The 1,097,281-nt window shown below is 40.1% G+C and overlaps 6 protein-coding genes and 1 long non-coding RNA gene across 26 annotated transcripts; 3 read left to right on the forward strand and 4 right to left on the reverse strand.

Moving 5' to 3' along the window:
• Positions 1 to 45,299: 45,299 nt before the first annotated feature.
• On the reverse strand, positions 45,300 to 128,796 carry VPS50 (VPS50 subunit of EARP/GARPII complex). 2 transcript variants are annotated; one of them, XM_081971669.1, is made up of 28 exons: positions 128,644 to 128,796; positions 127,435 to 127,503; positions 120,669 to 120,791; positions 120,273 to 120,344; positions 115,875 to 115,928; positions 114,490 to 114,560; positions 111,962 to 112,079; positions 111,843 to 111,878; positions 110,290 to 110,372; positions 103,170 to 103,212; positions 102,378 to 102,476; positions 100,244 to 100,384; positions 98,548 to 98,677; positions 97,186 to 97,277; positions 95,328 to 95,422; positions 94,407 to 94,505; positions 86,873 to 86,963; positions 83,686 to 83,862; positions 79,999 to 80,117; positions 77,061 to 77,167; positions 65,364 to 65,485; positions 63,333 to 63,413; positions 56,733 to 56,881; positions 55,224 to 55,320; positions 54,890 to 55,048; positions 49,987 to 50,108; positions 48,657 to 48,846; positions 45,300 to 46,081 (listed from the first exon to the last, which is right to left on the reverse strand). In XM_081971669.1, the coding sequence occupies exons 1-28, from the start codon at positions 128,674 to 128,676 to the stop codon at positions 45,962 to 45,964; spliced, it is 2,892 nt and encodes a 963-aa protein (XP_081827795.1). In that variant the 5' UTR covers positions 128,677 to 128,796; the 3' UTR covers positions 45,300 to 45,961. The 2 variants fall into 2 exon arrangements, with proteins under 2 accessions (XP_081827795.1, XP_081827794.1); XM_081971668.1 differs by having other exon boundaries at positions 98,548 to 98,719.
• A 520-nt stretch (positions 128,797 to 129,316) lies between these two features.
• HEPACAM2 (HEPACAM family member 2) lies at positions 129,317 to 165,880 on the forward strand. Of its 2 annotated transcripts, none has more exons than XM_081969970.1 (11): positions 129,317 to 129,412; positions 131,232 to 131,419; positions 139,613 to 139,963; positions 140,970 to 141,254; positions 148,996 to 149,289; positions 161,355 to 161,480; positions 161,568 to 161,589; positions 161,705 to 161,754; positions 162,577 to 162,650; positions 163,537 to 163,643; positions 164,788 to 165,880. In XM_081969970.1, the coding sequence occupies exons 2-11, from the start codon at positions 131,341 to 131,343 to the stop codon at positions 164,795 to 164,797; spliced, it is 1,398 nt and encodes a 465-aa protein (XP_081826096.1). In that variant the 5' UTR covers positions 129,317 to 129,412; positions 131,232 to 131,340; the 3' UTR covers positions 164,798 to 165,880. The 2 variants fall into 2 exon arrangements, with proteins under 2 accessions (XP_081826096.1, XP_081826097.1); XM_081969971.1 differs by having other exon boundaries at positions 129,389 to 129,412; positions 131,306 to 131,419.
• Positions 165,881 to 254,424: 88,544 nt separating this feature from the next.
• On the forward strand, positions 254,425 to 395,730 carry CDK6 (cyclin dependent kinase 6). Of its 3 annotated transcripts, none has more exons than XM_081932260.1 (8): positions 254,425 to 255,354; positions 263,005 to 263,476; positions 312,054 to 312,189; positions 323,840 to 324,007; positions 354,716 to 354,825; positions 383,631 to 383,681; positions 387,709 to 387,844; positions 389,658 to 395,730. In XM_081932260.1, the coding sequence occupies exons 2-8, from the start codon at positions 263,244 to 263,246 to the stop codon at positions 389,802 to 389,804; spliced, it is 981 nt and encodes a 326-aa protein (XP_081788386.1). In that variant the 5' UTR covers positions 254,425 to 255,354; positions 263,005 to 263,243; the 3' UTR covers positions 389,805 to 395,730. The 3 variants fall into 3 exon arrangements, with proteins under 3 accessions (XP_081788386.1, XP_081788384.1, XP_081788385.1); XM_081932258.1 differs by having other exon boundaries at positions 254,425 to 255,286; XM_081932259.1 differs by lacking the exon at positions 254,425 to 255,354 and adding an exon at positions 255,434 to 255,589.
• Positions 395,731 to 405,111: 9,381 nt separating this feature from the next.
• Positions 405,112 to 450,813, reverse strand: LOC309382052 (uncharacterized protein). 3 transcript variants are annotated; one of them, XM_081933506.1, is made up of 10 exons: positions 450,619 to 450,813; positions 432,616 to 432,695; positions 429,631 to 429,690; positions 424,490 to 424,609; positions 413,110 to 413,192; positions 410,673 to 410,813; positions 409,760 to 409,897; positions 407,265 to 409,359; positions 405,776 to 405,816; positions 405,112 to 405,296 (listed from the first exon to the last, which is right to left on the reverse strand). In XM_081933506.1, the coding sequence occupies exons 2-10, from the start codon at positions 432,670 to 432,672 to the stop codon at positions 405,170 to 405,172; spliced, it is 2,862 nt and encodes a 953-aa protein (XP_081789632.1). In that variant the 5' UTR covers positions 432,673 to 432,695; positions 450,619 to 450,813; the 3' UTR covers positions 405,112 to 405,169. The 3 variants fall into 3 exon arrangements, with proteins under 3 accessions (XP_081789632.1, XP_081789631.1, XP_081789633.1); XM_081933505.1 differs by having other exon boundaries at positions 429,631 to 429,693; XM_081933507.1 differs by lacking the exons at positions 405,112 to 405,296; positions 405,776 to 405,816 and adding an exon at positions 406,092 to 406,206 and having other exon boundaries at positions 429,631 to 429,693.
• Positions 450,814 to 450,890: 77 nt separating this feature from the next.
• On the forward strand, positions 450,891 to 470,689 carry FAM133B (family with sequence similarity 133 member B). 2 transcript variants are annotated; one of them, XR_014176743.1, is made up of 12 exons: positions 450,891 to 451,019; positions 453,828 to 453,925; positions 454,504 to 454,582; positions 455,347 to 455,421; positions 455,587 to 455,619; positions 455,855 to 455,923; positions 457,938 to 458,033; positions 458,360 to 458,407; positions 459,226 to 459,321; positions 459,709 to 459,753; positions 460,867 to 469,921; positions 470,455 to 470,689. XR_014176743.1 is itself a non-coding variant. In XM_081969863.1 (11 exons), exons 1-11 carry the CDS (start codon positions 450,996 to 450,998, stop codon positions 460,987 to 460,989), a joined length of 786 nt encoding a protein of 261 aa, XP_081825989.1. In that variant the 5' UTR covers positions 450,891 to 450,995; the 3' UTR covers positions 460,990 to 470,689. The 2 variants fall into 2 exon arrangements, 1 of the variants encoding a protein (XP_081825989.1); XM_081969863.1 differs by having other exon boundaries at positions 460,867 to 470,689.
• Positions 470,690 to 494,726: 24,037 nt separating this feature from the next.
• KIAA1217 lies at positions 494,727 to 750,403 on the reverse strand. 13 transcript variants are annotated; one of them, XM_081969856.1, is made up of 20 exons: positions 750,265 to 750,403; positions 739,397 to 739,680; positions 610,813 to 611,008; positions 598,261 to 598,459; positions 591,757 to 591,850; positions 551,904 to 552,706; positions 542,135 to 542,239; positions 541,616 to 541,665; positions 534,850 to 535,022; positions 527,982 to 528,157; positions 521,074 to 521,204; positions 519,695 to 519,842; positions 516,564 to 517,041; positions 515,599 to 515,770; positions 507,886 to 508,037; positions 506,210 to 506,353; positions 502,972 to 503,091; positions 497,908 to 499,422; positions 497,305 to 497,427; positions 494,727 to 496,634 (listed from the first exon to the last, which is right to left on the reverse strand). In XM_081969856.1, exons 2-20 carry the CDS (start codon positions 739,508 to 739,510, stop codon positions 496,110 to 496,112), a joined length of 5,418 nt encoding a protein of 1,805 aa, XP_081825982.1. In that variant the 5' UTR covers positions 739,511 to 739,680; positions 750,265 to 750,403; the 3' UTR covers positions 494,727 to 496,109. The 13 variants fall into 13 exon arrangements, with proteins under 13 accessions (XP_081825982.1, XP_081825975.1, XP_081825986.1 ...); XM_081969849.1 differs by lacking the exon at positions 750,265 to 750,403 and adding an exon at positions 749,625 to 749,764; XM_081969860.1 differs by lacking the exons at positions 739,397 to 739,680; positions 750,265 to 750,403 and adding exons at positions 622,005 to 622,054; positions 640,442 to 640,594.
• A 206,764-nt stretch (positions 750,404 to 957,167) lies between these two features.
• LOC309400996 lies at positions 957,168 to 982,116 on the reverse strand. Its single transcript, XR_014176744.1, has 3 exons — positions 982,043 to 982,116; positions 959,622 to 959,727; positions 957,168 to 957,453 (listed from the first exon to the last, which is right to left on the reverse strand). It is a non-coding gene; the product is annotated as an uncharacterized lncRNA (long non-coding RNA).
• Between the last annotated feature and the right edge of the window lie 115,165 nt (positions 982,117 to 1,097,281).

Consider the following 1,097,281-nt stretch of genomic DNA (forward strand, 5'->3'; position numbering starts at 1 on the left):
AGCTAGAAATAGAAGATGAGAGAGAAAGAGAGATGATATGGATGGATGGACGGACGGACAGACGGACGGACGGATGGATGGATGGATGGATGGGTGATAGGGATATCTGTAGATCATTTATGTACAAATTAAAAATCACTAAAACAATCCTCATCCTTAGGAAATTCCATTTTGCAGTTCTTACCAGGATGTGAATTGCTTGTAGCGTCTATTGTCTGTAGAGTTTGGATTAGCTAGCAGCCTATAGTAATGCCTCTGGGCTATGACAACTAGGTTTCACTCAGGAGCCTTTTATGAGGACTGTTACTAAAACCTGTTATAAAATCAAAGTACATAGTATCTGTTGGGTTATGATATTTAACCCACTTTATCCCATGAAGACTGTGATGAGAGACTTTGGCATACACCATTTAAAAATAGTTCAACCACCTCTGGACTGAGAATATTTCAGCCTGTCAATCTGGACTATAAACTCATCTCTGTTTATATCTATTGGTCTCAACTCATCCAATTTGATATCACCTTGCAGCAAGATGGGTAGAGAACAAATTTAATAAATAACAATAACAATAAATAATTTTCCCTTTGAAAAAGCCAGCTTGGCATTTGTTCTATATCTTCAGAAGTGAATACTATTAGCCAATAATCCTTCAGTTTCTGTACTGTTTTATTACCCTCCTTTAGCACATCTTTAATTGCCCTGTCATGCAACAACTAAACGGCCTCCTGGATAATTTATTATTCTGAATGTATTTGAAGAATGTTTTGTTGGTGGTTTTTAAAAATGTTTTTGCTATGCGGTCTTTTGACATCTTTTATCTGCTGTAGTTTATGCTCTTTTTCATTCCTTCCATTTGATCAAAAATTCTGAAGAAAATCCTCTTGACTGTCATAACATCTCTGGTCCTTTTATAAGCACTGTAATATTCACTTCAACTTTCCTAATCTAAAATACTGTATATATACTATTGGAAATTGTATCATTGTTGTTTGGAATAATGTCTAAGCCTTATTGAAAGAACTGGCCCTTCTGATTCATCGTACTTGTGCCCTTGTCTTTTGCTCTCTCCTGTATACACATATGCCCTTGGTCGTTTTCATTCCACAATATTTCTTTAAAATTTAACATCAAACACTTCAATTGTCTTAGCGGCTCTTGCCTTTTGCATATAAGACTAGAAATTGGGAATACTGTGTTATTCCAAAAAAGAAGAAGGAAAACAAATCGATAGCTCCTGGCCATGGAAGTTAGATATTCCATATAGATAGAAATAGGTTTGAGAAGATATATGCCAGCGATGGCGAACCTTTTTTGGCTCGTGTGCCATAAGTGGGAGGAGTGCAGGGGGGTAGTGTGCGGGCGTGCTGCACCCATAATGCAATGCGTGACCCCCAGTGCGCATGCGCACTACAGGCGCTCCCCCCATTTTTTGCATGCTTTTTTTGCCCACCTGGGGAGGGCAAAAACAGCCTTCCCCCCCCCCCCAGAAGCCCTCCAGAGGCTTGAAGGACCTTCAGGACGCTTCCCTGAAGCCTCCGGAGCAGTGAAAATGACCTTCCGAGCAAACCGGAAGTGACTTCCGGTTTGCTCAGAGGTTCGTTTTGAGCACTCCGAAGGCTTGAGGGACCTTTAGGACGCTCCCCTGAAGCCTCCGGAACAGTCAAAACAACCCTCCGAGCAAACCAGAAGTCCGTTCCTGAACTTCCAGGGAAGCTCATGAAGCCTCCGGAGGGCCTCCGGGGGAGTGAGGGAGGCTCTTTTTCCCCTCCCCAGGCTCCTATTAAGGCTCTGGAGCCTGGGGAGGGTGAAAATGGCTTTAAAAAAGGGTGAACTCAGCTGGCCTAACAGGGCAGTGCCTGACGTGCTCTGACAAATAGCTCCGCGTGCCACCTGTGGCATGCGCGCCATAGGTTCGCCATCACTGATATATGTAAATTGATGCCTTTCATAAATTTATGATCATATTTGTAATGTTTGACTAATGGAATCTGAAGTGTTTACATTGGGCTTCTTTGTTCTTGTTTATCACACGTAAGCCATGTTGCATGATTTGTATTGTAAGCATGCCAGTCATACAGTTTGGTCAGCCCTTGTTTGTCTGACTAAAAGTGTGAATCTTATAAAATAGGCATCAGTTCATAAAAACTATTTTAAACATGAAAGTAAGATGTTAGAATTTCATTCATTTTTATCATACCCCATCAAGAGAACTTACATGTATAGTATTGTGAACTGGCCTGAAGGAAAGATTTTTAAGGAGTTCTTGAATATTGCACATTTGAGGTCATAATGTTTCATTGATTAACATGACTGTTGTGGAAATAGCTAAGGAATATTACAGTTATATGTTGCAGTAAAACAACAACCACCTCTTGAGAAACTGTAAAGATCTCGTTTTAATTTTTGTCTGCTAGAAAGAAAAAGAAAAAAAAAGCCTTTAAACTTCTTGTCAGATAAAGAAAAAAAATACACATTTCAGCCATATCTGAGTCCTGCATATTTTACTAAAATGCATTTAAGCCAATTTTTTGAGTCACCCTCTGAAAGTAGGGGTGCTAAAAATGCTTAGCTGTTTGGATTATGCCTATCCTACTGCAAAATAAGAACTGTGATTTATCAGCTAATTATACCTAAAAGTTGTACAATGAGCTGCCTGTTATATTTATCTTTTTAAAAACTTGTTCTTGCCTTTAAACCAGAAATGTTTGAAAGATATATTTATGTTCCAATTCCCTAGCATTTGTAAAAGATTCAGGTCAAAAAGGCTGGGTTTTAAATTGATGGCCTAGACTACAACCATCACAGAAATGCGTATATTTTTGCTAGTCATAGATGAATAAAACTGAGGAATTCTTTTCTTAATAAAACATCAATTAAAAGAAATTCTATATTTATGACCATTTGTAGGTTTCTTAAGCTATGTTACAGCAACAATTTTGTATCATTTTAAGGACAACAATGAGCCATTGATAGAAAATGTGCATGATACATTTTAAAAACTATAATTGAATTTTACATAATGTATTATATAACCATGGAAATTCCTACCATTGCCATTTTTATCTAGAAAAAAAATGTTCAGCTTTGTGATTCATCGAGTCACTCTATTCATTGAATCTTGTTTTGACTATTAAAAAAAAAGTTCTGAAAATGTATTTTGTTCAAGAAAAAATATTTCAGAAGTTCTATCCCAAGCCAATCTTTATCATATAAATCTTTAAACAGAATGTGTGGGTTCTTATTGACCATATTTCAAATACCTCATGCTATTGGCATATTTTCTTTGTCATCAACAATCATGCTGAGAATGTATAAAATAAACTGCAGCTGAAAAAAATAATACATGTACACTGAAGGAGCCTATTTGTGAGTCATTCAAATATGTTTGATGGTTTACAACAATTGCATTTGCTGAAGACATGAACTTTTATGACCAAAAGGAATGACACAGTGCATAATTATTTTTTGAAATCCTAATGTATAGCAAATGAAATAATTTAATGGAAGAAAACACTTGTTTTTTCTCTTTCTCTTCAATTACCATTTGTGTTTTAATCAAAAGCATTTCTGGAGGCCATGGGCCTTCTAGATATGCACTGGATGAAGGATGGAAAATAGAAGACATGTCTAAGAATGATCTGGGGTCCTAGGTAAATAGCTCTGGGGATTAAAGTTTCACCTGTGACTGTGTCTATTGTTCAAAGTATTTTTCCCAGCCATTTAGATCTGCATGCAGAAGGAGGTAGGAAATTTTCTTTACAGTAAGCGCAAATAGCTATCATTTCTTTCCCTCGTTTCAGCATAGGAAGGGACATAGATTACTTAAAGCTTGTTTGCCACTAGCTATCAGATTATCTTTTACAAGCTATAGTCTGACACACGTAACTCTTCCTTGCAGGGATCAAATTGATCACAGTAATAATTGTTTTTATTGTTGTCTTCTCCCCAAGGCTCTCCAACCCTGAAGAATGAGTCTTAATTTGCAATAATTATGGTGGTTAGCAAACAGAAGTGGGCTTCAGTTGGTTCGGACCAGTTCCTTCTTTGCTCCAACTACAATTTCTGTACTAATAAACTTTATATCCAGTTTTAGAACCAATTCTGAGAAAATAAGCTTGAAAAGAGGTCAAAAATCCTTCTATCCGCTTGGACCTTTTCCTCATTTTAGTACATCTCTTTGGAAAACATGTATGCTTTAAAACACACATCTGTCTCAAGCACATTTAGTTGGCAAACAAGTAGACTCTTCGGAAAGAAATCAAGGAAAGGAGGAAGGAAAACCAAGAGACCCTCCCCAAAAAAATAATGGGACAAGGTAGGGAAGGAATCTTAAGTATCAGTGTAAAAGTCCCTTTTTTCCAGTGATAACAGTTCTAGGATAAATCAGATCAATAATCAATGTGTCTGTCCTGCTCAGCTTGTCCTCATTATCTCACTATTCCAGAATATAAATAAAGACAGAGGAGGACAGTTTTATGATTGGGAGAACTTTGTGTCTATTTTTAGGGTCTAATACTATAAATAAAGAGAATGGAGAACAATTCTTATCATTGAGACAACTTTGTGTCTATTTTTAGGGCCAGAATGATCACAGCTCAATGACAGATCATAGATATTGCATATTCAGGCAAAGCAGAGCTGAAGAAAACTTCTGTTGAGATCATTGCGAACTTCTTCTCATAAATTATGGTCCATTCCTTCATAGATATGCTGCTCAGGAAAATCTGTAAAATAATTTTTAAAAAAGGAGACCAAAGCTGCTAAAAAGGATCTTAATTTGCCCATTTTTGAGAGGGTTTTTCAAACTTGCAATCCTAAAATATGGGGACTTCCAGAATTGCCCGGACAGCATTCTGGAAGTTGAAGTCTACATATCTTTAAAAAGTTGCCAAATTTGAAAGACACTGATCAATCAAAACATCTAGCTCAGGGTTATCTAACCTTTGCAACTTTAAGACTTGTGGACTTAAAACAAGCTAAAAAACAGGCGGGACAGGGTCAGCCAGTGGTAGGATTAGCCCAAACCAATCCGAATCCACTGAATCTCACCTCTGCCTTTGAGGCAAGTGGCCAAGAGGGGGGGGGCTGGGTGTGATGATTGACATTGAGTTGGCCACGTCCACTAGTAACATGCCCAGTCATTAGGGCAGAGAACCGGTTGTTCAATTATTTAAATCCCACCATTGTTAGCAAGTTTAATACACAAATACAAAGTCATTCGATGGGAAATTTCCTAAAACTTACAGGAAGTAAAACTCAAATACAGTCCGGTGCTTCTATTGAAATTTTCTCCTCCTCAATTTTAGGATAACTCAGTCCATTCACTTGTTTGCAAGAATGTGGAGTAAGACTGTGGAAACATTAATACAATACAATACAATAGCAGAGTTGGAAGGGAACTTGGAGGTCTTCTAGTCCAACCCCCTGCCTAGGTAGGAAACCCTATACCAGTGATGGAGAACCTATGGCAAGCGTGCCACAGGTGGTACACGGAGCCAGTTGTCAGGGCATGCGAGGCTGTTTTCGCCCTCCCCATGCTCCTATAAAGCCTCTGGAGCCTGGGGAGGGTGAAAAAAGCATGCAAAAATAGGGGAGTTGCACCTGTAGTGCGCGCATGCGAACTGGGGGAGGTTGCGCATTGCATTATGGGTGCAGCACGCCTGCACATGACCCCCCTGCGCTCCCCCCACTTATGGCACGCGAGCCAAAAAAGGTTCGCCATCAATTTAAGTTAGCAATTTACCTCCAGAAAGAAAACAGCCCAATTTTTACAGTCATAACTAAAATAAATGTAAGTTGTGGAAACTACACACTAGGCATTATAAATACAATCTTAAGTAGGATTTTGTAAGCCATTTCTATGAATACTATAGTTCCACAGTCCAGAGTTTCATATAATTAACTTTTCATTTTCAGCACTCCACATTTTGGCAAAAATGTGTATGAATATTGACATAATTCTTTTTCTTAATCTATTTTAAAAATAGAGAACAATGGGTTGTATTTTTATGAACATAGAATTTAGCAATTCAGCAATGGGGAAAATGGCAGAAGGCAGAGAAGAAAATTATGGATGATGGTTGTTGACGTATGAAAAAGCAGAACATATTTAGCTCTGGTTGAGAGAAAGTTTTTAACAATTAAGAACTTCCAATAAGAAAACGAACAACATGAGAAAATACTGTGTATAGAAAAGATTTGATTACCCAGTTGTACTATTGTATTGTTTCTGGCTTATACGTGCTCAGGTTTGCTGCATTAAAACCCTGCCTCTATACTCTTGATTATGCTACTGATTGAGAACTAGTCCCATGTTTTTCTCTAATTTTAACATTAGAATGGAAGCAGAGTTTGCCAATTTGCCTTGAGAGAAAATGCCTCATTCTGAAAACAAATTGTAGCACTTAACCAATACTGTTACACCCAGAAAATGCTTCTTGAACATGCCAGGCTGGGGGAGAAGGGCTGGGATATGAGCCTAGAGAATATAGGAGGTAATAGTATTACAGGTTGCATTAAAATTGCAATAGAGATCAGATGTAATGTGTGAATAGTCCACCAATTTTGTTTGTGTCTTTTTTTGATTTGGGGACACTGAACCTTGGTTTTATTGAGAAAGGGGGAAGTGACCTACCCTTTGCAATCAAACAGTACAAGTTTTATTTCTACTGTACTGTTTTATTTGTATTGTCTTTAGGACAATGGAGCCACCCAACGTTGGCTAGAAGACGGGCAACCATATACATGTTTTAAATAACAAATGGTAACAATAAGCAATGAAACCAACTCGCTGGTCACGAAAATTGGCACATCACAATCTGACTATCATGTAGAAAATAACATTAGTATTAATTAACGTGACAAGAGCAAGAAAGGGAAGAGCTGGATGAAGCATATTTCTCTGCAAAAATGGGAGAGTTTCAAGTTATCCAAAGTAATTATCAAAGAGCTCAAACTGAGTTAAAGAAGTGCCAGGATCAGGTAAGAACTCAGGAATGTCCCAGCTGAAATGGTAAAATTTTAAAATGGCAGAAGCATAGACTCTGGGTTTTAATTGCTCAGGTCCGAGTGGATTAGCATGTTTTTTTAAGTGCAAGTAAGCCTAGGGATTCCACAGGTCATGTTGAAGAAGACAGAACTGCAGGTTTCAAAGGTGAACAAGCCCTTAAGAGTGGACTTACCAAGTTCTAGACCACAGGGCAAAGCTGTTCTACCAGGGAAACAACAAAATGTGTATTTACAATTTTAAAAAAGCATGTGATGCCAGTAGGTTAAAAGAAGCAAGTAAATTTCCCCCAAGCCTTGATTTCAACTGGTCATCAGCCATAGGTTAAGTTAGAAAGCCAAGTAAACAAAGTATTTCTAAAGATAGCTTTTGAAATTATTAGTGAACATGGCTTTCCAAGTGGATGTTGGCCTCTCTGTTTCTATTATTTCTGATTGTGACAAGGGTACAAATGGTCCTTCTGGACCCATCATAGTCCCTCCAGCTATATAGAAATTGTGGCTGTAGCTAGATGAAATGGAGACTGGGGTGAAGTTAATAAGAAGGTATCAGTTTGCAATGCTCCAATAGTTTCTTCATTTATTATTCTGGAAAAAATCTCTGATTCCATCTAAAAGATAAAGGTAAATGGAGAACATGAAAGTTGATGCTTTTACAACATGACTTTCTGAATCAGAAGATGACCACAATAGTTATGCTCTTGGGACAGCATATAATGCTGATTGTTCCATCATTGGCGTGAGTCCATCTAACAAAACCTCTAGTTTCCCCATAAAAGAAGAACTAGATTATTTTGGTAAAACTTCAGAAAACCTAACTTTGCTAGAACTAAGCCCATAAAACATTTGATATAAACAAGGCTTGCTCTTGGCTAAGGCTGAGTAAATACCAGCTTTGACATGCAAAATTTTAGGGAACACTAAAGTTGAAAACCACAAAAAAACAGAAAAAGCAGTAATAACACACTCTGAAAGACAGTGCACCTCCTTGCGAGTTAAATATAATTTGATGGAATTGTTGCCGTATGAAAATAATGGATGTTGAGGTAATTAAAATGATTTACTATGCAAATAGGGTAAAACTTTCAAGAAAGGCAAAAAATAATAATAATCCAGATCTGAAAATCATGTGTAAAGTTCAAAAACTAAAAGAAAAAGAAGAGGGTACCTTTTTGAAATTCTTAACAAAATTGGAAGATTAGCCTAAATATAGGGGGGACTGCAATGTGACTTTTGCACAGGGCACAAAAATATATGTAGCCAATCCTTGATGAAAGCCACAATGATGTCATTCTAATGGTCATCATGCAAATAACAGAGTGTTTAATTTATATAATTTGCATAGTAAGGTCAGGACATCACTTCCATCCTCATTGTCCTTCAGATGCCTACATCTAGGACTCAAAGACCTTCAACTGATCAATAATAATAAGTCAATTATTATTAGTGGATAGCTCTGTTTCTTCAATTCTACTCTTCGGAATCTGACAAAACTCACACCGAGCCTTGCACCATTCCCAGAAAAATGCAAGGATCACACAGGAAGCATGAAAAGAGGGATCTTCAAATGAACCAATAGCGGCTGAACTTAGATGATTTCCAAGAAGCTAAAATGAGACAGATCTAATCTTTACTTGAATCAGATCATCAGGAAATCCTAGTACTGTTGGTTAAACTGGAAAATGAAAATACAAAAACACACATATGCACATCATTTAGGAAGCTTGGGAAAGTAAAAGGAATAAACATTAAAAAGCAAATGAGAGAATGACTATTCAGGAGTAAAAACAAAGAGGGGTGGGAGTGTTAGGATTTTCTCACTATAATGTTACTCAGTGTTTGCTCCCTGTAAGTGAAGTGGGAATGCAAAAGATTCAAATAATTGTTGTATTTGGTTTGATGTATAGTTTGGAAAGCTTCATCAGTAAGGAATACCCACTGAATTTGGCCAGGGTATTATTGTAGTTTACCAAATCAAGATGAGAAGCAGATCAGATGACAGACAGAATGGAGGAACTTTAAACCATATAATAAAAAAAGGGGTAGTGAAAAAGAAAGCTGCATGAGAGCCAGCTGCATGAGAGCCATTGCACTGTGGATATTTTGCAAAGAACAAGGAAAAGTTTGTGTAAATGTGTACTTTGCTTTTCAAATGTCCTGCACCTTTAAGGGGGCCTTGATCTCTAATCAAATCTTTCTCCCACAAAGAGCTTCATTCCCAGTGAATTGAAAACTCCTCTTCTATAAAGTCCTGTTTATCTATGGATACCTTTGTAATACTGTCTGTATTGCTCTGTATTCATTTCTTCATGCACGTATAAGGTAAAACTGTTTGTCTGTATATAGCTAGAGATTATGAGGGTCTCTTACTGGATTTACAGAAGGACGGGGGAAATTACCCCTAAAACTCCTCATGCTGATAAAAGAGTTGGCAGCAGACTTATTTAAAGGGAATTAGATAGAAGCTGAAAGGATCTTGCTGAGATTCCCCAAAGAATTAGATTATTGCACTCAGGACCAGCCATTGTGTTAAAAGAAGCGCAGTAGGCAACAGGCAATGGCAAATCCCTTCTGTGTTTTTCCCAGAAAAGACAAACATATTCTTTTGAGCCTGAAAACTTCAAATTATTAAAGGATTGATTGCTTCAGTGGATGATAAGTAACAATTGATCTCTTTTGCTTGCCTGATTTTCTCATGTCCATGCAGGAAATAATGTCCACACTTGTAGATATTTCCTGTCTTTTACCCACTTTGCATCCATATAGCTCATCAATCTTGATTGCTATTGGCTCATAGTCTACATAGTCTACATACCCAGGACCGGATGGGTTACACCCCAGGGTTCTGAAGGAACTAGCAGACGAGATCTCAGAACCACTGAATTATATCTTTCAGAGATCCTGGAACACCGGGGAACTACCAGAGGACTGGAAAAGAGCTGATGTGGTTCCCATCTTCAAAAAAGGAAAAAAATTAGATCCAGGAAACTACAGACCTATCAGCCTGACCTCAATACCAGGAAAGATTCTGGAAAAAATAATCAAGCAACGAATTTGCGAACACCTAGAAGCAAACAAATAGCCAAAAGCCAACATGGATTTGTCAAAAACAGATCATGCCAGACTAATCTTATTGCATTCTTAGATAATGTGACAAAATTAGTGGACCAGAGGAATTCCGTCGATATAATTTACTTGGACTTCAGTAAGGCTTTTGATAAGGTAGACCATAACCTACTACTAGATAAAGTAGAAGAATGTGGGTTAGACAGCATCACCACCAGATGGATTCGTAACTGGCTGACCAACCGCACTCAACGTGTAGTTCTCAATGGAACTGCATCTACATGGAGGGAAGTATGCAGAGGAGTACCCCAAGGCTGTTTTAGGCCCAGTACTCTTCAACATCTTCATCAATGATTTGGATGAGGGAATAAATGGGGAACTCATCAAATTTGCAGATGACACCAAGCTGGCAGGAATAGCCAACACTCCAGAAGACAGGCTTAAGATACAGAAGGATCTTGACAAACTTGAACATTGGGCACTATCTAATAAAATGAAATTCAATGGTGAGAAAAGTAAGGTTCTACATTTAGGCAAGAAAAATGAAATGCACAGGTACAATATAGGTGATACCTTGCTCAGTAGTAGTAACTGTGAAAGGGATCTTGGAGTCCTAGTGGACAACCATTTAAATATGAGCCAGCAGTGTGCAGCAGCTGCCAAAAAAGCCAACGCAGTCCTAGGCTGCATCAACAGAGGGATAGAATCAAGATCACGTGAAGTGTTAATACCACTTTATAATGCCTTGGTAAGGCCACACTTGGAATACTGCATTCAGTTCTGGTCGCCACGATGTAAAAAAGATACTGCACTCTAGAAAGACTGCAGAGAAGAGCAACAAAGATGATTAGGGGACTGGAGACTAAAACATGAATGGTTGCAGGAACTGGGTATGTTCAGCTTAAGAGAAAGAAGGACTAGGGGAGACATGATAGCAGTGTTCCAATATCTCAGGGGTTGTCACAAAGAAGAGGGAGTCAAACTATTCTCCGAGGCACCTGAGGGTAGAACACGAAGCAATGGGTGGAAACTAATCAAGGAGAGAAGCAACTTAGAACTGAGGAGAAATTTCCTGACAGTTAGAACAATTAATCAGTGGAACAGCTTGCCTCCAGAAGTTGTGAATGCCCCAACACTGGAAGTCTTTAAGAAGATGTTGGATAGCCATTTGTCTGAAACGGTATAGGGTTTCCTGCCTAGGCAGGGGGTTGGACTAGAAGACCTCCAAGGTCCCTTCCAACTCTACTATTGTATTGTATTGTATTATTTCTCTAGGTATGTGGTGCCCTTAAGATACCTGTCCATTTTCTTGACTTCTGACCAGACTCCTGTGGTTGCTGCACTCACCTTCTTATTCAAGATTCCGATTGGCCTTGTCACTGTGACTAAGTATAAAACATTTCCACTTATAAGCCTACATTTGTCAGTCTCAAGCAGGGGATGACTGTTGTTTTAAGAAGTCAGTTTCTATAGGCATTCTATCCTGGCTTTGTTGATTCCAGTCAGCATTCATTTTCAGCAGATACTTTGTCCTCCGCCTTTGGATTGAAAAAGCAATTTCCATCCTTTCCTCTATCTGGATGCTATTTTGCCACAGTAAAATGTGGAGAGGAAGTCTTTGGATTCAAATGCAATAAAACAGAAATGAATAAAAGCCCAAAAGATTTATTGAGCAAAGCAAAAGAAAATAACTTTAAAGAATAAGTATTCACCCATAAGACTAAGATATGGTAACATTCAATAGGGGGTTGAGTATAAATGCAGAAAGAATCTTGCATCCCTTTGGCTGCTGGGAGGTCAGTACCCTCATCAAAGGCAGAGGCCAATGCTTTCCAGATTATTCCACTGCTTTGAATTTAGGCATCAAAAAAAGTCAAGAGGGCAACAGCAATTACAGGGTCATGGCTTCCATTCTGACCTTTTTGAGCCTCCCTGTGGAAGGCTTTGCCCTTATATTTTTGTTTTGATCAAAATGGATAACCCTTCTTAAATTTCGTGTCCTTAAACCAAGATTGCAGGAGATCCTAGCACTTGATTTTCCACCCTTTCATGGTCCTTGTGAAATCCAAATAGTTATAGGTGAAAAGATAGGTGAGGAGGGAGGGAGGGAGGGAGAGATCACATATTATAAATCTTCTTGGCTAGCATGCTCCCCCTGTCCTTTACATCAGGGATCCCAAACCCCCATTTGTGGACCAGCACCAGTCCGCAGCATGCCAGAAACAGGGCAGCGCAGACAAGCAAAGCCCCATCTGCGGGATGCAGGCAGCACACAAAACTACACACCCCTCCAGTCTGCAGAAAAAAAACTCCTCTGTGGAACCGGTCCCTGATGCCCAAATGGTTGAGGGCTGCTGCTTTTTATACTATTGCCTTAACAGACAATGTAATATCCATGATTCACAAAGCAAAATCTTTTCTCACAAAAATTTTCTTTCTCTTCTAAAATGTTAACTCTCGGTGAAGATATGTTTAAGAATGGAACATTTTCATGGAAAATGTGTTAAAACTGTCTAAATGAATCCCCAAAGAGTAAAGTTCTGAACTACAGAGGAATAATTTATTTTTTGTACAGTATGTACATTTGTTGTGCCACTTTTGAATGCTCTTAGGACAGTCTTTTTAGTTCTTTAAACAATTCTCAGGCAGTTAATTTAGTGAATAGCGGTCTCAACGTGTTTAGAAGGTATCAAATTAGGAAAAGTGTGGTGGTGATACTTTTGAGAGATGGAACAGATTCTAATGCACAAAAGGAATATTAGCTTCTTACAGTTGGGACCCATGTAGATTATATTACACAGACACAATTTGTGGAAACACATACTAATGATAACTTCAATTATGTTGCAAGAGATTAAAAGTGATAAAATTATTTCCAATAGTTCAATATTTCACCACTCATGTAGTTGTTTGAAACAGAATAGCTCAAACAAGCCATGCATACGTTTTATCTGTCAAACAATTGTCATTTAGTTAAGCATTCTGACCTTTCAACAGCACTTCCAGGTGTTACAGAGACATATTAGAATTAAACAACAGGAGAATATTTGTAGCAAATACAGGATTAGCTAATGCAATTAAGTATTTCTAGCCAAGTAAATGGTTTGGCATTCATAGGTATTGGAATTCATAATCCATAATATGTTAAAATTGATGAACTGTGTTAGAATTAGATACAAGATTCTATAAACTATTCTCTAATTGTGTACGTGCAGCCAGTGATTTTCTTGATAAATCGCTTAAGAGATCCCAAGTGGGTTTGAACCAATTTTCACGGTTACTATTTGTCCATCCTATCCCTGAAAAATATGTACTAAATCTACTCCAGGAAGAGAAGTGGCATCTTTAAGTTCAGTTGACCTTGAGATCTACATGAAATTGGATCAATTAGATTAGATCTATTTATTCTGAACTTAAATATCAAATGTTTAATCAAGAACTCCTTGAAAATCCATCAGGAAAAAAAAATCAAATCTCTTTGAAAACTAGATCGGCTCAATTTCCCCCAATTTAGCAGTTTTGAATGATTGCAGGTACTCAATTTCACAAAATTCAGTCTTGAATATTTTCAGAAACAGATGAGTGCATACATTCCTCTGTTTTTGCATTTTTCATAGAAAACAATTTTCATACTGAAAAGAATATGAAACAGGTAGTTCTTGACTTTTGACTATAATTGGGCCTGAAGCTTCCATTGTAAGCTATGTGGTTATTATTATAGTTTATAACAGTCAGCCAGATGTTCAGATGGGCTGCGGTATTTTTATCCACTTATCAATTCTTCCCAAAATTCTGGATAAGCAGATGTTGGTGTTTAATGGTGTTAAAGGTATTGTTGCAGGATGTTCCAAATAAAGCTGCCTTTTGCAATTGACTGATGGTGACTTTGTCAATGTCGATTGTTTTGAAATTGCACCCAAAGCACTTATGACTAGTACTAGTACTACCTTTGCTTTCTTTTGTCACAGTTGTTCTAATTCTATTTACTGGTCTATGTATTTTTCTATCTTCTCCAGTTCTTTCTTTTCTATTCTGCTGCTTCCAGGTACTGCCACATCCACTATCCATACATTTTATCTTTTTATTGACCACTGTTGAGTCTGGGGTATTATATGGCAGGTGTCTTATCTGTGAATTCTAAAGTTCCAGAGCACTTTAGCTTTTTCATTTTCTATTACTTTCTCTATTTTATGACCACATCAGTTCTTGTTTGCAGTCAGATAGTATTTCTTGCAGATGTCCCAATGCACGATTGTTGCTAGGTTGTCATGCCAGTCAATCTATGCAATATTCCTATAGCAGCTGACCAAGTGACCCACTGTTTCTTCAACTTTTTGCCAGAGGTGGCATTTGTTGTCTTTGTTGTCTGGTTTTATATACATTTGTAAGGCTTGGTCATGTGCAGTCAGAATTAACCCATCTATTTCTTTCTCCAACTGTCCTGCTGTTCACCATTGCTAAGTCTAACAAGCAATTGCCACCTGCTCTTCAAGCAGGAGTTGCAAATCTAGAATCCTCAAGTTGTGCACCAGGTCTGCCTGGGGTGGTGCTACCCAATCTGGAACTAAAGATGATAAGACTCCGATCTGACTCTCCAGACACCCACAGCCACTCCATCTTACTAGGGTTTAGCTGAAGTCTGTTATTTCCCCATCCACACCACATTAACAGTCAAACCTGATTTGCGTACTTTTCTTTGCTGTGGTCATTAAACAAATCTGGTTTCTCTCATTGGCTCTGCCTATCAGTTGCCCACTGGAAAGGTTGCAAATGGCAGTCACATAGTTCTGAAATGCTACAACTGTTGTAAATACATTCTGACATTAACATTCTTGATACAGTGTGGGAAATTGTAAGCTTTTTCAGATGATAACTACGGCTGGGTAGCTTTATTCAAATCCAATAATCCCACAATCCTACATTGGTTAATTTGCCTGTATATATTGTATTCTTATAGGGAGGTGGTGACTCAGTGGCTAAGTCGCTGAGCATGTCGATCAGAAAGGTTGGCAATTCAGTGGTTCAAATTCCTAGTGCCGCGTAATGAAGTGACTTCCCATTACTTGCCCCAGCTTCTGCCAACATAGCAGTTCAAAAGCACATAAAATGCAAGTAGAAAAATAGGGACCCCTTTGGTGGGAAGGTAACAGCATTCCGTGCACCTTTGGCGTTTAGTCATGATGACTACATGACCACGGAGACATCTACGGATAGTCCTGGCTCGTCGGCTTTGAAACGGAGATGAACACTGCCCCCTAGAGTCAGGAACAACTAGTGCATATGTGTAAGGGGAACCTTTACCTTTACCTTACTGTATCCTTGTCAAGAATGTGTTTTTCAGAACTATTTTCAGGTTCTTTCTCTGTCATTGTAGAATATTTTTAAAGGGAAAATGGAAAAAAATCAAGACACGATAAAAGGCAAAGAAATTGATATTGCTAAAAATACTCTTTGATTCAAGCCACAAATAACACCATCTCTGCAAAAGAAATCATGAGATAAAAGGAATACTTTTCAATGAGCTACTAATTTGATTTTTTCTGTGGTCTTTGTGTTTCTTTTAAGAGAAAAGAATAGCAGCACTGCATTATTTTACAATCTTAATTTTTCCATTTATGCTATTTCGCAGTTGATTCTTTGTGAAATGTATTAGTTTTGTATTTTTGTACATGTTGGTTTAGTAAGATGTTTAGCTTCTGCTTGTTTCCAAGCTGGTTGTAAATTTCAAAACCAGGAATGTGCCATCTCTCTCTTCCTTAACATTATGTTATGGGAGGAGGAAGAGGAAAACTCTTTTTCTTGTGATATATCTATCTATCTATTTATCTCTCTCTCTCTCTCTCTCTCTCTCTCACACACACACACACACACCTCACACACACACACACACACACGCACACACAAACTGTCAGGCCTGCAGCCATCTTTTCTTTGGATCTTTGGCCTGTCACACTTTTTATTATTCTACTATGCATTTTCTATTGTGGGAAAATGGGACACGGGATTGTACAGAGTTAGATGCTATGTAGCCACAACAAAATTATTTCTAAAAAGCCAAGGTCATCCTTTGTCTTTGCACTCTGCACCTGACCGGAACTGGATAGGTGGAACTGCCAGCATGGCAGTGGGGGCAAGATCTTGAACTTTCAAGTGGGTGGGGAAAACCAGGAAGCTTTTAGATTCGAGTTTTCCCACATTTATTTGTCCTCCAATTAGTTCTAAATATTTGTAAGTTCTCAGTTGACAAGTGTTAAGCAGTGCAAATTAAACAAATTAACAAATTGCCTTCTGAGTAGCTCTCCTATAAGCAAAGGATTCAAAGAGCTGTAAAAAGAGTAGACATCAAGGGCAGTTTTTTTGTAAATGAAATTCACTCACCAACAATTTATTTTGACCACTTGATATTAATTCCTTCAGTCTGCAGAAAAAAAAAAACTAGTCTTAGCTGGCTAAGCAAAACACAATAACAGAAACTCTTGGAAGCCAGCAAAATAGGTTAATGAAATAAAATATAGGTGGCTGAATTGCTTGTAACGCAGAAATAATGTGCCAAGGACTTGATACACTTCCAAAGCAGAGCATTAGGAAACAGTGTGAGTTATTTCTGAAAATGTATAGAGTGTATATATTGCCCAGGTCATTCTTGTAAATAAAAATTATCCAAGTCCCCAATACACTCTCTGCAACAGGCCACCTTCCTCCTTTTCACCCTAGGAATTAGAATTTGAAAATTAAAAGGGGGGTACAGAGAAAACCAAACTAAGCATTAGCACTTAGACTTATATACCACTTCACAGTGCTTTACAGCCCTCTCTAAGCGATTTACAGATTCAGCATCTTGCCCCCAACAATCTAGGTCTTCATTTTACCGACTTTGGAAGGATGGAAGGCTGAGTCAACCCTGAGCCTGATGAAATTCGATCTGCCAAACTGCTGGCAAGTGGTGATCAGCAGAAGTAACCTGCAGTACTGCATTCTAATCACTGTGCCACTCTTTGGATAATAATGAGGGCATCTACTGTCATAACAGTCCTTAAAATAATCAAGCAAAGCTCCAGTTATATGCCTAGTTAAAAAAACCCATATTTTATAAATTTCTCCATACACTGGCAACCATATCTATGAGTTTTTAAAAATCTTCTTTACTTAATGGCAAAATCTGTGATGATGAAGTAGCTTTTTAAAATGGCCTAGCCATTCTTGGAAGAAACATTTGAAAAAGCATAAACATTTATTTTCTACGAAGGCAAGACTCCAGGAAGAGGGGATAGTGTGCTCTAAATGAAAGGCAAGCAATTAATGTGTGTGTGCTTGTGCATTTTAAAAACTGAATGGTCCTGAGTACAGAGAAATAAGGATGCAGAAAATCAAAATGATATGGACTGATTGCAGGAATGGACAAAAATAATTACAGGGTAGCCTTGGATTGAAAAGTAAAGGAGTGTCTATGTTTGAGCTTGTTTTGCTCATTATGGAATATTGGAAGGGAAGATGTAGCAACAGCATGCTGAATGAACACCTGAGCAACAATTGTTCTGGGAAGTAAGCATTCAACTATTCTCAGCAAACACCTCCAGTTGAAGAGTACTGCAATTTCCATCCAACAGCTTTGCATTATTTTCCCATTTCCTACGCCCCATTATGAGCAATTTCTTGGCATTATGCATTCTGTTCACAGAGGAGATCTGTGGGCCCCAGTGGAGGGAAAATGAAAATTGAACCCAGCACCTCAAAAAATAAAAATCTCAATTTTTAAACTCCATGTATTCTGATTAGCCATGTGACCACTATGGAATCATCACCTTCAAAAAAATACACCCCCCTTCTGTTTCATTGACACAGCAGGCTTTTAAAAACCCTGGTGTACATTTCTGCTGAACATCATAGTCATTTTTGAAAATCTTTTAAAATGTCTTGTTCTGGAAAACTACTGATTAAGCTTAAGTAGACATGCAAAAATAAACCTGTCTCAATCATCTAATATAAGTAGATCCCTTCATCTTAAAAACTGTGAAAGTGTGTTGCCTAAGATGTAATTTAAAATGTATATCATTCAACAGAAAAATACAATATTGTGAGCTCTATTGCTTTATAATCTCATTTGAATGCTTCCATTGGGAACCTTTATTAAGACAAAAAAAAATGTACATGAGCTTTCAAAATGTATCTGTTTAGTCCTGTGTAATACAAAATGGCTGGACAAGATGGTACCCACCAAAGCTAATATCACTTTTGTATTCTTTTGCCAAAATATATAGAAATAATTTAAAATTGCACATTATGATTGATTCCAGAAATTGTGACTCACCTTGCTAGACATTTGCAAATTAAACCTCTAAAATGGCTTGAGGAAAGAGAAGAGTAGCAGGAGCACAGAGTCTCTAAAGAAGGTTATATGGGGAAACTATGACCCTCAGATGCTACTGAACTGAACTCCAACTGCCATTAGCCTCAGGCCAATGGTAAAGGATCACAGTAAAAGACCCTTAACATTTGTAGGTTGTCCTTTAGAAGCATCTGGTGAGCTACAGATTTCTTCATCTTCAGACCTAAAAAAAATTAGAACAAGTCGCCTGATAATATTAAAGAAAAGTTCTGATGAAATCTATCCTTTGATTTTTTTTTTGCAGCACTCATTCTACAAGTTTTCATTACTTACTCCCCAGCTTTGCCTCAAAAGAGCTCAAGTTCACTCTTTCCTAATTTATTCCAATAATACACTATGAGATAGGCAAAAGGATTTCCAGAATCAAATCGCTTTGTGAATAAATATTTAAATTTAGAATTCCTTGATCCTAATATGGCTCCCTAACATTCTAATTCTATGCTGCACTTTTATTTCTAATCACACACAGGAATACAAATATGTTACCTTTATCAAGGTAGCTAACTAATCTTTCTAGCACAGTATTTAATTGGGGGGGAGGGGTGGGCTGATGAGAGTACGCAGAGGTTCGGGAGAACCTCTGGCTAAGATTTTGTGCAGTTCGATCCCACTCCTGGCTGGCCTCACCCACCCCACCCCACCCTGCCCCTCCCAGGAGTCACCACGTGGCCCGTTTTGGATGCAGCATACAGAGGCTCAGAGAGAAAAACCAGGAGTTTGGGAAGTCCCAGGAGTCACCCACATGCCGTCTCCGGTCTCCAGAGAGCCTCCAGATCCTGGGGAGGCCATTTTCACCACCCCAGAGGCACAAGGAAAGCCTCTGGAGCCTGGAGAGGGCAAAAACATCCCAACGCTGTGGTGTAGGAGTCTGACTAGGCCATGCCCACCATGGCCACACCCACCCAGCAACTGGGCAGAGAACTGCTTGCTAACCCTTGGGTGGAGATATGGACTTTCACCATGCAAAGCAGATGCTACGGCCTTAATCCGACTAGGTGGGAAAAGAGAAAGTGGAACCAGTAGCAAAACAGATAGCACTGGTTTGTGTAGAGGTGCTCGCAAATGTTTTATCTTTGTCCACACCAAGCATGAAATTGCCATATACTAAATAAATAAATGTATGAAGTGCAGAACTTACAAACTGAATCTACCATAGAAAAAAGAAAACTATAGATTTAAAAGAGTTGGTAAAAAGATCAGGATGGATTATGGTGGGCACTAGGTACTCCCACAGGATATATTGGGCATGTTTGTGTTTTGGCACATAGCATAGCACATCCAGATAGGGAGCCAGTGAGACCTTGGTTAACACAGGTCTTCAAAAACTGATGGTTGTATTATCCAAAAGATAAGGATACAAGGAAATATTTCAATACCTGCTGTACTAAAATATAACTCCAAACTATGCATAATGTAACAGATAAAGAATAAGTGATAGTTTTACTCATCTACGTCTTCTGATGTCTCGGTGATTTCTCTGTTTCATAGATCTCCTTTTCTTCAACTTCTTTCATAAGATGGTATAAACAATTCTGCTGTTTTATGCTCATCAGATGATGATTAACAGATGTGGTGGCACAATGGTTAGAATGCAGTACTGCAGGCTATTTCTGCTGACGGACTGCTGTCAGCATTCAGCAGTTCAATTCTCAATCGCTCAAAGTTGACTCAGCCTTCCATCCTTCCAAGGTTGGTAAAATGAGGACCCAGATTGTTAGGGGCAATATGCTGACTCTGTAAACTGCTTATATATAAATCTACCGTATTTTTCGGAGTATAATACACACCTTTTTTCCTCCAAAAAAAGGCTGAAAATCTGGGTGCCTCTTATACTTCAAATATAGCATTTTTGCCTCCTAAAGCCCCGCCCCCTTCACAAAAATGGCCGGGCATACCCTTATGGAGGCTTTCAGAGAGCTCCTGGGGGCTGGGGAGGGCAGAAATGAGTAAAAAATGGGCCATTTTTTGGCCCCCCAGCAGCACTCTATAAGCCTTTATAAGGCTATGCATGCAATTTTTTTGACCAAAAATGGCCCCGTTTTTGCAAAAAAACAGGTCTTTTTTGCTCGTTTTTGGGCTCCCCCACCCCTCAGGAGCACTCTGCAAGCCCCCACCCCACCAAGGTTATTCATGCCTTTTATTTGAAAAAAATGGGCCCATTTTCACAAAAAACGGGCCATTTTTGGGAGGTTTGCAGAGTGCAAAAACTCCCCCCTCCCTTTCAGAAAGTTCTTTAGTTAGAGTGATTGATGAAAATTACATTGATCAAGTGCTGTGCCAGCAGAAACAAGTCTTAGATGCTGCAGGTTGTTAACGATTTCCTTCTCCAGCACATGGATAAATACACCTGGAAACATCTAGCTACCTATCTACTCTGTCTCTCTCCCTAACTACTGTATTTTTCTCTCTCTCTCCCTACCCCTCTATCTACCTACCTACCCTCTCTCTCTCTCTCCCTACCTACCTACTGTATTTCTCTCTCTCTTTCTCTATCCCTCTATCTACCTACCTACCCTCTCTCCCTCCCTAGTGTATTTCTCTCTCTCTCTTCCTACCTACCTACTCTCTCTTTCTACCTACCTACTGTATTTCTCTCTCTCTCTCTATCCCCCTACCTACCTACCTACCTACCTACCTACCTACCTACCTACTCTCTCCCTCTCCCTACCTACCTACTGTATTTCTCTCTCTCTCTCTATCCCTCTATCAACCTACCTACAGTACCTACTCTCTCTCTCCCTCCCTACCTACTGTATTTCTCTCTCCCTCTATCTACCTACCTACAAATTTGCCTCTTCAAAACCTTGGTGCGTCTTATACTCCAGTGCGTCTTATACTCCAGTGTGTCTTATACTCAGAAAAATACAGTAAGTGCTATTGCTATATTTATTTTCCTCTAGAAAAGGTTAGTCTGTATTTTATTATTTGTCTTCTATCAATTCAGGCCTATTCGAGGGTCAGTATTTTCAATTTTTCATGCACATGTAGTCTATGGCACAGAAATATTTACATGTTTTGCTTCACCATTATCAAGTTAAAGTATAATTCTCTGAGGCCTATACCTCCATAGTAGCTTTAATATTTGAAAAGATATCAATAGGTCACAAGCAAGAAACAAGAGTTGGGTGGTGGATTGGATACTGTTGTCAAAAATTCTCAGTTCCCTCTCCTTGAAAACTTCAGGCAAATTCAATTAATTTCATGCTGGCACAGCATCCTGTTATTAAAATGTCAATTCAAATCATGACAGTGATTCATTAGGACTCAGGAAGATGATTCTAATAATGCATATAATTTGCTTCTTTTAAGATTCAACTAATACAAAAATTAGTCCCAACGAAAAGAGGACATGCAAATCAGACATTTGAATTTTTTTTAAAAAAATGGAGCCATCTACTTAAATCTAAGTAACTGTGCATCTCATTGAATTAGAGTGGTTCATTAACGAAGCAAAAATTCAAAAGTCAGAGTGCCAGGATTGGGAGGAATTTTAGCTTCGAACTATGCTACCTTAGGACAATTACTCTAAATGTAGGTTGGTGGTAGGGATTAACCCCACTGCTACTGTACACCCAAGATTATGATCTGTACACAACTCTGCTCATTATATGTCAGGAAACCTTTGACACTTTTGCAATGCCAAAAAAGAGAAAATGTATCACCAAGCAAAGTAAAGAAGTGGAACGTTGGCATGAAATTAAGTATATGTATAATTGACAAACAAAAGTTATGTTTTAAATAGAAATATACTGACCATACTTGTGAGTGGCAACTTGGCCATTAAGCAAAATGGTCATTGAATGAAATCATGATTGGGCGTATGATTTTATTTCAGCTTTTCTTTGCTTTATAGATCAGCAAAGATTGTAACTGCGAGAACTAGTCATAAAGTTTTCATCACTGATACGAATGGCTTCTAAATGAAGCAGTCACAAAACAGTCATTTGTAATAGATCCCACCATTTGTGGTAGTGATGGAAATTGTGACTCTATTCGGTGTACTTTTCAGTGTGACGTAGTGATGGATAACTTCAAGTCTCCTGCTTTTATGGATAGTCTTATTTGTAAGCCAAACTTGGGTGGACAGCTCCTAGAATTATGTAAAATAACACACTATTTGCTATCTAAAATGATGTATCTAAGAAGTAGGAACTTTCCCCTGATATTTAAGCAAAGATATAAATGCTATGGATTCCTTTGAATCCCAAACTGCAACAAACAATGAACAAATATGGACAGAAATATTTCCAATGCCAAGTATTTATTATTCCCAGACTTCCAAACTTTGGAATTAAGTCATAATTCTGGTTGCTTAAATCAGACACTCCAACACAAATCTGATCAGGAAAGTAAACCTTAATTGGAAAAGAACGTTGGTCCTTACCTGAACATTTCTTTTCTGTAGTGAGGTGGGAGGGGCTACAGCTGGGTTTAGTCACAGCCTGATTGGTCCAGAGACTGAGGGAATTTTCTTAAGTATCCTTCCTTCCCTATAGGTTCCCAGTTTCACGAGGTTGAATGGAAAAAGCTGCGAAACATTATATAAGGAAAAGGCAGTGCACACACACAGGCCCACGACTGCCCTAAACCCGACTAACTAGAAAGCTATGGGTGGGACGTAGCCCCTCCCGCCTCACTACAGAAAAAAAACATTCATGTAAGGACCAACATTCTTTTTCTTGTAGGTTCAGCGGGAGCGCTACAGCTGGGACATACCCAAACTAGGTCTCAGGGCAGGATGTAGACCCTGGGGAAGGGGAGGTCGCCACCTGTTGGAGAACTCGATGACCGAAGGATGCGTCCGCCAAAGCGAAATGACCTAAACAATAGTGTCAGATAAAGGGTGTCGGAGAGGCCCAAGTGGCCGCCCTACAGATGTCCTCTAGAGGGGCCCTAGTGGCCCACATGGCTGTGGTAGCCTCACTCCAAGTGAAGTGGGCCATAATTCCCTGTGGTGGAACTTGATCTAAGGCTTCATAAGCCGCCCTAATGGCCTGCCGTAGCCATCTGCCTATGGTGGCTGAAGACACTCTAGCCCCCAGAGTATTGGGCTGGAAGGATAGGAAGAGAGCCTCTGAATGCCGAAAGGGGGATATGCGCCTGAGATAAATGTGCAAGGTGCGGCAGACATTAAGCCTGTGCCAAAGGATTTCCCTCTCATGTGAGGGAGAGGGACAGAAATTAGGGAGGATGACCTCCTGTGATCTATGGAAAAAAGGAGTTGACCTTTGGGAGAAATGTTGGGTCTAGTCGCAGGACGACCCTGTCTTGGTGGAATTGGCATAAGTCGTCTTTGGACGACTAGGCGCCTAACTCAGATATATGCCGAGCTAAAGTAACGGTGACGAGGAAGGTCACTTTTAGAGTTAAGTACCTGAGGTGTACTATCCTTACAGTTCAAAGGGGGTCCCATGAGCGCTCTAAGTACTAGGGATGGATCCCACGTTGGAAACCTGTGCACCGGGGGCGAGCACAGGTTCGCTGCCCCTTTTAGAAACCGTTTGACCAGTGGGGACTGGGCTAAGGATAAACGGCCCTCCACTGCCAGGTCGGAGGAGAGGGCAACCACCTGTCTTCGCAGGGTGTTATGGAAAAGGCCCTGATCTAGGCCGTGTTGTAGAAACTCAAGGACTTGGGCAACTGTTCTGACCCCCCTTCCTCCGTTGCCCACACAGAACACACACTCCGGAACAGTACAAGGGAACAAGGTTTATTGCACAAACCAACAGAAGGTTCCGTGGCAGCAAGCCACCAAGACAAAACTCACAAGAACAGAACACAAAAGCAGCTATCCAGCTTGCTAGAATTCCAGACTAGAACTTCTGGCATAAGTCTTCTGTTGACTGCTGCAAAGGGTGTATGCACAGTCAACCCTTTTATAACCTGGAAAGGGAGCCTCCCAAACAGCAGCTGAGAGCTTTTTACCACCTATAATTACGCCCACGCTCCTTGCGTCTATGGGCGTGGTGGTAACGGGCGTCCAGAAACTCCCTGCTGAGTTCTGACTCACTGTCTCGTGACTCTTGCCCGCTGCTCCAAGGCATGGCATAGGGAGCCCCCCCTCCTCTGGCTCTCACCGCTGCTCCATGCCTCAGGCGCCTCCTGGTGGCCGACCAGACTCTCGGATCCCTGCTCAGCGTCCGAACCCTGTCCAGGGTCCCCCATCTCCTCTGGTGCTGACTCGTAGGGGCCCTCACTCTCGGAGTCTGGTGGCAGCGGCAACGGCACCTGCTGGGCCACAACAGGCAACCAAGGCATTGGTCGGAGATAGGTGGAATCTTCCTCACCAGGAGGCAAACGTCAACCACGTTGAATTATAATCCGTGTGGTCAACGGGCGCCTGGTGGCCTCAATGTGACTTTGGCAGACAGATTAGCGTCCCTCAGGAGTCGCCGCTCAAGTGCCAGGCGGTCAGTTGGAGCCACTGGGGCTCTGGATGGACCATGACCCCCTGGCACAGGGCGATCTCCTCCTGGAGAATTCTCCAGGGGGGAAGATATGGACAGTTGGATTAGGTCCACAAACCAAGGCTGCCTCGGCCAATATGGCACTACTAAGATCTCTATCACTATTTTCCTCAGGGTCCCCTGGACTAGAGGGAAAGGGAAAAAGGCATAAAGGAGGCCTGGGGGCCATGGACCTCTGAAGGCATCCGTTCCTTCTGCATTGTGTGCTGGGAAGCAGGAGAAGAACCGGGGCAGCTGAGCATTGGTCGGGCTGGCAAACAAGTCCACCACCTGGTTGTCGAAGCGGAGGCAAATTCTGTGGAAGACTTCTGGAATTAGCTGCCATTCACCGTGATCGACTGTCGCCCGACTCAGCCAGTCGGCCTGATGGTTGGCTATGCCCGAGATGTGTTCTGATCTTATTGATGCCAGGTTCCTCTCCACCCAGAGCCCGACTTTCTGGGCTTCCAACCATAGACTCTTGGAATGGGTCCCCCCCTGACGATTTATATGGGCCTTTGCAGCGACATTGTCCTTCAAAAGGAGCACATGATGATTGGCTATAGAATCCCGAAAGTGAAGCAGAGCCAGGCGAACTGCCTTCAGCTCCAGCCAATTTATGTTGTGGCACAGGTCTGAGTTTGTCCAGCGACCCTGTGCCAGCCTAGATTCCATCAAGACTCCCCAGCCGAAAAGGTTCGCGTCTGTCATGATTGAGATGCAATCCGGTTCCCAAAACTCGGATCCACGGCGTAAGGCCAGGGACAGCCACCACTTCAGGGACAAGCAAAGCCCCGGTGACAGGGAGACTGAATGTGAGGAATTACTCATGCGTTGGCGTTGGTCAGGGATGAGTGTCCATTGGAGAGTCTGAGAGTGGAGGCGGGCCCAGGGAACTATCCCTATGCACGACACCATCTTGCCCAGCAAGCGGGACAAGTTCTGGATGGAAACTGACCAACTTGCGCAGATGTGCCGTGCCAAGGATTAAAGGCTTGTCAAATGTTCTGGGGAAAGACGAACGAGTCCCGCTACAGAATGTATCACTGTGCCCAGATGGAGAATTCTCGTTGAGGGAGAGAGATGGCTCTTGGGAAAGTTGATGGAAAATCCCAGAGACTGCAGAGTCTGGATGGTTAGATTCAGATTGTGAATTGCCTGTGCTCGGGATTGGGCAGATGAGCACGTCGTTGAGGTAGCAATGGAGTCTCACCAGGAGGGATTGCAGGTGAGCCGCCAATGCCACCAGGACCTTTGTGAACGTGCGGGGGGCAGAGGCCAGATCGAATGGGAGGGCCCTGTATTGAAAGTGGCACCCCTCGTGGGAGAAGTGGAGGAATCTGCAATATGCTGGCAGTATTGGGATATGCAGATACGCTTCCGTCAAGTCTATTGAGGCCATAAAGTCGTCCCGTCGGATCCCCTGGAGGATGGACCCGAGGGAGGACATTTTGAAGCGTCGGTACACTAGGTAAGAGTTTAGGCGCTTCAGGTCCAGAATCTCCCTCCATCCCCCGGAGCTCTTCGAGATGACAAATAGGTTGGAGTATAGGCCCAACCCGTGCTCTTCCAGCGGGACCAGCTCGAATGTCCATCAGGTGTTGGATGGCTAGATGCATTAGTTGCCGCCGTTCTGGATCCCTGGAAGGGGGGAAGGTCCTGAAGAGCGTCGGAGGAAGAGAGAGAAACTCCAGATGGAGGCCGTCCCTGACTGTTGACCTGACCCAGGCATCCAATGTTATCTGTTCCCACTGATCCGCGAAGGATGCAAGGCGGCCGCCTATGGGCTGACCAGGGTTAATTTCCCTCTGCGGAAGGGGCGGCTGTCCTCTCCGCGAAAGGGCCATTTGGACTGACCCTGATATCTACCCCTATCTTGGTAAAAGGGACGCTGACTTTGCCTGTCATATCTGTAGGGGGCATACCACTGCTGGCGATAGTCATGGTCAGGAGGCTTCAAAGAAGAAGGTCTTCGGTAAGAAGCCGGACGAGACTCCAGCTTCTTGGTGTTAGAGGGAAGGACCTTGTCCTTGTCTTCCACAAGGATTGGGTCAAGCAAAGCCCCGAAGAGGTTGGGGCCGGTGAAGGGGGCCGCTGCCAGATTCCATTTGGACTTGTTGTCCATTTGCCAATTGCGGAGCCACAAGAGGCGCCTCGATGTTAGAGGTAGACAACGCCCTTGAAGCAAATTTGATGGAATCTAAGATGGCGTCTATGGAAAACTGGGTTGCCAAGATGATCTTGGTGAGGTCTTGATGAAGATGCTCATCCTGGAGTGGAATGCGGTCCTGTAATTGGCGCAGCCACATAACCGTCATGCGATTAAAATAAGAAGCTGCTGCAGCTGACTTAATAGCCCAGGCCAAAGCGTTGAAATTCTTACGGAGTGTAAGTTCTACATGCTTGTCCTCGGGTTTTAGTTTGTCAGCCATGTCGCCTGAGACTACAGTGGATGCATTAGCTAGAAGGGTGATGGGAGCGTCTACCATTGGTAATTGTAGGGCCTGGGCGAAGGCCTGCTCCATGTTGTAGAAGCGCCTATCATTACTCCCAGGGTTAGGCAGGGAAGAAGGTCGAGACCACTGGTTCTTGATTGTCACTGCGTTTATTGGTTGTGCTTATATTCTGAGTTATACAGCAGACTGAACTATTTCTTATCTGCAAATGATTTACTGCGCATGTCAGACATTATGTCACACATTCCTTAACTTTCTCTTCTGATCTTCCGTTTGCCTGCCGAAGGTGGCAGGCACATAGCTCTTGCCAAAATGTAGTTAATTGAGTTAGCACTTTTGTATTGTTATTTTCTTTTATATTAAAAATGTTTTTTATTAGAACATGCTTCGGGTTTATTTTTGCTTGTCTTCAAAAGTATGCTACCAGGAAAAGCCACGGTCCACGCTTCGTTAATTCAGGGTGGAACTCCCCCCTAACATTGACCACTTCCAGGAAGAGAGGGGGAGCTCGGACATCCTCCTTATCTGTATTGCGATTTATAAACATGGCTAGGTTGGGATCCCTGTGTTGGGAAACTGGAGGGGCCCCCGTACCAATCTGAGTAGTCTTCTTAGCTTTATGGAGAAGAGGTTTGAAGGCCGGAGGGGGAAAGAGGCCTGTAAATGCCGGAGGGTCAGGAGGAACTGAGTCCTCATCTTCTGAGAACCCCAGGTCTGGATGAGCCACCTCCCCTAGGATAGAGCCCTCACTAACCACCGAAGGGGAAGGAGGTCTAGGTGGATCCTGTCCCTTAGAGGAGGATGGAGATCTGGGGTGTCTGGAGACAGAGTAAGGCCTTGCCACCCCTTGGGAGGGGCGTTCCGGTTGGGGAAGGCCCGAGGCAATGCTCTTAGCTATAGTGGTGGAGATGAACCTCCTGATGCTGTCAGGCAGAAGCTCAAGATCCTGTAAATCCTCTTCGGAAGGGCCCCAGGACGAGGGCCCCCGGGGGGCAAGTTGTACGGCCCAGAGATAGTCCCGAGATCACCCCTCTCCTGGATCCCCTCCCCCTTCCCTATATGATCTTGGTGAGATGGGCAGTGAAGGAGAAGCCACCTGTCTGTGAGGCCGTGCAGGTGAGATAGAAGGGGAAGGACTGAAACCCTTGGGGGGGGCAAGCTGGAATTGTGAGAGCTGGACCCTATTGGGGATCTGAATCTACAAGGGGATTCAGGCCTAACAGCTTGTGCTAACCTCTCCGCCCTGGCCACCTGTTTTTCCAAGGCCTTCTGTCTCCTTGACTCATCTTTAGCAGCCGCTCTGGAAGGGCGCTGGTCAGCTGCAGGTCTGGAGGCCACTGCCCTGGTTCTGTCTGCTTTGGCCTTCCTCTGCCATTTCTCCCTGGACCTGCACTGATTCAGGGGCTGTGGAGGCCATGCCTCACTCACGTGGCCTGAGCCTGGATTGACTGCGGCAAGCCTGCCGGCCTCAATGTATGGCCACGCTGCAGGTAGCTGGTAGAGGAGAAGGAGTCCATTGGCCTCGATGAATGGCTGCGATATCGACAGTAGGCCAGAGGAGAAGACGTCTGTGGGCCTCAATCAATGGCCCCAATGCAAGCCGCTGTCTTACAAAATGGCCACCGCCAACAAGGTCGCACCAAAATGGTCACCACGCCTCGTGGATCGAGAGAAGATGCCCGGTATCAATGGCTCTGAGGTTGTGGCCTCATGGTGAGCCGAGTCCCCTTGGAACTCTTGCAGCGGCTAGATCTTTCCGTTTGCGCTCCGCGCTCCTTTACGAGCCGCAGTGTGCCGCATGAGGCGACTTAACAACTGAGGTGCAGCTCTCAAAGTGTAATTAAAGCCGCGGCAAATTCTTAAAGTCACAGCGAGGCTCTGGAGGCAGCGAGACTTGCAGCAGGGGCAGGTTGTGACCTTGTCACCCCTGCACACCCAGGGATCGGGCAAGCCCCCCTTCACACCCAGGGTAGGAGGCCAAGGCACTCCTTACCCTGATGAGGCTGAGGGATAGTCTCTATGGCCAGCAGCCACATTTTTTGCAGAAATTTTAGAATATCCAATCAATCAAATTAGGAAAAATATAAACTTCAATAAGTACCTCACTGGAGCCACAGCTAGTGCTTGGACCAAAGACTGAGGGGAAACTGGGAGCCTATAGGGAAGGAAGGATATTTAAGAAAATTCCCTCAATCTCTGGACAAATCATTGTTGTGACTAAACCCAGCTGTAGCCCCTCCCGCCGAACCTACAGGAAAACATGAATGGGCTTGTCCTTAAGAAGCTCTGAAAGCAGAGACAATTAAATCACACAACAGTTTAAGGAAATATTAATGTTCATGACATTAAATTAAAATATAACAAAGGAGTAACCTTTCCAAAAATGGCAAAAGCAAATGCAAATATACTATTCTAAAGTAGCCTATGATCTATTCCTATTAGAAGAGGTGCAAAAGTATACTCAGTTACAAAACTGTGCATTAAACTAAAACTGAAAGGGGAGGATGAACCTTTAGGACATAATCCCACATATGAACCCCAAAACAACCAATCAAACTGTAAGTTAAAGAATTGTGAGAAGGAAGGGGAATTCATATATAAAACAGGAGATTTAGAAAGCAAACACAGGATTGGCCATATACATTCAGATGTCTATACACTTGTGCTCGAAGTACAAGGAACAAGCAGGATGAACTTGAAGTCCTACTACATGAGGGTAGACAGGTTATTAACTTGGTGGGATGAAACTCATGACTGGAATGTATTGTTGGAAGGCTATAAATTATAAAACCAAGGTTCCCACATTTCAGCCCTGAGCTACAAATATTCTCCTTTTAAAGGATATAAATTGTTCAAAAGAAACAGACTTAATACAAGAGGTGGAGTTGCATTATATATGAGAAATCACTACATCTCTACAGAAATGTATAAAACTAAGGATGAAAATCTTCATAAATGCAGATAAGTTAATATAAATGAAAATGAATGCCATGTTCATAGGTGTATAACAGACTATCCAATCAGGCAGGGGAAATAAAAGAACTTTTTGCTAATTGATTAGCTAAGGGTGCAAGAAACACACCAAGTAGTAATGGAGAATTTTAATCATCTGACATTAACTGGGAGACAAACTCTGCAACAAGTGGGGGATTAAACAGGGTCCACATGAATCTCTAGGATACTTCATTTCAACCCTGAGCTACAAATATTCTCCTTTATTGGGATCATTAAAGAGCGATTCAATCTGGAACTAAGGAGGAATTTTCTGACAAAGAGAACAATTAATCAGTGGAATGGCTTGCCTTTGGAAGTTTGTGGATGCTCCATCTCTCAGGTCTTCAAGAAGATACTGGATAGCCATTTATCTGAAATAGTATATGGTCTCCTGTTTGAGTAATGGGTTGAACTTTTAGACCCTTCTAACCCTATTATTTTATCTTCTATGTTCTATTAAGGGACGAGGAAAAAAAAGGGAAAGTTGCTTAGAAGTAGAATGCTGGCTCTCCCCCTCTATACTCTGTTGCCATCCCAAATGTTCTACAGGGTAGCTTTGCATTTTTCCACAAGATGTACGAATGAGCTTTTCCTTCCTTTATATTTCATTTTTCTTTCCTCTGTACGAAAAGCAAACTCAGCAAAAAACGAAAGCAAAGCTGGGAATTAGCTGGATGACTGACTGACTGCCCCTCTTTATGCTTTTTTTGTCTGCCAGCTGGAAGAAGTGAATGGTTAGCTCCACTGGGAGGTGGAATAGGACAGCAGCAGGGGTGGTATTCAGCAGGTTCTGACCAGTTCTGGAGAACTGGTAGCGGAAATTTTGAGTGGTTCGGAGAACCGGTTAATACCACCTCTGACTGGCCCCGCCCCATCTATTCTCTGCCTCCTGAGTCCCAGCTGATCAGGAGGGAGAAGGGATTTTGCACTATCCTTTCCCTGGAGTAGGGAGGAAATGGAGATTTTACAGTATCCTTCCCCTGCCAGGCCCACCAAGCCATGCCACGCCCATCAAGCCACACCCACAGAACCAGTAGTAAAAAAGTTTGAATCCCACCACTGGACAGCAGGGGGACTTTCCTGCAGCTGCACTAAACAGCAAGACTGGAAACTCATATGAAAGCTTGGAGGGAGACTCATAAAATAAATCATTTGGAATAGATTAAAAATTAATTTTAAGATATACTCATCTTCAACAGGGTTGGTGAAAGCCGTACTCCGAAATATCTAGCTATTCCACTCCACTATAAAAAAGTAATCCTCTTTTCCTTTCTTATCCCACTTTTGCCTGTTTACTGGGAGGGATAATTATAGTCCAAAAGTACTACCCGCTGGGTCAGAGGATAACCTACCTATACTATAGATTCTGATGAACTGTTTTTAGGGCAAGCTTTTAGAATTCTCAGAGACATACTGTGTCTCCAGGTGTTGGGAAAATTGGCTAACTACACACTGATTATTGGGAGTAAAATGGAATTATAGCCTCATTATCTCCTGTAAGCCTGCTTAGCTCAATGCCCAAATCATCACTAGTGGCAACCCTGATAAATGTGTTATTTTTGTGTGTGTTAGAAAACAAAGATAGTATCTTTTGACATATTAATTGCAAAATACCCGGGTTGCTGTATCATTACTAATTGTTTGGGTTCTAAAAGGAATATAAACCATGAGTGTCTACTTCCAAATGAGACCTACAATTCAAATGAAGAGCTTTCTGCTGACAGCTAATTTCCAAGTTGAAGAAAGAACCCCAAGATCTGGCAGCAACTGGAATTTCTGGCTTACTGGGACATAAAGCTGGTCTTGAGAGCTTGAGATCATAAAGCAGATCAGGGTTCTGCTTTATACAGAGAAGATCTATTTCTACAAGCAAGAAAAAAACAACAAAGGGGAACAAGAGAAATAGATTTCAGCGCCGTTTTGCAGAAATAATCAAGCAAATACCTTGATTAAAAACATGAGGTAAAAAGACCTAAAGCAACAATAATCTAAATCCAAAATGTAATTTTTTTTTAAAGTTTATCCACAACATTTATTTGCTCCAGTAATTTGATCTGTACTAATGCCTGCTTATGTCTTCTAATGTCCTTTTACATGAAAGAACAAAGGACTTTAGAAAAGGAAGGTGGACTTCAAGCTCTTCCTTTACTCTTCCATTGACATGGAATATTATGACATAATGGAGTCATTTCTACACTTTATAGAATTTTCTATTTTAAGCTGTTTTTCTAAACTGAGGTGGATTTAATTTGGATTAAATGGAATATAAATGAGTACAACTTGAAATAATGATTTAAATTACTAGTTATTAAGTTTTAATGTAATTATTTACATTACAATACATTCACTAATCAGGATTCTGTCATAACTTTTACTATATATGCATTTTTAGTTTGGATTTAACCTGAAAATATATAATATATTCATGAATATTTAGTATAGTCAGTATTCGGGGGGGATTATATCTATATCTATCAATACCATCTATATCTATATATCTATCTATATAAAATATTTAATTAGAATTTCTGCAGAAATTAAAGAAATTAAATTAAAATCAAATAGATATATAAATGTGACTTATCAAGCATTTCATTAAAATAGTTCTGATTTGGGTTTTTTTTTACAACCTGTTAATATATATTTTTCTTTATTAAAAGAGTTCTGTACAAACAGATTTTCCCCCTTTTCACCCCCCCCCCCGCCATACAATGTAAATCTCATACAAATGCTATGCCCCCCCAACCCCCCCGCAAAAATTCACATTCAAATATTATACCAAATACTTTGCCCCTTCCCCTCCCCCCGTCTTAAAGTAAATTACTCATATTGTATCCCCTCTCCTCCCAACAAACACAATATAAATTTCTCTTAGATTAATAATAGCACATTGATCCCATCTTCTAAGCTAATTTAACATATATAACTCTTAATATAAATTTCTCCTAAAACCTGTTAATATATTTTAATCAATGGTATGTACAGTTCAGGAACAGAAAAAAACTATTTCTCAAATCCTTCAGAACTGCATTCTACAATTAACATATTTTCCTTTAGTTTCTCTATCTCTTCCTGTTCTTCTGTGTATATCTTTTTTTCATCCAGATCTCCTAAATCACCTAACTGGATGTTTTCATGCCTCTATCTCTGAGTTCTCTTATCTATCTACCTATCTACTTACCTACACACCTATCAAATTTATACATCACCCATCCCATGTAAGTGGTTCTGAGTGGCTTACAAACAACACAATAAAACTTCATAAAATATGACTAAAAGCTTAACTGAAACATAGCTAACTGTTGCAGAGTGTGGTTTTGCAGGCAGCTTTGGGGGCATCTAAAGTGGCCCATTATAATGCTGTGCCGCGAGCTGCAATGGCTGCCAGTTTTGCTTTCAGGTGCAATTCAAGCTGTTGGTTACTGCCTCTGCAGCATGGGTCCAGGCTACTTGAAGAATCATTTCACCCCAATGGGACTGGCCTGGTTAAAATGGCACATCAGTTATCAAAACAAGTATTGTCTGAGCTGATTTGAAGATGTTTGTCTAATTTTCTAATATTGCTCTTATATCTTTTTACTTTTACACTGAAATTCTTTGTGTTAGCAGAGTCTGATCTTGTTCCAGGACTAGTAAGGCCCTTGAGGAGAAACATTGAAGTTTATTTTATCTTTAATGTTCTGCCTCCAGTCAAAATTACCTTTCAATGTAAGTGGAGCCAACCCCTGCATTCAAAATGTTAAATTTAGCCAGTAGGTAAAAAAAAAAATTCCCCATTTCCTGGTCTCAATTTTTATTAATCCAATTCTTTCTAGTGTGGTATGTTAGAAACATCATGGGCACCTGAAATAATTTCCTTAGAAAAGCAGATTCAACTTTCTGTAATTTCTCAAGATTGACACCAGGGTTTAATTGAGATCTATAAAGAAGTGCCAATGGTTTGGTTGCAAGTAGTTTTAATGGTACTACTGAACTGAAATCTGCTTTTTATTGTGGGGGAAAAATATGATCTTTCAGAACTCCAAATAGATAAAATAATAGAAGTATTTCATTTGACAGAAGACTGAAGTAGAAGTCTCAATCTAAATGTAGTCTTTGAGTTATGACTGCAATTGGGATCAGAATTCTGTTGCTAAGTGATGTGGTCATAAAGCACAATGCCCTGCAAATATATCACTTAGCAATGACAATCTGCTGCCATTAAACATGAACATGGGTTGTGAAGCAAGCATAAACATGGTGGGGCTTGAAGTGGCTACCGCACGGTGGGGAATGTCACGATGTTAAAAAGTTTGCTAGGCCTGAACTGCCTAAACTGACACTCAAGAGTTAAACTAAGAAAGCTTTATTGCGCAGGTCATAAAACAAAATGTTATCTGAATGTGATTTATTGCGCACGCGTTACACATTCCAAAATTCCTTTCTTCTTTGTTCGGCTGCCAACTTGGCAACCGGAGCTTTCTATTATCAAAATGTAACAATTAGTTATTTTCTGTTTCATTTACTTTTTATTTTATTATTAAAGTTTGTTTATTAATTAGAATACTTTTAAAGACTTATTTTTCTCAATATCTCAAAAGATATGCGGAAGGGAATCAGCCACGGTCCATTGATCTCAGATTTCCCCAGGGCATTTTTCCCCTGACAACTTGGTATGCAGAGGTTGGTCGACAACTTGGCAGCTGAAATGGCTACAATTTATGGCTGCATTTTCCCTTCATGCTATCTAAAGATAACCGACTACGCTAATTAGCAATGTCGGAGAAAAAGAAAAAAGAAGAAAAATGGAAAGAGCTTTTTCTGACAAGGAGGCCCCCTCGGACACAGAGAAGCAAGATCAAAACGTGCTTCAGGGACAACAAATTCCTTCAGGTGCCGAGCCAGATGTGGGGGAAGGAGCTACAGGACGCGACATCCACGAAACGAGGTCAGTGGTTCCTCCTTCTAAAATATCTCCAGGAGATTATGAATTTTTGGGGGCCAAGCCAAAACTTCCCACTCTGCCAGAGCCACTCCATTCCCAGAACCTCGCAGATTATCAAACAATTAATGAACGGCAAAAGTCTAAACGGCAACTGCCGGCAGAGAAAAAATCCTCCCACGCAGAAAGCAAAGTTTATGAAATCTCCCCAGATGATGAGGAAGAAATGCAAAGCTATCTTGATCAAATAGAACGTTTCGAAAAATATGCTAGGGACGCGAGAGTGTGCTTTGAGGAGATAAGGCGAAGTAGGAGAAGCTCCCCCATTCCCAAAATGTCTGAGGACGCCATCTTGTCTTCAAAACAACAGCCTAAGACACACCCCACAGAGTTCATTGGTCAATTAGAACAAAGAGACATGTACACGTCACCGAGGTCACGTGGTCCCTTTGAGTCAACTGAACTTCCGCATACGTATAGAAAGGTGAGGCAGCCAAAAAGTGAAGCTGCACTGCCATCTGCTGGCGGAGAAAAATTATTACAGCAAAAGATGAAGCAGTTGGACCAGATTTTTAGAGATCTGTCTATGAGTTTTACAGAAGCCCAAACTTTGCCCCCAAAGGTTAAGTCTTCAACACCCCCTGGCGGTGTCGAATCCTCCCTAGATGGAAAAAGGCAAAGCGAAAGGCGAATTCGAGGAAGCCAATTTGATGTTACCACGCAAAGGCCAATGATGCAACCCCAGCATCCCCTGGTTCAACAACCAGCTTTGCAACCAGATCAACAAATTGTTCCGATGCACATTCCTCAGCAGGTATTCACAGTCACCCCCTTGACTGGTGAGTCCAAATTAAAGGAGTCAGGAGAGAATTATAAAGCCTGGGTCAGTGAAATTGCGCTCTTGCTTCGAAGAGAAGGCACACATTCCATGGTTTTTAATCCTCCCCCTCAGCCCTGGACGCCTGCAATGAGAGACCTCGAAAACTGAGCAATCACGACTTTACTCATGTCAATGGAAATTGAGATCCAAGGTATCTTTCCACCTGATGCAACTGCCCAAGAAATATGGGCTATTTTGGAAGATTGCTACAGGCCCGTTTCAATTGAATCCTCATGTTTGCTCATGTCTGAGTTCCATGGTTCGAAGTTGAAACCTGGTGAACGAATTGGTGGACATTTGACCAAACTGAAAAGAATGAGAAGTGAATTGAGACAAAATGGCCATGTAATCGATGATATCCAAATGATTAGCATCATCATTAACTCATTGAATTATGAATGGAAAGATGCTGTTGCAAAAATTAACTACGTGCCTATTGCTCAACGCACAGTTAACCACGTTTGCAGACTTTTAGTGGAAGACGAAGCTATCAGGTTAGCTACACCACATCTGCAACGGCCTCCAGCATCAAAGGTTCCAGCCAGACGTCCCTTCCGAGGAAGAGGCTACGCTCCAAGGATGCCAAAGTGCTACACCTGCAACCGTGTGGGACATGACACCCGGGATTGTCCCCAACGAATTCCAGCTCCCGCCACGTACCAGCCCAGAGGAACAGATTCCAGAGGCAGAGGTAGAGGTGGAAGACAAGGCCGTCGTGGTCCAAGGCGTGATTCACAAGCTCCACTTGTGACACTGGCCATAACCAACGTTCCACAACCTGATCCAAAGTTTGACAGACGTCTTTTGTGGACTTTAGATAGTGGAGCAGCTGTGCACGTTACCCACAGAAGGGAACTTTTCACAGAGATGGGCGAACCAGAGCCCGAGTATCAAGAACTGTATTCCTTCACCAACCACACTTGCAAGGTCATGGGAAAAGGAACTGTTTACATTGAAGAACTCGATACACACATCCCTGATGTTTATTACATACCTTCAGCAACCAGCAATTTGCTTAGTCAAAGTCACTTGTCTAGAGATTTAAAGTTCCAGGTTCACCACCTCGAAAAAGCAAGTTACTTAGTTAAAGATGGTGATATTGTTGCTGAAACCATGCTGATTGGTGGTGTTTATTACTTAAAGCCAAAGCCTAAAGGGCAAGCACAGGCAAGTATGCAAACTCCAAAAAGGCACAACGTAGACCCAGAGAGAGAAAGCGTTACTGTGCCAAAGGCTCCTAAAGCCAACAAACAGACAAAACAAAAACGGGTTGCTCAAAGCAAGCCTAAGGGGCCTCATGAAACTGTTAATGTTGAGAATTCACTAACTGGTAAACCTTTACATTCCAGGTGTATTCACAAGTGGCACAGAAGATTGGGGCATGCCAGTTTCCGTGTTCTTAGAAAGATGCCGGAGTTCGCAAAAGGTTTGGATCTAAAGGGGTGTAAGGTGTTTTTGGATTGTGCGGTTTGCAAAAAGGCTAAATCCAAGGCGTCTGCAATTCCCAAACACGCTACACGCCTGTCAACACGCATTTTTGATTTGGTACACACTGACATAGTGGGTCCTTTCCCACCAACACTTGGTGGAAGAAAGTATTTTTTAACAATTGTAGATAATCATTCTAGATATGGATTTGTATATCCTATGAGAGAGAAATCTGAGACCTTTCAGATCTTTAAAGACTTTGCAGCTTTTGTTTCTACACAATACCAAGTTCGCATCGCCAGAATCCAGAGTGACCGTGGTGCAGAATTCATGTCTCAGCGTTTCCAGGACTGGATGCGTAAGAATGGAATTCTTCATCAGACATCTGCTCCATATACACCGGCTCATAACGGAGTCGTAGAAAGAAGACAAGGGGTTCTACAAACCATGATGCGTTGTCTTCTAGAAGATGCCAATCTCAGTAACGCATACTGGGGTGAAGCAATCAAATATGCAAATTACATTGTCAACCGTACTTGGAGCAGTGTAGTCAATCAAACTCCTTTCTACATGCTGTATGGCTACAAGCCCGATCTCAAGAACCTCCATATTTTTGGTTCATATGCTATGGTGAACACTCCCTTAAGTCAAAGAAGAAAGGGAGGTATAGTAGCAAAGAGACTAAGATTTATGGGTATTGATGATAATTCAAAATGGTACAAATTCATAGATACTAAACATGTGATTGTCATTTCACAATCTGCTAATTTTGAGGAAGACATTGACTGGTCCAGGATTCATTCCAATGATCCTGAAGTTTATTTTCCTAGAGATGGTGTTCCAGATGCCACGCAGCCTGATGGCAATTTGCAGGCAGATATTCCTTCTACCAGTTCTTCACAAACTGATGTTCCGTCTTCGCAAGCCGCGGATGCTGATGCTAGCGACGAACGTGAGGACGAGGATGATGATGAAGAAGAAGAAGAAGAAGACTGGTCTGTTGCTCCTAGACGCTCCAAGAGGGCCACAAAAGGAATCCCTCCACAACGTTATTCATGGCAACTGACAAAAACACCAGTACCTTTGATTTGCAACGTTATTCTTCCTCCAGAGACATTCACACAAATCAAACAGCTTCCTGATTCAGAACAAGACAAGTGGTATGATGCAATGCAGGATGAAATGGACAGTTTAAAGAAACTTAATGTATTCACACCTGCAAAACCTCCAGCAAACAAGAAAGTCATTGGCACCTGATGGGTCTACAGAATCAAGAAGAAACCAAATGGTGAGTCTTTATACAAAGCCAGACTTGTAGCTCAGGGTTTCGCTCAACGTTACCCTGAGGACTACACAAACACTTACTCACCAACAGTCAGAACTGAAAGTGTAAAAATTGCTTTAACCACTGCAACTATTCTTGGTTTAGAAGTTTTTCCAATTTGATGTGGACACAGCATATCTACATGCGGACCTAGATGAAGAGATCTACGTGAGAAGCCCTCCAGGATTCCGAAAGCAAGAAGGGGATACCTGGTTCCTGAACAAAAGTCTTTATGGTCTGAAACAGTCAGGTTTAATGTGGTATTTATGTCTTACTGACAAACTAAATTCAATGGGCTTTATTAAGTCCGAAACTGATGAATGCGTGTTCACAAAAAGATCTAACAATGCATATGAGATAATTCTTGTTTATGTTGATGATATTGTTTATATTGGTCCAAATAAGAAAATGAGTGAGATTTTTGCCAAAAGTTTGCAGAGATACTTCACACTAAAATCTTTAGGACACATTAGCACTTATTTAGGTGTTCAAATTGAAAAGACACAGAAGGGGTTTAGTCTTTCACAAGAAGAGAAAATTGACCACATTCTACATCATTGCAACATGAAAGATGCTAGCACAACAAAGACACCCATGCAAACAGATTTTCACAACTTAACACATGAACCAAGTCCTGAGTTCGAGGATCAAACACTTTATCGTTCAGTCATTGGTTCACTATTATACATTAGTAGTTGGACCAGACCTTACATCGCACTTAGTGTTAATCTTTTATCACGACACGTAGGTAAGGCAACACAATTTCATTGGTCATGCATTAAGAAGTTATTGAAATACCTAAAACACACTAAGCACATGAAGTTATTGCTAGAACCAACACACACTGATCAACCAAAGCTGATTTGTTTTTCTGATTCCGACTGGGCGAGCGACAAGAAGTCACGCAAAAGCACTTCTGGTTACATGATGTTCCTAAATGGTTGTCCTGTTTACTGGCAAGTGAGAAAACAGAGTTTTGTTTCATGTTCATCTACTGAAGCTGAATATGCTTGTGTTTCAGATGCTTGTAATTCTCTAACGTGGTTTGATGCTTTGATCACAGATATCTGGACACGTCCGATTCGACCAATCACCGTGATGGAAGATAATGTATCTGTTGTTTATATTTCTGAGTCACATTTCACAGGTTCTAGGTCCAGACACATTGACATTCGTTATCAAAACACAAAGCAATTAGTTAAGCAAGGTTTTGTTAAATTGCAATATGTTTCTACACATGATCAGATCGCAGACATGCTTAACAAACCACTTGCCGCAAATCAACACGAGTATCTGCGAAAGAAGATGTGCCTTAATTGATGATTTGATGACGTCAGCCCAGACTAGCAAAAGAAGGGGTGTCACGATGTTAAAAAGTTTGCTAGGCCTGAACTGCCTAAACTCACACTCAAGAGTTAAACTAAGAAAGCTTTATTGCGCAGGTCATAAAACAAAATGTTATCTGAATGTGATTTATTGCGCACGCGTTACACATTCCAAAATTCCTTTCTTCTTTGTTCGGCTGCCAACTTGGCAACCGGGGCTTTTTATTATCAAAATGTAACAATTAGTTATTTTCTGTTTCATTTACTTTTTATTTTATTATTAAAGTTTGTTTATTAATTAGAATACTTTTAAAGACTTTTATTTTTCTCAATATCTCAAAAGATATGCGGAAGGGAATCAGCCACGGTCCATTGATCTCAGATTTCCCCAGGGCATTTTTCCCCTGACAGGGAAGGGTGACAGGAGAGGCATAGCACAAATACAGCAATACTTAGGATGGCTGCTACTGGGTGGGGCAGAATGCATGAGTGGCCAGGGAGGTATAGTGTAAGCACCACAAAGTTTAGAAAGAATGCACAAGGGTATGCAAGTGACAGCAAAGTGTGCAAGCACAGCACAAGCAGAAAGGAATAGGGAAGATGTGCAAGTGAAGTAAACTTAAACAACTTGCACCTTCTCTGCTAGCTTCCCCATTGACTTTGTTTGTGAAGGGAAGGTTGCAAATTGATATCAGTTGACTGCAAGATGCCACAACCATCATAAATATGAACCATTTGCTAAAGACTCAGATAAGTCACATGACTGTAGGGGTGCTGGGACAGACAGAACTTCAAGGACCACTTCGTAACACCATTTGTTCAGCACTACTTTTAAGCCCAATGGTAACGAAGACAAAATTATTGTATCACTTGCAGAGGCAAAAAAGCTACTGGCCTGTTGGCTAATTTTGGTGGGTGATGTTCATCTTTATTAAGGTATTTCATTATTATACTGATATAAAAGTGGAACAAGAATACATGTTTCGGGGGGTGGGGGCAGTGTTGCGATGATACGATGTGCAATCTCAATCCTCTGAGATCGCAATCAACACTTTTGCCATGGGGGGGGGGGTCCAAACGGATCTACACTGTCCCGTAGAGACAGTGAACAGTAAGAATATGTCTTGCTGAACTCAGGGATATAGCAAAATCCCCAAAAGAAGCAAGATAAATTTCTTCAAGCCGGTGACAAAAAATCCAGCCAAGGCTGATGAAGTCGGGGCGGCCCCAAAACGGAAGGAATGGAAAGTGAAAGTGTTTCCAGCTGGTGAGGAATCTTTATTGTTTTAAAAGAGAGATTGCCTATAAAAACTTATAAATTGATTTAAATTGAAGAATAAAAGATTCAAGCAGCGAAATTAATCTTGCAACGGTTCTGGACAGTGGCTATCCCATTTTCTTATATGCTATCTTCATGGATGAAACCTTTACAAGCTTTTTAAAATGGACGGATTAAGTCTTCTGTTTCTATTTTTTTCTATGACTCTCGGTGATTTATAAACCAAAGCTTTCCTCTTTCATGCTGTGAGTATCATTGTTTTTTAATTCATTTAAAGACTGGATCTCTTTTTCTAATTTGAAATACAAAACAGATATAAAAAAAGAAATATTTTAAAAGTGCTACGTGCCGGGAGGTTTTGTTGATTGGAGCTTTGTGTATTCAAGTGGAACTTTTCCCTTTCTTCGCGGTTTGTTTTGACGGCTCATTAAAGAGATAGGGGTAAGCCAAATGTCCCTTTGAAGCGTGTTTTCAACCAGAGAAGAGGGGGGGGAAACAGCTTTTGTGAATCCATGTTTTAACTTAAAAAAACCTTCCAAGCAAGAGCTCTTTGTTTAAGATGGCGGAGTGTCAGGAAAATGGAGAGATTGTAACCCTGCAGACAATATTTTCAGAATTACTAAAATTAACAAATAAATATGAGACGATTGAACAAAAACTGGGACTTTTGGAACAATTAACAGAAAGATGTGATTGAAAATTTGATGATGTTCACCAAATGCAAAATGAGGGGAATAAAATTCAAAGAATTGAAGTGGAAAAGGAATATAAAGCGATTAAACTTGCTGACATTTATGGTAATTGTTTTTGAAAATGCAAAGAATGGAATACTGAAAGAGGAAATAAATGGAGAGGAAACCTATTTCAAAGGGCAAGAATAGAAGAAGAAGAAAAAAGTAAAGAATTAATGGACTATGAAACTTTATTAACGAAAATATGGATAACACTGCTGACAACTAAAGACAAGTGGAATAAAGAAGCAGAAAGAGGGCATAAGGATTATATGAGAGATCTTATAAGCAAGGGGGTTGCTAGAACCAGTCCATACAAAGCTGATTAAGAAGAAATTTAGAAGATTGATACCACAAATGGCAGAGGACATAAGATTGTTTTGTTATTGGAAAGATACAGGTTGATAAATGGAAGAGTATAATTTAAAACTACTAGCTAAACCTAGTGAAACTCTCGTGATAATAGGTAGTTAAATAAAAAAATGATAATGATAATAATGTATACAATGTGTAGTGTTATGATAAGCAACAATTGGATATGAATATTGAATGATACCCGAGATTATATATAAAGGTTAATAATAATAATAACAATTAAAAAAAGAGAACTAAATTAGACACAGTTAAGTTTTGATTATTAGGGGGAAAATGTTGTGACATAGAATATAGCCAAATAAAGAAAGGATAATAATAATAATCTATATATATGTATGGGTATAATATAAGGAAATTGAATGTAAATTGTAAACAGCGATCTGGAAAGGAGGATTATAAAACTCTGTTATTAAATATTATGGATGTTCAGCTAGAATAGGATATAAGGATTTAATGTTAATGGAGGATTTTATAAATAAGTAAATGAAATGCCAGTATGTGGTTATGTATTAAATTTTGCTATATTTCATGATGAAGGGTGTTTAAACAATTATAGTCAAATAAAAGAGGAGGTATGATGATGGTAATATGTATAAACATTTGAGTTACGATACTAGAGTTAATATGAATTATACTTGATGACGGTAGAAGAGATGCACAAAAACTGTTTGTAACCAACTGATACACTTTTTACAGGATGTAAAGAAGGAGGATTTATATGTTTGTTTTAAAAATTAAAAATGAATAAAAAAAATTTGGCAAAAAATAATAATACATCTGTTTTATTTCTTTTGTTGTAAGGACTGGTTTCTGTACTACGTTCTACCTTCACTGGTATTAATGCTCATTTAAAAGTAAACTTGCAAAAGTAGTGGGTGAGTGCGTGTGAGCAGCTCCATTTGTGTGAGTAGTCGCTCATGCTCACTCATAATCATTTCTTCTCCCTCTCCCCTCACCGCCAGTTCACAAAGCCGTAAAGGGTGGGTATCACTGCTCTAGTTACATAAGGTATACTATATTGGGGGGGGTATCTCCCATTTGAGGCTGTTTCGGGTTTTATGACTTTCTAAAACTGATTGAAAGCTAATTCAGGAAGTGGGGACTTTCTAGACTCTCAATTGAAAAAACAGGAATTGTGTCACATAAAAATGATGGAAATGAATTCTTAAACTGCTACCGGAAAGGGGCAGCATATACAATATGGAAGTATATTGTAGGATATTGTTACTGGAATGTGGTAGCTACAAGGCGGCTATTAATCTTGGAGTGACTGAACTTCAAAATTTGGATGAATTTTTGTGTCCGACTGCTGCAAATAACTATTTCCAGGCTAATAAATACATTCTCTCTCCAGATTTTTTCCCTAAGATTTATATTTTTTTTTCTTAGAAGTATTCTCTGAATGAAGGATGAGAGTTGAACTTTGTCTTTAGAGTTCTCAGTTGGCTAGTCTTTTCCTCCTGAGCCTTATGCAGTCTCAATGTAACCTTCATTTTGATGTAGTTTGTAGAACATTGTCATTGTATGCATGTGGAGTGCTTGTCCACAAGTATGAATTAAGTTCTGATATAGTTTTCTTAGTATTCTTAACAACTTTTGAATGAGCATGAATCAGTTGATGAATGGCCAGAGGAAGCCTCACTTTACAAAACCAGTTTATCTCTGCCAGTTTTGTATAAAAAATGCACAGGGGGGAGCGCAAGCCCCCACAGCCCGTTTTTGGTCCCAGGAGGCTGAAGGGAGGCCTGCTAGGCCCAAAATGGGCCACGCGGGTTGTCTGTGTGTCATGAACGCATACGCAGGGGGGTAGGGGCATGGGGAATGTCACGCACACATTGTATTATGGGTGTGGGCAGGCATACATGTGCTATCGCATGCACGCACTTGCTTTCGGCACATGACGACAAAAAGGTTAGCCATCACTGCCTTAGGTAGACCACAAACATCTGGGAAACTATTAGTTGACACTATAAAGTTACAGAAAACTAAAATTCGGATTCCAAGAAATAATGATTGGATTTTTGTAGTCTAGTCACTGTACACCTAACAATTCACCAAGAGGAAGCAGCATAAAAGTCCTGGGAGCCTTGGGAGCTACTGCATACTTATCTCCAACCCTTATTAACTTCAGGGCAACACAATTAGTGATTTATTTTTTCAAACACAACTAACAATAAAGCCAAATATATAAGCACTCTTAGCAGAGTCTATTGTGACTAAGTGAGTGAAAGAATTCCACACATTCCCATAGTGGTGGTTATAAGGATTATAGTTAAGTTGTAAGTTAGGAAAGCTATACGGAAACAGGATGAAGCTCCTTAATCTTTAAGAACATGCAAATAAGTGATGTTCAGGAGATAATCCTTCATCACACAATCATTAAATGTTTTCAGGAACATTATCCTATTTTGATTCTGGCCCTTATACTCATTGTTGAACCGAAATAGTTTCAGAAGAGCCAAAAGAGGTATTAAATTAACTACCCTTGTTACCTTTAAAACAAAGACTTAGCAATATCTGAAATCCAGACAAAATTCTGCTGCAGAGGTGTTTCGTGAATACAATTGGTGATAAAATTGAGTCAACAGTTCTTAATTCTTTTCATCTCATGTAGCCCACATAGTAGAATGCCATGGGGCAGATCTACTGCATAAGCTGCCAAGAACAGATTCCAAAGTACCATTGCCTAGCATTCAGTGTTTATTATTTTGCCATAATTCCTAGTGAATTCCTTTGACAAGATAAGATTCATTCTGAAACGAATTTACATTCAAAGGTATGTAAAAAAAAAAAGCTAATAGGATTAAGCAATGCACACTTAAAAGACATGCACAATTCATAATCTCGATACAAGATGTTCCTTTTTATTTTATACTCATACTATTTTCTCAGCGTAGAAGACAGAACTACCTAGGAACCCTTTGGCAAAAAAAGACAAAAAAATCCCCCAAACACCTCCAAAACCTCAGAACCCCAACAAAAAAACAACAACAACCCACCAATGAAATATATTATTTTAGCTTTCATATTATTTTCTTATTCTGATTTTATGTTAGTGTGTGTGTAAATATATGCATACACAAACATGCACACCCACACATACAAACACAAATTTAACTCATCATGAAAGAAAGCACACTGCCAAAGTGGCAGTGGGGATAGAGGATTGAGAAGACCACACACTGATTTCAAATGTCTTTGGAGCCAGTCAGAAAAGGATGCCCACTTTCTCCATTTAGCCAAACTTCATCTGTAGTTCCATGAGCTATTTCTTCATGTTTCACATGGTCAAATAATAACACAGGCCAAAAGGAAAGAATCACGATACCGGACAGTCTTTTAAATTATCTTTTAGGCCTATCTAAGTCATCAATAGCTGCTAGTAGTTTCTGCTTAGCTTTTTTGTTGATGTGAGAGCCCAGACAAACATTCACCAAATTGGTCAGTTGCTTGGTGGAATATTCCTATACAAAGGAAACAAATCACAGTTTAGTTTCCAGCAAACAGAATATAAGTGCCAAGAAAAAATTGTCATAGCAAAAAAGTGTATTTTTCACCCCAAACGACCATTCTGGAAAAAATGCTGAACTGGGATTGAGGTGGATACTGTTTATGGTACAAACTGCTGAAGAAAATACCAGTACAAAGATAGCAGTTTAATAGGAGCTGGTTAGAATTTTTGTAAAATGTTGAACGGCATGAAATTCTATGAATAGTTTAACATCCTTAAAAAAGCTCTTAAAATTTCTTTTCTACTCTTCAGGGAAAAACATGTCAGAATGACTTAAGACTCAGAGATACTATAAAAACTAAGTTTCAGGAAATCTTCTGCTCACATTTGGAATTTAGTTCTGCCAAAGGGACTAGAGAACAAATTATCAATGCTGAATCTGATCAAAAGAAATAGACTATGATGCATGCAATGAATTATTTCAATCGTATAATCCTTAAAGATGTGTCAGAACACAACTACTTATTTAAAAGCACAGTTTTGCCGCTTAAATATTGCCAGAGCATTTAATTGATTATTTGAATCAGAATTTTTAAGATAAAACAGCAAAGGAAAGCAGTTCATCTATTTATCACCAAGAAAAGTAAATGTCTAGCTAGACTGAAAGCAATCCAGAATTACCACTTAGGTCTCTCAACTGCAAACATAAGCAGTTGCAACTCTGCTGATAAAAGTCTTTATTTACAAATTCAAGTATGTCTAAATTACCCCCCCCCCCAAAAAAAAACCCAAATGAAAAAGAAGAACAATTTTAAATAGAACTATTCAAGTTATTGTATTGATTACTTGTTTGGAAACAGGCTGAAAGGTTTGTGGATGACACGCAGGGGAATAAAACCAAGCTTCTAAAGGTTTTATGGCTTTATTACCCAAAGTTTTTTTTAAATTGCCAATGTTATCACCAAAATTTAAAGCTTACTATATTTGCTTAGATATTAATTGATGTGTTTGCACAAAGTTTCCTTTGGATGTCTTTCTAAATGAGAGAAGCTGAATACATTTCTGGCTCAAAGAATGTATTTTGTTTCTAGAATGTCCTAGTTGCATCATCTAATAACCCAGAAACATTCATGAACTGACAGCAGTAGTGCTCCAGTTTTAGCACATTACCAGGTAGGAAAACATTGTATTTCTTATTATTATTCAACCTGATGTATCTTTGTACTGGAGCTACTGCACTGGAACATTTTCTCTTCCTATTTTTTTGTGTTAATATTATATTGATTACCTACCAAAATGTGGACACTGTATATTAATGTTTCTAAATGTAAGTTCATGCACTTGGAGAAAAAGAATTATCTGGCAAAGTACAGTATTAAGGGTACCAGGTTAGACAACAATAGAAGAAAAGGGTTTAGGTGTGTGCTGCTAGCAAATAACTATACAATTAATGTATAGTCAGGCAGCTGTGAAGGCAAACAAAATTCTGGGATGCATCATTAGAGAGGTCACCAACAGGAAAAAGGGAGGTCCTAATCTTGATATGTAGAGCTTTAGCCAGATCCCATTTGTAATATTGTGTCCAATTCTGGAGGCTTCACTTAAAAATATTGATAACTAAATATTGATAATATTGAGTCTAGAGATGGGCAACAAAAATGGTGCAAAGTGGGAAGGGAACAAAACCTATCAGGAAAGATTGAAGAAACTGAATATGTACAGCTTGGAAGACATATGGGAAACGAGGGAAACAGGGAAAGCTTTAAATATCTTAAGAATGTGAATAAGGTTCTAGAAGGCTGTATTTTCAATATTAAGCAAAAATCAAGAACAAGGGGGCGTAATTTCAAACTAACAAAAGTTCAAAAGTAATGTTAGAAAGTATTTGCTTCTGAGAAAGAGTAGTGGGACCATGGAACCAACTCCCAACAGAGGTAGTGGATCAATCCTCAGTAACTGAATTTAAACATGCTTGGTATAAAGTCATCCCATCATCTGACAAAAATTTAAAAATAAAATAAAACAAGAAAATTACATAAGGAGAAAAAAAATCAAAAGGCAGCCTTGATGGACCGCTTGGTCTTTTTTCTGCAATCAGTTTTCTATGTTTCTCTTTAAGCAGCTCTAAAACTCACCTTTGTGTCCACTAAGTTCAACACAGAAAAACCGAATTGAAAAGGCTGCCAAACAGGCAATGGATGCACCACATCAGTGCACAGTAGGCTTGGTTTTGTTAACAAAGTAAAATGAACAGTCATGAGATTCTCTTTCATATTTAAACATTAGCAAAGAACCAATTATTTGGACTCATCAGCATATCAATATACATCACGAACGCTTCTGATCACAAACATATCGAATTCCAACCAAAAAAATTCATCTTTTCTTATTTTTGCGGACAATTTCCCCTTCTGCACCATTTTTTTTTGTAAGCCCAAAATTTTGAAAGCTCCCAAAGTTTGGATCACAACCAAATCGGCTTGCAACCAAAGTTATGGAATGAATTATGGTTGTGACCAGAGTTTCTACTGTAAATTTCCTTCCCGAGAGATCCAATTTAACGAGAAAACCTAAAAATCAGTTCTTACTCTGTGTTCCTTGATCCAACGTTCCATGTCATTTTCAGTCAAATAATAAGCTTTAATATAGGTCTCCACAAATTCCTTGTCTGGAATAGGCCTAATATCTGTGAGTTTCTCCAGCTTCATTAAAAACTGTTGAAAATCCAATTGCATCAGAGCACGGCCTTCATTGCTACACTTCTTGACGTTGGCATAACTAGATAGACAAGTAAGCAAGAGATAATGTGTATGTCTCGGTATATGTCTCTGTTATATGTTTGTTTTGTCCATATTTATTTCATATGTTTCATTGTACGCCGCCCCGAGTCCTTCGGGAGAGGGTGCGGCTAAGAAATAAATATTTATTATTATTATTTATAAGAAGTCTGGTTCGGTGCTTTAATTTTCTGAAGATTGTGGTTAAATTACAAGGGCAAATAGCAAAAGGTCATCCAAGAACTCAAGATTTCTACAGATAGTTCTCATTTAATGGCCAGTGTTTAGCAACTGTTTGAAGTTATAACAGACCTCCCCAGAGCTACTTCTGGCCCATTTTGAAGCTTGAAGCCAGAAGATCGCATTTTGGATAGTTGGTAACTGAGTTGCATTTATGATCATTTGCACATGACCACAATTTTTGGCATTTCCCCCATTTCAAGGGTTTGCTTCTGATTTCCAGCAAAAAAGTACCCATTGGGGAAAATAGGTACATAGTCTGTTTAACAACCATGGCAAACAAGGTTGTATAAAATTAGAAATGGTCACACAGTGATCCCATTAATGAGCACCATGACTTATGACCATGTTTCCAGGCTCAATTACAATGGTAAATCAAGGACTACTTTTACTCGGAACCACATTAGAATAGGAGCTATTGCTTCTGCACATACAAGCAAGGAAATAATTTTGGAAGGCATCTAAACATTTTAATCAACACATATTCTAAAATACACTCCAAAAATTACTCCATGGAGTGCTGGAGCAGCTGGTCTTTTTTTGAATAGAAGTGTTATTTACTAATAAATAAAATCCTTATACATATATCCAAGTTATATGCTCAGCTGAATTCAGCAATTTAACTTCACATAAGACATATGGCAGACAGTTTGCAAGCATATTATACTTATAAAGAACAACATTCTAAGATCACTTATCTCACGACTATTAATTAAGTCTGCAATGGCACATTTTTGATCAAGGGTGGGCAACATTAGGTAGCTGGCGGTTATGGTTATAAGACTAGAAGAGAAAGAGAGATAGGACTTGGGGGAGGAATGCATTATATGAATAAAAAACTTTACAAGTCCAACCATGAGTTTAATATTCATTTCAAAAAGACTATCCAAATAGCACTTACCCTTCTACAATTGTTCTATTGGCTAGTCGTATGCAGTGTTCCCAAAGAATATTTGAAACTGGCAGTGGAATACGAACTCTCTTTGACACTTCATTCATCCTCTTGTTAAATTGTTCAAATTCCTAAATTATATAAAATTTATATAATGTATAAATGTATTAAAAGATGGTGAAATACACAGTAAATACCAATAAATATACAGCTGAGAAGAAAACATGCAAACATACAAAATAAAAATCACACAAACTGTCAGACAATTACAATACAATAATAGAGTTGGAAGGGACCTTGGAGGTCTTCTAGTCCAACCTCCTGCCTAGGCAGGAAATCCTATAACGTTTCAGACAAATGGCTATCCAACATCTTCTTAAAGACTTCCAGTGTTGGGGCATTCACAACTTCTGGAGGCAAGCTGTTCCACTGATTAATTGTTCTAACTGTCAGGAAATTTCTCCTCAGTTCTAAGTTGCTTCTCTCCTTGATTAGTTTCCACCCATTGCTTCTTGTTCTACCCTCAGGTGCCTTGGAGAATAGCTTGACTCCCTCTTCTTTGTGGCGACCCCTGAGATATTGGAACACTGCTATCATGTCTCCCCTAGTCCTTCTTTTCATTAAACTAGACATACCCAGTTCCTGCAACGGTTCTTCATATGTTTTAGTCTCCAGTCTCCTAATCATCTCTGCTCTTCTCTGCACTCTTTCTAGTGTCTCCACATCTTTTCTACATCATGGCAACCAAAACTGAATGCACTATTCCAAGTGTGGTCTTACCAAGGCATTATAAAGTGATATTAACATTTCACTGATCTTGATTCTATCCCTGTTTATGTAGTCTAGAACTGTGTTGGCTTATTTGGCACACTATGCTGCACACTGCTGGCTCATATTTAAATGGTTGTCCACTAGGACTCCAAGATCCCTTTCACAGTTACTACTATTGAGGAAGGTACCACCTATACTGTACCTGTGCATTTCATTTTTCTTGCCTAAATGTAGAACCTTACTTTTCTCACCATTGAATTTCATTGTATTAGATAGTGTTCAATGTTCATGTTTGTCAAGATCCTTCTGTATCTTAAGCCTGTCTTCTGGAGTGTTGGCTATTCCTGCCAGCTTGGTGTCATCTGCAAATTTGATGAGTTCCCCATTTATTCCCTCATCCAAATCATTAATGAAGATGTTGAAGAGTACTGGGCCTAAAACAGAGCCTTGGGGTACTCCACTGCATACTTCCCTCCATGTAGATGCAGTTCCATTGAGGACTACACATTGAGTGCAGTTGGTCAGCCAGTTACGAATCCATCTGGTGGTGATGCTGTCCAACCCACATTCTTCTACTTTATCTAGTAGCAGGTTATGGTCTACCTTATCAAATGCCTTACTGAAGTCCAAGTAAACTATATCAACGGCATTCCTCTGATCCACTAATTTTGTCACTTTGTCAAAGAATGCAATAAGATTAGTCTGGCATGATCTGTTTTTGACAAACCCATGTTGGCTTTTGGCTATTACTTTGTTTACTTCTAGGTGTTCACTATTGATGGGCATTCTAGAGCAGCTTTTCCCAACTGGCTCCTCTTCTTACTTATAAGAACTAAAATTTCCTGTATTCTTGACAGCAATACTTTAGACTCAAGAGTTGAAGTTACAACACATCTCAAGACTAAATTTGAAAAGGCTGACTCCTATCATCTCTTTGTGTATCTCAGTTCTCAGTGAATGAATCTGTTTCTGGATAAGAAGGTTAGTAAGGGTCATGAAGAAAAACTGTTTTATGATGTATTATTTGATTATCTATGTATGGAAACATTCTGATCATATAACTGATGAAATTGATTACATCTATTGAGGCTGTACCAACTGCATCCAAGCTATTAAATACACATTCTGCTGACCTAGAGTTATTTTTGGTTTACCTATTTATTACTAGAAAGTATAGGTGCTTAATCCAACAAGACTCAAAGCTTCTTGCTGAAGATACAATATTAAAATATGAACAATAACATAATAATTGCAGCCTGAAAAATAGCTGGAACATCCAAACCCATTGCAGAAGGTCTTGATTATCATAGGGCAGATCCTAAATATGCCAGGATCGAATGGCTTTTGAGGAGACCAATAGAGTAAAATCCAATCTGATCACAAGAAGACTACTGTTCCATATTACATTTTACAAAATGTGCCTTTATATTTGCTAACTATTTTTATATTATAAGGAATCCAATAGAATAAAATATTTGTAGTTCAACGTTGAATTGTGGGGTCCTTGGTGAACTCTTCATTTGGTTGTTTTCATGCAGAGGTTTTATTACCAAACTAGGTAACATCATCAGTGCTAGTAGAGAATGGGTTTGTTCTCATTTTATATTCTAATCGTTTGCCCTGTCAATGTTGGTGGGAGTGGTCTTGGTAATTCCTTGATTGGATTGTTGTTTATGGTTTGTCAGTTCCTTGATTGAAGTATTTTTGTTTCTTGATTATTGATTTAATGTTAATCTTGATGTTAATCTCTGCTCCTTTGAATGTTGATTGCTAATGAGGAGCTGTTTCGCGTTTTTTGTTTATTCTCTGGCTCTTTTGATTGTCTCCTTTGAATGGTACTTGGGTGTTGTTAATGTATGTGCCTGTTGATGGCCAATTTGTTAAGAGTACCAGGTTTCCAGGAATACTCTAGTGTTTTTGGATTTGGCTTGATCTAAGATGCTCACAATTTCCCAGTTGAAACTATGATTGAGTCTGTTCATTTGTTATAAAATTAAGGAGTTTTCATCAAGTCTACTGCTAGTTGATATTAACGGATATATTCTGCTAGAGTTCTGCCTGTTGGCCCTACATTGTAAATATTACAAATTTACACTGTTGTTAGATGATTCCTGTTTCCCCCCTCTGGGTCTTTTGGTTTACTTAATGATTTGAAAGGCTTTAGTTGGTTTGTGTGCTATGGTGCCATGTGGTTGTAATAGGAATCCAAGTAATATTGTGGTTACTCTCACCTGTTGTTGTTGTTGTTATTATGATTATGATTATGATTATTATGATTATGATTATGATTATGATTATGATTATTATTATTATTATTATTATTATACGATTGTATCACAGCGGCCAGTTGTTTCGCCGGATTTGGCATTGATTACTAGTCGGGCCCCACCCAGGGGCCTAGGACGTTGTAACGCATTTTCGTAATATGTGCAGATCCAAGCAGTGCAGCTTTTCGCATTTGACTGATGGTGATTTTGTCAAGTTTTAACTGTTTTAAATGTAATTCCAGTGCTTTGGGAATAGTACCCAGTGTGCAGATTACCACTGGAATTACCACTGCTGGGTTGTGCCATAATCGTTCAATTTCAATTTTTAAGTCCTGGTATTTCGCGACTTTTTCATGTTCCTTCTCCTCGACCCTGCTATCACCTGGTATTGCGATGTCTATGATTGTAACCTTATATTTCTCAATCAGTGTGATGTCTGGTGTGTTATGTGCTAGGATTTTATCTGTTTGTATACGAAAATCTCACAGGATCTTGACCATCTGATTTTCGGTGACTTTTTCAGGCTTATGTTCCCACCAGTTTGTTGTTTTATTATAATATAATATTATAATTTTTGCACAAATTCCAGTGGATCATTTGTGCTACTGAATTGTGCCGCAATTTATAATCAGTCTGCGCGATTTTTACAGCAATTATTATTATTATTATTATTATTATTATTATTATTATTATTATTATTATTATTATTATTATTATTATTATTATTATTATTATTATTATTATTATTATTATTATAGCTTGTTGTGCGATCCTCCTCAGGGATTTGTCTAAGTATATAGAAGACTTCAAACATGGTGGAAAACCAGACATGCATGCAGCCTTCTTCTCGGTTCTCTTCAATCTTTCAACTGAAAGATTTAAAAGGCAGCTAAACCTGTGAGTCATACAAATACGTATCTTGGATTCCTCCTTTACTCATGTCCCAGGTTATGTAGAAAACATGTTAACGTAGCTACGACGTTTCCTTTCCTTTCCTTTAAAGCTCCAGCTGAATACAGAAGTGAGTTGAGCACATAGCATTATCCACTCTAGTGTAAAACGCTCAGAACATTCATGCAAAGAACAGAAAAAGTCTTCCTTAACCATTAAAATGAAAAACATTCCCTGGGAATAAAATTTGGGACTATACATTATGAATAGAGGAATTACAGAATACATATGCTTCTGATCTCACTCTTAAAGTATTAGGACTTTTAAGTAAGCCTGCAAATAATTCTTTAGCAGACTTATAGAAACCCATGCTGAAATGGACAGACAAAAAGGGAATTGCAGAAGATTGAACTGCGATGGTGCAGTAGTTAGAATGCAATACTGCAGGCTACTTCTGCTGAATACCATCTGCCTGCAGTTTCAATTCTCATCAGCTCAAGGTCGACTCAGCCTTCCATCCTTTCAAGGCAGGTAAAATGAAGACCCAGATTGTTGGGGGCAATATGCTGATTCTGTAAACCACTTAGAGAAGGGCTGTAAAGCACTGTGAAGGGGTATATAAGTCTAAATGCTATTGCTATTGTCTTCAGTAGTAATTGGATTTGATCTTCTCAGCGCTGAATAAATTATAAGTAATATGGTATGTTTTTCTCTATACTATTATGTGAGACCACATTTTAGTACTTCTAATTAAAAGAATATTACAATACCTCTGTTAAGATTCATAGACCGAACATTGGTGAGAATTTTTCCATATGCTGCCGTATTATTTAAACATTTTAGACAAAAATGAAGCAAACTGAAGGAATCAAATTACTGAAGGAAAAAATGTATTGCTTTCAACATGGAACAAAGCTTTTATATTAACAATTTATCTCTTAATTAGGAACACTTAAGTGTGAAGCAATTAAAAATATACTTACTTTTAAGAGTGAATCGACATAAATATTGTGTTGTGACATGATTTCTTTCACATCCCACTTCATATTTGCCATCTGAAGTAACATCTGTTCATAATCAATTGCTTTAGCAGCTACAATCCAGTATATAGGTTTACGTAGTTCGCTGGCTGTTGAAACTGTCTGAAACACAAAGTTTTTTTTCAAATTCTATTGCAGTAATTACATTAAGAACAAGAATGCATTAAGTAAATGGCACTAATTATTGTTAGGCATTTAAAGGTGTTTCTTAACAAAACCATTAACACACTCAAAATTACAAAAATAAAATAAAATAAAATGTATTCAGAATCCTGACCTGTGAGTAGAACTGTTGAAGAAAAGGCTTCTTGGCTGGAGGCATTACAGCATCAAGATGAGACTGGAGGAACTCGAACTGTTCAGCCAAAAATACTCTAAAAAACAAAACAGGGATGGGGTGAGGTTTTTGTTATTGGGGTTTATTATTTGATTTTTTAAAAAAACATTTGTAAGTCACATCAAGTCACCTATGTGTGAGTTGGGTAGCTATATTAATATGTTTTTTTAATTAATTACTACAGAAAAGTTATTAAGATCAAAATCTGATTGTTTTGCACCTGACACTTAATGGGCCTATTTAGAATGGGTGCCTATCAATATTGTATCTGCAGTTACATACTTATTCAAAACATTTATATGGCTGCCCACCTAAAGTAACTCTGGGTGGTTTACAAAAACCATAACAATAAGGAAAACAATCATACAATAATAAAGCTAAAAACAAAAACCCTGTGCTCTAATCATCCCACTTGGGATGACCCCACAGCAGATTCTGCTACTCTCCTTCCATTCCTTCCAATCCCAGCACCTCAGTAAAAAAAGCTACATCTTAACACTCTTTGAAAAGATAAAAAGCTGGGATTGCTGGCAGAAGGGCGTTTTACAAGGTAGGAGCTTCCATGAAAAAAAGCAGGGTTTTTAGGTCCACTAGATGGCAAAACTTCAGAGAGGGGACCAGAAGCATGCTCATCCTATCTGACTAGTGGAACAGGGGCGTCAAACTGGATTTCTTCAAGGGCTGGATCAGCATTGTACTTCTTTTCTGCAGGCTTGGGGGGGGGGGGATGCCTCCTGCAGCACCCTGCCAGCCAAAACAGGACGTGGGTGTACTCCATGCACTGTCCCCGCACGCCATCTTTGGTCTTGGCGGCCTCCTGCATTGCCCCCCCCCCATGCACCATTTTGGCCAGCAGAGTGCTACAAGAGACCATCCATGCTGAAAATGGGGCACCTCATTTTAGCTGCCAGAGGTTCTGTGGGCTGCTCTTTTGCTATTTCCAGGCCGGCCCCACAGCGCAGATTTAAGCACCAGTGGCCCAGATTTAAGATTTGAGTTTGACACCCCTGTAGTAGAACAAATGGATATTCTTAGAAAAAGGCAATAACCAGCACCTTGAATTGCACCCAGTAGACAACCAGGAGCCAGTGAACCTTGCACAACAAAGGTTTAACATGGACAAATTTAAGGATCCCCAATAATTTATGTGCCATTGTGCTCTGGACCATTTGTAATTTTTAAATAGTCTTGAAGGGCAATGCATTGCCTTTGTTAGATATAAGGAGGAATTAATCAAATTAAAAAACAAGTAGCTCTATGCTAACATTCACCATCTCTGGTATCTTTCAGATATAGGACATTTTTCTCAAGTGGGCCAGGAAAATGTTGGCAGACTTTACTTTGTCCTGCTGCAGTTTTATTTATTAATAGATGCCTAAGTTAATTTATAATATATCTTCCAATTGATTTTAAGAAGCATAAAATAACTGTTGAGGATTCTTAACATACAAGGATTCTGTGGCTACCACTCTCTCTGCCAAGCCATAAAGACTGTTGCTGGATGTCAAGACTACAAGATGACTTAAATGTGGCATTGGAACTTTTTCCTTTCTTTCTTCAACAGCAGTCAGAGTTCCAGCAGCATCAGAGGACACATCCTACAAAAGAAGTAGGGTAGAAAAGGATGGGAAAGAAATTACATTCACTGGAAATATAATCAAATGAACTTAATTAAGTCAGATAATATGAAGATAATCATCAATACTCTTCGGTAGTCCTGAGCTAGCATAATTAATAATAAACTCTGCATTTCCAGGGCATAAGTTAGCATATTTACTTCTTCTGACAGAAACTTTACATTACATACAGTATCCTCAGCTCTGAACATTCTTTTATGAATAACAATATCTTCTAACCCATGATTCTGATGCATTTTAGGAGCATAGTGTATATAAAGTTTGTTTCATTGTGTAGAACATTCTTATTTCCTCTGAGGCCATAATTTTATAGTATTTCAGCAAGGGTCACAAGAACCTAATTAGAATTTATACATCCCAATCCTTGGGAACTCCTTTATTGCTCTAAAAAATAAATGTACTTTTAGGGATGAATCAATTCCTATACTCAAATTAGGATTGCAGAAAGAAAACTTGTTATGATGCACTCCCTTTCACTGAACATGTTTAAATGGAGGCTAGACAGTCATTTATGGGAGATATTTAAGTCTGAAAGTCTGCAGTGAATAAGAGGTTGGATTTGATGGCCTAAATGGCCCAACTTTACAATTCTGCGATTTTAAGGATTTTTCCCCAGTGCACTGCTGGGAAAGACTCTCTCATCTCATTGCACAGAACAAGGGCTGTTTTAAACAAAGCACCCTGGAAGATGCCAAATTATTGGTTGGGTAATTCCTCATTAATGGCATTTAGTGTTTGGCATTATTTGAACACATAGACATGCAGAAAATAAGCCATTATAAACTTTAATTAAAAGCACAACCAGTATAAAGCGTTGCAACTCAGAGATAACATGGTAGTTCAGAAATACTTTCATCCTTTCATCAATATTGAAATACTCTCCTATGTGCTTGTTTTGTTACTGTTTGTTTTATAATCTCACTGAAAGAGGCAAAACTGTTCACTTATTTGCAGAGAGGACAATGATTTTTGAACTAGCACCAATTGTCTTCAGGGAAATCATCACAGGCATAAGTATAACTAGTTTGTACTACAACAAAACCATTCCATACTGTGTGAGTCATAATCAGTCAAGAATCCTCATGTGACCAATTGAAGAGGGTGAAGCTACAAAATTTGGAAGAAGAAAATTAAGAATTTTGCTATCGGGGCACAAAAGAAGAGAAGGGAAACATCTGCCAAGAAAAGAATCACATCTCAAACTATGTAGGGTTTTTTGATCCAAATATCTGAGCAGTAGGATATGTCCTGCCATCCTAGCTATGATGTTGCAAGTAGACCTAAGGGCAGGATACAAATGAAAAACGAAGTGAATAAAAAGTTCTTGAGTTCCCATCAAAAATGTGGTAATCCTTTGACAAAGCATATTAATCATATCCAGCAAACACTTCTGACCCTTGAAGACATTTTGTTTCTTTAAAGGATCATTGTACAGGTCTGTAATAGCAATAACATTTAGAATTATATACTGCTTCACAGTGCTTTTACAGCCGTAAGAGGTTTACAGAGTCAGCATATTGCTCTAAACACTCTGGGTCCTCATTTCAATCTATCGATGAAAAAGTCTTGTTGTTTCCTGGTCTCAATTAATTCCCGTACTCAAAAGAGTGAAACTTCTTTCTTGCATTTTCTTCTTACTGCTTAGGGGGAAAAATATTTTCGAGCAACTGCCAGACATTACACATTCACAAAGATATGTATCAGTTCTCAACAGATTTTGCACATTAGTGTTTCCTATATTTAGATTCCTATGTAGGAGGAAAACATCATGAACAGTTCTATTAAAACATGCAATCTTTACTACTGGACACACAAATTGACTTGCTTAACAGCTTATTTTCCTCAAATCTTCAAATTTCATGGCCTTAATAAGCAGATACATGGATGCACAACTCACACGCACAGCCTACACTGGAAATACAATACCATATTTTCTTCAGCAAAAAAAGATGAGAGGCAAACAAACATCCACTTTGGTATAGTGGTTAAGATGCTGGTCCAGAAACCAGGAGACTGAATTCTACCCCTTCTTATGCATGAAAGCTGGTTAAATTCCTTGGCCCACTTCTCTTAGCCCAATCTACCTAAAAGGACTGTTGTAGAGAAAATAGGAGGAAGAAATATTATGCATGTTGGATTACTTAAATAATAAAACAGGATAAAAATTTAATAAAATAAATAAGTAAATAAATTACTCTCATTCTACTCCTACTCCTTAATCTAGAAAAACCTGCCCCAGCAATTTACTGGGCTCACCAAGACAGAGATTATTGTCCTAGTTTTCCATATGGAAAAATTAAGCCACAATATTTCCATTCCTGGAGAGAGAAAAAAAATGTCTTCAAAGGCAGGTAACACAAAGGAATTAATATATAATTTGGCCCTCCATTTCTGTATCAATTTAAATTATATAATAGGTCGTTGCCTTGGTTTTTGCAGAAAGAAGTAAAATTATTTTTTCCTTCTCTAAATCTGTCAAATATGAAAATAAGGCAACCCATTACCTTGCAAAATCTTAATTATATTCATTCAAGATATATTTTCAATTCCAACATTTTGTAGAAAATGCCTTCTCTTTTCCATACATACTGAACAAGACATGATAGGGCTGATCAAATACACTGGACCATTAACGATAGCTTTTCAGATCCAGAAAAACAGTTAAAAAGCTAACACCGAATCGTTGATTTAATTTTCTACCTTAGCTACCTATAGATTTATGTGCTTGTTATCCTATTATTGTTGAGAAGTAAATGCTGAACCTTTCCACTGCACACATATGATTTTCATGTTTGTTTTAATTAATTCTAAAGCAATAATTTTAAAATAATATCAGACTCTTAAATCATAACTGAAAAAGGGGAAATTTGCTGTTTGATGCAACTGATTACTTTTTTTTTTTTTTTGCTTCTTACACAACCACTTAAGAACTTGCCCTATTTAAAGCAAAATTACCCACATTAAACTTAATAGAACCATTCAAAGTCAGCATGGTGCAGGAAGTCATCTAAAATACAGTTGGTCAAAAAGGTAACAGCTAGACGTCATTACCAAAGAAAGATTTCTCAGAAATTAAGGAATAGAATGGATAAAGAAGCTTGAAGTCTTAGACCTTTCATATAAACAAATAATCTTTAAAAGCCTGAAAAGTAGTTGGGGTTATTTTCTGCTTATTAAACCTGCTACAGTACACAGATTAGAAACTAAGAACTCATATAAATCCTAGCTGATCATTTATTAAACCTTTTAACAACTTTGGGTGACATTTTTGGATTGGTTTTTTTTTAGATATTAGTTACATAAAAGAGATGTACTTCTTGTATAGGGTTGCTAAGGCTAAAGTATGGCTAAGTACAAAAATTACCTCTACGCAATCTTCTTGTAGAATATAACACAATATTTTTCAAATAATAAAAAGTTATAGATTTTAAGCATGATTGTGTTAAATATAATTTAACATATATACAAAATATACAATCACTTGATTCAGTTTTAGTAGGTGAAAACTTAAATCGGTCTCTGGGCAACCAGGATTTGTGTTCATCAATCCATATGTAGGAGTAAGTAACTTATTCTGCAAGGATGAGGGAGATAACCTGCCAACTATGACACTACTTCTATGTTCCCTTATAAGCGATGACTCAAAAGGCATTTATGCTCAACTTGTCCTGTACGTGATTACAATCAAAGAACTGTTTCTGAACTCCTAAAGAAAACTGTTCTCCAATGACATCAGTCCTAGTAACAACCATGCATTTTACTTTTCTGTAAATACTGTTTCCCACACACAAAAAGGAGCATGGGTGAGATCACCTGCTTTCATTCAATGTCTGCTAATTCAGCAGATTCTTAAGGGAAGTTAAGAATCTATGGCTATAATAGCATAGACTTTCCTTCCCAGTAGAGGTATAACTGTGCAGATATATAGCTGCAAATTAAAGGTGATTTATGGAATAGTTTCTCACTAATGCAAGTTTATTTAAAGCTTTCTCTACTTTTTACCCTTCAGAGCTTTTAAAATATAAATTAAAGAAATCCTAGCCACATTGGCAAAATGAAGTTTGGCTGTAAATTCTGGAAGTTCTCAAGGACCTGAGTCCATACTCAACACATGTAGACTCAAAGCAATATAAGATTCGTTTATAAAGGTTAGTATACCAAGATTAGTATAAAACATTTCTACTTGATTTTTGTAAAATATTCAAATTCCTACCTAGTATGAATAATTTTCTCCTGTAAATATAAATGATGTAAGTCCATATTAGTAAGCACAAATTAAATGACAACAACAAGATTTTACATCACATGTTTCAAAGCCAAAGCCAATCTTTTTTTTCTCTTGGGAAGTCTACTTTTCTCTCTTAGCTAGTCCAATTAACTCCTTTCATTTTTGTATGGGCTTAGAAATAAACTGTGCATGAGCAGAATGACTTTATGTGTATTTAGCACAAACACACTCTGGAAATATCTTATGGAGATTATCATTTAGATGGTTTTAAAAAAAGAAGAGGATATAAAAAATACAAACTTAAGCAGCTTCTGAAAGAAACACTTACCAGTTTAAAACCTTAAGCTTTCTTTTAGGAAAGAAAAAATTGCCTAAGGAAAGCAAATACAGATTTAGAAAGAATTCTACTTCATCTTTCCTGAAAGTATTTGTGCAGCTAACCTGAGGAAAAGATTGTGATGGTGAACATACCGTGTTTCCCCAAAAATATAACCTGTCCTGAAACTAACACCTTGCCACATTTTTGGGGGTGGGCAAAAATATAAGCCCACCCCCATAAATAAGCCCCCTGGACAACCCCCCCCACCTTTGGCCAGGCAGAGCACCGCTCATCGACCTAGCGGTATCCCGAAGGCACCAAGCCACAGAAGCCAGGGGGAAAAGGTGCTCACGTTGCTTGGTGCCTTCAGGATACCGCTAGGTTGGGGAGTGGCGTTCTGCCTGGCCGGAGGGAGGAGTTGCCGGGCGGCTGCTCTCTTGAGAACTGGCTCCCAAAGAGCCAGCCACAGCGTCAGGGGTGAAGCAGCCATGAGGTGACCATGCTCATGAGCAACCCCCCGGCAAACCCTCTCTCCAGCCAGGCAGAGTGCCATTCACTGACCTAGGGGGTATCCCTAAGATGCCAAGGCACGTGGCGCTTCGCCCACTCCCCAGCTCGGCACATTCGGGATACCCCCTAGGTCAGTGCATGGAGCTCTGCCTGGCTGGAGAGGGGGGTTGCGCGAGCGCCTCTTCTCCAGCTTCCAAACTCCAAAACCCGGCTGATGAATCTTCTAGCAGCGGCCACTCTAGGAGTGTGCTCTATGGTTGTGGGCTGGCGCTGGAAGACTCTGTCCGGAAGACTCTCTGTCCGGCAGCCGGCCCACAACCATAGAGCGCACTCCTAGAGCGGCCGCTGCTGGAAGACTCGGCAGCCAAGTTTTGGAGTTTGGAAGCCGGAGAAGAAGTTATGCTGGGAGCGCGGCAGGGGCGGAACAGGCGCTCGTGCAACCTCTCTCTCCGGCTGGGCAAAGTTCCATGCCCTGACCTAGAGGGTATCCCGAATGTGCCAAGCCGTGGGAGCTGGGGAGTGGGCAGAGCGCCACGTGCCTTGGCACCTTAGGGATACCTTCTAGGTCAATGAATGGCGCTCTGTCCGGCTGGAGAGGGGGATTGTCAGGCGGTTGCTCGTGAACGTGGTTACCTCATGGCTGCTTTGCCCCTGAGGCTGTGGCCAGCTTTTTGGGAGCCAGTTCACAAGGGAGCAGCTACCCGGCAAAACAATAAGCCCTCCCCCTATAATAAGCCCAAGGCCATATTTTGTGGGGCAAAAGGAAATAAGACCCTGTCTTACTTTCGGGGAAAGAAAGTATATGTTTTCATGCCATTTTTGGTGATACCCTAAGGCTTCTAGGCCCTCTGGAAGTCATGCATGAGTGAACTCTAGAGGCTCCAAAAAGCATGTAAGAATGGGGCACACTTTTTGGAGACTGCAAGGCCAAACAAGGACATTCTCCAAAGATTCCAGGCCAGAGCTGCTTAGATAGGCATTTTCAAAAATATTTACAATTTTGCATTGTAAATATAAAGTATTTATTTATTGATTAATATATTTAAATTATTTAATATATTTTATTACCATTTGTTATGAATTGTTTTTTGTGTGTGTTTGGGTGTGGGGAAGAGAGATGGCAGGTACATTGTAGTGTTTTCACCTAAGAACATGCACTACAGCACAGCATCTTCATTACAAGTTTATGTTGTTCATGACATAAAAAGACAGCGAAAGGATTAATCCTTCAAATTGTTCTGTTAGAATCAAAATATATCTTAAATCCCCATATTTTCTTAAGATAAATTTGAGGATACATGAATCTTTCCATTTTAATCCTCTTGCAAAAATTCTAGCAAAATCCTGTGACTTACCAGATCAATCAAGCTTTCCTGGATTCTATTCAATGTGGTGCGAAGCCTACTGCTGCTAAGTCCGAGTCCTGTTGATTCAAACTAGAGAGGGAATTTAAAGTAATAAGCCTTGGGTAAAAGGTAAATAAATGCAAAACAATTTCTAATTTGTTCATACCTACTGCCACTGACATGCTCTTCATAACCAATGCCCTAACCCCAATGAAATTGCTGAAACATGAAATTAATTAATTCATCAATCCTATCCATAAATAAAAAAGATGAATTAATCTCTGTACTATAAAATAGCTACATACAATTAATATTGACATAAGAATTATCTACTGATTTGGAAGATAGCAATCAATATTGCTTATATTGCTTCAGTATGATTATACTTTGAGGCATAGAAAAACCCAAGTGAATGCAAATCAGATCGAAGAATTACTACTCAGCAATATCTCTTGTCATACTCTCCGATCATCAACTTTTATAATGCAGATTTTTAAGTTTCCAAGAAAAGTGTCAATTAACAAAAGGATCATGGAAGAATTAAACTGATTTTGATTCATTGGTATGGATCTTACTTAGCTAGCTACTGTCTTGTTTAGCAACCAATCCAATTTACACTGGTGCCAAAAACCAAAAATGTAGCTTTATAACCAGTCATAAAGACTCAAACTTAGCGCTGTTGCAGTATCCCCTGATCACATGACTGCAATTCAGGCTTTCGACAACCAATTATGATATTGCAGTGTCCCATGGTTATTTGATCACTATTTATGACCTTAGTCAGCTTTTGAAAAGCAAAATAGATTGCTAAATTGGCAGTAAGTCATAAGACATGGTTATGTGTTGTTGCACTTAAATGACTGTGGGTGAATCAATTAACAACCACAGCAGAGCTGACATTATAAGGGGCAACAATGTGATGCTTCAAATAATGAGTACCTTGTTTAATGATGAAGTTTCAAGCCCAACTGTCACGTCTTTATGTGAGACCACCCACCATATATTAATTTTGCAGCTGCTCAAAAATGGTAAATATTCTCAATTTGTTTGTATTGATGTTTGGCTATATATTTTAGCCATGTATATTTGGCCATATATATTTTAAATGACATATGGATGATATGAAATATATGACATAGCTACAGCCAGCTTATCAATCTTTGGCAGTATTTTATCCAAATCTAGAGCATAAAAATTCATTTTCTCCTAATTTGAGCCAAGAGACCTAATGACCACAGCGAATTCTATGCTCTCTGAAGACCATGGAACTAAAATAATATTCATTTCTCTATAAATTAGAACCATATTGTGAGGTTATATAGCTAGTACCATGATCTTCATGGTATTATATTGAGATAACTGTATAAATAACTACTTTAATAGTAACTACTATGCTAATCACTACATCAGACTTTTATACACATGTAATTATCAACATTAGCATAATACAACTTTGCAACAAAGTCACTGAGATATGGAAAGTACACTTAACCTGAAGTTTGTTTCCATCTTTTCACTAAATTTTTCATTATATTTAGAATCAAAGCACATGTGACACCATTCACCTCTTATTTTTATTCTTCCAGGGCATTTTTTTCAAAATATAACAATACAATATCAGTCCCAAATAAAATCTTTCCACTGGTTTAAAACCATTCCCTTTCAGAATGGATAATTACATTGTATTTATCATTGTCAGTACATATCATCATCTTTATATAGGCAAATTAAGAGGCATCACGTTTAAAGCCCATAAGATTTGAACAATAATTAACCCAAAAAACTATTTCAGAATACCTTATGTCTCTTCTTCATCAATGCTCAATTTATAAAAGCTTTATTCTTTGATTACATAGACTGTAGAGAAACATTGGGGGGGGGGAGTACTCTTAAAAATCAAAGTAAACAAAACACTTCCGTTACAAAAACATTACAGTCTTTGTACTATTTCACAGGCAATGTACCATGGCAGCCACAACTAATTCCATTATTTTCCATCTATGTAGTGCTCAAAATTACTGTATATTTATATTTACTTACTGTGTTATTTCGGCCAAAAAATGTATATATTGCATACATGTAGTAGTCAAAAAGCTGCGACATAAAGTGAATCACATCAAATGCAATGGGCTTCAAAATATTCATCATTTGCATATATTTACCTTAGAGAAAAAAACAAAAACAATTCAACTTACTGACTCAAGAATATCCATATATAGTGCCTATCTACAAAATTAAATCAGATATTAAACGTTATTATATTTTTCCCCAAATGAGAATGACAAATAGATCTAGTAGATCTAAGGCAGCCAGTTGGCACCATGATTAAGATATTGAATAACAGCATTATAAATTGAACAAATCAAGCTAAATCAATGAAATATCTATCACATATTCAAAGGATATAGACTGGGTAAACTAAGATGTAGCTAAGCTGCTAAAATAAGTGAGATAGCAGTATTATTCAATTGTGTTTTCCCTCTAAAGTTCTCATTTCCTATTAAAGCGTGCACATCCAACAGTTTCTCAAACTTCCAGAGTAGGCTTTTTTTAAGATTCAGAGATTATAAATATACCCAGGAATGGTATAAAAATAATGTTCCCCCTTCTTTTTGTCACAAAATAAATATGATTCTGAATACTGTGCCACATAACTAAAATCCAACACATTCTACTATCTGTGCTAATAATACTGAATGTAGGAATTTGTTCTTGCTGCAATAACTAAAATGCTCAGGTTATTGTCAATATTCTTTCAAATATGCTAATTTTTACTTCTGCTTTACAGAGAAAGGGAACTATGGAAAGAGATAAGGAGGTCCATGTATAGCATAGACCAGGGATGTCAACCTTGATTTCATTGAGGGTCACATCAGGGTTGTGTTTGACCTTGGCGGGCCAGGGTGGCCTAGCCAGCATGATGTCACCTGTGTCGGAGGCACCTGTGGAAGCCTGAGTGCTCTACCAGTGAAAATGGGCTCCCGAGCTCCGTTTTTGGCTGTCATAGCCTCCTGCAACCTTCTGCAAGCAAAAATGGAGCTACCTCCTGAGCTCCATTTTCACTGGCAGAGGCGCCATGGGCCAGTCCACTGTTTCCAGGATAGCCCCAGAGTCCAGATCTAAGTATCCCATGGGCTGAATTCATCCCCCAGGCCTTAAGACCGACATCTCTGGCATAGACTATCTATACACATTTTTCCTGTGAGACAGAAGCTTATTCCTTTAATACCATTAAGTTCCCATTTGTGGAGCAAATAATGTGGGTTGTAATGCTAGAATTTAGCACTGATATGTCCAATGGGAACTCTTTAAAATGCTGCACAGAAGACACTTTTCTTTTCTAAGATTCTCAAATATATATTCTATTCTTTATTCAATGCCATATCTTCTACCCTAAATGTCAGCTAATATTTCATGCAAAAAGGGTTAAAAGCAATTATACAATATGGACATCATAAATCATGGAAATAATCAGTAAATTATAAATTATTTATGCTGAATTTTCCAATGAAAATCATTATCCTTAAAGAAACATACCAAAATCATAAAATATTGTATGCCTCAGTGTAAGAGACACACAGTGTATTTTTTAAGTCAAATGAAACCAAGAATAGAACTCTTCAGTCATATGAATGAGCATCGAGTCTCTAATGCTTCTGGGTGCAACGCAAGGAGTTGGTTATTACTTACAAAACTCTTCATGGCACACAGCCAAGCTATTTGCAGGATAGGTTATCTCCAATTCTTTCTGCCCTTTCCAAAATCTGACAACAATGGCATATGCTGTGTCCATCTAGTAAGCAATGCTATCTAAGGAGTCATGCCTTCTAAGTCATTGTGCCTACTGCGTAGAATAACTAGCACCCACCCACCCCAATAATCCTTCTGTCCTTCTGTAAAGCATTGAAAATGTGGGTTATGCTTATAGACATTTGACCAGGCTATAAGGTGAACTAATTTTTATTAATTGTTAGTTTGTATGAGATTGGTCTCCTACATGTTTTTATCTCTGTTGTTTTGGTGCTTTCTTTGTTGTTGTTTCACACCAAAGTGGCATTGTGCAAGAACATTGGTTTTAAAGAGGAAATCATTAGTGGATTAAACAAAAAATCTTTGGACATTGGTAACAACAGCTTAATTTTGTTTATAAGTGTTTCTACTAGTACAAAGGAAAAACATTAGGAGGGGAATCAAGTTTTTTTCTTAATCTTGGTTTTCAATGGCTGTAATACAGATTTAATCATATCAATTTTCTTAAAAATAACAGCACATTGTGTTTAAACTATTCAAATTTTGCAAAGACGCTGACACAGACCTGGAGAATGAATTTAATTTACTGAGTTTAATTTATGATTTAATTTTTTCTATGCCCTGATTTGGGTGAAGGTGCTGAATCAAGAATAGGAACTATAGTGTTTCTTTTCCAATACATAGGTTAATGTTAAACAGCTGACTCCTGCATATTTTTAGTAGTATTCACTTAATATCTTATCCTAGACCTATAAGTAGCAGTAAAACAAATAGCACTGCAAAACATGTACAAAATGCCCAAATATCCTTTTAAATGACATTTCTTCTTTTAATGGCATTAACAAAATTAAATAGTGCCTCTGTGCCTTTTCTGAACTTCCATCTCTAGCTGACACTCATTTCCCTTTAGAACTATAACACAATAATTCAAGCACTTAAGAACATCTACATCCAATATAATTTACTCTTGCCATTAAGACACCAATGTTCCATTTTTCTTTTAATACGCATGTTTAGTTAGCAAAGAGTTTGAAGGACAATATTTAGTTTAGTTTAGTTTAGTTTATTTAATTTATAGACCGCCCCCTCTCCCCGTAGGGACTCGGGGCGGTGTACAGACCATTCGTAATCAAAACAATAAAATGACATAAGACATAAGACATGCAACATAAACAACTCACACACACGGTCTGTTATAAAATCCCAAAACCAATTAAATATTAAGAACAATTTTAAAACCCATTAAAACCCCAATATAAAATTTAAAAAGCCATCCAGGAAGGTTTGAATAGATGTTAAATGCAGTTACGATTATGGTTGTAATTAAGCCAGACCTGCTACTCGAAACAGGTGGGTCTTGAGTTTAAGAAGCCATGGGAAAAACTAAGTGCTCCTCACCTAAATCTTGTCCCTCTTAGACATTTTTCCCCACTAGATGCCAAGAACATTTGTTTATCATTGCATCATTGTGCAGCTCAATACTATTTATCTTCCAAGAACATTTCTTCCTTCCGGCTATAAAATAAAACTAAATTTTCAACTTGCTTCTACAAAACTAGCAACCAGCCAGTAAATGGGTCATCACCAGGAAGTTCTTTTTTATTGTACTCTACAAAAATCAAAGGCAATGAAAGCAAATGTGAACAAAGCAATTCATGTTTCTTGACAACTGCAACCGGCCCTCGTTTAACTATCGCTATTGGGAACAGCAACTCAGTCATTAAGGAAAGTAGTCACTAAATGAACTCTGCTTAGAATCTTGCTTTAGTTTGTCTTTATTTTGTAGACCTACAAAGGTCATAAATCTGAGGACAGGTCACAAAACCATTTTTCATTCTCATCCTATTTTAAAGAAAATAGCATGGTCACATTTTTATTTAAAGTCTATATTTTATTTCAATTTCACAAGCTTACCTAGCTTGCCAATTGCTCAGTGATATGAATAAGAAAATATATTTTTAGTATTAAAATGTATTTATAATACATTTTAATACTAAAAAGTAGAATAAAATACAATACTTATATAATGGTGATTTTCTTATGAAGTTATATATTGCAATTCCATTTTTTATTGGTACAATCTAAGATATCCTTTCCATGGCTAGGTATTTTTTTCTTAACAAACTACCTTCATCTGTACAAATGTCAATTTGTATAGATGAACTGAAAATAAATGTTTAAAGTGTTTGTCATCTTATATGTATTTTACACAAACTTGAAAAACACATACAGTATATGTGAAAATATATAGGCGATCCTCAACTTATGACTAAAATCTGAGGTACGGAGGCGTTCGATGGAACAATGGATGCTGATTTGCACCACCTGACAAACACTGACCACGTGGCATTGTATATCCTGGTGGTCGATGGTTGTCTGGATGCCTCCAAGGTGGAGATGACTCTATCAGAAACATTTGCCTTGTTTAGAATGCCGGGCGGTCAGCTTGAGCCACTGGGACTCTGGGTGTATCAAGACCCCTGGCACAGACAGATCTCCTCCCTGGGAATCCTCCACGGAGGGGATGTGGACAGCTGGATTAGGTCCGCATACTAGAGTTATATTAATTTGGAAACTCAATCTAGATATAAGCCAATTAATTGATTTTTTTTTTGGTTATTAAAAGGTGAAAATCGCAATTCCTGCACTGGCTAAGAAAGAGCCTAATCGGACCATAGACAGAGAGGAACTGGGCAAAAGGAGTAGAGGCATGGCTGAAACACTTTCTCTCAGTCTATGGATCAATCAGGATTGGCGATAGCCCAATGGTAGCACCTCCCACTGCCCATCATTGAGAACAATTCAAGATAAGGTTATCCAAAATGGCTTATGGAGAAGCAGGATATACCATGAGCATTATCATTTGTGTGTGTGTGTGTGTGTGTGTGTGTGTGTGTGTGTGTGAGAGAGAGAGAGAGAGAGAGAGAGAGAGAGAGAGAGAGAGAGAGAGAGAGAGAGAGAGAGAGAGAGAGAGACCTTGTAAATTCATCATGGCTTCAAAAATGTGTGTGAGCCTAACCAGTGAAAACTGAAATTCTAAACAAACAAACAAAATCCTCATCTTGGAAGCCTCTGTTCGCGCACTTTCCAAGATTCCTTTGGGATATCCTTGCTTTTTACTCTTCCAAGGCCTTCATCAAGATATATCCTTCATTTTCATGCTGGAGTTGGTTAATACATGAAAGCACAGATTTGCCATTTTTCATCTTTATTTGCTTCAGACTATTACTATGAGAATGAAAACTAAGTTTCACAAGTTCAAATACGATATTTCACACACTTAAAAGCTCTGCGGGCATGCCAATTAGCAAGTTAAATAGAATGCCACCACAGAAATCTAAGCAAACAAATTAATTGATACCACAGGATTAATTGTAGTAAACATTCTATTAACTCATAGATTCTACTTTGGGAAACTTTTTTTAAAATTACTTCATTAAAACATGGACAAACAACTTTTTCTTAGCTGAATCCTACCTGCAGCAGCCTTTGGTAACATGCTAAAAACTGCACTCCGAAATACTGATAGAGTAAAGGCAAAATAGTGGGTATTGCCAAGCTAAATGTGAAATATGATTATTTTTTAACATAATTAAATTTATATTGAGAGCCAGTTTGGAGTAGTAGTGAAGGAATCAGGCTACAAACCAGGAGACCCTACATTCTAGTCCAATCTTAGACAAAGCCAGCTTAGTGATTTTGAACCAGTCATTTTCTCTAAGCCCTAAGAAGATGACAATGGAAAGCCATTTCTAGAAAACCTTGTCAAGAAAACTGCAGTGACTTGTCCAGGCAGTTTCTGAGAATCAGACAAAATCGAGTGGAAGAAAAAAGTTAAATTCAGTTCACTGTCTTTCCTCTCTATGAATTTAATTACTTTCCCCATTCTGTCAGGTTAAAAATTATAGTTTTTTTGAGAGGTTCTGGAAGCTTCACTCAAAGTTTGGGGAATTACAAGTTCAACCTACCCATGTATCTCCAATGATTCCAATCCTTCCTAAATGGACAGAACTACAATAATGGTTCAAAAGTCATCCCCTTGTAAAGTTTTGCTGAGACCGATTCTCTCCCCTCTAATATCTATGTAACCCTGATGAGGGAAGTTATTAACCATATTGGGGTGAGGCATCATTAGCTTACCAAGCTAAATACCATTATTCTGGGCTAGGCTGGGCTGGAAATATCATGGAAAATATGACCCAGAAGCTATGAGAGCCTGGATGAGATAGAATATAATGAAGCTGAATCCTAATTAAACAGGACTGTTATTGGTTCAAAGACGATCTAACTCTTTGCTGTCTCCAAATATATCTCAGATTTGGGTATTTCCCACAAAGGAACAGGTTGTGCCTCACTTGTGCCCCTAAACTCCCAGCGACAGCTGGATACACATATGGAATATGTGTCTTAAGGGCTTTCCCCTAGCTCTGACTCAAGGTATTAGTTGCAGCCTCACAGGGAGTAGGGATTTACTAAAGGTGATTAATTTTTTTAAACAGGGGGCCAATTCACGGTGCCTCAGACTGTTGGGGGGGGACCAGCTGTGTGGGCATGGCTAGGTGGTCATGTAACTGGGTGGGCATGGCCAATTTAGCAGTCCAAACAATACTCACAAATTAAACTTCAATTTGTTTTGCTCCTGGGGATGGAAAGCAGTTTAGTGAAGAGATGTGGCTGCCTTGTGGTGTGTATGAGGGATTTCTGTGTGTGTGTCTCTGTGTGTGTGTGTGTGTGTGTGTGTGTGTGTGTGCGCGCGTGTGTATCTTTCTCTTTCTCTTTCTCCCTCCCTCCCCCACCTCTCTGTGGCTGGGGAGGCCATAAATGGGCCCATTTTTGGCCTCTCAAGGCCTCCACACGTCCTGTTTTTGGCTTCCCTGGCCTCCAGAAGGCAGGTGGGGGCCAGCAGGTAGGTGGGGTGATGTGGGCGGGGCAGCCTCATGGTCCTGTGTAAGCCGGATTAATGACTTTGGCAGGCCATATCCAGTCCGCGGGCCATAGTTTGAGGACCCCTGCCTTAGAGGATATTTGTAGTGCAGGGTTAAATTATGAGGTACTTAGTGCTCTGGGCTAACAGTAAACAAGCCAATCAAAGAACTACCAAGACCACCCTCACCAACACAGCTAAGAGAGCATCAAGGACCTCACAGTGATTCTTGCCCTGATCACTTTTAAGGTATATAGCAATGCCCTCTCTTTTCTGAACCCCCTCCGTCCAGTAATGAACGCCTGTTCTGTCCTGGCAGCCAGCAACAGCCAGGCCAGCAACAGCCAAGTCGCGTCTGATTGGCTAAGACGCGACTTAGCTGAGCGTGGGCTGTCAAGGACAGCTGACTGGTTTGCCTGCCTGACAGCTCCATATAAATAGCTGTCAGGCAGGGGAAAGCTATTCCTTTGCTGTATATAGTTGGTTGTTACGTTAATAAAGCTGTTCAGTTTTCCTCAGAACGCGTCCTGCCTCCTTCTTGTGGCCAATCCACAACACTGGCAACGAGGATGGGATACTGAGGCCACGCTGACACCGCTGACATTGCTAGCAACCAGCGCTATCTCCACCGGACGGAATTCCGCCGTTCTCTCCTCGGACCGGCGATCTCCTCCTAACGGCTATGGCGTCCCTGCCGCCTTTCGCTCCCTACGGGACAGCCGGTGAATCGTGGGCCGGTTTCCTCGAGCGCTTTGAGTGCTTTCTCATTGCGAATGGCAAGCGCAACTTGCCAATGGATGAGAAATGTAGTTTTTTTCTCAGTTGCTGCGGGCCAGCCATGTTCAACGCCGCTAGGGCGCTGGCTGCCCCCCGACCAGTCCACTCATTAGACTGGGACACCTTGATCGCCAAGCTCCACAACACTTTAGCTGTCTGCAACACTCTATTGACAGTCCTCTAATCTTGCTGGCTGAAAGCCCAAACACGACTCACAGACAAGATGTTGGCAGCAACCCAGACTCCAACAGATACAAACAAGAGCTTTTGCAGCTGGTTACAAACAGACACACAAGGCAGATCAGACAAAGAGTTCTCCAGAGTAATAAGAACGGTTGTGTCCTGTGAAAACCTCCTCCCAAAGTCCCTTCTTTTATATGCTCTTGGGAGGGGCCACGCCACAACCACCTGGGCTTCATTATCTCTTAGGAGCTTGTCTCCGGAGCAGCTGTTGCCTTCATTTCTCCGCCCTTCTTAATCTTGCGTCAGGGACAAACCCTCTTTGATCTTCCCCACTGCTCCATGCCTCACACGCCTCCTGGTGACCAGCCTCTCTGGTCCCTGCTCTGCGTCTGAACCCTGCCCAGGGTCCTCCACCTCCTCCATAGCCGACTCGTAGGGTTTGTCGCTATCTGAGTCACTCAGCAGCTGTAATGGATCCTGCTGGCTCAGGCTCACAACACCTCTCTATGGTGTTAACCTCTGAAAATTACCTGGGAACTGCAACTGCAGTTGGCAAGCGAAAACTAACAGCCATTCACTATATTGTTTCCTTGAGGGGTATAATTCATAATGTGAGTTTAAACTTGGAAGTCCAAGATGGCTTATCCCTTAAGTACCTTAGTCGGGAAGAACTGTCCCATCTGGTACATTGATCCCAACTGAGGATATCCATTTTTCCCTATTGCTAGGACAATAAATCACCCAGAGACATTGATTTTCAACTGCAGTTCCACTTCTGTAGTTCCACTTAACAAAATAATCTCTTCCTCTTCGTCCCACCCCAAATTAGGTCAGCACTAATTTGGCATCATGCTGCAAAGCTGTTAAAACAGATCATTCCATATAGCTTTTGAATATTAATATCATATAAAGTAGGTGCATTACAGAATTCCCAATATAGGGTTATGTACTTTTAGGCTCAAGATGAACATACAAAAGTATGAGATGAATCCAAATCTTATATTTCTATTCATATAACTCAGGGGTACTTGTTTTTATTATTTCCATATTTCATATCCCATTTTATTCTGGAGAAGTTATTGACATTCATACGTAGCTTTTCAAAAATGGTGTGTATCTCTATTCTGTGCTATGCCCAGGTTCTTACACCCAAACTACCATAATATTTAAAAGCCAGGCTGAAAACTTCAGCAACATACCTGCCAAGCTATCTAGGGATACTTTTTATAAAAGTAAATAATTGCAAATAATTAAAAATGAACAATTTGTGGGCTGGATTTAGGATTTTTTCCCCTTATTTTTCTTATTTCAAACTCCTGAATTATTTTATATATGACAAGATCCACTAAAGTTGACTAAAATCTCTTATCAAATTTTACAAAAATAATTCTGCATAGTGTTTAAACAAGCAAATATAACAACAGATTATTAGTCCAAAGAGAGTATTAAGAGTTTGGCCATGAGTATTGGAAAAATGTATTAACTTATTATGGCAGAATCCCAGAAGATTATGGAGAATAACAACTCATGCTTTTAGGTGAGGCTAACCAATGTAGATTTTCTCCAAGCATAATAAAATATCAAAAAGAGCTCAGGGAAAACAGCGCTACAGGCAAAAAAATAAGATTCTGTGGAAAATAATTAAGTTCCCTTATGTCCATATGATAAAAATTCATTTAAATTGTAAACTAATGAGTCAGTGGGATCACTTGATTGAGGATTGTTATGAAAAATCTCCTTAAATATTGAAGCAAATTTTGTTTCATCAGGGATTATATTGACGCACATCCAGAAGTAGCAAATTCTCCAAGGATCACCTTTTACATCTTAACAAAGATTAAGTAGCAAGCAGAGCAACCAAACTATTTAAAGCTTCCTTGTAACACATATCTGTTTAACACACCAACAGACCATTGAGTCTGTTAAAATATTGCAATAAGATATTGCCATATTAACCTCTCCTGACCGGAATTCCATGTAGCATATAAATGCAGTTCTAAAAAGTTTATAGATACTTTCCCTACACCTAAGAATATTACTTCCAGACAGAAACTATCTGCTGTGAGCTTACTTCCAATTCAGCTCTGATTAAAATAAAAGATTTGTCTGTAAAACAAAAAGAAAAGAAAATTATGGCTCCTTAGGCTTTTATTGATAGCTTTAGAAGATCAAGTATGTTTGCTATACATAAGGGTCTTCTCTATTTCACAATTATTTATTTTTACCTGTAAAATGAACTATTTGATCCACAAGAATCTTCCTCTTCTGAATTCAGTGACATTAATTTGTGTTTACCTATTCTTTGTTAAATTCAAAAGAATGGCTTTTTGCTTTCTATTTCATGCATGAGGCAAACAGTGAGGAAAAAAGAAACATCAAAAATCCATAATTGAGCATGGGATAAAACTCTTTTTTCTTCAGTCCAAATCATAATATACAAATTGACCATAGTGATTTGGGGGGGGGGGGGGGACAGCTATTTCGACCATTTACTCAGAACATTTCTAATATTATATAGAATGGAATAGAATGGAACAGAATGGAATAGAATAGAATAGAATAGCAGAGTTGGAAGGGACTTTGGAGGTCTTCTAGTCCAACCCGTGCTTAGGCAAGAAATCCTACACCACTTCAAACAAATGGTTATCCAACATTTTCTTAAAAACTTCCAATGTTGGAGCATTCACAACCTCTGGAGGCAAGTTGTTCCACTGATTAATTGTTCTAACTGTCAGGAAATTTGTCCTTAGCTATAACATGTTCATTCTTAAAAAATCCATGCATTCTCAGAAACAGAAACTCAAATTCACACAAGGTCAAATAAAGGTGAAAAGAATAACAGTTCCATAAGCTGCATAGTACCTGGTGATGGGAGAGTACGTGGTACAACACCAAAAACTCAAGCCAGGTATATAAAAAGCACAAAGACAGCAGAAGCAGGAGTGCTGACTTGATAGAATATTATTATTGCTCCTGGAGTTTAGGAGTATCTACAAGGAGACTTTAGAAATATGCCTGTTCTTCCAAAGCAATAGTGCCATCACCTGGAAGGTGAGACTGAGGCAAAATTCAATGCCCAGGAGAAGGAGGTAATCCCCCCCCCCCAGTCTCAGCACTCCCCTTTATTAACCTGGGGTTGAGGGTGAATGACCGAAGACAGAGTTTTTGTTTCATAATCTCCAGCTCAAAGCTGCAGATGATAGAGACCCATAAGAGCCAACAACCACCAAGAGGCTGGGCATATTGTGGCTCTAAAACAGAAAAAACATGAGTATTTCAAACCTGAGCTTCAAGAACCATGGTTTTTTTTAAACATACACACAAATGTAATCTTTGTTATGTACGCCAGACACATACATCCAAAACCTCTCAGTAAAAAAAAAACCACAAAATACAAAAGAACAATACTAATTACCAAGATCGATCACTCATAAATGAGACAAATAGAAAAAAAATATAGGCAGACAGACTGGGATAATACATTAGTATCCTGATTGGACGGAAGAAGCAACAAATAAGCTTGGCACTGGAATAGATCACTGTATTTCAACCTTGGCAACTTCAAGATATGTGGACTTCAGCTCCCAGAATTCTGCAGAGGGAAGAAGTCACAGAGCATCCCCACATGGGATATGGGCTGATGGATATTTTTATAATGCCACAATAATAAGACTGTGGCTGAATCCTCCCAGGTTGGAGGATTCTGTGCCTCCATTACATTATTATATGCTAAGTTTTTATTTATGTTTATAGATTTCAATGTATGTGTTTGTCTACATATCTAATATTCCATATATATCTGGTATGTTATAATATAATATAGATAATAAAGATTAATAAAATACACCCCCCACACTGAAACATTATATGTTCGTACATATCTTTTGTGATAATTATTATACAATTGAAATGAACCATCCTTGTATTTTTGCAGTGTTTGTTCTGTTGCCCAAGAAATGCTTGATATATTTTTTATGAGTGTGTGGAGACCTCTGATAAAAACTTTTTTCCTAATAAAGCTTAACTTCCAGTCTTAAAAAAATACGTAAGATAAATCAAACACAGTGTACATTTAAAAATAAAAATCCCAAAAATTCACTTACCAACAAGCCTAATTACATTAAGTGTAGTGTTGGTTAAAATTGGGGCATTCACCTTGTTGAGGCAATAATCTGATCTCTTCCTGCTCCTCAGAGTTTCTCGAGAAACACTAGATTAAAGATATTAATTGTTAAATACACAGATATCCAGGAAAATGCTCAAAAGTGTCAGAAAAACAAATATTCTTTCATTTTATGTCAGCAAACAGTATTATATATTTATGTATCTATATTCTATATCAGAGCTGTCAAACCTGCTGCCCACCGGCCAGATGCGTCATGCCACAACCAAACACGGTTTAGTGAAGGGGGAAAAAAGTCACGATACATCACGACACTGCTGTGATGACACAAATTTGACATTTTCTGTTCTATATTTCGTTGCATTTAAGTACAATAACAATAAAGATTATACTTATACTTATGTGAAACTAGCAACCTGTGACTATTATTGGAAACAACTCTCATCATCCCAAATTAGTGTCATGATGCATCTTGTGTATTAAAAAATCTTAAATCAGAGACATCTAATAAATACTGTGTTGAAAAAGTGTGTGTTTGTGTGAGGTGGGGGAAGGGAGGGAGGTAAAAGAAAAACCAAAGAAATATTTTCTCTCTCGCACATTTCAGAAATTCATTTATTTTTTTCTTCCTTATTTGGTTGGCTTTTTTTTCCCTTTCCTTTTTAAAATTTATTTCTACTTCAGTTTAATTAAACAGTAGACATTAAAGTTTGTTCAAGTTTAAAGTTTTAGTTATTAGTTTAAGTTTAGTCTTTATTCTTTTGGTATGTAACTTCCTTAATAGTAGTTAAATGAAATGTAATATATTTGTTTTGCTTTCAGTATTATCATTTATATCATTGAACTACTTGTATAATTAATTGTACTGGGTTAAAAATTTAATACAATTCTTACAATATAAAATGAAGTTGAAGATAATGTGTTCATATTTTAATATACATATATATTTTCATTGCTTTTGTTCTGACATCTTGGAAATTTAATTTCAATCATTTAATTTTATTAAACATGAGAAAATTATAATACCTTGCCTACTCGCATTTTGTTTCATATTCAAATGAAAACAATTGCTGGAGTAACATAGCAATTCCTTAAAACTGCTTTTAGGATCTATTCATTGTCATCCTCTTTCACTTTACTCTTTGGATTATAAAATACAGCAGGTAACAATTTAATTTTATAGGCGATTTATAGTGTTTTATTATTCTGTATAATAAGTATTATTAGGACTAGAAAGGACAGACTTATTGGTTTTCACAATAAAGGTTGTGTATTGACCTTGAGTACAAATCAATAATGCCTTACAATTAAAGTTTCACTAATTTTGAAAGCAAGGAGTGTTATAAGAAAACAAATCTTTACACAGGGGGGATTTAGTGTTATAGATGCTTAAAAAGTTATGTAGCTTCTTTCCAATTAGAGGATTTTTTTTCTCTCTCCACTGAAGATATACCTAATGCCAAAGTCAAGACATTTTAGCTACCTAAGACAACACAGCATGTGCTCACCGTCATTAGAAGTCAAGGACCTCAGGACCCAAGACAATTTACAATAGTGTTGTGATTTACAATAGTGTTGTGATGGCCATTAGTTTTAACAATCCTAAACCAGAAGTCTACCTAACTTCTTTCTACCTAACCAGCATCGACTGATTTCAAAAAGTTAATCAGACTGACTTGGATTTGATTTGTGAGATCACAGAAAATCACAGGCTTGCAATTCAAAATACATCCCAGAAAATGGCAATAGTTTATTGTTGCCAAGAAAACCACAGGGATGTATCCATAATCTCAACAGGGGAACTGAGCGCAATTCAAAAAGAGGCTTTAAGGTCATGGAGAATAGATGATCATAATTAATAACCTTGATATATTATCTCCTAAATCAAAGGCAGCATTTCTTAAATGGAATAGTCTTCACCTAGTGATAACAATTGAAACTGACAACTCAGCACCATTGTCACTAAGTGGAAAATCATGTTAGCCCAATGAGCTTACAATTTCACTGCAGTCGATAAGTAAAACATCACACGACCACACCTTAGAACAATTAGGAATACCTTCCTAATGCTGAGATCCTTTAATACAGTTCCTCATGTTGTGGTGACCCCCAACCATAGAATTATTTTTTGTTTTCCATATTTTTTCGAAAATATGTGCTTTCCAATGGTCTTAGGCGATCCCTGTGAAAGGATCGTTCGATTCCCAAAGGGCTCCCGACCCACAGGTTGAGAACCACTGCCTTAGAAATTTGCTTCTGTTTTCTCTAAATTGCTTGTCACAAGTCAGTTGTGAAGCCCAGAAATGGTGATTATGAGATTGAAGGACTCTGAAATAGTTAGAAATATGAAGTTTGATTGCACAGCTTAATTTTTTTTAACACACTGTAATTTAGAACAGTCCCTAGACAAGGCAGAAGTAAGGACTACTTTGAAATACTATTTGAGGAATAATGGTATGAGACAGGGGTGTCAAACTGGCAGCCTGATGGCTGGATGCTTCATGCGCAGGCCATGCCCACTCTGGCTCCGCAAAGGCAAAATAGGTTGTGATATGATCAAGTTTGACACCTGTGGTATATAGGTATCATACCCCTGTCCATGCTTGTGAACTGTAGGAAATATTTACCTGATCATTACGTGTCATAAAATTCTAGGCAAGTGAAATATTTGATCATTTTGCAGGGATCTTCAATTATTCTGGCAAATGACCCAAAATATCTTAAATAGGCTCATGCTCTTTCATGCTGGCTCAGCACGCTGGGCTTGTCAGTTGGAAAGGTAACAGCCCAGGTTCGAGACTTCAGCCTCATGCAATAGGAGAAAAAATTGTTCTTCCTTTTGGAATGTTAGTAATGTTGAAGGGATTAATAAATTCTGAAGAATAGAACAAATTATAAAATATGTATGCTCAAAGTACCTTTTTACTGGAGCATCTCCAGTCTGTTCATCAACATAGTCCCTTTTCAGTTCTTCAGGAACATCACTGTCACTATCATACTCTTGATAAGCGCTCTTTTCTTGTTCATCCGATTCATACTATCAAGAACAAATTGGAAGTGTTTTTAGTTTCTTTGTGACAATCCAGAATCCTCATTAAACTTTCAGTGGCCCTTAGAATATAAATGTATATACAGAGCAATACAAGTAATTTAAATTGTAGCATCTTATTTTACTGTTTTCTATTATTTCACAGCATTGTATTTATTTGGTGTTTTTTTTTAAGAAAATGTATTGTAATTCAGCCAGAATGTCCTGTCATATTTTTTTTAGAAATTTCAGAAAGAAATAAAGGTTGATTAAAAAACCATTTTCTTATTTTCACTCCCAGAAACTTGTTTTAATCAGCATTAAATATTACCTTAGGAGAAACTTTCTATTGCCATCCAAAGTGCAAGAGAGAACAGAATTGGACTTGCAAACATTGTAATCAGCATTTTATTTTAACCTCTTTTGAATGCTGAATGTGAGCTTTCAGTAAAGTGCGAGAAACAATGGATGATGAGCAAAAAGGAAAAAGAGCCAAGGGAAGTTCTCACACCCAATATGCATTTAAAACTTGGATCTAAATAAAATGAGGTAATAATTTGTCAAAAATTATGATTTAACAAAAATGCATGTTTTCAAATAAATAAAATCCAAATGTAAGGATGATGAAACTTATATTGTAAAGCTAATAACTATCCAATCAAGTTTAAGAAAAATATGCACATTCATTTTTCCATTTTTATAGTTCTTTACAGAACATTGTTTTTTGCAAAAACTAGAGGAAGTCAAAAGATTGCCCATTGCAGACTTCTTCTTGTATCACTCTGAGGATTAACTCATTCTAATTATTTTAAATTGGGAAGTAGCCCTGTAAGCTATAATAAATGCAAAACGTATGTAAAATAGCACCCATCTCCATTCAACTATAAACAATCCAAAGCCTAATTATAGAAAAACACATTACTGTATGAAATAGATGCAATTAATGGACCTTCTAGTGATTGGTTGTTTTGATCTCAAAAGAAAGATTACCTACAAATATGAATTTGAATTTTATTATTCAAAAATTGTAGGAACACAAAAACAGGTTTATACAATTATTAATTTGTTCAAGTTCTCAACAGTTTGGAAGCATCATATATAAAGTAGACATGATTTCACTCTTGGTAGTTCTGCTGTTTTACTTTAACAAAGAAACAGGAAGTACAACTGATCAAATGGTTCGGACGCAGGTTGGAGGTTAGCAAGCAGTGTGCAAGACCAGAATGCTGCCATGGGAAGGGATGAGCTCCTGTTCTTTATGCCAGCTGGGACATGAAAGGAGCCCCCTATTTGGTGTCCCCGGGCAACAGTGATGTCACCATCTTATTCTCTGAACTCATAAGAGCCTTGATGCTTCTGATACAAGTATGATGTGACTTCAGCAAACTTAAGAGTTTTTTACAAATCATATTAAGTGAACAATTTGCTGTGATGTAAGGTAGCTTCACATTTCAAGAGTTAGAACTACAATTTTCCTCAACTATGATGGCTTGAAATTTTGAACTTATAGTCCAAACATACACTATATTGCCAAAAGTATTCGCTCACCCATCCAAATAATCAGAATCAGGTGTTCCAATCACTTCCATGGCCACAGGTGTATAAAATCAAGTACCTGGGCATGCAGACTGTTTTTACACACATTTGTTAAAGAATGGGTCGCTCTCAGGAGCTCAGTGAATTCCAGTATTGAACTGTGATAGGATGCCACCTGTGCAACAAATCCAGTCGTGAAATTTCGCTCCTGAATATTCCACAGTCAACTGTCAGCTGTATTATAAGAACGTGGAAGTGTTTGGGAATGACAGCACCTCAGCCACGAAGTGGCAGGCCACATAAACTGATGGAGTGGGGTCAGCAGATGCTGAGGCACATAGTGCAAAGAGGTCGCCAACTTTCTGCAGAGTCAATTGCTGCAGACCTCCAAACGTCATGTGGCCTTCAGATTAGCTCAAGAACAGTGCGCAGAGAGCTTCATGGAATGGGTTTCCATGGCCGAGCAGCTGCATCCAAGCCATACATCACCAAGTGCAATGCAAAGCGTTGGATGCAGTGGTGTAAAGCATGCCACCACTGGACTCTAGAGCAGTGGAGATGTGTTCTCTGGAGTGACGAATCGCGCTTCTCCATCTGGCAATCTGATGGACGAGTCTGGGTTTGATGGGTGCCAGGAGAACGGTACTTGTCTGACTGCATTGTGCCAAGTGTAAAGTTTGGTGGAGGGGGGACTATGGTGTGGGGTTGTTTTTCGGGAGCTGGGCTTTGCCCCTTAGTTCCAGTGAAAGGAACTCTGAATGCTTCAGCATATCAAGACATTTTGGACAATTCCATGTTCCCAACTTTGTGGGAACAGTTTGGAGCTGGCCCTTTCCTCCTCCATCATGACTATGCACCAGTGCACAAAGCAAGGTCCATAAAGACATGGATGACGGAGTCTGGTGTGGATGAACTTGACTGGCCTGCACAGAGTCCTGATCTCAACCCGACAGACAACATTTGGGATGAATTAGAGCGGAGACTGAGAGCCAGGCTTTCTCGTCTAACATCAGTGTGTGACCTCACAAATGCGCTTCTGGAAGAATGGTCAAAATTTCCCATAAACACACTCCTAAACCTTGTGGACAGCCTTCCCAGAAGAGTTGAAGCATGCGAGTAAAGGCAGGTGAGTGAATACTTTTGGCAATATAGTGTATCCGGCATAAGCTAACCAAAGCCAACTGTAGTAATGGGTGCATATACTTGTGTGATAAAATGTATGTGTACATACACATAAAACAAAACAAAACAAGTAAATTCAGATCCAGCAATTAAAGAATTGTATCAAGTGAGGGCAGAGTAGTTTAAATATTTAGTTACATAAATAAATAGTACTATTCACTTCACAGCAACAGCCCACTCCAAATCAGCACTCATTAGATGGACAGGTAACATAAAATAAAAAGTATCAAAATATTCCTAAAACAAGAGTAATTTACTTCTCAGAGCAAACTATCAATTCTTTTAATTTGTTATGCCCAAGATTTCTGACTAATTCCAAATGGGCAGCTTTGCATCTTAATAGTTATTTTTTAAACAATATAACTTTTTAAATCTAAAGAAATAGTAAATGTTCTCTCATTATTGTTACCAGTTGTAAATGTCCAATTATTTCCCTTTCATTCTGTATGAAGTGAGCCATCTCTTTAGATGATATATATGGGAGAAGTATTTGTCAGATGTATAAGCACAATGTAACATTCTGACTGGCAAATGAATTCAGTTCTTAATAGTAAGGATACCACTATTTGGTCTTATAACAGCATCAATTGCCCATATGCCTAACCAATTACAGTAGACATAGGAAGACTACAAAACCCCTATTAAAATGCCAAGTTTTTGAGATGCAAAAAAATCAGATGAAGATAAAATCACATTCTTTGCATTTTTAGTTTAATATATAAGCTATACAATGCAATGAGAATGTCCAAACTAGCTTCAAATCACCCTTTGATTCCTAATTATTTTGTCATATTTCTTTTGAACATCAGTGTTTGATACTCTATGCACTACAATTTGCAGGCTTTTTTTTTTTACTTACCCCATTAGAAGCCAACACATCTTCTGTCTCATCATCCTTGTTGTTGGCTTGGATTTCAAAGGGATTTCCTCCATTATGATATTGCTCAAAAAGAGTTAAATCTCCTTCTGTTTCTAATGCAGGCTGCTTGCTTGGTGACACAGTAGGGGAACGTGATTGTCCCATGAACTTAAATTCCTATTACCATCAACAGAAGATTATTTATACACTGGTTGTGAAGTCTAAATATTTATCAACATTATTACATGTTGATACAACACTTTCTGTACAAATCCTGCAATATTAATTTTTTAGCCAGTAATGCTTTCATTCCTGCATTTTTAAAAACTCCATATTTAATGGTTATTTGAATGCCTGTATAATTTTAACTGTCAAATTCCTTCACAAGATATATAATACATCTTAGAACTAAAAAGCTTTTTAAACAGAGTTTAATTAATGCATTGCGATCAATTGTGCAAATAGAGATTTAACATGTGTACAACTATGAGAATTGAAATGCACTTCGCTTAATAGCTATTTAAAAATATAATAATAAAAATAATTAAATATATAAAAGATTGTCAAAACTGAGCTCAGAAAAGTTGCCAAAACTGCTTGGATGGATCAATATGCAGCCTGTAACCCTAAACTGACAATGAAAAAGATCTGTATTCCCAGAAGGGATGCCTCATGGGCTCTCCTTCACTCATGGAGTCCGACAATATTTTCAGAGCTGTTGAAAGTTAGAGCTATCACCAGCTAGGAACAGCTGGCAATTCCATATTTCCCTTAAGCAGAAGATGCAACTAGTTTGTTAATGCTAAATATGATTTGGGCTTGGATAGTTCCACAAACTTTCTCTTAGCTATTTTGATGAGAGTTTAGAGATCCATGGAAACCATTATAGTGATGCCTGAAAAGTTAATGAGTGGAGATATACCATATTTTTCGGAGTATAAGACGCACCAAGATTTTGAAGAGGTTAATTTAAAAAAAAAGTTTTTGCCCTCCCCAGCTCCCAGGAGCACTCTGCAGGCATCCCAAACCATCTGCACGCTCCGTTTTTTGTGAAAAATGGGGCATGCAGAGAGTTTGGGAGGTCTGCAAAGTGCTCCTGGGGAGATCAAAAATGCGACATGTGGGGCTTGATCTTCTTAAAGAGTAAGGCTTTTGTCTATCTCAAATCCACTTTTCTCTACCCCTCCCACGCCAGGGCAGGAATAAACAGCTTTTCTCCGCGCTTTATTGTTTTTCCCCTTCCCTCGGACTGGCGGTGACAGTGAGCCGCTTGACCCAAGGAGCAGCAGTTGGCTCGCTTCTTCTCTTCAGCTAGGATGGAAAGACATGTAGGGGCTGCTGAATGGCGGCTGCTATGCTTGGCTGGGAACGGCCCATTGGATGAGAAGGGGTGGGGATAGATTCCATTTGGATTAAAGATTCTTCATAGCGGCGCTTGAGCGGCAAAAGGGAAGCATAAAGGAAATGAGGATGCCTCATCACACACAAAAAACACCCCAAATCCGCCTGGATCTGTCAGCAGAGATATGGTAGATGGGCTCAATAGCAGCAGTAGCAATAAGCACTGCATGACAGATCCGGAGAGATTGGGGTGAGGGTGGAGGAGGGGAAGAGAACCAATCTCCTCTGCACAAAGACTTTTCTCAGTACCCTCGATCTCCACTTTCTCTCTGGAAAAAGCTATTGGCATCGTTGGGATTTTGGCTAGTGAAAGAAATGCAGGATGGAAAGGAAACTTCGGAATGCGGCAGCTGCCAGGCTCCATGAATACAGCGCTCCTGTATTCTGAAGTTCCCTTTTCATCCCGCGCTTCTTCTATTAGCCAAAATCCCGACGATGCAAATAGCAATTTTCTGGAGAGAAAGTGGAGATCGAGGGTCCTGAGAAAAGTCTTTGTGCAGAGGAGATTAGTTCTCTTCCCTTGCTCCACTCCCCCCCTCCCATCTCTCCGGATCTGTTATGCAGTGCTTATTGCTACTGCTGCTATTGTGACCAGATACCGTATCTCTTTGCTGCATGACAGATCATGTGTGTGTGTGTGTGTGTGTGTGTGTGTGTGTGTGTGTGATCTGTCATGCAGCAAAGAGATACGGTAGAGATATGGTAGCTGAGGGCAATAGCAATAAGCAGATCCTGAGAGATTGGGGAAGGGGGGGGTGGAGGAAGGGAAGGGAACAATCTCTCTATGAAGGCTTTTATCAGAACGCTAGATTGGGAAGTTAAAAACTTGGAATGGGGTACAATCAAGCTTGTTTCAAAGGCTTTGGCTCCAGAGATCTGCCACCCGAAAATGCTATTACTGTGATCTCTGCCACCTGGAACCACCCGAGACGGGGCAGGTAAAGCGGGCGCTGCAGAGATCGCGGTACCAGCGTTTTGGATAGCAATTCAGCGATCTCAGGAACCAAAGCCTTTGAATCAAGCTTGATTGTACCCCCATTCCAGGTTTTTAACTTCCCAATCTAGTGTTCTGATAAAAGTCTTCCCTTCCTCCCCCCGCCCTCCCCCCAATCTCTCCGGACCAAATCAAGCTTAATTGTACCCCATTTCAAGTTTTTAACTTCCCAATCTAGCGTTCTGAGAAATCTACCATCTCTGAGGCACCTGTCGTTTGCAGAAGGAGGAGGGCGGCTTAAAGCAGCGCCTCCTTAAACCAAAGCCTTTGAGTAACTGGGAAAGATAGGTGTGCTTTTCGGGCAGCAGTTTTCAGCAGGTTCCAAGCTCAGCTTTCTTTCCCAGTTACACAGTCTTTGGTATACTCCGCCCTCAACCTCCTCCTCCTCCTGCAAGTGAAAGGTGCCTCAGAGATTCAGCGGGCAGCTCAGGGGAGACAATGGCCACAATGACTTCACTCCCCAGCAATGTGAGGAGCCGCTGTCACCACCGCCACCACCTGAGCCCTCCTGGGAGCCGAGCCAAGCAGGAGCCCCAAAAGCGAAACATCTCTCCTTTCCAACCATCACAATTTCTGCAGCGTCCGCTTCACCTGCCCCTTTTCCAGACGACCCAGGCAGCAACATTCAGAGTATAAGATGCACCCAGATTTTCACCGTCTTTTTTGGAGTAAAAAGGTGTGTCTTATACTCTGAAAAATATGGTATATGATACAAGATTTCAGTAACACTATGTAGCAGCCTTGATCAAAGCAGGTATCATCTTTCCTGTGTTTGAAATAGTCTGGACTTACATGAAGTTGCAATATGCTGAAACTTGATTTAACAGGACAAAGTTCCCAAGTCTCATTCTCTAAGAACATTCGCAGTTCTTCAAGACGAGTTCTGAAATAAATAATTAGTGTCAGAGAAAGCACACCATGTAACTTATTTTAGAAAAAATAGCAAAGAAGAAGCAAAGTCTTCACCAGGGTCGTATGGTTATACATGATAGGGGAAAGATTGATGGAGGTTGGTTGGTTCGGTTTTCACTAGGATCATTCGATTAAACTAAGCTATAGTAATTTAGATTAAAAATATATAGTTTCATAATGCACATAACATTATTATTCTAACTTCCCAACTAGAAGCAGAGTCTTTGAATAACAGTTATCAGAAAACAAAAGGACCGTTGGCTTACCTGAACGGTCGTTCTCTGGGCGCTGCGGGAGAGTCCAAGCATGGGTTAACACAGCCTAACTGCCCTAGGACTGACTGAGTTTTTTCCTTGACCACGCCCCCTTTGCCTCTGGCAGGTCAGTTTTAAAAACGAAAGATTCAAATAGGACGCCCATAACAAGTCTCTGTAAGGTCAATTCTCAAACCCTGGGCGGGGTTGGACTCTCCCGCAGCATCCAGAGAACAACCGTTCAGGTAAGCCAACGGTCCTTCTCCTGTGCGCTGCTTGGAGAGTCCAAGCATGGGACATACCCAAGCTATTGTGTCCCAGGGCGGGGCGGGTCCATGGTCTCCGTAGCCTCCACAACCCTTTGTAATATACGTCTTCCAAAGGAGGCTTCTGCCGAGGCAAAGGTTTCAATTTTATAGTTTTTGATGAACACCGTGGGCAAGGCCCACGTGGCCGCTCTGCAAATGTCTATGATAGACGTCTGGGTCGCCTATGCAGCTGAAGTTGCAGCGCTCCTAGTTGAGTGCGCCGTTACTCTGCGTGGTGCAGTCCTGCCTTGAGCTTCATAGGCAAGCTTGATGCAAGCCCTCAGCCAACGTCCAATTGTGTGAGACGAAACCTTGCGACCAAGGGACCCAGGGTGAAAAGATATAAAAAGGGATTCGGAGTGCCGAAACTCCTTTGATCGTTTAATGTAAATTCGAACTGCCCTTCTTACATCTAGTTTATGCCAAAATTTTTCCTTCTGATGTACTGGATTGGGACAAAAATTAGGAAGGATCACTTCCTGGGCTCTGTGAAATTGAGTATTCATTTTAGGAATAAAGGATGGATCAAGTCTCAATATGATCCTGTCATCATGGATAATGCATAGGTCCTCCCTCACAGATAGCGCAGCCAACTCAGATATTCTGCGTGCAGATGTGATAGCTATGAGGAAGGCCGTCTTAATAGTCAGATGATGGAGGCTTGCCTTCCTGAGAGGTTCGAAGGGAGCCCCCGTTAGAGCCTTCAAGACATATGGCAGATCCCAGGATGGGTAACGATGAACCACCTGAGGGGAGATGTTCATCGCACCCTTCAGGAAGCTCTTTACTTGTGGATGTTGACTCAGAGATCGAGATTGTTTACAGGTAAGAATGGTGGATAGAGCCGCCACCTGTCTCTTGAGCGTGTTGGGCGCGAGGCCCCTGTCCAAACCCTCTTGGAGGAATTCCAGCAAATATGGCACTGAAGCCAAAGTGTCCTGCACACCCTTCTCATGACACCAGGTAGAAAATGCGTTCCACGTGTATTCGTATATTCTAGTGGTCGAAGGTCTCCTGGACGCTTGAATAGTTTTGATGACCTTGTCTGAGAACCTCTGTTTCCTCAGGAGTTCCCCCTCAAGTGCCAAACGGCTAGTTGTAGCCACTGGGGATCTGGATGCTTGATGTGGCCTTGGCTGAGGGAGATTTGCTCCTGAGGAATCCTCCATGGCTTTTGGATGGAGAGGCTGACAAGGTCTGCATACCAGGACCTCCTGGGCCAGTGAGGAGCCACTAGGATCAGTTCGGCCCTTTCTGACAGTAATTTGGTCACTACTTGAGGTATGAGAGGGAGCGGCGGAAACGCGTACAGGAGTCCTGAGGGCCATGGGCTCCTCAGCGCATCCGTCCCCTCCGCTAATGGCGAATGGTAACGAGTGAAGAAGCGGGGCAGATGTGTGTTGGTGTTGGTTGCAAAGAGGTCTACCTGCGGTTTGCCGAACTTCTCCACGATCTGACAGAAGATGTCCAGATGCAGCCGCCATTCGGAGTGGTCTATCGTCTGCCGACTCAGCCAATCCGCCTCTTGGTTGCTTGTCCCCGATATGTGGTCCGCTGTTATGGACGCCAGATGTCGTTCCACCCATCTGCCCAGGAACTCTGCCTCCTGCATGAGACTCTTGGAGTGCGTGCCTCCCTGCCTGTTGTCTGTTAACAACAGTACATGATGGCCCACAATCTGAGACGCAAAATGACGTAGAGCGAGACGGGCGGCCCTCAGTTCTAGCCAGTTTATGCTGTGGGCCGCCTCCCTCTGTGTCCATTTGCCTTGCGCAAGATGTGCCTGGCAGTGCGCTCCCCATCCCTGTAGGCTGGCATCTGTTGTTACAATCAGCCTTTCGGGCTCTTTGAAAAGGCACCCTTTCCTGACCGCCGCTGTGCTCCACCAGTTCAGGGAGCGGAGTACTTTTGGCGGCAATTTCACGCGTCGCAGCGAGTTGCTGTCCCTTGATCTCTGCATTGGCAGGAGGAACCACTGCAGTTCCCTTGCGTGAAGTCGAGCCCAGGGGACCACCTTTAGGCAAGAGATCATGATGCCCAGGAGCTGGGATAATTGTAAAATCGGCACTGACCTGGACCTTCTGCATAGACGAAGTTTGTTCTGGAGGTTAGTCATTCTGTCTGGGGACAGAAATACCTGGCAGGAGACGGAGTCGATGATGGCGCCGAGGTGTTGGATTCGAGTGGTCGGTTCTAGGTGACTCTTCTGTAAGTTCACTGAGAACCCGTGATGCTGTAGGGTCTGTATGGTCACCTGAACGTCCCTTCGGGCCTGCTTCTGGTTGGAAGAATGAATTATTATGTCGTCTAGATAACACTCTAGCCGAATTGGTTGGTTTCGGAGGTGGGCCGCCACCACTGCCAAGATTTTTGTGAAGGTCCTGGGAGCAGACGAGAGGCCGAAGGGCAGGGCCCTGTATTGATAGTGCCTCCCGTCGTAGTGGAACCTTCTGTGGGCAGGGTGAATGGGGACATGAAGGTAAGCTTCCTTCAAATCTATCAATGTGAGGAGATCTCCCTGTCGTGTGCATGCCAGGATGGAGTGGAGGGACTGCATCTTGAACCTTTTGTAGGCCAGATGTTGATTTAGGCACTTTAGATCCAAGATGGCCCTCCACCCCCGAGTTCTTCGGGACCAGAAAGAGGATGGAATAATATCCTCGTCTTTCCTGTTCCTTTGGAACGGGCTCTATGGCCCTGATGTCGAGCAGATGGAGAATCTCCTTCTGCATGAGCTCTTTCTTTTGGGGATTATTGGGGGTGGGACAACGGATGAATTTCCGTTGAGGGAAGGATAGAAATTCCATCACTAGGCCCTTCCTGATTGTGTTGAGGACCCAAGTGTCTGATGTTATTTCCTCCCACCTGTCAGCATATATCTGGAGCCGACCCCCTATGGGAGGACCCCTGTGATGGTCACTTTCCTCTACGAAACTGTCGGGAATTTGATCCCCCATGAAATGGCTTCCGAAAGGAATGCTGTTGTTGCTGCCTTCCCCTGGACCTGTAAGCTGCTCTGTCCTGCCCCCTATCTCCTGTCTGGGGAAATGGTCTCTGATAAGAAGAAGTAGAGCCGGAAGCTTGGGTGGTTTCCTGCGCTCTAAATGACTGTCTCCTGAAGGAACCTGAACCTTTACGTTCGTTCTTCTTCAGGGTGGCCGGAAGAATTTTACGTTTGTCTTTAGTTTCGATGACAAACTTGTCCAGGGCCTCCCCGAAGAGTTGCCCTCCCTTAAATGGGGCAGAAGCAAGCTTCCACTTGGCTTTCATATCAGCCTGCCAGTGGCGGAGCCACAGCAGGCGACGTGATGTTACATTGGATGCCAGAGCCCTGGATGCGAATTTGGCCGCATTGAGGGAGGCATCCGCTGAGTATTCTACGGCGGTTATTATCTTATTGATGTCATGCCGCCATCTGGAACCCCCTGTGGGAGGTTTGGACCTTAACTGTCGTAACCAAAGAAGAGAAGCTCTGGTGAAGAAAGATGCCGAGGTGGATGCTCTAATGGCCCAGGCTGCCGCCTGGTGCGTCTTGTGGCACGCCTTCTCTGAACGTTTGTCCTCGGCCTTGAGCCCTTCAAGTAGATCTGCTGGAAGATTAGAAGTAGAAGTTAGAGAAACCACCAGGGCATCCACCTCAGGCAACTTCAGCACCTCATCCATTTTGCCTTCTACAGCGTAGAGGGATTTGTCCCCCCCCCCCACTGGGATTAGTTAGGGTACCAGGTTGGATCCATTGCCTTTAGACTACATCCAGGAATAAATCCGGAACTGGAATCAGTTCCTGGGTTGGAGTAGGTTCCTGGAACAAGCCCTCCTTATGATCCTTAGTGGGAAGAGGAGTGGCCGAAGCACTCTTGGGAGTGGAACCAAGATCAGTGGCTGCTTTGGCCTTATGAAGGATCGATTTAAATAAAGATGGTTTGAATAGCCCCGTGAAGGCCGGTTTATCAGGAGGAAGGTCTTCGTCCTCCGATAACTTGAAATCGTCTATCTCTCCTTCCTCTAGGCCTGTGTCCTCCGAGGCAATAGAGGTGCCAGGAGAAGCAGGAGCTTGGTCTCTTACATGAGTAGGGGTCGCCCTGGCTTTAGGAGTGCCAGACAGACCGGTCTCCTTTAGCTTAATGCCCTCAGCTATGCCCTTGGAAATGGCTTCTGCTATCACCTCCCTCATTTCAGCTGATAAGGCGGGGCCTTTGTCCTCTCTCGGGTGCCCCTTGGAGCCCTTGGAGGTTCTCCTTTCCTCCCTTGGAAAATTATCCTGGAAAGATTCCAGTTCTTCCCTAACAGAGGAGCTGGGGGAATCAGGGTAACCCCAGGATGCATCTGGGGAGGAGTCCCTAGAAATCCCCCCAGTTGATGGGGGCGAGCCATCTTGCTGGGGAAGTTCCTGATCCTGATCCTTCCCTTGGGGTGGAGAAGGCCTAGTCCAAGTCTCCTCATGGTCTGGGGACCTGTTGGATTTTTGGGCCTGCATAGCGTGGCCTCTACGAGTTCCCTCCTTACTGGTGGGTAAGTCCCCTGAGGCCAGGGAAGGGGATCTATTGGAGTTGCCTCTCCCTCCCTTATTTCCCTTGGGGGGGGGCTCCACTCTGGGCCTTTTGGAAGAGGGCCCAGCCTGCACCTCCAAACCTTCGTCTGCCATTGGTGTTCAGGAGTCAAAGGATGGCTAAATGGCTTCGGAGGTAACCGCTTGGACGAGCCAGACGGCCAAGGAGCGTCCGCGGTTATTTTAATAGGCGAGGGAAGCCAGCCGGCGAAATCCCTGCCTTGGGGTTCGAAAAAGCTGTTTCCGAATCACTCAGCCTTGCCGGAGCCCCGGACAAGGCCTCTCAGTCACTAAGCGTTGCTGCTGTTGCTGCTACTGTCAAGGTACACTGTGAGGCTTGTAACTGCTGCCGTTTGAATCGTGAGGCAATTTGGTGCTCTAAAATGGCCACCGCTGCGCGCGCAGCTCCAGTAACCAGGGCAACCCTCCCCGTAGTGGGGAAAAGGGCGCGAAAGTCTTTAAATGGCCGCCGCTGTTGCCAGGCAAAATTTGGAAGCCGTTAGGACACCGAAACGTCCGATAAGGCTTTGCGGCTTTACAGAGCGATTTGCCAGCGCCAAACAGCTGGTTTTGCCCCAGCAGCGATTCCGCTCGCCGGCTGGAGCCGGATAAGCCTCAAACCTCCCCCACTTAGCTTACATGCAGCCAGAGGAAGGGGAACTACAGACCTCTTGAAGCTGTTGTCATTAATTGTTGTAGCTGATTCCAAATTGTGAAATGGTCAAGAATTTTTCCTTTGCTCTGATGTGGGGAGTCCAAGCAAAAGCCTAAGCTGAGGAGCTCCCCTGTTATAGTCCTATCGGGCGGACTGAGTTTTTAAAACTGACCTGCAAGGGGCAAAAGGGGCGTGGTCAAGGAAAAAACTCAGTCAGTCCTAGGGCAGTTAGGCTGTGTTAACCCATGCTTGGACTCTCCAAGCAGCGCACAGGAGAATGGGAGCAATATTTGATTAGCCTTTTCATCTCTCTCGGTTGGCTTTCCTTATGGAATTTTCCCAAGTAAATGTAAGATTTTCTAAAAACTACAATCCTTACTCCCAAAAAGAAATGCAACAATTTTCCACTGACTATAAAACAGCTAAAGCACAAATACAGAAATATAATTAATATATGTATCACTCTCAGCATAAAAACAATTAGCAACAGTAAAAAGAGTTTAGAAAAACACTATAATGAAGAATAATAATAATTATTTTTTATTAACTTAAATTACTTTTTTATTTATGAACATTTATATGGTGATCCAACTGACTCTCAGTGACTCCAGGTAGCTTACAAAAACATTTGCTGAGTTATTGCTTCTTGAGATTGCTCACCAAGCTAAAACATAAAGTTGAAATAGTTTTCAAAATATCCAGCAAATAATGTATTTTTATTTTACCATTTCCCTTTAGAAACTATAAAAACTGAATAGTTTTGCTGAACAAAAATTGAACAACAGATATCTGCCAAGAGATTCAGATCAACCAACAGCCTAACAACCAGAAATAGTAATGTGAATGAATTTTTAAGTTTAAACTGAGAGTCAGTTTGGTGTTCTGGTTAAAAGTGTCAGATTAGAAACAAGGAAATCATGATTTGAAGCTGTTTTAGGCACAAAGCCAACTGTGTAACTTTGGAATAGTCACTGTCTCTTCATGACAAACCACTTCCAAAAATCTTGCCATGAAAACTGCAGAGATTTTTCCAACAGTCATTAAGGTTGACCTGAAGGCCTGTGCACAAACTTTAGAGTAAAACATGGGATTAATTATCCAGTAGTTTAGCACTCCTCGTTGCTAGAAAAAGAAAGATACTTTTTTTGATAACAAGAACAGTCTATATTTTGGTTTTTTATTTTTGACTTAGCCTAATGTACAAATTGAATTAGGGATTAGGCTACATTCTGTACATTATTGAAATTATGTAGGAATATATTCTTAAATTAGCAGTCAGATAGTTAGAAGTTGTTACTCAAAGTCTGAGATTTAATTTCTGCCATCTATAAGGATGGGGAAAAGCTTGTCAAGAATTCCTGAGATAATTCCTGGCTACTCCTAGCCAGATTTGGCAATACGGATCCAGACAAATAAAGACCTATATTAATAGACGTCAGTTCTCATATCTCTTCATTATGGAAAAAAATGACTTCCTTTTTTAGAGAAAATTTAATGTTAATTTACACATTTAAAATTAAGCATTCACTTTGCTTCTTCTTATTATATGGACACCACATAATGTGGGATGCATGAGCATGTGCTTTATAATTTGTTTCCACTATATTAAGTATTAAATTTCCACAACTGAAAATATTGTAAAACTTACCTGTGATAATTCTTGAAATAATTAACACTTTGTTTTCTAATGGAATCTTGCAACACTTCTGACTTGCTGCCACAAAATTCTTCTCCAACCTGCACCAGCCTAGTAAAAATAATATCCCCATTAAACATTCACTACAGCATGTAATTGTAAATGTTTTTTAAAACTCTTGTCTTTTATCGGTCTCTAATCTCTGCAAATCTAGAACAATTTCTTAAAGTTTTGAAATGGCTTTGCCAAAAGGTTTTCTAATTAAAGGCATATTGCAAAATATTGCAATATTAACTTGCCTACAACAGCATTGAATTTAATTGAATTTATAGCTGCTGAAATGGTAAATTGTGTTTTTGGGAGATATCACAGCACTTCAAAGTGGAAACAGTTGTTTTCCAAGCAGTTCATTACAACATATAAAGCTTTATATCTCTTGGATCCAAATTATTAGCAGAATCATCTATGCCTGTGTATGTCTTCCACCTAAGATATCCAATGGAAAAATTTTTGCAGACCTACAGTGCATGTAGAGACTTTTCTATGGAGCAATTGGGAACGGAGGCTGGTTCCTATTCATTACACTTAACTCTTTTCAGAAATGTTCATAGTTTATAAAAGGTGCTTTGGTCTCATTTTCTACATTTTTACTTCATGAAAATATAAGAAACTTACTTAAGGTAGTGTATCAAATTTATCTGAATAAATTGATCCTCCTTGCAGGCTAAGGGATTGTAGGAAAGCACCAATATGGAGAAAGTTAAACTACAATATAACTAAGAGCTTCGGGAGATTGTCATATTAATAGCCAAATGGGCTAAGTAATTAACAGTAATGTTATCTCCTATACAGTATTATATACAAAACCTTATCAACCTATTCTGCATAATTGTTTTGATAACATTTCCTTAAAATAGATGCTATCCAAATTACCTGCTAATAATATCCAGTACAAATATGAAGTCATCATATTTGAAGTTAGACATATCGGTGCCCAGCAAATAGGTTTTCACTTTCAATTGGACATCCTATGTAAAAACAAAAAGGCTGAAATACTAGAGAAACAATAATTTGCTATTTTAACTATTTATAATTAAACAATCAAAAAGCATAAAAAAGGGAAAATCTTATATGCTCATTGTTTGCTCATTAGCTGAAATTCATCAAAGATCCCCCAAAGATTTGCAGGATAGTTGTTTATTTAAACTCAGTTTTAAAATTAAAATTAATGTTAACACAGTTTATTGTCTGTCCCTTGCTGGTTACTTGTTGAGAAGTACCCAATCTGTCAGGGAGGGATCAAACATGGAATCACTGTACAATCTCAAAAGTGTATAGACAGAACATATTTTTTTGTTTTATTTATTAAATTTATATGCTACCACTCTTCCTGTTAAGGCTACTCTGGGTGGCTATTAATATTACAGTTAGCTGTATGTGTGGGTTTGATCACATCTCACATTACTGTTATATTTTATTCAGAAATTCATTTTTTTAAAATTTAAAAGTAGGATCGATAACATTGTGGAAATTCAACTTGATTATAGCAGTTTAGGGCTATTCTTCAGATACTAAATACATATTTACAACCAACTGTTAGTACAAGCACAGATAGATTAAAAAAAACCAGATGGTTGAATAAAAAGTAATGCCTTTAATGTTATAAATCATCTAAAAATCATAGAACAGATGCAGTGGAAGATCTTGTGTGTTTTTTAGCATCTGTTCTTCCACTTTAGTTGGGGAAAGTTGCTAAGAAAAAAGACTGTGTTGCTAAGTATTCTGCAGTGAATACTTATGAGTGTACTCTAAGCAAGGCAGTGATTATATTTTTTTACTATCAAAAGGGTTTCTCGAAATGGAATTCACCACCAGATACTGATTGTTCATAGTGATGGCTGTGTTGACACGAGTAGTGTGCATTGCTGAATCAAACAACAGAAAAAATGATAAACTAGGAAGAGCTATTTGTGGATTAAGAATTAAGCAGATGATCTATGACACTAAACAACTAGTTTCATGTGAGAAAGGTTGATGAACTGTTTAAAGACAATAAGTGAATCATTGAAGGGAAATTGCTGTCAAGATTGGAATTTCACAGGAATGGGTTTCTGTCCTTCAACAATGGAAGATGCTGTAAGATAGGTCCTTTAAATTGATGATAGCAGGATGAACGTTTCAAGAGCTGCAATTTGCTAGCAACTGTTATCAGACTACAAAAATAAAGTTGAGGATTTTTTTTCTTACAGTAACATGATGGCCAACAAAATTTAGGGTCATCAGCATGATCTAGAAAGAAAGCATCAGTCTTATAATTTCAAGACTGCAAAAACTAAAGATTCAAAACCCAAGATTTGGAAAGAAAGCTGATTGATTATAGACTTTGGAGATGTTATTCACATCAATTTCCTTGAATCTGGCACACAACTCAGAAGCACTGCACTGCAACAATTAAAATTTCAAAACAGCATTAAGCAGAGTTTGGATGCATAAGACAAAAATGTTGCTGCAGTATGACAATGCTAAGACTCACTCTTCCTTCACAAATAATTCAGTATAAAACAAGATAAATCAGTAAGATTAATCACCTTGCACTCAATACAAAAACTTGAATAAGATACAGCGTAAAATAAATATATAGAAAACAAAGCCTTTCAATTGATACTCATTCCCCAGGGATCATCTGTAATTTTAAGATAAATCAATAATCTTTTTTCTGTTTTTTAAGCATGTCATTTAAAATCATGCACAGAAATTGATCTTATTTTGATGGATCAAATTTCAAACAAACCTGCCATATTCGTGAAAGGCCATGCTCCAATTTTTTTTTCACGTAGCTGCGGTCAAAACTGGTCTCCTCAGTATCCAGGATGTTATTTCCATCTAAAATATAATTTAACTGTAATTTCAGGCGTCAGAAATGAGGAGAAAATTGAGTTTTACAAAAAAAAAGGAAAGATTTCAGGCATTGTTGATTCATTTTATTTCTTTTGAATCTTCAACATCTTCAAATAGAAATTAAACACTATAAACAAAGTCTTGTGTTTTATAACATAGAACAGAGAATCTATGAGTAGATACAAGAAGAAAATATCTCGCATTGTCCTTGACTAATCTGCTGGCTGGGATTGATGAGTCCTGATGATAAGGAAGGTCAATTACATGTAACAATAAAATAGCTCTGTTTTAAAGAGCCTAGAGATTTGTTCTAATATGCTACTGAATGTGGCCCAATGCTCACTGCCTCACTGATGCCTCACTGCCTCACTAAAAAAATTACCAGTCAGTCACACAGATCTAATTTGATAAGGTATGTAATAGAGATGCCCCCAAATCCAAAGATTCTGTCAAACTAACAAAATGTACCAAAGCAGCAGAGCCTGCATAACAAGACCATGATGCTCACTTAATCATTTGTCCTCGTAGAAGTGGAATAAAATACTTTATTATGTTCAACAAAAATAACTCCCTAATAAATGTGTTCTAGATTTCAGCCTTACAGTGTATGTGAGTCTTGAGATATAACACATTTTCAAGCTAAGGATCACATTTAGCCTATGAATAGTTTAATAGAAGCAAAAAAGGAGTGTGTGGAACCAGGACAATTAATTAAACTATTGCTAATCTCATCTCTCTTCCAGGAATTTATATGTGATGTACATAGCACTTCCCCCTTTAATTTCACCACTGCAAAGACTTAAGTAAACTGCTCTGAGAGAAAATGAACTGTCTCAAAGTCTTCCAATGAGCTTTATAGAAGAGGGTAGATCGGAAGGTTCTAATATTTATATTACATTTTTGAGTTTGTGAAACCATTACTTTCAGAGTAGAAGGAGATTCTGGGACCAAAGTTGTGAATATTTTGCACTAGGCAAGCATGCTAAATATAATTAAGCCCTTAAATCTATGACCAGATAAAAGTTAATGGTCTCTAGCAAACAAATGTTTAGATGTGCCAAAGAAAATGCTAATTAATCACAAAAGATGATGAATATAAAATACAACAACCATTTGGTACATGTTCCTTAAACTAAGACACGCAGCTTCCCACTGAAACAATGGACACACATTGACCATGTTGTTCAAACAGATCAGATGGGCTCCACTCCAATTTTTATGCTTGGAAACTGAAAATAGAAGAGGCATTTCCTACCAGAAGATGGAGACTCCCCATGGTCATATTTTTCATGCCAGTCCATTGTCCGATAATAACTCAGCATGACCTCCCATAGAGCTTTGCACAAATCAGCAAGGCATGGAATGTAACTGTCTGATGTAATGTGCTGTGCAATACACAAAACAGGTCTGTGAAAGTATCTTGCTTTCTTAATTCAAAAATAATGCCAAATAGACATAAAAGTTAACTATTAGCACAAAACAACAATTAAAAATGACTGTTTAACTTGTACATTTTAATCTTGCATTTTGTATTTTAAATTTTATGTCACTTAGTATGCCTTAATTTTAACTGTAATGTTTACAACACGAATAAACAAACATTAAAAATGATAAGCTGCATATATACTTCTGTAATTTAATAATACATATGTCTGTTTCATACAGATGGAAAGTTAACAGTTTCTTCTTAAGAGGATACCCAACCTCCTCAGAGTAAGGACGGTGTCAACCCATGCATGGATGCTATCTCCACCCTTATTGAGAAGTGAAACGTCTTTAAAGAAAAACCTGAAAATCCTGTTGCCTCTTGAAAAAGTAGCTTTGGGACATGTCTGAAAATCTCCATAGACTTCTAAAATGGATTGCATTTTTTTAAAACCCATTCCTTTCCAATAATAACAGACCACTTTCCATTTAATATAAAATATTTGTAACTCTTGTACTTACTAAGTGACATAAATTTCCCCAAAAACATTCACGGATTGTTGATATTGCAGTAATTAGCAGGCTTTAAATACACCATTAGTCTAAAAAGTCAACAGGCGCTAGCACTTAAAATCTGAATGATTCTTCCTACCTTGTCAATTAGCTCGCTTAAATTAAGAACATGAGAGTTTATATGTTCTTTTAAACAAAAATATGTGTTTTAAATCTCCAAACAAGCTAGGTACAATATATACAATTTTCCCCAGATTTTAAAAATAAACGCTGTTAAGAATTAATTCAATTCCTAAAATAGTCACTTCCTATTAAATCTGATGATTGTGCTTAATTAAGTGAAGAATCCCAAGATCCATAAGCAAACACTTCCATAAAATTTAAAGACTTCCTGGTATTAAATGTCCCAATGCTTTTGGGGGGAATTTATTTTTTCAGCTTCCCTGGCTAGCCAATTGTCTAGGGATTTCTTGGAAAACTCCATCCAAGTACTTCATTAAGTAGTTTTACCCCGTAAAACTGTCTCCTCCAAGAAATTCTGATGGCCTTGACTTTACCAGCATTTTTATTTTTCTGTCAGGCAGTGAGGCCAGGATATTAGTTGAGTGTAAAATAAATACATGGTTTATTGTGGGAGATGTTTTGCTATGGCCCTTATCACTTTATATTGCATTGGCATTGCATTGTTTTGCACTATTTTTACTCCATTTTGCTCTACTTTGTGTTTTCTATATTGCTAGCTGCTCAGTCGTTAGTTCAGAGGGATGACTTTATAAATGTATAAATAAATATGCTTTTTAATTTTCTATATCATCCTATCATACTTTATCTTTATGACACTTTATCCCAATTTAATTATTGACTTAATTTTAAAAGGTTGCTTTATATTTATGACATATGTTTTCATCCCAAATTAAATATGGACTTAATTTTAAAAGGTTACTTTTGTAAATAGGTAGGCATATCAGCATATACAAACATTAAATGTTCAGAACCACTGTAGAACTACATACTGTGCAAAGATCCTTGTATTGAAGCTTCTGAAATTTGGTGTCGGTGTTTCCTGCACACAATTCAACATAGCCTAGAACAACCTGGAATACTGTATTGTGAATGGCTTGGGTAAAGTGCATATGTAGTTGGTCCATGGCTGTCTGGATAGAGGAAGGAGGATTTAAAGGCATCATATAATAATTCAGTTCCCTAATTCTATCTGGACACTCTGCAACTCCAACAAAGTGAACTTATCTATATATCTATAGCTCAGGATTAAACTATGAAATCCTTGGCACTTTCTGAATTTGGTTTGTTTGCAGGTGTTTTATTACCCACCTAAATAACAATAGCATAAGTAGTCAAACAATCAGGTAGAAAACAATACATTAATCAAGGAATCACTAAGCAGGAAACCATACTGCCACCAAAACTGGCAGTGTAAAATACTGTGTATAAATAGGGAGCAAATTTTGAGAACTCATTCACACTGATATTACCTAATTGCACAATGAAACATCTGCAAAAAAAAAAAAGAAACAAGCTCAGACAGCACTATAGCAATAGGACTTACCGTATTTTTCGGAGTATAAGATGCACCTTTTTCCCTCAAAAAAGAGACTGAAAATCTTGGTGCGTGAAAAATGGGCCATTTTTTGCTCAATTTTGCACCCTCCCCCAGCCCCCACGAGCACTCTATAAGCCTCCTAAAGGCTATGCATGCCCTTTTTTTGACAAAATATGGGCCTGTTTTTGCAAAAAAGCTGGCTGTTTTTTGCTCGTTTTTGGCCCATCCCACCCCCAGGAGCACTCTACAAGCCTCCTAAAGGATATTTATGCCCCTTTTAAAAAACGGGCCCGTTTTCAAGAAAAATGGCCCATTTTGGGGAGGTCTGCAGAGTGCAAAAACTTTTTTTTTAATTTGCCTCTTCAAAATCTTGGTGCGTCTTATACTCCAAAAAATACGGTATATACTGCTTTACAGGACTTTACAGCCCTCTCTAAGCGGTTTTACAGAGTCAGCGTATTGCCCCCAACAATTTGGGTCCTCATTTTTCCCACCTCAGAAGGATGGAAGGCTGAGTCAACCTTGAGCCTGGTGGGATCTGAACTGCCAAATTGCAGGCAGCCAGCAGGCAGCAGAAGTAGCCTGCAGTATGCACTCTACCACTGCGCCACTGAGGCTCTTCCAACATGGACTTCAAAGCACACTTTTTCATCCATTATAGCAAATTTGATCATCTGTATCTTTTTATACTCAAATGAAAACTGAAGGTCAAGGGTTTCCTTGTTTCTTTTCCTAGGTTTTCCTTCCCAGAAGTGAATAATAATGATATTCCCAAAATCAGAATAAGAGTCGTATTTTGCTCCCACCTCAATATAATTAGATCTCAAAATACTCCTATTTTTTTTCATTCATGAATAATATCAGAAATTAAGAACTAAGTGTTTCCCAGTCAAAAGTGTATTTTCCCCCTCCATAGAAATGTATAATTGAAAGCTAAAATAGAGATGAATCATGAAAGAACACACTATTGAAATAAGGGGAACAAATATATTTTGCTCTTTTCACATTGACATTCTGAGACTATGCTTTAATTATTTATGATTCTAAACTATTTCTCCAGGGAGCATTAAATGCAAAATTAGTTCTTTTAAAAAGAAATATGCACATGATTTAAAATTGATTTTGGGTGCCATGAATGAACATTCTAATAAGGCTTCTCATTTCCAAGACTCAATTTTCCTTCAGCTGTGCTCTGTAGTTCGTTCTCTCTCTCTCTCTCTCTCTCCCTCCCTCCCTCCCTCCCTCCCTCCCACCCTCTCATAGTCCTTGACTTATGACCACAATTGAGTCCAAAATTTCTATGGTTAAAACAAGTGAGCTATGCTCCAATTAAATGAATCATGCAGTTGTTAAGAGAATCTGGCTTCCCCACTGACTTTGCTTGTCAGAAGTCAGCTGTGAATGTTACAAATGGTGATCACTGGACACTAGGATGTTGTAACAGACATAAATACATGTCAGTTGCCAAGTGCCTGAATTTTGATCACATGACCATGGGTATGCTGCATGGTCACAAGTGTGAAACCATCATAAGACAGGCTAACCCACTGCATATCAGGATGCAATTTGAACAAGAGAATACTAACCTGTGTTTTTCCAAGTAGCCGGTATGCCTGTTGCACCTTAGTATAATGGTTTATGTCAAAGTTCTTGCATATTTTAGAAAGTGCAACATCTAACTGCTCCTGTAAAGTAAAAAACGTTTAGCACTTAGTAAAAGATAGTATGAAAAAATTACAATTCAAATACATTTGATGCATTTGTTCACAATAAAACAAAATGCGTTCAAACAAAGGTATGAGGAACTTACTTTTGGAATATTGAGTAAACAGAAATCAACTAAATGGTCTATGAAAATTATTATTTCCTCGTGAGATTTACAGCTTTAGTGTTTAATTAAAATGCAAGTATGGTTTATGATAAAGGCATGTTAATTATATAGGTGGTGGAGAAATTGGATATGGAGGTTCCTTCCATTTTCTCAAAATTCTAATTATAATAGAAGTAGGATTACTGTACACAATGAATCTAAATTGTGTGTAAAATCCTGGGCGGACAGTACATACCAATAATGAAATGATGAAAGTCTTTGCTAAAATATGGTGACAGCCACCAAGCTAGCAGGCTTTTAATTGTAATTTAGCAAATTTCTGGATCTTAAGGCTATTAATTCAAATGCCTATACTACAGGTTATCTTTAGTTCAAAGTCAGCATAAGGAACAATAGTAGGAAAAGAGCTATTGAACTTGCATCCTGCATCTGATTCAATTCTGTGGGAACAGAATGTTGGAATAGATAGGATTTCAGTCTGATCTAGCATGATGAAAATACTTTTATCATTTAATGGACAAAGCTACTTACACTCAACTAAACTCACCTCAATTTGCTCCAAGGTGTCCTGTAGTTTTGAATTCAATTCACTGCAAAACAAAAGACAACCATTAGAAGTTATAGTGTTTTCAAATTTCAGAAGTTATTTTTTTTTTCAAATAAAGATGAATACTAGTGTCATTTCAGAAATCTTTTAAGGCCATTCTTCTAAAATATTATGCACAATACATTTTATACCAAAACATCTGATAACCAGATAATTACTATATCGTTTGGTGTAGAAACAATGTAATCTGCATAAACCAAACAATAAAATGGGCAGTCCACTCAATAATTTTCAAAATTCAGGACTCTCGTAGCATTGATAAGGATATACTATAGCAGGTGACAGCATCTAACCTAAACTAGCTCATTCCAGAAAAGCTAAGGAGAGTTACACTTATTTAAATGAGAGACCATCAGAAACCAAGGTTGCAGACTAGACTGGAAAGTTGAAAAAATAAATTGGAAAAGACAATGACCCCCATATTCCTGCTGGTAAGAAAACTACATGGATTCGTCTAGAGCAATGATGGAGAACCTATGGCACGTGTGCTACAGGTGGCACGCGTAGCCATTTGTCAGGGCACACGAGGTGCTGCCCTGTCAGCTGGCCAGCGTGCATGCGCGCGCTGGCCAGCTGAGTTCACCCTTTTTTAAAGCCATTTTTCGCCCTCCCCAGGCTCCAGAGGCTTTATAGGAGCCTAGGGAGGGCTAAAAGAGCCTTGCGCCCCCCCCCCCCGAGGGCCTCCGGAGGCTTCATGATCTTCCCTGATGCCTTCAGAGTGCTCAAAATGACCCTCCGAGCAAACCGGAAGTCACTTCCTGTTTGCTCGGAGGATCGTTTTGAGCGCTCCAAAGGCTTCAGGGACCATCCGGAGGCTTCCCTGAAGTCTTTGGAACGCTGAAAACGACCCTCCGAGCAAACCGGAAGTCACTTCCTGTTTGCTCGGAGGATCGTTTTGAGCGCTCCAAAGGCTTCAGGGACCATCCGGAGGCTTCCCTGAAGTCTTTGGAACGCTTAAAACGACCCTCCGAGAAAACCGGAAGTGACTTCCGGTTTGCTCGGAGGGTATTTTGAGCGCTCTGAAGCCGCAGGGAAGCCTCCGGACGGTGTCTGGAGCCTTCGGAGCGCTCAAAACGATCCTCTGAGCAAACCAGAAGTCACTTCCTGTTTGCCCGGAGGGTCGTTTTGAGTGCTCCGAAGGCGTCAGGAAAGCCTCCGGACGGTCCCTGGTGCCTTCGGAGCTCTCAAAACGATTCTCCGAGCAAACAGGAAGTGACTTCCGGTTTGCTCGGAGGGTCGTTTGGAGCGCACCGAAGGCTTCAGGCGCCGTCCGGAGGCTTCCCTGATGCCTCCGGAGGACGTCCAGGGGAGGCTGTTTTCGCCCTTCCCAGGCTCCTATAAAGCGTCTGGAGCCTGGGGAGGGCGAACAAGCATGTAAAAATGGGGGAGGGGCATCTGTAGTCCGTGCATGCGCACTGGGGGGTTACACATTGCATTGTGGGTGCAGCACACCCGCACACGACCCCCCTGCGCTCCTCCCACTTATGGCACGCGAGCCAAAAAAGGTTCGCCATCGCTGGTCTAGAGAGACATAGATGTTAAAACGAATTCAAAGGATTCTTTCTCTTTCTGAACTGACATCCATCAAAAGCTAAATAACTTTTTGATGTAGAGGAGCATAGAAATGTCCACCGGCAGCCTGTGGAGCTGGCAGCAGAGACAGACAGTGAGGCGGTTGGGGAGGAACATGGGCTGTTCTGGAGTCTGGAGAAGGCATCAGAGGCATAGAGGGGGCAGGGCCTTCTGGTTGTGCTGTCTCTGGAGCTTCCAGAGTCTGACATCAGCGAGGCAGAAGAACAGTGTGAGTCTGTTCCCACTGTGCGCATGCACAGAGCTTCCAGAAGGCAAGAACAATTAAGACAAAAAGGGTGACCCAGGAGTAAGGCTTGGAGATTATTGGCCTCCCATAAGACATAAAAGAGGACCAAACGGAAGTGAGCCTTTGTAGGAAGCAACTTTGTTCATTCTGGTCGGTTCAAGTGCTGAGAAGCTCTGTTTGATTCTGTGCTCCCCTTGGTCTTGCAAAACTAAATGGCAATTACTGTATTTTTTGGAGTATAAGACGCACCAAGATTTTGAAGAGGCAAATTTAAAAAAAAGTTCCACTCTGCAGACCTCCCCAAAAAGGCCTGTTGGGCCCGGTTTTTTTTTTCTTTCAAAAAAAGGGCCATGCATATATTTAGGAGGCTTATAGAGTGCCCCTGGCGGCTGAGAGCCAAAATTGAGCAAAAAACTGCCTGTTTCTTGCTCATTTCTGCCCTCCCCAGCCCCCAGGAACATTCGAAAGCCTCCTAAAGGCTATGCATGGCCATTTTGGTGAAAGGGATGAGGTTTCAGGGAGCGAAAAATGCTGTATTCAGTGTATAAGAGGCACCCAGATTTTCAGCCTCTTTTTTGAGGAAAAAAGGTGCGTCTTATACTCCGAAAAATATGGTGGGTCTCTGGCAGCATTTCAAGGGAGATAAAGGTGGGTGCTTATCAGCATTACCCTGAAGGACTGTGGCTGACATCTGTCGGACTCTTTACCGACTGTATGTGAATCATTATGGGCTGTAAATGAACATAATTCACAGCTGTTTAAATAAAAAGAGGATTTTTGGGACTAAGCGTGTTATTTCTGTTTTATCAGGAAGCCTAGGTCAGAACAAGAAATGACTTTGGAGGAAACATGTAGAGACCCTTAACAAAACAAACTCAGTCCAGGAAAACTAAGTAAAATAAAAAACCTAAAATTGTGTCAGCTTAATTCTGTGCATGTTGAGATATTGTATTAAACTTAATTTTTTATTACAGTCAGAAACCACCATGGAACACTACAACCTGAAAAATAAATAATACGAGAAGGGAAAAACATATAAAATCAATCATGGAATAATTAAAGCTGTCATAGTATATACTAGGGGTGTCTAACTGGTGGCCTGCGGGCCATATGAATCACATGCAGGCCACGCCCACCCCAGCTCCGCCAATGGGGAAACATCGTGAAACGGCAACATGACGCAGCAAATTTGACACCCGTGGTATATACTAAACGTAATAATAAGTAGAATCAAAGCAATGACAGTAAAAATATAATATGTCCCTGTACACAGGTAGCCTTCAATTTACATTTGTTTAGTGACCATTCAAAGTTACAATGGCATTGAAAAAGATGATTTATGACTGTATTTGACACTTATGACTGTTGCAGTATCCCCATGGTCATGTGATCAAAATTTGGACTCTTGGCAACTGATATATTTATAATGATTGCAGTGTCCCAAGATCATGAGATCACCTTTTTTGATCTTCTGATATGCAGTCAATGGGGAAGCCAGATTCAATTAACAACCATGTTACTAACTTAACAACTGCAGGGTGTCATTTAAGAACTGTGACAAGAAAGGTCTTAAAATGGGGCAAAACTCATTTGACAACTGTCTTGCTTAGCAATGGAAATTTTGGACTGAATTATACTAGTAAGTTGCGGACTACCTGTAATAGACAAATTAAACCTAACTAGAGGTAAAACAGGCTAAAGCTAGAACCCCTATAGAATTGCGGCACATCAAAGGTATTTGTTCATAAAGCAATGAAATATTAAAACTATTGAAAACAAATGAAAATGAAAATAAAAAAAAATAAAAAAAAGTAACTTTCAAAAAAACTATTATAAGGATTTTGTTTTAAAGAAACTGGGAAGAAACAGTGTTATTGCTAACATTTTGTCGAAATTATCATCTTCCTGACCTGATACCACCATCACACAGACCTTACTGAGACATATTCAGCCTCTGAGACTGGACAGAATCAAAATATAGAAATAAGTATCCGTTCACTCAGAAATAATACTTTATCAACTCCATTTCTTATAAAGGGGGACAAATAGGAGCAACCAAAGAAAAAAGCAAATGACACGCGGTCCATTTTTTATAAATTAAGCTTATATTCCATTCTAGAGCTAACTGTGTTTGGGCTTCTTTAAAAAAAGAAATATTTATATAAACTCCGCCAGAAAGCCACTTTATTCATATCAAAGTTAACTGATGGAAATCTATGGTTCATACCTCAAATCCCTAACATGAAACAAATGTTACAATTGTTCTCATAATAATTATTTGGTCTTTCAATGATGTAATTAATTATGCCAAAACTATTCACTTGTGTTATTCATTTATTGAAACAATTAAGGCATGTTAAGACTCCAGTTTATTTTAGTCTCTATTTGCTGGAAAATAATCAAAAGAAAATAGCACCATTCCATTGAGGAAAAGAAAGTTCAGATAGAAATTTCGTATGCTAAAGAAAATATGCTGTATACAGGTAATCCTTGAGTTACGAATGCAATGGAGTTTGCCAATTAAAAAAACGAGCCTCATCCCTCCAGTTACTCAAATACACAGGTCGTTAAGAGCGCATGGGATATCTCAGGAGTGGGGAAGACCATGGAAAGACTAATGCAGGGACAAGACCACAGCGTCCAGCCACCAAAGGCCTCCCCACACCCACTGAGAGATCCAATGCTCCTCTTCCCATCCATTGGGGTCCCAAGCTGCTTGGACTTTTTCTCTCCACCCTATCACCAACTGCTAATTTACCTTTGGCACCATGCTTGAGAGCCTTGCACTGCCCACACTCTCCTCCTGCACAGACTTGGGTATCAGAGGCCTTGTCCAGCCAGGCAGAGAAATGCCAGGCCAGCCTCTCCCATTCTCTGCCATCCCCAGCCTCTCTCAGAAGTGGCGCGACCCTGCTCTGCCACTTGCTGGAGTGCCGAAACCATCCCGATTTCACAAATTGCATCACCATGGAGTTGCAGAGCTTGGCATGCCTCACTTGCTAAAAGCACTCGTTTTTCAAATTGCAAGAGGGGCTGCTAAACAGACGTGCTTTCCAGATCCACTGAATGTCTCCCCGCAGCTCAAGACACCCTTCTTTTGAGGCAACGTCATGGGGCTAAAGAAAAAAGTAAAATCAGCCTTTCCAACTTCATGGGATCTTACCCTTTTTTTTTTTTTTGCAAGAAACTAGAAAGGCTGATCTTTCTTTTTTTTTGTTTTAGCACCACAAATTTGTTGCAATTTGGAAAAGCAATGCTTCTGGCAAGCGAAGGGAGCAGGGCAACGGCGCGCCAAGCCCTCCAGCTCCACAGTGGCAGAGAAACGTGGTGGACTCGAAAGCTGGTTTGTTTAGGAGCCCTCTTGCAATTTGGAAAAGGAGTGCTTCTGGCAAGCAAGGGGAGCAAGCTGGTGACGTGTCAAACTCTCCAGTTCTGCAGCAGCACAATTTGTAAAATCCATGTAGGTTCCGCACTCCAGCAAGAGATGGAGCAGGGCTGCACCCAGTGGTGAGAGAGGCTGGGGCTCTGCAGGGAAAGGAAGAGGTTGGCCCGGTACGTCTCCATCTGGCTGGACAAGAGCTCCAGACCCAAGGCTGTGTAGGAGATGGACATGGGCAGCATGAACCTGTCAGTCATGGCACCAAAGGTTGCAGTGTGTCTGTGGTTGTTTGTAAGGGTGAACAACTGCTGTGGTGCTGCAACATATGTAACTTTGGGCCTTGGTTGTAAATACTTTTGGTGGGGATGTCGTAACTTTGAACATTCGCTAAGTGAACATTTTTAACTTGGGGAATACTTGTATATAAGTATTTCTTCGGGAATACAATGTATTAAAGTATTTGACATGATTAATTAAAATGCCTATATATTCATATAAATTGACTTTCTTTTTTCAAGATAAAGAAAAAGGTGATGAAACACATGAATGAACAGATCAATGTCAGTTTTATACGTATTCATTCTTAAATCCAATTCTATATCAGTATATTCTTAAAAATTCAGAATGTTATTTTTAATATTTTTTTCTGTAAAATATAATATTCCTTCTAAAATACATATTTCTTGGATTCTACAAACCTTTTTTACATAGTTTATAAATATTTAGAAATAGCAATCTTTAGCACAATATTCAATATTCAAGGAATCGCAAGTGGAAAGATTTAGTAGAGAAAGTAAAAATAAGATTGGCTTAACAATATAGATATATATACCAGATTCTCAAGCATCCTTAGAAAATAAAATGTATATAAAATACAGTCGGGTGAAATTGTACAATCTGTAGAATTCTATCTAATCCTTTACATGTACAATCATAAAAATCTTGGACCAATGTTAGTACATGACTTTTCATCTATTTGAAATATTAAAACTCTAAAATCTCTTAAAACATCCAGATTACAATATATCACCTTTCCTTGAAATAATGCCACCTAATGGACATAGGAAGCATGTCCCTTATTAGCAGAACCTGCTGCATGGAACCATCCCTTCCTTGAAAGATGACCAACCTTAAGCCTGTTAGAATTTTGTAACGCTAAAAAAAAAATCATGTTTTCTTTGGGACTGGCGAAAAGACAAGTTCCTACTGAAATTGAATACAAAATGCGACTGCTTAGCAATAGTTATTTACTGATTTTTATCGTAATTTGATTAAAATTACAATTAAAAATATTTGTAAAGTTTATAAAAACAAACTTTATAAACTTTATAAATAAGCAAGCAAACAAGTCGGAGACTGGATTTACATAATATGTCATGCCAAGACAAACAAATCACATTTTGGTCTAGCATCATGTACAAAGTAAGTCTAGGCATTTCTACCACGCAGTCCAACTCTATGCATATTAATCTTAAAGTATGCCCCAGTCTCCAGATGTATGTTTAGCATTGCAAATATGGTCTTTATGCATCAGAGACTTTACAGCCTTCAGTACAAGACAATCAGTTAATGTTGGAACAGAAATACTATGTTGCATAACAACTAAGCCCCTTAAGACTCAAGTGCACTGTCATAGTTAGCAGCCACAACTTGCATCTCGGAAACTTTATTAAAGTACAATTTAAAAGCATTAAACATATACATATACCATTCTTTTTATTCTAATTAGAAAATTAATCTCTAGAATTAAAGCCAACTAAATTCAAAGTAACTAACAACTGTCTAAAATGCCACTTTGCCTCTTCCTTCACCCTATTTGATTCCCCCAAAAAATCAGCTACACAAAATGTCTCTGGTGTTACCTTATGCAACTGTAGTGTTTGAAAGTGCTAGCTGCCTTCTGGCATTCCAGGCACAATTGTATAGCCCCTGGATAATCTTCCTCCTGTAAGAAATCAAGTATATATTTTTGAAAAGCAATTGGGCAAAGGCTATGAAAGAAGGCATGGCAGTTATATCATGAAACATCACCGTTTCATCTGCATGAAGCTGGAGCCTTCAAGCAAATGTAAGATAATATAGACCAAGGGTGTCAAACTTGCCGCGTCACATTGCCATCACATGACGTTTTCCCATTTGCGGAGCTGGGCGGGCGTGGCCTGCACATGATGAATCCGCCCTGCAGGTCGCCAGTTTGGCACCCCTGATATAGACCAGTGTTTCTCAACCTCAGCAATTTTAAGATGTGGACTTCAACTACCAGAATTCCTCAGTCAGCAATACTAGGACTTAAGGTCTAGCCATCTTTAAAGTTGCTGAGGTTTAGAAGCATTGATATAAATTCACTTAGATGAAAAGAAGGTCTCTGTAGGGGCAATGTGATTTCCCCATCAAAACAACAATGGAATAAAGGCCTCCAGAACACCCTAAATCAACCGAAAGAAGAAAAAATAGGAATTATCTACAACATACTGTGTTCACAGTCATTATGTAGGGCAAACAGAACACTAGCAGAGCATAAACAACAACGAGAAGTCTGAAGACATATTAAAAACTTCTGAATTTCACCACACATGGATAGACTTAACCATAGTTTCAACTGGGAAACTATGAGCATCCTAAGCCAGACCAAGCCAAAAATTGCTAGAAAATTCCTGAAAGCCTGGCACTCAGATAAATCAGTCATTAACAGGCGCATAGATATAAACAATATCTACATACCATTCAAAAGAAAAATCAAAAAGCCAAAAAGGAAACAAAAACACCTCACCAGAAATCAACATCCAGGTGAGCGGAGATTAATGCCAAAATCAACACTAGACCAAAAATCAAGCAAACAATACCCCAATTAAGAAACTACCAGTTCAGACAAGCAAGCTAATACTAAACAACAGCCCAATCAAGGAACCACTAAGTCCACTGCCACCAACATTGTCAGGGCAAACCACTATAAAATGAGAGCAGACCAGTATAAAATGAGAGCAGACCCTACTCCTTTACTAGCACTGTTACTTAGCTCAGAGGCCACCAAGGACCCCACAACTATGCATCAGAAATTGCTTCGACAAAAATGGACTGCTAACTGCAATAACAAGAAAATGCTACTGTACGTTGCTGTCTGTGAGCAAAAGCCTCTCCTGGCTTTAGTAAGGACATGTCCTCCAACACTGCTCACTGAAACTTGGCAGTAAGAGCCAAGTGGTGTCAAGACATGGAGTAATAACTCAGACAGTATCTCCCTTCTAAAAGAAGCTACACAACTTTTCAGTAGGTTGTATAGCAATGGTCTTATACTGGCTGTCAATTCCGAAAGCTACAGTCTCAAATTTGGACAGTGTCAAGAAGGCTATTCTAATATCTTTGGAATATATAAAACAAATAACATTTTTAAACCTCAATTACATCTATTTCTTACCTCCAACATTTCACTCAAACGCACATCGGTCTGTTGCTAAAAATTAAAGAAGAAAGGTATTATTATATGTGGCACAAATTATAAGATATTAATTTGTCAATTATATGTTCTGTTCGTACCAGGGTTTTTATTGTTCTTAGAGATTTTAGCAGCCCAACTAGCAACTGGCGTTTCCGTTGATTTGCAAGAAGACCCAAGCTGGCTTGAGTAAAGCCCTCCTTGGCTGTATTCAGGTGCCTGCAGAAAATATTTTTGTTTTACTGACATCAAAGCTTTTATCAAAAAGTCATATCGCACTAATCTTCAAATATTCAATCTGAGGTTAATGCAGAGTTCAGTCAAATACCATCCAAAAGCTTTGCGGGGGAAAGAGTCAATACAATAAGACATTTCCATACATTTGACAAGTAATTCTTAATTATCGTGTTTCCCTGAAAATAAGGTCTTATTTTCTTTTGACCACCGAAATAATTGCCTAGCCTTATTTTCAGGGAGGTCTTAATATTTTTGAGGTGCAAGAGCTGTGGTCACCTCGTGGCTGCTGCTGTGTTGCAATATTTTGGGGGAGGGCATATTTTAGTGCACGCGCTCAAAAGCCTGATTGGGCTTATTATCCGGGGAGATCTTATTTTCAGGGAAACAGAGTACCTACAAGCTGCATTCAGATGTTATGCTAGGCCGATCAACAAGATGGCTTCACATGCTGTGCAAATAACTTCTAACGAAGAACAAAATTACTGTATATGGAAGGTGAGATAAGTGATTGTTTAATTATCAGGGATCTATTTAACATCCATTCTTTAACATTAAGTTGATAGAAAGTTGCTGAGAGAAAAGGCCATGTTGCTATTGTTCATGAAATGGAAGTTTGAAGTGAGTACTTCCCACCATGGCTGACTTTTTTGACTACCAAAGGGGTTGCTTCAATTAAAATCAACACTAAACACAAGTTTTTAATGTTAATAATTGTGCTGAAATGAGCAGGATTTATCACTAGTCCAAAAAATACAATGATGATAAATTGGGAAAAAACTGATTTGTGTGAAATGCATGACCCCTTTTCTTGAACCTGACACTATTAACAGGGAGCTATGATGCAATACTCAGAACTTTCAAACAATGATTAAGCAGAAGAAAATGCTGCTAAATGTTAATGCTAAGCATCACACCTCATAAGCCACTAAAAAAGCAGTTGTGAAATTGGGTTTCCCTTTCTTACCCCATCTGCCACGGAGAAATATCAATATAGTGGTACAACGTTTGCTTTTTCCCAAAATTGAAGAACTACTTTCTCAGGCATCTGTTTGACTCAAATGAAAATGTGGAAAGGACTGTCAGGACTTGCATGAAGAGACAAAATATGATGTTCCTTCATGATGCTTTTAAAAATCTTGTCTATTAACAATTTGTACCGTATTTTTCAGAGTATAAGATGCACCATTTTCCTTCAAAAGAGGCTGAAAATCTGGGTGCATCTTATACACGGAATACAGTATTTTTTGCCTCCCGAACCTCCCCTCCCTTTTCACCAAATTGCCCATGCATAGCCTTTAGGAGCCTTGCAGAATGCTCCTGGGGGCTGGGGAGAGCAGAAATGAGCGAAAAATGGGCCACTTTTCGCTCAATTTTGCCCCCTCCCACAGCTCCCAGGAGCACTCTATAAGCCTCCTAAAGGCTATACATGCCCTCTTTTTTTGACAAAAACGCGCCCGTTTTTGTAAAAAATGAGCCATTTTTTGCTCGTTTCTGCCCCACCCCCCACCCCTGCAGGAACACTCTACAAGCCTCCTAAAGGCTATTCATGCCCTTTCAGCTGTTTTTGAGGTCTGCAGTATGCAAAAACTTTTTTTAATTTGCCTCTTCAAAACCTTGATGCATCTTATACTCTGAAAAATGCGGTGAGTAGATTTAGTAGTTTAACAAGTTTGAAATTCTTTTGGCCTGTTATGCAAGGAGGGGGGGAAACCAAAATTGCTGTATTATACTAATCAGCATTCAACTAGGGAGGACGTTAGATATGTATCAAGGCTGTCAAACTCGCGCCCTGCAGGCCAGATGCGTCACATGCTGGCGACAGCCACGCCCAGTTTAGCAATGGGGGGGAAAGTCCTGATATATCCTGTGACAATGCCATGACGTGAGTTTGACACCCCTGATGTATATCTATTCATTTCTTTAAGACACTTTTTAAATGTCTCTTTGTTGCATTTTTTCTGCTTTTTAAAAAAAAATATTTTAATGTTTTGCATTTTAATCTTTTTTGAATAAAGTTTTGTATGAAAAAAATAATCTTGTCTATTATGGCAGAAATGCATTGCAAATTATGGTGTTTACAGATAGGAATGAATGATAAAAGAGATCATTTCAAGGATTATTTTCCTAATTCATTCATTAAACTATCGCCATAAAAATTAAACACATAGGAATGAGGCATTACTTTTCATTCAACAATCATATTCATACTCAGTATTGGGTATGATGAATCAGATTACCAGAGATATAAACAGCAATGTCTTATAGCCCAGGATATCGTTATATGTTTTATATTTATATAAATGAGACAAAAAAAAACAATAAAGCAATTGTGAAGCTTTTTTACTACATTATTTTCTAAAGTAATTAAACTTAATTCAAAAGTATATCATACCGTCTTCCATTTGTACAGATAACAGCAGCTAACTGAAGGCTTGTTTGCAATGATGTAACTCGTTCAAGTTCCTACAGAAATGTAATAAAGTCCATTTAGCTTTCCAGGGAAATAGAACCATTGATCAAAATGCAATGTTCTCATACAAACATTTTATATAAAAAGTAAAGAACAGTTAAACGTTCAAGTAAACCATGATAATGATCTAATGAAGATAATGTAGGAATTCATCATTTGCCCAAAGATAACTCACACTAGGAATGCATTAGATCCTGACATCAAATTGCACTTTTGGCAAGAATTGTAGCTGTTTCTTTGAAAAAAAATTCTTAAATGCAGTTTTGCCATTAAGGAAAATACATGTAAATCAGAATCTATTCTTGCCCAATGACAAGAATCTAAAAGGATGCAGCAAATATTCAAATAATAGTAATATGCTGTTTATGCTATGTGGAGCTGGACATAAAGAAAGGAACATGGAATAAAATGATAGACAGCACAACATGTCCCCCAAGCAATCAGCATCATTTATCACCGAGGTTTCTGATCACTAACTGCTTCTGATCTGGCTCAAGAATGCAATTAAATATACCCCTAGTGCTGAACATGAAATGCAATTTTTCAACACTGATAGCATTTTTTCAAACTGCAATCAAACTACTTTTTTGCCTTTCAAAAGAACTTCGGATATGATATAAAAATAACAATGGGAATAATAACCCATTGGAAAATAAAGATGCTCACAAGAAGTAGTGTCCACTCAAGCAAGTCTCTCAATCCTTTATCTAGACTTCTTTCTTTCAAATGAAAGCTACTGAATTGCTTAAATAGCAAGCTATGAAATAGCCAAAGGGCTTAAAGTAAAAAAAAAAAAAAGGTTTAAATAAAATGGTACCTACAATCAAAAGTGCCTTCATATATCTCCTTGGTTCTAATCAGGCTCTCAATTCCATCTTAATTTATTTTTAGAGTTTCTTAATTAAAGAAAACCAAAATGCTATGCAACAAAGCCAAATACCAACCTTCAGAATGGCCTTTATTTTCTTAGAAAATAAACATGAAGCATAGCTGCAGGATACTCTCCATAAAGACGACAAAGATATGCTGCTGGAGTGGTAAAGGATATCCCAAAGGATATACATGCAGTATGGAGAATAATTCTACTTTTTGCATTTCAGCATCAGAGAAATCTATGTATATTTACTATATTCTACACCAGAGCTCTGATATATCAACCCCATCAATTGTAAAGCTTATACATATACAAACCTGACTTTTCACTAATTCAGTTTTCTTTCTGCAGTAAACACACGAGGCTTGGAGTAAATATTTAATTGTATAAATATAAGTTTTATACATTTATTAGTTTGATTATATTACCTTACCTTGACATATGCAGTCTGTTTCTCAAGGATCAAGTCTGCAACTTTTTTGGATACCTTAGATGAAACACTTAAGGTTAGTTACAATATATACTTGTATCAAACTGAATTTGAATCATACATATAGAAGATCTTAAGCAATTTGGAATAATACATCTTAAACATTTTATTCCACTTAATTTTATCCCACGTTTAAATAAATGGGGATTAGAAGTAATAAACACTCCTTTATATTGCCATGCTTTGCAAAATAACCAAATCAAAATTATAGGTTTTCATCCAAAATCCAAAGTACTAATGAAATCAATCTTCCACCCCACTGCAAACTGAAGAACATACTTAAATAAAAATTAAGGTGCTCCAGTATGTATATAATATTATATAATTATAATGATTCATCTATAAAGAAGCGTGAAAGAACTCTGCATTTTAAAAAATATATTCTCTAAAGGGCAAGGTTACAAAATGCAATATTACTCCGGTTAAGTTAAAAAAAATAAATTGCTTTCCTGTTTAATAAATTCTTTTTCCCATTGTGAATTCCAGAATATGAAAATTGCATTTTGCAAGAAATGAACAAGACAAGTATCTTTTATTTATTATTCAATTATAGCTGTTTTTCTGGGAGGGACAAGGAAATAATTATGTTACACTGATTCCTTTGAAGCATTAATTTCTCTTTATTTGTCATTCAGATTAAAATACATTTCCCAAAGAAAGCAAGACTCCCAACATCTAATTCCTACATGCAAAGTGTAGCAGCCACAAACCACTATTTGTAAGTAGGTGAAAAAGATCATAAATTAAACGATCACTCCCCATTTCCCTCTTCGACATGCAAAAAATGTGAAAGTCTCCTAAAAAACTAAATTATCTTTGAATCTCTGCTAATTATATGAACTTCTTCACAATCACCAGATTGGATTTATACCAGGGGTGAAATTCAGCAGGTTCTAACAGGTTCTGGAGAACCAGCAACGGAAATTTTGAGTACTTCAGAGAACCAGTAAATACCTCTGGCTAGCCCCAGAGTAGGGTGAGAATGGAGATTTTGCAATATCCTTCCCCTGCCACACCCACTAAGCCATGCCTACAGAACCGGTAGCAAAAAAAAATGAATTTCACCACTGATTTATACACTACAGGTGAAACTCAAAAAAATTAGAATATCATGCAAAAGTTCATTTATTTCAGTAATGAAACTTAAAAGGTGAAACTAATATATGAGATAAGACTCATTACATGCAAAGCAAGATAGTTCAAGCTGTGATTTGTCATAATTGTGATGATTATGGCGTACAGCTCATGAAAACCCCAAATCCACCATCTCAGAAAATTAGAATATTACATGCAATCAATAAAACAAGGATTGTACATAGAACAATATCGGACCTTTGAAAAGTATAAGCATGCATATGTACTCAGTACTTGGTTTGGGCCCCTTTTGCAGCAATTACTGCCTCAATACTCTGATGAGAGCAACTTTTGCATCTCATTTGGAAACCAAGGACCCAGAGCATGGAGGAAGAATGGAGAGGCCAATCAAGCACAGTAATCCCATGGTTATTGAACCAGTTTTTGGTGCTTTTGGCAAAAGTTGCTCTAATCAGAAAAGAGGACTTTGGACCACTGAGCAACAGGACTTTGGGCCACTGTGCTTCATTAAGACCAGGGTCAACGTAGCCATCTACCAGGAGATTTTAGAGCACTTCATGCTTCCTTCCCCAGACGAGCTTTATGGGGATGCTGACTTCATTTTCCAGCTGCCCACACTGCCAAAAGCACAAAAACCTGGTTCAATGACTGTGGGATTACTGTGCTTGATTGACCAGCAAACTCGTCTGACCTGAACCCCATAGAGGCATTGTCAAAAGAAAGATGAGAGACATGAGACCGAACAATACAGAAGAGCTGAAGGCCGCTATTGAAGCATCCTGGTCTTCCATAACTCCTCAGCAGTGCCATAGGCTGATAGCTTCCATTCCACGCCACATTGAGGCAGTAATTGCTGCAAAAGGGGCCCAAACCAAGTACTGAGTACATATGCATGCTTATACTTTTCAGAGGTCCGATATTGTTCTATGTACAATCCTTGTTTTATTGATTGCATGTAATATTCTAATTTTCTGAGATGGTGGATTTGGGGTTTTCATGAGCTGTATGCCACAATCATCACAGTTATGACAAATCACAGCTTGAACTATCTTGCTTTGCATGTAATGAGTCTTATCTCATATATTAATTTCACCTTTTAAGTTGCATTGCTGAAATAAATGAACTTTTGCACGATATTTTAATTTTTTGAGATTCACCTGTATGTTAAATTATGTTCTTTCTTTTGTTTGGGTTTGTAGTATTGTGGTATGTTACCTCAGACAGCTGTGTGTGTATCTAAACTATGGTTAACAGGCTTAATATGCACTTAACTACAGTATTTTCTTCTAGATTTCACAGAGCAGCAAAAATAATTATTGACTAGAAATTATTGAAAGCTCATTTTCAAAACTCAAAAAAGAGTTTAGAGACCAGGCGCAGGTGGGAATTTTCTTGAATAACTGATATGTCTCAAATGCTTTCAACTGGATACGCCAGGGATTGAATTGTAACCTTTAAAGGCAAAGTCTATATTGCCCCATGGACTTATAAGAAGGATAAGAAGTCTGCTGTCATTCAAGTCTTTCGCACTTTAATATCCTATCAATCCAACTTAACCATGACCAATAGCAAAAGTTTGGGAATGTTATAGTTCATGGCAATAAAGCTATAAATCTCAGAACCACTGAATTATATCTTTCAGAGATCCTGGAACACCGGGGAACTACCAGAGGACTGGAAAAGAGCTGATGTGGTTCCCATCTTCAAAAAAGGGAAAAAAATAGATCCAGGAAACTCCAGACCTATCAGCCTGACCTCAATACCAGGAAAGATTCTGGAAAAAATAATCAAGCAACGAATTTGCGAACACCTAGAAGCAAACAAAGTAATAGCCAAAAGTCAACATGGATTTGTCAAAAACAGATCATGCCAGACTAATCTTATTGCATTCTTTGATAATGTGACAAAATTAGTGGACCAGAAGAATGCCGTTGATATAGTTTACTTGGACTTCAGTAAGGCTTTTGATAAGGTAGACCATAACCTACTACTAGATAAAGTAGAAGAATGTGGGTTAGACAGCATCACCACCAGATGGATTTGTAACTGGCTGACCAACCACACTCAATGTGTAGTCCTCAATGGAACTGCATCTACATGGAGGGAAGTATGCAGTGGAGTACCCCAAGGCTCTGTTTTAGGCCCAGTACTCTTCAACATCTTCATCAATGATTTGGATGAGGGAATAAATGGGGAACTCATCAAATTTGCAGATGACACCAAGCTGGCAGGAATAGCCAACACTCCAGAAGATAGGCTTAAGATACAGAAGGATCTTGACAAACTTGAACATTGGGCACTATCTAATAAAATGAAATTCAATGGTGAAAAGAGTAAGGTTCTACATTTAGGCAACAAAAACGGAATGCACCGGTACAGTATAGGTGGTACCGTGCTCAATAGTAGTAACTGTGAGAGGGATCTTGGAGTTCTAGTGGACAACCATTTAAATATGAGGCAGCAGTGTGCAGCAGCTGCCAAAAAAGCCAACACAGTTCTAGGCTGCATCAACAGAGGGATAGAATCAAGATCACGTGAAGTGTTAATACCACTTTATAATGCCTTGGTAAGGCCACACTTGGAATACTGCATTCAGTTCTGGTCGCCACGATGTAAAAAAGATGTGGAGACTCTAGAAAGAGTGCAGAGAAGAGCAACAAAGATGATTAGGGGACTGGAGACTAAAACATATGAAGAACGGTTGCAGGAACTAGGTATGTCTAGCTTAAGAGAAAGAAGGACTAGGGGAGACATGATAGCAGTGTTCCAATATCTCAGGGGTTGCCACAAAGAAGAGGGAGTCAAGCTATTCTCCAAGGCACCTGTGGACAGAACAAGAAGCAATGGGTGGAAACTAATCAAGGAGAGAAGCAACTTAGAACTGAGGAGAAACTTCCTGACAGTTAGAACAATTAATCAGTGGAACAGCTTGCCTCCAGAAGTTGTGAATGCCCCAACACTGGAAGTCTTTAAGAAGATGTTGGATAGCCATTTGTCTGGAACGGTATAGGGTTTCCTGCCTAGGCAGGGGGTTGGACTAGAAGACCTCAAAGGTCCCTTCCAACTCTACTATTGTATTATTGTATATGAGAAATAAAAAAGAGCAGAAAGTGAAATTTGATCATTTCTTCACTGTCTTCACTGAAGTACTTCAACCTGTTTTCAAAGTCATATAACTATTCTGAGAAGTAATGAGATTTATGGAAATCAATAAAATGAGCAGGGAAGAAAGAACTTTCTACTTACGGCTGCTTGCTGCTGTTTTAGTTTGTCTCTATATTCTTCCAGTTCCTGAAGACTAAGAACAGCTGGCAGCTTCTACAGATAAACACAATCAAAATCCATTTTAAAAATACACACAAAATCAACCTAAGGGGAAAAGTTCTTGAAAAATGTGACTTTGACTCAGTTTAGTAAACTAAGAAAAATATGATAGCTATATATTTATTTTATGTATTTTTTAAAATTGTTTTATGATTTTAGAATTGCAAGCCATTCAGTCATTTAATTAAGTTGCACAGCTGTAGAAATTAATTGAATGGGAAAAAATTGTTCTCTTTTAATGGCAGTGACATAGCAATGAAGAGCAAAGTATATTATCAAGAAAAAAATACACTGTTTATTCCAATTCAGTGTTCTTACCTCTAACTCATACTTAACAATATCAAAGGAATCATTGGAAAAATAGATTTCTTCAATGCTGTTAATTATTTCCAGCTGGGCCTGAGGATCAGTTGGTTGCTCCCGGAGTTCTCTAAGTTCTTCCTTTAATATATGACAGAAAATAATGTATCACCAATTTATTTTTAAAAAGTATATAATAGGCAAGCCACAGAAGGTGTTTCATATATACATATATATTGCAAAGAGAGATTTGTCTCTGAATAAATTAGTTTATTCAATAAATCATGATTAGACTATAATGTGTAGACTTGAACATTGAAACTTATTTAAGAAGCTTATATACCAGTTCAATCCAGCAGGACTCAAAGTAGAATACAATCTATAAAATATAGTTAATAATAATACAGTAATATAAAATATATCCAATATCCAATTATATCTTATCAAAGTGACAAGCTTGTTTCTCTCAATTTTGCAGTAAAAATTGGAAATAATTGCAGTTAAAAATCAGTCCCAATAAAATTTTACGTTTTATAATATAATACAATAGCAGAGTTGGAAGGGACCTTGGAGGTCTTCTAGTCCAACCCCCTGCCTAGGCAGGAAATCCTATACAATTTCAAACAAATGGCTATCCAACATCTTCTTAATGACTTCCAGTGTTGGGGCATTCACAACTTCTGGAGGCAAGCTGTTCCACTGATTGATTTTTCTAACTGTCAGGAAATTTCTCCTCAGTTCTAAGTTGCTTCTCTCCTTGATTAGTTTCCACCCATTGCTTCTTGTTCTACCCTCAGGTGCCTTGGAGAATAGCTTGACTCCCTCTTCTTTGTGGCAACCCCTGAGATACTGGAACACTGCTATCATGTCTCCCCTAGTCCTTCTTTCTATTAAACTAGACATACCCAGTTCCTGCAACCGTTCTTCATATGTTTTAGTCTCCAGTCCCCTAATCATCTTTGTTGTTCTCAGCACTCTTTCTAGAGTTTCCACATCTTTTCTACATCATGGTGACCAAAACTGAATGCACTATTCCAAGTGTGGCCTTACCAAGGCATTATAAAGTGGTATTAACACTTCACTGATCTTGATTCTATCCTTCTGTTTATGTAGTCTAGAACTGTGTTGGCTTTTTGGCAGCTGGTGCACACTGCTGCCTCATATTTAAATGGCTGTCCACTAGGACTCCAAGATCCCTTTCACAGTTGCTACTATTGAGCAAGGTACCACCTATACTGTACCTGTGCATTTCGCTTTTCTTGCCTAAATGGAGAACCTTACTCTTCTCACCATTGAATTTCATTTTATTAGATAGTGTTCAATGTTCAAGTTTGTCAAGATCCTTCTGTATCTTAAGCCTGTCTTCTGGAGTGTTGGTTATTCCTGCTAGCTTGGTGTCATCTGCAAATTTGATGAGTTCCGCATTTATTCCCTCATCCAAATCATTGATGAAGATATTGAAGAGTACTGGGCCTAAAACAGACCCTTGGGGTACTCCACTGCATGCTTCCCTCCATGTAGATGTAGTTCCATTAAGAACTACATGTTGAGTGCGGTTGGTCAGCCAGTTACGAATCCATCTGGTGGTGATGCTGTCCAACCCACATTCTTCTACTTTATCTAATAGTAAGTTATGGTCTACCTTATCAAATGCCTTACTGAAGTCCAAGTAAACTATATCAATGGCATTCCTCTGATCCACTAATCTTCTTTCTCCTTGTTGCTTGTCACCTTCTTGCCACTTTCTCCCAGCAATGGACCAATTGTTTCCTTAACTTTTTTTCTTGTTTTTAACATGTTGGAAGAAGCTTTTTTTTTTTTATTCTTTACTTTTGTGGCAAGCCTTTCTTCATTGTGGGCCTTAGCTTTCCTTACTTCATCTTTACAGGCTATTTGCTGATAATAATTTTATTTTAATTTTATTTATAATTTTAATTGCAAGATAGCTCTAGTAGGTATGGTACACATTTGATTAAATAGTCCCCGAAATCATTATATGGATTCCAACTATATGCAAATTACATATATAGCCACAATTTTCAATATACATCTGCAACAATGCATATATTTGCAGGACAGATTTCATTTTTCACCCTTAAATTTTACAAAACTGTATAACATTTTGGAAAATAGAGGAACAGTTCTACTTCTTGTTTTTAATTAACTGTACTTGAATATTAAATATGCTTTATAATAAAAGTATGGTTTAATTATCACAATATGTTTGCATAAAACTCTGCCCATATTGTTCTAAAAGCTACTGCATCTGTTCTTTGAACTGCTTCCTACTTTCATAACTAAGCTGTAACATACCCAAAGAGAAACTAATCAGAGACAAACTGAAATCAGCAATCATATAATGAAACCTCAGTAGGTGGAATAAAAACAAAATATGACAGAATTATCATTGGAAAGCTGGAAGCTAGCATTCAATTTCACATAGGCTTTAGCTTTCCTTGCTGTATACTAACATATAGAAATGTACAGTGTATTTTATGTGGGAAATAATTAAGAAATGGATATTCCACCTTGAAAACATGAATTGGAATCTTATCCTTAAGAATAAATACATCTTCTCTTAGCAACTCAAAACATATTTTGCAAAAAGAATCCCCAAAATTTTGAAAGAGGAACTTAATGGAATCACATGCAATAGCTTCTGATCCAACTACACTACACATAGGATGAAAAGAAAACATGTTCACTGGGGGAAAAAATGCCAGCCAGCTCATGCACTGACCAATTCTTTATTTTAGCAGAATTGTACTTTTAGAATTACACAGAAATTCTCCATCAAATGCCCTCTGCGTGTTTTCACCATCCTCATAAGTTTTATTAAAGTGCCATCTTGAGGAATATCTTTGAAATTGCAGTTTTACTAGTAAATAGCTATGATTCTAAAACCTAAAGAACCATAATATTGCAGTTGAATATTTTTAGAACGTTCAATTTCAACAAGTTTTGATATATTAAGAAAAGTTCTAAGAGAAGGAATGTCCAAATAAACTAAACTTGTTTTAGAATTATTACACCTGCTTAATATTTTAATAGTAATAAAGAAACTGCATCCTGTTAGCAGTTATTAGTCACTTTTAAATTAGCTGACGTATCATAAATAACAATACTTGTTTTGATCAACATATTCATAATATTCATAATCCATGATTGGAGTAGTTGGAAATACAATTTTTAAATGGTTTATTCTAGGTTGCATACAGTAATATGAATATACTAGAATAACAATGGTGTTGGCTGTATTTCTACTATATCACCACCCATGGTCACTTGGTTGAGTTGGGCAGCTGTAGAAATTGAGTGAACAAACAAACAAGATCAGATGTGTAACAAATGAATTGCTGAATTGCTGTAAGGAGGTTGTATATGAAAACCTCCTTACACCAATCTATGCTAGCCAGTAAGGATCAACAGTAATGGGAGCTTTCTATTGATGACCAGAGTGCATGAAGAGTGCATCCTGAGAGTCCAGCAGCATACAAATTTAATAAATAGAAATAAAATATATTTGTAAAACTAAAAGAAAGGGAAAAGATGGAATAGATTTGAATAAAAGTGAATTAATCATGTGGAAATCAATGAGCATGGAATTAAAGGTGTCTGTTTATCATGACGCTGTGTTGCCTCCTGATCTGTTTATGCTGAACTAAGAAAAAATAACATTATAAGCTTACTAAATTTTATCTAAGAATCTCAGCATACAAACAAGGCAGTAACTCATTATTTAGCTTTCTAGCTAGCATGTTCCTGCTCAACATAGTAGGAGCAACCCAACAAAACCATTATGATTTAATATTACTTCTAATTTTGTTGAGATTTGTAAACAATTAATTAGCAGGCTCCACAATTCTTACCAACATAGGTTCCCCACTGACAGGCTGCTGAAAAAATTAACAATTCCTTTTAGTCTTAGTTATTAAGGAAAAACATACAACAAAATCATTAGTTGACGGTATTAACAAGCATTTTCAATGCATCCAGATCTAAGATATTAGTAGAAGTGGGCAAAAAATTGAAGTTGAAACAGTTAAGACTCGGAATCATCTCATTCCAACTGGCCTGAAATATTGGGGCTGTGAAAAAGAAGAATTTATTTCAAGGCCAGATTGCTTTCTGTACAGTCAAAAAGACCAACTCTTAAATCAAAGTATATATAGTGAAGTTAGAATAGAATATTTCAGGAGTGAAATCATCATATATTGAAATATCTGCATATTTTTAATGTCTTAACTATCTCAATGGATTCAATGGATCCAAACTAAAAAGACCAGGCTTTGAAATAATTTGCATAGAAGTATGTCTTATTCACATCATCTTACAAGAAATGCACGTTTCATTATTTGCAACTCCATCTTTGCCTACAATTTCTTCCTTTATTTCTTTCCCAAAGGAAGTCTATGAAGAAAGATAAAACTAAAAATGTTGCACAAGTACAACCAATGAGCGATAGAGTGATGTCATCTGGATGGAGTAAAAATGTCTCCACATTCTGACAAAAAAAAAAAAAAACTACTGAGAAAGCTCTCAAGAATTTAAATTTAACACATTGTTAACCTCCATAGAAGTTAATTCTTGCAGGGTGCGTTATTTATACTCTTGTTGATTTCCCAAAGAAATTTAAGAGATAATCACATTAGTTCCTTAATCTAATGTTAAATGTTAATGTTTTTTTTTCCTTCTGGAGCAATATTGTTTCTTAATTTATAATTATAACCCTTGTGTAAATCATGGGTGTTCAAACTTTTTGTTAATCCTTCAAGGCAGTTGAGATAAAAAACCAAACCATGTGTATTAACATTACCTTTATTGTTTAGTTGTAGTTCTTCCTTTTGTCTCTCAAGATAATTCTCACTGCCCATTGCATTTTTTCAGTAATATATTAGGTTTTTTTAAAAAAAATCATGGAACTGTAGTGATAGAAAATTGGCTGCATGAATCCCATCATGTTCTTTCTAGAACCCACAAAATCGTAACTTTCATATCCAGAACTACTCCTAACTAGACAAGCAACATAAATAGGTAAAATATTTCCAATTTATCAGTGCCCATTCATGTCACTTAGATGAGATGAGCAGTATAGAAAAATGATAAATAAGTAAGAACAATGAAGAACTTATCTGAATCGTTGAGGTATCATTTGAATTTATTTGATCAACATAATTCTTGCAACAATGTTATCTTTCCAGAATTAGCAAAAAGAAAAAGGGATTCTGCTTTCCAATTGAGAAATCAAATAACCATTTTTTTTTTGCTTTTTCATGGCCTATTTCTCTAAGGTTCTATATTGACAATCACCATCCCTACATAATTATTACTTATAGCTATGTCAAAAAAGCAGTGTAAATATTATTTCATTCATATCTTTTCATGACTTCATGAACCTGCACTTCATGACATGCAATAATCCACAAAAATGGATGGATTTAGAGGAGTTGCATGATACCTCAAGAAAGGTTAAATATGAGAGGGTTTTTTGTATGGCTGCCAAAAACTAAGAGACAACAGAGAATATGCAAGCATATGAAAAGAAAACGGAGGATTACACAAATACAGTATCTTGTAAAAATTCTTGTGAATATAGAAGTTGCAACAGATTATAGTTCCTCAGTAATGCTACATCATTCCCTTCCCCCACTCAAACTCACCCTTCATTCCAATTTAACATATGCAGAATCAGTTACTATGAAATCAGTTGCAATTGATGCATCAACTGCTATAGTCAGATTCTAATATAGTGGGAATTCTGACATCAATGGCAGTGTCATAAAATGTATAAAGGATCCTCAAATAGTTGCTAGAAATGTAAAATTCAAATATGAACCTTTTATCACATTTGGTGTTCTTGCAAAAGGGTTAAGCAATATTTGATGGAAATTAATAATGTAATTCAAAAAATACTGAAAATTAATGTATAATTTAGATCAGAAACTTTTTTATTAGGCTTTATGGATAAAATCTTGTAAAACTCACAAGGTATTTTTTATGATTATAAATGATAATAGCAGCATGACATTTATATGCTCAACACTGGAACGATTCTATGATACCCACAATAGAAGAATGGTTAATAAAGTTGACAGAACTGGCAACGAGGGCTAACTTAATGTCCTTTGTGAAGCTGACGAAATTCATCTATAATTGAAAGTCTTTTGTGGACATTTTTCAGGAGGCAGAGAAAAATCAAATTTTGACATATGGATTTGATGAATGTTAAAATTTAAAAAAGAAAAAAAGATTTCTTTCTTACCCCTTTTCTTCTTTTGGGGAAAATGGACATTTTATCACAGTTTTAAACTAAGAGTCAAATATGTTTCTTTTTCTATTTTTTTTTACACTTTATCTTTTCTCTTGGTTTTCTATATTAGTCTATATTGCTTTTATGTGTATGTTTTGTAAAATGTAATTAAATAATGTGACATCAAACAGTAATAAGATTCATAACACATATGGGAATTGTCTGAAGTACTTTTATAAATTAAAGCTGCCAGAAAATATTAAACAATAGTAAGCAAGCAGAGATACATCCAATTATTAGAACAGGAAGTGGGTATCATAAAACTCATCCTATTCACTGCTATTGCAGAATAGAAAGGATAAGGCTGACATATTGGTAAAGATCTCATCACCTATCCTGATGCTAATGTCATTAACCCAATTTGACAAGAATGCTGACTTCAGGCAGCTGTATGGAATACAAATAGATGCCTCAGAAAACAAATATAAAACAGAAATTGAAATAAATTTTAACATTATATGCATTCAGTCTTACCTTGCTTGGAATTCTGAAGTTCTCAAGGGGGCTCAAATCATGAATACTATCCTGAGGACTTTTAAGACCCTTAAGCAGGAAAAAAATCAAATATGTCACTTTCTGCAGTCCCAATAATTAAGCAACTTATTTATGAATACACGAGTGCTTCAACTAGTGCTTCAGGATGCACATATATTTGAAAACCAAACCTTGGTAAACTAGAGCTATTCTCACGAATAAGGCTTTCCAGCTACAAATAGTTTACGAACCTGTACAACAAAAGAACCTGTATAATAAAAGGATGGACTTTTTCTCAGGATAATCCTTCACTACAATCTATGTACTGGAACTAATGGATGTTGTAACCCAAACATTCTGGAAAACACTTTATTTGCTCAATCTTAAGACTTATATCAGAAGAAAATGCTTGTTGAATCTCACACAAAAGAATTAGAGAGCTTTGAAATGAAATGTCCAATATTATTTCCTTTAAAAAAACACTGAAAATGAGATGATCAATAGTCACAATTTCGGAATATTAAGTCTTTTTTTTTTAGATTGTTCTCATCAAAAAAGCACATCATCTTGTATTTGTCTCTCAAAGAAATATTATCTGGCCCAGTTTTGACCAAGAGTCCTGATCTTTTTGTTATCAAATAGTATGAGAAAAGTTTCCAAGTTTTACTGATCATTACATTTTGAAATCATTTCCTCACAAAGAATTTAAACTGGGAAAACAAGCTAAACCTGAACAGCCACAATTCAATCCTACAATGCATCTGGAGTCCTTGCGTTCCTGAATGAATAATCAGTGAAATAAATTACTGACAACCCAGGAAACGTTCTTCATATAACTCATTTATTCAGGCATCAGACCTCCCTCCCCAAATAATAGTAATAAACAATAACCTTAAATCCTGTGCGCATTTACAAATATGCAAGTCCTATTTAACTGAACTCCTTTTTCAGAGCAACGCACGCCAAACTGTATCTTATCTACGACAGAACGCATTTGGACTTTTTTTTTTTTTAGAAAATATAACACATTATCGTGGTTTTTCTTCTCGTTCAAAATTCCCTTTTTTAATTTTAGGAATTCCGGCCTTGCGAAACACACACACTGACTCTCGTACTGCCTATGCTCTCTTCTGCAGAAATTGTTTCAGCTACACCTTTCTTAACCTCGCTTTATCAAACGTAGGCCTTCCGTTCTTCCCACCCCGCTACCTGTCGGGTCATCAGAGACTTGATTTTCTGCATGATGACACAATTTCTACCGGCCGGCCAGCCACTCGTCTCGCAAACTCCCTTCGACCAAGGAACGCAGCTGCCTCTAACACAGCGAAGCCATTTTGGGCATCACATGATCCACCTGTCTTCCTTCTGAATCATGGGATTTGGAGTTTACAATGGAAGCTTCGCTTCCGGATTTTGGATGCCGACACGCAGCTGACAGAAATACAACTCCCACAAAGCTCAGCGTGTTTCCTGTCTTTTCAGCTAGCGGATTTTCAGGATGAAATATGCCTTTTAGCGATAAAATGAATTTAAAGGAACCGTCTGATGCTTGGGTGGCGGAATTTGATTATTTCCATTAATGTATTTTGTTTCTAATGGAATAATTAGCCTGATCCATGATATTAGTATCGATAGGACGAGATGAGTTTGTAAATACCGAAAAATCGCTGTTTAAATGCCGAGAGAATACGATGCATCAATGCTGAATTACTTTATGAGTAATAAAAGAAATAATTCGCAAGTTCTAATTGTATCCAAAATCAAAGTGGTAACCAAAACAACTCCCATAAATGTTGGTGTTATGTGACAATCCTACATTACTCAATTTAATGTGGAGGCTGCCGCATTTTTTGCTATTTGCAATTTCAGGGCGGTTCACAAAGGCAATCCCATATATGGTAGATTGCAGTAATTGATTGTGAGATAAATAGGGACCCTGCCATAAGCGCGGCAACCGCGCTAGGAAGAAGATTGTGAGGTAACGAGGGGGATGATGGACTCTATCCACTGCCTTGTACCTGCAGTGGCTAGCGTTGCTCGCTGATAGGCTGAAAGCGGGAGTTTCTTGCTCTTCCATCAGAAAGACCACCCAGGGGTGTATTCTAGATCTTTCCATGGGAGCAAAACTACTTCTAGACCCTAGAGCTAAAGTTGCTATTGCCCCAGAGTTAGTCAGTTTAAAAACTTGCAGCAATTCTATCATGCTGGATTGAATCAAACACTTTCTCCTCATTGAAACCCTTATGGTCTCAGGAATAAACTGAAAACTGCATGGTCTTATGTAGAACCTCATCCTAATAAAGACATTGCCTAACTTTTGCTTTTAGCATGGTTTACTCTAGTGTGAATCTATGAAAAGCCATTTTCTTTAGCTTATAAAAGTACAGCAACTATTGGAACAATAGAAAGGGGAACCTACACGCAGCAGAGCAAGTATTACTTATATCTTACAACTGGGTACAATTAATAATATTTGTAAGCAAGTATTAGAAAATGTAAAGGGCTTTACTTTTTTCTAAACTTCCTGGACTGATTACTAAGATATTGGTATAATTAATACCAGGGAGGGATTAGTTAGGGGCTATGTTTTCTGTAATCCACTTGAAACCACAATTCTGCAAACTCATTTTAGCTTATGTTAAGATATGTTATATGTAGTGGGCTCCTGCAGTTATTTTTATACTTAAGTAATTAGATAAATTAAAATGAGCTAAATAAAATCCAGTTAACATTGGTAGTCAGGCCAATATGGACATAGCTAAGTGATTGGTTTCCTACATTATTAAGCCACAATACAGGTTTAGTTTTGACTTAATATGTTGAACTCAACTATTATGACTAATTCAGCAAACCATGCTGAAGCAAAACATGGTTTAAATAATGCAAAACAAGATTTAATCTGAATTTCACAAGTGAAAATTAACTCTCTTAATATTATTCTCATGACATTCTGAACCAGAAACTGAATTTCAGTTTAGGTTGTGCTTATTCAGCCAGTTTATAGTTCAGAAAGTCTTGGAATAGTATAAATATCTTGGTAAGCATATAAGTGCAACACACATGCTGAATAATATTGCTGTTTATTGCATCCTGATCTCTTTTTCAGTTACGTTGATTCACTTGGTTTTGGGAAACTGAAGTTAACAATGGGCACCCCTTTATAATTCTGGTTAGGTAGATAGCCTAGCTAATCACTTAAGAATGGAAACCACAGTTTATTGCTATCTCTACTTTGCCACCATTTTCATGTTGCCTGGATTACTCAGGCACTCCTGTGGGAATTTGTAATCAGCCTTTCTCTTTCAGGGGGTTTGCCCATTTCAAAATTCTCTGATACTGCTCTGCTTAGTTATAAATACACACTTAAAAGTTTTTTTTAATTGCCTTATCATATTTGCATCCTGCTGAATCTTGCAATTCAAAGCAATTTTGCTACTCTTTAAAGCAATTTTGTACTTATTTATTTAAAAGTACTAGGACTAATTTCATCTAACCCAAAAGACACAAACTACCAAAAATCATCATTTGCAATCCTCGGGGCTTGTACAAGTTTGGGTTCTTTTTCATGGAGCTGTTTAACTGTCTGCTCTCATCAGATGAATAGAACCTGCATATGGTCTTTAAGCTCATTTATTTTTTATCAGTGTTGAGTGATTCATACTGTATGCCCAATTTATCATGTTCTATATTTGCTGTGAACATACCAGAGTGGGGAATTATGATAGGGCTATAGGCAATGAAGATGTTGAATACTAATCTAACAGGTGTTCCACTCCCTGTGTCGTTTATACACATAGTCAAATCACCTGAAGCAACTCAAGGCAGTGACTTGTAACTCACACCTGATTTCCCTAACAAATAAACTCCACAGCTGCTGGCCAAGGCTCAGTCTAGCACTGAAAGAAGATGGCCTTCGCACAAAACAAGCTACTTTTCAACACCATGCTTTGTGGCTTGCAAATCTTTGTGCTCTACCTACTTTTAGGTAAGATTTCTGCATTATTTTCTGTCCTTTTCTAAAACTTTATCCAAGTACAAGTCTTTATAGAATTCATAAATATCTTAACTTCCATAGCTTTATGGATATAAAATTAGTAGTGTTAATGCTATTTAGAATAAAATACCACCATGGGGTTTGTGTAAATGAAAACTACAATTGTTACTACAATTATGTACTCTGTGTGGGTTCTTGGTGAATAAACTCTAAGACTTTCTTCATGGTAGATAAGATCGTTCTATAGTTCACACATTATGTAATATTCTATCTTTTAGGAAGGTTGAATGTACATACTGTACATTAAGGAAAGCAATTGTTCTCATGTATCATTGAATATAACCAATGCATTTAAAAAAAATTGTGGTGCAATGTGCTAATTCAATATATTCCTTAAATTCATTGATATTTTCCATAATAGTATATTATTTAGCATTGGAAAGAAAAAGATAGATTTTTCTGATATTTCAGGAGAAGGGGGATTTATGGCCCTCCCAAAACTGCTAAAATACTACTCTCAGCAGCAATAGCCCATGTGCTTAAAGGTGAGGGATATTAGGAACTGTAGTTCAGCAATGTCTGGAAGGCTGCTAGTTCCCTATTTCTGCATTATTGTTCCCAAGTTTATTACACATACAGGAGATATAAAAATTTCCACATTACTTAGAGTAACCAGGTTTGTAATACCTTTTAGAGAATTTTTTTCCATTCCTATGCAAACTGGGTTTAAAATTAGCATTTGGTTCCAAAATAATTATTCTCTTCGTTGTGGAAATATTCACTGAGTTTTATACATTATCTTAAGCCTGGGTGCACTTTGCCTAATAATTTCACAATTAAATTGATTTGGAGAAATGGCTGTCATAAATCCCAGTGTTATAAACCAAACAGACTACCTTGTTCCCTACTATAGTACAATGTTTTTACTTTGCTACTAGAATTAAGTAAAGCAACAACAACAAAAATAAACTAGGTTAATTTCAAAATGACACAATCACTGATACTGAAAAGTTCTTTAAATAAAATCAAAATCCTTCCCATGGAACGCCGGTTTATGTACGAAACTCAAATATTATGTCAGCTTTTTATTTCAGTAAAAACGTTGAAGGCTGTTTCCAGTCAACAAGGGTGGTGTTGTGCTTACTAATACTTTAAGACTAATGTAAAAGCCAAATGCAGCCTAGGCAAAAGTTGGAGGTCACTTTGGGAATATCTAATTTGTTTATATTGAATACAAAGAAAGAAAGCACAAGCAGACAGCAGAAGCTAAGAAAGTGCATTATTTGCTTCAGAAACTTATTTTATGTTGGTAAATTATATTTGAAGTTTGTTATCTGTGTATCAACCATTCCTAAACTTGTTTTTAATTTTTAAAAAATCTGGATACCAAAGCAAAAATGGAACACAGGCAGATAATTTTGCTAGATTTTAGAATAAAACTTCCCATGCATTTATTAATATCCCTATGATAAATTAATTTCAGTCCTGGCACTACCATATGCTGAAAAGCAATAGTTCTGCTAGAAAACACAGGGCTTGAATGTGACACTATACCAGTGATAGCTAACCTTTTACGTCACTGTGTGCTGGAAATGGCACGCAAAACCATCCTGCCTGTACCGTGCAATCTTGCTGGCCTTCGCACGCGTGGGAGCACCAAAACCTGGAAGAGCAACGTTCTTGCACACATGCACATACAGACACCCAAACTTCTGGTTTCTGGCACAGGCGCTTGCCCGATGAACAGCTGGTTGTCATGCATGTGTGCAACAGAAACTTGGAAGTGTAGGTGCCAATGTGCACTGGAACACTACTCTTCCGGGTTTTGCACTCCCCCGGATGTGTGAAGGCCAGTTGACCACCACTTCTGTGTGCACAGGAACACAGAAGAGGATCCAGCAAGGCCACACATCCCGTGCAGGATGGCTCTGCATGCAGCTTCCGGCATGCGTGCCATAGATTCGCCACCACGGCACTATACTATTGCTGCAAATATGGTAGCAGGTAATACTGTATTAGGTAATTAGCAAATTAGATATTCCCAATATTGTATTCGATTTATAAACTTGAAATAGAACTTCCAATTCAGTTGGTTACAATACAGGTGGTCTTCTACTTACAACCATTTATTTAGTGACACTTATGGCTGGTTTTCACACTTGGAACTGTTGCAGTATCTCCAAGGTCAGGTGATCAAAATTCAAGCCCTTGGCAACTGGCAACCTGTACTGCCTGGAGTCATGTGATCACTATTTGTAACCTTTCAAGCTAGGTTTGGACAACCAAAATCAATGGGGGGGGGAGGAGCCAGATTTACTTAATGACCACATGATTTGCTTAATAACTGCAATAATTTGCTTTACAGCTGTAGCAAAAAAGGTGGTAAAAAGAGGTGCAACCAATTTAGCAACTTCCTCACTTGGCAGCAAAAATGTGGGGCTCAGTTGTGGTTGTGCATAGAAACTACCTGTACTTGGAACAGATAAAAAGCCTGACCTTCATTTAAGACAAAATCTTAATACATCATTTTTGGTGGCTCTATTTAATTCAGCTAAAATCTGAATGTGAAATGGAACTCCTAAGGCTGAAAAATACAAGTAGTCCTCAGCTTATGACTTCAGTTGGGGCCAGAATTTCTAAGTAAGGGGGCTGTTATATGAATTGTACCCAATGTAATGACCTTTTTTACTACCTTTGTTAAGCAAATCAGTGCAGTTATTAAGTGAACCACACAGTTGTTAAGTGAATCCAGCTTCCCCCATTGACTTTGCTTATCTGAAGTTGACTGAGGAGGTTCCAATGATCATATGATCCAGGAATCCTGCAATCATTGTGAATGCAAACACGCAAATTCTATTGCATCACTAAATAAATGTGATGGTCATAAGTGTGAGGACTGAATGTAAGTCACTTTTAGTGCCTCTGTAGATTTGAACAGCCACTAAACAAATGGTTCTAAGTCAAGAGCATCTGTAGTGGCTGGGTTCATAAGTCATACTAGGCCATGGTTTATTTAATTGTATTTTATTTCATTTTTATTTGCCATAAACAAAAAATCACTGATATGTTTGAATTATCCCAATAAAAATAAATCGTAAAAATCACAAAAGTATTAAATAGGAATCTTAAAACAATCTCATAATCAAGTAACAAAATGGCCACATATTAAGAATCAAATGCAGCCTTGTCATAAGTAATTTTTCTGATCCATAGTAAGTGCTGGTCAAATTATCACACATCATAATACTTGTCCTGTAATAGAAAACCAACCTATCTAGTCCTCCATTCTCCTTATTTCATGGAAGTTGGGAACTGCTGCTAGATTCTTCCATGAGTTCTGCATAGGAAATTTTGAATTTGAACAGAGAAGTCTCCAGAGATACCTTGAAGCCAAGTCATGTACCGGTTAAGGTTAAAAATTAAAAGTTAAAAGAGACTGGAAGTTACTTGTCTGAAATGGTATAAGATCTCCTGCTTGAGCAAAGGGCTGGACTAGAAGACGTCCAAGGTCCCTTCCAGCTCTATTCTGATTCTGAGTTGAATTGCAAATAGAAACTGGTAGGAAACAAAGCCTATTCATAGATGTGATGAACTCTTGATAACGACCATCTGCCAACATCTGAGCCACTGCATTCTGGTCTAATTGTGCTGTAACTTCTATTTGATTTTCAGAGGTAGACCTGTGTAGTATACACTTTTGTACTTTAGTAGTTTATTGAACTACAGGTACTCCTTGACTTACAACAGTTCATTCAGTGACTGCAACAGTGGCACTGAATAAAGTGACTTATCATTTTTCACAGTTACAGCTTTTGCAGTATCTCCACTGTCATGTGGTCAAAATTCAGATACTTGGCAAATGGTTTATATTTCTGACAGTTTCAGTGCCCCAGAGTCATACGATTACCTTTTGTGATCGTCTGAGAAGCAAAATCAAATAGGGAAGGCAGATTTACTTAGTAACTTCACAACTTCGATGATTCACTTAACAACTGGCAAAAAAAATGTTGTAAAAGGGGGGAAAACTCACTTAACAAATGTCTCACTTAACAATAGAAATTTTGGGCTCAGTTGTGGTTGTCAGTCAAGAAATGTATAATGGTTGCATTCACACAATAGTCTTGTAGGATTAGGATGGGGTTGCATTATATTGAACAGAACTATCAATTCCCATTCTTAATACAATACAATACAATAGTAGAGTTGGAAGGGACCTTGGAGGTCTTCTAGTCCAACCCCCTGCCTAGGCAGGAAATCCTATACCGTTCCAGACAAATGGCTATCCAACATCTTCTTAAAGACTTCCAGTGTTGGGGCATTCACAACTTCTGGAGGCAAGCTGTTCCACTGATTAATTGTTCTGTCAGGAAATTTCTCCTCAGTTCTAAGTTGCTTCTCTCCTTGATTAGTTTCCACCCATTGCTTCTTGTTCTGTCCTCAGGTGCTTTGGAGAATAGCTTGACTCCCTCTTCTTTGTGGCAACCCCTGAGATATTGGAATACTGCTATCATGTCTCCCCTAGTCCTTCTTTCTCTTAAGCTAAACATACCTAGTTCTGAAGCCAAACTTTCCTCTGTGCTGAAACTTCATTTCTCTGGCTTTCTTACAATGTATAACTTAGAGGCGATTTTGCTAAATATAAATAATTATGTTGTTTGAAATCGCTATGTTCTGACAAACACTGCAAGACCTATTTCTTTCTTTAGAAATGAGTGGACATCTAATTCACTCCTTTACTGACTAATATTCAGAGTACAGGACAATGCTTGGTTTTAGTGATATATCCTGTGACAGACGTTTAAATGTTTATAGTATGCATTCAAGGGTATTATAACAGCACAAAAGAGGTTTTCCTTGCCTTTGCTTAGATTGGGTCAAAAGATATGGGATTATCATTATGAGGAAGAGCCTAGGTACTCCCCCCCCCCTTTGCACAATTAAATGTTGGCAGGAAAAGGATAATGCATTTTAATGAACCGTGGTGACGCAGTAGTTAGAGTGTAGTACTACAGGCTACTTCTGCTGACTTCTGGCTGCCTGCAATTTGGCAGTTCAAATCTCACCAGGCTCAAAGTTGACTCAGCCTTTCATCCTTCCGAGTTGAATAAAATGAGGACCCAAACTGTTGGGGGCAATATGCTGATTCTGTAAACCGCTTAGAGCAGGGGTGGGTTGCTGCTGGCATTGCTGCCAGTTCAGCACGCCAAAAAAATTGTGCCCATGCACTTGCTTTGCACACACCAAACTCGCACTTAAAAAGGTCTATACATGTGCAAAACGTTAAAAAAAGGGAAATTACATTTCTGCAATGAAAATTGTTCTGCGCATGTGCAGAACCCAAAATCAAGATGGCGGTGCCGTAGGAGAACCGGTTCGGGGGCATGGCAGGTATGGGCCGCTGCCGGTTCCAGTGATACAGGCAGCCAAATTACTATCGGTTCAGCCAAACTGGACAGAACCAGCAGGAACCCACCTCTAGCTTAGAGAGAGCTGTAAAGCATTGTAAATCAGTATATACGTCTAAGTTCTATTGCTATTAAGTTTCCACTGATACTTATTTATATATTTACATATACATATCCACCTACATACACACATCATACATCAGGGGTGGAGAACAAGTTCGACAAAAAGAGCCAAAATTTTAAACTGTGAGAGTCAGAGAGCCACACCACGCAGTGACCTGCCAAAACAGACCCGGAAGCAATGTTCCCTCTAATTTTTTTCGATGTGAGCAGAAAAGTATAGTGTTTGAGCGGCACATTTTCATGCCTGAGCACCCGAATTTTTTTCACAGATGTCACCTAAGACAACAACAAAATCAGTATTATTTGAAACTCAAAGTTATGTTTCTTCAAGGTACCCGCTTAATTCAAAGTGTTATATAATATCAGTATCACTTAACAACGCTGCAGCTTAGGAACCAAAATGTTGGCTCAGAAACTCTGGCATTTGAAGCACGCAACTCTTAAAGCTGTCAAGTTACAAGACCCTTGCACCCCTAACCCTTTAGGGAAAAAACCCCCAGGGGTCTTCAAACCTGACAGCTTTAACACTTGTGGACTTCAACTCCCATAATTCCTCCTCCAGTCATGTTGCAGCGACGTCATCTGCGTGGATCTGCTCCATCTTTGCTTTCTTCATTGTGGGCAGGGCTTCTGCTGAAAATGCCGACGAGTACGAGTTGCCACCAGAATAACTGCTGCTACCTCCTCCTCCTCCTTCTCCAACAGAATCACCAGATTTGCTCCTGAGCTCAGCGCTGGGTTACCTCTGCCCCCTCCCCCTCCTCCGTGCTTTTGAGGAGCCATGAGGCTTTTTTCCCCCTGCTCCCCCCCCCGCCTTCCTACTGGCTCCTGCAGCCTCATGGCTCCTCAAAAGCACGGCGGAGGAGGAGGAGGGGATGGGTAACCCAGCGCTGACTGAGCTCAGCTGCTCCGAGCGGAGGGGAGGCGCCGCTGCCACGCGCGGAGATGCCGGCTGGAGCTTTGGCGGCTTCATCTCAGCCGCAGCGCCGGGCAGCAAATCCGGCAGTGCTGCCTGTTAGAGGAGGGTGAGGAGGAGGTGGCAGCAGTTCTTCCAGTGGCGGTGGGGGCTTTGGGGCTTCACAACTAGCCTCAGTCGCCCCATGCTCCTCAAAGCAAGTCTGGGGAAGTCCTTTGCAGGCGGCCCGTTCTAGCTGCCTGCAAAGGACCTCCCCAGCTTCCGAAAGGGAGCGCGCGATCCGAGCCACAGTATACTAAATAATGATAAGAGGCAAAGAGCCTCATTTATTTTGGCCGGGAGCCGCATGCGGCTCGTGAGCCGCGTGTTCGCCACCCCTGTCATACATGAATGAATGACTAAAACTCTTGTGATTAATTATAGCTTTCAGTTGAATAGAATAGAATGCATCATAGGGCAAGATTTTTTGACTCGAACCTCAAATGGGCTAACTTAAAAAATATGTCCAAAATTTGTGATTCCTGACCCATGTGGGATTTGGATTTGGCAAACTTATGGTTGCTTCACTGCTACCATGCTACAACACCACCATAGTTAACCATGGTCACATGATTGTCATTTCCAATACTCCCGGCCAGTTTCCCACAAGTAAATGAGGCAGCCGGCATAAAGTATAAACTTGATCATGGTTGCAGGCATTCCCTGCCAGCTTCCCACAAGCAAAGTCATTTTGCTTGTGGGAAGCTTACAGGGAGTGGTGGCAATTAGAAAGCTGGCAGAGAAGGTCACTACCTCCCCAGCCCCTCTGAAATTGAGCCATGTCACCCACCCACATATTCTTGGTTCCGCATAGCACCTATTGCTCTGCACACATGCCACAACACCATGCATCCCCAACGAGCACCTTGTGTACCTCTGTGCACTCTCCCCAACCACCATGTTACCTCTTGCACACTTCTGAATCCGTGTTATAACCCTATGTGCTCTCCCTAGCCATTCAAATCAATCAAGAAGCAAATTTGTTTACAATGGATTAGTCAACCAATACTAACAAGAAAATATTAGAGGAAAAATGAATGTATTTTATGGTTGTAACCAGCACAGGTTTTTAAAAACCTAGGTCTTCGCATAATGTGTCCAAAGAACAATTTTAGCATGGCCTTTTGTACATCAAATGAAAAGTTTGGGTTGATTTACATAATGATCCATCAATTTAGTTTCTTGGCTATCCACAGTATTTTCAAAAGTCTTCCAAACACTAATGTCAAATGTATTAATATTATTCCTAGCTGCTTATTTCACTTCTATGTCATGTCACAAAAAATAGAGAGTCTTGCATGGCTTGCATGACACTGGTTTTTGTAGGTATAGACACATCTTGGCATTTGAATACTTTTTCCAAGGTCTTCATAGCTGCTTTTTTGAATACCCATCTGCAATATTTCTTGGCTGTTTGTTCCTTCGCTGTTGATGGTTAACCTGAAAAGTTAATAATTATTATTTCATACATTCTGTTCAGAGAGATGTGTGTAATGTTTATATCCAACCCAATATGAATAAAAATATAATTGCATAAAGAAATATAGTGGTATAGATGAGGTCCAAAAATGCAAAATGGTCATAGTATGAATTTACACCAGTGATGGTTAGTTTTGAAACCCATTAAGATATATTACAATAGAACTGAAGCAAGTACTGTGTGTATTTTGATTTGTAATATATGTAATCTTTTTTCTGCAGGTAATTCTTCTGCATTAAAAATGACAATTCCCTCATACAGAGTCAATGGCATTGAAGGACAGCCACTCAGACTTGAGGTTGTTTATAATTTCAACGTTGCCATTTCTGACATCCAGATAATATGGCTGTTTGAAAAACCACCAACAGACCCTAAATATCTGCTTAGTTCAGTCAATCAATCCGTTGTTCCAGACTTAGAATATAGGCACAAATTTACACTTTTACCTCCAAATGCATCTTTACTGATAAACTCTTTACACAGAAGTGATGAAGGAAATTATATTGTAAAAATCAATATCGATGGCAATGAGACAAAATCAGTAAGTGAAAAGATTCAGGTTACTGTTGATGGTAAGTAATTTGAAATGCTAGGGTATGTTTCTGTCTTATCAATATTTACCATATGGGCTGTGACTATTGGGAATTGGAGTTCAACATGTAAAGGTCATAGGTTCCCCATTCCTTGTTTATTTATGACATTTTCTGGGCTTTCCTTTCCCCAAAGCCACTATCTGTCCTACTGAACATTCAGTGTAGTGAAGTAATATTGCTTAGAGAGTTTCCTGGCAATAGAGAAAAATCTAATGGGGTGATAATCAAAATCCAGCGTTATTGCAGGAAAGGCTTAGCATATATTCAGCAAATTCTTAAAAATGAAAATATATTACATAAGATGACATTCATAGTTTATGACATACTGTTGTCCATTGCACACATCAGGATATTTCCAGTGTGAGGAACCAGATTGTTGGGGGCAATATGCTGACTGTGTAAACTGCTTAGAGAGGGTGGTAAAGCACTGTGAAGCTGTATATAAGTCTAAGTACTATTGCTGTTTCAAAATATTTACATTCTAATGAATGAGCAAATTAAAATCCAATGGCAATTATTTATAAATATATTCTAAAAGTTTACTTATACAAAAAAGATGAAGAATTGGCGAATAATTTTTTGCTCTAGAGCAATCTTCTCCAAACTGACACCACCTGCTATGTTGAAACTAAAATTTCCAGAATTCTCAACATAATATAGATTAGGTAAGGGAAATGTTCAACATGGAAGCTCTAGATAACATATATGTGAATTGAGTCCTATGAAGCATCCCAAATTGATTGAATACTTAACAATGCTGATCCTCTTTATGGAGTACCTTTGGGATTAAAAAGACAATTTGTTCTTTTAAGGAAGTTTTTGGGTTGAAGGCCCACCTCTTGTAGAGGTCCCAAATGAGCCAGTGACAGTCCTCACCCTCTTCGACTAGCAAAAATGTAGACATCCAAAATTATCTACTGTAGACTGCTGCATGTAAATAACAGGAATGACTTGATCATGACTTCCAGTATCGTTTCTATTTCAGTGCCTCTCACCAAGCCTGTCATATACATGGAACCCTCATTTGGAGTTGTAGAAAAAAAAGGAAACATCACTTTGAAATGTATGGTGGAAAAAGGCACCAGGGTGGTTTACCAGTGGATGAAAAATGAAAATCCAATTGATGATAGCAGCAATGGCTCCATGACTATAAACAAAGATACACTTTCCATTGCCCCCGTTTTCAAAGAAGCTATTGGGAACTACAGCTGTTTAGTAACCAATCCTATCAGTGCCATGATGAGTGATATGTTCATGCCAACAATATATTGTAAGTAGATGAAATGTGTCATATCTATCTACCTACCAACCTAATGTTATGCAAGTTTTTTTCCAGTGTATGGGATTTTACAGCTTTTTAATTTTTATTTATGTTGGTACCGCGAATCGAGAGGTCAGAATCCCAAAGCTAACCTAGTTAAACCTCTACATATCCAATGTTTAAAATTGGCCAATGCTAGGAAGATGGACCACTTTTAACACTCTGTATTCCACTTTGAATTCCATGATTGCATATGGAATCAAACCATAGTCTCCGTCCCCAGTATCCATGGCAGAGCACTCCTGAAATGGACAGGAAAATCCAAAATCTGTTCTTGGAAATCTTATTCTACAAAGCTGTCAGACTCCTAAAGCCTTTCCAGAAACAATTTACAATAAATGTTATAAATTATAGTGAAGATTACCACAAGAACAGAAAATTCTTTTTCAAATTAAGGATCTGATGATGAGCTGAAAAAGTCATAAAATGTCTCTTATCCAAATTTTCACACTTCTTTGACTATTCCTGGTGACAGGAAAAAGCCATCCATGAAGGCTGGGAAAAGAAAGAAGGAAAATAGCATTTCCAACATGTATTTTGCCCTCCTGTGTTAAGGCCCACTATAGGCCACTCACTGCTGTTACATATAATTTTTCAGAAGCGGTTTCTGTTTTGCTTCATGGTGGGATGTTAGAGAAAAAAATCCAAATCCCTAGTGGGGTCTAGGCTAGGCAAGCAAGAACATTAAATCCTAAAGTCTATATCATTAACATTTTTAATGTATGTGCAAAATCAATATAGGACACTGGGTATGTTTGCTAAAGCTGATACCTGTGAAACAATATACAATTGAAAATGATGCCATTATGGCGACTGTTCGTTGTCCTATTATTGTTATTTTGAAATTTTATGTCATCTTATTCAGATCATTTCAAGATGGTTTATTTTAGAAAAATATTTGTATAAATTGCAATATAAAATGCAACATAAAACAGTAGCACAAAATATTTAAGGCAGCAAGCATTAAGAAGTGTATAATAAAAATAATCCAGGTTGGTTCAATGCATTAACTCCATGCAGTATGTTCGAGGTAGACGGGATTTGACCAGTAGGAAAATAGGCTTAGAAAAATGCCTTTACAAAGCTGTAAGCCAACCGGTTCACATGATCCTCTTTTGAAAGAAAGGCTCAAACAAACATTTTTGTTGACTCTAAAGGTGTTGGAAGCATATTCCATTAAAACAACATGATAAAAAGTAAATTGAATTTAGTCAAATAGAGAAGATGTAGAAGAAATTAGGAAAGTTTATAAAAAACCTGATCGGACCTACTGCTCAGTAATTTCCAGATAAGCTACATATTGTTCATTGATTAAAATCTGTATCACTAATTCACCATGAGATTGCCTGCAACTTGAAATGACTTTTGTGACCTTTTTTTCCTGCTTCCCTTCTTCTTTCAGCCACTTATCTAGTTATCAGACAAGTTATGTCAAGTGGAATCATGTCAGGGTCATTGCATTAAATTATACGTTTCAAACTGTCATTAATCAGTGACCATTTTCTGCCTTTCAGCCTTATAACCATGTCTACAAACTGGTCCTTTCCAAAAGTGTTGGAATTAATATCTAGGGATTTCCATCTGTTGATCCAACCTTTTCAGAACTATGTGAGAATCTGCTTGAGGAAAGCAGTAGCAGCCTTATCAATTGTAATGCCTTTACAATTGATAAGAAGTGACCAACCCATTTTTCTGCTGGTGAGCTCTGACAGAACTTCAGACTCCAGTAATAACAATGGCAGCCAGCTGAAAGCTGCCATTTCAATGTCCTAAGGGTTTTCAGAGTGACTAATATTAGAAGCATTGTAGGGAATTTCTCAGATAAGGTTCAAAACTAGATGTTTTTGAGCAATTGTCTTGAGTAATTCAGAACCACCAAGGAGGAAATCCTCACTTACTTGGACTGATGGCGTTACCTAGTTGGGTAATGAAATGTCTGCAGGCAACCAACTAGCTCAGAGAGGGCTCTGTGTTCAAGTCTGAACAATAGATTTTCCACTGAGTTCAGCCTTATTCTAAGGTAACTGTAAATCTGTCATCCTACTGTGAATTCATGAAGAAAATAATGACTAAAAATCACAGGTAATTCTTAATTGAGCCCAAAATTTCTGTGACTGAGTGAGATAGTTAAGTGAATTTTGCCCCATTTTATGACTTTTCTTGCCACAGTTGTTAAATGAATCATTGCAGTTCTTAAGTTAGTAACAAGGTTGTTAAGTGAATCTGGCTTCCCTTTGACTTTGCTTGTCAGAAGGTCGTCAAAAGTGATCACAAGGCTTCAGGACACTGCAATGTAATAAATATGAGTCAGTTGCCAAGCATCTGAATCTTGACCATGGAAATGTTGCAATGTTCGTAAGTGTGAAAAATGATCATAAGTCACTTTTTTCAGTGCCATTTAACTTTGAATGGTAACTAAATGAACTACCTGTATAACAAATCCATAAATGAATATATTTGAATATTATGGGAATTAGGCAGCATCACCGTATTGCCTACACTTGTCTTTTTACCTGTGGCGTGATGTGGAGAGAGTGTATAGTGAAGTATGAATTATTATTTAGCACTGGTAAAGTTAAATATAATACTACAGTTATAAATGTGAATGTCACACTTTGGGGACCTCCAGCACCTTTAAATACAGAACCACATACATAGGTGTGTTTCCACTCCATTTCATTGCTAAAAGAACTAATCTTCAGAAACTCAAGTGCCCATTACAGGCAGGAGATTTAAAACATAGTTTGATTACTTTGTCTGAACATAATTTTTTATTCATGGGAAGAACATGTTTGCTATTCTCCAAAAGTATGGAATGCAACAAATCTCTCAAACCACTTGCTGGTAGTTATTCTTACCTATCATTACTGAATCTAAGCTAATCTGGACACTAATGTAGGCTATCCACTTATTCTTTTTTTCTTTTTTACATAGTACAGTCTTTTAGATAAAGTAACATAATTGTTGTCTTGTTCTTTCAGATAAAGTAGCATAATAGCTTGCAGAATGCCTAGTGTTCTTACCAGACTGGGAAGGCTCACTCAGCTCATTCTCTTCCAACTCCCACCCCCACCCCCACACACAGAGTTTAAAACAATAGCAAATTAAGAGAGCCCAGTTTGTTCTAGTGGTTAAGGCAGCAGGCTAGAAGTGGGAGACCATGAGTTCATCCCACTTTAGTCATAAAAGCCAGGTGGGGGATCTTATGCCAGCCAGTCTCACTAACTCACCTCAAAAGGTTGTTGCTATAGGGAAAATAGGAGGAAGTTGTGTTGGATGTGGTCAGCACCTTGAATTGTTTGTAAAAATAATAAAAGGCAGAGAATGAATGAATGAAATTCCCTGAAAAGCTGATTGAGTTGTCCCATCTAGTGCGATGGCTAGAATACTACACTACTGCTACAAACATTAATCATAACACAAATAGAAGGTATTTCTCAATACAGCTGAGAACTAATATTATAAATCTAAGTAACATTAATACATAATTTAATTCATGTTAGCTGATTTTATATATCATGTTTACCCATTGTTTACCTAAACCATGATTCATTGAATAGACTTATGGACTGGCTGGGCTTATTAAATGTTAGTTAAGATTATCATCTGCCCTAAAATGAACAAGAGTAAACTGTGTAAGCTAGGCTTTCTTTCAAACATGATTAATTAAGCCATAAATGCTAATTTGTATATAATATTGCAGTGGTATATATGTTTGTTTGATTTGTATCCCCCCATCTCGTCTAGAGGTGACTAATATTTGATTGACAAACATTAAAACTAGTAAACATTAAAAGGATAAAACAATATCTAACAGTAATAATGATATTGTTTGGTATAATATGGCTGAATTCCCTAAGAGAAACCCAAGCAAATAATTTTATGGTATGGGATACTCTATGGATTGATTTCTTGTTAATATTTAAACAAATATTAACAAATATTGTTTCTTTTACAAAAGAGGGTTTGCATGAAACTTCAAGAACTTGTAAGCCCCACTCCCAATAATAGAGAAGCCCATATATCCACAACTTCCTCAAATATTGCTTTCAAGTTACATAATTTAAAGTACACTTGTAAGTGGTACTTTAAAATTCTGTCTATTGGCTGCCAATTTTCTCAATAGCAATCAAGTAATGGCTCTGCAAGCTACAAAGACCATATGCCATTGCTGCCTGGGGAATTAGGGTAATAATAAAGGTCACTCACGGTAAATAACATCTGTTCAAAAACAAGATGGATTACAGTTTCCTCGTGACAGATACAATTGCTTATGTTCCCACTGAGAAGTAAATTGTTGCTAAGAAGTGATGATTTATTGTTTTACAAGTCATTTAGTAAATAGATTTTATTGAGGCAAAAGGTCTGCTTTGCTCAGAATGATATCAAAAAAGAGGTAGTGACTTACTAGAGTCCTTTAATTAGAAATAGATTTTAATTAGAAACATCTAAAAATTATTTTGGAAAGAATTTCCCAGGAGGACTATTCCCATACCATTAACCCTCTCGTGACTTACACCTTCTTAGGGACATCACAGAGATACAAGGCTTATCATCGTGTAGTATTTCTGCTGCCACAGCATAAAAAATAATGGATGATTCCAGAAGATGAAAGTCACTAGTAAACATCCTGCCGCAATCCATTTTTTATTTGTATAAAAATAAAAATTGTAAAACAGGTTTACTAGACACCTAATTTATATTAAAATATATCAGTGCAGAATAAGTAATGATTATCTTTTCAATTGTATCTTCTCTTCCACTAACCTATATGTATGCAGTTGCATTTAATTGCCGCCACAACCGGAGGTGGGTTTCTGCCGGTTTGCCCTGGATCGGGTGAACAGGTAGTGGCAGTGGTGGGAGGCTCCACCCACCCAGACACTTCTGCACGTGCAAACCAGTAGTAAAATAAATTGAAACCCACTACTGATCACCACAAGCTCTTCATGGTACTTAGGAAAGCGGGGTGGGGAGATTAAGTACATGTTTGAGCAAGTTACTAGCTAATCTTATAGGCAGAATGATTATGATTCTATATTGCCCCAAGATCAGATCCAGAAAACGACGTCCTTAGGGAGACATCAAGGATCAGTTCCTAAACAGAACCCACAACTCATAGAGGGCTCTAATATTTTGTGTCACAACTCCAACCTAATTATTTTGATCTGGCAATACCTGTAGTGCAGTGGTGAAATTCGATTCTGTGAGCGTGGCTTAGTGGGCGTGGCAAGGGAAGGATACTGCAAAATCCCCATTCCTACTCTAGGGACAACCAGAGGTGGTACTTGCCGGTTCTCCAAATTACTCAAAATTTCCGCTACCGGTTCTCCAGAACCTGTCAGAATCTGCTGGATTTCACTCCTGGTGTAGTGGCAAGTAAATGGATTTAATAACAATTTTATTTTAAACTAGTATCCCTGACCAAGCACTGTCAGGGAGCATTATGGGGATTTACGTTTGATTAAACTCACCCAGCTTGCATAACTGGATCACTATCAGCCCAAAATCCCAGTTTGTGCCAATCAAAGCAGCCGCCCATGGGACTTGAGGTTTTGCAGAGCTTTGGATTTCTTTAGACAAAAAAACGATAAATTTTCAAGTGCATTAAATTCACTCACAGTGCAGTGATCCCATACTCAAGAATAAATTTCCCAAAATTATAAGAAGTATAACATGACTAATATCAAAATACTACATAGAATGCTTTAATGGAACACAGCATATTATTTCAAGTCTCATATCTAGAAATATAAACACATTCCAAATACATTCATGAAAGCCTGTGAACATGGGCATCACTATGTGAGCCACAGATACTATCTTATCATGCTTTGTTTTATTGATGTATAATTACACCCCTTATCACAATGTGAAACTGCAGTGATGGAAACCGTGAAGTCACAATATTTCACAAGAGAATAAATATCCTTTTGCCATGACAGATGTTAGATACAAAGTGGCCAAAGATAATCCTAAGAAAAAGAAGTGAAAAGGTCAGCAGTAGCAATCAGGAGAGAGTATAATTATGTTTTGTTACTATATTTCTGTTACAAACTTATCAATCAAAGCTAATTCACAGCAAAAGGGCTTTTAAATTAGCCATGACTGCAGTATACGTGATGCTCCTTAGCAGAAATTGGGAAAAGACAAAAAGGAGAAATGGGGAAGCAATTTTTTTTAACAGTACACAACATGGTAGAGCAAATCCTATTCCACTTCTTCCTTCAAGCTGTTCTTGTGGCAATATTATTTTCTGCATGCTATTCTCAAATTAATGGTTTTCAATATGTATTTATAGCACTTCCTCCATATTTGTACCAGCATTTATAAGTCTCGTAGCTTCCTGATTTTTCTGGTTCTGTATGTCCCTTGTTCTCTGCTGAGCAATGACATGGTTTGTTTAGTTTTATATTAGCACAGTGTATAAAAACAAATTTTGCAGTTTGTAAACTAGAATTTAAGCTTAGTGTATTGTATAAATCTAAACAATTGTATTTTTAGTACATTTGATTTTTAAAAAGTGTGGTGTATGTAGTGTGGATCCAGTCTATAGCTTCCTAAGCAAACTTTAGTTAAAATAAACTCTGGTTTACCACAAAATAGAAATACAAGTTTCTCTGGTTTCCTGAATGTATATAAACTCATACATATACTTGCTTGTTTTAGGTAATGGTTCTCATAAATATTAAATTATACTTGCTTGTAGTTTTGTGAATCCAAACTCTGATTTGTAAACTTACCCATCTGTACATCTTACCCATTTGGCATCTTCCCTACATGCCAGGCACCTTCCCTATCTGTACTACGGTACTCCTCAAATACTTCGTTAGACAGACATCCTGATAATTCTAGAAATTGTGATCTCAATATAGAGGGAGAAAGCACATTGAGCAAAGTTTGTGTCAAAGTGTTCTATGAAATCCAGACAACCGAAAAACCATGTTTAGGCAAATCATGGCTTTTCCTATCCCAAGTGCCCAACTATAACTTTCTCTCAAGATTCCCAGTGATCCGGTGAATAATGCTTTTTAGGAACCTTACCCAGAGGTGGACACAATATTATCAACAAGCAAAATCATATCACAACAACCATAATTTTCTAGGTTTAATGGTTGAAACTGTCATTAATCAAGCAAAAGAAGGGTATTTCTTGACCAGCAAAGCAAAGATGCCATAATGCTAGTAGTACCTGCCAAGTGGTTAGTTGACTTAAGAAGATTCCACCTTCACCTCTTTGATATAATGGTTCCTACCTTACTCATTTTTTGTTAATTTTAATGTTTCATGTTTCTATATTTTGTTTTATAAGGTAAGCTGCTCAAAATTCCTTGGAAGTGAAATGGGAGGCTTATTTAATAAATAAATGCTAAAACCTCTTGAGGAGCTTGATATATCAAAAATATTCATGCTAATTGCAAGAGAGAATACTGCATGTGCCTTTTTTCTTTCTGTATTTCAATAGTGTTCTGAATTGAGTATGTGCATTTCTTCACCCAAGAGCTCCAGTTTTGTAATGGACAACAAAAGACAGGCAGAGGTTTTCTTTGCAGGAGGCTGGGGATGGGTTGAAGTTATTCTTAGCAAGCAGTTAGTGGGACTATGTTTGCAATGGATTAAGCAGAATATATGCATGTCCCATCTGTTGAATCTGTTTTCTTTCTCTCTGTGTCACTTGATGTTTATCAAGATGGACCCTATGGGCTTACCATAAATACTGCCGAAGGCCAGAAAGTAGGAAAGGTGTTCACACTGGATAAAGGTGATGCTGTTCAGCTGTACTGCTCAGCAGATTCCAATCCGCCAAACATTTATTCATGGATCCTGAAGACAAACAACTCCATATATCCACTACAATATGGAAGATTGCTTGAAATTGCATCTGAGAAGGTGACACAGAAAACAGAATACATATGCACTGCTTACAACAACATGACTGGAACCCACGTTGAAACCCACATCTTGGTGATAGTAATACCAAAAGGTAAGAATGAATGAGTGATAGGTATACAATAGATACACGTTTACAGTGAGAATACCAATTTGGGAAATGAGATGTAATACATCTGCAGAGAAACATCCTGATCTTACATGATTCCACACAATACATACTGTTACATATGGAATGTTCAAGTTTTCTTTTCTTCAGTGCATATGTAAAAGTTATTATCATTTTAAGACATTTCTTATCCTTGGATGTGTTAAGACATTCTCCTAGGAACAGAAGCTAAGCAGAGGTTAGGAAACATATTTCTTTCATGTCCCACATCTCAATATTACTTTTTATGTGTTACAGTAGGGTTGCATATTCCCTTTTAACATCACACTATTGTGTAATGTAGTTATTTGATGTTGTTTGTGCCAGCATATTAAGATTTAGGATTTATCCATTTGTATTTCTGACGTTTAAAATGGATCAACAATAAATCAGTTGTATATTGCTTTATGATATATTATTATATTGAGTGGTTCAAAACCTGCAAACTTGTTTGATCTCTTCAGTGTCAGTATTGCCAAAAATTAAAAATGGTAATTTCTAAATGGTCAGAACTTCCCTACCCTTTGTCTAGTCTCATCTAATGAAAGAAGGCAATGAAAGAAAGAAATGGACTAGGCCCTCCTGAAGAAACATTTGGTTTCATTTTAAATCATATTTATGAAATATAATTGATACGATTGCTTCTAATTATTATTTATTAAAATGATTGCAATTTTGTGACAAATTTTAAAAATCTCTAAAGTTCCCATCCAATTCTACAGATTGTACTGTCTTCCCCCCACCCCACCCCACGTTTAAATAGACAAAACATGCAGCCTTTCTTCCTTCTCCTTCTCTCAGTCTCTTCAGTTAATACATCAGTAAACTTTGGTAGAATTATGATCGAGGTTCATCATCTTATTCCTCCTACTGTGGCATAAACATATCTTGCTAACTATTTTTTTAAGAGGAGGGTTCTTATGTTCATCTGATCTCATACCATTGCAGGAGCAACCTTTAGTTTATCTTTAGTTCTTTTGATAGTAAAACTTCAGTTCTGAAGTGATTCTGTTAGTTAGCATGAAACCTTAGAAAACACATTTCCTAAGCTCATTTGTGTCCTGCACCACAAAGCTCTGTGCCATTTGTGAATAGCAACTGCCTATTGTATGGAGGGATTTAGTGTGTAATAGTACATGAAAAAAAAATTCAAACATGTTAAAAGAATAACAGGTTAGAACTGTATAGTGAAAGCAATATTAGGTTGAACAAGTGTATTCAGAGAGATAGACAGACAGAGAAATTGGTACAACAGAGTAAAAAGAAAATGACCAAAGATAAGTTTGGCATTGGTGGAACATTTAGCATTTTTAAACAAGAGTCTTTACCATTAGGCAGACTGACTTGTCAGAAAAGAAAGCACATTGTTAGTTATTACACATGGAATATTATTTTGCTATGGGATTAGGAGATAGAGGAACCAGTATTTTCTATGGTATGAAAAATTCAGGAAAAAAAAATGGATTTAACTGGAAAGCAAGCCTTGGGTGGTTCTTGGTGCTCTCCTTTCTTGCAAGAAAATAACCAAGTTCAGAAAGCATCAAGGATCCCTCAATTCAACCCTGAGCTACAAATATTGTCCTTTATTTGTAATAAGAGAAGCTGACTATTAATCACTATGAACAGCTGACATCGTTTGTTTTTGTTGACATCCACTTTATTTTTAAAAAGCAAGGATTATGTAACTTGAGGAAAATTGAGCCACATATCCCTAATCTAATGTCAAACATCTTTTTCATGACAGTTCAAATTTCTAGCAATAGTGATTTATTCCTTTCTTTTCCTCCTCAGTGTAAAGGGGAAATATGACAAAAATGTATTTTTGGAAAAGCAAAAAAAAACCCAACCCTAAATATTCCAGTTTGGAATCCCCTTTTACCTTAGAAAATACTGTTTTATTTTAAGTGAACTTGATCTATTCTGCTCAAAGTTTTACCTAGAAAACTGAAATAGTGACAATGTGATTCTTCTAACTGATGACCTTTAGATGTTTACAAATTATGACTAACTCCATTATTGATTTTTCTGCTGTCAATATTAGCAAACTTATAAAAATATTTATTTATTTTGCATTGTGAAACCTGAGATGCCAGAAACAGGTTAGTCATAAATAACTGGCATCTTGTAGTATCAAAGATACTTCAGTAGAAATTTGTGCATCTATGCAGAAAATATCTGTCTTTTTAAAGTAATTTATTAAAAGTTATTAAAAACAAAGATAAAAAAACTAATGCAAACTAGCATAAAGCAAAAAAGGAAAAAGAAATCAAAGAAAAAGTTAAAAGTGCAAAAAAGAAAGAAAAGGTCAAAGAAAAATAGAAAAGAAAAGAGATATAAAGAAATGACTTCCAATCTTCATATCAGTAAAGTTCAATACAAGTATACTTATGCATTTATCCCTTTCTCATTACACTTCTTTTTATAATCTTTTCTGTCTAATCACCGAAATCATAAATCAATTCGGTTTTATGCAAATCCATTAGGGGCTTCCAGTCAGTAATAGATGTAGATACTATTTTTTCTCTAAACAAAGAAGTCTCAATTAATTTCTCCATGTTCTTCAACCATTCCTCCACTGGAGGTGTTTACAGGTTCTTTCCGTCTTTGTTTATGCAATAATTTTGCTGTATCATGTTCAAAAGCCAAGCTCCATGACTTTTTTCTAACAGTTTGTGCATCAGTCTCAAAAGCCTGTGGGATCAATTGTATATTAATCTTCAAAAATTCTCTCAATCAGTGTATATATGAATCAGTTATAGGTCTGATTTGGTATTGCAAAGAGAGAAAGAGAAAAATTGGAATTGATATAGGTGAAGCAATGCTGGTATTGGGCTGGAGAGAAAACCTGTTGAGTTAGAGATAGTCCTCCACATATGACCACAATTGGGATTGGAACTTCCATTGCTCAGCAGTACAGTTGGTAACTAAATCATACCCAAGTTTTAACGACCTTTTAGCCATAGTCATTATATGAATTTGGTTTCTATTGACTTTTCTGGTCTGAGGTTTTCTGGAAAGGTCACAAATGGTGATCAGAACACTGCAACCATTGTAAATACGGGCTTGTGGCCAAATGACCAAATTTTGATTAGATGGCTGCAAGGACGTGCAGTGGTCATAAGTATGAGGACCAGTCATAAGTCACTTTTTTCAGCGCTGTTGTAACTTTGAATGGTCGTTAAAGGAATGGATGTAAAATCAAAGGTAACCTGTGGTACTTAAGGCATTGAACTAGAAGTTGGGAGACTCTGAGTTCTAGTCCTACCCTAGGCATAAAGTTAGATGGGAGACCTTAAGCCATATTTAAATGTTATGTCTTGTTCTGTCCAGGACAGCTGTTTCTTTTCCTCCTGATTCATAAAATTGAAAGACCCTGTTTAGTCTGTTAACTCCAAACCCTTGCCCAATGCAAGTACTCTTATTAAAAGATAATGCTTCAGCACAAGATTATCTAGCCTCAAACAAAGTCAGTGAAGGAAAGCTGATCCTCTCTCCAATTTCACTGTCAAATTCCTTCACACTGATAGATTTTTTAAAAATAGTTTATGTTTGGAATCTGTTCTCCATTGTGCGCCCTCACTTTCAGAGATTTCTACTCACATGAGCATTTTCTCATTATTCTTTTTAATGTGCATTCCTACTTTTAAATGCTCTGAATTTAAAACATCCAATTTTGGCATTTATTAAACTAGCTTCAGTTTAGTATTTCTTCTAATCAAAAGCTCCAATTTAATACAATTACTTATGTCTTCTATTTAGTTTTTCTGTTTCCACTTCTGAGACCAAAGCTTCTTTACCAGTTAGTAAGAAGTCAGTCGAATCTAGCTTTCTTTATTGCATTCTTCCTCTCTATTAAAAAAAAAAGTCAGTAACATCAGTCAGGAATTTCCAGTTGGTGTTGCTTAGGGAGGGGCGTCACTCCATAGGGCACTCTCTCTCCCTTCCTTTTCAACATCTACGTGAGACTGCTGAGTGAGGTTTGGGGTTCAGTATGATCAGTATCTTATCCCTTTGAAAACAACTATCTCTGACTACTTGCTCCATCGCAGTTCAGATAAAAAGAGAACTCAACATCACTTCTCTTTCTAAAGCTTTTCTCCCTCCAGTCTGAGACCTATTTATAAAGGTAAGGGATCAATACATTTTTTTCCTGCATGCTATAAAGCATGACAGGAAGTATTATATAAAAATGTGTCAAGAGACATGAATTAAACACTTGTCTGGTGATGACCTTATTCATATAGATTAACTGTGTTTGTTAATCTGGCACCTATATTAAATATTTTTCCTCTCAACCCTATTCAATTAGTATGAAAATAATATCTCTGAGCAAATTGCATATTCACTTTGGAAGCTTCTGTAGAATTGTGAGAAGTTTCTAAACTTGATTAGCAGAACCAAAACTAGAGGTCCTGGACTTTATCTCTAGCACACAGATGCATTTATCAGTAAAATAAGCAAATTTCTGAAATCATGGCTACATCTTATCTTTTTCATATTTACATTTACTAAATTAGGGGATTAAATATATTTAACTAAAGATAGGCATTTTAGGAGACAAATACAATTTATTCTGGGACCAGGCAAAATGTTCAACATGAAGAAAATATATACATAATAGGCACCATAAATTAACTCTTGGATGTATAAGCATACAGAAATAAGTTGCTCTATTATGAATGCACTTTCACCATGTTGTTTTACCAGATATATCTATTATTTTCCAGGAAAAACCAGATCTACCAGCGAGACAGCAGAATATGATTTCTGAGGAGTTGCAGCAGCCTCTTTAAGCAATTTTTTAGTATTTTTTTTAAAATTGTTATACAGACCTTAAACTAAATCTGCTAGGTTCATGCAAACAGCCATGGTTTATTTAATAAACCATATGTGGCAAGGGTTAGGGTGCATAATGTAGGAATAGGATACTGGATGATTTGGAAATTCCTTTCAACGATGAAACCCACTGGATTATTTTTAAGGCATCTTAATTTAACGAACATACTCAATTCATATATCATGCTAAAACCATGCTTTACATAAATGTGACTTATTAACGAGCTGTATGCATTGATGTATTCCACTAAACAACAAACCACAATTGGCAGTTTGCACAAAATATAGCCAAAACCCAGCTGCAGTACTCTTGCACGAATAAAATAGAAGAGATTGCAGAACTATAAATATTTCCTTGATTTCTTTGAAAGATATAAGCCACAGTAAATAAATAAAGCCAATTTTATGTAATCAGTAAATTATAGTTAATTATAACTTAATCAGCAACAGAACTGAATCAACTATAATGCAATTTCATTGACTCATCCATAGTGATGTGTTAAACTGTATCCAGTTTTGTATGGATAAAGTGATTGTATCTAATGGTTTACATTCTGTTTTCTACTAATAAGTATAGTCTCTGAATTTTGCATAGAATGTAGATTAGTTTTACCGTAATTGTTGGAGATACATCTGCCATAAATGAGACATTTAAAAAATGCTTTTGGGTCCAGCAAACTGAGTTGTTGCTGGAACTTAAGTACATGTTGTAACCTCTGATGGATTGTATTTTGATCTCCCACACTTGAATTAAAAATGTAATGGGGATATTCTAAAGTTTAAAATCCTTCTTGTTTATTGCCAATTATCTCCAGTGGTCAATGAAGAATTTGCAATTAGTTTACAATTATTGAAACATTTAGTTTGTCTTAAGAAGGGAATTAACTACTGTGGATTTTTGTTTTTATTTTATGCCTTCAAAAATGCAGCAGTAGAAATACATAATTTCATGTCTCATGCCTTTAACCATTGCTAAGGGAATGATATCTGGGCTGCAAAAATCTTGACAACTATTGGTAGAAATCTCTGACGATTTTGCTGCTAAGAAAAACTATAGTTATTTGGGGAGAATGAAAGAATGGTGGTTGAAGCAAATAAAAAACCAATTGTTTCTTCTATAGCAAGATTAACTGCATATTCTTTGGTCGTAAATGCTTCAGGATTTTGTCTACTTGTCTCATTTATCGAAATCTAGTTTGTAGACTTGCAGACGTTTGAGTTTAATTCAGAAAAAATAGCAACAAGAATTTCAATTTCCTTTTTGATGCAGGAACCATGTTTTTTTCTCTAGCTCCTTTTCCTGCTGTTCTATTTTTGTTCCTATTTTTCTGTTTGCCTCTCAAGTCTAAAAAGAGACATCCTGATTAATTGTTCTAACTGTCAGGAAGTTTCTCCTCAGTTCTAAGTTGCTTCTCTCCTTGATTAGTTTCCATCCATTGTTTCTTGTTCTACCCTCAGGTGCCTTGGAAAATAGTTTGACTCCCTCTTCTTTGTGGCAACCCCTGAGATATTGGAACACTGCTATCATGTCTCCCCTAGTCCTTCTTTCTATTAAACTAGACATACCCAGTTCCTGCAATCGTTCTTCATATGTTTTAGTCTCCAGTCCCCTAATCATCTTTGTTGCTCTTCTCTGCACTCTTTCTAGAGTTTCCACATCTTTTCTACATTGTGGCGACCAAAACTGAATGCAGTATTCCAAGTCTGGCCTTACCAAGGCATTATAAAGTGGTATTAACACTTCACTGATCTTGATTCTATCCCTCTGTTTATGTGGTCTAGAACTGTGTTGGCTTTTTTGGCAGCTGCTGCAGACTGCTGGCTCATATTTAAATGGTTGTCCACTAGGATTCCAAGATCCCTTTCACAATTACTACTGTTGAGCAAGGTACCACCTATACTGTACCTGTACATTTCATTTTTGTTGCCTAAATGTAGAACCTTACTCTTTTCACCATTGAATTTCATTTTGTTAGATAGTGCCCAATGTTCAAGTTTGTCAAGATCCTTCTATATCTTAACCCTGTCTTCTGGAGTGTTGGCTATTCCTGCCAGCTTGGTGTCATCTGCAAATTTGATGAGTTCCCCATTTATTCCCTCATCCAAATCATTGGTGAAGATGTTGAAGAGTACTGGGCCCAAAACAGAGCCTTGGGGTACTCCACTGCATACTTCCCTCCATGTAGATGCAGTTCCATTGAGGACTACATGTTGACTGCGGTTGGTCAGCCAGTTACGAATCCATCTGGTGGTGATGCTGTCCAACCCACATTCTTCTACTTTATCTAGTAGTAGGTTATGGTCTACCTTATCAAACGCCTTACTGAAGTCCAAGTAAACTACATCGACGGCATTCCTCTGGTCCACTAATTTTGTCACTTTGTCAAAGAATGCAATAAGATTAGTCTGGCATGATCTGTTTTTGATAAACCCATGTTGGCTTTTGGCTATTACTTTGTTTGCTTCTAGGTGTTCGCTAATTCGTTGCTTGATTATCTTTTCCAGAATCTTTCCTGGTATTGAAGTCAGGCTGATAGGTCTGTAGTTTCCTGGATCTGTTTTCTTCCCCTTTTTTGAAGATGGGAACCACATCAGCTCTTTTCCAGTCCTCTGGTAGTTCCCCAGTGCTCCAGGATCTCTGAAAGATATAGTTCAGTGGTTCTGAGATCTCGTCTGCCAGTTCCTTCAGGACCCTGGGGTGTAATCCATCCGGTCCTGGTGATTTGAACTCGTCTAGGGTAGATAGATGCTCACTTACCATTTTCTTCCCTATTTCAACTTGTATTCCTAATTTGATTTTTGTGGTACCGTTTTTGATAGGTTGGACTGTTTTATCCTTTTGTGTAAAGACAGATACAAAACATGAGTTAAATAGTTCTGCTTTCTCCCTGTTGCTTGTCACCTTCTTGCCACTTTCTCCCAACAATGGACCAATTGTTTCCTTAACTCTTTTCTTGTTTTTAACATGTTGGAAGAAGCTTTTTTTGTTATTTTTTACTTTTGTGGCAAACCTTTTTTCATTGTGAGTCTTAGCTTTCCTCACTTCATCTTTACATGCTCGGGCTATTTGCTGATATTCTGCCTTAATTATGTCCCCCTCTTTCCACTTTTTGTACTTATCGTTTTTATCTTTCAATTTGTCAGAGAGTTCTTTATGCAGCCATGCTGGTTTCTTTTGGGAGCTGTTATTTTTCTTCTTCCTTGGTATTGTGCTAGATTGGGCTTTTGTAATCTCATTTTTCAAAATTTCCCAAGCTTCTTGAGTTGTTTTCCCCTTGAGGATTCTCATCCATGGAATTTTTCCCAAGCTCTCTTTTAAGTTTATTGAAATTAGCTCTCTTAAAGTCCAAGACTCTGGTTTCACTTTGTTCTGCTACTTGTGTTTGCATAATGTTGAATTCCAATATTGCATGGTCACTTGCCCCCAGGGTTCCTGTGGCTTCAACACCTTCTATCATTTCCTCTCCGTTAGTGAGAATTAAGTCCAATATGGCTGATCCCCTTGTTCCCTTCTCTACTTTTTGGGAAACAAAGTTGTCTGCTATGTTTGTTAGAAACCTGTTGGATCTTCCACTTGCTGCAGAGTTTGTTTCCCAGTTGATGTCAGGGTAGTTAAAATCCCCCACTACTATTGTGGTGTGCTTCCTACATACCTTAGTTAGCTGACTAGCAAAAAGTTCATCTACTTCCTCTGCTTGGTTGAGTGGCCTGTAGTATAGACCTAGGGCAAATCTAGTTATGTTGTCAGGAATAAACCTAGTTTATAAACCTAGTTATGTTGTCAGGAATAAACCAGCATATTTTATAAATAACATCACATGTTGAATAAGTTCTTCAGCAACCTAACAATCAGATTATGTGTGAAGTCAACTGAGTGATCAAACTTATGTATTAAGTCTTATGGAGGTCTTTTACTATTTTTTCATGTGTAATGCTTTCTCCATCTTACATTATTTTCTTCATAGTCAAACTGGCTGCCTATTTAGGCTACATCTAATTCTTTAATAATGTTCCAGTATTTGTTTTTCATTCCTATAGATTTTTAAAGAGATTTTTTTTAATGTTATCCAAGCTGTTAGAAGTAGGGATGAAGTGTGAGCATCCCCTAATGGCCACCTGTAAGTACAGCAAATGTTGTTATGGAATGATATAATATATCACCTTTTAATACTTTTATCTGCAAAAATGAGGACAAGGAACTTTTTGAAAGTAATAATTTCAAATACCTAAACTGAGTAAATAAAGTGATTTTCCTATTCAAGAAAAAGAAATTAGATTTTTTTTGTATGCATGTTCTTTGTCACCTCAGTGAAAGAGTGGAGCAGAATATATCCTTTTTTGAATCCTAGAGGTAAGTAGTCATTCAAGGCAATATTAATGTAAGGCAATTCTTAGGTTCCCTGAATGAGAGATGGCTGCAGAAAGGAACTACAGTATATTTCTATCATCTTTTGCTGTTCCTGTACAGTACTCAAATATCAAGTTTACCTTTATTGATTAGTCAGTTAGCCATTATCAAACAACAATGGGCATGAGTTGCAACAAAATAGAATAAAATAAGATAAAATGAAAAAAGTTACAATATAAGAAAATAAAATAGAAAATGCTGTAAGAAAAAAATAGTATACATAAACTTGAGTACTAAAATACAAATCAATATTTGTTTAGGTAAATCACCAGCTTTACATGCAACCAGTGCAGAGGTGGGTTGCACCCAGTTCGGGCAAACCTGTAGTAGCGGCGGTGGGAGGATCTGCCCAGATGCTTCTGCGCATTTGCAGAAGCATCATGTGCAAGCATGCAGCATGAGCAAATGGGTAGTAAAGAAAAATGGAAGCCTACCACCGTATAACTAATGTGTTTCATAAAATGTGTTCAGTCAGTTGAACAGCCTTGACTAAAAGTTTAGCAATTCAAATGACAACATATGTATTTGTGCTTTGAAAGAATTTCGGCACTCTTTGGTGAGAGACCTAGGGTACTTCTATTAACTAATCTCTATGAATATTGAGCCTTTGGTGAGACAGTACTCTTTACTGTTTCTTCTTCCCAATCCCATAGAGCAGGCCTGTCAAATGTGCAGGCCAAATGCATCATGCACTGGCCACGGCTACGCTCGGTTTATTGAAGGGGGGAAAGTCACAATGATGCTGCTGTGACGGCATGAGTTTGACACCCCTGCTTTAGAGAATATTCTGAAACTGCTTGAAACGAGCTGTGCAGTCGCTTACATCAGGATGTTAAGAACAATCCAGGATCCTGATAGTTATTTGATGTTCCCTATAACCGAGGGCTGTCAAACTTGCGGTCTGCAGGCCAGATCCGCCATGCACTGGCCATGCCCATGCCCGGTTTAGCAAAGGAGGAAAAAGTCACAATACGTCATGCAACAACTCCATGACAATGGAGAGTTTGACAATGCTCTAGCCAATCAATTGCCATTTAGCTAATACCACAATGTCTTAGTATAACCTAGGGTAGCAAAACATCATAAAACAGGGATAAAAATAAATATAAGTTGATGATAGAAGAAGCAAGCTACTGGCCAAATATTGTTCTTTTTGCACATTACATTTTTTTCTGAAAGCTCTGATGATGATAATTGTTTGCAATCAAGCATTTTGCCCAAGAGTTGCAACCATATCTGTAAATTATACTGAACACATAGTCATTGTTTAGCAACTGTCTCAAATAGTAATCGCCCACAGCTGATGATATTGAAAAAGTAACTTTACAACCAATTCTTTCATGATCTTTGCAGGTCTGCAATGCAAAAGAAAGCTGAACTAAAATTATAAACACAGTCTCCATTTCACTTACTATAGCAACCATTTTGTTTAACAACTGAATTGCTGGTCCCAATTATATTCACTCAGCAAGGACTACCTGTAGAGCAGGGGTGTCAAATTCATATTGTCATGGCAGCATTATGTGATTTATCTGGATTTTTTTCCCCTTCGTTAAACTGGGCGTAGGTATGGCCAGTGAGTGAAGCATCCGGCCCATGGGCTGGGAGTTTGACAGCCCTGGTATAGAGGTTCTTTATATGTATCTGATTAAGGAGAGAGTAAGAGAGCTTGGGATCCAAAAGGAAAAATGGAGCAAAAGTTCAGGGCACCTTATATACCAGCATTTTTTAAATTCTAAAACTGATTTGAAATGGACTATGAGAATGAAAATTAGATTCTCAGATAATTTAGTTTCTGAAATCCATTAGGGATTTCTGAGTTTATTTTGGGTGACATGATAGCAAATATATGGGAAAATAGCCTAATTTAAATTCCATGAAATTCATACCAGGCAAAATTAGAAAATGGAAAGTTTATAATTTGAACTGTGCAGAAACCAAGAAGAAGAAATTTGCTTCTGCTGCATAAGATAGATGGTGAGGTAGGAGCAGAGTAAAGGACTCCTAATGCTGTATTGGTACAAATGCCAAATGTAAAGGAACTCTTTACACTATTTGTTTTGTCCCGAAACAATTAATCAAATATCCCATTATGCTTGCTTTTATGAGAATGAAGGAAGGGAAAGGAGAAAGAGAAAGAGAGAAAGAAAAGAAAGGAGGAAAGAAGAGTTAATTGTTGGTAATATAAATGTTGAGAAATTGTGCTGTGATTGACCAAAAAATGGAACAAAGAAATTTGACTTAATATTTTGTAACAATTACCAAAACGAAAATAACAATTGTATTAGGTATCAGTTGCCCCCAACATGTTGTCCCTTCATGTACATATTTGCAAAACATGTGAATTTGTCTACACCATTGTAATATAATAGGTATAATACCCAGCTTTGAATTCCTATTGTTGAAGAATAACTGCCATCAATGGTTGGCATTGGCTATTTTTATTAAGAATGATAGAACATGTGATCCAGCAATATCTGAATGTACAAGATTGGGAGGAGATGCCATTAGAAGCATCTTTAATCTATACATAATCTTAATGAAGGAATTTATTAAAATTATGGTCTGTCTGATCAACAAGAGATACTAACTTTAGATGTTTGGGGTGGGGAGAGTGTCACCTAAATCAAACGGAAGCAATTTTGCATTTAATGTCTGCTTTAAAAAAAAATTAAAGAAATTTTATATGAATTTTATACTATATGCCTATCCAGAATTATTTCACAATTAACAATCAAAGATTAATTTCTATCCTTTTCTGTTATAGGACTGGATCAGCTAGCTCAGAAAGGGAAATATGTATCCCCTCTGGCAGTAATAACTGGAATTTCATTATTTGTGATAGTAGCAATCTGTATTTTTACATTATGGAAACGATTTCAGCCACATAAAGGTATGTTAAATGAAGTCGTATGATCTTCAAAGTTTCTATAAATTGTACTTTTTAAAAACCATTTTAATTTTCTTCCTTTTTTTGCAGCAATGCAGAAGAGATTGAAGAGGTAGAAAACTAAATTATTGTTTTTATATGAACTCTACATAAACTTATTTTTTTAAAGTCTTCTCCTATATGGTATTGATACTACATGAAATTTAAAATATTTCCATTTTTTTTAGAAAAGCCCCCAGGATTAAAGCACGTTACCGAAAAGGACAAACTGTGACAGGCAAGCATAAAATGGAGACATATCCATCATAAACTAGAAAGATAGATATATAAACAGGCAGACAGATAGACAGGCAGATGGATAGAATGGGCTGTTGCCCACTTTACAATGTAAGTGTTAGGGATGCCAGCTTGGTGGCAAAATTTTCTTATCTTTATCCTTTTGAGAGGAGGGCAGATGAATATACTTTGGAACAAAGGTCTGGGTTATAGCTGTTCATAATTTTTTTTTAATTAAAAAAAAAACTTTCCAGACCAGAGATATGCTTGGAATTAAGAATATGCTGGAGACTAGTGTTTTATTTTGCAGCAAGCTTGATTCCTGTTTTTTACATTAATATGCAAAAATTCAAATAGAGGAGTCAGGCAATTTGGTGGATACCAAGGAAAGTAAGTGCAGGGACATGGACACAAACACACACACACCATTTCTTACAGATATGGGGGCAAAATTTGTGATGGTCATTCATTACTTTTTCTTTTGAAATCTGAAATTATGAAGTCTCTATGTACTTCATTTACTTTGGAACAAAATTGGTGTTTAAGGACAAATCAGGATGAATTTTCTTCACCTTTGTATATTTACTCTGTGGGGGAAGTATAAACTTCTTTTCTGAATTTCTGTTTTCTTACAATGTTTTACTTGGAATATCATGGACATCCATGATGGTCTGTTACCTTTATTCTCTTACTCAAATGTTGCAGCAATCAACTTTTTCTTAACATTTCATTGATGATATTTCATTTCATCAGCCTGGAGTATAATATAGTATAATTCATCACAATTCACCTTTTTATTTTAACACATATATATATATTTTAGGACATCAAAATGCAGGAGAAGATTTTGGAGTATACGAATTTATTGAATGTACAGGTTTTGCAGGAACTCCATGGGTAAGTGTTTGTATAATGAAATAGACGTATTTGAAGAATCAGTGTCTGTAAAACAGGATTATAAAATAATGTAGATTCCCCAAACTAGAATTCCTATAAATTCATGTTTTGAAAGCTTATTTTCCACTTATATATTCAGTTCTTCTCCCTGCAAGATCATAGGAGTTAAAGACCTCTCAAACTTGTGATGGTGCTGAAAGAGTACTACTTATGACTGGTCCCCAGAGTTCCAACTCATATTATGTGATTGCAATCCAAATGCTCAGCAATCTACCCAGATTTCTGACTGTCATAGTTCCAGCTGGTCACAAGCTTTCCTGTCAGTTTCCCACAAGCAGAGTCAATATGGAACCAGCAGGAAGTTGGAAACTCTGGCCATGTGAGGTCCTTGCTTAACTTTGGTATCTAGGGTCTGCTGAAACTATCATCTCTAGTGGGTTAGTTGTATGACATTACACTTTATAACTGCAGTTTTTAGCAATGGAAATTCCAGTCCCAATTACCATTGTTAAGTGAAGATTACCTGTAGTTTCTATGCCTCCCAATTTATCTTCATATCAAAAAAAACTTGTTATGTATTTTAGGCTGGAAAAGCGACTGACCTACAACATCTCATTGAGATTCACGGAGTGCAAGAAATAGTCTCCTCTGTCCTGGTCCATCACTTTTACCACTTTCCACATTGGCTGTACTTTCTTTATTTTGTGGATGTTTTTACAGTTTTAATGTTTTTTTTTTAAATTGTTTTATCGTTTTATTATTGTGAGCTACCCAAAATCACTTGATTGAGTTGGGCGACTAGAAAATGGATGGATGGATGGATGGATGGGTTTTTACTGTGCTCTTGCTTATTTATTTAAATAATATTGTAATCTGCTTCTTTCAGCCACCAAGACGGCGTGCTCCTGACTCTGATGTTGGACAGAGTCGGAATACTGTTACAATTTATGATGTTGTTCAGCATGTTCCTGAACAAAATGAACAACAACAAGAGTAAGTTCATAAAGCTAATATGTTAAGAAAGGTATTTGTTTTGGCCCTACAGATCTTCTGTGATCCCTATCTTTTTTTATCAAGTCCATCAACCTTGTTGCTGATAGTCCTCTTAACTTGCCTTCACCTTTTCCTATACAAAAGGCATGATAATATTCTTTAAATATCATAAGGACTGCCACAAAGTGAATGCTTATTCTCTGTTAACGTAGGAAGAATGATTAAATGTAGTGGGTTTAAGTAGTGCTCAGATAAATAATTTATAACAACAATATTGTCTGAGAATATTGCTATTTATCTAGAATTAGGAATTGACTTCCCATCTTGAAGATGTTTTAATTCTATATTTCCTACATCAAACAGGTAATGAATTAAACAGCGTTCAAGTTCTCTTCCACAAATACTCCCCTTCTCTCCCAAAGTTCTTTAAGATTTACAATATAATATCTGTGCATGCTTACTAAATTACACTAAATTGATTGGAATTTGCTGCCGAGTTCAATTATATTGGGTAAGGGAGTAAACCTTAGGAATAATTTTTTGTTATCAAACAGCTCTGATAGACACAGTATATTCCTATATATAGCCCTGGAATAAAATAATTCTGACCTCAGAAAGTCAGGCTATATTTATACGTCACCTAAAATGTTGCTTTGTTCTCATGATGACAACTTAAGCTGTGTTTTTATTAAACATGGTTTAGCATTATGTGTGAGGCAACTCCATCTATTCAATCTATGATTTAGATTATAACATAAACATACATATTTTATATCAAACTAGTTGATTTTTCTTCTTGATTCTATCAAAACCAAAGTAGAACACATAAGCCAGAAGCCTGATTATCAAAATATTATTTGGTAATATTGTTATTCAGAAAGTGTATTGCCTGAGATGGTATGAGGTTACAGAACAGCAAATCTTTCATACGGGATTTCAAAGTAAAATTGTCCCAAATTGACTTGTGAGGTTTGATAGTGTTACTTGGAACAACTTCAGACTTCACTTGTTATTGTTTATTTTACACACAAACACACACAAACACACAGAATATTCATATTCATTCCTGAGTTGGAAAGGGAAAGGTAATAATTTTTCTTAGGTTCTTAAGGCTGTGATTAAATAATACTCTTTTTCCTCTTAGTGATGCATGAAAAGAAAAGTGGAAGCCAAATTATTACATCTGTTTCTGTAGAAAACCAACAATTGCCTGCAGGAAAAAATTCTGATATATAATACAAATGCCACCTCAAAGTTAAAAAGCAAAACGTTTTCTCATGGACTGCATTTCTAACAGAAATAGCTTATAATTACTGCAAGACTATAAACGTTATCGCTCCAAAATTAGAGCAAAATGTTAATGTGTGACATGGTGTTTTACTATTTTATTTTAGAATGGGGGGATTTCCCATTTTGCCTAAAGAGATCGACAGTTTCATTATTTGTTTAACGCAATAATTGTGCCTAATTATTTTGCATAAGCCTCTACTGTTTAAAAAGGAAAAAGTGGTATGCTAGCAATACTAAGTGCAGTATTTTTTTAATATCTGATTTTTTTTTAACACCAGCACCAACTAAGGATTTACCTGCAATTAAAATAATATCCAGAACTTCAACTGATACAGTTCATATTGTAAATAGTATACTTATCTATATCTAGGCATTTAATGCACGGAGTATAAAATATAGTGCTACCAGCAGTGACTAGAGTCAGCATAAAATATGAGGGGGAAATATGTTATGATCATCATTCTCAACTTTCCTCCAATCCCAGCTACCATGTTTCCCCGAAGACCTATCCCAAAAATAAGCTCTACCTTGATTTTTACCCGTACGCTCAATATAAGCCCTATCTCCAAAATAAGCCCTAGTTATGACCCGGCCCACTCGGGTGCACGAGTGGGACAAGGCACATGGGTAAAAATCAAGCTATTGGGGGTAGGGGTGGAGCTCCCCTACTTACCTTCAGACACTTGCAATCAGGCCTCATATCCCCCGACATTTGCCTTGTCAGCCCACGTCTTCTGCGGCCACTTGTCACTGCTCACGCATGTCACCCCGGCCTCAGTTTCATTGTCAGAGGCCTTCAGGAAAGGTCTCTGTAGCTGAGAAACTGGCTTGACATGTATGCCGTCGAAAGGCCTCTGATGGTGAAACGGAAGCCAGAGGGCACTGCACATGACAACCCAGAACTCTCTTCTTGGCTGCAGAAGCCTTTCCTGAAGGCCCCTGATAGCAAAACAAGCCTTGGGGGCACCATGTGTCAGTCCGTAGCCGTCTCTCAGCTGCAGAGGCCTTTCCTGAAGTCCTCTGATGGCAAAACAGAGGCCAAGGGCGACACGCACAGCAGTGACAAGTGGCCACAGAAGTGGGCCAGCAGCTAGCTCCTCCTGAGTGGGGCCGCTGCTACAAAGTGAATCAGTGAGAAACATCCCCCCAAAATAAGACCTGGTGCCTTTTTTGATGGCAATATATATTTATGTCCGGGTCTTATTTTCGGGGAAACATGGTATCTAAAATTCCAATCAGCAGAGGGTGGGCTGAATAAGAATGGAGGAGCTATTTAATTAATTTCACTATTGTTAATTGTCTTAGGAATCTCAAGTCTGTTTGGGCCCTAAGCGAACACAGTCGATCCACATTCTAAATGTCTGGTTGGTTTGCATTCATTTGTTTACTTTGAAACACTCACTATCCTTTAAAAATTATTTTTTCTAAACAGCTGTCTTAAAGCAACAGTATTGTGTGTGTGTGTGTGTGTGTTTTGCCAACATCCACCTTCATTTCAGGCCTACTCAATAAATGAAGGCTTGTGTCTATGAAGTTAGGTTTAAACAAGTAGGGTTACCTTTAAAAAAACCCTTGGGTATATGTTTTATGCACATCCTGCTCCAGCATTCGGTGTTTTAGATGTCTGTTTCTGAGCACCGGGGTGGCATTTGTAATCATGAAAGCAAATCCTGGGAATTTTTACAAAACACCAGCCTTAATGGAGAACTTGACCATTTCCAAAATGATTGTTATGGTGGCCACACCTACCAGAAGGAAACCTGAACAAGATAATTCCACCCAATTCCTAGTCCTCCTAAATGTTATTGCACAAATTCTTCTCTAATATCTCCCCCCCTCCCACCCCCGGCAGAGAGGTACATTCCCAAATCAAAACACTGAGTTATAACCAGACATCATTCCTAAAATACCTATTTGATGCTCAGAGTATTTTTTGTAAATAAAAGTGGGAGGGAATTGTTTACTTGGAAGCACGCTAGTTTCCAATGATGATAATAATAATATAAGCATCTTCTTAAAAAGCCAGGTAGCTCAGGACACCTGCTGGGAAAAGGGACATTATTAGGTAGTCTCATGCTGCTTACGTCTTACCATCTTAGTGCCATCTTGAGCATAATTGAAAAATAATTTTGGTAAAGATTATTATGTTATGATTAGATCCATTTTATTTTATGTGCATCAAAAATAAAATTATCAGATTTTGGGTCAAAGAATTTGTCCCAAAGTAATAATGCCTATATGCATACATATGTTACATAGTTATTGTGTAACAAATTAACACTCTGATTATTAAAGAGTGAAAAGTAATGTGGAAATATGTCTTTATGCAATAGAGTATCTAAGATTAGGTTTATTTATCTGTATTGTAAGATACAATATGATTTAATCAAAACCAAAGTATTATAGTTTTTATTTATATCACTGTCAGGATGATGGTTTATATATATATATATATATATATATATATATATATATATATATATATATATATATATATATATATATATATATATATATATATATATATATATATATATATATATATATATATATATATTGTTCATTTGTTGAGTTATAAATTTATGTTATCCATTTGATAAGATTTTGAATATAAAAAATAAAATTCTATAAATATGCAACAGTGTATATTGATTATTTTTCCTCTGGGAAAAAGTTGTTCTGTTCACTTTTGTAATTAAACATTTTAACCCAGTAAAGTAATTTTTCACAAACTCTTAAATTGATTTTCAGATGCCGTAAAATTCTTCAGTTTTTTTTACCTCAACAAATTGACATATTCATCTGGAAAGAATTAATGTGGCATTCTTGACAAGCACAAAGACAGATACAGATCAACAGGCACACTGACAATATATTTTATATCACATCCAACACATTCTGAAAAGGGCTTCAGAGCTTATGTGGTTTTTAAAAATTAGACATTATAAATCACTCTGGAATTTATCTCAATATTAAAGGATTTGTGGACTAAGTCTTAAAATGATAAATTATGTGCCATCAAATCATTTTTGACTCCTAGTGACTAATTAGATCAGGGGTCCTCAAACTAGGGCCTGCAGGCCGGATACGGCCCGCTGACACAATGTATCTAGCCTGCACAGTGGTGGGATTAAGCCACGTACCTCACCTCCCACCCACTCCTTGCATTGCTGGATGTTTCCAGAAGCTGCCCTGCCTAAGCGGGGAGGGAGGAGAGCACATGGGAGAGCGCACGCTCAGAGCCCTTCCAGAGTGTTTCTGGAAGCCACTCTGCCTAATCGGGAGCGGCTTGCTTTACCCTCCCAGGTGTCACTTTTCCTGCGCAGCCTGCATGTCACCTGTGTTGTGATGCCCAGCCTCCCCGCTGGTTTTGGGCTCTCTGCCAACCAGGTGATAGTTGGTGCGCGGCTCGTCTGGACGTCAGATTGTCAGATTGTTGTGGTGCCTTACCACCCACCACCAGTTCAGGGGTTCCCCCCCCCTGAGAAAGAGAGATAAAGAGAGTTTAGACAGAGTCTGAGTCTAGAGTTTAGACTCAGAGCACCTGAGCTGGGCACCGCGTTACCCCTGCTGCCTTCTCCTCCGCCGTGCTTTTGAGAAGCCATGAGGCCTTTTCCCCCTGCTCCCGCCCCCTCCGCCGCCTTCCTACTGGCTCCCGCGGCCTCATGGCTCCTCAAAAGCACAGCAGAGGAGGAGGGGGCAGGGGTAACGCAGGGCCCAGCTCAGGTGCTCTGAACAGAGGGGGAGGCGCCGCTGCCACGGGCAGGGGCACCGGCAGGAGCTTTGGCGGCTTCACCTCGGCCACAGCGTTGGGCAGCAAATGTGGTGGTGCTGTTAGAGGAGGAGGCGGCAGCAGATATTCCGGTAGCGGCAGGGGCTATGGGGGTTTACTTTAGCCGCAACACTGGGCACAAGCAGCTAGGATTGGCCGCCAACAAAGGACCTCCCTGGGCTTGCTTTGCTGAACTCAGTCGCCCCGCGCTCATCAAAACAAGTCCGAGGAGGTCCTTTGCGGGCGGCCAGTTCTAGCCATCTACAAAGGACCTCCCCAGCCTCCGGCTCCTGTAACAGTAGAAATCACTGCGCAGCAATTGGAAACTGCTGCGCGGTGTTTTCTTGCCACGTGCGTGGCCGCGCAGCCATGCACCTTAGAGGGAACAGTGCTCAGGAGGGCCACCCATGGCCCTCCCGAGCTCACTTTTCCCTGGCAGAGATGCCATGGGTCAGTCCTTTGCTGTTTTCAGGTCATCCCCACAGGCCAGATCTAAGCACCCCACGGGCTAGATTCAGCCCCCGAACCTTGAGTTTGACACACCTGACCTACTTTTAAAACGCATGTCAAACTATGGTTGTCCAGTGTACTTAAACACAAAGAAAAATATAACAATATTTTCCATCAGATGCAGCAGGCTCTATTTTTGAAGATGTTTTCAGAATAAGATTTTATAGCAGTGGGGCTAACTCATGATCCAGCAGTACAGATGAAGGTTTGGATTTATGGGCAAGCTTCCAGCAAAACTTTATGGCAAGATTTATGGGCAACCTTCCAGCATAGGGCTCCATAAAGTTAAATTTGGCAGCAAAAATAAAAGTGGATGAGAGATTAAAGAAATTCAGCATTCTGTATATTATTCTTCAAATTATGAAAACAGGGCCATTCCTCTCATTGATCTAATCCTTGAATCTAAATTCTTAACAAATATACTGTAGCTAATTTCATAAAAAAGAATTCAAAGTTAAATTTTGTAATGAGATTTTCACATTTGCTGGAGTATATATGACCTCTCATACTAATGAGATTCAGGTAGTTATATTCAGGTAATTATATGGGAAATCTTCATGGAAATATTGAAAAATAAAGAAAAATATGTTAACTATTCTGACATAATAAAGCAATGTTTTGCCAATTTTATCCGTATTGTAAAAATTTACATTAGAAAACTTAGATTTGTGGAAGTATTTCAACAAAAAGTCTTGCCTCAGAAATATTTATTATTGAAGTTGGCAGTTCCAAAATATGCCACTTGTCATTCTAAGTGTTTCCTTACAAATACATATATCTATCAAACCATAATATAACATCAAAGCTACTGAGAAAGCTTCATCAGAAACATCCAAAGTCTATAACAGAATATACATGTAGTTCTTTACTTACAACAGATTGTTTAGTTACTGATCAAAGTTACAATAGCACTGAAAAAGTGACTTATGACTGTTTTCCACACTTACACCCATTGCAGCATCCCCATGGATCCCACACCAAAATTCAGATTCTTGGCTAATTCATATTTATGATGGTTGCAGAGTCCTGGGGATCATGTGATCTGATTTTGTGACCTGACAAAAAATGTCAATGGGTAAGCCACTTAACAACCATGTTACTAATTTAATAGCTTCAATGATTCACTTAGCAACAGTGGCAGTTAATTGCAAAAAAATGTCTGCTTACTATAGCATTCTATTCAAACTATTACTGCATAAAATTGAATTATATACAAAAATCTTTTGGTCATAATTTGGATTATGAAAATATTTTGTAGCAGAAAGTTCAGAGTCTGAAAAGTATTGGTCTGGAACAAAACCTAACTTTGAGGAACAAAGAGCTTTTGAGGAAAACATCAAATATAATGTAGGAACTTCCTGGAGATTTCTATTCATTTGTAATTATGAAAAAAATCATTGAGAATATAGTCCAGAACACAGTGAAAGATCTCACTGTTGCAAATGAGGAGGAACAAGTTATTTTCTTTCTAGCACTGTTAGATTCCTATGATAGAGAATTCATTATCTCTGTAACACAATGCAAAGTGGTTTGAAATTAAGTATTAAAGGAAAAATGTAACTGCAAAACCCATGTGGCATATCAGAAGCTTGGATATGAAGATGGGAAATAGTTTCAACATTATACTATAACACAAGCTGAAGTGCAAGAATGTAGATAGTATCAAAGGATATATATGTGTCATGCTGATTCCCGAACAGTGCCATGAAGAATTTAAGTAAATTTTTAAAGTTACAATTGCCAAATATCTTAGGGAGATATTTACACGAGCAAAATTCGAACAACTTGACACAATGGTCAGATATGGGAGATACTATTCTATACCCTATAATCAACATTTTTGCATTTGTGGAGTGGCAGAGGTAGAAGATCTGTCTCGCATCCTATTTGACTGTTGCCTGCATAATAGGATGAGAGACAGGTCCCCTGGCCTATATACTAAATAAATGACCCATTGGGAACCCCATATTAAAACAACTTACCATACTTCATGTGTGGTCAGAATTTGAAAACAATGTTTAATATGGCACAGTACCTAAGCAAAATGCTTCAGTTGAGATTGGTATATGGAACCGATTGGGGTAGATTGTAGGGGTGATATTAAAATATTATATTTTAATTACCAAAATATTTAATTATTGTATTTAATTTCAATTTCATTTAAAATGGTATTTTATTCCAATTTCATTTAAAATTGTATTTTATTCCAATCTCTTTTTAAATTGTTTTTATCAGATTTTAGCAAGATTTGTGTTTGGAACTCTGCACTTTGATAAGGCCTATGGGCAAGTCAATAAAATATGTATGTATGTAAGTAAATATTTAAGCTAATTAAAAATAAGATGATTACTGAAAAGACACTTATTTTATGGCATTGGCCTAATAAATTTCAGCAAGACGTGGAAAGCACGCAGCTGAGAAGACACAGAAAGGAACATGGGAGTGTGCAGAAACATTGATTTAATTGGGGGAAAAATCAAAGAAACAGGAATAAGTAAAATAATTTTGAGGTGGTATTTCAGTGGATTCGGAAAAAGAAATGAAAGAAAGTTTATGAAATAAATAATATCTTGCATTCAGATTTTTAGGGATTGGTATACTAAATGTTTAATACTTCTTTGCAGTTGAAAACAGAATAAATAAAATTGATATGTGAAGTCAGGGGAGAATGGTTCTCAAATCAGTGAATAAAATTCAGTTAAGAAAAACTCACCAATAATTTAGTTGTCAAGAGAACTGGACAGTTCCACATATATTCAAGCCCTCTGAGATGACACAATATTGACCCTATTGAAGAGCTGTGACCATTTATTCAGCAGCAACATACTCAAAATCATAGTAAAACTGGCCATTTTAAAAAAGTAATTCCAGAGAGATTCAGGGAACTACCCATTTGCAAGAACTCCAATTTCCCCTTTCCTACCCCAGAGTTTCACTTGCCTTTGCAGAAATTAATACTTTGGCACCCTTAAATATACCTTCTTCCCCAAAATCCTTCAGACAAATTTTTAGACAAATGCATGCAACATAAAATGAGGTAATGAATGGTAGAAGCATACAAGCAATTAAATCTTATTTCATTTTGCATGAAATGGAATGAGGGATTTTTTAAAGAACTACCAAGACTCTGAGAATGGAGATGGGGCAATGATTTTTTTTCTCCTTATTTTGAGCATTGCAGTGACAATATGGAAGAGCCAGTGGTGGGTTGCAGGCGGTACGCCGAGGACGGGCGTACCAGAGCCTGCCCAGAGCACCGGGTACCGTTCCAGTAGGGTGCTCCGGAGTTCCTTACCATGTTTTAAAGCTTTTGATGCTTCCGCGCACGCGCATGGCTCATACAGTATCTGCTCGATGCTCTGCCGAGCAGCTGGAGCATCGCGGACGCTTGCAGAAGCGTCGTTTGCAGCTACAATGCATGCGCAATGCAGTGCACCGCGTACGTCCATGTGGGTAATGCCGTACTGGTTGGAATGGGATCTGGAACCCACCATTGGGAAGTGCCCATAGCCAAACCTGTTGGTCATTGTTTCAGAGATATTTCTTTATCTAAACAGACAAACAACATGACCAAAGTCAAAAACAGAATAGGAGCGAGAGACAGATGAGATTAGTCTATTGAATCTCTGGGTGGTGAACAGAACTAAGAGCCACAGGCCTGATTTATGAAGCAAGATAGGTTATTAAAGACTTAATCATTTTGCCCCTAAATATCCCCTTTCCCATCTACCATGCCAAATTTTCTCTCCTCCTGGTTCTTGTTAGTTTGGAGAAAACTACAATAATAATCCTGATTGCATACAGCCATCTAGTTATAGTTTTCGAATCCCTGTTCAAATAAATGATTTATTTATTCATCTTGCATCATTTTAAACTCTCCCTTTCCAATTTCCTGTTGACAAACAACAACATCATGGCATTCTTCATCGGTTTGTAGGCCTCTGAGTCAGCTTTGACTCTGCATGACTGTGTGGACAGACCCTGGAGTTTTCTTGGCAAGATTTTTTTTAAGTTTTTTTTATTTTTTATTCTCTTACATAATATTATAGGTAAACATTCACATAGTTGATCTTCTTTACATTTGTCATTCTTATGCATTTGTTATTCCATTTAAAAGGTTATAATATACAGTTTGGGTTGCTTTATTTACCATCCCATCCACCTGTTTTAACACCTTATTTTCCCTTTCTTTTCTCCCTCCCTCCCTTCTCTACTTTCTTCCTTCCTCCTCTCCTTTCCCTTCCTTCTTCCATTGCCTCTCCCCTACACAAGATTTTGAAGTGATTTGCCTTCCTAGGACTTAGAGAAAGGACTGGCTCAAGGTCACCAGCTGGATTCATACATAAAGCAGGACTAAAACACACAGTCTACAGTTTTTAGCAAAGTGCTTTAAACAAACTGGCTCTCTTAACAAAGTTGGGATTAAATAAAACCTTTTTTTATAAAAAGCCAGGACAGGGGAGCATCTTGCATCTCTGTGGGGAAAAGAATTCCTAAACTAAGGAAGCCATCCATATTGTCTACCCCCATGGAATTCAGAAAGGGGCAGGAGCAGGTCCTCACACAACAACATATTGAATATAAACTTAATCCCAAATTAGCAGATCATTTCTAGTTGTATTTTTGGTGTGTAACAAAAAGTTCAGGATGCAATAATCAGGCAATAGCTCAGTTAAGTAAACTTCTTTATTCATCAACAGAGAACTACAACTCTAACCCCAGAGAAATGCGAAGCACAATTCGTGGTTGACAGCTCCTTTAAATACCCCGCTGTCAACCGCGACTACCCAATCAACAATAAGCATTCCTCCCACCAAACCGACAACCAATCAACATCTTAATACTCAACACTCTGCTAAGTTCGTGCAAACATACTCCTGAAGATATGCTGGCTGGTGCCTAACTCGGCCTGACCTCCACAGTCTATCTTCACCACTGGGCCTGGCCGGGCCTGGGAACTGTTGATGCGAGTCAACATCCCAGTTAGGTGCCTTAGGCTGCACTTCCAACTCCGCCAGCGTCTGAACTGCTTCCGGAATCTGCCAATGTTCGACTTCATGCTGACACCCAACTCCGTCCTGCAGCCTTGACTCCTCTGGACCTGGACCTGCATCAAACGGTAAGTCTCCATTCATTTCCTCTTCATCGTCATCAGTGATGTGCGCTTTGTCTCTTCCTGTGGCCTGGGTAGGCTGCCAATCGTCCTCTGGATTCGCGTTAGGATTCTGTATCTCTACGCTAGTCTCTTCGTTCCCCGTCGTATTTGCTGGTGTTCTCCAGCTCCTCAAATGATCAATGTGGCGCCTCCACATCCATCCATCTGACAAGTCCACCCTATAAGAACAGGGTCCGGTTATTCTCACAATCTTGCCAGGTAGCCATAAAGGCTGCCCCCCCCCCCAATTTTTTTTGCATAAACCAGGTTCGCTAAAGCAAACACCCGCCGTCCTCCTATAGAGTCAAGGGGTTTCACCGGGGAAAAATTAGGGTGTATCCTATCTAGTACCATCCTTAACCTGTGCCCCATGAGTAACTCTGCAGGACTTTTATTAAAAGGTTTAGGTTTTATTAAATTTATAGACCGCCCCCTCTCCCTGCAGGGACTCGGGGCAGTGTACAGACCATTCATATATAAAAACAACAAAACATGACATAAAACACCAGACAGAACCAGGCAAACATACAGTCTGTATATAAAACCCAAGCTAATTAAATAATTAAAACAATTCTAAAACCAATTTAAAATCCCAAAATTTAAAATTTAAAAGCCATCCAGGAAGGTCAGTAATGAGTGTTACTTGTAATTACAATTAGGCCAGGCCGGCTAGTCGAAACAGGTGGGTCTTGAGTTTCTTACGGAAGGAGCGGAGGTCCGAGGTAGTTCTAATATCGGGGGGGAGGTCGTTCCAGAGGGTTGAGCCCATCACAGAGAAGGCCTTACTCCTAGGCACCGCCCGCCCGCACTGCTTAGTGGAAGGTACCCGGAGGAGCCCCTCTCTGTGAGAGCGGATTGGTCACAGGGATGTGTGGAGTAGAATGCGATCCCGAGCTAATTAAATAATTAAAACAATTCTAAAACCAATTTAAAATCCCAAAATTTAAAATTTAAAAGCCATCCAGGAAGGTCAGTAGGACAAGAGGTGGAATGCTGTGTGAGCAAAAATTGATCTACCGTATCCTGCCAATTCCCTGGGGCCAATTTAGTTCGAACAACTTTGCTGTTCGTACCATGCGTTCCGCCAGACCATTGCTGGTCGAATGGAATGGAGAAATTAGTGCATGGCGTATGCCCAGGGTTGCCAAGAACTCCTCAAATTCCACAGAAGTAAACTGGGGTCCATTATCCCGAGACCAAAAGGTCTGGCAACCCATGGGTGGCGAATAACTTCCATAATTCTCTATTAACAGCCTCTGGGATGGTTGATGACATCATAGCAATTTCCACCCACTTTGAAAAAGCGTCAACCACCACTAAAAATGCCTTCCCATGGAACGGGCCTGCCAGATCTATATGAATGCGTGCCCAAGGGGATGTGGGAATCTCCCATGTTCGGGGAGAGGCCTTTGATGGAGCTGCTCGTACCGCCTGGCACTGGTTGCATGCAGCTACCCACTGGACAATGTATTCGTCAATTTTCAGCCACCATAGATAACTTCTAGCCAATACCTTCATCCTTACTATTCCAGGATGTGCGCTATGCAATATGGCCAATACGGTGTTTCTTAGAGGGGGAGGGACAACCACCCGCTGCTCTTTAGCTCTGACAATTCCAATCTACGATTCATGTAAGGTTAGAATTCAAGGCTAGATATGTCTCGTGGCCAACCCCTCTTGACCCAATCTAACACTTGGGATAATATTTTGTCCCTAGCCGACAACCTGGCAATATCAGCAGCAGTCACTGGTAGGAGACAATCGTCTATTAAGAGCAGTTGCGAGGCTGGTGCAGGGTCTTCAAGGGTAATTGGCAACGGACATCTGCTCAGGGTATCTGCATGGGCCAGGTGTTTGCCAGGCTGATGAATGAGTTTGTAATGGTATGCCACTAGGAATACTGTCCACCTGGTTAGCCGAGGTGATAAAACCTGGGGAGTTCATTTGTTCCCTACTAACAATCCCAATAGAGGCTTATAGTCTGTTACAATCTGGAACTGACGGCCATAAACATAGTCATGGAACTTCTTCATGCCTGCAACTATAGCCAGTGCCTCTTTGTCCAATTGGCTCTAGTTACGTTCGGCTGATGCCAGAGTTCTCAAATAAAATGCAATGGGGGCTTCCCTTCCGTTTGGCAAAATATGGCTTAACCCTGCCCCCACACCATATGGGGAAGCATTGCAAGATAACCTGAGTGGAAGTAATTCGCTATGTGGAGTAAGCACTCGGTTAGATAGTAACAATTCCTTAACAGCCTTAAAAGCAACCTCTTTTGTCAGTCCCCATTTCCACATGGCATCTTTATCCAGTAACCGATGTAACGGTTCCGCTACTGAAGCTTTATGAGGTAGAAAAATGGCATAAAAATTAAGAAGTCCTAAAAATGCTTGCAATTCCGCCTTGCAAGAGGGTGCAGGGCAGTGGTGGGTTTCAAAATTCTTTAGAACCTCTTCTGTAGGTGTGGCCTGCTTTGTAGGAGTGGCTTGCCAGCCATGTGACTGGGTAGGAGTATTTGCTGGCCATGTGACCAGGTGGGAGTGGCTTGCCAGCCATGTGACCGAGTGGTAGTGGCTTGGCAGTCATGTGACTGGGTGGGCGTGGCCAACTTGTAAAATGTGGTTAAAGTCACTTAATAATGCTCTTGCTTAGTAACCAAAATGTTGGCTCAGAAACTCTGGCATTTGAAGCACACAAGTCTTAAAGCTGTCAAGTTACAAGACCCTTGCACCCCTAACCCTTTAGGGAAAAAAACCCCAGGGGTGTTCAAACCTTTTAGCTTTAAGACTTGTGGACTTCAACTCCCAGAATTCCTCCTCTCGCTCTTCATCTTGATGATGTGCGGACAGGCGGGAGGAGGGAGCTGGAACCGGTTCTAAACGGCACTGTAGATTTGTGGAACCTCTTCTATAGAAGAGGGTAGAACTGGCAGGAACCCACCCCTGGTGCAGGGGCATCTCTGATCGCTTGAGTCTTTGAAGGTGTGGGATTCCATTCCTATCCACTAAGAACCCTAAAAATTCTACTTGTGGCACTGCCACTTGACATTTATTCCGTTTCACTTTAAGCCCCATTGTTTTAAAATGTCTCAGCACCTCCCTTAATCTGGTGAGCAATTCTGCATGGCTTGTAGCAGATATTGAATTTTCTTTTTTAGTCCATTACCAATTTGACTGATTACATCCTCTGACCCAGTCTGGACAGTGTGGCAGTCATCTCCTAACCGAGGCTTCTTTGCTGGGGGCCATCAGCTCATTTGAAAATTTGCAGGCTGCAATGCCTTGCATACTCGGGCGAGGTGCATTGCATCTCTGATAGACTGTTAATTTAAAACGGCAATAACTTCAGGAATGATTTTCCCCACACCCCCAACATTGCTCAGAACGTGAATTTCTCCCAGGCTTCCAAATTCTCTTTCTGTTTTCCCTTATTCGGTTCACTTTGTCTAATTTCTCCTCGTCTGCCTCACAAACCCCCTAACTTTGATGAACCTCAGCACTAGGCACAGAAACTAAATCCCTGTTGTTTGGCTGGCTCTGACTATTTTGAATAGCAGCTAATGATTTCTGTGCCATCTCTGCTGCCCTACCCTCATCCAGAGCTGTCTGGAATGTTAACTCAGGTTTTGCTAGCAACCTACGTTGTAATTTTAAATCTCAGACCCTACAGACCAGGTGGTCCAACAGGGCATCATCCAAATGTTTGAATTTGTAATTTAGGGCACAAGATCGCAACGCAGCTATGTAATTATTAATTGTTTCCCCTTCAGCCTGGTTTGTCCTATGGAACTCATGCCTACAAGCTATCTTAGAGGGTGTGGGGACATAGTGGTTGTTTAATTTTAACTTCAGAGCTTCCCAAGGCGTCTCGTGAATAGAGGTTGGTGCCATTAAAGATCTGGTGGTGTCAAATGTTTCAGCACCACACACTGTTAAAAAATAAGCACATTTCCACTCATCTGAAATCTCTGAAAGCTCATGTGCCCGTAGGAAACACTCAAATCTTGTTGTATATGACTTCCATTTCTCTGCATTTGGGTTAAAAGGCGCGAAAACCATTGGCGAAGCCATCTCCTAGATCATCACAAGAGCCTGAGGTAATGCTGTTTCCTCAGGCAGTAAGTATTCCTAAATGGGTCCACTTTCACTAATTTCCTGCTTAACCGGCCGATTATTGCGATCCCACCCTCGTTGCCAATTTTTTGTGTATAACAAAAGGTTGAGGACGCAATAATCAGGCAATAGCTCAGTTAAGTAAACTTCTTTATTCATCAACAGAGAACTACAACTCTAACCCCAGAGAAATGCGAAGCGCAATTCGCAGTTGACAGCTCCTTTAAATACCCCGCTGTCAACCGCAACTGCCCAATCAATAACAAGCATTCCTCCCGCCAAAACGACAACCAATCAACATCTTAATACTCAACAGTATTGATATCAAATCTCACTGCTGCCGAATATTAGAGTTGCGAAATGAATTCTATGAAGTTGTATTTCCATTGTGAATATGACCTTTTTAACTATTTGTCCAAAAACAAGCTCACTGTGCAGTTTATGCCTGAATACTGTATTCATGTATTTCTAGTTTTTCTTCAAGTATGCAAAGCACTTCATTTGCTCACATACTTTCCAGTAGTTGGGTTGAAGATTGGCAACTGCTCCATAGTAACCCAAACTTCCATGACTGACAAAGGATTTGAATCTGCTTAACTCCGGTATTCTCAGCCACTGCACCACAGTGTCTGTCCTGAACATATGCAGGTCGGGCATGCCTATCTATCCAATTCCGTAAGCACTCACATTGCTCCTGCAGGTGTCAGTATCAGTCTATATACTTGTATTCCTCAATGTCCATGTGTTTTTGTGACCATTCCTGCATTTGTTGGGGAAAAATTGTGTTAATAATGTTATACTATATAAACAGTATATATTTCCTTAATATCGGGATCATTTATTTATGTAATCATCCTTTAATGAGCAAAACAAAATCATCTGTGATGCAACTTGCAATAGTTCAGTGATGTAATTTAAGTACTTAATTCTGAAAGTCCAAGTATCTTTTTTTCCACTTCATAAACAGAACGTATAATCGAACACACAAGGAATTTGTCTCCGATAAACACTATATATACATTCAAACAACAAAGTGATAATTCATAGATCAAAAATCATAAGATACAATCATAAATCATAATCCTTGAATATTAAATATTGCCTTAAATATAGGAATATGTATTATACCAACATAATATTCATTAGATATAATCCAATGTTGAAGAACATGAACTAATTTAGGCTGTTTGATGCTATTGTAGTGGTTCCTGGATATCCAAATGGGTTTTTAAATAAACTGCTAATTATTCATTTCCTACTTAAGTATATATTTCATAAACATTAAATTTCTGTTGCATTAATTTAAAAAAATACTCAATGTTCTTTTTCTTTCAATTATATTTTTATTTTTTAACCCATACCTACATTTATACTGCCACCTAGAGATATTACAATAGCAGTGCTATTATTATTGCTATTGTTGAAATTAATTTTCCCCTATATTCCACTACTTTACCAAACAATAAGGGGTTGAACATGCAAAAGGTGCAGGGACAACAAATTAAGCCATTAAAGAAAGACAGTATTAAGGGCCACATAGTTAAAAACAACCGCTGAAACAATGAAAGAGGCAGATCCAGACAGTAAAAGCCCATCAGAATGTTTAAAAATCACTATTTAACAGAGAGAGTGTTGAGTGATTTTTCACAAGGAAAACATACCATAGAAAATCTTGAATGCTGCGCCCAAGAAAATCTTGCTTATACTGTTTTTCAATTTAGTAAAAGGTAAAGGTTCCCTTCACACATATGTGCTAGTTGTTCCCGACGCTAGGGGGCGGTGTTCATCTCTGTTTCAAAGCTGAAGAGCCAGCACTGGCAGAAGATGTCTCCGTGGTCATGTGGCCAGTCATCACTAAATGCTGAAGGTGCACAGAAAGTTGTTACCTTCCCACCAAAGATGGCTCCTATTTTTCTACTTGCATTTTTACATGCTTTCAAACTGCTAGGTTGGCAGAAGCTGGGACAAGTAATGAGAGCTCACTCCATGACTGGGGAGGACAAACAAACATGTCGAGGTGCTTTATAGGCTGCCCATGATCAAAGAGCCATGTGAAATGTGAAAGGAGAAATGTGCAAGGAGAAGGAAAGAAGTTGCAGATTCAACTTTCACCTCCTTGCAATAAAAAGTCAGCTTAAAAGGACAATTTTAGAAAAATCCTGGAGCACTTAGAACCTTTTGCACGAGGAAGGAATATTTCTGAAAATTGAAAGATATATTCGCGGTATTAGAATTCCAGTTAGGACAGAGCTTTGCACCACTACAGTTTCTTCCATAGAATGGGGATAACATCATGGAAAAAAGGATGGATGGTAACTAAACTGCAGTATAAGGCATTTGAACAACTTTATACGAAGGACTTGTTCCAAGCTTCTCACCCAAAACAAGCAGCCAATAGTAACCCAAATTTATTGGCTAAAATAAAATATTTTAGCAATAAATTACATCATGAAGAGACCCTTATTATCATCAAGATGTTTAATCTAATCAAGAGTTAACTGCTCCTCTTTGCAGCCAGAAATTACCATAGCTTTGTTTCTTCTATTCTGGGATTGCTAAGAATCCTAGCCATGAGAGGAATGCAGCTGGGCTCAGCTGTAGAATTTACTCTCACCTGAGGGAATATAAAAAAAAATATTAAAAGTTTATCCTTGCAGACTGGTCTGAACTAGAACACAGTGGCTTCCTCAGATGAAAGGAAAAGTTTGCTTCTTAAAATGTATAATTGGATTAAATTAAGAAAACTCTGGTTTTCAGGAGGTCTCCCCAAATTTGTTTTCACTTCTGCTCAAGGATCGTTTTAGTCAACCTTTCCATTTTGCAAGAGAACTACCTTGTGGCTGGTGCATGAAAAAGCATTAGGTTCAGGAGAGAACTTGAAATGAAACAAAAGAAGGTAGAAAAGAGGTGGAATTTGATTGATGTGATATATTATGTATAACAGCAGAACTTTGGTAAAGCAAATGGTCTGAACTAAGAGACCGATAAGGTGAACTCTGTCAGACAGATATGATCAGAATACACGAGGAAGGAGCATCTCAGTTGAAATGGCTGGTTAAATATTGAATTGAATTCAGAAAATAGAAGGATCAGAGGAATTTAAAGGCCAAATTTACCATGAAACAGTGCAAAGTAATTCATTTCAGGTACCAAATTTTGAGGAGGATCATTTCTCATCTTCCAAAGCTGTCATTTTTAATCTTTGTTCTCATTTTTCCTTGACATAGATCTAACTCAAATCTGCTATAGTCATTATGATATTTTGCCTTAGCATAAAACTACTCTGTTCATTCCACTAATTTCCACAAAAGCCTAACACTGGAAATAGAGGGAACAAATAATGTTTTCATATGTTTTTGATGACTGAAGCAAATGAATTAAGTCACACACTGCAGATGTTGATCTTAATTTCTGGCCAAGGTTATCTGCTTTGAGGTTTTCCACCCTAGTTGGTTACAGAAACACTGGAATTCATGTCAACCCCCTCAAGCTTTCTATAACCTATGATTAAGACCTCTCTGTTGCATTTCTTCCCAGACTTGGAAAAAAATCCTCTAGTATTACACCCATTAAACAGTTTGGACATCCTCAAAGCTTCTTTCTTCCCTCTGTTAGGCAAGATCCTAGTGAGTAATCACTAAGGCTATGCAAACCCTGAAAGTTCCTATTCAAGGCTATTCCACAAAGTAACCACTTCAAGAGATTTTGTCTTCTGTGCATACATGCAGATGGGTTGAAGACACCTACCAGCATTTATGGCAAAGCAAAATTCACATCAGATGTGGCAATAAAATACCATCTTCAAAAACTCAGTCTAGTAACAGCAAAAGTTTCTAAAGCTTGACAGCTACATAAATTGCTAAATTTGCAGACAAAGAATCGTATATTCACAGAAAATCCACATATTGCAAAACACAGGAATCAAATCCTATGTATACGTATACATGAACCCTTTCATTGTGCCTTTCCAAATAAATATTTGGGTTGTTCTTTTCTTGGCCTTGATGTTAGAGACCCTCTTTTCATGTTTACAGAAAAGTTTTGTCTGGCCTGATCATCAGTGTTTCCTGCTTCATCAGCTTGAATCCTTAAAACAGGCAAGTACAGCAATATGTCACAATGCTTTGACTTCTATGTTGAGGTATCACCTTGAACTGAATAGTTTGTTCAATCCAACTTAATACAGTTCTGCAAAACAAAGTAATGTTGATTCATATAGATCAAAGGCTCATGAAAAATGCATTTTCCACCTTCTAATTTTCTCACATATTTCAAATCCTTTGATGGTTATTTGATTTATATTCTCCATTGAATTATATCTTTCTTCCTGCCTCTACTTCAGGCAAAGGTCAACTGTAGAACACCATATGAAATTCCAAAGATTACGCATACTCTCCTCTCCCTTTCCTACCCTGATTACAAAGGAACTTGCCCATAATTTACAAAAGATAAAGAAATGGATTTTCTTTCTGTGAATTTTCTTTGCTAGTGTTCAGACACATATCCGTATCTTTTTAATTGAGCATTGAAATAATCTATAAAGCAACTACACTGATTTTCAGTTATAGGTAATAGCCAAACTTTAATGCTATTTTCTGATTACTCAAGCAAAAGCTTTGCACAATTATTCCATCTTTCCCACCTTAACAAATTTGTTATTGAGAAAAAATTAGGAAATATATATATATATATATATATATATATATATATATATATATATATATATATATATATATATATATATATATATATATATATATATATATATATATATATATATATATATATATATTGGAAATATTACCTTTAGATTCCATTTTTAAAAATCTATTTTCAAAAAAAATCCCAGTATGTTAGCCAATGTCTTACAGGAAATCAGTACAACAACTTATGCCTACATGTGTTCATGAATGTAGTGGAATATAAACCTGGGAATGAGAAAGAATAAAATCATCATTAAGGAAATAGATTTTAAAAAAGATTACTGAGATCTGGGAAAGAAGAAAGTGTTTTTTTAAAAAAACTTAAAGTAACCCAGCTCTGATTTTGTTTTTTGACAGCTGAGGTCAAGAGAAACTTGACAGGCTTCCTATATATAGCCAGCAACAGTAAACATTTTTTTTATCCCTTGCTGCGCCTGTTTCTTGACTGTCTAATTTGAAGAGTTAACTGTGAATTTATAAAATAGTGAGCATGCATAATTTCATTTATAAAATCCGCACATAACACAAAACTAGAAATGACTAGGAAGCATTTTGAAAGTAGAACAAAAATAAATTTCTTTTGTCTAACAAAATGAAAATGCTGAGCAAACCATGACAAGAAAAAAAGGAAGATGAACTTTCTATTATGGGAACCAGAAAATAAAAGGAGCGGGGAATAATTTTTCAGCACATTCCAAAAGGTACGATAGCTGCAAAGCCATTGGAGAAAACCAAGTGATTCTAACAAAAACAATATAGATTTCAACCTATGAAGCCTGAATTTCTTAAATGATTTCTGTTTTTTTTTTCCAAAATAAAAAGAAACAATTAAATAGAAATGAGAGTTAGTCCTTTAGTATCTTCAAACTGCCAAAGGGCATGCCTGCTTGTCTGTACAAGTAGTCTCACTCCCCAACCCCACTGCCACTTTGACAAACCTGAGCATATCTCTACAAAATGTCATCAGGAATTTTATTCTGACATAAAAATGAGCTTAATTTATTCAGTTTCTTTGGCGTAGCCTTCTTGGTGAGTGGTTATTTGGCCTTATCCTCACTATGTTCTAGAACCAGAGCCAGTACCAAGAACCACACTATGGGTGTGTCTGACAGTCATGGGGATGAGATGCCAACCACTGGAATGTATTTAATGTACCTTCCCTACCCCCCTTGAGGCTGGGCTTCCTGTTTAGTCATAAGGAAAAAATCCTCTCTAGACTTTTGTCTGACTCTAAGCCTTGAATGTTCTGAAATTGATTCATGGTCAATTTACACTTGAGCCAATATACCATTCAGGGCCCATTTCCTTGTACAAATTCCAGCAGAGACACAGAGTCATCTTTCATAAGGAATAAAGAGAAAATAACCATCAAAATGCCAATAAGCATAGTGGGTACAACCCAAACATTAACAAGGGACAGCGATATTGTTTTCTTGCAATTGAGCATATCTAAACATTACATTGACAGGCAAATAATTAAACAATTGACCTGAAATTATTTCACTCTATGGATGACCATGTGACAGCCGTGGCAAGGGGGGCGTTCCACCAGGTTCGCCTGGTGCGCCAATTGCGCCCCCTACTGGACCGGGACGCCTTACGCACAGTCACTCATGCGCTGGTGACGTCTCGCCTGGAGTACTGTAACACTCTCTACATGGGGCTTCCCTTGAAATGCACTCGGAGGCTACAGTTGGTCCAGAATGCGGCCGCGCGGGTAATTATGGGGAGTACTAGGTACTCCCATGTGACACCTTTCCTGCGCGAGCTGCACTGGCTTCCTGTGGTCTATTGGGTGCATTTCAAGGTTTTGATAACGATCTTTAAAGCGCTCCATGGCTCAGGACCTAGTTACTTGCGGGATCGTATCCTGCCCCATACATCCCTGCGACCAATTCGCTCGCACAGAGAGGGACTCCTCCAGGTGCCGTCCACCAGACAGTGCCGAGGGGCGGCGCCTAGGAGCAGAGCCTTCTCTGTGGCGGGCCCAGCCCTGTGGAATGACCTCCCTCCGGATATTAGGACTACCTCTGACCTCCGCTCCTTCCGTGTAAAGCTCAAGACCCACCTATTCCAAGTAGCTGGCCTGGCTCAACCATAGTCTGATCATATCGCTCCTGACGGGTTTTTTATTTTTGTAATTTATTTAGGGGATTTTTTAATATTGCGATTTTAATTGTCTCCATCCATCTGTCCACCTCCTCCTTGTATATGTCTATATTATATGTATGTTTTGTCCAATTTTATATTTTTATGTGTTTTATTGTACGCCGCCCCGAGTCCTTCGGGAGAGGGTGCGGCTAAGAAATAAAATTATTATTATTATTATTATTATTATTATTATTATTATTATTATTATTATTGGGAGAAATCGAAAATCAGAGTTAACTAACAGAGGAAAGAGAATTCAAAGTGGAAGGATTTGCATAACAACAGACAAAACAGAAATGACAGCTTTCACATTAATGATATTGTCAAAACAGGAAACAGAAATGAGGAAGGCTTCATAGAAGACATATCAAAGGGTGCTTGGATTTGGCACTGATCATGAGGACTGCTATGAGGAAAATCCTATGCTAACAGCTGGAGAATTCAGAGCTGTTTCATGATACCAGTGGCAGGCATAAACATGCAAAAATTCTTATTACCTTGGAGAATGAAGATATTTATGTCTACCACATTTCCAACATGGCCAAGAGAAAAGCATTTCTATGGGATAGCCTTCCATTGTTTCTCCTTCCAGGTCGTATTTCTCCTTAGATAAGAAGAAAAATAAAATCATTGGCTCTGGAATGAGATCTCAACCTTCCTGAAAGATAGAGATCCCCAGCAGGGGAGTGCTTCCCTTTACCTAAGATGATGCTACAATAAAGTTCAAATGGTATTTCATGTGAATTGAGAATAATGCAAAAAGAATTCTTTTTTTTTTAATATGGGGGGATTAATTCACACAAACCTAAATGTCCTGAAGAACAATTCTAGCAGGGAAAATTATGTAGGGAACTGACAGGTACAGATAGTTCTCAACTTACAACTATAGAGACACGGTGACTCAATGGTTTAATGGCGCTGGAGATTGTCTCTCCTCCAGTAGGCATTGTGTCCTGAGATAAGTTCCCATCACTTTTTCAGGCTCTGGCCACCTAGCAGTTTGAAAATAAGCTACTATGCAAATAGATAAATAGTTACCACTTTGGTAGGGACACTAGATGGCGCTTCATGCAGTGGTTAGAATCTTGCCAATACCGAACCTTCCTGGTTGTGATGCTGATTTGCAAAGCAGGTTTGGTTGAGGGAGAAAGACTTTGGATGATGCTGAAGGAAAAGCCATTCGTATTTCTTTCTGGTGCAAAGCTAGATCGCCCTCCTATGGTGCACCATGAAAAGAACACAAGCATGTACATAACAGAGCTGGGAAACAGGCAGTCAAACTAGTCTGTATTAGCATTATAATTTCCTGACTATTGTTACAATGCCTAATGATAATGATAAATTTAATAATAAAAGAAAAAATGGAAAAAATCACAAAATATCATAATCTGGCCATCAAAACTACGCAATTATGGATGAAACATGTAACAGTAATACCCATTGTCATTGGGACAATCGGTACCATGTCCAAGAATTTTACAAAATACATCAAGAAATTGCAGCTGCCTGCAATAACACCAGCGGAACTTCAAAAAAGTGAACTACTCAGCAATGTTCCCTCTAATTTATTTTTCAATGTGAGCAGAAAAGTATAGTGTTTGAGCGGCACATTTTCATGCCTGAGCACCTGAATTTTTTTCACAGATGTCACCTAAGACAACAACGAAATCAGTATTATTTGAAACTCAAAGTTACGTTTCTTCAAGGTACCTGCTTAATTAAAAGTGTTATATAATATCAGTATCACTTAACAACGCTCCTGCTTAGCAACCAAAATGTTGGCTCAGAAACTCTGGCATTTGAAGCATGCAAGTCTTAAAGCTGTCAAGTTACAAGACCCTTGCACCCCTAACCCTTTAGAGAAAAAACTCCAGGGCTGTTCAAACTTGACAGCTTTAAGACTTGTGGACTTCAACTCCCAGAATTCCTCCTCCAGTCATGTTGGCTCAGGAACTCTGGCACTGAAGCATGCAAGTCTTAAAGCTGTCAAGTTAAAAGATCCTTGCACCCCTAATCCTTTAGGGAAAAAACCCCAGGGGTCTTCAAACCTGACAGCTTTAAGACTTGTGGACTTCAACTCCCAGAATTCCTCCTCCAGTCATGTTGGCTCAGGAACTCTGGCATTTGAAGCATGGAAGTCTTAAAGCTGTCAAGACCCTTCCACCCCTAACCCTTTAGAAAAAAAACGCAGAGGTCTTCAAACCTGACAGCTTTAAGACTTGTGGACTTCAACTCCCAGAATTCCTCCACCAGTCATGTTGCAGCGATGTCATCTGCGTGGATCTGCTCCATCTTTGACTTTTTTCACTGGGGGCAGGGCTGCTGCTGAAGATGCCGACGAGCTGCTACCGCCTCCTCCTCCAACAGCACCACCAGATTTGCACTTGAGCTCAGCGCCGCGTTACCCCTGCCCCCTCCTCCTCCGCCATGCTTTTGAGGAGCCATGAGGCTTATTTTTCCCCTGCTCCCCCCTGCCTTCCTACTGGCTCCCGCAGCCTCATGGCTCCTCAAAAGCACGGCAGAGGAGGAGGGGGCAGGGGTAACACGGCGCTGAGCTCAGGTGCTCCGAGCGGAGGGGAGGCGGCGCTGCCACGCGCGGGGATGCCGGCTGGAGCTTTGGCGGCTTAAATTCAGCCGCAGCGCCAGGCGCCAAATCCGGCAGTGCTGTTAGAGGAGGAGGAGATGGCAGCAGTTCTTCCGGTGGCGGCGGGGGCTTTGGGGCTTCACAACTACCCTCAGTCGCCCCGTGCTCCTCAAAGCAAGTCCGGGGAAGTCCTTTGCAGGCAGCCCGTTCTAGCTGCCTGCAAAGGACCTCCCCAGCTTCCGGAGCCTGTGGCAGTAGAAATCACTGCGCAGCAGTTGAAAACTGCTGCGCGGTGTTTTCTTGCCACGTGCGCGGCCGCGCAGCCACGCACCTTAGAGGAAACATTGCTACTCAGAACATCATACAGCTTAAAAAGGTACTTGGTCAATACCTAGGACACTGGCAGCAATCCGTATCAACCATTGGTATTTGTGATACATTTTGAATGTTCAGTTGATTGAGTTTCATGTTTAATGAATTAATAATAATAATAATAATAATAATAATAATAATAATAATAATAATAATAATAACAACAACAACAACAACAACAACAACAACAACAATAACAATCCTCCAAAGTTACCTTAACAGTTCCTAAGTCCTTGGTTAGGACTCAAGCAGTTGAGCTACCAACCAGTTCCAAAGGCTGTAAATTTCACCAAAGATTAACCAATAATAATGATAACAACGACAATAATAAACAACCATTTGTTTAACAACAGTTCAGAGTTATAAGAGCACTGAAAAACTGGTCCTTGCACTTATGACTGCAGTATCCCCATAGAAACATGATCAAAATTCAAACACTTGGCAATCCAAAGGGATTATGTGATCTCCATTACAGCCTTCTCAGTCAGCTTCTAACCAATAAAGGAGGTTCTTTGATTAACAACCACCCACTTGGCAATTGCAATTGCAATGAATTAATGTATGACCCAAAAAAAGGTAATTGAGTGTGACTCACTTAACAACTGCCTTGCTTAGTAAAGGAAATTCTGCTCCCAAGTGTCATCGTAACTCAAGAACTACCTGTGTTCCAATTCTATCTCTATAGCAGATAGTATTATTGACTAGAATCACACATCACAATAATATTAACTTGCTTAATCATGCTTTACTATCTGGTCCTATCAGCAGACTTAACCAAAACAAATCACATTATAGTATAGTGTATTGCTTGCTCTAGCTATTGTTTTCGACAAATCAATTAAATCTCATTCAGATTTGGGATGAAATAGGTAGAGATTTCCAACTCCTCTCCACTGTACCCAGAACAAAGTCCTGAAAAGGAAAGGTCACGCAGATACAATTGTTTATGTAGATATGCATTTCTTTTCAGACTGATTGCTTTACACATAAAGATTGAATGGGTCAAGCAGGATATATAACATCAATATATACATTTGGTTTCATTGTTGTGAAACCAAATGTATTGTCAGTATGCCTTTGGTATAATTCTGCACTTACATTTCAGTAACTATGAAAAATATGTTTGGTAACATTTAATTTTCAAATAAACAATAGAACTGATTTTAAGTAATTCATAAAGAAAATAACAAAGCCTTGGAACTTGCCATTACAAGACACCAACACCAAACTTGGTAGGATTTTTTCATTTTAAAGAATTACCTATTTATGACTCATGCAAATATTTTCAGTTTAAGTAAACTATCATATAGTCGTTTAAGGAATCCGCATTCAACTCAAATTATTCGGGAGAAAAGCTTGCAATTACATGTGGGTCTGTGTTCAAGGCAAACAATTGCATAATTGGCAATGGTGGGTGTTTTATTTTCTAAAATATCTGATTCTGGCTACTGTTGGATATATGACTAAAGACAAGAAGGTCTGAACATGCATAGCAAGTCTTGCATTCCTGCATGTCTGTATAATTCACTGAAGTAGGTTAAAAGTGAACAATTCAAGAACATAAGGAGAGTTTGCCATGTTAAAACTTAGTACAAACTTAGTACATTTCAAATGTCAGGGCAGAGGGTTTTAAGGTCACATTAGTGATCTTAATTAATCATTGGTATTTTTTTCTAAATAATGTTTAAAATTACACAATTACCCTGCAGTCATATATTTTGACCATTTAAATCTCAGCCTACTATGTTTTTCTCCGTATTAAGTGTGATAGATACAAATACTAGTTATCAGAATGGGATACAGAAAACTAAATTATAATGGAATATAACACAAGCTAATAATCATGTTAGAAATAGAATTCCTACTGATGTTGGTACAACTTAATTGTACCATTAATGATGCTTTTCTGTTTATTTAATGATATTAATTAATAAACTATAAAACTTTTAACCAATACCTTGGCTTCAGCTCCTGAAATTATTTTCTGCACAGTTGTTTATTTGTATACTGATTTATTGATTTCATTTCTAATTTTTATAAAGTTGTAAAGCTATAAAGTTGTAACATTAATTCAAATTCAAATTAGATTACTAACACGGCTACAAATAAAATAAAACAAAACAGTATTTTCTTCTTGAATTATATCATCCATATATCTTTAGAACCTAGTATAAGATTATATTCTAAATTTTATATGAGGAATACAAGATGGCAATATGATTTTTTTAAAAAAAGGTCATTTTTGCATTGCAACAAGTTAAAACCTGGAATCATATCCAGATTTTTTTTTTTGAGACAGAAGGATACCATGTTTAAATGTGCAAAACATGTTCAACAAAATGCAGGGCATAGGCAAACTGTTTACCCCAAGATTTTCATCTGAATCCCACTGACATTAATATTTCTGAAATTCTGAAGACATGAGCCCTGAAACTTTAAATAGTTAAATTTTGGAACACACAAATCACATTTCCATGGAGCGCAAGCCGTCAGCTGTTATTGTAGGTCACTAAGATACAATGAATTATTTTCTGCAGTTCATGGAAAACATTAGGCGGCTGTAATAAAGTCAATGGCATTTCCTTCCTTACTGCAGCATTTGCTTCAGCAATCCTCTGTTTTGCTCCAGCGCCATTTCATGCTTAATAAAATGTCATGGACTTTCTCTTTTCCTTTTTAAAGTTCTACTCAGTTGTTATTCAGACCAAAACAGAATACAGAGAAATAAAAAATATTGCTTAGCATGACTCGATGAATGAAAAAAGAAGAAACAGATTTTTAAAATTCTAAACAGAACGGTAATAATATATTTGCTTTTTAGGCACTGAGAACAAAAAGTTGCCAACATTAATAAATATTTGAAGACACTACAGTATTAAGGAAAGAAGCAACAACAACATTTGTGTATTTTTCTTTTATTTTCCTACAAACCATCTCATCGCATTTCTCCCCACCCCTCATATACTTCACTATTTTTTGCAATGAATATGTTTAGCTTGAATGCACCATTGATTGCTGTTAGAAGGATAACAGATTTCTACATACAGGTTGATTTGGGATGACATACATGATATCTACAAAGATGAATTAAAAAGCAGCAGGAATCCAAATGTGATAACAGTTTATTTTGTGAAACAAAAAGCACCAGTTGGTATTGCCATCTACTTCTCAATAAAGTTCTCAGAATTATATTCTAGAGCAGGGGTATCAAACTCAAGGCCTGCAGGCCGAATCCGGCCCATGGGGTGCTTAGATCTGGCCCACATGGCCGCCCTAGAAACAGCAAAGGACTGGTCCGCAGTGCCTCTGCCAGTGAAAACAGAGCTTGGGAGGGCCGTGTGCGCCTCCCTCTCCAGGCTCCATGTTTGAGGGCAGAGGTCTAGCAAAAAGGGGCAGGAAAGAAGAAAGGGAAAGAGCAAAGACAAAGAAAGAAAGATGGGAAGAGAGCAAGGAAGGAAAAATAAGAAAAGGGGTGAATGAAGAAGAAAGAAGAATGAAGAGGGAAGAGGGAAGAGGGAAAGAAAAAGAAGAAAAGGAAGGAAGATTATAATGAGAGGGAGGGACAGTCTGAGGGAAGTCCTGCATTAGCACTTGGCCAACACAAGTGCCCCCAACACAAGTGATGTCAAACTGGCCATGTCCACCTCAGCCCAGCCATGCCTACCCCAGCCACACCTACCCTGGCCATGCCCCCTCCACCCCCCCAAGGTCAAACTCAACCCTGATGCGGCTCTCAATGAAATCGAGTTTGACACCCCTGGTCTAGTCTATAATGCATTTACTTCAACTCCATTTAGGACTTCCACTTTTACATACTTTTATCTCTTGTGCTCTTTTTTTTAATATGCTTATTGTATGCCTTTTTTCTGTTTCTGTCCTTCTCCCCCCGTTTCATACACACACACACACACACACACACACACACACACAGGGTGGGGGAGAAAGAGAGGGCATAGAATGTATAGATGATCCTATAGGGAAGCAAGAGATCAATATAAATTCACAACTTTTGAAGAAAATTTACAAATATATGTTTAGTCAATCATTAAATTATTGTACATAGAATTGGAAACTTTTCTTTTTTCCTATGTGTTCCTTGCAGGCTTTTTTTTTTTTTTGGTCCTTTGGTTGTCAAATGCCCAGAAAGTAGGAATGTTTTACATTATTCTTTTAATCACTTTGAAAAGTATTGAAATATATGATAATTTCTATGAGACTTCAATCCCAATTGACTAGACTGAGGTTGTATGTTATAAGTATTTTGTTTTCATAATTCTTACTACTTGTTAGTTGTATAGTTTTGTTTCTTTTTTATTTGTGTTGCTTGCTGACTTTTGGGACTGGGCAGTTATAAATACTGTTAATGATATAATTAAATAAATACTGAACCATGGATTTCTCGCTACTCTGATTGGTCACATTACACACGCACACACACACCAAGATCAACAATATTGAGATCTCTTGTAAGTCAGCATAAACTGACTGGACTGCTGAATCTTTTCAGCATTTAGCTGCAGGAGAGTATTTCTATCATATTTCTGGCAGCAATCCAATTTGGTGTCCGCTGGATAGGTTATATAATAAAGCTTTATGTTTTCTATAAGAAGAATACCCATCAGTATAATAACATTTTGTGGTGAATCAGAGAATTGGAATTCAAATATTTTAAAAGGATAAATACACAAAGTATGCAAAGATTAGAAAATGAACAATGCATATGACTAATCATTTCATAATTATGTGGTGATAATGTTCTGACATATTAACAATAAGATATCCTCTGAAGGATGATATACGGAAGTTTACTTTTCAGTAGCATGCAACTAGCTGTTTAGCAAATGTTCAATCAGGATTAAAAAGTTACCATACAAACATATTAAGAAAAAGAAAACATATTTAAGGATTTGGAGAGAATTAACAATATACATAGATTCCAAACTCTAATATAAATAACATTGTACCTAATAACATTCATTTTAAAACCAAACAATGCTATTACTAATATAATTCATAATGATATAATTGAGTTTTATGCATAATTTGAATATAATTACTGAAGGGAACGTCCTGAAATAATGTCAACTCCCAAAGATACCTTAAAGAGCCTATTTACCAGAAGATGAACTAGCCCTCCAGTTTTTAGCAAATCAGAAGCTAAAAGGCTAATGGGATATTTATAGAAATTTAATAAGCAAGAGAAAAAGAATCAATAAAGATGTTAACTGAGCTTTGCCAGCAAATCTGGACAATTACAAAGAGGCTAAGAGATTGAAAAAGGTCAGTCTAAATTCTAAAACCAAATAAAGGAGACTTAACAGATTGTGCAAATCCTTATTGTCACATGCTAGCAAAATAATGTTTAAGATTATCCATGACAATTAAGTAAAACAGGTGCCAGATGTTCAAGCTGACTTTAGAAAAGGCCAAAGAACATAAGAGGTCATTTGTTGATGGAGGATGAATAATTGAGAAAGCCAGAGTATAAAAAAATTCGATAGAGGTAGTCCTTGACAATGACCATTCAAAATTATGCCCAGGTTTTTACATGAGATTCAAAATATCTTACTTCATTCAAAATCCTAACTCTCTGGTCAAAGCTCCATGATTTGAAAGGTAGAAGGAAAGTGAAAAAGAGAAAAACTAGCAACAAGGAAGTGGAAATGGGTGCTTCTTTGGAGATACTGAGTTAGGAAAGGTATTATGGAGGAAATCTATTTATGTTGTTTTAAAAGTTGAAACCAACTTAATGACAATCAGCCAACCAATCCAATCCAATCGGATAGGGTTGGGAAATCTAACAGATTGCTACATTTTATTTCAATTTTTTTTTAAAAAAAAAATCAAAATTTAGTGAGTCAGATGTGAACAAGCAGGATAAAGTGGAGGCATATATCACCGGAGATTCCAAAACTATATGCTGTTCTTGAAAGCCATAGTATTCCCTCAAGAAATTGTCAGAAAAGTTTTGCTTTTAATATGTTATTGACAGCAACTATTAAATCGATGGTGAGTCATCAGTAATGCTAATTAATTGTATTTTTAAAATAATTTTAAAATAACATAAAATATATCTGAATTCCCTTTAAAATATCTCCACAAAAATTCACTGCAATTAAATTTATTATTTCTTGTTATTGGCAATTTAAGTACTAAATAAAACTAATATGCCATAATATTTTTAAGACATAGGATATAGGTATTTCCATTTAAGAACCAACAACTAAATTCATCTAAAACAAAAAGAAAAAACACAATGCCTTGAAGAATGATAGGAGGTAGCTTTACAATATATTTGCTTTCTCTCCTGATGATGTCAACTAACTACAATTCTATGCAGATGAAACAAATTTCCACTGGAATAAGGATGATTAAATGAATGCATTTAAAATTTTGTGACAGATCTGGACAGATTTAATGAGCCCTGCTTGTTTAGATTACCATGGTTTTTTTTATACATAGAGAAAGTTGAAATTTCTTTCTTTTCAACTGATTTCCCCCCCAATAAATATGGGAAAACACTGGAAGACTACAAGTGAAAGATAATAAATATGGTTTCACTGTAAATTCCATAATAAGATAGGCAGCTAAAAAAAAATCTGGAAACTTCCAAAAATCCATCTAAATATTGTGTTAAGACCCTATTGTGGTTAGTTTGATTTGGCAACACATGATGTATGATGTGATATTGTGATTTATAAACCATAAATATAACTTGGCATCAAGACCACCTTAGACTAAGCGCAGGCAGACACTAGCCAAGGGCACTAAAGCTTAGGGTGCACAAACGCCATTCTTCTTTCCAAATCATTATAAAAATGCAAAACTGCATCAGTGGCATATTACATCATTAGTCAAAATTGCCTAGAGTGCAATAAATCCTTCAGTTTAACAAGATGTCTAAGCATGGTCATTTATGGTTTGTTCAACAAACTGGGGTTAAACAACAATGCATGCATCCAGTTCTGTTTCTAAGGGAACTAATCAAATATTTCAAGTAGTTATGAGCAGCAAGTTATCATAGAGCATAATTCCCAGCACTGGGTGTTTAAAGATACATTGTCTTCAGCACAGAAGTTCAACATTTCAAGCATCTGGTCCTTGAAAAGACCCATGTTTTGTTTTCTTAGATAAGATTAAACCCAATCCATCTCTTGAATTGTCAGGTCCTTGATAAGCAAATGATTACAGTGTAGAAGTGTTCTTTGATGAAATAATTGGGGAGTTAGCATGGATTGTAGCACTCTTCCTTCTGCCAAAACTCCCGATATTTCAAGATCTGGGATTGCTTGCAAGGTTGCTTGAATTTTTACCATGGTTCCTCCCACCCAGCGAATGCATTAAGGAATAAAAATAATAATATAGTAGTAAGGATGGACGAATCTCATCAGAGTTTCAAAGAGTTGTCATAGAACAAAAACATGCCTGGCTTTAAGATAAGCAAAATTTAGGGGGGGAAACTTGCATTAACATTTTTGTGTCATAAAAATAAGATTCTTCATCTCATCTATACTTTATCTATTTATATTCCACCTTTATTATTAATATAAACAACTCAAAGTAGTGAACATATCTCTGCTTAACAACTAATTCCCGTAACACTGTCAATAATTTACTAAGACTGTATTACTATTATTATTCTTTTCCTTCCTAGTATCTATCTCTCCCCACTTATGACTATAACCATGTTGCTTCTATCTTTCAATTTATATTGTTTTTATTTATTTCTTAGTACGATTTGATAGCTTATTAGTAACCTTGACTATCACTAAGTGCTGTATCTTTTTATTCTTGATGAATGTATTTTATTTTTCTTATGTACACTGAGAGCATATGCACCAAAGACAAATTCCTTGTGTCCAATTACACTTGGCCAATAAAGAATTCTATTCTATTCTATTCTATTCTAATACTCCTTCCTCTTCTTTATTTCCTGGCAACATCAATCCTTGTAATGTGAGATGGGCTGATAAAAAGTGAGTGGCCCAAGGTCATCCAGTTTGCTTTTATGCTAAGGCAGGATTAGAACTCATGGTCTGCTGATTTCTAGTTTGGTGCCGTAACTGCTTGATCAACCTAACTCTCTGCAAGCTTAGACTTAGATCTGACTCAGAGTAAAGTAGAAGTATAACTCAATTCTCAAAATTACTTGAGAATATAAACAGATTTACCTTTCAGCACTTTTCTTGTGTGTTAGATTTTTTAAATTTCTTTAATTTAACTTGTTACAATATTTTATATGCTGAATAGAATGGAATGGAATGGAAGAATGGAATGGGAATAGAATAGAATAGAATAATAGAATAGAATAGAATAGAATAGAATTTTTTAATGACCAAGTGTGTTTGGACACACAAGGATGGATTCACTACCACCATCCTGCTTTTGCCAGACATCATCCACAAGTACAACCAATGCTGTTTCTATCCCATTACCTGAAGCCTGATTGAAAGCAGTCTAGATATGTCATCCATGATTCTCGGGAGCTGCAGCACAACCACTTGAAGTTGGGAAAAGGGATAAAAATTGTCCAGTATGATGGAATCTCATGATGGCTTCTTAAGAAGGAGGCAGACCATGGACTCCTTAAAGGATGTCAGCAATAGCAATTATCCAAAGGTGAATTTTAGAGAGGGGGTGGGCTTCCCTTCATTGAAGATACTGAAGCAGAAATTAAACACTTACTTGTCAGAGAAACTTTTGTTTAGATTCGTCAGCCCTTCAAGAATATTTAAATTTTATTTTTGTAGGGTATAATAACAGTCTTATTTTGAGTCTTTTTCTCACACTCCCACCTTTCCCAAACTGAGATGTTTATTTATTGTCTCTTTTATCCACTTGCTGTGATGACCTGAGACAAGGCATGGAGGCAACAGAGCCAGCTGATAGTTCAAATTCCCCTTTATTGCTCCAACTTTCCCCCAAATGCTCCCACATTTATGGCAATCCCCAAAGCAATCACACACAGACTTCCAGCAGCCTCTAGCTGCAAGTAGTCCAGCAAAATGCTGTTAGCATAACGGCTTTAAGGCAAGAAGTCTAACGAACGAAAGGAACAAGTCAACGAAGGCAATAAGTCCAGTGAACTCCAGACATCGACAACAGCACACAAAAGTCCATGAATTCAGTGCTTGTTCCTGACAAGCGCCCCTCCCTATAGCATCTCCTTAAGTCTCAGTCCCCAGGTATGCCTTGTGAAGAGGGGAGGGGAACTCTCCTCCCAAGTCATCGGGTCAGCCTGTTCTGCTCCCACCTCATCTCCACTCTCCATGCTCAGAGATCAGGAGGGGGCACTCCTTGATCGCCTGACTCTATTGCTTCTCATTTCCACTGCCTGTCCTCTCTTCCTCCCTCTCTCCTGCCCCCATTTTTCCCTGCTGGCAAGCTGTCCCAGGCCCGAAGGACCCAGTGCTGGCTCATCATGCTCCTCCCTGCATTCCTCTGGAGCCAATGAGGCTGCCCCCTATACTTCTGTAGGCCCCAGTTCCGACTCGGTCTCTGCAGACTCAGGCTCCGGTGGGGCCATGACATTTGCATTCCTTCATCAACATTAATTCTGATTTCCTCTATAAGACCTCTGCACTGAGCAGAGGGTTCAGTGTATGAAATAATCTCTTTGAACTTTGTGATTCAATTATTCCAATACTTAGGTAGACCATTCCAAATATGAAAAGATGCACATGTGTAAGAAAGGTCCATATGAAAAGATCCCTCCAGATGTTTGGATGTCAACTTGCAGAATTATTGCCAGTGCCATACTAGTTGGGAATATTGAGAATTGTGGTCCAGATTCAGAATTTGAATTTAGTGAATCACATTTACAAGATTTGGCTTCAGTAACCACATCTTACTAATTCAAAATCAAACAAAAAAGATTCTCTCAATTTCTGATCAACTAAAATATTTTAGCGGGTCAGCCTACATTGGGAAACTACTGCTAAGTGGTTTAAACATCCATTATGAAAGTTAAAACTCAATTGTCCCATTTTTATTCTTTATCTAAGTAGTTAAAATGAAAATAAATGTTGTACCTATAAATCAGTGTTTCCTCTGTAATTAAATTGACTTGTATGTACTTGTAAGGAAGTATGTCAATTTCACTTTTGCATAGTATCCAACCTTTTGGTTTCCTTGGCCCACCTTGAGTGAAAAAGATTTGTCTTGGAATTCATATCAAATATATAGGTGTGTGTGTGTGTGTGTGTGTGTGTGTGTGTGTGTGTGTGTGTGTGTGTGATGGATTTCCTTTATTTTAAAAATATTTTTCTTGTGAGGCATGTGTTGTCAGTAATGGGCTTTCCCAAAGCAGGAGCTAAATCCTCAAAGTCCTTCAGCAATGAAATGGAAGTATTTATTTATTTATTTATTTCTTAACGCTTATAGACCGCCCCCTCTCCCGAAAGGGCCTCGGGGCGGTGTACAGTCCATACAGAAATACATCATAAATAGCTATAAAAGTAGACAATTAAAATTATTAAGTAAATAGATAAATAAATACATAAGAGGAGGATAAAAAGATTTACAGAACTGTACTGCTAAGTAAATAATTTAAAATTTGGAAATTTAAAACCCCAACAATTATCCTATAAAATTAAATTTAAAAGAACAATCCCCCTAAAAAACCAGTAAAAAATATGTTTGCCAGGAGGTAGACGTTATAGTTATGCCAGGCCAGCCAGTCGGAACAGGTGTGTCTTCAATTTCTGTCGGAAGGAGCGGAAGTTGGTGGTGGTTCTAACGTCGGGGGGGAGGTCATTCCAGAGGGTTGGGCCCATCACAGAGAAGGCCCTACTCCTTGGTGTCGCCCGTTGGCATTGCCTAGTGGACGGCACCAGGAGAAGCCCCTCCCTGTGAGAGCGAATTGGCCGCAGGGATGTGTGTGGGAGGATGCGATCCCGCAGGTAGCTAGGTCCTGTGCCATGGAGCGCTTTAAAGATGGTGGTCAAAACCTTGAAACGCACCCGAAAAACCACAGGCAGCCAGTGCAGCTCGCGCAGGAGCGGTGTTACGTGGGAGTACCTGGTACTTCACATGACTGCCCGCGTGGCTGCGTTCTGGACTAGCTGCAGTCTTCGGGCGCGTCCCAAGGGAAGCCCCATGTAGAGAGTCCAGGCGAGACATCACCAGTGCATGAGTGACCGTGCGTAGGGCATCCCGGTCCAGAAGGGGGCGCAATTGGCGCACCAGGCAAAACTGGTGGAACGCCCCCCTTGCCACAGCTGCCACATGGTCATCCATTGACAGCCGGGCATCTAGGAGGATGCCCAAATTGCGCGCACGTTCCACAGGGGGCAATTGTTCGCCCTCTATGGCCAGCGTTGGAGTCAGCTGGCTGAACCGAGGTGCCGGTAGCCACAGCCACTCAGTCTTGGAGGGGTTGAGTTTGAGTCTGTTGTCCCCCATCCAGACCCCGACGGCTTCCAAACACCGGGACATCACTTCGACAGCCTCTCTGGGGTGGTTTGGGGTTGAAATGTACAGCTGAGTATCATCAGCGTACAGATGATATTCAACCCCAAAACCACGGATGATCTCACCCAGTGGCTTCACATATGCGTTGAACAGGAGGGGCGAGAGGACCGACCCCTGCGGCACCCCGCAGGTGAGTGGCCTCAGGGTCCACCTCTGCCCCCCTGTCAACACACATTGTGACCGGTCGGAGAGGTAGGAGCCGAACCAACCTAAGACGGTGCCTCCGACTCCCACCCCCTCCAGCCGGCGCAATAGGATACCATGGTCGATGGTATCAAAAGCCGCTGAGAGGTCTAATAGGACCAGGATAGAGGAACAGCCTCTATCTCTGGCCCTCCAGAGATCATCAACCAGCACGACCAAGGCTGTCTCTGTGCTGTGCCCGGGTCGGAAGCCGGACTGGCGTGGGTCTAGATATTCGGATTCGTCAAGGTGTCGTGGAAATTGCTGTGCCACCACATTCTCAACAACCTTCGCTAAAAAGGGAAGGTTGGAGACTGGACGATAATTAGCTAGCTCCATTGGGTCCAGTGAAGGCCTCTTGAGTAAGGGCCTCACCACCGCCTCTTTCAAGGCAGTTGGTAAGGATCCCTCACCCAATGAGGCGTTCACCAGGCCCAGAAGCCAGCCTCGTGTCACCTCCCAGGATGCCAGAACCAGCCAGGAGGGACAAGGGTCCATTGAACATGTGGTGGGTCGCAGCCGTCCACGCAACCTGTCCAAATCCTTGGGGGCAACAGAGTCAAACTCCTCCCAGAATGGTCTCACAAGACTCACTGTTGACGGCTCGTCCGGACCACTGGAGGGGGCCCATCCGCTCCGGATCTGAGCGACTTTGTCCTGCAGATATTCCCCAAACTCCTCTGCTCTACCCTGCAAGGGTGCCCCCCGCGCCCCCTGTGACAAGAGGGAGGGGGTCACCCTAAACAGGGCGGCAGGGCGGTTATCCGCGGACACAATAAGAGCGGCCCAATGTCTACGTTTGACCGCTCTCAATGCCACAAGGTAGGTCCGTAAATAGGCTCTTACCTGTGTTCGATCAGACTCGGAGCGTGAGGATCTCCACCTGCTCTCTAGACGTCTCCTATGGCGCTTCATCACCCTCAGCTCCTCGGTGTACCACGGAGCTCGGGTGGATCGCTGCCGCAGGAGAGGTCGCAAAGGCGCAACCCGGTCCAAGGCCCCAGCCGCCGCCCTATTCCAGGCGGCCGCTAGGTCCTCCGACCGAGCGCGGGTCAGGGCTACAGGTAGTGGCCCAAGCTCCGTCTGGAACCTATCCGGTTCCATCAGGTGCTTGGGGTGGTACCAGCTTGGACAGACTGGCTCCGCCTCCTCGCGGTGGAGGGTAGCGCCAGGGAAGTCGAGCCGGAGACATGAGTGATCTGACCATGACAGGGGAGTAATAACTAAATCCCCTATTCCCAGATCACTCGTCCACTGTTCAGATACAAAAACAAGGTCCAGTGTGTGACCGCCCTCGTGTGTGGGGCCCTGAATTAATTGGGTCAGGCCCATGGCTGTCATGGAAGCCATGAACTCCCGAGCCACCTCAGATGCTGGTCCCGTCGATGGCAGGTTGAAGTCCCCCATAACCAAAAGCCTGGGGATCTCAACCGCCGTCTCTGAGATCAGCTCGAGGAGCTCGGGCAGGGCCGCTGATGTATAGCGAGGAGCCAAGTATACAATCAGCAGGCCCAACTGCCTCCCTGGGCCCCATTTCACACCTAGGGACTCACAACCGGGTATCTGAGGGACAGTGAACTCTCTCGGTTCTAGACCATCCCGTATAACTACCGCCACCCCACCACCCTTACCCAGGGCCCGAGGTTGATGGAATGCACGGAAACCCGGTGGGCACATTTCCACGAGAGGTAAACCACCCTCGTGGCCCAACCAGGTCTCCGTTATCCCTGCAAGGTCCAGCTCCCCCTCAGAGATCAACTCACTAATGAGGGGGGCCTTGTTGGTTACGGACCTTGCATTGCAAAGCATCAGCCGCAGGCCCTGGCTCTGTAGTTCCTGACCACCTAGTCTGCGGGGGTTGGTACAAACGACCGGGCGTAGCCAACAGCCACGGTCTCCCAACCGACCTTGTGATCTTCTCTTGTCCTCGCATCCCCCCATCCCCGCGACCGATGTAATAAAACAACCCTCTGCTGGAATAACTTGTTCCTTCTCCCCCCCACCCCGCTCACTTCCCTCCTGGACTCACCCGTTCGTCTGGCGCTGGCTTCCCTCCCAGCCTGGTTAACCCACCCCCCCTCCCTGGAACCCCCTAAAAGCAATGCAAAACATTTGGATAAAAATCCCCTCAGCTTCCGTTTCTTCCACCTCTCGGGGTTCACAAACCCGTCATCAAGGCAGGCCCTTGAAAGAGCCAAGGGCCATACCTGCGAGAGAGGGGCCTCCCGCAGGCGGAGCAGGTCTAACCTTGAATAAATTGATAAAATGTTAAAAACCCAATTGGGTAAGGGTGCTGATGATAAAAAGTTAATAGCCGGAGGGCTAAGGTCTCAATGGGGAGCTGGAGGCTTTAATATCCAGATAGTACTTGGAAAGAAGGCGGGGGGGGGGGGGAATGTTCAAATATTCCCAAATAGTGAAGCAAGGCAGAAATGTCAGAAAAATGGGAGATAGTCCAAGGTGGTTGGAGATGGATACAGTTGCAGATGGATGTGGGTTCCTTAGTGGGGGGGGGCATTATTGGCCCAGTGTTCTTAGTCTAGGCAGTCACTCAGGCCCATCCATAGCCCTGAAGCAAGGCCTCCAGTGGCCTCTGAAGTTCCAAGCCGCCCCCAGCCGTTGTTTTAGATCTTCACCCTCACTTCTGGTTCCCAGCCAAAGCACCCAGTGGGCACACTCACCATGGCCCCCCATCCGGCGCCCCAATGTTCTCCGCAGTTTAGGGTAAAGCTCTCACAGTTCTCAAAAAATTCACCAAGTTCCTGGGAGCATGGGAGCAGCCAGTCTACGGCCAAATGCCATAGAGGAGTCCCTGGCTGCGGCTCTTTCCACACGTCCGTCGCCACAGCCGTCTCCCTTTGCCGTTCCCGGCTGCCTCCCTGCCCTGCTCACCTCTCCGGTGCCTCTGGTGCCTCGTTGTTCTCTCCGGTGTCATAGAGTGGCTCCGGTACCTCCGGTGTCTCCTTGTTCTCTCAGGTGCCATTGTATTTATTTTTTTAACCATTTTTGCCGCCAGCGCAGTTTAAATGCTGCGCCGCACTGCGCGCGCCACCGCCATTCCTTCACGGCTTCCTCCTCAGCCGCTTACAGCCACTCCGCTCCTTCTTCCCTCCGATCTCCTCCGGCCACCCTGGTGGGCCAAAACGGGCCCAAAACAAGCCAGGGTGGTCGGGCTGTCCAATTCTCGGCCCTCCGATGACATGAGGGCCGGCAGCAACCCCCTACCCGGTCGGGAGCTCCATGATGAACTTAGGAGCTCAGAAAGGCGACCGCCATCGCCGGAAGCTCCTCCTCCTCCTCCTGTGTGTAGAGAACACACAGTACTTTTACTGTTTTCAATGGGTAACAAAAGCAAGACCTTTTATTGAGGATAAGTTATTTTTCCAGTTCTGAGGAAAATGTATACAGGAAGTTCATTTAGTGACTGTTCAAAGTTACAATGGCACGGAAAATATGGACTTATGATCAATTTTCACACTCCTGTCTGTTGCAGCAGGGGTGGGATTCAGCCGGTTCGGACCGGTTTGGGAGAACCGGTAGTTCCAGCAATCACCTGCTCCTGCGCTACTTTGTCCTATATTTCTTTTGTTTGAACCCAGCTGATAGGCGCAGCAGAGCGGATTGCTGTGCGTCAACTGTTTTACTCACTGGAGCTGTAGTAGAAAGTAAATTTTAGAGCTGTTTTCAAATGCACTGTGAAACGTGCGCTCAGTAAATCAGTTCTTACACCAGTTGAATTCCAACACTGATTCCCATGGTCACATAGTCATAATTTGGGAGCTTGGCAACTGGAGGGTATTTATGACCCTGTCCCAGGATCATGAAATCACATTTGTAAACTACCTTCTTGCTTAATTAACATTACAGTTAGAAGTGGTAGTCACAGAAAAGAAGGGATATTTTTTATTATAAGTAATGGGTATAATCTCTGGTATCTTGAAAGGAATGTTTACCTAAATAGGCTTGCCACCTTGGTGAATATCAACCATTTTGTGTGTAAAGATGTTGACTTTGAGTGATGGGTCTGAGTATTTTGTGTGTGTAAAGAATTTCCATATCCTGAAGGGATTTCTTATGATTTTGATTGAGTTACTGATATCTCCAGTTTCCTATCACTTTCATCCAAGATGTCAACTTAAGGCTTAAGCTGTTCTTTGTTTGTTCTTTGAGGTTTATTGAGCTCAGATATGGCCATGGCTAGTAAGTGATGTGGATGGTAAGAATGACCTAGAACCGTGATGGCAAGCCTATGGCACAGGTGCCAGAGGTGGCACGCAGAGCCCTCTCTGTGGACATGAACGCCACTGTCAGCACCAGAAAACGGCTTGAAAACAGTAAAAAACGCCCCCAAAACAGGCCATTTCTGGGCCATTTTGGAGGCCGCTTTTAGGCTGTTTTTAGTCTGTTTTTGGCAGTCTGGCAGAAAAACAAAAAACGGCCCCCAAAATGGCCAAAAACAGGCATGTGCACGCCGGCCAGCTGTCTTCGGGTTTCCGATTTTGGGCATTCTGTGGCTAAAAGGTTCGCCATAACTGATCTAGAATATGTTTAAAGTATTGTGAAAGTCACTTTCTTCCCACAGAATCTAGGAAAGGAAAATAACCAGGGATTTTTGTAAAAAGCCTTATTGCTAGAAGAATATGATAAGAGAATTGTTAATGTTTGTCAAAGCAATTCTTCAAGTCAATTTATACCTAGTATAATGAAGACAAGGTTGCTCTCTTTCTCATGTTTTTCCCTGTCACCAAGACTCAGGAGATTTTCTATTATACTTTGTTTCCTCCTTACTTCCTATCCATGCTTTCAGAAATTTGTTAGAAATTCGATTACAGGAATTTGTATGCTGATTCATATATGTGCTGCATGTACCGCGTTTCCCCGAAATTATGACATGCCCTGATAATAAGACCATGCCATATTTTTCCTGTGGGCAAAAATATACAACCTCCCCCAATAATAAGCCCCCTGGACAACCCCCCCTTCCAGCCAGGCAGAGCACCATTCACCAGCCTAGCGATATCCCAAAGGTGCAAAGCTGCAGGAGCGGGAGGGGAAGGGGGACAAAAGCGCTCACATTGCTTGACGCCTTTGGGATACTGCTAGGTTGGTGGGTGGCACTGGGCCCAGCTGGAGCGGGGGTCTCACAAGCAGCCGCCCAGCAATGCCCCTTTCCAGCCGGACAGAGCGCCACTCACCGACCCAGTAATATCCCAAAGGTGCTAAGCCACATGGCTCTCTGCCCGGCTGGAAAGAGAGATTGCGTGAGCACTTGTTCTGCCTCCAGCTCGCGTGCCTCCCTGCCTCACCATGCCCAACTCTCCCTGCAAGGCTGGGCCAGGGCGCCACCACCGACCCTCTGCTGCTGCCACTGCGATACTCCGAACATAACTGGCTTCCAAACTCCGGAGATCCGCTGCCGAGTCTTCCGGCAGCGGCCGCTCTGGGACTATGCTCTATGGTTGTGGGCTGGCTGTTGTCTTCCTGCAGCCAGCCCACAACCATAGAGTGTAGTCCCAGAGTGGGCTCCTGAGCTGCGTTTTCAGCTGTGTTTTCAGCTGCAATGACCTCCTGCAACCCACTGCCAGCAAAAACAGAGCTCAGTCACATAGAACCTTCCCGAGCTACATTTTCACTGTTTCCAGGGTGGCCTTGTGAGCCAGATCTAAGCACCCTGTGAGCCAGATCCGGCCTCCAGGCCTTGACTTTGACACCTGGTTCTAAGATCAACTCTGTTCAAGACAGTGAAATAGAGAAGAAAGGACCAGAAATAAGGAGACATTTTTCAAAAGCGTAATCTGGAAATAAGAACTCATCATAAAAACCCGTATTTCAGAACAACTGAAACCAATTCTGTTTTTTTCTTAATTCCATGTTATATAAGGCACATCAAGAGCCACAAGTGACTATTTCCTTATAACATGTGTGCAATTTAGCAGAGAGGAATGTAAACAGAACAGTGGAAGACAGTTTTTGGATTTCTGCAGTGGGTGGTTGCTTGAAATGCCTCTTGTGTGGTTTGACCACCATTAATCAAAACCTGAAGGGCATTGCTGCCATGTGCAGAACTGAAATTTTACCTTACTGCAAACAGTGCAATTACTAGTTCTACATTTGGCTTTCATTAAAACAAAAGGGAAACCTTTTATTACTTATCTAATGGGATAAAACCTAGAAGAGGAAAGCAGTTTTTAATACAAGGCTTTCCCATATCTACTGGCATATTGTTTTGATTCTCATTACATGTCAGCCATATAAAACACTTGGAAATGAAATCAATAGTATTGAGAACATTTTGGAACTTCACATAATTACTTCATGCTGTCTTTGCATAATTATTGTGCTATTATGCATGCACAGATTTTTGTTGGTATCCAAAAACTCTGAATGAAAGTAGTCACACTTCGTTTTGTTCAATGTTGTCAACACTGTTGTGATCAAGTGAAATACACATTGAATAAACAACACAAAATAATATTTTGTGGCATATATTCTTCTGGATTATGGTCCAGTTTTCCAAATATTCAGAATTACACAAGTGTAATAATTCAAGAATATGCACTTTTGTTTGCTTGTTGTTTTATACAGAAAGTCCTCAACTTACAATCACAATTGGGACCAGAATTTCTGTCCTCAGTGTGGTAATAAAGTGAACAATCACATGGCCAGTGCTAATTTAACTTCAAGGGCTGCTTGTATGTTACTTTTTATCAGAAGGTTGAATTATTATTAAATGAAGAGTCACAAGCTGAGAGCTTATGTGTATGCCATTCTTCATCAGAAATTATCCATAAAGGTAACAACTTTTTAAAATCTTAAAATGAAAATGGGAATATATTCATAATAACCAAGTCAACAAAATGGTGTTCCAGAATAACTTACTTTTGGCTTCTAAAATACATTCCAGCTGAACATTTCTGATGACAATTATATAAATTGGGTGCACTAATTCATCTAATTTCTATTAATAGGATAGTCTGCAGAGACAGTCTTAAACAAACTTAATATCTGGACAAACATATACGAGGGTGTGAATTCTTTATACATCAAGACCAAGTCTTCTAGTATTTTCAAAATCAACCCCATTACCTGGAATTAGTCTTGAAAATTAAGTAACGGCCTTTTATATATGATAGTTGCAATTATTATGCACACAAAAGTGAAAAGATTCAAGATCATGCACAATAGAAAAATGGATTTTAAAGATGATGAAATTTGTCCAGATTGCCAAATTGACATCTTTGATTAGAGAAAAGATATTAGCAAAAATTTATTGCTAACTGGAAATACCTTCTAGACTTTTTTGCATGAAGCAGAAAAAAAAAGAATTTATAATTACAAAAAATAGATTATTGAAAATATGAAAGTGATGTTGTAATAATAGAATAGGAGGCAAATTTATATTTCTGACTACTATAAAACAAACCAGAAGCTATATCTTTATATTTTATTTCTTTTTTCTTACACTTCCTCCCCTCCCTCCCTCCCTTGCTTCCATTTAAATATTAGTTTATGTATCATTTTGTATTAAAATCTCAATAGAGTAATATTTAAGAATTGGTAGCCACTGGAACTCTTTTATTATGAATTTCTTTCCAGATTCATAACTTCTCTTATGCTAAGTTCATTTTCTCACCTTGGTTACTTCCATGAAATATCAGGATGCCCATTTTTACTAACATATAATATATATAAAGGCCTGAAGCTGTTTCCCAACAATGCACTCTAATAGTAATTATCAGATCTCATCAGATCTTTTTCATCCAATTCTATTTCTACCAAGTTAATTGACTTTCTTTTCATCTTCCACACTCAGTCTTTCATTGAGCCCCATTGAAAGGACCTAGTTCTAGCAGATGACTTTTTGGAATTTTCATGATTTGAACTGGTTGATAGCACAGTAAATGACTAAATCTTTATAATGCATGAACAGAACAGAACAAGAACAGAACAGAATAGAATAACAAAATAATAGAATAACAAAATTGAAAAGGACCTTCAAGTCAAAGCCCCCATTTAGGCAGGAAACATATCATTTCAGACAAATGGTTATCCAATCTCTTCTTAAAAACTTCCAGTGTTGGAGCGTTCACAACTTCTGGAGGCAAGTTTGTCCACTGATTAATTGTTCTAACTGTCAGGAAATTTCTCCTTAGTTCTAGGTTGCTTTTCTCCTTGTTTAGTTTCCACCCATTGCTTCTTCTCCTGCCCTCAGGTGTTTTGGAGAATAGATTGATTCCCTCTTCTTTGTGGCAACCCCTAAGATATCATGTCACTCCTAGTTCTTCTTTTCATTAAAGTAGACATACCCAATTCCAGCAACCGTTGTTTATATGGTTTAGCCTCCAGTCCCCTAATCATCTTTGTTGCTCTTCTCTGCACCAGTGACGTGCAGTGAGGTTTATGGCTGGTGAGGCTGGTGACATCATCAGGAAGGCGGGGAATTCTTAGCAAGGCACCAGCCACGACTCGGTTTCCAGGGTCCTTTCGCAAGCGAGCTGGCAGGGAAACGGTAGCCGACGGTCCGAAAAGTCCATCGCACTTTCCGCTTTTGTGAGCAACTTCCCGTAAACCTGCCGTTGCTCAGTGCGAGGAAGGGAGCCACTCGCACATGCGCATTCGCCCTGGAACCATGAGCTCCGGCATCAGAACCCATATTTAAACGATTGTCCCCTAGGGCTCCAAGATCCCTCTCACAATTACTATTATTGAGCGAGGTACCAAATATACACTATCTGTGCATTTTATTTTTCTTGCCTAACATTACTTTTTTCATCCCTGAATTTCCTTTAATTAGATAGCGCCCAATGTTCAAGTCTGTCAAGATCTTTCTGTATTGTAAGCCTATCTTCTGGAGTGTTGGTTATTCCTGTTCAGCTTGGTGTCATCTGCAAATGTGATGAGTTCCCCATCTATCCCCTTGTCCAAATCATTGAATAATACAGTTTGGCAAGTCCAACTTTTTCTTTAGAGTTGTAAAAGTAGCCTTTTAATACCCTTTTAATGCTTACATTGAAGTTTACATACAATTTAGCAACAATCAAAATCCAATTATACAATTTGAACAGATTCTGCAGTGCAAAGTTTTATAAAAAGCCATTTAGCATTATGAAATTAATCAAATTTTTAACGAAGGTTGTCAACAGATAAGACAAAAATATCAAGATAGCAATTGCAATTATGTGAAGAGTTGCCTATGTCTGTCTGTGACATACATTAAAAACAGTGGAGTTTCAATTGTGTAATTGTGAATACTATTTAGAATTTTAAAAAAAAAACTCTCCTTGTGGATTCCCCTTGTGGATTCCCACCCAACTGAGCCACCATGGAAGAAAAAAGCCACAGATTAATTCTTCTCCAACTTCTTATATTCACTATGATCTTAAAGAAATACAAATATATTGATTTCCTTTAATAATACAACTAGTTTTAAAATATTATAACTTTAGTCAGTAGAAATAATCAATTACAAATATTTGTGAAGAACAAGATGCAAGAGTTCAGTAAAAAAACACTCCCATTTAGGATTTTTAAAATATATTTTGTGAGAAGAATTCTTATAATTTATGAAACAGATTTACTATGTCAGCTTTTATATATTAATGCTACAAATTCTCCTTTCTATTACATACTACTACAAGTAAATTTGCTTTTTGCTTATTGAATATTTGTTTCAAAAGTTGTGTTTGGAAAATCTTCACATTAACAACCTAGACTGCTGTCTTTAAGCCAAACCGAACTAAATAGCTCTGGTTTTGAGAACCTGGGTGGCGTGGTAGAAATACATGTTTTACTCTTTTTTAAAAAAACAATGTATTGCTAGATGACATAATTACAACACAGATTTACTTTTTATATAGGAAAGCTGTCTCGTAGGAAGTAAAGAAATCTCAGAAGTTTAATCTTTGAAAGTTTCAACATATACAAAGTCATGAGTTTCCCCCCCCCCAACTCATAACATAGAGTGCTTAAAAAGAATAAGAAATTTTAAGCTAAGCAAATTAAAGGAATAATATTAGAAAAGAAAAGTTTATACTACCATTATTCAGAATACTTTTCCATATTTTTCGATCATTAAAAACTATCCTTGTTTCACCACAGTTGTCATTTCATATACTGCATTTTTTTCTTTAAACTTTTTGCCTCTTTTTGAAGGTATTATCAACTATGCTATGTCAGCTTTCCTGCTCTGCTTCTTGACCCATTCATTTTCTTTCACATATTAATTTGCAATTTAACAGATTAACAGAATAACAGAATTGGGAGGGACTTTGGAGTTCCTCTATCTAGTCCAAACCGCTGCTCAAGCAGGAAACCCTATACCATTTCAGACAAATGGTTGTCCAATCTCTTCTTAAAAACCTTTAATGTTGGAACACTCACAACTTCTGGAGGCAAATTGTTCCACTGATTAGTTGTTCTAACTGTCAGAAAATTTCTCCTTAGTCCTAGATTGGTTCTCTCCTTGATTAATTTCCACCCATTGCTTCTTGTCCTGCCTTCAGGTGCTTTGGGTAATAGGTTGACTCCCTCTTCTTTGTAGCAGTTCCTGAGATATTGGAACACTGATATTAGATATTGGAACACTGCTATCATGTCACCACTAGTCCTTATTTTCATTAAAACAGACATACCCAATTCCTGCAACTGTTCTTTCTATGTTTTGATGCCCATTCTTTCTCTAGCTGACCAGACTAATTCAATTAACTTCTTTCATGTATTCAATCCAGAATCTTTCAACATCCATTCATTCTTGTACCAATCTCCTCCTCCTCCTCTTCCTCCTCCTTCTCCTCTCTCTATCCCGCTGCAGTTTAGCTTTCTCCTAACATACTCCAACTTATGTAAGTGACATAGCCATTTTTACTTCTTCAAGCATTAGTTCTTGACAAGAAATCAAAAGCTATCTATTTTTTTTCCTAGCATTTGCATACTTAAAATTTCAGAATTAATTTCCCCAAATTTATGATATATTCTATCAGGATATATTCAAGTATTTGCTTTTTACCAATACATTTGTATACTTGTAATATTGTTGCAAATTATTCAAATTGTCTGCCAACAGCATGGCAACAACATTTGAATTCAAAGTACATATACATTCACATCCCCAGCCAACATATCTTTAATGCTATGGCAAACACTACATTTATCCATATATACACAACAACCAAAGTGACATTATATAATTTTGTCTTCATCATGATCAGTGTTGAACCATTAACTAAAAATAATACCATTTACTTTCAAATTTCAATTTACTTCCATCATATACTAAACTTACCCATTCACAATCACTTTCAACTCCATGTTTATGTAAAATATGCCATAATTGAAACACATCTCATCACTCACCTTTTCCAAACCAGTAAACATACATTTATTTTAAGGGGCTTACATGTGTAATGTTGACAGGCTTTTATTTCAGAAATTGGAATATTATTCTACCTGGGAACAATGAGACACACTGTATCATAAACTGTTTTATCCTAGTGAGCTGTGTCAACACAGTCGGTGTAATTGATTTATATGCTATGTGTCATATAAACCAAGAAAATGTTAATGAGTTACAAGAAGCATGTCATAAAATCCCAACCACAGTCTATCACTATCACAGGTGATTTGATTATCACTTGTCTTTCACATCTCAGAACTTTTCCTCATCACTGGACTGAATATACCACAGATTAAATGTAGACTTCTTTGCATGCAAAATATAAAGCCTGGTGGAATTTCCATCAAGTTGTAGGGAAATACCAACTTTGGTTTTGCTTAGATCCTATTGTTTTAACTATAGATTTCTTTCATATTTTTTTTCAATTGTTTACAAAAACTGCACAAAATTTTTATAATGTTTCATCAATATTTTCCTATTTTTTCCCCTAAAACATACTTTTCCTAATCTTTCCTTTTTCTTGAACAATTATTTAACAGATTGTATTTTAGTCAGTATTTCTATTTGGATTTCAATCTGCAAATCAGAGGTGGGTTCCTGTCTGTTTGTCCCAGATCGGGTGAACTGTAGTAGCAGCGGCGGGAGGCTCCACCAACCCACCAGATGCTTCTATCCATGCGCAGAAGTGTCGAGCAAACTAGTAGTAAAATAAATTGAAACCCACCACTGCTTAAAATGTGTTCTTTTGAACATAAAAAAGAACTTGAGATTCAGTTCTTACTGTCTGATTAAGTGTGCTTGTAATCTTGGGTTGTAGCTCAATTATCTGGGGCTGCCTGTTTTTTTATCTCTTGACAGACTGAAAAGTTAGTTCTTCTAGACATTTCAGTAAAGCAAGCAGCAAACTCCTGAATTGATATTTTGGTTTAATCAATACAAACACATAGATGTCTATACAAAAAAAAAAAAAAATCCTGAACAATTTATCTTCTATTTCCATGTTACTATAAGTCAGTATAAAAACAGATTTCATTTGTTCCATTTCTTTTCTTTGTTTAATTTCAGTAGTAAAACTGATTTCATTTGCTGCTTAGTTGTAATTGAGTTTCAAATCTGTCTCATTTAAACTTGCATATCCCGGCTCTTACATAGTACTCTTGGAAGTATGTAACACAAGACATTTTTAAATAAACCTTTAACCCCCAAAGAATTAATCACTCATTATTTATGTCCACAATTGTGGACATGGGACAAAAAGGCATTCTCATAGTACTCTGGCTTCAGAGTTTTCTGGATTCTTAAGGAATGATAGAGTGGAAAATGAAATAATTGTTAGGCTTTATGTCTCTTATGTATTAAAAGTAACATTGAGATGATATTAGAAAAAAGTTCTTTTCCTCCTTGTCTATAAGAAGAATTATGCTTGCTCACTCAGTCAAAAGTGTTAGGCCATTTGTGCCATCTCACCAAAAACATACATGTGAATTTTTCCAAATTCATCTTTTTAAATTAAAGAATTAATCTTAAGACAATATTTCCATCTCTCTTACTTATCTTAGAAACACTTTAATATTCTGTACAAAGCACAACCATTTCCACTTAAAAGATCACTTTAGTGTAAGCAGATAATTTAACATAAATGCATGTCCAAGAACATGCTCTGTGTTAGTGTTTCTCATTAACTATCTCAAGAGTATGCAAAGGAAAGAGGCCAAAAAAAAAAAAAATCCAATATGACAACTGCCATGTTTCCCCAAAAATATGACATGTCCTGATAATAAGGCCATGCCACATTTTTCTGGTGGGCAAAAATATAAGCCCTCCCTTGCAAGTAAGCCCCCTGGACAACCCCCCATCTCCGGCCAGGCAGAGCGCCACTCACCAACCTAGGGGTATCCCGAAGGTGTCAAGCGGTGGGAACCAGGGAGAGGCAAAGGTATCATGTTGCTTGGCGCCTTCGGGATACCACTAGGTTGGTGAGGAGCGCTGTGCCCAGCTGAAGAGGGGGCTACCGGGTGGCTGCTCTCTTACAAATGGTCTCCCAAAGAGCCGGGCACAGCCCCAGGGGCAAATGGCTATGTTGCGCTGTCACAGCAGCGCAACACAACAGTCATGAAGCAACCACACTCACGAGCAGCCACCCGGCAAACCCCCTTTCCAGCCAGACACAGTGCCATTCACTGATCTAGGGGTATCGCCAAGCCGCGTGAGCGCCTGTTCGCTGTTGCCCAGCTTCCGTGGCTTGGCACCTTCGAAATGCCACTGAAAGGCGCTCTGCATGGCTGGAGAGAGGGGTTGTATGAGCAGCTGTTCCACTGCCGCTCACGCGCCTCCCAGCCTCACAATGCCCTGGCCAGCTCTCTCTGCAGAGGAAGAGCACCTCCACTGCCGCCAGCACCACATGACTTTTTCGGCGGCTTCCAAACTGAGTCTTCCAGCAGTGGCTGCTCTGGGTGTACGCTCTATGGTTGTATGCTCTGCCGGCAGCTGGCCCACAACCAGCCGTGCAGAGCGCCTTTCACTGGCATTTCGAAGGCACCAAGCTGCGGGAGCCAGGTAGTGCAAATAGGCGCTCATGCAGCTTGGCGATACCTCTAGGTCAGTGAATGATGCTGTGCCTGGCTGGAAAGGGGGTTTGCCGAGTGGCTGCTCGTGAGCATGGTTGCTTCATGGCTGTTGTATTGTGCTGTTGCGACAGCGCAACACAGCCATTCGCCCCTGAGGCTGTGCCCGGCTCTTTGGGAGCCCGCCCAGAAATCCCAACACAATAAACCCTCCCCTCATAATAAGGCCCAAGCCATATTTTGTGGGTAAAAAGAAAATAAGACCCTGTCTTATTTTTGGGGAAACATGGTATAATCACGTTTTTTTAAAAAAAAGGTACGGTATTGATCACAGGATTGTGCCCACCATCTGATTTTTTTTTACTTGTACACACCCGACTATCTAATAATCTTGAGGTAAAAAGAGAGAGAGAATCACACATGTGCATAAAAATCAGACATGCGACCTAAACAACTATCTTATGTTTAATGTAATGGACCAACACATTACAATACTTAGGTTTTGGAAAGTTAAAATGGCTATTAAATCTCCTAGTCAGCATGCAACAACACAACCAGCAAGAAGAAATCCTTTTACAAATATTGTTAACAAAGTTGAGAGGAGAAGGAATATGTTTGATCAATATATGGTAAGGCACAGGGGTGGGATCCTACCGGTTTAACAGCCGGTTTGCTGAACCTATGCTTTGTGTGCGTGCACAGTTTAGAGAACACTTACCTTCCAGATTACTGCTTGGGAGGGAAAACAGCTGAGGCACGGTAATCTATTCTGCCGCGTGACTTGGCTGAGAAAATAAAGGTAGGTAACGCGCAGGGGCGGGCAGGTGGGCCCACTTGCTTGTGGGAATGAACCAGTTTGCTCGAAGTTGATATTTGGAGTGACCAGTTTGCCCGAACCAGTAGAATTCCACCCCTGGTAAGGCACTGTTCCCATGTCACCCTTGTCACCCAAACCACTTGCCAAACCAGACTGTCCTTGACCGGACAGCTAATATCAAGCAACAGAAAAAAAAATTCTTTTAATCTTTTCCACTGACGCTTTGGCTAAAACTGACTAAGCACATCTCCTGCTAGGAAACTGGCAAATATTAAGTTAATCAAAACCATAAAGAAAACCTCTTTAAGATATGGAAATCGTTTATATACTTAGGTTTCCCAGGACCCATCATTCAAGGTCAAAATTTCCGGCATACAAAGAGGTACAGATTATCATATTAACAATTCTATATGGACTCTTTAGAGTTTATAAGTTATAGTACTAAGACTTCAAATATAAAATAATTACCATGTTAAATTACAATAAGTTCCTCTTACATGGACAATTCCTGGCAACATTATAGATAGAATATTCTTCAAAACTGTTACAGTTTATTTCTTTTCCTAAAGGCTATTAGAGAGGGCCTCTGTCCAGGTGTCCAGAGAAAGGATGTTCCAAAATGCAGAGGAACCAAGTCCCTCCCCATACCTTCCTTCTGCCGCTTCATGTCACAAAGTTCCTGTCAGCTGCTTGAGAAAGACCAGACAGGAAACATAGCAAAATGAGCTAATTTGGCTGTATTGTAAGATTACATTAACATACATTTGAAAGTCTGAAAGTACATATCTCCCGCCGTCTCTTTTACAGCCCAAGAAACTCAGGTGAGTTTCTTGCCCTGCCCAAATTTCTATCATGTGTTGTTTTTATTTGACTGTGCCTTTAGCTGAGACTCATTGTCCTGTCTCCTAAAGTCATTCCCACGTAACAATTCCTCAGTAAATCAAGCAGCTGCCTGGGATTGACAAACAGGAAAAGGGTGCTCAGGTATGATATCATCAATTGCAAGTTCAACCAGGCACCTGATGGAATCATAACACTCAGTGGGCTGTCTTAATGCATGGGCCTGATGGGCATTTGCCCGTGGGCCCCATGAGAGGGCCCCCATACTAATTTGTTTATATTGACCCTTCAATGTACCTTGTATCATTTAAATGCAGTAACTGTATGGCTTACTGAGTATTACTGTGTTTTTCAACATTGATTTTGTTGGAAGTACCAATAAAATAAATATATGTTTAATTTTATTGACCATTTACATTTTTATTCCTGTGAGTCATTGTTGTAGGGGTCCCAGTACACTGCTTTGCCCAGGGCCCGTAATGCTGTCAAGATGGCCCTATGTCTGCAGTATCCAAAAATGCCTCAAAAGAACCAACTTAACTGCAAAGGCCAAATATAACAGCACTCTTATCATGGACTTGCTCTACGATCCTTCAGTTTTCAATTGGAATACTGAATAACAGATTTGGAAGTTCAATCCCCTCTACCTTGCTTAACCATTCCTGAGAAATGGTTTTCCAATTTCTTCTTTAAAATCTCCATTGATGGAACATCCACAATTTCTGGAGATTAATTGTTTTCACTATCAGGAAATTTCTTCAAGAAGTAATGGATGAAACATTATTAAGGAGAGATCCAGTCTAGAACTAAGAAATTTCCTGATAGTGAAAACAATTAATCTCCAGAAATTGTGGATGTTCCATCAATGGAGATTTTAAAGAAGAAATTGCCCTCAGGGGCTTTGGAGGATAGGTTGAACCCCTCTTCTTGTGACAGCTCCTCAAATATTGGAAGACTGCTTCCATGTGACTCCTGTCCTTCTCTTTGTTAGACTAGACATACCTAGTTTCTGCAAACACTCATCATACAGTTTAGCCTTCAGCCCCCTAACCATCTTTCTTGTTCTTCTTTGCACTCTTTCTAGAGTGCAATATCTTTTTTGTATCACGGTGACCAGAACTGAATGCAATATACCAAGTGTGGTATTTCTAGTATAAAATATTTGCACTTCACGTGAGCTATGTAAACTATGTCTACAGTATGTCCCTGATCCACTCATTTACACAATAATTACGCAGTAATTCCCTGATCCACTATCACATACACTCTAAGGTGAACACAAGATTTAACACATGACAGCCTTGATATATCAGGCCAATGCTACCTGGCCAGTGGTGGGTTCCAGATCCATACTGGTTGCAACAGGGCCCGGTGTCCTCCACATGAACGCGCGCGGTGCATGTGCATGTGGCTTACTGTCCAGCGATGCCTCCGCGGGGCTCCAGCTTCTCGGCGGAGTATCGCACAGGCACTGTACATGCCGTGCGTGTGCACAGAAGTGCCAAAGACAGGTCTGAAAATCAGTCCAGCAATTAAGTCCAGGTGCTAAGGCACATAAGACCCCTGACTTATTCCTTCAGTCGAACCTTATCTACAGTCACTTTTATATACTAACTTGGAAATAAGGCAGTGATTACCAGATATATTTATGTTAAGATCATGATCATTTCCTAACTCTGGGATCATGACAGATGAAGGACCCAAATTTGGAACTGGATGAAATCAATGGAGGAGCTGGCATCCAGATCTGTGAAAGCTGGGAACAGTGGTGGGATTCAGCCAGTTCGTACCTATACAGGAGAACCGGTTGTTAACTTTCCAAGCATAGAAAGTTAACAACCTGTTCTCCTGCAGTTGGAAGAACCGGTTGTTGGAAGAAATCTCATATTGTTTTTTTCCCCACTTTACAGGGCTAATCCTGTAAGGAAGACAGGGAGGAAACATTCTGGTGTTGTTTCTAGCCTAATCTTCATTGTGCTGCTTACAGAAACTTCCTCTCCTATTAACTCTTACTACATTGTAACAGCTAAGGCGAAGTGCCCATTGACGTGAGTAATGTTGAGTTGGCCATGCCCACTCAGTCACATGACCACCAGGCTCCGCCTTCCCAGCTGGTCATGAGGGCAGAGAACCAGTTGTTAAATTATTATCCCATTGGCTGGTAAGTATGGAAATTGTTGAATAGACTGTACATGAGTATGTATGATGACTGTACATGAGACTGTACATTAAAGATCCAGAGACTCTTTAATCTTTAATCATATGGGCTATTTGGTGGCTTCTGCCCTTTGCAATTGTGGTCACATACAGACAACACACATCTGTCCTTTGTGTCCTGATCAGTGTACACTTGAGGACGTTGTGGCAATATGACAGAACACAATTAATGTTGCTAGTTTCTGGGCAAGATCTGCTTAACTTGTACATATTTTAATCTTGTATTCTATATTTGTATAGCATGTTTTATTTTAATTGTGATGTTTCTAACACAAATAAATCAACGAGAGAGGACATTAACATTCTCACCCTTGCCTAGTGTGGCTTCAATAAAATGTTAACAGTATACTAACTATGGAATTAAATAGAAGTATTGCTCAAAAATACAATAAAGGGTTAATAGTTATTTTTTAAAACAAAACAAAGTAAACCAATTTCCTGGCTGCGACCAATGAAGTCTAATTTAGCACAAAAGTAGTGTTTGTTCTTTTAAAACAGATAATGACTAAACTTATATCTTTTGGCTTAAATATAATAGGTCTGTAGACTTCAAAACATTGGCAATAATTCTAACAGCAAAATTTACAGTGGTTCTCATGAGCTTTTTTTTTAACCTTTACATGGACAGAATTATAAATAGTTGCTTTTGTATGTGGCAGAAAAGAAGGTTACATAACATTATCACAGGGAAAATTATAAATTAATAACTTTGGTTATGAAAAGACATTTGATAATTATGAAATTTCAAAATCAATACTGCTTATTATCAGGCTTTTATATTTGAGGATAATAAATATCTCAATTTAATTAAATTAATTAATTTAATTTATTTAATTTATTCTCTCCCTTGGATTTTCATATGCAGTTTAATTTTTTTATGATAGACAGTGATATGCCTAAACAGAATACACAAATCCAGTAATATCCTGGGATCTGAGCCCCTGAAAGTTCCGAAACTACCTCCAATTTTTATTTATTTATTTTTCAAAAATGTTATTTGGAATAGTGCTAAGAATGCTGAAATATCTAGAAATTAGTAACTATAAACAAAAGATAAGGCCGTCTCAGTAATGATACTTCAACTCTGTATTTCCTTCACTGTCCATTTATCTCTTGCTTTTAAAATAATAGAAATAGAATTTAAAAATAGATATATTTTAATATGTTTTCTGCATATTCTGCTTCTGGTATTCTCATTGGTTTTCACTATTTCCTTTGTATTTTGATCTGGTTTCTATGGTTTTTCTTTATTAATTTTGGCTATAGACAACCTCATAAGCTAAGATTGAAAAATGCAGTATAAATAATAATCTGACAAATCTAAAGCATTGTGTTTTATGAGATTATTTTATTTTTGATCTTATTACTCTTAGAATAAGATGTGGAGAAAGATAAGAACTTACCCACATCTGTTTTAAAAATCAGATTGGAATAAGTAATTTATTTAAAAATAATGAAAAAGGAAGAATTGTGTTAATAAAATAACTTAGCAACTACATTTAATGGATTTTATATGTTTTTGCAGATAGCATATTTGTTGTGTCCCTTAAGTTATCTTAGTTACCTTTGATCTGCATATTCTAGGTTGTTGTTTTTTTTTACTTGAAACCATAATAACACAAATACTCAGAAACTTAATTTAGCACATTTTTTGTTTTCATCACTAGTTAACATTCAGTTGCTAGGGTGAGTTTTTTCTCCTGGGACAATTTTTTTCTTCAAATAACAGATAATACATCTGAATGCTTTCCAATAATATTTCTATGCCATTCCAAACTAGGTTGCAAAATGAATAATTGTTTAATTATTCTAAATCAGCAGATTTATAATTATTAGATTGTAATATAATATTCCAATCAAAAGAGAGTTTAGTGGAAAGTGGGAAAATTCCAATCAGTGCTTAAAATGCTAGTTTTCCAGACTCAGAAAGGGAATCTTGTGAAGACAAGACCACCATTGGTGTATCAATTTAAATTGTAAAACAAGGAACTACAGCTACTATATTTCCTTCACCTTAATCAATGCCAAATCCAGAAAAATTGCTAACTAATCCTTCAGCAAGAATTCAACTCTGACAAGGACCACTTGGAAAAGATCTATCAAGAGGAGTTGCTGTCCTTATTCACGGTATCTCCAATTTGTTTAAAATAAATTGTAAACAACTTGGATTCTTAATGAAGGACTAGCTTGTTTGCTCAAATCTATTCCCAGACACTGGCAACAGTGCTAGAGTACACACAGTCTGCAGGCAGAAGGAGCCAGGTTCAATTCCTAGTTTATTCCAAACAGAAATGGAAAGACCCATGATTGAAATTCTTCACAGATGTTGCCATTTAGTGTAAACACTCCTGACTGCATGGATCAATGGTGTGATTCAGTGGAAATTAAACTTCTAATTTCTAATGTGTGTTTCTGATCTGTCTTTCTGGCGCACCTTTTGGCAACCTGGACAATACGCCCAATTAAACTATCCAAGCCATGATCTACCTCCTTGTTGAGTGGAAGTAGGGAACAGTAGGTTTGTTGTAACTAGATAATATATATTAGGGGATTATGATTATTAAACTGGCTATGGCTCTTTTTCATGATTCCTAAGAGTGCAATGATGGATCTCATGTAAGCAAGCCAGATGGATGACCAGAGGATTAAGTATGAGTCATTATTTCCTCACTGATACCTATCTGGAAGTCCCATTACTTCAGCACTGCTGTATTATTTATACTTTTGTTTACTGTATTTTATTTTGCTGGAGCCAAGGTAACAGCTTGTATTTTTGACCTGGTCTTAAAATATCACTTTAGCACACTGTCATAAAAAGTATCTGAAAACAAGAGAGGGAATAAAAAAAAGGCAATTAGTTACTACCCACTGTTATACTACATCCTACAGCTGTAACAATACAGTCAAGTGACGCAATATCAGTTACTGTTAGAATAATAAATGCATGCAGTAAATCCCGGGGGGGGGGGGGGGGGGAAACCTGCTTTACTTGTTGATGTGTGAATTAAGACCATGTTTCTTTTTATTCAAATATTACTACTTTAAGCCATGGAAATGCTTCCTAGTTAACTTTGAAGTGTTTTGCTCAATTCTTTTAATTCCTTTGATGTTGTAATTAATTGTGAGAAAGCTACATTTGGGGACAGTTGAGATGCATAATGGGAAACTGGCAATTAATTCTGCTAGTGAGATGAAATTGAAATGAATTGAAAATTTTTATTCCCCCCCCCCCCAATCTGTTGCGTCTATTGCTGTATCTAAAATGGAGATAGGTTGATTCAGCTAAAGTTGAACTTGTAAAAATTATCCGCACACTTATATTTTACTTAATGCAAGTTTCAATTTTTTATTCAGGTGAGGAACTTCAGTCTTCCAGATGTATAACACCTAGCAGCTCAAATCAATTTGTTCAGTAGTGAGGCATGCTAAGAGTAATGATTCAGCAATATATAGAGGTCTAGCCATTATTTTAAATATAATAAGTCTTCATTTGGTTCCCCCAAACCCAGAAGAGTTTTGCATGAGGAAAGTAATCGTGGTTCCAAAACATGAACTAGGTGATAAAACTAATAAACTCAAACAGAGTTAGAAATGAGATTGACATGTTTTTCTAACTTTTGCATCCTGCGCATCCATAATGAGTATCGTAATTAGGTGATCAATTTGGCCATGTTGATTGGCTGGTAAGAGAGAAACTGTCCAACAGTTGTTTTTCTTCTCATTCTCCCCCTTCCCTTGTTTATTTGAGGAATTTGCATCCCAAAAGCTCTGCCTGGTGTGACCTTGATTATTTTAATAGCAAAAATGAAATGTATTTTGTATCATGTCTATCATATTGTGACCCTGCAAGCATACATAGTCTTTTATGCCAACCTATTTTTATTTACCAATAATTTGTTGAATAATCCACAGTTAGCTATACTCACAAAGTAGTCCATAAATAGTAGCCCATTATTTTATAAATCATAAATTATGTTATTTCAGAAATGTCCAAATGTTCTTTAGTCCAACAGTGACCATTTTCCCCAAATGTTTGTCCTGTACCCATTTCTTTATTTCAATATATTTCTCTGGTGAGTGTGTGTGTGTATGTGTGTGTGTAATGAAATAAAACTTAATACAACTACTTGGAACGCTGCAAAATTAATTACATTGGCAAAAATACATAGCCAAGAGAAATACAATAAACCCTCAGTTTAATAAATTGAGATATAACTTAGTTTTTTTTCATTTTGCTTAATTCCCATTGTTGATAATATTGACATTTTAATGCAAATGATGTCATTTGCATCAATTATATAATGATACATATTATATTTTATTTCTATTCATTAAATTTCTACATTGCCTAACTCATCTAAGTGTCTCTGAAATGTTTTCTTCCTTTGAACCACCCATTAAATCAAAGTTTTACTATATATGTATTTATTTTGTCAAATTTAACTAGTGATGGAAATAATAGCAAATGGATGAGTAGAACAATGCTACTGTGTAATGCAACCCTCTAAATAAATTCATTTATTTGTTTGTATTTGTTTATATCCCACCTTTTCCTCAGGTTCTATATATTTTACTTTTTCCTGCTATTTTTCTTCACCACAGCAATCATATGATGGAAGAGGGTGAATGTTATAGACTTGATCTATAACAGATAGTGGAGTTTTAATTGGCTGATACAGGACTTCTCATAATCTGCATGCTCTTCAAATGTGCAGCTTTCAGTTGTCAGAATTCTCAGCAATGGCTGAGGAACTCTGTGGGTTGATCTTAATTCATCCCAAAGGGACTCAGACTGGAGAAGATATCATTAAACCAACAGAGTTGCTAGCTTCAGTGTTGCTCTAGAATGATTAGAAAAACGAGGAGATATTTTCTAGTGAAATACTATATGTAGAGTATCCTAAATTCAGCCCTAGAATCATTGTGCTGAATTAGCCTTACACTAATACAATAGTAGAGTTGGAAGGGACCTTGGAGGTCTTCTAGTCCAACCCCCTGCCTAGGCAGGAAACCCTATACCGTTTCAGACAAATAGCTATCCAACATCTTCTTAAAGACTTCCAGTGTCGGGGCATTCACAACTTCTGGAGGCAAGCTGTTCCACTGATTAATTGTTCTAACTGTCAGGAAATTTCTCCTCAGTTCTAAGTTGCTTCTCTCCTTGATTAGTTTCCACCCATTGCTTCTTGTTCTACCCTCAGGTGCCTTGGAGAATAGTTTGACTCCCTCTTCTTTGTGGCAACCCCTGGGATATTGGAACACTGCTATCATGTCTCCCCTAGTCCTTCTTTCTCTTAAGCTAAACATACCCAGTTCCTGCAACCGTTCTTCATATGTTTTAGTCTCCAGTCCCCTAATCATCTTTGTTGCTCTTCTCTGCACTCTTTCTAGAGTCTCCACATCTTTTTTACATCGTGGTGACCAGAACTGAATGCAGTATTCCAAGTGTGGCCTTACCAAGGCATTATAAAGTGGTATTAACACTTCACGTGATCTTGATTCTATCCCTCTGTTGATGCAGCCTAGGACTGTGTTGGCTTTTTTTGGCAGCTGCTGCACACTGCTGGCTCATATTTAAATGGTTGTCCACTAGGACTCCAAGATCCCATGCTTTGACAAGTCCAGTTTCCCCCTTTGTTCTATAGCATTGCCCTTATATTGTGTCCTATCCAAAAGTGAAACAGATTTAAATCATCATTACTAGTGATAAAAAACTAGTATTTTCCCACAAACTCCAACACCATCAAAGGGCACCTGCAAGATACAAAAAATGTGCTCTGTTTTGTCACCTCAGAGGCAAAGATAGGAGACTAGGAATTAGGATCAACCAGTGGTGTGTTTCAGGAGTGTGGGCAGTCATCCATGCTTCCTCTTTTATGATTGTTAGTCAGCCTCTACTTCAGCTTTTTCTTCTCAGTTTATCCTAGGCAGTGTTTCCTAGGTTTCTTCCATGCTTGTTCCTGTTCCAACATTTAAGAGATAAAGAGCTTATTGAAAGAGGAATACAAGTATCTAGATAGCTCTATTCATAAGCAAAGAAAATGACATTCTCTATGCTACACTTGCATGTTTTATACCAAATTCTTTCCAGGCTTCATTTAAGGAACAACAGAGGGTGTATTAACAGTTTACTGAATCTTATTTTTACCCCTAAGATGTAATAGCCCTTGTCTTTTGTACTGCAAGTTCAGAATGAGGAATATTGCATTGGTTTTGTAGGATATACGCCACCTTCTGTATATTTCTCTGTTGCACATTGCATTGAATTTACAGCGTATCAGCTAGTCCCGTGATGGCGAACCTATGGCACGCGTGCCACAAGTGGCACGCGGAGCCATATGTCAAGGCACGCGAGGCGCTGCCCTGTCAAGCTGACTTCACCTTTTTAAAAGCTATTTTTCGCCTTCCCCAGGCTCCAGAGGCTTTATTAGGAGCCTGGGGAGGGCGAAAAGAGCCTCCCCCGCCCCCCCGGAGGCTTCAGGGACCGTCCCTGAAGCCTTCGGAACGCTTAAAACCACCCTCCGAGCAAACCGGAAGTGACTTCCGGGTTGCTCGGAGGGTGGTTTTAAGCGCTCCGAAGGCTTCAGGGACCGTCCGAGGCTTCCCTGATGCCTTCGGAGTGCTTAAAACGACCCTCCGAGCAACCCGGAAGTGACTTCCGGTTTGCTCGGAGGGTGGTTTTAAGCGCTCCGAAGGCTTCAGGGACCGTCCGAGGCTTCCCCGATGCCTTCAGAGCGCTTAAAACGACGCTCCGAGCAACCCGGAAGTCACTTCCGGTTTGCTCGGAGGGTGGTTTTAAGCACTCCGAAGGCTTCAGGGAAGTCTCTGGACAGTCCCTGAAGCCTCTGGAGGGCCTCCGGGGGGTCGGGGGAGGCTCTTTTCGCCCTCCCCAGGCTCCTATAAAGCCCCTGGAGCATGGGGAAGACAAAAAAAAAACATGTAAAAATGGGGGGGTTGCGCGTTTTGCGCGCATGCGCACTGGGGGGTCGCGCGTTGCATTATGGGTGCGGCACACCTGCACTCGACCCCCCTGCACTCCCCCCACTTGTGGCACGCGAGCCAAAAAAGGTTCGCCATCACTGAGCTAGTCAATTACAGTTTTCTAATAATCCAAGTCACGGTTAGTTGCCCAATCATGACAGGCCTTGCTTTTCTCTTCTATAAACTATTTCTATCTTGGTGACTTCTGATGAATTTCTTTATTTACCATTATTTTGACTTGGAAGATAGCCAAGATGGGGTGTGGGAAGACTCACAGAGAAACTAGCTTAGAGAAATTAAATGTTAATTGCCAGATTGATGGGTTTTCCCACTGGCTAAAGGCATGCTGAAAAAGAACCAATCATCCGGCCTTGAATGATACATTTATAAATCAGGATGCCCTTCGGCAATGATTCTGCAAACAGAAGTAGAATAGGGATTGACTGTGGGGAAAGCCAATTTTATACCAGCATTGTTTTATAACAAAGAATTGGTAGATGTCTCTAACTCAATGGTGAGAAAAGGCTTCGGTATTATTTCAGAGCTAAGTGGACAAAATGTGTAATTTAATTGTCTATGTTCAACCATAATATATTCATTTTTGTCTTAGCATGTTGTGTGAATTTCATCACCATCAAGAGACCACTTTTTTTTAAAAAAAAGGTATTGTATCACAATATGTGAAGCCAGCAATCATACAAAACAATTTTCTGTCATGCTACCTGCTGTTAATATTACTATATTGTGATAATGAATTGGGGAATTTATATCCCAAACAGTTAACAGGTCACATTATTCCCAGAAACATGTGGGAACAATCACATATTATACTAGAAGCATCATTACAATTGTTTTGGCTATAACCATCTCTTGGGAAAACTTATAAATGATTTCAGCAAATGTGTAGCCCAGTAATTTCTCCTGCAGCAAGTTTCCAGTTAAGAAAATCTTAAATAAAGTGATTTGATTTTGCATTCAGGAGAGAAAAAACAGTATTGGAGCCTACTGTTCTCAGCAAGTCATGATCTACCTTCAAGTAGATCTAGTTAGGAGACCAATGCAGTGCGAATGAATACTATTTTTTATTTTAAAGCTAACAAAACCCTGCTAGTCTGGAAACACTTCTTCCTTTTATCTTTGTGTGAATTACAGGTAGATTCTCTTGTACATGTATTCCAATTAGTTTATTGAAACAGGGAAAAGTCCTGATTGTCTGATTGCTGATAGCAGCTCTTCCTCTTGTCCTTCAAAGCCATTGCCTATGTCCTCTACAGCAGTGGTCCCCAACCTTTCTGGCTTCACACCAGTGGTGGGTTTCAAATTTTTTTAGAACCTCTTCTGTAGGTGTGGCCTGCTTTGTGGGAGTGGCTTGCCGGCCATGTGACTGGGTAGGAGTGGCTTGCCAGCCATGTGACTGGGTGGGTGTGGCCCAAGTTGTAAAATGTGGTGAAACTCACTTAACAACGCTCTTGCTTAGCAACCAAAATGTTGGCTCAGAAACTCTGGCATTTGAAGCACACAAATCTTAAAGCTATCAAGTTACAAGGCCCTTGCACCCCTAACCCTTTAGGAAAAAAAACCCCCAGGGGTGTTCAAACTTGACAGCTTTAAGACTTTAAGGTTTAGATAGGACTCTTAGAGGCGGGCAGGGCAATTGGTGAGCCAGCCAATCAGTGAGCAGAGGGCGGGGCAAGCATGATGTGGACGGGTGGGGGGAGGGAGCTGGAACCGGTTCTAAACGGCACTGTAGATTTGTGGAACATCTTCTATAGAAGAGGTTAGAACTGGCAGGAACCCACTCCTGCTTCACACACACAACCAGATCCAGTGCATGTACAAATGAAGTCTCACATGCTCGCCTGCTGCTTGGGTGGCCTGGTTCCCAACAGGTGCAGACCAGTACTGATCCACAGATCAGGTGTTGGGGACCCCTGATCTACAGGCATGAACTGCCAGCTTATTTTCTTATTTATAAGCTACATTAATATACCCCATGGGAATTCAAGACGGTGCACCTAGAGGTCAGTGCTTATCTTAACCTCACTACAATTCCCCATGATAGGTTGGACTGAGCAATACATTAAAGAGGATTTAAACATGATCTACTCTGATCCCAAAATGATAAGTCATCTGCTATGACTGATCGGCCATCTCTTGGTTTTCTGAACCAAAACAAGCCACAGAAAATCTTTGGCCACACTCTCAGTGGAATAGGATGATAGCATTCTAGCCTGTACCATTTCAATCTAGATATAATAAATCCGTGATGATGAACCTATGGTACACTTTCCAGAGGTGACATTCACAGCCCTCTCTGTGGGCACATGGGCTATCGCCAGCTGCTCTTCCTGTTTCCAGCACGGGTATGCACGCATACTAGCTTGTCTTCATGTGTGCCGGAGTGCAGGAAATCCAAAGATCAGCTGGCCGGCGCGCATGCTTGCACTGGAAACGGGAAGACCAGCTGGCTGGCACGCACATGCATGCCAGCCAGCTGATCTTGCGGTTTCCAGGCTCCGGTGCATGCACGCAAATGCACATGAACCCATGTTCCAGTTTCGGCATTCGGTGCTAAAACGGTTTGCCATTACTGTAATAGGTTAAGAGAAAACCCTCATAGGAGACAGGAGGAAAAGCCAGCAGTTTAATAAGAGACATCTGATTCCAAAGGGGAGAAGGTATCTCAAAGGAAATACTCCCTAGGTCTGAGGAAGGTGGAGGAGAGGGAGGAGAGGAGGCTTTCAGAGTTGCAATATTCTGTTCCTGTAACCTTATAATAAAAATAGTTCTTGTTATGCCTGGTTTTGCTTTCCTATCTAGATTATTTCGAAGAGCTGACACTATACAAAATCTTTAAGTCTTTAAGAAGAGTTAGGTGCACTGCAGGGGGTCAAAAAAGTCAAGATGGCAGTCAGGACTTTTTGAGGCTTCATCTTTTTTTAACTTGAACACAGTAAAGAAACATTAAAAAGAGCAGAACTTTGATCACATGATCACAATTACCACCTTGACTGTTAAATTTCCCGTGAATGTTCTTGAAAGGAGTCTTGTAAGTTTCTCTGCAAAATGATGGATTACCACATTTACCAGTTTTATACAGTCACAGACAAGCACTCAGACATAGAAAAACATTTAAAATTAGACTTCCCTATTTGCCATCTGAAATAATAGGCTGCAGGTTACAACAAAGCAGAACTTTGTGATTTTTTAAAAATAATTTTTATTGATGTTTTAATCTTTAAAAATAGTAAAGAAGACACAAGAAGAAAAAACGAAACACAAAACATACATAACAATATACAGCAATTTTACTGCCTTCTTTATCGGCTTTCTTGTTTAACTTTTATAATTCTCCCTTCTGCATTGCCTTCCTATTGCTTTAACCTTGTCCTATAATGTAGCAAAGGTAGCATTAACACATAATAATATTCATTATTTGTAGTACCATATATTTATATTCTCTATTTTCTGTTTTGGCTTATGATTTCTAGCTACTTATACATTTTATTCCATACTTTATAGAAGTCCGATTCTTCTCTTTCTTTTAGTTCTATTGTCATTTTATCCATTTCTACTGCAGCAGTACTTTGATACCTTATTAGAGCAGAAGTATACAGGTAGTCCTTGACTGGCAACCACAACGGAGGGGAGAATTTCCATTGTAAGTTGGTGCAGTAGTAACCACCACCATTTTTACCACAATTGTTCAGTAATTCTAAGTTCCTGAATTGACTTTGTTGCATACCACAATCATGCGACTGCAACATGTTTCAATTGTCACAAATATGAACCAGTTGCAAAGAATGTTGATCATGTAACCATGGGAGTGGTGCCATGGTCATAACTTCAAGAATAGGTTGCAAATTGCTTTTTAAAGACTTAATTAAATGAACAATACTAAGTCAAGTGGTTTGTGACTAGCTTCTTATTGCATTTGGCTTTCGACTTCGATGTCTGGAGCTATATACCAAAAAAATAGATCTAAATGTGATATATAAATGGATAGGAACAGGGAAGAACTAAGTAAGAATTTATGATGGACAGCAATGGAAGACAGTGATCTAAAGATCAAGAGACAGTGCATAGGAAACCTGCTTCATTCAACAATTGGGATTTGATGGGAGCTGGATTATGCCTAATTTTATTCCAAAACTGAAAATAATTGTTAAGTATAGACTTTAGGGGTATTTAACCAAGATGCTGTTCCTATTGATTTAACCCTCTTAGTAACAGTACATCTGTATGGCCCATACAGGCTGCTCTTTCGACTGAATCAGAGGAAAAGATGAGTATGAAGGCAATCACATCATGAAATTTATGTCCCGGGAGATGTTTAATTTCAAGGTGGCTAATAAAATTAAGGTAATTGGTAGGCATCTGACCACCGTCTCAGACTCTTGCTTTTCCTGGAAAAAAATTAAAGGAATTTGATGAGACACGCCGCATAATATATATCAGTGATACTTCTTGAATTCCAAGGACTTTATCAAATATTACATTAGAATGGTTTTACAGTGCACTGAAATCTCTTAGGAGTTGTAATTTATTGACTTTCTGCATTTTTATTTATTTATTACAGGTATTTTCTGCTACTTACATCATTCTGATTCTAAGCAACTCAGAGCCAAGATACTGCACACTAATGCCATAGCATGTAGTAATTATAAAACAGATGCAATACTTGTACAAAAGTAAAACAATTGTCAAACAATTAGAATCCAATATTCAGAGCATAACCAATAAGACACAGGATTCCCCATCATCCCAGGCATAATCAACTAAACATGCTCCAGCTCAAAGGCTCTTTGAAATAACCAACATATCTGGAGATGAGAATTGAGATGTAATGTCGTTATGTTACAATGCCTTTTATGTGCCAAATGGAATGCAGAACAAATAAATCATAAATAATAATTTTAAAAAGCTATTCCAACTTCTGACTTCACAAGATAGGAAGCGAATTATTTGTGTTCAAGCCCATCCCAATTCCCAAGGCTCCGTTTTCTCTCTGCATTTAGGAAAAGAGTGAAAATGCTTAAGAAAGGCGATTCATTTGTAGTTTGTGGGCTTGAAAATAACTAGCAGTTAATTGTGCTGCTAGATATTCTTTTATTATGCTAATGCGTAAGCATCATGAAGTTGGTTTATGTATTACTATAATATTTTTACAATATTTTTTTATCACAATATTCAACTGAAGGCTTCGGCTACGTCGTTTTCTTCCCACACCGTGGGGTTGGTTTTGGGGTAATCATGAATTGGTTTGTGTTGTACAAACTCTCAAGCAGCTGAATACATTAGCAGTTCTATGATTTTTTAAAACAACGGTTCTACAATTAAATGCAAATTTGGTATAGGAAGCCATATAGATCTCTTTAAATAGATATAAAGAAATAGCAATTTTATAAGATTACAATTCTGTATTCGTTTATCTGGCAGTAAGCCCAGATTTGTTCATGATAAGAAATAATATAGGACCGTGATGACAAACCTATGGCACACGTGCCACAGGTGGTGTGTAGTGCCCTCTCTATGGGCACGACAGCCGTCACCCCAGTCCAGCTTGACCTTGCATGTGAGTGAACCTCCTGCAGGCCAGTTGGCTTTTGAGTCTCTGCCGCGCATGCACGGGGAGCAAAGTGCATGTAGAGGATGCATGCGGGGGGGGGGTGTTCACAATGCATTTTGGGGGTTCATGCACATGCATGTCCCGCCCATTTTGGGCCTGCACCAACCTGGAAGGCAAAAATGAGCATGGGGGGGTGGTGCTCACATTGCATTGTGGGGTTTTGGGTGCACGCTTTGGGCACTAGGCACCAAAAAGGATAACCATCACTGATATAGGATATACATTTAGTTCTCTACTTACAACAGTTCATTTATTCATGTTCAAAGTTCCAATGGCTCTGGAAAACATAACTTATGATTATTTTTCACACCTAATGTCTGTTGCAGCATCCCCATGATCACATGATCAAAATTTAGATGCTTGGCAACTGACTCATATTTATGACGGTTGCAGTATACCATGGACCTTCTGACAAGCAAAGTCCATGGGAAACCAGATTACATGTTGCATGCTACTAACTTAACAACTGTTGTGATTCACTTAACTACTGCGACAACAAAAGTTGTAAAATGGGGCAAAACTCATTTAATACCTGTCTGTTTGCAATAGAAATTTTGGGCTCAACTGTGATCATACGTTGAGGACTACCTGTAGTGTAAGCTTTATAAACCTTGCTTCCAACAAGCTGTAGGGAAGGGGTTCTCAAACTTTGAGCCATAATCCCCAAACCTCTCAGAGACATTTGAGGGGTTTGCAGTTGTTCACACTCTGCCTTTGTCCAGGAAAGAGTCCTACATCAAGCCATTCATGAGATCCAGGAATCAAGGCTTTTTTTCAATAGCCATTGTGTTCAGAGCCACGGTTCTGAGCCAAGAGCCGAGTCTGAGTCCCTCTAGGAAAACGGCAAGAGGAATGGCTCCTCAGATCCCATCCTGCCATGGGCCATCCGGCATCACTGAGAACAAAGTGTCTGCTATTACACTCAAGAAAATACTTGGGTCTTCTGGTGGGCAGCCAGGTTCCTTCCATTAAAACTTTTTCATGAGGCTGCATGGCTGTCCATATCAATGAAGCAGGGTCAAATTGAAGTCCCATTTTCCTGGAAATGGCAATCAGGACTTTCCAAAAGAGAAAGGACATACAGGGCAGGACTCCCAAACATCATCAGGTGAAAACCCTGCTTTCTCTGAGAAAAAAAGTAACTGGCCAGCTCCCTCACCTTGTTTACTCAGTCTTGGTGGGCTGCTACCTAAAGGACAGGAGCCACTTCCTGCCTTACAATCTTATAATTTTAATGCTAGATTGGAGGGTACACATCTTGACTATTTTCTTTTGACTCTTAGGATAACTGCTAGTTCCTAGCACCTGGAGCAACAGTCTAATAAATGTGTTGTTGTTGCCTGTGCATAAACATGTTAGCTGTGACTTACCCAGCCCATTTCAGGGGAATGTTATAGAGATCAAGGGCTTGTTGCATAAATCAAGGATTGTCACACTGTTTTTTTTTTACTCAGGTCCCCTTCTGAACCTCATTCATCTCTATGACACTCCTCACATCCCACTTTACTATCTGTACTACTTATTAATGTAAATCAGTGTTTCTCAAACTTGTCAACTTTAAGATATTTGGACTTCACCTCCTATAATTCTCTAGCCGTAGGAATTCTGGGAGTTGATTTTCATGTACCTTAAATTTGCCAAGTTTGAGAAACCCAAGTCTATTATATAAATACAGTTTCATTTATGTATTTATTTACATTTATTCATTATTTTAGGAGGCCATAGAACCACACAATTTGAGAATTTCTACCTCAAGGAAAAAGTGCTGTCTAAACTACATTCTGCTATACTTAGATTAGAAGAATGCACTTCTGGATGACTAACAAAAAGAGAAAACTCTGAACCCTTCCTCCCTCTAGATTTTTTGCAGGCTACATTTATAATCACAGTTCAGCGGATCCTACCTTGTATGTCTGGCACGTGTGTCCATTCCTCTTCCGGGTTTCTGGCACACATGCACACACAATGATCAGCTGGCCTTTGTACATGTGGCAGTGTCGGAAACTGGAAGAGCTGATCTTCCATTTTCCAGCGTGAGCAAATGCGTGACAGTAACCGGAAGTTCATTTTCTGCCACGCACATGCCCGCTGGGCAGCTCCTTTTCCGGGTTGCGGCCCAGACAAGCACACACACTCCCTTTTCGGCACTCGGTGCCAAAAGGGTTTGCCATCACTGGATTAGGTGATCAACCAGTTTTTGAACAACTGTGTCAGAACTAATGCTAAATTAATGCCAACATTTATTACACTACGCCTTTTAAGAATGAATCAGTTGCAAATGATAGGAATAAGTATTTATTCTTTATAAGACTACTAGCTGTACCCAGCCACACGTGGCTGTGGCCCAGTCTGGTTAAATGGAAAATGACAGAGGTGGCCCCCGCATGGAAGTGAGCCACAGTGGCCCCTGCAAGAGCCGCCACAGAGGACACTCCCACATCCCCGGCCTGGCTGAGCTGAGGAGGAGAGGAGGAGGAGGAGGAGGCCACCACCCCGACCCGGCTTTCCTCAGTGGTGGCGGCAAGAGGAGGCAGCCGGCGTCCCCTGAGGAGCAGGAGGAGGAGGAGGAGGAAGAAGCCACCCCTGGCGATGCAGACGCAAGGCAGCCCCCGCTGGCCACGGCCCCATCCAGAGATGCTGTCGCCACTACAGTCGCCGCCTCACGGGGGCATCCAGCTGCAGCCCCAGCTCTGCTGTGCCTCAGGCTGACACGCCCCCGCCCCCGTCGGAGCCGCCTTGGCGAGGCTGTAGCTGGCTCCCTGTGAGGATGGAGAGCGCATGCAGCCGGCCAGGCTGAGGAGATGCTCCGCCTCCACCTCCTCTGGAGCTCCACTGGGCTGGGCTGGGGGAGGCCGGCTTAAGGGTGGTAGGAGGGGGCCAAGGGATGGGGCAGGCGCCGCCCTGCCGCAGACAGCAATGGCCTGGCGGGAGGGGAGGAGAGAGAGGGGAGGGGGAGGCTGAAAGGCTTCGGCTCCCCTTGGTGGAAATGGCGAAGCTCGTCGGAGGAGGGGCGGAAAGGGGAAAGGGTGCAGCCGCAGCCCAGCCACACATATAAAGGGACCATCGGGACGAAGCTGGAGAGAGGCCAAATTGTTCTGAATATACTATACTCAAAAAATGAACGCTATGGTATGGCGTGTGTTGTTTTTAAGTCCACAGATGGTCCTGGTTTTCAAAAAAGCATGTTTTTTCCAAAAAGCATGTTTTTACCTGTCACTGGTGTGACATCTGTATAATATATGTATGTACAAACATGTGCGTAGTCAAAAGCAATGTTGTGTCAAAATTTCAAAGCAATCGGTGAAGAACTTTTGGAGATTTGAGATTTTGAACAAACAAACATTACATTTTTATTTATATAGATTGCTTACTTCCAGGTAATAAAATAATTATTCATAATATTTATTGTATTGTGCAACTGTCTAATTTCTTAATCACTAGTTATGTTTTAGTAACAATATATTTAACTGTAGCTGACAAAAATAAAATAATCGAAGAAAAGGATTATTTAGAATTGGACCATGGCCTCCAAATTTATTAAAGGCCTATCTGGAAAAGATTAAAAAAGCCTTTCAGATCCACATCATGCATAGAACATCTATCTGTATTCTTTTAAACCTTTTTAGAAGACTTTTTATTTTTACAAAGTCACCCTGAGCAGTCAGATATAATTGCCTCCATATTTAAACTCAACCTTTGAAACACAAGTCCATTTTAACATCTTACAGACCGTTTTCCATTAAGTTATCTTTAAGACCATGAAGTCTGGCATTTCTTGGCTCCACTATAATTAACATCTCTTCGCCCATTATTTCTACTTTAAAAAAAAAATTAAATAGTTTTTAATGTTTTTAATAATAATAATGGTTTGGAGTATTTATTAATCCACTGTTTTTCAGCTTTGTTGTACATTGCTCAGAATCACTTATTTTATGAGATGGTTAGCTATACAGTATAAATTTGACAAATAAAGGAATTATAGTCCCAATTCTCACTTCTATTGCAATCTACACAAATTCTACATAATGTTAAGAAATATACACTACTCCTGAAACTGTTATTCAACAATAAAAATTATATTAATTATTCAATAGGACCATTGGTTAAAAAATAAACCAATTTGTTTATTTGTTTAAAAAATAAACCAATTATTATATTTGTTCTGGTTTTCGGATAACAAATTTGGACACACTGCTAACTGCATCAGTGTTTTCAACCTGAGACAAAAAAGTGAAAGCAATTTATTGAACATTAATAACAGATTTGCCAGGAATAAGCCTTATCAAAATTACGAAATACTCTATGTTTTGGAGAATCCTCAGAATAACTTGATTTGTTTAGTATCTTTGGTTGAAATCTGATTTGCAGAAATTAACAGGTGAATCCCAGCACAGTGATAAATGTGATTTCTTCCCACTTGATAGAGATATAACTGGTTTTCAGATGACAACTAACAGAGCAGATTTACAATTCTCTTGAGCAGTTTGAAGGTAATCCATGCTTGTCTTCACTTCTGCCAACTTGAAGTGGTGAAAACAAGGAATATAAATCACCCTTCAGAGCTCCACCAGTGATGAAGATGGAAACTGACAAAACTTTCCTTATTTTACCCCTGTTATTTTGTACTCAGGAATAAAATAAACCATGGCAGACTTCTCCAGCTATCCCTTCCTTTACAGGCCCTGAAATGCAAGAGCTAGGTGAAAACTTAAAACAAGCCTTTCCCCTGTTGGGAAAACAACTCCTTTTGGCAAAACTGGATTAAATTTGCAGGTAAAACAAAACCTTCTAGGACATCAAATTTCAAATTAGCCAGTTCAAACATCTTTTTTCTTTTCATCAATCATGTGATCCTCTATTAGGGGTCTTAAGCAGAATGGTCCAAACGTTAAATTATTTTCATAATATGTTAACCCTAGACTATCGCAAAGATTAGTGCATTGAGGAAAACTAAAAGTCAGTCCCCCAAGGACTCCCAGGGAATTATATTTAATTCCAAGTGCCATGCACTGGATTAAATTAATTCCAGCCAGGTAATAATGTTGTGGGAACTCTTAAAATCAATCAGATGACCTGTTTGTCTAAGTATGCTCAAGCAAAATAAGCTGTTCAGGATGCCTTCAAAATAATAAAATGTTTGAAAGAATCACATGTAAATTCTCTGTTAATGAAGTGAGTCTTTGATCGTTAGACCTTGATTTTTAATCCTTGGAGGTTTGAGCAGTAATGAATTCGTTTTGAAGGGGAGGCTGGTGCTGCCTGTTTCCTTTGTTTAGATTGTTGCAATGTGTTTGACACAGAACTGTCCTTGACAACTACACTGAAACTTCAATTGGTCTAGTAGGCAGATGTTCAGGCATTTAGGAAAGATATTTCACCCATGCAGCATCACTGTCAAGAGCTCATTGATTTATCAGTTTGCTTATAAGTATGTTTAAATATATTAGTTATTATCTTTAAAACCCCTTTAAATAACCCAAGTGTTAGATACTAGCAACTGTCATAATGGTTTCCACCAAGGTCCTTTGTTCCGGCGGGAACAGAGGTTTAATCTCATTGGTCGAAGGGTCTGACAGCTCCCTATAAAAGGGCTGCTGTCAGGCTGAACCTTTGCTGGATTGTACATACTTGTTCTGTTACAATAAAGAGCTGTTGTTGCCTAAGCCTGAGTGTGCCTTTCCATTACCTGATCTAACACTGGCGACGAGGATGGGATTGAAAGGCAACTAGGCGAACAAAAAAGAGCGTAGCAATCCAGCAAGTAAATCCAGCCCGGAGCTCAGCGCGGCTTCAAGCAGCTATTTTTGAGTGGCAAATTCAAAACGCCCTCAGAACACAAAATGGCCATCAACGTCCCACCGACTCTGTATGACTCAGTCACCGAGCATTGGGAATCGTATATGCTGAGGTTTGAATGCTTCCTCGAAGCCAACAACCTCATGGGCCTTTCTGAAGGCCGCAAGAAGAACATGTTCCTGGGAAATGTTTGAAACAGCAAAAGACTTATCAGAGCCAACGCCACTCCAATCGGTCGCTTGGTCGGTGCTCCAACAGACGCTGAGGACACACTATGCTCCCAAGCTGTCTAAGCACCTAACTGCCAGCAGAGGCCCAACGAAAGGGCATGGCAGCCACCACCACGGCGCTCAGAAGGCGACACCATAGTCACCTACCACTCCTCAATCGGCCAAGTGTGCACCAGGCAGCCAAAAAAGCTGAAGTACACAGTCCTCATCAATGGCTCTCCATGCGAGATGGAGATCGACACAGGGTCATCACTGACCATCATGCCATGGTCTACACTCAAGCAGGCTATCCCTAGCCTGAAGAAGCAGCATCTACGCGCCCCAGACATCCACCTTCGCAATTACCAGGGGAACCAAGTCCTAATCGTGGGCCAGTGCACCTTCCGGGTGCAATTCAAAAACTTCTGCGGCCAGCTTCCAGTGACAGTGGTCAGCGGTGACCTACAGAGCCTCCTGGGACTTGACTGGTTTGAAGCCCTGGGCTAGAAGTGACCGGTATCAACACCTCGAAAGATGAGAGTGCTGAAGAATTCTTTAAGGAGTTTGAGGACGTCTTCAGCACCGGTCTAGGTAAGTATGTGGGGACCCCAATCTCTTTTAATTTGGACCCCAATATAGCCCCTATGAGGCTAAAACTCAGGAGAGTACCTTTCACTCTCTGATCTGGAAATTGACAAGCTCATAGGCCAGGGAATACTAGAGCCGGTTGATCACGCACGCTGGGAGACCCCTATAGTGACACCAGTCAAATCTGACAGGTCTGTCCTCATTTGCGCAGATTACAAATGCACAATCAATAAAGCATTACAACAAAGCGCTTACCCTGTACCCATTGTACATCATTTATTATATTCCTTAGGCCCGGGCAAAGTATTCACTAAATTGGACATGGTGCAGGCATACCAACAATTGCCTATAGATGGCGCTATGGCAGAGGCCCAAACCATTGTGACACACAGGGGTGCATTCAAAAGTAACCGCCTGCAATTTGGATTATCACCCCTGGACTGTTCCAAAACATCATGGAACGACTTTTGCAGGGGATTACAGGAGTTGTCCCCTATTTTGACAACATCTTGGTATTGGCTGCAAATGAGGTGCAACTTTTCAAACGTTTACAAACTATTTTGACCAGAATTAGAGACAAAGGCCTCCGTCTCAAAAAAGAAAAATGCCAAATTAATGTGCCAAGGGTTGAATTCCTGGGGTACCTCATCGACGGCTCTGGGATTCACCTGACCACTAAAAAAATTAAAGCAATCCAGGATGCCTCTACACCTCGCAATCAGACCGAGCTGCAGGCTTTCCTCGGGCTCCTTAATTTCTACAGCACCTTTCTTAAACAGAGAGCCACTGTTGCTGAGCCCTTACATCATCTCTTGGCAAAGAACATGAAGTGGTCCTGGGGCAGAGCTGAAGCAGCTGCATTTGCCACAGTGAAGAGACTACTGTCAGCAGACATGTTCCTGGTTCAGTACAGCCAGACCCTGCCATTTGTTTTAACTTGCGACGCTTGCCCGTTTGGCGTCAGAGTCGTCCTCAGCCATCGCATGCCCAATGGAACTGAGGCGCCCATTGCTTATTACTCTAGGACCTTGTCTGCTGCCAAGCGGAACTACAGCCAGCTGGACCGTGAGGCTTTGGCTGCAGTGGCCGGTGCAAAAAGGTTCCATGAGTACCTCTACAGCTGTGATTTCAAACTCATCATGGACCACAAGCCACTACTGGGCTTGTTGCTGGGAACCAACCTACTCCTGTGTCATTGTCGCCATGAATGACCAGATGGACCATTTTTCTCGCAGCCTATACCTATCGCCTCGTCCATCGACCAGGTTCAAGCTGACGTTTTGAGTTGCTGCCCACTGCCAGAACTACCCCTGAGACACCAGTCTTTCTTATTGACTGCTTAGAGACTGGTCCTGTCATCTAGTGATGTTGCCCACCACTCTGCAAAAGACTCCACCATCAAACACATTTTGAACTGGGTCTGGAGGGGGTGGCCCAAGGGGCCTGTTGGGTCTGATTTCAAAATGTATTATTGTAAAAGAGATGAATTGTCTGTTATTCATGGCTGTTTGCTGTGGAGGGGGGACCAGGTTGTTGTTCTACCCAAACTGCGAGTTGCAGTATTAGAGGCTTTACATGTAGGGCATCCTGGAATTGTCAGGATGAAGTCTTTGGCTAGGAGTTACGTGTGGTGGCCTAACATGGACAGGGAGATCAAAGAATGGGTGGCTACCTGCACACTGTGCCAGGAATCCAGACCATCTCCCCCAGAGGCGCCCACTAAGGAGTGGGAGCGACCTGAAGCACCATGGTCTAGGATGCACATAGATTTTGCTGGCCCAGTTCATTGCCAGACATTCTTAGAAGTTGTGGACGCCTACTCGAGATGGTTAGAGGTAGTCCTCATGACCTCCACTACGGCAGAAGCGGTCATCAAGGTACTACAGATACTTTTTTCCACACACGGCCTGCCCAATGTCCTAGTCTCTGACAACGGGCCCCAATTCACAGCCATACAATTCGAGATCTACTTAGCAGCACAGGGAATCAGGCATGCCCTGGTCGCACCATTCCATCCGGCCTCCAATGGTCAGGCGGAGGGTATGATGAGATCCGCAAAAGAGGCCCTATCCAGGATGGGCCCAGGAGATTGGCAAACACAGGTTGATCATTATTTTCTCATTCAACACATCACACCAAGTGCTACCATGGGGAGAAGCCCCTCCAAGCTCATGGTAACTGGTTAAGGTCCCACTTAGACCAGCTACACCCAAACTATTCTGCCGCATCACCCCCAGACTCAACAAACAAAATTCGGACTTTTAGCGCAGAGGATTCAGTTTACACCCACAACTACACCGGGGAACTCTGTGGATTCCTGCCACAGTGATAGGCATCACCGGGCCTTGCTCTTATCTCATAGAGCTCGAGGACGGTCGGAATTGGAGAAGGCATGTTGACCAACTCCATGGCCGTCTCTCCAACTCCACTCTTAGGCAGCCAGAAGTAACTCCTGTACAAGTTAGCCAAAGCCCTACCCAAAAGGAGCATGAAGTCACTCCTTTCACAGCCAACTCAAAACTGAAAACACTGGGATACTCATCTACTTGTGTTGCAGGCCCGCAGCGAGCTCTGAGCGAACCGGCTCTAGAAGCTCCAGCCGTGACCTGTGAAAGATTCCAGGAGCTTCCATCAGGCGAAGCTGCAGAGCCAACAGGTCCGTCCGACCAGTCCGAAGAACACCCTCCGACTGAACTGTGCAGGTCTGGTAGAGCTACCAAAAAGCCCGCCTACCTGCTTGACTACGTCACCAGTCGGTTGATTCCATCTATGAGGGGAGGGGTGTTAGATACTAGCAACTGTCATAATGGTTTCCACCAAGGTCCTCTGTTCTGGCGGGAACAGAGGTTTAATCTCATTGGTCGGAGGGTCTCCCTATAAAAGGGCTGCTGTCAGACTGAACCTTCACTGGATTGTACATACTTGTTCTGTTACAATAAAGAGCTGTTGTTGCCTAAGCCTGAGTGTGCCTTTCCATTACCCGATCTAACACCAAGTATGTAAGAACATGCTGCTCAGCCTTGGCAGTACTGAAAAGATCTTCGAAACACCAATTGACTACAATGGCAAAATCTTGCCTCCTGCTGCCTGACTAATGGAGAAAGGGATAGCAATGTCATAGATCTAGTCAGTGCTGTCCCAGACCAAAGGCTCATAGGATAAGAGATGCCATCTGAAAAAAATATGTGACAATGCTGTATTTCCAGAATAGTAACTTTTGACCCAGCTAGCATGGCTGAATTTTACATTGTCACAATCACTAATGAATAGTTAACTGAGTTAAAGGCTAACTAGATGTGTGTAAGTGCTAAATATTTTATACACTGTACATTGAATGTTTACATGCTTTCAAAGTAGCAAAATTTACCCCAGTAATCATTTGACGATATACTTTATTTATTTAATGGACTACCTAATTCAAGGGAATCTGAGCAACATTGAAAGCAAGAATAAATAGTGAGAAATCAAAGGCCTCCATAAGAGAATGAAGACCCAACAAAAATCAATGTACAACACTTAGTAAACACCTACCCCAAGATCTGAAAGAATTCTTTCCAGGTTCTCAAGGATTTTCAGAACATCATTAGGGTATTGGCCACACTTGACTTAATCATTTTGTATAGAGTACTTTCAATGGTTCAGAAAACCCCATTGCCTTTTTAAAAAGTCATCTGAGCCTCAAAAGAAGAGTGATTTATGTAGTGAATGGAAAAATGTTATCAACGTAACAATAATATAATGTATTATTAAACCAGCAGCTGCTGAAAATGGATCCTTTGCTGTAGGGAAAACACTTAAGTTTTAGAGATTCTATTACTAACCATCCCTGATGTAGTTACAGAAAAGTAGCTGAAAATATAATGAAACTGTAAAGATAAGAGGACAACAAATACAACTCTGGCAGATGTACCACATACATGGATTTAAGTGTTCTTTGAACAAATGATTAAGGAAAACTAAGCCAAGAATATGAACAAAAGATGTTGTGTTCTAAATAGTAATTAATTAAAAGGGGGAAAAAAGAAAGCATGTTTTTCTAACAGTAAGTTGAAATGAGTTCTGAAATAGTGCACCTGCTAGCTTTGGGAGTTACGTTTATTATACTTACTTAATTGAAGTTGAATATATTGTGCTGATTTCTGTTTCCTCTTACAGGTAACTAATCTGAAGTATTAATGAGGAAAAAACATTCCATGTTTTCCCACATCTAAATGTAACCTGATTAGCAAAGGTTGTGTCATCTAGTAGTAGTAGTAGTAGTAGTAGTAGTAGTTTTTGTAGTAGTAGTAGTAGTAGTAGTAGTAGTAGTAGTAAGTCTTCATTAAATAATATTTAATAATAAAAGTTGGGAAATGTCAAACTAATATCCACTGTGATAGAATTTTAAATGGTTCTTTTGCTGAGAAATCTTATCAGCCTTTGTAAAATTGGCTCATTAAACTATAGGTCTATGATGGGAATCAGCATCTCCTTTGTTGCTGGTCTGGCAAAGTAATTGCTGAAGGTGAAGTGATTTGGGCAAACATAACTCAGAAAACAAGAATTCTAAATGTACTTATATGGGTCAGAGTTGAATATCTGTTATTTGGCTACAATCGGAAGATTGATTGTGGTGCAAAAAATAAATCATTAGCTTTGTAGGATGTCATTCCTATAGCTCCCAATTATTCAAATAGTAAAGCAATGATTAATTAAAACAGATGTTAATGTTATTCTAACTACCCTGAAGAACAGAACCTGAATTGGGAGAAACTTACCACGCATGTTTTATCAGCTGTAGTTTGATCTTACTTTTCTCGAACTTTCTCCCTCCAAGTGTACAGGAATATTCAGACTGAACCCAGACTGAACATATTACAAAAGGCAGAAGTGTAGGTACTGACAACCATTTAATGCCAGAGAAAAGCAAGTCATCCATTTAAATTATAAGCACTTCTCTTTCTTTTTAGTTCTTCTTATTTAGGCTATGGGGTCAAGAGAAAGGAGCTACTGATGAGAAAAAAAGAACTCCCTTTCAGTGTCTATTTCATGGTTTTCTCAAGTAAGAGGTAGCTGCCTTATTTTTGTAAATCAATGTCTCCTCAAGCAATCATTGTATTTGGAATCCCCCCACTAGATTGACAGCATGTATTTCAGTTTCTCACAGCAGGAAACAAGCAGTCTGGAAACCAACTCCGAAGATGTCTTTGTTGTCATTTGACAATTCAGATGTAGACAAAAGTTGCCTTGCAGGTTGGAAAGATAGGTTGGATTATCATGTGGCCAAAACAGGATTTATTCTTAGGATTGCTTTGCCTTGTGAATATAACTGGGCAGGATTGATCTCCAGAAAAGGCTTGAACTACTGTAGGGTCAAGGGTAAGCTTTACAACTGCACTGACATCTGTTAATGTGAAGCTGGTATTTCTGAATGCATTAATTGCAGGGTTTATCTATAAATATTACAGTATTCTCATATTTTTCTTACAAATAACTTAAAAGCCATGTACATACTATCCAGATCACTTTGTGTGACCGAATGGGGATTTGAACTTTGTCTGCATGACACTAAGATATATTATCAAGGCCTCTTCCAAAAGCATTCTCTCTGACACATTGGAATGACGGACTGAGACTAGATAGACAGCCCAGACTGTGAATAAACAAGTTCACAGGGTGATTACATTGGAAGAATATCTAAAATCTGAATTAATTGAACCATGTAGAATTGGAAGTGGACATGTGACCATCAATCCCAACCACCTGCTAAGTGTAAACAAATCTAAGCATCTTTGATTGATGGCTATATAACTTACATGAGGTGAAACAGAGCCCATCACTGACACCCCTTCTTTTGCTAGTCTGGGCTGACGTCATCAAATCATCAATTAAGGCACATCTTCTTTCGCAGATACTCGTGTTGATTTGCGGCAAGTGGTTTGTTAAGCATGTCTGCGATCTGATCATGTGTAGAAACATATTGCAATTTAACAAAACCTTGCTTAACTAATTGCTTTGTGTTTTGATAACGAATGTCAATGTGTCTGGACCTAGAACCTGTGAAATGTGACTCAGAAATATAAACAACAGATACATTATCTTCCATCACGGTGATTGGTCGAATCGGACGTGTCCAGATATCTGTGATCAAAGCATCAAACCACGTTAGAGAATTACAAGCATCTGAAACACAAGCATATTCAGCTTCAGTAGATGAACATGAAACAAAACTCTGTTTTCTCACTTGCCAGTAAACAGGACAACCATTTAGGAACATCATGTAACCAGAAGTGCTTTTGCGTGACTTCTTGTCGCTCGCCCAGTCGGCGTCGGCAAAACAAATCAACTTTGGTTGATCAGTGTGTGTTGGTTCTAGCAATAACTTCATGTGCTTAGTGTGTTTTAGGTATTTCAACAACTTCTTAATGCATGACCAATGAAATTGTGTTGCCTTACCTACGTGTCGTGATAAAAGATTAACACTAAGTGCGATGTCAGGTCTGGTCCAACTACTAATGTATAATAGTGAACCAATGACTGAACGATAAAGTGTTTGATCCTCGAACTCAGGACTTGGTTCATGTGTTAAGTTGTGAAAATCTGTTTGCATGGGTGTCTTTGTTGTGCTAGCATCTTTCATGTTGCAATGATGTAGAATGTGGTCAATTTTCTCCTCTTGTGAAAGACTAAACCCCTTCTGTGTCTTTTCAATTTGAACACCTAAATAAGTGCTAATGTGTCCTAAAGATTTTAGTGTGAAGTATCTCTGCAAACTTTTAGCAAAAATCTCACTCATTTTCTTATTTGGACCAATATAAACAATATCATCAACATAAACAAGAATTATCTCATATGCATTGTTAGATCTTTTTGTGAACACGCATTCATCAGTTTCGGACTTAATAAAGCCCATTGAATTTAGTTTGTCAGTAAGACATAAATACCACATTAAACCTGACTGTTTCAGACCATAAAGACTTTTGTTCAGAAACCAGGTATCCCCTTCTTGCTTTCGGAATCCTGGAGGGCTTCTCACGTAGATCTCTTCATCTAGGTCTGCATGTAGATAAGCTGTGTCCACATCAAATTGAAAAACTTCTAAACCAAGAATAGTTGCAGTGGTTAAGGCAATTTTTACACTTTCAGTTCTGACTGTTGGTGAGTAAGTGTTTGTGTAGTCCTCAGGATAACGTTGAGCGAAACCCTGAGCTACCAGTCTGGCTTTGTATAAGGACTCACCATTCGGTTTCTTCTTGATTCTGTAGACCCATCGGGTGCCAATGACTTTCTTGTTTGCTGGAGGTTTTGCAGGTGTGAATACATTAAGTTTCTTTAAACTGTCCATTTCATCCTGCATTGCATCATACCACTTGTCTTGTTCTGAATCAGGAAGCTGTTTGATTTGTGTGAATGTCTCTGGAGGAAGAGTAACGTTGCAAATCAAAGGTACTGGTGATTTTGTCAGTTGCCATGAATAACGTTGTGGAGGGATTCCTTTTGTGGCCCTCTTGGAGCGTCTAGGAACAACAGACCAGTCTTCTTCTTCTTCTTCATCATCATCCTCGTCCTCACGTTCGTCGCTAGCATCAGCATCCGCGGCTTGAGAAGACGGAACATCAGGTTGTGAAGAACTGGTAGAAGGAACATCTGCCTGCGAATTGTCATCAGGCTGCGTGGCATCTGGAACACCATCTCTAGGAAAATAAACTTCAGGATCATTGGAATGAATCCTGGACCAGTCAATGTCTTCCTCAAAATTAGCAGATTGTGAAATGACAATCACATGTTTAGTATCAATGAATTTGTACCATTTTGAATTATCATCAATACCCATAAATCTCAGTCTCTTTGCTACTGCACCTCCCTTTCTTCTTTGACTTAAGGGAGTGTTCACCATAGCATATGAACCAAAAATATGGAGGTTCTTGAGATTAGGCTTGTAGCCATACAGCATGTAGAAAGGAGTTTGATTGATTACACTGCTCCAAGTACGGTTGACAATGTAATTTGCATATTTGATTGCTTCACCCCAGTATGCGTTACTGAGATTGGCATCTTCTAGAAGACAACGCATCATGGTTTGTAGAACCCCTTGTCTTCTTTCTACGACTCCGTTATGAGCCGGTGTATATGGAGCAGATGTCTGATGAAGAATTCCATTCTTACGCATCCAGTCCTGGAAACGCTGAGACATGAATTCTGCACCACGGTCACTCTGGATTCTGGCGATGCGAACTTGGTATTGTGTAGAAACAAACGCTGCAAAGTCTTTAAAGATCTGAAAGGTCTCAGATTTCTCTCTCATAGGATATACAAATCCATATCTAGAATGATTATCTACAATTGTTAAAAAATACTTTCTGCCACCAAGTGTTGGTGGGAAAGGACCCACTATGTCAGTGTGTACCAAATCAAAAATGCGTGTTGACCGGCGTGTAGCGTGTTTGGGAATTGCAGCCGCCTTGGATTTAGCCTTTTTGCAAACCGCACAATCCAAAAACACCTTACACCCCTTTAGATCCAAACCTTTTGCGAACTCCGGCATCTTTCTAAGAACACGGAAACTGGCATGCCCCAATCTTCTGTGCCACTTGTGAATACACCTGGAATGCAAAGGTTTACCAGTTAGTGAATTCTCAACATTAACAGTTTCATGAGGACCCTCAGGCTTGCTTTGAGCAATCTGTTTCTGTTTTCTTTGTTTGTTGGCTTTAGGAGCCTTTGGCACAGTAACGCTTTCTCTCTCTGGGACAACTCTCTCTGGGTTTGCGTTGTGCCTTTTTGGAGTTTGCATACTTGCCTGTGCTTGCCCTTTAGGCTTTGGCTTTAAGTAATAAACACCACCAATCAGCATGGTTTCAGCAACAATATCACCATCTTTAACTAAGTAACTTGCCTTTTCGAGGTGGTGAACCTGGAACTTTAACTCTCTAGACAAGTGACTTTGACTAAGCAAATTACTGGTTGCTGAAGGTATGTAATAAACATCAGGGATGTGTGTATCGAGCTCTTCAATGTAAACAGTTCCTTTTCCCATAACCTTGCAAGTGTGGTTGGTGAAGGAATACAGTTCTCGATACTCGGGCTCTGGTTCGCCCATCTCTGTGAAAAGTTCCCTTCTGTGGGTAACGTGCACAGCTGCTCCACTATCTAAAGTCCACAAAAGACGTCTGTCGAACTTTGGATCAGGTTGTGGAACGTTGGTTATGGCCAGTGTTGCAAGCGGAGCTTGTGGATCACGCCTTGGACCACGACGACCTTGTCTTCCGCCTCTACCTCTGCCTCTGGAATCTGTTCCTCTGGGCTGGTACGTGGCGGGAGCTGGAACTCGTTGGGGACAATCCCGGGTGTCATGTCCCACACGGTTGCAGGTGTAGCATTTTGGCATCCTTGGAGCGTAGCCTCTTCCTCGGAAGGGACGTCTGGCTGGAGCCTTTGGTGCTGGAGGCCGTTGCAGATGTGGGGTAGCTAACCTGATAGCTTCGTCTTCCACTAAAAGTCTGCAAACGTGGTTAACTGTGCGTTGAGCAATAGGCACGTAGTTAATCTTTGCAACAGCATCTTTCCATTCATAATTCAATGAGTTAATGATGATGCTAATCATTTGGATATCATCGATTACATGGCCATTTTGTCTCAATTCACTTCTCATTCTTTTCAGTTTGGTCAAATGTCCACCAATTCGTTCACCAGGTTTCAACTTCGAACCATGGAACTCAGACATGAGCAAACATGAGGATTCAATTGAAACGGGCCTGTAGCAATCTTCCAAAATAGCCCATATTTCTTGGGCAGTTGCATCAGGTGGAAAGATACCTTGGATCTCAATTTCCATTGACATGAGTAAAGTCGTGATAGCTCTGTTTTCAAGGTTTCTTATTGCAGGCGTCCAGGGTGGAGGAGGAGGATTAAAAACCATGGAATATGTGCCTTCTCTTCGAAGCAAGAGCGCAATTTCACTGACCCAGGCTTTATAATTCTCTCCTGACTCCTTTAATTTGGACTCACCAGTCAAGGGGGTGACTGTGAATACCTGCTGAGGAACAATTTGTTGCTCTGGTTGCAAAGCTGGTTGTTGAACCAGGGGATGCTGGGGTTGCATCATTGGCCTTTGCGTGGCAACATCAAATTGGCTTCCTCGAATTCGCCTTTGGCTTTGCCTTTTTCCATCTAGGGAGGATTCAACGCCGCCAGGGGGTGTTGAAGACTTAACCTCTGGAGACAAAGTTTTGGCTTCTAAAGGACTCATAGACATATCTCTGAAAATCTGGTCCAATTGCTTAATCTTTTGCTGTAATAATTTTTCTCCGCCAGCAGATGGCAGTGCAGCTTCACTTTTTGGCTGCCTCTCCTTTCTATAAGTATGCTGAAGTTCAATGGGCTCAAAGGGACCACGTGACCTCGGTGACGTGTACATGTCTCTTTGTTCTAATTGACCAGTGAACTCTGTGGGGTGTGTCTTAGGCTGTTGTTTTGAAGAAGACAAGATGGCGTCCTCAGACATTTTGGGAGTGGGGGAGCTTCTTCTACTTCGCCTTATTTCGTTAAAACACACTCTCGCCTCCCTAACATATCTTTCTAAACGTTCTATTTGATATAGATAGCTTTGCATTTCTTGCTCACCATCTGGGGGAATTTCATAAACTTTGCTTTCTGCGTGGGAGGATTTTAACTCTGCCGGCAGTTGCCGTTTAGACTTTTGCCGTTCATTAATTGTATCTTGATAATGAGGGACATTTACTGACCTCAGTCCGTAGATCTTGCCTTCTGTAACTCTTTCCCCCATTTCTGGCTCGGCACCTGAAGAATCTTGCTCCTCTGTGTCTGAGGGAATGGATTCTTTCGAGCGCTTTCCATGTCCGTGTTTTTTTCTTTTCTTTCTCTTCGACATTGCTAATTAGGCTTAGTCGGTTATCTTTAGATAGCATGAAGGGAAAATACAGCCATAAATTGTAGTCATCTCAGCTTGTATCATCAAAAAAGCCAAAACTCTGCTACCAAGTTGTCAACCATCCTCTGCTACCAAGTTGTCAGGGAAAAAAAACACCCTGTTAGAGACCGATGAACCGTGGCTGATTCCCTTCAGCATATCTTTTGAGATATTGAGAAAAGAAATAAGTCTTTTAAAAATATTCTAATTAATAAACAAACTTTAATAATAAAATAATAAAAGTAGATGAAACAGAAATAACTAATTGGTTACATTTTGATAATGAAAGCTACGTTTGCCAAAATTGGCTGCCGAACAAAGAAGAAAGGAATTTTTTTGGAATGTGTAACGCGTGCGCAATAAATCACTTTCAGATAAGAACCCTTTTTTGTTTTATGACCTGCGCAATAAAGCTTTCTTAGTTTAACTCTTGAGTGTCAGTTTAGGCAGTTCAGGCCTAGCAAACTTTTTAACATCGTGACAATCACTTCTTTGGGAAATTGATTCCAATTAGCCTATAATCACAAAGTTTTATCAAACTTGCCATCTATTTCAGAGGTAGTATTCAGCAGGTTCTGACCAGTTCTGGAGAACCCATAGCGGAAATTTTGAGAGTTTGGAGAACTGGTAAATACTACCCCTAACTGGCCCTGCCCCCGTCTATTCTCTGCTTCCAGAGTCCCAGCTGATGGGGAGGGAATGCGGATTTTGCAGGAACCTTTCCCTGGAGTGGGGTGGGAATGGAGATTTTTCAGTATCCTTCCTCTGCCATGCCCACAAAGCCACACCCACCAAGTCATGCCATGCCCACAAAGCCACGCCCACAGAACCGGTAGTAAAAAAAAAATTGAATCCCACTACTGATCTACATCAATAATAGAATCTATGTTTGCAGACTGGCATCAGAGGTGGATTGCTCTCGCAGAACCGTCAGAGGCCCAGGCCTGCCACGCCCCCGAACCGGTTCCCTTGCCGCCACTGGGCCGCCACCATTTTGCATTTTAGTGACTGCGCATGCGCAGTTCACTATAAATTGTTCTGCACATGCGCGAAGGACAATTTATATTGAATACGCATGCGCGCGCAGCACACATTGTGCACGGGTTGCGAATTGGTAGTAAAACTGGCAGCAACCCACCCCTGACTGGCACATATCTCATCTATTTCTAAATTGGAAGAACACTGGACCAAAACTTAGAGTATAGTAAGATAATAAATCAATATCAAAAATAAACACCATAATGTGAAATGTTTCAGACAATGAGTCATTCTTTTTTCCACATATTCCATTCATTTCCATTTACATCTCTTACAGCCAATTCTTTGAATATCAGAATGTGCTGTGGTGGCATAGTGGTTAGAATGCAGTACTGAAGGCTACTTCTACTGATTGCCGGCTGCCAGCAGTTTGGCAGTTCGATTCGATCCTGACCAACTCAAGATCAGTAAAATGAGGACCCAGATTTTTGGGGGCAATATGCTGACTCTGTAAACTGCTTAGAGAGGGCTGCAAGCACTGTGAAATGGTATATAAGTCTAGGTGTTATTGCTATTTACTAGAGAACCAGTTTTGTATAGTACTTAAGGCTAGAAACCAGGAGATCCTGAGTTCTACTCCCACCTTAGGCATGCAATTAACTGGCGATCTTGGGCCAGTCACTCTCAGCCCTTGCAAGTCCACAACGGCAAACCTCTTCCAAAATCTAGTCAAGAAAACCAGAGACTTTTCCATGCAGTCATGAGAAAGAAAGACTGACTCAAAGGGACAAAAAGAAAAATTTACTATGATATCAGCAATTGCATTTATATTTTAATTAATATAAGCATTTTATTTCATTTACTCAGTTCTTTTATATGGTGAGCAATATTATTTTAATGGGAATTTAAACACAATACATAAAATGATCTCATTCTTCACAATCAGATTCTGACATGCAATCTTTCTCCCTCATCCATAGATCTAGGAAAGGTAAGGTCTCCCTACTATGCCAGGTAGACAGACTATGATCAGGTAATGATTTCCCTATTCCCATGTTCCTCCAGCGCAGGGCCAAAATTCTTAGATTATAAATATATAAGTATTTATTATTAATAGTAATTATTGCTATGTTCTAATAATTTCATAATTATTCCTTTGGCAGAATGGTATTATATCTTGTATTTGTGTCCATGTCTGTCAGTAGTAGTAAGAAGTAAAATAACAGTGACGCAATAAAGTTAATAAATGTGAAACAGACACATTTTAAACATATCCAACATTTTTCTGTAGATCTGTTTTGTGAGAAACAACCATAATGAACATCTGTTGCTTTGTCTGTTTCCTCTCTGAACAACTTTCCCTTGTGAAATGCTCCCAATTTAAGGTTCTATCAAATATATTTTTAAAACAATTTGAGATAATAAAGGGAACATGATAATAAAGCCCCATTTGCATTCACAAAGTGGCATTTTAAACATGTTTCTCTTTAACTGAAAAAGGAAAATACAACAGTTTCTCAAGAGATACTCGAACACCTGCCACTTAGCAGTTAACTACAATGCTATCATGTTCTAAGGGGCAGGTGTTAAAGTAGTACTTTATGCTAACAGCATTCAAAGACTGGATTACCACAGATTAAAATGTTTATTGGAAAGGGCACTGTTCTAAGCTCTACCCTCACACATATATTTAAATCCTGTGGAAAGAAACTGAACTGAGTTTGATTTCTTTCTTGGCTATAGCCATCATAGTAATAATATAATGTCATGCCACAAAGGATAGCAACAAGAAGCAAGAGAAAAGCTAAAACCAATAAATATTTTGTTCTGCCTGAACAAAAGATCTGTACTACAGGATCTTTTGTTTTAAGTATTTTATAACTTTCTTCCCCATTTCAGTGGACCCTTTCATGGTCATTCATGTAGTCTGAGAAGGAAAGTATTAGAATTAGGCTGAGGCAAATATCTGATTTTATGATTATGGTGCTTATCTGTCAAAACACCTAGATAAAAGAAATCATTTTATAACAGTGGTCTGTGAGAAGGATATCAAAAGAGCTGTCTTTTGTTAGACCTGTAGCGTGTCTGTTGTGGAGACACATAAAATAGATCTGGAAGAGAAGTTCCAATAATTAAAAAAAATTGTTTTTTAAATGGAGGACAGGAGTTAACAGCTTTTTAATGAGAATCCTTTCCCCACAATCAATACTTTGCATGGTAAATGATGCAAAATCATTTTATATAACTAGTTCACGCTCCTCATCCCAATGCTAGAGTTACATCAACTGGCATCCTCTGGATGTTGTGGAATACAACTCCCAATCAAAGGAATTGCTTTCAGAGAGATGCTAATCCCATTACTGATTTGCTTCTGTTTGGGAACAGGGAAGCAACAGTCCCCCTGAATTGGGGTAGAGTAGTATCATTCTGCTGAAAGGGAAAAGATATACCATATTTCTTGTCCCATATTCTATAGAGATAATGTTAAAATATATAGGCAAAATCACATTAGATACCTGTACAAGTAGCACAGGAGCCCCCCAAGGCTGTCTTTCCACTTCTCTTCTCTCTATACACCAATGACTGCATCTCAAAAGATCCCTCTGTTAAAATACTGAAGTTTTCAGATGATACAACAGCGATTGGTCTCATGTGAGACAACAATTAATCTGCATACAGATAGGAGATTTAACACCTAGCCTTGTGGTATCTCTTCCCACTTATGACTATAACCATGTTGCTTGTATCTTTAAATTTTATATTGTTTTATTTATTTCCTAGTATAATTTGATTGCCTGTTAGTAACCTATGGCTATCATTAAGTGTTGTATCTTATGATTCTTGATGGATGTATTCTATTTTATTTTTCTTTTATGTACACTGAGAGCATATGCATCAAAGACAAATTCCAATCACCCTTGACCAATAAAGAGTTCTATTCTATTCTATTCCATTCCATTCCATTCCATTCTTTGTTTTGGCCTTGAAAATGTCCCAATACTTTCTGTTAAGTCTTGAAGCATCATTTGTTGGTGAAAGTACTCCCTACTTTTCTGCAAGAAAAAGAGTTCCTGGATTTTATTTTATTTATTTGAGAAAATTTATATTGCTGCCTATCACACATGGCGAGCTCAAAGCAGCTTACCCAGATATAAAAACAATATAAAAGAAATAAAAAGAATAATAAAACAACAAATTAGTAAAATAATAACCCCCCACAGCGGTGACAACATGACTCTCAATGTTGAGTTTCATCTCAATCTGTGGCCAGCTCTGCTTGATGGACTATAGTCGTAAGGGAGGAAACTAGTCTAGTTACTGGGAGACCCAAAGAGTGAAGTTCTCTCTCTCTCTCTCTCTCACACACACACACACACACACACAGACACACAGACAGAGCTATAATGTTTGGTTTAGGATGATATATGAATCAAGCTGTTACGGCTAAGTCCTTTGGTAACACAGCAATAATGGGTTGTACAACAAACAATTGCTACGTTAATAATTTTGCAGGTGTGCAGCCTATATGTAACAATTAGACCTCAAGGCAAGGAAAATGCTACCCTCACTTTTAAGAGTTAAAAGAACTAGCAAATGCATTCAGTATGGATGCTTTCAGAATCAGTTGAGAAAGGCCACCATTTCTGAGTGTAGCTGCAAATGATATTATCTTTAGGTATTTGTCTGCTTCTTACGGTTTCTGTAGTTTTTCACATCATTATATTTGAATGCATTAATATGATGGAAATAAAGAACTCTTGATTTATTATTTAATCATCTAATTTTTTAAAAGTTCCTCAATATATTCCGCAAAGGAACTGTCTTCATGCTTACAGTATGATATTAGATCTGGTGATGTTCATCTTAAAGCATTGGGAACTATTAATGATAGTTCTTATATTGCTACTAAGTTACCCAATAAACTATCAAGAAGCAAACAACAATCAACAATCAAAAAGAAAAAAGTACCTCAATCAAGTATACAAACTCAAACAAGCTAGCAGTAAATAACATCTCAATCAAAGAACCACCAAGACCAATTTCCTCAACACCAATAGGACAAGCCACTTAAGAGCAAACCCCACTCCCTACTTGCATTGATGATGTTACCTAGTTTGGGAATGAAACATCTTCAAGAAAATAATCACGCTCAGAAAGCACAAGGGACTATCACCATAACTTTTCTGGAATGCAGTTTTCCTAGCAGTTCCTACATGTTCAACTTTTGTTTCCATCCACTCAGTTTTGCTCAATCAGCATTATATTTACTAAGCAGAAAATATATCCCTTAAGGCCTTAATACCTTTTTATCTTCTGCGAGGAAAGCTGACTGAAGTTAATGGGAAATAGATGTATATTGCCACATAGTAGATGACAATATACTCATTGGAATGCAAGTTGGAAAGATTTGTGTGTGGAAAACACGCATTCCAACGCTCACAATTGACTTCTTTTTGTTGGTAGTTTGGCTCAAAGATCTCTGGCTATTATTATTAAGTAGAATTTTATTAAATAGGGTTATTAAATACGTTGAGCGAGGGTGTCCTTGCATAAACACACTTTCATTTGCTTTAAACGTACACAACTAAAAAAAACCCAGAGATTGTAGTTGAGCTAGAACAGCATTCAGTTTGAAAATTGCCTATTGTGAAGAAAATTAAATGATGATATATAAGATGTCAGAAAAAAAGAGAAAGCTAAACAATGCAAGACACCTGCTACCTGGTGAAATACCAGGTCAAAAGGTAAAGCTCTAATACTATCAACTGTAATTTCACTTTCTGGGGAGAGTTCTTGGATCCAGTGTGGTTTATTCTAAGTATGGAATAAAATTTGGTTTTAATCTCAATTGGAGAATGAGATTTACACTGTTTTCAATTGTAGAATTATTTTCAATTAGATTTATAGGATATAGTCTAGGAGAGATTTAATCCTCCTAGATTACATTATGCATAGTTTAATGCCATATGGTATAATTTCAAATATTATAAAGAATGCTAATTTTTAAAGGCATATTATTTTCTAAATAATGTTTCTCTATTATGTCTTTTCTATCCTCCATTCTGCATCCTAGCGATTTTGCTGATAGGGGTTATTTATGGATGCTTTTCTTTAATCAGCCTCATGGATATTTTATTTAGCCAGTCTCAACTGCAATATGCAAGAGAGCCCTGGAGGCTCATTTGTGGGGTAGATTATGTGTTTTGTTAAAACAAATTAAATACCATTCCTAAATCTAATGCGGATGAAAGGACTGAAAATACTCTTGCCTAAGAGTACCCAACGCGGGATGAGATTTGCACGGGAAAGTCGGATTAAAGCTATTCCGCGACTGTCTTATTCTTATTCATAGGCGTCATGACCAAGACGTTCGATCCCATCATTACAGTTTTTGCTTGAGATTTATACAGCGCCGAGCACGGAAGCCTCCCAGGGGAACGCTGTGATGCAGCCGGCGCTCCTCCCCGCGTTGGGTTGTCCTTCCCGCGCCTCACGGAGCACCCTGCGTTGCTCCTCCGGCCTCCGGGCGCCTGTTGCTTGCGCTGTGCTCGCCGATGCGACCCTTGCGGTATGCGGCTGCTTTTGGCAGGGAGCTCATGAATGATTTCATTGAGTGTGAAGACAGAGAGCAGAGACAGAAAAGAGAAGAAGGCGGCCGCTGCCTTTGTAGTCTGGCTGGAATGCGGAAATGTTGAAGCACTATGTCAAACTTTTTTGAAACGGGGTCAAATCACATTCAGCCAGCGTGGGAAACCAAGGGGAGAAAAAAGTAGAGGCGAGGTGGGGGGAAACTCTTTTGCTCCTGCTGCTGGTCTCAAACCGAGCTCAGAAACCGAGGAGAGAGAGAAACTGGGACTGCGTGGAGAGGCGGCGGCGTGCAGAGCTAACGCGGAGCCTTGCATTCGGGAGACTCTTCGTTGCAAAGTCTTTGATCAGCCCCAGAAAATTTAGCAGCGCCTCTTTCACTCTTTCCCCAAAGAGGGGGAGGGGATCCTCAGCGCTTTAAGGTGTAGTCTGCCCTCCCGGCTGGCAGGAAGATGCGAATACGGGGCAGCGGTAGAGCTTCGGAGTTGCTGCTGCCACTACCTGTGTGGCCCCAGTCGCGGCTGCTGGGCTCCGCTCGTGGAAGCTCACCCTCCCCTGTCACCATGTGAACGCTTTGAATCCGGATCGATTCTGCTGCGCGTCTCCTCATTTTTCACGGGAAGCGGAATTTTTTTTTAAAAAGGACTAAAAAAAAAGAAAAGAAAAGACGCTCTCCATTGCTTTTCCTGCCTCACCAGGTCTTTGCTTTTCATCTTTCTCTCTCTCTCTCTCTCTCTTTTTTTAAAAAAACTATTTTTAACTCCTGTCTTGCTGGAGACCACTTAAGTGGTTAACTTCCTCAGAAGACCGAAGCTGCGCCTGAGCAATTCCAGGTACTTATGAAAGTGCCCATGTGCTCTTAAAAGAGATCAGTAGCTTAATGCTTCATTAATTTCCAGAGGTGGGTGGCTGGAATGGGGTTTTCGAGATAAGAAATACAAAAAAAAGGGGGTGGTAGTAGGAGAGGCTGAAAAGTATTGTTCTAGTTCTCTTCTCTCCACGCTACTTGCATGCTGCACAGGGGAGCGCTTTGGGGTGGTCCTTGTGCGATCGGCGCAGCTTCTACGGAGAACCACGTTCAGTGTCCGCGTGGGATTTTCATGGACATGCTCGAGCCGTCTTTAGCAGTGGCCAAAGTAAGAAACGGTGGGGAAGTGTTGCTGCGCAAAACACTTACTTCATTTATTTTCTATTTTAGGAGGCTGCAGAAGGATATTAAGAGAAAAGGGAAGGGGTTCATCCGTCCTAGCCGTGCTATTGCCGACAGTCTAGTAGCACATGTAGTGCATGAAGTTGATGCATGGTTTCCACACGTTAACTTATGCATGGCAAACAGCTGAACGTAATTTCTTGGAGTGGGAATTTTAACCCTAACCCTTAACAACACCCCCTCCCCTTTTCGCCCCCTAGGATGTATATTTTTATTGAAACGATAATTGCCCGTCGCCAGCAGCCACGAGCGCTCCGCATGGAGCTCCCGCATCATACAATCATCCCCGGGCTGCATGCGTGGCCGCCTCCGACAGTCGAAAACAGTGTTGGATGAGCCCCCGCCCCAGATTCCCATCTTCCAACCTCGCACATCAGAGGCCGCCTGGACAGTGGGGGGCGACTTCCATCCCAGAGGGACTCAGCGTATGCGCCGTCTCGTTGGTTATTCTTATTTTCTATTGGCTACTGAATCTTTTACCTTGGGGAAGATTCTATTTCGTGGGTGGTAGTGGTGATGGTGCTTGGAATGTTCTTTTCCTGCAGTTGCAACTTGTAGTTAACTTTGGGTGATTGTCTTTCACTTCTATAACAGAGGAGGGTCCATGCTGTAGAATTGTCAGGTATCTTTTCAAGCAGATTTTAATAATAGAGTAGCCTTGTAGAAATTAAATTGGACTAGTCAATTGGGTTTGGGGACATCTTCTGAAACACCTACAGAAGGAACATTGAATTTTATGGTGGGAGAAAGGTGGGATCAAAATACATTTTGTAAAAGTAATTATAATATAATGGCCAAAAGGATAACAGCTTTTTAGCATGTAGCAGTGCCTGCCCCCTCATTCCAAAAACTATCCTTGAGCTTCAGAGCTGCTTTTCCCACTTTGGGGCCCTCTGTTTTAGCAGCACAATCTGCAGAATTTGTACTCCAAATTCCTTTAGGCGTGCTAAAGTTCCCATCTTTAATTTCTGGTTTGTCCAGTTAGGACTGGCAACAATGCCTGCCAAAAGCCACAGAGAATCACTGCTGCCCTTTGTAGATTAGCTTTCTCCTATTTGGTACCAGGACAGAATTGCTAACTTTGAGTAAGAGAAATTGTGAAAATTAGAAATTTATGTTTTAAATAGTGAAAATAAAGCATTGTATTAAACAGGTAAAGTAAATATCACATTTATTGCAATGTTAGCTATTATTTCTGGATTTTTGAAGAAAATTATCAGTTGTGGGTGATCTGCTTTTGTTGAAATTGAAGCTGAGGAAGGAAAAAATACACTTATTTGCCTTCTTGCCCTCCTCGTGTTAACTTTTTGTTTTTAAAATCCAACCTATTGTTGTCTGGTTGACTCTTAAGAAGTGAAATTCTGTTCATATAAAATGATAACATTGCCTTTTATCTGTACCGTTACATGTGTTGGCTGGAAATAATGGATCCTGTAATCCAGTATATTTGGAAAATGAAGTGGCTGAACTGAGATGTGATTTTGTATCATGCACAAGTTGGATGGATTTCATATAAAGTGAGGGGTTCAAAATGCTGCTGTCTGTCATATCTATCAGGATTCTTAATCATCCAGGTCATGGTTCCCCCAAAGGTGCTTTTCCAAAAGGCAACTGGACTTTCTTGCCCTGTTATCTTTTGGAAAAGCACCTTTGGGTGCCATCTTTCATGTTCTTCTGTGTAGTAGGCAGAAATAGAAATCAGAATGCAGTGCAACTCTAGATTTGTTTTATTGTATGTAAATTGAGAATTGGTTTAAAACAAATCTTATTTGTTAACAAGCCAGGGTTAGTTGAAGTTCAGTGAAAATTCTGGATGTTTATATCTGGTGCAGAAAAAAAATGGCTATTTTGGACAATTATGGACTTTATGTCTTCCCAATTTCACTATTGTTAGTGGGATTCAAATTTCATACATTCTTTGATTTAGTACATTTATAGATATTATACATAATTAAGAATTATGTAGCTGAGGAAGTAAGAGTATTACTATTCCTGAACAACTTTGTTGAGAGAAAGCATCTTAATTGAAATACAAAATCTTCAGGCATTAACACCCAGACACTTTGCTGGCAACAGCAATGGAAGTCTTCATAAAATTATATCTGAGTTCCTTATTTGGGATCTTTCCCTTACCCAACAATTTGCACATTCTGAAGCATCACAGATAGCAAATTTAAGGGGAGAAACCCCGAAACATTTAAAACCATTTGAAAGACCAGTGAAGCAACATATTTTTGAATAACCTTCCCAAAGGTAAATGAAGAAGAGGATACTCTAGAACCTAGGGAAGAAAATATGTCAGTTTACAATTGCTGCTGCAGAAAATCCCCATATTGTGTTTCTATCAATGCGAACTTTCTAGTGATAGGAAATATAGACCTTCTTGGAACTGATCTTTAAGCAGGTACACTTTGGGGGAGATGATATTTCAGATATGGCCCCAATTCATTTAGGAATGTGTAGGTACAGACAGGATCTTGAATCATTTCCAGAAACAAATTGACACCAGTTATGGTTTATGCAGCTGATTCTTAGGTCAGGTCCAGATAAAGTGTGTTATATCAATTATTTCATATATATGAAAGGGGTTAATTCATGAAACACTATGGCCAACATTACATAAATATCTTCTGAACCATTTGCAGATATTTTAGTTGTAGCTAGGTTTCTTGCTTAGATATATTTTTATTCATATTTTCTTTTAGTATATGAGCACAAAAAACCTGATAGTTGCCTTTTATCTGTGGTATTTCATGTATTACTCAAGCCATTGTCTTTCTTGCCAATAAATTATTGCAACATTGGGCATAACCATCAGAAGTTGAGACTACTGGCCTTATACTATAAAATAGTGCAAAGACATGATGTAAGTTTTTTTTTTCTGGAGATAATAGTTATCCTTACCACAAATCAAAGTGATTGCAAGATGAAAATGTGTGAATTGCCAACAGGCAACTATTATCCTGATAGCTCATAGTTTATTTATTTCTTATTTTCTTGAGTGCATTTGTATCATTTTTCCAGTTCTTAAGGTATTTCCCAGTTCCTTATTTTGAAACTTTTTGCAATACTATAATAAATCAATAACTATTGGATCATGAAAGACTTGCATATCATAAAAAATGAACAAAAGATTACTGCAGATTTATTAAGAGAAGATAAAGGACTTTTACTGATCCTATATACATAGAATACTGTTTTACACATATGATTCTCTTCAAATTCATTGATACATATACTACTGTAGTATATTCAAAAAATAAATTGCATCATGTTAGCTGCTGAAGAGAAGGGGCATGATGGCTCAGAGGTTAAAGCTGATATTTTCATCTGAAAATCTGACAGCCTGAGTAACATCTGATCAGATGAACTCCCATTCCTGACCCAGCTCCCGCCTACCTAACAGTTTGAAAGCATGTAAATGCAAGTATAAATAGGCACCACTTTGGTGGGATGGAAACCGTGCTCTGTGCACCTCAACATATAGTCATGCTAGCCACATGACCACAGTAATGTCTTTGGGCAACACTGGCTCCCTCACATAACAAATGGATTTCTGCCCCCTAGACTAAACAGGGAAAACCTTTACCTTTTACCTGTTTTTTTCCAGTAAACACAGAAGGGAAACCTTTTTTCTGATAGCTGAAAGTGGTAAGATTTCTTGCCGTTTTATAAGCAAGAAACACAAAACTTAGAAAATTCTGCAAATGTGGGAATCATGCAAGATGGAGCTTTGCTTATTTTGTGTGACATTACCTGCCCACTATTGTTCTTGGGTTGCATCTTCTTTCTTCAGTGAACTACAGTCTGTTGCTACTAGCAATTAAAATGCTGTGTATTTCTGAGGTAAATTTTCCTCCTATCTTAATTTACTTCATGTTTGCTTATTTGTAATATATATTTACAAGTTCATATTGTTTTGAAATTATTTTTCTTCTCCAAAGATCACCTCCATATTAAAATGATCTTCTGAAAATATTAAAACTTCTTTCATAATGTTTTGTAATATGTTTTTTAAAAAGAGTAGGTAAATTGTCATCAATTAAGGGAATTGTAGTCCAACAGACCTGGAAGTCATAATTTCAAAACAGCATCAGTACAATTCTTAGCTTATTTAACACTAATATTTCCAAACATCCTTTAAATCATAATTCTGAGAGAGGTAATTGTAGACTTTAATAAGGACCCTTAATACTTAGCCGAGTGATAATTATATGAATCAGTCATTATGGTAGAAGATAAAAATGATATAGGTTGGTATAAAAAGAAGGTAAGCTCTCTTTCTTTTTCAAGAATTATCTGTAAGGTATTTATTTAAAAATTGAAGATAATTAAAGAGCTTTCTTAAGAAAAGAAATGTCTTAGCTGTCAGGGATCTTTTTTTAAAAGTACCAAAATAAATAATGCAAATATGCATGCCCTCAGAAATGCTTATAGAACACTGGTTGTGAAAAGCTAGCATATGTTGATTAAGGTTGGCATATGTCATACTAAATTTATTAGCTTTCGTGCAATATATTGTTTTCCCATATATTGTAGAAATCATAAGTCGTGATGTCATGGATTCTTCTACCACATTTCTATACTTACAAGAAAATAATCTCCATTCTTTAATTTAGTAAATTTGAGTAGTGATTTAGAGAATAGAATTATTCATACTCTTCAACTGCTAAAGAAATTTTCACCAGTGGAGTTATGACAAACAGAGGAGGCTAAGTATGCAGAATAAAAACTCATATTGTAGAGTAGGGAAACATACATAAAGGCTGGAAAAAAAGAGAATTTCATAATTCTTGAGTAAAATATTAGAAAAGGTCTTTACTGTTGAAAAGGGAAGGAAAGCTTAGGAAAAAGCATCGATAGGAGGGAAAATTCAATGGAAGAAGTACAAAATGTGAAAAGTATGGAAAACAACAGGAAAACTACGCTATAGCCTAATAAGGATGATTGGGATAATTAGGGAAATAAGAAAGATAATATAGTGGGAAAAGACCTTTTAAGAAGACTAATCAAAGTATATCTATCACCCAAAATCCAGCCTTGTCCAACCTAGCAGATTCTAGTGTATTGAACAAGAGATGTCTTCCCAGCCAATCATCTTCATTAATTAGAAATTCTGAGATTAATTCACAGGTACAGACAATAGAGCTTTATGAAAAATTTGTAGTAAGTTAGCACAAAGAGCATCTTTCTTAATCCACACCCTTGTGTGGCTTGTGTAGCTACTTTGAGATCAGTCTTCTCCTTGAATACATATGCATGCTCAGTTTCTTTTCTTCACCATTAATCCCAGGAAATGTATTTTCAAATGGGGAGGATTTTTAACCATCTGTACAAACTTTGTAAAGAACATGAACACTTTAATAAGATGTACTTAGTCCACAGTGACCCACATTGCAAGCAAGTTTTTGGTTTACACAGCCACAATGGCAGAAGCAGAGAATTAAGTAGGATGAGAAAAGGAGGTGCAATAAGAGAAAATATATTTGGGGTAGCTAAGCAGAATTCTAAAGTTTGGAGTACAAAATCAATTATTCTGTTGTTAATAAACTCTGCTACATAATACATAGACATGGTTCATGCTCAAGTGTATGTTTGATTTAATGCTTTGTTGAGGCTGGCATAGTTTTTTCTTCAAGAAATGTATAGTTTAAAAATTCTGCCTTACTGTTCTCTGAATGTACCCATTGTCTTCTACAGTTTACTGAGTTTGTTTCCATTTTTATCTGTAAAATACTAGCAATTACCTTAATAATCTTGAAGTTATGTTGAAAGAATCTGTTTTTTTCGCAATTACTGATTTTTTACATTTACTTACAACAAAATTAAAAGAGTTTTTGATTCTTGGTGATGCTTTGGTTGCTCATTAGGGATAATACAGAGAAGTTGGTGATCTGTATATAGACAGGTTTTGTAGCCCTTGTCACTCCCTATTACTTGAAGGTTGAATTTGCTGTAGCCAGTCATAATTTATCACTGATTGTAGATGACAACTATAGATATAAAGCTTACTTCCCTCAACCATGCATTGATTTCTCATTGTTGAATGATTCCCACATTGTCTTCACATACTGGATCTTTTACATGTCTATCTAGAAAAAGATTAGACATAAATATTATGGAGTTTGGATTTGATAATAAACCACATTTGTGGTTTGATTAAAAATTAACTCTATTATCCATCTATTTTACTGGTACTGATACATGTGAAGAAAGCACTTTTAAGCCTGGTAATGTCAGTGGGACACATCTTACACATAGAGAGCATTCAACATCATTGTGCTTAGTGAAATTAACCTTGCCCTAAGATGTATTTTTGGGAATCTTCTATCACCCTTTGGATGAATCCTCATCTGTGTGTCTCTTTTTCTAAAGTAGCAGATGTCTCTTTGGACATATAAAAGAATCAGGGCATTTTAAAATCCAAATATGATCCATTTTAGAAATAATGAAAAAATGCATTTCATCTACATCTTGGCTTTGTCTTGCACATTGTGCAGAGAGAAACTGAAAAAGTCTTTATTCAAGCCCATTTTTTTTTCTATTTTGCCTGGCTGCAGCTTTGCTTATCCGGCTGTTGCTGTCAATTCCATAGCCATTCTCCATTTATATTATTAATTTTCTCCCAGTTTGGACTCCCTCTAGATATGTGAACTTGGTTCCCAGAATTCTCAGCAACAGCAAAATTGTCAGCAAAGCAGTTCCTTCAGTGAGAAATTTTAGAAGTTGAGGTCTATAAATCTGAAGGGCGTCTCAATGGATTATACTCTGGCCTTGAAGATGCTTGGAAATTTTAGCTAATAGAAATAGAAACGTTCAATTAAAAAAAAAAATTTACTAGTATATTTTTGAGACTCAACTCAGTAATGACAGTCTTGATCTACAGAGTTTAGAATGTATAGATTGTGACCTGTTCAGTGAAGAAATTCATATAATGAGTTTTGTTGTATTGGAATTTGTTTGGCTTAGTTGTGTGCATCAGGTTGCAACTTGATAATGTAAACATAATTGGTCAAAACTATTCTTAGTTTAGTTTAGTAGGTAATTCCAACTATTGTCTCTTAGACCAACTTGACAGTTTTGTTGAGAAAATAAAATGAGTACTCTTTGAAGGGAGACAAAATTAGAAATATAGGGAATGGGATATAAACGCTAATAATGGGAATGTAGTCTGGTAATGTATACTAAGTAGTGAAAGTAATGCTGTTATATTATTTATTAAGTAAATGAACAGTTGAAAAATTAATGAAAAGATATTCTGTGATGGAGAAATAATATATTCTCTCTCTCTCTCTCTTTCTCTCTCTCTTTCTCTCTTTCACACACACTTTGGTTTTATAGATTGAATTGGGTTACACAGAGATTTATTCCAAAGACCATTGACCAGCTAAGCAATAGGGCAACCACAGTTTATTACTACAGTTCTTGAATGTTACATCCTGTTGACTGGCCCATCTTTAATTGTTCTGGATACTTGTTGAAGTAGCAGAAAGTGCATTTTGGCAACTGGAATCCAGGTCAACAGATTCAACAGTTGGAACATCAGGCAACAATTTGTGAAGAAGGAAAGCCGTGAAGTCATGGATAAGGACAACATGAGCCTAGCTGACCAGCAGTATGAATGTGTGGCGGAAATTGGTGAAGGAGCCTATGGGAAAGTGTTCAAGGCTCGAGACTTGAAGAATGGAGGGCGCTTTGTAGCACTGAAGAGGGTGCGGGTGCAGACCAGCGAGGAAGGGATGCCGCTTTCCACTATACGCGAGGTGGCAGTCTTGAAGCATCTGGAAACATTTGAGCATCCCAACGTGGTCAGGTGAGGAAGTGGGGCAGAGAATGTAATCAACTATGTTTGAGATTAGTTGTGTAGATTGAGCATTTTAAGCAAAGGCATTTGGATAACCTGAGCATTAGAGCAGATATATGGAATAGTTTGTTTAAGAGAATACATTGCCAGCCTAACCCATCTGTGTTTGAGATTTGACTCCTACGCATTCAAACATCCATCTCCAGAGGCATAGGTGTGTGACTTAAGTATTTGAGTGGATGGGCATGGTGCCACATGTATGCATTGATTTCTGGAACACAAAAAGGAAAAACAAAAAGAGTGTATTTTGTACTGGGAATTAGTTATGCCAAAGTTAACCTATAATTTTTTTTAGCATTACTAAATATTGCCATTAAGGCAATACTCATCCTATATGGTATCCAAGTTAATTTTGAAATTAGAACTTAGTTTAGAATATAGTCCCTTTAAACAATTCAAGAGTATACAGAATATAATAAAATTGCATGTAAAATAGAAATTCAAAATGGGCAAATGTCTGTGGAGATTCTCAGTCATCCAGGTCATGGTTGTCTCAAATGTGCTTTTTCAAAAGGCAACTGGTCTGTCTTTTCCTGAGGAAGAAGATGTTTTGCTTCTCACCCAAGTAGATCTATTCCGACTGAATGATGGGAGGGATGGAAAGATTAGTTATAACAGGATGGTTGGGAGTGGGCTGGAAGGATCATATTTCTTTGAAGACATCTGGTCAATAGCATTCTGAGATTTATTGAGGCCATTTGGGAATTTATCTGTCCCTTCAGAGTCACCTGCATTAGAGTTCACATGATGTGGAATCGTCTTGGAACTGCTGAAAGGACTGGGATATGTGTTGCTATATCCCCCTCCCCTTTCTGTTGAGGGAGGGATGTTCAATTCTAACATAAATAGCCTCTTTTACCCCTCTTTCAAACCAATGGTCCTTTCTATCCAGAGTGTGGATTTTGCTGTCTTTAAAAGAATGGCCTTTGTCTTTCAAATGCAGATGGACTGCTGAATCTTGTCCTGATTAGTTTGTTCTCCTATGTTGCGTCATATGTTTGTTGTTTTGTTTTTCCATTGTATAGATCTGCACTTGTCTCATTATTTTGTACAGGTAGTTCTTGACTTAACAACAGTTCATTTAGAGACCGTTTGAAGTAACAGCAGCACTGAAAAAAGTGACTTACTACAATTTTTCACACTTACCCCATGGTCACATGATCAAAATTCAGATGCTTGACAACTAACTCATATTTATATCATAAATATGGATAGATGCTGTCTTCTATGGTCATGCAATCATCTTTTTGCAACTTTTCTGACAAGTAAAGTCAAGCCAGATTCATTTAACAACCATGTTGCTAACTTAACAACTGCAGTGATTCACAACAACTGTGGCAAGAAAGTTCATAAAATGGGGCTAAATTCACTTAACAAACATCTCAGCAATAGAAATTTTTGGGTGAATTGTGGTCATAAGTCGAAGACTACCTGTACTGCATACCTCACACTGTTCAGTTTGTGTCTGGGTGTATTATGCATGGCACAACATCGGAGAACAAAAATTCACTAAGGTAGAAGCTTATCTACTCCAAGGATTAAACACTTTGCCTACTTGGTTAGAAGTAAGCCATATTGAATTCAACAAAACATAATTTCCATTGAAGATTGTAGCCTTAGTTGCATTTAGATATATTACATCTCAGGTCACATGGGTGGCCTTTAAATATATTACATCTCAGGCAGTGGTGGGTTTCAAAAATTTTTTAGAACCTCTTCTGTAGGTGTGGCCTGCTTTGTGGGAGTGACCTGTTGGCCATGTAACTGGGTGGGAGTGGCTTGCCGGCCATGTGGCTGTGACTGGCTGGGCGTGGCCAACTTGTAAAATGTGGTGAAACTCACTTAATGCTCTTGCTTAGCAACCAAAATGTTGGCTCAGAAACTCTGGCATTTGAAGCACACAACTCTTAAAGCTGTCAAGTTACAAGACCTTTGCACCCCTAACCCTTTAGAAGAAAACCCCCCAGGGGTGTTCAAACTTGACAGCTTTAAGACTTGTGGACTTGAACTCCCAGAATTCCTCCTCCAGTCATGTTGGGTCAAGAACTCTGGCATTGAAGCACACAAGTCTTAAAGCTGTCAAGTTACAAGACCATTGCACTCCTAACCCTTTAGAACCCCCCCCCCCCAGGGGTGTTCAAACTTGACAGCTTTAAGACTTGTGGACTTCAACTCCCAGAATTCCTCCTCTCGCTCTTCATCTTGATAATGTGCGGACGGGCGGGGGAGGGAGCTGGAACCGGTTCTAAATGGCACTGTAGATTTGTGGAACCTCTTCTACAGAAGAGGTTAGAACTGGCAGGAACCCACCCCTGATCTCAGGTCTCAGATGTTTAATTTTTGACAGCAATTCCTGACCTAATTTTTTATAGATTTGAAAATATGATTTGGAATGTGATTTTAAAAATAGAAGAAAGTGTTATTTATTCCCATCTATGATGGTTTTAGTTTTTGTAAGTTTTAGATTTTATAAATGGTCCAGGAATAATACAAGGCCGTTCATCAGTAACAGAATACTCCTTTCTGTTCATGTCTATGATTTATGCTATGTTCTTGCTGATACGATAGTCGTAGGGGAAGATTCATTTGCAATTTTCATGGGTGGAGTCCACTAATTCTAATCATACTGTTTCTTTAGATGAGTAATATGTCTGATATGTAATAATATATGAGGTTGAAATGTACATGGTGACTAATTATAAAAAAATGCTTATGGATAACAGGTATTATGATGGAATTTGAAAGAAGCTAGATTAGGACTTTTAATGACATTTTCCAAGGAATTTTACAAGTTTATAAACAAGCAATAAATCTTCATATTTGGAACCTACTAAAATATTTTTTGCAGTGCTATATCAACTTATTTTAGATATCTTGTTTACACATTAATAAGGTATTTTATACCTATCAACATAATGAGTTTAGAAAGAGCCTTATATTTTGCTTTTCTAGATGTAACAATGAATCTATCATGTGTAAATAGTAGGTTTTATAAAATTGTGTATTGAGTATTTATAGTACATCAGAAAGGCAATTAACAGTCTATTAGATGGGGTGCTGATTGAAGTCTGTTTCAATAGAATTCAAGACTAGTTAGGATCTGTTAATTTTTACTCATTGAGTGCACTTTCTGAAAGAATTTGTAAGCTTTGTCAACCTTCCCCAAACTGGTGACCTTGAGGAGTATTGTACTGCAACTTCCATTATCCCCAGACAATGTGACCATGGCTGTGCTGATACAGATGATGAGAATCATGCTTTCCCATTTGGAGGTTACCAGGGTGGAGAAAAGTGATCTACTTATAGTTATATATATCTATATATCTAGGCTTTTGTAGAAAAACCATATAATATAAGCCAATTACAATTTCCTTACGCTGGTTATTTATATAGGTAACTATTTTATTCTAAAATCCATGCTATTTGTAATAGTTTCTGATCTGGAAACTGTAACATTCATACCATTAAATGCCTTGCATGGTGATTGCTTCTGGATGCATTGATTGTTAATGCCTTAAGCAATTTATTTTCCTGAAATTCAATTTTTGAAGGGCAAAACTGAATGAACAATAGTCATCTGAAAATAAACTGATTGCAAAAGAACTATGAGAAAGCTCCTGGAGTAAAAATCTTAGAAAATTATAGCACAAAGAAAGGAGTGCAGGTAGTCCTCAACTCCCCACCAAAATTAAGCCCAATTTTTCTGTTGCTGAGACATGTTAAATGAAGTTTGCCCCATTTTTCGACTTTTCTTGCCATTGTTGTTAAGTGAATTACTTCAAATGTTAAATTAGTAACACGGTTGTTAAGTGAATTTGTTTTTCCTATTGACTGCTTGTCAGAAGGTGGCAAAAGGTGGTCACATGACCCCAGGACACTGCAAGTGTCATAAATAAAAAGTTAGCTGCCAAGTGTCTGAAATTTGATCACCTGACTATGAGGATGCCACAATGATTTTAGGTGTGAAAAATAATAATAAGTCACTTTTTTTCAGTGCCATTATAAGTACAAACTGTCACTAAACAAACTGTTGTAAGTGGAGGACTACCTGTACATAGTCCTATAGTTTGAGTCATTTTCTGTCATGATGATTTTTAAGACAAAGAAACCTATACTCTATTTTGGAATCTGTTTTTAATATATTTTTAACATTTTATTTCATGGGGAAATATCTGTTTGTTATGGTATGCAGTAATAGGTGAATATTTTTTTTCAAATATAGAAGGGAATATTACAATATTTTGGCTTTGTCAGTTAAAGAAATAAGAACAAAAGATGATGAGAGGTTATAATATTTTCATATATTATAAATAGTTGATGATAGAACAAATACAACAATTAATGATAGTAGAATTTATTGTACTAGATGTAATATTTAAAATTACATGGTTTGGTGTTGACCCTCTTACAATACTTTAAAGCATACATTTTGTTAGTTGATAATTACCTTAATAAGAATCCTATAAATTCAAACCTATTTAGTCTAGAATATTTTTCCACCAAGATTTGAACATTATAGCACAACTTCCTTGAAGGTGCTCAATATCTGATGTTAAGTAAAATGCCCTCCTTCCAGTACTGGACATTATACATAGAGAGACATCATAATTTAACAACCTTACTCTCTATGGATCATTTCATTGTGGAATGAGGAACTGCCACCATAAAGAATAGCGATTTGATTCAAAAGGAATTAATTGGGTGTGGAATCAAGTCTTTGCATGCAGCTGCTTTCCATGCAATGTTACAGTTTAAAACTATACATCTAGATTTCACACAGAATGATCTACAGTAATCTTTACTTGATTTGGCTTACATGCATATAGACCTGGTTTGATCAACAATACTGAATCCAGATCTCTCACTTTATAATTTTGCATATCAGAATAAATTATTCATAATATGAAGAATGCCCATGCTTGCTTTCCATAAGATAATTAGTGCAAAAGTTTCCTGAGATGTTCTTTAAAATGTGTTTTAACCTCTAAAATCACTATGTTTGAGAAGGCAAGGAGATCTATCCTCCACTATTAAATGTTTAGGTAATCTACCGTAGAAAAGAACAGTTAAAGAAAAATAAACATTCAGCTTCCTTCCTTTTTCGTTGAAATGCAGTCTTCCAAATTCAGTGAAAAATATTTATGTAAAACAAGCTTTGTTTTATTATAATATTAATTCTCTCAGCAATCCTTCTGTAATTTTGCTTCGGTGGACTGCACTAATCTTCTGAATAGCCAAATAATAACAGTTGTCCATACTTGTTTTCCTTGGTCAGTGCTAGTTGATTCAATAATTATTGTATTGTATGTAGGTTTAGTTTAATCTGATAGAACAAACTGATACAAAATTCTTTTAGTTAAAAGTCCTTGTTGACTGATTGATAATGCTTTAACTTCTTACTTGGAATTAGTACTATATAACAGCAGCTGGGAGTTTCAATCTAGAACTGAGATTGAATAAAAGAACTAAGAGTTGAGGTTTGCATATTCAGCTAAGCATGATTTGTTTTAACATGATTTGTAGACTAACATTTAATTAATTGGGTTCATCCAGCACACTATTGTATAGATGATGGTGTTATAAAACAGTTTGCCTGGTTCAGAAAACATGTTAAGCCAGCTTCTAATCACATTATCGTTTGATGAGATATGCCTTGTAACTATTGGTTTCAAGGAACATCATCAGAACTTTTTTACATCACCTACAATTGAAACTAAAGAAAGAACTCTGAAATGTTACCTTTTGTATTCTATTTTATAATCCATGTTAAGGGACTTCAGAAGCTAATCCTTACTTATTTGTAAGAGAATCTTGAATTTTAAAATGTTTGAAACTCCTTGGAAATACTTCTCTGTCACCTTTCCTCTACTAAAAAAAAGGCAAGGCTTATATATAAATATCTAAGCATACCATGTGCATAAGCATACTGGCATTCCAATTGTGTTTGGTAAGATAAATTCAGCGTACCCAGAGTTGGAAGATTAAATGTTTAATTAGTCGTTATTGTCCAGAATATATAAATTTGGCACAAATATATCTCCCGGTTATGTAAGATAACATTCACTGCTTGCAGAAAACATGAAGTATATGCAGACAAAGGATAGAGTTTGCCAGGAACAAATGACATATTGAATCCAGGAAATTCCTGTGTGTAAAATTAGGAATATTTCCTGCTGTAATGCATCTGTAAATATTCTTCTGATTTTGATTATATTTGTTGCATCCAGCACCACCTAACAGCTTGAATATATTGGAATCTGCATTTATAGAATATGAATCAGAAGTGGAGCATTTCAAGCAAAAGTATCCCATATCAAATGGATACTGGTGCATTCGTGTGTGCGTGCGTACCAAATGTTAAAACAAAAACAAACTTTGCTTTTCATGTAATAGATATTCAGCTTTAAGTCTGCCCCTTAAGCAGCTGCCCCAAAACCTGGTAGATTTAATTATTTCTACTATTGTAGAAAAGGAATTGCTAATATCAACTGTTCCTGATGGCTGCAATGGTTTCTAAATTCATAAAGATGCTGAATGCGCAACATTTGAGGGAAAAGTTCTTTGTCGTGCTCTTTCTATCTCTCTGTTAATTTCCAAGATACTGTCTTTGGAAAATTGATTTCAGCTCCAAAACCATAAATCATCTGGTGCAAGACGTCATGTCATGTTGAGCTGATAAAAGAATGCATTTATTTTATGCAAAAGTCCTTTTCAGAAGTACATATACCTATTTCCTATGTAAATATGCTTAGAACAATGTTTCTCAACCTTTAAGACATGGACTTTAACATGCTGGCTTGTTGAAGACCACAAATCTTAAAGTTACCAAGTTTGAGAAACACATGCTTAGATTGTAGAAAGAATATTGTTATGGTAACCTTCTATGCTTCCTGCCATATGTTTTGTAGTTTGTGCACCTGAAAGTAAATATTTTATCAGTTTCATTATTCTATTATCAAGGGTGATTTTAAGAAATATGTACTCTACTTATATCACAGGGAAATTCTATTTGTAGCAGCACTATAATATATTAAAGACATTTCAAAGAATCCCAGTGTACTAAAACCAGAATCAAAGTTTGTCCAGAATGTTATATGGAAATTGTATGGATTACATAGTTCTTAAATTTAAAGAAAAAAGGATGCAGGCAGAAGAAACTGACTCCCTGTATATCAGGGGGTGTCAAACTGGTGGCCCGCGGCCCAGATATATCACATGCAGGCCACGCCCACACCAGCTCTGTGAATGGGAAAAACGTCATGAAACATGTGATGGCAATGTGACGCAACGAGTTTGACACCTGTGCTGTATATCATTCTTTCTTCTCCACTCCTTCCCTTAGTATGTTTGGGGAAAAAAGTTCTATTTAAATAAACATAGGTATCATTTTCAACTGCTATTTTTTACCAGTAGTTATAAAGAAAAGTTTTGACATGTTTTCCTGGAATACATGCCATGTGGCTTTGTGTTTGCTTATTGTGAAAAATATCCTTTGAGCAGAAATCTTTGTATAGTTAAAACGTAGATGCTTTTCTCCTAGTTGTCATTACTCACAAAGGCTGGCATGTTTTTCACAAAACTGCTAAAGAAGTGTATTTGACAAACTACAGCCATATAAATTCATTGTTTATAAGTGGTATTTATTGCAAAATTGGTCCTAGTAAACAATTTGTTAAAACTAAAGGGATGAAATGGATTTGCCTTTTGTCTTTGGCAGGAGTAAAGGGTTGGTAGCTAGCTAACTTTGTAGCTATGTATTGAGAAATACGGCAGCATGCTTAGAATTCTTCTCCCAAGCAATCCTGGTAACTGCATGAGAGCTTACCTTGAAACAAGTAGGTTTCATGGCTGAAAAGGAGTTTTAACCAATATATCTTCAAGCATTAATCTATTAATTTGAGTACAAATTATCTACATATCATGTTTTCATTATGCCTCTCTATATCATTTTTGGAAATGTCTGGAGTTATTTGTAAACTGAATTCTAGATTTGGATATGCAATAACTCATTGCCATAGGTTGGAAACCAGACTTTGCTCTCTAGTGGAAATAGACCCAAATCAGCAATAAAACATGCCAGATTGAATCAATTCAATTATGTTTAAAAGGATTAGGTGGCAGATAATGGGGAAAATTTGCCAGAAACCACTGGGAGATACCATCCAATGGACTGGCTTGTAATGAAACAACTTCTCAAGTTGTCTCTAATTTATTCCTTCATTCAATTTATATGGCCACCTATCTCACTAGGTAACTCTCCCAGGAAGAAAGCTGCAGTGGATTTCTTATAAGCATCTGGGCATATGATAGCCACATTAATATCTTTGTATTTTTGAAATAACAGTATATGCAAGATAGCCTACCACAAGTCAATATAGAGTTTGGCTCCAAAAAAATAGCAAATTAATCATGTATATTCACTATTTAGCAGTTTTCAGGTTATAACCAATATCTAAAAATAGTGTTTGTGGGAATATAATTTTCTAGGCATTAGGATTGTCTCAGCTAATTTAATCACTTGTGTTCCTCTCTACATGTTCTCGAATAGTTGCCATTATTCTAATAAAATTGTTATATTGTACAGGTAGTCTTTGATTTACAACCATTCATTTAGTGAGTCAATGGGGAAGCCAGATTCACTTAACCATATTACTAATATAACAACTGTGTTAAGAAAGGTCCTAAAATGGGGCAAAACTCATTTAACACATGTCTCACTTAATAACATAAATTTTATGCTTTGAGTCCAGCACTGCCTGTATTGAATTCACATAGAATCTGTCAATTAATTTGGAAAGAAGCATGGCTGGTATGCAAATTATGCATGAAAATGTAATCTCAAAGTCACGTGTCTTTAAAAGGCCATTTTTCACCTTCAAATGCAATTTGATATATCCTGGCAGTTATTGAAATGAGCTGAAAAATCATTTTTTTTCACAACAAGAAGAAATGCAGTTGGAACATATGGTGATGTTGTTTAACAAATGTCTTATATTTGGATATATGTTATAAAGAAATCTAACTTTAATTAAACCTTGTTGCAAAATTACTGCTAAGTGAGGGATTTGGAAGAGAGAAGTTGTACGTAGCAGAATGAAAAGATGCATAAGGGGATTTTGTTTTTTCTTACCACAAAGTATAAGGGGCAGCCCTGACTTCTGACATATGTAGATGAAACTCTATAAATGAAACTCAGGTAATAATGCGAAGTATCTGTTGCTGTTTAAGGTTTCTTAGGAATTTCCCCTTTCAAAATTATGCCATATCCTGGCTGTGTCTGATTACTGTTTATCCACTCAGCACACTTCTCAACCATATTATGAGTGCAGTTGCTTTCGTTTCTTTCCATCTTTCAAGCCAAACCAGTAATGTTGGGCTGGGAGTGAGGGAACATGGGGAAGGATTCTGAATCCTTCACCCCCACAAACACACACACACACACACCACATTTGGTCTGGTAGTTTGCATACAGCTGCTGAATAGCAGTTACCTTTGAAAGGAACATTTGCTCCAATTTGAGTAGAGCAAACCACCTCAATCATTTCTTAACTAAGAGGGCTTTCATTTTTGCTTGGCAGTGGGAGTTAGGAAAGTACTGGCTGATAACGATACTGAGAGAAAAAGCAAAAAGGAGCATCATTTACTGAATGGTTTGCTCCGGATTTTTTTTTTTTAAAAAAACATAATCTAGGGTTTGAACGGGAATATTTTAACAACATGACAAAAAATAATGGAACTGGTTTATGTTAGCAGAAATAATCTCTGTGGTAAACCTCACAAGTGAGATAGTTGAAAATTTCTGATAAACTTTGGAACTTTTTTCCCCAGATACTTTAGGCTACTTTATTCCAGATTACACAGTGAAAGAAATGGAGAAAGATACAAAATTGTCCATTTGTATTATTTTTGATTAGATGACCCTGTCTATGTATCATGTCTATGTCTGTAATAAATTAAGTCAAAGCTACCAGCAAGAAATTCTGTTTTTTATTAAAGGTTAAGTTCTCATAAAGATATGCTGTATCTGTTTCAGTTGGTTAAAAGATTAACAAAATAAAAAGTGCAGAAATGAAAAAGAAGCCATTTTCGCTTTTACTGCTTAGTATTGTAAATCAGGCTACCTTGACTTTCCTTAAGCGGCAGTTTATAGCTTTTCCAATCTACTGCACATATCTTTTTAATCCCATCTACCCATGTTATTTATTTTATTCCCTTTCTGCTTCCCTCAACTTTGTTGAGCATAATTATTTTTGTTAAGTGACTTAATGAAGTCGCTGCCAATCTTTGAAGACTATTTTAGCATGGTCTTGTCACCATGGAATCAAGTCAGTGTGAGACTATAAGCGTTGTCTTTTGCCCTGAGAGGATTTTAAATAAATTGCCCACATGCCACATGCAGCCTTCCTTGATAAGTAGATACAATACCAATCAGTTTTGGCATATTTTGACCAGAATGCTAGAAGCATAGTAAAACCCAGTTTTGGCTCATTCCTGCTCAAGCTATTTTGTGCTGTCGAGGATCTCTAAAGACTGCCTTATAAGCCAACATACACTTCTTGCATCCCAGCATGTGATCCAGTGACACAGATTAAATGACATTTTCCATGCTATAGTCAGCATTTTCATTAAAAAAATAAAATAAAATGGAGGCACATTTCATTCCTACTGCATCATCCAAAATATTGCTAGTGATTGGAACAGTCTTTCTGAATGTTGCATTTTAATAAAATAATGAAAAATTTTCATAGAACATATTTTTCTAGTGAACTAATGCTGCTTTTAAATAGTTCAATCAGTTTCCTTTGCAACCGAAGTTTAATCAGCAGTTACGGTTTCAACAACCAAAATGTAATGTATGTTCTTGCACTATTTTCTTTTTTACAATGACAATGGCCTCTTGAAACCTACATTGGTCATAATATTCATTGATTTCAGTACTTATTGAGCCACCTGTTATATAGCTGAGTCATTCTAACAGGCACTCCAACAGTAGGTATCATTCTAGATCTGACCTGTCGTTTTTCTGATTCATTTCAAAAGTACTTTTACCCACAGTATTTTTCTATCCTATGGTAGCTCTCTAAATAGGACCTCTCGTCCTATTTAGACGAGAACACTTCAGTTTCCTGCAAACTAACATCAACAGCTCATTGGCTGTTTCAAAGAGAAAGGACTGAGCCGTCAATGTGGCAGTGTTTATCATCCACTCTAATAAAGTATATCTCTCTCTTCTTAACCAGTATTATAGAAATAGTTATAGTGGTTAAGATCTTCAAACAGACCACTTACAAAAAAAGACCAGCATGATGGTGATGATGATGATGATGATGATGATGATGATGATTCATCACGTAGTCAGCCAGATGTTCAGACTAGGTTTGACATTTTTGTCTACCTACTTACCAAGGACCTGGGATAGGCAAATCTGGATATTTGATGTTGTTACAGAATATCCTCGCACAATTGAAGCTGTTCCAAGTAAAGCCACCTTTTGCAATTGATGGCAAGTTTGTCAAAGCCTATGGTGGTATTATTATCATATCATCATCATAGTGAATAGGTAATTTATTCCTGTGATATTTTTTTTTTAAAGGCCCAGGATTTTACTATTTTTCCAGACATTTAAGAGTTTTGCCTCATCTTTTAGTTAGCCTATAAGTATATTTGGCTATTTGTCCATTAGGATGACATAGTATGGATTGGACACATTACAAATTGTTGCTAAAGCATTCCAGTTTGGAGGAACTCTTTGTAAGCCAGTTAAGATTCAGTCTGGCTTAATTTTCTGAGGGTAATATTGGCTCAGTTTGTAGATTACATTTAGAGGTTTATTTGATAGATTTGGATTTGAAGTTTTGTAAACCGTAATACAAATCTGATTTAGTGCAATGCATGGAATTAGTCATTTAGTCTTAGATAACCTCCTATTGAACAATTAACCAGTACTAGTTTGTTTAGCTTCAGCAAAGTTAATGTAACTGGAGCTTCTCCTAGGCGCTGCTTGGAGTGTCCAAGCATGGGTTAACTTCAGCTTGCTGCCCAAGGACTGAGTTTAAATCTTTAGTGTAACCACGCCACCTGCTCCCCTTGGAAGTCAGTTTGAAAAACTCAGTCGCCCTAAAAGGACACATTGGGGAGATCCAGTCATTGGACAGCAAGCTGGACTCTCCAAATTAGAATAGTGTAGCCTTTTCTTATTTTTTTGTTTCGCTGTGTAGCTTTAGATAGCCTTAGGTTTTGTTGTTTTTGTTGGAAAACGTTTCTCTTTGAATCTTGACTTCCCTCATGCGCGGATCAGGCAGCTTGGGGCTAATCAGCCTTCCGCGCTCACACGTGGTTGAGGCTGCACCAGGAGGCTCGTCAGCGGCTACTGGCGAGCTCAGGGCCAAGGTAGGAAGAGCAGGTTCCCCAAAAAACTGTCGGAGGACTTTCTTTAGCCCTGGAGGCTCTTCTGAGCTCTTCGGATTGCCGACAGCAGCCCCAGTGCCGTTCCAAGCTTGCGGTGGCCATTTTGGACAAAAAAGAGCACACTTTAAAAAATCAAGCCGTTTTCTCAGAGCCGCAGCCTGGTCCCTCGCAGATCGCCGCTGGGAGGGGTGTTAATTGAGTGACCTTGCTCTGGGTCTCCAGGCAGGCCTCCCCCTCCCCAGGAAGATCCAAATTGGCGGCTGCAGGGAGTTTGGCTTTCCCAGGCCATTGCCTGCTTTTTCTCAACAGCGCGGATCTGCGAGCACCCTGCGACTTCCAATTTGGTGCCAAATTCGTAGCTGCATTCCCTGTCTGGGCCCATTGACTCTGCTCTTCAACTCCACTGGGCCAACTCTCATCTAATCCAAGTGACTTTCTAGCATTGCGTGGATTGGGCTGGAAGTTCAAGCATGGCCAGCAAGAGTATGGACAAAGCCAAGGATCAGGCAGGGCCTCCCGTCAGTAAGTGCAGCAGGCCCAATCCTGCAGCCAAGGATGTCAGTGCAGCATGTCCTACAAAGAGAAAACAACCCAGGACATAAAAGGTGTCCAAGGCTGAAGAGAGGCTGACAGAGAGACGTCAGAGAGCCCTAGAAAAACAATTTCAGAGGGCTCAGGGCACCCAAGGGCCTGACAAGGAACTCCCTCCACCTGGTGCGGTTCCTGCTGTCCCCTTCATTTCAGATCCCCCTCCAGAGGAGGCTCCATCGGTAATGAATGAGGAGGATTTTGGGTTTTCTCCAAATCCCTCTAGGGCATCTCCCAGGTCTCTAGCCTCATCCCTAGAGGAGGAGTACAGGGATGAAGCTTGTTTCCTGCTGGAGGAGGAAATTCCTCCCTTCAGACCAGGCCCTATAGCATTGCCCAGGAATCAGGAGCCCAATCTTGACCTATCCCCAGCAATGAGCGAGGTGGGTGCAAAGGCTATATCTCAGGGGATCGCAGATGGCATCCAGCAATTGGGCCTCACATTGCCTCTCCCAGGCCATGCCAGAGCCAAGGCTAACGTCCCTGACTCTCAGGCACAATCAGGCAGGGTCTCCCCTCCTGCCGCCTCAGCTGTCAGAGAAGCATCTGACACTGAGGAGGGTGTTCAGGATGCGCCTGACTTGTCGGAAGACGAGAATCCAGCCTCCAATGTTCCTGCATTCTCAGGCTTGTTCAAGCCCTCTATGTTTTGGGCCATCCTTATCAAGGCTAGAGATTCATCTATTCAGATGGGACTTCCCGCACAATTGGATAAAATTCCTCAGACCAGGGCAATAAGACACCTGCCGGATCTCAGGATCCAGGAGCGGGCCTTTTCAAGGAGACCATCCCTCCTCAGGATCTGGTTTCGTTTCCATGGAGGATCTCCTGAAGCTCCCCCAGTAGATGATGCCATAGTGGCCCTAACCTCGAACGGTTCTCCCAGCTGATCTGCTGGAGGGACTTAAAGCTGAGGACAAGAAGGCAGGGAAGGCCTGTCATAAGATTCATATGGCCACCGTGTGGGCCATGAAGGCCTCCTCCTCCTCCTATTTCAGTAGGGCAGCTTTGTTCTGGCTGCATAAGTTACTAGCCACTCTCCCAGCTGGCGACACTAGATCTCGCCAGGATGTTAACAAGATAATTGCAGCGATAGAATATTCAGCTGACGCCTCCCTTAATGCCACCAAATTCTCAGCTAGAGCTCTTGCTTTCAATGTCACCTCATGCTGCCTGCTGTGGCTCCGCCACTGGCAGGCAGACATGAAGGCCAAATGGAAACTGGCCTCAGCCCCCTTCAAGGGCGGCAAGCTTTTTGGGGAGGCCTTGGACTCGGTGTTAATCGAGTCCAAGGAGAAACGCAAGGTCCTGCCAGCTGTCACCAAGAAGCCGGACCGCAAGGGTCACTCATTTTTTCGCAGGCAGCCCTTTTGTAATGCAGATGCCCCCTCTACCTCTGGGGGATACACCAGACCTTACACCCAGTTGCAGGACCGCTCCCATGAGAGTTCCTCTTTCAGGGATAAGAATAGACAGCAGGGAAACCGCAGGCCATTCCAAGGGTTTTTTCCAACAGTTCCTTTAGATGGAATAAGTGACCGTTACTGGTCCCCTCCCATTGGGGTCAGGCTGCAGCTGTATGCCGACCATTGGGAGGAGACAGTGATGGATGCTTGGGTCCTGAACACTGTTCGGTATGGTCTAACCTTAGAGTTTCTCTCGATGCCTCCAGGGAGGTTCGTCCATTGCCCCCTTCCCAAATTGCCCCTCAAACGCCAGATGACGCAGGTGGAGATCAGACATTTGCTGGACATAGCGGCCATAGAGCAGGTATCCCCGGGTCAAGAGGGCAGAGGATTTTACTCAATCCTCTTCCTAATTCTCAAGGCTTCAGGAAGAGGGGGATGAGAGCAATACTGGACCTCATGAAACTCAACATCCATCTAGTGTACAAGTGCTTCAAGATGCAATTGCTCCAGACCATATTGAGTTGCATCAGGCAGGACGATATCATGACATCGATTGACCTGAAGAAGGCGTATTGCACGTCCCTATTCACCCAGCCATCGCAGGTTCTTGAGGTTCCAGTTTGCAAACTATCATTACCAGTACAAGGCCCTTCCTTTCGGCCTCTCATCAGCCCCAAGGACATTCACAAAGCTTCTGGTCGCAGCGCATCTCCGATCTCGTCCTGTAAGACTCGTTTGCTACCTGGACGACATCCTCCTGCAGTCGTCATCCATCCCACAGGCACATTGGGACCTCAGCCTCACCATTCGCACCCTCGAAAAGCACGGCTTCTCTGTCAATCTGGAGTAAAGTCACCTGACCCTAACATCCAGAATTCAGCATTTGGGCAAGGTGATCGACTCCAACATCTGCAAGGTCTTCCTCACACAGTAGCGAGTGGACAGCATAACCTCCCTGGTGAGACAGATCAGGATAGCCAGGTCAGCCTCCATCGTGATTCTATCCCAGCTGCTGGGAAAACTGATCTCGTGCATTGCTGTAGTTCCATGGGCTCGACTGCACACACGCAAACCTCAGTGGTTCCTGCTTCCGATCCAGCGACGAAAAGCCAGCAACTCCAAAAGGGTAGTGAGCATACCTCCAAGGATCATTCAGTCGCTCGGGTGGTGGCAGTTGCCGGCGCTGACAAGGGGATCCCTCTTCAAGGACCTAGAGCACCTTGTGATAACAATGGACGCCAGCCTATATGGCTGGGGTGCTCACCTTCTGACACACATGAAGCAGGGCAAGTGGTTGCCAGTGGAGCTCGCCCACAATATAAACTGGCCTGGAGGTCAGGCGGTCAGGCTGGCTCTCTGACAATTCCGCCAGCACGTTGAGGGCGCACACGTCCTAATTTTGATGGACAACATTGCCACTAAAGCATCCATAAACCATCAGGGCGGGACTCGATCGAAGGCCCTGATGTTGGAGGTAGAGGCCCTCGGGTATTGGCCCGAACATCAACCTCGAGTCACTGAAGGAAGATCATATCTCGGGGGAGGAGAACGTAACTGCAGACTGGCTCAGCAGAACTATGATCAGCACCTTGGAATGGCAATTCCATCCGTCTCTTTTTCACCAACTTTCAGATAGATTCGGTCATCCAACGGTAGACCTCTTCGCCAGCCCGGCAAACACGCATCTCCCTCGGTTCTTCTTGCGATTCCAGTGTCTGGGAGTGGAAGGGACAGATGCCTTTCAAAGCCATTGGCCTCCCGGCCTTCTTTACGCTTTTCCCCCTCTCAACCTCATCTCCCAGGTGATCAAGAAGATCCTGTTGGATGGTGCAGAGGTACTGCTGGTCACACCGCATTGGCCAAGGTGATCCTGGTTCGCCGACCTTGTCGATCTGTCAGTGATCAGACACTGGCACATTCCTCAGGAGCAGATCTCCCTCAGCCAGGGGGCCATTCCTCACCCGGACCCTCAATGGCTCCAGTTGGCCGTCTGGCACTTGAGGGGGACCTCCTGAGGCAGGATAACTTTTCGGACAAGGTTATCTGCAACATCTTTCCACTGTGCACATCTATGACGCGACCTGGACTGCTTTCTCATTGTGGTGTCAGTCGCACCAAATTGTCGCCACTGCAGCAACTATCCCACAAATCCTTGAATTTCTCCAGGACAGATTGGACAGGGGTCTTGTCCCCAACACACTGTGGAGGCAGACAGTCGCCTTGGCCACCATCTTGTCCAGAGACGACACTATACCACTCAGCAGACACACCAGGGTCCACAGCTTCCTGAAAGGAGCTACCAACCTATGTCCCCTGATAATCCACTGCTCCCCGACGTGGGATCTGGCGGTTGTTTTACAGACCTTGACCTCAGCTTTATTCGAACCGATTTGGTCCATCGCCTTGCGACACTTATCATTTAAGACTGCTTTTCTAATTGCCATCACTTCGGCTCGCAGAATTTTTGAACTTGTGGCCTTATCGGTCAGAGAGACCTCTGTCTTGTGCATCTGGATAGGGTCATTCTTCGTCCTTACCCCTCCTTCCTCCCAAAAATTAATACCTTGTTTCACAGGTCCCAGGAGGTGATCTTCCCTGACTTTTGCTCACATCCCAGTCACCCCAGGGAACGCGTCTGGCACAAGCTGGACGTACGCCAGGCAGTACACATATACAAGAAGAGGACAGCATCCTTCCATAGGTCTGAATCTTTCTTTGTATCTTTCCAGCCTGCTTCAATGGGCAAGAAGGTCTCCTCCTCAACTATAGGACGTTGGCTGCGCGCCTGCATAAAGCTGGCCTACGAGCAGCAGGCCCAGCCGGTTCCTCCTCACATAACTGCTCATTCCACAAGGAGCGCTGCGACCTCAGCTGCTTGGGCAACGCAAGCGCCCATTGAGGAAATATGAGGGCAGCGATTTGGTCATTGCCGTCTCCATTTATTTGCAACTACAAACTGGACTCCTTCGCAGCTGCTGAGGCCTCCTTTGGCAGAAGAGTCTTGCAGCGTGTCCTTGTGGCTCCGGAACAATGGGATGTTTCTTCTTCCCACCCTGGGACTATATAGCTTGGGTATGTCCCATGCTTGGACACGCCAAGCAGCGCCTAGGAGAATGACCATTGGCTTACCTGAATGGTCGTTCTCTAGGCGCTGCGGGAGTGTCCAAGCTGGGGTAGTCTAGTGGAGCTCGAGTTACCACTTCTGAGGACTTAGCACACCTTCTTACAACATCCTTCTAGGCTCCATCTCCTTGTTTTTCAAATTGACCTCCAAAGGGAGTAGGAGGTATGGCTACACTAAAGATTTAAACTCAGTCCTTGGGCAGCAAGCTGAAGTTAACCCATGCTTGGATACTCCCATAGCGCCTAGAGAATGACCATTCATGTAAGCCAATGGTCATTTCAGATCCTTTTCATATATTGCCCTTATTCCTTTCCTCTTATCTAATAAACTTAGATTTAAATTGACCTCCAAAGGGAGCAGGAGGTGTGGCTACACTAAAGATTTAAATTCAGTCCTTGGGCAGCAAGCTGAAGTTAACCCATGCTTGGATACTCCCATAGCGCCTAGAGAATGACCATTCATGTAAGCCAATGGTCATTTCAGATCCTTTTCATATATTGCCCTTATTCCTTTCCTCTTATCTAATAAACTTAGTACCCTTCCCTCATCTTTATTTTCCTTACTTGGAATGCCAGGACCCAGTCCTCTAATTAATTCCTGATCTCTTTCTCTGTTCATACCTAATTTACACTAAAGAAACATACTTTTATTAGAGGTTTGCCATATAAATTTCTTACATTGCAAGTAGCCAGTGTTAATATGGTCCTTTAAAGTCTTATCATGCTGCAAAATCTTTTATGCATACATTTGGAAATAGGTTTCACTAAATTTGGAGTACAATTTATGTCTAAGTTATGAAATAGACAATAAATTTTATAATTTCATTATATTCTTGAATTAGATTTTCATTATATGTTTAATTGTGATCTGTCCAGAATTGTTTGCAGAGATAGGTGATTATAGAAATCAATTAATCAAACAAACAATTTCAAATTAGAATTTATAATAAATATGTATTATAAAATAAATATAAAGCAAAACAAACCTGCTGGGTATATTGTGTGCTGAAGGAGGGGTAGCACCTCTGGTGGAGGGCCCTGCTGTGTTCTTTAGCTCTGCTCAGTCACCTTTGGTTCCCCCCCCCCCACTCCATGTTCAATTCTTACTTGTGATTCCCAAGTAGTTGTAGCACGTGCAGTCTTTAAATCTAGGGGAGAAAAGGCATTTGTTTATCCCCACTTATGAAATCTGACTTGACACATTGAGTGGAGGAAACCAATTGATCAACAGTCCAAAAGTCAAATACAGAAGGCATTATGGAGCGCAGAGGCTCGACAAGACACTTAAGACATCTTGGTCATCCACTGTACCAGGAGAGGTTTCAGGTATAACAGTTTTCCCACTAGATTAAGGTCTCTTCTGCCAAGAAAGTGGGACTATCCCTGTGAAATAATTGTTCCACTTAGAATTCTGTCACACATAGCTTTATATTGAACAGTTCATTTTCATCTATAACGTATCTACAAATCATTTTAATCTAAACCAAATTTGTTTAGCAGTGATGGGGAGAAACAACAAATGGTAATGTCATCACAAACCTACATGTAGATGGCCTTTGAATCAATGATCATTTATCTCAGCACCCAGGATGCCAAGAGATGTCCAGCAGCATCCAGGAAACTGGTAGTCCTTTCTAGGATAGCAGTATCCACTTTGCATGAAAGAAGGAAGGGGGTTAAAAATGGTACACTAAACTTTGCCTACTCCATAACATCTGACTGGCTAACCATGTGGGCAAATCATTTCCTTAGCCATAGAGCATCAAGAAAAACGAAGAATATTTGTTTTCACAGTCTGGAATGTCCACACCTTGCTGGGTAGAAAGAAAGTGGCCAAGTCTGAAAGACAAACAGCATACATAGCAACTGAACTTTGCCATTATAGACTTGATATTGTGCACTCACAACTGGGAGACCAGGTTTGCAAATTCGTTACAAGAAGTAGTTAGTTGATACACACTCTTTTGGAAAGGGGAACCATAGTCTGACAATAGGATCGCAGGATAGGTTTTGCAATCTTCACAGAAGAACATCTCTATTCTACTCACTAGAATAAATGAACATTATGAAGTTCCTTTTTCTCTCAGCATATCCCAGTATATCATCATCATCAGCATATCATCATTGTCAGCACCTAAACATCAACTCTGAGTTCAGACAAAGACAAAGAAGGTTTTTATAAGGCCCTGAACCAGATCATTTAAAGAATCCTTACCATGGTCAAACTTGTCAATCTGAGTGACTTCATCACTAGGATGGGAATAGAAGGAACAAATGGGATGGACTTCTTGGAAGTAATGGGGTGGGATAACTAAATAGCAACAGCCTGCTATTTCTGAACAAATGTGCTGAGCACAATCTGCATCACTAAGACAATGTTCAGACTTGTAGACAAGTACAAAATTTCCTGGATCCACCCCAGGTTTAAATATTGGTACCTATTTGGATATTTTGTAGAACATCAGCACAATCTTAAAGATGTCACCATTACTTGTGTAATTTGAGATGCTGATTGCTGGACAAATCACAGGCTACAATGTACACATAGCTCCTTTAATTGTAAGCAACCATGGTCTGACAGAAGGGCATTCTTATATTGACAAGCTACAAAATCCAGTCCAAGTCCAATGCTTCTAAGATGTACTTAATGAAAAACATCTGGCAATTTGCTTCTTGTAGGAACCTGTTATGAAACATCGATGCAGCTTAAAGATGTCATCATGCAAACTGCAACAACTGTCTTGGGACTGAAAACCCAAGTTTGTGTGAGACTGGTTTGATGAAAACCATGAGACCATTTCAGCAAGCCTGCAACAAGGCTATGGAGACTGGAAGAATGAGACCACCATCTGTCTCTAAGAAAGAGCACTCCAATTACCTGCAGTCCAAAGTACAAACAGAACTGAGTACAAACAGAATTGTGAGAAATGTAGGACAAGTGGTGTCACAGGAAGGGTGAGTAGGTAGAATGCTATGCAGATATGCATGTCACCAGAGAGTTCTTCAGTGCCATAAAGTCAGCTTATTGTCTTTCTAAATATAGATTCAAATGCCTTGCAAGTATTCCAAGACATATTGGAAGACATTTGATCAATAGAGAAGATGCCTGATGACTACAATGCCGTCGTTATGGTTGTCTGTAAAAATAAGAGAAGCAAATTAGACTGGAAATTACAGAAGTATCTTATTGCTACTCTTTGCAGACAAGATCTTTGCCCACACTCTCCTCAACAAACTTGTCACTGTCTCAGAAAGGCAATTCCCAGACATGCAGTGTGGTTTTTGGCCAAAACAGAGTACAGGCAAATCCAGGAGCAGCGTATTGAGCAGAACAAGCCTCTTTACTATGTCTTCGTTGACCTGACAAATGCATTTGACACTGTAAACAGATAGACATTATAGATGCCCAAGGAAATTTATGAAGGTGATTCAGCTGTTCCATGACAGAATGACAGGACAAGTTCTTTATAGTGGTGATTCATCAACTACATTGGCTATTTCCAATAGAGTAAAATAGGCATGTATGCTAACCTCAGTCCTGTTCAATCTGTTCTTCACTTGTATATTGTCACATGTTGTTCAGGATCTGAAGGAGGAAATGTCTATGGAGATGCCCAATCATCAAGGTCATGATTGTCCGAAAAGTGTTTTTTAAAAGGCAACTGAACTTCCTTGTTTTTTTTCCTTTGAAAATTTTTCACTTGTCATCCAGGAAGCTTCTTCAGTTATAGCTGAATAGTGAGAAAGGAAGAAATGTACATCAGGTACCAAATTGGACTTTCTTCTCTTTTGCAACTTGGACCAATGGATCAAATACTTCCAAAAATTATTCAAGAAACTTTCTTTGCTGATGACTGATGTTCCTGGAGCAGTTGATCTGCAGTTGATGCTGATCAACCTCTCAGACTCCTTTATGTTCTCTGACTTGACTAGCAATCTGAAAAAAACTTGAAATACTTTACAACCTCATGCCAAATACCAGACACATAAGATCACAATTCAATATTGGTGGCACCTAGTTGACAAATGTAAATAACTTCAAATACTTGGGAAACATTGTCTCAAGAGAGAGGTCTTTGGACAAAGAAATTGACTTTTGTACCAGCAAGGCACGCTAGGCATTGGGGTAGCTGTATATCAGTGTGCTTAATCAACACAACCTCAGTCTCTCCACTAAGCTGAAATTCTAGAGAGTCGTGGTTATCCCTTTTCTCCTATATGGATTTGAGTCCTGAACTCTATACCAAAGACATATCAAACAACTGGAGAAATTTCACATTCTCAGACCATCCTCAGCATTTGTTGGGAAAGCCATGTCTCCAATCTGGAGGTCTTGTATCATGCAGAGTCCACCAGTATTGCGTCCCTGATTATGAGAGCCCAGATGAGATAGCTGGGACACATCAGAATGGATGACCATTGTATGCCTCATCAATTGCTCTAAAATGTACTAGATTCTGAAAGACAATTGGAGGTTGACTATGCAAGCACTATAAAGTTTGCTGTAAGAGAAACCTTATATAATTGTAATAAATGGCCAAGGGAGATAGATGCTTCAGCTGTTGACAGAACCTGCTGGGGAATTTTTTGCTCTGTAATGAAATGTGCCACTAGGGGAAGGAAACTAGGGGAAGGAAAAAGGAACCATACCGTGTTTCCCCGAAAATAAGACAGGGTCTCATTTTCTTTTGATCCTCAATAAGCGCTTGGCCTTATTTTCGGGGATATCTTACTTTTGAGGTGCAGGAGGCAGCGAAAGTGACACCTCATGGCTGCTGCTGTGTTGCCATATTTTCAGGAAGGGCTTATTTTAAGGGGCGGGCTTATTTTAGCACATGTGCTCAAAAGCCTGATTGGGCTTATTATCCGGGGAGGGCTTATTATCAGGGAAACAGGGTAGAAGATAACATTACAACCTCAACGTTTTACTTTTACACATTAATATATACTAGCCATTCCTATAATAACAAATCCATTTAATGGGCAAAACCAAATTCAAAATCCAGAAACTATTTCCAAATAAAAAACATAATTAAATATATTCTCTTTTTTGAATAAAGCAAACAATTTAACCAACTCTGCTTTTTCTTCTTTGCAGAAATAATATGTTTCTGTTTGCACTTAATAGTGTTTATAAACTATCACCATTTATATTAACAAAATTCACTATATTTCAGATATTTTAACCTTTAACACTATCTATATATATATATATATATATATATATATATATATATATATATATATATATATATATATATATATATATATATATATATATATATATATATATATATATATATATATATATACACTAAACTTTCCTTTAAAAACATTTCTGAAATCAATAAGTTTCAACACATGTCTTTTTACTTCTTTTTAATATACATACTTTAAAATTCATTTTCAATAATATTTTACAAACATTTAAAAATTACTCAAAATTTTTATATGAAAGGCCATTTTCAAACCTATTTTATAAACACAAACAAAACACAAGCTGCATTAAAACTCCAATTAATTCCTTAAATTTAAATTATTCTCACCAAGTTATCCTTATAAGATAAAATATTTCTTCTTGTATGTGCCCATTTTATGATTCTAAACTTTGCTTTAAACGAATATGTCTGTTTTTAGCTTCCTCTTAATTTAGATGCTTTCAAATACCCTTTCAATAATATTTTACAAGCTTTAGGAATTACTTAAGCATTATATATAAAGAAAAATGCATTTTCAACCCCACTTTACATTAAAACATTATTTCAATTACTGTAACATATATCAGACTGATAAAAATACATCCTAATTCCAATTAACTCATTACGTTTAAGTCACTCCTTCCAACTTTCCTTCATAAAATAAAATCTTTTTGTTCTCTGGAATATCTATCGAGTAATTATAACCTTCTCTTTTTCTCAAGGATTTCTCAACCTTGTTAGTATCCATGAAGAAAAAGTCCCAGACTTATCCCCTTGAAAGTTTCAGATTTTCTTGGAATTTCTTTTAATTGTGTTGGGAGGTTTATATTTAAATCATCATAATGAAGATTGGTGTCAGATTTATGTTCAAAAATTGCAATTGAGTCCTTTGCATTATCAGATATTTGTGAAATTGCCTCTGGTTTGGTAGCTTTCTGCACATAATTGCATATATGAAGTAGTTGGAGCAGCGTTTTTTTTAAACATCTCTGGAACATAGCTTGCCTATAAACGGGTAAGCTTTATTTTAAAATTTTTCAAATACATCTCTAATAATTTGCTCCTCCACCTTCTTAACACTCTCTTTAGCTAAAGAGGTTTTCTTTCTGCAGATCACTTAAAAATTATTGCCCAATCAATTTTGACTACCCACAGACCAAGTTACAAATTACTTTAAAATAGTAAAATAAAACCATAGCTTTCTACCTTAATTTCTCCATTAAAGTTTTTTTTTTAAAGATACTTCCTTATTTCCTTATTTTAGCTTGCCTTCAGCAACCCTCTTCCTCCTTTAACAATAAAGAAATATCCAAAATGGTGCAGATCTTCAAAAAGGAATAACAAGTTGTGGCTAAAGAGAGGCTCTTAGCTTAATAAAGATTAATAGTTATTAAAAATGATTAAGAAATGAAAACAACAACTTATTGTCTGTTTGAAAAATAAATTCAGAAACAGCAGCTGCCAGCTTATCACTCACTCCAAAGCACAGTTCCTGAAGTTACTTGCAACCTTTGTTGTATGGAAGATTTTGTGGGATGATTCTAGGACTCCCTAATCCAGGAGAGTCGTATAAACTAAAGGAATGTTGATTTCTTCTGTTATTAGGTTGAAAAAGTGGAGAAAACCCCTTCAAATATCTGCATGGTCATGTCATAAGTTGACCATCTTCACTGAAAACTATTGATTTGACAATCAGAGTGTTACAAACTTTGACTGTCTTCATTACAGTGAAGTAAGTAGTTGCCACCGGTTTTTAGATACCTGTTTTTCCCTGAAGTCTTTAAAAATAATAATTTTGATGCTTAACTATATTGAAAATATTACAATACAAAATTATTTCTCAAAAATTTCCAGTGATTCACAGAGATATACTCCTTAAATAAAAAAGATCGGGAATATTATTGAATGTTCTGAAGATTGACTAACTTTGCAAAATCACTACAACAATTCAAGGATCTTCCAGCCTCTTTCACTTTTGCTAAAGTCAATGTTTTGATTTACCATCAGAAAAATAGTGGGCATTCTATAAAATAATGTACCAGTGGTAACTACTGGCCATTTCTTTAGCAATAGATAAACCTTCAAAGATGTACAAGAATATTTCAAATATTTGTTAGAAATGCAAGTATAAGGAGAGTACTTTTTATCATATGTAGTGGATATATGACAAGGTAGTGGATACAGATTCATGGTTTAATATAGAAAAGAGGGGAGGAGGAGCTTCCGGCGATGGCGGTCGCCTGTTTGAGCTCCTAGCTTACCGGGGAGCGCCCAACAGGGGTAGGAGGTTGCCGCCGGTCCCCATGGCATCGGGGGGCTGAGATTCGGATAGCCCGACCACCCTGGCGTGCTTGGGGCTTGTTTTAGCCCACCAGGGGTGGTCGGAGAAGCTTGGAGGCAAAAGGAGCGGAGCGGAGCTGAGAAGCCGAGGAAGGAAGCCGCGAGGCAATGGCGGTGGCGGCGCATCGCAGCTGCGCAGCGCGGCGCGAAGTTTGAAAGAGTTTGAAAGAGCTTGAAAGAGGAAAGGGGAAAAGGCAAGCCAGCGGCACCAGAGAGGACGGGGAGGCAATGGAAGTTCGGGAGCCGCCTTACAACGCTAAAGGACACCAGAGGACACCGAATGGTGAGCAGAATGGGGAGGCAGCAGGGAACGGCACTGGGAGATGGCTGCGGTATTGGGTGTGTGGAAAGAACCACAGCCAGGGACTCCCCCATAACAGCTGGCCGTATCCTGGCTGCTCCCATGCTCCCGGGAACTTGCTCTGGTGTCTTGATAATCTTGGAAGCGTTTCCCCAAACTGCTGCGAATGTTAAGAGAACTGAGAACTGAGACGCCGGATGGGGGGGTCAAGGTGAGGATGTTGGGAACCAGTAAGAAGAAGAAGAAGACCTTAAATAATGGTTGGGATGGCCTGGAACCTTAGAGGTCACTGGAGACCCGTGTTAGGGCCATGGATGAGCCTGACTACCCAGACCAGACTAACTGACTGCCCAGACCAGACTAAGACTAAGAACAGCTGGGCTTAAAAAGGCCACCCCCTATTCACTAAGGAACCCACATCTGTAACATCTGTAACTACATCTACTTTTAACCACCTTGGACTGTCCCCCATTTGCTCCACTTTGGGAATATTTGAACATTCCCCCCCCCCCCGCCCTCTTTCCAAGTACTATCTGGATACTAAAGCCTCCAGCTTTAGTATCCCATTAAGACCTTAGCCCTCCGGCTATTGACTTTTACTACCTGCACCCTTACCCAATTGGGCTTTAATATTCTATCAATTTATTCAAGGTTAGACCTGCTCCGCCTGCGGGAGGCCCCTCTCTCGCAGGTATGGCCCTTGGCTCTTACAAGGGCCTGCCTTGATGACGGGTTTGTGAACCCCGAGAGGTGGAAGAAACGGAAGCTGAGGGGATTTTTAGTCAAATGTTTTACATTGTTTTTAGGGGGTTCCAGGGAGGGGGGGTGGGTGGGTCAGACCAGGAGCGATGTGAGAGCCGGGCCTCCAGGTGTGGTCGCGAACAGAAGGGGCGGAAGGGAGGAGGAGGGGGAGGACACCATTCCTATACAGGGCTCTTTAATTCCAACGGTCGCAGGGAGGGGCAGATACGAGGACAGCTTAAGAACCTACAGTCGGTTGGGAGACCGTGGTTGCTGGTTACACCCGGTCGCTTGTACCAACCCCCGCGTTCTAGGTGGTCAAGAGTTACAGACCCAAGGCCTGAGGCTGCTGTTATGCAATGCGAGGTCCGTTGTTAACAAGGCCCCCCTCATTCACGATCTAATTTTAGAGGGGGAGCCGGACCTCGCGGGAATAACGGAGACCTGGTTGGGCCACGAGGGAGGTCTTCCCCTCGTCGAAATGTGCCCACCAGGCTACCGAGCATTTCACCAGCCCCGGGCCCAGGGAAGGGGCGGTGGGGTGGCAGCAATTATTCGGGAGGACTTAGAACCGAGGGAGTCTACTGTGCCACAGACGTCCGGATGTGAATCCCTTGTTGTGAAATGGGGGCCTGGGAGACAGTTGGGCCTGCTGATAGTATACCTGGCTCCTCGCTATACATCAGCGGCCCTGCCCGAACTCCTTGAGCTGATCGCATCGGTGGCGGTTGAGACCCCCAAACTTTTAGTGATGGGGGATTTTAACCTGCCATCGATGGGAGAAGCATCAGAGGGGGTTCGGGAGTTCATGGCTTCCATGACAGCCATGGACCTGACTCAAATGATTCAGGGCCCGACACACGAGGGAGGACACACTCTGGACCTTGTTTTTGTCTCTGGCCAGTGGCTGAGTGATCTGGGAGGAGGGGACTTAACCATCACTCCCCTGTCATGGTCAGATCACTCACTCCTCCGTCTTGACTTCCCTGGTGCTACCTCCCGCTGCGGGGAGGCGGAACCGGAAAGTTCTAGATGGTTCCGCCCCAGGCGCCTGATGGAACCTGATAGGTTCCAGACGGAGCTTGGGCCACCTCCTGTAACCTTGACCCGCCCCCGGGTAGAGGACCTGGTGGTTGCGTGGAATAATGCAACTACCGGGGCCTTGAACCGGGTGGCGCCTTTGCGGCCTCTCCGGCGGCAACGATCCACCCTGGCCCCTTGGTTTACCAAGGAGCTAAGGGTGATGAAGTGCCGCAAGAGACGTCTGGAGAGTCGTTGGAGATCCTCTCGCTCCGAATTTGATCGAACACAGGCACTAGCCCATTTAAGGACGTACCTTGTGGCATTGAGAGTGGCCAAATGCCAATATTGTGCCACTCTCATTGCATCCGCGGAGAACCGCCCTGCCGCCCTGTTTCGGGTGTCCCGCTCCCTCTTGTTTCAGAGGCCGCGGGAGGCCCCCCTACAGGGCAGGGCAGAGGAATTTGGTAAATATCTGCAGGATAAAATCGCTCAAATCCGGAGAGATTGGGTTCCTGTCAGTGATCCAATGGAGACGTCCATGGCGAGTCTTGAGGTATCGATCTGGGAGGAGTTTGACTTGGTTGCCATCGAGGATTTGGACAGATTGCGTGGACGACTGCGACCCACCACATGTTTATTGGACCCGTGCCCCTCCTGGCTTGTACTGGCATCCTGGGAGGTTACACGAGACTGGCTCCTGGGCCTAGTGAATGCTTCGCTGAGCGAGGGGTCTCTCCCGGCCGCCTTGAAAGAGGCGGTGGTGAGACCCTTGCTCAAGAAGCCTTCCCTGGACCCTTTGGAGCTGGCCAATTATCGTCCTGTCTCCAACCTTCCCTTTTTGGCGAAGGTTGTAGAGAGTGTGGTGGCCTACCAGTTTCCACGACATCTGGAGGAAAATGATTATCTAGACCCGCGCCAGTCCGGCTTCCGCCCCGGTCACAGCACGGAGACGGCCTTGGTCGCGTTGGTGGATGATCTCTGGAGGGCCAGAGACAGAGGTTGTTCCTCTATCCTGGTCCTATTAGACCTCTCGGCGGCTTTTGATACCATCGACCATGGTATCCTGCTGCGCCGGCTGGAGGGGCTGGGGGTCCGGGGCACCGTTTTGCGGTGGTTCGGCTCCTACCTTTCTGACCGGACGCAGCGTGTGTTGGCAGGAGAAGAGAGGTCGACCCTACGCCCCCTTACTTGTGGGGTGCCACAGGGGTCGGTCCTCTCGCCACTCCTCTTCAACACATACATGAAGCCGCTGGGTGAGATCATCCGTGGTTTCGGGGTGGGATACCATCTGTACGCTGATGATACTCAGCTGTACTTTTCCACCCCGAACCACCCCAACGAGGCCATCGAAGTGATGTCCCGGTGTGTGGAAGCCGTACGGATCTGGATGGATGACAACCGACTCAAGCTCAACCCCTCCAAGACGGAGTGGCTGTGGGTACCAGCTCCCCGGTTCAGCCAATTAATTCCATCATTGGCCATTGGGGGCATTCAACTTGCCCCCGTGGAGCGGGCGCGCAATTTGGGCGTCCTCCTGGATGCCCGGCTGTCCATGGATGACCATGTGACAGCCGTGGCAAGGGGGGCGTTCCACCAGGTTCGCCTGGTGCGTCAATTGCGCCCCCTACTGGACCGGGATGCCTTACGCACAGTCACTCATGCGCTGGTGACGTCTCGCTTGGACTACTGTAACGCTCTCTACATGGGGCTTCCCTTGAAATGCACCCGGAGGCTACAGTTGGTCCAGAACGCAGCCGCGCGGGTAATTATGGGGAGTACTAGGTACTCCCATGTGACACCGTTCCTGCGCGAGCTGCACTGGCTTCCTGTGGTCTATCGGGTGCGTTTCAAGGTTTTGATAATAATCTTTAAAGCGCTCCATGGCTCAGGACCTAGTTACTTGCGGGATCGTATTCTGCCCCATACATCCCTGCGACCAATCCGCTCGCACAGAGAGGGCCTCCTCCAGGTGCCGTCCACAAGACAGTGTCGGGGGCGGCGCCTAGGAGTAGAGCCTTCTCTGTGGCGGGCCCAGCCCTGTGGAATGACCTCCCTCCGGATATTAGGAATACCTCTGACCTCCGCTCCTTTCGTATTAAGCTTAAGACCCACCTATTCCAAGCAGCTGGCCTGGCTCAACTTTGATCTAACCATATCGCTCCTGACGGGCTTTTACTGGGTATTTTAATTATATTTAATTATCTAGGGGTTTTTAAATACTGTATTTTAATTGTTTTATTTATCAGCCGACCTCCTCCTTGTGTATATCTCGGTATATGTCTCTGTTATATGTTTGTTTTGTCCATATTTATTTCATATGTTTCATTGTACGCCGCCCCGAGTCCTTCGGGAGAGGGTGCGGCTAAGAAATAAATATTTATTATTATTATTATTATTATAAAATTTTGAAAACAGACTTAGGATGGAGATCAGAAAGTTTCTGTTAGGACTATACTATTAGAGAAACAAATAATGGGGAAAATGGAATTCTATATACTCAGAAATTGAAAGAAGCATTAACTTCTACAATGGAGGAATGGGTTGAAAAAATAATAGAACTGATGGAGATGGTGAAGTTGACTGCACTAATTAAGAAACAAGAATGTAAATTGTTTTGTAGTTACTTGGAAACTGCTTCTGAACTTTCCAGAAAGAGAGAGAAAAAACGACATTTTTACTTTGGGTAAATACAACTAAATGGATTATTGCTCTAGTATTGGCTAGTTGTTACTATTTGGTATAATTAAATAATTGATATTTTATTTATTTTATTTGCTGCCTATTCACTATATAGCTGCCTATATAGCTGTGTAGTTGCCTACTCACTCACAGCAACTCTAGGTGGCTTACAGATAATAAAAACACAATGTATAAAAAAATAAAAAGAATAAAAAATAAAAAAATAACTCCCCCACTCCCTTGGTGACAACGCACACTTAAATCAACCATTTATAGGGCTCCAACCCACTCTAGGTTCCCCAGGCCCTCTGGCAAAACCACGTCTTTAGGGGCTTATGAAAGAATGTTGGAGAGGAGGCCAGTCTAATTTCTGGAGGGATAATGTTCCAGAGGGAGGGAGCCACTACACAGAAGGCCCCTCTTCTGAGTCCCGCCAGATGTATCTCCATAGGGGAACAGGACACACAACATTCCTTGCCTCCTCACTCTAGTGAGTCAGGTAGATGTGACCAGCAAGAGATAGTTCCTCAGATAACCTGGACCCAAGAAATGTGAAAACCAGCACCTTGAAGTGCATCCTGAAGAAAATTGCTAACCAACGCAGCTCCCACAGGAGAGGGGACATATTATAATTTAATTGTGTATCTTAACTGAACCGAAAAAAAGTCAAAAGCATTAAAAAAAATATTTCCCCTTCTATCTCCTCTATACCCTTTTTTCCATGGTCTTTATATCTGTATGTATTTTATATTAAGAAAAATAACTTCTAATAAAAATATATGTTAAAAAAGAAAAGTAATGGGAAAATGTAATTAATAGAGTCTAGCAAGGAAGAAACCATCACTCTTTGAAATATTGTCGATCTTTGATCAGGTTGACTAAAAAGCAGCAGGATAATGTTCCAGATGTTTTTGAGGAATGTTCTATGGGGAGATGAATGAAAAATAGAAGGAATAGTCTCTGCAGAATGGTTATTGAGTGGTTTTTCTGTTTTATTTCCCTCTATGCCTTGTAATTGTTGAGAATTGGGGCCTTGCTGGTTAACATAGAATGACCGTTGACTTACCTGAACGGTCGTTCTCGGGGTGCAGCGGGAGAATCCAAGGAAGGGTTAACATAGCCTATCTGCCCAAGGACTGAGTTGATTTTTCCCCTGGTCACGCCTCCTTTGCCTCCTCAGGTTCAGTTTTAAAAACGAGGTCTTGTCCGTTGAGGACAGGTCAGGTCAAATAAGTCACAAAAACAGACTCGGTATCCAACCAACCCTGGGTGGGTCTTGGACTCTCCCGCAGCGCCCCGAGAATGACCATTCAGGTAAGTCAGCGGTCATTCTCCAGTGCACTGCTTGGAGAGTCCAAGGAAGGGACATACCCAAGCTATTGTGTCCCAGGGCGGGAAGTGCCACTACTGTCCGGAGCCTCTACAACCCTTTGCAAAACTCTTCATCCAAAGGAGGCTTCGGCGGAGGCAAAGGTATCAATCTTGTAGTTTCTAATAAAGGCTGTGGGAGAAGCCCACGTAGCTGCCCTGCAAATGTCAATGATAGACACTTGGGTCGCCCAGGCCGCGGTCGTGGCAGCACTTCTTGTGGAATGAGCCGTCACCCGAGCCGGAACGGCCCTGCCCTGGCGCTCATAGGCCACCTTAATGCAGGCCCGGAGCCAGCGTCCGATGGTCGACGAAGAGACCTTACAACCCAACAACCCCGGTTGAAAGGACACAAAAAGGATTCAGAGTGTCTGAGGTCTTTAGTCCGTTTCAAGTAGAGATGAACAGCTCGTCGCACGTCCAACTTATGCCAAGCGCGCTCTCTGGGGTGTTGAGGCTTAGGACAAAAGTTCGGAAGTATCACCTCCTGGGACCTGTGGAAGTGAGAATTCACCTTCGGCATGAATGAGGGGTCAAGGTGCAAGATGACTCTGTCCGGATGGATGATGCACAGCTCATCCCTAACCGAGAAAACTGCAATTTCCGACACCCTCCTAGCCGAGGTGATTGCTATAAGAAAGGCGGTCTTAATAGTCAAGTGACGTAGAGAAACCGATCTCAGCGGCTCAAACGGAGCAGTAGTCAAAGCCTGCAGGATGAACGGCAGGTTCCAGGACGGATACCTATGTACCGTCTGAGGTCGTAGATTGGCAGCCCCCTTCAAGAAACTTTTGACTTGGGGGTGATGACTTAAGGACTGATGGTGGTCTCTGGCCAGAATAGTGGACAGGGCAGCAACCTGACGCCGGAGTGTGGCGGACACCAGGCCTTTGTCCAATCCCTCCTGGAGAAAGTCCAGCAATTGCGGTATGGACACCTCCACATATACAATGTTCCGTTGTTTGCACCAAGTAGAAAATGCCGACCACGTCGCCTCATATATGCGAGTCGTGGCCGGCTGTCTGGAAGCCTGGATGGTCTGGATGACTTTGTCCGAGAGGCGTTGCCTCCTCAGGAACTGCCCCTCAAGTGCCAGATGGCTAGCTGGAGCCACTGGGGCTCTGGATGGCTGACGGCCCCCTGGATCAGAACCACCTTCTCCTGGGGAATCCTCCACGGTCTTTCCACAGATAGATCTACCAGGTCTGCGTACCAGGACCACCTGGGCCAATGAGGGGCCACCAGGATGATCACCCTTTCTGCCAGAAGCTTGTTGATCACCTGTGGAATAAGCGGGAGAGGCGGGAACGCGTACAGGAGCCCCGGGGGCCACTTGGTCCTCAGTGCATCCATCCCCTCCGCTTGAGACGATTGGTAGCACGAGAAGAATCTCGGGAGTTGTGCGTTGGCAGCCGTCGCGAACAGGTCGACTTCGGGAAGCCCGAACCTCTTCACGATCTGATGGAACAGTTCTGGAGCCAGCCTCCATTCGGAGTTGTCGGTCGTCTGCCGACTCAGCCAATCCGCGCCCACGTTGCTGGTGCCGGAGATGTGATCCGCTCGTATCGAAGCTAGGTGACGTTCCACCCAGCGACCCAGGCTCTCCGCTTCCGCCATGAGCTGCTTGGAGTGAGTGCCTCCTTGTCGGTTCACATGGGCTTTTGTCGCCACATTGTCCGTGAGCAACAGGACGTGATGACCTGCCAGCTGGCCTGCAAACCGCCTCAGGGCGAGACGAGCCGCTCTCAACTCCAGCCAATTGATGTTTCGGGCGGCTTCCGTGCACGACCATCTGCCCTGAGCTAGTTGGCCCTGGCAATAGGTGCCCCAGCTGTAGAGGCTGGCGTCCGACGTTACCACGATCCTGTCAGGCTCCTTGAACAGACAGCCCTTCTCTACCGCCTTTGACTGCCACCAACCCAGGGAGCAAGACACCTGTGGCGGTAGACGAACCTTCCTGGGCGAGTTGCTGGCCTTCGCCCTCTGCATCAGTAGCAGGAACCACTGTAGCTCCCTGGCATGGAGTCGAGCCCAGGGAACTACGTTGATGGAAGAAATCATGACCCCCAGCAGCTGCGAGAGTTGAACAATTGGCATGGTGGCAGCCCGGCGACACAACCAAATTCTGTTCCTGAGACAGGAACATCTGTCCGGAGACAGGAACACCTGGCACGAGACAGTCCATCACAGTGCCCAGGTGTTGGATGCGTGTTGCGGGCTCTAGGTTGCTTTTTTCCAGGTTCACCGAAAAGCCGTGCTCCTGTAAGGTCTGGATGGTGGCTCTCACGTCTCTCACCGCCTGTAGATGATACTTTGAGTGAATAATGATGTCGTCCAGATAGCATTCCAGACGGATGGGGCGAGAGCGCAGATGTGCCGCCACAGCTGCAAGGATCTTGGTAAAAGTCCTGGGGCGGACGAGAGGCCGAACGGAAGAGCCCTGTACTGGTAGTGCCATCCGTTGTAACACAGTCGCAGGAACCTCCTGTGGGCCTGGTGGATGGGCACATGCAGATACGCTTCCTTGAGATCGATGGATGTGAGCAGATCTCCTCGCCTTACGCAGCCCAGGATGGATTGGAGGGACTGCATCTTGAAACGCTTGTAGGCCAGATGATAACTCAGGCGTTTCAGATCTAGTATGGCCCTCCACCCCCCTGAACTCTTGGGGACCAGGAAGAGAATGGTAGAACCCCTTCCCCGCCTGGTCCGGGAGAACTGGCTCTATGGCATGTATCTGTAGGAGATGGTCGATTTCTGCCTGCATGAGGGACCTTTTTACCGGGTTCTTGGCCAGAGGGCAGTGAACGAACGTTTGCGGTGGAATTGACAGGAATTCCAGTGTCAGCCCCCTCCTGATCGTGTTTAGAATCCACGCATCCCCGGTGATTCCCTCCCAGCGGTCTGCATAAAGTTGCAGCCGGCCCCCAATGGGAGGGGACCTCTGATGGTCACTTGCCACGTCTAAACTGACGGTTGTTGGAACCCCCTCGAAAGGGCTTCCGAAAGGAGCCCTGGTTGTTCTGTCTGCCCCTGGAACCATAACTATTCCTGTTCTGACTCCTGTCATGAGATTGGTTGTAGGACCTTTGGTGTGGAAAGGACGAGGTGGAAGCCTGAGCGTTGTCCTGTGCCCGAAAGGTCTGCTTCCTGTAGGAATTAGAGTCTTTCTTCTCATTCTTCTTGAAGGTAGAGGGAAGGATTTTCCGTTTATCCTTCGTCTCAGTCAAAAACTTATCCAAGGCATCCCCGAAGAGTGAGCCCCCTTTGAATGGGGTCGAAGCCAGCTTCCACTTGGCCTTCATGTCCGCCTGCCAATGCCGAAGCCATAGCAGACGCCGTGAAGTCACATGGGAAGCCAGCGCCCTGGAGGCAAACTTTGCTGCATTCAGGGAGGCATCTGCTGAGTATTCCACAGCTGTGATGATCTTGTTGAGATCATGCTGCCAACGAGACGCCCCCGAGGGAGGCTTAGCCCTAAGCTGGCGTAGCCAGAGCAGGGAGGCCCTAGTAAAGAAAGAGGCGGAGGTAGATGCCTTAATCTCCCAGGCGGCCGCCTGATGCGTTTTATGGCAAGCTTTCTCAGCCCTCTTATCCTCAGCTTTTAGCCCTTCTAACAGGTCAGCCGGGAGAGTGGAAGTGGAAGTGAGCGAGACCACTGGGGCATCCACCTCGGGCATCTTTAATGCCTCCTCTAACTTTGTCTCCAGCAGATACAAGGTCTTGTCCGCACCACTGGGGTTGGCCAGTGTGCCCGGCTGGACCCTTTGGCGTTGAACTACGTCCATGAACAAGTCAGGGACCGGGATGAGCTCTGGGTCCGGGGTAGTCTCACTAAAGAGGCCCATCTTAAGGTCCTTGGAGGTAGAGGGGATGGCCTTATCTTTAGGTTTGGCTCCAAGCTCGGTAGAGGCTCTGGCCTTGTGTAAGATAGTTTTAAATAGGGAAGGCTTAAACAGACCGGTAAATGTAGGCTTTTCAGGAGGCATGTCCTCATCCTCCGAAAGTTCAAACTCATCTGCAGCCTCCTCTTCCCACACAGAAACCTCTGTGGTAACGGAGGTACCTAGGGAGTCTAGGGCGTGGCTTCTACCTTCCGCATGGGGATGGGTAGCCCTATGGCCCCTGCCACTCCTACTTTCCTTTTGGCGCATGGCTTCAACCACCCCAAGGGAAATGGCCTGAGTAATGATCTCCCTCATCTCGGCTGAGATAGCCGGGCCCTTGTCCTCAACAGGCCTGGGCCTAGAAGAGACTCGGCCTCTCTCAGAATGACTATGAGTCAAGGCCTCCTCCATGTGGGAGCAACCCTGGAGGGACTCCAACTCCTCCCTCACAGAGGAACTAGGGGACTCAGGATAACCCAGGGAAGCTTCAGGGAGCCAGACATGGAATCCCTACCACTAATGGAGGGAGACTGATCCCCTTGATTGGAGGGAGACTTCTCTCTCTCCTGCCTGGGCAAGGACGGCCCCCTCCCAGCCTCACAGGCTTGGGGAGGATTAGGGCCCTGGGTCTTGCCAGGCCTCTCCTTAGGACCCTCCTGCATCCTTTCTCCCAGGTGATTAGGCCCTCCGGTTCCAGAAGAACAGTGGGAAGACTTGCTCCCTGTTCCTCTATCACCCTTTCTCCCCTGGCCTGATGGATCTGGCCTACTGCATTTGGTAGGAGGCCCTGCCAACTCCTCCCTCTGTTCCAAACCTTCATCAGCCATAGGTCTTGATGGTTGTTCAGGAGGAGAATGAGTCAGCCGCAGGGGAAGAACACTGGACGCTGGCCAGCCGGCTCCAAAGCATCTGCAGATCCACGAGGTTGGAGGCTGGAAGAGGCACCAGGACACTCCACAGCTGCCCCTTCAGGCCGAAGGGCAATAGGGAGGACCCAGGTACTGTCGGCGTCCCGGACAGACCCCTGTAATCCCTGGTGGTGATCTGCGCTGGGACGGAGGTTCACGGAACCCTGCTGGGTCGTTCTATCTTGCTGCTGCCGAAATGACCCAACAAAATGGCTGCCGCAACTTTCACGCGCTTTAGGCGCCAGCAGCCAGCGCTGACAATGAGGCTATTGGGAAGCGCGCCAATGCGTCACTTCCAAAATGGCCGCCGCGACCTCCGGCGCCTACTGAGACACTGCTGGGGAAATTTCCGAGCCAAAATTCCCTGGAGCGGTCGGAGACGCGCCGAAGACTCTGCCGTCCCCACACCTGCCAGCCGCCGCCGGACTAGTGGTCTCAGCTGAATCCCCCACCACACACAAGCAGCTGGTGAGGCTCCACGATCCCCAGAACCAAATTCGAACGAAAAAACACCTAACGAACTCCAAAACACTATAATAAAAAAACAAGGGGGAAATCCTAAATCTACACTAACGCTGTCTAATAATTACACATGAGGAGTCCAGCCAATCTATCCAAAGACTGAGAGCTCCCCAAACCAGTCCTATCGGGCGGACTGAGTTTTTAAAACTGAACCTGAGGAGGCAAAGGAGGCGTGACCAGGGGAAAAATCAACTCAGTCCTTGGGCAGATAGGCTGTGTTAACCCTTCCTTGGACTCTCCAAGCAGCGCACTGGAGAAGAAGGTTAACTTTGTCTTTATTCAGCCCTCTTAGAGGAGGAAGCAGAGTCTTCTTTTCTTAAGGTAGCAGACATGTCCTTAAAGTAAGGGAGTACTTACAACTCTGTGAGGCTCCCACTACCAGCTTCTCTGTTGTAAAAATGAATCCCCAGCCCTGCAGTTTCCCTCTCCCCCTTTTTCCTTTCTTTTCTTATCTGTCCACCAAGAAGTAGATCAAAAGACCTTCCTTTGCGAGTGCCTACAAGCAAAGTAAGTAGTAAGACTATAAAAATTTTTTTAAAAAATCAGTCATGTGAAGTCCTCATTTAATGACCTATGGTGATTCAGTTACTGGTAGTCAGGGTTTGCCAAAACTATTATTAAGTAGCTGACATTACACTTATGGTCACATTGCTTAGTGAAAAAAATTCTGGTCCCAATTATTAACATTAAGCTAAGACTATCTATATATAGAAACTTTAATTTCTATCTTTCAACTTAACTAATAAGATATACAGAAAAACAGCCCCACTACCATTCTCAGTAGCTTCTCACAACCACTTCGACTCTTTCATCTGTTTCACTGAATATGTTTTCAAAGCCTTGGAAATAATGCTGCTGTGAACATAGAAAAAAATGATCAAGGCAGGTTTGTTACGTATCATTCAACTATGAAAAAGTTATGAAGAGATAGTCACAAACTAATTTTTATAAACACATAAGGACATATAATGTCTTATAAAGACATTATCATTTTTTAAAAAGGAAAAACAAAAAAATGAAGCAAAAAAATTAATTGATGTAGAAATGTATTATTTATAAGTAGACAAAAAAATTACCAAGACTTACTCATTGTATCAATGATTGGAAATTAACAATGGAAAACATGAAGTTACCTTTATGTACATTAAATTGTTTTAACAATGTAAATAAGAATGAAATATCTGAGCTACATTCCAAAATTTTCATTATTTGGTGTTTAAAAATACAAAAATGAAAAAACTACTAAAACATTATATATAAATATTGTTCTAATTTCTTCTTTATTGTTCTCCCAACTAATGCACAATACTTCTAAATTTCCCTAGAACACTTACAAAATTGTGTGTTTTTTATTTTAATTATTTAGCCTTTAAAAAATTTTTTAAAAAAACTTGTCCATTTGTTTTAATGGCAGCAACTCTGGAGTACATGCTAACAAAAGCTAATATATTTTACAAGTTCTAAAATTAGTTGTGTTATATTTTCAACAGAAACAAACAACTCCCCAATCCTGCATCCTAGATTTTAATTGCTTTAAAGCACAAAAACAAAAGAATAAAATATAAAGGGAAAAACCATTATCATGAATGACAACAGTTATATGTATGTGTAAAGAAATACAGCTCAATTGTTTGTTTGTTCGTTGTTAGTTGTGAAGTCGTGTCCGACCCATCGCGACCCGGTGGACAACCTTCCTCCAGGCCTTCCTGTCTCTACTATCCTTTGGGGTCCATTTTAGCTCACACCTTTTGCTTCAGTGACTCCATCCAGCCACCTCATTCTCTGTCATCCCTTTCTTCTTTTGCCCTCAATCTTTCCCAGCATTAGGCTCTTCTCATTAGGTGGCCAAAGAATTTGAGTTTCATCTTCAGGATCTGGCCTTCTAAAGAGCAGTCAGGGTTGATCTCCTCTAGGACTGACTGGTTTAATTGTCTTGCAGTCCAAGGGACTCCCAGGAGTCTTCCCCAGCACCATTGTTCGAAGGCCTCAATTCTTTGGTGCTCAGCCTTCCTTATGGTCCAACTTTCACAGCCATACATTGCAATCTGGAAAACCATAGCCTTGACTATACACACTTTTGTTGGGAGGGTGATGTCTCTGCTTTTCAGTATGCTGTCTAGATTTGCCATAGCTTTCCTCCCCAGGAGCAAGCGCCTTTTAATTTCTTGGCTGCAATCCCCATCTGTGGTGATCTTGGAGCCCAGGAAAATAAAATCTGTCACTACCTCCATTTCTTTTCCATCTATATGCCAGGAATTGAGAGGGCTGCATGCCATGATTTTAGTTTTCTTAATGTCAATTGTATAACAGCAGATTAAACTTGACTATATTACTGTATTACCCAGTATTTCTATTCTGCTGATAAAGATCTAAATCAGAGACTGAGGGGATATTTCATCTAGCTGTCAATCTTTTGTTTTTCCTGTACACCGCTTGGAGAGTCCAAGCAATGGGTTAATTCAGTCTGCTTGCCCTTAGGACTGAGGAACTATTTTTCCTTTAGCCACACCTCCTCCTGGTGTGATCAATCCCCCAGAATTCTTCCTCAGTCAGCCCGTTTGGACGTAATTAGCTACAGCTCTGAGCTGAATTAATCCTTTTTTGGCTTGGACTCTCTATTTGCGTTTTATTTCTCTTTCCTAACATTTCCCCAACTTCGTGAGACGTTTTTCTCCTCATCGCTGCGCTTTTCTCCAGCAGAATTTACATTTGAAGGCCAGGAGGTAAGCTGGAAGGTGGTGGGGGGTGCCCCTCAGCCGATCCTTATGGGACGGCTTCGGAGGCCTGCCGCTTGTCGTTTAAAACGGCGCGGCTGCAGCGGCGAGGTTCCTATGTTCCCAGGCCCCTCGTTTGTTATTTTAGACGAAGTTTTTTTCGTTCCCCGGCCTGCTAGAGGACCTCTGCCGCAGGGAGGAGTGAGCGATCGTCGCCATTCGAGGCGCGTTCGCTCCTCGCTCTCCCTTAGCCCCACGCTGTTGCGGTGGCCATTTTAGGCGCGAAAAAAGCGCGCCCAGCCATGGCCACCATTTTGCATCAGCCTCGTTATCAGGAGACCGCTGGAGGTGGCAGGGCCTAGCAAGGGTTTCTCAGGCTGGGATCACCACCTCCATCCTTTTGCCTATTTTTGCGAGCGGTGCTGGTTCCTGGGCCATACCAACGGTCATTATACCGGCTCAGGGAGGAGGCCTAAGTAAGCGCAGGCCAAAGCATTTTTCTAGTCATTCTCCTCCCTGCTTCTCCTGCGGAGCCTTGCGCCTCGGTGCAGGCCCCAATCCTACCCCTGGGCCTCTGACTGGTATTAAGCATGGGATATTTCATACGTATTGACTCAATTACTGTGCATGTAGCAATTTTGACAAATCTTTTTGTTTTGTTCCCCTTGCAGCAACCAGTCTCTCTCTCTAACTTCTGCCTTGTCATAGCCTTGCTCCATCTTGTGTGGTCATTGACTATGGACCTGCCTAGTCCCCCCGATTCCCAAGATACTAGGCCGAGCCTCTCTCAGGCCCCTAGCAAGGGTTCCTCCTCATCGGGGAGTGGGGGTGCGGGCAAGAGTGGTGGGGGTAGTTCTGGGAAACAGCGTTCCAGAACCCCTTCCGTGGCTGAGGCCAAGGATGCTGAAAGGCGCCAGCGGGCCCTTGACAAGCAGTTTGAGAAGGCCAGATGCCAGGCAGACAGGGAGCAGTCCCACTCAGGAATCCCTCCCTCCCGGGAGGATCTCCAAATGGTCCTTGCCGAGGAGGTGGAGTCCCAGGACCTATCCCCAAATAGGTCATTTGCAGAGCCGGCTTCCCCGGCACCCTCTTGGGCCTGTGAGCAGGCCCCTCCCCCTGGGGATGCTAGCATAGATGATATGCAGGGTGAGGCTTCACCCCCCCTAGAGGAGGGTTTGGATCCTGATTCTGACTCAGAGGAATTATCTCCCCGCATGCAGGAGCTGATGGCCCGTGCCATTGCCAAGGGCATCACGGAGGCCATGAAATTTAAGAATCCCACTGCAGTGGCCCCAAGGGGTCCCAAACCCGATCAGGCAGCTCCCCCTCCAAGCAAGCGTGCTCGCCATCCTTCCTTGGAATCCTCGGTGGTCAGCGAGGCCTCTGCCATTGAGGACCCTGACCCGGAGGTGCTAGGTCTCTCGGACGATGAGGACCTCCCCCCTGAAGCGCCCGCCTTTGCGGGTCTGTTCAAGCCCAGCCTTTTCAAATCTGTCCTCCACAAGGTCAAGGCTGCCACCAGGGTGGGGATCAAGCCCAAGCCGGCCGTGCCGGCGGCAGATGCCACTCCGGCTAATCCCAATGCGGTCATGTTTGATGTCCCAGCACCCTAACAGGAGCTGGTTCCGGTCCCGGGGCTGTTTCTCGACCTAATCCAGTGCCAGTGGGCTCAACCAGCCACGCAGTCCTCTCCCAGTGGGATAGATAGGAAGCTTTATACTATGGAGCCAGTGCTGGAGGACCTTCTGGCCCTTCCCACTGTCGACCCGCCCATCGCTGCACTCACTTCTAACTCCTCCCTACCGGCCGACCTCCTGGAAGGCCTTAAGGCGGAGGACAAGAAGGCGGAAAAGGCGTGCCACAAGACCCACCTGGCGGCTGCCTGGGCTATTAGGGCCTCTTCATCCGCCTCCTTTTTCAATAGGGCTTCTGTGATCTGGCTACGCGAGCTCCTAACCAAGCTCCCGGCGGGAGAGGTCCGCCTCCACCAGGACGTGTCTAAAATAATCGCGGCTTCCCAATACGCCGCTGACGCTTCCCTTAACGCCACTAAATTCGCCTCCAGGGCACTCGGCTCTAATATCACTTCTCGCCGGTTGATCTGGCTCCGCCATTGGCAAGCGGACCAGAAAAACAAGTGGAAGCTGGCTTCCGCCCCCTTCAAGGGGTCCAAATTATTTGGCGAGTCACTGGATCCTCTCCTCATCGAGTCCAAGGACAAGAGGAAGATCCTCCCTTCTCTAACCAAGAAGCAGGAACGTAAGACCGCTCCCTATTCCAGGAGGCAGTCCTTTCGTGCCTCCGAGCCTTCCACCTCTGCCTCTTCCTTCTCTCCCTCCAATAGGTCCTTCGGTCAGCAGGGCGACAGGTCCCAGGACAGGGCGCCCTTTCGGGACAGAGGCAGGCAGCAGTTCGGCTTCCGCAAGTATAACCGCGGTGGGGCCTCCAACAGGCCGTTCCGTAAGTCAAAGTGACTGCCCGAGCTCGGCGCCCATCGGGGGTCAGCTCCAGCTGTTTGCCTCCCATTGGGCCCAGACAACCGAGGATGCTTGGGTTCTGCAGATAGTCAGGGAAGGCCTCTCCCTGGAGTTCCTGTCCCTCCCCCCCGGACCTTCATCCGGTGCCCCGTCCCATCCTGCCCTCAAAAGAGGGAGCGTATGGACCAGGAAGTCAGACATCTCCTAGACATCAGGGCCGTGGAACCCGTTCCCCAGGGCGAAGAGGGGAGGGGGTTTTACTCCATCCTCTTCCTGGTGCCAAAGAACTCGGGGGGGTGGAGAGCCATCTTGGACCTCAAAAACCTCAACAGGCACATCGCCTACCAGAGGTTCAAGATGCAGTCACTGCAGACCATCCTGGCGGGGATTCGACAGGGAGATCTCCTCACATCTATAGATCTCAAAGAGGCATACCTCCACATTCCCATCCGTCCACAGCACAGGAAGTTCCTGCGCTTTTATTATGCAGGTCGCCACTTCCAGTACAAAGCTCTCCCATTCGGCCTCTCGTCCGCTCCTCGGACGTTTACCAAAGTTCTGGCGGTAGTGGCGGCCCAGCTAAGACGCAGGCCCATAAGGCTCCAGTGCTACCTGGACGACATCCTTATCCAGTCGTCGTCCAGGCAGCAGGCCCTGCGGGATCTCCAACCACTATGAGATCCCTCAGAAATCACGGCTTCACTCTAAACATAGAGAAGAGCCATCTCACTCCAACAAACAGACTTGTACACTTGGGGGCCATCTCACTCCAACAAACAGACTTGTATACCAACTTGTGCAGGGTTTTCCTCTCCCAAGACAGATTGGACGGTCTAAGGTCCATGACCCACAAGGTGATGAGCTTGAGGCAGGCTCCAGTGGTCCTTCTGTCGCAGCTGCTGGGAAAATGCTCCTGCATTTCCATCGTGCCGTGGGCCCGCCTGCATTCCAGGGCTCTTCAGTGGCTGCTGCTGCCGCACCAGAGGGCATCCAGGAGCAACTCTCCCAGACCGATTCGAGTTCCGCCGGAAGTGAAGAGGTCTCTCCGCTGGTGGGTGTCTCCGGCCATCCTCAAGGGCCACCTATTCAAGGAGCCCGAGAGGTCAATCATCACCACAGACGCCAGCCTCTCCGGCTGGGGAGCCCACATGGGTTCCCTGGTTGTCCAGGGCAAGTGGTCCCAAGTGGAAACCAGTTACAGCATCAACCTACTGGAACTGAGAGCTGCTCGCCTGGCCCTGCGCCATTTCAGCCGGTCCATCCATCGTCAACATGTGCTTCTGATGACGGACAATGTGGCCACCAAGGCCCACATCAACCGCCAGGGTGGCACCAGATCCAGAGCACTGATGAGAGAGGCGGAGTCCCTGGGCCGCTGGGCGGAGCGCCACCTGGAATCTCTCCGCTCCGACCACATCTCCGGAGTGGACAACACACAGGCAGACTGGTTGAGCAGGACAACCATAGATCCTGCGGAGTGGAAACTGGACCCTCGCCTGTTCCACCAGATGTCCAACAGATTCGGAAATCCGACCGTAGACCTGTTCGCGTCCAGGGACAACAAGCAGCTCAACCACTTCTACTCCCGGTTCTTCACCCCGGGGGCGGAGGGGACAGATGCACTGCGTTGCAAGTGGCCCCGCGAGCTACTGTATGCCTTCCCGCCCCTGCCTCTCCTTCCTCAATTCATTTCCAAAGTCATCGCAGAGGGAGCGGAAGTTCTCCTCGTGGCCCCACACTGCGGGGCGCAGGTCGTGGTTCGCCGACCTTGTCCACCTGTCGGTGTCTCCTCCATGGCGCATCCCCCCGGACCAGATCTCCCTCAGCCAGGGGGCCATGGTTCACCCAGAGCCCCAGTGGCTCCAGTTGGCCGTCTGGCACTTGAGGGGGACCAACTGAAAGGCGAAGGCCTGTCAGAGGAGGTAGTGAACACCATTCAGGCAGCGAGACGCCCTTCAACCACCAGAATTTATGATGCGTCTTGGGCCGCATTCGCAAAGTGGTGTGAGGAACTGCTCATCGAGCCTACGACCGCGCCTGTTTCCAGAGTCCTTGACTTTCTTCAAGCGGGACTCAACAAGGGCCTGGCCCCGAACACCCTTCGATGCCAAGTGGCGGCCTTGTCCACCGTCTGGTCGGGCGACCATCTTTTGCCTCTCAGCAAAATCCCGAAGGTGAGACTCTTCGTCAAGGGCGCCTCTAACCTTCGCCCTCCCACCGTTCATCGCTACCCCACTTGGCAGCTGTCCGTGGTCCTACGGGCCCTCTCCGGCCCTCCATTCGAGCCTCTACGCACTACTTCTCTTTGATTCCTGACGCTGAAGACGGCCTTCTTGATTGCCATCACGTCCGCCCGCCGGATTTCGGAACTGGCGGCTCTGTCTGTTCGCCAGGACTTGTGCGTCATCCACCCTGACAGGGTCATTTTGAGGCTGGACCCGACCTTTACCCCCAAAGTAAACTCATGGTTCCATAGCGCGCAAGACATTGTGTTGCCAAATTTCTGTCCTCATCCGTCGCATCCCAGAGAGCGTTCCTGGCACAATCTTGATGTCAGGAGGGCCCTGAAGGTTTACATCGCTCGCACTGCGGAATTCAGGAAGTCAGAGGCTCTCTTCCTCTCCTTCCAGCCTGGTTCCCTAGGGAAGAAGGTCTCTTCCTCCACGATTGGCAGGTGGCTTCGTGCCTGCATTGCGACAGCCTATGAAAGCCAATCCAAAGCCGTTCCGCGCGGCATCACCGCACACTCCACACGAAGTGCTGCTACCTCGGCGGCCTGGGCCACCCAGGCCTCAATCCTGGACATCTGCAGGGCCGCTACGTGGTCCTCTCCTTCTCCTTTTGTGCGACACTATAAATTGGACATTTTCGCCTCAGCTGAGGCGTCCTTCGGCAGGCGTGTGCTCCAGGCGGTTGCGTCAGAGACCGAATCCCGGGAGCCTTCTTCTGCCCACCCAGATGGACAATAACTTGGGTATGTCCCATTGCTTGGACTCTCCAAGCGGTGTACAGGAAAATGACCATTGGCTTACCTGAAGGGTCCTTTTCTGTACACCGCGGGAGAGTCCAACCCACCCTGGCTCTCAAGGCCGGGATTCGGGTTCTTCGTGTCAACAGTACATCATCTTGGACGCTTCGCTCCGTCCGCACGCACTGACTCCTTCTAAGAATTCTGGGGGATTGATCACACCAGGAGGAGGTGTGGCTAAAGGAAAAATAGTTCCTCAGTCCTAAGGGCAAGCAGACTGAATTAACCCATTGCTTGGACTCTCCCGCGGTGTACAGAAAAGGACCCTTCAGGTAAGCCAATGGTCAATCTATATGTAACTGGGTTTTTTCTGTTGATTTCTGTAAGGTGAACAGATCAATCTACATTGATATGTGACATATATTTCCAAGGCAGTATATGTGGAATTATACCTTAAATCTTGCATTTGGGTTTTGACAGTTATAGAACTGTCTGCGGCCTACTTGAGGGTCTTCTGGATGTCTTTCTTAGGAAAAGTTAGGGTTAAATTTCTCTTGTTATACATTTTTGAGCCCTAGAGAGAAGAACACTTAAGGATTATGAATTACATTTGTCATGTAGGACTTGCTGCTTTAGTTTTTCTTTCTTACAACACTGTAGTCACTGTTGAAAATGCTTTCTTGTGTACACATTACATGCATATGCATATACATAATTTGGTCAATGCTTTTTAAAGTTCGTAGTTTATAAAAACCTCAGCTGTAACCCCTGCTCCCTAGAACAACATACCCCATGAAGTCAGATCAGCCCCCGCCGTGTTACTTTTAAACATCATTTACTTAGTAAATAGGGGTCTTTTCAAGCAAATGTTTGGTTAAGAAAATTGTAATTTAAGAGCAATAAGTGTCATATTTTCTCTTTATCTTTTTATTATTACTTGATATTTAAAGTGTTTATTGCATGTTGTTACAGTTGCTTGAGTAGGTGGCATATACATTTTCTGTAGATAATGATTGTCTGAATATGATGACTTGAAAATGAATATAGATACTTCTTAACTTGCAACCAATCACTTAGTGATTGTTTGAAGTTATGACAGACCCTGAAAATGAGCTGGATTTGAACTTCTGATGTCCAGGCCTCCTCTGTGGTCACATGTGGCCACCTTTTGAGTGCTCAGCAACCAACATTTATAACCATTGGCAGTATCTCACAGTCGTGTGACTGAGATTTAGGATTCTTTTGCTGGAAACCTGTATTTACTTTCAGTTTCTATACCATTGGAAACAATGGGCTTGCTTAATGACTGCAGTATTTGCTTTATGACCGCCATGTTTTTTTGTAATTGCCACATTTATAACGACTGCCACAAAGAATGGTAAAATCATGACTGTCATGATTTATGAGTGAAATTCTGGGGTCAATTACAGTCATAAGTAATTTACTTGTATTTTGTATGTATTATTAATCTAATTCCTGATTCATAGTTCTATATTCTTTGTGATCTTAAACAATAAAAAAACAAAGATCCAAATGCAAGCTTGATTTTGGAACATAAATTACCTCAGTTGGTCTTTGAGATGACTTGAAGTACAATCTCTCTCTTGGAGAGGGACAAATGAAGTAAAATCCTTTAGGTTTTCTGGATCTCCCCAGTTTCTGGTCCCACTGGTCATAGTATCTTCTAGATCAGGGTGTCAAACTCAATTTCATTCATCAGGGTTGTGTTTGACCTCAGGGCTGGGGCTGGTGGGTATGGTCTGGTGTGGACCCTCCCTCACTCTCATTATACAGGTAATCCCTAAGTTACGAATGTAATAGAGCCTGCCAATTACATTCATAACCCGAGGATTCGTTTGATTAAATCACGTTAAATGAACGTGATCACTCTCTGCTTTCCCCAATGCATTTGTTAATTGAATGCACAGGTTATTAAATGCACATGAGGTATCTCAGAGTGGGGAAGAGCATGCGAGGCCTAGTGCTGGAGCAGGCCATCCAAGGCCTCCCCCAATTCACTAAGTTACCTCATGCTCCCCAATAAAGCCCACAGAGGCTGCATTTTGGCCTGTATCAGGCTGGGGAAGGCCCGTGGAGGGCCGAATGGTGCCTTAGGGCTGAATTTGGCCCACGGAGGCTCCATTTTGGCCAGCAACAGGCCAGGGGAGGCTTTCGGAGGCTCCCTGCACATGCCCATCTGCACACGCCCCATTTTTGCTAGCAAAGGCACTGCGGGCCAGTCCTTTGCTATTTCCAGGTTGGCCCCATGGGCCAGACCTAAGCACCCTACAGGCCGTATCCAGCCTGCAGGACTTGAGTTTGACATCACTGTTCTATATAAATTTAATTCAATGGCAGTGATTTCTCCTGGATTACCATTTCTAGAAGTTTCTAACGGGATTATTGCTGTGCTGAGGCAGTTTATATTATGAGGTGATTCGGTGCTTTTCAATATATTTTTATAAAAGTATTGCCCAATTAGGTGCACCCAGGAAGCCATCTATAGAACACCAGTCATATTTTCCAAAAGTCAATGTTTTTGAGCCGTATTATTATTTCTACTAGAAGTCAAGATCCTCGTGACAAACCTTACTTAACACATACCATTAAAATAGTGTATTAACATTTTAAGAAAGAAATTCAAGAACACAATTCTTTCTTTGAAGAAAATGTCAGAACAAGTTGTAATCTAGAGTTAAAAAATAAAAACCTTTCTGTTAAAAATCTTGTTATAAGCTTGTCATTGCTCTTTTAAGAAGCATGAAGAATGTTGATAGTATTTATGTCCTTCACGGTGGATTCTTTTAAAGAATCTTGCATGAGCCAAAAGAGTACCTTTGCCAGTTTTTAATACTTGCTTCAAAAAAAGGTGTTTAAAAATTAAATAAGCATTGTTAAACAGAAACATTTATCTGGAAATATTTTCCAATGTTTATATTGTGTTTTCTTATCTTCCTATCTCTCTCTATGTTTGTGTGTACTAAAGTAAATGACCTCCATAAAAACATTGCAAATGATTAAACTCCTTTAAGATGTCAGATATTTAACCTTAATTAGAGACTTTAATGTAAGTGGTCTGGCTATGCAGAGCCTGTACACCTTTAAATTCCTTCTGCCAAAGTTAAGAACATTGAATTTTTACAGTGTGTTTTTACAATGAAAAGAAAGTTGGATCCTTATCCTAGCTCAGAGCTGCCCAACTTTGGCAACTTTAAGACTTGTGAACTTCAGCTCCCAGAAATGCCTAGGCAGCATGACTGGCTAAGGAATTCTGGAAGTTGAAGTCCACAGGCTTAAAGCTACCAAGGTTAGACATTCCTGTCATATATTATTTTTTTCTTTTCCATGATTCTTCCCCTCCTCCTTTAACAGAGTACTATATCCAAAAGCTTGTATTTTAACTAAAAGTATAATAGTCCAGCTACTCCAACATTCAGATAAGTTAGTATAATTTCTCTTTGCCACAACTTCTTGTTTAAAAATATATACAGTGGTATGTTGATACTCAATTGCTTTGAAACTCATCAAGTTAGGTACTCAATGCATTTTGACATGAAAATTTTGTCCTGGTATTCATTGTTTGTTTGGTAATCAACTCAGAACCTAGGGCTTGTCATTGTTGGCTGCCTTATGACTCCTACATTATTCCTTGTGTGAAAAATGTACAATAAAAATACAATGCAATAAAAATTCAATTTTATGGTATAGAGAAGTTTTGGCTATCTGGATCCCTTGTTATATGTTCTGCTCTGTTGTGAATTCAGTACAGTTTCTTTTTCTTTATAAGCTTCACTTTTAATAAAAAAGATATATTGTTCTACTAATGATTTCTACCCATTTTACTTAGCATTTTTATTTTTCATCCTTCTTAGGTTATTTGATGTATGCACAGTATCCCGAACTGAACGAGAGACGAAATTAACACTGGTGTTTGAACATGTTGATCAAGACTTGACCACTTACTTGAATAAAGTTCCAGAGCCTGGTGTTCCTAGTGAAACTATCAAGGTATCAAAAGGGGAGGGAAGAAGAAGAATTTGTACATAAGCTTTTTATTAAATGTGTAAAGTTTTTGAAACATACCTTTAATAAAAACCGTTTTTGAAGAAATATGTATCAAGTTAAATGTACCTTAACTAGCTGTAGTTTCATGACTAAGAAGAAATTTAATCAAACTGCAGTTCATGTGGTTGACAGGTTGAGGTTTCTCACCAAGCATGGTTGGTAGTGCATAGATTTTATCTATCAGTTATGAAGGACAAGGAACCAGAGAAGATTGCCATAACGTTTGTGCTTACGCTTAAAAAAGTTCTTTTTATATTTGAAAGACCAGAGTGTTTATTATTAGCTGTTAAAAAGAAGGAACTACAGCTCAATGGTAAAGATCATATTTTGCATGAAGATTCCAGGTTTTGAAGGCATTTCCTTCTATAACTTAAAACGCTTACTGCTACTTATAGTAAAATGAAAATGCTGAGTCAGATGAAGAAGTGGAGACAGTATAAGTAACTGCCATATGATTTTGATATGATGATCTACAATTTTGTTATCTCTTACCTTGATCTCCCCCCCCCCCACATTAGTTATACTGCTAGGTAGGGATGAGAAAATCACAACTGTCTGCAAAATATTCTAGACTTGTCAAGTAACAGAGTCTCCTGGGATTCTATTGATAAATGTTAGAGTCAAAGTTATGATTTTTTTTTTTTGTGTGGCATGACTTTTCCCAACTTATCCTTATTTAAAAAGGAAATGGTGATTTGGAGCACACATTGATGTACATATCATGTTTGTCAACAGCTTCTTAAAGGAAGCTTTGTCTTTTTTTCCAGACCATTGCTTCTTTGAGTAGTTGGCCGCAGGCATGATGTGCACATCAGTATGTGTTCCAAATCATCTTTTCCCTTTCGAATCCAGATGTTATAGAGCCCTAATAACCCCTTGTATATTAGGAGTGTATTTAAAAGCAAGAATATTTGGCAGCTCTATGGCTTAGGTGTTATCTTAGAGTTAGACACTTGTTATAATTTTGTTATTTAACTTAGTTTCCATGCTGTATGTTGTTTTAGTAGATGTTCAAGAATCTTATTGCACATGCATGTAAATTGTTGGGATTTGAAGTGTTCCCAAGGATATATATGTGTATATATACAGTTTATGGATATTCAGATATTTCTATTCATATTTGTGCCAGTTGTTCCAGAAATCTTTGAAAATACGTTTTAAAAAAAGGAACTACTTTTCTAAGCATCTACGTAGTTCATAGCTTTCCTGCTGAAGTCAAATAGACTTAGTGGTTAACCCTATGACTGACTCCTGAGGATGACATCAATGGGGAAAAACTCCAAGCAAATTCTCTTAGATTTGTTTCTTTCCAAATTTATGAAAAATGTGTACTTTCCCCTTTTTTTCTTGCTATGTTCTATTATCACCATGTTATTCCAGTTTCTGGTTTTTAAGTTTCAAATCTGTTCAAATAGAACTTCCTTCATTTTGAGAATGATTTTATCTTCTAAGAGAAGCCCAGACAAAGGCACACATTATTAGAGTTAAAATATAGTTCACTGCAAACAAAAAATAATGCATGGAAACATTCATGAAATAAAGAGATGTACTGTTTGGGTGATTAATCCTTTAGACATTTGGCCGATTAAAATATTTTCACTTCAATAAAGTGGGCCTAATATTGCAGAACCTAAAAGATCATGCAGTTAAGGGAAAAAAGGCACCCAATTAAAATTCTTCTGAACTGGCATTTCTTCAGAATGGAAAAATTCTGTCCTCTTCTCTCTCTTTCTTAGGGTAGTGGATGTATTTTTAATTTTTCTTTTACTTTTTACTTTCTATCAGTATGCATGCAGGATAAGATATGAGGAAAGAATTCTCATATTATTTTTAATATGGTAAAGCATTCAAAGATTTACTTAACTGCACATGCATACTAAAGACATAGAATAATTTCAGCAGAGAAATATCACTCTATTATTTTTAGATGTATATCAGCTTTAAAAGAATTTGGTGTCATATGTTAAACCATACTTTAGTGTTATATAATCAGATTTTCTGTTTCTCTGTCATTGGTCATATGAAATTGTTCATAATATTTCTTTCTGTTTTCAAATAACTTCTGTTTCTTATTTGCTTAAGCAAGCCAACTGCATAACCCACAGTTTTACCTTGGCTTATTTTCAACAAACAGTAGTTAACATTAACCAGAATTTGATGGTTAAAGTTGTTGGTAAGCAAAATCATCTAAAGCACTTACAGCTGCGTCAGAGAAGAAAAAACAAAGAGAAAAAGTTAAAGGATTTTTTTATCATGATGCTTGGGCTCAACTAACATATTAAGTACATTTTGTTTTCAAGGGTTTTAATTGTTGCTGTGACTACAGATATTTAGGAAACAGTCGTACTTGACTTCAGAAATAATACACCTTGACTGTATAGGAATTTTTGCAAGTCCATAGAAGTCTCTAATGTAGAAGAATATAATTGTTAGAGAACAATAGTTAACATGTTTGAAATCCAGCTGTCAAAACTGAAGGCATAGGTCATTTTAAGCTCTAAATATGAAAAAAAATCAATTTTGTGTAGAAGATTGAGGATTGAATAAAATACAGAACTAGGTTGCAGAAACAGAACAACATTGTAGAAACAATTGCAAATAATCCTGGATTTATGGCCATTCATTTAGTAATGATTTGAAATTACGATTTGATTTTAAAAAATGACTTATAGCTACTCCTCCCCTTCATGACTATCACAGCTTCCTCATAGTCATATGATCATAATCAAAGCAATTGCTCATATTTATAATAGTTGCAGTGTCCTGGGATTATGTGATTGTAATTTACAACTTTCCCAGCTGGCTGCCAAGCAAAATCAATAGGAAATCTGGCAGGGAAGGTTGCAAATTTGATCTTGCATCGTATTTAACAACCACAGTTATTGACGTAACAAAAATGGCAAAAAAGATTGTAAAATTGGGTGTAATCATGTGATGCCACACTTAACATTTGCACCATTTAACAAGTTTCCGATATCAACTATGATTGTAAATTAAGGACTACTTGAATGGGAAGTGCTTCAGACCATGTTCAATCACTGGTCTATCCAGCTTAATATTATTGCTACCAGCTGTCGGTGGAAAATCAGAGAATGACCCTGGAGCTCACACTGTGTGCTCTACCTTTGAATTATGTCCCCTTTCTGGATGATTAAGCATCAGCAGTTATGCTGACCAAATTGTTAATCTGCCAGTAAAAGTAGAACAGAATATTTTACAAGTCAAACAAAATGCTTATAACCTAAGCATTCTGTGTCATGATAATATCCATATAACACTTAGTCCACTATCAGCGATACTGGACTAATACAGCAGAGCATTTCCATACTATAAAATATAATGAGATCATGATTTGATAGTTATGATTTAATTAAAACAAAGCATAAAGTCCACTCTTTGATTGAATTGGAATCTCATTTACACTATGTTTTTCCCCTCAATATCTCCCCAAAGTAAATTCGAACATGACTCCGGGCCACATTTTATACTTATTTGTCCTTCAAATTACTCCTTTTTAGTCTCTTACTTTTCTGCATTCTTTCTTGCATCTGAAACATCCTTGGTCCTCTCTGAGAGTTGTTGTCTTGTGGACGTTTCATTATTCAAACATGGTGACATCATTTTTGCTAGTATCCTCTGGACACTAACACTGATGATGTTACATAGTTTGGATAAACATCTGCAAGAAAACAACCAAGCTCAGAGAGCACCAACCACTTATTTCAATCCTGAACCACAAATATTCTCATTTATTGGTTTCTTTTATCTCTTTGACTCTTGACTGGTTCTTTACCTTTTATTTAATTCTAAATCTCCCCACAACATTATTATTCTCATATTTAGGGCTTTTAACTAATCTATATCTTTCAACAGCTGGACTTCAAGCATTCTAATCATGATTGTTCTCTCACAATTATAATTCTTAGAGAATCCTAGATTAGAGGCTTCTCTATGCTATAGGAGCAAAGATTTTATACTTGTGTATAAGATACGTTATCTTGAAGTTAGCTTTAATAAATATATCTGTTGGATAAGTGGAGCAAGAACGTAAGAGAAAGAGGAGGATTAATTCTTATTGTGCTTCTCCCAACTCTGTATCATACTGTTTAACCAAACCAGTTCTAAAAGAATGCATAGGATGTTAGACATATGAAAAGACTCTAATGAAAGAGTATACAGATGTCTTTCATGCATTTAAATTGTAAAGACTAATTTTGAAGCTAAAAGGCAAACAACATTGTGCTAGGAGCCATATGCTTCATATTACCAAAGTATTTCATGCACAGGTCTGTCACTCAATGAGAAACAACACAGACTGAAACAGAGGAGTCTTGAAAGAAATGACTTGTGGAAAATCAAACCATCCCTAAATATGTGTTTTATTATCTTTGGGTGTTCTTTTCTCAGTTACCACCATCATAAAACCAGTTCCCAGCATCCATGAAAAAGGCTCCCCCTCAAACCACATATCAAGATGCAGAACACTGTGACTACAGACTAGAGTTGGGCGAGAGGAATGGAAGCAGATGCAAATGTTATTCTGCAGCCAATAGTCTTGTTTCCATCAAAGGAGCTCGCATTGATGTCTGATCTCATGCTTCTTACAGATGCAAGATTTCCATAAAGCAAGAGTTGGGCACATAGCTATGGAATAAGCAGAAACTGAATTATAATTCCCCATTAGTTTCCGTTCAGTGCTAAACTGAAGGGAGTAGCAAATAAGAATTGTCAATTAAAATTTAAAAAAAGATCAAAAGGAAATCACGAGCCAGCCTAGGATTAATTCATATGTGATTAGATAAAATGGTTAGTCTTGTGCTACTTTGTAGTGTATCTACCAATAAAAGCCTTTGTTACACAATACATGTTCTCCATATATAAAGTTAACCAGGGAAGATTTTATTCAGCTTTTTGGATTTTTTGGGACATTTTGCCCAATGGCAATCCAAACCTCTATATCATTCCTATCTCTCTCTTAAATGTTTGATTGCAGATAATCCATATTGATTCATAATATATATTTAATTTGCCTTAGCCTATATAATAAGTGGACACGGTAGATCAGTGGCTAAGACGCTAAGCTTGTCGATCAGAAAGGTCGGCAGTTCAAATCGCTAACCCCGCATAATGGAGTGAGCTCCCATTACTTGTCTCAGCTTCTGCCAACCTAGCAGTTTGAAAGCATGTAAAAATGCAAGTAGAAAAATAGGAACCACCTTTGGTGGGAAGGTACAGTAACAGCGTTCCGTGTGCTTTCAGTGCTTAATAATGCTGGCCATATGACCATGGAGACATCTTCGGACAGCGCTGGCTCTTTGACTTTGAAGCAGAGATGAATACCGCCCCCTAGAGTCGGGAATGACTAACACATATATGTGGGGGGAATCTTTACCTTTATATAATAAGTAATACTCCATCTCAGTATGTTTTGATATTTTTATGCTTGTAATTGATGACTAGACTCCTTGAGGAAATATTTATATATTAGGCCTTATTGAGCTAGCTGGATCAACACTTAGTTAAAGACATTTTCTTCATTTGAAATTAATACACTTTTTAAATATAATGTTCCATAAATGTCTACTGAAAACTGCCTGGATTTTGAAATGTTGACAGATCAATCCTTGTCCATCTTTTATCTTTTTCAGGACTGTATTTTCTAAAATGTAATTGTGTCCAAGCACATGTCCACTCCCCCCCTCCTTTCTTTTAAAAAATGTTATCATAGCTTTACTCTTTGAAAACACCTTGAAATTATACCTGTTTCCTACTTATCTATATGTAGCAGTCATTTGTAGATATAGTTTAGGCTCTTTCTTCCACAAGGAACAGAAAATTGCTTGAAAAGAAGAACCAGATTGATGTATCTTACTTAGCAAATTGAATCCTATAACACAGAATGAAAACAGGACATCTTACAGAGCAATCTATACAACAGTCTTCAACCAGAGAGTCATAATTCCATTAATTTTCTAGGTGTACGTGATATAACTGTGGCTTAGCTTGGTTCAAGATATTAATGGCTGAAAGGAATACCTTGAGCCCTTCAGATACCTATTTTGCCTTTTAAAATCCCCCAACTCCACTCTCACCCAAGAAAGGCTTTAGGGGCAGCAGAAACAAACTGTATGTGGCCTGTGCTTTTCATACTCCTGCCTTAAGACTGTTGTTGTTGTTCATTTTTGCTGTTGCAAATGTGCTGAAGATAAACCTAATGTAGTTAGTGAAGTCATGCTGCATTGTGAATTGCAAAATCAAAAACAGTTCTCTAGTATAGATAACAAAGACCTACCCTTGAGTGATTGATGAGAACATTATATGAGTGCAATGGGCTGGAAAGTCATCATCTTGTCTTTTCCTTAGCCACAGGAAAGACATACTAGAGAGACCTCTTTTCTTCTGGCTATGCATAAGAAGGGTTTACATGGCATGGAAATGTGTTACACCAAGCAGAAGCTCATGAGTTTGCAGGGCACACAGTAAATCTGTTTAGTATCTGAAGCACAAAAGAGAACAGCACTCTTTTGATAGTGATGCCTGGCCCCTTTCCTTTGCTTTTCTAAATATACCATTTGCTTCCAATTCATTGAGTGGCATTTTGCAACAGTGCATACTTTTCGTGTGGTAGACTCTCTGATTGGTGGGTGGTTGTTTTTATTCTTAATTGGCATGAGTAAATGAAAGGTTACTTAGGCTCTGATGTAGTAGAGGTACTTCAGTCTGTTTAAAGCTGTTTGCCAAAATACAGCATCTGTTTTAACCCTCCATATTTCCCACTGAGTAATTTGTAGAGGGGTAATATCCTAACCTCTCACCAATTGCAATTATTCCTTGATTTGCTAGTATGTTTTTCATGTTTTAATAACCATGACTACTGTTAGTCAATGCAAACAAGGAAAACAGAATTCTGGTCTTGTAATTAGATATAGTTATCTAGATAAACAAGACTAAGTGAGTATCCATCCCTCTTGGAAAAGGATGGAAGGAGAGTTCTTTTCATTTCTTTTACTGTGATGTCTCTTTTTTTTATACTTTCCAAGAAAAAGATCCATGAGAAGGAAAAAGCTTGGTGTTTGTTTCCTAGCTTAATTTTTTTACCTATCGGTATTAAACAGAGAAAATGGGGGGGGGGGAGGCACTTATCCGTGCTCCATTTATTAGATGACATTGGAAGAATATTAGGGCAAAAAAAAATCCTCAAAAAGATATATGGATAAAAGGTAACTCCTTGCACCCTGAAAGGAGTGTTTGTCTTGGGCTAAGGAGCTAGACATAATTTCAAAGGGCAGAGGCTACACCGCCAGTGAGTATTAGATTGTCCTAATCTAATCTTAGGCACCCTTGAGACAAAAGTGTTATATTCAATTTCTTTGAAATTATATTTTCTTAATTCAAAGGTTCTGCTCAATTTTTTTGTTTGGCTTGTCTTAAGAAATTGAGATTTTTAAGGGTGGCAGTTTTTGTTTACCTGGTTACAATTTTACCAGATCTGCTAAGAACTTGTTCTTTTCTGCAATTCAAGTCACCCTTAATCTAGGAGGGTGGTGCAAATTCTCTATTTGAGTCCCTCAGCCTGAAGCTGCTTGCAAAAAGCATGTTCCCCTTTGGAGCATTATCTCAGCTTCCTAATCACTGACCAGCTGTCTTGTTAGTGAATAGAACAGTGGGCCCCATGCCATGTTTCATGTGAGGTCTTGGCTGGGTGGCCAAGCAGGCAGCCTGCAGCCACCATCAAAGCAATTTGAGAGATATTGGCACAGCATTGCCTCCATTAATATCTGTTGTCACATGCTGTCATGCAACTTAAACCAGAGAGGAAATGACCACTGGTGACAGAGGAAGTGTGCTGGTAGCGTTTAGTGTCTCTAGACATTGTCCTTGAGGTTAAACAAGTGGATGCATTTATATGATGTCCATAAACAGCTGTTAGGAAGCAAAACCTGAATTTTGGCCCTATCACCATGTGTTTCTCTTCCAATAAGAAAAATGCTTTCAGCACAAGCCATCTCTTAAATGTTTACAATAACAATAATTAACAAAGCAATTCAACAAATGCATTTTCAGATATAAACTTAACTTAATTTAGTAAACAATATAGCTTAGGGAGATCATCTAGGAATGGATCCTCTGAGCTGTAACATTAAATCAGCCAATGTTATTTTACGTTAATAAATTACCAATATACAATAGAATGATGTTTGAATCAGGATGAAAAGGAATGAGATACAATTCCATGTTTCATTCATATAATTTTGCATTTTGTCCATTAATCTTCAGTTTAGGTTCTCCTAATATTTAGAAGATGCACCGGCTTCATACATAATGCTAAGATATGTTTTAAGTGTCTTTTGTGTTCATGTAATCTACTAAACTGAAATCGTAATACAGCCCTTTAGTTTAAAAGAGGAGGTGGAGTTGCACTAAATACAAAAAATAACTACATCTCTACAGAAATAGAGCACAACAATGATGAGAACTATCTTGAATGCATTGGGGGGGGGGGGGAATGACATTGCCATAGGTCTATACTATAGGCCACCCAACCAAGCAGAGAAAGTAGATGAACTTTTTGCTAGTCAGCTAACTAAGGTATGTAGGAAGCACCCCACAATAGTAATGGGGGATTTTAACTACCCAGACATCAACTGGGAAACAAACTCCGCACCAAGTGGAAGATCCAACAAGTTCCTAATGAACCTAGCAGACAATTTTGTTTCCCAAAAAGTAGAGAAGGGAACAAGGGGATTGGCCATATTAGACTTAATTCTCACTAACAGAGAGGAAATGATAGAAGGTGTTGAAGCCATAGGAACCCTGGGAGCGAGTGACCATGCAATGCTGGAATTCAACATTATGCAAACACAAGTAGTACAACAAAGTCAAACTAGAATCTTGGACTTTAAGAGAGCTAATTTCAATAAACAGAGAGAACTTGGGAAGAATTCCATGGATGAGAATCCTCAAGGGGAAAACAACCCAAGAAGCTTGGGAAATTTTGAAAAATGAGATTACAAAAGCCGAGTCTAGCACAATACCAAGGAAGAAGAAAAATAACAGCTCCCAAAAGAAACCAGCATGGCTGCATAAAGAACTCTCTGACAAATTGAAAGACAAAAAAAGTTAATTATAAAAAGTGGAAAGAGGGGGACATAACTAAGGCAGAATATCAGCAAATAGTCCGAGCATGTAAAGATGAAGTGAGGAAAGCTAAGGCTCACAATGAAGAAAGGCTTGCCACAAAAGTAAAACATAACAAAAAAGCTTCTTCCAACATGTTAAAAACAAGAAAAAGGTTAAAGAAACAATTGGTCCATTGCTGGGAGAAAGTGGCAAGAAGGTGACAAGCAACAGGGAGAAAGCAGAACTATTTAACTCATTTTTTGCATCTGTCTTTACACAAAGGGATAAAACAGTCCAACCTATCAAAAACAGCACCACAAAAATCAGATTAGGAACACAAATTGAAATAGGGAAGAAAATGGTAAGTGAGCACCTGTTTACCCTAGATGAGTTCAAATCACCAGGACCGGACGGATTAAATCCCAGGGTTCTGAAGGAACTGGCAGATGAGATCTCAGAACCACTGAACTATATCTTTCAGACATCCTGGAGCACCAGGGAACAGCCAGAGGACTGGAAAAGAGCTGATGTGTTTCCCATCTTCAAAAAAAGGAAAAAAAAATAGATCCAGGAAACTATAGATCTATCAGCCTGACCTCAATACCAAGAAAGATTCTGGAAAAGATAATCAAACAATGAATTAGCGAACACCTAGAAGTAAACAAAGTAATAGCCAAAAGCCAACATGGGTTTGTCAAAAACAGAACATTCCAGGCTAATCTTATTGCATTCTTTGACAAAGTGACAAAATTAGTGGACCAGAGAAATGCCATCGATATAGTTTACTTGGACTTTAGTAATGCATTTGATAAGGTAGACCATAACCTACTACTAGATAAAGTAGAAAAAAGTGGGTTAGACAGCATCACCACCAGATGGATTCGTAACTGGCTGACCAACCGCACTCAATGTGTAGTCCTCAATGGAACTGCATCTACATGGAGGGAAGTATGCAGCAGAGTACCCCAAAGCTCTGTGTTAGGCCCAGTACTCTTCAACATCTTCACCAATGATTTGGATGAGGGAATAAATGGGGAACTCATCGAATTTGCAGAGGATGCCAAGCTGGCAGCAATAGCCAGAAGACAGGCTAAAGATACAGAAGGATCTTGACAAACTTGAACATTGGGCACTATCTAACAAAATGAAATTCAATGATGAAAAGAGTAAGGTTCTACATTTAGGCAACAAAAACAAAATGCTCAGGTACAGTATAGGTGGTACCTTGCTCAATAGTAGCAACTGTGAGAGGGATCTTGGAGTCCTAGTGGACAACCATTTAAATATGAGCCAGCAGTGTGCAGCAGCTGCCAAAAAGGCCAACACAGTTCTAGGCTACATAAACAGAGGGATAGAATCAAGATCACATGAAGTGTTAATACCACTTTTTAGTGCCTTGGTAAGGCTACACTTGGAATACAGTTCTGGTCACCACGATGTAGAAAATATGTGGAGACTCTAGAAAGAGTGCAGAGAAGAGCAACAAAGATGATTAGCAGACTGGAGACTAAAACATATGAAGAACGGTTGCAGGAACTGGGTATGTCTAGCTTAAGAGAAAGAAGGACTAGGGGAGACATGATAGCAGTGTTCCAATATCTCAGAGGTTGCCACAAAGAAGAGGGAGTCAAACTATTCTCCAAGGCACCTGAGGGTAGAACAAGAAGCAATGGGTGGAAACTAATCAAGGAGAGAAGCAACTTAGAACTGAGGAGAAATTTCCTGACAGTTAGAACAATTAATCAGTGGAACAGCTTGCCTCCAGAAGTTGTGAATGCCCCAACACTGGAAGTCTTTAAGAAGATGGATAGCCATTTGTCTGGAACGGTATAGAATTTCTTGCCTAGGCAGGGAGTTGGACTAGAAGACCTCCAAGGTCCCTTCCAACTCTGCTATTGTATTGTATTGTAGTATTTATAAAGTATGGAGCCAGTTACTCTCAAAATTATTTGCTAAGATGATTTGTAGAATGACATATATAAGTAATCGGTAATTACCTTTAACCAAATTAGGGAAAAAATCTTTTGATGAGTAATCTGGCAACATTAATTAGAAGGTACTAGAATATATTATCAATATATTGTAATGCATACTTTTCATATTTATTTTCAACATAGAATGAAAATAATGCAAAATGTCTTTTATCTTGTCAAATAACTAGTAAATATAATTTCATAAGAGCAACAGAAAATATAACTATTAAGCATTTCATTATCATTATTAAAGATTTTTTCACCAAATCAATAAAATGAAATATGGAAATTGGCTCTGAACATTAATTTATCTTCACACAGCTACATGGATTTATTGATGGTTAATAGTTTTTTTTTAAGTGAGCCCTTTGAAAAATTAATGTATAGGTAGATATAATATCGTTGGATGTATTTGCCACTTAATTCCATTACTTTGAAATAGACTTATTTTATGAAATGTGGTATCCCAAAATATATATTTTTTGCTTCTTTTCTCTTAGGATATGATGTTTCAGCTGCTGCGAGGCCTTGATTTTCTGCATTCACACAGAGTGGTCCACCGTGATTTAAAGCCTCAAAACATTCTAGTTACTAGCAGTGGACAAATAAAATTAGCTGACTTTGGCCTTGCGCGAATCTATAGTTTTCAGATGGCTCTTACTTCTGTGGTAAGTTTCAATGTATTTTGCTTACTTTAAAATCTAATTCCAAGATTAGGTTTTGTATAGATGCAATTTCATCAGTATGAAAAAATATTTGAAAAAAAACTGATAAATCAGGATTCCTATCTGTCAGTCTTTCAACATAGTCCAACAAAGTCCACACAAGAAATCAATGCCGTGAATAACAATATGACCTTTATTGTAAGTTACAGTAACAAAATCTTGCAAATCTGAAAGCATTTTCCTCTCCCCTACCTTTACTTTCCACAGAACTAGGGAAGATTTCTTCACATGTATTCCATATTGCCATTCCTTCTGTGGATTGAAATATCACTTATCTGACTATTGTCCTTGCTTTTCTCCTTCTGTTCTCCAGGATATTCTCACAGACCATGACACTATCCCAATGCTCTCCAACTATGTTGGGCTTCCTTGATTTCCAGGTAGCATGGATAACGGAGCATAACTTAGAATTAGTATCCATTGCATCTAGTGATACCTAATGATGGAAACTTGATCCAAATATTAAAAATTGTAATTTATTTGAAGCAGTTCTATACTTGGGAAAGTAAGAATTACATTTGCCAGTTATTGGGACTTACAGCAATAGGGCTACTTTACTAAAAACCAGCAACATTATATCCCTCCTCTACCCCAGTCTCACAGGAAACACAGGTAGAATCATTTTGACAAAACAAATGTGAGATTTGAACTGCTGAACTGCAGCTAGCAGTCAGCTAAAGTAGCCTGCAGTACTGTACTCTAACCATTGCGCCAACCTGGTTCTGTGCACAGAATTCTAATAGTGATAGTACCATTTAAAACATACATAATCATAATCTTTCAACTGCTAACATTTTTGTATACATAGTAATTATAATATGTTCATTATAGTTCAGTATATATAATACTATTTTCCCAATTTCTACTTTCTACTTCTTTTTTCTAACACTTAATAAAATAACCACCATGTTAAAAAAGTTGAACACAGAAAATACAGAAATAAAATACACGAGTTTATAGATTTGTCTGAAGAAAGCAAAATGGAATAAGAAAAATAGAATGATAAAAAATGGTCTTACAGTAATCATTAGGTGAGCATGCTAATAAGAAATGCATTTTTAAACATTTAAATGCAATTCAGTGTACTTTCCCAATTGCTGCTTGAGTTTTCCTCTCGGCATACTTATTGCTGAAGAGTTATATACCATGAATTAGATAGTATATATGAGAAATTAGAGAGCAAAGGCAGAATAATGGTAAGAATAAGTGGTGGAATAGGAACAGGGGGCCTAGGTTCTAATCCTCCCTTAGACAAGAAAAAGACCATGAAAATTAGAAAACAACAACAACTATGTTTTAAAAGCAAATAAAAGTCATTTGTAATAGGATTAAGGAATAATTGATACAGAATAAAGATTGTTGAAAGACACAAAAGCTTCCAGATGAGAAAGCTTGCATACTGGTTGTAAATGATAAAAGCATTCCTAGTTATAGTTAGGTTCTTCAGAATCAGATCCAGGAATTAGAGAGTAACCGTGTAACTTATCACTTGCTGAAATTATCCCAAATTATACTGAAGCATTCTGCTGCATGAATTTGCATTTTGATTCTAAATTAACAAACATTTATAAATAATGCAGAGATTTGGGTCAGTGGTAAACTCTCCTGATTCAGAGATTCAGATCTATACCTTGTAACCCTTTTTACCTTGTAAAAAGAACTGGAGAACTAACAATAAATCAGATATATTTCTCTAGTAAAATTACATATCCTACATAAGAACTTTTAAAGTTTTGGTTTCTCCATAATCCTTTCTAAAAATTTCCTGAACATTTTGAAAAGAGAGATTATCAGCGCTTCCCAAAACAAGTTACTTAATGCTAACTTTAAGAATCAAGATGTTCTCCTCCAAAATGTCTATGACTATGCTCAGTCTACCAGATCATGGTTGCTTTTTCAAAAGGCAACTGGATTTTCTTCGATTTCCCTTAAGGATGTTTCACTTCTCATCCAAGAAGCTACTTCAGTTCTGACTTCTGAATAAGTTTCTTGGATAAGAAGCAAAATGTCTTCAAGGAAAAGCAAAAAAGTCCACTTGCCTTTTGAAAAAGCACCTTTGGGTTCTCCTCCAAAAATTAACTTAGTCTCATCTCAGTTTGAAATAATTGCTTTAACATGGAAGAAGAAATAAAACATTGTGAGTCTCCCAAGATAAATTGTTGTACAAGAATGCATACACAATGATGGTATAAAAAGACTCTTGGGAGGCCTTTTGCTATGTCTAAATGAAATGTGAACTCCATATTATTCCTATAGCAGAAAACAGAAATGCAGTTAGAGAAGCTCTAAGAATTATTTACTGAAGCCAGTTCCAGCTTTATACTTTGTTCCTTTAGAAGTTATATATTTTGTCATTTAGATAGGTATCAGTTAGATAGCATATGTAAGAGCCAGGGCAGTGTAGAGATTGGACTAGCTGCTGGAATAGGAACAAGGAGACCTTTTAAACAGAAAATTACAATCATTTATAACGGCATGTTACAAGGTTTAATCCACATTTTAAATGTTGTCTAGCAAAATAGGAATGCCTTAGCCCATGATGGCAAACAAGTGGCACACAGAGCCATTTGTTAGGGCACTAGAGGCATTGCATGCTGACCAGCTAACCTCAGTCTTCTTTTGAGGCCGTTTTTCACCAAACTGGTCCTATGGGCAAACAGGAAGTTTGGGAATGGACTTCTGGTTTGTCCGTAGAGTCGTTTTTCGTCCTCTGGAGGCTTCAGGAGGCTTCCCTGAAGGTACCAGAGGGCAAAAAAAGGCCCTACTAGCAAACCAAAAGTCACTGTTCCGGGTTCCCCGTAAGGCTGTTTTTCACCCTCCGGAGGCTTCAGGGAAGTTCCTGAAGCTTGGGGTGGGCGGAGGAGCTGTTTTTGCCCTCCCCAGGCTCCTAGAAAGCCTCTGGAGCAAGGGGAGGGCAAACGTGCCAAAAGCATGGCGGGAGCACTAGTCTCATGCTCGTGGGGGGGTCACACACGTAGCATTATGGGTGTGGCACGTCCTTGCACGACCCCCTTGCATTCCTCACTTTTGGCATGGGAGCCAAAAAGAGTTAGCCATCACTACCTTAGCCATTTGCATGAACTCTAAAAAAAAAAAGAGTGAATTCCATATATCTGTTATCTTATTGCCTAGAAGGCTTTATCTTAAATAGCTATACCTGGACAAAGAAGATAGTTGTAATAGTTGCGGTGGTCTCCTTAAGAGAAACTGATCTTCAAATAACTGGCCTTAAATCATTTGTGGTTTTATAGCTAATCAACTATTTCTTTATTTCTGATTAATATTTAATCAAAAACTGGGGTAGTTTATGCAATACTAAAGTTACATGCTTCATGAATCAGATTCTTGTAAACATCCTCATTGCCACATTTTGTAATGTTGACCCTGATATTTGTGAACATGATTTTAAAAGTAGCTTGGAGCAAAGGCCTTGCAGATGGCTTGGGGATTTTAAAAGAAATATTTTCATTTGGCATATGTCTTGTGCTTTATTCAGGAACATTTTTTGTTTCTTTGCTGGTTTAGAATAGACTAAGAATAAACTAAGAATAGAATAGAATAGAATAGAATAGAATAACAGTGTGGGAAGGGATCTTGGAGGTAGAGATATATATTGTATGTCCAACTCTAATTATAAATATCTAGAAGTATCTTCAATAAATGTAATCTTCAATATATACACTTCAAGTCCATAATTGAGTCTCAAACTTGTCTTTCAAAGATTTTAAAATGGCAATAACTACTGCTTGAATAAGTGAAAGTCAGTCATACGCACAAAATTCACATACTCTTCCTGAGTAAAACGTGAATGAAAGTATATCAATAGAAAAGTTAATTTTTGTCCCTTTTAATTGAAATCCATGGGCAAAGGATCATCTTACTGTTTTGCTAAGATCAGAAAACCCAATGCCAACGGAGGTTATTTAGACTTTTTCACCTCCCTTTCATTCATCTTCAAATATCATGAATGTGTTTTGTTATTACATCCTTGATTAGGTATTCTACTTGAGTAGGTATCCAGATTTCTAGGGATGCATTAACTTGGGTAGAAAAAGAGAGAAATACTGTAGGTAAGTAAATAAAGAAATGTTCATGGCAAGAAGGTTAATAACATTTTTATATTGTTTAATTTTGCCATTGGAGAGGAAACATAACTAGGTAAGAGAGCAGTATTGTTTCATAAAGTCCAACAGTCTGTTTTCACAATGGCCAAAGGAAGCCCAGAAATCTTCCAGCAGAGTGTCTTCAGAGACAGTCACATGGCCGTCAAAGCTCATAGCTATTCAATTCATTTTTGAAAGCTGAGTTATTGTTTGCTTTTATGTAAGACTTCAATGCAACTTCAAAAGAATGAAGTTTAATGAGTCTAATTGATATGAGTTTAATATGCAGTGCAGTGGCAAAATACTGGTTTAATAAAATATATATTGCTTTAAAATATTCAGATTGTTTATAGCAGGGATAATTTTATTCTTGTTTTGGGCTTGCTGTGGGGTTTTATCATATAGTATATTTATGTTTATTTGGATAAGAATTGAAAACAACAAGTGAATGCTTTTCTTATATTGGTTTACCCACTTATATTAAAACTTTTAAATGCAGAGCACCTTAAACATTGAAAAGGTAGTATAATTAAAATATATCAAACAGAGCATTAGTAGGCAATCTTATATTGCTGAATGGCGAGTGGTGGGTTTCAAAAATTTTTAGAACCTCTTCTGAAGGTGTGGCCTGCTTTGTGGGAGTGGCTTGCTAGCTATGTGACTGGGTGAGTGTGGCCAACTTGTAAAATGTGGTGAAACTCACTTAACAACGCTCTTGCTTAGCAACCAAAATGTTGGCTCAGAAACTCTGGCATTTGAAGCATGCAAGTCTTAAAGCTGTTAAATTATAAGACCCTTGCATTCCTAACCCTTTAGAGAAAAAAAAACCCCAGGGGTGTTCAAACTTGACAGCTTTAAGACTTGTGGACTTCAACTCCCAGAATTCCTCCTCCAGTCATGTTGGCTCAGGAACTCTGGCATTGAAGTGTGCAAATCTTAAAGCTGTCAAATTATAAGACCCTTGCACTCCTAACCCTTTAGAAAAACACCCCCAGGGGTGTCCAAACTTGACAGCTTTAAGACTTGTGGACTTCAACTCCCAGAATTTCTCCTCTCGCTCTTCATCTTGATGTGCGGACGGGTGGGGGAGGGAGCTGGAACCAGTTCTAAACAGCACTATAGATTTGTGGAACCTCTTCTATAGAAGAGTTTAGAACTGGCAGGAACCCACCCCTGTGAATGGCATACATGCTGCAGTGTGTAAATACACAGTTTATTTGCATTTTAGTATTTTCTTTTATTGAAAATACACCATTTGTTGTGTAGGCATTCCATTGCATTCACTAAGGAATACATCATTTCAAAAACTTCATGCAACAGAGGCATGGATACTTTCAACTATTTGTGACACTACATGTTTTCTCTACCTTATGCCACTGAAGCAGCAGAAATTTTAAATAAGTAAAGGCCTCCCTATCGTATCAGTTCTTGTGGGAAAATATGCTTCAGTGACTTACTGGCGCTGCCTGTGGAATGTGGCATTTCAAAGTACCTTTTTACAGTGGGAAAGAATTTGGTCAAGAATAAACAGTCTGACCTTGTTAAATGGACCAAAGTCCGTACATATCCCAGTTCCAGAAAGCTAGTTTTTACTAGACTGTGAAAGAAAGCTCAGTTTTCAATTACTGCTATTTGAATTTGGGGTAAGGAGCAGGAACTTTAGAGAATCCTTGCATGCATTGTAATTTTACATTTTCTCTTTGAGGCAATGTAGCATATTAATACAATAATAATACAATAGTAGAGTTGGAAGGGACCTTGGAGGTCTTCTAGTCCAACCCCCTGCCTAGGCAGGAAATCCTATACCGTTTCAGACAAATAGCGATCCAACATCTTCTTAAAGACTTCTGTTGAGGCATTCACAACTTCTGGAGGCAAGCTGTTCCACTGATTAATTGTTCTGTCAGGAAATTTCTCCTCAGTTCTAAGTTGCTTCTCTCCTTGATTAGTTTCCACCCATTGCTTCTTGTTCTACCCTCAGGTGCCTTGGAGAATAGTTTGACTCCCTCTTCTTTGTGGCAACCCTTGAGATATTGGAACAATGCTATCATGTCTCTCCTAGTCCTTCTTTCTCTTAAGCTAAACATACCCAGTTCCTGCAATCGTTCTTCATATGTTTTAGTCTCCAGTCCGCTAATCATCTTTGTTGCTCTTCTCTGCACTCTTTCTAGAGTCTCCACATCTTTTGTACATCGTGGCGACCAGAACTGAATGCAGTATTCCAAGTGTGGCCTTACCAAGGCATTATAAAGTGGTATTAACACTTCACGTGATCTTGATTCTATCCCTCTGTTGATGTTGCCTAGGACTGTGTTGGCTTTTTTGGCAGCTGCTGCACACTGCTGGCTCATATTTAAATGGTTGTCCACTAGGACTCCAAGATCCCTTTCACAGTTACTACTACTGAGCAAGGTACCACCTATTCTGTACCTGTGCATTCCATTTTTGTTGCCTAAATGTAGAACCTTACTCTTTTCACCATTGAATTTCATTTTATTAGATAGTGCCCAATGTTCAAGTTTGTCAAGATCCTTCTGTATCTTTAGCCTATCTTCTGGAGTGTTGGCTATTCCTGCCAGCTTGGTGTCATCTGCAAATTTGATGAGTTCCCCATTTATTCCCTCATCCAAATCATTGATGAAGATTTTGAAGAGTACTGGGCCTAAAACAGAGCCTTGGGGTACTCCACTGCATACTTCCCTCCATGTAGATGCAGTTCCATTGAGGACTACACGTTGAATGTGGTTGGTCAGCCAGTTACGAATCCATCTGGTGGTGATGCTGTCTAACCCACTTTTTTCTACTTTATCTAGTAGTAGGTTATGGTCTACCTTATCAAAAGCCTTACTGAGGTCCAAGTAAACTATATCAACGGCATTCCTCTGGTCCACTAATTTTGTCACATTATCAAAGAATGCAATAAGATTAGTCTGGCATGATCTGTTTTTGACAAATCCATGTTGGCTTTTGGCTATTACTTTGTTTACTTCTAGGTGTTCACAAATTCGTTGCTTGATTATTTTTTCCAGAATCTTTCCTGGTATTGAGGTCAGGCTGATAGGTTTGTAGTTTCCTGGATCTAATTTTTTCCCTTTTTTGAAGATGGGAACCACATCAGCTCTTTTCCAGTCCTCTGGTAGTTCCCTGGTGTTCCAGGATCTCTGAAATATATAATTCAGTGGTTCTGAGATCTCGTCTGCTAGTTCCTTCAGAACCCTGGGGTGTAATCCATCCGGTCCTGGTGATTTGAACTCATCTAGGGTAGACAGGTGCTCACTTACCATTTTCTTCCCTATTTCAATTTGTGTTCCTAATCTGATTTTTGTGGTGCTGCTTTTGATAGGTTGGACTGTTTTATCCCTTTGTGTAAAGACAGATGCAAAACATGAGTTAAATAGTTCTGCTTTCTCCCTGTTGCTTGTCACCTTCTTGCCACTTTCTCCTAGCAATGTACCAATTGTTTCCTTAACTTTTTTTTTGTTTTTAACATGTTGGAAGAAGCTTTTTTTTGTTAATTTTTACTTTTGTGGCAAGCCTTTCTTCATTGTGAGCCTTAGCTTTCCTCACTTCATCTTTACAGACTCGGACTATTTGCTGATATTCTGCCTTAGTTATGTCCCCCTCCTTCCACTTTTTATACTTACCTTTTTTGTCTTTCAGTTTGTCAGATAGCTCTTTATGCAGCCATACTGGTTTCTTTTGGGAGCTGTTTTTCTTCTTCTTCATTGGTATTGTGCTAGACTGGGCTTTTGTAATCTCATTTTTCAAAATTTCCCAAGCTTCTTGAGTTGTTTTCCCCTTGAGGATTCTCATCCATGGAATTTTTCCCATGCTACCAATATATTAGTATTATATTTAGAACAAGATAATTTTGTTTAAAAAAAACCTCTATCAATACAGCACTAATAATAATTAATGTTTAATGTTAATGAATAAGTGTTAATGAAAATGAATAATCTCATCCCATGATAATAGCCATTCTCAAGAACACACCTGTTTGGTTACTTTGTTTGGGGACTTTGGAAGACTCCAAAGGAGAATTAGATGGTAGAAAGAATAGATCAAGTAATTCCTGTGGTACAACATTGGAATTGTTTTACCCCTCCCCCCATTCTTACTCAGTTTGGAGTGAGGGGAGGTTGCTAGTGATCATAAATAGTTTCCTGCAGCCCAGTGTATTCCAAATTTCTGCTTTCTATAATTTGATGTGATCCTGAAATGTTGGGATTTCTTTACAATTTCCAATCTGCAGCCAGCATCGCAGATGTTATAGTAGGCACTTGGGGAAGTATAGATCTAACATTTCTGAACAGAAGCAGCTGGAAGGGGACTCCTCTGTCTTTATAATAATTTATTTTAAAAAATTATAATTGTTTAAACATTTTTTTATAATGTATATTTTTTCTAAATTATTTTATAATTTAAAATGTATTTATAAGTTAAATGCAGTATAATAGCAATAGCATTAGACTTATATATTGCTTCATACTGCTTTACAGCACTGTCTAAGCAGCTTACAATGTCGGCCTATTGCCCCCAGGCATCTCGGTCTTCAATTTACTGATCTTGGAAGGGTGGAAGCTGAGTCAACCTTGAACCTGTCAGGATTGAGTTTCAGGCTCTGGGATAGAGTTAGCCTGCAATACTGCATTTTAACTACTGTGCCACCATGACACCTATAATGAACTAATACATCTAATAAGGAATTTTCGCCATGCATCACAGTAGACATTTAAAATACATTTTAGGTCGCACTAATCCTTGCCAAATAATAAAAGTTTTGCATGTGTATTTTGAAGGCCCAATTGCAATCCTATATGGAACACCAAAACATTCCAAGACCACTGAGTGTAAGATACTATCCAGAATCTTGCAGAAATCAGTTGTACAAAATAATTATCCGAAAGGAAACTCCATAAGCAATCGGAATGTGAAACATAATAAAGGTACATTGAGCAGTTCTATAAGTAATTATATGTAAAATCCATTTTACATACATTAAAAAATTAGTTAATATCGAACAAAAAGCTGGGCATTGAAATAAAATGGTTACAGGTAAGTGAAAGGGAAAAATAAATTTTTCTTTACCTTGAGCCAAGTTTAAATAAAGATTTATGAGAATGTAAAGAAGAATTAAAAGATACCCATTATTAATGTATGAATTTTTAAATTTTATAAACAGAGTAAACATGTGAATCTTTGAGTTTTATGAATTATTTTTATTTAGCAAACTGCTGCTAACTGGAAATTCTGAGAGTACCACTTATCTGAAGAGCACCATATTAAGAGGGCTGTTTTACAAAACAGCAGTACATGTCTTGTTGATAAACTAATTAAAAATACAAAAAATGAAGTTTTGTGTGCTGTATAGCAGGTTAAATAATAATACTAACTTGATACAATATAGAAGACAAAAAATCTTTTGATATGCTTATACTTGATTTCTTTTGTTTCTTCTGAATTAGGTCAGGAATGGTGGAAAACAAAAACAATGGTTTGTGAAGAGGGTGCTTAGACTAAATCCAAGGAACAAACTCTTCCTTCCCAGATAATTAGTAGTTTGCTTACAATGCAATAGCTTTATACTATGTTCCAGTGCCTGTTGTTGAACTCTAGAATATTTCAGGTGTATTATTTTCTTGAATAAATTATTATGTAAATGTCAAGCCTGTCCCAGCTGGGGCATTTAGGAAAGAAAGATCTCAATTCCATTTGTAGCAAAAGATATACTTTTACTAAAGCCAAGTCGTTACAGTGTAAGCAAAGCCAGATATGAATATCCCCATGTAAACCCAGTGCTTTTCCCTCCTCCCCCCACCCTTTCGCAAATGTCCAATGGTATTCAGACTAGGTGTTTTAGTAACAGTCCTAAAGTTTGGCACCACTTTGGGGGGGGGGGGTTGCATTCCGTTCTCAGGCTTGTGTCCTTGGATCTGCCAGGCTCTGTTCTGGGCTGGCACCTCTGGTTCTTCTCATCCTGGTATTCCCCCCTCCCCATCTCCCCTTACTCCTCCCTCACCCCTTTTATGGCAGGATGCCATCGAAGCAAAGCAGGACTGAAGCGATGCGGTGGCAGATCTGACAGTAAAATTCTTTTTCTACATCAGGGAAATAACTGATGGATTAGCATATAATTATTTAATTATGCCATCTTTGGTGCTGGATAAAGTTGTATGATTCAAGATAGCACTGGTGCGGAATATGAAGGTGCTCCTAGCCTCACGACTCCTACTTAAGAGAGCAGGTGGCCATCATTACTAAGGACTTTACACAGCTTTGTGTTGTGCTTGAGTTACACTCATTCCTGGAATAAGGAACTCTAAACATTAAGTCTTGGCTTAGTCACCTTGTGTTTGGATTGCTGTAATGCACTAAACATGGGGCTACCTTTGAAGAGTATCAGGAAGCTTCAGCTGGTGAAAATTCAGCAGCGCAAGTATTTATGTGGGCTTCTATAATATGTTATAACTCTGTACTGTGAGATGATTTGCTGGCAATCTGTTTCCAGTTCCAGTTCAGGATGCTGGTTTGTACCTTTAAAGTCCTTCATGACATGGAACCAAGTCATTTTTAGATATAACCTTTTCTACATCACATCTGCCCATTCCGTCACGCCTGACAAGCGAGACATGCTGTAGGTTCCATCTGTCAGGGAACTACATTGGGCCTTCTCTTCCATTGCGCCTGCCTTATGGAATATTATTCTTGCCTGCCCTGAAATGAGGTGGTTTCTATCCCTACTTTCTTTCCAGAAGTCCCTCAGAACCTGGCTAAGTCATCTGACTTAAAGATCTCAAGGGATCGATGAAATCTTTGAGGTGGCTCCCCTGTTGATTTAATCTTAGTATTTTATGCTTTTTTTAAAATTTAAATATTTTTTTTAATTTAAAAATTAATCTGCTTTTGACAAGTTTATTGTTTTTATATTTTTTGCTCTACACTATCCAGAGTCACTTTTTATGAGATGGGTAACTATACGTTTTATAAATAAATAAGCAATAAGCAAAATAATAATAAATAATTAAATAAACAATGCTAATTGATTTAATTAATTAATTAAATCACTAGCATGTGCATTCAGATACTCACATTGTGAGCTCTGGCAATATAAAAGATTTACTTGAATCAAGCTTGACTCTTTTAATTTAATTTTATTTTCTTTCCTAAATTAGTTTTTCAGCCATATATTTTCTTGGTATTTGTCCATTCCTTGCTTAGTTTTTCTGAGATCAGGCAAGAAACCTAGAAAAAAACTAGAAAAAAATCTAAATCTACGAAGTGAGGGAGAGTCAGGAAAAACACTTCATCTGGGCCGGAGACTGAGGTTAATCTGGGAGGTCAGAGGAGGTACGGAGGTGTGACCTCAAGATTTACCTCAATCTCCAGAGCAAAAGGGCTGTGTTAATACCCATTCGTGACTCCTCCCACGCCTCACTTCGGAGACCAGGCAAGATTGACTGTTGTCACTTTGTTATTATATTGTCTTCTAAATGTTTTAGGCTAAAAAATCTGTTCTTCTCAGCCAGTATGACTATAACCTTGTCTGTTGAGTTGATAAGAAATAATCCAATGTTTTGTAGAAAGTTGGGGCGACATTTCAGTATTTGTACATAATGTTCCAGTACCGCTTTGTCAGTGCAAAATTAATTTCTATTTTGTCTGTTAAGAGTTCACCATCTTGAAAGAAAAGAAAAAATTAAATTCTTGTTAAAATAAAATTGAGTAATAACTGGGATGATTATTGTCAAGGCATTGTCCTCTTAGTTTAGGTATGGGATATGGGATTTTTAAAAATTATGCATATTCTAATTATTCATAAAGTTCCCAATTCTTTTAGATCCCTAATGCTTGTTGTTCTGCATAGTTGAAATTCTTTCCCAGTGAATATGTGAAATATAATAGCTCAGATTAACAATTAATGACACAGATGATGTACTTTGTTCTAAAAGGTGGGTGTACAACAAGGAATCTTTCTGTTTTAATGAAACATTTTTAAACCCAGTTACAAAACATTCTTAATAGTTAAAAGCAAGTGGAAACTTGTGCGGGAGAAAAAATTGATATGTGTATTTTATCCATACCTTTTGCTGTCCTATCCCACCCTTTTTCTGCAGTGTGTATGTGTACATGACAAGGGAGGAATGGAAAGCCTTTCTTTAGATTAATTATTCTAATACTATAAATTATTCTAATAATACAGATTTGTTTATTCTTTATTTAGAAACTTATATCCACCCAATCTCATAATACCCCTGGGCAGCTTATTAAAAATAACAAGATGTAATAGATATGGATTGTAATAAAAATGAGTTTGTTTCAACTCTTGTTTCTGATGTTTTTAAAAGATGTTGAGTTTTTATAGGTTGACAGAATTATCTTCAAAATATGAATTGTTCTATTATGATTCACTGTTTCCTATATTCTAATACAATGTGCTACATGCTCAGGTGGAGCTTTAACATTTATTAGTCAACCTGTGGCCCATTGTGTCACGTTTAAGAGATGTTTTCTTACCTAAAAAAACGGAAAGATCATGGGTGGGCGAAAAAGAAGTGAGACATGAGGGACTTCCAACTTCTGTCCAACTTCCTCATTGAGTTTTCTGTTAGGAAGCTGTCAGGGAGCATCAAAACCCTCCCTTTGGTCTTTTCTCCCTCCCTTCCACACTGTTCTTCCCCCTCCCTCTCTCATCTTTTAGAAATATTTTTTTAATTCCACCTTTATTATTTTTATAAATATCTCAAAGTATGAGCTAATAATTTCTCTGTCCTATTTTTCCCACAACAATAAACCAGTGATAGGAGTAAGACTGGGAGAAAATGATTGGCCCAAAGCCTCCCAGCCAGTTTACTAGACTCATAGTCTCCGGGTTTGTAGTCTAGTGCCTTAACCACTAAACCAAACTGGCTCTCTCTACTGCTGAAGCAGAAAGAAATTGGGGTGAGGGGGATTTTACAGTATTTTTTTGCTACATTTTCTAAGCTACTGCCATCATTACAATAGCATCTTCCTATTATTCAATGGAAAAGCATTTACTTATTGAAAAGTAATTTTTTTTTTGGCTATTGCACAAATTGAGTAGCAAACACAGGTAGGAAATCTTTAAAGCTCATGTGATTGAATAGAAGTTGCAAAACTATAAATTATTATTGTGTTTCTTATATTTTCTAACAAATAGATTAGTAAATATCCCTTTGAGAATGTATGGGAAAGAGGCTTCGTGGCCTTGCAGATTAAGATGAAAAATATAATTTGTGCTCTTCTTTAATGTTGGCCATATTCCATTGCTCAACAGTGGACATCCTAAAAATGACTTCAGTTGCTCAAGTGTATTGTCATGCTAACTGATTTAGATATTGGCCAGAGATTGCTTCCAAAAGAGATAATAGCAAGTCTCTTGCATTTTTGAATCTGAAAGAATAGCTGAATGCAGCTATTGATGCATCAGTTGATTAAGATAAGGAAGTATATTTGTCGTAATGGCATATTGATGAAAAGAATTTTAATCTCTTATTGCTATTATATTTGGAGCATGACAAAAAGAAGCAAGAGGGACAATCTATTTAAAATACCAGACTAATTAATACATTCAGGCAAATAGTTCTAAGGCTTGGAATTCACCCCACTGTTCAGCTCTTCGCACAGCCATGTATAATAGTCATCTTGGTAGCTTCCACAACCCCAAGAGCAAGCAGATGAGGAAGAGAGGAGGGGGGAGAGCTTCCCCCCCTCCTTTGCTACTTGGACTTTTCCTGTGGCTTTTTATATGAGGACCTCCATCATTAAAGGGGTAAAGGTAAATTAATGACATGAATATTAAAAGGTTACTCTCCCGTTTTAACATTTGGTCACTAGCTGGGCAATGAAAAGAAACCCTGGCCTACCACGCCTCTTTCTTTAGTGGGGCCACACATACTCCACTAAAGAATTGTGCATGATAGATCCTGCAAACAATGAGTCTGCGCGCAGCTCGTCCAGACGGACCGTGTCTTGCTGAATTACACCAATAGCAGGGTGGCCTACAGGCAAACAAAATAGTTAAACAATACATAATAAAGTTTTTATTTGGTATTTCCTGTGAGGCTGTGCCAGTTGCCAGGGAGTGTTCTCTATTTTCTTCCCCCTCCTTTGGTTGTATTAATTGTTGATCACAGCTGGCAAAGAACCAAAGAAGCAGCGACAGATAAGGAAAGGGGGAGACGAGAAGGAGAATGGCATCTGGAGGGGGGGGGGATGGAGAGAGCTCAAAAATTACAGCATATATCTGGAATTTTCCAGCTAATGATGTGCGGATGTGGTAGTGCTAGAGAAAAAGAGCCAAACTGAGCCTGCTTTGTTCAGTAAGAGAGAGGCCCCCTGTAACATTCCTTTTAGCTGTGTATATTTTGGCTCCAGTTATACAATGTTAACTATATGCAGAGTATGGAGAGGATCAGTATGTGTACATATGTGTGTTGTGTATGTGTGCGTGTTGATTTTGTTGTAATAAATAAAATGGCACAATGCATGCAAAATTGGGTAAAGTGATACTTGATGTTGCTTTTGCTGTTTTATAGTTGCATAATATTAAGGAAGAAAAATGCAAAAAATGCAAGACTTCCCAGCAACAGCTGCCTTTAGGGGATTCCCAGATAAAATGAATGCTGCTTTTTAAAAAAAAACCTCATCAATGAAGCAAAATAATTTAGAGTTTGCTGATGTAATGAAAAGACTGATGGTGATATGGTTGCTTGGGGTATAAATAGGAAATACTATAATTGAGAAGCTCTGATACAGTTCTGCTGTTCTGTCCATTCTTAATGTTTAAGCAATTGAAGCTTTGTCAAATGAAAGTTTTATAGCATGCTGAGTGATCGTTAACACACGTGCACATACAAGAATACAATCATGCACCCTGTAGCAAACACAAAAATCAAGGCTAATAACAATGTGGAAGTACAGGTGCATAAAGCATCACAGAACAAATCTGAAATACTGCATTGCTATTAAACTGCAAGTTTAGATGAAGAAGAAGAAAACTGAAAGTTTAATCTGGATTGGATTACCACTAAAATGGTGAGATTTAATAAGGCCTTGTTTGAAGTACATGTAAGATTGCCAATTTCTATAGTGTCAGGAATGTATAGCTTCTTAATAATAAGCTGACCCCAGGAGCAAAGGGATACATTAGACTAGTGTTTATGAAACTCAACAACTTTATGATATATGGACGTCAGCTTCCAGAATTCCCCAGCAAGTGTGGGAGTTGAAGTTAAGACATGTTAAAGTTGCTAAATTTGAGACACTCTTCTAAACCAATGTTGATCGTAAAAAGAGAAATTAAAGATCATATCTCAGTGAATCAGTAGCTACTCAACTGTGGAGAAAGTTTGAATGTTCCAGTTTTAATCTTCAATACTTTCAGAAGACCTGAGAAGATTTTATTTGACTCACTAGAGCAGCCATTCTCATTTTTAATGCCTTTAAGTTAGATTTGATTTCTGGCAACTGCTTGGGCAAGTCCCTACTGTTTTCTTGGCAAGGCTTTTTGGACAATGGTTTACCACTGCCTGCTTCCTAGTGCTGAGAAGATGAACTGACCCAAAGTCACCCAGCTGGCTTTCATGCCTAAAGTGGGACTAGAACTCACAACCTTTAAACACTTCCCCTCTCTCCCCCCTCCCTCCCTCCCCCTTCCCCCAACCTTTCTACCCTGGAGGAATCCTGGAATTAATTTTCTGATTTCTTTCAGAGAACCAATGCATACAAATTTCTAATATACATATACATATACATCATATACATACACGTATGTATGTATGTATGTATGTATGTATGTATGTATGTATGTATGTATGTATTTGTGTTACAACCCCTGGTATGCCCAAATATGGGAGGGAGCTCACTACTCCCTCTTTTTGTCCTTCGGCTCATTACAGAGGACCATCCAGGCAGAAAACCATATTTTTATTTTATTTATTTATCAGCACAAATACAACACAAATATATGTGTGTGTGTGTGTGTGTGTGTGTGTGTGTATGTTGTATTTGTGCTGATAAATAAATAAAGGGAGACTAGTATAGATCTATTTCAAGCTATTTAGCTCTCATCAGCTAGCCATACCCTTACTGGGAATCGAACCAGGGCTGTATTGCATATTAGGCCAATATATATATATGAAAACTTTACAATGCAAGCTTCATTTCTAATTTACACAATCCATGTTTTACAATTTTTACAGTAACAGCAAAGCCAACAGCTCAACATCTCATCACTGCTAATGCTCACATCATATCATGTGCAAAATTTGAAAACAAAACTTTTTCAGTCACAATATGTCAAATTCTAATGTTAGAATTCTGTGAGACCTCATTTCAGAAAGGCAACTTTGGAGAGTTGTTCCTATTCTCTCAAAGAAACGGAGGCTGAGGGGCTTTTTATCCAGAAGTTTTTTATTGTTATTAAGGGGTTCCAGGGAGGGGGGGTGTGATAACCAGGCCAGGAGAGGCGCCAGTGCCAGTGCCAGACGGACAGGTGAGTCCAGGAAGGAAGTGAGCGGAGCGGGGGGGGAGAGGGAACAAGTTATTCCAATAGAGGGTTGTTCGATTACAACGGTCGTGGGGAGGGGGGGATGCGAGGACAAGAGAAGATCACAAGGTCGGTTGGGAGACCGTGGCTGCTGGCTATGCCCGGTCGTTTGCACCAACCCCCGCAACCTAGGTGGCCAGGAACTACAGAGCCCGGGCCTACGGCTGATGCTTTGCAATGCAAGGTCCGTAACCAACAAGGCCCCCCTCATTAACGAGTTGATCTCTGAGGGGGAGCTAGACCTTGCAGGGATAACGGAAACCTGGTTGGGCCACGAGGGTGGTTTACCCCTCGTGGAAATGTGCCCACCAGGTTTCCGTGCATTCCATCAGCCTCAGGCCCTGGGTAAGGGTGGTGGGGTGGCGGTAGTTATACGGGAAGGTCTAGAGCCGAAGGAGTTCACTGTTCCTCAGATATCCGGGTGTGAGTCCCTTGGTGTGAAATGGGGCCCAGGGAGGCAGTTGGGTTTGCTGATTGTATACTTGGCTCCTCGCTATACATCAGCAGCCCTGCCCGAGCTCCTCGAACTGATCTCGGAGACGGCGGTTGAGATCCCCAGGCTTGTGGTTATGGGGGATTTCAACCTGCCGTCGACGGGAGCAGCGTCTGAGGTAGCTCGGGAGTTCATGGCTTCCATGACAGCCATGGGCCTGACCCAATTAATTCAGGGCCCCACACACGAAGGAGGCCACACATTGGACCTTGTTTTTGTATCTGAGCAGTGGACGAGTGATCTGGGTAGAGGGGATTTTACTGTTACACCCCTGTCATGGTCAGATCACTCATGTCTCCGGCTGGACTTCCCTGGCGCTACCCCCCACCGCGAGGAGGCGGGACCAGACGGTCCACGCTGGTACCGCCCCAAGCACCTGATGGAGCCGGATAGGTTCCAGACGGAGCTTGGGCCATTACCTGTAGCCCTGACCCGCGCTCGGTTGGAGGACCTAGCGGCCGCCTGGAATAGGGCGACGGCTGGGGCCTTGGACCGGGTTGCGCCTTTGCGACCTCTCCTGCGGCAGCGACCCACCCGGGCTCCTTGGTATACCGAGGAGCTGAGGGTGATGAAGCGCCACAGGAGACGTCTAGAGAGCAGGTGGAGGTCCTCACGCTCCGAATCTGATCGAACACAGGTAAGATCCTACTTGCGGACCTACCTTGTGGCATTAAGGGCGGCCGAACGTAGATATTGCGCCACTCTTATTGCGTCCGCGGATAACCGCCCTGCCGCCCTGTTTAGGGTGACCCGCTCCCTCTTGTCACAGAGGACGCAGGGGGCACCCTTGCAGGGCAGAGCAGAGGAATTTGGGGAATATCTGCAGGACAAAGTCGCTCAGATCCGGAGCGGATGGGCCCCCCTCAGTGGACCAGACGGGCCGCCTACAGCGAGTCTTGTGAGACCATCCTGGGAGGAGTTTGATTCTGTTGCCCCCGAGGATTTAGATAGGTTGCGTGGACGGCTGCGACCCACCACATGTTTAATGGACCCGTGTCCCTCCTGGTTGGTACTGGCATCTTGGGAGGTGACCCGAGGCTGGCTTCTGGGCCTGGTGAATGCCTCATTGGGTGAGGGATCCTTACCAACCGCCTTGAAGGAGGCGGTGGTGAGGCCCTTACTTAAGAGGCCTTCACTCGACCCAATGGAGCTAGCTAACTATCGTCCAGTCTCCAACCTTCCGTTTCTTGCGAAGGTTGTTGAGAATGTGGTGGCGCAGCAGTTTCCACGACACCTTGACGAATCCGAGTATCTAGACTCACGCCAGTCCGGCTTCCGACCTGGGCACAGCACAGAGACAGCCTTGGTCGCGTTGGTTGATGATCTCTGGAGGGCCAGAGATAGAGGTTGTTCCTCTATCCTGGTCCTATTAGACCTCTCGACGGCTTTTGATACCATCGACCATGGTATCCTATTGCGCCGGTTGGAGGGGATAGGAGTCGGAGGTACCGTTTTGCGGTGGTTCGGCTCCTACCTCTCCGACCGGAGGCAATGTGTGTTGACTGGGACAGAGGTCGACCCCGAGGCCACTCACTTGTGGAGTGCCACAGGGGTCGGTCCTCTCGCCTCTCCTGTTCAACACATATGTGAAGCCGCTGGGTGAGATCATCCGTGGTTTTGGGGTTGAGTATCACCTCTATGCTGATGGTACTCAGCTGTATATTTCAACTCCAAACCACCCCAACGAGGCTGTCGAAGTGATGTCCCGGTGTTTGGAGGCCTTCGGGGTCTGGATGGGGGACAACAGACTTAAACTCAACCCTTCCAAGACTGAGTGGCTGTGGCTACCGGCACCTCGGATCAGCCAGCTGATTCCATCGCTGGCCATAGGGGGCGAACAATTGCCCCCTGTGGAACGGGCGCGCAATTTGGGCGTCCTCCTTGATGCCCGGCTGTCAATGGATGACCATGTGGCAGCCGTGGCAAGGGGGGCGTTCCACCAGGTTCGCCTGGTGCGCCAATTGCGCCCCCTACTGGACCGGGATGCCCTACGCACGGTCACTCATGCGCTGGTGACGTCCCGCCTGGATTACTGCAACGCTCTCTACATGGGGCTGCCCTTGGGACGCGCCCGGAGACTGCAGTTAGTTCAGAACACAGCCGCGCGGGCTGTGATGGGGAGTACGAGGTACTCCCACGTAACACCTCTCCTGCGCGAGCTGCACTGGCTACCTGTGGTTTTCCGGGTGCGTTTCAAGGTGCTGATTACCATCTTTAAAGCGCTCCATGGCCCGGGACCTAGTTACTTGCGGGATCGCATCCTCCCACATACATCCCTGCGGCCAATTCGCTCACACAGGGAGGGGCTTCTCCTGGTGCCGTCCACTAGGCAATCCCAGCGGGCGACACCGAGGAGTAGGGCCTTCTCTGTGATGGGCCCAACCCTCTGGAATGACCTCCCCCCCGACATTAGAACCACTTCTGACCTCCGCTCCTTCCGGCAAAAACTGAAGACTCACCTGTTCCGATTAGCAGGCCTGGCATAATTCAACTGTCCCTCCTGGCAAATATATTGTATCTGGTTATTTTAGGGGTTTTTTAATTTACTGTATCTGTTTTTAGGGGTTTAAACTTATATTATATCTGCTTTGTACAGTTCTTTTAACTACATTTTAACCTCCTCCATGTCAACTGTCAACTGTACATATTTAATTTTATTGTATCTTGTTATATTTTGTATGAACTGTACACCGCCCCGAGTCCCTTTCGGGAGAGGGGGCGGTCTAGAAGCATATAATAATAATAATAATAATAATAATAATAATAATAATAATAATAATAATAATAATAATAATAATAATAATAATAATAATATAAAAAAATAGGAGAGAGAACCTCCAAAATAGGAAAAAAGATCATGTGAATTTAAGTGAATATGCAATTCCTGCAACCCTTCCAAAATTTGAAGTCAGATGTAATTTTCAATGAGACAGAATCAGAAACATTGTTTTAGATGAACAGTAAAACACCTGTATTTCAGTAGTTTAAATTAAACTACTTAATTTGATTTAAATTAAATCTAATTAAATGTAGCAATGCTTCGGAATATCTCTTTGCTTATACTTCTAGAGACCAACTGTTGTCCATAATGGTGACACTGCCCCTAATGTAAGAAATGTTACATTTGATAGAACAGTTTAATTATGGTGATCAAAGGTAGAAATTAATACTTTGTATGATATTTGTCAATAATATTTGCTTGATTCAGTGGAATTAGAGGTACCTAAACTCAGAGGTTCAAAACAATCTTAAATGGAGATGCAGATTTGCAAATGCTGAAATTTAATGCCTCTCTGTATATCTCATTTATTTATAATATTTCTGTGCTATATTGATCAAAAACAAAATCAGTGTGACTAGCAAAAAAAAAATTGCTGTGAAATATGATAACTATTGTTGAAATTTTGTAGATAAAGCATGGTAGAAGAAGGAACCAGGCAGATTGACATCATTTTCTGATACAAGTCCATGTAACTTTAACAGCAGTGTATTTCATAAATGTAGTTTCAGCTGGCATAATTAAATAATGAACTATTTGTAAAAAGATAATGTGGTAGGTAGCTTTTAAGGCACAAGAATTTCCGCGGAGATGAGTGGAGCTGGGTGGAGGCCAAAGTAACATGTAGGAATTAAATTGATGTGGAAGAACTTTCCTTTTGGAAAAGCCCTGGAAAAAATAGATAAATCTATTTTTGAATACACATTTCTTGAAATTTGGAAAAGATATCAAAAACTAACAAAATAATGGTTCTCTGAAAAGAATAGAAACTGAAAATTTTGAGATATAGCTAAGTTTAGCGGACACTGAACATCTCCTCTTGATGCCAGCCAGTCTGATTCTTTTGATGAAAATATACTAGGAGGAGAAATCACAGCTCTCAACTCAAACAATGCTGATTGGATATCCAGAAAAAAAAAGTTTTCTTCCTATATGGAGTGGGGGGGTTTTGCCCACAGACTCAGTTTACTACTTCATAATCCTTGCAAACTAAAGTCCATTGTTACAGGTGGGAGTTGTATATAGTATTTTGCAGCATATCTAGTGAGATGCTGATATCTAAATAAATGGGCTTTTGGGGGCTCTTTGCAGTGACCCTGACAGAGGATTTAACAGTGTATTCTAAGCTCAGGGTTTGCTCTCTGCCACAATCGCACAGGTTTATGCCTGGAAAGGGACAACTAGCTTTCCAAAGAAAAGTATTTCCTTCTTCAGTTACTTGTGCCAGTACTTTCCAAGGGGTTAACTAGAGAATTGCTTTGAAACTGAGGTAGAAGGTCGCTGGCGGCAACAGCAAAGGCTTGCAGGGCCTCCATTAAGAGCCTTTTACCCTGCATTTCCCACCAAGGGGATTGTAAACATTGGCTCCCATCCATAGTCTTCTACAAAACTTCTCTGCCTTGCCAAAATGCAAGGATACGTGTTTTAACGCAAACAGCTATAAGCACATAAGTTACTTTCTGGATTCCAAAGATCATTTCTGTTACAGGAGGTGGAGGAAGAAAACTTCTCATCCTGATGAAGGCATTTAAAAATACAAATTTGTTTATATTTGTTTCATGGAAATTCATACCTTTTTCAGCCAAAATTTTCTTGACTTTGGGAAATATGGAGAATGATATCACTTAATTGGTAGCATAAAAGTTCTTTTATTTGTTACTTATTAGTAACTTCGCATTCATCTTTGACTTTTCAGCTTTGAAATGAAGGAAGTTTTCAGAAATCAGTTATAATCAGTCTCAATCAGACATTAATGAACTGTCATTTATTTCAGAGCAGCAGCTGAATTCTTAGAATTCTAGAGGCAGCAAAACAAGAATTATACAGAAGATGTTTCAAAAAGGCAATTTCCTTGGATTTTAGTTATAGGTTTGCAGCATCCTAGTTTCATGCCACATGTTAAAATCAAATAAATAATGTTATGGTTTGGTCATACTATGAAACTTAATTACCTTTTGTTTGGGAGAATCATAATTTGGCTAAAACCAAAATTTGAGGTAGGACTGTAACTTTCCTTTAATCTGAGACATTCTTGTATAAATATGCCCTCTTTTGTAAAGTATGATGTTATAAGAACAATCTCATACATAATTGGTAACATACTAAACATACCATATTCAGAAACAATTCCAAGGAATATAAATTTTGAAATAATTAATCTTTCCTTTTGATCAAGATTTCTCTTGTTTCTCCAATGTAACTGAAATTATTTGTTTAACCAATATAAAATATAAAACCAATTTATGGCATTAAGTTTATTGTTAATAGCCGTACTGCATTTTATCTGATAACAGGTCTAAGCTGATGAATCCTTTGCATTAACTAAAACCAGTATGAATATAAGGCCTATAGCAACTTATTAACATCTTCCAACAACGTTTTTGAAAAACAGCTAGAATATTTTTTTTGCCATACCAAAGTGGGAGGGAAATGCTCCAAATTACCTAAAATAATCTAGAGAGAAGCATCCAGATTTCCTGAAAACTAAATAAGCACAAAACAAAAACAGAAAATTCAAATCCTGAATGGATGTGTAGCATGGTCCTGCCATTGGAAAGAGTGAGTCTGTCCTCTGATTGTATTATTGAATCTCTTGAAATGTTAACTGGAATCAACTAAAAGGATATCCCCATTATTCATTTAGAAGACATGCTAACATTGCTTAATTAATCAGGACCAGAATCTTGTTTTGGCATGTGTCAGCTTGCCCATATCCTAATACATACAGGTCTATACTGTGGATTTCCCAGTTCATCTTTTGACTTGATTAGAAACTGAAGAGTTCCTGCACTGTTGAATGATAACTGCATACACATGTTCAGTGCATGAGACTTTATTTTAAAAAAAACTATGTATGTGTATGTGGAAAGAAAAAGCTAGAACGGATATACCTATAAATACTCTGAACTATACTGGCGTTCTAAGAAAGTTAGATTTCCTAGAAGTATAACACAGGATTCTGATTAGTGTTTTGGTTTACCCATCAAAGGAAATGAATAGGTTTCTATTTTAGCTCTTTTATACATTTTTTTTTCAAGGCACATATGTTTTTAGAAGAATGAAGGTAAACAAACTAAGCCTTAATGGTTATATTATGGCGATTCTATGTGTAGAGAAACTTAAAGTAGCTTCTTAAAAAGCTTTAAATTCCCCTTGGAAGCCTAAATGAGCCTGTTATTCACGTGGTTGTTTGTTGTTACTTATTCTTTTTTTAATGCTTTCTGTGTTTTGTGAGTCATCCAGAGTTATTTGGATTTAGGTGACAAAGTTCAGATAAATATTCATGCCACATTGAATATTTGGCACATGATTGGAGTGCGATATTTCAGTTTCAGATTCTGGTTAGAAAAAAGGTTTCAGAATTCAGTTCCTTTTAGAGATCAAACTAAAATGTCTTTTTTCCTCTGCCCACATAGAAATTGTTTAAAATATTAGATTCTGTTTGTTCAGGGATCAGTTTCAACATATGCATTTAATGCTGTGAAATACATAAACAAATTCTTTAGGCATGATTATAATTTCGATTTACCTGTTTTTTATTTGTTGCTCTTAAAAGCTTTCTTATGATGGGATTACCCCAAAGCTCCTAAATCCATTCCTTAGATAAACGGGGTGCCTTATTATAATAATTTGAATCAATTACATTTTAAAGAAAATTTAAAAATTATTTAATTTAAAAATGAATTTGATGTAAGCCATCATGCACTCTGGCAATTTATTAACTTAAACCATTAGGTGTTTTGACTAAGATATTAAGTACTATTGCTATTATTTCTGAAATTCCACATATGAGAGATTTTCTAGGAATTACTAAATTCTTTAGTTAATATATTTTCTTCTTACTTAAAGATATTGGAAAATAATCAATATTGGACTTTTTTAAAAAAGACTGATACAATCTGATACATTCAAACAATATGAGTTTGAATGTTTTCTTGTAAAATTAATAGGAAATTGTTTTCAGCATCTCAGTCATTTTTGATCCTGAAGTAAAGTGAATACATCAGCTATATTTGGGTTTTTTTTTTATTGTTCACAGAAAAGAATGTTTAGCAAATGTTGGCTATGAATGCCTTGCTGTTGGATAGACAACACAGGAGTTGGAATATTGATTGACATTGCCTGGCTTGTTCGCCAAATTTAGGAATGACAGCAGGATTGTTCATATTACTTTAAACTTTTCATTGCATATCAAAGATGCAAACACGAAACATCGCTTACGTTTATTGCTTAAAAGTTAATTAGTTCGAAAACAGGTTTTGACCAATTTAAACAATGTATTAATTATTATTATTTATTATTTTATTAGACTTCTAGACCGCCCCCTCTCCCCTAGGGGACTCGGGGCGGTGTACAGGTACAAATTAAAACCATACAGACAATAATACAAATAACTAAAATCGTTTCAACATATTTCAGGACAACAGTTAATAACTATTGTTAAGCTATACTAAAGACTTTTGAATAATGCAATATATCAGCAATATTAAAAAATATGGTACAAGAGTAACTATTTTATTAAATGCAGGTTGTCCTCAACTTACAAAAGTTCGTTTAGTGACCGTCAACAATGGCACTGAAAAATGTGACATTACCATTTTTCACACCTTTGCAGCATCTTCCTGATCATGTAAACAAAAATTGTATGCTTGACATCTAGTTAATATTTATGACTGTTGCTCTTTCCCAAGATTATGTGGGACCTTCTCACAAGCAAAATTAATGGGAAAGCTAGATTCACTTAACAACCAGACTACTAACTTATCAACTGATGATTCACTTAACAACTGTGGCAAGAAAAGTTTCAAAATGAGGCAAAATTCACTTAGCATATCTCATTTAACAACATAAATTTTGGGCTCAACTGTGGTCATAAGTTGAGGACTACGTGTAATTGCCACATCAAAATGCTATAAAAATAATACAGAAAGAACCGTTGGACATATTCATAATAAATTGTCATCCCTGCAGTTATCTGTTCTAATTAACCTAAAGTCAGCAAAATGACTCTTTAATATAAAAATTATATATTGCTAGTAATACTCAGGTTGTTCCCTGCAAGAAATTCCCTCTTGAAATGTGAGAAGCAGGAATCTGTTTCTGTATAAGCAATTTGTACTTTGGCATTAAACTGAAAAAACACACATGGTTGCCAGGTTTTGCATGGTGGCATGCAAAATCAGGCAAAGAATAATTAAGAACAATTAAAATTTCCTGAATATGGATAGCCAGAGAGGACTCAGGCTCACTATTTAACCTTTGCTTTTAGAGGAGTGGTTCTCAATATTCCCAATGCCGCAACCCTTTAATAAAGTTCCTCATGTTGTGGTGACCCCCAACCATCAAATTATTTTTGTTGCTACTTCATAACTGTTGCTACTGTTATGAATTGTAATGCAAATATTTGATATGCAGGATGTATTTTCATTATTACAAATTGAACATAATTAAAGCATAGTGATTAATCACAAAATCAATATGTAATTATATATTGTGAAATGGTTTGCTAATGAAAATAATATATATATTATATCATATAATATCCAACCTTGTTACAAAAAGTCCATGAAACATTTCAGTTGGTAACGAAATAAAAATAAAATAAAGAAGAAAGACAGTAAAAAAAATGGGTCAAAGAGAAATACAGTACCAAGTTGGATATCCCCTCCTATTTTTCATCTTGTCCTATTGATTCTTTATGATTTATCAATTGTTGTTTGTAACTAGTGATTGCAACTATTATTATGACCTATGGCCTATTACTTGCTGTTTATATGTACAGTGAGTTGGTGCACTGGGGACAATTTCCTTGTGTGTCTTATCACACTTCACCAATAAACATTTCTATTTCTATTTCATTTTATTACTATTTCATTCTATTCCATCCTATTCCTATTTCATTCCCATTCCATTCCATTTTCCTGTTCCATTCTATTCTAAGCATGGAAGCTTAAAACTTAAAACTAAAAAGATGTAGTGCTTTATTTTTTTTTCAAAGCGGCTGCTGAAGATGTTTTGTGATGGCTACCTTTTTTCCCCTCCGCCCCTAAACTCCTGGAATCCTCTCGATCCCAAGTTTTCCAACCACTCATTCATTCATAGATATTGCAGGAAGGAAACAAAGGCGGGACTCCTTGTGAATGGACAGAGGTTTTTACAGAAAAGGGAAAACGTGAACGTCTGGAGCCAGCTGCTGCAGAGTGCCCGTGTGAACTTCCAAGTCTCCGAGGAGGAGAAGACTGCGGACTGAAGGGACATTGTCGCCATCCTTCCCGCCTCGGTTCTCGGCTCCTTCTTCCCGGCGTCCCCTCCCCTCCCGCTGAGAAACTGAGCTCGGCCCGGTCATCTCTCAGGGCGCTGCCTTACCAATGCTCAGGTGCTCCATTCTCTCCCCTCCCCTTGTCAAGTGCAGCCATCCCATCTGCCCGCCGGTGCCTCTCGTGTCGCAATTGGCTGGGCGCCGCTGTCCTCGCATGGCCGCTCTTGTCAGTTAGCCCCTCTCTTTCACAAGGCAGCGCCTGCCACCACCGCTTCCCTGGCTCCAAACACCGGCACGCAGGTATCTCGGTTCCTAAGACCATCGAGAATATGTGTTTTCCGATGGCCTTAGATGGCCCCTCTGAAAGGGTCGTTTGACCCCCAAAGGGGTCACGACCCACAGGTTGAGAAGCGCTGTTTTAGAGGAGCATTCTACGTCAGCTATTGTACTACATTTTTCTCAGATTTGACAAGCTTCTATAAGAGATGTATATAATTCTTAAATCCCTTTTGGTTAATTGTACTGCTTTATTTACATACATACATACATACATACATACATACGTGTGTGTGTGTGTGTGTGTATCTGTGTGTTTGGGGGTGCTTATATCTATGTGTCTATATAAGGTATTCGCATAGTGTTTGTATTATATTATCCAGATGGGTAATTTTAAATTTTTCTTGCATATATGTAGCCTGACCAAGCCTTCTAGGACATTTTGATGGGTCTTGTAGTAAGTCGATTACCTGACCTGATGTAATCTTCTTATCACAAGACCTGTCACAAGATTCACTGATGACTCACAGCTGACCCATAACAAGATCCTCATTTGACACACCCACACCTGAAGCCCCTTTAAACAGAAGAACACTGACCTTGACATTCCCTAAACTCCACTGAAGATGTTACCTAGCCTGATAATGAAATGTATGGAAACCAACCCACAAGCTCGGAGAGCGAACCTTCACCCTCATATTCTGCATTCAACAGGAGTTTATCTCTTTGCAAACCTCACCAGTTTTCCCCTTTCAGTCCAAATTTTGTCCTTAATTTAATTTAATTAAATTAATTGTCTTTAGTCAGATCTCTCATTGCTCAATTTGACTTTGTGTTATTTGGGATGGGAGAGATTGAGTCTTTCCTTTATCTAAAAGTACTCTCATATAAGTAAATATGTAATCAAAATCATTCAGAAGAGGAAGTTCTATGGTAACTGTTGAATTCACCATATCCTGTCTTATGCATCATTTTCATTTCTGCTTCTCTGTAACTGAATGGAATATCCATAAATTTTTGTTTGGTTTGGGGATGAGACAGGGGAAATGTTCTTAATGAATCACGCATATTCATTGCATCACTGTGGGCGGGGGAGGGATTTCCCCCCAAGAAAAAATTCTTAGTAACAAGAACATTTATCTGTGGTTATTCTTTGCAATCAAGTTCCTTGAATTTAAGCGGGCAATTTTGCTCATCTTGAACATCGAAAATAAAGTATTTATATATACTGAGATAATTGCATTTATTAAAAATGATCAGATTTCCTCAGTTTGGTGCTCTCTGAATATAACACCTAGCCACTCTATACAGAAGGTTAATTAATTATGGACAGTTTCATTTAAATCAATCTTTATAAGATAAAATTTTGCTAAGACCTATCCTTCAGTTAGCACTTTCTTCAATCAATTTTGTTGGGAGTACAGTTCTTTTTTTATTTTAAGGAATAACACATTTTGTGGAAAATATTTTCTCAGCATTTAAAATGCACATTTTGTGCTGTGAAATTGTTCATTTTCCCCCCTGCTAAGATAGCATTTGCAGTAGAAATTGTTCTGAACACTGATCTTGTCTGGGAATTCTGGTTGTTGAAATTCAGCATCTATGGAAAGCATTGGGTAAAAAATAACACAAGATGTGATATCACATGGTGAAAAAGCACCTTTGGGACAGTGAGTGAAAGATACCGCAGAATATGTAAATATAAATAAACCTGATGATACAAATCTACAAATTTATTTCCATTTTATATCACTTATAAATTGCTGAAATGTTCCATACATATTGCCATAAAGAGATTAAAGAGATTAAAAAAACAAAAACTCTGAATGATGTTAGCTATTCTATGAAACAAGCTATGAAAGGAAATACTTTATGTGAATGAATATAGAATATTGAATGGTTTAGTATGAATTTTATTGTGGCAAACATATACCTAGAACATGGGTTTCCCAACATTTTGACTTGCCTTAACTGCATTGAGCGATTTGTCTTGGGCCACATATAAAAATACACTATATAATATAGTTAACATATAAATAACAACCTTCCTTTGTTTTTTATTATTTTTTATTATTTTTTGTGAGCAGCATAACTGTCCAGGGTCTTCAGGCCACGGTTTGGACACATCTCTAGATTATCTATCTATCATCTATCTTATCTATCTATCTATCTATCTATCTATCTATCTATCTATCTATCTATCATCTTCCTTCCTTCCTTCCTTCCTTCCTTCCTTCCTTCCTTCCTTCCTAATTTATTGGTGTCCCCCCCCCGATTTTACTTCAGGAAGCAGAAACTGCAACATATCTTTTCCTAAATTTCTAAAAAGAAATTTATTTTCATTAAATCAGGAAAAAAAACCCTTCAGTATAATTGTCAATTTGAACATCTTTCAAGAGGAAGAGAAATTTTCAATATTTTACCTAGTAAAATATTCTGTAACAGTTTCCAGAATGTGTTTGGCCTTCATAAATCATTTTTTCTCCTGTTTATTTGTTACATTCATTCCTTTCTTTTGAGATTCCGAGCAACTTTAATTGCAATGGTCATAAATCTTTACATTGGGAACGAAGCAAACAGTGACTGAAAACTGTGAAGTGTCTTTTGGGGCTTTCTATGCAATAGTTCTATGAAATACAATCTCAGACATGTTGTGAGCTTATACTGTTCAGAAACTGCTACAAATCACATGACTTCAGCTGGCTTGTGGAACCGAGTCAACCAATTTCTCATTCTGTGCTAGTTTGTTTAAAACCAGAGCATAGCTTTTTCTCTTTTTGCAGAGTAGCACCACAACAACTCTTACTTGACGGCCATGTTGTCTTTCCTAAGAAAGACACCTTTTGAGTGCCATTTTAATTTCTGATGGTTGTAAATTGAAGGCACTTCCAAACCTGTAGTGGTATAGAAGTGCCTTCTCTGTTTAAGACTGTTCTTAAGAAGACTGTTTTTCAGCAGAGGTTTAAAACCTGCTTGTTACTCGTTTTAAATAAACTCCATTTTCCTATTTCCTTTTTTTCATCATTTGAAACACATGACTGAAAAAGCTAAATTTATTCATGTTTAGCTACAGTAAATTATACTGTTCATGTTTCAGTAACGGTTTGCAGTTCCTCACATGAATACTTTTAGAATCATTTGTTTTCTTCTGTCTTAAAATTACTGATTGTTTCTAAAACAGGTATGATGAGACTAACATGCTAGGTTTTTAAGGCAACCTAACCATTTGTATAAATAATACCCTTACATTTCCCATAATTATTACTTCATAATGTCTACTTTGCATATGTTTTGCATGTTTTAATCTTTCAGATGACCTCTAAATTAAGAAATATTTTTTTCTAGGACATTGATACTATTGCTTTAATTAAAAGTAACATCTTCAAGAAAAAAAATCTAAATTCAATAGTACAAGTTTTAAGATTGCAATTATATATTTCCCTTCTCATTTGTAACTTCTTCAAACTTTTATCTATTTATGCATCTCAGAAAAACTGTTGCAGACTGTATTTCCTGTGGTGCTTCCAGATCAAAGGTTTATTGTGCAGTCCTTTAACATTAAATTTTACTATTTCCTAATGTAAAAAATACACGAAGGAGTATAAAATAGAACAATTGCTGTCCCATGATTTTTATTTAACAGCCTTTAAATCATTTACCTGGAAGCATTCCTAAAAGTTTTCATTTTTAGCTTTTATAGAAGGACATTTGTTCATCCTGAGCAGTAAAATGTTTCCTTTTTACTTGCAGTATAGAATGAAATATTTTTAAAAAGCCAAACAATTGATTAATAATATAATTAATATATGGATACTTTCCACAAAAATCTTCCTTCAAAACTTGCAGTTTAGAAATATAGGAAGATATATCAGAAAAATAAAGAGATATTTTCCTGCTTCTTTGGAATGTCTTTAATTAAACTATATTCCTAATAGTTTACCTTTTGTTTTTCAGGTTGTTACGTTGTGGTATAGAGCTCCTGAGGTTCTGCTTCAATCCAGCTATGCAACACCAGTTGATCTTTGGAGTGTAGGTTGCATATTTGCAGAAATGTTCCGTCGCAAGTAAGCACCAATTTGAATCCTCTCTGTATGGAGGAAAAAATATCTTCATTTATAGTATATCTATACTATGTAATCTATATTATAACATGATACTAGTATTATATGAACTGTTATTTTGCTTAATATATTGATTAATTTACTTAAGAATGTCTTCATCAGATCAGATTTTAGGATGGTGAAATAATATATTATTAATATATTATTTAAAACAATATAGTTCAGAGATCCATGATGCAACAGCAAGTAAAAACGTCAAGGCAGACAGGAATATATGCACCTGGGGAAGTTTGGAAAATAAAAATGTTAGAACCTGGCATTAAGCAATTGTAAAGTCCATAGGAAAGATACCAAAATAGAATTCCAAAATAATATTCAGTTATTATTCCAAAATAATGAAATTGTCAGAAGATTTAGCAGTAAGCTAAAGAAATATTGGCTACCTGCAGTACTTGTTTCCTCTGCTCTCTGCTATCCTATGTTTCCATCCATTCCTTTGTAACATTCAGATGATCACTAGAAATCCATCAAATCTGAAATTGAGTCTCTGACAGTTGTTTTATATTTTCTTTATGTTCCAAACAGTGCTTCTGTTGATATTTATAAACTCATTTTATTGAAATATTCATAATGAGGCTTTTGGATATGATTTCTGAAATATGTTATCATATTTCTTAGTTCATAGCATGGGATTCTCAAATTGTTTCCTATTGAAATCCATGGTGGATTTCTTTTACATAATAGATTAGTATATTAGCATTGTTACTTAAGTATTTTAGTATTTGTGAATTTAATTTAGAAACAATTTTATTTCCAAGTATTAAAATTAAAATATTGGTCTATGATATTAAAATTGAATTAAGTTTCTGAAATACACAAATCCTAAATTCATGAAACACTAAATTTGATTGGCTAGAATTGGAAGCAGTTGAAATAATACAAACATAAATGATTACCAACTGTTTCCATACATTAGAATAGCAATAGCACTTAGACTTATATACCTCTTCACAGTGCTTTACAGCCCTCTCTAAGTGGTTTACAGAGTCAGCATATCGCTCCCAACAATCTTCTAGGTCCTCGTTTTACCCACCTCGGAAGGTTGGAAGGCTGAGTCAACCTTGAACCTGGTGAGATTCGATCTGTCAAACTGCTGGCAGCCGGTGATCAGCAGAAGTAGTCTGCAGTACTGCACTCTAACTACTGCATCACCGCAGCTCCATTACCATTCTACAACTGTTTGCTATATTGCTTCAAGAGCAAAATAATATGCATTAAATATTTTATTTGGAATTTTTAGCTTAATTTAATCTTCATGACAGCTTACTCGTATTATTGTTTTGTCCTTAGAATAGAATTGGACTTTTAGCTAATCATGGTTATGACACTGGAGGAAGAGGGACTTGCAACTTAGGAGAGATAAGAGGATAAGAGAATTGTCTCCAGGTCTAGATAGATAATATCTCAGGATATTGAAAGAACTAATAGAGGTTATTTCAGCACAACTAATTTCTGAGAATTCAGGATTTGTAAGATTCTAGATTCCAATTCTTACATATTGGAGGAAGACAAATGTCATTTCTAGCTTCAAAAGGGAGAAAAGGTAGAACTTCAGAAACTGCAGTCCAATCAGCTTGACTTCTGTATTGGAGAAGGTCTTCAAATACATTCAAGTAGCATATCTGTTAATATTTGGATAGGAATGCTACAGTTATTAGGAGCCCACATGAGTTTGTTGTTAGCAAATTGAACTAGAATAATGTGACATAACCACAGGACATTTTATCACTTCGGTTATGTTGCATTTTATGTTCTGATACTAGTGTAAGATACTACTTTATCTCCTTTGATCGCGTTGCTGGCGGAGTAGATTTTCAGAATAAGGTAGGCATAGTTTACTTGGATTTCCAAAAGGAAAGGCTAGGAGGAAAAATGGGAATTAAGCAAAGGGAATCTTAATGCATATTAAGATTAGAAGGAAAAGGTTCAGAGTCAGTGAAGAGTGGAAGATTGTCAAACCAGATTCCAAATTGGTAACTAAGAAAATTATTTAAGTGTGTTGACTAAGTACTGATTCTGTTGACATTGTGTTCATTAAACAAGTCAAACAGTTGATATTTATGCCAGAATCCTATTCTAAATGTCTTCTCCTACCTGTCTGTGAAATATTTCAATGTTTAAAACTAGGCCTGAATGGGCATTTTTCCAGGGCGCTGCTCTGGAGAGTCCAAAGAAGAAAGAAGGGTTAAACACAGCCAATCTGCCCAGAACTGAATTGAAACTTTAAGCCACGCCTCTGGTGCCGACTCTCCTCAGATTTTTTCAATTCAGCTAGCCCAGTGGACGCTTTAAGATTTTCTCCAGTTCTAAGATTGATTCCTTGGACTCTCCAGAGGAAGAATAATTTTTAAAACAGCATATTTAAGGATTTTTAGAGCAGGCTGGTGAGTTTAAATTTAAGTTTGTTTTTTTCCCTTTTTAATTGGGTTTTTCTCACCCTTTCGGCTCTCCTGGAGTCCGGGGCTTTGCTCTGGCTCCTAGAAGCCGCAGGCAGCTGTTGGGGGAAGCGTGTGGGTCGGAGTGCCGACGCCAGCGCTGTTGGGGCACCCCTACTGGGGGCCGATTCCCACTGGAAGCCCTCCGTTGCAATTTGTGCTTCTAGCAAGTCAAATTGCTGCGTGGGCTTCCAGGGCAGCCATTTTGGCTTCTTCCCTGTTTAAATTTGGCGCGAAAAGCTCCAGTGAGTTCCGGCCGCCATTTTGGATTGCGCAATCTTCCGGCTTTACTTTTAAAAGTTTTTTGCCGCAGCTGCCTGGTGCCTGGCTCTTTGCAGGAGCCGCGTGGAGTCAGACTTGCCCGGTGTGACCGGCGACCTGGGCCCCAATCCAAGCAAGTGATAGCGGCGTGGGATCGTGGCCTGCTGGGTCACTTCCTTTACTCTCCTGCAGGTGCTGGGAGCGAATTCTGCTCGCGCCTAAGAAATTCCAAGCTACTTCAGGCCTTGCAGTTTCTCTGTCTCCTCAGGAGCATCGTGCTGCGGTGGGCTTTCTGGAGGTGGTGAGTGGTGGTTTTCCCATCCCCCTACTGCCCCAACCAGTGATTGTTACCATGGCAGATCAGGCCCCTGAGACTTCTGAGGGTGTCTCTTCCAGAGCCCCTGTAAGACAGGCCGGGAAAGCTGCCAGGGAGGCCATTAGAGGGAGTAAGCCTTACTCCAGGCATGGCCCCAAGCAGGGCTCAGGCCTAGACAAAGATGCATTAAGGCGACAGAAGGCCTTAGAAAAACAGTCTTCCAAAGCCCAACAGCAGGCCCAATCTTCCCTTTCGGTGTCTCCTGGGGAGCCCTCCAGGGAAATTCCTCCAGCCCAGGGAGGCCCCATTTCTGATAGTGAAGAAGAAGGGGATTCCTTGGCCATGGCAACTTCTCCAGGCCATTCCATGGCTGATCAGGCTGATCTCTTTGCCTGTCCCTCTGATATGGAGGAGGGACCAGCTCCAATGGGGCCCTTAGCCCCTCAACAGCCGATCCCCGGGCCCACTCAAAGGGTTCGCCCCATTGAGGACCAAGGGCCTAACCTATCCACTGAAATGCAGGAAATAATTAACAGGGCCATTTCCCAGGGCATTGAGGCAGGCATGCGAAAAGGTGGCAAGCGCACTCGCAAGACCCACCATTTGCAACCCCAGGAGGATTCCAGAGAGATGACTCCTAGCCTTCCACCTCCGTCCCTGCATTCTTCAGTGGCCTCCGATGAGTCAGACTGGGAGGAAGAAGAGGATTTTCTTCCTAGGCAGGAAGCTGAATTCTCTGGGGATGAGGCAAGCCCCGCCAAAAAGCCGGCCTTTTCAGGCTTATTTAATTTGGATAATTTCAAAACCATTTTAGATAAGGCTAAGATCTCAACTCACATGGGATCCACCCCCCCAGCTCAGGTGGTTGTAGACCCTGATGATCTATCTGGGGATCTCTTTGAGGAACCCATTTCGGTCCAGGAAATAGTTCCTGTACCCAAGATGTTCCTCAATTTAGTTCAAAGACAGTGGGCGCAGCCAGCTACCATGGCTACCCCCAGCAGCCATGACAAGAAGCTATATACGGTGGATGCCAGCCTGGAGGAGCTGCTCAAGCTCCCTCCTATCGATCCCCCTGTAGCGGCTCTTACCTCCTCTTCTGTGCTCCCTCCTGACCTGTTGGAGGGGCTCAAGGCTGAGGACAAGAGAACCGAAACTGCTTGTCACAAGACCCATCAGGCAGCTGCATGGGCCATTAAGTCCTCCGCTTCAGCCTCCTTTTTCTCCAGGGCGGCTCTCCTGTGGCTGAGGCAGTTGTTGAGGAAGATACCTGCCAAGGACGTTAAAGTCAAGCAGGATATCAATAAAATCATGGCAGCCACAGAGTACACTGCTGATGCCACTCTGAATGCTGCTAAGTTTGCCTCGCGTGCCCTAGCGTCTAATGTTACTTCCAGACGCCTCCTGTGGCTTAGGCACTGGAATGTGGATATGCGCTCCAAATGGAAGCTTGTTACTGCCCCCTTTAAAGGGGACAAGCTGTTTGGTGAGGTCCTTGATCCAGTCCTTGTGGAAAACAAGGACAAAAAGAAAGTGATGCCATCAGTCACCAAAAAGCCTGATCGTAAAGGTCCTGGCTCTTACAGGAGGCAGGCCTTTCGGAACAATGAGCCCTCCACCAGCTCCGCCCCCTATCGGGCGTATCCCCAGCAGGGTGAGCGGTCTCAGGACCGTCAGTCCTTTCGAAACAGAGGTCGCTAGCAGCCCTTCTCCAAGCGGCCATTTTGGGGGGGCTCCGGCTCCCGACCCTTTAGGAGGTATAAATGACCATCACAGGTCAGCTCCCATAGGAGGGCGGTTGCAGTTGTTCCACGCCAAATGGAAGCAGACCACGTCGGACCAGTGGGTTCTTCAAACGGTCCGCATGGGTCTCACTTTAGAATTCTGGTCCCCCCCTCCCCGCCACTTCATCCGGTGTCCAGTTCCCTCAGGGTTAGTCAAAAGATCCCTCATGGAACAGGAGATAAGGCACCTCAAGGAGATCAGGGCCATAGAACCTGTCCCAGCAGGCCAGGAAGGAAGAGGGTTTTACTCCATCCTGTTTCTGGTCCCCAAAAACTCAGGAGGGTGGAGGGGGATATTAGATCTAAAGAGGTTCAATCACCACGTGACATATCGCAGGTTCAAGATGCAGTCCCTCCAGTCCATCTTGGGGTGCATCAGGCCAGGCGATATACTAACGTCCATAGACCTCAAAGAGGCCTACCTCCACATCCCTATCCGCAAGTTCCTGAGGTTCTCTTACGCGGGCCTCCATTACCAGTACCGGGCAATGCCATTCGGCCTGTCATCGGCGCCCAGGACATTCACAAAGGTTCTCGCAGCCGTGGCGGCTTTTCTACGGTCACGTCCGGTCAGACTCCACTGTTACCTAGACGATGTTCTCATTCTGTCATCATCGCATCAACAAGCTGTCAGCGACCTAGAACACACCATGCAGGCGCTCCGGGACCACGGGTTCACCATCAACCTGGAAAAAAGTCATCTCGTTCCCACGACCAGACTGAAGCATCTAGGGGCCGTCATCGACACCACCTCGTGCACGGTATCCCTGTCTCCGGAAAGGGTGGCCAGCCTTCGGGAGATGGTCGTTCAGGTGCAGCAGTCACGTCTAGTCAAGGTGGTTCAGCTTTCACAGCTCCTCGGCAAGATGATCTCGTGCCTGTCAATCGTGCCTTGGGCGAGACTTCACTCCCGTCCCCTTCAGTGGCTCCTGCTTCCATATCAAAGAACAAACGAAAGCAGCTCAACAAGACTGATTCCAGTTCCAGCAGAGGTACGTCGCTCTCTAAAGTGGTGGTTGTCTCCGGCCCTGTTAAAGGGGTCGCCATTCAAGGAGCCAGTCAGGCTCACCATCACAACGGATGCCAGCCTGTTCGGTTGGGGGGCCCACTGCCACAACCAGCTCGCACAGGGCAGGTGGTCCCCTTCCGAAGCCGCTCACAGCATCAACTGGCTGGAGCTGAGGGCAGTCAGGCTTGCACTGAAGCGCTTCCAGAGCACCGTTCAGGGCCACCACATGCACATCATGACAGACAATGTCGCCACCAAGGCGCACATCAATCGACGGGGGAACGCGCTCCAGATCCCTGATGAAGGAGGCGGAGCTCTTGGGTCGATGGGCGGAGAGGTATCTCCTTTCTCTTCAGGCGGAGCACATCTCGGGCACGAGCAACACCCAGGCGGACTGGCTGAGCAGATCCACAGTCGACCACTTGGAGTGGCGTCTACATCCGCTGCTGTTCCAGCAACTGTCCCAGAGGTTCGGCCTTCCGCTGGTGGACCTGTTCGCCACCGCGGCCAACGCGCATCTTCCGCGGTTCTTCACAAGGTTCCACGACCCGAGGGCGGAAGGAGTCAATGCGCTGCACGGCCCGTGGCCGAAAGGTCTGCTTTACGCTTTTCCCCCGCTACCTCTTCTTCCCAGAGTCATCAGGAAGATCCTAGCAGAGGAGGCGGAGGTGCTGCTGGTAGCACCGTACTGGCCCAGGAGAACCTGGTTTGCAGACTTGGTGAGTTTTTCGATCACACCACCGTGGCGGATTCCTCCACAGGACATCTCTCTCAGCCAGGGGGCCCTTCAACATCCAGAACCCCAGTGGCTGCAGCTGGCCGTCTGGCACTTGAGAGGGATCTCCTAAGCAGAGGCAAGTTGTCAGACAAGGTGATTGGCACCATCCAAGCGTCACGACGGCAGTCCACGACGCGCATCTACGACGCCACTTGGAAATCCTTCGCCAGCTGGTGCACAGCTCATGGTACGTCTGCGCCCCTTGCTTCGGTTCCTCTTATCCTGGACTTCCTGCAGGAAGGTTTGGACAAGGGCCTGGCTCCTAACACCCTGAGGCGCCAGGCGGCAGCCCTGTCAACCATCCTCTCAGTTGAGGGCTACGCATCTCTTGGCCGGAATCCGACCATCCGCAGTTTCCTCAGGGGAGCGACCAACCTGAGACCCCCAGTGGTCCACAGATACCCATCTTGGGATCTCAATGTAGTGTTGCGGTCCCTCATCGGGCCCCCGTTTGAGCCCATTAAGACGGCCAGTCTCAGACACCTCACATTCAAGACGGTTTTTCTGGTCGCTATCACGTCTGCTCGTCGCATATCGGAACTGGCTGCCTTGTCAGTCAGAGAGGACTTGTGTCTCATTCGTAACGACAGAGTAATCCTGAGGCTGGACCCTTCCTTCATTCCGAAGGTCAATTCCTGGTTTCATCGGGCGCAGGAGGTGGTCCTTCCGGATTTTTGTCCGCATCCTCGGCACCCGAGGGAAAAGCGCTGGCACATGCTGGATGTGCGCAGGACTATTTGCAGATACATCAAGCGCACGGCCAGTTTTCGGAAATCCGAATCTCTATTCGTCTCCTTTCAACCAGCTTCTCAAGGCAAGAAGGTCTCTTCATCTACCATCGGCGGATGGCTGCGAGCCTGCATTGCGCTTGCCCACGTTTTACAGTCCGTTCCTGTGCCTCGCAATATCACAGCACATTCGACTAGAAGCGCTGCCACCACAGCTGCCTGGTCTACACAGGCACCGATTGAAGAGATCTGCAAGGCGGCCACCTGGACTTCTCTGTCTCCATTTGTCCGAAATTACAAACTGGACAGTTTTGCATCGGCGGAAGGGGCCTTTGGGAGGCATGTTCTTCAGGGCATCCATACCAGCGGAGCGACCCTGATGGCTGAGCCTTCCCGCTCTAGTGACAGTTAGCTTGGGCATGTCCCTTCTTTGGACTCTCCAGAGCAGCGCCCTGGAAAATGACCATTGTCTTACCTGAAGGGTCCTTTTCAGGGCGCTGCAACGGAGAGTCCACCCCGCCCTGGGGTCTATTCTCCGCTGGTGTTTGTGAAGTCACAGTGTTGTTTGTTGTTTCTGTTATTGTTGTTGGACTATTTTTGACTTGTTCCATATTAGACTTCCAGTTGAAGTTTCAGCGCGCAACTGTTCCACGTCTTCATTGAATAAATCTGAGGAGAGTCGGCACCAGAGGCGTGGCTTAAAGTTTCAATTCAGTTCTGGGCAGATTGGCTGTGTTTAACCCTTCTTTCTTCTTTGGACTCTCTGTTGCAGCGCCCTGAAAAGGACCCTTCAGGTAAGACAATGGTCATTCTGACTTACGGATCTGCACCTATCAATTATTTACTATTCTAGATATTTTCTTTAGTTTTTAAATTCCAAGTTCTGAGACAGTACAATTTATTGGATATTTTCACACAGAATTCTAAGGCATAGGTCAATAGATCACTATTCAAGATCTGATAGCTGAATTTGCAATATGGCTATTTTTGTTTCTTTAAATCTTGGTTAGCTAATTTTTTTACTTGCCAGATTTGAATTTGTGACAAAATGATGGTAGTGCAGCAAATTAGCAGATGGGAAGAATAAAGGAATGGCAGGAGGCACAGAGTCTTACAGGTAGTGCAGTGGTGACTACTAGAGTATGAAGAGGGGAACTCTATAGTAGTTGAGTGGAGCTTGAAGGAGACTTGTTCTCTGTGAAAAAGGGAATGGCTTCTGCAAGGGGAATGGAACCCTGACACCCAGGGCTCACTTATAATATCATCAGAGTTCAGGTACTTTTGCTGACAACAAAGGAATAAGAGAAAGAGACAAAGAACTTAGCAACAGCATGCATGCACATTTATTTCACAGCCCCTCTAAGCTTCTCATGTGGATAATTCATCATTTTGAATATACAGGTGGTAACATCAAACCGGGGAGATCCAGATTTGGGTCTAAGGTCCCTTCAGATTTATTGACAGATGAACTGTATAATGAATTAGCAAAGTTTTGCCTTTGATGGTTGCCATCAAAATGGACTAATTCAGAAATTGGATGAGCATATTATGTGAACAAAAAAAATCTAATCATTCTCAAATATGGGCATAACGTTTTCCCCACAAAATATATTGAATGCTGATTTTCTTTCACATGCATATTACATTTCTGAATCTAAAAGTTTATTTTCCAGCTCTGTTTGTGCACCCTGGGGCAAAGGCTTAAGACTCTGGCAAAAATATTGCTTTTCTGCAAATTAGTATGCCTTGCTGCCTTTTTGTCTGGCAATCAAATATGATTCAAGCTGTCATTGTTATCCTATTACATAGAGAGGTTGTTGTGTTAAATTAGAGGCCTGCATTTATTCAGACTTATGGTAGAAATTCAGAACTTGGAATCAGAATGAAAAAAGATAATCTAATAGACTGGCCACCTGTCTAGGGATGAATTAAAACCTTGTTTAGGATTAGCTCATCAGTTTCTAATATATCTCTATACCCATAAGACAGAAAGGCTTAAAGGGAAGACGAAGTGCTATCTAGATGTTTTCTAATAGGATGAGAAGACGACGATCTCTTCATATAAAATATTTAGAAATTAATAGGGCAAAGTTCAACATAGCTGCAGATGTGCTTGGATTGGGAGCAACAAAAATGATACATAGCCATGAATACATTTACATTGATTTAAAACATTAAAATTCCCACAATTGATTTTATTTTTAATTAATATAAAAAGTGCGGATACCCAATTATTTCTACACTTTTATTATATGTAAGTTTTCATTAAAATATAGATGAACTGGGACCATATATTAGAAATCCTTATCTTTAATGCTTTATTTCATAGAATTATATCTTAAGCCTGAGCTGATTTGATTTGGAGTCTAAAGCAAAAAACCTACTAGGAAAAAGAGCTTCTTCAGGAGAAGTCTTACATGATGATTTAATCTTTCCATAATGGGATGGAGATGGCACATTTTTGTCTTTTTGATGCAGATATTTTGACATACCGCATGTTGGATAACTCACTCTTAGCAAATATGGAACCAGTAGATAGTAAACAATAATTTTATCATATGTCTAGGATCAATCCTCTTAAAATAAATAATCTCCTAGAGACTTTACTCATCTATTTGTTTGAAGTCACATCTATTTCCCTATATAACAATTTTTAAGACTAGGTTATAATAGCAGATTTTACTGTTTTTCTTTTCTTTTTTCCTTTTTTCCTTTATTATTTTAATTTTACATTCTAATTTCATTGAATGAAATGATTCAAAAAGTAACATTGACAAAAAAATGTTTATGGTAAAGTATATTACAATTTTTCTGAAGGCAATATTATCTGTGTTTGCTCTCAGCACCTTTGTTATTTGTTAGTCTAATACTTCAGTTAGATTTCTAAAAATGTATGTATGTAGATTATTAAAGGCACAAGTTCACATGTGTGTTACTTATTTCATGTCTGGTTGGGGAAATATTTCTGTATCATAAAGAATCAAAATAAATGGAGTGAACCCGGGGTGACAAATTTAAAGCTGAAAATAATTAAAAAGAAAAACACTTTAAAAGCTCCAGGAGGCTAAGAAGCTCATTTCATTATATACATTTTTATGGTTCATTTTAACTTGCTTCTTCCTTCTGTTTTTCTGCCTGGTTATCTTCCCAAGGGCTTACAGTTCGGCTGATTGATAACCGTTAGTCAAACCCAGTAACTGTATCTGTCTGTGGTTGGAGAGGGGTGTGGAAGTGAATGGCATGCCATTCTGTTGTGGTTTTCCTTCAAGCTTCCAATCATGCCAGACATTGTCACAATTGTAGATATGATGGGCAAAGGAAACGGTTGGTCAACCATTAACCAAAAACTGTTATTTAGGGCCTAGCAAAAAGAGGAGGGGGAATGCCAGCTTAGCAAGCAGATATCCCTTGATCAGTCACATAATGTAATAGGGCTGTTAAAGCCAGACTGAATGTTAGATGCATCAGCTATAACAAGGTGCTAAGCTAAGAACTTTGTTCTGATAAATGAATATTTTATTTTGATGGCTGTATTTAAAGGAGGAGGAGTTGCCTTGTGTAGTCTTTATTAGGATGAATGAAGGAGTGAGGAAGTGACAGGAATGATATGTTCTATTAATAGCAGGGAGGGGGAGAGGAGAGCACCTTGTCTGATGATGCCCATGATATTTTGATGTATAATACAATGGGTGATATGCAAGTTTATGGTATCTAGAAGTCAATCTTGAGGCAGATGATTAAGATGATCAATTTTAATAACCTAAACTAGGAGTGCCTCCCACACAGCATTCAACTAGAATTGTTTTTGAGAAGACATTTCAAAGGCTGATTGATTGATTGATTCTCTTTAGGTGTTTTGAAAAAGAGTACTCTATGAAGTTAGATATGGGGTAATTGCTGAGCATATTGTCAGGTGAGGCAAGGAGGGAGGATCAAGACAGGAAGCTGACTTGACTAAGTAAAGATTGGTTTATAAATAGATTGTGATTAGTGCAAATCTGAAAAATTTGATATCCAATTTAGTGTAAATTTTAAATGCATCTCAACATTCAGTTAATTTGAGGTTACCACTTGTGCAATTGACACTAATACATTAGTAGTTGGGGTTTTAAATTTTGCTAATCTGCGTGGATGCAAAATTGACAAAAGGAAAATTCCATCTGAACTGACCATATAGAACTTAACATATACTGAAAATATAGAACATACGCACTTCTGTTTCCTTCAGTTTTATAATTTTGCTTTGGCAATGCTGTCTGTTCCCATCAAAGCATTTAAAATATATTCAGGGGGTGTTTGTTTGTTTTTTAAAATCAGGTTTATATGTAGGCTGGGAAGCAGAAAATCAGATAGAAATCTGTAAAAGGATGGGACAGCAGGATATTGACATCATTGGAGTCCAACCAAAGGAAAATTCATAAAACAATCCTGAAATATTTTGCCATCTTGTTTTGAGTAAATATCTTATGCCAGATTTTCTCAAAGGGAAAGATGGAGAACACAGTATGCGTCTGATGATTTTTGGACAATTAGATATTTGTTTTCCAATTTGTTTTCCAAGCCATCATTGCTTCTTTTTTTTCTTCATAGAATCATAGGGATGGAAAAGACCTTGGTGATCTTTTAATCCAGCCCCTGTTCAAGGCAGGTCTTACACCATCCAGTCAAATGGTTGTCCAGTCTATTTTTGAAAACCTTCATATTATTATTAAACATCTTTGTTATAGATACCACTCTTTACACAATATACATTTACGTTCTAAGCATTTTGTTTGACATTCCATTAAAATAAGATTTACTATTTTTTAACCTAATTTTAAAAGTTCAAGAAACATGTTATTGTTAGTTGGCTGTTTCCCTGATATAACACTTGCAGTAGAAGAATGTTTCTCACCACGGCAACTTTCAGATGTGTGGATTCCAACTTCCAGAATTCCCCAGCTAATATTTTTATATATAGAAGTTGCTTCCAATCTTCATCTCAATAACTATGAACAAATTAAACAATTCCTCACGCCTATAAAGTTAAATGCAAATCTGTTCATCCCGTATCCCATCCCTTATCTACAAGCAAATCATAATACATCCTGGTGTCAGCAAAAAGTCTATAAAGGAAAGTTTGCCAGAACATTGCAAAAAGCAAAATATCTTATTTTAACCTTAATTAAATCAACCAGTTTTATATTCCTTTCTTCTACTTCTAACAGTCAGTCTTAATCAAATATTGTCATAAGATTTGATTTCTCTAAAATTCTTCATACAGATTTCTTCAAGTCCTTAACAAGTCTCTTTCGTAGGTCCAATAAGAAAACATTTTCCAGTTCATTCTCTTGGTTTATCACTGATAATCCCCTTTTAATTTTTAAGACTTCAGGCAGTTTCTTTTATATATCTACCGGTAATAAAATATCTTTTTTCCAAATCATTCTCTTGGCCTGTCATTTGTAGTTTTGCTTTCAGAATTTTCTCTTTCTTGTCAAATGAAATTTGTTCCACATCTGTCATTCCTTCATTACCATATTTTAGATGTGATCTGTTCATGAAAGCAGATACAATTACTGACAATGTTGATACTGAAGTATCAACACCATTTTTCAAAGATTATCTTTAATATATCCAGTGTTATATTTTTTGTGACTTTTTAAAGACCTAGTATGAACTGACATCAAGAGAAAGCTTCTGGGGTTTTTTTTCCTGCTTAAAATCTTTAATCTTAGTGTCTATTTTTACTATCATGTCATATTTGTTTTATGATTTTAATAACCAGAATGGCCAAAATAAATCTGATTCCTATGAGAACCTGTTTATTTTTTCTATTAATTTCAAAATCTTATAGTAAAAGTTAATATTCCAAATTTATTTGGATCCTTAATCCATTTGTAACTTTCTTAAAGTCATATTTAGCTATTTATTTATTTATTTTTTATTTATTTATTTATTGAATTTATATTGTCGCCTATTCGCCCATGGCGACTAAAGGCAGCTTAAAGAATATAAAACCACATTTAAAACAATAAACTCTTAACAAAGGAATCAAATGAATTAATATAGTATAATATAACAAAATCACTCCCAACCACTCGACCACGGCAACAGCAGATCACATGAGCCATTTAATCGGCTCCATCCTGCTCTGGGTTCCCCAGGCCCGCTGGCAGAACCAGGTCTTCAGCGCCTTCCGGAAGAGTATTAGAGTGGGGGCTATTTTAATCTCAGGGGGAATGATGTTCTAGAGAGAGGGAGTCACCATGGAGAACGCCCTTCTGGGTCCCACTAGGTGTATCTCTCTTGGGGATGAGACCTGCAACATTCTCTGCCTCCCCGCTCGGATTGGTCAGCTAGATGTAACATACAATTTTGCTATATGTTTCAGTTTTTTAAATTCTTAAGATTATAATTTCTTCTTTTTTTCAGATTAAAGAAACTTGACCAGGTTTAGGGTATGCTATGTCCCACCTCCTCAATAGTTGCTGCCTTTAGTCATTGCTTTTTATGTTTTCAGTTTGAAAATGGTACAGCTCTGGGTTTGTTGCAGAGCATAAAAGTCAGAGCCATCAATCCATTCAGTCCTTATTGTCTTTTTTTCACCTGGAAAAGCTCTCCAAACATCTAATGTTTTCTGAGCACCATTCCTGAGATCTCATAGCTGATTTGGTATTTTAGGGCCCTTTGTATACCGAGTATATAAAGTAATATAAAGTTTATATTTGTATTTAGAGTATATAAATGCTAATATTCTTCCTGGTTTACATGGCTTATTGCAGGATTTTTGTATAAATAACTTGTGGGTTATTTAATACAGATGTAAGCCTTTTTCAGAAAAGATTGCTCCTTAGGAAAGTACCTATAATGGTTTGACTGAACAATAAGTAAAATACTTTTGTTTCCATTGGTTTATTTGCTTTGCAGTGCTTTTATAAAAGCTTCAAGTAGGTAAGAGTTAACTTCCTTCATGCTTTCATTCATGTGTGCAAAGACTTTAAGCTGATACAAGTAGGAGTATGTTTGGTTAAGCAAAGTTTATTCCATGAGAAACTGACCTACTGGCATTAAACATTTGCTATTCAAAAGTTTCCCATCATAATGTCAGATAGAAATATTTTCAGTTGGAGAGGCCCAAAACAAATATACCTTATTGCTCAAAATCGGAACTACAAATGCTAGGTGTTTTTAAGTAAAAGGCATTTCAATGTTAAGTAAATTATCTTAATCTGCTTGTAATAGTAGTATAATTTTAATCAAGGTGAATTTTATGGATTGTAGTTCTGTTTCAATGCCCTGATATATGATACATGAATTAGGGACATCATCTATTTTTTTAAATTATTATTTGATCAGCAAATTTCACTTAGTTATTGCAGTATAAGGAAAAAGAACACAAATTAATTTCCACCATTGAGATCTTTAGTCAATCAGCTAGACAAAAGCAAGAATGTAATGCAAGTAGCCAAATTAAAGCTCCCTATTTCTCCTTTATGGTCAGAGGAATAAAACAATTTGCTTAATTTCTTCCTTTTACTCTATATGGACAAGGAATAATTATTTTTAAAAATAAATCCAATCTTTCAAAAGCTGTCTAGCCTCCAGATATATTGAACTTCAGCTCCTATAATTCCATCACCAGCCCCCTTCCTCCATATATGTTTGCATTATATTTGTATGTACTTCTCATTTTCTCTTTTGGCAGATCCCTTTGAATATAAAAAAAAGTATACTACTTCAACATTAAGAGTTTAACAATGTTATACTGTTTAAGGCTAAAACAACAAAGATTCATATGATGGCTCTAAATCTAACAAATATATGGAGATGTAACTATAAACTGCATGCCTTTAACATGCCACAGAAACTGTTTTTGTTGCAGTGCCTCAGGAGTGAAATATCCGATGTGGTTGTAATACGGAAGAATCATTTCCACAAAGTAAAGAACGACATATGCAAGCAGAACTTTATTTTCAGTTTCCCATACTGCATAGGCAATAAACAATAGCAATAAGCGGCAGCCTTAAAAACTACAAAGCAAATTTCAACTGTACATGATTTCTTATCATTCATGTAAATAGTTATTTTGGATAAAGGCCAGAGTATTTAATCTCATTCTTTCTGTATTTTTTTTAAAATTGTCTTTGAATAAAAACAGAACCCGAGCAAATCTGTCTCTAATCTTCATGGATTCCTTATCTTGTTTCAAGGTTCATTACCAATCAGAAGGGTTAACTTAAAAATACAGAGTCTGCATTGTGAGGACACATCCAGTCTTCATTCTTAGATTTTTCCAAGACAATTTGCATGATATTCTTGAGATGGTCAAACAAATGTTAGACAATCTCTTTTATACTTGGATGTTCTATTTATTGTAGGAGTTCACATGTGTATTTGATCCTTGTATTTGCTTACATTTCTATAAAATTTGAACTCAGGATTTTTTTCCAGAAAGAACAGTCAAACTGAGGGTTCAGAAGACTACTAGGAATGAATAAGACCCTTAACAATCACAGGAGAGACAAATGATATTATTCATGTGGTTTCTTCTTTGATTAATTTACAGTTACATTTTCTTTATTGATTAGATAAAATAACGTTTCCCAGACAATTGCTGATAACATGAAAATGCTTTCCTGACTAACCATCTGATTAAACTGCAAGGGTGCTTTAAACAAAGTAATCTACAGCCTTGAAATATAAAATAGATTCTTTCTAAACCTAAAAGATCTACTGTATGACCTGATGGGAATACCAGAAAAGCACTCCTTGCAGTATTTGCTATACTGTTTATACCAATAAATAGATAATTTATTTAATACAGCTTTTGTCATGCATAGCTCAGTCAAATAGTCAGGAATGTACAGTTTATCTTCATAATATAAGGCAAAAATGATAATCCTTAGGTTTTACTACATCTTGAGCATAACTGTTAGTTGTACATACTTTTTAAGGGTACCAGCTTAGTTCTAAGATGGAATCAGGCTTCCTTTGATCCCCCTCTCCATTCCTCATGAACAGCACTCTTTCTAATTTTCTAGTAATTTCCTTTCTTGAACTACTTTGTTGGCTTCTTTGACTAAAAAAATTCTCTGGTAAAGTGTCATTCAGTCCAAATGCATGATTTCTTATGTGGCTTGATTTCAACTGCCAAGCATTTTAGTGCCTGGTAGGAAGCAACATCCTACATAAGTTGCTAGTTTGAGGCCTATGGTTGTAGTGGTCAAGATAAGAATTTAGAGCATTCAGGAAATGCTATCTAAGATCTCAAGCCAAGTGCAACCATTCATCATCTTTAATTAAATCTATTTTTATATAATTATTGTGGCTCCAAGATCCCTAATAACAGTTAAGCCTCCATTCAAGCTTCCCATGATCACTTCCAGAACCTGTTGTACAAGACTCAAATTGCATATATATTCATGTTAGTTCTTTCTGTACAACATTGTTCTCTAGAGTGCCCAAACAGGCTTGACGATTTATGTTATAAAAACTTACTCCTTATTTCCTGTTTCCATTTTCACCAACATTTGAGTTTTCTGTTGACCTGCAGCAATTTATATCCTGGCATTTCTATCATATTTCTACTCCTTAGTTGATGAATGCTCACTTACCCATCATAATATCAAAACGTAGAAAAAAACAACATTAAAGGATTAAATTGGATACCTTTAAAGTATGTGGACTTTGAGCTGAATATTCCCCACTTTTAAAGTGCTTTTTTCCCTCTCTTTGCTGAATGATAGTTTCTAAATCATGTAAATAAATACATGACATATCTTTGTTGTTACATTCTGTATAAATACATACATGAATAGTGGATGTACACTACCATATATAGAAAGTAAATAAATAGGCAATAGCACATTATAAAGACATTATTTGGATCCACATCTCTTTATTAGTGTTCTTTCTTTTCTGCTTGATATCTAAAGTATTCTCCAACTGCAGCTCTCCTGGTGATAAACTCTTTCATGTGGGTGTTTATAAATAAGAAAGGGGGAAAAAACCAAACATAAATAATAAATGTTTTGAATTATCATGATAACATATTAGAGTGAATGTCCAAAATAAGAAGACTGGGTCAACCACAACAGAAGGCTAATAACTGCTCATATATCTGTTGTATGTCCAAATACAGATCTGTATTATGACATGCGGTATCCATAATTTTAGATATTCTCCAGATGCACATGTGATCATAGATAGTTTTGCAGTTTGAACGTTCATTGTAACAAATGTGTTTCTTTCTTGGAAGCTACAACAATGTTCCATAGTTTGAGGAATCCTGCCAAAAGCCAAAGACTAAGAATAGGAAGGATTATGGGGCAGAACTACTGGTATATGGATGGTTTTTCCTTTTATGCAATATGGCCAGAGTGGTTAATGGTTAAGCCAGTCTTGTTCAACCTGTTTACCCTGGAGAAATATTCACTGACTATTTCACTGAAACAATATTCAGGTCTCAGAGAATCCCTGCATTAAAATAGTAAAAAATCAAACTCTTTACAATATAATTCACTTCTGACCTGTACAGTCTTTATGCAACAACAAAGCCATGGGATTGCAGTGAATTGCAGCATGTAATATAGGTAGTCCTCATCTTACGACCACAAGTGAGCCCAAAAGTTTTGTTGCTAAGTGAGACAGTTAAGTGAATTTTGCCCCATTTTACAATCTTTCTTGCCACAGTTATTAAATGAATCACTACAGTTGCTAAGTTAGTAATCTGATTGTTAAGTGAATCTGGCTTTCCCATTGACTTTGCTTGTGAAAAGACCACAAAATGTGATCACTTGATCCCAGGACACTGCAACTGTCATAAATATGAAGCAGCTGCTAAGCATTCAAATTTTGACTGTGTGACCGTGGGATGCTGCAATGCTCGTAAGTGTGAAAATCTACTATAATTCATTTATTCAGTGACGTTGTAACTTTGAACGGTCACTAAGTGAACTATTGTAATTCTCACCATTGTAGACACCAGAATTGCCAGTCCATATTTACTTATTTCAATTACAATATCTTAGAACAAATCTAGGGTTCTGCAGGACTTGTTGAGAAAGGATGAATTAAGCCTTATTACAGATATTTACCGAATTCTGAGGTTAACATTTGAGTATCTACATATACAACACTTATTATGATACAACTTACTTATTCTATAAGAGAGGGAACTTTTTTGTAGCCAAGACTTGCAGGGAGCAGAGCAGTCATGTGGTATGGTCATAAGGAGAAGTATATGAAGCCTGAGGTTGTTTTTCTTTCATTATGAGAAGGGACATTTAAGAGGTACTCTATTAATAGAGTAATAAGTAACTTCTTTAGAGGTTATCTTTACCTCTAAATATCTTTACCACTAAACTTTTTAAATTAAGGTGTCAGCCTCTGTTTCACTATTTGCTTTCGGCTGCCATTGAAACGGGGAAGGGGGCCCTGGTATTTGGGAGGGGAAGTTTTAGTACAGGAGAGATTGTAAAAGGGGAGTTTTGATCTCACTGTCTACTGTGCATGTTGGAGATTAGTGCTTAGTGTCAGTCAAGGCCAACCATCCTGCATACCAACCTGATGATGCTCCTTGAAGATGGAACTCACATGACACCTAAGAGATTTACAGATTGGACAGTGGGATCAGGGTTACCAGGGGGAGGGGGTTGGTCACATGTTGATATGTATGACTTCGCGTGCTTTTGCCTCAGATCTTGCTTTGCTTAGCTGCTATCTTTTCATAACAAGTAAAAGTACTCTTAATTCTGCAAAATGGAGTTAAGTGGTTTCTTTCTTGATTGCTGAGGGGGGCCGGCTTGACATAAGGTGTCAGATGTTGATGTGTGATCAAGGGGACTTCAGAGGTTTCCTATTCCTTTTTCAAACGAACAGTTTCTGAGATACTTGATAACTCTGGAGATTTTTCTGCTGAAATGCCAAAAGGGTAGAATTTTGAAAACTCCAGAAGAGGGAAACTCACCTTGTTTCTTCATGATTCATTTTAGGCAGTAGGCCAAGCATAGCCCATTTAGGAGTGTCTTTGATCTCTTCTGGTACTTAGTTTTCATTACTGTTTTTTGTGTAATGAAAATGTTTGTATTGGCTTTAATTCATCTATAAACTATTCTGTAGACTTTTTTCAGTTTCTGCCCTGCCCACTAGTGGCTAACTATAAAAACTGCCATAGGTAGTAGTTCTAAGAAAAAAAGTTATCGAATTATTATTTGAAAAAAGAAAAATACTGTACACATATTAGGCAAAATGGTTTATAGATATGGGTAAGTCAGGAAATAAATGCAAAACTATGTAGCCATTTTACCACTTTTATTTATTTTTTTTAAATAAAAATTTGGAAGCAGGATTGGATGAACAAAATCAGAAAAATAGAGAAACCGAAACAGTTATCAACAAATTATTTACCTGAGCTTCTGGTTTTTTCCCAACCAATGAAGCCGTTTTATATTCTGAACCCTCAATGTTTATATGAGTTCAATTATTACCACTTTAACCAAAGCAAAATTCCATCGTATTCCACCTTTTTCCCACTTGACACCGCTGGCTTTACTTTTTAAGATGATGATACAGATATTCTTTCTTCAATTCAGTTGGACCTTCTAAGAAGTCTGTGCATCTTATTGCATTGCTATAAGAAGGAATAGCTGCAATAAATTATTTTAAAATAGTTAAACTTAAATCCATTTCTGACAGGGTCAACATTAAAAGCCATCTTGAGCTTATAAGAAAGTGAAAAACACATAATCTGCCTTAAAAATCTCAATCTTCAAGATATTATTTACATGGCTCTTTATATGTGTATAATAATTAAAACCTTTATATATTTGCCAGTCTAGATTTCTAAGAATGCTGTTTAACGACTACCCAGTGTATACTCCATTTAGAATCTGAAATGATCCCTCTGGAATCTTGAATCTGCATGGGCTCGTTCTAATTTTGGCTGAAGTATCATTTTTTTCAATTATTCCCTAGATCTGTGATCCTTCTAAATATTTTTTCTTCTTTCTGGAAAACTAGAATTCAGAATTAACTATGTCAGCATTACTTCTCACGAGTGTCAAACTCACGCCATCACATTGTCATCATGTGACATCTCATGATATTTTTTTCATTGAGCTGGAGTGGGTGTGGCCTGCCGAAACGCATCTTGGGCCACCAGTTGGACACCACTGTCCTAACCAAAGGAGTGGGGAGGAGGTATCAACAGTTACATCCACAATCCAGCAGTGAGTATTTGAACTTTCCTGCGGCTAGTGGGTGAAAGATTTGAACTTTCCTGAACCTGATGGGTGGAACTACTGGGTGTAAGGGGATACAAGGAGATCCAGAGGACTAAGGTAGAGTTAAACTGCCTCCATTTCATTTGAACTTTCCTGAGGCTGGTGGATGGAGCTAGTGGCTGTGAGAGGGGAGTTAAAGAAATACAGAAGACTAAGGTACTGGCTAGCTCACCTAATGGCATGTGAATCATATATCTATAAATCAAAAATAGCAATAATGCATTCTGGGTTAGTGCGTTTGAGACTGTGATTTTATTTTATTTCAAAATGACCAGCTTAGTTCAATGTAATAGTTGTTTTGCACCTGTCTTTCGCAGTACTCTTTTCAAATTTGGATACCCCCCCTTTGTAAACAAATTACTAGATTACATAGACACATTACCTATCTAGAATCTCTAATCTGTGCTCTCCAAGCAGAAATTAGGCGTCTAATTCAGCCATTCCACTCTATGGAGATACCACGCTACCAGCCCTCTCTACCGCAAAGATCCTGCAGGAGAAGAGCAGTCTGGACAACTGTGGGGTCTGGCAGGGTGAGAGCAGTGAACCATAAACACAAAGCTTTTGCTATGTCCCAGCATAACAGATATAGCGCCTTTGCTGACCTTAATGAGGACACTAAAGTGACAGGTCAAGGTAGTTGTGATAATGATGACTCAAATAAGCAGGGGATCGTGGTCCAAAATGAAGAACTTACTTCGGAAAGGCGAAATGGGGACCTAGGTATCACACATCAGTTGCACAAGAAGAGCAAGGTATTCAAAAAGAGAAGTCACCTTCTGGTTGGTGATTCAATCGTAAGGGATGTAAATTTAGGAAAGGATACGGAGGTTTTGAAAGAGATCAGATGTCTGCCAGGTACTACTGCCAGCAGAGACAAGAGGTGTATTTTTAAGATAGTCAAGAATGCAAGTAAGGACTGTGACTTTGATGCTATTATACATCTTGGCACAAATGATCTGTCCCAAAAAGATGTACTTTCTGTGCAGAATGATTTCCAGAGCTTGGGGTATGAACTTAGTATAGGTTGTAGGCTTATCTTCTCAGAGGTTATACCAGTATGTAAGGAACAAAAAGAGAAGAGACAGCATGTAACAGACTTTAATGTGTGGTTAAAGGACTGGTGTAAAAGGGAAGGCTTTGCTTTTATTTGTCATGATGCCTGCAGCTGGTCCAATGAAAAATTGTACAAAAGAGATGGTTTGCACCCATCCTAGGAAGGGACTGGGTTACTTTACATTAAATTCACAGATTTTCTGGATAAACATTTAAACTGAACAGTGGGGACTGAAAATTAATTGATACAGAACATTTCTATCCCCAGCAATCTAAAATTCATAGGGTTATCAGTGCATGTAACATAGATGTTTTTGCAGGTAAGATGATCAGTCCTGCTGTCAAGCAAAACCAAGCATTTAATAGTGAGTGCCATACCATGTGCATGAATCTACAAGTGGCAAGAAAATAGGAGCAGTCAGGCATAACACAGGGTATGTAATCAGTAAACATAGGGTCAATCAAAATGGACTCAAATGTCTCTAAACCAATGCACAGAGTATAAGGAATAAACAGGGTGAATTAGAAATTCAAGTAAATGAGGGCAGATATGATATTGTTGCCATCACAGAAACTTGGCGGGATGAAACCCACAAATGGAACATACAGCTAGAAGGATTTAAATTATTTAAAAGAAATAGACCAAATAAAAGGGGAGGTGGAGTTGCACTATATATAAGAAATAACTACATCTCTACAGAAATAGAGCACAACAATGATGAGAACTATCTTGAATGCATTTGGGTCAATATTAAAGGCAGTGGGATGACATTGCCATAAGTCTATATTACAGGCCACCCAACCAAGCAGAAAAAGTAGATGAACTTTTTGCAAGTCAGCTAACTAAGGTATGTAGGAAGCACACCACAATAGTAATGGGGGATTTTAATTACTCTAACATCAACTGGGAAACAAACTCTGCACCAAGTGGAAGATCCAACAAGTTCCTAATAAACCTAGCAGACAACTTTGTTTCCCAAAAGGTAGAGAAGGAAACAAAAGGATCAGCCATATTGGACTTAATTCTCACTAACAGAGAGGAAATGATAGAAGGTGTTGAAGCCACAGGAACCTTGGGGGCAAGCGATCATGCAATACTGGAATTCAACATTATGCAAACACAAGTAGTAGAACAAAGTCTAATTAGAATCTTGGACTTTAAGAGAGCTAATTTCAATAAACTTAGAGAGAGCTTGGGAAGGATTCCATGGATGAGAATCTTCAAGAGGAAAACAACCCAAGAAGCTTGGGAAATTTTGAAAAATGAGATTACAAAAGCTCAGTCTAGCACAATACCAAGGAAGAAGAAAAATAACAGCTCCCAAAAGAAACCAGCATGGCTGCATAGAGAATTCTCTGACAAATTGAAAGACTAAAAAAGGTAAGTATAAAAAATGGAAAGAGGGGGACATAACTAAGGCAGAATATCAGCAAATAACCCGAGCCTGTAAAGATGAAGTGAGGAAAGCTAAAGCTCACAATGAAGAAAGAAGAAAGGCTTGCCACAAAAGTAAAAAATAACAAAAACTTCTTCCAACATGTTAAAAACAAGTAAAAAGTTAAGGAAACAATTGGTCCATTGCTAGGAGAAAGTGGCAAGAAGGTGACAAGCAACAGGGAGAAAGCAGAACTATTTAACTCATTTTTTGCATCTGTCTACACAAAGGAAAAAACAGCACCACAAAAATCAGATTAGGAACACAAGTTGAAATAGGGAAGAAAATGGTAAGTGAGCACCTGTCTACGCTAGACAAGTTCAGATCACCAGGACCGGATGGATTGCACCCCAGGGTTCTGAAGGAACTGGCAGATAAGATCTCAGAACCACTCAACTATATCTTTCAGAGATCCTGGAGCACCAGGAAACTGCCAGAGGACTGGAAAAGTGCTGATCTGGTTCCCATCTTCAAAAAAGGGAAAAAATCGATCCAGGAAACTACAGACCTATCAGCCTGACCTCAATACCAAGGAAGATTCTGGAAAAGATAATCAAGCAGCGAATTAGCGAACACCTAGAAGTAAACAAAGTAATAGCCAAAAGCCAACATGGGTTTGTCAAAAACAGATCATGCCAGACTAATCTTACTCCATTCTTTGACAAAGTGACAAAATTAGTGGACCAGAGGAATGCCGTCGATATAGTTTACTTGGACTTCAGCAAGGCATTTGATAAAGTAGACCATAAACTACTAAGCATCACCACCAGATGGATTCATAACTGGCTGACCAACCACACTCAACGTGTAGTCCTCAATGGAGCTGCATCTACATGGAGGGAAGTATGCAGTGGAGTACCCCAAGGCTCTGTGTTAGGCCCAGTACTCTTCAACATCTTCATCAATGATTTGAATTAGGGGATAAATGGGGAACTCATCAAATTTGCAGAGGACACCAAGATGGCAAGAATAGCCAACACTTCAGAAGATAGGCTTAAGATATAGAAGGATCTTGACAAACATGAACATTGGGCATTAACTAACAAAATGAAATTCAGTGGCGAAAAAAGTAAAGTTCTACAAAAAAAGAAAAATGCACAGGTACAGTATAGGTGATACCTTGCTCAATAGTAGAAACTGTGAGAGCGATCTTGGAGTCCTAGTGGACAACCATTTAAATATGAGCCAGCAGTGTGCAGCAGCTGCCAAAAAAGCCAACACAGTTCTAGGCTGCATAAACAGGGGGATAGAATCAAGATCACATGAAGTGTTAATACCACTTTATAATGCCTTGGTAAGGCCACACTTGGAATACTGCATTCAGTTTTGGTCACCACAATGTAGAAAAGATGTGGACACTCTAGAAAGAATGCAGAGAAGAGCAACAAAGATGATTAGGGGACTGGAGACTAAAACATGAGGAACGGTTGCAGGAACTGTTTAGTTTAATGTCTAGTTTAATGAAAAGAAGGACTACGGGAGACATGATAGCAGTGTTCCAATATCTCAGGGGTTGCCACAAAGAAGAGGGAGTCAAACTATTCTCCAAAGCACCTGAGGGTAGAACAAGAAGCAATGGGTGGAAACTAATCAAGGAGAGAAGCAACTTAGAACTGAGGAGAAACTTCCTGACATTTAGAACAATTAATCAGTGGAACAGCTTGCCTCCAGAAGTTGTGAATGCCCCAACACTGGAAATCTTTAAGAAGATGTTGGATAGCCATTTGTCTGAACTGGTATAGGGTTTCCTGCCTAGGCAGGGGGTTGGACTAGAAGACCTCCAAGGTCCCTTCTAACACTTCTATTGTATTGTATTTAATAGCGCTCTTAAGATCAGATGACTTACTGACAGAAATAATCAGGAAACTCTTCACACCAGCAGTTACCTATTCAGTATATCTACCTATATACTATAGAAATCTTTTTTTGGCCTATTTTACTTTGTTTTCCTTTCTTTCCAGATATTGGAGGAAAGGTATAACAATGTTTGCAGAGCACACCTGCCCTTCTGCCATGGAGAAACCTGATATTCCAGCCCACATCTCTTTCAGTATTCGTTCTGCAGCAATACAAATAGTCCTTTCCTTTTTAACAACCATGCATTCGGCAACCATTCAGTTTTTATGGTGCTGAACGAGTGATGGTCACAAGTGGTTGTCAATGTTGTAGACATTCCAATATTCATATGGTCACACAATCAAATCCAGGCATTTGTCAATCATTTTAAACTTATGACAGTTGCAGTATCATGATCTCCATTTGCAACTTTTCTTGCTGGCTTCCCTAAGCAAAATCCAAAAGAAAGCTGGCAGGGAAGGTTGCAAGTCACTCCTGTAACTCACTGTCCCTCCTACCATCTTTTCTTCTGAGCCCAGCTGCAGAATTCAAGATTCTGGGGATTTCATTTTCTGTAGTGCCAATATGCAGTTATTTCCCACCCAACCACCCCCGATACTTCTACCTAGCTGGCTATGCTCACACCATGGCAGCTACATGGTGGCGTGCCCTCCTACCTCTGCAACAGGCAGCAGCACTTACATCATACTTCAACAGCTACACCTTGAATTGACCCCAGTCCACAGCACTTACTGCCACTGACTTGCTTGCAAACTGCCCAAAAATTGCAACTTCCTGCCAACTTTCTTGTTGTCTTTGCTTGTTAGAAGCCAGCAAGTAGTTGCCAGGAGATCCTTGCTTAATGACTTGTGATTCTGGTTTAACGAGGGACTGTTGGGATTGCTATTGCTAGGCAATATAAGCCACAACATACAGGTAGTCCTCGATTTACAACAGTTCATTTAGTGACTGTTTGAACTTATAGCAGCACTCAAAAATGATTTATAAATTTTCACATTTATGTTGCATCCCAATGATCACATGATCAAAATTCAGACACTTGTCAACTGACAATCACAATGTTGTGATTATCTTTTGTGACCTTCTGACAAGCAAAGTCAATGGGGAAGCCAGATTCACTTTACAATTATGTTACTAACTTAACAACTGCAGTGATTCACTTAACAATTATGGCAAGAAATTTCATAAAATGGGGCAAAACTCACTTCACAAATGTCTCACTAGCAACATAAATTTTGGGCTCAATTGTGGTAATAAAATGAGGACTACCTGTAGTGTTTTACGACTGCATTGCTAAGCAATGAAAATTCTGGCCCAATTATTGTTGGTAAGTGAAGTCTACTTGTATGCATCCTATTCTTATAGATGTGATTATTTAAAACCTGTGAATGATTTTTATTTGCTTTTTAATATATGGCTATGACTGTATGACTATAAGCATAACCTCTTTAAAAGAACTGCATAATATTTTCAGCTGCCATTTATTTACTTTTAGGATTATATAAATATACAAGATTTTCTTAATCTTGTTTGGTTTTTATCTCTTAATGTTACATTAACCCCAAGAAAGTATCTATTTGTGTGTGCATGTGTGTATTAAATATATTGGCACAAAACACATACTCATTCAGTAGTTCTGTAATTTGGTACTAAAGTAGGCTTTCCTCTCTTATCTATTTCTGGTAAGGTTAGCATTTGTAAAGAAATTCTATTTTCTTACCATTCAGATTGAAATTAATTACTGGGACCAGTATTTTTATCTCTTGAATTGGCACCTTTACTGCTTGACATTAATAATAAAAATTGGACAAAATGATCCTGTTGGTCAATATTAATCCTTAATTACAAAGGTAGAAAACAGAAATGACAAAAGACAGCTGCTTGAATCATTCTAATTTTCTGCTTTAAAAAAAAGAGGGATTAGATTTTGACCAGATTTGAACCTGTTATTTTTAGTTTAGGTTTTTTTTCTATCTTGTTTTTATTTTGATCTTTATGCTTAATTTTTAAACCCTATCTGGAGCGTTGCAGTTCACTAGAGACCACATGTTTTGTTTACAGAAAGTTTCAGGTTCACTCCTTTATGTTATGCCCAGATTATAGAATGGAAGGGAAGGGGAAAATATAATTAAAAAAAGAATAGGAAATGAACAGAATGGAATTGATTAGAAGCTGGAAGGGACCTTGGAGGTCTTCTAGTCCAACCCCCTGCTCAAGCAGGAAAACCTATATCATTTCAGACAAGTGACTGCCTAAACTCTTCTTGAAAACCTCTAATGATGAAGCACCCACAACTACTGAAGGCAAGCTGTCCCACTGGTTAATTTCCTCACTGTTAGGGCCTTTCTCCTTAATTCTAGGTTGATTCTTTCCTTGATTAGTTTCCATCCATTGTTTCCCTCTAAGACTTTGCAGTGTGTGTGTGTGTGTGTGTGTGTGTGTGTGTGTGTGTGTGTGTGTAAAGGGTTGGACCAAAGTCCCTTCCAGATTCTATTCTATTCTTCTATCTCTCTATATATCTCAGCATGGCTTCTACGTTCCTTCTGACTTCCATCAACTCATGAATGATGTTATGTCTTTTCTTAACATGTTCTCTTCCTTTCTTCTCCCCATCCCACCTTTTTTCTAAATGGGGTGGGATGGTGGTAGAATAAACCTGCTTGTTTGACCTTGCTGCTTAGCAGCATGCTTCTTCTATACTATGGCAAATGCGAACTGTTATTTCTCAGTAAAAAGGTTACTTTTATAAACTTTTGAATTACAAATTTTTATAGAGATGTGTTTTCTTAGCCTTTGGATTCTGAGTTGTTCTATATATCCCAAACTGTAATAATATAGGTTCTGGCATTCTTTGAAAGAAATAAAAACAAAGTTCCAGAGCTATATATCACAAGCAGATGTTTAATCAAGGTATCTAAGTAAGCTGGTATTTTATTTTCCCCAGCATCCTCTCATACAGAATTTTGGAATGACACATAGCTACTCCACATTTGATTTTGGAAGTTAATTTTTTTTTGTTTCCATATCTGCCTTTCAAACCAGAATTTGAAGCTGCTGTATTGGCAGTTCTAAAGTTGCTCTCGTGGCTCCATAAAGTTGTTTGGATTAGAAATATTTCTTTGCTAAACAAGAATTTCCCTTTCCTATATAACATATTTGCTAGATTTTGTCATGCTGTGAGGTGGTTTCCAATGAGTTAATCTGTTGAAAATGCTTTGTTATTCATGCCTGGCTCAGGATTAATAATTCTTCAAGAACTGGTATGAGTCTTGCAAAATTACCAATTTAATGCAAGAGTTTTTTCAACTGCAGAATTTAGGGAGTTTCCTCAAATTAACCCCGAATTTGTGTCTATGGTTTGAGTTACCAACATCCATCAATTAAAGAAAAATAAAATGATGGTTTATATCTACTAATATCAAATTCTCAGTGTCTGCAATTAGCATTGTGTATTAACCCAAAGTATTGTATTGTTACAGAGAAATATATAAAGCAGATGACTTTAAAAACAAATCAAAACTTTTAAACATTTTCTTTAGAGCGGTTATAAAAAAACAAGGGTTTTTTTTCTGCCTTGGTGATCATACTGACTTTTTTTTGTGGTGGAAGTTGACTGAAAAGCAGCTTTCTAAAAGTTCAGTACTAAACTCTGGGAATAGGGTGCATTAGATGAGGCTCAAAATGTATGCTTTGGGGCAGTGAGAAATTGAAGAAACAAAAGTAATAGTATTGGGAAAACACGGGAGAAAGCCAGACGGTTGATCTTAAAGTATATTTTAATTACTGTGCTGAAAATGTATGTGCTTTCTTTTTCTTTTTTTAGGCCGCTTTTCCGTGGTAACTCTGATGTTGATCAGCTAGGAAAAATCTTTGAGTAAGTTCTAGCTTCTTGCATTTTCTGTCAAGGTCATTTGCCAATTAATTGGTTTTTTTGTTTGTTTAATAAGTGTACAGTATTCACTCATTTTGTTACATAGGATTATTGCTTCTAAACTGTTTTACACTATAGGTATTCCAAGATGATTGGATCTGGAATAAAATGTATGTAAGTTCCACTGATAGCAGTGAAATACGATTAGGCAGAAATAATTTCCATTGTTTTCAATAGGAACCTCATACAATTAACTCACCCTGGATCCGACCAAGTGCATCCTTCAGTGGAGAAAATTAGATGTTCCTTTCTCAAACTTTTTTCAGCAAGACTTTGTATTAAAGTCTGAGTATATGGAGGCCACCAAACTTTACTGCTTTGTTTAATTTTTAAAATACATTCTCTGCCAGCATTGCTGAAGTGTGAATCCTACAAATATTAAAAGTTACGCTTATTCTTAGAGATCCTTCATAATTTCAAAAATGTTTAATGATAATCTTATTGCTTCTACTTCTTCAGTTCTAAATTAATCAATCATCTAGTTATGATTCTATGCTGTATTGCCTAGGGTAGTTATTGACATTTATTTGTTCCATCTGGGCCAAATAGGAAATCAAGTATTTCTCCTTCTCCCAGTTTGCTATTAGCTCCATCTTTCTTAAGGGTTTTGAGAAGTGGAGTGGGAGAAGGCTAAGGTAGCACCTTTTTCTTATTAAAGATCTAATGAAGATCTAATTAAGACAAAACAAAACATCTAATATGATAAAGCTAAGTATCTCATTGCAGATTGGTTCATTTATAACATTTGTTGTATCAAGAAACTCAAATGCAAATCAATTCTATACAGCATTCAGGTTTTCATCTTTGTATCAATATACATGAAATGTGGTAGTATATTCAATTAAATATTCTGGTTTCTAAACGATATGCACCCAGAAGTTCACTTTTATGTATGGATTCCCTTATAGGATTAGAGCAAGGTAGCATAAAGAAAAAAGGAGTGAAGGAAAGAAAAATGCCACCTTTATAGTCTTCCTAATTTTGCTTTACTTTTTGCTGTTTCACATTTGAATATATTAAATTCTCAGTGACGAAAAATCAGCTGGCACATGCCGGAGCTGACAGTTGGCACACCACCAAAAATGGCTCTGTGTGCCACCAGTGGCACGCGTACCATAGGTTCGCCATCATGGGGCTAGTGGATAGAAAGGCACTAAGCTAGAAAGCATGAGACCATTGAGTTCTCCTTAGCCATGAGAGTCAGCTGGGAGATTTTGGGCCAGTCACTTTCTCGCAATCCAAACCACCTCACCGGGTTGTTGTGGGAACAACAGGAAGAAGAAGGTGCCTTGGATATTTTTGCTTGAGTATATTTGTACAAATAACTCAAGCTGCCTTGAATTATTTGTACAAATAATAAAGGTGGTGTGTATAACATACACACACCTACCTATTTCCTAGATATTTTTATTTTGAATTAAATGTTTTCAATTGTTGGCTTTGGCTTCCATTTCCGCACTTTACACCATAGTTTCTGAATCATCAATTTGGTTAATTTGTCATGCACTGAATTGTTTTTCCTGTGCAATTTTTAAAAACTCAGGTTCAAGTGGTTTCCTTTTTCAGAATCTGGCAGTTATCCTATAGCTCATTTACGTCTAGCTTTATTGCCTTTACTCTATTCTTATAATACAAGAAGCAGGACAGTCTTGCTGCTTTGTTTTGTTTTTTGTTAATAAAATGACACATTGTGGTATTTCTGGTCAGTAAATGTCAAGAGCAAGAATAGTAGGAGGAATATACCCTGTTTTGTGTGTTTCTACTCAATGCAACTACTTGCATAGAAATGAATTTATCCATTAATCAGAAAAAGCAAATGCCAATTTGAGTATTTCTTATTATACAGGTTTCTTGCAGGAAAAAACTCCAATGTTTCTAGCTTTCTAACGCTTGTAGTGATTTTTCTTATTGTTCAAATATTTCCACAGACCCTTATACTGATTTTTTGAGTGAAAATGCTAAATATATTTTAAGATGGACTTCATTACAATTTCTACATATTGGAATATGCTAATCAAAGGAGTAACAGTGAATGTTCTTGGATCTAAGGATATTCAGTGTATATAAATTATAAACACACTGTAAAAATCTAACAGCAGTATCTCTACTGTGCTTATACACTGTAGTTGTTTGAACTTAAGATCTAAAATGTTATAAGTGAAATTTTGTAAAGTATTCAATCTTAAGATTTATTTCATTGACCTAAATTTCTTACAATACAGCTAACTATAAAAATGAAAGTTGATGGCAATGCTAATTTCTTTACAGAGAGCTTTCTAGAAAAAGTATTATGTGGTGCAAAGAAATTTTAGGTTTAGGTTTAGGTTTATTAAATTTATAGACCGCCCCCTCTCCCCGTAGGGACTTGGGGCGGTGTACAGACCGTTCGTATATAAAACAACAAAACATAACATAAAACATCAGACAAAACAACGCAAACATACCGTCTGTATATACAACCCAAACTAAGTAAATAATTAAAAACAATTCTAAAACCAATTTAAAACCCCAAAATTTAAAATTTAAAAAGCCATCCAGGAAGGTCAGTAGTGGGTGTTCCCTGTAAGTACAATTACAGTTACAATTAGGCCAGGCCGGCTAATCAAAACAGGTGGGTCTTGAGTTTCTTGCGGAAGGAGCAGAGGTCCAAGGTGGTTCTAATATAAAATTTTAGTTTTATAATACTTGTACAACAGTTCCACAGATCTCCTGCTTATCCTGCAGTGTGCCTTCAGCACTGGCAAGAATCAGTGAAACCTCATGTGGCTCTTCGATAGTCAAGATTGGCACATTGTCTACCAAAGGACGAATCTTCCACTAATGTCATTAGTATATCTTTCAGAAAAAAACAAAACAAATCATTAAAACCTGAGGGATGCTGCACCCTGGTGGCATAGGTTTTTAATTCCAAATCATCTGACCTAACTTGTGTCTTGTACTATATTAACTGCCATTATAAAGTCTGTGTGTTGCATTTAAGAAGAAGTGAAATCAGAACTAAATAGCCAACTTTCCATCTGTTACAGGCCATGTTTCTTTTTTTAAAAGCTTTTTATATAGCCTTTGAGTTCTTTAAATTCTCAATTGCAACGTCAAGCGAATTATGTAATTGTATGAATGACCACATATATTTCACTTTCTTTTTTTCCAGTATTACTTTACCATTCCCAATTTTAGACTATATATTTAGACTGTATACAGCGTTTCCCTGTTTATATTTTAAGGTGCAGTGTACACTGAATTTTGTTTAATATTGATGGTGTTAACCACATTAATGTGCAGTTATGAGATACTACATATGTTCCTATTCCAAATCTTCAAACTGATTTTCTAATAAAGAATAATTGAACATTCCAGGGAAGAATATAAGTAATTTGGACATGAGACAAATAGTTCTTCCTAAACTATTTAAAGGGCATCAGCTCAACTCCGAACCATCTATGCCCATGATGGTGAACGTATGGCATGCATGCCAGAAGTGATGCACAGAGCCCTCTCTGTCGGCACATGCACCATCACCAGCTGGTATTCCAGTTTCCAGCACATACATTCGGAGCAGCCAGCTGGTCTTCATGCGGACTGGAGCACCAGAAATCCAAAGACCAGCTGGGGGTGGGGGGGTTTCCATGTGTGCATGCAAGTCACTTGCGCAAATGGAGCTTCTCTCATTCACCTGTGCTTGTGTGACTTGGTTGCCAACAGGCTACAGAATAATAGTGGTCTGCAGATCGGGGATTGGAGGCCTGTGTTCTAAAACCATCTATTTTGTTTACTTTTTAATTGAGATTTTATCATTTCAGTTGTCATTTTAAAAGAAAGCCTTTAATGTAAGGTGCTTCTACAATTTTATATTGAAAGTTCTTAAATAAATGAATGAAAATTCACAGTTGAGAACCATCATCAGATACTGAAACATAGTAAGAATTAATGTTTTGCCTGGAATAAGTGCTTGTTCTTATCTTCTCTACAGAGTAATTGGTCTTCCTGAAGAAGAAGATTGGCCTATTGATGTTGCCCTCCCAAGGAATGCTTTTACTTCTCAATCCCCACAGCCCATTGAACTTCTTGTAACAGATATTGATGAACTGGGCAAAGACTTGCTACTTGTAAGTATCTGTCATAGTAAAATTTTAGAAATAAGCAGCCTAACACAGAACAAAAAAAGTCAGCACTACATAGTATCTGTTGCTGAGCTGAGAAAAAATGTGGAAGAGTCTTCTCCAGCATCAAATAAAAACCAGAAGTGCTTGGGAGATATCAAGAAATATCCTCAAATATAAATTTTGGGAGGAGATAAGAATCTCAAATCTAAAGCCACAACTTCATCTTCACTACACAGAATAAACCAAAAACACCCAGTAATCACAAATTTCTTTAAGGGAGACTGTGAAAAAATTACTTATTTTTTTGTTTTGTTTTTATTGTTAAACTTTATGCCTCCTGTCTCACTAAAGGCAACTTTAGGCTGTGTTATCCCAAAGGAGTGGGTCTTTAGTCAAGGGTATAGAATAACTGCATTCAACTGCTAGAACCTCCTCCGAAATTTTTCTTCCCCCTCAATAGCAGCCCATAGTATCAGGGTTTGGAGAATGTGCGACACAATAAAATAAGGTGTTAAAAAGATCAGATTATGGTGTCCTTTGAGCCTTTCTTGAATTAAAAGGTTTAGTTATATTAAAAAATTCATATCAATAACTGAATGTATTCTGTTTGCATTCTTAAATAATTTGCATCATGATTGACCATAAACAGACTCCCGGTGTATCATATCAATGCCATATCTTAGGCTGATATTACCATTGATTTCTGCTAATATACATGAAATAATAGTTTGATGATGTCTGCTTTTTCCTAAGTAATATTTTAAAAGAGGATACGCTCTATTTGAAATAATTTAACAAGATTTAGATTCTTTATTAGTGGCACCATTATTTTACCTCTGTAATTCATTCAACAGGTTTTGCAGGAAAATAGTTCTCTTTTTCACAGGTCAAATTAACACCTTAACAAAAAAAATCTGAGATAGAATAATTGCAGTATGAGAAATTAGCATATCAATCAATATAAATTATTAAATTGTGCATTCAAAATGTATTGTAATTTAATAACTTGTGTAATAACTGTTGTGCATTACAATAGTGCATGAAACGAAATATTACCCATACAGTACATGCATATTAATCATTTAAGAAACTGGTGAGCAAATGAAATATATCCCGTAGAATTGCAGAATATATATCTTTTTCTTGGTAGTACAATAACCCTCTTTGACTTGCCATCAGAATTGGGATTGAAACTTTCATCGCTAAATTGTGCCCAATTTTGTGATTTTATTGCTCCAGTCATTAAGGGAATCTCATGGTTGTTAAGTGAATCTGGCTTTCCCTATTGATTTTGTCAGAAGCCTCCAGGAAAGATAATAAATGACAATCATGTGAACCAAGACACTTCAATTATTGTAAATGCATGCCAAGCGCCTGGATTTTGGTAATGTGATGGTTGTAAGTGTGAGGACTGATCATCACTGTTCTCAGCACCATTGTAACTTCAAACAGTTGTTAAATAAATGATTGTAAATTTAGAATTACCTGTATTCAAACAGTTTACTACTGATTATTCTCACTATTTATTTTTCCAATCTAATCTAAGATTCTTTGATTTTCTGTAGGCCTCTCTTTCAAATATTACCTGTATTTGATTCTTCAGACCTTTTTTCCCAATAAGTCAAGGCTAATTACATGCCGCTCCTCTTAAAGCAGTGCTGATGACAATATAGACAAAAACTTTAAATATATCTTTAAAAATATCATTATCTAATAAATCTGTGTCTTTTCTTGTTAAATCATCAGCAGTAGAAAAAGTGAGTTGCTGGATCCATCAGTGTTGCCCGCTATTAATAGTTTTCTCTATCTTATACAGAAATGTCTGACATTCAATCCTATGAAGAGAATATCAGCTTATGATGCCTTAACCCATCCTTATTTTCATGACTTGGAGAAATGCAAAGAGAATACAGATTCTGATGTGTCCTCCAGTCAAAACTCCACAGAGATGAATTCACTGTAAGGCTTTATCAGGCTAACCTAAGGAGGAACAAACTAGCTTGATAAGATCACTGTTAAAGGTAAAAAGCATCATTGTATGTCTGAAAACTTTCTTGAAGACTTCACATAATTATGTAGTTCTTCAAAATGATGCTCTGTCTCTCTAAGGGGAAAAAAAAACATAGTTAGGCATGTCAAAACAATGCAAGATACAAAAACTTTAAATAGATTTCACTGAGCTTGATGTTTGTTAGTCTATCTCGAAATCTACCGGATGAAGAAGCTGTTGATCATTTTGCTGCCTTTTTCTCCTAGCATTGAACAATGCCACCATGGATTAGAAGAATTAAGAGTCTCTGCCAAAATATGACTTGATTTCTGTTTCTGGGTGCTGAAGTTTGACGTGCCCCTTCTCTGGGAGTTATGGTGGTAGTTTGTTTTGCTGTTTATTTCCTTGATCATGAATTCAGAAATATTGTTGAAGTAATATTTAAAAGAGTGACACTGAGCTATTAATCTCTTTACCCTAAAGTTAAAAGAAAAATGTAAAAAATACATCTGGCTATTATAATCCACAGGTTCCTTCCCTAATAAGAGATGGGAGATGATAACTTTTACTGTGTCTGTGACTTAATATTCAAATATTAATAATATATATATGGTAAAGGGAACAGCTGGTTTTAAAGAAATTAATTTGTAGCGATCTTTCCTATCATCTAAATTTATGTCAATCACTGCACAACATTTCATCTTTATCTTTTCTGATAGTATAGTTCTATGACTTTGGAAGTTATGAATTTCAGATTTATCATTTTCAGATTCAAGGATAAAATAAGAATAAAAATAAGTGTTCATATCTACTTGTGTGTATATATGAACACCTAATTTTGCTTACTCACACATGCACATGTATACATAAACTAAAATGGCAACCTGAAAATATCTCCAAAATAAGCTCTGTTAAATTTAGTAAGGCACAACTATTTATAGAATTGATTCTTTTATAAATTACAAACTATTCCCACTTATTTGAGGCTAAACTCCCATTGAATCACATGTGAATTTCTGCACAGCACATTAAAAAAAATCTGAAGTCCTGTGTGGTTTTCTCTTGAGGGTAAATTATTTTGAACAAAATGTGCTTTTATTCAACTGCAGATATATTTAAAGACTTTGAAATCTCTGGACAATAGAGTAAAATCCACAGGGATTATAATGGAAGTACTATACTAAAGTACTGTATGGTGGTGTAAACATGGATCTAATTTACTGAGACTTACTTCTGAATAAACATGCAGTGGATTATGCAATGAGAAACCAGGTGCTCATAGCTGACATTCAAGCCTGTATGTCATTATTGCAATTAACTCAGGCATCAGACCACATAGCCTTTACATTTGTTTCAAGTTTGCTTCCAATCTGACATTTAATATAATTCAATAAATTTTATTTTTCTATATGAAAATATTAGAAAACCATACTGCTCTACTCTGCTTTGCCTTTCATATTTGCTTTATCTGAAAGCCAATGTTAATGAATAAGTCACATGGATATGTTAGCACAAGTATTTTAAATCTTGCATTAAATGTCTGTATGTTTTAGAGTTTTTGTAAAAAAAAAATAGAATTTTAAAAAGAAAATTTATTTTTGTAGTATGATTTGATGAAATATTCTTAATCCACGTCTCACATTGTAGTATCTAATATAGCTCCAATGCCAATATATTAATGGTTGCAACAAATCAGAAGATACAGGTGCTATTGGAACTAATCGATGAATTGTATTCTTAATTATTATAATTGTTGCTCTGCTATCTAATAATCTTTTTCTGTTTACTAAGTTGTATCAACTATTTCTTCATACTTTGAATATTAATTCCTGGAATAAGTCAATATTTTCCTGTATAATATTCATTCATTTTATTTGTAGCCTATATAAGGTGTGAAAAGGTGCATGAATCCAAAAATTCAGCATTGCATTTGATTTGTTTTCCCAAGTAGTATATCTCAATAATTTGTTCTCAGTGGAACATAGGTAGGCTTATGTGAATATCCCTTTGTTATATCCCTTTGTTATATAATGTCCTCTGTCAAGACTAGTCATCCAAATTACTAAACAAAATGCCCTGCTGTAGAAGTTTCTCATAGTTTGTGTATCTATTTCAAATAATTTTCCAGAAACTGAAACTCTGCTATGCTGACTTTTTGCATTTATCTTGAACTTCGGTAGAGTAACACCATGACTATTGGTTTTTAATTAGTACAATTGTAATCCAGATTGAATTTAAGAGAGATTAGTGTTTTATGGAAATATCAATGAAACTATTTCTGACTAAGCAACAGTAGGTATGTCATACTTTGCAAATATGAGCAGTTCAAGTAGCCTATTATATTTCCATGTTTTACATTGTGGAGAAGCAGTGAAGCTGACCAGAAGAAATACTGAGCAACAACTTGTTAAAAGGCAGAGCTCCAAATGTTGAAAATCCAATATTGTATTCCTGATATTTAGTTAGAAAGGACAAACCTACCTTGAAACTTGGATAGTTGGTTTAATACAAATAGTGTGGACTAGATAAAGTAATAGTTGAATATGGTTAAATGTAGTTTCCTCTGTTCTTTATGTTTTTACCTTTGCTGATGAATCCTAGTTATTAAATCTATATCATATAAGTTCTAAGCTGAAATCTAATTGCTTCTATTAGTTTCAAGATACTTTCTTTAGAAATATAAGAATATTTGTTCTGCTATTCATGCTACCAACTATTTGCAATAGAAATTATTCAGCTTTATGTGTGTTCATTTAGGTTTGGCATAGACTTAGCTCAGGGAATACCTGCAGAAGAATCTCTCCTGCCACCAGTTCAGTTCCTTGGCTCTGACCCAAAGGACTTGCCCTAAAACTCAACATGGGCTTGCAGTTTCCAGGAGAATTTTTCACTTTCTCATTTCTGACAGTAATTCCTTAGGATGTGACAGAAGACCCTCTAAGGAGTTTTGAAGTGGAAGTGATTCAAAACCTCGCTGCACATTTGGAGCCCACCATTTACAGTACATACAGCTCTTTGGGCTAAAGAGCAATAGATCGAATGCTGAGAAAAAATATTCCGGCAAAGTTTTCTTGCAGCATGATGAGAGTCTTTTGTGTATTGTGTGTGTATTGTAACCTGCACCAGCTATATGTTCACCAGCATACCATAAAATGTTTGTTTTGTTTATGAGAATTGTTTTAGTTAGCTAGTCTCATTTTTAATAGGATTCTTCTTTCTTCGCCTGAATATACTATATACTTGCATAGCAATTCAAAGTTTGCAGTCTAAGATAACATATAATGACTTCTAGCATCTTTGATTCTATTGCAAAGTTACATTGAAATTTATTTTTAGTATCTTTTATTTTAACCTATTGGACAGCAATATATCTCAAGCTGGTCCTGCTTGCTGTCAGCCATTTTTATGACTATCCCTCTTGCTGAAAGTTATGTTCATGCATGCCTTTTGTTACTTGTTTATATAAAATACGCATACATTATTCACAGATTACATTGAACAGATTTCTTGGCTGCTAGAAATTACAATTACTTTAAATCCAAAAAGATACGATCTCAGGTATCTTTGCACTTACCAGTATCTTCTTTATGGCTTATAGATTTTATTGTATTGCATATAAGTTTATTCAGTAATCCAGTACACCATGTTGAGTTTTAAAAGGTTAAGCATATTTACAGTATTTTTTAAAAGCTTTTAGCTAGTGGTTTAGAAATTTTCTACCCTACATGAGGTCAAGATAAATTAACCACAGTATTTTATTAAATCATCAACAACTATTTTGTATTCATTATATTTAACTTAATACATATAGATATAATTTTAGTTGCAGAACACATGGAAGTGACAAATTAAATGGAATAAGTAAGAGTCAGGATTTCAGAAAACAGTGTATGTTAGTGTGGAGAAATTTCAAATATTTAAGCAGACCTTAGCATACCCTTAAATTTAAGCATCCATCTGATCATAAAGAACAGGAAATAGCATGTAGCTCAGAGAACTGCAAGTAGGGAAGAGAATGAGAATATGCTATCACCTTTTTTTCCCAGCATAGAAACCAAGCAGGTTGTTAGAAATCTCTATAATAGCAATTGCTGCTGGAAGGCACTCAAAGCTTAAATCTCCTCTGCCAGTTCACCAAACGCTAATAAACTTCTTTTTTGCAGGTTACTAATCTCTAAAACCTTATTTTGAAGACTGTTTTGATACATAAATATTGACTTTCATCCAACAATTTGCTTCCTTCTTTTGATATTCAGCACAATGTGTTCATAATGTTGTTATTGTCAACAATTAATATAATCAGCCAGTTGTATATTTAGCAAATAAAAGCTTTTGAATAGTTTCAATACACATTTTAAAAGATCTTGCAGGGAAAATATTATTTGATTGTTTTTTCAAGTTTGCAGTCTGTTTGCTTCTTTTCATATTTATCTGATTACAAATTCTAGTGGAATTTTCGTATATAAAAATTAGAACTGCAAATTTCTAGGAGTATGCTCACAGTTCTGCTGCCTGCTTCCATTTTGATGAGCATGTCTAAATCAATCCAATAGTTGCAAATATCAGAGACAATAAAACAGGTATTTTGCTTTCAGTTAACATAATTTGGACATGTTTAGAAGTAGTCATTCACTATTTATGCTGTTGCATTCATATAAATATTGTGGTCCTCCACTTGCTAAATGGACATTTCACCTACTGAAATCAATGACCCTTTCAAGTACTAAGTTCAAGATTGAATGATACTGTACATACTCACATATTATTCACATTTATATTTTTTTCATTATGCACTGTGCAGAAAAATCATGAAGAATTTGCAGTGAATTATCTACTTATTTGTGGAGTTTCTTTCCATTTTATATGTAAGGAGCATGTTTTCAGTTTAAAGCATATAGAAAAATGAAAGTACAACTCACATCACAATTAGACTAAAATTGTGGTGAAGTGCTGGAAGACTCAGGATAGAAAGATCTGAATTGGGAGTGGGGGCAAACAGTACTAGAGATGAGTGACACAGAACAAATAGGTTTGATGAAATACCAGGACTCAAACCTAATAATCTTGAAGAAATATAGGCAGATGAAGCTAACTGGCAGTCCGGAAGAACTAATTTACCATCATAACATAGGAGAAACAGAAAATGATACAAAGGCATTGAAACAAAATCGACATTTAGTTTCATTTCATAGATGTAAGCCTGAATAGAAGCAGTTAGCAATAATTGAAAAACCAGCAGCTACCAGCAGGGTATGATGTTTGAAAAGTGGCAGAGATAATTGTGCCATCTTCTACTTTTCAGTCTAAATTAACTCATGTCATTTAAAGCTGACTACCCAAGGCTAAATAAAGCCTTTTCTCTCAACTCTCATCCGGATGGCAAATCCTCTGGCTGCTGATGCCATGCACAATATATTCTTCATAAGTCCAGTGTTGGTGGGTTTAACTTGACAATTTCCAGTCAGTTACATCCATTTTTGAAGGGTATGCATTGTGCATCACAAACTTTGATTTATTAGGATCTATTGTTTCTCCTATCCATTGATAATGTCTTCCAATTGCAGGTGTATCTGTGGAGAGATTGGTGAGGGGGAAATGACAGTTGTATTATGTCATCAAAGAATGTGAATATTTGTGTGAGTCATGATGAAAGTACACATTATATCATTTCCATAATAGTGCATTTACAATATTGCTCTCATTATGGCTCATTATGGTGCCTATGTCTGATTTGTGAATATAAGAAATCAGCATGCCCCTTTTACAAAATATGTACTATACTTTTCAAACTGCTTACAGTGCTAGTGACTAGATCCTCATGTTCTGCTAATCCATAAAATAGTCTGTTGGGTTATGTTATAGCATATTATATGAACTCAGTCATTTTGGGATATTTTTTTTATATCATACTAGCAACTTGTATGTGCAAATTCAAAAAATATGTGAACCCTATTTGTGTATTTGTTTTAATGATCAGTCTGTTGTAGGATAGCAATGGAATAGAACACCTAAAACAGTGAATTATATTTTTACACTTTTACTATTTGCTGTATAGTATTCTTTGCATGTTGAAATGCACATCTAAAATTATTTCTTTTTAGGTGTCTACAGTCCATAGAGACTATTTGCCCTATTGTGCTAAAGCAATTCAAATTGTGTGCATCTGCTGTATATGCTCACCATATGAGCAAAGAAGTTGGTTTCTGGGGCTCAGTTTGCCCTCCTAAGAATATGACCATTCATTGATTAAATATTTTACTCAGTAAGATTCTATAGATTGAATATTATAACTTGAAATTCATTTTTTGAAAATGGCAAAAAAATGTCTATATATTCTGTTATATCAAAATATGTTTTCGTCAGTGCATGCGTCATTTAATTTTATTTTGTTACATAATCATATTTTTATGTTCATAATATTTTGGAAATGCAAAAATACATGATTACCAGTTTTCTGTCTGAAGTTAAATTACATTTACTTTGTTTTGGACTACAATCCTAAAGAAAGTTTTCCGTTTTAGAGTATATCAGTGGGAATTTTATAAAGCGGCTTGATCGAATTCTACATTCATAGGCCTCTTATTTTTCTTTTCTGAGCAATGAATTAATGTTCACAGAGTGAGGAATCTGCTGCCTTCCTCAGACAAGAGAATGAGAAAATTCTGCACATAATTCCAGGCCATGGGTACTAACATTATTCTTCAGAAATCACATTCTAGTGAATTGCAATTGCAATTACGAATAAAGAACAATTCTATGTAAACCAGGTTTTCTACACTCTGCTGAGAATAGGGTGATCCCACAATGAGATAATGTGCTAGTGTCTAACACAGCTGGCTGTCTCACTTAATGGTATAAATGTTGATAGAATTATCCTAATGATGCTATTTCTCTAGCTCAGAGGTGACAAACCCTGGGCCCAGATGCGTCACGCGCTGGCCATGCCCAACCCTGATTTAACGAACGTGATGACAATGTGAGGACACAAGTTTGACACCCCTGCTCTAGCTCAACTGCTTTGAGCTTTCAAGCCTAGAATTAAACCTGAGGATTTTCAATCAGCTGACTTTTCTTCAGGATTACAATGCTATTTATTAGATGGTTACAGTTTGAGGATTGTCTCCCTAAGCAGAATTTCTCTTGAAACCCTTCCATCTAAACCGGTTAATTTTAAATGTGTTTACAGATACAAAAAAATTGCAGTCTCAGGTTCTTGCTTAGTAACTGGCTGATTTAATGAAGATACATGGTTAGTAACTGCACTCAAACCCAATTGATAGGGTCAACATTTATTTCCACCTTATTGTATATCTGCAGTGTAAATGATTACTATTTTAAATGATGTATGTTACAAGTTACTAAAGTGGATCTCTCAGCTACTTGGAGCTGAGATAAAATGTATGTAGTCTTAAAATTGTAAGTGTAGGAGATCTGGACTCTTGCATTATTTTCATTTTTAAAAATGTTCATTATAGATTGTGAGCTGTTAATCTTATTAGACTAAAAGGTAGACAGAATTTTAAATAAATCACCTGAACAAGCTGCATAGTATAATATTTGTATTTTGCCATTAAAGAGACAAAGCTTGTTGGATGTAGTATCTTTTAGATCTTGTTTTTGAAAAGAACATAGGTGAACTTGAAAAGTTTAAATAGAGTAAAATTTATAGAACAGTACAATGTAAAATATTTTGTGGGAAATTAGTTAGATTTAATTAGCTTTTTTCTTTTTTTTCTTTTTTGTAGTTTTTAGAAATGAGTCCATGATAACTGATACATTTTAGCTTTGATAACTCTGTATATAAAAATAAAATTATGTGACAATGATTAAATAATTCTAAATTTTTGAATGGGGATGCCAAGGAAAAAAACACTCTACTGTGTTTCTAGACACAATTTGTTCAGCAGAAGACATTTGATTGAAGATAGTCGCTGTTATACCGATGTTGTTAGCATAACAGAAGAGACAGTATAAAAGAATAGTCTAATTGTTTAACTACAAATTAAACAACACATTCCATATACTGAGCTGACGTTTAAAAGCATCAGTTCCATGAATGATCCATGCTTTAATTTAAATAACATTATACTACAATAAATACTAGGCCACTGCTTGTGTATAAAGTTTTAGAGAAAAATTGTGGATTAAGATAAGAATTGTTCTTGTCAAGTCTTAGTTATTTTTGTTCTCTTATTATAAATTAAAAGGGGAAGAAGTGAAAGTGAAATATTGATGAAGCCCATTACGTGTTAATTATTATAGTATAGTATAGCCTTTATTGTCATTGTACAAAATAAATACAACGAAATTGGTTTATAAACTGGGGCCATTGATGATTTTAAAAAATATGAATTGGATGTGTCTGCACCTAATTCTAGTTCAGCAGGAACTCAACATGTTCAGAGATTCTTTTTAAGAGGACATATTGATTAAACCTGAGATACATGGATGTTTTTAAAACTCTTGGTGTACAGTATTACAGTATTTAAAATATTGGCATTGACCAGTTTTTAAATTTATTTTATTCTGATCTTTAGCTGTTTTATCTCTGTTTTCTTGCCATCAGCCCAATTTGAAAGCAATGTAATATAATTGTAGCCTTCCACAAAATTTGATGAATCACAAAATTATTCTCAGTTGGAAAAAAAAGTTCTCAAAATTTGACCTGAAGATAACATGGATTACCACCACTATAAAAAACAAGTGAAACTTTGCTTATGAAATCAAACAATCCACAAAAGAGAGTGATTATGTATCACAGAACCAGCCAAAGATTAAGTTGCCTTCGATTGAAAAGATATTCCACTCCAAATATTGTTACTACTGAGTGTGTTGTGAATGGAAAAAAAGTCGTGCATACCTTTCTGAGCAGAATCTTCCAAGACTGTATGAATGGATCTGAACTCTCCAGTGCGATATAAGGAAGAATTATAGCATCTAATACTTTTAAATTTTAGTGTCTGTGCTTAATGGGGCTTTTATATTATGCTGTTTAATCTAGAATTATTTTCTCTGTTCTGTTAAACACAGCCCTTAGAATTAAGCCATTAGAACTCTTAATATGAGATGGCAGCATATTAAATAAATGAATAACATAAGAATGATTCTGTCCTAATTAAGTCACTTTTATATCAAAATCCTTATGATTTTTGGATAATTGCAGTAAAAGTTTCATTAAACTAAAAATAGCACTTTCAGTGGAGCATTACACGTAATATGAGATTGTACTTCGTTCTTCAGTCATGTCCTGCTTTTTTGGATAAGAGCATCATCATTATAAAACTTCTTCAACAGCTGTTTTTCAAAGATGCATAAATTGATGGAACATAGTTATTGCTGTTTAAAGAATCTGTGTTTCTTATTCAACTAGGTGATGTTAGATCAGTTTGCAACGAAACATCATGGATCAAATTACATATGTTCTGCTCTTTCAATGTTTGTTACATCCAAAAGTTATTTTAGAGTATCCATGCTATATTATAGCTACATTCTGCAATAATGACAATGCTGAAATTCTGTGAACGTTTATTGCAAGTAGTTTTGTTAAGCAAGGGTAGAAATGTACTGTATGAAACAATAACATTTATGGCTAGATATGAACCTGTTTTATATTACCACTTTTGAAATATTATATATTATAAAAATATTGGTGGGCTGCTTGGACTAATTATATGCATATCTCAACATTACTTTATTAGTAGATGTCATCAAATCTGCTAATTTTAGAGGTTTTAGGAAAGTTTCATTAAAGATTTGAAAGTTTAAGAAAATATGTGCAGAAATATCATAATACAGTTCTGTGTGACTTGTAATACTTCTCTGTGTCATGGAAATAGTCTATTGACAGGCAAAAGATTGAAGAAGATATGCAAATGTATTCACCTCCTGTCCATTTTAAAGCAGGATTCCTTGATGTAACAAATGGACATGATTGGGAAGCAATGGGAAAGTGATACCACACATATGTCAGTAAACAAATTATTCAAATTATGTAATTAATGATGAGAATTGATATTATGATGTGGTTTCTGTCAAATACGTAGGGTAACATAACATTGCAGTTTATTTTCATTCTCACAGAAATTTAGAGCACAATCCTTTAAATGATTGTTGAGAACAAACCTTCCTTAGTTGAGTTTAACACACCAGATGTGTGTAAAAGAAGCAGCCAAATAAGAGGGTTAGTGTTGCTTGTTAAATAGATTTTATATTTAAGTAGTATAATATAGATGAATTGTTGATAAAAAATGAGATGTTTAGATTTGCTGTTTGAAACACAGATATGGAACTAGATATTTTTCTGTTTGTAAGGTAAAAAACCAAGTGCATATAGTTGAAGATAAGTATCAGTATGAAAAATTAACTAGCAAAACATTTCAAAATCAGGAATATTATTTTTTATTTTAATTAGATGAAAAGCATTTTGAAAGAAATAATGTCTTCATATATTTTAGGCACCTATCTCAGATTTACTTTTATAAACTTTGTAACATTGAAATGTAAAAATAAATGCAAAATCTTCAAGTAAAGTATATTAAATTGACAACACAAAGTTTCCGTGTCTGATTTTATCATTATTCTTTGAATTGTAGTCAGTATCGCATCAGCACAAGTAGAAAAATTCTAACATGTTATATACATATTTTGTTCTTTGTTTAGGGAGATTTCTATAGTAAGTAAGTAAAGGCACGAGAAGTCATGGGCTTCTTGTTTGCTCCAAGGTGTAAACCACTGAATTTCCAACTGAATATATTTTGCCACATATTTCCCAAATTATATAGCAATAATTTGTATATATGCAACTAATTATTGTCTTTTCTTCAAAACATATTTAACCATAGTCATCAATCTCAACAGAAGTATTTTGTTGTTGATGGAAATGAGATTCACAGTTTATTTTTCATGAAAAGCTCAGCTTTTGCTTCTCATGGAATTTTGACTTTTCAGATTTATTAGATAATCCCAGATATTACATATTTATTTTCTTCAGGCATTTTTTTTTACATCTCCACCATCTATCCTTTTTGGCTTGAAAATCTCTTTTTGTGTAGCTACAACTCCCTATTTTCTCCCTCCCTCCCTTTTCTTACAAATCTAAGCCTGCATGTAGATAATCACCATTGTTTGTTTGTTTGTTTTGTTAAAATTTTTATTAGTTTTAAAAAAATTTACATAGGAAAAAGGGTAAAAGGTTATGGATCATTTTGACAGCTACATCGTGCGGGGGGGGGGAGAAGCCCCCCCGGGCCTCGCAACTTTTACAAAAAACAAAATAGAAAACTATGAACATTTACATAATACGAATGAATAATTCATTCATTCATAATAAAATTCATAATAAAATGAAATTCAATGGTGAAAAGAGTAAGGTTCTACATTTAGGCAACAAAAATGGAATGCACAGGTACAGTATAGGTGATACCTCGCTCAGTAGTAGTAACTGTGAAAGGGATCTTGGAGTCCTAGTGGACAACCGTTTAAATATGAGCCAGCAGTGTGCAGCAGCTGCCAAAAACGCCAACACAGTCCTAGGCTGCATCAACAGAGGGATAGAATCAAGATCACGTGAAGTGTTAATACCACTTTATAATGCCTTGGTAAGGCCACACTTGGAATACTGCATTCAGTTCTGGTCGCCACGATGTAAAAAAGGTGTGGAGACTCTAGAAAGAGTGCAGAGAAGAGCAACAAAGATGATTAGGGGACTGGAGACTAGAACATGAAGAACGGTTGCAGGAACTAGGTATGTCTAGCTTAAGAGAAAGAAGGACTAGGGGAGACATGATAGCAGTGTTCCAATATCTCAAGGGTTGCCACAAAGAAGAGGGAGCCAAACTATTCTCCAAGGCACCTGAGGGTAGAACAAGAAGCAATGGGTGGAAACTAATCAAGGAGAGAAGCAACTTAGAACTGAGGAGAAACTTCCTGACAGTTAGAACAATTAATCAGTGGAACAGCTTGCCTCCAGAAGTTGTGAATGCCCCAACACTGGAAGTCTTTAAGAAGATGTTGGATAGCCATTTGTCTGAAACAGTATAGGGTTTCCTGCCTAGGCAGGGGGTTGGACTAGAAGACCTCCAAGGTCCCTTCCAACTCTACTATTGTATTGTATTATTATTGTACATAGATATTAGCAGTTTTTAGTTTAACACCAAATTATCAGTATGTTTCAATCATTTTACTTTTGTCACTTCCTTAAAAATACATTGTAACAACATTTGGAATAGTGTTTCAATTCACTTTTGTGATCTGAGTCTTCTTCTTGTCTCCTCTCCCCCCCCCCCCGTCCACTGGCAGAGCCTCAGCCCCACCCTGCTTTGTATCTTGTGTAGGATCCCCCACATCACCTAATAGAGCAGTATGTTTTTTCATGAAAGCCTCTGCTTCCGCAACTGTGTTAATTCTAATTCTACTGCCCTCCCAAAAAATCAACATGCCTTCTGGTAACAGCCACCTGAACCAGATCCCATTATTATATAATTTTTTTGCTAAGAAGATATATTTCCTTCTCTTATCTCTTACTTTCTTTGGTATCTGCTTAAGAATGGCTATTTCTTTATCCTTATATTTTAATGGTCCTCCCCTTTGAGCTCCTAGAACCTCATCTCTTGTGGTTTTTCTAAGAAATTTAACATGAACTTCCCTTGGGACATTATGTGTTCTTGCATAGGCTGAGTTAATCCTATAAATCAAGTCAATATCCCACCCAAGCTGTTGTTTATCTCTGTTAATATATTCTGCTAACAATGTGATATTCGTTCTCAATTTCTGGTAAATTTTGAAACCTAAGAAAAAAAGACATCCTTTCAAATTCCGTTTTTATCATATGATTCTCAAATTCTATATTCCCCCTTTGGATTGCCTCCAGGCCGCTCCTCATCCCAACCGCACCCTCCTCCAATACACCTATCCGCTGCTCGTTCTGTGTAGTTTTTTGTTGTGTCTCTCTGAGCTGATCATTTAAGCCCAATCTTTATCCAATTGTATCATTGCCCAAAATGAAAATGAAACAATTACAAAAAGGCTTTGACAGCTCAGAAAGGAGACTGAATATTCTATCAAATACAGTTATCTCCAGAATATCCAAGAAATAAACAAATCAGAGAAACATCCATGGATTCACCATTCTCCTGACTCGTAACAGAAATCATAATGCAATATCTAGAAACTCTAGCACTTCTACACAAAGAATCAAAATGTGGATGACATCATTAAAATAAAATAAAAAACCACAGAGAGGACACATGGAACAATCCAAAACATCTTTGAACGAATAAAATTCACAAAGGAAGGAGAAAACAATAACATACTAGTCTGCCTGGATATCCTCATCATCAGGGAAAATGATGGCACATCAGAAATGTAAGTCTGTTAAAAAACAACCTACACTAACCAAGTACTCTGTTAACGAAGTAACAATCCAAATCCAAAGAGGAACTGTGTAGATGACTGCAAATCCACAGCAACCTAGAACATCAGAAAAATGAAGAAAATTGATAACCACACAATTTTTCAAAAAGTGCCAGGCAACTCAACCCATTATGGGTCAATCAAAACAAGCTACGTATAGAATAAAAGTTTCATCAAAAACATCTCTGAAACAATTAACAGACTACTATAACCACACAGCATCACAATAGTATACAAACCACTAAAGCCTTCTAATACCTCATAATTATAGGTAGTCCTCGACTTACGATGATTCACTTAATGATTCAATTATAATGACAGTCTCAGAAAAGGTACTTTTCTGTACCGTAAGTAAGTCACTTTCTACCATGGCAGGTGTTACATGCACGCGCGCACACACACACATACCCTCAATCTATGACCATAATGGAGTTAGCATTACACGTGGTGACAATCATTAAGTGAGAGGATCAATTGCCTTGCTCAATGATCCCAATCTCTGTTCTCCCTGATGCAATTGTTAAATGACCATACAGGCTGTTAAGAAGAGCTACAGTACCTCATCTGTGGATGACGCCCTGTGTTCCCACCCAGCCTTAGCAGGACCAAGAAACAGACTCCTTGTCCCCCCCTAAAAAAAACCTCTTTATTTAGCTACTGTGAATTCATGGCATTTACACAGAAAAGTCCAGGAAATAATCTTTCCAAGGGTTAATTGGAGTAACAGACCTTATCAGTACTTGGATAATTGCCAGGCCAAGAGTTTCCAGTAGCAAAGCTGTAAATTAATTCCTGGCAATCAGTCTCTGAGGCATGAACCACGATCAACAAACGAAATACGAACTGTTGTCTCCTGCAACTACCATTCCCCTTTTGCTTCTATTTATTCCCTAGCCAGGGAGGGACCATTCAGCATCCACATGTGCCTTTCTTCCTGAGTCAGCCCCTGCTCCTCAGTTGTTTTCTCATGACAGCTCTGCGCATACACAAATCTGGAACAGGCCCCAGCTGTTTTTCCCCACTTATCTCTGACTCCGAAGGCAGCTGTGAAATGTCGGACAGCTTCCAACACAGCACATGCATCAGAACCTTCCCCAGACTCCAGGACTGGCCCAAGTTCTTCTGTAGCTGCCTCATCATCTGAGTTTGGTAGGCCACAACACTCTGGGAGGCCTAGCAGAAGCCCAGGACTACCTGCTCCAAGGCCTTAAAACCCCCCATACCATACACTGCTCAACAACCTCATTCCCGAGGGGCATAAAACTGCATGGTCTGCTTTACGTCCCTCAGGATTGAGGACGTTGAGCAAAGTAGTTATATGAAATCTCAATGAGAGTTTTATTCAACAAATGAGATTCTGGTACACTTGTTATTGTAAGTTGGAGTCTATCTGTAAACTAAGAGACTCAAAAGCAGAAGAAAAAAGTCGTCTACAGCAAACATACAATATAAGGACTGTAAAAGCCACCATGTAGAAAAGATGGCAGAATTTTAGCATCCATCATCATCAACAATCATGAACACTAAGTAGCAGTGAGAAGACACAATGAAAACAAATTTAAATGGGCACAACTAGAAATAACCCATGACAACCCTCAGATGACTGTGGGAAGAGAAAGGTAGACAATTAATTTTCAGTAAAAGCAGGTGGAGAACTGAGTCTGGATTTTGCATTTTACTTTTGTATATACCTCGTAATTTTTTCCTCTCTCTCTTTAAAGAGATTGGAACTTGCCCTGTTTCTTATTATCTCAATCTTTCCTCCAGTCAAAACTACATTTTGTTGTGAAAGCCTATCCATAAGACAGATTTGGACTATATTAGAAATGAAAACAAGAACAAATTAAAGATTTTGACTATTATACATTATATATTCTTTACAAAGTCGCTATAATACCAACTTTTTTTTTCATCCTGGTACTGAAAAGTTAATAAGATCTAAGGCCCTGCTTACTCACTACACAGTACCGTCTAATATGTACATAAATAGAGAGAAAAATGAACACTGCCAGGAGGATGAATCCACAAGTCTTCAATATTTGTCTCTGATTTTTTCTGAAAAGAACAGAGAAAAGACAGCTCATTAGGAAACCTTTGCTAATTCACTCTGCCCACTTGCCTTTCATTGGCTGGGTATTTCCAAACTATATCATCTGCACTCAACTGAATCATATTAAGAATTGTAGCCCAACGTATCTTGAGGGCATCAAATATAGTCTGATCCAGTGCTTCTCAACAGGCCACCAGAGAGAAAGAGCTAATTCCTGATATATTTTGGGATCTACTGTGATGGGAAGTTAAGCATCATCAGGCTGAAAGGAGGACGATAGTGGTCTCAAAGAGCAATAATCAGATCACTTTGTGAAAGAACATTTAATCAAATGGTATTAAGCATGGAGAGGCATTTCATTTCCAATCCAGACATTTGAAAGGATAGGGACTTTTCAAATATTTAGAGGGAATGGGAAATATATTCAAAACAGATGAATTAAATATCTATGATTACAGCCAACATTAGTTAGAATAAGACATACCTGCAACACAAGCTCAGCTTATCTAGTTTATTCCTTAAAGTCTGGAAGCCATGAGGAGTAAATAACAAAAACAAGTGAATAGATTTTCATGCACATCTATTGCATTAATAACTATATTGATTGTACAGTCATTGCCTAAATTACATGATTTTAGCAAATAATTTGATGGTTCAGATTCTAATTACAAGTATACATTGAGTCATATAGGTATCTCTCATCCAACTTCATCTCTTCCAGTTCCAATTCTTTTTAGAAGCAATCTGGTAGTCCCCTTTCTGACTAAAAATTATATTAAAAGGGAACTTTTATTAAATGTGGTATCTTCCAGACTTCTAACATGGCTCTCTTTCAATGTCTCATACTTTTCGTCAACTCTTCTGAATCTTCCCAAATAAAAGTCATATGCAGATTATAACATATGGCACCATTTTCTGAAATATATGTTTTAAAACAAGGAATATTAGATTTCACCTATTTGCAAGAGGCCCCGTGACAATCTTCACAGATATTTACTTTTAATCCCTCAGAAATTGCTTTTGTATTCCTCAATTTCTACATTCAAACTGTTTTTATCTTATGACAAACTACTAGTAGTTGAATTTTCTCCATTGTTTTCTCTCTATATATATAAATCAGCATTTCTTAATCTTTTTAACCAAAATTATTTGCTGAGTGGCTACATGTGAATCCAGAGAACAGAAAGGGGATTCATTCTTTTGCTAGCCAAATAATGCTGTCTGAAGGTGGTATTTCCATCACTCCTATAGATTAGGAAAAAGAGTAAGCCCGCTCCAGTCCATCTTGGGCTTTTGAATTTAGGGTTAAAAAGCTAAAGATGCAGTGTTATAGTATACCTCTGGTGAGGAATATATCAGGAAGCTTCTTGTTCCTCATTTTGAGTATTAGCTACACAGCATCATGTGAGATATCGGGACTTTTTCTCCTTCATTAAACTGGGCATGGCCAGTGTGTGACACATCCGGCATGACAGCCCTGCTCTACACCAAGGATGGGTTACATTTAGCCATCTATATTCAAAATTACTACTGAATTCTTGCTAACAAATCAGGAGCCTGGTAGCAACTTTTCTAACATTTTGTATTAAAAGGCATCAGCTTTCATGAGCTGCAGCTTACTTTATCAAGTGCTTTTTATCCTCAGAATTTTCCTTTCTCATTCAAACTCTTCTTCCTCTTCTTCATTTGGGGTTTCAACTATTTTCTCTATGTTTTTAACTTTTTAGTTTTAATATAATTAAATCCCAATTCTGGATTAAAAAAATTTTCTTTGAAATTCATTTTATGCAAACATTTGCTATGACCTCTTTCTTTCTCTCCAAGTTCCCCTTGAAGATAGCTTGCTATTCAGAAATAAAAATAAAATAATTTCCTTTCAATTCAATTCAATATATAAAGAAAAGAGTGACTCCCCCCCCCTGGAATAATTTGTCCACCCTTACTATAGCTATTTATGTTGGCTGTTCATATACCTGTTTTTCTTGAGAAGGAATTCCTTTGGAAACTTTTATCCTCCATATTTTAGGATCTTTTCTTCCTGTCATCTCGCTTAATATTTCCTCCTGCAGACCATGAATAGATATTTTAAGCCACTCTTCCACATTTAAATGGGTTGTTTCAGGCCCTTCCTCTTGGAAGTGATTTAGGGTTGAATCAAGCCATTCCTTCACATATGGCATGGATTCTTCAGGACATCCCATCTGGATATTTTGAATGGATTTTTGGAGCCATTCCTCCAGGTTGCTTCCGGCTCCATCTGAAGACTCTTGCTTGAGTTTTTTCAAAGATGTTTGCAGCCATGCTTGAATACCTGTTCTGGATGCAGTAGAACCATGCTCTCTGGAACTTGCTAAAGTTGCTTGCAGCCATCCATTCCTCAAATGTCTTTCAGATAAAGCAGACTCTACCCGAATCACTCTCTCCCTGCTGAATCTCAGACTGGCTTTTGATGCTTTAGAGGATTGCTTTTTGAAATTCTGAATGCCATTAATTGATGTTTCAAGCCATTCCTGGGGATTTAGATGTGGTACTTCAGGTCCTTCTGGTTCAAGGTTATTTATAGATATTTCAAACCATTTTTTGACATCTTTAGCTTCCTCAGAACTTTCCTGTTCCAAGTTTGTCAAGGATTCTTGAAGCCAATTTTCCAGAACTAGGTTGGTTGCTTTAGAAGATGACAGGCTTTGTCGAGATCTTTGAAGCCATTGATATATATTTTCCAAAGGTCGTTTAGAAAGTTGTTTCTGGAGATCCTCTGTTGATTTTCCAAGCCATCCATTATTTATGCTGTCTTCAAATTTTACCTTCGACTTTTTAATATCCTGAATGCTTTTAATAGATGCTTCAAGCCATCCTTGAGTTCCTAAATGCAGTTCTTCAGGTTCTTCTTCTTCCAGGTTCTTTATAGATAGTTCAAGCCATGTTTTGACATCTTGTTTAAATTCTTCAGGACTTTCCTCTTCCACATTTTCCTGGTTATTTATAGAAGGTTCAAGCCGTGTTTTGGCATCTTGTTTAAATGCTTCAGGACTTTCCTCTTCCAGATTTTTCAAGGATTCTTCAAGCCATTTGTTCAGAACTGGTCTAGGTTCTTCAGAAGCTGAGACTTTTTCTAGGGATCCTTGAAGCCATTGTAATATATTTTCCGCTGGTCCTTCAGAACATTGCTTCTTCAGGTTCTGTATTGATTTTTCAAACCATCCATTTCTTAGGCTATTTTGAAAAGATATCTTAGGCTTCTGTAAATCCTGAAGGCTTTTAATAGATTCTTTAAGCCATTCCTGAGCATTTAAATTGGGTGTTTCAGGTCCTTCCTCTTCAAGGTTATTTACAGACATTTGAAGCCATTCTTTGGCATCTTGATTAGATGTTTCAGGACTTTCCTCTTCTAGATTTTTCAAAGAGTCTCGAAGCCATTTTTCCAGAACTGGTTCAGGTGTTTTAGAAGATGAGAGGTTTTCTAAGGATCCTTCAAGCCACTGTAATATATTTTTCACAGGTACTTCAGAACCTTGCTTCTTCAGGTTTTCTATTGATTTTTCAAGCCATCCCTTTCTTAAGCAACTTCGAGATTCTGCCTCATATTTCTGAAGATCTTGAATACTTTTAATAGATCCTTCAAGCCATTCCTCCACATTCATTGGGGATGTTTCTGGCCCTTTTTTTTGAAGACAATTTATGGATGTATCCAACCATTCCTTTACATCTTCCCTGGATACTTCTGGACATTCCTTTTCAAGATTCATCACTGAAGCTTTAAGCCATTCTGGCAAGGTGTGTCTTGATACCTTATGGGAATCCTCTTTCAGGTTTTTTAGAGATTCCTGAAGCCATTCCTGTACATTTTTTCTACATTCTTTGGAATGTTTGGTTTTGAGATTGTCTATGGAAGCTTGAAGCCATTCCTTTTTTAGTTCATTTTCCGGCATTTGATGTTCTGGTTTTTCAGCATCTGCACTTGTTTGCCAGATAGTCACCAAGCATTTTTTGTATTCTTTGCTCACAAGTGATAGTAACTTGTCTCTATACATCAGTGACCTACAACAGTCCTTTCTTAGCATTCTCTCTCTAGAAAAATCAGAAGGTTACATATGAATCTCGACCAACAAACATCTAATTTGTCTTTTAGACAACTGTTTATTATGCTCTGGATCTCAAGTTTAGTTTTATTTATTTGCTTATATCTTCAATTGTATCATAATTTTCTTCAATGTAAAAGAAATGTAATGTGGACTCTCATATTTAAAACTTTTAAAAACCCCTTTTAAAATGATACAGTAATAGTCTTTAAAATCCAGTAACAGTCTAAGCTAGCAAAAGGAAACCAGATGTAATATATGTTCTTCTCCATCCTTTTTTGCTTACTGTATCTTAAAGTCTCCATATAATGTTTTATTATGGAACTAAGGAGAATTTAATACAAAATTATAGAAGGGAAAGTCAGAGTTGCTATTTAAAAATGGCTCACCTGTTCAGTTTTTCCTCAAACTTTTCACACCACTGCTGTTTCTTCCAACGTAGGCAGCAAATAGTATCAGTAAGGTCCTTTTTCTCACAGTGGAGCTCTTCTATGTCCGCCAATAGATGAGAAAGTATGACTTTCTTTCTGTAAAATATTGATAGTGAAAATAATCCATTTTTACTTGAATTGATAAGCCAGTTTTTAAATTGAAAAACATTAAACATGCCATTATACAGTATATGTTTGTTATATATATATTTATACATTTTAATTAATTCAGTTTTGCTATTTCTGTAACAACTAGCGGTCTATCTTATGTTTTATTGATTTATTTGATATATCAGAAATGTTCTGTAAAAATGACAAATCAGTAAATCTTCCCAGATCACAGCTATATCTCCATTAAAGGGATTTGATTAGCTACCTCAGCATTCATCATTATATTGATAATGATTGGATTATTTAAGTATAAGTTAATGACCTTTACTTCAATATTTAGCATTACTTAATTTATTAATACAAGCAAGGATTCTTTATACTTTTTCTTTCTTTTACATTTTACAAAAGGTGCAAATCAATCCAAAACACTTTCCAGAAGCAGTAAAAAGTTATGGACACAAAGTGTGGGAAAAGTCCTCTCTTGGTCCCAAATGTAAAAGTATCAAGATATCCCAACAAGTTGCTTTCTGACTGAAAGCCTTTTAGGGAACAAGGCCCCTGAGATCTGATTGACATGTTTGAAGAGCTAGACTTTTTTCAACAAGTTGAAAGGAGTCACCTCTGATTTTCCTCCAATGTTCCTCTCTGCATTATAGCCAAACAGAATATTGCATAATATATCTCCAGATATAGATGTAAAAAGACTTTAATATGACATTCTGGAAGAGTAAGTCCGGATTGCTCTCTAGAAATTTCTCACCTGTTAAGTTCTTCTTTAAGATATTTATTGTCTTTCAAGATTTCCTCCTTTTCTCTGCCTAGTTTTTCAACCTTGTATCTGAGAGACAAATTCTCTCTTTTCAGCTTGGATACCTGCAATGCTTCATCTGATATATTCCTTCTGTAAAATATCAAGGCCAGAGTGAAATTACCCCACTTAGCTTTTTTACTTGCATCATCAAACTGTTTAAAATTAAAAATAATAAAAAATACCTGATATTGTCTTTTGCTATACATATCCTCACATTTTAATTAATTCAGGGGTGCTATTTCTATTACACCAGTAATTGCTTCTTATAGTTAATTATGCTTTAACGATTTATTGGATATTTTAGAATTGCCCAGTTAAGTGACAAATGAGTAAATCATTCCAGACTGGAGCTATAACTTATATTCTTAAATAATTTGATTAGCTACTTCAGAATTAATGTTATCATCTTTATATTTATAAGAGTAGGATTATTTAAGTACAAGCTAATGAGTTTTACTTCAGTATTATTAATTTTTAGCATTACTTCACCTATTAATACCACTAAGAAGTCTTTAGATGAAAACACATTTTCTCACTTACATTCTACAAAAGGTGCAAACCAATTCAAAATAAGTTCCAAAAGAGAAGCCATAGATGCAGAATACAGTTCCCAAATGTCAATTTAGCCCAACATCTTGCTTTCTCATCAGTTAAGGCAGTACCTTGTTTGGCAAATAGTACAAAGCCAAGAAGCAAATTTGAAATCATGTGAGAGGCTACATTTTTTTTAAAAAATCACCTATTGTTATTTCCAGATTTTTCTTTCAAAGCTTAACAGAATAGTATGGTTTTCACCACCACCCTTCTGATGTTAACAGGAAAATTGATGGGACTGAATTTCAAAGAGCTGAAATAGGAAGAAGCTAAGACCTGTGCTCAATGAAGTGCAGATGAGAAATTAGGAAATACAATCACAGATTTCTTGAATTATAGATGATTTGGCCCTGACTGGAAATGAAAGCTTTTTAGAGAATAAGCGGAACTGAGTTGTTTTTGGAGATAAAGGGAACTTCAGATGCTTGGAGAGCCAGAATTTTTTCAACAGGTTGAAATGAGACTTCTTATTTTCAACAATATTGGCCCAAGCAATGTAGTTAAACCCAGAGAATTGCATAATGTATGATCAGGAAGAGGTGCTAAATTGAATTTAATATAAAATTTTGGAAGAGAAAGTTAGGATTGCTCTCTGAAAGTTTCTCACCTGTTAAATTATCTTTAAGATGTTTGTTTCTCTTCAAAGTTCCTCCTTCTCTCCATCTAGTTTTTCAACCCTGCAGCTCATTTTTATTTTTTTCCAAAAATATTTATCATTTCTATTTTGATGTGAACAGAAAAACTTTGTCAAATCTACACTTCATTCAAAGGGCTATAGCCAAGTCTATTTCATTATTCCAGAATTGGCTTGATTAACCATTCATATTAATCTGCAACTAGCACAAGACCCTGCCAATTATTTTTAGTTGTGAGAAATTAATAATTACCTTCTTATCTTTAGCAGAGATGTTCCTCCTTATCTCTGCTAAAACATTTCAACACTTCAGCTCCAGAGTTACAATTCCACTGAATGTGAAAATATTCTTCATATTCAACTACCAAATTGCATTATAATGCCAAATTCTCTTAAATTCTTTTGCTGATGTTTTATTTTTTTTTAATATAATGGCCAATTCCATTGTCAAAGTAGAAAATATGAATATTATGTTCAAATTCTACTTATTTAATAGGATGCAAAGATTTAAAGGAATGCTTCCATGATGAAGTTTTGATTACCACATAATAACAATTTCCTTGATGAAATTTTGATTACCACATGATAACACATTCACAAAATAAACCAGGCTATTACTAAGAGTCATCACTGACTTGGTGGCAGCTCATCAATCAAGATAATAAACTACTTTTCAGAAATCATTCTGCAGAGGATATATAAAAGTTGGGGGGGGGGTATGATGATTACATTATAATATTTATGTCCTACATTTTAATATACAATTATTGGCCATTATTACATATTATTTTATAATTTATTATCTAATTCAATTGGAATGGGTTATATAATTCAGAGTGTCCTCTACTCAGATATATAAACAACGATGAACAGAGTATTAAAAGTGAGTAAAATTTCTTTTTAATCTAACTTATTTCAGTATGACTTATTTGCGAAGTTAAATATCTTCCTTCAGAACTCCTGGGACATTAAATAATTCTGTTTCACTTGGATTTAATCTCACTATCACACTATCAATGACCACCATAAGAAAAATTTTGTGTTTGATGGATGTAAAGTAACACAATACAAAACCCAAGAACTCTGGGCAACTGAAAGTCTGTTTTTCCAAAATAAAAGGGTGCCACATAAAGCATTTTCAGCTATGCCAAAATTTACCTAAAGTCCTGCAGCTGAGCATACTCCAGGTGTTGTTCTGGTTTTATTTCCATCAAACCTCGTTCAGTTGTAAGACGATCTTCCTGCAATATTAACAAAAACAAGATTTTAAAAAGACAAACTTAACTGTAAGCAATTAAGGACACTAATTTTTCAAACAATGGTTTCCTCATTGAGGGGAAGTTAACCAATGTTTCTTCACCCTCAAATCTTAGGTGGCAACCAATATCTTGGCTACCTAAACTCTGCACACTTTCCTAAAAGTAAAAAAAAAATATTTACTTTGATATTGCTGTCTATATTGGCATTTGACACTTAATACAAACTGTGTAGTTGCAGTGTGTGCTGGCATAATTTTCCTTGTTCTTTTTCATCTCCTACTTTTTATAACCTGCTGGGATGGAGTATTGAACAGCATGCTCACTATTTTGAGGCATTTAAGTCATTTTAATAAATTTGTATACTCCTTAAGTAATTATTTCTTATAAATACACCCTTTTTCTACCACAATAACAGAAGCAAAAGGGAAGAAAATCTTATTCTTGGTAAATTCATTTGAAATCTTAAAATATACCGAGTTGCATTGTAAGTCTCCTAAGCTCATCAGCAAATCAATTTGTTGTTCCTTTTCTTTAGTTTCAGTTTCTGAAAATGAGTAAATCTGCAATATCCTAAGTTTAAAATCATACCAGGAACTGGAATTCAACTATTTCAAAGGAGATTTTCCATTAATAAATAGATGCAGAATTGCAATTGAGAGAATAAGGCTAGGACCCAGAATTATTTGGGTAAATTAGATGAGGTTATTTGAGTAACTTGATAGACTCTATCTTGAATATCTGACCAGCAAGTAAGCTTTTCTGGAAAATCACAGGTTGGAACATAATCAGAAAGTTATAGTGACCTGATCAGAAAATAGCCTGATCTCTCCCTTTGTAACAGGGAATAACAGGACATATTTTGCAGGAAGCCGGTAATGATCTTATTGTTTAGTTCTGGGAAAGCGAGGTCCTTTGGGGCTTCTGAACACGTATGTTACATTTGGGGAATTTCTATGTACTTCTCACATTGTTTTTTGTTGCACGCAACTGTATTTTTTTATCCAAGTTATGACGCATTTTGATACATCATTTTGTGTATTTAAGGCACGCCTATGTACCTTGTAGTTATTCTCATTTGCTTGGGAATCCACTTGTGCAAGTGACATAAAATAAAATAGATGCTTTTTGTTGACTATAGTCTCCTTGACCATTTTTTGATATGTAGATAACATATCTGGGATATTTTTCTCACAATTTGGGGGCTCGTCCGGGATATCTCTTCTGCGGAGGAGGTTAGATGTATCTTTGGAGGCCGGCCACACTTCCATTTGAAATGTTCTGAAGGGGGTTGAAGTTCTTCTCTGGAGAGATAGCTCCTAATCTATATTGGAAGGAGACTTGGACAACGGAAAAGCACAAGTGAAGTAAATCCCGAGAATGATGCATCTGACCCAGGTAATGAATGTATGCAAAGGGATACATATGGATGGTATCTTGTTGGCTACATTTCTGTCTTGAATGTTTGATGGTGATGTGTGCTTGGAGCTTTCCTCTGGTTTAGCTGAGAATGTCAGCTAAGCAGGCTAGAAGTTATGCAGAAGAATGATTCAAGAAGGTAATGTGATTTAGGCTCTCAGGTATGAGATGGGGCCCGATTTGTTAAGGATCCTGAGGAATATGAGACAGACATTCCTTCTATGTCCCTTTTATACCCTCTTATTCCCCCATGATAGAGGGAGGGAGTATTGAGTACTATTGTGATAATATTACCGAGTGATGCACTGGGACTTGGCTGGAATTTAGGTTCCTAGAGCCAAAATAGATAAATGCCCAGAATAGGGTGTTTGAAAAGGACATCTCCGGGGGAGATGGATGAGCCAGTGATTGAAGGGAATAGAATGTCAAAGTCTTCATTACAGCTATTAGGCAATCATTAGAGAGAAGTCACACTTGTCTAAAATGAGTAAGTTTTTTTCAATAATGTGATCTGATTGCTGTTAATTGTGTTCAGGATGCATATTTTTGCTTGAAGTTATGATATATGTGATGTGCTGGCAGTGACAGACTAGGTACAGTTCTTTGCTTAAACTTGGAATTGTGGGAAAATGATATCATTATTTTTGATTGTAAACCATCCATGAAAGTTTTTCATTGTTTGTAGAATAAGGATGGTGGGATGATGCTGGTGTTGCTGGCTTATTGGGAGTAGATTGTTTGTTAGTTTACAGGAAACATAAGAGAAGTGAGGTGAAGTGATTTCGAGACCAGTAAGTGTCTGTTACTCTGTTTACGACTAATGTATGTTGGGGACTAGTAGATTAGAAGGGTTGTTGTTGTAACGACAATAGTTAGTGTTGGAAAAACAACTGAGTTAGTGTTGGAAGGATCTGAGAACGATCCCACGACAGTGGAAGATGTCAGTGAGTTCAAAAGTTTTTTGAAAATGGCTTAGTTAAAGTATTTTTTCCCCTTCCCTCTCTTGTTTTTTTTTTCTGATGCATTGCAGCAGCAGAAGGGGAGGGGGAGTGAGGGGGAGGGGGGAAAGAGGCTTGATTTCCCTTTTACACATTTTTTCCCTCTCTTTGTGTGTGAAAGAGAGGAGGGGCCAAGGGTGGCTTGCTTCTGCAGAATGACAGCTATGCGGGAAGTGCTCTGAATTGTGACTTTTAAAGGTGTTTAGATGCACTTATAGCACGGAGAAGTTGTCATTAAAGTTAAAGCTAAATGAGTTTCAGAATGAAGACCCGGGATATCTCTTTTGAGATTCTTTTGTTCCCTTTTGGGGGCAGTTTGTTTAACACCTTCATTTATGTTTTTATAGCTGAGCATTTTTGAATGCTGATGCTTTCGAATGGAATGCAATGCTGAATGCTGATTTGTAAACAAGCAGAGGCACGGTGGGAAAGGTTTTTTTTTTTCATTTTTACTTTTGAGCGGTTCTATTTGAATACATATGGTAAAAGTTTTAGAGGTGGTGGGTTCAACCACAGGGCTTTTCAAGAAGTCTGCATTTGTTACTTGCGAATGTGGAATGTGGAACAGGTGTTGGAGGAGTTTACCCAGTCCAGAGGGTACAGTTGTTGCAATATGTAGATGATTTGTACCTGAGGTTGAGAACAGTACAAAATGGTTTGTTGAGCTTTTTCAGGTGGTCAGAGAGTGTCGAGGGAGACACTAGACTGAGGTTAAGTATTTAGGTCACTTAATCAGTCGAAGTGCAAGGAGAATACATCCAGAAGGGATAGAAGGAATAGTCACACAACCCTTGCTTAAGAATAAGAAGGGAGTGAGAAAGCTGGTGGGCTTAGTTGGTTATTGCAGATTGTGGAGAATCTCAGGGAGATATGAGGATGTGATGATACTAGCTCCTGTTTTGAACTTGCCTGATGTAGGAAAAGCTTTTACGAGTTTGAAGTAGTGGAAGACTGTATTGTTGAAGGAGTATTCGGCTCAAGCGGGCTGGGATAAAAGAAACCTGTGGCATTTTTTGTCAAAATGGATATATATTGTAGTTAATAGGAACACATTTGAGAAGGTTTTAGAAGCCGGGAAGCTGGTTGATCTAATTGGTTGATATGAGCCAATTGGAAGTGGGTTGGTTGATGCAAATTTGTGAAGTGTTTCTTTAGTACAAGCTTTAATATTGTTGTATAATGAAGCAGGAAGTGGGAAACATTTATACAGATTTTAGATATGCTTATGGAGATGGATTATAAGGAATGGATTGTGGATAGTGAACAAATCAATCATGAGGGATGTCAGTGCGGAATGCAAGTTTTGATTGATTTTGTGAAACAGAAATACATTTCAATGTATTTCAATGTGAAATAGCAGGTTGCTTGGAGATGGGAATTGGATGTATGGCCTTTCCAAGTGGAATCCAAATGGATTACACTGAATTGCCAGCAGCGGAAAAGTTTGAAGTATTTCTGATGAGTCGTTTATTCAGCGGTTCATTTGGCTGAATGTTTGGCTGATGTGCAAGAATGTATGTTCAAATGACCTGTTAAGATCATATTGGAGTGGGTAATACCCGGTTACAGGTTGATTGAAGTCATTAATAGTGATAAAGGTATACGTTTTATGGCAGATAATGGAACAATTGGGAATTGATTGGTAATAAACCAAGTAGAAACAAGTTTTGTTCAGTGGAATCAAAACTTTGGGTCAGTTTCTTGAACGAATGAAGGGTTGCCTTTGTCTCTTTTATATCTTTTTAAATAAAATTCAAAGAGTTCCGGCTGCGGATCGCGACAGGCAGGCATTGCTTGCCCCGCGCACTCCTGGTGGGCTCCCCACTGATCCGGGGGGCACAGGACACCCTGGAGGGGCTCCTGCCGAGGGGGTGGCATAGCGGGGAATCCCCTGTGTCGTCGGCGGCTGGGGGGGCTCCCCGCATCACCTTAGGCACCGGGAGGCAAGAGGGGAGGCAAGAGGGGAGGCGCCGCGGCGTCTTCGCGATGAGGCAGCTGGAAGAAAGCAAGATTTGGAGCTTTGCTGTTTCTTGAGATGACCTCTTGAATTTGCTGTCTACCAACTGAAATCTAGTGATTGAATCCTGAGTGCAAGCTAATGTATTGGAAGAACGTAGAACGTAGTCTAGCCTGGAACTGGTCCTGCTATCCTCTGACACAGCAATGGGGACAAACAGTTCACTGTTCAGATGTAAGATGAAGCAAGACGTTAACTTTTCCTCATTTTCAATTACTTGATTGCAACAAAGCAGAAATTTGAAGTTCTGCTCAACAGGGAGGCATGTGCTAGTAACCTCTGCCCCCATCACATGTATCTATATGAAGCATTGGTGTGGCATTGCTTCAGGATCAAGTATCTCTGCTACCTTCAGATGATACTGGCTTCATGAAAGCCCAGTGGCGGTTATGGAAGTGGTGACTGGATTCTGATTACTTCTCTGGTGGAAATGAAGTTGCAGCCAGTGTGGGAAGGCCTGTTCCAAGTACTGTTGACAACTGAGTTGGCCGGGTGAACAAGAGGGTCCATTACTCCAAAGTAAAGGGACCTGTGAATCTTTAAAGATGGATTGTGTCACCAAATGTATCTGAACTGTTGAAGCAAGCTTTTCGAAGACCAGCGTTAGATTAACTTATGGAACAGTGGGTGTGGGAATTGTTTATTTGGCTGGGGGAAATAAATTTCTTTATCGTGCTTTTGCTTTTGCTCAGAAAAGAATTGGCAGAGTGGTTGATATCTATGTTGTGTCCAATGAATGTACAGCCATTACAGACCCTAGAAGTTTAAGGGTAAGCCTTTTTGTTTTACACACACATACCTTAAACAAGGGAGAGGCCTAGTTCATTAGGACAATGAAATTCACAGTGATTGCTTTGTTGGATGTTTATCAGATAGGGATGGAGTCTTTATGGGTGTTACTTAGTTTTCCCCTTACATGGCTGCAGTTATGCTTCTATTCTGAGCCTGATAATATATATTCACAATTGTAGACACGGTTATCACGCATTGAAACCACTGATGATGATGACATTTGCATCAGATCGACCTTTGTGGAAGGTATGCTAAGGTGCAACCTATGGCATTGTTACAAGACATGCTGAGCTATCCTAAAAGATGGAAATCATATATGAGCAATGCACGGAGCTGTATGGAAATTATACCCCTTCATATAGAAGATTTAAAATCATTGAGGAAGCCTTATTTTTCTCTTATTCTGGAATCGAAGTTTATGTTTTTGTGTGGAGGTCTAGGCATAACAGGTTTGCCTTATGTGTGGAAGGGGAGATGTGCAATTGGATATGTTAAAATTCCTTCCTGTATGGGTCTGTTACAAATGAGGCAAAAGAGAAATGTGGCTGGACCTCTAAAGCCTGGAAGTCTTGCACCAATAGCGCTTGAACCGAACAAGAGAGAGGGAAATGTCTTTTTGGATTTAATGCAAATAACTTTGAATGACTCATCTTTTTGTGTAAAAAGGAGAGACTACAGTCTCTGATAGAATGATAACATGCTTTGGGGAAGTACCAGTGCCTGGAAATCACCATAGAACCTACTAATTATACTCTCTCACCAGTGACGTGCAGTCAGGTGAGGCAGGGGAGGCACAGCCTCACCACTGTCATCATGAAAAGAAAAAAAATGTAAAAGGAAAAAGGCGAGAGCTGAGGTCAGACTGAGCTAGTTGCTGCCTCACCATGGATGACTGCCTAACTGTTTTAAAAAGCCTCTAAAAAAGAGCCCTCTACTATGAGGCAGGAGAACTGGGTGCCTCCCCTACGTCAGGAATTTTTAGGCTTTTAATCCTTAAGTTAAGCAAGGGTTAAAAGCCTAAAAATTCCTGATGTAGGGGAGGCACCCAGTTCTCCTGCCTCATAGTAGAGGGCGCTCATTTGGGTGGGGCTTCTTCAGAGAAGCTTTGTGTGTGTGTGTGTGTGTGTGTGTGTGTGTGTGTTTGTTTGTTTGTTTGAGAGAGAGTTTGCTGAAGTAAGAGAGGGAAGGGGGTAGGAGAGGCAGGGAGGGAAGCCCGCTTTACCCGGTTGGAGGGGCATCACCTCCGGCTCCAGTCCAGCCTGCGGTGCTTGCAGCCCCTGCAAGCTCCTCCAGGGACTCCCAGGCTCGGTGCCGGAGAGCTGCTGCGAGAGAGGCTGGCCAGGTTGCCCGGGCGGCAGCAGAGGTTCCCTTTGTTCTTTCGGGTGTTCTCCTGACAAGCGTTCCCCAGATGCCGCATAGCTCTGGCGGGCGGTGCCATGGCCGAATCCCAGGGCGGAGGGCAGCAGGGATGCCAGGCAGGATTCTTCACGGGGTGGCTGGCCTCTCCTGGACCGGTCTTGGTTGACCCCGACTGGAGGGTCAGGGGAGCTGGGCCGGCGCCGCTTGGCTCTTCTCTGTGGAGCGAAAGGTGGGTGGTGGCAGGTGGATGCTCAGAGCCCCGGGAACCCTTCTGCCGAGCACGGCGCTCCCTCACAGCTCCTGTCGCCCCGTATGGCAGGTGCTGCCAGCCCAGGAAGCAGATGAGCTGGGGAGTCCCGGCCGGCAGTTGGGCTTCCAGAGTGGGTGGTGCGGGCGCCGGTGGGCTCCTCCGGCCTCCTGCCTTCCCAAAGCGCATCCCTGTTTTTGCGGAAAGCAAAAGAACGGAGAAGAAACGGGGAAGGTTCAGGTGTGAATTGAGACCGTGGAAGAGAGTTTTGCCCTTTGCTGGTGAACGTGGCCTCATTTCACACCCAAAGCTTCCCCGTTTCTTCTCCGTTCTTTTGCTTTCTGCAAAAACAGGGACGCGCTTTGGGAAGGCAGGAGCCCGGAGGAGCCCACCGGTGCCCGCACTGCCCGCTCTGGAAGCCGAACTTGCGCCCATCCTGGAGGGATCTTACCCGGACTGGCTTTCAGAGACGTGAAAGGCTCTTTTCTCAGGCGGGCATCTTTTCCAATGAAACAGATCGAGACAGGAAGGTCATTTTATTACATTTGAACGTTCTGACTAAAACGGATTCTCTCATTCAAAGACCATCTTTCCGTCCCTTTTATCAAAGAAAATGCAAGAGAAAAGCTGATTGGGCAGGGCAAAAATAACTCCTCCTTTGCACTGTAAATCAGCTACATGGAATTAAACACTACAAACCAACTTGTGTGTGTGTGTGTGTGTGTGTGTGTGTGTTTGAGAGGGGGAGGGAGGGAGCAAGGGAGGAAGGAAGGGAAGGGAGAAAAGAAAGAAAGAAGGAAAACAAATGCTGTCGCTTTAAATCAGAACTGAGCATGCCTGGAAGTTGACGTCCACAAGTCTAAAAAAATTGCTGTCTCACCAGCCATAAACCTCACCGCACGTCACTGTCTCTCACATATTATCACTATTTTTGGGAGTCCACACAAGCCCAATAAGTGGACTCATCAGAAAAAAAACTGGTGATAGAGCTGAAAATAGTACTGTCTGTCTATGATTGTGTACATTACACGCCTCCTGAAGAAAGGCAGGAAAAATCATTTATGTGCAAGTGCCCACTGATCATGTTTTTGCTTGCACTGAAATGGAAGGACTAGAGGATGCAGGGCTAGGGTTATAGTTACCCAGGGATGATTTTAGTTCTGTGGCTTGCATGCGTATACATGCTTATCTTCGCATGCCATAGGAGGTCCATACACTATTGGACGCTTGTCTACTCACATGGTAGTAACTCATTTCAATGATAAACTGCTTCTTATTATGAGATGATGAATCAAAGTCTTTATCATAAGCATAAAGTATTACCTAAGAAGATAATGCCTCCGCCTATACATCATACACATACACATGATGCACATAATATGGATGATATCACAGCAGGTACAGAACCTGTAGATGGAACTCATGAACATGAACATCTAGTTCATGCACATGATGGTGGAATATGACCATGTGGAACCACCTGTAAGGGCACAGGAGCCACATGTTATTATATATCAAGGTGCACATCCTGCAAGATGGTCTATAACACCAGTGAATATTACCAGAAATGTGGTATAGGGGGAAGAGATACATGCTTATGCTTGGCCATCATGCTTGTGCCTTGGCTGAGAGTGCATCAATGAAACTTCATCAGAGATAGCTGCTTTAGCTGATGAGATGGGTGTGTGGCCAGAAAGAACAGATTGACAATTGATCAGGACTTTGAGAAACTTTGTTGTGTCAAAGTTGGAGGTTGTTTCAATTCCTTGAAACAGCTAAATTCAGCTAAGCCGGATACTTTGCACAATATAACTACACATTGAACACATGTCACTGAAAGCTTTGCTTTTGGGAATGTTTGGAATCATTTGACTTCCTGGTTGCCAGACTTCTCTTGGCTGAAGGAAGCCTTTGTGGGAATCATAGCAATCATTGTGTTATGCTTAGTTATTTGTGTCTGCATAAGATGTGTTTCTTTATGCTTAAAGTGTATCAAATGTAGCCAGTGCTGCTTGATTTGCTTCAGAGGATCTAAGTGCTGAAAGAAGGAATTAAGCAGAAGGGAGGCCAGAATTATGATGCAAGAGAGTGATAATTAATTCACCTGAAGTTACCCAAATAACTGTCCTTAGCGGAGAGAGGGTGAATTGAGAGAATAAGACTAGGACCCTGAATTATTTGGGTAAATTAGGTGAGGTTATTTGAGGAAACTGGTAGTCTCCATCTTGAATATCTTACCAGCAAGTAAGCTTTTCTGGAAAATCACAGATTGGAGCATAATCAGAAAGTTATAGTGACCTGATCAGAAAATAGCCTGATCCCTCCCTTTGTAACAGGGAGTAACAGGACATGTTTTGCAGGAAGCTGGTAATGATCTTATTGTTTAGTTCTGGGAAAGTGAGGGCTTCTGAACATGTATGTTACATTTGGGGAATTTCCATGTACTTCTCACATTGTTTTTTGTTGCACGCAACTATATTTTTTGTTGCACGCAACTATAACTTGTATCCAAGTTATGACGCATTTTGATACGTCATTTTGTGTATTTAAGGCACACCTATGTACCTTGTAGTTATTCTCATTTGCTTGGGAATCCACTTGTGCAAGTGACATAAAATAAAATAGATGCTTTTTGTTAACTATAGTCTCCTTGACCGTTTTTTGATATGTAGATAATATATCTGGGATATTTTTCTCACATCAATCTACATTGTTAATAATGTACCTAAGAAGGCATTCATTTATCAGTTATATGTTTTCATCTATGGATCTATATGGATTTCATCATGGATTTATATGGATTTCATCATGGATCTATATCTGTTTGTCTATCATCATCTATTGTGAGATGGGGAGGGGCTTGAGCTAAATCTGGTGTGGAGGAAATACAGTATTCTTGCCCTGTGGGGTTGTCTTCATCTTGATGATGTACGGACAGGCGGGGGGAGGGATCTTTGTGTGCCTAGATCTTGATCTTGAATGATGGGTCCAAGTCTGAAATTTTCTACATCTTGAGAAGATTTTTTTATCAATTTTGATTCAATTGTTGATATCTGCCAATTTCCTAACAAGCAACTACTTAGTCAGTTTCAGTCCAAAGGTCAACATGGGCAAAAATGTTTTAGGGGTCTTTTGTTTTATTGCTTAGAGTTCAGATAAGTTAGTGAAGGTGAATGGTTTGGGTGGGAAGGGGAAGGGACTTTGCCTTCTCTCATTATCACGATCCCAGGTTGCACTATTTGCATCACATTAACAACATGAAATTGTTATTAACCATGAAAACAGCCTGTTTATCGCCATACAATAAATCCATGATTAAACTGGAGTGTGATTCCATATATATTACTCAAACACCAGAAAGGATTATTAACCATATATGTGGTCAAGCCAGCAATTTCATCTTATTTTGTTGTAACAAGTTTCAATCCTAGAAATAATAGGAGCAGATCTCCTATACAGATTCAAGGCAGGGGTGGGTTCCTGCCAGTTCTAAGCTCTTCTATAGAAAAGGTTCCACAAATCTACAGTGCCATTTAGAACCTGTTCCAGCTCCCTCCCCCCGCCTGTCCGTACATCATCAAGATGAAGAGCGAAAGGAGGAATTCTGGGAGTTGAAGTCCACAAGTCTTAAAGCTGTCAAGTTTGAACACCTCTGGGTTTTTTTCTAAAGGGTTAGGGGTGCAAGGGTCTTGTAACCTGACAGCTTTGAGACTTGCACACTTCAATGTCAGAGTTCCTGAACCAACATGACTGGAGGAGGAATTCTAGGAGTTGAAGTCCACAAGTCTTAAAGCTGTCAAGTTTGAACACCCTTCGGGTTTTTTTTCTAAAGGGTTACGGGTGCAAAGGTCTTGTAAGTTGACAGCTTTAAGACTTGTGTGCTTCAAATGCCAGAGTTTCTGAGCCAACATTTTGGTTGCTAAGCAAGAGCATTGTTAAGTGAGTTTCACCACATTTTATAAGTTGGCCATGCCCACCCAGTCACATGGCTGGCAAGCCACTCCCACAAAGCAGGACACACCTACAGAAGGGGTTCTAAAAAAATTTGAAACCCACCACTGATTCAAGGTCAATTAAATATGTGGATTAGTTACAATCACTGTGTTCCTGAGTTGAGACATGATCCGTTACAGTTCCATGGAAAATGGAACAAAATTAGAAAGCAGAGTGCTGCCCCACTGATTTTCAGTTTTGGGATTTGTAGTCATTCGAAGCTTCCTTCTGTCTCCAAAATGCTTTTTGGAAAGAGCTGAACATTTCAATATGTGTCTGTGTGAGGCCATCTGCTCTTTGCAAAGGCCACTTTTTGCAGGAAACAGTGGTAACAGAACACGCTCTCCAAAAGTGAAATGTTATTTTTTTTCTTAAAACTAATCAATCCTATATGAAATATCTCTGCATTTCTCAGTTATTTATAGTCAAAAGATTCCTAACATAATAGATTGCTTACCTGGTGGAGATATTTGGTTAAGCAGGAATCACGGCATGCTACTTCTTGCTGGATCACACGTGTTGTAATATCTTCCTGATGTCTGGAAAACTGATAGTTGTGTGATCTCGAAGTATGTAGCTTAAAAGCAATTACAGTAATAAATATTAATAAAATATGCTATTAAGCATTCTGGAAAGTTCACATTTTGTAAGTAGATTCTGCATCTCTAAACCATTTCATTATCATTGTTGATGTCATTGTTATCATACACCCATACACAAAGACATATCAGATTTATCATAACAGATTTATTTACTCTGGCATTTTATTGGTGGGTAGTAAGGTGGCATCACGAATAACCAACCAGAATTGTAATGAGATCAATTCAATGGAGTCTGTAAATTAAAAGTCTTAGGTAAATTTGTTCAAGCTGAAATGGGCACACTATTAAAATTGACTGATTGAGTGAGTGATTGATTCAGTTTGCAAAGCCATGCCTTTTAAACCAAAGAGTGGCAAGCAACCATAAAACCAATGAAAATATTAACATGAACTGTAAGGTTTGTTTTGCTTGACATTCTTCCTTCATTAAGAAGTATTTCTTAAAGGAGAAATATTTCATAGTTATGAAAACAATTACACTTCTATGTGATGTCAGCATAGAAGAAGTTAGTCTAGACTCTGATATGTGTGCATCATTTACATCCATGCATGTCAATATACGTGCAGCCATGAGCAACTCCTAATTGACTGCTGTAGATGGACATTAGGGACAAAAAATTCCTTCTGGGGTGGAAAAGGAAGAATATATGATGAACTGTATTGCTGTGAACTAAACTTTTGAAAGAGAATGTTGGGTGACATCATGCAGTACCATTAAAACAATCAGTCTGTAGAAGGAGTGCTGGGTGGGTTACAGTACCCTGAGTGATCCAGAATTGGGTAAGTGGATGCAAATTATCCATTAGCTTTTCCCATTATGGAAGAGAGGAAAGCTGTTGGAAGTGTTGGAGAGTAAAGTAAAGAAAGTGGAGGGGGGAGATGAGTAATCCAAATCCAATCCCACCCAAAAAGAAGGAGACTGCTACTGTTGAGCATATGACTCCTATGTCTGCTTCATCTGTACAAAAGCATTCAATGAGGATGAGAGTACCATGAAGTACTTCCTATGTGACATGTATGCTCACCAGACGTGGTTGGGGTTAATGAAAGGTGTAGCCCAGTTTCTACAATCAGCTTCACTTAAAACCTCCCAGTTTGCGTTTCCACTATTCTGCCCATCATGCAAGCCCAGACTGGACAAATTTATTGTTCTACTTGAATGGGTCACCACCATAGAAGCGTGATTAGCATCCCTCAAAAAAAAAAAAAAAAAAAAAGTGGAGCTCCAAAATCCTGAAATCCTACCCCAACCCAAGAACCACAAACACAAGGAACCACAAACCCTACAAGTAACATCTTCATCTTCGACAAAAACACGATTGAACACGAACAGAAGCACCCCAACACTATATTGTTCAGAATAGAGGACACCAATGAATCCGATGATATCACAGAGGTTCGTGACATCATCAACAATTCCCAGGCATCATCCATCTCTCCTGATGAAATCATCAACGTTTCCTGTGATGGCCCTGAGTTCAAGAACAGGTTCGGTGGCCCGACGCTTTGTTTGCAATAGCAAAACCAGAAAACTCAAATTCATTTCCACAATAAACTCACTTGCCAAAAGCTGCACAAACTATAAGAAACTTTGTTCACAGCCCAACCTGTCCATACTACAATGTGCCCACACCTGTGAGCTTCGCTCAGAGCTCAAAAGATGCCAGGACCAAGGAGAGACTGACCTATACATTGACTATCGCGCTCACTGTATCAAACACGAAACCAACGGCCCATGTCCAAACAACCTTCCCCCCAACAACCAAAACTAGGCATACATGCCCCCAACTTTCTCCAGATCCACCCCTACAAACCTTAAATAAAAGCTACTTAACGCAAGAAGCCTCACAAACAAAATTCCTGAATTTTTACTGCTACTAAATACGGCCCTATTTGACCTTATTTTTGTCTGCAAGACGTGGCTGAATGTATCCTTTCCAGATTCCATTATCACAGTAAGTGACTATCATGTTTCCCAGTCTGACCGTGAAAACCATATAGGGGGTGGTGTTGCTATCTTCCATAAATGTCCCTAAATCTGAATAAGATTAATGTTACACAGGAGCTTGTTCTTCCTGAGTCCATTGTCTGCAAACTGTCCCTAAATACCACAGTTCATTTCTTGCTATGTTACAGAACCCCTGTTGAGAAACAACAAAGGTCCAAAGTGGCGTTTGTTAGACATGGAATTGAATTTTCTGTTATTTAATTTTTTTTTTCTTTTAGGCAGAAAGCAAACAGACCTCTGACTGGGAGGCTTCAGTTCCAGAGGGAGGGAACATACATGTTAGCACACAGGCAAAGATCACCAGGTCCACTGTAACCCCAAGAAACAATATCCATTTCCAAAGACTTTTGAAATGGGGATCATAGACCTCCCCATTTTAGCAACTTCCCCATTTTAGCAACTTAGAAAATGAAGGTATTCCAAATAAACAAATAAAGCTCTTTAGTAGCCCCCTAACCACTTTGAAAACAGATGAGATTTCAGACCATTTATTCAAGCCTGATGTTTTATGCTTCTATTCTTGAACAGAACATACAGTAGGTTTTGGACCACGCAGAATCTTGTCTCCTTTAACTTCTTTATCCCCAGATCAGGAAGATTGGTTTATTAAAGGGGCATCATGATGGGAGGAACGGATACGACAGACCTCTTGGATAGCTGTTTCTATCACAAGCTTAAAATTACGAGCTGTTTTACTAAATTATTGTAATGCACAAGAGGCAAAACTAATGGCTGCCTAACAGTTACTGCAGTACACAATAGATAAAGAGGGGGAAAGCATCTGCATAGTCACAGACAGTGAGTATTGGCATTGCCCGTTACAATAACAGAAAGTGTCAGCTTCAGGCAAATTGGAAAAAAGATACAGAAATATGACAGGATTTGTGTAATAACTGTCAGTAAACCTGAAAAACTCCATATACTTGAATAAGGCTCACACTGGTTTAATAATTGGTTTTCTCTAGAGAGGCAGCGATAGATGCCTGTACAAAAGAGGATGCCCAACAGATACATGCCCCAAGTGTAAGGTGACCAGACGTCCCGCTTTTGGTGGGACAGTCCCGATTTTTAACAATTTGTCCCGCATCCTGTGACGTTTTTAAAAAGTCCCGGTTTTTTGAAAGAATGCACCAAAAGCGGGACGTCTGGTCACCTTAGGTTAGGGTTAGCAAGGGCGTGGGGGTGGGGATGGCGGCAGGAGCTTACGCGGCACAGCTGGTCTCCTAGGACCTCCTAGAGGCTGGCTGCGCCACTCAAACTACCGTCAGTCGCCCCATATTCAGCAAAGCAAGCACGGGGAAGTCCTTTGCAGGCGGCTAGAACTGGCCGCTCGCGACCTCCACAGACTTGCTTTGATGAGCACGGGGCAACTGACGGTAGTTTATGTACTTTGAGGTGAAGCCGCCAAAGCCCCCACCGCCACCGGAATAACTGCCGCAGCCTCCTCCTCCTCCAACAGCACTGCTGGATTTGCCACCCGGCATTGTGGCTGAGGTGAAGCTGCCAAAGGTCCCACCGGTACCCCCGCCCATGGCAGCAGCAGCGGTGCCTCCCCCTCTGCTCGGAGCACCTGAACTGGGTCCCACATTACCCCTGCCGCCTCCTCCTCTGCCGCCGTGCTTTTGAGGAGCCATGAGGCCTTTTTTTCCCCTGCGGAGTGGGAGCTGTACGGCAGGTGCGAACCGACCACGGGAGGGGAAAAGGGCACCGGAGCCCTGGCAAAGGTGAGGTGGCGAGGAGGAACCCAACGGCGGCGCCATCGTGGGAGCCAGTAGGAAGGCGGCAGAGGGGGCAGGAGCAGGAAAAATAAGGCTTCATGGCTCCTCAAAAGCACGGTGGCGGCGGAGGAGGCGGCAGGGATAATGTGGGGCCCAGCTCAGGTGCTCCAAGCAGAGGGGAAGGCACCACCACTGCTGCTAAGGGCGGGGGCGCCGGCGGGAGCTTTGGCGGCTTCACCTCAGCCGCAGCGGCGGGCAGCAAATGCAGTGGTGCTGTTGGAGGAGGAGGCGGCAGCAGTTATTCTGGTGGCGGCAGGGGCTCATTGGCATCTTCAGCAGCAGCCCTGCCCTCAGTGAAAAAAACAAAGATGGAGCAGATCCAGGCTGATGACTTCGCCGCAGCTGCCAGGTCCGGAAGGAGGTAGCCAGAGTGGCACTGACGCAAAAGAGCCACATGACTTGAGGAATTCTGGGAGTTGAAGTCCACAAGTCTTAAAAGCTGTCAAGTTTGAACACCCCTGGGTTTTTTTTTCTAAAGGGTTAGGGATTCAAAGGTCTTGTAACTTGACAGCTTTAAGACTTGCGTGCTTCAAATGGCAGAGTTTCTGAACCAACATTTTGGTTGCTAAACAGGAGCGTTGTTAAGTGATACTGATATTATGTAACACTTTTAATTAAGTGGGCACCTTGAATAAACATAACTTTGAGTTTCAAATAATACTGATTTCGTTGTTGTCTTAGGTGACATCTGTGAAAAAAATTCAGGTGCTCAGGCATGAAAATGTGCCGCTCAAACACTATACTTTTCTGCTCCGAAAAAAAATTAAAGGGAACATTGGACCTTGGAGGTCTTCTAGTCGAACCCCTGCTCAGACAGGAAACCCCACACCACTTAAGACAAATTGTTGTCCAATCTCTTCTTAAAAACGTCCAGTCTTGGAGCATTTACAACTTCTGGTGGCAAATCGTTCCACTGGTTAATTGTTTTTTTAAAAAAATATTACAATACTATTTTTGCGTTCTATGAAAATTTTTGTTGCTCCATATAGACCAAATTTTTAATCAAGAAACCTCCTCCCCCCGGTCAATGGTGTCCCGCTTTACCAATGCTAAAATCTGGTCACCTTACCCAAGTGACCAGTGACAAAAATAAGATTAAAGGGCACTACACATTTTTTTAAAAAGTATGCTTTCCATTTTAACGCCTTAAAGTTGGGCACTATTTTGATCTGCAAAGAAATAATCTAATCAAAAGGACTAATATGATATACCTCGATACGTCTCCTTGCTTCTATTAATGTTGTTGTTGATGAACCTGTAGTTAGGTCTTCCTGCTGTTTTAAAAAGACAAACTTATTATCAGCAATTAAAGACACTAAATTTTCAAACAATGGGAGTGAGGTGGGGTTAACCATTGTTTCTCCATTTTCAAATCTTATGTGCCAGTTAGTTGATACCAAAATTCTGGTATCTAAATTCTGCACCCTTACTCCTTAAATAATTATTGTTTTCCATTACAGGGGTTTTCTCCCACAATCACAGGAAGAAATCTTATTCTTGCTGAATTCATTTGCAATATTAAAATGTAATGAAGTTCAACAAGCTCCAATTTGGACTTTAATACTTATTATTAAATTTATCTTGATCTAGTTTTTTATTTAAACTACATTTAGCTAACAATATGAATTATGTACACATTTATCTTATATCCAAAATATCTTCATATTATGGTCAAAACTTTATGAAATTTAGATGGGTTTTATCATTTCTCTAGCAATGAACTGTAAAATACACCCAAATTTTATAGAATTATGTCTCTTGCCTCTGATTTCACTTTTATTTTTAAAATATTTTTCCTGAGGTAGCAATCAGAGAAGATATATTAATCCATTCCTCAATTGTTCCATTGACTAATTACTAGTTCAGCTGTTAGTTAAGTCAATGAGTCCTTTATTTTTAAGCTTGAGATTTAGTCATTTAATTCAGTGAAGCAAACCTAAGTCTGGAGAGCACTGAATTTTTTTTTAGTCTTGCTACTTATCTCCTCAAGCATTTTACACCCAAAGCATATTGTTTTGTCACATGACCACCACAAGTAAAAGAAACACCCTTGTTTTGATAACCTGTCCAACAGTTCCAAGAATAATTCTGATATACCTATGCCAACCTAATTGGAGTTAAGTGTATAATTTTTCACTGCTGTTCATGCACTGAAACTGAGGTGAATCTACCCAATTCCCATAATTCCTGCCAATATATTTCCCAGAATATACTGATACTTTTTCCCTCCAGCAAGTTTGGATGAAACTTCCATACTTCAATGGAATATCTAACGTTGGACTATCACTCTGATTTTCACCATATTCTTTATAAATAAATAACTTTCCTGAAATACAAAAGGATTAAAGGGGATACAATCTTGACTAAAGAGGAATGGAGCAGAAGAAGGCACTTCGACTATAGAAGTGTTGGCAACCTTTTCAGGACCAAGTGCTGAAAAGGGAGTGTGCATGCCAGTGACGTGCGGTGAGGTTTATGGCTGGTGAGGCTGGTGACGTCATCAGTGCGAGCCGCAGTCCCCTTCATGTTGACTCAGGAAGGCGGGGAATGGGACCACATGTGCAGGAGGCTGAAGCTGCCTCAGCCTCCTGCACACGTGGTCCCATTCCCCTCCTTCCTGACTTCTGAGTCAACATAAAGGGGACCGCGGCTCACGCTGCGGTCCCCTTCATGTGGACTCAGGAAGGCGGGGAATGGGACCATGTGTGTAGGAGGGAGGCTGAGGCTAGAGGAGCCTCCTGCACACGTGGTCCCATTCCCGGACCATGTGTGCAGAAGGCTCCTCAGCGCCTTTTCCCTTTCCCCCCCTTTTTTTTATTTTCATGATGAGAGCGGTGAGGCTCTGCCTCCCCTGCCTCCCCTGACCGCACGTCCCTGGTGCATGCGTGTGTTCCGGAAACTGGAAGAGCCATCCGGTGCGCATGTGCATGCCGGGAAGATGATCTTTCGGTTTCTGGCATGCACGTGTGCATTGGCCACCTGGTCTTCCAGTTTCTAGCATGCATGCGGCATGAAGACCAGGTGGCTGGCAAGCATGCACACGCCAGAAACCAGAAGATCATCTTCCTGATGCTCGCATTTGTACTGGGCGGCTGCTTTTCCGGTTTTTGGCATGCACACCCCTGAAGACCAGCTGGCCGATACGCCAGAACCCAGAAGATCAATGGGCGACAGCTCATGTGCCCAGAGAGATGGCTCTGTGTGTCACTTCTGGCACATGTGCCATACGTTTGCCATCATGGTAGTATAGCCTCCAACAGGAAAATGTGGATGAGTTCTTGAATTACTGGTAGTCCTAGATTACAACAATTCATTTACCTAAAAGTTACAACAGCACTGAAAAAAGGGACATGACCATTTTTCAGTTACAATCTATGCAGCATCTCCATGATCAAAATTCAGATGCTTGGCAACTGACTCATACCAATGTTGCATCCAAAGGTCATGTAATCAACTTTCGTAAACTTTTGACAAGCAAAGTCAGTGGGAAAGACACATCCACTTAACAACCGAATTACTAACTTATCAGTTGCAGTGATTTGCTTAACAACTGTGGCAAGAAAATTCATAAAATGCGGAAAAACTCAACTAACAAATGTCTCACTTAACAACAGAGATTTTAGGCTCAATTGTGGTCATAAGTCAAGGACTACCTGTATTATTCTTTCTCTGTGTGTATATAACTCTGCATGTTTTAAAATATTTCAAGGCATAGATTGATTTTTCTCTCCCATCTCAATTTATATTTTAATCAGCATTGGATTATCTTGGAGTGCTCCCCAAAATGAGGGATTATTTTACCTTTTCATTTTAAGTGGACAGTGCAGAAAAGATGAATAGTACTCATTCTGTAGTCAAGTAAACTCTCCACTTGCAGCTCTGGCCTATTAAATGTGTTAAATCAATGTTTACAATGACATAGGGCTGCAAATGCATTGTTCCATTGATTCAATTCATACAGCTGCCCAACTTCCCATAAAGATTCAGCCCAGTTCTGTTTGATTCTGGAAATCCCTGAAGCTTTCTTGCCAAGGTTTTATCAATCATCTGCTATCAATCTATCTGTCTCTCTGTCCATTCATTTATGCATCCACCTATTTATCCATACATCCATATATGTCTTATTTCTATACAAGCCACCATACTTTCTGACAATAGCATTTAGTGTGGCCCACAAACAAAATGACTTGTCATACCGCATCTTGGTGACGCTTCATGAAATTTCTCATTCTCCTCTTAAACTCGCTCTCCATCACACAGTTGTGACAATTGGCAACTAGAAGAAAAATTAATAGGTGAGAACAACATTAACAAGTGTTTTTTTTAAAATCAGAATATGATTGAGAGACTATCCAGAATAGCATATAGTATGGTATTTCAAATGTATTTGCTTTCTAGTTGCTCTAATCTGAATGATCCTTTAGGAAAACTGTTGCAATTGCCAAATAATGTCCTAAAGGAACTAGAGAAATAGCCACAACAATGAAAAAATATGTATATATGAAATAGGTGCTTTCATGTATTTTCTAAAGATAGAGAGTGGTAGTCTGGGAGTGATGCAGGAAATCTTCCATTTGCCTAATAGAGCTGACTCAAAAACCAGGAAACCTTCATTCCTCCTGCAGGTTTCAATATCTGCAGAAACACATAGATAGCCAGGCTCTAAGCTATTTAAAACAAGAAATTCCCATGTGTCTCACTTAATAACCAAGGGAGACAGTGCAGTTTCTGGATATGACCAGGTTGTTCATTCTATAAAGGAGTTTTTATTTTCCCTTTTAAAAAAACTAATTGTTTGATATTTGTTTTCCAACTGATAGGATGCCAGGAGACTTAAGCTACTTTTCAATATCCTATAATTGACATAGATAATTTTTGATGGGAGAGTCACATTCACCCCAGGGGTTTGTTTCCCCTGTTAATTCCATCAGATAAATTGTCTGTGGAAGCCATAATCTATATTTTCCATTGTAACAAAAGCATATTTAAACCATACTGAATTCCACTGGATTCAAATGCTAGAAAAGCTCAATTATTTCACCTGAAACTGAGAAAAAAAAAAGTAACAGCTCTTCTCAGTTGAAAACGCTAATTGATTTTCTTCACTACATAGATAATACAACTGTGGATAGCAACAGCACTTAGACTTATATATCGCTTTACAGTGCTTTACAGCCCTCTCTAAGCAGTGTACAGAGTCAGCATATTGCTCCCAACAATCTTCTAGGTCCTCATTTTACCCACCTTGGAAGGTTGGAAGACTGAGTCAACCTTGAGCCTGGTTGGTGAGATTTGAACTGCCAAATTGCAGGCAGCCGGCAGGCAGCAGAAATAGCCTGCAGTACTGCAGTACTGCACTTTAACCACTACACCACTACACCACCTCCTGAATTATCTATAATGATCTATATGTTTGCCCATGCATGTCCCAAAGGAGCTTTTTTCAAAAGGCAGCTGGACTTGCTAGTCTTTTTTTTTTTTTTTGCTTCCCCACCTAGAAGATTTTTCAGGATAAGAAACGAAATGTTTTCAAAGAGGAAAAAAAAACAAGACAGTCCAGTTGCTTTTTTGGAAATCTAGGACAAGCATGGCCTAGATTATTGGGAATCTCAACAGACAATTGGCCATGAATATTCCCTGTGATTAGTCTTTAGACCCTAAAGCCTTTTTCCCTCTTACATCCTCTTCATCATTGAAACAAGTCAATTCAAAACAATTTTAGAAGTAAAGTTTTTGATGCAGTGTGTGGGAAAGGTTTTTACTTCCCCCCCCCCCCAGTGCTAATCTGTAAAGGTAGCCCAACAAGTTGCTTTCGTACCTTGTTTGTTTAGTCATATGAGATCAGAATTGTATAAAGCTTTCAATTATGATGAGAGGCTTCATATAAAAAACAAACTCAACTATTGCTATTCCCTAGTTTTTTTCTAAGCTTTATCAGAACTAGGATCAATGAACAGCAGGGGTCTTCCTAGCACTCTACATTCAAATTGTAGAATTTATCTGCATTGAAGATGGGGATTGGGGACCAGAGTTCTATAGATATCCGCCAAAGGGTCCAATACCCCTGATTTTGATGTGAAAAATAAATACTGTAAGTAAAAATCTATTGAAATCTTGTTGAGCTGCAATGCCTCCAAGCCTCTTTTACTTTTATTTCAATGAGGACTTCTGTCATTTACATAGGGAAGAAAGAGAGAGAGAGAAACCAAGGAAAAGAAAGAGAAGGGATATTTAGGTTTCCTATCTCCTTAATCAGATAAATTAACGTTTACTTTAATTAAAATTTTAGTTATTTTTAAATGCTGGGTCATCCTCTCAGTTGTTTCCTTACCAGAATCCTCAGTGCCCAAAACAAGGACAGAGCTCCTAAAGTGATGCCTGACCCGAAAACCTAGGCATGGTCCCTGGTGAGCAACATTATATAGCACAGACAAATGTCTCACAGGAAATGTTTTGTATTATGTCATAATCTCTTACCTAGCTGTGCATGGATGCCTAGCTGGGGCCCACTCTCATACACTCTCATATATTGACTAGGGGAGACATGATAGCAGTGTTCCAATATCTCAGGGGTTGCCACAAGGGAGAGGGAGTCAAACTATTCTCCAAGGCGCCTGAGGGTAGAACAAGAAGCAATGGGTGGAAACTAATCAAGGAGAGAAGCAACTTAGAACTGAGGAGAAATTTCCTGACAGTTAGAACAATCAAGCTTGCCTCCAGAAGTTGTGAATGCCCCAACACTGGAAGTCTTTAAGAAGATGTCTGAAACGGTATAGGGTTTCCTGCCTAGGCAGGGGGTTGGACTAGAAGGCCTCCAAGGTCCCTTCCAACTCTACTATTGTATTGTATTGTATTGTATTACTCCACAGCAAGGATGGACCTTTGACTATAAAGGTTTTCAAACTAAGAGAGGGATCCTGGCCTGAGATGCCTCAAGGCAGTCTCTTTTACAAAAATATGGGGTGGGGATTGGGAGGGGAAAGACAAAGAGAAGTTCCTCAAATACTCCAGTGAGAACTGAGTACACAAATTGTCCTCAAATGCTAAATGGCCTTTTTTGGCAGGGGGGGGGGAAGAGAGAAGAAAACAAAGCTCAGTGATCCACTTGATCACTCCCTTTAACCTTTGAGGGAGCTCTTCAAAGATCATTTCTAGTGTCTGCAACAAACTTCTGCAGTCTTCATTGTTCTAGGATGGAAAGTCTCTGTTCCCTCCTCGTAAACAACCTGTAGAAAGGAAGCAGTGAGAGAAAAGGGTGATCCCTTTCTGCTTGCAGGAAATGGAATGCATTTCTTTCATTCCAATAAAGAATTCCTGGCCAAAAATGTTGATGTCATATTAGTACCTACATTGCAGGTGATTTCCCTGAAGTCCTTAACTTTTATAAGAAATTTTACCATAGCATAAGCATGGGATAGATGCTGCAACTTGCAAATTGTGTGAGCAGACAAGATCTTTAATGAATGATGCAAGACAGAACAATTGGTGCCATAAATCGGCTGTGTTCACACAACATGTTCAGAGAAAAAGCAAACTGCTGACCTCATATAACATGCTATGTTCATATGCACTTCTCACTATCTGTCCCCCGATAGCGGACAGATAGTGCATACTCAGTGCACAAAACTCTACCTGTGCCCCTTTGCTTTTCAGTCTCTCAGCCTGGAAAGAGACAACTTTCTTCTTCGAATGGAAGCCCTGGATCCTGGGGCTCTTTCCCAGCTGCTCTTGCACCCCGAGCTAGACCCTCAGTCTTTATTGGTCTATCTTCAGATATCTTTATTCCCTCCAAATGCAGTATTGGCTATCCCCAGTGGATTGAGTGGGTCAGTATCTAGGATGAACCTCAGAAGCAGGCAGGAACAGCACACCTAATGACACAACCAAGTAGCTGAAAATGTGTACACGAACATCTGCACAGAATATTGGCCTCCTAAGTTTAAATGGGAGATCCCACTAAAGTTTGTGGAAAATAAGAGAGTTAAGATATTACAAGATCTCTGGATTCAGACAGAGAGGCAGGCACTGGCCAATCAGTCATTGTGGTAGCAGAAAAGATCAGAAGACAGTTGTGGTAATAGATATAGTGGTGCCAAGTGACAGCAACATCAGGGAGAAGTAGTAGAAGAAATTAGAAAAGTACCAGGCCCTGCTGGAGAAACTGGACAGGTTGTGGAAAGTAAAGTCAAAGTAATGCCAGCAGTGGTAGGTGCACTCAAGGCGGTGACTCAAAGAGTGGCTCCAGCAAATCCCAGGAACATCATCCTAATATTTTTATGTTTGGATGTTTCAAGTAAAAAAAAAGAAAATCTAAGGGGGATAATTTCACTCTGTCTTGATATTTTACAGAATGACTATGATGATTTCCTGATAATTAGAACAATTTCCTGACAGTTAGAACAATTAATCAATGGAACAACTTGCATCCAGAGGTTGTGAATCCTCCAACACTTAAAGCTTTTAAGAAGATGTTGGATATCCATTTGTCTGTACTGGTGTAGGGTTTCCTGCCTAAGCAGGGGGTTGGACTGGAAGACCTCCAAGATCCTTTCCAACTCTGTTATTCTATTCTGTTCTGTTCTGTTCTGTTCTATTCTATTCTATTTATGCTCTATCATCAGACAGAGAAGAACTCCAACATAGGAACAAGGAACTGTTTTACACCAATCTCCAACTACAGGGAGATCCTGGAAGGCTGTAAATGTTTCGAAGAAAAACTGAGTAGGCAAGAAATATTTAATTGTCTCAGACCCAAGAGGGCAGCATACTAGCAGATTGTGAAATAAGCTCCCAGCTTGTAACAGGCCTGTTTGCTTCTGAATTAACACTCCCAACACCCCAAAATGCTATCCAAGGGCAAGGAAAGAATCAGAAGTAGCCTCCCCACTCCAATTACTGGAACCCAAATATCTAACAAGATGGAAAAGCATATGAGGACTGACTCATCTCCCCAACAGCATCACACCTTGGGAGCTTTCTTGGTCTTTTAAAAATCAAGTCTGCACAAAGCCTGTACTGAAAATGTAAAATATATTGCTCTTTCCTAATCAGTCATCTATTTATGACCACAATAGAGCCCAAAATTTATGTTGCTAATTGAGAGTTAAGTGAAATTTGCCCCATTTTATGACCTTCCTTGCCACATTTGCTATGTGAATCACTGCCATTAATAACATGGTTGTTAAGTGAATCTGTCTTTCCCATTGACTTTGCTTGTCAGAAGGATCAAAAGATCGAGAAAGGGGCATTAGGGCTCCCTATTTATTGCCTCTCCCATCTGACCTGGGATTCCTCCTTATGGAAAATCAGAAGAATGAGCCAATTCAGAGGCCCAAAGCCGGATTTTACCTTCTTGCAAGCATAAATAATAAAAAGCGACGGACTGGCCTACAACTGCCTTTGCCTTTACATCTGGGCCGAGATGCAACATTCGCTCTATTGTTGCCATGGATACAACTTGGCTTGCGACAATCAAGCGCAGCGGAAACCAAAAAGCTCAGAATGAACAGAGAAGCCGCAGAAGCTTACCAAGTCACTGTGCAAATCTGCTAAACATTGTGAATAAAAATGAGTCTACTCTTTCCTCTGAACTTCTTTAAACCCAGCTGTTCCTGGGTTCATGAATCGATCAGTGAATTCATGATCATTGTTTTTATATTGTTACCTTGACTGAATAAGATTGTTTTCCAACCAGATGCTGAAACTACAATTCCCAGAATTCCTTGTAGTCAAGTTGGGAATGGCAACATTAGAGTATCTGGGTGATGTATATTCAAATTTACATTCAATGATAAACAAATAAATCTTTGTCGTTGATTTTGTTTCACTTTCCTTTTGTAGTTAATACATTTGAAATGTAATATCTCATAAAACTTTTCAACAACTCGTTGACTCAGATTGCAACTCATTTCACAATATTCTACATGTGACACTTGGAATGACAGATGACATGTTTATGGATAGAAGTGAGATTAAATCAATGCTCATAAGTGATTGTATTTTAAAATATTTATGAACAAGTATTTCAGAAGGCAGTTTTAAAAACATTTCGATATTGGATAATTCATAAACTTTGAAAATTGCATTGAAGGCCAAATTGTTCCAATATTATTTAACATGGTTCACTGTTCATAACCTGTAAGCCTTGAATAGGATTTGTTGTTTGAAAGAATGTCCTTTTTTCTTAGATCGTTTGGCTTTTTTAATGTCCTCACATTAGCAATATATAACAAATAGCCAGAGCTCTAGTAAAATATCTGTAGTACAATCCTATTTATATTGACCCAGAACTAGAAGTGCAAATTGTAATTTTAATAAATATCTGGAAAAGCTTCAGCTATAGATACATAAACTAATATATGGACACTAATCTATTTATGTACACTGTAACTGAGTACTGTAACATATGGTGTAAAACAGTGGTTCTCAACCTGTGGGTCATGACCCCTTTTGGGGTCGAACGACCTTTCACAGGGGTTGCTGAGACCAGCGCAACTCTAAACTTTAGACTCCACCTCACGTTCCTTGAAATCCCCTGCGGATGGGCTCCAGAGACACCGCCGGCTGTGCAGAGCGTTGCAGCAGCTGCACGTCGCAAAAAACAGGTACACGCGCACACCCTGTACAATTAGCCTTGGAGACTTCATAATGGCGGGAAAGTGTTCCTGTGAGGGAGGAAGGGGCTTAGGTCCTGCTCCAGACTGTAATTGTGTGGGGCGTGCGTGCGGCTGTTTTCCACACCGCTGCCAGGTACTTTTAACTATGACTAAATCCACAACCAGACCTGTCATCAAGAGCCAAGCTCAGGAGCCTGAATTGGCCCCATTCACACAATGAAAACCTGCTTGCTAAAGGAAAAGAGCAAAAATAAAATGCAATGCAAGTAAACAATTTAAAAAATGAAACAAGTGGAATTATTATTAGAAGCAAAATGTAACAGAAAGTGATATGTATGAAAATATAAAGTTGAGTTTCCTGAAATGCCACCCCGAGAACCCAGAAAGTAAATAAGCAAGGGCAACAATGGAAAGGAGGAAAGATGAGGAGGGAAAGGAAGAAAGGGTAAAGCAGAGGAAGTAAGAGAGGGGAATTAAGAGTAGGAGAGAGGGTAAGAGGGAGAAGAGAGGAGGGAAGGAAGGAGGGGAAGAAGGGAGGAAGAAGAGGAGGGAAAGGAAGAAAGGGTAAAGCAGAGGAAGTAAGGGAGGGGAAGTAAGACAAGGAGAGAGAGTAAGAAGGAGGAGAAGAGAAGAGGAGGAGGGGGAGGAAAGAGGGGAAGAAGAAGGGAGGAAGGAGGAGGGAAAGGAAGAATAGGTAAAAGCAGAGGAAGTAAGGGAGGGGAATTAAGAGTAGGAGAGAGGGTAAGAGGGAGGAGAAGAGAGGAGGGGAGGAAGGGAGGAAGGAGAGAAGAGAAAGGAAGAAAGGGTAAAGCAGAGGAAGTAAGGGAGGGGAAGTAAGACTAGGAGAGAGAGTAAGGAGGAGGAGAAGAGAGGAGGAGGAGGGGAGGAAAGAGGGGAAGAAGAAGGGAGGAAGGAGGAGGGAAAGGAAGAATCGGTAAAAGCAGAGGAAGTAAGGGAGGGGAATTAAGAGTAGGAGAGAGGGTAAGAGGGAGGAGAAGAGAGGAGGGGAGGAAGGAGGGGAAGAAGGGAGGAAGGAGAGGAGGGTAAGAAAGAAAGGGTAAAGCAGAGGAAGTAAGGAAGGGGAATTAAGAGTAGGAGAGAGGGGAAGAGGGAGGAGAAGAGAGGAGGAGGGGAGGAAAGAGTGGGTAAGAGAGAGGAGAAGAGAGGAGGGGAGGAAAGAGGGGAAGAAGGGAGGAAGAAGAGGAGGGAAAGGAAGAAAGGGTAAAGCAGAGGAAGTAAGGGAGGGGAAGTAAGACTAGGAGAGAGAGTAAGAAGGAGGAGAAGAGAAGAGGAGGAGGGGGAGGAAAGGGGAAGAAGAAGGGAGGAAGGAGGAGGGAAAGGAAGAATAGGTAAAAGCAGAGGAAGTAAGGGAGGGGAATTAAGAGTAGGAGAGAGGGTAAGAGGGAGAAGAGAGGAGGGAAGGAAGGAGGGGAAGAAGGGAGGAAGAAGAGGAGGGAAAGGAAGAAAGGGTAAAGCAGAGGAAGTAAGGGAGGGGAAGTAAGACTAGGAGAGAGAGTAAGAAGGAGGAGAAGAGAAGAGGAGGAGGGGGAGGAAAGGGGGAAGAAGAAGGGAGGAAGGAGGAGGGAAAGGAAGAATAGGTAAAAGCAGAGGAAGTAAGGGAGGGGAATTAAGAGTAGGAGAGAGGGTAAGAGGGAGGAGAAGAGAGGAGGGGAGGAAGGGAGGAAGGAGAGAAGAGAAAGGAAGAAAGGGTAAAGCAGAGGAAGTAAGGGAGGGGAAGTAAGATTAGGAGAGAGAGTAAGGAGGAGGAGAAGAGAGGAGGAGGAGGGGAGGAAAGAGGGGAAGAAGAAGGGAGGAAGGAGGAGGGAAAGGAAGAATCGGTAAAAGCAGAGGAAGTAAGGGAGGGGAAATAAGAGTAGGAGAGAGGGTAAGAGGGAGGAGAAGAGAGGAGGGGAGGAAGGAGGGGAAGAAGGGAGGAAGGAGAGGAGGGTAAGAAAGAAAGGGTAAAGCAGAGGAAGTAAGGAAGGGGAATTAAGAGTAGGAGAGAGGGGAAGAGGGAGGAGAAGAGAGGAGGAGGGGAGGAAAGAGTGGGTAAGAGGGAGGAGAAGAGAGGAGGGGAGGAAAGAGGGGAAGAAGGGAGGAGGGAGAGGAGGGAAAGGAAGAAAGGGAAAAGCAGAGGAAATAAGGGAGGGGAAGTAAGTGTAGGAGAGAGAGTAAGAAGGAGGAGAAGAGAAGAGGAGGAGGGGGAGGAAAGGGGAAGAAGAAGGGAGGAAGGAGGAGGGAAAGGAAGAAAAGGAAAAGCAGAGGAAGTAAGGGAGGGGAATTAAGAGTAGGAGAGAGGGTAAGAGGGAGAAGAAAGGAGGGGAGGAGGAAGGGGAAGAAGGGAGGAAGGAGATGAGGAAAGAAGAAAGGGAAAAGCAGAGGAAGTAAGGGAGGGAAAGTAAGAGTAGGAGAGAGAGTAAGAAGGAGGAGAAGAGGAGGAGGAGGGGAGGAAAGAGGGGAAGAAGAAGGGAGGAAGGAGGAGGGAAAGGAAGAATGGGTAAAAGCAGAGGAAGTAAGGGAGGGGAATTAAGAATAGTAAGGTGACCAACTTTTTTACAATGAAAAGGAGGACAAAACACGTTCTATTGTCCAAAATGCTAAGTTGACCAACTTTTTTACAATGAAAAGGACAAATAAATTGGAAAAAATATATCGTAAATAAAAGAAATATTTTATTCATTGCAACAATAATACACTAAAATATGATATATGCATAATAAAAACATTTGCAACATTTTATATTGTAATTATGTTTATATGCCTGTTAATTATTATTTAAATGAGTACTTTTCCATTGAATTAATATTTTTTGTCAATGTATTATCTTCTAACAATATATTGGAAATATCTGAACAAGAAATATCCTTCATATTGAATTTTACAGCAAGTGCTACAGCTAGAGTATCAACATTCAATCTCGATTTCTCACTTGTCGAAAAATCATTGGCAATTGAAAAAAACTCTTTCAACTGCTGCATTAGTTCCAGGGCAGCCCAACGTAAATTGAACAAGTATAAATAAATGTTCACATGGAATATGTTCATTTTTGAAATGGCTGAAAATATCCACCCATCTTTTATCAATTTCAACATGTTGATTTTCCCATTGTATTAATTTTTCAGAATTTAAATATACATTCAGTCTTCTAATTTCTTCAAAGAGACAATTGTTGTCTATTTTAATGTCTAGCATTTCTTTAGATAAAAATTCAACACAAGATTCAATATCTGTTCAATATACTTGTGATGAAGTAAAAAAAACACCATTAAAAACTGTTTAATAAAATAAGTCACATTCAAATATCAAAAAGGAGGGCATGTAGGAGGACACTTTTCGAGGGAGGACAGAACTTACAAAAGAAGGACTGTCCTCCCTAAAGGAGGACGGTTGGTCACCTTAAGAATAGGAGAGAGGGTAAGAGGGAGGAGAAGAGAGGGGAGGAAGGAGGGGAAGAAGGGAGGAAGGAAAGGAAGAAAGGGAAAAGCAGAGGAAGTAAGGGAGGGGAATTAAGAGTAGGAGAGAGGGGAAGAGGGAGAAGAGAGGAGGAGAAGAAAGAGAGGAGAAGAAGAAGGGAGAAAGGAGAGGAGGAAAGAAGAAGGCAGAGAAGGGAGGTAGAGAAGATAGAAGGAGCAAGGTTGTTGCAAAATAAAATGGGGTGGCAAAAAAGTGACCCAAACTGTATTCTATATATTTGTAAGAAAATAACGATAAATGATTAATGATAATGATATAATTAATGGTAATTATAAGAGTGTATATTTGTGAATGAACTTGAAAGAGAAAATAAAAAACCTTTAAAAAAATAAAAAATAAACAATGCACAATGTTTGCTCAATAAATTAAGGTTAAGCTTACCACCACTACCAAGGTTAAGAGCACTCCTGTAAACAACCCCAAACCTGGTTGTAGATCCATTCAGGCAGGGTGAGCAAGTTTGTGAATGCAGCTGCAGGCAACTTACTTAAGGAGGCTGTGGGAATAAAGCCACTGTGTGTCTATGTGTATGTGTGTGTATGATTGTATAGCAGCCGAGGTTGTCCAGCTTCCAGGATGTGGTTCTTTTCAGACCCAAAATTTAGGAGCAGGCAAGATGTTGGTTGTCTCTATAAAAAAGATGTGGAGACTCTAGTCTAGGAAAAGTGCAAAGAAGAGCAACCAAGAGGATTAGGGGACTGGAAGCTCAAACACATGAAGAACAGTTGCAGGAACTGGGCATGTCTGGTTGAATGAAAAGAAGGACTTAAGGGTGATATGATAGCAGTCTTCCAATATCTGAGGGGCTGCCCCAAAGAAGAGGGGAGTAGAAGTAAAATAAAATCTTTAACACTTAGGCAAGAAAAACCAAAGCTACACCATGCTTCAAGACAAAATTTCATTTATTTGTAATTAGAAATACATATTTCACAATATATAATTGCATATTGTTTTTGGGATTAATCACTATGCTTTAATTATGTTCAATTTATAACAATAAAAATATATCCCGCATATCAGATATTTACATTACGATTCATAACAGTAGCAAAAGTACAGTTATAGGGTAGCAACGAAAATAATTTTATGGTTGGGGGTCACTACAACATGAGGAACTTTATTAAAGGGTCGCGGCATTAGGAAGGTTGAGAAACACTGGTGTAAAATATAAAATCCTTGGAGTTAGGTTTTACGTCATGAGATTTTCATGTGAATATGGAAATGATTTACTATTGACTTCTGGGATATCTTTCAACTTCTCTGTCTAACCCAGTGGTGGGCAACCTTTTTTTTCAACTGAGCCAAATCTCGCCAAAACCACGATTGAAATTTATTTTGAGAGCCACATTTTTAAAACCGAAAATACATAGGATGGTACACTGTTTTTAGTTTCAATAAACTCTGGCATTTGAAGCACGCAAGTCTTAAAGCTGTCAAGTTGCAAGACCCTTGCACCCCTAACCCTTTAGAAAAAAAACCCCCAGGGGTCTTCAAACCTGACAGCTTTAAGACTTGTGGACTTCAACTCCCAGAATTCCTCCTCCAGTCATGTTGGCTCAGGAACTCTGGCATTGAAGCATGCAAGTCTTAAAGCTGTCAAGTTGCAAGACCCTTGCACCCCTAACCCTTTAGAAAAAAAAACCCAGGGTCTTCAAACCTGACAGCTTGAAGACTTGTGGACTTCAACTCCCAGAATTCTGAGAATTGAAGTCCACCAAGGGCATCAATCATATTAGCCCAGGGATCTGCAAAATTGGCTCTTAAGACTGGTGGACTTCAACTCCCAGAATTCTGAGAATTGAAGTCCACCAGTCTTAAAACAGCCAACTTTGCAGACCTCTGTGTTAGCCCAAAGCCTGGCGCTGGGCGGCCCTTGCTCCCCCATTGGTGGAGCCCCAAGAAGCGAGGAGGGAGAAAAAGAGATGGAGGCCAAGGAGCTTCCTCCGCCCCCTCCCAGCAAAAATCTAACCGGGGAGCCGGGCGGGCAGTAGCAAATTAGCCGATCACGCTGCGTGGGCAGTAGCAAATTAATCGATCACGCGGCGTGATCGGCTAATTTGCTACTGCCCGCCCGGCTCCCCAGTTAGATTTTTGCTGGGAGGGGGCGGGGGGGAAGCTCTTTAGCCTCCGTTTCTTTTTCTGCCTCCTCGCTTCTTGTCCCCGCCCGACTTCAGGATCCTCCCTAATCATTGTGGGTCGAAAAGAAAAAAGGGAAAGGGGCGCTTGTTTTGAAGTGCCCGAGAGGAGGGAGGGGAGCGGGCGCCCGGCATACAGAAGAGCCGCATTAAAGTGTGTAAAGAGCCGCATGTGGCTCGCGAGCCGCGGCTTGCCGACCACTGGTCTAACCCATAGCCCTGGTATTTTCTAGTGACCATTTAAATGCTAACCATATTCAACCCTGTTTTACTTTTTAAAAAGGAGGGAGAACATAGCACAAATATTAAGATGTTTATTAGTGTATGTCATTCTATACACTATGTTTACAAGTTATGAAATTTCTATATTTCGGTTGAAACCAGAATTGCTTTTTAAAATTTTCCAGGAACTTGAGATTCAGTAAGACTTGAATAATGGACCTCTCCACATTATATCAGAAACTTTGATTCAAACACAAAGATATAAAGATAATCGTCTTTTGCAGAGGCATTGGAGAAGTTACTTAGGGGTATCTGATTTTAGGATTGGTTTTAGCTGCTTGATGGTTGAAATACATATATGAGACGTTATAATGTGATGTTACAACTTTGGGGATTACTATATTTTGTGATTACTGTTTCATTACTTTTATTGTGCTGTGAAGTCTCAGAGGCAGCATATAAATAATTAATATATACAAATATATGTGATGTTAGAACTACATACTTCCACTGCACTGAATGAAAAATTACCCCACCTTCTTTAATCTATTATGAATTAAGATTACTGCGGTGTTCAGTGAATTATCTTCCATATCTATTTAGGTATTTCTAGTAGCCTTGAGCCAAAAATAATTTCTTGAGCATTATGCTCTCTTCCCAAAGGGCAAGTTTGTTATCTTCATCTCTTCTCCTTTTTCGTTCCAGAAGTTGAGCAATTCGAGACATGAATCTCCCAAGTTCTTCATCACATGGAACCTTTCCTTCTAGGTTCCAGCAAACCAATGTGTTATATACTTTTTGCTGTTGTTTCTTATCCATTATTATCTTTTTGGCTAAAGCATGCTGATTTTGTAGCACAGTGATGAGAATAGTGAGGTGCTACTTAGAGATTCTGGCAATGCTGTTCTAAAGGAGATGTAATATCTTTCAGTATGAATGTGCAACAGCAAGATAGATTAGGTCCTGGGTATATGTTGCTTGATTCCATTTGCTAATGGCTGTCTTAGATGTCCTTGATCCACAATACAACTGCCTGATCTTTCAAGAACGTAAATGACAATCCTGTTTTGTTTCCAGTGCTCTTAATTCACAAAAAACCAATGTATTATGTTAGCGCAAACAATGTATTAATGTTAGAGTATAAAAGCAACTAACATAACTTTTCAAACAGTAAATGTATGCTTATTGAGTTGAGTTTTGCTTCTGATAACACTCTTAGCAAATTAATATTAAATTTTTGAGGAAATTACAAAAGTTGTTTGCTCTTGCCATTTATTGATTAAAAATAATAAAAGCCACAAACCTTTGCAATTGGCTGCTTTTGCTATATATATTTTCATCTGTCTCTTAGTTTGTTTCCGGGCTCTTGTACACTTTCAAATTCTGGAGCATGGCATCAATATAGCAAACTGCCAAAGAAATTCTGCTCATCTAGCTTTCTTTTGGCTGCCCTAAAAGAGAGAATACATGATACTCAATGTTAAAGACAACTCAATCTCTGTGTCTGCATTTCCTGCATTGGATGAGGAGAGGACATCTTTCTCCTTTTGTCATGGACACTTTTTATAGAGGCACAATTGAGAGTGTTTTAATAAACTGCATCATTGTTTGGTTTGGTGGCAGCAGTGTCTCAGATAGAAAATCCATTCAGAAGTGATAAGGACAGCTGATGAGATTATGGGAAACTTGCTTCCTGTCATTCATGATACTACTTATAAGCACTTCATGGTCTGTTTCTGTTTGCTCCCCTCTGGGAGGAGGTTTCAAAGTATTTCTAGCAAGATTTTCAGATTCTGTAACAGCTTTGTTCCCTACGCCTTCCCTCTGGTAAACTCACAAGATTCATTTATCTCGCCATGTACATGTACGCATCCAGACTAGACTGTGTTGTTTCTCTGTGTCATAGAAAATACGTGAGTATATGCCAAATTATGCATTGTGTCATGTTTATGTAGTGTACATGGGAGATGGTGACCATTGAGAGCTGTATGCAACGAAATATCATTTTAATGTATGCCGATTAGTGCACATTCAAAGTGACAATAAAGTTATTCTATTCTAGATATCACTTTCTCCTTTACCTTCATGGCTCGTGGCCTCCACGATACTTAGCGAGCGATGCATGTACCATCTGCGGTGCGTGATGCCAACAGACGCCACCAATCTCGTCTCCGCGATCGCCTTCACCACCATCAATCGCTGCCATCTTCACTTCCGAAGCCTCTGTCGCCCCTTCAAACCATCATCCAAGTCCCTTCTCCCGTCCCCCGCCAACCCCTCTCCCGCAAGTGCCGATGGCCATTCAAAGGAAAGGCAGTAATAAATAGATGAAGAATCCGGCGAGGGAACAAAGTGGAGCCGTGGCACTTTATCCAATCACAGCGGGGGGGGGGGGGGGGGGGAAAGGCAGGCCATCCAATCAGGCTTCACACACCCCCAAAGTGCCCGGTAGGGAAGCAGAAGCCAGAACAATAGTTCCACCAGTCTGATGACAGTCCAAAGTCACGACTTTCTGTTGTTTCTTAAGGTGGCTGATTCTGGTACCTGGCTGTGGATGGTTCAACGATTATATTGGGGGCGGGTGAGAGAATTCAAATATCCGTGGCAAGCCTCTCCTTCAGGGGCATCCAGAACTGCTTTCTACATTTGCCACCCGGGCTGTTTTCCTACCTTGGACTGCAGCAGGTAGAGGAATTCAGGAAGGTGACTACCAATCTCCATTCCGGGATCGTGGTCTTTTTCACGGCGCCCGGTGCTCGATCTAAGCTTCATGATTACTGACGTTCAAGTGTCCATTCACATTTATAGCACGCTGTTCTTGATATCGTCTCTCTATATTCAAGTAGAGGGCTGCTAGCACCTTAGAGCCACAGAAGGGGACTCTTGCCTGGCTGCAGATAGTATAAAAAATTAATTATCAGAATAATAGAGTTGGAAAGGACCTTGGAAATCTTCTCTTCCAACCCCCTTCTCAAGCAGGATGACTCTTATCCTCTTCATTAGCTATGCTAAATAAAAAAGTTTAATCGTTGGAGCCCAAAAGATTTGCAGCTGTGCTTATGGAGGTTTCTTGACATACGACAGAAATGATATGTTTTTGCCTTTTTTCTGAGGATGTTCAGTATCATCTAACATAGGATGTCTTCGTGCACTCCCATCTAAGCACTCACCTGATCTTCCTGAGCATTTTATTTTCAAAATCGGCCAATAGTAGGTGCTGCCACCCACTGGGGATTACTTGCATATGGCATCAACTGTCATGAAGGGGAAGGTGGTGTTTCATTGTTATATTTTTCAAGCCTTGCAGTACTGAAAACAATCTGAAATTAATTTCAGCTTTCTAGTTATTAAAGAAACAGCAGTTTTAAATCTGATACAGCATCTTTTTTTTTATCTCCCCCCCCCTCCCCAAAGGCCTATTTATTTTTTTCTTATTGTAGCAAATGCTGTTAAAAGCTACATTTATATCATTTGGAAAAATACCTTGTAATATCCATGAGATGGCATCTTAGTGCAGTGTAATAATTATCATGGTTGGGCTGTGTTCTGCATTAACTTTATAAAAAAAATTAAAATAAAGAACTACAGCTGAAGTTAACAAACTCGAGACTATCAAACTACTGACCCTTGGCCCTACTACATCAGTTCAGTGTTTGTGGGAAGAACCTTCCAAAAGGTTGCTGCTTTCCAGATCACTGAGGACTGGAGCTGGTCTTGTAAAGGCTGAAGCTTGCAAAATTAAGAAACCTGAAACCAGACAGAACTATTAGTAAACTATGATGTAGCTATTTCCACTTCCAAGATTAAAAAATATGCAAGTATCCGCTATATCCAAGGCTGAAAAATGAGCAGCATGAACTCTATTAGCCCATAAAAGAAGAAAAAATATGTAAACATATCTTATAAGAAAAATATAAGATTCAAACCCTGGGTATTTAAAAAATAGAGGGATCGATTGCTTGCTTGATGACTCCGGGTCAGTCACACACTGTTGCAAGGAAAATAGGACGAAGGAGTGTTAGATATGCTAAAAACCTGGGATAAAATACTAATAATAATAATGGGTGGGTTAAGATCTTATGGAACTTTAAGATCCAAATTATCTTAATAAATGCCTGATATAACAGCTACTGAAAAGTAAAAAGTCAGGTTCATTGATGTTGCTATACTAGATGATGCTGGGATTGAGGAACAACAATGGGAAAAAATTACAAATTCTGAGACTCAGAGGTCAAATTTAAACACTTATGGAAAAAAGAAATCTGTCATACCAATTTGATTGGAGCCCTCGGATCAATATCTAAAAGGCTTTCTCTATATCTGGAAATATTGAATTTATCAGACCTAAACACTCTAAGTTTATAAAAAGCCCACTCTGTTTGGACCTGGTCTATAGGTACATATTTGTCCACTTACATGAAATATCCTGTTTGTTTAATATAAATTTGTTTTCTTTCACATTCATAGAATCAAGTTGTGAAAGCTTTTTGGGAGAATTAACCTTTATTGTTGGGTTGGATGGAACCAAACCCAAATAACTGAGAATCTCTATAGACTTTTAGGTATACAATTTGGGAGGAACACTCTGAATGGTCTGGAACCAGGAGCATTTCTTAGGTGACCCTGAGGACACAGATAAACCTCCAAGCTCTTCAACGCCCCTCTAAAAAATGCAAATGACTAGCTGTATGCAAGGAATATAAATCCTTAAATGATTTCCATATAGTTTGTGACTGCCATTTTCACTCGGAAGCTTCTGAAAAGAAATTGTCAAGAGCTTCAGAAATCAAACCATTAACTGCCTATGACATTTCCCTGTCAGAATTCATAAAGTCATAGAACAAATAACCAGATTTTTGTAAGGATCTTTTAAGATTACCTAGTCCAAACCCCAAACCTACTAATACAGCAATCCATTATTATACCAGTTTCTGTTTAGACTCCTTTCACGAAAGGCTAATCTATCACCTGTCAAAGCAATCGGTTTCAGGAAATCTTATTTTTAAAATGTATCTATTTCTAATGGAAATCAACTTTCTTGTACTTCAAATGTATTACAGTATTTATTTTCTTATGAAACAACTAGAACAATTCTTCACTTCTATATTACAGTACTTCAGATATTTGAAGACTGCTATCATGTCTCCTTGCAGTCTTCTCCAGGCTAATCCTACCCAATGCCCTCAACTTTTCCTTTTAATTATTTGCATTTGGTAGATAACAGGCAAGTCTATAATTCAGAAATACCTTGAAATGTGGAAAATATCTTATTCTTAATCCCACTCTCTATATCTCCCTAGATGTACAGAAAGAAGCTGAAGCCTACCCATCTTGCTTCAACGGGTGTTAGAAAGCATCCTTTTACATGCGTGTTTCTCAATCTCAGACTTTTTAAGTTATGTGGACTTCAGCTCCCAGAATTCTCCAGTGAACAAACTGACTGGGCAATTCTGGGAAACAAATTCCCCACATCTCAAGTTTTAAATTGGGAAACACTGCTATAAGTTTTGCTCACAGCTCAGGTTGTTTACTTATTCCCAGATCCTTACTCTAATGGAATTATTTTTACCGTATATCCTCATTACAAAGGTACATGATGTGACACGACCCGTGCTTTTTACGTAAACATTTTTATCATTTTACATCCAACGTCATGGGAAGCGTAGATGTTCATTTTACAGACCTGAGCTCTCTTTTGAATCCCCCGCGAATATACAAAACAAAACGAGAACAAATGAACATTGCGTCCTACCTCCACAATTTTGGCAACCGAGGGGCCCTCTCGCCTTATTGCGGTCGCATTCACTCTCCTATATTTACTTCGTACAATATTTTAACTCTTTAAAGATGAGCCTCGAAGTTAAGTATTTTTTTTAAAAAAAGGGAAGAAAATCATATTACAGCAGCCCACAACTAAACGGCGACTTCTTTCTCACATCCTTTCCGTTCTCCTCGTGAGGGCAAACAAGGAAGGGCAAGTGGCTTCAGTGGCTGCCATTGAGCATGTTCGGTGTCACTGAGCATGCTCCGTTAGTATCTGGTGTTAAAAACTTGACGGGTAGCAGAGAAAGGGGATCCAGCTAGGCCGGTTTGGTTTTCGTCGCTGGGGTTCCAGGATTCCTGCCCGCCATGGGGAAGAGGGATAACCGGGTGGTGCGTAAGCTAAGCCTCTCTCCTTAGAAGCGCGATCGAAACGGCAAAGGTTTCGAAGAAGGGCCGCCTCTCCTTCTGGCCTGGGTGGGGATGAAGGATTCAGAGGGAGGCGGTGGTTATGCGATCACCTTTGAAGTTGGGGGGTGGGGTGGGGGGTGGGGTGGGGGGCGGAGTATACGTGAGGGGGGGGAAAGCCAGTGTCTGTCACAGACATCCTGCAGACCTTTCCCCTTTGCATTGACAAAAGGGGTGAGCTACTAAAATAGTTCTGATTGTCATGGGCTTGGTAGTCGTTTGAATGGGGGAAAGGTGGGTGCCTGTGAGAGGTTTTTTTTGGGGGGGGGGGTTTATACATGAAACATTTCTCCCTCTGCCATGAAAGCAAAGTAGTAAGTTGGGGCCCTCTGTACATGTGGTGAGTTTTTCATCTCAATTATGTGTTGAGATTGAAAAGTAACCTGGTATTTTTTTTTAAAAAAAGGACATTGTCTAATCTTATATGGAGTGTGTGTGTGTGTGTGTGCGTGTGTATGTTTCTCAGCATTAGGTCCTTAATTATACATTGATCTGAGTCCTGATTTTTGTATTTCACGAACTTAAGTCCATTGTTTCTTCGTGTTTTTCATGTTGGTGGTTTTTGTTTTGTTTTGTGCTGTCAGATGAACCGATTTTATTTCTTTAGTTTGTCACTCATGTACAAGATAGCAGGAATAAGAATAAACATGAATAAGAACACAGGAAATGGGTGCAAATAATTGGGGACAGTAGAACAGGGACGTCAGGGACACTGCTGCGCTTATGCACACCCCTTCAATAATATATTAAGAATCACATCAAAGTGTATAGATTGTTTAGGTAGACTTGAGGGACACACTTATATAGAGAGCAGTAAGATCTATCCAAAAGAGTAGTGGAAAGCTAAAAGTGCTAAAGACATCTGTCTATTGAACTGTGCTTTTTAGAGTGTGGGAGAGGGAGTGTTGAACCTTATTTGCCAGTTTGAAGAGACTATGCTCCTTGCTCTTGTTAAATTCCTAAGAATACACTGAAGGCATAGAAACAACTAATTATATTTGTCCTAAGTAAAAACTGCATCTCATTGGATGATAATTTGTTGCTCTTAGGACCAGAAAAGCACTTAGCAAACTTAGTACACTATCAGTGAAATATTAAAACTTGGGGGGGAAGTTTCTTATTTCTCTCTATGAATAACCTTTGTTTTTTGAATAAATACAGGCAGTAATAAATCCATTATAAAGCATGCCACTTTAAAATAAAGATTTGCATGCTAATATTATAAATGAGATGTTTTATAGGCAGCTTGATGACTAATTTTGTATAAGTAAAATTCTGTCTAAAATAAAACTTCAAATTGTTTGTTTATGCATTAGCTTTCAAAGGTCACTTTGAGGCTATTTTATTTAAGCCAGAAAAAACATGAAAAAAAAAAAAGAAAGCAAAGAAACTCCCCAAAGAGAGTTGGGTCTGCACTCCATGTTTCAATTCCTTGATTGCTTACCAAGGCCCATAGCACAATCTAGTTGTGTAGAATCCACAAACTACTCATATTAAATGACTAGTAGTTCATACATGCTGAATGTTAACAATGTATATAGGAAACAATAATGTCTATATTAAATAATGAATGCCTTATGGGTAAAGTAATAGAATTGATAGAAAAAAGGGTGATTTCTCATAAGTTTAATGATAACCTGCTATTAAATCTGTAGCTAAGAGTATGCCCTAGATATGCATGCCTGAATATAAATGTATGTTTCCAAGATTGCATTTGCATACAATAGCTTCATTAAAAATCAATATGCTAATAGTTCTTTTATTGTCTTTTTAATTAAAAAAATAAATTAAGAGATGGCAATATTGAATATTTTCTTTTTCTTTTTTTTACTACAAACTGTTCTTCACTGAAGGTTTCTAACAATGAAAATGCATATTTGGATTGCATAGGGAGGTAGGAAATATGTGAGAGATTTGAAAAGGAGGTAATGATACAGGAGTGGTTGTCTACACCCCTTTTATTTTATGCTATAATAAATTAGTCAGCTCCACTCCAGCTTTCATTTCATATATAAGATACTATTTAATTAGGTTCCACGTTTTAAGTATGTAACTAGTTTTTAAAAGGTCATCAAAAAATGATGTAGTAACATAAGTGAAAGGAAATGTAGGTGCAACATTCATTCTGTCTCTTATATATCTTATTCTCTTAGCAAGCTTAGTAAACAATTTATTAGTCTTAATGGTACCATAAGGATATTTATCTTGTTGCTATCCTCGCATAAGATGTTAAATATTACAGTATTAGATAATCCTCTGTGTTAGTTCCACTCATTTTTTTAGCAGAATGATTTCCCAGAGTTCAATTGTACACAGCTTTTGCTGAGGCAAATTAAGAGTAAGAAATATCCCAGCATACGGCCTCCCCACCACCAAATGCCGTAACCATATGAAACTTAGTATATTTCATTAATAACAGAGGTTTTTTACTCACATAAATATACTACATTTTATTTATATATAAAAATGTGACAGTAAATATATTAATTTAAATACTAGTTTTTATAATAATTGGAGAGGAAAGATGATACATCAGCAAAAAGTGAAGCCCTCAAAATATATTGTCTCAGTAATGTCGCTTTCCAATACATTAAAAATTCTATCGATGGTAATTTATGTAGATGGGCTAAATGACAATATATCATTTTTGAAAATTAAAAGAAAAAAAGCTGTTTTTAAGATTTCAGATTGGAATAATTTAAGGTTCTCTTACTCTTTCTTTGTCATATTTAGGCATATATGAATCCCATAGCAATGGCTAGATCACGAGGTCCTGCTCCATCTTCAGGACCTACGATACAAGATTACTTGAACAGACCAAGACCAACATGGTATGCCACAAATGATCACTTTATTCCTTTTATAAGATTACTTTGTTAAGAAAGAGAAGTAGTAAAGTTTGCCTTAATAAATATCTGTTCCCCAAATTAATGGACTAGTTCACATATGATATTAAATCATGAAATGAAAAATGAAGTTTGAGGTCCACATGTGGGCTACCACCCTATTTCTGGTTTCTAGCACTCATCCAAATGTGGATAGCTCTCAAATTTATGTCATGTTTTATGTTTTGTCTTTTGGGGGAAAATAAAACTCTTTAAGACTTACAAATGCGTTAAGGCTTTTACCAGCAGGACAAAATCCTTGATGGTGAAGTTTTAAAGGGTGAGGCTTACCAATTTCATTCCAGGTGAACTGTCCCCTGCAGTTTCCCCAAGTGAAGGAAATTCAACTGCATAATTTATGGTTAGTTGGCCAGAGTTGCATATGTGAGATGGGTAGCCCTTATAAGTTGAGTAAATAAAAACCCACCAAATTCAGAGAGCATCAAGAACTTCTAAGTTAATATTTTCAGATCTAAACTTATGTACTAGTATCAGTTACAAGTTATGTATTTTTTTCATTAAAGGGAAGAAGTAAAAGAACAACTAGAAAAGAAGAAGAAAGGTTCGAAGGCCTTAGCAGAATTTGAAGAAAGAATGAATGAGGTTTGTTATTTGATTAATGTAGAGACAAGCCTAGATTTTATACCTGTATTATTATTAGTAATATTAACATAATGCTAATGAAATTTTAGTTTTATACTAATAAATAGTTTAGCATTAATTGCTTCTCAGTAGATGCATCAAAAGATACTGATCCAATGCAAACACGTGATTAGCAATAAAAACCAATATCCTACCATGTTAGCTTTCAATGATTAATAATGTTAATATTAATAGCACACTCAAGATTAATAATGTTAATATTATTAATATTATTTATTAATTGTTGTTAATATTGATAATGATTAATAAACGTGATTGGATATTCATCTATTAATAGTGATTGAACATTAGGAACTCAAGTACTTAATATTGGCTATAAGCATATTAATCCTCCAGATTAAAAAATATAGTTTTAGTACAATGAGAAAAGGTGCTCTATGTAAGATACAGAAACAATAATGCATGTTTCTCCTAATTCTTTCTGTGGCTTCCAACAAATTATAAGGGACTAAGTTGCAGTACTGATTACCTCTATAATGAAGCCTAGTAGTACAATCCTATTAAAAAGGGAACAGGAATCTGGCAGAGTATAAATTGTATAAATGAATGAATGGATTCAATGGGATTTTCCAGGAGACTGGATATAGCATTCAAAATTAATTATTTCAAACAAATTTCCCATCTTAGAAATGGCTCTTAGTGATCATTAAGGTAATCCAAAGAGTACTTGAAAAATATTCATAATTGTTTCAATTGTTTTTCAGAACTGGAAAAAAGAACTTGAAAAACATAGAGAGAAATTATTAAGTGGAAATGAGAGCACTTCAAGAAAGAAAGAGGTAAATGCTTCCATGTATGCATTCCATGCAGAACTACGGATTTGAAATTTTCCTGTTACAATAGTCTTTGCTTTAATTGCATTATTATTGGCTGTTATAATAGAATACATTTCAAAAATGTTAACTTCATTCAAACATATTAATGGAGGGAAATCCTTTTTTTAGAAGAAGAAAAAAGAGAAGAAGAAATCCAGTAGGGTGAGCAAAGATTTCATTTATTTTTCAACACCTAACACCTAAGATAGTTGTATATAGCTTGTTTAAAGGGGAAAGGGTGATTTTTGGATTTTTATTATGAGTGTCAAATGTTGGTTTTTAAATGAAGGTGATGCAGCTTTGGATAATATCCATAAATTTGAGGGGCATGGGGTTAATTTATTCTGTTGACAAATTCTGCATCTCACAAATTTACGTTTTGTTGTCTTTGGTCAAGTTGTCTCCATCTTCCTCTTCCTCATCAAGCTCTGATTCTTCCAGCAGTTCATCTGATATTGAAGATGAGGTAAGACTGAATTGTAACTTTCTGCAATTCTGTATTCAAAATGGGTGTCTAAATGGAGGAGCAGCAGTGTCATTTAGCACCTCCTATCGGTGCTAAAAAGAGAGAGGGAGGGGGAGAGAGAGAGAAAGAGAGAAAGAGAATGTATTCCTGATTCCCATCTATTACTTGAAAATACATTTAGTTCGTTCATTTAATGGCTAACATTTTATATAGAAGGTATTTTGTTGACTGTGCTAAAATCCAAGCTTTCCTGCATCCTCTGTAACTGGATAACGTAGGAAGTTATATACATCCATGCATCAGTGGAAGTGATAGGGAGAAGTATTGCGGTTGTACCTTGGAGTTGCTGAATTGAATTTTGTAGAAATTTTGTACACATATTTAGATCAGAAACAACTTGTGCTATTTCTCAATAGACATTAAAACAACTTAAGCGAATACCAGCAAAAATGAACAATTTTGTAGAAAAAAAGGAAAGTGTTGAAATGAAGCTCTCTTAATACATATTAAATAGGCAATTGAATTTCTAAAACACCATGCATCATTGTTGAGGACCCTCCTATTGCAGTAGACAAGTGTTTAAGCATTCTTACCAGACTGAATTTTTATCAGAATGACAAGATGCCCTGAACCATTGTAAAAAATAAACTCTCAGGCTAGAATGATTTATTATATCACAAATCATTATGAATTAATAGAAGAAGGGATTATTTTTAGAGGAGAACTGTAGATTTTATTGGTTTCCTAGTCATGATTCTAGCATGAATATGTGGTAGGACCTGGTGTAGATCTCCTGCAGAAAAAAATTTGGAGAAATTTTGATGGAAACATTTGGTTAGTCAGAAAGATAAGCATTCTTTCTCCTTATCAATCCTCTGCCTTCTGATATTCCCTGGCAGAGAAGAAGTAGCAGTTGAGATTCTAATGCAGAAGGTAACCATGTTAGTTCCAACCCCTTTTGGCATTTCACAGCACAGAATTTTGAAATGTAAAGAAAATTCCCGTTTGATCTTTACTAAAACAACTGTTACGTAACTATTTGATATAAAGGTTGTATGAAAGGATATGAGGAATAAAATACTTATGTGCTCTAGTTCAAATAGATCAAAATCATCAAATCAGCATGACTTTTCTAAGGCTGATAACTATTAACTAGGCAAAATTTGTTCATGAATCAGGACTTTTGATTTTTTTTAAAATGTATTTGTTTTCTGGTGCTGATTGAAATCATTCCAAAGTATGAAAAATTATATTCAGAATATTTCCCTTTTATTTTTATCTAAGTAATATAATTGATAAAAATAATTTAAATTGAATTTGCTCCTTTTACAATTGGAATGTAATGCCTGCTTAGTTCCCTTCTCTGTGGGAGTGCCTTCCCTCTGGAATGAGCTGCCCCCGGAGCTTCGCATAATCCCTGACCTCCGGTCCTTGCGACGCGCCCTAAAAAGTTGGCTTTTCCAGCAGGCCGCCCTGGCCTGTTAATTTTAACTTATTTTAAATGTATTGTCTTTTAAATTCGGTTTGTTTTTTTTTTGGATATGTATTTAATTTTTTTTTAACTTTTGGGATGTTTTTTTTTTTAATGTTGTACGCCGCCCTGAGTCCTTTTGGAGAAGGGCGGCATATAAATCCAAATAAACAAACAAACAAACAGAATAACTTATACTGAGCTTTTGAATAAACACTGAAATTATTAACTTTAAACCCTGCTTCCATTTCATTTCTAAAATGTTCATTTGAAAAATATTTTTGAGCTTTATTTGTTTTTCTCTGAAAAAAATCATAGTTTTTTTATCTTAAAAAATATTAAAATGATATATGGTGAAGAATTATTAAACAAAGACATTAAACATAAATACTATCATTATCCTGAAAATATAGAAATGGGAAGGACAACATAAACTTCAGTTATTCATGTGATTAGTCATTAAGAAAATATGTTTATGCTTTACATCTGAAATGATTTAATCTGAGCAAAATCTAATAATATTCTTATCATATTCATGATTAGGATAAGAAACAAGGAAAAAAGAGAAAGAAAAAAAAATATCACTCCTTACAGAAGTCATCTGAAAGCTCTAGTTCAGACTCTGATTCAGATAGCAAGGTAAAGTAAAAAAAATAATGCCCTTACCTAATTTATGAATGAAACTTTTACATTGATTAGAGTGCACTAGTGCCAGAAATACATATGTGGAATATGAATGAAATTTGGACCTCTCTCTGTTCTTTGTTCTAAACTGGTGCAATATTTGCTCTACTTGCTATATTGCAACAATAATACATATATGTTTTATTTTTCACTGAAACTATTTGGATTGTTTCATTTCCAGAATGCCATTACTTCTGCACTATTTCCTTATATAGAAGCAAATTTAAGTGTACAGTCATTAATGCTGTTTTTTTAAACGTAACTAATTTTTTATTATTTAGGATAGTTTAAGAACTAAACGGACAAAGGAAGATTATGAAAGAGATAAGGTAAAACAGTTTCATAGTACTTTTCAAAATTCCTTGAAAATAATGTTTAATTATAGAATAACAATGAAAGTTCCTAATCACCTAATTGTAAAAAAGCTCTGAAATTAACAGCTGTTTAGCATTAAAATTGCTAGTTGTTTGAAAAATGAATTCCAAAATCTTCACGTCCATTATATCAGTTGACCTCTAAGTATTTTTTACTTTACTGTAAAGTATATTTTTATTATTATAGCTAGTCACAAAATCAGCAATTTTTGATTTGGTTCTTAAATAACAAAGTGAAATCATAGCTGTCAGTTCTTTAGTTGGTGTTGGCCTTTATTTCAACCAACTTCTTTTCAAGAACCTAGGTTGTCATAATGTATCAGCATAGTGTACATCCAGATCCAAACAATGTGGTCTTATATAATTAGCGGATGAAATTTTTTTTAATGTGGCAGATTTTCTAAGTGTCATCCAAGGCTTTTTGATATGGCACAAATTGCCTACTTTCTGTGTTTCTGTCCCTCCTTCCCTCCCTCCCTCCCTCCCTCCCTCCCTCCCTCCCTCCCTCTCTCTCTCTCTCTCTCTCTCTCTCTCTCTCTCTCTCTCCGCATGCACATGGGCATATGTGTGTGTGCTGGCCTTGTAATACTTGCTGTGATTCTTTTCTAGTCTTCAAAGTATTATATAGTCAGTACATTAAAAAAAGAGCAGATAACAAGACCTGTCAATGGCAAAGAACAAAAAAGTTGAAGACAGGGGGGCTGGTCCTATTTTCATCAGAGAAAATGTGAGTTTTCAAAGATGATCATAACGAAATATTTTATCTTACATAGGATTCCAAAAGTCTTGTTAGGAAAAGAATAAAAGCAGATCATATGGAAGAATTATTGCCATCAGATTCTTCATTGGAATCGATTGAAACAGAGGAGGTCAGTCCAAATATAAAGCAAAGCATTTATACAATTTTAAAATGTTCACCAAGTTCTCCATTCATACACATATGCTGAAATATTTGTTCACTTTCCCCATATGTGCTGCTTCAGATGGCTATGAATTTAAAAACTCACCAAAGATCTTTCTTATGTAGTTCTTTTTACACTGTAGAACTCCAAAATGTCAGCTGTGATGTTCCTGAAAATTTTAGGCATGGCAGCAGAATTAAAAAACAGGAAATTGCCAGATAGTACAAAATATCTATTGGAGAAGTAGTCCTAGTTTTCCATATTATTTTTAAGCAGCATTTCTATTGTGGTTCCTATAGCAGTTTTTCAGCCTTTTTGTAAAATGTGTATTCTGTCATTCTGCTTCTTCACAAGGTACAAGCAAAAAAGAAGAAAAACAGTGAAGAAAAAGAGAAAAATGTAAGTTTATTTTATCTATCTAAGAATTTTAAACTCCAAATATTACATCAGCATGTACTATATATATGCTGATATGACGACAGAATGAGGTGAGTGGATGGAGTCATTGAAGCAGTCAGCATGAGATTAAATGGACTCTGGAGGATGATAGAGGACAGGAAGGCCTGAAGGAACTTTGTCCATGGGGTCGCGATGGGTCGGACACGACTTCATAACTGACAACAACAACAATATATATGCTGGGGAAAACCTCCCTATTTCAATTGCTCTAGTTTCTTGTAATTTTGCTATATCAATAATTGACCGATTTTCAACTATTACGTAATGCACACAATATATAGATAAACACTTAATCCTCCTTAGAGTAAATATACTAGTCAGAAAATAGGAGGACTGCAGAAGTACAGTGCCTGGAATGCTTGATAGAAATATGGCATATAAATCTAATAAATAAATAATGAGCACTACAGTACTAAATTTAAATTATTGATTCTAGAGCAGTGGTTCTCAACCTGTGGGTCAGGACCCCTTTGGGGGTCGAACGACCCTTTCACAGGGGTCACCTAAGACCATCGGAAAACACATATTTTTTTAAAAAAATATGGAAAACATAATATAATTTTATGGTTGGGGGTCACCACAACATGAGGAACTGTATTAAAGAGTCACGGCATTAGGAAGGCTGAGACCAATGTTCTAGAGATTAAAAAAAGATTATTTTTTCTTGAATACAATAGTCCTAAACAGGTAATAAGAAATAAAATGAATTAACAAATCAAATTAGATTATTTAATATAGTCTTGCTAATATCACTTGGCAACAAATTATGAATTAAGTTTCTTGGATTTTTTTTTTCTGATTAATGAAATGTAATATGAGGAATTAAAGTTAGAATTTTATATATGAAAAAAACAACAACTAGAGATAAATCTGTGGACAATGCCTTCTGTAAATCTTCTAGTAGAGTGGTATTTGTTATTAATTTAGGTGGGCTTATGATATTCGGTGGCTTTAATTAATTCCTTGAAAATGCTTGTGGAGAGACAAAACGTGAATTGGAATCAGATAGTTTCAGTATATAACAATTGTCTTTTGGTATTTTCCTTTTTAAAGGATAAAACAAAAAAGCGAAAGAAACACAAGAAGCATAGCAAAAAGAAGAAAAAGAAAACAGCAAGCTCAAGCTCTCATCCAAAATACTTAAGTCAAGTTTTTCTTTCATCAAAAGTGCAATGAGACTATAAAGACTATAAAGAATTGCAAATTGTGAAAATTATGATAAAATCTGCCAACTGCATGAGCTCTCCTATGTGTTAACGAATCTAGACATTCAGCTTGCCCAGTACCATTGGGCTGGAAATAGCCATTGTTGTTGCCTGATGCTTAATATACATATAGTACCCCTCTTTAGCACTCGAGTAGCTAATAGGACATTTTGGAAAGAAACCCTTCCCATGGTTTACATGATTGAGCAGTAGAGTAAAACTGGAGGGATGCCAAAAGGTTTTGCCTACTTTATTCAGGGATATGTGCATGTGATCTGATATGCAAATGTCAATCAGCTTCATTGTTGTAATGAATGAGGCAACTCCCTGTGAACAAAGATGCATCAGGAGGCCTGTATCTATAAACCAAAGTTGAATTTGGGTGTTTTATTTTAACAGACTAGTAATGAAACTTAATTTTCTATTACAAAGATATTTGCAAAATTCCTCTACAGAATTGAATATCATTTAGCAACTCCTGTGACATTTCATGTTTACTGATACCATTTTGGAATAGGAATGTAGCATTAATATATACAAATGTTACTTTTTCAGAAACGTGTAATATAATTTTGTTCTTGTGTTTATGGGTTTAAGTTGTTAATTGGAGCATATACTTGATTTGACAAATGAATACAATTTTGCTAATATTGCTTCAGTACTCTCCATGATATAAACTGCAGTCTTTTTCTTTAAGAATTTAAGGGGAAATCCACTATGCATTTTCTTAGCATGCCCCATTAAAGTAAATGGAAGTGTGAAAGAGTAGCTAGACCAATAATTATAATTGAGCTGATTATGATAGGCTACTATTGTTTCCTTTATGTGTAATAAACTTTCATCTTTTATCCAGGATGATGTAATTCTAATGATGAAATATATGCTGGGCTGACATTTTAAAAATGAAAAGTGGACATTCTTTTTCCTTTGGGCATGTTCACTTCTAATGTTGGTATTAGGAAAATGGAGACTGACGATTCAGTTAGCCTCATTTTAACTTCAGATATAAGACACTATTCTTTATACATGAGTAACAAAGGGGGGAAAATCTTAATATTCCCATCTAAGTTTTTTTCTGCTTTTATATATGCTGCTGGAATAGATAGAAGTACCAATCTAATACGGCACAGCTGATTACTCTTTGTAATGATTTTATTACCACTGAATTAAAACAATACTGGGCCTGAGATAGTATGCATCACCATTATCTAGTGACATTAATTTCGACTATAGTTTTTTGTTATTTTTTAAACTATTGTTCTTAACATACTTAGAATTATTCTGCATGATTTTGTACCATTGTTATAACTAATTAAGGAATACAATTATAATCAGTGTTTTTTAATTATTAACTAACAGAAATAATAATTTTAAATTATTAACTATGTTTCACATGCAACATCACATCATCCTTATATTAATCTACAGCTGCTGAAAATATTTAGCATGTAAAAAGCTGAACTGTGTTATCAGACAGCTTCATATTGAAACTGTTTTTATTCTATATAAGTTCAGTGGTAGATTTATTTTACAATTATGTCCTGATATACACAAACTGCCAGACATTTCGTAAAGACAATGTTTTAAAAGTTCCTTTGGTCTGGATTATATGTGTATCATTTTAGCTTCGTTAGCAATAAAGTGTATACTTTTAATAAATACCTCTGCATGTGAGACCATAAGCAAGCTGTGACATTCACAGTGAATATACACATTTACCATTTTATATAAAGAGGCATTAAAATTACTGGGTAATATGTGTTTTTTCAGCCTCTTACTAAGTAAATGTTTAAGAAGAAAAGAGGGAAAAATCATAAGTTGGTGGAATGATTTGTATTGTTATTGCTTGAAAAGTTTGTGTCAACACTTGTTCAAATTATAGCAACAGATATTACATGAAGAGTGTACAGAGTTGATGAAAGATACTTCTTCCAGTCTTTATGCATGCCTAAGAAAGGAAGGAAAAACTAGAATGGGATTAATTTTTGAGCATTCAGGCAAAGTGAGCCAAGTAGTAAACACGAAGTCTTGAAAGAATAGGGTAATGCATTTTTATAGGGTAATACCTTTACGAATGAAGGCAAATATATGTATCCCGGGACAATGATACAAGGTTGAATCTGGGTCTTTCACTAGGACCAGAGATTTAGTCTTCCGAGCTTTCATACTCATGCTGGAGCCCCTCTTCAGGGATACTCTCTCTACTGGAATATGGGCAATTCTCTGAGTTGTGTTTATGTGGTGCCTTTTCATTGACTGATTGGTGTGTTGATGGTTGAATATTGGCTGTTGTTTCCTTGGGTTGCCAATCAGCACTTCTTACAAGGGGCCCGTTTCCCAGGCTTAAATAATTTTCTTGGCTATCTTTGTACTTGTATGGCCAATGATTTTAACAAAATTAAATGTGTACCCTTGTTCATTGCAATGTGAGGTTACCAATGAGTTTGGGTTTCCTCGTCCAACAGCTCATGTCTGTTTTTGCAATCTGGTGGGGTTAGCTTTTTCCCCATTTGTTGTACATAGTTTCAGGGGCAATCCATGCAGAGGATCCAATAGATTACTCTAAGCGATCTTTACAATGCATAATTGTCCTCATATGGTAGCCTCTTGGCAGTGTGTGATGCCCATTGCAGATCTTGGAAGCTGCATTCTACTGCTTCCAAAATGTATGGCAGGGTGTAATTGGTCTTTTACCTTCTCTTCTGTTTTCTTTTCTCTCCTTTGCATTGTTGTAATAAATGCTTGTGGATACCCATTATGGTTGAATTGTTCATGTAATACCTTCTCTCTAGTGGTTTAGCTTGCTCAGTACTACAGTGGATTCTCATTCTGCCATATAGTGTTTTGATGCAGCTCTTTTTGTTTGACAGTGGATGATTATTGTCGAAACTGAGAATGCATGGACTGTTGGTGGTCTTACGATAAACTGTGGTTTCTAGGCTTCCATCTTCCTGCCTGTTGACAAGCACACATCTAAAAATTATAATTGTTTGGTCATTTCTTCCTCCATTGTGAACTGTATTTCTGTGAAGATGGAGTTCAGCAGCATATGGAAGTCTTTCAGTGCATTTCTTTTGATGATGACAAAGTTGTCCACACAGCGACACCAAAATAGGTGTCTGTTTTGAAATGCAGTGTTCTAGTTTGCTCAGGACAGTTTCTGCAATGACTCAAGTAAAATATTCAGCATAGTGAACATCCCTTTGAATTGAATAATCTTTGAATTATCATCAGGCTGGATAGGAAAGAGAGCAGGAAGGATATTGGATTAAAATGAAAACAAAAAATTAAATTAAAAGCCACAATGTTCCCTTTAGAAATGTTGAATTTAAATTTGTTTCGTATACAAGATTTACAAAATTTGTCAAAATGTGATAATCCATGCACAAACATGGCATTTGCTGTTATAGGAAATATTGAGTTTGCACTAGAATGTATGCAAAGCAGCCTGATCTCCAATGTATCAGGGCATTATTATGCTAAATCTGTGTTGCTGTCTCTATATGCAGTAGCTTCAGGTAGCTTTAGACATCAAAAAATAATATTTATACAGGAGGATTGGTGGTAATGTAAAGGTAAAGGTTCCCCCACACATGCATGCTACTCGTTTCCAGCGCTGGGTGCTCATTTCCATTTCTAAGCAGAAGAGCCAGCGCTGTCCGAAGACTCTGTGGTCATGTGGCCAGGATGACTAAATGCCAAAGGCACATGGAGCGCTGTTACTTTCCCACCAAAGTGATCCCTATTTTTCTACTTGCATTTTTTATGTGCTTTCGAACTACTCACACCATTACACAGAGTTAGGGATTCGAACTGCTGAACTGCCAAGCTTCTAGTCAACAAGCTCAATGTCTTAGCCATTGAGCCACAGTTTTGCAAATATGAGCAGGTTACAAGTGTGATCTTTTTGAGTCATAAATTGGACAGAAACAGGTGTGAATGATGTTCACTCGAAATAAAGGTTTGAACTTGAAGATATTTCTATTAATAAAAGCAAATAGTTACATAGAACAATAAAACAAAGTTTAAAAGAATTTAAATCTGATAGGGATAGAAAATAATTGGTATTTTACATTCAATATTTAGCTTGTAGGTTTTTTTCCTAAGTATAAAATGAACACCCAGAAATAAATCACATGCATTCTAAAAAAAACATCTTTCACAAAGCTCCATATTGAAATCCTTATCAAATATTTAATACTAATTCCTTATCCTGGTCTTCAAAACCTTCCATTCCTTCTTTTTGCTTCTTCTCTTATATGTCATTGAGTAAGACTTCTTTTTACCAACTCTACCCATCATCTTTCCAGAGGGTGGCTGTTTTCTCAAAAAAACTATCTTTATTATTTAGTTTCAAACAGATTTGTTTAAATCTCTCTTCAAGAAACTGTTTTAGGTTCTTGGAATTTTTCTCAAAATTAATCTCTTCTGAATGCTTTGGAACAAACTATTATTTCAATAATCAACTGTAAAGAAACCCTGGTACATGTAAATGAATTTTCCCTAGTTTGTGTTTCGTTTTGTGTTTCTTTTGTCAAATATCACATCATTTGCTCCATAGGGGGAAAAGTTTTTTTGTAAAAGCCACACCAACTGGTCACATCATATGTTGACTATTGTTAACCATTGCAATTTGGACAGTTAGAAAAGGAAAACCCTCAAATCTGTTGTTAGCAAAAATACAATTCACTAAAGCCAAGAAGAAGCAAAGCTGGATCTGGGATTTTTGTGCCAAAAGCATATGGTTAACTTTTCCCTTGTTCCCACCTTTCCCCCTGGTTATCTTTGACTGTCCAATTTGGTGCTAACAAATTGTTTGGGTAACAGCCCCTGTCTTTGTGGGCTGGATGGGTCTGCATTCCATAATGTGACTTTGGAACAGCTGTTGGCTCTCACAAGACAGCACAATGCCTAGTTTCGATTCCTCTTATGCACCCCCTTATCCCACCCTGCAATCTCAGTCCCCCTGCTGAGTATGTCAGGCTAACAGCAAGCAACGTATAGCGTAGCAGGTTGGTAGTCCTGACATTCTGCCCCTCCTGAAAATGGCTAGCCCTAAAGGAAAGAAAAAAGTGCAAGGGTTACTTAGTAGAACTATTTGGGTTTGTTAGGGTATTTGTTGTGAAATTGGTGAGTGAGGCAGGGTGAGTACACATGGGGACTATCAATCCACTCTGTCCAAAACAAGCTTTGCCAGAGTCTATGCAGAGGACATCTTGGGAAAGCCACAACGTGGGCTTGTTTGGAGAATAGTTGGTTATGACCAAGGTTGGGTTCCAGCTTCTTTTACTGCTGGTTTGCTCAGGGATGCACTTTACACATGCTTGATGTGCACTAGGTGCGCATGTGCAGTAGTAAAAAATGTTTCTGTGCATGCTCAGAAGCAAAAAACAAGATGGCACTGCCATAGGTGCGCCGATAGAACCGGTTCGGAGATGTGGCAGGCCGAGTTACTACCTACTCGGCCGAACCAGTAGGAACCCACCTCTGGTTATCACCCAAATTACTGTGTTCCCTGAACTTTCCAGTAGTTCTACAAGAAGTGCCTGGATATTTATTTCCATGGAACAATGGGACTGACCATAGGCTGCAGGAAGCTAGGGGCTTGCCATGCTATCTTTTAGCCAAGGCATCTATCAGGCATCTGACCACAATGTTCTTATGTCTTCTTTTATGTGTGTCCACCAGAATTGGTGTTTTGCAAGGTGAAGATCTTTATGAACCCAAAATGTTCAGCTGTTTTTGAATCATGGTTCTCCTGTAGAACCACAGTCCATTGACTAGAGGGCACATAAAATCTGGTCCCCATCTATGCTAAGTTATCTCTCAATGAGAGCTTTTTGTGGCGATTGAACCATTTGTCACTCACTAAAGCGCTCTTCAGTGTTTGGATTAATTCATTAGACATTTTGCCCTGGGGGGCTTTTCTGAACTCTTGTGAGGGTAGGAGCTTCTATCTAGTCAGATGGGATGATGGAACTCATTACTTCTTTTCTGGTGCTATTGTATTGGGGATTCTGGATAAAGCATTGGGTAGGAAATTCTTTCCCCCAGAGAAATAGTAGAGGGCGAAATTGAAGTAGTTAAAATATTGTGGCCACCTCACTTGTCTGAGGGATAATTTCTGGGGAGATCTTAAGTGCTTCCAAATTTTTATGATCAGTCAAACCTCAAATAGAGTCTTGCTCTTGCTGTCCTCTAAAAATTGCCTCCAAGTAAGAGGTGTCCACTGCACAGTGTACACCTCCTTCTCCTATACCACCCAATGGTGCTCTGCATCATAGAGTTTTTGCGAGATGTAGGCACAGGACTGTAATGCTCCTTGTTGGTTCTTTTCATTTCTGGTGTTTACCTTGAGGACAAATGTCTGGTCAGGGTACTTGAGCACAGATTCGGCAAAGGTTGCCTGGCATTCTATTCTCCTTTTCAATTGCTGGGTTGGGTTGGGTTTGGCTTCCACTTTTGATTTTAAGAGATTTGATCGGTAGAGCAATTTGGGCAAAGGCTGGCTTGAACAGTCTGTAAAAGTTTGTGAGCCCCAGAAAGCGTTGCAGCTGCTTCAATATGTGAGGCACCTCCCATTTGAGGATAGCGTGCACCTTTTCTGGATCGATTACCATCCCTTCATGAGAGATTTGGTACCCCAGATAGTCCAGTTTAATTTTGTGGAACTTGCATACAGTTGCACTGCACGAAGCTTTTCAAGCACTGCTCCTACTAGCTTTAAGTGTTCTTCCATAGTCTCATGTAAATTAAAATATCACCCAAGTACACCAAAACCCCTTTATTTAAATATTCATGTAAGACCTCATTTATCAGTTGCATGAAGACCATGATGGATCCCTATAAGCCAAAGGGGAGGACCTGGAACTGGAAGCAGTCTAGTGGGCAATTGAAAGCAGTCTTCCATTCATTTCCTTTTTTAATTTGCACCTGGTAATAGGCTTCCTTCAGGTGTAGTTTCGTGAAGATTTTTCCTTTAGCTATGTAGCCCAACATATCTTTCATCCATAGCAATGGATAGATATTCTCCATTCAAATTGTATTCAGCCTGCAATAGTCCATGGAGCCAATTTTCTTTTCTCTGAAGAACACAGGGCCACCACGCGGGACTTGGCTGGCGGGATAAACCCCCTAGCTAGTCCAATTTTTATTGATAAAAGCTCAAAGCTTCTCTAACTCCCAGATTGTCATTCAGTAAAGCTTGAGTCTTGGTAACTTAGCCGCAGGTACCTGTGTTTCCTTGAAAATAAGACCTGGTCTTATTTTCTTTCGGCTTATTTTCAGGGCAGTCTTGTTCTTTTCAATAAAGGGGGCAGCAAGCACGGGGGCCAACAAGAGTGGGAGCGCTGCTACCACTGGCTCAGCCCTCTGCATCCCACCATCTTCTTGCCTGCAGTTTGGGCCAAGCCTCTTGACACGTCCCAAACTCCACCTCCCCTGCTTGCTGCACCTGCTGAGTGCCGGGGGTGCCAGGGCTGGGCTGCTTTTCAGCCAGGCCAATAGGTGGTAGTGGGAGCAACTCCCCGTCCTGTCCATGCTGCTGCTGTGCAATCTGCCCTGCCTGACCTTGGCTTTGGCCACAGGCCTGCTGCTGCTTTCACAGTGCCTGCTGGCCAAGGTCTCAGAGCTCCCTGACCTCTGCACACTCTGCCTGCTGGCCCTGTTGCTGCTGGAACACTTATCAGGAGGCTCCCGCCTGGTGTGGGGCAAGATGGAGAGCAGCAGCAGGGCGGTGGCCAGAGCCACATCCACCCCCACCCCCACCCCCACCAATGATGTCCTTAACTAGGGATTATTTTGGGGGGGCAGGGCTTATATTGCGAGCGGCATGAAAAATCAGACAAGGGCTTATTTTTGGGGTAGGTCATATTTTGGGGAAAACATTATTATTTCAATGGCACAGACTGTGGGGCTATGAGAGGGGAAGACATCAGACTCCTTCTCAATAAACATTTCTTCCAACCCCCAGTATTCTTTTTGAATCAGTGAAACCAGCCCCTCTTGCTCATCAGCTACTGCCATGTCCTCCATTTTCACTTTCTTAATTGTGGCAGTTTGGCTTTACTTTCTTTGCAGCTTTTTACCCTGGGGGAGTTTTGCAAGTGAGTGATTCACTGGTCTCATGAAGAAGCTAATGGTTTCTATGTGGGTCCCTATCTTTAACTCCATGGGCTTCATTAACATGGGCGGGTTTCCCCCCACAAAGTTCCATCTAGCTGGGAGAATGCTATGAGTATCTTTAGTTCCCTAAGCCTCATACCTAGTTTCTCCATCACGCCAGGGCTGACCAGGCATCTGGTGCACCCAGAGTCCAACACGGTAGGCAGGAAATCCTTGTATCCCAAAAGGTCACTGTTATTTCCATTCTGACAGTCATTGGGATAATTGTCTCACTTAGCATGGGTTCATCTTCTCCCCTGCTATCGCTCTTGAGGATGGTCTCAGTTCTCTTGGTTAGAGTTTCCTTGCCATCACTGGAGGATGGGGTGAACTCTATGACCTCCACACCTTTCTGCTTCTCCTTTCTGTTTGGGGGGGGGGGCTTTCTCTTTTCTTTTGATGGTTTGTGCAGGGAGTGCTACTGGTCAAGGAGAAAGCCACTCAGCACCCTAGTAGCCCTCTTTGCTGCAATGGTAGCATTCAGTGGAGCTTCATTGTCTATTCTCCTTTTCACTGCTCTTGTTTCTTCCCTTTCTTTTTAAAACTTTTTTTTAACCAGGGAAATATGGAAACTGCAAAGCACAAACTGTGGCTCATTATCCTGTTTTGAGTTAAAGAGACCATAAAGAAAGGAAGAAGACTGGGGAAATGCTGCTTTGCCAAGATGAGTTTGCAAACGGCTGTTCCACGTGGCCCAGTAAGAACAGCCCACAATATTGAGTTCTGCAGATCTCCAGAAGGTAAACAAGTCATTGTGAGGGGTGGACAGGGGCCAAAGCAGGCCCAATCTCCCAGGGACCCAGCAGGGCAAGGATGGGGTCGGGGGAGAGATAGGTGGGCATGCTTCAGCATCTCTGCAAAGTTATGAAGCCTACGTGCAAATGACCGGATAACTTTTGTAAAATTCTTATCTTCAAATCATAATCGTACATAGCTTTTGGGAGGTCTGTTGTAACTTTGAATGATCAGTAAATGATCTGTCGTACCTCAAGGATTATCTGTTAGGAAAAAAATATCTTAAGACAGACTACTTTCGCACTAAAGAGTGCTTGAAAATACCAACAAAAGTATATTGAGGATAGTTTCTTCAGAGGGAGGGTGGGTATTGGCTGGTAATAAAGACCTTGCCATTATTTAGTCATGTTTAGATTCATGCCTTTTAGTGGATCAAATGCAGAGATTTTTTGCTGTCTCTAAGTGACAACAGACTACAAATTTGTGATGGTTTTCCATTAAATAATGATAGTGATTTCTTTTAATTTTCTGTGCTCAGATATATTCCCAGGATGCCTACATGAAAGACAATGAAGCCTAAAGTAGTAAACCTCTTTATATTCCTGAGCCTCCATCAAAATGTTATTCTCAATTAATGTATCACTTACTACTGAAAGAAAATACAAGTGTCTTTGAGTTACTAATAGATTTTTGTATGATTTGCAATTGTTTTTTATGTCTTTCTAAAAGCCAATCATTTGAAAGAAATAATAAATGTTCTTTTATGGCTGTGATGGAGACAATTTTTTTGTGGAAACGCATGTTCTCAGAAGAGTAAAAATCCTTGTAAATCTGAGTAGATGACATTCCTGAAGATGATAGGAGGGAGGGGCTTCCTGGTATCCCCTTTGATGTCAACCAATATCCTAGCTCCATCTTTTAAAAAATGTCTTTAATAAATTAAATAGGAAGTGGTATGCTACAAATCCATATTATCGATCATACTTGCAACCATGTCTTTGGCTCCAAATAGATCTCCAGCAGAGAACCTTCAGAAAGAATTTCACCTTTGGTAAAAAGTATACTTTGACTTGTCGTATCTGCAGCATTCAGGAGCAGATTTGAAGATTTTGACCATTTAGTCAACCTCAGCTAATTTTGGCAATGCTAAACGGTATTTGACCAAGTTACATGGGAGAACACTAAGACATTTATAAAGTTGTAAGCTATACCAGAAAGTCAAAAAAGTAACTTAAGAGGTTGGGTATGGCAGATTAATTCTATTTAGTGAAACAATAATAAACATGGGCCAGTTGCCAAATAATTGGCATGGTGGAGTCAAGTAGCACCACCTGCTACCTGCTCTTGGACAGTCTAAAGAACCATCTAAATAAAATGCTTCCTTGCTATCTATAAAGATTGTCAAAGGCTCCTTGCAAATGCAATGCAAATCCTGTTGTGAGTGTCCTGAGGATTATACCAAATTCAGAAATAAAGAATAGAGTAACAACTGAAGTGGCATCATTGCGGATCCTTAGAGCCACATTTTAATACCTCAAAAAACCTCAGTGGAGCTTATGAACAGCTTCCCATGCCCTGCCTAACTTTAATAAGTATATGTATAATGGTTTGTTTACAGGGGAGGGTTTCAGATGGTTCGGCCTGGTTCAGATGAACTGGATGCTAATTTTACATCTGGTTCGCCGAACTGGTAGTTGCAAGGAGTGGCTGGCCCACCCACTCTGCTCTGCCCCTCCACGCAGCCCATGTTGGATGCCAGGTAAGTGCGCGGGCTGCACGGAGGCTCTGGGAGGGTGAAAAAGAGGCCTCCCGGATGTTGCGGAAGTCCAGAAAAGGGCCTGTTTTTGGCCTCCGGAGCCCGGGGGAGGCCATTTTTGCCCTCCCAGAGTCTTGAAGAAAGCCTCAGGAGCCTGGGGAGGGTGAATACTCCCCCTCCACCATGGTGCAGGTGGCTGAGTAGGCCATGCCCACCCAGCAACCGGGCAGAAAGCTGGTTGCTAAAATTTTCAATCCTACCCCTGTTCGTTTATATAGATTATCAGTTCCTTATCAACAAATGCCACTAAATCTTGTGACAAGCTTCTTAATTGTGCACTAATATGACCTGCCATCAAGAACATGCCAACACCAATTGGGTTCTTCCGGAGACTAAAGAAAATAATTTTTGACTTTCAGGTCATTTTTGTGAAGACTAGTTGAAGCTGCTATACCCAAGAAGGTTGGCATGTAAAGCAAAGGGGCCAAAAGCCAGGAAAAGGGCCTCAGAGAAAGTATTTAAGAAGGAACTAAATCATTAAGGAAAGAAAGGAAAATGTCACCTGAATCAGACAAAAGAAATTGGGTTTGAGCACATGGGAAACTCCACCCCAAGTCCCATCAATAGCTATCAGGACAAAGCAAGGACCTTCAGGGATAAAAGGGGTCCTGAAACCCACCCTCTTGATTCTTCTTTGGACCCAGAATTGGAGGTTCTGTTCCTTTGAGTAGCTCTTGCCAGCCTAGTTGAGAACATAGATGTGGATGAATGTATGTGCGCATGTGTGAAAACAAATATATACATTGTAATCAGTAAAGTTTATTATTATTTTAAATTCACCTGCTCTCCGTAGATTCTAAAGAACCATTTGTACCTCAGTGTTCAGATGAAAGTTATTTCAATGTGGCTGTTTTCCAGGGCTGTGAGTGGACAGAAGCTAAACCTGAGACCACATGTGTAACATTTTTAAAGGTATCAGAAATAGGATATGTGGATTAAATTAGATTAGATTAATTTTTTTCTTTCTTTTTTAATGCTAATAATACAAACATAGTACATATATATTTAAATACAAAAAAGGGAAAAAACAAACAAATATTACAGTGCACCCCCCCTGTTTTCCCCCCTTATATTTCTTTTGTCTATAACCGTGATGGCGAACCTATGGCACGCGTGCCACTTGTGGTTTTAAGTGCTCTGAAGGCTTCAGGGACTGTCCGAGGCTTCCCTGATGCCTTCGGAGCGCTTAAAACGACCCTCTGAGCAACCCGGAAGTCTTCCGGTTTGCTCTGAGGGTCGTTTTAAGCGTTCCGAAGGCTTCAGGGAAGCCTCTGGACAGTCCCTGAAGCCTCCAGAGGGCCTTCGGGGGGTCGGGGGAGGCTCTTTTCGCCCTCCCCAGGCTCCTATAAAGCCCCTGGAGCCTGGGGAGGGCAAAAAAAATGTAAAAATGGGGGGGTCACGCGTTTTGCGAGCATGCGCACTGGGGTGGTCGCGCATTACATTATGGGTGCGGCACGCCTGCACTCAACCCCCCTGCGCTCCCCCCACTTGTGGCACGCAAGCCAAAAAAGGTTCGCCATCACTGGTCTATAACAACTAATATTTATACAATATATTCCAATTGTGCCCTTATTCCGTACAAAACAACATATATTCTTGAGTAGGTTTATTCTCTTTATCTTCCACCAGCACTGATGGAACAACACTGAATCCCCCATATTTCATTATAAATGTTTGATCATCCCTTTTTAAAATTTAATTTCCATTGTTAATTTATCATTTGTTGCCATACTCCAAATTTCATTGTACCACTCATTTCTTTGAATATCCCAATTTTGTCTCTTGATGGACAATGTAGCTGCAAAGGCTCATGTCAGTCATCAGGGGACTCACTCGAGAGCCCTCTGGGTCGAGGTAGAAAGCCTGGGAATCTGGGCAGAGAAACATCTTCTGTCAATCAAGACAGAACACATCTCGGGATTGTCAAATCATCAGGCAAATTGGCTCAGCAGGGCCACAGTGGACCATGGAGAGAGGCAGCTGCATCCCAAGCTGTTCAGACAGATATGCCAGAGGTTCGGGCATCGGAGGTAGACTTATTCGCAACTCCAATGAATGCTCAACTTCCCAGATTCTTTTCTCGATATCCAACTCCGGGAGTAGAGGGGACTCTCCACACTCTCCACAGCCAGTAGCCCAAGGGGTTACTGTACGCCAGTGGCTCCCAAAGTGGGCGGTACGCCACCTGGGGGGCGGTGAGATGACACAGGGGGGCGGTAAGAGGCAAGGGGGGCAGCAGAGGGGTGTAAGAGGCAAGGGGGAGTGGCAGGGAGGCGCTAAGAGGGCGAGGAAAAAAAGATTGTGTTGGCTGTAGAGAACATCACCACCCTCCCCTCCAATCACCACCTTCCTCCCAGGAGAGGGGCACACGCCGCTTCAATCGCTCACCGCCCAAGTTGGCATATGGAAAGTAAACACCGTGCAGCAGTTTCCAACTGCCGCGCAGTGTCATTTGCTGGACATGGACTGCAGTTTGCAGAGCGGCCGCACAATCGCGATTGAAACCCCCCCAGCCAAACAGGAGTCTTGAGGTGCAGCAGGGCAGCAAAGTGACTGAGTTGAGGACTTGAGGTGGCTCGGGCTTCCTGGAGCAACTATTTTAGAGGGAACATTGGCCACAGCTGCCTTTGCAGAAGTTTAAGAGGGCTAAATTTGCCTCATTGGGTGGGGAGGGGGGAGGGAGTGATTGGCCGAAACTCGCTGAGAGAAAGTTCCCTGTCTTTCTGACCCACATGCTTAATTCAGCCTCTGAGATAAACTGTATTGGGTGAAAGCAGCCGTCTTCCCTTCCTCTCCAGCATCCGTGCCGATTAACACATAAAAGCCCACAAGGGGTGGGGGTGGGGGCTGGTCATGAACCAAGAACTAGCCAACTAAGGCAAGCATGGGTTGCTCTGCAGAGAGCAACCCACACTCAAGAGAAGCGGCTGCAGTGAGCATCCTGCCTTCGCTTTCTACCTCTTCCACCTGAGGCTCGCATTGGCAAATCCAGGGCTGCGCGGCAGCGATCCTAAATTCCCACAGAGTGCACGCGCCCAAGAATACAAATGCAGGAAGCAGGGTCTGTTTCCTCCTGCATCTCTCTCTCTCAAAGAAAATCTTCCTTGTTCTACCTCTCTTGGCTGCAATCTCAGCTATCTTTGAGTCTCCATCCGGTCAAGTGACATCACCTGATATTTGTCATTGAAAATATTTTTGCTTTTAAGTTAATTAAACTTCCTATCTGTCAGTTTATCTGTGCAATTTTGTTGGATATTTTGGGTCACTAGCAATGTTCCCTCTAAGCTGCGCGGGTGTGCGACCGCGCACGTGGCAACAAAACACTGCGCAGTAGTTTCCAACTGCCGCGCAGTGGTTTTTGTGAAACACCTTCCATGATAATAGGAGAGGAGAGCCAGTCTGGAGTCAGTAATCAGTTCTAGGTCCACAAGGCAGAAAGTAGCTGAGAGAAAGGGTGTGGGGGTTGGGAGAAGGCATGGGACGGGCTCCCAGCAGCGGCTGCTCGGATTTGCCATTTGCGAGAGAGAGGGAGAGCGTGAGCGTGTGTATCCTTCCTTCCTTCAGCCCAACACTCTCTCTGGCATCCCGGACAGATGAGAGGGACTGCAAAGGGTCTCCTCGAGTCTAGGGCAGCGAGTCATTTGATGAAAAAGTTGCCTCTTGGAAAGAATGACCCAGCTTGGCTCCCGCTTTGTCTCTCCTGCCTCTTCGCTTCTCCGTTCGGTCGTTGGGCATCAGATCGAAAGCAGGAGCCAAGCCGGGTCACTCCTTCCAAGAGACAAGTTTCTCATTGAATGACTCCCTGCCCTAGACTCAGGGAGATCCTCTGCAGTCCCTCTTGTTTGGCCGGGATGCCAGCGAGAGTGTTGGGCTGAAGGAAGGAGGGATACACATGCTCTCTCTCTCTCTCTCTCTCTCTCTCTCTCTCTCTCTCTCTCTCTCTCTCTCTCTCTCTCTCTCTCTCTCTCTCTCTCTCTCTCTCTCTCTCATTAAGAGAGAGGGAGAGAGAGAAAGAGTTAGTTGGTGGGCAGACTTAGCACTTTGTTAAGTTTGTTTCTCTCTGTGTTGTGTATATATACATGTCTCCATGGATGCAATTGGGCAAGCATTTTTTTTCCTCTTTAAAAGAATTTTTGGATTTCTCCTCACCAAACCTTTAAGACTGAAAGAGTTAGAGTTGAAATATAAAGAGATTGCCAATCGCCATACTTTTAGATTGATAGGCAATTATGGACTATCTTGATTATATCCTCCTTAGAAAGAATATGCTACTGTATGGTTGAGAAAAAGTTCAAACTTCATTCCATGGAAACCCAACAAAGTTCATAGGGAGGGTTTCTTTCTACGATGGGCTTCTTGGGTCAACAGTGAATATCAGTTATCAAAAATGTAGGTAGAAAATTAAGCAGACAATAGGCAATTACAAAAAGGGAAGGCAACTTTCTGAATTCTGTTTCTTTGCACTTAGTGACTTATAAATATACTAATGCTCTGAAAACCTGACCTAAATTACTATATATTTTAAATAGCTGTAGAGCTATGCTGAAAAAGGTTGTTCTCAAGTATTGTGATAAATTCAATAAAAAGAAGGGAATTCTTGATGAACTTAAGGAGAAATGAGAGCATTGGATAGTAAATAAAATTACCAATCAAAGAGAATATTTGTATCTCAGGGTTGAAATGAGATGTTCTCTCTTCCTCTTTCCTCTTCCTCTATTCTCTTTCTGTCTCTCTCATCCTCTTTCTCTTTGTCTCTCTTCTCTTTCTCTCTCCTTCTTTTCCATTCTTCTGTCACTTTCTCCTCCCTTCTCTCTCCTCTTTGTCTCTTTCTGTCTCTCTCACCCTCTTTCTCTTTGTCTCTCTTTGTCTCTCCTTCTTTCCCACTCTTCTGTCACTTTCTCTCTCCTTCTCTATCTCTTTCTGTCTCTCTACTCTCTTTTTTCTTCCTCTCTTCCTCTCTCCCACTCTTTTATCACTTTCTTTCTACCGCCCAACCTGTCCCCATACTTATCTTCGACTGATCATGTTTGCAATAATTTACCTTTTCTAAATAGGCGCAGTTCCCTTACCAGACCCCTCACTCACTCAAACACACACACACACACACACACACACACACATTTTTCTCCATTCCAATTTGGATCCTATTAACATTAACTAAAAAAGTGTATAAATTGGATTTTGAATAAATGTGCAATTGTTACAGTTTTGAATTTTACTGTTACTATCTTCCTTCCATCATGCAAACTGCCCAGTCACATGACCCTCCTAGCCACACCCACCAAGCCACGCCCACAGAACCGGTAGTAAATAATTGAATTCCACCACTGGGTGGGGGGCACGGAGGATCAGTTTGTAGCACCAAGAGGGCGGTGGACTGAAAAAGTTTGGGAATCACTGCTCTACACCTTCCCTACTTCCTCTGACCCTGGGGGTACTGAGAAAGTGTTAGAGAGAGCAGAGGTAGTGATCCTAGCTCTGCATTGGCCAAGGAGATCTTGGTTTGCGGATCTAGTGAATCTAGCCAAATCCTGGAGGATTCCCCAGGAGAAGATCTTGTGCCAGGAAGTCCTGGTCCAGCTGGAGCCACAGTGGCTCCAGTTGACCATCTGGCACTTGAGAGGGGTCTCCTGAGGGAAGTTAACTTCTCCAGAGTAATTCAGATTTTTAGAAGTGTCCAGAAGACCATCCACTACGAGGATTTACTATGTCATGTGGACTACCTTTGTTAAGTGGTGCCGAGTAGCTCACATGGATCCAACGGATGCCTCTCCCACAAATTCTAGAATTTTTCCAGGATAGCCTGGATAGGGGTCTCTCTCACAATATTATCTGCAGGCAGGTGGCAGTGCTGTCCACCATGTTAGTGGGTGAGGGAAGACAGAGTCTGGCCCAGCACCCTGTTATTAAGAGATTCATCAAGGGGGCAGCCAATCAGACCCCCCCCCCCCGTGATCCTTAGATTTCCCATCTGGGACTTGACCACAATTCTACAGGTTCTCACTAAGGAGCCTTTCAAACCTTTGAGAACAGTTAGCCTTCAGTTCTTAATGCTTAAGGTAGTGTTCTTGGTAGCTATAACATCAGCTAGATGTATTTCAGAGCTGGGAGCTCTTTCGGTCAGGGTGGACCTTTGCATATTCCACCCAAATACAGTGGTGCTCGGCCTAGATCCCTCCTTTATTCCAAAGGTCAATTCTCTTTTCCACAGGGCTCAGGAGATCATCTTTCCTGACTTTGCCCGGGACCTTCCCATGACAGAGAATGGATGTGGCATAGACTAGACATTAGGAGGTACTCTGTATCTATATGGACTGCTTCTCTTAGGAGAACGGAGGCTCTCTTTGTCTCCTTCCAAGATTCGACCTTGGGATCTAGAGTCAACCCTTCCACCACAAATCTACAGTGCCGTTTAGTTCCAGCTCCCTCCCCCCACCCATCCGCATATCATCAAGATGAAGAGCGAGGGGAGGAATTCTGGGAGTTAAAGTCCACAAGTCTTAAAGCTGTCAAGTTTGAATACCCCTGGTTTTTTTTTTATGGGTTAGGGATGCAAGGGTCTTGTAACTTGTTCCTGAGCCAACATGACTGGAGAAGGAATTCTGGGAGTTGAAGTCCACAAGTCTTAAAGCTGTCAAATGTGAACACCCCTGGGGGGGGGTTCTAAAGGGTTTGGGATGCAAGGGTCTTGTAACTTGACAGTTTAAGACTTGCGTGCTTCAAATGCCAGAGTTTCTGAGCCAACATTTTGGTTGCTAAGCACCAAGCCACTCCCACTCAGTCACATGGCTGGCAAGCCACACCCACCTGGTCACATGGCCGGCAAGCCACTCCCACAAAGCAGGCCACACCTACAGAAGAGGTTCTAAAAAAATTTGAAACTCACCACTGGGTTTTTTGAAACTCACCAATCGCCCTTCATAAGGCACTATAGGCTGGACGTGTTTGCTTCTGCTGAGGCATCCTTCGGATGAAGGGTACTTCAGAGAGTGCGCTACATTGGGAACTCTGGACCAGTCAGCTCCCCTCTCTTAGGACACCAGCTTTGGTATGTCCCATTGAAACCAACACTAGAGAAGAAATGTTGGTCGTACCTGAGACATTGCTTCTCAGTGGGTTGCAGGAGGCTCCAAACCCACTCTATAGACAGTAAGTCTGTAGTCAAACCCGATTGGTGGTGGTGGGGGTTATTCTACCAGATCATTTCTACACAGTTACTACCTCATCAAAACTGGAGCCAAGGAGAGAGAGTTAGAGAGGTGTGGCTAAAATTATGACTCAGTCTCTGGACAGATAAGGACATGATAATCCCGTTTCTGGACCCTTCTGCAAGCCACTGAGAAGCAACGTCTCAGGTAGAACCAATGTTTCTTTTGCCAATGCCAAATAAGTCTTCAATCACAGGTCTTAATGATTATCGTCCAGTTGCACTTATATCCATCATTATTAAATGTTTTGAAAGTCTGATAAAGGACTTTATTGTATCCAGCTTCCCTCCAGCATTTGACTCACTTCAGTTTGCTTACCATCCAAATTGTTCCACAAAGTATGCTATTTCCTCTAAGCTTGGCACACTTAGAGGAAAGAAATACTCATGTGTGAATGCTTTTTGTTGACTTTAGTTCAGCATTTCGATCATTCCTAAGTAGACAAACTGGACTTTTTAAGGCTTCAATATTCCTTTATGCAACTGGATTCTTGATTTTCTCACTGATATGCCAGTTGGGACTAATATTTCTAGCACCATCTTCTTGAGCTCAGGTTCTCCTCAGGGAAGCCTGCTGTTGTTCCCCCTGTTGACCAATGACTGTTATGCAAGATTTGCTAACAACCATATTTGTGAAGTATGCCCATGATACAACAGCAGTCCTTATTTAGGATGATAGTGAGAGTGCCTACTGTCAGGTGGTAGAGGATTCGGTGAACTGGTATAATAAAAACAGCCTGGTTTTAAATGTAGGAAAAACGAAGATCATTGTTGATTTCAGAAAAGGCAGGCATAGCCATACACCTGTTTATTAATGATTCAAGTACAGAGATTGTTAGTAGTATTACGTTTTTCAGTGTGCATCTAACAAGCAGGTTAGCCTGATCCAGTGGTGAGTTGCAGACGGTACAGCCCAGTACGAATGTACTGGTGCCTGCTGGAAGCAGCAGCCACCATACCGAAATGGTGCTTTGGAGGGACTGCCCACCTGCCCTTGTTCCTTACCTGTATTTGAAGGAAATGGGCCATTTGTGCATGCATGCGCAGTGTACGACGCCTGTGCGATGCTCCGTCAAGCAGCTGGAGCATTGCAGGCGATGGGTGCACATATGTGCACAGCACACATGCCCATGGTGCACGCCTGGCTCCCGTTGCAATGTACTGGTTGCAACGGGAGCCGAAACCCACTACTGGCCTGATCACTCAACAGTGAGACACTGATGAAGTGGGCACAACAGCGCTTGCATTTTCTGAGTCATATGAGAAGAGCACATCTTTCTTCCCATTCTTACCACTTTCAATAGAGGAACCAGTGAATGCATCCTGTCAACCAGTGAATGCATCCTGTATTGTCAGGATGTATTGTCAGGGATTTGTTCTCTGTCTTTCTTCCTCTGTCTCTCTCTCTCTCACACACACACACATGCACACACAAGGGACATTAAACCAAGGGTTGCACGACTGCTTCTTTTGTCCACCTCCACACTTTTCTCTCTTTGCTTAATCCATAGGTGTACCTGAACACAAACCACAGGTGGAACTGTTCCCTCTTCCATTCCCTCCTTTTTTTCAGTTTTATCCACAGGATCCAAGTCAGGAACACTTACATTCTCTGCCATCGGTAGGGGAGTCATCCGAGGTAGCTCGGGAGTTCATGGCCTCCATGACAGCCATGGACCTGACCCAAATAATTCAGGGCCCCACACATGAGGGAGGACACACACTGGATCTTATTTTTGTCTCTGGCCGGTGGAGGAGTGATCTGGGAGTAGGGGATTTAGCCATCACACCCCTGTCATGGTCAGATCACTCACTTCTCCGGCTCGACTTTCCAGCCGCTACTCCCCACCGCGGGGAGGTGGAACCGGAATGTCCAAGATGGTTCCGCCCCAGGCGCCTGATGGAACCTGACAGGTTCCAGACGGAGCTCGGGCCATTCCCTGTAGCCCTGACCCGCACCCGGATGGAGGACCTAGTGGCTGCATGGAATAGTGCAGCCACTGGGGCCTTGGACCGGGTCGCGCCTTTGCGACCTCTCTTGCGGCAGTGAACCACCCAGGCTCCTTGGTTCACCGAGGAGCTGAGGGTGATGAAGTGCCACAAGAGATGCCTAGAGAGCAGATGGAGATCGTCACGCTCTGAATCTGACCGAACACAGGTGAGAGCCCATTTACGGATTTACCTAGTGGCGTTAAGAGTGGCCAAGCGTCAGTATTGTGCCACTCTTATTGCGTCCGCAGATAACTGCCCTGCTGCCCTGTTTGGGGTAACCCGCTCCCTCCTTCAACAGAGGCTGCGGGAAGCCCCTCTGCAGGGTAGAGCAGAGGAATTTGGGGAGTATCTGCAGGACAAAATCGCTCAGATTCGAAGCGAGTTGGTCCCTATTAGTGGTCTGGAGAGGACGTCGGAGGCGGGTCTTGAGGTTCCATTCTGGGAGGAGTTTGACTCTGTTACTTCTGACGATATGGACAGATTGCGTAGGCGACTGCGAGCCGCCACATGTTTACTGGACCCGTGTCCCTCCTGGCTTGTACTGGCATCCTGGGAGGTCACACGAGGCTGGCTCCAGGAGTTAGTCAACGCTTCTTTGAGTGAGGGGTACCTGCCGGCCGTCCTGAAAGAGGTGGTGGTGAGGCCCCTCCTCAAGAAGCCTTCCCTGGACCCAGCTTTGTTAGCCAACTACCGTCCCATCTCCAACCTTTGCTTTCTGGCGAAGGTTGTAGAGAGTGTGGTGGCACAACAGTTTCCACACCACTTGGAGGAAACTGATTATCTGGACCCGCGCCAGTCCGGTTTCCGGCCCGGTCACAGCACGGAGACGGCATTGGTCGCGTTGGTGGATGACCTCTGGAGGACCAGAGATGGGGGCTGCTCCTCCATCCTGGTCCTATTAGACCTCTCGGTGGCTTTTGATACCATCGACCATGGTATCCTATTGCATCGACTGGAGGGGTTGGGGGTGAGGGGCACCGTTTTGTGGTGGTTCTCCTCCTACCTCTCTGGCCGAGCGCAATTTGTATTGGCAGGGGGGCAGAGGTCGACCTCGAGGCCGCTCACTTGTGGGGTGCCACAGGGGTCGGTCCTCTCGCCTCTCCTGTTCAATGCATATATGAAGCCGCTGGGCGAGATCATTCGTGGGTTTGGGGTAGATTACCATCTGTACACGGATGACACCCAGCTGTACATCTCTACCCCAAACCACCCCAACGATGCCATCGAAGTGATGTCACGGTGTCTGGAAGCCGTACGGATCTGGATGGGAAGTAACAGACTCAAGCTCAACCCGTCCAAGACTGAGTGGCTGTGGCTACCGGCGCCCCGGTTCAACCAGCTTACTCCATCACTGGCCATTGGGGGCGAACATCTGGCCCCCATGGATCGGGTATGTAATTTGGGCGTCCTTCTGGATACCCGGCTGTCAATGGACGACCATGTGACAGCCATGGCCAGAGGGGCGTTTCACCAGGTTCGCCTGGTGCGCCAATTGCGTCCCCTATTGAACCGGAGCGCCCTTCGCACAGTCACTCATGCGCTTGTGACGTCCCGGCTAGACTACTGCAACGCTCTCTACATGGGGCTCCCCTTGAGATGCACCCGAAGGCTGCAGTTGGTTCAGAATGGGGTCGTGCGGGTAGTTTCAGGAGTCTTTAGATACTCCCATGTAACACCTCTCCTGCGCGAGCTACACTGGCTGCCTGTGGCTTTTCGGGTGCGTTTCAAGGTGTTGACCATCATCTTCAAAGCGCTCCATGGCACGGGACCTAGCTATTTGCGGGATCGTATCCTGCCCCATACATCCCTTCGGCCGATTTGCTCACACAGAGAGGGACTCCTCCGGGTGCTGTCCACTGGGCTGTGCCAGCGGGCGACGCCCAGGGGAAGGGCCTTCTCTGTGATGGGCCCGACCCTCTGGAATGACCTTCCCCCTGACATTAGAACGACTACAGACCTCCGCTCCTTCCGCCGGAAACTCAAAACCCACCTGTTTCACCTAGCCGGCCTGGCCTAATTCCAGCTTTCCCACCTCAGTTTGTATTTTTAAATTTTATGATTTGGTTTTAAGGTCTAAGTTTTTAATTTTTATAAATTTGTACAGGGGTTATTTAATTCAATTTTAGTTATGTATGTCTCGAGTGTATGGTTTTTAAATTTGTACCTGTACACCGCCCCGAGTCCCTTCGGGGAGAGGGGGCGGTCTAGAAGTTTAATAAATTAATTAAATTAAAATTAAATTAATAGTCCTGGGATAATGCTTAGAAGCCCCACAACACAATTATACCATTGTTTGTAGAATTGGCACAAGCAAGTTATGAACAGCTCGTCCCAAAGGTGCTTTATGAAGAGGCAACTGGACCTTTTGGTTTTTCTTTGAATATTTTTCGCTTCTCATCCATGAAGCTTCTTCAGCTCTGGCTGGATGGTGGGGAATGGAAGGATTTATACTTTATACTTGCAGATAGATGGTCATTGGCATTCTTTTAGAGAGTCATTGACACCACCTGAAGGTCTTAGCTGTGTCATCAAGGTCACCTGAGTAGTACAAATGGGTGTGGAGCCTTCTTGGAACTGTTGAAATGACTCTCTAAAAGAATGTAAATGACCAGCTGCTTGCAAGGAGTCCTTTCATTCCCCACCATCCAGCCATAAATCCTTTTGTTGCCCAACATCCAGCCGGAGCTGAATAAGCTTCTTGGATGAGAAGCCATCATCAAGGAAAAAAAAACAGAAAGTCCAGTTGCCTCTTGAAAAAGCAACTTTGGAACAACCATGACCTGGATGAATGAGAATCTCCATAGACATTTATGAACAGCTCAGCTCTTTGTGGATCTTTTGACATTGAAGGGTCTCATCTACTTTTTTCCTTGGAATACTTTCAAGCCTAGAAGAGATATTACTGCTTTAAATCACTTCACTTATGACTCATGGGAAGAAATGGATGGGCCATTTGCTGTAAAAATGCAAGGTTATGGCATGAACTCAGAAAGAAGGGAGGAGATGTGTTAGTGCAAAACTTGAATAAGGAAAAGGAAGTGTGGGCAGGTAGTGAAGACTGAAACAAGAGCTGACTGTCAGACATATTATATCATATCAAGACCTATTGCTAAGACAAAGACGTCTTCTGGAATGCCTGCTCCATAACTTTTAGGAATCGGGTTGAAGTGGAGCCAATAGAATACTTGTTAGATAACATTTAAAGTGTTTATTAGTTAAGACTTACAAATAGGGATGGCACGGAGTCAATAGAGGACTCTTTAGATAACTTTCAAAAAAACCTATTAGACAATGTTTCTTTATCCTGCCTTGAAAAACTGTATAAAAGCTTGTTGAATCCTGGGTCCTGATATTTTGCTGGCTGGGAACCGTTTTGCTGAAGCACTTCAATAAAAGGAAATCAATTCTGCACCTTGTATCTGGTAGTCTTCATCGCTTTGGTGCCAGGCTAAGACCCAAATTTGGGGACAACAGAAAGTTATTTTACTTTGGAAGAGTGAAAGCATTGCCCAAAGATAGTGGAACTATTTTTAAATCCTTGTGGTAATCTAGTCCATGTGTATTGAACAGGAATGCCTGGTGTGCGGTCTTGCCATTCAAAGGGAAAGCTTGATTGACCCTCTTTTGCTAATGGAATACAAAAGAAAGCATCTTTTAAGTCCAAAACTGTAAACCACTTATTTTTTGGATTAATTTGTGCCAACAAAGTATATGGATTGAGTACTACCACATGGAGGGTATTTACCCCATGTAAATCCTGAATGAAACACATGGATCCATCTGGCTTTTTAACAGGTAGCACCAGGGCAGTGATGGCGAACCAATGGCACTCGTGCCACAGGTGGCATGCGGAGCCATTAGTCAGGGCACACGAGGAGCTGCCCTGTCAGCTGGCATGTGCGCGCTGGCCAGCTGAGTTCACCCTTTTTAAAGCCATTTTTGCCCTCCCCAGGCTCCAGAGGCTTTATAGGAGCCTGGGAAGGGCGAAAAGCCCCCCCCCCGCCCCCCCAAAGGCCCTCCAGAGGCTTCATGAGCTTCCCTGAAGCCTCCAGAGTGCAAAAAACTGGCCCTACGGGCAAACTGAAAGTTTTGACTGCTCCAGAGGCTTCAGGGAAGCATCCTGAAGGTCCCTCAAGCTTTTGGAGCGCTTAAAACGACCCTCGAAACAAACCAGAAGTCACTTCCGGTTTGCTCGGAGATTCGTTTTGACTGATCCGGAGGCTTCAGGGAAGCGTCCTGAAGGTCCCTCAAGCCTTTGGAGCGCTCAAAACGATCCTCCAAGTTACGGTTTGCTTGGAGGTTCATTTTGACTGCTCCGGAGGCTTCAGAGAAGCATCCTGAAGGTCTCTCAAGTCTCCAGAGGGCTTCTGGAGGGGGGGGGGAGGCTGTTTTTGCCATCCCCAGGCTCCTATAAAGCCTCTGGAGCCTGAAGAGGGCAAAAAAAAAGCATGCAAAAAATGGGGGGAGCCCTGTAGTGCGTGGATGTGCACGGGGGGGGTTTCACACATTGCATTATGGGTACAGCACGCCTGCACAATACCCCCCTGCGCTCCACCCACTTATGGCACACGAGCCAAAAAAGGTTCGCCATCGCTGCACTAGGGTATTCCAGGGTGAAGAGGTCTTAGTTGATTCCTAATCCTAGTAAATTCTCTATAATGGGCTGGAGACCCTGCTTTGCTTCCCATTTAATATTATATTGTTTTATATTAGCCAGTTGTCCGCCACTAAACCAGCCATTGGTTAACAAATATTGCCTTCCTTGGATGTCCTACTGCCCAAACCCAAGGTTTCACGGCTTTTTCTATTCCTGATGGGATTGGGGAAATTTCTTCTTTTTATTACTAAGGTGATTACACTTCATATATCCTCTTGGGGTATCTTCATCTTTATGCTTCCCGCTTTGCATGTTATGGTTGCTTGCAATTTATTAAGGACATCCAGTCCTAAGAGTGGGAGTGGACATTCCAGTAAATGCAGGAACTGGTGAGTTAACAGAGTGTACCCTATTTTACATTCTAAAGGTTGTGAAAAAGGGGCTTAAGTAGCTTTTCCTGAAGCTCCAATAGGTATCCCATCACCAGTCTGAAGAGCAATAGGTCTGTTAAGGACATATCTGCTTGCTCCTGTATCTATTAACATCTTGCATTTAGACCCCGCCCCCAATTTGAACTTCCACCAGGGGCAATAACTACTTGCCCCTAGCCTCTTCATTCTCCTGCTCGCATGGCTATAACCATCAGGCATTCACTCTTCCAATGTCCTTCCTTTCTGCATATAGCACACTGGTTGAGTCCTGAGGTGACCTTCCTCTTCCACACCCTCTACTGCCTTGAGCTACCTGAATTGCCTCTCCTTGCGATCCTCTTCCGGATTGTCCCCTTCCTCCCCACTTTTCCTGCCTAAGGGGATTTGCTAGGGAGATATCGTTTCAGTGAGCCTTCTGAACTTCTTTCTTATTTTCTTCTTGCCCTCTGTTGGTAAAAACTTTGTAAGCTATCTCAACCAATTCTAAAATGCCTTTCTCCAGACCTCCTCCTATTTTCTGTAACTTTCTTCTAATATCTTCTGCTGACTGCCTTATAAAAATCATATTTATCATTTTCTGATTGTCTGAGGCTTCAGGATCTAAATCAGTGCATTGCCTGAAAGCCAGGTATATTCTTTCAAGAAAATCCCCAGGAGTCTCATCCTTCTTTTGCCTATTTCATATACTTTTGCAAGATTCTTAATTTTGGGAACTCAATACAAGACTAAGGATTGATCATTCAGTAGCCTCATATTGTCCACATAATCATCCAGATCCCACTTTGGCTGCGTGAGGGGGCATTCCCCGTGATTGTCATGCTCTTTTTTTTTAACTGCTGCCCCCTCATCAGTCTCTGTTCCTCTGGTGTTAAAAGGACATCCATCAATCCTGAAGCTGACCTGACCGGAGCTATATTGGAGCTTCAGCATTGCCACAATGTCAGAATGTCTGCCTAAGTGGGGTTATGTGTCCTTATAATAGATAAGAATAGAGAGTACATTTTTTCTGGGTCTTCCCTAAAACTGGGATTTTGTTGCTTCCAGTTATAAACATCTGAAGGAGAAAATGGTGTGTCACCAAAGATTTTACTGAGGCCAGACATTTATTTAGATAGTGGTTCATTGTGTTCAATCAATCCACTCTATGCATCAGTGAAACATGTGGATCTCTGTGTCACCCCTTGCTTTTCAGAGTATTCACTCATTGTCAAAAGACTCACGAGCCCTGAGGGTGGCTGGCAGTGCAGAAACACGCAGTCTTGGTCACTGAAGGGGAGTTTTATTTCAGAGCAATCACACACCCTTCAGCCATTAGTCTTACCTGTCCAAGGGCCCTCCTCTGGTGGTGATTGGTGATTTCCAATTGAATCCAGGTATGGAATCCCGGAACGAGCCCTCAGATTATTGTTCCCAATTCGGATCTGAGCCTAGTGTCAAGGCTGATGAAAAACACCAGACACGAGATGCAGGTTTTGATTGCCTTTTTATTGGAGTACTCCAAGGAAAAGAGTTCCTGGCCAAAATGCCAAGAACAAAGGATTAAGAAAGCTCTATACATTTTCACTAAAGGAGAAGGTGGGATAATAATATCATCTAATAAACAGTATTAGTAATGATCTAACAATTTGTTCTATTGGTCTCTAGCTGTCTCTATTCCTTGGCTAATGAATGTTTCAAGTGTAATACAATTCTATTTGCTCCAGGCCATCTTTATTCCTAACTTCTAGCTGAGGTCTGCAAGATGCCTATCTCTTTATTACTTTTATCAGTTTTCTAACCACCCAGAAATGTTACAAGCTTTACACGCGCATATTCCCTGTAAATAAGCATTATTTGTTCTTGCCAGACAGACTCCACAATTACAGGCTTCCTGATTTACTTCCAAGTGTCTGCCATGACAGCCCATCAATATTGTTTCATGCCTTCCACCTACATTTGACTCATTACAGTTTGCTTATCAGAAGAACCGCTCTACAGATGATGCACTTTCTTATGTGCTTCTTCTTAGTTTGGCGCACCTGGAGGAGAATACACGTGTGGCTGTTGTTTGTTGATTTCAGTTCGGCATTCAGCACAATTGTTCCTCAGCATTTGGTGAACAAACTGGGCCTATTAGGTTTTAATACTTCTATCTATGTGACTGGGTACTTGGTTTCCTTATTGATAGGCCCCAGTGTATGCAAGTTGGAAGAAATTTTCCCATTCCATCTCCTTGAGTGTGGAGTGCCCCACAGGATTGTGTCTTGAGTCTGTTACTGTTCATCTTGATGACTGCTGTGCCAAGTCTGCTATGAATTATATTGTGAAGTATGTGGATGACCCAACAATGGTGCATCTTCTCTAGGATGACAATAAAAAGTATTATAGGGAGGAGGCTTTGGTGGACTGGTGCAAAAAGGATAATCTGGTTTTGAATGTTAATAAAACAAAGGCGATCATTATTGATTTTAGAAAGAGCCAGCACAATCTTACTCCATTTTATATCAAGGCTGCAGCTGTGGAGGTGGTCAATAGTATTAAGTATCTAGATTTACAGATAACTAACAATCTCATATGTTATCTTTAGTGAAGCGTGGAAACCAGCATTTGCATTTCTTGCATCAGATAAGGAGAGCACATCTTTCTCCTTTTGTCCTGGCCAGAGGCACGACTGAGAGCATTTTAACAAACTGCATCACTGTTTGGTTTGGTGGCAGCAGTGCCTCAGATAGAAAGTCCATACAGCAAGTGGTAAGGACAGCCGAGAAGATTATGGGAAGCTCACTTCCTGTTATTCAGGATACTGCTGATAAACACTATGTGCTTAGAGCTCAAAGCATCGTTAGAGACTTCACACACCCACTTTATGGTCTGTTTCGGTTGCTCTCTTCTGGGAGAAGGTTTCAAAGTATTTATAGCAGGATTACTAGGTTGTGTAACAGCTTTGTTCCTTATGCCATCCATCTTTGTAAACTTGCAGGATTCTTTTTTCTTCACCATATGTATGTATACATTCACACTAGACTGTGATGTTTCTGTATGTCACATATGTGTGTGTATGTAAATATATGCATAATGGCTATTTTTTGAGCTGAATGCAATGAAATCTCAATTTACTGTATGCTCATTAGTGTACACTTAAGTCTTTATTCTACTCCATTCCATTCTATTTTTAAGCCCTGCTATGTTTGTAGAACTGATTTCATTCAATCATTTAATATATGGATACTTAAACTTATCAATGGTTGATAAATATTTTCAAAGATAATTGCTCTGGCCAAGAAAAAAAAGTGTATTTTAAACAAGCCCCGTGATGGCGAACCTATAGCACACTTGCCACAGCTGGCATGGAGAGCCCTCTCTGTGGGCATGTAAGCTGTCGCCTCAGCTCAGCTCTACCATGCATGCGCACAAGCCTCGCACCAGGTTTTCAGGTCACTGCCACACATGCATAGGGTGCATGCGGGAGACATGTGTGAATGGGCGGGTGGTCATGCATGGGGGAGCGCAGGGGTCACAAACACATGTGCAGGGGTGGGAGTCACGCAGGATGTGTGCACATGCATGGGGTTGGGGTCAAGCGGTGGTGGTGGTTCCTGGTTCTCTCAGATAAGAGTAAAAGAAAAACTATCAAGTGCAAGAAGTCACACCACTTGCCCTCTCTCTGGTTAAATTTAGAGTTAGCAGCCCAAACTCCAAACTCAGCCTTTTTCTGGCACTTGTTTGTAGGATTATTATGGGGATGTAGGTTCTCCCTGGACACTCCTATACCTGCTTCCACATGGAGGAATGTTACAGCCAATCATTCATTTTCCCAAGCCTCTGGTGACTGAATGGATGATTAGAAGACTCATTCAGACACTGAATGCCTACAAAGCTGCTGGGGAAAATTTCTACCCTCAGAATTAGTTAAGTATTCCACTGACTGGTGGGCTCGCTTACTTGCAGGTTACAACAGATATCTTTGTAAGACTTATTTTTTATACACGGTTCTTGAGGATAGGAAATAAATCAATATAACAGATTGATGCTTAAATATATTTGCAACAGTAATTGCAAGCAGAAAAAAGGAAAAGAGAATCCGCAGCTCCATAGCCAACGATATGTCATGATATGCCTGCAAAATTCAGAGATAACCAGGAATGCAACAATTCAACCCTGAGCAACAAGATTATCTTGTATAAGAATCATCCTTGTTGGCTGGGACACAAATTATAATGTCTGTTATAAGTTCTCGGCATTTTTTGCATGAAATCTCCACCTTTGTTTTTATTTCATGTGTGCTAATTGAAGATCAATTAAACCTCAGTCAAATAGTTAAAATATCCATTTTCTTCTTTAGTTTTAAGCATCTCAAATGTTTTTTCTTCTTAATACTTAGATGAACATGAACTAAAATCTTACCACGTCTTCCTTACAACCTTACAAACCGCTTATCTTCCTGTGTCTGATCATATGTGTGTGGAATAATACTGCTTCTGGAGTTATGCAAAACTTTTGAAAGAGATTCTTTACAGTTGGTGATGCAAGTACCTTTTTGTATCATTCTTCAAGGATCAAATGCTCAGGTGGGATTCAGCCGGTTCTCAACGGTTGCCCGAACCTTTAGTTAATTGCTTATGCAATTCAGAGAACCGGTTAAAAATAAAGTGTAAGAGAGGTTTTTACCCCGCCCCCTCTCCCTTCAGTTAATAGCCCCACTTAACAGTTGCAGCTGGAATGCAGCCAATACATGCTGAATCAAGCACTAAACAACAGAAACTGACAGGATTAGGGCAGGGAAACCCATCAATCACCCATCTAGGGATGGGATTAACCTCTTCCCTTCAAGGAAGGACAAGATTACAAACATTTTCATTATAGAGAGTATTAAGTAACACTTCTGTGATCAGCCGATACCCCCTGGAGTTTCCCAAGACCTTTTACTGCTGCTGCAGTGTTGGCTACTTCTTGTTTCTTCCTGGAGGAAAAAATACAGAAGGGGACAATGATGCAGCTTGATCATTCAGGCCGTGAATTTAGCGTGTGTGTGGTCCAGCCAGCTGTATTGCTTCTGCTGTGAAGCACCCAATTTAGAACATAGAGAACATAGAATAATAGAGTTGGAAGGGTTAATGGCTTTTGGCAGCATGCCCAGGCTTTCAATTAGCTTGAGCAGCTGCTCTTAGTTTCCCTCTCAGCTGCTGCATTTGCTTTGGGGTTGACTTTTTTTTAAAAATGGGAATGGCTGTTTTAGGTTTCCTGCATTGTTTTAGTGGTGCCTGGCACTGTCCTTTTGGGGTGTACTTCCCTCGCTCTTTTTGAAAGCCTCTAGTGATGGAGCACCCACAACTTCTGAAGGCAAGCTATTCCATTGGTTGATAAATCTCACCCTTAGGAAATTTCTTCTTAGTCCTAGGTTGCTTCTCTCTTTGATTAGTTTCCATCCATTGTTTCTTATTGTTCCTTTTGGTGCTTTGGAAATAGATTAACTTCCTCATTTTTGTAGGAGCCCCTCAAATTTCCCGACAGAACAATTAATCAGTGGGACATTTTGCCCACAGAAGTTGTAAATGCTCCAACACTGGAACTTTTAAAGAAGAGATTGGACAATCATTTGTCTGAAGTGGTATAGGGTTTTCTTCAAAGCAGAGGGTTGAACTAGAAGACCTCCAAGGTCCTTTCTAACTCTGTTATTCTATTCTATTCTAAATATTGGAACAGTGCTATTTTATTATGCTATTTTATCATGAGTTGGACTAAGGAGAAATTTCCTAGGGGTGAGACCAATCAAGTTGGCCACACCCACCCAGTCACATGACCCATTTCCCACAGAAAACACAGGGAGCCACAAAACCTAGGTAGGTATGGGTGGGTTATATGACTGGGAGTGACATTGAGTTGGCCATGCCACCCACTCACATTATATATATATATATATATATGTAGGGCCACTCAGCTTCAATGGGAAGGGGGAGGCATCCTTGGAAACCATATTATTCCACATAAAGATGGTGGAAGACTCAACAAAAGCATGTTTTCACAGGATTTGCCTATATCTAATGGGTGCATATTTACATTGTAAATGGTACTGTATAAACAGGAGATAGCCTAATTGTTTTAAATTAATTTATTTTAAATTAACTTTACTGTCTTCCTCATTCTTGTAATTCAGGTTGTGTTAATATCAATTGCTTAATCTCCATATACCTTAATGGCAGGAATATATCAATTTTATCATTTATTTTTGCATACTAAGTCATCTGCATGTTGGTAATTTTGAAGATAAATGCAAGGGTTGTGCTTTGAAAGAGGACCAATGCAAATAGCGTTAATAGAAACAAATATGAGACCACCAGGAGGGGATTAAACCATGGTTTAGTTAATCATGGGTAAACATATTTTGCAAATAAAACATTTGCTGATCTGTTATTCATATCAAGTCATTTATCTAGGGAAAATGTTACATATATAATGATCTTAAAATGAAATACTTAAAATCCTAGAGTCTGAAGGTTCTGAAAAAAAATTGAAAGTCAAGGGACCCATGTTTTTCATCCCAGTAGTGTATTTCACCCCAAAGAACGCTTCTATTGACATCTGTAGATGCCCACCTCTCACTGTAAACCCTCCATTTTGATTGTTAATGCAGTCTATTATGCATGCTAGACTGGAAGTTTTCAATGCAATCCATCAACCCTGAGACAAGACTTTGACGTGAAGGAAACTCTCATTACGGTAAAGAAACAATCAAGCTCCCATGGGCATGCAAGTGTGCTTCAGTAAGAGTCTTAGGACTGCATGACTCTCGCAAGGTTAGGATGATGGTCTGATTACTGGTATGGTTGCATTTGAACCAGCTGCTACCATGGGACAGGGTGAGCTCCCAACACACACTCTAGTTTCTGCCAACCCAACAGTTTGAAAGTGGGCAACTGCAAGTAGATAGATGGGTACTACTTTGGTGGGCAACTTAATAGGGACATAAAAGGAGTCCCCAACTGGATATCCCCTGGGCAACAGCGACATCGCTATTCAATCCTTTCAACCCAGGAGTGCTTCAGTGCTCTCAACACAAATGTAATAGTAGCATCAGTTTTTGCACTACCTCAGAAATAGTGCCACCTCACTCTAATATCAGGTTAACTGTCACTACTCAAAAGCTAGTGTCCCTTCGGGGAGAGGGGGCGGTCTAGAAATCAAATCAAATCAAATAAATAAATAAATTTATTTCAGCCTCTGTGTCCTGTACCCATAATTATTCACAGGAGCTAAAGGAATAGAAACTTACATTCCCTTATTGAATAGAAAGACTAACTAATAGAAAGGTTTATGGTGTTCAGAGCTGTGAGGTTGTGAAGATGACCATTGTTCAATTTTAATTTGTTTTTGAGAGCTTTAGGAATGAAAAATGTAGCAATGTAGGGATGTCTCTAGATAAATCTCTAAAAGCCATATTTGAAAAAGGATCCCTGCTTGTTAACTATCTATATCAAGGGTGTCAAACTTGATTTCATTGAGGGCCGCATCAGAGTTCTGTTTGACCTCGGGGAGGTGGGTGGGCATGGCCAGCTTGACATCACTCATGTCGGTGGTACCTAGGTGGCCTGGGCAGGGCGGGGAACCATTGTCTCCAGCGGAGGAAGGCAAAACCAGGAACAGCGTCAAACCCTTGTCCTCCAGAGGAGCTTCACCATCCCTTTCAGGCCATGCGAAGGATCGCCAGATGGTGGTGCAGGCTGTTCTGAGGCCTAGGCAGTGGAGGGCAAGCGCCCAGCCCTCAAGCTCCTAAGGTACCACGACCTCACAGCCCAGTACAGCACAGCCCCATTTCCCCAAGGGGGTGCCCGGCTGCACTTACCTCCTTGTGGTGGCTGCTGTTCTTGCTCTCCTTGGCCAGGTTGGTCATGGTCTGTGAGGGAGGGCAAAGTATGTGGGTCAGAGGAAGGCCATTCCCTCTCCACGCAAGCAGAACCGGCTTTGTAACCAAAGCATCTTCAGTGATAGGAGTGAGACCACCAGGAGAGGCCAGGAGACAAGGGGATGGCGAAAGGGTAGCAAGACTGCTGGTGGCCAAGTGCTAAGGCAGGACTTCCCTCAGACACACCTTCCCTCTCATTATAACCTTCCTTACATTTCTCCCTTTCTTCTTTTTCCTTCTCTTTGTTCTCCTTTCTTCTTCCTTCCCCTTTCCTTCTTTTTCTTTCCTCTTTCCCTTTCTCCTTTTCTGTTCCTTCTTGCATGCTCAAATGCAAAAGGGGAAACATTTCTTGATGCCCCCTTGCCTTATGTTCAAATGCCACTTTTGTTAGTAGTTTCTTTTGCTAGCGCTTTGCCAGTGAAAATTGACCCTGGGAAGGGTGCACATGGACCTCCCGAGCTCCATTTTCGCTTCCAGGGCGGCCCTGGGGGCCAAATTTAAGCACCCCGCGGGCCGAATCCAGCCTGTAGGCCTTGAGTTTGACACCCCTGATCTATGCTATTTTAATATGTATAATTATATGATTGAAAAACATTTTGCCAATATGGATTTGCAATATAGCACCAAAGATTATGCCCAAGACAACTAAGAAAAAGGCAAAAATCCGGAGAATGTAGTTTCCTTCACAGTTTATTGTTGATATGAGATTAACCTGCTGACTTTAAATTTAGTCACTGTCCTGCATCAAACACTTCTGAAAGACTTTGATAGAAATGTTTACTTTGTATCTATCTATCTATCTATCATCTATCTATCTATCTATCTATCTATCTATCTATCTATCTATCATCTATCTATCTATCTTATCCATCCATCTATTTTTCTATCATCTGCATCATCTATTTCTATGTCTTTTCTACATGAATGTTCTGTAACAGATTGATCAGCAGCAAAGCCATCATTTTGCTGAGTACATTAGTGTCTTTCTTTTATACTTAAGAAATAAAAGCTGTAAAATAAACACTGAGCCATGAAAGTTAATATTTGCAAAATGAATGTAAGCACATGCATGCACGTTTCTACTGAAATCAATGGGATTTCAGGGTACTTCCTCCCAGATCATGTCCAGAGACACTAAAAAAACAAAAACAAATCAAGATTAAGAAGTTACTGTTAGTGACAAAGTGATACCAAACTGTAAGCATGGACCCCTTTATTTTTGCAAAGGGTTTTCCTTTTACTTGTGTTTGTTGTATAAACAAGGTATTGTTGTATAAACAAGGTATCACAAAAATGCACTTTGATTTTGCAGATGATGATTTCTAAAATCCTCCTCAATTTTCCCACCTTTAACATTTTCCAAAATTTGATATGCATAATGGACTTTTGGTGTTGAAAAGTAGTCAATGTGCCCAGCCACATGCATTGTTTAGATTCATGTATTTATATTTATAATTTTTATATTATAATATGTACAAAGGCTTTCCATTATACAGAGCAGTACAGAAGTTTACACTTCAAAAATCCACATTGTAATACTACATAGTTTATCTACGACTAATTAATGTGGAAAAAACAAAAAGGAAACCAAAGCTTAGCTAAAACGAATAAGCAAATAAACAACTCCTTCTCCCCCCGAAATGCATGGCAAATTATTAAATATAATCTGATTGGCAGTGCAATAAAATTGCCCCATCAGTGTTTGTCTTAGCTTTTATATTTGTGCATTCTACTATCAAATGTACATTATAATTGTATCAAATGTTTTGACAAAAGAAATTTTAAAGTAACCATGATGGTTTTCTTTGTTGACAAAAATAGAAATCTATAACAAATTTGAATAACTCCAAAATAAAAGAAAAATATTTTAGTTTCAGTTTTACACTCTTCTTACTATCCTGATGCTTTTAATTCTTGTACTTAAAAATAGCTTTATACAAAAACCACAGGCTTCTTAAATACAGTTTTTCATGCTCAATACATTTTTGTGCACATATTTCCAGTCCACTCACATCCTTCCAAATGTTAGTTTCTACTTAAAAGACAATCTGTGCTTCATATATAATCCCCTTGGCTGTTTAACCAGTAATGAATGCTTTAAAATTACATTTATCACTAATTCACGATGTTACCCTAGTATTTAGAACAATTTTAGCATTCAGCCTGAAATGATACAACAAGATGGGTAACAATCTTCAGCTGTAAGACTGGTTGCAACATCATCAGCATATTAGGAAGGTTTGGTGAACTGTATAGGCCCAGGTATCACTTTTAAGATGGCTCTTTGGTGATGGTGGAAGATGGAGTGGTTTTGCTGACACTTCCATTCTGGGACTTGTAGCTGGTAAAGCTGGGTGTGTGGATTGATCGAATGTTCTTCATACTTTGGTTTGGTAACGGGGTAGAGATGGAAGAGGGTAAGGAGGAGGAGGAGGAGGAGGAAGCTGAGGAAAAGGAAGACGGAGGAAGAGGGGTTGGGCGGCCATTTTGAGTCTGGGTGGAGAGTAAAAGGTGACTGTGGCCTTTACCTGTGTGAGTAGGATTCTGGAATTTTAAGGAGCCGTTAGCAACTGAAGGGATTAAGGAAGAAGAATGAGTAGGACGACCTGTTGGAGGACTGAGAGAATTAGAAGGAACAGAGGCTTTAGTGGATAGGCTTGGAAGGTTAGTGCTATCACCACTAGACACAGAACTACTTTTTCCAGAAGTGGAAGAAAAGGCTGGAATTTTTGAGGCGGATAGAATTGGGGAAACAGCTTTATAGTCCCCACCAGCTTTCTTAGCACTTCCATTAGCCTGTAAATAAAGATGGTGGGAGACAATTTAAGTCAGCATACATCACAAAGCATGGGAACACGTAGGAAATTAAGCTTGAGAAGAATAAGAATGACTTGTTCAAACCTGTCCTAAGTCTTGCATTTATGGGCTGGATCTTTCCCCATTTTTCCTGTCCCTTTAAGCTGCACAGCAGAAAATGCACAGAGCAAGAGGAAGTTCAAAGAAAAGGGTATGTGGAAAAGTGACCCCAAACATGGAGGCTGATCAGTTGATGAAACATGCGTCAGAATTGTTAGGGTGAAGATGGAAACACTCCGGTGGGTGGTTAAGAGGTGCTGACTGAAATCTGTTAAATAGGGAGTTAGTATAAACACTTTAATCAGAAACACTTCAGACTTGTCGATTCCTATTGCTGACTTCAAAAAGTATTACAGCTGAGTACTGGAACAAAACTTCAAAAGCAGGAGATGTTTGCCACGACATGCACAAGCTGATATCAGAATAATGCAACTATTAGATACTTTCATGCCCCATACCCTCAAGCCCTGGATTCCAATTCAGGATCTTCACTGGGAAGACAGTTCAAGATTTGGTAGCATCCAAAACTGGCAACTGGACTTATACATTTATGCAAAGCATACATCTCAGTACTGACTTCATCCCAAGATTTGCTTTAGGGTAAAACTACCTGTCTATACTGGCGTTGATCCTGTGGCTTGTGCTGTTTGACGGTCTTGTCCACACCTCCTTGCCTACTTTTTGTGGCTGCAGGGATTGGCATCCTGCTTGTCTGTGAAGTGTTGGTTGAATTCTGTGAGAAAAGTAGGTATACGGGTAGGAAAGAGACAATGGAGACAGGTCAGCTGAGCTCATTATAAATAACGATCACAGCGCATGGGGAAAAAGCTGCTTTAGGTGAGAAGCTAAAGCTCAACATGCATGGAAAGCACCAGAGGAAACCACATCAAAGTCAAAGACAAACCACTGGTGTTAATTTCAGGAATCAAAAATTGAATATAAGTTCAACCACTAATCAACCTTAATTTAACTGCTGCACCCACAACAGAATATCAACTAAGCATCTTATGCCCACCACCAAAATCAAACAAAAATCAGCATTTTTAAAAAAAAATGAAAACACACAGTATTAGCTGTTAAGTACTAAATTGGATGCACCAACAAGCCACCGGAAAAGAAGCAAACCAATCAGAAGACACCTCTTGCTTATTGTTGATTACTACTGCAGATTTTTAGAAAGCAGCTGAAGTTGTGATTTCTCATACTAAAGTACCTTTCGTGAAGATGATCGTATTGAAGGAACGAATTCAACATCAGCATTGCTTTCTTCCACCACTACGGATTCTTTGGGTGAGAAAAAGCCTGGGCCAGGAGGTCTCTCTGCCTGGCCTGTGGTTTCAAAAACTGACTTTGGACTCATCTCACTAATGGTGCTCTCTAGCTGTTTGATAGTTTGTTCAAGGCTGTCTAGAGTTCTGTAGGTATTCTTCCTGATTTCTTCAGTTCTAGATGCCTGGACAACTGTCTTTGATTCTGACTTTTCAGAAGTGTTAACCGATTGAGAACTAGGTATTTCAAATCTTTTTGCTTCTTTATGTTGTTTTACAGTGCCATCTTCTTCCTCGTCTTCATACACAACAACTTGTAATGTTTTCTTGCCTGTTTTAGTTCCTGTGCGGATTGCCTGAGTGAGAGCAGCTAATTGCTTTTTAGGAAACTTAAACTTAAATTTCTTCTTAGCATCAGGAACATCCAACTTTGGTTCCGACCCATAAATGTAACTGGATTTCTGATGCTCCTTTTTGTCCATCTCCTGTCCTTCAGACTGTACAACTTGGGTTGCTGAACTAGAGGAAGTTTGTTGCTTGGATTTCTCAGTAACCTGCATCCTATTTGTCTCGGTGGCATCTTCATAGTGAGCATCATCAGATGTATCAAATTCTTCATTTTCTTCCTCTATTTTTTCTTCAGTCATCATTTTTTCCAACTCTTCATCACATTCCTCAAATATTGTTGAAAGTCTTTTATAAGCTGATCTGATATCCATTGGTTCATCAAAAATAATGATGACTGGTTTTTTGTCCAAGCAAACCACTGGGTCTTCACCTTTATGAGTTTCAAGCATGCTTTGTTGAGATGGCGTTTCTTTCTTGGAATCAATGTTCACAGTCTGTACAGCATTTCCCTTCCTGTTCACTATGTCATGAACCTCTCCACCTGATAGAAACTGAACAGCTGTTCTAGTAATCATGAAGCCAACATTCTCCGATTGTGAACTCTCCTCATCTGGAATACTAGCTGGTGACTCTACTTCATCAATATCATTTAAGGTGATGTTCTTAGATGTTTTATGCCTTAGTGCGGCTTGATTATAGGCACTAACTGACCTTCCCTGTTCTTGTGTTGATGGAGAGACTAATGACATTTCTTGGGTGCAGGTATCTGTCTGTCCAATAAGAGGTACCTTTGCAACTTCCAGGAGATCTTTTGGGGAAGTGCTAAGATCAGTCTCTCTTACTACAACGTAACTTGGTTTTTGTCTTCCAATCTCTGCTGCTAAATCTTGCATTTCTTCAGGACATCTCTTTCCTTCGTTTTCTAACATACTAGAGAAGTTTGCGTTTGGCTTAAAAGAATTTTTGTTGGCATAATCCTTGTTTTCCAAAAGCAACTCTGGCCTAAAGGCAGAGTTTTCAGGGATGCTGAAAGCACCTGAGATCATGACTTCTGTTCTCCCTTCAGTCTTGTCCTTGGGATGGTCACTATCTTTTGTGGCCTCCCCATCAACCTAGGGGGGGAAGAGTTGCATTACTTAGGTTTTTGCTTTTGTTTTAGTTCAGGACTATTATTTGACATTTAGTCCCCTCTTATGGAGATTTTATCTGATATTATCCCAATCAGCTGGTATATCATCAGATAATACATAAGTATGCCCCTCTTTACATCAATACACAGCCATTGCCATGGTATTCAGTTGATTTCAGTATCTCTTCATAGCATAACTTCAAATTGTGAACAACATATGACATATAAGTACAAATATTTTGCAGGCAATGTGGATGTTAGATGGAGCTGGTCCTTTAAAGGCTCTCCATATTGTGAAATACTTTGTCCCCAAGTAAATCATGAGAGACTCAATGATTCCACTCCAAATGTTCTAGATTGTTCTCCTATCTTAAAAAAAATCAGTTATACCACTATATTAGAATGTGTGGTTGAAATATTTATTTATGGGAACTGTTGTCCCCCCCCCTCCCCAGCTTTAATTTTTAAATGTTGTTTTCTCAACTTCTGTGATGAAACATAAATTTTAAGAGAGTAGAAAAGTCCTGGACTTATTTGACAGAAAAGGATTTACAAAAAAGTGGCAGAGCAAATTTTACTCCAACCTTCCTGACAAATTAACCTACAATTAAATTCAAGATAAGGTTGAGAGAGGAGCTATGAAGAAAGAGAAACAGATCCTGCCATGTAGATGAAACACTGTGAAACTGCATTATTCTATTTCTCCAACATAACCTTGTATTTGGATAGCAAGACAACCTATCTTAGCCCTCTAATCCTTGCATACCTAAATTGCAGCTTTTGCTATTGGCATAAGTACTCCTATAACTACACATTCTGCAGAGGACAAATGATTCCTGTTTCATCAATCATTCAAATATTAAGAAGAATTGCATCAAACTTCACTTTTAAAGAATGCAACATTGAATGCAGGGAGTGAAAATGCAAGTGGGATGCTGTTCTTACTTTTGCTAATCTTTCAGGTGCCCTGTATGGTTAAAAGAGGGTATGAAAATTTGAGATCAATTCAGAAGACCAACCTAGCAAACCAAAGATCTTTAGAAAATACAGTAGTATAGAGGTAGTCCTCTACTTACAATAGTTTGTTTAGTGACCATTTGACGTTTCAATAGCACTGAAAAGAGTGTCTTATGACCATTTTTCTCACTTATGACCATTGCAGCATCCCAGTCACATGTGATCATATTTTGCAATCTTCTGACAAACAAAATTAATGGAGAAGCCAGATTCTCCTAACAACCATGTTACTAATTTGGCAACTATAGCGATTCACTTAACAAATGGAACAAGAAAAGTTGTAAAATGAGGCAAAACTCACTTAACAAATTTCTCACAAAGCAACATAGACTCTGGACTCAATTGTGGTTGTAAGTCGAGGACTACCTGAATTAGTTTAGTTTAGTTTTAACCATTCAGTCATGTTCAACTCTTGGCGACTTTATAGGCAAGTGGTCTCCATGTTACCCTGTCAAGTGCAGCTTCTTTCAGTTGTTGGATGTTCAGATATAGAAATATAACAACCCAATAAAGAAAGGGATGACAAATGTAGACTATAGTGTGGTCTGTCATATTAAAATTTTAATTCAGCAATTATTTGGATTGAGTTAAAAAATTCTATACAGATCACAATTATTTGATACCAAATTATGATGTTGAAATGTTCAATATACAGCCATTACTAAATTTAAATATACTGTAAATTACTGCCTTGGCATTCTAAAGCTCTTGTAGGTATAAATAAAGTCACTTGTATTTTTTAGTGCAGAAGACTATTTTACCAAAAAGAGAGATGGAAAGAAAACTGTCAACAAATAAAAGGGAGTTTAAGTTTGCTATTACCATGCAGAGATAGTGTGTTAGCATTCAGCTCATGCAGACTAAACCGCAGTAAAAGAAGAAGAAGAAGAAAAAACACAAAAGCTGTAGGTGTATTGCTGGGGGGAATAGGGGAAGGACAGCAACAGCTGCAGTTCAGGGAACAGAAATGAATCCTGGACAACTTTACTATCAAACATTAATTTTAGGTAGCAGAATTATTCCTGTTGAATTATTTATGTCCTCTGACGTACTTTTCTTTATACTAACATTTTCATTATCAAAGTAGGTAACATCATCAGGACATACTGAAATGCAGTTTACTGGTTGTTTCTATGGAGTAGTTTGCCTATAGCTCATAATGCTGCCCATCCTGTCATGACATGTTTACTGAAGAGAAGCAAGTTCAGAGACAATCAGGGATCCAATAATTCAACTGTGAGCAACAAGATAATCCCCTATGACAGGGGCAGAGAATGATGGCTCTTCTATGACTTCAATTCCCAGAATTCTTGAGCCAGCCATGCTTAAAGTCACAAAGGGGCCTTCATTCCTGATCACTGCTCTATGAGAATCATCCCTGTTGGTTGGGACACAAGTGATGCCTTTATTTATTATAGATTCTCAGGCATTCTTTGTATGACATATTTCCTTTCATCTCACCCAGCATCTCTACATAAAACCCATTTCTTAGCATCTGCTATTTTGTACACACTGGCCAAAGGGATGAAAGAAGATGCTTTATCAAACCTGCTTTTTAATAATGCACTTTTTCCTTGCCCCATGAAAATGTCTGCACTGGTAATCTTTGCTATAAGTAAGAATGTGACAGCAATTCTGTCACAGAAGAATGTGGGAAAGCAATTGAAATTAACTCGAGTTATTAAGCACCTATTCTTATAAGGTCAATGACTACTCATTCAGTTGAACCTTAAATGATTTCAGTATCAACTTTAAGACATCTCCTCTCATTTTCATAATTAGATTTGTGCATTTTGCCTTCTGTCCATTTTCCAGTTTGAGTTGTGTTTTAGTTTTTTATTCTTTTAAATTCTATTCTTTTTAATATGCAATTTTTAAAAAGAGTCACTACAGAATTTTGTTATATCGAAGTTAAAAATTGCTAGTAATGTCTAGTAAATGCATTTACATTATTCCCTGCCCCACTATTTATGAATATGTGAGCTACAGATTAAAAAAAACTATGACGGCAAGACCTGGAAAAGGAATTAAGATGTGTAATCCACTTAATAAATAAATGTGTTAAATTCAAACTGTAGATTTTTTTCATTATGAAGAGACAAGGAAACAAAAACATTTTTTTGCTGTGCAATTTTATACATAATTCTTGAGGAATTTTCTCTGTCATAATGAGGCTTGCTACCTGAATTATATACAAATGTTTGTAAATCTGGATTATTTGCTAAAACATGACATTAAAAAAGACAACTTTCATTTAATTTTTTAATTTATGCTGTCCTATTGTAATTCATAATTGATTCTAAAATGACATTAATGAATCTTGATTCTGATTATCCATTACTATTCTCAAGAAGTGTCAATTAGATTCTGTTTATTAATTCTCTTTGGTCCAAGGTAAATCATAAATGAAAACGGCCATCAAGACACACTGTGTTAACTTGATATAATGTTAGTTTGGAAGAAGGGAAGAAGGTAAGGCTAAGAGTTTGTAGTAGAGTTCAAATGATCCTGTTACCTTCTTCTCCTTAGGATGCATTAAGGCCACAGACCTAGCATCTTTTATGTGTGTATCATTTCTGGACTGTTCAGCATGATTGTTTGAATTTATATCCATGTAAGAACACTTCTGGAAAGCCTAGAGGATTAAAATAGGGCAGGTTATTAATAAACATTTCCTAAATCTGAGCCAATTCTTTCTTCGTAGGGAAATCATGTATACACTTTCCTGGATCAATTGATAAAATTTGTATGTGAGCCTTAAGAATCAATCAGGTCAAGTTAAATAGGTTAATAATCTCTATATGATAAATAAATAAACACTGAAAAATCTTTTCCCATGGAATGAGAAAAGAAACGGTGGAGTTAAGAAAAAGGTGGAATTTAGCTAGTTCAGATAGTCCTTGTTTAGTGACAACAATTGGGACTGCCAATTTGTTCTTTAACAAAATAGTAGCAAAGCAAAACTATGTGCTTACAATTGTATTTCAGCTTTCCCTTGCTGCAAAGATCATAAATACAAGGATTGGTTGTAAAATTGCATTTTTATCACCGTTTAAATAGTGACTTTATGAAGCAGTTTCTAAAGAAGGATTATTTGCACCTTTGGTCTATAGAAAGATTTAAAAACTAAAACTGCAGCTATTTTGTTTTCCTCCTTCAAAAGAAGTTTTAACAACCATGATAAAAAATTAATAACTTTCCGGGTTAAGAAAAACTCTTTAGACTAAAATTTCCTTTGCTTTGCTGATTTGTTCTGTTTCAATTATGGTCCAGTCCTTTATGTTTCCACTAGTTAATATCAATGACTTTAAAATGGCTACAAATGGCTCCATTTTCTAGGTCTCAGCCTTCTGCTTTAATTGATTAGTACTGATTAAAAACTAAACAATTATTTCTCTATACTAATGACTTTAACTTTAAGATATGTGACTTCAACTCCCAGAATTTCCCCCATACATTGAAGTTAAACATCATAAAGCTGCTAAGGTTGATTAATATTGGTTTATAGCAGTGCTGGCAAAACTTTTCGGCAGCAAGCGCCCAAACCAGAATGTGCGTCCATTCGTGCATATGCGCGCTGGAGCCCTGGAAACTCAAAGACCAGTTGGCTGGTGCATATGCGCGCACATGTGCACCTGGTCTTCTGGTTTCTGGTGCACACATGCATGCCAGCCAGCTGATCTTCATGCATGCTGGAGCGCCGGAAATCCAAAGATCAGGTGGCCGGCGCGTGCTGGAAACCAAAAGAGCAAATGGCAATGGCATGCTTGTGCACACAGAGGGCTCTATGTGCCAAGGTTCACCATTATGGCTCTATAGCATTCTCCTTCAGCTTGAATCCTTTGAACAGATTGGACTGAAAATTCATTTACCCTTGTAGCCAGTGTGAAACAGTATTAGAAGCTGTAATTCAGTGAATGTAGGAGACCTCAGGTAGTGGAAGTCTCCTCTAGAAAAGTTGGATTTCATTTCCTACCTTAACAAGAGCTAATACCGTACTTACAAGTAACAATAACATTGTTAATGTAATATAGCTTTGTTTACACGTGGTGGATTTTTGGGGAAGGGGAGGCAGGAGGGGAGTCAGGATAGAGTGCCTCACAATCACTATAGTGGCATCATATTCCTAAAGACTGCCTATACATCCTAACTGTTTTAATCTCAATCAGATTCAGATTTTTAATCCAAAAATGCCCAACTCTTATCACATCACTCTCAAAATTTGAGCAATTTTATGAAAGAAATTTGGTGCTTCTCCAAATCTTTGAATTCCTCATGCACTATATAAGATGATGATAGTATTTGCACATAAGATATTAATGTGAAACTGCTGAAATCATATGATTCGGAATGGGATAATCATTGTGCAAGATTGCATAATGTAATCTAATCAGAAAATGTCGGCAACTCCTGGCCTACAAGCATTATTACATTGGCAACTGAAGCCTTGTTGAAGAACTGTGCAATCATCCAGAAAGAAGCCCAGGTCTTATTTTCTTTTAAATCCCCCCAAAATGGATAGGCCTTCTTTTTGGAGGGTTCTAATTATTGACTCATCTTGTGGTGGTGGCACTGACAGCCCTGCCCAATAGGATCCCCCTGATGGCCCACTTCTTCTGCAACTCCTTGCCGCCACTTATATGCATTGCCCCGCCCTCTATTTTGCCTTCAGAGGCCTGCCGGAAAGCCATCTGCAGCCAATAATAGAGCTCCTATCAGCTGCAGATGACTTCTGGCAGGCATCTGAAGGTGAAATGGAGGCCAGGCGATGCCTGAGGGTGGCGGCAAGTGGCTTCAGAAAGCGGCAAGGCAGGTGTCGGGGTGTGCAAGGCCTGGTAAGTACGGCAGTTCCATCTCCCCATCCCACCCTAACTTATTTTTTACCTGTGACTCGCTCCATCCTCTGCATCCTGGGGTGGCCGGGATCTTAATTAGTGCTAATTGTGTGGATGGGAATTTGATCGCATGCCCTCAAAAACGTGATAGGACTTCTTTTCAAGGTGGGTTGTTTTTTTGGAGAAACACGGCACTTGTAAAGATGGCTGATGGTACTAAGCTCTAAGATAGCGACTAGTTTAATTTTGAATATTTGCCTTCCATTGACTATAAAAGGAAAAGTAACTGCAAAAATTGTCTGGCTTTAAAAGTGCAATCAATTTAAAAAAACCTACAGTATACAGTTCAGCAAATGTCCATTTCAACCATTTTCATTGGAAGAATTGGAATGCAATTCCATTTTGGGCAATTAATGTTTTCTATAAAAATAGCTTCTACTGTATAACAATCAAGTTTGTTTTGGCAAACCTGTAATCCTGAATTATTTTTCCCTTGGTCTCAATCCGTTTCAAAATTCAAGTCCCTGGAATTCACATCAAATCTTTGGCACCTTTAGACTATGACAAATAAAATCCTTAACAATGTCCAGGTTAAATTCCCTCCCTCTGAATTAAGTTGCAATGCAATTTGAACCAAAAAAATATATTTAAAACCTAAAAAAACGATGTTTAAATGAGAAAAAATTAAGAAGAATTTATGTTAATCTTATCCCAATCACTTACTTTGGTGATCGATATCTAAATATGAACCATTGAACTGGGAACCTGATTGTCTGGCAGAATTTCTTATACCCTAGTTGTACTTCAGTTTCCTCCTATTATTGCAGGGAAGCTTCTGCATTCTCTTATACTGCCTTCTAGGTTCCTTTAGAAAAGACACCTGCTGCTTTAGGCGAATTGATAAGATCAATCTCATACCTGTAATTCTGCCATTATTTTATCTCCTTCTTCTTCCTCCTCTTCCTCTTCATCCTTCATTGGTGTGCTGGCTGATTGAAGAGAGGTATTTTTTTCTGGGAAAAGTTTGGACGATGTTGTTTGAACAGAATCTTCACTGCTTTCCTAAATTGCATAACAAGAAAGGAGAAAGTTACAATTAATCTGATTTATATACGGCTCACATGCTCATTTCAATGTTTTTATTTGGTGTTCTGGAGAAATCTGGACTTTACCCTATCCTCCTAAAGGCAGGGCATCCCCTATTATCAAATGTGGATATGAGGCACATTTTAGGGCCCTTTTAAACCTGCATCCTCTTAGATTCCACTCATTTTTGCACCATGGTTGCCTATTTCACATAAGCAAAGCTGTCAAAGCTGCATGATGCAGCATACATTTGTTTTTTCACTTAACTTATCCATAGCTGACATGGAGGCTGAAAAGAAGCAGCTGGCTATGATCACCCAGACGCCTTTCCTGCTTAATGGAGGACTAGAGTCTTAACCACTATGCCATATTGGCCTTTTTGGATTTTACACATACAGTACATATAGCCCTTGACCTATGACCATAATGGAGCCTACCTATTATGCTTGCAAGTCATGATCATAAAGCTGTGTCATCACGTGATTGACCCACTTTTATGACCTTTTTTACAATGGTCATTAAGTGAATCACAGTGGTTAAGTGAATCAGCAGTCATTAAGCAAATGCTGCAATTAAGGGGATCCATTATTTGCTGTGTGGAGTTTTAGCTGAAGATTGCAGTTTTCGGCAAAAATGTTGTAAATTGCAATCAAGTGATTGCCAGGATGCTACAAATCGGTTACCAAATGTCCAAAATGCAGTCACATGATTGCAATGTGCATGAGACAGCCAGAAATTTGGAACTGGGACATAAGTATCTTTTTTTTGGGGGGGGGGGTGTTTCATAACTTTGAATCATCACTAAGCAACCAGTTGTAAGTCTAGGACTACCTGTATTTGGCTAAAACATTTTCAGGTACTTTTTCTTATTTCAGTTTGAAACTAACAGAGGGTTAAAGGAGAATGTGCTGAAACCATTTTCATGGAACTGCTCTGATTCATTTTGTCCCTTTGTATAAGATGAGTTTTTCCAAGGTGCAAATCAGAGGTGGATTCCTACTGGTTTGGACCGATTGGGCTGCGTAGGTAGTAACGTGACCGGCCACGCCCCCGAACAGGTTCTATCGGCAGCGCCATAGGCACCACCATCTTGCTTTTTTATTTTTTATTACTGTGATGTGCACATAGCACGCATAAGTGGGGGCACGAAGCGCATCCCTGAGCAAACCGGCAGTAGAAGAAGCTGGAACCCACCCCTGGTGCAAATATTTCCTTAAACATACACAGAAATGAAGCAGCATGAGTGAGATTGTATATTGGCAAGACAGCAGAAAGGCTAAGTCCCATGTCCTGGGAATAACCTGCTGGTTAATGGTTATAATTATGGTTCCCTAAACAATGCTAGCCAATATATGGCTTTAAATCTTATTTTTAAATTTCTTGCCTCTTTAGATCATACCTTCCCTCCTCCCACAACTTAATTCAAAGTGATGTAAAAATAAGCTAGATACTATCTTGTCCCAAAATGTTTCCTGTTTTGGACATCTGAGGTGCCTCCATCATCAAACCTTGGAGATAGTGTTATCTTTTCTGGCTGTATAAATGACTTCACTCAGTCTTGTGCTTAATCCAGATCCTAGCACATAGCTTCGCCGTGGAGGTGGAGGAGGTGGAGACTTCACTGCCTTTTCCAGCTCCTGTTCTGTTTTGGGACTATCTTCTGAAAAATCAAAGATTATCTCCAATGAAGTGGTTTCATACAGTCTATTGCAAGATAGACTCTTGCTTCAAGTTTAAAATTATGCAACCCATCTTTTTTTTTCTACATCGGATAGGCAAAGATAGAAATGCAAACAAAGGAAATTTGCTAATTGGTTTTGGTGAAATACATTTTTTGATGAAGGCCAGCAGCAAACCAAAACTAAACAAGATGGAAGAGCAAAAATTTGCATTGTAGCATTTTCATTCTAGTTAATGTTGACAAGATCAACAAACATTTAGCTGAATTAGAGCTGACTGGTATACAAACAACATTAAGGACCTATCTGTGATATCTGCAGTTGGGTGAAAAAAAGTCAAAATGGCCATACTGGTGCATCACGTGTAAAAAGCAGGAGGAATTTTAATTACATCATCACTGCCACCATGTTAACTTTTTTTAAATTTTTTTTTTTATTTTAAATTTTCAAAACAAACACAACACATCCTTCTTTACATACTGTAGAAAGTGTATCAGTTGATTACAAAAGGCTTTCGTGCATCTCTTCCACAGCCATCAACCATAATTCATATTAACTCAAGTATTTTAACTCAGATATTTATACATGTTACCATCATCATACCTCCATTTTCATTTGACTATAATTGTTTAAACATCCTTCATCATAAAATATACCAAGATTTAATACATAACCACATACTGGCATTTCATTCACTATTTCTAAAATCCTCCAATAACACTGAATCCTTAAGTCCTATTCTAGCTAAACAATACATCCATAATATTTAATAACAAAGTTTTCTAATCCTCCTTTCCAAATCACTGTTTACAATTTACATTCCAGTTTCCTTATGATGCACCCATACCTGTATATACATTGTTATCATTATCCCTCCTTTATTTAACTATATCCTGCAACATAACATTTCCCCCCTAATAATCAAGACTTAACTGTATCTAACTTAGTTCTTTTTTTATTAACCTTTATATATAATCCAAAAGGATTTCTAATCTTCCTTTCATGGGTACCATTCAATATTCATATCCCATTATTGCTTATCATAACACTACACATTGTATACATTATTATCATTATCAATTATTTATTTAACTATATTGTCACTAAATTTCACTAAGTTTAACTAGTTTTAAATTATACTCTTCCAACCGGTATCTTTCCAGTAGCAAAACAGTCTCATATCTTCTGCCATTGTGGTGCCAGTCCTCTAATCATCTCCTTAATCAACTTTGTATGGACTCCTCTTAGCAACTCCTTGCTTATAAAATCTCTCATGTAATTTCAATGCCCTTCTTCTGTTTCCTTAATCAGCTTATCTTTGATTGTTGGTAGTGTTATCAATGATATTGCTAATAAAATTTCTCTCTTTAAATCCATAAATTCTTTTGTTTTTTCTTCTTCTGTATCTTGCCATCTGGGGTAGATTTCCCCTCCATTTAATTCCTCTTTCAGTATTGCACCCTTTCCATTTTCAGAGACAAACTAATCACCATAAATATCAGCAATTTTAATTTCTTTATATTCATTTTCCTCTTCGATTTTTAGGATTTTAACCACCACTTTTTCCACTTGATAAATATCTCCCTTCTTCATCATATTTTGCTGTTAGATGCTCCAAGTCTTCCAACTTCTTCTCTATCCTCTCATGTGTTTGATAATTTCTGTATTTCTGAAAATATCTTTTGCAGACTTAAAATTTCTTTCTGCTGTTGAAATTGTGCCATTATCTCCAGCTAACAAACACTGCTGCTCTAGCTTGGAAGGTTTTAACAAGATTAAGCATAGATTCACAAGAATGTTTTATTTTCACCTTTCTCTGGTTAAAGATATACTTCAAAGGGACATCTGTATGCTTTTCTTCTTATCACGCTCTATAAACAAACAGTGAGACCTTGGAGTGCCAAGCCAGGATAATCAGTGAGAAAAGTAAGAGTGTTTCGTTTCCAACACACAAACCTCCAGCCTCCGAGTAGCAGTGTTATTGTTGCAATTTTCTTTGTTTCTTTTTGTATCTTTTTTGTATTTCAAGTTTTTAAAAAAGTCCGATTCTTGAATGAGTTAGAAGAACACCCACAGTAATGAAAGAGGAGAATTTTAGTCCATAGGTTACAAAGAATAATAAAAGAAAAAAATAGAAGAAGAAAATTTAATACATTCATTTTAAAAGGCTTGCATAAATTCCATCCATGAAGATAGCATTTAAAAAGTAAGATAACTCACTGTCCAAAACCATTCCAAATTTAATTCTGCTGCTTATTTCTTCTGTTTTCCAATTTAAATTAATTTTAAGTTTTTTATAGGTAGTCTCTTTTAAAAGGGTAAAAATTCCTCACCAGCTGGAAACACTTTCTCTTTCCATATCCTTCCATTTTGGAGACGCCCCGACTTCATCAGCCGAATGGCTGGATTTTTTGTCACCGGCTTGAAGAACTTCTCTTGGATCGATCAGGGACTTTGCGATGTCCCTGAGATCAGCAAGATATATGCTTCCTGTTCATCATCTCTGCAGGACGGTTTAGGTCCGTTTGGCCCACCCAGCGGCAAAAGTATTAACTGCGATAGAGGCTTATGATCCTGGGGGATTTCAATCTGCCTTCCATTGGTGAGACATCCGAGTCAGCTCAGGAGTTCATGGCTTCCATGATGGCTATGGACCTAACTCAGTTAATTCAAGATCCCACCCATAATAGGGGACACACGCTCAACCTGATTTTTGTCTCTGGGCAGTGGATGAATGATCTAGATTTAGGGGATATTTCTATCCAACCCTTGTCATGGTCTGATCATTTCCTCATCAGGCTTGACTTCCATACTGCTACCACTCACCGCAGGGAGGTGGAATCGACTAGATGGTTCCGCCCCAGTCGCCTGATGGACCCTGAAAGGTTCCTGATGGAGCTTGGGACTTTTCCTGAATCCCTTGCTCACAACTCGACTGAAGATCAATGTTCCCTCTAAGGTGTGCGGCTGCGCGGCCGCGCACGTGGCAAGAAAACACCGTGCAGCAGTTTTCAACTGCCACACAGTGATTTCTACTGCCATAGGCTCCGGAAACTGGGGAGGTCCTTTGCAGGCAGCTAGAACTGGTCGCCCGCAAAGGACCTCCCTGGACTTGTTTTGATGAGCATGGGGCGACTGACGGTAGTTGTGATGCCCCAAAGCCCCTGCCGCCACAGGAATAATTGCTGCCACCTCCTCTTCCTCTAACAGCACTGTCGGATTTGCTGCCCAGCACTGCAGCTGAGGTGAAGCTGCCAAAGCTCCAGCTGGCATCCCCCCTCTGCTCGGAGCACCTGAGCTGAGCCCCGCGTCACCCCCGCCCCTCCTCCTCCGCCATGCTTTTGAGGAGCCATGAGGCTGCATGAGCCAGTAGGAAGGCGATGGAGGGGGGGGGAGCAGGGGAAAAAAAGGCATCATGGCTTCTCAAAAGCACGGCGGAGGAGGGGGCAGGGGTAATGTGGGGCCCAGCTCAGGTGCTCCGAGCGGAGGGGGAGGCACCACTGCCATGGGTGGGGGCACCAGCTGGAGCTTTGGCGGCTTCACCTCAGCCGCAGCGCCGGGCAGCAAATGTGGTGGTGCTGTTGGAGGAGGAGGAGGTGGCAGCAGTTATTCTGGTGACGGCGGGGGCCCGTTGGCATCTTCAGTGGCAGCCCTGCCCACGATGAAGAAACCAAAGATCTCAAGGTGATCATGGCTACAATTTTAGCAGAATATATCAAAAGAGATAAAGAACAGCTGTGGTAGGATATTGATTTGATTTATAGGATCAATTCAGCATATGCTAGAACACACAATGTTCCAAGGGAAATACATGCTACATTTCTTAGAAACACTACAAGAGATGAGGTTTTAGGAGCTCAAAGGGTGGGACCATTAAAATATAAAGATAAAGAAATAACCATTCTTAAACAAATTCCGAAGAAAGTAAGAGATAAGAGGAAGAAATATTCCTCTTTATCAAAGAAACTATATAATAAAGGAGTTTGGTTTAGATGGTTATTGCCAGAAGGAATGTTGATTTTCTGGGAGGGCAGTAGAATTAGAATTAACACAGTTGCGGAGGCAGAGGCTTCATTAAAAAACACAGTGCTCTTTTAGATGGACCAGGGGACAGTACACAAGATATGAAGGAGGGAGGGGCCGTGGCTCTGCCAGAAGACAGGGGGGAGGAAGCAATATTGAAAAGACTCAGGTCATAAAAATAAGTATATTTGAAACATTATTGCAATTGTTGATATAATGTAATTGTTGGAAGTGACATATGAGATGATTGAATATATGGTTGATAAAATGTAAAACAAAAAGCTGACAATGTTTATCTCTTACTTTTTGGTTTTTTTTTTTCTGTAAAAGTTGTGAGATTTGGGGGGATTTCTACCTTTTGCACGATGTAGCTGTGAAAATTTTTTTGTATACCTATTTACCCCTTCCCACAAATGTTTGTAAAAACTAATAAAATTAAAAAAAAAGAAACCAAAGATGGAGCAGATCCATGCAGATGACGTCGCTGCAACATGACTGGAGGAGGAATTCTGGGAGTTGAAGTCCACAAGTCTTCAAGCTGTCAGGTTTGAAGAACCCTGCGTTTTTCCCCCCTAAAGGGTTAGGGGTGCAAGGATCTTGTAACTTGACAGCTTTAAGACTTGCACACTTCAATGCCAGAGTTCCTGAGTCAACATGACTGGAGGAGGAATTCTGGGAGTTGAAGTCCACAAGTCTTAAAGCTGTTAAGTTTGAACACCCCTGGGTTTTTTTTCTAAAGGGTTAGGGGTGCAAGGGTCTTGTAACTTGACAGCTTTAAGACTTGCGTGCTTCAAATGCCAGAGTTTCTGAGCCAACATTTTGGTTGCTAAGCAGGAGCGTTGTTAAGTGATACTGATATTATATAACACTTTTAATTAAGCAGGTACCTTGAAGAAACATAACTTTGAGTTTCAAATAATACTGATTTCGTTGTTGTCTTAGGTGACATCTGTGAAAAAAAATTCAGGTGCTCAGGCATGAAAATGTGCCACTCAAACACTATACTTTTCTGCTCACATTGAAAAAAAATTAGAGGGAACATTGCCGAAGCCCTAGTGGAAGCCTGGGATAGGGCTGCCGCTGGGGCCTTGGATCGCTTTGTGCCTTTGCGGCCTCTGACCCGGTGTCAATCCCGGGTGGCTCCCTGATTTACAGAGGAACTCCGGGAGATGAAATGCCGGAAAAGACGCCTAGAGAGTGGCTGGAGGGCCAGCCGATCCGAATCTGATCAAACACTAGTAAGAATTCATATTAAATCCTGCTTAGTGGCGATAAAAGTGGCAAAATGGCAACATCCGCAGACCACTGCCCAGCCGCCCTGTTTAGGGTGACCCGCTCCTTACTTAACCAAGGAACTGGGAAAGACCCCTTGCAGGGTAGGGCTGAAGAATTTGTTCAGTATCTGCAGGATAAAATCGATCAGATCCGGACAGACTTGGACTCTGACTAGGTAGATTCAGGCGAGTCGATGAGGATGAATCTTGTGGAGACAATCTAGGATGAGTTTGATCCTGTGATCCCCGAGGGCATGGACAGGATTATGGAGAGATTCAGTGCTGCCACTTGTGTGCTGGACCTGTGTCCCTCTTAGTTAGTTTCGGCTTCCCGGGAGGTGACACGAGGCTGGCTGCAGGTGATTACCAATGCTTCATTGAGAGAAGGGTTCTTTCCCACCGCCTTGAAGGAGGCGGTGATGAGGCCCCTCCTTAAAAAGCCTTCCCTGGACCCAGCTTCTTTAGCCAACTATCGTCCGGTCTCCAACCTTCGCTTTGTAGCAAAGGTTGTCGAGAATGTGGTAGCATGGCAGCTTCCCCAGTACCTGGATGAAGCTGTCTACCTGGATCAGTTTCAGTCGGGTTTCAGGCCCGGGTACAGCACAGAGACGGCATTGGTCGCGTTAGTCGATGATCTCTGTCGGGCCCGAGACATGGGCTGCTCCTCTGTCCTGGTCCTATGAGACCTCTCGGCGGCTTTTGATACCATCGACCATGGTATCCTACTGCGACGACTCGGGGGGTTGGGAGTGGGGGGCAACGTTTTACGGTGGTTCTCCTCCTACCTGTTGGATTGGTCACAGTTCATGTTGACTGGAGGGCAGGGATCAACCCCGAGGTGCGTCACTTGTGGGGTGCCCCGCGGGTCAGTTCTTTCACCCCTCCTGTTCAACATATATATGAAACCGCTGGATGAGATCATCCATGGTTTTGGGGTACGGTATCATTAATATGCTGATGATACCCAACTTTTCATCACTTCCCCAAACCACCCAAACGATGCCCTCAATGTGATGTTCCAATGCCTGGAGGCTGTGTGGATCTGGATGGGGAGGAACAGGCTCAAGCTCAATCCCTCCAAGACTGAGTGGCTGTGGTTTCCATCATCCCGATTTGTGCATCTTGTTCCATCTTTGATGATAGGGGGAGAAATTTTAGCCCCCTCAGAGAGGGCCTGCAATCTGGGAGTCCTCCTGGATACGCAGCTTAGTTTAGAAGAACACCTGACGGCCGTGACCTAAGGGGCCTTGCACCAGGTTCGCCTAGTATGTCAGTTGCGCCCCTTCCTGGATTGGGATGCTCTGTGCACAGTCACTCATGCCCTTGTCCTTTCTCGCCTGGACTACTGCAATGCTCTCTACATGGGGCTGCTCTTGAAGAGCACCCGGAGGCTTCAGCTGGTCCAGAATGCGGCTGCACGGGTTATCATGGGGGTACCTAGGTGCTCCCATGTTACACCCCTTTTAGGCGGCCTGCACTGGTTGTCGATTGTTTTCCGGGTGCGATTCAAGGTACTAATTATGACCTTTAAAGCGCACCATGGCTTAGACCCAGGGTACCTGCGAGACCACCTACCACCACCAGTAGCCTCCCACCGTCCAGTGCGATCCCACAGAGTTGGCCTCCTTAGGGTGCCATCGGCCAGACAGTGTTGGCTAGGAATCCTCAGGGGGAGAGCCTTCTCTGTGGGAGCGCCTTCCCTCTGGAATGAGCTGCCCCCGGAGCTTCGCATAATCCCCGACCTCCGGTCCCTCCGACGCACCCAAAAAAGTTGGCTTTTCCAGCAAACCGGCCTGGCCTGAACAAAATAAAATAAATGATTGATTTAATTGTTAATTTTAATCTAATTTTTAAAATGTTATTGTTAATATTAATTGGTTTTTTTTTGGATACTCTATTTAATTTCCTTTTTAACTTTTGTAATATGTGCTTTTTTAAATGTTGTATGCCGCCCTGAGTCCTTTGGGAGAAGGGCGGCATATAAATCCAATAAACAAACAAACAAATATAGAGCATTGAGATTGCACATCGTCTTGTCGCAACATTGGCTCCTCCTCCTCCTCCATGTTAACTTTTTTGTGTACACCCTGACCTTGTCCCTGTGCTTCTTTCTTTTCCTTTCTCCCTCTCCTACTGTGTCCAATTCAGACTCTAAAACTGAGGGTAAGAACTCCTGCTTTAATTCATTTTCTTCTGATAGTGGGTCACAGGTGTTTCCTACAGAGGAGAAATAAACTTAAATTACCAGATACTTGTACTGCATCAGTTTTGGGTGAGACAGTTGCTTGTGAAGGCATATCAAGGTTTGGGATTGACTTCATAATGTTCGCTTGTGCTTCTTCTAGGAGTTTTTCAAATTCCTGCCCATCGTAGTGATCCAGATTCTGCCTTTTCTCTTCCCATTTTTTCTCTGCTTTCTGTAACGAAAGACAGCAAATCCCGATCATATTTTAAATTCTACATTGCATGAGGCAAATAGGGAGGGTGCTCTGAATTCTCCTGCTATCTCTGCATATGCTGACCATGGGGTAAAATGCTTTGCACCTGTCAGTAGATACTCTTAAAAAAAGATGGTTCAATCAGACCCCTTTGATGTGGCATCAGACAGTTCTGTATTGCAGCTTCCCAAGAAAGAGAAGCCTAGAGTCAGGTGACCTTTGTGAAGTATGACTCTGATACAGGTTGCTGATAACCAATGGTTAGTGGGTGAAGTCTTCACTAGGGTTTGAATCACAGGGAGCAAACTCGGGCAGAGTTGTGTGTCATTTCCCTATAAGGGCTTTGCCACTAATGCTCAATATTGACTAATAGCCGTTGCTCTTGGTTTATATATTTTGCACAAAATATCATATACTTGGAAAAGATACATGCATTTGGATTAAAAGATAAATTGTCTTTAGAGTTGATCCCAACTGTTGGTGGCTTCATGGACATGTTGTTATCTTGGCCATAAAGGTTGAATAAAAAAAATATTTTTAAGAAAGCCGCACACCAAAACAAACCCCTTTTTGCATTAAAAAAAAGTTTTGAAACAAAAATGAATAAATATCATATGGATAGTGTATATTCTAGTAGAGACATTACATAAGACTTAAGATCATTTATAATTATCATAATTATTTGGTCTCTTAAGATCAAGTCCAGAATTAATATTATTAATATTATAGTATTAATATTATACAGCTCTCCGCTTTGAAATGCACAAAATACCTCAATCGAGAGAGCTCTGTTCCTTGTACTGGCATTGTGAAGTTCTTCAATAAAAAGACTTTGCATGTTGTTCACAATAACAGGGGGTGAATGAGGCACCTGTGTTTGCTGGGTATTGATTGTGGTCATTGTTGTTGATTCCATGTAGGTTGGAGAGCTTGATGTAGTTGCAGCTGGCCCTGGGCTATTAGGCAGAGAAGAATTTGGGGCTTGACTGACCAATGTGAATGAATGCTGTGACTGATGGGTGACCACTGGAGAGCTTTGTGCATGATGCACTGTCACAGTGGAGATGGGAATCATTTCAGATTTAACAGACACTTCGGCTGGGGATTCAGAAACATTCTGCTGCAGATGTTGGCTGTTGGTCGTTTCTTCTTGATTTTTCAGAACTTCTGCTGCAGTGGCCTTCTCCATTGCATGATATTGGGCAGCTTGTGATGGATCCACACCTTTGAGCAAACTATCTGTAACATGTCTGGAAAAAAGAGGTTGACAACCTGTGAAATGTAGCTAGCAGTCTCTCAATGTCCTTTAAAAAAAAGGCTCCCTCTGATTATGTCTGTACAGCTAGTTATCATCTAACTAGCTACCTTGTGTAAAGTCATTTAATTACCTTCCCTTCCACCCTAAAAGTTAACCATGTGGATTATAAAAATTAAATGTATTTTTAAAAATTAGTGCCTTCCAGGTATGTTGGATTGCTGCTTCCCTAAGTTCATGGCTTTTACAGCTCTTGGCTAAAGCAAGGATGGATGATTTTTTCTGGAGCCTAAAGCTGCATTTTTAAAAAAAAAAATTGTCTGAGGCCATGGTGATCATGGCCATAAAAGAGGGAGTGGGATTAACATTGACCTCTTTCACAACCCAGGTGTGGTATTAATATATTTAAGAAAGTCCAGGGAACAATTGATGCACCTATTTTCTTTTCTTATTATAACGGGGGGGGGGGGGGGGGGGGAGACCCATAAAAACAAGCCTGAATGTAATCTTCAAGTTGTCTAATTCTCAGCTCCGTGGCTAGATATTTTAAACAAACTGATTCAGGTTTGTTACAACAAATGTATTTTTTTAGTGGCAAAATATATCCAAACTATCTCATAAGCTGATCCCTTTGTTAAAGTTCCTGAAGAGAAAAAAAAAAGTTTTTTTTTCAAGAAATATTTCACATTTTTTAAAAACAATGGCATTACTCAGTGAAGGGTTAGGGTTCTGAGAGAGTTCAAATGTGAAGATTAGCCCTCAATATCTTTTTAAAAAAGAAACTAGCTTTTGCTTACCCTGCACGACCACATCCGCCCTTCAAGGTTGAAAATTGGGAGGATAGTGTTTAAAAGAAGAAAAAAGAGCAAGGAGAACCTGCTCATCAGCATCATCAACCTGGTTCATCAACTTCGGACCCAAATTATCTTTCTGAAATTACCTTCCCTGCAATGAACTGACCATGCTCTGAAAACCAAATCTTAATTCAAGTAGGTTGAAAACATAAGGTGTTGTTAGGCGTAAAAACAAATTTCCATAATTGGAATAACAACTTCTTCTAGTTTCAGGATCATCACACAATTTGTTACATTTTTATTTCAGGGCTTTGAATTTATTTATTTATTGGACTTCTAGACCATCCCCTCTCCCCGAAGGGACTCGGGGAGGTGTACAGGTACAAATTAAAGTATAGGAACTCCAGAGCTCCTCGAGGTGATCGCCGAGATGGCAGTTGAGATCCCCAGACTGTTGGTCATGGGGGATTTCAACTTGCCATCGGTAGGGGAGGCATCCGAGGTAGCTCGGGAGTTCATGGCCTCCATGACAGCCATGGACCTGACTCAAGTAATTCAGGGCCCCACACATGAGGGAGGACACACACTGGATCTCATTTTTGTCTCTGGCCAGTGGAGGAGTGATCTGGGAGTAGGGGATTTAGTCATCACACCCTTGTCATGGTCAGATCACTCACTTCTCCGGCTCGACTTTCCAGCCGCTACGCCCCACTGCGGGGAGGCGGAACCGGAATGCCCAAGATGGTTCCACCCCAAGCGTCTGATGGAACCTGATAGGTTCCAGATGGAGCTTGGGCCATTTCCTGTAGCCCTGACCCGCACCCGGATGGGGGACCTAGTGGCTGCATGGAATAGTGCGGCCGCTGGGGCCTTGGACCGGGTTGTGCATTTGCGGCTTCTCTTGCGGCAGCGAACCACCCTGGCTCCTTGGTTTACCGAGGAGCTGAGGGTGATGAAGCGCCACAAGAGACGCCTAGAGAGCAGGTGGAGATCGTCTCGCTCTGAATCTGACCGAACACAGGTGAGAGCCCATTTACGGACTTACCTTGTGGCATTAAGAGTGGCCAAGCGTCAGTATTGTGCCACTCTTATTGCGTCCGCAGATAACCGCCCTGCCGCCCTGTTTGGGGTAACCCGCTCCCTTAAGTTAAGGATCCAGCTAGTTGGATGAGGATGTGGTAGGAAGTTCAAACTCTAAGCAGCCTGGTGTAATAATCTTTTACTGGGATGTTTTTGAGGTTTTAAACTAGGCTGTTATGCCTTTTTTTCTAATTTTCCATCTGAGGCACCATTAACAACAAAATCTAACAGAGTCCTGGATGAATTTACATTATGGCTGCCATATTCTGAGTGGAAGTATCCAGATCCCTAGCAGATGGGATCAAAGAGGAGTTTCTACGTGATTTTGTTGCAATCTAGTGAGCAGAGGTTTGCACCCTAGATAAAGTAGCCTTAAATAATATATTAAGCATTTCCGCTGGGTTAATTAATCCCTTAGGGGCAATAGAAATAGTTAAAGAACTGGATAGTATCAATTGGGCTGATCCTAACCTATTAGATTCATGAGAAGGAAGAAATACGGCTTCCTTAAATAAAATTGATTTTATCTTTCTAAGTCACACCAACACTAACTGATTAAATGTTTTCAAAGACAGCTCTGCTTCGGGATTGGCTATAGGATCATGCAAATTTCTTATTTTCCTAGACTTTTAATTTTTGCATGTAAGGGAAAATCGTAATAGGACAGAATGTGAAAATGCCCACTGTCTTTCTAGAGTATAAGTGATGAATATTTTGGATCATGTATGAACGGCATAAACTTCATCAGGTTGGAGTATCTTTAAAAAGTATCACCTGCGGAGTGTGGTCAGGATTTCTGTCATGCTCCGGACTCTCTTCAGTAAAAGATCTAGTTTATGAGGTTCTTCTTTTAAAAATCTCACAGCCTCCACCTCAATACGGAGAATGGCTCTCATTTTATTCTGCAGTGTTGGAAATTCACCTGTGGAAATAAGAGCCCATGAACCACTTCTGAAATGCAAGATGGACTTAAGTTCCCATTTCATACTGAAGTTGCCACTTTGCCAAATTTAGTTGTGCAATAGATTATAATCCAATTGGTTTCAATCGATCGATTAGATAGGGAATCATACTATTTTAGTTTAGTATATTTCATACAGTATTGTCTAGTGGTTAGCATACTGGACCAGGACCAGAAGTAGCCAAGTTCAAGCCCATTCAACGTGATATTGGATCATTTTAGTTCACTTATTCTTTTTCAGACTAAAGAATGTGGCAAGGATTAAAATGAGGGGTGACCTCATGTTATTTATTTGAGCTATTTAGAGGCGAGGCAGTATATATAGATAGAAAAGCAATAAAACAAACTACTATGTTTGTAATTTGGCTTACTATCACGTGTTGATCCAGCCAGTGTTAGAGGCATGGGGTTATTACTCAAATAGTAAAAGAAAAGGGTAGGAGAGGGAAAATCCAGCTTTTGAATCTGCATCTTCATGTGTAAGTACTGGGTGGGGAAAAATCGGTTTTGGATGAGAAGAGTGGCAGAGACTACCATTCAGATGTCTGATAAATTCAGTGTTACTTTATTTTACAAATTATTTAGGAAACATTTCTTAACCTTTACTCTGATAGAGTATATAAAGAGCTTTTCTTTTTTCTCTTGAAGTAGAATACCGTGAAAGGGGTGAGGAGGGAAATGATTAAAAACAGCATTACTTCAGTTTTAATCATATCAGAATCCAAGAGAGAGCTATTTACATGTATACATACAGTAGATACACAAGCATGCACTGAGGGTTTTCTAGCTGGAATGAGAAATCAATATGCAGTAAACAGTATCAACCTGGAGCAGGTAGGACTAGTAGGATGACCTATTCCTTAACCTTGCTGGGGAATTCTGGGAGTTGAAGTCCACATGTCTTAAAGTTACCAAGGTTAGGAGAAACAGATTGCCAACTCCAGTTCATCATTCTATCTTCATTTTCCTAGCACAGAAGTAGGTCTTGAGCTTTCCTCACCTTAATCCACCCTCAAAATTACCTCAGTTCTAAGATCCATGTCCCAGTCCTAGGCACACGGACTTTGGACCTAAGTCTGACTGGCCTCACTGAAACTCACTTCCAATGCACTTGATGAAAAATGGAGCATAAGAAGAACCTAGGCAATGTTAGTTAGATACTTAAATCAAAGGGGAAAAAACCTAAAAGCACCTTTGAGGGTGGCAACTGCCTCTCCAACTTGCCGCAAGAGGAAAGCTCCATCTTCAACATCTTTCAGTGTTACTGTTCTGTTAGATGTCAAAGATTCCTTCTTCAGATCTTCAACAAATCTCTCTAGCTCACTGGAAAAATAGAAGAATTGAATTGGATGTGAGGACATCTTAACAGACTGATAAAAGATCCATTCTCAGAAACTGGAATGCTTCTAGTTTCCATTCTTAAGTTAGAAATTCTTGCTTCTATGTCAGAATATTTGCATTAAAATGTTTTGTACCCTCCCTATTTTTCATATGTTTTGGATTTTATCATCTAAACTTCTGAGGCGGCATTGTCAAAGATGGAGAACTAGAGGAGTTGAAATCCAATATTCTGGAAAATATCAGATTGGAGTATACTGATATAAACAAAGCCAGAGAAAGACATAATTAATACTTTAATGTTATATATACTGTATATTTACTCTATTATAATGTACCCCAACTTCATAAGGAATCAAGTTCAGCTCAGCTCCTTACCTTTTAGCCCTGCTACAGTTTGTACAACTGATTACCGCATAGGCATTTAATATATGGATACCTAAACATATGAATCACTGATTAACTTTTTCATCAAAGGTGCACTGACCAAGAAAAATATGGGTATTTTAAACTAGACCATGACTTGGATGACAACAACAAAAAAGAAATCTGGGGAAGACCACTGACTTGAGAGAATTATACATAATTCTGCGGCTGTCAGAATAATTGAACAATTATTGTTCAAAATTAAAGTTTTAATGGAAACAGAACCAAAAAGCAAAGATGTAGTCTAAACAATAACCACTAGATGGCAGCGAGTGACCAACACTTTCCCATCTTTCAGGATAAGACAGATGGCAACATTAAATAACTGATGTTGTGTCTCTTGTCTGAAGCTCAATAAATGAAATTTAAAACTACAAAGTAGAAACATAAATTGATCACACAGGATGAGTCTGTATATGATGCTAAAGGTAAAACCCAAATAAAAACTAATCTAGTTTCACTTGTGTGTGTGAAAGTAGATACAAGATTCTCTAAGTGATCTAGTTAAACATATTGCGTAAACACAGCCAATCTGTTCAAGCATCCATGAATCATTCCTCATCATTTAGCTCGGGAATTCAGTCTTTCTGAAGCTGTGGACTGTCCTATAGCATCTGCATTTGAGTTCTTTGCTGGGAGAAAGGAAAATTCTACCTTGAATTATGTTTGATTCCTGATGACTCCCTAGAGGTCTTCAAACTTGGCAACTTTAAGACTTGTGGACTTCAACTCCCAGAATTCTCTACCAGCTATGCTATGAATTCTGGGAGTTGAAGTCCACAAGTCTTAAAGTTGCCAAGTTTGGGGACACCTGCCTAGGTGATTCCATATAGTTTCTGGGCAATAGTGTGTCAGTGTTGCTTTCTTTTACAACTTCCCAGACTCATCTGCAGGTCTGGAGTTTCCTGGTTCTCTCTTACCAATGCTAACTAAATTTGACACCACTCAGATTTTTTTATGTAGTCAACACTAGGGTTGTGCTAAACCAAACAAAATGTTTACTTAATTTAATTAAAATGTAATTAATTAAAGAGCTATGATTACTCTTTCTGGGTTTAATAATTTCTTCCTCCGTCCTATTAAAAATCGCATCGTGATAGTTATTTGGAAGGGGCTTTAGGAAATGCATCCAAAGCTCTAAGTTAGAATTTGTCAATTTCAGCTCCCAGAATTCCCCAGCCAGCATTAACCCAGTGTTGAAGTCCACATATCTTAAAGTTGCCAAGTTTGAGAAATACTTCTCTAAGTGGTGGCCTGCAACTCTGGGATGATAAAACTGTAGAATTTGCTTGTTTTTAAGGAGGAATTAAATATTAAAAAGTTGTTGAGTTGCACTGGGATGGTCAGGGAGGAAAAACTATGGCGTTATCTCTGAAATTTAAGCAGTCCATTTTTGCTGCATTTAGGGCACTGGATTCTCTTTTTGAGATTGACTTGGAGAAGAACAGTCATGTTGCTTTCAAGAACTTTAAGAACAACTAGTAAGTGAACTTCATTGCTCACGTCATGGGCTTTTATGGGCAGCTTAAGTTGAATTAATCCATCTGAAATTGAAGAGTATTTAAACCTCTTAAAAATGCACCTTCCAGTATGCATAATTCATTTGTTCTAGGGAGTTGTTATGGGGTAAACTGAATTAATGAAAAATTAATTTTACTTTCTTTAAAAGAAAATGATATGAAACATGTGAACTCCAAGATAGTTAAGCAGTAGAGTACCAGACTTTCATAAAACTGAAGAGAAAAAAACTGTCTGGTTAATAGCTCTCACTCTTGGTTAGCTATCCGAATCATTTACTCTTCCAGTTCAAGTTTGGTTATAATATTGTGCTACCTCCATTATTAATATTACTTAGTATTACTTAATCGGTGCACTGAGGGACCATTAATGTTCCAATATTATTATTTTTAATGCAGATGTTCCCACAACACAAAACAAAAGCGGAAGACAGAGTGACGAAAGAAGAGAAAAAAAGAAAAAAAAAGATTAGTTGACATGAAAAGCCAGCCAAATAAAACTCTATAAAGAAATGGAGATTTCACATAGCAATTAAAGTTTTTCAAGTTTTTTTCAGGCAAGAGCAGGTAAAACTTGTTTTCTTTCTTTTTGGCAGTCAAGGATTGCAGCAGGCAAATGCTATATCATTTTAATTTTAACTTATTTTAAAAGTATTGGGTTTTTTTAAAATTCGGTTTGTTTGTTTTTTTGGAAATGGATTTAATCTTTTTTTTTTAACTTTTGGGATGTGTGTTTTTTAATGTTGTACGTCGCCCTGAGTCCTTTTGGAGAAGGGCGGCATATAAATCCAAATAAACCAAACCAAACCAAACCAAACCAATGCTGGGATTAAATCACTGAAATGACAGCTAGGATTTCCAAGACTCCAGAAGTTCATTTTTTTCTATACTTACCTCCTTTTGGAAAAGAAAAAAGAACCAAAATGTTGTTTTTCAGAGATTTCAGCCAAATTCCTTAAGTTTTTTTGATGTCACAAGAAGATTTAGGGACCCCACCTTTACAGATTCTGAGTCACTGTCCAAAGCTTTATAAATATCTTTCTGACTTAGATATCTGTCTCATTCGCTCATATGTAAAATTAACTGTAAGAACTTCCTTTAATTTGAGGTACCCCAGACATATGCACCAACAATTCCCATAATCCCCTCTCTGACACTGGAATCTTGTGAGGAATAGGGAGAATACATTCAAACCTTGTAGCTGTTCACAAAGGTTCAGAACAGGTTCAGAAAGAGCCCAGCTTCTAGAACAGAGAACTAATAGAAACTAAGATTTGGAAGTTCTGTGTCTCCTTGCTAAAATTAGTCTTTAGTTTTTAACTTTAGAAGAGGAGTTGTCATGATTCTCAACATAGCTACAAATATACATAGATTTAAATAGTTGGCAGCTCAACTCTAAATTGATTTAATTGATTTAATTATGATTTTTCCAAGCTGCTATATATTTCAGTCAATTGATCTCAATATACAGGGCCTTAAAGGACATGGTGGTTCAGAATGCTGAGCTTGTCAATCAGAAAGGTCAGCAGTTTAGTGGTTCAAATCCCTAGCGACGCATAATGGAATGAGCTCCCATTACTTGTCGCGCCTTCTGCCAACCTACATTTCGAAAGCATGTAAAAATGCAAGTAGAAAAATAGGAACCACCTTTGGTGGGAAGGTAACAGCGTTCCATGTGCCTTCGTCGTTTAATCAAGCCGGCCACATGACCAAGGAGATGTCTTCGGACAGCGGTGGCTTTTCAGCTTTGAAATGGAGATGGGCACTGCCCTCTAGAGTCGGGAATGACCAGTGGCGTAGCGTGGGGGGTGCAGGGGGGGCGGCCGCACCGGGCGCAACATCTGGGGGGGCGCGCTCGCACTCACAGCTCTCTGCCCCTGCCTGGCTCACTCACTCTCTCTCACTGCAGTGCTGGCTGTGCGAATCCGATCCGAGCCGCCGGGTCGCCGCCCACTGTGGAGGGGGGGGTGCCAGGCGTGCGGTGCGGAGAGAGAGCGAGGGACTATCTGGGGGAGGGACAGTGCAGCGGCCACCCAGCGCAGCGCTGAGCGCGGGAGAGAACCACACCAGCGTCTTAGGAGTTTTCTCATTTTTCACGCGGGGAGAAATCAATCCGAGTGTAAATATGGCTTTTTTAATTACATCAGTATTTTCATAACAAACAATACATGTGCTTAGGGGGTAAGGGTTTCTTTAACTAATCTAGTGGAAGAGACTCGAGTGCTAAAATCCACGGGTTAGGGGGCGCAAATTACTTGCCTTGCCCCGGGTGCTGACAACCCACGCTACGCCACTGGGAATGACTAGCGCATATGTGCGAGGAGAACCTTTACCTTTACCTTATACAGGACTTTCATTCTTCAAAGCTCTAGAGCAGAAGTGGCAAACCCGATCACATTGTGGGCTCTATCGTAATGTATCGGGATTTTTTTTTTGCTCTTGCAGGGCTGGGATGGGCAGAGCCTATGCAGACCATGTGTTTGACATGCCTACTCTAGAGTACATTTATACCTACATCAACCATTTCCAGCTCCTCTAGATAAATTTTATGGAATTAATTAATTGTTAAAATGCTGAATCTAGACTAGCAAAACCCTGGTTCCTATACACTCACAGGGCTCAAAACATGACTCTGTTCAACACAGAAAACTACCTGTAAATCAGGAAGAATGGTACAAGCAATTATTTAAAGTTTAACTAATAAAACACACAGATGGAAAAATATTTACTAGGAAAAATTATAGATTTCAACGCAGTTTAATCAGTAAAGGTGATGATCTTCTCTGAAAAGTATTTCGGGCTATTGGACCAGCCAATTCCAGATCAATAGATTATATTAAAAAAAAACACCTCTTGTCAGAAAGAATTGAGCTTTTGCCAATGGCAGTTACTTAGCAAGTTTGTAGAACTTATCTCCAACATTTTCCTTCCATACATGTTTAGGTTTGTTAGAATTTTATTTATTTTAATTATGAATGCTCTCATGTCTCCAAATTTCTCAATAACCATGGGCAATTGGCTAAGAATGAGCTGCTTGCCCAAGGCCACCTAATTAACTTCATTTATAATATTTTTCCCTACATCCAAAACAAGCTTGGAGCCTCTTTAACACTCTGATTCATCTCATGGTAAAAGCTGTAAGCAGTATAGACTGATGGCTTGCATGCATATACGTGTAATAAAAAGAGTGAAATACACAGTGGTCAAAATTCATTGGAAAATATCTGAAAAAAGTATGCTTATTGTGCAACTGCCCACCTACATGTGAAGTTTTATAGTGGAATATGATTTCATAAAGCCTTAATTCTTCTTCCCTTAAGCTAATGAGCAAAACATAATCCTCTGCTTGCTGAGACAGAAGAAAATCCACCAATTTCAAAAAAGTTCATTCTCAAACTTGCATAGAACTTTAACCTAGCATGACTTCTAAAGACACGTGTTTCATTATGGTCTACATAAGTTTTTTTTTCTGCAGTTGGATGGAAAAGAGATTGCTTTTATTTTGTTTCCCAAAGCAGAAAAATATATATTTATGAATGGGAGCAAGAATTCTTGAATTTCCCTTAATGGCAGTACTAGCTGGCTGGATGTAGGTGACCCCTCCCTAATACCAAGTCAAAGTTGTCTATAGATGGCTTTTATTTTAGCTTCATCTCTCCCACTGTAGGATACTACAGTTTTTCTAGCTTCTCACACTTCCATTCCACCTCCAGGAAGTACGGGACCTCTTCTTAAAAAGGCAAGTAACCATTGTAGGCTGATGGAGAAATGGGAACTAGCTCCCTGAAAACTATCACTCAGTATGTACCCATCCAAAGCTTCTGTAGAAAGCAAGTCTTAAATAGGAAAATGTCTCCTTTGAACAGACCATATCCATGCAGTAGAGGAATAATTGAAACAATGGATCACTTTATTCTGTATTGCTCTCTCTATGCAGGTGCTCATCAGGAATTATTATCTACATTATTTACTAAATATCCTGCCCTCCTGAATTGTGTTACATTAAATTGTTATTATCATATCAATCCAATATTTTATTTCCTTAACCACAGTTGTTTTCTAGTTTATATAGCATGGCATAGTGCCGTGATGGCGAACCTGATCACGTGGACCATGGGGATGGTGCAAGGGTTGTTCGGGTGAAAAACATTCATAAGTTGCTTTTTCAGTGCCATGGTAACTCCAAAAGGGCACTAGGTTTTAGGTTACTTCTGTGCATGTGTAGAGGGCGGGGTGCATGCAGGAGACGTGTGTGGGGAGCAGGGTGCATGTGGGGAGTTGCACATCCATGCGCAGGGGGTGAGGGGGTATGTGCAGGGAGCACAGGAGGCATGGGTGGGGAGGGTCGCATGTGAGGGGGTTGCATCCACATTGCATTTCAGTACACAGCAACCAAAAGGTTAGCCATTACTGACATAATGTTTTCTCTGATCCTTTTCAGGTATTTTAGAACAATTATGTTTTTCTTTCTTAACTGTGATTTTTGTGTCTTATCCACTGATTTATGACGGAGTAGAGAACGACTGAGTGATTGAAGCAAGCCTTAAAAAAAAGTCTTAGAAAAACAGAATCTTTTTTCCCCCTCCACAAAAGCCAAAAAAGAATTAGGGAAATTGAAGAATAAGTCCACAGCAGAATATATAACTAATAAATATACAAAAATAAAATAAAATAACTTGAGTCTAAGCAAAGGAGAAAAATATAGACTGAAAATGGTTTCATTTCCAGATTTCACTTTGCTCTTACTCAAACCTCAGTAATTATGTGAGAGGTTGATGAAATAATAACTAATTCCCGTTAGGAGTTTGCTTTCACTTACCATAAGCTCTTCATAATCCTTTCTGTCTCAAGGAGATACTTCTGCCTTTCTTGCTCCACCAGGTGGCGATGTCGCTGCACAGGGTCTTCCAATCTTTTTGCTCTTTCCATCACTTTGTGGTTGATCTCCAATTCTGCATTCTTCATCATGGCTTTTAGTGTATCCTGATTCTGCAGCTGTTACATTAAAAAAAAACAAAAAAAAAACCAGTGTCAATTTGCCCTGCCTAACATCCATCCTATTTCAACATATTCCATTGCTCAGAAGTGAGTTTGCATAAACAATATTGCAGCTGAATAGACTTAAAAAAGAAAGGGTTCTATCAATGCTTACACATAAAAAAAAAAACAAGGGAAGCAGAAACGGGTATGAATGCTATTAATATATAAAGTATAAATCTAAGTTCAGCAGAATATTGATCAAAAGGACTAATATTAGTGGGTTTTTAGAATACATTTTTTGTTGTTGAATAGGCCGTGGATACAATATCTTTAGCTTTATATGCAAAACAGTCTGAGACGGTGATGCAAATCTTGGTTGCATGGAAACATTGTGCTTGCTTGCTTGTCAAGGCCCTGCTCTGGAAAAGCCGAACTTCCAGGTCCTAGCGTGCATGCACGCCCAACAATCAGCTGGCCAGCGTGCATGCACAGGCGTTTTTTGACACTGCCAAGCGCACAAAGGGATTGCGCTCCAGAAAATCCGAACTTTCAGGTTTGAGGGCAATGCAATCAGCTGGCCGGCGTGCAAGCGCACACGTGTTTTCAGCACTGCTGCACGACAGCTGATTGTGCCACTTCAGGCACGCACGCCATAGGTTCGCCATCAGGGGTCTAGGATGTTATATCTATTATATTCTGGTGTGTTGCACAACCGTTTTCTACAATTCAATTTTAGGCACAGATACAAATAAGCATCCAAAAAGATTTTATTCTCTAACAACACAAAGCAGCTTCTGTTCCTGAAAAATGGCACAAGTGGATAGTTTGCTTTGATAGATCAGGCATTCAATTGGGTGATGAATATGAAAAAGCAATTAAAAAACCACAAATAGAATCCAAACAATGGAGGCAGACTCAGAGTGTCTGTCTGTCTGTCTGTCTGTCTGTCTGTCTGTCTGTGTGTGTGTGTGTGTGAGAGAGAGAGAGAGAGAGAGAGAGAGAGAGAGAGAGAGAGAGAGAGAGAGAGAGAGCGAGCATGCATTCGATTTTAGTATATCTATTGGTCAAAAAAGTCAAAATGGAAGCCACAACCATGTAATCAAGGTCTTGCCCCTTTTTATGTGCATTGTGGTCTTCCATTCCTTCTTTGCTGTTAAACTCTTGACAGTTTTAGAACATAAGTAATGCTGTCTAAGATCAGCTCTGTGACAGTTTGTGTAGTGATTCGGGTGCTGGTCTAGAAACCAGGAGTTCTAGTTCCTTTTTAGGTGTGAAAGCTGGCTGGGTGATTTTGGGCCAATCATTTTCTCTTAGCCCAACTCACCTCACAAGTTAACATTGTGGGGAAAATAGGAGGAGGAGGTCTGTTATGTATGCTTGCCACCTTCAGATAGTTATAAAATTAATAGAGGCAGGATAAATAATAATAATAATAATAATAATAATAATAATAATAATAATAATAATAATAATAATAATAATAATAATAATAATAATAATAATCTTTGCATCTTCCATTTTTCCCATTATCACTATACAGAAGCCCAAAATAGAAAAACCAGGGCCTCTTATCAGATAGTGATGACACAAATTCTGGGTAGCTGTGAAGAAAAAGCCAGTGTGAATCACCCAGGTTTAACTTGTTTTTTTTTAAAAAAAAATCTGCAACATTTGTATATGTCTAGGTGAAATTTGTGAACAAGCAAAATATATTATGAAGAATTCAAATAAGCATAGGCTGTTTTGAGATTTAGAACTCAAATTAAGAGATTGTACAGTTTCCAATTATGTAAGAAGGAAGGAAGGAAAGATTACAGTGGATGGTATGGGTAAGTTTCAGATTAGCTCAGTACAGTATTGTATTTAATACTGTTTCTGTCTTCTCCCTCCTTTTCACTGTCTCATTGCAGCCTCTAGAATGATACTGTCATTCTAAATGAGCATTGAAGTAATTTAATTTCTGTTAGATATTCACTCCAACTACCATGGTTTCCAACAAGGTCCTCTGTTCCGGCGGGAACAGAGATTGAATCCTATTGGTTAAGAGGTCTGACAGCTCCCTATAAAAGGGCTGCTGTCAGACCAAGCAGTTGCTGGATTGTACAGACTGTTCTACTGTTAATAAAGAGCTGTTGTTGCTATAAGCCTGTGTCTGCCTTCTCAATACCCAATCTAACAATTTCAGTAATCTGAGATTTCATATGGCCAAATCAGTGCTTTCATTTTTTTATTAGCACCTAATGATTTTGCTTATGACTCCTTGAAAAGAACTCTCAGCAAAGATTTGCATACCATGAACCAGGAAAACTGTACTTGGTGCTTTCCAGACCTGTCCTAGACATGTGGTAATGGAGCCTACCCATTATGGTCATGTGATAGCCATCAAGCAAAACACCCTCATTTAACAACCTCCTATTAAACGAGCATGCAGGTGTTAAGCAGAGTATGGGATTCCTCAGGGGTAGACAAAGCCCTAGGAGGCCTAGTGCAAACCCAGGCTTACCTATCTCAGGCCTGCCAAGGCTTTCTCTATCTCCCTGAGGCTCCCCGTTCTCTTCTCCCTTTTCTTAGAGTCTCCCTCAGCTACTCAAGGAAGCCAAAGCTGAGCAGCAGAAGCTACATATTTGCCAGGTGCTGCTAAAGCTCAAGGTAGCCTAAAGCTGAGTAGCAAAAACTACCAGTGCTTGATGTGCTGTTAGCCTAGATCCAAAGCTCTAACAGCTCCTGACTTTGGGAAAAGCCATAGCTTAAAAGTAGTGCTATTTTCTATCCAGGTTCAGTTAGCCCGACCATAATATCCTGGGCAAGCTCTAGGAAATATCTTTGCCCACAGACTTAGAAAGGAAGCATGCAGTAATATGGAACCTAAACTAGTCAGACAAAGGATCTGATTGCAAGTAATGTAGGTTTTTTAATGTTTGCAATGTAAACCAGTGTTTTTCAAATGATGAGTGGACTTTGACTCCCAGAATTCCCCAGCCAGCATAGTTGGCTGGACAATTCTAGGAGTTGAAGTGCGCCACACACCTTAAAGTTTCTGAGATTGTGGAACACTTACCTAAACTGACTAAACCAGCACTTTGATAGAACCATTTGGGGTTTGTTAATGGAACATAAGAGATGGTTCATTTTTGCCATCAATTTAAAAAGAAGAACCAGTGCATTTTTAGGTCTCCTAGGATGGGCAGCAAACTTCTTTTTTAACCCACATACAGGCAGAAGAAAGATGAAATTGACATACGGATATGGCGAGATTCCAAGAACTGATTACAGTACTTTTTGTTTCTATAATATAGGTAGCCCTTGCTTAATAACCAGTCACTTTTAAGCTGGTTGCAGTGTTGTAGAGTCATGTGATTTACAACTCCCCCCCCCAAAAAACAACAACCTTTTCAGCCATTTTTCAGCAAAAAATGCCCCTAGGAATGTATTGACTTACTTAATGACGGCCATAATTGCTTTACAACTACTGCAAAAAAAATATATCATAAAATTTGATCAGTCACATGGATGCCTCAACTTATGACCCTCATCTTTTATGAAGAGAATTCTGTACTCCTAAAAGAGGCTTATTATCATATACTGTCTCTGACTATGAAAGTCCTCTTTATTGCTTCTATTCTACTTTTGTATACCACTGTCAGATGCATCATTATTGATCTTCTCAGCCAATTACAGGTTGGCTAGAGAAAGAGAACTGGGAAAGCATTTAGTGATTTAACCCTCTTTCTCATACAATGAACAAGAGGCCAAGGTTTTTAATTATGCCACGCATTTACCCGATCACTGATCCAAACAATGATCTCACTATCGATAGGCAATTATGGCTTTTTGCATTTCTGCTTTTACGACCCCTCCCTCCCTCCCTGTCCACAAAATACTAAAGACCAAAAGATGAGATAAACAACCCCAGAACAAAACAAAAGGCCGATGCTTTGTACTCAAATGAAACCAACTGGTCATTAAGATGCCTTTAGCCCTTTCCCATAAATATTTACATTTTGTTTTCATTGTCATTCGGCCAAAGAACAGAACAAACTATTCTTCCTTGCTTCTATTGTTTATGATGAATACTTGAAAGCACATGTCCTTAAAAATCAACCTTGGCTGCATATAGACACACACTTGTACATTATGGAGGATCACTGAATAAATGCCCTTACATATATTCATATGTATGCCAAGAGAGGGGAAAATGTGTTGACTTCAACATCTCTGAAGCAAAAAGGTATCTCAGATTCTTTCCACACAGTACACTGTATTCTTTAAAATATACACATGTCTATGGAGATTCTCACTCATCCAGGTCATGGTTGTCCCCAAGGTGCTATCTTTCAAAACGGCAACTGGACTTTTTGGTTTTCTTGGAAGACGTTTGGCTTCTCATCCAAGAAGCTTCCTTCATTTCTGACTGAATGGTGCAAAATTGATGGATTTATATTCCTTGCAGTCATGTGGTCAGTAGCCCTCTTTGACCGCATGGCTGCAAGGAATATAAATCCTTCCATTCTCCACCATTCAGTCAGAAATGAAGGAAACTTTTTAGGTGAGAAGCCAAATGTCTTACAGCAAAACAAGAAAATCTGGTTGCGTTTTGAAAGAAAGCACCTTGGGGACATTTCTTTAAGATATTAATATATCTTAAACAAGATATGATCATTTTTGAATGTTAAGTAACAAGAAGAATTTAAATTTTAAGTTACTATAAATAACTCCTGGAAAAATCAGAAGAAGAGCACCAACATAGACAAAGATTCTAAATCAGTGGTTCCCAATGTGGGGGCCATACCCCACAAGGGAGCAATTTGATTTTTAATGTGAGCAATTTGAACCTTGTTTAAACCGAGTTCATGGCCTTTTAGGCTTCCTCCGCTTGAGTAGAGTTTACTTTTTGAGTAAAGTAAAAATTATATCTCACCGGGGCGGGGGGGAGGGGGTATCAGGATTTTAGAGATGCTTAGATGGGGCATGGGCAAAAATAGGTTGGGAACCACTGCTCTAAATAGGCAAAAACTAATATTTGTATAGGAATCCTAAAGAAAACACATTAATGAGCATAAATTAATTCCAATTAAACAGTTCACCATGTCTTCTGTACAAAATTAATGATTTGGTTGTCATTCTCTTCAGATAAATGTAAAAAGCCAATCAAAAGAAATATCTTGTGAATTATTCATCCACTGCAGGAATTTGGGAATCTAGGAGCACTACCCAAAGAGGTGGCAGTATAGGTAGCAATCTAGATGACCTTACAGAATAACAGAATTGAAAGGGATCTTGGAGGTCTTCTAGTCTATTCTCCCCCCCACCCCAAGCAGAATATACTATTCTGAACAAATCTTAAAAACCTCTAGTGATGAAGCAACCACAACTTCTGAAGGCAAGCTGTTTCGCTGATTAATTGTTCTCACTGTCAGGAAATTTCTCCTTAGTTCTAGGCTGTATTTCTGTTTGGTAAATTTCCATACATATACATACCTCAGATGCCTTGGTGACTAGATAGCCCCCCCCCCCATTTGTCTTTCTGTCAGCCTCTCAATATTGGAAGACTGCTATCATGTCACCCTTAGTCCTTCTTTTTCTTAGACTAGTTCCTGAAACCACCCATCATACATTTTTAGCTTTTGGATCCCTAAATATCTTTATTGCTCTTCTTTTTCTACAGTAGTTTTTAAATCTATTGTGCTGTTCTCTGCACTCTTTAGAAAAAGTCTCTTTTTATCCATTGTGGTGATAATAGATAAAAAAAATTGGTCACAGCATTCCAAGCATAGTCTTATGAAAACAATATACAGTATTATGGTACTAATACTTCACTGATGTTGATACTATTCTTCTGTTGATGAAATCTAGGAGTACATTGGCTTTTGGGGCAACTGCAGCATGCTGCTGGCTTATATTTAAATGATTGTCCACCAGGACTCCTAGATCCTGTTACAATGCAAACTTGCCCTAATCAAAATAAAAACCAAAAGCAGACTTGCACAATGCATATTTTAAACACTGTACTATCACTCTTAGAAATCCTTAAAATATAAGCCTTCTTTTTTTAAAAATAGGCAACGTTCTAAGCTTTATAAACATGATGATATAACAACATATGTTATCAGGTTGGTGAGATGAATAAAAGGTAAACTTCAATTTTCACCAGTCAGTTGTATCTTTATCTTTTTAAAAGATTTATTCATAAGAATAAGTAAGGTTTAGCTACATCTTTATGGTTTGTGACTGTTGCTCTATTGATCTTACCTTCCTTTACAAACAAACATTTAATCTGATGTTTATACTAATAATTTGAAAGAGTATTCCAAGTAACTTTCAGAGGGGTATCTGCTTAATTTGTTACAGAAAAACAGCACAAACTTTGTGGAATTTAAAAAATGGCACATTCATAAGTGTTCTACTAAATTTCTCTGAGGCTTATGCCACCATGACTACCTCTGTTTTTTTTTTAAATAAAGAAGTTCAAACTAAAATGTGTTTGCATTTTGGTACCCATTTCAAAAAGTATATTCCTCAGCAGTTTTACATCACATACACAGTGATGGCAAATAATCTTCTATCACGGGCAATTTTGGCAAAGTATACTACAAAATTAGGAAAAGTGAATTTTCAAATGTAACTAAGATTTGGTTTGTGTATGGGTCCGAAAATGCAAACACAATATGCTTGCAACTCACTGGAGGCTTTCTCTAATATAACAATACCTGTAACTGCCTGATCTGGAGAAGCTGAAGACGGAGATCAGATAAGTTGCGTTTCATGTTAAGGAGACTGAATTGCATGGCTGCGGAATTTGATGGAAGAGAATGGCGGGGGCTTTTACTGGAAATCTCAACTTCTGCTAATGAATTCTTCCCAGTGAAGTCATGAGTGGATCCTAAAAATAAAGATAGGCAAATGACTCCATTAATAACCTTACTTCCCTCTCTTCTACTCCTCTTTCAATCATTAAAAATTAGAGCTCCCATGGATCACTTAATAAACTTGATGTTGTAAAATCAGTATCAGAAATTAGAATATAATGGACACAATGGTTGACTGGTGTTGACAGAGAACAGATGAGAGAACAAAAAGAGAATCATTGTCAAAAGGTAATTTATATATAATGTAAACAAACCTGGGATTTTTTTTCCTGCTCAGATATTTGATGAAATCTAATCAACAGCCTACTAGATTCTGACAAATTCACTATCATCTATAAATATGCCTAAATATTTTTGCTTGATTCAAGCCAAGAATAAATAAATATATATACATATACCATATTTTTGGAGTATAAGACGCACCAGAGTATAAGACGCACCAAGGTTTTGAAGAGGCAAATGAAAAAAAGTTTTTGCGCTCTGCAAACCTTCCAAAAATGGCCCGTTTTCGCAAAAAATCCCCCCCCCAAAAAGGCATGAATAGCCTTTAGGGGGCTTGCAGAGTGCTCCGGGGGGGGGGGGGAATGAGCCAAAAACGGCGCATTTTTCGTGAAAACGGGCCAGTTTTTCATTAAAAAAAAACATGGATAGTCTTTAGGAAGCTTATAGAGTGCTCCTCGGGAGTGGGGGGTAAAATTGAGCAAAAAATGGCCCCTTTTTTGCTCATTTCTGCCCTCCCCATCCCCCAGGAGCTCTCTAAAAGCTTCTTAGAGGCTATGCATGGCCATTTTGGTGAAGGGGCGGAGTTTCGGGAGGCAAAAAATGCTGTATTCAGTGTATAAGACACAGTACACTGTATTCAGTGTATAAGACACAGATTTTCAGCCTCTTTTTTGAGGGAAAAAGGTGCGCCTTATACTCTGAAAAATATGGTACATATACACATACACATATATACATACATACATACACACACAAGAAAATACTGTAGTTACTGTTACTTAATAATATAAATTGGTTCTTTCCTTCATTGGTGTTAGTCTCTTGCGTTTTATAGTTAAGGTGTTGGGATTTAGAGTCATCTTGTAGTCCATCCTTAGGTACAGAAGCTCCCTGAGTGATTTTAGGGCCATTCACATATTCTCAACCCACTCAATCCCACGGAGGTATGCTTGCCTTGTTGTATTCGGGTCTTTTCCCATGTAAGATTGAGATTGTATTGGCAACGTTTCAGCGAGGTCTCACTCGCCATCTTCAGGCTGGGTTTTGGGCTTAAAGCGTGGTCACTGAAGATGGCGAGTGAGACCTCGCCTAAACGTTGCCAAGACAATCTCAATCTTACACGGGAAAAGACCCGAATACAACAAGACCAGCATACCTACACCTGTGAAAATCTACCAGATTCAAGTTCAGTGTAAGAAGAGAAAACAGAAAACACATGGGCTGGAATCACATGTTATATGAAGTCAAAGTGAAACTTGTAAGAACTGGATTTGGTCGAGGTCCAATTTCTGGAGTGTCTATCCATTTGGTTTATGAATTATGGTATTATGCAAGCCAGGGCAATTCTGGTTCATTTCATAAATTACAATTTAACATGAACCCAGCCAGAGGAAAAGAAGTACTGCACATTAAAAAGAGAAATTAGCAATAGGTGGAACAAGAGAATATATATTTTATCTTGAGGGATTATAGATTTAATCTGCAGCCAGAGCTGTTTCTTTTACTTACAACCTGCCACTACATTTTAGCATGATGATAAAGTTTGTTCTTCTTTCCTGATATTTATTTTCTTGATATTGTTGTCTTTAATGCCCCACACCACCTCAACCTCTTAGCCAGTCTTTTTCAACTTTATCAACTGTAAGAAGTGTAGACCACCCCAACGAGGCTGTCGAAATGATGTCCCGGTATTTGGAAGCCGTTCGGGTCTGGATGGGGGACAACAGACTCAGGCTCAACCTCTCCAAGACAGAGTGGCTGTGGTTACCGGCGCCTCGGTTCAACCAGTGGACTCCATCACTGGCCATAGGGGGCGAGCAACTGCCCCCTGTGGAACGGGCGCGCAATTTGGGCGTCCTCCTAGATGCCCGGCTGTCGATGGATGACCATGTGGCAGCCGTGGCAAGGGGGGCATTCCACCAGGTTCGCCTGGTGCGCCAATTGCGCCCCCTATTGGACCGGGACGCCTTACGCACAGTCACTCATGCGCTGGTGACGTCCCGTCTGGACTACTGCAATGCTCTCTACATGGGGCTCCCCTTGAGATGCACCCGAAGACTACAGCTAGTTCAGAATGCGGCCGCGCGGGCTATCATGGGGAGTACTAGGTACTCCCACATAACACCTCTCCTGCGCGAGCTGCACTGGCTGCCTGTGGTTTTTTGGGTGCGTTTCAAGGTGTTGATTACCATCGTCAAAGCGCTCCATGGCACAGGACCTAGTTACCTGCGGGATCGCATCCTACCGCATACATCCCTGCGACCAATTCGCTCTCACAGGGAGGGACTCCTCCAGGTGCCGTCCACCAAGCAATGCCAATGGGCGGCACCTAGGAGTAGAGCCTTCTCTGTGATGGGCCAACCCTCTGGAATGACCTCCCCCCCGATATTAGAACTACTACCAACCTCCGCTCCTTCCGACAGAAACTTAAGACCCACCTGTTCCAATTAGCTGGCCTGGCCCATTTATAGTCCCGTTTATACCTCCTGGCAAATATTTTATCCTGGGATAGTTTTTAGGAGTGTTCTTTAATGTATTTTTAAATTTTTTACATTTTAAATCTAACTTTAACTATTGTACAGTAAACTACTGCTACCTCCTCCAGCCACACCTATATTTATTTATATTTATATTATGTATATTTATTGTTTTTAATATGACTGTACACCGCCCCCGAGTCCCTTCTGGGAGAGGGGCGGTCTAGATATCAAATAAAAGTTAAAGTTAAAGTTAAGTTAGACTTCAACTGACAGAATTCCCCAATTTACTAGGCAATGCCAGCGGGCGGCGCCAAGGAGTAGGGCCTTCTCTGTGATGGGCCCAACCCTCTGGAATGACCCCCCCCCGATATTAGAACCACCACGGACTTCTGCTCCTTCCGACAAAAATTGAAGACTCACCTGTTCCGATTAGCTGGCCTGGCATAATTATAACTGTTATAACTGTTACCTCCTGGAAATATACTTTTAACTGGTATTTTAAGGGTATTGTTTTAAATTTAATTGATTTTAGGGTTTTAAAGCCATATTTATATTCTTGCTGTACAGTTCTTTTAATTCTTTTAACCTCCTCCATATTTATTTATTCATTTATTCATCTGTTTATCTATTTAATGAATTTTACTGTGGATGATGTATTTGCTGTGTGGACTGTACATCGCCCCGAGTCCCTTTTGGGAGAGGGGGCGGTCTAGAAGTGCAAATAAATAAATAAATAAATAAATAAATAAATAAATAAATACTGGCTGGGCAGTTCTGATGGTTGAAATCCACACATCATCAAATTGCTAAGATTGAGAAACGCTGCTCTAAATAACCCATAAAAATACAAACCAAGAACAGCTATAAGAATGGAAGAAAAAAAGAACTGATAATCTACATTAAGACCTAACTATGGCTTATACCAATCCCTTTAGTGGCATAATAATTTTTCTTCTTCTTTTTGACAAAACCCTTATGCCTCTTATTGTCATTTTCAAACAGACATTCATAAAATAAAAATAAATAATTTAGACCTACATAAAATAATCTAAGATAAAAATAAACAATATACACATTTACACAAAAATAAAATATACACAAGAACAGAAGGAAAGGAAAACTTTAAACCATAAGAAAATACATAAGAACATATAAATAAAACCTGTAATTTTAGCTATATCTTAAGTTTACCTGATTTTGTAAACCTTTAAGAAGAAAAACTAAGTTTGTAATATTGACCTATTCAAAAATGTTTTCTCAAAAGGAGAGAACATTACATTTTCAGACTAACAGACTTTTCTTAAAAAATGCTAAATCATGAAGTTAGACATAGATTTAAAGGAGAAACTAGTCCTTTCTGTTTGGAATTAAAGTGTCTCGTCTCCCCCCCCCCCCCCCGCCCAAAGGTTATTATTTTTTGCTATTGTTAGAGCATGAAAAACATATCTTTGTTCTGAATAATTCATTTTCTTTTCATATTATTTTCTTCCATTACTTTCCTCATTATCAGTTGAAATCCAGAATTGGGCAGGGAATGCTGCTGGTTTAAAATCTTAAACCCTCTTATAATGGAGTTCATTTTTGACTGGTTAGGTCATACTTTTATTTTTCAATTCAAGCCCCAAACCTCACTATATTTAGTTTTAAAGGAAGCCTAAACATAGCATAGAACTGTTCTTCCTGCCTTGGCTTTCCATTGTTTCAAAATTTTGAACATCGTTGGTTGCAGATGGGCTTGATTCCAAGAATACAAAAAATAATAAATAAATCTGAAGGATAGTTTTCTTGTCAAGCAATTAGGCTTTTGAAGGAATTCCCCATCTTGAAAGAGGAAAAATGAGGTGAGGGAAAATAGTCCGTTTCTCTGCAATAGGTCATGTGTTTTCCAGTTGGCATGTTGTTCTGGATGATGTTATAGTGGTATAAAAAGGACTCCTACATAATCTTTCATGGGAGAAATGAAAATGGCAGATGTAGATTCTTTTCTAGCATAGCACACCCAGCCAGCTGTGCCTGCCTCTTCAAACATGTAACCCTGGGCAATGCCATGTTTAGAGGCAGCTCTGCAGACACAAGAAAGAGAAGCGACAGAGAGAGAGAGAAATATAATGCCTGAGCTCAAGGCTCGGGTATGCTATCTTTCCAGGAGGCTAGAAAACAACATTTAGCATAGATGCCTTCATGCAGTCTCTTTTAGAAGTCAATCCTTCCTCTTCTACTGGAATTTATCATGGTGTAAAATACAACCAAAATAAAAATTGTAAGAAAATGGGAAGGGAAAGAACTAATTTCCAACATTTTCAGTACAGTAAAATACAAAATAAAATTGCAGCTTCAACTGTACCAACTTAACAGGTACTAGCCATTTATAGAAGGCTGTGATGGTGAACTTGTGGCATGCAGAGCTCTCTCTGTGGGCACATGTGCCGTCGCCAGCTGCTCTTTTGGTTTCTGGCACACCAGCTAGTCTTCATGAGTGCTGGAGCACCAGTAACCAGCTGGTCTTTGGGTGTGCATGCACCCCAGTGTGCATGCACATTCCAGTTTGGGCAGTTAGTGCCGTAAAGGTTCACTATCAATGTTATAAGGATTCTCTCTCTCTTTCTTATTTATTTTATTTATATCCCACTTTTTTATTTTTACAAATAATTCAAAGTGTTAAAGATGTCTAATACTCCTCCTTCCTTTTATTTTCTCCACCACAACCTTGTAAGGCGGTTTGGATGGAAAAAGAGGGACTGTCTTTCATGACTAAAGTGAGACTGGAACTCCTGGTCTTTAGCCTGGTCTAACCATTAGACAACGGGTGACCAACTCCTGTTGGGAACTGGAAGTGGTAGGCAAGCACAGAAAGCTTCATTTGTGCGCGGGATCTAGGTTGCACCCATGAAATTATCCCCTCCCCCTACCACTGCAGCCGTCAGTCTGTGGAGTCAGAAAGATTGGGGATTGCTGCACCAACTGGCTCTCTAAACTAGCTTAGTCAGCAAACCCCAAAGTTAAAATTTCTTTCTTTTTCTGTCTCAAGCACTAAGAAGTGGTTTCCAGATAGAAACAAAATGGTATATGTTTTGTTCTCTAATTAAAACAGTTAATTTTGTCAATTTTGATAGTGTTTCTGAGGAGACGCATTCAAATGCCAGGTCTAGTGATAGCAAATAAATAGCAGGCTGAAGTTCTTGAAAGCATTTTTCCAGAAAGCACTTCTTCCCATTTAGCACTTGTAAAAAAAAAAAAAAGGATAACACATTTTCTGAAACACCTCAAGATGTTATAACTCTTCACTGGGTTGGAAAAGCAGCTCTACACTTGTTCAAGAAAGATGGGCATTGGACTGATAGGATGAGTTAATTATTTTACATGCCCAAATTCTTTATCAGCCTGGTACAGGACACTTCTGGAGGCTATGAGGTTGAGCGATTTGTGCTCTTTTCTTCGCAAACCAATGTTTTATATACTCTTGCATTCTGAGGGGGAAATAGACCGGGCAATATAATAAAAATGATTTTGCTTGAATTCACTCTTAATGTCACTACATTTCATTGTAGCTTTCCCAAAAACACAGGAATCCAAGGTGGAACTTTATGTTTCCTTGGACAAAAAGCATTACAGACTTACAATGTCTTTGCAATGCTTGTTCATACAAATTAAACACAGAGCTGTAGAAGAAAACAAACTAAACAATTAATCTCAATATTGCAAAAGACCATCATCTTAGAATGCTTCATAGTTAACAAAAACAATATCTTGCTTTGTCTCCAATTTCATGAATTTCCTTAGCTCCTTGGCCAGAGTCATAACAGTTGAATGTATTATGAGACATTCAAATTTTTATCATGATTCCCAGAATTTCCTTTAAGGTAAAATGAATTCTGTTGTACTTATCACATCACACGAAAGCTTACCTGCCTTCTCAGCACTGCTCTTACTAGTTACAATTTTTACCATCTTCTCACTAAATGGAAGAAAAGTAGATAATAATTATATTAAAATCATCCTGATGTTGTCAGATAATGTAAACTATTTAAATAATGAAGTATCAATGCTTTTGCTTATAATTATAATCTAAATTACATTGCATCCTAACTAGAATATAATTACCTTGTAATTTAATTACTTGCTATGTTCTATTATCTCACTTTAATATGTAGGTTTAAAGAAGAGTAGAGGTCCACCACCAATAGAGGACTTTCACCAGATGATTAATTGAAATGCTAATCAGAAGAATAGGGAAAAACTTCATGAATTACTGTTGTTTCCACTTTACCCAACTTTCTAAAATGTGAAGATGAAATCTTGACTCAAGTGAAGCCAACAAGGTCAGGATTTGTCCTGGGACATTCCCTCCCCCCACCCCTGGTGATCACGAACATCATTACAATGAAATAGATTTCATGATTTTATTTCATTTTGGGTTTTTTTACCTAGAAGGATCTTTGCTATTACTTGTATTTGGCCCTTTTAAAAGCGCAGACTGAACAAGGCCAGTTAAACTGGCAATCTGTTTTTCCATGGCTTGCATCCTCTCTCTGTAAGACAAGAGAATCCTTGGTTAAAGCCAAACACAGTCATTTGCATGACTTGATTTTCTGAAGGGAATGAGGATCACAGAAAGTTACCATGGGATTTCTTTTATAATCTGCGAACATCCATTTGCATGTAACATATGACAAAAGGCCAGTTGATTTATGTACACTCACACAAACACACAGACCCAACATTGCTGTATGACTATCACGGACTCTTATGAGCTCTACTTGCTATCTCATTAACCATACAACATTCCATGTATGCTGAGATCACAGGCACCAGAATTCCCATCCAACGAAGTCAATAAATATTTCTCAATATTTGAATATTGACAAATAAACCAATCAGAAATTTAAACTTAAAAAAAAAATTCTATCCTGCTATGATAGATTTCATTAACCTTGGCAAATTTAAAATAAGTAGTCTTTCAGCTCTCATAATTCCCTAAATTGGCTGCGGAATTCTTGGAATTGAAATCTATACATCTTAAAATTGCCAAGACTGAGAAACATAGGTCTATGCTATTTTAGCTTTTTGGGGGGTCCATTACTTATGTCTGGTTGCTTTTGCTGCTTCCTCTTCATGACTGAGTAAGAATTCTGTCTTCAAAGCGAAGAATCGCCCACATCTTTTCACGTTCTTGCACTCCCTACCTTAAATTCATGTCACAAACCCCTTGACTGGGTTCCTTCTGTTTTGCACACACCCCCAAGTCTTATTTGCCTCATTTCGTGGAATCAAAGTTTAAATAAACCCAACTATGAAAAGAGATGGCTACAATTACAAGGAGAACATTTCAAATATTTTTTATTGCATGCTCTTACTTTACAGTAAGCCATTATGCAATAAAATTGTTCACTGCATAATGAAAATATAGGTAGAATAGTATTGAAATGATGCCATTCTCTCATTCAGTGACAGGGTATGGGAGGGAAAGATGTTTGAGCAGGAGCTACAGCAGCCATAGCACCAAGTTATACTTCTATATTTGCTTCTGTCTCTTTTCTTTTTTAGATGAATCAATATCGGATAAAATACTAGTTCTGTCTCAGTCATACTCATTGGCATCTATTTTCTTTTATTGTCTTCTAAAGCTGTCTTGTTTAAACCAGATAATCTGGAATTATCTAGTTCAAGGGTGTCAAACTCAAGGCCCTGGAAAAAGCAAAGGGCGGGCCTGCGGTGCCTTTGCCAGGGAAAATGGAGCTCGGGATGGCCGCAGGCAGCCCTCCCAAGCTCCATTTTCCCTGGCAGAGGGTTGCAGGAGGCTGTCACAGCCAAAAACAGAACTCAGAAGCCTGTTTTCACTGGCACAGCACTGAGGCCACCATAGGCGCTCCCCAACATGAATGACGTTGAGCTGGCCATGCCCCTGGCCACCCTGAGGTCAAACACAACCCCAATGTGGCCATCAATGAAAACGAGTTTGCCACCCCTGATCTAGTCTGACTCCCAACAGTTCTCAAGGCCTCAAGCAGAAAAGAAGTATTTGCCAACCCTGACACCCAAGGGTTTAAGGATTGTAGCTTTCCAGATGTTACTGAACAAGTATTCCCAGAATTCCTCATCATCATCTATGTTAGATGGGGATGCTGGGAGTTATAGTTCAGAATCATTTGAATTTTGGAAATCAAATATTGTCATGGTCAAAATGTTGCATGGGGAGTAGGGAAATCCTCATTCAAATCCTTGATCGGTCAAAAATTGTTGTTCAGGCAGACGTGAACCTTCAAAATATTAGCTCCCTGAAGAAATAGTGGCAGAAATGTAACTGATGAACAAAATGTTTTGATCCAGTATAGAGCAAGGTAGGCACTGACATATATCCCTAACCATTTTTATTTAGTTTGGCTGGTGGCGGCTTTCCAGGATCATAGCTCAGAGGTTTTTTTTTTTTAAATCTTTCCTCATAAATGGAGATGCACTTGGAACTTTCTAAATTAAACCCGATGGTCTCCAGCATTTGCACTGCAATTCACATATGGCTACCAGAACTAGACTGCAAAAATCCAGATGCTGACTAGATGACAGTTATTTATTGATATTTGGATTCTTGGTGATCTCTGCATTTGGTTGTTTTCTTGCAGATGTTTCATTACCAAACCAGATAACATCAATAGTTATTTATGCTTATACTCCACTGCAATCCCATAGGAATAATTAAAGGATCTGTAGACCAAACAAAATAATGAAAAAAAAAATCCCTGAAACATCCAAAAACAAAACAATTTGAAATCAACCATTAAGTCCCAAATGCTCTCCAAAAAAGTTCCATTTCCAACTTGGACTCGAGTTCCATCAAACCTAGCTCTCCACTGTCTGGAATAATGAAATATAGAAAAACCTGTTAATCCAATTCTTACTATCCAGATCAGTGGTCGTAGTGAACTGTCCTGTAACTGGCCCTTTAAATCACAAGTATATGCCTAGAGGGAATTGCTTAACCTCTTCAATGAGGAAGCTGCCTCAGGTAAGGCTGGAAATAATGGTGTTTAGTTATGGTTATAATTATGTTAGGATTTTTTTAAAAAAACTGTGTTATAGGTAGAACTCTCCCTCTTCTCTTGATATCTTTCATAAAGTTTTAATCCTGGAATTGACTTGTGGCCTTCTAGTTCCTCTCTCATCTTGGTTGAACTACAGATTCTGCTGTTTCTTATAATTTAGCCAGACCTGAGATAGGGAAAGGATCTCCCCTTCAATCCATTGTTGGTTTCCCAGGGGATTGGTGGGAAAGGGAGAAATGGATTTATAACCATGTTTGTCTATGCAACAGGAAAGAGATCTAGTTTTCCAATTGCTACTCATCCCAAGGTAAGGGTTATATCAGAACCAAAGGGCTTCAGACAGAGTGGTCGGTTTGACCCTGTAACAGTGGTGGGTTCCAGATCCCGTCGCAACTGGTACGGTGCAAAGGGGCCAGGCGCCCACCACATGCACATGTGCAGCACACGCGCAGCACATGCATGCGTATTTACTGCCCATGATGCTCTGCGACACTCCAGCTGCTCGGCGGAGCATCGCATAGGTGCAGTATACTCCGTGCACAGAAGCCCCTATTGGCTTACATACAGGTAAGGACGGCGGGTGGGCCCTCCGGAGCACTGTACAAGAACGGTACCTGGTGCTCTCAGCAGTACGCCCATACGGGGCGTACCGGTCATATCCTATTACTGCTCTGTAGGTGCCTTGCTTCTTATCACAGAGCCAAAAGCTTAAATGCCTGAAGGCTACCACTGATAAACAGGAGCTTTCAACTGTTTTGACACCAAGTCAAACATAAAAAAGTTGCTGATCAAAATACAAATACACTTTTCTTGGCTGCAGTAGCACACCATTAAAAATACCTTCCTCTTTAATGAAGCACCTTTTAGGTTGGTATGAAAATTCCTCCAGGCTGAGAAATGAAAACTTATGAGATCAAAGAATGAAGCACCATAGTAGAAGTAGCCTCTGTCAGCTAAGATTAAGTAGCATATTAAGAAAGGACAGAACATTGTCATTCTTGTTTTAGATCATGCAAAATCTGAAATAATGTTGAAGAGCAATATGGAGGAGTGTTCCTTAAGTCTGTTGTCTTTCCAATGAAGGTTGGAGATGGTCAGTCCCAAGTAGTAGGGAAGAACCAAAGCAACAAATTTCATTCTAGATGGTGGAGCAAATTATGAATATTTTTCCTACTTCTTAAGCAGATTTATTCTGCCCCACTTTCACTGTTTCCTTTATTCCTTCTTGCCTTCACTGTTTTGCTGATGGCATGTAAAAATGTTCCCTTCAATTTGGAAAAGAAGACCATTTCTGAAGTTTCAATAATGGGCTAGATTGATTAGGCCTTAAATTCAAGGGAGGATTCAAATTTAGAACTTTCACACCTCTGCTTTTTTTTAATTAAAACAATCAAAAATTATTCATTATACTCTATATATTATACATTGGACACATGATATGAAGACTTAGTTTTCTTGAGAAGACAGAAGAAATGGACAACCATCAGCAAGGTGAATGGATTAAATTGCTGCAGTTATGGAGGTACTATTGGGAAATCTAAAGGGCCACGTTGTGAGAATGGAGAAATCTATCCCTGTGGTCACTAAGACGTGACACTAAAATGGTAACATATCATCAATCAATCAATCAATCAATCAGTTAGAAGACTACTATGGTAGAAGGCCCTAAACCTGAACATAAGTTAGACTTCTATGCAGGTAGTCCTCAATTTAAAATCCCAATTCAGCCCAAAATTTGTGTTGCTAAGTGAGACACTTGTTAAGTAAAATTTGCTTCATTTTATGCCCTTGTTTAGTGAATCACTGTAGTTATTGTTAGTAACATGGTTGTTAAGTGAATCTGGCTTTTTCATTGACTTTGCCTGTCAGAAGGTTGTAAAAAGTGATCATATAACCTTGAGACAGTGCAACTGCCACAAATATAAGTCAGTTGTCAAGTGTCTACATTTTGATCAGATGACCACAGGAATGCTGCAATGGTCGTAAGTGAGAAAAATGGTCACAGGTCATTTTTTCAGGGCATTGGTAACTTTGAATGGTCACAAAATGAACTGTTATAAGTCAAGGACTACCTGCATATTTCCGAGAACCTGGTTTGAAGACATCCATATTGGCAATATCTTTTTTAAAAAAAATACAGTAATATTTAGTATAGAATATTTTCCTGTCTTACTTAACTAAAAATAACTTAACTTAAGGTCATTATAATTCATTAAATTGATCTCCACACTGGACCTTAAAATTATCTAAGCAATGCTTTAAGGTTATTCCCCATTTCTGGAAACTTTTTAGGCCTTTCTTTTCCTTTTTTTAATATTTACAATGACAACAATACAAATCATGTTGATAGAGACATAAACTAGAATGTCAATTGTACAATCTTCTATTCAAGTTTACATGTTCACTAGTTTTGGAGAGATTGGGCTCTGATTAAACCAAGATGGGTGATATTTTCTCAAAAATAACATAAAATTCGCAGAAGGCTATTTGCAATATTTATGAACCTTTCAATTTTTATTTTTTATCCTAATAAAAATAATTATTAGGTACCTCCACGGTCTAATTGGAGAGCTTCTCAAAGAATAACAGGGAAATGAAGCAATGTTGACTTAGGAACAAAGGTTATATTTTGACATGTAGTGAGAGTTTGTCAGGACAACACTTATTCCATCCATCCACCACCAGTTAGAATAATTGGACCAAATAATTGGACCAAATTGGACCAAATAATTGGACCAAATTGGTTCAACTCTAATTTAAAAAAACCCTACAAACTAAATATCTATAGACGTCTATTGCCAACCATGAGCTGAGGTTAACATCAGAGGAAAGATTAAATTAGTTTGTATTTATACAATACAATACAATACAATAGTAGAGTTGGAAGGGACCTTGGAGGTCTTCTAGTCCAACCCCCTGCCTAGGCAGGAAACCCTATACCGCTATTTGTCTGAAACGGTATAGGGTTTCCTGCCTAGGCAGGGGGTTGGACTAGAAGACCTCCAAGGTCCCTTCCAACTCTACTATTGTATTGTATTGTATTGTATAAATACAAACTAATTTAATCTTTCCTCTGATGTTAACCTCAGCTCATGGTTGGCAATAGACGTCTATAGATATTTAGTTTGTAGGGTTTTTTTAAATTAGAGTTGAACCCGATGCCCTAAAGACTCTTCCAAATTTACGGTAGCTAGGAGTTCTGGGACTTGGTGTTTAACATATCTGTAGAATATCACACCTGTCAGTTTCAGGCCTAGCTTTGAAGGGATTGGCAGTCTGTGAAAACACTAGAATTTATATCTGCTTTGTATTTGCCATGTCATACCACTGCTAATCAAACTGCTTTCCTACATTATATGATCGCATTAAAATCTTGAAAACATTGTGTTTTTGAGGTTGCAAATTGATTGAGTTGCAAAGAATCTTCCGAAAAGGCACCACAACTACAAAAGGTTTTTTTGGAAAAACATTGCTCACAGTAAAAGGGAACTCTAGAGGTTTACCCTGGGCGGCATTTGGTCCACAAGTCTTTATGTTGAGAAGCTCTATTTGTCACTGCCAATTTGATAAGAATGCAAGTAAACTTCCTGATCATTTTATAATTTTATAAGATTTGCTTAAAGCTTCTTAGACAATGTTAAATGTACAGGTAGTCCTCAATCTACAACCACAATTGAGCCCAAAATTTATGTTGCTAAGTGATAAATTGGTTAAGTGAGTTTTGCTCTATTTTACAATTTTTCTTGTCACATTTGTTGAGTGAATCACTGCAGTTATTAAATTATTAACAGAGTTGTTAATTGAATCTGATTTCCCCATTAGTTTTGCTTGTCAGAAGATTGCAAAAGGTGATCGCGTGACTCCTGGACACTGCAACCGTCATAAATATGAGTCAGTTGTCAAGGATCTGGATGTAAATCATATGGCCATGGATTGCTGCAATGGTCATAAGTGTGAAAAATGGTCATAACTCACTTTTTTCAGTGAGGTTGTAACTTTGAATAGTCACTAAGTGAACCGCTGTAAGTCAAGGACTATCTGTAATAGCAGATCGACTTTTGGGATCTGAGGCAATTGTCTCCAAAAAGCCAGAGTTAGCTAGAGATGGCATTCAATGTACACAAAATTGCTCTACAAGCAATTACACAGACAATTTCTAAAGGAAGCCTCCAAACAATGTATTGTCCCAGACAGTCCCTTCTATTCCATAATGTAGCCAATGACACAATAATGTCCTAATAATGACATTTTAAAATCTGGAATCCATACTAAGTATGGAAAATGTCAATCACCCAGAGTTTGAAATGGGAGCCTCTGACATCAGGTAATAGGAGTGCTTTTGCACATAAAAAGCAAAGCAGAAAAGCTTGTTCAAACACAATTATAAACAACATAATGGTTTAGCGTTGTGTGTGAATTAAGTTACTTTGGTGATTAGAAATGAGAACAGCAGGGAGACCAACCCCAGATCTTATCACTAATTGATTCTGCAGCCTCAGAGCCAAATAAGGCAGGTACTTTCTTCCCATCAAATTCTCTGCTTTGGAAATTTAATCTCTTTCCTTTTCCCCACCTTCTGATTCCCATAATCTTTAGGTTGACGTTTGTAAAATACTGCAGTTCATAAGTGAGGAATATCTTTGAACTGGAATAACTACAAGGAAATGACCAAACAAAGATGGAGAGGGATGAAATTGAAGTGAAACATCTGAAACATGATCGATTATTAACATGCATTGTGGATTATCTCTTTTCTAGTGACATGCCTCAAATATTCTACCTCACATTTTAATAATTCTTTCACTCCATAGAGTATATTTTGGTTATTTTATGTTCAGCCAAAGTCAAAAGCAGGAACAGATGTGTTATGTTTTTTTTTTTAAAAAAAAAACTTTTTTACAAGCTTCCGTGATCCTAGCAAATTATTTCATACAAGTTATTTAAATAAGCATATTATAGATAGGGTTAACTGGAACATCTCAACCAGCAGCTTCTTTGCTGGTTTGGCTGGCTCAGTCTAATGGCTGAGCAGCAGACTTTGGCCAGCAGACCTGCCAGTTATGTCCACAGAGTTGGCCAGCAGACCTGCCAGTTATGCCAATGGAGCTTGTTGACCTAACAACTGTTTTAAATATTTAAAATTCAGTTTGATTCTCCTTGTTTCTAAAACGGGGGTCTCCAACCTTGGCAACTTTAAGACTTGTGGCCTTCAACTCCCAAAGTTCTGGGAAATTCTGGGAGTTGAAGTCCACAAGCCTTAAAGTTGCCAGGGTTGGAAATCCCTGTTCTAAAAGATATATTTGTCCATGCCTAGGCCATTGCCATCACTAAAAATTGGAGTTTTGTATCCCCTTTTGCAGGTGAGCGAAGAAAAATGGAAATAATACTTCGATAAAATTTACCTTTCAATTTACTCAAGCACTTTGTTTTTCCTGGAACAACACTTCTATCATTTCACCAAAGATGGTGATTCTCAACCATATGTATGGTTGAGATCTCCATATTGAGTGTTTTTTACCTCTTTCCTGAAAACTTTGCTTCAGTAAATGAATTAAAAATACAACATTTTTTTTCTTTTCTGCTAATGAGAATAAACAGGACTGAACAGTATAAATGTGTTTCTGAAAACACAAAGCAACGCTGAATGAAAAGGTCTTTTGTGTCTTATGAGGAACTGATTTGAAAATAATGTAAATGAGTATTTTAGCAATATTCATAAGCTTTCCTTCATAATTTCTGAGATAGTTTTTATTTTTTCTCAGAAGATAAATATTATATCAAATTGTTTATGGTAATGTATTCTCTTCCACATCTTGACCTTCTGAGTGGGAGGCAAGTGTTTTCACCACTAGTGGCCTATTGGTAAAGATGCTAACCTCCTACTCAGAAGATTGAGAGTTCAATCCTAGGCAGTGGCAGATATTTATCAGGCGCAAAGAGAAAATATCTGCAGTGAACTCTGCATAGGCGTCAGGAAGGGCATCTGGCCAGTAAATGCTCAGCTCCATCCAGTCGCCCCAAGTCCACCCCAAATCAAGGAATTAAAGGATGGTAAGAATAAAAAAAAAGTATTCTCTTTCTCCAATTTCAACTTCCATTCAAAATGAGTAAACAGCAAAATGCTAAATTCTTGTACATAAATTTGAACTTTTTAGTAGCTGGAATAGGCAACTGTTATAGTCAAGAAAGAAAAATCCCATCTTGACTCTATAATGAAGAAAATGAAGATTCAGTGCTGAATCAACAAGTAAATATCAGATAAAACTGCTTATTCTCCTGTTATTAGTTTTAGATTATAAAAACAACCCAGTTATCTTTTTAACAAACAATTAAAATATACATTGAAGGAAATACTATGAATTATACCATTAAGATACAGTACATTTCTATAAATAGAGCTTTTCTTTTTTCTTTGAGGATACAGCTTTATATTATGTTGGGAAGTCTTAATTTGGTGTAATATACATTAAATGCTATCTACCGTGTAAAACAATTTACGATGATTATAAATATGCCTCCACCATATTTTTTGTAAACATTAGCCAATAAATTTATCACTAAATGTATCACTTGCAACTACACCAGTATAACAAAATCATAAAAGCAAGCACACTGGGGAAACCATTTTTTCGGAGGGGAGGGGGATACAGGGAGAGTTTAACTATTCCTTTCCCACCTACAATCCCAATGAGAATTCCCCTTCTCATGCAACTGTAAATTTAGCTCTCTTCCCACCCGCTACCCAACCCCAATAGCAATATGTGTGCTGTGGAACAGAACTACAGTCCTGGCTATGGAGATAAAATGTAATCCTTCTTCCATATCTCCTATTAAATAAATAAATCTTGACATAACTGCAAATGCCACCTTCCGTGTCATCTGTACTTTGGCCCAGTGTTGTGATTTCCAAACTATGGTTAGCAATATGTTTGCGTTTGCTGAAAGACACATTTTAGGTATTGGAATGTGCATTAGATACATTCCAGGACCTAAAGGAAAGATATAGTTTCTATACTGATCTTTTGAAACCTCTGCTCTGGGTCAAAGGCCAGACATAATGATGATTCTTCAAATGCCTGATGCAACTCACTCACTTGACTGGTCACATTCTAGATACATGTCTGGCTTAAATCCAAAGCACCTTACTTCATCTTACCTGGTTTCATTCTCTTTGGGTATTACTGCTGTTCCATAGCCAAAAACCTTCTTGTCAGGAATGGCAGGGGCCACCTCAGCCATGCCAGATAAACCTGGAGCATTTCGAGCTTTCCCTTCCACAAAGACAGGAGTCCCTGGATCTTTCTTGAGAGACTGTCGACTGGGGGATGACCTATCAAGGTGAATGGTGTGTGGTGACACCTGGTGTGTATGAATGTCTATCATTCGAATGTCGGCCACTCGGTGAGGAGAGGCAGGAGGTGTTTTGGAACTCAGAGTTGGCAAAAGACTCTCAGGATACTTCCTGGATTTCTGTCGATAGAGTGATTGCTCCATAAGTTCTGCTTGCACGGGAGGAGTGCAGTAAGTGCCCGAAGACCTCATTGTACTACGATGGTAAGCAATGATATGATCGGGTACATCGAGGGAATGTCCTGTATGTGAACTCGCAATGCTCATCCTGCCCTCATGGAACAAATAGGGATCAGCATACAGCCCCTCATTTCGGAAAAGGGTCAGGGTCTTGTTGCCCATGTCTTCATCTGGTTTCACATCCCTCCTTTCCAAGATGGCACTTGGGCTCGGTGAGATGGGCCGTGGTCCAGGGATGTTAGAAAGCCTATCTCGGGGAATGGTTGCATTGCCAGGGCCACTGACTGGCCTAACACTATATGGGATCCGGGATGGAGAAGGGGGCATTGAATGTGGCACTGCCATAGGAGGAGGGGAGGTTGGAAGTGCATGAGGAGGATGTGAAATAGATCCTGGCCGAGAAGTATTTGGGAAGATTTCTCTCTGCATCTGCAAGATAAAGAAACTGACTTAGAAAGGCTTTTGTTCTTGTTTGGTCAATAGACAGTGATGATACAACAAGATCATTATCATTATCATTATCCAAACTTTTATTAGCTGCAGAATAGTAAGATCATGCAAGAAAACTGATGCCAAATATCAACAGTACTGAAGACTCTTCCCCAAAGAGACATAGTTTATTTTTACATCTACAAAGAAATGTATTAATATAGCCACATTACTTGGATTTCAAATAGCCATTTGTTGCCGTTCGGAGGTTAAAAAAAATGCACATTTTAGGTAACTTCCCCAAGAATAAGCCATCTGTTACTTTGTGTGTACTTTAAGAGACAAGAGACATGAAAGAAAGGTGGGGAAAAATCTTTTCATTTTTAAATCGGGTTTGAAAAGCAAAACCATTTAGGAAATATCAGCTGACAAAATAAGAATCCTCTTCTGGAGTAAGTTTTCAGCAGAATAAGTCAATTAAATACCGGATAACTTCCATCTAGGCATGTATTGAAGATGTGGGTTCATAGCAGGTCAGTTTAGCCCACTGACCTCTTCCAGCTATCATGTAATAGTCAAGTAGTATTCTGAGTGGCAAAATATCACACTTCTTTGAGAAGAAATTCTGTGCCTTCTATTATTTCTGGATATTTGTATGTGTGGTTTACAAATACTATTGACATGTTTTATTTAATGAGAATAGTATTAGATTCATTTTATCCGCAAATTAAGCACAGTGCTCTGATGTTAAACCCCCACAATATCCACCCCACTGGAGTGTGATGCATGCTGCATGGTGATCTTACTTAGCAAAACAACTTTCCACAATTTTAACATGTAGAGAGGATGTTCCCCACTGGGTAGCAACCACAAGATTCTTTGCACTGCTACCCAAACACAGAGTTGCAACCTCTTCCTTCCCCATTCATAAGTTTGCTTTTATCCTGATGTCAATTCCCAGGCCAGAATATACAATTACAGTTCCTATTAAATTTCTTTCCACAGCCGGAGCCTATAAAGGACACTTCTGGCCAAAGGTCAAAGTGAAGTTTTGTAGCCTTAAGCACTGGTAGGTTAATACTGCAGCAAGTACAAAAATAAGCAAGAAATAAGGTGCGGTAGCAGGATATGAAGTACTATGTCAAACAAACATCAAGCAGTACAATCAAGCTTCTCAAGTCAATTGTGGTGTGTACATAAGCATTTCAGGCTTCCCTATAAATTGCACTGTGCAGACCCCATCTATCTACTTCAAGTACACCTCATAAAGCAGGGGTCTCCAACCTTGGCAATTTTAAGGCTTGTGGACTTCAACTCCCAGAGTTCCTCAGCCAGCAAGTCTTAAAGTTGCCATGGTTGGAGACCCCCGTCATAAAGAATCCATGGCTAAACCTAACTCCTTCAAAAATGCCAATGTAAGGGTCATGTTATTATCGTCATCGGCTTTCAACTGTTTCTTTATTTCTCTTTAGGTCTACATTACTAAAAACAATACATTAAAAAAAAATCAACAAAAACCAATACCTCCAAATTAATTAGGTTAGTGAGCACAGAAAATGAGAGTATATCCAGGATAGCCTACCTATATAGAATTCCCACTTACGTTCAGTTTCTCACCAGTCTGTTAAATCCTTTTTAGCATTGAATGACACTCTGTGTTTTACTAATTGAACTAAAATGTTGCTTTGATTCACATAAATTTCCAGCAAAGGAAGGACTTTTCGATTGTCAGTTATGACACCTACCTGCAGTGCACTAGCCTTGCTAAAGTGTATTGTGTGTTATCTGCAACACACCTGCTAAGAAGCTGATGTCAATTTGGATGTTCTTACTTCTAATATAATACACAGCTATACCCAATTACAAGGTGAATTATCAACTACTGGCCAGGCAGAAAATTGTTCCTCCAAGAAGTTCATCTTGTAGAAAATAGTCTCCTGATGACCAATAGATTCCAATTCTACCCAGATGAATATTCATCTTGGTATAATTGGCCAGAGCCTTTGCACACATAAGCATGCACAAAGTTCAAAACACCTTCCAATTGGTGTTTTGTGTTATACATGCATTCTATAATACATCTATAAAGTATTTCATTTACTGCAGTTTACATATTTCAATTATTCCATTCTGTATCCCTTATCTCCTCAGAGGTTTATTTTCAAAAGATATACCTGTATTTCACATCATTTTTTATATTTCTTTAACACATATGCATTTAGCAACTCTACCAAACTTATTATTTCAGAAGTAAATACAATCACACAATTTGCCTTCATATTGCAACAACTTAATTATATACTGGAAACTAAGCAAATGTACAACATCTCCTCTCAATTGTCTTTAAAAAGGCAATAATATATATTATTGTTGTGAGTAGCCTTCTGTTAATTATAGATCTACACATATGCAGCCTTGTATTCTTTTGAAGCAAAGACCTTTTAGATCAACTTTTCTCAATCCCTTCTGTTACTAAATTTTGTTTAGTATTGAAAAAGCAGCATATCCAAACCACCAATGTGTTTCTTCTCCCAAGCATTCCTTCTTTGCCAAAAAGAAAGAAAGAAAAATAAAATAAAATAAATCCACTTACTTTAAACTAAGCAAGTCTTTCTGGTAGACCAGATAATCACTAAACTGTACCCCACATGTTGCAATGCTTTGCTTTTAAATCTATCTAGAAAGACAAATGTTCCTACATTCATCTTCTTGAGAATGGTTGCTATCAAAAAAGGCTTGTCTGTTGGTCTGAAGAGTGCCCTGCTCACTTCGCTCAGCCCTTCAAACGGCACTGCACCAGTAGCCCAAAGTACTTTTCTCCCACAATAAACATCTCAGTTTCTCCTCCTCTTGCAAATTAGTCACTAAATAACACCCTTTGGCATGTCATCCAGTCAGAAGCCCTGCAACATTCCAGACTGCACATTGGCTCCCTGAGCAAAGCACGCACATGAAAAGCACAGAACATGGCAATTTGTAAAGAATAGTCTTCCAAAGAAAGAGAGAGAGGAAATAAACAACCACAAGACAGTTTCATCTCTGTTTCTTTCTCTCTCTCTAGAAATCCATAAGAAGTATCCTTACAGTAATTGCACAACAAAAATGTTTCCAAATGTTTACATTTCAATAAACTCAAACAGCTAACAAAATTCAGTCTATTTCAAAAAGGAAACCCAAATACGGCTGCTTCATCTGCAGCCCAGATGAACAGGGGGCGGGGAGGGGGGGGGGAAACCTACCCTTTTAACTGACCCAGGAGAAATCAGAGACCTGTTTACTAATTAACTTGTTACCTTAACTGCTTTGCCTGGTTGAACTTTGGGAGTCACCGTAAATCAATATGACTCCTATGTGCAGAATGCTACACATGCAATTGGGTTGGGTTGCTGTAGAAGAGGTAGAAAACAATGAAAACACGAACTGTGTCACCTTCTTGGTTATCTATGGTAGTAATTAAGACAAAGATACTTGGTTTAGGTCCACTTTCTCATCCCAGAGCCCTCCAGATCAGCAGATTTCATCCTTCCCAGGCTGTGGGGGCATGGGTTATGAGTTGGGAGCTATGCCAATTATAATCCCATAGGAGAAAGATGCTGTAATGGGAGACACACCCACTGGCAAGCACATTTGGCTGTCAATCGGTTGCACACTGTGGCTAGTTAGTGTAATTAAGTAATAAATTTTACAGGTAGTCCTCGACTTATAACAGTTCATTTAGTGGCCCTTCAAAGTTACCACACTGAAAAACCAATTTCGTTGTATTTAAGTACAATGACAATAAAGATTATACTTATACTTTTTTAAAAAAGGGACTTATGAATGTTTTTCACACTTATGACCATTGTGGCATCCGCACAGTCATCTGATCAAAATTCAGATGCTTGGAAACTGGCTCACATTTATAACAATTGCAGTGTCCCACGGTCAAGTGTTCACTTTTTTTTTGACCCGACAAGTAAAGTCAGTGGGGAAGCCAGATTCACTTAACATCCATGTCACTAACTTAACAACCACAGTGATTCACTTATCAACCGTGGCAAGAGAGATTGTAAGATAGGCAAAACCCACTTACTTGTCTCGCTTAGCAACATAAATTTTGAGCTCAATTATGGTTGTAAGTTGAGGACTACCTGTAGTCTCTCTTTGTATGCATATGAATGTGCCACCATGCATGCATGCTATCTGGGAAAGTCTGGAAGTTGAAGTCTACCCATCTTAAAGATGCCAAGGTTGGGAAACATTGTACTAGGAGCATAGCATTTCTTCCTACACTGCCTCCTGTAACAATAACAGTAAAGTAGGATCTGGCTGAGAATTACTCTTGGTCCTATTCTAACACCTTAACTGTTACACCTTGGTGACTTCTGCATTTTTCTCACTGATACCCTTAATTTTCCTGGCTTATTCCTATATCTTTCCTTTAATCACTACAGGGCGTTAATTCAAACAGGGCTGAAAAGCATTAACTGATTTAAAAGATGATTACCAGTAATCAGGAGAATAATTCCTCGTGCATACAAAAAGATCTCTAGACTCCAACAGGCACATGTAGGTCACAACAGGGAGACCAGTGCTTTTGTTCAGATGAGGTCACAGCACAACTCTAAAATTATGCTCTAGGAAAATAGAAAGCTTGGCTTCAATCTATAAAGCGACAATAATTTCTTTAGGGGAGAATGGGAGATTAAAGGGCTCAACTAAGGTGAGAAAGAATCCATCAGTGACTCTGTCAGTTTCACCTGCAGCATCAAACTATTGTGTATTTATGCATGGGGGCAAAGGTAAAACTTTAACTAGGCTGGCAAGGAAGCCATCCAATATTTGGAGGCAAATATAAAACCTTTCTGTAAATTTTCAACAGACAGATTTACATCATATATTCCTTTTGTCTTCCTTTATTTGGGGAGGGCACCCATTTTTTGTTCTTACTAAAACCCTGTGAGAGAGGCCCTGTTCCAAAAATCTCAGGCTGAATGTCATGGTAGGAATTTATAATCTGGGTCTCCCAGGTATCAGTCCAACTCTGAAATAAGTCCACTAAGTATTTTTTGCCGCTCATGCTTGTAGCACTGATTAGGATTCATTTAGTCTCTTAACAGGAGGAACTGCAGAGCAGATTCAGCCAATGTGTCGAACTTCAATTTTTACAGGAAAAAAGGAACACCAGGGAGATCAGCAACACTTTTCTATTGCTGTAATGTAGAGTAAGAGGCCAACAACTTCTTGTGTTTCTTAAAATAATGTAACTCCCACCCAAGTGCGTAATTACCTTTTCACTGTCCCCAAACTGCAGGACATTGTAGAGACTCAAGAGTCTCTACAATCTCAACTAGGTATGTCATTCGTTATTGGTGCTCTTTCACAATTGTGTAAACATTCAAAATGGTGTGTTTCTGCATACATACCTTTAAAGGTGTTACAGCCCTCATAGTCTCTTTGGGTCATGAAAGGGTAACCTTTGAGCTAATGTGTGCCAGATGAGTGTCTCCAAATCTGACCTCTGCGTAAATATGTCAGACTTGATTATTGGTTTGAGTCACTAAGAGATTTTTCTCTGACTTCTATGGTTGCTCCAAATGCCTTCCCCCCAATATCAACTAGGCAGACGTGTCTGTGTGTGCAATATTGCATAGGGGTATGATCTGAACAACTGCAGTTATAATAAACTATTCTGCTCCATCAGAACATTGGCTTCTTTCTATCCCCTGGCAAGGATATCCAGAGTATTTCTCTGCTGGCTCAGTTAGAATTTTGCCAACCCCAAACAAACACCATATGTACTTGTGTGTAATGTGTTGCCTGTGATCCTTTGTATTTAGCCCTTCCAAGGAAGAACTATGCTTGTTCAAATGTCTGCAGCACAATTCTTAAAATACTTGAGTATGAGCAGTTATCTTAATGATCATCAGAACATCATGGTCACTATTCTTCATAAAAGTGTAAGCATTTATTTAGAAAATTCATATGGCCCATATATATGTGAACTCTGGATGGCTAACAAAAAATAATCATAATACAACAACCTAGGCACAGAAAACTGCGCTGTACATGCCATATCTATGTTGGGCTCATCTAGCATTCCTCTTACCAGTCTGGGATAGAAATGTGTAATTGAGCATCATCTACATGTAAGTGGTACAACACGGCTTATAGATGACCTCACTTGGGATTCATATGGAAATTAAATAGGAAAAGAAGAGGTGAGATCTTGGACACGCCACATAGAACAGACCCTAGGGCTTCATGCATCCCTTCTATTGACACTAACTGGAACCAACAACTCTACGCTCACTAAACAGGTCCAGAATGATATACTACTGGTATCAAAAGCCACTGAGCGATCCAGAAAGGCAAGGAGGGAGATACCATCATAATCTCAAGCCCTTCAAAGATCATTTAAAAGTACAACTAATGCTGGCTTGGCACTACAAACTGGCCTGAATTCTGACAGAAAAAGGTCTAAGGTCTTTCTCCATCTTCAAATAATGGTTGAGAAATGCTGTCTATCCTATAAGCCAAACTCAATCATCTCCACAAGTAAAATGCAAAATGCTTCTAGGTATTAATAGAATTCTTTATACAAAAATTACAATTTGGCCACAATTAAATTTAGACCCCCAGGGGCTCAGGGGCTAAGATGCTGAGCTTATCTATCACAAAGATCGGCAGTTTGGCAGATCGAATCCTTGTGATGGATGTGAACTCCCGTTACTTGTCCCAGCTTCTGCCAACCTACAAGTTTGAAAGCATGTAAAAATACAAGCAGAAAAATAGGAACCACCTTTGGTGGGAAGGTAACAGAGTTCTGCGCCTTCGGCATTTAGTCATGCCGGCCACTTGACCATGGAGACATCTTCGGACAGCACTGGCTCTTTGGCTTTGAAACTGAGATGAGCACCGCCCCCTAGAGTCAGGAATGACTAAAACATATGTGCGAGGGAACCTTTACCTCTACCTCTTGAAATGTTATTATTTTTGGGGGGGGGGGGAATGGGGCTGATAAGCTACTCAATTCAGAAAACTGGAAAATATGAAACAGATTTATAATATTAGCTTTGAATATACATAATTCATCTCCTCTCTTCCAAATAAATACCTATATAAATTGGCTTTGTTCCTGCAACTTATTCAATCTTTTCTCACTGCAGACAGATCATAGCTAGCCCAATGCACCCAATATCTTCCAGAATAATTGGGTGTCTATTAAAATGTAAGAGTATGAATTGCACACAAATATAAAAAATAAGCATTGCAACATCATGAAAACATTTTCTAAAAGATTCACTAGTTGAATATGTAATGGCTTTGATGAAAGTACTAAGCAACTCAGAAAGACTATTTTCTCCTGGGGGAGGGAGTTATTCAGAATCAATGCAAGCACAGTATTCAATCAAATACCATGATTACTGAAAATGGTAAGAGCCTGAAGGGTCTCCATTTGGGGCCAATCACTGTCAGGTTGAATAAAGGCTGTTAACTCAATGTGAAGCACACTTTAACTGGCCTTAGGTGCCTTAAGGCCAATGAGAATGGAAATTCAACCCTGCCATTCAGAACTATATTCATGCAATTTCTAGAATGAAATCATGTTGCATTCATCTGCTTTAAGCTTCTGTTTGGATAACAGCTATATACATAATGCATGAGTTGATCACTGTCATGGCTGCAATTTAATCTCACAATTCCAATAATATATTTAAACTGCTCAAGCATCATTTCCCTTTTTAATTACTTTATCAGGAGCCCTCAAGCTCTGACTATCATGCCCTGCAATATCTAAAGCATAATTAATTGCTATTAACTAGTCTTGTATACACTAAAAGTTTCCCCCCCTCCAGCTTGAGACACATTTTCAGAGTAGAAGTAAAAGGGACCATTCAGAAGAACAGAGCCTCTAATCAGAGAATAGGAAAACTTCAATACAAATGGGATTTAAACTTGAACAAAACTTCACATAGTTGCCTGTCCTAATTCCCTACTCTCACATTAGAGCTGTGCTATACTTTGGATCCATAGATAAACTTTGTAGTAGGTACATACATTGTATCTGTCAGAAACTTCATTAAATAGTTGCATCATCTCTAGAACAAACTTTTGATTTGTGATAAAGAGGCATGGACAACACACATTGTGACACCCTACTCCAACACACTTTGTAGCACCCGATTAGGGTCCTTTAACTTAAACACCTATTTGCCCTGGGCTATCATGTCAGCCCAGAAGACGTACCCTTTTTCAGAAGGTGGCAAGAGGTATGGCATTACGCATCTCTGCCTATTTCAAAGCAATTTTTGGTCTTGGAACCCAAGGAGCATTAACTCAATTTTACAAACATCTTCGGTAGTCAGATATCTAATGCAGGCAATGGGATTTTCCACCAGCCTTCCCATCTCTCAACTCTTCTAAATCCAGAGTAAAATGCACTCACTGTTAATCCAGGATCTTTAAATTATTTTCAGATCTGTATTTAGAAATCAAGACTCTATAAGCATGGCTAGAGTTAGAAATCCAGAGTTTGCAGAGAGCTGCAATCAATCAGCACGTGCCCTTTCTGGGCAATATCTAAGCACTAGGAACTGTTAACCAAGCAGAGTTCATTGGTGTCATGTCCTTCACCCATTCTGCTCAAATCAATGCCTAAAAACACAACCAAATAATAGAAAATAATTTGCTTGGCTTCATTTTGTACTGCTTTCCAAACTCCCACTGGTGTTAAGTAGTGGCAATTTTGCCTTTTGTTTCTTCATCTATGAGTTTTATTGTTTCTGTTTTTTCTGTTACATTAATCACAGAGGAAGACAATTTTCAAGTAATATGAAATCTGAATTATTTCCATGTGCAATCATACATCATCATACAATTTCAGGCAAAGATACAACAGGGATTGCATTTGTAACAATTCTCTTCATAACCTAGATTACACCGTCTTGTTGTGTTTGAATTCAATCCAAATGGATATTTTACCCCTTTGCTGATTTTGTTTTACATTTACATACAATTTCCTCTTTTTTAAACTTTACCCTTCTTTAGTCTTACAAGAGGACCAACAAGGAGGAAAAACTAGAGACAGAATCACTGTTCTGATTTTGAACTTAAACATATTACATTAAAGACTACATATCAAGACATTTGAGGATTAAAATATGCCCTAAATACCTTGAAGTTAGTCTACTGCAATGTACTTTATATGGGGCTGCCCTTTGAAAACTTTTCGGAAGCCTCAGTTGCCCATGCAACTATATGTACATCAAAATTTGCTGATACTTTGGTAGTTGCATCATCACCTGTTAATTAACTTCATAGTACCATTTAATACCTTATGTCAACCAACACAAAACTTGTCAATTACAGGATTTAAATACTTTTCTGTTGTGTTATCTAAATTTCTCATCGCAAGCTGGGAATAAGATGTTATTTAGATTTTTATCAAAGACGGAAGGATATAATAAGATTAAATATACATATGTGTTCCAAGTAAACAAAGCAAATACGTGAAACAACAGGGTGCACTATTAGAACTAGTATACTTGGATAAAAATTTTATAGATAGTAAATTTAAAAACAGGAAGTGAATATTCCCCATAATAATTTGACAATATAACCTAAATCTTACTATAAAATTTAAAAAGCTTGAATATTATAGCCAAGAATAATTAAGTAATAATCATTATTAAAGTAAATCTGACACCAATGACACATTCATTGCAGGAACTGGATAAGCAATTAGATAGAGAACATTTGTTTTTAAGTTCACTTGGGAGCAACTGAAGGCAAGCAGATTCAGATTTACTGCCATAGGAGTTGTGCTTTAATGCCCAGGATTGGAGCCACAAAATTTCACAGGCTAAGAGTCCAAATATAGGATAAGGAGCAAGAGGGACAGGAATGCAAGTCTAGAATTGCTAGGTTGTTTCTAACAAAAGGGCAAGGCCCTGCAGATTGCATTTATATAGCTTCAATGTCAATGTGAATTGATTATTGCTCTCTCATTTCACACAGTCACACAGATTTCCTTTGCTCACTGCTTTGTAGCTGATGGGTGTTCTTGGATAAGGCGCCTTGCCAAGCTTTGACCCCTCATGATCCGAATCAAATTTCAACTGCCCTCAGTCCGTCTCTTCTGGAATGGCGGCAGATGCTTGACTGCTAATTCTGCAGACTCTCAATCTGTTAGATATTCTCTGTCAGCTTTCGACAAGACCATAAGCATCCAAGGTACTAGTACTCACCTTTAAAGCCTTTCATGGCTTAGGATCTGGGTACCTAGGAAAATTCTCTATACTGATTTAGTTGACCAAGTGTGAATATAAAAAAGGGTTTTGCTAAAGATCCATTTCTTGAAGAAAATCCAGCTACAGAGGCTCATGCATCTAGAGATATGGAGATTTAGCTCACTCTAGAGAGCCGTGCCAGCATGATGGCTGATGTTAGATGCTTTTCATTCTATATTTTGACACTCTGTAAGTTGCTTAGAGTTTATAGGAATTTAGCAACAAAGAAACTAAAGTAAATAAATAAAAACTGTTGAAACACATTTAAATAACATTTTCCCTTTTGCTTTCCATCTTTATGAAGCAAGTCAGGAGCGATTTGTTCAATGAAAAATTATCTCTGTAGTGTGAAATACTGTCATCCCTTTCTTTTCCCTGATTGTAGGAGGAAAAGAGTAGTCTGGAGAAAAATCCCCCATTGAGGCAGTCATTTATGATACAAAACTAGCTTACTGAATGGTTTCAGAATTGGATGAAGTGTTGAGTGCTGCTTTGTTCTGAACACTTTGGAGATAAAAACAAAATAAAAGCAGCAACAGTGGATCATGAATTATCACCTTCTCTTAAAAAGAAGCAGCACTGCGGTAGATGCCATTGTTATTCATGCCTCTTTGAAAGAAGAATCTCCATACTATTCAGCAAGGAAATGAAATAATAAAAATCAATACAGCACATGAACCTGACATTCCGTTCAATGTTGGGTAAGTAAAGGGATTAAAAAGTCTATAAGTTGCTAAAGCATCTTATAGAATCTCTCCTGCGAGGTTTTTGTGCAGCTGTGACTCATTTCTTAGTAGAGTGCACAGTAGATATGTAGATCTAACTGATCTGGCAACAAAACTCTATGCCAGTGTTTTTCAACATTTATATTTGGAAGAGATTGAGGGTGATTCTATTGATGATAGAAGATCAGGGTTCTTTATTCCTATCTTTACTTCATTCTTTTGGATTCTGAATACAGTAATGTTGCCTAGCCTGTGCCTCCTGAATCTGTAGCCATTAAGGAGTTGTATTCGTATGTATTTAAGGGCACCTCCCACTAGATAAAGAGTGAATTACCTCTGCCCAGGATAGTGAATAGGCACTGGATGTCATTCCATGAAGTAAAGCCAAATCACATGATACATTTATTTTAGAAGTGTAATGCTATTAATGTAGTACCTCACCCAGAGAGAAGAGAAATTTGTGTGCTACTGAACTGTAAGCTGTGCATGAAGTTATAGTAAAACATTCCAAACATGGCCTGCTTAATAAAACTTACACTGATCAAATGAGCTCAATTTCTGAAAACAAAATCACAGCAAAATCTTAGCTAACTAAAGAAATGTCATTAGCTGGGAAAAGCTAAAATGAAGCACATGTTGCATCTAATCAGAAAGATATGGTGATAGAAAGCCTGAAAAGAGAAGATGGAATGAAGAAAAGCAGCATAAGAAAAAAGCTTTGAGTGAAACTATATTCAAATTTCAAGCAGAGTATGGAGATAGCCACTACTGTGTAGGTGTGCTCCTAACTAATCCTCAGCATCGTGAACTCAAATAGGAATTTCATCAAACCATTCAGCCCAAATTTAGCCTAACGTGAGTTCAGTGTTCTTTAAGCAACGTAAGGTTAATTTGCCTGAATGCTCTTATATTCTGGAGACCGTGACATCTTATTGATTTACTTACTTATCTTCTTTTACAAAGTTATATGGCTGTCAGCTAAAAATAAACTTCACAATCCACACAGCGCAGAGATCCAAACCAGGCTCTACTAATGTCCTGTCCTGCCCTGTCCAGGTTTTTAAGCAAACAGGATCAGTGGAAGGTTATTAAATAATAAGTAATCAAAATAGAGGGGAAAAACTTTGTGTAGCAATTATAATTAATCAGTGCAGTGACTGAAGATGAGAAAACTCCGCTGGTATAGACATGCCAGAGAGATTCACCTTCTACCGTGACCAAGACTGCCTACCATCTAGAAGTTAATGGCTGGCGACCTTGTGGGCATCCAAAACAGAAATGGCAAGACACCATCAACAAAGATATGTAGCCTCCCTTTCTTGGTAGGATCGGGTTTTCTATACCCATTTCTGTAATGTGCAGAGGTAAAAAATACTGCCTAATGTCATGTCTGCTGGTGCGCCTGGTGCGCCAATTGCGTCCCCTATTGGACCGGGACGCCCTTCACACAGTCACTCACACGCTTGTGACGTCCCGCCTGGACTATTGTAATGCTCTCTACATGGGGCTCCCCTTGAGATGCACCCGAAGGCTGCAGCTGGTCCAGAATGCGGCCGCGCGGGCAATCATGGGAAGTACCAGGTACTCTCATATAACACCTCTCCTGCGCGAGCTGCACTGGCTACCTGTGGCTTTTCGGGTGCGTTTCAAGGTGTTGATTATCACCTTTAAAGCGCTCCATGGCACAGGACCTAGCTATCTGCGGGATCGCATCCTACCCCACACATCCCTGTGACCAATTCGCTCTCACAGAGAGTGACTCCTCCAGGTGCCGTCCACTAAGCAATGCCAGCAGGCGACGCCCAGGAGTAGGGCCTTCTCTGTGATGGGCCCGACCCTCTGGAATGACCTCCCCCCCGACATCAGAACTACCACCGATCTCCGCTCCTTCCGCAAGAAACTCAAGACCCACCTGTTTCAATTAGCTGGCCTGGCCCAATTGTAGCTTTAATCTTCAATCCTCCTGGCCGGTATTTTAAATTTTTAGGGGTTGACTTTTTAAGCTGTTTTTAATTTTTATTATTATTGTACAGACTCTTTATTTAATTTGTTTTTAAGGGGGTATTTAATATATTTTTATTGTGTATACGGTTTTTTAGCTTTTGTCTGTACACCGCCCCGAGTCCCTTCGGGGAGAGGGGGCGGTCTATAAATTCAATAAATGAATGAATGAAATGAATGTCTTCGGTGCCAGCGGTTTCCCCACCCGCTGATTCTATCCTCAAGTTATGGGACACGGAAAAAAAAACCCCAAAGATATTCAAGCCACGGGCTTGCGTCCTGGAGATGCAGCTGACCATGCAAAGTGGCACTCAATGATACGAAAAGCAGACCCTGCACCTACAGGAATACATTAGGAAGAAGAAAAAGGAGGAGGAGGAGTTTGCAGCGCCTGAAAGCTTCTGAGATAGTGATAAAAGTTTTATGAGTCAAGAATAAAGAAAGAACTGTCTGGGTAAAGTAAAATATATTTTTAATTGTGTTTTACTTTAAAGCAAGCATTTTTTAGTGGAGGATCAATAACAGGGAACAAATCTATTTATTGTAGCATCTTTCTGGTTTAGGGAAATAAAAGTGAATTTGTTTCGCCTCATTTTTCTGTACTGGGTACTGCAATAACTTATGCACTGTGAAAGGTTTAATTTGGAAGGAGAAAAACAGGAGAAAGTGGGTCTACACCTCATTCTACCCCCAAGCCATTAAAGTAGATGCTAACCAAGCTGCTTTCATCCAATCATATGCCTCATGGCTTACATTTAATTTGATTTTCAAATGAAAAACTTAGGGATTAAGTGCAAAACAACAATTCATAAAATCTTGGACAGTATATGTATACTAGCTATGATAAAAAACCAAGAGAGAATAAAAAGTGAAACAAAACAAAGCCAACACATCCTGGTGTCAATCTGCTTTCCAATGTTACTTTCTGATTTAATGCCTGTATATGCTATTAATTCAAAACAAAGAATGCAGAAAATGTTCTGAAGTAAGAAATGTCTGCATCTGTATAATGAGAGAAGAATTTAACTAATCAGACAAATAAGGATTCAGTGGTCATTAATTAAGTGTGCATAAGAGTGTATAAATTTACTGAACGAGAACGTTTCAAAAAGATCTTGAATGTACTCCGGTCTCAGCATTGTTTACATCACCCAAAATACGGCTTTTGGTGACTTTATTCTTAGTTAAATCCAGGTGATTGCATTCACAGGGAATCAAGCATTCCTGAATCACAGTAGTCATATTCAGATAGGTGTTATTTCTGGAAAGGGTGGAACTCACACTTCCATTGAAAACCACAACAGAACACACCACTGGAGCCACAAGTCAACTTTCTTCTCTTCTTGGGATCCTAATGCCACTACTTTCAAGGCCTTTTCTTTGCCCCCATCAGAGAAATAACTTAATTCCAATATGGAATTTGTAAACACATCAATTGTTGTGTGCATAAATAGACCATGAATATCTGCATATCTTATAGATCAGAAAAGAGTATAAAAATCCTCAGGGCAGTTCTGGAGTTGCTGAGAATTTGAGGTGCTCGGCTATGTGTCTTTTTTTGGGGGGGGGGCAGCAGCAGATTAATGTGTTTTATTTATTTATGTTATGAGACTGGTTTATTTCCTAAGAGGAAAGAGGAATAGTTGAATTCTCCACCCCTGCCTCTACACTTTGTTGTCAGGAAATGGAACTACAGAATTTCTTCTTTCTCTCTGTCCTTTTAAGCAACAGAATAGGGCAAATATCACTGGACCAGCGAGGAGAACCCAAAGTCAAATATCCTCTGGGAATAGGTGGCAACCATTCAGTCCCTACCCTAAAGCAAAATGTGGGCTCAGAGTCCAGTTTCTAGTTTCTGACCTCCAGTTTTCTACCCCAAAGGTTCAACTATTGAGCACAGTTGAATTCTAAACTTAACATGTATTTAGAATATGTTAGAACATCAACATGTCCTCCTACCATGGTATACTTTATTTGTTTATTTTAACTTTCATTAACAAGAGGAAAGGGAATAAGACAAAGTCAAGAAAAAACACCACTGTATCTGTTAGATGGTGGGTTTTTTTGCCATATATGTAATTATCAGAGAAATGATTATATCTTCAATAATTCCTAATAACTCCTAATAGCAACAAACAACAGAAGAAAATGGGCAAATATAGCAAAGAGTCAAATAGTATCTGATGGAAAATTATTGGAATTAAATGTAATCCAGGTTCTGAAAAATCTAAAGACACCTGTACTGCAATAGCATCTGCACTATTAACATAACATAACTAATAAACATTTAAAGACCCAGCCAACCCAGACAGATATTGGTCTGTGAACATTTTCTGTGGCAAGTTAAGATGGAGGAAGGGAGGAGGAGGAGGAGGAGCTGTAACAAAACCACCCACAGGGTGCAAATGTGCAGTTAAACACTCCATGTTGTACAATAATTGAAGTTTTAATGTTTACATTTAGAAATGACTAAAAAAAAGCATAACAAAGCTTAACATATCCCACTGGGATTGCTTATGGGGATTGATGGCAATTATTATGTGCCTAAGAAAGCTTAATAGAGAGCAATAGTATTTTTAAACTGAGCAACCTCGGTGCTCAGTTGGGGGGGGGGGGAACATCTGGGTAGCACATGTGGATGCAACATGAATTTCTTCCAATTGGAAATGTTGAAACAGATGTTGTACATGCACTTGTGGCTAAATTCATGTGAAACTGCTAATCCGGCTCTGATTATTAAGTGGAAAACCTCAAATGTTTTTAAGTTGAATTTTTAAATTCAACTTTTCTGACACTGATGTGCATCCAATGAATTTTAAAAAAAAAAAGGGGGGGAGAGCTGTTTTGTCCATTTTTCTATGCCTCTTGACCAATGCAGGTCATGCAAAATTGGAGCTTCTTCTAGTCAAAAAGGAATGCTGGAGTAAAGATAAAGGGAAAAATTCTCCATGTTCTCCCTAAAGAATCTGGAGCTTAGAGATAAAGAATGTACAATTCAGTGCACAGTACACCTATTTTCTTCTAAAGACATGCATTTCTAAACATTCTTAATTTGCATTTCCAAAAACATGTTGGCAATTTGTAAGCCGAAATATATGTAAGCCAAAATGTACTCTCCTACTAAAATTCTAATCCAGGGGTGTCAAACTCAAGGACTGTGGGCCACATCCAGCCCATGGGGTACTTATATCTGGCCCATGGGGCCGCTCTGGAAACAGCAAAGGACCACCCTGCAGTGTATCTGCTAGCTAAAATGGAACTCCATTTTTGGCCGCAATGACCTCTTGAAGCCCTCTGCCAGCAAAAATGGAGCTTGGGGGTGTGGGGCACATGGCCTCGGTTTTCATTTATGCTGTCGTGGCCAAACCCAGAGCCAGGGGGATGTGTGCGGCCCTCCTGGTTCTGTTTTTGCTAACTGAGGACTGCAGGAGGCCACTGTGATCGAAAATGGGACCCTCCATTTTGACTGGCAAAGGGCTAGCAAAGCAAACTAAAAGTAAAACAAAGCAGAAATGTTTCCCCCTTTGCATTTGAGGAAAGGAGAAAAGGAAAGAGCAAAGACAAAGAAAAAAAAAGGAAAGATGGGAAGAGAACAAGGAAGGAAAAAGGAGGAAAGAGAGGAAGGAAGAAGAAAGGAGAATGAAGAGGGAAGGAAAGGAGAAAGGAAGGAAGGAAGGAAGGAAAGGAGAAAGGAAGGAAGAAAGATTACAATGAGAGGAAGGGAGGGTCTGAGGGAAGTCCTGTCTTAGCACTTGGCCACCAGCAGCTCTACTGCCTTTCACCATCCCCTTTTCTCCTCCTCTTGACTTCTCCTGATGGTCTCCGATCCTATTGCTGAGGATGCAGTGTTACAAATCCAGGTCTCCTTGTGTTGAGAAGGAGTGGCCCTCCCTCTGACCCACAGATTTTGCCCTCCTGCACACATCATGAGCAACTTGGAGAGTGACCACAGCAGCAGCAGCCTCAAGGAGGAGGGCAGACGGGCACCCCTTTGGGGAAGTGGGACTGTGCTGAGCTCCTGGTGTCCTGGGAGCTCAAGGGCCAGGCTGGGCGCTTGCCCTCCATTGCCTAGGGCTCTGGGCAGCCTGCACCACCATCCTGGGATCCTCCACATGGCCTGAGAGGGACAGCAAGGCTCCTCTGGAGGACAAGGATTTGGCGAACAATAGATCCCCCCCAACCCCACCCACACACGTGACATTGAGCTGGCCACCCCTACCCCAGCCATGCCCATACCGGCTACACACATCTGCCCCCTGCCCCAAGGTCAAACATAACCCTGATGAAGCCCTCAATGAAAATGAGTTTGACACCCCTGTTCTAGTCTCATTGACTCCACACCATCATAAACACAATACAATTTTAAATACCTTTTCACATTTGCATTTTTTTTCAAATGGCTTGAAGGCAATGACAACAACATCCCATTAAAATAAAGCTGAGCATCAGTTATTAAAACCAGTTATTATTAAAGAAATGAGAAAAATTGTATTGGGATTTTGTAACCTGTTAATTCTAGTTGACTGTTGATGTCAGGTATGTACATCAGCAGAAGAGAATAACAATAGTCTCATGACACAGCTCATCTTCATAATCTTGTGCTTGAAAGAGGAACTTTGCTCTCCTTCTTGCTGTCTTTTGTCCCCCTGATTCTCAAGTGCAGCAAACATTTTACTTGACCTCTGTCTCACTCTGGAACATTCCTTCCCCCTTTTACTTCTGCTATCAATTTGAGGGGGGGGGGCGCTCGTATTTGTCCACTTCTGATCTTTGCTGATCTTCCATTCCTTCTTCCACCCCATCTCTCCCTTTCTTTTTCCATTCCTTTGCTTTATCATGAAGAAAATTTATTTTAAGTGAAAACAGTTTCTTTGGCATGTTAAAGAAATTCTGCTTGTGGTGTAGGAAGCCCCAATGCCCTTCTGGGTTCAGCTGCATTGAAACTAAATCAAACATGTTTAAGAAACAAAAACAAAGACATTTTGGTCTGGTGTTTTCGAAAGCCACAAATATCTCATGGTAATTAGCCAACCATGAGAGTAATTTAGTTCAAAGTATATGCGTGCTATCTCCTCAGCACCAGGCTGCATAATTCTACCCCTGGCTGGCCAAGCAAGTGGCAGGGTTGGGTCATCCTTGCCTGCAGTCGTTTTGCATCTATTTTTATTTTCTCGGAGGGCTTTATTTTTTTGTTCCACCAAGAAAAAGCAAAGGAAAAATTTATGTATGTTTGAACAACTATCTTAAAATGTTGCCATTTCTTTTCCTTCAGTTTTCAAAAATAATTGAGAAGATAATGCAAGCACAACAAACTTTACTTGCCTTGCTAACCAGACACAATTGGACGGTCAATATGAACAACTACTGCATTACACGCATTCATGCGTACTTCAAGTGGCTTTAAAAAGCCAGAGTTATGTAATTATATTTCCAAATTGACAATATCCCCTTTTGTCTAATCTACATTGCTGGATGTAAGTCCTTTCAGCCTACTATCCGTTAGCTGCCTTAAAACACACATCAACGCTGTTGCTAGTTGTATTTGGATTTTGTTTCTTTTTTAAATATCTGAGAAAGGTTGAAGAGATATCTGAGGACAGGCAGAAATTACTGCTTCATCCAAGTGTCTACTTTTAGGGTGTTTTTTTTTTTTTGACACAGTTCCCTTTTGGCAAGATGAGAGAGAAACCAAAACTAATCAGAAGGTTATTGTCAATTTGGAACTGCTACAGCAAATTATCTGGATAGTAGGGCATTCTGTTCTCTTCATGTAGGTGGTCTTCATCAGAGCTGGATCAAGACAGCCAGAAGATAAAGAAAGTTGGATTGCTTTTCCCATTCCAAGTACAGAAGTAGCTTGGAATAACTTTCATTACAATTACTGACACTATTATTTTCAAACTTCTATCAGCCACCTAAATTATACTTGAAGACATACAGCAACTGTCAGGATTCCAAGTTCAAGTCCCTGCCCAGCATCCACATGTCCATCACATGGTCCAATCAAGCACCGTCCAAAACTGGAGATGCCTCCCAATCACACCATCACAGCTGCAGGGCAAGGTGTCCTTGACTGTCTGAGAAAGGAATGTTATTTAGACTACGTATCTCCCATACTCCCATACAATCCCCCCTCCCATTTTCCCACAGTAGAAAATGTGGCAGGCCTGAAGGACCGATGTAAAAGAAACCTTGTGTGGTCTGAACAATGCGGCTGGACTGGATTGAGATTATGCATCCTTGTTTTGACTATGAAGTTTATGAAACAGTTGACCACTTATTTTCTTTCAGGTTAACCTATCTCAGAAAATCAGGAGAATGAAAAATGAGGAGTGACTTCTGATATGTTGCTTTGAATCCTTATAGGAAAGTCTCTCTCATGTTTGATTCCTGGAGACTTAATGGATACACCCATGAGGTTTTCTTGGCAAATTTTGTTGGTGTCCAATATATCACAATTCTCCTTTCAAGAACAATTTCTTAGCATTGTGAACCAAAAGCTCAAAAGCAATCCTTAGTCTCTAACCTTTCTTAGTGGACATGAATTATTCACAAGATCAAGCCAATGTTCCAAAAGATGGAATCAAGGAATGCTGCTTTCACTTAACATACTCAAGCCAGGAATTGAAATTCAATTTATTCATCTGTACTTTCACTGCTGTTTAACAACATGCCTGGAATCTTCTGATTATAAAAATGGACACTCTGTGTTCTTGCCTTCAGCTAAGGTCTTTGCAAGAATCTCGGGCATTAAGGACTCATAAGAGACCAAAGGACTCTTGAAATCTGAGATCAGGTCTCCCCGCTAATAAAGTCTTTGGGGTACCCCTCTTTGGTATACTCTGCTCTGGTAAGCTCAGATTTATAATTTCTTTTTGCCCAGGCTTTTAGCTGCTATTTAAAATCTATTTCTTTATATATTTATAAGATTTATGCAGCTGCTCATGTTGTGTTTATAATCCTGTGTGGCTCACAGAAAAAAAAGAAACATAAGAAGTAAAAAAACAAAAAAACACCCCACAACAAAAACTCCCTGACACCCAAAGGCAAACCCCCCACCCCCACCATCTATATTCAGCTGTATTGGTGGGCTCCACCCTCTCTCTATGCCATCTTTGCCACCTCTTCAAAGTCTCCTATTTGTTCTTTACATTATGTTATCAAGAGCTTTTCTGTATGTTTCACCATTGCTTGAGTTACATATTGCTTTGAGAGCTCATAAGAGCAAGTTCTTGAGGCCACAAAGTGAAACTCTCCCCGCCTCCTTGCCACCCCCAGAGAAGTACAACTGACCTCAGCATTCTGGCTTTTCAAAATGACTTTGGAGAGCCACTTGTTCCAAATTTGTTTTTAGCTGGACTGTGTTATTTTTGGTGTGTGGGCTAAGACTTAGATTACTGAATGTTCTCTGTGGTTTAATTAATTGCAGAGATTGCATGGCTGAACTTTTTGAGATTTTATGAGCTACTATTTTAAATTATGGTCTTTCACTGAAATGGTGTGCTACAGATTTATGTCTTGTACACGGAAGATGGGTCCCATCTGGTGCAATCACCATAGGCTCACATCCAGAATTATTTCCTGGGGATTTTATATCTAATGTCCTATAGATTTGTAGACTATTCTATCTAAATGAGACTCTCCTTCCACATATAACCATTTAGAGCCTTGAGGGCGAACCTATGGCACACGTGCCCAAAATAGCACACGAAGAAGCCATGTCACTCGGCACGCACAGCCTTGCCTGTTTGTCTTCCGGGTTTCAGGCTCGTGACGACCAGCTGTCCTTCATGCATGTGGCAGTGCACAAGCACTCCAGCAAACTGATCGTTGGGTGCGTATGTGCGCCAGAAACCGGATGGTCAGCTTTTTCTGGAGCATGATCCCTTCGCAAGCACAGCAGTGCTGAAAACTGGCCTGCACATGTACACAAGCTAGCTCAGTGATGGCGAACCTTTTTGGGCTCGCGTGCCACAAGTGGGGGGAGCGCAGGGAGGTTGAGTGTGGGCGTGCCGCACCCATAATGCAACGCGCGACCACCCCAGTGCGCATGCACGCAAAACGCGCGACCCCCCATTTTTACATGTTTTTTTGCCCTCCCCAGGCTCCAGGGGCTTTATAGGAGCCTGGGGAGGGCGAAAAGAGCCTCCCCCGACCCCCCGGAGGCCCTCCGGAGGCTTCAGGGACTGTCCAGAGGCTTCCTTGAAGCCTTCGGAGCGCTTAAAACCACCCTCCGAGCAAACCGGAAGTGACTTCTGGATTGCTCGGAGGGTCATTTTAAGCGCTCCAAAGGCATCAGGGAAGCCTTGGACGGTCCCTGAAGCCTTCAGAATGCTTAAAACCACCCTCCGAGCAAACCGGAAGTTCCGGGTTGCTCGGAGGGTCGTTTTAAGTGCTCCGAAGGCATCAGGGAAGCCTCGGACGGTCCCTGAAACCTTCGGAACGCTTAAAACTACCCTCCGACCAAACCGGAAGTGACTTCCGGGTTGCTCGGAGGGTCATTTTAAGCGCTCCAAAGGCATCAGGGAAGCCTTGGACGGTCCCTGAAGCCTTCAGAACGCTTAAAACCACCCTCCGAGCAAACCAGAAGTTCCGGGTTGCTCGGAGGGTCGTTTTAAGTGCTCCGAAGGCATCAGGGAAGCCTCGGATGGTCCCTGAAGCCTTCGGAACGCTTAAAACTACCCTCCGACCAAACCGGAAGTGACTTCCGGGTTGCTCGGAGGGTCATTTTAAGCGCTCCAAAGGCATCAGGGAAGCCTTGGACGGTCCCTGAAGCCTTCGGAGCGCTTAAAACCACCCTCCGAGCAAACCAGAAGTTCTGGGTTGCTCGGAGGGTCGTTTTAAGTGCTCCGAAGGCATCAGGGAAGCCTCGGACGGTCCCTGAAGCCTTCGGAGCGCTTAAAACTACCCTCCGAGCAACCCAGAAGTCACTTCTGGTTTGCTCGGAGAGTGATTTTAAGGAGCCTGAAAATGGCTCCGCATGCCACTTGTGGCACGCGTGCCATAGGTTCGCCATCACGGAGCTAGCTGATCGTCGGGCACACATGCAGGCTAGAATCGAGAAATTCAGCTTTTCTGGAGCATGGCGCTGACGAGCATGTGTGCACACATGCAACGTTTCCACATGACCTTTTCTGCACTCAGTGCCAAAAAGGTTCGCCATCACTGATCTAGAGCTTAAGGACGGTATCAGGACTTTCGGGGAAGGCAGGACTCAATGCGTTACAATTGGTAGCTCCTGATATGTGGTCTTTCAGTTGCTTCTGAATTTCAACTTGCAATAACACCAGCCTCCATGAGCATTAACAAAGAATGGAAGAAGATGTTCTTCAGCACTGATCAGAGGGCTAAATGTTCTCCAGGATGCTTTGGATCTTTGTACTGCTTTATTATTTCTATTAATTTCTAAGGCTATGCAGTACTCCAAGGTTGAGTGTGAAGACACTTTAGGGCAGAAACTCAGTATCCATCTAAATACCCCAAACCACGTGCATTTCCCCTGGAACTAGATTGTTACTACTACAACTGTACAATCCCCAAAAGAAGGGTAGATACTAAAGAAAATGTAAACAGGAACCACATAAAGCACCTTTTGAAGATGAGAACTTTGCAGAACTCATCCGGTATTTTTAATATGGTTAAATTGATAAGACTGAAATTTATCATTTAAACCCATTTGTATACCAGGCAGGAATGAATGGGTAGTTCAAAAGTGTTATAAATAAATAAATGCATCTAAACTATTTAAATAAAATAAATAAGGAACACATAATGAAAGTCAAGATATATTTTTCTTGAATTTTACTATGTTCTGTAAACTTATCCAACTCTTTGGCTACTAGTATTATCAAAAAATATCTTGATTCAATAATACCTCAGTTTCTGCAAAATAAATGGATATGAATGAATGAGGAAAATAGAAAAATGTGATGGATTCTACAAAGTTTAATCAAAAGGTGTAAACTACAGTTTATGTACATAATTGAAGTCATAGGTTCTGCAAAAACTATTGTTCAATATTGTGAAAACCACAGAATACGTTCTTTGTATAAAAGTACTGATATTCGTAGAAATGTGCATTAATATGTATTCCAAAATAATTTTGATGTAAACTCTGATAAAGATTAAAAAGAGAAAAAGTCTGATACATTTCAATTTATTAATACCTTAACTTAATAACCAGAGGCAGAGAAATCTTCCCTGAAAAAAATTGTAAAACAAGATCTGCCGCAAGAAGAATTTTCCATCTATTTCACATTTGTGCAAGATAGGTGTCTAGAACAATGTATAAAATGGGAGTTTGAGTTTTTCCGTTTAGATACCAACAAATGACTCATCTTTGTGACTCTTTTTGGTAGCAATGTTTTTTTACAAAAGGGAATGTTAACCAAACTTTTAATTTCATTAGTTTATGATTTTACCATCAAGATTTTTTCTTCTTTTCAACTTTTAAAAATTACAATACTGGGGTCCCGAACCTTTTCACTCTAGCAGGCACATTTGAAAATCTAATAATACATTGAGGCAGAGGAGGTATTCAGCAGGTTCTGACCAGTTCTGTAGCGGAACTGCCAGTAGCGGAAATTTTGAGTAGTTTGGAGAACTGGTAAATACTGACTCTGACTGGCCCTGCACCCATCTATTCTCTGCCTCCCAAGTCCCAGCTGGTGGGGAAGAAATGGGTATTTTGCAGTATCCTTCCCCTGACATGCCCACCTAGCCATGCCGCACCCACCAAGCCACAGAACCGGTAGTAAATGATTTTTTAATCCCATCCAATTAACAGCCCTTTGAGGCTGTTTTTAAAGAATAGCTACAATGGGACTTCTCCCCACCCCGCCACCCCCATTCACAAAGTACCATAATAGCCATGGGAGAAATAACCGATTTAATGGCTGCTTTCTCTTGCTCCCCCTACTTCATAATGCTTCCGACTAGCTTGCTTATCTTTGTCTTTTTTCCGGACAGGTATATATCATTCCAAACAAAATGCTGTTCTCTAATCAACCATTCATTTTTATTTTCTATGAAAACTGATTGGATTTATTTGGCAATCAAAGGCATTATTGGGAAAGAGTTACTGCTGCTGCTGCTGCTTCACAGTATGACATCTTCCTTTTAACACCATCAGCATGTTTAAAAATGAAAATCGCAAATAGGAAGAAATGTGGTGGTTATTGTATGTATCTACTGGCACATTGGCACTGTCAGCACTGTTTCCTTCTCAGATATCACTGTATTTATGTCCAGCTACCCTATATTTTAATAGTAACAAATCTGATCATGTCATGAAAAAACATTGGTACTTTGTCAAAATTTCTTAACTGTAGTTACCTGGCAAATGACTGTTCGTGTTTCAAAAAACAGAATAATATTTTCCCTTAGTTTTCTCGGTTTAAAGAGATTTTCCAGTGGCGTGTCTTTCTAAAAAGAGAGAATGGATTCAAGAACAATTTCCAAAGGAATGTATTTTATAGTGTGAGAGTGCTACCCAAAAGTACTCATTTCAATGCACCTAACAAGCGAAAGGGTTAAAAAAAAATGCATCTCTGCAGGAGACATTGAAATGAGTACTTTTGGGTATCACTCCCATACTACAAAACACATTCCTTTGGAAATAGTTCTTGAACCTATTCTCTCTTTTTAGAAAGACACTTCTTTCAAGCCAAACTCTATAAACAATTTAATTTGTGTCTTTAAAAAAGAGACATTAAGTATCTATGATTACTCGATGCTATAATCTGCATATGTGAATGTTAGCATGAGAAGGTAGTATTAAAACACACAAAATATGATGATGTTAAGAAGGGTTGGGGGGGTTAATAAGTGTTTGGATGAGGTATTTTCAGAAAGATCAGGATTGGATGCTTTGAAATCTAACTGAGAAGAGGAATAGGGTAGAAAATAAATTGGATGGTTATATAACAAAAGCTCTTTCTTTTATTAGTACATTTTCCCACCCAACTTATGAACTCTGATCAAAGAGTTCCTTCATAAACAAGCTGGTTTTTTTTATTCCCGCTGTTTTTTTCTTCATTGCCTGAAACAATCTGTTGTGGAGCTGATGATCTTCAACCTACAAGTCCCACAATTTTATAAAATAGTAACCAAAACCCTTCATCCTTTTGGCTAAAGATCTCTGAGGAACCTCTTCCAAAATATGCAGTTATGAAAAATATTAACTTTTTTTTTTCAGCCCCACAGAGACAGCACATCAGACTTCTGATTTCTTTTTTTAGAAAAAGAAATAAGAGGGAAAGAAAATCACATTAGTAACTGATCTTGCAAATCAAAATAAATCCATGCTTGTCTGGCACTCCAATGTACTAACTCAGCATTTCGGTTGGGGGTGGGTTAGTTGTTCTTGCATATTTGGCTCCATACTTTGCCAAAGCCAAATCAAGCTATAAAGCAGCTTGCAGTTTATTAAAACAAGAACAAGGAAGAACACAAGCTTTTCAGTATGGAATGGCATTATCAAGCATTTTCTATTATAAAAATATGGAACGGGTTACTGTAAAACAAACAGAAAAAATGAAAACTTGCACCCAACTTCTTTTAACCTTTTGTATAGCCATAGCTAAATTTTATAATTAAAATAGGAACCTGAAGTTCATTCCCATTCTCCCCTCCCCCACATTCTTCACTTCACTAAAAGAAAATAAATATCCCAATGGTTTATACCTATGATAGATGTACAGATAGTCCTCAAGTTCCAATCATTCACTTAGCAACCGTTTGAAGTTACAATAGGCTGAAAAAAGGGACTTACAACTGGTCCTTGCACTTAGGATTGTTGAGGCATCCTTACAGTCACATAATCAAAATTTGGGCACTTGGCAACCAGTCTCTATTTATGATGGCTGCAGCATCCTGAGGTCTGGTCACCATTTGTGATCTTCCCAGCCAATTTGTGACAAGCAAAATCCATGGAAGTAGCTGAATTTGCTTAATGATCGTGTGTTTCAGTTAATAATTGGAGTGATGTGCTTAAACAATGATAGCAAAAAAGATCATAAAATTAGCTGGGAGTCATGTAATAACCTCCTTACTTAGGAATGGAAATTCTGGTCTGAATTTTGGTTGTAAATTGAGGACTTCCTCTACACCCTTGAGAAAGGCAAATATTTTATTCTGCACTCTTCAATTCTGACAACTAGGAAAGGCATTGAGCATGGTGATTTGTAAACCAATGGGGATTAATAAGCACAATTCAAATCTTAGCATGAAGCATGAATTCCATCACTGTGGCTATAAACCAGGGCTAATGTTTGTAAATAACTATAGACTGAGAAAACAACTACAAGTAGAGATTAGTATTATTTATATCTTTGCATCTTTGCTTAGAAAATCTCCTTTGAGAAAGGCAGCTCAACTACAAAACACATAGTTTGAATGACAACGATCTGAGGTTTACTATTAATAGCTCAAGTTAGGAGACCCAAAGAAAAAAGAAAAATAATCTGAGAGATACTGACATTTAAAGTAAATAATGCTAACTTCCTAGCTGGTAGCAGGTGATTATTTTAAGACTTTGATTGGGACTTCCAGTTTCCACTTGAGATTTTAAAGCCAAATCATGATTTGATTTTTGAGTTGCTCTGTGGCTTACCTGTTCTTTCCTCCTCTATCTGCTCTAGTTTTATTCCAGAATTATCATGGATACCAAACCCTAGAATCAATTGTTATTTTCAAGTTTTAATAGGAAAATAAAACACACTTCTAATCTGGAGGCAAATTGAAATTATTTATTTTGCAGTGACTCCACGCATATGGAACACCAATCATGGTAAGCTGTGAACACAGGAAATCAAGGCCTTAAACAGCTAATCTACTCATGGTCCCTGAACATGGCTTTGTATGAATATATAGTATGATGAAGCTAATTCACCTGCAATGTTTTTTTTCTAATTAGAAATAATGTCCACAAAAAGTACAATGACCCTTCATCTGAAAAGAATGACACAAAGCTTTATTTTATTCCATACATGTGCATCTAGTATAGTATAATCTCTATTGTCATTGTACTTAAATACAACGAAATTGGTTAAAGCAGTTCTGTATTTATAAGCAAGCTTTAACTAAAAAAAAAGGGCCCTCTATTGTGAAATGATTTTTATTGCTAGACCAATCTCAAATATATCAAACAACTATAAAGAAATGGCAATTTGGGGGGATGTGTAATTAATCTCTTTCTCCACAGCTGAATAGCTGCAGCCATTTCTATATGTACATTTTTTTAATGGAGTAGGGCAGGGGTGTCAAACGTTTTCAGCCCATGGGCCGGATGTGACACATGCTGGCTATGCCCATGCCCGGTTTAGTAAAGGGGGGGGGGGAAGTTGTGATACATCACATGATGATGCACATTTGACACCCCTGGAGTAGGGATTCTGTGTGTTTACTATGATATTGTCAACATAATGTTCCACTTAGTTAAGTCAGTATGAGAATGTCTAATTCAAAGCTGTAGGACTACATTTTGAAGAGAGAGAGAAACAATAGATTTCATTGTTAAAAGGAGGATCTAGGAAGATATTTAAATCCAGGACCTAAACCAGCGATGGCGAACCTTTTTGACACTGAGTGCCGAAAAGGTCACATGGAAATGTTGCACGTGTGCTTGTCAGGGCTGCGCTCTGGAAAAGCCGAACTTCTTGGTTCTAGCGTGTATGCGCACCCAACGATCAGCTGGCTAGTGCACATGTGCAGGCCAGTTTTCAGCACTGCTGTGCGAGCGAAAGGGTTGTGCTCCAGAAAAAGCCGAACTTCCAGGTTCTGGCATGGATGCGTACCCAACAATCAGCTTGCCCGGGCGCACGAGCACACTGGTTTACAACCCTGCCACATGCATGAAGGACAGCTGATCATTGCACACGCATGCATGCTAGAAGCCTGGAAGACAAACAGGCAAGGCTGCACGTGCTGGGCAACATGGCTTCGTGTGCCACTTTGGGCATGCGTGCCATAGGTTCGCCTTCACGGACCTAAACTTATCTTACAGGGTAAAATCTTGGAGGTGTGTCTTCAGACTTTCAATTCAGTCAATGAGCAAGCAGACTAGAATAACCCATCCTGGACTTTCCCCGTCGATACCATGGAGAACAACTGAACCATTACACACACTGTCATTTTCATATTCCGTTGATTTATATATTCAAATACATTTCCTGAATGGAGAGAGAAAAGGAAATGCCCCACTGGTTGCATTTGAATACATTTGCAAGCATAACAATTTCGACCACATATACTAATATGCGTACGTGTCCTGAATGCTCTGCCACTTGCCTGCTTTTCTTTGTTTCTAAGGAGAAAGGTGGCTCTCCCCACAAGGAACAAATGCATAGTGCCAGGACATCAGGCCAACACATACATTGTTGGGTTCATGGAAATTTCTTTCAGATTATTTGCGTACTTTTCTGAATTTCCCTGAAAACAAGATATATTGAATTAAAGGAGCTTTTTAAATTGCTGAGAGCCTATGCAAGAGTCTGATATGCGAGATGTTCTTTTCTTTTTTTGGGAATGTGCTGATCTGGATAGACCAACACTTTCTGGCAATAAGTAAAGGCTTTCAGATCTGGCTTATTTCCGGATCACCCAAACAGCCAGATTGCCACATTCCTGAAGAAAGAATTTCCCAGTGTTCTTCCAAAGGATTCCATCTATTGAATGCTGACCTTAGCACACAACCATTTTATACTATCTTTCTTCTCTTGCATCTTATAATAATGTAACTCTGTTCTGTTAATGATTTACATTTAATAAAAGCAACTGAAAAATAAAACCCCCAAGATTACACTTTAATGGCCTAAACGGAGAGGATCAATTCATCTTATCTTTTCAAACAGGGAATCTTACTTTGAAGAGATCTGGAAGTAAAAAAAATCCTGGAGTTCTCCATTAAAAACAGGTCAACAAATAGAAAAACAGAATAACAGAGTTCAGATGGGACCTTGGAGGTCTTCTAGTCCAACCTCCTGCTCAAATTTCAGACAAGTGGTTGTCCAATCTCTTCTTAAAAACCTCTGCTGTTGGAGCACCCATAGCTTTTAGAGGTAAGTTGTTCCACTGATTAATAGTTCTAACTGTGAAGAAACTTCTTCTTATTTTAGGTTCCTTTTGTCTCTGATTAGTTTCCATTCATTGCTTCTTGTCCTGCCTTCAGATGCTTCCCCCCCACTTCTTTGTGGCAGCCCCTGAGATATTGGAACACGGCTACCATATCATCCCTGGTCCTTCTTTTCATTAAACTAGACATACCCAATTCATACGTTTTATGTTATTGCTCAAAAAAAAGCACCCTTCCTATATGGTGCAGTGTCATAATATGGATTTCATCTCACTGTTGTTAACAGAATTGGCTGATAATATCCAAAACATTCTACCATCTGTACATTTACTCTGTACTCTGTACACTTACACAGCAAGAGTAGCAATACAGCATCCATAGATGCAGTGACACCCACCAAGCCACTAGATGGCACCCACTGATTCCATTTTTTTTTAAATGACAACATTAAGAAAGTAAAAAAAAATCTATATATTTGCAGAGGATGTATAAAAAAATCTCTTTCTTTTTTTAAATTTTACCTATTTTCATTTTGGAGTGGCATATGCAAGAGTAACAACTACCTGAAAATGATTTTGACCCTTTATTATAGCCATGGTTACAGAAGGAATTATTAGTCAAATTCAAAAGCCCAACTTTATGTTTCTTTTCATATTGATATTGTAGTAAATTTAATTTTCTCATTTTGTTTTCATCTACTCCATGAAACTTATTAAGAGCAATGTGTGAAATAAAAAAAAACTAAAGCAAAATAGAATTTCCCCTTTTTGGGTTGTTTCTTCATCCATTAAAAAAACACCACTGAGAAAATGAAACTTTGTGTGGGGCTGATTAGATACTTTGTTGTTATAGAAATGGCTAATACATATTCAGTCTGTAAATGTAAAAAGTTAAGGCTGTTACAATGTTACACTTTTATTCTACTTCCCTAAAAAGAGCCTAAAGTGGTTTTTCTTTCTTTTTCCCTTCTTTCTCTTCCCTTCCCCCCATTTTCCCACTATTTTCATTTTCTTTTGCATTTTATATCCTGATAAGATTAACAATTTTTAAAAAAAGACACCATTGAGCAATTTGTAGCTTATACTCCAAAAAGTTCAATACTTCTTCATTTTATTAATTTAAGATTACTGTTTTGTTTCAAATAGCTACTTTTGAGAAAACCAGAACTTTTTGATTGAGATAATTGTTAACTGCAAATAATTAACAATCTACCCATTATTTACTATTTTCCATTTCAGCTCTCACTTAATGCTTTACTTAATAAACTTATTAAGTTTAATAACTTATTAATAATTCCAAAAATAATATCTGCATCTGAACAACTTCGGAGAATGAGAATAGATTATTGGTATATATTCTGACTGAATCTAAGAAACAACATTTCATTTTATGTCTAAATAAAATTAATGTTTTGCTTTCCCCAAAGTTACATCCATTGCATTTTTAATCTATTTTTATCTATAAATCCTTTACTCTGCAAATTTTAGTCTCTCAATTGCTGAAACTACTTATCTTACATCTTTTTCTTAGTATATATTTTTGAATACAGTGTATGAATACGGAGTATGTCAGTTACACAGACAAAGACCAGAAAAAACACCCATGGTAGATATATACACATGAACTCATAATAGTGACTATAATGTGATAATTTATATTAACTATAATCATAATAGTATAACCAAATAGTTTACCTTACATCTTCTAGTCAGCCCCTTTTATTTAGAAGTCTTGCATTTAAATTATGTTCTTCGTGTCTGCCAAAACCTGAACTACAGTATCATGCTTATGTCCTGCTAGCAGAAAAGTTTTAGCCAAAAAAATAACAAAATCTGTTAAGGGAGCAACTTCCTCTGAATGACTGAGAGACTTTTGCTATCGCTGCACAAAGTTGGAAGGTATTTTTCCTTTCTGTGTTCCGGAAATACGTATAACCAAAACCAATGCTGGACTAACAAGAAATGTTTCTTCCATGTGTTCGGCTTGGCAGACACTGTAAACCATTGCAGAGAAACATGTGATGTTTATAAATACAGTAAGGCCAATGTTGTCGTAACTTCTCAGTAACAAAACACAAACCCACCCACAAAAGCAGACAACAGAGTGGGAAAGATGAGCTTTAATTTCTTTAGCCAGTTTATAGCAAGTCAACATGTGTTATCTTCCCCTAAAGTAAACCAACTTCTATTAGTAGGAAGATATGCAAAGCACATATGGGACCTTTTAAATGCATTTTAACAAACCTCAGCCTTACCAGACTTCATTATTCTAACTACTTAAATATCTGCTCTGCCTGCCAAATATAGCTTCCATATTGGAATTCTAAAGTCACTGGCATCATAGTTCTTCCATTTGTTGTGGCTATGATCCATCCTAGACTATGAAAAACTATCTAGCTTGATCCAAGGTATTTGTCTGGTTATATTGATTTTCTCCTCCTAACAACAACAATAGCATCAAGATTTCCATCCTGCCTTTTTGGTCTTATTTACTTCCTTCATGCTTTCTGTGAAGGTATCTGGCTGCAGTTTAACCAACCTCTCTCTGTAGATGGTGTCAACTGCATTCAAGTGTTAAAATAAAGTGTTTTGCCTTGGAAGAGGGTTAAATTTAAGAGATGGCCTATTTTAATTATAACCCTTATTTCCTTCTGGTTCCCTCTAGTGTCCAATATTCAAATTCTTATCCAATCATGTTTTCTCTTAAGACTTCAAAACAACAGCATTTTCCCATGGGGAGGATTCTCATGATTAAGTTCAAAATCTTGTTTCAAATCCATCTGGAGCCCTAAGCCCATTAAGGGAACAAGGATTTATTAATCAATCAATGCAGCGGCCACCTAACTCTTAACAATCCCAGGTGATATCTATATTGATTGAATAATCAAAACATCATGATAAAATTTGGATCACCGTAATGGGCTCTAAATGGGATGCCTCTGAAGATGCTTGGAAGCTTAGTTCAGAATACAGTGGCATACAAAGTGTTGGGTGCTCTTAATTTTGCCCATCTTACAGCGCTTCTGCATGAGTTGCACTGCTCCCAATTTCCTTCCAAGTGTAATTCAAAGTGTTGGATACTAAGGACTAGATTGTCTTTGGGATAACCTCTCTCTGAAGGTTTCTGCCTGTCCCAACAGAGTGGAGGTGATAAGCACATTCCAGTTCCCTTTCCTTAAAACACTGCCTCCTTATGAGTCCTTGAAAATGTATTTTTTCTGTTGCAATTCCAGTCCAACAGAACTCCACTACCCGCCTGAGATCCAACAGGCCTCCGCCTTTTTAATCTTCAGGAAGTCATTCAAGATCTGTTTAGTCTTACAGATGCCAGGATAGGGTGAGTCATAATAGGAGAAAACGATGTGTTGCATTAGGGCACGGGTGTCAAACCCGCGGTTCGTGGGACGGATGCATCATGTGCTGGCCGGTTTAGCGAAAGGGGGGAAAGTCCTGATACATCACATGATGATGCCATGATGATGCAAGTTTGACACCTATGCATTAGGGATTTCTGGTTGTGATGTCAGTTTTGGGTTTTTTTTTTGGAGGGAGTTATTTTAGCACTTTTTAATTGCTGTCAGCTGCTCAGAAATTGGTTTTAAACATTGCAACTATATAAATACTTTAAATAAAATTTAGAAAAAGAAAAAGAATTCATAAGCTGTCTGGAGACAAACAAACAAATAACCTTTCCAACAGGAGCTCAACCAAAGTCTGGGAGAATAGCTAGGTATTCAATAGCATCCTGATCGTTATCAGAATAAGGGTCAGTATGTCATTTCAGAAGGTAATGCATAGAAAGCATATCATTCCATCCCATCTATTAGAATGTAGACACTATTTGATTGAGGGAACTCAAAACGTACCACCTCTGTCCAATCTTACCCAATGGCCCAAATCCATAGGAGATAAGGGGCATTTCAGATAACCTGGCCTACAGCAGCTCCTTTTCTTCTAATTTAGTGGTTATACGTGCGACAAAAGTAAGGAAGAAATAAATACTTTTCCACACTATCTGTTACATAGATCTAAGTGTGTAGAAGGGCAAAGAGTTATAGAAGAAATTGGTGCGAAGCTGATGAAAAGATGCAAGATCATCTGAAGTACAGTTACTACCACAAGCAGTTCAGCTGTCTCCTCCTCACATATACTTTATATCAGCAACCTGCTCCCCCCCATTACAATACAGTGATCCAAAGAAAATCTACAGTGATAGGAAAGAAAAGCATAAAATACTTATAAAACATCTATTGTTATACCTTCTTCAACTTAAAAAAAAAATTATCTCACTAAAACTAGTTCAGTTCCTCCAAGGAAGTTAGGACTCAAAAAGACTCATACAAAATGATGGAGCAAACTTCCATATCTAAAGATAGCTATCACCTGTGGGCCAGGGAAGACCTGGAAGTCCATTTACTACCCACCACATAAAGGCTCTTTTATGTTTCCTACCAAGGCTTCCACTAAGCCACTATCCTGTCTCATTCACAGATTTTGAATAGCAATCTGGTGTCACCATCTTTTATTCTGTTTTCCAGCAACTATTAGTTTGGGTTCTTTTGTATAGGCAACTTCTTTTTCTCTTCTTCCTCAAAACATTTTGATCTACATATCATGTTAAGACGATTTGGAACCATGCACTCAACTTCCTATATACTGTATTTTTTGGAGTATAAAACATATCTTTTTCCCCCCAAAAGGAGAGTGAAAATCTGTATGCGTCTTATACAGTGAATACAGCATTTTTGGCCTCCTGAAACCCCGCCCCCTTTGCAAAAACGGATGTGCAGAGAGTTTGGGAGGCTTGCAAAGTGCTTCTTGGGAGGCTGGGGAGGGCAAAATCGAGCAAAAAAACAGTTGTTTTGCTTGTTTTTGCCCCCCCCCCAGTCCCCAGGTGCACTCTACAAGCCTACTAAAGCTCTGCATGCCCCCCCTTTTTTGTTGCAAAAAATGAGGCCTGCAGAGTGCAAAAACTTTTTTTAAAATTTACCTCTTCAAAATCATGGTGCATCTTATAGTCCGAAAAATATAGTAACTTTAACACATACGTTATTAGATTTTATTCTTGCCTCTTCTTTAAGAGATAAAGAAATTTTATATGGAGATCTCTCATCAAGCTATTCTCACTATAAAGCCCTTGTGAGATAAATGGAACTGATAAAGAACATCTGGTCCAAATCACCCAAAAGGTTTCCATAAATATGAAGAATAAATGTCACACAAATGTTTCTTTAATAGAGCGGCTTTCAACAAGAGGAGCATGTGCATATTAGAGCCACTATATACAATATGTTTATGTGAAGGATGGTGGAGGATAACGAGGTTGACTATTAGCTAATCCTTATTAGAAGTGATTAACAGAATCTAGAAGAAACTTTAGTGGTCATCCAGTTCAGTCTCTACCCAGTACAGGAATTCTCAGAACAATCTTTCTTAACCTTTACAACTTTAAGACCTGTGAGACTTCAAACTCTCGGAATTCTGCAGTCAGGTGGAGAATTCAGGGAATTGAAGGTCATGGGTCTTAAAAGTTGCAAAAGGTGAGAAACACTACCTCAGATAAATGGCTTTCCAATCTCTTTTGAAAACCTCCATGATGGAGCACTCACAACTTTAGGAGGCAGGCAATTCTACTACTTAACAGCTTTCAGAGTCAGGAAATTCCTCCTTATTTCAAATTTTGATTTCTTACATGTAGATCTTCCACCCACTGGTTCTCGTCCTATCCCTGGGTGCTCTGAAGAATTCACACCTTCTTTTTTATGATATATCTCCATTTATTGGAAGATTGCTATCATGTTGTTTCCCCTTTTTTAGCTTCAACATTCATGGTGATGTTGATTGTTAGATTTATAGGCTGCCAAACTCACTTCAACAGTTTTCCTTCTCTCAACACTAGCATGGCATAACTGAAAGCTTGCAATAGTGGTGAATGAGCCAAAAGCATTGGTTCTTAATATAGGCATAATCTGTGAGTGATAGAGCTATTTGTAACCAGTTGTTTGAGAATCTGCTTTGGAATTGCTGTTGCTAAAACTATTTTTTGTCAACAATTTTTTATTTTATTGTTAAAATACAAGCTTTAAAAACAAAACAAAACTAGACAAAATATTTTAAGTGCCCCTGCTAAGACCTTTATGTAAAACAACAATCTGTTTTTTTTCTGGGGTTAATGACATTATTTGGGATCAGGAAAAGGAGCAATTGAGTCAAACAGAGTTAGAATCTCTGGTCTAAAGCTAAGGCAAATAACGTCACTGAAAGATCAGAATTTGACTATCAAATCAGCAGGATTAGGTAGTGATGTAAGATACCTAGCAGTTGCTTCTTTCTATGTATATATATTAAGTAAGCACAGCTACAGAAATATATTACTTCAGTACAGGATTTCTGACAATTTTAGAGCAGATAATTTAATTTATCCTGCTGAAAAAAAAGGAAGATGCAAAGCAACCTACAGGAAAACCAGAATGAATCTGAAATTTTTAAGAAAATATGAACAGAAAGCAAACATTTTGAGCTTTAAAAAATGGATTTGGGGAAACATATTGTTACATAGAAAAGAGAGAAAAATACTTTTAAGACCACTTGCTTTTTCTGTACAAGAAAGTAAACTGAAAAGATGAGAGCAAAAAGAAAGGATTAGGTATTGAAAGACTTGGATCCAACATTTGGTATCTCGTTGTATCCAAGGTAAATTTCCCCCACATAATCTGTTATTAACACTTCAGGGATGAGTACATATGCCATCTTTCCGGATGCAAACTGGCTTCTGTTAAAGTACTACAATCATAGCAAAGGGTTCTACGGGACACCAAACAGACTTTTTCAGCACTTTCTTACAATGAGTTGTGCCAGAAATCACAGCAATAGAAACTAATCACCACCTGGCTGGCTGTCCTGCCATTCAAAGGAAAAGACAACCAAATGGGACTGTGTAAAACAAGCCATCCAAACCTCAAAGTTGATACCTTCAGCTTCAGCACATTAAAGGACTTAGCTAGAGTGGGCGATTATTCCTTTGCTTTTTTTTTGCCTTGTGCCTTTTATTTTCTTTGACTTACTGTTCATTATTCCATAATGTTGCTTTGCGATAATACACACTAATTTTTCTTTTAAAAAAAGTAACCAACAGAAGAGGGGGTAGTCCTCTAGCAAGATAGTTTTATCCATAAGTTGTAAGAAATGTTCTTTTGAGTACAATTCTAAAGATAGAAATTAACTCTTCTGTTTCTTCCAATCCAGCCACCATGGATTCAGCTGGATAAAGGAAGTTATCTCTTCCCCCGAAGGGCTGTTGCCTTTTTTCTATGCACTTTTCCTCCTCTCTGGTTTCCTCAATCTGTTCTGCAAGGGCTAAAAATAGAATGTGTGCTTGTAAAGGTGCTTCCTTATACATTCTCTGTCTTTTCCCATCATTTCCTTCCTTAGAAACACTTATCTGAAGATTTGGAACAAGATACATCTAGCCATCTTCTCAACAGCTACTGTAGTCTCTCTCTCTCTCTCTCTCTCTCTCTCTCTCTCTCTCTCTCTCTCTCTCTCTCTCTCTCTCTCTCTCTCTCTCTCTCTCTCCCTCCCTCCCTCCCTCCCTCCCTCCACATGAAACAACACATTGTTGAGTTTATAATATATTCATAAATGTTAGTTCTTTTCTGTAGTTCTGCTACATTAATAACTGCAACAATGCTTCAGAGTCTTATACATAGCATGCTCTTGAGGAATTCTCAAACAAATGCAGAATTCTAAAACCCTATTTTCACAGGAGTTTTGCACCAATGATTAACTTCTGTTTCAAAATCCTATATAACCTACTAAAATCAGACAGCTCCCTTGCTGGCAATTCTTTTCTGATGGGATTAATGCATTTTATTCAAAGAGCACTGAGATTTTGAAGGGGGGAAAGTTTTTTAAAAAAATAAATATCTGATCTAAGAAGTAAAAGTGGTGATTATTTCTCCTGGATACTCCCCATTTGCACTATTTTAAAGTAGCCTTTTGTACCAGCAGTGAATTATTTTTAGTTTGGAAAAGCCTTAGTGATGAAGGTGGTCATAAATATATCCCAAAGTATAATTAATTTGATGCTTCCATTCTGTTCTACAAGGCTAAATAACTTGGGGGAAAGATTATTATTTAATACCCGTTCTGATTCAGAAATTTGTGAAAATTTGCTGGAGCACCAATAAAAGCCCACATGCCCTTTTCTGTGTACTTCAAAATCATGGGAAATAGAATTAGGCAAAGTGTGATAGGGCTAAAACATGGATGCTATATATATTTCCCCAAATGTGGCAAAAAAAATGAACATTTGCACTTGGCTTTACAATTTGTGGAGGTTAACTATCATCAGTACTCAGAACTGTAGCTATAGTACAGTTCTATGGATGCTTACTCTGTAGTTCAGTTCCCCTGTTTTTCTCCAGGAACTACCGGTAGTCCTCGACTTACAAACTATTCATTTAACAACCGTTCACAGCCACCATAACCACATCATCAGAATTTAGGCACAATGGAAATTCTGATCCCAATTGTGTTCATAAGCAGAGGGCTACTTGCATTCCAAAGATTGTGAGATACCAATTGAAAAACAAAAATGCCATACAATTCAGTTCTATCTATCACAGCCCCAATATCTCAGCAGGGTATTATGGAAGGATCTGAACTTCAAATACAGTGAATCTATTTACAGTCTTGATAAATAAGCATTCTGGTTTTTCATAAGCAAGAAGTGGGCTGTTCAATATGCTGTTCAATCATTCTCACCTGGTTACTTTTATCAGCAAGGGTAGTTGAACAAAGTGCAGTTTACCTATCAGATTCTTTGTCATGAAACTAGGATTTCTACTAAATGTCTCTTAAACATTTCTCTTAAACAAGAAATGGTGGCCAAAACAAATCAAGGTTTTTAACTTGGGCTTATTAGGAAGGACATGGGTTGGCATTCCTGATTCGAAAATGGTGGCAGTAATCAAATGATGGAAGAAGGTGCTAAGTTTGATTGTTCTTCCTTATCAATGTGCAACCTAAACTAATCTATATGATCATTAGGTGGCAGTAAAGGGAAACAGAAAACATTAACTCTTTAGTACCATCTAGTGGTTACTCTAAATTTGTAATCAAATCCAATAATAACCATAGACATTATTGGCATGATGTGTAATTGTATCTAATGACCAATGCATACCTTTTAGTAAACTATGGTTTGATTCAGCACAACTGCCTTGATTCATACAACAAAACAGGTCCAAACCAAAGTAATATATTATTTACTAAGAAGATGGTGAACAATATTTGTTGGCTCACTGCAGTGAGTAAGCAGTTAGGATTTTTATTTAGTCTGGCACATGTCATTTCAGTGTTTGACTCCTTACTGAAGAATCTATCCATGGATTACTTTTGTGCTACTCCTGTCAGCACTAAAGGTATTTTTTCAAACAGCTTTATGATCACCGTTTATGATCGAGAATGACAATCAGTCCTAAGAGCAGTTATTTCTAGAATAAGTACAATATAATTACACAAGACACAGAACTACAAGCTATCCAACCATGTATAACTCAGCATATGGCAGCAACCCAAGATGTATGATTAGTTTGATTCAGTGTACGTGAACCCAGAAAATTTGATTGATAAACTATGTTAAACTTGCTTAAGTTATCTGAACTTAGATACTACAAAAAGAAGGTGATGAACCCCATAATGGATAATTCTCAATTTGCCAGTCAAGCTTAACTTAAACATCTGCAGCATTCCATTGATTTTACAGCCATTGTTTAACTGGTCAACTGGTTAACCTTCTCTTTAACACTCTCTCTAACGTGACTTATTTTAACACATTTGGCAAAATAATTCAGGGAGAAAAGACAAAGGGAGGTGATTTTCACACATATGTGTCATTTTTATAGCCCCGCAGAAGCAGATTCTCATATGAAAGAGACAACCAAAGAACACACTGAATAAATGAAGGTCTCGCTCTTACCCTTACATCTCCATTGATCGCTCTAGGCATGTGATTAAAGACATGGGCAGGATCCTTGTTGTAAACTTTAAGGAAAGATTTGTCTTGAATATTCCTAGAATTAAAAATAAAACACACAGGGACACATAAGGAAAGAAAGAACTTCATGTCAGACCATTTACTTTATTTGAATAATCCAAGTAGTGACATGCCAGCAACTGGTGAATGAAGAAGCCATGCAATGCAAGATATAAACGATAAAAACATTGCTCATTCATCCCTTGGAAGGGAATATTCTTCTAAGATAAACTCATGTTTTGGTTTCATTAAAGATGCTAGATGCAAAGTAATACCAGTATAAAATCCAACACCTTTCATAAATATTTTTATTGGCTTTTATCAGTACCTTATTACCCAGGCAGTCAGATCTTCCCTCTGATTTGAAGTAAGGATACATATTAAAATAAAGCATCAAAACAATATTTGTCAAAGTTCTTTAGGAGTAAAATACTTGAGTAACAGATTAACTCTAATTGTTTCAAATGCATAAAGTGAAATCTATTGCTGAATAAACACTAACAGCTTGAAGCTGCAAATATCTTTAAAACATGCCCAATATTAAAGTGTTTTGTTTTGAAATTGATTCTCAAGGTGAATTTTCATTTAACAAAACTGATATCTAACTCCATAAATTAAAAAGTTAATGGGCTTGCCATTTACTTTAAAACCTACCTTAGGGTTTACAGATTAGAGGTCTGGAGTAAATCCTGCTGTTTTCTCCTTCTGCAATAAAGGTCTACAAAGAATGTAATCTAAACACATTTATGTCCTTTTAAAGTTCTGGTGCCTTTCATTTAGCACTAACCATCCTCAGAGAATCTGCATGTTATACTGAATTCCTCTACTCCAGGTGCAGCTATAAGTTTACTGGGCTGATCTTAATCAGTGGGATTATCATTTTGATGGAGGAGGGGAAAGAGAGAGACACAGTGAAGGATTTTTGGAAAGGTCTAGTTTCTTTTAAAGTTACAGTGATGCTGGTAATTGCTTTGAATCTGTAACTAGTTAGAACTTGCATCGCTTCCATCAAATTCAAGCAGTATGTCAGGAAAAGTCAGAGAGCTGAAAAGACGAAGCAACGTTAACTGTTAAGAAACGTAGGGTTAATTAGATGTTTAGATATAATGAAGTCAGCATTGAGCAGAAACCACAAGAAAAATATGTACCCATGGGCAATGGAAACTTATCACAAGGTATTTTGAACCCACCATTTTCATGTGTGTGTGAATGACAACAAAGCACCGGTATTTCTCAATTTATGACCATTTGTTTAATGATAGTTCAAGGTTATGGTGGTGCTGAAAAAGTGACTTATGATCCATCCGTTGATCATGATTTGGGAACTTTGGAACTGGTTCACATTTATGACAGTTCTTGTGCCCTGCAGTCACGTGATCACAATTTGCAACCTTCCCAAGCAGCTTCTGACCAGCAAAGTAAAAGGGGGAAGCCAGATTTGCCCAACTACAGGTAGTCCTTGACTTAAAACAGTTCACTTAGTGACTGTTCAAAGTTACAATGGCACTAAAAACAGACTTATGATCATTTTTCACACTTATGACCATTGCAGTATTTCCATAGCCACATGAAAATTCAGATGCTTGGCAACTGAATCATACTTATGATGGTTGCTGTTGCACCTTTTGTGACCTTCTGAAAAGCAAAGTCAATGGGGAAGTCAGATTCACTTAACAACCATGTTACTAACTTGATAAATGCAGTGATTCACTTAGCAACTGTTGCACAATGGATCGTAAAATGGGGCAAAATTCACAAGAAATGTTTCACTTAGCAAAACTAATTTGTGGCTCAATTGTAATCATAAGTCGAGGACTACCTTTTTGAAATTCACAATGACCGCAGTAAAAATGGTTGTAAAATCGCATCCAGTTATGTGAGTTAATGACTGCAATGCTTAGTGATCAAAATTCTGTCCCAATGGTGATCTGCCTGGCTGGGGAATTTGGGAGCTGAAGTCCACATGTCTTAAAGTTACCAAAACTGAAAACACTAAGCTAGCTCCTTCCTACTATCTAGCATTTCGCATTAAAGTTGATCAAGGTAAACAAGGCTGTTGTAAGACAGCAGATCACAAATTTTCAACCACAACAAAGTAAGGATGAAACTGAATATGTAATAGAACGAAGAGACAACATTATTTCTATCATCTTCTCTTAAGTGTTACGTTTCTACCTGCAGATTGTGTGCATGTCTTAGGAACATAGGAAGTTGCTTTTTGCCAAGTTCAGTTTTGTCAACACACTGGCTGGCATTTCTGGTAGGAATCTTGCCACTCCTGTTTGGATAGCACATCTGCATCCTACGTGCTGGGCTAAACAGGCAGGCACATAAACATGTACACCCACTCAAACGACAACATTCAAAATGTGTTCTTCCCTCAATAATCTGAAATCACAAATTCAGTTCTACTTCTCCAAGCTCTATCAGCTCGTGTTTTTTCACACATGTAGATGTCTAAGCAACAGACATCTGGCAGACTGCTTGCTGGGATCCTCTTCGTAGTGTAGAACACAACTGTCTGGGGAAGGTTTATTTTCAACCTTAGGGCCTAATATTGAACATTTTCCCCAGAAACCCTTAGCTTTTATAAAAGTGCTGATTTTTCACATATTTTACAGCCTTTTCAAGGTTTCATGGCAAACTATTCAAATAATGAAAAGCAAGGATAAAACCCATCAGCAGCATTATCATAATGATAACAAAAATGACATTAGGAAGAGTCTGTCCTTCACAGCAGGGATCCCAATCCCTGGGTCATGGCCTACTTGTGAGCTGTGAGCTCTTTGCAACTGGGCCATGGAAGCGGCGAGCGAGCACATTGCATGTACATCCCCACTTGCGCGAGGAGCAGGTGAACACATGCATCTATGCTGCATTTGTGTGAGCAGTGGGTGTTCGTGCATGTCGCTCACACAAATAGAGCTGTGCATGCATGCTTGCCGGCCACTTGTGAGGAACAGTCCCTACTGCCTTCCGCTGGTTCACAAACTTGGAAAAGTTGGGGAACTCTGCTTTACAGAAATGTCTTTCAAGTGGGGAGTGCGTGTGGGAGATGACTTTGTGATCTGGTCTCTGCAATTTTCTTGACAAGATTTTCAGAAATTGTTTGCCCTTGCGTCCTTCCTAGGACTGAGAAAGAGTGACTGGCTGAAGTAACAATGAAATGATAAACCATTGTTATTTCAAGGAGTTTAGTTGCATGTTTTGATTGCTCCTTCATATTAAAAAAATCTAGAAGTTTAGAGCTCATTCTGAGCTAACCTGCCTAGTATTTTTTACTTGTTTATTGAATAAATGGGGAGGGGGGGAGAGATGATGAATCTTCACATAGCTTCAAAGCTTTTCTTGCTGTGAAAGTCTCTGACTCTCAATTTCCATCCCAGAATCATGTGCCATCCAGTCAAGGTCAGGTCTTGCAGTCTTCTGCTCATAATGGGGTCATGATGTCATCGTATCAGATTTTGATAAAAACCTCGGGATTGCTGTGGTTTGTTACGAGCTTCTGCAAAAAGCTCAGCTACCCAACTATCTCTGGGTACTGTGGAAAATGGCCGCACTCTTGGTGTAACTTACTGTTATTAAGGAGCTCCTTGCAATTTGTAACAGATTTGGGTATCATCTTGCTTGGTGTGCATGCTTTTTATGTTATGCTTTTAAATCTTTTTGCTAGAGCTAATAATAAAGCTTAAAAATCCTTTTACTTACTGGAATGCTCAGTCTCTCGATTCAAAAGAACCAATTGCCTTTCGGTAAACCAGTGTTTTATCATACACAGTTGAATACAAAAAGCATCCATGGGAGCCATTTTGTGAGAGCATCCAAGGCATAACTTCGAAGTCTGTCTTTGATTTAAACCTAAAATATCTGTGTTATAGCCTCAACTTACGATCTAGCAACCGGCGACAGCCAAGCCGCATCTGATTGGCTAAGACGCGGCTTGGCTAAATGCGCGCTGTCTAGGTTGTTCCTATTGGCTACCCTGCTTGACAGCTCTGTTTAAATAGCTGTCAAGCAGAGATGGTGCTGAATTGCCTGTACATAGTTCTTGCTGTTATCTCTGTTGCAATAAACGCTGTTCAATCACCTCAGATGCATCCCGCCTCATCTCTTCGTCCAATCCTCTAAACTGGCGATGAGGATGGGATTCTGACGGACCTGCTGAATAGCCACCAGGAGAGGAAGTGAGTGAAGTTATTCCTTCAGTCTCTGAGACTACGAAAAAAAAAAATTTCAGCGCCTTTCCCTCACTCTACTCAACCATGGCGTCAATGCCTCCCTTCGCTCCTTTCGGAACCACCGGTGAGTCATGGCCCGGGTTCCTGGAGCGTTTCGAGTGTTTTTTGATCCCGAACAGAAACCGTGAACTGCCTTCAGACCACAAGTGCAGCTACTTTTTGAGCTGCTGCGGTCCCGCTATGTTTAATTCTGCCAGGGCTCTCACCGCACCTCTGCCAGTCCACGCCCTCAACTGGGACACCTGATCGCAAAATTAAAGAACCACTACGTGCCAACACCATCGTGGATCACCCACCGCTATGCATTCTGGCAATGCGTCCAAAGGGAGACTGAATTAGTCAGCAGTTCCTCCAGTCCCTGGGAACTGCGGCGATCCAGTCCGAGTTCGTCGATTGCGACGACTCACTAATGGAGCAGTCTGTGTGTGGCGTGCAAGACCTCTGCTTGAAGCGGCGGTTGCTGGCCCGGGCCGAAATTACACTTCAGCAAGCAGAGGAGGATGCCAGAGCCGCTGAACTGTCCGAGCAGTCCACAGCCGAAATGTACAGGACCCAACTGCCACCTCCGCCCAATAGTGCCTGCCTAATAGAAGAACTAGTGCCCCTTGATGAGCTGGATGACAACCAGGTGAACCGCCTGAGGGCTCTGCCACGGTGCCAACCGCCTCAGCCGCCCAGCCGCCTTGTTGCCTCTGCCTGCCAGGGTTGCGGTGGCAACCATGCCCGTTCCACATGTCCCTTCAAGGCCACCGTCTGTCGCAGGTGTGCTAAGAAGGGGCATTTGGCACAGGTCTGCCATGCAACCCTGCCAGCCGCCCAGCAGACAGCCACCCAGCTCCAGTCTTCTGGCCAGCAGGTGCAGCTGTGCCTCCAACCACTCCGCCGTCAGCAGCGTCGGACGGACGACTGTTTCACCCTCATCCGCAACCCACCGGACACCCCTGCAGAGTTGGTCAGCAAGGCGACGGCTGACTCAAAGAAAATTTCCATCTCCCTGCTGTTGGAAGTTGACTCCGGCTCCTCCCGCTCCCCCCTGTCCTGGGCCACCTTCTCTCAACTGTGCCCTGCCATCAGATGCGACCAGGTGTCCCCACCGGACACCAATCTCAGGGATTACCAGGGGACTCAAATTCCCACTCTGGGCTGCCATTCTCTTCAACTCATGCAATATACCCTTTCAACTCATATTAAACATTTTCATACGTTAGAGGATAATCACTGCTGTGACACTTGCCAAAACACTAGTCCCAGGTCATCCAGGTGCTTCATGCCTAAAATGGGACTAAAACTCGTGGTCTTTTGGCTTCTACTCACATGCCTTAACCACACAAAAATGGCTGCCAAAGAAATGTCTTCTGATCAATAAAGAGACCAGAACTGTTTGGTGCATCTTCAGAGAAGAGGTGGTGTGGCAGAAGGCACCAGTTTACCTTTTGGTAAACCAGTATTTTATCACACACAGGCAATTATTGAATTCAAAAAGCTATCCCTGGCAACCATTTTGTGAGAGATCTGAGGCATAACTTCGAAGTTTGTCTTTGATTTAAACTAAAATATTTGAATCTCTTCAACTTACATGATATACACCGGCTTCTCAAACACTTTCATACTACAGAGAATAATTATAAATGGATATATTTTGTTGATAACATGAAGCCACAGAATAATAGGAAGCTTGTAGGACTTCCCAGATCACTGGGATTATTATGAAGTTCAGGATAATTTTAATTTGCTACATTTTTTTTGACTGTTAAGCTCTATGACCATATGACACCCTAACATGTACTTCAGAAACTTCCTGCAAATAATTAATCCAGCTTTCTGGGAAAAATAATAAATTCCTTCTACAACAACATATCAGATAGAAAAGAAAGAGGAAAACGAAGCATTAAAGGTACAGATAATGTCTGCAAAGGTGTCTCTGTAGACATTTTAGCTCAGGATCCATCCATCACAGGAATATCACTCCAAAAATTATTCCGGGCAGACTGAGATCCTTCAGAAAATATTGCAATATTGTATGGATTTAATGGTCTTTGGAATATTGCATGATTTAATGGTCTTCAAAAATTTTAACAATTCAAAACTTCTTTTTTGTTTTTTAAGGGGAGAGATCATCTGGAGATACTATGAGCATCTCGATACTTCTGGCCAACATATTGCCAAGCTTTACAAAGAAAGCTACCCCATGCTATAGAATTCCACTTACCTCACATCACTTAATTCATAATAGATGTTTCTGCTCTCATCCTTGATATATATTGCCACACTGGGAGACTCCAACATTTTCATTGTCAGTTGTTGGGGAAAGGCACTTACAAAAAGGGCACGAATAGTGTCTGTGCTTGTAATCTCATTGGGCATCCTTAGCTGTTTAGTTTCATCTCCATACTGCAGATATAAAACCCCTAGAAACAAAAGAAAACAATAAGAAATTACCACAAACAAAGCAGAGTTTACAACACACACACATATATTCTTTTCAATTTCAAATTGGAAAAAAAAAAGGATTCTCTGGGTTACTGATTATATTGTGTCAAAGCATGCTAAAATTATAGTCCTATACTCCGTTACAACAGTTTTACTACAAGGTCCCAAGATTCACTACAGTTTCGTAATGAAGTTTTTACACCGTGTAAACCAATATATTTTCCCAATTTGCATTTTATAAGAAATGGAAGGGATGGTGCTAGTTATATCTCAATCCTGAGGATCACGGGTAAAACTATCAATGTACAGGTAATCCCCTACTTACAACAGTTCATTTAGTGACCGTTTAAAGTTACAACAGCACTGAAAAAATGACTTATGACCATTTTTCACACTTACAATCTTAGCAGCATCCCCATGGTCACATGATCCAAATGTGGATGCTTGGCACCCCGCACACATTTATAAAGCATTGTCCTAGGATGACATTATCACATTTTGTGATCTTCTGACAAGCAAAGTTAATGGGGAAGCCAGATTCATTTAACAACCGTTCAATTACCTACTTAGCAACTTGTCACAATTGTGGCAAGAAAGGTTCTAAAATCGGACACAATTCACAACTGTCTTGCTTGCCAACAATAATTTTGGGCTCAGTTGTGGTCATAAGTGGAGGACTATTTGTATTGACCCTCAGGATCTGGAGGGTAATCCAGTTGGATGAGGTGGAACAGACTGAATGGCTATGGCTGCATGGATTCCCCCAGGATGGATTCTCCATTGCTGATATTACAATCCTTAGTTTTGGATGAGGTTTTATTTTCCCAGTCAAAAGTGGTGTGCAATTTGGGGGTCCCTCTAGACTTGCAATTACTACTCAAAACATAGCTGTGGCCAAGAGAACTTCTGCAAGCCTTCATGTTATGCACCCCTTTCCCCCTTTCCCAGAGTGCGAGGCTCCAGAATTCTTCACAATTGGAATAATTCGATCATAAAGTGACTCATAAAGATCATTTTATGCCTGGATAACTGCAATCCGCTGTACATGAGGCTGCCCTTGGACAGAAGCTAGAGTTCGTTCAAAATGTAGCATTGCAAGCACTGATGGATACCTCCAGGTGTTCCTATGCGTCACCATTGCTATGGTAGCCACATTGGCTGCAAGTCAGTTTCTGAATGCAATTCAAGGTGCTAATTATTACCTATAAAACCCTATATAGCTTAGTCCTTGGATACCTGAGAGACTACTTACAGATACCCTGTTTCCCCCAAAATAAGACCTCCCCAGATAATAAGCCCAATCGGGCTTTTGAGCGCATGCACTAAAATAAGCCCTCCCCCAAAAATAAGCCCTCCCTGGAAATATTGCAACATAGCAGCAGCCATGAGGTGACCACACTCACCGCCTCCCGCACCTCAAAAATAAACATCTCTCCGAAAATAAGGCCAAGTGCTTATCTTGGGGTGAAAAGAAAATAAGACCCTGTTTTTTTTTGGGGGGGGGGGAAACATGGTAGTTCTCAAGTTATGAATGTAATGGAGCCTGCACTTGAGGATTCATGGGAGTGAATCTCATACCTTGAACGAGATCACTCTCTGCTTTTGCTGACGTATTCATTAATTCAATGCGTGGGCGAATGCATGTTCATTAGGTGCACATGAGGTATCTCAGCGTAGGGAAGGCCATCGGGGGACCTAGTGATGGAACAGATACTTCATGCTTCCCCCTCCCTGCCACACCGGACTCATCTATCTAGCAAAGACCTGTTTCCTCTCTGCTGAGGTTTCTTTCCCTTTGAGGGGGAGGAGAGTTGATGGAAGCTCCTGGGTGTGAAAAGTGATTGCAGTGCCTCTCTCCTCCTCCGCTCCCCAAACTCTTTTCCACCACCACCAGGACACTTTTCGCCCAGACGAAAAGGAGACTAGAAACTTCATCTGTGTGCAAATGGGGTCTCTGAAAGGGATTTTCTCCTTTTTCAAATGCCTCATAGGCACCTATGGGGCATTTCAAAATGGGATAATCCCTCCATTTCCAAAGGTCTCATTTGCACGCAGATGAAGTTTTCAGTCTCTGGAAGCTTCATCTGCTTCCGTCAGGTTTTCTTCTGGGGGGAAAGTGTCCTGGTGGTGGCGGAAAAGAGTTGGAGGGGAGCAGGAGGCAGGCAGGGCAAATACTTTTTGTGCTGAGAATTTCTGGGGTCTGTGATCTCGCAAGAGTTCAGGCACCCAGTCTTTGCAAAAGAGGATGGGTGCCTGAACTCGTACGATATTACAACACACAGGAGCGTCCATCAATTCTCCTCTCCCTCAAAAGCAAAGAAACCATGGCAAAGAGGAGACAGATCTTGTGAGGCAACTGAGTCCGGCATGGCACGATGGGAGTGGGAAGTAGTTGTCGGGGGCAGGGTGAATGTTGCAGACCTCTGCAGTCATTCATAACGGCAAACAACTGCCGTGGTGCTGGCAACATTTGTAATTTTGGAACTTGCTTGTAAACACTAGGAGGCATTTATCTCATAACTTCAAATGGGTGCTAAATGAATGCTCATAGCCTGGGGATTAGCTGTATTTCCAATCATTTCTACCTGCTCAATATATATCAGCAGAGTGTTTGTGCCCCAGATCCCTTCATTAAACAGCCATCATATGAGACCAATGAAGCCTTTGTTGTTACACACATGCACACACATGTACCCACACACAAAACAGCATCACCCAGTGATAAGAATGGTGCCATCACTCTTTGGGGTCTAGAAAATGTTGAAAATCTGGCTTCGATCCCAGACCTGGGGTTGATGTTTATGATTAGGATCCTTGTTTTGTTTTGTTGATTTTATAGTTTAGATCATTTTAGTCTAAGCTTTCTGATGTAATGCTTTAATGCCACAATAAGGATTTCCCCAAGTCCAATATATAATCTCTTACTTGAAGCATAGAGCAGTATGAAAGTGAGGAAAACACAGCAGCATGACATAATTTGTTGAAAGGCAAACTGAGAGACTGACTACAGACAAATATCTGCATATCCAAAGATTATACAGCATCCTTTACTCAGGACACAGATCTTTTGGAGAAAAGCAGAATATAATGATTAACACTTCCTGGAAAATTGGATGAATTCCTTCACAGGCAGCAATTATTCTTGCCATCCTCAGCATTAACTTTTCCAGGGACAGTTTCAGAACTGTTCTTGAGGTCACCTTCATGATCTTCGTGGCAGTTCTAATCTAAACTTTAAGCATTATTTTCCACTAGTTGTTCTCACCTAATTATAGGTAGTCCATACAGTCTAAGAAACAGAAATCAGTAATATTTTGTCTTCACATACTTTTTCAGCACTATCCTCTGTATTTATGGTTTTTTTAAAAAATCCTTACAAGTCAATTCAAAATTATTATGACAACATGTTTTTATTGGGAATATATATATACTATACAAAGGAATACTTTGGGAGTATATATCTTAGTTCACATGGCATTTTTAAAGTCAGCTTAGATCTCCCTGTCATGATGGGTAATGGGTTCTTATGTCCTTTCCCAGAGAAAAACCACTTCTACCCAAATTGGGGTAATTTACTCATGTTTGGGAAGCACTATGCTAGGATGTCAACCTTTTCAGCCAATAAATTATACAAGATGGGAAATTGGTGTCCCAGAACATCCAAAGGACACCACGTTGGGAATACAGATGTTGATGTTCTGGAGGAATACATTGTCTATATACCTTGACACATGCCACCAAGGAGAGCAGGAGACATTTATAGCAACATCTTGTAAGGAGACATTTGTAAAAGCTAAGGTACAACTCAAGCCACATTAATTTAGAAACCAGATAATACTTCAAAATGTGCCAGATTCAGACTCACTGAACTGGTCTATAAAATATATTTTTTTATGATGGGATCCTATTGCTCCTACCAAAAGTTATGCCATGCTCATAAGACATACCAGATGTAGCAATCACTTTAACTCAATTAAGATATTATAACTGCCTTTTTATACAGGAGCTTCTGGGTACATTGCTGAACAATGTTCATTAACATTGCTTGCATGATATATGTTTACCGAGGAAGTAGGGCCAAACAGTATTTTAGCTTCGTGTATTGCCTTTTTTTCAGGTGCATTTTCAAGATATCTGCTTTTACACAATGGAAGAGCAGATTAAAGCAACAGACAAATGTGATCACACAGGTTTATTTACATTTCATTCTTTCCCTAAGGACACATTCCCCAAAATAAACACACAAACATAATCAATGGTGCATAAACCATTTTTAAAAATCAGTAGCACCAGTCTAAATACTGATTAAGTCGGAAGAAGTATTTCTGTCCTGCAAAACATTTACTCGGAGATAAGGCATATTTCATTTTAAATCCTATTCATGTACAGAAGAAGGCACAGGAGGTTTATGAAAAAACTAAAGAAGAAAAATGTGGTCACATTTGTGCTAGGTAGTTTCCTGGGAGTCTTTTGTTTCAAGCCAGTAATTAAAGCTCATTGTTTGGGCCTGTTTTCTTGAAGGCCTGCCAGTATTGGTTTTAAATATAATTAACTAAGACTTTCATGCATCGAGAAGTCAACAGAAAGGACAGGTGTGACATAGCAGAAGCTGCTTGAAATAAAACTCAATAGGAGAAAATGAGACCACCATGGTAGGAATAGGGCAAAGATGTGAACTGATAAGATCAGCAAGGTGGTTTATGGATCATGGATAACAGTGATATTAAATCACCGTGTATGAGTTAAACATTCCAAAATCTATTTCTGATACAATAATATGGCTATCCCCAATCTTGGCATCTTCCATAAATACAAAACTTCAACTCCACATCTAGCTTAGCATGGACGTTGCTAAGAATTCTGGATTTTGTGCTACTTGAAACATCAAGAGATTATTATAATCTTACAAAAAAAAAAAATAGGAATGATGATCTCCCTCGAGACTTGAGTCTTGTTGGTTGCTCACTTTTATACTCTTTGTGCTTGTGTGAGACCATGCGTGTCAAACTTGTGTGAGACCATGGGTGTCAAACTCGATCACGTCATGTGATGTATCGTGACTTTCTTTTTGTCTTTGTGGAACTGGTGTGGCCGTGGCCTACATGTGATGCATCCGGCCCACAGCTGCCAGTTTCACACTCCTGTGCTAGACTTTTTGAGTGTTTTCCCCATGGCAGAAATCATGACTTCAACATACTGACAATTTTCAGTTCACAATCTGGGTTCAAAGTTTAAAGGGTCAGGCCTTCCTGCTCCCCTCCCGCAATGATCATGCTCTTGGCTCTGAGATAAATGTTCCTCATTTTTGGTATTTAATATTAATTCCCTCTGCCCCTTTTAAATCCCATTTATATGTTCCACACATCTGAGAGTCACTTTGGAAATATTTTGCTCAATTTATTGGCATGTTCAAATTGCTTTTGGGAACATACCATAATGTTGACATTTTCCATTCAGAAATAATAAAATCAACAATTCTAAGCAGAACCCCCCCCCCCTTTAAAAATCATTATAGAAAAGAAAAGATGAGCATAGCAGGCACAATTTAGATTAAAAGTCTGCCCTCAAATCTATTCAGACCCGAAAGATTAAGGGTTGTGTCAATTTTATCCAGATGTATATCTCTAACTGGTAACCAGGTGTGTTAACAATAAACTTTTTCCCATCTCAGAAGAATTTGACTCCTCATTTGAGTTGCTCTTCAAAGTGAAAAGGAACACCATTCAAAATACATTCAAGACTTTGCGTGATAAGCAGAAGTATTGATGAGGGGACAGAAGAGATGCCTGTCATGTGGGCTGAAATCAGCATTATCAACTCTGGTTACAAAGCCAAAGTTCTTGGAATGACATTGGTTTATAACCCAAACTCATGAACTGCCATTTCAGGAGTTTCTGTGCAATCTCAATTTTAGCCTATAACAGCACAAGTATAAATATTGAGTCTTAGATGTTGCATTAGTGAGTAGAGACTTTTTAAATTTTTAATTGAAGATACCTAAAGAAAAAATTCAAAAATACTAGTAAAAAGTAAGTTGAGATAAATACCAAATATGTACAAATTTGCCATATATGTAAAGTCAATAGAGTTGAATAGCAGCATGAGATATGAAGGAAAATATTGTTCTCTAGTTGTTCAAAACAGTCATATGGCACTGAAATATTTGCAGTAAAATAATTACTGTGATCTCTTACTCTACTTATGTACCGTCACTAAACAAAACATATTGATAAGAACTATAAACTATAAACAGATTGTAAGCTGCCCAGAGACATTGGCTGAGACAGGTAGCTATAGAAATTGAATAAATGAATATAAATATAAATGAATGAATAACATAAATGAGAAATTTAATTTTGATTGCTGGTTATTGTATTAAGAAAGGTTTTACCATACTAATTTCTATAACTGAATAGAAGAGAAGAGATTCATGAATTCATTTTGTATGGCTGCCCATCTCACATAACACTTTGGGTAGCTAATATCAGATTAAAACAGTTAAAATTAAAAATACCCAAAAGAACAGTTTAAATACCAACACCAACAATCTTTCATTCAAACCAATACCTCTAAAAGCAGCTCATCCCACCCATCATCCTGCTCCAAAACCCAAGGAAAAGTTGATGTTGTCAACATATTGTAAAAGGCCAACTGGGTTTGGGCTATCCTAATGGTCCCAATAGAATAGGCTATTTCACAGGACAAGTACCACAATAAAGATCCTCTGGGTCCCACCAGTTTACATTGTGTAGTAGAAAGGGCCCACAGCATCCCTATCCTATTGGGAGTCTGAAAGACATGCAAAAATAATCAAAGATGGATAGTCCAGCAAATAACTGGTTCTAAATCAGAAAATGCTTTATAGGTGAATTGCACCTGAAAATTGATTGGGAGCCAATTAACTAAAGAAAAGTAACGTTACAATGAATTAGAATAGTGTGCATGTAATTATTTATGCTATTGGATTCTGAACTTCTGAAAGGTCTTAAAGGGCACGTCGAAGTAGAAATCATTGTAGAAATTAAGCAGGACTTGACCCAAAGTATGAGTAACCTTCAGCAAAAAACTTCTCTGTCCAGGAACAAAGGTAATTGGAACATAAGATAAATTTGTGCAAAGACTTTCCTGGCCACACCTGTTCCTTGAGCAGAAGCCAAGAATGCAGGAACTGATCCCCCCCAAAAGCTAAGTGTCTCCAGACTGCACATCAGTTCTGTCTAGACAAGAGTTACTCTATCTACAATTAATGGTGCAGTATCCACAGATCAAGAGTGCCCTAAAATCCACAGCCCCCTGATCATGCTAGAGTTAAGCTGAAATCTGTGCTTCCATTCTCCAGATCTCATAGCCTCCATGGAGAGATCAATATAATGGTGGTTTCTCCAGCACAGCCCCCATTAATCGTTCGATGGCTTTAATGATAAAAAATATCCTTGTGGACGAGAGGGTTGAGCATGGGCATGATGATGTGCTGGCTCTCCTTCCTCTGAGGACAATTCCATTTGATATTGTGAGAGAAGAGGTCTCAATGGAAAGAAGCTTGACAACAACACTTGATTTGTTAGAGATAATACTGTAGATATATCTGAGTATTATCAGCATGTTGGTGACACTTAACACTATGGCCCCAAATGATCTAATCCAGCAGCTTCATGTAGAAGTTAAAAAAGACTTGGGACAGAATTGAGACCTCTTCTCCCCCAATATCAAATATCAATATCAAATTGTCCTTAGAGGAAGGAGAATCAGCACAACCTCCAGCCCATATTCTCAACCCTCTCAGATAGTCCACAAAAATATTTTTTTATGATTAATAGCATCAAAGCCATCGTGAGATTAATGGGGGCTGAGCTGGACAAATCATCACTCTATTGAGCTCTCCAGAGATCATTAATAAGTGCAGTCAGCGGTATCTCATTATTACATAAAATTGTGAAACCAAGAGTCCAATTAATTTATTTTCTACAAATTCAGGATGCTCTAATACTGTAACTTATATTTTTTTCAATAACCTTCTGTATATCATGAAGCAACAATGTTGTCAAGGTAGATTTACAGCAATTACAGAACAAGTCATTGAATAGAATTGGAAAGAAAGCCCAAAACACATCAGAGTTAAATTAGCATACTAGAATTAAGTGTAATAATAATAATAACCTTTCAAATATGAAGATAACATCCAGAGCTTATAAAACTAAAGTCCTCAATTCAGCCAATGACAAAATCAACATAGTTCTAACAGCTTCTGAATATGACACAGGCATTTTTTATAACACACTGAATCAAAGAATTGGTATTCCACTGGCAATAATGGCATATGGCCCAAATAAACTTAGAATGCACAATTAACTAAATTCTGCAATTAGAACAAAACCCTTAGTGTAATGTATATGATACATACATATTTGTCCGTTTTTAAAAAAATTCGTCATCAGCTTATGACTACAATTGGAACTTCCTAAGAATTCCTGTTGTCTAAACAATGTGATAGTATCACATGACTGTCTCACTAAGTAACAGCAATCCCTGCAATCTGACGTTAACTGAATCCCACAGTTGGTGTATCAAAGTCAATGGGGGAGCCAGCAGGAAGTTGAAAGACCAGCAAGCAGGCAGGTAAGTGGTTGCTGCTGATTGCAGGAGAGAGTGCGGGGGAGTACATGGGGTTCAAGGAGGGTCAAGAAGAATATATGAGAATGTCTGAGAAGTGCTATGTGCACAGGGATGTGTGAAGGATATGAAGGATGTGACAGATGCCACAAAAGTCAGGGTGTAATGATGCTTGAGTAGCTAACATGATACAAGCTCAGAGGGCTGGAGAAGGTGCAAAGGTGGGAGAGAATTACTACACTGATTCTTTTGGGGAAGCTGGCAGGAAAGGTAACAAATGGCGATCACATGATCACTGGGTGCTTCTTAACTATTCATAAGTGCGAATAGATTGCCAAGCACCAAGGGCACGATCATGTGAGATTGAGATAGCTATAACTCCAAGCATCAATCATAATCATTATTCATTCAGCACCCTTATAGTTTAATAGTCACTAGAAAACTGGTCATAAGTTGAGACCTGTATTCAAAGTGTTATTGTTCATGGATCAAAACCAGGACTAATTACCTTAATTTTATATCTGATCATAGACCATCAGGTTATTTAATCATCGGATTCCTAAATGGCTGCACATTTCTTTTCTGTAATATGCAGTCCTAGTGTGAGAAGGACAACCACCACAGAATTATTCTATATAAGAAGATGTGAGGCCATGTCAGATAACTAAGTTCCAAACTTGCAATCTGTGCTTTCAGTAGTGTATCCTTCAGTTTGGAGCCCTTCACAAATATTAGACTACGGCAATCATAATTCCCAGCTAGTCCAACACATCAGAAGGGCCCCCGGCATGAAAAGGCTAATGTAATAACTAAAGTTAGTGAAGTGCATTCATTACTTTAAAATATATGGAAGGTTCAGCCTTTTTTTATTCTTAGTCTGTCTTCGCTTTGGAAAAATAAGTTAAGTGTTTGAATTACAATTTTTTCTGGACTGTTTAAGAAAGTCTGTTACATATCAGATATCAAAGCGGTCTTGGGGAAAAAAAATGGCCCAGGATTGTTAGCATAATAAATAAACCACTACATTCAGAGTTTATGAGCAACTCTGTGATTAATGACCCACGCATCTAATTTTATCCTACTCTGCACATTGGGAGCTTGAATCCTGCTGGACAGGAACATCATTATGATAATAACCTTTTGCCTGCCTCAGCAATTCACTGCCTTATATAGAAAACACCCCGATTGTATATTATGATAGTATTTTGCCTCCTCCTTGAAGAGCTGATTGTAAGGATTGATTCCAAAACAATTACATTACAAGATGCTGTGGGTTCAAAGGCAAAAGGGATGTCCTGAGCTGGGGACTGATGAAGTTCCTGACTCAACAAGTCTGGTCTAAAAGGAGAAAAGATACTTCTGTAACTCATGGGGCATGGAGCTCAGTGACCTGCATGAGAACATCTGACAAATATCCCTCCCCTCTTTGGCAATAAATGCCTCTTCAAAATAAATTACAAATTTACTCTCTATCCTGCAGCTTGAAGCAGATTTAGCCCACATATAAACAGCATAGAGATCCTCTCACTGCAATCCATCCACAATATTTTTTTGTGTGTTTGTAGGAAGTTCTTTATTTAATCACAGTTAGGATCAGAATTTCATTTGGTGGTTATTAAGGGAGTCAAGCCCAATTTTCTGACCTTTTTTTTTGCCATGGTTGTTAAGCAGATCACTGCAGTTGTTTAAGTTTATGGAAATGTTAGAATATTTATTTTATTTTATTAAATTTATAAACCGCTCCCTCTCCCCGAAGGGACTCGGGGAATATGAAACAATGAATGCTCAAGACCACACAGAGGTGTGGAATATAGCAAAGTGTCAATGAAATATCATTTCAGAATCTATAAATTTAACGTTAAATTAATTTTGACAAAAAAATGCCTCTTAATTTCAGGCCTATTCAGCCTATAATTCTTTTCCAAGAGAAGCTGAAAGGTTTAATTATTTGGAGATGTGGTATTCAAAATGCAATGTTGGTTCATAATATGTGGCTTGGTGTTAGGCTGTTTCCCTTCTGGAGAGAAGTTCACACAGTAATTCTATTCTGAAACATTTATTTGTAGATACTCAATGTTATTAATGGCTTGAAAAATGAACAGGAAGGGAAAAATGGATATTGCAGAGTTTTTAAAAATACATTTTAAAAAGACATAAAAAGACATTATTGGAAGGATAGCCAATATTTGAAGAATATCTCTCTTCCTATATTTACATACTGTAAACTTTCACCTTTAGGAGCCCTAAACATTTGCACTTCACATGCAATTTTATCTTTAATTTTCCACTGATTTTCTATTGTGTGTGTGTGTGTGTGTGTGTATGTATACACACACACACACATATGGATGCTGGTCTTGTTGCATTCGGATCTTTTTCCATGTAAGATTGAGATTGTCTTGGCAATGTTTCAGCGAGGTCTCACTCGCCATTTTCAGGCTGGGTTTTGGGCTGCCGTCTTTCTATAAATCTTGGTATGTGTGTGTGGAATGCTGGCTTTGTTTCAGTAAGTTGAATGATTGGTTGTGTCGTTGTATCATGATTGGTAGATTGGTGCTGATTGGTGCTGGCTGTGTGTCTATTGTTGTTTTGTGTTGTAACAGCCTGGGTGGTGGGTGGGGCTCGTTTGTTGACTAGGGCTGATTTCCAGATGTCTGGTAGGTGGGGGGTATCATCATGTTTATTCATGTTGTGGGGGTGTTTCTCTATTTCGATGGCTTCCATAATTATTCTCTTGTTGAAGTGTTCTGTTTTGGAGATTAACCTAGTTCCTTCAAAATTAATTTCATGTCCTGTAGCTTTAAGGTGCTGGAAAAGGGAGGAAGTTTTTTCTTTTTTTCTTACTGCGTTCTTGTGTTCTGCGATGTGTGCATTTATTCTCCTGTTCATTTGTACTATATATGTTGCAGGGCAGATTTTGCATGGTATTTCGTAGACTCCTTGGTTTTCTAGCTGGATTTTGTCTTTGAGGTTTCTTAAGATGTTGGCTATTTTTTGGTCAGTGTTGAAGGCTGTCTTGATATTGTTTTTGTGGAGAATTTTGCTGATTTTATCTGTGGTACCTTTGGTGTAAGGGAGGAAGGTGATGCCATTGTCCTGTGTCTTGGTTTTTTGGGGGAGTCTCCCTTTGGGTTAGGTTGGTAATTGTCCTTTTAATTACCAACCTAATTGTTCTTTTAATTACCAACAATTACCAACCTAATCCAAAGGGAGACTCCCCCAAATATATATATTTAAAGACGGCAGTTCCGACCACGCTTTAAGCCAAAACCCAGCCTGAAGATGGCGAGTGAGACATCGCCGAAACATTGCCAAGAGAATCTCAATCTTACATGGGAAAAGACCCGAATACAACAAGACCAGCACTACTTCATGTTCTGGACGATTTACTTCTAGGAAAGTAGCAGTCACTTCCATAACGACCAAATTGGCATGTTTCCTGAAACATTTTATAACAATATTCGATTTTCCACACAACTAATTTTGAACATGCAGAAGATGCTCAATTGATCTCATAAGAATGTTGCCTCTGGTCTCAGAGGAACGTTCTCTCTTGGAGGTGATAGCTCAAAGATTAAAACTCCCCTTAGGCCTATTTGTATCTGTCTCTTGTTCATTGTATATCATATATACAAACTTGTACCATTGAGCTGTACACTCAAAGCTACTGAGGAAATTGTAAAGCACAACCTTAAACAGATTCCTGTGGATGATGTCTTACCTAGAGATCTTTCTTTTGTTTGATTTGTTGTCCTCACAACAGGAAGACTTGCTCGAGTACGGCTTCCCCTTGCAAAAGGAGACAGGGCCTCTGCTTCTGACATGACTTCCAAGGAGTCAACAGATACCTCTGACAAATATTCAGCTTGATCCCCCAAGCTGGGCTGTGGACTTTGAGAAGGCTTTGGGCTCCTTGTCTGTAAAACAAATAAAAATAGAGAGTAAACTCTTTTTAGTAATGTTAAAACTCTTGCCTAAGGGAAAATTATTTCTCCCCCTCTCTCTTGAAAGATAAAATACTGATCAAGTTGGTGAATGCTCAAGGTAACTCCCTCCCTCAAGGTGTATACTATTTATAGAGATCATCCCAGAGTATTCCATTAAGATTTCTTTACTACTATACACACAAATGCATAAATTTAATATTTAAAAGGCACCTAAGGCTAAAGTTTTACAAGTCAAATGGATGGCTATTCCATTTCATGATGCTTCAACAATTGTTAGTATTGTAATAACAAGGAAAGAGAACTATATAAATATCTACAAAATAAAACTGACATGCATGATTTAAAGAGTTACCTTTCTAAGTGCTTTTAAATCTGCTTTCAGTAATTGATATGTGAAGATTATTTAGTAGCTCCACTACCAGCTCTTACAGTTCAGTAAAAGGACAAATCAGAAGCAGGTTTATTTCCAATTATGAATGTAGCTGATTACACCACTGGGCTCCATTCTACCTCCTTATAAATTTATTAAAATGATGAATTTCAGATCTAACATGGACTCTGAAAGGACTTATGGAGATCAATCCAGAAAGGACGATGTCCTATAAGAAAAAGGCTTGCAGCAGCTGAGTTTATGTAGCCTACTATAGAAAAAATTATAGACAGTATCTTTACACAGTGTAAGAATGGCCAAAGAAGAGGGTAGAACCAAAACTGATGAATAGAAAAGGGATGCAAAGAAAGTTTTGGTTAAATTTCAGATGCAACTATGTAATCATAAGGATTATTCATAAGTAGATCAAATGACTTCAAGAGGTTTGGTTTTTTAATTTACTGTTGATATTTAACTTTGGACAGCCATATCCCAAATAATTTATTACTTGGGACAAGGCTCTGAATTTGAATACACACACACACACACACACGCCACACAGACGTGTGTGTGTGTATATATTGCATATATATTTTTATTTATTAGCTGTATATACTATCTTTATTCAGAATTTCAAACCATATAGGTATCTCTTCTCCTATTTTCCCCCACAATAACCCTGAGTCATTAAATCAGGCCAAGAGAGGAGGACTATCCAAATTCACTTGAGGTACACTCCTTGGTTAAGGACTAGAGCCTGTATCTTCCCACACTTTAATCATTATACAACTTGGGATAATGGCTACTCAGCTTAAAAAAGAACCAATAGTGGAGCATCACATATAAGCAATATAACCAAAGAGAATAAATAAAATAAAATTTTACTCAATAGACCCAATATTTTTGCCACCTGACTTTAAAACATACAATTTCACATTACAAAGCATACCATCTGTAAATTCCAAGTTTTACAGTTTTACTCCCGGGGCATATAATATTGGAGATAATTGATTTAGACATTATAATTAACCATAGTAAACAATGTGATCAAATCATTTCACCATTTCTTGATTCCTTATTTTCTCCAGCTTGTTCATTAAACGCTCATACAGGATACAAGACAAGGTACACTAACAAGGCATCCCTTCTGATTTGCAGCCTCTCTTGTACATTATCCAAGAGTTTGAATTCATTCCTATCCTAAGTTTTCTTTTCTTTTGATTAATGTCTATATTTAAAAGAGTATAAAACACTGTTTAGATCAAGTTCGGATTTTAAAAAAGAAAGAGAACCATTCTGCTGACATCTGTCCTTTCCCCTAACATTTTGCTTTAATGGAAAGAGGTTAGCTTGCTGCACAAGTAGCACAGATCAAATCATACTCCTTCGGTGACCTTGCCTGAATTAGCAACTTTTGCATTTTATTAGATTTTCATTAGGTTGCCATAGAGCTTCAGCCTTCTTCCCACTATCTGTTGCCAACTTGAGTCCTCATAACATTCAGTACCTTTGAAATACTGAAGGAAGACTCCAAATCTCTAGAGACTTCAAAAATTTGCATCATTATGCTAAGTATTACCAAGGGCCTATAATTACATTATTAGCAGAATATTGTGATTTTTTTAAAAAAAGGGAGTTCTGTGTAAAACTAAGGTTCTATGAAAATTTTATGCAGTTCCATAAGAAACCAAACCTCATCCCCTCTCTTAAGAGATCTGGGTATTTAAAAAAAAGAAACTAGCTAATTTCTAAATCTAAACTCCCCACTCTCGGCCTCAATGATTCAGCAGGGATTCCAACATGCAAGTTTGCTTCTGACAATGGAGAGGCATGTTTTGAAATGTTTTATGATATTGATTACAAGTATATGACATTATTGTGGGTGCATGTATGTTAATTCCCAAGGATGACAAAATACTCTCCCCCCAAAAATGAAATCCAAGAGGCAATTAATCTTTAATTTCTTTCATCTTTGTAATTGAGAAGACCGTATCTATAAAAGCCTCCATTATTTTCTCCCAAAGGTGCTTTTCCAAGAGGCAACTGGATTTACTGGTTTTTTGCTTCTCATCCAAAAAAGCTTCTTCAACTCTTGACTGGATGGTGAGGAATGGAAGGATTTATGCAGTGGTGCAGTGGTTGGAATGCAGTACTGCAGGCTACTTCTGCTGACTGCAATTTGACAGTTCGAATCTCACTAGACTCAAGGTTGACTCAGCCTTCCATCCTTCCAAGATGGGTAAAATGAGGACCCAGATTGTTAGAGGCAATAGGCTGACTCTGTAAACTGCTTAGAGAGAGCTGTAAAGCGGATACAAGTCTAAATGCTATTGCTATTTATACTCCCTGCAGACAGATGATCATTTGCAATCTTTTAGCAAAGTTGTTAAGACCACCTGGAGGTTTATCTGTGTCATCAGAGTCAGCTGAGTGGTACAAATGAATGTATCCCAGGAGTATAAATCCTTCCATTCCCCACCATCCTGTCAGAGCTGAAGAAGCTTCTTGCATGAGAAGTGAAAAGTCTTCAAAGAAAAAAAAAAGTCCAGAAAGTCCAGTTGCCTCTTGGAAAATACCTTTGGGACAACCATGTCCTGGATGACTGAGAATCTCCATAGACCTCCATTATTTTGAATGTTATAATACTTGTCCATTTAAGGAAGATCTAAATCTTCCTTAAATGATAAAACTAAATGATATTAATATCTGTATTATTTTCTCCATACTGAAAATTAATAGGAGGAGGAAAATGAACTTATTTACATCACTTATAGGATAAAACAAATCCAGAATTTAGTGGGTTGGACTAGATCAGGGGTGTCCAAACTTGGGAACTTTAAGACGTGTGGACTTCAACTCCCAGAATTCCCCAGCCAGCCATGCTGGCTAGGGAATTCTGGGAGTTGAAGTCCACACGTCTTAAAGTTCCCAAGTTTGGACACCCCTGGACTAGATTATCTCAGTTGCCTTCTATGAAAAGATTCAAATATTGCTTCTATAGTACTCAAAATTAAACTCCAGTAGCTGTTTTAAAGCTAACATAAAATTCCAGAGGTCTTGAATTGTTGTAAATCTGCTTTCTCTCTTAATTAAAATTTAAACGGATGAGAAAATGATTAATTTCCAGGCAAGTGAATATATTTGTTGTTTCTTTTACAAGGATGTAAATATTGGAGTTGAAAATCTGATTGTACACTTACACACACACAGCAGACACATAAATTTAAGTCAGCTGTTCTTAATCACAAGCAGCTGAAAGTTGCACATTATCTAGCTGTTCTTGTTAACCCCTATTGGATACAACTGTGTTTCTGTTTTCAAGCACAATTTAGCATTCCTAATCAATTATTCATTTCTTAACAATCCATTCCTGTGTGAATTTCTATTATTTTTTTCCAATGTTAACAAGCTACAGTGGTTAAAATTAAACATTCAAAGGCTAAGCAATTTACAGTCTATTTTTGAGAGTGAGTCTAATGCATCAGTTTGTGTCCAATTTGAAGATATGTGATCTCAGAAACTAGGTGACATGTGATATTACATGCTCACTGTTCTTCCTTTAAAAAATAACAGCTGTGAATGGATGGATTAGAAAACAATGGCAATTAGTTAATTGCCCCACACACAAAGATTGTATTCCTGCTAATCCTTCTCAGCTGTCATTGCAGGAAATAACCATTTCAATATGAATTTAAGTTGGAAATAGAAGTGTTACCTTAATTTCCTTCCTTATGGCCCACATCCCAATCCAGACTAGTACTCCTGATTTTTTTTCTGCTAAATTCCAAAGATGGCTACTTCAAATAAATAAATAAATACATTTTTTAAAAAATCCCAACATTTTTAAAATGCAATTTGATCTTGATCATTACACTTACTGATACAAAGGAGACCAGAAAATCAGAGGTTTTTAATACTGTTGGAAGAAATGTCCTTCTGGGTTCAATTCCAAGTGGGGAAAAAGACACTGGAAACATGAAGGCTGCTTGGAAAGATAGTTTAATGGTGGACAGGATCAAATGGCTTGAGCTCCTGAACAAAAAACGGGGATCACATGCTTCAAGATGTTGGGTGAAGAAGAAAAAGGAGAAAGATGCTGCAAGTCCCTGGTTTTATGCCCTCTCTGGGCTTTGGACTTGAGCTTGTATTCTGATTGGTTGTTAGACCATGGACCATGCAGAGGCAACTCTGTAGGCTGTGCTTTGAGTCCAAGTTTGATTGCCTTGCTGGCTGATGCAATTTTCCCAGGTGCCTTGTCGTGAGTTGGAGCAAAAGGCAAATCCTACCTTTGTAATGTAAACTAGACTGGCCCAGGCTTTTAATGGCCCATTGACAAAGGTGGGGGGCGGCTGAGTTTCTACCTCTCTTGAGTTCCTACTTCTCTTTTTAGGGGAAATATTCTGCCTTTTTAATATTTCCTAAAATATTTCATTTCTCTGGGAGTGGGGTGGGTTTTAACTTCCAATACCAAAAGCACAATGGTCTAAGACGATGTGTTTGCTTGCATGCAGTATAACAAGTATAAACAGAGGCATGATTGTAGAATCATAATGCAAGACAAACACAGTTTTATAGCATCCTACTCTACAAAATTACATATTCAAAAAGGATAATATTTCCTGATATAGGATTATCTCACCAATTCCCTCTCTTATAAATGTTAAGAATGAGAGTAAGGTTACTTAAAATAAATTGTTTGAGCTGAAATTTAACAATTCTTAATTATACTATTTCATGTTGAATAATCTGTTTTTGTACAAAGAACTTCAATTTTGTCACTCTATTAAGTTTTATGTGTTTATATTGCACTCTTTCCATTTAAACAGACTATGTCAGATAGTCTTTAAAAAAAGACCTACACTTCATCGTTGCTTGAAGACACATTAACAAACTGCCCAGTGGTTTAGATGGGTGATGGGACTGCCTTCTGAACACCCTTCCTTGAATCACCCTTAGAAAACTCAAGATGAGTTGAAAGAATCCCTCGATTATGTTGTGCCCAATGTCACTGTGTTAATTGGTTTGCCAGCTTGTGCTTATATTCTTATACAGCAGACTGAACTATTTCTTATCTGACAAATGATTTACTGCGCATGTCACATAATACGTCACACATTCCAACTTTACTTTCTCTTCTGATCTTCCGTTCGCTTGCCAGGAGGCAGGCACATAACTCTGCAGAAATGTAGTTAATTGAGATAGCAACTTCTATATTTTTATTTTCTTTTATATTAAAGTGTTTTTATTAGAATATGCTTCGGGTTTTATTTTGCTTGTCTTTAGAAGTATGCTACAAGGAAAGCCACGGTCCATGCTTTGTTAATTCAGGGTGAAACTCCCCCGACACCCAAGGGCTCACTTCAAATTTGGAGGTTACAAAAAGGGTGATGCAGCCGCCCCCAAACTGAGTTTGGGGGCGGGGAGGTTTTTAATTCCTGCCCTATTGCATGTCTCCTTTAGAATTTACATCACAATTTTCCTGTTTCCACCTCAAAATGGTGACATTTTGCCTGTGATTTTGAACAATTGCCTGTTGAGCAACTCTCACACAGGAATCACGAAATCTCCAGAAACCCCCAATTTCAAACTTGAAATTTGGCACGTACTGTATGTTCCTCTTGGCTTCTAGGTGCTTGGTAACAAAGGATTTTTTGAAATGACCATTATAGCATTAGTATTTTGTATATTATTATTAACATGCTCTAATGCTAAGTTAAGACGTTCTATTCCCTCTCCCAACCTGAAAATTTGGATGTGAGCATGGCCAGTGCATGACTCATCCAGCCTGCTGTCTGGGAGTTTGGAGAGGATCCTGAGGGAGAGAAGGTGATAAGATAGGTGGGGCTTCTGTGAGGGAAACCTGAGGGAGAGAAGGGGATATGATAGGTGGGGCTTCTGTGGACCAAGCCTGTGGGAGAGAAGGGGATAGGATAGGGGAGGATTCCGTGAGGAAAGGCTGAGGGAGAAAAGGGAATAGGATAGGGGAGCTTTCTGTGGGGCAAGGCTGAGGGAGAGAATGAGATATGATAGGGGAGGATTCTGTGGAGCAAGGCTGAGGGAGAGAAGGGAAGAAGAAAGGTCAATGGGAACTACTCATTGATTTCCAAGCTGTAAGTGCCGATTTATCAAGCCCAATCACATACGGTAGTTTTATAGTGGAACACAGGTATTCGGCTAGTGTCTGTATAAAAGAAAGTCACGGTCTGTCCATTCATGGGAACCCAAGCCTGCTGTACTATTTGACCAATTAATTATGTCTCCAGAACCCAAAACAGAATTCCAAAATAGAATAAAGAATGAAATCTTTAATACTTCGTCAAACTGAATGCACTGTTTTGGCAAGTTGTAGTCTTTTTTTTGCTGACAGTGTTTTATCCATCAAAACTTGTATTGGTTTGTTGCATTCAATGGTCACCTTCCTGTGTTTGTTTTATGCTGGTTGACCATCTGGTTATGCGGGTTGGCTATTCTAGCATGCCAAGTCTAACAAATCCATAGACCAACAGGGTAAAGGAGATTGCTATAAACTGTCCTAAATTGCTGTCCTATATTTTAAAGGGTCCATGAAGTTCGATTCAACATAAAAGCTACTTTTGTACAATTTGCTTAACTTTACTAGCAGACTCATAATACCACAGAGCTTTCCTAAATTTTGTTTTCCAATCTAGGTGACCACTTTTTTTCTCCAGTATTATATATTATATACTGACTTCTTTTGTGTAAGTATACATATTCTTTCTTTCAAGTAGAAAAATTACCCCCTTGAAGAGTTTCACCTGTGCAAAAAACCTGATTTCCGGTTTGGCAGAAGAAAATTCAAGGTTTGGCATTTAAGTGATTTATCACAAATTTTTCCTTCTTTGCAATTTATTATTTTACTACCAAGAAACAAGAAAACAAGTAATATGGGGTACCAAATTAACAGTAGTTGCATGGGGAAAGGATAAAATCATTTTGTCACAGAAAATAATATATAGGGATTATGATGATTAGTATAGCTAGAAAAATTGTGAAATGAGATACAAAACCTAGGGGGAAATTGCTCTTGCATGTAGTAGATTGGAAAGTCTGCCATCCCCCTGCTTGTTTTTCATTAAAATAGAAAGTCCTGGAGCAAGGATGGGCAATATTTTGATAGCTGGTGACTATTCTGAATTACTGTTTGAAAGTACTGGTACTTGAAGGTATCTGTTCAAAAACATGTACAGCAGGGGTGGGTTCTGGCTGGCACTACTGCTGGTTTGCGCTCTTCACACGTGCGAAGTGCAATTAAAATTGTTCTGTGCATGCACAGAACTGAAAAACAAGATGGTATTGCTGATGGCGCTGACCGGAGAACTGGTTCGGGGGCATGCTAGATCAGGGTTGCTGCCAGTTCCAGTGACCCACACCACCAAACCACTACCGATTTGGCCGACCATTCTTTTAGTGGTAGTGCCAAGTTAGAGCAGCACTGAAAAAAGTGAATTATGACAACTTTTCACTCTTATGATCACTGCAGCATCCCTGTGGACATATGATCAAAATTAAGATGCTTGGCAACTGGCATGTATTCATAACGGTTGCAGTGTCCCAGGGTCATGCAATCATTTCTTGTGACCTTTTGACAAGCAAAGTAAATGAGGACACCAGATTCACTTAACAACCATGGCAGTAACTTAACTGCAGTGTTTCACTTAACAATTCTGGCAAGAAAAGTCATGTAAATTCATTTAACTGTCTTGCTTAGCAATGGAAATTTTGGGGTCAACTGAAGTTGTAAGTCAAAGACTACCTGTACTAGATTAAAAATAGACTTTGCAAAAGCAAGACCTCAAGAGCAAGATCCAACTGATGGAGAACATAATGGGAGTTGATATTTGCTGTGATGTTTCGTAGCAGCTGGTGTCGGAACAATATTTTTGATGTGTTCTCTGACTTTTTGGTTCCCTTGATTTCTTCAAATCCTGTCTCTGAATTATTGAGCTGCTATTGGGTTTGCTCCTAGATCCTGGTATGGATTAGCTTCTTCATTCAGCTGAAGTCACTATCTGAATCCTGGCCTAGTTTTAAACATCTTTTTGTTTTAATGCTACTAGGTTATTGGCTGTTTCTATTTCTCTTCTTCCAAGCTTCGTTCAACTGCTTAAGGAACAAAAGGAAGGGTCATGTCTGCTACCTACTTAGGCAACCTTATTCCCCCCCCCCAATATTTAGTCTGCAATCCTATGTGTACTTGTCTGGAATAATCCTCCTAAACACAGTAGGACTAACCTGCTGAACTGAATATGCTGTGTAGGATTGTCTGTAATGTCAGCCATTTGTGTTTCTGTCTGTTCAACTTGAATGTTTTTCAGTTCAAATACACAACAAAAAGCATAAAGCTAATTAGAGAATCACCTGGTGGTGGCAGCCACCAAGTGAATCTTATTCCTGCTTAAGTGTGAATTTAAAAACATTCAACCTGAACATTTTATCACCCAAATATTTTGATTTTTTCCTGGACCATGATGAATTCTCTCGAAGGTATCACATTCAGAATATATGTTCACTTCAACAATTATGACTCCTCTCCAATGTTCTGCTAGTGTTGGTTAGCAGTTCCCAGAGTTTAATTCTCCAACTCTGGACTCTACAATCGCATCATCTTTGATCATTAGTTGTGCTGGGTGAAGATGCTTTACTGCATCCCTATTGAATTGTACTGCTCTTGGTACAATAAAGCACTGAAGATTCGTGATTGTCACTAGAGGCATAAACAGAAGGGTTTTTTCCCCCAAAGACTAGCATAGCTTAGTCTTGGTCATTTCTGCACCGATTGTCTCAAGATGCAGGTATACATTTTACTAGCATCTCTGCATGACTCCTGGAACCTTTAGATTAGGTGGAATAGCAGATTTCAACATTATCTTTAAACTGGGAGATTTTGCTCAATGGGATATCTTGCTACTCAGAAATGATGCTTCTGCATTGAAAGCTGCCCAATGTCAACTGAGTCACTAAGCCAAGTTCAACATGCTGCCATGGTTTACAAGGACCTAAACAATAACCAATAGAAATCTCAGCCATGGAAGGCTTGGCATAACAATCTGTTATAGGGGGGGGGGGGGGAGTTTAATTTTTGTGTACTGATTGAAGGGGAAATACTCTGAAGAAAGTCCTGAAGCAGTAATAAAAGGAAAATCAAGGGAAGCAAATGCTAAAATACATTATTGTGCGAGCCTTTGAGACAAAATGTTCTGCTCCAAGAAACAGATTACACTTCCATCTCTTTTGAGCACAAATATCCAAAGGCATATTAGAAACAACACAAGAGAAAAAACATCTTCTGAATTTATGGCATTTTTTAAAAAAAATAAAAGCTAATGGATTATATACATAGTTACTCAAATTTACAGTTGTTCTTGAAAAATTGCAACAAGTCATGATGCTATTGAAGATGTTTTTTTTAAAAAAATGTATCTTGTAACGCTTTATACAAAAGACAAAACGCCTGGTAGCAATAGAGGATGATAAAATATATTTGTAAAACTCATATTTAAATGCAATAACTTCAGGCGACTTTCCAGAGAATTACAAAGGCCAATAAGCATAACAAAAAAGAGTGCCTGAAGCTCTTGTTTCTCAAAAATCAAATATTAAGATCTAGCCCCAAGGATGAATGAAAATTGCATGCTTTTCAGAATGCTCTGAAAGAGACAGGCATATTTGTAAGCATCTTCCATGCAACTTTTGAGATAACTGAAGGCATATCCAGATAAAGGTTCAGTTCTTCACAAAGAATGAAATGGCTCCCATTGTTTAGGTGATACTGTCACTCGGCACACACGATGGGACCAATCACAGTTTGCTCCACTTTGGCTGTCATCATTTTGTAAATAGCAGTAGCAATAGCACTTAGACTTCAATACCGCTTCATAGTGCTTTTACAGCCCTCTTTAAGCGGTTTACAGAGTCAGCATATTGCCCCCAACAATCTGGATCCTCATTTTAGCTATCTCGGAGGGAGGGAAGGCTGAATTAACCTTGAGCCTGGTGAGATTTGAATTGCCAAATTGCAGCCAGCTAGCAGTCCGCAGAAATAGCCTGCAGTACTGCACTCTAACCACTATGCCACCTCGGCTCTTATATGTAGCAAACATTGATTCTAATGACTTTAGTTATGGACCAATAACTGAATGCAACAGTATGTCTCTGCAACTCATCACTGGAGAGCAACATTATAATGGTCTGCAACTACCTGTAGCAGGTACAGAAATGCCTTCTGCATTTTGATAATGTCAGCACAACCCATTCCAATCCTACCCAAACTAAAGTATGAAATTGGAGCATTTGAGTGGTGGGAAACTTTTTCATCAGGACATGCCTGAAACATGGAATTTGGGGGGAAGGGGGGAGCAGCACTAAAAGCCAAAACTGTCCATGCAGAGAAAAAAGAACATGCAATTCTACCCTGATTGAGGGAAAATATTACTTGTGATGCAAACTATTAAAATTACTAAATGTGATGCCCTTGATTAAAATGGGGCCAAACGGCAAGCTCATTCCAAGGCAAGGTGCAGAAAAAGAAAGTATATAGTACTAACTCTCTGAGAGGTTTCAATTTTCATCAAGTACCTTTGAATGTCAAGCTCTGAATGGAGGGAGACCAACATGCACTGTAAAGCCTGTGGATCAGAAACAGGGGAAAGAAAAGGGAAGAGGAAAGAGGAAAAGAGACAAAAGTAATTAAAATAAATAAATCAAAGTGAAAAATGGAATGTAAGATATGTAAGGAGCAGAAAAGTAAGGCAATAAAAGAGAATCCATCTGAACAATGGCCTAAATCACCCCATCCCCAGTTAAATTAAGTCTTTAAATAGGAGGTAGAGTTCTGAATATCATCAGTTTTGCAAGTATTGCTGACAGAATATCTCTCCTTCTCCAGATCCATGTTGCTTTCCTCTTCCAAGTTCCTGCCTTAGTTCAAGACAAAGCCTAAATATAAATAAAAATTACCTGTTTTTTTAAGCCACGTAAATCAGAAGCATCTGCAGATTGTACTCCAAAAAGTCAAGATGGGGGCTACAATGTGAGAATTCAAGCTCCACTTTTTTATATGTATACAATCAACTAAAGAGCAATGGAGCTTCAATTGCACCACATTATGTAAATGTTTACTTAAAATTAATCCCACTGAAGTTGATGGAAGTTAATGCTAAAATACTTAGGATTTCCAATGATAACCAAAGAGTTACTCAGTCATCTTTTGCTTAACATATTAGTTATTAATATGATCAAAAATTGAATCCTATATGTCCAATAATCAATCAGATACATATTTTACTATTATAGAACCCATCCTCCACAAAAAATAAAGCTTCCATTGATTAAAAAGTCCTTAAATTCCACAGCACCTTCTAGAGAAAATTATAGAGTTGAAAGCATCCAAAAAAAGCATCACAGAAATGAAAAATGAACCTAATGAAAAAATTGCCTATATTTAAATATGAAGAAGATACACCTAGTCTTCAATTTATAACCATAAATGTGAATGTAATTCTGGTCATAAGTCATGGCACAATAACATCAGACCCAACGTTTTGACCATTATGGCAGTTGTTAAGCGAATCTCACTTAACAAATCAACTCTCTTAAATGGGCATTTTTTTTGCCATTAAATAGCTGGCCATAAGTTGAGGACTACTTGTATTGACTCTAAAATTCTTGTGGTAAGAACAATGGATATTTGTAAGAAAATGAATGTTTCCTACAGACTAGGATTTTGTTTCATTTTTATGACACCCCCCCCCCCCAATCTTTCTTATAATATATAATGGTAGAGAAGATTTGAAAGGCTAATTTTTCTAGGCATAAGTTAATATCAAAGGTAGCATTTTGCATATTATATAAAACCATTCAGCAAATCTTTGCTTAAATTTACAACAAGCAAGTATGCATTCGAAAATAAATCCTGCCCTTAAAAATGTTAACGATCCTTCAGGAGATCTTATTGCTAAAAATAATGGATCTATATTTAACCCTTTATAGGTTGAATTTAAGGGACACAGTGGCTCAGACGCTGAGCTTGTCGATCAGAAAGGTCGGCAGTTGGGTGGTTCAAATCCCTAGCGCTGCATAATGGAGTGACTTCCTGTTACTTGTCCCAGCTCCTGCCAACCTAGCAGTTCGAAAGCATGTAAAAAAATGCAAGTAGAAAAATAGGAACCACTTTTGGTGGGAAGGTAACAGCATTCCGTGTACCTTTGGCACTTAGTTCAGTGGTGGCACCATAAGATCAAACCCATTTAAGATCTGAAGGATCTGACATTTAAGACAGCCTTTTTGATTGCCATCACGTCTGCACGGTGAATTTCCGAATTGGCAGCACTGTCAATTCGCAAGGACTTGTGCTTGGCAGCACTGTCAATTCGCAAGGACTTGTGCTTGATTCAACCTGACAGAGTAATCCTCCGTTTGGACCCGGCATTTATACCAAGATCAACTCTTGGTTTCACCGGGCCCAGGAGGTTGTACTTCCGGATTTTTGTCCACACCCCAAACATCCCAAGGAGAAAAAGTGGCACATGCTCGATGTTCTTAGAGCGATACATAAGTACATCAAACACACGGCTGTCTTCCGTCGCTCTGAATCACTTTTTGTAGAGTTTCAATCAGCCTCCCGGGGCCCCAAAGTTTCTTCTCAGACCATTGGCCGCTGGCTATGGGCCTGTATCACTTCGGCCCACATTCTTCAATCTATTCCGTTGCCACGCCATATCACCACACATTCTACAAGAAGTGCCGCCACTACAGCGGACTGGGCTACCCAGGCACCAGTAGAGGAGATTTGCAAGGCTGCAACATGGACTTCCTTGTCTCCCTTTGTTCAAAACTACAGACTGGACAAATTCGATTCTGCGGAGGGGGCATATTTGGGAGGTGAGTTCTCCAGGGCATTCATACTAGCGGAGAGACCCTGGACGCCTACGCTTCCTGCCCTAGTGACACTTAGCTTGGGTATGTCCCGTGTTTGGACTCTCCAGAGCAGCCCCCAGGAAAAAGACCATTGGCTTACCTGAAGGGTCCTTTTCTGGGTGCTGCGAAGGAGAGTCCAACCCCGCCCTGGGGTCTACTCTGCCAGTTTTCATATGATTCTGCGGAACTCATGGATACTTGTTATAACTTTTGTTGACTTCGTTCCTGAACTTTTCAGCGTGCATTGTCCATGCCTTCATTGAAGAAAATCTAAGATTAGTCGGCACCAGAGGCGTGGCTTAAAGTTTCAATTCAGTCCTGGGCAGATTGGCTGTATTTAACCCATGCTTGGACTCTCCTTCGCGGCACCCAGAAAAGGACCCTTCAGGTAAGCCAATGGTCATTCTCTTCAAGTTATAGATAGATAAATCTTCAAGTTAGGTCACTGGAATGTGTCCAATAGATACTCTTTTTGCATGACAGGATAATACTTTTACATTTAAAAATGATTAATGTGAGATCACCCATGGAAGAGATATCAAATGGTCTTCCTTTCCACTTTAAGACTTAGACCTGAGTTCCATACCTATTCTAGTAAAGACTGTTTAATACTCACATGTGACAATGCTCTTAACAGACATTCTGGTACACAAAATGCAATTAAACGTTATAATTCAACAAACCAGGTTTGAATACAGGTGATAGTTTAGGGAATATGTTATATACAAATGTGCATTTATTTAAAAAAATGTTTCTCTCTCTCCCTCTCCCTCTTCTTTAAAACTAAGTTTTCTCTGACACTACTTCAGAATCAAAGTTGAGAGCATGCTGCATGATAGATAGCAGAGCAAAACCACTTCTGGAGCCCATGAGGATGGGAGAACATAATTATTTTGTACCAAATCACCCAAATGACAAGGCTTATATATCTAATTTATTATTAAAGAGACTTTCATGGCAACCTTCTCCTCTTTCAACAAGTGTCTGTCATCCACTCATCAATTCCCTCAGTGACATAAGTTAACAAATGGCTTTGTTAACTACACTATATACATACACTAGTATATACTTGCTTAGAGGATACAGGAGACAGACAGGAATTTGTTCATACATTCTAGCTATCTCTAGGGCATTGATGAAACAAAATTAAACGAAGTGTGCTATTTGCAAAAACAACACCCTTGAGTACACACTAATTGATTTGGGACAGGTTCTAGGCTATATTAAGCTTATGTTCAGAACAATCCTATCAGAAGTAAACTCCATTATGTTTCTGGGGAGTTTGATGGATATATTCCAAGGAGCAAGAGACAACTCAGTTCAGATAGTTTGTGTCAGAGAAAGAGGGTGAAGAGAGCTCCTTCCTAATACTTCCCAGAATATAGATTCCTGATGGCAAACCTATAGCATATGTGGAACAGACGGCACGTGGAGCCATTTGCTTCACGTGCCCTGTCAAATCCAGTGTGCATGTGCGTGCTGGCCAGCTGACTTCAGCCTTCATATTGGACGTTTTTCGCCCTCTGGAGGATTCAGGATGCTTCCCTGAAGCCTCTGGAGGGTGAAAAACAACCCAACGTGCAAACTGGAAGTTTGGGAACATACTCTCCAGAGGGCTGGGTGTGTGTGTGCTAGAAAGCCTCTGGAGCCTGGGTAGGGCAAAAAATGGGTCCATCACACGCAAAAAGCGGGGGCGACACACACATCTGTGTGGGGTGGGGTGGGGTTGTACAAATAGAATTATGGGTATGGGTGTGCCCACGCAAGACCCTCCTGTGCTCCCCACACTTTTGGCATGAGATGGCAAAAAAGTTAGCCATCACCCGTATAGATTCTGCCTATGGGTGAGGAACAATAGAGAGATCTGCTAGGAAGAATCACAATTCTTTCTTGTCTTTCATCAGTCTGGTCAAGCTAGAGCAAACTACCAGCCACAAAAAAGCATATACAGGTAGTCCTTGACTTATAATAATTTGTTTGGTGACTTTTCAAAGTTATGGCAACACTGAAAAAAAAATAACATATCATTTCTCACACTTACAACTGTTGCAGCATCCCAGTGGTCAAATGACCAAAATTTAGATATTTGGCATATATGTATGATGGTTTCAGTGACCCAAGATCATGTGATCATCTTTTGCAACCTTCTGACAAGTCCATAGGGAAGTCAGGTTCACTTAATAACCATGTTACTAACTTAACTGCAGTGATTCATTTAACAACTGTGGTAAGAAAGATCACATAATATGGCCCAAAACTCCATAACTGTCTTGCTTAGCAATGGACATTTTCAACTCAATTGTTACATTCTTCCATTCCCCAGCATTCCGTCAGAACTGAGGATGCTTCTTGGATGAGAAGTGAAATATCTTCAAGAAAAAACAAAGTCCAGTTGCCTTTTGTGGGGGGGTACCACCTTTCGGTTAACTTTTGTGTGTTTGGTCTATAACTCTGCATTTAGTGATAAACGGAATGAACTAAATGCAGTTAGTACAGAGTTTGGTCTCATCAATATCGAATCTGCTACAATTCATCTGAACTGGAATAAAGCATGTTTTCCAGGCAATAATGTGGCTCTGTGGAATTTGTGGGCATGGGCTTGTTTTTTTGGGGGGGGGGAGTGGAGTCTCCCAGGTCCACTCCCCTCTGTTAATATTCTATCTTCAAAGGTTTTTAAATGGAGAGGAAAAAGAATGGAAAAACAACCTTTGTTTTGATGTGCTGAAACACTTCACATGAATCCTACCTCTGCTTCCAACAATATTTAAATGCACCATTTAATTTTTATTTCATGAACAGGTTGAACTGGGGATGGTAAAGAAGCCTTCCTTGGAGTGTTTAAATAAGTCCACATTTAATGATTCAAGCTGTGGGTATTACTGTGGTGTAAGTTTCTCATGATACTATAATAATATCTGCAAGAAATACCATTTGCCTGCAAGCAAAAAGTGATCGGACCACACAAGATAGACAGAGTAACAGAAAATGAAGAAGCCAAAGAGCTCTGAGACTTTAGAATTCAAACAGGCACCTGACACACAACCGTCCAAAGTGTTCATTAGAAAGGAAAATGGAGGAGGAGCTTCCGGCAATGGCGGTCGCCTCTTGAGCTCCGGGAGACGCTGCGGAGCGCCAATGGGGTAAAGGGTCCTATTCCCGGCCCTCGTTCCATCTGAGGGCCGAGAGTCGGACTGTTGCACCACCCTGGCTGGCTTTGGACCTATTTTGGTCCGCCAGGGTGGTCGGGGTGGTCGGAGGGAGATCGAGGAAGAGCGGAAGAGCGGAAGAGGCTGGGCGTGAGAGCAGGCGAGGAATGGCGGCGGCACAGCAGCGTCCGGCGTTTTGGCGTCTGGTGCGTGCGCGCTGGCAGAGGGAGAGACAAGTGGAGTGACATAGCGACCGGCAGGGAGGCGAGGTGGAGGCGGCCGGCAAGGAGGCGAGGTGGCCGGCAAGGCCGAAGAAGACCGGAGGGCCATGTGGAGTAGAGACAGCGGCGGCGGCAATGTGAAGACGCCGCTGCCAAGGGCCTTGCTGAGGCTTTTTGATGAGGTTTATGTCATCCTCTGGTGGCTCCCGGCGACTCCTTCAGGCCTGCGCTGATAGAAGACGCCGAAAGATCAACGCCAGGAATATCGGAGCGCTGGGTGAGCGCTGGGTGATAGCCTGGACTATTGGGCCCTTTGGGAGGGAGCCAGGACAGAGCTTTAGGACAGGACGGTGGCTGATGGTGGCTGGGGGGGGGGGCTGAATCATCAGAGGCCACTGGAAGATCTGGCCTAGGGCCATGGACTTGGCCTAGGACCATGGAGAGGCTGGAGTGGTGCCTGGATCACGGATACCTGGATACCTGGGCCAAGAATGCCTCCCCCCCACCCACCGAGGACCCTGGATCTCTGTCCCTGAGCTCATGCCCATCTAGGACCATCTAGGGCTATCACCCATTTTTTACTATTTACCATCTAGGGCTATCACCCATTTTCTACTATCTTCGCCACCTCTGTCTAGTCCTTATCATCTGGACACCTACTCCCCCCCCCCTCATCGAAGGACGAACCAGGACAATGCCTCTTACCCCCCCACATTGACTTATTTTCACCATCTATAGCACCTTAACCCCCATTGGAATTTTAATAATAACTTATTCGAGGTTAGACTTGTTCCGCCTGCGGGAGGCCCCTCTCTCGCAGGTATGGCCCTTGGCTCTCTCAAGGGCCCGCCTCGATGACGGGTTCGTGAACCCCGAGAGGTGCAGGAGACGGAAGTTAAGGGGATTTTTAATAAAATGTTTTTTATCTTTTTTAGGGGGTTCCAGGGTGGGGGGGGAGGGCCAATCAGACCGGGAGGAGAGCCAGTGCCAGGCAAACAGGTGAGTCCAGGAAGGACAGGAGTGAGGTGGAGGGGGGGAAAGCAAAGGTCACTTCAACAGAGGGTTGTTCTATTACAATGGTCGTGGGGAGGGGGGGATGCGAGGACAGGAGAAGATCTCAAGGTCGGTTGGGAGACCGTGGCTGTTGGTTATGCCCGGTCACTTGTACCAACCCCTGCAGTCTAGGTGGACAGGAACTACAGAGCCAGGGCCTGCGGCTGATGCTTTGCAATGCAAGGTCTGTTACTAACAAGGCCCCCCTCATCAATGAGTTGATCTCAGAGGGGGAGCTAGACCTTGCAGGGATAACGGAGACCTGGTTGGGCCACGAGGGTGGTTTACCCCTCGTGGAAATGTGCCCACCAGGTTTCCGGGCATTCCATCAGCCCCGGGCCCTGGGTAAGGGTGGTGGGGTGGCGGTGGTTATTCGGGAATGTTTAGAGCCGAGGGAGTTCACTGTCCCTCAGATACCCGGGTGTGAGTCCCTTGGTGTGAACTGGGGCCCAGGGAGGCAGTGGGGCTTGCTGATTGTATACTTGGCTCCTCGCTATGCATCAGCAGCCCTGCCCGAGCTCCTCGAGCTAATCTCAGAGACGGCAGTTGAGACCCCCAGACTCTTGGTCATGGGGGACTTCAACTTGCCGTCGACGGGAGCGGCCTCTGAGGCGGCTCGGGAGTTCATGGCTTCCATGATGGCCATGGACCTGACCCAATTAGTTCAGAGCCCCACTCATGAAGGGGGCCACACACTGGACCTTATTTTTGTATCTGAACAGTGGACGAGTGATCTGGGAATAGGGAACTTAGTCATCACGCCCCTGTCATGGTCAGATCACTCATCCCTCCGGCTGGACTTCCCTGGCGCTATCCCCCACTGCGAGGAGGCGGAACCAGACTCTCCAAGCTGGTACCGCCCCAGGCTCCTGATGGAACCAGATAGATTCCAGATGGAGCTTGGGCCAATACCTGTAGCCCTGTCCCGCTCCCGGTCAGAGGACCTAGTGACTGCCTGGAATAGGGCGACGGCTGGGGCCTTGGACCGGGTTGCGCCTTTGCGACCTCTCCGGCGGCATCGATCCACCCGGGCTCCTTGGTTCACTGAGGAGCTAAGGGTGATGAAGCGCCACAGGAGACATCTAGAGAGCAGGTGGAGGTCCTCACGCTCCGAATCTGACCGAACACAGGTAAGAGCCTATTTGCGGACTTACCTTGTGGCAATGAGAGCGGCCAAGCGTAGATATTGTGCCGCCCTTATTGCGTCCGCGGATAACTGCCCTGCCGCTCTGTTTTGGGTGACCCGCTCCCTTTTATCGCAGGGGACGCGGGGGGCACCCTTACAGGGAAGAGCAGAGGAGTTTGGGGAATATCTGCAGGACAAAATCGCTCAGATCCGGAGTGGATGGACCTCCGTCAGTGGACCGGACGGGCCGTTAGCAGCGAATCTTGAGAGACCATTCTGGGAGGAGTTTGACTCTGTTGCCCCCGAGGATTTGGACAGGTTGCGTGGAAGGCTGCGACCCACTACATGTTCAATGGACCCGTGTCCCTCCTGGCTGGTACTGGCAGCCTGGGAGGTGACACGAGGTTGGCTTCTGGGCCTGGTGAACGCCTCATTGGGTGAGGGATACTTACCAACTGCCTTGAAAGAGGCGGTGGTGAGACCCTTGCTCAAGAGGCCTTCGCTCGACCCAACGGAGCTAGCTAATTATCGTCCAGTCTCCAACCTTCCCTTTTTGGCGAAGGTTGTTGAGAATGTGGTGGCGCAGCAGTTTCCACGACACCTGGACGAATCCGATTATCTAGACTCACGCCAGTCCGGCTTCCGACCCGGGCACAGCACAGAGACAGCCTTGGTCGCGTTGGTCGATGATCTCTGGAGGGCCAGAGATAGAGGTTGTTCCTCTATCCTGGTCCTATTAGACCTCTCGGCGGCTTTTGATACCATCGACCATGGTATCCTATTGCGCCGGTTGGAGGGAATGGGAGTCGGAGGTACCGTCTTGCGGTGGTTCGGCTCCTACCTCTCCGACCAGAAGCAATGTGTGTTGACAGGGGGGCAGAGGTCGACCCTGAGGCCACTCACTTGTGGGGTGCCACAGGGGTCGGTCCTCTCGCCTCTCCTGTTCAATGCATATGTGAAGCCGCTGGGTGAGATCATCCGTGGCTTTGGGGTTGAGTACCATCTGTACGCTGATGATACTCAGCTGTACATTTCAACCCCAAACCACCCCAACGAGGCTGTCGAAGTGATGTCCCGGTGTTTGGAAGCCGTCGGGGTCTGGATGGGGGACAACAGACTCAAACTCAACCCCTCCAAGACTGAGTGGCTGTGGCTACCGGCACCTCGGTTCAGCCAGCTGATACCATCGCTGGCCATAGGGGGCGAACAACTGTCCCCTGTGGAACGGGCACGCAATTTGGGCGTCCTCCTTGATGCCCGGCTGTCAATGGATGACCATGTGGCAGCCGTGGCAAGGGGGGCGTTCCACCAGGTTCGCCTGGTGCGCCAATTGCGCCCCCTACTGGACCGGAGTGCCCTACGCACGGTCACTCACGCGCTGGTGACGTCTTGCCTGGACTACTGCAATGCCCTCTACATGGGGCTTCCCTTGGGACGCATCCGGAGACTACAGCTAGTCCAGAACGCAGCCGCGCGGGTCATCATGGGGAGTGCACGATACTCCCGCGTAATACCCCTCCTGCGCGAGCTGCACTGGCTGCCTGTGGCCTTTCGGGTGCGTTTCAAGGTATTGATTACCATCTTTAAAGCGCTCCATGGCATAGGACCTAGTTATCTGCAGGATCGCATCCTACCACACACGTCCCTACGACCAATCCGCTCTCACAGGGAGGGACTCCTCCTGGTGCCGTCCACCAGGCAATGCCAGCAGGCGACACCTAGGAGTAGGTCCTTCTCTGTGATGGGTCCAACCCTCTGGAATGACCTCCCCCCCCCGACATCAGAACCACCACTGACCTCTGTTCCTTCCGTCAAAAACTAAAGACTCACCTGTTTCAATTAGCTGGCCTGGCACACTCTTAGTCTTACCTCCCGGGGATATATTTTAATTGGGTTTGGGTATTTTAATTGGGATGTTTTAGGGCTTTTATACTATATTTATTTCTTTGTACAGTCTCACCTCCTCCACTCAAATGCTCAAGTATTTAATTGTTTATATATTATTTATATTGTTATTTATGTATTTTATCTGTGTTTCATTGACTGTACACCGCCCCGAGTCCCTTTTGGGGAGAGGGGGCGGTTTATAAATCCAAATAAATAAATAAATAAATAAATAATAAAGACAAAAAAGTCTGGACGGTGGACATGGCAGAACCTGGAGAAGGCAGAATGAACTGGAAAAGATAACAAAATACCCGCAAATAAAATGGCTCTGGCAAAAGAAAGCAAAAATAGTACCAGTACTGATAGGCACCTTGGGTGCAATCCCAAATCAATTGGAGCACTTGAACATCATCAGCATTGACAAAATAACCATCAGTCTATTGCAAAAGGCAGGTTTACTTAGAACAGTTTTCATCCTATAATGATACCGTGTTTTCCCGAAAATACAATTTGTCCTGAAACTAAAGCCTTGCCACATTTTTTTGCGTGGGCAAAAAAGCCCACCCCCGAAAATAAACCCCCTGGACAACCCCCCCTCCAGCCAGGCAGAGCACCGCTCACCGACATAGCGGTATCCTGAAGGCGCCAAGCCGCAGGAGCCGGGGGGAAGAAAGGCGCTTACATTGCTTGGTGCATTTGGGATACCGCTAGGTTGGGGAGTGGCGTTCTGCCTAGCCCGAGGGGGGAGTTGCTGGGTGGCTGCTCCCTTGCCTCAACATATCCGGGCCCAGCTCTCCCTGCAGCAGCAGCCACCACCACTGCGCTCCGAGCATAACATCTTCTCCGGTTGCAAACTCCCTAACTCTGCTGCCGAGTCTTCCAGTAGCGGCCGCTCTAGGAGTGCGCTCTGTGGTTGTAGGCTGGCTGCTAGAACTCTCTGTAAGAGAGTCTTCTGGACAGAGAGTCTTCCAGCAGCCAGCCCACTAGAGCAGCCACTGCTGGAAGACTCGGAAGCCAAGTTTGGGAGTTTGGAACCGGATAAGATGTTATGCTCGGAGCCCCGCGGCGGCGACATTGGCGGCTGCAGGGAGAGCTGGGCCCAGACATGTTGAGGCTAGGAGGTATGCCTGCTGGGGGCTGAACAGGCGCTCACGCAACCCCCTTCTCTAGCTGGGCAGAGCTCCTTGCACTGACCTAGGGGGTACCCTGAATGTGCCAAGCTGCGGGAACTGGGGAGCAGGCAGAGCGCCATGTGGCTTGGCGCCTTAGGGATACCCCCTAAGTCAGTGAATGGCGCTCTTCCCGGCTGGAGAGGGGGTTTGCTGGACGGTTGCTCGCTTCGCCCCTGAGGCTGTGCCCGGCTCTTCGGGAGCCAGTTCGCAAGGGAGCAGCTGCCCGGCAACCCCAAAACAATAAGCCCTCCCCTATAATAAGCCCAAGGCCATATTTTGTAAGTAAAAAGAAAATAAGACCCTGTCATATTTTCGGGGAAACACAGTACCAGAGGTGGTATTCAGCAGCTTCTGACCAGTTCTGGAGAACCGGTAACAGAAATTTTGAGTAGTTTGGAGAACCGGTAAATACCGCCTCTGACTGGCCCCGCACCCATCGATTCTCCCAAGTCCCAAGCTGATCGGGAGGGAATGGGGATTTTGCAGTAACCTTTCCCTGGAGTGGGGAAGGAATAGAGATTTTACAGTATCCTTCCCCTGCCATGACTACCAAGCAATGCCCTGCTTACCAAGCCACGCCACAGAACCAGTAGTAAAAAACTTTGAATCCACCACTGAATGATACCTATAGCACCACCACCATCATCTCCTGACTGACAATGCAACCAACTATAATACTAAGTATTCCTTGCCTTCAATGTGATCTGTTGTATATAAGGGATCCATTCCTGTTTGAATTTGATTAGAATGAATCCATCATGGACTCAAGACACAAAAGAGCTAACAACAACAGAGATTCCTAGACAACACACAGATAAGCACTCAAATATCTCACTACTCAGCACTACTCATTCTTCCCCACTGTTGCTGCTACTCCTACTCCAACTGCTACCCCTTGTGAGTACTGCTAGAGAAAAGCATCCCTTCTACTTCCACACATTAATACACACCACCATCTCTCCTCCCCACCCTTCCAATGTTTCATAGCAAAGCTTTTATAGTCTCTTGCTGTGCTGGCTGGGGAGAGGGCTTAAAGAAAGCAGAAAAAATAGTACAGGTATATCTAACTAATCTTGGTTGGCAAGCAGAACTATGGATGCTAAATGTGAAGCATTCTTTTTGTTAGCAAGATACAAACCCATGCCATTCAATTACAGTGGGAAAATATGTAACTCATAAGAATACCACATTTTTGCAAATACTGGCAACTATTCACAAAATCTATAACAACAATGATTTAGTGAGAGTCCTGCCTAGGGGTGTAAAACACAAGACCATGGGACAATGCTGGGAAACTCACATACATTTACTGTTCAAAGTGCTAACTGTACAGAAAAATTCATACAGACATGAGAAATGGACAGGATGTGATAGTCTCTTTATATCCAATAGAAATATCATACATTCTTGCTATTCTTCATTTTTGACCTAAAATTCTAAGGAGCTTTTGTTGCATGGCAATGCAAATGTGTTACCTACAGTAGTTCCTTCATGTTTTAGAATAGCCAAATTTTTATCTCTGTTCTGATTGCCTCTGGTGGAAAATTCTGCAAGTTAATGGAAGTCAACTACTCACCATGTAACTTCAGAGCTGTTTTTTTATCTCCCTTTTATATCCTACAATGCACATTTGTTGCCTGCGTAAGCAGAGTAAATCAATTAAAATTGTCAGTTTTCATCAAGGCTTCACTGGAATATCTGGAGCAGAACAACCTTTAATCGTGTTACAGTGGAGATGAAGGTATGTCATCACAAATACTAGCAGGAAAGTTGTCATAGTCTTTAAATATTTTAGCCCAGAAGGGAATGGAAATTATGTAACTAGAAAAATTTTTAAAATGATGTTAAGATCATAGACATGCCCAGAGTATCTACAGAAATATCACCAATCGAAACAAATCATGAAATTGGATGGTGATGATGCCTATACAACGGAAGAGGCAGTTAACTTATGATACAACTAGCATAACTTTGAAAAATCGCTCCGTACCATTACAAAATGGGCCAAAGGAATGAAAAGTCCATTTGTTTACTCCAGATAATCTTACAGATTTCCCATTGATGCTGATGTTGGAATCCTATAATCGTACTCAATAGGTTTGCTTGGCTCATTGGTTAGAAAATTTGTATATAAACTATGGCACATATTTATTTATTCATTCATTCTTCTGAAAGATAGTTTCTTCCAAGCAGTTGTAATCTATATTTTATTAGAAAGTGTGTGTGCGTGTGTGTGTGTGAGGGGTGGGGGGGAGGAGAAATGTTGAGAACATACCAGGTTTTGCCCTCCAGGGAAATTCTTTTTCCAGGAGTCCTAAGCAATAAATAATCTCTCCTTGTGTTAAAACAACACTCACTGAAGTTCAGAACAGGAGCATCTGCACTTTGGAATGCTCCCTAGGGTCTCACAGAGAACAAAATGCTGAGGTTTGTGAGCCTTATTACAGGGAGTTTCCCATTTATAATAACTTGCTACACCTTAGGAATCTTCTATCTGGGAGCAATTGTCATTAGAGTTAAAGTATTGAAAACTTTGAGATATTTGCAAAGCAAAGCTGGTTGATATTTCAATTTCTGCACAATGTCTATTAAGGGATTTGGGATTCCTGTTGGATGTCAGATAATATATAAATATATGGTGATTATCACTTATCTATAGTCATTAATCCTTCTTGGCCATCATGTAAAATGAAGAATACCTTCCACTGAATTCTCGCAAGACAGCGTAAGATCGAGCAATTGAAGTAGGCTCTAAAAGCTTCTGAATATTTGGTACCTGTAACATAATGTTAAGCATTTTCATCTCTCTGGGAAGTGGTGCCATGAGCCTAGGCTGAACCATGATTTATTACACCTGAAGGTCAATTTAATAGAAGACAAGAGTATTAATTCTCATTAGTCATAGCTGCTCAAAAAACTATATTGAGACACATATTGGGCATCTTTTTTGGCTAATTTACCAGAAGCATCTGGTTAGGTGGCCAACGGTGGATGAGACATATTTTAGTCCGATTAAGTAAAATAGCATTTATCTGCTTACTTTTTTAGAAATACCAAAAAGATAACCACATTAGTTTTTTTTTCCCTGAAAGAATGAGAGAATAATTGCTGCCTCATTAGAGGTGAACAAATTCACTGTGATGTCTTTCTTAACCTTTGCTACTTTATTGTATGCATGGTTATTCTTGGTGATACGAGACCATTATACTCATTCCAATTCTCTCATGCTCTTATCTCTCATTCTCTCTCTCCCTCCCTCCCTCCCTCTCTCTCTAGGTAGCCACCCTCTATTATCCATAGCACTCATCATCCTGAATTAGCATGGCACTAAACTAGGGTAAATATAAAGAAAATATAAAGTTGTATGCTATGGAAATAATATATACTATAGAGGACAAGTTTCTGAGTTGCACAATACTTAATTAAATGCATCTGAGATACTAACACAAAAATGATTCTTCCACTGTTATTTCTTTTGCAGCAGGCATTTATATCCTACTACTTTTGATAGATGATGTATAGTTATCAAGCACAATACATACAATCTATCTTCCAGGATTTTTTATATCTCCCTCTTAAAGCCATTTATCTTTAAGGTCCCGGAATGCCTAGGAGGCCTCCTTCTTCAACAGAATCTCCCTGCACATGAAATCAGGAACAAAAGTTTTGTAAGAAACACCTCCAAGAGGGAAAAGTCCCCTTTTTGATTATGATTGCATTCTGTGGAACAGCTTACTCCAGATACATGGTCATCCCTCACTGAAGAGACCAATCTAGACTTCCACAGTGTGCATTATAAAGAGCTAGCTCTTCAAGAAAGTTTTGGGCACTTGGAAGTTCCAAGGAAGGTGCTGTCACTTGATGTTGATCGGTGACACAATACTTTTCATCATAAGTTTTATTTCCCAGAAGCTGCTCAGAACCTATGGGAATTAGTGGCACCAAACTCAAATGTGTACAGGTAGTCCTCAACTTTCATTTGGCGACCCTTTGATGTTACAGTGGCACTTAAAAAGTGACTTATGACCATTTTTCACTCTTATGACCACTGCAGTATTCCCGTGGTCACATGATCAAATTTGGACACTTGCAGCTGTCTCATGTTTATGAATTTTTTTTGTGTCCTGGAGTTATGTGATCATTTTTCACAACTTTCTAACAAGTAAAATCAACGGAGAAACCAGATTCACTTTACAACTGTGTTACTAACCTAACAGCTGTAAGGATCAACTTAGCAACAATGGCAAGAAATGTCATAAAATGGGGCAAACTCACTTAACCACTGTCTCATTTAGGCACAAAAAATGTGGGCTCAATTGTGGTTGTAAGTCAAGAACTACCTATAATTAAAAAGCAAGCAAGCAAATAAGTAGTCATTGCTAAACATGATGGAAGCAAATTCCAAATGATGCATTGTTTTAATCTAGGACAAAAATGGACCATGTGCTGTGGCTTAAAAGTGGTCCATGATACAACATAGCCAATAATACATTTAATTTATTGATTCTGAATGGCAGACTTGCCCTCACATAGATGAAATCATTTATTTTAAAATGCATTAAAAAGCAATAGCTAGTTTGATTGATTATGAAAAAGAAAGAAAATTCACAGGTAATACTTTTATTGAAATCAAGTAAAGTAACACAAAAGCGTGCACGATTTTGATTCTTTATTAGGAAAAATCAGGATGTAATATTTTGAGCACTAGCTGAGGAATTATGGGAATTGAAATCCACATGCCTTCAGGCTGTTGAAGTTGAGAAACACTGGTACACATATACTGGCCTCAGTGCAGTAACTCCCGTTTCTGAGAGACTATCACCCATATTCCATAACCTGGACCAAAATAATGCATACAAATAAAGATATTTTCTTTCAAGTGATATATTTAGCATCACTTGCAATTTGGCCCCCATGTATCCTATTATGCTGTGGGATCTAAAAATATCCCAAGTATCTCATTCATCCATTCATCCAATCATCCATCAACAAGAAATCTGCCATCATGTGCCAACAGCGTCCTCCTGCTGTTTGCAGAGCAGAAACATGCAATTGTCTACGCAAGGGAATACATGGATGTGAATTTGACTTCAAAAAGGGCAACATTAAAAAAACAGTGGGAGAATATTTCAATTCTCCCTGCACCCCATGACATTTTGCTATTGGCTTCAGAGTCCCCAGACTTCAAAAGAAAACTACAATATGAAATTGTATTCATCAACACATTCCCACTGGGTTTCATTTCCACAGTAGGTGTTCAATTAGGTTAGAATAGCTGCAAAGATCACATTATCACAGTGACTGCTACTATGAAGGAAGGTCCTGCTGCTCTTATCATGTATTCTTTTAGCCTCAACACAGAAATATTACAAATATTTCCACCACCCTGTCCACTGAATGATCTTCAACACCCTTCTAATGGGGGTTTACTTAACAAACCATGGTTTAAAATTCTAGCTTACTCAAAATATATGACTTTAATAAGTGATTCTACCCTACCTCTTGATGCTATTCTTGTTGCTGATATTAAAGTGGGCTTCTTCCCCCATGAAGAAGAAAGCCAAATTCCTAAGTTTCTCATGACATTTATAACTTCATTGTCTTAGTATTCCATAAGATATAACACTGTGGTTATGATTGTCAAAAAGAGCAGGGTAGTCCAAATTTAGTCACATTATTTCCACAAATAAGTAAATAAATGCCAAGGCTAAAACACAAGTTAGCATTGAACTAACATTGCCAAGGCAGCCACAAATGCCATGTTTTTAAGAAAAAGAAAATACATGCATCAAATCTCATGAGAACACCAAATCTTGAAAATATCAAGGCACATTGATGTCGGAGTGGGAAAAATGAGTCCTAAAGAACTAGTATTTGTATAAGTCCAACAAAACAAGAATTTGGTGAGAGCTAAATGAGCTTAACTAGGGCTTCTTGCTGCAACACGTTTTCCTATAAACATAATATGTATACCTGCATGGGGTACTTAAATGCCTCTGTTAAAAATCTACTTGCAGTGTGATTCAGGCCATATAGTGGTATGTCTTAAAGAAATTTTAAGAAATGATACAAATATTAGTTAAGATATCTGTAGCTACCAAAGAACTAAACAATTGACATCTGATGGTAGTGGTAATGCATCTGTTAATAAAGCAATGTAATGCAGACATATACCCTGTTTCTCCGAAAATAAGACCTCCCCAGATAATAATAATCCAGCTTTTGAGGCATGCGCTAAAATAAGACCTCCCCCCCAAAAAATAAGTCCTTTCCAAAAATATTGCAACACAGCAGCATCTATGAGGTGACCACCCTCGCCACCTCCTGTCGCTCAAAAATAATAAGACCTCCCTGAAAATAAGGCCACGTATTTATTTCAGGGCTCAAAAGATAATAAAACTCTGTCTTATTTTCGTGGAAATTTGGTAAAACAATTCTATGTATATTTATTTAGATGTAATTTCTATGAGTTATTTCCTAGTAATGGAGATGCATTTTTCATCCACAACCACATGCACATCTAACAGGGAAAAGACCAATTTAATTAAGTAAATGTTTTTTTCCAACTGAGGTGCATTCTTCTGGGACGCATGGAAAATGTCCCATTCAGTTTCATAGGACTTAAGTACATAGGCATATATCATTACAATGCTAATGCACAAGGTCTTCACTTGTCAATTATTTTTCAAGACCATGAGTTTTTAAAACAGCTTATCTGCTATCAAATGAGAATGTTCTCATCTATGCTTTAAAAAGCTTGTTTTTCCCATTTTTGCAGATCAAATGTTTTTCAGGACCCAACAGCAGACTTTAGGAAATTACTCCAAGTTTTGCCTTTTTTCCCCCTAGGCAGCCGGCAGCACTAAATTGAATCAAATTATTGGCTTGTACTCACAACTTCCTAAGCCAAGCCACTGTAATTTAGAAAACATAGTTTATAAACAGAAACCTAACCAATTTTTGGCTTATTGAATAAGCTGTGGTTATATAACCATGGCTTAACATGTTTTAAAGTAGCTGACATGTGATGCAATTGTCAAAATTCTTACAAGAACTGGTGCATAGCTACAGACTTTAAAGTACCGAGTATTATCAACAATTAAACTATTAGTCATTCAAGTACCAATTGATCAACAATTCAGTCCTGAACTGCAAATATTGTCTTCTATTGACAAGACTATTATTATTAGATAGAAGAGTATTTTATTTTAACTATATTAGTACCTGAAATGAAAAGAAAGCAGCAAGAGAGAGCTCCTACAGAAAAGTATTTCTCTATCACAGTGTTTTTAATTTGTTTTAAATGTACTGCCTTCCAATGATTTACATCCTGTAAATCCTCTGCTGCCCCAAGTTTCAACATTTAGAAAGAACTGAGAAAACTCCAGGACATTACTAACTATCACAAGAAGGTGAAGAAACAGAAATTATGCACATTCTGCTAATAGTTTAACTGTTGACAAGCCATATCCAGTTGAAAATGGACAGTTACCTAATGAACTGGCAGCCAGCTCCTGTAAGAGTACCTCCTCTCTCAAATCCTTCGGTTAGATATTACGCTTTGGAGTGGATTTACAAGCAGAGATCGAAAGCCAACAGCTCATAGATCTTTCTTCCTCAATGGAGGAGAGCTACCTCTCCGAACACACAGCTGCAATCTGCTCCGCAGCTGCAGTTATTACAAGATGAGGGTGTGAATACTAACCTGATAAACTTAAACAAAACGTAACTGATATTTTAACCAGACAAAGCCATCTGCCAGAACAAACGGTTCTTTCTATCTTTGATTTGATGTCCATGATTAAAACCCAAGTGAACTCATTAAAAGAGGTCCTTGTAAAATATATTGAAAAACAGTCAAATGACAACACTGCTACAGCACACACAGATCTGTATAGTGTGTTTCACGAACATAACCTGCAGGGAAGCCATGGGCAACTTTACACCAAGGAAAACAGAGAGCAATGATCAGAGAACTGACCACTCTCACAGGAAAGGGTAAGAAATAAGTCTCCAGTGGGCATGTAACCAAGGAAGACAGACTATTCAAATCACCAATATTAACCACAGCATATATAAAAAGTACCTTGCAAATATTAAATAATCAAAGACTATGGGGAACAAAAAGGACAATTATCTTTAAGACACTTACTACTTTACATTATTTACAAATTATTTACAGCAGGATGAGTGCCTTCCATCTAGCAGAGACCTAGATCGAACTTTACTTACCTTTAGGCAACACAGAATTTCCATATATTATTTAAAATGAAGAATTTTTGGATACTTTTACAATCTTCTGCTGAGAACAACTCAGTTGAGTCCTGGCCCTGAGTATATTGTCACCTTAGAGAATAAATGTGACCACCTGGCTTTAGATAACTGCAAGGACATTTCTGCCCTCCAAAGGTGACTGCCCAGGCAAAAAGTTTGCTCCACTTAGAGCAAGACAATGCACAGATGACCTTCTGGAGAAAGAAAACCCCTCAATTAACTCTTTTAGTGCCCTGCCAGGTTCAGAACAAACCGATATTATTAAAAGACTAGGCACCTTAGAGAAATTCTAGTGGCAACATACCAGTTCTAATTCTAGTAGCCAGAATTCAAATTGATTCGGTTTTACCAACTACCCAAGACAGTTTCCATCACGTTGAGAAAAGACATGGGGGCGCTCTCCTTCAACCTATGAAATGCAGATATGCAGATCATCAACACAGAGTCCTCTGGAGTAGATCCACATTTTTTTTAGTCACTTCCCTTTTGAAATAGCACTGCATCCAGAAACTTCAAAGAATAAAAATCCTGGATGCCGCTGATGCAAGAGGAAGGATCTGACTGCCTAAAATCACAACCTGAGCCACGTAATGGGCTGTGCTAAGAACATGACATGGACATTTGCAGCTTAACATATCCAGTATCTGTCACATAATCCAGCCCTCTAGCCAAACCTTTCCTACAGGAATCAAAGAAGACATGATAAAGGCAATCTCTACGGCAGGAAGATCATCACCACCACCCAAGATGGAATCAATGTCTCTATCAAACTATATTGATGTGAAACAACAACTAGTTAATGTTCACCATATTAAGTGCAGTTACCTGCAGGGGTGGAATCCTACCGGTTTGACAACCATTTCACTGAGCACGCGCTTCACACAATTCAGAGAAGATTGACCTTCTAGATTACTGCTTGGGAAGGGAAGGAAAGCAGCTGAGGAGCGGCAATCCACTCAGCCGCGCAACTTAGTTGAGAAGATAAAGATCGGTAAAGTGCAGAGGCAGGCAGGTGGGCCCGCTTGCTCGTGGGAGCAAACCAGTTCACTCCCAGCTGATCTTCGGAGCTACCAATTCACCCAAACCAGTCCGATCTGGTAGAATCGCATCCCTGGTTACCTGACTCCATATACCAGCATGAGAATGTTAAAGTCAGGCCAAACTACAACACTGTGTCTTCTTGGATACTGAAGGAACTTTGGTCTTCATCTCACATCTAGAATGACCACAAGTCATATCATTCATTCACAGATCTCAATTCGTTGCCATTCACTGCCTCTGACAACAAACAAGAAATTTCTACACAGAATCACTACCCTTGCTCTCTTGGAACATTGCTGGATGGGGAGCCAAAAATACAGATTTTACCTTTATAAACTATGTCTCCCAAGTCAACATCATTGTGGTCCAAGAGACACTTATCTGCATAATTTGGGAGTGGCTGGGTCCAATATAAGAAGATATAAGCCATAGATCTTTCTGTTCTTAAAGTGCCCTATTATTTAGAATACCACCAATATTTTAAAATATATTTCAGAGATTATTCAAGTGAGTTCCATAACATTATAACCTCAACAATGAACTCAATGATTTCAGTTCTGAAGAATGCACTGTTAATTTAATTTGTATTAGTTCCAGCAATGAATGCAATGGCACTTAATTTCACCAAGCCATTTCTTTCCACATCCCCCTGGAGATGAATTCGAAGTTGATTTTGAGTTTATTTTAATAGGTTTTTTCCCCTCTTCTGATCATTGAAGAATATTGCCTCCAGATTAACAAAACCCAAAGCATATGTTAGTTGCCAGCAGGTTTTGCTATAAGGAAATGGTAATCATTGATCATGCTAAGAATGTATCACATTCACTGCTGATTTGAAAGTTGCTCAGTACAATATACAAAGTCATTCAATCTGTTTCATCCTTTCCCAACCAAAACAGCCAAGGCTGTTTATCATCCAAAGTGTCTGCAGGATTCCACCTAGGAAAAGGGTTGTCTTCTTTATGAATGCACAGAAGACCTAAGGGTCCAATCAAAGAAAAGCCTTGGTGAGTCCCATTTTGCTTTTTGAGAAATTGAAGAAATGTAAAATGCAGCTTATAACGAACAAGCCATATCTGTTGCATATCTGATGTGCGATTAGAGATTGCATTGAATTCCTGAAAGCTCTTACTTAATTAGAGCCATTCAAATGGCAACGTTTTATGCTGTGAAACAACTCCTATACTTGCACAGTGACAGTTTTGCCTTAGGTCGAAGCAGGATGCAAACATGGTATACAATTCATCTGCTTTTCAGCTAGGATGCTTATAACCCTAGAGTTCCCACTGCTCTAAGCCACATATGCTCTCACCTTATGACACAGCTATAACTTCACTTGCATAAAGTAATAAACTGGAAGTGTCTACTAAGCCAGAGGCAAATCAGTCTTACTTGGTATAAAGGCATTTCTCAAACTGATGGAAACAGAGCTGGCCAGCATAATTGAAAGCAACCTGTCCTGTTAGTGCAGAGGTGTTAAACCTGTGGGCCGGATGCATCACATCCGGTTTAGCGAAGCGGGGGGAGGGGAGTCCCAATTCATCACGTGACACTGCTGTGATGATGTGAGTTTGACACCCCTGCTGTAGTGTCTTACTTCAGATTCAATATTTGTTGGGATGTACATGTTGACAAAGGTATCAGACTCTATAGATGCCGGATTACAATTGCTAGAAATTATGGGAAATGAAATTTATCTCATCTGGAAGATTGGAAGAAGGCTGGCCAAATGTCAAGTTTGATAAAATAGAACTAAAACTCAGAGGAGATAATAGTCAGGTGGGTTAATATAAAACAGGAAGATCTGTCCATGATTCTGAAAGATCCAACTCTAATTATCCTTGTTCCTGACTTGAATCTTATCTGCTAAATTTTCACAGACTCTTTCCAGTGGCCAATTATTTTTCCTATCTCCTTTGTTATTTCAAACTGTACCAGATGCTTACTTAGGCCAGGCATAAACATAAGCATTGTAAGCTGAATTTAAAATGTCATATTATTTTTCTGCTTCAGAATTTTAGCTATTAGACGGCAAGGAAATGAACCGAAAGTTCATACAAGCCTCTATCATAACAATCCTATCCCCTTACAAGTCTATGAATCAAAATATTAGGGGGATAAGTCACTAGAGAACATGACTGTGGAGACTCAAATCCACACTCACCTATGACATTCACAGCACAATTTGGAAACAGTTATTGTTTATTAATCTAATTTATCTTCCAAGATTTTTGTCAGGACAAATGGACACGGAAAACTCTTAGATGACACTTTTATCCACCTATCAAAGATCTGCAATAGTGTCATTATTATATTTTTAATAATTTTAAAAATAATATTTTAATGAATAATAGTTCATCTTCTCTGTATTGAGAGGAGAGCCTAGATCCGTGATGGCGAACCTATGGCACACATGGCACAGGTGGCATGCAGAGACCTCTCTGCGGGCATGCGAGCCGTCACCCCAGCTCAGCTCCCCTGCACATACCTGCATGCCTCTCGCCAGCCAGCTGGTTTTCAGGTTTTCGCCTTGCATGCTGGGGGAGGGGGGCAGGACGCACACAGGGAGGTCAGGTGCGCACGGTGGGGGGGAATCACGTGCATACACGGGGGTGGGCTATGGAGTGGTTGCGCTCACATTTCATTATGGGTATGTGTATATATGCACTTTTGGCACTCAACGCCGAAAAGGTTAGGCGTCACTGACCTAGATGATAGATGTTATCTGAAAAGTACTGAGACTGGAAAAACTGTTCATTACAGTCTAGCTTTCCAGGCTAACAAGATTCAGAGAAGATTATTTTAATATGCCATTTTCCAGTTGTAAAGTACTGTCTCTAGGATCATGGTTAGCATTAAAAAAAGCAGTATGCCTTCAAAAGATTTGAATTAACAGCAAAGGCCTCTTTATTTGGTTCTGTCAGAATGAAAAATCTTGAAATGTAAACAACTTCTCCTATCTTGTCGTTCTTGCCTTCATTTCCAGGATTGTTTCCAGGGTCATTTTGAGCACTCCGAAGGTGTCAGGGAAGCCTCCTGATGGTCCCTGAAACCTTTGGAACGCTCAAAACGACCCTCAAACCGGAAGTCACTTCCGGTTTGCTCGGAGGATCATTTTGAGTGCTCCAAAGGCTTCAGGGACTGTCCGGAGGCTTCCCTGAAGCCTCCGGAGGGCGTCTGGGAGGGCGGGGGAGGCTGTTTTTGCCCTCCCCAGGCTCCTATAAAGCCTCTGGAGCTTGGGGGGGGGGGAAAGCATGTAAAATGGGGGGTCACGCCTGTAGTGCGCGTATGCATTGCATTATGGGTGCGGCACGCCCACACACAACCCCCCTGCGCTCCCCCCACTTATGGCATGTGAGCCAAAAATGGTTCGCCATCGCTGCCATAGAGCCAGTGCAGGGTAGACGGGGCCACCTGCGATTTCCATTACCGGTTCGGGCGAACCGGACCAAACCAGAAGAATGCCACCTCTGCCAAGGTGCCTTGTCACTATTCATACATTGTTTCTGGATCAAACAATGTTAAGATCTGTTCAGATATAGTTTGCTTTTCCTTGTTACAAAAATAATAGAAATAGATTGGCTTCCTGCCCCCCCCCCGCCCCCCCGTTTCTCCAGTTCTCCACTAGCTAGCTGGAGGAAGGGTGAAGAAAAGGAAGGACATTCATTCAGTGAACTCAAAATGTTGATGAAAATCTGGAAGACAATGCACAAAATGGCTCTCAGGGGCATAAACCTCTGATGTGATATTGCCCTTTAGGTGTCTACTGAAGTCAATTGGACCAATCAGAAATAGCCCGCTCACTTATTTCAGCATTGTAAATGCTAAATGCAAATCATTGATTCAGAATTTATCATCTTGGATTTGCATTGGTAAAGAAAGTGCACGTCAAAGATACACACACCACTACTTCTGTTGTAAGTTAACAGTGAATTTTAAAAGTGAGAATGAGGCACTATAGTATAACTATATAGATCACACTGATTGGTCTTGAAGCTTTTTTTGTTTCAAATGCTTTAAAACTACACCTCCTATTGGGGTCAAAAGTTCATGCATGGAATCAGACATCTTACATCAGTCTCCACATCACTTATATTCACATTTCTCTGAGGTGATACTTCTGCTAATGGACTCCAATCTGCAATAGATGGAGCTGACTTAATGCATCCTAATTCACCAGTTACCAAGGAATTCTATTCTTTTGACTGATAAAACTTCAAGAAAGTAATGGGTTTTTTTTATCCTTTAAAAAAAATCTCCAAGATACATATGAATTATTATGAGTTAAATACAAACCAGCAGAGATTTTCTGAAAACCTACGTAAATCCATATCCTGAACATGGTAATTAATTCAAACTAGGGAGTTTTAAAGAATCTTCATGGATGTTTTGTCACTAGTTTTCACTAGTCTTTTATATCTTCACTACATTTTCACAGCACTTGGCAATATTTTTAAGAAGGTCTGAATGTTGTAATCAAAATCTCCTAGTAATAGTGTTGTGCAAAATTAATCTTATAAAACAATAAAAATGAACATATGTGATGCAATTTTAAAGAAACCTAATGAGATGTAATTGTCCCCCCACCTTTTTTAGTAGACTTCAAATACCACCACCTCATTTGTCGATTTAAAAAGAAAAAGGCATTTCCAAGAGAGGTTTTTAAAAAAAATAAATAAATTAAAACAATTAAAACTGCTAGTGGTGCCTGGGTGACAGACAGTTAGATAGTCTGTCTTCATACCACATGAAACTTTTTCAATCTGTCACTGCTCCTGTCCATCAAATGGTTAAAAACAATTTGAAGAATTGGCAACTTCAAAATATGAACAGGAAAAGAGTAAAAATATATGCCCCATCCCATGCTGTCACAAGTCCACAGTAATAAAAAAACATCCTCACTTACTTTCACTGAAAATAAAATAAAATACACCCTTTATTTCATTACACTGTATGTGTATTTCTCTGGTGTCATGAAAAATTAATAAATCCGAGCAATACTTGTGAGAGAAAGCTTCAAAGCTGTCACTGTGGAAAAACTTTGAACAAGTTTTCAACTTTCAACTGTCGTAAGAAGCTTCATCCTATAAATTCATTTGCATAATCTCTATTGAAAATTCCAAAAACAAAACCAGAAATATTAATTAACTATCATTACCTCTAAACAAACAAAGCATGGCTCAGTGGCTAAGATGCTGAGCTTGTCGATCAGCAGTTCAGCGGTTCAAATCCCTAGCGCTGTGTAAACGGAGTGAGCTCCTGTTACTTGTCCCAGCTTCTGCCAACTAGCAGTTTGAAAGCATGTAAAAAATGCAAGTAGAAAAATAGGGACCACTTTTGTGGGAAGGTAACAGTGCTCCGTGCACCTTCAGCATTTAGTCATGCCGGCCACATGACCACGGAGATGTCTTTGGACAGCACTGGCTCAATTTTGAAACGGAGATGCGCACCGCCCCTAGAGCTGGAAGTGATTAGCATGCATGTGCGGGGGAACCTTTACCTTACCTCTAAACAAAGATATGAGCATATATGGTGGACTACATAAAGATGGACCCATCAATCCCCAGATTACAATACAATACAATAGCAGAGTTGGAAGGGACCTTGGAGGTCTTCTAGTCCAACCCCCTGCCTAGGCAAGAAACCCTATACCGTTTCAGACAAATGGCTATCCAACATGTTCTTAAAGACTTCCAGTGTTGGGGCATTCACAACTTCTGGAGGCAAGCTGTTCCACTGATTAATTGTTCTAACTGTCAGGAAATTTTTCCTCAGTTCTAAGTTGCTTCTCTCCCTGATTAGTTTCCATCCATTGCTTCTTGTTCTACCCTCAGGTGCTTTGGAGAATAGTTGGACTCCCTCTTCTTTGTGGCAACCCCTGAGATATTGGAACACTGCTATCATGTCTCCCCTAGTTCTTCTTTTTATTAAACTAGACATACCCAGTTCCTGCAACTGTTCTTCATGTTTTAATCTCCAGTCCCCTAAATCATCTTTGTTGCTCTTCTCTGCACTCTTTCTAGAGTCTCCACATCTTTTCTATATCGTGGCGACCAAAACTGAATGCACTATTCCAAGTGTGGCCTTACCAAGGCATTATAAAGTGGTATTAACACTTCACGTGATCTTGATTCTATCCCTATGTTTATGCAACCTAGAACTGTGTTGGATTTTTTGGCAGCTGCTGTACACTGCTGGCTCATCTTTAAATGGTTGTCCACTAGGACTCCAAGATCCCTTTCAGTTACTACTGTTGAGAAAGGTACAATCTATACTGTACATGTGCATTTCTGGCCTAAATGTAGAACCTTACTCTTTTCACCATTGAATTTCATTCCTGAAATTCCTATTCCTGCCAGCTTGGGGTCATCTGCAAATTTGATGAGTTCCCCATTTATCCCCTCATCCAAATCATTGATGAAGATGTTGAAGAGTACTGGGTCTAAAACAGAGCCTTGGGGTACTCCACTGTATACTTCTCTCCATGTAGATGCAGTTCCATTGAGGACTACACGTTGAGTGCGGTTGGTCAGCCAGTTACGAATCCATCTGGTGATGATGCTGTCTAATCCACATTCGTCTACTTCAGCGGTTCTCAAATAGTGGGGGGTGCCCCCCTGGGGGGGCGCGAGGCTCCATAAAGGGGGGCGCGAAGGCTCCCTTTGCATCTGGGTGCAACGGCGGCGGCAGCGAAGGCGGCGGCGGCGAAGGCGACGGCGAAGGAGAAGGCGGCGGCGAAGGTGAAGGACTGGAGTTTCCCACCAAGGTTGCTGAAGTTTCCCGCCAAGGTTGCTGGAGTTTCCCACCAAGATTGCTGGAGTTTCCCGCTGGCTCCTGGCTGAGGGAGGAGCTGCTGCTCCGCCTTCTCCGAACGCGATCCACGCCCTGCAACTGGCCGCGAGGGGAAGCAGAAGCAAAAGCTTTTGCTATCAAGTCTTTTGGAAGTTCCTTGTATCTGGTGGGTGTTATTGCTAAGTTTATTTATTGAAGCCTTCTAGTGGGATACCGTGTCTGTGAGAATGTCTCCCTGTTGAGTTTCCTTTCAAATTTAAGTGCAATATTTTTTACTATTGCTATTATTTGTCTCCTGACTCTTGGAGTGTGTGGCAGAATGAATGTAAGTCAGTCACTCTTGTTCCTTATTCTTTGCAACAGTGGTGTGTACCTTATAGAGACTGAAAAACATCTGTATGTTTCTGTGCTGTGTCATAAAAGGAGGTGTGGAGACATATCCATGTGACTCTTTGGTTCCAGAAAGATGCAATCTCCTCCAATGGATCTTTTGACCAAGTGCCTGGTTTACTACTCGGGCCTATCTCTGCAGTTTAAAATATTTTTCTCCTTTTGTTTTTTTACTCTGTCGTGTCTATTTAGGTCCTAAATTTTAGGATAAATAAAGAGACACGACAAGTTAAAAAAAAAAGTTCATAACATGTCCTATTTATAGGAAACATTTGGACTGTATTTTTACAGATACGACCCCCAGAGATGAAAAGACAGGCGGAGAGAGAAGGAGAGAAGGAGATAAAAGAAAGTCTTCCGAAGGCTAAGACGAGGAAATATGACGAGGCGTATATAGCGCTCGGCTTCACTGTGACTACGGTGGGAGAAGAGGAAAGACCGGTGTGCTTACTATGTCTAAAAATGTTGGCAGCAGACAGCATGAAGCCAAATAAATTAAATCGTCACTTAAAGACATTACACCCCAATCACGCTAATAAGCCGCTTGAGTATTTTCAGCAAAAACGTGTCGAATATTGCAAACAATCATCACGCTTTCTGACTGCTACTTCAGTAAACCAGCGAGCATTGTTGGCATCATATAAGGTGGCGTACCAAATTGCTCAGTGCAAAAAACCCCACACCATAGCAGAAGAGCTGATACTACCTGCAGCATTAGACATGGTCTCTGTCATGCTAGATGACGCAAGTGCTGCAAAAATAAAAACTATCCCTCTGTCAAATGACACCGTTGCTAGACGTATAAATGACATTGCTGACGATCTTAACGAACAGCTGGTAGATGAACTCAAGGATAAACGTTTTGCCTTACAATTTGATGAAGCAACTGACAGCAACAAAGACTGTTTGTTTATCGCTTATGTACGTTTTGAAATGGCAAATTCCCTGTGTGAGGATCTACTTTTTTTTATATATGTCAGAGACAGAGCCACGGCTGAAGAGTTATTCAAAATGCTAGACTGCTTCCTGACTGAGAATGGGCTAAAGTGGGAGAATTGCATGGGTGTTTGCAGTGATGGTGCACAGACCATGGCAGGGATGAGAAAAGGACTTCGGACACTCATCAAGAAGGCCTCACCTAATGCTGAGTGGACACACTGTATTTTACATAGAGAAGCACTGGCATCAAGGCACCTTTCCTCTGAATTAAATGAGGTTATGACTGACATTATAGGAGTAGTCAATTTAATAAAGACCAGACCACTAAAAACAAGAGTTTTCTCTGCTATCTGTGAGGAGATGGGAGCTGAACATCAAGCTGTGCTGTTTCACAGTGAAGCAAGGTGGCTGTCACGAGGAAAAGTGTTGTCCCGAGTTTTTGAGCTCAGAGAGGAGATAAGAATGTTTTTGGAGCAGGAGCACAAGTATGACGTTGCAAGAAAGTTTAGTGATGTGAACTTTCTGATGAAACTTGCTTACCTGAGTGATATATTTGGAAAGCTCAATGAACTAAATCTACAGCTTCAGGGGAAAAATCAACACCTCCCTCAGGCCACAGACAAGATCAACGCTTTCACTCGAAAGCTTGCAATGTGGGGCAGGCGACTTGATGAAGGAAGTACCGTGTCATTTGAGAACTTGCAGGAATTTGTTGACACTACTGACTATGATGCCACCTCAGTGATTCCATATTTTAAGCAGCATATTTCATCACTGATAGGATTCTTTACAAAGTACTTCCCTGAAAACAGTTCCCAGTATGACTGGGTGAGAGATCCTTTTAATGCACCAGCTCCTACTGGTTTCAGTCTTGCAGAGGAGGAGCAGTTCATAGAAATCACATCTGACTCCATATTGAGACTACGTTTCACATCCCAGACACTGAGTGAATTCTGGCTGAGTGTGGAGAAGCAATATCCACTCTTAGGACAAAGAGCTGTGCACATTCTTCTTCCATTTGCAACTTCTTACTTGTGTGAGATTGGCTTCTCTGCTGTTGCTGCTCTGAAAAGCAAATACAGGTCTCGGCTACACATTGAGAAGGAGCTGAGAGTTGCTGTGTCCTGCTTCAAACCCCGCTTCGAAAAGCTATGTATTGCAAAACGTGCTCATTGTAGCCATTAATCCAGACATCACCTCTGATTAAAAAATCAGCTCAAATTATTTTATATATTTAAAGTTAATAAAGGGTTAAAGTTTTTTTTAATAAAGTTAATAAAGCTATTCTTTGTTGTAAATTGATCCACATTTCTTTCTTTTTTTATTCTCTTATACGTTAATAAGGATACAGTGTTATGCAGAGTGTTTATAGGTGTTTATAGACAAATGATACTATTTACAGTTGCGCGGGGGCGCGCGAAATGTTTTCTTCTTCCTAGGGGGGGCATGACAGAAAATAATTGAGAAGCACTGGTCTACTTTATCTAGTAGTAGGTTATGGTCTACTTTATCAAATGCCTTACTGAAGTCCAAGTAAACTATATCAATGGCATTCCTCTGGCCCACTAATTTTGTCACTTTGTCAAAGAATGCAATAAGATTAGTCTGGCATGAACTGTTTTTGACAACCCATGTTGGCTTTTGGCTATTACTTTGTTTGTTTCTAGGTGTTCACTAATTCGTTGCTTGATTATCTTTTCCAGAATCTTTCCTGGTATTGAGGTCAGGCTGATAGGTCTATAGTTTCCTGGATCTATTTTTTCCCCTTTTTTGAAGATGGGAACCACATCAGCTCTTTTCCAGTCCTCTGGCAGTTCCCTGGTGCTCCAGGATCTCTGAAAGATATAGTTCAGTGGTTCTGAGATCTCGTCTGCCAGTTCCTTCAGAACCCTGGGGTGTAATCTATATGGATTAGTGCCATTAGTACTCCTGAATTTACTTAAAGGAAGAGCAAATCCCACATTTGCATCCTATGAAACAGTATACTCTGTTTCGTATAAAAGGGACCATTAGACTTTCAGAAACATTTTTTTTTTGGAGAGAGTAGAATTAGAAACTGAAAAGTGTTTTGGAATATAACATACAGCACATCCAATTCTCTAGATCATCCCCAAAGTATCAAGGTTTCCCCCCTGTCCATGGAGACAATAGAATTAGAAACTGAAAAGTGTTTTGGAATATAACATGCAGCACATCCAATTCTCTAGATCTTCCCCAAAGTATCAAGTTTTCCCCCTGTCCCCCCCCCCCTGTAATTCTGAAGAATTATCTTAGAACTGTTCCTCAGATATTTGAGGAAGTAATTCCTGATTTCAACAGACCTAGGCAAACACTTTATTTAAAGCATACTGTTGTCTGTTAACAAGAAACCAATTTCATGCCTCTTAGGTTTATTGAATACTGCAGTACTATGAACATGTGCAGGAAGAGCCTCTGTAAATGCATTAATACAGAAACCATTCTACCTTCTCCACAAAGTCACCATCATAATGTGTAAAAGAAAATGAAATACAAAACAGCAAGGTTGTTTGAATACAAGTGGCATCCAATGAACAGAGAAAACATTCTGTGACATTCTCCATGCAATTTGAAATAATAAATAACTTTTTAATGCCACACTGGAGTCTCCACTAAACTTCTCAAATATACAATGCATCCAAATGATTGCGTTAAAAAAATCAAATCAGGATTAATGATGCAGAGTAAATATAAGATAGCTAGCATGATTTGATTCTGGAAGATTTCCCCAAACATTCTATAAGCACATTTTTCCTTCTGATAACATCCATGGAATTAAAACCACAATCTTATGCACAAAATGCAGAAATGGGCAACCCATAACTTGAAGCAGAAATCTACTCAACTCCATTTTGTCTCTCTTCCTTTCTTTTTGCCCCTTTCTGGTATATCTGATATATATGCTTTTTTGAAATCCTTTCCATCTATCTTCCTTTTCCCATTTTACTCCCCTCACAATACCTAGTTTCTAAGTATTCAAAACTCCTTCTTTCTCTCATCCTCTAAGCAAAGACAATAATTCATATAAAGTTTGATCTCTTCCCTAAAAACTGCAGGGATTATTCACTCCTATTTTCTCAACTGCTTAAATGCTATTTCCCCAGTGAAAGCTAACCCCAATTCTTATTATCTTATCCTTCGCAAACATTTTCTATTGATGTATTTTCACTGTGTTATTCTCCATAAAATCCAATCTTTTTCTTGAAGCACATGGTCACTATTTTTAAAACCTATATTTGTTCTGGAATGCATATTCCTAAAATGGTCCCAAGTTGAAAGAACACAATTGCATACAAGTCCCTACATCCCAACTAACATCAGCTGTATAATCTTTAGAAGCCTTAGGGGTCATTAGAAAAAAAATTGCAGGCTGTAATCAAGTGGCTACATGTTTTTTTACCTTAGTTTAAGAAAACAAACCAGTTTCAATTTATGGTTAATTATCATAGTCTACATTCTTAAATCTAGCATTCTTCAAATGTTTTGAAGTTCATTCATGCTGTTGTGTGTCTCAAAAAATACTGCATCCAGTATCCAACTACTGTGCTATATCGTTATCTCCTGTACAGTTATGAATATCCATAGAAAATGGATGCCAGGCAAACAGATTAAGTTCAGCTTCAATTAAAGCTACCTTTTAAAAAATATGATTCAGTTACATCTTTATCCCTCTTGGCTCTCACAAATGTATGCATTTCTTTTTTAATTGTTCTATGCTCCAATGTACTCATGACACATGAAAAATTATTCCTTGCGAACAAGGAGTAACAATAATTAATTTAACTGTGAAACAGCCAAGCTAGAATTCATCAGGAAAGCTACGTAATACCTTTCTTATAAATTAAGCAGAATCCAGGATTTCTTACTGTATTACAGGAATTATTGTCTACCTTATCCATGAAATATTGCTTTGCAAGTGAATGTAAATAATACCCAATTGCTGCTAATTATCTCTGCTCTCCTTCCCCTCTAACAAGATGTACATGTATACATAATCCTCTATTCTCATGTCTATATGCCTATCTGATGAAGAGGACAATTAACCACAAAAATCTATGCAGTAATAGTTACAAATATCTTCAAAATGCCATTCTGTACTTCTCCATGATCCTTGGGTTGGCTATTCCCCCTTTTCTCTTATTTAGACATTTTCTATACCGAATGGCTGTGTTTTTATGTCAAAAATTTTATCTCAATTTTCATCCATTATGGAATTTGATTGGTGATACACTGGAGTAATGCACATATTTTTAATTGAAGGTCAAAATATAATTGGGAGGCATGTTGGCATTGCCATAGCACCTCTTCTAAACACCTAAAAGCAATTATATCTTTTTTTCAGAAGTGTGAATAAACTGCAGAAGGGCATTTGAATGATCTTACAGAAAAAGAATGTTGGTCTTATCTGAACGTCCATTTTCGGTGGATGAGAGGGAGGGGTCACATGAGGGTTTTATCACAGCCTGATTGGTCCATAGACTGAGAGAAAATTGTTAAATGCTCCTTCCTTCCCAGTAGCTCGCAGTTTCCACGAAGTCGAAGGTACCGCATCTGCACAAAAGGAAGCACAAGAAGACACCCGGGAACCTCCCAGGTCCTCCCCCGGCCCTATCCTAACTATCTAGGGCGGGAAAGTGACCCCTCCCTCTAATCCACCGAAAATGGATGTTCAGGTAAGACCAACGTTCTTTTTCCGTTGGATTCGAGGGAGGGGTCACATGAGGGACATACCCAAGCTAAGTCCCAGGGAGGGAAGACTAGGGCCCCGGGGGAGGATCTGCCACTACCCTCTGGAGAACCCTATGACCGAAGGACGCCTCTGCGGAGGCAAAGGAATCCAATCGGTAGTGGCGAATAAAAGGGGTCGGGGAAGCCCAAGTGGCTGCCCAGCAAATGTCCTCGAATGGGGCTCTGGTGGTCCATGCCGCTGTGGTAGCCGCGCTACATGTTGAATGGGCCATGATGCCTGCCGGGGGAACCTGTCCTGAGGCCTCATAGGCCACCACTATAGCCTGACGTAGCCACCTCCCTATGGTAGCCGAGGACACCCTGGACCCTAGAGACCCTGGTTGAAAGGAAATAAACAGGGCCTCCGACCTACGCACCCCTTCTGTCCTCCTGAGGTAGATGCGCAGAGTGCGCCGAACATTTAGTCGGTGCCAGAGTCGCTCCCTTTCGTGGGATGGGGACGGGCAGAAATTTGGGAGAATAATTTCCTGTGCCCTATGGAAAGGGGTGTTCACCTTTGGCAGAAAGGTGGGGTCTAGGTGGAGGACTACCCTATCCAGGTGGAAAATACAAAGATCGTCCCTGGAGGACAGGGCACCCAGCTCCGAAATGCGTCTGGCCAACGTGATGGCCACCAGGAATGCCACTTTTAGAGTCAGCAGTCGCAGGTCCAGATGGGCTCAAAAGGGGACCCGTTAGGGCTCTGAGCACGAGATCCCAGGTGGGGAATCTGTGTACCGAAGGCGGTCTGAGGTTCGCCGCTCCCCTGAGAAACTGTTTGATTAGAGGGGAATGGGAAAGGGAATGAGTGCCCACCCACCCCTAGGACTGTGGCTAAAGCCGCTACCTGCCTGCGCAGAGTGTTTAGAGCCAAGCCGCTATCCAATCCCTTTTGCAGGAAGTCTAGTACTTTGGCTACCGATGCCCTGGTCAGATCTAGACCTAGCGGGCCACTCCACCTGACAAAGGCCACCCAGGTGGAATTGTAGATCCTGGTGGTGGAAGGACGCCTAGCGGCCTCCAAGGTCTCAATGACCTTGGTGGACAGGTGGGCTCCTCTCAGGAGTTGCCGTTCAAGTGCCAGGCGGTCAGGTGGAGCCACTGAGGCTCCAGGTGGATCAGAACCCCCTGGCACAAGACAACTTCCTCCTGAGGTATCCTCCATGGCTGGGACACTGAGAGAAGCATCAGGTCCGCAAACCATGATCTCCTGGGCCAATAAGGGGCCAATAAAATGACATGGGCACTCTCTGACACTACCTTCCTGATGGCCCCTGGGATAAGGGGAATGGGAGGGAAGGCATAAAGGAGGCCCCGCGGCCATCTGCTCCTGAGGGCATCAGTCCCCTCCGCCAGCCGGTTCTGGAAGCGGGAGAAGAACCTTGGGAGCTGGGCGTTGAACGACGTTGCAAACAAGTCCACCAGCGGGGCGCCGAACCTCAGGCAAATCTTCCGGAACAGCTGTGGATGGAGCTGCCATTCGCCATCGTCGAGGGTCACCCGGCTCAACCAGTCTGCCTGATGGTTGGACTCCCCGGAGACGTGCTCCGACACCAATGAAGAGAGATGTTTCTCCGCCCACATGCCCAATTTCAGCGCCTCTAACCAGAGGGCCCGGGAGTGCGTGCCCCCCTGACGGTTGATGTGGGCCTTTGTGGTGACATTGTCCGTCAAAAGCAGTACATGGCGACCTCGCACAAAAACCTTGTAGTGTTGCAGGGCCAGACGAGCTGCCTTCAGTTCCAACCAATTGATGTTGTGTTGAAGGTCTGAGGCAGTCCAACGACCCTGTGCAATCCTGGCCTCCGTCAGAGCCCCCCAGCCGAAGAGGATGGCATCTGTCATCACCGTCACTCTGTCCGGCTCCCAGAACGTGTTGCCCTGACGCAAAGCAGGGGAGAGCCACCACTGGAGGGACACCCGGACTGATGGATGAAGTCGAAGAGTCTGCAGGGAGTTGCTCATCCTCCTCTTCTGGTATGGAATCAAGGCCCACTGGAGTGGACGTAGATGGAGCCGGGCCCACGGAACTATGCCGATGCAGAAGACCATGCCAAGTAGCTGAGAGAAGGTGAGGATGGAAACTGACCGACTTCTGCGAACCCTGACTACGAGCTGCAGAAGACTGGTGAGTCGGTCCAGGAGAGTTGGACAATCCCTGTCACTGAATCTATTATTGTCCCTAGATGTAAGATGCATGTGGACGGGGTGAGATGGCTTTTGGGGAAATTGACGGAGAACCCCAGGGACTGAAGCCACCTGATGGTGAGTTGGAGATTGGAGGTGGCTTGGGGCAAGGATGTTGCCTGAACTAATACATCATCGAGGTAACATTGGAGTCTCACTGGCATCGAGCGTAGGTGAGCCACCAACGCTGCCAGGACCTTTGTGAAGGTGCGGGAGCTGACGCCAGGCCAAATGGAAGGGACTGGTACTGAAAGTGTAGGCCCCCATGGGAAAACCTCAGATATCTGCAATGGGATGGCAGGATGGGGATGTGGAGGTAGGCCTCGGTCAGATCTATCGAGGCCAGATAATCCCCTCGCCTGACACCTTGGAGAATGGACTTGAGGGAAGACATTTTGAAGCGTCTGTAAAGGAGGTACTGGTTCAGTCGCTTGAGATCTAGGATCGCCCTGCAGCCCCCCAAGCTCTTTGGGACCACAAGTAAGTTGGAGTAGTGGCTCAGCCCGCGTTCTGCGGCTGGAACAGGTTCGACTGCCTGAATCTCGAGAAGATGTTTTATGGCAAGATCCATTAGACATTGACGTTCCGGGTCCCGAGAGGGGGGGAACGTCCTGAAGAGAGTCGGGGGGTGGGGGTGGAGAGAAACTCCAGTCTCAAGCCGTACCGAACGGTGGCCCTGACCCAGGCGTTGGTGGTGATTTCGTCCCACTGATCCACGTAACTTGCCAGGCAGCTGCCTATGGGAAGGCTTGGGTTCGAGTCACTTCCCCCTGCAGAAAGGGCGACCCCCCCCCCACGAAAGGGCCACCTGTTCTGACCCTGGAACCTGTTACAGTCCTGGTAGTAGGGACGGGAGAACTGCCTATCTGATCTGAAGGAGGAGTATCTCTGCTGGTGATCCTGCTCCAAGGCCCTGTAAGAGGGTCTGTGGTAAGGGGTGGGTCTGGATTCTGGCTTTTTAATATTAGACGAAGGACCTTCTTCTTATCCTTGTTTTCTATTAATATGGGGTCCAGAGCCTCCCCAAAGAGATTGGGACCCGTATAGGGGGCCGCCACCAGCCCCCACTTAGCCTTATTGTCCATCTGCGGAGCCACAACAGGCAACGGGAGGTGACAGACGTGGCCAGGGCACTGGAGGCGAATCTCACAGCGTCTAAGGTTGCATTGGCCGAAAATTGAGAGGCAGCCAAGATTTTTGTTATGTCTTGATGGAGGCGTTCATCCTGAATTGGAATGCGCTCCTGAAGTTGCCGAAGCCACATAATGGTAGTACAATTAAAATAGGAAGCAGCTGCTGCCGATTTAACCGCCCAGGCGGATGCATTAAAGTTTTTCCTCAATGTAAGCTCCGCTCTGTTATCCTCTGGCTTCATTTTGTCTGCTGCATCCCCAGAGACTACAAGGGAGGAGGAGACCAAAGCCGCTATGGGGTTATCAATGTTGGGTAGCTGCAATGCCTTAGCAAAGGTCTGCTCAACGTTATAAAAACGACGGTCATTGCTGCCCGGGTTGGAGAAATTGGAAGGACGAGCCCACTGGTTCTTAACTACCTCAAAGAACAAAGGCGGGGCAGGGATCTCTTCCTTGTTGGTAGCCATGTTGGAAAACATAGGCATGTCAGGATCCCTGGGTGGGGGAACCATGGGATCCCCAGTACCAATTTTTGTGGTCTTCCGTGCCTTATGTAGAAGAGGCTTAAACATGGCCGAAGGCAGCAAGGCCGAGGAAGAGGGGGAATCAGGAGGAACAGAGTCCTCATCCTCCGAAAACCCCATGTCATTATAATTGTCTTCCCCCCAGGTAGAGGATTCGCTCACTACTGATGGGGAGGAGGCTCTAGAAAGATGGTGGCTCAGGAACCTACTGGAATGGGAAGCCCTGTCCCTCTGTGCTACTCCATGCGTGATGGCTGCTGAAATGAGTCTCTTTATGCTCTCGGGCAAAAGCTCCAGATCCACGAGATCATCTTGGAGGGGCCCAGGAGTCTGTGGGGCAAGTCTGGGAACGGCCTGAAAAGATCACCCCCCCCCAGGGGAGTAAGTGAGGCTGGGGGAAAAGGAAACCTGGACTGTCTGAGACCCCTGGTGGACCTGTCCGGGGAAGCTGAAGGGGAAGAGGACTGAACCCCCTGGGTGAAGATCCAGACCGAACAGAGGGAGATCTGACTGGGGATCTATATCTAGATCTGGGTCTGGACCCTCTAGACTGCTTCTCTGCACTGGCAATCACCTTTTCCAAGGCCTTCTGCCTTCTCTGTTCATCCCTGGTGGCTGCCCTGGATGAACCCTGGGAATCCCTGGGATTTGAAGAAGCAGCCCTGGTTCTAGGCCTATCGATCTGGTTCCCACCACCCTCCATAGTGGTACCCTCTGGAGCCTGGGGAGGGCCTGATTTAGGTATAGCCGCCATTGCCTCACTCACATGTCCTTTCAACCTTGTCAGATGTAGGCTGCCAGCTGAAGAGATGACCTCCAAAGCTGCTGGCTCCCTTCTGATGTGGCCAACGCAGCGGAAAACACCTCATGCAGTTTCTCGCGGCCTGCGCACGTGGCACGATACAAAATGGCCACCCGCAATCAGAAAATGGCCGCCGTGATCTCCCAGAGGTCCACGAGGACTGCCCCTCTGCTCAGAATGCCAGCTGCGGCTTGTCCAAACGCCGCAGCTTGATTTTAACGCACCGCAGCTCCTTTTAGACCTGTGGAGGTCTCCGAGTGCCTCTGCAAGCCTCCGCAGGCACCAAGTGCTAGCGCGCTCCCTTTAAATTGTCGAGAGAAGCGTGGCTCGTTTCTGCGGCGTCTGATCGAGGTGGGCGGCAAAACGGAGCTCTTTGTGTGGCTTTGGAGCACCTGTTTCGTGCGAGCTCCCAAGGCTGCCGATTTAGAGGCTGACACACCCGCACGCCTGGGAACCGGTTTGCCTCTTGGCCCACGGGGGGGGGGAGGCAAAGGCTGCCCTACAGGGCCCTCCCTCAACCGCCCGGACAGGGAGACTGTCTCTGGGCCGCAGCCTACAATTTAGAATTTAGATTATCCAATTAAACAGTCAATCAATCAATCTAATTTATTTGAAACAATATTTTTCCTACCAGATAGTGAAGCTACACAGTGCTAGGACCAAAAGACTGAGAGGAAACTGGGAGCTAATGGGAAGGAAGGAGCATTTAACAATTTTCTCTCAGTCTATGGACCAATCAGGCTGTGATAAAACCCTCATGTGACCTCTCCCTTGAATCCACCGGAAAAAATAGCTGTTTCAAACTGTTTCCAACAGGTAACATATGGGCACCAATATTTATTCCTAGTCACATGATCCTTCCTTTTGAATTTGACTACTGCACAGCCTTGATGTACATGGGCCTTATAAAATATTAGTAATACCTTAATGATTGTCTTCTTTTTGTCAAACTGATTCAGGTATATGAAAATGATTGTCAGGGTTAGAAATGGAATGAAGAAGATAGAAAGATTTTATATTTCTGACCAATGTGATTAAATGGTTAATATCTCAGTTCTTAGGTTTCAGTTCAAAATTATTTAACAATAAAAGGAGTAAAAGTAATTCATAGTTATAGCAACTAAGAGAGAGAGAGAGAGAATGAGAGAATTAGAATGAGTATAATGGTTAGAGAGATCTATTTTTTCTTGCTTTATCTTGCTAACTAAAGTTAAAAGTTCTTGCAGTTAAAGTTCAGGTTAGTTAATCACAGTCTAAAATTTTAAATTCTGCTTTTGAAAGTTACTGTGTGATTTACTTCATTTCTTGCCATTTGACAGCTCCATGAACATTGTCTCTATAGAAACAATAAAAACAAAAAGCTTGAATTGATGCCATGAGATCAATACCCATTTCATAACTTCTTCACTTGTAAGCCATAACTTGCTGCTACAATGAATGAGTTACCAAGATTTATATGAATAACCCATCCTAGACTATCATTACAGATATTCTCAGGCAATTTTCTAGAGTAGATGTGGCTTCAGGCAATTTTATTAAGACTTGAGAATCCTACTGACTGCCCCAAATAACCTAATAAATTTTGATGGATCAAAAATGCAAATCTTGAACCCAACATACAACAGAGTACTGTGAGGAATTTATGTTCTTTTGCACATGTTAGTATACTGGTAAAAAAAAGGTTAGGAGTTAAAAATAATTTTGTTGCAGATACTACTAAAGGCAAATCAAACTATTTTACTCTTAAGAGCAGGAGTGTCAAACTCAAGGCCCACAAATCCGACCTACAGGATGCTTAGATCTGGCCCCTGGGGCTGCCCTGGAAACAGCAAAGGAATGACCTATGGTGCCTCTGCCAGCAAAAATGGAGCTCTCCCGAGCTCCATATTCTCTGGCAGAGGGTTGCAGCAGGCTGTCGCATCCCAAAACGGAGCTCACAAGCCTGTTTTCTCTGGCAGAGGGCTCGGGCCATCACAGGCACCCCTGACACGACTGACATCCAGCTGGCCACGCCCACCCTGGCCCCTGAGGTGAAATACAACCTTGATGCGGCCCTCAATGAAATTGAGTTTGACACCCTTATCTTAGAGGATTCAGGTCTGGTACAAATAAAGCCCAGCTAGTTCCAGAGGATCAGAAAAACCTTTGGCTGGGGATGGGCAGTGACTTATTTCTAAAGTAATGTTGCTCAACCTTGACCACTTCAAGATGGATGGATTTCAACTCCCAGAATTCCCCAGGCAACCGTGGACAATTCTGGGAATTGAAGTCTATGCATCTTCAAGTGGTATACATGACACATGATAGCAATGTTCCAATATTTGAGGGGCTGCCACAAGAAAGAAAGGGTCCAAAGCCTGAAGGCAGGGCAAGAAGCAATGGATGGAAAAGGAGAGAACCAAGCTGGAACTAAGAAGTAAGGAGAAACTTCCTGCCAGTGAGAAAATTAACCAGTGGAACAGCTTGCCTCCAGAAGTTGTGGGTGCTCCATCACTGGAGGTTTTTAAGGAGAGATTGGAATGATGTCAGGTCTCCTTCCTGAGCAGGGGGTTGAAGTAGAAAACATACAAGTCCCTTCCAACTCTGTTATTCTGTTCAAGGTTGAAAAACATTGTACTAAAGGCACAAAAAGTCTCATCTTTCATTCTGCATTCAACTATTTACAACTGGAGATTTCTTTGCAATATTTAATAGCTTCTTCTTCAATTCACTTCAGAAAATATGTTTTTGTTTTTTGCTTAAGTCATCCATGCAGAAGTAACAGCCATTAACCAATTAACATGCATGTGTAGGTTTGCTCTAGATAATGGAAAACAATAGGATAAAATAGCAACAAAGATAAAAATTGTTCAAAGGCAGTACAAAACAGCAATGGATCACATTGCTAGTGTTTTCAAAGTTATATCTTTCTACAGGTTTCAAATTTGAGCCTTCTATCACAGTTTCATTAATATATAATATATCAGCATTTGGGATGGGAAGTTTGGATAACATAAGCCAGAGTTTCTCAATGTCAGCAACTTTAAATGCATGGATTTCAACTTCCACAAGTACTGTATATTAGATGAGGAATTCCGGGAGTTGAAGTCCACACATTTTGAAATTGCTGAGGTTGGCAAGCACTGTTGAGATTGAGAAGCATATGTGATTCTTTTCCCCCAATATATTTGATTTGTGTTACTAGATATAAGAAGGGGACTGCGGTGGCTCATGTGGTAAGAGGCTGGGCCTGCGCACCACTGAGGTCACCAGCACATCGGTTGATTCCGGTGAGCGAATAAACCGCGGAAGGGACAAGAAAGGACCCTCCCCCGATTGCCTATCGGCATTCAGGCCTCCCGAGGGTAAAGATAACACGGCTCGAAAAAATTCCTTTCAGAGGCAGCCAGCCACCTCCTCCCATGATCCCAAATTCCATTTTTCAAGTTGAGGCTTCAGCCATGCAAGCTTATTCTCAGGTTCAAGGGAAGGAAATGCAATTAAAAAAGGCTGAGAGGCACTGATAGAAGAAGCTGGTAGGAATAGTGGTAAGAAATACTTGGTACTCAACTTGATTTGTTAATTTCCCAGGACAATTCCCTCCTTTCCCAGTTTTAATATATTCCTTCATTCTTAGAATTACAAGGATTATGAAAATATATGTGTATCAAAATCAAACCCTATAATATCATCCTTTCGTTGCAAAGCTATACATTTCCTTCAATTTATCTAATACATATTTGATGTGATGTAGCACTCCTGAAGCTGAAGATACTCTTAATTGTTGTGACCAGAAATCATCAACAAACCCATCCTCTCTGTTGGCCATGATTTCTCTGAAGGTGAATTCTATGTCACTTCATGAGAATCATATTGTAAAAACTAAAATTCAACAAAGATTGGTTTCTAAGGATGGCATAAAACTAATAAAGGATTTATTACTGTAGCCATAATAAAGTTACCTTTTTAACTGTAAACATAGTGTGCAAGATTAGAGTCTATGCAAAGTATGTTCAGCTTTTATATCTGATGTCACCAAAGTCAACTGAAGGTATCTTAACCAAGGATCCTCTAAACCTTGAATCACTTCATGTTGATGCTCAAAGAACATATAATGCATTTTTTATAAAGCTGATGATGATAAAAAGTCATAGTTTAACAGTCAGGTTTGCAAAGATTTCAGGTTCATTTCTTAGCAATATTAGGTACCGTATTTTTCAGAATATAAGACGCCAAGATTTTTGAAGAGGCAAATTTAAAAAAAAGGTTTTGCACTCTGAAGACTCCCAAAAACAGCCCGTTTTTCGTGAAAATGGGCCCGATTTTGCCCCCCAAAAGGGCATGAAGAGCCTTTAGGAGGCTTGTAGAGTGTTCCTGGGGGAGTGCCCCTCCCCAAATTAAGTAAAAAACAGTCCATTTTTTTGCAAAAACAGCCCCGTTTTTTGTCAAAAAAGGGCATTCATAGCCTTTAGGAGGCTTATGATATGTTCCTGGAGGCTGGGGAGGGGCAAAATTGACCAAACAACGGCCCATTCTTCGCTCATTTCTGCCCTCCCCAGCCCCCAGGAGTACTCTGGAAGCCTCCTAAAGGCAGTGCACGGCCATTTTGGTGAACGGGGCGGGGTTTCAGGAGGCAAAAAATGCTGTATTCAGTGTATAAGACACACCCAGATTTTCCGCCTCTTTTTGAGGGAAAAAGGTGCATCTTATACTATGGTATGTATTTTGCTTAAGAAAAAGCTAAAAGTAACGTTTTTGGATCAAGGACAGAGGGGCAAAGAAAGCTGCCTAGAATAGGCCGTAGCTGGCTTCTTGAAATTGAAGTTTTTTTTAAAAAACCAAGTTTTCTGAGGAGCATTTGTACTGTTCCAGGATGTTTGTGTGCAAAGCCACTTATTTTTAGTTCATTACTGGATTAATTTCAGTAATATAATGGAAAAAGTGTGAATACAACTCTGCAGTTATGGTTCAGAAGGCAGGCAATTTCCAAGCCTCATCCTGCCTCCTCCCCAGTTAATCGCTCTTGCCTGTTGGTGTTAAGATACAAGAAACAAAATATGCATGATGACACTGCAATTCACATTTCATCATTCTGGTGTCATTGTGGGTAGCATCAGATGTCTATGGTTACCTGGCAACTGTACAATTCTATGAACATTCAAATGAAATTCTGATGAAAAATTAATGCCTGCCCCAATTAAATTTTACATAAGAGAAACAGTGCTTCAGAAGATAACTTGAACTATCTAGTTTGTTAAATTATTTTAACAGTTCTTCATAAATCTTTTGAAAGTCATTAAAATACAGAAGTGCAACCGTCCATGCATCATGTATTTTATTACTTGAAAATGAATCAAATAACCTTCAGGAATGCACTTTTTTAACAGAAAGCTATATATGGACAGCAGATTAAGAAAAGTAGAATTATTTGGATAAATAAGTTGTAATTAGCAAACTAAACAGCAGAAAATAATGAATGTATATTTTGTCTTTAAATTATTCTTCAGGCTTTTTTAAAGTGTACAGTACTGGGCAATGAACCAAATTTCCAGGGCAAAAGACTCTATAAATAGTCATATTATACAAATTCTTCCTAAAGCATTCCATTTATAATAATGTATAATTCTAGCCATTTCTAGACTATACAGGGCCTATGGACATAGATGCTTGGAAAAGTTCAGGCTTCAGACATGTAAACACATTTACGAATATTTTGCTAGGATAGTTACTAAAAATAAAAAAGACCACACAGTCAGTGGTTCTCTTCTGCAACCCTGAATGGAGAAAATAATTTGGTAATTATATTATTAACCAATACTTAACATATAAAAGAGTATTAAGCATGGTGGCCACAAGGGTAGAAATGAAAATGCAGGAGTTGTAGCTGGGTCAGACAGAGAGAAGTCTCAAATATGGTTTTAATAACAGTGACGTAAGATTTTATAGCTATTGTTTTGTAGGTCTTAGTCCAGGCCTGTTCAACTTGTAAAGGAGAAAAATGCAATGATGGTCAATTAAAATTAATTGCAGGCTACATAAGAATAGTTGGCATAGATCAAGATTAATGTGGCATGGTTATGTGGTGGAAATGGCAGTTTCAGGGAATACTGAGGTGGTCAGCAATATTTTATCAAGATGATATTTGAGACCACTGGAATAATTTTTTAAAAATGGTGCGTCACACCAAGCTGTTTGGCAGACTACATGTGGCCTACAAGCTATATAGGCTCCACATGCTTGACTTGAAAAACTCTTGGTTGAACCTTGACGATGGTTAACTGGACCTAATGTAAGTATCATGGATACCTGTTTACGTGTATTGATTGATATACACTTATATATTGCTCCACTCAGAATATGGCTTTGAGCTGCTTGCAAACTGGCTCTGAGTTACTAAATAGCTAATTAATCCTAGCAAATTAGAAATTGGCAATACTTTTGAAAAGTTCTGGATTTCAATTACCATCCATCTCGGCTAGCATAGTATTCAACAAGGACTTGGGAACTGTGGTAGTCTAGCAATCTTGAAGGCAATAAGTTGATTACTTTTGGTATGGATATTACAAACCTGCCCTTCCTTTGTCCCTCACCTAATTAAAGAGGAAGATTCAATCTCATTTGTCAAAGTAAGTTGATTGCCCAATTAGAATTTTATCTGGTGTGTAAGAGTTAGAGCTGTGTCACATTGCAATTTATCTTTTGTTAAAACTCCAATTCCTTTTGTACTATCATTAAAAAGCAACTCTTTGTAAACAGAGATCAAGGCAGGCCGCAAGTTGGTTTCTTAGAAATAAGTTTGAAGCTAACAGGTCAGTGCAAAGTTGTTTGAAAACTGAATTTGATGTTCTTGATGTTTTAAATGGTTCACCCAAGGAAAGAAGTTGTCTTTGTAGCATCCCTCCCAAGCAATTGCTATGCAAGAGCTTAAATATGTCCAAACTGACAAGGATTCTGATAAGGTGCAACATTGCTGAAATGTATGAATCAATTACTTTTGCAGAGTAGTAGTGAATCACAGAACTATAGAACTCTAAGAACATCTGCTTCGGACAGGAAGGTGGTGCAATGGTGAGGGTGGCAGAGAAGATCATTGGCAGTTCACTTCTGAAAAACTTGCCAAGGAAACTGCAGAGACTAGTCCAGATAATCTCTAGGAGTCAAAAACTGACCTGAAGGCACAAAAATGTATAAGAACTCTCAACCAGAGGGTGCTTTGTACATTAGGATTTAACTAGTATGGAAAATATGATGTCTTTGCTCTTTTTCTAACACAACTCTGGCAGCAAGCCCTGATCTAGTGTAGCAAAATGTGTGAAGCATATTATTGATTCATCTACTTTACGCAGTTGAGTGTTGCCTTTTAAGGTAAAGTTCTCCCGTCCAGCTTCATGTGCCCTCCAATTTCTCCTTTCTTAACAAGCCTATTACAGCCAGCTTTGACATATTATAGTATAACCAGACTTACCCCATGCTTCTACCTCTGTATGCCACCCCACCCCACCCCTAAAAATCAAGCAAGATTAGGTACTCAGTTTATAGTACAAAAGCCCATCCTGGCAGCTAAAGAGCCACTTTAAAGAGTTTAAAAAGTGTAGCAGATCACAGCATGATAAATACTCTCTTTAATAGGGCAGTTGGTGTTCTTTGTTTCCAATTTAATGAGTTCTTCTGAATTGTTTACACCAAGACTACTACAATGAGAGTTTGCCATTCTCAAAGCAGTCCCCACACTTTATTATGCTGCCGACCACAGAATTGTTTAAAGCAAATACATCAATGTCTGAAAGACACAAATATTGCATTCATTTTTATCATACACAGCAGCCAAGGGGCCCTGTCACCATGTATATAACAGGCAGCCAATAACCCAGGCACGCGACACCCTGAAGTTAATCCATCTATTCTGTGAAGTGAAATCTGCAAAATTCAGGGTGATTGCCTGTCTGCTTGAAATCCTAAGGGAAAGCAGGAGAGGATAAATAGCTAATCTGAAACGCCACTTTTAAATCCATTCCTTTCAGAATAAAAGCTGCACAAAACTGTGTCACGGTTGTCCTGTCAAAGACACAAGAGATGGCCTGCAAACAAAGACACATGTCAATTTTGCTAAGGGTCATGTTGAGCCATTTATGAGCCAGATTCTCTCACCCAAGCAATTTCCTCTAGATGTTTCTTTGCAAAAGGGGCTTCCACTTTGAATAGATGGTTGGGAATTCCTTCAGTATGCCAAAAAGCTATTGTTACCAGCTTTCAGAATTTACATCCTTAAGCATCAAATAAGCCTAAGTAATAAAAAAAATAGAACATTTAGCTCAGGAAATGCAATGAGTATAGAAATGATGGAATCTTGGGGCAGCTGTTTCCTATAGCTCCCTATTGCTAGGTCAGTCTTCTCAATCTGATATGCTGAACTTCTGCTTGGATAAACCACAGCCACCAGAATCAAAATACTCTGCATTTCCTTAACCTAAGCAACACTAATCCAGTTATCAAAAGACTGGGTCATGTATAATTCTATATAGTGAAGAGCTACAAAAAAATGGGAGAGCACTATTTTTAGACTTTGGACTGATCATGTCACTAATGTTGGCTATTGAATCTTCTTGAACAAGAAGAAGACATCTCATTTAGCTGAGCCTTGCTTAAGAAGTAAGGTTTTCCATAACTCTGATTCCTTCCTATATTTTTGGTTTGTCCTTCAATCTCTCTTACTGGTTTGTGTCTTGCATAATTTATCCTATAACCTTCACTCGCCTTTCAATGCTGACTGGACATTTTGTCCACAGCTACTAGTTTTTAACATTTAGATCACCACAATATGTTGCCCACAACTGGTCCACATCATTTTGCATCAGACATACTACACCTTAAACCCTTTTTAAAAACTGCCAGTGTTTTAAAATTATAAAAGATACTGTGAGTTCTACAGTAGCCACTTGGATATTGGTGATCATACCCCAATTCTACGTGACTAATAGCATGTTTCTTGGGTATTGTGTTGAATCAGAATTTGCATATGTAAAGGAAGAAAGTAATATATTGCGCTGCTTTGAACAATACCATGCTTTGCTTTTATAAAATTTAACCGCAATCCTTTTTTTTAATAAAAAAAGTAACCTGTTAGAGGTCCATGTTTCTTCCTAAATTCTATGCTAATTGTCAAAGAAATTTCCTGGCATTTATACAGCTCTAATGCCGAATTATATAGGTGCGGCCAGAACTGGTGCCAGATACTTTATAAAGAATAATCATAATTACCACAAAAGGAATCCATCCTGATACCTATCAGATAATTTTGTTCGATGAAACTTTGTTTCTAATGAAAAATCCAACTGCAACACTTACCTGGCAAGAGGGATCAATGTATTTTCAGACAAGAATTAAAAGTGGGAAAATAATTGAATCATGAATGGTCCAAATAAACTAACTCAAAATAACTGAAATTGTTTGTATCAAACTCAGCCACCAACTATTTATAGTATAGCATAGCCTATTGCCGTGATGGCGAACCTACGGCACGCAGGCCACAGCTGGCACATGGAGGCCTCTCTGCCAGCATGCGAGCCAACACCCCAGTTGAGCTCCACTGCACATGCCCGTGAGCCTCCCACCGGTCAGTTGATTTTTCGATTTTTGCATTGTGTGCTGTTTAATCAAAATGCAGTTAAAACACTATACAAGTAATCAAGAATATAACCATATACATCCAGCAGGAAGAGAAAGTGCCTCTCAGGAACAGACAAAGGTAAATCCTAGAGGCAGGAAATGTATCACTGAACAATGGAGATGAATGCTAGAGAGGAATAAAGCTGTATACAATAGGCAGACATAACACCTGCAGCATGCGCATGCAGGGGGAGCACGGGGGATGCCCCCACGCCCCATTTTTGGTTCCAGAAAGCCTGCTAGGCCCCAAATGGGCCGGGGTGGGTAGGTCACATGCGCATGCATAGGGGGTGCACATGGGGGGTCACGCATGCATGTGCAGGAGTGCAGGGGCATGCAGGGAGTCAAGCGCGCATTGTGTTATGGGTGTGGGCATGCACGCACATACTTTTGGCATGCGAGGACAAAAAGGTTAGCTATCACCGGCCTAATGGATTTACTTCAGTGAAAACTGATCTTTGAAATACACAGGGATGTAAACTCATCAAACTCTTCTTGTTTTACTTCTTCCAGCCTAAAAAGAAAGAATTCAATAAACATAACTATCCCCTTTCTTCCCATGTTCAGATATTTAGTTTTTCATCAGACAGATTAGTGAGCCTCTGTCTCTGTCTTTCTTATCAAAGCAAGACCTATGCAGCCCTAATCAGTTCACTTGGGGCATAACGTTTAAATGTAAAATGCAGCTTTCCTGAAAACTTCAGGTCTCTTCCTACTGAATAGGTGTGAGCAGAGTCTGATGGAGATTGTGGTTCATGGTATCTTCACTAAATATTGAAGAAAGGCATGAGCCAAAAAAAAAAAAAAGAAAACCCTCTTAGCAACACAAATAGTGCTTGGGAGCTAATACTACACACCAGAAAAAAACATGTTAGCACAGGACTTTTATTGGAATGCAGATTCAGGCATAACTCAATGAAAGAAAAACAGCCCTTTAATTATTGTACTCGTTCTGTTGTCCTTCTAATTTCATATAGAAATTAATTTCAATTCATTTTTAAGTCTTGTTTTCCCCAAAAATTATTTTAGAAAGCATATGATCTTGAGAATAACTTTATGAGTATTTTTTAAATTGACAGAATCTATCCAACAAGAACTCTATTCAAGCCAATTACTGAAAACTTGCATTTTGAGAAATTGGAGTTCAATTTCCATCATCACCAGCCTATATAGTTGGGTCAGAGTTGCATTCTGACAGCGGCTAAAAATTTTCATGCCAATGATGAGTGGATGCTCCAAAGATCTGTCATAAAAGAATTTCGGTAAAGGGCTTAGCTAGTTTATGACTGTAATAAAGGTTTGATTGATTGATTGCTATAAAGAGCATCTACTGTTTTCTATAAGGGCACATACCTGAAACTAAAGGATATCCAGAAAATGATTGACCAATTAATTTAACATCTGTTCTTAGTAGTCAAGTGGAAAACATTATTCCGTATAAAATAATTAAACTCACAGAATAAAAAAGTCCTACTGAAAGGGAATCAGCATGGTTTCCAAAAACTTAAGCTCTGCCTGACTAAATCCTTCTGCATTTTTTGAAACCAACCAACAGGAGGATAAACCTGTTCTGACAAACATCAGCAACTCCAGAACATTAATTTTCTACTCTCCAAATTCTCACAAATGATTTGAATTTGATCTGAAATCATGCTTACTTCTGCTAGTGTAGAAATGCAGTCATTCAGGGAGCATGATTAATGTTTGAGCTACCATAACTGGGCTGCAAAAATCCAAAAGAGCAAGAGATAATTTAAAAAAAAATACAATTTTAACTCTCTCTTCACTGCCTTTTGAGTCAACTGGAATTCTGCATCTGAATTGTGGTAGACCTAGACAATGCATCCTAATTCTCTTCTTCAGCTGACCAACTGAACAGTAAAAAAACAGCATTTACTTAATGTCCTATCTCTAATAATATAAATCTGCCCAGGTTTTTTCCATGTAGAAAATAAATTGCCACACGGACTCTTGCTCCCAGTTTTTCAGTATGTACAATTTGCGTGGTATTTTGTCTGGCAATTTGAAAAACATAATTGGATAGACTGAAATGATTAAAAATTTAAAAAAGAAGAGTCAATTGTAAAAAATAATAATAATACTTTCCTTCCAAAGCTTCACCCTTTTCTAGATTCCCTGCTGCATCTAAAAGTCCCAGTGAGTTGACAAGACAAGCTTAACCATGTTTTCCTGAAAATAAGACAGGATGTTATCTTCTTTTGTCCTCTGAAATAAGCGCTTGGCCTTATTTTTGGGGAGGTCCTATTATTGTTGAGGTGCAGGAGGCGGTGAGCGTGATCACCTCATGGCTGTTACTGTGTTGCAATATTTTCAGGGAGGGCTTATTTTCGGAGGAGGGCTTCTTTTAGCACATGCGCTCAAAAGCCTGATTGGGCTTATTATCCGGGGAGGTCTTATTTTCAGGGAAACAGGGAAGCTCTACAGCAATATTTCCCAACCCAGGCTTCAACTCCAAGAATTCCCATAAATGGCTACACTAGTTGGGGAATTCTGGGAGTTGAACTCCACAATCTGGAATTTGCTAAAGTTGGGAAATGAGTTTAGAGGGGGAAAAAAGCCTAGCTGGATCCCAATGACTAGAAGCAAGATGAGACCAAAGTTCCTTTGAATAGGAACTGCTGCAATTACTGTGATTTTGAAATTGAATAAATAAATAAATCAACCTCTCAGAAAAAAACACTTTAAAGTAATCAAGTCTAGAGTTGTTTCCCCCCCCCCCCAAAGAAGGCAAAATATGGTTTGGAGGTGCCTTTTGTTTCCTTAAGCACCTCCTAAATCTGAATTACTCCAGGGCTGTCAAACTCATGGCCTGCAGGCTGGATGTGTCACAAGGTGGCCATGCCCACACCTAGTTAAGCGAAGTGGGGGAAGTCCCAATACATCAGATGGCACCGCAAGTTTGACACCCTTGAGTTACTGTATCTGCTTCAATAAAAGAAATAAAGACAGTCTAGTTTTTTCTGGCATGTTATGATCATCCCAATTGTTATAGCAATATTCAAAAGCTTTTGATGAAGGAAATGTAGCAACCATGGAGCAAGTCTTCCTCTAGAACAGGGGTGTCAAACTCAAGGCTCGAGGACCAGAACTGGCCCGCAGGGTGCTTAGATCTGGCCTGTGGGGCTGCCCTAGAAACAGTGAAAGACTGGCCTGCAGTGCCTCTGCCAGCAAAAATGGAGCTTGGGAGGACTGCATCCTCCCAAGCTCCGTTTTCACTTGAAGAGCAATGCAGGAAGGCATTGCAGCTGAAAACAGGGGTTGGGAACCTGTTTTCGCTGGCAGAGCGCTTGAGCCACCACAGGTGCCTCCTGATATGAGTGATGTCGAGCTGGCCACCCTGTCCATGACTACCCCAGCCCCTCAAACTCAAACATGACCCTGATGCAGCCCTCAATGAAATCGAGTTTGACATTCCTGCTCTGGAACAACAGTTTAAAATATGGTATATGTGTGATATAATTACAGGGATCCTGCCAGGTCTGATTAAGATCTATATTATAAACTTCTTCATGAGTGATTTATAGTTAGGAGTGATCAAAAGGGGGAAAGATAGACAATAGTTAAAATAAAAAGATAATTATGAACTCCAGGAGGATCTATGGAACCAACAACAATGTAATTAAACATAAAATGATTCATACTGGCATCCCCAAATCCTACATTCCCATATTCACTGACCAGGATTGAAAGGATGGAGAAACTGTAAATATACAGTTCAAAGAAAATGCTAGCTGGTAGACAGCTTTATGAAAAAGTAAATTCCACACTGGATGATCAATAGCAAAAGAATTTAAAATACAGTTGTTTAATGATTTGGAAGCTAGAGATGCTTTGTTATGATGTTTCCAATCCTATCTGCAGGACCACCAGCAAAGAGAGGCTATGGGAGATTTCTGTTCATCTCAAAGATACTTGCTTTATTGGTCCAAAAATATATTCTTTTCCTGTTCAGTATCTGACTGACTGCTGGAGCTGATTATCCAGAGATTAGGAATACGGTATCATCCATGTGTGGACCACATTGTCAGATCTACCTTGTTATTCCACCCAAATGCAGTACTTGACAGTTGCTTGGAGGAAAGCCAAGTGACTTGAAATAATTCAGATAAGGTGGTATTTTCAGGTCAGAAATTTGAAAATCAAGAGTATTCTGGTCAGATTGCACACCTTCCTAGGATACAGTTTCATAATCTGGGGCAGTGGTGGGTTCCTACTGGTTCGGCCGAACCGATAGTGGTTTGGAGGCCTGGGTCACTGGAACCGGCAGTGAACCAGGCTTGCCATGTCCCTGAACCAGTTCCCCGGTCGCTCGCCCGACCGAATCACTCCTCACCTCCCAGATGGCTTGCTTGCCTAAGCTACCATATGGTGCCTGTCCTGCGCCCCAATTGAGCTGCCTCTTCCTGCCTACAGGTAAGTCTCGCTAGCCCCCCACCCTCCCTGGAGTTTGCTGCATCTCCCCACTGGGCTTGCAACCTTACCTTCCCCACCCTTTCCAGGAGTCCCCATGAGCCCCATTATTTATTTTATTTATTTATTTATTGGACTTCTAGACCGCCCCCTCTCCCCGAAGGGACTCGGGGCGGTGTACAGGTAAAAATTAAAGTCATACAGTCAAAATACATATAACTAAAATTGAATTAAATACACCCCTGTACAAATTTATAAAATTAAAACTTAACCTTAAAACCAAATCACAAAATTTAAAAATACAAACCGAGGTGGGAAAGCTGGAATTAGGCCAGGCCGGCTAGATGAAACAAGTGGGTTTTGAGTTTCTGGCGGAAGGAGCGGAGGTCCGTGGTCATTCTAATGTCAGGGGGAAGGTCATTCCAGAGGCTCGGGCCCGCCACAGAGAAGGCCCTTCCCCTGGGCGCCCCTGGCGGGACAGTCTAGTGGATGGCACCCGGAGAAGTCCCTCTCTGTGTGAGCGAATCGGCCGAAGGGATGTGATGGCTCACAGGGGGCTTCAGGGAGGCCTGTTAGGCCCGAAACAGGGCATGGGGATGCTTAGCAATCCTCCCTGCAGTCCCCTGGAAGCAAAAATGGGCTGGGGGTGGTGGTTCAAGGGAGAAAGAATAAAATCCTCACCGTTTGGGGAATCCGAAGTGCATGGAGCTTGAGTTGAGAGCTTATTGAAAGTGCTGCTAGCTATCCTTGCTCAGGCTAAGCTAATAAATAGTGGAACTCTAAGAATGCCAGATGATCAATGGGCATGTTCTCCGTTTCAAAGAACCCCAGATAGTCTTTGGTTGGAGGAAGAAACCAAAGACTATCTTGGGCTTCACAGGAAGGGAGAAAGGGAGAAATGAATGGAAAGAGGGAGGGAGGAAGAAAGGAAGGGAGAGGGAAGGGAGAAAGGGAGAGAGAAAGAAAGAAAGAGGAAGGGAGGGAGGGAAGGGAGAAAGAGGGAAGGGAAGGGAAAGTGAATAACATATGGATGGAGGGATGGGGATGGAGAGAAAAAGGAGAGGACGGACCACAAACCTGGCACTAGACACAGCTTCAGGGGATGCTTTGAAACAATACAGCAATCCAGGGCTGAAAGGGACTTCAGAGGTCATCTAGCCCAACCCCTTCTCCAGCAGGAGACCTTAAAAGATCTTGGTTATTTTGGTGCCTCTAACACAGAGGAAAAATTACCCAGGCATTGCCAACCTCTCCCCTCTAGTAAAAAAAAAAAACCTAGAGCAAAAACTTCATGCAGTATTAAAAAGAATAGAAAACAGGGCTGATGTGTATTGTTTAATGGACTGCTACAATGGCAAAATGGACGGCTAAATTAGTCATGCCCAACCAGTCACATGACCGCCAAGCCACACCCACAGGACCAGTAGTAAAAAGTTTTTGAAACCCACCACTGATCTGGGGGCTTTCTTTCATTTGATGCACAAGTGGTCTTAGTAGTTAGGAACTGAGACTGGAATACAGGATTCTGAATTTTGGCATTTTTAAGCAAGGAAACATTCTTTAGTTGCTTCTGTTTGATCCATGGCTCCCTTATGCGAAAACATTAGGTATGAAACAAAGAAAGTTGTTTTACACACACACACACACACACACACACCATGTACACAAACATCTACTGTATATTTGAATATATATTCAAATATCTATTTGAACAGAATTTTTGAAAATATACAATATACAAATATATATTTGAAGAAAAATTTGACGAAGTTAAAGTCACAAAAAATAATATAGACAAGCCTGAAATATATAAAAAGAAAACTAGGAACGGTAGAAGAAAAAGCAAACAACAGAATAGATTGGGGGGGAGAGAGATTTTTTTCAAAAAAAGCTACTACCTATCTTCTGTTACAAACATACCAGAAATCAATACAGTTTCTGCCCTCCTAAATCATATAGCATAGTTCTTTTTCCTTTTTAAGAGTAAATCTAGAAACCACAGTTCAATTTTAACCAATCCCAGGAAAATGACCGTTGTCTTACCTGAATGGTCTTTCTCTAGGCGCTGCGGGAGTGTCCAAGCACGGGTTAACATCAGCTTGCTGCCCAAGGACTGAGTTTGAATTCTTGTAGCTCCGCCTCTTGCTCCCCTCAGAGGCTCAGTTTTAAAAACGAAGGAGTGTCCAAAGGAACTGTCAATGCAATAGTCCAGTCCAATGAAGAAACTACCCCGCGACCCCTGATAGGGTGGGGTTGGACACTCCCGCAGCGCCTAGAGAAAGACCATTCAGGTAAGACAACGGTCATTCTCCTAGGCGCTGCTTGGAGTGTCCAAGCACGGGACATGCCAAAGCTATGATCCCCCAGGGAGGGAAGAACTGTTCACGGGGGCGGGGCTAGCCACAACCCTCTGCAGAATTCTTCTCCCGAAGGCTGCCTCAGCCGAGGCAAAGGTGTCCAGTTTATAGTGCTTGACAAACGGTGACGGGCCTGACCATGTAGCAGCCCGGCAGATGTCCTCGATGGATGCCTGGGTGGCCCATGCGGCCGATGTGGCAGCACTTCTTGTTGAGTGTGCAGTGATACGAGGAGGCGCCGGCCTGCCCTGATGTTCGTAGGCCAGCTGGATGCACGCCCTTATCCAGCGCCCTACTGTAGCGGAGGTGACCTTCTTGCCCATGGTGGCAGGTTGAAATGACACAAAGAGGGCCTCCGACTTGCGGAAAGGAGCTGTTCTTTTCATGTAGATCCGTAGGGCACGGCGGACGTCCAGCTTATGCCACTCACGTTCCTTGGAGTGCCTGGGATGCGGACAGAAGTCCGGGAGGATCACTTCCTGCGAGCGGTGGAAAACGCTGTTGATCTTTGGTACGAATGCCGGGTCCAGATGTAATATCACTCTGTCGGAGTGGATGACGCAAAGGTCCTCTCTGACTGACAAGGCCGCCAGTTCAGAGATCCGGCGTGCCGAAGTGATGGCAATGAGGAACGTCGTCTTGAGGGTCAGGTGGCGTAGTCCAACTGTCCGAAGGGGTTCAAATGGTGGCCCGGACAGAGAACGTAGCACCACGGACAAGTCCCAGGTAGGATACCTGTGGATGGTAGGAGGAGCCAGATTGGTGGCTCCTTTGAGGAAATTGTGCACCTGCGGGTGTTTGCTGAGGGACAGGTGCGACTCAGTAGACAGGATGGAGGCCAAGGCGGCAGTCTGGCGTTTGAGGGTGTTTGGTGCCAGACCCCTGTCAAGGCCGTCCTGCAAAAAGTCCAGCACTTGGGGAACGGTGGCAGAAGTGGCAGAGATCTGGTGATGAAGGCACCAGCGAGAGAAGGCCGACCAGGTGGCTTCATAGATTCTGATCGTTGATGGACGTTTGGATGCCTGGATGGTGCGGATCACCTTCTCCGAGTATGCGCTGAGCCTCAGGATCTCCCCTTCAAGTGCCACACGGCAAGTTTCAGCCACTGGGGTTCCGGGTGATGGATGGCCCCTTGGCTGAGGGAGATGCGGTCCTGAGGAATGCGCCAGGGACGAGACACTGAGAGACTGACCAGGTCGGCGAACCAGGATCTCCTCGGCCAGTGAGGAGCTACCAACAGTACCTCCGCTCCCTCTGTCAGGATCTTCCCGATGACCTGTGGGATTAGCGGCAGGGGCGGGAAGGCGTACAGCAGACCCGGAGGCCAGGGAGAATGAAGAGCGTCCGTGCCTTCCGCCCCTGGGCACTGGAACCTTGTGAAGTACCTGGGTAGCTGGGCGTTGGCCGGAGACGCGAAGAGGTCGACAACTGGAAGGCCGAATCGCAGAGACAACTGATGAAACAGATCTGGGTGAAGGCGCCACTCCGCGTTCTGGATGGTGGATCTGCTGAGCCAGTCTGCAGTCGCGTTGTCCTCTCCCGAGATGTGGTCTGCCCGCAGAGACCTGAGGTGTCGTTCCACCCACCGACCCAGGGATTCCGCCTCCGTCATCAGAGCAAGGGATCGTGTGCCGCCCTGATGATTGATGTACGCTTTCGTGGCGATGTTGTCGGTCAGGATCAGCACATCCTTGTCCCTGATCAGCTGGAGGAAATGCTTCAGGGCCAGTCTGGCAGCCCGGAGCTCTAGCCAGTTTATGTTGTGGGCGAGCTCCGCTGGAGACCATCTGCCCTGGATCACCTGGTTCTGAAGGTGCGCCCCCCACCCGAAGAGGCTGGCATCTGTCGTGATGACCAGGCGCTCCGGCTCCTTGAAGTAGGAACCCTTTAGGAGAGCGTCCGACTGCCACCATCGGAGGGAACGGATTACCTTGGGAGGGAGACGTATCACCCTCTTGGAGTTGCTGGCCATGCATCTCTGGAGGGGCAGCAGGAACCACTGGAGATCCCTCGCGTGGAGGCGTGCCCACGGGACCACCGAAATGCAGGACACCAGCTTCCCTAGCAGTTGAGAGAGGGAAACTACCGTTGCTGACCTGGTGGACCGGATCCTCCGCACGAGAGACCTGATGCTGTCCACTCTCTCTTGTGTGAGGAAGACCTTGCAGGACTCCGAGTCGATGATGGTGCCGAGATGCTGGATCCTGTGGGTCAGGTTGAGATGGCTCTTGGCCAGGTTGACCGAGAAGCCGTGCTGTTGCAAGACCTGAATGGTGGTGTTGAGGTCCTGTTGCGCCTGATCCCTTGATGACGAGTGGATCAAGATGTCGTCCAGGTAGCACTCCAGCCTCACTGGAATTGAGCGTAGGTGAGCTGCGATGGCGGCCAGCAGCTTGGTGAAGGTGCGTGGGGCTGACGAGAGTCCGAAGGGAAGGGCTCTGTACTGGAAATGCTGGTTGGCAAACTGGAACCTCAGGAACCTGCGATGCGCCGGGTGAATCGGAACGTGCAGGTACGCCTCCTTCAGGTCTATCGAAGTCAAGAGGTCTCTCTGCCTGATGCAACCCAGGATGGTCTGCAGGGACTGCATCTTGAAACGCTTGTATTCTAGGTGCCTGTTGAGTCGCTTGAGGTCCAAGATTGCCCGCACCCCTCCCGATGGCTTGGGGACTAGGAACAGGATGGAATAGAAGCCTGTGCCCTCCTGACCCTCGGGTACTCTTTCTATGGCCGCTATCTCTAAAAGGTGGTCTATCTCTGCCCTCATTAGTTGGAGCTTGTGAGGTGACCTGGGAGTGGGGCAGCGAACCCGGGATCTTGGGGGGGGGAAGGGAAGGAAGTCCAGGGTCAGGCCGTGACGGATCGTGTTGAGGATCCACATGTCCGTCGTGGTCTCCTCCCACTGGGCGGCATAGAGTTGGAGATGGCCGCCTATGGGAGGGTCCCTGTGACTGTCACTTGGATTTCCTGAAGGGGCGGTTGGAGAACCCCCCTCGGGAAGGTTTACGGTAGCCCTGTTGTCTATTTCTATCCCTGTAGAAAGATCTGTCCTGGGGACGTTCCTGTGACTGGGGAAAGGGACGGCCTGAACCACCTGAGGAGGTGGAAGGCTCGGAGCCCCGAAAGGAACCCTTCCGAAAGGGCTGGCCCTTGCGTTCAGGTTTCTTGGTCATGGCTGGGAGTACCTTGCGTTTATCCTTGGATTCAATCAGAAAGGAATCCAAGGCCTCCCCAAAAAGTTTCCCACCCTTAAAGGGAGCGGAAGCTAGCTTCCACTTCGCCTTGACATCTGCCTGCCAGTGGCGGAGCCACAGTAGGCAACGTGAGGTCACATTGGCGGCTAATGCCCTGGAGGAAAACTTAGTGGCGCTAAGTGAGGCATCAGCAGAGTATTCTATGGCTGCTATGATTTTATTTACGTTCTGCCTCATTTTAGTGTCCCCAGCCGGTAGGCCGGCCAATAGTTTGCGAAGCCAGAAGAGAGCTGCCCTCCCGAAGTAGGAAGAGGCAGAAGATGCTCTCATGGCCCAGGCAGTGGCCATATGCGTCTTGATAGAAGACGATTCAGCCCTTTTGTCCTCTGCCTTGAGCCCCTCCAGTAATTCAGCAGGTAGAGCCGAATTGGAGGTAAGGGACATAATGGGGTCATCGACCTGGGGAAGCTTTAGAAGCTCCTCCAGAGGCTCTTCCATGGTAAATAGCCTCTTGTCGTTCCGGCTGGGATTTGCCAAGGAACCAGGCTGGGTCCATTGGCGTTGGATAATGTCTAGGAACAGCTGAGGGGCTGGAACCAAGTCTAAGGGGGGGGGGAAACTTCATTGAAAAGCCCTGCCCCTGGGTCCTGGGGACCGATGGTCTCCATGGAAGCCTGATCCGAGGTAGTTTTGGGCTTGGGGGCTGGAAGGCCCATCTGGGGTCCTGCAGCCCGGGCCTTAGTCAGAATAGCCTTAAACATGGAAGAGTTAAAAAGACCCAGAGAGGGGGGAGGCTCTGGAGTGGAATTTTCATCCTCAGAGAGGTCTGGAGCATCACGCTCCACCTCCTCTGAGTCAGAAACCTCGCTGATGCCCGAGGGATCAGGTGAGGCTTCCCTAGCTGGGGGACCTTGTGCCCTAGCTGGTTTCCCCTTACTGGGATTAACAGATGCAAAGGGAAGCTTAGATGCCAGCTGCATCATCCCATCAGTGATACCCCTGGAAATGGCCTCTGCCACCACCTCCTGCATGCTTTTGGGCAAGGGGAGATCATGGGCCTGAGGGGTATCTGGCCCAGTTATTGAATAGATGAAGGACCCCTCCTCTGCCAGGGAGTCTGCCTCATCAAGGTAATCTGCTGCCAGGGAATGGCCTGGGGAACCCATAGAGGCCCTGGATGGATTAGGGGAAAAATCAAATTCCTCTCTTTCCCCTGGAAGGGAGGGAGGAATCCCCTGTCTGGAGGTAGATGGAACAGGAACCCCTTCCTCCCCAGGAGTAGGAGCTGGGGGAAGGGCCTGCTGGGCAGAAAAGGCCTTCTGGAACTGTTTCTCCAGGGCCCTCTGCCTCCTAGCATCTAGTCTCTCCTCAGCCTTAGAAGGCTGCTTGGCTTTAGGAGCCTTCCCCTTAGCTGGGCATCCCACCCCTTCACCTTTAGCAGCAGGGTTGGTCCTGCTGCGTTTAGCTGCTGGTGGGCCAGCCTGCTGATCCACTTGCTTCTCCATAGCGTTGGGAATCCTTCCCGATGGCTGAGGTGCTGGAGAATCTGAGGCTTGCATCTCTGGGATCCTCCTGCTGTAGGCAAGTGGTGGCTGGAAAATGGCTCCGGCTGAAATGAGGTCGGAAGCCAGCAGATCCGCGCTGAAGAAGGCAAGGGTGAATGGTCTAGATGACCAAAAGAACCCCTGCGGCCGCTTATAGGTCTGGAGGGGAAGAGACCCAGTCAGGAGACCCTGCGATGGTCCTCTTCAACCCCTACTGCGGCGATCTGCAGAGAGCGCAGGCAACGCGATGAGGCTAAAAGCCCCGGCAGAAAAAGCGTGCCAAAATTTAAAATAAAAATGGCCGCCGTTTGCGTTTTCACGCCTGGAGCGGCACCGGGGGAAAAGGCAACAGCCTAATGCTGTCCCTTGGGGTCCTAGCCTCCTACCTGCACCCCTGTTGTTCGCTGGCAGCCGCCAAACGAACCCCCCCGGTGCGACTGCTCTCGTCGCTGCGAGAAGCGAGTCGCGCTCCAGGCAGCCTGGTTCGAGCGCCAAATTCAAACTGCAAAAAGCCGAAAATGCAAGAAAATCCAAGAAAAATACAGAAAAATAACAAACTTCTATCTAGGAGCTAACTAAACTTAACTATTTTACTCAAAAGGAGCTAACTACACTAACCAAAGGGTCCAGTCTGCTGCTCAAGGACTGGATCTCCCCAAATTGCGTCCTGTAGGGCGACTGAGTTTTTAAAACTGAGCCTCTGAGGGGAGCAAGAGGCGGAGCTACAAGAATTCGAACTCAGTCCTTGGGCAGCAAGCTGATGTTAACCCGTGCTTGGACACTCCAAGCAGCGCCTAGGAGAATGTCCATAAAGTACAATGAAGTTTCTGTGCAATTGTTAAGGCTCATGAGGTGTGAAAAAAGGTGGTTCTACAAATATTTCTAAGAAGGAAGCATGTAAGAAGCAACAGCCAGTGACTGCCAAAGAAAACAGGCTCAATCAGGTTTCGCTTCATGGCATCTTTCCATATATTATTTGCCTTTCAGCGTCAGAGAGGAGAAATCAGGCAAGAGCAAACTTGAAAGTTCTTGTCCCAAGAGAGAGACAGAGAGAAATCACCCATCTCTTCTAACGTGTGCATGCCAAACCCATTACTAAATCCCTTAGTGATTCTTGCCATGCAACAGTGACTCACTTGCATGAGAGACATGCACTCTGCCACTTCTCAACTGCTTTGATTACAGTAAGCAATGAATCTGCCCCAGATAATGCAGGCCTCACCTCTTTAAAGTCTTAAAAAGCACAAATAGATTCTCATGGCTGATTAACATGCCTACCACTACTGCTATTACGGAACACAGTTTATCCCAATATTTTAATATGTAAACACTGCCTCTTGTCTCTATTTTTCAGTTTCACCTTGAAAAAGATATCTAGATATTGTCTATATTAATATTTTTCATCATATTTCTTCTTAGTAGGATAAAGATGGAGTATATACTTGAAAGAAAGAAAAGCGTATTGTTTGCTGTCAAAGTTTTCACATTCCTTTGGTTATTGCAACAGCATCCTTAGTGATACCTCAGGGAATAAAAGGGAAGTATACTCTGTTTCAAGAATCCAAATATGTAATTTGAGACAGGAGATGGTGGTGCACTACCTGCGCCCATGAGATTCCTAGGTCCATATTGTTTATCACCAAAGAAGAGAAAAGGAATTTCTATAATTCAGCAGGAAAATGTACCACTCTTGCTAACTCTCAGTCTCATCAATCCAAGATCCAGAAAATATAACTTATTTCTGGGAAGGGTGGGTGGGTGGCAGAGTCAAACCAGAGGTGAAGTAGTGAAGAATAGACTTTTCACATCTGTATAATTCTCTATAGAATTTTTTATTTGTAATCAATAATTTGGGTCATGGTCACGTAATAAAAAATTCAAAATAGCTTTGTAAAACTAGTCAAGAGTTGAAAACTGAACTCACTAAGAGTTTTATTCTTCTCTCTCACTCCTATTGTTTTTATGAATTAGCAAAAGTGGAAGATGCACATATTAAAAGCAAAATGTCACGCCAAAATAGCAATGGGATGGAGGAACATTAACAACAGATTAATTGAGGACATTGCTAACTATTTTAAATGGTTAGCATATATGATTAACAGTGGCGTAGCGTGGGTTGTCAGCACCCGGGGCAAGTAATTTGCGCCCCCTAACCCGAGGGCGGCCCGACTGCAGCTGCCCCTTGGTCAACATCAGTCAAGTGAGGCTCTCCATGCTGGCCTCCTGCCTTCCTCCCGAGGAGGAGCTTGACAGGGCAGCGGGAAAAGGCTCGACTGAAGGGAAGCAGGTGCCGCGGGGGTGGGAGGCGCACCGGGGGCTTTGGGAAGGCGCCGGCTCCCCGGGGCGCTCCAGGCGGAGCGGGAGGACGCGGTGGCTCTCCTTCGGCTCCCACGGGGGCGGCGCGGCGGGTCTTGGCGGCTCCACTGGGAGGTAGGCGGTGCGCAGGAGGGGCCTGGGCGGGCCGGGGAGCTTAGTTCGCGGGCCAAGCCGGGCGCGGAAAGAGGCGGCCACAGTCCGGCAAAGGGCGGCGCGGGCCGAGTCAGGGCGCCCCCCCGATGTTGCGCCCGGTGCGGCCGGCACCCCCTGCACCCCCCACGCTACGCCACTGATGATTAATATTCAGGTATATTGTAGAAACCAATAAATGTCCTTTTAAAACTCTTTATACTTTATGAAGTGATTATAAATTTGATTGTTGAGTCAACTTTTACATTAGGCCATTTATTATTTCTGTAAACAGCTCATATTTTGATTATGATTTAACAAGCCAAGGCAATAGAGTGAATTTCAATACATATTATATGTTGAAGATCAATTACTTTTATCATCATCAATACTTTTAAAAGTAAATTCTGTACAACCCGCTACAATCTTTTTATGGGACCTTCTTTACACAAAATGTTATGTTTATATAATGGCACATTAATGCTAATTATTAATCCTAGCACTAATGTCACCTAGCTTGGTAATGAAAAGTCTACACCCCCCCCCCAAAAAAAAACAACTCAAGCTCAAAGACCTCACAGTTCAAACCAGAGCTACTAATATTTCTTTTTATTAATTTATTTAGCATATGAGGGGAACATGACAGAAGAGAAGTAAACATATACACACAATCCACGCAATTACATACAAAACTTCTACAGAGTTACGGCAGTAGCCTCATAACTTCTATTAATGTTCATCATTTATAAAAGGAATAAGTAGTAAAAGAACAAAAGATATGCCACAAACTAGCACTCAGTAGAGTAGCTGGAAAAGTTATTCAAATGTCATTATATGTCTTATTACTTACGAAAATCAGAATAGTATCCCCATAACGCTATGGGAGCAAAAGTTAAACTTAAAAGAAGTGGGATAGGAAGAGAATTGATGCCTTTCAACTTCGGTGATGGAGAAAACTCCTGAAAACACTATAGAAAGCCAAGAAAATAGACTGATAGATGATCAAACAAATCAAAGCAGACTTCTCAGTTGAAGCACAAAGGACAGGCCCAAATTAACCTATTTTGGATATGTATGTTAACCTATTTTGGATACTCTCTGAAAACAAAATTCTAATGCAGGTTAGCGATAGATCATCATGGAGAAAATCTATCTATGTGTTTACCAGGAGTAAACAAAAAACAAAAAACTTGATGACACATAATCAAACTTGATCCCCTCCAGATGTTCTGAATGGCACCCTTCCCAATTCCTTGCCACTGTACAGGTGAATTAGGATACATGGTGTTTCACATATCAGGAGGGCATCATTGTCTCTTACCACCAAATACCTTTCTTCAAAGCATTTTACAGGCCTTGATACATTAAATAGGAATGTAAATTGAACAAAAATTATAATGTCTCTATGGATGGCACTCTACGGGATTGTCCTTACAGTCCTTCATTCTGAAACAACCCACGTTCTTCATTTAAGCCAGTTCTTTTAGAGTCCACCTACAGAATGCAGAGTGTCAAATTATTTTAGAGGGCAGGTGTTCCAGGTGTTTGGTTACAGAAAAAGTTACTGAGGGCTTGGATTACCATTCTTAAAAAACCCATATGCTTCAGCACAGAACATTCAAGCCCTAGGATTGTGCACATTTTTGAAGTTGCCACTGCAATGTTCCATGGATAGGTAAAGGAGGGCTTAAATGGCAAGTGTCAGTTCTATTTCCCATTTGTAAAGAAAATGTAAACTCTAGAATGGGGAAAACATGTCTAATTATTAACACTAAGTCACGATTCAAAACTAACTTATTAATCAATTATCCAGATAATGTCAAAAGTAGTCTCCTGAGTTTAATTAAATATAACCCCAAAGGTTAGCTAGCTGCTTTTTGTTTGTTTAATTAATTTAAATGCAAGTTTCAATCAGAATACATGCATGAAGGGCCACGGTATTTTAATCATTAGCCTTAGAAAGATAAAATTATACAAATGAAAATGGGTCAAAATACATGGATGGCAATTGAGAACTGTTTCCTATAATTAGAGCAACAAATGAAGGCAAAGTAAATGCCCATCTAAACCAGGAAAATGAAGGAGCTTAAATGCCCGACACTAAAATTGTTTTTTGTCTCTTTTCAAGTTTTAATGAAAGGTCTCCTTCTAGCCTTTTCAGTACAAGTAATCAAAAAAAATGTACTAGTCTTGTAGAAAGGTATGGTAGCCAATCTTTCAGCGCACCAAAACAGAATTCCTACAAGCAAAAGAGATGGTCATCTTTTTCCCAAAACAGGATTAGTGCTGCAATTTTGGGACTACTTTATAAGGTATCATGCATATACCTGTACTAATATTTAAAAGAATACATGGTTTGAGGATATAGCAAGACATGAGCTATAGTTTCAATAGCATCTTGAAGGGATGTTCTTGAGTAGAGCAGACTGGTTCTGTTGGGCTCCCAAGTCTTGTGTAAGTGAGCTGACTGCACAGTCATAGGCCATTATTAGGGAATGTCTCCCTGGAAAAAACTGAGATTTTGTGACATTGTCCTAAACTACAGTAGAACCTCAGGTCACAACCATAATTTGTTCCATAACTTTGGTCGCAAACTGATTTGGTTGTGACCCTAACCTAACTTTGGAAATTTGGGGCTTACAAAAAAAATGGAGTGGAAAGGGAAATCAGCCGCGAAAAAAAAACCATGCATTTTTTGGTCAGAACCCAATTTAGTCATGGTCTGAAGAATTCGTGACCAGAGGTTCTACTGTATATTGACTTCTAATTGTTTTGAATAAGGAAAGATCTGTGGAAAAGAACAGTTAACTTCAACCAATGTGCTGTAATGCATATCCATGCATCCATTTTGATTTTAACAAATGCCCCCCTTCCAATACTAATTTTAAAACTCAAGGGGCTATCACAACAAAATCAGTCTTTTAAGCTGGTAACGGGGAGGGGGGGGGATACAGAATCTTTATCAATGTGCATAGATTGCTGAAGATTCACAGTGATAATAATTAGTACACATATGAAAATTCTAGAAATGTCATTTTCATCTACGGAAAAGGGAAATGGGTGATTTCTTGGAAAACTATGAACTCAAAATGTTTCGCCTTTTGTGTCTTTATTTCATTCTGGATGCAATGCAGAATTTTATCCGCCAAATTCTGTCTGTAGATTTGTTCCACGATTACAGCAGGGAGAAATGAGTCATGATGAATATGTGATATACAGTATATGTCAACAAGTATTGAAGCTTTTTTCAAAGAGAACTGAGCGCACGTCAGGATAAAAGCCAAGGTTTTAAAGCATAGTAAGATGCAAAAATATCCAATCCAACAAAGAAAATTCCATATTTCATACAGTAAACAGCCCATGTTAAGATTTGGATCTGTTAGGTGGAATTTATGTGAGGTGGTGCTTTTAGTTCCTGCATCTCAACCACACTATTTTAATATCAAGGAGAAGCACAGCTCAAATGCTGAGCATATTTCCCCCAGCCAAGCAAAATAAAAATATTCACAATTATAAGCCCAGATAAATCAAAGAACAGTATTTGAATACAACAGTGTGCTTATCTACCCACTCCTCAGCTTCATCAGATAATTCTTGGTATGGTAAAGCTCTGGAAACTACTTCAAAGAAACAGGAGCAACTTCTGCATTGAGCATGCAAAGAAAGCCTGCCAAGAAACCAAGCAACTGGAAAACTTTTATGGGGAGAGTAAGTGTGACTGAGACCTATAGTTCAACACTTTGAAGACCAAAGTTGTACAATAGGAGTGAACCAAAATATATTTACCTTTGCTGTTCACTAAAGAGAAGCATGAAAATTAATTCACTCTACAGATTGACCCATAAAGTACAACATTTGATGCTGTTTCCGTGAATAATCAGCTATTTATGGGGGCAACGTACAACATGGGCCTATTAGATTTTTAAAAAGGTTTTTATTATACATTTTCCTTATAATACATCACATTTTCAATTTTATAACAGTCCATCTCTTTCTGTTTCCTTCCCTCTCTTCCCTTCTTCCTTCCACTTCCCTCTCTCCTTCTCCTCTCACCTTCGCCTATTAGATTTGACTGCATTATAAGCAAACTTTTGGCTTTGGACAACTGAAGTGGCATTGTGCAAATCATCTGCTCCAGAAGCAGACAAACAGATGTCTTATTCCAATCTATATCCGTCATTGTTGTTTGGGCAGCAGAAGGTACATCAAACTTCAGAGTTTCAGATAGCCTTACCTGATAAAAGCAGGGATTGAACCTATGACCTTTTGCAGTCAAACACACATTTTTCTAGGCAGCTGTGATATCTTCACAGCTACCCAGAAAGAGCTTAAATAACTTCTAAGTGGCCACCCCAATGTACAAGAGACCACCAGAGAGATGTTAATATGTGTTTGTGGTTATCGGCAAGAAAATTACAGGCAGCAAGTAATTCCATGCCTTTGACCAAAAAAAGGAGGAGGAGGAAGAGAAGAAGGAGGAGGAGGAGGAGGAGGAGGAGGAGGAGGAGGAGGAGGAGGAGGAGGAGGAGAAGAAGAAGAAGAAGAAGAAGAAGAAGAAGAAGAAGAAGAAGAAGAAGAAGAAGAAGAAGAAGAAGAAGAAGAAGAAGAAGAAGAAGAAGAAGAAGAAGAAGAAGAAAGAAAACTACAGAGAACGTATTTTACTACTTAAGGTTTATAAAGTACAGAATATCAAGTGTACATAAAAGTATGGTCATAAGTGACATGTGAAAGTTCCTAATTTATGGCATCTTAAGAAAAAGCCGGTGATGCAGTACATAATAGATACAGTATGGGAGTGTTATCCTGCTGTTTGCCCTCAGAATATTTTTAATGCACAAACCTTAACACTTAATGACTTCAGAGATGTACCCAAGTAGGGGTTTTGGCTAAAATATGGAAAGACATAACATTGCATTCTTTTTGAGATTCTTTTCATTTTTGTATCCAATCTATAGTCCTGGGATTTCCTGACTGACTCCTCTCCAAATATTAATAGAGCTAACTCTGCCAACTTCCCTATTCAGACAAGGGCAACCAGCTATTGATGCCATGGAGATCTAAATTTTACTAAATCCAACACATGGAGAAAGGGGGAGAGGGGGGGTGGGAGAGGGAGAGAGGGGGAGAGAGAGAGCATTTGCACATGTAGCACTGTGCTTATGAAATGCTACAAAAAATTGGAATGGCAAAACTTTAAATAAATCTAGTGACCGCTGTTCTGAAATTACATTTCCATTATTAATGGAATTAATAGTGGCAAACATGCCAAGCTAATACAAAGCTAATAATGGCAGCTTAAAATGGGCGCAGGTAGAATGTTCAGCTCCAAATTACCTTTATCAATTTCTCTCTCTTGCTTCATGAAAATAAAATTATCATGTCATTTTCTTAGGTGATGGAAGAGATCAAGTTGTCCACTAGCCTAATCTCTTTAGAGAAGGGAATTTTTTATTTTAAGAATCTCATTATAGCATGTATACTATAAAACTTTTGTATGTATAAAACTTTCTTGAATGCTACTGAACAATTTGCATGCTACCTAGAGGCAGAAAATTAAAGAAAACTTGCAATATTGTGGATTCTCCTTAGGGCATTACAGAATCTGGGATAGGATAAGGTTACGTTAATTATTTAAAAAAAAAAGAGATTCTCAATGTAATGCTGTAATGGAGGGGAATTACTTTTGAGGACAGTATTAGAAAATTATACATATTCCTTCAAACCAGGGAGATAATTAGGAGATTTAATGATCTGTAAATATCAACAAGGCTTTTTATTGCTGCAATTTAATATTCTACCATGAAGAGTCCTTGAAGGCAAATTTAAGAAGATCGCCTATGCAGAAAAAATTCATCTATGTAGTTCAAAGTTTATTTAATCCTTGACCCGTGTCCTGTGATGTTGCAATTATTATAAAGATCTTAAAAATAGGAGAATACCAACTTTTAAAACATTACTTGAATGTCTTAATGAATTTAGTTTCATTAAGTTTAGTTTAGTTTAGTTTAATATTGTTTATTGGCTAAAACCCTAAAGTAATAGAAAATACTTTTGCTGCTGTGCTATAATGTATCTCAATCTTTTAATTGACCTGATATGTAATAATTTACTTTTGTCAGAAACTTATATCCCTTCTAGGTAGTCTAAACAAAAAGAACAACAATGAATTCTAGTCTTATCTTTGTTGTAGGGATACATTAACAGAAACCTGCAACTGTGAAATTATTTTTTTCCTTCCTATTCTTTTGCTTCCCAAGAAAACTAAGGAGGTTCCCCTTCCAAAACGCCCGCCTTGCTTCTATGGACTAAGATACCTTTTGCATGATGGATGTCTGATCTTCATCTCTTTCCCTTGTCTGTCAAGGTCATACTTACATACCATTAAAGAATCCAAAAAAATCAAATTTGATAATTAGAACAGACAAAGGGCATATAGATATAAACATATTGGTTATTGGTTTTCTGAGGTTTTCGCGGGTGTTTGTATGTACGTCTTTGGTTGTTCGGGTTTTCTCCTGCGTAGAATTGGAAGTATCTTCACGACGTTTCGATGAAGTCTCCAAGCCGGAAGCACCAAACCGGAAGCACCAGCCTGAAGATGATGAATGAGACTTCATCGAAACGTCGTGAAGATACTTCCAATTCTACGCAGGAGAAAACCCGAACAACCAAAGACGTACATATTGGTTATTATCACAAGTTATTTAGCTAATGGTTTTTACAGATACTCCTCAAGTTATGACCATAATAGAGTTCACCCATCACTGTTGCAACTTGTGGCAGTTGAAAATCGGGTCACCCACGTGACCAACACAATTTTAAGACCATTTTTGGAGTAGTTGTTAAGTGAACCAGTAATTTTTCAATAAAATCATAACATGGCTACTAGTTACGGGGGACATAGACAATTTTAAATACTAATTTATCAGGATATTCATTCCAAAAGGATATCCTCTACCACTGATGAGAAATGCAGTTTCCATCTTGGGAAACATGTGGGAGAGATAAAATAGAGATATGTGAAAAAGCAAGATGAAAAGCAAGATGTGTGAAAAAGAAAAATAGCACTCCCCTGAACTTGTCCTTAAAAGGGGGCAACCCTGGTTTTCAACAGACAAGATTCCACTAATATGCCCTACAAGAGTGTTTCTCAAACTTGACAAATTTTAAGACATGTGGACTTCAACTTCCAAAATCCCCCAGCTAGCATGACTTAAAGTTAACAAAGTTAAGAAACTCTCCCACCGCAGTAAAAGGGCATTACTGGGATATCAGTATCTTGACCTCGCCTTTCTTGAAGATATGGCAACCACTCCAGCATCACTTTGTTCTTTTTTCAGAGCAGACAGCTGTATTTGCATACAAATCTTGGTTCCGGTTGCTTATCATATTCATTTTGTAAAGAAACCGAGCCCAGAAAGATTATTGAAAGAAATTTACTGGAAGATAGCAATCGTCTTTCTTGCCTCCTATCTTTTCACATGTCAAACAAAACATATGTAAAATACCAAGTGAGCATAAACCGAGAATGTTCAAAAACCCACTGGAATCCACCTAATCTAGGGGAAGTTCAGTTTTAAGGCATTTTTTTAAAAAAGGAGAGCAAAAAGTATCTTCATCTTGTACACTAACAGCGTTTCAGTATCTCATCCTAAGAGTATGTTAGGATGAGATATATCGCTTTGATTAATTAGGATGGTAATATATCTCATCATAACAGTATGTTATGATGAGATATATTACCATCCTAATTAATCAAAGGAACATATACAAATTTAATGCAAATTGTTATCTTCCTCGCCCTCTTTTTCGTGATGCAATAAGCAAACAGTCTGAAATATACACGGAAGATTATATATTTCAGTTAGATTCCACATTGAAGTCTATCTGCAAATGTAAATCAACAGATAGTTCTTCTCTTTGCTTCACCAGCTCGATATGTGGAAAGCAAAAGAGAATTTGGTGTAAGAACATAAGCAACATAAGCAACTATCATCCTCTACCAGATTTTTTAAAAGCAAGAATGCCACAATTTGGGCCCTTTATTCACTTGGTGGTTAAACTTCATTTCTGCTATATAGAAAAATCCCATGTGGCTGAAACAATGAAGATATTTCATTTTAGAATCAATCCAGCACCACTTTTACAGAGGTATTTCCCACACCATTTAATGGAGCTCAGTTCCTAATTATAAGCATATTGGGCCCCCACTGTGTTCAGATATTCACTATTTGTTATGAATTGTGAAATCCTTACTCTAAAATGATTAAGACACAAAAAAATAATTTGTCCATCAGCCCCATTCAAGGTGACCAGAAACCACTTCCAGTAGCAACTGATTAACAGTGACTGCAAACAACTGCTTGTTAATAAACAGCCGTATGAGTTGGTCCCAAAATGGAAATTTATTGAGCAAAAATGACTACTAAGGAAAAAAGAGGAAAAGGAAAAATCTAAAATTATTCTGGTAAAGTTCTTGTCATATTTTAGGTCCTACATCAATTTATACATATCCTCCCCCTATCTGAAATATTATGTTTCCTTGTACAACTTGTTTTCAAACTATTGTTGCGCTATAAATTAGACAGGTCATGACACAGGGCCTTATTTTTTTCTGTTTGCAGTTTGTGACAGCTTTCTTTCCCTTCCTTTTTTTAGCATGTTATAACTTATCTGACAGGTCATCAAAACCCAACATGGTTGACTAACCAATAAATCATTAATGGGCTTGCATCATCCTGCAGCCCAAGCAACGTGGCTGGTGCTTCATAATAAAATTGTGCTAACTAATTTTCCTTCATAATAAAATTACAGTACACTTCAAAAAATTATAAAAATTATCAAACTTTCTGGTAATTGATAAAATAAAAATATGTTACATTCTATTAATGTAGAATAGCATACTCCCAATGTGGGCACATTTTAATTCGCATTATGCTGAATAAAATAAGTAAACCAAGAATCAGTTTGGTGTAGTGGTTAAGGCATCAAGATAGAAATTAGGAGACCAATGAGTTCTAGTCCCACCTTAGGAACAAAGTCACATGAGTCACTTTAAGCCAGTCATTCTTTCTCAGGCCCAAAGACGACAATGAAAAACCATTTTTGGAAAAAAAAAAAACTTGCCAAGAAAATTATAGGGACTTGCCCAGGCAGTCTTGGAGAATCAGACATGACTGAACAGGAAAAAAAGTAACTTTATCTTTTTATTTATAGCTATGTATTCTAAATAACAAATAACATTAAGACATTTAATCTTTTTCAATGGGGTAAAGATTAACTTGGGGGGAAAAAACATGATCCTAAAGGCCAAGAGCAAAGGACTCTAATGTATCTCCAGAGGCAGTGCGTTCTACAAATAGTAGTTTTGGCCTAACACACTTTTGAAAAAAACTATTTTCAAGCACTATGTTGTCAGGTAACCCAACTCACCTCCAAGGTGCCAAATCCATGCCCATAAAGACAAAGATATGTAAGAAACTTCTCAACTTTCTCATTAGGACATATCTTCACTGTGATAGCTGCATTCCAATTCTTCTGAAATTATGTAAATTTATTTCTAGTTTTACATATGTATATACAAGGCAGTTAATATATGCAACGTACATGAGCATCTGACTTTTTTAGTGAGGCACTTTCGCACTTTGGAGATGTGTAAGTTATAGCATGGCTTTCTCCTCTATGGAGCAGGTGATCTTCAAAGAGGTCACCTGACAAATTTTCAGAAATGCAATTATAAACCAATTACATCGATGGGTTGTTTACAAGGTAAGAAACAGTGCTGAAGAGGAATAGAACATATGAATTTTCAGCCAGAGTTTAGATGCAGCTAACTATTCCCTGGCATCCAATGGGCTTTGGACTACCATGTTTGGTACATATTTAGTGGTGCTAAAACAAATCTCAAAAAGTAGGCCTTAATGTGTGTGTGTGTGTGTGTGTGTGTGTGTGTGTGTGTGTGCGTGCGTATGTATATAATACAGAGATTATTATATTTATCAAAAAGCCATGGATAATAACTGAAGTCAGTTGAGTACCATTCATATTCTAATTATGAATGGACTATATAGTGTTTATACTTTGAACAAAAAGCACAAGTGAAGCAGCATTTGGCTTCTCTAAAATAGAACATTAGTGGATTGACCAGGAAAGAGAATGGTAAACTTCAAGCCAACATAGCTGAAGCATTGCATTTCCTTGATCACATAATCTAAAACCAGTCATTCATGTCTCATATATTTCCTCTCAAAGATGAGAATATTAGATTTGTCTCAATTTATTTTGGAGGAATTTTAGTTGCCACATTTGGCAAAGGCTATTAAAATAAGTATGAGACCAATCTTGAATGGGAGAATAAAACTGCATCATCAATGTACATAATCTTCTATGAAACAGAAATGATCCTCAATATGATTTAGACATTCTCCAAATCATTAAGATAGATGTTAAATAATGTTATGCCCAAAATACAGCCCTGGCATTCATAGATATGATGCTAGTAAAAACATCATCATTTCCACATCTCATTTGCAGTTGACTATTTTTATAAGAAGGTCTTATCTGGTACTGTTTTGCTAAGTTTTTGCAAAGTTTGGATCTAGGGAAAGAGTCAAATACAACCTGCATATAAATGCAGCAAAAGTCTTTCTCACTATCTAGATTTCCCTTCAATGTGAATCAAGCCCATTATTTACCCACGTTATTTGTTGGATAAGACATTTTAATCTTGCAATCAATAAACCTTTTAACTGGAAAAAGATATTTTATCAACACCATGAATAACATCATGAGAATTTCTATTCTCCATTTGATAGCTTTAATAGTAATGGGAATTTAAATAGGACAGCATAAAATTATTTAGACCTGGCAGCCACTTAAATTTGACTATATTTTGTGCCAGCAATATCCCAAGGGCAAATCTGTTTAGTTATTCTTAGATCACATCTAGAAATTAAAAGGTGGGTTCTTAGAGGATGACTATCAACTGTAGAATGAATAAAAAAGACTGAACTCAAGTGCTATCGGTTTCGGATGTCAGGCTGCCATCTATCATGCCAAAGCCTCTTAAACAGATGAACTCAGTAGGCCTGTTACCTAGAATCAAGTCATTTAATATATGCAGATTGAATGTATTGGCTAGATAAATTAGGCAGACACTTTATACAATGGCCTTTTAAAATAACAGAAATCAATAAATCTACCTAAATTTGGGTCAAATGAGTATGCATGTTTAAATACGAAAGTATTATTATTTGGCCCAATTCTGGCATCTACAATTAGTATGGGCTTTGGAGATTTAGCTGTGAGGGATAAAATATAATCCTGCAATTCGTGCATAATTATGTTGGGGCAAACTGATCACACACAGATAAACTCTAGATGCATTCGCTTCAGGCTCCAGAAATAGTTCACCTCTGTTATTCTTTATGCCTTTTCTATAGCCATCCACTGCTCAGCATACATTATCAGCAAACCATCATTCTAAAACCTATTTCCTTTAAAAAAATTCTTTGCCTGCAAAAAGGGGGATTGATTATTTAATGTAAGCAGTTCATTCGACATTTAGATCTTTCCTCCAGGAATGTGACATTGAGTACAAAACAAAAGGTTTGTTGACCCTAACAGATTTTGAAAAACTCAACCCTCTGCAGTTTGTGTACATAAATGTCATTGGGATTTTGGCTTGTTTTCAATGCAGAGAACAGCACACGAAGCCACTGGTGCCACCTCAGCATTATTTAGTGGAAGTAGATAAAATCAGCTACCAATTAATGGTGCAGAATGAAGGCGAGAGGAGAAACAAACAGCAGACCAGTGATTGCAAGTTTACATGAAAAAGCAATGAGGATTAAAGAACCACCAACTGCCTTCCTGGCACAAAACTGAGGTGCGGAGTGTCATTCTGAGTAAGCTTTAACTGGAATGTGAATCTTAAGGCTTGTGAATGGATCTATTTGGAGCCATATTATCATCAGACATTTTTGCAGAATACAAATCTGTAATTTCAGATTAGCTTCAGTTGCATTTTAAGCATAAAAAAGGAAGGAGGAAGAAAGGAAGATTTTGGTAGTAGAAATCTTTCATTTTCTGCAGTGAATAATTCTTCCCAGAATCACTTTATTTCTATTAATTATTAAAGCACTTAAACTACTTGATAGTCCAAGTTATCCATTTTCTTTCTTTCCAATAAATGTACAGATATCTATTTCAATGTGTTTAGTGCTACCATGCTCTATCTATCATCTATCATCTATCTATCTATCTATCTATCTATCATCTATCTATCTATCTATCTATCTATCTATCTATCTATCATCTATCTATCTATCTATCTATCTATCTATCTATCTATCTATCTATCATCTATCTATCTATCTATCTATCTATCTATCTATCTATCTATCATCTATCTATATATCATCTATCTATCTATCTATCTATCTATCATCTATCTATCTATCTATCTATCATCTATCTATCATCTATCCATCCATCCATCCATCCATCCATCCATCCATCCATCCATCCATCTATACAGTGGGGCAAAAAAGTATTTAGTCAGCCACCAATTGTGCAAGTTCTCCCACTTAAAAAGATAAGAGAGAGGTCTGTAATTGGCATCATAGGTAGACCTCAACTATGAGAGACAAAATATAAAAAACAAAAAACAAACAATCATATTGGCTGATTTGGAAAGAATTTATTTGCAAATTATGGTGGAAAATAAGTATTTGGTCAATATCAAAAGTCCATCTCAATACTTTGTTATATATCCTTTGTTGGCAATGACAGAGGTCAAACGTTTCCTGTAAGTCTTCACAAGGTTGGCACACACTGTTGCTGGTATGTTGGCCCATTCCTCCATGCAGATCTCCTCTAGAGCAGTGATGTTTTGGCGCTGTCGCTAGGCAACACGGACTTTCAATTCCCTCCAAAGGTTTTCTATGGGGTTGAGATCTGGACACTAGCTAGGCCACTCCAGGACCTTGAAATGCTTCTTACGAAGCCACTCAGTCGTTGCCTGGGCGGTATGTTTGGGATCATTGTCATGTTGAAAGACCCAGCCACGTTTCATCTTCAATGGCCTTGCTGATGGAAGGAGGTTTGCACTCAAAATCTCACAATACATGACCCCATTCATTCTGTCCTGTACACGGATCAGTCGTCCTGGTCTCTTTGCAGAGAAACAGCCCCAAAGCATGATGTTGCCACCCCCATGCTTCACAGTAGGTATGGTGTTCTTTGGATGCAACTTAGCATTCTGTCTCCTCCAAACACGACGAGTTGTGTTTCTACCAAACAGTTCTATTTTGGTTTCATCTGACCATATGACATTCTCCCAATCCTCTTCTGGATCATCCAAATGCTCTCTAGCAAACTTCAGATGGGCCCGGACATGTACTGGCTTAAGCAGGGGGACAAGCCTGGCACTGCAGGATCTGAGTCCCTGGCGGCGTAGTGTGTTACTGATGCCTTTGTTACATTGGTCCCAGCTCTCTGCAGGTCATTCACTAGGTCCCCCCGTGTGGTCCTGGAATTTTTGCTCACCGTTCTTGTGATTATTTTGACCCCACGGGGTGAGATCTTGCGTTGAGCCCCAGATCGAGGGAGATTATCTTGTATTTCTTCCATTTTCTAATTATTGCTCCATTTGATTTGTTCACACCAAGCTGCTTGCCTATTGCAAATTCAGGCTTCCCAGCCTGGTGCAGGTCTACAATTTTGTTTCTGGCGTCCTTCGACAGTTCTTTGGTCTTCACCATAGACCAATTATATATATAATTTACATCCCGGCTCAGCAGTTAAGTAACACTTAACTGACAGTTTGATACTTAAAAAACTTAGGTAACACTTTAAAAATGGGTTTGCTATTTATTGCCTCAGGTACACCACTTAGAATCTTTTTTAAGATTGAGATGGTTTAGAAATACTATAAATGTATACATATATTTATTGGAGCAGAGTTTATATGATGAAAGCCTACACAAAGCATCATTCAGAGAACAAGAGAAGCAAGTTTTGGCACTTTGGTCACACTTGGATGTGCTGTAATTAAACTCACATTATTCCCTCATATTACCTTACTAGGCTTCCTCAGTTTTCCTGAAAGACAAGATACTAAAATGAACAAGGAAAACTGAAATACTATTGTCTATATTACAGAAATGTTTAAAAAGAAATTCACTGAACCAATGTACCAATTCATTCTTAGGATTTGCATTTCATATTGCAACTTGTTACTAATTACTAGTTAGTAATTAACCTAGTTACCTGCGGGATCGCATCCTGCCCCATACATCCCTGCGACCAATCCGCTCGCACAGAGAGGGACTTCTCCAGGTGCCGTCCACTAAACAGTGTCGGGGGGCGGCGCCTAGGAGCAGAGCCTTCTCTGTGATGGGCCCAGCCCTGTGGAATGACCTCCCCCTTGACATCAGGATTACCTCCGATCTCCGCTCCTTCCGTGTAAAGCTCAAGACCCACCTTTTTCAATTAGCTGGCCTGGCTCAACCATAGTTTTATCCCATTCCTCCTGACAGTCTTTTTAAATTTGTAATTTTAACTGAGGGTATTTTAATTGTTAATTTTAATTCTATTACTACTACTGTATGCATTTAACGATTGTTACCTCCTCCGTGTACGTGTATGTGTTTGTATGTATGTGTATATGTATTTGTATGTATATGTATATATGTATGGGTTTTTATTGTACGCCGCCCCAAGTCCTTTTGGAGAGGGAGCGGCTAACAAATTAAATTTATTCTATTATTCTATATAATTTTATGCCATTAATAGTGGCATAAAATGTAGAAATGCCAAAAGGCAAATAATGAAATGGAATATTGATATTAATTTTACTCAAAAGGGATTAGAACAGTGTTGGGATTCATTTTTTTTTTACTACTGGTTCTGTGGGTATTTCAACTAACAACCATGTTACTAATGTAATAACTGCAGTAACTTAGTTAACAAATGTGGCAAGAAAAGTAATAAAATGAGGAAAAACTTATTTAATAAATTTCTCACTTACTAAGATAAATTTTGGGTTCAATTGTGGTCATAAGTTAAGGATTACCTGTATATAAATTATGAAAAAACGAAGTAATCTTTTTAGAGAAAATTCCACAATTTTTTCCACTAACCACCCCCTTCCCCAGCAACCAAATAAACATACGTGAGCCAGTAACTCTAACAACTGTGAAACAACCAGGCAGGCCAAATATCACAGGTTGAGTATAGTGGATTGTTTCTCAATTATTAAACCATTATCAAATGCAACCTCCATTCTAAAAGCTCCTTGGATAACCTTGATCAAATTGTTGTTCCTTTCAGGGCCATTAAAAGGCAAATGAGCTCAATCCAAAAAAACTAAAGAACTGGATTAATTTAAAAAAAACAGCAATGAACAAAGGAAATAATAATCATGACAAGTCAGTTTGGTCTAGAGCAGTGGTTCTCAACTTTCCCAATGCCGTGACCCTTTAATACAGTTCCTCATGTTGTGGTGACCCCCAACCATAGGAACCAGTGTCTCGGTTCCTAAGACCATCGAAAATATGTGTTTTCCGATGGTCTTAGGCCAGGAGTCTGCAATCTTAAACACTCAAAGAGCCACTTGGGCCCGTTTCCCAAAGAAAAGAAAACGCCGGGAGCCACAAATCCTGAGTGGGCATGGCCAACTCAATATTACTCACTCCCACCGAGTCACTTGACTCCCTAGGCTTCCCAGGTTTTGTGGCTGTTTTCTTTTCTATGGGAAATACACACAGACATACACACATTTCTCCCTCTCCTCTCTTTCTTCCTTTTCCATCTCTCTCTTTTTCCCTCTCTATCTCCCTCTCCCTCCCTCCCTAATCTCTTTATCTGTCTCTCCCTCTCCTCCATCTCTCTCATGCTCCCTCTCCCATCTCTTTTTCTCTCTCCCTCTCCCATCTCTTTTTCTCTCTCCCTCTCCCATCTCTCTCTTTCCCTCCCTCTCATCTCTTTCTCTTCCCCTCCCTCCATTTCTCTTTTTCTACCTTTCTCCCTCCCTCCCCTCTCTCCCTCCCTCTCCCCATCTCTCTCTTTCTCCCTCTCTCCCCCTTCTCTCTCTCTCTCTGCTGAGGAACAATTGCCAGCCATGGTGGAGGCCTTCCTTCAGGTGACTCTCCTCCCCCTCTCACAATCCCCTGGCTTTGCTGTGTCATCCTTCCCCCTCACATGAGAGGAGAAGGAGAGGGAGAAGGAGGAGGCTCGCCAGAGCCTCACTTTTCCTAATTTTTTAATCAATTGCAAATGTAATACTGTCTAGGTCATTAATAGAAATGGCAAATATCAAGAAAATTCTGCAGTCCTCTACTCAATGCTAGCTCCAAGCTGATGTAGAACCGTTTTGATTATTCTTTGGGTACAATCATTCAGCCAATTCTAAATCCATTAAACACTTATGTCACCTAACTCATATTTTACCTCTTCATAAATGAAGAAATTGTGAGTGATGTGATTGCTATGCTGAGGTCAAGGTACACTACATCCACAGCATTCCCTCAGTCTATTAAGCTAGCAATTCTGTTGAAAAAAGAGATAAGATTAGTCTGACATGACTTGGTTGGAACATAACTGACTTGACTTTTGTCTTTTGCATTCCTGTCCAAATGCTCAGAAATATGCAGTTTAATCATCTGCTGAAGGACTTTGTATGAATGTCATGTTGACCGGTCAATAATTTCCTGAATCCTATTTTTTTTTCTAATTGGCCATACAGCCAAACTATTCATTGAGGTCATTCGCTTGGATGTTCATTGCAATGTGGATTGATTAGAGCATAAGTTGCTTTCAAAAACTTAAAACCAAGAACAAAACTTCTTTGAATAAACTTCTTGAAACTTATAAAACGTGTGTCCATAGCCATTTCACTCTGTAACAAGGAAAATGGAAATGCTGACAAACAATGGACCTTTACCCATCTAATAGTTTATCTAACTTGCTCAAAGGTTCTTTCAAAATATGTCTCTGTTTATATAATACTCCTCAAAAATTCCAAAAACACTTCTGTTGTTTGTATGGAAACTTGGCAGATGTGGAATCTGCAGGCTGTTAATTTCTCTGTTCTTGAAGGAAAGGGTTATATTTTACAGAAAGAGTAATATATTAAATTGCAACCAGATCTAGGCTACAATGGCTTGGATTTCCTCTCCCCTTTTTTTCCTTTCTACAGACTTACAAATATTACTTGGAACCTGCTGATCCGAGTAAGCTCTGGTGTTCATCTGTTTAGGAAAGTGGGAGCTGAAGGACAAGTAGAGCACATAAGAATTGGGAGAAAATATTTTCTTCCCCTTACAGAAGGTTCTTCTGTCTAGTTTTAAGCAATTAATTTGATAGGAACAATGCAAACTACGCCCATTCCACTAAGTCTCTTTAATCCTGGATTTTTACAACACACTAAACGCTAAAATTTAATTAAGAAAACACCATTACTAAGCTCAAATAATGTGATGCCTAGTTCACAAAGTAAGTTAAGATAATGGCTTGCTTTCCATAATGCACTGAATCATAAACTGTATCTAATGGAACAGCATTTGTATAAACTAGCCCAATGTTGGCGAACCTATGATACGCATGTCAAAGTTTTATGCCACAATATTTTGAATGGCATACCCGCATTTACCTACACTTGACAACAGCTATTCTTGAACCACAAACCATTCTCATGAGATTTTCAAAGGCTGTGGAAGCTGCACAAGAATAGAATGTGCTCTCACATGGCCTCCAAATCTTCTGAAATTCATGCAAGAGGCTTTATTCAGGCTCTCTGAAAATTATAAGAGGACATCCTTTCAGGGGGGTTGGAGGCTGAGGAGGTAACAGAATAACAGTCCCTGGAGCTGCTTCAAAAACCTCATGTACGCCACAGAAGCTTCAGGTAAGCCACTGAGGCCTATCAACAGAAAATAACATTGCTCAAAAATAAGAAGTGCACAGAAGACCCTGGGGAGGATGGCTTTGGGGGGGGGGGGCAATATGTTTTGACATAAAAATTCCCCTCACACATATGTGTTAGTCGTTCCTGACTCTAGGGGGCAGTGCTCATCTCTGTTTCAAAGCCAAAGAGCCAGCGCTATCCAAAGATGTGGTCATGTGGCCAGCATGACTGAATACTGAAGGCACACGAAATGCTGCTATCTTCCCACTAAAGGTTATCCTTAATTTTCTACTTGCAATTTTACATGCTTTCGAACTGTTAGGTTGGCAGAAGCTGTGACAAGTAACGGCAGCTCACTCGGTTACACGGTTAGGGATTAGAACCGCCGAACTACCGACCTTTGTGATCGACAAGCTCAGCGCCTTGGCCACTGAGCCACCACGTACATACCAAGCCTGAAAAGGTTCACCAGCCTGTCTCTAACATATAAACAACATGAGGAGGGATGGAGGGATAGTTAGCTGTACACACATATAATCTAGAACCGTGACCTTTTCATTAATACAATTAAGCATTGTCTTTTCTAGCAGACAAAATTACATTACTGTTGTCAAAACCAAGAGTGATAAAACCTTCATTCTCTGGAAAACAACAACACATAAAGGAATTTATACGTATAGGGTACATCTTCATTGCCAGGGGCAGGTTTAATAAAACGATATTACTGACATAAAAGCACAGAAAGCACTTCAACCTGTTCACAAATGTTTAATAAATCTAGTCACTAAGTCTTCTCCAACGGGCTGCTATTCTAATGGGGTGGGCTCATACTCCAGGATTTCTTACCAGCATGCATGAACTCCAACAGGAAATTGGTGACTGTAATGCTTGAAAGGGTTCCTCCTGATCACAAAGGTTTATTGCAATTTAATTCATTCCTGCAAGTCTCATTTACTCCAAACCCATTTCTTATTAATGCTAGTTAAAAGGGATTTTAAAAGCAGAGCTGTCCCTGCAATTTTTTATCATTATGCTAAATTGTAAAAGGAATTCCATATTTGTTGCTTTCATTAGTAGTAGTTGTTCTGTCTGCTTGAAGAAATTTTCATCTTAATTGTTTGGCTATGAAGTACTTCCTAAATTTTACTGTGGTGCTAAAGTGCCGCAATTATATTGCAGCTGAAAGCTGATCTACTGGATTAGATACATAAAGCCACTCTAAAATAATATTTATCCAGTAAAAATTATTTTAAGTTCTCCAAGATTCCTAGAGATGTGGTCTCCAAAAAGAAGAAGAATAGGATAAGTTACAAGCCACAAAATCTGGAATTCTTAATTATCTTAAATGAGAGGACGAGATTACTAAAAATAAATTTGTTTAGTCTCCTCTCGGATGTTAAATAGATTCCAGAATGTACCTGGGTTAGGAAAGGACATTGAGAAATATTTGCATAGAGTAGATTATCTGATGTGCACATTCATAATTCAAGCACAATGTACTAATAGAATCCTAGGCAGGGAAAAACATAGGATAGGACTATTATTCTTGTCCCAGCTTGTAGGCTTCACAGATACAACCTTTTCATCACTTTTAATAATAGAAAGATGAACTGTTTCAGACCTTTCTCTTTATGGCCTTTAATACAGGCATTCTGGAAATTACTGCCCACCACATTTGGAACACAATAGGTTGAGGATGACTGGCTTCAACTGATCAGCAATTACCCATTCATTCAAGTATTTCATTGTTTGTTCAATGGAGTGTATTGAGAGTGGAGGTAGTCACACAAAATATTAACTTTGATCCTGAAAGATGTGGCTTCCAGTTCAGTTCAAAATTGAATACTGGGCTACCTTAAGGCTGCCTAAGTCCGATTAGTAAAACAAATATGACAAAGATCTAACCCAATGGAAGCAATACACCTTGTAAAGTATTTTTGTAAAGCCAGCTATATACATTATTTATTCTTATTTGTCAGAACTTGTATAACTTCAGTGAAGCATATTTAAATAGACAAGGAGAAGACTGAACATGCAATGCTTAATTTCAAGACAAACTCCCTTAAATTGAACTCCTGTTCCTGTAGGCAGAGGTAAGGAATTTGATGCCTTCAAACACTCCAGACTACCTCTTTTATAATTTAAAATTCTTGACCATTGATACAACAGGCCTATCTCTGATTTTTGAATTTTTTTTAATGGTGGACACTGAAACAATAGAAAAGAATTCAGCACTATTCAAACTTCCTGCTTTATTGTTTCACATACTTAAAATCTAACCTGAGAGGTTTTATTTCCCCCTGAAAAGAGAATCTAAACCAGCAAGCAATCAAGTCCTGTGAACATGTTATTTCTTATTTTCATTTTTTTTCTTTTAATGTTTTAGTAGGCATCTTGAATTCTTGGGAGTTATGTTGCTTCTTGAGAAGTCCCCCCCCCCTTTCTTTCTTTTCTTTTCTTTTCTTTTTCTTTTTGCAGTCCCCATAGCCATCTCTGATTACAACTCCTGAAAACTGCAGGTATCCGAAGCTTAAGCTTTAAAATAAACTTGGATAGAAACAAAAAACTCATTAAAGTCTTTGCCAAATTCACATACCTTCCTCAAAATACTTGGTGCTATTTCCTCTATACCTATAGATGGCCCTCAACTTACAACCATTTGTTCAAATTTATGACAGCTCTGATAAAAAATGATTTACGATTAATCCTCTTATTTATGGCTGATGCAAGATTCCCATAAATTACATGATCAAAATTCTGAAATGGCAGAATTTTGGCATGAACTTATAACAGTTGCAATGTCTGGGTGGTCACATGATCACTATTTACCGCTATCCCGGGGTCTTCTGACAAAGTCAATGAGGAAGCCATATCTGCAGGATTAAGATTATATGATTTGCTTAATAATCACAGCAAAATTGCTGTAAAATTGGATGTGGCTCACTTAATGAAAACAACGCGTAGAATGGAAATTGCATTTCCAATTGTGGTCATAAGTCAAGGACTTTCTGTGCTGCTTTCTCTGACTATGCACGCATTTACTTAAATGTATCCTTTCCTAATAATCTGAAAAAGAGAAAGAAGAAATCCAAGCAACTAACAAAATAGCCACCAAACAAATAGGAAAATGAATGCCTTATGTCATAAAGTAAACATTCTTCCTGACTTCTCTTTATAATGTGCCATCTTCAAAGATGTTTTTCTACCCTTTCCATAAAAGTTCACCTTAAAAAGTTATGCTTTATTTTACAAATCACAGGATATTTGCAGTAATATCCTTACACCCTAAACAAGTGGGATTCTGATTTTTGTTTAAAAGGAGTTTTGGAATATTACACGCAACAGTTAGCAAAACTAAATTTCTAAGCTCATTCAAACACCTCATCTTTTAAAGCATATGTGATCAGTTCCTAGACATCCGAAATACTGGCTCAAAAAAGTACAATGTTCCCCGTTTCCAGATAGATTTATAGAATTTTTCTTTCTTTCATAAGCCAGGATGATACCTGGAAGCAGCACAAGAAACTACAGATGTGAAGCAGGAAAATGCTCTCATAATACCTGGTTGATTTTGTGTTTGCCACAGGAACAGCAAAGAGATGAGAAATTCCCTTTTTTCTGTCGTCTCTTTGGGAGCGAATTAGAAGACGCTTCCACATTCGAGTCCATATTATTTGTTTCTGCAATATCTCCGAAACCCCCCTCAAACTTACATCACGGTTTCCCAAATAGTGCCTTTATTCTGCATACACATTGTGTGTGCACTGAAACAGATCTATAAGCAAATGTTCTGGCATATCAGGGTGTAGATATGATTCACAAATAGAAAATACCGGTTTTTCATGGCTTGGCTTGCATAGCTATATCTGGGTGTGGCTGAAATGCATGCAGGTGCACAACTTGGACTCTAGCCATAAGGAGAATACTTTTTCTATTAAATATATTATTTATATGGGCAATCTTAAAGACATTATTAGACATGCTTCAAAACTGTTCAGGACATGAAATGAGCTCGTCCCTGATTAAAACTTTCTAAGCAGCACACAAAATTTCACAACCAATGGGGAAAGTAATTGGTACCTGAAACAATGTAGGAGACCAATGACACCATCAATTGATTGGCAGGCAGGTCAAGTCACCACCCATACCAAACTGAAATCATGTCTGCTAACATCCTTAACATTCGGAACTAAAGAATTTAGGCGTTGGATTCCATAGCAGAATTGCTCTAAACTAAGTATGGTCTTCTCTTAAAGACCATAAAAGTTTTTCTGATAGCACACACCTGAAACCATATAGGAAGATGTGAAATTAGAACAGAGAGAGAAAAGTAAACATTATACATAGACAAAATGCAATGGTACATTACTAAAATATCAGAGCTTTCCAAATATAAGACCAAACTGTAGCAATTCCTAAAATTTGCTGTCCCATATCTGATTCCTGATCCCATTTTAGATTGTCCGTCTCAAGCAGGAACACTTTAAAACATTACTTAACACTTTACTTATTAAAAGATATTTACCAGTTTAAAGAGATTTAATTAGTTCATATAAATATAAAATATATTTATTTATTTATAAATTAAAATGCATTATATTAGGATGAGTAATGTGTGAGATGGGTGGCAGATAAATTTAATTAACCGATTGACTGATCAATAATGGATATGCCAGTCACAGTTGGAATGAAGATATTTGGAGGAATGTACATTAAACTGAAGATTTTAGTCCAATTTTTTTATTAAAAACATCAAATTCAGCAAAATGAATCACAACAAATAAATAATTAAAAGAGAAATCAAACTCATTCAACCATTTTCTCATCCTTACAGTATTCTCATTTGGAAATATTATAGGGAACCTATAACCTTCATATACACAACCATTATATGATTAATGAACTAATAATTACTGGAAAAATTAACATATTAGCTTTTGACAGATTTATGTAGGCAACCAAGATTACAAATTGTCTAAAATAAAAATTTGTTGTATTGTTTTATGAGATGCTTAGAAAGCAATAATAGTCCTTCAAGTGGCAATATCTAATTGACTTCAATAGGATTACATTACTACAGTCAGATTGCATACAGTCAGTATCTCTTAGGAAGGCAACATTTTTTTAATAACAAAATGTATCCTCTTCATTGTCATATAACTTGACTTTTAAAGTTCTTCACTTCTCTTACAAGAATATAATTATGAATAAATATGTAGGCAAAGCAAGCTGAGGTTAACTTTATAACTAGGTAAAAGAAATCTATCTTTTTAGAGTACTCTTAAATTAAAATTGTAACTTAATTTTATTTGCTGATCCATTAAGAACAGGATAGGCCAGCACAGGCACTGATGCATTCCTGAAGTACAATTATAAAAATAATACACTGCAATAACAACAAACAATGAAAGTAGAGCATAGCTTCCTTCTCCACCCAAAAACTTTTAAAGGTATTCGGGCAGCAACCCGAATAATTCCTCAACTAGTACTGGGGAAGTTTGTGATATATAAAAGCAACAAAGCAAAAAACTTGCTGGAGCAAACTTAAGTGGAAATACTTAAGTCTGATGAAACAAATTTGTTTTCACTATCGATCTGTTTCCCCCCCCTAAAGTTGGCAACTTTATGAATAACATTTCCCAGAATTCACCAGCCAGCCGTGGTATACATACTGACTTATCAATTCTCTACTGAACAGTCTCTAATTCATCAAAAACAACTGAAGTAGAAGGCTGAATACAACTTACTTGGAAGAATTCAGGTTCAAGATTTGTGCTCCTGCCTATTTGCTGAACATCACACAATGCCTCCATGACTGATCTTAAGGTAGTTGATTACTCACATGGGCATAAGCAAGCCATGCACCAGAGACCTGCTTTAAAAATCTTGGAAGCTCTAAGTATCATGGAAGGTTTTCAGCTCAACAGTAACTGCAGCAACAAAAGTACACATGTGAAATGACAAGAGCATTTATTCTACTAAACCAGTTCTTCTAAACTGGCAATGTTTAAGAAAAGCCACAAGCTTTGGGTGTATGCTGCTTGACCATTGTGGCTCTCCTACTCAACAACAACTGGAAGATACTGGTTGGGAATTTTGAAGAAACTTTTGGCTAAAGCGCAAAATCTACTCTGAATAAAGAGAACAGCCCAAGAGTTGGTTCAGTATAAAAGTCCAGTTCAATACATTTATCACACAGCTCCACTTGTCTGAGATGGAAAACTGAATAAAGCTTTCTCATTCTATCACCACTGTTTACCACATGCTGAAGAAGATAAATAGCAAACGAAGAGCTGCCATACAAGACGCATTGTTGAATTTAGAAGGAGAAGATTATTTGTAAACCCCTTTGAGATGATTACATAGGAAGCAAGGTACTATTACAGATGAAGAACTAATTTTTTCCATGATGAGCCAATCCAGAAGCTTATATCAGCAGAGGGGAGCGCCTGTGAAAATACTCCCACTGTCAGAATATCATTCATGGAGCCTTATACTGCACAGAATGTTTGGCTCCTATTCTCCCACTATTTTTTTAAAATGACAAACATACATAATTTTCACCAAAATGTTAACGGTTTTTTACAATTTTTATTAATTTTAATGTTAGGTATAAAGTTTATATTTTCATTTTAAATATTACAGCTTAAAATTCTTGTACAAATGCATGGGGCAGAGGATAAAACCAACATACACACATATATTTACCTATTTATTAAAAAAAAACCAGATTAATGGAATAAATGGCATCATGCCAAATTGCAATATCTGAGGCCATAAAACAGCTGCTTGGTAACAATTTACTAAATGATACGGCAAGATAACAAAAAACATGAAGAGGCATGTCTTTACAGATACCTCTCCACTTATGACAACTGACCCCCAAATTTCCACTGCTAAGTGAGACAGTTATTAAGTGAGCTTTAACTGATTTTACATTTTTTTTTGCAATAGTTCTGAAGTGAATAACTGCAGGTGTTAAGTTAATAACATGGTTGTTAAGTGAATTTGGCTTCCTTGTTGACTTTGTCAGAAGGTGATTACATGACCCTGGGACATTACAATCATCATAAATGCATGCCAATGGCCAACTGTCCAAATTTTGATCATGTGACCATTGGGATGCTGCAATGGTCAAAAGTGTGAAAATGATCATATGTCACTTTTTTCAGTGCTGTTGTAACTTCGAACAGTCACTGAATGAATGGTTGTAAGTAGAGGGCTACCTGTATTTGACACTAAACTTAACAAAATATGGTGCCACCATCACTGAAATAGTGGGAAATAATTGGACTCATTTTACATAGATAAGTACATAGCTTATTCAGAAGAAATGAAACTCCAGATAGTGGAGTTCATAATTGCCTGAAAAGCCAGTATATGTAGGATTGTCTCCCCTTTTTCTTCTGAAAAGAATTCAAAAAATTACAAACAAGAGAAGATGAGTCACTCCAGATCCATCTTTCTTCCCCTCATGGCAAAAACATGCAAAAAATAAAATAAAATCAGAAGAGGTTTTTTTTTTTAATCCTAAAACTGATTCTGCCCTATCAAAGTTCATGGATGTTTCCCTCTTATCCTCTCTTACAGTGAAAGGCAATCTGGAGACAATGGTATAAACATAAAGAGAGGCAAAGGTTTGGAGTTTGACTGTCCTATTTGCACACCATTAACATAATTTACACTAACAACTTGACACGGAAATTCCCCATAGAACAGCTGCAAAAATAAAATATTGGTGACTTGACATCAGTTCACGTCTTGCTACCAAGCTTTTCAAACATCTCCTGAAGGGTGAACTATGTTAGTCTGTTGCAGTAAAATAGGGTGTTGTGATTCTAAAAGTACTAACAGTTTCATTATAACATCAGCTGCAGGGAACTAGAATCACAACTGTCCATCACGGTGTCAACATCTTCAAAATCATGAGAGCTAGCAACTTTCAAAAGAAAGTTGAAAATAGAGATTTTAACCTCAAATAGCAGACAAAGTATACATTCTGTATTTTTGTGTTTCATACTTCAGGACTTAATCTGTACAATATCTGTTATGGCAGCATGCAAAAAATTGATCTGGATACACAAGATCAATTTCGCCTGTGACACTGCTACCGTTATTACAATTGCAATAAAAAGTGGGTGCAACAGTTTTAGGCCCAAAAAGTAGTTTGTCACTGTCTTACAGTTATTCAATACAGGCGCTATGGTTTGCTCTTTCAATTACCACAGCAGTGCTGAACGATGTCTGACAGCTGGACTAAGATGCCTCCAACTTCAGGTTGCATGTAAAGCTTCATTGTTCAGTAGCATTGTGAATAATTAAAAAATAAAAGGGTGACATGAACAGATGGTGCCAAATATTGCAAAGGGAATAGGACCCAAATAATTGTAGTGTCGACTTCAAGGCAGAAATGGATAATGATGCTCACATTCCCAAGACCAGCATTTTCGAAGCTCAGCAATTTTTAAGGTGTCTGGACTTCAATTCCCAGAATCCTCCAGCCGGCATCTAAAGTTGCTACAGCTGAGAAACACTGCCCTAGAAATCAATAGGTAGAAGGCAATATGCAGAGTGGAAGGATACAAGCCAAAATCAGATGAGCCCACACATATACGTTTATATCAGGGGTGGTATTGACTTACCTTACCTACTGATTCGTAAATGTGAGTACACCCGCACGCTCGCACATGCCACATCCATGCATCAGCACAGCCTTCCGCACATGCGCTTTGACGGAAAAAGAACTTAAACGGGATGCAGTAGAGCCGGGGAGAGTAGGCAAAGCCATCTGGAATTTCCGCTACTGGTTCGGGCAAACCGGTCTGAACCGGTAGAATACCACCTTTGGTTTATATACATATTATATATTCTCCCTCTCCCCCCATCTTTGTTTTTGAGCTCGCTCACAACCAACCACCTATCTCCCCAGGAAAGGATGCTGAGTTTGCTCTTATAAGAGGACAGAACTTTAAGAGGGTTTTGAAAATGGTCTGAGAGTCAAATGAAATTAAGCCAAAGGACACATGTGATGCAGAACTGACATTTTATTATAGGATACAAAGTAAAAAAAAAAATAAAAAGTGTTGGTACACCATGGATTCCAGTTAGTTATCCACCCATCTCCAGGTTTACTGTTTTTTTTTCCAAGTATGAAAGAAAAAGGGATGTTGCCACTGACAGTCACATCAGGCATCAGTTATCCAAGTCAGTCCAGGAATAAATGCTACATTACATTACATTACATTACATTACATTACATTACATTACATTACATTACAATACAATAGCAGAGTTAGAAGGGACCTTGGAGGTCTTCTAGTCCAACCCCCTGCCTAGGCAGGAAACCCTATACCGTTTCAGACAAATGGCTATCCAACATCTTCTTAAAGACTTCCAGTGTTGGGGCATTCACAACTTCTGGAGGCAAGCTGTTCCACTGATTAATTATTCTAACTGTCAGGAAGTTTCTCCTCAGTTCTAAGTTGCTTCTCTCCTTGATTAGTTACCACCCATTGCTTCTTGTTCTACCCTCAGGTTCCTTGGAGAATAGTTTGACTCCCTCTTCTTTCCGGCAACCCCTGAGATATTGGAACACTGCTATCATGTCTCCCCTAGTCCTTCTTTCTCTTAAGCTAAACATACCCAGTTCCTGCAACCGTTCTTCATATGTTTTAGTCTCCAGTCCCCTAATCATCTTTGTTGCTCTTCTTTGCACTCTTTCTAGAGTCTCCACATCTTTTCTACATCGTGATGACCAAAACTGAATGCAGTATTCCAAGTGTGGCCTTACCAAGGCACTAAAAAATGGTATTAACATTTCATGTGATCTTGATTCTATCCCTCTGTTTATACAGCCTAGAACTGTGTTGGCTTTTTTGGCAGCTGCTGCACACTGCTGGCTCATATTTAAATGGTTGTCCACTAGGACTCCAAGATCCCTCTCACAGTTACTACTATTGAGGAAGGTACCACTTGTACTGTACCTGTGCATTTCGTTTTTCTTGCCTAAATGTAGAACCTTACTCTTTTCACCATTGAATTTCATTTTATTAGTGCCCAATGTTCAAGTTTGTCAAGATCCTTCTGTATCTTAAGCCTGTCTTCTGGCGCGTTGGCTATTCCTGCCATCTTGGTGTCATCTCCAAATTTAATGAGTTCTCCATTTATTCCCTCATCCAAATCTTTGATGAAGATGTTGAAGGGTACTGGGCCTTAAACAGAGCCTTGGGGCCCAATACTCTTCAACATCTTCATTAGATTAGATTTCTGCTTTCTCATTCGGCTGCAGTTCCCTTTGTAATCATTTCTGGATTACCTAGGCCAGTGAAGGCAAACCTATGGCACGTGTGCCACAGGTGGCACGCGGAGCCATTTGTCAGGCCACGTGAGGCGCTGCCCTGTCAGCTGGCCAGTGCACATGCATGCGTTGACCAGCTGAGTTCATTTTTTTAAAAGCCATTTTTCGCCCTCCCCAGGCTCCAGAAGCTTTATAGGAGCCTGGGGAGGGCAAAAAGTGACTTCCAGTTTGCTCGGAGGCTCGTTTTGAGTGCTCTGAAGGTGTCAGGGAAGCCTCCGGACGGTCCCTGAAGCCTTCAGAGTGCTCAAAACGACCCTCCAAGGAAACCGGAAGTGACGTCCAGTTTGCTCGGAGGGACATTTTGAGCGCTCCGAAGGCTTCAGGTACCGTCCGGAGGCTTCCCTGAAGCCTCCGGAGGCATCCGTGGGGGCGGGGAGGCTGTTTTCGCCCTCCCCCAGGCTCCTATAAAGCATCTGGAGCCTGGGGAGGGCAAAAAAAAGCATGTAAAAATGGGGGGAGTGTCTGTAGTGCGTGCATGCGCACTTGGGGGGTCGCACATTGCATTATGGGTGCGGCACGCCCGCACACAACCCCCCTGCGCTCCCCCTACTTATGGCACGCAAGCCAAAAAAGGTTCGCCATCGCTGACCTAGGCTATGGAACCCAGCAATTAAGCCCTAAATGTTAACCCCAATCTATACCCAATAGGGTATAGCATTTTACCTATTCCTGATGTAAGGAGAACCAATTTTTGGTTGGAAAGGGGAAATAGGATATAATGATAAACAATCTAGAATCCTTTCACTAGTGGTCAAATAAATTTGAAGAATCAACCTGAGGAGCAGCAGGATTCATAACTTATTTCTGAAATTTTAAAGAACCCATAAATATTTCCAAGTTCACTTACAATAAACAAACAGAAACAGTAAAATATTATATATGTTTCTGGCATATATATGAAAGCTCTAAAGACTATAAACAGCTAAGAGAAAGCAGCTGCAATATAAGCTTTCTTGGAATTGCATCCATCTCTTTTTCTAAAGAAGCATCAATTCAGTTATAAGCACACTAGTTAAAATTTTCTAAAAATGTAGGATGTCAGTAGGCTCTTAAACACGTAAAAGTAAAAAAATAAGATCTACCTACCATTTATTACTTTTATAAGTAACTCAAGGAGGAAAACATATTTAATATTCCTTCCTTCTTTTAGTTTTCTATCCTCACTACAAGAACCCTGTGAATTGGGTTGTACTAAAAGAGTGACTGAATTGAAGTCTCCCAGTTGGCTTTCATGCCTAAAGTGGGACTAGAACTCAAAGTTTCCTGGTTTCTAATATGGTGTTTTAACTAGTAGATCAAACTAGTCCTTATTTGATATTAATGTGATAGTAATAAACTCTCACTCCTCTAAGCTTGAAGAAGCTGGGAAAGAATGAACTAATAATTAAAGTGTATGGTGTATGGCCATTAAAACTATAATTTATTCCCTTCTTCAGGAGTCTATCATTGCCCAGCCACACTACCAGATGGATATGTTAAAATCTCAGGCACCAGTTTAAATTCAATAAAACAACCACAGTCACCACTATTTTCATTGATAGCTATTTCTATGTTAGAAAGGACCAGATGCTTCCTGAGCCTTAATAGGCAGGAGTCTCTCACACACCAACAGCTGTTAACACATAGTTTTCTTCTTCTTCTTAATAATAGCAGCCAAAAAAAACATTCAGGAAAGTTCTTCTGCATAATTGTTAATGCAGAAGAATTTTTCTCTTTTCAGAAAGGAATTCACAGTAAAAGCATAAATGGCACAGATTAGCATCAAACATCTGTGTGTTATTTAAAAGATTTTTTTTTACATAGCAGAAATAGGGGGATTTGCTCAAATATGCAGAGCTGTTTCTAACATATATTTTAAAGCTTTACAGTAAATTGCAATTGTCAAATAACTTCACTTACACTCTCTTTATCACAATCAGATGCATAAGGGTTTTTTTTTTAACGTTCAAAGAATAGCTTTTCTATGAAACACTAAAACTAAACAAAATCTTTTCATTTCTATTGAAATTACTGACTCAATGTAAGTTAAAAAGAGCTAATGGCTTTTAGATAAGTTATTTATACCACTTTAAAGATGTGTATTTTTCTCATCAGAGTCAAATATTTATTCCTTCTGAAAGTAATTTATCTATAAGTCACAACAGATGGATACACAATACTAGGCAACCCTAAGAATAGCAATGGTCTAGACCAGCCTTTCCCGATTGGATGCCCTCCAGAGGAACCGAAAAAATGATGTCTGCACCAGCTGAAAATGATGGATATTGTCATCACAACACTTCCCATGGCAAAGAGAGAGGTCACAAGACATAAAATACGCATATGGAAGAGTGAAAAATTTATATCGGGGCAAAGCTAGTATATGTCTCTAAGCAATCATAGATACTAAAAACAGCCAACTTTACATAAAGCATGGATGAAGAAACTTTTTAGTGTAAACACAACATTCCACAATGGCTAACATGTGAGGGTGTGAGTGTTGGGAGGCATAAATGGATCAAATCATAGGCAGTGCCATCCCTTTGATCTTTGAATCTATTTTGACCCTTCCAGAGCACACATAGCATCTAGGCCCGTGATGGCGAACCTATTTATTATTTATTTATTTATTACTTGAACTTATTAGTCGCCCCCTCTCCCCACAGGGACTCGGGGCGACGTACAAAAGTATTATATAGCGTACAGAGGAGGTAAGAATAAATAAATAAGTTACAATACCTAAAAAAGTTAAAACCCCAGTGAAATTAACCCTTAAAAACTAAAATTACCAATTAAAAATGCCCTGGGCTGGAGAGGTTGTAGAATTATGCCAGGTCAGCTAGTCGAAACAGGTAGGTTTTCAGCTTCATACGGAAGGAGCGAAGGTCGGTTGTTGTCCTGATGTCTGGGGGGAGGTCATTCCAAAGAGTGGGGCCCACTACAGAGAAGGCCCTACTCCTGGGCGCTGCCCTCTGGCACTCTCTGGAGGACGGCACCCGGAGTAGTCCCTCTCTGTGTGAGTGGACGGGTCGCAGGGATGTATGGGGCAGGACGCGATCCCGCAGGTAACTAGGCCCTGTGCCATGGAGCGCTTTGAAGGTGGTAACCAGCACCTTGAAGCGCACCCGGTAGGCCACAGGAAGCCAGTGCAGCTCGCGCAGGATAGGTGTTATATGGGAGAACCTCGATCTCCCCATAATTACCCGCGCGGCTGCATTCTGGACCAACTGCAGTCTCCGGGTGCACCTCAAGGGGAGCCCCATGTAGAGAGCATTACAGTAGTCCAGGCGAGACGTCACCAGCGCGTGAGTGACTGTACGCAAGGCCTCCCGGTCCAAAAGGGGCCGCAATTGACGCACCAGGCGAACCTGGTGGAACGCCCCCCTCGCCACGGCTGCCACATGATCTTCCATAGACAGCCGGGCATCAAGGAGGACGCCCAAATTGCGTGCCCCTTCCACCGGGGCTAATTGATCATCTCCGATGGTCAGCGATGGCATATGCTGGTTGAACCGGGAAGCCGGAAGCCACAGCCACTCTGTCTTGGAGGGGTTGAGCCTGAGCCTGTTGTCATCCATCCAGACCCGTACGGCTTCCAGACACCGGGACATCACTTCAACAGCCTCGTTGGGGTGGTTTGGGGTGGAAATGTACAGCTGAGTGTCATCAGCGTACAGATGGTATCCCACCCCAAAACCACGGATGATCTCGCCCAGCGGCTTCATATATATGTTGAACAGGAGAGGCGAGAGGATCGACCCCTGTGGGACCCCACAGATAAGGGGCCTCGCGGTCGACCTCTCCTCTCCTGCCAACACACATTGCGTCCGGCCAGAGAGGTAGGAGCGGAACCACCGTAATACGGTGCCCCCGACCCCCAACCCCTCCAGACGGCGCAATAGGATACCATGGTCGATGGTATCGAAGGCCGCCGAGAGGTCTAATAGGACAAGGATGGAGGAACAACCCCCATCCTTTGCCCTCCAGAGATCATCCACCAACGCGACCACAGTGGGCAAGCAGAGCCTTTACTGCAGGCATGCGAGCTGTCGCCCAAGCTCAGCTCCACCATGCATGTGTGCACGCCTCCCGCCAGCCAACTGATTTTCAGGTCTCTGCCGTGCATATGCTAAGGGTGGGGGGAAGCACGTGTGTGTGTGTGGCTCATCCCCCCGTGGCCCATTTTGGTCCCAGAAGGCTGCAGAGAGACCTACTAGCCCAAAATGGGGCGCAGGGTGTCGTGCACGCATGGGGGGCGGGGAGTGCGTGGGGAGTGTGCGCACACACAGGGGGCAGGCGCATGGGGTACGTGTCATGCACATATTGCATTATGAGTGCAGGCACGTGCGTGGGAGCTGTCGCATGTGCACATGCACGTACACTTTTGGCACATGATGACAAAAAGGTTAGTCATCACTGATCTAGGCCTTCTTAAAGGAGAAGTCCCAGACTCAGTTCATCCAAAGTCTCATTCAGATGGGTCAATGTACCTCAAAGAATAGAACAAAACTGAACTTTAATCCTAGGAGCTGTGATTGATTGCTGATTTTTACAACATAATCCCATTTACTAGGCCATTGTGGGATATAAATTTAATACATAATATTTTGTTTGAGACCATACATGAGTATGCCTCAGGATTAATTATAGTTGTGACAAATTCGGCCCTGTTTACAAGTATATGAGAGAACAAAACAACAAATCTTCTTCACTAGCCCACATAAAAGTTGCAATCTTTTTGTTCAGTGATGCTACAGATATTGTCATGCCAAAAATATTTATAACAAAGATGCTCTGTGAATGCTTTCTGTCCCAAATGCAATAATGTAACTCACAAAATCCTGTATATCACACATCTCATACTTATTTCTGGGAATTTAAATTAACAAAAACTCAAAAGAATATCAATGAAAGAAAATGTAAGAAACAATGGCAGCTCTTTCTCTTCCTACTGTGTCAAATTATCTATGTGTTGATATAAGTTGTAGAAAGAGAAATACAAGAGAAAGGAAGAAAGTCATGGCAGATTACATATAATTGAAAATAAAAATAAAAATAAATTATAAATATTGAACATGAGAAGACAAAAGAGAATAGAGTTGTGTCAAATCTATAGAAGATCCTTTATATACATTGATGAATATTGAGAGACGAGTTAAATAATTACAATAGAAATACAGCAACATGGAAAACGCTTTGCACAGTTGACTCCGGTAATCTCTGGGTCCAGAATCAGTATTTCTCAACCATGGCATGTTTAAGATGTGTGGACTTCATCTTTAATGATTTACAGGTGCCTGGAGTCACCTTCATACGAGATGGACAGCATGCAAATTGAATAAATTTTTAAAAAACCTCCCCAAATTGCTGGTTGGAGAATTCTAGCAGTTGCAGTCCACACATCTTAAGCATGCCAATGTTGAACAACACCAACCCAGAGGCTCAATATTGATAAGCAGCTTCAAGTCTTCCACTGATGTCTTGAGTGTCTTTATCTTTAACTTGGACCTGAACATCCTTAGTAGAGGTTATCCAGGTTTGTTGTTGTTAGTTGCAAAGTCGTGTCCAACCCATGGCAATCCCATGGACAACATTCCTTACTGTCTCTTCTACCATCCCCCAGAGTCCATTTAAGCTCACACCTACTGTTTTGGTGACTCTATCCAGCCACCTCATTCTCTATCATCCCCTTCTTCTTTTGCCCTCAATCTTTCCCAGCATTAGGACCTTCTCCAGTGACTCCTTCCTTCTCATTAGGTGGCCAAAATATTTGAGTTTCATCTTCAGGATCTGGCCTTCTAAAGATCAGTCAGGGTTGATCTCCTCTAGGACTGACCAGTTTGATCACCTTGCAGTCCAAGGGACTCGCAGAAATCTTCTCTAGCACCATAGTTCAAAGGCCTCAATTCCTTGGTGCTCAGCCTTTCTTATGGTCCAACTTTCACAGCCATACATTGCAACTGGGAAAACCACAGCCTTGACTATACACGCTTTTGTTGGCAGGGCAATGTCTCTGCTTTTTAGTATATCCAGATACAGATACAGAGATACAGAGATCCCTTCAAAGAGAAGGCACCCTAAAGGCATAGGACCTGGCGTTCTGTAGTGGACAGTCACTGCTGATTACACCTCCTAGATAGAGCGAAACAGAGCTGAAAGTGTGGTTTTTTTTTTTGCAGACTGCTGTGAAATTGAATCGCATGGGAAGAGGAATAAATAAAGGCCAGACCACACAGAAATGGCAAATTGTGTCTGTCATGGGGTGCAAGTAAACAGAGCCACTCCTACCTTACCACCACTTCAAAGGGTATGACAGCTCCTGATGTTTGGTGTACAACACCCAAAATTCACTGTCATGAATTTTGCTAAATTGGTGCAATTTAATGAGGAAGAACAGATGAAGTGGAAGAGCCAGGAGGATATAAAGAACAAAACAAGAATGTACTCAGTGGCGATAAGAGCAGGATTTTCTTCCCTCTTTCTGTTGTGCTATTTCAGCAAGTGTATTCACTACCAAAAAAAAGAAAAAGAAACAGAAAACCTTTTCAGCAAGAGATTTACCCAGTTTGTTTATTTGCACTCTCCTAACAGTTTTCTGAAAAGGGGTTTTAAATTTGGGAGATTAAAATCAGTCAGAACTAACTGACCCGCTTAGTCTGCTTTTGTTCAGAGAGATGCAAAACTACAAATGCTTTTGTGCATTCATGCTTACAAAGCTGCACCTCACACTGTTTATATTACTAACCTACAATGTAAATGCACTATTCATTGCCGAAATGCCCCGGCTTAAACCCAGTAACATTCCAACTTGCACCAAAGAAATACATGAGAGCTTCTGGAAGAGCAGAGGCTTACCTTCTACTTTCTACTGTGCAGGTGTAGAACTGATTATAGTACTTAGGAGGGGCTGTCTACTCCAAGAAACATCTTATTTATTGTCTTTTTCTTTTAAATGTTCCTATTAACAAAGATTATAGGCTTGGGTACAGCATCTTTGAGATCAAAGCAAGTGTAGAGGTTTTTTTTTTTTCAGATGAGCACAATCCAAGCTTATTTTCTACTGGTGCTACCCAGATAATTTTGAAGGAGATGTTTTTCAAATGTCCTTAAAATTAAAATGTCCTTAAGGCTTACATGGCCTTAAATAAGATCTATCATGGCTAAGCTACTGAAGATATCTTCTAAAGTCTGTATCTGTTGAGCTTTTGCTATGTTGGGATGTAAGGCATTCTTTGTTCAATATGTTACAATTTTTAAAACTTATTCAAGATTTTAAAATATTTTGAGAGCTTATACTAGTTTTTTCTTCTTCCAAAGTGTTTGAATTGTTAAAAGAATCCAGTTGGGCTTGCCTTCTTAGGGATGCCTTGAGTACACTCTCAAAGTTCAGGTTGACCCTCTGCCTAGAATAGATCTGCCACATATTTTCTGGGGTTACAATTTATTAGGAAAACTTGTTCTTATAGCCAAATAGCTCTTTAATAAGTGCATTCACATCCTTATTGATCTACCTAATATTCTGAAAAAAGTTTGGAAAAACAGGAAGCTGCTGGGTTTCTTAAAAAAAAAACAATCTCAAACTACACTTCTAAATTATCACTTTTCCAACTCCACAGACACTTCTAATTCTAGTATAAAATGCAACCAGGATTGAATTGAACTGGACCAGCATGGGAAATTACTGATTCCTTTCTTTTATTTGCAGAGTAGTTTAAAGGCAGATAAGGCAGTCCTTTTTTTCAGTAGGCAACTAGATTGTGTGCAAGAAAGCATTGAATTGTCTTGTGGCTAGCTAGATTTTTCGCTTCCTTTACACTGCCTGTCAATTTCAGACATAGCAACTGTCTTATACCCCACAGTAATTGCTCACCAAAGAAAAAGTTGACATCTGCTGAAATTCTGAGCAATTGCAAGCATTTGGCATAATATCACTCATCACTGGGTTTCATCTCAAACCAAAACTGGGTTTGCATCCTTCGTATCAAAATATTGCAAGGGCCATGATGGTGATACTGTGATATCACCAGAAATTCATTTAAATAGATATTGAGTATCTTTACCTTTTAGTGGTTTTATCACATTAGTGAATTTTTTGCTTTCATTTTTGAAATGTTAGTTTATTATAAATAAAAATTCATTAGGAAATTGCCTTGCGGTAGGAAAAAATTATTACTCCATGCCATTTGTTTTTGACAATATTCTTTTCTGACTCTTACATGTTCTAACATATACAGTTGAATCAGTTCGCAGAATTAAAAATAATATATTCTTCATGCAATATGCAGAGGGGACTTTCTACATTCAAACATGAATCTATCCACTATGCTATCTCAGATACTCCTGTCTCAGAACTTTACTTAAGCTTTTAAGAATAAGAGTTACAGAGTCAGTCAACAATTCAAAAGAATCATTCTTTGAAAACATTCCAGAACTTGCCTTTATCTTTGCTGTGAAAATTCCACAAAATTGGGATTTTTTAAAAGTCTTGTTTTAGGCATACATACAGCATAAATACAGAACAAATCAGCCCCAGACTCAATGGGATGAGCAAGTGCATTAGAACAGTGTTTCTTAATGCCAGATGTGGAGACTTCAGTTCCCAGAATTCCCCAACCAGTGTTCAGCAAGCATCCTCTTGAAATTCTGGGTGTTAGAATCCACATACCACAACATTGCATTGCATAAGAAACATTGCATTATAGTATGTGGGGATGATCAATACCCTTTCAACACAGTGGTGGGATTCAAATTTTTGTGGGCATGGCTTGGTGGGCGTGGCAGGGGAAGGATATTGTAAAATCTCCATTCCCTCCCCACTCCAGGGGAAGGATACTGCAAGATCTCTATTCTCCCCATTCCAGGAAAAGGTTAATGCAAAATCCCCATTCCCTCCTTATCAGCTGGGACTCGGGAGGCAAAGAATATATGGGGGCAGGGCCACTTACCGGTTCTACGAACTACTCAAACTTTCCGCTACCAGTTCTCCAGAACTGGTCAGAACCTGCTGAATACCACCTCTGCTTCACCATGATCCCTGATAAGAACTTGATTGATCCAACTGGCATGCAGGCAAACCAAATAATTTACATCCACTGTCCTTCTCTTGCACCTGAAACAATTCTCTGCCTTCTATGTATCCAGATTAACTGCTGCAGTGGCTTCATATTTTTGCTGAAAAAAGTGCAAAGTACTGGTCTTCAGAAAATCAATATGGCTGAGAATCTCTGGTATGGAAAGCGGATGAATAAAGGCACTTAGAAACCAAAGAGTGGAAACCTGATCATATTACATCCTCTATAGAAACACAAAAATACTAGGGGGTTATTCAAAATAATTCAATGCCTTTGGTAAGCAGCACCCACATCAAAGCAACCACTGAACTGTTCTCTAGCTAAGGGGAATGTTAGAAATAGACTCTGATGCAGGGCAAAGCTTTTTGAGCAAGAGAAGCATAGGTCCTCCTTTTGAATGTCTATAGATCTCATAAACACAACCCCCAAACAATAACAACAGAAAAAGAGAAAAAACTTGCAGCATTCTATTTTTCAAGGCAGTGATAAACTAGACTCAATTTAAAATTGATTCAATTCTCATCCAACCCAGTCCCATCGAATTATGCTGAACTTCAGCTCCCCTATCAGATAGGGGCAAGGCCTAAGTAGAAAAAAAGGTGGCTCCAATAGTTATTTTGAAATACCTGCGTTCTCCTTATAGCATCATTTATGGCAATGTTCCAAATTCAGCATTCCCATCTCATTGAGTTTTGACATAAATACAAACATTACAATTAATCTTCTCATCGTTCCAATCACCCATCTCCTCCCTCTTATGACTGTATGACTGTAACTTTGTTGCTTGTATCCTTACAATTTATACTGATTGCTTCCTAGTATGATTTGATTGCTTATTTGTAACTATGCCTATGATTAAGTGTTGTACCTCATGATTCTTGACAAATGTATCTTGTCTTTTATGTACACTGAGAGTACATGCACCAAAGACAAATTCCTTGTGTGTCCAATCATACTTGGCCAATAAAGAATTCTGTTCTGTTCTGTTCTGTTCTATTCTATTCTTTTGCAAAGATCCAATAGCTGTCCTTCCCCATGAATATCTTGATTACTTATCTCATATAAATCTCATATAAATAAAGTGTTTGCTATTTTCTTTTAGCTTTAGAACGCTAAAGCACTGCACAAACAATATGTGTGATCTAGGGACAAAAACTGTAGCCGAATAGTTCAAAATATACTGATCCTACACTAGTACAAAATAAATATACTGTTGTTGCCACCATATTTCTATCATGATGGCTATTTAATAGTTAAATATTTAATGATTTAGTATACTATTTTTGTTACAATCAATTGTTCAATTTTCTACATATGGTTCCCAGCCATAAATTTATTCATGGACTATTTGAACTGACTCTAGTTGTTCCATATCTCCTTCCATTCTTCTACTTCATCAACCGCAATCAGCATAATTAATGCAAATCACCCAATTTATTTGACACGTTCATCATGGCATATTTTAATATTAAACACATAAAGCATCAGTCCTTTCTTAAACAAACAACGAAAAATCAGGCTTGGAATTAATCCTATAAATTACCATTAGTAAACTAATACTAGCAATTTATCCACAAGTGCCATGTGAATTTAATTCACAATGTTGTGGACAAAATATAGTTTCATTTGCTTCTACTTATTTTATAAGCATTTTGTGCCTCCTAAATCCACTTCTGCTTGTATTAGTAAGGAAAGCAAAGTGATAAAAAATTTTTTTTTTAGCAACTTTCCATTTTCATCAGATTGCTAAGAGAATAAAAGGTGTTTTAAACAATCCTGTCCAGTCTTCATCTTACCAAGTCCTTTAAATTGAACTGGTGACCTTTCTTTCTTCAAAGATTTGTGCCAACACACCTATTATTCATTTTAAGAAAACTAAACCACTTCCTTTGATGATCTGATGGTAACAGCAGCAACAGACCTCCAACAACTAAAATGCTAGCAACAAAAAACAAGGAAACATTTTCTAGCTAGCCAAGTAACTTTTAGCCAGACAAAAAGAAGAATGAATGAATCATATTCTTCCGTTGCAAAACTTCCAGGCTTCTGATAGGAATGTATTGTCAGAAGAGGAGAGATGTTTTAAAGCGATTCTTCAGAAAACCTTTCCATAAATGAACATTTCTAAAGTTTGACCCGCAAATTAGGGCTTCACGAACTCACAATGAGCCTAACAATGAAAATCAAAGCACCCGATCAGATCAGTTTCTGAAATAAAAGTAATGACACTTTCCTATTTCTAGCATGCCTCCCCAACTGATATCAAGCTACTGTTTGCGCATTTCCTACCCCACGGAATATTGGCTGATCATTTAAATCAAAACTTGGGTGGGGCAGGTGAAGGAGGAGAAGAGAACAAGAAAGAAAAACAAGACAGAAATACATACGGGAGATTAATTCAAGTCTATTCTCCAGAAGACAATGCAGCAAAGTAAACTTCATCCCACATTATAGCCTCCGCCAGATAAAAAGGAAACGTCTGTTTACCTAATTAGAGGACTCCAAAGGCTGCCCAAGAGATTAGTTCCAGAACATTTCCTGTAGCCACCAAAATCTTTAATTCACAACAAAAACTCTTTACAACACAGGCAGGTGAAACATCTTCCATGTCTCCACTGCAACTTCTTTAACCCCTTTTGTGAGTCAAACTTTCTCATTTGCATGAAAGCCTCCTCCAGCCTATGGGACTTTGAACAGCTACAAGTTACACTCGCTGTCTTAACACGCTTTCTGAGCATGATATCCCCCATCTCCATGGTTACTTTAACCCCACCTGCCCATACAGCAAAGTAACCTGTCAGATTCAGACCACAGGATACAATTTAGCTATTTGTCTTGAGTCAATGTTTAACCATCTGCTCCTTGGCACACAAACTTTCAGAAGTTCACTCACAATTAAAAACAGAAGAGATTTTTATAAAAGGCAAAAAAAAAGTTACTGCAGAAATATAGTGCTCTGAAAAACAAGCTGTAGCAATACATTGCTTGTCTGCCTTTCCTTTCCAATGATGTAGAATGACTATTCTAAAGAGGTATCCACACCCCAAAATGGTTATGCCCACGAGCTGGATTTCACTGAGTTTTAATATTATACCTTCAGCGGGTTCATTGTTTCCTTTTGCAATTATTGTTCTTTTTTTTTTAGGAACTAATAATCCTCTCTAAGTAGTACAACCTGTCAAGCAGGTTTCGCTTGGAAGCTTGCTCTCTCCATTTTATTTAGAAAGCCAGCCTCTTGCTATGAGCTCTTCCTAGCACAGTTTCACTCTGACTTCCTCCTGGCTCCAACAATGATTTTTATATCTTTTTTTGGTGATGTGCTCACCTGTTAAAAGCTAACTCTCATGGACTTTAGTGTGGGAAACATTGTTCCTACAAAAGGGGAAATTTGCCATCACCTTCTGGAGTTGCCTTTCTAAATCGTCCAGAACATTTTAATAGAATTCCACTTTTTTCTTTATCTCTCTCTTCTTTTGGAGTATACATACAACTGGAATCATACATGCACTTTGATCAAGTCAGACTTTTGTGGCCAGGTGAGCAAAATGTCTTTTTTCCCATCCGTGTCACAGCACTCGCTGGAGTTGTGATACTTTCTACTGTCCTTTCTAGAAATATCTGCCGAAGTCTGTAGGAGATATTTTTGAAACTTGTGAAGGAGGCCATTTTGAGACTTGTTTAAATGACTCTATTGCTGAGTTTGTTATTCTTACTCTCTCTTCACCTAGGGTTTGTATCATTGTTTTTAATAAAAGTGACTATATATTTTTCTTGCTTGTTGTTTTTACGTATAGTTTTTATTCATTTGTTATGTACCACCCAGAGTCGATGAGATAGGAGACTATATAAATTTGATTAATAAATAAGAGCCATACCCGTTAGTATATTTCTTGAGTCCTAGTACAGTATTGGGTAGAGGTCAGTGTTTAGAAAGCAATTCTTTCCATAGATGCTCCCTCTAAAATAACTATTAAAAAGTTTAAAACCAGAAAAAAATCTATGGGAAATAAAGGGGACCTATGAAGTATATTTTCCAAAAATAGCTGTCCCACCATCCCCAAGACATACTGAAACGGAGGAAATTTAAATTCAGTTTTAAAACTTTGAAGTGACTTAGGTGTGTATGCTTTCTCTAGGGAAGCTCTTCTACAGTGCCCACTTCCATTTTTTTTTTAATCCTGTTAGGAGGAGGAGGAGAGGAGGTACCTTTATAATCATGAAAGGGAAACTGACAAACATAACTCCTTACTGTCATTGTACCTGGCTGCTTCCCAGAAAAATTACAATGGATGAGATTGTGTCCCCATAGATTATTCAGAGGGGAAAAAAGGTAGTTTCCTGGACCAGCTCTTTGATGAATGAACCCCCACAAAAGAGACAAACATAGGATGGCTAAAGCATTGAAATGAATCACCAGGACTATCATGTTACAAAACACACACACACACACACACACACACACACACAAAACAAAGCTTGGCACTCAGTACTGATTATCAACTAGAGATTTGACTTTCTCCAGAGTTCATTTCCAAACTTCCAATTCGTTTGCTATATCTTTTATTATTAGACAAATACTCAGTTTGAGTAGCTATTTCTAGAACAGAGGACTTTTCTACTGATATATATTCCTGCAGGCGTGGAGGGGAAGGGGGGGGCTCACACGGTGTAGGTACTGAAGTTATTGAATGTTTTATTCATAATGTATTCATAATCTGTTTTATTTTAAGCCACTATTTCTAAACCACAAACCATTTGCAGTTTTAAAATAAATATGGATTCTGATATTGCAATGTTCTAAGATCACTTTTACGGCACTTGATTCCAATTTTTAGCAAAGCCACATCTATAGCAACTCATTGGTTCACTTTATAACCACTCTGTTTGCTTAATGACTGCCTCATTTTTTTTTTTTGTAAAAATGGGTCAGTCACATGATTAACTCATTTTACAACCATCATGTCATACCAACATAATGGGCAGGCTCCATTATAATCATACTGTATATAATTTACAGAAATAGACAAATACTCGACATACAAACACCTTTTTCAACTTTACCTTTTGCTTGTGAGCCAGACATAATTGCCCAAGACCAACTACTCTACAACAGGGGTGTGTTCCGGCTTCTGTTATTGCCGGTTCACTCAGGGACGTGCTTCGCTGTCGCTCTCTCTCTTAATGCACACTATGCACGCATGCATAGTAGTAAAAAATTGCTTCTGTACAGGTGCAGAAGCAAAAACAAGATAGCAGTGCCCATGGCACCGCCGATAGAACCACGTTCGGGGGCGTGGCCGACCAAGTTACTACCTATTCGACCGAACTGGTAGGAACCCACCTTTGCTCTAGATGTGTATCTTCTGGTTGTAGCACATGGGCACAGGTCACAACTTACGTTTTTCTGCCCACCTACTTTAATCCACCCAGAAAATATTCAGAACATCACCAGCCAGCTGATTCTACCTGACACTTCAGTTTCCCACAATGCCACTCAAAATGTCTCTCTCTGAAACAATGCTAGAATATTAAGTAGTGGCTTTTAGCCCCATGATAATATTCAGAGTACTGGTGGTAAAACTACAAGAGCAAACAACCCAAAAAAGGGGCTCATTGGGATTCTATTTGCTCAAAGTAGTTCAAATGCAAAATTCCCCTGCATCCTCAGGGAGCCACTCCTAGACAAAATCATCCTGGGCAATTTTTATTCAGTATTCAACCTTTTTCATTTTAGGAAAGGTTGTCAAGAAGGTAGTCATGCAACAGCTTCAAAGTATCCTGAACAAAATCAATTATCTAGAAACCTTTCAGTTGGGTTTCAGGCCTCAACAAGGGACTGAAACCTCATCGGTTGCACTTTTAGGTGTATCCATCCTGGCTCTACTTGGCTTCACAGCAGCCTTCAATACCATCGACCATAGTATTTTTCCGGACTAGTTATGATAGTTAGCTCTGTATCGTGCTGGTTCTCCTCTTTCCTTTGCTGCTGTTCCGGTTGATGTTGTTCCACACTTAGTCCCTGCACTAAGGAGTGCCACAGGGTTCAATATTTTCTCTGCTCCTGATTAACACCGAGGTCATTCATAACCATGAGCTGAGGTATTATCAATATGCTGATGCCACCCAGTTCTAGATTTCCACTTTTTATGAAGTAATCCATGCTTTTCATCTCCTGTCTCAATGCTTCAAGGCTGTGGATGGATGGTAAACAACAGGTTTCAGCTCAACCCTGGCCAAGACTGAGTAGCTTTTGTTTGGAGGCCATCTGGAATTTACTACCTCTAGTTATGGATGGGGTGGTCTTACAGCAGAGAGATCCAGTGCACTTTCTGGAAGTCCTTTTGGACTCATGACTCCTGCTAGATGACCAGATGACAATTGTGCTGGGAAGGTATTTGCATAGCTTTGGCTTCTATGTTTATTGTGCTCATTACTGAAACAGGAGGCCCTATGCTCAGTCGCTCACACCCTATTCATCTCCTGCCTAGATTCCTGTAACACATTGTATATGGGGCTGATATAATTGTATGTAGGGATGAGTTTGAGAGATGGGGGAAGGGCAAGAGAGAGGAGGAGGAAAGGAGAGATGTTGCCTAGGGAACAATCAGATAAGAAGGGTCTTAGCCTGTAGCTCTATAATGGACAGAGAAAGAAACTCAGAAAGTTCCTCCCCCTAACTTATCAGGCTATTAAAAATATGGCAGGAGATTTATACTTCCTCATGATTCTGCTAAGGTAGCCTTACAATAAAGTAGAATCAGCTTATCTGGTCATATTTCCGATCTGAACTACCTGAGAAAGTTGAAGACTCCCGTGGGAAGGTAACAGCATTCCATGTTTCACCGTATGCTCTGAGTTGTCATGTGCCAGTCACATGACCATGGAAATGTCTCTGGACAATGCTGGCTGTTTGGTTTCAGAAATTGAGATGAGTACCAGACTCTAGAGTCAGCTTCAACTAGCAGGGTAAACTCTATGGGGACATCTTTACCTTAAAGGCAGAAACTCATGGATTGTCTTTTTCCCATAGCTCTTTGGACACATTTCTGTAATCATTCAAGAAGGGTACCCCCCGCCCTCATACACACACATTGCAAATTAATTTAAGAATTATCTATTACTGATTGGAATAATATATAATATAATCAAAGGGCAAGTGTTAAGGTTGATTTCCTTGTCTTCTGCAGAACTACGCTGCTCTAAAATTTACAAATTCATTAAGTATACAATTTCAACCTCATTATGAGTACAAGAAACAAGCTGGATATATTATTTCAAATTAATACATACAGATCTATTCAGAAATGAGCTCCACTTACAATGGTGAAACATAATTCCTGAAAAACTCTGCAATTTTAATAAATTAGCAAATATGGCAATCTAAAAAATATAAACAACGAATACAATTTACTGCATTCCTTTTGTAATCCACTGGGTTTGGAGAAATATCAAGTTAAATAATTCAAAGAGTGTCCCTACAGAGATCTGTTCAATTAGCTTGCAAATATCTTCTATGCTGAAGCTAAATATTTACATGACTCAGGAAATATCTAATCTAAGAAAAAATAATTTCTAAATTATCTTCAGTTACCACCCTGCAGTATCTCTGAATATACTGTAGTTCATTACACAAACAGCAAGCACAATCAATAAAATATCAGTGGAAAAATCTGAGGCTTGGAAACTGTTAAGAAGAAAAAAAAAAGAAAAAAAGCAGCAGAAAGTATTTCCAGAAATTACAAAGAAGTCAGAACTTTTGAGAGCAATTTTATATGCTAAATCACAGCTACAGGGAAACATCATATGTAAACTTCCTATGCAAAAAAATCAACTGTGTTTAACCACCAAGACACACCAGCACACACACTCACACACAAATGTAAGATATAGTTCACTCACTTTTCATAAAGACAGGTACACGACCGTTTCCTTACATCCTCTGTAAGGATGTAAGGATACTAGCATAATTAGACCCTAAACCTGTGATGGTGAACCTATGGTACGCATGCCACAGGTGGCACACAGAGTCCTCTCTGCGGGCATGCCAGCCGTCACCCCAGCCCAGCTCCATTGTGCATGTGCGCGCACCTCCCACCAGCCAGTTGGTCTTCGGGTCTCTGCCGCCCATTACGGGGGATGGAACGCATGTGCAGGGGATGCTCATGTTGCATTTTAGGGGTTCATGCATGTGCCATTTTGGGCCTGAAAGACATCCTGCACCAAGCTGGAAGTCGAAACTGGATGTGAGGGGGCAGGGGAGATGTGTGGGGGATGCACTGCATGTGCAGGGGTGCTCACGTTGCATTTTTGGGTTTTGCATGGGTGCTTGGCGCACTCGGCACCAAAAAGCTCTAAGCCATAATGGGCAGTTTTGGCTTTAATAGATTGCACAAATTTCATCATATGAGTATTTATGCTACAGTTTAAGGCTTAATATTTGAATTCCCAACCTATGACTTCCAGACACTAATACACCTACAAATACAGATAGTTCTCATTTAATGTTCACTTGTTCAGTAACTGTTCAAAGCTAGTATGGCAGTGAGCAGGTCCTCGTAGAGAAACCCCGTGGTCACACCGGCGCAATTTGGGTGCTTGGCAAACACTTGCAATTACAATGTCACAGCTTCCCATGGTCACGTGATTGCTATTTGTGATCTTCACTGCCAGTTTCTGACAAGCAAGGTTAATAGAAAAGCCAGAAGGAGTTTGGATGTTGCAGATGGAGATCATGCAATCATGGAACATTGTAACTATGCAGCAGTGACGTGCGGTGAGGTTTATGGCTGGTGAGGCTGGTGACGTCATCAGGAAGGCGGGGAATGGGACCACGTGTGCTGGAGGCTGAGGCTGCCTCAGCCTCCAGCACATGTGATCCCATTCCCGCCTTCCTGAGCGCGCTCCGCCGGCTCGCGCTCTGCGATCCCCAACAGCAGCTGCTTTTCAGTGCTTTTCTGTGCGTATGGCGTTTAGGACATCCAGCTATCTACCTAAACACCAGACGCACAGAAAAGCACTGAAAAGCACTTCGCCTCCAAGCCACTTCGTCTTGATGACGTCGCCGCTGTTGGGCGCGGCCGGCCGGAGGTAACCAGAATGGCGCCGAGGGGTCCAGGCAGACAAAAGAGTGAGTGAGCGAGCGATGGAGGATCAGGCAGCTTGATCCTCGGTCGCTCATCCGCCGGACTGCCTCGGCGCCACTCTGGCTACCTCCGTCTGTCCGCGCATGGCAGCTGCGGTGACATCATCAAGACGAAGTCAGCGGAGGCAGAAATGTTGTCGGTGCTCCCGGACTTCGTCTTGATGACGAAGCCACAAAAGCGACTGGGGAACAACGAGAACCTTCCTGCCTCTGCTGGACTTCATGCGCTCCTCGCGACTGCAATATACGTCCAGAACAGCTTTTGTGGCTAATGGGGTTTGGGCTAACAGTCCCTGCCACTTCTGGACGTCTATTGCAGTCGCGAGGAGCGCGCAAAGTACAGCGGAGACAGGAAGGTTATTGGCGCTTCCGAGAACCCTCCTGCCTCCGCCGGTTGCCCAGCTGGCACCGCCCCACGGGCGCTCCTCCTCCTCCTCCCTCCTCTTCCTCTTCACTCCCCAAAGGCTCTTCTCCTTACTGGAGCTTAGCGGGAGCCGTGTAAAAGGGATGGGAGGAAATATATTATTATTATTATATATTATATATTATTTCATGATGAGAGGTGAGGCTCTGCCTCCCCTGCCTCCCCTGACAGCACATCCCTGCTATGCAGGATTCCTCTAACAATGGCAACAGAGACTGTTGGAGCTGCCATAGTAAGTTGACATAGACATATGACATCACTCCTTTGGACCGAATCACTTAGCAATGGATTTCCCATTCTTATTTACAAGTCGTCCTCAACCTACAATCATGTAGCCACCGTTCAAAACAGACTTACAACAGTCCTCACAATTATAATCTATGAAGAATCCCCACAGTCACATGATCAAAATTCAGACACTTGGCAACTAGCATGTATTTACAAAAGGTGCAACAATCTGGGGTGACGTGTTTGCCATTTGCAACCTTCCCAGTCAGCTTCCAACAAACAAAGTCCACGAGGAAGCCAAATTTGCTTAACAACCATTTAACTCACTAGTCAACTGTGGTGATTTGCTTGACAACTCTGGCAAAAATGTTGTAAAATCAGGCACAACTCATTTAGCAAGTGCTTTGCTTAACAATTGAAATTCTGGTCTCAGTTGTGACCTTTAAGACTACCTGTACGTTGATAAATGAGGACTATCTGTACCTCCTTGGTATCTGTTCAGACTCACATCTCATTCAATTTCATTACTGATTTATTATCTGCTATCAATTAATATCGACTTGTAGGAACCATAGATTTTCTCCAGGATAATTTTCTTGATAAAATATTGGGGTGGTTTGCCATTACTTTCTCCCTCCCAGTATGAAATAGATGCCTTTGCCATTGTCTTTAAAGCAATCATCTGCCTCTACCATCTTCCTATATTGCAGCTGCCTGCTACTGATGCCAGCTTACTTTAGCTAAGCAGCTGGAAATATATAGTCCTGTCATATACTGAGAGGCCTACAAAGTAGTCTAGGCAGGAAACCAAAACCTTGACTACTAACGCTATCCTTATTGTAAGTGTTACATACTAACTTCAACTACAGTGCTTTCCACCAAGGTCCTCTGTTCCGGCAGGAATAGAGGTTTAATCTCATTGGTCGAAGGGTCTGACAGCTCCCAATAAAAGGGCTGCTGTCAGACTCAACCTTCGCTGGATTGTTCTCACTTGTTGCATTTAATAAAGAGCTTTTGTTACCGTTAGCCTGTGTGTGCCTATCTATTACCCGACTAACACTGGCGAAGAAGGTGGGATTGGAAGGCAACTAGGCGAATCAAAAAGAGCGTAGCAATCCAGCAAGTACATCCAGCCTGGAGCTCAGCGCAGCTTCGAGCAGCCATTCTTGAGCGGCAAACTCAAAATGCCCTCTGGACACAAAATGGCCATGCATGCCCCACCGACTCCATATGACCCAGTCACCGAGCACTGGGACTCGTATATGCTATAATTTGACTGCTTCCTCGAGGCCAACGACCTTATGGCCCTTTCTGAAGGCCACAAGAAAAACATGTTCCTTGGTTACTGTGGTCAGGAAGTGTTCGAAACTGCCAAAGACCTGTCAGAACCAACGCCGCTACAATCGGTAGCTTGGTCCGAGCTCCAGCAGATGCTGAGGACTCACTACGCTCTCAAGCTGTTTAAGCACGTTCGCTGGCATGAATTTAACATTCGCAACCAGCGAGAAAGCGAATCAATCAATGAGTATGTTGCAGCGCTACGAAAGGCCACAGCACACTGCGAGTTCCGAAACCTAGACGAACTCATTCTTGACTGCATCATTTATGGTGTGCAGGACATTAATTTACAGAGGAGGTTACTTGCCAAGTCTAACCTCACTCTACCAATTGCCTTGGATGAGGCCAGGACTTCAGAATCGGCCGCCAAGTCCACAGAGACACTGCAGAATCAAAACACTCCGCAAGACGTGCAGAAGAATACAGGCGTTCACCGCGAGGCTGCAAAGGCCGAGAGCTCTGAAGGTGAAGAAGATGCCGGCGCTCAAATTCAAACAACGATTCCCGCCTTGCGCTAGCTGCAGAGGAGACCATGTCGGATCCGGCTTGCTGTTTCTGCGATGCTACCTGCCAGTGCTGCGAGCGTAAAGGGCACATCGCCAAGGTGTGCAGAAGAAAGCATCCCACGACGACCTGGCAGCCAAAAAGCCGAGCTAACCACCAGCAGAGGCCCAACCAAGGGGCATGGCAGAAGCCACCACGGCGCTCAGAGGGCAACGCCAGAGTCACCTACCACACCTCAATCAGCCAAGTCCGTACTAGGCGGCCAAAAAAGCTGAAGGTCACAGTCCTCATCGAGGGCTCTCCATGCAAGATGGATATCGATGGTCAGGGTCATCACTGACCATCATGCCATGGTCTACGCTCAAGCGTGCTATCCCTAGCCTGAAGAAGAAACAGCTATGTGCCCCTGACATCCGCCTTCACAATTTCCAGGGTAACCGAGTCCCCATCGTGGGCCAGGGCACCTTCCGGGTGCAGTTCAAGAAGTACAGTGGCCACTTCCCAGTGACAGTGGTCAGCAGTGACCAGCAGAGCCTGCTGGGGCTTGATTGGTTCGAAGTCCTGGGTCTAGAAGTGAACGGTATCAACGCCTTGAAAGACGAAAGCGCTGAAGCGATTTTTAAGGAGTTTGAGGATATTTTTGGCACCGGTCTGGATAAGTATGTGGAGACTCCAATCTCTTTTAATTTGGACCCCAACGTAGCCCCAATAAGGCTAAAGCCCAGGAGAGTACCTTTCGCTCTCTGCCCCAAAATAGATGGACAAGCTCATAGGCCAGGGAATCCTAGAGCCAGTTGATCAGGCACGCTGGGAGACCCCTCTAGTGACACCTGTCAAATCTAACGGGTCTGTCTGCATCTGCGCGGACTACAAATGCACAATCAATAAAGCGTTACAACAAAGCGCTTACCCCTGTACCTATTGTACTGCACCTGTTACATTCATTAGGCCCGGCAAAGGATTCACTAAGTTGGACATGGTGCAGGCATACCAACAATTGCCTGTAGATGGCGCTACGGCAGAGGCCCAAACCACAGGGGTGCATTCAAATGTCACCGCCTGAAATTTGGCATTAGCATCGCCCCTGGACTGTTCCAAAGCATCATGGAACGGCTTTTGCAGGGGATTCCAGGAGTCGTCCCCTATTTCGACGACATCTTGGTATCGGCTGCAAATGAGGCGCAACTTTTCAAATGCGTACGAACTGTTTTGGCTTGAATTAGAGACAAAGGCCTCTGTCTCAAGAAAGAAAAATGCCAAATTAACGTGCCAAGGGTTGAGATCTCAGAACCACTGAACTATATCTTTTAGAGATCCTGGAGCACCAGGGAACTACCAGAGGACTGGAAAAGAGCTGATGTGGTTCCCATCTTCAAAAAAGGGAAAAAAAACAGATCCAGGAAACTATAGACCTATCAGCCTGACCTCAATACCAGGAAAGATTCTGGAAAAGATAATCAAGCAAAAATTAGCGAACACCTAGAAGCAAACAAAGTAATAGCCAAAAGCCAACATGGGTTTGTCAAAAACAGATCATGCCAAACTAATCTTATTGCATTCTTTGATAATGTGACAAAATTATTGGCCCTAGGAATGCCGTTGATATAGTTTACTTGGACTTCAGTAAGGCATTTCATAAGGTAGACTATAACTTACTACTAGATAAAGTAGAAGAATGTGGGTTAGACAGCATCACCACCAAATGGATTCGTAACTAGCTGACCAACCGCACTCAATGTGTAGTCCTCAATGGAACTGCATCTTCATGGAGGGAAGTATGCAGTGGAATACTCCAAGGCTCTGTTTTGGGCCCAGTACTCTTCAACATCTTCATCAATGATTTGGATGAGGGAATAAATTGCGACCTCAACAAATTTGCAGATGACACCAAGATGGCAGGAATAGCCAACACTCCAGAACATAGGCTAAAGATATAGAAGGATCTTGACAAACTTGAACATTGGGCACTATCTAACAAAATAAAATTCAATGGTGAAAAGAGTAAGGTTCGACATTTAGGCAAGAAAAATGAAATGCACAGGTACAATATAGGTGGTACCTTGCTGAACAGTAGTAACTGTGAGAGAGACCTTGGAGTCCTAGTGGACAACCATTTAAATATGAGACAGCAGTGTGCAGCAGCTGCCAAAAAAGCCAACAGTTCTAGGCTGCATAAACAGAGGGATAGAATCAAGATCACGTGAAGTGTTAATACCACTTTATAATGCCTTGGTAAGGCCACACTTGGAATACGGCATTCAGTTTTGGTCATCACGATGTAGAAAAGATGTGGAGACTCTAGAAAGAGTGCAGAGAAGAGCAACAAAGATGATTAGGGGACTGGAGACTAAAACATATGAAGAACCATTGCAGGAACTGATTATGACTAGTTTAATAGAAAGAAGGACTAGGGGAGACATGATAGCAGTGTTTCAATATCTCAGGGGTTGCCACAAAGAAGAGGGAGTCAAACTATTTTCCAAGGCACCTGAGGGTAGAACAAGAAGCAATGAGTGGAAACTAATCAAGGAGAGAAGCAACTTAGAACTGAGGAGAAATTTCCTGACAGTTAGAACAATTAATCAGTGGAACAGCTTGCCTCCAGAAGTTGTGAATGCCCCAACACTGGAAGTCTTTAAGAAAATGTTGGATAGCCATTTGTATGAAATGGTATAGGGTTTCCTGCCTAGGTAGTGGGTTGGACTAGAAGACCTCCAAGGTCCCTTCCAACTCTGCTATTGTATTGTATTGTATTGTATTGTATTTGTATTATTTGTATTTGTATTGTATTGTATTGTATTGTTGTTGTGTTGTGTTGTGTTGTATTGTAAATGTGATGAGTTATCTGTTGTAAATTGCTGTTTACTGTGGGGGGATCGGGTCATTGTTCCACCCAAACTGTGCATTGCAGTATTAGAGGCATTACATGTAGGGCATCCTGGAATTGTCAGGATGAAGTCTTTGGCTAGGAGTTACGTGTGGTGGCCTAACATGGACAGGGAGTTTGAAGAATGGGTGGCTACCTGCACACCATGCCAGGATTCCAGACCAGCTCCCCCAGAGGCGCCCGCTAAGGAGTGGGAGCGACATCAAGCACCATGGTCTAGGGTGCACATTGATTTTGCTGGCCCAGTTCATGGCCAGACATTCCTCGTAGTTGTGGACGCCTACTTGAAATGGCTAGAAGTAGTCCTGATGACCTCCACTATGGCAGAAGCGGTCATCAAGGTGCTATGGAGACTTTTCTTCACGCACCGCCTGCCCGATGTCTTGGTCTCTGACAACGGGCCCCAATTCACGACCATGCAATTTGAGACCTTCCTAGCAGCTCAGGGAATCAGACATGCCCTGGTCGCGCCATTCCATCCGGCCTCCAATGGTCAGACGGAAAGAATGGTGAGATCTGCAAAAGAAGCCCTCTCTAGGATGGGCCCTGGAGATTGGCAAACACGAGTTGACCACTATTTGCTAATTCAGCACATCACACCCAGTGCCACTACAGGAAGAAGTCCCTCAGAGGTTCTCATGGGTTGCCAGCTAAGGTCCACTTAGACCGGCTACACCCAAACTATTCTGCCTCATCGCCCCCTGACTCCACAAGCAAGATTTGGACTTTTAGCATAGGGGATTCAGTATACGCCCACAACTACATCGGGGGAACTCTGTGGATTCCTGCCACAGTGATAGGCATCACCAGGCCTTGCTCTTATCTCGTAGAGCTCGAGGACGGTCGGAATTGGAGAAGGCACTTTGACCAACACCGTGGCCACCTCCACTCTTAGACAACCAGAGGTAACTCCTGCACAAGTTAGCCAAAGCCCTACCCAAAGGGAGCAATACGCCACTCCTTCCACAGGCAGCTCAAGCCCGAGGGTACTGGGGAACTTATCTGGTTGTGTTGCAGGCCCGCAGCGTGCTCCGAGCGAACCGGCTCTAGAATCTCCAGCCATGGCCTGTGAAAGGTTCCAGGAGCTTCCACCAAGCGGAGCTGCGAAGCAAACAGATCCGTCCGACCTGCTCAAAGAACACCTTCTGACTGAACTGCGCAGGTCAGGCAGAGCTACCCAAAAGTCCACCTACCTGCATGACTAGTAGGATTGTTCCATCTAAGAGGGGAGGAGTGTTACATACTAGCTTCAACTACAGTGGTTTCCACCAAGGTCTTTGTTCTGGCAGGAACAGAGGTTTAATGTCATTGGTCGAAGGGTCTGAAAGCTCCCTATAAAAGAGCTGTTGTCAGACTCAACCTTCGCTGGATTGTTCTCACTTGTTGCATTTAATAAAGAGCTTTTGTTACCGTTAGCCTGTGTGTGCCTTATCCATTACCCAATCTAACAGTAAGGTTACAGTAGCAGAATGCTGCAAGTCAGAATGCACTTCCTTCCTCCCTCCCCTACCTTTACTTTCCTGAGAACTAGGCAGGGTTCCTTCTGAGATGTTTTCTCCATCCCCATCCATCCTTTGGACTCAGATTTCTCTTATGAGACCATTGTCCAGACTGTGACTTTTCCTTCTATCTGCCATAGTTATTCTCATAGCCCATTACATACCCTACCCCCATGATGATGAACCCATGGCACACATGGTGGAAGTGGCACACAGAGCCATCTCTCCGGGCCCACCAGCCATCGCCAATTGCTCTTCTGTGTTCCAGCATGCACATGTGTGCCAGCCAGCTGGTCTTCACGTGCGTGGGGGCACCAGAAACTGGAAGACCAGGTGACTGGCGGGCATGCACACACAAGAAACCAGAAGCTCAGCTTCCCGGCACATGCATGTGCATGGGGGAACTGCTCTTTTGGTTTCTGGCACTTCCTCACCCATCAACACTGTACCACCCCTTTCCAGGAGCATCCCTTTTCAATGATAAGGAAGCAAACTGGAATTTGATGAAGGATTTTTATTAAACTTAGATTCTTTTAATTAAAAAGATATGGGAATATAGCAAAGCCTAGCATCAAATTATATTTTAATTCTTATTTTAAAGAATGCTTCTGAGCCCGCCATTTGTCTTTAAAGCCTCACTGGAATTAGACTTGAAAACAAACACTTAACATAGTATGAAGTGGTAGAAAGGGGGGGGGGAATGATAATATCTACGTCTGGAACATTGTTTTCCTTAAGGTGTTGGCTTTATCTTATAGAAAGAAAGCAACAAAACAACAAGAAATTAGACAAATATTCTAACGCCCAACTAAACTTCTACAAGTAGTTTCAGATAACATGCTAGTCCCCAAGCAATTTGTGTTGCCATTTTGTTTCGTGTTGAGTTATTATTTAGGTTACACTTTCAAATCCACCAAATTCACCAGCATCATATAAGTAAATCCAGCTACACAAATTCTTTAGGGACTAAGAACAAAATCACTGGCCCATAGAGTTGACCAGAGACTAAGTACAGTTGCCCACTCACCCAATTCATATCCTAACCATCTTGACCTTCTGAAATATTTCAGCAGATAGCACCTTCAGCAGTTAAAAACTAAGTAAAATCAACATGAACAGTTCAAAGCATATACACCTGAACCAGATGGTTACTTCCTAGATTCTATTTGTGTAATCAACCCCAACTGACTTTATCTCATGGAGATACATCAAGCAGCATGTATATTTCTATTTTCCACTAGAGGTGGCAGGAATAAGTAAGTCAGACAATTGTCCAGGGCTTGCATTGAGTGCTTCTTCCTCAATTGTGGCATTATTTCAGCAAATAACTTGGGAGGAGCTTACTACTGGCTTCCTTCCTTTAGCTAGGCAGCCAGCTGCACCAATCTATTTGTATACATTTGATGTAACCTATTTTTAGTTTGTGAACTCTTGATCATTTTTTCCAGAAAATCCAGATGGCATTATGTCATTATCCATCTTGGGCAATGGAGAAGAAAGTAAGGGGAAGAAGAAAATCAGAGGGTAATCAAGCAGCAAAATGCTCTAGATAGATGTATTAATATTATGACACTCAAAAGTGGCTAATAGATTATAAAAATCAATCTGTGAAGCCCTCCTGATATTCTTGCTGAATTTCTCCAAGCTCTTTTCCCATCATCACATCTGTAGCAGTATCAGAAATTTGAGTAAATTAGATCCTAAAACTTAAATTTCTCAGTGTACATTTCATTTTACCAATGTCATCATATTTTTTACCAAACAAATGATACATATATTTCTACAAATGATACAATATATTTTAAACTGCATTCATTAGGAAGTGAATCTTCAATTCAATATGAATGCTTTTCTACTTGGCTATTCCACTATTTATTTTTAGTAACATTGTTCGTAAGTGACACATTCTAGATGCCAAAGCATTTGTGGGATCAGCTATGGAAATATCCCTTAGCTTTGCATTTTTCTGAAAGGTTGAATAATAGAAAGAGCAGAACTCAACAACAATTAGCACTTTAGCAATCCTTTGCATGATCTGAAACTATCACATGTTTAAATTTGAGCTGCTTAAGAGCCTTGGGTCCAAATCCAGTTATAATCATATAAATTCCAGTCATCAAGAATAACTGTTGAGCTCACCAAGTAAAATCAGCTCATATAAAAACACAGCTACAAATGATAATTGATTGTGCAATTAACTATTAACAATTCTTCTCGGTTCTGCTCTGGGAATATGCCTTTTTTTTTACATGCATGCATAGTGAATTTCTAAGCACAAATTTCCATAAGCACAAAGGCATCAGTTCAATGAATGTATCTTCATCAAAGCGGACAGAAAATGCCCACAAATTTTTTAAAAAATCTATCATTTTAAAAAGATAACTGCATGTTAGCGTACTGCACAGTTACTAGTGTCACCAGGCTTAATTATAAACAGATGTAATCTAGCTTCCTGACAGGTAATCCTACAAGACTAATTTGAATGTCCACTAAACAGCTGGAATTACAATTCCCAGAATCCTTAGAAATGATTTTTATTTTATTTTATTGGTTATTATTAGATCTATATTCCACCTTTACTTTATACAATTCAGGGCCATAGAGTGAAAATGTATCTTGAGATAAAGCTGCACACTATTTTAGACCTAAACTATATCATTTCATACCTGATCTCTCAGTCTTTCTTGGTGACCCATGATTGCAGATGCATGATGGGGATATTTCTGTTTCAGATGCTCCAGAAACGCTTCTCTTTTTTTGTCCATATCAGAAGGTTGCATTCCCAAAATTTCTTGGGAACTCCGAGGGCCACCTACAGTATGTCTTCGAGGAATATGGCGACCCACCTTAGAATGGGTAGATTGCCTATTTGCAGAAGTAATGAATTCTTTAGGCCACAGACAATCTGTATCATCTAATGAAGCTCCATGCACATTTCTTTTTCCCAGATCTGTGAATAAAAAACAAAGAAAGAAAGAAATTGTTAATGCAAAATCTTAAACACCATGTAGATGAATGGAATTATATTATCCAGTTTTTAAAAATATTTCAGACGAAGTTGCTTCAATTCAAGAACAAACAAAATGTATTATTTTGGAAAAGTAACACTAAAAAGATAGCTGCCATTAGTGATATAAAATAATACATAAGACCACACAGAATATGGTTCATTGAGGAAATGCTACCCTCTAAAGTAAGATAGTGGATGAAAAATAACTTTCTTCTTTAAGCTTTAAAATCAGAACATTTTTTTTTGAAAAAAAGGATTTTTCCCATCATAACACTGCACTATTTTTTTTAAGTAATGGGGCTATTATTAGTTTTCCTTACCATCTTGACTTATATTTTCCCCAAAAAAGTGGAATTGAAATCTTTAATCTTTCTTCAACGTGTTTTCAATGTGTTCTGAAACTTCTGTGAAATAATGAGAAAAGCACTTTTCCTTTTTGTGCACCCAGTTCTTCCCACTCCTAATTTTCAGACTACAGCCTTGGTTTTAAATTTCATGGATCTTGCTTGGATGTTATGCCTCTCTGAGACAGCCGACTGGAAAATATAGTGTCACTTTTTCAATAAACCATTATTTTGAGAAATGAAATAAAAGCAAGTCTATGTGATAGGAAAAGAAATAAGTGGGGGATACAGGAAAGCAAGAAAATTTAAACTTTGAGACCTGTGCATTATAGACAATCCTGAAATGGACACTGCAGTAGACTGGACATTAGAGTCAACTTATCTGCAGGTAACAGAGTAGTGAAGTAGTGAAGGCATTAGGTTAGAAAATGGGAATGTTGTGAGTTTCAATTATATCTTAGACAAAATCCAACTGGATGAAGCTGGGTTAATCACCTCCTCTCAACCCTAGGAAGGAGGCAATGGCAGACCAGTTCTGAAAAAAACCTACCAAGAACACTGCAGAAACTTGTCTGTTTTACTTACTAGAATCAGAAGCAATTAAAAGAAGGGAGGGAAATCTGCCAGATAATTGAGTAACTAAACTCTTGGGTTTAGTTATAAGAAAAATGAAGGTTGAAGAAATGAATAGTGGAGAGTAAATTAAAGAATACAATCCTTTTAAAAAGTTTCCCAATTTTGTTTATAACTTTATTTGTTGTTATTACTGATTTTAAATTTCCTTTTTCAATTAACATATTGTGTAGCATTTCAACTTTTATGTTTACTTGAAAGTAAACCTCTTCTCTCAACTTAAATAGTTTTGCTATTTCAGAGCAAATACAGTATTTAACCTAGATTGTTGGGGGCAATATGCTGACTCTGTAAACCACTTAGAGAGAGCTTAGAAACCACTGTGAAGCGGTATATAAGTCTAAGTGCTATTGCTATTGCTATATAGAGAATTAAAGACATTGGTTGTCCAATGTTTCAATTAGTTTGAATGAACTTTAAGCAGACTATCCAAAATCACAATTCCAAGTGTAATAGTGTGATCTTTTACTTATTTATTTTTTCAGAAGATAGCCTTACTTATTTCTGTGGGATTCGCTTTCATGTGCCTGTGCAAAGCTTCAAATCTATTCTGATGAAGCCACATTGCATCATTTCAATGCCTCCTCTGAAAGTCTTAATACCTATAAGAAGTTTTGTACATAGTTCCAATCGACTACCGGAAATATGTTCTGTTTACATGCAGAAAGCTCTTCTACTGCTAAAGGAATGCTGGTTATATGCATACTCATTTGGAAGTATTGCTTTTATATGCTTTGTTTTCTTTGTATTTACAACAATTTTGATTGTTTTGAGCAATATAAATTCAAACTGGACCCATGTAGCATAATAGTAAGATGGTTTGGTCTAAGATTAGGGAAACCTAAGTTCACCCTGAATTATTAAAACTCAATAGGTTACTTTCTCTCAGCCTCATCTATCTCACCCGTTAACCATTGCAGAGATTAAATAATGGAAATTAAAGTAAGGGATACACTTACTTGAGCTCCTGAGAAAAATGGGGCATAACTCATAACTATTATATGCTCCTAGCAATATCCTAAAATTTCAGGTATCGCATCACTGTCAAACTAAGTCAGAATTCTGATTGATACATGGCTGCTTGTCCTTCTCAGTTCCTCTTTCCAAGTGAAAACTATGGTTTTTGTGTGCTTCGCTTAGTATATATCCTCCATGCACATATGTATATGTCTCTGTTCTTTTTGTATATATGTTTGTCTTATGTGTATTTTTATTTGTTTTGATTGTACGCCGCCCCGAGTCCTTCGGGAGAGGGTTGCGGCTAATCAAATAAAAATTATTATTATTATTATTATTATTATTATTATTATTATTATTATTATTATTATTATTATTATTATTATTATTACAACTTCTAATCACATCTATCTAGTTTAGAAACAATTTATAATCCTAGAACTTAAAACCACGATTTGTTCTTGTATTCTGAACCCTGCGTTGTTTAAGGACCGATTTCCTGTTAAATAAACCACAGAAAGCGTAAAAAGATAAAACCAGGACAAAATTTTCCACCAGCCTTTTGCTTATGTGTGCTACAAAAAATTGCCTTATAACAGTTTTTCATAATCTGATAAATTCCTTTTTTTAAAAAAAAATATTTGTTTAATTAAACAGAACACAAAAAGAAAAAAATAGAGAAAAAACAAAAGCGGGGGGAGGGCACCAACAAATAATGTATACACATACATACATACATACATACATACATACCAGTGGTGGGTTTCAAATTTTTTTGGAACCTACTCTGTGGGTGTGGCCTCCTTTGTGGGAGTGGCTTGCCGGCCATGTGACCTGGTGGGAGTGGCTTGGCAGTCATGTGACCAGGTGGGCATGGCTAACTTGGAAAATGTGGTGAAACTCACTTAATGATGCTCTTGCTTAGCAACCAAAATTTTGGGCTCAATTGTGGTCATAAGTTCTTTTTCTTTCTTTCTTTCATCTCTCTCCCACTTTCTTTTTTTCTTTTTCTTTTTCTCTCTCTCTCTGGCTCTTTGTCTCTCTCTCCCTCTCTGTCTCCCTCTGTCATTTTCTCTGGGTGTCTATCTGTCTGTCTCTCTCTCTGTATCTCTGTCTCTCTCTCCTCCTTCCCCCATCTCTGTCACTCTGTGTGTGTGTGTCTGTCTGTCTCTCACTCACTCTGTGTGTGTGTGTGTGTGTGTCTGTCTCTGTCTCTCCCTCTGTCTCTCTCCCCTCCCTTCCTCTCTCTCTGTCACTCTGTGTATGTGGGTGTGTCTGTCTCTCACTCATTCACTTAATCACTCACTCTGTGTGTGTCTCTCTATCTTTCTCTCCCTCCCTCCCCCTCTCTGTCTCTGAGTGTGTGTGTGTGTGTGTGTCAGTCTCTCTGATTCCCTCCCTCACTCCCTCTCTCTGTTCCTCTCTCTGTCTGTCTGTCTGTCTCACTCACACACACACACTGTGGTCACCTTGTTGAGTGTTCCAATCACATTTGAAACACTCAACAACTGGCTTGCATTTATGGTATTTTGCAGCATTCTGCTTTTAACCATATATTTTGGTCCTATGACTGCAGAATGCTGCAAAATACCATAAATGCAAGCCAGTTGTTGAGTGTTTCAAATGTGATTGGAACACTCAACAAGGTGACCACAGTGTGTGTGTGTGTGTGAGTGAGACAGACAGACAGAGAGAGAGAGGAACAGAGAGAGGGAGTGAGAGAGGGAATCAGAGAGAGACTGACAGAGTCTGACAGAATCAGAGAGGTACTTTTAACTACCTGGCAGCGGCGTTTTTCCTTGGGGGGCTCCTCAGAACATCCCAAGACTTCGGAGGGAAGCCTCCAGCCCGGAGCAGGAGCAAAGCCCCTTTTCCAACTGGCCTTTCCTCGCTTGGAGGGCTTTGGAGGGAAGCTTCTGCAGAAGCCCGGCCGAGTGACAACAAGTTCCCACCGTTACGAAGCCTCGAAGGCTGTAATTTTCTGAGCTGTGCGCGCGCGCCTGTTTTCCACGGCGTGGAGCAGCAGCGAGGCTCTGCGAGGCGAGCGATGATTGCGGAGACCATCAACAGTCCCCCCTCGCGTTCCTCGTCTTCCCGGATGGCATCCTGAGTCATTGCCGGCCACGCAGAATCTCGCCGCTGCTCCACGCCGTGGAAAACAGGCGCGCGCGCACAGCTCAGAAAATTACAGCCTCCGAGACTTCGTAACAGCGGGAACTTGTTGTCACTCGGCCGGGCTTATGCAGAAGCTTCCCTCCGAAGCGTTCTGAGCCTCGGAGGCTGTAATTTTCTGAGCTGTGCGCGCGCGCCTGTTTTCCACGGCGTGGAGCAGCAGCGAGGCTCTGCGAGGCGAGCGATGATTGCGGAGGCCGTCAACGGTCCCCCCTCGCGTTCCTCGTCTTCCCGGATGGCATCCTGAGTCATTGCCAGCCACGCAGAATCTCGCCGCTGCTCCACGCCGTGGAAAACAGGCGCGCGCGCACAGCTCAGAAAATTACAGCCTCCGAGACTTTGTAACGGTGGGAACTTGTTGTCACTCACCCGGGCTTCTGCAGACGCTTCCCTCCGAAGCGTTCTGAGGGAGGAAGGGCCAGTTGGGAAAGGGGCTTTGCTCCTGCTCCGGGCTGTAATTGCGCCTATGTTTTCCACGGCGTGGAGCAGCGGCAAGGCTCTGCGCGGCCAGCGATGATTCCGGAGGCCATCAGTGGGGGGCAGGGTCCCCCCTCATGTTCCTCATCTTCCCGGATGGCCCCCGGAATCATCGCTGGCTGCGCAGAGCCTTGCCGCTGCTCCACGCCGTGGAAAACATAGGCGCAATTACAGCCCGGAGCAGGAGCAAAGCCCCTTTCCCAACTGGCCCTTCCTCCCTCAGAACGCTTCGGAGGGAAGCGTCTGCAAAAGCCCGGGTGAGTGACAACAAGTTCCCACCGTTACGAAGCCTCGGAGGCTGTAATTTTCTGAGCTGTGCACGCGCGCCTGTTTTCCACGGCGTGGAGCAGCAGCGAGGCTCTGCGAGGCGAGCGATGATTGCGGAGGCCGTCAATGGTCCCCCCTCGCGTTCCTCGTCTTCCCGGATGGCATCCTGAGTCATTGCCGGCCACGCAGAATCTCGCCGCTGCTCCACGCCGTGGAAAACAGACGCGCGCGCGCAGCTCAGAAAATTACAGCCTCCGAGACTTCGTAACGGTGGGAACTTGTTGTCACTCACCCGGGCTTCTGCAGAAGCTTCCCTCCAAAGCCCTCCAAGCGAGGAAAGGCCAGTTGGGAAAGGGGCTTTGCTCCTGCTCCGGGCTGTAATTGCGCCTATGTTTTCCACGGCGTGGGGCCGCGGCCAGAAGACAAGGAACAGCAGTGGCGGCGGGGAGTCAGCCCCGATGCAAAAAACGCCAAGGGGGCGGGGCAGGAAATTACTTCCGAGTTCATTCTTCAACCGGATCGCGCGATCCGGTGCGATCCGGTAGAAACCCACCACTGATACATACATACATACATACATACATACATACATACATACATACATACATACTACATATATACATGGGTTTCTCTTGCATGTAGATGCATATATAGTTTCAGATAATTCATTAATAATCATCCACATATATTTCCGCATCTATTCATCAGTTATAAACATCAGGTTTTCAATCCACTGAACTTATTGGGACCACATAAACTTGGTACCTTCCTAATCCATTTTCCAGATTGCTCAGTCCACGCTGAACCAGGAAACACTGAGATATGAACCCTTACATCAAGAAAAAGAACTGGTTGGGAAAACTGCCTTAGTAGCGTTTGAGTTTAGCCAGGAGCTTGCCCAAGGCCATCTATTGAGTTTGTAGCAATGGAGAGATCTGAATTGATGATGTACTGAGTAGAGCTTGGTCTCTCACCTACTTTATCACAGCAATTCTTTTATGAAACTTTTCTCTATGATTTGCAGCTGTAGAAATCATTAGCTCCATTGCCAGCAGCCTCTGTGAAATGCTAATCTTCATGTTCTCCATATATGGTAATTTGCATACACTTTGGATTTCTCTATTTTAGTATTAAATATTTACATTAACAGAAGCATCCCGAGGAAGTTTCTGCACTATCACCTAAATTGTTGTTTAAGATTGGGAATGTTTTTGTCTACAACCCAGGAAATTCATCCATAAACAGCAGCTGCTGGGATTACCTACTTCTTTACTGTTACCCAGCCTACACAACTCCCATAGTTTATCAGCTATGCTATGCACTATTTTGTAGTGTGTATTTACCTTCCACAATGACAATTATGTCTTATCATTTCACATGTCAAGGCAGTTTTTTGAGGGACTGCCAACTCCAATTATTTCTACATGGCCCATCAGATCAGGAAGGCAGGGCATGGTTTTATCAGTAGCCATTCAGAACCAATCAAATGGTTTGTTTGATTGTGTTGTTGCTGCTGCCTGGGATTGGGATGGGTGGTTTAAATTGTGAATTTTTACCTATGGACTTTTAATGTTCTATGCCTGCCTCTCCCTCACTGCTATATAAATGTTTATATATATATATATATATATATATATATATATATATATATATATATATGTATATGTATATGTATATGTATATGTATATGTATATGTATATGTATATGTATATGTATATGTATATGTATATGTATATGTATATGTATATGTATGTATGTATGTATGTATGATGTATGTATGTACGTACGTACGTACGTACGTACATACATACATACATACATACAATGCTATAATGCGGGTCTCAAGAAAAATGAAGGGATTAATACTTGAAAACTGATTTGGAGTTTGGAGGAAACCCAGGTTCTTCCTTACTAGATGGGAACAGCTGCCAATCTGGATATATCAATTCATTTTTTTGGGACTACTTTTGGTATCTAATGTAGAGTACAGATACATGCTTCTAAGTTAAGATGAAGCTAATAGCTGTTGCTTTGCTTTACAACTCTCTCCCCCTCCCTCCCTTTCTCTTTGTGTGTGTGTGTGTGTGTGTGTAAATAAAATCAGGATATACAAGAAGTCTAAAGGAGATCAATAGCAACTACAGTTGGCATGCGTAGCCATATTTTAAGGCGTGTGAGCTGTCAGCTCTGGCACGCATGTGCGTGCCAGCCCAGCTGATTTTCAGCCTTCCTGGGGGCCAGGGGAGGCCATTTTCACCTCCCCAGGCTTTAGGAAAGCCTCCAAAGCATGAGGAGGGTGAAAAACGGGCCCAATGGGCCAACCAGAAGTTCATTCCCGAACTTCCAGTTGGCCTGTTGGGCCCGTTTTTCACCCTCCCCAGGCTTCAGGAAAGCCTCCAGAGTGTGAGTGTGGGTCATGCGTGCATGCATGGGGGGGGGGTCACGTGCGTATACACAGGTGGGTGGGCGCATTGCATTGTGGGCACATAATTTTGACATGCCTTTACAAAAAGGTTTGCCATCACTGATATAGGAGATTAGACTTATACTACAGACAATGCAGTAGGGGTACATTGTGCACGTTGTGCATTATGCAGCTGTGGCAGACGGAGCAGGTGGGTACAGCTGATTAATTCCTGTGATTCTGGGTAATGCTGTTTGCAGAGAGAAGGGCAGCTGAGCTCCCAGATTGTTCCCCATCATGGCTGGTGAAGAACATACAAGGCAGATATAGTCAAACTGTACCTCCCAGGGGACAATGGAACTATGTGCTTAGACATAGCTTCTTCCAGCTTCTATTTGCTGCTTTATGACCTAGAAGAAAATGCTTGAGAAAACAGACATGCTTTTTTTCTAAAAGTGAATAATGAAAAACTCTGAGTCAACTCCTAATTCTGCTGGAGTCACTTTGTCTGCCACTATCAATGACCTGCACAAATATAGGAAGTCTCATTCATTTTCAGTTTCTGGGCATGTATGCATCAATTAGATCAAATACTTCCCAAAATTATTCAGCCTTGCAATTTTACAAAGCAGTAGACCAAGAAAATATGACATTGATATGATTATGCAAATGTATAGGCATTATTTATGCCCCTATGATGGTCTTGAAGATTCAATTCTCTTCTATTTTAGGGATAAAAAAAATCTGATTGTTTTGAGATTATTTTTCAACACAGTTATATTCAAATCTATTGCATATTCCAATAGCTTTATACCTCGAAATGCTACTTGTTGTTACCTTGGGAATTCTTTGAGCTATATCTGAAAAGATGGTCATATTCTAAAATATCAAATTTAGCTCCTTGCAGACTTAATAGATTTAAGCAGAAGTTTGTTTACTATATATCCATAGTAAGGCAAGTAGATATATCATCATTATTTACTTTGAAGGTCGATATATCTTATCTCATAAACTAGTAATTTTTCTCTTGGTCCATTTTTAATCAAGTTGAAAATCTTGCTCCTAAATATGGTAGTGAAATGGCAGTAAGTTTCCACCCAGTGTTCCTATATCATCCAGCAGAGTTTTGGAAACATTTATTCATAGTTTACATATAACAGGGGTGGATACCCTGTAGTATTTGGACTTTTATGCTACCTTCAGTTAATTTCCAAAGAGCCCTGGCAGTGATCAACTCAAATTCCTGGAGATCTCTCCTCTCATTGACTGTCCATTGGTTAGGGGGGGGGGGGAAAGAGGGGCAACAAGACAGATAGACAGAGGTGGCAAAAAGAAAGGGGACAGCTATAAGATGGGAGAAGAAAGGATTACTCTACCCATTTCTGTCCCAGGCCCCACCCACTACTCCCCTATGACCTCTGGCTGGATTTCCTAAGAGTAAATACAATTCTTAACTGAAAAGGGCAACCTACCAACACGGAGAATTGTGCTGCATTCATATGATGTATTAAAAATGATATAAATGAATCATGTAAATGATTCCTACTATAAAACTTGAATTGCCAGATTAAGAATTCCAAGTCATTTTAATACATCCAGACCTTCCAAGATATACATGTGGCTATATGCAACCATGCATATACCTACTTGTGTGAGCCTATACAGATGTGTTTACATGTGTCATCAGTGTACCAGTTCAAAGAAACTAAATTAGCAAGAAGTAATTTTATTAAAACATTTTACGCCACCTTTATCCTTGAGAATATAAATATACACATATGAGTAAAGAAAAATGTTAAAGGAAAACTATATAAACATAATAAAGCAGAGAGGGCAGCAAAAGAAAAATAGAAAATTAACAGGCAACAGAACAGAATAGAGTTTCAATAAATGAAAAATATGTAACACCCCCCCCCCAAAATACACTGGGGATCATTGCTAACACCTTAATTTATTTATTTATTTATTCAGTCAAGACATAAAAGTGTTTCATCTTCAGTGAAATCTCCCCAAGGGGAGATAATAAAATCTGCAGGGACCTGGAAAAATCTCAAATACAGTAACTGAACCTGTATTCTAATTTCCCAAAATAATCTACGTAGAAGAAACATACCTTAGAAACTCCCATAAAGTAGTGCATTTAGGTTAGTCACGTGTTCTGCTATAGAAACATTTGATGCTAAAGCGTAAAACACTGGAGACCAAGCGAACGCACCGTGTCTGACCTCACGACGTGAAAGCCGCGTTCACAACTTATGGCTACAGTCCAAGAGAAACGCGCGTTCCATGCGGTGTAAGCTAAATTTTGAGCGATTTCACTGGACGCAAGAATACGAACACCAATCGGCCACCTTCCCGGACAGTAAAGGACAGGATTTCGATTTCCAATTAAAAATTAATAGAACCCTCTGATGGGAGGCGGACACCTCCCCCCCCGCCCCCCGCCGCTTCGGATTACTTTGGGATTTCCAAAACAGGATATTATTTTGCCTTCCAGAAAGGTAGATTCTTCCCCAAGACAAAAGGCACAGACAACCGCAGATAAATTAAGCATCTGCTCCAGATACTCTTACGAAGATTAAAAAAAGCAGCCACCGAGAGACAAGCTTCAGGCGGTTTAGTTACTTACCCTTCCTCGGATTGCTGCTTGTCGGACAGACCAAGAGCGGCTCCGATTTCGGGTTCTCAGCTTCCTCCATTACCGCTGCCTACACTCAAGCTCTTGCCCCAAGCTTTCGATTCAGAAAGCTTAAAAACTTTCAGCTCAAAAAACTACCCGACGGCCCCTTCCCCGGGCAGCAGAAAGTTCTTTTCGAAAGGTAATTACATTCCAATAAGCCCCCCGCCCAGATATCTTAGTCGAGGTTCGCCTCAGCAAGCCAATGGGCAGCGGCGCTTTCAAAGGCGGCTGTTGGCTCCCTCCGCTGTGGCTGAAATAGCCCCCCAGTCTCGCTCGCTCGCTCGCTCTCTCGCAGAGGCCCTCAACAGGTGATGAGTTTGAATTTTTGTCTTGCCTTTAGCTCACCGTAGCGTTGGTCCTCAACAAGGCAAAGTCCCGGAGGCGACTTTGTTACCCGTGAGGAGTCGGGGGGAAGAATTTAACTTAAAACACAGTCGTGCTAATCATAAATCAATACTAGAGTATGAAAATTTAGTTCTATATATAGCATGAGTCCCAAAAGGATTTGGTCTAAGAAAGCTGATAATTGTACAGCTAACTAGCTAATTATTATTAGGCTGTGCATATGTGTATATAAAAAATAAAATACCTGGTCAGTTGAGATGGGAAAGAAAAATTGGACATTTTTTGGATAGAGCTTCTTCAGGAAAATAACAAAAGACTATGCAAAAGTATCTGCCACATGAAGATAACAGCCTTGTTTGCAGTTTAATGAAGTTGCAATGAAGAATAAAGGCAGAGAGACCGGTCAAAATATTTGCAAGCTCACTTGCAAGATGCATACAGTAGTAGAGTCATTTTTATCAAATTACAACGCAAAGCAGGATCATTGGTTGTAAAATGGAGGTGTGGCTCTAAATACCATACAAACTGAGCAAATGGGATGAAGAACTTGCCTGGACACTTAAGCATCTGTTAAATAAAAGGTAATCAGACGAAAACTGTGCTTTTCACAGACTAAAATTAGTCTCTACCGTAATGCACTGACTGCTTACTCTTATTTCTCTTTTTCTTTATCCCTTCCCCAGCACAAGCAGACTTTTTTCTCAAAGAGGTTAGAACTCATAATTAACAGAGGGCTTAACTTAAACCAATGGCTGTACATTGTCTCGAGAAACACATTGTTTAACAACAACATGAGCAATTGTTCAAGACTTGAGAGGAAGCATCAAAAAGTCAAGATAGCATGATTGAATCTCTGCTCCATGTAGTTGCAGCTACCATCTTGAATTGAGCCTCCTACCAAATGCCTTTATTGTTTGGAGTCTAAAGTCAGAACCCATCAAAAGTATGGTTTAACAGTTGAATTGATCAAATGGACTGATCTCTTTTATAGTATAGCATTTATTGTCATTGTACAAAATAAATACAACGAAATTGGTTTTAGCCTCACTGGTGCAATCCATGACAATACAAACAACATAAATAGTATAAGGCATAATCCCAATGCAAGTAATTAGGGAGAAAAAAAGAAAAAGAAAAAACTAGTCAAACGTTTCCGTGTGTGCATGGAATGATTGTGGTTAAGAGTCTGACAGCCCAAGGATATAAACTATTTTTAAGCCTATTTGTTCGGCTGGCTATACTTTGATGTCTTCTGCCTGATGGTAGAAGTGTGAAGAGACACTGACCAGGGTGTGAATCATCTCTGAGTATCTTCTTACTCTGCTAAAGCAGCGAGATCTAGTGATGTCATCCAGTGGTGTCAGAGGGCAACCAATGATTTCTTGTGCCGAATTGATCACTCTCTGTAGTGCCTTCCTGTCCGCAGCTGTTAAACCAGCGTACCATACTATAATGCAATATGTGAGAACATGTTTTATTCAAGACATTCCAGTTCCTCATTTAAAACATCCCAAAACTTGTCACAAAGGTGCTTTTTCAGGATCATCTGGACTTTCTGGGCCAGAAAGTCCAGTTACCTTTTTTAAAAACCTCCTTTGGGACAACCATGACCTGGATGACTGAGAATCTCCATAGACATTTATCCCAAAACTTATTTCAATGTTTCCTGGTTCTGGTTCTGCTTAGGGATCATTGATTAGGAGTGAGGGGGAGAGAGACTGCCACTGATATAAGATGTCATGAAAAGATAGTAGTAGGCATTCAGAGGAATGTCTGTTCCTTTCAGTACTGGTAGTTGTCAATTATAATCACAGTTGGGCCAAAAGTTTCTAGTGCTAAGCAAGGCAGTTAAGTGAGTTACGCCTGATTTTATGACCATTTTTGGTTGTTAAGTGAATCACTGTGGTTGTTAAGTAATCAAATGGTTGTTAAACAAATCTGGCTTCCCCCATTGACTTTGTGGGAACCGGGCTGGGAAGGCTGTGAATGGCAATCACATGACCTGCGGGTAGGATAGAACAGAACAGAACAGAATTCTTTATTGGCCAAGTGGGATTGGACCAGTGGTGGGTTTCAAATTTTTTTAGAACCTCTTCTGTAGGTGTGGTCTGCTTTGTGGGAGTGGCTTGCCAGCCATGTGACCGGGTGGGAGTGGCTTGCCAGCCATGTGACTGGGTAGGCATGGCCAACTTGTAAAATGTGGTGAAACTCACTTAACAACGCTCTTGCTTAGCAACCAAAATGTTGGCTCAGAAACTCTGGTATTTGAAGCAAGCAAGTCAATTTACAAGATCCTTGCACCCCTAACCCTTTAGGAAAAAAAACCCAGGGGCATTCAAACTTGACAGCTTTAAGACTTGTGGACTTCAACTCCCAGAATTCCTCCTCCAGTCATGTTGGCTCAGGAATTCTGGCATTGAAGTGTGCAAGTCTTAAAGCTGTCAGGTTACAAGACCCTTGCACCCCTAAGCCTTTAGAAAAAAAAACCCCAGGGATGTTCAAACTTGACAGCTTTAAGACTTGTGGACTTCAACTCCCAGAATTCTTCCTCTCGCTCTTCATCTTGATGATGTGCGGACGGGCGGGGGGAGGGAGCTTGAACCGGTTTGAAACGGCGCTGTAGATTTGTGGAGCCTCTTCTATAGAAGAGGTTAGAACTGGCAGGAACCCACCCCTGGATTGGACACAAGGAATTTGTCTTTGGTGCATATGCTCTCAGTGTACATAAAAAGACAAGATACATTCATCACGAATCATAAGGTACAACACTTAATGATAGTCATAGGGTACAAACAAACAATCAAATCATACTAGGAAATAATCAATTAAATCGTAAGGATACAAGCAACAAAGTTACAGTCATACAGTCATAAGTGGGAGGAGATGGGTGATAGGAACGATGAGAAAATTAATAGTAATGCAGATTTAGTAAACAGTTTGACAGTGTTGAGGGAATTATTTGTTTGCTGCAACCATTGTAAATACATGCTGATTGCCAAGCACCCAATTTTTTATCATGCGAATGCCACAATGGTTGTAAGCAAAGACCAGTTGTCATTTTTTTCAGTGTTGTAATTTTGAACAGTTATATTTTTAAAAATGAAGACTATCTGTATCTTAAGAAGTAGAGGATTCAGGTTGGCCATCCAAATAAAATATGCATTTTTCTTCTTTTTTCAGACACATTGATGAATGAATTTATTTCCTACAAATGAAGTTGTAGGAAATAAATTCTACCATGGGGCTCGGTACAAGAGAGCCCTTCACAGGTGTTCCCACCTACCATTTCTAGGCATAAGAACAGTTTCTGCAACATATCCTTCTTCCAAATCCTAACAGTGCAAAAGCTCTCTGGATGATTGCATCTGGCAGTTTTCAAACTGAAATAAATTAAGATTTATAATTGCAGACTTCACAAAAACCATAAAAGACGGCACTAAAGCATGCCAAGCAATAAGCTAGGAGAAAATTAGCTAAGATGAGATGGAACTGGAAACTAAAATAGACAAAAATAGATAAATGAATAGACTTCAGCCATGGACTTGGCAGGCTTACTGGGTCATTAGCTGGGAAAAGAAGGGGGTTTGGCAACAGAAGGAGCAATTCGATGCATGAGTCCCACAGTGTTCACTGGAGCTTATTCTTAGGGAAGTCTGTCTCAGATTGCGGTACTATAGGAGGATACAATCCATAAATCATTAAAGTCAATCAAAATATTGCAGCCTGGCAGATCTCTGAGCAATTTAGAATTATCTCCCAAATGTCAGGAGTTCCTGAAATCTGTGCCACACAACCAGGCTGTACATTATTGCTCTCTCAGTTATAATCCAGGATTGATTCCACCCGCCAAGTTGGCCATTGGGTTTTCTTTCCAGAAAATAGTTATAGAACAAGCTTCCTGTTCCAGCTGAGCCTTGCTTGAGAAATGTGGTTCTTGATTACTGAAGTCTCCTTATTTGATCCTCTGGTTCTGAATCTATTGTCTTGTTTCACTGCTTCACTTTCTTGGCTTATCTTAATTCAGTGTTAAAGATTGAAAATTCAGACAACCATATACAGATCCCTCTGTTATTCATTTGTTTTGAGATGGCAGTGGTGTCTACATCTCGTTAGCCCAAAGTAGAATTGATCCAGAAGCTCAGAGCACCATTCAAGAGAATGAGTATTCAAGATTGTACATATGTGTTCACATATTGCCGGGATGGCGAACCTATGGCATGCATGCTACCTGTGGAACCATTTGTCAGGGCATGTGAGGCATTGCCCTGTCACCTGGCCGGCGAGCATGCGCACGCTGGCCAGCTGAGTTCAGCCTTTTTAAAAGATATTTTTCACCCTCCCCAGGCTCCAGAAGCTTTATAGGAGCCTGGGGAGGGTGAAAAGAGCCTCCCCCACCCCGGGGAACTTCCCTGAAGCATCTGGAGCACAAAAAACCAGCCCTATGGACAAACCAGAAAATCGGGAACGGACTTCCGGTTTGCTCATAGGGTCAGTTTAAGCCCTTGGAGGCTTCAGGGAAGCCTCCTGAAGGTCCCTGAAGTCTCCGGAGGGCTTCCAGGGTGGCGGGGAAGGCTGTTTTCGTCCTCCCCAGGTTCCTATAAAGCCTCTGGAGCCTGGGGAGGGCGAAAAAAAGCATGCAAAAAATGGGGGGAGTGCCTCTCATGCATGCATGCACACTGGGGGGGTCGAGTGTTGCATTATGTGTGTGGCATGCCCACGCACAATCCCCCTGCGCTTCCCCCCCCCTTATGGCACGCGAGCCGTAAAAGGTTCACCATCGCTGACATATTGGGTACTCTAGTGCAGTGTTTCCCAACCTTGGCAACTTGAAGATGTCTGGACTTCAACTCCCAGAATTCCCCAGCCAGCGAATGCTGGCTGGGGAATTCTGGGAGTTGAAGTCCAGACATCTTCAAGTTGCCAAGGTTGGGAAACACTGCTCTAGTGTATGTTTATTAAGCAATTAGTATTTACTTCCTTTCCCCAGATATATGAATGGCATGACATTGCCTTACTCATGATAGGTTGCCAGTTTTGCGCATTTACAATAAAATAAAATATAATATCAAGCTTATGTCATCAACCACATTTTAAGTAAAACAAGTTTTTGGATATTGGAGTAATGTATTTCTGAACAAGTAACAAGGCTATCACAAATTGAGTAGTAATGGAACAGATTAAGGCCTAACATAACTGGGCAACTAACTGCCCTAAAATCCAATCTCAACATAGGATCTCCTGACATAAATCTCTGTATTTCATCTACTTCTGGAGAAAGGAGATGTTGGTAAAGATAACCACAGCAACTGATAAAACCAGCACTGCATAATAGTAGACTGGACCATTTTGGTCCAATAGACCACTGGACTATTTCAAAACTTGGAATCAACATATGGACCTGCTTTTTCTTAAAATATACAAAACGGTTCCAGAACAGGAATACATGATGTAATGATTTGGATGAGGGAATAAATGGGGAACTCATCAAATTTGCAGATGATACCAAGCTGGCAGGAATAGCCAACACTCCAGAAGATAGGCTTAAGATACAGAAGGATCTTGACAAACTTGAACATTGGGCACTATCTAATAAAATGAAATTCAATGGTGAAAAGAGTAAGGTTCTACATTTAGGCAACAAAAACGGAATGCACAGGTACAGTATAGGTGATACCTTACTCAGTAGTAGTAACTGTGAAAGGGATCTTGGAGTCCTAGTGGACAACCATTTAAATATGAGCCAGCAGTGTGCAGCAGCTGCCAAAAAAGCCAACACAGTTCTAGGCTGCATCAACAGAGGGATAGAATCAAGATCACGTGAAGTGTTAATACCACTTTATAATGCCTTGGTAAGGCCACACTTGGAATACTGCATTCAGTTCTGGTCGCCACGATGTAAAAAAGATGTGGAGACTCTAGAAAGAGTGCAGAGAAGAGCAACAAAGATGATTAGGGGACTGGAGACTAAAACATATGAAGAACGGTTGCAGGAACTGGGTATGTTTAGCTTAAGAGAAAGAAGGACTAGGGGAGACATGATAGCATTATTCCAATATCTCAGAGGTTGCCACAAAGAAGAGGGAGTCAAACTATTCTCCAAAGCACCTGAGGGTAGAACAAGAAGCAATGGGTGGAAACTAATCAAGGAGAGAAGCAACTTAGAAATGAGGAGAAATTTCCTGACAGTGAGAACAATTAATCAGTGGAACAGCTTGCCTCCAGAAGTTGTGAATGCCCCAACACTGGAAGTCTTTAAGAAGATGTTGGATAGCTATTTGTCTGAAACGGTATAGGGTTTCCTGCCTAGGCAGGGGGTTGGACTAGAAGACCTCCAAGGTCCCTTCCAACTCTACTATTGTATTGTATTGTATTGTATTATTGTAATGTTGAGCAGTGATGTCCACAGCACGCTATGATGATGTCAAAGTGATGGGTTCATGCCAATGTTGCTATTATGTACATGCATCTCCATGTCTGAGACAAATACAGGTTGTCCTCGACTTACAATAGTTCATTTAGTGACTGTTCAAAGTCATAACAGCACTGAAAAAAGTGACTTACGACTGTTTTCCACACTTAAGACCGTTTTAGTATCCTCCTAGTCACGTGATCAAAATTTGGATGCTTGACAACTGACTCATATTTATGACGGTTGCAGTGTCCTAGGTGGATGTTATCACCTTTTGCAACCTGATAAGCAAAGTCAATGGGGAAGCCAGAGTCACTTAACAACCGTGTTACTAATTTAACAACTGCAGTGGTTTCGCTTAACAATTATGGCAAGAAAGGTAATAAAATGGGGCAATTTTGCAATCTCGCTTAGCAACAGAAATTTTGGGCTCAGTTGTGATCGTAAGTCAACGACTACCTGTACGTGAGTTATGTCATTTGCATGATGATGTCATCATACCCTGCTATCTTTTGCTTCCTCTCCCCCTCATGCTCCCACCACCAACCACATATGCTGAAGAAGATCAGTTTTAATTCCAAGCAAGAGTAAGACATTTCAAGATTAGGAAGGTCTTCTCAAAATGTGCGCCTTTTTTTCCAGGTCTAGCTCAACTCATCTTGAAAGGACCAGGTTGAAGTCAGTTTACGTATGCCATCATAAATTAGTTAAATCTGCATGATGCCTCCAAGCTCTTCGCTGTTTTAAAGTTTAATATGAAAAAATGAAAAGTTTAAACAATAAAGCCAATAGTCTGCCAGATTTGATAGAAAAGAGGATCAGGGGGGAGGGGGGGGAATCAGATGTAAATTGGACAAGGTGGCAAGACAACCTTGTCAATTCTGTGTAACACCAATTACCACAATCCACTGTTCAGAGTCAAGACTAGTCAGTTGAAATCCTGGTGTGATAATAGAGGCCAATGCATTCCAAAAATGCTTTTCTTTGTGCTTCTGGTTTTGTATATAAGTACTAAATGAGAAGTGACAGGAGCTGGCATTTCAGCAGCCCGTTGCCACAATATCCTGTAAAACAGTCATTTTTCATCTGGAATCAAGTTTCATTCTATGTTTCCTGCAGTATTTTAAGCATTCTTTTTTTGGAGAATCAGGATTCTTGTATCCCCATTGAAATGGAAAACTATGGGGAAGGAGGGAGGGAGGGAGGGAGGGAGGGAGGGAGGAAGGAAGGAAGGAAGGAAGGAAGGAAGGAAGGAAGGAAGGAAGGAAGGGGGAAGTACTCAGAAATTACATCTTGGTCCATTAAAGTATAATAACCATATCTGCATTCCTGGGGATTTAAATGGTCACCATTGCAGCATAGTAATGAAAATGACTTCCCAATGCCTTTATTCAGGACTGGGCTGGTCTCCAATATACTAACCAGGTTTGACTTACTTATCTTTCCATGTTCAGCTATGGTCAGTGACGTGCAGTCAGGTGAGGCAAGTGAGGCACAGCCTCACCGCGCTCATCATGAAAAGAAAAAAAATGTAAAAGTAAAAGTTGAGCTAGTTGCTGCCTCACCGTGGATGACTGCTTAACTGTTAAAAAAAGCCTCTTAAAAAGTGCCCTCTACTATGAGGCAGGAGAACAGCATGCCTCATCTAGTCTGACTTTTTAGGTGTTTTATGATCACTCGAGCAGAGTTAAGCAAGGGTTAAAAGCCTAAAAATTCCTGAGGTAGTTGAGGCAGCAGTTCTCCTGCCTCTTAGTAGAGGGCGCTTTTTTAGAGGCTTTTTTTTTAACAGTTAAGCAGTCATCCATGGAAGCCAGGCAAAGAGCCATGCTGTAGCACACACACTTTTCCCCAGCCTCTTTCTTTTGGAAGGCTCGGATCGGCTCCCTCCGGCTTCTCTGCCTCTCCTCTCACCCCAGCCTGCCAGCAGGAGGTGAGTGGATGGGCTTTATTGCATTCCAGTCATTTCCCACCCAGACAGCAGGCTGCATTTGCAATGGTGGAGGTGTTTGGGGAAAGCAGCAGGGGAATGGGGTGGATGGCAGAGGAGCTGCTTTCAAGCCACTGGAAAAGATATCCAATCCAACTTGTGTGTGTGTGTTTGTTTGTTTGTTTGAGAATGAGTGAGAGAGGTAAGGGGGTTGGAGAGATAGTCCAATCCAACTTGTGTGTGTGTGCGTGTGCGTGCGCGTGTGTGTTTGAGAGGGGGGAAGGGAGAGAGAAACAAATGCTGTCATTTTAAATTGGAACTGAGCATGCCTGGCTGTGGAATTCTGGGAGCTGAAGTCCACAAGTCTAAAAATATTTGAAACCCACCACTGTGTCAGTGCCTCACCAGCCATAAACCTCACCGCACATCACTCATGGTCAATTAAATATTGCCACCTGCTGAAACTTGCTTCAATTTAAAAACAGACAAGATGGGTGCTAGTGAAGTTGCTCACTGCTGATGCCACAATTAATAATATGTGTCTGTCTGTCTGTCTGTCTGTCTGTCTGTCTGTCTGTCTGTCTGTCTGTCTGTCTGTCTATCTATCTATCTATCTATCTATCTATCTATCTATCTATCTATCTATCATCTATCTATCTATCATCTATCATCCCATAGTTATAGGAGTCTTGGTGGTTTACAGAAATATAATAGTTAACATGCATCTATATAGTAATCCAAAATCCTAGAGAACATTTCTGTAGAAAACTTGTTTTCAGCTGTTCTCTGAAGATGGTTAAATTAAGAGTAATCTAATCTCTAATAGGAGGCTATTCCAGAGGGATGGCAGTATTATTGAAAATCAGAGCTTCCAAGCTTCATGGAAATTGGGAGCTACCAGTTATTTTTCTAACAAGGTCCAAGAACTGGACCCATTCTAGTAGACAAATGAGGACCTGAAGATAACTTGGCACCAGGCCATACATTTAAAGTTTATTTAAGTCTATACTTAAATTCAGTATTTAGTTTCTATACTAAAGAAAATAAAGTATTAACAAGAAATAAATAAGTTGTTCTATATAATAGCTATGATTTCGAATTCGTTTTCTTCAAATTAGTGTCCAGTGCATGTGTTGAACTTCAACTCTGGTCTTTAATTCTATTCTCTAGAAACTATGGGCTTTGGTGTCCAACATGATACGAGGTTAGGGGAAATGATGTTAAATCATAGTTTGATCTAGCTAATAGGATGTACATACTTGGCAAGGTTTATGCCAAACTACAGTTCAACTACACATATGCCTCATGTCTTCCTTCTCCCAAACAATGCAACTGCAAATGATATACCTGCCGTTAGCTTTTTTTAAAGGTTTTTAAAAAACAAATATATCGAATCAATGTGTGAATAGTGTGGTACCTGGGTGTCATACATTCTAATACAAGTAAAACTGATAAAGTTAATCATAATTATTATATTCAATCAACTTATCTTTTTCTAATAATAATAATAATAATAATAATAATAATAATAATAATAATAATACACATTTATACTAGGTTGCAATCTATCATTCAATTATTCAATGCTTTCTCTTGTTATTACCTTTATTTTATTATATAAAAATGTATACACTAATATTCCCCCTATCTGGCGTTTGCTTTCTAATGACTTGTTGGAAAAAGCTAGGCGGGGAATGTATGTTTATGGGTTAGTACCACATGGTATTGGATAACAAACATGAACAGCTTATTTATTTATTTGCTATATTTGTACACTAGCATACTCCTACAAGATTCCAATGGTTTATAAAGTAGATTAAACATCAAGCCAAATGTGACAAAATTAATTACAAAAGTCCATAGAATAATTTTTTTTAAAGCATCTGTCCTTCTTTCAGCAACTTTTAGTAATTAAAATCTCTGTGAAACTGTTCAATCTTCACCCTCTTTCTAATGTCACGAGAAAGGGTGCCATACAGATCTTCAGGGAAGGCTATGTTTTTCAAACAGCCACTTTAAGATATGTGAACTTCAACTCCCAGAATTCCAGTGTGAAATTCTCATATTGGAATTCTGGGAGTTGAAGTCTACATATCTTAAAGTCACTAAGGGTGAAAAAGCACTGCTCTTGAAGGATAGGGCCATAATTGGAAACAAGGATTCCTATTTCCCCCACTCTCAAAAGAAATTCACACGGAGAATCCCCAAGATCCCATCACAAACCATACAGGCACTTGAAACAGATGCTTTTTAGGAGTTCAGTTTAGGTTTACGAACTATCAAATGCCCTGCTTCTTAAGCATAGCTGAATACAGATATACAAGCAACAAGTGAAAATTCGTTCTGTTTCTTTCTATTGAAAACCATACATAACTTTTAAGTTGCAGTTGAAATTCAACCCAGGTTTGCACAATGTTTTCAGTGAAAGATGCATTTGATCTCTTTCTATAAACAGTGCAAAGCATGAAACCGTGATAAGTATATAATATCTGGCCTTTTGAGAAATAGATTTCCAAGGAATTGTATTACTTGTTTCCCCTTTAAATCAATTCCTTAATTGAAGAAGGGTAACTTGAAACAGAATGTTCCTTTTCAGAAAAAAAAAGCTGAAAAATATGACAACTGAGGTTGTCTTTTAACTTACCCCTTTAGTTTCACATCTGATAACAGCATTAATGACTGAGTACACTTTGACCATAAAGCAAAAGGTTAAATAAATGTTACTTTCCATTTGTTTTGGGAATCTATAAAGGGTAAATTTAATTAGATTTGTCTTCATTGGCCACCAAATAAAAAACATTTAAAGTTAAAATTGCCCAGAATGTCATTGTCTTCCTAGTGTTATACCCGCTGGTGCAGGGTCTGCTTTTCAAATTGACAAATGCCACCTTGCATGATCTGGGTTGAAACATGGTTTCTGGGTCCACGTGGGCAATATTTATCTCTGCATTTATTGTGATTTCTTGCCATCTTTGTTCTGACCTTCCACTCAGGCACTTGCTATCTTGTATTAAAATGAAAGGTGATGCAGGCAACAATTGGGATGTTGCTCATAGGACATTTCTCCCACATTTCCTCGGGTATTGGCACAATGCCCATTTGCTGCTGTACTGTGTCATTGCTGACACGGTCAAGAAGAGAAACATCTAACAACCAATGAAGCGTGTACATCTCCATGGCATGTAAAGAGCGCTCAATGCATTTTGCCAGCACTCAGCACCATATAAAGCTACTGGGCATTCCATTATTTTATACACCGTTGATAGATTGGCATGCAACAATCACAAAGCACTCCAGAGATGTCTCCCATCATAGCCATGCTTTGCTCCCTCCTGCACACACTTAGTCATTAGTCCTGCAGTATCAAAAATTGTCGAAGTTTTATAGGAACTGAAATAACAGTAGTGAATTAATTAATGCTGATCTTAAAACAGAATGAATTTCATGATCAACAGTGGCTGATAAGGTTATAGATATTTGAACTAAGCCCACAATGATAACACAAGTTGTTCTTTTGACCCATTTTAACAAAGCTATTAAAAGTGATAGGACAGTTATTTTATTAGAATTAAATAATATCAACTTTTATTGGGTTTTTTAAAAAATGGGCCAGCATACTTGTATTATATGAACACCGAGTAATATTACATATTATTAATATTAGAATATATTCATAATATTAGTTATTTTCACCTATTAATGAATCTTAATTAATTTGTCACATTTAGGTCACCTCTAATTAGAATATAAGATTATGAAATAGTTTTCAATTGTAGTTTTCTGAGTAGTCACGTTGTTATAAGAGCAAATCTTATTATTTAACCTCTTCACAATGTGATTAAGATAAAATATTTAGAATTAATCTAAAGTGATTTAAAATTATTAAAATTATTTTATTTCATCTCAACTGCATATAACTTTACTGTCAAAAATGTATATCAGATTAGTTTATTCTTATCCAATCTAAACTGCTTTTTAAAGTAAAATAAGATAAATAATATTTTGTTTCAAATCTCTCTGCTATGGTACTATGGAACTAGCAATACATGAAACCTACATGAATGCTACAATTAAAAATTGGACACTATCATTTCACTTTTGAAGACGATAATGCAACTTTTCAATACACCCAGTAATGGTTTTTTTAAAAAAACCTACTACTACTACTTCTACTACCACCACTGCTACCATTAGCAAACAATAATAGCATTAATCTACAGCAGGTGGCTGATGTCAAAGTATGATTGGGCTTAGCTGTTATCTGAATGGAAGACTATCAGAAAGTATATAGCTGCAGAATAGCTGAAAATACTTTGGAGAAAAAGTCAACAGCAATGTTTGTCAAAAGAATGTCTCTAAGGATACACACTGATGCCAAAAATCAATAGTTATTTCTTACCCCTGCTTTAGTTTATTCCTCTGCTGCTGGGTTAGATTTCTCCTTGCAGTCATCATCAATCAGGTACCATTGAACCAGCTAAAAAGTGATTACACTACATAGGTCAAAGATATGTTCAGTTTTGCTTTCCTTTAGATAGCAGTTTAATCATAGCATTGTGTGGGGGAGAGTGCTGGCTTGTTCTGCAGCATATCCTTTAATTCTTGGCAACTCATATAAATTTAGAATTAAAACCGATTAGAATCCTTCCTAGTTGGGAACAAGTATGATGAATAGCTGAGCTGGTACCACTGGTATTTACAAGCTGCTTAAGCCATCAGCTTACAATTCTCATATTTAAGAAGGGGAATCCTTTTTAAAATCCCATCACTGTGTTCTTTGAGGCTGATTCTTCCCTCCAGCTTTAGACTCTGGAACGGCTTCATTTAAAAATCTACTCTCTTGTGATTAGAATGGAGACACAGTTCACAAAATTCAATTCAAGAAAATTGGAAATATAGTTTTAAGCAAATTTCACTTTTTACATGGAGTGTGGATCTGTGGTGTTTTATGGAGCTCTTAGGAATGGCCCAAATTGCTGAAACTAAGCAGATACGGAAAAACTCCCGTCAGGTTCCACTAGAAGATTATATCCAATGAATTCCATGGTGGCCAATGAAGAAGTAAATTTGTTTGAATATAATATCAGACAGACAATATAATATCTAATACATGAGTGTCAAACTCGCTGTGTCATATTGCCGTTAAGTGACGTTTCGCAATGTTCAATGCTCATACGCAGAGCTGGGGCGGGCATGACCTGTGTGTAACCATCCAGCTCACAGGCTGCCATGTTATTCCTGACATTTTAGACCAATTGTCATATGTCTTCCCGAGGCAGTTAAATTACTTATTTATTTATATTTAATTAGATTTTTATCCCACCTTTGTTAATTTTTAAGTACCCCAAGGTAACAAACATACTTCTCTCTTTCTCTACATGAACAACCCTTTGAGATATGTTGGGCTGAGAGAGTGACTGGCCCAAAGTTGTCCCAGGGTCTAGGATAACTCACCACAGCCAGTTTACCACCACCAAGTTGCTTCTGCCAACTCACCGCCACCAACTCATTGCAGGACAGTGCAGGACAATTCAAGACAGCCAATTCATTGTTGGGATAACTCAGTGCAAGCCATCGAAGAGAGAGCTGAGTGGGAGGGCAAACAAGTGGGAAGGTAGAGTACAGAGTGACAGCAGGAGCTGGGCCTTTCCATTTCCACACATACGCCGCCCTCTGGCTGCCCGTGGTGAGCTGACCCCATGGCAAGTTGACCATATTGGGCTGCCCTGCATTGACTTGGGTGGTGAGTTGATAGAGGCAACTTGGCAGTGGCAAGCTGACTGGGCCAAATTCCGAATCACCCAGCTGGCTTTCATGCCTAAGCCTGGATTAGAACTCACAGTTCCTGGTTTCCAGCCAAGTGCCTTAACCACTAAACTAAATACATTAAAATTAAATTTCACAGAAATTTTTAAAAAATGAATTGTGGCTTATGGTTTATACAAAAAAACGGGTTTTCAATATTTACTGAGGTTGAATATATGCAGACCTCTTTTTATGCAATTCTCTCTCTATAAGAAAAACAATATTCTGATTCAAAATAGTCGTGATGGTGACCCTGCTACAGTTTTCTTATATCTGGCATCCCAATGTGATTGCCCATATACTGAGTACTGAATACCAGGAATAGAAGATTTGTTTTCAGCCCCCCCTCCTCCTATCCATGCTGTAGAACAGGGATCCTCAAACTTTTAAAACATTCACAGTCCCTTAGACTGTTGGGGGGCAGGGGGTGGGTGGAGGTGGATAGGTGGTCATGTGACTAGATGGGTGTGGCCAATTTAGCAGTCCATTAAACAATACACACAAATTAAACTTTAATTTATTATGCTCCTGGGGGTGGAAAGCAGGTTAGTGAAGGGATGCAGGTGTGTGTACGTCTCTCTCTCTCCCTCCCCCTCCCCCTCTCCCTCTCCCCCCTTCTCCCTCTGGAGGCTGGGTAGGCCAAACACAAGTCCATTTCTGGCCCCCTGAGATTTTCATGCATCCCATTTTTGGCCTCCTCAGACTTCAGAAGGTGGGTGGGGGTCAGTGGGTAGGTGGGACAATGTGGTGGGGCAGCCTTGTGGTCCCTCGCAGGCTGGATTAATGGCTTCGACGGGCCATATCCTACCCCCGGGCCATAGTTTGAGGAACCCTGCTGTAGAATGTCGTCATTGGGAAAGGATACCTGGTTCCCTTTATATTAGCATTTTGGTTCCAGATGATGGTGTTTCAATTTTCCCAGGCCTTGTTAAAATAGACATGTGTACATGAATATGTTAATTTTTTAAAAAAATCCTATAATGCTGTCACAGAGCTTTTTAATGCATTTTATTTCCTACTAATTTATTAGCTTCTTAGAAGCATCACTGTTTGTAATTTTAGCTGCTTTTTTTTAACTTTATATTTTCCAATTGCAATTTTCATTTCTAAACTACCTTGGAAATCATATGAGGTTAGAAGAGGCCACCGTGGTGGATATATAAATATTAATGGAGCCTTTTCAGCAAAAGCATGTCCAAGCCACGTGCCTAAATTAGTTTAGAGCCTAAACTTTCTGACTTTGTTTGAAGGCCACCTACTAAAACAATATAGAACTGAAAGAAATAGACAGATTTCAAGGTTTGTCCCGAACATCTTACTTTTGGTAATTGTCCAAAAGACAAGATACTGCTCTTTGATCCTTCCTGCTCTGTGTGGATGCCATAATTAAACCATCTGTTTAAAAGAAAACAACCCAGCCTAGATATACTCACATCCTCTACAGATTTACAGGAATAAGAAACAAATTCCCACTCCTGAATTTTGTATCAGGCCTGTAGTCAGCTAAAAGATTAGAGGAGGCCACTAGAAAAAATAAGGGTGGCAATTTAGAGGCCTTTTGTAAATTGAATAGCTGTAAATAATTTGAGACGCACATCTTCCCAGTTGTCTAATGAGATCCTTACTTTACCTCCAGTTCATATTTATTATGTTCTCACCCTTCAGGATGAAGAAAAATACTTCTCTCTTCCTTTCTATTCTGCACTGGTCAGACTGTATTTAGAATTTATCTTTGTCTATGTCCATTTCTGGGTACCATATAGCAGGATGTCTAGGGGAGAGCAGAAAAGATAATATGGATCAAGAATGGGTTCCAGCAGGCACTACTGCCAGTTTGCTCGTGTGCGTGCTTCGTGTGTGCACGCATGCACAGTGCAATTAAAATTGTTCTGCGCATACGCAGAACTGAAAAACAAGATGGTGCCATCTGGGGAACCAGTTCGGGGACATGGCAGGCCCGGGCCTTTGCCAGTTCCAGCGATCCAGGCCGCCAAACCACTACCAGTTCAGCCAAATTGGTCTGAACTGGTAGAAACCCACCACTGATATGGATCCTGGAAAGAAAATGTACGAGGAATAATAGAAAATGTTGAGTATGTTTAGCCTTGAGGAGAGGAGATTGCAAGGACACGACACATGATTAATACTTTTTAATATCTGATGGCTGTCATCTTGAAGATGAGGAAGATTTGTTAAGAGTTGTTCCAGAAGATGGAACAAAAAACCTAGGAATAAGAGAAATGTCCAAGTAGTAAGAGTGATTCAACAATGGAATAAATCTCCTTGAGAATCAGAGGAATCTTCTTAATGGAAGTTGGATGCTGAAATAACATTCAACTCATTGGGTAGAGGACTGTATTAGATGATATCCAAGATCCCTTCCATGTTATGGTCACATTCCATTGTACAAGTATCCTCTTCCTATTGTCTCAATATTGTAACTCAGATAACTACTGTGACTCACAGTATTCTAGTGATTCGGATTAATTAATTAATTTGTTTTATTTATTTTATGGTTTTAATAGTGTACTCAAAGTTTTCAATGTTTTTGAAACAGCAATAATAATATATCTGCCTTTCTTCAAAATGAATAGCAATAATGTTTAACAGAGTTAATTACTAGAGTAATTAAACTTTAGAGTTCACTACCATGAGAGCTGGTGTTGGCTACCAGCTTGGCTGGCTTCAAAAAAGGTTAGATGAATTCATGAAGATCATAAGGATCATTGGCTATTAGCTTGAATGGCAGTGTGACTGACATTGAAGGTCACCTGCTAGGAGTCTAATGAACTTCCTTGTGCAGTCAGTTGGCTACCCCGAGAACAGACTGCTGGACTATAAAAGCCTAGGTCACTACTTAGGATAAAGTTGAGGTTAGATAAAACAAACTACTTCAATGAACTTCGAAATGTTATGAGAGATAGGGCTTCATGGACCTCTGGGGCAGGGAAGTCAACAACAGCACTGAACAGTAAGAGTGAGGAGACATGAGTTTTCAAATTCTAACTGTGGGCTATATTCTGCTTTGTTCCTGCAGCCTGCATGTTATATGAGTCTTAGTCAAATGACTGGAATTGACATTGGATTTATCATTAGGCTTTGCATCTGTTCAGTATAGCAGGCAGTAGTGGAAGAAGGTGAAACAATGGGGAATCTGAAGAGGAGGATATTGGCATCAGCAACAGCAATCCTGAGCTGGAAGACCTCTTACATAGAGGCAATAAACGATTTTGCAGACTAAATTCAAAGAGACTGATGCAACAAAAAGTGACTCACTGTCTCTTCAGCAGGGTGAGGGCAGTGGGCCACAGGACTGAAGAATTTTGTGTCTCCTTGTTTAAAACACTGCATGGTGAGAGAACTATGCAAACAACGTCACTGGAGGTACACTTACCGCTCTTCATAAAGTGTTGAATATAAAATAATTGCGGTTGGGGGAAAGCATTTTTATCACTTAATACACTGGTGCTAAGACATCACAAACTAGGAAATTGAAAAGTGTCCAGAAGAAGAGAATGACAAACATTTCTATAGTTTTGCAAAAACAAAATGTCTTGTATGGCAATCACCATGCAGTCCATTGTTTCTCAATCTTGGCAACTTCAACTCCCAACTAACCTCATGCTGGTGAAATCCACACATTTTAAAGTTGCAAAGGCTGAGAAACAAAGATATAGTCAAAGCAGGAATTGAGCTTAAAATTGAAGAAGGCTGTTCATATAATTACTCTCCCTATTTTCAATCATTTTTTCCTTCCACAATTTATATATGTATACCTTCAAATCAATCTTCAGTCTGGAAATTACCTGGACAAGTCCAAGCAGTTTTTTTGGCAACATCTTTATGAAATGCTGCAGCAGGTAGGAATAACCAGATGAGAAACAGGAAGATAATCCTTGGATAAAAGAGATTTGAATCTGAGACAGAAAAGTAATTTGAGAAAGTGTGTCAGTCTTGATTCTACCTAGTTCTGGAGGGAGAAGGGCATTCAGACTTTCAAGATTGTTACCTTTATAAAACTTTATAATAATTCTTATAATAACCGTACTCGTATTCATAATTTTGATTTCTTAGCTGATCTGCCTCAAAGGCTGACAAATATTTGCCATAGTTCTCTTCCTACTGCTGGGAGAGAATGACTGGGCCAAAGTCATCCAGCTGGCTTCATGGCTAAGAGAATGAGAACTCATCAACTTCCAGCATCTAGTTTTTAACCACTATGTTGACCTGTCTCTGTATTGCATATCCTCCTTCTCATTGATACCGGTTGCCAGGTCATTACTACGAATTAGGCACCCATAATTGGGCACTCATAATTGGGCTTTCAAAAGGATAACCTCTTGTATAGCTTCTCTCAAAAGTAGGGGATGTCCTTTATTTACACCTAGAAAATGGATAAACTCATTGGCCAAGACTTGGTTTTATTGTGGGGCACAAATAGAACTGGAAATGAAGTGGCCAAATTCTTAGAAAGCAACTTTAAAATCATCCCATATCCTGTTAAGGTTTAGATGTAGTTCATAGGGCACTTGCATTATAAATGGCATTCTTCCTCTCTCCAGTCCTGCAATGCACAGAAGTGTCAGAACTCTATTTAAATCCCATAATTCTATCCCATCCTAAGTAAAGTACCTATTGAGCAGAGGAAATGAAAGTATTTTTACCTCTCTTTTATAAACAGTAAAGGTCTAAAGAATGTAGACATATGGACTTCATGGTACTTGTTCAACCATCAAATAGAATCAGGGCACAATAATAAAACAGATAGATCAGTTTGTCCACAAGATGCCTGCTTTCCAATGGAAAATCACAGTCTGAAGCAAGATGCATAATGCTAAGTTTTGTTCCTTGGGACATCATAGGTCATAAAACCAATATAGGAACACTGCTATCATAATGTTGGCAGGAGCAATTATTGGAAAAGTAAGGAGATATATGGTTTCAGAATCTCAACTACCATGTACTAATTATCCTTGAAGATGCTTTTTCTGTGTCTCTCTTGCTTTCTTAATCCAGTGAAGCCAGACAGATGTCCTACTTTTATAACTAGACTCTCAACTAACCCTCATAGGTGCTCCATATGAATAGAAAACTATTCTTATGTTTATCACCAAATTAGCCTTAAGTGTTTTGCCTTCAGAAGCGGAACTGCCTTCTCTAAGGGAGTATGTGGTATATAGTTAAGGTATCCACTTGACTCTGCAAATTAGAGTAGTTCACTGGTAGTTGTCTGAAATGATTCTGCAAGCCCATTTGAATAGTATGTTTAAAAAACTCAGTAGCAGAACAGAATATAAGTTTCCTTTCAGCCTCCAATTAGCTCAGAAAACTTATGGCCTCAGTGGCACAGTGGTTAAAGTGCTGCACTGCAGGCCACTTCTGCTGACCATCAGCTGCCTGATTTTGGCAGTTCAAATCCCATCAAGGTCAAGATTGACTCAGCCTGCCATCCTTCCAAGGTGGATAAAATAAGGACCCAGATTATTGGGGGCAATATGCTGACTCCCTAAATGGCTTACAGAAGGCTGTAAAGCACTATAAAGCGGTATATTAAGTCCTATTGCTATGTGACATTATCATTGGACTACAAGCTCCTTTCATCACTATGTATGAGTGAGGTTATTTCAGCAAATGTGTCCTTCATTTTTAGCCTCAATACTGACATGATTGCATACAAACATAGGTTTGCCCCACTAAGGCCATGATAATGTGAATGGCCCAGAGATTTTTTTACTTAAGTTCAGAACACTTAATTTTAGAGAAACTGTATTGAGAGGAATTACAAAAATTACACATGATGTAGTAAAATATGAACTAATTTAAGATAAGGGGACAGCTCTATAAAGCACTGTTGCTTTTATGCAGTCCAAAGTTATTTGTGCCCAATATATTTTTATAGTAGCATTTAGAGAGTAAATAACTCATTCCTTCCCTTCTAACTCATTCATCTGCAAAATTTTGCATTGTTGATTTTAAAGCCTAAAACCACTTAAAATAAAATTAATTAATTTAAGAATGTAAGTCAGTTAAATGAAAGTAGAATATTTTTGGTGAAACGTTTTTAGAAACAGCAATTACCTTCAGTCTTCTTTATTTCTCTATATGCATGTAATCTCAATCTTTGGAAAATAACATTTCTCTGCAAAAGTATCAGTAATAAAAACTTTCAAACTAAAAGTAACTCTAGAAAGGGCAGGACTCTATGGGGTTTTAATCACACATGCACGAGGGAAGAGCTGGCAGATAAGATAGAGTACCTTAAGTTACAGCTAATAAATATATAGTGAAAAATGTTCAGCAACGAAATGTTCAGCAAAGATCCTCACTCTGTCAAGGATCTAGGAGTACTAATCTCAAACGATCTAAGCCCCAAATCTCACTGTAACAGCATTGCCAAAAAGGCATTAAGAGTTGTTAACCTAATTTTGTGAAGCTTCTTTTCCGGTAACATTATACTGCTAACTACAGTATGCAAAACCTTTGCCAGACCAATTCTCGAATACAGCCTGAAATACACACTGTTTATCAAACATTAATACAATTGAGCGAGTCCAGAAGTATTTCACAGGAAGAGTACTCCACTCCTCTGCTCACAATAGAATCTCTAATGCCACTAGAGATATTTTGGGCTTGGGCAATGTTCTGTCCCGTGATTCCAATGAATATGCAGACACAGGCTTGGCTGTCTCCCACGACTAATTACATAGATAAAGCCACCCGTTGGCTAGGAGCCTAGAAAGTTATCTTCAAGAACCCAAGATTAAAACTTACAGAATGCTTCCACAATGGCTCATATAATGGACTGTTGTTTCCTGCAAAGATTCCCCTCCCGTTGTTCCACCTATAAACTCTTTGGGAGAGGCCACACCCTTAACCAGCTGTCCTTACTTCCTTCTATGATGTCTTCTCCACAGCTGTTCCTTTCTCTTATCAATTCTACACATACGTACAACAGGAACAACCTCCCTTCTCACTGCTCTCTGACTCAGATGAGACCTGGTGGCCAACAGGCCTCTCTAGTTCCTGCTCTGACTCCAAACACCCTCCAGAGTCTTCCTCATCCTCCAGAGCAGTTCCATAATGGTCTGAGCTGTCAGAGTCCACCAACAGCTCAGCCGGCCGCTGCTGGGCCACAACAGGCAACCTGAAACTATGCCGCCTACGCTCTGACCTAAGTATAGTACACAAAATTGTCCGCTACAATGGACAACTACCTGTCAATGACTACTTCAGCTTCAACCTCAATAATACACTGGCAAACAATAGATAAAAACTCAAGGTAAATTGCTCCAAACTCGATTGCAGAAAATACAATATCAGCAACAGAGTGCTCAGTGCCTGGAATGACAGCATGCCTACTGTCCCTGTCCTACTGTCCCCATTTATTTGTACTCATTTCCTTTGCTCGTGCCCATGTTTATACTTATACCTGTTATCTTGTATATATTTGACAAACTAAATAATAAATAAATAAATAAACCCCCATAATTTCTCAGACTCACTTCACCAACCTTTTTTGTGCTCTTCTTCTGACTGGGCACCCTATTCCCTATTGCTTAATTCTGTTCTAGACTAACCATACTCACATCTTGTTAAACGAATTGTATCTAAAATCCTTAGAAGTGGCCAAACCGAATTCTGGTTTATTTCTGACAATAAGCCAAAGCCTTATAGTCAGTCTATGACGTATAGCAAAATCTTCCAAATAATTGTGTCAGAAGAGGATGGGTATCTGAAGAAAGAGCATAGGAATCTGGGGGTGTTTGATGAAAATTACTACATAAACCATGATCAATTATCATCTATCTACCTGTCCACACAATAAACCAGGATTCAGAGAAAGAAGATGCAGGCAAAGTTTCATATTGCCCGCCTATTCTTCCCAAGCTGTGGGACGCGGTGGCTCAGTGGCTAAGATGCTGAGCTTGTTAATCGAAAGGTTGGCAGTTCGGCGGTTCGAATCCCTAATGCCACATAACAGGGTGAGATCCTGTTACTTGTCCCAGCTTCTGACAACCTAGCAGTTCGAAAGCATGTAAAAAATGCAAGTAGAAAAATAGGTGTTCCATGCACCTTCAGCATTTAGTCATGCAGGTCACATGACTACGGAGACGTCTTCGGACAGCGCTGGCTCTTTGGCTTTTAAACGGAGATGAGCACTGCCCCCTAGAGTTGGAAACACCTAGCACATATGTGTGAGGGGAACCTTTACCTTTACCTATTCTTCTCAAAAGTGTTTGCTCTAATCCTTTTTTAAACATAGGCATATTTGAAACATTTCCCTTAAAACCTTTGTCTAAATCAATTATTTACTTAGGCCTCCTCTACTCCCCAAATTCCTAACCCACTCCCTGCTTCCCATTTAGTCAAAAAGTCTGTTTTTGTGTTCCTCTGGAGATGTTTCAAGGCCAAAGAATAAGTCTTTTATTCAACACCCACACAAAGCAAAGAAACTTTCTTTCCATTTTAAAAAAGAATGTTATAATTGGCAGAGTCAAAAGAGACTTCCCCACATTCTTCTTCTTCTTTAAAATTATCTAAGGCACCAATTACACTTTACTGAGTTTTAATAGGGCAAGAGGCTGGCAATACATACATGTACCTGCAATAATAGCTATTTTCCCATGTCATTTAAACTACAATAAAACATATTTATGGCTGGAGTGATTTGCTTCTATTTCACAGCTTCCTAAGATAAATTAACTAAACTCACTTAGCAACCCCCCTCCTGTTTTTTTTTTCAAACTCCTCTACCCACCCATAAATTGTGTTACCGAAATTTAGAGGCCAAAATTATAGATTTGTGATGGCTTAATTTTCCACAGAATAATAAAGTTGGAAAGGCTCATTTAGACCTCCTGCTGTGTCTAGGATCTAAATTAATGTATCACCAATATATGGTTCTCCAGTTTCTTCTTGATTGTATCCAAATTAAAGACTTCTCTGCATAATTAGCCTTACTGCCAAACTACTCTTACTGTTAGGATTCTTTTTCTTCTGTTAGTTAAAATCGGTCTTGTTATAACTTAAAACCATAATTCTGCAAATTTCCTGTTTCCTGAAATGACAGAGAAAATGGCACCCATTCAGTTATTTGAAGTTTATTCGAAATACCCAGAATCATAGAGCTTATCAACCTTTGCCTAACCACATACTTTCAATTGTTGGACAAATATATCAACAAATCAAAGAAATACTCGTGGAATCACCACATTGGGGACTAATAGCAGAGACCACAATGCAACACTTAAAATTTATAGCACTCCTATACATACAATCCAGAGGTGATATTCAGCAGGTTCTGACCAGTTCTGGAAAACCGATAGCAGAAATGTTGAGTAGTTTGGAGAACTGGTAAATACCAACTCTGACTGGCTCTGCCCCATCTGTTCTCTGCCTTCCGAGTCCCAGCTGATTTAATTTAATTTAATTTAATTTAATGCTTCTAGACCGCCCCCTCTCCCGAAAGGGACTCGGGGCGGTGTACAGTTCATACAAAATATAACAAGATACAATAAAATTAAATATGTACAGTTGACAGTTGACATGGAGGAGGTTAAAATGCCGTTAAAAGAACTGTACAAAGCAGATATAAAATAAATTCAAACCCCTAAAAACAAATACAGTAAATTAAAAAAACCCTAAAATAACCAGATATAGTATGTTTGCCAGGAGGGACAGTTGAATTATGCCAGGCCTGCTAATCGGAACAGGTGAGTCTTCAGTTTTTGCCGGAAGGAGCGGAGGTCAGAAGTGGTTCTAATGTCGGGGGGAGGTCATTCCAGAGAGTTGGGCCCATCACAGAGAAGGCCCTACTCCTCGGTGTCGCCCACCGGCATTGTCCAGTGGATGGCACCAGGAGAAGTCCCTCCCTGTGTGAGCGTATTGGCCGCAGGGATCAGAAGGAAATGGGAATTTTGCAGTAACCTTCCCCTGGAGTGGGGTGGGAATGGAGATTTTACAGTATCCTTCCCCTGTCATGCCCACCAAGCCACAATCATAGAACCAGTAGTAAAAAAAAAAAATGAATCCCACCACTGATACAACCTAAAGTATCAATCCATTATATAGATGACACTTTTATCATAAGAAAAAAGTACCAACTAAAGAATATACATGAAACCACCACAATATTTTCAAAAGAATAAAATTCACTAGGGAAGAAGAAAACAACAACATGCTATACTTTCCTGGATATTCTCATTAACAGCAATTGCGATAAATTAGCAACCCAAGTCTATGTAAAACCACCCACACTGATCAACCAATAACCACCCAAAATAACCACCCAACCTCCCACAAGAGAATCCATGTAAGAATATGTTCAAACAAGTATATACTGCAGCAACGTTTAACATCAGAAAAATTAACAGATCGTCTGTACATCTTCCAACAAAATGGACATCCAAGACAAACTATGAAAAGGATAACACTACCATTCATTAAAAGTTCCTGACCACTCAATCCAATATAGTACAACCAACACAAACTATAAAAAGAATAACACTATAACACATCTAAAACATCCCAGGAACCACCAAGAGACTATTACAACCACATGATATCACTTAGCATACAAACAACTAAACCCTTCCAAAACATCTTAAGCAAACCAAAAGACTCAGAAGCCCCAGAAGCCCCAGCCCCAGAAGAAGAAAAAAACAGGAGTGATTTATAACATACAATGTAAGGTCTGCAACAGTTGCTATGTAGGACAAATGGACAGAAGACAAGCAGACTGCATCCATGAACATCAAACAGCAGCCAGAAGATATGATGAAACTCCTTAATTTTATAACACATGGACTAGAGGTGAGTTGCTACTGGTTCACACTCATTTGGATGAACCAGTAGTGGAAATTGGGACTGGGTCGCCAAACCAGTAGGGATGACAGGCTGACCATGCCCCCAAACCGGTTCCCCGGTCTCCTCTGCCATTGCCGGCTTAGTGTTTAGTAATTTTTTCATGTTCTGTGCATGCACAGAACGATTTGCATTCAATGTGCATGTGTGCACAGCACACAAAGCACACACAAAGCAAACCAGCAGCAATGCCAGCAGCAACCCACTCCTGACACCGACAGACTAAAGTATAATTTCAATTAGGAAACTAAGCATCCTAGACCAAGCCAAGTCCAAAAACTAAGCATCATGGATCAAGCTAAGCCCAAACATTCCTGAAGTCTAGCACTCTAACAAAGTGACCATCCATGGGCACCGAGACATACGCAACATCTATGTACCATTCAATCAAAAAGCCAAAATGGAAACAAAAAGACCACAACACTTCCTCACAAACAACACCCAGATGAACAGAGAATAACACCAAATTAACATTAGGCCAACAATCAAGAAGCAAACAATATCCCAATCAAGCAACTACCAAGACAAAGTAATCAACAATCCAATCAAGAAATCATCAAGACTGATCCCACCAATACTGACAGAGACAACCTTTAATATATAAAATGAGAACAATCTTCTTACTAGTGCTGATGATGTTACCTAGCATAGTATTAAACGCCTGCAAGAAAACAACCAAGTTCAGAGCACACCAAGGACCACAGGTTTTTTTTTTTTGGACCACAGTATTTGAAAGTCTGCTATCACATCAGTTTTTTGTCTTCTATTCATGTCCAGTTACTTCAACATCTCTTCATAGGATTTAACTTTCCAATTCCTTACCATAAAATACCATATTGTTATTACTATTTATTAAACTTAGATACCACCATCTTCCTGATAAGGCAATTTGGCCGTCTTACAGATCATAAAAAGATAAAACAGAAAATCAGTTGAAATTTAAAAACTATGCAAAAACCAGGAACCAAGAAAGAGATAGTATGGGGTTGAGATCTTTTTATCCTATCAACCCTGTCCATTGGTGACAGTCACCATCAGAACCCCAAGTCAACTAGAAAAGCCAAGTTTTAATATCCTTCCGCAAGGCCAAGAGGGTGAGAACATTTCTTAGCTCCAGAGTGTTACTTGCCCTATTCTGAAATTCTGTCCATTTTTAAAATCCTTCTTAAAATGACACTTTCCTTGAAAAAGGAACTGACCAAAGGAACTTAGATTAGATTAGCACTTCCTGTCACATTGAGCTGTACATCTGTTCTTGAAACTTAAAACGGCACTTGCGATTTTTGCTGGTCTGACCTAAAAATCAGGAGACTAGCCCCCCCTCTTAGGTATGAAAAGCCAGCTTGGCGACAGGCATTCTCACTCAGCTCAACTCAACTCACCCCACAATCTGGTACACTTCAGATATTTTGGGTTATAGCTTTCTTAAACCTTTGATATCATCATGCTGCTTGGGTCTAGTGGAAACCAGAAGTGGTATTCAGTCAGTTCCGACCGGTTTGGGTGAACTGGTAATGGTGGCTTGCAGGTGGGGCTGCTCTGCCCACTCTCCCCATCCTATTTAGCCGCATTTTCTAAGCTGCGTGCATGCGGGCAAACCACACACATGAGCAAAGTACATGCTCCCGTTTTAGGTGTGCAGCGAATTGGTGGTAAATTTATGTGAAACCTATCTCTGGTGGAAACTGAGATTTAAAAAAATCCAGAAATTACAGATACTGGATTATTATTCTTGGGCTGGGAGGTAGAATGTAGTAACATTAATTCACTTATTATTATTATTTGGGTTAAACTGGAAATTACTTCTTTCATACCCCCATCATCACCTTCTCTCTCAATTATCCCGAATAACCCTACATTTTTCTTTAAAAAGGATGAAACTTTTGAATAATTTAGGTATATTTTCTGTTTTGTTTGCTAGTAATATTCAGATGTAAATAAAAAGATTCCAAATGAACGAAGATATTCTCTTTTGTTGTTTCCAATAACAAAAGACTGAAGAAAATAATATTTGTTTCAACTTGTTTTTGTCTTACAAGCCTTTGACACAGTATTCTGGGCACGGTTTTGCAGAATTTAATTATCCTCCTCTTTTTTTTATGGACTACTGAGAGAAATTTGCTATGACTGAAAAGTGGATTGTGAATAATATTCCAATAAATGAATTATCTGATTAATGAAATTATTTTTGTATCTGTCTACTACTGCCCTCTGTTGGACTGCAGTTCTCCATTAGAGAGATTGAGACAGGCCCTAAATTTCTATCATAACAAAATTGCTTTGATCTTTTCTGTTCCCCAAGACACCACCATGTTGGTTAGCAGCGTTTCATAGAGGCAATCCTTATTCAAGAATTATGAGTATGTGTTCCCTTTGATGGAGTTATTATGAAAAATAATAATCTTCCCAGAACTTTAGTCAAAGAATACCAAATATTGTTAAAAGAAGCAAGAGAGGGACAATTGTAGCTTGAAGTTAAGAACTTTCTCAATTACAACAAGCAATAATAGTCTGTATTCAGCAAGTACAACAATTGCTCTACTTGTAAAAAAGGGGATTCACAAGCTTGCCCAACATATTGAAGATTGTTCCAAAATCAAAAGAAACCACATAACTACAATACAACTACAACAATAATAAACTGCATCTTCTTAATTCTTGAGGGAGGGAGGAAATTCTCATTGGAACATTTTAACATTCAATCAACAATTTCCAGATTTGTTTCACAAGTAAGACTAGTTACTTGCCTTATAGGAGTGCCTAGACCAGTGTTGGTGAAACTTTTCGGCATTGAGTGCTGAAACGGGAGCAACGCACAAGCGCACTCGCACATCTGCCGGAAACTGGAAGAGCAGCCGCCAAGTGTGCATGCAGGCAAGATGATCTTCTGGTTTCCAGCACATGCATGTGCACTGGCCAGCTGGTCTTTGCGCGTGAATGCATGCCAGAAACCAGAAGATCAGGTGGTCATTGCACATGCACACCAGAAACCAGAAATCATCTTCCTGGAGGGTGCATGCACACCGGGCAGCTACTCTTCCAGTTTCTGGCATCCCGGGCACATGAAGACCAGCTGGCGCCCGTTGCTCTTCCGGGTTCTGACGCGCCAGCATGTCAGAACCTGGAAGAGCAACGGGCGATGGCTCGTGTGCCCAGAGAGATGGTTCTGCATGCCACTTCCAGCATGCATGCCATAGGTTTGCCATCACAGGCCTAGACCAATCTTTCATCTTGCTAGTACAAGATACATTTATAAATCAGGAGAGAAAAGTTCCCTTAGACATCAGAAAATCAGCCTACCACCATACTGAATTTATCAAGAGAAACACACCATATGGCTTTTTAAGCCATTGACAAATTAAATACCGTTCATTCTTTCCAAGTGGCCATCAATATCAGCCTCAACAAAAATCACTTAAAACCGTATTTATATATACAACTTTGAATGCTGTCATTATGGATTACAGGTAGTGTGTTAGCATTGGAAAAAGCGATTGCTCCGAACTATACTGCTCAATCTGGATCTTGCCAACTCCTTAAGGCCACCAAAACTGGGCATGTACTAACCAAAATCAGTAATATTTTTCACTACCGTTCACAGATCAAAGTACAAGTTGTTCATTGCTGGCTGATGCTGAAAGTATACAGTATAAGAAATGACATAATATGAGAACAATTTTGATTTGCAAATAAGTTCTTCCTTATGGAATTCCTCATAGTTCCTAAGTCCTTTACAGTCTGACTCCATTGGTTTATGAGACATGTAGAAACATAACCATCTTAGCAACACACACTGGAGCTGCCTGTGGTATTTTTAAAGAAAATACTCTTGTGGAATGTAAGACTGACATGCAGGAAAGCCTTCAGCCTGCTAACTCTTTTTATAAATTAGATAAAAGAATGTAGAAAACAGATGCTCCTCCACAGCAACTGCCAAGGCTTTCAAATATCCTGACAACTTGTTAATCAACAAACATATGGAACCATTTTACACAAACAAACCATCCAAGCCACTCAGTTTACATGGCACTTTTCAATGAAACTATTTCCAGGTTTAGCAATGGGAAGGCATAAAGTAATATTTACTATATAAAGTACTCGGTAACTATACATCAAGCACAGAGTTCTTCAATCTGGATCTCTCCAGATGTGCTAGGATTCAATTAAGCTTCTGTACTGCAGTACCGAATTAAGCTGCTAGAGTATCCAGTGTGATAATTTACAGGTTTTCTAACATTATAGTCTCTTGCTGTATTCAATTTTGAAAACTCTGGATTAATCTCTGACAATAATAAGGACAAAACATCAAGTTCAAGTGAGGTAATCTATCTTTTACTTCTGTTTATAAAACATATATTAATGATAATTTTGCAAAATACTTGTAAAGATTACTTATTGATGTTATAGTCTCTGAAGCGCTAATCTGAATTTTGGTTTGTTAAAGTAACTAAGCATCAGGCCCAAGGTCAGAGACCAGACAATGAGAGCTAATCAAATTCACTCCTTTATTTGCTTTATTTGGACAGAATTTTGCACACCAAATCGATAATCTATTAGATGTCCTAAAGCCATGATGGCGGACTTATGGCATGTGTGCCAGAGGTGGCATTCAAAGCCCTCTCTGTGAGCATGCGCACCATTGCCAGCTGCTCTTCTGGTTTCTGGCGAACCTGCATGCAGGCCAGCTGGTCTTCGTGGATGCCGGGTCCCAGAAAACGTCCCAAAAAACAGCCCAAAACCAGGCCATTTTGGGGGCATTTTCCAGCTGTTCTGAGCAGTTTTCAGGCTTTGGGGGGGGGCATATTTTGGGCCTGTTTTCAGGCCAAAAATGGCCTGAAAACAGCCCCACAAACCTGCCCAAAACAGCCAAAAAAACAGACATGCGCAGACTAGCCAGCTGGTCTTCAGGTTTCTGGCCTCCAGTAATGAAGCTCCCACAACCTCCGAAGGCAACTTCTGTTCCATTGGTTGATTGTTCTCCCTGTCAGAAAATTTTTCCTTATTTCTAGGTTGAATCTTCCCTTGATCAGTTTCCATCCATTATTCCTTATCCGGCCTTCAGATGCTTTGGAAAATAGCTTGACCCCTTCCTCTCTGTGGCAACCCTTCAAGTATTGGAACACTGTTGTCATGTGTCCCCAGTCCTGCAGTAGCCATGCCCAGTCCCTGTAACCATCCTTCATATATTTTCATCTTCAGTCCCCTAATCATCCTGGTTGCTCTTCTCTGCACTTTTTCTCAACATTTTTTTATAGCGTGGTGACCAAAACTGGATGCACTATCCTAGGTGTGGTCTTAATCAAGATCTCCTTCTGGGACAGCTCTGTGTTGCCAAAAGGCATTTCAATTCCTCCTTAAAGGTGTACATTCCACCACACCAATTCGGGCTCCAAATTACCTCAGATTCAGAAGGATGGCCCTCTGGTGCATTTCAAGCATATGAGTCAATGGATACTATGTTGTAAGAACCTATGGATAAAATAATCAGAGTTGCTAACGTATCCAAAAAGAATCCAAGAAATCTGGGGCAACGGTGATTAACAGAATGTTTAGACTAGCAAAATTGCCCATTTCATTCTGATTGAACACATTTCAGCTATCCAAGGCAAATACCATGTCAGTATAATTTGATGTCTAATACTTGGTATGAGTTTGAACTTACAATAATTTATCTCTGTTATGCTGCAAAAGGAAGAAACACATAAAGTCATGTTCTCCAGATGGCATACTCTAGATATGTTTAATCATGATTTCTATCATGCCCTTCTAATGCTTGTGTCACCATATTGATTGAAGGTGTAATTCAATGCATTTGGAAGGTGTCAGGCTGGTGAAGATAAAGCTAAATGTACTTATTAAAAACTTTACTTTTTTTGTAAATATATTGCTATTTTTCTCTCCTGTGGTCCTATATAAAAATATTTTTCCATTGTACTCCTAACCTATAAATATCAATTAGAAACTGAAACTGCAAATCCTATTTAAGAGGCATTGGCCCAGTGCTATTGTATCTTATAGTACAATAATACAATAGCAGAGTTGGAAGGGACCTTGGAGGTCTTCTAGTACAACCCCCTGCCTAGGCAGGAAACCCTATACCATTTCAGACAAATGGCTATCCAACATGTTCTTAAAGACTTCCAGTGTTGGGGCGTTCACATCTTCTGGAGGCAAGTTGTTCCACTGATTAAATTTCTCCTCAGTTTTAATTTGCTTCTCTCCTTGATTAGTTTCCACTCATTGCTTCTTGTTCTGCCATCAGGTGCTTTGGAGAATAGTTTGACTCCTTCTTCTTTGTGGCAACCTCTGAGATATTGGAACACTGCTATTATGTCTCCCCTTCTTTTCATTAGATATACCCAGTTCCTGCAACCGTTCCTCATGTTTTAGCCTCCAGTCCCCTAATCATCTTTGTTGCTCTTCTCTGCACTCTTTCTAGAGTCTCCACATCGTTGTTACATCATAGCAACCAAAACTGAATGCTGTATTCCAAGTGTGGCCTTACCAAGGCATTATAAAGTGGTATTAACATGATCTTGATTCTATCCCTCTGTTTATGCAGCCTAGAACTGTGTTGGCTTTTTGGCAGCTGCTGCACACTGCTGGCTCATGTTTAAATGGTTGTCCACTAGTATTCCAAGATCCCTCACACAGTAACAACTATTGAGCAAGGTACTACCTATACTGTACCTGTGCATTTTGTTTTTCTTGCCTAAATGTAGAACCTTACTTTTTTCACCACTGAATTTCATTTTGTTAGATAGTGTCCAATGTTCAAGTTTGTCAAGATCCTTCTGTATCTTTAGCCTATCTTCTGGAGTGTTGGCTATTCCTGCCAGCTTGGCGTCCTCTGCAAATTCGATGAGTTCCCCATTTATTCCCTCATCCAAATCATTGATGAAGATGTTGAAGAGTACTGGGCCTAAAACAGAGTCTTGGGGTACTCCACTGCATACCTCCCTCCATATAGATGCAGTTCCATTGAGGACTACACGTTGAGTATGGTTGGTCAGCCAGTTACGAATCCATCTGATGGTGATGCTGTCTAACCCAACTTTTTCTACTTTAGCTAGTGGTAGGTCTATTTTATCAAATGCCTTGTGAAGTCCAAGTAAACTATATCAACAGCATTCCTCTGGTCCACTAATTTTGTCACTTTGTCAAATAATGCAATAAGATTAGTCTGCCATGATCTGTTTTCGACAAACCCATTTTGGCTTTTGGGTATTTGTTTACTTCTAGATGTTTGTTAATTCGTTGCTTGATTATCTTTTCCAGAATCTTCCCTAGTATTGAGGTCAGGCTGATAGGTCTATAGTTTCCTGGATCTATTTTTTTCCTTTTTTGAAGATGGAAACCACATCAGCTCTTTTCCAGTCCTCTGCAGTTCCCCAGTGCTCCAGGATCTCTGAAAGATATAGTTCAGTGGTTCTGATACTGTATCTCATCTGCCAGTTCCTTCAGAACCCTGGGGTATAATCCATCCGGTCCTGGTGATTTGAACTCGTCTAGGGTAGACAGGTGCTCACTTACCATTTTCTTCCCTATTTCAACTTGTGTTCCTAATCTGATTTTTGTGGCGCTGTTTTTGGTAGGTTGGACTGTTTTTTTCCCTTTGTGTAAAGACAGATGCAAAAAAATGAGTTAAATAGTTCTGCTTTCTCTCTGTTGCTTGTCACCTTCTTGCCACTTTCTCCCAGCAATGGACCAATTGTTTCCTTAACTTTTTTCTTGTTTTTAATATGTTGGAAGAAGCTTTTTTTGTTATTTTTTACTTTTGTGGCAACCCTTTCTTCATTGTGAGCCTTAGCTTTCCTCACTTTATCTTTGCAGGCTCGGGCTATTTGCTGATATTCTGCCTTAGTTATGTCCTCCCCTTTCCACTTTTTATATTTATCCTTTTTGTCTTTCAATTTGTCAGAGATTTTTTTATGCAACCATGCTGGTTTCTTTTGGGAGCTGTTATTTTTCTTCTTCATTGGTATTGTGCTAGATTGGCCTTTTATAATCTCGTTTTTGAAAATTTCCCAAGCTTTTTTTTTTTAAACAAAGTTTTATTGATTTTTTGGTATTTTACAAAAGGAAAAGGTATGGGGAAAGTTACAAATTGTGGCAGCCGCAAACTGCAGTAGGTATACACCCCCTCCAGACTCATGGTGTACATTTGCATAGCATTCAAATATTACATAATAACATATAGTCAGTGTGATAGATTCATTAATAATTTCAATCAATTTATGTCATGTGGATTTTCTTACTTATTTGTGTGATCTGAGCTTTCTTGATGTTGCCACATCTCCCCCCGTTGGCAGTGCTCCGGCCCCTCCTGTGTCTTGTGCATCTACTGGGATATCTTCTGGTTTTTCTAGGAGTAGTTTATTTTTTTCCATAAAGGCCTGCGCCTCTATAGGTGTATTAATTCTGACTCTTGTCTCCTCCCAGAATATTAACATACCTTCAGGCAGCAACCAACGAAACCACACCCCCTTCTGGTATAATTTATTCACCAATTGCGAATAATATTTTCTTTTCTCCCTCACTTTCTTGGGGATCTGTTTCAGTATGGTTATCTCCTTATCTTTGTATGTCAGGGCTTGTCCCCTTTGTGTATTCAGAATTTCATCTCTTGTGCTTTTCCTAAGAAATTTAATATGTACCTCCCTGGGGACATTGTGTGTTCTAGCATATGCAGAATTCACTCTATAAACCAGGTCTATTTCCCACCCCATCTGTTGTTTTTCTTTCTGGATATACTCAGCCAAGATAGTTGTCATGATGTCCCTTATGTTTTCATCATCTGTCTCCATCACATTTTGAAACCTAAGATAAAAGGACATTCTCTCAAACTCTATTTTCATTTGTTGGGTGTCAAGCTCTTTGTTTCCCTTCTGCACGCCCTCCACCCCCCCTCATCTCAGCCGCCCCCTGCTCCAAGAGATCCAGTCTCTGTGAGTTCTTATTTATTTTTTCGTAGTTCCCTCTAATTTCTTCTTTCATCTCCTTCAGTTGTTTCTTTATTTCCTCTTGTCCCTGTAGAAGTTGCTGGAACATTTGATGAAACTCCAAGTCCGTAGTTTTAGCTTGTTTAAAGGCTGTCAACATTGATTGTGTGCTCGGACTTGAGGTTGCAGATGTCGGGGCAGAGGCAGCAAAGCCAGACTTTCCAGGAGGTGGTCTTTTAGATGTCATTGTTGGTAATAAAGGGTCCAGTCAGTATAGAGAGGAATCAATCAGAGTGGTAGAGCAGCCAAGGGAGTCCGGAGGGTAGAGAGACCAGGCACAAGGGAACTCTCTAATCACCCTGGCAGGGAGCAGACGTTTTTCACTCCAGAAAGTTCAAAGACAAACAATCCACAAGAGAATTATCCAAATAACACGGAGACAAAGACCGGAAGCCTGAAGCTAAGAGGTGGAGTCAAGTTCAGCTTTCATAAAGACAACGGAAGTGTGCCATCTTGCCCTGCCAACTTCGGGTACTGAGGTAACAAATAAAGTTTTCAAAATTCAAAGTTCCCAGGGCTTCCAGATCACATTGTCTTAAAACCTAAAGGTTAAGTCTGAAGATCCATTTAGTTGGAGTGTGACCTCTTTGGTTTGGCTCTCCCCCTCCTCCTTCCCTTGGGGCTACGAGCACGTTTGTTTCTAGCCGCTTGTCCAAGGGGGGGGAAATCCCCCTCCCCTCCAGCCGCACCTCTCCAAGTTAGCAAAAGTTCCAATTAACACAACTGACAAGTTTTAAAGTTGGTGATAGGTATGAAGGGAGTCTACACCTCACCGCACCGCCACCGCATCCTTCAACTTTCTTTTTTTCTTCCGGACAGTCTCGCAGCGAAGACGCTTCAGCGCGTCTCCCCTTCGCGCTCCTCGGTGCCTGGAGCGAAGCGAGAGCCCCCCGACGGCCGCCGCCGATGCAGGGGTCCTCCCGCCGCGCCGCTCCTCCGGCAGAACGCCTCTTCGGGGCGTCCTGTGCCCCCCAAGGGGTGGGGAGCCCACCGGGGATGCGCGGGGCGAGCAGTCTCTGCCCGTCGCTGTCGGCCGCCGGAACCGGAAGTCGAAAATTTCCCAAGCTTCTTGAGTTGTTTTCCCCTTGAGGATTCTCATCCATGGAATCCTTCCCAAGCTCTCTCTAAGTTTATTGAAATTAGCTTTCTTAAAGTCCAATACTCTAGTTTGAGTTTGTTCAACTACTTGTGTTTGCATAATGTTGAATTCCAGTATTGCATGATCGCTTGCCCCCAAAGTTCCTGTAGCTTCAACACCTTCTATCATTTCCTCTCTGTTAGTGAGAATTAAATCCAATATGGCCGATCCCCTTGTTCCCTTCTCTACCTTTTGAGAAACAAAGTTGTCTGCTAGGTTTGTTAGGAACCTGTTGGATCTTCCACTTGGTGGAGAGTTTGTTTCCCAGATGATGTCAGAGTAGTTAAAAAAAACCGATTACCATTGTGGTGTGCTTCCTACATACCTTAGTTAGCTGACTAGCAAAAAGTTCATCTACTTCCTCTGCTTGGTTGGGTGGCCTGTCGTTTTCCCCCCCTTTAATATTGCCCCAAATCCATTCAAGATAGTTCTCATCATTGTTGTGTTCTATTTCTGTAGAGATGTAGTTATTTCTTATATATAGTGCAACTCCACCTCCTCTTTTATTTGGTCTATTTCTTTTAAATAATTTAAATCCTTCTAGCTGTATGTTCCAATTGTTGGTTTCAAGTTTCTGTAATGGTAACAATATCATATCTGCCCTTGTTTACTTGAATTTCTAATTCGCCCTGTTTATTCCTCATACTCTGTGCATTGGTGTATAGACATTTGAGTCCATTTTGATTGACCCTGTGTTTACTGTCTACATAACCTGTGTTATGCCTGACTGCCCCTATTTTCTTGCCACTTGTATGATTCATGCAAATGATATGGCACTCACTATTAAATGCTTGGTTTTGCTTGACAGCAGGATTGATAATCTTACCCGCACAAACATCTATGTCACATGCACTGATAATCCAATGGATTTTAGATTGCTTGGGACAGAAATATTCTGTATCAATTAATTCTCTGTCCCTGCTGTTCAGTTTAAATGTTTATTCAGAAAATCTGTGAATTTAATGCCAAGTAACTCAGTCCCTTTCTTGGATGGGTGCAAACCCTCTCTTTTGTACAGTTTTGTACAGCATTGGAAACACTACAATTTATTTCCAAATAAATATGTATGAATACTTATTAGAGATTGAATAGTAAATCAGAAGTTATGAAAATTTATTGAAAGAAGCAGAGTTTATAGTAAGCAAGATCAGAACTGTGCTATAAAATTGATAATGATTTTTTTAAAAAGACCCACAGGTTGTAATAGACTGTTTTCTAGAGAGGTCTTCAACCTTGGCAACTTTAAGACTTGTGGACTTCAACTCCCAGAATTCCTCAGCCACCTTTCTTTGCTGGCTGAAGAATTCTGGGACTTGAAGTCCACAAGTCTTAAAGTTGCCAAAGTTGAAGACCCCTGTTCTAGAGCACGGGAGTCAAACTTGAGGCATCATGTTGCTGTCATGTGATGTTTCGTGATATTTTTTCCCTTTCACAGAGCTGGGGTTAATGGGGCCTGTGTGTAATGCATCTGGCCGATGGACCAACAGTTTGACACATGTAGTCTAGTGGGAGTACATTTCAGAGTAGCAAGAGATGGTGCAGTTTAGATAATTTTTGTGTGAGAAAAAAAAGGTGAAGATGCCTTCCCCCTAATAGTTACCAGAGTTTTATGGTGCAAGTAGTCTGACAAGATTTCTGTCTATAGGTGAGGAACAATAAAGGAAACTGCTTAAAACAGGGATGTCAAACTCGATTTCATTGAGGGCCACTTCAGGGTTGTGTTTGACCTCGGGGGCTGGGATGGGTGTGGCTGGGATGGGCATGGCCAGCTTGATGTTACTCATGTCAGGGATGCCTGTGATGGCCTGAGGGCTCTGCCAGAGAAAATGGGCTCCCAATCTCCATTTTTGGCTGTGACAGCTTCCTGCAACCCTCTGCCAGCAAAAATGGAGCTCCGTTTTGGGATTGGGAGCCCGTTTTTGCTGGCAAAGACACCATGGGCCAGTCCTTCGCTTTTTCCAGGGCAACCCCATTGGCCAGATCTAAACACCCCCATGGGACTTTTAGTTTGACACCTCTGGCTTAGAAGATTCTCAACATGTCTTTCTTGGATTTTGGAACCTAACCCAGATGAGATATTCAGATAGTCTGATCCTAAAAAAGAGAAAATTAAAAAAATGGAAAGGAAAGGGGGAAAGGGGGAAAGGGAAAGGGCAGGGGAGGAAGGCAAATTTATTTTCTATCATTGTGGAAACTAATTTACAATTAACAGTTTGGTCTGGTGGTTAAGCCACCAGGTTAAAAAGTGGGAAACTATGAGTTCAAGTCCTGATTTAGCTATGAAAGCCAACTGGATGAAAAAGAAAAGATAAAAAGATAAGATGAAGATTTTAATAGATTAAAAAAATGAAAAGAAAATAAATAAATAAGGGACATAAAAAGGAAAAAGAAATAAGAAAATAAGAATAAGATAAAAAATAAAAAGAATAAGATAGGATATGAAATAAGAAAATAAAAAGATAAGATAAAGATAAAAAATAAAGAACATAAAAAGATGTGATAAGAAACTAACAAGATAAAAAGAATAAAATTAAAAAGATGAAAAGATAAGAAAACATCAAAATTATAAGAAAGGATAAGAAAATTAAAAAGATAAGATAGAAAAAGATAAGAAAAAAATAAGAAAAGTAAAAAATATAATATATAAGCTAAGAACATATGAGATGTAAAAAGATGAAAACGATAAAATAAGATTAAAAAGATTTTAAAATGACATCGATAAAACTGATAAGATTGTAATTGTAATTCCTTTGATTGAAACAGGTGCTCTTTGCTAACCAAAGTTTGTATTTTTTTATGGCACTTAAGACCAACTCCAGTTTGACTAATAGAAACAAATAGGAAAAGCATTTATTATATCTGATTATTGTGTTAGGAAGAAAATGAAAATACCAGGTTAGTTAGATCCAAATGTGGCCAGAGAAATAAAGGAAAGTATATTGCTTTATTTGACACATAAAAGCCAACAAAACCCAATAACTTGGATTTGCAGATCGCAATAAGGTATGATTATATATCTGTGGTTTAGGGGATAAATTTTATTGGATGACTTCAAACAACACTAATGTCTGGATTTATAATGCACGTAAAGCAAAACTAATCTAAGCACAGTACTATGTTTAGCATATTGAATAGACCCCTTATAGAAGCCAAGGTAAAGCAAGGCAAGTCTGAACTGAAGGTTATCTTGGAATTAAGCAAACAGACAACAAATCTCAATGTCACAGGAACAAAATAACTTGGTGCAAATCCTAGAAAGAAACAGAAGCCAGTAAAGAAAAATTCTTTGAAGCAAAGTCAGAATAGGAAATCTAGGAAGGAAGCATAGTTTACTCAGTAACATGATATCATAGGTTAAACAGAGGAAAGAAATACTAAAAGGGAACATATTTGGTGAAGCCAAATGCCAGTGATTAGCAAAGCAAGGAAACATGCTTGATCCATGTTTGAAGACAAAAGAATAAGTAGCACCACAGTAATGAGACCACTGTCGTAGGGCTAAAAATACATGCTACCAACAAATGTTCATTATGGATTAATGTTCTGCAGTCTTGTGTTCCAATAAGTATAGCTGGATTTTACTATGACAATTGCATCTGCAGTGGCAAATTATAATAAATTGACTTTCAAAATTATCATTATAACATAAAGAGAACAGGTCCTCTTCCCTTACTGTTGAAGTATACAATTAATCTCTTCAATCTTACTGGATTGAAGTACGACCCAATCTTACTTCAATCTTCTTTACAGTATTATTGTTGACTTAAAGCTGCACTGTTCTACTATTGCAACTTTACAAATGTACAATTTTACAACTGTAAAATTAAATGTACGTTTTCCATTTCTGAGTAAGTCTTTTATAGAATGTCTGCTTGATACAAAGTATCAATAAATATAGCAGATTACTGAGACCCTTAGGATGGAAGCTGTGAGTTTCATACCTTCTCCCCAAAACTCTCTAGGTCTTTTTCCTACACACTTTGAAGTTATGCCTCAATAGTTCCTGTTGCTGCCATTACAGTATTTATTTCCCAGGGCAATTTTGTTTGCTTTCAGTCCCTTATATGACCATATAAGAGAGAGAGTGATCACATAAGGACTTAACTATCCAATTCTTCTCCTTTATACCAACATTAGGAGACAATCCAATCTCACAGGAAATAAAGAAAATCAAAATCAAACTGTGTTTAAAAAAGAAACATGTATCTCGCCCATTTTAAATATTAAAGCACAAACTTTGTAAAGCTGCCCATTTCACAATCAGGTTACTAATTCATTTTTTAAAATCCAAAAGTAGATATAATGGTCTGGCAAATCTTAAAATGGTGTTGTAATGCTACAACTGAACTGCTCTCTGCCAGAATTTCCCAAAAGATTTGGAAAGACTTCTCTTGGATTATCATACATGACAATAGTAGGAATAATCTACAGGGGAGGGGTGGAAATACCTTTCTGAACATAGCCTAAAATAAGAACCAAGGCTGAATACAGAACTAGGATTTAGCACCATGGAATAAATGAGGATAAAAAAAATCTGTTTGCTAACTGGATATTTTACCTATTCCTACAGAAATAAAAAAAACCAGAACAAAAATAACATATTACTTTTTTTACTGTTCTCTAACTTTATAGAGAGGTGGCTCAGTGGCTAAGACCCTGAGCTTGTCGATCAGAAAGGTTCGCAGTTAGGCATCCCTAGCGCTGTGTAATGGAGTGAGCTCCTGTTACTTGTCCCAACTTCTGCCAACCTAGCAGTTTGAAAGCTTGTAAAAATGCAAGTAGAAAAATAGGAACCACCTTTGGTGGGAAGGTAACAGCGTTCCGTGTGCCTTCAGTGTTTAGTAATGCCAGCTACATGACCACGGAGATGTCTTTGGACAGCGCTGTCTCTTCAGCTTTGAAACGGAGATGAGCACCACCCCCTAGAGTCAGGAACGACTAGCACATATGTGCAAGGGGAACCTTTACCTTTACATTTTAACTTTATAGAGATCCCATGAAGCTATGAAGAACAATTAATGTCCCATCATTTTCCTACCCTCAGCCTTCTCCCAAGTTTTATTATTGGCTTTAGAAAAACCAAGCCATTCTATCTCCAATGGAAAGTCAACCCATCGTATTTGTTCCTGCATACCGTGACAAAAATCCTTATCTATTTGTTGAGATGTGAGCTATATGTAGGCTACATTTGTAATTAAATCTCACTTGCAAACAATAAGGAATCACCTATTTTTTCAAACTTTCTCATACTTCTCCAATGCTTTCCTCATTGCCCTGAAAAATCTGACAAGTTGAAATGCGTAGGTTGGACAGAGTGAATGAGGCTATCCTGAAAGAATTTTTTTCAAGTTTTACCTTCCCAGTATGCAGATTCAGATGGGATGATTGCTCATTGTATGATATTGTTTTGGACCACTCCGTGCAAAATGGAAACAATCCAAGAAGGCTTGTGCAAACATGTGCTGCATATTGCTGCCCTGCCCTGTTTTTATCCGCCCTTTGCATCCTAAATTGGAGCTAATGAAATTAAGTGCTGATTTTTTGGGCTGTCAGTGGCAAAGTTTTAATTCCTTTTTGTAAATTAGGCATGCAAAACTTTCTAAGTTTCCCTTAAATGCCTCCATTCTGATCGGTGCCAAAACTGGAATGTGCGCATGCATGCTAGAGCAACAGAACCCGGAGGAGAGCAGCTGGCTGGTGCGCATGGCAGTCAGCTGCACTTCTGAGTTTCGGTGTGTGCATGCCAGTGGTGGGTTTCAATTTTTTTTAGAACCTATTCCGTAGGTGTGGCCTAATTGGGGGCGTGGCTTAGCAGTCATGTGACCGGGTGGGAGTGACCAACTTGTAAATGTGGTGAAACTCATTTAACAATGCTCTTGCTTAGCAACCAAAATTTTGGGCTCAATTGTGATCATAAGTTCTCTTCCTTTTTCTTTCTATCTTTCTTTTTCTTTCTTCCTTCCTTCTTCCTTTCTTTCTTGTGTCTCTCTCTCTTTCTTTCCTTCCTTCCTTCCTTTCTTTCCTTCCTTCCTTTCTTGTGTCTCTCTCTCCCTCTTTCTTTCTTTCCTTCCTTTCTCTTCCTTCCTTCCTTCTTTCTTTCTTGTGTCTCTCTCCCCCACTTACTTTCTTTCTTCATTCCTTCTTGTGCCTCTCCCTCCCTCTTTCTTTCTTTCCTTCCTTTCTCTTCCTCTTTCTTTCTTCCTTCCTTCTTTCTTTCTTGTCTCTCTCCTCCCACTTATTTCCTCCATCCCTCCCTTCCTTCCCTCCTTCCTTCTTGTGTCTCTCTCCAACGTTCTTTCTTTCTCTTTCCTTCTTTCTCTTTCTTTCTCTCTTTCTCTTTCTATCTTTGTCTCTCTCTCTTTCTCTCTCTCTCTCCCTTCCTTCCTTTCTCTCTTACTCTTTCTTTCTCACTCTCCCCCCCCCCCTCTCTCACACATACCTTCCAGTTGGCGAAAATTTCTGTTTTGCCAGCTGGGAGGCTGGCAAAGAAGCCTCGTTTTCCCTGCCGCCCGTGGCACTTCACTTGCTGCAACTCGGACAATGGGGAGATGGGAGTAGCACTGTCCGGGTTTGAGGAATGGATGTTCCTTCTGCTCAGCTTATGCACTTGAAAAGACCCTGCGGTTCCACATCCACAGCTGATCCCTTCTTGGCCAAAAGGGCGCCTTTTCGGTCCCAGCTGGGCATCTGGAAGAGACTGCCGAAGTGGCTTCTCTCTCCTCCTCCTGTCAGCCGAAGGAAAAGCCCCGGGGAGACGGGCTCCGCACACTGCTCTGCCGGGCTGCCGCAGCCAATCCTCCGCTAACCCCTAAAGAAGAGGATCCACCACGTCTCCCCGGGGCTTTTCCTTCGGCTGGCAGGAGGAGGAGGAGAGAAGCCGCTTTGGCCAACTTGTGTAAGATAAGACAGGCAGGCGGGTGGGCGCGTTGTCCTGGGCAGAGTCATAAGCCCACCAGCTTGCCTGTCTTGTCTTACACAAGTTGGCTAGCTGAAGCCTCCCGCCTTTCCTGAGCAGCTGGCAGCTGCAAGAGGCGCGGAGGGGAGGCAGGTGGGCTTTGCAACCAGAAGGCTGGCATTTCGTCTCTGCAGCGTGAACCAGCTTGGGTGTGACTGGAGAAGTTTCCTCAGTGGAGCTCCTGAAAGGGACGCTGGCTGCCACCGCTCCACTGAAGACATTTCTGAGAAGAGAAACCTCTCTGGTCGTGCCCGAGCTGGTGGAGCGCAGGCAAGTGCCGTCCTGTGACAGGGGCAGGGCAGGAACTTACTTCCGGGTTCATTGGCCAACCGGATTGCACGATCTGGTGCGATCCAGCAGAAACCCACCACTGGTGCATGCGCACTGGATAGCTTCGCATGAAGACCAGTTGGCCAGCACGCATGCACATGTCAGAACTCAGAAGAGCAGCTGCCGACGTCGCATGTACCCACAGAGAGGGCTCTGCCTGCCACTTCTGGCATGCATGTCATAGGTTTTGCCATCATGACCATAGAGCCACACATGCCAAATGACTATAACAACAGAGCACAGAGGCTCAAAATGCAATACTCTGGATGTTCCTGAGCTCCAGCTGTCCCACCTAGTACAGCCAGTACTGAAGATGTGGGGATATGAAGGACAAAAAGGACGGAGTAACCTCTTGCACAACATGACACTGCCATACAAGTGAATTGTGTAATATACATCTTGGCACAACTTATGCAAATTAAATAAATAATGTCACTTGCATGCCATAGTTATGTATTGCCTGCATTGGATGGATACTTCTGCTATGACCAAGGGATTCTGGGTGACATGATTTTTCTACATGTTATGTTGCATCTTTATTAGTTTTAGAGCTCTGGTAGGGTCCTCTTCAAAGAACAAACAATTTCCTGGTGTTAAGAAAGGAGATCAAAAACTACATCCAACATTTCTGTAACTAAGGCACTTAGTCTTATTTCATCATTTTCTGACATGCTCCTATATTACAATGAAGTTGCATATTTTGCTGACATTGTTAACCACATTAATGTTAAAATGTTATTTTAAAAATTCCATGATTCAAACATCCCACTCAGTTTTGTGGAATTTACATTGTGGTGAATTTATATAGAATTATTGTTCAGAGCTGCAGTCCTTCATCTGTTACCTGGAGTAAATCTCCTCAGACTCAATGAATTTAGTTTGAAATAAATTAATATAACACAGAAATGTAAGATATTAATTGAAGACAGAAGTTCCATTTTTTAAAAGTCATCTAATTTAATTTTTTTGAATTCATTATAGCTGCAACTAATTATCATTTAAGATATAATTACTTTTTGGAAGGAAAAAATCTATTTGCCGCAAATCTGAAGAATTATAGATACATAATTTGAAGAAAGTAAAAATGTATGCTGGTTTTTAATGACCCATTTGCATTTAAATTTATTTCTGCTCATTTTCTTCATTTAACACTAATGTTTATATAATAGCATTTGATTTAATATACTTTTATCCTCAATGTTACAACCTTCATACCTTCACATATCTGCATCATTTTAGTTAATGAAACTTTAATAGAACTTTCAACAATTTTAATAGAACAGGAAGCATTTAGAAAAAAGTAGTCTGAATTGATAGAATTCCTCACCTAGCCAATGCTTTACTATTCAAAGGACTGTTCCCATTAGATGGTCTTGCCCTATGTTTACATATGCTAACATATTCAGAAAACCCATTACCTGCAGATTCAATGTTTTACTAAATGTTCACAGTCTCATTCTTGAACCTGAGGCAAAAAAAATCTATTTAAAATAGATTTTTTTGGTTCTGAAATGAGAATGGCTTAAATGTTTAAGAAACAACATGTGGAAATATCATCTGTTACGTAATTAAAATCGAAGTGCAGAAGGGGAAAAAAACATGCAATTAGTGCCCTTAAAATGGAGATTAATCATTTGTAACTATCCCAGGATACCTTTGAAAAATCTTGAATGCAATCTTGACCAATCTTGTTCAAATTAAGTACCACAACTTCTGAGTTAAGCAATTTTTGACCTGAACACATAATTCAGAAACAATTCCCCAAGACCCAACTAAGTTATAAAGTCCATCATTTTGTCTTATGAATTACATTAACAATTTGGTGAAGCAGACTTCTTCCTAAGTACGGACTGCAACATTTTGATGAGATCAATTGATATTGATTTCTATTACATTGTGTTTGATATTATTAAATTTTCATTTAATATTAAATTTAACATTTTCAAAATATTTGCATTCTTAAAGATCTACGAATCTTCTTAAAAATAGAGGGTGTTGTATTATATCCAAAAATATATTATCCATTTTAATCTATTATACTCAATAGCATTTGTAATCTCAGTTTAAATTCAATCAAAACTATGATTTTCCTATAACTTCTTAAATAAACTACAACTGACTAGGATTATACAAAATATAATATATGTGGTGTGTAAATGACACTGCTAGATTTGCATAATGTTTTGCTAAGTACAAAACAAATAACTACATTATGGCTAAATTATCATGTCAACCAACCCACTAGATTAATTTCAAATAAAGAATATATAATTAAAAAGTATGAACAACTACTTTGTATATAAAAAAAACTATTCTTAATATTTGAACACAAAGATAAATTTGCACAGATATAAACCATGTTCAGTCCCTACAATATTTTTAAAGATACATATTGACATTTTTCATGTATTTACCATTGTTTTCCTTGTGAAACTAAGTCTTTAATTAGTTATATTACTGTTTGTAGTATAATATTACTATTTATCCTGGTTATACATTATAAAGCTCTTCAGTTTCAAGCAGGAGAAAGAAAGCATCTGGTAAAATGAAATAGGGAATAAATCAGAAAAACAGAATATACTACTGAACGAAGTAATAAAACTTCTAAAAATAAGAGTGCTCTAATAAGATCTGTAGGAAAAACAATGATTTTCTATTGTCCTAAGATCCTGGTACAGAAAATGTATAAAAAGTCATAATCTTTAACACACCATTTCCTTCCTACTGTTCCTTAAAGCAAAGAAACTGATTAAACATCCTGTCACTTACTGAAAATCCTTACACTGCATTTCTTCCTTTTAAAACCAAGCAAGGTCATTCACATGTTAAATTACAGCTCTTGGCATGAATAAAACCAGATTGCAACACTGAATCAATAAAGCTACATGTTGGGATGTCAAAAACAGCTGTGGAAGCATTGAAATACAAGAAAAGTCAGCTATATGTTTATTCATTTTTAAAATATCTGCATCTGCTTCAGGGTGCTTAAATTTCTATTTTTAGACATTCAATCAGCCCTTAAAATTTGCTGTGTGTTCATTTAAAATTCCCCTCACATTTTTTCCTGTATTCCAAGAAAATGTGCAAGGTAGTTTTTCATACCAAGAGATCTTATCAATATTACCTCAGATTCATAGGCTGAAAATTCTTGGCTGAATTTGGAAATCAAGCACTTCCTCTTTCACTGCTATCTTTCTATAACAGTGGTCATAAGATGGGAATTTTGCTTCCTATTTAATTTGCTTATGATTAAATTATGTGTACAGGCTAAAAAAAAGTCTTGGATCAGAATAGAATTCAGAAAAAATAAGGGCAAAACATGTATCAAACACCTCACGATTATTTAAAATTCTAAAATCTAGATATTATAGAATGTCTAAAAAAAAAACCTGTACCAGATCGAAATACTGTACACATGAACTACAATGCATAGAATACATAATATAAATAAAATCATTTTACTCCAAAAACAAAAAATATAAATGTTTACAAATTCTTATAATCTAGTTTGCAAAGTATAAAAAAAAGTTTCAACTTTTCTTAATCTTTGCTCAGAGGTACACACCCATTGTTCTTTCTAGCTTGCTCCAAATCTCATTGTTTATAATGCTAGACATAGATAGAATCGTTTTCTTCATAATAACAAGCAAGACTGTTGATCATCATTTTTTTCCTTCCATATTTCTTTCAACTCTATATTTTCTGAAAACAAATGAAATTGTCTCATCTTTTTGAGACATACAACAAACAAAAACTGTAGCCCCCAAATAAGCTTGATAATTAAAAGAATAAAAAAAGCTTTCATAACAGAATCCTGATTCTTCCTCTCTTTATGATGAAAAAAAAAAGCTTACAAGAGACCTTTCCAGTCTCTGCAACCCCTAGTTGTAACCACAGTGTTTACCTCCTCCTACATTTATTATTCACCTCTGATTGAAAGAAAAATCATTGACAGTAGTCTGTTCCCTAAATCAATTTTTAGTTATTAGCAAAGAGAGCTTTAACTGTGACACATTAGAAGGACAGGACCTTTAGCCTTCCCATCTAAAAATGATCCATAGAAGTTCCTTCTCAAGATATCAAAGAATAATGAATGTCCTGCCCTGGTTTTCATCCCCCCCCCTTTCCCATCATAATTTCAGGCAGTAATTCTAAGTTGCCATGCCTTATTTTGTACATACAAAATAGAACTTTGTAAATTTAGGTATTGCAGCTGTCTACTATAATCAAAATATATTATAAACTTTGTTTTTCTTTTTTCTACCAAGACGTGTCAAGGATTTTGTTTAGAAACTTGGCAAAAACTCATTAGCCTAATGAGAACTACTGTTGGGTTTATTCATTTCACAGACATTGCATTGGCTGACAGTTTGTTTCTGAGCACAATTCAATAGGTTGGTTGTTAAGTTTAAAGTTTTATGGCAGAGAAACATCTTTTCCATACAGAACCTGCTCATCTTCGGCATTCAGGTTTCTGAAAGTCTGGTTTGAATTCATCCTTCTCCATCTATGAGATGAAATGTGGGAGTCTATAAGCAGACCTTCTCTGTGGGAGTCCCAGCTTTGTGAAATAGCTTTGCCCCCCCCTGTCAAAATAGCCCCCATGCAGCTTGCTTTTAGGAGGGCTGCCAAAACAGACCTTTTTCACTGTGTGTTTGAAGTCTAAAATGTTAGCTGATAGGCTGCTGCTGGTAAGTTTAATTTTTAGTAAATTTGGTTTATGACTGTTAATGTCATTTTCATACTAATTATTTTAACTGATATTGGTTTGTGGTTAATGAATTATATTACTATAGGAAGTTTTTCCCCTTTGAATAGGAAGAGTTTAAATTTAGCAATAATCATATAAATCTTATACATTTTCAGTAAATTTAATTTTTTTCAGAATTTAAAATTGTGAGAACATTATTGGGTTCTTTTAGGAGAAGGATGGTAAAAATGCATAATTTTAAAACATATTTTGGATGTTTTAAATATTCTTTGATATATTCTTGAATACTTTGAAAAACAAGTAGACTTCATATTTCTAATAGTTATGTATGTAGCTTTTGTTCTGTTATCTTTTCCCAGATGTGAATACTGTGGCATCCAATCTAGAGTAAAATTAAAACTGTCCATTCCTTGGCATGTTTATTAAACCAAGACATATAAAAACTTCCTGTGAATTGCAGTATATATGGAAGGTTTTTCTTTTTAGTATATCCAATATATTTTATACTGGATAGTTTGTTGGGTTCATATCCAGGTTAAATCAGAGATAACACAACATGTATGCATGATAAGTGATTGGGGAACATTAAATTTGAGTAGGGCAATGTGTCCACACACCACTGAGCAGCTTTGTGTCACAAAAGTGATGTAATTCTTCTTACTATACTGAGGGGTATTGTCTCTTTCTCTCAACAAGGGAGAATTGCATCCTTACTTCATGGAAGTAAAGCTTTGTTATGGTAATTCTGGTCAATTATGTTATAGTCCTGGCCTCTTTCACAAATGCTACCTCTTCTTAAATGTCACCTCATTTTTTTTTTCTTACTGCCATGACTCCTCTCTCAAGTGCAGTTTCAACAACTGCTTTATGCTTAGCACATTGATTTATAGTTTTTCTATGAGTGTTGTCCACAAGGTATGGTCAAAAAAGTCAAGATACTACAAAAGTGCAATTGAAATTCTACCTTTTGTTTAAGCGCAATATGCAGATTTGGTTGTATTATTGTGGTCACCCTCTTGAATTTTTTTTAAGCTTACTCTGTAGATAGCCCAGCTTTGTAGTCATTTCTTTAGGACTGCATACATTCCACCATGTCCAGATTCTGCTTTCCACTTATTATTTTTTGTATTTCCTTGATTTAGTAAGCTTTCATTGCTTTCCTGACTATTTTATCTAAATGTGATGGGTGAATAAATGAATGAATGAATAAATAAATACATTCTTTTGTAGTTCCCCTTCAATTCATGGTTGCTCTCAACTCATTCATTATAGCTAACAACAAGGAACCGTTCCATGTTCAGTATATATTTCTTATTTCTCTTGCACACAGTAATAATCACAATGTCAGAAATTTTTTTGGGGGGGGGGGTGAAAATTCTGGCTGATTATATTTATTTTAAATGGCCATTTTCAGGACATGCTTAAATGGGTCTCTAAGAAGAATTAATGAGCATATCATGTAGGATTTAGGGAAGGAGAAGTGGGACAATTACCATGGAATACCTCATCTAAAGAATAATTCAGTATGACAGCATTTTAAATGAACAAACTGATCGATATTTCTCCTTAATTTTTCATTCAATATTGCTGCAAAATTAATCTATTTAAATATAATATGAAAGAGTTATTTCCAGAAAGATGCTAGATGGTCAGATTATTGATTTCTATTAAGTAAAACAATGGAGGAAAATATTAAAATGGTGTAGGAAGGAGTTAGAACAAACAATTGCCTCCTCCTTTTTGCTGCTTTCCCTTCCCTTCCAACTCTCCTTCTAGTCTTTCAACTCTTTCTTCTCTCCTGCCATCTCACTCAATGAGTTGACTACTGTTCTCATTTTTCTGCATGTCTCCTTGAACATCTGTCATCTTAAAAGCTGAGTGCCAATCCTCTTCTCTTTTTGTTTCTTTTTCAAATTGGCTAACACTTTTTTCTTTCCTTCGGAGCCAGTTTTATAGTTTTCCAAGAAATAACAGTATTGACCCTTTATGCCCTACTATCTCCCCTTTGCCTCCAGTGTTGTGTAGCTTGCCACTTATTTTGCTATCCCAATTTTCTGTCCTCCAGTTTTTCTTTGACCCTCCACTCTCTAATCTAGCTTCTACCTTCTGCATTCCATTTCACTGTAATTGCTGTTTCAGAAATCACTGATTAATTTCCCTGCTGCCAAATCCAATTTTCTCTGCTCTGTCCTCATTTCCCTTGATTTCTCTGCTTGATTCTTCTTAGATAGCTCATCTCTCTTCATGACCTCAATTTCAGACATTCCTTCTCTCAGCTGATCATTCATTGGATGGATCACACAACATGCTTAACCCATCTTATCCCATCTTAAAAACTTATTTGTTTTGCTCAGATAATTTTCTATCCTCTGAAAATAAAAGCATATGGTAACTGAATATATTAGCATGCCCAGGATATGTTAAGACAATGACACTCACTACACACCATGCTAGTTTTGTGTAGCATGTCAATAATTTTTGTTTGCTTTTGAATTATTAGATATGTGATCTATATAACTGTGATTTGCAAATTCTGTTTTATGGCAGGCAAAGGCAATCTTTGCTTTCTTGATATTACAGAATGACTATTACAAAATTTACTGCTACTGAACAACGTTATTTAGGATGCTAAGAATTCAGCTGCATTAGTCCATTCTAGGGTGGATTATGTCTTGGTGCAAGCTCTAAACGCTATCACTCTCTCTGTCTTTCTCATTCCACTTCAAATTTAGCTGCTTCCCAAGGCACCCATATACTGATGACATCTAATTACTGTAATTTTCTATTTTAAAATATTCTACCACTCCTTCATATTTAGTAATTTGGTATTTCCAAATTGCATTTCTCATTTTTCCTTGCAAGCTTTCTTTGAATCATCTCGAGTCTATCCATCAAGCATAAAGTTGATCCCCGTGCTTTCTTTCCCATGGTCACTTTTCTGCCGTTTTAGCTTCGCAAGTTAAACTGGTTGTAAGCTCAAGTGGATATTATTGCAAGGATAAAATGTAAACAATTAAGAACAAATATGATTAGATACAGTGGAGAAATTAGATCATCGAGGAACTGTTCATTTAGGCAGAGCTCTAGCTTTAGGTCTTTTGGCTCAACATATAGCCTAGCTGGTCCGTACTTTGTTGGAGATGAGGTCAGGATGACACAGTGTTTTGAAATTTAAATAAGGACTGGGCTCATTGTTATAGAGAATGAAGTAGGTAGAACATTGGCCATAGTAGTTCTCCAACTGAGCTTCCTGAGTTCCTTCTCTTAGACAACCTCTCACTCTTTGAAAACAAAGCTGTATAGGCTATCTTGACCCCCAAACTAATCTATTATCATCAGATATTCAAGGGGACATTCAACAATTGACTCCAAAGGGTAGACTGAAGATGGAGGAAGAACTTGATTGTCTTAGATAATAAAGTGAGTTAATTTGAGGTGCATTCTTGATTTCTTTTCCTTTTGATGCTTATACTCATTAGTCAGGATGTCCTGACTCACCCATTTACAGAGGAGATAGGAAATAGAAAGTTCCTTCCTGTAAATGTCTTTACATTATCTTAAGAGGTAAGCTAAAAGATGCTAAGCTAGTATCTTTGAGGGAAGATGGGCAATCACTGCTGATATTACCAAATTTTCTTTGCCAGCCTAAAACGTTAGCTGCTTTTTTGTGTATTGAATTGTTTTTTTGGCTATCAATATTATTTTTGGGTAGAAAAAAACTATTTGAAAATGGGAGGCAAATGACAGAGATAAGTCAATTCTACAACCCGACAGCTGAGAACCCGTGGTTCTCCAGAAAGTGCTGGAATGCATCTTCCAGCATCCCTGGCTAACATAGCTAAGATGGAAATTGCAATTTAACAACTTCTGGAGGGCAAGAAGCTTCCCATTTCTGAGCTAGCATCTCATCTCTACTCCTTGATCATAACATCTGCATCTGAGCCAGCTATTTCATTCAACCTGCTGGAGCCAGCCTTCGATGAGGGAGCTTAATAATAAAAGTTTACAACTTAGGCTTTCTCATAATGAATTCTTCTCCTGGATATGCAATCCAGATTGTCTTGCAGCAAATTCCATGTGGTATGAGAGCTTGCTTGGAAAAGCATAAACCTGCTTCCAGTAAAACTGGGCTTTGATTGCATTTCTGGCACATTGAACAAAAGATGTCAAAGATGACTGACTATGTCCTTACCAATAGAAAGTAATACTTCATGTGTACAATTTATCATAACTACACATTATATACGAATTTTGTGTATAATAATTCAAGTATTATTTAGGATACTGCTGTTTTCAAACTTGCAGCTTTAAGATGTGTGGACTTCAATTCCCAGAATTTCCCAGCCAGGAGACTCAGTGGGAGTTGAAGTCCACACATCTTGCCACATTTGAAGAACATAAAAAAACATAATATGAAAACTCAGCTGACCCAACCCATGATAGGTAGTAGATGTTAATATATATGGGTTCATCTGGCAACAATCAGACCAAATGGAAGATTGAAAACTTTGAAAGTAAGAAAGGTAAATGATGAAAAGTTTGGATTAATTAATGAAATGAATAAGTTCTATTGGGTACTTGTGGAACTAAGAAAAAAGAGAAATATGTAGTAGATCTTAATAAACTTATATATTGTAATTGATGAATACATGCACAAAAGAGAACAATTTAAGTATAAAAGAAAGAGCTAACATATATTGCACATAGCATGAATTGATATCATCTATGCTGTTGAGCAAGAAGAACAAACTGTATACCTTGGTATAAATAGGTAATATGGGGAAAGGTAAAAAGAATATTAAGATATGCAAATACTGTTAGAGAGGTGGAGAGCACTACATGGTGAGGAGAGAGAAGAGCTGTCTTATTGGTAAAATAGACATGGGTGTTACATATTATCAGGTATCTCACATAAAAGTGAGTTGACTACAACAGGAATAAGGCATCTACAAATCTTTGTGATAAAACAAAAAGACATAGGAAAAATTAATGGATGTTGAATGATGTGATTGATCCAGGACAAAAGAAGCCCCTTGAGTAAAGTTGGTCATATAGAGAGATTGAGTGAGGGTTGACTTGCAAAAGAAATATATGATGAAGGAAGAGTAAGAGGAATGGACTTTCCTGGAAAGGCCCAAAAAGTTATGATTTGATGGAACTGATGAGATCCCCCAAAACAATGGTCCCCACCATTGACCTGGTATTGGGCCATGCCAATACCAGGGCACCTTGAGGCTTCAGCTGGTCCAGAATGCGGCCGCGTGGGTTATCATGGGGGTACCTAAGTGCTCCCATGTTATACCCTTTTTAGGTGGCCTGCACTGGTTGCCGGTTGTTTTCCGGGTGCGATTCAAGGTACTAATTATGACCTTTAAAGTGCTCCATGGCTTAGGCCCAGGGTACCTGCGAGACCACCTACTGCCACCAGTAGCCTCCCACTGTCCAGTACGATCCCACAGAGTTGGCCTCCTCAGGGTGCCGTCGGCCAGGCAGTGTCTGCTGGTGACCCCCAGGGGGAGAGCCTTCTCTGTGGGAGTGCCTTCCCTCTTGAATGAGCTGCCCCCAGAGTTTCACATAATCCCCAACCTCCGGTCCTTCCGATGCGCCCTAAAAAGTTGGCTTTTCCAGCAAGCCAGCCTGGCCTGTTAATTTTATCTAATTTTAAAAATGTTATTGTTATATTAATTGGGTTTTTTTATACTTATCTAATTTCCTTTTAACTTTTGTGATATGTGTTTTTTAATGTTGTACACCGCCCTGAGTCCTTTGGGAGAAGGGCGGCATATAAATCCAATAAATCCAAATCCAATCCAAATCCAATCCATGGAACTGGGCCATGCAAGCAGGGGGGTAAGTGAAGCTCCATTTGCATAAGCGGCATGTGTCATGCGAAACCATCCCCTCTCCCCTCTGCTGCTATTGCTGTCAGTCTGCAAAGCCTGACTGAACAAAAACAAAGCATTGACATGCGAGTAGATAAATAGATACCACTTTGGTGGGAAGGTAACAGCGTTCCATGCATCTCAGCCTATAGTCATGCTGGCCACAACCACAGAAATATCTTCTGACAACACTGACTCCCTTGGCTAAGAAACTGAAATGAGCACCACCTCCGAGAGTTAGACATGACTGGACAGGGGGAACCTTTACCATTACCTTTAAATTATGTTTGCTATGCTATGTCTGTATTTTTGTGTATTATTTATTTTTATTTATTTATTTCTCAAGTTTTCATGATGTTGCTTACCACAAAAGGCAATAGTATGATGGGTGTGTGTGTGTGTGTGTGTGTGTGTGTGTGTGTGTGTACAGCTTGATGAATGTATCTTATCTTTTTATGTACACTGAGTGCATATGCACCAAAGACAAATTCTTTGTGTGTCCAATCACATTTGGCCAATAAAGAATTCTATTCTATGCATACATACATTACACACAGAGAGATGTGCATATTCATATTACTTGAAAGGAGCAGTTATCATTTGTGTTTTTAGCACGCTTTTTAAAATAATAAAAATTAAGGAATTAGAATTCTTAATAGAAAGTTATTGATATTCATTTATTATTTTAATAGTAGTTTTAAAAAATCCTTAGTAGTAAGCTGCAAAGATCACTTTACAATACTGTCCAAAGTAGTCCATGCACAACATAGTTCAGCTAAAACTGATTTTAAGAAACAAACATTCAATTATTAGATTGCACACCGTTTTGGGACTCTGACCCTGATTTACCCCAGAGTTGAAGTCTTTATAATCTCTGTGCTAAATTCATCCTGATGGATAATAGAAAATTCTGCTCCATTTCCTCTGGGACTTCATGCTCATTAGTCACAGCACACCAATTAAGAGCTTTGTTAGAAAATGAAAGGAATGTGACATTGTACTTGTTCAGACTAGGAAGCTTCTTTCACATTCACCATGGATGAGTGGCTTTGTATGGGAACGCCAAAAATCACATTAATAGGTCGTGTGCATCAGCATACAAGATCAACAAAAGACAAGAGGTTTTTTTTTTTGCAGTCAGCAGAACTCTTTTAAATTTTGAGCAATAATCAAAAGACTTTCCTTTTCCTTCTAAGAATATGAAAGCTGAAGTTTTCAAGAAAAAGAGAAAAAGAAGAAATAGTGTGGCTGATACATTGTACTAGAATTCAGGTATACATCTACCCCCAACTATGGAAGTTCCTGATTCATTCTTCAGATTTATATGCACAATGAACTGATTTCCAGGAGCAACAAATCAATATTTTGAAAATGCTTCGTATGTTTGTATTGTAGTAGCTATTGTATATACTTAGCCTGTATTACCTCACAGAGATGCTATGGGAAAAGTCAGGAAGCTGGAGTGTAATGAATACTGTTAATTCCTGAAGGAAAGGTGGGAAATAAACATGTAAATAAATAAATAAATAAAGCACTAGCAAACATTAAAATAGCAAACATTTCTGACTGCTCAATATCTGTCCAAGGAACAAAAGAGAACTTGGAGTTAATATCTTAATGAACTGCTTATGAACTAGAATACCTACTATTTTGCCAGGGATTATTGGCATTACAAATTCTTTTCAAGTGTTCTTAACAGTAATTCCTAATTAAGGACATTACAGTTGCAGTGCTTATGCTCTGATCATGCAACCGCATAACTCAATCCCAATGAAAAAGCACAAAAGGAAATTTACTAATCCTGCGGATTCCTTTCACACGATGGTTTTGTGCAACAGAATTAAATGTATAAGACTTGGCATCTAAACTAGCATTGGTGGCATAACTCACAGCAAGCTATTAAAATACAAACACATGAAACTCCCTACCCCCATTTGTAAAAATCTTTCTGTTTCTATAACATTTTCCAACTATTAATCTGTTGCTTCCAAAGTCAATCCGTCGTAGATTTAAACCTGAAGATCGAGTTAGTTCTGCCAATGTGAAACCAAGGCTAAGCAGTTATATGTACCTTTCAGCTTAAATATATATTTGTGCAAATCATATGCAATATAACGGCAAGGCTGTGGCCTATATCCTGCATTAGTAATTCTTCTTATGACACATATCATAGCAAATCATGATCAGTATCTTATGTTAAATGGTTAGGAAAGCACAAACAGCAACCAAACATTTGCTGCCAGAGTTAATTTCTATTGGTCATAAAGTTTTAAAATAAAGATGTGTGATACCATTATTTATCCTCACCACATTCATCCAAGTTAACCAAAATTGGATAGCCACAATTAATTATTTTTCAGAGGGATTCTCCTGGGACAATAATATTGCACTTTTTAAGTTGATCATTCTAATTGAATAAAACTAGTTAGGATTTCCTGCTAGTTATTTCTGAGTTTTTAGAGCCTTTGGGATTTTTTTGTTTGTTTCAGCTGTTAAACTTATTTTAGGTCTTACAGGACAGAATTCAAAAGTGAACCACATATTTTTTTTTGCAATTACTTGGTTCCATGATGAAAGGATTTCAGAAGCTGTAATAGAAGCTACTCAACCAGGGGTGGTATTCAGCAGGTTCTGACCAGTTCTGGAGAACCGGTAGCAGAAATTTTGAGTAGTTCGGAGAACCGGTAAAAACCACCTCTGGCTGGTCCCATCCCCTTCTATTATCTGTCTCCCGAGTCCCAGCTGTTCAGGAGGAATGAGGACTTGGCAGTAGCCTTCCCCTGGAGTGGGGAGGAAATTGAGATTTTACGGTATCCTTCCCCTGCCACGCCTACCAAGACATGCCCACCGAGCCACACCCACAGAACTGGTAGTAAAAAAAATTAATCCCACCACTGTACTCAACCCTATAATACATCATGTAGCTATTCTCACTACTTGCCTCCACTTCATCCTTTCTTTTCTTTTCTTTGAAGCTGGGCAAAGATTAAATTGAGAGTACCTGGATGGAACAGTTCTTGGGGTATGGCTAACAGCATGCCAAAGTAGGTGAGACAATAGGAGTAGGTGGGATAATGCTAGTTCTCCAAAGAAATTTGGCCAAAACCCAGTTTCAAGCCAAAGCAAGATCTAGGAACTCTCCATTTTATCTGGTACTTGCCTGATAAAATGACTTCCAACTTGCCAAAAATGTCATCTAGGGTAAGAATCAACGGTGGGTTTCATATTTTATTACCACTGGTTTGCGTTGCGCGTGCCCCTTCCAGCCCTCTGTGCATGCGCTTTGCTCATGTGTGCATCTTCTGCACAAGCACCCAGCCTCAAAACATGCCTAAATAGGATGACATAGAGTCTGGGTGGCCAGCCTATGATTTCCATTACTGGTTCAGGTGAACCAGTTTGAACCGGCTGAATGCTACTGTGTTTCCCCGAAAATACGACCTGTCCCGAAACTAAAGCCTTGCCACATTTTTCGCGCGGGCAAAAATATAAGCCCAACCCCAAAAACAAACCCCCTGGACATCCCCCCCTCCGGCCAGCTCACTGGCCATCCCTCCACCGCTCACTGACCTAGCATTATCCCGAAAGCGTCAAGTCGCAGGAGCGGGGGGGAACGCTCACGTTGCTTTCCACCTTCAGGATACTGCTAGGTTCGGGAATGGCATTCTGCCTGGCCGGAGGACAGTGTTGCCGGGCGGCTGCTCCCTTGTGAACTGGCTCCCGAAGACAGCTGGAGCATGGAGCTCTGGCCGGCTGGAGAGGGGAGCTGCGCGAGCACCAATTCCACCCGCAGCCTCACCAAGCCCTTGCACAGCTCTCCCAGGGCACCACTGCTGGCCGCTGCTGCCCGCCACCCACTGCCGCCCTGCTCTGAGCATAACGTCTAAACTCCAAAACTCGGGGCCGAGTCTTCCAGCATCGGCCGCTCTAGGAGTGCTCTCTATGGTGGGCCAGCTGCTGGAAGACTCTCTGTCTGGCAGGCAGCCCACCATAGAGAGCACTCCTAGAGCGGCCGATGCTGGAAGACTCGGCCCCGAGTTTTGGAGTTTGGAAGTTATGCTCGAAGCAGGGTGGCGGCAGGCGGCAGCAGTGGCCAGCAGTGGTGCCCTGGGAGAGCTGCGCAAGGGCTTGGTGAGGCTGTGGGCAGAACAGGTGCTCATGCAGCTCCCCTCTCCAGCCAGGCAGAGCTCCATGCACTGACCTAGGGGGTATCCCGAATGTGCCAAGCCGCGGGAGCTGGGGGGCGGGCAGAGCGCCACATGGCTTGGCACCTTAGGGATACCCCCTAGGTCAGTGAATGGCGCTCTGCCCAGCTGGGGAGGGGATTTACCAGGCGGCTGCTCGTGGGCATGGTTACCTCATGGCTGCTTCGCCCCTGAGGATGTGCCCGGCTCTTTGGGAGCCAGTTCACAAGGGAGCAGCCGCCCGGCAGCCCCAAAACAATAAGCCCTGCCTGATAATAAGCCCAAGGTCATATTTTGTGGGGCAAAAGAAAATAAGCCCCTGTCATATTTTCGGGGAAACACGGTACCTCTGGTAAGAACTCACTCCCAATCCTCAGTCATGAAGATATGTTCTCTGCCAATAACAGGGTTAACTATTTTGCTATCAAGGCCTCATGTGTTCTGCAATGATCAATAGGGAGGGAGGCTGAAGCAAAACGTAAATGGAGTCCAATTTCTCACTTATTGCCAATTTACTTTTTTCATAATGAAAATTCCAACCTTTCTGTTCTTCTCAAATCCTTTATATTGCTTTATTTTTTCCCCTGTCAAAGAAAAGGCTATGCAAAAGAGGCATAAACTTCTTTCTAGAAGTCTGAATTGCTTGCTTAGAGGGGGACGGTATGAAATTAAGGCGGAAGCTACATTTGGCCTTCAGGCAGAATTGACCAAACTTTGCCTATCATTGTTGGCTGGTAGATCAAGGGAGAAAAGATCCTTGCTACTTAGTAGTTAAGCAAGATAGTTGCAGAGAAGTTGTGATTCCTTCCCAGTGAAGACTAGAGAACAGTAATGTTTGCCTACAGTAGCTAGCTCTACAGAAGATGAATAAAAACTGTCGTTCTATCATCCCATAGAGCCCTGTCTGTCTCCCAACTTTAGGAAATTTAAGATAGTTGGACTTCAACTCTCAGAATTCCCTGAGAGTATTCTTCACTCATACCTACCAACTATAAATTTCATCTCATGTAGTAAGATAGAATTTTAAGTAAACACTGCCTGAACAGATTTTATGAATCATATTATTCATCCTTGAAAAAGAAATCATGAAATCCAAAATGCATCAGAGGTTTTATAGAAGCAGGAAGAATATTTGTTAAGCTTGATTAAACAGTGTGCATGATAACGGAGATGACATTTCCTTAGTCTTATGCATCACAGCTGTTATTCATGGGCCCAGCTTCTGTGCTTCACTTTCCTAAATATCATAATGGGAACAATAACTATGTGAAGGTCTCCACTAGAATAGAGGATTAACTCACCCCATAAATTCCTTATCTGTGTCACACCTGTGCAAAGATCAAATAAGTGTTTCATTTTAACAAAGCTTTGAGTGAAACATCTTTTTAAAATTGACAACAAGTTAGTAAGATAGCAATAGCAATAGCACGTAGACTTATATACCACTTTACAGGGCTTTGCAGCCCTCTCTAAGCAGTTTACAGAGTCAGTATATTGCCCCCAGCAACATGGATCCTCATTTCACCTACTTTGGAAGAATGGAAGGCTGAGTCAACCTTGAGCCTGGTGAGATTTGAACTGCCAAATTACAGGCAGCTGGCAGGCAGCAGAAGTAGCCTGCAGTACTGCTCTTTAACCACTGCACTACCATGGCTCAGATACTTCTATATTGCTTGGCATCACAGGTCTAGGAGGTTTAGGCACAGACCCTCCTTTGCCTCCAGTCACCACCTCAGCCATTTTACAGCCAGCTTCCCTCTTCTGTTGGTCCTCCCCCTGCTATTTTTCATGGCCAATGGAACCCTGGCTCTCTGCCTCTCACCCTTCATCTCTTCCCATTTGTCCAGACATGATTTGACCCCAGCTGCACAGGACAAATAGCTGCCAGACAATCAGATGGCAGGCAGAAGCAATGGATGAAGAACCAGGGGCCCATTGGCCATGGAGAATGGCCAGGGGAGGGCCAGTGGAAGAGGAAAGCTGGCTGAAGGGGGTAGCTGTGGGCAAAGAAGATGCAGTCAAGGGTCTGTGTTTAAATGTTCCATTCCGCACTGCAATGATCTCCTATAGCAGGTCACCTCCAGTTGTAAATTATTTCCAGAAGACTCTTGCAGCTACCAGAGGAACCAAAGGAAACCGTCAGAGGGAAATGAAGACAGGTCGAACAGGCAAATTTTGGATTATTGCTGCACTTTGATGAGCCAATGACCTGCTTTTGTGATATGGTCACCTTGTCAAAGAAAATTATACCTATATTGCTCAAGTCTACTTCTTTCAAAAATCCCCTTCCTAGAAACAGGCATTTTAACTTACCAAGAAGAAAAGGGATAACTATTTTGCCCATTCCTTGAACTGACTACATCAAAAGCTACACTCTCTTTTATTAGCTAAAGTCATAGCAGAGATCATGTAAAATTTAGATTTTTATGAAAAGGTGTAAATAACAGCTGCACTAAACTAGTTTGTAAGCTAAGAGCTTACAGTGTATCACAGTGTTTCTGAATCCTGGTTACTTGAGAGCATGTGACTTCAAATCCCAGAATTCCCTAACCACCCTGGGGCATTCTGGAGCTGAAGTCCACATGTCTTCTAGTTGCCAAAAATTGGGAACACTGCTCTATTACCTCCGAAACTAAATTTCAAAACAGTATAAAAAGTTCAAAAGAATTTTTTATTTGTTTAACAAATAAATAAAGCTGACTATCTACCAATGGAACTTTGGGTATCAAACAAAAACTAAAATGCAATCTAATCAATTAAAAAACCCATAGCATCTTACAAATATGTATCCTCATATACATTGTGCGCCATTAATATCCCTGCACTGGTGCCTGGTGGGAAAAGCAGAATTTTAAGGGCTTCTAAAGGCCAACAAAGTTACCTTCATCCGAATCTACATCATGCTCTTTCTGTCATATCTAGGGAGAGAGGCAGAAACCAATATGGGCAAATAATCTCCGGGGAGAGGGGGCGGTCTAGAAATTCGATAAATAGAAATAGAAGGCCCACCTATTTCCTACCTACATCATGAGGTTCAAGTTTTGGGATAGGCAGTGGTGGTATTCAGCAGATTCTGACAAGTTCTGCAGAACCAGTTGTGAAATTTTGAGTAGTTCAGAGAACCGGCAAATACCACCTCTGACTGGCCACGCCCCCATCTATTCTCTGCGTCCCAAGTCCCAGCTGATTGGGAGGGAATGGGGATTTTACAGTATCCTTCCCCTGTCACGCCCACCAAGCCACACCCACCAAACTACTCCCACAGAACCAGTAGTTAAAAAAATTTGAATCTCACCACTGGGGGTTTTGTTTGCATGCCTCTGGCCATCATTGTGACTTTTAAAATTACAGCCCAGATAGATACTCCTGGGAAACCTTCTATAAGGATGACCAAAATGTCATGCCATAACTGCTAGTTGAGGATTGCATTGTGTCTTAACGCCTATGAGGCTACTTGGACCATTAAAGCAAATGGGGAGACAAAAGGGAAAGTTTCTTTAAATCTGTCCCTGCTTCTCATCCAGCCAGTCTAGTTTAAGAGAAAAGGGGAGCTCTCTTTCTCTCTCTCCCCCTCCCTCCCTCTCTCTCCAATCTCTACTTTAAATAGAGGGAGGCATTCCTATCCTATGTATTTATGAATGCATCTAGCTTTTACTTCAACATATCATAAGCCTGTTAGCATTCACTGATTGCCAGGCAAAGACAAGCTGTGTCATGCTGAACAGAACATTAGCTTCCCCCCGAAGGCAAATAAACCCTTTGGAAGAGAAGCAATTGATGGGATGTAATTAGGGGTGAAATCTACTTACCTTCGCTACCAGTTTGCATGTGCAGAGCATCAAAAACGGACATGATGACATCCAGGCAGGTGGACAGAACCTGTTACTGAGCGCGCCTGCAAAGGTAAGTAGTACAGTAGGGTGGGGAGGGAATCCATTGTGCCACACAATTTAGATTAGCTAGAAAGCAGGAAATCATGATTCTAGCTAATATAAATCACGTGTCACAGCTGATCGTCGGAAATACTGGTTCGACGAAACCGGTAGCATTTTTCTACTACTGGTTCAGATGAACCGGTCTGAACCAGTAGCATTTTACCCCTGGATGTAGTATAGATTGCAAAGCAGCCTTCACCAACCTTTTGCCCTTCAGATACAATTTCCAGGGTTCACCAGTATGGCTGAAGGCTGGCTGAGATGCAGTCTCGGTTCTTCTAGAGGGCAATCTTGGTGAAGACCAGAGTACAAATTTACAGCTGCCCAAATACCACTGCTTCCATTCTCTTTCAGATCTCTTACTTACCCTGATTAAAAAGTGAATGAACATACAGAATAAATTTGTATACAAGTTATCCTTGTGTATGGCTATCTCATATAACAACCACCCAATTATCATGGTGATGAAAATTCTTGTATTTATGACCTTCACAAGTCTTAAAGCAAAGGAAATCTAGAGGAAGATTATAAACACAGTGCTAGTTTCAGTTAGTGATCGCTTCACTTAATGACCAAACTAGGCAACTGAACCACTTGCACATGACCTGCCTCCGTAGAAGTATCTGGTGGCAGGACAAGGTGCCAGGCACAGACGTCCTCTCCCAGATCACACCCAAAAGCCCCCACAAACCGGACAGGCCATGTTGCAAGAATGCCAGACCATCACATCCCTAAACAGATCCTCTATGGTGAGCTGTATCAAGGAAAGCAATTGCACGGGGGACAAAGGAAGTGATACAAAGACATATTGAAAGCCTCCTTCAAGTCCCTGGATATTGACACTACCTCTTGGGAAACCCTGGCACAAGATCGATCAACCAGGCACATGCTAATCCGCCTAGGCTGCCAGACATCTGAGGACAGGAGAACAACCACAGCACAAGAGAAGTGAGCACTCCACAAATACAGAGCTGCAAATGTTGCAACAATGGTGCCCACACATGTCTGCCCGACATGTGGCAGAACATTTCGTGCCTGTATAGGCCTTACCAGCCACCTGCGGACACATCGCAGACAACCCACAACCTGTTAGATGTCTAGGTCCTCTTCAAACACGATGGACAAACATCATCACCAAACTGCCGATCCCAATTGTGGTCACTAATTAAGGACTATAAGTATTCAAGATTAAGTGTATTTGTCCTTAAGTTAAGGCAAAAGTGTTCTGGGAGTGATAAAATGACTCAGTTAGGAACTGATCAATTATGTTGATGGGGTTGATTTGTTTAAGATTACAGCAAGAGATGGCATTTTGCTAAACGTAGTCTAACTAGTTGCTACCGCTTTAATGGACGCCTCAACTATCTCCAACCCCAGTCAGGAAACTATTTCCAAATAAATTTATATGAACTCTTCCTCAGTAACTTCCTTATTTGCCAAGTAATTAAAGTAATCGTTATTCTTGGCTCAAAAACTGCACTGCTTCTGTTATGTTTCGACTTCCTTTATATCTGAGTGCTTCTCATTCCTTGCCATCTCAGTTTTGGACTTGATTTCTGATCCATCATACAACTCTTCAGCATTTTAGTTGCATATCAATTTATGAAATGAATACTATTTGGATTAACATGTCAAATACAGTTTCTTCCTTTTCAGTTATTCACTGGATAGTTCATTGCTTATCATGTGACAAAATAAAGTATATTTCTAATTTGTGGATTGCTGCACAATGAAACAATTCCTGTAATCCATAAGGTTTATATTACTGTTATTGAAGCCCAGGAGATAAAGTTCTTTTCTGGGATTTGGGATCCCCCTCCCCAACTTCTAAAATGATTTGTAAAAGTTTAGAAAGTTTGCTTGCATTCTTTTTTTTAAAATACTCCTAATTCTGAGAAATAAAGCACAAAATGAAGAATTAATGCTACCACTATGTTCATTCAAATATTGCATTTAGCAGTGTTTTAATATTTGCATATTAGTAGAACATGTCCTTATTTTACTCACTAAGAAAAAAGAGTTTAGCTCTTGGAATTTTAATCTGCAGTATTTCTATCAAAACCCAGAATAAACCCAATGATTAAACTCTCTTTTCCTCTTTTTCTTTCTCTCACTCTGCACACATACAGACAATGTGATTAATAAATGGCTCCATATCAAAACTTTTAAAAGATACAAATTGGAGAACAAATCCATTTAACACTTTTTGTATGCACATATGAAGTAACAAAGAAGTACAAATATTTTTTTAAAAGACTTACTTGTGATTTTGTTGCTAGAATAAGATTGCGGTATTCCTTTTGGGGTTATTTTGAAATCATCTCAGCTATTTCAAGGTGCGTTTCTTAGCACCCCAAATATGTAAAACAACATTTACTCTATTTAAAGGAACATACAATCCAACAGGTGGGGTTTATCCAGAATCAAACAGCTGAATTTTCACTCCAGTTGTGTTGTGTCACTCTTTTTTATGTTTTTGACATTTATCGTCACCCAGTTTTGGTTACAGTTGTGCAATAGCCAGAGATTTGAATCAAATGAACTGAGCACTGAAGAAAAACATGTGGAGGATTTCCTGCTGAGATTTCCCAGCAGAGGTACAAATTCAAGAGTGCGTGGAAATTTGTCATAGCTTTCTTTCAGGTTACACCAACTTATGCATTCAAGCAGTGAAAATATTAATGTATTATTCCTCTCAAGATAACCTGACAATAGTATCCTCTGTGCACCACCCAGAATTAATGCTGTAAAATGTTCAGCTCTAAGTAATAAATCCAACAGTCCCAAAGCATTGCTTAGCTCAAAGGAGTATGTTTTTTTAAAAAAAACCATGAAAATGGCTTCTTTTTGTATGCTCTATTGAAGAACAGCACAACACAACACAACCCTAAACCAACAGAAATGGATATTACTTAATTGATTCTAATCACTTGTCTGTAATTTAAGCCAAAACACATAAGCAAATGCAATACCTAGTGAGATTAAGATCTGCAAAATTATTTTTTGACTGATTTAATATACTTCTGCCATTACATGTAATATACTTATGCTTTTCAGATTTGCATGTTTTATTTTATAAAATCAATAAATGGTTAGCCTCAACATCCCAAAATATAACAAATGGAAGTAATCTCTGCCCTTTGGGTCCAGCACTAAATTTTGAAATGAAATAGCTGCAGTATTTTAATTGCTTTTATATTATTCATGTGTGTGTGTGTCACTTGTATTAAAAATTTAAAGCTCTTCACAAGGAGATTTTATTATGAATTCTAAAAATTGGATCAAATCCAACATCAAAACCCAAAATATCATACTAACTAAAAATGTTTTCTAAAACTATTCTTGCTAGTCGTTCCTGTTGCTAAAAAAAGTAGCTGAAAGAGTTTGAACTCTTTAATATTTCAATTTCTAGATAGAATAATTAGACTGGACAATTAATCTTTTCTGAGATTTTAATTAGCCATGATAAAGATTAGCCATAATAGAACTCCTCAATCTAGTGTGAAACATCAATTCTGATAATTCCCCAGGAATTGGGAATTGGGAACCTTAACTCATCTACAGAGTATAATGTTGAGAAAAATCCCGGGGCTCTAATTTACATCTACAGATGTTGTTCACAATAAAACTATGGATCTATTCCATTTAACATCAATTATATATGTGTTACACATGTACTCCTCAACTTACAACAGTTTGTTTAGTAACTGTTCAAAGTTACAATGGCACTGAAAAAAGTGATTTATGACCACTTTTCACAGTTAAAACTTTTGCAGCATCCCTATGATTATGTCATCAAAATTCAGATGTTTGGCAAGTGACTCATATTTATGACTGTTGTGTCCCAGAGCCATGTAATCAATTTTGGTGACATTCTGGCTAGCAATGTTGATGGGGAATACAGATTTAACAACTGGATTATTAATTTATCAGCTGCAATGATTTCAGTAGGAGCAACTATGGCAAGAAAGGTTGCAAAATTGGGCAAAACTCACTTAACAAAAGACATTTGGGCTCAATTGTGGTCAAGGATTATATTAAAAGACTGAAAATTATGCTCACTCATATAATTTACAGTAAAAGTGATCAAACTGTAGCACTCAATCTATTAGCGAACCTTAAGTATGTATGTCCTTTCTTATTGTCTCTACTTCCTTGAGTTGCTGAAAATTGAGATTCAGCAACTTCAGGAATGCCACAGTTTGTTTATCTAGGCTTGCAGGACAATATTTAATCAATCATTGTCCCTCCACCTAGCATGTGTCATGAGGTTCTTGTGAGAATAAAGCTTATGAATATTCCTATAAACTCTTTAGAAAAGAGTTGATGGGATAAAAAATAACATTTTGCAATATATTTCAACATTATCGCAATATGTTTTAAATTGGGAAAATATCTATGGTACATCTTAAAATACGAGCAGAAGAAATAGAATGAATAGAAACCAATATATCTGGAACTCATAGGGAATGGTTGAGCAGCTTGAATATAATTTAAGTCAATATATTTGATTTTTTTAAAAAAAAATCTTAAAACATTGTGCTCATTTATGTACTGTTTGCTTATAAATAAGGGCTTGTATTTTAACATGACTTGTGAATCAAGTCTATTGTAGTTTATCACAATTTAAACAAACCACAAAATTGCATGTTGAATTAAGATTTTTTCAGAGCATTCTTGCAAATCATTGTGCATTATCAGTTGCAGCATTATTATTATTATTGCTGTGCTTTGTGATAATTCTGCAAAATTATTGTTGAATATATGTCAATCTGTGTTGATAATAAAGATTTGATTTGACCATTGTCTAATATGACAAGGTCCAATGATCAATAATAGAGTGATCACTGTTTAAATATCTAAGGGCAACAATAAGCCTAAATTCACTGAAAAACTTACCTTACAACTTCTATTAAACCTTTGGAAGAACTCCTGCTACAGGAAATAATTATGTGTGGAAAAAGTGAATCTCTCTCAAATACATTAATTTAAAGTCAAATATTTGCCCTATCTAGTGTTTAACAATTTCTTGATTTTTCTCTCAGGAAGCAGCATTTTATTATTAAATGTGAGCCCTTATGATTCAGGATGAGAGAGTGTAGAACCCAAGAATGTATTCGAGCCAAGCAACATAAATTGTGTCTAAAATTCATTGCTTTTTCAATATTTAGTGGAAGCATTTCTAGTCCAGATGAAAGTTGAAGAGAGCATCTGCCTCATAATTCTAGGATGTAATAATATTCAAAATCCTTTTCTCCCTTATGTATCCAATAAATGAGATAAAAAGTAGCCAATAAAAACGAGATATAAAGGCAAGAAATATAAAAGCAGAAATTGATGGTGGAATGCATAAGAAAGATGGGCTCAGTAATAATGAACAAGAAGAATATCTATATTATCTATATGGGGAAGAAGGGAGGGAGGGAGGGAAGGAAGGGAGGAAGAGAAGAAAGAAGGAAGGAAGCTATCCTCATTTAGTAAAGGGCTACTTATACATAATTGTCACCTTCTAGAAGTGCAAAAGGTTTCTTCTATCCAGCCAGAAGAAACTTCTAGAAATTAACATATAAAGTGGCGATTTGCAACATTATTCATTTGGAGCATGAGCGGTTGCACTCCATTATTGGGTAAAAACAGGACACCAGAAAGAGGGGGGGGGGGAGAAAAGTTTTTATGAAACTTAATTACAGTTAATATAATTATTCCACACAATTGGCTGCTTTTCTAGGAATTCTGCTGAACCTAGGCCCATGACTTTGGCGCCTAATACACAACATCAATGTGATGCTCCATTATTTGCACTCAGGCTGCTTTGGATTAGGCATGTTTAAAGCAAAGCTTCCTTGAATTTTGCAAACATGTGAATTGATTTACTATTCTGAAAAAGAAAGAAAGAAGGAGAGAGAGAGAAAGAAAGCTAGCTGTATCTGTTTTTGTTTTTGTTTTTAAAAAAGATGTGTGTATGTGTGTACACAAACATATTTGCAAGTGCATGAACATACATACACATATACACACATATACACACGCATAAATATATACACACCCACATTATATTGTATCTTATCCTGTAACTATTATATTTTACCTTACCTTTATTTTAAATTGTTTGTATAAGATTGTATTGGTGACATGTATTTGAACCTTGTGCTTTGATATGGCCTATGGCAGTGATGGTGAACCTTTTCAGCACTGAATGCCGAAAAGAGGGTATAAGGCAGATGCTCTCTTCGTTGGGGCCACAACCCAGAAGAGGAACAGGCAAGGGGGCATGTACACGCCAGAAAATGAACTTCCAGTTTCCAGCACACACATGTGCACCGGCCAGCTAGTCTTCCAGTTACTGGCGTGCATGCGTGCGTGACGATCAACTGGCCGGAGTTCATCCTCATGCTGGAAAATGGAAGACCAGCTCTTCCAATTTCCAGCATTGCTGCATGCATGAAGGCCAGCTGATTGTCGCATGCGCACCAGAAACCTAGAAGAGGAACAGGTGATGCGGCGCATACCAGGCGACATGGTTCCGCATGCCACTTCAGGAATGTATGCCATAGGTTTGCCGTCATGGCATGTTACGGCAAACCTATGGCATGCCGTCAATTAATAAAGCTATCATATATGCAAATATATACATACACATATTTACACAAGCTTACATAGATCCATACTCAGGCCTATATTTGCACACTCTATTGTAATCTGATTTCTCCTTCCATTTTATTCACTATCCAATTAAACCTTAATTACTTTTATTTTAGAAGGTTTCCACTATATCTGATCTGCAAAAAAATTAAATGGAGGGGAGAAATAGAGCATTTTTATGCAGAAAGTATTCATCAATGTTATCAAGCTGAAAACCTTTCATGAATTTACTCTACACAATGTCATATTCTGGAAGCCCATCTGGAGGGCACAGGCCTTGGTACAGCTGAGATGGAATATTTCTTTTCATCAATCCATTAAACTATTTATGGTTTTCTCCCTAATGCTTTCAGAGCTCAATAAGACTTTGGACTTTCAAAAGTAGTTACCAAGAAAACCCCAGAAGAGCTAAAATAACATTACAAAATATTGCCTAGGGTGCCAATATTTTTTATGCACATCAAAGAAAAGATTGCATTTCTGAGTCTTACTGAAAAGTCATTTTAAGAGTTCCCTTTATCCTCATTTGTGCCATATACTTCTGCCAACTTGGGGAGGGAAGAAGAATATATTACATGGAACTGCACTCAATCTATTTATCCTCTTCTAGGGTTTTTTTTTAAATCAAGCTGTAAAAAAAGAGTGCAGAGAAGAGCAACAATGATGATTAGCGGGTTGAAAGCTAAAACCTATGAAGAATTATTGTAGGAATTGGGTATATCAAGTCTAGTGAAGAGGACTAGCAGTGACATGATAGCAGTGCTACAATATTTGAGGGGTTATCACAAATATGAGGAGGGTCAACCTGTTTTTCAAAGCATTAGAAGGCAGGCAAGAAACAAAGGATAGAAATTAACCAAGGAGAGAAGCAATCTAGAACTAAGGAGGAATTTCCTAATGGTGAGAGCAATTAACCAGTGGAATGCCTTATCTTCAGAAGCTGTGGGTGCTCCATCACTGGAGACTTTTTAGAAGAGACTGGACAGCCATTTGTTTGAAATGGTATAGATTTTCTGCTTGAACAAAGGATTGGACTAGAAGACTTCAAAGTCTTCCCTTCCAACTCTATTATTCTATGTTCTAGTCCCAACTCCTCTTACCAAGCAGGAAAAGATTGATATGGAAGCCTATTCTTGGGTCTTGCATTCATGTTCACTGTATTAATAGCTTTGCAACAAAGTTAAGCTGTGATGAGATATATTTTACTCTAGATAGCTATCACGAAGGTAATCACTGTTATAAACCTACAGTAGCGTAGGGGTACACTTGGCAATCATCCAGACTATATGTAGGAAAAGTACACACTGCCAGATGCAGATTGTTGGACAGGGGAAAAATTTTTCACATTAAACAGACGAATATTTTCAAAATCACATCTTTTCATCTGGATACCCTTTATTCTTGGTCATTATTGCTTGCATAGTATTGTTTATTTCATCATATTCATCTCAAGTTATTCTTACCAGTAAGTGGTGAAGATAGTTGGAATTTTAATTTAGAATTCTCTTGACTCTTACCTACAATATTTTTTTTTCCAGATATGGTTGTGAGTGCAAAGTCTAGAATACTAAAATGTAGAACAAAATCTTTCTTGGCTGATGTCTAAGAACCACATTTACATGTACTCGAGAAAGGATATATAAAGCTGTCTAGTTTTCTAACTGTATAAGAATTCTGGAGAGGAGAAAAACGATAGAATTTGGAATGTGAAATATAGTACTGGAACACTAACATAAAATTGCTTGAATTTCCTTCTGGAAATCCACATTAAATCCTCTACTAAATAGAATTTATGAAGGGAAATTGGCCGTTAGAAAATGTTCACAGTATTATGCTTGATCCATAGCTCTCTTTGGAAGATAGCTTCTTAGATATAGCAATTACAACATTCATAATTGGGCTTTATTTGAGCACTTAATCTAGGCATTATTACTGACCTCAGAATATTCTGTATGTATTTTTAGAAGTATTGTGTGAGCCTTATTTCCAATAATTGATAAAGGGTTACTTCATAAAACAATGTGGTACCCACTAGATTTGTTGATAGGAATTATACATGATTATAAGTTCCTATAATTATAGGAAAACTGTGAAGAACACCCCTTTGGAAAGTTGTTCAAAATGAAATCTGCTCTGATAATAAAGATAATACTCCTCCCACAAACTCCCACTCCCTAAATCATGGCTAGTTGGGAAATTCTGGGAATTGAGGCCTAGGCATATCTTAAGAAACCTAGATGGCCTAGATTTTCCAGCACATCAGTGTGTGTGGAGTGGGAGTTTGTGTGTGTGTACTGTGCGTATGTACACACAGAGAGAGAGAGAGAGAGAGAGACAGAGACAGAGACAGAGACAGAGACAGAGAGAATGAATGTGTCTATTGTCCAGTGTATTTTCTTTTTGTAAATATTCAGCTTCTCTCCAATATACTGCCAGCTTTTAATTGGGGTGGGGAGAGAGAACCACCCAATGCATTTTTATTCTTTCCAACCCAACAGTGTTGGAAAGAAATTATAAAACGGGGCTCAGTACTTTGTTTGTCCATCTGTCAGCTGGGTAATTCTTTGAAAACAGAATGGAATAGAGCAAAATGTGATGTGCTGACAGAAGCTGGGAAATACAGAGAGTGATAAAAAAATAGGCTGGCTGTAGCCATGAAAAAAAGAACAAAATCTCCCTCTCGAAGAGATATTTTGGCAGCTATGACTTTACTCCATTCTTAAACCGGCCTCTCTTCCAATCATATGACCAAGACCGAGCACACATACACACCAATACAATTCGAGGACAAAGCAGAAATGCACATAGAGATGCAATGCAGATTAAATCCACATGCATACGCACATATATGCAAAATATAACATGTATGTATACATTCTGATTAGTCTCCAAGATCAAAACGTATGCATGCAAACAAAAAAGCAAACATCATTTTACAGGAGAAAATACAGAGATATATTTCTACTAGTAAAGGGGATGGAAGGAATTGCAGAAATCCTGTTCTGCATACTTTCTCTACCTCATTTGCAATAATAACTACTGTGCTTCCGTGTATTAAGAAAAATTCTATAGCATTCTGGGGAACAAGAAAGCAGTTACTGCTATCTAATTCAGAATTTCATCTGAGCAATTTTGTCTCCTCCATATCATTTACAATACAACCAATTTGGAGATTGCAGGTGGGATGAGAACTGGTTCTTGTGTATTTCTTGCAGACCTGAGTAGCAAACTGACAACCTATAGAAGTCTATCTGCTTTACTTTATGCCTGGTGCCATACCAAAGTTTTGATTAGCATGCTCTACTCTGATTTTCTCTTCATTCAGAACTAACTTTAAAGCAGTGGTGGGTTGCAGCCGGTAAGCCGCCGGTACGGTCATACTGGAGCCTGCCTGGAGCACTGGATACCGTTCCAGTACGGAGCTCTGGAGGGCCCACCCGCCCGCCCAAGCTCCTTACTGGTCTTTTAAGTCTTCGGTGCTTCCGCGCATGGCGTGTACACTGAGCAGCTGGAGCGTTGCGGAGACTCGTGGAAGTGGTAAAAGGCATGTGCCCATGTGTGCTCATGCACTGTGCGCGTCCATGTGGATGATGCCGGGCCTATTCCAACAGTGCCAGTTGGAATGGGATCCAGAACCCACCACTGCTTTAAAGGATGAAACAATCAGAACTCATAAAACAAAAAAAGATAAAACATGATACTGTTATAACTAAAACGGTCTGGCTTGATTTAACAAGCTTTGACTCTTTTTCTGAAGGCTTCAATACAACATTTCACATCTTGAGACGCACACAGGAAATATTTCTGTTATGTATACCCAACAAATAGGCTTCTCAATGTTATACCAAATGTAAAGTATGTTAGTCTTAATGTACTAATTACTAATTATATGCTAATGTAACATATAATTTGGATTCCTTTAGTTTAAGCAACAATACATTTACCTTTTTGCTGCAAAAGAAAATCTTTAATTGCAGTGGATATTAAGCCATGGCTCACTGGCATGTACAGTAGATTGTGGCCAGAAGAAAAACTTCCACTGGTAATGTTAATGATGATTACAGTTCATTAAAATCACATTAAACCAAGGCATCAAGGAGGTGTTCAGATTTGTTGGTTGAGATTTTCCCATACTCTGGATTTCACATATTCCAAGTTTGTTATAAAAACTGGCAGCCAGAGATATAAGTGGCATTAGTTACCCTTAATGTCTTGAGGATGTCTTTCAGATAAAAGTTATATGTGCAAGGGATTGACGTGTACAAGTAATATAATAGCAATAGAACGTAGGCTTATACGTATACTGCTCCACAGTGCTTTACAGCCCTCTCTGAGTGATTTTCAGAATCAGCATATTGCCCCCAACAATCTGGGTCCTCATTTTACCAACCTCAAAAGGATGGACGGCTGAGTCAACCTTGAGCTGATGAGACTTGAACTGCCAAACTGCTGGCAATCAACAGAATTAGCCTGCAATACTGGATTCTAACTATTGGGCCACCACCGAAAACTGGAGCTTTCGCTGATCAACTTTTAAATTGCATCATCTTGCATTCTTATGCATACATTGTTCCAACTCAACTCAAACGCACATTGTAAAGGTATTCTACGTGCTCTTCAATGTTCCAAATTTGCTATTGTAGTATGGAGCATAGTAATTTCCAATAGGTATTCCCATTCCTTGTTTATAGAATCATTCTTCTCAATCTTTGAAACTTTAAGATGGATAAAGTTCATCTCCCAGAAATGAATACACCTCTGGTTGCCAAATCATTGTTCTTATTAGCTTTCTGTGTATGACATTCAGTTCCATATTGTTGAGAAAATTATTTAGTTCCTGGAGAAGTAGATCCTGTCCTCTCTGCTCACACATTTTGCATTATTTCCATTTTAGAGAAGCTATGGAGAATTAGGGAGGGTTGTTGGGAAGGGCACAATTCTGTTGACGGACTATTCTTTAGGGAAATGGAAATATTTTAATAGTTTTTATTAAAAAAATCGTTGGATCTTGCTGATTTAAACAATATCACTTATATCTGAACAAGGCACCAAACTATACTTCAATTAAGGACTCCATATCACTTTAGGCAATTCAATGGACCAGAAGCCTATTTCAGCTGATGTTCTCCAGGTGTGTTGCACTTAAAAACACCAGCTAGTATTAATAAAGGCTATGTTGATTGAAAATTCTGAGAGTTGGGCTGCAATATATCAGGAAAACATCAAATTGGGGTGGAGGCTGGAGGGGTGATTGAAAACTATTTCTGTTTGGCTTATAATAAACACTGGGAACAAAAACTATCTGATGAGTGAGATGACTCCTCATGTCATCCTTCTGGCTCTATTTAACCTTTTACCATATTTAATCAGCCATGGTATAGCCATGGCTTGAATCAAGGCTACTTAAGCACCATTAAAGTTTTCCCTGCTTTGAAGCCTCCAATCTAAAATGCAACAATAGCTGTCAATGAGCTTGTAATGAATTTGTGTACACTTGCTCCGTGATGCAAGTCAGATGAAGCTAAACTGACCATATGATCCAGGGGGTAGTCCCAGTTTACAACTATTCCCCTATTTGGTGTGAACACTTTATCATCTATCTATCTATCTATCTATCTATCTATCTATCTATCTATCTATCTATCTATCTATCTATCTATCTATCTATCATCTATGTTTCTTCAAGCAGTTGCCAGCTTCTTCCCCTTTTAGAATAATAGAAACATAGGACTGGAAGGGACCTTGGAAGATCTTACTGCATTCTGGATAAATGGCTGTCCAAACTTTTCTTCACTATAGACTTCAACTCCCAGAATTCCCCAGCCAGTGTGCGTGGGCTTCAACTTCCCCATGCTGGTGGAGAATTCTGGGGGTTGAAGTCAATCCATCTTAAAGTTGCCAAGATTGAGAAACACTGGGCTATGTCAATAGCGTTCCAGTAATCTTTCATGAGGTCTATTGACTGACCTCACCTACCCAAAGGTGTGATAGGTGTTGTGATTATGGATTCAAATCAAACAATAGCTTAAACAATTTCCCAAGTATTAATAAAATTACTTAACGTACTAGAAACATCTCCAGAATATTATCTTGATGCACATGATGTTATGCTCAGCAGCCAATAATACACCAATTTATACATGTACACACATGATACTCAGTGATTGTTGCTTGTAATTTTGCATAGTATCAGAATAACAGAATAATACAGTTGGAAGGGACCTTAGAGGTCTTCTAGTTCAACCCCCTGCTCAAGCAGGAAACTCTACACCATTTCAGACAAATACAAATCCCAAACATGTGCGCGCGCACACACCTGCACGTACGCACACACACGCATGCACACCTACACATACAGAGAATATTAACATTTTTCTTAATGTATCCCATACAGGACTAAGGAAATACTGAAATACTTCAATTTTTTTGCAAAGTAACCTAAACTTTATTTTTATAAAAACCTTGTAGAACAAAACACATGATACTTTATGTATTCAGAGTACCTACAACCAAGCACCTTGAATCATCAAGTAACTCTTGAAATGCTTCAACTACATAACGAACAGTAATATACTAGAAGAGCTTCATAAAAGCCATGGTCCTGAAAAAACATATTAACGTTCTATAAACCTTTGGAATCCTTTGATGTTGACCCAGTATTTCAGAGAGCACAAGACACAGAAAAGTGATCCTTTCATAATTAACTCTCCGAGTAGCTCTTTTTGTAAATAGAGAAATTGCAGACTAAAATGTAATAATAGTCATGTCATCATAGTAAATCTTCAATTACCTTCTCACTCAAGTTATAGTTGGGAGGGAGGGGACAACAACTATGGTTCTCACAAGAGCTTCATTTCTTTCTCTGCTGTTCTTTCTGGAAGTAAAGGTTCTCTATCAATGGTTAGATCAAAGGAAAATGCATTGCCAAATAGACAACGCTTTTGGCATAGGGAGAATTATAAATTTTAAGCTCTCCCCAAACAGAAGGATGTTTTAGTTTCTTTCCCATTCGTAACTGTCTGCTTTCCATCAATGTCACACCATCCTCTCGCTAGATAATACGGAGAGTCATCATCTCTCTTCTTCGCATGGCATTATAAAGTCATGCAACAGGTGAAGGAAAGGCATCCTTCCAAAGGTACGCTCACTCAAAAACAAAAACAAAAACTACACACTTTGATGATGTGTTTGCATGGATGGAGAGAATGGCTACGGTTTGCAGTATAAAATCAGAGATTTTACTGCAACAGATTTGCTGCAGATTGCTACAATGAAGGGAAAAGATTCTTTTTTTCCCATCTTCTCCATTATGACCGAAAGATGAAAATCTATTTCAAATTTAACAAAGAGAACAGTGCTCTTATTTTTTTAAAAGAAATCACTAACCCAAATTTTAAATGTCATAATATAGCTGAAACCTCTAGTTCCCAGTAGCTATAAATCAAAGTAAAACTTGCTGTACTAAGTTTTTACCATCTCACAATTTGTCACATATTTTATTTAGGAGATCACTGGGTGCATAAGCTTATTTGTTATGTCAGTATATTCCTCCCCCCTCCTGTGTACTGAGTCAATTGGAGCCCATGCATTTATAAATGCTTTCTTGGAAGATCTGGATTTTAGAGTAGACATACTGAATTTGGAACCTGCAGACTAATACCATGCAGGGGGGAAAAAAAACCCATTCCAGCATAGAAAAGAGGGTATATGTATTACTCACACTACTCGTGTATGACGAATAAGAAGAGTGGTAATTTTTGTAAAGCTATATTTCCCAAGTTCAGAACCTATTTTCAGCATCCTTTAATCATAACCTCTGGCACTTTACCAATTCAAAGGCAAGTTAGTTAACAAAAAGTAATAACACTTGATTAATCTTTGAAGAACCATACTTTTTTTTTTCAAGCACAAGTCTTGCTGTAAACTAGACAAGGAGTTTCAAAACCTACTGAGCAAAAAATGTTTTCATGGCTATATAGAAGCACAGCAATGATATTCCCAATTCGATCGTAGTGTTTCCACTTCCCATTTCTCACAGCTGTCCTTGGAACTATACTGTCATAAGCTTGCCTTATTTTGCAACATCTAATCTGGCAGATTCTTTATCTAAGAAAGAAATCCATACTTTACCTTTCAGCCCAGGAGCCCTTTGCCGGAAAAGTGCATCCATGGCTGGCACCTCCTGTTCATGCTGCTGCTGCTGCTGCTTCTTAATCAGGTTCCCTTCGCTGCCAGCTCTCAAAATCTTTTCCCCTAAACTAATTTTCCTCATTCTAAAATCTTCCTTCCTAGACAAAGGCAGTCTAGATGCTGGGTTAGTTGACAGTGGCCTGGCTAGGCGGGACGGTTTGGACATCGTGAATATCCAGCAATCTATCACCTGCTGCAAAAGAACTATGCTAAAAAACACAGATGCACACACATATCCAAAAGCCTCTTTTCTTCCTCTTCCAGCAGACTTCACTGTGAAGAAATTACGCTGTGAACAACTGCAGTGCTGTCAGTGAATCTGTTATTAAACAAAAGCCACTGGATGGCAAGAAGGAAAGAAAAAACAGAAAAACTCCCAGACCCGCGGAGTATAAATGGGACTTAGGGTACAGCAGGGAACATTTCCTCATGGTGGATTCTCAGATCAATACTGGAGAACAGATGTTCTGTCTGACATAGACCAAGTAGCTGCTGGACAGCCAAACCATGCAGATAAACTGCCCCACCTACTCTTATAAAATAGGAGTGGAAACGTGAACTGTACATTGGAACAGAACGGGGATTGCCTGTGCATTCCACTTCCAAATGTGCATTTCAGAGTGGGCGAAAGGCTGCAGTTCTGTGTATTTCTTTATAATGCAGAACCAGGGGGCTAGTGAAGACCTTTGGGAGCCTCCTAAAACAAATCATGTTTGCATCAGCTAAAAGCAACGTTGGACAAACTCAAGGTTGGAGAAATCAATAGGCTGATTGGGGGATGTGAACAATTGAGACATTTACGTACCGGGTTCCAGATACCCTGGTCATCCTGCACATTCTATTTGTTGTTGTTGTTGTTGTTTTTCCATGAATCTTATTGACTGTACTGTCAAATTTTAGCAGTAGCAATTGTTGCAAATTAGCAACTTAGTTTCTTGAGACTTTACAATACAATACAATAGTAGAGTTGGAAGAGACCTTGGAGGTCTTCTAGTCCAACCCCCTGCCTAGGCAGGAAACCCTATACCATTTTAGACAAATAGCTATCCAACATCTTCTTAAAGTCTTCCAGTGTTGGGGCATTCATAACTTCTAGAGGCAAGCTGTTCCACTGATTAATTGTTCTAACTGTCAGGAAGTTTCTCCTCAGTTCTAAGTTGCTTCTCTCCTTGATTAGTTTCCACCCATTGCTTCTTGTTCTACCCTCAGGTGCCTTGGAGAATAGTTTGACTCCCTCTTCTTTGTGGCAACCCCTGAGATATTGGAACAATGCTATCATGTCTCCCCTAGTCCTTCTTTCTCTTAAGCTAAACATACCCAGTTCCTGCAACCATTCTTCATATGTTTTAGTCTCCAGTCCCCTAATCATCTTTGTTGCTCTTCTCTGCACTCTTTCTAGAGTCTCCACACCTTTTTTACATCGTGGCGACCAGAACTGAATGCAGTATTCCAAGTGTGGCCTTACCAAGGCGTTATAAAGTGGTATTAACACTTCACGTGATCTTGATTCTATCCCTCTATTTATGTAGCCAAGAACTGTGTTGGCTTTTTTGGCAGCTGCTGCACACTGCTGGCTCATATTTAAATGGTTGTCCACTAAGACTCTAAGATCCCTTTCACAGTTACTACTACTGAGCAAGGTACCACCTATACTGTACCTGTGCATTCTATTTTTGTTGCCTAAATGTAGAACCTTACTCTTTTCACCATTGAATTTCATTTTATTAGATAGTGCCCATTGTTCAAGTTTGTCAAGATCCTTCTGTATCTTAAGCCTATCTTCTGGAGTGTTGAATTTGAATTTGAATTTATTAGATTTGTTAGCCGCTCCCTCTCCACAAAGGGACTCGGGGCGGTGTACAATAAATAAAAACACATATTATACAATTAAAACATTTCACGGAGGAGGTGTCAAAATCGTATAGTACAATACATAAGAATAGTCATAATAAAATTAAAATTAAAATACCCCAATATAAAATTACAAATTTAAAAGATTGCCAGGAGGATAAAGATGGAACTATAATTGAGCCAAGGCGGCTAGTTGAAAAAGGTGGGTCTTGAGTTTTGAACGGAAGGAGCGGAGGTCGGTAGTAATCCTAATGTCGGGGGGAGGTCATTCCAGAGGGCTGGGCCCATCACAGAGAAGGCCCTGCTCCTGGGCGCCGCCCTCTGGCACTGCTTAGTGGACGGCACCCGGAGAAGTCCCTCTCTGTGAGAGCGAATTGGTCGTAGGGATGTATGGGGCAGGATGCGATCCCGCAAGTAGCTAGGTCCTGTGCCATGGAGCGCTTTGAAGATAGTAATCAACACCTTGAAACACACCCGATAGACCACAGGGAGCCAGTGCAGCTCGCGCAGGAGAGGTGTTATATGGGAGTATCTAGTACTCCCCATAATCATCCGCGCGGCCGCATTCTGGACCAACTGCAGTCTTCGGGTGCATCTCAAGGGGAGCCCCATGTAGAGAGCATTGCAGTAGTCTAGGCGGGACGTCACCAGCGCGTGAGTGACTGTGCGAAGGGCATCCCGGTCCAATAGGGGGCGCATTTGGCGCACCAGGCGAACCTGGTGGAACGCCCCCCCTGCCACGGCTGCCACATGGTCATCCATGGACAGCCGGGCATCCAGGAGGACACCCAAATTGCGCGCCCGCTCCATGGGGGCCAGTTGTTCACCCCCAATGGCCAGAGATGGGATCATCTGGTTGAACCGGGGGGCCGGAAGCCACAGCCACTCCGTCTTGGAGGGGTTGAGCTTGAGTCTGTTGTCACCCATCCAGACCCGTACAGCTTCCAAACACCGGGACATCATTTCGACGGCCTCGTTGGGGTGGTTCGGAGTGGAGATGTACAGCTGCGTATCATCAGCGTACAGATGATATCCCACCCCAAAGCCATGAATGATCTCACCCAGCGGCTTCATATATGTGTTGAACAGGAGGGGCGAGAGGACCGACCCCTGCGGCACCCCACAAGTGAGAGGCCTCAGGGTCGACCTCTGCTCCCCTGCCAACACACGTTGCGTCCGGAGAGGTAGGAGCAGAACCACTGTAAAACGGTGCCCCTTACTCCCAGCCCCTCCAGCCGGTGCAGTAGGATACCATGGTCGATGGTATCAAAAGCCGCTGAGAGATCTAATAGGACCAGGATAGAGGAACAACCCCTATCCCTGGCCCTCCAGAGATCATCTACCAACGCGACCAAGGCCGTCTCTGTGCTGTGCCCGGGTCGGAAGCTGGACTGGCGCTGGTCTACATAATCATTTTCCTCCAGGTGACATGGGAACTGTTGGGCCACCACACTCTCTACAACCTTCGCTAAAAAGGGAAGGTTGGAGACAGGACGATAATTGGCTAGCTCCGTTGGGTCCAGGGAAGGCTTCTTGAGTAAGGGTCTCACAACTGCCTCTTTCAAGGTGGCCGGTAAGGACCCCTCACCCAATGAAGCGTTCACTAGTCCCAAGAGCCAGTCTCGTGTAACCTCCCAGGATGCCAGTACAAGCCAGGAGGGACACGGGTCCAATGAACATGTGGTAGCCCGTAGTCGCCCACGCAACCTGTCCAAATCTTCGATGGCAACAGAGTCATACTCTTCCCAGGATGGTCTCTCAAGACTCGCCTCGGGCGTCCCTCCTAGCCCACTGAGGGGGACCCATTCCCTCCAGATTTGAGCGATTTTATCCTGCAGATATTTCCCAAATTCCTCTGCCCTGCCCTGTAGAGGGGCTTCCCGCGGCCTCTGCGATAGAAGAGAGCGGGTCACCCGAAACAGGGCGGCAGGGCGGTTATCTGTGGATGCAATAAGGGCAGTACAATGTCGACGTTTGGCCGCTCTTATTGCCACAAGGTATGTCCTTAGGTAGGTTCGTACCTGTGTTCGGTCAAGTTCGGAATGGGAGGATCTCCATCGGCTCTCTAGGCGTTTCTTGTGGCGTTTCATCACCCTTAGCTCCTCGGTAAACCAAGGGGCCAGGGTGGTTCGTTGCTGCAGGAGAGGCCGCAAAGGCGCCACCCGGTCTAAGGCCCCGGCGGCCGCATTATTCCAGGCGGCTACTAGGTCCTCTATCCGGGGGCGGGTCAGGTCTACAGGAGGTGGCCCAAGCTCCGTCTGGAACCTATCCGGTTCCATCAGGCGCCTGGGGCGGAACCATCTAGGATATTCCGGTTCCACCTCCCCGCGGCGGGGGGTAGCACCAGGGAAGTCAAGTCGGAGAAGTGAGTGGTCTGACCATGACAGGGGAGTAATAGCTAAGTCCCCTATTCCCAGATCACTCATCCACTGGTCAGAGATAAAAACAAGATCCAGTGTGTGGCCTCCCTCGTGTGTGGGACCCTGAATTAATTGAGTCAGGTCCATGGCTGTCATGGAAGCCATGAACTCCCGAACCACCCCGGATGCTTCTCCCACCGATGGCAAGTTGAAGTCCCCCATAACTAAAAGTTTGGGGGTCTCAACTGCCACCGTTGCGATCAGCTCGAGGAGCTCAGGCAGGGCCGCTGATGTATAGCGAGGAGCCAGGTATACAATCAGCAGGCCCAACTGTCTCCCTGGGCCCCATCTCACGACAAGACATTCACACCCGGATGTCTGTGGCACAGTGAACTCTCTCGGCTCCAGGTCTTCCCGGATAATTACCGCTACCCCACCACCCCTACCCTGGGTCCGTGGCTGGTGGAATGCTCGATAGCCTGGTGGGCACATGTCCATGAGGGGTACACCTCCCTCGTGGCCCAACCAGGTCTCTGTTATTCCTGCGAGGTCTGGCTCCCCCTCCAAAATCAGGTCATTAATGAGGGGGGCCTTGTTAACAACGGACCTCGCATTGCATAACATCAGCCTCAGGCCCTGGCTCTGTAGATCCTGGCCACCTAAGGTGCGGGGGTTGGTACAAGCGACCGGGTGTAACCAACAACCATGGTCTCCCAACCGACTGTAGGTTCTTAGTCTGTCCTCGCACCCACCCCTCCCCACGACCGTTAGTATGACAGAGCCCTGTACTGGAATGCTATTTCCCCCCTCCTCCCCCACTCCGCTCCCTCCCCTCCCGACCACACCTGTTTGCCTGGCTCTACTTTCCCTCCTGGCCTGAATCCTCTTCCCCCCTGCCCTGGAACCCCTTAAAACTGTTAAAAAACGATTGATTAAAAACCCCCTTAATTTCCGCTTCCTCCACCTCTCTGGGTTAACAAACCTATCATCAAGGTGGGCCCTTGAAAGGTCTGAGGGCCATACCTGCGAGAGGGGGGACTCTCGCAGTAGTAGTAGATCTGACCTTGAATGTATAGAGTTCATAAGTAGATGGAAAGAGTAGGTTGGTGAGCTAGCCGGCTAGCCAGAATGGTCTACAGGTGGAGTCTCAAGGAGTACTGGGGAGCAGTTTGTAACAAGGTGGTACTAGGGAGCAATTTGCAGCAGGGCGTTAAGGTAAGCCATAGTCAAGATAGTAATTTGAACAGGGGCGGGAAGTTGTCAGCAAGGATGAAAGGGTAAAAAGTCAGACCTTCAGCAAATGGCCACCAGTCCCCCAAGCGTCTCTATCCAGTCTCAGACATAAGTGGCCATTTGTCTCCTCGGCAACCCGGCTGCCCGGGGCTGATGTTCCCGAGCCCGCAGGGCCGTCTCAGCTTCCCAGAGCTTCCCTGCAGGCCTCCCACTGATCTGCTAGCGTTATTTGGCGCCCCAGGCCTTGTTCTCACCTCTCGCGGCCCCCCCGCTGGTCCGGGATTCATGGCGGCTGAAAGGTCTGGCATTCGGCGTCTCTGACCACCTCCACCACCGCCGTTGCCAAACCTTCGCCGCCTGGGCTGCATGGGTTGTCTGGCATTCCTTTCCTCCTCGGACTGCCGCCGCACCGCTCCATTCTGCTCCATTCTGCTCCCTTCTGCTTTGCTCCGTTCTGTTCTACACATGCGCTGGCGATCGCCAGCACCAGCACCAGCTAGTGCGTTTCTGCCTCTCCGTCTGGCTATCCGACCACCCTGGTGGTCCAGCCCAAGGCCAGGGCGGAGCCGGGGTGGTCGTCGACAAATTTCCGACCCTCCGGATGGAGCAGAGGGCCGGCAGCACCCCTCCCATCAGGGAGCCCCCCCCCTGCAATCATGCTGAGCTCACAAGCTGGCCGCCATTCAATAATACAATAATACAATAATACAATAATACAATAATACAATAGTAGAGTTGGAAGGGACCTTGGAGGTCTTCTAGTCCAACCCCCTGCCTAGGCAGGAAACCCTATACCGTTTCAGACAAATAGCTATCCAACATCTTCTTAAAGACTTCCAGTGTTGGGGCATTCACAACTTCTGGAGGCAAGCTGTTCCACTGATTAATTGTTCTCACTGTCAGGAAATTTCTCCTCAGTTCTAAGTTGCTTCTCTCCTTGATTAGTTTCCACCCATTGCTTCTTGTTCTACCCTCAGGTGCTTTGGAGAATAGTTTGACTCCCTCTTCTTTGTGGCAACCTCTGAGATATTGGAATAATGCTATCATGTCTCCCCTAGTCCTTCTTTCTCTTAAGCTAAACATACCCAGTTCCTGCAACCGTTCTTCATATGTTTTAGTCTCCAGTCCCCTAATCATCTTTGTTGCTCTTCTCTGCACTCTTTCTAGAGTCTCCACATCTTTTTTACATCGTGGCGACCAGAACTGAATGCAGTATTCCAAGTGTGGCCTTACCAAGGCATTATAAAGTGGTATTAACACTTCACGTGATCTTGATTCTATCCCTCTGTTGATGCAGCCTAGAACTGTGTTGGCTTTATTGGCAGCTGCTGCACACTGCTGGCTCATATTTAAATGGTTGTCCACTAGGACTCCAAGATCCCTTTCACAGTTACTACTACTGAGTAAGGTATCACCTATACTGTACCTGTGCATTCCGTTTTTGTTGCCTAAATGTAGAACCTTACTCTTTTCACCATTGAATTTCATTTTATTAGATAGTGCCCAATGTTCAAGTTTGTCAAGATCCTTCTGTATCTTAAGCCTATCTTCTGGAGTGTTGGCTATTCCTGCCAGCTTGGTATCATCTGCAAATTTGATGAGTTCCCCATTTATTCCCTCATCCAAATCATTGATGAAGATGTTGAAGAGTACTGGGCCTAAAACAGAGCCTTGGGGTACTCCACTGCATACTTCCCTCCATGTAGATGCAGTTCCATTGAGAACTACACGTTGAGTGCGGTTGGTCAGCCAGTTACCAATCCATCTGGTGGTGATGCTGTCTAACCCACATTCTTCTACTTTATCTAGTAGTAGGTTATGGTCTACCTTATCAAAAGCCTTACTGAAGTCCAAGTAAACTATATCAACGGCATTCCTCTGGTCCACTAATTTTGTCACATTAGCAAAGAATGCAATAAGATTAGTCTGGCATGATCTGTTTTTGACAAATCCATGTTGGCTTTTGGCTATTACTTTGTTTGCTTCTAGGTGTTCGCAAATTCGTTGCTTGATTATTTTTTCCAGAATCTTTCCTGGTATTGAGGTTAGGCTGATAGGTCTGTAGTTTCCTGGATCTAATTTTTTCCCTTTTTTGAAGATGGGAACCACATCAGCTCTTTTCCAGTCCTCTGGTAGTTCCCCGGTGTTCCAGGATCTCTGAAAGATATAATTCAGTGGTTCTGAGATCTCGTCTGCTAGTTCCTTCAGAACTCTGGGGTGTAATCCATCCGGTCCTGGTGATTTGAACTCATCTAGGGTAGACAGGTGCTCACTTACCATTTTCTTCCCTATTTCAATTTGTGTTCCTAATTTTGTGGTGCTGCTTTTGATAGGTTGGACTGTTTTATCCCTTTGTGTAAAGACAGATGCAAAACATGAGTTAAATAGTTCTGCTTTCTCCCTGTTGCTTGTCACCTTCTTGCCACTTTCTCCTAGCAATGGACCAATTGTTTCCTTAACTTTTTTCTTGTTTTTAACATGTTGGAAGAAGCTTTTTTTGTTAATTTTTACTTTTGTGGCAAGCCTTTCTTCATTGTGAGCCTTAGCTTTCCTCACTTCATCTTTACAGGCTCGGGCTATTTGCTGATATTCTGCCTTAGTTATGTCCCCCTCCTTCCACTTTTTATACTTACTTTTTTTGTCTTTCAGTTTGTCAGATAGTTGTTTATGCAGCCATGCTGGTTTCTTTTGGGAGCTGTTGTTTTTCTTCTTCATTGGTATTGTGTTAGACTGGGCTTTTCTAATCTCATTTTTCAAAATTTCCCAAGCTTCTTGAGTTGTTTTCCCCTCGAGGATTCTCATCCATGGAATTTTTCCCAAGCTCTCTCTAAGTTTATTGAAATTAGCTTTCTTAAAGTCCAAGACTCTAGTTTGACTTTGTTCTACTACTTGTGTTTGGATAATGTTGAATTCCAATATTGCATGGTCACTTGCCCCCAGGGTTCCTATGACTTCAACACCTTCTATCATTTCCTCTCTGTTAGTGAGAATTAAGTCCAGTATGGCTGATCCCCTTGTTTCCTTCTCTACTTTTTGGAAAACAAAGTTGTCTGCTAGGTTTGTTAGGAACCTGTTGGATCTTCCACTTGGTGCAGAGTTTGTTTCCCAGTTGATGTCAGGGTAGTTAAAATCTCCCATTACTATTGTGGTGTGCTTCCTACATACCTTAGTTAGCTGACTAGCAAAAAGTTCATCTTCTTCCTCTGCTTGGTTGGGTGGCCTGTAGTATAGACCTATGGCAATGTCATTTCCCCCACAACCTTTAATATTGACCCAAATGCATTCAAGATAGTTCTCATTATTGTTGTGCTCTATTTCTGTAGAGACATAGTTATTTCTTATATATAGTGCAACTCCACCTCCTCTTTTATTTGGTCTATTTCTTTTAAATAATTTAAATCCTTCTAGCTGTATGTTCCATTTGTCAGTTTCATCCCACCAAGTTTCTGTAATGGCAATAATATCATATCTGCCCTCTTTTACTTGAATTTCTAATTCTCCCTGTTTATTCCTCATGCTCTGTGCATTGGTATATAGACATTTGAGTCCATTTTGATTGACCTTGTGTTTACTGTCTACATAACCTGTATTATGCCTGACTGCCCCTATTTTCTTGCCACTTGTGTGATTCATGCACATGGTATGACAATCACTATTACATGCTTGGTTTTGCTTGACAGCAGGAGTGATAATCTTACCCACACACACATCTATGTTATATGCATTTATAACCCTATGAATTTTAGTTTGCTGGGGACAGAGATGTTCTGTATCTATTAATTCTCTGTCCCCGCTCTTCAGTTTAAATGTTTATCAAGAAAATCTGTGAATTTAATGCCAAGTAACTCAGTTCCTTTCTTGGATGGGTGCAACCCATCTCTTTTGTACAGTTTTTCATTGGACCAGCTACAGGCTTCATGACTAATAAAACCAAAGCCTTCCCTTTTACACCACTCCTTTAGCCAAACATTAAACTCTGCTACACGCTGGCCCTTCCCTTTTTGTTCCTTATATACAGGTAAAACCTCTGAAAAGATAAGCCTACAACCTATACTATTAAGTTCATACCCCAAGTTCTGGAAATCATTCTGCACAGAAAGTACATCTTTCTGGGATAGATCATTAGTGCCAAGATGTATAATAGCATCAACGTCACAGTCCTTACTTGCATTCTTGACTATCTTAAGAATACGCCTCTTGTCTCTGCTGGCAGTAGCACCTGGCAGACACCTGACCTCTTTTAAAACCTCCGTATCCTCTCCTAAATTAACATCTCTTACGATTGGATCACCAACCAGAAGGTGACTTCTCTTTTTACATACCTTGATCTTCTTCTGCGACTGATGTGTGATACCTGGTTCCCCTTTTCGCCTTTCCGAAGAAAGTTCTTCGTTTTGGACCACGATCCCCTGCTTATTTGAGTCATCATTATCACAACTGCCTTGACCTATCTCTTTAGTGTCCCCATTAAGGTCAGCAAGGGCACTATATCTGTTTTGCTGGGTCACAGCAAAAGCTTTGGGTTTATGGTTCACAGCTCTCAACCTGCCAGATCCCACAGTTGTCCAGACAGCTCTTCTCCTGCAAGATCTTTGTGGTAGAGGGGGCTGATAGTGTGGCTTCACCATAGAGTGGAATGGCTGACGTAGACACCTAGTTTCTGCTTGGAGAGCACAGATTACAGATTCTAGATAGGTAATCTGCCTATGTAGACTCGTAATTTGTTTACAAAGGGGACAGTATCCAAATTTGAAAAGAGTACTGCGAAAGACAGGTGCAAAACAGCTATTACATTGAACTAAGCCAGTCATTTTGAAATAAATAAAATCACAATCTCAAACACACTAATCCAGAATGTATTATTGCTATTTTGGTTTATAGATATATGATTCGCGCGCCGTTAGGCGCGCGGGCCCCCACCTCAGTGTCTTTGTCTTGTGACTCACCCCCTCTTTCTCTCCAGCAGCTCCAATCCTAGCTTCAGGAAGATTCAAATGATATGGAGTTTAAGGGCCCCCACCTCAGTGTCTTTGTCTTGTGACTCACCCCCTCTTTCTCTCCAGCAGCTCCAATCCTAGCTTCAGGAAGATTCAAATGATATGGAGTTTAAGGGCCCCCACCTCAGTGTCTTTGTCTTGTGACTCACCCCCTCTTTCTCTCCAGCAGCTCCAATCCTAGCTTCAGGAAGATTCAAATGATATGGAGTTTAAGGGCCCCCACCTCAGTGTCTTTGTCTTGTGACTCACCCCGTCTTTCTCTCCAGCAGCTCCAATCCTAGCTTCAGGAAGATTCAAATGATATGGAGTTTAAGGGCCCCCACCTCAGTGTCTTTGTCTTGTGACTCACCCCCTCCTTCTCTCCAGCAGCTCCAATCCTAGCTTCAGGAAGATTCAAATGATATGGAGTTTAAGGGCCCCCACCTCAGTGTCTTTGTCTTGTGACTCACCCCCTCCTTCTCTCCAGCAGCTCCAATCCTAGCTTCAGGAAGATTCAAATGATATGGAGTTTTCCCTCCGGAAGCTCCTCCTCCAAGTTGGCTATTCCCTGCCAGCTTGGCGTCCTCTGCAAATTCGATGAGTTCCCCATTTATTCCCTCATCCAAATCATTGATGAAGATGTTGAAGAGTACTGGACCTAAAACAGAGCCTTGGGGTACTCCACTGCATATTTCCCTCCATGTAGATGCAGTTCCATTGAGGATTACACGTTGAGTGCGGTTGGTCAGCCAGTTACGAATCCATCTGGTGGTAATGCTGTCCAACCCACATTCTTCTACTTTATCTAGTAGTAGGTTATGGTCTACCTTATGAAAAGCCTTACTAAAGTCCAAGTAAACTATATCGACGGCATTCCTCTGGTCCACTAATTTTGTCACATTACCAAAGAATGCAATAAGATTAGTCTGGCATGATCTGTTTTTGACAAATCCATGTTGGCTTTTGACTATTACTTTGTTTGCTTCTAGGTGTTCGCATTAGGTTGCTAATGAACAAAACCTGTAGCACAGCCTGAAAAAGGTTTAACACACATGAAATGACAACTTCTGCCCTCCACTATAGGGCATTGCATGCCAAGAGAAACTAGATACAAAGATAGATTTTTCCCATGCCATACTCTGCTAAATTTAATTCCCACAACACTGTCTTATGCCTATAGATATTTACTCATTTAATATGGCTATATTGCTTTTATCCTTCTCATTTTCTCATCGTTTTCATCTCATCTTTCTCATCTTTCCTACCAACTTCTCCTAGTAGTATCTTATGATTTATCACTTGTTATTTGTATCTTATGATTTATGATTCTATCTTATGATCTCTGATCTATGACTTACTGCTTTGTTGTTTATATACTATACACTGAGAGTTATGCAGAAGAGACAAATTCCTTGTGTGTCCAATCACACTTGACCAATAAAGAATATTCCTATTCCTATAGCATAATTTTAAAAAGGGTGTTTCCAGGGTATGGGGGGGGGGGGGGAGTCAAGACAACAACTATAATGGTGCAACTGAAGATCCACCCTTTTTTTATGGTCAACACAGCCATCTATAATCATTACATTTTTGCTGTAACAAATCAGTCTGGCGAATAAATGTCAGCGTTATTTTGTTTTTTATTGGTGTCTTTGTATCCTGAAATTTTAATATACTGTAGTTCTTCTAAAAATGGTTTAGTCACACAAAAAGAGTTACAAGGTGGCATTGTCCAAAGGTCTATACCAGTGATGGCTAACCTTTTCTGGACTGAGTGCCCAAAGCATGTGCGTGAACCCCCAAAATGCAATGCATGTGCGGGCCCCATGGATGCCCCCAGCGCATGCACACATGCCCCATGTATGTGACATGCCCCCCATGCATACACCTGTGCCACCTGCACATGCATCCCACTGCCCATACTTGCATGTCCCCTGCCCCATCACATGCACATGTGGCCCCTCCAAACATGTCCTTCCCCCGCATGTGGGGCAGAGACCCAATGACCAGCTGGCCGGCAGGAGCATGTGCGCATGTGCAATGGAGCTAAACTAGGGCAATGATTCAGATGCCCACAGAGAAGGTGCTGCATGTCATCTGTGGCACGCATGCCATAGGTTCGGCATCATGGGTCTATACCTTATTCTTCATTTAAAGAATGAATTACAATGTAAGGATTGCATTGTATACGATTATATGTGGGGTACAATTGCATCTTTGCAGCAAATAGTAATTAAGAAACCCAAAAGCAAGTTCCAGCTTTAAAAAAAGATCAAGAGTAAAAGCAAGCAGCTTTTGGGGGCCAGAAATCACGTTTAGTGTTTTGAGAGCTTATTGGAGGTGATTTCATAGAACAGCTGTCTTAGATGCCCTCACTATGAAAAAATAGTTTGCCATCTGGAAGCTCATGCTTTTACAAATACCTTGCTGCCAAAAGAGAAGTTCTACAACCTCTTCTTACCATAAGAATGTTCTCTTTGGTTTATTTATGTTTTTGTTGTCCAGGAAAATAAGCCCTTTCCCAAAATAATTGGACTTCTTTTGTGAGTTTATGAGAATGCCTGTTGGGTCTGAGGCAAAGTTGGAAGACCTCTAAGCTTTTTCCTGCACTCTTCCTACAACAGGACTTCATGTGAGGATTGTACAGATCCTATATTGTATTAATATTATAAGGAACAGTAATATCCATATTAATGTTTGGGAATCTTTAATATGGGATTCATCGTTCTCACAATTACCATATCCCCAATCCAGACGAAATTCTTTGTATGATACATCTTTGTAAGCAGTCCCTTATCCAGGAGTGGGCTTAAAACTTTTAGGGTTCTCTGCCTAGTTGCTGAGTGGGTGTGGCCATGGTGGGCATGGCCTAGTCGGCCTCCTGCACTATATCGGGGGCTGAGGGGTGGCATGCTTTCCTCGAGCCTCCGAGAGGGTGAAAATGGCCTCCCCAGGCTCCAGAGGCCCTCTGGAAGCCTTCCTGAACTTCTGGTAGGTCCATTTTCCTCCTTCCTGAGTCTCCTGCATCTAAAACGGGCCATGTGGGGACTCCTGGGAAGGTAGGGGTGGGTGGGGCCAGATAGGAGTGGGATTTGGGGTTCTCTGAACTGCACAGAATCTTAGCTAGAGGTTCTCCCAAACTCCTGCGAACTCCCAGCAGCCTGCCCTTGCCTTTATCACAAGAATCTGGTCAAACCTATCATACATCACTAAATAGTAATAGCAATAGCACGTAAGACTTTATATTACCCCATTTACAGCACTCTCTGAGTAGTTTACAACAGTCAGCATATTTCCCCCAAACAATGTGGGTCATTATTTTATTGACTTCAGAAGGATAGAAAGCTGAATCAGCCTTGAGTTGGTCAGGATAGAAGTCCTGGCAGAGTTAGCCTGCAATACTACATTCTAAGCACTGCACTACCACAGTTTCTGATCATTTTGCCATCATGTAATTAATAAAAATAATGTAATCTGCACCATGTGTAGATTACATACACACACACACACACACACACACACACACACACTCCTTGTCCATGTTAAAGTGGAAAACGTTTTGGTGCATCTCATATATGATAGAGATCCATATAGAGTCAACATCTCAATTAAGCCAACTGAACATTTTTAAGGGGAGCTTGGTTTTTAAATTTCCAATAATACAGGGTAATTGATCAGAAAGGGTAATTCTTAGAAACTCAACATCTTTCAATTATTTTATAAATCTTCAATTGAACCTAGTGAGGTCCTGTCTTAATATGGATTCTAGCTATTTCCCCCTCTACTACTATGATTCCTATGACTACTTTTGATGTGACTTAAAAGAGTCTACTACAAACACAGTCAGCGGCATATCAAAACAACAGTGGCACATTAAACATGTGCTGCAGTTAACGTACATAGCAGCACTAATTATACACAGGCCATGTGCTTCAGTTGCTGGGGCATTGGATTTGGGAGACTGAAATGGCTACTATAATTCTTCCTTGATACATTTGAGAAAATATATAAATCCAATAAAAACAAAACAAACAAAACAAAACTACAAATGTTCCAAATGAATCCATCACCTATACTAAGCCATGATAAGCTTTTTTTTTAAAAAAATTGCATACATGAAGTATTTTCTGTTAGATTGGGTAATGAAAGGCACAAAAGGCTAAGATAACAGCAGCTCTTTATTTGGTCAAGTACAGGCATCCACTGAGTGAGGTCTGGCAGCTCCCTTTTTCAAGGGGAGCTGGCCAGCGCTTCAGCCAATCAGGTCTCTCTATGTTCCCGCCTGAAAAGAGAGGACCTGACTGGAAACAACTATTGTCCTTGCAACAACTAGAGGGGGGAGTATCTAACATTTTCTAAATCCAATCACTGTGAATTATAAACTATATTTTATGGCTTTATGAATTGGGTGAACCCAGATAATGATGATTTATTCTACATGTCATAGTAAAACAAATTGTAGCTTAATGCAATTTGTGAATCCAGTTATAATTTTCAGAGTAAAATATCTTACAAAGTTATGTGGCAAAAATAGCACCCTGAGCTTCTGGGGAAAAGCAAGGAGCATTGACATTTTTATTCCAAAGTTCAGTTTGCAGATAAAGACAAATAAGTAGAAAATTTTATTAGATTCAATTTTTGCATCTCAATATTGCTTTATTAAATATTTTGTGTTTTCATAGGCTCCATTTGCTGCTATTTTTCCTTTCAAATAAAGGGTCTGCTTGGTATGACTCGGATAGGATAAATAACAGTGATTTCATGCCTGAAATGTTTAAAACAGCCAAGCCCAGAATTCAACTGAGATGAATATTACTTGTTGCATATTTTCTGAAAATTGTGAGTCGGTAATCCTATTCTTCCATCTGAAAAATGTATGTTTGAAGAATGAATGTAGTGTATGTTTTTATACATTTCCACAGATGGGGTCTGAAGCAGAGGTAGGCTGAAGTCTAAGAGCATTTTGCCAGAGCCTACAGCCATGACCAACTCCTCAACATGCAGATTTCAATATACCATGTATGATTAGTTATCCTTTTATTTCACTGTTGTCTCCAGCAGACTGGGAAAATGATTTTCAACTATGTGAGCCCTATTCTCAGCCCAAAATATTTCCCCCTCTTCAAATTTCCTTGCACCAATCTTGGTCTCAGCCACAGCTTCTTAGATGAAAAAATAGCCATCATTGGAGCAGTTGGGATAGAGGAAAGAATAATAAAGCAATGCATCAAATAGACTTGCAAGTGTCTTTGCCTCTTTATACTGGTACCAGAAAACAAATTTAGAAACATTGGTCTCAGACACTAAGATCTTAAGTTTACTTGAAATGATATCCTGTTGATTTCCTGATCCTCAGGTCTCCATGGAACAGGAATGTCAAGGATCAAAAAAAAACTAAGATAGTAACTATGCACTGATGATGCTACTTAGTTTGGTAATGAACCATCTGCACAAAAACCAAGTTCATAAAACATCAACATTAAGGACCCCACAAATTAAGATAGTAAGTATTATCATGAAATGAAAGCCACTCTCTTGACTTTTTTTTTTTACCATTCCCAATATACACATATGCCAAGTTACAGTTAAATTTCTGATAAATCACTACTTCATAAACACATCTGCCCACATAGAGGAAAGGTGGCTCTCAAGATCAGTATAAAAACAGGTAATAAATACAAAGTAAAAGTAGAACAATAACCACACAGACAATTGCATTATTTATTCTCTAGAACTGTTCGGTGTTAACTATTACTTGAAGACTGCCATCATATATACTCCAAATCCTACTTAATGTTTAATTTCTAAAACTCCAATCAATTTGTAGCTTACTCTTTCTTATATCTCAGGAAGATTTCAGAAATGTGTGGTGCAATAAACTATTAAATATAATTATAAAAAAAATAAGAGCAACCATATCCCAAAGCTTCAGAAGTCCAATTGCCTTTTGAAAAAGCATTTTTGGGACAACAATGACCTGGATGACTGAGAATATCCATAGACAAGAGCAACTATACACACTGTTTATATAGACAAGATAAAAATCTTACTACATGGAATCTTTTGCTTTCCACACCTAGCACCTTTGACCAGCTCTTCCGCAAATTTGTCTTCAGACCTTCCACAAGGCTGTTCTTTTTTTAGTGAGTACATTAGTATGAAAAAACTCAACTAGCCTTGGGTACTCAAATCATGTATTCTTTAAAAACTAGCTTTCATTATTATCAAAACAAAAATTATTTGCACTAACACCAGGTCAATAGATTCGGGAACTATTACATTAATTGTAATATTGTACAGCACCTGAGGGCAGGACAAGAAGCAATGGATGGAACCTAATCAAGGAGAGAAGCAACCTAGAACTAAGGAGAAATTTCCTGACTGTTAGAACAATTAATTGGAGAAACAACTTACCTCTAGAAGTTGTGAATGCTCCAACACTGAAAACTTTAAAGAAGATGTTGGATAACAATTTATCTGAAATGGTATAGGGTTTCCTGAATATTAGCAACAATATCTAAAATGAAATCTAGCTGTTCATATTTTTTGTCGGGTTAGCAAAAGTGGACACAGCTGGAGATGAAGTTCCTCTCTCATTTCTCAGGTGCCTAGATGGACTCAGGACAAATGTTAGGCTTGAGTAGATAAAACTTTGGTCAAATAATGCAATTTGTTGTTTCCTTGCAATCAGCTATTTATTGAAAGCAATCCCTATTTTATCTCTTTCTATTCTCACATTATTCTCACATACACGCTTGATTCAATAATATTTTTTCTAAAGCAGAATAAAATAATTATACATTTATACAAATAAAGCAATCATATGTTATGGACATTTTAAAAACTCATTTTTTACAACCCTGTAATCCCTTAATTTGGGGTAGAGTCGAGGTGACTGTATAAAGCTGTGCATTTACTGGCCAGAGGGCCTTCCTGATGCCACAGATATTGTTTTCTTTGCACCAGTGACGTGCGGTCAGTAGAGGCAGGGCCTCACCTCTCTTCATGGAATAATAGTATATAATATTATATACTATATATAATATTATATACATCCGTCCGGCCGCGCCCGGGAGAATCGGAGGGAGCAATGTTGTCGGCGCCTCCGGATGACGAACCAGTCGCTTGCTTTCGTCATCGGGAGGCCAACAACATTTCTGCCTCCACGTCTCCCGGGCACCGAAGCAGTCCGGCGAGCGAGCGAGCGAGGCAGCGAGATCTTCGGTCACTCGTCCACCGGACTGCTTCCGCATCTCCCGGGCGCGGATGGACGAAGGTAGCCAGAATGGCGCCGAAGCAGTCCGGCGAGCGAGCGAGGCAGCGAGATCTTCGGTCACTCGTCCACCGGACTGTCTTGGCGCCATTCTGGCTACCTTCGTCCATCCGGGCCCGGGAGATGCGGAAGCAGTCCGGTGGACGAGTGACCGAAGATCTCGCTGCCTCGCTCGCTCGCTCGCCGGACTGCTTCGGCGCCATTCTGGCTACCTTCGTCCATCCGCGCCCGGGAGATGCGGAAGCGTCCGGTGGACGAGTGACCGAAGATCTCGCTGCCTCGCTCGCTCGCTCGCCGGACTGCTTCGGCGCCATTCTGGCTACCTTCGTCCATCCGCGCCCGGGAGATGCGGAAGCAGTCCGGTGGACGAGTGACCGAAGATCTCGCTGCCTCGCTCGCTCGCTCGCCGGACTGCTTCGGCGCCATTCTGGCTACCTTCGTCCATCCGCGCCCGGGAGATGCGGAAGCAGTCCGGTGGACGAGTGACCGAAGATCTCGCTGCCTCGCTCGCTCGCTCGCCGGACTGCTTCGGCGCCATTCTGGCTACCTTCGTCCATCCGCGCCCGGGAGATGCGGAAGCAGTCCGGTGGACGAGTGACCGAAGATCTCGCTGCCTCGCTCGCTCGCTCGCCGGACTGCTTCGGCGCCATTCTGGCTACCTTCGTCCATCCGCGCCCGGGAGATGCGGAAGCAGTCCGGTGGACGAGTGACCGAAGATCTCGCTGCCTCGCTCGCTCGCTCGCCGGACTGCTTCGGCGCCATTCTGGCTACCTTCGTCCATCCGCGCCCGGGAGACATGGAGGCAGAAATGTTATCGGCCTCCCGATGACGAAAGCAAGCGACTGGTTCGTCATCTGGAGGCGCCGACAACATTTCTCCCTCCGCGTCTCCCGGGCGCGGATGGACGAAGGGAGCCAGAATGGCGCCGAAGCAGTCCGGCGAGCGAGCGAGCGAGGCAGCGAGCGAGGCAGTGAGATCTTCGGTCACTCGTCCACCGGACTGCTTCCGCATCTCCCGGGTGCGGATGGACTAAGGTAGCCAGAATGGCGCCGAAGCAGTCCGGCGAGCGAGCGAGCGACGCAGCCTGATCTTCGGTTGCTTCCAGAGCTGGAGTGGGATGGAGCAGCCATCGCCTTGGAAGTGAGTCACGCGGACGGAGCTTTGGGGCTGAGGAGAGAGGCAGGGACGGAGGGAGTGGGGGGAGAGGAGCTGCCCCCCTCACCCCCCAGGCAATGGGGAAAGCTTTCCCGAAATGGGGGGGTGTCGCGGGAAATAAAAAGGGCGCGCGCTGGGGGGGGGACGAAGGAGGCTTTGGCATGCCTTAGAGGCGGGCGGGCAAGCAACGAAAGGAGCAGCGAGGGCGGGCGGTGGCTGCAGGCGGCAAGGCTTGAGCGGGGTGAAAGGGACTGGTGCCGGTGGAGGAAGTAATGCTACGCCGCGGTCCCCTTAATGTTCACTCAGGAAGGCGGAGAACGAGACCACGTGGTCTGCACACGTGGTCTGCACACGTGGTCTGCACACGTGGTCTGCACACGTGGTCCCATTCCCCGCCTTCCTGATGACGTCACCAGCCTCCCCAGCCATAACCCTCACCGCACGTCACTGCTTTGCACCCTAGGAGAGAAACATCTGCTGCTACCTAGGACTGAACTGTCGACCCTCTGAATGAGAGGTAAATGACTTCACCAGTGGGGCACAACACTGCTTCATGTTATAGACATTAAATGTCATTAATCATATGATTAATTTATGTTATCATGTGTGAACTGCAAATTTGGGCTAGGGGATATACAGATGTAGCTTGTACACTCCCACAATATCTCAATGATCAATAGTATTATATCTATGAATATGCAAGACTAGGAACAGAGAGACCCAAGTTTTGTCTTCCTAATATAGACAAGCCAATTGGATGACTACTGTGGAACTCCCCCCCCCATGAAAGGAAAGGGAAGAGGATGAACAGCAGCAAGGTGGATGGACTCAATTACAGCAGCAATGGAAGACCTGAAAGACCAGGTTAGAGACACATCATTGGGGGGGGGACCTAACTATGGGGCTGTTCTGAGTTAGAAATCATTTGATGGCACATAATTGATCAATCAAATGATCAGTCAGTCAATCAATCACATTAGTGTGGCAGATTAGAGTCCATAACCTTCAATGAAGATGATTCAATCTGTAGTAGATTGATTTACGCTACTGCTGTTATGTACATATAAATAATAGCATCACACAGAGAGGGGAACATAGGTATAAAAGTAAAGGGCTTCAAGATGGGTCCAACTCTTGGCATCTCATTCATGAATTTTTTTTGACAGCCTACAGGAATAGTTTGTCATTGCCTTTGTCTACATTTTTCTCCCCTTAAATTCATTCTAGCAATTTCTCATTTTGGAATTCCCCTTGTCCAATACTAACAGAACCAGCTTAATTTTGTTGTTTCTATATTCAGCCACCACTGAATGTATATTAGAGCAACTATCATGCAAACATTTCTCCTAAGTTAGACTAAAGATTAATACAATTGCCTACCACCTCATTGGGATGTGCCGAGAGTAGCATATTTTCCGTACAGCTCCAAGAATTCATACTAAACCCTTCCCTGTTTTTCCAAATGTCCCTGCTTCTGAAATCACACCTATTTGGAGGGTAGTAGAATATGCATTCCTTGAATGCCTCTCCTCCTTATTGTGTGATTGTTTTGCCAATTTTTTCCCAGGCTTACAATTATCCTCCATAATCACGGTGTCAAGTCTTCCTACTGCAGTTGCACTGCAGTGTTAAATTAAACCATGTTCCAAACAATGGTTTTTATTACTATTTCACCTCTCAAATACTAATGGAAACATCCTGTGTTAGCCTAACTCTTCACCTCTGCAATTTTGTTTGCTGGTATTGATAAACAAAAGCCAACTCTTCTTTCATCCTGCAGGGAATTAGCTAAGTTTTGAACATAAATCAGAAAAATCAGGAATAAAATCACTATCTCTAAACTGATTACCTTATATAAGGCTATATTAAGCAGCAGTAATCATAAATTACTTTCAGTAAGCACACAATTAAAATGTAGTTTTAAAAAATTACATTTCCATTGCAATGGGCATGTTTGTGATTCACATTTCACCTGTAACTTTTTTTTAAAATGAAAGAAATCATTGGTCCATTTTCTTGCTCCATATATCTCCACTCTAGTCCTTTTACCTAATCTTTTATAAGCTTACTGTCAAATTCAGCACAAGATTTACATTGGGTATTCTTTTACTTACCAGTTACTAATTGGGGGTATTTTTCTGAAACATATTGTTCAGCTGGCATATGGCAAAGAGTAAACACTGTCTCTGTTGTGTTGAATAAATGAGCATCAATGAGCATCATAACTGTAGGAGAAGTAAGATAAAAATAGCAACTATCTAGCTAAGGGGGGAATAGCTTATCTTGAAAAAACCAAGAGGGTCAGTACTTGAGTGGAAGACTATAGGAATTCCAAGGCTGTAGGCTAGACTGGAAAATTAGGGAGGGAAAAAATCCTGGAAAAAAGAAGTGACAAATCACTTCTTACTCTTGCCATGAAAATAAGCCATGTTCTTTCTTTTTAAAGTCCAATGTTCATCCTATATTGTGCACTAAGGTTAAACAGCAAATTAATACCATTTGTGTTTGTTGGAACATCCCTTTTTTGTTACTTAAAGAATATTAATTTTAAAAACACAAAAACTCACACACAAAATCATCTTGAGTCTACTAATCCTTCTCTCTCCCTCTAAGAGGACTTGAAATATTTCCTGAAGTTGTAACCTCTGGCCTGCTCCTGTTATGATTGGCTGTTCATCACATCTTCATTTGATTTCATCCCTATCAACAGCACCCTCTCTAGACTTGAAGGAAATACCTTTCAGGAAAGCACTGTTTTACCCTATAGCCCATCTAGGTCATAACAGCAAATTAAAATATTAGAAGTTTGAAATGTACCAAAGTCACATATGCCCCAAAGTACAGTCTGAGAAGGAGGCACTGACAAATATATAGTAAAACGCAGAGAAAGGGAAGGAAGGGAGGGAGGGAGGGAGGGAGGGAGGGAGGGAGGGAGAGAGAGAGAGAGAGAGAGAGAGAGAGAGAGAGAGAGAGAGAGAGAGAGAGAGAGAGAGATATTTCAAATAGTGACAGGTTGCAGAATGTTGAAACCAACAAAGACTAACTAGGTTGCATAACTCGTATAGAGACTGTGATGAAAACAGCTAGAAATGATATCCTTATTGTATTTCAAGAATGGTAGTTGTAATTGAGAGTTGACAGCCTCTGAGCAAGCAGGAAAGTTAGTTCAAGATTTATTCTGTCAGATTTCAAATCTTTCACACTTGCTTTCAATGCCAACATCTATTAACGGGAGTCTTTGATTTTGTTTTATCTTAACCATGAAAACCCCAGCTGAAAATAAATGCTTGTTTATATTCTCTCTAGTCTGACTCTTCCATTTAGACAAATCTTCCAAACTGGAAATGAACAGTCACTACATTGAACCCCAGAAGTGCATTATGTGAACTGAAAGTGGAATAGCTGGACTTTTGCAAAAACCAATGCTTGCATAGATCTGTCCCAGGATTTTAGGTAAGCTTCACATCAGACTAGCAAGATGATGGATGGATGACATTACATGACCTGGCACAAGAGCAGCCTTGTCTGTCTCTGGAATCTCTTGATCCAACTATACATTTTAAAAACTGCTGGAAAATCTCATTTACCAGCCCTCCTGGTGGCAGGAAATGAGGTTGGCTAACAACTCAGGCTCATTATTTTGCTATTATTTTAACATTCTTCTTTCCAAAATATAAAGATTTTCCTTCTCTCTGGACCCAAGAAATATCTTGAACACTTTCATTCTTTTCTCGTGTAAGACAATAACATAAAACAGTGCAAATCATTTCCAAACCAGTGACATACCAACCATATTGGATACCTGGACTAGAACATTTTTGTTCAAGGAGAGGGATCACATAAATGAGAACTTGGTCATTTATCAGACTTGTAAGATTTGAGAATCTGTGGATTGCAGAATAGTTCATTTCTACTCCAATTTCTATCATAGAATAACATACATACTATACTGATCTTCTGGCACAACTTCATGAAAATAATTTGTATTGGAAGATTACTTCTGAACATTTTTTCCAGATTTTGGGAAATCTTCCAGCTATCTCACAGGTAGAATTATTGAGGATAGAGAAATGCAATGTTGGAATGTTTCCTCCAATGGGTTCAGCCAGCTTGAGATTCCAAGTTTTTGTTCTGTCTCCTGTTCTTGGCTTCAAATAACAGGATTGCTCAGAATGGTCACTCATGGAATAGCATTAAATGAATAAATCTTGCCCTCCTTGAGCTTGATCAAATGGATCATCAAGCAAAGCAATCCAGAGCCCTCGCTTAAGACATGAACAACCAGGCTCAAATTATCCTGCTTTGGATCATTTTGCAAAGACAGAGATGGCTCTAAAGTTGGGGAAAGTGAAAGGTAAGAGAAAAAGAGGACGACAAGCAGCAAAGCAGACTGCTCAGTTACAGAGGCAATGAAGACCTTGAAAAGACAGAATTAGGAACAGATAATCCTGGAGAAGATGCATCTGTGTGGTCACTATGGGCAATGACTTTATATATATATTTCGGTTTTATTCTTTGTATTCGTTTATAATATAAAATACAAAAAGCAAATAATAGGAAAAAATAGGGGAGGGAAAAGGGAAAAGTGTAGGGAAGAATGGAAGGCAATGACTTGATGACACATAATCAATCAATCAGTCTTTGATCTTATTTGCTCCCCTTTCTCATAGTTGTCTGAAAGTGTTCAGGAGCTCATTTGTCCAGACAAATTGTACTTTAGGTGAACAACAACTGTGATTCTTCTCAGATGGAAACAAATGCTTCTGATAATCTTCACACCCACCATGAGAGGGGGGGGAGGGATATAGGAAACAGAGCCTATGAGTAACATGATTCAGAGTTGAGGGCCATCTCTTGAAAACTATGACTGAACTCATGGCCTCCTGGTTTCTAGTGTGGTGGTGCCATAACCACTAGACCAAACTGGCTCTGAATCCTGACTACATCAAAAGTCCACTTGTGAAAACTAGTGAAGAAGTGTTGTTCTGGCTGAAATCAACAGATGCAGGGTATTATTATTATTATTATTAAATGGTTATGTTTTCATAGGACAGAATAAGCTTCTAGATGGCATATAATTGTTAATGTACATGCACAATAGAGAAGAAATAAGAATTAATTTCAAAGGCAAATCACAAACATGTGTTTAAAAAAAAAGAGGGAGGGAAGCGAACTTTTCCAGGAAGGTACATTACTCAACTGAAATATGGGAAATAGCAACAAACTATTTCTGCAGCTGCTAAAGCTTTCCTAGGATTGTGCAAATGGGACAAAATGGGTTCACAATTAAACATAATAATGTTCACGATATTATCCTTCCCTCATACATTCATCTTGTAGAGAAGCACCCATTAACCCATCTAATCAAAATGATGACAATCATAGGAATGGCATTTTTAAAAAGTGCCATTCCTATGAGTGCCATTGCTCTAAACTCTACCTATGTAGGACAGGGGACAAGCAGGCAGGCAGATGGATTAACTTTTTCAACTCAGGAAGTTAGAGGAATTAGCCAAAATACAATCCCAGGCATTATTTAAATTTCTGTCCTTACATTCCCATATGCAACTCTCTTTTGATGAAGCATTTCTGGAATGAATGATGCGAACATGGGGGCGGGAGGGAGATAAGAGAAAGAGGGAGGGAGAGGAGGAGGGAGAGGGAGAGAGATAAGATGATATTGTAAATTACTGTCTGATTAGGTAGTTAAGTTAGATAAAGCAGATAAGGTAGGTGGGTGGATGGATGGATGAGACAGACAGACAGACGATAGATAGATAGATAGATAGATAGATAGATAGATAGATAGATAGATAGATAGATGGATGGATGGATGGATGAATGGATGGATGGATGGATGGATGGATGGATGGATAGATAGATAGATAGATAGATAGATAGATAGATGATAGATACCGTATTTATCGGCGTATAACACGCACTTTCCCCCCCGAAAAATAGGGGGCAAATGATGTATGCGTGTTATACGCCGATATACGCCAGGCGATATACGCCAGGTGCACAGAAAAGGATCACGGAGCACTTCGCCCCAAAAGCAGCTGCTTTTCTGTGCGCCTGGCGTTTAAAACATCCGGCTATCTATCTAAACGCCAGGCGCACAGAAAAGGATCGCGGAGCGCTTCGCCCCAAAAGCAGCCGTTTAGATAGATAGCCGGATGTTTTAAACGCCAGGTGCACAGAGAAGCAGCTGCTGTTGGGGCGAAGCGCTCCGTGATCCTTTTCTGTGCGCCTGGTGTTTAGATAGATAGCCGGATGTTTAAAACGCCAGGCGCACAGAAAAGCAGCTGCTTTTGGGGCGAAGCGCCAAATGGATGGATGGATGGATGGATGGATGGATGGATGGATAGATAGATAGATAGATAGATAGATGATAGATACCGTATTTATCGGCGTATAACACGCACTTCCCCCCCCGAAAAATAGGGGGCAAATGATGTATGCGTGTTATACGCCGATATACGCCAGGCGATATACGCCAGGTGCACAGAAAAGGATCACGGAGCGCTTTGCCCCAAAAGCAGCTGCTTTTCTGTGCGCCTGGCGTTTAAAACATCCGGCTATCTATCTAAACGCCAGGCGCACAGAAAAGCAGCTGCTTTTGGGGCAAAGCGCTCCGTGATCCTTTTCTGTGCACCTGGCGTATATCGCCTGGCGTATATCGGCGTATAACACGCATACATCATTTGCCCCCTATTTTTCGGGGGGGAAAGTGCGTGTTATACGCCGATAAATACGGTATCTATCATCTATCTATCTATCTATCTATCTATCCATCCATCCATCCATCCATCCATCCATCCATCCATTTGGCGCTTCGCCCCAAAAGCAGCTGCTTTTCTGTGCGCCTGGCGTTTTAAACATCCGGCTATCTATCTAAACACCAGGCGCACAGAAAAGGATCACGGAGCGCTACTCAGCGGGGTGTGGGCGAGAGGAGGAGAGAATGGATGAGCCGTCTCTCCTCTCCCAGACACCCGACTAAAACACTTTCTTTCGCCCGCGGAAGAGCTCGGACGGGCGAAAGGAAGCGCTTTAGACAGCGGGGTGTGGGTGAGAGGAGAGAATGGATGAGCCGTCTCTCCTCTCCCCGGACTCCCGACTAAAAGTTAATTAAAAAAAGGAAGGAGGGAAGGATGGAACTGGAAGGGAGGCAGGGAAGGAGGGAGGGAGAAAGGAAGGATAGGAGGATAGGGAAAGAGGAAAGAAGGCAGGCAGGCAGAAGGGAGGGAGGTGCAAGGAAGGAAGGAAGCATAGATAAGCAGGAGGGAAAGAAGGCAGGCAGGCAGGAGGAAAGAGGAAGGAGGGAACTGGAAGGGAGGCAGGAAGGAAGGGAAGGAGGAAGGGAGGGTGGAAGATAGTAGCAGTGAAAGCAGCAGTGTTCATAGTTGCTTTTACTGTCCTTTTACATTATTTACCTTATAAGTGGTAATAATATTAATAAAAAAAAAGTTCTGAGCTACCCTTATTTTGCTTCAAAGTTCTTTATTTGAAATTTAAATTTTTTTCCTGAAATTTCCCTCTTAAAATGAAGGTGCGTGTTATACGCCTGTGCGTGTTATACGCCGATAAATACGGTAGATAGATAGATGATAAATAGATAGATGATAGATAGATAGATAGATAGATAGATGATAGATAGATGATAGATAGATAGATAGATAGATAGATGATAGATAGATGATAGATAGATAGATAGATGATAGATAGATAGATAGATAGATGATAGATAGATGATAGATAGATGATAGATAGATAGATGATAGATAGATGATAGATAGATGATAGATAGATAGATAGATGATAGATAGATAGATGATAGATAGATAGATAGATAGATAGATAATAGATAGATAGATAGATGATAGATGATAGATGATAGATGATAGATAGATAGATAGATAGATAGATAGATAGATAGATAGATGATAGATAGATGATAGATAGATAGATGATAGATAGATAGATAGATAGATAGATAGATAGATAGATAGATAGATAGATAGATGATAGATAGATAGATAGATAGATGATAGATAGATGATAGATAGATAGATAGATGATAGATAGATAGATAGATAGATAGATAGATAGATAGATAGATAGATAGATAGATGATAGATAGATAGATAGATGATAGATAGATAGATAGATAGATAGATAGATAGATAGATGATAGATAGATAGATGATAGATAGATAGATGATAGATAGATAGATAGATGATAGATAGATAGATGATAGATAGATGATAGATAGATAGATAGATAGATGATAGATAGATAGATAGATAGATAGATAGATAGATAGATAGATAGATAGATAGATAGATAGATAGATAGATAGATAGATAGATGCTGTGTTTCCCCGAAAATAAGAACTTTCTACCTCAAAGTCTCTAAAACACTCTGGTCTAAAGCAAACAGCAGCCTTCTCTCATTTTTTCTCTCCATTTGTATCTGGAGGCCAGCTCAAGAATTCTTAATCCAAGGAGCTGAGTCAATAGGCTTATTCTTTTCCAATGGGAACATGTCATGCTGTTAGCTAAATGGCTTGTGAAAGTAACAGGCAGAGGAAATTGTCCTATATCAAATGGCTGGAGGTTGTCAACACTGGCTGTTAGCAGTTCTCCAGAACTATAAGTTGAAGGTTTGTCATGTCTCCTGGGACATGCAAGGGGATGAACCTGTTATCTTCTGTATGCAAAGGTATGGGAATCCTCAAAAAGCTATGTTTCTTCCAAAAAAGAATCGTGATAATTTTAAAGGTGATTTCTGATGTAGCCAAAAGATAGCTAGTTTTTTTAAAGGGAGGTGGGGGTGGGTGGGAATGGATTATATCCCGACTAGCAGAAACAGTTTCCTTGTCCTCAAGTACGGGGTCTCTTTGGATCCTGAACTTGTTATACAGTGCTTTTAAAACATAATTAAATCTGGAAAATTAAATATGAAAAAAGCTTAATTTGCATCAAACTAATTAGCTTCTGTTTGCAAAATAAATTAAGCAAGCCAATTTATGCTAGCTCACTATAAGCCTTATTCTGAACCCAGAATTTCTGGGCAGAATAACATATCATAGTGACAGAAGATATCTGCTTATCGCCAATTACAGAAAAAGAAAAAATGCCGCAAACAAACCAATCCAGTGTGTCTTTGCCAGGACTCTGTATTATGATTTCAAGTCACATAAATTTATTATACACACACACACACACACACACACCATACGTTTTTTTAATGAATGCTCAACTCAAAGACTACATTCTCTGATTCTATATTGGAAGGTTCAGATTATGATAAAAATCAAATCCTAAATTATACAGTAACAGCTATGAAGTTCAAGAAATAATAAATCCCTAAATGCTGCCATCTAGTGCTTGGGAAAAGACAAGAATAGTAACACAGCAAGATACATCTCGTAAATCTACTCCTCCAGGAAGGAAGCTATATATCTTTCAGCATTTGCGGTTGATCTTCTTAGACTCTGATAAGAATCTTGGAGCCTTAAGGGGATTAAAGCGGAAATGGGCACTCCTTTTTTTTAATGCATGTTGTTGAATTAAAGGGGGAAAATTGTACCACTGAAAATGGGCAGTGGTAGCACTGAATTTGACAGTGCAAGCAATGCCTAACACCCCAGAAGTAGGGAAGGAGCCTACTACTGGCTTAAAACAAGGCTAGGTTGTCCTCTTCTGTGGGCCAACTGTGAGCAGATGGCCTAGGGCCATTGTTTCTCAACCTTGGCAACTTTAAGACATGTGAATGTGGACTCCCAAGAATTCCAAGCCAGGATAGGGAGATGAAATGAAGCGACAAGCTGGGGCAGGCCCATTGGACAGGTTTATTATTACAGACACAAAACATGAAAGGTTAAAATTGGTGCTACATGGAAATTTAATTTTTGTTGCATTTTAATTTAATTTTACTGAAAAGAAATGGTTTTTTACCACCACCATCCCTAAAGAATGTTATTTTGGTAAGACCATGTTTTCCCGAAAATAAGACAGGGTCTCATTTTCTTTTGTCCCCCAAAATAAGTGCTTGGCCTTATTTTTGGGGAGGTCTTATTATTTTTGAGGTGCAGGAGGCGGCGAGCATGGTCACCTCATGGCTGCTGCTGTGTTGCAGTATTTTCAGGGAGGGCTTATTTTCGGAGGAGGGCTTATTTTAGCACATGCACTCAAAAGCCTGATTGGGCTTATTATCTGGGAGGTCTTATTTTAGAGGAAACAGAGGATATGCATGCAGATTCTTCATGTTATTTACTTACAAAGTAGCTGAAGAAGCCTGACTTCACAGCACGGTCATTTTTAAAAAGATCTACAACCATTTTGGATTCCTGCACTTCAATTAATTCCAAAGGGTAGTCAGAGGCAACAAGATGCAAGCAACACCACAGCATCGTGATGCAAGCTTAGTCCTTTTGGCATGTGTGTTGTCACATCATGTCCATGTACAAGAGAGTGTGGTTGTGGAACTTATGCTATAATGGCACAATACTGCTTTTTGAAGAAAGCATCAGATTCTGCAGATGCCTTCAGTAGCAGCATGAAAATTGGCTCGGGAAGAAAGAGAAGTAAAAAGAAAAACAAACAGCACCTTCCATTTTTGAAACAAGATGCTACTTCAGAAAAATACTAAAAGAAATTCTCACAAATATTAAAGGAAAACACTGAGAAGGAAAGATAAAAAGAAAAAAAAACCTCTTTCACAAGTTTTAAGGAAATTGGATAATAGTCTTTTGCTACAGCAAACTAAGTATTTGGGTTCACAAAGGTTTGGAATGGATGAGTTGGTTTTGGCTTAGTGTGATATCTAAATCTAGATGTTTGTAGTTTCCTAGCTTATTCCTGGTAGGTTTAGTGCTCCTCGATCCCTCTTAAAAATCTGGATGCAAGACAAGGGAAATTACTAAGGAACAAATCAGAAATTGACCAATTAAGCCGTTATTATTTTGTTTATGTATAAGACTAATTCTAGCAACAACAAACTATTGTTAGAAAAGTCAAGGTTTAACATAAAATATTATCATTATGGTCACCTAGCAAAATACGCATTTTTGTTGTAAATCCCAGGTGTCCATCTACAAAGAGTCCATACTAGACACAAGAGTGAACAGAAATGGACAAATCTCTCCATCGCTGTAACATGAATAGCACAAGAGATATTGTGTTCCAAAAACAATTAACTTTTCCATTTCCCTGGAATTATTCATAACCTACCATGTGTTCAGATTCTGGATTTTGAATAAATTGGAAAGGGCCCAACTATTATTGCTGAGCTATCATTTATTTAAGTGATCTTATATTTTTCCTCTTTATCTTTAAAGATAAAGAAATGCCTGCACTTTTGTACATGTAAATTAGCAGCTGCTTTGTCCTCAGTTGCATTCGAATCTGATAGGGCTAGCAAAAGAAATTAAATATAGTTTCTTTACAGACATTATGTAAGAAAAAAGAAATGTTATTTTGCAAAGAAAGGGCTTTTGGTGTGGCTGGGGTTTCCCATAGATCCAATCCCATCCTGTTTTTAATTTTTTAATCTAATAAAATTGGCAAGAGTTCTTATACAATAACCAGTGGAGTTTGCAGACATATTGTATTAAAAAATGAACAGATGCATCTAAAACTAATGAAATTCAGCAATAAGTAGCAGATATATAGTGATATATTTCAAAAGAGAGTTAATTCAAAGGAAACTTTCTAAACAGGCTTAGGTAAAGGTTCACAAGATTAATCCAGAAAGCAGCCTTTCCCAACCTGATGATCTCCAGATGCTTCAGAACTGCAGTTCCCAGAAATTCTGCCACACTGACTGGCAATTCCGAAAGTTCAAATCCCAACACATCTGGAAGACATCTTATTGGAGATACAGAACATGATCATGTAGATGATTCTGCAAAGCTGAAATCATCATGGTAGTGTAAATGAAAATGACAAATCCACACGAATGTGGATTGTCTCCATAGTTGTCCATGCATGTATTAAACTCTTAATCATAAGAATGCATGAAAAAGGAGTTACTATTATGTAAAGACACTTAAAAGATAAGCAGGCATGGCAAAGAATAAGAAGTAAGAAAGCAGCCATGAATACAAAGAGAAACAAGCTGCTTTTACTAATAAAGCATCATTGGCATATTATTTTTTGTATCTTGAGTTATTACTTTGATTGATACAAAGGCATAATGAGGACATCAAGCTGAGTGGTTTAAGAGAGACAATAGTTAAGCAATACAGTTAAATGGATTTTCTTTACAAGACCCAGTGATGGTCCCCAATCTCAATGCTTTTAATAATATAAAGAAGGAGCAAGCTCCAAAAGCTAGAAGTCATGATACATCTAAATGGCTTCCAATATTGGAGACATGAAGTATCAGGGAGACACGAGGAAGAAGGAGACAATACACTTATGTCAGTGTTATAAGTTTCTGCCATTTTCTTTGTTATTGAAATATTCTGGGAATTGTTCATTCAATTTACCAACAAGCCACCAGATCAAATTGATAAGGTAACCCCATTGTCCCATAGCAAGGAATACAGTAAACAAAAACATATTCAGGTTCTGAAAACATTTCTTAATCCAATTCAATTTTTTAATGTTGCTTTATCACAAAACTTGCTTCGCTGAATGATCTGATGGTTATGATGGCTTTACAGTGGCTAATGGGTTGAACTTTGCTGGCAGTGAATTTTGAGAGTTACTGTCTCTATGCATGTATAAGATGCCAAGTTGGGGAAGGTGACTCCAATTCTACGGTTCTGTGATCCTTAACTGCAGACTATTTCTTAGATATGCTAACTTCATACTGGACCTGGTGATGAAAAGCAAAGCAGACCTCTCCCCCCCCCCCACCTCTTTAAAGTAGCTTTTCAATTTGCTGAACATGGTAAAATATGATATGTAATAAAATAGCTGAGGCAGCACAAATAGGATTATAAATGTAGAAGTCAAGTTCACTAGATAGGGTAAATGCATCAGGATTACAGCTGTGAAAACCATAGACAGCTATATGACCTTTAAGTGCACCAATGAGCCCATGTCAAGGCGATCTAGCAATATTTTAAGACAATTTCCCCTTAGCTGAGTTAGTTCTATATTAGGCACTTTATTTGAGATGTTACAGAACAGCAGCTAATGGATAACAAATTATAAATATAATTGTTACTGCCAGGGAAGAAAAACAATGAAAAGCTTTGCCACAGATGTCCAAATGGTGAATTTTGAATATAATACATATAGAGTAGAAGTGCACCATTATCACAATTTTTTCACAGCATGCATTTTAATTTAATTTTTTAAAATATTTTTTTTATTTTTTATTTTCAAAACAAACACAACACAAAGTATCTTCCTTCTTTATATACTGTAGAAAGTGTATCAGTTGGTTACAAAAGACTTTAGTGCATCTCTTCCACAGTCATCAACCATAATTCATATTAACTCAAGTATTTTAACTCAGATATTTATACATGTTACCATCATCATACCTCCATTTTCATTTGACTATAATTGTTTAAACGTCCTTCATCATAAAATATACCAAGATTTAATACATAACCACATACTGGCATTTCATTTACTAATTCTAAAATCATCTAATAACACTGAATCCTTATGTCCTATTCTGGCTAAACATCCATAATATTTAGTAACAAAAGTTTCTAATCCTCCTTTCCAAATCACTGTTTACAATTTAAATCCAGTTTCCTTTGATGTATGTGTGTGTGTGTGTGTGTGTGTGTGTGTGTGTGTATGGAAGAGAACCCGTGGTTTAGTGGTTAAGACTCCTGCCTAAGATATATACAGCCCGGGTTCTAATCCCAGTAAGGGTATGGCTAGCTGATGAGAGCTAATTAGCTCGAAATAGATCTATCCTAGTCTCCCTTTATTTATTTATCAGTACAATTACAACACACTTTACTTTATTTCAAACTTTTATACCGCCCCCTCTCCCAAAAGGGACTCGGGGCGGTGTGTACACACACACACACACACACACACACACACACACATATATATATATGTGTGTGTGTGTGTGTGTGTGTGTGTGTGTGTGTTATATTTGTTTTTATATATACTTGTTATATATATATACACACATTGTTATCATTATCCCTCCTTTATTTGACTATATCCTGCATTATAACATTTTCCCCCTAATAATCAAGACTTAACTGTATCTAACTTAGTTCTTTTTTTAAAACCTTTATATATAATCCAAAAGGATTTCTAATCTTCCTTTCATGGGTACCATTCAATATTCAAATCCAATTATTACTTATCATAAAACTACACATTGTATACATTATTATCATTAAATTTTTTTTTTAAACACTTCTAGACCGCCCCCTCTCCCAAAAGGGACTCGGGGCGGTGTACAGTCCATATCAAAAACATTATACATAATAACAATTAAAAATTATTAAATGGATAAATACATAAATAAGAGGAGGATAAAATAGACAGAACTGTAATTGCTAAATAAATAATTTAAAATATACAAAGTTTAAAACCCCAGTGTCTTATAAAATTAAGTCCCCTAAAAAACCAGTAGGAAATATATATGCCAGGAGGTAGACATTAAGAATTATGCCAGACCAGCCAGTCGGAACAGGTGAGTCTTCAGTTTCTGCCGGAAGGAGCGGAAGTCAGTGGTGGTTCTAATGTCGGGGGGGAGGTCATTCCAGAGGGTTGGGCCCATCACAGAGAAGGCCCTACTCCTTGGTGTCGCCCGTTGGCATTGTCTAGTGGACGGCACCAGGAGAAGCCCCTCCCTGTGAGAGCGAATTGGCCGCAGGGATGTATGTGGGAGGATGCGATCCCGCAGGTAACTAGGCCCTATGCCATGGAGCGCTTTAACAATTATTTATTTAACTATATCTATTGTCACTAAATTTCACTGAATTTAACTAGTTTTAAATTATACTCTTCCATCTATCAACCTGTATCTTTCCAGTAGCAAAACAGTCTCATATCTTCTGCCATTTGTGGTGTGAGTCCTCTAATCATCTCCTTAATCAAATTTGTATGGACTCCTCTTAGCAATTCCTTGCTTACAAAATCTCACGTGTAATTTCGATGCCCTTCTTCTGTTTCCTTAATCAGTTTATCTTTGATTGCTGGTAGTGTTATCAATGATGCTGCTAATAAAATTTCTCTCCTTAAATCCATAAATTCTTTTGTTTTTTCTTCTTCTGTGTCTTGCCATCTGGGGTAGATTTCCCTTCCATTTAATTCCTCTTTCAATATTCCACTCTTTCCATTTTCAGAGACAAACCAATCACCATAAATACCAGCAAATTTAATTTCTTTATATTCTTTAATTTCTTTAATTTCTTCAATTTTTAGGATTCTAACCACCACTTTTTCTACTTGATAAACATCTCCAACTTCTTCATCACATTTTACTGTTAGATGCTCTAAGTCTTCCAACTTCTTCTCCATCCTCTCAAATGTGTTTAATAATGTTTGTATTTCTAAGAATATCTTTTGCAGACTTAAAGTTTCTTTCTGCTGTTAAAATTGTGCCATTATCTTCAGCCAACACTGCTGCTCTAGCTTGGAAGGTTTTAACAAGATTAATCATAGATTCACAATAAAGTTTTATTTTCACTTTTCTCTGGTTAAAGATATACTTCAAAGGGAAATCTGTATGCTTTTCTTCTTATCACTCTCTATAAACAAGCAGTGAGACCTTGGGGTGCCAAGCCAGGATAATCAGTGAGAAACGTGAGTATTCGTTTCCAATACACAAAACTCCAGCCTCTGAGTAGCAGTGTTATTGTTGCAATTTTCTTTGTTTCTTTTTGTTTCTTTTTTGTATTTCAAGTTTTTAAAAAGTCCAATTCTTGAATGAGTTAGAAGAACACCCGCAGTAATGAAAGAGGAGAATTTTAGTCCATAGGTTACAAAGAATAATAAAAGAAAAGAAAATAGAAGAAGAAAATTTAATCCATTCATTTTAAAAGACTTGCATAAATTCCATCCATGAACATCGCATTTAAAAAGTAAGATAACCCACTGTCCAAAACCTTTCCAAACAATTCTGCTGCTTATTTCTTCTGTTCTCCAATTTAAATTAATGTTAAGTTTTTTATAGACAGTCTCTTTTAAAACGGTAAAAATTCCTCACCAGCTGAAAACACTTTCTCTTTCCATATCCTTCCGTTTTGGAGCTGCCCCGACTTCATCAGCCTAATGGCTGGATTTTTTGTCGCCAGCTTGAAGAACTTCTCTTGGATCAATCAGGGACTTTGCTATGTCCCTGAGATCAGCAAGACATATTCTTCCTGTTCACCATCTCTGCGGGACAGTTTAGGTCTGATTGGACCACCCAGCAGCAAAAGTATCGGCTGCGGTCTCTCACCCATTTTAATTTAATTTCTGATTACTGATTTCAAAGACTTGGCTACAAGAAACTGAATCCGGTATGAGATACTTATAATTGTCCAAAAGGTGGTTATACTATAATTCTCATAATTTCTCATTATTAATCATGCTGGATGGAACTTCATGAGTTGCAACATCTAGAAGGCTATAACTCCTCATCCCAGTTTTAAATAAATGTTTGGCTTGGGTTTGTCTACTTGTTTCTCCCTTGCACATTAGCAATGTAATAACTTAAGTAATCATATGTAGATATCAAATATATTTTTCCCCTTTGGCTCAATCATGGACAATTCTTCAGACACTGCCTGAACAGATCCCTGCAGTTTTCTTGGCAGTCTTTCAGAAGCAGTTTGTCATTGCCTTCTTCCCAGTTTGAGAGAAACTGCAAGCTCAAGGTCATCCACCTGGCTTCATGCCCAATTCACAGTCTCCCCATTTCTAGTCTTATGCCTTAACCATTACAATAAACTGGCTGTGAGTTCAGTGATAAAATCTTCTGAAAATGTGCATCCTGTCTCTTGGCAAGGTGATTTCTTATTGACTGCTGGGAAGTGGATGTCTGGAACATAAATGAACTAATCTGTATCATATACAGGTAATCCTTGACTCACAATCTGTCACTTAAATGACTGTTCAAAAGTAGGGTGGACCTGGAACAGGTGCTTTAGGGCCTGCAAAGCACTTCTGGTCATCATAAAATGTCATGCCACACCCCTCATTTATGGCCAGTTGCAGTAGTTTTTGGCAAAAAATGCCCATCCGGAAGAATGCTTCACATTTACAACTGTGGCATTCACTTAATTACTACAGATTTACTTAACATCCACAATGATTTACTTAATGACTGTTGCAAAGAAAAAAGAAAAAGAAAATTGAGTCTAGTTACATGAATGCCTCGACTTATATCCATAGGACATATATCCATATATCCAGAAATCCAGTCCCGGTTGGATCTACCTATATAACATACAGGATTACCTGTATGATACAAGTCCAGAGTTTGAAAGTACTTTCATTATGGGAGTCCTGTCACAACAAATAGAAGGGTTAATAGAATGGTTGATTAGAAGCATAAGTAGCAATTATTTATTAATTAGAAACAAAAACAAAATCCTCATTCTTTCCTCTCAAACACCATTAGGATTAAAGGCAGGTTAATATTCATTGGATTTATCCATTCTTATTTATAATTCATCATTTTGGACAGCAGGGTTATTTTTTTGTTGCTTAATTATAATGGACTGACAGTATAAAGTTAATTACACTGTTTGTTGGCGTGTTGGGAACATCTGAAGGGAGGGTGGCTATAAAAACAGACATTTTAGCAGCCACAACATCACAACTGAAGCCTTACCCTTTTGTACAGTACATTCATAGCTGCAACTGAAATCAGAAACTTGGTTGTTAAGCAAAGCAGTAGTTAAGCAAAGCAGTACCTGTATCTACTACCTTACTTAAGCTTTCCTTTGCTTTATAGATCTGCATAAATGTGAGAAATGGCCATAAAATTACTTTTACATCGTTGTCATAACTGTAAACTGTAATCTGTTCTTAAATGAGGCAGTTGCTAAATGAGGATTACCTGCAAAAAAAGGGTGGCAACTTTCAACATTGACTTGATGACTGGGAATCAGAGGTGGGCTCCTACTGATTCAGCCGAGTAGGTAGTAACTCGGCATGCCACGTCCCTGAACTGGTTCTATCGTTGATGCCACTATCTTGATTTTCAGTTCCGCACATGTGCAGAACAATCTTCATTGCAGAAATGTAATTTTTCCCTTTTTCTAATGTTGTGCACGTGCACATACCGTTTTAGGTGTAAATGCACATGCGCCCAGTGTGTATGTTTGTTGTGTGCACGAGCGAAGCAAGCATGGTCAAAAAAATTAGCATGCCGAACCACCAGTAATGCCAGCAGCAAATCACCCCTGCTGGGAATGCTGGGAACTCTTATCCTATCCAGATGACCGCTGCCCTAAACATTCCCTTTCTTTCTAAATCCTCCCAGGCACATGATTCTATTGCCTGGCAATACTAGATCTAGTAATGATAGAGCCAAGTGAATTTGCACTGATGACATTCCATTGTTCCTGTTGTGGCCCAGCAGGATCTGGTTTGGCTGCTGATGGACTCGGATAGCGAGGAACCATATGAGTCTGCTCCAAAAGGACTCAGGGCGGCGTACAACATTAAAAAACACACATCCCAAAAGTTTAAAAAAATTAAATCCATATCCCCCAAAAAAACAAATCAAATTTTTTACAAAATACATTTAAAATAAGTTAAAATTAACAGGCCAGGCCGGCTTGCTGGAAAAGCCAACTTTTTAGGGCGCGTCGGAAGGACCGGAGGTCAGGGATTATGCGAAGCTCCGGGGGCAGCTCATTCCAGAGGGAAGGCGCTCCCACAGAGAAGGCTCTCCCCCTGGGGGTCACCAGCCGACACTGTCTGGCCGACGGCACCCTGAGGCACTCTGTGGGATCGTACTGGACGGAGAGAGGCTACTGGTGGCAGTAGGTGGTCTCGCAGGTACCCTGGGCCTAAGCCATGGAGTGCTTTAAAGGTCATAATTAATACCTTGAATCGCACCTGGAAAACAACCGGCAACCAGTGCAGGCCACCTAAAAGGGGTGTAACATGGGAGCACCTAGGTACCCCCATGTGGAGGACCCTGTGCAGGGTTCAGACTCAGAGCAGGGACCAGAGAGGCTGGTTGGCCACTAGGAGGTGCCTGAGGTATGGAGCAATGGGGAGGATCAAAGACAGTTTGTCCCTGATGCTAGATTGAGAAGGGCTGAGAAACAGAAGCAGCAACTCCGTAGGCAGACTCACAGAAGATGATTAAAAGCACAGGTGGTTGTGGATTGGCCCCTCCCAAGAGAGATTATAGGTGAAGCGTTGGGAGGGGACATTTGCAGGAAACAACCATTCGAATTAGTAGTTAAGAAAATCTATCTGTGTATTCTAGCCATGTCTGTTCGTTTGGACTATCTGCGTTGCTTCATTTGAATTATCTGGGTTGCTGCAGAGCTACTCTATTGAACATGAGTTGTCTGGGCCCTCAGCCAAATGATTTGTTATCTCAGTAATTAAACAGTGGCAAACAGCCAAGCCTGTGTTCTGGTTTATTCACAGGCGAGGGGAGTGGGGGGCGGGTCAGAACAGTTCCACATGGACAGAAAAGAATTCCTCCTATCTTATACAAGCATTTTAAGGTTATTCAGCACTTGCTGATTTTACATGACTGAGAAGTATCCCAACAATGCCTGCCATTTCTTTAGATTCTCACAAGTATCATGTGCAATCAGAGATGCTATTGCTGAGTATATTCATCCCCCATACCAGATTGTATACTGTTTTGCTTTCCATAACTGACTAGAGGGTTCACTTTTGGGGGCATGATTGTGAGAAGAAAAAGCAAACAACTGGAAGCAGGTATGAAAAAAGTATATCTTTTGAAAATAGCTGCTCCACCTTTAATACACAAAGCTAGACCTAAGAGACCATGACTAAACTCACTGCATGCATAGTTGTTTCATTTTTAATATGTGGAATAGCAGCTCTGCCCCTGGCTGTGGCTTTCTATTGATAGAAAACTAATAAAATGCACTGACCAGTGTTTCAGGGAAAATAACTTTACCATAAATATATTACTTGCCTAAGGCAACAAATTTTACAGGGAAAGTACTTAAATCCCTGATGATGAGGGGTTATCGAATCTGTTATCAGATAAAATCATTTCGGTCGATACGCTGGCATTGATGTAGCTCAACGTCAATGAAAAATCTCATTCTGAGTTTTTGTTTCATCTCATTTCCAATTTAAGAACTTGTATGTTCTATAATTTCAGCCTGTAGCAAGTCTATCAATTCTTCCTTGGAAATTATTTCCCCTAATGTCCAAGCGGCTTGCCAACCCATGAAGCAGCACATGCATGATTACATCTGGTGTAGAGCTGAATTCTCCCTTACAGAAATGCATTTTAAGAAAGAGCAAAAGGTGAAAATCCTAGATCATTGCTTACAACACAGAGGTGCCAGGAATCAACAAGATTCCAATACTTCTCATTTAAGGAGAAATATCAAAACTAAATACTTCAATAGACAGACTTTCCTCCCCTCCTATGCAATCATCTCATATTGAAGGTTATTTAAGACTGATCCTGTGCAATAATTTTTAGGCTTGTGGTCAATCTTCTTAATTTACTGTGTAAATTAGGGGACAACGGGCAGGAAGAAGAATAGTAGAATATATCACACAATATTCTCTCATCTGATTCATCCTCAAACATGTTATTTTTCTTTTAACAGCCATACAGACTTGTTAACATATTTCCCACGCAGAACTGAAATTTGGTCTCACATTTTTAATTTTTTTTTGACGAGAGTTGAGACATCCAATGTTGTTGTTATCAAGAAAAAAATCATTTGCTTTATTATACCATATTTGACAAAGCAGATAGTGATCTACAAGTAATAGGTCAGAAAAGCAAAATGTTTTTCAGCATTTACTGGGAGAACAATCATGAAAATATATTCTCAAGTTTGCTGTAGCAATATATTCTCCTGTTTTGAAGATTTTAAGTCTGCTAGAATAAGGGGAGTGTATAGAGACTTCATCTCAACTGCGTTTGTGAAACAAAAGGAGTGTAGAAATATTTTTGAGGCTGAGCCAGTTAAATACTGGCTCAAGAATTTTTTTGGAAAATAATCTCTGGCCCAAGTGGTATTCCTCAAGAGCCACGCTTCTCCACAAAAAGCTAAATTTCATCAGGCCAGGCTAATTGCTAAATTCCATGCTGGGTCATACAGAAGTTTGCAGCCAGGTTAAACAAAGGTTTTGAGACTTGAGTGCTTAAAGAGACTGTGCTTTTGTATCCCACCACTTCTATTTCAATGTCATTTATCTACTTTTCACCACCCCTAAACATGTGTTCTCAATTTCTATATCATCACAGTGAAGGACATTAACTCTGGTACATCTAGATGTCTGCTCTTCAATGTTAATGAGGAATGCTCACTCCCCTAAAAAAATGTGTATCTCTTCTGATATTGAAATTGAAAATTATTCCTATTCTGCTAGCTTGTCTAATCAATCATCCTTAATGAATGGAATTGATCATTCTTCCCCCACCCCAATTACAAAATATTTGAGCTTGTACCAATAGTGGATAGGTCATCTTTTACTAAGTGATCATTTCACTGAAATTTTCAGGAACTTTTTTGCTATAGCTGCTGTTTTCAGAAGTTTCTAGATTTCATTGAGATTTATATACTGTACATTTTGTAATTTATTTAGTTACTATATACAACTCCTGTTGTTTTCTTTCTCTTTTAATATGTTTTTTTTTAATTTTATACTATATTGCAACTCAGTCACTATATTTTTTAAGCTCCTGACTTTGGTTCTAATAAATAAATCATATTTATCTAAATATTATATATACTCAAAAAAATTAAAATATTTTAATTTTTTTAATTATCTCTGCATCTTCATTTTTCTGTTTGGACTAATAATAAAGGAAAATTTTAAAAGATCATATGACAAACAGGTTGGGGAAAGTTGGTTGGGGTTTTTTTTAACTCAAAATGAATTCAGGGCTGCTTTGGGTTAAAATTAAATCTAACTTTAGTGTTGAATAGCCCAATAGTATTCGCATGCACATTAATTTAATGCAGTTAATATGAAGATAAAAAATAGGGTGGTATATTTCATGCTACATTACTCATAATTCATGTACAGAGTTTCCCAACATTTCAATATGTAATATTTTCAGCAACATTATTTAAGCAGTCATTTCTTTTTACCCTTGAAAAGAAGAGAGAGCAAATAATTTCCATGGATACTGGTTTTCAAATGTCTAGAGGATTAAAGAATGCTAAGTCCAATATATTTAGACAGCATCTGACTGTGTATAGCTACTCTACTCTGATCATTAAAGAACACCAGAGTTGCTATGAGGCAATAATGTTCCCACCGATGAAAGGTTAAGAACAGCCTAGGAGTAAATCACATTGTATAAATTTGGAAATCTTTAGTACCAAATATGTAATAGATACTCGTTGAAGCAGCCTAAATATGAAAAAGATTTATGAAATTCTGGATTGATATATTTTCTTTTTAGAGCTCATGCATGTACATAAAAAATAGCTATAAAACGTAACTACTTTTGCACAGTCTCTGTCTCTTGCTCTCATTCTCATTGTACATTTCTTTCTCTTTTTTTAATGCAAGCCAACTAACAGAGTAAAACTAATTCTCTTTCAGATTCAGAGGTCGCCATATCCTAGCAAGCAGGCATTAATTCTTGCATTTATTGACCTGGGATTTGTTAGGCAATTAGTTCTAAAAAAACACAAGCCTCTCTTTGGGAAATTAGGAAGTACAATTTATTGAAACTAAATTAAATCATATCTTTGCTACATTTAGATTACTAATATCTTTTAGTTTGGAAATATCATGCACACTACATTTGTATCTATTAGTTTTTCCTGATTCCAGAAATGTTGCCATCTTTTTGGGACCAAGGGAGCATCCCTTTCTGTCATGGCCCCTACCCCAAGAATCAGATGATGCCTATTCTCTTTGGATTCAAAAAGCATTTAAAACTTTGGTTCTAAGCCTGTAGTTGATTTTTTTTTGGCAGGGTGGGCAGGGGAAGCTGCAGTGCTGTATTTTAGTGGCTGTTTTCAGACCAGGCATTTTTGTTTGTCTATGGGACTCTACTGTGATGTGTGTGTGTGTGTGTGTGTGTGTGTGTGTGTGTGTGTGTGTGTTCCAGCATAATTCTGGAATGCCTCGAACAATTTCAACCAAACGTGGTACATAGATGACTTACTCTGTTGAAACAAATACTGTGGGGGTAAGACACCCATAACACCCCTTAGGGTGTGTGTTCTGTTAAGATACAGCCTGTTGTGCCATAAAATGGCTTCTACTGTATAGCACAGTGGAGTTGCCATGGTAATGGCTTCACGATACTCCACTCTGATAAGGGGGAAAACCTACCATTGGAAATTATGTTTGGTCCGGACATTTCCCTCCTATAAATAAATATCGGGGCAACGCCGAGTTATCGGCTGGTGTCCTATAAAACTCTTGAGCTTCCATTAGGCCCCTGCTTCTCCCTATTTTGCTCATGTGGCAGCCAAGCATTCTCCAAACAGGACCTGGTACTGGTTCCTGAATTATATTGCCACCAGGTTTCTTGCTTCATTGGTCTCTCTAAAGCTTATTTCTGCCAAAGTTTTTCCCCCTGCTGTTGTTTTCTCTATACTTCTCTGCCTCTTCATTTCTTTTGCCCAAGAATTTTCATCTTTCCTAATACATTTCAACTTTGAGCCTCTTCATGCTGTCTCCCAATAAGGAAATAAGCTTGTCTGTGCAACATATGTAGTTTGGGTCCTTTTCAGGCAAGAGAACAAACATTGCATATGATTTGCAGGGCACAATGATGCTTCTATAACTGTCCAGATTGCTTGGAACCATATCTGCCAAACCCCCTAGTCAAACTGCCGAGCACTGTTTGCTTGCTCTGGCTGCAAGATCCAGGATAAGCTTGGGCTAGAAGAAATTGGAAAAAGAAAAAAAAGTTTCTTCCTCTTACCCCCTGCCAAAGTGACTTGTTAATTTTTGCTTGTTTATTCAGTGACTTTGCTCACTGGAAATAGGGCTCTTCTATGTCCCGTCGAGCTGCCTCAATTACAACAGCAAAAGCTGTTTTAGGTTCCTGTGTTTTAATCCTTGAAACTGCCCAAAGTCACTGGTGTGAGATCAGTGGCTATGTAAATCCAATCCAATCCAATCAATAAATGCGCCAATCAGACACAGTCGGCAATCACTCAGGAAACAGTCAGTAGTCTTTTTTCCTTCCACGGGGTTTCTTCTCTTTTGTCCTCCTCCTTCTGCCCCTTTCAACTCCTCTTGCTCTCTCCTTATTCACTGTTCCCTTGCTTCTATAAAGAAAGTTGCCTGGGCCAAAAATTAGTCAAAGCTATACCAGCTAAACATGTTCTTCAACATCACATGACATCCAGTGGTAGGTTTCTACCAGTTCGGCCCGGTTCACCAAACCGGTAGTAGCTTGGCGGCATGGATCGCTAGAACTGGCCGCAACCCAGGCCTGCCACACTCCCGAACTGGTTCTCCTGGTGGCACCATTAAGCACCACCATCTTGTTTTTGGCTTCTGCGCGTTCACAGAGCAATTTTCGTTGTACTGTGCATGCACACACACGCAAAGTGTCCCTGAGAGAACCCACCACTGGTGACACCTGATAATTATAACATTTCAAAGTGCTAATGGATTTCTGATCTGCTCTAGAATCTCTCCAATGTTAAAGTTAGACTGGATGATCTGTACCTGGGCCCTCTCCACATTTATAAGAACAACTCTTATTTTCCAGAAATACAATACAATACAATACAATACAATACAATACAATACAATACAATACAATAGCAGAGTTGGAAGGGACCTTGGAGGTCTTCTAGTCCAACCCCCTGCCTAGGCAGGAAACCCTATACCGTTTCAGACAAATGGGTATCCAACATCTTCTTAAAGTTGGGGCATTCACAACTTCTGGAGGCAAGCTGTTCCACTGATTAATTGTTCTGTCAGGAAATTTCTCCTCAGTTCTAAGTTGTTTCTCTCCTTGATTAGTTTTTACCCATTGCTTCTTGTTCTACCCTCAGAGGCCTTGGAGAATAGTTTGACTCCCTCTTCTTTGTGGCAACCTCTGAGATATTGGAACACTGCTATCATGTCTCCCCTAGTCCTTCTTTCTCTTAAGCACTTCAAATAAGGCTAGATTAGAGCTGCCAAAAGCAACAAAAAGAGTACACTTAGGAGGAAAAATAAGAACATGTATAAGACATAAATTACTGTATAGGTTTATTAGTTTCTGCTGAAGTCTATAGTGACCCATAATTTCCTGCCTTTAACTTACTTGAAGGTATTTCAAAGATTGCTCTATACGAATAACTCTCTCAAAAGGCCTACTAATATTTCTGACAGAGAGCAATTTTGCTGCAAAACTGCTGCAGATCATATAAAATTACAAGTACTTTTAGCTACTTAAATATGGCTTCATTATTCAGTCATCCTGCTTTTGCTCTTGCAAGTGACCACCATGTTTTTTTTTCTTTTTAACTTAATAATTTTGACCTATCGTGTAGATGTAGAGATGTCTTAAAATCACTTCCTTTTTTTTAAGCAAAGCAATCCATGCTGCAGAAACTGCATATTTGAAAAAAAAAACAGAAGCAACATCTCAAAATCATCTGTTCAAAGCAGCTTTATCCGTGTTTAACTGAGAGAAACTTCTACTAATTGAGATGTTGGGTACTCCAGAGCAGTATGCCCAACCTAAGCAACTTTGAGACCTGTCCCAAGAACCTTCCTGACAATAGAAAGTCCAGTTGCTCTTGAAAAAGTACCTTGGGGACAACCATGACCTGGATGACTGAGAGTCTCCATAGACATTTAAGACATGTCAACAACACCTCCCCAAACCCCCAGATAGTTGGGAAAACTAGACCAGGCAAGACCATTTAACTTAAAAGTTCATCAGTGTTTTATTGAGGCCAGCTGTGAAAGCCTATCCAATATATTTTAAACCTATTTTGCATAATAATTCATTCACACAATTAGTCTAACTACAGCAAATATAATTGAGCATGGAAGTATTCTTCCTTCGCATCTCATTTTTTCATTAGCCTTTCAGGAGTTTGTCTATAGAAACATCATTTTCCCCCAGTTCAAATGAAAAATCATTTTTCCAGTTAACAGATGTTAGTCTTCTATCGTTTTCTCTTCAGTTCATTATTTATTTTCCCTTAATTTCTACTGTTGTGCATCTGCCATCTGTTACAAGTAAGGTTCTTAAGATATTTAAAGCCTCTTGAATGTTTTGTTTCCCTGGAGTATGCTTTCTAGTTGAAATGAGACTATTCCAAAAGAACATTGTTCTTAACTTTTTGCATGGAAATCCAGTTACTGAGGTTAAGAACTAACATGATGCCCCTGACAGCTTGAATTTACAAAACTCAGAGTTCAAATAATGGGAATTCTCTAATAATATTGACCTCCATTGTTCTAATAATAAAAATATACCCAAGCAGAACCCTGGGCCACTAATAAGAGATTGCATGCAAAAAGATTTTATTCAATCTTCTTGAAATCCAGGTGAAAGAATCAGATGTAGGTGATAGCAAAGATTTTGAAGAGTCAGTGGACGTCGGACAATGTGATATTGTGGATCAATAGTTTAGCTCCTTAAGGAAGCTTCATAACTCCATGCCTTGTCATAATCAATAGAATTGTCTCGTGAATTTAATGCATTTTAGAATTTTATAGCTTGCCTTTCAATCATATTCCAAAGGGTACTATTGTTTTTATGTTATTAAAGTATTTAACTTTAGAAGGATCACTATATAGTTTTTAACTTAGGAAGCATTGCAGAGGCATAAAAGGGTATATACCTTCCAGCTAAATGAATTGAATGCAGGCATAAAAATAAATTAAAATTATACAGAATTCTCCAATTCAGCAAAAACAGTTTCCTCTGAAAACAAAAACAAAATCCTCAAAATCTCCTTATTGTTAGCTGTACTTCTATATCCCTTTGAGAAGCTGAGATTGTAATTATGCAGACGCTAAAGGCATTAAAATTATTATTTAAATTAAGTTATAACTTCAACATACATTTTACTTATTATAAGAGATGGATTTTGTATGTTTTTGAGTGCTTAATTTTAATTATGCTTTAAACTAAAATATTCATTCATTAAATAGTTTGCCTTGTTTCTTTGTGTGATAAACAAATAAACGGATGCATTTCAGATTCAGAAACCAAGTTTTGTGTAGTCCTGTAGCTAGTAGATACCTGGACACTGTGAACCGAAGTCTGTCCTAGACACAAAGCCAGTTGGTGACCTTCTCTCAGCCCTAGAAAGGAGGTAATAGCAAATTACTTCTGAAAAACCTTGCCACGAAAACTGCAGGGATTTATACTGCCAGTCTCAGAGAATCAGACATGACTGAAAGAAGGAAAAAAGAAGTCAAATTCAATACCAATTAAAGTTTGTTTAGAACTTTTGAAGCACACAATCACCTTATATAGATAAAAGCAAACAATCTACTAAATAAGAAAGATTAGTTAATCCATACGTGATCCACATAAATGCAAGCATATGATATATGTCTAACCCAAATGTTCCATTTCAAGAAGAAAACAAAAGAAAAACTACATATTTAAAATGGGAGCAAATTCTTACAATTTTCCAAACAAGTCTTGTTATATGCAAGACTACAAACTATCTCCCAATATGTTCGCTTTATTAAAGAGAGAGAGAAAGAAGAATTATCTGTCCTTAACTCAAAAGTACAAATATCATCAAGCTACAAATAAGAAAACTGCACAGTTCATAAGGGAATTTGCCCTGTTCAAAGAGGTGACATTTAACCTAGTGCTTTCAAATGTTTTGGATATCAGTTCCCATAATGTTTGCCACTAGCAACATTGCTGAAGGTAATAGCAACTGAAATTTAGCACAGAGAAAATTATTAACTTTGGCATAAGGTAATAGAGCTTCAGTTGTTATTTTGTATAAATAAATAAATAAATAAGTTTGAATTTATTAGCCGCTCCCTTTCCAAGTAGGACTCGGGGCGGCGTACAATGGGGCATATAAAACACAGAAAATATATAAAACACATAGGCGTACATACAAAACATACATACAGATACACAAACACGGACTCGGAGGAGGTAAACAATTTACATCATATAGACAGTTAAAAGACCCGCATTAAAATACCCCAGTTGTAAAAACCCGATATAAAAATAAGATTTAACGTTTAAAATACAATTTAAAACAGTTAGGAGGAATAAGAATAATTACGATTGAGCCAGGCCAGATAATTGAAAGAGGTGGGTCTTCAGCTGTACACGGAAGGAGCGGAGATCGGAAGTAATCCTGATGTCACGGGGGAGGTCATTCCACAGGGCTGGGCCCACCACAGAGAAGGCTCTGCTCCTGGGTGTCGCCCCCCGGCACTGTTTGGCGGACGGCACCCGGAGAAGTCCCTCTCTGTGTGAGCGAATTGGTCGTAGGGATGTGTATGTAGAGAAGCCCTGCATTTGTTACAGAGCATATAAATCAAATATAATTTACAGGTAGTCCTCAATTAATCTAATGATACTTCAAAGTTACAACGGGATTGGTACTTTCACTTATGAACTTATCATACATCCCGGTGAACAAGTGATCCCAATTTGGGTGCTTGGCAAGTGAATTAATGACCAGTTGTAATATCCTGCAGTCACAAGATCATAATTTACAAGGGTTCCATCCTCACTACATGCTAATCTGTGTGTAGCTCGACATGCAGCTAAACCCACCTCCAATAAAACAGACCATGTGCATAGATCTGAATGCTTCATTGAAAGAACAGGATGTGGTGAAACTGGGGGAAATAGGGATGCATATAATGATGAGCAAATACAAGATAGACAGCATTGAGTTAGTGCTGAATATAACAATTGATAAATTCAAGCAATTTAAATCTCACCAGCGATGCTCTGTGTATGGCATGTGGGTTTGTTCTTGAATGACCATGTACCACAGATTAAGATGCATTCTTCTTTGTGATTCTGCCTTCTCCAAATGCTAAAGGAAATGAAGTCTGGCTTCCCAGGGTTCATTTGGTTTGAGAGTGCGGGCTGATGGGTAATGGGAGAGGGTCAGCTTCAAACAATATACTTGGGATTTGTTTCTCCTGTTACTAGATGAGGCCAGAGAGCAACTACAGTATATAAAGATCATATGTAAGGGCATATTTGTCCCTCCAGCCACTAGATGAGGCTAGAGAGCAACAACATTATATAAAAGTTATATGCTGGGGCATGACAACAACTTTTAAAAATAATTTCTAGCAAAAAAAAAATATCTTGGGAAAGCTGGATTCACTTAACAATTCCATTTTCTTAATGACCACATTATTTGCTTAATGACTGCAATGATTTGCTTATTGGCTGCCATAAAAATTGTTATAAAAGTCAATTTATGACCACAATGACTTACAATACAAATTCCAGTCCCAATTGTGCTTGTAAGTCCAGGACTATCTGGGTAGTCATTATGAGCTAATAGACAGGCCTACATTTGATTGTGACTATAGAGTTATTGCTTAACGTCTTAGCTGATGTTTGTCTATGTGTGATTATTTAAAAGTTTTGGATGGCCACTAATCTTACAGTGTAACTCAGGGTATTGAAAATAACAATAAACTACAAAATAAAACACAAGTTCTTATGAACAGTTACTTCATAAAATTATTTAAGAAGTCACCAGTAAAAAAAAAGGTTGCCCTTGATTTTCTGTTTTATTTAATCATCTGAAACTACATTTTAAAGTAAAATAAAATAATAGTTCACATCTCTCTTTTTTTTTCTAAAATGTATTAAGAATTTTATTGCACAGTAGCTACTTTCCTTATTCAAATAAAAGTAAACCAAGTATCAAGCTCTGGAACTGAAGTTACTTTGAATCCTCTAAAATGCCACTTTACACATTACGTCCATTCACAAAAGTCATGCAGCACATAATGTAATGACATCTACTTTATTAAAGAAAAAAGCAAACCAAGGAAGAAACTTAGACTTCTGTACAGTATTCTCTTATCTTTAATAGTAACATACAAACAATTTAAGATGCCATGCCAGTGATATAAATTCTAATGCTGGGTCTGGTTTATTATTTTAAAGTGCAAGTTTTCTTCTGGATTCTTCTGAAAATAAATAGGCAGGAACATGCAGTACTGATTTGAGAAGTGTGGCCTTAGCTTAATTTATGGTTTTCAGACCTGTGACTGACACAGGAGAAATGCCACCTTCTATGTCCCATCTATCATTTCACAGGAAAAAAAAATCTGCTACCTAACTAGATAGCAGAGTAATTCTTTATTACATGCAAGGCATGAAGCATATGCTCCATATTATAGTTTACAGTAGTCCTTGTCTAGCTAGGCTAGGCCCAGATGTTAATCGGGAGGTGACCTCAAGTTGACATGCTAACATTACAGTAATAGATGTGATCCAGCTGTTAGGTTTACTTATTTATATTTTGCTCTGCACTGTATATAATACCATGGCACCCGCTAACCAATTTATTGCATACCCAACTGAGTCAGATTACAGTTATTAGTCACAGCTGGATAAAATACCATTTCAAAGGGGTAACAAACAAAAAACAAAAACAGTAACAGCAAAAGGCAAAAACATTGATGTCAGGAAGATGAATATCTTGTAGTCAGCCAAACCTAAGTATTGGCAATGAAGAAAAAACATATGTAATACTATTTGCTGCAAAAGAAAAATGATGTATTTTTGCAAAGGCTAAGAAATCCAATCTTAGGAAATGCCTCTTTTCACAGAATTCAGATTGGTTCTATGTTTATTAAACTCCAAATAAATAAATAAATCCAAAGTAATAAAGGAAATTTGGAGCTTTTTTTCTGAATGTCTATGGTTGGGTTTACATAAAATAAAACAACATTAAACTGCTGATAATGTAGTATGTCCTATAGTTGCATGAAATTTCTCTTAGACTTCTATTTTCCCAAGGCCCTAGCTCAGTGGTGGGCAACCTTTTTTTTCAACTGAGCCAAATCTCGCCAAAACCACGATTGAAATTTATTTTGAGAGCCACATTTTTAAAACCGAAAATACATAGGATGGTACACTGTTTTTAGTTTCAATAAACTCTGGCATTTGAAGCACGCAAGTCTTAAAGCTGTCAAGTTACAAGATCCTTGCATCCCTAACCCTTTAGGGAAAAAACCCCAAGGGGTCTTCAAACCTAACAGCTTTAAGACTTGTGGACTTCAACTCCCAGAATTCCTCCTCCAGTCATGTTGGCTCAGAAACTCTGGCATTGAAGCATGCAAGTCTTAAAGCTGTCAAGTTGCAAGACCCTTGCACCCCTAACCCTTTAGAAAAAAAAACCCCAGGGGTCTTCAAACCTGACAGCTTTAAGACTTGTGGACTTCAACTCCCAGAATTCCTCCTCCAGTCATGTTGGCTCAGGAACTCTGGCATTGAAGCATGCAAGTCTTAAAAGCTGTCAAGTTGCAAGACCCTTGCACCCCTAACCCTTTAGAAAAAAACCCAGGGTCTTCAAACCTGACAGCTTGAAGACTTGTGGACTTCAACTCCCAGAATTCTGAGAGTTGAAGTCCACCAAGGGCATCAATCATATTAGCCCAGGGATCTGCAAAATTGGCTCTTAAGACTGGTGGACTTCAACTCCCAGAATTCTGAGAGTTGAAGTCCACCAAGGGCATCAATCATATTAGCCCAGGGATCTGCAAAATTGGCTCTTAAGACTGGTGGACTTCAACTCCCAGAATTCTGAGAGTTGAAGTCCACCAAGGGCATCAATCATATTAGCCCAGGGATCTGCAAAATTGGCTCTTAAGACTGGTGGACTTCAACTCCCAGAATTCTGAGAATTGAAGTCCACCAGTCTTAAAGCAGCCAACTTTGCAGACCTCTGTGTTAGCCCAAAGCCTGGCGCTGGGTGGGCCTTGCTCCCCCATTGGTGGAGCCCCAAGAAGCGAGGAGGGAGAAAAAGAGACGGAGGCCAAGGAGCTTCTCCCCCCCCCCGCAAAAATCTTATCAGGGAGCCGGCGGGCAGTAGCAAATTATCTGATCACGCGGCATGCGCAGAAAGCGAGGTTTGACCGGGTGGGGCAGTGAAACTCCAGGGCTAATTCCCCATGAGAACTGTTGCCTCTGAAGCGATATTTTCCTCCAATATTTTGAAACTTTAAGCGCCCCTTTCCCTTTTTTCTTTTCAACCCACAATGATTAGGGAGGATCCTGAAGTCGGGCGGGGCTGAGAAGCGAGGAGGCAGAAAAAGAAACGGAGGCCAAGGAGCTTCCCCCCGCCCACTCCCAGCAAAAATCTAACCGGGGAGCTGGGCGGGCAGTAGCAAATTAGCTGATCACGCCGCGTGGGCAGTAGCAAATTAACCGATCACGCGGCGTGATCGGCTAATTTGCTACTGCCTGCCCCGCTCCCTGGTTAGATTTTTGCTGGGAGGGGGCGGGGGGGAAGCTCCTTGGCCTCCGTTTCTTTTTCTGCCTCCTCGCTTCTCAGCCCCGTCCGACTTCAGGATCCTCCCTAATCATTGTGGGTCGAAAAGAAAAAAGGGAAAGGGATGCTTGTTTTGAAGTGCCTGAGAGGAGGGAGGGGAGCGGGCGCCCGGCACACAGAAGAGCCGCATTAAAGTGTGTAAAGAGCCGCATGTGGCTCACGAGCCGCGGCTTGTCGACCTCTGCCCTAGCTCATTGGGGTAATAATTAACTCATTGTAAAATTCAGTAGATGCCAATTTCCCACCCAAGATAAAGTAGTTTACTTTATTTTTTATATAAATTTTCTGTCGACACTCTCTGTGTCCACAGGAAGCAAAATGTGCTTGCCTGCAACCTTCAAAATTACTAGATTAATTAAGTTTCACAGATGTGGTGTGGGAAAAGTTGGAGGAGCAAATGACAAAATGGCTTACAACTGTTAAGAGCACAATGCTTGTTTTATGATTTTGATGGAAGCATTGGATCCCAAGAATGCCTCTGTTGGATGTATGAGGGTAGTGATATGACACATTTGGAGAGTAACAGTTAGGAAACGCGTACCTGTATTTGAGGGCAAGACCATCCATCCATTAGAGAATTGTCTTGAGACAACAAAAAAGGTTGTAATAGTGAAAAGTCTACATGTGGGACTTGAGTATTTATTTATCTTATTACCTCTCTATTTTTTTTTTACCTGAGCAATAAAAAACTGCATCCAGATTGCCAGTTGGAAACAGAGTGAGGAAACTACAAAATAAAAGTAAAAATGGGTTGGGGGGGGGGGGAGAGAATTAATTGTTGTCCTTCTCTTCTACTCCATATTCTGGAAAACAAGAAATTCTTCAAATGATGAGTGAGCAGCAACAAAACATTTAGCCATGGACTGCACCATCTGTCAACAAACCCAGCATCAGAGGGTGTTCAGCAGGTTCTGACCAGTTCTGGAGAACTGGTTGCGGAAATTTTGAGTAGTTCTGAGAACCTGTAAATACCACCTCTGACTGGCCCTCCCCTCATCTATTCTCTGCCTCCTAGGTCCCAGCTGATTGGGAGGAAATGGGGATTTTGCAGTAAACTTCCCCTGAAGTGGGGTGGGTATGGAGATTTTACTGTATCCAGCCCCTGCCAAGCCCACCAAGCCATGCCCACCAAGCCATGCCCCACCCACCAAGCCACGCTCAGAGAACTGGTAGTTAAAAAAAAATTGAATCCCATCACTGCCCAGCAGAGAAAAAGCTGGAAAGTGACAGAAAGAATCTTAATACAATTTTAAGTCAGCCTTCCCTAATCTGGTAGTATTAAGTGTCCTGGGATTAGAGGTTTTTGGCTTGCTGTCCAGGAATTTTGGAAATGGTAATCCTAATACATCTGAAGGACACCAGGCTGAAGGAGACTGCTTTAAAGTGAATGATTGAAAAGACCCCAATAGATTTAACATCTAGCTCTGCATGTTATTTTTAGAAACATAACTTTGAACAGAATGTCTACATTCATAGGCTACATACATTCAAAATTGTCTGGAAAAAAATAGTCAACCAGCATCATCTTTAAAATAAATTATGAACTCATATATCCATTAAAGTCTGCAACTTTAATGATAAATAATAATTACTTATGAAACATACAAGCACATTTTTATTTTAGCCCTAATCACAAGGTAAGCACTTTTGAAATGTTCCTCATAAATTTGACACTGGCTTTGGGACAAAACAATTATAATCCATTCATTTTTGTTTCATTTTTGCTAAAGGATATAGTGGAAATTGTGTCTATTTTCAGTTTTTGGAAAGAAAGGCAAAGCCAACTATTTCACTTGCTTTTTTATAGCTCATCTTAACTATATATGCATGTTTCCAATGAATTGACCATTTCTTCATTTTAAGAAATTCCTGGCCCATTCTGCTTCATCTTCTCTCCAATCAAAATTGAAATCAAATAATTATTTCCCCTTCTATAATTATTTAACTTAATGTGTTTCTTATCCAACAGAAGTCAAGAATTAAACAGTATAAAAATTACTATAACGTGGGTTCTATTTTGCTTCTGTTAATGCAACCTCCAATTCCTCAAAAATATTTTGAAATAACTTGTTTCCTCCTTCCATTAAATCAATTGAAAACAATTAAATGTTTGGTTCTCAGAGACTGCCTGAACAAGTCCCTGTTGTTTTCTTGGCAAGGCTCTTTAGAAATGATTCCCCATTGCCTCTTTCCTAGGGCTGAGAGAAAGTGACTGGCCCAAGATCACCCTGCTGGCTTTGTACCTAAGACGGGACTAGAACTCCCGATTTCCAACCTGATCATAGGGAGGTATAAATTGTAATACAAATTGTAACTGTTCTGTTTAAAATAGCTGCCCTCTGGGATATATTCAATATTTAAATGCTTAACATCTTGCCATTAATAAAAGTCAAGATGCCAAAGTATGATGAAGCCAATTTCTTAAGAAATCCATCAGAAAATCCAAGAATGTTTATTTTACATTTTAATTAAATTTACAAAAAATACTTTTAAATTTTTGAAGTATCATAGCCATTTAATAAAAGAGTAATTGTTTAAATTATTTAAGGTAATCATCTAGGACAGTGATGGCGAACCTTTTTTGGCTCGCGTGCCACAAGTGGGGGGAGTGCAGGGGGGTCGAGTGCGGGCATGCCGCACCCATAATGCAACGTGCGACCCCCCCCAGTGCGCATGCGTGCACAACGCGCGACCCCCTCCATTTTTACATTTTTTTTGCCCTCCCCAGGATCCAGGGGCTTTATAGGAGCCTGGGGAGGGCGAAAAGAGCCTCCCCCGACCCCCCAGAGGCCCTCCGGAGGCTTCAGGGACTGTCCGGAGGCTTCCCTGAAGCCTTCGGAGCGCTTAAAACCACCCTCCGAGCAAACCGGAAGTGACTTCCGGGTTGCTTGGAGGGTCGTTTTGAGCACTCCGAATGCATCAGGGAAGCCTCGGACGGTCCCTGAAGCCTTCAGAGCACTTAAAACCACCCTCCGAGCAAACCGGAAGTGACTTCCGGGTTGCTCGGAGGGTCGTTTTGAGCGCTCCGAAGGCATCAGGGAAGCCTTGGATGGTCCCTGAAGCCTTCAGAGCGCTTAAAACCACCCTCCGAGCAAACCAGAAGTGACTTCTGGGTTGCTCGGAGGGTCGTTTTGAGTGCTCCGAAGGCATCAGGGAAGCCTCGGACGGTCCCTGAAGCCTTCAGAGCGCTTAAAACCACCCTCCGAGCAAACCGGAAGTGACTTCCGGGTTGCTCGGAGGGTCATTTTGAGCGCTCCGAAGGCATCAGGGAAGCCTCGGACGGTCCCTGAAGCCTTCGGAGCGCTTAAAACCACCCTCCGAGCAAACCGGAAGTGACTTCCAAGTTGCTCGGAGGGTGGTTTTGAGCACTCCTAAGGCATCAGGGAAGCCTCGGACAGTTCCTGAAGCCTTCGGAGCGCTTAAAACCACCCTCCGAGCAACGCGGAAGTCACTTCCGGTTTGCTCGGAGGGTGGTTTTAAGCGTTCCGAAGGCTTCAAGGACGGTCCTTGAAGCCTCCGGGGGGGGGAGGCTCTTTTTGCCCTCCCCAGGCTCCTATAAAGCCTTTGGAGCCTGGGGAAGGCGAAAAATAGCTTTTAAAAAGGTGAACTCAGCTGACAGGGCAGCGCCTCGTGTGCCCTGACAAATGGCTCCGCGTGCCACTTGTGGCACACGTGCCATAGGTTCGCCATCACGGATCTAGGAATATCCCACACACACACATATAAAAAAGCTACACTTCTCTTACCTGTATAAGTGCTTTTTAGTACTTTTTAATATTTTTATTTGGTATTATGTCTATGTACAGTACAAGTCCTATTTTCCCTTTAAAATATGAGTTTTAGCCACGCTGCACTTTTTAGGGTGATCTGTGCATATTCCCTGGAGGAACATCTCTGCTGTTAAAAAGCAAGATTCCAAACCAAGGAAAGAAGCAACATTCAATTGCAATTTTAGATTAATTCTAAAGTTAGCTACTATTGTCTTTCACACACAAATCACCTACACTAAGTCCATGGGGGCCCTCCCTTACTCTTAATTCCTTGCATGTGGCTGCTATGTTTACCCCCCACCCTACCCACCCACCCGACTTATAAGGATCATTTTTACACTGCGGTCTGATGCTCAGCAACTGTTCCTTTGTTCCCTTCTTTGGGAACACTGATCCTTGATAATAGCCAGTGGAAGTAGATGGCCAAGAAGAATTAAAAGGTCTGCTGTCATCTTCCATCTTTACCTCCCCTTGGTGGCGTGGAGTGACAAAACCAGTTCCTCAGGGCAAAAGCCAAGTCTTGTGACATCTTGGCTCCTAGCAATGGAAATTCCAGAAATGAAAAGGATGGGAGCAGGCAAGGGTTAGGGGTTGCTTCAAGTCATTGTTGAACCCTAGCAGCTGGCTGGACTAATCCTTACATTTTTCTTGGCAAAATTTTTCAAAGTGATTTGCCATTGCCTCTTCCTGGGCTGAGGGAGAGAAAGTGACCAGTTCAAGGTCACCCAACTGGCTTTGCATCTAAGGTGGGATTAGAACTCACAGTCTCTAGTCTGCTGCCTTAGTTGGGTGGCTCTCATCAGAAGAAATATTGCAAAACGATATATCAGTATGCCCACTGTGTGTTGAAGGAGCTTAAATCTAAGATAAGAGTTTGTTTGGTTTGTTTAAAATCTATCCTTTCCTACAAACACAAAAGTTACAGTACATCACCCTTCACTAATGCCAAACATAATTTCCCCTAACAAGGATCATGAGCCTTTATCACTTTAACTCTAATCATGGATGAAAAGATTACTTCATTCCGCCAGTTTTCCCATAAGAAGCTAAATCTTCTACTTTGAAAAACTCAGCACTTTAAAATGCCACTTAGCAAACTTTTCATCATCTGTTACTCATACCTCAAATATAGGCTTTTAAAGAAAGAAAAACCCACCCTACACAGACACATTAAAGATTTTGAAAGTGTTAGGAATATATGCGTTTGTTTTTAAGACAGTTAGAAGGAGCAAAACTCTTTTCTTAAAATAATTGGTGTTTTAATATAATTTTTTAAAAAAAATATTTAAAAATAAAAGTTTTCTAAATATATTACTGTGATTCTGGGATTCAGGCAGTTGTGTCCATAACTTATTCACAGTAAATCATTGCATTATGTTGTCAAAATCACATATGGCCAGGTTCACACAATAATACTAATGTGTATACTTTCTTTGAGGGGGGGGGATAGGGAGAAGGAGAGAGGAGAGGACAGAGAATAGTTATATCAGGACGTCCTAAGTCTTTGGACTCAATAGCACATTAGGAATTTTAAAACATGCTGTGGGTACTTACATAAAACAGATGCTGACCGTCTTAACTATTCACAAAACAGATTCCATTTGCAACATAAAAAACCACTGATTTACCTGAATGCTATTAGCACATTCTCCAACCTTACCTATTGCCTCCCCCACAAAGCAGGACTGTCTTAATAACCACTCTTTAAATATAACATCTTCTGGTTGAGTTCAATTCTTGCCATTATTACAGATATATCAATTTTCATTTTCTTACTAAAATGCAGATGATCGTTTGCAAAGGTGACCTTTTGCGTTGTTTTCTAGACTTTGAAGCTTACCTTATGGTCTTGTGTTCCATGGAGACTTCCCACCTAAATAGCAAACAGGCCAAACCTTGCTTAGCTTTTGAACCCAGATGTCAGACAGATGTTGCCACCTGCTGAGACCTGCTTGCCTTTGCCATTTTTCCCCCAGACAGATGGGCTCATTTTCCCAAACCTCATTGGGCTGCAGTTGCTCATCAAATTTTACTTTCTACAAAATGTATAGGCCCCTTTGGAGAAGCTGAAATAATCTTACAAATAAAGATGATGTTGGAGCTTGGAGCTTTGCTTTGAAGAAAGTCAATTTCTCATTTTTTAAAATAATGATTTTTAAGTACAAAAGTCAAGGTATTCAGAGAGCTCGGGAAATGCTCCTTGGCTCATCGAGGCATAAGGTTGGGAACTCCAACATGACATTAGTCAAGAAAGAGTGTTTCATTTTTACTAATACAGATTAGAACAAAAAAATTGTCATGATTCAGTGATCTTTATTGTCAGGAAGTAAGGCAAGGGATTTGGGAACAAATAACCGATAAATCTACTGAACATTGCCTCTTATCTGGCACAAATCAGTTCTAGGTGAAGAGAAGAAACTGGCTCTGATTCTATAAAGTAATTTAGTAGGTAATTTGATAAACCCCTGAAATTAAAACCTAAATTTATATTTATAGATCTGGCTTTAAAAAATAGGCTGTTTACTGCCTTTACCAACTTTACGAAGGCCAGTGTCTGCAGGAGTTAATGTAAAACAGAATAATTGTCAATTTTAAGAAGGTTGCCAGTGAGATGGGGTAAATACCAAAAAGAATTAAATTTCATTTGAATTCTGAAAGTCTAAAATGCAAACATATTTTAAAGAGCAAGCAAACAGTGAACTGCTCATGGTTATATCACCTTGTCAATAATTTATGCAATATTATTACAGAATTATTGCATGTTACAGCAACCACAGATACACTGCAAGTACACCGTGACCATATTTTGTAATCTTCTTCTGTCTAGAGAAAATGGATAATTGTTCATTTATTTATAAAAACCCAAACATTTTAAAGTGTTAATCAAATAATAAAAATTCCCAAATAAGCCAAGTGCAACCAAAGGTAATGTTTTAGGAACTTATTCAGCAATATACAAGAAATTAAATTTCTAAGTTATTTCTCTCACTTATTTGCCAAGAGTCTTACACAAAAGAATTCAACTACCGAATGTAGTTTTAAAAAGTCAAGATGACAATCATAACATCAATTTTGACATCCAGTTTTTAAAAAAGAGCTTCAATCACACTGTTGTAACTACTACTTGACGTTTTGGCCAGACCTTACAGAAGTCCTGGAATTCAATATGAAGAATTTACCCATAACAGTGTAAAGAGTAAGGAAGATGGATTGGGTAGGGATATGTAGGTATTGCAGCTACAGACATAAGTTACTTATGGAAAAGTAACCTTAAAAAGGCTGAACCTTTTAAAAAGATCTATGGTATAACATTCAGAAGTGGATCAGGTACATAATTACTAATTTACTGGAGTACAAGAAAGAAGTACAGTGCAATCAAATTTGCAAAATTCTGTGTTATAGTCAATTGCAATAGAAGTAGCTTTAGCCTTCCTATGGAGCTAATGTTCTGCTCTGGGCTACTTAGTGAGGCTGAGAAAGGCATACAGCAATGGAAAAAGAAGAAAAGCTTTCAATTTTTTTCTTTTCAATAACCAGAGGACAAAACAAAATCCTTCCATTAGTTTCCTTTGCTGTTGTTTAGAAAAAAAGATTCTCAGCAAGCCAGCTGTATTTACCCAGGGTGGCACTTTGTGCTGCTCAGACCTCACAGTTTGTTTCATAACAGGAAAATTGTTAGATTGGGTAATGGATAGGCACACACATGCTTAATGGTAACAACAGCTCTTTATTAAGTACAACAAGTGAGAACAATCCAGCGAAGGTTGAGTCTGACAGCAGCTCTTTTATAGGGAACTGTCAGACCCTTCGAACAATGAAATTAAACCTCTGTTCCCGCCGGAACAGAAGACTTTGGTGGAAACCACTGTAGTTAGAACAAGTATCTAACACCCCTCCCCTCTTGGATGGAACAATCCCACTTGTTACATAGTCACGCAGGTAGGCGGGCTTTTGGGTAGCTCTGCCTGACCTGCGCAGTTCAGTAGGAGGGGTTTCCTTGGACAGGTTGGACGGACCTGTTTGCTCCGCAGCTCCACTTGGTGGAAGCTCCTGGAACCTTTCACGGGCTGCGGCTGTAGTTTCTAGAGCCGGTTCGCTCAGAGCTCACTGTGGGCCTGCAACATAACCAGATAGGTTCCCCAGTACCCTGGGGCTTGAGCTGGCCATGGAAGGAGTGAGTGTTTGCTCCGTTTGGGTAGGGCTTTGGCTACCTTGTGCAGGAGTTACCTTTGGTTGTCTAAGAGTGGAGTTGAAGAGGCGGCCACGGAGTTGGTCAATATGCCTTCTCCAATTCCTATTGTCCTTGAGCTCTAGGAGGTAAGAGTGAGGGCCGGGGATGCCTATCATTGGTTCCCCCAGCGTAGTTGTGGGCTACACTCAATCCCCTACGCTAAATGTCTGAATCTTGCCTGTGGAGTCTGGGGGCAATGAGGCAGAATAATTGGGGTGTAGCCGGTCTAAGTGGGACCTTAGCTGCCGACCCATGAGAAGCTTGGAGGGGCTTCTCCCTGTAGTGGCACTGGGTGTGATGTGCTGAATTAGCAAATCATGATCAACCCATGTTTGCCAATCTCCCAGGCCCATCCTAGAGAGGGCCTCTTTTGCAGATCTCACCATTCTCTCTGCCTGACCATTGGAGGCTGGATGGAATGGTGCGACCAGGGCATGCCTGATTCCCTGAGCTACTAGGAAGGTCTCAAATTGCATTGCCGTGAATTGGAGCCCATTGTCAGAGACTAAGATGTTGGACAGGCCATGCATGGAGAAAAGTCTCCGTAGCAACTTGATGACCGCTTTTGCCATAGTGGAGGTCATCAGGACTACCTCGAGCCATTTCGAGTAGGCATCCACAACTACGAGAAATGTCTGGCCGTGAACTGGGCCAGCAAAGTCAATGTGCATCCTAGACCATGGTGCTTGAGGTCACTTCCACTCCTTAGTGGGCCCCTGTGGGGGAGCTGGTCTGGACTCCTGGCATGGTGTACAGGTAGCCACCCATTCTTCAATCTCCCTGTCCATGTTAGACCACCACACGTAACTCCTAGCCAAAGACTTCATCCTGACAATTCCAGGATGCCCAATGTGTAAAGCCTCTAATACTGCAATGCGCAGTTTGGGTGGAACAACGACCCGATCCCCCCCCAGTAAACAGCAATTTACAACTGATAATTCATCACGTTTGGAAAAATACATTTTGAAATCAGCCCCAAAGGCCCCTTGGGCCACCCCTTCCACACCCAGTTCAAAATTTGTTTGATGGTGGAGTCCTTTGCAGAGTGATGGGCAACGTCACTGGACAAGACAGGCCCAGCCTCAAGGCAGTCAATGAGGAGGACTGGCATCTCGGGGGTAGGTCAGTGAGAAGTTCAGGCAGCGAGCAGCGGCTTAGAGCGTCAGCGTGCCCCAAACTGGAGCCTGGTCGGTGGATGAGACGGTAGGAGTAGGCAACTAGGAAGATGGTCCATCTTGTCATGTGAGGTGATAATGACACTGGGGTAGATCAGTCCCCAGCCAGTAAGCCCAACAACGGCTTGTGGTCCATAACCAGTTCGAAGTCAGGGCCATATAGATACTCATGGAACCTCTTTACTCTGGCCACTGCAGCCCAAGCCTCATGGTCCAGCTGGCTGTAATTCCGCTCTGTGGCAGACAAGGTCCTGGAGTAAAATGCATTAGGGGCTTCGGTTCCATTGGACATGTGGTAGCTGAGGACGGTGCCGACGCTGAACGGGGAAGCGTCGCAGGTCAGCACCAACAGCAGGGTCTGGCTTTATTGTACCAGAAAGCAGTCTGCCGACAGGAGTAGTTTTATTGTGGCAAAATGCGGCAGCCTCGGCTCTGCCCCAAGACTACTTTGCATTTTTAGCCAGGAGATGGTGTAAGGGCTCAGCAACGGTGGCTTTCTGTTTAAGAAAGACGCTGTAGAAATTAAGGAGCCCGAGGAATACCTGCAGCTTGGTTTGATTGCGAGGTGTGCTTTAATTTTTTGTGTGGTCGGGTGAATCCCAGTGCCATCGATTAGGTACCCTAGGAATTCAACCCTTGGGACCTTAATTTGGCATTTGTCTTTTTTTGAGACCGAGGCCTTTGTCTCTAATTTGAGCCAAAACTGTTCGTACATGTTTGAAAAGTTGTGCCTCATTTGCAGCCGATACCAAGATATTGTCAAATAGGGGATGACTCCTGGAATCCCCTGCAAAAGCCATTCCATTACGCTTTGGAACAGTCCAGGGGCGATACTAACGCCAGATTACAGACGGTGACATTTGAATGCACCCCTGTGCGTCACAATGGTTTGGGCCTCCACCATAGCGCCATCTACAGGCAATTGTTGGTATGCCTGCGCCATGTCCAATTTTGTGAAAAAATTTCCAGGGCCTAATGAATGAAGGAGGTGCTGTACAATAGGTACAGGGTAGGCGCTTTGTTGTAGCGCTTTATTTGTTGTGCACTTGTAGTCCGCGCAGATGCAGACCAGCCCATCAGATTTGACAGGTGTCATTATAGGGGTCTCCCAGCGTGCGTGATCAACCGACTCTAGGATTCCCTGTCAATTTTGGGGCGGAGAGCAAAAGGAACTCTCCTGGGTTTTAGCTTTTTTGAGGCTATGTTGAGGTCCAAACTAAAGGAAATTGGAGTCCCCACATACTTACCCAGACCGGTGCCGAAGATGTCCGCAAACGCCTTAAAGTTGGCTTCAGCGCTTTCGTCTTTCAAGGCATTGATACCGGTCACTTCTAGGCCCAGAGCTTGGAACCAATCTAGCCCTAGGAGGCTCTGCAGGTTGCTGCTGACCTCTGTCACTGGGAGTTTCCCGCTGAACTGCTTGAACTTCACCTGGAACATGCCTTGGCCCACAATGGGACCCTGTTTCCCTGGTAATCTCGTAGGCGGATGTCAGGGGTGTGAAGATGCTGCTTCTTTAGGCTAGGGATAGCCTGCTTTAGGGTAGACTACGGCATGATGGTCAGTGATGACCCAGTGTCGATCTCCATCTCACATGGAGAGTCCTCGATGAGGACTGTGACCTTCAGCTTTTTTGGCTGCCTGGTGCAGACTTGGCCGATTGACGTATGGTAGGTGACTCTATTGTCGCCCTCTGAGTGCTGTGGTGGCTTCTGCCAGGCCCCTTGATTGGGCCTCTGTTGGTGGTTTGGTGCACTTTTAGGCTGCCAGGTAGTGGCAGGGAATTCGCTCCGGCACATCTTGGCGATGTGCCTCTTTCGCTCACAGAGCTGGCAGGTTGTATCGCGTAAATGGCAAGCTGAACTGGCATGGTCTCCTCCGCAGCTAGCGCAAGGAGGGAGATGCAGTTTGAATTTGCGCGCTGGCTGGGTGCGGCTACTACGCATGGGGCAGCTGTCATCTTCCTTGCCTTCTGAGCTCTCAGCCTCTGCAGCCTCGCGATGTACGCATGTACTCTTTCGTGTGTCTTGTGGAGCGCTTTGGCGCTACAGAGTCTCAGTAGATTTGACAGCTGATTTGGATGCCCTGGCCTTGTCCAAGGCGATCTGCAGAGTGAGGTTAGATTTAGCGAGTAACTCCCTCTGTAGGTTTATGTCCCACACACCACAAATTATGCAGTCCAGAATTAGCTCATCCAGGTCTTGGAATTCGCAGTATGCTGCGGCCTTGTGGAGCACCACAACGTACTCGTTAATTGACTCACCCTCTTTCTGGTTCCTGATGTTAAACTCATGCCGGCAAACATGCTTGGAGGCAATGGCAAACGTGTTCCGAAAATTAACAAGAAAATTTCAGGAACTTCTCCAGGCGGTCCTAAGGAATCAAGACTGAAGGCACCCAACAAACGAACAAATAGTTCAGTATTTCGGAAACTATTTTGGATTACAGACATCTTCTCCAAATTTCCTAGAAAAGCTATTCAAACTAATTTCACATGAAGGATTACAACAGATTTCAACATTCCAATGAAAGGCAGTTAAAAATCCTTGAATCAAGTTATTGCTGTTGTTACTGAATTTAGATTGGTGAAATGGGTATCATTAGGAGAGAGTACAGCTGGCTGGGCAATTGCAAGTATGTGGTTGTTATCACTACTATTCTGTGGGTCTACTATGATCGGGTACAGTGGTGGTTCCACTCCCCGTTGCTACCAGTACGGGGCTCATGGGGCTGCACGTCCTTTTGGGTGCACACACTGTGTGTGCATGCGCACTCCACCACCCCTGTGACACCCAGCTGCTTGTCAGAGCTCGCACAGGCACCGCACGTTGTGCGTGTGTGTGCAATTGGCCAGTTGTTTTAAAAACCGGTATAGAACATGGGTGAGAGGGTGGGCCAAACGAGCCACCATACCGGTATGCTGTCAGCTGCTCCCAGCTACTACTGGTATGCCTGTACCAGGTCGTACTGGCTGGAACCCACCACTGATCGTGTACTTACAGAAGCACCTCATCTGAAATTCTGAAGGCACATGCAGATAAGTATGAAAAATGGTACTCCTTATTTGTGTCCGAATAAAGAACACCTTATAAACTCCAGTTCCTTCAATTGGGATCATCATGTTTTCTTCTGTGGTACCCCCGCTGAAGTCAATCAGAAAATGTTTTGAAGAAGTTGTCCCTTTGGACAATTTTGAACTACAGAAAAATTCTATCTCGTTGCAAAAGAACTATTTATTTTTTGCTGATGATGGCTTACACATAATCAGCCTATGCAAGTTTATTTGGAAATCATCCATTTACATTAAAAAGTAGTTGGTCCCGGGTCAGGATTTATATGAATGCGAAATTACTTTGATTCTTCCAACTGCAGCATCTTATAATAGTTCAAAATTTAAAACCAACATAAAAAACAACAAAGTTCCTCAAGGAACAACACAGAATAAAATCAATTTTTAAAAAATCAGTCTTTTAGTTAAGCACAAAAAAAATCAAAACAAGAGTAAATAGAGTTGTAGAAGAATATGCACAACAGGGTTTCTTGTACATATATTGAGATTGAGGCATATATAAATAGTCCTTGATTCATAACCACAAATGGGTCCATAATTTCTGTTGCTAAGCAAGGTGGTTGTTAGATAAGACATTCTCCCTCCCCATTAAGCCAGCTGGTGATCACATGATTCCAGAGTACTGCAATTGTTGTAAATACATGCCAGTTGCCAAACACCCAAATCCTGTTGTTAAGGATTCCTTAAGGCAGGGATGTCAAACTGGATTTCTTTGAGGGCCAGATACCCTGTTTCCCCAAAAATAAGACCTCCCCAAATAGTAAGCCCAATTGGGCTTTGGAGCTCATGCACTAAAATAAGCCCTCCCACAAAAATAATCCCTCACCGAAAATATTGCAACGCAGCAGCAGCCATGAGGTGACCACGCTCGCCGCTTCCTGAACTTCAAAAATAATAAGACTTCCCTGAAAATAAGGCCAAGTGCTTATTTCAAGGGTCTAAAGAAAATAAGACCCTGTCTTATTTTCAGGGAAACAGGGTAAGGAATGTAGTTCTCCTCCGCGGGGAGGTGGAGAGACAGGATGGATACCTCCTGCAACAACCTGCCGGCCAAAACAGTGTGTGTGTGTGTGTGTGTGTGTGTGTGTGTGTGTGTGTGTGAACATGGGCCCCCCCCATACCCCATTTTGGCCAGCAGATTGTTGCAGAAGGCCATCCAGGCTGAAAATGGGGTGCGGACTCTATATCAGTGACGTGCAGTGAGGTTTATGGCTGGTGAGGCTGGTGACATCATCAGAAAGGCGGGGAATGAGACTTCCGCTTCCACTGCTGATCGCGACGGGCAGGCTCTGCTCGCCCCGCACTCTCCTGGTCGGCCCCTCACCTCTTAGGGGGCACAGGATGCCCCATAGAGGCTCCTGCCAAAGGGGCGGCACCGTGGGGGATCCCCTGAGTCGGCGGCGGCCGGGGGGGCCCCGCATCGCCCTAAGATCGGGAAGCATGATGGGGAGGCACTCCGGCGTCTTCGTGAGGAGGGAGCTGGAAGAATGAGCGATCGGAAGGACGCGGCTGCGGTGCGGTGAGGTGGAAACTTCTCTCCATTCCCTTTGCCTGCTTGTAAAGAAATTGCCAGCTAATTAAAACTCTCTTTCAACTCAGTTTGGAGAAGCGCGGCTGGAAGGCGGGGGATTTCCCCCCCCCCTCGGGCAGGCAGCTGTAAACTGTTTTCACTCTCAGCCCTAGGGGAGGAGGCAGGGAGAGAGCCAACTAATGACACCACACTCATAGCAAAGGCGAATTTCGGACTGTAACCCTATAAATGAAATGATGATCTGAAAACTTTGGAAACTTTTAAAACTTTTTATTATGCCTCCTAACCCTGAAGCTGGCAGGGCAAGATGGCACACTTCCATTGTCTTTATAAACAGTGAAAATTGACTCCACCTATAGAACTTCAGGCTTCCGGTCTTTGTCTCCGTGCTACTCAGACAAATCTCTTGTTGATTTGGATTTTTTGGATTCCCTAGAGTGAAAGACTTATTACTCCATTGCCAGAAAGTGTGACCAGAAAAATCTCCTTCTGCCTGGACCTTTAGTCTCCTGAACTCTCTTGGCGGTTCTACCCCTCTGACTGATCTTTCTCTGTATTGACTCTAAACTCTTTATTGTTCATAAAATGTCACGTAAAAAACCACCACCTGGGAAGCCCGGCTTTGCTGCCTCTGCCCCGACATCTACAACATCTAGTCCCAGTACACAACCAACGATAACATCTTTGATGCAGCCTAAAACTACTGAGACTGATTTTCAACAAATATTTCAACAAATCCTAGAGGGACAAGAGGAGATAAAAAGGCAATTAAAAGAGATGAAAGAAGAACTTAAAGAGAACCAGGACCAGACCAGTAAAAACTCACAGAGACTGGATCTCTTGGAGGGGGGGACAGCTGAGATGATGGGGGGGATGGAAGGGGTGCAGAAGGGGAACAAAGAGCTTGAGATCCAACAGATGAAAATAGAATTTGAAAGAATGTCCTTTTACCTTAGATTTCAAAATGTGTTTGAGACAGATGATGAAGATATAAGGGACATTATGACAAGAATTTTAGCTGAATACATTCACAAAGAGAAGCAACAGATGGGGTGGGAACTAGATCTGGTTTATAGAGTAAATTCTGCATATGCTAGAACACACAATGTACCCAGGGAGGTACACATTAAATTTCTTAGAAAGACTACAAGAGATGAAATCTTGAGTGCACAAAGGAGGCAAGTTCTGAAATACCAAGATAGGGAAATAACCATTCTGAAACAGATCCCCAAGAAAGTGAGGGAGAAAAGGAAAAACTATTCGCAACTAGTGAAGAAACTTTACCAGAAGGGGGTGTGGTTCAGATGGCTGATGCCTGAAGGTATGCTAATATTCTGGGAGGATACAAGAATTAGAATTAATACAATCATAGAGGCACAAGCCTTTATGGAAAAAATTAAAGCACTCCTAGATAAACCAGATGATCTTGCACCAGACATACAGGACACGGGAGGGGCCGGAGCTCTGCCAGCGGGGGGAGAAGGGGCAATACAAGAAAACTCAGATCACAGAAATGAGCAAGAAAATCTGCTTGATATAAAGTGATTGAAATTATTACCTTTATATGCTGACTAAATATTGCTATTTTGTATTGAATTTTGTCAAAATGTATACTATGAGTATGGGGGGAGGGAACACCTGCCGCACACTGCAACTGCCAAAATTTGTAACCTTTTCCATTACCCCTTTCCTTTTTATTCCCTAAAAATCAATAAAATTTTGTTTAAAAAAAAAGGGTTTCTTAGCTTCTGATTAGCAGAAGCAATGCCGAAAAAGCCCAAGAAGTTATTATCAAAGAAGTCTAATCATTGCTAGGCGTCCGATGCAAATGCTCTTTGTAATTAAATCATGTTCAACTTCTTTTTAAAAAAAAGGCGGGGAATGGGACCACGTGTGCTGGAGGCTGAGGCTGCCTCAGCCTCCAGCACACGTGATCCCATTCCCCGCCTTCCTGAGCGTGCTCCGCCGGCTCACGCTCCGCAGTCTTCGAAAGCAACTGGGGAACGACGAGAACCTTCCTGCCTCTGCTGGACTTTGCGCGCTCCTCACAACTGCATATTGCGAAATCCAGCAGAGGCAGGAAGGTTCTTGTCGTTCCCCAGTCGCTTTCGTGGCTTCGTCATCCGGGAGCGCCGACAACATTTCTGCCTCCGCAGCTCCCGGGCGCAGACGGACGGAGGTAGCCAGAGTGGCGCCGAGGCAGTCCGGCAGGCGAGTGACCGAGGATCAGGCTGCCTGATTCTCCATCGCTCTCTCACTCACTTTTTCGTCCGGACGGATTTATATAATATTATTATAATATTTTATATATATATATATATATATATATATATATATATATATATATATATATATATATATATATATATATATATATATATATATATATATATATATATATATATATATATATATATATATATATATATATATATATATATATATATATATATATATATATATATATATATATATAATATATATATATATATATATATATATATATATATATATATATATATATATATAATTATATAATTATATATATATATATATATATATATATATATATATATATATATATATATATATATTATTATTATTATATTATATTATATTATATTATATTATATTATATTATATTATATTATATTATATTATATTATATTATATACTATTATTTCATGAAGAGAGGTGAGGCTCTGCCTCCCCTGCCTCCCCTGACCGCACGTCCCTGCTCTATATCTACTCTAGACTGGTATGAAATGTATATTTTAAAAACCCATCTCATTTTTGTTGTATTGGCCTTGTCCACTGCATTTCTGGAAAACTCCTGAAACACTAGATTAATTTGAATCTCTCCATCCTAGAGTAGAGAGCAGGCCAATCTTGCAGAAGAGATCTGATCCTGGATACTTCTGCCCAACCTCTGGGGCATTCTATAGATTATATTTTTCTTGAAGAGGAAAAAGGGAATGATTCACTGAATGATCTCTGAGCATAATATGAGTGGTGTGAAGATCTGAAACCCTCTGTTTCCTTGTGCAAACCTTCCACCCAGGGAGGACTTATTCTAGCAGTAGACATAATTTCCCATGCCTGGCTTTCTATGGGAAAAAGTTACGATGGACAAGAGGAAGAGGTTGCTGTTGCAACTTTAAAAGTTTTGGTACAAGCTCTCCAAAGTAGAAGGCTCCTGCTCCTGTATTCTTCAGTCAGTGACAGATTATGGCTGCTACTGTTTTTTGGTTTCAGAAATATTTAAAATCAATTACACTGTTTCCCAGACTTACAGCAAAGCAACGCCAGCAGAAAGCATACATATTTGAATTCACATATGCAGCGTCTGGCAATATTGACTGGCAATGGTTTGCAGCAGCACAGAAGGAGTATTTTTGATCATGCAACATATTTATTTCAGTTCCTAAAAACTGTGTTTCCATATACTCTACCAGCACCCCAGAACTGTTACAGGAAAGTGTAACTAAAAATATGCCAGTTTAATATAATGTTTCTTTGCAGAATCCATTCTGATAGCCAGGAATGTTTGCTGTTACAGCTAATTGTTGTGTGTCTAGCAGTACGAAACTGTAAGTCATTGACATTTGCACAAATACTCACTCACACACACTTTTTTTAGACAAAAAAGACAGTCATATTGACACAGCTGTATGTGTTCTATATGCAGGTATTCAGTATTTATTATCTTGCCATTAGTGACTCACATCATGAGCATAGCTTTCCATTTCAGAGGTTTTGTTCCTGTTGCAATTTAAAAAGCTATCTGAAAAAACAGCAGCACATTTCAAACAGTGAAGGATTCTGCATTTCTAGGGTTGAAGAATCTAATAAATGCAGAAAGCATTTATTAGATTCTTCATCCGTAATCTAAAATATTACACACAGATCTAACTGATTGTTTGAGTAAACTACAAGTACCCCAGCCTATAGCCTCCAAATCCTTGAATGCTGTTGAATGAGATCCTCCAAATACCACCAGTTAATTGTCACAGGAGCAAGAATATAGCCAATAAATGGGGAAATGATAACTTTATTTGCATTTCAAAGAAGTCCAGTTCAATTTACATAGCTTTTCTCTTGGTCTCAACCAATTTTGGTAGAAGGTCACTCTCAAATGTTTGATGGCTAAGTGTCATTCTCAAACCAAAATGGGATTAATTGCCATCTTCAAGATCAATAGAATAGAATATTCTTTATATGTGTGAAGAATGTGTGAATGGACATACAAGGAATTTGTCTCTGGTGCAGAAGATCTCATTATATATATTGTCCTAGGGAACCATTGGTTTTTTTTGTACATTAGGATGTCCAGAAATGGGAAATGAGCCACATGGGAAAGAAAAACTGGACAACTTCCAAACCCATCTCAACAGCCTACACCCCAAAATACAATTTACTATGGAAATAGAAGCTAACAACCAACTTCCCTTTCTGGATGTCCTAATCTACAAAAAACCCAATGGCTCCCTAGGACACACCATCTACCAGAAAAAAAAAACACAAATCGCTACTTAAATGCACAATCCCATCACCACCCTGCAGAGATCAACTCTGTAGCCAAGACCCTCATCTCCAGAACCAAATGCCTAGCCAACAAAGACCACCTGAAAACTGAATTACACACCCTCACAAACATATTAATTTCCAATGGATTAAAAAAAACCACAATTACCAACATTATCCAAAGGGAGACATCCCCCAAGAACCGAGACACAGAACAGGACAACGGCATCGCCCTCCTCCCTTACATCAAAGGCACCACAGATAAAATCAGCAAAATTCTCCACAAACACAATATCAAGGCAGACTTCAGCACTGACCAAAAAAATAGCCAACATCTTAAGAAACCCCAAAGACAAGATCTAGCTAGAAAACCAAGGAGTCTATGAAATACCATGCAAAATCTGCCCAGCCACATACATTGGACAAACTAATAGGAGAATAAACGCACGCATTGCAGAACACAAGAACGCAGTCAGAAAAGAAGAAAAAACTTCCTCCCTTTTCCAGCACCTTAAAGCAACAGGACATGAAATTGATTTTGAAGGAACCAAATTACTCTCCAAAACTGAACACTTCAACAAGAGAATAATTATGGAAGCTATCGAAATAGAGAAACGCTCCCACAACATGAATAAATGTGATGATACCTCCTGCCTACCAGACATCTGGAAACTAGCCCTAGTCAATAAACGAATCCCAGCCACAAAAACCAACACAGGACCCAGAACAACACAGGGCACCATCATCAATCACCCTCACCAAACATCAATTCCATCAACCAATCAAGATGTGATAACACAGCCAACCAATCCGTTTAAAGCAACAAAGCCAACATTCCACACACACACACCTATATTTATAGAAAAACAGCAGCTCTGATCATGCTTTGCTCGCACGAGCACGAAGCCAAAGGCACCAGCCTGAAGATGACGAGTGTGACCTTGTTGAAATGTCGCCAAGACACTGTCAATTTTACACGGGAAAAGACCCGAATATGCCAAGACATACATACATACATACATACATACATACATACATACATGCATAACAGATAACAGTAATACAAGTGTACTTACATGGGTAAATATCCTTAGATATAAGACACTCCTGTGGGAATTAGGTATTCGGTAGAGCGATGGCATGTGGGAAAAAACTCTGTGTGTGTCTAGTTGTTTTGGCATACAATGCTCTGTAGCAGTGCCCTGAGGGAAGGAGTTGAAACAGTTTAAGTCCAGAATGTGAGGATTTTGTAGATATTTTCTCAGCTCCCTTTCTGGCTCGTGCAGTATACAAGTCCTCAATGGGAGGCAAGCTTGTTTTTTCTACAGTCCTGGTTATCCATTGAAGTCTATATCTGTCTTGTTTGATTGCTGTACCAAACAAGACAGTTATAAAAGTACAAATGACAGGCTCAATAATTCTTCTGTGCAACTTATCAACAGGTCCTGGGGCAGTCTGAACTTTCTAAGTTGATGAAGGAAGAACATTCTTTGTTGTGCCTTTTTATTGCTGGTTCTAATGTTTGGCATCCATTTCAAATCTGGAAAGATTATAGAATCCAGAAATGTGAAGATCTCTACTATGGATACTCTGTTGTCTAATATAGTAAGAAGTGATAGGATAAAAGGGCTCCTCCTAAAATCCAATTTCCTCTCTACAGTTTTAAGCGGGTTCAGCTCCAGATTGTTCCAGCTACACCACAAAGTCAGTTGTACAACCTCCTATTTGTATGCAGACTTATCACCATCTCAAATGAGACTAATGGTTTTATCATTTGCAAACTTTAGTACTTTAACAGAGGGATCCTTAGAGAAGCAGTCATTGGTATATAGAGAAAAAAGTAATGGAGTAAGCACATAGCCTTGGGAAGACAGGAAGACACCTGTGCTAATAGGGTATTTGTTGTCAGTTTATGCTTTTACATAGGGAATGGGAGGAGATGCACCTGTGCATCTAACTTCACTTGCTGCTTTCTATCTGCCAGAAAGTTTATAATACACCTACAAGTGTGGACAGGCACAGATAGCTGAGTCAGTTTAGAGTGAAGAATTTCTGGAATGATGGCATTGAATGACGAGCTGAAGTTCACAAAAAGGGCCCTTGCCTAGGTCATTGGGGATTCAAGATATTGTAAGATATAGTGCAGTGCCATATTAACAGCGTCATCTGCGGATCTATTTTGCGCAGCAGCAAACTGCAAGGGGTCTAGCAGCAGGTCCTTGATGATTTTCAGGTAGGCCAGCACTAACCTTTAAAAGGTTTTCGTAACTACGGATGTCAGAGCAAACAACCTGTAGTCATTCAGCTCATTGATGGAGGGTTTCTTGGGCACCAGGATGAGATGATAGTAGAGAATTTGAAGCAAGAAGGAACATAGCACATTTCCAGTGGTTTATTAAAGATGTGGGTGAAAATGGGGGCCAGTTGATCTTGCTTTCAATCAAGAAGGAATTATTCTGTCTGGGCCTGGTGCTTTTCCAATCTTTTGTCTATGGAATAAACCTTACACCCCTTTTTTTCTAGGATCATCAGAAGTGGAGGGCCCAAAGAGACAGAGTCAAGTGTAGGAGATTTGGTTATTGTTGGTGTATCTGAGATGGGGAGAGTAGGGATAGCTAACAGTGATCTCCTCTCAAACCTACAGTAAAACATATTCAGGTCATTTGCCAGTTGCCAATTCCCTTCAGTAAGGGAAGGAAAGCTGCTGTAGCCAATGGCATTCTTCAGGCTTTTCTATACATTGGCTGATTCATTTGCTGAGAGCTGATTCCTCAGCTTTTCAGAGTAGCTTCTCTTTGCTACTTTAATCTTCCTTGTTAATACATTCCTAGCCTGATTGTATAGCATTATATCTCCTCTCTTGTAGGCTTCCTCTTTGGCATAATGTACCTACTTGAGCTTAGCTGTGAACCAAATTTTATTGTTACTGTATATATGCAAGCTTTTAGTTGACACACACATATCCCCACAAAAGCTAACACACAATTCACAGTATCAGTGAGTTCATCCAAATTCACTTAGGCAGCTTCAAAAATGACCCAGTCTGCGCAAGCCTGTAGCTTTAGCTTTGCCTTCTCAGTCCAAGACTTCACTGTTTTACTGTTTCACTACAGTTAAAATGGTTAACCATTACACAATAATTTTAATTAAGATTAATTTAAGTCCATTGTTTAACTGTGCTTAAAAACAGTGGGACTTGAATTAATCTTAATTAAGATTATTGTGTAATGAGGATGCTAAATTATTAACAAAACATTGGCCAGAAGATTAAAGAATATTACATTTATAATTCATCCATCTCAGCCCATACTTTTTTTTAAAAAGACAAGCATCTGATAATATTCATCTAATGAATTATATTTTATTATCATGGCAGATAAATTCAAATTAGATGTATAAAATGTATTCTAAGAAATGGTGAGTTCCAGCATCTTGGATTTCAATCTCGTTATCTTTACCCCATAGTCAAATTCATCCCAAATGGTTTTCTTTTTCTAATCTAGTCCTGAATCTTAAGATATAATGGCACTTGATACAATGACATTTTAGATCATTATTAGTAGCTAGTTTGTTAAGGATGTACAGCAATATGGTTTATCCAAAGTAATTGGAAAAAAATAATGTGTGGCTCTTGGGATCTACACTGGATACAGATTACTGCAGGAAATTACAATATATAATTTTTACAGATGCTATAAAATACTGGGTTTTCATTTTTCTTCAAATATATAAGAATATGTTGAATCTATAGATCTAAATGTTTAGATATGATTTCCAAAGTAATAGCTCAGTGCTTAACACTTCCACTGGAGTGTTAAATCTCAGGAATAAGTTCAGTGTAATTAAAATGAATATTACATTGAGACTAATGCATATTTTAAGATGGTTTTCAATGCTAATGCCTATTAGAAAGGTATACTGATAGAGATAGACTGATAAGAAAAAAAATAAAATAAATAAAATAAAAATTTAAAATAACAAAAAATTCAAAACATTTTTGGCCAAATTGAGGTGGTTTTACAGTGAAGATACATTTAACCTGGCAGGTTTTCAATTCTGCCCTTGGGATTTTATTTTACCATTTCTATTCTTCTACAATGAATTGTTCCTCTACGGAGGAGAAAGGCAGAAAGCTAAAAAAAAAAAAAAACTCTCTTTAGACTTATTTAAGCATTAAGCATTTAACTTCTCCAAAATCTTGCATATTTTGGGGTATATAACAAATAAAATTCCTCATTTACAGCTGCTATACTTGATATTAATGCATAAATGATTGTCCCGATTCTGAATCACATAAAGCTAAGGCTAGGAAATAATCCAAATTTGTTTATGTAATGTAGCATTTTTGTTAAATATAGATGGGAAAATTTATAAATATTTGTAGACATTGTATAAGGTTAGAGAAATATATTAGATATTTTATGTATCTTTCAGCATTCAGCCGGAGTATATTTTTTTGTTTGTTTAATTTTACATGTATTTGATATTTGGTGTTTTTTTCTTCTTTTTTGCATACATAGATTCCTTTTTGTTGTTAATTTGGATGTTTGTTAGTATGGGTATTTTCCCACTTTCTTTTTCTTTGTTTTGCATTTTATCTTTAGTGATAAAAGAATAAATATTTTTAAAGAAATAATCCAAATTTTAAGTCAATAGGAAAGACGTTCTTAGGTCAAAAACAAGGGATAAATACCTTAAACCAATTGATTTATAAGGGTTGTTTTAAAGACCTCAAGTGATTGCATTCTGAGTATGATTCAATCCAGCAATATGTACAACTGAAACATGCAATGTCAAAACAGATGCTTGAGTCCAGATGTTTTAGCAGCCCCATAGATAGATGGAACCTCTATGTCTATATTCTAAAAATCAGAAAATGAAACAACGTAGATTGATATGCTCTATTTTTAATAACAAGCTTTGACAAGCTGGATTAATGTGCGATGTATGGGAATATTATGTAGATCTCTTTTATTATTTTTCTTTTTCCTTCTCTTTAATATATTTAACCATTATACTGTATGTAAATATTTCTTAACTGTATAACTAATGTTGTATTTTTGTATTTGCCTTACAAAAAAAAAATCTGAAGAAAAAATGACTGAGTATAAGATTACCTCCATCAAATCTGCCACCAACCTGTTTCCTAAGATGGCCAAACAGATCTCTCTTTATCATAATATGCTATAATAGCAGTAACTCCCGTCCCTTCCTGTTCCCATAGCAACTAGCTGTAAAAATCAATATAAAGTCTCAAAAAACATGTTGTCCTGCCTTTCAAGGAAAAAAACTCAACAAATGACTGAATGTACCTAATACTTTTAAAAAACTGCTAAGTTAGTCACAGCAATGCTCAGAATATTGTCACCTTTACTAGATGTTTTGTTATTCTACTGGAGTGTCAGGATTCAGATGTTGGATTGGGACATAGGAGGTGGTCTCGTATCCTCTTGCACCCACAATGCTTGTTCTGGGATGTTCACCTATAAACCTAATCTACCTCACAGCATTGTACTGGAGTTAAAAACAGAAAGATGCACAGGTGCATCTCCTCCCATTCCCTATGTAAAAGCATAAATAGTACAGTGTTTCCCCAAAAATAAGCCCTACCCCAAAATAAACCTAACCTGATTTCAAGTGTGTATTTAATATAAGCCCTACCCCAAAAATAAGCCCCAGTGAAGGAGAGTGGGCACGGCCAGCATAGGAAGTGGCGAGCACACAAGGGGTCGACAGTGTCCAGCAGCAGCTGGAGCACATGCAACATAGGTGAGTTGATTACTTGTCCAAGCAGGAGGCAGAGGCAGAGATGGGGGGGGGGGGCATGCAATCTGGATACGCCGCATGGACCATGGGAAAGCCAAGAGTCAGTGGGCTGGAGTGAGCGGGCAGCTGCGGGGGGAATTGTCTTTGCATCTCTAGGCTTGCCTGTAGCCTGCGCAGCACATTGGGATCACCTGCCTTCCGCCCCTTGCCTCTGCCTCCATCTGCTGTGAGTGCTGCCATGCAAAGACGATCTTCCCACAGCTAGCCAACCACTACTCTCAGCTTTCCCGCAGCCCGCACGGCAAGTCCAGATCGTCTGCCTTCTCCCATGCTTTTGCCTCTGTCTTCTGTTTGGACAGGTAATCAATTCACAGGTCTAAGAGAGAAAAATTTTAAAAAAACCAATCTGCCTTCTATAATTGCTGAATTTTTGCATAGCCTTCTAAGCATTGAATGTAATGAATGTATTGACAATTGATGCCCTTTGCTCCGTTCCTGGACCTTTTTGACTTTTACATCAAGTATCCCTTGCTGACTTAGTGAACCAATCTGAAAGTTTTCTCAATTTCAGTGATTCTGGATTTCTTAAGACCTTGCAATCTGGGTTATAACCGTGTTTTTAGTGATAGTTTCAGCCATAAATTATTATGATTGTTGCATAATCATTGTTTAGAATGTTATCATTCTATGTTCACAACAATGTGTGAAGTCACTGTTGCCTATTCTTTAGCTGGCATTGGTCTTCATACGCATTGAGTTCTTTCCAAAAACCTAGTATGTTGTAATATACTAGTGTAGTATATGTACGGATTCAAGCAGTGTCGCCTTTTGCAATTCACAGATGTTATTATTCTTACCATTAAATCATATAAATAGCTACTGACTCTTTTCTGATAAGAACAGCTGTATACACCATTTCTCAACTCTGCCCCTTAAACACTGCATAACACATGACTGATAGGGTTCTTCCTATCTCCAAAATATATCTAGGCTGCACACATCCTGGATGGCAGCAAAATGTCTGTGTATTGCTAATTAATATTTGTCTGGAACTTTGTAGCTCACATATGATGACCCTATACTATAGGTTAGCTGACAATTAAAGAACTTTTGCAATTCTGCACAACAGAACTAAGATGTTGTCTGTCTGAATGCATGGTCATGAAACACAGCACAACTGATACTACTATGGCTTTTTACTGAACTTCTGGTCATCAAATAGCTCACAAGAAGCCTCCAGATTGATCTGATAATTTAATTAAGTGGAAAGGAGTCTTTAAAATTGCCCTTCATAGGCGCATTTACTACTCCTTTGGCACAGCCATTGGCAGAAAGTTGGTTAGAAATTGTTAGAAACTACGGTTAGGGATTGTTGAATTTTATATACTGGAGAAAAGTATAACAGTTGCTTTTGATATTAAGCCTAGTTTTCAACTGGCATAAACCCAGACATCTACTAGTTAAGTCAGGTTAAACATTGCTCATGGGCTCTTCTGTTTTTAAAAAAACCTATGGCACAGTAAGACTGCTGAATTTTCCATCCCATGTATAAAGATAAATGGATAGCTTATTTCCATCACAATTTATGAATATATTTTACCTGGATGTATAATGCCATTTATTTTACTTTGCCATTGTGGTCTTAAGAAGTGACTGTTATGTATTTAATTTTCATATTTTAAAATAATTTGTTAGGCTAGGTACCTATTTTTAGAGAATAGCTATAAACTATCTTTTACATGTTATGCACCATCAGTCTGAATAATGTCTTTCCTGCACAACACAAGGCAGAAGTTAATAACGCCTATTTTGGAAATCTAAATGCAGAAACTATTTTTATGCCTGCTACGTGAAATACCAACCTGTATCTGAAGTGTTTTCTAGTGTTCCAGAATCAGAGGAAATAGTCACAGCTCGGGAGTATAAAATCTGTTTGGCATGCATAAGGTGCCCAATTCAATCCACAGCATGCATCCTGTTAAAAAGTTCAAGTAGTAGTTATAGGGAAAATCTCAGACTGAAATCTTGGAGAGTTGTAACAAGTCAGAAGAGAAATCACAAGGCATAGTGTTACTGGAAAGTTTGCTAAGGTGAAAAATATAAAGCCTGAGTTATTGCAATGAAACACCTTTATTATATTGATTGCAGATAGAAGCACCAACCTTACTAATGATAACTGAATGTTACTATGAGTAAATAATGTGATGGCCACTGTGCTACTATTTAACAACATGAGCTGCAAGTAGGAAGATACGGAAATATTCCTATTTCTATTTTAGGCATACAGTAGCATTTCTATAATAATCTGAATATTTTTCTTCAATTGGAGTAATTTGAGATTTATAGAATTATAGAGATTTAACAGATTTTTTTAAAGGAAAAAGATATATCTTCCCATTTCTCCAGAATAGATGGAGAAAAAGAAATATTTTTAAAGAAATCAGCTTCTTTCAGCTCAAATTAGCAGTCAGGAACTCTATACATTTCTAAAATTTTATTATTTTGCATGCATGCATTTATTCATTCATTGTATTTATGTAGTTGTATATCTTACAATCAAATTACCCTTGAATGAAATTTTATTTTATTCAAGAAAAATCAAAGGGAAGATATCTACAAACTCAGATCAGGACACTATTATTATTTTTACAAAAACATGAGAGGAAATATTATTGGATGTAGGGATTTCAACCTAAAAGAACTACTGATTTCATCCCCCCTTTAAATTAAAACCTTCAAATATGAAATCAAAGTATTTAGTAAATAACGTAACACTCTAGTCACTAGGGAAACAATGGGAAAAACAATGGCATATCAAAAATGCAGCAATTTGGGGAGCAAGAATTAAATACAATATACAATATTTGGTTGGGAAGTTCCAGGAAGTATAACATTATTATCAATCATTTGCTGAATTAAATGACTTGATTATATGCAAGGGCTTTGTGCATTTCATTTTAGAAATAGTATATGCAAAAGCTGAAAACTATGATAAAGTTTATTGTTAGGGAAAGATTGACTTGATATGGCATATGGATTAAAAGAAATGCTGATTTCAATATATGAACTAAAAAATAAATCTGCATCACATGATATTTATTACATGCAGAACTAAAGTTTAATCATTACACAATTCACACGTTCTTAAGCAAAATTTCAGAAAACAATTTTTGCTTATCCTAAACTATTAATCAACAAGGATTCCCATAATAAGTAAAACTGTCTGTTAAAAATGTTGGCATGGTTGTGGCTATGGTTAAAAGTCCATACTGTGTTTTTTATGAGAATGAGAGTAAACAAATCTAAATTTTAGACAAAGTTAAGAATTGGATATGCAGAATTAGCTGTCAGCAAGCATTTCATGGATAACTACGAGAGGGTTTATTTTCTCTGTTTCTGCTAGTTTGCTCTTTGTTAGTTTCAGTCAACTCATTACCACACTGTGCATGAATGCCTTCATTTATCAACCAAATAAAATCATTTTACTTCATATTCCTATTATTGTTAGGCATGCTAAAGTATCACCAACAGAACGATTATGACACTTTTCAGTCCTGTTTCTTTAACGTTTCAAAATTGAATTGATGTGGATCAAAGCATTTCATTATCTGCTTCCACCAAACATTCTAAACTATGATTAGCTTTGAACATTGTTGTCTTGTCTAGGCAGAGCTAATCATGATCAATGGTTTACAAGCAACAATAGCTGCTTTCACACATCATACAAGTGAAAAATCAAACCACTACATTATAGCTTAGCACTGTGAGTGAATCAACACAGTGGCATGTGTAGTCAAGTCAGAGGTCTTGGCTAGTTTGAAACCTCCAAATTCAAGAAATTTGGTAAGGGAGGCTTTCAATATTACAAAAGTAAACTTGGTTATGGCCTATGAGAGGACTCTTTTGGGAAATAGACCAGCAACAAAGAGACTGTTATTATCGCTGTGGTACAAGGCATAAAAATCTTAACAATGTAACATTTATTACTAAATCCGTACTCCACACTATATTCTATGAATACTAATACCTTGGACTACGCCATCGTGTACTGTATATCTAAGTTCTAAAATTCTAAAAGTCCTGTAAATAGTTCTGTTCTTTTTTGTTCCCTAAGTTTTAATAAAGTTTTTAGCTAATATTTAACAACGTTCAAGTCAGTTGTCCCAACTGTGCTTTCTTTCAAAAGGCAACTGGACCTTGTTTTGCTTGAAGATGTTTCACTTATCATCCAAGAAGCTTCTTCAGTTCTCACTGAATGATAGAGAATGGAAGTATTTATATTCCCTGCAGTTATGTGGCCATAAGCTCATTTTCTGAGAGTCACTGAGGCCCCTTGGATATTTTCTGGGCCCTCCAAATGGCCTCAATGATTGTCAGAAAGAGGGCTAACGACCACATGACTGTAAAAAAATATTAATCCTTCCATTGTCCACCATTCAGTCAGAACTGATGAACATTCTTGGATGAGAAGAGAAATGTCTTCCAGCAAAATGGCAGTTGGTCTTACCTGAACTGCTATTTTAGGAGTTTGGACAGGAGGCTCCAGTTGTGGTATAATCACGCCCAATTGGCCACAAGACTGGGATGAAGCTGAAGCCACACCTCTGTCCTCCACCTTTCTGACTTCCAGTTTCATCAAAGCAAACCCTCCCGAGACCTGAAAACAAGTCACAAAGGAGAAATCTCCCCCCTCCCCCAGCTAACTAGCTACCCTAGGGCAGGAACTGGAGCCTCCTGTCCCAACTCCTAAAATAGCAATTCAGGTAAGACCAACTGCCATTTTCCGGAGTGAGGGATCCACAAGGATCGGGTACAGGCAAGCTCCGAAGAGAGAGCCTCCTGACGCCAGCTGCCACTCAACTTGTTGTCTGCCTGCCATCCCCGGAGCCAGAAAAGGTGACAAGATGTGACGGACGAAGCCAGTGCCCTGGAAGCGAACTTCATCGCGTTCAAAGTGGCATCACCCAAAAACTGCGACACCACCACCAGCTTGTTCAGGTCCTAGTGAAGGCGCACATCCTCCGGTGGGATCCGTTCCTGGCTCTTCTCCATCCATAAGATCGCCGTGTGGTTAAAGAAGGATGCAGATGACACAGCCTTGATGGGCCAAGCAGCTGACTGGAATGTCTTCCTCAGCGTCATCTCTGCTTTCCTGTCATCCGCCTTCAGGTTATCAGCCACATCTTTGGCCACCAGGGAAGTGGGAGACGCCAACACAACCACAGGAAAATCCACAGTGGGCATTTGCAAGGCTTGGGAAAAATCTGGCTCGATGTTATAGAACCGCCTATCATTGCTGCCCGGATTGGGAAAAGCTGCCAGCTTCTCCCACTGCTTCTTCACTTCCTCCAAAAAGAGGTGAGGAGCAGGAATCTCCTCCTTGGCAGTTTTGGGTTCAGAAAAAAACTGGGCCCAGGGGTTTCTTAGCTGTGGCCCCTTCTTGAGCCCCTTCCTTAGCTCCTTCTTTGGGACCCTCACCCCTCCAAGCTGTGCAGTGGTACGCGCCTTGCGCAGTAAGGATCGGAATAAATTTAGGGGAAACAATCCAGTGAATGCCGGGGGATCTGGAATAAAGTCCTCCTCATCTTCAGAGAGGTCAGGATCCCTCTGGGCCTTACCCCTGGACACAGATCCCTCACTAGCCAGAGAGGGGGAAACAGAGCGACTCTCAGGAGCGGAAGGGGTGCGACCCTGAGAAGTGCTGGCCCTAGGAGCCTTACCCTTCTCCAGGTGCCAGGCCTCAGAGGCTTGTTGCTGCAAGCCTGCAGCGATACCATTGGAAATGGCCTGTTCAATAAGATTTTGAAGCCCCCTAGGGAGATTATCCACATCTAAGGAATCCCAGATGGAACTCCCTGACCCCGCTGGATTGGGGCACCAAGGGAGGCCTAGGTGAAGCCTGATCTCCAGCAGGTACCCCCTGCAAACAGGGATCATCCAATCCCATATCCTGCTCTTCTAAGGAAAGGGGAGGAGAAGGGGAAACCTCCCCAAAATATTCCACAAGGGAGACAGGGGAACCTGGGGGGGAAACAGGTCTAGGCTTACCCTCTAATGGGGACCAGGAGTGGGAAGGAGAAGAGCTAAGCCTGCCTTGCTGGGTCAGCATCTTCTCCGCCCTTGAGAAGGTATTGGTGAGGTCCTTATGCCTTCTCAATTCGTCCCTCTAAGTGACACGCGAGGCTGTTGGTCTCTGCCTGAACAGGGAGCTCTCCATGCCCTCCGCCATCTTGGCTTCGTACGTGCAAGTACTTATGACCCTCCTCGCCAGCCGCCACCTCCGCGCACTCTCCATTCGCCTTCTACAGCTGTAGCAAACAGGAAAAAGAGGAAGGAAGAAGCCTTCCTGAACTCTGCAGGCAGCCCTGACACGAATACCGAGCTTGGCGCGTTCCAGAAGCTCTCCCGGCTCCAAATGGACTTTTGCACCCTCTCACCACCACCGCAGCTCGCCAAGACACCAAAAAGCCATTCGCACTCTTCCCCAGTGCTCTCCAATCGCCGCGGCTTGAATCCAGCCGCTGATGCCACCAACGCTTAACAGAAGCCAATGCAAGGCCGTAGGGCTGGGAATCACAATCCCATTAGCCTCCCTGGCACGCAGGGAGCCTGCAGCCTTCTCCATGTGGTCAGCGCAACCCTGGAATGGCTACCAAGCTACCCAAGTCCCCAGAGGCTCAACAGCCCTCCCTGGTGGCCCAAGAAGTGGCAACCACAACCAAGAACCTACTGGGGAGGAGGCAGGGTCCTTTCAGAAGGGGGCTGGGAAAAACAGAGGAGGGTCCAGAAATGGAATAATCAGGAGTCCAATTTTATATGTCTCGTCTCTGGCCGAACTGGAGGTCAGAAGGGTGGAGCACAGAGACGTGGCTTCAGCTTTATCCCAGTCTCGTGGCCAATTGGGGATGATTATAGCACAACTGGAGACTCCTATTCCCTCACTCTGGAAAACAAGAAAGTCCAGTTGCCTTTTGAACAACCGTGATCTGATTGACTTAGAATCTCCTTAGACATTCAAGTCAGTTGCCTTTTGCAGCTATTGACTCCTGTTTTGGTCTTCTATGCTGATGAGGAGGGCTGTGTATGAAGAAAAGTGCTTTACCAACTCTGGCTGGCTGTATACTCTGTGTTTCTACAAGAGGAGTGAGGCTGCTTTACCCTCTCAAGTTGTCTAACACTCAAAGCTGAAATCATGGCTACTAAGCTGCATATTATCCCAAGATGCATTATTTTACTCCCGTTTTGGCTGCAAGCTCTTCCTCTCTTCTCTCCCATATAACCCATGTTGTCTGGTCTAGTGCTCTTCAGGCTGCCTTAAAGTTTTGGACGGGGGAATAAAGAGAAAGCCACAGCAAGGCCTTCCTTCTACATGGCCTAATCTAGAGCCAGCATTTACCTACAGCAGCAGGCAGAATTGAGCTGCAGAAAACAGCCATGTGCTCACCACTAGATGGCAGCAGAGGAATAAAAAAATCTTTGTTGATTTCTAATGGCCAACCCATCTTTGAAGCCTATTTCTGATTATCTTGTTGATCATCTGGTATGTGGAAATGACCTTGGAGAAAGGAGGAAGAGCTGCAGATTAGACAAGCAGCAGCTGAGTCTGTGGAAAGAATGGGAATGTGGCAAACATCTCAGGGGACCGTTCCTAGTTTTTTGGACTGTAAAAGTGAGGGGGAGAGATGTCCTTTCAGACTTGCAAGATTTTGTTAATGCAACCTTACAATACATTTAGAGCTAGTATTTCTGGATGTGCTTCTTGTCATCTGGATTACCTCGCAAGGTCATTCCACCCTAAAAGACTCCAGCCATCAATGCTGCTTTCTTTTCTGTGAGCAATTTATGCAAATTGTAGGGCCAAAACAGATCTGCTCCTTCTTCATATATAGACATTTATTCCTTTGCTAATTAAAAGAAGGCGGGACATCTGAGACATTGGTCTTGGGGCTAGCCATTTTGTTCCAATCAGTATCAAATCCCAATATTGCAACCTATGCAATTTGTCAATTGGCTTTCACTGGTACAGTTCAGAAGGCATTGATTTTTTTCCTCGTTTTTTGGAAAGTGATTAATACTATGTTGACAAAACAAATAATTATGATGCAGGCAATAAGAAAAATAGATTGGCATACTGCAATTTACAAAAAAGACTATGCATGGACTTAATTTATTTAGTGTCTCACATTTATTCTTAAAATATTCTTCATAACAAAAACTACTCAAAGTCGGTTATAAACCTTATCCCCACTTTGTTAAATCAGCATCTCCTTCGTTTCGTTTCTAGAAGCTGGAGCATCCAAGATTTGTCTCAAGCTGCTGCACCTCTAAGAAAAGCAAGTAGTCTGTATTATCCTGGTTCAGTTGAGCTTCTCCTTTAGCCACATCAGAAATGAAGAAACCGAGATCCCATATGGAACCCCTCTATTTAAGTTTTTCACAGAACAATCAACATCCATAACTGAAGAATAATTATATTTAATGTTCACAAAATGGAATTCAGGTCCTGGCCCCATGAAGCACTCTGAATAATTGTAGATAAATAATTATAAAGAGTAAACAATGTCCAGATTCTAATATTTTCCCCCTCCAGTGCTTCAGCATTGTATTAGATACAAAACTCTTCATTATGAAATAAAAATCCAAACCAACCCTTTGTCATGCAATAATATCCAACTTTAACAAAGGTTTTCCAGAAACCTTTCAAAATGGCAAACCATAATTAATCAAACAAGAATATCTTAGGGGTTTGAGGGGTACCTTCAAATTAGGGTTGAGTTAAGCAACTGTCTTGGCTAAGGCCTATAAGTTTTCTTGGGAAGATTTCAGGTGACATTGCTTCCTTCTTAGGGCTCAAAGAGAAGCCAAGACACCCAGATGGCTTTGTGCCTCCTGCATGACTAGAACTCATGATTTCCTGGTCTCTAGTCTGGTTATAGCAAATTGACTCTCCTACCTTGTTTTTTTTTATTACATTCTTAATTTCTAAAGCACATTCTAGTTATTGGCTGGCTTTTGAACAAGAGCTGAACGTCCCCATGAGGAAATCAAAACTACACATTGGCACAATTCAGACAATTTACTCTAGGAGTGAAAATAACTGGAATTCTAAATATAGTGATAGCACAATTGACAATAAGGCTACCTCCATGTAACCTGACAAAGTAAAGCTACACTCCTGCTCGTTGCAATGGAAGTTATATTAAAGATGATGGTGTCCATAATCATCAAATAATCAAAATTATCATGAGAGCATTTTGCTGCTCAATACATGGTCTCTAGTCACTCAAAGCTCTAATCAAAGAGCTAACGAAAACAATTTGGCTAATACATTTTTCTCCCTGGTCCCTATAAGGTTAGCGAAGTTGATTAATGCACTCTGCTGCACTCTAGCGAGCAAGCTGAGTCATTTAAAAAGAGATAGCAGTAAAAAAAAATTAAATTTAATTAAGTATTTTTCAAACTTGGCAACTTTAAGATGTTCAACTTCCAGGCTTCAACTTCCAGAATTCCCCAGCCAACCAAGAATTTTGGGAGTTGAAAACCACAAAGTAGCCGAAAATGAAAAATACTGCTTTGATTGATTCTTATACACATTAAGGAATGTTATAGTCCATTCTATTATTAAGTGATATTCAATAACAGAAACATGTATGAAAACATGTACAATTGTAAGAAATTGTACGTGTTAAAAATGTCAGCTGGGTCCCTCAGGTGGAGTATTATTAATTACTTCTGTATCTTTTGATGATTGCTTTTTTTTTTTTTGTATTTCCAAAATCTGTGAGTTCAAATGTATTCCTCTTACTAACATGCTTAGATAGCTTATCCCACCTTTGAGGCTATTCTGCTCCTGAAAATACATTTAACTTATACTTTCTGAGTGTGTCTGTCGGTCTGTCTGTCTGTCTCCCCACCCCCCATCTAAGATATAAACTTGATACATGCAGGTATCATAATTTCAGCATTATCCCTAATATTTAAAATAAATGATATTCCATAGGGGGGGGAGCTCTGAATAACTGATAACTTTGTACAAATAGACTTCAAGTTACATGGTTCAATTACTGACTGGTCATAGTTGTAATGGTGTTAAACCGAAGGGAGATTTGCCATTGGTCCTCACCGCTCTGCCCATCATAGGATCCCTGTGGGCACATGATCCCAATCCAGTTGCTTGCAATTACAATGTTGCAGCATGCTGCAGTCACATAATCATGATTTACAATGCTCCCTGCTGGCTTCCCACAAGCAAAGTGGATGGAAAAAACGGCAGGAGGTTGTAACCATTCTCAGTGCTTTTTTGTTCCTCCCTGCGCCAAAGCACCTGCCAATGGCATCTCCTTTGCCATGACACCTGCACATTTTCCCATGCTTTGTGGTTCCTACCCACAGCAACCACCCTCCATTCAATACTTCATTGTTAAAGTCATATGTTACTGCACAGTAATGGATTAGTTTGGACCTTATTGGATTAGCAATACCAGTAGCCATGGAAGTTCAGCAGGCAATTTTGGGCCATGCAATATCTTATAAAGGAATTGCTGTGAAGGTAAAATGAAAGATTGGTGTGTGGGTTTTTTTAATCTGCTACCATCTCCTTCTTTTTAAAAAGATGAAATATAAATCTAACAATTATTTTTCACTTAAATATTATTTTAAAAAATATGTAACTAGCCTCTTGCAATACTGTTTTATTAACATATATTGCTTAAAACCATAATGACAGTAAAGCCCAGAGTTTCCTCAGGTGAAGATAGATTTCCCATATATGTATGCACACACACACAAAGTTCACAATAGGGGAATCTATACAACGACATTAAACTAAGATTTTGCTATATGATATGCAAGCTATCATATTGCATATCACATTTCAAAACACCGTTATGATCCTCAAATATGTATGTATTAATACATTTGCTATGTCTCAAGCTCAGAACTTCAATGATTTACAAAATTAGTTCTGTTCTGATCCCAATATTGATTCTGAATTTGTGGATTAATTAACTCATGCCAAAATTTGCCAAAGTAAGCTTTTCAGGCATCCAGATTTCTGTACAAATAGAAACATAAGCAAATGTTTTGTCAAAAGATGGTAAATATATTATCATAGCCAAATCTCACAATATCTTCGTGTTCTATTTCACAAGAATTGCACTCGTTTTTTTCATTCCAACTCAATGCAATGTTGGAAAAAATTAGATCGTTTTATTTAATTAGATGAAGAGAATAAACTTTGCCCATCCATCATGAAAACAGAACATGACCAATTTTGCTATATGTGATGGTAAAGAAGCCAAAAAAGAAAGAGTAGTTTCAAAAAATTAGTTGGGTTTGTCTAGTGGTCACAGAGAAAAAAAATGCAAAAAAAAAATTCCCACCTTCCTTATAGAAGATAGTTGATCAACAATTTGACATGCTGCTGACATTTTGTCTATCTTACTGATCACAGGATCCAAAATGAAATTTCTATTAATGGAAGTGAAACACATTCTACTTGATTATCCTACCTCTTATCTATTTTGATGGTTAGTTGGCACATTGTTAACCTTAATAATGCACATATGGATTCAATAGAAAAAAGCAGAAGGCTGTAAGGTCAAATGGTCATAAAATGCAAAAATATAAATGCTCTATCTAAGTATATAGTACATTAGAACCACCACCGACTTCCGCTCCTTCCGACAAAAACTGAAGACTCACCTGTTTCGATTAGCTGGCCTGGCACACTCATAACTTTTACCTCCTGGCAGATATATTTTAACTAGTATTTTAGGGGAACCATTTTAAATTTAACTTTTGGGATATTTTTACGGGTTTTTAAAGATTATATTTTAAATACTTTACTTTGATGTACAGTTCTTTTAACCTCCTCTAAGTCTTTAACTATTTATGTATTCTATGTATTTTTTACGTATTGACTGTACACCGTCCCGAGTCCCTTTTTGGGGAGAGGGGGCGGTCTATAAGTGTGAATAAAGTAAAGTAAAGTAATAGTAATAAGAAATGTTTAGATCCGTGATGGTGAACCTCTCTGCGGGCATGCCAGCCATTACCCGTTTTGGGCCTGGAAACCCTCCTGCACCAACCTGGAAGCAAAAAATGGGCGAGGGGGGGCAGATCACATGCACTTGGGGGCAGGGGAGCATGGGGGATTGTATGCTCATGTGTGTGGGGTCATGTGCACATGCACAGGGGCAGGGCACGAGGGGTGACACATGCATTTGCAGGAGTTGGGGTTTGCGGGGGGTTGCACATGTATTGCATTAAGGGTGTGGGCACACTGGCGTGCTATCGCACACGCTTTCGGCACACGACAACAAAAAAGTTAGCCATCACTGGTCTAGATCATGCCTTACCCAAAGAATATTCCCTGTTCAGCTCATTCATAACTTTTAAGGTTTTGTGAATTCAGATATGAAACTCCTGTTTCATCCACCAAGATTAATTGATCGATAGACTTGTTCCCAAACCTTGGTTCAACCAATATGTTAGTTGTGGCTTAGAATAAGTCTGTGACAATTGCCTGTTGTGGATAGGTTTGCACCTGTTTGCACTCTTTGTGATTATGGACGCCATGCATGATGTCAAACTGGTGGACCCCGGGCCAGATGTGTCATGCACAGGCCACACTCATCCCAGCTCCACCAGAGGAAGAAACATTGTGATATGTCACATGACAGCAACGTGATGCCGTAAGTTTGACACCCGTGCCATAGAGCTTCCTGGTTTACAAAGGACATTTAAAAAGCAACAGATAGCTAGAGCATTGCTGGGGAATAATCAATAATAACTCCAGGCTGGATAAGGCCTCCTGGGAGATGGCATGTGGTTGGGTTGTAGGGAAGCAAGGATATGGCCTACGTTGCAGATACTCAGAAAATGTCACATATTATTGTAATAGTCTATGATATTGATTACTGATCTAATATACTGTACCTTGTAGAGCTAATATGGGTCCAAGCCATGGGCAATGCCTCTTTTCAGGAAGAGGAAATGGTCTGGCCCCTTTTTCAAGAAGCCACACTTGGATCTAACAGTGTACTTGAATTCCTCTGCTTTTTTATACAAAAATATACTAGTTTGATTTCTATGTGTTTCATGTTAGGAGGAGCTACATAGGCTTCATTTTGAAAATTACATTAGCAATGAAGAAATAATTGGATTGGCAGAAACTGAAGTCACTGTCCCAATTCATCTATTTTTCCTATGTGGTAGATATTTTCCATCTTATTATTCCAACTCTGGCATTTTAGTCTCCAGTCACAAAGCAGACCTCTTAGTCACATGTTTTGTTGTTTTCCTATTGAACTTGAAGTCAAAACTCAACCCACTCTTCTTCTGCATTAATGGTTGGAGAGTATGAATTTAGGACACTGTCATATTAAAGAGATGTCCATAAAGTATAATTGACATTATTTTGTCACTGACTGCATTATACTCAGGTTCTGTCTTTGCTGTAGCCTTCCTGACTATGAAAGCAACACTGCTCCTTCTCTGTTTTTATGCCCTAAATAACAAACAGTATGATTTTCTCAATAAAAATATCCAATTTGGGTCTATCTGAATTCCCTCACTTTATTCTTTGCATGCATTGTTATGCAGAAGTGAGAAGTCCTTACTTTCCCATTTATTGTTATAAGCGCCTGTTGTCATTCAAATTCATTAACATAATTTCAGAGTAGGGACTGAGGACAAAAGGATTATAATGTTCACCATAATGTTTATGGGTGCATTACAACTTAAGCTCAGACTGTGGCTCCCAGATCAATATTAGCTAAGCCTTGGTAAACATCATGAGAAAAAGAAACATGACTCAGTCCATCCTAAATTCATTAAAACTGAATTTATCCCTTAGTACACCTTATTAGGGCACATGGGCCAAAGTACAATAAAAGATGTTTTTAAAATGTCAGGTACTTACCTGAGACTTATGAAAATACATACCATTTCATACCATTAACCAATCTTCACCATACCCTCTTTTATTTGTTATGTTGAGAGTATGCTCTGAGAGGCATGTGCCTCTCAGAAACACAAGAACACAAGAACATCAGCACATAAAAAAAGAGTCCTGCAAAATATTGGATATTTGGGGACATCATGTGCTAAAATAATATAGTATGCACAATATAAAAAGAATTGCATTTTCAAGGGGAAAAATAATTGAAAATTCAAATAGAAGAAAAATCCTTCCATAGAAAGTTACAAGCAGTGAGTATAAATTAAAATCTAGACTAGGAAGTTATGTAATTGATGTAATGATTACCAATCATATATCGAGTAGATGGAAAAAGGTTTATTACATCCAATGGTATTCATCAAAAACTACAGCACTCAATATAAGGTAAAGGTAAAGGTTCCCCTCGCACATATGTGCTAGTCGTTCATAATTCTAGGGGGCGGTGCGCATCTCCGTTTCAAAGCCCAAGAGCCAGCGCTGTCCAAAGACATCTCCGTAGTCATGTGGCTGGCATGACTAAACACCGAAAGTGCATGGAACGCTGTTGCCTTCCCTTTAAAGGTGGTTCATATTTTTCTACTTACATTTTTACATGTTTTCAAACTGCTAGGTTGGCAGAAGCTGGGACAAGTAACAGGAGCTCACTCCGTTATGCGGTGCTAGGGATTCGAACCACTGAACTGATGACCTTTCGGATAGACACTGTCAAGCCGGCCTCCCTCAGCAACGAAGAAAGAAATCACTTAACTCCATTTTGCAGAATTAAAAGTATTTTTACTGATTATGAAAAGATAGCAGCTAAGCAAAGCAAAATCTGAGACAAAAGCACGCAAAATAATACACATCAATATGTGACCAAACCCCCTCCCCCTGGTAACCCTCATCCCAGTGTCCAATCTGCAAATCCCTTAGATGTCATATGAGTTTCATCTTCAAGGAGCATCATCAGGTTGGTATGCAGGACGGTTGGCCTTGACCGACACCAAGCACTAATCTCCACCATGCGCAGTAGACAGTAAGACCAAAACTCCCTTTTTACAATCTCTCCTGTACTTAAACTTCCCCTCCCAAATACCAGCCCCCCTCCCCATTTCAATGGCAGCCAAAAGCAAATAGCGAAACAGAGGCTGACATCCGGCCCTCCTTCAGGAAAAGAAGTCATCCCTGCAAGAAAATAAACCAATATAAAAGACAACATAAGACATGTATGATTCAAATATGATCAAGGCTTATCAGGGTACTTAGCATAGAACTTCTGTAAGAGTCTAGGAGCTCTAACATGAGATTTATCAACCCACTCAGCCTGGGAGGGGAGGAAATGCTTCCAGGATACCAGATATTGAATTCGATTCCTATGTTTCCTGGAGTCCAAGATTTCCTTAACCTCAAAGTGTTGCCCTCCCTCAATAAGAAGAGGGGCAGGGGGTGCAGGTAGGGGCACACAAAAAGAAGAAGTGTGCTCTGGTTTCTCCCTTTGCTTCACCCTCTTTTTGTCAGCCTGTTTCTTGTGCTCCCAGTGAGCAGCCTCCAATACCTTGTGGGTCATGGCCAAAGTTGGCGAAGCTGGTCACTCCACTCAGAGAGGGACAAAATTTGTGGTTTTTCTCGTGGCAACTCAGGAATTGGTACAAAGTCCTCTCCAAACACACTTCTAAAAGGGGTCAAGCTGGTACTGCTGTGCACAAAGTTGTTGTATACCACCTCAGCATGTGGTAACAGTTCAGCCCAGTTATCTTGTTGATAATTGATGAAACACTGGAGGTACTGTTCCAAAACAGAATTAGTCCGTTCACAAGCCCCATTAGTCTGAGGATGGTGGGCGTAGCTTAGCCCCTGGGCAGAGCCAATCAGCTTCAGAAACTCTTCCCAGAAGAGGGAGGTGAACTGGACCTCCCTATCCGAAATTATGCGTTCAGGTACTCCATTTAACTGGTATACATGTGAAATAAACAACTTAGCTAACGACTTAGCTGATGGGATTTTGGAACAGGGTGCAAAATGAACTTGTTTGGAAAACAGGTAATTACCCAAATCACGGTAAACTCTCTGGCAATTTAACAATGAAGTCCATCAATATCTCCTTCCATGGGGCCTCAGGGCAGACCACATCTTGGAGAAGGCCCTGGGGTTTTCCCGGTGGGCGCTTTGCAGCAGCACAATTGGGACAACTGGCTATGTAGGACTCAATGTCTTTTTTCAATAAAGGCCACCAAAATTGTCTCTTAACCAGATGTAAAATCTTTACAAATCCAAAATGGCCTGCCATTCTCAAATCATGGGCCCATTGAAGAACAATAGTTTTCAGGTCAGCAGGAACATATAATTTAGCCCCTACCCAAGCCAGTCCATCCTTCATAGTGCATTCATTTGAATGTTCCTTGAACCAGTCATCGGACTCAAGGCCCTTCTTGAGTTTGCACATGAGGTCCGTCATGACCTCTAAATTCGAAATGCCTTGGCTTCTAGTAATCACCAGGGCAGCTAGACTTTTTGCTGGGATGACTGGGTGAACTACGCTCAGCTTAGAGCTGTTGTAATGGGCAAACCTAGATAAAGAATCAGCTATGAAGTTCTTCCCCCCGGAATGTACTTGAGGGTAAAGTTGAAATGGTTGAAATGTTGCGCCCAACGCACCTGTTTAGGAGATAGCTTACGTGGGGTCTTCAATGCTTCCAAATTTTGATGATCAGTCCATACTTCAAAAGGGTGTTTCGCCCCTTCTAGGAAATGTTGTCAGGTCATCAATGCCCATCTGACCGCAAAAGCTTCCTTTTCTCACATAGCCCATCTTCTCTCCGTCTCTGTCAGTTTGCGAGAGGTGTAAGCTCATGGCTGCAATTTTCCATCAGCATTCATTTGAAGTAATACTGTCCCCACCGCCATATCACTGCCATCAACTTGAATGATAAATGGTGCCTCCATATCTGGGTGTTTCAAAATGGGTTCAGCTGCAAAGAGTCGCTTTAATTTTTCGAAAGCAGCTTGACACTACATAGTCCAATTCAAAGGCTTACCCGAGTAAATCTGGAAGTTTTACTCCTGGGAGGATCTCAATGCTGCAATCCGTCATGCAGTGAGGGGGTAATTTATCAGAGTATTTTTCACTGAAAACGTCCTTTAGGTCCCAATATTCCTTTGGGATTTTCTCCTCCCCTTAATTTTTTCTTGCACCGCAGCCACTAGGTTAGGTTCAGCATTGGTAATATTGGAAAAAAAACCCTTCTCCCTCAGGGGGTTTAGCGGATCGGATGCACAACCACCCTTTCTTCCAGTTGATGTGTGGGTTCCATTTATGTAACCAGGGTAAGCCCAGCATGAGAGGCCGGTCCATCCCTGGTGCCACAATGAAACTTAAAGTTTCCTGGTGATCTCCCATCCACATGTCTATAGGTTCAGTCACAAAATGGGCAGGAGCGCCCCCAGCGATAAACCCATCTAGCTGGTAAAAAGCAATGGGGACTTTCAAAGTTCTTAGTTTCAAGCCCATTTTTTCCACCACTTCCGGGCTAACAATGCAACGTGTGCATCCCGAGTCTAAAAGGCCCAGCATTTTTGCTTGGGTGCCAGTAGAGGGCACTTTAAGTTCTACTGGGATGGTCATAGGGCCCGATCGGGAACTTACCAGATGGTCGACATAGGATTGGGTTCACTTTCCCCCGATGAGGAGGATGGTTCTTCTTCTCTTGGGATGGGAGGGAATTGTGCAACAGGTTCCACCCCTTTCATGGCGGTGTCCCTTCTCTTCCCAGGTTGTTTCTCTGGCTTCCTCTCTCCCCTGGCAGAGGGCTTTGGGCCAATCTTGGAGCAGCAATTTGCTGCCCGGTGCCCCTCCTTTCCGCAATGGAAGCAGGTGGTAGACCAGGGCTTGCTTGTAGACCAACTTTTCCTCCTTTTGGAGTTCCTTTGGAGGGGTTGGGAGAGGTAGCTTTCTCTTTCTCACTGTCTTTGCGGTACTTGTCTCTGGCTAGATCAATCTCCATGTCTGTTGCCAATTCGTACCAGTGTTACAAGTTACGGGGGGGGGGCTGTTTACACAGTTTTGGTATATATCTTTGTTTAAGCCATTCATAAAACTGTCCATTAAAGCTTCTTCTGACTAATCCCGCATATAAACGGACAATTAACGAAACTCTTGTATGTAATCAGCCACTGGGTTCTTCCCCCGGGTAAGGGTTTTCATTCTGGTTCTGGCCTTCCACTCCATGAGCGGGTCATCAAAGCATTTCCTCAGGCTGGCCATAAACCTATTATAGTCTCTCAGCAGACCTTGGCTTCTTCTGTGGGGAGATCCTCTCTGAACTGTTGCATGAAATTCCAGACTTGGACCAGGAAAAATCCTAGTTCCTTTGGGTAACCTCCAAATTTCACACCAAGCGGAGGAACTTTTGCCATCCGGTGTCTGCACCTCTCCCAAGCCTCTTGAAAGAGTTTCATAGCCTGGGACATCATAAGGTTCTCCTCATTGACATCCTGCCAAGCAACTGCCGGCCGCCGATGTCACCTTGTGGTAACTCCAACCGGAATTTCCTTAGGGTCATATTTCTGTCCCACTCCCAATGACCACCTGGGGCAGATGGATCGTTCCTCCAAATTCAGATCTGCCATCCACTCCGTCTCCAAGGGATACGAGGATGCAGCCGCCCCTATGTCATCCTCCTGGTCGCTGCCTGGGTAAGACATTCCTTTGAAGGTTTTGGTTTTATTTACACTCCCCTCAGAAGGTGTTAGCTCCGGGATGAGTGCGAAAGTGAGATCTTGCTTAATGTCAAGCTGGCCTCCCTCAGCAACCAAGAAAGAAACCACTTAACTCCATTTTGCAGAAATAAGAATACTTTTACTGGTTATGAAAAGATAGCAGCTAAGCAAAGCAAGATCTGAGACAAAAAGTGCAAAATCATACATATCAATATGTGAACAAACCCCTCCCCCTGGTAACCCTCATCCCAATGTCCAATCTGCAAATCCCTTAGGTGTCATGTGAGTTCCATCTTCAAGGAGCATCATCAGGTTGGTGTGCAGGACGGTTGGCCTTGACCTACACCAAGCACTAATCTCCAGCATGCATAGTAGACGGTGAGACAAAACTCCCTTTTTACAATCTCTCATGTATTTAAACTTCCCCTCCCAAATACCAGCCCCCTCCCCATTTTAATGGCAGCCAAAAGCAAATAGCGAAACAGAGGCTGACAGACACCTTCAGAGTGTTAGCCACTGAGCCTCCACGTCCCTTAGCACTCATACTGGCATCTTATTGTTAACTAATTTCTTCCAAATGTTGCAATTATGAAGTTTCATCAGTTTATTAAAAAACAAAACTTTTAGAAATAAGTAATTGTATACAGGCCACATCAATGTCTGCAACACTGACATTGTAGAGTTATTCTGGTTTTAATTACAGAAAAGGACTATTTTTGTTTTAACAAAAAAAATAGGTTGCATACTTTAAAGAACATTTTCGTTTTAAGCAAAAAAAATGATAATCTTCAACTCTAGTGGAAAATGCTGCCTCCAACGAAGCTTAATCTTTTTACTGAATCAGAAAATTGTCATGCGAACATTTTGTTTTTTAAAACCATATGTGTTCACTCTTTTAAGCAACAGTCTTTCAGGTTCTGAATAGACATACAAAAAAAAGCTTGCAAATCGGTTTGTTTTTCTTTTGCAATTAACTTCATGTAGAGAAAATGAGTATTTGCACAATACCACAGCATACATACAAATAGAAAAGGTACAAAGCAGCTTTCCAAGACAAGAGTTTGCTACCTTCCATATCTACTGTCTGAAAACTAAGCTTACATCAACAGAACAGATATTCGCCACAGGAAAAAATAATGAGGCATCATCTGCAAACAAAGAACGGAAGCTGGGAGAATAAGCAAAACATAGAAAAGATTAGTCATTCGAATCCCGGTACATGGTAATTGGACTCACATATTATGATTTCTTTAACCATGATTGAGGGAATAACACATATCTGAGTTACTCAAACTGCTGTTGGACCAGAGGCCACACGGGTATGATCATGCAATATGCAAAGGCAAAAGCACAACTTAGTGCAAGGGGTAGCATGCTTGGTCCATGCACTTGAGGACTTCTTATTTTTTTGCCCTGACACTATTCCACAAATGGATTCTGATTCTGCCCATTTTTAGACTGAGGACCTGAACTGTGAGTCCATCCACGTAATACATACAATCTATCTACAAAATAGATTAAGCATGTATTTAGTGCATGTATTAGAGGGAAATGCAAAACATTTTAAACCACTTACTTCTACATCTCTCTTCAGCAGCTTCAATATTAATCAATGCTAATGCATAGTTAGTCATGTTTTGGTCAAATCCTGAGAGGACTACTACAATGTGCTCTACTTAAGGTTGTGCTTGAACAACATCTGGAAACTGCAATTGATCCAGAATGTGGTGGTAGAAGCAAATATGAGTATAACTCAATATGCTAATATTTCATCTTTGCTTGTTTCTGACAACATGTTTCTGACCACAATTTAAAAATTTTTGTGGCATGGGGGTAAAATGTTTGAAGGATTTCTTTCTTCAATTGTTTCTACTCAGCCCATTGGGGCTGGCAAGAGGGACACGCCCAGTATTCTCACCATCTAGCACAGGGGGGCTCAAACTGAATTTCTTTGTGGGCCGGATCAGCATTGTAGTTCTCCTCCGTGTGCAGGCCAGGGGGCGGAGATGGGAGGAAATGGGACAGACACCTCCTGCATCACCTTGCTGGCCAAAACGGAGCACGGGGGGGGGGGGAGTGTGAGATTCCCCCTATGCCCTGTTTTTGCTAGCAGAAGCACCACAGGCCAGTCCTTTGCTATTTCTAGGCCGCCCTGCAGGCCAGATTTAAGCACCCCATGGGTCAGATTCAGGACCCGGGCCTTGAGTTTGACACCCCTGATATAGTAGATTCCAAGAACTATGCCTTTTCTATTGTGATGTCTGCCCTTTCGAATACCATGATAGCCAAGTTTAAGTTGCCCATAACCCTGCTTGGTTTTTCAGAAGTCTTGAAGATCTGGATGTTTTTCTGAGTATCTGCCAGCTGTATTCTTAACTTGCTGCCTTCTTTTCTCAAAAGAAAAAAAAAAAGGTAGGAACTCTATCAAGATCTTTGTAGGTAAGGGTCAAAAATGAAAAAAAAAAGACTGGTATAGTAGGATTCATAAACTGATGCTCTGCTCTAGCTTAGAATTCAAGATTGGTTACAGAAAAAAGCATTTAACATACATGTACTCTTCATTCAGAAAGTATTCAGACCTCCCTCTTTGGTCAATTTTGTTATGCTGCAGCCTTCTAGGATTCTTGAAATTCATTTTGTTTCTTATTAATCTGCATTCAGTACTCCATATTGACAAAGGGAAAACGTAATTTTAGAAATGTCTGTAAATGTATTAAAAAGAAAAAAACCTGAAATATTAATGCAGATTAGTGAGAAAAAATGAAGTTTGACAACTTTGTTCTTTCATTTTCTTTCCTTCTTTCATACACTTTTTGATGGACTTCAGCCTTTTACATTAATTGCTGTTTCAAAATTCATTACTGTTTATTTGTGTGTGTTTGTGTGTGTGTGTGTGTAATGCTAAACGCTTCTGTCACAGAAGCAACTTTATTCCGAGATAATTAGAGTCATCTGGTTAAATTCACTCTGCTGAATTTCAAGTGGTGTAAACAAAAAGGCATGAGAAATCTTCAAATAAAAAATTAATAATTTTTCTGTATCATCGCCCCTGATCAAAAGAGGCTATATCCATTCAACATGCATGGCTGCTGAAGTAACAAATTTTCCAAACCATTGATTAACCAAATGGCCTGAGAGCATCACATAAACAACACTAACTATGCTTTAAAATAATAAATCTTAGTGTGTTGTGCATAGGCAACCATTAGCAGTAAAATTGGTTGAGTATCTATGCAGGGCCATTAGATCTGGGCTGAAAAAATCTGTCCCAACATTAGATGTAGTTTTTATCATTCTTTTCTGCCATCTGCATTCAAGTGGATTATTGAAGTCCAAATCAGCAACCAAATGTTGCTTAAGCAAAATTAAAGTGAAAAGCAGAGAAAAGCAAACTCATTCAGTCCTCTCCCCTCCCCAATTCTCCACAATCCTTTGCCAATGTCAATGCTACTTAGAGATGAATACTGTATCACTGATGAGGTAAGTACAGGTAAGATATATCTGGTGAGCAACAGGTTACCTACCTCTGGCATAACATCACACTCTCATATACTGAAAAATTGAAGAGCAAATATATTTGCTTTATCAAACAAACTTAGATGCTCTTTTTGCCATGCTAATTCTTTTCTTCACTGCAAAAAGTTTACAGGTAGTCCTTGATTTAGGACCAATCACTTAGCAACCATTTAAAGTTACAACTACTCCCAAATAAGACACTCACAACCCAGATCTTATGGCTGCCCATCTAGGTTCACGTGGCAAATTAAATCATCAAATCCTTTATCTGGTTATTATAAAAAGCCCAGATAATATGGCTTGTAAACTCAAGCCTACAGTTTAGAGGATTTTAAAAAACTGATCTCGCAATAAATCATGGTCAAATCATGAATAAGCAACCCAACACTGCTCTTTTTGTGCTTCGTAAGGACCAATTTTCCATTCTTTTCGATCTCACATTCTCTTACACAGAGGTAGAAAAACGGACATTGGAAGGTGGAATAAAATTGGCAGGTCATAGAGATCAATTTATGGCACACTCTGCACACAGAACACTCTGTTTCAACCTTCAGCCTTTTCACTTAAAATTATCTGTAGGAGGGGATGAGAAAGACCTGTATCTGAGATGAGCAAACAGTTTTCTTTGTATAAGAGAAGAAGGCGTATGTGTCATCTATTCATTCCAGTGTGGAAACTAAGACCACAATCCTATGCAGATTTCTTTGGGAATACAGGTAGCCCTCAGGTTATGAGAGCAATTGAAACTGAAATTTCCAAAGGTAAGCAATCAGTTGTAAAATGAGACGTCACACAACTATCTCTCTTAGTGATGCCAATCCTGGCACATCTGGTCATAATTGTAACCTACAATCATGTGGGTCATTAAATGGAAAGAGACAAGAGTTCCAGGCAAGGAGAGCAAGGGAGTGTGTGGCTGCCATGTTGCAGGGATGTCGCAGGCAGGCACAACATAGCGTAGACTGGCTCAAGAGATTAAGAGGCAGATCAGTGCAACTATGGGCAAGTAGGCAGGGGCCATGAGCAAGTCAGCAGGGATCAGCATAAGTGGGCTGGGAGGGCTGCAGGTAGGCACTATAGCAGGGCTCCCCAAACTGGGCAACTTTAAGACTTGTGGACTTCAACTCCCAGAATTCTCAGCATAGCTATGGAGAATTCTGGGAGTTGAAGTCCACAAGTCTTAAAGTTGCCAAGTTTGAAGACCTCTGCACTACAGAGTGCAGTGGAGGATTTTGCTTTGACAATGGCTGGGGCACACATCCTTGGGAGGTCACAGAAGTATGCCCGAAACCTGTTCTCTGGGAGGAATCCAACTTTCTTGATCTTGAGTAAGTTGACAGAATCCTCATGGATGTGAGCTTGGCTACCTGTGTTTTGGATCTATACCTTCCGGGTTGGTTGAAGCTCCCTGGAAATAGCATGTGGTTGGGTCCAATTGGTGATTATTGTCTCTTTGTGGAAAGGGATAGTACCACATGCCTTGAACCCAGCTGTTTTAGATAACTTTTGTCCAGTCTCCAATCTTGCTTTTTTTCAGGAAGATTGTTGAGATGGTGATTGGAATGAAACTTCAGAATGCCCTGAATGATGCAGATTATTTGGAGCCTTTTCAATTTGGGTTCAGGCCAATATTGATCATGCCTGTTGATGACCTCTGGAAGATTCACGATGGGAGCCCAACAATGTTTGTGACTCTCCTGGATCTCTCTGGGACTTTCAATATCATTGACTATGTTATCTTTCTGGATCAGATCTGGGAGGTAGGAATGGAATGTTCTGTGGTGGTTCTCCTTTTCACCACTTATTTAAATGCCTGAAGGTTGTAAGGGTCTGGATGGGATGGACTGACATTGGCTCAACTCTGGAAGGACAGAGTGATTTGGGGGTTTTGCCTCCCCATCCCAGTTCTGATGATTTGTAATCTTTGACTAAGGATGGGTTGCACTTTCCTGGACTGTCTTTTATGCAAGCCAGTCAAATGCATTTTAGTGAATTAACTGAATTAAGATACCTGTTCAGAAAAAAAATTCCTGCATTTTAATTGTTTTCTTATGGTTGGCTCAAATCTCTTTGCAAAGATCCACATTAAGCAAATTATGAAAATGAACTAATGCAAATCTCTGATGTATTTCTAGGGCCCATAACCAATAAAAGCACAATGTCACATTCAATCATACTTTTAACTAGGAAACCAGATGGATCCTAGGCTAAGCTCTAAAAAGCTCTGATCTAAAAATGCTAAGGAATTTCTGGAAGCTTGGCATTCAGACACATCAGCCATCAATAGGCACATAGAGATAAATCACACTTATACACTATTCAAAAATGTCAATAAATAGGCTAAGTAGGAAACAAAAAGACAAGAACACATGCTTTCTAGCAGCCTACACCCAGATAAGCAATGATTAACACTAGATAAACAATCAAGCTACTGTATATAAACATGAAGCAAACCACCTTACTCACTGGCACTGATGCTGTTGCCTTGTTAGGTAATGAAATATCTGTAAGTAAACAACTAAACTCCGACAACACAAGGACTTCACAAGAAGGCCCTTGTTTGTATAACTACTTCTCTGAGACATTGCCTCACCTAAGATCTGAAAGATTAGGCTGGCATAATAAGGATAATAAGGATAAAGAATAAAACCCAGAGGAATTCCAGGAAACTTTTCACAAAGATGAAATACCATTTCTTATAAGACTGATAAGAACTGAACAAGAGTCAATATCAGCTCTCATTACAATCTGATCCCATCTAACATCGATCCATGTGACAGATACAAATGTTGTGCTCATCTTTCTTATTTTAGAAACCTGGCTGAACAGAATGCTGTGTTTTTTTGACAAAAGGCCAAGTTAACTTCAAAACACAGAAGAGAAAATTGGTTTCCTACCTTTAATGTTTGAGAAATACAAGATAACTGCTCGGTACATAGCAAACAGTATGTGTTTTGTTGTTGTTGTTTTCCTTCCCAGACTCACCAGAAATTGATTGCCTACCCAATCTGCACTATACAAAACTTCTAGATGACTGAGTTTAGATGGGCAGCCTGAACCCACTTAATTTGTTTTACTTAATCACCTGAGTAACCCAAGCTTGACAGTCTCATGGAGAATTACAAAGTAAGTGCAAAACAGGCCTAGGAATGAATGAAAGGGCAATTGCTAGACTTAGCCGGCCAAGACAGTAAGATTGCAATTCTGAGTATAGCTATTAGTTGAAAGTCCATGTTTTCAACGGAAACAATTTGCTTGTAGCATTGCTGATAGTCTATAAGCAGAAAACTGGTAGAAAGGTAATTTGCATTTATTCAACCATTGAACTGCAATTTAAAGAGATGTGCTTTTTTAAAAAAATAGCAGCAGCATTCAGAGTATTGTGTTACATGCCAGGTTACACACACACATAGTGTACAACTAGCCCAGTTATTTAGTTTTATGTTATGAGGTATCAGGTACCAAAGGAAGCTACTTCATTTTGAACTCCCCTACCTCACACTGTCTGCATGCACTTGGGTTAAAACTAAGAAACCTGAACTTCTTCAAGCAGCCTGGAAATGGAAATAGTAAAACAAAAACTACTTGGATAGCTATTTGTCTGAAACGGTATAGGGTTTCCTGCCTAGGCAGGGGGTTGGACTAGAAGACCTCCAAGGTCCCTTCCAACTCTACTATTGTGTTGTGTTGTGTTGTGTTGTGTTGTGTTGTGTTGTATTGTATTGTATTGTATTGTATTGTATTGTACTTCCTAAGAAAGAAATTGGAGGATAGTTTCAGGAAACAAGTAATAGTAATAATTATTAGCAGAAAGTTGCTGCTTGCCTTGGGATGCCCATCTTAAAAGATTTTTCTGAGAAAAATAAAGGCCAGAGAAAGCCTGTTTAAAGACAATTTACAGGATAACCAATCTGATCTAGTGTTTAAGGCACTAGGCTACAAAATGGGAAACTATGAGTTCTAATCCTGCCTTAAGCATGAAAGTGGGCTGGGTGACTTTGGGCCAGTCATTCTCTCTCTTCCAACCCATCTCACAGAATGGTGATAGGGAAAATAGGAGGAGGTAGGACAATTAGGTATATACAATACAATACAATACAATACAATACAATACAATACAATACAATACAATACAATACAATACAATAGCAGAGTTGGAAGGGACCTTGGAGGTCTTCTAGTCCAACCCCCTGCCTAGGCAGGAAACCCTATACCGTTTCAGACAAATAGCTATCCAACATCTTCTTAAAGACTTCCAGTGTTGGGGCATTCACAACTTCAGGAGGCAACTTCTGTTCCACTGATTAATTGTTCTAACTGTCAGGAACTTTCTCCTCAGTTCTAGGTTGCTTCTCTCCTTGATTAGTTTTCACCCATTGCTTCTTGTTCTACCCTCAGGTGCCTTGGAGAATAGTTTGACTCCCTCTTCTTTGTGGCAACCCCTGAGATATTGGAACACTGCTATCATGTCTCCCCTAGTCCTTCTTTCTCTTAAGCTCATTGTTACCATGAGTTATTGGTACAGACCAGTGGTGGGTTGTCATTTTTTTTACTACTCGCAACACTTCTACACATGCACAGAAGCGTCCAGGCGGGTAACCGGTACCTCCCACCCCTGCTACTACCAAACCAGGCCAAACTGGGAGAAACCCACCTCTGGCACAGATAGTCCTCTTGATCAGTCACTTAGCAACAATTCGAAGTTACAAGAGACCCCCCACCCCTGGAGGTACTTATGATCCCAGTTCTGAAGTTCTGATGGCCATGCCCCCCCTCAGCTGTCACATAAGCACACTTCAGGTGCTTAGAAAGCAGTCTGTTTTTAAAGCTATTTGCGGTGCCAGATGGTCATGCGACTGTGTGATTTGTGACTTTTGTTAATCAAACAGTCATTTGCTTCAAATTATCAACAAAGAAACTTCATAGTGAGCAACAGGTGTATTTAACAATCGCAACGTTCATTTAATTACCACAGATCTGCTCAACAATCATAATGATTCACTTAATGACTGCCACAAAAAGAGTCATAAAATTGGGTGATCTACTTTGTGACTGTCATGACTTATGAATGTAATGGGCAGGTTCCATTTTGATCATAAATTGAGGACTACCTGTCAAAAATAATAAAAAATAAATAAATCCTGAGATGCTGTTCAAAAATTAGACCTGTCAAAAAAAATAAAATAAAGCGGAGTTCCGGTTCCGGCGGCTGACGGCGACGGGCAGAGACTGCTCGCCCCGTGCATCCCCGGTGGGCTCCCCACCCCTTGGGGGGCACAGGACGCCCCGGAGAGGCGTTCTGCCGGAGGAGCGGCACGGCGGGAGGACCCCTGCATCGGCGGTGGCCGTCGGGGGGCTCCCGCTTCGCTCCAGGCACCGAGGAGCACGAAGGGGAGGCGCGCTGAAGCGTCTTCGCTGGGAGGCTGTCCGGAAGAAAAAAAGCTACTTGAAGGATGCAGCGGCGGTGCGGTGAGGCGTAGACTCCCTTCATACCTATTACCAATTCTAAAACTTGTCAGTGGTGTTAATTGGAACTTTTGTTTAACTTGGAGAAGTGCGGCTGGAGGGGAGGGGGATTCCCCCCCCTTGGACAAGCGGCTAGAAACAAAAGTGCTCGTAGCCCCAGGGAAGGAGGAGGGGGAGAGCCAAACCAATGAGGTCACACTCCAACTAAATGGATCTTCAGACTTAACCCTTTCAAGAAAATGTGATCTTTGGGAACTTTGAATCCTGAAAACTTTATCTGTTGCCTCAGTTCTCGAAGTTGGCAGGGCAAGATGGCCCACTTCCGTTGTCTTCATGAAAGCTGAACTTGACTCCACCTTTCAACTTCAGGCTTCCGGTCTTTGTCTCCGTGTTATTTGGATACTCCTCTTGTGGATTGTTTGCTTTTGAACTTTCTGGAGCGAAAAACATCTGTTCCCTGCCAGGGTGATAGAGAGTTCCCTTTTGCCTGGTCTCTCTACCCCCCTGAACTCCCTTGGCTGCTCTACCACTCTGACTGATTCTTCTCTATACTGACTGGACTCTTTATTACTAACAATGACATCTAAAAGACCACCTCCTGGAAAGTCCGGCTTTGCTGCCTCTGCCCCGACATCTGCAACCTCAAGTCCGAGCACGCAATCAACATTGACAGCTTTTAAACAAGTTAAAACTATGGACTTGGAGTTTCACCAAATGTTCCAACAAATTCTACAGGGACAAGAGGAAATTAAGAAACAGCTGAAAGAGACGAAAGAAGAAATTAGAGGAAACCAGGAAAAAATTGATAAGAACTCACAGAGATTGGATCATTTGGAGCAGGGGGCGGCTGAGATGAGGGGGGGTGGAGGGCGTGCAAAGGGGAAACAAAGAGCTTGATACCCAACAAATGAAAATAGAGTTTGAGAGAATGTCCTTTTATCTTAGATTTCAGAATGTGATGGAGACAGATAATGAAAACATTAGGGACATCATGACAACCATCTTGGCTGAGTATACCCAGAAAGAAAAACAACAGATGGGGTGGGAAATAGACCTGGTCTATAGAGTGAACTCCACATATGCTAGAACACACAATGTCCCCAGGGAGGTGCACATTAAATTTCTTAGGAAAAGCACAAGAGATGAAATTCTGAATACACAAAGGGGACAAGCCCTGATATACAAAGATAAGGAGATAACCATACTGAAACAGATCCCCAAGAAAGTGAGGGAGAAAAGAAAATATTATTCGCAATTGGCGAATAAATTATACCAGAAGGGGGTGTGGTTTCATTGGTTACTGCCTGAAGGTATGTTAATATTCTGGGAGGAGACAAGGGTTAGAATTAACACACCCATAGAGGTGCAGGCCTTTATGGAAAAAAATAAATTACTCCTAGAAAAACCAGAAGACATCCCAGTAGATACACAAGACACGGGAGGGGCCGGAGCACTGCCAACGGGGGGAGATGGGGCGACATCAAGAAAGCTCAGATCACACAAATAAGTAAGAAAATCCACAGGATACAAATTGATTGAAATTATTTTTGAATTTATCACACTGACTATATGTTATGTAATATTTGAATGCTATGCAAATGTACACCATGAGTCTGGAGGGGGCGTATACCTACCGCAGTTTGCGGCTGCCACAATTTGTAACCTTCCCCATACCTTTTCCTTTTGTAAAACACCCCAAAACCAATAAAACTTTGTTTAAAAAAATAATAATAATAAAGCATAAATAAATATCATGAGATGCTGTACAAAAATTAGACTACCCAAAGCATATTAGCAGCATATTGAATTTGGCTGCAGTAGAATATCTCCTTGTATCCCTTGTAGGTATAGAAGCAGCATGCCAAACTCAGTTTATGTTTGCAAATAATTCAATAAACCTGCTTACTGCAAATAAAATTTTAAAAGGGTGGTTGAATACACAAATTTGGTTGGGCTTCCTAGAATGAAATCCATTGCTCTGCTAGGGATTCACAAATCTTCTCAGGCCACCATGGGAAGCATGGAAGTACACAGGAATGCAATCGTTCTCTTTAAGATCTGACAAAATTTATGGAAGTGTCTCAATAAATAGGCACTGGGCAGTAATTATATGGAAAAGAATGGACAACCTTGGGTAACATGACATTCATAAAGCAATCATATGAAGACAGGGAGAAAAAGAGAGGTAGAAGAGATTAAATTGTTCTTAAATTGTTCTTTTAAAATTGGGGTGGGGGGAATTAGAGTGTGAGTTCCTGAGCAACAGAAAGAAGAAGGGGAAAAATAAGTGGAAAGAAAGAACACCTGCTGCAGAGCAAAAGAGATTGCAGGCAGAGGCAAGACAAAGCAGAACAACAGAGCAGCTTCAATGGGATTTGATCAAACAAATGGCACCCAATGAAGGGATGGGGGATGGAAAGTAGCATGAACAGACAAGAGGCATAAAAAGATCCATATAAGCAACAAATATTTATCTTACTGAAAATGGGATAAAGTAAAGAGGGACTGTATATGCTTGTTTATGTGTGTGAGGAAGTGACAATTACATTACCGTAGTTATAATTTAAACATTTTAAAAAAAACAAGCCGTTATTTAACTAAGACTTATTGAATAAATCACAACCGACTGGATTCACACTTTATGCCATCTACCGGTAATCCCCAAGTTACGAATGTTCCCTTAGCGAATGTTCAAAGTTACACAATAAGCATCCTCTATTGCAGGGATGTCCAAACTTGGCAACTTTAAGACTTGTGGACTTCAACTCCCAGAATTCCCCAGCCAGCTCTGCTCACGGAGTTGAAGTCCACAAGTCTTAAAGTTGCTAAGTTTGGACACCCCTGCTCTAGTGATTACAAACAAGTCCACAAATTACAAATGTTGCAGCACTGAGGCAGATGGTCGCCTATATGAATGACCAGAGGTTCTGTCTATTCCCCCCCTCCCTCCAATGCCAGGTCTTCACAGGAACTGAGCCTGTGGAGACTCACTAATCTTGTGAAGATCTCCTCTCGCACAGTATCTTTGCTTGCTTCGTTGCTTCAGGCTTTCAGTGCATTTGCAGAGAACAGAGGCCTAACGTACTGTGAAACCATGCAAGATCAGTATCTCAAGATCTCATACTACTGACCTGGCATGATTTCATACTTTAGGCTTCTATTCTTTACAAATTGAGGCCTGGACATTTACAAACAGAGGGAAGGCTTCGGTCCTTCAGGCCTTCCATCCATTTACCATTTTCTTGCAGAAGCCTGCAGGGGGATTACATCCCTGTAGGCTTCGGCAGCCCTTTGCAAAAAGCCTTTGTCGACACCAGTGGAGCTTGGGTGGGGTGGGCATGTCCCTCCAAAGCTCTGTTTCTACTGGCAAAGACTTTTTGCAAAGGGCTGCCAAAGCCTAAAGGGACACAATCCTCAAGTGGTTTGGTGGGGAGAAAGGAGGCCCGGAAGGGCATGTGTGGCTCTCCCTGCTTAGTTTTCCATCACCGAAGGCTTCATCAAGTGCTTTGCCAATGAGAAAGGAGGAAGCAGACAAAGAAATAGGAGAGGAGACAGAACTTCATAAGGCAAGTGACCTGGGGCGGCAGGATGGGGGGAGAGCAATTGTAGGAACCCCAGGGAGGGAGAATGAGATATCTCAGTGGGTTGGAGGCAGCCTTGAGTAGTCTGAAGAAGGTGGCCTATTCCATCTTTAGCAGGAGTGGGTTCTGGCAGGCACTACTGCCAGTTTGCTCATGGGCGCTTTGCGCATGTGCGTGGACTTGATGCCCACTGCGCGTGCATGCGCAATACAATTAAAACTGTTCTTTGCATAGCCGAAAACTAGATGGTGGCACCTATGGCACTGCCCAGAGAACCAGTTCAGGGGCGTGGCAGGCCTGGGTCGCTGCCAGTTCCAGCGACCCAGACCGTCAAACCACTACTGGTTCGGCTGAACCAGTCCGAACTGATAGGAACTCACTACTGATCTGTAGGCCCCCATGGCCTTCCCCATCCTGAGTTACCACATGTGCGCTAACGAGCTGTGCATTTGATTAGCGAATGCATGGGTGAAAGGAGGGAGTGATTGTGTTCAAATTACTCAGTTCACTCCTACGAATGGGCAGGCTCCATTACATTCATAACTCAAGGACTACCTGTACATGAATCATAATTTATACATCATTATTAAGTTCAAACCAAACAAAACATACTATGGGTTTATTAAGTTGCATAAACCAAGGTAGTGTTTTTCTATTACACAAAGCTATATGAATGTTGCAAAGAAAAGGAGAAGAATGAATCTCAGGATGTTCTTTATTCTATGAACTTTAATTTGGGATGGAAGGAAATATTTTTAAATGATATTTTGGAGGAGAAAACCTTTTGCCAATGAAGCTGTGTCTAGGACCATCAAATCTGGTATCAAAATGCCATTAAGAAGATAACCTAAGGAAAATGACTCATAACTTGCCAGCCACGAATCTGATGACAGTGAGAGTTTTCTAAATCGTAAATAGTTATCTTTGCTTCTTTGCTTAATGAAAGTACTGTGCCAATGGAACACCTTAGAGCTGTTGCAAAAGTCCAATTGATAGCACATTGTAAATAATATTTTAATTTTTGCTGCCATCTAGTGATCATCCAGATTCTGGCTCCCTAAATAGACAATATCTTCTCACAAATGCAAGTGCAGTATCTCAGTTGTCAGATCTTCCCTAAAGAAAAGGCTTCAGTGTAAGATAATAAATGCCCTGGCTATAATTCAGTCAAATGTGCAGGGCAATCCCCCAAGGAGATTTGTGGAATATATCTTTTTTGCTGTTGTCTCAATTATTTGTAATTTATTTATAATACCAGGAAGTTGAGAAAGCAGGCTGTATTGGCAACCCATGACATTTTGACAACTGAGAAAATTAATTAAGGTAGTAGGCTGAGCAGAGTTATTGCAGCAATTTCTCAAGTTCAGTATCAGAAAGAAATACGTTCCAAACTGGCTTTCTAGTGTGGATAGGATATTAAAAATAAAATATGCCACTGGTTTTCGTACAATATGTGCAATTTGAGTGATTGTTTAGGTTCTTGCCAGTTTACATTTTTCATGGTTGACGGCAGTGGTTGAGGTTCAAATCTCAAATCTTTTTCTATTTTGGTTTCTTTCAAATGTGTTTTTCTAGAGATTGTGAGAAAGAACGTTGGTCTTACCTGAACGTTTTTTTCTGGAGTAGTGGAGGGAGGGGTCACAGCAGGGTTAACACAGCCTGATTGGTCCATTTGACTGAGAGAAAACTTCTTAACCTTCGCCTTCTCCCGTTGGTTCCCAGTTTCCGCGATGTCACGGCCAGTAACTGCAAGTCAAACACAAACAAGAACAAGCCCCCCCGGGGCCTCCCGATTCTACACCTCCCGGACCCAGTCTAACTAACTAACTAGGGCGGGAAATGTGACCCCTCCCTCCACTACTCCAGAAAAAAACGTTCAGGTAAGACCAACGTTCTTTTTCCAGTAGAGTGGAGGGAGGGGTCACAGCAGGGACATACCCACGCTACGTCCCCGGGCGGGCAGACTGGGTCCCAGGTGAGGAATCGGCCACCACCCTCTGAAGGACCCTCCGGCCAAAAGATGCCTCAGCCGAGGCATAAGCATCCAAACGATAGTGCCTAATAAAAGGTGTGGGAGAAGCCCAGGCAGCCGCCCTACAAATATCCTCGAAAGGTGCCCTGGTGGCCCAGGCCGCCGAAGTAGCGGCACTGCGGGTGGAGTGCGCAGTGATCCCCGATGGGGGAGTCTTCCCAGAAGCCCCGTAAGCCTCAACTATGGCCAACCTAATCCATCGTCCGATGGTGGAAGAAGACACCTTACATCCTAACGAGCCTGGACGAAAGGAAACAAATAACGCTTCCGTCCTCCTAATGCCCTCAGTTCGCTTTAGGTAAATGCGAACAGCCCGGCGAACATCCAGCTTATGCCACACCAACTCCCGCTCTCTCGAGGGATTGGGACAAAAATTCGGGAGCACGACCTCCTGGGCCCTGTGAAACTGTGAATTCACCTTCGGAATGAACGAAGGATCCAAGCGAAGGACCACCCTGTCCTGGTGTATTACACACAGGTCACTGCGTGAAGAAAGGGCCCCCAACTCTGAAATGCGCCTGGCCGATGTAATGGCCACTAAAAACACCACCTTAAGGGTAAGCAGATGCATGTGTACCGTCCTAAGTGGTTTGAACGGGGAGCTCGTCAGAGCCTGGAGAACCAGGGTCAGATCCCAGGTTGGAAACCTATGAACCGGAGGCGGACGGATGTTAGCCGCCCCCTTCAGAAAACGCTTAATCAGGGGAGAACGGGAAAGGATGGGGGAACCCTCCCCCCCCAGAATGGTGGCCAAGGCCGCCACTTGACGCCGGAGCGTATTATGCGACAAGCCGTCCTCCAACCCCTTCTGGAGGAACTCCAACACGTTTGGGACGGTAGCCCTAGAAGGATCCAACCCCAAAGGAATACATCACTTCGCAAACGCTTTCCATGTGGCATTGTAAATCCTAACCGTGGACGGCCTCCTAGACGCCTCTAAGGTGGCTATAACTCCCGACGAAAGTCTCTGCCCCCTCAGGATCCTCCGTTCAAGAGCCAGGCGGTCAGATGAAGCCACTGAGGCCCTGGGTGATGTAAAGCCCCCTGACTCAGAACGACCTCCCCCGGGGGAATCCTCCAGGGGTCTGCTACCGACAGCTGGACCAGGTCCGCGAACCAGGGTCTCCTCGGCCAGTATGGTGCTAACAGAATAACGAGAGCCCTCTCTGTGACTATCTTCCCTATCGTACGGGGAACGAGGGGAAGGGGAGGAAAGGCATAAAGGAGGCCCGGGGGCCACCGGCTCCTGAGAGCATCCGCTCCTTCCGCCGACGGAGACTGGAACCGGGTAAAGAACCGGGGCAGCTGAGCGTTGTCGGGGGAGGCGAACAGATCCACCCGAGGTGTGCCGAACCTGCTGCATATCTTCCGAAACAACTCCGGGCCCAGTTGCCACTCGCCATCGTCTAGGGTTGTGCGACTCAGCCAATCCGCCTGAAGATTGGACACTCCTGAGATGTGCTCCGCCACTATGGAGGCCAAGTGTCTCTCCGCCCACAAGCCCAACGACTGCGCCTCTCTCCAGAGAGAACGTGAGTGGGTGCCCCCCTGGCGATTGACATGGGCCTTCGTCGCCACATTGTCCGTAAGCAGGAGGACATGGCGCCCCCGCAGGTGATGACGAAAAGTCCGTAGGGCAAGCCGCGCGGCTTTCAACTCCAGCCAATTGATGTTGTGGCGGAGATCCGAGGCAGACCAACGTCCCTGGGTCATGTCGGAGTCCATCACGGCCCCCCAGCCGAAGAGGCTGGCATCCGTCGTCACTGTGACTCTCTCGGGCTCCCAAAAACAAGCCCCCTGTTGTAGCGCTGGGGACAACCACCACCGAAACGAGAGTCTCACCTCCACCGGTAGAGGAACTGGCCGCAAGGAGTTGCTCATCATCCTTCTCTGGACCGGGATCAAGGCCCACTGGAGAGGTCGCAGGTGGAGCCGGGCCCAGGGCACTATCCCTATGCAAGAGACCATCTTCCCCAGGAGTTGAGACAAGGTCAGGATGGAAACAGACCGTCTTTTTTGTACGGAGGAGACCAGCTGGCGTAGGCTGGACAAGCGTTCTGGAGACAGGCGGACCCTCCCTGACTCGGAGTCTATCACTGTCCCTAGGTGTAGGATCTGCCTGGATGGGGACAGGTGGCTCTTGGGAAAGTTCACTGAAAACCCCAACGCCTGAAGCCAATGGATCGTCAGCCGAAGATCCGACTTGGCTCTGGGGAGGGACCCTGCCTGAACGAGGACGTCGTCCAAGTAGCACTGAAGTCTCACCGGAATGGAACGCAGGTAAGCCGCCAGTGCTGCCAGGACCTTGGTGAACGTCCGCGGAGCTGAGGCCAGACCAAACGGGAGAGCCCGGTACTGGTAATGCCTGCCCCGGTGAGAGAACCTGAGATAACGCCGGTGAGACTGAAGGATGGGGACGTGGAGATAGGCCTCCGTCAAATCTACTGAGGCCATGTAATCCCCCTTCCGAATGCCCTGCAGAATGGATTTCAGGGACGCCATCTTGAACCGCCTGTATACTAGGTAGCGGTTTAGGCGTTTCAGGTTGAGGATTGCCCTCCAACCCCCCGAGGATTTTGGAACTACGAACAGATGGGAGTAGTAGCCCAGACCCCTCTCCGGCTCCGGAACGACCTCCACTGCCCTGATTTCTAGAAGATGGGCGACCGCGAGGTCCATGAGACGCCGCCGCTTCGGGTCCCGAGCCGGGGGAAAAACTTTGAAAAAACTTGGGGGTTTGGAGAGGAATTCTAACCTTAGGCCGTGGCGAACGGTCGCCCTGACCCAACCGTCTGACGTGATCCGATCCCACTCGTCCGCATACAGTGCCAGGCGGCCTCCGATGGGATGACTCGGGTTCGAGTCATTTCCCTCTGCGGAAGGGGCGGCCGCCCCCCCCACGAAAGGGCCGCTTGGACTGCAGCTGATATCTAGAACGGTCCTGAAAACTCTGTCTATTGAATGACCTGTCCTGCCTGTACGGTTGGTATCGCTGGTCCTGATCCCTGTCATAAGACTTGAACTGGGGCCTGCGATAGGGATGACTACGGGACTCCGCCTTCTTGGTGGATGTAGGCATAACTTTCTTTTTATCTTTGTTTTCCACCAAAATCGGGTCTAAGGAAGCCCCGAACAAATTTGGACCCTCAAAGGGGGCAGCTACTAGGTCCCACTTGGCTTTATAGTCCATCTGCCAGTTCCTGAGCCACAAAAGTCTACGAGAGGCCACAGAGGTGGCCAAAGCACTTGAACCAAATCTAACTGCGTCTAGGGTCGCATCAGCCGAATACTGACACGCTGCCATTATTTTAGCCAAATCCTGGTGTACGCGCTCCTCCTGGATCGGAATGCGCTCCTGGAGCTGGCGGAGCCACATGACCGTAGTGCGGTTAAAGTACGAGGCAGCAGCCGCTGCCCGCACCGCCCATGCTGAGGCCTTAAAATTTTTACGTAATGTGAGCTCCGCCCTCTTGTCCTCTGCCTTAAGTTTGTCAGCCGCGTCCCCCGAGACTACTGGAGAAGAGGAGACTAAAGCTGCTATGGGCTGATCTATAACTGGAAGCTGAATAGCCTGCACAAAAGACTTTTCCATGTTGTAGGCGCGACGGTCGTTGCTGCCAGGTGGGGAAAAGTTAGAAGGACGGGCCCATTGGCTAGTAGCTACCTCTAAGAAAAGAGGAGGGGCAGGAATCTCCTCCTTATTGGTGGCCGTCGCTGAGAACATGACCATGTCCGGATCCGTAGGCGGTGGGACCGTGGGGTCCCCCGTGCCCACCTTGGTGGTTCTCCTAGCCTTCTTAAGCAATGGTTTGAACATGGCCTGGAGGAAAAGATTGGAAGAGCGAGGCGGCTCAGGAGCCGCATCCTCCTCCTCAGAGAACCCCCAATCATCCCTCCGTGCCTCCCCCCTAGAGGAGACCTCACTCATGAGGGAAGGCGAAGAAGCCCTAGATCTGGACCTACTAAAGGGAGTAACTCGACTGTGGTGATAAGGTCTGTCCCTTTGGGAAATGCCCCTAGAAATGGCTGCAGAAATAAGCCTTTTGAGATTCTCAGGGAGGTTTTCGAGATCCTCCTCATCTCCTTCTGAATCATAGTCTGGTGCCACATAGGCCCTGCTGGATCTCCTACCCCTAACTGGACCTGCAGAGGTACCTTCCAATGGATCCCCCCTATCTTCTTCTCTAATCCCCGGGAAAGCAGAAGGAGAGCGAGGCGCCCCCCGCTCCTGACTCCTATCAGATCTGCATGGGGAAGCAGAGGAAGAGGAAGAGGAAGGGCTGAACCCCCTAGCCACCGGTGGGGGAGGGCAGGATGCCACTGCATGTGGGGATCTGGATCTGGGCCTAGGATCCCTGGCCTGTCTCTTCTCAGCCCTTTCAATGACCTTCTCTATGGCCCTGGATCGCCTGAGCTCATCCCTTTGCAGAGCTCTCGAAGGCCTGTCCTCAGCTGAAGGCCTAGAAACCCGAGGCCTAACTGGGGGAGTGGGCTCAACCTGATCTTCGCCTGCCTGAGCTGGCGCGGCCTGCTGGGACTCAGTTCTATCTGCCATCCCCACTCACGTGCTCCAGAACGAAGTTTTTGGTAGGAATTGCCCTTCAGCTGGTGAGAATCGCCTGCTCCGGGCCTCCGGTAAAGTTGCAAACAGCACTGCCACGTTTTTCACAGCCTCTCCGTGTTGCAAGCCCCAAACACGTGACTCAAAATGGCCGCCGGCTTCTTTGGGCGGTTCTTTCAAAAGCGCGCCTAAAAATGGCCGTTTACCTCGCCCTTAATTGCTAATGCCTGCAACTGCAAGCTCGCCTTTCCCAAAAAACTCTCCAAATCACTGCTGGGCTCCTAAGCCACGAGGAGCCTTCCAACACCAAGAAAACGATTCCGCGCTGCTGCCGTGGGCTGTAACCGGCCCGGGAAGCTAGCGGTTTAAATTAGAAGCCGAAAAGCCGCTTTCGCGCCGAAAAGCCCCAGCGCACTGCGAGCCTCACCAGAAAGTTTTAAAAAAGACAATTTAAAGCACGCAGGATCGCCCGGCACACCCGAGACCCCAGGCACCAGTCCGGAGCGATCCCTTAGGAGAGGGGGAGGAAGCGCCCCCCCCCACTGACTATCTCAGCCTCCTGAGGGCAGCCAAACAACAGCCCTGCAAGGCGGACCACTACAAACAATTTTGAACTAAAAAAAAAAAATCCGAATTCAAAGTGCCAACAACACTAACACTGACTAATAAAACCCAATAAAACTCTCTTACTAGGAACCAAACCTGTGTCTTGGACCTTGACTGAGAGGAAACTGGGAACCAACGGGAGAAGGCGAAGGTTAAGAAGTTTTCTCTCAGTCAAATGGACCAATCAGGCTGTGTTAACCCTGCTGTGACCCCTCCCTCCACTCTACTGGAAAAGCGAAGGTTCACCAGATTGGGGAAGATCATCCTAGAAGACATCTTGCTGTGTGTCAATTGTCATTTGTAACTTAACACTGGCCATTCACTCAATAACATATATATTAATTGACAGTCTAAGTAATGGAGACTTTTTCACTCCCAAGAGAGCAAAAGCAAACCTTTTTTGTGTCACACAAAATAAAAATGCTTCTCTTCAGCTGGCAGTAGAAATTAAATTAAATGTACTAAATGGTCCAGAAGAGTAAAAAGCAACTAAAATGAATTTGACAGCATCACTCTTGCCTCCTATTTGGTCATTATAAGTTCATAGCAACAAGTACTGAATCCAATTCTTCCTAGTGTGTTTTTGCATCCACATTGATGAGATAAAATGTTTTCAATTTTAAGTATATAATCATTTGATAATATTTTTGACAAAATGAAGTTTTCCACAAATTCAATGTAGTGCAGCAAATTCATTTAAAAGAGAAATTTCATTTCTTACCTGAATATACAAGACATGACACTCTATCCCATCAGTCATGTCACTCTCCGGTGACTTTCTGATTTTGGAACAAAGTACATTTGTCTTTATTCAAGCATGCCAGAGTCCACACTTGATTTGTGCATCTATTACCCAGGATCAGGGGTAGGCTGCTGGGGGTTTGCAGCAGTTTGGGAGAACCTCTAGCTAAGATTCTGTGCCATTCGGAGAACCTCCAAATTCCACTCCTGGCTGGCCATGCTAACCCTGCCCCGCCCCTCCAGAAGTCCTCACGCAGATGCAGGTAAGTGCAGGGCACACATGAAGGCTCGGGGAAGGCAAAAAACAGGCCTATCACAAACTCAGGAAGGCCGGAAAAGGGCCTGTTTCCAGCTTCCAGAGGGCCTCCAGAGACTGGAGAGGCCATTTTCACCCTCCCAGAGGCTCAAAGGAAACCTCCAGGGCCCAAGGAGGGCAAAAGGCTCCCCCCACTGTGGTGCAGGAAGCCAACTAGGCCACGTCTACCATGGCCACGCCCATCCAGCAACCAGGCAGAGAACCCCTTGCTAAAATTTTTGAAGCCCACCCCTGCCCAGGACAGCGACTTTCTTGATTCCTAGATATAAACCTGGAACACTGTATATTATAGCTTCCACATGTGAGCTGCAAAATTCTGGACAATAATGAAATCTAGAAAGCAATAACTTTAATGCCATCTACCAATTACCCAGGTTTTTGGAGTTCTATCAGACATGTATAGCATTTAAAGTACTCAAAACCAGGTTACTTTGGTAGCGCAAGCAGGTGAATTCCTGGCTAGGAAAAAAAATGTTCCCACATGCTTTGGGTTAACAAGCCCCCTATACATCTAGAAGAACCAAGATGATATTGATCACAACCAAGTAATTTTATGGCAATTATAAAATGTGAATTGTGAAAACATACCAGAATATATCAATGGAATATAGAGTAAAAAAAAAATTTCAGATTAGTTTTTGCATTCAATAATTACTGTCAGTTGTTGGAGTTTGAATATAATTAATCTACCAAATAAAAACAATTGTAGGAAATGGTGATCTTTTTTTTTTTAAACAAAGTTTTATTGGTGTTTTTTTTAAACTAATAAGGAAAAGGGTATTGGAGTAGGTTACATAATTTTGACGGTTACAATGTGTGAAGGGTATCCCCGCCCCCGTACTCATAGTATTCATTTAAACAAGTAATTCAATATTACATAGTGATAGTTTGTCAGCATATAAATTCATATAAAAATTTCAATCAATTTATATAAAGCCAATTTCCTTATTCATTTTTGTGATCTGAGTTTTTTTGGTATTGCCCCCTCTCCCCCTGGCGGCAGAGCTCCAGCCCCTCCCGTGTCCTGTATGTCGGGTGTAAGATCATCAGGTATATGTAGGAGTGCTTTATTTTTTTCCATAAAGGCCTGTGCCTCTATGGTTGTGGTGATTCTAACTCTAGTATCCTCCCAGAAAATTAACATACCTTCAGGCATCAACCATCTAAACCACACCCCTTTCTGGTAAAGTTTCTTCGCTAATTGCGAATAGGTCTTTCTTTTCTCTCTGACTTTCTTAGGGATCTGTTTCAGAATGGTTATTTCTCTATCTTGATATTTCAACACTTGCCCTCTTTGTGCACTCAGAATCTCATCTCTTGTGGTCTTTCTGAGAAATTTAACATGTACCTCCCTGGGAACATTGTGTGTTCCAGCATATGCTGAGTTTACTCTATAAACCAGTTCCAGTTCCCACCCCATCTGTTGTTTTTCTTTCTGTATATAATCAGCCAAAATGTTTGTCATGATGTCCCTTAAATCTTCATCATCTGCCTCCACTATATTTTGGAACCTGAGAAAAAAGGACATTCTTTCAAATTCTGTTTTCATTTGGTGGATTTCAATCTCCTGGTTCCCCTTCTGCACCCCTCGCACTTCCCCCTCATCTCAGCCGTCCCTCCCTCCAAAAGATCCAGTCTCTGTGTATTTTTGCTGGTCTGGTCTTGATTAGCTTTCAGCTGCTCTCTCATTTCCTTTAGTTCACTTTTTATGTCCTCCTGTCCCTTTAAAATTTGTTGGAACATCTGTTGAAAGTCCGTCTCGGCAGGTTTGGGCTGGATGAATGATGATAACATTTGTTGACTGCTCAGACTTGAGACTGTAGATGTGGGGCGGAGACAGCAAAGCCCGGCTTCCCCGGGGGTGGTCTTTTAGGTGGCATTGTATTGAGCAGTAAAAGTTCAAAGTCAATACAGAGAGGAAATTAAGGAGGGAAACCGCCGAGAGAGTTTAGAAGGCTAGGAGTCCAAGCAGAGAGGAAATATTCTAATTACTTCTGGCAGTAGAGTAAAAAAAAAGTCCTTTGTTCCAGAGAGATGCAATTCAACAGGAGATTTGTCTGAGTGTCACAGAGGACAAAGACAGGAAGCCTGAACTTCTATAGGTGGAGTCAATTTTCAATGTTTATAAAGACAACGGAAGTGTGCCATCTTGCCCTGCCAGCTTCGGGGTTTAGAGGCATAATAAAAAGTTTCCAAAACTTCCAAAGTTTTCAGATCATCACCTCATTTATGAAGTTAAAATCCAAAATCCGTCTTTGTTATGGGTGTGAAATCATTAGTTGGCTCTCTCCCTTCCTCCTCCACTGGGGCCGAGAGCAAAAGGTTTTAAAGCCGCCTGTCCGAGGGGGGGGAATCCCCCTCCCTCCAGTCACGCCTCTCCAGCCAAGTTGAAAACGACTTTAAAAACAGCTGACAATTTTTTCTTTCCTTTTCTTAAGAACAAGCAAGGGAACGGGGGGGGGGAGTTTCCGCCTCACCACACAGCAACCATGTCCTTCAAATCGCGCGTTCTTCCAGCTGCCTTCTCCCGAAGACGCCGTAGCGCCTCCCCATCATGCCTTCCGGTGCCTAGGGCGATGCGGGGGCTCCCCGGCTGCCGCCGACTCAGGGGATCCCCCGCTATGCTGCCCCTTCGACCGAAGCCTCTACGGGGTGTTCTGTGCCCCCCAAGCAGTGGGGGGCCCACCAGAAGAGCGCGGGGTGAGCAGAGCCTGCCCGTCGGGTCCGCAGCCGGAACCGGAAGTCCAGGAAATGGTGATCTTGAACAGACATTGAGATGATTATTATATCATTTTCTAAAGGACACATCACTGCAAACATGTATTCCACTTAGCTTCTTTTTTCCTACAGGAGAAAGTTACAGGCAGCAGCATACTTTTTTTTATTGAGGGAAAAGAAGCTGAAGATGAAATGAATTGTACAAAATATTTCAGCTCTCCTCCAGATAAACTTTTTTAAAGAATGCAGAAAGTTACACATTTTATTTTTGATTGTTTTTATCCCACCTTTTATTAATTTTACAAGAAACTCAAAGTGGCAAACATACTTTCTCCTTCCTATCTTCCGCATAACAACAACCCAGAGAGAAAGAGTGGCTGGTCCAAGGGCACCCAGATAGCTTTTGTGATGACCTTGACATAAAATAAAGGCAGACAGCAAGGAGTTTGAACTAGAGCTTGTCTTTATTCAGCGGCAGCCATCTGTAAACTGACTTCTGCCCTAGATGACATCATTAAAAAGGTTAACTGTTTCCTAGCCTTCTTAAAGAGCTAAGCACAGCAATTGCACTTAAAATATAACATAAAACTTACACATCATTACAGCTTTCATGGCTAAGATGGAACTCAAACTCACAATCTCCTGTTTTCTAATCTGGTGCCTTAAGTACTAAACCAAACTGGCTCCATACACATGAATGCATGCAACCTTTAGTTTAACACTAATTATAATTACAAAATCAAAAACAGTATACAGTACTACTATTTATTTCCATTCTCTTAAATGATCAACAGGTACATTAAATTAGATGCACCACAAAGATGAAAAAAATACATTCTGATCACTGTATCAGATTAGCAGTTCAAAATGATGAATAAATGAATAAAATATTTAAAATCCTCAAAACACAAGCATGTTTGGTATCAGTTTGAAAGAGTTCCAAATATTTTGACAATATTTTTATTTTGATACAGCAGTGTACAAATCTAGATGTATAATGTAAAACTATAGAAAGTAAAAAGGATACTTTGATTCATCAATGTATAATTAAGTGATTGTAAATTACATTAATTTCTTTAAAATTCTGATTCAATCAGCATATTTTAAATTGGACATTTGGTTTCTCTCTTTTTAATGTTAATTTTTATTTTAACTTCACCATCATACTTTCGTTTTGCTGCACTTAAGCTTAGAGAAATTGCCTTGCTTTTTTCTTTTTCCTTCTCCCAGTGATAATCAAGATGAGAAAAACAAGGAGGAAATTCTAGGATCTTGCTGGTGGTATCAGCATTGAAAAATCAAAATTTAACTCTAGTTTCCTGGCAAAATTGTTTTCCATTCCCTTACAGCAGGGTTTCTAAACAAGGGCAACTTTAGGATGAGTGGACTTCATTTCCCAGAATTCCCCAGCCGACACCAAGACCATTGAACTCAATTTAAAGTTGCTAAGTTTGAGAAACACTGTCCTAGAGTCTAGGCCTTGCAACTTCAGATTCAGACTTTGAACTAGGAATGTTGCTGCTAAGCATACCACAAGTGCTAACATCCCAAATCCAAAGGTCAAAGACTGAAAAGATGGAAAAAGTAGCTGATTTCTTATAGAGTGTCTTGGGGAAAGTGCTCAGTTCAGGAATAGGCTGCTTCTTCCAACTAGGCCAGTAATCACAACCTAATTTAAACATCATTTGCATTTATTGGGGACAAGTAGCTTGGAAGATAAATGCTTTCACTTGGGCTCATTCCAATACTATTATAGAATTCAGTATACCTTGCTTACAAATGCTCAGAATCTTTAATATATTCTTGTTCTACAATTTGGATAATTTGGTTTCTTGCTGCTAAGTTGTTCTACTTATATGATAACGTGTTACGTAAAATTGAATTAAACCTTGAACTCATCTTATTTAATGTTGATTTTTACCTGTTGCCTACCTATATGAAAATCCTAAATAGAATTCCTTCCTTCTATTTTGTATGGTTTCAATATTAAGTATCCAAGACACTAAAGCAGGGGTGGCAAACTCAAGTCATCATGGTGGCATTACATGACTTATCGGGACTTTTCCCTTCGCTAATCCGGGCATGGGCATGGCCAGCACGTATGTGATGCATCCAGCCCGTGGGCCGGGAATTTGACAGTCGTGCACTAGTGACATTAATATCAGAAAATCAGTGCTTACTAAAACTCTATCTGGAATGCCAAAGAGTCAGCAGAAATTTCATTTTAACTGGCAACTGTCATAAAGTAGTCTTTTTGTAGAAGCCTCCTTGAGATTATGAATACTACAGGGGACAAAATTGGTAGCACAGTCACTGAAAAAAGAAATTTCCAAAGAAAATTTGCTGAGCATCTTCAAAACTCTAGGGGGATTAATAACGTTGTTTGTCTTTGTTATATTTGAGTCAATTTTATTTACTCCTGACAAATGGACTAGTTGTCAGGAGTAAATAAAATTGGTTCAAATATATAGTCTATAGTTTTTCAGAAGTTTGCCATTGTCTGCTTGCTAGAGCTGAGAGCGTGTGACCAGCTCAAGGTTACCCAGCTGGCTTTATGCTTATGGCAGGATTAGAACTCACCATCTCCAGATTTTTAGATTGATGCCTTCATCACTACAGGAGACTGTTCTACATCAGAACTATAATATACTTATTTAACAATAAGGTATTTGGGGAGTGCGAGGAAAATTGACTTAAGAGTAGGTAAATAGAGTACTTGATTCCTATATCACATACAACCAGGCTAGTAACTCAAAATTCTATGTGGCTGAGTGCAGTGACTAAGAAAGTGGGGGAGCCTATTACTCATATTGGATTTTCTTCTAGACATGCTTCCTGAATATGTTTTGTTCATTTGTGCCTTAAAGGTAAAATATCTTCTCTTGTCATGAAGGGAAGCCTGTGCTGATAAAGATGCTATAGAAGGAGCTCTACCTCATTAAATAGTATTAGCTTTTCAAGCTAATTCTCCAAAACAACTTCTATTATAACCACAATAAGCCACACTGGTATTCCTTAAGGTAGTGGTGGGATTCAAATAATTTAACAACTGGTTCTCTGCCCTAATGACCAGCTGAGTAGGCGTGGCTCAGTGGTTGTGTGACTGGATGGGTGTGGCCAACTCAACGGCACTCAGGTCGATGGGCGCTTCACCTTAATTGTTAAAATGTCATAAGGGTTAGCTGAAGAGGCAGTTTCTGTAAGCAGGGAAATAAAGATTAGGCTAGAAACAACACCAGAATGTTTCCTTCCTGCCTTCCTTACATGATTAGCCCTGTAAAGTGGGGAAAAAACAAAATAAGATTTCTTCCAATAACCAGTTCTCTGAACTGCTTAGAAAGTTAACAACCGGTTCTCCCAAATAGGTGCGAACTGGCTGAATCCCACCACTGCTTTAGAGGAGATCAAAAAGAATACCCTTTTCCATGTCGGAGGTTACATGTGAAGGGAAGCCCTTCCTCTCCCTCTGTGTTGCTCTCATTATCTAATTGTTTTTCACTGTCTGTATCAGGGACCCACCAGAATCAGGGTCTTTCTGCAACTTACTAGCTTATATCAACAGCATTTATGCAGTAATGCCAAAATTAAGTTGGGATATGGGATTGTTTTATACCAAAAAGAAAACTCTCATTTCTTTAACCAAAGAAATATTGAGTATCATTTTTAAAACCATTTCACTGCCTTAAAGATAAGTTTAGGTACCCACTATGGACACAGTTTTGTGCTAATTTTTTTAAAAAAATAGTAAATTAGCAACGAGTTGCAGTTTACACAGCAAACTTTGTTATACTGGCTTGTTTAGAATTAAATTAGAAATCCTGCTTCAAATTCTGGCTCTGTTCAGTTTAAAAATAGAAGGGGGCAGTAAAACATGCATTAGATTACAGTGTTGTCGCATAATGTTCCAAATGATCCTACTTAATATATATTTATTAGATTTCCCACCTTTAATTCAAGGGTTTAAACATACATAATGCTCCTTCCTCCTCCTATTTCCCCATAACAATAACCCTGTGAGGTTAGCTCGGCTGAGAGAGAATGATTGGCTAAAGATTCCCAGCTGGCTTTCATGCCTAAAGCAGACTAGAAGTCAAGATATAACATATATTTAAATATTAGTGATTTTATAGATTGATTGAAAATGGAAGGTATATTGTAATTGTCGAATAAGAGTTAAGCTTTATTTATAAATGCTAGTAAAAGTCAGAAGCCTTTTTTTTTTTGCATTTTTATTTGGCTCTATCTAACTTACAAATATCTAATACATGTGCTGCAATTTACTAAAGATGGCATTTAAACCACCAATACTCTGGATCTCCTGTAGATGTCACTACAATACAATAAGATATAGGAACAATCAATGCACTCCTAGAATGTCTCAGAATACTGCAATCTACTTAATAGGAGGTTACACTATGGCACTGAATAAACATCCTTCCCCAGCTTGGCGCCAGGTGCCTGGGAAACAGTACAACAGAGAGCTGGTGACTGACTGCTTGCCGTGCAGGAAAGAACAGAATAGAGGACAAAAGGGCAATAGAGATTACATGAAAACACAAGATAACACAAGATAACAGCCAAGCGACTGGACACGGATCAAGGGAAAATTGTTCATGCCCAACTAGATTCCCATCCCTCATGTATAATTCTATTAAGAAGGAAAATGGAAATGGCACTTCTAATATGTAAAAATTCAAACATGCATGAGAACTGTGGTCTTATTTTTATTGCCCAGTTTAACTTCTACTAAAAAAAAATCTGCTTGTAATTTTTTGGCTTCCTACTTATGGCTGATGAGATATTCTCGTATTTTTACAATGACATATTTTTTAATTTTTCCCACCACGTCCCATACAAGGCTCTGCAGTGATCAGGATAAATGAAGTCTACTTTAATCACCTCCCTCCAATACCTGTTTTGGGTTAAAGTTTGAAAGCAGTAACTCTATAGCAGGATTCATAAGTTACATTACCTTAACAAGGTAAACTCAGTTTTGGCTTATGTAATATGTGAACAGCCAATGACATTTCTAAATCATAGTTTACATTTTGCATTATGTGTAAACAAGGTTCCCAAGGCTTGCTTAATATTCTATTTTTTGTATTCAGGATGCTCCCTGAATACAAACCATAAATATGTCAATTGGGTTTGTTTGACACAGCCAATATTCTATCCTGCAATGTGACAAGCAAGGCTATAACCCCAGAAAAATTCTGGATGGTGAATTCTTGCCCAAGGATCATCCCCCCTCCAAAAAAAATTAAGCATCATATTGTGTTTTCATCTTAAGCACTTAAGTTTTCATCTTAAGCATTTACTCTCAGATAGGTGTCTGCAAGTGACATCACCTGTCTCACTAGGACTGGGCTCTGAAGATAAGCAGTAAAGCCTAGTAGTTCATACTTGGATAGAAGGCAGTAAGAGAAACTAGGAAGCTGAAAAGAAATATCCTGAAAATAACTATGGCAAGCGACTATTAATATTGTTTCTAAGACAGTTCCGAGAGGTGTGTCACTCCCAGAAGTCATCAGGAGTTTATGTTATTTGCAAAAAGAGTTTACATTTTTCACAAGTTTCATTGTGATTAATGGATATTAGTCAGAAAAAGCATATTAAAGATAGAAATGAGGGGGGAAACCCTCAATACTTTGCTGGTTGTCACATATCAATTCAAATCCTCCAGAGCGGCCAATGGTTAAGAAGGCAAGAGTGTGAATTCAGTAACATATAAATGCCACTGTTCCCCAAGTTTTTGTTTAGTAGACGTATAAGGCTACCTAACTCAAATAACGTGACTCTGAACAATGCACAGCCCCAATGCAAGTTAATTCTCCTGCCGAGCCTGGAGAATCAGATACATGTCTGATACAATAAGCCCATGCAATGGTTGCCTTTGTATACGTTTGTATAGGTTGTAAAATGGTTGGTTTGTATAGTGGTTCTTTATCTCAGCTGTGTTTTTATGTGTATGCTGTTTTGTACACACTTATTATTTTCATTTAATGTTAGCTATCCGAGTAAGATTGGCAGCAATACAAATTTTAAATAAATAAATGTAACCCCCCCCAACCAAAAATAAATTGCATGCAATATTAAAACATATACCATATATGAATATAAAACAGCAAACAAGCACCATAATAAATTTAAGAACAACAAAAACAATTAAAACACCCATACTCCAAGCTACAGAAAAGTTAATGCTAACTATATTGTAATATAATTTTACAAGGATCTAAACCTAGTTAAAATATAGCTCTTTTTAAGCACAAAACATTGTAAGTTTCTTCTGTGTAGACATAGATAACCATGGTTAAAAGCACAGATTCCAGGGCCACACAGTGCTTTGAGTACAGTCTGCAAAAGATGCTTTGCAGCATGAATTACTATTTGTCTGCAACAAACAGCTGAAAGGAACTGCCCACTGCAAATTTGGGCACTTCAGGAATGCACACTGTTGCTTTAAAGCAGTATTTTTCAAACTTGACAGCTTTATGTTATATGGCTTTCAACACTTAGAATTCCCCCAGCCAGCAATGCCTGGGGCATTTTGGGAATTGAAGCCCACATATCTTAAAATTACTAAGTTTGAAAAACACTACTTTAAGGTGCTCCCTATAAGTGTAAGTTCAGGGTGAAATGCTCTACAATTCACTTCAAATGCATAGTCCAGAGTTTCCTGATCTTTCAGGCTTTGCACACGGTGGGGGGGGGGAGGTTCCATTTGAGTAGCCGGCAAGTGCACAGGTGCAGCTCCATTTGCACGAGAGGCATGCATACGTGCCTGCCACTCACGCAAATGGAGCACATGTATATGTGCTCACTTGCGGCTTGCGCAAGTGGAAAGATGCATGCACAGGTACTCCCCTGGCACACTCCTACTGAATCCATGCAATCCTTTAGCTTAATCCCATGCGGATAGCTTTATATCTACAATGTACCTTAGAAATTCCTCTTCATCAAAAACATACACTGTCATTTTCTGGGCTAAGTTCCAGAATTCCCACATCAGTTTTCGTTCCATATATTTTAGCAATTATCTCTCATTCACCTGGGTGTTAGTGACACATTGTACTGAGTAAAACATATTCATTAATATCCAAAATTAACCCACTGGGTATAGACAAACAATCCAGAATTAAATTCCCTATTTGAAAGATGACATTTCAATAGCGCTGAATTTTTTTTTAAGTAATTGCATTTTGCTTTATGTACAACCTGTGTCCTTAATTAAATATTTTTAAAATAAAAAACCTTCCATATATTTAGAAATATTTTATATTTCTATAGTCTTAGAAATAACCATATAAGTATGTTATAGAGGTTAAAAATGATCAGTTTTTAATTCATAAAAGCGTACTTTATAAAACATCACCTGGAACTAAAATAATAACTCAATCCTATTAAGAGCCTTGAGGATAATTCATGACATTCCTATTTTTGTTACAATTGCCTTTCTTGTTTAGTCTATAAAAGAGTACATTTCCAAAACTGGATAACTTTTTTAATCTAGTAATTTTAAAAAATTGAATATTTACTTACGTTCTCCAGAACGAATCTGACTTCTGTAATAATATAACAGCTGGTTCAGGTAGATAATAAAATGTAGCTGTTAGACTTTAATTTATCATCTGGTCAAGCAACTATGGATTTATGCATCTATTCAATGAATTTTTTTATTTCTGCATGTGCTACCGCTGTAGGACTTGGCTTCAGTTAGGAGTCACAAAGCCTGATCGTTGAACCATTATTCAGCAGAAATGCAGCCAAAGTTGTAGCTATTAATTATAAATAATAGGACTAAGAAACTTAGACAAATAAAACGATCTGTGTTTATTTTTAACAAAGGGCTCAAAAAAGTTGCAAAATCCAATTCAGAAAGAAGGAACGCTTTGCTTCTATTCAGTGTCATTAATTTTAACGGCTTACTGTATTGTCTTTCTGCACACAGGATTCATTCAAGGGGGAATATAGAACATGAGTAATAATTATTAAAGGATCTTTGTTTCAGACACAACCTGTTTCAGACATCTGTAGGGTGAAAGTTAGTTGCTTTGCACACAGCAACTGGAGAGATCTAGATTCAACCTCCCCTTCAACTGTTGACTTTACGTGATTTGAGCCAATCATCATCCCTGAGGATCATTACTGTGGGAAAAATTTAGAGGAGGAAGTGCTATGGTGCTTCCTTGAGCCCCTGGGAAAATAGCAAATGTAAATCTAACAAGCAGTGAGAATATTCTGCCAATTAGGAGTTGAGCAAGGATATAACAGAGCTCTCCAGTCCAAGCCCCTGTTCAAATAGGAGACCCTATACTATTCAGGACAAATGGCTGTCCAATCTCCTCTTGATAGGGAGTACGAGGTACTCCCATGTGACACCACTCCTGCGCGAGCTGCACTGGCTCCCTGTAGTCTTTCGGGTGTGTTTCAAGGTTTTGATTACTATCTTTAAAGCGCTCCATGGCACAGGACCTAGCTATTTGCGGGATCGTATCCTGCCCCATACATCCCTGCGACCAATTCGCTCTCACAGGGAGGGACTTCTCCGGGTGCCGTCAACCAAGCAATGCCAGAGAGCGGCGCCGAGGGGCAGGGCCTTCTCTGTGATGGGCCCAGCCCTCTGGAATGACCTCCCCCCCGACATCAGGACAACAACTGATCTCCGCTTCTTCCGCATGAAACTCAAGACCCACCTGTTCCGACTAGCCGGCCTGGCTTGAATTATGGCTATTCTAATCCCTCTGGATACAATTTTAAATTAGGTTTGACTCTGGGTGTTTTAATTGTTTTTTAATTGCTTTTTGCTGTTTTAATTGATTGATTATTTATTTATTGTGTGTGTATAATGCTTTTTGTATATCTCCTCCTTGTCATTGTCATTATTTGTTATGTAGTAAATTGTACGCCGCCCCGAGTCCCTTGGTGGAGAGGGTGCGGCATATAAAAATGATAAATAAATAAATAAATAAATAAATAAATAAATAAATAAATAAATAAATAAATAAATAAATAAATAAATAAATGTGACTGCAGCAACAGCATAGCATGAGCCAGTAGCACTGAAGCAGCCACAACTTTTCAAAATTTCATTATCTCAAGAATCATGGATCCAGATTTTGGATGCATTCTCTAAGTTAACCTGTTTGAGATACCTGGTGCCCACTGTTACACCTAGTTAAAGGTCATGACAAAAGTTTTAGTGGTATATAGATATGAGCACCCTCTTCCATTCTGTCAGCCCCATCAGAATACAGTCAAATTTCATGCAATAATACTAAGGTCTGTATAGGTTCACACCTGAGAAGAATCTCTAAAACTTTTGATAAAATTTATCCAAAAATTTATCTTCTCTGGTAAAGTAAATACTAACTAAGGTATAAAATGGCAAGAGGGGAAATCAAAAAAAGTCAGGATGGTAACCATGAAGGCATAATCACCTACCACTTTTTACATATGTTATGCAAATGGTCCTCATAAACAGAGGCATTTAATCACATATTTGTAGCTACTACTACTTAAATGGATGATCCTGGTCTCCCCAGTATGATTTGAATTAAAAAACTTGCAGCAGAGGATACCTAATTATTAGTTTATTGGCAGCTAGGTTGGAGAATCTGGGCACTGCTCCAATGTAATTTTTCCATTTAATACTTAATTTGTTTCCAAACACAACCTGTCCTCTAAAGCAAAGAGAAACCATTCCAATCTTTCACTAGGCTATCTAGAAGCAGCATTTCATTACAGAATTACTCTCACAATATTAACCATATCTTACAGATAAATTACATTTTATGGTTATAGATGTCATCATATATGGCCGAGAGAATGAGAATTAAGTGTGGAAGATGTAATGCAGAAAACAGGCTAGAAAAGCCTGCCATACTACAACTGAAACTAAAACGTTGTAATTCTGTAAGTATAAGCAAGTACTCTCATTTTTTAAATAACTGCAGCTGACTCTTGATAGATAGCAACAGTCTATTTATCATGTTTGTATTCGAATGTCACTTTCTTGGCAGTAACGTGCATCTTCTTCCAGTATGCTTTCTGACTTTCCAATCTAGCCTACAGACCAAAACATGATGACTTTCCACTCAAATACAAACCAGTTCTAATATCGCTTAGCTTCTTTGCTTTATCTTCTTACGTCTGCTAAGCTCGCTAGATTTTGCAACCTACCATGACAGCAATATAGAATTGTTGCACAAACCAAACTCTAATACATTTGTTAACATGACTTTATCTACTGATGCTTTTTATCCTGATATCAAAACAAAAACCCAAGGAATGCAAACAATTGCCACAAACTTTACAACACTTAAACACTTGAAATACTTTTTAAAAAATATTCCTCAGAAGTATGGGTTAACAGCATAAATGAGGAGAGATGAAAATCTCATGTCACCTTCCTAAAATCACTATCAAACTTTCTTCAAATGTGTCCCAATTTTATTAGTGAGAAGAGGAATATTTGCCAGAGCAGCTTCTGCCAAATATTTAAGAAATGAGTCAAAGAACACAGGACGGGGTCACCAGCCATGTGTAAAATTTGCTTTTACCTCTCCATGTAACCAATAAGAGGAAAATAAGTTGGAATAACTTGGTCTTTCCTCACAGCTGGAGGTTAATATTGCATTCCATTTAAAACCTCTCAATCTCTAAGAAGTTTCAGATGCCGCACTCTTTTATGCTCAAACTAAGGGTTCAAATTGAAATATAGTGTTCAGAAGCACAATTTGGATTTTCAGTAGCACTGGTCATATCCAAACCTTGTGACTGCAAGCTATAAAACAGAGGGTTAATTTTGCTTGCTTTTGCACTGTACACTGGTATCTCAGTTAGAGTAACCCAGAGCAATTTAGATTGGGTTAACACTATCCCATCCTAATCCTAAAACAGTATTTCTCAGCTTTAGCAACTTTAAGGTGTGTGGACTTCAATTCCCAGAACTCTCCAGGTGTTTGGTTTCCTGAGCAGCCCAATTGCAGCTGGCATGGTGGGAATGCGGCAAACATGTCCTGCACCAAATGCCCAGCTTTCCCTCTTTGGTGTTACAGGTAGCTCTTAACTTACAACTAACAATTGAGACCCAAACTTCCATTATTAAACAATGGGGGTGGTTGAATGATTAACTTCTGATTTTACAATCTTTTTTGCAGCAGTTGTTAAGTGAATCATGTTGTCATTAAGAAAAATGTGGCTGCCCTCATTGTCTTTGCTTGCTGTAAGCTCCCTAGGAAGGTCACAAATGGCGATCACATAATGGATTGGAATGCTGCAACTGTCATAAATATAGACAGGTTGCCAGAATATACCTGAATTTTGATCATGTAACTGTGGGGACACTACAATAGTCCTAAGTATGAAGACTGATCATAAATCACTTTTCCAGAATATACTGAGTAAGAGGGACAAAATGTTGCACCTGAAAACAAATGGATAATTCTTTACCGTAACTCTTTGAAAATAGTAATTCATTTCACTTTAATTCACATCTCAGTTCCATTTGTCTCTGAATTAATTCCTATCCCATCCTCCAACAGGCAGGCAGAGTTTGAAAGGCACCATGTGCATCCTACCACACACTTCCCTACGACTGATTCGCTCTCACAGGGAGGGGCTTCTCCGGGTGCCGTCCACTAAGCAGTGCCAACGGGCGGCACCTAGGAGTAGAGCCTTCTCTGTGATGGGCCCAACCCTCTGGAATGACCTCCCCCCCGATATCAGAACCACCACCGACCTTCCCTCCTTTCGATGAAAACTGAAGACTCACCTGTTCCGTTTAGCCGGCCTGGACCATTCATAACCTTATTATACCTCCTGGCAGATATATTTTAACTGGGTAATTTTAACTGGGTATTTTTTAGGATTGCTGATATATTGTTTTTATTTGCTTTACCTGTACAGTGTCGTATTGCCTCCTCTTCTATGTTTGTATGTTTGTATGTTTGTATTCTATTTTATCTGTTTTTTACTGTACACCGCCCCGAGTCCCTTTGGGGAGAGGGGGCGGTATAAAAATCGGAAATAAAGGTAAAGGTAAAGATGTATTAATTGTTAGGATTTTACACTTGAAGTAAATGCCATCTAGGACAGCATGTCATATTACAGACATTCCTCGACTTGTAACCATAATGGAGCCAGTCCATCACAGCTGTAAGTTGTAAATTATAAATCAGGTCAGCCATGTCACTGGCCCAATTTCATGACCCTTTAGTGACAATCATTAAGTTAATCCATGGTTCAATATGAGTGCAGTTTTGCCAAAAATTGAAAGTAAATGCCGGTTTACAGCAAAATTGTTGTAAAAATTGATCATGTGACCATGGAATGCTACAAATGGTTGTAAATGCTTGTCAGCTGTTGAGTGCCCGACATGAATTCATATAGTGCGTGTCAAAACTCCAAATCCAGGTTGTAAGTATCCCCCAATAGGTTTGCCATGACTTTAAACAGTTGCTAAGGGTCTAGTTGTAAGGAGAAGACTACTTGTAACCACAAGAGAAACAAGAGTTTATGTTACCATTTCAGATGGATACCAATGTAAATTCTAAAGTACAATGCAATTATTCACAGTCTGCCATAATTTCAAATAGTTGCTAAGGGACTAGTTTTAAGCAGAAGACTTACTTGTAACTACAAGAGAAGTAAGAGTTTATGTTACCATTTCAGACGGATATCAATGTAAATTCTAAAGTACAATGGAATTATTCACAGTTATGCAATTTGATCGCTGTATAACGTAGTTGGGGGTAAGGGAGAAAATCCACTGCTTTCTACCTTCAATTCCCCAACGGTTCCAGATCTAATGAGTTTTTATAATTTTTTCAGATTACTCTCACTAGAAAAATCCATTTTGTTGAAATGCATGTTACATGCAATCCAAAATTATTGGAGAAAAATAGAGGATGCAGAATAAAGCAAAAGCATAGCAAACAAACTGAAGAGCACACTGTATATTACACAAGTGATCAGAAGTTCAAACATTGAAGGGGGGTGGAAGCATGTTTAAATTGGTCCTTTGAGTAGTTACATTCTGGAATTGCTGAATATGAGTGTGCAAGTTTTAAAATAAAATGCAAAAGAAAACTAAGCCAATCCTGTTGTACTCTAAAATACAGAAGAAGGAATTTAAACTCTGCATTACAAAAGTAGGGTCTATTTGCATTGGTAATGAAGTTGATGTGCAGAGAGCAAAATTGCTCCAAAACAAAGCCCCACCCAAGAGAAAGAGCAAATACCAAGGACAGGAAGAACAATAAATAATATCAATACAACCGATATGAAGTATACTGGGATTACTGGGGCTTGGCAAACAATACAGAAAAAAGCAAATATGTGTAGAGCATCTTTTTATTTCAAAGCATAGGTCAGAAAGAACAGTTTCCTGATCTTTTTTATAGTGTGCACAAACCAAGTCAACCTTAGTTCAATTAAATCTTACAAAGAGGTCTTGAGTAAGATGAGACACAGCAAAAATTGCTCCTCTCTGTGTGGGGAATCTATTTAAAGAACATTTAGTCACTGTTCTCCAGTCACTATGATCCCTTTGTAGACTTCATTTCACTTTCAATGAAGTGTTTGTTGAATGGCAGGAGGTGGGGAGAGAAGATGAGCGAGAAATCCAGATAGCTGCTTGTTTTTTGGCTTCTGATAGTCCCTGGATGCAGCTGTACTCACTGTTAAAATTCCTGTTCAGCATTTTTGGATACCATTCCATTTGTCTGGAGTGACATAAATTATCTAGTTCTCCAACTCCTCTCTCCATTATCAACTTAAGCTGAAAGGAACAAAACAGGGACATAGTTTTTCATTTTCAGTCACCTACTGCTTATAGTAGAACATGCAGCACTGTCTAAACAAACCATTGTTGAAATTTGGATTGTTCAATAAACACAGGTTAACATTAAACCCTCTTTAAGTTTCCATACTACAAACAGCAATTAGTTGAAAAATCTACAGAGGTAGTATCTTTCTACTTCTGGGATAATGCTTAATGCTTGGAAGCAGGTAAATAGGATGGAAACATGTCCATTCCTCCTCATCCAGACTATCTGTGCTATTTTTCAGCACCTATATGAGGTGGTTGTATTGTTCCTTTTGTAAACAATTACATTCCCATGACAACTGAGCTAAGACAGCTTTATTTTAAATCACTTTTATTGATCATTTCAATATTACTTATTTATTCTTGTCTTTAATATGAAATATCCATTTATTTCAGTGTTCCATCTTCACTCTGCCATAAATTAACAACCGATTGAAGAACCTGTCATTCCATTCTAAGGGCTGGTTCCCATATTGATAAGAATTCAAGAAATGGCTTTATAATCAGACACCTGAAAGCTCATTCATCATCATCATCTTCTTCACCACCACCGATAAAAAAAAAAGCCAGCTCAGAGAAAAGCAATTAGAAATGAAATTACAAGATGATCTTCTTTAAAATTTTGAAAGACCAATTGAATTTAATAGGAAATAGATCACATGCTGAAATTCTTATAATCCTCTGAGTTTCATTTCATAAATGTTATTACAGACAAGTCTATGATTTGTGCTTAGGAAAGGAATGACTTTCAATTTAAGTCAATCATCTAATACTTCCCCAAAATATTCCATATGTTATAGAAACTATACAATGCATAGAGGAATTTTTAATTGAAACATAACATATTTATACTGAGCATAGCTTAAAAAGTAGGATGGAATTGAAAAAAACAACTAACACCTTTCAAATGATGTGTTATAATGGTTTTTGTCAAAATGTTTTGGATTCCTTAAGTTAATGTATAACATTAAGTTATACATCATTTGATATTCCATCATAATTCAGGAAAATTATTGCTTAGGGCTGTGTTTTACAGTGAAGTTAATTCATTCTCTGAAATGCCTTATTCTATTTTAATTAATGGGTCTATATTTTAGCTGATTACATAGACAATTTCTTGTTATTGGCAACAGTGCAGAAGCAATTTGCAATTGCCTTGTTATGCAATGATTCTTCAACTATTCCAATTGGTTCGCAAGGCTCAGATTTACTGGTGTTTTCCCACCCAATTGTAAACACGATCAATTTATCTTTATTTATTTATTTGGAGACAGGTTAATACTTTTGAATGTCCATATTCTTTTGAACTACATATCTATTACATGGAAATCGATGGCTGGACAACAGAAATGGATTACCTATCCTGTTCTTATTGCTGACTTCAATATTAGAATGATAAATTGTAAATGTATGGCCCCAATTCCTCAATGGATTGAACACTTGGTTCTTTATGATTTATAGACAAGTTGCTTATGGACACAGATTACATATGGAACATTATACGAAATATGGTCATAATGTATTGAGGTATTTATATGAGAGAAGCTCTCATATAGACAAAAAAACACAGTTTAACTAGAAAAAGAAAAAAATCTATGAATTGATTAGTCAAATTAATAGATCTTCAATATCTGACAATCTTTGATTTGCTTTTATTAAAATATGATTATACTAGCTCCTTTCCAATCTTCTTGTAATGAAAAGAAAAGCTCAAGAGAATGGTACTAGATATTTGAAGAAAACACATCTCCATCTTCAGTAGCAATTTTAAACCAGATTACTCGCTGCTTTAAAGTCTGTTGTTCTCTCAAACTATTTTTAGTGTTGTATATGATTTTTTTGGTTTAGAATTATAAAACCGAACATAGCAACATTGCAATTCAGCATCAGTTGATCCTGGAGAATTCATAGTACTAAAAGGTCTCTGCTATAAGGATGTCATATATAATTGCCAACTCCTATTTAAAGATGGACAGACTCCAAATTCTTAGCATTCAACACTCATACCAATCCTTGCTAAGACCTACATTTCCATAATGATGAACGAAAGGTCATCCGTCTCGTAGGACTCTTTTTGGTAAATGTTAGTTTTCATACATGTGACATGTTTTGATACTCACCTGACTTCCCATAACGTTTGCTTGTTTTATAATTCTGACATCAAGGCAGGATGAATGATGGGAGATCACAACAGTGCAGCAATTTGCCAATTGGGATTTTGGGAGACTTAAAATTGGAGAGAGGCAGGATAGGAGTGTGAGTTCCAAGTTCCAACTATAAAACATAAAAACTCCTAAAAATCACCTTTGCTGGATTGTTACATTTTATTTTTAAAAAAATCCTACAGATGGCCTAAAATAATATCCAAAGTATAGTGGTTAAAATACCGACCAGGGGGAATATATGTACCATTTCTCAATCCAATAAATCTCTTAAGAGTTTTAGAAAAGCAATAAGGTAAAACCTGTTTGATATGTCCAGGGCAGGTTTGAAATTAAAATAACAAAGTAATTATCTAATATTTTTAAAAAACATGTTTTTTTCCCTCTTAGATAATAGTTGATATAACAATGAAAGCTCTAGGTTGAATTTAAAAGCTGTATACTCACATAGACCATTTCATTTAAAAACCAAGCTATTTAAAATTAGGAACTATTAATTTTTATTGCAGAAACAAAAAGTAAAAAAAATCTCAGTATACTGCCAACTAAGGAAAGGGGGGGGGGTTGAGACTGTTAAGGTACTGAAGATGCAATTTCCTATTCAAATTACCACTTTTAATACACTTTTTACCTGTCTTACTGTCGTATTTAACAAAAGGAAATAAAGGACACAAACAAGCTTGAGATGGTAATCAACAGCCTTTTGCAAAAAATTAAAAGTAATAACAGGAGTATGGAATTAAGAAATAAAAACAACCAAGATATTCATTTCCATATCATTTAAATATGGAAATAAAAAAATAACACAAATGCATTAAGTGAATATGCCAATGTGAATATAAAATGAAATTAAATTACTAATCTCTGGCCAAGCTGACATCTTTGAAAAGCAAAAAGTAAAAAAATATGTTTTAGTATTCTTCACCTGTTTTTGGATAGTCCAATTCCCATTTCCATCTCTGCATTGTTTGAGATATCCTATCAGTAAGAGTTACTAGATACAGACTGAAGGCCTTCTGGTGGGGACCAGGAGTGACTTAAGAGCAATAACCTCTGGGCTAAAGAAGATGTGGTTATTCACTGCTCTTCAATAGATCTTAGAAGTTTGGTTTAGAAAGCAGAGATAGGTTTGATATGATAAATACAGGTGGGCGGGCTAAAATTTTAGTGCCACATATCTGGAACCCTTTCATGGTTTTAAGGGCTTTTTCTATTTTCCAGCTACACAAAAATCAGTGCCATAGTTCCATATATAACTGTAATAGTGTAAAATTGGAAGCAACAGACAAAACTATAGTCGAGTCAAAAACCCTTCCAAGAAATGAAGATATTTTTGTAGGAAATAAATACAAGAAAGCATGGTAAGCACTGAAGTAAGGTATGGCTTGAAATTAAAAGATAAATTGATTTTAGAGAGGATAAAATAAAAATATATAGATATAGCTGCTGCAAAGATGATCAGAAGCCACTTGTTCATAAACTTTTTCTTCTTCTCTTACCTTTAGTTTTTTTTCTCTTGTGATATTTTCTTTTTTCTTTATATACCGTATTTTTTGGAGTATAAAATGCACCGTAGTATAAGACGCACCAAGATTTTGAAGAGGCAATTTTTAAAAAAAAAACTTTTTGCTCCCTGCAGACCTCCCAAAAATGGCCCAGTTTTCGTGAAAAAGGGCGCGTTTTTTGTCCAAAAAAGGCATGCATAGCATTTAGGATGCTTATAGAGTGCTCCTGGGGGGGCGGGGGGGGGGTGGGCAAATTGAGCAAAAATTGGCCCATTTTCATTTCTGCCCTCCCCAGCCCCCAGGAGCACTCTGGAAGCCTCCTAAAGGCAGTGCACGGCCATTTTGGTGAAAGGGGGGGGGGGTTTCAGGAGGCAAAAAATGCTGTATTCAGTGTATAAGACACACCCAGATTTTCAGCCTCTTTTTTGAGCGAAAAAGGTGCATCATATGGCAAAAAATATGGTATTCTACTGTTTTCACTTTTTAAAAAATTAATAAAAAAATTAATAAAAATTAAAACTTAAAAAAATTGATTGATTCAGATTCTATTAACAGGATTATTGATGATTAATGGGTTAGGTTTATTTTAACAGTGTGTTAACATAAAAGGGGAATTTTTAACCTATTAATATGAAAAAGATTTCTATTGGCAATTCTTACGAAATCTGCATTACGAAATTTGATAGCAATTATTAGCATGAGTTATTGACATCATGAAATATATGCATTTAACTGACACTTATGTCTAGTATTTGTATTGTTAGTCATTCCTCATTCTAGAATCAAGTAATATTTTATTTTTATCCTATTTTTTATTAATAATTTTGGAAATGCTTAATTCTTCCATTAATTGTGGATCAAAATATCCAGAAAATAACTTCCCTGCTCTTTTAGCTATTTTTTTCATTCTGTGGATTCTTGTATTTTCTTATCTATCATTGTCAAGTTATACATAGCAACAATGTATCAGATTAAAAACAAACAAATGTGGCTGACATTTGAAAAAAAATGGTAGCATGCAATACTTACTGTATATAAAAGATTTTTTTAAAAAAACAATGGATGAATAATGGTTGTGGAAAATATTCCGATGTACCTAGCCGTAGATAAATTAAACTCACAAAAGGAATGTGATCTGAAAGCAGTAGTTTCACTGGAAAGAAATACAGTTAATCCCTGGGTTACAAGTGTTCATTTAGTGCCCTTCGAAGTTACAAGATAAGAGCCCCCTAGTACTTACAAGCAAGTTCCAAAATGGCAGTTGGTCTTACTGTCAAGGGGGGGGGGGTTCTACCCTGAATTAATGAGGCAAAGATCTTGGCATTCCTTATAGCATACTTCTGAATAAGCAGAAATAAAACTCGAAGCATGTTCTCATAAAAAAAACTTTTAATACAAAATAAAATAAAAATACAAAACTTTGCTAACTCAATTAACTACATCTCTGCAGAGTTATGTTGCCCACCCTGCTATTTTCGGTGCTGGGACAGGAGGCTCCAATAGAGCATATTAACATGCCCAATTGGCCACAAGACTGGAATGAAGCTGAAGCCACACCTCTGTGCTCCACCCTTGACTTCCAGTTTCATTGAAGCGAGCTGCCACGAGACCTGAAAACAAGGCACAAAGGAGAACTCCCCCCCCCCACACCAGCTAGATTAACTAACCTACGGCAGGAACTGGAGCCTCCTGTCCCAGCAACGAAAATAGCAGTTCAGGTAAGACCAACTGCCATTTTCCGGAGTGAGGGATAAGAGGCTCCAGTAGAGGGACCTACCAAAGCTAAGTCCCATGGGTGGGAAAACTACTGATCTGCAATGACATGCTATAGCACCCTACGCCCAAACGCCGCATCAGCCGATGCGAACGCATCCAACCTGTAATGACGAATGAACGGCGATGGTGAAACCCATGTTGCCGCTCTGCAAATGTCGTCTATCGAAGCCTGCGAGACCCAAGCTGCCAAGGTGGCAGCGCTCCTCATCGAATGTGCTATAATACCGGCCGGCACAGGCAACTTCTGGGCCTCATATGCCAGGGCAATAGCTAAGCAGATCCACTGACTAATGGTGGAAGACGTAACCTTTTACCCAGCAATGAAGGTTGGAAAGACAAAAACAGTGCCTCTGACTTCCGGAAGGAGGCCGTCCACTTCAAATTTATACGCAGGGCCCACCAAACATCCAGGCGGTGCCACTGCTGTTCCTGTTCCTTAACCGGATCCGGACAGAAGTCCGGAAGCACAACCTCCTGGGAATGATGGAAAATAGAATTTACCTTTGGCATAAAAACTGGATCTAACCATAGCACAACCCTGTTGCTCTGGAACACGGACAAATCCTCCCTGGAGGAAAGCCCCCAATGCTGACACTTGTCTAGCTGACGTGATAGCCACTAAAAATACCACCTTAAGGGTTAGGAGGTTCAGGCTAGCCATCCTCAATGGCTCAAAGGGCGCGGCCATGAGAGCCCACAAGACAGTAGAGAGGTTCCATGTGGGGAAACTATGGACCACTGGGAGTCACAAGTTGGATACCCCCTTAAGAAACCTCTTAACAATGGGTAATTGGGTGAGGGAAACAGAACCCTCGCCAGGAAGAACTGTAGCAAGCGCAGCAAGCTGCCTATGCGTGGTGCCCAGGGAAAGCCCCTTATCCAACCCGTCCTGGACAAAGTGGAATGGAAGCCCTGGTGGGCACTACCTGGGTGGCCTGACACCAAGCCATGAAGGAAGCCCAGGTGGAGTCATAGATCATCATAGTGAATTGTCTGCGCGAGGCCTCTATGGTCCTGATCACCTGTAGCGACAGGTGAGCCTCCCTCAGATGCTCCTGCTCAATCTCCACACAGTTAATTGTAGCCAGTGTTGCTCTGGGTGAACTAACTTTCCCTGGCACAACTCTATCTCCCCTTCCGGAATCCGCCATGGAGGCCGGACCGACAGAGTCATGAGGTCCGCAAACCGGGATCAGCTCCGCCTGTTCCGTGATTAGTTTCTGAACTACCACGGGAATGAGGGGGAGGGGAGGAAAAGCGTACAAGATCCCGTCTGGCCAACTCATGCGAAGGGCGTCAACCCCCTCCGTTCCCCAAGTTGGGAACCAAGAAAAGAACTGGGGAAGCTGAGCGTTGGCTGGAGTGGCGAAGAGGTCCACCACCGGTCGTCCGAAACTCCAGCAGACGCTCTGAAACAGCTCCTAGGAGAGGCTCCATTCTCAGTTGTCTGGAGATTCTCCCAGCGTTCCTCTAGGGCTGCCACCAGGGATGAGCAAAGGAGACAGAGGGCTTTGGACAAAGCGGTGGCCAGAGCAGAAAAACAGGCGCAGGGGCCCAAGTCTAGGCCTAGATCTAGATCCCCAGTTAGGCCTTCTTCTGTTCAGTCCAGCTCTTCTCCCAAGGGGTTCAGTCCATCTTCTCCCTCAGTATCCCTGAGATCTACCAGGGTCCATCTCCATCAGGTCTCTGTCTGGATGAAAAATGTCCCGGTGGCAGTGGAAAGGAGTTTGAGGTGAGGGAGGAGTAGGAGACAGGTGCCACAAACACTTTTCATGCCCAGGAGCTTCCATCAACTCTTCTCTCCCTCAAAGCAAAAGAAATCATGACAGAGAGGAGACAGATCTTTGCAAGGTGAGTCCAGCATGGCAGGGAGTGGGAAGCATGAGGTATTTTAGTGGGTTGGGGAGGCCTTTGGGCTTGTTACCTAGTGTACCTAGACCTAGTTACCTGCGGGATCGCATCCTGCCCCATACATCCCTGCGACCAATTCGCTCTCACAGAGAGGGACTCCTCCGGGTGCCGTCCACTAAGCAGTGCCAGAGGGCGGTGCCCAGGAGTAGGGCCTTCTCTGTGATGGGCCCAGCCCTCTGGAATGACCTCCCCCCCAACATTAGGACAACTACTGATCTCCGCTCCTTCCGCAAGAAACTCAAGACCCACCTGTTCCAACTAGCTGGCCTGGCTTAATTAGAACTCTACTCTCTAATCCCCCTGGCAATTTTAAATTGTAAATTTTAATTTTAGGGTATTTTAATTGTTTTTAACTTTATTGTTACTGCTTTTTTAACATTGTGGCTATTATTATTATTTATGAACTGTAGAAGTTTTTTATGTATACCTCCTCCGTGCCATATGTTTGTATATTTGGTTGTACGCCGCCCCGAGTCCCTTTGTGGAGAGGGAACGACTTATAAATTGAATAAAATAAATAAATAATAAATAATTGTTCCATCGCTAAGCCCCTGCATGGCCTTCCCCACCCTGATATACCTCATGTGCACTTAACAAGTCATGCATTCGCCCACACATTCAATTAGCGAATGTGTGGGCAATAGCAGGGAGTGATTTCATTCAAGATACGAGATTCACTCCCATGAATCCTTGAGGTACGAATGGAATGAATAGGCTCCATTACATTCATAACTTGAAAACTACCTTTACAGAATTAGAATTCACAGGCTTAGAACTAAATGAGTCTATCCTACACACCTCTCCGAAGTTCAACCCTGCATTCTTTTACAACAGCAGAACCCTGACTGAGTGGAGAAGTGATAAACTGGCTTTTCCTAAAAAGATTGAAGAAGATTGGGAATTGATTTATCCCATTTATTTGCAAAACAATTCCTTCTGGATTTTTTGGGGAAGATAAATAAAATTTGGAGTCTGGTCTTAATATATTTAAATAGAGAACAATTGATTTGAGATGGTATTAAGAAAGAAATATGGATATTTGATTCAGGACAAATCACTGTTATCTTTTCAGATGATTTGGGCTAGATAAAATGTCGTGGTAAATTTTATATGAGTTGTTTACAATAACAGTTTGTTAACAGGAGTTTTGAAACTTTGTTTCAATAATCATACCTTATTATTGTTGTTCTTCCTGTTAATTATTTGATCATTAGTATCATATAGGCTATTATGCAGGCTAATAAATTGCAAATAGATTTAGTAGTTTAAAATTTTGGTTGCCTGCTTCATAAGAGGTAGTAAGTTAGTATTATTGTAATATATATTCATCAGTATTCAACAAAGGGGGGGATAGTGTGTGTGTGTGTGTGTGTGTTAAATGCACTTTTAAAATATCTTGTTTGTTAAATGCATCTTGTTTCTGTTTATTTGTGCTTGTTATTTTAAAGAAAAGATTTTTGGAGATTTGTATTTTTATTTTGAAATTTAACTGTTGTTGAATAAAGTAAAAGTATTTGCATTGTCTCTGATGTTCTTGTAATAGCCTCTCTCTTATATTTAAGGTATTTGCCTTCCTCAAAATATTAATTTAATAATCATGTTTTGTTTTTAAAATCATCAAGTATTTTTTTATTTTTCCTACTAGTTCATATAAATCAGGTTTCTCTGTAAGTTTTTTTTAAATTAAAAAATCTGCTTTTCCATTCAGATGAGATATATGCATCAACTATTTCCTCCAGAATTATTCCTACTTAATATAGAAGTTATCAAAATCAATGAGGGAAAAAAAGATAAAACCATCTTCTCTTCAATATTTTATGGCCATACCTTGTAACTCTGATGCATGCTCAATCAAGCTTAACCTTCCTTAATGTTCTTGACACATCTCTTCAGCCTTTTTAGCACATCAAAAAAGTAAATGAAATATGGAAGCAAAGGTCTCCCCGTTGTCAGCCAAATCTCCCTCCCCCCGTTCCCACTCTCTCACACACAGGCAACAGAAGAGAAGATAACATGCAATATATTTTGTTTCCTGATCATTCCTCTCTGGCTCAATAACTTTGCATATGGAAGCAGCACTCAATTTGCAACACAGTGTAATGAGGCCACAAACATATAATGTCCAGGAAAATTTGTTTTGAGCAACTCAGAGCTTTCTGGACTTGTTTGGTAATCATTCCCATCCAGTTGAGGCAACACAACGGCTGTACATGATAGGCGTTTTCAACTAACACAATGCTATTCAATGCATTAATAAGAAATACTGTAACATGCAGCTAATATCAGAAGTACAGAAATACTGGAAAAAAGGGTTATTATTTATTATTTATATAGCATTTTCTTTAAGCAGATACTGAGAATGCAATACATGGTTATCTCCATATTTTACTTTACAGCTGTTATGAAGAAGTAATTTGGTGAGAATTAGGAAGAAGTCCCCCTTGCAATGGGGCTTGGTGCTAAATTGTCACATTCATTGTTTAAATGTCAGACTAGAGATATGCAACATTTTACCCTACTGATGTGCTACACTATAACACTCAACATCTCTTCCTGTTGGATACACTGACTTGGAGTTGATGGATGTAGCAAATTGTGGAAGTGTAGATGTACGAGTATATGACTAGGGAATATTAAGGGAAGGGTTATTATTTTGCTGCTGGCTTTAAAAAATAATTTTATTACATTATTTAACATAAACAAGTAATTATACTAATATTATCAATCAAGAACAAAGCTAACAAACTTCATTTCATTTATTTATATTTATATTTAATGCTTCTAGACCGCCCCCTCTCCCGAAAGGGACTCGGGGCGGTGTACAGTCCATGCAAAATATATCAAAATACAATAAAAAGTTGAATATGTACAGTTGGCATGGAGGAGGTTAAAAATGTAATTAAAAGAACTGTACAAAGCTAGTATAAATATAAGTTTTTAAACCCGTAAAACAGACACAATAAATTAAAAACAATACCCCTAAAATAACCAGTTAATAGTATATTTGCCAGGAGGGACAGTTGTAATTATGCCAGGCCTGCTAATCGGAACAGGTGAGTCTTCAATTTTTGCCGGAAGGAGCAGAGGTCAGTAGTGGTTCTAATGTCGGGGGGGAGGTCATTCCAGAGGGTTGGGCCCATCACAGAGAAGGCCCTACTCCTTGGTGTCGCCCGTTGGCATTGCCTAGTGGACGGCACCAGGAGAAGTCCCTCTCTGTGTGTGCGAATTGGCCGCAGGGATGTATGTGGGAGGATGCGATCCCGCAAGTAACTAGGTCCCGTGCCATGGAGCGCTTTAAAGATGGTAATCAGCACCTTGAAACGCACCCAAAAAACCACAGGTAGCCAGTGCAGCTCGCGCAGGAGAGGTGTTAAGTGGGAGTACCTCGTACTCCCCATCACAGCCCGCGCGGCTGCGTTCTGAACTAACTGCAGTCTCCGGGCGCATCCCAAGGGCAGCCCCATGTAGAGAGCGTTGCAGTAATCCAGGCAGGACGTCCCCAGCGCATGAGTGACCGTGCGTAGGACATCCCGGTCCAGTAGGGGGCGCAATTGGCACACCAGGCGAACCTGGTGGAACGCCCCCCTTGCCATGGCTGCCACATGGTCATCCATTGACAGCCGGGCATCAAGGAGGACGCCCAAATTGCGCGCCCGTTCCACAGGGGGCAATTGTTCGCCCCCTATGGCCAGCGATGGAATCAGCTGGCTGAACCGAGGTGCTGGTAGCCACAACCACTCAGTCTTGGAGGGGTTGAGTTTAAGTCTGTTGTCCCCCATCCAGACCCCGACGGCTTCCAAACACCGGGACATCACTTCGACAGCCTCGTTGGGGTGGTTTGGAGTTGAAATATACAGCTGAGTATCATCAGCGTAGAGGTGATACTCAATCCCAAAACCACGGATGATCTCACCCAGCGGCTTCACATATGTGTTGAACAGGGGAGGCGAGAGGACCGACCCCTGTGGCACTCCACAAGTGAGTGGCCTCGGGGTCGACCTCTGTCCCCCTGTCAACACACATTGCTTCCAGTCGGAGAGGTAGGAGCCGAACCACCGCAGAACGGTACCTCCGACTCCCATCCCCTCCAACCGGCGCAATAGGATACCATGGTCGATGGTATCAAAAGCCGCCGAGAGGTCTAATAGGACCAGGATAGAGGAACAACCTCTATCTCTGGCCCTCCAGAGATCATCGACCAACGCGACCAAGGCTGTCTCTGTGCTGTGCCCGGGTCGGAAGCCGGACTGGTGTGAGTCTAGATAATCGGATTCGTCAAGGTGTCGTGGAAACTGCTGCGCCACCACATTCTCGACAACCTTCGCTAGAAAGGGAAGGTTGGAGACTGGACGATAATTAGCTAGCTCCGTTGGGTCAAGTGAAGGCCTCTTAAGCAAGGGCCTCACCACCGCCTCCTTCAAGGCGGTTGGTAAGGATCCCTCACCCAATGAGGCATTCACCAGGCCCAGAAGCCAGCCTCGGGTCACCTCCCAAGATGCCAGTACCAACCAGGAGGGACACGGATCCATTAAACATGTGGTGGGTCGCAGCCGTCCACGCAACCTATCCAAATCCTCGGGGGCAACAGAATCAAACTCCTCCCAGGATGGTCTCACAAGACTCACTGTTGGCGGCCCGTCCGGTCCACTGAGGGGGGCCCATCCGCTCCGGATCTGAGCGACTTTGTCCTGCAGATATTGCCCAAACTCCTCTGCTCTGCCCTGCAAGGGTGCCCCCTGCGTCCTCTGTGACAAGAGGGAGCGGGTCACCCTAAACAGGGCGGCAGGGCGGTTATCCGCGGACGCAATAGAGCGGCGCAATATCTACGTTTGGCCGCCCTTAATGCCACAAGGTATGTCCGTAAATAGGCTCTTACCTGTGTTCGATCAGATTCGGAGCGTGAGGACCTCCACCTGCTCTCTAGACGTCTCCTATGGCGCTTCATCACCCTCAGCTCCTCGGTATACCAAGGAGCCCGGGTGGGTCGCTGCCTCAGGAGAGGTCACAAAGGCGCAACCCGGTTATATTACATATAATTTCATGTAATTATAATTTATAATTTATAATTTTATTAAATTTATAGACCGCCCCCTCTCCCCAGAGGGACTCGGGGCGGTGTACAGACCACAATAAAACAATATACAAACTTATATAATTATAAATACCCATTAAAACAAATTAAATGATAGGCTGTACAGTATAGTTAAAAATTAAAACAACCTAAAAAATCTATCCCGAAAAATTTAAAATTTAAAATACAAGCTAGAGGGACACAAAAACTACAGTTAGGCCAGGCCAGCTAAGTTAAACAGGTGGGTCTTAAGTTTCTTACGGAAGGAGCGGAGATCGGTCGTTATTCTAATGTCAGGGGGGAGGTCATTCCAGAGGGTCGGGCCCATCACAGAGAAGGCCCTACTCCTGGGCGTCGCTCGCTGGCACTGCCTAGTGGACGGCACCCGGAGGAGTCCCTCCCTGTGAGAGCGAATCGGCCGCAGAGATGTATGGGGCAGGATGCGATCCCGCAGGTAGCTAGGTCCTGTGCCATGGAGCGCTTTAAAGATGATAGTAAAACTATCATTGAATAATTGATATACAAGCACATTTTAACTAAACTGTACAGGAAAAAGGAGGAGGAGGAAGAAGAAAAAAGAGGAAGAAGAGATATGTTGCAATATTGGATTGGGTTCAGAACCAGAAAAAACCAACAAAAATAGGGTTAAAAGTATTGAATTTGCTAAAATAAAAGCTACATTTCCCGCCCCCCCAAACATGCTTACCTTTAAATTGGAAGAGACATCTTCCATAATAATGAGGTAACAGGAGCACGGGAAGGCAGAAGGAAAAGTCTTTGATTGACTGATTGATTGATTAATTGATTGATTTGTGTAATCTTCCATTATGGAGAATCATCTTAAATTCGGGGTCATCTCTTTTATGGTTGAATCAGGAGTTCAAACAAGAAGACTCTTACATCCTTTCACCTCCGCCTCCTGCTCGTGATCTTGAAAGCTGATGTTGCCCTTGGCTCTCTTCCCCTTTCTCTTGAGCCTTCTGCTCTGAACAGCTCAATTATAGAAGAGAACCCCAAGGAAGATTAATGAAGAACCATGCATTTACAAAATTAAGCCTCTGTGAAAGCAAGCAGAGTACAAACATACCACTGAACACATGGATTGTTATAAATAATCACACTTGAGCATTGTCCATTTGCCGCTGTGTTATTTGTCACTGAGATCAGTGGTGGGATATGACCGGTATGCCCCAGTACGGGCATGCCTGCTGGGAGCACTAGGTATCGTTCCGGTACATTGCTCCGGAGGGCCCACCTGCCCGCCCGCTCTCCTTATCTCTATTTGAGCAGACCGGGGCATTTGCGCATGCGCATGGGGCATACGGTGCCTGCACAATGCTCTGCCGAGCAGCTGGAGCATCGAGGGCGGTGGGTACATATGCGCACGCTGCGTGCATGCATGTGGTTGACGCCCAGCCCCGTTTCAGCATACTGGTTGCAACGGGAGCCGGAACCTGCCACTGACTAATATATGTAATTATAATCTCTGGATGCCATCATAAATTTCAGGTCTTCATCCATTCCCTTGTTTTCTCCATGCAGAAGACTTACTTCTGTCTCAACCAGCCATTTAGGTGAAATCTGAACTGTGAATGTATTTGTGGTGAACAAAGAACACTAGCCTCTTTTGGAAGAAGTTTGAAGCAATTGGATTCCTGAGCCACCACATCCCACGTACAGGTAGCCCTCAATTAATGATCACAGTTGGGACTGGAATTTCCACTGCTAAGCAATGCAGTTGTTAAGTGAGTCACGCTCAATGCTAAAACTTTTGTTGCCGGACATATATATATATATATATTTTAGAGCTAAATCAAAAAACGTTTATCTGAAATAGGCCTTCAATTTGTAGAAAGGAAACCTTGGATTTAACCACAAAACGAAAACAAATAAATAAAAAAGGAAATAACTACTTCGCATCTATGTGAAATATATACACTGACAAACAAGTACCATGTACAGTCAGTGGTAATTCAATATGATCGGACAAGTGATATAAAGTTAAAATCCACCTGCAAGAAATTTAAAAAGTGACTCTTTTTCCTTTTTCCTAGGAAAAGTCTGTAGAGATTCTCAGTCATCCACATCATGGTTGTTCCAAAGATGCTTTTTCTGGAGGCAACTGGACTTAGTTGTTTTCTTTTCTTTGAAGACGTATATATAAATCCTTCCATTCCCCATTATTCTGTCAGAACTGAAGAAGCTTCTTGGATGAGAAGTGAAATGTCTTCAAAGAAAAAACAACAAAGTTCAGTTGCCTCCAGAAAAAGCACCTTTGGGATATTTTCCCAATATTTATATTAAAGTATGATACAATACAATAGCAGAGTTGGAAGGGACCTTGGAGGTCTTCTAGTCCAACCCCCTGCCTAGGCAGGAAACCCTATAACGTTTCAGACAAATGGCTATCCAACATCTTCTTAAAGACTTCCAATGTTGGGGCATTCACAACTTCTGGAGGCAAGCTGTTCCACTGATTAATTGTTCTAACTGTCAGAAAATTTCTCCTCAGTTCTAAGTTGCTTCTCTCCTTGATCAGTTTCCACCCATTGCTTCTTGTTCTACCCTCAGGTGCCTTGGAGAATAGCTTGACTCCCTCTTCTTTGTGGTAACCCCTGAGATATTGGAACGCTGCTATCATGTCTCCCCTAGTCCTTCTTTCTATTAAACTAGATATACCCAGTTCCTGCAACAGTTCTTCATATGTTTTAGTCTCCAGTCCCCTAATCATCTTTGTTGCTCTTCTCTGCACTCTTTCTAGAGTTTCCACATCTTTTTTACATCATAGCAACCAAAACTGAATGCAGTATTCCAAGTGTGGTCTTACCAAGGCATTATAAAGTGGTATTAACACTTCACGTGATCTTGATTCTATCCCTCTATTTATGTAGCCTAGAACTGTGTTGGCTTTTTTGGCAGCTGCTGCACACTGCTGGCTCAAAACTGGTTGTCCACTAGGACTCCAAGATCCCTCTCACAGTTACTACTATTGAGCAAGGTACCACCTATACTGTACCTGTGCATTCCGTTTTTCTTGCCTAAATGTAGAAACTTACTCTTTTCACCATTGAATTTCATTTTATTAGATAGTGTCCAATGTTCAAGTTTGTCAAGATCCTTCTGTATCTTAAGCCTATCTTCTGAAGTGTTGGCTATTCCTGCCAGCTTGGTGTCATTGCAAATTTGATGAGTTCCCCATTTATCCCCTCATCCATCATTGAGCCTTGGGGTACTCCACTGCATACCTCCCTCCATGTAGATGCAGTTCCATTGAGGACTACACGTTGAGTGCGGTTGGTAAGCCAGTTATGAATCCAGCTGGTAGTGATGCTGTCCAACCCACATTCTTCTACTTTATCTAGTAGTAGGTTATGGTCTACCTTATCAAATGCCTTACTGAAGTCCAAGTAAACTATATCGACGGCATTCCTCTGGTCCACTAATTTTGTCATTTTGTCAAAGAATGCAATAAGATTAGTCTGGCATGATTTGTTTTTGACAAACCCACTTTGGCTTTTGGCTATTACTTTGTTTGTTTCTAGGTGTTCACTAATTCGTTGCTTGATTATCTTTTCCAGAATCTTTCCTGGTATTGAGGTCAGGCTGATAGGTCTATAGTTTCCTGGATCTATTTTTTTTCTTTTTTTGAAGATGGGAAACACATCAGCTCTTTTCCAGTCCTCTGGCAGTTCCCTGGTGCTCCAGGATTTCTGAAAGATATAGTTCAGTGGTTCTGAGATCTCATCTGCCAGTTCCTTCAGAACCCTGGGGTGTAATCTGTGCGGTCCTGGTGATTTGAACTCATCTAGGGTAAACAGGTGCTCACTTACCATTTTCTTCCCTATTTCTTTTTTTTTAAATAATTTTATTGGTTTTTTTAACATTTATAAGGGAAAAGGTAAATGGAAAGGTATACAAATTTTGGCAGTTGCAAAGTGTGGCAGGCGCCCCCCCCCCCCTCCAAACTCATAGAGTACATCTGAGTATAAAACATTGATACATAATCATATATAATCAGCATGTTAATTCTATTGATATTTTCAATCAGTTTACACATTGTAGTATATGTTCCACATATAATTCCATTACTACTTTCGGTCAGGATTTTCTTCCCTATTTCAATTTGTGTTCCTAATCTGATTTTTGTGGTGCTGTTTTTGATAGGTTGGACTGTTTTATCCCTTTGTGTAAAGACAAATGCAAAAAATGAGTTAAATAGTTCTGCTTTCTTCTTGTTGCTTGTCACCTTCTTGCCGCTTTCTCCCAGCAATGGACCAATTGTTTCCTTAACTTTTTTCTTGTTTTTAACATGTTGGAAGAAGCTTTGTTATTATTTTTTACTTTTGTGGCAAGCCTTTCTTCATTGCGAGCTTAGCTTTCCTCACTTCACCTTTACAGGCTCGGGCTATTTGCTCATATTCTGCCTTAGTTATGTCCCCCTCTTTCCACTTTTTATACTTAATTTTTTTCTCTTTCGATTTGTCAGAGAGTTCTTTATGCAGCCATGCTGGTTTCTTTTGGGAGCTGTTATTTTTCCTCTTCAATGGTATTGTGCTAGACTGAGCTTTTGTTATCTCATTTTTCAAAATTTCCCAAGCTTCTTGAGTTGTTTTCCCCTTGAGGATTCTCATCCATGGAATTCTTCCCAAGCTCTCTCTAAGTTTATTGAAATTAGCTCTCTTAAAGTCAAAGACTCTAGTTTGACTTTGTTCTACTACTTGTGTTTGCACAATGTTGCATTCCAATATTGCATGGTCACTTGCCCCCGGGGTTCCTATGGCTTCAACACCTTCTATCATTTCCTCTTTGTTAGTGAGAATTGAGTCTAATATTGCCGAATCCCTTGTTCCTTTCTCTGCTTTTTGGGAAACAAAGTTGTCTACTAGGTTTGTTAGGAACCTGTTGGATCTCCCACTTGGTGCAGAGTTTGTTTCCCAGTTGATGTCAAGGCAGTTAAAATCCCCCATTACTATTGTGGTGTGCTTCCTACATACCTTAGTTAGCTGACTAGCAAAAAATTCATCTGCTTCCTCTGCTTGGTTGGGTGGCCTGTAGTATAGACCTATGGCAATGTCATTTCCCCCCCAACCTTTAATATTGACCCAAATGCATTCAAGATAGTTCTCATCATTGTTGTGCTCTATTTCTGTAGAGATGTAGTTATTTCTTATATATAGTGCAACTCCACCTCCTCTTTTATTTGGTCTATTTCTTTTAAATAATTTAAATCCTTCTAGCTGTATGTTCCATTTGTGGGTTTCATCTCACCAAGTTTCTGTAATGGCAACAATATCGTATCTGCCTTCATTTACTTGAATTTCTAATTCATCCTGTTTATTCCTCATACTCTGTGCATTGATGTATAGACATTTGAGTCCATTTTAATTGACCCTGTGTTTACTGTCTACATAACCTGTGTTATGCCTGACTGCCCCTATTTTCTTGCCACTTGTATGATTCATGCACATGGTATGGAACTCACTATTAAATGCTTGGTTTTGCTTGACAGCAGGAGTGATAATCTTACCCGCACAAACATCTATGTTACATGCACTAATAACCCTATGAATTTTAGATTGCTGGAGACAGAAATGTTCTGAATCAATTAATTCTCTGTCCCCGCTGTTCAGTTTAAATGTTTATCCAGAAAATCTGTGAATTTAATGCCAAGTAACTCAGTCCCTTTCTTGGATGGGTGCAAATCATCCCTTTTATACAGTTTTTCATTGGACTAGCTGCAGGCATCATGACTAATAAAACCAAATCCTTCCCTTTTACACCACTCCTTTAGCCACACATTAAACTCTGCTACACGCTGGCCCTTCCCTTTTTGTTCCTTATATACTGGTAAAACCTCTGAAAAGATAAGCCTACAACCTACTCTACTAAGTTCATACACCAAGCTCTGGAAACCATTCTTTACAGAAAGTACATCTTTTGGGGACAGATCATTTGTGCCAAGATGTATAATAGCATCAACGTCACAGTCCTTACTTGCATTCTTGACTATCTTAAGAATACACCTCTTGTCTCTGCTGGCAGTAGCCCCTGGCAGACACCTAACCTCTTTTAAAACCTCCATATCCTTTCCTAAATTTACATCCCTTACAATTGAATCACCAATCAGAAGGTGACTTCTCTTTTTACATGCCTTGATCTCCTTGTGTGACTGATGTGTTTATACCTGGGTCCCCATTTCTCCTTTCCAAAGAAAGTTCTTCATTTTGGACCACGATCCCCTGCCTGTTTGAGTCATCTTTATCACAACTACCTTGACCTGTCTCTTTAGTGTCCCCATTTAGGTCAGCAAGGGTGCTATATCTGATATTCTGGGTCACAGCAAAAGCTTTATGTTTATGGTTCACAGCTCTCACCTGCCAGATCCCATGGTTGTCCAGACTGCTCTTCTCCTGCAGGATCTTTGTGGTAGAGGGGGCTGATAGTGTGGCATCTACATAGTGTGGAATGGCCAAATTGGGCACCTAATTTCTGCTTGGAGAGCACAGATTAGAGATTCTAGATCTGTCTATGTAGACTAGTAATTTGTTTACAAAGGGGACAGTATCCAAATTTGAAAAGAGTATTGCGAAAGACAGGTGCAAAACAGCTATTACACTGAACTAAGCCGGTCATTTTGAAATAAAATAAAATCACAATCTCAAGCGCACTAATCCGGAATATATTATTGCTATTTTGGTTTATAGATATACTACCTCCTAGTCTTCTTTGTCTCTCTGACTCCCCCCTTGTAGCCAGCAGCTCCAATCATCAGCCTCAGGAAAGTTCAAATGAAAATGATGTCTGAAAAGTTTTTGCTCAATACAGAGGTAATCAATTAATGCAATATGATTGTTGTGATTGCAGTATAATGTAGGTACCTAACCCACAGAGGTAATTAGCAACTTTTAATCTATAATCTTAACCTTAATTCATTTAGTGAGGGGGGGGAAGTGTGAGATAACTCAAACACTATATCTGAATATAATTAATTGTTGCAAGAAACTCACTGGTGATAAAAGATTTGGCAAGCAAAAAAAAAGAACAATGACCAAATAAACAATTAAAATTAATAATAGTAATTGAATTTCTTGAATTTCTTGATGATAAAGACTGCATACTAATAAGAAAAGAAATGAGTCAGTAATTCTGAACAACAAAAGCTCTGGTGATTACAAGACAATTGAATTGCTTTCATTAAGTTATACGATTAGTCCCCGACTTATGACTTCAATTGATTCTAAAATTTCTGTTGCTAAGTGAGACATTTGTTAAGTGAGTTTTGCCTCATTTTTCAACCTTTCTTGCCACATTTATTAAGTGAATCATTGCAGTTGTTAAATTAGTAATATGTTCGCTAGGTCAGTCTGACTTCCCCATTGACTTTGCTTGTTAAAAGGTTGCAAAAGGTGGTGATATGACTCTAGGATAATGCAACCGTCATAAATATGAATCAGTTGTCAAGCATCTGAAGTTTGACCACTTAGTGAATCTACAATGGTCATAAGTATGAAAAATGATAATTAGTCACTTTTTTCAATGCCATTGTAACCTTGGTCATTCAAGTTGCAAGTTGAGGGCTACCTTTATAAGGTATAGCAATGGCTATTGCTCAAAATATTATACGATGTTAGAGTTGGATATAAACATGGATGCAAATAGCCAATTTTTCAGCCAACAAATGAAAAATTTGCATCCACCACTTGAACCAATTATTGCTCAGCCAACTTAGGTTTGTGCACCTTGACCAAAATGTTTAAAAAGTATTAATGTTAATTGGATTTCTTTAAAAACCTATTTTTTCTCAATCATTGCAAAAAAAATAAAAAAACATATACTAGAAGGTGAAGAAACAATATTTAAGAATCCCCATTTGCAGTAGTATGTTAGTTATACCCCAAATCATCAGTTAAAATGTCTCCACAACTATATCTTTCAGTTTTCCTGAAGCAATCCATGAGCTAAAATTGTTCTTAAACATTCCTCCACATTAGTGGATGAGTGTCATTAACTGAAATGTTCACCAACATTCAAAGAACTTATAACTAATTGCTGGTAATATAATGATAAGCCACAATCTTTCTAATATAAACACCATTAGTTATTGGAAGAAGGAAGACTACATAGAGAAAGCTAGATAATAATAATAATAATAATAATAATAATAATAATAATAATAATAATAATAATAATAATAATAATAATAATAATAATAATAATTTTATTTGATTAGCCGCAACCCTCTCCCGAAGGACTCGGGGCGGCGTACAATCAAGCAGATAAAAAATACACATAAGACAAACATATATACAAAAACAGAGACATATACATATGTGCATGGAGGAGGATGGACTTAAGTGAAAGACAGTTAAAAAACACAATTTAAAATCCCCTAATAAAATTACCAAATTAAAAAACCCATCAGGAGCGTTACTAAGTTATGGTCGAGCCAGGCCAGCTATTTGGAAAAGGTGGGTCTTGAGCTTGACACGGAAGGAGCGGAGGTCAGTAGTAGTCCTAATATCCGGGGGGAGGTCATTCCATAGATAAAGATAAAGTATGAAAGTTGTGACTTTAGCAGGAGTACAAAACAGAAGAGCAACTAAAGGATAGGTTGCAAATGCATGAAAGCTAAATTAAAAGCAGAATCAAGAAACAGAATTGAAACAACAGGAACTATATAAACTGAGTGGTCAGTGCATATAATATCTGACAGCATGTAGGAAAGGAGCAATAGAAGGAAATGGAGGGAGACACTTTTTGAGAAAAAGTACTAGCATATTGCAACCTCAAGATGTCTATTAAAACTTTTGCTAGCAGAAACACTTCAAAGCAGACTACAAATATAAAACATTAACAACATTTTAAACCCATGAAGCCCAAACAATTATGACTACAACAATACATAGTATTATACTGCCAAGAGTAGGAAACCATCTTACTAGTGATTTATTACCCCTTCACAACATCAGCCTGCCATTACTATATGAATGTAAAATCTGTCCTAGTTACTATTATTTGGGCACAACAATGGTTGAATACCTCTGGAAGTTGCTAATGGGGAAATGATTCTCGAATCTTGGTTCCACTACTTATTAAGCCCCGACCAAGGAATTTTTACCTTATCTCAAATAAGGCAGATATTGGTAACCAAATTTGCATATACAGCCTTAAAGAATAATATGTTCTCATAGGAAAACAGGATATTACCTTCCCAAACCTGTGTAAATAATATTGAAAATGCTGGGAATTGGAGTCCATATAACTGGAGGGTTCCGAAGTTGGAAAAGTTGCCATACAGACTTTGTGTGTTATCACACTGAGTAAGAGATTTACTAAGCCAACAGAATGCTTCTCAAGATCAGCCAGCAAATTTTGATTAACATATTTACACTTTCCTACAGAATAACAGATTTGGATCCCATACAAATGGCTGTCCCCTCTCTTCTTAAAAACCTCCAGTGTTGAAGCACCCACAACTTCTGAAGGCAAGAACTTCCACTGATTGTTTTCACTGTCAGAAAATATCCCCTTAATTCTGGACTGGGTCTCTTTTTCCTTCCATTACTTCTTGTCTTGCTCTTAGGTGCTTTGGAAAATAGGTTGTCCTTCTCTTCTGTTTGTGACAGTCTCTCAAATATTGGAACACTGCTACCATGTCATCATTAGTCCTTCCCTTTTATTAGACTAGACATATCCGGTTACTGCAAGCATTAATTACATTTGCCATTCAAACTGTATTAACATCTCATTTTGTTATTTGAATGTACAGTGAAATAATTCCTTAATACAGAACTATCACGTTGAGTTCAAATGTGGCAAATCCATGAAACCAATGGAAAGCAATTTTTCCTTCATACAATATAGTACATGATACAGTACTATACTATATGTATCATACTATTTACACATTTACTAGGAAAACAGTTTAGTTTGACCTTAAAGCTATGCGTTGATTCCCACTTTACACATGAATGAAAATGAGTACTAAAGTTCACCAGTTTTTCTAAGTAACATTGTCCACTGCAAGGATAGGTCCTATAGTTGTCACATTTTTTGCTGACATAATACCCTGAAAACATAAACATGACACCTGCAGTTAATGGATGATAACAGAAAGAGACTGGCCAAAGGTCTACAGCAGGCCACTAAAATGATGAGAAAAGTGAGGGAATTTTTGTACTGAATTCCACTACCTGCATTCATGTGACTTGCAGAATTGATTGTAAAAGCTGTTCCACATGGTTGGACAATTTTTATAGGCTGGGGCCTTGAATGAGCAATCAGTATTTTGCTTCACACAATACAATTATATTGAACTGTTCTACCTTACAGTCAGAAGTGACCTTAGCAACTTAGTAGGTAACAAGTTTGAACATTAAGAGGAAGCTTGCAGGGCCCCTGCATTAACAATTCCTCCAAACATCATCAAATGCCATGTTTGATGCAGTTGTCCTTTCCAGCTGCCTTGTTCAAAAGTTACAGCTACAGTCCTGAGAAGTATAAAACTTGATTTCGATACCACAGACAGCAAACGAATTGAAAGATACACAATAAAAAATGTGGAACAAATTTCGCACAAATAGTTCCTATTCCAGAGAATACAAAACTGTAGAGAGAAATACCCATACAACACACACATCTATGAAAAGTCTCGCAAAACATATGCCATAAACGAATAAGACTTCTCCCCCCACCTTTTTTTTAAAGTAGCTGCATCACATTTCAAGTCTAGTCTGAACACAAAGCAGTCAATCTAGAGGAAAGAAAATTAGAAGAGCAATTTAGAACTCACACTGCAAAGATTAAATCAGCGTATTTCTTTATGACAGTAATATATCCCACAAAGGCTTATTTATGCATTGATGCAGCGACAGGCTTTTAAACAATCAGTTGAAAATATACAGAAAAGTAATACAGTATATCATAATTTTCCTGTGGTAGAAATTTCAGCTCTAAAAATGCCTGTATAAATTTTTCAGTTTTTGTTTTACACCAAAACAATAACATATGCTTATCCTACACATGTAATTGCACAATAATTAAAGTTTGTTTCGTAGGTTATGATAAATAAATCAATGTAACGGTAAAATTGTACATTCCACAGAGAACAATAATCAAACTGTAAGCCACAAGCAGCATGTGGCCCACAAGCATACTTCTTGTAATATCCAACATTCCCTGGACAAAGCTCCCCTAGATACTTAGCGATAAACCCATAAATCTGTGATACTTTTTTTCAACAATGTTGCTACTATAGTACTTTAGAGTCTTAAGTATGGAATATAGCAGACTCAAAATATAAGGATTCTTTACTACCCTCCCAAAAGAATGGAACCCCCCAGAAAACCATAGGCCACCCCATTTATATAATGAGGTCCCCACACATAGCATTCTTCAGAATCAGAATGCAGAGTAACTGATCACACACAAAATTTAGTGCAACATAATACTATATGGCTCATATTGCTTTTTATTCACCACAGTTATGTGGGAGCTTAAAGACAATCCATAGTGGTCCATAGGAATTGTCTATCTGGCCAATAGAAGCAGATATGGATCTCAGGACATATAGATGCAACCATTTGACTTTGTGTTACATTTAGCCTCCCTCCCCATGTTTCTTCTTCCCTCCTTCAGCGGTGGAATTCACTTCCCTTCCCTTCCAGTTTGCAAATGTGAGAATGCATGCTCTCTTGCATGTGCAGACATGTGCCATGTCTGCACACGTGCACTGCTTTCTGCACATGCTCAGTACTCACGCATTACATCGGGGTGGGCAGGCGGAGTCTCCCACAGCTGCCTATACCGGTTCACCCAATCAGAGGGAACCGGCTGAATACCACCTCTGCCCTCCTTGCCTTTTTAAAGTCTTCTCATTCAACATACCGACCACTGCATCTTTTGATAAGAAAATCCTATAAGATCATCAAAAGTCAGAGGGCCACATCCAGTTAGTACTTGGATGTGAGGGATTCCCACGGCAATTCTGTCATGAGGCTAATAGCTTTTTCCAGGTTGCTTTCACACAGGTAGTTCACATTACAATCACAACTGGGACTGGAATTTCCATCTCTAAGAAATGTAGCCATAAAGTGAGAAGCACCTAAGTTTATTACCTTTGTTGCTGCGATAAAGCAAATCACTGCAAATCTGGCTTACCCTCTTGACTTTGCTTGTTTTAAGGCCCCTGAAAAATGGAAATAGTTAATCATGTGACCCCAGGATGCTGCAACTGTCATAAATACATACTGGTTGCCAAGTAATAGCAATAGCAATGGCCCAAATTTCAATCATATGGCATGGGGATGCTTTGCTGTTCCTGAGGAGGAGTGCCAGTCATAAGTCACTTTTTCAGAATGTCGTAACTTCAGACAATCTTTTAAAAATGACCATAAGTAAGAACTATTTGTACTATAGAATGTATCCCTCTTGCGTTTTCTCATTCCATATTTGGGAAATTTACAAATACCGTATTTATCGGCGTATAACACGCACTTTTCCCCCCGAAAAATAGGGGGCAAATGATGTATGCGTGTTATACGCCGATATACGCCAGGCGATATACGCCAGGTGCACAGAAAAGGATCACGGAGCGCTTCGCCCCAAAAGCAGCTGCTTTTCTGTGCGCCTGGCGTTTAAAACATCCAGCTATCTATCTAAACGCCAGGCGCACAGAAAAGGATCGCGGAGCGCTTCGCCCCAACAGCAGCCGTTTAGATAGATAGCCGGATGTTTTAAACGCCAGGCGCACAGAAAAGCAGCTGCTGTTGGGGCGAAGTGCTCTGCGATCCTTTTCTGTGCGCCTGGCGTTTAGATAGATAGCCGGATGTTTTAAACGCCAGGCGCACAGAAAAGGATCGCGGAGCGCTTCGCCCCAAAAGCAGCTGCTTTTCTGTGCGCCTGGCGTTTTAAACATCTGGCTATCTATCTAAACACCAGGCGCACAGAAAAGGATCATGGAGCGCTACTCAGCGGGGTGTGGGCGAGAGGAGGAGAGAATGGATGAGCCGTCTCTCCTCTCCCAGACACCCGACTAAAACACTTTCTTTCGCCCGCGGAAGAGCTCGGGCGGGCGAAAGGAAGCGCTTTAGACAGCGGGGTGTGGGTGAGAGGAGGAGAGAATGGATGAGCCGTCTCTCCTCTCCCCGGACTCCCGACTAAAAGTTAATAAAAAAAAGGAAGGAGGGAAGGATGGAACTGGAAGGGAGGCAGGGAAGGAGGGAGGGAGAAAGGAAGGATAGGAGGATAGGGAAAGAGGAAAGAAGGCAGGCAGGCAGAAGGGAGGGAGGTGCAAGGAAGGAAGGAAGCATAGATAAGCAGGAGGGAAAGAAGGCAGGCAGGCAGGAGGAAAGAGGAAGGAGGGAACTGGAAGGGAGGCAGGAAGGAAGGGAAGGAGGAAGGGAGGGTGGAAGATAGTAGCAGTGAAAGCAGCAGTGTTCATAGTTGCTTTTACTGTCCTTTTACATTATTTACCTTATAAGTGGTAATAATATTAATAAAAAAAAAGTTCTGAGCTACCCTTATTTTGCTTCAAAGTTCTTTATTTGAAATTTAAATTTTTTTCCTGAAATTTCCCTCTTAAAATGAAGGTGCGTGTTATACGCCTGTGCGTGTTATATGCCGATAAATACGGTACTCTTTTGCCAAGGTTCTATTTCTCAAATCTAATCTTTATTTTACTGCAAAGTATGATACTGTTAATAGTTTAGAATTTTACTTTTTAAACTTTATTAGTCACTGGAGTAGCAAAGCAGGCTATCCGTCAAATTTATTTTAAAAATGCAATTGTGGTTAATTCAGCAACCATAATTAAACAAAGCATGGTTGAGAATGACACACATACATAGTAGGACACTTCCAAACACACAGAGTGATAATGACAATGAGAAAGTCAGTTGTCTTCAACCTTATCTTCCCTTACAGCATTCTTAATCAATCTACTACAGTTGATTCTTGATTTATGACTATTCATTCAACAGCTTTTAACATTATGACAGCACGGAAAAGAGTGATTTATGATGGGTCCTCACTCTTAGGACTGTTATAGCATTTTTGCAGTCATGTGATCACAATTGACATCTGGCATGCACTTAGAATGGTTGCAGCATTCTAGGTTCATGTGACTGCCACCTAAAATGTGACTGCATTTTAACAATCATATCACTTAGCAATGGAAGTTTCAATCTACTCATATAATACTTCATGAGTACTTGTCACTTATGCTGAGAGCTTACAAACATGAGTTTAGTGTTAGTTGAAAGAATAGTAAGGGCTTGTTTCTTAAGAGCACTTGTCCTGTGCTGCCTAGATGGTCAATTTAACCTATAACCACAGACCCGTGGTCATAGTGACCACAACAGTTTTCCAAAATGTTTGGAACATCCCTATTTTTAGAAATAGACCATTCGAGTTGCAAATAGCTTTTGTTTTCACACCAATAAGAATGTATCTAACATCGCAGTTGCATCAGTTATTTGGTGTTTTTTGTAGTGGCATTTGTATTTCAGTTTCGGTCATTTTGACTGCAGATCTTTGTTAATGTATTTTTTTTATAATGCCGGGGCCAACCTTTCTGCCAAAAAGAGTGCAATTTGGTGATCCAAACGTTGAAGAAGCTGTTCTAAAATGGCATGGAGAAGCAGAGAGTGATCTGAGTGAAGTGGAATCGGATTATGACAAAAGTTCTGTAATGGACGATGAGGAACCCACCACCACCAATTTTGACATCATCAGTGATGAAGCTCCAAATCAAATTGATGACTAGGTACAATCTATGTCGTGCAATGATTTATGTGGAAAGAATAAATTCAAATGGACTTCTGCACCTTTTGGAAGCAATAGATTCAGAACCGTTAGTCACAATATTGTTGTGCAATTACCTGGACTACGGCCTGCAGTTAGAAATCTCAGAAATTCACCTACTCCCCTAGAGATTTGGAAATTATTATTTTCTAAAAAAATTATTAGTGCCATCGTTCAGTGGACCAATGTAAAAATTAGAGAAGAAAGATTGAAGTTCAAGGATGGAGAAACAACATAACCTATGCGATATGGATTTGATAGAGATCAAAACATTTTTTGGTTTACTGCTCTATATATCAATTTTTAAATCCAACCATGAAAACATTGAATGTCTTTTTGCTACCAAGGTCATTATGACCTCATGTCTGTAATAGTGTAGCTGAAATAATATGTCTGTGGTTAAGGGTTAAACAGGGAAAGACAGCCAGATTCTGTCATCTTATTCATTTATTCAAATTTATTAGCCACTCAACTCCAATGGTTGTGTCCTTCTGTTGGCAATGTGTCATGTAATTATACTTTATTATTTTGATTACTTGAAGAGTGGGATAGTATGCATATTTCTTCCTCTATTTCTGCTTTGATGGCATTAGGTACCATGGGAACCAGAAACAATTCCACATTTTCCACTGAAATTCATACCTGCCTCTGGGTTTTTCCGGCCATGAGGTTGGAATTGAAATTGTTGGTCACTCACTGACACTCCAGCACCAGTCAATGATGGAGGCAGATGTATTGATTGATGGTACATTAGCCAGGATATTATAATGTTAATGTTCAGTAGTTGTTTGACTGCTTAAGACTGCTAGTCCATTTGGTTCCTGCTCACAAACTATCTAAATGTACACCAGAAGGGGTGAACTAGCTCCGCACTCAGAATGGGTAAAGGCATTCTACAGCATCACCCAGGGCATTTTCCTCCACAGATGTCACCCTACATTCAGGCATCGCATTTGAGCAAGTCTGGCACCAGTTGGATTCATACTTCCACACAAAGCATTGTTACTTTTTCCACTAAAGTGATACATATTTACGTACTTGCATCTAGCATGCTTTCATAGTCTAGCTCTCCCATCACATAGTGCTAGGACTCAAACCATTGGAGCATAGACCTTCTCCAGCATCTTTAAGCCAGCGAGTCACCACACCTCTGACAGACACAGAGTTTGCTTATTACTGTTTCCTCCTATCTTTTTTGCATGATGATCTGTTGACTGAGATATTTTTAGACCTAGATTTGGTGATCTTGTAGAAGAGCAATAGACTTGTGTTCACAAATAGCTTGACTGATCAGTTACAGATGTGAGAGAAAGTTTGTGCCAAGCACCAATATTCCCATCTACTTCATCCCATGCACCCTTGCAACAATGATGATAGCTAGAAGACCACATCTGCTGTTGAAAGATTAACTACAACAGCTGCATCTGCCCAACCTTATCCAAACCCGCATTAGGAAATAGATGCAGTCATTTTCCCACAAGTAGGTTGAAGAGGAAATTAAGTTTTTCTGTAGCTTGGCATACAACAGCTATGTAAAGAAAACCCTTTTCACCAGCCTCATTAGTATTGCAAAGTAGAAATCAGCAATGTGGCGGCACAATTTATGCCAACATATTTTTCGCTGGCTCAAGAAATTGATGCTTCTGTTTGAAATTGTCCATAATCTCATTACAAAAACTGTCATTCAAGAAAAGGTCTTCTGCTCAAAAGCCAGAGATAAACAAACCAACAAACAAAAACCTTTGAGTTGTCACAGTGACACTCTAAAGATGACAGGACCATCCTACCGGATATGTATGCCAGCTTTTAAAACCGCTTATGGCTTTTTCTGAAATCTTAGACTCCAATATGACTGAAAATCAGGAGAAATGATAGAGGATTCATTCTTCCAGTCTGTTTTCAATGTCAGCTTCTTCAGATCATTGTTACAGGGCTGCAGATGTAGGACAACTAGTGTTTTGCTTCTTCTGTTCTCCACATTGAAATTGGTCAGTCCAATTCTGGCTCCATGAGAACTCATGAGGAGGGAGATGACTTTTAGATGGAAAGTTAGTTTCAGCCTGTTCTCAGAACCCTCCTTTCAGAGCTAGGAGTAGTGGAAAAACTGCCAATTGGACATTAATCTTTGCAGCGCAATCCATGATCAGAGGTGGTATTCAGCAGGTTCTGACCACTTCTGGAGAACTGGTAGTGGGAATTTTGAGTAGTTTGGAGAACTGGTAAATACCACCTCTGACTGGCCCCGCCCCATCTATTCTCTGCAGTGGTGGGTTCCGGAATCCGTTCCAACCAGTATGGTTGGAATGGGCCTGGCGGCGTCTACATGGATGCACACAGCGCGTGCATGCATCTTAGCGGCTCTGCAAACCAGCGCGACGCTCCAGCTGCTCAGCGGAGCATCACGCAGACGCTGTGCACACCATGCACGTGTGCAGAAGCGCCGAAGACTTAAAGGACCGGTAAGGAGCTCGGGCAAGCCCTCTGGAGCACCATACCGGAACGATATCTAGTGCTCCGGGCAGGCTCCTGTACGCCGGTACCGGGGTGTACCGCCTGCAACCCACCACTGGTTCTCTGCCTCCCGAGTCCCAGCTGACTGGGAGGCAATGGGGATTTTGTAGTAACCATCCCCTGGAGTGGGGTGGGAATGGAGATTTTACAGTATCCGGCCACGCCTTCCAAACCACACCACACCCACCAAGCCATGCCCACAGAACCAGTAATAAAAATTTTTGAATCCCACCACTGTCCAGGATGTAGACAGGGCTCGAGATGAAAGGACAGAAAACTAAAAGAAATGGTACAGTACAGGTAACTATCACCTTCTGATAGTTTGTTCAGCAACCATTTGAAATTATAAAAGTGCTAACTAAGCACTCCTGTCCAAAGCTACAGCTACTGCAGTGCGAGTACACAGTCCCCACAGTCCCCGCTTCCCCAACTCCATTACCACTCAGTCACTTACCTTTTCCATAAATCTCCTTTGGGAAGCAGCTGTTCCGCAATGTGGCCTTCCTTCACCACTTCCCAAAATACCACCCACTTCCAAGACAGTGCTACACAGCCTCCTTGTAGGAAGAAAGACCATAAGATGCTTCACCATGTGGAGAAGACCCTGGGATGCCTGGGGCAGCCACATGTGAGAAGCTGCTGTAGTGTGAGTCTGAGCCTGTGGTAGGCCTCTCCTGCGGTTCTCTATGCTCCGCTTAATGACCTGCATGGTTTCTTAATGACTGTATCAGGGAGGGTGATTACATGGATGCCTTGCTTAATGACCACCATGGCTTGCAGCCGTAATGGGAGGCTCCATTACAGTCATAAATCAAATATTACCTGTATTCACTTGTGAAAAAGCCCATCCCAATGTTTAGAAGAGACACCACTGATTTTATTGCCCTGTTTGAAGCTGCTATCCAGATTTCACTGTCACATTTTACTGAAAAAAATATATTTTTTAATAGAAAGGAAACACATGAATTTTTAAAGAAATAAAATTCAACTCCATTATAATAGTCAGCAAGGCCAGTGCAATCTCCAATCACCACTCCATGAAATATTTGTGCTAGAATGGTTTATTTTAAAAACAAAACTGCAAAATATTTATGTTAATCACTGATATATTAATAAATATATTAGGGCTTTTAAAATTGCAAGCAGGAATAATTTTGGGACATGACCATTTCCCTATTACTAACAAAATAAACCTTTTTTCCCTAATTGTTTTAATTGCCATTTTTCCCCAAGGAAACTTTATTCTCAGAGGACAAACCCTAACAGAATTTTCAGTAACTTCAATTAATTAAAATTCCCAGTAATGGTGGGAAAAATCCAAACCACTTATTTTCATGGAAATTACATTTAGATTTCAGAACTAGTAAACATTAGCTTTTAAACCAAGATACCTCTAATTGTAGGCCTCTTGTTTTAGCCAGTTTTCTCTTTCTACAATGCTTACACACACATTTAATAACAATGGTAATAAAATGCAATGCAATAGTTAAAATGTCAGGTTAGGACCAGGGACCTGTAATTCACATCTTTTATAAATTCAGGACTCCAGAAGCAGTTTTGGGCAAGTAACTCACCCACTTCATAAGGGCATTGTTAATTAAAGAGAAATTCACATATATGAATCTTTGAGCATAGATAAAGCAGTGGAAATGAAATAAACAAGAAAAAATAATACTGCTCAATCCCTCAGGGTTGTTGCATGGACTATCACAACTCAAATATTTCATTTATGAATATAACTGAGTTCACAAAAGGATGATTTGCTGTCTTAATCTCAGAAACTATTTGTGATCACCAAAAAATATCTTTGAGGACCTGATGGTCACCATATGAGCCGTGATGGCAGATTGGTTAGAATGTGGTACTGCAAGCTACTTCTGCTGATTGCGATTGCCAGCAGTTCGAATCTCACTGGCCGAAGGCTGACTCAGCCTTCCATCTTCCCGAGGTCAATAAAGTGAGGATTCAGATTGTTGGGGGCAATATGCTGATCTGTAAACTGCTTAGAGAGGCTGTAAAGCACTGTGAAGCAGTATATAAGTCTAAATACTATTGCTATATGGGATGGATGAGGGCATTATTGGAGAGAAAAGAAAAGTGCAGGTTTTCTTTAAAAATGCTAGTGTATGCAAAAAGATTTAAACATTTAAAAAGGATGTATGTCCACAGGAAGTACTGTATTTGTGTAAATACATCTAGAGCTGACCAAGCACCTCTGCCTGATTAGCATTAGATTGGGTTTTTCACTGGCATTTCCAGTCTAAAGAGAGTCAGTCTCTGTGCTTTGCACATTTCATAATAAAAAGACAATTTTGCACTATAAAGTATTTATGATTGTAGAACTATCCAACTGTGATGAAGAAATGTAAAAACCTCTGTAATGTAATGTAATAGCTGTAACTTATTAAAGACCAAAAAAAGCACACACAAAACAGTGCAAAGGGAATGGAATTTTCCTTGTATCTTTAAATTCTTTCCCATAAATAAATAAACCCTGACCTACCATGCACTCAATCATTATTATGGTCGAGTTAATTAAAACAGCACTAATCTCAAAAATACGCAAATTACCTTTCCTTCAAAAAAAAAAAAAAGGATGGCAACAATCAAAGGTGATCTCTCCCATCACTCAGACAATGATTCCTGTGCATCGGTAAGAAACAAGTCCAGAAGACTATTTGCCTTTGCAAATTGCAGCTGGAGCTCCTTCTGCAGAACTCAGCATCTATCCATGGGGCAAAAAGACAGCAGTGCTTTGTGCCCTGTATTCACAGCCGGCAATAACAAACAATGAAGTTTGCCTAGCAGAAACAAGTTGAGTCAATAATGGTACCATTACACAAGGGCACTCATTACCAAAATTCAGAGGTTGATTTTTAAAGGGGAACAGAATTTGTCTATAGAAATCTAGAGGTCTAGATTGCTTGAACTCTGCTCAAAGCAAAGCACTGCAGTCTTAGGAAAAGGGTACCTGCCCTAAAGCCAGGAAAAAAAATCCAAGGTCAACAGCTCTCAAATCAGACTCCCCTTGCAGATTGCTGAGAGGATATAAAAGTGAGCAGAGATTGAGAAAGAAGATAGGAAATGAAGTGCTGTCAATCCTGGGATAAGTTACAGCCATCAGAATCAGCCTGCTTCAGCTTGGTGTCCTCCAGATGTACTGGCCAATGCCCATAACTGCAGAACCTGTGATGGCTGAGAACTATGGGAAGTGAATCTTTGCGAGAACACCCAGGCTAGAAAGGCTACATGACAGCTTCTCATGTTTCAGAAATGGGCAACTCTGAATCTTTCAAACGAGGGATGCAAAGACCACAGTCTCGCAATCCAATTGATTTGTTGGCACATATTGTGAACTGATATTTAAATCAGAAGGAACCTAGTAGGATCATTTCTTTTATGAAAAGTCAAAAGCTTTCTTGTGACTAGCAGTTTACCAAAGCTTATGCCCTTCAGTAATATTTGTTAGTTGGAAAAGATTCCTTCTCATTTTGGTTACCATAGTCTAACATACCTTCTACAATGACACATACTTGCTTCTCCAAACTTTGGGATCCAACCTCTCCAAAAAGCTGACCCTTTACTTTTTAATGCCTCTTTCACTGATCCTCTGCATTTTCAGAGTCAATGTCAAAATGGATAAATACTTTACTTGGAACTGGGGGAAAAACAGAACAATCCTCTGAAAAAACCATTCCCATTCATTCCTTTCAGCATGCTGGCTGGGGAATTCTGGGAGTTTAAGTCCAGACATCTTAAAATTGGCATGGTTGAGAAATACTGCTTTAAACACACAAGACACCCTCTGTCAATGGCACTGAATGCAGCAGAGGGGGGTCCTCTCAGTTCCTCCACATGCTCAGCAAACCCACAATCAGTTTGGACCACAATAGGGCAAAGGCAGGCAGCCTATCAGTTGTCCGCTCAGGATTTAAAGTAAATCAGACTATTCAAGTGAAATTTACCGGTACTTCCATTTGTGCCTATAAGCCTGCAGCCCCAATTTCCCTGCTCTACTCCAGAAAATTCTTGCCCTCTATTTTATCCCCTTCCACACCCACTAGTGACATTAACAGCACACTTCAGCCCCCTCCCTAAACACTATCTTCCACAATTCTGCAGTGCGCGCACACAAACACACACACGAACTCGTCTTGCGTTCATAGTATGCCAAGCAAAAAGCAAAATGAAATATTCAAGACCTCAGAATCCCAAACCAGATTTTCCCTCATCGCCGACTCCTGAGCCGACAAGTTCCACGCTTGAGACCAGAAAGCTTATCGCTGCTGGGCTCATTCGAATTCCCATCAAAAATATAAACAGGAGGAAAAGAGTGCATCTGGCCATGAGCAGAGTGCTCCCTTGATTCAGCACAATCGCCGAGGAAAAAAGAGACAATTAAAGTCCAGCGACAAGGTCTTTACAAAGAAATTACACTGACCGCTTGCCCATTCCCTTCTCCTTCGCCTCCTGCACTTCCTCCGACTCCGAAAGAGCCGGGCCTACGTTGAACTTTCCGGGTTACTTACTTGCGCGCTTAAGGCTCCCAGTCCTTCCCACCCCGTCGAGGTCTCTGGCTAGCGAGAAGCCCCTTGCTGCAGACATGCCCGGCCGGCTGAGTGCCTCCCTCTCACCGAACCGGTGGACAGCTCCTTCCAGCTGGGACAACACAGACAGTCTCGCCTCGCAGCACACCCACGAACGCTACTGCCCCGGTGACTGTGCAGGAGCGCGCGGACGAAGATGGTACAGACACCCGTCGCTTGTCCCGGCGGCGGCAGTTGTCAGGGCTACGCTGCAGGGGAAGGAAAAGCGGCTGTGTCCTTCCCGCCCCGCCAACGACTTTCAATTCACCTGCAGGCAGCGCGCGAACGGGAGCAGCGGTGCAGAGCTCTGCCGAGCAGCAAAGACGGTGCAGCCCACGGCTCGGCCGGCAGGGGCGGGGCCTCGCGCGGGGAGCCTGCGTTCGCTTTTCCAGTGCGCCCTTCGCTCAGCCCTCCCGCTGCCGCCGCGCTCTTCTCCTCTCCGCGGGATTGCAAGCATTGCGTCACCTTAGTCGCCAGCCTCCGGAGGCTAGTGAGACCCAATGCCGACCCGTGGTTACCCGGGGGTAAATCCCTCGGGTGCTTTAGTGCTTTTTAGCAGAGGCGAGGGGACTCCGGGCATTTGGAAGGATTTCTCAAGTTGAAAAGGACGAGGAGAAGCCTGCTGGAGGAATCCACCATCTCTCGTTCGCTCCAGTGCCCGGTTAGAGAGGTGCTCCTGCAAGCCGACAAGCGGGGAGGCGGAGTATGAGTAAAATTCCACATTCTGCCGACAACTATTTGCAAGAATGTCCCCAGGGACGCATCTAAACCCTGGAGTAACTTTCTGCGCGTAACCCATTACCCGGCGTTAACTAAATCACGGTTTACTCACTTGATCTAAGTGCCAGGTTCTGATCCAAAAGCTAACCACTTAAGCCGAGTTACACAAGGTCTCAACTAGCTGCCTCCTGGCGAAGCGGCCATCGAAGCGGCTGAATGGCTGATCCAGCATCTCCTCTTGCCTGAGGACATTCTAGCGCCGCGTAGCTGAATACTGTAACCCTCTGAGTGGCTTAAACTCAGGTGTGCAGTGTCGGATGTGTATGTCCGCCTTGGTTGATGGACTGAAGCCTAAATTAAAGGGAAGTTCTAACAAGAATACTGTCTTTGATCTGCCTGAAGTATACTCTGATTTGTTTTCCAATTCGACATAACCTATTCCTCCTGTCTCCTTGTGACCTGCTCAGGCTCAAAAATGAAGCATAATCTAGCCTGCTTAGTACTTGATAGGAGGTTACTAGGTAAGAGCATCCACAGGATAGGATCAGAAAAGTCAAGATGGTGGCCCCAACAGTGCAATTTAAAATTAGTTGTTGTTATAGCTTTCATCTTTACTTTTTTTTAATCCTCTTCTGAGAGCACTTCTTTCCCCTGGGAATCTCAGGACTGTAGTCTAGATGGAGAAGATAAAAATTATCCCAGAAGATAACAATAAGCTATTTCTATATTGCTGGTAAGAAAACTGCAAGGACAAGTCATGCACAACTCAAAAGTGACTTTCAACAGGGTGATGCTATTCAGAAGCACTCTCCTTGTACATGCTTGTCAGAAGATTACAATCAAGTGGTATTTACTTATCTCAGAGTTGGCTTATTCACAACACTAAAACTTGTGAATAAAAGCCCATTGATTGATCTCACAGCATAATATTGCCTTGTTTTCTATTCTCAAGTATAATCCCCAGAGAACTTTGAAAATCCACATTTTAGCCACAACAGGAAGGGTTTTTTGGTATTATTAGATTCTGATCCTAAATCAACAACTCCAAGCACTGCTTCCATGTCCCAGTAGACTTCATTTCATCTTCTCTTAACTATATAATTATTTACTCACTACCACAGTATCAGGTGCTGTGTAAAATAGAAAAGTGACAGTGGTAGGGCTGAATGTTTGTAGTCTTATCTGTAAAAGTATGTAGAAGGAGTAGATGGAAACAAATCTAATGACAATACTTCTGATGAGAAAGAAATTCTATGAAAAACCTGGGAAATTGTAGCCAGAAGACTTTCAAATCATTCGGACTCATGTTTGTTCTAAATTAAAGCTAAATGCAAAATGATGTTGATGTTATCCATTTAATCTTGTCATGGCAATTTTATGGGCCACGTCTCTCCATATCTTCTGATCTTGCAGCTCTGGCTGGTGTCAGCATTAGTGTTGCTGAAAGCATAGATAGAAAGCATAGCAAGGGAGGGCTTCAAAAAGTTTAGCAAGGGGTTCTCTGCCCGGTTGCTGGGTGGGCATGACCATGGTGGGCATAGCCTAGTCAGTCTCCTGCACCACGGGGAGGGCACTTTTGCCTTTCCCTGGCTCCAGAGGCTTTCCTAGAGCCTTTGGGGGAGCAAAAAGAGCCTCCCCAGGCTCCGGAGGCTCTCTGCAGGTCTGATAGGCCCATTTTTCACCCTCCCCGACCTCTGTGGATGCCCTGCACTTACCTGCATCCAAAACAGGTCACATGGGGACTCCTGGGCAGGGTAGGGTAGGCGGGGCCAGACAGGAGTGGGATTTGGGGGTTCTCCGAATTACACAGAATCTTAGCTAGAAGTTCTCCCAAACCCCTGTGAACCCCCAGCAGCCCACCTCTGGGTCACATTAAATCAGAATTAGAACATTCACAACACTAAGGCATAAATTGTTTGTTTATTTCTGCCTTGGTACATTATGCATATTTACCCTGAGATTTTTGGCTGGTCTTTCAAACTTATCCCTGCTTAACCATGGTTTGTCCAATTGATCCCATTTTCTGTATTTGCATGAGATGCACAACCATAAATAAACCACACAAGCTGACTTTGCACAATAATTAGGGTAACATGGCTTTTTTGTCGTTCTTCTTGTCATAAGATCTAGAAAGCGACTGTAGAAGTGTAGTAATACTCTGCAATCTAAGCATGTTTAGTCAGAAGTAACATTCACTGACTTTGGTGAAGCTAAAGTTAATTAATGCTGCCTAATTGTGCTTAGGCTTGCAACCTTGGCATTTAAGAGGAGTGGAAAGAGACTGCACTCAGCATAAAGTTTTCATGATTCTAAATTCTTACCAGAAAGCTAAGAATGACGTTCTGTGAGGTTTTGCTAATCTACTATTTTGAAGTAATTTACCTCTTAATGGAGTTGGATTTATAGTAGTGGTTGCAATGATTTGAAAGCAAGAAATGAGACTCTGAATAATCTGTGACCTCTGTCTTCCTTCAAAAACAATACCATCATTCAGGGAAAGCAAGCATGCTTGCAGTTCACAGCAAGCAATTTATCCAATGGTAATTAAGCTACGTTTGTGCTTTTTTTATCTTTTGGTACCTTTGAGTCAGTGTCAATTCCTGGCAACCATCTGAACTTATCTCTGCAGTTTGTTTGTCCAAAATGTTCACTGTCTTTTTCCTAGGACTGAGAGCAAGTGAGCGGCCCAAGATCACTCGCCTTTTTTTATCCCATTTTTATAAGTAACTCAAGATAATGAGCATAATACTCCTTCCTCCTATTTTCTCCACAACAATGACCTGTGAGGTGAGCTGAGAGAGAAGAGTAATCGACTGAAAGTCACCAGGCAGTTTTTCATGCTTAAGGTGAGACTAGAAGTCACAATCTTATAGTTTTGGAGCCAGCACAATATGAAAGCAAACAAGCTTTCATATTGTATCATAAAGTAGAGTAAAATGTGCTTGATTTGTGATTTAATGTATATGGTTTAATTATAGTTTAGTATGTAGTGCGTTGCACAAATCTAAATTATTAATAAAAAATATTTTATAGTTATAGTATACACTGAAGATGGCATTTAATTTCATTGTACCATGTGCAATGACAATAAAGTAAAGTAAACAAAAAAAAAGGTATCATAGAATTATAAAGTTGAAAAGGACTTTAGAGGTCATCAAATTACTCTCCTCTCAATACAGGAATCCCTAGAATCTGATACAGGACGATCCAGCATCTGAAGGTTTCTTGCAAAGGAAAACTCACCATTACACCTGCAGCCTATTCCACTGTTTGACAGCTCCTAAAATCAAGGAGTTCCACCTAATGGCCAACCTTCATCTGCTTCCTTGTCATTTTATTCCATTGTTTCTAATCCTATCCTCTGGGGCAAAGAGAATGCATTTCTTCTGAGTGACAGCTTTTCAGATATTTGGAGATATTTGAATACACTCATTATCTGTTCTATATACCTATATCCTTTCAACCTCCCCATTCAGATAGTCCTTGACTTATGATTTGTCATTTAACAACAGTTTGAAGTTACAACAGGCTAAAAAAAGCTATTTATGACCCATCCTCACAGTTATGACTGTGCTCCTTCCCATGATCATGTGATCACATTTCACGCACTTCACAATCTGCTTGCATTTATGATCAATGGTTATAGCATCTTATGGTCACATGATCATGATTTGTAATGTTTTCTGCCAGTTTTGCCCCCCCCCCCAAAAAATAGCCCATTCTGAAGAATGGGTTCATCTAATGATCACATGATTCACCTAACAATCAACCACAAAAATGTCATGAAATTGTATCCAATCATGTGGGTACCTTGATATAAGACCACAACAACTCAAAAACTGTCCCAATTGTAGTTATAGGTCAAGGAATGCCTGTATGGTCAACAAGGTAACTCAAACTTCATTCACATGTATTATTAATAAACTAGATTCCCCCCATCCTATATTTGTACTTTATATTTTTCCTATGCAGATGCAAGACTTTGCCATTTTTTTCTGTTAAAATCTGTTTTATTCACTTCAGACTTCTTCGGTTCAAAGTTATCTGGATCTAAATTTTCTATTATCTAAAGGCTTAGCTTCCTTGACCAGTTTTATGTCATCTCCAGGCTAAAATCCGCCAGCCAAGTCTAATAAAGTTCTTGAACAGCCTAGGGACCAGGTCAGAGCCCTGTAGCATTCCACCCCAAGTTGGAGTCATGGGTATAGTCATTCAGCCAACTGTAAATTCATGAACATCAGTGTGACAAAGGGGGCGGAGAACAAAAAGCATTATGATATACTGGTAAATCCCACTCCTAATTTTATAATGTGTTGCAACATTGCATACATGCCAAAAAAGGATGGAGAAAAATCCTACATACACTACTGTAGTTGTATTCCATATTCTATTATGTTTTAAGGAGAGTAACATGAGTCACTCTTGAAGAGTTTGATGAAGTCCTGATACACTGTCTAAAGCATTCTTCTGATCTATTAAACTAACTCTGATAAAGTTGTCAAACAAGGAGATTGATTTAGTGTGAACCAATTTATTTGTAACAAACCCATTCCACTCCTATTAATTGCAGTATGCATATCAAAGCACTCACAAACATGCTGCTTGATAATTATTCAAAGCTTGTCCAACATAGATGTCAAGGGTCTGTTGTTTCCCAGATTCTCTTCTTTATCACTGAGATAACATTTGCTCCCCTCCAGCCTTCTGAAACTCATTCTCCTGCCGGTCTCAAAGACTACCAAAAATGGTTCTGTGATTACATCCACTAGTTCCTTCAACACCTTCCTTCATCTAACCCTGAAGACTTTGTACGAATACAACCTTCACTGGATCCCTGATAATTCTAAAACCAAGTTGCCAACCCCACCTTAGATATATTTCCATTACATATTTAACCCAATCAATAATGGCCATAGCATGGCTGTAGATCTAGATATTATTGATTATTTATTTATTTAGCGTACGAGGAGAACATGACAAGAGAAGAGATAGAAAAGAAGTAAACATATAAATACAATCCACATAGTTATATATAAAACTTTTATGAGAATATGGCAATGGCTTCATAACTAGATGTCCAATTCAGTTTTCCAGGTGATCACTGCTGATGCAGCTTTGTGTAGATCTTCTAGGGAACCAGAGAACATACATCATAGGCAATGTTGCACAATATGTTTAATAGTTTGCATATCAGTACCACAATTGTAACAAAGAAAATTGTACCATCCCCAGGGCAGAGACATTTCTTTCAGTATCACATGTAATTCTGTTCAATTTCAGAATTACATCCAGACAGAGCGAGGCAGATTAAAACCAGGTGGTTTGTTAGAGGAATCTCTAATTGTCAAGCCACAAAAAGGTACTATGAACCATTCCTCTCTCCAAGCATTCTCGAGGTTAAACTAGGTAGATATTAAGTGAAAAGCGGTTTTCCATACTGGCCCATGGATTTTCAGTCTTGTGATGGAAATGCATTGTCCATGCATTGTCTTGGTTAGTGGTGGGATTCAATTTTTTTTTACTACTGGTTCTGTGGGCATATCTTGGTGGACATGTCATGTCTTGGTGGGAGTGTCTTAATGGGCATGGCAGGGAAAGGATACTGTAAAATCTCCATTCCCTCCCCACTCCAGGGAAAGGTTACTGCAAAATCCCTATTTCCTCCCGATCAGCTGGGACTCGGGAGATAGAAAATAGATGAGGGTGGGGCCAGTCAGAGGTGGTATTTACTGGTTCTCCGAACTATTCAAAAGTTCTGCTACTGGTTCTCCAGAATGGGTCAGAACCTGCTGAAAACCACCACTGGTCTTGATGAATAGGAAGGGCCTTATGTCCTTGACATTGGCCAAAGGAGAGCTTGTTGTTTTCTAATGTCAAATGTATGATATTGCTAAGTACTGGTAACCAATGCATAGGAGTGGGATGCAATGTGTCAGAGATGATACACATTGTCTAGTGATGTTGGTCATTGAGCATTTGGGTCTGGACACTGTTAAGCCACACACTGGCACCATATTTAGCTGTGGAATAAAGCAAATCCCAGGCTATTGTTTGTAGGGTGTTAGCATCAGCACCTCAGGATGTTCCAAACAGTCTCTTCAATAAATTGTGAGTTTTTCAGTTTTGCAGCTGTTTTTCCAGGTGTTGTCGGAAGGTTAGTGATCAGTGTTACCCCCAGGAAGTTTGAGAGGTATTACATTATTAAATGCAGTTTCAGAACTTTACCGAAGGCTGGTAATTTGTGTACTTATTGCTGAGATATAATGTGGCTATTCTGTTTTTGTTCGGCTTGGTTGGGGGTGCCATTTTTTGAAGTAGTTATCCAGCTTCTGGAGATCTTAAGAAAGGATGTCCTCTGCGTCATTGAAGTTGTGAGATTGATATCAGCATAAATAGATTTCGGAGAAACGGTTTAAGGCAGGTCAAGTTAAAAACAGGAGAGGATAACACTGATCCTGGTGGTAGTCCATTATTCAACTTTTGATATCTGCTTCTATTGAATTCTGCAAAAACTTGAAATAACATGTTACTCAACACATTAGCAATCAAGGCAAAATAACCTATCTATACTTTTTTTAGACAGCAGGCGGTGATGCTTAGGTCTTAGTTTCCTAACAAAGCTTTTTTAAGCTTTAAATATATGTAATATGTGAACTTAGCCCAGCAATTTTGCTCCATTTGAGATAAAGGGAGCTTTGTATTTGATGTCATGGATACCTTACAGCCACACAACAAATGGAAAACCTGTGGACACTAATTCCCGTAGAATTTGCTCTACATCACAAAGAGCTGATTTATTCCGATAGAAATTTGTTCATCTTGCTTACTACTGAGGACCACTCATTACACTGATACATAAAACCACCCAGAAACTTTAGCTGGTACATAACTACTTACCTAGTATTTGCTGCATAACCGCATCATTGTCTCATAGCACCATTGCCTGAGAGCTTCATTTGTTAGTGGTTTGTTTCCCATTTATCACCTATAAAGCCCTATGTGTCTTGGAGCCCAGATGTCTTAGGAACCTCCAGCAAATACCATACTACCTGCACAGAACAACTAAGATATGCACAACATTCCCTCAATAAAATGGGACAAGGTATGGAGACTGATATTCTGGGTGGCTACTCTTAGAGACTTCCATAGAGGAGAGATCAAACAGTCAAGATGCTCTTTTCACAATCAAAACCTGCCCAACCTTATTTAAATCTGTTTTTTATTTTTTCTCTTCCAGCAGGCAAGGAGCCATTCTGTTTATATATTGGGATAAGCACTGGATGTGTCTTTGCTTTTATCAGAGAAAATATGAAATGTCAATTATATCTTTCAATTACCAGAAGACAAACTGCTTTCTGCAATTATTTACAAAGCCATCTTTGTATGAACATATGGGCAGATGTAACTAGCACCTTTTTCTTAGCTCTAAAGCATCACTAAATAATGCCCTGTTGTTTCTAAAAAACATTTGAAAATCTCTTTCTCCTCCTCCCTCTTTTCTCTCTCGCTCTCTCTCAGACATAATTCAGTGGCTAAAGAAACAAGCAGTTGTGCATGAACCCCCAGCAGCACATATAAACCAGCTGCTGCCAGCAGGCTCTGATTCAGATTGACTAACACAAGGAAGGATAGCATTGATTGTGAAAGACTCCCCTACAGGAAACAGCACCATCCAACTACTGCCCAATAACCTGTCTCCCCACAACAGTGACGTGCAGTCAGGTGAGGCAAGTGAGGCACAGCCTCACCACTCTCATCATGAAAAAAAAAGTAAAAGGAAAAAGCTGAGCTAGTTGCTGCCTCACCGTGGATGACTCTGCTTAACCTCACTGGTGCTCTCCCTCCCCAAGTGTAGTGACTTCCTCCCCAGGCCCCTATTCATTTCTCTCTCACACACACAACTGGATAAAACTATATAAAAATCTAGCCCAGCTTCACTGATTACAAGTTTGAAAAGGCAACGTGGCTCCACCTGCAATCAAACTACACTTGGGGAGGGAGAGCACAAACGAGCACTGAGGAGACCACAGGAGGAGGCAGGAAGCCAGGCAAAGAGCCATGCTGTAGTACACACACTTCCCCCCAGCCTCTTTCTTTTGGAAGGCTCGGCTCAGCTCCCCTCCGGCTTCTCTGCCTCTCCTCTCACCCCAGCCTGCCAGCAGGAGGTGGTGGGTGGGCTTTATTGTGTTCCAGGCATTTCCCACCCAGACAGCAGGCTGCAAGGTACCTGAGGGTAGAACAAGAAGCAATGGGTGGAAATTAATCAAGGAAAGAAGCAACTTAGAACTGAGGAGAAATTTCCTGACAGTTAGAACAATTAATCAGTGGAACAGCTTGCCTCCAGAAGTTGTGAATGCCCCAACACTGGAAGTCTTTAAGAAGATGTTGGATAGCCATTTGCCTGAAACGGTATAGGGTTTCCTGCCTAGGCAGGGGGTTGGACTAGAAGGCCTCCAAGGTCCCTTCCAACTCTACTATTGTATTGTATTGTATTGCATTTGCAATGGTGGAGGTGTTTGGGAAAGGCAGCAGGGGAATGGGGGGGGGATGGCAGAGGAGCTGCTTTCAAGCCACTGGAAAAGATATCCAATCCAACTTTTGTGTGTGTGTGTGGGGGTTGTTTGAGAGTGAGTGAAGAGGGAAGGGGTAGGAGAGATAGTCCAATCCAACTTCTGTGTGTGTGTGTGTGTGTGTGTCTGTTTGTGTGTGTTTGAGAGAGGGGGAGGAAGGGAGAGAGGGAGGAAGGAGGGGAAGGAGAAGAAAAAGAAAAAGAAAGAAGGAGCAAAGGAAAAAAACAAATGCTGTCGCTTTAAATTGGAACTGAGCATGCCTGGCTGTGGAATTCTGGGAGTTGAAGTCCACAAGTCTAAAAATATTTGAAACTCAGCACTGTGTCAGTGCCTCACCAGTCATAAATCTCACCGCACGTCACTGCCCCACAATATGGGAAATCCTATCAGGACCATGGCTACCAAGCTACAATAACATGAGTATGGCTCAGAAAGGCATTTGGAACAACACCAAAGGCTCAAAACCCCAATTGTTCATAGATAGAGCAGTCATCCAAGTCTCAAGATCTAAACAGAACAATCTGAGCACAGCTTCAATTACATAGATTGTGAATGCCTGTCCGTGTACATATTCAACAGGACATTAAGGACCTTCTTCAGGAAATTCTTTCTGTGTGATTTTTCCTGGGGGGAGCAAAAATATTTTTTAGTCTTTGTCAGAGTTAAGCCTGGAAACCCTGTGCCACCTAGGCATCAATGCCTCAACTGTTCTTGCTATTACTGGCTTCAAAAGCCAAGCAAATGACAAGCATTCTTAAGGATAGCTCTACTCTTTGAAACATATTTTCATGTGTTCATGAAGCCTCACCCTTCCTTGCATTCTGCAAGTTAGTGAAATTAATACTAATATCAGCTTTTGGTGATAATTGTCTGTAGGTAACCATTATAGGAATTTTAGATAAACTTTTTTTCTTATTGTTTTCCAAGCATACAAATAAATGAGTGGTGGGTTAAGGCTCACTGGTGCCCTATGCACTGACAAATCTTGGTCCCCCCCTCCTTTGTACATACTGTAAAAATCTTCATTGGTTTTTTTTTCCTTTCTCAACTTTGTGGTGCCCCCTTTGGACCTGGTGCCCTATGCACATGCTTAATCTGCATAATGGTTAATACACCACTGAAATAAATAACAACCATTGTGCCTTCTTACATACCACACTTGTTATAGGATATTTCTGTGTGATGTAGGCAATTATCTAAAGTTAAGTTTTTGAATGCAGTTCCTGGTGACAGCATGAACCTAGCATACAATTTTCTTTGCATCTTATAGAATTGAAATGCTTTTATTATTTTCGTGTGTATGTGTTTGTGTACATGTGTGTGAGAGAGAGAGGAGGGAGGGAGGGTGGGAGAGAGAGAGACTTCCCAGTTTAATCCATCCAAGTACTGACCAATCCTGATCCAGTTTAACTTCTCAGCGCAATGCCAATGCCATCAGCTGTGCAAGTGTAATTATTTTCACACGGTGCTGAGTTAATTCCAACTCATTCCACTATTTCTTCAAACACAAGATGTAAAGCTTCTTTTTAAAAATGGTAATAACTCTACATTTTTTTAATTGATGTATTTCTATAGGCAGTGGCACACTAGCACAAATAATATTCAACTTATTGAGATCTAGTGCATGTTTGGATGCATCTGAAGCTTTGGGCCATTTATTTTGATTGGCTTGTGCTACAGATGTAAAGGAAGAACAGAGATGTTTAAGGAAGTTTCCTGCATAGTTTGCAGAATAGTTCAGGTATTGAAAATTGTTGACTGGCCAAGCCTTAGCACTTCAGTTATCTTTAAAAAGAGAACAGAAAGGCCTTGCTTTCACATAAAGAATATAAATGCAATATATGTTAATCAGAATTCCCCACAACTGAATACAAATTTTATTCTTGGAAATGTAACAATTGATTCTGTTTGATAGAAACAATTGATTCTATCAAAATTTCTGGACAAGCTCCTAATTGCAAGCTAACAAGTTCCTTCCCTCACCTCTTTCTCAAAGATTCATGTTCCAATGGAACTAATACCATTTATTTGCTGCCCATGATATACATGGCGCTTCCTCTCTCAAAGGTCACAGATGTAACCTATCATCATAGACATTCATTACTAACCACAGTTATGAAAAGCAATGCAAGTTCCACCCTTCTGTTTTTGTATCATGATATGGCACACAACTTCAAAAGGGGTAGAGTTCATGTCATAACATTGTGATACAATCTTATTGCGTCTGCGGATAACCGCCCTGCCGCCCTGTTTAGGGTCACCCGCTCCCTCTTGGTGCAAGAGACGCGGGGGGCACTCTAGTTCTTTGAGAAGGACTTTGATAGGTAGATAAACATGTCAAATCCATTCTAAACATCTGGCTGACTGTGCAATGGACCATAATAGTAATAATAATAATAATAATAATAATAATAATAATAATAATAATAATAATAACAACAACAACAACAACAACAACAATAATAATGAACGTCAGAGGCAAGTCTTGAGGCACCACGCTGGGAGGAGTTTGACTCTGTTGCCCCCGAGGATTTGGACAGGTTACGTGGGCGACTGCGAGCCACTACATGTTTATTGGACCCGTGTCCCTCCTGGCTTGTACTGGCATCCTGGGAGGTGACACGAGGCTGGCTTCTGGGCCTGGTGAACGCCTCGTTGGGTGAGGGATCCTTACCTACCGTCTTGAAAGAGGAGGTGGTGAGGCCCTTACTCAAGAGGCCTTCACTCGACCAAATGGAGCTAGCTAATTATCGTCCAGTCTCCAACCTCCCTTTTTTGGCGAAGGTTGTTGAGAATGTGGTGGCGCAGCAGTTTCCGCGTCACCTCGATGAATCCGATTATCTAGACCCACGCCAGTCCGGCTTCCGACCCGGGCACAGCACTGAGACAGCCTTGGTCGCGTTGGTTGATGATCTCTGGAGGGCCAGAGATAGAGGTTGTTCCTCTATCTTGGTCCTATTAGATCTCTCAGCGGCTTTTGATACCATCGACCATGGTATCCTTCTGCGCCGGCTGGAGGGGATGGGAGTCGGAGGCACCGTGTTACGGTGGTTCGACTCTTACCTCTCCGGCCGGATGCAATATGTGTTGACAGGGGGGCAGAGATCGACCCCGAGGCCACTCTCTTGTGGGGTGCCGCAGGGGTCAGTTCTCTCGCCCCTTCTGTTCAATGCTTACGTGAAGCTGCTGGGCGAGATCATCCATGGTTTTGGGGTTGAATACCATCTGTACGCTGATGATACGCAGCTGTACATTTCAACCCCAAACCACCCCAACGAGGCTGTCGCAGTGATGTCCCGGTGTCTGGAAGCCGTCGGGGTCTGGATGGGGGACAACAGACTCAAACTCAACCCCTCCAAGACTGAGTGGCTGTGGCTTCCGGCACCTCGGTTCAGCCAGCTGACTCCATCGCTGGCCATAGGGGATGAGCTACTGCCCCCTGTGGAACGGGCGCGCAATTTGGGCGTCCTCCTAGATGCCCGGCTGTCAATGGATGACCATGTGGCAGCCGTGGCAAGGGGGGTGTTCCACCAGGTTCGCCTGGTGCGCCAATTGCGCCCCCTACTGGACCGAGATGCCCTACGCACAGTCACTCATGCGCTGGTGACGTCTCGCCTAGATTACTGTAATGCTCTCTACATGGGGCTTCCCTTGGGACGCGCCCGGAGACTGCAGCTAGTCCAGAACGCGGCCGCGCGGGTTATCATGGGGAGGTCTAGATACTCCCACGTAACACCGCTCCTGCGCGAGCTGCACTGGCTACCTGTGGTTTTTCGGGTGCGTTTCAAGGTCCTGATTACTATCTTTAAAGCGCTCCATGGCTCAGGACCTAGTTACTTGCGGGATCGCATCCTCCCACATACATCCCTGTGGCCAATCCGCTCTCACAGAGAGGGCCTTCTCCAAGTGCCGTCCACTAGGCAATGCCAGCGGGCGGCGCCGAGGAGTAGAGCCTTCTCTGTGATGGGCCCAACCCTCTGGAATGACCTCCCCCCGACATTAGAACCACCTCGGACTTCCGCTCCTTCCGTCAAAAATTGAAGACTCACCTGTTCCGACTAGCTGGCCTGGCATGATTATAAATGTTACATCTATGAACTCCTGGTAGTATATTCTCATCTGGTTATTTTAAGGGTAATGTTTTAGTTTTAATTGTTTTTAGGGCTTTTAGCCTCATATTTATTTATTCTTCTGTACAGGACTCTTAATTTTAACCTCCTACACATACATACATACATATATTTATAGTCCTATTTATATTTGTATTTTATCTGTGATTTATTGTGGACTGTACACCGCCCCGAGTCCCTTTTTGGGAGAGGGGGCGATTTAGAAATGTGAATAAATAAATAAATAAATAAATAAATAAATAAATAAATAAATAAATAAATAAATAAAATACGTACTTTTGTCACTTGAACATTCTTGCCCTTCTTCTGTGGATGCTCAGGATTATTATTTTCTTGGTGTTAGGAGAGGAAGCAATTCATTTTTAGTGCCCAAGCATTCCAAGACAGCAGGTTGTATATCATGCTGTGTGAACAAGGCCACAACTACACAGGAGAGACCAACCCAATTCTGGACAAGGACTGACTACAGTTAAGCATGTGTATTGATTCTGGAAGCATTACAGCTGGCAAACGTATTAGCATATATTGAGAATTCAATTAGCTACATAAACAGCTTGGTCTTACTGAGGCTGCCTAATCTATTGAAAATTAAAACAGTATGTCATCTTTAGAGCACAGATCAGACAGCTTTGCTAATAATTGAAACGCCAGGAATGCTGGAGAAGGTGCAAAAAGGGCAAACTAAATTCTTAGAAGCTAAATAGTATCCATACAATGAAAGCCTCAGCAACAAGAGAGATTACATAATAAGGGGAGACAAACGAAATCCTGCAGGGTAGGAATTGTGGGTTTTATCAGAGAAGGGAGGAAATGGGAATAAACTCAGCAAGTAGAAGGAAAGAAGAAGAGAAGGATTATGTCACTGGACAGATAAGGGTTTAAGAAATGGTTTTATAAACAGGGAAGAGATTTCTTACTTTACTAGTTCATAGAAAAAGTTAAAAAAATAAGCAGACAAGCATCTACCACATAACACCTGAGACCAATAATTGTACGATAATACCATCAAAAAATGTCTGCATAGTGGTGATGGCCATACCTGGAGACAGCAGAATAGAAGAGAAAGAACTGGAGAAGATCACAAAATACAAAGATCAGCAAATAGGAGGACTGTAAAAGAAACCAATGAAGTTATGCATCTGGGGTATGATCCCAAAACATCTGGAGTACTATCAGTATTGACAAAATCCCAGCAGTCAATTGCAAAAGGTAGCTTTACCTGGAACAGATTATATCCTGTGATGATAATTTAACACCATCAAACAATACATCTAGTTCTTTGAGAAGGACTTTGATAGGTAGATAAACATGTCAAATCCATTCTAAACATCTGGCTGACTGTGCAATGGACCATAATAGTAATAGTAGTAGTAGTAATAATAATAATAATAATAATAATAATAATAATAATAATAATAACAACAACAACAACAACAACAACAATAATAATAATAATGAACTTTATTCAATAGTGTCTTAGGGAATAGTAATTGTATGCTAGAAATTTATCTTGTTGCTGGAATGCCAGTAGCATGATTTCTTTCTTTTTAATAAAGAATACACTGGAATAGATTAATACTTGATCTGATTTATCAGAGCATTTCTTATATTTGTATAATATGCTAACCCATAACATGTTTTGCCTTGCTTTTTTTTAAATAGATTGCTTTCATAACTTGTGGTTCATTTTATATACCATAATCATAAAGCCAGGGCTTAGTGCAGTGGTCAGCAACCTTAAACACTCAAAGACCCGCAAAAGTCCTAACCGGAAGCCCCCGTTCAATTCTGGAGCCGACCAGACATCTGGTGCCCCCACCATAGAGGCTCCCCCTATCATGGTGCCCTTTTTCCTCTACCTGTCTTACCCGAAAACCCTATCAATTGTGGAGCCGACTGGTGACAGGGCGCTGCAGCAGAGGGATGAAAGAGCAACATGCAGCTGTGGGTTGCTGAGCTGTGGCTTAGTGCAATATGTGAAGCAGTGCATGAATGGACTGTTCCCAAATTTCAAACTTTACAACATTAATGGAGAAGTCAATGGGGAAGTATGCAGCACAAATATATTCATCTGTTCATTCAGCATGGAAAGAAAGTAGGAAAATGAAGAAACTGGACAGTACATACTGTATATGAAATATTTATCGGTTGAGATGGCATTAAATTGCATACTGTTCTTTAAAGTGAAATAACTAAAAATGCTGTTTTGTTGGCTTCATTTGATGATTCTAAGTCCTTGCTTGGGATTCAAATCATACATCAGTCAAAACTGCTCATTTAGCAGCCAATTGTATGGCAATGTATTTGGAAGCCAATCTAGAAAATGAACAGCAGCGGAAGAAAGAAGCTATGATGTTAAATTATTTGTTCTGTGACTCAGTATCTTATATTTTTGGAGTTGTTATTTGCCTTTAGAGGACATTTCTACATAATCCAGAAAAAAACCACATTTGTTTGCAAACATTAAAACAAAGTATAGCAATTAAATCATTTTTAACTGAATGGGCTCAATTATATATACTATGCCTTAGATAAGAGAAATATTTCTAACTATATTGGACAATTAGACTACAATCTATTATGCTTATAACCAGAGGTAATTACCAGTGGTGAAATTCAAATGATTTTACTGTGGGTGTGGCTTGATGGGTGTGGCAGGGGAAGGATACTGCAAAATCTCCATCCCCAACACTCTCTGGGGCCAGCCAGAAGTAAATACCCCCCAAATCAATTAAGATATTTTTTATGGGCATAACTGAGATTAAAACATAAGCTTTATATTGACTGAAGCTCTTTTCTTCTTTCAATTTAAAAATAAAATGACAGCATTCAAATAATAGTTCGTAAATTGGGGCTTGAATAGAGTTACCAGATTGAAGCTGCAAAAATCTGGACAGTTTCTAGATGGACAGTAATTTTTATGATACATTTCACATCCAACAGATGCCTAAAGCAATGAGTTAGGGTTGCTCTGGAGGCTAGCATAACATCCATAACAGACAATGACCTCTGTGCAAAGCCATGACATTTTTGGTCAAAAGAATTATGCAATTGCTTCATGTCATCTGATACAAATACATAATGCATTGTTTGCCCCTGAAGATGTCCAGAATAGGAAGTAAGAAGTACTATATGTGCAGTATGAAGTTGGGGGTGTATTCTCCTAGCGCCTACTAGTTTTTTAAAGAAGTGTCATTGCCTCCTTCCTACGTCTGAGAAATCTCTGGCTCAAAATCACCCAGCTGAGCAGATTTCTAGCCTGGTGTCTTAACCACTATACTAGATTGTCTATTTACATATACAGTATAACGAATTATAATATACTGCAGAGATGTTCCCAGGAAGAGAGTTTAAATGAAGGCAAGTTATCTACCTACCTACCTACCTACCTACCTACCTACCTACCTACCTATCTAATTTGTATATCCCCTTTGACAAGATGCTTTGATCAAAATTTTCCTTTTTTATGTATGATACTTTAAATGTACCTTTGAATTCAGTATCTAAAGCTTATTTATATCCTGTGAACACTGTCCCCAGTCTTTTTTAGACAATAAGATGCCATTGCCCAAGAAATGATTGTGTATAACTTTCAGTAGACTCCACTTTAGGTGCTAATTCCCAAAAGTTTTTGACAAGTAACAACTTTGTTAATATTTTTGGGCTGCAAATCTACTGTTATTTAAAACCGTTTTATATTTGCAAAACATTCTTAAAAGACAAGGTAGAAAGTCACTAACAAAAAAACGAATAATATTTATTCATCAGACGAATGAGACACAGCAAAACTGTAAAAGTTTTGGGCAGCTGTCTCATCACCCTTTAATCTTTCCAGAACAAAGGAAGTTCTAAGAAATGCTGCAATTATCCTACTGATTTGTAAATAACAATCAGGCAAAAATAGGATTGTGGTTGTTTTTTTCACCCTCATCAGCCAAGGTATTACACAATATTTTATTTGTCATTGTATTGAGGACATTGGTATTGCTGTGTAGCAGAATAAATCAGCAAAGGCATCATTCCCAGGAAATATTAAAGCAGGAATTCTGGAAGTTGAAGTTCAAACATCTTCAAGTTGCCGAAGTTGAGAAACACTGCATTAGAACAACTGAAGCAAGACAGAACCAGTGTGACCCATGCCAGTGGTGCTATTCAGCCGGTTCTCTCTGGTTTGAGGAAACCAGTAGTGGTGGCAGCGGGAGACTCTGCCCACCTGCCTGAACATCATCATGTGCATGCTCACATTTGCGAACCGGTAGTGAAGGTAAGTTGATTTCATCACTGACCTGTTCTGACCCCACTCTTCATACACCAAAGAACTCCAAGACAAGAAAACTGCTAGACGATATATTCACAGTAAATTAACACACTGACTAAACCTTGGCAGCAATCCAGACTTCCAAGATAAGAAACAGACACGAGAGCTTCTCCAGCGTTGGTAATTAAGTTGAATCCTGCAACCAGCTTCCAGGAAAGTCACTCCTTATATACTATCTTGAGAGGAGCCTAATTACCACTACCTGGGTCCAATTATCTACTGTATCTGTGTAGTTGTTCTCTATGTCTGTCAACCTTCCGTTGCCGGACATCCAGGACCAACTCCCTTGTCTCTTCCCCACTGCTCCAAGGCATGACGTCAGGAGCACATTCCCTTTGGCTTTCACCGCTGCTCCGTGCCTCAGGTGCCTCCTGGTGGCCAACCAGCTTCTCTGATCCTTGCTCAGAGTCGGAACCCTGTTCAGGGTCCTCCACATCTTCCAGAGCTGACTCATAAGGCCCCTCGCTGTTGGAGTCTGATTGCAACTCCAACGGCTCCTGCTGGGCCACAACACTACCCCTCATTGCAGGGCCCTTCCCCTGGGTCTGACACTCGGGGTGCGGCCTCGAGGGATATTGTGCATGATAGGCTCGCACCAAAGCAGGGTCATGCATGTCCATTGCATCGGTCCAGGTCACCCCGTCCAACCCCTCATCCTTCCAATCAACCAAGTACTGAAAACGTCCCTTCAGCCATCTCGAGTCTTGGATCTGGGCCACTTCATGTGATAGCCGTGTCTTTACCTTACACGATGATGGCTGGGGGGGAGAGGGTTGGCGGAGAGGACAAGCCGACTGCTCAGGGATCAGGAGCAAGCGATGGAACACCGGGCGAACTTGCATCGAGCGTGGTGGGGTCAGGCGATAGGCCACTGGGTTGGGCCATTCTCCACGGGGAATGGCCCAAGATACCAGTGGTCCAACTTCTTAGCCGGCCGGTGGGATGGAAGATGCCATGTGGACAGCCACATGCGATCTCCCACAGCCAACTCTGGCACCGCACATCGAGACTTATCTGCCACCCTTTTGTCGTCCTCCTTTGCCTGATTCAGATAGCGGCGCATCACTTGGTGGATCACCTGGAGCTCAGAGAGGAAGTTTTGTGCTGCAGGGACCGGGGAGTCCACTGGGGTGAGAGGGAAAAAGTGAGGGTGATACCTGACGTTAGCCATGAAGGGTGTTGTCTGTGTGGAGGTATGCTGCGAGTTGTTAAACACGAACTCCGCCACAGCCAGGTAGCCCACCCAGTTGTTCTGCTGCTGATTCACAAAGCAGCGCTGGCACTGTTCCAGGATCCCAATTACTGCCTCCGTCCCCCCATCAGTTTTGGGATGGTGCGCCGAGGACAAACAAACCTGGACATCTAGAGCCGTCATCAGCCCTTTCCAAAATTGGGCCGTGAATTGCGTCCCACGGTCTGACATGACCCGGTCGGGTAGACCGTTCAGCCGGAAGACGTGCTGGATGAACATGCAGGTAGCGGCACGGGCTGTCGGCAATCTCCGACAGGGGATGAAATGCGCCATCTTGGTGTGCATGTCCACCACCACGAGGACCATGGTAAAACCTGAAGACAGAGGCAGCTTTGTCAAGAAGTCCATGGACACGGCTCCCCAGGGTCTGTCTAGGGTCGGCAATGGCTGCAACAAGCCTGGAGGAGCTCCTGTTGCTGTCTTGGCCTGTTGACACTGCACACATGACGTGACGTACATCTGCACATTGTGTCATAAGTGGGGCCACCAGAAAGTACGGGAGACCAGGTTCAAAGTCTTGAAAAGGCCAAAATGTCCCGCCACTGGATTGTCATGACACTGGGAAAGAACAAGTCCATGGAGAGGCCTTCTGGGCACATAGAGCCAGTCTCGGTATCTCAAAAGGTCATTGTCAAAGGTCCATGGGGAAGCCGGCCCTACCTCTGCTCTCCGTTGCTCTACCCACTCATCGCCCCGCTGCGCATCCCGTATCAGAGACCGTAAGTCCACGGGCTTGTGAATGGCAGCAAAGGATTCGACGGGTAGAACGGTCCGGGGTGGAAGCGAGTCTGCAGGGTCAGAGTACTCCGGTTTCTTGGACAGGGCATCCGCCCTTTGGTTTTGCGCACTAGGAATGTAAGTCACTTTGAAGTTGAATCGGGCAAAGAACAGAGACCACCGGATCTGACGCTGGTTCAACTTGCTCGCCATTATCAGAAACTCTAAATTCCTATGGTCCATCTGGACTTCGACTTGATGCCTGGCCCCCTCCAGGTGATGCCTCCAGGCCTCAAACAGCACCTTGATAGCCAGCAACTCCTTCTCCCAGATGGTGTAATTGCACTCGGAAGGATTGAGTTTCCGTGAGTAATAAGCACAAGGTAAAAGGGTACCATCAGGGTAACACCGCACCCACCGCAATGTCAGACGCGTCCGCTTCCACCACAAATGGACAATGGGGATCAGGGTGCTTCAGGATCAGCTCCTTCGTAAAGGCATGCTTCAGGGCCACGAATGCCTGTTGCTCCATGGGCCCCCAGCAAAGTAGCACTTTCTTTTGCAGGAGCCGAGTGAGGGGCGCAGTCAAGAAAGCAAAGCTGGGGATGAAGGTCTGGTAATAGTTGGCAAACCTGAGGAGTCTCTGAACATCCTTCATACGTCGAGGAGGTTGCCAACTGCTCAACGCCTCCACCTTGCCCGGCTCCATCGCAATTCCATCAGGGGAGATACGGTGCCCCAGGAACTCAATGGTAGTCTGCCAGAACTGACACTTCTCCAGCTTTGCGAACAAACGATGTTCTTGGAGTCATTGCAAGACCAAGCGCAAATGTTGTTGATGATCCTTCCGGGATGTCGAGTAGATCAAGATGTCGTCCAGGTAAATGATGACAAACTGATCCAAGACGTCCCGGAAGATATCATTCATGAAGTGTTGGAAGACTGCCGGGGCATTGGTCAACCCAAATGGCATGACCGTCTACTCGAAATGTCCGTACCGGGTGCCAAAGGCCATCTTCCATTCATCCCCCGCCCTGACTCGGACCAGGTTATAAGCCCCACGCAAGTCCAGTTTCATGAACACCATCGCCTCCTGGAGCTGCTCCAATAACTCCAGAATCAGGGGCAGTGGGTAGCGGTTACGCACCATTATGGCATTCAAGCGATGGTAATTGCAACAAAGTCTTAGATCCCCAGTCTTCTTTTTAACGAACAAAACTGGGGCAGACAGTGGCGAAGACGAGGGCCGGATAAAACCTCGGGTGAGGTTCTTGTCTAAAAAGTCCCGCAATGCGGCCAACTCCGGCTTGGACATGGAATACAGGCGACCCGTAGGGAGCTTCACATCAGGTACCAGGTCGATGGGACAGTCATAAGGCTGGTGTGGCGGCAGTTGATCCACTTCCTGCTCACTGAAAACATCCGCAAACTCCGCTAAACTCGGCGGCACGGCCACCTTGGGCGAGCTGAGTGTCACTACGTTATTTTGGTTTGTCCACTTGAGCCTCTATTCTGAGCTATACTGTAGAACAGTGTTTCTTATCTGACAATGATTTACTGCGCATGTTTTCTTAATATGTCACACATTCTTGTACTTTCTTTCTGATCTTTGTTTGCCTACCGGAGGAGGTGGGCGACAATTGCTCTTGCCAAAATATAAGTTTTAGATAATAAGGTTTTATTTTATTTCATATTAAAGTTGTTTTCATTAGAACATGTTCTCGGGTTTTATTTATTTCTTATTAAGAGATATGCTACTCGGAAAGGCTGTGATCCACACCTCGTTAATTGGAGGTGGGAGGGAAACTTCCCATTCCTTCACACTGAGCACCTGGCCTGCATAGACGTGACGGGTGTGGTCAACACATTGCAGAGAAGGGAATGTGATCAGGTTCTGTGACCAATAAATCTGAGGGTCGTGCGCTCGCAGCCAGGCCAAGCCCAAGACCATGGGGAAATGTAGGCCTGAAGCAACATAAAATTGGATGGCCTCCTCGTGCTCCCCAAGGACCAGGCGCAAGGGCTGCATGGCGGCCTTGATAGGCCCAGACAGAAGCATCTGGCCGTCAATGGTCTTGACCCGCATCGGTGGGTCCACCGGACACAGAGGGACATCGTACTTTGTAGCAAACGTCGCATCCATAAAGTTCATGGTAGCCCGGGAATCGACCAAGGCATGGGTGGGAATTCCCTGCGGACTACCAGCCAGGAGGATGCGTGCTGCCAAGATCATGTGCCAGGGAGAGCCATCAGTCTCAGTTTCAGCGTGCGCCTGACCTAAGGTCTCCCTCAGATCGGGCTCCGCCCGTTTCTCGACCCATTGCTCTGAAGCCGAAGGGATGCCTCAGACCTCGCAGCCCCCTACTCTTTTGGGGGCAAACCAAAGCCAGGTGTCAGGATCCCCACAGTAGAAACACAACCCCCCTGCACGCCATCTGTCCATCTCCGTGTGCGACAAGCAGGGTTTGGCGGCACCCAACTCCATGGGCTCCTCCCATGCAACTCTAGTCTCCTGAGGGACCGGCACCCTACTGGTCTCTGGGGGTGCACAGCGGGGGCCCTGTCTCTGAAACCGGGCATCTATCCGGAGGCACAAGTGGACCAATGCATTGAACGTCAGTGGCCTGTCCACCCACACCAGATCATCCTGCAGGTCATCTGACAGCCTGTCCTGAAAAGTGTCCATGAGGGCTAGCTCATTCCAAGCTGAGTCCTGACTAAGCAGCCAGAATTTGCTGATGTAATCCTGCAAGGAGCCATGGCCCTGCTGCAGCGACTTGAGTAGTCTGGTGGCTGTTTCCCCCTTAATGGGATCATCATACATCAGCCTGAGATGGTCACAAAAGCCCCGAAAATCATCCAGCAGAGGGCTAGCCTGGGATAGCAAAGAAGTAGCCCAACACGCTGCTGTGCCTGAAAGCAAACTAATAATAAATCCCACCTTAGTCCGGTCAGTGGGAAAATCCTCCGCTCTCAAGCTGATAAACAGCTGGTATTGTCCCAAGAAGGCAGGGAACAGAGCTTGGTTGCCAGCAAACTTGTCTGGGATAGCCACTGGACACTTCCTCCGAGGCTGGTGGTGGATAGCAGGCCCTTGCAGCTGAGCTATCGAACCAGCTAGCAAAGCCAATTGCTGAGCCAACTGAGCATTCTCAGCACGCAGTTGCTCCATTGTGGTTTAATGGAGCTTAGTATGGGGCAGGATTCAATGGGTTCTGACCCCCCTCTTCATACACCAAAGCACTCCAAGACAAGACTACTGCTAGACGATTTATTCACAGTAAATTAACAATCCAGACTTCCAAGATAAGAAACAGACACGAGAGCTTCTCCAGCGTTGGTAATTAAGTTGAATCCTGCAACCAGCCTCCAGGAAAGTCACTCCTTATATACTATCTTGAGAGGAGCCTAATTACCACCACCTGGGTCCAATTATCTTCTGTATCTGTGTAGTTGTTCTCTATGTCTGTCAACCTTCCGTTGCCGGGCGTCCAGGACCAACTCCCTTGTCTCTTCCCCACTGCTCCAAGGCATGACGTCAGGAGCCCATTCCCTTTGGCTTTCACCGCTGCTCCGTGCCTCAGGCGCCTCCTGGTGGCCAACCAGCCTCTCTGATCCTTGCTCGGAGTCGGAGCCCTGTCCAGGGTCCTCCACATCTTCCAGAGCTGACTCATAAGGCCCCTCGCTGTCAGAGTCTGGTTGCAGCTGCAACGACTCCTGCTGGGCCACAACACAGACCCATGCCAAACAATCTAGCTGACAAGGCAGTGATGCTGTAGCCCTCAACATAGACCCTGTACTTAATCCCAGTGTGTTCCCTTTCCTTGCTGTTAAGTTGGCAGAGTTTGCTTACTTTTCTTGGTTTTGATTCAGTGTAGTGTAGTGTATTGCAGCAGTTAAGACAAGGATATTCAATCTATGGATCCTATGCCAGAGGTAGTCCTAAGCCACTTTGAGAGGGGTCACAATCTTTTTTTAATCCAATGAAGTTTGTGTAAGCAATACTTGAGTGCTGTCAAAACTCACTTTGGTTTTGCTCTCCACTTTGCCTTTGAAAGCCCACTAAGTTTTATAAATACCAGATTAAAATGTAATCATTCAAAAATTATAATTATGTTTTGCCTAACCCAACCCAATTAAAATATGCAGGGAGGCAGGTGGTGGGCTTTGCACAGATTCCATGCGAAACGGTTGTAGTAGCACAGTGTTTAAGGACTCTGTGTTAAGGCATGAGACTTGGACCAGGGAGGTTCAAATCTAGGGCTACCTGATCCAGATGGCAAAAATCAAGATGGCAAGACAGAGCATAGCAAGATAGAACAATTTAGTTTCATCTGATAGTCACTTTTCTACAGTCTTCTTCAAACCCCAGCTTCAAAACAGAACACTTTCTTGCAGACCTCTTACAATGTCTGTCAGATATATTATGTTATTTATTTTTTATCATACCCTTATTATTTTTTATAAATAGCTTCAAGTGGAGAATATATCTAGTACTCCTTCGGTTTGAGAGAAAAAATATCTTTGCAGTAATTAGCTTTCCCATGTGTCTTAGTAATTTTTTAAAAAGTCATCTTGATGTCCCATTTTGGGGGCTCAAAATTTAGGATAAGTAGATGAAATTCTTCTCTCCAACCTTTCCTTGAGTCGACCATTTCCCTGAATCCTATGGTGTCACATTCATGCTTATAAACATTTTTCTCTCTAAACTAACTAAACAAAATTCAGAATCTTTATGTCAGAAGATGGATCTTAACAGTGTATGAAGGGAAAGTACATTAAAATAGCTCACTTTCACAAAAACACAAAATAATTTTTAAAATCATGCAAGAAAGAAAGGACAAGCTTTACAACAGCAAAGACAGAAAATAGGGAGAAATGTTCTGATCAAGTTTTATTGTAAATCATTAGGAAGAGGTTACTTCAAGGACGCTGATTGGGGATTCTGGGATATGTAATCTGATTCAACTACGGTGTGAAGGATTTGGAAAGGTTAATTTACATTACAAAATTACATGGTATAATATCACTAAATTAATGGAAATTCCACTAGAATGATGCAATTTGGTGCTGATAAATATTAAATAATCCTATCTTCTTTCTCTTGTGGTAGTTCAAAGAATAAAGTTGCAGAACTTGCTAATGACTAAGTAATAACTATAATTTAAATGTACAGATACTTAAAATCATCAGCACAATAACTAAAGCAAATCCTGGTATTAACAAATTTTATTCTAAATGAAGAATGATTTTTTTGTTGGCGACAAATGTTTACATATACAGAAAAAGCACAAAGAATGTTTATGCAGGAATGATTTGTTTGAATTGAATTTTTAAATAGTGAAATGACTCTCTAATGAAACACAAAGGAGAACCAGCATAAAGATCAAGTCTGTGATCTCTGCTCAGGATGGCTACTTATTTGTTATATTTTCAATCAACCCAGTAACCAGAATTCCTTAAATGGATTACATAAAAGGAACAAAATCACATTAGTGAAAATTTCTCACAGGTAAAAAAAAATCACTGTTCTACGAGCCAATCATTAATTTAAAGACCTATAGTGCTTCAAAGGAAGAAAAGGCCCTCAAAGCAGAGTGAACAGTACCAAGTTAGAATAGAGAGCACCTTGCAGGGGTGGGTTTCAACTGGTACGGCCATACTGAATGGTGAAATTTAGCATGCCTTCCCGTACCTATTGATCAGGAGGCCCTGTACTGGAACGCTCCCTCCCCTCGTTTGCTCTTTCACTCGCCCCTCTCATTCGCATCATGCTGCCAAAAAGTTCTCAGAAGAAGAACCAGAAGAAGAGTGGCTGGGGTGGAGTGGGGAGGATGTTGGGAAAGAGGGAAGAGGCAGAAGGGCTGCTGGAAGAGTGTGTACGTGTGCACAGGCTGTGGGTTTTAAAACGCCTAAGTGAATCTAGGAAGAGGGAAGAGGCAGAGGGACTGGAAGATACTATACGAACACACACATCCAGCCCCTCTGCCTCTTCCCTCTTCCTTGATTCACTCAGATGTTTTTAAAACTCACAGCCTGTGCATAGCACACACTCTTCCAGCCCCTCTGCCTCTTCCCTTTTCCTGGATTCACTCAGACATCTTTAAAATTCACAGCCTGTGCACAGAGCACACACTTCATCCCCTCTGCCTCTTCCCTCTTCCTGGATTCACTCAGACATTTTTAAAACTCACAGCCTGTGCACAGCACACACTCTTCCAGCCTCTCTGCCTCTTCCCTCTTTCTGGATTCACTCAGATGTTTTTAAAACTCACAGTCTGTGCACACGCGCACACTTCCAGCCTCTCTGCCTCTTCCCTTTTCTTGGATTCACTCAGACATTTTTAAAACTCACAGCCTGTGCACACTCACACACTTCAGCTCCTCTGCCTCTTCCCTCTACCTTGATTCACTCAGATGTTTTTAAAACTCACAGCCTGTGCATAGCACACACTCTTCCAGCCCCTCTGCCTCTTCCCTTTTCCTGGATTCACTCAGACATCTTTAAAATTCACAGCCTGTGCACAGAGCACACACTTCATCCCCTCTGCCTCTTCCCTCTTTCTGGATTCACTCAGATGTTTTTAAAACTCACAGTCTGTGCACATGCGCATACTTCCAGCCTCTCTGCCTCTTCCCTTTTCCTGGATTCACTCAGACATTTTTAAAACTCACAGCCTGTGCACAGCACACACATTTCCAGCCTCTCTGCCTCTTCCTGGATTCACTCATACGTTTTTAAAACTCACAGTCTGTGCACACGCACACATTTCCAGCCCCTCTGCCTCTTCCCTCTTCCTGGATTCACTCAGACATTTTTTAAACTCACAGCCTGTGCACAGCACACACTCTTCCAGCCCCTCTGCCTCTTTCCTCTTCCTGGATTCACTCAGACATTTTTAAAACTCACAGCCTGTACACAGCATACAGTCTTCCAGCCCCTCTGCCTCTTCCCTCTTCCTGGATTCACTCAGACGTTTTTAAAACTCACAGCCTGTGCACATGCACACATTTCCAGCCCCTCTGCCTCTTCCCTTTTCCTGGATTCACTCAGACGTTTTTAAAACTCACAGCCTGTGCACACGCACACACTCTTCCACTCTTTTAAAAAAGTCTGAGTGAATCCAGGAAGAGGCAGAAGGGCTGGAAGTATGTGTGCTGTGCACAGGCTGTGAGATTTAAAAATGTCTTGTGTGTGCACAGGCTGTGAGTTCACTCTTCCACTCTTTTAAAAACGTCTGAGTGAATCCATGAAGAGGCAGAAGGGCTGGCAGTGTGTGTGTGCTGTGCACAGGCTGTGAGTTTTAAAAATGTCTGAGTGAACCCAGGAAGAGGAAAGAGGCAGAGGGGCTGGAAGTGTGTGTGTAAGGTGGTCTGTAATGTTGAAGACTGGCAAGGGCAGCCATATTTCCTCTGTAAGTAGCTGTTTTATTGTTTGGTGTACTTATTTTATTGTTATTTAAGTAGTGTTGAAAGAAATGTCCTTCTGGGTTCGGCTCCAAGTGGGGAAAAAGACACTGGAAGAAATACTCATCCACTCATGTACATTCATGCTAATTATACAGCTTAGTCCATTTCTGCCCTCTCCTAAGGATTCCAACTTATATCCTGTGAATGACTTCCATGAATTGTGGTCATTCAACTCATTTTTTTTGGTTGCTGCAAAAATACCATGCAGGAATAGAAGATGCTGCCCAGAAACTGATGGCACTGCTGCATAGATGTGCAGATTATGCACTCGGATTATGCACTCAGAAGTACTCCAGAAAGAGAAGGGTTTGTATGGGGTACCCATCAATTCATGTTCAATCAACCACATGGGTCTCCTGGCTAATGGCAGTGTGTGTTGGGTTAGGCTGTGCAGTGAGTTTCCTGAGGCTTCTCAGGCTGAGCTGTGCTCCTTGTAGGCATCCCCATCTTTCTACCCTTTGCCTAGTAGAGAATTCCATATGGTGGGAGAGTCAGGCTTGGAACTTCTCATTCTTTGACATTTGTTTCTTTTCTCCCTTGACACCAGTGGTGGGTTTCAAATTTTTTTTACTACCGGTTCTGCGGGCGTGGTTATTTTGTGGGCATGGCTTGGCAGTCATGTGACTGGGTGGGAGTGGCTTGGCAGTCATGTGACTGGGTGGGAGTGGCTTGGCGGACCTGTGACTGGGTGGGAGTGGCCAATTTAGCCGTCCATTTTGCCAATTTAGCAGTCCATTAAACAATACACAGCACCTCCCTTTTCTATTCTTTTTAATATTTCATGAAGTTTTTGCTCTAGGTTTTTTTTAGTAGGGGGGGGAGAGGTTGGCAATGCCTGGGGATTTCTAGGAATTTCTCCTCTGTGTTAGAGGCACTAAAATAACCAAGATGATATAAGGTCTCCTGCTGGAACAGGGTTGGACTAGATGACCTGAGGTCCCTTCTAGCCCCGGATTGCTGTGCTGTTTCAAAGCATCCTCTGAAGCTGTGTCTAGTACCAGGTTTGTGGTCCTTCCTTTCTCTTCTTTTTCTCTCTCTCCTTCCCTCCCTTCCTCTTTCTATCCATCCATCCATATTTCATTCACTTTCCCTTCCCTTTTTTCCTTTCCCCCCCTTCCTCCCTCCCTCCCTCCCTCCCTCCTTCCCTTCCTTCCTTCCTTCCTTCCTTCCTTCCTTCCTTCCTTCCTTCCTTCCTGTGAAGAATCCCAGGTAGTCTTTGGTAGGAGGAAGAAAAGCCAGACGTTTTGAAACTGAGAACATGGCCATTGATCATTGGCATTCTTAGAGCTCCACTATTGATTAGCTTAGCCTGAGCAAGGATAGCTAGCTGCACTTTGAATAAGCTCTCAACTCAAGCTCCATACCAGAGTTCTTCAAACTTGGGCAACTTTAAGACTTGTGGACTTCAACTCCCAGAATTCTCCAGCCAGCAGAGCTGAATTGTGGGAGTTGAAGTCCACAAGTCTTAAAGTTTCCAAATTTGAAGACCTCTCTATTCCATGCACTTGGGGATCCCCAAACGGTGAGGATTTCTTTCTTTCTCTCTTGAAGCCCTCCTCACTTTTTTTCCCAGGGGGCTGCAGTGAGGCTTGCTAGAGCCTCCGCTGCTCTATTTTGGGTCTAGCAGGCCTCCCTGAAGACTGTTGAGAGCCAAAATGGGTGTGGGGGGGCCCCTCCCCCCCACTCTATTTTGGGCCTAGCAGGCCTCCCTGAAGCCTTCTGAGAGCCAAAATGGGTGTGCCCCCCATGCTTCCCCATGCCCTATTTTGGACTTGGCAGCCTCCCTGAAGCCTGCTGAGAGCCAAAATGGGGCTGGTGGGGATCCTGAAAGAGGTGGGGAAGGTTGCAAGCTCAGTGGGGACGGGGAGGGCGCAGCAAGCTTGGGGGGGGGACTAGCGAGACTTACCTATAGGCAGGGGGAGGCAGCTTAGGCAAGGAAGCCACCTGGGAGGTGAGGAGTGACTGGGTGGGCAAGGCATTTGCACTTAAAAAGTTCTGCGTATGCACTCACCATTAAAGGGGGGGGGAATTACATTTGTTCAATGAAGATTGTTCTGCGTATGTGCGGAACAGAAAACCAAGATGGCGCCACCGAGGATAAAACCTGTATGGTCACATGTCTGCCGGAGTTACTACATATTCGGCCAAACCATACCATACTGGTAGGAACCCACCTCTGCTTGGCACCCTCCCAGTCAGTCATCTATGGTCAAGATCAGCTCCAAATTGACCCTGCCTAAGAATCTATCACTATCTTAGAAAATGGGTACATGGAATGAACTGAAAAAACAAATAAGTCCTCTCCCCAAAATATGAAAACCCTCTTTCGCTCTACTCCCTTCCTTTAAATAATTTCTCTTACGTGATACCAAAAACTTGAAAATAATGGAAGAATATGTGTGATAATTTCTTTGCAAAGAAAGAAATCTGAAGCAGCTTGTTGAACAATCCATAGCAGTTTAGTTCATTTCTATTGCTATGTCATAAATCAGAGGTTATAAGCCACAATAGCTGAATTTATGTTGCACTTAGAATCACAACCAAATCAATCAATGTAGGGCTGTGTGACTATAATAAGCAATATTTCATTGTCATTGTAATGACAAATGGTTCCTGAAAAATGATCATTAAGCAAGGACTAGGTGTACAGTTCCTAAATTCTACTTCACAATATTCAGAGTTGAAGGGTTCCTTCACAAACAGGATTCACAGGAAGACCACACACAAGCAAGACACTGTTTCCAGCAAAGGGAACATAGGTCAGGGCTGGCTCTGATATCAGGCTGCAACCAGCTGTCACTAATCAAGAGATTTAGTCATTTGCTTGGCAAGGAGCCTCACAAAATATCTTTGCTCTGGTCTCCTCTCTACTCGCCACAAGTTACATCATCCTCGTTTGACTGCTTCAGATGCCAGGTGATTCCTGTTTTTGATCAGCCCATGTTAGTGTGGGATTGACATCTCCAGAAGCTGACATTCACAGGTTCAACTTCCTCAGATTTGGATTCAAAATGTAAGTCCTGAAACCTGTCTTGACACTTAGCATTAAATGTTTACTATTGTTCTTTCAATAGTTTGAAAATTACATTTACTATAATATCTCTTAAGATCAGACAATTCCCCATTTTTGTGTATGTTAATTATTAATAATGCCAATCATATTGTTCTCTGCTTTGCACAGTTGTCTAATAAATAAATAATAAACTTCTATTGTCAGGGTATGCTTAGAGCATTCCCCTTTTTCCTATCCTATAATAGAGCAAAACAAGACTTTGTGTGTCACTTCACTGTTAAGAGTTGGTATTTTTGTATATGTATATTTTTATCTTAAAGGACAAGACAGCCAAATAGATGATTAGGTATCAAAACATATCAGATGAGAATGTTTTTATCTTTTTTCAGATCATGCTGGTTTATTTTATCAGAGTGGAACTAATATACATTGGAAGTTAATAGCTACATTACACATTTGTTGGAATGTGTGCCTAATACAAAGGTGACCATAACCTCTAATTTTTCCTTTAAATTGGATTATAATTTTCCAGTTAAAAGTAATACATGCAGAGATTAAATATGTTTTGTTTCTAAAACAAACAAAGTAGAATGTCTGTGTTAGCGGAACTAATTATTTGGGAAGACGAAAAAAAATCTGTTTAACATTTGAAATAAGCTCTGTGCCATTTATTTAATTAAAAATGACCCCTTACATCAGAAATCTCCAATTTAATTTTTGCAAGAGTAAAGTTCACCATATTTTGTTTTGTTTTGTTTTTCAATAAAGGTCAACAGTTTGCATAATGCCCAATTGCATGATTGGTACAAATGAAAGAAACATTCATTTTAAAGGACTATTGAATCAAATAATTTGTTTATATACTGCTAAAACTCTTGTATCTGCAATCTTTAACTGAATGAAATGATGTATCATGAAGCAAAACTTTTTGAACTAAGATAGATGGACTAACTTACATAATGTATTCAAAATGACTCCTATAGCATTGAAAACTGGTAAATTATATCAATATTTTATGACATAAAAACTGTATCATACAAAATGTCATAAAATATTTTCGGTGGTCGGCTCCTGATGTGTGGTTGTGTTATACAGTTCGACATGGGCTACTTTCATGTCAGGTACATATCTTCCTGAGTTTTTAAGAACTTCTCAAATACATCAGAAGCTTTATCATTGTTGAAGGTATTGAGGAATCTAGTAAGGAAATATCACCAAAATGATGAGCCAAGGGGTCACAGGTTGTAATATACTACTATTAATGTTTGTCTTTTTTGATAGGGAAAAATCTTAGATTGTAGGGAAATATTTTTTGAACCAAAGTACCTTAAATGGGCCAACTTAAAGAATGCCAGGGCCAACCATACCTGTAGGAATGAAATTTAGGAATGTTGTAGCTGCTTCAGTACAGGTAGTTCTTTTAGCGACCATTCAAAGTTTCAACAGCACTGAAAAAAGTGACTTATGACCCTTATGACTGTTGCGCCATCTTCATAAATAAGTGATGAAAATTCAGGCACTTGGCAACTGACTCATATTTATGATGGTTGCAGTGTCCTCGCGTCATGATTGCACCTTCTGCAATCATCTGACAAGTAAAATCGATGAGGAAGCCAGATTTACTTAATAACCATGTTACTAAATTAACAACTGCAATTATTCACTTAACAGCTGTAGCAAGAAAAGTCATAAAATGAGATAAAACTCATTTAACAAATGTTTCACTTTGCAATAGAAATTTTGGACTCAATTGTGGTCGTAAGTCAAGGACTACCTGTGCTGCAGTGCTGCTACTGCTTCAGCACCGTCTTGCTGCTGTGGTTAACCATGGTCACATGACCATCATTTCCAATATTCCCTGACAGCTTCCCACAAGTCAGTGGGGAAGCCAGCAGAAAGTATAAACTTGATCGTGATTGCTGATAGTCCCTGCCAACTACCCAGAAGCAAGGAGCAATGGTAATGGAGGGAAGATTGGAAGTTTACTCAGGTAAATCTCCCCCACTCACACAACCATCTCAACTCCTTTGCATTTTGAACACCCCACATACCTCTCTTGATCTGTGCCACACTCCAGTGCATCCTCCACAATTCACACTGTACCTTTTCTGCACTTTCATGTGCTTTTCAATTCATGCTGCACTTCTCATGAACCTGTGCACCCATACAGACTTGTACAAAACCTGTACACCCTCCACAATCCTCACAACACTTATCACACAGCCTTGCACATATTCCATGACTCACACCACACCTTTCATGGACCCTTACACACCTCCCCAATCCACATGGTACCTCTTGCACACCCTTCCCAACCTGGACCATGCTTATGCACTGTCCCTGATCCATACTTCACCCCAAGGTGCACTCCCCAACCTATACTGCATCTCTCACACACTTTTTGAGTAAAGTAAGAATTATATGTCACAGGGGGAGGGCGCATCAGGAGTTTAGAGATGCTTAGGTGAGGCATGGCCGAAAAAAGCTGGGAACCACTGCTCTACTCAGAAAGGGTAAATGTTACATCGTAGGATCAAAGTTTGATCAAAACTTTTGCTGTGGATTAAGAAGGTAACAATTAACGTTTTAAGTTGCAGTTATAAATAGTGATATGTAGCTCATAAAGTCCAGTCTCCTTTGTGACATCATGTTCTAAATCAGTATTTCTCAAACTTGGCAATTTTAAGATGTGTAGACTTCAACTCCCAGAATTCCCTAGCCTCCCCATTCTTGGGGAATTGAAGTGCATTCATTGCTAAGTTTGAGAAATCTAACCTAGACAAATGGGTTTCCTCTGATCCAGATCCTAACCAGGATTTTAGTAAATTGCATATGAAAGTGTTTATAAAATGAGGTAAACTTCAAAGGAACTCCCTCACCAACAAAATAAATGAAATGGTAATATTGTCTAAATGCAGGCTGTCTATTGGGGGGGTGGGGGAGGAGAAGACAGCCTTTTGAGGGTTGTAAACAGTCCCTGTCTACAACTTTTTAAAAACATCTGCATCTTTTCCCAGGATCCTAGGAGATCTCCACAGCTTCTAGGAAACCTAGGAAAAACTGCAGCTGCTATGTTGGCACCTTCTCCCCTCATTCTTTGAAGCACCCTATTGAAATTTAATTTGAAACACTGTCCAACTCTGATTGGTATTGTTTAATGTGCAAAGTGTGTCTTCTATAACTTTATTCAATTATTCCATCTAAAATTGGCAATACTGTATTGTTTTCTTTTAAGAAGGCAAACAGTCTTCTTGTTCTTTCTTCCAAAGCTAACTTTCCTGTCTTGTTCCAGGGTAGACTTCAAAACAGGGCTTTTAAGGTATAGTCATTAACTCTTCTTTGCTGAACAAAAATCAATTCTTGATTAATGGTAATTAAATTGGTACTTTATCTAATGTTCACAAAAGCAGCAACCAAACTTCTGCTAGCTGACTATTTTAGCACTTAATCTCCTCCTCTTTTGAAATGCAAATTATATGTATTCCTTGTTAAAATCCCAGGTAGCTCTGGATAATTTGGATTAAGTAAACATTCACAGATTTTTTAGCAAATGGTCCCCTTCTCTAATCACTTAAGAAATCCATGAATAGATATATGTTCTTTCCTTGTGGTGAGTCACTTTAATCCTGTCTTTGGGAATTACACAAAAGCCTTAGAGCATCAAGATAGCTCATGATTTTGCAAATAGTCTGGTTAGTAATAAGCTATATATTTAAAGTCTTTCAAAGTAGAAAATCTATAAGAAGACCATTACCTTCTAGCCTTGTAACTATTTTAAAAATTATTCCAAGTATTAACAATGCAGCCAACCAACACTGTTTTTTTAAAAAAATATCATAGTAATAAAACTAAATAAAATGCATTATGGAAGCTTATTATTAAGCATTCATATTCAGCATTCATGTCCAGAAGAACATTTGTTGAGAAGATAATTTATAAGGATATACTTGATTTATATAATAAATAAATGGGGTAATCCCTTTGATAGTTTAAGAAGAAAAGATTGAATTTGAATAAAATAATTCCTAATTAAATAGTTGACTGTTAGTATTTCAGACAGTGTTAATTCTGTCACTTTTAAATAGCATTAAACCAAGAAGAGATTAACTATACAAATTAGGAAAACTAAGGTAACCTCACTTACTGATATATTGAATCATTTTTCCTTGTAAAACTTCAACAATTCTGAAACCTAGCCGAACATTGTCAAAAAATATGAATCACATGATTACATTCCTTCCAATATACTCTAGAAAGATTATTATTATTAGTATAATTTTTAAAAGATAGTAATATCTATGGATTCTTGATAACTTGTCCAAAAAGGGAGTTACTTTAAAAAATTCAAAGTTGCCTTATTAAGTTCAAATGTGTTCAAGAAAGTTATTATGAATCAAACTATGCCTGTCCTGAATGTAAAGGAGAGATGAGTTGCTTACAATAAATTAACGCAGAGCTTCAAAATAGCATACGGATAATTACTGAAAATAAAAGTAAATGCAAACTGTGTTTTTTTTTAAAAAAAAAAAAACCTGGGATTTTAAGAAGTCTAGACTGCATGAGTTACCAAAACAAAAAACTAAAACCATCCTCATTAAAATAATTAATGAAATGTTAAAAGACAGTTGTACCAAATAAGCCTTCTAATGTGGCATTACTTGCTTTAATTGGCAGGGACATTGAAAACAGGAACTGAAAAGAAAACAGAAGCAGAATTAAACAGTATAAAAGACCTGTTTCCTGTGAAAAGAAGAAGCAGTGAGGGGTTGTGTGTACTCTAATGGCCTCTACCAAAAGTTCCATTCAGTTTATTTGATTTCTTCATAGAACATAGACTCATAGGATTGAAAGGGACTTCAAAGGGGTCTTCTTCTAGTCCAACCCCCTACTCAAAGCAGTCCTATACGATTCTGGACAAGTGGCTATGGAAAGGAGACAGAATTAGTCTTTCACTTCAGGGAAAAAAGGATTTGAGCTAGGACAGTAAGGATTAAAAGCATTCACCTGCTTATCTGTGTGGGCTCACAATCTCTCTCTCCCTCTTTGTATAATTGATCTCAAGCCAGGGGTGGGTCACTACTGCCGGTTCACTCGTGGGCACACCACACGCACGTGCACACTTGATGTGTGCTTTGTGCGCATGTGCAGTACAATAAAAATTGTTCTGCGCATACACAGAAGCAAAAAAAAAGAGAGCTGCCAATTCCAGCAACCCAGGCCACCAAACCACGACCGGTTCAGCCGAACCAGTCTGAACCGGTAGGACACACCACTGTCTCAAGCCATTTAGGTTTCTAAAAGAGGAGTGCCGAAGTTATGCTATCTTGAGAGCTGTAGCACATATTATGTTGTAAATCAAAGGCTACACTGGATTGGAGAACACTGAAAAACACTTTGCTGAAGTGACTAAATTAGTAGATAAGGGAAATGGTGTGGACATAGTTAGATTTCAGTAAGGCATTTAACAAAGCAGACCACAGCTTACTTCTTGATAAGATAGAAAAATGTGGGCTAAACAGTATCACCACCAGGCATGTTCGCAATTGACTGACTGACCACACTCAGTATGAAATCCTCAATGGACCTACATCTGAATGGTAGGAATCAGGCAGTGGGGTACCTCAAGGTTCTGACTTAGGCCAGTATTCTTCAACCGCTTCACAAATGAGCCAGATGAGAGGACAGAGGGCAACCTATCAAATTTGCAGATGGCATCAAACTCAAAAGGAATAGCTAATACTTTAGAAGACAGACTCAATATTCAGAAGGATCTTTTTTTTTTAAACAAAGTTTTATTGGCTTTTTTATAAAATTTACAAGGGAAAAGGTAGTGGAAAAGGTATACAAATTTTGGCAGTTGCAAAGTGTGGTAGGCGCCCCCTCCCTCCAAACTCATAGTATACATCTAGGTAAAAGTCATTAATACATAGTCATATATAGTCAGCATATTAATTCTGTTAATACTTTCAATTAGTACTTTCGATCAGTTTATGTCAACAAGATTTTCTTATTCATTTTTGTGATCTGAGCTTTCTTGGTATTGCCCCATCTCCCCCCGCCGGCAGAGCTCCGGCCCCTCCCGTGTCCTGCATATCTGTTGTAGGATCTTCTGTTTTTTCTAGGTGTGTTTTGTTTTTTTCCATAAAGGCCTGTGCCTCTATGGGTGTGTTGATTCTAATTCTTGTCTCCTCCCAGAATATTAACATACCTTCAGGCATCAACCATCTGAACCACACCCCCTTCTGGTATAATTTATTCGCTAATTGTGAATAATTTTTTCTTTTTTCCCTCACTTTCTTGGGGATCTGCTTCAGAATGGTTATTTCCCTATCATGGTATGTCAGGGCTTGCCCCCTTTGTGCACCCAGAATTTCGTCTCTTGTGCTTTTTCTGAGGAATTTAATATGTACCTCCCTGGGTATGTTGTGTGTTCTGGCATAAGCTGAGTTCACTCTATAAACCAGATCTATCTCCCATTCCATCTGTTGTTTTTCTTTATGGATATATTCGGCCAAAATATTTATCATGATGTCCCTTATGTTTTCATCATCTGCTTCCATCACATTTTGAAATCTAAGATAAAAGGACATTCTCTCAAATTCTGTTTTCATTTGTTGGGTATCAAGTTCTTTGTTTCCCTTTTGCACCGCCTCCACCCCCTCCCTCATCTCAGCCGCCCCACCCTCCAAAAGGTCCAGTCTCTGTGAGTTCTTATAAATTTGGGCTTGATTCTCTTTAATTTCTTCTTTCATTTCCTTTAATTGTTTCTTAATTTCCTCTTGTCCCTGTAAAAGTTGCTGAAGCATTTGTTGCAAATCCATCTCTGTACTTTTAGGTTGGATCAGGTCTGTTATCTTTGATTGTGTAGCAGGGCTGGAAGTTGCTGATGTCGGGGCAGAGGTAGCAAAGCCAGGTTTTCCAGGAGGTGGTCTTTTACGAGCCATTGTTTATAAAATAAAGAGCTCAGTCAGTATAGAGAATGGACAGTTAGAGCGGCAGAGCAGCCAGATGAGTCCAGGAGGCAGAAGGTCCAGGCAGAAGAGAGTTTCTCTAATCACCCTGGCAGTAGAGCAAAATTTTTCACTCCAGGGAGTTCAAAGAGTAGCAATCCACAAGAGATTTATCTGAGTAGCACGGAGACAAAGACCGGAAGCCTGAATTTTTAAAGGTGGAGTCAGGTTTCACAGTTCATGAAGACAACGGAAGTGTGCCATCTTGCCCTGCCAGCTTCGGGTTTAGTGGCATAACAAAGTTTTCAAAGTTCCCAAAGTTTTCAGATCATCAGTACATTAAGGGGTTAAGTTCAAAGAAAGTCACTTTAAGCAAGGGTGTGGCATCATTGGTTGGCTCTCCCCCCTCCTCCTTCCCCTGGGGCTGAGAGCGTGATTGTTCCAAGCCGCCTGTCCGAGGGGGGGGGGAAATCCCCCTCCCTCCAGCCGCGCCTCCCAAGTTAGCCGAAAGGAAAAGTTTTAAACTGCTGAAAAGTTCTTCAATTCAATAAAGGGAGTGGAGGGGGGTATGCGCCTCACCGCACCGCCGCTGCTTCCTTCTGCTTGTTCATTCTCCGCACAGCATTCAGCGAAGACGCCCACGCGTCCTCTGATCTGCTCCCCGGTGCCTTGGGTGAAGCGGGGGGGCCCCCTCTGGCCGCCGCCGATCCAGGGATCCCCCGCGATGCTGCCCCTTCGGCAGGACACCTCTGCGGGGCGTCCTGTGCCCCCCAAGGAGTGGGGAAGCCCACCGAGGAGCCGGAGCGAGCAAACACTTGCTCGTCGCTGGTGGCCGCCGGAACCGGAAGTCAATATTCAGAAGGATCTTGACAGATTTGAACAATGGGCCATGTCCAACAAAATGGAATTCAGTAGTGAGAAAAGTAAGGTCCTACACACAGGAAGAAAAAAATAAATGCACAGGTATAGAACAAGTAGCACCTGGGTCAACAGTAGCAACCGTGAGAGGGATCTAGGAGTCACAGTTTGTGCATGTGTACACACACACACACACACATATACACACATACATACATATATGTGTGTGTGTATACCTATACACATACACACAAACATACCTGTGCATTTATTTTTTCTTGCCTGTGTGTAGGATCTTACTTTCCTCACTGTGTGTGTGTGTATATGTATGTGTATATGCATATGTTTGTGTGTGTGTACATACGCACACACACACACACACACACACACACACATATATATATATATATATGTGCGTATGTACACACACACACACACACACACATTATATATATATATATATATATAGTCTCCCTTTATTTATATATCAGTACAAATACAACATATATATATATATATATATATATATATATATATATATATATATATATATATATATATATATATATATATATATATATATATATATATATGTGTGTGTGTGTGTGTTTTACTGTGAAAGTCCGAAATCTGGTGAATGTCGACATTCACCGGTGAATGTCGACATTCACATAGTCGCTTGGTGTATCCGTGAAAGACCGAAATTGGTGAATGTCGACATTCACATAGTCACTTGGTGTATGTCCGAAAATTCCCTTATCCTCTCGACACCCTTACCCTAATCCCCTTACCCTAAAACCTCGGCTCCTCGCTTCCTTTGAAGCGTCTTCTATTCGCGGACCTTTTTTTTTTTTAAACCTGCAATCCTGCGCGGTTAGAACGAAAAGCAAAAGTAAAGCGTTACGCTGACTCGTTATATATCTGTCACCGTGAAAGACCGAAATTGGTATGTGTCGACATTCACCGGTGAATGTCGACATTCACCAACATTCACCGGTGAATGTCGACATTCACCAATTTCGGTCTTTCACGGTGACATATATATATATATACATACACACACACACATACATACAAACGCACGCACACACACAAACACACACACACACCTCCTGGGTCTATCTATGAAGAAAATGGGCAGTTTTTTTTAAAGGTAGATAAATAGAACAGTTTATAAACAATCATTTTTCATCCCAATAACAGCAGCATATGTGTGATAAGAGAAAGAAAGGCATTTTGAAAAATGAAAGTAGACATATCTCACTGTTTACACAGTGTCCATAGATAAACAAAACAAATGCTGGGGGATAGCTGCTGGTGAGAATTGTCAAGAATTGTCCTGGCAGTTTTCTGAATAGGCTAGGGAAAAGAAAACAGCTTATTAGGAAAAGCTTTGCTAATTCATTATGTCCACTAACCTTTCATTAGGCCCGCCTTCTCAGCTGTGTGTTTTCTATGCCACATCATCATCTGTATGCAATATGCAATGTTAGTTAGGGATTTAAAATTGTAGCCCAACATATCTAGAGGGCATCAGATACAGCCTAAGCAAGCACTCAATTGACCCACCTTGTAAAAGAGCAGTTAGCACAAATCTAGCTTCAAGCATGGAGCAGTACCACTCACAGGAAAGAATTTGTTAAGAGAAAATACTTTCATTTCCAATCAGATCTTTTAAGGGATAGGGCCATTTCCAAATATTTAGACTGGACATGTCAGGGGGGGAGTTCCACCCTGAATTAATGAAACATGGACCGTAGCTTTCCTTGTAGCATACTTTTGAAGACAAGCAAAAATAAAACCCGAAGCAAGATCTAATAAAAACATTTTAATATAAAAGAAAATAAAAATACAAAACTTTGCTGACTGAATTAATCACATCTCTGCAAGAGTTATGTGCCTGCGTCCTTCGCAGGCAAACAGAAGATCAGAAGAGAAAGTAAAGGAATGTGAATGAGCATGTGTACTAAATCATTTGTCAGATAAGAAATAGTTCAGTCTGCTGTATAACTCAGAATATAAGCACAAGCTGGCAAACCAATAAATGCAGTGACACCCCTTCTTTTGCCAGTTGGGCTGATGTCATCAAATCATCAAATAAGGCATATCTTCTTCCGCAGATACTCGTGTTGAGTTGCTGGAAGCAGTTTGTTGAGCATGTCAGCAATTTGATCATGTGTAGATACATATTGCAATTTAACAAAACCTTGTTTAACTAATTGCTTTGTGCTTTGATAACGAATGTCAATGTGTCTGGACCTAGAACCTGTGAAATGTGACTCAGAAATATAAACCACCGATTCATTATCTTCCATCATGGTGATTGGTCGAATCGGATGTGTCCAGATATCTGTGATCAAAGCATCAAACCATGTTAGAGAATTACATGCATCCGAAACACAAGCATATTCAGCTTCAGTAGATGAACACGAAACAAAATTCTGTTTTCTAACTTGCCAGTAAACAGGACGTCCATTCAGGAACATTATGTAACCTGAAGTACTTTTGCGTGATTTCTTATCACTCGCCCAATCAGAATCTGCATAACAACATAATTCTGTATAATCAGTATGTGTTGGTTCTAGCAGTAACTTTATGTGTTTAGTGTGTTTCAGGTATTTCAATAAATTCTTAACACATGTCCAATGAAAATGTGTTGCCTTACCTATGTGTCGTGATAAGAGATTAATACTAAGTGCAATGTCAGGTCTGGTCCAACTGCTAATGTACAACAGTGACCCAATGACTGAACGATAACGTGTTTGATCTTCAAACTCAGGACTTGGTTCATGTGTTAAGTTGTGAAAATCTGTTTGCATGGGTGTCTTTGTTGTGTTAGCATCTTTCATGTTGCAATGATGCAGAATGTGGTCAATTTTCTCCTCTTGTGAAAGACTAAACCCCTTCTGTGTTTTGTCAATCTGAACACCTAAGTAAGTGTTAATATGACCTAAAAGTTTCAATGTGAAGTATCTCTGCAAACCTTTAGCAAAAATCTCACTCATTTTCTTATTTGGACCAATATAAACAATATCATCAACATAAACAAGAATTATCTCATATGCATTGTTACATCTTTTTGTGAACACGCATTCATCAGTTTCGGACTTAATAAAGCCCGTTGAATTTAGTTTGTCAGTAAGACATAAGTACCACATTAAGCCTGACTGTTTCAGACCATAAAGACTTTTGTTCAGGAACCAGGTATCCCCTTCTTGCTGTCAGAATCCTGGAGGTCCTCTCACGTAGATCTTTTCATCTAGGTCAGCATGTAGATAAGCCGTGTCCACATCAAACTGGAAAACTTCTAAACCAAGAATAGTTGCAGTGGTTAAAGCAATGTTTACACTTTCAGTTCTGACTGTTGGTGAGTAAGTGTTTGTGTAGTCCTCAGGATAACGTTGAGCGAAACCCTGAGCTACAAGTCTGGCTTTGTACAATGACTCACCATTCGGTTTCTTCTTGATTCTGTAGACCCATCGAGTGCCAATGACTTTCTTGTTTGCTGGAGGTTTTGCAGGTGTTAAGTTTCTTTAAACTGTCCATTTCATCCTGCATTGCCTCATACCATTTGTCTTGCTCCGAATCAGGAAACTGCTTGATCTGTGTAAATGTATCAGGAGGAAGTGTAACATTGCAAATCAAAGGCAAGGGTGTTTTTGTCAGTTGCCATGAATATTGTTGTGGAGGGATTCCTTTTGTGACCCTCTTGGAATGTCTCGGAACAACAGTCCACTCTTCTTCTGCTTCTTTGTCCTCGTCCTCACATTCGTTGCTAGCATCAGCATCTGCGGCTTGCGAAAACGGAACATCAGGTTGTGAAAAACTGGTAGAAGGAATATCTGCCTGTGAATCTTGGTCATCAGACTGGGTGGCATCTGCAACATCATCTCTAGGAAAATAAACTCGAGGATCATTGGAATGAATCCTGGACCAGTCAATATCTTCCTCAAAATTAGCAGATTGAGAAATCACAATTACATGTTTAGGGTCAATAAATTTGCTCCATTTTGAATTATTATCAATACCCATAAATCTCAGTCTCTTTGCTACTGGACCTCCTTTTCTTCTTTGAGCTAAGGAAATGTTCACCATAGCGTATGAAAGGAGTTTGATTTATTACACTGATCCAAGTACTGTTGACAATGTAATTTGCATATTTAATAGCTTCATCCCAGTATATGTTACTGAGATTGGTGTCTTCTAGGAGACAATGCATCATGGTTTGTAGAACCCCTTGTCTTCGTTCTGTGACTCCGTTATGAGCCGATGTGTATGGAGCAGATGTCTGATGAAGAATTCCATTCTTACGCATTCAGTCCTGGAAACGCAGAGACATGAATTCGGCACCACGGTCACTCTGGATTCTGGCGATGCGAACTTGGTATTGGGTAGAAACAAATGCTGCAAAGTCTTTAAAGATCTGAAAGGTCTCAGAATTCTCTTTCATAGGATATACAAATCCATATCTAGAATGATTATCTACAATTGTTAGAAAATACTTTCTACCACCAATTGTTGGTGGAAAAGGACCCACTATGTCAGTGTGTACCAAATCAAAAATGCATGTTGACAGGCATGTAGCGTGTTTGGGAATGGCAGCTGCTTTGGATTTAGCTTTCCAGCAAACTGCACAATCCAAAAACACCTTACACCCCTTTAGATCCAAACCTTTTGCGAACTCCGGCATTTTTCTAAGAACACGGAAACTGGCGTGCCCCAATCTTCTATGCCACTTGTGGATACACCTGGAATGCAAAGTTAGTTAGTGAATTTTCAGCATTAACAGTTTCATGAGGAACCTCAGGCTTGCTCTGAGCAACCTGCTTCCTTATTTTCTGTTTGTTGGCTTTAGGAGCCTTTGGAGTAGCAACAGGATCTCTCTCTGAACCAATTCTCTCTGGGCCTGTGCTTTCCCTTTTTGGAGTTTGCATACTTGCCTTTGCTTGGGGTTTAGGCTTTGGCTTTAAGTAATAAACACCACCAATCAGCATGGTTTCAGCAACAATATCTCCATCTTTAACTATGTAACTTGCTTTCTCGAGGTGGTGAACCTGAAACTTTAACACTCTAGACAAGTGACACCGACTAAGCAAATTACTGGTTGCTGAAGGTATGTAATAAACATCAGGGATGAGTGTATCGAGCTCTTCAACGTAAACAGTTCCTTTTCCCATGATCTTACAAGGGTGGTTGGAGAAGGAATACATTTCTCGATATTCAGGTTCGGGCTCGTACATCTCTGTGAAGATTTCCTTTCTGTATGTAACGTGTAAAGCTGCTCCACTGTCCAAAGTCCACAAAAGATATCTGTCATACTCTGGATCAGGTTGTGGATCGTTGGTTAAGGCCAATGTAGCAAGTGGAGCTTGTGGAACACGCCTTGGACCACGACGACCTTATCTTCTGCCTCTACCTCTGCCTCTGGAGTCTGTTCCTCTGGGCTTGTATGTGATGGGAGCTGGAACTCGTTGGGGACAATCCCGGGTGTCATGTCCCATACGGTTACAGATGTAGCATCTTGGCGTCCTTGGAGAGTAGGCTCTTCCTCAGAAAGGACGTCTAGCTGGAGCTCTCGACGCTGGCGGCCGTTGCAAATGTGGTGTGGCTAATTTGATAGCTTCCTCCTCAATTAAAAGTCTGCATACATTATTAACAATGCGTTGAACAATAGGCATGTGGTTAATCTTTGCAATGGCATCTCTCCATTCATAATTCAATGAGTTAATGATAATGCTGATCATTTGGATATCATCAATAACATGGCCTCTTTCTCTCAATTCACTTCTCATTCCTTTCATGTTGGTTAAATGTCCACCAATTTGTTCACCAGGTTTCAATTTCGAACCATGGAACTCAGACATGAGGAAACATGAAGATTCAATTGAAATGGGCCTGTAGCAATCTTCCAAAAGGGCCCAAATTTGTTGGGCTGTTGCATCAGGTGGAAAAGTAACCTGCAGTTCAGTGTCCATGGACATCAATAATGTTGTGCAAGCTCTAGTCTCTAGGTCTCTTATTGCAGGAGTCCATGGTTGGGCAGGAGGATTAAACACTATACAATGGGTACCTTCTCTGCGAAGCAAGAGTGCAACCTCACTGACCCAGGCTTTATAATTCTGTCCCGACATTTTTAATTTGGACTCACCAGTCAAAGGAGTGTCAGAAAATGCCTGTTGAGGAATATGCATTTGAACAACTTGCTGTGCAGGTAAAAATGCTGGTTGTTGAACCAGGGGGCGCTGTAATCAGACCTGTGGTCTCTGTATTACAGGTGCAGTTGATGCTTGAGCAGCAAAATTAACTTGGCTTGCTTGGGGGGCAGACATCTGCCTTTGCTGTATTAAGTACTGTCTTGTTCTATCTGGAAAGGCACGTGCACCATCAGGAGGTGCTGAAAATTGGGCCTGAGAAGGCATTTGTGGCCTAACAGCCTGAATACTTGAATAATCTAGTGACATTTGTGAAAGAGTCTGTTGCATTGCCTGAAATTGCTCGTTGATTTTAAAATGCATGTCGGTTCCTTCAGTAAATTATTTCTGCCAGGAGATGGCGGTGCAGCTTCACTTCTTGGCTGCAATATTTCTGCCTGCGTGGCATATATTGGAGAACAAAGGAGATCACATGGCAATTGTGACGTGTGCACATCTCTCTGTTCTGATTTGCCTGACACAGTATCCTCCAGGGGGTGTGTCTTAGGCTTTGGAGAAAAAGGCAAGATGGCGTTTTCAGAAGTTTGAAAGATAGGAAAACCCTTCTTACTTGCCTCTAACGCTGCATAATCTATTTTGGCCTGTAAAAGCTGCCGTTCAAAAAATTCTATGTGATTACGATAGCTTTCCATATCTTGCTCAGAAGTCTGGGAAGATTCATAAGTTTCTCTTTCTGCGTGGGGGTGAATTTGCTCTAGCGACAGTGAACGCTTTGGTTTAGCCCTGAGCATTTCAAAATCTCTTGGAGATATTTGGGAACATGCATAATTAGAGGGGAGATGTTCTACTAACCTCAGTTGTAGATTGTTATCTCCTGGAGCAGTCCCATCTTGTTGAGATCTTTCCCCCACAGCTGATTTTTCATCCAGTCCGGTTGCTGAAGCTATCGGCATTTGGAAACTTGGAAGCCAGCGTGAAAAGCTTTCTGCTTCTGTATCAGAGGGGAGGGAGCCATTGGAATGTGCTCCATCTTTCTTTTTCTTTTTTGGCATTGTTAGAAAGATGACCTAATAGTTCCTCAGTCGATTGTAAATCATTCTTGTCTAATTAGACTATACGCTTATCTCTTGGAAATAGCTTAACAGGGAGAAAAGCCATAAATTAAGCAACCATGTTCTTGCTACCATTTGTCGGGGAGGGAGTTCCACCCTGAATTAACGAAGCGTGGACCGTGGCTTTCCTTGTAGCATACTTTTGAAGACAAGCAAAAATAAAACCCAAAGCAAGATCTAATAAAAGCATTTTAATATAAAAGAAAATAAAAATGCAAAACTTTGCTAACTGAATTAATCACATCTCTGCAAGAGTTATGTGCCTGCGTCCTTCTCAGGCAAACAGAAGATCAGAAGAGAAAGTAAAGGAATGTGAATGAGCATGCGTACTAAATCATTTGTCAGATAAGAAATAGTTCAGTCTGCTGTATAACTCAGAATATAAGCACAAGCTGGCAAACCAATAAACGCAGTGACAGGACACACTGGATCATGTTGCTACAAAGACAATTGAGTAGCTTTCCTTAATTTGATTCCGACCCATCTGGCCTTTTGGAAGACCCTGAGGACATGCTTTTGCCATTGTGCCTTGGGATCCAGTGGAGATATGAAGCTTACAAAATAGTTATAATCTTTGAGAGATATTGATTGCATACCTTGGCAAAACAAAGAACAGAAGTAGAGGGCAGGGTGGGGCAGGGCAGGGCAGGAGAGGAGAGTACAAGAGGAGAATGTACATCTGAAAAGGAGAATTACATAGATCTTCTTCACTGTGTGTTCCTTTTCTCCTATATTCTTGGTTTTATAGCATTTTGTGAATTCACAAATAACCAGGAATAACAGAGAGGAGCTTAAGGAAATTTTTGTTTTTAAGGTTGGCCTGTTTCTGTTCTGTTCATTTAGAAAGTTATTAAGATAATGAACGTCCTCCAAGAGTGTGTATAATAACTATAAGTGTATACTTTTGGAGGATTTCCTTTCCATCTTCAAAACTACTGTAGTCATGGAGGAGTTTAACTATCCTGACATCAACTGGGAAACAAACTCATAAAATGGGAGATAGAACAGGTTCTTGACCAACTTAGCTGACAAGTTTGTCACCCAAAAAGTGGACAAGGGAACAGACTGCCCCTAATTTTTACTAATAAAGAAGAAGCAATAGAGGTTGAAGTTGCCGGTACTTTGGGGGAGAGTGACCATGTCATATTGGAATTCAATAAAATGTAAACACCAACAATAGAACATAGTCAAACCAGTATCTTAAACTTTAAAAGAGTTTATTGTAACAAACTTAGAGAAAGCTTGGGAAAGATTCCATGAATGAAAATCTTAAAGGGAAAATAACTCAAGAAGCTTGGGAAACTCTGAAAAATATAAATAAAATATTATGAATAAAGGCCCAGACTAGCCCAATACCAATGAAAAAGAAAAAAAATCCAAGAAGAAACCAGAATGGTCACACAAAGAACTCTCTGATAAATTGAAAGACAAAAAGAATAAGTACAACAAAGAGGAACACATAATTAAAGCAGAATACCAACAAATAGCCCAAATTTGCAAAGTTGAAGTCAGGAAAGCTAATGCTCTGAATAAAGTAAGACTATAAAAAAAATTTAAAGTTTCTTTCAACATATAAAAAAAGAAAAAGGTCAAGGAAACAAAGTTCATTAATGAGAGAAGATGGCAAGAACATAATTGGCAGTAGAGAGAAAGCAGAGCTACTTACTTCATTCTTTGTATCTGCATGAATTTGGTTTGTTTAGTTTAGAGAAAAGAAGGACTGAGGTGACATGACAGCAATGTTCCTATATTTATGAGACTCCCACAAAGAAGAGGGGGGCCAGGTTCAACCAAATTTTCAAAGCACCAGGAGCCAAGGCAAGAAACAATGGATGGAAACTAATCAAGGAGAGGAGCAACTTAGAACTAAGGAGAAATTTCCTAAAAGTGAGAAAAATTAACTAGTGAAATGGCTTTCCTTCAGAAGTTATGGGTGCTCTATCACTGGAGGCAACTAGACAGCCACTTCTCTGGAATGGTATATGTTAAGTCCTTGAGGCTATGACCCCATTGACTATCATTGCCGGCTCCTGATTGGTTAAGATGCGAGCAGCCAGCTGGTGGGAGAATGCAGCCATTCTATTGGTTCAGTGTCTGACAGCTCTGGTATAAAAAGAGCTGTCAGCGTCAAATGTTGCTGTTTGCCAGTCCGAGGTTTGCCTTGCATTTTGCCTTGTTAAACTGTTAATAAAGGTTGTGTTAGCTTCAACCTGCCTTGCCTCGTTCTCTCTACAGAACAGTATAGGTCTCCTGCTTGAGCAGGGGATTGATCTAGAACAGGGCTGTCAAACTGGCAGGCCGGAGGCATCACATGCAGGCCATGCCCACCCCAGCTCTGCAAAGGGAGGAAACGTCGCAAGATGTCAGATGACAGCAACGTGTTTGACACCCATAATCTAGAAGACCTCTGAAGTCCCTTCCAACTCTTTTATTTCTGTTACTTTACTGCTGTGACTCTGTTCTGTGCTATTTTTTGTCTAGTTCGTATAATTTATTTACTTTGTTTTAATTAAGGTTAAGGGACAATTAATTCTGCCAGTCCAATTATAGGGGCAGGACTGTAGGATAAATTTACATAAGCCCAATATCTCTATACACAAGTCCCTCAACAGACTCTTGGGGAAAATTGTAGTCAGAAACAATTCATAATGTTGGTGGTCTTTCTTCTCTTATTAATCTTCATTCTATCCTTTGGATCACACATGTTCCCCTCTCCCCCAAATCATTTAAGTATTACACAAGGATTTTAGAGGAAACATTGCTTAGCTGTCATTTAAATTGGTACGTCTGTTTGAATTTTGCAGTGTGTAGAAATCACTTGCCAGTCTTGAGTGAATGTGACAAATTAAAATTAAACTACCTGGAAAAGGATAATAGTATTCTGAAAACCAACTAGAATAAAGAACAAAAGTTCAGAGAGGTTGTTTTGGATGCCAGTTACATCTGTGGGGAAAATAAAGATAACTGAGAAGTATGAAGCTGATGAGAAAACAGATAACTGAATAATGGCGTACAGCATTAGAAAACTAAGATTTAAGGAAAAAGTGGGCAGTGTATAGCTCCTAGTCTTTTTTGTAGCCTTACCCAGAAATTGATCACAGCAATTAATTAAGAATTAGTCTTACTAACTCTAGTCATTATTTAGAAGAAAATAATTTAGAACCCATAAAGAACTTCACATAAGTTTATCACTTCTTAAAATAGAATACTCCCACTGAGAAAGCAATCATGCATATATCTATAGCAGCAATCCCCAAACTTTCCAGCTTTGTGGACAGGCAGGAGGAGGGGGAGAGAGAATGGTTGCACACAAATGACAGGCGAGTGGCACACATACTTGTTCAAGTGGAGCCGTGTGCATATTCACGCACTGTTTGCACAGCCCGGTTTCAAACGGACCAAGGCCCAGTAATGGTCCTTGGTGCTGTCTGAGCTTGGTTATCATTTCATTATCCAACCTAAGTAACATCCTCACTGCTTATGTTACCTAGTTTGTGTAATGAAAGGTCTGCAAGAAAAAAACCAAGACCAGAGATCATCAACAATCCCCCCCACCCTCCATGCATATCTCTGGAATTTCAGTCTTACTTACAGTAGCAATATGTATCAGCAATCAATCACAGTATACATTGAGAATCCTAGGACTTAGACTGATGCTTTAATCTAGCTTTATTTTCAAGAATACAGCCTCATTTTACTACTACAAACTTTGTTGAAACATTATGAAACTTTCTCAGATTACTTTAAGTCAAGCCTCTCTCTGCCTATAAAAATCAGGTTAGATATGTATCTGAAATAATAGCAAAATATCCAGTTAACTATGATGAGAACCTTTTTGACGTCATGAAACTCTTAATCCAAAGCATATAAACATTTGGGAGGAGGGATTTAAAATATTTTTCTTATACATATCTATTGAAAAATCACATCCATTTCCATGAGACTTTCTCCTAGATGTGTGTGTGTGTGTGTGTGTGTGTGTGTGCGTACATACTAGTGGTGGATTTCAAATTTTTTTAGAATCTCTTCTGTAGGTGTGGCCTGCTTTGTTGGAGTGGCTTGCTGGCCATGTGACTGAGTGGGAGTGGCTTGTCAGCCATGTGACTGAGTGGGAGTGGCTTGGCAGTCATGTGACTGGGTGGGGATGGCCAACTTGTAAAATGTGGTGAAACTCACTTAACAACGTTCTTGCTTAGCAACCAAAATGTTGGCTCAGAAACTCTGGCATTTGAAGCCCGCAAGTCTTAAAGCTATCAATTTACAAGACCCTTGTACCCCTAACCTTTTAGGAAATAAAACCCAGGGGTGTTCAAACTTGACAGCTTTAAGACTTGTGGACTTCAACTCCCAGAATTCCTCCTCCAGTCATGTTGGCTCAGGAACTCTGGCATTGAAGTGTGCAAGTCTTAAAGCTGTCAAGTTACAAGACCCTTGCACTCCTAACCCTTTAGAAAAAAACCCAGGGGTGTTCAAACTTGACAGCTTTAAGACTTGTGGACTTCAACTCCCAGAATTTCTCCTCTCGCTCTTCATCTTGATGATGAGCGGATGGGCGGAGGGCGGGAGCTGGAACCGGTTCTAAATGGCACTGTAGATTTGTGGAACCTCTTCTATAGCAGAGGTTAGAACTTGCAGGAACCCACCCCTGATACATACATACATACATACATACATACATACATACATACATACATACATACAGGATTGCAGTCGTAATGGCCCATAATGTATTAATTCCCTTTTCTTTTCTTTCTTTTTTTTGCAAGGAGTGAAGGAATATTACTTTCAATATATGGTCAATTATTGAAGAATGTTACATGTAATAACTATTCAAAAGTTGGATCCAGAAGTGATTAATTTTAAGGCTCTGTCTTATGGAAACTGATGTTTAATCCATTGCAGTAATCAACTTGATGATGCTGCCCAGTATTTAGTAATATGAAAGAAGACAGTTGATTTTTCTATTAGCTGATGATAACTGCTTATTATGCTATGGATGTTAAATTTCAGTTTTGTTTATTATTCTATGAAGAATAAAACAGAACAGAACAGTAGAGTAGAGTAGAACAGAACAGAACAGAAACAAGGTATCATTTATATCTTGATTTTTAACAATAAAAAGGAAACCTGACATGAATCTCACAAAAAAAAAGTTTTAAAAATCTTATAAAGTGATAGTCAGAATAGTTATGTAGCACAACTAAGCTAGCAATCGTTACTCCAATAGTGAGAATAGTAGCATATAAATTTAATACATAATCAAATAAACAAAATTACCAATGGGAGACATAGTCCAAGGTTTCTGAATAGTACCAGGTTGCCCATCCCAGTTTTCATTTTCATTTTTTATTTTAATTATTTATTTTCCAAATGATAGGGTTCCAGGAGTCCTAAATTATTTTTCAATATCCTATAAATGACACATGAAATTTATTATTCTTTTAATGAAAATACATGGGGGAGCCAATTTCATTGCATGGGAGACATTGTTTCCCCATGTGAATTCTATCAATTAAATTGCCTCCAGAGGCTATCTATATACTCTATCTACTGCAACAAAATCATATTTAAATCCTACTAAATTCAATTGGATTAAAAAAAGCCATCAAAATCCAACTGCAAGTAGGGTTTATAACTTAAGAGATAACTGACCTGAAGCTGAGGAAAAGAGGTAACAAACTCTTCTTAGGGCATAACCCTAGTTGAATTTTTTTCACTATAAAGGAATTAACAGCTCTAGATCTCCTCAATAATAGATTATTTGGCCATAAATATTCCCTGTGAAGAGATTCATGATGTCTGACACCTCACTGGGATCCAGAGTTTATTTCTGTTATTTTTCTATTGCTTTATTTAGTTAAATACTACCTGATAACCCAGTGTTGCCCGGGAATTTATTTATAGGGGGGAGATTTCCAGACCAAACTTAATTTCTAATGTTGGATTTTCCTCCTTACATAGGGAGCCCCCTTGTGGAGTACTGTGAAGCCATTGCCATGGCAACTCCACTGCGCTGTACAGTAGAAGCCAGTATGGCAGCATGGCACAACAGGCTGTATCTTGACAGAACACACACCCCAAGGGGTGTTAGGGGTGTCTTAACCCCACACTATTTTTCTTCAGAGAGTAAGTCATCTATGTACCAAGTTTGTTGGTTGAAATTGCTCGAGGTGTTCCAGCGTTACTGTATGTTGGAACATACACACACAGAATATATACATACATACATACATACATACACACACACACACACACACACACACACACACATTACAACATATATATATATATATGAAATTAATTTTGAAGGAACCAGGTTAATCTCCAAAACTGAACACTTCAACAAGAGAATAATTATGGAAGCTATCGAAATAGAGAAACACCCCACAACATGACGATACCTCCCGCCTACCAGACATCTGGAAACCAGCCTTAATCAACAAACGAGCCCCACCCACACCTAGGCCATTACAACATGAAACAACAATGGACACACAGCCAGCACCAATCAGCACCAATCTACCAATCATGATACAACCACACAACCAATCATTCCACTTACTGAAACAATGCCAGCACTCCAAACCCCCCCCCCCCAAGATTTATAGAAAGATGGCAGCTACAGCCACACTTTAAGCCCAAAACCCAGCCTGAAGATGGCGAGTGAGATCTTGCCGAAACGTTGCCAAGACAATCTCAATCTTACACAGGAAAAGACCCGAATACAACAAGACCAAGACTGGCAGTATGCTCCCTCCCATATTTGGGCATATCAGGTGCTTTGAAATAACTCTTAATCATTTCCCTGTCTCAGCTAATAAGGGAGGAGAACTTGTGGCTTAGAGGTTAATGTAACTGCGTAATATGTAAAAACAGCCCAGGTTCGAATCCCAGTAAGGGTATGGCTGGCTGGTGAGAGCTAAATAGCTTAAAATAGATCTATAGTAGTCTCCTTTTATTTATTTATCAGCACAAATGCAGCACATGTATATATGATGTCTCCGGAAGTAAAAGTATTTTAGGAGAGAAGGCCTAATTGAGATGTTTTCAATTAGGAGATAAAAGGAGCTGAGATGCTCAGAGAACCAGAATTTCTTGAACAAACTGAAAGGAGCCACCTCTTATTTTCCCCCAAACTTTGCTCCAGCAATGTAATTAAACTCAGAATATTGTATAATGTATGTCCAAGGGAGGGAACTAAAGAGAAGCTAATGTGAATCAATATGGAAATCATTTAATGCTTTAGAAAATCTTTCCATTACAAAGCTCTTTGGGGCTGACATGTCTAACTTAACCTTTGTCTTTGCCCATTTTCTCAGCTCAGGGTCTTCAATGTCACCAGCTGCAAGCTTTAATCCTTATGCATTACTGTTCACTGATACTTTGTCCCTGTTCAATACTAGCCTTTGTTTTAAATTTGACATGATTAGAACAGCTTTAATCTCTTGACAATAAGTGAATGAGTATGATGCTAATACTTAAAGGCACTGGGTTCAAATATTACTACTTTCAAAATAAGAGGAATTAAATTAAAATATATAGAATTCTTTATTGGCCAAGTGTGATTGGAGACACAAGGAATTTGTTTTTGGTGCATATGCTCTTAGTGTGCATAAAGAAAAATAGAATAGAATACATTCATCAAGAATCTTAAGATACAACACTTAGTGATAGTCATAGGTTACTAAAAAGCAATCAAATCATACTATGAACAAATAAAACAATATTATAAAGATACAAGCAAACATGTTTATAGCCATAAGAGGGAAGAGCTAGGAAGGATGAGAAGAATAATAGTAATACAGGCTTAGTAAATAATTTGACAGTGTTGTTAAATTATTTATATTATAAATTGTAAAAAACAATAATGAGAGAGAAATTATAAAGAACGATAGGGAGACAGTTTTTAAAGCTATCAGTGCGATTCTCTGTGCTGGGTTCTTCCTCTGTGGCTTGCCTATCTCTGTGGTTCTGTATCTCATTACGCCATAATGCTTCATCTGCCTCTGCCAATGAACATAGAGAATATTTCTCAAGCCACATCTCTGACACAATTGAGATCTGTCAGTGAAAACAGGACAAATCTTGCCAATCAAGTCTGCCAAGTCTCCCAACTCTACCAGAAATCCAGGCAATCAGAGTCAGCAAAACTATCCCACTCCACAAGGGTAATAAGCAGAGGTGGTATTCAGCAGGTTCTGACCAGTTCTGGAGAACCGGTAGCAGAATTTTTTTTTTTTAAACAAAGTTTTATTGGTTTTTGGATGTTTTGCAAAAGGAAAAGGTATGGGGAAGGTTACAAATTGTGGCAGCCGCAAACTGCGGTAGGTATACGCCCCCTCCAGACTCATGGTGTACATTTGCATAGCATTCAAATATTACATAACATATAGTCAGTGTGATAAATTCAAAAATAATTTCAATCAATTTGTATCCTGTGGATTTTCTTACTTATTTGTGTGATCTGAGCTTTCTTGATGTCGCCCCATCTCCCCCCGTTGGCAGTGCTCCGGCCCCTCCCGTGTCTTGTGTATCTACTGGGATGTCTTCTGGTTTTTCTAGGAGTAATTAATTTTTTCCCATAAAGGCCTGCGCCTCTATGGGTGTGTTAATTCTGACCCTTGTCTCCTTCCAGAATATTAACATACCTTCAGGCAGCAACCAACGAAACCACACCCCCTTCTGGTATAATTTATTCGCCAATTGCGAATAATATTTTCTTTTCTCCCTCACTTTCTTGGGGATCTGTTTCAGTATGGTTATCTCCTTATCTTTGTATATCAGGGCTTGTCCCCTTTGTGTATTCAGAATTTCATCTCTTGTGCTTTTCCTAAGAAATTTAATGTGCACCTCCCTGGGGACATTGTGTGTTCTAGCATATGTGGAGTTCACTCTATAGACCAGGTCTATTTCCCACCCCATCTGTTGTTTTTCTTTCTGGGTATACTCAGCCAAGATGGTTGTCATGATGTCCCTAATGTTTTCATCATCTGTCTCCAACACATTCTGAAATCTAAGATAAAAGGACATTCTCTCAAACTCTATTTTCATTTGTTGGGTGTCAAGCTCTTTGTTTCCCCTTTGCACGCCCTCCACCCCCCCCCCCCTCATCTCAGCCGCCCCCTGCTCCAAATGATCCAATCTCTGTGAGTTCTTATCAATTTTTTCCTGGTTTCCTCTAATTTCTTCTTTCATCTCCTTCAGCTGTTTCTTAATTTCCTCTTGTCCCTGTAGAATTTGTTGGAACATTTGGTGAAACTCCAAGTCCATAGTTTTAACTTGTTTAAAAGCTGTCAATGTTGATTGCGTGCTCGTACTTGAGGTTGCAGATGTCGGGGCAGAGGCAGCAAAGCCGGACTTTCCAGGAGGTGGTCTTTTAGATGTCATTGTTAGTAATAAAGAGTCCAGTCAGTATAGAGAAGAATCAGTCAGAGTGGTAGAGCAGCCAAGGGAGTTCGGGGGGGTAGAGAGACCAGGCAAAAGGGAACTCTCTATCACCCTGGCAGGGAACAGATGTTTTTCACTCCAGAAAGTTCAAAAGCAAACAATCCACAAGAGGAGTATCCAAATAACACGGAGACAAAGACCGGAAGCCTGAAGTTAAAAGGTGGAGTCAAGTTCAGCTTTCATGAAGACAACGGAAGTGTGCCATCTTGCCCTGCCAACTTCGAGAACTGAGGCAACAAATAAAGTTTTTAGGATTCAAAGTTCCCAAAGATCACATTTTCTTGAAAGGGTTAAGTCTGAGGATCCATTTAGTTGGAGTGTGGCCTCATTGGTTTGGCTCTCCCCCTCCTCCTTCCCTGGGGCTACGAGCACTTTTGTTTCTAGCCGCTTGTCCAAGGGGGGGGGGAAATCCCCCTCCCCTCCAGCCGCATTTCTCCAAGTTAAACAAAAGTTCCAATTAACACCACTGACAAGTTTTAGAATTGGTAATAGGTATGAAGGGAGTCTACGCCTCACCGCACCGCCGCTGCATCCTTCAAGTAGCTTTTTTTCTTCCTGACAGCCTCACAGCGAAGACGCTTCAGCACGCCTCCCCTTCGTGCTCCTCGGTGCCTGGAGCGAAGCGGGAGCCCCCCGACTGCTGCTGCCGATGCAGGGGTCCTCCCGCCGTGCCGCTCCTCCGGCAGAACGCCTCTCCGGGGCGTCCTGTGCCCCCCAAGGGGTGGGGAGCCCACCGGGGATGCGTGGGGCGAGCAGTCTCTGCCCGTCACCTTCAGCCGCCGGAACCGGAAGTGCGGTAGCAGAAATTTTGAGTAGTTCGGAGAACCAGTAAATACCACCTCTGACTGGCCCTTCCCCCATCTATTCTCTGCCTCCCGAGTCTCAGCTGATCTGGAGGAAATGGGGATTTTGCAGTAACCTTCCCCTGCCATGCCCACCAAGCCATACCCACAGAACCAGTAGTAAAAAAATTTGAATCCCACCACTGGTAATAAGGAGCCATTCCTCAGTGTCTTCAGTGTAAATAAAAAACTCAGAGCATATTTTTAGAAACTAGTTGTCAGCGTTCCAAATATCATGCAGAATTAAATCAGAATTCAAGGCAGAGCTATCCTTAAAGTTCCAATTTAATAAGACAGACATGTTGGCATTGTGCTATGAAATTCCAAATCTGATTTGCTTCCTGGGATTCCACCCAGTTGAAAGTTCATGATCTTATCCCCACACCCATAATCCATCACATGGTCCAATCTTCTTCGGCCATGCTGGCATCTACACCCCTCTGCTTCCGGTCAGGTGTCGAGGTGCAGAGACAAAAGATGACCTTGAGCTTCTAGAAAGAATGACAACAACACATTCCACAATTCTACTCCTTTATATTCCCCCCTCCCAACTACTACACTAATGAAACAGCATAAGAAATTAATAGAAAGTGTGGCAGGCCAAAGATCCTAAAAGAAACATAACTACAGGCCTGATACTAGTTTTGAATTTTACATTTCTAAATTAGCATGACTCTTTCTCATAGCTTCGGCTATCTTCTCTGTTAGTTCATTTTAAGACCATTTGAAATTTGTTTTACTGCATTAATTCTCAAAATGAGGTACAGGTAGTCCTCAGCTTATGACCAGTTGCTTAGCAGCCATTCAAAGTTACAACAGACCACCAAAGGATACTTATAACCCAGTTTCAAAGATACAGCCTCTGCAATACAGGGATGCTGCAGCAGGACCCCATCTTCTGAGTACCCATTCTACTGAGTACCTGCAGATCTTGGCCTCTCCCACATCCAGCCACTCAGCTACCTAAGAGAGCCTACAGCTGGGCAGCAGAGCTATGGGGAGCATATAGGGCTATTATACAATACAATAGTAGAGTTGGAAGGGACCTTGGAGGTCTTCTAGTCCAACCCCCTGCCTAGACAGGAAACCCAATACCGTTTCAGACAGATGGCTATCCAACATCTTCTTAAAGACTTCCATTGTTGGGGCATTCACAACTTCTGGAGGCAAGCTGTTCCACTGATTAACTGTCAAGAAATTTCTCCTCAGTTCTAAGTTGCTTCTCTCCTTGATTAGTTTCCACCCATTGCTTCTTGTTCTACCCTCAGGTGCCTTGGAGAATAGTTTGACTCCCTCTTCTTTGTGGCAACCCCTGAAATATTGGAACACTACTATCATGTCTCCCCTAGTCCTTCTTTCTCTTAAGCTAAACATACCCAGTTCCTGCAACCGTTCTTCATATGTTTTAGTCTCCAGTCCTCGAATCATCTTTGTTGCTCTTCTCTGCACTCTTTCTAGAGTCTCCACATCTTTTCTACATTGTGGTGACCAAAACTGAATGCAGTAATCCAAGTGTGGCCTTACCAAGGCATTATAAAGTGGTATTAACACTTGACGTGATCTTGATTCTATCCCTATGTTTATGCAGCCTAGTACTGTTTTGGCGTTTTTGGCAGCTGCTGCACACTGCTGGCTCATACTTAAATGATTGTCCACTAGGACTCCAAGATCCCTCTCACAGTTACTACTATTGAGCAAGGTACCATCTATACTGTACCTGTGCATTTCGTTTTTCTTGCCTAAATGTAGAACCTTACTCTTTTCACCATTGAATTTCATTTTGTTAGATAGAGCCCAATGTTCAAGTTTGTCAAGATCCTTCTGTATCTTAAGCCAATACAATACAATACAATACAATACAATACAATACAATACAATACAATACAATACAATACAATACAATAGTAGAGTTGGAAGGGACCTTGGAGGTCTTCTAGTCCAACCCCCTGCCTAGGCAGGAAACCCTATACCGTTCCAGACAAATAGCTATCCAACATCTTCTTAAAGACTTCCAGTGTTGGGGCATTCACAACTTCTGGAGGCAAGCTGTTCCACTGATTAATTGTTCTGTCAGGAAGTTTCTCCTCAGTTCTAAGTTGCTTCTCTCCTTGATTAGTTTCCACCCATTGCTTCTTGTTCTGTCCTCAGGTGCCTTGGAGAATAGCTTGACTCCCTCTTCTTTGTGGCAACCCCTGAGATATTGGAACACTGCTATCCTATCTCCCCTAGTCCTTCTTTTTCTTAAGCTAAACATACCCAGTTCCTGCAACCGTTCTTCATATGTTTTTGTCTCCAGTCCCCTAATCATCTTTGTTGCTCTTGTCTGCACTCTTTCTAGAGTCTCCACATCTTTTTTACATCGTGGCGACTAGAACTGAATGCAGTATTCCAAGTGTGGCCTTACCAAGGCGTTATAAAGTGGTATTAACACTTCACGTGATCTTGAGCTTCTTCTGGAGTGTTGGCTATTCCTGCCAGCTTGGTGTCATCTGCAAATTTGATGAGTTCCCCATTTATTCCCTCATCCAAATCATTGATGAACATGTTGAAGAGTACTGGGCCTAAAACAGAACCTTGGGGTACTCCACTGCATACTTCCATCCATGTAGATGCAGTTCCATTGAGAACTACACGTTGAGTGCGGTTGGTCAGCCAGTTACGAATCCATCAGGTGGTAATGCTGTCTAACCCACATTCTTCTACTTTATCTAGTAGTAGGTTATGGTCTACCTTATCAAAAGCCTTACTGAAGTCCAAGTAAACTATATTGACGGCATTCCTCTGGTCCACTAATTTTGTCACATTATCAAAGAATGCAATAAGATTAGTCTGGCATTCGTTGCTTGATTATTTTTTCCAGAATCTTTCCTGGTATTGAGGTCAGGCTGATAGGTCTGTAGTTTCCTGGATCTATTTTTTTCCCTTTTTTGAAGATGGGAACCACATCAGCTCTTTTCCAGTCCTCTGGCAGTTCCCCGGTGTTCCAGGATATTACAGAGACTAGACCTCAGCCTGCTTTCCCAATCAGCCACCCAAGGGAGTTGCAGGACTTGGCAAGCTCCTTAGCCAGTTCCAGGGCCCAGCAGCATTAAACTTACCTTTTTTTTTTAAAAGAGAAGCACCTGGCCAATGCAATACAAGGTCCAACTATCCTACTGACTGCCTCATGGCAATCTGTGCTATTCTGGAAACAGATACTGCTGTTGGAAGCTTGTAGGAGGCTCCATTTTCATAAAGAGCCTCCAGAAAAATGGACAGGGGATACACCCAGTCTTAATAAAGCCACTGTTTATCATAAAAAATAGAAGAACTTTCAGGACAAAATATTTTGTCATTAAGAAATGACAAAACGAAGAAGACCATAAGAGAAAAAACTCCAACTCAATTTTACATAGAACAAATTATCTTTAACTGCAGAATTTAAAATGGCATTGGATAAGCTGAACGTGCACTTATGACCAAGTTATTTCCTTAACAACCACAGTGAATCACTTGACAACCAACTGAATAAGGTCACGTGGTGACTCGATTTATATCCATGACATGATCAAAATTCCTAGCTCAATTGGGATCATAAGTCAAGTACTACCTGTAAAGATAATGAAAAGGTATCAATTAGGAGTAGATTCTGGCAGTCGGTATTGCCAATTCACTCGTGGCTGCTTCATGTGTGCTTGATGCATGCTGCACACACATGCACAGTAAAATAGAAATTGTTCTGCACATGCACAGAAGCAAAAAACAAGGTGAGAACTGGAGAACTGGTTCAGGGACGTAGCAGGCCTGGGTCGCTGCCAGTTCCAGCTACCCAACTCACCAAACCACTACCGCTTCGGCTGAACTGATCCGAACCAGTAGGAAACCATCACTGGTATCAATGCATGGGAGCAGGGAATAATATTTTTTACCAGAAAAACCACCTGGACATAAGGACCAGAATAACAGCATTGGAAGAGACCTTGGAGGGTTTCTAATCCAACCCTGCTGCTCGGGGAGAAAACCTTAAACCATTTCAGATACGTAGTTGTCCAATCTTTTCTTAAAAACTTCCAGTGTTGGAGCATTCACAACTTCTAGACCCAAGTTGTTCCACTGATTAATCTGTCATAAGCCAGGTTAGAGAAAGATCACAGAAAAAATCTATGTGATCGCTAAACACTGACTTAATGGTACATAATGAATAAATAGCAAATTATTATAAAATACTTTTTAGAAATCATTCTGGAGAAGAATATCTAAAAATGTTTGTATAGTATGATTTCATTTAGAACATTAATGTCTTATATTTTAATGTACAATTATTTACCATAATTACATATTATTTTATAATTCAAAGTCTCAGTCACTTGTAATAGATTATATATTAGGTGTGTTATTAACAAGAAAGAAATTTATCTTTAACATAGTTTATATCAATATGAATTATTTAAAGAATTAAAGTTTTCCCTTAAAACTCCTGTAACTGGCTGAGAAATCATACTCAATATATAGTCCTTAACAGAACTACACCCACATAGAGGGAAGTGGGCAGTGGGGTACCCCAGGGTTCAGTTTTAGGCCCAGTACTCTTCAACATCATAAATGGTTTAGATGAGGAAATAGAAGGGCAACTCATCAAATTTGCAGACAAATGGCCAACACCCCAGAAGACAGGCTGAAGATCCAGGTTTGAACACTGGGCCCTATCTAACAAAATGAAATTCAATGTTGATAAAGTAAAATTTTACACGTAGGCAAAAGAAGCTGTTTGTAAAGGTATAGACTGAATGAAACTTGGCTCAATACCAATAATTGTGACAGGGATCTTGGAGTCCTAATAGACTTAAATATGAGCCAACAATATGTGGTTGCAGCCAAAACAGCCAAAGCAACCATAGGCTGCATTAATAGAATACTCGTCAAGTATTAGTATTTAAACAATTCAATATTCAACTATTTACAAAACTTTAGTTAGACCATACTTAAAACAGTGCATCCAGTTTTGGTCACCATATTATAAAAAGATATTGAAACACAGGAAGGAGTGCAGAGAAGAGCAACAAGGATGATTAGGAAGCTGGAGGCTAAAACTTATGGAGAATGGTTGGGGGATTGGGTATGTCTAGTCTGGTGAAAAGAAGGACTAGGGGACATGATAGTAGTATTCCAATATTTGAGGGGCTATAACAAAGATGAGGGGGTCAACCTGTTTTCCAAAGTACCAGAAGGCAAGACAAGAAACAATGGATGGAAACTAATCAAAAAGAGAAGCAACCTAAAACTAAGGAGAAATTTTCTATCAGTGAGAACAATTAATCAATGGAATGCATTGTCTTCAGAAGTTGTGGGTGCCCCATCGTTGGAGGCTTTTAAGAAGAGACTGGACAGCCATTTGTCTGAAATGGTATAGGGTCTCCTGCTCGAGCAGGGGGTTGGATTAGAAGACCTCCAAGGTCCCTTCTAACTCTGTTATTCTGTTCTATAAATAATTCCGTTTGAGCTGGATATAATCTAGTTATCATGGTATTAATGGTTGCCATAAGGTAAACCTTGTTACTTGATGGATGAAGCAATGCGACACAAAAAAGTGTATTTTTCCAATATGAAAGTGCACCACATAAAGGTATTTTCAACTATGCCAAGATGTATCAAGTAGGCTGTCACTTAGGTTTTTTTAACTTCATTTCCAGGCAATTTATTTTTATCTGAAGACTCCGGAAAAGTCAAAATAAATTACATGTGAGAAATATATTTATATATCAGCCCACTCACAAACACACACACACACTGGATTTCTTCACTTCTTATTATGAAATAAAATATTTTTCATCCTATAAGCTCTCATGATTGAAGCACAATGACTTTTTATGCAAAGGAATTTGTTATGTGAGAGAATTGATTCCTCAGCTTGATTCATCCTTATGTGAAAATGATAGTGTGAACATTAATTGCATAAATAGCGTAACACAATTTACAGCACGGATTAGTAGCTCGTACTGGATTTTGAAGCAGGTTACCAAAGGATAATTGGCCACATGAGTACAAGAGCATGTGTTGGAGTTAGGAGGCAGATCCTACTAATATTACTACAGGAATAATTAGAACTCTGGATTCTGCATAAGATGAGTTGTTAATTCTTTCAAGCAATAGTATTATTACAATAATACAATAGTAGAGTTGGAAGGGACCTTGGAGGTCTTCTAGTCCAACCCCCTGCCTAGGCAGGAAACCCTATACCATTTCATACAAATAGCTATCCAACATCTTCTTAAAGACTTCCAGTGTTGGGGCATTCACAACTTCTGGAGGCAAGCTGTTCCACTGATTAATTGTTCTCACTGTCAGGAAATTTCTCCTCAGTTCTAAGTTGCTTCTCTCCTTGATTAGTTTCCACCCATTGCTTCTTGTTCTACCCTCAGGTGCCTTGGAGAATAGTTTGACTCCCTCTTCTTTGTGGCAACCTCTGAGATATTGGAACACTGCTATCATGTCTCCCCTAGTCCTTCTTTCTCTTAAGCTAAACATACCCAGTTCCTGCAACCGTTCTTCATATGTTTTAGTCTCCAGTCCCCTAATCATCTTTGTTGCTCTTCTCTGCACTCTTTCTAGAGTCTCCACATCTTTTTTACATCGTGGCGACCAGAACTGAATGCAGTATTCCAAGTGTGGTCTTACCAAGGCATTATAAAGTGGTATTAACACTTCACGTGATCTTGATTCTATCCCTCTGTTGATGCAGCCTAGAACTGTGTTGGCTTTTTTGGCAGCTGCTGCGCACTGCTGGCTCATATTTAAATGGTTGTCCACTAGGACTCCAAGATCCCTTTCACAGTTACTACTACTGAGTAAGGTATCACCTATACTGTACCTGTGCATTCCATTTTTATTGCCTAAATGTAGAACCTTACTCTTTTCACCATTGAATTTCATTTTATTAGATAGTGTCCAATGTTCAAGTTTGTCAAGATCCTTCTGTATCTTAAGCCTATCTTCTGGAGTGTTGGCTATTCCTGCCAGCTTGGTATCATCTGCAAATTTGATGAATTTCCCATTTATTCCCTCATCTAAATCATTGATGAAGATGTTGAAGAGTACTGGGCCTAAAACAGAGCCTTGCATACTTCTCTGCATACTTCCCTCCATGCATACCACTGCATACTTCCCTCCATGTAGATGCAGTTCCATTGAGAACTACACGTTGAGTGCGGTTGGTCAGCCAGTTACCAATCCATCTGGTGGTGATGCTGTCTAACCCACATTCTTCTACTTTATCTAGTAGTAGGTTATGGTCTACCTTATCAAAAGCCTTACTGAAGTCCAAGTAAACTATATCAACGGTATTCCTCTGGTCCACTAATTTTGTCACTAATTTTGTCACATTATCAAAGAATGCAATAAGATTAGTCTGGCATGATCTGTTTTTGACAAATCCATGTTGGCTTTTGGCTATTACTTTGTTTGCTTCCAGGTGTTCGCAAATTCGTTGCTTGATTATTTTTTCCAGAATCTTTCCTGGTATTGAGGTTAGGCTGATAGGTCTGTAGTTTCCTGGATCTAATTTTTTCCCTTTTTTGAAGATGGGAACCACATCAGCTCTTTTCCAGTCCTCTGGTAGTTCCCCGGTGTTCCAGGATCTCTGAAAGATATAGTTCAGTGGTTCTGAGATCTCATCTGCCAGTTCCTTCAGAACTCTGGGGTGTAATCCATCCGGTCCTGGTGATTTGAACTCGTCTAGGGTAGACAGGTGCTCACTTACCATTTTCTTCCCTTATTGCTGCAGTCCAGGGTGGGATGTAACAGGTTTGCCCAGATTTGGGAGAACACGTAATTAAAATTATGGCTGGTTTGGAAAACCTCCAAATCCCACCCATGGTTGGCCCCTCCCACCCCGCCTCTCCCCTCCCACCTCTCCCCTCCCCTCCCAGCCCTTTTTGGGATGCAAGGTAAGTGCAGGGATCACACTCCCAGAAGTTCTAGAAGGCTGGAAACAGGCCATTTCCAGTCTCTGGAGAGTCTCCAGAGCTTGGGGGAAACAGTTTTCGCCCTCCCATAGGCTCGAGGAAAGCATCCAGAGCCTGGGGAAAATGAAAATGTCGTCCGTCCGTCCGTCCCCCGCAGTGGTGCAGGAGGCTGACTATGCCACGCCCACCATGGCTACGCCCACCCAGCAACCAGGCAGAAAACCTGTTGCTAACAGAAGCCCACCCCTGCTGCAGTCTATGTAATAGAATGTGAGAAAAACCTTGGGGGATCGGGCAAAGGGACTCTGCCCAGGAATCAGTCAGATGAGAGACAGCATAATCTGCAACTATAGTGGGCAGAGCAAGGGGCTCAGAAGAGACCCTCCCTAACTTCTCAGACTGTAAAGGAGATTACAAGAGAACTGTACTTTCAGACTTGCAGGTTTCTGTAAGTGTAGTCCAACAATGAAGTAGAATTATCTCATCTGGTCACATGGCAGGTTCACCTGATCAGGCAGACAATCTTTGGTGATCAGATTCAAATGAAGCCCCCCTTTCTAAGCAGTCAGTTAGCTTTGCCAGAAATGAAACTTTTGACAAAAAGAAGAGAGAACATAGTCTGGATAATATGTACAGATAGAAATTTGTATGCATGCAAAGTTTGACACTATCATTACAATCTCAGTATAAATGCAGTAATTTCACAGTTGTGAAAAAAAATCTGTGACCATATCTGCACCCCCCGTTCTCCCTTTTAAGGTTCTTTAATTTTAAATTGAGATTGGCTTAAGCAGCCCTTCAAACTGAGAGTGTCTTCAAGTAGAGGAAAGTTTTATTTCCATCATACAATCAACAAGAAAATTCTATTCAAAGTGAAAATAACATTTTAGGGCCATGCAATAAATCTATGGTTAAATTGGACTGTGAAACCCTATATTACCCCAACTCCAAACTGGATTATTAACCATATATTTTGGAGCCAACGTATAAGAAAATTCTGGGGGAAAGCTGTAGCGAAGCAATTACAAGATTTATTCTTGTAAGCTATTATAATGTCTTTTGTGGAATAGGTTTATAATACAGTAATATAATGATACACAAATACAGATACATTATTTAGACACAGACAATACTAGATGGCAAAAACTAATATAATCTTATTTTGTTAGAACAGGTTTTTCAAGTTGAATTATAGATACAAAAAATGGGCCATAACTCCTATACAGATAGTCCTCGACTAACGACTGGTTGTTTAACAACCAGTTGCACTCATAACAGCCTCAGAATGGGTGTTTTACTTCTCACTATTGTTAAATGTTGCTCTGGCCTCCCTTGGTCGCCTGACTGGCAGTTGGCAATCTATTTGCACTTATAATCAGTTATAATCGTGTGATCATCATTTGAAATCTTTTCTGTTGGCTTCCCCAGAAAGTCAATGATGAAATTGATAGCAAGCAGTGGGGACATAGGATTTGAGGTCCGATCCCCCAGTACAATGACAAATTTCCCCTTCTGCCTGTGCAGAAATTGGGAATCTTCACACACACTGGAGGAATGGATCTCAAATCTGGCAAAATGCTAATGGATGCCAGAGTTATGAGCTATTCAGAAGAATGGCATTTGCCAGCATTTTCCTAGTCTAATGGGAAAGGCTCAAAATGCAGGTTTTGGAAAAACCCTAAGAAAATCATCATTTTGAGTCCTAAGCCTCCAGAGGGGAAATTTCTAGCAAAAGGCAGCATTCTGAGCATTCATAAAGGATGACATTCATTCAAGTTTTCCAGATTTGAAATCCTTTCCTCTCACATGCCAAGGGATTTCTCCTCTGGAGGGGAAATCCCTTAGTGTGCTGTAGGAAGGGAACTCAGATTTGAGTGAATGTCAGCGAACAGTGAATGTCATAGTTCTCCCAATTATTCAGAAAACCCCTTTCCAAATTGCATGATTGTGAGAATGAGGCCCACTTGCAGGATGGAGCAAGACAGTCTTGGTAGACAGCAGCTCAGAGCAATAGAAGGATAAGTTAGTCTAGGCATGATGGGACCAAGAAAGGGCCCAGTGTCAGGCATGGTGGGAAGCCAATGCCCTCTCCCCAGTCCAACATACCTGAGAGGCCTGAGCCCCTTGATGATAACAACCGGGAGAACTGTGATTGCGGTCCTTAAACAAAATGGTCATTTGTTGTGTCATTTAATGACATCTCCATTCAACAATCAAGATTTCAGGCCCAATAGTGATCATAAGCTGAAGACTACCTATATTCAACCAAGATCATGTAAATATGTGGATTACGGTAGCTATATTCACTCTCTTTTCGTGAATTGAAACCCGATATATTACAGTTTAGAGAGCATAGTGTTGCCCTATTGATTTTCAACAATTTGATTTGTAGTCATGCACATAGGCTGCCATTAGACTGGTAAGCTGCTTTGTATTCTCCCTAAATACTTGTTTGGAAAGAAGAACGTAACACTTCTGAGTGTGCACGTATGAGGCAGAATCCATCTGTCCTTTGCAATGACACTATTTGAGATTTCTTATATGAAACAGTGCAAATAAAACATGTCCTTCAACTGTTCCTTTCTAAAAACTAATCAGTCCCACATGAAATACCTTTGCATTACTTGGTAAGGCATACTCAAAATATTGTTCATATGATATATAGTATATGTCCGTGATGGCGAATCTATGGTACGCATGCCACATGTGGCACACAGAGCCATCTCTGAGGACACATGAGCCGTTGCCCTAGGTCAGCTGCAGCATGCTGACCAGCTGATTTTCAGCCTTCGAAGGGCCTCCAGGGGGGGGGGGGTGCCATTTTCACCCTGCCCAGGCTTCAGGAAAGCCTCCAAATCCTGGGGAGAGCAAAAAAGAGACTATGGGGCCTACCGGAAGTTCAGAAATGGGCTGTTTCTGGCTTCCAGGCAGTTTTCACCCTCCCCCAGGTTTCAGGAGGGCAGAGGGTCATGCATGCATGCACTGGGGGGGCGGGGCAGTAGAGGGGTCATGTGCACATGCATGGGGGGATTGAATTATGGTTGTGGGCACGGGCGCATGGGCACTTTCAGCACCCAAGCCAAAGAAGGTTAGCCATCACTGGTATATGTTATCCAAAACTAGCTAATGTGGCAGAGAAGAACCAACCAAAAACTAGCACAGACTCATATTTTTAATTATAATTACCATGTTCCCCTGAAAATATGACAGGGTCTTATTTTCTTTTTACTTACAAAATATGGCCTTGGGCTTATTATAGCGGGAGGGCTTATTGTTTTGGGATTGCTGGGTGGCTGCTCCCTTGTGAACTGGCTCCCGAAGAGCCGGGCACAGCCTCAGGGGCGAAGCAGCCATGAGGTGACCACGCTCATGAGCAATAACCCGGCAAACCCCCTCTCCAGCCGGACAGAGCACCATTCACTGACCGAGGGGGTATCCCTAAGGTGCCAAGCCATGTGGCACTGTGCCCGCTCCCCAGCTCTCCCGGCTTGGCACATTAGGGATACCCCCTAGGTCAGTGCATGGAGCTCTGCCCAGCTAGAGAAGGGGATTGCGCAAGCAGCATGCCTCCTAGCTTCAACATGTCCGGACCTGGCTCTCCCTGCAGCCGCCGCTGCTGCCGTGCTCCGAGCATAACGTCTTCTCTGGTTCCAAACTCCAAAACCCTGCTGCCGTGTCTTTTAGCAGCAGCCGCTCTAGGAGTGCGCTCTATGGTTGTGGGCTGTGGCCGCTGCTGGAAGACTCAGCAGCTGAGTTTTGGGGTTTGGAACCCGAGAAGACTTTATGCTCGGAGCGTGGCGGTGGCGGCGGCTGCTGCAGGGAGAGCTGGGCCCGGACATGTTGAGGCTAGGAGGCATGCCTGCTGGGGGTGGAACAGGTGCTTGCGCAGCCCCCTTCTCCAGCCAGGCAGAGCTCCATGCACTGACCTAGGGGGTGTCCCTAATGTGCCAAGCCACAGGAGCTGGGGAGCGGGCAGAGCGCCACGTGGCTTGGCACCTTAGGGATACCCCCCAGGTCAGTGAATGGTGCTCTGCCCAGCTGGAGAGGGGGTTTACCAGGCGGTTGTTCATGAGCGTGGTCACTTCATGGCTGCTTCGCCCCTGAGGCTGTGCTCGGCTCTTCGGGAGCCAGTTTGCAAGGGAGCAGCCGCCTGGCAACTTCCCCCTCCGGCCAGGCAGAATGCCACTCCCCAACCTAGCTGTATCCCGAAAGCGCCAAGCAATGTGAGCGCCTTTCTCCCGCCCCCCGGCTCCTGCAGCTTGGCGCCTTCAGGATACCGCTATGTCAGTGAGCGGTGCTCTGCCTGGCCGGAGGGGGGGTTGTCCAGGGGGTTTATTTTCGGAGGTGGGGTTATATTTTTGCCCACGTGAAAAATGTGGCAAGGCTTTAGTTTCAGGACATGTCCTATTTTTGGGGAAACATGGTAACATTTGTTCCAGTACCTTTTATGGGTAAAGTTTTCAGGACCCCCAGTTTCATGGGGAAACTCTGGCAGCTATGAGTCAAGAAAGGCCACATGGGTGCAATCCTGTCCAAAGTTTCTACCACCCCTCTATTCTAGGCCATGATCAGAGTTTCAGCAGGACCATGTAGCAAAGGCCCCAAGGTATCCCCCAGTTCTCTTTGGAAACCATTTGAGTCCATCAATCATCAGAGATGAACAGCTCATGTGAATCGAATCTTCCTGTGGACAGGAACAGCATAGGAGAACTTCAAGAAGACCAGGGCATGATCTGACCATGACAGAAAGGCTAAAGACACATCCCTCACAAGATTACATTGCCATTGCTCCAGACTGTGGCCACTATTCCAAGAGCAGCTCTGGATTACCATAGCAACCACAGAGGCCATGAACTCCCAGTTGCTTCTGAGGCCAAGTCCAAGGATGGCAGATTGAATTCCCACAGGACTATAAGTGTTATGTATCATAAGTTTTCCCTCTGGTCCGTTGCACTAGGGGGCGCTGTGCTAAACGCTGATTGGCTGACTGCTTGACAGCCGGCATATATAAAGGTTGTCAAAGCAGAGCTCAGCTGTTGCCTGTTAGCTGAACGCGTGAAATGCGAAGTGCCACATTGGCAACCTGTTAGCAATAAACTGTTAGCATTTTGTTAAGTCCTGGCTCGCCTCCGTTTGTCCACCCATGTTCTCCGCAAGCTAGAACATTGGTGACAAGGATGGGATTCTCAGGAGGAGCCCAGGCAGAGCTGTGAAAGTCACTAACCACGGGCTGAGTCACTAAGAGCTGAATTCCCTCAGGGAATCACTCGACGAGAGGTCGAGTAAGTCACTTGCCTACGAAGACTGCCTCCAGTTAATCGTCGAAGGAAGAAATTACCTCAGAGATGGCCCCAATGAATACCTTTCAACACGACCACAGAGACTTGGGTTTCATACATTTCATTCCAGTGAGATGGGCTCTAGCAGTTTAGGCAGAAAGGTTGCCACACAGCAGAGAGGCAGTACAGAACAACAAGCCCAACTTATCGCACAAGCCCAGCTTCAGGAACAAGTCCCACAACCAGAGACTTAGGGAGATTCCCAGAAGATAACTGCCACCCTGTCTTGGCTAGTGCAAAATCTTAAACCAATCTGAACACATCTCTGAAAGGGGGGTCTTTGGAGTAAGCCAGGTCTTGGTGATATGTGCTAGGTTGGTTTGCTCTTCCCCAGTGATGACACAAATGAGATAAGCCCTGTTGTTAACCAACCTGGCGTTAAGCAGCAGCAACCAAACTTCTGGGCCTCCATATTGTTATATTCGTTGTCTTGAGTTATATATGGAAAAAAGGTTATGTAAGGGGAAAAGGTGAGATTAAAAATGATGATGAGTGTTGATGGATGAATGCACTTTGCATCTAATATTACATGCTTCTCTGTAGGATAGCCTCAGAAAAGATACTCACCTGAACTCCTAAGACTACAGCATTTAAAGTAGACCATGAACAAAATGTTTTGTCATATCTTTTCTTGATTATACTTTATCACCTTTGATTTCTTGATCTCATTTTCTATCTCCATTTCATATAATGTTGTTTGCATTCAATGTGAATATTGGAGATAAATAGAAAAGAAATTAGTAGATAACAATGCAGAATAGCATTAACAATTTTTTTTAGGAAAATCAGAATATAAGTTTTGAAAGATGGTATCCAAAACAGCACATAATATTCCAATCGTTTATGCTCTATAGATGTACACAACATTTGACATTAACAGATTAGACTAGATTCTTTTCACAGCAGATGCCAAACCAGCCAGGAGTGGGAATTGGGGGGTTCTCCAAACTGCATGGGAGAACCTCTTAACCAGAGGTTCTCCCGAACCCCTGCAAACCTCAGCAGCCCACCCCTGTCAGACCCAGTGCTCATTTCTCTTATTTTTCTATTGCTTAATGAAACACAATGTCTCTAGAAGTGAGAGTCTTTTGGGGACAAAGCATAATTGAGAGGCGTCTAGGAGACAAGAGGAGGTAGAAATGCTTGGAGAACCAGAATTTTTTGAACAAGTGAAAGAAACCACTTCTTATATTCTCCCAACTTTGCTACAGGCAATATAATTAAACCCAAAACATTATAACAATGTATGTCCAGGGGAGGGAGCTAAAGTAAAGTTAATATGAAATTCTGAAAGAGAAAGTCAGGTTGCTATCTAAACACCACCATCACCACACCACACCACACATTTCTTTTAAAACTTTGTTTTCCACAGAGATTCTTTCCAATTCCATGTCACTAAGGAATTTCTCACTTTTGAGCTGTTCTGTATTCAAGAATAAATCTTAAAAATCATCAGGATCTGTCTGTAAAATATCTAGTCTAGAATGAAATTATTTTACTTAAATCATCAAAAGCTTTTTTAAAATAAAAAATAGAAAATTTCTATTTTGATTGTTGTACATGACAATCAAAATACAAAGTGCATTAGACTTTATAAATCCACTTAACACCATACCAATCCATTTTAATTTATTTATTTTTCTATTTCTATTGTAATAGCTAGCAATCCCTTATTATAAGAACCAATGTTTTAATGATTTCATTGTATACTTTAGAAATACTCAGTAGGAATGATGAATAAACTTTATTTTACTTGCTTTACTTTAGTTATAGTTCACTTATATTCTTAAGGGATTTGATTAGCTACTTGAAGATTATGTTAGCATCATTATATTAACAAGTATAAGTACAATTAATTATTTTTACTTTAATATTTAATACTATAAAATATATTAATACCACCAAGGAGTCTTAGGATCTATGCACCTTTCTTCCCTTACATTAAGGTGACCAACTTTTTTACAATGAAAAGGAGGACAAAACACGTTCTATTGTCCAAAATGCTAAGGTGACCAACTTTTTTACAATGAAAAGGAGGACAAATAAATTGGAAAAAATATATCATAAATAAAAGAAATATTTTATTCATTGCAACAATAATACACTAAAATATGATATATGCATAATAAAAACATTTGCAACATTTTATATTGTAATTATGCTTGCATGCCTGTTAATTATTATTTAAATGAGTACTTTTCCATTGAATTAATATTTTTTGTCAATGTATCATCTTCTAACAATATATTGGAAATATCTGAACAAGAAATATCCTTCATATTGAATTTTACGGCAAGTGCTGCAGCTAGAGTATCAACATTCAATCTCGATTTCTCACTTGTCAAAAAATCATTGGCAATTGAAAAAAACTCTTTCAACTGCTGCATTAGTTCCAGGGCAGCACAACGTAAATTGAACAAGTATAAATAACTGTTCACATGGAATATGTTCATTTTTGAAATGGCTGAAAATATCCACCCATCTTTTATCAATTTCAACATGTTGATTTTCCCATTGTATTAATTTTTCAGAATTTAAATATACATTCAGTCTTACAATTTCTTCAAAGAGACAATTGTCGTCTATTTTAATGTCTAGCATTTCTTTAGATAAAAATTCAACACAAGATTCAATATCTGTTCAATATACTTACGATGAAGTAAAAAAAAACACCATTAAAAACTGTTTAATAAAACGTGAATTGTACTTACCTCTGTATAATTGAATATTCACTGAGAAAGAAATAATTACAGTGAGTCATTCAATTGTCGACGTGCCGTGAGTCTACTGCGTGCATATGTGCCGTATTGTGTTTCGGTAAGAAGTAAACAAAGCCACTTGCACGCGGCGCTCTCTCTCAAGGTCTCCCGTGTGGAGCGCATGCGTCTCATAATCGCGTCTTATACCGCATTATACCGAGTTGACGAATTGTCATGTCAAATACAAATACGTCACATAACGCGCAACAGATTAGCCTTCAAATATCGAAAAGGAGGACATGTAGGAGGACACTTTTCGAGGGAGGACAGAACTTACAAAAGAAGGACTGTCCTCCCTAAAGGAGGACGGTTGGTCACCTTACTTACATACCACAACAACCACAAACCAATTCAAAACATTTTTCAGAGGTTTTGGATTAAATGTATGAGAAATGTTCTCTCTCAGTTTCCAAATACCAAACTGCAAAGATAGCCCACCATGTTGCTTTATAAGCAGTTTAAGCAGTATCCTATTTGTCAGGTCATATGAGATCATAATTGTATAAATAAAACATGTAATCATTATGACAGACTTCATTTAAAATACAACTTGTCTATTGCTATTAAAGCCTTTTTCCAAAACTTTTACCAGAAGAGTACAATTTTCATCTGTACAACTTTTATGACTAGAAAGATTGAGGAGACTGAATTTGTGTGGGTTGAAATAAAAAACAAAAGGGAAATAGAAAGGTGACATCAGGTTAACCTTCTACATTTGTTCTACAATTTATATGTATTTAATCCAGGGATGCATGCTGTGTCATTTTTCTTTCACATATAATATATAGGTTGTGCCATTTCCCTTCTCCTTTGGCCCTCAGGTCCCTTTGTTGGAGGGAGGGTGAACAACAGAAGCCATGAATTATGAGGAAAACTATATCATCTCTCTCTATTCTAGGATGTCCCAAAAATCCTCTTTAGAGAGGAAGAGTGTTGCTATGCCCTCCTGTGCCCTCCAGCCAGGCCTACCTGGTTAGCAAGCATCCAAGTAGCTTGCTTATCCTCTCCTAACTGACCACCACCATTAAGAGATTTCAAATTTTAGCCTTGATTTCAAAGCCACCAATGATTGCTCGCCTTTAGGCCTTGCTACCAGCCAACTAGGCGCAGAGGTCAAAGGAATGTAGAAAGAGGGTGGGATTATGATCCTCTCATTTTCACTTGTGTCACACAACTCTGTATGTCTAGGAAATGTAGATGGATGACATAATGACACTGAAGTGCCCACAACTTTCTCAAATTTCATTCTTCAGGAGTGATGGATCCTGGCATTCTATAAGTTAGTCCATTTCAATTCAGTTCAATAATTGTTGCCCTATACTTTCCAAATTCACCAACTAAACATTAAGAATAGACACAAGAGATTTAGTAGTATATAGATTAATGGCTATAAAACTTTAAAGAAACAGGCACAACCCAGCAATGGGGAGAATTTGGATCAAATCCATAAAATTTACTCCAAGGTACAGATTAAAAGACAATTGGTACAAAATGTTTTACAGATGTTACACAATTCCATCAATAATTTCCAAGATAAATAAATCATACAATAATAAATGTTCAAAATACCAAAAAAAAAAAAAAAGTAACATTTTATCACTTGTGGCAGACTTACTGGAAAGATGTACCTAATAGAGAATATATGTGGATCAGAGTTGAATAGTGGAGATTTTGGTGATCTCTGAGCTTGTTTGTCAGTTTGCTTGTTTTTCTTTTGTATGCATCTTTTAAATTTTTGTCTACAACCTTGAGAATAGCTCTTTTCAGTTAGAAGTCATTCTATAAATGTTGCAACTACATATATTCATGCATGAATGTTACAGTTAAGAAAAAGCAATCATAAATGACAATGAAATCTATTTGGTGAGGTAGAGGAAATCAAAAACAACATAGAATTCATGGTGAAGAGTTGCTTTATGGGTGAATGACTAACCAGGAGACTGAGAAACTGCTGAAGCATAAAAAGTACATTTTAAAGCTATTAATGCTGACACTGTTGCAGAATAACAGTGATTGAGGCAAATTACTTTGTCTAGTTTAATAAAAACAAATGTGTTGAGACTTTTATTTTAAAGAGTAACTGAGAAATCTGTGCTTTCATCATCTAAGACCAGTTCTGGTTGCAAGGAAACCTTCTCTAATCTGGTTTGTACCAGATGCATCTGAACAGATGCTCATCCTCTCCACTGGATGTCATCCTTGAGTATAATAAGATGCAAAAAAAACCCTATTATAATAGCTCACATTAAGGTACAACATGACCTCTAAGACAGCAGTTATTTGCGCTTTCTCATGGACACTGCTGATAATAATTTGCGTCATTGAGCTAGTATTGCATCAACCTATATTTCTTCCTGGATCCAATTTTGGGAAAAAGATTCTGATATGTGTTTATCTACAAAAGTATTATTTTATAACATGTTATTTAAAATTATTTTACAGGATATGTTAGGCCCAGATGTTATCCTTTTCCTCCATATACCTGAAACAATATCTACAACCTCCAGAAGTCAAGATTAAAAAAAAAGGAGATAAACCTGAGAGATTAACCAAATGCATAGCGCTTGAATATGAGTGGCCCTTATGGAACTTTTATATCAATATATTAAGTCACAGTTGCATGAATATTAAGGATTAGTTATTGCTTTTGCACTTTGTTCAACCTCTGTTCCCGCCAGAACAGAGGACCTTGCTGGAAACCATGGTAGTTAGAGTGAATATCTAACACCTCTCCCCTCTTAGTTGGGATGTTTCTATTGGTCACGTAATCACACAGATAGGCGGCTTTTTGTTTAGTCCTACCAGACCTGTGCAGTTCATTTGGAACCAGTTCTTTGGGCAGGTCGGACTGACCTGTCTGCTCTCCAACTCCACTCTGTGAAACCTCCTGGAACTTTTCCCAGGCCGCAGCTGGAGCTTCTGGGATTTGCTCATTTGGAGCTCGCTGTGGGCCTGCAACAAATTCAGATAAGTCCCCCGGTACCCTCAGACTTGAGCTGGCTGTAGAAGGAGTGAGAGTTTGCTCCTTTTGGGTAGGGCTTTGGCTGATTTGTTCAGGAGTTGCATCTGCTGTTCTAAGTGTGGAGTTGGAGAGGCGGCCACGGAGTTGGTCAATATGCCTCCTCCAGTTTCTACCATCCTCGAGCTCTAAAAGATAAGAGCGAGGCCCGGTGATGCCTATCACCATGGCAGGAGTCCACAGAGTTCCCCCGGTGAAGTTGTGGGCATAAACTGAATCCCCTATGCTAAAGTTCTGAATCTTGTTTGTGGAGTCAAGGGGTGATGCGGCAGAATAATTGGGGCATAGCCGGTCGAAGTGGGACCTTAGCCGGTGACCCATGAGAAACTCAGAGGGGCTTATCCCAGTAGTGGCACTTGGCGTGATGTGTTGGATTAACAAATAGTGATCGACTCGTGTTTGCCAATCCCCCGGGCCCATCCTAGCGAGGGCCTCTTTTGCAGATCGCACCATTCTCTCCACCTGACCATTGGAAGTGGGATGGAATGGCGCGACCAGGGCATGCCTGATTCCCTGACTTGCTAAGTAGGTCTCGAATTGTATGGCTGTGAATTGGGGCCCATTGTCAGAGACCAAGACATAGGGCAGGCCGTGCGTGGAGAAAAGTCTCCGTAGCACCTTGATGACCGTTTCTGCCATGGTGGAGGTCATCAGGACTACCTCTAACCACTTCGAGTAAGTGTCTACAACTACGAGGAAAGGTTGGCCATGAACTGGGCCAGCAAAGTCAATGTGCACCCTAGACCAGGGTGCTTTAGAACGCTCCCACTCCTTAGTGGGCGCCTCTGGGGGAACTGGTCTGGACTCCTGGCACGGTGTGCAGGTAGCCACCCATTCTTCTATCTCCCTATCCATGTTAGGCCACCACACGTAATTCCTAACCAAAGACTTCATCCTGACAATTCCAGGATACCCACATGTAAAGCCTCCAATACTGCCCTGCGCAGTTTGCTTGGAATAACCACTCGGTCCCCCCACAGTAGACAGCCATTGATTACCGACAACTCATCATGTTTTGTAAAATACAATTTAAAATCAACCCCCAAAGGCCCCTTGGGCCACCCCTCCACACCCAGTTCAAAATTTGTTTGATGGTGGGGTCCTTTGCAGAATGACGAGCAAAGTCATTGGACGAGACCGGTCCAGTGTCCAGGCAGTCAATGAGCAGGACCGGTGTCTTGGGAGTGGGGTCGGCAAGAAGTTCTGGTAGGGCACAGCGGCTCAATGCATCTGCGTGTCCCAGCGTGGAGCTGGGGTGGTGGATTAGTTTGTAGGAGTATGCAGCCAGGAAAACAGTCCACCTGGTCATGTGAGGTGATAATGAAACTGGGGTAGGTCAGTCCCCAGCCAGTAGTCCCAGCAACGGCTTGTGGTCGGTCACCAGTTCAAAATCCCGGCTGTAAAGGTACTCGTGGAACCTTTTGACTCCTGCCACTGCAGCCAGAGCCTTGCAGTCATCTGGCTGTAGTTTCTTTCCGCGGAAGACAAGTTTCTTGAGTAAAAAGCAATAGGGGCTTCTGTGCCGTTGGGCATGTGGTGGCTGAGGACAGTACCAATGCCAAATGGAGATGCGTCGCAGGTTAACACCAACGGCAGGGTCTGGCTGTACTGGACTAGAAGGGAGTCAGCTGTCAGTAGTCGCAAATACGGTAGCCTCGGCTCTGCCCCAGGACCACTTTGCATTCTTGGCCAGGAGACGGTGAGGCGGTTCAGCAATGGTGGCTTTCTGTTTAAGAAAGACACTGTAGAAATTAAGGAGCCCAAGGAACGCCTGAAGCTTGGTTTGAGTGTGGGGTGTGGGGGCTTCTTGGATTGCTTTTATTTTTTGTGATGTCGAGTGAATCCCAGAGCAATCAATCATGTACCCCAGGAATTCAACCCTTGGTACATTAATTTTGCATTTTTCTTTTTTAAGCCAGAGGCCTTTTTCTTTAATTCTGGCCAAAACCATTCGAACTCATTTTAAAAGTTGCGCTTCATTTGCAGCCGATACCAAGATGTCATCGAAATAGGGGACGACTCCTGGTATCCCCTGCAAAAGTCATTCCATCATGATTTGGAACAGTCCAGGGGCGATATTAACACCAAATTGCAGGCGGCGGCATTTGAATACACCCCTGTGCATCACAATGGTTTGAGCCTCGGCTATAGCGCCATCTACAGGCAACTGTTGGTATGCCTGTGCCATGTCTAATTTCGCAAAGATTTTTGCCTAGCAAATGTAGTAGGTGCTGTACAATGGGTACAGGGTATGCATCTGCGTGTCCCAGCGTTGTTGTAGCGCATTGTTAATTGTACATTTATAGTCCACGCAGATGCGGACTGACCCGTCAGGCTTGACTGGGGTCATAATAGGGGTCTCCCAGCGAGCATGGTCGACTGGTTCTAGGATTCCTGGCTCACAAGCTTGTCAATTTCCCTGTCAATTTTAGGGCGGAGAGCGAAAGGTACTCTCCTGGGTTTCAGCCTTATTGGTGCTATGATGGGGTCCAAGCTAAAGGAGATTGGCGTCCCCACATACTTATCGAGACTGGTACCGAAGACGTCCTTGAACTCCTTAAAGATGGCCTTGGCGCTGTCTTCCTTTACGGAGTTGATTCTGGTCACTTCCAACCCCAGAGCTTGGAACCAATCAAGCCCCAGGAGGCACTGCAGGTTGTTGCTGGCCATGGTCACAGGAAGTTTTGCACCGAACTCCTTGAATCTCACCCGGGAGGTGCCCTGGCCTACAATGGAAACCTGGTTCCCCTGGTAGTCTCGTAGGCTGATGTCAGGGGTACGAAGGTGCTGCTTTTTCAAGCTCGGAATGGCTTGCTTCAGGGTCAACCATGACATGATTGTTAATGACGATCCAGTGTCTATCTCAAGCTCATAGGGAGCATCCTCTATGAGGACAGTGATCTTCAGGTTTTTTGGCCGCCTGGTGCGGACTTGTCCTATCGCAGTGTGATAGGTAACCTTTGTTTCTCTCTCTGGGTGCCCTTGTGGTTTCTGCCAGGCCCCTGGCAGAAGTTTTAGGCTGCCATGTGTTGGCAGGGAATTTGCTCCGGCACACTTTGGCAATGTGCCCCTTTTGTTTGCAACACTGACAGGTTGCGTTTCGGAAACGGCAAGTAGACTGGGCATGGTTACCTCCACATCTTGCAAAAGGCGACAACCGTGAATTGAATTTTCACGCCGGCTTTGTGCGGTTACTTTGTATGCAGTACCTGTCATCTTCTTCGCTGTCAGAGTGCTCAGGCTCTGCGGCCTCGTGGTGGATGCACGTTTGTTTCTGCGCAGCTTGTGGCATGTTTTGTTGGTGCTGCAAGGTCTCCATTGACTTGTCTGCTGATTTGGATGCTCTGGCCTCATCAGGTGCGACCTGCAGAGACAGATTTGATCTGGCAAGCAATCTTCTCTGCAGATTAATGTCCCACACACCGCATATTATGCGGTCCAATATTAAGTCGTCCAGGTCACGGAACTCGCAATAGGCGGCTGCCTTATGAAGCGCCACCACGTATTCATTGATTGATTCGCCCTCTTTCTGGTTCCTAATATTGAATTCATGGCGGCGAACATGCCTCGATGGTTTGGGTGCATAGTGGGTTTTCAAAGTCTGTTGTAATGCCGTCCAGGGAACCGCTTGGAGTGGGGTTGGCTCCGACAGGTTCTTCGCTGTTTCAAAAACCTCTCGGCCACAGTATCCCTGAAAGAGGTTCTTCTTTTGGCTTTCAGGGATGTCTATAAGGTCGTTTGCCTCGAGGAAGCATTCGAATCATAACATATACGATTCCCAGTGCTCGGCCACCGGGTCATACAGAGTTGGTGGGGCGTGCTTGGCCATTTTCGTACAGAGGGCGATTCGAGTTTGCCTCTCAAAATGGTCGCTCGATGCCCGCCAATAGCTCTGGGCTGGATCTACTTGCTGGATTCTTTGTTCTTCTTTTTTGCCTATTTGCCTTCCAATCCCACCTTCGTCACCAGTGTTAGATTGGGTATTGAGAAGGCAGGCACATGCTTATGGCAACAACAGCTCTTTATTAACAGTAGAACAGTATGTACAATCCAGCAACTGCTTGGTCTGACAGCAGCCCTTTTATAGGGAGCTGTCAGACCTCTCAACCAATAGGATTGAACCTCTGTTCCCGCCAGAATAGAGGACCTTGGTGGAAACCATGGTAGTTAGAGTGAATATCTAACACCCAAGTTTGGTGCTTTCTAAATGTGTGGATTTCTCTGATTTGGCTAGTTGGGGAATTCTGGAAATTGAAATCCATACCTCTGGAGGTGTCCAGACTGGGAAGGCCTCGTCTACAAAATGATTTGTTGGAGCAATAAAAAGAGAAAATTCACATTTTGTCTCGTTAGTTTATTACCATACCTTATACTATTTTCTATTTATAGTTATAATATATATTTCAAGAATGAATGTTCTTATTGTGAGTTGCTTTGAGATGCAACAGAACTGTCTCTCTATTAAAAATGTAGAAAAAATATATTGTGTCTCACAGAAAATTACAATAAAAGTAATTGTTAGATATTATTTAAAAAAGTAAAAAGCTGTAATTGAAGAAAGAAAAAAGATCAGATTAATGCTTCAGTTTCCCTACTTTGAGATTAGCAATAAGACTCCATTCTCAAAGAAAAGCTGTTGATGTTATTAACTTTTCTATTTCTTTTCTATTAGCTAAGCTTTGCTAGCTTGTGAGCCTGGCTCTTTCCACTATTGTGAAACTCATTTTGAAAAGGCCTTAAATTTGACGAGAGTAGGAGTCAGGGGTATCCTAGAAGGTATTGAGAATCCAAGACATATCAGGCTTTCTCCCCCCTTTCTTATAACCAGAAATAATTTTAGACTGAGGAATCAATTTGGTATGTTACTGCCATACCAAATGAAGTAGGCCTCTGTCACCATGAAATCTATGCACTCTGGAGACTAGAAGTCTGACACATTGACACTTTCGTGCTGAAGCAGAACTAATTTGACTTCCCAGAATGCAAACAGATTTGATCATGGTCATGTTTAGCAGAAAAAAAAATACTAATGGTAAAGAAGATAAATATAAAGAGGATAAAACCTAATAATGATGCCAAATCAGCATTTTTGGAAGATAGAAAAAATGGGAAAGGACAGAATTGGTCGTTGGGTCCAGAAAAACAAAAAATAACATGACATTTGCACACTGTTCTAATGTCACAGTGTCCTCTGGAGCACTGCAAATTATTGGAAATAACCAGATTGACCCTGGATAATTTCCATCCATCCAACCTTGATTTTGTTTTGTACGGATATCTAGCTGACATTTGTTCTGAATATAACCAGCATACTGTGTGTTTACAGTTCTGCAGTTTAAAATATCAAAACAACTTTTCATATTAAGAAAATATTTGTAAGCTTGTGTATTTAAGTAGAAAGAAGATACAAGTTATTTAAAATGGTCTATTATTTGTTGAAGATGCATTCTGAAATTATGTCTTGATCTGCATGAGACATTTTGCTTTATAGAAAAATTGTCACATTAAAATATTGGGATAAGGTCACAGTTCTATTCTGATTTCAAAGTGCATGCCTCTTCCAGGGCAAATAAGCATTTTGCTTAATTAAAAAGAACATTCAACTCGGTAATAAACATTTGATTGAGCTCAAGTCATTTTTATAATTCTGACATTTCTGTTTCAGTAGCAGAAAGGCAATCAGTAAGCTGACCTCTTCTATCACGCCCTTCCATTTGATCAGCAAACATGTAGAGATCAATATTAAGACTGTTAAAATTGGCAATAGTAATTGTTTGAGTCACAGGAAGGATGAAGGAGAATCAGGAGACATGGGGTTCTCCTGTATTTCCTGAGGTAATGGTTTGCTAGGAATAGAATCTGAATCATAAATGACAAAATACTAGGTTATTGATGCACATGGTTAGACAAAAAGGGAAAAATAAAATAAAGTCTGCTTCTTCAAAAATGCAAATGCAGCATACTTACAGTATATTTTGGTAGGGGAAAAAATACGAGTAAAATTTGAGAGGGAACCATCTAAGTCCGTGATGGCGAACCTATGGCACGCGTGCCACAAGTGGCACGCGGAGCCATTTGTCAGGGCACATGAGGCGCTGCCCTGTCAGCTGGCCAGCGCGCATGCGCGCGCTGGCCAGCTGAGTTCACCTTTTTAAAAGCTATTTTTCGCCTTCCCCAGGCTCCAGAGGCTTTATAGGAGCCTGGGGAGGGCGAAAAGAGCCTCCCCCGCCCCCCCCGGAGGCTTCAGGGAACGTCCCGAGGCTTCCCTGAAGCCTTCGGAACACTTAAAACCAACCTCCGAGCAACCCGGAAGTGACTTCCGGGTTGCTCGGATGGTCGTTTTAAGCGCTCTGAAGGCTTCAGGGAAGCCTCGGGACGGTCCCTGAACAGGCACGAGACGTGCGTCTCCATCGCCCGGGCCCGGATCGCCTCCACTGCGCGGCAGTGGCGGCGGCGGCGGCAGCAATGTGAAGGCCGGGCGCAAGGACGCCGAGCCTGAGGCGCCGCGCGGTGGAGGCTATCCGGGCCCGGGCGATGGAGGCGCACGTCTCATGCCTGTTCAGGGACCGTCCCGAGGCTTCCCTGAAGCCTTCAGAGCGCTTAAAACGACCATCCGAGCAACCCGGAAGTCCGGGTTGCTCGGAGGTTGGTTTTAAGTGTTCCGAAGGCTTCAGGGAAGCCTCCGGCCGTTCCCTGAAGCCTCCGGGGGGGGCGGGGAGGTTTTAAGTGTTCCGAAGGCTTCAGGGAAGCCTCCGGACGTTCCCTGAAGCCTCCGGGGGGGGCGGGGAGGTTTTAAGTGTTCCGAAGGCTTCAGGGAAGCCTCCGGACGTTCCCTGAAGCCTTCGGGGGGGCGGGGAGGTTTTAAGTGTTCCGAAGGCTTCAGGGAAGCCTCCGGACGTTCCCTGAAGCCTCCGGGGGGTGGGTGGGGAGGTTTTAAGTGTTCCGAAGGCTTCAGGGAAGCCTCCGGACATTCCCTGAAGCCTCCGGGGGGGCGGGGGAGGCTCTTTTCCTATAAAGCCTCTGGAGCCTGGGGAAGGCGAAAAAATCATGCAAAAATGGGCGCGTTGTGCGCGCATGCGCACTGGGGGCGCGTTGCATTATGGGTGCGGCACGCCCACACACGACCCCCCCCCGCGCTCCCCCCATTTGTGGCACGCGAGCCAAAAAAGGTTCGCCATCGCTGATCTAAGTATACATATAAAAACGATCTTATGTCATGGAGCGTAACAAGCTAAATATGAGTCAATAGGAAAATGTACCTAAAGAAAAGAGAAAAGAAGGGAGTGAGGGAGGGGGGAAGGAAGGAAGGAAGGAAGGAAGGAAGGAAGGAAGGAAGGAAGGAAGGAAGGAAGGAAGGAAGGGCTAATCTAAAATGTACTGAGATAAGTATATATGTCATAACCAAGGTACATCATTTCTTTTCACTCTGTGTTCTAGGTTGGTTCTCTCTGATTAGTTTCCATCCATTGCTCCTTGTTCTGCAGGTGCCTTGGAGAATAGGTTGAACCCCCCCCTTCTTTGTGGAAGCCCCTTAGATATTGGAACACTGCTATCATGTCACCCCTAGTCCTTTTCATTAAACTAGACATACCCATGTTGTTCAAACATTCTTTATATGTTTTCATATTTGGTTCTCTAAACAAATATGTTCCTTCAGATCACTTCCGGTCACTGAAGGCAACGGACGTTGTTGTCTGCTGTTCGTCTCTCTGGTGGGCTCCTTTCGGGAGCACAGGGCGTCTCGGAGGGGCCATCTGCCGCAGGGCGGCTTGCTGGAACCCCCCAGATGCGGCAGCAGCCGGCGGGGATGTTTCCAGCCTCGCCCCAGGAGCTGGGGAACGGAGGGGGGGGCATGGAACAGCATTTGGCTGTCTATCCTTTCGCTGAATGGGTCCGGGAGGAAGGAGTTAATTAAGGAGGAGCGGCTGGAATGCGGGTGGTGAGAGATCCGTCCTAATCTCCTTAATTATTGTTGATGGATAAGCAGCAGACTATTGTAAATTCGTGTTCAATCTATTTGAAGCTGGAAGATTAGAGGGGGTTCATTTTTCTCTTTACCCCCCTCGGATAAAGCAGCATTTGAATTATCTCTCTCTATATCGGAATGGAGAGAGAATAAAGGCTGACTTGTCACCTGTATTAACTATGTGAGAAAGATTCATATCACAACTGCAAGAGGTGATTGCTGAGCTATTTTCTTAAAGGAAAAAAAAGTTTATGGAAATCTTTGTTCTTCTCCCTGTGAAAGGAGGAGCCAAGATGGCTCCCCTCCGTCTTCATTTTTGTACTTACAAATGAAGCCTGCCTTTTGAAACTACTTTTGAAAAAATCTCTGGCATTGTATTATTACCCCCCCTGAAGGACCCCTGGACCTCTCCTGTTATATGGTCTTCCTGGATTTTGATTATTTGATTTTCCCCTTTCTGGTGTGCCTCCGTGTCTTGGAACTGTGATGGAGAACTAACTTTTCACTTTCGGATTTGCCTGCCTCCTTGGATCGGCACAGCTGCGCACTCCATTGACGCCATTTCTTTTGTAAAAGATTTATACCATCTCTGAACTCAGATAAATGGGGCCCAAAAAACCACCAACGGGCAAGTCATTCTTGGCTCCCACATCTGCCACCTCCAGCCCAAGTATGCATCAGACGAAAATTACTTCATTGTTACAACAAGAAGGGTCTGGAGAGAGCTCAAAAGGCTTATCCGTTACCCAAATGTTTCAGGAAATTATGAGGGGTCAAAATGAGCTGAAAAAGAAGGTGACAGATCTCAAAGAAGAACTCAGAGGTGTACAACACCATATAACAGAAAACAAACACAAATTAAGGTGTTGGAGGAGGGGGAGGAGGTTAAGGCAGTCCGGAAGGGGAATTTAGAATTGAAAATTTTATGGCAAAGATAGAACTTGAAAGAATGTCCTTTTTTCTCAGATTCCAGAACCTATCAGAGACAGAAAATGAAGATCTTAAGGATATTATGAGTCCAATTTTAGCAGAATATATTAAGAGAGACAAAGAACAGTTGTGGTGGGATATGGATCTGGTTTACGGGATTAATTCAGCATACGCTAGAACACATAATGTTCCAAGGGAGGTACATGTTAAATTTCTTAGGAGGACCACGAGGGATGAGGTGCTAGGGGCTCAAAGGGGGGGACCACTAAAATATAAAGAAAAGAAATTACTATTCTTAAGCAAATTCCAAAAAAAAAAAAATAAGAGAGAAAAGGAGAAAGAAATTCCTCCTTATCAAAGAATATATAATATTATATATATATATAATAAAGGAGTTTGGTTTAGATGGTTATTGCCAGAGGGAATGTTGATCTTTTGAGAGGGAAACAGAATTAGAATTAATACAGTGGGGGAGGCAGAAGCCTTCATTAAAAAACACAGCTCTCTCCTAGTGGACGAAAATATGGGAAGTAGTGAAAAAGGTAATAATGTACAAGATATGAAGGAGGGAGGGGTTGTGGCTCCATCTGGAGACAGGGAGGAGGGAGCAATATCGAAAAGGCTCAGGTCACAAAAATAAATGCATTTGAAATATTATTGTAATTGTTGATATACTAGAAAGTGACAAAAAAAGACATGATTGAACACATGGTTGATATAATGTAGAACAAGATTCTGGTTTTGCTTATCTTTTATACGTTGTCTTTAACATTGTAAAAATTGTGATATTTGGAGGGATTTCTACCACTAGCACGGGAGCTGCCAAAATTTTCTATGTACCCTTTTACCTTTCCCCATAAATGTTTAAAAACCAATAAAATTCTTTTTTTAAAAAACCAAATATGTTCCTTCAGTCCCCTAATTAAGTATGATTCCCATGAACATTTCTTCCAGAGAATATGCTGCCTCTTACTTCTTTTTATCCAGAGTTCTTTCCCAGCATCTAAATACTATCCACTAGTCTTCTAAATCAGAGTACTGCTCATTTGTTTAAAAATATTATATCCATTCAAAACATAAATGCAACAATTAAAATCAAACACTGTTGTATTTTATTATTAGGTATGAAGGAGGAAATCTGGACTTTTAGGTGTAGGACACACTTAGAATCTACATCAGCAATGCAGTATCCTGAAAGTAATACTTGGAACCAAAATTAAATCAAAATAAAAACACTGACACTTTTTTAATGGCCAACATTTTGAAATTGCTAAAATTCATCAGTGTTCTTATTTAAAGTTTTTAGATGTAATGGGTGAAATTTCCCAGACTTCTTGGGACAGAAGTTTTCATGAAGTTATAGGTAGAAGCCTATAATATTGAAGAGTATGCTTTATATTGAAACATTTTAGTGCATTTTACATTTATATCAACTGTGTATTTCATTGCAGATAGAGGCTCCTCAGGAGAGTAGCTTAAATGAGAAACTTTCTAGAAAAACAGATTTTTAGCAAGATCATGGGCAAGGCTGATTGCTTGTCGGGTCATTTTTTAATAGATCCTAAAATAGGCTTTTATTTCTTGCATGAGAAGTGAAATATCTTAAAGAAAAATCAGAAGACTGACTGCCTTTAATAGCAATAGCACTTAGACTTATATACTGCCCTGTACCACTTTACAGCCCTCTCTATCCAATTTACAATGTCAGCATATTGCCCCTCAGCAATCTGGGTCCACATTTTGCCAACCTTGAAAGGATGGAGACTAAGGCAACCTTGAGCCCAGTCAGGATCAAAATCCAGGCTTGGACAGAGATTTCCTGCAATACTGCACCGCCACCAGAGCACCTTGGTTTAAAATAAAAGCACTTTTGGGACAACAATGATTTGGATGAATGAGAACCTCCATAGACAGATCCTAACCAATTTCGTTGTACACATGATGTACATTGACAAGTCTATCCTATCCTAAACTATAAAGTAAGATAAGAAGTTATAATTTAGAGCTCAGCATTAGCACTAACAAGTGGGTTGATTTTAACAAGAAAAATGGCTGGGCAAATGATATGCTAAAGCAATAATGTCTTCCACATTATTATCGGCAACAATATTTGCAAAATAAAGCTTTTTTTACTTGTGGATAGAAATTAGTTCTTAAATCCTCAATCAGCTTACACCATTATTATGCTAATTAGTGACTTAAAGCAAATTAAGTCTACATAAATAATTGGAATGAACAATATTTCCATAGAGGCTTTAAAACATCACGGAGTAGTATTAACACTATCACCTAAATGAGAATTAAAAAATTTCTTCAATTAATTTTATAGGCACAGTTCATTTATAATTAAATCCAATCATAAATATGTTCTCCTGTCCAAATTCATTCATTTGGAGAGCCCCTTTTATTACTTTATTTAAATGAATGTGTTTTCCCATATCTTTATCCCAAAGATGTTCACAGCATAATAAAATCATATATTGAACCTAAAACATAAACCCAATTTTGTTTTTAAAGGTACCTCCTATAATTCCAGTTTCAGATTTTTTAAATAAAAAACTACAAACCAGAAAGTTTCTGTACTCAAGCAAAATAATCATATAACCAAGGAACTTTGGGGTTTGATATGAATTATCCTACCACAGTTGATGGCTCCCATTGGTCAGGTTGCATAAAAAAGAACAGTTCAAGAGCTTCAGATGAGGGAGATACTAAAATTTGATTTGGCACTTTTATGTCCTCAAATGATTTCAAATGAAGCTAAAATATCTAGAGAATTATCTGCTGGGATGCAGCAGTATCCAATGAAATATATATTTGTAAAGAATGTATTATTAGGAATACTTCCTATACTCAAGGAGTTGATCTTGTTTAATGACTTCCTCTTAGCAATTAAAATCGTGTTCTTTTGTTTTAAAAAAGCTAAAGCCATTTTCTCACTGCTTTGATTAAATTCTATTTAGTAAAAGGGGGATAATCACAGAAATTTCGTGTACTGTACCTTTATTGATAATAAATTTATTAGCTAAAAATTTAGCAAACCTTTTGCTAATCCAAACAATATTGTAACAGCAATTTAGAATATATTTTGAAGTTTAAGGGGTCTCATCATGGGAGTTGTTTAAGAATATATATGAATGCTCTCTAATTGCAGAGTACGAAATCTTTCAGTGGTATCTTATATCTCATATCCTCACCAACAATGTGATCTGCTTATTTTGCTTTACCTTGACACAAACTACTGTGGTTTGTAAACACAGCTTATTACTTCATTTGCCGTGTAACCCTATTCAAATGTAGTTTAGTCGTTAAAATATTCTTCAAAAAAACATCACTTTGTACAAAGTATTGATTGTTATATTCTTGCTGATAGAAAATAACAAATAAATAATAGAAGCAAAACACATTGAACTATCAAAAATAACTTTTTAGCTTTTTTCATTTGCACTGCAAATAGTCTTGCAAAAATCGTAAACATTAATAGAATAGAATAGAATAGAATAGAATAGAATAGAATAGAATAGAATAGAATAGAACAGAATTCTTTATTGACCAAATGTTATCGGACACAAAAAGAATTTGTCTTCAGTGCATAAGCTCAAAGTATACCTATAAACAGCAAAAAATAGGTCATGATCATAGTTACAATCATTAATCATGTTATAAACAACAATTGATATATCACAAAAAACCAATAGTAGAAGATAGTAGGAAAGATGAGAAGATGAGAAAAGATGAAAAATGAGTCAGTGCTATGGGAATTAACTCTTCAGCAGAGTGTTGGCACAGGGGAAAAAATCTATCTTTATGCCTGGTTGTTTTGGCATTTAATGCTTTACAGCAGTGTTGAGAGGGGAGAAGTTGAAATAGATTAAGTTGTGAGAGGTCTGTAAATATTTTCTCAGCCTTCTTTCTGGTTTGTGCATTATACCGATAACTATCCACTGAAATCTGTACCTACTAATTGAACTGAATCCTGAACTGATAACAAAACCAAAATGATCCCATGCTAGTGGATCCCAGTAAATACATACTTAATTGCTCTTCGGTGAGCTTGGATTCATTACAAATGGAAGCGCTGGCATATGGCTTAGGCTATAAAGTAAAGCCTAGAAAAGGTGGTTTGAATATATATTGAGGCACGGTTTGAGAACCTTTTTGACCAATTATCTGAACTGCAATCCAAAAGTACAGACCGCTACAACTGTCTGAAAATTAAGCTCAAAAACGCATACGGGTTTTTGTTAGCATCTACTAACGATAAATGTGCACTTTCGAGAAAACATCTGCAAGCACTGCCTGAACTAATGCCGAAAGATGTGGTCATACTAAAACCTGACAAAGGCTCTGGAACTGTTGTATTAGACAAAGAAATATACAAACAGAAAGTTTCCTCAATCTTGAATAATCCAATGAAGTTCTGAAAAGTTGATAAATCCAAAAGTATCAGCATGACAGAAGGAAGAATACATCGACATTTAGAGATGATACTCTTGTCAAAAATTACTGATGAGAAGACTTAAAATAAGTTAAAACCTAAAGGGTCCATGATGCCACAACTCTATGGACTCCCAAAAAACACATAAACCTGGAATGTCCATCACACCTATTTTAGCTATGTTGAGTTCTGCTTACCATCAAGTTGCACGGTGGGTTCATGACATCCTGGTGTCTGTAAGAAAGAACCTAATCAAAACAACAGTATTCGTTTGAGCCTGTTAACGAGTTGAATGTCCCTAATGTATAAAACAGTATCATGTGTTCGATGGATGTTCAGTCCTTTTTATGAATGTTCCACTTTATGAAATGGTCAATTATATAGGCAGCTTAGTGGAATCTAACCAGGCACCAATTCCTATACCGATAAACATCTTAAAACAGACCGTGCTACCCTGTACCGAAAATGTTCATTTCCATTTCCTTGGTCAGTGTTACCAGCAGATTGATGGAGTTGCCATAGCCCTCTGGGCCCAATCCTAACAGACTTTTTAATGCATATGATTGAATCACAGTTGGCTGGTCATGTATCCCGTTTGCCATATTATAGACAATATGTGGATGATACATTTTATTTATTTATTTATTTATTTATTATTCATATTTATAGACCGCCCCCTCTCCCGGAAGGGACTCGGGGCGGTGTACAGTCACTAAAATACGTTATAAAATACATACAAAACAGTTAAATAATTAAATACGTAGGTGGAGGAGGTTGCAAGACTGTACATAGAATAATAAATATTAAATATAGTATATAGTATATTAAAAACTTTTTAAAACCCCAAACCCAATTAAAATAAATAAATCCCCGGGAGGTAAAACTAAGAAAGTGCCAGGCCAGCTGATTGAAATAGGTGAAAAATCAAACATTGATTTTTTACCCATCAAGACAGAGTATTAAATACTTTATGTATCACTTAAACAGCTGTCATCCCAACCTGAAAGTATCATTAAGTATGAAGCTGATGAACCTTTCTGGATATACCGAAGGAGTGGCAGTTCTATCAAAAGAACAGTGTATAGGAAGTCAACATGGTCTGGCCATTTGAACTTTTCAAGCTTCATGTCAGCCCGAGATCTGTCTTTGGTCAGACTTTAAAGGGCTGCCACAGTGGGAATGGGAGAGTAGTGAAGGGAGTAAATTATAACATTCTTTCACATGAGATCAAAGTTGGCTGCTGGCACCTGGAGCGGAGTGAACAAAGTTTGTCAGCAGCTGAGACAGGGAATTGATTGGGCCATGTGATGTGAATATCACTGGATAGGGCAGGGTGTGTGTTTTAGTGTGTGTGGGGGGGAAAATGCGGGATTTCAGATTCAGGTTTTCCCCAGATGTGCCAATATGACTTCTCTAATAAAATCTCATTTTGGTAGACTTTGTCTTGGAGTTCTGAATTGCAATGAGAAGTTAGTTGGAACGCTGACACTTCATACCAATCAAGCATAAACGTGCGCTGGTACAGACACTATTCACACGAGCACATCGAATATGCACTGTTTAAAAAAATGAAGTGGAATTTTTAACCCAAACTCTTCATTCAAACGGTCACCCAAGCCGCTTCGGTGACAGGCACACCAAAACAAGAGTCTCAAAACTGACAGTTTCAACTGACAGTAAAAAGAAAATATTTATTGAGCTGCCATTTAAAGGGGATCAAATAGCATGCCTCACGATCCGACGTTTAAACACTTTAATTGAAACAACGTTCAGTATGGGCGAGCTTTACATAATGCATCAAACCCAGAGGCTACTGCTACGGTCAATCAAGGAAGCACAATCTATCTGTGCCAAAGCCCATTGTATTTATCAATTTGTTTGTAATTGTGGAAACAATTACATCGGCTGAACTGATAGGTGCCTGGCTTCCAGAATGAAGGAGCACTTGCCAAAATGGGTTCAGACAGTACTGAGTAATCCAACAGCAAACCATGGCCACAAAATACCTCATTGTGACACATATACTAGCTACGGGTCATTCAAACACTGCATTCAAAGTTTTGGTGTGCCACTGGAACTCTCATTTTCTGTGTTTAGCCAAAGTGATTACCATTAATCGATTTAAGCCTCCTTTGTGTGTCCAGAAACAACTGTATGTCAATCTACACCTTCTGTGGGTGTAAGGTTTGACATGGGCTGGTTTCCTCATATGTCACATGTTTAACTACATTATCGCTAGACTCTATGTTTTATGTCGCTTTCAATTGTGTTATTGTAAGTTTGGTACTGATGAATCAATACGAAATGCTTGAATGCACCAGTGTTTGTTTTTTAACTGCATTGTTCAAAATGTTTTTGATTATTTTCATTTTCTGATTTTCTGTATATTGAGAACTCAGAACCACGTTTGACTTTTGAATCGCATATTAGGCTGTGTACCCTTAAAGTGAGCAATACTGAAGCACAAACCTGCAGAGAATTGAACAGAAAGTTGTGTTTTAAATCAGACAAGGATTACTTAAATGCAGTTAATATAATTTCTCATTGTTACTTAACAACTATCTTCTTCTGTCACCTTAAAATAACTGGTGTCTGCTTCTAAAGGTGTTCTGGAGTCTGTATCCCAATGTTTGGAAATAATAAATTAATAAGCACTGAAAACTGGATATATTGGTTTGTTTTGCTAAATATATACATTAGGAAATATCTGCTGATGATGCCTGCTTTAGTTAAATGTGGCTGAGCTGACACTATGTTGTACTGTAATCTGAATTTAGATACTTGAAGGATAACAGGAAATTTGCTGTTGAGTATCCTCAAAATCAAAAAATTGTCAACATCTTATGAGCTATAGATAAGCTTTCCCAGATAACGTCCCTTGTTTGCTATACAAAAGAAACCAAGAACACCTGTTTATATAATGGAGTCCAACATTATTGTTGTTCTCCCAATTCTTGTCAAAAATTTTTTTCCTGATTATCTACTTAGAAATATTTTAATAACTTACTCCTTTCCCTAGCTCAGTGGTGGGCAACCTTTTTTTTCAACTGAGCCAAATCTCGCCAAAACCACGATTGAAATTTATTTTGAGAGCCACATTTTTAAAACCGAAAATACATAGGATGGTACACTGTTTTTAGTTTCAATAAACTCTGGCATTTGAAGCACGCAAATCTTAAAGCTGTCAAGTTGCAAGACCCTTGCACCCCTAACCCTTTAGAAAAAAAAAAACCAGGGGTCTTCAAACCTGACAGCTTTAAGACTTGTGGACTTCAACTCCCAGAATTCCTCCTCCAGTCATGTTGGCTCAGGAACTCTGGCATTGAAGCATGCAAGTCTTAAAGCTGTCAAGTTGCAAGACCCTCGCACCCCCAACCCTTTAGAAAAAAAAACCCAGGGTCTTCAAACCTGACAGCTTGAAAACTTGTGGACTTCAACTCCCAGAATTCTGAGAATTGAAGACCACCAGTCTTAAAACAGCCAACTTTGCAGACCTCTGTGTTCGCTGGGCGGGCCTTGCTCCCCCATTGGTGGAGCCCCAAGAAGCGAGGAGGGAGAAAAAGAGACGGAGGCCAAGGAGCTTCCCCCCCACCCCCTCCCAGCAAAAATCTAACCGGGGAGCCGGGCGGGCAGTAGCAAATTAGCCGATCACGCAGCGTGATCGGCTAATTTGCTACTGCCCGCCCGGCTCCCCAGTTAGATTTTTGCTGGGAGGGGGCGGGGGGGAAGCTCCTTAGCCTCCGTTTCTTTTTCTGCCTCCTCACTTCACGTCCCCGCCCGACTTCAGGATCCTCCCTAATCATTGTGGGTCGAAAAGAAAAAAGGGAAAGGGGCGCTTGTTTTGAAATGCCCGAGAGGAGGGAGGGGAGCGGGCGCCCGGCACACAGAAGAGCCGCATTAAAATGTGTAAAGAGCCACATGTGGCTCGCGAGCCGCGGCTTGCCGACCACTGCCCTAGCTGAATCAAAAACTAAAAATCAGCGTAGTCAAGTTTATTAGTAAAACTTAGCAATTAACAATTACAAGAAATCAAAAGTCTATTTTATAGGCCTTTAAGATACCTATTTGATATTCACTTCAATGAATATTTATGCCAAAAAGAATTTAAACTAGACAAGAATTTTGTGTTAGTCTTTGTTAGCACAAAATTCTGGTCCTCCTAGTTAGAAAAGGAAGCCTATGCTAGAGAACACTTCTATAGCCAAGGAGTAGAAATAATTGAAAAAGAAACGTGAGATATTTGAATAAATTCCTAACAGTGTCAGCAGATGCATGATGGAATAAACTCTGGTCTTTAGGGATGGCATTAAAGGAGGAACCTTAAGATTATCTGTCAGTGATGCTGCAGTTGCAACCTGTCCTGAGCAGGGGAATGGATAACCTTATTCACCCTGATCATCATCACAGTATATGTTAGCTCTTGAATCCCAGGAATGACAGATTATAATGGGATCTTAAAGTATATGATGGGAAAGGAACCTGTGGATTCCTAAGGTAAAATTGTTTCACAAGTTGAAACAGCCTGAAGCCATTTATAAATATTCTTGTATAAGAGAAGAATTCTCCATCCTTTTGTTAAAGTAACAATATCCCATTCTGCAATTCTCTGCAAAGAATTCTGGGAGCTGAAGTCCACATGTCTTAAAGTTGCTAAGGTTGAGAAACACTCAAGATGCATAAAGACCTTGTTTTGTCACCCATAATTCTTGAAATCAAGGTCAAGTATCCTATTGTGGGTACAGCCAGAATTGTGTTTGAGAGTGTTGGTTTGTCGGCAACCCAATCATTCTATTCATTAGCCAACTTCATCAATTCATCTCAAAGCATTGTATTCCCCATCCCATAAACATTTTGTCTGCTGGGTTCCTTCAGTACCACTCACCTCCCACCATCACCTCTATTTTTAGCATCAATTCCTCTCCAATTTTTCAACTACTTTGTTTGGGGAGTATAGGAGGCCCTATAGTGCAATTTTATTTTAATGACATTTTAAATAGAGTCACTAGGTATCTGTATCTTTTTGTGCAACAGTATTGCTTTTTGTTTTTGCAGTATCCAAGAAAATATTGATATGCAGTATTTTAAACTGTTTTGCCTGTTTTTCTTTTTTTCTTTTTGCCAGTTTCCTAATATTTGTGACTTTCGATGGCATCCCTGCCTGTCCTCTTTAAGGTAAGAGATGAGGTTGCCCAGCAACTATTCACTTTCTATTGAATAGTTGTAGCAGGTTATGTTCCTTTCTCACTGGGACTATTTCCTCCTACGTTTCTATACATATTTTAACTGAGAGCTGCATAAATGGAATATGAGAAGAGAAGGAAAGAAACTGGAGAATCTCATGCATAATTCTAAAGACAGACCCCATCCCATTTCTTCTGCAATGACACATATGGTAAATGTTTCATCAATAATGGGTGACATGCTGGAAGGGATGGGAAATCAGACTTGGAAGATTGATGTCAGTCTTTCTAGGTACAACCACATGAGTTAATTCTAGTTTATTACAGGGCTACAGAAACAGAACGTTGCAAGTCTGATAGTACTAATCTCCCACTGTCTCTTTTACAGTATGAAAAGTTATAAAAGTTCTTTTCTAAATATCTTTCTCTCCTGATTATGCAGCTACAGGGTATATGTTCCTTTACCTGATCATTCTCTGGGCAGCAACTCTCCCTAAATCATTCCCAAATACCATTACATTGCAAAAGAAAGAATGCAGTTATTTAAGAGTGGCTTCTATTATGGATCTGAATCAGGGTTGAAATCCAGCAGGTTCTGACAGGTTCTGGAGAACCGGCAGCAGAAATTTTGAGTAGTTCGGAGAATCAGCAAATGCCACCTCTAGCTGGTCCCAGAGTGGGGTCGGAATGGGGATTTTGCAGTATCCTTCCCCTACCACGCCCACCAAGTCACAGCCACAGAACTGGTAGTAAATAAATTTGAATTTCACCACTGATCTGAATCTGCAAACAATCTAAGAAATAATAAAAATTCTCCAGAAACGTCACAAGTAAGAGTTTTTCTTAGAGTTTAGACCAGTGGTTACCAACGTGGGGCCCACATCCCACAGAGGGGCAATTTGATTTTAATGAGAGCAGTGTGAAAATCAGCTATTAACTGTATTTTTTGAAAGCCCGCTAATTGTTCTTATATATTTGTGATGAAGCAGCTGTGTTTCGTGTTTACGTATTGTGTTTACCTATTGTTGTCTTTGTTAAAGTGCATTTCCTAGGGCCTGGTCTGAAAAGAATATCCCAGGTTGCGGGGGGGGGAAGGGGAGCAACTGCCAGCCAATCAGATTCCCTCTAAGGAAAGTCATAAACATGCAATCAAATCACTTTTTATTTACATTGTGACACATATAAAAGGCATGGCTTAAATCTGATAGTTGTGGCCACCTTCTTGATTTTATGTGCACATCCCATTCACACTCCCATAAACCTCCCTGGTTGGATATCTCTTTATGACAGGGGTGTCCAAACTTGGGAACTTTAAGACTTGTGGACTTCAACTCCCAGAATTCCCCAGCCAGCATGGCTGGCTGGGGAATTCTGGGAGTTGAAGTCCACAAGTCTTAAAGTTCCCAAGTTTGGACACCCCTGCTTTATGAAGTACAATGGTACAATCCATTTATAAATGAAATCATGTTTCATTCAATACCACTAGGTGGCACAAAATCATATGAATGAAAAAACAGATAGTCATATGATCTAAATTATTTAGATTATTTGTAAAATTGTATTTAGTGGCATTTCCAATATAATCTTAATTTTTAAATTAAAAAATGGAACATTTTCTTTAAGTTATAGTTTCTCTGAGGCAGATCTTAGATAACACAATCGCCCTCGGATATTACAAATGCTTGGCTGGTTCATATTGCTTTTATGAAATAAATATAATCATGGCTACCCATGAAAAATAACTAGTGACTAAGAAATAGAACTTTGATTTTTACCTGAACAAAATACTCAATTTGTTTTAAGAAATCATTTCTAGAACTTTTTTTTGCTGTAGTATATAATCATGTTTATAACCATCAATATTTTATGACTTTGCCTAACTTTCTATTACATATTACACAATAAACTAATATTTACCTGAATATTACTTATTGACAGCCTACATTTTTTGATATATACTTGCTGTCATTTTTAGATGACATTGAATATTTTCTAGGCAAGCCATTTCTTTACAGAAGAACTGGCATCATTTGCCAATGTATAAAAAGGTCATGTATCACTATTATTTTCTCTATAAATTCAACATGTTTGGAATACATTCTCTTAAAAATGCAGCAGTGACATTGCAAAAGTTTTGTAAATTTTGCTAGATGCATGCATGACCAGCATGGCCAATGGTTAAGAACACTGAGATTGTCATTCAGACTGCTTTCATGTTTTAAGCAAATATCGGGTTTAATTGTTCTTGCTTCTCAATAATATTATTGAGATTATTTCTCCGTCTCCTTGATACTCATATTGTGTTAGTTTCCGTTAGTTTACTTTTTCCCCTCTCAACAATCCTGCAATTTGGGTAAAATTATGTAAGTTTCTAGAAATTTCAAAGCGGACTCTTTTTTGACAGAATCCAATGACTTTGTTCTTGTGCTACTCCAAATTGGCTTTCTGGAAAATGGTATTATTTATCTCTGCTATGTATAGCCAAGAAAACAAACTGATGGATGTTCAAGTAAATTTTCATTTGAGGCACAAATGATCAAAATAATCTTACTTCAGATACATTATATGAAGACCTGGTTCTCTGGAAAAGGATCTAATGCTGGGAATGGTGGAAGGAAAAAGAGAAGAAGGCAACAGTGACAAATGCCTTTATTGGAAGACTTGAAAGATTAGGGACAGATTATCACAAAGAAAATCTATCCATGTAGTCACTAGGAGTTATCATGATTTGATAAACACAATCAATCAATCAACGTTGCAGCACCACTCTAGTATTAGCAACAAGAATTGGGACCTAATGTTTTTCAGACCAATTACTTCATTGTGGAATGTTAAGTTGGATTATTGTTGTTAGTTGCAAAGTCATGTCCGACGCATCGCGACCCCATGGACAACGTTCCCCCAGGCCTTCTTGTCCTCCACCATCCTCTGGACTCTATTTAAACTCACGCCTACTGCTTCGGTGACTCCATCCAGCCACCTCATTCTCTGTCGTCCCATTCTTCTTTTGCCTTCAATCTTTCCCAGCATTAGGCTTTTCTCCAGGGAGTCCTTCTTTCTCATTAGGTGGCCAAAGTATTTGAATTTCATCTTCAGGATCTGGCCTTCTAAAGAGCAGTCAGAGTTTATCTCTTCTAGGACTGACTGGTTTGATCGTCTTGCAATCCAAAGGACTCGTAGGAGTCTTCTCCAGCACCATAGTTCAAAGGCCTCAATTCTTTGGTGCTTAGCTGTCCTTATGGTCCAACTTTCACAACCATACATTGCAACTGAGAAAACCATAGCCTTGACCATACCCACTTTTGTTGGCAGGATAATGTCTCTGCTTTTTAATGTGTTGTATAGATTTGTCATAGCTTTCCTCCCCAGGAGCAAGTGTCTTTTAATTTCTTGGCTGCAGTCCCCAACTGCGGTGATCTTTGAGCCTAGGAAAATAAAATCTGTCACTACCTCTATTTCTTCCCCGTCTATGTGCTAGGAATTGAGAGGCCAGATGCCATGATCTTAATTTTCTTAATGTTGAGTTTCAAGCCAACTTTTGCACTCTCCTTCTTCACCCACCTCAAGAATCTTTAGTTCCTCTTTACTTTCTGCCATTAGAGTGATATCATCTGCATATCTGAGGTTATTGATATTTCTCCCGGCAATCTTAATTCCAACTTTTGATTCATCTAGCCCCATCTTTCTCATGATGTGCTCTGCATATACATTAAATAGGCAAGGTGACAGTATACAGCCTTACCGGACTCTTTTCCCAATTTTGAACCAATCAGTGGTTCTGTGTCCAGTTCTCACTGTTGCTTCTTGACCTGCGTATAGGTTTCTCAAGAGACAAATAAGATGGTCTGGTACTCCCGGCTCTTTAAGAACTTGCCACAATTTGTTGTGATCCACACAATCAACGGCTTTAGCATAGTCAATGAAGCAGAACTTGATGTTTTTCTGGAACTCCCTCGCTTTCTCCACAATCCAGCGTACTTTGGCAATTTGATCTCTAGTTCTTCTGCCTTCGAAATCCTACCTATACTTCTGGTAGTTCTCGATCCACATACTGCTGGAGCCTAGCTTGTAAGATTTTGAGCATAACTTTACTAGCATGTGAAATGAGTGCAATGGTGGGATAGTTTGAACATTCTTTGGCATTGCCTTTCTTAAGTTGGATAACAAATATTTAACCAATTCCCCTTCTACTGCCAGTTGTTCTGGATCAGTCTTCCCTTAATCTTGGTATTCTTTACAAGAAGGACTTTATTTCCTAGAATTCCCAATAATGGGCATTGCTAAGATTCTATATCTGGAGAATGGCCCAGTTAGGAAAGGGTGATTAAGTCCTGAAGGTGCATGACTGATCTTAAGTGAAGTCTCCAGAATCTCCTAGATATCATGGGATTATTGATTTGTCAAAAATAAATAGTCTGTCTTATTCATTTAAGATCCAAACACAGGACAACCTTTAGGGGGTCCAACAAGCTGACTCAAATTTCTCAACCACATGCCCTCCAAATCTCACCATTTAAATCAGTAGAGCCAATAACTAGGAATTATATTTACTCTGTACAACAAAGAGGATCAATTAAACAATCAAATAAGTATACAAAAATCCTTGAAAGTCAGCAGTGGTCCACTTTAAATAAAATATTATCAAAAGCAAGCACTGATAGACATGGAAAATTGCCAACCTCTTGGTTCCCTTTAGCTCAGATGCAGAAATTAACACACAAAGTACAATATCTGGTTTAATGTGCTCAAAAGGTGAGTTCCAAAATGTCAGAGGAATCTACACAAGGGTCAAGCATTACATTATAGCGATGCAAGTTCTGTTCCTCTCCAACAGATGTCAAATATTTATACAGAAAGGGTACTGCTTGCATCAAAATTTTGACAAAACTGCTGCAAATACCCGCAAATGCCTCTTGAGGACAGCTATTCCGAAGTCACACCAGACAATGAGTCTGAATGTTGGATAAATGTGGTGTGTAGGGAGCAATTAAAATTGCGTTCATTATCTAAGGATTTTCTTTAATGTGTCATTGCAGGAATATTCATGGGAGAGGTCTAAAAGTCAAGATAAGAGTCTTCACTGTGTAATCAAGGCCTTGTTCCTTTTTTAAAATGTAATGTGCATTTCAATCTCTAATGTGCACCCTGAGGGCACAGGTAAACCCCCAAGTGGCCTCAACAGCTCTCAGAGAGTGCTAACGATCAGATGACTGCAAAGCAATAAAACTTTTCCATTCCCTCGCCCCATCCTATTAGAACCTATCCTTCTATCCCACCCACCCCACTCCCATTCAGTCTCAACGGTTAGTACCTATATTTTCATCTCCATGCCATCAGAATGGATGAAGCTTCTTGGATGAGAAGCAAAATATTTTCTTCTTCCTCAAGGAAAAAAAAACAGTGCAGTTGCTTTTTGAAGAAAAAAAGCACCTTTGAGACAACTATGACCTAGATGATTGAGAATCTTCACAGACATGCATCTCAAAGGTTGATCATGAAGTCTCAGTTGCCCTCTTAACATCTCTCTCACTCTCTTTCTCTCTCTCTCTCCCTCCCTCCCTCCCTCCCTCCCTCCCTCCCTCCCTCCCTCCCTCTCTCTCTCTCTCTCTCTCTCTCTCTCTCTCTCTCTCTCTCTCACACACACACACACACACACACACACACACACACACAGAGAGAGAGCAAACAGCAAACTATTGATCATTGAAACTTTGTTTTGGAAAAGTTTCAGCTAGATTAAATTAAAAACCTGCAATAGAAACACCCCACAATTTTTCATGTACACGGTCATTACCATATTGTGCTAAAATTGCATTTTGCTGTATTGAATTGGATATGTGGAAATACATATTCAGTAATGCAAAACAATTGCAAGAGTTTTCCCAGCAGAGTACAAAATAAGGAAAAAAATGGAATAGTGAATGGGGAAAACATGAAATAAAAGGATGCAATCTGTTCATTTTCTTTTGGCAGAGAGGCAGCATATTCATTCAAAACAAGCTGACACTTGCTTTATCAGTTCTCCAGAATTGGCATCCTTCAGCGTTTCTCCTAGCCTACTGGCATACTTCTGATACAGTTATTCTGATACTTTGAAAAATGGTTTCACTCCACTATCAATAAAAAACCAAAAAAATGGAAACTAGAGTGTGGCATCAGTTGAGGCATCTGTTCTTTTGTCCCTCACATTGTGTTGCCTAAACAATTTGTTGTCATGAGTCAAAGCTGATGTAACCTATTTGCAGGTTTTGGGTTTTCCTTCATCACAGCTATTGGTCTATTATTGCAAGAACTTTTCAATTATGCATTTCATTAGAGGACTAACAACATGCTGTTAATGGGAAAGAGAGGTGTTAACTAAGACTATACAGAATTCTTCAACTGTAAGTGTAAAAACAAAAGGTTGTTCCTATTTATCTACTTGCATTTTTTACGTGCTTTCGAACTGCTAGGTTGGCAGAAGCTGGGATAAGTAATAAGAGCTCACTCCATTAGGCAGCACTTGGGGTTCAAACCACTGAACTGCCGAACTTTCTGATTGACAAGCTCAGCATCTTAGCCACTGAGCCACCATGTCCCTTTAGCAGCTAACTAGATGTGTGTAAAAAGTAAGGAAAATAATCTTGATGGAAATATGCAGGAACCATTACCTAAGCAAAAAAGGCTAAAATATATTTTAAGTTCACAGTGCTGAGGATATCCAAAAGCAACTGAGGCAGATACCTCTCTACTTCAGTACAGTAGAAGAAGGGGAATGAGTTACAATACAATCATATTTGCAAGACTCTGTTATTACAATCAGTCTCAACTGAAGTAATTATAGTCTTTTCTGTATCGATTTTCTGATCAATTCTACTTGGTGGAACTGACAATGTGAGATCCTCTATTTAAAGTTCATGAATTGATGGGATGGATGGATGGATGGATGGATGGATGGATGGATGGATGAATGAATTAATTTTAACTGGATCACATGTACTTGAAGTGCCTGGGGCACAGTTCTATGGGATTATCTGAGATAAATGTGAATTTGTGACTCTCAATGAAGTTCTGTATCTCTTTCACTCAGGTTTCAGAAAAGTATGCAGTCCATTTCTTATCCTAATGCCTGAAAGACAGTCAAAGTTCAATCCTGCCAAGACCAAATGGCTGCACTTTTTTAGCCCCTCCAAATCTGGTGATTACCATCTTTAGATATCCATAGGGTTACAGTCTCTCATTCAAGACTGGTAAAATCTGGGGATTGTCTTGGATTCACAGTTCCTGCTTAAAGAATAGGTAGGAATTGTGGCTAAAATCAGATTTACACAGCTTCATCTAAAACACCTGTTATTCCTGTTCTTGGACCAGGAAACATCTCAGACAATTACTCATACTTTACTCACTTCGTGTTTGGATTACTGCAATACACTCTATGTGGGGCTATTTTGAAGACCACTTGGAAGTTACAATTAAACCAGAATGCATCAGCATGGGCAGTGTTGGATGTGCCTTGATATATTCGTGTACCCACTGCTCTATGAGCTGCTTTAGTTGATGATAAGCTCCTATGTGCAATTCAAGGTCTTGGTTAGTATTTATAAAGCTCTTTATAATGCAGAGCCAGGTTATTTGAGAGACTATCTATCTTCATGATTTCTGCCCATCCAATAATTTCAGACAGAACTGTTCTACTTCAGGTGTCCTATGTTCAGAGAACAGACTTACCTAATCATCTGGGAATGGTTTGATTCTGTTGGATGCCAGGAAGTAGTTAAGATCCTGCACACTGCAAACACCATCATCTTCATATTAGATCCATGCTCCCTCCTCGCTGACTAAAGCTGCCCCAGAGGTGGCAGGTGGGTAGGTGGTGGCAGGTGAGTGGGTGGTGGCAGGTGAGTGGGTGGTGGCAGGTGAATTGGTGGTGGCAGGCGGGTGCATGGTGCAGGTGGGTGGGTGGTGAATTCATCCTTGTTGAAGGGAGTGTTTCCAGGTTCCTTTAAAGAGGCACTAGGGTGCTCCTTATTGAAAAAGACATTGCTGGATCGTACTATGTTGGACAATTTTTGCCCAGTCTCCCACGAGCCTTCTAGGAAAGGTGATTGAGAAGTTGATGGTGTTGCAACTCCAGAGGACCCTCGTGGTAAAAGACTATCTGGATTCTTTTCGTTCAGGTTTCAGGCTTTGACATCAGACCAAAATTGCATTGGTCATGCTCATAGAAGATCTCTGGCAGCAGTGGGATGTGCTACATCCATATTTACTCTCCTTGACCTCTCAAGAGACTTTTGATACCATTGACCATAGTATTTTTGGGGCCAACCTAGAGAGTTGGGGGTTGGCAGCACATTTCTGTGCTGTTTCACTTCTTTCCCCCAAGGCTGGACTCAATTGGGAATGAGAGTTCCAACTTACAGCCCCTTCTCTGTGGGGTGCCGACGGGCTTGGTGCTCTCTCTTTTTAACATTCTCACAAAAGTGCTGAAGAAATCATCCATCACTGTAGGATGTGCTGATGCTGATTCTTTCACAGTGCCAGGAGGCTTTGGGATCTGGGTGGAAAACAACACACTTCAACTGAACCCTGGTAAGATAGAGTGGCTGTGGATTGGCCCTGCTGTATCCAGGAGTTTATCACCTTCAGTTCTGGATGGGTTGCGCTACCCCAGACAAACCTGGTGCTAACTTGGGGGTCCTCATGGACTCATGGCTCTTACTTGAAGAACAAAGGGCAGTCATACCCAGGAGCGCCTTTTATCAATTCCATACTGTGTAGCAGTTATGTCCCCTCCTCAACTAGAACGTTCTCCATTTGGTCACTCACTGGTAATCTCCTGTTTAAACTATTGCACTGTGCTCTACATCAGATTATCCTTGGAAAATATTTGGAAGTTTCAGCTGGTGCAGCTGCATGAGCCATATTAGATGCCCCAAAGAAGAGCAGATATAACACCTTTGATCTGTGAACTGCACTGGTGCCAGTTTGCTTCTGGGTCCAATTTAAAAGGTTAGTTATCACCTATAAATGTCTACACGTCATAGGGGTTGGCTACCTAAGGAATTGGCTTCTCCCAAATACATAATTACATAACTTGATCAGGCAGGGAAGGTGTGCTATGGATCCTGTCAATCAAAGTATTTTGACTGGCAGTGGTCTAGGAAATTAGTCCTCTCTGCCATTTCCCTAGAATTATGGAATATCTTGCCCCCAAATGTGATGTGTGCCCCTACTCTCCTGGCCTTCTGCAAAGGGATTGAAACTTGGTTACGCAGCCTTGCATGGAGGGCACATGCAATTATACAACTGTGGGGCTGGCCGGCCCATGAGAACCCCCCCCCTCTATATTAACTATTGTTAATATTGCTCATTTTGGAAATTTTTACCTTTTTGAAATTTTGTTATGTTTTATAATTTTTTTAAAATCTTAAATTTATTTTAATATTTTAATTTTACATGTTGTTTATATAATGATTACATTGTAAAGCCCTCTCTGAGGGAGATGGGTGGTTATGAAACAGGTAATATAATCAAATAAATATAACCAATTTTCCTTACCACAACATTGTCAAGTGGGTTGGACTGAAAAAAGGGACAGAACCAAAGTCATCCAAGTGGCTTTCATGGCTAAGGCGGGACTTGAAGTCAGTGGCCTGCTTTCTAACCTGGTGCCTTAACCGCTGGACCAAACTGGCTGATCAAGTTAACTGGTTAAAATTATCTATCTGCCGTGCCAATTGCATCCATTCCTGAATTGGGAAACCTTACTGACAGTCACCTCCTGTTTGAATTACTGTGGGTAATCTACATGGGGCTGCCCTTGAAGGCCATCTGGAAACAGCAATTGGTCTAGAATATAGTGAATGCACAGTTTTGGGTGCTCCACAGTTCACCCAATAGCACCTGCTGTCAGAGCTGCACTGGGCTTCCAGTTGCTTTCTGGGTGCAATTCAAATTGCTGGTTACCATCTTTAAATCCCTATACGTCACGGGACCATCTCTGCTTGAGGATATCTTCCATCCCACTAGATTACATAGGATGGATATGTGACAGGTCCCATTCCTTTAAAATGTTGCCATTTTATGGGATCTCAAAGTCATGCTTTCGCTGTGGCTCCCCCAGACTTTTGGAACACCTTCTCACCAGAGACCAATGGGACCTCTGCCTTTCAGACTTCCAGAAGGTTATGAAGACCTGACTTTTCCCCTAAGCATTGAGCTAGCATGAAGGGGTTGAGTGATGATGTTTTGGTGCCTAGAATTATTGTATGAAATAGGCAGCCATATAAATTAGGTAAATAAATAAATAAATAAACAAATAATGATTACACACAAACATACAAAGAGACTGTAGATTTATTAATGCAACACTGGGTAAAAGGGATTTAAATTTTTGCCAGATTCTTTAGTTAAGAGAAGACTCCTGGAGAAAGAAAATCATTTTAACAAGAACAGAGGACAATAAATAGAAAATCACCACATTATTTGCTCAAGCATTAGGATCAGTTCTTACATAAATGATATTACTTGCCCAAGAAAGGCATGCTAAGTATTTGATGAAGCAAAGCCTGTTAGAACTGTAAATACTACTGAAGTCCAGGGTGCGGATGAGTCAGTTACAATAACAGGTAGCAACCATGTCAGGAATATAATTGTTATGCCATGCCATCATTCTGGAAGAAAATGCTTCAGGTATTTAAGTGTGCTTTTGCTTTCAATTTAAGTTCTACCTGCCATGCTAGACAAAAAAACAGTATGCAATCTCTTATGTTTCATAAGCAAAAGGAGATGAAAAGGAAAATTCCTGACACATCTTCCTGAATGGATTGAAAACTTAAAGAACGTGAACATAGCGTTAGAAAACAACCAGTTTCAATGAAGCAAGCTGTACTAGTATTAGCTTAAAAGGAAAAGAAGGGGAGAGAAGGAGAAAACACAAACATCAGAAAGGCTGTCCTACTGCTGCTTTTGCTTTCCTTGAAATTCTTTAGATATCCTTGCCTGAGCTGGAGCCAATTGTTCCAAAACATTTCTCTGAAGAAACCCTGAACACAGGAGGTACAATAATCTTTGGGCCAAAGAGTAGCACTGGATCTTGGGGTAGACTGCCAGAGATACTAAGCTAGGATGAATCTGGGCAAAAACAAATTGTTGCTCTTTCTTCTTCAGTCGTGTCCAACTCTTCACAACTACAAAATAAAAAAGTACCATAGTTGGATTTAATTTTATAGTTAATTTAAAATCAAATTAATAAAAAAATATCAGTTATTAGCATTTAATAATTTCGTCTAACATACAAAACTGTCCCTTGAGTTGTCTCCATATAATTACATCCATGAAATTTGTTTGCCAAAGTTATTGAAACTATTTGTCATTAAAATACATACTTCTGGTGTTGTTGTTTTTTTAACATTCTAGCATCATTTTAGTGTTACATTAAAAATGACAATTTGGTATCCCGTTTTGGACGTGCTCTGCCTGTCTTCCTTCCAAATTGACATGTGTTTTTCCCATTACCTGGCATTCCCTCAAGACTTATTAATAACTTTCAAATAAAGGATTAAGACTACAGGAAGTCCTCAATTTACAACCACAATTGAGCTCAGAATGTAAAGTGAGAAATTTGTTGAGTGAGTTTTGCCCCCATTTTACAATCTTTCTTGTCAGAGCTGTTAAGTTAATCACTGCAGTTGTTAAGTTAGTAACACAATTGTTAAGTGAATTTCCCTCATTGACTTTGTCAGGAGGTCACAAAAGGTGATCATGTGATCCTGGGACACTGCAACTGTGAGAAATATGAGTCACTTGCCAAGCGTCTCAATTTTGATCAGGTAATCCTGGGGATATAGCTATGCTTGTCAATGTAAAAAATGGTCATAATTTGCTTTTTTGTAACTTTGAACATTCACTAAGTGACCTATTGTAAGTCGAGGACTACTGTAGCTGTTACAGCCACTCATTTTGCTGAAATGAATAGGTAACAGCATTTTCATGGTAAAAAGAAGTATTTCATTTCTTCATCTATTGGATCACTGGTCCCACATTTAGTTAAATAAAGGAAAATAACAGTTTTAGCACTATCATTCATAAATGAGAGTTCTTTTATTTGTATCCCACTTTTATTACTTTTATTACAATAACTCAAGGCAGCAAACATATCTAATACACCTTCCTACTATTGTATCCACAACAACAAACCTGTGAAGTGATTTGGGTTGAGCAAGAGTGACTGGCCTAAGGTCACCCAGCTGTCTTTCATGGCTGAAGTTGGCCAGAACTCAGTCTCCTGCTTTCCAGCCTCATGCCTTAGCCCTTGACTTTTTAACGGAGGGCTTGAAAATTGCTCACAAGATTT

The sequence above is a fragment of the Natrix helvetica genome (genome assembly GCF_964273705.1).
Source record: "Natrix helvetica genome assembly, chromosome: Z".
Lineage (NCBI taxonomy): Eukaryota > Metazoa > Chordata > Lepidosauria > Squamata > Natricidae > Natrix > Natrix helvetica.

Coding starts and splice junctions, on each gene's coding strand:
- HEPACAM2 (XM_081969970.1), top strand. CDS start 131,341: ATGGCCTTCGCACAAAACAAGCTACTTTTCAACACCATGCTTTGTGGC. Junction 131,420..139,612: donor TGTGCTCTACCTACTTTTAG/GTAAGATTTCTG, acceptor TTTTTTCTGCAG/GTAATTCTTCTGCATTAAAA. Junction 149,290..161,354: donor GGTGATAGTAATACCAAAAG/GTAAGAATGAAT, acceptor TTTCTGTTATAG/GACTGGATCAGCTAGCTCAG.
- LOC309382052 (XM_081933505.1), bottom strand. CDS start 432,672: ATGGAGAGCGAGTTTAAGAGGAGAATGAGAAATTTCATGAAGCGTCAC. Junction 410,814..413,109: donor GCTCAGCTGCAGGACTTTAG/GTAAATTTTGGC, acceptor GATATTTTACAG/AAGGAATATATCAGATGAAG. Junction 409,898..410,672: donor CTTAAAGAAGAACTTAACAG/GTGAGAAATTTC, acceptor AATATTTTACAG/AAAGAAAGTCATACTTTCTC.
- FAM133B (XM_081969863.1), top strand. CDS start 450,996: ATGGGGAAGAGGGATAACCGGGTG. Junction 458,408..459,225: donor AAGATTATGAAAGAGATAAG/GTAAAACAGTTT, acceptor TATCTTACATAG/GATTCCAAAAGTCTTGTTAG. Junction 459,322..459,708: donor AATCGATTGAAACAGAGGAG/GTCAGTCCAAAT, acceptor CTTCTTCACAAG/GTACAAGCAAAAAAGAAGAA.
- CDK6 (XM_081932260.1), top strand. CDS start 263,244: ATGGATAAGGACAACATGAGCCTAGCTGACCAGCAGTATGAATGTGTG. Junction 324,008..354,715: donor AGATGGCTCTTACTTCTGTG/GTAAGTTTCAAT, acceptor TTTGTTTTTCAG/GTTGTTACGTTGTGGTATAG. Junction 354,826..383,630: donor GCAGAAATGTTCCGTCGCAA/GTAAGCACCAAT, acceptor TTCTTTTTTTAG/GCCGCTTTTCCGTGGTAACT.
- KIAA1217 (XM_081969849.1), bottom strand. CDS start 749,694: ATGGAGGAAGCTGAGAACCCGAAATCGGAGCCGCTCTTGGTCTGTCCG. Junction 503,092..506,209: donor AAATAATGGCAGAATTACAG/GTATGAGATTGA, acceptor TTAATCCTCTAG/GCTTTCCAGAAGTGTTCTTA. Junction 497,428..497,907: donor TACGATCATCTTCACGAAAG/GTACTTTAGTAT, acceptor CTTTTCTCACAG/AATTCAACCAACACTTCACA.
- VPS50 (XM_081971668.1), bottom strand. CDS start 128,676: ATGCAGAAAATCAAGTCTCTGATGACCCGACAG. Junction 56,882..63,332: donor AGGAAAGCTTGATTGATCTG/GTAAGTCACAGG, acceptor CTTCTTTTGTAG/GATGTGTCCTCTGATGCTGC. Junction 46,082..48,656: donor GTTGGATCAAGGAACACAGA/GTAAGAACTGAT, acceptor TCCTTTGTATAG/GAATATTCCACCAAGCAACT.